The sequence below is a fragment of the Canis lupus genome, chromosome 1 (genome assembly GCF_003254725.2).
Source record: "Canis lupus dingo isolate Sandy chromosome 1, ASM325472v2, whole genome shotgun sequence".
Taxonomy (NCBI): Eukaryota; Metazoa; Chordata; class Mammalia; order Carnivora; family Canidae; genus Canis; species Canis lupus.
This window is the reverse complement of record NC_064243.1, coordinates 93,090,583-94,244,015: the sequence shown is the minus strand read 5'-3', so window position 1 is coordinate 94,244,015 and position 1,153,433 is coordinate 93,090,583. Positions and strand designations below refer to the sequence as shown.

Sequence of the window (1,153,433 nt, the reverse complement as noted above, 5' to 3'; positions counted from 1 at the left end):
ATGGAGGCCTTGGGTAGGAAGCTGAGATGCCCTTGCCCCACAAATAAGTATGTAATTTATAGGCTATTAAAACTGGAAGGGGGGCAGCCCAAGTGGCTCAGTGGTTTAACGCCGCCTTCCACCCAGGGAGTGATCCTGGAGACCTGGGGTCGAGTCCCACGTCGGGCTCCCTGCATGGAGCCTGCTTCTCCTCTGGCTGTGTCTCTGCCTCTCTCTCTCTCTCTCTCTGTGTGTGTCTCTCATGAATAAATAAAAATCTTTTTAAAAAATAAAAATAAAACTGGAAGGGCTACCGCAAGGCTGTTTGCTGGAAGGATCTGCAGAGAGCAGATCAAGAAGGACAGGCAATAGTGTCCTATGGCCAGAGCCAGGACACTATTTACAAAATTTGTCCATAACATAAGCAGGAAACAGAACTTGGCCAAAGCAGTGCTGCATGCTGCACCTTCCCTCCATTTGTTCAGAGATGACACTGCCCTCCACCACCACCTCACCCCATAATCCTCTCTTATTGTCAAAGGCATACTGGAGACTTCAGATGAAGAAGAGTAGGTAAAGAGAGGAGAAAGTGGAAGAGAAGAAGCAGGCAGGAGAAGGGGGAAGATGAAGAGCCTTTACCGGAAAACACACAAAATTCTCTATCCCAGCCACTCAATTAACAAATGGGGACCCTGTGGCATGCAGAGACTCCCCAAGCCATATGTATACTCAGTTTCCATATCTGACTTTGATCAGATGCTTCCTCTACTACATGACACAATTGGCATGAAAGGATCCCTTTCCTAAGTCAGATGACATCGCTACAGGAAATTATTTCCACCACCACCAGGTTATGGTACATATCACTATTTCAGAGAAAAAAAAGAAGAAAAAGCCACGTTGCCATATAGACAATGAAATATTTCAGAGAATGGAAACCTCTTTTGATCACAGTCTGTTGTTTTTAATCAAAGCATGATTTAAAAAGAAATGAATGACAAGGAAATTTAATTTCATTAACTTCCATGAAAACCAGCACAATGTAATGTGTTCCACTTCTCCATCTGGGTAAAACTCCATTGTGAAAAGTGTACCTTTCTCTGAATCCTGAACCCACCTGCCATTCAAAGTAGTCATCACAGATTTTGAGGATTGGAGGCAAAAATATACAAAATCCAGTTCCTGGAGATACCATTCCTGCTTTGCTCACCTGAGAGGCATGGGAGTCCCTTAGGGGTAAGACCCCTTGATGGAGCATTTCACCAGGGGAGTGGACAAGACAGTACACTGTGGTGCAGAAGAAAAATATTAGAACTTCCATGTGGAATCTTTTTCATCTCATTAAAAAAAAGTCCTTATATTTGTATAAGCTTTGTCATGGATATAAATCACAGAATCATAGTGCATGCAGTTCATTTGCAAAAAAATAAATATACACACATAAGATGCTATGTGCTCAGAAAAATTTTTTATGGGCTAAAAGAATGATAGAAATTTTGGAGAGCACTGACATGAACAAGATTCTTGGTCTTTTCTAAGAAACAGACCCAGAATCCAGAAACCCTGATGGGTCTGGGCTCCATCAGGCAAACCACATGCATGGCCTATCCAGAAAGAATGAGGGCTACGGATATACTCTAGAAGGGCTGTTTCACCAAACTCTACAACTTGGAGGAACCCCGTCAAATCTGAGCGTCACCTCGTAGGCAGGGGGTGGGTAACACAGAGGTAAGTGAAACGTTTTTCCCTGACTCACCTGCAAACATAATGCACCTGTGAACTAATAGGGACCCCAAGTCTGTGGTGAAGGGCTGTGCTGAGTGGAAACAAAAGCCCAGAGTCAGTTAGAATATAGTGCAGGAACCTCATGCCCTCCCAGGGCCATCAGACCTGCAGGAGGTGTGGGGAGGGTACAGAAGCAGTGGAGATCCCAGACAGTGTTTAGCAGAGATTGCACACACCGTAATTCAGGAAAATGGCTTTACAGTTACAAATGCAATCGTTTCCATTTACATTACACTTTTGGAAGTATCCTATTGCTTTCAAGGCAAAATTTTGAAGGTAGTAGTTTTATTTACTAATTTTTTTAAAAAAAGGAAAATCTACTGGAAGATGTTATTTGCCTTGGATCATGTGAGCAGTTCTGGGGAGAGAAAAGAATGGATTCAGGAAGTCAAGCATAAGGACACAGTGACTTGACTAGTAAGCATGAGGGCTGAGAACGTTGGACAAAATTAAACAGATTGGATATTCCTTGGGTGTACAACCATTGATCATGCTCACAAACCAGCATATTAAGACAGACCTCTCGGTATCAGGCCAAGCAACTACGGTGAGCCCACTTGAGCATGGACAGATCAGGAAACACCCCAAGGTAGGGGTTGCAAATGAAGATGAAAGGAGTTCAGCCAGTGATCCAGTTTCAATGAAGGCAGCATCTGTAATGGTCAGCACTTGCCATCAGAAGACGATATGGGAAGAACAAGTTGAGAAAGAGAAGTAGTTCAGTTTTGATGCCAAAATCAATCACCTGGATGTATCACTAAATGTAGAAAACGGACTGAACTAAGTCTAACTGGTTGATCCACTACATGCTATCTACATTACCTGCTTATCTTCTTCAGGGAGTTATGTCATTATTTCTCACACTTGGTGATCTCTAACATGCTGGGGGAGTCCAATATATTTGTCAAGGTGAAGCCAGACATCAGTGACGGACTCAGAAGTGTGAAAGTCTTGCAAGTAACTTCCTTGAATGACACAGCCACCAAATGAAACATTTCACTGCATGACATGATATGATATGATATATGACTGATGTATCGATAAACAAAGGAATGGAGAAAAATACTGTAAATTATAAACGTGAAAAAAGTGACACTTGTTAATCTCTGGAGAAGTACTCGATTTTTAACATTCTACAGCTTCCAAGAGCTATTGTATCTGTGTGTTTTTTTATTACGGTGACATCTTTACCCTTACTCACATATGGATAATTTATCAGTGAATAAATTCTTATTAAAACCCTTTGTAAAAAAAAAAAAAAAAAAAAAAAAAAACCCTTTGTATTTAGGGACGCCTGGTGGCTTAGTGGTTGAGTGTGTCTGCCTTCAGCTCAGGGCATGATCGAATCCCACATCAGGTTCCCTGTGAGGAGCCTGCTTCTCCCTCTGTCTCTGCTTCTCTCTGTGTGTCTCTCATGAATAAATAAATGAAATGTTAAAAAAAAAAAACCCTTTGTAAAAAAAAAACAATTATGAACAGACTTTATATAATAAGATTTTTTGTGAATATCTTCTTTGTCTTATATCATTCCATTCTGATACCATTGCATTAGTTTTCTAGGGAATAACATTGGGCGGTGTACAGATAGAGGTTGAAATCTTAAGCAAAGGGAATCAACAGGCACAGGCTGAGACAGTATTTAAGAGAAGGTGCATGAACTGAAATCATATTGGTGTTTTGATATTTATGCATTTTTACTATGCCAAAATAAATACAAAATTTGGGAGAGGAAAAGTTAAGCAAATCTTAAAGAATACATCCAAGCCAGTGATGCACTTACCCATTAATCTGTTTCTCCTTCATACATTGAATGGGTTTGGCTAGTAGACCTGTACCTTTCATTGATTTCTAAAATTCAAGAATGATGTTTCCCAATTGAAGCTAAAAGATTCCCCTATGCTTCCTTTCACTCATGAGAGAGAAGTGGGGGGAACTAGCCCTGCTAATATCCAGAAGTGGCCCTCACTCACACCAGAGCCATGCTAATCTCCTCTTGGACATAAATACCAAGAGATATCACAGAATACCAACACCAAAAAAAGTTACTTTGAGATCATGATACAGTGAGATAAAATGAAGATAATTCATAATCATTTTCTAAGTATAGAAAGATCATGGTGCCACCCCTAAAAATACCAGACACCCCATTCTCTTGGCTAAAATGAGTGACATCTACTCATTACCACTAATGGTTTATTCTGGCTATAATCTTCTCTCTTATAGATAAGATTTATTGAGATATCAATCATAGAATTGCCTCTGCTTTCAGCATCCAATCTAAAGTGACCCCTCACTTTTAAGCCCTCCCTCAAATCACCCAACCAAAACCCAACCCAACAGTAGGTTTTTTTCTAACACCTCCTACAGAGACACTCCATGGTTTCCAGTGGTGTATGTCCTCCTTTGTTGAAATGAATAATAAACCCAACTTATTCTGGATAAAATTTGTTTAGAGGAGTGTTCCTGATGGTCTTTGGCCGGAGGACATGGACATTGGAATGATCTCATCTCAACCAGCTGACTCTGCCTCCCCAAGTTAAACATCCCCATTCTTCAGCCTTTTCTTCAAACATCACCTTCTCCAAAGCATTCTGTACTCCCCCACCTAAGTCAGGTCTCACCTGTGCTGTGAGACCCCTTTGCACTACCTCTTGTGACAGCCACTGCTTATCATAGGTTTCTCACAAATGCACTGAAAGCTCCTCGCAGGCTTAGTGAGGAATGTCTGACCACATTTCTTATACTTAATCTAGTGCCTGTTGAAATGTATCAATAAAAGTTTGTTAATTAATGGAGATGTGAATTAAAGCTTTTTAACCTACCTTATGTATAATCACAACAGTATAATCATATCTTTAAAAAGGTTTCCAAAAAAATAAAAAAATAAAATAAAAATAAAAAATAAAAAAAAAATAAAAAGGTTTCCAACTCTTTCAAGTAGCCAATATGTTTTGAAAAGAATCTGTAAGATAAAATAGTATTAACAATTGAAATTTAATGATGCAAAGAAAACTCCAAATTATTGAATCGAAGTCTTTTATTTTATATGTCAAATATGAATATCCTTGTAGCTTTTCAAATTAATCACAAAACTTAAGTGCTTACCGAATATAGTTTAAAAAGCAATTTTACCTCAAGGTATTGTTTCTATGATGACAAAAATTTCATTTAAAAAGCTATTACCAAAGAACATATTTAAAAGAATTTAAATATATAACTTGCAACAGCTACATATATTGTAAATCGACTATTCTAAAAATAAGAAACAATTATCTCTTGTTTAACGTTTAATATGCTGAAAAGTCCAGAGAACCATTGGTTTATTAGCAAATTCATATAAAACGGGATAGTGAACAATCATACTGCATGCATTTTTCCCTCTTTGAAAATTATTTTTGAGTTATTGAAAATATTTCAAGACATTTGAAAGATGTGTGTGAGTGTAGAAAGATATGCTTGCATGCTTATTGCCTAACAATTTAACTTACAAATATACAGAAGGTACAAACTTGTAGTTATTATATGAGTAAGCTCTTGAGATTTAATATACAATACGGTGATTATAGTTAATAATAATGTGCTGTATACTTGAAATTTGCTAGAAGAGTAGATCACAAATGTTCTCACCCCGAGGAAAGGGCAAAGATGTAAGATGATGGATATATTAATTAGCTTAATTGGGGTATGATTTCCTGGTTTCACTCATGAGATGATTGCAAAATCATTTCACAATATGCAGGTAAATGAAAACATCATATTGTACAACCTAAATATATCCATTTTTATTTGTCAATCATACCTCAATAAAGCTGGGAGAAAAAATATCCACAGACATGTATATGCACACATATATCTACGCATGTACTACATGTGTGTATATACATGTGTGTGTTAACATCCTTACACTTGTATTACTGATTTCAATTTTTGCTGGAAAATACTGTTTTCATTATTTCTAATAACATGACATTGTAAAGTTGACCAGCAGATTTGAAGTCCAAGTAACTATTCTCTCTCTTCAGCAGTTTCTGCCAGGTTGACCTGAACTTGGGTTTGGCAAATCCCCTCTCTGCTCCACAAGATTACTGCCAGCATCCTCAGTTCACTCTCGACACACTGGTCTACTCTTAATCCTCTAAAAATTTCATGAACACAAAAAGAGATTTTTCCTCAGGAAAACACTGGATGGCTCTACTATTGACCATCTGTGGATGTATAATGAATGATCAATCTATGTGATTTGTCTATAAACCCGGTGAATACTCTTCCTTTTTTCTCAGAATAACTAATGGTACACATAAATCTGTTATTGAAAATAAAATTTTGTTAAAAGGTACCCACAAAAAAGAACTAAGAGCTCTTGATCTGTCCTGCATCCAAAAGGTTTTCTCCCAGGATTTGTTTTAATAGTTTTATAATATTACTTTTTATACCTAAGCTTCTGATTCATTTTGAGTTAATTAGTGTGAAAGGTGTGAAGTTTAGGTTGAGATTTCTTTAGCCTATGGATGTCCATTTTCTCCAGTATCATTTGTTTACCAGATTAGTTTTCGTATTTCAGAAAAAAATTGTCAGAGACTACAGTGAGTGAAGGGGAAAAAAAGTAAAATTGAAGACTTTATTGCCTTTGTAAAAAAAAAAAAAGCTTTAGGATATTTCCATTTATAAACAAATAACAATTTATGGATAGAATTACATTAAGCAATAAATAATTGTGAAATTGAATCATGTTCAAAGTTAGTGCAGCAAGTTTTAGAAAAAGACCTCATTGATGGTACCCTTTGCTATGAGAGTGTCACAACTTCCTGGGTATATTTGTGAATCTGAGAAACAACTTGGTATCACATGGCCCCAGCTAACTTGGTTGAATGCTATCTGCGTAGCCTCAAATTGCCTAATTCTGAAACTCATCTAGATCTTGAGCAAAGGAAATATAAAGGCTTGTATATTCATTTTCTATTGTTATGTAACAAATTACCACAAACTCAGTGGCTTCAAACAATACCCATTTATTTACATGGTTTTCAGCAAGGCTGGATTCTCTGCTCAGAGTATCATAAGGCTGAAAGGAAGGTGTCAGCCAGCAGACTCCCTGCCTGGAGGCTCTAAGGAGATATCTGCATCTAGGAGATATTAGATTATTAGAGTTCAGGTTTTTAGAGTTCTGTTCCTTACAGTTGTAGAGGAGGTCCCTCTTTTGCTGGTTGTCATCCTGGGTCCTTGCTCAGCACCTTAAGGCCACTCTCACTTCTTCTCATGTGTCTTCGTCTATCTTCAAGCCAACGATGATGTGTCAAATCCTCCTGTGCTTCAAATCTCTCTGATCTTCTCTTATATCACCACCCAGACAAACCCTGTGTGTAAAGCACTCATCTGATTAGGTCAGGCTCACCTAAAAAAATCTCTATGTCTTAAGGTGAACTGACTCAGAAGTTTTAATTACACCTGCAAAATCTCTTCACAGTGGTGTCCACATTAGTGTTTGATTGAATAATAAGAGGACAGAAATCTTGGAAGACTCTGTGTAGAATTATTCCAACAATAAGGTGCCTGGGTGGGTCAGTTGGTTAAGTGACCAACTCTTCATTTCAGCTCAGGTCATGATCTCAGTGTCATAGGATTGAGCCCCATGCCCAGCATGGAGCCTGCTTAAGATTCTTTCTCTTTGGGCAGCCCTGGTGGCCCAGCAGTTTAGCACCACCTTTGACCCGGGCCTGATCCTGGAGACCCAGGATCAAGTCCCATGTGTCGGGCTCCCTGCACAGAGCCTGCTTCTCCCTCTGCCTGTGTCTCTGCCCCCACCCCCGTGCCTTTCATGAATAAATAAAATCTTTAAAAAAAAAAAAAAAGATTCTCTTTCTCTCCCTCTACCCCACCCCCATCCCTTTCTAAAGAAAATAATAACAGTAGAATTATTCTAATCATGGCCAACATCCATCAGTCTGTAATGAGTAAAGTACATGTGTAGGGATTTCTGGGAATTCTCAGGAAGGTGTTATGCTTGGTGACAAAACGTTCTAGTCAGTTACCATATGATATTCACACATCAATTCTTTACATTTTCCTGGGGTCTGCATTGTCCTCCAGCTATTCCACATTCATCAGGTTCCATATACTTCCTGGGGTTACTACTGTCTTCACTTGGTATGTCTGAAAATTACATCAGTGGCAAAGCAGGAGATTCCTTGAGGGGTGCCATGATGAGAGATGAGGTAGAGGACAGTCTTCTTTCCCCTTCTGTGTAAAAGCTTTAAGGAGGTGTCAAAATTTCAAAGCTTTTGGAACAGTTCTTTTGTTTTTATTTACACTTTGTTCCTTCCTCCATGGGCCTCCGGTATCAATTAATGGAACTGGTCCAGTTGATGGATCTAATTAGCAGGATCAACCAGGATTCCATCTGGATCATGACTCCCCCTAGGATGTCAAGGCTTGGGCTCACTTTTACTCATGATCAGTAACTTCACAAGGATTCTAATTTTTGCCCAAAAGTCCTAACGTATTTCTTCTCTTTACTCTTCTTCCTCCTAAGTTATTTTATATTTCAAGCTTCCTCTTTCTGCAAGCCTCCAAAATCTCTTCTCCAGTGCCTACTCTCTGCTGATGACTTGCTTCCCACAGGATTGAGAAAAAAGAAGCAATCAAAGACACTTTCCCTATATTCCCCACATCTGCCCCCCTACATGCCCCTGTACCCATTTACTCTGCCTTCCCTCTGATGCAGGGGGTACACTGCCCATGCCCCTTTCAGAGACCAAACTCCACCTTGCACTAGAATCTAACTACTTCCCCGGACACAAGGACACAAGGCACTTCCCCTTAGGAGTCAACAATGAAAATTTTATTTAATCATTACAGTCAGCATGCAATCACACCATAATTTTTGAATATTAAGAAATAAATATGTAATACCTCTTTTTTACCTCATATCTACATTTAGCTACTCCTCCATATCTCTTCTCCAACCTACATCTGTATTTGAATTTTTTTATTGACATACAACATTAGTTTCAGGTGTACAATAACATGATTTGATATTTGTAAATACTACAATATACTTATCACTACAGTGAGTCTGATTAACATCTATCACCATACATATAGATTTTTTCTTGCAATGAGAACCTTTAAGACCTACTCTCTTAGCGACTTTCAATATGCAATACAGTATTATTACAATCACCATGCTGTACATTGCATCCTCATAATGTATCTAATTTTTGTTTCAGTTTTTATTGATTATTAAATTCTCTTTATTATTTTTTCATTATGATAAATATGCTCTTAATCATCACTTATTTCACCTATCCACTCACCTTCCTCCCTTCTGATAATCATCAGTTTGTTCTTTAAAGTCTTTTCCTTGGTTTGCTTCTCTCTCTCTCTCTTTCTTTTTGTTCATTTGTTTTGTTTCTTAAACTCCACATATGAGAGAGATCATATGGTATTTGTCTTTTTCTGATTGAATTATTGCACTTAGTATTATATTCTCTAGCTCCATCCATGTCCTTGCAAATGGCAAGGATGCTGCCATCTCCTGCTTTGCCACTGATGTAATTGTATTTTGTAACTGGAACCTGTGTCTTTTGATTCCCTTCACACATTTGGACCAATCTTTTTGTCCCCACCTCCAGCAAGCACCAATCTGTTCTCTATATCTTCAGGCATGATTTTTTTTGTTTTTATTTTTATTTTAGATTCCACACATAAGTGAGATCATATAGTATTTAACCTTCTCTGTTTGACTTCTTTCACTTAGCGTAATACCTTCTAGGTCCACTCATGTTTTTGCAAACGGCAGGATTTCCTCAGGATTTTTTTTTTCAATGGCTGAATAATATTGCATTGTATGTATATATCACATTTTCTTTACCCATTCATGTTTTCCATATCTTGGTTATTGTAAATAATGCTGCAAGGAACATGAAGGTATATATATCTTTTTGAGTTAGTGTTTTCATTTTCTTTAGATAAATACCCAGAAATGGAATTCCTGGATAATATGGTATATCTATTTTTAATTTTTTGAAGATCATCCATACTCTTTTCCATACTGGCTTCACTAATTTACATTCCCACCAACAGTGCACCAGTATTCTCTATTCTCCACATCCTCACCAACACTTCTGTTTTTGAAAGTAGCCATTCTAACAGGTGTGACGTGATAACTCATTGTAGTTTTGATTTGCATTTGCCCAATGGTTACTGATGTTGAGCATCTTTTTTTTGGTACCTGGTGGCCATCTATATATGGAAGACTATTCCAAATCTGTTTGTATCAGCCTATATCTGTTGGCCATTCTCTTCCAATTTTATCTAGAACTCACTCAGGCAGGCTTCCCTCCTACCAAAATTATCTTTCATAGACATCACTGACCTCTTTCTACATCCAAAGTTTGAATGCAGATCTTTACCTTAACAGACACTGGAGCAACAATTGACATTGATGACCACCAAACCTCCTTATTAGAGAGGTGTCTTCATTTGGTTTCTAGGGACCATATTCTCTTGTTAGCCTCCTACCTTAAGAGCCACTGCATCTATGCCTTCTTTGTTAATTTATCCTTATATTCTCATTCTGCTTTTCCCTAACTCCTTAGGAAGTTAATATTATCTCATGACTTTAAACTCCATTGGTATGCTGGTGACTCACAAGTTGGTATTTCCAGCCTGGACCTATTATCCTGAACTCTTTCTTACGTGTCTGACTGTATATGGCTCAGCCCAAGTGTCTAGAAGTCATTCAAAATTACCTTATCTCCTGTCCTTGTTCTCTTGAATCTGTTCCCACTTCCAATATTTCTTTTCCCAGTTAATGGTAACTCTATTCTCCTAGTAGATTAAGTAAAAATTATTGGTGTCATCCTTAATTTCCAACTCACATCCTATACCTCACATGTCAATCAATCCAATTGGCACTACTTCAGAATTTTCACTGGCATCTAGCGATGTCTCACTACTACCCCTCCTCCTGCTCTTGTCCAAACCACTATCTATCATCTTTTGCTGAGGTTTTGTCAGTTTCCTAACTCTGACAGCCTTTACTGCTTTAGGCCTTGTGCCTCTATAGTTCATTCATAAAAACCAGAGTGAGACTTCTAAAACTCAAGGCAGACAGTGCCACTCCTTTGCTCAAAACACCAGAACTTCCATTCATTCAGTCAAGTCTAAAGTGCTTACCATGACTAATCAGGCTCTCTGCCCTCCCCAGCACTCCCCCTTCTCTCATCACTACCCTTCTCTGAATTGTCTAGTTTGTCTCTGTGCTTTTCTTTAAACATGCCACAGCCTTCCACTTTATTTGCTCTGTCCTTAGGTGTTTCCCCAGACATTTACACGGCCCCACCCTGACTTCCTGCAGCTCCATCATAAAGGCACCATGATAGTAAAAACTTCTCTGATCACTTTTTTTTTAAGACCCCAGTCCCCATCTCCCCATTCTGCAATCTTTATCTTCCGTTTGTTTCATTTTACTTAAAAAAATATATATTTTTAGAGCTGGTTCAAGATGGTGGCATAAGAAGATCCTGAACTTCCTTCCTTCCACAAACACAACAAATCTATAGCTGCAAATGGAATAAACTCTGAGAGAGTCCTGAAAAACTAGATGAACAGTGCTTCTACCACAAATGATAGAAGAGACACATTGAGAGGGATAAGAGCAGCAGAGACAAGTTCTCACCAAAAACACCCCCCCCAGGCAGGGCAACACACACACAGGTGGGACCTCAAAGGTATGGAACTGTTCCCTAAGGGGCAAGGAGCTTATCTTCCATATCAGACATAGCCAACCCTTGGGCCCTGCACCAGACAAACAAGCCCCCAAAACACATGGCTTTCAAAACCAGTAGGGAGTATGTCCAGAACAACCACAGAACTATAGGGAAAAGATAATTCATTCTTAAAGGGCTCACACAGAGATTCACTCAGCCTGGGACCCAGCACAAAAGCAGCATTTTTAAAGGACCTAGACTACATGTGGAAGAGACTCATCTACTAATCTTAAAGTGACTTCCAGAGAGGCAGAAGCCTGTTGGGACTCTTTTCAGGAACAAAAGTGCTGGTGGGCACCATTTCTATAATCCTATTCCACTGGCAGGTACCATTTTGGCACTCTAACCTGCGAGTGGCACTGGGACCACCCTTCCCATGCACACACGACAGCCACATTGTAGCCAGTCAGGAGAACCCAAGCTCTGCTTTGCACTGCTACCACACTACAGCCAGCCAGGCAAGCACCCTGTCTCCCTGTGCTGCAGCCATGCCATAGTCGGATGGCTCATCAATACACTGCCTATGAGAGACTAACTTCAAAGTAAGGACACATGTGCTACTGAAAGTGAAGACCCATAAAGTGTTATTTCATGTAAGTGAAAACCAAAACAAAGTTGTTATAGCTATACTTATATCAGATAAAATAGGCTTTAAAATGAAGACTGGACTAATAGACAAAGAAAGGCATTACATAATGATGAAGTGGTCAATCCAGCAAAATATAACATTCATAAATATATATGTACAAAATGTGAGAGCAATAAATAAAGCAAATATTAACACACCTGAAGGAAGAAACTGACACAAATAATACAATATACTATAATACAAGTAGGCAACTTTATCCCCCCACACACACACACTTACATCAATGGATAGACTATCCAAATAGAAAAATGCATAGGGAAACATCAGCCTCAAACAACACATTAGACCAGATGGATTTAATAGATATGTGTAGAACATTCCATCTGAAAGCAGAAGAATACACATTCTTCTTAGGTGCGCATGGATCATTCTTCGTGATACATCACATGCTAGGCCACAAAACAAGTCTCAATATATTCAAGAAGATTGAAATCATATCAAGCATCTTTTCCAATCACAATGATATGAAATTAGAAATCAGTTACAAGAAGAAAACTGGAGAAACCACTAATATGAGGAGATTAAACAACATGCTACTGAACAACAAATTGGCGATTGAATAAATCAAAGGAGAAATAAAAAATACCTAAAGATGAAAGAAAATACAAGTGAGTCATATCAAAATCTATGAGATGTGAGATGCAGGAAAAGCGGTTGGAAGAGGGAAATTCATAACAATACAAGCTTACCTCAAAAATCAAGAAAAATCTCAAATAAGCAATTTAACTTTACAGCTACAGGAACTAGGAAAAATCAAAGAACAGGGATCCCTGGGTGGCGCAGCGGTCTGGCGCCTGCCTTTGGCCCAGGGCGCGATCCTGGAGACCCGGGATCAAATCCCACGTCGGGCTCCCAGTGCATGGAGCCTGCTTCTCCCTCTGCCTGTGTCTCTGCCTCTCTCTCTCCCTGTGTGACTATCATAAATAAATAAAAATTAAAAAAAGAAATCAAAGAAAAAACAAAGCTCAAAGTTAGAAGAAAGGAAATAATAAAGACCAAAGCAGAAACAAATAAAACTGAGACTAAAAAGGCAATATAAAAAATAAAACTTAGAGCTGGTTCTTTGTAAAGATAAAATTGAGGAAACTTTAGCTAGACTGGCCAAGAAAAAGAAAGGATTCAAATACATATGATAGAAATAACAGATGAGAAGTTGTAACTAATTTCACAAGAAATACAAAGGATCATAAGAGACTACTAAGAAAAAATAGAAGCCAAGAAATTGGACAACGTAGAAGAAATTGATACATTCCTAGAAACATAGAATCTTCCAAGTCTAAATCATAAAGAAATAGAAAATCTGAACAGACATTACTGGTAAGGAGACTGAATCAGTAATTGATACTTCCCAACAAGTAAAAGTCCAAGACCAGACATTTATAATTACATCAAAAAGAATAAAATGCCTAGGAATAAAGGTAATTAAGGAGGTTAAAGATATGCACACTGAAAACTATAAGGCATTGATGAAAAATACTGGAGATTACACAAATAAATGGAAAGATACTCCATTCTTATGAGTTGGGAGAATTAATATTGTTAAAATGTTCATACTACCCAAAGCAATCTACAGATTCAATGTGATTTGAGTCAAAATTCCAAAGGTGTTTTTCACAGAACTAGAATAAGTAATTTGTATGAAATCACAAAACACTCCAGATAGCCAAAGCAATATTGAAAAAGAGGAACAAAGCTGCAGGTGTCCCACTCCATGATTTCAAATTATGCAACAAAGCTATAATAATCACAATAGTAGGGTACTGGCATAAAAACAAACACAGAAATGAAGAGAACAGAATAGATACCCCAGAAATAAACCCACTCATATATAGTCAATTTATGACAAAGGAGGCAAGGACGTATAATGGGGAAAGAACAGTCTCTTTATTAAATATTGGTAACTGGACAACTACATACAAAGGAAAGAAACTAGACCACTATTTATGCCATATACAAAAATCAACACAAAATATATTAAGAATTTGAATATAAAACCTAAAACCATAAAACTTCTAGAATAAAACACAGGCAATAATATCCTCTTAGTGTTGTTTTTTTGGATCTGACTCCAAAGGCAAGGGCAACAAAAGCCAAAATAAACATTTGGGACCACATAAAACTAAAAAGTTTCTGTGCAGCAAAGGAAACCATCAACAAAAAGAAAAATAACCTAATGAAATGGAAGAAGATACATGCAAATCATATATCTGATAAGGGGTTAATGTCAAAAATATATTTTTAAAAAACTCATACAACTCAATAACAAAAAAAATCTGACAAAAAAATAAGCAGAGGACTGACTTGAACAGACATTTTTCCAAAGACATACAGAAGGCCAAGAGGCCCTTGCAAAGATGTTCAACATCATTAATCATCAGCGAAACGCAAACCAAAACTACAATGAGATATCACCTCACACCTGTCAGAATGACTAGTATCAACACAAGAAATAACATGCTGGTGAGGACATGGAGAAAGAAAATCCTCATGCACTGTTGGTGGGAATATAAATTAGTGCAGATACTATTGGATACAGTGTGGAGGTTCCTCAAAAAAATTAAAATAGAACTACCATATGATCCAGGAATTCCTCTATGAGGTATCTATTTGAAGAAAACAAAAATACTATTTTGAAAAGCTAGACCACTAGATACTAGACAGATACAGTTTTGTTCATTGCAGCCTTGTTTACAATAGCCAAGATATGGAAACAATCTACACATTATCAACAAATTATCAACAAATGAATGGATAAAGTAAATTTTATACATAATTGAGCATTCTTATAATGATAAAGGTGTCAATTGTCCAAGAAGATATAGCAATCCTAAACATGTATGCACCTAACAGAAGAGCTTCAAAATACATGAGGAAAAAGCTAATCAATATGAAAGGAGAAATACACAAATATACATAGTAGGAGACTTAAATACTCTGCACTTCAATAAATGATGGGATAAATAGGCAGAAGTTCATGTGGGTCATCATGACTTTAAAAAGTCAGATGTATATTTATCGTGATTTCAAAAACTCAACTAGAGATTATAAATTAATATGCCATTAGTGTGTTGTTTTGGCTATTTCTCTATTATTATCTAAAGAGAAATGCAGTTAAGCCAGGGTCTAGAGCTATGTGTCATTTATAAGGATTTATCTTTTGCAAGGAACATCAGAAAAAAAAAAATTAGTGGGAATGAAAGGATGGCTAATACAGAGACAGTGGCATAGTACCTTTGGATCGAGCTCATTGTGAATGCTCTTCTGGTGGGACTCCTAATACGATTCATTATATAAGCAGATACATAAAAATTGAGACTTAACAATTCCTTTTGTTCAACTGTATTAGTGCTGTGAACCCTCTCATTAGCAAGTTTTCCAACCAGTATAAAAGTTTTGGTTCTGATTTTTGTTTTCACAGCTGAAAACTATTTTAATCCAATTTCACATTCACAAAATAATAAGAAATTGTTCAACGTCTCCAATTCAATACAGTAATATTTTCATGTTGAGGTGGGAAAAGCAAAGTGGAGATAAAAGAGGATGATGAAGAAAAGAAATTCCTCAGTCTCCTATAAAAAAAAAAACTCTAAGCATACTGGTATGGTAAGCAAAATTCAACATTAGAATTACGTAAAAATTCTCACACATGTCATTCTGCAGAAGAGGCTGAGAACATGATAAACATGGCAGCAATCACGGTACTAATAAAATGTGAGTCTGTATATCAAGAACTCATGGAGCTTCTGGAACCACAGAGCTCCTGACCCATTAGCTGTTGAGCAGAAGTGGAGAGTCAGCATCAAATAGCAGTTTCCTGGAACCATAATAACTAAAATAGTACTTACATAGTTGTGAACATATGCACCACAAGAGAGAACCATTGGCTTGAATTTATTAAGAAATTAAAATTCCAGTATAACTCCAGAATAAAAGATCTACTTCCATATGTCACTCCCTTAGGACTGATTATGGCAAGATAGTTGTACTTTACATAATTTACCTTTTAGTACATTATTAGAAATGTAGTGAAAATATCAGAGGAATTTATCAAATCTTTTCATCCCTCCCAAGGAATTATTAATTATAAGAGACACCATCAATACTTTAAGAGGACTAACGGAGGAAAGAAAACACTAGATTAAATATGCACTTTAATTTTCAAAATCATACTAACTAGAAATATTAAGTATGAAAAACATGTCTAATCTTTGAAGGAATACAGCAAGTCCCAACATACTGATCAATAATCAGACTATTTGAATAACCTCATTCAGGTGGACACATTATAATAGGAACATTCAATAACAGATGTAGCTCTAGAGGAAAGCAAAGAGGATATGAGGATTCTGAAAACACAGTCCTAGAACTCAATGGAAGTGTCTAAGATTTGCTGAAAGTATAAGAATTGGAAGTGGAATGATGTGTGGAAGTGAGATCTAACTTGCTAAAAAGGATAGGTCAAGAAGAATAGCATTGGTTTTCAAAGAGGGACACATGTAATGAATCCAGACTCTTCTAACCTACTGGGAGCCCTGTCCATGGAGCTAGCTTGGCAACAGCTGTAGAAGGATGCTATGCAAAGAACACCTGCAGGAACAGGAAGTTTAAAATGACTGAAATGTGTGAGACCAGAAGAGCTGCATTTAGCATGGACTTTAGGGATATCTAGACTAACTCCTCAATTCCATGGATGAGTTCACCAAGCCCAGGAAGGAGAGTAATAAGGCAGTTGGTAAGTAGCTGGGCTGGGCTGTATTTGAGTTTACAAAGTTAAGTGATAAGATGCTAAACTTCTTGAGCATCACCACTTTATATTGAAAGAATTCCATTGAAAGAATTTCAGACTCAGGGTTGTTTGCTCCAGGAGATACATTTCTAGACAGATGGTTTCTTGGAGATATATATACAGCTAATAAATGGACCAATACACAATTAGGAATTCTGACAATCCTTGTTTATTTGACTTACATCCTCAAATCCCCCTGTAATGTTTTCACATCCCATCAAGTTTTATAATCCTAATCCAGTAGAAACCTACAAAACACACATGCATATACATATGAATGCATATACATACATACAGGAAGTTTCTTTCAGAAGTTTCATGATTGTCTAGGGTCTTTATTATAAAACTATATCCCACAAAGTGCACAGCTTGAGAAGTCAATGGCATTTCCTTTTCCAATCTCTTTTTGTTAAGTCATGCCCTAGGTGCCATTATGTTACCAAACTCAGAGCTATAAAAAGTAAATTTATAATTTTTTCACACTGCAATCTATCTATAATTACCTTTTTTTTTTTTTGGCCATGGTGATACTCTCCAAAAATTGAAGTCACTTGAGCTGATTGTTCCCAGAAGGCACCAGTTCTATTCCTAAATATTAATGCCAAGAACAGGTAAATTGCTCTCCTTAAGGGCCTTTACAATTTTATAATTATTTCACACTCTGCAATAGTCACTAATGGCAAAGAAAAGTTATTGCGGTTACCCTGCAAAGTGTTACTAGAGTGACATATGGATGCTTGATTGACTAGGACATTAGTGCCATGTAATTTTCTGATTAATCAAAATGTCTAGGTTTTTTTAAAGTCATAGTCAATAAAACAGCTAGTCAATAGAACAGGTCATAGACACTTTAAGTTTAATGAAAAACTTAAAAATTAGAAATATCCAGCTAGAAAATTAGAATATTGAATGCATGAAAACCAGTAAGGTTAAATAAGTAATTATACTTTGCTTTTAAGATCAATCCTCAGGAGAGTGAAGACAGAAAAGACAGTGGTGTTGGAAGCCCTAGGCATCCATCTCTCTAGCTAGACAACAATTGTATTAGCAGAAACTATCTGAAGCAAATACTTTGGAACTCTGTAGTTTATTTGAGAACTTGTTATGTCCAGGGGATAACTTGCCTGGGAAATTATGGTTAACTTAGTTTATTTAAAGCATAAAGGTAGTGTCAGTTACTGAGCCCTATATCAGGCAACTGTAAGGAATATGACCTATGTTTCTGAGGCAGCTTATTAGACCAGGGTCACCAATGATAATCTTGTCATCCAAATATTAGACGCTTAGATTCTTATTGTGAGTTATTGTTCTGGTTAAGGAGGTGTGGACAGGGAGACTGGCCATCAATGTTCCAAATTCTACCAGCTGAAGTGGTTTCCTAGAGATTTAAAAGAGTCACATCTGCTGTTTGCTTTTTAAATATTAAAACAACTGTGTATGATGAGGAATTTAGAAAGCCACCATGCTTACCCAAGGAATGATACAGCTCAGAAAACACCCCAGTACAGAGACACCTATAACATAAAAAAGCACCAAACCCTGAGTAAAGGGGAGAATCTAGTTTCCAGTTTCCACATTATAAGATTTAAAACTCCAATTTTCAATAAAATATAGCAAGGCAATACAAATAGGAAAGTATAGCTGATTCACAGAAGCAAAATAAATCAACAGAAAATGTACCTGAGGCAGCCCAGGTGTCAAGCTTACTGGACAAAGACTTTACAACAACTGCCTTAAGGATGCTCAAAGAAATAAAGAAAGACACAGACAAAGGCAGGAAGATAATATGTGGGAAAATAATATCAATAAAAAGATAAATTTAAAAAGAACCAAAAAGAAATTCTGAAAAGTATAATAACTGAAATGAAAAATATATCAAAGGGATTCAAAAGCAGATTTATGCTTGCAAGAGAGTCAGTGGGCTTAAGAAAACAATTGAAATTATCAAGTCTGAGGAACAGAAAGAAAAAAGGATGAAGAAAAATGAACAGAGCCTAAGGGATCTGTAAAACACTATCAAGTAGACCAACATAGGCATTGTGGGAATGCCAGCAGGCAAAGGGATAGAAAGGAGTAGAAGGGCACCTGGGTGGCTCAGTCAATTAAGCGTCTGGCTTGGGCTCCAGTCATGATCTCTGGGTCCTAGGACCAAGCCCTACATCAGGCTCCCTGCTCAGCAGGGAATCTCTTCTCCCACTCCCTCTCTGTTTGCCCTTCCCCAGTTTCCCACTTGTGCTCACTCTCTCTCTCTTTCTCTCTCAAATAAATAAATAAAAATCTTTAAAGGGGAGGCGTCAGAAAACATTGAAGAAATAATGTCAAAAAGTTCCCAAATTTAAAGGATTGAAACTGCAATACATTAATCTACACATTCAAGAAGCTCAACAAACTCTAAAGTAGGATAAGTCAAAGACACTTACCCTGAGACACATTGTAAACAAAATGTTGAAAGATAAAGCCAAAGAGAGAATCTTAAAAGCAGCAAGGAAGAAGTGACTCATCACATACAAGAGATTCCCAATGAGATTATCAGCCAATTTCTCATCAAAAACCTTGGAGGCCAGAAGTCAGTGGATTGATCTACCCAATATGCTTAAAGGAAGAAAAAACAAAAACAAAACTGTCAATGGACAACTTTATATCCAGCAAAATTGTTCTTCAAAAATTAAGAAGAAATGGCACTCTCAGATCTTAAAAGGCTGAGGGAGTTCATTACCACTACACTTTCCCTATAAGAAATGCTAAAAAAGAGTCCTTCAGGTTGAAAAGAAAGGGAAATAGTACTGGAAGCCATATAAAGAAAGAGGGTAAAGGTAATACATGAGTAATTGCAAAAGTGACTATTATTGTAATTTTTTTATTATACTATGACCCAACTCTCTATCTTCTTCAGGGTTTAAAAGACAAATGCATAGAAAATAATTATTAATTTTTATTATGTGGTACATAATGTATAAAGATGTAATCTATGGCAATAGTAACTGAAAGCAAGACTGGAGCTATCTAAGAGTTTTTGTATGCTATTGAAGTTAAGTTGGCGTTAATTCAAATTAGATTATTAAAATTTTAGGATATTAAATGTAATACTCATAGTAACTACCAAGAAACTATCTATACAACATACATACAAGGAATTGAGAAGAGAATCAAACATTTCACTAAAAAAAAAATCAACAAGAAGACATTAATGGAGAAAAATGAGGGACTAAAAGACTACAGGTATATGGAAAACATACTTGTTTGTTGGAAAGTGGCAGAAGTAAGTCCCTCTTTATGAGTGATTACTTTAAGTGGAAGTAAATTAAACTACCCAATCAAAAAATAGAGATGAGTAAAACAGATAAAAATATATGATCTAACTATGTGCTGCCTACCAAAGACTCACATTATTTCTAAGACAAAAATAGATTGAAAGTAAAAGGATGGAAAAATATATTCCACACAAATAGTGACCAAAATAAAGGTGCAGTAGCTCTACTAATATCAAACAAAATAGACGTTCACTCTAAAAAGTTTAAAGGAGAGGAGACAAAGGACTAAATTATAGATCTATAAAAGGTAAAATATTTCAAGGAAAATGAAAGTTATAAACATTATGCACCAGATAACAAAACCTCAAAATACCTAAGGCAAAAAAGTTAATAGAATGGAAGGGAGGAATACAAAGTTTTATAATAATGGTTGGCAACTTCATTGCCTCACTTTCAATAACTGATTGATCAGTCAGACATAAGCAAATTAAAAAAGTAAAGGACTTGACAACACAATAAGTCAACTAGATATAAAAAAGATATACAGAATAGTCTACCCAACAATAGCAGAAGGTTCTCTTTAAGTATACATGGGACATTGCACAGGGCAGATTTCATGTTAAACATGTAAAACAAGTCTCAATAGATTTTAAAAGGCAGATATTAAACAAAGTTTCTCCTCCCACCACAACTGGGTGATGGTTAAAATACATAACAGAAGAAAAGCAGAAAAATTCACAAATATGTGGAAACTCAGCAACACACTCTTAGAGAAGCAATCACAAGGGAAGTTAGAAAACACTTATAGATCAATGAAAATGAAACCATGACTTACCAAAACAAGAGATGCAGAAGTGTTCAGAGGGAAATCTACAGGTGTAAATGCCTGTATTGAAAAAGGTCTCAAATCAATAGCATAACTTCACAACAAGAAGAATTAGATAAGGGAAATCAAAATAATTCAAAGCTAGTAGATGGAAAGAAATAAAGTTTAGAGCAGAAATAAACAAAAATCGAAAAATAAAATAATAGAAAAAAATCAATGTAACTAAAAATTGGTTCTTGGAAAACACCAACAAATTTGACAAACCTTTAGCTAGATTGACAAAGTAAAAGAAAAAGAAGACACAAATAACTAAAATCAATCAGAACGACTGTTGTGGGATGCCTGAGTGGCCCAGTTGGTTAAGCTTCTGCCTTTGGCTCAAGTCATGAACCCAAGGTCCTGGAATCAAGCCCCCCAGCTAGCTCCCTGCTCAGTGGAGTCTGCTTCTGCCTCTGCCTTTGCCCCTCCCCCACATTCTTTCTCATTCTGACTCTTGCTTTTTGCTCTCCTTCTCTCTCTCTCATAAATAAATAAAATCTTAAAAAAAAAAAAAGCCACAGTTGTTAGGGTGGCCAGTGAGGGAGCTGGCAAAGAATTACACAAAGAGTAGAGCAACAAGCAGGACAATTTGTTCACTCTCCAAGGGAGAAGGGGGCCAGACATCAAGAGAAATAGCACTCTGAGTTTCTGTTAGGCTGGACCTTTTAAGGGGTTTTAAGGATGTGAGAGGATTGCAGCTGTGCCCACGAAGGGTGGGGAGTATGTGGGGAGGGGCTTGACTGTTGGCCAGGTAAGAACAGGAGGTGACAATTTCTCAGGAGGCTCTGTCCAGGAGTTGTCAGGGATGTGGGTTGTGGTCTGGCTAGACAAGAATATGTTTTGTAGTTGTGGTCTATTTTCTGAGAGTCAAGGGCACGGTGACCTAGAAAAACATAGGGCCAAGTACAGATACCTGTGAGTTCTGTCTATAAGCTTGGCTGGGGAGGAAGCTTTGAATAGAACCCTTTCAGCAATGGAGGAATTACCACTAACCTTATAAAGGAGGACATGAATTATAAGAGAATACTGTGTACAACTATGTGCTAACAAATTAGGGAAGTGGACAAACTCCTTGAAACACAAAAATGACCTAAACTAACTCCTGAAGAAATAGAAAATCTCAACAGACTTGTAACAAGGAGAGGCATTTTGAATTCTACAGACTGAATAACTATAATCAAGAGAGAAAAGTCTTTTTTTTATTTGGAGAATCTCTCCTCACCCCTATTCAATATCTTACAAGAAGAAAAGCCTTGACCACCAAAACAGACTCTGATAATTAATTTTCATTTATCGAGCTTCCTTGGAGCTAAATTGAAGAATTTAAAGCACTTTATAGAAAACAAATGCCTGTATTCAAAGAGCTCAATAAAATATGAGTAAGCATCCTCTGGTATCCCTCCTTACACTTATGCATTTGGGAAAGGGATATATTTACTTCATTTTTATGCTGACTTAATAGAAAGTAACAATAATAATGATATCAACTATAAAAATAAACTATCATTTATTAGGCATCTATATTTTGCCAGACATGAGACATTAGGTATTTTACATGTAATTTCTTATGTACTTCATGCTACATCCTAACATGCTGGAATTAATACCTTTATTTTAGGGATGGTAAAACTCAGACTAGAAATGTAAAATAGCAAAATCAGATATCTACTGAGTGATACATCCATAGTTCAAATCAGTTCATTATGACTCCAAAGTCAAGAAAAAACATCACAGCATGCAGGCAAAATTGCATTAATATGACGTTCGACAGCATCTTCAAGGGGAAACAGGATCATGATAGAGTGATAGTAAGAAGAGCAACATGGCCCTGATGTTCCTAGTGATAACATGCAGGGAAAGTATGGCTGCCAGTCAAATCGGTCCACTGTTCACATATGCATCCCTGAGGGATAAATATAATTTGTTGTAATGGGTAGGCATGCTCTTTTTCCCAAGTTTCTTTCTGAGTACAAATGTCATAGGCAAGAATACACACACTTGGTGCTAACAGGAACCCAAAAGAAAGTGGGAGTAGAAGGCAGAGAGGCATGGAGGGCATAGGAAAGTGGTCCCCAGCTCAGGGTAAGGGGGAGGACTGAACCCCCAGGGTCATCTAGAAAAGTTGTGAACTTATTTGTGTTGGGCTCAATAGTAGGCATTGAGTGAGTAAGGGTCAGGGACGGGCACCATCCTTTCACTCACGTGGTTACCACAGTCAATCTCCAATCTTTCAAACAGACTTTGAAATAGGTAGGAATGCTAATTATACATGTGCTGTGTCGGTCCCAGGCTATCAATAGTGACATCCTCAGATGGGAGTCCCTAGGATACTCACCTGCACCTGTCTCCCTAGGAGCAAGCCCCACGGACTTTTCCCTGACCAGAGCCAACATTGTCTTCTTTAAACTGGCCCTTGTGGTTCTTACTGTGATTGCAGGATGCATCTCTGCAAAAACCATCAGGGAATTTTGCATTTATATATTTGAATCTTTCCTTTAAATATGAAATATACATATATACATACATGATATGTATGTGTGCTGGTAAAGGGTAAAGGAAGTGTGTGCCACTTATCAACTCAATGATTCTCCAAATTTATACTTTTTTACCTGATCCATGACAATAGAGCCAGGCATTTTATTTTTTCTTAATTTTTAATTTAAATTCAATTTAGTTAATATATTGTATTATTAGTTTCAGGGGTAGAATTTACTGATTCATCAGTTTCGTATAACACTCAGTGCTCATTGCATCAAGTATTGCCTCCTTCCTGCCTATCACTCAGTTACCCCATCCCCCCACCACACACCTCCCCTGGAGCTGGGCATTTTAAATATTTCCGTTGCAGGCTAGAATGATGTTAAGCTTTGGCAGTGGAGTGCTCTGGAGTGCTCTAAAGAGACATTGCAAGAGGAAAGGATTTCCCTTCCTGGTTCTTGTATGCTCCTTCACCCACCTAACTCCAAAAGTGCCAACAGAGTGCCAACATGGCCTCCAATCCCCTCAGTCAACTCACCTGGGCTCCAGAATTATTGAGGCTTTCCCCGTGGTTAGGCACCAGCTCTAGGTAGGGGCGATCCTGCAACCTTCTCTGCCATCTAGTGGTCTGTAACCACACCTTATTCAATAAAGTCCAGGTTCCCTTCTGAAGTCTGTCTTTCCTTGGGTCCTCTCCTGAAAGCCCAAAAGTCCCTTTTAGAGTTCTTCTTTCACTTCTAGAGTTACTTTCCTATACGAGCTGAATACTTTTTTATAATTTCCCAATTTAAAAAACTGTGGCTTCTGTCTCCAGATGGGACCCAACTTGATAGCAAGAGTAGTTGCAGAAGATGCACCCATAAGGACGGGATCTGAGAGTTAGCTTGCTCCTGCCTTCGGGTTCAGCAGAGTGCTGAGCTCCTGCCTCATGGAAGACAAGATGCTAGTAATCCATGGCATGCGGGACATAAAATTTAACCAAGCCACACTAACCATCTGTACTGAACCATGATAAAGCACCAAGTGACACGCACACTTTGGGAGCCCAAGTGACCATTGCCCTTGACTATTACAGCACTGTTGATGACTGTGGTGTGGGATGAATAGCTTTTAGTATAATTAAATTTTTATATAGAGAAAAGAGCAAGCCCACGCCTTTTAATTCTCAGCTCAGAGGATGGTCTGAGAACCAGAGGGCTTCCATGTCATCCAAAAAAATAACAATAAAAAACACCCTTTTATTTCTTGCAGCCACAGGACTGACAATGCTGAAAATTAAACACAAGATCTACGTGCCAAATAACACAATAATGGAATTCAGGAGTAGTAAAGACAGCCATAACCTTGTTCCTGATCTGATCTGGGGTAAATATTCAGTCTTTCACCATTAAGTATGATGTTATCTGCAGGTCTTTTAGTAGATCTTCTTTATCAGCTTGAAAATGTTACATTGTATTCCTAGTTTTTGACAGATTAGCTGTTGAGTATTGTCAAATGGTTGTTCTGCATCAGTTGACATAATCATCTAGTTTTTCCTTTTTAGACCATTAACAGAGTAGATTACATTGATCCATCTGTGTAAGCACGAAAGTGAACAGCCAAGCTAAAAGAAGAAAGAAGGAAAAATTAATAAAAATAAGAGCAGAAATCAATGAAGGAGAAAATACACATACAGTTTTAACACTGCTAAAAGTTAGTTCTTTGAAAGACTAGAACATAAATAAATCCAGCGGTATTTGCTAAGTTTTTCTTATAATCTGTAAACCTACCAAGGCATGTAGTGAGTCTGAATCCCAAAGAAGAGATTCCCTCCATTATACATGGGGCTCACAAAAGTATGTACTGTTCCTCGTTTCATACTGTCTTCCATTCCACAATGTATATTTTAGAGTCAATTAATTTTAGAAAAATTAAGATGCAACTAATTCATTCTGGGTCTATAAATATGAATTAGAATGTTTCACCCATTTAAAATAACTAGTTGTGGAGCTAAAAATATAATCCTTTCCTCTAATGTTTGTCAGCAGGCATCACAGCACAGAAAACAGTCTCTCCACTCACAACCTCTGTCCAGGGCATTTTTCCCTGGTTCCAGTTTCAGTGGCTAAGCTGTAAAAACTCTTTAACTGGGCAGCCCGGGTGGCTCAGCGGTTTAGCGCCGCCTTCGGCCCAGGGCGTGATCCTGGGGACCCGAGATTGAGTCCCACGTCGGGCTCCTTGCATGGAGCCTTCTTCTCCCTCTGCCTATGTCTCTCTCTCTCTCTCTCTCTCTCTGTCTCTCATAAATAAAATCTAAATAAATAAATAAATAAATAAATAAATAAATAAATAAAATAAAAACTCTTTAACTATCTCTAGTAACTATGCCCCTTAACATAAAGACTCCAACGACAGCAACAGCAACAACAAAAGAAGTAAATGAAAGCATAAATTCAGCATATCAATAAAGCTTTTAAGTATGAAGATATTTATTATATTTTCCAAACCTGAACCAAAATACTGTTCAAATTAGTGTGGGTTTCTAGAATGAAAATGTATCTTTCTGAAGCCACTTAACTGATATAAGAACAAGAAAAAAATAACATTTAATTCAGTAGGAGATGTCAACAAATAGAATACTGCTCATCTAATGTACAAACCAGAGCATTTGTTTTGCAACATTATTTCTGCCAATCAACAGGGTGCAGGAACTTAAGGTGATAGTGTTCTGGAAACTAAACATGAAAACTTTGCTTCTGTGATAGCTGTCACATTTGTTGCATTTGGGTATATATGCTACAAAGAGTTACAGACAAACACATATGCACATACAAACACATCCATTTACACATATATTCACATATGCATAAATGCACATGAAAATATACATATAAACACAAAACAGAAACATACACATGCATAAACACATACACACAAATATACTCACTTACACACATATGCCCCCATTTATACACATGGGAGTATAAATTATACACATTTAACACCAACTTACACAGAGCCACCCATGCATGCATACACATGCCTACACACAACCACACATACCTACTCATACATACATACCCTATATACACATACCCAACCACACAATAGAGTGTGTGTACAGATGTCCAAAAATGATTTTTAAAATTGGAGTTTAGAAAATATGAAAGCCTTCTAATAAATTCGGCATTAAAACCAAGTAAAACGTGGACCATGCTTATTCGGGCAACAGAACCTTTAGCAAAAGAAATGTCCTTGAAAATATTGTGATTATTATGAACCATGAGTACAAATGCACCCTATTATATATAGCTCAAATATTCTCATTTGTAAAGCTGTTCCATTTCATCCCAGCCTCTTTTCTTATTCCATCTCTGCCCTAATTTTCTCTTCTCCCATCATGTGATATACCAGCCCTGACTTGAAAGTAGCATAAGTTTAATGCTGAAAGTAACCAGCATCTTACATGCTGATTGGAATTGCCGGGCTATTAGTAGGAATAAAAATAGCTCAATAAATTCTAGTATTCTAGTCTTGTTAATGTCATCCCAGGTATAGGGAGAGATAAAGAATATCCAATATCTTCACTATAATGATATTGAAACAAACGACTGTGTTTTGATTCATGCTTGGAAACAAGCAGACCCACAGTTAGAAGCAAGCTCAGGAAACATTGGGAAAACATTTTTTTGACTACTTCATCCAGTTTCTTCTTGAGGGAGAGGGCTCCGTATAAGGAAACTAGCTACCCTGGAGCCCCATCGTGACTTTCGCAAAGACCATCACTGGCTTGCAGTGATTTTCCTCCACTCCATAGATGAAGCAGAGACAGCAGGAGGAGACTCAGAGGGCATCAGGCGGGGCCACTGGGTGCCACCATGGGCAAGCAGTGATCAGGAGAGAAGGCTAATTGCTCCAACAATCAGCAATCCAGACATATTCACTATGAGCTGAGATGCTGCCAGGAAATGCCTGATATTAGATCCCTTAGGAGGACTCCTTGGGCCTGGACAGATGTGCACTGTCTTGTGTCATTTTGCATTGATCCACAGAACTCAGAGCAGAACCCTGAGCAGTTAAAAGACACAATTAATCTTCTTTTCCATTTGAAGATTGTTAAATTCTACCCATGCAGCATGGCTAATGAATCAGAAAAACAAACATACGTTCTTTTTTTTTTCTTCAGATACTGCAATGCTCTCGAAAAAATCGTAAAAAGCAAAATTCCTCCATCTTTGGAATCTTAAATAGATGATACCTTCCTATAATCACTCTTTAACATGTAAATTGACAAATCATCAGTTATCAGCTTGAGTCAAAAGAACAGTCTGCTCTAAATCCAGAATTAAATGCAGGTGAAAAGTTCAACTTTGAGGCCATTAATTTGGGAGATTGAATTCAAGTAGAGCAGAAGTGGCAGATGTATGGTGGGGGGAATGGTGGAAGTGAGTGATTAGTACTGGCAATGCGGAGGAAGAAGAGGTTCATACCTGTCTTGTCCTGCACCCTTCTACTCTCCTCCAACGTCTGCAGACTGAGTACCACCATTTTGCACACAGATGACTCATCAGCCCTACCACTGCCTCTTTAGTCAATGCTTTCTTCCAGTTTTCTTCACAGTTTAGGGTGAACATGGATTTGGTACCTGCCTAACAAATTCTAGGGATGATTCATATTCTGAGTTAATTTTTTGGCATATATATTCTATAAACTTCCTACTTACTGGGGGAAAAAATGGAAACAATGCCTTAGCCCTTTATTAGCTATCTGGTGGTCTCCACTGAAGACTGTCCATAGGCACAGTCATCTGCTTTGTAGGGATCACGGGACTCCCATTTCAACCTGCCTTCATCCAGATAGAAATAGGATCACACCAATTTCTGAGAGGCTATAGTGCTCTTCAGAAGCCTTTCCTTCTGGCAGCGCAAGATTGGTAGTCAGCGCAAGATTGGTAGTCAGCGCTCAGAGAGAAGTGTTGATGAACATGGTTGTTTTTTTGTTTTTCTTTTCAGGACTGAATTAAACAACAACCATTTGGGACATAAAGAAAAGCTCAAAACATTAACCATACTCATATCGAGAAATACGAGCATTTTTCGATTGCTGCCAAATTACCTGCTTCAGTTTCCCAGATTTTTGTTTCCTTCAGTCTTTGGCTGGATCATGTGGTAGTTCTATTTTTTAAGTTTCAGGGAGCCTCCATACTGCTTTCCATAGTGGCTGTTCCAGTTTACACTCCCACCAGCAGTGTACAAGCATTCCCTTTTCTCCATGCCCTCACCTTCTGGCACTTTAAAGGAACCCAAAAACATCATCCCTGCACTGTGTGTATATAGTTAAGGGGTGGGGCATTAGGAATGGAGATAGCAACCATATCCTCCAATCAGCACCTCTATCTGGAAAGCATGAAGTGGTATGCACCTGCCATTATGTTTTTTAGGGAGCAATAAACTTGTTCATCACCCACAGGTGGGATGCTTAAAGCAAACCCTGTGTACACACTAAAAAGGAGGAGGCTTTGCCTGGCTTATGTGTGGAATATTCCACACACCATGTCCTATCCCTTAGATACTCATCTTCCTAACCTAGCATGTCCAGAGGCAGTTCCATGAAGCATATTAGCTATCCCATGCTTACTCCTCTGCTTTGCATTAAGCAAAAGTCCTTTCTGCATGGACAAAGTCCTCAAGCGAAAGAATTTATTCTAAGATGACTTTCATTGTCTAATAAATGAAATGTCAACATGACATCAATCCATTAAATAAAAAACACAGACTGGAAACAATTTTCATACAGTTGCAGGACTAAAGTCATTCTCTAAAATGTGATAAAGGGAAGATGGATTCTCCACCATCTAGGATGTGCACCACCAGCATTCCCAGCAGCCCTGCCCATGGTGGACAGCTTCCCCGCTGCCCCAGAGCCCTGGAGCCAGAGCAGTCACATGTAGAGCCAGACTGAATTTCAATAAATTTTACCACGTCCATGCTTCATTCAGCCATTTCTTTGTTGACCCCTTCCAAAGGCTGAACCATGTGGTACGGAGGACTGTGGCATTAGCAACAGCAACCAAAATTATAGTCTATTCAAGGTCACAAAGATTTTTCTCCAATATGTTAGTTTAAGCAAAAATATTTCCATAGGGATCCCTGGGTGGCGCAGTGGTTTAGCGCCTGCCTTTGGCCCAGGGCGCGATCCTGGAGACCCGGGATCGAATCCCACGTCGGGCTCCCAGTGCATGAAGCCTGCTTCTCCCTCTGCCTGTGTCTCTGCCTCTCTCTCTCTCTCTGTGACTATCATAAATAAATTTAAAAATATATATGTATTTCCATAAAGAACACTTATCCAGTATTTCATTCTTTGGAAGTATTCTGTACAAACAAAATTGTCTCTAGCTTCACTGGGATATCATTTAGTTCTGGCCATCGTGTAGCGTCACTCAGAACCTGGCACAAACTATGCAGTGGAGAAGGGGGGGAGAGGGGAGAGGAGAGGGGAGGGAAGGGGGGAAGGGAGGGGAGAGGAGAGGGGAGGGAAGGGGGGAGGACAGATGATTTGTAGGGTACAGGCAGAATGAAGCTGAAGTAGTTTTGTTGTCACATTAATGATCCTGCATTTTCCAAGTAGCTTTTTTTCTAATAACTTGAAGCATTTCATGAATCTTTGCTGCAGAAAGACCATGAGATACAGTTTATGAAGGGAGGAGACATAAGGATCACCCTGACCCCAGCATTCCACATGAACTCTGGCTCCAGTTCCCCTGCTAGACAACTGTGTGAGAAGGGAAAGGTAGCCGCCATGCACGGAGCACCTCAGAAGCTCATGTGTTTCCTCCAGGGTCACCTCAGTTAACTCCACCCTGTGAGGCAGCTGCCAGGGACATTTTATGGCGGTTCCCATGGATCAAGAAAATGGCCTAGGACACTCTGCCTTGTGGATTTGGGGAGAGTAATGGAGCTCCAAGTCAATGCCTATTTCCTTCTCCATTCATGCTCACCTCTCAAATGAAATATGAGAGGGATACCTGGATGGTTTAGTTGATCGTTTGACTCTTGCTTTTGGCTAGGGTCATGATCTCAGAGCAGTGGGATCGAGCCCCATGTCAGGCTCTGCACTCATCCCAGAGTCTGCTTGAGATTCTCCCTCTCCCTCTGCTCCTCCCCCTGCTTATGCTTGCTCTCTCTCTCTCTCTCTCTCTCTCTCAAGTAAATAAATAAAATATTTGTTTAAAAAAAAAGAAAGAAATATGAGACATAGAACTGCTATTTGGGAAAGGTAGAATGCAGGCAGGCCCAAAAAATGTAAAGCTCTTGGCATTACAAAAAGCTGTGACTTGTACGACAAACAATATTCTGAAGTGGATGTCAATTCCAGAAGACACAGAAGGGCCTGAGAGAGCACCCAGACTGACCAGCCCAAGGTGGCCTGGACATCTTTGTGCCACGGGACAATGGAAAAATGGTATCACAATGTTGAGACATGATATTATGATTAAAAAAAAAAAAGGGGGATCCCTGGGTGGCGCAGCGGTTTGGCGCCTGCCTTTGGCCCAGGGCGCGATCCTGCAGACCCGGGATCGAATCCCACATCGGGCTCCCGGTGCATGGAGCCTGCTTCTCCCTCTGCCTGTGTCTCTGCCTCTCTCTCTCTCACTGCGTGCCTATCATTAAAAAAAAAAAAAAAAAAAAAAAAAAAAAAAACAATAAGGAAAAAAAAAAAAAAAGGCATGGACCAGGGACTCCTTTCCACCCTGCACCAGCTGCCCACACCATAATGCCCCTATGCCCCTCACACAACAGTCTACAAACAACTTGCAAAATTTTTCATTGATGGAAATTTCAGTAATGATTTGAGAAATCTGGAATTGACTAGATTATTTACTGTCAAGCAGAAATGGGATTTTATGATGGGAAATGAAATATTTTTAAAAATTACAATTTTGGCTTCTTTAGTAGTTTTTACAGATTGCAGCTATGAAACTTAAACATGGTTTTAGACCTTATTTTCAAAACAGGAATGTTTTTAAAGCATTATTGAAGTAGAATTGATTTTTGCCAGCTGCCCAAGGAAAGTATATGATCTTCTCCTTATCACTTTGTCTTTTTAGCCCCCTCCTCTCTAAGACTACAACGTCTTACTGACCAACACAGAAATCATTAAAAAAAAAATCTCGGCCCTTTTAATTTATAAGCTTATGGTTATTACAACTTTTTTTTCCTTGTCAGAAAGCCTTTCCATGCTATTCCAGGTCCTCAGATGTGGGAACAGGGTACTGTATCAAACAGTCTCGAAAGGAGACAGGACATTAATTACCAAGACAAGAAAAACCATGGCCTAATTATCAATTAATCCTAGTCCATCTCTATTCTAGAAAAGCAGGAGACTGTGAAGGACAGAGAGCATGAGTATTCACAGCATTGTGTCCCTGCTAAGCAACAAGTGACCTATTTCAACCACTACACTAATATGTCAGGTCCAGAGAAATACTTTCTGGTTTCTACCAACTGCCTGGGGAGAAAAATAACTCTTCTTCCATTAATTTTATTTTTCTATCCCTCAGAAAATCCTATCATATTAGGCAGATATGATTGTATTTTGAATTCCTCTGTGGGGTCTTCCCATGACATCTCCTCCCTGGGGGTTCATCAACTCATTTCTGACTGGTGAGTAAGAGTCTCCCATGACTGGATGACACTTTCTGGCTGACAGGAACTTGCATGTCCCCCTTGCTTCCATTATTTGGCAGATCCTCTAAAACAGATTTCTTTCCATTTTTTTCCAGGATCCATACCTTAGTGAAAGAAAAGATAATCAATGACAATGTTTTCATTTGCTTCAGTTGAGATGAAAGTCAAGAATAAATCTAACATTTTAGTAAGAATTTGCTCTTCCTTTTTTTAAAATTCAAATGATATTTATACTACTTTTCTCCCATGAAAGGTGACTATTTATGCTCATAATTTGGATCACTGAGACATTTAGAGACAAATCAATGGAATCTTAGCTTTCATATAAGTCTTGGGTTTAAATCTAAACATTGTTGACCACCTAATGGTAGTGACCATGCAAATGGTCTCTGAGTTGTGTTTATTCTTCCATAAAATAAGAGTACTACCTATCAAAAAGCTCCATGAGGGCAGGTAACACGGGCCATCTTGTTCACTATTGTATGCCTGGGGCCTGATGTATGATAGGCACTAAATCAATATAATTGCTGAATGTATAAAATAGTAACAGCAACTATAATAATATGACCACCTTTATATGATTTGCTGTACTAGGCTAGTGGATCAGCAATAGTATTTAACTCTCCATTATATAGAAAAATCTTTTACTAGGGAGAGAGTAAAGTAAACTATGATTCCACAACTGGAAAAGTTGGTGGGAAGGATTTCCAGGGAACAAAAACCTTGGGGTCATGTGGCCCACATGAAATTCTGTCCTGAGGAAGTAAGAATTTTACACATCACCTTTTCCAGTTGTCAAATAACCATGAGCCATTCCTTAGGGAGTGATGCCCAAGTCCATTCTGGTAAAGCAGACAGGACACAAGGCCTGAAGCAATGCTCAAATCACCCAGTGTCACCAGAACCATAACTTCTCAATTTTAGGGTAGAATAACTTATAAAGACAGAAAGAAGAGAGCACCGAGGCACCCTCAGAAAAGACAAAGAATTCACTCCAGGTGGGGCTAACCGGGCCTGGAAGTTCCTAGGTAGACACAATATCACCCCTTCAACAAGTTTTGACCAGCATCTTATTACAAGAGTCACATACCTTCTTGAAACTTCCTGTCAATGCTCTAGCTCACATGGAGAGTAGTGGCTCAGAATATGCAACAGATTCAGGAACAAAAAGAAACCATGGCCCCAGCCCATCATCAAAGAACAAGACAGCAGGTACTAGCACCTTGAAAAGTCTAAAATAGCTTCCCAAGATACAGGATGATAAAAACAGATTGGAATTAACTTCGGATGGTGCATATTTTTCTATGTACATATTGTTTCGAGTGCATTATATTTGTAAAACCATGGAAGCAGGATAAGTGAAAAGGTATGATAACATGGGCAGTGTCCCTGAGTCAATAGATAGAGCAAGAACCCTGGTTACATCACCAGCTTGACTCCATGAACTAGGAAATTTCTAGTAGAAAGTCAATTTTACCTTTTAGGAACTGATGAACAGCTAAAACAGAAAAACATTTGAGGAAGGCCCCTAACCCAGATGAATCAGAAAGTACCAGAAATGACCAACAGTTACCTCAGCCTCATTATAATATTAAAATTCCCTCATGGAATCCCTGGGTGGCTCAGCGGGTTAGTGCCTGCCTTCGGCCCAAGGCATGATCCTGGAGTCCCAGGATTGAGTCCCACATCGGGCTCCCTACATGGAGCCTGCTTCTCCCTCTGCCTGTGTCTCTGCCTCTGTCTGTATGTGTGTGTGTCTCATGAATAAATAAATAAAATCTTAAAAAAAAAATTCCCTCATGAATATTCATCCCAAACTAATAAAAGGAGCTTGCTTTCCCTTGTTTGAGGAATCACGGCTTTGGAAATTATTCCCATGATCTCCTCGTTTGTACAAATTGACCTCTTGAGGTGACCTGAGTCTCTGTATATAGTTCACCAGAGAGAAGGCTCACTTGGGCCCTTGCTTTGTAACATTTCCCAGGACAAAAGCCTGAGGAGTTTCACTGAATGTTACAGGACAGTGGTGGGTCTCAAGGCTCCCGGGAGAAGTTCTGCCTATAGCTGCCACATTGCCAAGCACTCCCCTTGCTCCAAAACTTGAAGCAGCTCTGGCCTGGTTGAGTTTTAGGATGTCTTTTTACTCTGTACACCCCTGAGGGAGACATATTCTCTGTACAAGTGAGATAAAAAGGGGGAAAAATGGGAGCCTTCTGTCTCCTGAAGAACTGCTATTCCTCACGCCTGCCCTCATCCTCCAAAGATGGGAGAACCCAGTCCCCAAGAGTACATTGCAAAGTAAAGTGCCCATTTTTATAGAAACATTCTAAAGATGTTTACCCTTCTAGGTTCGCTTCTGCTAACCACTCTCTGTCCCCCTCCCAGAGTGTCTACTCCCAGGAGCACCTGTTCCTGATGTGGGAGGTAAGGAGAGCCAACCCCACTGTGTGCACAGCATTGCAAGTCCGGCCCAGATTAAGCCTCCCTACTCCAAGACACTGATCACCCACCCATGTTCACATGTTCAAAGCCAGGATTTGGTTCAAAGCTGTGTTTAGTGGGTTTTTTTAAAGTTTGTTTTATTTTTTTAAGTAATCTCTATACCCAATGTAGGGCTCAAACCCAAACTTGGAGATCGAGAGTTGCATGCTCTTCTGATTGAGCCAGCCAGGCGCCCCTAGTGTTTCCTCTTATCAGGCACCTTGTTTCTTTCCTGTGTGCATGGCACACTTTTTCAGGAAAGGCAATTCTTTCTTGATTACTGTGTGGCAGGCTCTTTGTACTGCTTCTGTTAATGGTGTTCAACTCATACCAACCCTCCAAGGCAAATGTTATTATTTCTATTTTAAATATACAGAGGCTAAGACTCAGAGAGATTAAGTTATCTCTGGACACTCCAATGATAAAGAAGAGAACCAGGTCTGTCCAATTCTAAACACCCCCCCCCATCTTTCACTATGCCAGGCTGTCTCTAAGAGTAGGTGGCACACACATTAATCTACTAAATGATCTAGAACACAACACATCTAAGCCAGACTTTATAAAGAAAAGACTTTATAAATGGACTAAAGAACTATCTCATCTATATCGTATGGTCATAATTGGTAGAGAAATGTTTTTAAAGTCACAGGAACAGAACTTCCAAACATAAAAAACTCATAGGGCCAGGTAAAATTTTTAAGAAAAGTTTTCCTAGCCAAAATACATTGTTATTTGGATATTTTTCTTTTGAAGGAATCTTATTTGGTCTCTTCATTAGTGGCAAACAAGGGAAAAGATAATCAAAAAAACATCATACACCCTGTCCCTTTAAGCTATAAATCCAGAAGAGTTTTTTATCTTCTAATCTAATAAGAAAAGAGAATAGTATTGATGTGCTTAGTTACACTGAAGGAAGTGAAGGCAAATCCATCAATTAGCTTAAGAACTTTATCTGCTTTAGAATTGATGAACTAACTAACAGGAAATAACTAATAAAATCATCAAGGGCATCTTTAAAGAACTATAGACACAAACATCTGGCACTAGCAGAAAGACACTCATGAGAAGGGCCACTGCAGAACTGCTATACTCTGGACTTTCATGTGGAGCTAGAGTTAAAGATGCTGATAGGCTACAGATAAGAGCACTCCACAGAGTAATCTAAGAAAGTATAGAGTGAACAGTTCTAGGGACAACCAAAAAGGAATGAAAAGTCTGTCCTAGCATGTCTTAAGGTATTTATCGAGGGAGAGCTTTAATTTTATCAGTATTCCATGATTATCTAGTCCATAAGTCTCCGCTATGTCTATTGACTTCAGAAAAGGTAAAATCCCGATTGTGACAGAGGAACCAAAGAAGACAAGACATGGTTTCTGGCCTTCAGAACCATAATCCTCTGGAAGTGCAGACAGCTGCAAGTCAACATACTTCCAGATGCAAAGAGAGGTCATTGCTTGCTAAGGAGCATCAAGAGTGTCTCCTTTAAGGAGATTCTATGTCAAAATTACAACCCAAGGATCACAGCCATGTCCAAGGCTCCATTCACTAAGACTAGTTGCTTGTGGTATAAACTACCATCGGTCAATCTTTTGATAGCTAGCCACCAACAGCAATAGACATGAATAGGAACGCTCACCATGAGACATGTTAGAATGTTTCCTACAGCATAACTTGGAATAGGCAAAAACTAGAAACTACGAAATGCTCATAAGAAGCAAAAAGGGAACAGAAACCGTGTATGCAAAGTGGGCAATAAGGCAGCAGTTAGCATATGTGAAGAATCCAGGAACATAACACTGTGTGAAAAGAATCCATGATGAGCGAGGATACGCTGCACAAGGTCACTCTTAAAAGCCAAGAATGGAAAATATCCAGCTGTGTGCCGTTCAATGACAAAAGAGCAAACCATCACACAATGAGCCAAGTACTTGAAAGGATACTCTTCTGAAGAAGACATACAGATGGCAACAAGCACATGAGAAGGTGTTCCACATCATTATTCATCAGGGAAATACAAATTAAAACCACAATGAGTTTACCACCTCACACCCACTAGGATGGCTGGCTATAATCAAAACAATGGAAAATAAAACTGTTGGCAAAGGATGCGGAGAAATCAAAATCTTCATCCATTGCTAGTGGGAATACAAAACGGTTCAGCCAGTGTAGAAAACCGTTTGGTGGTTCTTCAAAAATTTGAACCTAGACTTACTGTGGTTCAAATCCTGAAGCACAGATCCCAAATGACTAAAACCAGGTGTGTAAATAAAAACTTTCATGTGGATGTTAATAGCAGCACTATTTACATTAGCCAAAAGGCAGGAACAACCCCAAAAAAGTTTGGAAAGACTATTCTTAATATCAGCCAAAAGCAAACACCTGTGAGATTTGGAATTCTGGTGTACTTCCAGCATGCTGAGGTCAGCAAACTGTACTTCCCAAAAGATCTTCGCATGTGATGCTTATCCCCTCAGCACATACTGAAATTAGGACATCCAGCAAACTCACAATTTTCTCATTTCAGACATCTAAATCTCACAACCTAAGTCAGCCTAACAATGTATTTTAGGCTTCAGGTTATACTGATCTCATAAAAGGGATGTTTTTACATCTTCAGAGGTGGACTGTCTCCAAACCTCTCTTTCACTGGCCTGATGCTGATGAATTATGTTCATGTGTTTAGCTTCTAAGGAGGTCATCAGAACATGCGAATCCCTGGAGATGGCATCTGTTTCTAGATCCTTGCTAAATCTCCACTGTTGACCCTTTTCCATCAACCTCAAAGGTTCAACTACATAAATTGTATGACCCATAGGTGGCACATGGGCAGTCTATATGTCACATGTCACTCACTGCCTCTCTTCTTCAAATCAGAGGTCTGTTTTGTCACTTTAAAAACTCAATAGGGAATCCAAGAAGGCCTGATGGGATTTTGTTGAGCACAAGAGGACAATGCCTAGAACCCAAGAGCCCTACTGGTTCTCTCCTACTGCTTGGCTGTGCTTCTGCTCACTTTCAGACCTGCAGCAAGGCAACGTGTCCCCACATCTCCCCTAGTTCTTCCAGTCCATACCACTGTCACAGGGGAGGTGAGCTTCCTAAAGTCACCCATTCTAATAAGGAGCAGAAGGGATACTGATGAGTTCTAAGAGCAGCAGGAATTGTCAGGCACCACCTATTTAACAAAGAGCCGGACACACTTGCTTTTGTGAGATGGAGTCCACTTGTAATCCATGTCTCACTTTTAAATAGATGCAGAAGTTGAGGGTTTTAAAAGGTAACTTACATTTGCATGGCTCTGAAATGATGCTCCCCTTCTCGCTGAAAAGGGTGTGGAGTACTTACAGTCACTTTACCATTCACCACGCAGAGATCTGAGCCAGGAGCTCATCGAAGGTGATAGATTCACATCGTACTTTTTTTGGCTCCCACAAAAGTAAAATCATTTATTCTTATATATAACTTTTCTCTACTTTTCCCTGACAGAGATTAGAGAAATAAGCAAAAGGCATCGGTCAATCCCCAAGCATGTATTGATTATCTGCCATGGACCCGGCAGTTATCTGGATCCTGGAGTCAGAGAATGAGTTACCTGCCAGCAAAGACTGTAGACTCTGGCAGAAGGACAACAAAGATGTACCCGGTCAATCAATAATCACCCACTGAACACTATATGTGGGAAGCACTAGGCTGAGAACTGGAGATTCAAAGACCCACAGATGGCAGACCCTTAAGATTTTCCATCTGCAAAGAGAGAAGGCCAGACTGGACAGAGAGGAGCCATTAAACTCAGGGAAGTAATGAGAGCCCTATAGCCGAGTTGGCTAGTATAGAAATGCCTCGAGAATAGCCCATTGTAGATTGATAATGGTGAGCCTTTGTAGCTATGTAGTATCTTACTATGGTTGAGCAAAAGCCAAAAACAAGTTAAATAGAACTTTTCAGAGGAAAAAAACACAAGATCACAAATGCTCAGTCCTTTTACTAGACTTCACCCTGCACACTGGCATTTCAAATAATTGTGTTAGTTATTTATCACTGCCTAACAGCCTACCCCAAAACCAAGGGGCCTGAAACAACGTTTATATTTTGCTCATAATTCTATTGGGTCCAGGCTCAGCTGAGAAGTTCTTCTGCTTGTCTTGATTGTGATTATTTATGTGGCTGTCCAACCTCAGGGCTGGCTCATCTGGGGGGTCTCATCTGGAAGATGATGTCAGTCCAGGAGTCTCTCCCTTAGGAGGCTATTCCAAACTTCCTCACACAAAGGCAGCACCATTCAAGCAGGGGCAGGAAGCTGCAATGAATGTCTCTTGGGGCCTGGGATCAGATGTCACAAATAGTACCCAGTCCACATTCTTTTGGTCAAAGCCAGTCATGAAGCCATTCCAGGTATACAAATTGTTAGGGGAGGGGAGGACTCTACCTCTTAATAAGGGTTAGCAAGGCCATATATTGCACAGAGGTGTGTGTGTGTAGGAAACAAGGAATTATTCTAGCAACTACCACTCTAACAATGTCTTAACCCACACAACTCCAAATATCTAGCTTTCACAACATCTGAAGTATTCCTTCCTTCTACTTTCACTTAACTCGTCTACATATTCCTGACTTCATTCAAAAAGCTCCAAACTCAGGGCCCCTGGGTGGCTCAGTCAGTCAGGTGTCTGTCTTCGACTCAGGTCATGATCCCGGGATCCTGGGATGGAGCCCCCACATTGGGGTCCCTGCTCAGCGAGGAGCCTACTCCTCCTCCTCCCTCCCCTAGCTTGTGCTCTTTCTCTCAATCCCTATCACTCACTTTCTCTCTCAAATAAATAAAGGCTTAAAAAAAAAGAAATCTCCAAAATCTGAATATGCTAGTTTTATCAATAAGTGTGTTTACAGTAGCATCATAACTTATATAACTTATTAACATTATTAATAACTTTTTTCATCTCACAGGCTCAGTACAATACTCTTCATATGTGGATTATTAAAATATATAATTATAAGGATAATGAGAAGCATATTCCTTGTTCCCATATCTCTCCTCTCTACTAGGACCGGCATTTGACGACTTCTGACGAACATAACAATTTTTATATTTGACATCAATTTCATAATTAAAATTATGAGTCCTATGTAATCAAGTTAAAAACTCTCTGAAACATGTGAGTCCTCATGGAGACCCTCCTCATCAGATACTTGAAGGTAAGTGACTGGTGAGAAAATCAGTTATCCTGATTTGTATAGTACAATGTGCAGTTTGGGGTCCTAAACAAGAGATGGAAGAAAAAACACTGGAATGAGGAGTTTTTAAAACCTCCTAATTAGGGGCACCTGGGTGGCTCAGGCCTGCCTTCAGCTCAGGTCATGATCCTGGGGTCCTGGGATCGGGCCCTGCATCAGGCTCCCTGCTCAACAGAGAGTCTGCTTCTCCTTTTCTCTCTTCCTCTGCCTCTTCCCCTGCTTGTGCTTGCTCTGTCTCAAATAAATAAATAAAATCTTAAAAATAAAATAAAATAAAAATAATATATCCTAATTAAAGAAAATCTGCTTTGCTTTTCCTTTATAACTCAAACTGACTATAACATTTTAAGCATAATGACGTGAACTTACTATTGAACAAGAGATGATTAGCCTAAAAACATAAACAAACAAACCAGTAAACGACCTTCAAATGCTCTTCTGAGATCATTTTATCACAATTGTTTATGCTGGAAAAGAGAGAGAGTCCAGGTGATACAATCAAAACTCCTGTTAGGAGAGGCAGCTTGAGTAGTATCCTCTCACCCCATTATGTCCATGAACAGACCCCTTTGCGGTTCAACCTACTTCAAGGTCACTGGACAAGATTCTGAGACAGGCTTCCCTGATTCCCCTTGGCAGACTGAGGCAGTTTTTCTACTCTGTGATTGATTGCAGCATTACCTGGATATTCTTAGTCCAAACTCTCATGTGAAAGTCTTGAATAATTTGCAACTCCTGCCATGAGCTCCACACCTGATTTATTACACGCCGTCATCGCAGCTGCCTGTCTGTGTACCGAGGCAACCAATAGCAAGAGCTCACAGAGTGCGGGAAGGCCCCATCCCCACACAGAATCCTCAACAAGATGGACAGTGGAATTAGATCCTACGTGGCAAAAACTTCAAACTAAGCACACCTGGTTTCCTGTTAGCAGCTTAGTATTGACCCAACCAAGCCTCCACTCCTCCTTTGCCCAAGATCCTCCCTTTCTTTTATAACCTCTCTCTCACCTCTGTTCTACCAAATGCTTGAACCACCATAAAATTATCCCCCACTTTGTTCTATTGCAAATAACCCCACTTGGAAATGAGCTGAATGCGAGAAACCACCCAAACCAATAGAAGAATGCAAATGGGCAAGACCTGAATTTCAACCAGTACAAAACAACAGCCAATACTCATTCAGAATTATCTAGGAAGCATTTCTCCCAAAATAACCTAGCTGTTAGCTCATGGCGTAAGTGCTCCTGTTTTTGAGCTAGTGGTGTCACTGCCACTAATCAGCTCCCATTATGTGTGAAAGATTACCACGTATTCTCCTTTATCATAGTTTTGTTTCATTTAAGAATAGCCTTCCCACAAAACATGCAAAGACATTCTGCCCCTGAATTGTACACTTGAAATGGATTAATCATATGGCATGTGAATTATATCTCAGAAAAGGTGAGAGAGGGGTTGAGATTCTTACCTGTCATGTTTTCTCTCAGGGCTGCTGAATGCTGATTCTTAGAGGGAGGTGATTAAGCCTCCCCACCCCCCAGACTCCAGAGTGCAGGAACCCAGATGCCTGCAGAGGCTGGGGGAGTGGACTCTATGATTACCTAAAACCCCAATGGGAAATGTGGAAGTTCACCTGTGATGTGTCGAATGCTTGAGTACTCCCCAAATTCATACCTTGAGTCCTAACCCACAGTGTGAGCTACACAGTGACATGGTCTTCGGGAGGTAATTAAATTTAGACGAGGTCATAAGAGTGGAGCCCCCATGGTGGGATTTACGTCCTTACAAGAAGAAAGCAAAGCGCTCTTTCTCCACCATGGGAGGACATAGCAAGAAGGTGGCCACCTGAAAGCCAGGAAGAATCTGCCAACCAGGAACTGAATCTGCCAACACCATGATCTTGGACATTCTAGGTGTTGTGCACAAGATTGCGAATCCGAGAAACCACCAAGGAGCCGACACCGATGCAAACACACAAGGGTTTATTTACAAGCTCGAGCTTGGGTCCAAGTATACCTGACACAGCGGAGCAGGGACTTGGACCCAGAGGTGGGTTTCAGCTTAGTTTTAAGGGCTGCTCTAGGGGACCTCCAGAAGGGGTGGAGGAATTTCTCAAGTTCTGTTTACATTCTGATATGGGGCTTTCAAGGGCATTGAGCTCTGTTCTCATTCTAATAGGGGCTTCTTGCCCTTGGCTTGGGCTCTGTTCTCATTCTAATATGGGGCTTTCTAGGGCATTAAGCTGTAAGCTGTTTTCTTCCTGTAACTGAAGTAATGTGAATTTCAGCTCTTATTCACAGGGGCCTGGGATGGCTGTACTTGTGCTAATGCTGAACTTAAAGTGGAATGGCCTTAATTTTTTCGGCCTCCACATTTCCCCCTCTCAGAGGAACCTAAGGAAGGACCCAATCATGGGTCCAGGTTGCTCTCAGAGTGAGCCAGGGGGAATGATTAAACCAGGATTTGAACCAACCTTGTTGCTGTTCTTGCTCCCATTTACATTTCAGTGAAGAAACAACATCCTAGTTTAAGGCAGCATATAACTACCCCCCTACCCTTTGTTGTAAGAAGACTAAATCTAATCCCCTTCTATTTTGAAGGACAACCTCAGATTAGGAGTCTTGGAGGTGGGAAATAAGTGAGAACTGCGCAGTCTTAGCTTTAGGGGATTGTCCTTGTCTGGTTGGCTTTTCCATTCTGGAACAAAGTCCTTGAGAACGGCATGTGGGTCAGCTGGCTGGATGCGGGTGTAGTGGACCCAGGGAGTAATCCCGTCGACCTTGAGAGCGGTGGGAGCGGTCAGGGTCATGATGTAGGGTCCCTTCCAGCGAGGCTGAAGTGTTTGGTGTTGGTATCTCCACACGTACACCCAGTCACCTGGCCGATATCGATGAGGGCCTGGGGGTGGCCCAGTCTCGTAGAGGGCCCTCAGTTTAGGCCACACCTGCTCATGGGTTCGTTGTAACATTTGGAGGGAGACAAGAAATTGGTGATCATCAAATTCAGCAGGCACCTTGGGTTTTAAACTGGGGATAATAGGTAGAGGAAGACCGAACATGATCTCGTAGGAAGTCAGTCCCATCTTATATGGGGAATTCCTCACCCTATATAGGGCGAAGGGAAGGAGAGTCACCCAGTCTCCACTAGTCTCCAGGGCTAATTTAGTTAAGGTCTCCTTTAATGTTCTGTTCATCCTCTCTATCTGTCCTGAGCTCTGGGGCCTATATGCACATGTAATTTCCAATCTGCCCCAAGTACTAGTGCCACTCCCCGTGTTACCTTAGAGACGAATCCTGGGCCGTTGTCTGATCCAAACTTAACAGGAAAACCATACCTCGGTAAGATGTCTTCCAGCAGTTTCTTGGTCACGGTCTGTGCTGTTTCATGTTTGGTGGGAAATGCCTCTGTCCATCCTGAAGAAGTATCTACAAACACTAGTAAATACCTGTATCCATATTTTCCAGGTTTTACCTCAATAAAGTCCACTTCCCAATAGGTTCCTGGGCAGTCCCCTTGGAGCCGGGTTAGAACCATGGGCGGTGGCATTAGTTAACTGGCATGTGTGGCAGCTCACCACAATCTGCTCCATCTTTGCTCCAGAGTCTTTAATAGTGATCTTTGCATGTCGTATGAGGTCTTCCATCTTCCTTGTTCCCATATGAGTACTCTGATGCATTTTGGATCAGGCTTCACCATCCTAGTTCCTCTGGCAGGATGATGCTGGAGTCCGCGGCCCTCCACCAGCCACGCAAGCACTGGGTCATGGGCAAGCATTTGATCCAGTGTAAATCAGCATCAGTATGGTTGGGGGTGTCGGGCAGGGTCGGTGCCCCCAGATCGGGTCTCCGTTTCCATGGTTACAGCTGCCCCCGCGTATCCGATTCCTTCTCAGAAGAAACTGCTGCCATCCGTGTACCAGGTGGCATCCGCATTCGGCATTGGCTGGTCCTGGAGATCAGCTCTGATTCCATGCACCTGTGCCAAAATTTCTTGACAGTCATGCAGACAGGGGTCCCAGTCTGGGTTAGGGACACGAGAGGCATGGGGTACTGGCAGACCCTGACACGGTCGGCCCCCAGCTTTAGTTTTGGCTGGTCAGTGCCAGGCCAGCCCAATTCCCCCAGGTTCTGCCCACGCTTGGGGAAGTTCCTGCAGCCAACAGTCAATGTCAGTCATTGGGGCTGAGGGCGTTTGGTAGAGACAATATTTGTCTTCTGAACTCAGGACAAGCACCTGAATTGGGTGCCCCTCTTTGTTGAGGATTTTTGCCCCTTCGGGGTGGAAGCGAATTTGTGCCCCCATCTTGGTGAGCAAATCCCAACCTAACAATGGGTAGGGACACTCAGGGATGACCATGAAGGAGTGGGATACCCGGCCCATGCTGAGATCCACAGTTCTTCAGGTAGTCCATGAGTACTGTTTGGTGCCCGTGGTCCCTTGCATAAAGTCTTGCTTGCCAATTTCTCTTGGGGTTGTAATAAAACTGAGTGTTGTGCCCCAGTGTTCACTAGGAATTCAACAGGTTTCCCCTCCACTTTAAGAGTTACCCTGGACTCGGGGAGGGGTGCCAAACCCCAACTGCCCTAATCGTCCAGGTCCTCCATTTCTAAGATCTTGGCAGGGGCCTTAGATCTTTTGTTAGGGAAGCTTTTCACCCAGTGGCCCTCTTCTTTGCAATAAGCACATTGGTTTTTGTTCAGCTTAGGGCGCTCCTGATGGGGACCAGGGCCATCCTCCTTACCTGTCCCTGAAGCCAGCTTCTTGAGGTGCCTCTGTCTTTCCTGTGGGTCATTCATGGTTGTGGCCAGCAGGATCTTGGCCAGGTTTCAGGTCTGCTGGTCACTTAGTTTGGTTTGTTGTTCTTCCAGACTTTCTCTATTATTATAGACTCATTCTGCTACTATCACTAAGTCCTGCAAGCTCTTCTCTCCCAGTCTCTCTACTCTTTGCAATTTCTTTTTAATGTCGGAGTGGCCTGGTTAACAAAAGCCATGATAATTGCAGCCTTTGTTTCCGGGGCTTCTGGGTTCATAGGGGTGTACTGCCTAAAAGCCTCTATGACTCTCTCTAAGAAGGCTGCTGGACTCTCATCCTTACCCTGTCTCATAGCATAGACCTTGGCCAGATTGGTAGGCTTGCACGTGTCAGCCTGGAGACCTGCCCCTAGAGTCTAGCGGTGGACCCGGGGTCTCTCCTTACCTTCAGCTGAGTTGTGCTTTTTGGGGGGTAAAAAGGGTTTTAGCCAAGGAGGGGAATTTTCGGTCATGTCCTGCCAGGCCAGGATGTTGGGCACCTGGTCAGGGTGGCCGTCCGGTTTGTCCCTGAAGATCATGGCCTTAACCTGTAAGATAATAGGTAGGTGGAAAGTTCCTTCTAGGGCCATCCCACGTCAAAGTTTGGCCATTCTGTTATGCAATAAATTTGAAATCTCCATCTCCTTATGTAAACAGTTATGACAGTTAACAAAGACACAGCAACACAGACAAATGCACAAACAGTTAACAAGGACATAGTAACACAGACAAACGTTCCAGTGCGGCCACAGAGACAAAACAGAAAGTAACCCGAAGGGCTGGCAGCCGGCCCTCCTTACAGATGAGGACCCCGTCCTCCTGGGGGCAAGGGATGTCTTCTCAAGACCCCCTGTCGACAGCCTGCCAGCGCGTCCGCCTAAGCCAATGTCGACCCAATACAGATTGGAATTCCTACAGGTAAAAGTACAGTTTAGAGCTCTCAGAAAATATGCGCCCAAAAGGTGGAAAAAGTTGAGTGCACTCACACACGTGAAACCCTCCGGATGGGGTCCTGGGGGTTTCTCGGATCCTGGACAAGCCCCCAGATGTTGTGCCCAAGATTGCGAATCTGAGAAACCACCAAGGAGCCGACACTGATGCAAAGACACGAGGGTTTATTTACAAGCTCGAGCTTGGGTCCAAGTATACCTGACACAGCAGAGCAGGGACTTGGACCCCGAGGTGGGTTCCAGCTTAGTTTTATGGGCTGCTCTAGGGGACCTCCAGAAGGGGTGGAGGAATTTCTCAAGTTCTGTTTACATTCTGATATGGGGCTTTCAAGGGCATTGAGCTCTGTTTTCATTCTAATAGGGGCTTCCTGCCCTTGGCTTGAGCTCTGTTCTCATTCTAATATGGGGCTTTCTAGGGCATTAAGCTGTAAGCTGTTTTTTTCCTGTAACTGGAGTAATGTAAATTTCAGCTCTTATTCACAGGGGCCTGGGATGGCTGTACTTGTGCTAATGCTGAACTTAAAGTGGAATGGCCTTAATTTTCTCGGCCTCCGCACTAGGCTCCAGAATTATTAGAAATAAATGGTTGTTTTTTTAGCCATCCAGTCTATGGTACTTCGTTAAAGCAGCCCAAGCAGATTGATACGTCATTACCTGACATTCTAGAAGAATATAGCCTTCTTTATGCTTAGACACCTTTACCTAAGTTGTCAGGCATGGAGTTGTTCATAAAGTTCTTAGTACTTGAAAATCTTTGGCCCAAAGAACAAACAGAAGACACCTCTATCTTAAAAGTCTGTACTATTTCAGAATCCTCTTTAGATAGGTTTTGTAGGAAGAAAATGACACAGGCTTTTAAGAAGTCCTGAACAGAGCTGGAGAAAAAAGTCATTTAAGGTCAAGTTAATGAAGGAAAAGTTCCTGGGGAGATTTTAACTCAATTTCATGAAACATGGCAGTCACTAGGTGTTTAATTAGCTCCTGCATCTTGATACGCCTGCCCTCCCCTCTAACACCAAACACAGCTCACTTGAAATATTCTCTGAGGTGATCCTGAAGAAGGCAGATAAATTTGAGACTGGCTTAGAGCCTGACTCCAATTTTGGTCTCTAAACTAATGGGTTACAATCCTATCCATAGTTATTTAATGAATACAAAGTTATCTATTAAATTCTGTGTTTCTAAGGTTTTTTTTTCTCCTTTTGACTAGGGAATAAAACTATTTTTAAACTTTATGAAAGGAACCTGCCACATCCATACCAAAACTGGTCAGAATTCTTGCTATTCTCTGAAGAGGTCATTCACCACCCAAGACCCTACACCACCCCACACTAATTTCATTTTCGAAAAAATTTAAATAATTACTAGTAACAACTGAGACCCTTTATGAAGAATAAAATGGTCTGCATATTTTAAATCATGAGAAACAAAGGATGCTATATTTAAAAGGCCACAGTGATTACAGATGGAAGAAAACATAGCCGTGTTTCTCCTCATTGTTCATTTTAACAGTGAAAAGCACACCAACGCTTCCTTAGTGAGATGCTGGGCACACAGGAGGTCTGTAATGAGGAGAAGGAGGAAGGAATAAGAGAGAATGACCAGATGCCTAAAGCAATATCTAAAGGAATATAGTCATCAAAAGTCATCATTATAACCAGCACAAATCTCCCTAGAAAATGCTCATCACAAAGAGCTTATATGGGGGAGAGAAAGGAGTTTTGGCTTGAAGTCACAAGGAAAGGTCCATAGCGATAATTCTCTGACAGAAGGGAGATGAGAATTAAAGGTGGCAAAACATAAGAGCATAGCACAAAGGCAAGAATGTGCAGGGTGTCACAGGGGTGGGCAAGTGGCTCTATCAGTAGGAAACCAGGAATTCAATGGTGGAAGAGGCTAGAGAGGCTGGTTGGGGTAGGGTGAGAGGGGTCTTGAATGTTATGCTTAGGATAGCAACTGCATCCTACACTGAACAGCCATCAGCACATCCAGTAGCCTTGCCTATATAAACAGGGCCTGAGGAAAGGGTCTCTGGAGACAAGATAATATGATCAGATACGTGCTTTAGAAAGACAACTCTCCGAACAAAGCATAGGGTGGCACAGAGCACAGAAGGCACACAAAATTGTAGCAGCAATAATACATTGCTGCTCAGGGGTTCCCCCAGAGAATGTGTGGTACCTCCATAGAGTGAAATGTCAAGGCAGGCATTAAAAATCATTGTCTTAAAAAAAATGTAATGCTACTTGGAAAAAGAACATGTATATGATATTAAAAGAAAAAAAGCAGAATACTAAACTCTATTATGATGCTTCCAATTTAATTTTTTTAATTATTCAAGATAAACATAAAAGGGTTAGTGATAAATACACCATATGGAGTTCCACTTCCAGGATGACAATGTGAGAAGCTCCATGGACCCACTCCCTAGTGAAACCAGCAAAGCTGGTAGAAACAAGCCTTAAAAAGTAAAGGTATCTAGAAATTGTCCTCAGGGCAGGTAACAAATGAAGAAACATATATTCAAGAAACTTTCTGAAACAATGTATGAATAGTGTGGCATCTAGGCCACAAACTATTCCCTCCTTCACCACCAGAATCCCCAGATTGATTTAAAGGAAGGTCTACTGCAGTTGGGCATGGCCAAGAAGATCTGGGGCCCCTTTTACCTCTGTTCAATCAAAGCTTACACTATCTCACCAAGAGGGATAGGCTGTCTGCATTTCTCATTTCTTTCAACCCCAGGTTATTAAAGAGGTTATATTCCTGTTAAGTGTGGCCAAGAGATCAGGACCTTCCTCCTCTGATACAGACACTGCCCACAAAATGGAGGTTCCACTGAAAGCATGACAGACTGAGAATCTGGGGGGCCCATGCCACCCTCACTGTGGCTCACCTGTGGACCAGCTCCCAGCCTTCTGAGAGGCAAGCTGAGAGTACCAGCGTCTACTATCTCTCCCTGTGCCCAGAATATGGCTCAGAGAGTTTGCCCAGGAGGAGCTGGAGTCCATAAGAAAAAGGAGCTCCAGAATTCTCCACCAAGGATGTGGGCAAGTTCCAGTCAAAGGTGCTCAAGACAATAATAGCTCCTCTTATTTAAGATGGACAAGTTGAGCCATTGACCAGCTAGTTCACCAGAGAGATCCAGGGAACGAGGCCACCAAGAGCCATCCCAGGGTTCAAACAAACCTTAAAGACTAGCCTAAAAAAATTACCTCTACCCAAATGTAATTGGATTAGACTGTTGAACAAGCGATGCCCAGCACACTGGGGAAAACAGTAGAGAAATCACAAGGTAATTAGTGGAACCAAATGGCATGAGTGGGAAGAAAAGTAATGCCAAAATGCAGCAGACAGATTAGCAGAGAAATGATGGAAAGGCAAAACTACCACCATCCCAGGAGGATTGTACACATGCCTGGGCTAACCCTCTGAAGATTCATACAGCTTCACACTGTGGAAGAAATAGATTTCACAAGAACAGCCCAGCCAAGTCACACAACAAATAAACAAGCTAATGACAACAAGCCCAGAAAGCAGGGAGGGAAATCGGTACCCAGAGTTGCTACAATATGTTACCTAAAATGTGCAGTTTTCAACAACAAAATATAAGAAATGCAAAGAAATAAGGATGGGGGCACCTGGGTGGCTGTCAGTTAAGCATCTGCCTTCAGCTCAGGTCATGAGCCCAGGGTCCTGAGATGGACCCCCACTCGGCCTCCCTGCTTGGCAGGGAGTCTGCTTCTCCCTCTACCTCTTTCCCTCACCCCAACTTGTGCTTTCTCTCTCTCTCATTCTCTCTTTGTCTCCAATGAATAAATAAAACATTTAAAGAAAAAAAAAAAGAAATATGGATAGGAACACAAACTCAGGCAAAAAATAAAAAAAGCAGGCAACAGAAATTGCCTTTGAGAAGGACCAGCCATCAGGTTTAATAGACAAAAAATCTTCAAAACAGCCGTGAAAAAAAACATGCAAAAACGGATGTAGATCATGCTTAAAGAAGTAAAGTACAGTATGAAGACCATGTCTCACCAAATAGAGAATGCCAATCAAGAGGCAGAAATTATTTAGGAAAAAAAAAAAGAGAATTCTGGTGTTGAAAAGTACCATAATAAAATTATTAGTTCATTGGAGGGGTTCAACGGTAGATTTGAACGGCAGACAGGAGTCATGAGAAATTTTGAAAATAGATGGAGAGAGATTGTATAATCTGAAAAACTTCAAAAATTGAAAGCAGAAAAATGAACAGAGCCTCAGAAACTTGGAATACCATAATGGATACCAATATATGTGTACTCCAGAAGAGAGGAGAGATAATGGAGCAGAAAAATTATTCTAAGGAATTAATGGCTGAAATTGTTCTAAATTTGTTGAAAAGTCTTAATCTGCACATCCAAGGAGACCAACAAACTCTGAATGGGATAAACCATATTAAAATTCTGAAGGTCAAATGTAAAGAGAACATCTTGAAAGCAGCAAGATAAACACACTCTAGGATATATGTTGGATGTGGTTATCTGTAAGAGGAAGGGGGCTGGATGTTGTCTAGATTATTTTTTATGCTTTTCTTTATTTTCTCCTTTTAAAAATTAGCATGTATTGCTTTTAAATTAAAAATCCTGTTAAAATATACTATTAAATTAAAATAAATGAATAGATTATTTCAGTGTTCTGAATGTAAGGTGGTGAGAACATGGTTGGAAATGGAATTGGTGGGGAAATTGGTGTGCTATTCATGGCCATGTGGAGTGTACTGTGTCCTCTTGGTCTGGCTGGATGCCTGTCCAATTGCTATCAACTTTCCTTGACTTTAAGATAAGAACTACATAATATACTTGAATTGCACCATGCTAAAAATAAAAACCAGCTAGTAAAAACAAAATCTATGACACTGATGATGATGGATGGGAGGAAATATAAACTAGAAAATGTATAGGAAGCTAAATACTATCTTTACAAAGCTCTCTGTTTTTTCATGCCAATGTCCACATGAAAATAGGTTCTTACTAAGACATCTCTGATTTCTCTTTTTCTTTCTTTTTCCTTTTTATTTTTTTTTAAGAGAGATAGATGGGGCAGAGGGAGAGAGAGAGAGAGAATCTTAAGCAGGCTCTACATACAGCTTGGATCCTGGCATGGAGCTGGATCTCACAAACCTGAGATCATGACCTGAGCTGAAACCAAGAGTCAGATGGTTAACTGCCTGTGTCACCCAGTCACCCCAGTCATCGTGATTTCTTTCCATAGTCTTCCTCAAGCTTATCCCACAATTATTGCTTCAGTGCAATAGCCATTCTCAGTCTCTCCACGGAAGCTGTCACTTGGAGATGCCCTGACTTCCACTTTTACTAACCTTTGAATGTTAGGTCCATGATCCTCAATTTGTGTTATTGTTATTGTTTTTATTACACAGATAGTTGCCTCATAAAATAGTTTCAAATACTATTTGGTCAGGCTCCTCTAAGTAGTGACATAAATACTCAGGTATTATTGCATATGTTCCAATGTTTCCTTTGGAAACAGAGAATATAATCTCAAGAGCATAAAAGAAAAATCAAGTAGACCCAGAGACCTTCAGCAGATCCTCAGTAATTCTTTTTGCCCTGAGTCCTGCTTCCCAAAACATGTGATCCTTCTTAGGGATTCCAACACAATCTCGTGGATCAGATTCAAGAGGCTGGAAATCCTGATGAATTTTGTGTGCAATTATAGGTGAGTGTGTGTGGATGAGTGAGATTCATTTTTATGTGATACAATCCATGCCTTTCATCTGATTCTCAAAAATATTCATTACCTGGAAAGGCCAAGAATTTCAGCTCTATAATGACCTCAACTCTAAGTTGTTTCTTCTCATAGTCTCAAATCACTTTAGTAATTCTTGAATATACACAAAATGGCAGCATGAAAAGTTTTGAGAATTTCTCAGAGACTCAAGAATAGAAGTCAATTAAATATAGAATAATCCACTAAAATGATCTGAGATATATTCTATATTCAAATAACTAAGAATTCAAGAAGTTTATTTCATCAGGAGCAATCAGGAATATAAAAATATGAAAATGGAACAAAGTTTCTTTTCAAAATTTTCTTTTAAATTAAGGAAAATTTTAATTAAAGGGTATTGGTAGGATCAGTCTCTAAAAAGTGGGAAAGAAGGCACCAGGTGGAACAGGATGGTTTCAAGAAACCTCATGTAAAATAAGCACCTAAAAGCAGTCTGATGATGAGAAGGTAGATGGTAGAGAAAGGAAGGACAAGAAAAGACTGGAAAAAATATTTTACACTCTTAGTTCATCTGGGTTACTCTAACAGAATACCATGGAATAAATGGCTGTTAAACAACAAATTTATTTTTCATAATTCTGGATGCCAGCAAGTCTAAGATCAAAGTGTAGATTCAGTGTCTGATGAGATCCCACTTCCTGGTGCATAAAGGGTCACCCTCAGGTTGTTCTCCCGTGGCAAAAAAGGGTGAAGGAGCTCTCTGGGGTCTCTTATAAGGACACTTATCCCACTCATGAGGGTTCCATCCCCATGACTAAATCATTTCTGAAAGGGCCCTACCTCTAAATATCATATTGGATGGGGATTAGGTTTCAAATTATGAATTCTGGAGAGTTACAAATGTTTAGTCTATTGCACCTACCAAGGAAAAAAAAGGAACACTATACAAGCAGATAGTTAATGTTCCCTACTTTCTCCTCATACCTAGGACTAGTCTTCGTCTCTATGATTATTTTCCAGGTTCCTCATCTTTCTCCTCAGCTTGATTAACTTCTATTTATAAACACATCAAGTTATTTAGAAATACACAATGGATGAATTTCTTATTTAGAAGAGTCTTAGAAAAAAATTTGACTCTCCTTTTAGTTTTATGGGAGGAACCCAATTTTCTTTGCTGGATGTTCCAATACTAAGCATAAAGCTTTTTCCACTGACACTTCAAGGACCTGAGAGTACTCAGGTAATAAAAGGTTTTCTATCTTGAGAGCAATAGAGGACCATAAGGGTTGTCTTAGTTCTCTAGCAGTGACTAGGACCAAACCATCAGAAGCACAACTCCATGATCTATAGTCACATGAATACTTTAATATCTTCTCTGAAATGGTTCAGAACTGGTACTTTGAGGGCAATAAGTGATTGCCATTGTGTTTTATGACATTTCCTCTCTTGATTTGCTCATTATGAACTTGGTTTTATTTTTGGTCTTTGCAGATGTCTTATTTCTCTCCATTTTCCCTGATCATTTGTCCTAAATGTAGGCCATTCTATTTTTCTCTTGGTACATCTGCCACCTGTGATTCTTCCTTTTCTCATTTCCAAGTCTCATTTCCCTAATCAGTGTGTCTCCTGCCTTGATCATGAGATCTGTTACTCACAAGAGACTTTAGGCATCTTCTCTTTTGTTCTGTCTGAAGGCTGGCAAAGGCTCTTGGTTTTCTTGCCAAAACGTACTTCGTAGAATGAGAAACTAGAAGGAGGTCTGTAAAACTCTGTGCTTATTTTCTTTTTGTAAGGATTATCTTCTCTGGTGTGTCTTTGAGGTTATTTGGTGTTTTTTTGTTTTTTTTTTTTTTTCCAACTTAGAAATATCCAAAGAAGAGTTCATCCTGCCCAACATGCTTCCCAAGCCTGCAGGAGGAGTTCAGTAAGTGGTTGTTGACTGGCTTACTGATCCTTTAAGAACACCCTTAGTATCAGAAAAGTTATCTGAAGGTCTAACCTAGAATTGTTTCTACTTCAACTCTTTTCCCACTAATTACTTTAAGTACTTTCCTTCTCAACAATCTAGTTCATGGAGCTCTATTCGCCATTGTCTCATTCTCCCTTCATTTCTGTTCAGTTAAATATTTAAGTGCCTCATAAGCCCATCGTGTGATTTATGTGCTTTTCCTTTTTATTTTTATGCTGTTCTATGTTCTGAAGAGTTATCTTTATAAACTGTAATGTCTCTGGTTCCCTGAGGAACACTAACACAGCAGACACGCTAACATGGTATAAGGGACTGAAATCTCAAGGAAGCAGGAGAAAGGGAGAAAGAAAGCAGAGAAGGAGATAGAGCAGACAGGGAGGGAAGTGTCACTCATCAGACCACCACGTACCAGCAAGCACAGCCAATGACTCAATCATACAGGATAATTTTAGAGATGCCAATTATACCACCACTTCTCAGGAAAGTATGGGAGTGCAGGAGGAAAAAGAATTTACCTGCTGACCCCTTATATTTTCTTACTCTCCCACTGGTGTTGATTCACCCACACTTTTCCAGTTACATCATCCAATGCTTATGGCAACTACAGGAACTCAGAGCCCCCATGGCTATTGATTCAGCCCTGCTGGCACTCAATGAAGTGATTCTCTTGCCCACCTGGCACCATAGTGCAGAGCTTCTCCGACTCTGGTGATTGATTATGGCGACAACATCAGCAACCTGGACCATCACCCTAGGGACTGCAGAAGCCAATTTCAAGCCAATTTCCTCAGCAAGCGGAACCAATGCCCATTAACTGGGTCCCACATAACTCCCTTTATAGAGAAAAATAACTTATTAGATCCTTATACACTGCTTCTATCATTTTCCATGTGGAGCCAAACTCATTCTTCAGTATCAATTTGTGCCTTTTTTAAAACTTCCCTCATACAGCTCTCTCCAGTTAGGACCCTCTTACTTCTCATAACTCTGACTCTGTCCCTAACTCTCAAAATCATTGTCTTTGAAGTCCACGGTCTTCACTTACATTTTCCTTCCTCCATTCAATCTGTGCTGGCTTTCTTTGATCAAATGCTGAAATGTTTTGCTGTATTTCTGTCCTTTATCAGCTGCTCCACATTCTCCCTGCCCAGTGCCCTGCTATACCCCTGAGGAATCACTATGTACCTTAATTGCCTGTCCAACACTCCATAAATCAGCCTGCAATTGTTGGACACTTGGAGTCACTTACCATATATTACGATTATAAATATTACCTAATATTTGCATCTATCTATGATTGTTTCCTGAGGATATGTTCCTAGAAGAGAAAGTACTATGCAACTGGAAGGTTTAATTGATATTGAATTTTCTCTCAAAGAATACTAAAGTACATGTTTATTGACATTCTTAACAATATGAACGACCTTGTCCAAAGTATTTAACAAAATAGAAAGATAATATGTAATATAATGATGGATATTCAATGCCATGTAATGCAAAAGCATAAGAGATTTTATTCATTCATTCATTTATTCATTCACTGGTTGGCCTTTATTTTTCAGACTTTTCTATGATAAATATAACTAAGAGGAGACCTATTTTGTAAACATTTAGCTACTCTCACAGCAAGCAACCTATATGTTTAAAATTTAATATCATATTTACACTTCACAGAAGCACTAGATGTTTACATCATAAACAAGTACAACAGTGAATTTCACATTATTGAATGGGACTCAGAGCATTATCAACTTTCTTTCTATTAGGAGAGAAAAGTTTTATGACCTGATTTTCTTTTTTGGTGCTTAAGAAAAGTCCATAAAAATTCTCCTTCATGAAGATTTACTCTTTTGGGGTCATGAAGCTACCTTCTGTGTAATTTCAGAATTCTCTTGATAAACTATGTTTACTATATGTATCATCCAACAGCTGTGCTAGTACTTAAAAGCTGGCAATGAATATGTATCCTGTGGATTTAAATTCTTAAGTTTTTAAATATAGGATTTTTAGTTTATGTTTACCTTCCAGCACAGAGGTATATACCAGATGTTTACCATAATTCCATTTTATTTTGCTTTCTCTAATCTCTACCAATATTTTAGCACCAAATTGCATCTAACTAATTTGGAAATATTTTAATTATATTAGAAAAATCTAAGTCATAAAAAAACAAAAGTGTTCTCTAAGATATAGTAAAGAATAGATAAGTGTAAATATGCCAAATCTAAAGGCTTCTGTATCAAACGGGTCATAATACAATCAGAAAAGTTCTTGGATAATTACTGCAAGGCATTCCATCATAAACTATTTTTAAAATTTACTATTGAGAGGTGCCCAGGTGGCTCAGTGGGGTAAGTGTCTGCCTTCAGTTCAGGCCATGATCTCAAGGTCCGGAGATTGAGCCCCACATCGGCCTCTTGCTCAGTGTGGAGTCTGCTTCTCCCTCTAACCTCAGCCCCTGTTCTCTCTCTTTCTGAAATAAATAAAGTCTCCAAAAAAATTTACCAGTGACTTCCCATGTCACTCAAAACTTTAATGTTTGATAGCAAACTGCTCATCTTTTCTCCTTCCCTTTTGAGCAATTGTATTATCTCAGAGTAACTTTCTTCCAAATTTTCTGAGTCAATGTAAAAAATAAAAGCTTTACTATAGGTCAGGCTTATCTTTTTTATAATTTGCTTAACAACATAAAACAAAGAATTTGTAGTAAATTATTCTGGCAGTAAATTGTCAAGTCTGGTTGCCAGACTCTCTCCTTCCTAATAATAGGACTATATTACTATTCCTACATAATGGATTAAGTAAATGTGCACCAAAACAATGCTAAAATCTCTCATTTTAAAGTGGTACAGTAAGATGACTCTGCCTCTTCTTCTACAAATATATCCTATATAAAACATAATAAGGCCTAGAGGATACTATGCTAAACGAAATAAGTTAAAGAAAGACAAATACCACATGATTTCACTTATATGTGGGATCTAAAAAACAAATTAATAAATGAACAAAAGCAGAATCAATCCTATAAGTACAGAGAACAAATTGATGGTTGCCAAAGGGAAGGGGGTTGGGAGGGATGAACAAAATGGGTGAAACTTTCCAGTTATGGAAGGACTAAGTTATGAGAATGAAAGGTACACCATAGAGAATATAGTCAATGATATTGTAACAGCATTGTATAGTAATAGGTGGTAGCTACACTTGAGGTAAGCATAACATAACATATAGACTCGTTGAATCTCTATGTTGTGCATTTGACACTAATGGAATAATGTGTGTCAACTACAATGACATTTTTAAAAAGAGAATAAGAAGCAAAAATACATATCTATCTCAGTAAAAAACAAAATCATCTAAACTGAAGCACAAAACATGAGGACTACGTACCACATATGGTGAAAACCAAGCAAGAGAAAAGAAAGAGCATTGACCTTAAAGATGTGGAGTTAGAAAGCTATTGCTCCATTCTTACAAGAAAAAACCTGAACAAACTGTAAATCAATGACTTTTCTTGATCACATCAGAAAATTTTCACAGCAAACAATCAACTCAAAAACTGGAAAAGACAAATAAATGCCTGAGGAAGAAACAGGACTCAGTCTTGCCTAAGGCAGATAATGCAGGACTCCATATAAACCAGGGGAAGGGTGTTGAAATCATAGGCCTCAGATGCTGGTAGATATCCACTGGAAACCAAGAACAAAGTGGGGAAAATAAAAGATACTCTACCCATATGGAAGGGCCAAGAATATTTGTGAAGACTGTGACTACTGCCAAGGACAGAAGTCTAAAGCTGAGAGACCTGTAAAAAGACCACCTTTCTAGGAAGTAGCACACAGGGAGGACCCAAAGTTAAGCATAGAGACAAAAGCAAGGTCATTCGAAGCATTTTTTTCTGGTGTTCATCAGAACAACAATCATCAATTCTGGCAACCATAGCAACAACAAACATCAAACCAAACCCAACTCCTGACTAGATTAACAAAACTCTCTACACTAAAAGATTAACCTCAGTATCTCCTGTTCTTACACATCATGAAGAGATTTCAAAAAAACAAAACAAAGAGAAGGTATAATGAAAGACACAGTCTGAAGAGATAAAGAAAACATCAGAACCAAACTAAAACAAGGCACAGATGCTGGTACTATCAGACAAGCAATTTAAAATAACTATGATAGGGACCCCTGGGTGGCTCAGTGGTTGAGTGTCTGCCTTTGGCTCAGGGAGTGATCCCAGGGTCTTGGGATCGAGTCCCATATCGGGCTTCCCGCCAGGAGCCTGCTTCTCCCTCTGCCTGTATCTCTGCCTCTTTCTCTGTGTCTTTAATCTCTGTGTCTTTAAAATCTTAAAAAAATAAATAAATAAAATAAAATAAAATAACTTTGATAAATATGGGAAAGTCTCCAAAGAAAAATAAAGATAATATGGAAAGGAGCCTGGAAATTTTATCAGGCAGATATAAGAAAAAATGCAATAGAAATACTAGAAATATAGGGACACCTGGGTGGCTCAGTGGTTGAGTGCCTGCCTTTGGCTCAGGGTGTGATCCTGGAGTCCCAGTCGCACATCAGGCTCCCTGCATGGAGGCTGCTTCTTTCTCTGCCTATGTCTCTGCTTCTCTCTGTGTGTGTCTCTCATGAATAAATAAAATCTTTAAAGAAAAAAAAAAAGAAAGAAATACTAGAAAGCAAAAACACTTGACAGAACTAAAGAGTGTCTTCAACAGGCTCATTAATAGAGTCAACATAGCCAAGGGGAAGAATCAAGGTTGATAGAAATTTCACATTTAAAATCACAGAAATAAAAAAAAAAAAAAGTTTGGGAGAAAATGGGGGAAAAACACTAAACATAAAATTCTACATCTGATAAAACTGTCCTTCAAAAGTGAAGGAGAAATTAAACATTCCTACATAAGCAAATAGTAAGGGAGTTGTTCCTGAATTACCTACCCTACCAGAAATGCTAAACGGAGTCCTTCAGGCTGAAGGACTGGACGGTAACTCAAGGCCGTACAAATAAATAACTCTGGTAAAGGTAAATATGTAGGTAAATATAAAAGTCAGCAGTATTATATTTTTAGTTTATAACTCCTCATTTTAATTCCTATATGATGGGGCACTTGGGTGGCTCAGTTCACTGAGCATCTGCCTTTGACTCAGGGTGTGATCCAGGAGTCCACATCGGGCTCCCTGTGGGGAGCCTGCCTCTCCCTCTGCCTATCTCTACTTCTCTTTCTGTGTCTCTCATGAATGAATAAACAAATAAAACCTTTAATTCCTATATTATTTAAGAGACAAATGTACAAAACAATGGTTATAAATCTATCTTAGGGATCCCTGGGTGGCGCAGCGGTTTAGCGCCTGCCTTTGGCCCAGGGCGCGATCCTGGAGACCCGGGATCGAATCCCACGTCGGGCTCCTGGTGCATGGAGCCTGCTTCTCCCTCTGCCTGTGTCTCTGCCTCTCTCTCTCTCTCTGTGTGACTATCATAAATAAATAAAAAATTTTAAAAAATCTATCTTAATCTGTGTACAATGTATAAAATGCAATGTTAGACAATAACATCATAAAGAAGGAGACAAAGCTATACAAGATCAGAGATTTTGTATCCTGGTGAAGCTAAATTAGCATAATTCAAATTAGATTGTTTTCTATCTACAGTGTTGATTGTAATTCCAGTGGTAGCCACTAGGAAATTATCTAAAAATATATACAAGATGAAATGAGAAGGAAATCAACATAATACACTACAAAAAATCAATTAAAATAGAAAACAGCAGTCATAGAAAATGAGATACAGAAAAGGTAAAAGACATGGAGAAAATAAAAAACAAAATGGCAAGAGTAAGTCCTTTATTAATTTAAACATAAATGGATTAAATTCTCTAATCAAAATTTAGAGATGTGCTGAATGCATTTTTAATTATTAAATAATCACAGCTTACAACAGACCCATTTGACATTCAAAGATAAATATATATTGAAAGTGCAAGCATGGAAAATATACTACATGCAAATAGTAATCACAAGCAGCAATAAATGAAATATAGGATGGAAAACAGAGAGGATTAATTAAACCAGACTTTGGTTCCTTGAAAAGGTCAACAAAATTGACAAATCTTTTATCTATATAGACTATGAAAAAGAGATAAAACTCAAATAACTACAATGAGAAATAAAAATGGGGTCTTTATATTTGACCTTACAGAAATAAAATATGATCATAAGAGAATGCTATGAACAACTGTACACCAACACATTGGAGGACTTAGATGAAATAGAAAAAATGCTAGAAACACACAATACAAAAACTGACTCAAGAAGAAATAGAAAATCAGAATAAATGTATAACAAGCAAAGAGATTGAATTAGTAATCAAGTCCTGATAACATGCTACAATGTTGATGAACCTTGAAAACATGCTGAGTGAAAGAAATGAGTCACAAAAGTTACATATTGTTTGCTTCCATTTATATGAAATATCCAGAATAGGGGCACCTGGATGGCTCAGTTGGTTAAACAGCTATCTTCAACTCAGGTCATGATCTCAGAGTTCTGGAATTGAGCCCAGTGTTGGGCTCCCTGCTCAGTGGAGAATCTGCTTCTCCTTCTACCCCTCTCCCTGCTTGTGTGCTCTCTCTCTCTCTTTCTCTCTCTCTCTTTCAAATAAATAAATAAATAAAATCTTTTAAAAAAAAGATAGAAATATCCAGAAAAAGTAAAGACAGACATAGAAAACATATTGATGGTCTTCAGCAGTTGAGGTTTGGAGAACTGGGAGAATGCTTAATAGGTATGGGATTTCCTGTTGTAGTGATAAAAATGTTTTGGAACTAGACATTTTGTACTAACTGTACAGCATTGTAATGAACTATATTCCACTGAATTTTTCACTTTAAGATGATTTTGTGTTGTATGAATTTCACCTCAATTAAAAAAAAATACACAAGCAAAACTTGTAAATCTTAAAGAAAAAGTGGAAAAACTCACAATTTTAGGTAGAGATTTAAGCATTCCTCACTCAGGAATTGATGGAAAAAGTAGTCAAAAATCAAATACAATATAGATGAACTGAACAGCACTATACGTCAGCTTAAACCAATTGATGCTCACAGAACATTCCGTCTAATAGCAGAATACAAGTTTCTCTCAAATGCACAAGATAGACTATATTCTGGACTACAAATTATAACAAGTCTGAAGTAATAAAATTTAAATCATGTAAAGTACATTCTCAGGTGATAATAAAATTAATAATAGAGGAATACCTGATATATAGGAGAAAAGTCACTGTCAACCCTCTTAAGGTCCCTGGGTAGATCTAAAAATGAAACTAAAAGAGATTAAGAGGAGAAAAGCATACAAATTTATCTAATATCAGTTTTACATGACACCACTTGCATTATGGAAGCAACCCAAGTGCCTATTCATAGGTGAATGGATAAAGAAGATGGGGTGTGTGTGTGTGTGTGTGTGTGTGTGTGTGTGTGTGTGATGGAATAGTACTCAGCCATAAAAAAGGAATGAAATCTTGCCAGTTGCAGCAACATAGATTAACCTAGAGAATATAATGCTAACTGAAATAAGTCAATCAGAGAAAGACATACATGATTTCACTCGTGTGCACAATTTAAGAAACAAAACAAATGGGCAAAGAAAGAAACAAAAAAGCTCTTAAATACAAAAAAAATAAGCTGATTGTTGCCAGAAAGAAGGTTCATGGGAGAATGAGTAATATAAAGGGAATTAACAGCACAATTACCTTGATGGGCATTGAGAAATGTATAGAATTGTTGAATCATTGTATTGTATGCCTGAAACTAATATAATACTATATGTTAATTATACTCCAATTAAATAAATAATACAAATAAATATGAAAACATAAAAATAATAATAAATGCAAAATTGCAAAACTTGGTTTCAGGCAGAGACACTAGAAAAAAAAAATACTGTGATGTTCTGCAACTACTGGCCAGAAAACCATCCCTATGCCACCTTGGAGCCATTCTCCTGACAGCCCCCCAGCCTCCCTGGCTCTGCTCTGATCAGCCAGGCTCAAGTACACAGGAGCCACAGTGAGTACCACTCAGACTCATCAGGAGGCACACATGCCAACACACACCCTGGAGCACAGCCAAATCCAAAACAACCCAGTAATTAAATCTGGAAAGTCAGGCAATCATCATCTGAGAAGCACAAGCATCTGACAAGCAGATCAACCAGTGACAGTACATCTGACAACAGCTGTCATCTGTTAGAGTGATTTCAGAATTATTTTTAAATCTCTGAGGACTATCATTGAATGACCAACTCGATCTTCTACGACAGAACACAAGGTATGAGCTCATGTTATTTTGATAACAAGAAATACTACTCTTCACATTAAGGAGCAGTGGCCATTAGCACTCATCAGATCTCACTCATCCTGCAGCTAGAAAAAGACACCAGACAAAAACAAAAAAGGCTGTTCCAAGATTGTCTTTGTCAATCCTTACTTGGTGCATTTCCATTCTCCACAGTGACAGGGCAGATGACTTTCTAGAAGCAAATAACGTGGGTAATGATCCCTCACTCCCACCATTTTACCAAAACTTTCTGTCCTCTATGCCTGAGGCTATGCCAGATGCACGAAGTAGACACAGTAAACTACTCTTAGCACATAGGGATGTCTCCTCTGGTGATATATTCTAACTCCTGCTCAGTGCAGGTGTTAGAGCATGGCTCCCATAGGGGTATTGGGGATGGCTATTCCAAACTTCAGATCCTCTAGAATCATGCCACGCCTCCAATCCTAGTGTCGTCCAGTCCAGCTCCTAATCCAAAACATGTTGGCCAGTTCCCCCAGGGACCAGTCCCCAAACGTCCATTGAGCTTTATATAGTACTAGATTCCCTAATAGTGACGAGTCTAGCACTATCCTTTGTATACTTCTGCCAGCCTTCAGGGTGTGCCATTCTTCAGGACACAAATACATTTCGAAAAGGGAAATCATCATGGAGTAAACATCACATGTCCCAGAACACTTTCAACACCAGCAACCATAAGGGAGGGGCTCGGGAGCAGAAAAAAATGCAACAAGCTCCATTTGTACTCAGGACAAGTCTGCAATGTTAGTTTTCCTTGTCTGAGAGTGTGAGATAGCAACTAGGAAGTAGGGAAACCTTATGTGTATGTGTGTCTGTGTGTGTGTATATTCATATATATGTGTGTATATATATACACCTTATGTGTGTGTTGTGTATATATATAATATATATTATATTTCATATATATGAAATATATAATATATATTTTTCACATATAATTTTCATATATGCATAATATATATTATATATATTATATTATATATTATATATATGAAAATTTTTTTAATATCTGTTACTATAGTTTCCTCTAATGCTTTAAACATGTACATAATATATATAATATATACATTATATATATTATTGTGTGTATATATATATATATATATATACACACACAATACATAAAGAACCCTGATCCATAAGTGACCACTTGGAAAAGAGGTTCCGGCAGTCGGCAGTGTCAACTGACTACAGTCTGACATTTAGGTAAGAAATTCACTTTAACTTTGTTAAATAAATATACTCCAGAGATTTTGGGGCTGCTTGTTAAGACAATAGCAACACCCATGACCATCTTCATGATGTGCACAGCCTGGCACACGTGAGAGCACATGGCAATAGACTCACACCCTTACTTACTAAATTGAGAGTACATCTGTTGACAAACAAATAGTGTCAATTTATCGGACTCATATGTTCTATGCCAAGAGCTGCTGTTCACTGTGAAATGGGAACGTGCTGGCATACCTCCGCTCTGCAGCATCACCACAATTGAAAAACTATTCAAAAAAATATGTTTAAGTATCATTTGATTCTTTCCAAGGATCTGAAAATTTTTTTAATATCTGTTACTATAGTTTCCTCTAATGCTTTAAACATGTACGTGACAGTCACAAGCCGTGGGCTTTGGGGTCTGGCAGTCCTAACTTCATGTTTAGGCCATGTATGTACAAACTGGGTAAATGGGTAAAATGAAGTCAATAGGTTAATGAGGTTGCCTTAGACTCTTCCTGAAGATTAGAGAACACTGGCTAGAATCTAGAATATAGCAACTTTAAGTAAATATTGGTAATTCTTATTGTGGAGAATATTTTCTTAATTACAACACATTCTATCTAACTATCTCTGGTCTAACATGGGTGGATAAAAATAAATTTTTAAAAAAATGAGGACTCTGTAAACATAAGGTCTTCGAGTTTGGGTTTTTTTTTAATTTTTACATTTTCTTTTTTTTCAAATTTGGTTTAAAAGGAAAAGAAAACCCCAAGAACTATTTTCCATTTGCAGAATCATCAAAGCTTTCCAGAGAGTAGCTATGATAGCCCAATTCCATAGTGGCCACAACTCCCAAGTAGAATTTCCACCTCGTAAGTGACATAACTCACCTTGGCCAGGGAGCAAGATATTTGCTGTGATTTTTTTGAGATCCTCCCATCTTCTTTCCTTCCCACAACTGTCTCCAGGATGATCCTTGCTTGATCTCCTTAGATCTTCCCACTGTGGACTGCCGTCTTCATTCATCATCCTCCCAAAATTCTGTACACACCCCAAGCAAAATTCAATCCCCAGATAATGTAGAGAAAGCTCTGAACATCATATACATGTCTGTTTCCCTGAGATTTGCTCTACTGCAGCCGATCTCATTTCCATAAAGTAGAAATTGATTAAATCAATGCAATATATCCAAACCACAGAATATCTTGTAGCTATTATTAAAATAAGTGAATTACATTAATGTATAAAACAAGTATGCGGTTTTTTGGTACCAAAAGTAAGCTGCAGGGGTCTAATCCAGTTATGCTGCACATATATGTGTTTAGACAGCTAGGTAACTGTCACATACAGTTCCTCTCCATGGATGGATTGAAAATGAAAGTGTATTTATTATTTATCATCTATCATTTTTTATTAGTTTGAATTTTGTACAAGTGTATTTTCTATTTACAAACAGCTGAAAATAAATTTATTTTATAAGAAGAATAACAGGCTGTAATTTAGTAATACAAAAAAGGGAATATACTAAAAATAAAAATCAGTTCAATTATGAGATTATTTTCTCTAAAAGTGGATTCTTCTTCTTCTTTTTTTTTTTTTTTTTTTTTTTGACTATTAGGTCATCAGAGTTTGTCTTTTAAATTGTGATTTATGGGATCCCTGGGTAGCGCAGCGGTTTGGCGCCTGCCTTTGGCCCGGGGCGCGATCCTGGAGACCCGGAATCGAATCCCACGTCGGGCTCCCTGCAAGGAGCCCGCTTCTCCCTCTGCCTGTGTCTCTGCCTCTCTGTCTCTCTCTGTGTGACTATCATGAATAAATAAACAAAATCTTAAAATAAATAAATAAATAAATAAATAAATAAATAAATAAATAGTGATTTATGTTGAGGCATCTTTATGTGTGCAGGTATAAACTCTTTGCTTGAGATCCTAGGAGCAAAAATAATAATAATGACAGTAACACAAAATCAAAACGTTAGAAGATGCCGTCAATCCAAACTCTAACCGTGATTAATGTAAAATTTCTCTAAAGCTATAATGTGTCAGAGAACATACCCCACCTACAAAAAACTCACTTAAACCTAAATTGTATAAAATTGCATGTAGGGCTGCGTTTAGTAAAATTCACCTGCATTTGTGCTTGTTCAGAGACCAGTACCTCTCTTTCCAAGGCAGCTCCGTTCTCTTTCTTTGGAGGCCAGCACACCTTCCAGCCTCCTCAGGGGAATTATACTTGCATACACCACATGATATTTGCACCAAAGAGCTGGCGGGAGAGCCCTGGGCTTCTTTTCTCTTCAACATTATTTCAGTGTTTAACGATTTTTTTTTTTTTTTGCATCTTTTGAGTTTGGGGCCCCCTCTTCTGGACAATGTGCTTCACAACTCCAATTTGCTTCTGTAAAAGCTGAGCATGAAGATGACTGCATGTTCTGGGCAAAATGAAATCAAAAACATAATTTCTAACAGTTAGCGGTAATCCTATTTCTAATGTCGTAGGTAAATGGTTTGCTGCGGTCCCACAGGAATCAGAGAAGGTCTTGTAGGCTTTAAAAGCAAGAGCTGGACGCCTGGGTGGCTCAGCTGTTTAGCGCTTGCTTTCAGCCCAAGGTGTGATCCTGGAGTCCCGGGATCGAGTCCCACATCAAGCTCCCTGCATGGAGCCTGCTTCTCCCTCTGCCTATGTCTCTGCTTCTCTCTCCGTGTGTCTCTCATGAATAAACAAATAAAATCTTTAGTAAATAAATAAAAGCAAGAGCATCTGAAATTACAGCACGCAGCCCAGACCTCTGAGCACCATCAGCTTAGGGCACTGGGGCTAAGCACTCTGCTGTAAGTAACACAGAGAGACCACAAAGAAGCTGCAAAGGCAGCATGTTCAACATAACTGCTCCTAAGGGACGTGAGGGGATGTAAATCAGGCCTGGTGAAATCCAAATTCTTCAGAGCACTTGGGACTATTTAGGGCCCTAGCACACATACTCTGTTATTTTATGATTTTACAGGGGCCTCCCAGTATGCCCAAGCAAAGAGAGGCATCATGTCTGAAATGCCAGGGTAATGAGGCTTTGGGGAAATGGTTTGGGAGTAGGGGTGCACCCTAGTTATTGCTGTTAGAGCTCTGGTCCCCTGTTCAGGAAGCTTGATTCTCCTTCAGACTCTGCCACCAGCTGGGTGCTAGACACTGGTGGATCTACACTTCTTCATGTGTGACATGAGAGACCTAGGTCATGAGTGGTACCTTCTGCTGCTGATGACTTCTGCTGTCTCCAGACTGCTCAAGCAGATGACTGAGATAAAACAAATCCCTCTGTGTGAGAAGCTGGAATGTACCAAACATCTGTCCAATTTTTACATGGCGCCTAGTAACTGGGTTCATCTGTAGGAACAAGCTGGAAGCCATGTAGGCAAACACAGGACACCTAACTACATGATGAAACTCTTAGTAAAAAACTGGCTTAAACACTGTGTGGGAAAAGCAAGTCTTGTTAACAGGGTAAGGAGGAGGCCACGGCTACACTTGGCTCTTTTGATTTTGGCAGATGTTCCCAGACATCAGAAGCCCACTAGGGATGTGGTAATGTCAACACCACATTTTCATTAACAGCTTCATTATAGGCAGGCTCATTGTTTTTGTCAATGGTTGATGGCCATTCTGATGGGTGTGAAGTGAATCCCATTATGGTTTTGATTTGCATTTCCCTAAGGGCTAGTGATATCAAGCAATTTTTCATGTACCTGTTGGTGATTCATTGATATTCTTTGGGAAAAATGTCTATTTGGGTACTTTGCCAGTTTTTTAATTTGGTTATTTAGGGTTTTTTGCTAAGAGTTGTCTGAGTTCTTTATATATTTTGGATATTAACCCATTATCAGAGATCTAATATGCACATTAATTCTCATTCCATAGACTGTCTTGTCATTTTGTTGTCTGTTTTAGTGCCAAAATCAAACTCTTTTGATTAATAAAGCTTTTTAATGTAGCTTAAAATCAGAAAATGTGATGCTTCCTACTCTGTTCTTTCCCAGGATTGGTCTGTTTATTCAGGATCTACTCATGGTTTTATATACATTTAAAGAATTTTTTTTTTTACTTCTGTAGGAAATGCTATTGGAATCTTGATAGTGATTACATTGAATCTATAGATGGCTTTTGGTAGTATTGACATCATAACAATATTAATTCTTCCAATCTATGAACTCAGGATACCTTTCCCTTCATTTGTATCTTCTCTTTTTTTCATCAATATCTTATAGTTTGCAGAGTAGGGATCTTTTCCTCGATGAAATTTACTCCTGAGTATATCATTGGTTTTGATGCTATTATAAAGGAGATAATTTTCTTTATTTCTTTTTCAGATAATTTGTTGTTGGTGTGTAGAAACACTACAAATTTTTTATGGTAGTTTTGTATCCTACAACTACTGAATTTGTTGGTTAGATGTAACAGTTTTTTGGTAGAGCCTTCAGGGTTTTCTGTATATAAAATCATGTCATCTGTGAATAGAAACAATTTTACTTCTTCCTTTCCATAATTGGATTCTTTTATTTCTTTTTCTTTTCTGATTGTTATGGCTAGGACTTCTAGTACTTTGTTTAATAGGAGTGATGAGAATGGGCACCCTTGTCTTGTTACTCATCTTAGAAGAAAAGCTTTAAACTTTTCAGCATCAAGTATGCTCTTAACAATGGGCTTGTCAAATATGGCCTTCATTATATCAAGGTATATACCTTCTATTTCCACTTTGTTGAGAGTTTTTATCACAAATGAATGTTAAATTTTGTCAATGCCTTTTTTGTGTACGGGAAGTATCCTGTGATTTTTTCTTTCATTCCATTCATGTTATGTATCACATTGATTGATTTATATGTGTAGAATCATCCTTGCATTCCAGGTATAAATCCCACTTGATCATGGCAAATAATCCTTTTAATGTGCTGCTGAATTTGGTTTGCTAGTATTTCATTGAGAATTTTTGCATTTGTATTCATGAGGGATATTGGCCTATAGCTTATTTTCTGGTGATACCCTTTTATGCTTTGGTTATCAAGGTAATGCTGGCCTCAGAAAATGAGTCTGGGAGTTTTTCCTACTCTTAATCTTTTTTTTTTAAGAATATTAAAAGGATTAACAATAAATCTTCTTTAAATGTTTGGTAAAATGCACCAGTGAGGTCATTTGGTCTTGAGTTTCTGTTTTGGGGGTATTATTGATTACTGATTCAATTTCCTTACTAGCAGTTGTTCTATTCAGATTTCCTACAGCTTCTTGATTCAATCTTGGTAGGTTGTATGTTTCTAAGAATTTTCCTATTTCTAGATTTCCTCTTTTGTTGATGTAAAATTGTTCATAGTAGACTCTTATGATCCTTGTATTTCTGTGATACCTGTTGTAATGTTAATTTCTCATTTATAATTTTATTGGTTTGAATCCTCTTTTTTTCCCCAGGTTATCTTATTTACAGGTTTATCATTTTATTCATCTTTTCAAAGAGCTAATTCTTGATTCTCTGATCCATTGGTCATTCAATAGAGTGTCAATTTCTATGTATTCATGAATTTTCCAGTTTTCCTCTTGTAATTGACATCTAGTATAATGCCAATGTGGTCACAAAGGATAATTGCTAGATTTTAATTTTCTTGAATTTGTTAAGACTTGTTTTATGGCCTAACATAAGGTCTATCCTAGGAAATGTTTCATGTGTACTTGAGAAGAATGTGTATTCTACTATTGTCAGAATATTTTGTTTGGGTCCATTTACTCTATAGTGTTGTTCAAATCTGCTATTTCCTTATTGTTTCCCTGTCTGAATGATGTATCCATTGTTGAGAATGGGATAGTAAAGTCCCCAACTATTATTGTATTGCTGTTTATTTTTGTTTTTTAGTTCTGCTATGCTTTGCTTTATATATTTAGATGATCCAATTTGGGGTACATAAATATTTGCTATTGTATCTTCTTGATGTATTCATCATTTTATCATTATAGAAAAACCATCTGTACCTTTTCATTATTTTATTTTAAAGGCTATTTTGTCTTATATAAGTATAGCTATCTATGTTTTTTGTTTGTTTTGTTTTGGGTTATTGCCATTTGCTAGAAATACCTTTTTTCATCCCTTCACTCCCAGTCTGTGAGTGTTTTTAAGGCTAAAATGAGTCTCTTGTAGGCAGCATATCATTATATCTTGTTTTTTAAACTTCAGCTATTCTGTGTATTTGAATGGAGAATAATTCATTTATATTTAAAGTAATTATTAGTAGGTAAGGACCTACTACTGTCCTTTTGTTCATGGTTTTTCTTTTCTTTCTTTCTTTTTTTTTTTTTTTTTTGTAGATCCATTGTTCTTTGTTTCTTAACCTACTGTCTTTTTGTGTTGTTGTGTGGTTTTTGATGTCTTTAGGTATTACTACACCTGACATCTTTGTCATGACTTTTGTGTATGTATAATTACTGCAGGCTTTTTTTCTTGTGGTACCCCAAGTCTTACACAAAATATCTTAAAATTATAACACCCTATTTTAAACTAACAACTTGTCATTCTAGTATGCATTTATTTTCATGTCCTTTGTTCTCTTCAAATGTTGCAAGTTAAAGAGTGAATGAATCCTAAATATTGATTAAATCAAAATATTGGTTCTTGGAGTAGGGAAGCCAGAGAAGTAGTGCTCATTCAAAATCCTGTTAGTTACAACTTATTTCTGTCTAGGAGGGCAAGACATTACCCTTTCACGTATATTAATTCATTTGCTCCATCCAAGCAGGTGTTATTGCCCTTTATGAAAAGAGATATTTAAGCTTACACATAATAATAAATGATTTACTATTCAGCATTTCTCAGACTGAAATACCACTGAAACATGGATTATCTACTCCGAATTCAGTGGTTACAAATAGTGCCTAGAACAGCATTTTATGACACTTTGAAAAAATATTTGTTACATATATTAAAATTAATAAAGTGGATAATTGTTCAACATTTAAGAAATAAAATAAAATACATTTAAAAAAAATTAAAAATAAATTCAATAGAATCCCTAAGCTTTATACTTCTACTTCTCCTTCCCCTCACATTTTAGATTATTGATGTTTCAATTTACATATCTTTTATATTGTGTAATTAATAACAGATTATTGCTGTTATGGATTTTTTTGCTATGTCTGTTTTCTAAGTTTTATTTTTATTTTTTTAAAGATTGTATTTATTTATTCATGAGAGACAGAGAGAGAGAGACAGAGACATAGGCAGAGGGAGGGGTGTCCCTGTTTTCTAAGTTTTAAACTAGAGCTATAAGTGGATTACACACCATCATTATCATATTATAGAACTTTGACTGCATATTTACACTACCTTCTAATGTTTTTATGAAGTTAATTAGCATTCTTTTACTTCCACTCAAAGAACCCCTTTAGCATTTCTTGCAAGGCAGGTCTAGCAATATTGACCTGCTTTTGTTTAAGAAAGTTTTTAGGGACACCTGCATGGCACAGTGGTTGAGCATCTGCCTTTGACTCAGGTCATGATCCTGGGATCCTGGGATCAGTCCCACATCTGGCTCCCTGCAGGGAGCTTGCTTTTCCTTCTGTCTGTCTCTCTGCCTCTCTCTGTGTCTCTCATGAATAAATAAATAAAATATTTTTTTAAAAAAAGAAAGTTTTTATCCCTTCCTCATTTCTGAAGAGATGCTTCACTGAGTGAGGAGTTCTTGGTTGTCAGGGTTTTTTTTTTTTTCAGCATTTTAAATATGTTGTTTCATTCTACACTGGCTTGAGAAGTTTCTGTTGAAAACTTCATCTATAGTTTTAAGGGGATTTCCTTGGATATACCTTTTGTCTTTCCTGTTGTTGCCTTCAAAATTCTCTCTTTTTATTTGACTTTTAGTCAAATTTAGTTCTAATGTATCTGGGTAGCCATATTCAGGTTCAACCGATTTCAGTCTCATGGATTTTGATGTCTATTTTTCTCCCCAGGTTTGGGAAATTTTCAGCCATAATTGATTCAAAGATAATTTCTATCTATCCCTTTATCTTTCTCTTCTCTTTATGGAATTTCCATAATGCTGTTATTGTTGGAAGTTTTTCCTTTTTTTCATTGTGTCTTATAAATCCCATAGGCTTTCTTCACTCTTTTTCATTCTTTTTCCCTTTGTCTGGATACTTTCAAATGTCCTATCTTCAAGGACATGGATTCAGTCTGCTTTTGAAGTACTCTGTTGAATTCTTCAGCTCAATCACTGTATTTTTCAGCTCTAGAAATTCTGGGATTTTTTTAATGGTTTCTATTTCTTTGCTGAACTTTTTGTTTCATTTATACATTATTTTCATCATTTCATTTAGTTGTCTCTCTGTGTTTCTGTAGATCACTAAACTTATTTAAGAGGATTATTCTAAATTCTTTGTCTGACAGGTCATAGATCTCTATCTCTGTAGCATCAGTTATTAGAGCCTTATTAGTTTCATTTTTTAGTGTCATGCTTGCCTGATTTTTTGTAATCCTTGAGTCTTTATGTTGATATCTGTGCATTTGAGAAAGCAGGCTCCTCTTCCAGAATTTACAGGTTTGTTTTTACAGAAATAGTTCTTCACCAGTCAGCTCAGTTTGGATTTCTGGATATGTCTGCTGATAATATACTTAGACAGGTGGGAACTGCTATTAAGGTCTATTTTGGGGTAAGCTCAGGTTGGAGGTGATTGTGCCATTAGCTGGTAACAGCTGGATTGGACTGCTGGCTTGGATGCCTGCCCATGTGAGGCCTCCAAAGTAATCTGGATTTGTAGATCAGGACTGGGTAATATATTTTCCAATATATGGGGCTATTTAACCATAGTGGGGCTATGATTTAACTTCCCTGGCCTGGCAGGGTAGCAGGCAAAAACCAGGGCCTACATGACTTGTTCTTTGGGGACCTGAAGCAGGCAAGATTGTGCTCTAAATTCTCTGGTCAGATGAAGCCATGAGTTTTGCTCTGTAGAAAGAGAAAGCCACAAGCTGTACTCTTTGTTCAAGTATCACTGTAAACCAGGCTGATAGATGGGCCCCCAGCTTCTCATACACTCTGATTAGGTTCTCTAGTCAGGCAAACTGAAGGCTATATTCAGCAATGAGTTGGTCTAGAAATTAGTTTGACTGCCCATGTGCAGTGAGAGAAGCAGCTCCAAGGCTGGTAAGGCTCTGCCTACCTACCTGTTGGCTCTAGCTTTGCTGAGTTACACAACTTCCAGGTATTTTCAACAGCTCTTCTATTTAGATGGAGCCAGGAGCCATGCCCCATAGCCGGTTGGTCTTTGACTCAGATTCTCTGGGATCTGGGCATGGGCAGATAAGGTTATAGGACAGCAAAGTGCTCATTCAAGGACCTGAAGCAGGCAGATCTGCACCCCTGGCCACACTGCACTACTGATTGGTTCTACAGGGGAGCAAAGCCACTGATTGGAACTACTATTTGGGCTTTACAGGTAGAAACTCAGTCTGCCAATATCTGAGTGCTAGATGCTGGAAGCTGCTCCCCCTTCTCTGCCACAATCAGATTCCCAGTTGTTGACCTGCAGAGTCTCCTGCAATTCCTGTGAGGCCAGACCAGAGTAGAGGCCCCCACAAAGTGACCCACAACACTGGAGGAGCTGGATATCATCTCTTAGCTCTATTTTCCCACTGTAGGCATAGGCTCAGAAGAAACCTCCGTGCTTGGGGCTGTGCCAACCTAGGGGAAGGACAATACAATCAGTATGTATCTGTTTCCCTCACCCCTCTACCGCAGTCTGCTTATCTGTGCAATACAGGGGGGTGCTTCAGCCTTACTCCCATGTTCTAGAATTCTCTCCATGGTGTCTTGTTCATGAATAGTTGTTAGTCATTCTTCCTTTGAGAGGAAGTGAATTCAGGGATGACCTATGTCACCATCCTGGTGACATCACTTTTCTGATTATGATTTATTTATTTATTTATTTATTTATTTATTTATTTATTTGAGATGGAGAGCACAAATGGGGAAGGGGCAGAGGGAGAGAGAGAAAATTAAGCACACTCCACGCTGAGTATGAAGCCCAACACAAGACTCAATCTCATAAGCCTGAGATCACAACTTGAACAGAAACCAAGAGTCATTCAACCGAGCCACCCCAGCACCCCTAAATGTTACAATTTTTTCAGTAATGGAGTTATTTTTATTTTACCAAGATTATTCAGACTGTGAGTCTGACTTTAATATGTTTATTTAAGCATTTTTAAAAAAGATTTTATTTATTTATTCATGAGAGACACACACAGAGAGAGAGAGAGAGAGAGAGAGAGAGAGAGAGAGACATAGGCAGAGGGAGAAGCAGGCTCCATGCTGGGAACCCATGTGGGATTTGATCCCGGGCCTCCAGGATCACGCCCTGGGCTGAAGGCCCCTCCAAACCACTGAGCCACCCAGGCTGCCCTATTTAAGCATATTAAACATATTTTTTCTCTATGATAGTCCCATTATCTACAGTTCCAATAATGTTATATCTGTTCTAATTCTGCTACTATTTTCATCTTGTAGTTTTCATCACAAAGGTTTGTTTTGGTATGTTTTGTGGAATTTAATTGTTAAAACAGATTCCTTGGAATTTTATCTATAAAAATTATTTCAGTATTGTTTTTAAATTAAATTATTGTATAAAGGAATTTCATTCATTTTTACCAAGCCCCTGGTGAACATATTTGGAGTTTGCTGTTTGGCACCATGTATGTTGTGTGAATTATACTCATATGTACATATATAATAGTGGGTTTGTAGTTTGGAATGCTCTTGAAATAAATTAGGCTGAAATATCTATTTTTGTACAGTATAGGATAAAGTATTTTCCATTTCTCAACTGCTAAAGCCATTTTTAAGAGAGGTCTTGAATTTACAAAGAATATCATATTGAATGGCTCACTGTTTGGAGCACCACCAGACTTCATCTTGCCTTCCTCAAACCTATGCCCCATAAACTTCAAACTCTTGTACACCAGACATTTGCAAATTCCCTAAATAGTGAAAGTGGCTTCAAAGCTTATTAATGTTCCCATGCTTGTCCTTTATAATGTCAGAATTTCAATTAATTTACTGCTAATTTACAAATAAATTGAAGAGTGAATTTTATTTTATCTAAAATTTTTATGTGTTCTGCATTTGGAGTATGCTTCTGAACACATAAATTCTGTCATAATGTTGAGAGTAGAATCCAAAGTCATATTTCAGAATTTAAAACATGTTCATAAAAAAATAGTCCATTTGTACATACTTTTAAATTTCTTGGCATATAGTTTTCTACATTATTCTGTTATTAGTTTTCAATTTGTGGTGATCATAAAATTGTATCACTGTGTGTTGTTAATATTGTTTTTCTTTCTCTATTTTTCCTAGTCTTATAAAACATTTTCTTATTCAATTAAATTTTATTGGAAAACACTCTTTGATTTTGTTTTGTTTTGTTTTATCCTTTATCATTGTTTATTCAAATTTCATCACAGCCTACCATTTATATTCTTTGGTTGGCTTTGTTCTTTCTTAACTCCTTATCTTCAAATGTTTATCTATTAAAGTTAACATATTTTGTTTTTAAATATAAGACATTAGAGATATGAATTTTCTCCAAGGTTCTATTTTAGTGGCAGTTTGAGTATAAGCATCAACTTTGTAGTTTTCCAATATATAGCACAGCACAGTTATTTAGTTTTTAGAATTAACTTATAATTCTATCACATTACATTCATGTAACATATACTTACAGTACAGATTATTTGAATTTTGAGACTTTATTTTTATATTATTTTATAGACACTAAGTAAATACATAATTATTAATTACAAGTATCTGTATTTTATTTTGATCATACATATATTTTTCTTTAATATTTTACATAGTAGGGATCCCTGGGTGGCGCAGCGGTTTGGCGCCTGCCTTTGACCCAGGGCGCAATCCTGGAGACCCGAGATCAAATCCCACGTCGGGCTCCCGGTGCATGGAGCCTGCTTCTCCCTCTGCCTGTGTCTCTGCCTCTCTCTCTCTCTCTCCGTGTGACTATCATAAATAAATAAAAATTTATAAAATATATATATATTTACACAGTATTATTACTTTACAGTTTGCTTTATTTACTCATAAAGTTTTCTGGTGCAGCTGCTTGAAAACAGTATGGAGGTTCCTCAAAAAGTTAAAAATAGAACTACCTTACAACCAGTGATTACACCACTAGGTATTTATCCAAAGGATACAAAAGTACAGATTCAAAGGGGTACGTGAACCCCAATGTTAATAGTAGCATTACCTGCAATAACCAAATTATAAAAACAGCTCAAGTGTCAATTGACTGATGAATGAATAAAGAAGATGTAGTGTAGTCCACAATGGAAAGTATTCCCGTGTGTATATATATATATTCACACTGAAATATATATATATATATATATATATATATATATATATATATATATATATTTTTTTTTTTTTTACCCAGCCATAAAGAAGAATGAAATATTGCCATCTGCAATGACATGCATGGAGCTAGACAGTATTATGCTAAATGAAATAAATCAGTCACAGAAAGACAAGTACCATATGATTTCACTCATATGTGGAATTTAAGAAACAGAACAGATGAGCAAAAGGGGAAAAAAGAGAGAGACAATCCAAGAAAGAGACTCTTTTTTTTTTTATTGGAGTTCAATTTGCCTACATATAGCATAACACACAGTGCTCATCCCATCAAGTACCTCCCTCAGTGCCCCTTACCCAGTCACCCTCACCCCCCGCCCACCTCCCTTTCCACCACCCCTTGTTCGTTTTCCAGAGTTAGGAGTCTCTCATGTTCTGTCTCCCTTTCTGATATTTCCCACTCATTTTTTTCTCCTTTCTCCTTTATTCCCTTTCACTATTTTTTATATTCCCCAAATGAATGAAACCATATAATGTTTGTCCTCCTCCGATTGACTTATTTCACTCAGCATAATACCCTCCAGTTCCATACACGTTGAAGCAAAAGGCGGGTATTTGTCATTTCTAATGGCTGAGTAATATTCCATTGTATACATAGACCACAGCTTCTTTATCCGTTCATCTCTTAATGTACACCGAGGCTCCTTTTTTTTTTTAATTTTTATTTATTTATGATAGTCACACAGAGAGAGAGAGAGAGGCAGAGACACAGGCAGAGGGAGAAGCAGGCTCCATGCACCGGGAGCCCGATGTGGGATTCGATCCTGGGTCTCCAGGATCGCGCCCTGGGCCAAAGGCAGGCGCCAAACCGCTGCGCCACCCAGGGATCCCTACACCGAGGCTCCTTCCACAGTTTGGCTATTGTGAACATTGCTGCCATAAACATCTTGGTGCAGGTGTCCTGGCATTTCACTGCATCTGTATCTTTGGGGCAAATCCCCAGCAGTGCAATTGCTGGGTCCTAGGGCAGGTCTATTTTTAACTCTTTGAGGAGCCTCCACACAGTTTTCCAGAGTGGCTGCACCAGTTCACATTCCCACCAACAGTGCAAGAGGGTTCCCCTTTCTCCACATCCTTTCCAACATTTGTTGTTTCCTGCCTTGTTAATTTTCCCCATTCTCACTGGTGTGAGGTGGTATCTCCTTGTCGTTTTGATTTGTATTTCCCTGATGACAAGTGATGCGGAGCATTTTCTCACGTGCTTGTTGGCCATGTCTATGTCTTCCTCTGTGAGATTTCTGTTCATGTCTTTTGCCCATTTCATGATTGGATTGTTTGTTTCTTTGCTGTTGAGTTTATAGACTTGGAAACTAGTCCTTTATCAGATACGTCATTTGCAAATATCTTCTCCCATTCTGTAGGTTGTCTTTTAGTTTTGTTCACCGTTTCTTTTGCTGTGCAAAAGCTTCTGATCTTGATGAAGTCCCAATAGTTCATTTTTGCGTTTGTTTCTCTTGCCTTCATAGATGTATATTGCAAGAAGTTACTGTGGCCAAGTTCAAAAAGGGTGTTGCCTGTGTTCTCCTCTAGGATTTTGATGGAATCTTGTCTCACGTTTAGATCTTTCATCCATTTTGAGTTTATCTTTGTGTATGGTATAAAAGAATGGTACAGTTTCATTCTTCTGCATGTGGATGTTCAATTTTCCTAGCACCATTTATTGAAGAGACTGTCTTTTTTCCAGTGGATAGTCTTTCCTCGTTTGTTGATACTGTACATAGAAAACCCAAAGACTCCACCCCAAGATTGCTAGAAGTCATGCAGCAATTTGGCAGTGTGGCAGGATACAAAATCAATGCCCAGAAGTCAGTGGCATTTCTATACACTAACAATGAGACTGAAGAAAGAGAAATTAAGGAGTCAATCCCATTTACAATTGCACCCAAAAGCATAAGATACCTAGGAATAAACCTAACCAAAGAGGTAAAGGATCTATACCCTAAAAACTACAGAACACTTCTGAAAGAAATTGAGGAATACACAAAGAGATGGAAAAATATTCCATGCTCGTGGATTGGAAGAATTAAGATTGTGAAAATGTCAATGTTACCCAGGGCAATTTACACGTTTAATGGAATCCCTATCAAAATACCATGGACTTTCTTCAGAGAGTTGGAACAAATCATCTTAAGATTTGTGTGGAATCAGAAAAGACCCCAAATAGCCAGGGGAATATTAAAAAAGAAAACCATAGTTGGGGGCATCACAATGCCAGATTTCAGGTTGTACTACAAATCTGTGGTCATCAAAACAGTGTGGTACTGGCACAAAAACAGACACATAGATCAATGGAACAGAATAGAAAATCCAGAAATGGACCCTCAACTTTATGGTCAAGAAACAGACTCTTAACCGTAGGGAACAAACTGATGGTTACTAGAAGGGAGGTGGGTGGAGGGATGGGGAAAGAGGTGATGGGGATGAAGGAGGGCACTTGTTGTGATGAACACTGGGTGATGTATGGAAGCACTGAATCCCTGTTATACACCTAAAACTAATATTGCATTGCATGTTAGCTAACTGGAATGTAAGTACAAACTTTTTTAAAAAATAAAGGTTTATTAATACCTCCATTAATATGTTTGGGGATTATTTATTACTTTACTATTTTTAACATATTTTGAGTGAACATTCTTAAGTTCATAGGTATTTTGGATAACTGTTGCTTCTTTGAAAATTGAAAGCTTTACTGTGAATTGACCTCTGTGTTATTTCCAATTTGGGGCTATTATGAATAACGTTGCTTAAAAAAACTCTTGAACATTTTTCTTGGTTAAATATATGTCCGCATTTATGTTGTGTATGTGCTTTCACATTTGTGCTCTGAGCCCTTTGCCTGGGAAATTAGACTTCCACGGCTTACTGGTTAGGATTCCATGTAACTGGCACACCTTCAGCAATTTCAAGGCCTTTACAGCTTTGCTAACAATTATTATTTGTGGGGGGCTGAGAAAAAGAAGTGGGGATTAATGGTCTCAGACAGTCCCTTCCTCCTCCCCACTTTTCAAATTCCAGAGTCTCTTCCTAGTGTGACTCATTTTAGAAAGGGCATCACTTCTCACTTACCTGCTCACCTCTCCTATTGTTCCACATCCATTATCAGAGTGAAATATTAGCAATTCACAGAGGAACTGATCTTCTCCAGAAAGAGAATGCACCAGGAGTCTTGATCCTTCAGAATTTTGCCAGATAATAAAGACAAGGGTCATGCAGCACATTTGAGAGTGGATTCTGTAGTAAGCATGTTACTTATTTCCTGTATTTTTTTTTAAGATTTTTTAAAGTAATCTCTATTTTTAACGTGGTGCTCAAACCTACAACCCTGAGATCATGAGTAGCATGCTCTACCGACTAAGCCAGCCAAGCACCACTATTTCCTATATGTTATAATAGTTAGACATCCTGTGACCTGGAAAGACTGCCTATTGGAGGGCCAGCTAATTCCTAAAAGTAATACACAACTCCCCTGGGAATATCCTTTCAGAGAGTTCTGGAGCATTCAGGGTGGAGTGTGGACTTAGGCAGGAGTATACTTTTTATATGCAAACCAACCAATTCAAAGGCCACATACCTAAGTACATCCATTATCTAATTTTCACACATTAAGACAACATTTCCCCCCACCCTAAAATCACAATAGGGTCAGGTAGTAGGCACTAGAGACCACCCCTATCACTCAGAGTCCAGTGAAACTGTTGAACTATCCTATTCTAACCTTGCTTAGACTTGCCTACCCTGTCTTGACCATTCCTTCCAAGGAAAATGCAATAAGTGCCCTGAGTCATGCTCGCTCCTTGCTCTTTTGGCCTCTTGAATGACTGTGGTACTTATCAATGACAAACATGCCCAGCCACTTGGAAATCTAAGTAATAAACTTTCCTTTCAAAGGCAGTTGTCTCCAAGTCTGTCACCTAAAACAATTTTCAGGATGTTAGGCTACAGAGGATAAAATATACCTGGATCAAGTCATATTTACTGATATGGCTGCACCAGCTGTGGATTCAGGAATTAATGTGTTAGCTTTGAGTCTGTGGGAGAAGCTCTGACAGTTTGCCCAACTGGTTTATTGAATCAAGGATTAAATGTTGGTCTACAGTACATAAGATTGAGATTCCAGAATGTCCAATGTATACTTAAAAGAATAGACTGGAAGTTCATGGTGATGTGAATGATAGAGTGAATATATTGCTTGTGTTGTCCTATACTCTTTAAACAAACCCCAAAGAGGCCTGGAGAACACACTCTCAATCAACATGAAATGCATTGAAGAGGGAGACACCTGAAACCTTGAACAGCTCTATGATGACCATATTTTTAGGTTGAAAATGATGGCAACAGACATCTATTGAAATAGGTCCTTGAATTTCATTGAGAATTGAGCTCATTAGGAGTGGTGGAGCTCCAGTGGCAGCATTTAACTCTCAGTGGCAAGATGACTGCAATTAATGCAATAGGTTCAGCATGTCCACAAGTGATGGGAACTAGAGCAGTGGTTCTCAAATGAGCTTAACATTAGTATTCCTTAAGGCAAACTTTGAGAGCCAAAAAGACTTGTAGGGATTTTACTTGGTGGCTACTTGATTGTTAGGTCCACTTAAATGAATTAGATACTGATTTTACCATGGCACTTCAAGTATATATTGTATACATATATATTCAAGACAAATGTGGAGTAAAATAACAGAAGTCACCATAATAGATATTTATAGCTTCTTTCCCACTTTTCTGATACAATCCAGTTTAGACTAGAGGCTTCATCTCAAGGACAGCCTGGGTTTCTTAAAGTCTTCTATATCATAGACTCCCACACATAGAGAGAATCTTTCCCTTAGCATTCCATATGGTAAGGCATATACCAAGATGTCTGCATTTTTGTGGGGAGGGAAGGAGATATCTAAATATTTTCTGTTGTTCTTATATACTGCTTATGGAGTGATACAACTCTCTAGAGATCTAAAATGTGATCATGTTCCTTTTGTTCCAGTGGAGAATTTTGGCTGGAATCTGTTTCAGTATGGTCCCAGAAGTGAAAGGGATACATTTTCTGGTTACTTCCATAGGCCCAGAATATATAGTGGGATTAGATATACTCTATAACTCTATAATGAGCTGATCTCTGTGTCAATGGAGTAAGGGTTAATGAGGGAAGAGAGTCTAGGAAGAAGTTATTAGATAGCCACCAAAGCACTACAATATACCAGAGGGATAGCAGAGAGCGATACCACAAAAAATAAAAATAAATTTTAAAAATTCATATTTTGCTACAGTGGTAGTCTCTATACATCCCCATTTATTTCAACTCTTTGGCTGATAAAAAGCCAGATGATTTTGGAAAGTAATTCAAGAACCATTAATTTAATTTGGTGGTAATGCTATTCATGGTTATGATTCCAGATGTGGTATCTTCAGACAATTTAGCATTTTACCTGCCACTCCTGAATAAGTGTTTACTCCTCTATTTTACCAATATGGAAAACCAGAAGCGGGCACCCAGGTGGTTCAGTGGTTGAGCATCTGCCTTCAGCTTGGGTTGTGATCCCCAGATCAAGTCCAGCATCAGGATCCCCAGAGAGAACCTGCTTCTCCCTCTGCCTATGTCTTTGCCTCTCTCTCTCTCTGTGCCTCTCATGAATAAATAAATAAAATCTTTTTAAAAAAGAAAACCAGAAGCCTTTGCTTTTATAAGGGACAACTGAGTGTGATCACTGTTTTGAGTAGGTCTATATCAACTCTTCTGCTTTATTTTAAAACAATCTGGAGGAACCTTGACCCTCTTGATATTTCAGAGAATATTACATTGGTCTATAAGAGATGACATTATGTTAATTAGAAAACTGGTGAACAGGAAATAGAAGCCCATTAGATTTCTAACTAAAAAGTATTCATAACAATCAGTGGAAATTGGGATTTAAAAGTAAAAGAACTATTATAAAAATGAAGTCTCTAGAGGTTCAGTAGTCTGAGTATATTCAAATAGCTCCTCAAAAGTGAGAAACAATTTGTTGCATTTTTGCAATCCACCACATAGATGATGCCAAAGGCTTGATGGGCATTGTTAAATTCTGGAGGCAAGTTACAACAATTTTGGATAAGCTACTTTGATCTATTTTTTGGATGACCCATAATGCTGTCATTTTTCAGGGGGGTTTGGAGCAACAGAAAGTTCTGCAGGTAGTCTAGAACATGATGCAAACTGTGTTGTCCTGTGAGCCTTATGACCCACTGGACTCAATAGCATTGTAAAGGTCTCTGTAGTCAGAGATCAAGTGTGGAACCTCTAGTAATGCCCACAGAAGGAACACAGCCCAGACTCCTAGAGTTTTGGGATTAGGCATGCTTTCTGCTGCTGCTGAGTATTCTCCATTGAAACAAGCAGCTTCTTGGTACACCTGGGGGGCTCAGTGGTTGAGCATCTGCCTTCAGCTTAGGGCGTGATCCTAGGGTCCCGGGATCAAGTCCCACATCAGGTCCCCCACAGGAAGCCTGCTTCTCCCTCTTTCTGTGTCTCTGCCTCTCTCTGTATGTCTCTTATGAATAAATAAAACCTAAAAAAAAAAAAACAAGTAGCTTCTACCTTGATACTGTGCCCTTGTAGAAACTAAATTACTGATTATGAGATGGTGAGAGACTATGTGACCAAACTTGTCTGTCATTACCTGCTATATTCTGTGTGTGATGCTGGTACTCTGTTAAAATAAATGGTAAATACAAGACTGACCAAAATAGAACCAGAAGATGTAAGTACACTGCTTGAGTAAGTGGTTTACATTTGAATGGTAACTACGCCTACTCCTTAACTCCTTGTCTGTCAACTCTCCTTATGGTCCTGTGGGGAGCTTGCTATACTGGGTTAACAAAGGAGGGAAAAATCCATTTATAGATAAGTCTGCAAGGTATGGCAACATAGGCTATAAGTGAAAAGCTGCTTCCTTACAGCCACACACCTTCAGGGTCACCCTGAAAAGGTGGGGTGAAGGCAAATCTTCCCAGTGCACAGAGTTTGGGGAGGGATTTTGACTAACTATATTTGCTGAAGAAGGGATGCCTTAACTTTATATTAATGTTGATTTATGGCCAATGGCTCCTTACCTAAGGGTAAGAGAGGACTAAGAAAAAATAGGCTGGAAATTTGGTATAAAAAGGTCTAGAGTAAATGTGTATGGATAGAACAAGCACAGAATGGAGAGATAGAAATGTGTATACTGGGGATAGGAGATTAGAAGATGGATGAGAAGCAGATTTGCTTCACCTCTCCCTGTGCTGAGCCATTGGCTAGCCATGGCAGAGCTCTTCAACATAACATCTTTGCTCTGAATGGAGGGGCCTTTATTGCCAGACTCTTAATATTCTCCCCTTTCCTTCAGAGGGTGGTAATGTCTTCCTCTTGTCACCAGTTGGTGCTTCACCATCCGCTCTTGGTTTCCCTTAACCCTTTCTATGCTTTGTTAAGAGTAGTTTATTAAATTTTCTCAGTTGTCTGATGTAAGAATAACACTTATTTGTTGTTCAGATCCTGATTGATAGATTCCCATCACCAACCACAATCATAAATTCCATTGAAGTAGGGGTTTTTATTTATTTTATTCTCTCCTTGTTACTGTGGTATATAAAATGATGTGTGTCATACAGCACATTTCCAAAAAGTATGTTGGATGAATGTATATATTGACCACTTTCCATTAGTAACCTGTATGTTAGCTCTAATTTATATAGCTCCACCAGCCTTTTTGTGCTTAACTATTTTTTTTAAGATTTTATTTATTTATTCATGAAAGACAGAAAGAGAGAGAGAGAGAGAGAGAGAGAGAGGCAGAGACACAGGCAGAGCAAGAAGCAGACTCCATGCAGGGAGCCCGATGTGAGACTCGATCCCGGGGCTCTAAGATCACACCCTGGGCTGAAGGCAGGCGCTAAACTGCTGAGCCACCCAGGGATTCCCCTATTTTTTAGTTCATTAAAGAACGACAAATCATCACAAATATTGGAAAAAAGCAGGCAAATTTGTCATTTTTAGCATGAAATCTAAGATAACTAATACAAATCTAGTGAAACAATAACAGAATTCTGCAAGAAATACTGTTAATGCATAAAAATAGGCAGCTTTCCTATATGTAAATAAGTATATTTGTTAGAAAATATTTGAAAAGTTCCATTTATAATCATATCAAAAATCAAACTGAAAATAGTAAACTTAGTTGAAATGTTTACATATGTAAACATCTGTATGAGCATCTATAAGAAAAACTATTAACTCATGATAAGAGATTTAAAGAGATAAAAAATTATATTGATGTTAGACTGGAAGATGTCATTGCAGTTATAAAAATATATCTAGCCAATTAACTCATAAACATAGTTTGATTCTAATTGAAATCTCAACATAAGTTTCTTTAGAGGTTGGACCCTAAAAAATTATGTTAAAGTTTATTTAAATGAATAGCACATGAGAACAGTTCGGAAAATTTGGAGAAAGTACTAATCATGAGAAAGGACTAGCTTTACTTAATAATAAAAGTCATAATAAGGCACGCCTGGGTGGCTCAGTTGATTAAGTGGCTGCCTTCAGCTCAGGTCATGATCCCAGAGTCCTGGGATTGAGTCCCTCATCCAGGTCTCTGCCCAGCAAGGAACCTGCTTCTCCCTCTGCCCCCTGCTTGTGCTCTCTCACTCACTCTTGCTCTCTCTCTCTCTCAAATAAATAAATAAAAATCTTTAAAAATTAAAATAAAGGTCATAATAAAGCTACAATAATTCAAATAGTGTGATATATGGTAAAATGATACACCAAGGGAATAGACCATAAAATCCATAAAAAGATCTGAGTAAATGAGTTATAACAGATTAAAATATATATATATACAAATACAAATGTAAAAAGTAATATATCTCACATTCATAGGGAAATATTGAGTTATTTTTTAAAAGAATTTATTTATTTATTCATGAGAGACACAGAGAGAGAGAGGCAGAGACATAGGCAGAGGGAGAAGCAGGCTCCATGCAAGAAGCCCGACATGGGACTCAATCCCAGGACCCTGGGATCACGCCCTGAGCCGAAGGCAGATGCTTAACCGCTGCGCCACCCAGGCATCCTGAAATATTGAGTTATTATGTCACACTTGGGATCATAATTAATTTGGGGAATAAATATGTATCTCTCAATCTTTACTTCAAAATAAATATATTCAAAGTTTAGGTATAGAATATATGAATTACATGAAAAGAAATTAAAGTTGGGACAGTCTTTCAAAACATGGCACAAGTCCCAAAGGTCAAAAAATAACACTGATATATCTAACTATGTAAAACTTAATACCACTTCATGGCCAAAAACAAGGGTTTGGTGGGTCCTCTGGCTGCTGAGCATTAAGATGTGGGTGTTAAGACAAGCTGGAGGATGAATATTTTAGGAGATGGTGTTTTATATGTGTGTGTATGTGTACATGTGTACATATATAAACATATACATACATATATATGACATCTCCATAAAGAATTTTGAAATTTTCTTTCAAATGTTCATATTTTGATTCCCTGTGAGAGTGATTAGTAATTTCTGAGCTATAGATGCAGCTTTGCTTTTATTCCAGATGCCTAATGCCAAGTTCTAAGGGGGTTAATTGAATATTCCACTCTTCTCCATTGCTTTGCAACACCATTTCTCCCACATGAAGTTCTCAAGTTCTCTTGTTCTATGTCTGTACATGTATCCTGCAAAGTCTTTTATTAAAGTTGCATGATTTGCATCTCCCTGAACATTTGCTTATGTCATTTTTTATGCATTAATTACTTCTGAAAGGTGTGCTTGCATTTCCCCTCCTTTTTTCTTTCCTTTGGTCAAAAGATGGTTAGTCTTTTATTGGATTTCTGTCCTCCATTTTCTAATAACATATACATCTCACATCCTTAATCATAAGAGATATTTTTATGTCCTTTGACTTCTCTTGACCACTTGAACTCCATAGGCACACAGGTGAAGATCTCATTTAAAATTTTGTTTGCTACTTTGCACTACTTTCCGCACAGAAAATTAGAATACCGCAAAATAAGCACCCATCTTCCATTTTAAAGGTTATTTGCCATATATGCTATTTTTTAAAGTCAATTTACAAATGTATAATTTCAATCCTAAGTACTTATCTAGCCGTGCCTTTAAATAAATTACTATATTTCCTCTGTAATTCCCATATTAGTTTCATACCAAACAAGACTAACTATGTGTTCCTTAATATTCCTAATTCCCAGCCCATATTCGAATTTCCCAAATTGTCTCTATAGTCGGTGGTTGCTGCTGTTTTTTCAGTCGGGATCTGATCCAGGGGCAAGCACGGCATTGGATTGCAAGGGTCACATTGAATGTAGACTATCTGGCGGCTCTAAAAGAACGTGGGGAGAATGATGCTCACCCACAATATTTCCCAAAACTCTAATAAAGCCAAAAGGATCGCTCCGTCAGCTCAGGAGGCGAGCGGAGAGGACTATGGGAAATGTAGTCCAATCCCCAGGGATCACCGCGCGGCACTCTGGGAACGGGTCCTCCGGCCTTTCCTCCGCGCGGGTACCTACCTGCCCGGCCGCGCCTCGCGCTCTCGCAGCTGGGTCCTCGCCCGGGGGAGGTCCCAGAACTTTCGGGGTCGGGCGCGCCAGACGCTGCGCACAGCTGGGCCAGAGCGCTGGGGGGCGGGGCTCAGCGCGCGCGGGGCGCGGCAGCTGGGAATTTCCGAGCCCGGGCGCGCGCCGCGCCCGCGGTCACCGTGGGCAGGTGGGGTGAGCCCCGTCAGGCGCAGGTGCTCGGTGCCCGCGGGGCTGCCTGCAGCTCGTCCCGTGAAAACCCCGCTCCCCGCAGCGGGAGGGCGAAGCGCGTTCCTAACGTTGACGGGAGGCGAGTCTGCGGGGGAGCCGCAAAGACCAGGTAAGTTCCAAGTCGGCCACCTGTAACCGGGGAGAGAGTCAGGTCGCTCTTCTGGAAATGAGGATGATGATGTCCGATTCGTGACGCGTCTCCGAGCTAGGTAAGAGCCCACCTGGGCAGGCTTCAGGCTGGCGCCAGGTCCAAGTAGCAGCACAGGTATTGCTCCTGTGGGAAACCTAAGCCTCATATTGGTGGGATGTTAGAGAGTCTGAGAGGGCCAGCAGGGTGTCCACCGTCCCGTCCCTTTTACTTTGCCCTCCGGGTCCGCTAACGCAGGAGGTAAAATGATATACTGCACAGTGGATAAAGGTGGAGCCAGAGGTTGTTGTTGTTTTCTGTGTTAAAATTAATGAAAGAGCAAGTGGTTGTCCTTTCGTATACTTGAATCTTTTGCTTTTTCTATTTTTTTTTTTTTTTTAAGTTGAAAAAGTGTAGAAACCTGCAGGTATATATCCCCATAATCACTTCAGGGACTCCATGTGGACAGTTTTTGTTGGCTCTGCATGGTCATTCCACGTGTTTTAAAGGGTCCATATTCCCAGTCCTGTAGGGAGCCTGCTGCCCATCAGGGATGCTGAGATTTTGTGCAGGTGAATTTAGGAGCTGGGAGGTAGGGCACTTGATCTTGACTCCCTCCTTTTCTGTCCACCCCGCTGAACCTTGAAATCTCCCAAGAGGTGCAGAAAATGAACACATCTTGGGTGAGTATTTTGTTCATTTCTCATATTGTATTAGGATGGATTTAAGAGGTTTATAAAGAGTCCATACATTCAGAAAAGTAGAATTAAATTCAGATCAAGTTAAGCTTTACTTTTTTACACTGTTTACCATTAATTCTGACTTTTAACATTAGGATGCAAGTAGGCATCCTTTATTGGTATAAGTAGAGTACCTCCTATTACAGCTTGCTAAGATGTTGTTTTAGTTATCAGCATGCAACAGTTATGTTCTAGTTGGCCCAAATGTGAAACTAGAATTTCAGTCTCAGGTGGACTCAGATTTTATGCTGACATTGTATTCGAAATTCCATGAGTTAAGGAAACATGTACCCAATTTTTTGGTCTTTCTGCTTCTGCGTACCCAGCTGTCATTTTTTTTTTTAATTTTTGGACAAGTAATGTATTCATTTGGCTCCAAGATACATACTGAGAAGCCCTACTCCTGCTAGCATCCCTGTTCCTACCTGCATGGTGTCCTCTACAATTGTCATTGGAAGTTTATCATACCATTCCATTGTTTATGTACAATGACACAATTAAATATGAATGTATTTTAATTTCCTTCCCATGCTTAACCAACAGTTATAGCATTCACATATTCTTGCTTTAAAGTTTGTTTTTTCTTAAATATAATTTGGACATTCTTCCACATTGATACTTAAGCATCCTCATTTTTAAAAATATAGCTCATAGGCTTCTATTATGTAAAGATACTAATTATTTAATGGGTTTTCTATTGAAAGACATTCAGGTTGTTCATAATTATATATGTTTGTATGGGTGAAAGGATAGGCTAAAATGGTCAGAGGTTAAATGCAGTTTCATTTTATTAAATATTGTGTAATTGTCCTTCATAGTCATTGTTATATTTGTATTCCTGCATGTGAAGTGCTTATTCATAATTGGTATATTGAGCATCTAATGTGCTGCATACAGTGTGGTAGTTACTGCATAAACAGCTGACAATGATTTAGGCCCTCGTGTAACTTACATTCAGGTGATGGGTGATCATAAACATAAGAGACTTTATTATTGGATAATTGCCATAGAAGAAATAAAACAAGGAGCATGTTGTGAGGACCAAATTTAATTTTAAATAAATTGATCAGATAAGCTTCCCTGAAAAGATACTGGAAGAAACATTTGACAAATGTGAGGAAGGAAGACTAGCAGGTATTTACAGAACACTTAAAGCCAAGGAAGCTGCCAGTGTAAGTACCCTGAGGCAGCAGAAACCAGAGGCCTACAAACAGCGTGAACAGCAAGCCCGCCAGGATGGCTGCAGCATAGCTGAATGGGTAAAAGAGGACAGACAGATCACGTGGGGGCATTGAAGGCCATCACACTTTTCATCCACATAATACGTTGAGACCCAGACATGCTGTTGCATCTTTCAGAAGTTTGTCCCATTTTCCAATGAGTGGATCTATCATGATGTGTTAATCCATTTACCAGTTGATGGACATTTGTGTTGTTCCCAGCTTTTGGCTTTGTGAGTAAAGCCACTGTAAGTGTTCATTATTCAGTCTTTTTTGCATGGACACATATCTTCATTTCTCTTAAGAATATGATTAAGAGTGCGTGGGAGGCTGGGTCTTGTAATGTATGCAGGTTTAACATCATAAGACACTGCCATACTGTTTCCTGAGGTGGCCCTGCCATTGAGATTTCCAGATGCTCTGAGTCCTTGCCAGTGTTTGGGATGAAGTAGTGTTGTTTTTTTTTTTGTTTTTTTTTGTTTCTGTTTTTTGTTTTTTTGTTTTTTTGTTTTTTGTTTTTTTGTTTTTTCCTTCAATTTAAGCCACTCTGCTAAGTATGTACAGGTATTTTATTTTCAACTTAATCTGATGTCTAATGATGTTGAGCATCATTTCATTTATTTGCTATCTGTACCTCCTCTGCATTGAAATGTCAAATCTTTTCTCAAATCTTTCGCAGTTTTTTTCTCATTGAATTTTTCTTATTGCTAAATTTTGAGAGTTGTTTAGATGTTATGGATACAGGTTATTCATTGGGAATGTTTTATGAATGTATTCTAATCCAGTGGCTTATCTTTTAATTTGCTTAATGCTGCCTTCTAAGAACAGACATTTTTAATTGATCAATTTAAAATTTATCAAAATTTATCAAAATATCAGCCTTTATGGGTGTTGTTTTTGTTGTTGTTTTGTTTTTGGTCCCATCTAAGAAATCCTTGCCTAATCAGGGTCACAGATACATTCCTGTGGTATCTGTTAAAAGTTTATAGTGATTGGATTTTACATTTACATTTATGATCAGTTTGAGTTTAATTTTTATGATACAAGTTGTGGCTGTTCAAGGAAAGGTTTTTTTTCCCCGTCTTATGAAACTTTATTACTTCCAGTACCATTGGTTAAAAAGGCACTTTATCTCCATTGAATTGCCTTGGCATCTGTTGAAAGTCATTTGACTGTGTATTTGTCCATCTATTTCTGGACTCTGTTATGTTGTTTTGTGTCTCTCATTTTGCCTTTACAACACTGTCTAGATTATCATTGATTATCATTGATATCACATGTCATGAAATCATGTGATGTGAGTTCTTGAACTTTTTTCTTTTCAGAATTATTTTGTATCTTCTAGGTCCTATACTTCTCCATTTAGAATCGTGGTCTATGGGGCACCTGGGTGGCTCAGTAGGTGTCTGCCTTCGGCTCAGGTCATGATCCCAAGGTCCTGGGACTCAGCCCTATGTTGGGCTCCCTGCTTCACAGGGAGCCTGCTTTTCCCTCTGCCTCTCTTTCTGTCTGCTGTCTCCCCTGCTTGGGCTCTCTCTGTCAAAGAAAAACAAACAAAAAAAAAATTTAGAATTATTCTGTCTATTTCATAAAAGCTTCCTGGGATTTTTGCCTGTAATTGTATGAGATCTACATGAGGAGAGCTAACAGTTGATATTGGAGCATACTGAGCTTTCCAATCCCTGCATACACCATAGTTTTTCATTTATCTAGTGATAATGTGGGTTAGGAGCTATGAAAGGACATGATCTGTTTTGCATTTTAGAAGAATCACTGGCTCCTGTAAGAAGTGACTTTAGTGGGGCACTGGTTGAAGCAGAGACAGTTTAGGAAGCTATTCAAGTGATTCAAGAAAGAATCCATTGTAGTAAATTAGCACTGAGGATATCTTGAGGTGGCCAGAATCTGGATATATTTTGAAAGTGGAACCAACAGTAGGAAAGTACCACTTTCCCTGTAGCCTTGCAAATAGCATGCTGCCAAACATAGGAATTTTGACAATGGGGTAAAAACCTGTTTTGTGTCATATCTCAGTTTAGTTTGATAACTGTTGTTTTATTATGAGTCCATTTTCACTCCCTTTTTTAAAAAAAAATTGTATGATCTTTATCCTGATTCTATTTTGTGTTTTGATCTTGTATTTTGAGATTCACCTTTGTCTGCAATGTAGATTGAAAATTTTTCTCTAATATGCTCTATTTGGGCCAAGTTTATAATTTCTATCTTTTGCCATAAAGAAATTTAGTTTTTATGTCATCAACGTTAGCAACCTTTTCTTTCATGAATTCTGGGTTTTGAGTCCTATTCAGATGTTTTCCACTTTTTACCCCAAGTCTTACTGAGATATAATTGACATATGATATTGCAATAGTTTACGTTGTGCACCAAAATGATTTGATATATGTATAATTGTAAATTGGTTGTCACAGTAAGTTTAGTTAACATACATCACTTCACATAGAATTTTTTTCCTGATGAGAACTTTTAGAATTCATTCTCTTAGCAGCTTTCAAATATACATGCGGTATTAACTATACTCATCATAATGTACATTATATTTATTATATTATTTCTAATGCCCAGAACTTATTTATCTTGTACCTGGAAGTTTGTACCTTTTGCCACCTTCGTGCAGTCACCCCAGTTACCACTACCCTCTACCACTACCCTCTACCACTACCCCCTCAACCTTCGTGGTTGCCTCTACCGTCTGGCAACCACGAATCTATTCTCTCTATATATGAGTTTGGCTTTTTAAAATTCTACATGTGAGATAGTGTTTGTCTTTCTATATCTGACTTATTTTACTTACTACAAGGCCCTTAGTGGCCATCCATATTGTGAATGGATGGTTTGTTTCTTTTTTATGGCTGAATAATATATATTTATGTATGTGATATATATATATGTGATATGTTATATTTTATATATGTAATGTGGGTATATGTATATACACATAAGTATATCCCCCATTTTTTTTTATCCATTTATCCATTGATGGATGCCTAGGTTATTTCCATGCCTGGCTATTATAAATAATGCTCCAGTGAATAAGGGGTGCTGGTACTTCCTTGAAATAGTTATTTCACTTCCTTAAGATATATATTCAGGGGTATAATTGCTGGAGCAGATGGTAATTCTGTTGTTAATTTTTTGGGTAGCCTTCATATTGCTTTCCATAGTGGCTGTACCAGTTTACTTTTCCAACCACAGTGACAAAGCTTCACTTTTCTCTACATCCTCACCAAGACTTTTTTCTTGTCTTTTATATGATAGCCATTCTAACAGGTGTGGTGATAATCTCGTTGTGGTTTTGATTTGCATTTACCTGATTATGAGTGATATGGAGCATCTTTTCATATGCCTGCAGGCCATTTAGATGTCTTCTTTGGAAAAATGTTCAGTTTCTCTGCCCATTTTTTTTTATCAGATTGGGGATTTTTTTGCTACTGAGTTGTTTGAGTTCTTACATGAAGAGTTTTGATTATTAATCCCATATGAGTTTTTTATTTGCAAATATTTTCTCCCATTTAGAAGGTTGCCTTTTCCTTCTGGTGATGGATTCTTTGTGGTACAGAAGCTTTTTAGTTTGATGTAGGCCCCCTTGTTTATTCTTGCCATTGGTATAAATCCAGAAATCATCACCAAGACCAGTGTCAAGAAGCCTAACTCAGGGTATTCTTCTAGGAGTTTTATGGCTTCAGGTCTTACATTCTTACATTTTGATTTGCTTTTTGTGTATGGTGTAATATAGTGGTCCAGTCTGATATTTTACATGCAGCTGTCCAGATTGCCCTTCAATTGAAATGACCATCCTTTTCTCACTGTATAGTCTTGTCTCTTTGTCATAAACTAATTGGCCATATTTGTTCATTTATTTTTGGGGCTCTCTGTTCTGTTCCCTTGGTCAGTGTGCCTATTTTTATACCAGTACCATACTGTTTTGATTATTGTAGCTTTATAATATCATTTGAAATTAGGGAGTGTGGTGTGTCCAGCTTTGTTCTTTTACAAGACTATTTTCACTATTTTGGATCTTTTGTGGTTCTGTACAAAATTTAGGATTTTTAAAAAAGATTTTGTTTTTTTATTTGAGAGAGAGTGAGCACAAGCTGGGAGAGCAGCAGAGGGAGAAGCAGACTCCCTGCTGAGCATGGATCCCAGGACCCAGAGATCATGACCTGAGCTAAAAGCAGATGCTTAACCAACTGAGCCACCCACGTGCCCCTAGGATCTTTTTTAATAATAATAATTTTCCCAATCCATGACCATGGAATATCCTTCTACTTACATCTTTTTCATTTACTTTCATCAATGTCTTATAATTTTTATTATATAGATCTTTTACCTCCTTGGTTACATTTATTCCTAGATTTTTATTCTTTTTGAGGAAATTATAAATGGGATTGTATTAATTTCCCTTTCCCTTTCCTTTTGTGGTATATAGAAACCATTGATTTTTGAATATTGACTTTACATACTGCAACTTCACTGAATTTATTAGTTATGGCAGTTTTAGTGGAGTCTTTAGAACATCTAACATTATATCACCTGTAAATAGAAACAGTTTTACTTTTTCCTTTACTATTTGGATTCCTTTTTTTTTTTTTTTTCCTTTTCTTTTTCTTACCCAGTTGCTCTGGACAGAACTTCCAGTACTATGTTGAAGAAAAGTGGCAAGAGGGGACATCTTGTTCCTGATCTCAGAGGAAAAGTATTCAACTTTCCTCATTGATTAAGATGTTATATATAGGTTTATCATATATAGCCTTTATTATGTTGAGGTATATTCCCTCTCTACCCACTTTGTTGAGAGTTTTTATCATGAATAGGTATTGGGTTTTTGTCAGATTTTTTTTCAGTATTTATTGAAATGATCATATGATTTTTATTCATTTTGCTACTGTGGTATATCATATGGATTGATTTGTGGGTGTTGAACCATCTTTCCATCCCTGAAATAAGTTCCACTGATCATGGTATGTGATCCTTTTAATGAATTACTGAGTTAGGTTTGCCAGTTTTGTTCAGAATTTTGTGTCTGTGTTCATCAGGGATACTGACCTGTATTTTTCTTATAGTGTTCTTGTCCAGTCTTGGTATCAGGAGTGCTGGCTTTTTAAGATCGGTTTCAGAGTATTCCCTCCTCTTGTATTTTTTAGAAGAGTTTGAGAAGGTTTGGTATTCTTTAAATGATTAGTAGAATTCACCAGTGAAGCCATCTGGCCCTGGATTTTTGCTTATTGGGAGGTTTTAATTATCAATTCAGTCTTCTTGCTAGTAATCAGTCTGTTGAGATTTTCTAGATTGTCCAGTTTGTTGGTATTATAGTTGTTCATAGTAGTATTTTGTGAACCTTTGTATTATTTTGCAGTATCAGTTCTAATGTCTCCTTTTTCATTTTTTAAAAGATTTATTTTAGAGACAGTTCAAGTGAGGGCAGGGGCAGAAGAGGAGGAAGAGAGATAATCCCCAAGCTGACTCCCCATTGAGCTTCTGAGGACCCTGAGATCATGACCTAAGCCAAAAACAAGAGTCAGCACTTAACCAGCTGAGCCATCTAGGTGCCCCTCTCTTTCATTTCTAAATTTATTTATTTGCATCCTCTCTCTCAGTATCCTGATGAGTGTAGCTGCAGATTTGTCTATTTTATTTGTTTTTGTAAAGACCAGGTCTTAGTTTTGTTGGTCTTTTCTGTTGTCTTTTTAGTTTCTATGTCATTTATTTCCATTCTGGTTTTTTTTTTTTTATTACCTTAAAGGGTAAAGTGAAATTGCTTATATGAAATCTTTCTGTTCATTAATGTAGGCATTTATCATCATGAATTCCTCTCTTTAAACTACTTTTGCCATGTCTCATAAGTTTTAACATGTTGTATTTCCATTTTCATTTGTCTCAAGATATTTTTTTGATTTCTCATATTATTTCTTCTTTGCCCCATTGGTTAGTAGCATGTCATTTAATACCCACATATTTGTGCATTGTCTAGAGTAATTGCAGTTTATTTCTAGTTTTATACTGTGTGGTCAGAGAATATTCTTAATGTGATTTCAGTCTTCTTAAATTTATTAAGATTTGTTTTGTGGCCTGACATATGATGTATCCTGGAGAATGTTTCCAAGTGCACCTGAGAAGAATATGTATTTTGCTGCTTTTAGGTGGAATGTTTTATAAATGTCTATTAAGTCCATTTGGTATAACATGTAGTTTGTCTTATGTTTCCATATTGATTTTCTCCCTGGATGATTTGTCCATTGTTGTAGGTGGTATATTGCAGTCCCAAATGATTACTGTATTCCTGTTTTTACCATCGGATCTATTAATTTCTGTATATTATTAGGTACCCCTGTGTGGGTCATAAATGCTTACAAATGTTATATCCTCTTGTTGGATTGATCCCTTATTATATAATTACCTTCTTTGTTTCTTTTTTTTTCTTTGTTTCTTGTTAGTCTTTGTTTTAAAGTCTGTTTTGTTTAAGTACAGCTATTCCTATTTTCTTTTTAATTCTATTTACACGGAGCATCTTTTTTGCATCCCTTCACTCTCAGTCTGTGTCCTTAGAGCGGAAGTGAGTCTTCTGTAGACAGCATGTAGTTGTAACTTTAAAAAAAAAAAAAAAGCATCTCTCCAAGTTTTGGCATGCTCGTTTGCCCTATGACCTGATTGCTGAGATAGGTCTAAGAGTGTTTGTTGATTTTTCAGTTTATTTACGTTCTACTTGTTAGGATGGAATGGCAACTTCTGAGCTCCTTACATGCTGCACCAGCCAGCAGTCAACATGTTATAGATTTTTAATTTAGCTGTTCTTATTTAGATAACATACCCTGTGTTGTCGGTCCTTTTTAATTTACGAAGACTTTTGTTAAGAACCAGTATATAATCCTGGTCTCTGTTCCATGTGTACATAAAAAGATGTATTTTGTTTTTAGACCTAGTGTTCTATAGGTGAGAATTAATTCAAGCAGCTATATTGCCACAAGTCTTCTCTATCTATATCATTATGTATTCATCTCCATGTACTATTAATGATTGAGAAAGAAATATCTTATCCAACTATAACTGTGCCTCATTCACCTGTCCTTTTCGGGATTTGAGTCCTATATTTGGGTGCAAGTTTTTATTGTATTTTAAATTGGGGGACGTTTTTCTGGGATTCAGTAAATCCTTGCATGTTGGTTTGATATATTCAAGACTTGCTTTCAACTTTTGTTTTGTTATATTCAAGACTTGCTTTCAGGGGGTCCTTGGGTGGCGCAGCGGTTTAGCTCCTGCCTTTGGCCCAGGGCGCGATCCTGGAGACCTGGGATCAAATCCCACATTGGGCTCCCGGTGCATGGAGCCTGCTTCTCCCTCTCCCTGTGTCTCTGCCTCTCTCTCTCTCTCTCTCTCTCTCTCTGTGTGTGACTATCATAAATAAATAAAAATTAAAAAAAAAAGACTTGCTTTAAACTTTTGTTTTGTTTTAAATTGGATCCAGAACACACTTTAGGACACTTTTTACCTCTTTTAAGGCAGCACATACTTCCAAGACCAGAGTACCCAATCGCCTGTTTAGTAGGAGATCTTCTCTGTACAAACTTGCCATCTTTCTGTTTATTTCAGAGGTTTTTCGATCTACTCTTTTCAGGTGGTTCTTTTTGTAGCCTTTGGTTACTGTTTTTGGGTAGATTCTCTGCCTGCTTCAAGGTGACTCTGCTGCACATGCCGCTAGTTCTCTATCAGCTGTTTCCAGTATTTCACACCAGAGATGGTCATTAGCCTCTGAATTTCTGGTTCCATCTCCTCAACTTACTAAGACCTCTGAGTTCTGTTTTGGGATCGTACTGTGACCTGAAACTCCATTTTTTTCTTTTTTCTGGGATCCTGGGCCTGCCTGCCTGTCTTCTGCTGTTGCTTCATCATGGCAAGAAGTGGAAATCCCACACACACCCTTTTTAAAGCCTAATGCATGTAGTTCTTATTGAGTTCAGTGCTATGTATACTTATGATTTAGCTCAAGTAGATTAATACTTTTTGAGCATCAGAAAAAATGCTTTTGTTGTCAACTCTGCAAAGAAAGCTTCAAATTAGCACCTTTGTTGTGCCATCCTTGAAAATATACTTTCACATTCAGAATCATAGAAGCCCATGCAACAGGCCCAAGTCTTAAGTTATATCCCATTTACAGGGTATTGCTATACAAAACCAGAAGTGATCTTAAGGTTGGAGCAAACAGAAGAGCCATTCTTATTAGAGAAATAATTTCTAACCAGGAGATCCACAGGTGAGTTACTAAGTACTAGTAGAAAGTATTCAGGGTAAATTAGATCTAAAGTGGTCAGTTAGAGATGTCTACTGTGAAATAACTTCAACACTTTCTTAGCCCCTATGCTTGTAGATGTTTTGGAAGACTGTATCATCTCCAGTAATATATGGAAGGAGAAGGTCTAACACAAAGGATGGATACAATCTTGATCATTTTCTCATCTTTAGAAGCTGGGAACCTAAGTGTATATCATTTAAAATTGACAAATCAAGTAATAGAGTTATTATTGAACAGTAAAAAAAAAAAAGACAAAAACTAAGAAATATTATAAAAGTATGTAAAAATGGAGGTTAATAGGAAGAGAGAGAAAAAATTTAATGAAGATAAAAGTAGAAATTAGTGAGTTGGAAAACAATAATTATGTAAATAATAACTAGCCTAAAGGCAGTTCTCAGACAGTCCTAAGAAATAACTATGCAGACATATCTAGCAACAGAGTAGTGTGAACATACATGTAAGATAGATAGAACTGAAAATTATAAGAGATATTTAATAGACTTTAATAGATTTCATGTTCATAGATTGGGTAAACAATTTTTAAAATCTTTATATTATATATCTATGATATATATGTATGTATTAAGATATATTAATATGTGTTAATACTGTTAGTATATGTAAAGATGCAGTATAATACCAAGTGATCTCTTTTGGTTTCTGCTTGTTTTTGTGAAACTTGGAAAGCTGATTCTAAAATTTATATGGAAATTAAAACATACATACATAAAAATAACATTTATATGGAATAACAAAGTCCCAGTAACAATTTAAAATACCTTTGAAAAACAATGTTGTGGGACTTTCTCTGCCTGGTGTTGAGTGAAGCTCTTGTCAATACAATTAGTTGTACTCATGTAACTATAATTAAACTACTGAAATATAATAGCCAAGGGATATACACATTTTAAACACGTGACTTCTTATACTCCTACTTTACATACGTATACGGCAGAAATCAATCTGGGGTAGAATTGTATAAGGTGAAACAAAATATTTTAGGAACTAATATAGGAGAAGATCTTTATCACTGTGAGTGGGGGGAAAACTTAAGACCAGAAATCACTTAGCCAGGTAGGAAAAAATGATAAATTTGACTACATTAAAATTAACCATTTCTGGGTGTTAAAAGATTATATAAAAACTGAGGATGCAGGTCACAGAGTAGCAGAATCTATTTCCGTGCATGTAAGCAATATAATACTAGTATCCAGAATCTATAAAGTGTTTCTGCAAGTCTGAGGAAAAAGGTAGCTTAGTGAAAAATTGGGCAAAAGGCTTAATCAGAATCTTCCCCAAAAAGAAAATCCAGTTACCTGGAAAACATGAGAAGTATTTAATCTGATTAACTTTGAGAGAAATATGAAAAAAGTATCATGTTACCACTCTACATTTATGAAATTGGCAGAGAATAAGAACTCTAACCTTATCGGGGAGTGGACAGCATTCAAGACCCACATCCACTGGTTATAGAAATAGAAACTCGCGAGATTGCTTTTGAAAATGGTGGGTATCAGAGTAAATGTAAACAAGCCAAACACCCATCAACAGATGAGTGCAGAAGTAAATTACGTTTATTTTATGGCATGTTACACATCAGAGATAATACACTAACTTATAAACTACAGCAAAATCATGGGGGAGTCTTGCACACAATATTGAACCAATGAGCAAAACAAAAATGATTATGGCAAGCTACATGATTCAATTTTTAAAAAGCAGATTGTACAATTAAATTACATATTCGATGGAATGTATACACAGTTTGTAAACTTTAAAGAAAAAGTAAAGAAGGTATTGCTATGAGTTTCACTATGAAATATGAGTGATGTGATGTGTGAGCATGAAGAAAGTTGTTGTACTCCAGACACAATACGTTGGTCTTCCCTGATGTAGGTTTGCTGTGCTCTTTGATGCGGATGGTGACTTCAAAGGTGTTTGTTCTTTATCATTTGTTAAACAGCACGAGAAATTTTATGGTTTCAGAGAGTTTGACAGTTACAAGATAAACAATGGGAGATGATACTTGCTACAAATATTTGTCACAGAGGGTTTGCTTCAGTAGATAAAGAATCCAGATCACATGTCTCTTCACCACAGAGACCCATTACAGTGTTAAACTCAGGCAGTCCATGTCTTTCTTTTTTTTTCCTCCAAAGCGCTCATTATCTAATATACCATATATCAAGTATGCATTATATTTTGTTTACTGTCTGTCTGATTCTACTGGAACATATGCTTTCTGAGAAGGTTTTTTTTTTTTTTTTTTTTAACTGTTTTTGCTTACTGGCTCGTCTCCTGCTATGTAATTTGGCATTCAGATAGGCTTACATTATTGAACTTATAATAATTGCAAATATAAAAATCAATTCATTAGAAAGAAAGGAAAAGTAAGGTGTAAAAATGGCTAATAAACATGAAAAATGCGTAACATTTTTTGGCAATCTCAGGAATGCAAATTCATACCACAGTACGGTGATTTTGGACTCGTTCCATTAGTACCAAGAATAATTAAGAGATAATGTAAGAGAAATGTCCACAAGGCAGGCAGTGGTGTAAATTGGCACAATTACTGGGAAAAGTTTGAGTGTGCTCATAAAGGTGAGCATACATATTCCCTGTGACAGCAATCCATTCCAGGTTTATTCTCCAGAAAGACTTGAATGTGTTCAGCAGACAAAATGAATCAGACTTTCTGTGGCATCAAGACTTTTAAAAGTACAAATCTAGAAATAGCTTCCATATTTATTTATGAACAAACTTAAAGATATTTTGAAACAATGGACCATTATATAGTTATAACGTGGATGGATCTAAGAAACCTGACATGAAGAAGCACATTCTAAAAATCTACATAAAGGAAAATATCATATTAATAATGCTTGGAAATATAGTAAAAACTAAATGTAGATTGTGTGTGTGTGTTGTATTCTACCAAAAAGAATATTCTTTTGGGATGCCTGGGTGGCTCAATGGTTTGGTGCCTGCCTTCGGCCCAGGGCGTGATCCTGGAGACCTGGGATCGAGTCCCACATCAGGCTCCCTGAATGAAGCCTGCTTCTCCCTCTGCCTGTGTCTCTGCCTGCGTCTCTCTCTCTCTTTCTCTCTCTCATCTCTCTGTCTCTCATGAATAAATAAATAAAATCTTTATATTAAAAAAAGGAATGCATGGTAACTTAGAGAAATAATATGGGCAAGATTTTTTTGGAATGACTCATTTAAGGAGTGTCAAGTAGTCTAGACTATACCCCCCAAATATGATGGACTTCTGTAATACTAGCTAATACAACTAATATTCCTGAACTAGTATAAAACTATGTTTTCCAGAATGTCTCCCAACTCTTACCTGATAGAAGCTGGGGCAGTGGTTTTAGGGACCATCTTAAATTTTCAGTATAGGCCTGAAATTGTTGATAGAATGTGAGTAATAGCAGTCAAGCATACCATAGGTTAAAGGAAAGGCTTTTATGATAATATAAAGAATATCTTAAGTTTCTAGAAACAGGATGCATGATAGTCCTTAAGGTTCTAAAGCCAGTGGAAACTAAGTGTGTTGTACTCTAAAGCCAGTGGAAACTAAGTATGTTGATACACAGATGGAAAGCTGACTTATGAATTACCTGGGGATGGACTTGTTCCAAGAGAGTAAGCAGTTAGAAAGAATGTGTGGTTGGGACAGTATTATTATTGAACAGCCCTGATATAATATACCAAGGCACCAGAACCAACATAGCATCGGGAATTCAGGCCAGGCTGAGAGATGGTTCTTCCCCTCATTAGTTTTATACTTCTCCTTGTGCATTTGTTTATCTGTGAATAATAGCCAGGAGAGTTTGAGTTTGGGGTATAGGTCTTTCTTCAGTTGGAAGGAAATTGTGCTATTATAAATGTATTTTTGTGTTGATGTGTAAACTAGAGGGGGAAAGAAAGAGAAAGAGAGAAAAGAAAAAAGAAATGAGGAAAGGAAGGAAAGGAAAGAGGGAAAGGAAGGAAAGAAAGCTTCAAATAGAAACATGGAGACTAATGAGTTTTCCACCCCGGAATCTATATTTGGCAGTGTAAGAACCTAGACCCTGATATTCATCCCTGATCCTACAATTCTCTCTTATGTATACTCTGAAAGCCTTACCCACTGATTCTCCTGTGCATACTTACTGCCCATAATCTTTGTTGAATTGGACTAATTCTTAGATTTTTCTGGTTCACAAAATCAACTATTCTATTATGTATTCATTGTTCCTTTCCTGTAATTTCTTTCTACATAATTTTGAAAATCATATTTTTAAAATGTCATGTATACACATGCATTCATTGCCAGTTTGTTTTCCTTTTTTTCCACTCCAACAATTTGTTTTCAAATAAAACTGTATAGGGGAAATATTCTTCAAATTAGGTAATCTTGTGTGATGGGGCTAGAACAAAAGAGTCAAATACGTAACAAACTATATATATGGGCTCCTTCCCATAAGAAATGTGTCTTAAGATTCATAAGGTATTTTTAATTTTCTCAGTTTTGGAAGACTGCCAACATGATAACCTTTGAGAGAAGAACCAAGAAATCCAAGACAGATATTTTGGCAAGTTTTATTTACTCATTTTTAGAGAACTGACAAAGGAGGGAAAAGTTTCAGCCAGGAGTCACACTTAAGAGTAAACCAGAGAAATCATACAGAGGTGGCACACTTTGAATGTGGACAAAACTTCAGCCGTAATTCAGCTCACACAAAAGAGAAATTCTGGATCGTAACATATGTAACCCTCAGCCACCAGTCAACCTTCAGTATACTTCAGGACTTATGTAAGGGTGAAACCCTATGAGTGTAGTGAATGTGGGAAATCCTTCTGTAAGAAATCATACCTCCTTATGCACCAGAGAGTCCACACAGGGGAGAAGCCTCACAAATGTAACGAATGTGGAAAACTTTTAGCCGCAAGCCAGACCTACAGAAACATGCGAGATCTCACACAGAGGAGAGACTTTACAAATGTATGAAATGTGGGAAAACGTTCAGCTGCAAGTCAGGCCTGTGAGTACATCAGAGAACTCATACAGGCGAGAAACCCCGTGAGTATAGTGAATGTGGAAAAACCTTTGTCCAGAAGTCAACTCTCAGAACACATCAGATGATTCAAAAGGGAGAAGGCTTATGAGTGTAATCAACGTGGGAAAACCTTTGCCCAGTTTTCAACCCTTAGAACACACCAGGCAATTCACACAGGAGAGAAGCCTTCAACCAAAAGTGAAGCCTAAGAATGCACCACAGGACTCATACAGGGGAGAAACATAATGAGTGTGGGAAGGTTTTCACTGCAAAGTCAGGCCTAAGTACATTACAGGGTCCACACAGGAGAGAAACCCTATGATGTGGGTTATAATGAATGTGGGAAAGCTTTTAGTGAGAAATCTGGCTTAAGATTGCACCAGAGAACTTACACAGGGGAGGAATCCTGTGAATGTGATGAGTGTGGCAGAGCCTTCACCTACAAATCAGTTCTTGGAAGATATCAGGAAACTCATAAAAGGGAGAAAGTCTCTAAATATGATGAATGTGAGAAAGCTTTAAAAGAGAACTCTAACTTAAGATTACTGCAGAGAACTCATACAGGGGAGGAACACTATGAATGAGTGTGGTGCCTTCACCTACAAATCAGTCCTCAGAGGGCATCAGGAAACTCATAAAAGGGAGGAATTGTATTAATGGGATGAATGTGGGGAAGCTCTCAGTCATAAATCAGGCTTAAGAAAACAGCAGGGGACTCACACAGTGAAAGAAACCCTACAAATGTGAGGAATATGGGAAAACTTAGATCTAGAAGTCAAACCTCAGAGATCACACACAGGGAAGCCATACGTGAATGTATTGAGCAAGGGAAGACAAACACAAAGAGAACAAATCAAATACTGTACTGAACTATAGCTGTTTTGTGTTACAAGCTTCAAACTGTTTCTGTAAGTTTCCAAGCATTTGCCTGAGTATTTGCCCAGTGTGGCCTGTTTCTGCTCACATATGTGTACATCTGGTCCCACAAAGCCTCGGACATGTTTTTGCTAATACAAGAATGCTTTTTGAGACCTTCCAGAGAGTATGTGTAAATATCAGCCTTCCTGGGTCCTAGAACCCAGATAGAGAAGCAGGAGTTCAGGGGATCCTTGCCAGCCTATAGTCATAGGTTGGAATCCTGACTTAGCTACTCCCTAGGCCAGTGACCTTGTCTCCCTGAGTCTCCCTTCCATCATTTGTGAAATGTCCCAGCAGCACCCACCTTGCATGGTTATGCTAAAAATAAGAGTGCACATGGTGGAAACAAAGCAACGTTAGTTCCATCCTGTGTTGGGATAATTCACACCTCATAAGAGATGCTTACAGATAAAGTTAGGGGAAAGAAGAGGGAGGAGTATGGAGAGGACAGGAGCTTGAAGGGAAAGTGAGATATCTGAAGGAGGGATGGATTCGGAGCAAGAGGAATCCCAGCAGGCCTATGTGAGGCTTATGGCTCCACTCCTTGGGCCTTTCCAGGACAGCCAGATAGAACCCCCTCATGACCCAAGTCTCCCTGGACAGCCACAATGGGGGCTGAGTGTGTCCCAGCAGAGACTCTACAGAGACATGCATCTCTGGTTTTCACAGATGCAAGTTCAGGGCCAGAGCAACCATCTTGAGATCTGTGTGGACTGGAAATGGCAAAAATGGGAGTTCTGATGCCAGAGCATATTTGGGCACCCTAAGGATTTGAGTGAAGTCCAGGTTTCTCGACCTAGACTTCCCTGCAGTTTCTTTATAATCTTTAAAATTTGTGAAGACAGATTACATTACTGTTATGTAAAGCAACTCAATTTGATTTGCAAATACATTTATCTTTAAAAGAAAAAATTTCTATTAGTAATATGAAACAAAACTAATTTATAACTTGCCATCTATAAAACTAATAGAAAAAGTATGTATAAAAATGGAACAGCAATTTAAAAATTGTAAATATGTCATCTAGTCAGTTTTCAAAATCAATTCTGACATTAGAAAAATGACTTGAAGGAACCTCTTAGGAGTAATAAAGACTATCAGCTCTTGGGGTTATCCGGTCACTAAAATATCTCACTGTCTCAAAGTTCAAAGGGCTGACATGGCCTATGCTAATTTTCGTAAGGTGGAAGGAAGGATGTGGCTCAAACCAGCTGTGGCAGAGGCACAAAAATCAAAGTGTACAATTTCTGAATTTATGGGGATGATCAGAAGCAAAGAACTGTTGCAGATCAGGACTCATTCACCTATCAAATCAAGTTATTTCCCTGTGTTTATAAGTGGAGTTTGGGATACCTGGTTTGTTTGGAACATGGCCTCTGCACCATTCCAAAAAGCTCCTAGTCTGAGGAAAACATGTTCTTTTTTTTTTTTTTTTTTAAGATTTTATTTATTTATCTCAGAGAGGAGCAGAGACACAGGCAGAGGGAGAAGCAGGCCCCCTGTGGGGAGCCCAATATGGATCCCAGGACCCCGGGATCACAACCTGAGCCGAAGGCAGACGCTCAACTACTGAGCCACCCAAGTGCCCCCAAAACATGGTTTTGTTTTAGGGGCCTGGTTTGTTTTAGGGGCCCAAAGGTGGCAAACTGGTCGCAGGTCCCCTTGCCAATTTATGGACAAAGAAGGTTAATTCTTTCATACAGTCTCATCTTTTCCATTCCCATCCCCAGAATTGTAGTTCAGACTCTCATTTCTAAGACACCGAAATGTTGTACATAAAGAGATAATCTGGGAAACATGCAGGTTGTGGAACATAATGGAATGTGTATCTGTGAATTCCACACCTAACTAAGGGGTAACAGTATTGGTCATGACAATGTATCCACTGGCATACTCCTTCCTGGTCTATCCCCTCCCTCCAAGAGGCAGCAACTTTTCAAAAGTGTGTGTGTGTGCCTGTGTGTGTATGCAGGCGTGGGTGTGTACCAGTGATTTGCCTTTTAAAAGATAGTATTATGCTTTGAATCTGTAAACAAAAATTGTTTGGTTCTACTTATTTTGAGATTAACTAGGATAGTCATATGTCCTACTTTTGTGACATGTTCTTTTTTTTTTTGACTCAATGCTATGTGCTTAACATGCATACATATTGTTCTATATGGTTGTATCTCATTCGGTTTCATTTATGTAGAGCTTGATATTAAAATTTGTTCATTCATGTTCTGCCCAGGTATTTTGGAATAGAGGAAATGTGTTTCTAAATTCTAACTTCTTGAAGGGAGAGGAAAACAGAAATAGGTTGGATTTCAGGCTTATGCCAGGATGTTGATAGGAAGCTTTTTTTAAAAAAAGATTTTTATTTATTCATGAGAGACACAGACAGAGGGGCAGAGATATAGGCAGAGAGAGAAGCAGGCTCCTCTCAGGGAGCCCGATGCAGGACTTGCTCCTAGCACCCCAGGATCACAACCTGAGCCAAAGGCAGACACTCAACCACTGAGCCACCCACGTGCCCCAATAGGAAGCTTTCTGACTCAGTTTACCTGGACTGTAAGGTCTCAGCTGGAACTGTCCCATATTCTGAAAGATGGTGTCCAGTTACCAAGCAAGACTTGCACAGAAGTGTCTAAAAGCTACTCTGTGACTGATGAGTTCAAGAAAACGTGATTGGCTAGTGATGAAGTGTTTTTTCTTGATATTTGTTGGTAACTTTTAAAATGTTTTATTGAGGTAAAATATGCATAACACAAAACAGACCATTTTATTTATTTTTGAAGTACCTTTTCAGTGGCATTAAATACATTCACAGTGTTGTGGAACCATTTACCAGTGTTCATCTCCTGAACTTTCTTCATCTTCCTAAATTGAAATTCCATACCCATTAAACACTAACTTCCCAGTCTATCCTACCTCTAGCTTCTGGCAAACACCGTTCTACTCTGTCTTTACCAATTTGACTACTGTAGGCACATCATGTATGTGGAATCATGCAATATTTACCCCCCTTGTAACTGACTAATTTCACTTGGCAAAACGTCTTCAGTGTTCATCAGTGTGTGTAAGAATTTCCTTCATTTTTTTTAAAGCTGAATAATATCCCATTGTATGAATATATGAGATTTTGTTTATCCATTTATCTGTCAGTGAGCACTTGGATTGCATCCACCATTTGGATGTTGTGGATATTGCTGCTGTTAATATGGGTGTATGAATATTTCCTCCAGATCCCTGCTTTCAGTTCTTTTAAGTACATACCCAGAGGTAGACTTTCTGCATCATATAGTAATTCAACTTTTAGTTTATTGAGGAACTATTATACCATTTTCCATAGCACCTGCACCATTTTAAATTCCCACCAGCAGTGTGCGCACGGGGTTTTGATTTTCTTCACAATCTCCCTGATATCTGTTATTTTCTATTACATTGATAGTAGCCATACTCATCCTCATGATTAGTGATATTGAACATCTTTTTGTACTTACTGGCATTTGAATATCTTCTTTGAAGGACTGTGTATTGAAGTTTTTACTCATTTTTTAATCAGGTAGTTTATTTTGTTGTTGTTAAATTGTAGAAATTCTTTATATATTCAGGACTTTACTCTCTTGATGGATATATGGTTTCCCCATATTTTCCCCATTCTGTGGCTTGCCTGTCTATTCATTTTGTTGATAGAATCTTTCACCTATCTCAGTTTATCTATTTTTTTCTTACCTGTGCTTTCAGCATATTCAATAAATCATTGCCAAGTCTAATGTCATTAAGCATTTTCCCTATATTTTATTCAAATAGTTTTTATAGTTTTAGCTCTTGTGTGTAATCTTTGATCCATTAATTTTTCCAATATGGTATAAGGTAAGAATCCAACTTTAGTCTTCTGCATGTGGATATCCCATTTTCTCAACACTATTTGTTGAGAAGTCTGTCCTCTCCCTATTGAATTATCTTCATACCTTTGTCAAAAATCATTTCACCTTATACATGAGGGTTGATTTCTGGTCTCTCTATTGCATTGATCTGTATGCCTTTTTGCCATTACCACACTATTTTGATTATTGTGGCTTTGTAGTAACAAACACTAATTCTATACATTGCTTTAGGTACTGTGGATTTTAACAATATTAACACAGGGCACCTGGGTGGTACTGTCAGTTAAGGGTCCGACTCTTGGTTTCCACTTATGTCATGATCTCTGGGTCGTGAGATCAAGCCCCATTTTCAGCTCCATGCTCTGCATGGTGTCTGCTTGAGATTCTCTCTCCCTCTCTCTCTCTCTGCCCCTTCCATTCATGCTCTCTCTCTCTCTAAAATGAGTAAATAAATCTTTAAAAAAATAGTAATGCTTGTAATCCATGAACATAGAATCTTTTCTCATTTATTTATGTCAATTTCTTTCATCAAAGTCTAATAGTTTTCCTTGTACAGATGTTTCATCATCGAGGTTAAATTTCATCCTAAATAAATATTCAACAATAAATATTTATTGTTTTTGGTGCTATTGTAAATAGCTTATGTTCTTAATTCTCTTTCTGGTAGTTAATTGATATCTGTAGAAATACACCTGACACTTGCATATTGATTTTGTGTCCTGCAACTGTAAGAAATTGGTTTTTTTAAAGATTTTATTTATTTATTCATGAGAGACAGACAGAGGCAGAGCCGCAGGCAAAAGGAGAAGCAGCCTCCTTGCAGGGAGCCCGATGTGGGACTCAATCCCAGGTCTCTATCCCAGGACTCCAGGATCATGTCCTGAGCAAAGGCAAATGCTCAACTACTGACCCATCCAGGCATCCCTGTTTATTCGTTTTAACAGGTTTTTGGTGGACTTTTGATAGGGTTTTATATTTATATTTAAGATCACATCTGCAAACAGTTTTATTTCTTCATTTTGGATTTGGATGCCTTTTATTTCTTTTACCTGCCTTAATGTTTTGAGTAAGACTTCCAATACTGTGTTGAAGAGAAGTGGGCACTCTTGTCTTATACTTCATCATAGAGGAAAATCAGCTTCTCACCATCATGTATGATGTTAATTGTGAGCTTGCCAAATAGGCCTTTATTAAGTTGAGGTAATTTCCTTCTGTGTCTACTTTATTGAGTCCTTTATCATGAAAGGATATTGAATTTTGCCAAATGCTTTTTCTGGCTCTATTGAGATGATTATATGAGTTTTATCTTTCATTCTATTAATGTAGTGTATAACATTTATTGATTTGCATATGTTGAACCATCCTTGCATCCTAGGGATAAATTCCCCCTCGATCATGGTGTATGTTCCTTTTAATATGCCTTTGAATTCAGTTTGCAAGTATTTTGTTGAGGATTTTTACAGCTATGTTTATCATGGATATTGGCCTATAATTTTCTTTTTGATAGTGTCCTTATTTGGTTTTGGTATCAATGTAATGCTGACCTCATAAATTAAGTTTGGGAGTCTTCCCTTATCTTCAGTTTTTTGACAGAGTTTGAGAAGAGCGGGTATTATTTTTTCTTTAAATGTTTGATATAATGCACTGGTGAATCCATCTAGTCTTAAATTTTTCTTTGTTGGGAGGATTTTGATAATTGCTTCACTCTTACTCATTATTGCCCTATTGAGATTTTCTTTCTCAATTCGGTTTTGTTAGGTTATATAATTCTAGGAATTTACCCATTTCTTCTAGGTTATCTAGTTTGTTGGGTTTTAATTGCTAAGAGTTATCTCCTATGATTCTTTGTGTTTTGTAGTATTAGTTGTAATGTGTCCTCTTTCATTTACAATTTTATTTGTATGAGTCCTTGTTTTTTCTTGGTTAGTCTAGCTTGATATTTGTCAGCTTTATCTTTTCAAAAATAGCTCAGTTTTACTTATCTTTTTAAAATTGTTTTTCTAGTCTCTGATATATTTCTGCTCTAATTTTTATTATTTACTGCTGCTAGCCTTGGACTTAGTTTTTTCTTCTTTTTCTAGTTTTTTGACCTGTAAAGTTAGATTGTTAATTGTATATCTTTCTTTTTTTGTGAGTTAGGCTAAATAAAATAATTGTAAATTCTTCCTTAAAATAGTTTTTGCTGCAATGAATAGGTTTAAGTATACTGGGTTTTTTTTTCCAATTTATGTGTCCCCAGATACTTTTCTATTTTCTTTATTATTTCTTCTTTGACCCATTGTTTGCTCAAGAGTGTGTTCAAATCCCATATATTGGGGGAGTGTTTTTTTAAGATTTTATTTATTTATTTGAGATAGAGAGAAAGCATAGAAGGAGAGTGAGAGGAAGAAGCATACTCCCTGCTGAGTAGAGAGCCTGATGCAGGGCTTTATCCCAGGACCTTGAGATTGTGAACTGAGCTGACTGAGCCACCCAGGTGTCCCAAATTTCCATGTATTTGTGGATTTCTGGCATTCTTCCTATTATTTATTTCTAGTTCATACTATTGTGGTTGGGAAAGAGACATGTTATGAATTCAGTCTTCTTAAAGTTGTTAAGATTCATTTTGTGACCTAACATATTATCTATCCTGGAAAATGATGCATGTGTACTTGAGAAGAAGGTGTATTCTGCAGCGGTTGAATGGAATATTTCCCTGTACATGTCTCTTAGATCCATTTGCTCTGTAGTGTTATTCAAGTCCAGTATATCCCCATTTATTTTCTGCCCAGATGATCTATCCACTGATATTAGTGTAGTATAGAAGTACCCTATTCTTATTATATTGCTGTCTGTTTCTTCTTTCACTCTTGTTAATATTTGCTTTATATAACTAGGTGCTCCTATGTTAGGCACATATACACTTACAATTGTTATATCCTCTTAATGAGTTGACCCCTTTATCTTTATATAGTGGGTTTACTTCTAGCCACATGTCTCCTGCCAGGTCTCTGGTTTTACAGTTTCCTGCTGGATCCTGAAACTACAAAGGTACTTTTGTACTTTGGTGGCTGCTAAACTATTGCTAATGGGGAGTGATGGGCATAGAGGCCTCTTATTTTGCCATTTTACTGATGTGTCTCATCACCCAGGAATTCTTCTGGTAGTAAGTTTTGAAATAAGGTAGGATGAGACCAGTTTTGTTCTTTTTCAAGATCGTTCTGTCTTCAGGGTCTCAGGAGATGCCTATGAATTTTATAATAGGATTTTCTGTTTTTCTCTTTTTTTAAATTGTCTTTGGGATTTTGATCAGGACTACATTAAATCTGTCTGCTTTGGGTAGTTTTGACATCTTAACAATTTTCAGTCTTCCATTCTTTGAACACAGATGTTTTTATTTGTATTTGTACCTTAATTCAGCAATGTTTTATAGTTTTAAATGTACAAGTCTTTGACCTCTTTAGTTACATTTATTTCTTAGTGCTTTATCCTTCTAAATTCTACCATAAATTAATTTTTTATTTTTATTTTCTGATTTTTAATTACTAACATTTAGGAAGACAACTGATTTTTTATTATTGATTTTTGTATCCTACAACTTCTCTAAATTCATTTATTCTCATAGAGTGTGTGTGTGTGTGTGTGTGTGTGTGTGTGTGATCATAAGAGTTTTCTAGATTTAAGATCATGTCATCTGAACCGAGGTAATTTTGCTTCTTCCTTTCCAAATTGGCTGTTTTTTATTGCCCAATTGCTCTTGCTAGGGCTTCGAATATTGTGTTGAGTAATAGTTGCATAAGCAACTACCCTTGTCTTATTCCTGATCTTGTAGGAAAATTTTTCAGTCCATGTCTAATACAATGTTAGCTGTGGATATTTCATAGATAGCTTTTATTATTTTGAGGTTTTTCTTCCTAGATGTTGTTGTTTTTTTTCTTGGCAGGAGTATTGAATTTTGTCAAATGTTTTTTCTTCACCAAGTTAGATGATCATATTCTTTTATTATGTTAATGTGTTATATTGATTAATTTTCATATGTTGAATTATCCTTGTATTACAGGAATCAATTACTCTTGGTCAGTGTATAATCCTTTTAATATGCCATTGAATTCTGTTGGCTAGTGTTTTGTTGAGTAGTTTCACGTCAATATTCCTGAGTGATATGGTGTATAGATTTTCTTGTAATGTCTTTTCCTATGTTTTGTATCAGAGTAATGCTGGCCTAATAGGAAAACTTCAGATTTTCCATCTTCACTTCTTTGGAAAAGATTGAGAAAAATTGATGTCAAGTCTTCTTCAAATGATAGAATTGATAGAATTTATTAATGAATTCATCTGGTCCTAGGATTTTCTTTTTTGAGTGGTTTTTGATTACTGATTTCATACACTTACTAGTATTAGGACAATTAAGATTTTCTGTTTATTGGGGTGCCTGGGTAGCTCAGTGATTAAGTATCTGCCCTCAGCTCAGTTCATGATCCTGGAGTCCCAGGATTGAGTCCCACATCGGGCTCCCTGCATGGAGCCTGCTTCTTCTGCCTGTGTCTCTGCCTCTCTCTCTCTCTCTCTCTCTCTGTCTGTCTCTCATGAATAAATAAATAAAATCCTTTAAAAATTTTTTCTGTTTCTCCTTGTTTTAGTCTTGGTAGGTTATATATTTCTGAGAATTTATTAATTTTATCTAAGTTATCCAATTTGTTGGCATATGATTGTTCATAGTGCTTTCTTGTAATCTTTTTTATTTTTGTAAATTATTAGTAGTTTTCCATCTTCTATTTCCGATTTTAGTTATTTGAGTTTTTTCTTTTTTTCTTAATAGCCTAACTAAAGAAAGATTATCAATTTTCTGGACCTTTGCAAAGAGCAAACTTTTGATCTTGTTTTTTTCTATTGTTTTTCTAAAATCTGTTTTGTTTATCTTGATGCTAATTCTTATTGTTTTGTACCTTTTAGGCTTGAATTTTTTTTTCTTATTAAAGTTTAAGGTTACATTTTCGATCTGAGATCTTCTTTTTTAAATGTGTTTACAACTGTAGATTTCTCTCAGCATGTGATATTTCTGCCAAGAATTCTCTTGATAATCTTGCTGAGAATCCCTTGCATTTGATGAGTTACTTTTTATTTGCTACTTTCAAGATTAGCTCTGTGCTTTGGCTTTCAACAGTTTGATTATAATGTGGCTCAGTGTGAAATAAAGTATCTTAATTGTATATAACATCACTGTCTATGTAAAAAACTCTAGAGAAGCTGCAAAAATATTCTTAGGATTAACAAATTAATTTGGCAGAGTTACAGCACATAAATTCAATATCCAAACATCACCACTTTTCTATATACTGAATTCAACAGCCAATTGAAATTTGAAATTTAAGAAAAATAATACCATTTATAATAGCACCAATAAATGAAATACTTAGGTGTAAGTGTAGTAAAATATATGGAAGTCTGTTTGCAGAAAACTACAAAATGCTGTTGAAAAAAATCAAAGATCTAATTAAGTGGAGAGTTATACTGTGCCTCAGTATATGAAAAACGTGACTGTGAAATTTTGAAAACTTCATGAATTGAAAAACTTGACTGTTCTGATTTGATCTATGGGTTGAGCACAATCCTGGTCAACAGAAATATCTTTTGTAGGCATAGACAAGCTGATTTTAAATGTATGTGGAAAGAAAAAAAAAAACTAAAATATCCAAAACAATTCTGAGAAAGAAGTTAGAGGACTCAATATTAGCCTATTTTAAGACTGACCATAAAGCTACAGTAATCCATACTGTGGCATTGCCAACGGACATATAGAGGCATAAATCAGTGGTGTAGTGAGCCCAGAAATAGATCAACACAAAGATGTTCAACTGATTTTCCATTAAGGTGAAGCACAATTCAATGGAGATAAGATGGTCTTCTCAGCAAATCATGTATTATTTAATTGGATGTCTGTGTGCAAAAAAAAAAAAAAAAAAAAAGAAAGAAGAATCTAAACACATTTCCTCTTACCTTTCACAAAATTAATCTAATAAAAATTGATCATAGACTTAAAAGCAAAATACATAAGGAGAAGAAAACAGGAGAAAATATATCATCTGAACTTTAGTGATAAGTTTTTAGTTAAACAGCAAAAGCACAGTCTATGAAAAAAATTGAATTCAGTCTTACTAAAATTAATTCAGTTTTGTGTTCAACTAATGTACGTTGTATTAATTTTCTTATGTGGAACTACCCTTTCAATCCAAGGACAAACCTTGCCTTGGTCATAGTATATAATTCTTTTATTTTTTTAAAAGATTTTATTTATTTATTCATGAGAGACAGAGGGAGGCAGAGTCATAGGCAGAGGGAGAAGCAGGCTCCCTGCAGGGAGCCCAATGTGGGACTCAATCCCGGAGCTCCAGGATCACGCCCTGAGCCAAAGGCAGATGCTCAACTGCTAAACCACCCAGGCGTCCCTATAATTCTTTTGTATGTTTGTATATTCTGTTTGCTAGTATTTTTTGAGGGTTTTTGCTTGTAAAATAATAAAGAAAATTAGTCTTAGTGTTCTTGTGGTGTCCTAATGGTTTTGATATCCAAGTAATATTGGACTTAGGAAATGAGTTAGAAAATGTTTTTTCTTCTCTTGTTTGGAATACTTTGTGAAGGGTTCATGTTATTTCTTCCTAATGCATTTGGTAGAATTTACGAGTGAAGCCATGTGGTCCTGAGCTTTTCTTTGTATAAAGTTTTGCTTTTGTTTTGTTTTGTTTTGTTTTGTTTCATTACTGCCTTAGTCTCTTTTCTTTTTATAGATTTTAGATAACCTATTTTCTCTTGAGTCTGTTTTGGTAGTTTGTGTCTTTTCTAGAATTTTTTCTATTTCTTTCGAATTATCTAATTTGTCCGTATAGAGTTGGTTATAGTTTTCCCTTAGCATTCTCTTTCTGCATCTTGGTCATGATATCCCTCCCTCCATGCTTGATTTTTTAATAATTTGCTCTTTCTTTTTTATGTGTTAAACTTAGGTAGATGCCTGTCAATTTTGCTTATCATTTCAAAGAACCAGCTGTTGCAATTATTGATTTTATGTATTGTATTTTTATTCTCTAATTTATTAATTTCCACTTTAATCTTTATCATTTCCTTACTGCTTTGGATTTAGTTACTCTTCTGTTTCAAGTTTCTTAAGGTAGAACAGTACATTGATTTGAGATCTTACTACTTTTTTTTTTTTTTTGAGATTTTACTACTTTTTAAATGTAGGTGTTTACAGCAATACATTTCCCACTGAGCAGTGCTTTTACTGTATCCCACTTTTTTTTTTTTTAATTCTATTTAGTTAATATATAGTGTAATATTAGTTTCAGGAGTAGAATTTAGTGATTCTAACTACTTATATACACACTTACGACACTTAGTGCTCTTCACAACAAGTGCCCTCCTAGGTTGATTTGGTATGTTAAATTATGTGGGAAGCACTGTCGCATAGGAAGTGATGATGAATCTTTTTAGGTTACATATGTATGGATATATATTACCAACATTAAGTATTCCAGAAATTTTTTGGAGTTTCTGGAAATTTTCCAACTTAACCACGAGCATGTTGAAGTCTTTGGCCATTTACAGACCATTATTGTTTTACTTGGATATTTCTGCAAAAGTGAGATTCACTGAAAAGACCCTACCAAGTGCTCTTGCTGACTGGCACCACTGTCAAATTACAAGGTGTTGATACCTGGATGCATATTTCATAAGTGAAGAAGGTTCTACTGACATCTGGTCCTGTGTAAATGCAGTAACTATTCCTTGGAGAGAAGGAATCAACAACCAGCAGGTTCCCAAAAGCAAATCCACAAATCACAATTCAGACATCTAATTCCTAAAAAAATATGTATTTGCCTATCTATCTGAATTTGGAAAGGAAATGTGAAATTTTACGTTCCTCTTCACCAGGCATCACAGATAGAGATCTGGGAAAGCTCATTTTGGTAGGAAGTCTCACACTTTGCAGTCTTCTGCTGGTATGTAGAATCCCATCTATAGGCTCAGGAGTGATTAGGGTATCCCACCAGGTCTCATCCTGGCCAACAGAAACTGTAGAGGAAGAAAGAATTTTCCCTCTACTCTTTAGGGTGAGTGCTCAGCTCACACCTCTTATTCTGTAGGGCACCTTGTAAATGGGTAAACAAATCTGGTTTCAAAGTTCTCCACTGTGGTTACTGTAATTCAAGATTGTCTTTAGTTAGGTTAACCTACTTGTTCAGTCTTAATATAATATGGTATACATCTGAGGCCTCACACTGGACCCAGCCTGCTTATGTTGGACCCAGTCTGACCCCAGACCCAGTCCAGGTGCACCTGGGTGGCTCAGTTGGTTAAGCTTGATTTCAGCTAAGGTCATGATCTCAGAGTCATGAAATTGAGCCCTGCATCGGGCTCCATACTGGGTGTAGAGACTGCGTAAGATTCTCCCTCTCTATCCCACCCCCATGCCCCCTGCCACTACTGCTTGCCTGTGCTTACTCTAAATAAATAAATAAATAACCAAGCAAGCCCCAGTCCAGGAAAATAAATGCACAAAGTCTGAAAGCTCATAATGCAAAAGCTGTACAGCTAGAATCTAAGATAGATTCACTTACAACCTCCAGAGGCGTCAAGGAAACAGTGAGCTCAAGGGGCTCAGTGATTTACCTGCTTGCTTGTTGCTCATTAGGACCATCAGGGGTCTCCTTCAGTTCCCTATTCTGACACTAGAACTTTTAAAGGATAAACTGAGGCATATCAAAAAATTTTGTAGTTTATTTGACCAAAACTTGTTTGAATTAGGCAGCATCCATTTAGCAGATAGAAAGGAGTTCTGAGGAACTATACCAAATGAATAGTCTGCAGGGAGTAAGAATAAGAAAGTTCTACAAAGGCAAAAAAGTAGGTTGGTTATTACAAAGTTACTTTCCTTTAGAGGATGACAGGCGTCTATCAGGCAGATAGTGCTGACCTGGTGATACTGATTGGCTGGTTTACCAGTCCATTTGAAAGGCTCCTGGGTGGCTTAGTCAGTTAAGTATACAACTTTTGATTTCGGCTCAGGTCATGAATCTCAGGGTTCTGGGATTGAGCCCTGTATCAGGCTTTACACTCAGCAGGGGGTCTACTTGAGGATTTCTCCCCTCCCTCTGCCTCTGCCCTGGCTCATGTGCATCCACGTGCACACATGCTCTTTTGCTCTCTCTAAAATAAATAATCTTTAAACAAAAAAGATTCTATTTCAGGGAGGGGTGCCGGGGTGGCTCAGTCCGTTATAGGTCTGACGCGATTTTGGCTCGGTCACAATCTCAGGGTTGTGAGATCAAGCCCTCCACACTGGGTGTAGAGTCTGCTTAAGATTCTATCTCTCCCTCGCCCTCACCCTCTCCTCCCACCCCTGCACACACTCTCAAAAAAAAAAAATCCATTTTGAGGAGACCCAAAACTAATTAAGTTGTCTGTTAAACTGTTTTAAACACCAAAACTGTTTTGGTGACATGGGGCTTAGCATAAGCAACTCCATTTTGGCCCTATTATCTTGTTTTTAATGTCCCTTTTCTGCACTTACAGAATGTTCTAGTACAGAGCCCTTCTGTGACATGAGAATTTCAGGAGAACCAGAATTTATGCAATTCAGAAAAAGAACTAAATTTTAAATATATCCCATTTTCCTGAAGCACCTTAAAGTCTTCAAGAAAGGTAAAAAGGAAATAATGTGGCAGGTATCAGGGAGAAGTCTCCTGCTGCTTCTCTGTTTAGGAGAGTCCAGCCCCCAGACTTGGGTCTAGCCACTATGACATTGAAAGAGGTATGTGTTGACATCCTGAAACCAATACTTCTGGTGCCTTTCTTTTAGTGAGAATGCATATGCAGAATGCCAGTTGGGCGTTCACAGTGATCTCACAACCCAGCAGCTTTAGAGTCTCTGTCTCTTTCCCTCTCTGTTCTCTTCTGCTTTCCTCAAACTCCCTTCTTCTCTGCTACTTCACTGCTATCGACTATTTGTGTCCCTCCCAAAATTCTTATGTTGAAGTGCTAACCCCTAGAATGATAGTGTTAGGAGGTGGGATCTTTAGTATGTGATTAGTTCATTTGGGAGGAGCCTTCATAATTGGGAGTAGTGTTCTTAAAAAAAAAAAAAAAAAAGACTTCACAGGCTCCCTAGCCCCTTCTGCCAAATGAGATTACAGTGAGAAGATGGCCATCAACAAGAACGAAGACCCTCACCAGACGAGAACCACGATCTTGGATATCCCAGCCTTCAGAATAGTGAAAAAATAAGCATCTCTTGTTTATATGCCACCCAATCTAAGGTATTTTGGTACAGTAGCCCAAAAAGACTAAGACACTCACCTGCTCCCTCTTACCTTTTTTGATGTGTACCTTTTCATTAATTCCTATAGCCTCTCTTCCCCCTGAAGGAGTTAGTGGAAAGTAGGAACTGTCAGAATGGAGACAAAGTGACTTAGTACCTTCTGTGTTTCTGCACCAGGATTTTTGGTTACATTATTCCCCAAACAACCCTGAGAAGTGGATGTTACTATCTCCATTTTACAGAGGAAAAAACTGTGGTTCAGAGAGCAGTACCTGATCTGACCAAAGACACCTCTTTAGGAAGAGAAGTCATGTACACTCAGGTACCCCTGCCTCTGCCCACACTGGTGGTGTGGCCTGGAGTTATCAGTGCTTGCTCTCCTGCATGTTTCACCTTGCAGGGGCTTGCCCAGCCTCTCAGTGGTCTACCTCATTAATTAATTAATTAATTAATTAATTAATTAAAAGAACATCTCCATAATTGCTGTAACTCTATAATACTGTGCAGGAGGCTAGCCATACAGACATGTGCATGATGGGATGGAGTGACAGATCAGGCAAGGCATAGGATGATGGGTCCCAACTAAGACAACTCACAGGACAGGAAGCAGTGTGCAGTATATGGCAGAGGAGAAAAGGGCTATAATTAAGTACAAGGGGAGGTCTGGCCGCACTGTCTTTTTCCACTCAGATCCAGTTCCCATGCTTCTGTACTTTTTTTTTAAGATTTTATTTATTCATTCATGAGAGACACAGAGAGAGAGAGAGAGAGAGGCAGAGACACAGGCAGAGGGAGAAGCAGGCTGTATGCAGGGAGCCCGACATGGGACTCTATCCCGGAACTCCAGGATCACACCCTGAGCCAAAAGCAGGAGCTAAACTGCTGAGCCACCCAGGGATCCCCCTGTCCTTTAATGTCACCTGAGACATTTGTTTCTACCAGAGTTTTTGCCTACTGCCCAAGGCAAGGAACAAGAATAAATGGCACTTTCTTCATCTGTCTCATACTTCCCTCTTTCCTCCCCAAAGATGCTGTGGAGGCATCCTGTATCCCAGCTCATGGCCTCTCCATTAGCTGACTTTCTATCTCCTAGATGGCACAGCTGGAGTTGATGGTGTCTGTAGGCAGAAAATGTATGGACTCCGTTGGCAGTGATTAATTTTCTGTGTGGGCTTCTTAATTTTAATTCGTTTGAGATTTAGTTTATTTATTTGGTCATTTGTTTGTAGCTTTTCCTAAACTCTGCCCTTAGAAGGCAAAAGAACAGAGAAATAGAAATTCGAAGAAAGAGCCAAACAGAAATGCTAGATGTCAAAAACACTATAACAGAAATAAAGAAAAGACTACCTAAGGGAGTCTACTACTAACAAAGACTACTAGTAACTGGACAGGATTGAGGAAAGAATCGTTGAGCTTCAGGATATTTTAATAAAAGTTCTAAAACTGAAAAGCTAAGAGAAAAAAAGACAGTATCTAAGAATGTAGGATAATTGCAGAAAGGGTAACATACAGTTAATGGAAATGTCAGAAGGAGAAGAAAAAGAGATTAACTGAAGCAATTTTTGAAATACAAATGGCTGAGAATTTCCCTGTACTCTTGCCAAACACTTGTCAAACCACTGATCCAGGAAACTCAGAGAAAAAGCAAGATAAGATAAATCCCCAAACTACACCTAAGACATGTCATTTTCAAACCATAGAAAGCCAGAAACAAAAAAAGTCCTGAAAAAATTGTTTTAAACCACTTTACCTGTAGTGAAGCAAAGATAAAAATTATATCCAACTTCTCGGAAACCATGCCAGCAAGAAAGAGAGGGGGTGAAGTATTTAGTGTGATAGAAAAAAAGCCTCACCAACCTAGAATTTACATACCCTGTGGAATTATCCTTCAAAAGTGAAGAAGAAATACTTTCTCGGACAAAAATACACAAACACACACTGTATATATACATATATATACACATATATATGTGTGTATATATATGTGTGTGTATATATATATTTAAATATATTTTTTCTTATTATAATGTATTTGTAGTACCCATGGAGCAGTATTGTGTTACTTGAAAGTAGATTCAGGTTAGTTTTAAATGTGTATTGCAAAGTTTTATTAAGAAATGTAAAAAAAAGCAAATAAATGTTATTATGCTAAGGAGAGAAATTAGAATCCTATAAAATGCCCAGTTAAAACCACAAGAAGCAGAAAAGAGTGGAAGACAAAAATAGAAACAAAGAATAAAAGCAACAAATAGAAAACTGTAATAAGGGACGCCTGAGTGGCTCAGTGGTTTAGCACCGCCTTCAGCTCAGGGCGTGATCCTGGAGACCTGGGATCGAGTCCCACATCGGGTTCCCTGCATGCAGCCTGCTTCTCCCTCTGCCTGTGTCTCTGCCTCTCTCTCTCTCTCTCTCTGTGTCTCTCATGAATGAATAAATAAAATATTTAAAAAAAACTGTAATAAATTCAGATATTAATCCAACTATATCAGTACTGATGTTGAACATCAATGACCTGAATTCAGTAATCAAAAAACATTGTCAGGATAGGTTTAAAAAAAATGACCTAACTGCGTATTGTCTACAAGAAACCTACTTTTAAAATAAAGATGCATAGGGACACCAGGGTAGCTCAATGGTTGAGCGTCTGCCTTTGGTTCAGGTCATGATCCCAGGGTCCTGGGATCAAGTCCTACATCGAGCTCCTGAAGGGAGCCTGCTTCTCCCTCTGCCTGTGTCTCTGCCTCTTTCTCTCTGTGTCTTATAAATGGATATATAAAGTCTTTAAAAATAAAATAAAGACACATGTAGATTAAAAGTAAGTGATGGAGAGACAGATCTTATGCTAACACTAACCAAAAGAAAACAAGAGTAGCTATATTAATTTCAAACAGAATAAACTTCTGAACAAGGAAACGTATCAGGGGTAAAGGGGACCATTACATAATAATATAAAGGGTCAGTTGTTAGAGAGGATGTAACAGTTTTTAATGTGTATGAACCTAAATACAGAATGTCAGAATATGTGAGGGAAAAACTGACAGAACCGCAAGAAGAAATAAATCAATCTACTCACTATTGACTTGGGGACTTCAGCACTTGTCACAGAAATGGGCAGATCCAATGTGGAGAAAATCACTGAAGATTTGCTTGACATCAACAGCACCTTCAATAGACTAATTCATCCAACAGCAGCATGTTACACATTTGTCTCAGATTCACATGAAACTATTTAATAGTCCACATTCAACCACAAAACACACAATTTTAAAAGGATATTGTGCAATATCTGCCCTCAAACCACATGGATTAAACTAGAAATCAATAATCAGAAGATGGTTGGATATTCCCCAAAACACTTGGAGATTAAAGTGTACTTCTAAATGAGACATGGGGCAAGAAAGAAATCTTGAGGAAAATTTTAGAAATATTTTCAACTAAATGAAAATGAAAACTAATCAAAATTAATGGAACATAGTGCAAGCAGTGTTTAGAGGATAATTTATATCAGTAACTGCATATGTTGAAAAAGATCTAATATCAATCATTTAAACTGCCCCTTAGGAAACTAGAAAAAGAGCCCATTAAGTTCAAAGTAAGCAGAAGAAAATAAATAATGAAAATTAGAGCATATATAAATAACATTGAAAACAAGAAATCAAAAGAGAGAAAACAAATGACATTAAAAAGCTTGTTTTTGGGCCCTGGAGTGGGGGCTATGGTGGTGCGTGGGGAGCTGGCACGATGGATATGGTGGCTGCAAGGCTGACGAGAAACAACTACTAAAGTTCCTGTCGAAGTAAAGTAGAATTTCATAAGAACATGATGGAGAAGAGAAAACCTATGGTGGCTGTGAAGGCCCTGATGCCATGTATGTCAAATTGATATCTTCGGATGGTCATGAATTTATTGTAAAAAGAGAACATGCACTAACATCCGGAACAATAAAAGCCATGTTGAGTGGCCCAGGTCAGTTGGCTGAGAATGAAACTAATGAAGTCAATTTTAGAGAGATCCCTTCACATGTGCTATCAAAAGTATGCATGTATTTTACCTACAAGGTTCACTACACTAACAGCTCCACAGAGATTCCTGAATTCCCAATTGCACCTGAAATTGCACTGGAACTGCTGATGGCTGTGAACTTCCTAGATTGTTAAATAAAATAAATTATAATAAACTGTTAACTTTTTTCAGTATTTAAAAAAAAAGCTTGTTTTTTTAAAAGATAATAAAATTGATAAACTTCTAGCTGGTCTAAGAAAAAGGAGAACACACAACTTACTGGCAACAGAAGTTAACAAGAGGATGTCACTTTAGAATCCGTAGACATTGAAAGGGTTATCAAGGCATACTATACCCACAAATTTGATAGCCTGGATTAAATAGACCAACTCCTTGAAAGACACTATCTGTCAAAATTTACACAAGAAAGAGACAATATAAATAGGCCATAGCCACTACAGAAATTGAATTAATAATTAATTTTCCAAAACAAAAAGCACCAGATTTTAGGATATAAGGTAAAAATACGAAAGTAAATCCCTTTCTTATAAAACAGCAATGAGGGGAACCCTGGGTGGCGCAGCGGTTTGGCGCCTGCCTTTGGCCCAGGGCGCGATCCTGGAGACCCAGGATCGAATCCCACATCGGGCTCCCGGTGCATGGAGCCTGCTTCTCCCTCTGCCTGTGTCTCTGCCTCTCTCTCTCTCTCTCTCTCTGTATGACTATCATAAATAAAAAAAAAAAAAAAACAGCAATGAGCTAGTGGAATTTGAAATTAAACACAATACCACTCACATTAGTACCCAAAAAATAAAATGCTTAGGTATAAATCTAACAAGATATATACAAGACTATATGAAGACAACTACAAAACTCTGATTAAAGATATTAAACTAAATAAATGAAGAATTTCAGGTTCATGGATAGGAACACTCAATATGGTTAAGATTTCACTGTTCCGCAAATTGATCTATAGATTTAATGCAATTCTAATAAAAATTCCAGAAATTCTTTTTTTGTGGCTATCAACTAACTGATGCTAAAGTTTACTTAGAGGAACAAAGACCCTGAATAGCCAACACAATATTGAGAGAGAACAAAGAGAGCTGACACTACCCAACTTCAGAAACTAAATGTAAAGAGATAGTAATCACGTGGCACCTGGGTGGCTCAGTGGTTGAGCATCAATCAGCCTTTTGCTCAGGTTGTGATCCCAGGGTCATAAGATTGAGTCCTGCATCAGGCTTCCCACGTGGAGCCTGCTTCTCCCTCTGCCTCCTCTCTTTCTGTATCTCTCATGAATAAATAAACAAGTTTTTTTAAAAAAAAGATACGGTAATCAGGCAGTATTGTATTGGAGAAACAAAGAGATCAATGGAGCAGTATAGAAAACCCACAGTAGTATAAACACCCACAAAAATATAGTCAGATGATACTTGACAAAGGAGCAAAGGCAGTACAATTGAGAAGATTGTTTTTCAACAAATGCTGGAACAACTAAATGTCTACATGCAAGAAATTAACCTAGACTTTACACTTTTCACAAAAATTAACTCAAAATAGATCACAGATCTAAATATAAAATGCAAATCTATAAATCTTATAGAAAATAGAAAACTTCTATAATATTGGGTTTGGCAGTGATCTTTTAAATAAAACAATAGAAACAATTCACAAAAGAAATAATTTTCTGAACTTCATTAAAACTTTTTATTCTGCTAAAACAATGAAAAGAATTAAAAGACAAGCCACAGACTTGGAGAAAATATTTGCAGAAGACATCTGTTAAAGGACCGTTATATAAAAAATATAAAGAACCCTTAAAATTCAGGATGCCTGGATGGCTCAGTGGTTGAGCATCTGCCTTCAGCTCAGGGTGTGATCCCAGGAACCCTTTGCCTATTCTCTGTCTCTCTCTCTCTCTCTCTCATAAATAAACAAAATCTTAAAAAAAAAAAAAAAAAAAAAAAAAGAAAGAAAAGAAACCCTTAAAATTCAGTAAAAAACTCAATTTAAAATGGCAAAAAATCTTAACAGACACCTCAGCAAAAATACAGATGGCAAATAAGCACATAGAAAGATGCTTTGCATCTTATATTATCTGGAAAATTCAAAGCAACCATAAGATAGCCCTACACACCTATTAGAATGGTCAAAGTTCTAAGCGCTGACACTGAAGGATGTGGAGTAACATTCTTATTCATTGCTGATGGGTTTGAAAAATGGTACCACCACTTTGGAGGAAAGTTTGCTATTTTCTTAGAAAACTAAACATACTCTTATCATCTGGTAAGTCATGCTCCTTGCTGTTACCTAGAGTTGAAAATATCTTCTTTACATAAAAACCTGTAAACAGACATTTATAGGAATTTTATCCATAGTTGCCATAACTTAGAAGCAACCAAGATGTCCTTAAGGATGTGAAGAGGTTAAAAAAAAACCAAAAAACAAAAAACAAACAAACAAAAAACACTAGGATATATCCAGAAAAAGGAGTGTATTATTCAGTGATAAAAAGAAATGAGCTATCATGCCATGAAAAGGTATGGAAAAATGTTAAACGCATATTACTAAGTGAAAGAAGTCAATCTGAAAAGGCTGCATATTGTATGATTCCAACTATATGACATTCGGTGACTCCAGCTGTATAGTCTTTGAGCATATAAAAAGGCAAAAGTAGGATGACTAGAAAAAGATCAGTGGTTGCCAGGGTCAAAGCGGATGGAAGGAGGTTTAGGCAGAACACTGAAACTTCTCTGTAGAATACAGTAATGATAGATGTGTGTCATTGTACCTTTGTCCAAACCCATAGATTGTACACGGGGATTGAACCTGAACATAAACTTTGGACTTCAGCTGATTGTGATGTGTCAATATAGGTTCATAAATTGAAACAAAAGTACCACTTTAGTGGAGAATGTAGATAATGCTGGAGGTTAATCATGTGTGCAGACAAGGGGGATGTGGGACAAATGTGTACCTTTCTCTCAATCTTGCTCTGAACCTAAAATTGCTGTAAAAATAAAATTTATTAAAAACTAAAAAGCTCTGCCTTTCTGGACCTTCTTTATCAGGGAGACTAAACAGAAGACAACACACAAAAATTGAATAAATATTTAACATCGTTCTCTTATTATTAGGAGAGCATCTTCCTTCTTTGAGATAGCTCCAGTCTTTGTTCTGGTGTTTCCCTATAATGGGCCTCTCCTTCTTCATCTTGGTGGCATCATCAGCTGTCAGTCCTTTGGGAATCTTTGTCTTTTGGGTTTTCTCGCTCTTTGTAGGGTGAAAAAGGCCAAGGCCTCATACCACTGTCCATGTTTGTCAGGCCCATGGAGGAGAGGACACAAGTAGGAGCTGGCTCTTGGCATTTCCAGTTTATGCATAACCCAGTTGGAGCTCAGCCACTGACTGGTGCCCTGGCCCTGCCCTCCTTCTGCCCTGCCAGGCTGGCTGTGACATTGCCTAGAATCACCAACAGAGCTCCTGTCTATATCCATTTGGTTATTTCTCAGGGTGAGGCCTTGGTTCCCAGTTATTTCTCCAAATTTAGAGGTGTTTAGTCTCATACTTTTCTTTTCCCCAAAGATTTTATTTCACAGAGAGAGTGTGAGAAGACCAGAGAGCAGGGGGAGTGGGAGAGGAAGAAGCAGGCTCTCTGCTGAGCAGGAAATCCAGCACAGGGACTCAGTCCCAAGATTCTGGGATCATAACCTGAGCCAAAGACAGAGGCTTAACCGACTAAGCCACCCAGGCAGCCCTTGTAGCCACACACTTCTCATCTCATGGTCTGTTGTACCACAAAGAGGAAGAAGCAAAGGTAAGTAAAAAATCAGACCACCAAGCTCTCTCTGGCTGCAAGGGGGACCACAGGAGGAAGACACAGGGTGGCTCCTTATTTGTCCACCTCCCACTCCAGCACCTATCTGTAAGCGGGAAGAAAGCCCATCTGTTGTAGGGCTGTGTTGATTGATGACAGAGCCCCTTGCTCCCTAAATGGGTGAGGCTTAGAGCCTTTTCTTCTCTCCCTCATCAAATTCTGTTCCTCACCTGAGCAAACACCTCAATATGATGTTTTTCTTCCAAAGTACACTTAGTACAATAACAAATCCAGGATGTGTGACAATCATCTTAGTAGTAGCAATTATTCCATCTTCTGCTCAATGCATTGGATACATTTCATGAAAATTTGCATTTTTTGAAACATTGGGCTTGAACTCAGGACCCTGAGATCAAGACCTGAACTGAGATTAAGAGCCAGACAGTTAACAGACTGAACTGCCCAGGTGCCCTGGGAACTTGCGTTCTTAATCCTTATTGGCATCAACCCTTATTGGGCTTAACCCTCCCAAGATCTGAGCCCTCATACCAGGTTGTTTCCTTTGCTCCTCATGAGGGGTCACAGGAAGTGTGTTTGGCCTTCATTCCATCTGGCAGGTGTATCTCTGCACCTCTTCAGAGGGAACACTGTGTGGACACCTGGTTCTGGTAGCTCCATCTCCCCTGTGCAAGATTGTGTCAGGCTTATGGGTGAGTGTGATGTTGAAGACGGAAGCTAAAATCCTAGCCCTTTACCCTTTAAGGTTTCACTGCAGGTGACAAAGATGGGAGTTCTTGGCAAAGAAGTCAGCCCATAAAGACACCTAAGACTGGAACCTTTGGGGAAAAATAGAGCAAACGCAGACTGTTAAATACACTTAATAGAACCCAGTTGTGAGGCCCAACACACCTTCTGAACATCCTTGGTTCCCAATTGGAAAGCATTTGAGATTCTTGAGTCAGTGCTAGTCGCTAAACATGGCGATGCCTCTGTGCAGGACAGTACTCTTGCACATAGGTCTTGCCAATCTTTGCTTACATGTTCTGTGCCTCCAGCAGCCTGACATTCTGCATTCAGGCTGAATCACTCTTCATGTAAGAATTTCAATGTAGAAGGTGAGGAGTCGAGCCAATGTAGCCCAAACGTTAGAATCTCTGGAGCTGTTTTCCTCTTGAAACTCATAGCCCAGACTGGCCTGGATGGAGTAAAAAGCTGAGCCCTGCACTCCAGACAATGGCCATTGCAGTACACTCTGCTCCAGCCTCCCCCAGCTCATAATTAGCATCTCTAATTCAGACACCTCTCCTTCCCCAAATTAGGATTCTGCTCCAGATTCAGAAGGAATTATATCTGATGAATCCTGGATATCTCCTCACCTCCTTTCCTAGTACTAATGGAAAAAGACCCGCAGATCTCTGGATCTTCAGCATCACAGAAAAACTCCACATTCTGTGCCATGGCCTTGGTGACTTGTGATGTCTTGTGTTAGCCTGAACTCTGACACTACTCCGTAATGCAGGTCTTGGCTTCCATGCTTAGCTTCATTCACAGCCCTAGGGCTCTTCCTCATGTCTGTTACAGGGCAGGAAGAGCTTGTCAGTTAACTGAACCAGGGCCAGGAATCAGTGTTGGCCAGAACCAGCCTGAGGTGGTAATAAAAACTGTGTAATTCTGAGAGAAGACACGTAAGATTTCTGAGAGAAGACTGATAAGATTGAAGATTCCGATTTCCCACCACTTCAGGTAAAAAGCATGGAAATTCTACTGTCCTGGCCATTGAGGGGAATGTCCAAAGGGTCGAGAAGACTTGTACGAGATGGTAGGACAGAAGAGAGACAATCTCATTCTTTGGACAAGTTGTTTGTTATGTATAGGGTCCATAGGGACCAAGAAGACAAACAAGGGAATAGAGAAATGGCACAGATACAATCTAGGTAATGATACACAGGTAAGGCCTAAAGGGACTGACCTGAGAAGAGGTAGGCTCAATACAGGCCTGACAGGGTGCATGCTAGCTAATAAAAAATATCAACAAAAGAGAATCTTCAGGCCCAGTCTCCTCCACAGGCTACAGATGCTATTAGTCTTCCCCACAGAATTCAGCCTCAGATACCAGATGCCCCGGGTTGCCTATCATTGAACCAGGAGGAAGGAGAGCATGGCTGATCCAGTGCCCCTTCACCTCTGCAGACACCATCACCTCATGGAAGCACTGGTCTAGATGTGTGTGTCCAAGGATTTACAGTTGTCTGAAAGGAGATGTCCAGCATGGTGACTGGCTTGATTCCAGATAATCCCATATACCACATACTGATTCTAATCATAAGGTCAGGAGTTGGGCTCTGCCCTAGTCATGCCTAGATGATGAATCCCACTTTACTCCTTTCTCTACTTGGCTAAAGTGTGGGAGGTGTTTACTGTGAGGTCCCTCTTAACATGTCTCATCAGGCCAAACCCTCCACGTGAAAAGCAGAGGAGAATAATTAAATATGCCCCTTCCCAAATACTGAGATGCCCAAGATTTACCTCATGCCCATTATTCACTGAATGGGACAGATCCTGACTGTGCTGTGAATCTTTAATACTGAATTAAACTGGAGCAATTCCATTCTTTATTTTTAGGAAAATAAGGTCCTCACTAAAGCTTTACATTTCTGTCCATTTCTGAATTATCTCATCCCATGGTTTTTTACCTGTCTATGAGATGAGGCTTATTGGGGCAGGTCAGGAAGACCTGCTCGGCAGGTCTGACATTTTGAACTGCAGTGGACGGGATAGCACTAATAGCACTGTTTTCTGAGCCACAGAAAACAAGCGATGGTTTAAAAAGCAACTAGACTACAAATGAAGGAAACTCAGTCAATAACCCTAGAGCATCAACACCCACACCCACTTCTGCTCCAGCTACCCTGCAAGTGACCATGGCACAAAGCACCCCAGGACTACCTGGTCATGTCCTCTTCAGCTCCAGCCATCCCACCACTGTGCCCTCACATGGACACCTTGGGCACCCTCCAGCCCGTGCCCATGTCAGCTCCAGTCATCCTGCCAGGGTACCCCCTACATGCAGTACCGTGGGACCCCCTGACTTTGCTGTCTTCCTGTACAGTTGTCTTACCAGGGAGGCCTCAGTGTAGAGTGCCCTGAGACCTCCAGCCATACCTGCTAGAGCTCCTGCCAGCCAGCCAATGCCACAAGGCACAGCGAACCGAGGGAATGTTCTTACATAAGGACACTTCTTCGAATCTGTAAGAGATAGCTATTGAGCCTGATTCATAGAAACAAAATATCAAAACTAAAGATACAGAAATATATGCTCCAAATGAATGAATAAGACAAAACATTAGAAAAAGAACTAAATAAAACAAAGATAAGCAATCTACCTGATAGAGTTTGAAGTAATGGTCATAAAAATGCTCACTGGATTTGAGAGAGTGGATAAATTCAGAATTTTAACAAAGAGAAAATATAAAAACCAATCAGTTTTTTAAAAATACAGTAACTGAAATGAAAACACATTAGAGCAAATGAACAGCAGATTAGAGGATGCAGAAAATGGATCAGTGATCTAAAAGGGTATGGAAAACACCCAAAATGAACTAAAGAAAAAGGAATTTTAAAAATGCGAGATTAAGGGACCTCTGGGACAACATCAAGCATCCAAACATTTCCTCTATAGGGGTCCCAGAAGGAGAAGAGATAGAAGAAGGGGCAGAAAACTTATTTGAAGAAAATAATACCTAAAAACTTCCCAAACTTGGGGAAGGAAAAAGACATCAAAATTCAGAAAGCAGAAGAGCTCCAAACAAGATGAACCCAAAGAAGTTTACACCAAGACACATAATAATTAAAATGTCAAAGATTAAAGATAGAGAATCTTAGAAGCAGCAAGAAAAAAGCAACTAGCTGTAGACAAAGGAAATCCCATAAGGCTAACAATTGATTTTTCAGCAAAAATTTTGCAGGCTGGAAGAGAGTGGCATGATATATTTAAAGTGCTGAAAGGAAGAAAATCTAAAATCAGTAATACTCTATCCAGAAAGATTATCATTCATAATTGAAGGAGAGATAAAGAACTTCCCAAACAAAACTTAAAATAGTTTATCACCACTAAATTGGTACAAGAAGTAGGAGCTTCTTTAAGTGGAAAACTATAAGAAAATTATAAAAGAAAAAAATGTCATGCATAAAAGGAAATTTATACTAAAGATAATAGATCAATCAGTTATAAAGCTACTGTGAATATTAAAAAACAAAGTAGTAAAGTCTGTTATATTTAAAAATTAGTTAAGGGATTTACAAAATAAAATGTAAAATGTGATATCATATACATAAAACATGGAGGAGGTTGAGTAAAATTGTGGTGCTTTTGTTAGGGATTCACACTTATATGACCATCAACTAAATATAAACTACTGTATACTTAGAATGTTATATATGAACCTCATGGTAATCACAAACCAAAATCCTATAATAGATACACACACACACACACACAAAAAGAAGGAAAAGAGAGCCAAGCATAACACCAAAGAAAGTCATCAATCACAAGAAAAAAAAAATAGCAGGAGAAGGAACACAGAACTACAAAAACAACCCGAAAACAATTAATAAAATGGCAATAAGTACATATCTATCAATAATTAACTTTAAACGTAAATGGTGTAAATGCTCCAACCGAAAGACAGGGTGGCTAGAGTGGATAAAAAAACAAGACTCATCTGTATGCTGCCTACAAGAGACTCACTTCAGACCTAAAGACACATACACAATGAAAATGGAGGGATAAAAAGATATTCCATGCAAATAGAAATTCTTATAAAGTTGGAGTAGCAATACTTTTTTCAGACGAGACTTTAAAACAAAGATGGTGGAGGAGGGTTAAGATGGTAGAGGAGTAGGGCAACCCTAAGCTTGCCTCCTCCCTCGAACACAGATAAATAACAAATCATTCTGAACATCCCAAGAAATCAAGGTCTCAAAGGTCTAAGAGAACAAAGATGCACATCTACAAGTAGAAAAAACAACCCATGGAAGGTAGGAGCTGTGGAGAGCTGATTTGGGGGAGGAAAGAGCCCTGATCTCAGAGGGGAGAGAGAGAGAATGAAAATATGCACAGAGAACTGCACAAGAAAACTCTTCTCCAAAACCATTGACTGGGAGAAGGAGAGGGTTTAAATACTGCCAGTTTTTCATAACAGACTACACAGTCTGAACTTCTGGAAGTCAGCACCATCACTAGGGTTGCACCTGGTGATCTTCTCTGATGGGGAAGAAAGGTAGAGCCCTGGGAATGGGCAGCACCATCTGAGGATCTTCTGGGTCACACAGGGAGAAGCAGTTTCCCTGCTTGGAGTACATTTGGTAGAGGTGATATGGCCTCTTCACCCTGTGGGTGCCATTAAGCTGCCCTGTTCACCAAAGACACTGGCTTAGGGCAACAAACCCTGGCACTGCTGTGTGTTGCAATTTACCATAAACTTCAAAACACTGTGTGGTCCTGCAGCTATTTTCTGGGATAAGCTGGCACTGGTCACAACACAGAGAGACCCTTCCCCAGAGGATCAGCATTGGGTCCACGTCCTGAGGACCAGTGTGGGGTTTTGAAACCCAGCCTCATCTGTGATAAAAGACAGGAGTGTTGCACCACCTGGCATGTGGACAGGGTGAAGGCAGGAATCTGATGGAAGCTGGGCATACAAGAGGGGTGATTGCTTGCTCATCTGTGAGGGCTTCCTAAAGCAGGAGCTCCTCATTCTGGAGACAAAAGTGAAATGAACCCATTTTCACCCCTTGCCCACTAGCAGTGACTGACCTCAGTGAGAGAAAAGTAGCACCACCATGTGGAGACCAGAGCTGCTTACACCCAGCCTCCTCACCCTCACCATGCATCCTGCAGGTGCATCTCCCCTAGGGTAAGTAGAATCTGAAAATCTGAGCAGCAGGCCCCCACATGTACCACATATACTGACCGTAGACTGCTACAAAGCTTCAGCTCCAAGGAGAACAGGGTATAGCTTCCTTTATGGTTTTTCATTTGTTTGTGTTTGGATTTGTTGGGGTTTTAAAATTTTTTTTAAAAAAGCATTTTTTAAATTTTGATCTTTTTAAAATTATTTTTAATTTTTTTTTATCAAGCTTCTCTTAACAAGCAGACCAAAACACACTTAGGATCTAGCTTGCTTTCTTCTTTTTAAATTTTAATTTAATTTTATTTGACAAGACAGAGGAATGACAAGACAGAGGAATTCGTCTCAAAAGAAAGAACAGCAATAAATGATAGCCAGGGATTTAATCAATATAGATAAAAGAAGATATCTGAACTAGAATTTAAAACATGAATAAATGAAATCTTTTTAAAAAATGATGACTATAGATAATATGTACAGAGTCCACTGAGAGGAGGCACATGGAAACCAGGCATTCTGTCCATCAGGTTTTAGGCCCAGGCCTGTTTCTCCTCTGCTATTCCTCATGGGTGATGTGTAACTGTAGTGAGAACTTCTGCAGGAACACTTTTTCGCTCCAAAGTTGGGAGAGTACAATTTGTTATAGAAGGGTTCAGCATATCAGATACTGGAGAAAGAATGTTCTCGTGCTTCCAGTTTGTTTGAAGATATTAGTCTCATTGTAATGTCAGAAGCACCCATTCCAGCCCTGACAGCAATCCCCAGCATAAACCGTATATCTGCTTGTCACCACGAGAAGAGTAGGGAGGGGCAGTAAGAATATGAAGCTGCTGTGTCTGCTCCTAGGTAATGTGGCTAATGGCGTGACTTCAAGCAAAGTCACTTCACCTCTCTGAGTCTCTGTTTCCACATCTGTAAAATAAAAGTGATAGGTGTCATGACCCCTGGGTTGACATCTAAAACTCTTCAATGCAAAGACTGGCTCACAGCTTGTTGCCCCAGGGACCCTTGCTAGCTCAGCAGACCCTTGCCTGGCAGCTGCAGCATAAGCTGGCCTCCTGCAGCAACAGTATGAAGAGAAACAGCAGCTCTTGCAGTCCCTCCACAGTCGGAGCTACAGACCTATGAGGCACTTTATGGCAATTCCAAGAAGGGACTGTAAGGTATGTATTGTCCGTATCCCCCACCCTTACTTAGGATGGGAGTGAGGTTTTTACCTTGGGAGTTGTAGACATCTGGAAAGCTACAGAATTCTGTCTGAGAAAGACCCCTAACCAGGTGTGGGGCTCCCAAAAGAAGATAGGGAGCCTTCATACAGAAATACAGAGGCTGATGACATGAGCAAGACCCAGCCCACCCATCCCTAGAAACAGGCCACAGAAGTCCAACCTTACCCACCTAGATGTCCAGAGACAAGTCAGTCAAAGTCTAAAATATACAAGATTTGTTTTAAATATAAAGGATGTCTTGGTGGTACTATCATTTGAAAAGGTCTTGAATAATGTGAATAATCCACACTGACCATCCATGCAGCCAGTGTAGCAGCAGTGTAGCAGTGTAGCTCCCACATTGACTTGTCCCTAGGGAGAAAATTATTATTTTTTAAAAGATTTTATTTATTCATAAGAGATGCAGAAAGGGAGGCAGAGCATAGGCAGAGGGAGAAGTGGGCTCCCTGGAGGGAGCCTGATGTGGGACTGATGCCCAGGACCCTGGGATCATGACCTGAGCCAAAGGCAGACACTTAACCACTGAGCCACGCTCATGCCCCGTCCCAAGGAGAAAATTAAAAGATTAAAAAAATTATAGAAATACCACTAATAGAACCTAAATTTCAAGCCTGTATCTGAGTTTTAAATTCTTTGAGCACTTTTCACCACCTGCTGAAATGAGAATATTTGTATTTCAATATTTGAGAATCTTCTTACATTTCCCCATGCTTTTTCAATCAGAGGGTATTCTAAATGTAAATTTAATAAATCCAAGCAGTCTGGAACAGAGGGCTGATGTCAATATGATGAAAGTCAGCAAATACAAACAAAGTCCTGAGCTTGAGCACTAATATCAGTGGTAGAAGTACAAGAGGATGTGCCATCTGTGAGCTTGAGGATGAGGGAGTTAGGTGGGAACACAAACATACAAAGAACTTGTAGATCAAAGTTGCTAGAAAAGCCACCTGACACCACAGTTGTGTAAGAGAGGTGTCCTTATGGTGAGACCATGTCGGAAATATCAGTTAGATTATGAGGCACCATCTTGTAAAAGGGACATTGGCAAACCAGGGAACATAACTAACACAGGGACCACAATACTGAGGGACCAGAAATCTCAAACTGGTTGAAGAGACTAAAAATGTTTAGGTCTAGAAAGGATGATGAGGGGGTGAGAACTAGCTTTAAATACTTGAAGAACTTCATGAAAGTGAAGAAAGAGTTGATGTGCTTTGTGTCCCTTGGAGGACAGAACAAGGGGCAAAGGGTGCAGGTTCATGGAATCTACTTAACTGATGCTTCCCTTACCGCTTGAGCCTTCTAGTGAAGGAATGGCTGGTTTTGTAAGTAAGCTCCCCATTCAGGCCCTCTTTACATAGAAAAGATGGTTTGTCAAATATCACATGGAAGCAGTTCTTGCTTTGGGTGGGCAGTTGACTCCCTATCCTTTCAATTCTAAGTTCTTTGATTATATGTTTTAAAATTCCTTAAGCAATCTGGTTTATTAAGAATGTTCACTGTTGGGCGAACTTTGAGTTTTCATAAAGCATGACTGAATTTCCTAATTTGCTGGTGAGTCAGAAATTGAGGCAATATAGGGGGAACAGCATGCTGAGAGAATAGCTTATGTACGAAGTCAGGGGAGCATTGGGTCCTGCTTGCCTAGAGGAGAGCTGTGTATTAGGGGGTGTGAGAAGTCAGGGCAGTTGAAAGAATGGTTGCCAGCATATAGAAGACCTACAAGGCTGGATGAAAGTATACATTTTACATAGCATACAATGGAAAATGAGTATTTTTTCCTGAGTACAGTAGGTACGTGATGGACACAGAACTCTCTGATGGTAAGACTGGTGGGACAGCTGGAGTCAGGAGACCTTAGAACCAGGGAAACCTCCTGAACAGGGGAAGTGAAATGATGAGGGTCTAATCTAGGTGCTGTCCGGAAGATTAAGGGGAATACATAGTAATAAGAGCTTTGTGAGAATTTAGATTTAGAGAAAAAAACAGAGGAACATCTTTGGGGTTAGTCTCTGCAAACAGCTTCACCCAGAAATACCTCCCTTTTCATGTCTTACTTTCTCTTTATGGGTCTTTAGGATTCATTTCAAAACTACTACCACTAAAGCCCCATAATCCCTTATTCTTAATTCTACAATCCAATTAGATCTGTGAATTGAAATCTTTTTCATGCACTCGGTGACAAAACATAACTGAATTAACAAAAGGATATTCATGGCCCTCATTTATCCAACATAGCTCCTTGTGGGAATATGGATGTGTTTGATGAAGGCCTGTAACCAGTATCACTGGGTCATGTGAAACATGGCATATATGGTAAATGCATCGCATTATATCTCCCGTCAGCACTTATCCTCAGATGGTCAACTCAGGGGAAACAGGACCCCACTTCCTAGGAATGGGGCACCCAGTCCCCACACTAGAGCTCCTCAGCAGTTCCAAAAGCACATGACCAACAATGCTCTGTTGGCAGTAGGGCTCAGCTAGCCTACACCCTAGCTGAGCACACCCAACCCAAGGCTAGGTCAGCTGGGTCACCATCAGGCTGAGTGTCAGTCTACACTGCAACACACCAGTGCTTTGAATCCACATGGTGAAGCAGTGGCTTCCAGGTACCATCTCATGCTTAGCCTAGCACCTCCTATTTCCATTCTTTTATGATCTCCAAAGTGTGGCGGCCTCAATCTAAATACACTGTCCCATTTCATCATCTGAACTCCTCTGGGGTGGGGGGGGTGGGGGCTGGGCCTAATGACCAGACCAAGCCACTGAAAGTCTTGTGTAAAGTAAACCAATGATCATGCGTATGTGGCTTTTGTGCAGAAGCCTAGCCTGTGTGTCATGGTGCTTTAGAATGTGTGTATAAATGTATGATACATAAGCATATGTGTTGCCATAGCGATATGCTGACAGTCAATATAACTGGTGAACAGGGTCCATTAGAGGAAATGATACACAGTTCTTTGGGTGGCTAGAAAAGCAAAATGTTATAAAAGAAATAAACATTTTTTCCTTCACCTGCTTTGTTTCCAATTTCCGCACAATCTCCGAGCTGAGTGTGCAAGAGTAGGAAAGATACACTTGTTGAGAAGCTCGTGGTCTAATGCTTGAAATCTAAGTTTACAAGAATATGTTTTTTCTTGTCATTTTGTAAGAATCCCCAGTTGAAAGAGATGAGAGAGCGATTCTTAGATGTGGGCCGACTTAGAATCAGCAATGGAGATTATAGAAGCCACTTCCTGGGCTTTATAGAGTCCCAAGAGATTGAGCTGGTGTGCGGCCCTAGAATCTGCACATTTGACATAAACACCCTAGGTGGTTCTGATACAAGTGGGCTGTGGACCACAGTTTACAGAACCTTCTACAACATTGTGTCAAAATTGTAGATAAATTAGTTTTACTTTAATTAAGAACCCATCACTGGGAAGTATATGTCATTCCATAAATGTTGACATAAAAATCTTTAAATATTCCTTAGTTGTGTCCTTTTGCCTTCCAGCACTAAAATAAAACTATCACTCCAGAGTTATTTCCCAGAAACAGTTGAAAAATTAAGACTACAAACAACCACTGTCACCACAATCACCACCACCAAAAAGATCCACCAACAGACTCCTGCCTGCGGTGGAGACATGCCCCACTTCCATGATGGATGGAGTGGCCTCGACATCTGCTTTCACACCTGGTGGCTTCAGGGCTACATGAGCATGTTTGGCTGTCAGTACGGAGGAGCTTGCTGGCAGAATCTGCAGAATGGGTGAAAAGCCAGCAAAGCCATAAAGTATTAAAGTAGCAAAATGTGAGGCCCTCCTACCCTGTGCTTATTCAAGTATCCCAGAAACTTTACCTTCATCCCTGTGCTGCTAGGTCTGGTAGGTGTTGATAAAATAATCAGTAATCAATGAAGAACTCAAATATTGCCTCTAAGATATCTATTTTATGTGCATAACATTTATAAAAAGCAACAACATATCATGTAAATCTCAGATCTGCTCAGGATCCAGTTACAAGTCCTTTTTGGGGAAAAAAACTAAAACTATTCTCACATTCCACTCTCTATGAGTGTTAAAAAGTAGTTCCCTACCTTAAGAAAACTAGTTGCAAAAAAAACCCCTACATATCTTTGAGAGGAGGATGCTCCAGTATTTAACTTTCTATATGTTAACATCCTTTCCCACTATGCGACAGAAGCAGAGCCCATTCTTTAAAAAAAAAAAAAAAAAAAAAAATCTGTGTGACAACCACAGTCTTCCAATTTATATAATTCACCTAAGAACCATGTTGCGCCCTGTGCAGGGATCAGGGTGTGATCCCATAGGAAAGAATGGAAATGAAAAAGAGGCAAGTACTTCATGTAACACTTAAACATGTAAAACTAGCTCTTGACCTGACACTCAACCTGCAGAATGTATGCAGGATTTATTACATCCAGCAGATCCTGTTCCTGCTCGACCCAATCACACTTGTATTGGTTTCTATTACTGTCCTAACAATTTACCATAAACTTAGTGGCTTAAAAGAATGCACATTTACTATCTCACAGTTCTGTGGGTTAGGATTCCAACCAGGGTCTCACTGGATGAACATCAAGGTGTGTCATCAGGGCTGCCTTCCCTTCTGGAGACTCTAGGGGACAGTCTGACTCTTTGCCTTTTCCAGCACCTAGAGCCTCCTTCCCCATTCCTTGGCTCATGGCCTCTTTCCCCATCTGCAGCACTAGCAACAGCAGGTTGAGTTCTCCTCACAAGGCATCATTCTGACCTTTTCTGCCCTTTCCATTCACAAGGCCCTCGTGTATCTACATGGGGGGGGTCACCTGGACGATCCAGGATAACCTCATCTCAAGGCCCTTAACATAAAGCATATCTGCAGAGTCCCCTTTGCTACATGATCCACAGCTTTGATACATATCCACAGCTTCCAGGGACTGGAATGGGGACCTCGTAGGCAGGGGAGGGCATTATTCTGCCTATCACCACACTATTGACTCAGGTGCCAGCTAATAAATATTGGAACTAAAAACATCTTTTCTAGGAGAGAAAATCAGTGAAAATACCAGTGAGGGTGACAAAACATGAGAGACACCTAACTCTGGGAAACAAACAAGGGGTAGTGGAAAGGGAGGTGGGGGGGTGGTGTTGGGGTGACTGGGTGATGGGCATTTGGCGGGATGAGCACTGGGTGTTATGCTGTATGTTGGCAAATTGAACTCCAATAAAAATAAATAAAATAAATAAAAACATATTTTCTAATTTTGTCAGTTTGGTAAAATCAAGCCACTACGCCAGAGCACAATCTAGAACAGCAAGGGGACCAAGCCAAATTAGAAGCCTAGAAGTGCACCATTCATTGATGACCATAAAATTGCACAGGTACTGGTCTCTTTGGAGTAGTGGTGGTGTTTTCCAGATGTGGCTTTTCCCCCTGCAAAGGCAGACTGATTGTAGAAGTCTGGTCCAGGGCGAGGAGCGCGGCGGTGGCGGAGCCCGTGTGCCTGGGACCCCGCTCGCCTCCGGCCCCGCCACCTGCCGCCCCGAGCGCGGGGCTCCTTGGGCGCCTCCCCCGGAGGCCACCAGGCGGCGCGACGGGCCCTCCCCGGGACCCGCCTGGAAAGGAAGCGGGCAGCGGGGGATGTGCCGCGTGGCGGGCGCGGCGGGCGCGGACGCTCCTGACCTGTGCTCGCGCAGCCCCGGGGCGGCCCGGGCGGCGCGGCGCGCTTGACAGTGGAGGCTGAGCTCCTCGGGGGAAGCCGTCCTCCTCCTCCGTGTCCTCCAGCCCAGGCTCCGCGCTTCCCGCCGGCGGCAAGGCTTCCCCCGCGGTCCTCGCAGCCCGTGTTGGCGTCCGTGCGCGCGCGGGCAGGTGCGCAGGTGCCCAGGTGTGCAGGTGCGCGGGGGCCGGGAGCGCCCCTGGGGCAGGAGGTTCAGGGAAGGGAAGAGTGGTGACAAGAAACGTCTAGAGGGGAGGGAAGGAGCACCCGAGCTGAGATACCCAGGTGAGAAGGCAGCGGGAGGAAATGTCCCGTTTATGAGGATACAGCTCTTCGTGTTGGGCTTATTCCTTTCATTCCAGACTTGTCTGTCCCTGTGGGGTTTTTTCAGATGCCTGGAACTTGACTGGACCACTCACTTGGCTGTGAGTGCGCCTCTAACTGGTGTGCTTCCCCAGCACTGGGTGTTACAGTAACAGGCCAACTGGGTGTGCCCAGAGGTCTTACTGGGTGCTCCTGGGATGCTTAGGGAACGGCCCTGTGGGTGGAGCCCTTTCTGGCGTTTCCTTCTGAGCAACGCAGGGAGGTGCCTGGGAATCTTTGCCCCTCACTTCCTTTTATTCTTTTTTTCTTTTTTTCTCTTTCTTTCTTTCTTTCTTTCTTTCTTTCTTTCTTTCTTTCTCTTTCTTTTTCTTTTTTTTGTATATTTTTTTTATTGGAGTTCGATTTCCCAACATATAGCATAAACACCCAGCGCTCATCCCGTCAAGTGCACAGAGGTCTTACTGGGTGCTCCTGGGTTGCTTAGGGAAGGACCCTGTGGGTGGAGCCCTTTCTGGGGTTTCCTTCTCAGCAGCACAGGGAGGTGCCTGGGAATCTTTGCCCCTCTCTTCCTTGCTTGGGTTGCAGCCCATCCTTTTGGCAAAGCGGTTGTCTCTTGCTCACTCCGCAGGGGATAGAAGTCAGTCTGAGCCCCAGGGACACCCTACGAAACCTCAAAGTGGGGACTTCCCATCAGGCCATCTTAAACTTCCTTTGGAGGACCTTTGAACAGAAATGATCAAGTCGTTAAAGAATGTCTTCTCGGGTTACCTGGGTGACCAGTTGGTTGGGCTTCTGGCCCTTGATTGCTGCTGGGTTGGTGATCTTGGGGTGGTGGGAGCTGCCTAGTGTGGGGTTCTCGGAGTTGACCAGAGTCCATTTGGATTTCTGTCTCCCTCTTCCTCTGTCCCTACCCCCACTTGCACACCCTAAATAAATAAGTAAATAAAATCTTTAAAAAAAAAAAATCTTCTACAGAGGTATGTCATCTGGCAAAAATCATTTCCACCACAGACCTCACAGGAACACCCACTCAGCTCTTGGACAGCAGGCTTCTTGCAATCCCGACAGAGTCAAGCAAAAACTGGTGCCGTGCTTTTTTAAATACAAACCTTAAAGGTTTTCTTCCTTCAAGGGTTCTCCCTAGCTGTGGGTGTATTCTTTGTTCTGTAAAAGTATCAGAATCTAGATCAACATTTTCCAACCTTGATTTTATTTTATTTTTTAAAAGATTTTATTTATTTATTCATGAGAGACACACAGAGAGAGGCAGAGACACAGGCAGAGGAAGGATAGCAGGCTCCATGCAGGGAGCCTGATGCAGGACTCGATCCCAAGACCCCGGGATCACGCCCTGAGCTAAAGGTAGCAGACGCCCAACCGCCCAGCCACCCAGGTGTCCCTCCAACCTTGATTTTAAAAATAGGGGCACTACACCAATGCAGAGTAATAGGAACTGAATCTGCTCTTCTGCCTGCAACAAGAAAACAACACAAACAAAACCAGACAAAATACATGAAATGCAGATTTTCAAGATACTGGACATCAAGTGAAAGAGGTTGGTAATCCCCAAAGGATGGGAAACAAACACATAAGCCCTGCCATTGCTCCCATTTACTGCCTGAAAGAGTTTCCAAGCAAAGTACAGGGAGGGGAAACAAGAGGAGCCCAGTGGACCTCAAGGTGAGGAGGACCCTGTGCTGAGTCCAAGGAGGCCAAGGTAGCTAGAGGCCACGGAACAGGGTACCAGGGAGGAGAGAACTGCAGAAAGCCAATCAGGAACATCTGTCTAGAGGCCCCTCCAGCATGCAGCACTGCATGCAGTACTGACCAGGGCCTCCATATGTGGCAAACTACCCAAGGTCAGGGGTACGTTATCTGAAAGGACGGGGAAGGGGGCACCTGGGTGGCTCAGTCAGTTAATTATCTGCCTTCAGCTCAGATCATGATCCCAGCCAGGGTACTGAGATTGAGCCCCCATCAGGCTTCCTCAGCAGAGAGTCTGCTTCTCCCTCTCTCTCTGTCCCTCCCCCTGCTTGTGTGCTCTTGCTCCCTCTCTCTCTCAAACAAATAAATAAAAATCTTTAAAAAAAAAAAAAAAAAAAAAAAGGATTAGAGGAACAGTGCCTGGCACTTTTTCTTTTTTTTTCTTTCTTTCTTTTTTTTTTTTTTTCAGTGCCTGGCACTTATACAGGACTGGGAATGGTGCTTGTTCCCAACAGATAGACTGGAAGAAAAACAAACAAAAAACCTTCATACTTCATGGAGAGAGGGGAGTACTAGCATGGAGTACTCAGGGAGGTCTTCCCTTAGGATCTGCGAATTCATTAGGCCTGAACTATGCACTGCTCTGGACCACTTAACAAATCCTGAGAGCAAGACCTGAAATGATCAAATTGTTTCCAAGTAAAAGCATCTTTGAACCAAACTCAAAATTTATAGGAACATGAAAATATCCAGCAACCCACAAGGTAAAATACAGAATGTTTGGTATTCCATCAAAGATTTTGAGGTATGCCAAGAGGCAGAGAAATGACCCTTAATGAGGAGACCAGTCAATCCTTTGAAAATGACCCAGAGCTGGCAGAGATGTTAGACTCACCAGAGAAGGACATGAAAACATTTACTAAAATGGTAGTCCCTAAGTTCAAGACATTTAAGTAGACAAATGGAAAGTATGTAAATGACCCAATCTAACTTTAAGAGATGCCAGTGACAGTGTCTAAAAGGAAATTACCAGAAGGGATTGACAGCAATTAGAAAATGCAGAAGAGGGCAGCCCTGGTGGCCCAGCTGTTTAGCGCCACCTTCAGCCCGGGGTGTGATCCTGGAGACCTGGGATCAAGTCCCATGTCAGGCTCCCTGCACGGAGCCTGCTTCTCCCTCTGCCTGTCTCTCTCTCTCTCTCTCTCTCTCTCTCTCTCTGTCTCTCTCTCTCTGTCATGAATAAATAAAATCATTTTTTAAAAAAATGCAGAAGAAAGACATTAATAGGACCTGTATTGGGTCTGCAGATCCCTTTGGGTGGCACTGCCCCCTTCACGCCACAAAATTTTCCAACCCGTGAGCACAAGATGTCTTCCCATTTCTTTATGTCTTCTTTAACCTGGTGCAGCAATGTCATGGAGAAGTTTTCAGTGTGCAAGTCTTTTGCTTCTTTGGTTTTTTTTTTTTCAATTTATTTATTTATGATAGTCACAGAGAGAGAGAGAGAGAGAGGCAAAGACACAGGCAGAGGGAGAAGCAGGCTCCATGCACTGGGAGCCCGATGTGGGATTCGATCCCAGGTTTCCAGGATCGCGCCCTGGGCCAAAGGCAGGCGCCAAACCGCTGCGCCACCCTACTACTATTCTACTTCTTTGAATAGATTTATTCACAGATATTGTTTTGGGTATTACTGTAAAAAAAAGTTTTCTTAATTTTCTTTTCAGATTGTTCCTTGCTAATGTATAGAAACAACTGGTTTTTGTCTATCTCATGCCCTGCAACTTTACAGAATTAGTTTATTGACTCTTAGTTTTTGAGTGTGGGTTATTGATGATTTTTCTGCATATAGGAGCATGTCATCCCCAAAAAGAGATTGGTTCATTTCTTCTCTTTCACACTATTTTTGCTTACCTTCAGTTTTGAAAGATATTGGGCCAGGTGTAGATATTGGGTCTACCCCACCACAGGCCACCCCTGCACTTTGCGGGTCAGAGATGAGTGACCTCCGCCCAGGAGTCTTGGATCAGCATGTACAGTTCCGGCCAGGAAAACAGATTGGGGAAGGGGAGGAGGCTTGTTCTGTGCAAGCCCAGCTCCAATTGGAAGGACTTCAGTGACCCCTGAAAGCCTCTACAGGGATGGCTCATGGCCTGGGAGCTGCCAGGACATCAGAGGTCAGAAAAAGACAAATCCCAAAACACCCAACCCAAAGACCCTGTGTAGACATAAGAGATTAACTGAGCCAGAAGTCTTCTCCAACAGGATTGTGAGCCTCAACATGGGCACAGGGCCTTCAGTGGTCACTGTGGTCCTTCCAGTTGGAGCTACCTTTCCAGGTGGTGCCCTCTGGATGTCTCTAGAACTTTTACCTGGTTCTAAACAGCTGCCATAATAAAGGTTTTTAATTGCTGCTTTGAACAACTTTTCACATCCCTCCATTCTGGGATTCCTCTGGGACAGAAGCCACAAGTCCACAGTTGAGTCCTTGGTCCCACTGCACTGGACCCCAAGCAGAATGCATCTTTCACATAGCACTTATGAGTATCTCCTCGGTGGCAGGCACTGCTGTGACTGTATCTGTCATGAGCAAACCCTAGGTCCCTGCCACCATGGAGCTTCCACTAAAGGCTTGAGGGTGGCCTAGTGGGGGTACAACTGGTCAGTGTCCTTCCCACTGCCCACCCACACCCTCTCACTTAGGGGAATTTGCAGTGAACAAAACAGGTGAAGCCAAACAAGAATAGGAAATGTGACTTCAGCTTGAGAGACTTTGGTCTTCCCCTGGAGCTTAGTGGCTTTCCAGGCATCACAGAATGGGTGGAAGAGCCTTGGATCCAGTTTCCCTGCATCACAGGACCCAACTCACCCCTGCTGGGTGTGGCAAGGACCCAGCCCCATACCCCCAAATCACCTTGAAGCAATCTGGTCAGTCCTAGCAGATTTGCAGCCCAGCAGATCCTCACTTCTCCAGCAACCAGGCCTCCCCATCTCTACATTTGGGGGAATCACCAGCCAGCAGCCCTGCCCTGCCAGGCCATGCAGCCCAGGATCCTCCAGCTCTGTCTTCAGGGACAAACAGCTTGCACATTTGCAAGCTAGGGCTTTCCCTTGGGCATCCTCCCTCTCCTCTGAGAGCCATGAGCAGCTTCTGAAGACCCTTTCTGTGTTTGAGATCCCTGGTGTGGACTTGGATAAAACTTCTGTACATGAAAAACTCCATTTTGAGAAAAGCTCCATTATCCTTTTTGAAACACATAGCTAAGAAACTCGAACTGGACAGACCTTTAAACTGGGCCAGAAGTGGCTACCGTTTTACAAGCAGCTGCTCTTGAAAATTCAACAGGTCAACAGGCATCTGAACCATAAATCTGTTGGTAATAAACAAGACTGTAGCCTCAGAAAAATATTCGAGGTGTGGGCATCCAGCATCCTGAGCCCATTTGGGTGCTCATGATCAAGCAAGAGCTCCATAGATTTGGAGCTGACAGGGTGCTGACTGTACATCTGTTGGGCAGGTCAAGGTAACTAAGGACAAGTGGCTGAAGAGGAACAGTCACAGCAGCAGTAGGAGCCGTGAGCTGTGGAAGGGTTGTGTGGGATGCTTGGGGGTACCCCCCAAGAAGAGATATCTGGGAAGCCATGATATCTGGGGAGCTCCAGGCCACAGAGAGGCAACCAGTCCCAAAGAGGACTGAATAGTCCTTAGTGTAAAATAAAGCCTCAGGAAGACACTCAGAGTGTGGGCTCCCTCCACCCTAGAGGCTCTGCATGCAGGTGGTTGGCTAGGCCATATGTCCACAGGCCTGGGGTGTCCCCTGCAGCCCCAGGCCAGCTCACAGCAGGCCAGGATATTTGGGACCTAGAACAGGGCAATGTTGAGTGAGACTGGTTACCAGGAGGAAACTGTTGGGAGTCCCAGGCACTAGCCTTTGCTAAGCCTTAACTAAGTCTTAACCTGCATAATTGGGCCTATTCCCCTTCAGGGAAGAGCTGGAGAACTTGCATTGTCCAGGTTGGGGCCTGACCACGGGTTGGGTGGCCTTCAAAAAGCTATACCCAAGGGGCTTTGAGCTCTGGAGAAGCTTGGCACACACACACACACACACACACACACACACACCGTATCCAGGCAGTCTGTCTAAATGGTGACTGTCACCAGTTTAAAGCTGTCACCTCAGCAAGATTTTCAGTGGATGGGTTTCCTGTGCCCTGGAGGCTATGCAAATGGTTGAGGATGGGCCTGAGCTTCCGAGACTGGGCTCACCAAGGCCAACTCACATGACCATGTGACCAGATAAACCAGGGGAGCCAGGCACCTGTATCAGGGAAGTTCTAGGGATAGGCCAAGTCACAGGAGCAGGTGCCTGGGGATGCACGTCTGCCTAATTTCAGTCCAAACCTACACGAAGGCACGTATCCTGCTGGAAGGCAGAGATGGGGAAATGTGGACCGACTAGGTACAGAGAGTGTGTCCACGGGCTGTGCAGGGCAGAGCACCTGCCACCTGGAACAGGGCATCTGTGGGGAGAGGCCAGGTCACAGGAGCAGGCTGGCATCAGATTCGTCGGAAGCTTTAGTTGACACAAACGCACACGTCCCCCTGAAAGCCAATCTAGAAGCAACTGCACTGCATTGCCAGAGCCAGTGGGAGCTGGCTGACAGGGGTAACCCTCCTGCAGAAGGCCTCTGGGGGCCTTGATTACCGGGGCTGCTGGGGACCCCATCGGGCAAGCAGTCCAAATGAGGACTGACTGCCACCACCTTCAAGCTGTCACCTCCCATAGACTCTCAGGGTTGGGATCCCTCTGATCAGGAGGCTCCCCTGGTGGTTCAGGACCCGCCTGAGCTCCACAGGCCAGGAAGGCCCCAGATTCCCCCAAAGGGACTGAGCAGGCGCCTTCTGAGCATGTGCGAGTTTTGCAGGTCCAGGGAGCTAGGCAACAGGGTGAGCGTGCAGAGAGGCGGGTCTCTGGGGTGGGCCTGGGATGGCCCACAGCTTCTGCCCAATCCCAGACCTTGTCCTACACAAATGAGCGTATTGCTCCCCCAGAGGTAAAGCAGGAGGAGTCTGGCCTGCTTTGCCTGTGGGGCCTGGGTGGGGGCTGCCGGGGTGTCCTCCCCCTCATGGAGGAGCCCTGATTCCTGAGCTTGGGACCCCACCAGGCAGGCAGCCAGTCCCACTAGGGCCTGTCACCGTTTCAAGCTGCCCCCTGAGAAGAGTGTTTGAAGGGAGGGCTTCTTCCACCCTGGAGGCTGTTGGGTTGATTTGGGACTGATCCACTGGCCTGGAGGTCCTCAGCTGGCTGACATATTCTCGAGGCACCCAAGTCAGGGGACCCAGGGACCTGGGATGTGGCAAATGTTGAGAGTGGTGGCATCTTGGGACTGGCTGTTGGGGGCACATGAAATCTATCTGCTTCCTAGCCTGAACCTGCACAAATAGTCAGGTTTCCCTTTAAGCCTGAGCTGGAGGAAACTGACCTGCCTTGCCAGGGTGCTTCTGGCCTGGGTCCTCCTCCCATAAGAGACACCTGGGTACCTTGAGTTCTGGAGGAGGCAAGGACTTAAACAGGCAGCCAGTCCAAACTGGGGCTGATTATCACCAGTTGAAAGCTGCTGCTCAGGAATTTTTGTGGAATTTTAATAATTAAATTGTAGGCTTTGTGGGATATAGTCCCATCCTAACATCAGTGGAGGAAGGTCTTTAACAAAAACTGAATTAATAAGAAATATTTGTGGGATTTTGATCCCAGTGACCTGATGGCTAGGCAGGTGGTTCAGGACCAGTTCACCCCTCACGGGTGCAGAGGCTCCAGCTGCCACTGGTGGGCTGATGGGGCATGTACTGCACATGGGCAAGCTGGGAAGTCCGCGTGGCCGGTGATTTGGAATAGGGCAAGTGGCTGGAGAAACTGGGTCTCCAGAGTAGGCCATCGGAGTTACAGTGCACCTGCCTATTCCAAGCCTTATCTGACACAATTGTGCACATTCTCTCTGAAGGCGCAGATGGAGGAGTCTGGACTGCCAGGACCTGGCTTGTTGGGCTGCAGGAACTTCCTTCACTGAGAGACCCCTGGGAGCCTTGATTACTGGTAAGCCTGGGGCCCATCCGGCGGCCATTCCAAAGGTGTATCTCAGAAAGATTTTTGGATGGTGGGCTGCTTATAGCCTGGAAGCTATGTAAGTGGTTCAGGACCAACCCAAGCTCTGCAGGCTTGGACGGCACCAGGTTGCCCTCTGTGGGCCGACGAGATGCTTTGAGAGCATGCTCCAGCCGCGAGGGTGAGTATAGCCAGGCATCTGGCCCAGGGCACGTGTTTGGAGAGACCAGTTCGTGGGAGTGGGCTAGGAGGATACACAGCATCTATTTCCAAGTGCTAACTCACTCAAATGCGCATTTCCCTCCTAAAGGCCGAGCTGAGGAACCTGGAAGCCTTGCAAGAGCTGATTCCAGCATGCTGACCATGGTGTCCTCAGCAAGAGACACCTGCAGAAACCCCGACTACAGAAAGTAAGTACATTTGTCTCTCACCCATTTCAGGGGCTGCCTCTAAAGGGCCCTTAGGGGTGAGCACCTTCCATACTGGAGACAATGCAGGTAGTTGGGGAGCTGGCAGGGTGATGTGTGAGCCTCCCACGTCAGGGGAGGCAGAGACTTGGAACAGAGCAATGTCAGGGGAGGTTAGAAGCAGACTCTTGGGGGTGGGAGGGTACCTGCATCTGCCTGAATCCAAGTCCCAATAACACAAATGCATATATTCCCACGATGTCTGCTTGATTTTGGGAGCAAACAGTGCTCAGACTGATTTTGTCTTTGCTGACAATGTCTGTAACACCAGTTCACTGTGCAGGTATCTCCAGCTACTAGCACACAGGGCAATGCTTTTTAATTTATCATTAAAGAAATAACATATTCCAAACTAATGCTAGACTGATCACAGGCAAAGGGAAATGAAAGCGATAAAATTCAAATGTATTTGAGGTATATTTTTATAGGAATAGGCCCTTGGAGAGACACCTGTGCCAACCAAGATCTGGCCTCCAGCTGCCAGAACCAAAGTAAAAGTCGGGTGTTGCGAAAGCACGTTTCTGGAGAAGGAGGGCACTGGTGTTGATGGGCCAAATGTACTTCCCTGAGGGGCCCTTGCATGGCTTTTACCACTGCCCATAAGAGGGTCTCCTTTTCCTTATAAGGAGTTAATTGTTTCACGGTCTTAGGAGAGAGATTTTAGGTCAGCAGAGTGTCGCTTTGCTAGGACCGAATCTCCTCGGATAGACCTTACAGCTGTCGAGGTTCATAGTCTAAGTGTCACTCTATCATAGTTGCTTCTCCTGTGTCTTCACTACAGCAGCCAAGCTACTGAGTTCTTACAGGTGAGGGCATGTGGGATGATCCCATCCTGACACAACTTTCTGCTTTCTTAGATCAAAGCAACTTTACCCCTAAAAACAATTTTGGGAGGGAATTCACCGGAAGTAAGTGGATTTGAAATTATATCACATCAACACACAACAATCCACCCTGTGATTTCAAATCACTCACACAGTAATTCACACTGGGGCCTAATTAATGTCTTGTACTAATCCAAGTCCACAGAAACGTCAGTCTGCCCTGAGATTGCACATCACTTACGGTCTTAATCACACACTCAGTCACAGTTTGTGAGTATTTTCCTTTTGATGCATGTTCTCAGACCCATACTTTAATTACCAGCTCCAGCACCTATGTACCTAATATGATCACTATAAGCACAACAAAGTAATCTTGAACATGGCGCTGTATGTAACCGTCAAATGATCAAAGGTTAAACTTCTTCTTCTTTTTTTTTTTTAAAGATTTATTTATTTATTCATGATAGACATTGAGAGAGAGAGAGAGAGAGAGAGGCAGAGACACAGGCAGAGGGAGAAGCAGGCTCCATGCCGGGAGCCCGACGCGGGACTCAATCCCGGGTCTCCAGGATCACGCCCTGGGCCGAAGGCAGGCGCTAAACCTGAGCCACCCAGGGATCCCCAAAGGTTAAACTTCTTAAGCCAGTCATTTTTAACTTCCTTGACAATCATGTTTTCATGTAAATATTATTTTCTTAAGGTCTCCAGGGGGGCGATGGGGAGGACATGCATTAGCACCATCAAGCATGTGTCCGTACACCAGAACATCACAATTCAAGGCTGCCATTTGCTTCAGGAATGCATATTTTTACATTTCCTGAAAAGTTCTTTTACTTTATTAGCCTCGACTTCCAAAGTTTCTGTACTTGTCTTTACTTTCCTAACCTATGACATATTTATAAGAGTAATTTTTGGAGGTTCATTGTGAAATATTTCTCTTTTAATAGTGCCTTTATATTCTCTAGCCTCCAAAAATATCATTTCCTTTTCTTTGTTACATTCATGACCTGTTCTAGGTGTACGCATCCCATCACATTGTGTCCTTACATTTCCCTTGACGCTAGCAGGTTAGGCAGAGGCTGGGCTTAGACCATACTGTCCTGGTCCAATTTTCTAATATTATACAAAACTGCCTAAGAAGGCACTGAAGTGCTCACAGGTACTGAAGCCCAAGTTCTAAGAGGTATAAGGACATTTTCACTCCATTCCACCAACACGTCCTTTGGATCATGTTTTTCTTTCTGTCATAAAGGAGCTTTTGTGGACAGTAGGTTTCATTCTGTCTTTTGATGTTGGGAAACTATAGAAGTGTGGTACCCAATGTTGTATTTTCTCCTTGACATGCCAAAAGTCCGATTTCATGGTTGCCCAAGGAATTGTGACCTTTGGGGTATGTGGTGTCCACTTCACTTCTGGCTGGGTTATCTAGTATCTCAGGTGACCAGGAGTGCTCCAAGATCATAAAAGTTCTGTGATTCTTTGTATCCCACATTTCAGCCAATCTTAACTGCAACAATTGTCAATCTAGAATTAGAGAAACACCATTCAGGTCGGTTTTTCAGTATTTTGTTATTTTTAGCAATTTCTCTAACTGCTTTATGTGGAATTCCCATTGCTCTGGTAACTTCCATGTGAAATTCACTCATATTTTGTAACATACTGCTGATTTTATCCATCTATGTACCCAGTGATGACAAAGCTGCCATGGCACATGTGTTAAATTGAGACCGTCTGGTTTCAAACTTTTTAAAGCTTAATATGATCTGATTGATTTGGAATTAAGGAAAAGGTGGCTGCCATTGTTTTTCCACTTAAACCTCCTACCCACCCAGCGAGGAACTGTAAGCATTTCTTCCTTTTAGTTAACTCTGTTTTGAGCATAGGTTGCAAATTGGACATAAGTGAAACTGGATAGAACTGAGCACTTTCAGGGAATCTCTGTCTGGAAAGTCCTGCATATAAATTTCAAGTCCTAAGCCACTATTGTAGCTCCCAATATGATTGTGTGAGGATTTATTAACAAAGAATCCCATATTCTTGGGGCAGAAATCTGTGGTATGAGACTGAAGCCTGCTATATACCCCCAAGGTTAATGGTGTCATGTGCTAAGTTTCCTATGTGTCCTCTGCATGCATTAGTAGGTGTTCCTGTTCTGCTAAAGTCTAGCCATAGTGTACGTGGATCTATTGTTAATGACCTAATCCATGACCATTAGTTTGCAAGCTCCTTGGGAGCTTCCTAGATGTAATGTGAAGGTGGTCCCTGTTCGGAGGGCAGAAAGAGGCAGGATTACTAAGCAGAGGCACTTAAAGCAAAAGGAGTAGATCCCCTACCCACCTGCCACATCTTAAAGGTTCAAATAGAGGCCTCACTGGCCTTAGTCATGTAGACCATACAGATGGTCTAACACCACTTTACCATCTCAAGGCTGTGTCCATGGAGCAGATTCTGGGAGCAGGGAAGACAAGGGGATGGGACAAGGAGCTTCCAGTTGCCTGGGTCCACTTCACAGCAAGTGGCAGACACTCCACCTTTCATGACTAGCTCTTCCAACCCCACATGTACCCCTCTTCTGCAGTGTGCCCTGTGTGGTCAACAAGGGGCTTCACTAGCCTGAAGGTGGTGCCTGTGGTCTGTCTGGCTGCGCTAGAGGCAGATGCCATGGCTACAATGCAAGAGAAAACAAGACAAGGATTCCCAGAATTAGTGACAACTTTTTCCACCAGGAGTCCCATGATCCCAACCACTGATTTATTAAATCCAGCCTGGTGGCCCGATCACTCAGGGCATTTACTTGTATCCTCATGGGACATAATAAATGTGATACATTAGCAGATTCATGAGGTACGAACACAGAGCATTCCTTCTGAGGCAGTAATAATGTCCCAGGCTATTTTATTTGAAGGACGGTTGTTCTCATTAGAGATGTTTCAGGGTTCAGTAAGGACGAGATTTTTCAGCATTCCTTGGAGGCTTAGTGAGTGAATTAAATGAGGGCTGTATGTGCCATGTGCTGCAATGTCTGCAAAGCCCACGGAGCAAACAAAGACAGCAACCAAATGATCATACCAGTCAAAGACAGAGTGTGCCCATTTTGCCCATCTTGTCAACTGATGTTACCATGGGGCAGATTTTCCCCTGTGCCCAAAGAAAACCCAGGATAAAATGGCCAAAGGTAGAAGCCATAGCCAAAGATTTGTGCCACAAAACCACCAGGCCCCATTTGGGGCTACCCAATAAATACCTGGGTGGTATGACCTGTCAGTGCCAGGCTAGTCCTTCTCCCTTCACCTGAGAGAATGGCTGCACAGTCCCAGTGGTATTCATCCCATGTTTCTGGTAAAAAGGGGTTGATTTTGTTTAGAGTGATTTTTTTTTTCCTATTTCCAACATAGGGATGCCCAGCTCCTCAAATCTCCTTAAACCAAAGTAAGCCACATAAACCCATCCCAAACCTGAGCATAGCCACTCATGGTTCTGCCAGTGGTCTTTCTAGGACCTTGCTAATCAACAGTTTGATGCGCTGCCTTTATAGTGTGTTTGGCAGAAAAAGAATACCCATGCCTGATGTTATCGGTAGTGTGTGTACTTGCCAGGTTTCTGGGGCAGCCCCAGTGGTGCAGCGGTTTAGCGCTGCCTGCGGCCCACGGTGTGATCCTGGAGACCCTGGATGGAGTCCCACGTCAGGCTCTCTGCATGGAGCCTGCTTCTCCCTTTCCCTCTGCCTGTGTCTCTGCTTCTCATTCTCTCTCTGTGTCTCTATGAATTAAAAAAAGAAAAAAAAACGATTTCTAGATCAGTATTGGTGATATCAGATGAACCAAGGGCACTGGTTCTACCTTGTTCTTGCATAATGTAGTGCTTTAGGGCCATCAGATCCCTTCTCTGGAGGGACAATACCCACCATAGGCAATCCTGGCAAGCTCGAGAGGGGCAGCTGCCCATATATCCAAGAGTTGGCTTGATTCCTTGTCAGGCATACACATGGGCCCACTGTAGAAAGGTATTTCCTTCAGGTGCTCACCTTGTGACTGGGCACTACAGGAGCAGCAGAACCTGAGGTCAAAAGACAAATATTTAGGAGGAAAATGTATGGGGAGGCCTTCCCCTTCTACAAGAATGACACTTATGGCCTGATTTTTAGATGTTAATGTGGCTGCAGCCTTAGGAGTTTGGCCAGATTGCACATTCCAGCCTTGATGGCTGGAGGAGGCAGCACTGTGAGGAGAGATGGACTGGGGGTGGGATACGCCAGGTCAGGACACTGGTCTTTTCACTTCTTTCTATGGCACATATTCCATTCCAAGTGTAATGCACTTCAACACGTCCTTCTACAGCAGTACAGCAGGATCCCAGGGGAGATTGAGTCATTTCCTGCCACCCAGGAGTGTGAAATAGCTCACCCAATCTGGTGGGACTTCCCAGTGCTTAATTCCTTTCCCAGGTGTGAGGGGGTTGCTGGTCTCAGCAGCACAACATATTAATCATCCATGAGTGTCGGGGGCAATGGCTGTGCCCTATAATGTCCATACCTCTACGATATTGGGTGCCTCAGCATGGTCCCCAGTCTGGCATAAGAGGGCAACAGGACCTACTGGTTAATCATTCAAATGAATTAAAGCCTGGACAGTACTTTAGTCCACCCAGCCAAGGTGGGTTTACCAGTTTGTGATTCTATCTGCTGCTTTAATACTCCATTTTTCCTTTCTACCAACCCTGCTGCTTGCAGGTCTTAGGGGAGATGGAACCTCCACTCATTATCGTGGCCTTTTGCCCAATCTTGCACATTATGATCTTTGAAATGTGACCCTCAATCCCTGTCTAAATGGAGAGGGTATCTATACATGGTACTCAGCTTCTTTAAGCCCTAATGATGGCAGTCTGGTTTGCAGGGTGATGGGGAGAAGCTTGGATTAGGCCAAATGCAGTGTCCACACAAACCAGGGCATATTTACAACCCTCACTCAGAGGGAGGGAGCCAATATTATCAATTTGCCAATCCTTCTCCAGTTAGGAATACCAGTAGATGGTCTCAGACTCCTTTGGCAATTGCCTTGAGTGTTGTTTAAAACACAGGATGGGGCACCTGGGTGGCCCAGTCAGTTAAGCATCTGCCTTTGGCTTAGCTCATGATTCCAGGATCCTGAGATCAAGCCCACATCAGGCTCCTGGCTCAACGGGAAGTCTGCTTTCCCTCTCCCTCTGCCCCTCCCCACTGCTCATGCCCCCCCCCCCCATCAAATAAATAAATAAAATCTTTAAAAATAAAACACACAGGACATGGTACTACTGCATTAACCAACTTGTTGTACTTCAAGGGCAATCTGACATTCTTGGCAATATGCCATCTCACCTGGATGCTGTGGTGGCCACGGTCTATGCACCCAGTCTGCTGTACCTACTGAGCATCAGTTGCAAAGGCTCATACGTGAACAAGGGCATCTACTTTCTGATGTCAGGAGCTGTCAGTGCCATAGGAGCTGGGGTATGAAAAGCAGTGAGGACAACCTCATGCTCTTGCAGTGAACCTAAATATGTTTCCTTATATCCTGACTCCTCAAGGGCTTATTCATGATCATCCAACCATCAGCTTCCCGATGTCCAAGTCATGTCCAAACCATGGTGTTCATCCCTTTAGAACAACCCAACCATCAGTGCAGAGGTTTTAATGTGCTCATGAGTGATCAGCCTTGGGTGAACTGGCTGCTGTGCTGTGTTCCTGTTTCCATCCAGATGATGTCAGTGTTGGGCTGAATTGTGACCGTGGTTGGTGTGGTAGACTGCAAGGACTAGATCTTTCTGTACACCAGTCATCAGCAGAATTTAACCTGCTTCCACTCTACAGGCTGCAGGATGACAGAAGCAGGTGCAGGAACATTTACCCTACAGGGCCTAGTAGTACCTGCATTTCTAGAGACAGTGGGCTAAGTAGACAGGGGGTTCCTCTCCTGCCAGTGATCATGCCTTTAGTCACAGTGGGGATTTGAGCCAAAGCAGGGATAGGTCAGTGGAACATATTGTCATGCCACTCACTGACCAGCAGGGAAGTCCTTATCACTTTGGACTATTCTTTAGTGAGAGGCTCTACCTGGAGCAGCACTTTGTCCACTGCTAGGAACAGTTGCTCCTTTAGGTGGTGGGGGTGGGGGTGGGGGTTACCAGCTTTCTGCCCCTTCCAGAGCTGAGACTAAAATCCTAGGGACACTGTTCTGCCACATGGTCAGCCTATATCACCTCTAGTCACAGACACATCTATATCAAATGGTAGCCCTGCTTGAGAGATGCCTAAAGCTATAACCTGCTTCACTAGTAGTTTTGCTTCTCAAAGGTAGGTTCACTGCTCTGATCCCCTGTCCCACATGTGCCCTTTCTTTACCAGGTGGTATAAGGGACAGAGGCACTGTGCCAGGTGGGTAATAAAAGTCACCCAAAGCCCCCAAAGCCCTAGGAATCTTGTACCTTGTTCACATTCATAGCAGTTGGGTAAGTTTGTACCTCATCAATCACAGTTTCTGGGACAACACAGTCTTATCTGACCAGGCAACTCTCAAAAACCTTACTGCAGTCCATGCTGACCTTGAATTTTATGTGGTTCACTGCCCATCCTCACCCTCATAGATGCCCCAGCAAAGCTTGAAGGGTATCTTGCAACAGAAGCAAATCTTCACATTTTAACATTATGTCATCAATATAATGGGTCCACTTCACTGATGTGGGATGCCATCCTCATGTATATGGTGGGGCCATGCAGATAATCTTGGGGAAGCACTTGAAAGGTCTATGTTGCTCCTCCCACGTGAAGGCAAATTGATCCTGTGACTCAGTGGTCACGGGTATACTGGAAAAGGCATTTATTAAGTTCAGCATAGCATGGTACAGTCCTAGGAACATGGCCAAGGTATCTAAGATGGTAGCATTGTTGGTCAAAGCCAACAGATGGGGGGGCACTGCCCTATTCAATTCTCAGTGGCTCACTGTCATCTGCCATGAACCACTTGACTTTTTTATGACCATAGACTATAGTGGGCTATTGAGACTACTATGGGTTGGGCATACAGTAGCCACTTGGTACAGTTCTTGAGTGGTTTCTCTCATCTTCTTCTGCCTCCAGACAATTTATACATTCAATGGTCCCCACTCTGCAGGTATGGCAGGCTTACCAGTTCCCAGTTCCTATTTCCCTCAGTACTGATTTGATGACTTTAGCCAAGAGGCAGAAATCACTGATAAAAGTTTAGAGTTTGACCCTTGGAGGATATCAATGCCCAATATGTCCTCTGTCTTGGAGAGATAGAAACCTTATATTCTCAGTGGAGGTGGGGATGTCATATTTGCAGTGTCCAAGGACCTTCCTGACCATAACTGTCTGCCCTCCCTAACTATCAATGACATTGGGGGGACCAAGGAATCCTCTGAGGGCTACCATGTATTAGAGTACATCCAGCTCTAGTATCTGCCAGAGCTGTCACCCTTTGTTTATTTCTGGAGGACCAGTGAATAGTGAGCTCACCATGAAGCCTCTGGTGGCCTCCAGTGACCTTCCGGAGGCAGTCTTGGCCTGCATCCTAGACCTAGACACGAGAGGCACCCACTCTACTTAGGACTGTATCCTTGAGGCCTTTTCTGGAAGAAATGAGGCATCATGGATAGTAGGAGCATGTGGGGCAAATAGGAACTACTGTTCAGTTTTTAAGGCTTTCCACAGGCTGACCAGCACAGTGTTGGGTTGTTGGGTTGTTGGGTTGTTGCAGAGAAGGGAGGATTCTGCAGCAATGAAGTCAAACCACATTAACTTGTGGATTAGTATTACTGGATGCTTTAGAGCAAACTAGGAGAGCTTTTGACTTTCCAAGCTTTCCCTATGTCCTGGGTCCTCCCCATATCCTATATCCTGTCTGAAATTTGTCCATTTTACCCAGATAAGCAGTAGCTTGCCTGTCTTAAATGTCCCACAACGGAGCTCAGCATGGATACCAGTATCCCACAGCAGGTGCTGTGGGCAGACTGAAGAATCCTGGCCTTCATTCCTGCAGTGAATGTGGCTTAATCAGAGCCTTCAAAGATAGGAATGTAGGTTGCTTGTCTCATTCCCAACTTCCTAAGAATTTGCTGTACCTCTTCTGTAGATTTCCAGCATCCCCCTGCCCAGGGAGGTCCTTCTGCAGGATAGAATGATCCAGTATGTGAGTGAGTACCTTTCTCCCACCCCAGCACAGTGCTGGTGCTGCCAGAGGGCAGAATGTGTGGTGATGTTGCTCATTTTCTGTGCCTCCTTGCCGTGTCAGAAAAATCCATTGGACTCTGTATCCCATAGCTACACTAACCATGCCTGGATATTCCTGGCCTTTTGTTGGAATTTGGCAGCTATACTAATAATCTCAGTAGGGGTATGTTCTCTCATAAATGTTCCTGAATTTGTGGGGGTTGGGGGTGCTACCCACTGGCTGGGGTTGCATTGCTTTGCTTTTGTTCCCTTTGTATTAGGGGTTAGATGGCCTAGGGCATTTGATCTACTTCCTTGTCAATCACAACATCTGGCCCTTTAATCTCCTCACTTCTTTAGGGATCCCACCTCTTAGTGTCACAACTGGGCGTAGCGTCCATGGGATCAGGCCTTAACTGTCAACAGATCTTGTGCTCCTAGTTTTGCAGGGCCACGTGCAAAGGCCCAGTATATCATCTTGCTCTCTCTCCCCCTTGTCTGCAGGCCCTGAAGCCAGCAGAGTGATAGACAATTATATCCTTCCCTAACCTCAGCTCTCCTCCAAATTTCTACCTTTAGCTTCAGCCTCTAATGGATATCAGTAGACAGCCAAACTGCCCACAGGAGAGGGAGCCCACCGCACAGCCATGCGGTTCCCTTCTCTGCTGCAGTGCACTTGGCACAGTTCCTCCAACAAGTGCATTAGAATGGCTGGTATTTTCAGGTTGTCCTTACACTCACGCAGTCATCCACAGCTATGGGACATGTGGGCCACCGCTCCAACACAGAGATCCCTGACTAGTTGGGACTTCTCCCGCAGATGCCTCTTTGCCAAAGCCCATGTCTTCTGTCCCATCTCTGGCTCACCAATCTTGGGTTGAGGCTCCTCAGGAGCTTGTCAGTTATGATCTGAAACTAGCCCCCATACTCAGAGGACAGGGAGAAGCTGAAGAAAGAGGCAGCCACTCCAGATTGGAAGGTGGCAGGTTTAGTTAGCAATGGAACTTATATACTGGGTTTGTCTTGGGCAGCAGGAAGATGAGTGTATCTCTAACTGGCCTGCCACATCTTAAGGTTTATATAGAGGCCTTACCTGGGATCAGCCATATATACCATCCAGATGGTATCAACACATCACTATCTCAGGGCCATAGACTAGGAGTGACATCCTGGAGCAGGGACGGCAAGCGGCACCCACATTCCAAGGGCAGGGGATGCATGAGGAGCCTATGATCACCCAGGTCTGGTTCCAGTGATCACACCCTCTAGACAAATTCCTCTAACAGTGGCGATGGATTAAACAGTGCAAACTGGGAGTGTAGTAAATCATCAATTTTTTTGCCTGTTAATGTTTAAAAGTATAATTGTACAGATTCAGCAGCTGCTCTTCTACAATAAAATGCAGCCCACAAAGTAATTCAGAAATTAAATCATGGTTATTTTCACAGAATCTCCACCACCAGTCCAATGCTGCATCGATTTCAGTAAGATGAGGGGAAAGTACAGAAGTCAGTGCCCAGTTGTCTTGGTTTTTCAGGTGGGTTATAATACCAAGATCCAGTTAGCAGTCAGGCCAATCTTATCCTCCAATTCAGTATGTAATAGTGGGTGTTGTTCATCAGCCTCGTTGATCCTTGTGGAGACTGAAGTGAAGGTTTCCACTGCTTCATCAACTTCTCTAAGTATCTGGTTTCTTAGGTGGTTGAGGGTTTCCCAGTGAGCCAATGGTGCTGATAGCAAAGGGTGGGGTGGGAAGGCTGGCCTTGGTGATGCTAAGGGTGTTGGTAATGCTGATGAGGCCTCAGTTGCAATAAGGTGACCAGGATGGTGGTCCATAGAGGATGTAGAGGATGTCACAGACAATGGAGTTGTATCTGGTGGTCCAGAAAGGTGTCATTCCAATTCATAACAGTGGTACAACTTCTATTTCTGGAGCTGTTGGAAGAGTATCCATGGCTGCAGTGAATGTGGTGTTCAGTAGTGACAAAACAGCAAGAGACTGTGGCTAGCAAGTGGTTTCATAGAGAGAGTGTCCTGTATGTTTTTAATTCTCTTATTATTCTTGCCAGTCAAGGAAACCTATACTTATTATGGCCATGAGTGCTGATATTGACTCAGGCATACCTACCTTGCATCGTGCTAGGCTAAATGTTAAACATGTAGTGTTGATATAATAAAAGACGGTGTTCTTGATGCCTGAAATTTTTATAGAACCATCATATTATTTTCCATTATCTCACTTGGTCACCCACTTGGGTTTATTGATGTTGGGTGCTATAGTTTTCCCAGTACTATATATATATCTGTTTTTAATTAATATGTTTCCTTTAATTTAGATTCTAGCATATTGTTAATGCTACTTATTATCTCTATAGGTGTCTGCACTGTTTATTCAACAGAGGTTATTCCATCCTTCCTATATCTAGGTTTACAGATCTTACAGCCTCCCAGATTGTTTTAGTATAAGCTTTCATATCCAGATTGTTAGTAAGAAACCTAGCTAGAATTTTGTGTGAGCAAGCCACTCTACCTTTCAGTTCAACCAGAGGCGTTGGGTAAGTGGAAGTTCCACATTATGCCTTGTTCCTCAGCCCATCCTTGTATTCCCTTCCCTATGAAGTGGGTGCCCTGATCTGATCTGATATGATAGTTAGGATGCCATATCAAGCAATCCAGCTTTCTAATTCTCTGGTGTTGGTTTTTTAAAATCATTTTTCTGACAAGGATAGGGGAATCCTATTCCTGACCATGTATCTACAATGGTGCATGCATACAGTTTATTCTCTGATATAGACAAGGGTTTGTTAAAACCAACTTGTATGATTTGGAAGAGTGTCAGCTTTGACCTATCTGGAGTATTTGTTAATGACCTTCAACCTTTAACTTTGGCAGTTCTCACAATACTTTATTTGAGAGTGGAGGTGTTTGGTAAGGATATAGATGCTCTTTGCCTCTAGCCATGCTCTCCTCATATGTTTACCAGCAGAACCTGTTTGGTGCCATGCAGGTGCCCATGCAATGGCCCTGTCAATTTTCATAGCATTTAGGTTTCATGTTCCATTGAACTTCTTGTTTGTGTATGTATGGTTGTGTGTTGAGTTGCTTTCCTCCTTAGCCATAAATCATTGTATTTTTTAAGACCAACTCCGGGAATCTCTGCCTTATTCATTTTCCTAGTGGGTTTTGTCTACCTGGTTATTAAGTCTGATTAGTTTAGAGGAGAAGCGTCCTTCTGATGTGCAGAGAAATATGTGATGAGGATAGAGATGTGAGCCAGGGCTCTTGTCTGCCATATGTCTTAACTTGTATGTTCTTCTCTTATTTTTCAGTCATTTTCCTACCATGTTCCTGACCAACACTAGCTATTGTCTATGAATCTGAGCAAAGCTAAGCCTCATTCTGATTTTCCTTAATAGATTCTTCAGTTGCCAATTTCATGGCTCTTTGTTCAGTGTATTATGCTGATCCTCATTAGGATTAGACCATCAATAGTTTTCTCTGACTGGCTAATTGCACTTGGCATTATACTCTGTAGATCCATCTGTGTTGTTGCAAATGGCAAGATTTCATTTTTTGTGGCTGAATAATATTCCTATATATTCCTATATATGTATATATATGAATAATATATATGTGATATTATATATAACAATGATATATATATGATATGATAATATCATATCTTCTTTATCCATTCATCTCTCAGTGGACAGTTGGGCTGCTTCTGTAGCTTGGCTATTGTAAATAATGTTGCAATGAACATAAGGGTGCATATATCCCTTTGAATTAGTGTTTTTGCATTCTTTGGGTAAATGCCCAGTAGTGCAATTACTGGATAGTAGAGTATTTCTAACTTTCTGAGAAACCTCTGTACTGTTTTCTACAGTGGCAGCAAAAGTTTTCATTCCCACCAACAGTGCAAGAAAGTTCCTATTTCTCCACATTTTTGCTCACAATTGTTGGCAAAAAATTGTTTCTTGAAGGAGAGTGAGAGAGCACAAGTGATGGAAGCGGCAGAGGGAGAGGTAGGAGCAGACTGCCTGCTGAGCAGGTGCCTGAAGCAGGGCTCGAACCCAGGACCCCAAGGTATGACTCAAGCTGAAGGCAGAGGCTTAATTGAATGAACCACCCAACTCCCCTTGAGTTTCTTATTTTAGCCATTCTAACAGGTCTGAGGTGATATCTCCTTGTGATTTTGATTTGTATTTCTCTCATAATGAGTGATGTTGAGCATCTTTTCATGTGTCTGCTGGCCATCTGTATGTATTCTTTGGAGAAATGTCTGTTCATATCTTCTATTTTTTTAAGAGTTATTCATTTATTCATGAGAGACAGAGAGAGAGAGAGGCAGAGACACAGACAGAGGGAGAAGCAGGCTCCATGAAGGGAGCCCGATGTGGGACTCAATTCTGGGACTACAGGATCACGCCCTGAGCCAAAGGCAGACACTTAGCCTCTGAGAGCAGAAGGTGTCCCACTTCTGCTCATTTTTAAATTGGCTTATTTGGCATTTTTTTATGTTGACTTGTATAAGTTCTTTATATATTTTGGATACTAATCCTTTATCAGATATTTCATTTGCAAATATCTTCTCTCACTAGGTTGTCATTTAGCTTTGCTGGTTGTTTCCTTTATTGTATAGAAGTTTTTTTGTTTTTGTTTTTGTTTTTTAGAAGCTTTTTATTTTGACGTAATCCCAATAGTGAATTTTTCCTTTTGTTTCGTTATATTTTGTTTTTTGTTTTTGTTTTTGTTTTTGTTTATGTTTTTTGCCTCCGGAAACCTGTCTAGAAAGATGCTGCTATGGCCAATGTCAGAGAAATTATTGCTTGTCTGTCCTTTCTTCTAGGATGTTTTTTCTTTTCTTTTCTCTCTTTTTTTTTCTTTTTCTTTCTTTCTTTTTTTTTTTAGAGAGAGAGAGAGAAGAGAGAGAGAGAAAGGGGCATGCACATGAGTGAGGGTAGGAAGTGGACAGATGGATAAAGAAAGAGAATCTCAAGCAGGCTCCATGCCCAGTATGGAGCCCAATGCAGGACTTGATCTCACGACCCTGAGATCATAACCCAAGCTGAAATCAAGAGTCAGAGACTTAACCAACTGAGCCACCAGGTGCCCCTCTTATAGGATTTTTATGGTTTTATGTCTCATATTTAGATCCTTAATCCATCTTGATTTTATTTCTGTATATGGTATAAGAAAGTGGTCTGTTAGCTGTTATAGCTGTCTAGTTTTCCCAACACCATTTGTTGAAGAGACTATCTTTTTCCCATTGCATGTTCTAGACTCCTTTGTCAAAAGTAAATTGATCATATAATTGAGGGTACATTTCTGGGCTTTCTATTCTGTTCTATTGATCTATGTGTCTACATTTGTGCTGGTACCATACTGTTTTGATTACCACAGCTTTGTAATATAACCTGAAGTCTGGAATTGTAATGCCTTCAGCTTTGCTTTTCTTTTTCAAGACTGCTTTGGCTATTTGGATTTTTTGTGGTTCCATACAAATTTTAAGATTGCTTATTCTAGTTCTATGGAAAATGTTATTGATATTTTGATGGGAATTGCATTAAATCTGTAGATTGCTTTGAGTAGTGTAGATATTTTAATATTTGTTCTTCCAATCTATGAGAATGGCATATATTTCCGTTTCTTTTCTTTCATCATTGTTTTTGTTTATGGTGAAAAAATTTATATTTAGATTTATAGCCAGCTGGACTCAGTCTAGATGATCCCAATTTTGTTGGCAACATCCAAAGCATCATGGTCAGGAGCCAGCCAAACATATGCTTTCTTCTCTCCATCAGGCCTGATCAAGGTGCTGACCTTGGCCACATCAATGTCATAGAGCTTCTTCACAGCCTGTTTGATCTGGTGCTTATTGGCCTTGACATCCACAATGAACACAAGTGTGTTGTTGTCTTCTATTTTCTTCATGGCTGACTCAGTAGTCAGGGGGAACTTGATGATGGCATAGTGATCAAGCTTGTGTCTCCTGGGGGCACTCTTTCGAGGATATTTGGGCTGCCTTCAGAAAGCTTTCTTAGCTTTCAAAGCCTTTGCTTTGGCTTCGGCTTTGGGAGGGGCAGGGGCTTCCTTCTTCACTTTTGGCGCCATCTTCCTCATCATTGTATTCGGAGTATAGTTCTTTCACCTCTTTGATTACGTTTATTCCTAGGTATTTTATTATTTTTGGTACAACTATAAATAGGGTTGTTTTCTTCATTTTGCTTCCTGCTGCTTCATTATTAGTGTAGAAAAATGCAATGGATTTCTGCACATTGATTCATTACAACTGTAATGAATTCATTTATAGTATTTATCAAGACTTATTTCCTCAGTAGTTCTTATTAAGTCAATCAGTTCTACATTTCTGTCTTCTGCAAATATTGTAAATAATGTTGTTCTGTCCTGTGAGGGCTCAGGATTTAAACTTTTAAAAACTTTTTCTTTTGCTATTGCATGTAATGATGAGGGTATCTTTCCTCTATCATAAATCATAATTTATAGTCCTAATTTTATTTTTATATAAGTAGATCCTCCTGCAGTTTTCCTTTTTTTAAGTAAAGTTTTTTTTTTTTAAGATTTTGTTTACTCATGAGAGACACACAAAGAGAGAGAGGCAGAGACACAGGCAGAGGGAGAAGCAGGCTCCATGCAGGGAGCCCAATGAGGGACTCAATCCCAGGACTCCAGGATCATGCCCTGAGCTGAAGGCAGGCGCTAAACCACTGAGCCACCCAGGGATCCCCCTCCTGCAGTTTTCCATGGAGATAATGTAAGGATTATATATTAGGTATAAGCCATCCTAATTTCCAGTTTGCTGCTACCAAGTAAAAAATGTTCCTAAATAGTGTTATTTTCTCCAAATGCTGTAAGATGGTAAGTTTTAGCATCAGTGGTAATGGACTTGAATTGCACAATCTCTGCTCCTGGAGGATCAGATTTTTTTCCTCCTTTGGTTGATAAATCTAATAGCCATTCAGTTTCTGTGTCTACATCAGTTTTTGTCATTGGTTTTTTAGTGTAAGTTCTCACTTCAGTGACATTGATTCCATATTACTATTTGTTGTAGTTTTGTCTACTAGCATACCTCAGAGATGTTATGAGTTTGGTTCCAGACCACTTTGAATAAATCATACTATTTATTTGAATATTTAAATACGTAATAATAATATTTATGCAATTATAGTAAATCTAGTCAAATGAATTTTTGGTTTCTCAGTGCACATGTAGATACTCTTTTAGTAACATCAAAGATCACAGATGAAAGATCACCATAACAAATACAGTAAAATGGAAAAGTTAGAGATGTGAGAATTACCAAAACGTGACAAAGACATGAATTGAAAAAATACTGTTGGAAAAATGGTGCCCATAGCCTTGGTAATTCAGGGTTACCACAAAACTTCAATTTGTAAAGAGAGAGAGAGAGAGAGACAGACAGACAGACAGACCTAGCTCTGTGATTTACATATCTGTGAGACAATAAAAAGAGGCATGTCTGTAGTTATCTGTGTTTCACATTTACGTCTGTGTTCCATTTTAAATTAATTTTGTGGATGGTGTAAAGTTCTGTGTCTAGATTCACTTTTTTTGAATATGGATGTCTTGTTGCCCCAGCACCATTTATGGAAAGGTCTTTGTTGTGTTGTTTTTACTCCTTTATCAAAGATCAATTGACTATATTCATATGAGTCATTTTCTGGGCTTTCTGTTCTTTTCCACTGATCTGTCTGTTCTTTCAGCAGTACCCCACTATCTCAACCACTGTAAGTTTATACTAAGTCTTGAAGTCAGGTTCCTACTATCAGTCCTATAACTTAGTTCTTCTTCTATAGAGTTGGCCATTCTGGATATTTTACCTCTCCGTGAAAACTCTAGAATCTGTTGATATCCATATAATAACTTGCTGAGAATTTGATTTTTTTAATCTATTTGTATTAGTTAGGACTTTCTCTCTACTAAGTCAATTATCATCACTTATCCACTTTCTGTCTTCCAGATTGTTGACATCTCTGATTATGATGTTGAAAACAGTAATAAGAGGAGACATCTTTGCCTTATTCCTGTTCATGTTGAGAAAATTTTGAATTTCTCACCATTAAGTATAATGTTAGCTGTACGTTTTTATAGATAGTCTTTATTAAGTTGAGGAAGTCCCCTTCTAATTCTAGATTGCTGAGTTTTTATCATAAATTGGTGTTGTATTTTGTCAAATGTTTTATCTGCATCTAGTGCCTTGGAACAGGGCAATTGTCAGGAGAAGCTGAGTCATGCTAGCTGGCAGTTGGAATATAAGACATCTGCCCTAGCCCACACAAATGTGCATCTTCCCCCTGAAGGTAGTGCAGAGGAGGCTGGACTGCCTGGCCAGGAGAAGCCTATCTAGCTTTCTGGGTACCTTTCATGAAGAGATATTTGGGAGCCTTGATAACTGCTAAGCCCCATCAAATAGCCAGTTGAAATAGTGGCTGACTTTTTACTAGTTTAAAGCTAACACCTCAGAATGACTGTTAGGGTTGCTTCCCCTACCCTGGAGGCTGTGCAGGTAAATGGGACTGGCCTGAGCTGCACAGTCCTGCTGTGCTCCGGTTTCCTAAGGTTGGCTGATGGGGTATGTTTTTCACATACTTGCATCAATAGTTCAGGGAAGCCAGGGACCTATTAAAGTACAAGTCTCAGTGGAAGCTTGGTCATGGGACCAAGCTGTTGGCAGTACAGTGCATCTGCCTATTTCAGGCTCTTACCTATACAAATATGCCTATTTCCCATGAAGGCAGAACTGATAGGAACCGTACTGCCTTGCCAATGTGTCCTCCAAGAAGAGACACCTGAGAACCTTGATTGCTTGAGAAGCCAGGAACCCCATCAGTCCTGGGGATTTACTGTTGACAGTTTAAAGCTGCTCAGAAAGATTTTTCTGAGGATAAGCTATCTCCTCTTTGGAGGCTATATAGCTGGTGGGAACTGGTTCCACAGGCCTGGAGTGTCCAGGCTGCCAAGGTTGGCTGACAAAGTATGTAGTGTGTGAGCCACTCAGATTCATTTAAGGGACCTAAAAGAGGGCAAGTGTCAAGAGAGGCCAGGATACAGGAGGGGGGCAATTGTGGTTCCAGGGTATCTGGATAATTCTAAGCCCTAACCTACACAAATGTTCATGTGGGGGCCAAGAGCAGGATACCCTAAAATGTACCATATTAATATATTGATTATTTTGTTTTTGTTTTTTTAAATATTTTATTTATCCATTCATTAGAGACAGAGAGAGGCAGAGACACAGGCAGAGGGAGAAGCAGGCTCCCTGTGGGGAGCCCAACATGGGACTCGATCCCTGGACCTCAGGATCATGCCCTGAGCCAAAGACAGATGCTCAATTGTTGAGCCACCCAGTCGTCCGTATATTGATTATTTTAAATTAAACTTAAGAAACAGCCAGTGCAAAAAGACTCTGTGCCCCCTTGGTCTCCAGAAAGCAAGAAATAAGTCTCATGTGACATGTACCCTCCCTGTACCAGGAGGTAGGCAGACATTCTTACCTCCAGAGATATGGCATGCAGAACTGAGGAGGCTATATGTACAAACCTTGTTACTTTCACTAATGTATTACCCCAACCCAAATTCAGTTGATATTTCTTTATTAATGTAAATTTCCAAGCATAAGTTTTCTCTGTCCCATCAATTCCTCAAAGGTTTAGTGTTTGTCTAAAGAATATAGGGGCACCTGGGTATAGTTGTTTAAGTGTCTGACCCTTGGTCTCAGCTCAGTCATGATCTCAGGGTCATGAGATTGAGCCCCACATCAGGATCTGTACTCAGCAGAAAGTCTGCTCCAGATTCTCTCTCCCTCTCCCTCTGCCCCTTCACTTCATTCTCATGTGCGCTCTCTCTCTCTCTCTCTCTCTCTCTCTCTCTCTCTCTTTCTCTTAAATAAATATTTAAAAAAAAATAGAGTATAAGTACTGCCTGCCTTGACCATTTCTTTGGGTCTCACCTTCAATCCTAGGCTTCCCTGTGCATGTACTTAAAATTTGGTGGAGGAAGGATTTTCCTCTGGTTAATTTGTCTTATGTCAATTCAATTTTTAGACTAACAAGAAGAACTTTGAAGAGTAGAGAGAAAATGTCCTCCCCAACTGTTGACATAGTCAGCAGGATAAACTTTGACTGGACACTGAGAGACCTGGGACATCTGACAAGCAGCTAGATGAATGTAAGAAGCCTCTCAGAACTAAGCCTGCAGGTTTAATGGAACCAAGAGTGGTGAGAGACCTTTTTCATTCACTTTCTAAATTTAGACAAGCTGGAGAAAAGTTTGTAGAACGAGCTTGGGCTTTGTGACTCAGTAGATTTGGTACTTACTCTTGGTATGACTCATCCACTTCCTCCCAGAGATGGTCACTGTGTTGTCTTTGTGTATTTGTCATAAGAAGGAATTACTATAAGAGGGAAATAAAGGCAGGTACATGACCTATAAACCTGCTGTTCAGGCCAGCCTCACAGACTGGTGAGTTCACAGTTCTGACCCGTGTCTCTTTACACAAACTACTTTTTCTCTACAAGATTTACAGAGAGCACTCTGGCCTAATCTCTAGGCCAAAGTATACAGCTTTGCTATGCAAATGGTAAAAGCTAGGAAATGGATTTGCAGAGGCTGTCCTGTACTATTCCTTCTACCTTCCAGGGCTGTTATGATTCTCTGCCAGCCTCAGGCAGTCCTGTGCAAGGTCTTCTGCAGATGTATCCTAAACCACCCACAACCACACTCCTCCCCATATTAAAGGTCATGGCCCAGGACAGCAGCAGATCTTTTAAATTATAAAGGCCTTTTTACCTCCACTTTCAGAAGATCCCACCAAATGTAAAGAGAAATGAAAAAGATTAGTGACAATTTACAACCCCAGCTCCTGTAGAGGAAACAGATGACCAAATTCTTCCTAGGCCTTCCTACAAATGATCAGCTAAAGGCCAATATCCAGGTGCTGATAGAAGCCAAGGCTGAATTTTGAACTCAGAAAGAAAGCTTTGTTAAAAATGCTTTATACAGACTTTACGAAGGCATAAATGTTAAGATTCCTCATGTTGGTTGGCATTCTCCCTGATATAAAGAAGCAAGTTAATTTAGAAAGTCAGGTCAGTCCCTTGACTTTCATGCTGATATCCAGTTCTTTGGGGGGAATTAGAAACAATTATCTTTGTCTTATAAACCCCTACTAAACCAGAAATGCAAATCTAGAAACAAATCAAAGCCTACTTATCATTTTTTTTTTTTGAAGATTTTTATTTATTCATGAGAGACACAGAGAGAGAGGCAGAGACATAGGCAGAGGGACAAGCAGGCTCCCCATGGGGAGCCTGATGTGGGGCTCTATTCCAGGACCCCAGGATCATGACCTGAGCCAAAGGCGGACCCTCAACCACTGAGCCACCCAGGTGTCCCAAAGCCTACCTATGTTTAACAATCCTTCAAATTCACTTATTCCTCTCAAAATGCTTGTAGGTAAAAAAAAAAAAAAAAAAAAAAAAAAGAATACTTATAGGTATTATAAAAAAAAAAAATGAGGATATTGAAGCAAAATTGCCCTGTGCTGAAGAAAAGGAAGAATAATTTTAAGTAGCAATTACCTTGAAACACTTAGGGGTACCAAAATTAATGTGTAATGATATTGCCAAAATTAATGTGCAAAAGAGCTCTATTTATTGGCTTAAAGAAAATTAAGCACCTACATAAATTTAGTAATCATAAAAATTCTCAAAAACAAAATAGAAACTAAATCCAAATGAGTTTTAGGTTCCTATGATCTGGGAAAATATTTTAGGTTTTGGGTTTTTTCCCAAATTTTTATTTAAATTCTAGTTAATATACAGTGCAATATGGGTTTCAGGAGTAGAATTCAGTGATTCATCACTTACATACAGCACCTAGTGCTCATCATAACACGTGCCCTCCTTAATACCCATCATCCATCTAGCCTATCTCTCACCCACTTCCTCCATCAACCCCGAGTTCTCTGTCTTTAAGAGTCTCTTCTGCTTTGTTTCTTTCTCTCTCTCTTTTAGCGCCCTCTGCTATGTTTATCTGTTTGTTTCTTAAATTCCACATATGAGTGAAATCATACGATAATTGTCTTTATCTGACTTATTTCACTTCACATAATACACTCTAACTCCATCCACGTCATCGCAAATGGCAAGATTTCATTCTTTTGGATGGTTGAATAATATTCCATTGTGATACACACAGATATTCATATATATCTATACATCACATGTATATACACACACACACACCCTTAATCACACTCATATCACATCTTCTTTATCCATTCATCAGTCAATGGACATTTGGGCTCTCTCCATAATTCAGCTATCGATAATGCTGCTATAAACATTGGGGTGCATGTGCCCCTTCAAATCTGTATTTTTGTATCCTTTGGGTAAATACCTAGTAGTCCAATTGCTGGATTGTAGAGTAGCTCTATTTTTAACTTTTTGAGGAACCTCCATTCTGTTCTCTAGAGTGGCTGTGCCAATTTGCATTCCCACCAATAGTGCAAGAGAGCTCCCCTTTCTCCTCGTCCTTGCCAAAACCTGCTGTTTCTTGTATTGTTAATTTTAGCCATTCTGGCACGTGTGAGGTGGTATCTCACTGTGGCTTTCATTTGAAATTCCCTGATGAAAAATATTTTGATATTAAAACTAATTTAAGACCATTGGTTTAATTAAAATGAAGTTTTCAGTCTTAAAATTTTAGAGTTATCAGTCTTACAATTAAAACTTGTATTTTTCCTAGGTTTAGTATAAGCCAAGTAAGTTCATAATTACATAGGTTACAAAATTTTCAGCACCAACCAAAAAAATAGCTTGGGGCAGTGGCTGACTTTGTCAGGTAGCTCATGCACTTTTTGTGGATAGTCTAAAAGTACTTGTTAAGAATATATAAGTCGAGGGGATCCCTGGGTGGCTCAGTGGTTTAGCGGCTGCCTTCAGCCCAGGGTGTGATCCTGGAGTCCTGGGATCGAGTCCCACATCAGGCTCCCTGCATGGAGCCTGCTTCTCCCTCTGTCTCTGCCTCTCTCTCTCTCTCTCTCCATATCTCATGAATAAATAAAATAAAATAATCTTTAAAAAAAGAATATATAAGTTGATAGGTGTAAATAAGGCAAAATACAATGTTTGTAGGTAAAATTTTCAAATAATCCCTCCAAATCTTTTTGGTAACCTGAAACCTTAAAGTTTTGCTAAGAAATTAGTTAAATTAAATTCACTGAATGCCCAGATCATTTCCAAAACAGGATAAAATAATGAAACCTTAATTATGTAAGCTAGATTTACCTACTTTGGGATTCCCTATTACAAACAAACTAAAGATAAATTTGAGTCTATTAGTAAACCTTTTTGATACTCTCTTGAAAAATTATGCTATGAAGAAGAACATGTTTGTAGAATTTATGAAATGTATTCATAACTTTGTCAGTAACAAGAAGGCTGGTATAATAGTTCACAATGCCTACTGCTTAGTTTTCACTAGAAGTTAAAGTTTCTAAGGGTTAAAAATTCTCCACGACATGTGGTTTGCTAAAAGTAAAACTGCCAGTTACTTTACCAGCAAAAGATGGATTTATTCAGGAATAAAACAGAAATACAATTTGGGACGAACAAACTGGGACAAAACTGTAGGCAAGTCCAGGGAACAAAAGAGAGGTCTACTTTTTTCAGGAGAAGTGGTAGTTAGGAAGGCTAATATGAACTAAAATCCTTTGGAGTAAACTAGGAGTTCCAAGGGTGGTAGCTTCTCAATGCCTGAGTTGAACCTGCCTCTCATTGGCTGGGCTATTGCCAGGGGAATGAGGGTGGATGAAAAAATTGTCTCTTCCTCCAGCTAGTGTAGTGGAGTAATTAATTTCCACCTGCATCATAAGGTCAAGTCTGCCTCTTCCTGTACAGTCTGCATTTGAGCTGGTAGCCCATGAGAGCACCCCGTGCTGAAAGCTCCTTACTCCACTTTAGTGAAGTTGATCGTTAATAGTTTCCATAGGTAAAGGTACTAAAAATAGTGAGGGAAACATCTCCATATGTAAGAAAAGTAGGATGCATGCTTTCTGTAAAAGAAGGTATGAGGAATGAAAATGGACTTTTTGTTGAGGGGGAAGAAAAAATAATTTTGTCTTAATGTGAGCCTGGTTATTTAAAGAGGAAAACCTTAGGGTGGAATATGATTGGGGAGAGGGGTGGGGAAAGAAGGTTATAAAAGGTTTATGAGAAAAGAATCTTTAAAAATGTGTGGTCATTGGGTGGCTCAATGGATTGGGTGTCCAACTCTTGATTTCAGCTCAGGTCATGATCACAGGGTCATGAGATAGAGCCTTATTTTGAGCTCCATGCCCAGCATGGAGCCTGCTTGAGATTCTCCCTCTTGCTCTTCCCCTCCCTCACCCTACTTGCATGCTCTATGTATGAATGAATGAATGAATGAATGTATGAATGAATGAATGAATGAAGTCAGGGGCACCTTGGTGGCTCAGTTGGTTGGATGACCAACTCATTTCCACTCAGGTCTCAATCTCACGGTCATGAGTTCAGGCCTCATCTTGGGCTCCATGCTGGGCATAGAGCCTACTTGAAATATTTTTAAAAATTAAAAACTGTGTAGGTCAAGATGACTTATTAAAATAAATTTATTTAGAAATGAGGTTAAATATTAAAAGTAACCTAATGCAAAATTAATATTTGATTTTTCTGTTAAAAGGAGAAAGCTTTCTTAGATTATTGGTATTTATAAGAAATTATAAACAAATGTTTTTCTTTACCTTTAAGGTAAGCTACCTAGAAAAACAAAGAGTATATGTTTTGTCTTTATCAGGTCTTTGATTACTTACAGGGCAAATATTGAGTCTATTCAATATTAAAAGTGCTAAGACTTTTAAATAACTATTTCTATGTTTGCCTGTGAAGACTTTAAATGCCCCTTTGGTTGAGGGGGGGTAGGTTAAGATGGCAGAGGAGTAGGGAACCCTAAAAGTGTCTGGTCCCTTGAATATAGCTAGATAGTTATCAATCATTCTGAACACCTGCAAAATCAGATATCTGAGAAGAGAAATGCTGCAATTCTACAAGTAGAAAAGTGACCACTTTTTGGAGGGTAGTGATGAGAAAACAGAGGGCTAGCTGAAGACCAAGCACAAGCTGACACCCTGCAAACCACCCTCCACAGACACTCCTAGGTGGGAAATGTGTAACATTCCTTCAGGAAGGTCTCAACTGTCTTAATGTTAATACCTTGCTAGAGGGAAAAACAACCTTAACTTGACAATGGGAAGGCTTCCACTATCTTGTAGGTTCTCTTTAGCATGTGAAAATCCTTTTGAACCCTCTCTTTTCCTTACTTCCCCCAACTCCCAAGTATATAATCAGCCACCCCTCACAACTGACATGGCAGCTCTTCCTACCCTTGGGTCCTGTCCCTATGCTTTAATAAAACCACCTTTTTTGCACCAAAGATATCTAAAGAATTCTTTCTTGGCTCCTCAGCTCCAGACCTCACCCCACCAAAACTGTATCAGTTAGACTCGGATCTGGGGATGATATGTCTGAAGATATGGCAGAGGGGAGGGAGCTAGCCTAAGGAGGCTACTGCAAAATATAAGCAGTGGAGCCCAAAATGAAAACTTTGCTACCTGAAGGGATTTAACCAATATAGATATAAGTAAGATGTCTGAACTAGAATTTAAAACAAGATATTATCTGGGCTTGAAAAAAGCATAGAAGACATTAGAGCATCCCTTACCATAGAAATGAAAGAACTAAAATTTAGTCAGGCCAAAATTTAAAATGCTATTACTGAAATGCAGTCCCAAATGGAGGCTATAAAAATGAGGATGAATGAGGCAGAAGAATGAGTCAGGGATATAGAAGATAAAATGATGGAAAGTAAGGAATCCAAAAAGAAGAGAGAATGACAACTATCGGATCACAAAGGGACACTTAGAGAACTCAACGACTCCATAAAGTGAAATAGTATCTGGATAATAGGGTTCCCAGAGGATGAAGGGTGGGAGAGAGGGGCAGAAGGTTTAGCTGAACAAATTATAGCTGAGGACGTCCCTAATCTGGGGAAGGAAACAGGCATTCATGTAGAGGAGGCACACAGAATCCCCCTCTAAACCAATAAAATGGGTCAACACATTGATATATGATAATGAAGCTTGCAAAATTTCAAAGATGAAAAGAAAATCCTGAAAGAAGCTCCAGACAAGAGGTCCTTAACCTGCAAGGATAGACATGTAAGGCTGGCAGCAGACCTGTCCAGAGAGACCTGGCAGGCGAGAAAGAAATGGCATGATATATCACTGTGCTACATAGGAAAATATGCAGCCAAGAATATCCAGCAAGGCTATCATTCAGAAGGAGAAAGATAATTTCCAGGACAAACAAAAACTAAAGGAATTTGTGAACACTAAACCAATCCTGCAAGAAATATTAAAGGGAATCCTTTGAGCAAAGGAAGAGCCCACAAGTAACAAAGACCAGAAAGGAACAGAGCCAATCTACAGAAACAGTGACTTTATAGGTAATATAATGGCACTAAATTCATATCTTTCAGTAATTACTCTGAATGCAAATGAAGTAAATACTCCAATTAAAAGACACAAGGTATTAGATTAGATAAAAAAAAAAAAAGACAAGACCCATCAAAATGCTGTTTACAAGAAAAGACACATCCAGATGTAGTGCCCAAGATTGTGAATCCAAGAAACCACCAAGGAGCCGACACCGATGCAAACACACGAGGGTTTATTTACAAGCTCGAGCTTGGGTCCAAATATACCTGACACAGCGGAGCAGGGACTTGGACCCCGAGATGGGTTCCAGCTTAGTTTTATGGGCTGCTCTAGGGGACCTCCAGAAGGGGTGGAGGAATTTCTCAAGTTCTGTTTACATTCTGATACGGGGCTTTCAAGGGCATTGAGCTCTGTTCTCATTCTGATATGGACTTTCTGCCACTGGCTTGAGCTCTGTTCTCATTCTAATATGGGGCTTTCTAGGGTCTTAAGCTGTAAGCTGTTTTTTCCTGTAACTGAAGTAATGTAAATTTCAGTTCTTATTCACAGGGGCCTGGGATGGCTGTACTTGTGCTAACGCTGAACTTAAGGTGGAATGGCCTTAATTTTCTCGGCCTCCACATTTCCCCCTCTCAGAGGAATCTAAGGAAGGACGCAATCATGGTCCAGGTTGCTCTCAGAGTGATTAATCCAGGATTCGAACCAACCTTGTTGCTGTTCCCGCTCCCATTTATATCCCAGTGAAAAAAACAACATACTACATTTAAGGCAGCACATAACCCCCCCTCCCACCCTTTGTTGTAAGAAGGCTAAATCTAATCCCCTTCTATTTTGAAGGACAGCCTCAGACTAGGGAGTCTTGGAGGTGGGAAATAAGTGAGAATGGCGCAGTCTTAGCTTTAGGGAATTGTCCTTGTCTGGTTGGCTTTTCCATTCTGGAACAAAGTCCTTGAGAACGGCATGTGGATCAGCTGGCCGGATGTGGGTGTAGTGGACCCAGGGAGTAATCCCATCGACCTTGAGAGCGGTGGGAGTGGTCAGGGTCACGATGTAAGGTCCCTTCCAGCGAGGTTGAAGTGTCCGGTGTTGGTATCCCCGCATGTACACCCAGTCACCTGGACGATATCAATAGGGGTCCGAGTGTGGCCCAGTCTTGTAGAGGGCCCTCAGCTTAGGTCACACCTACTCATGGGTTCGTTGTAACATTTGAAGGGAGAAAAGAAGTTGGTGATCATCAAACTCAGCAAGCACCTCGGGTTTTAAATTGGGTATAATAGGTGGAGGAAGACCGAACATGATCTCTTAGGAATCATATAAGATCAGTCCCATCTTATATGGGGAGTTCCTCACCCTATGTAGGGCGAAGGGGAGGAGAGTCACCCAGTCCCTACTAGTCTCCAGGGCTAATTTAGTTAAGGTCTCCTTTAATGTTCTGTTCATCCTCTCTACCTGTCCTGAGCTCTGGGGCCTATATGCACAATGTAATTTCCAATCTGCCCCAAGTACTAGTGCCACTCCCCGTGTTACCTTAGAGACAAATCCTGGGCCGTTGTCTGATCCAATCTTAACAGGAAAACCATACCTCGGTAAGATGTCTTCCAGCAGTTTCTTGGTCACGGTCTGTGCTGTTTCATGTTTGGTGGGAAATGCCTCTGTCCATCCTAAAAAAGTATCTACTAACACTAGTAAATACCTGTATCCATATTTTCCAGGTTTCACCTCAGTGAAGTCCACTTCCCAGTAGGCTCCTGGGCGGTCCCCTTGGAGCCGGGTACCCGGGTTAGATCCATGGGCAGTGGCATTAGTTAACTGGCTTGCATGGCAGCTTGCCACAATCTGCTCGATTTTTGCTGGACAGTCTTTAATAGTGATCTTTGCATGTCGTATGAGGTCTTCCATCTTCCTTGTTCCCATATGAGTACTCCGATGCATTCTGGATAGGACTCGCCATCCTAGTTCTCTGGCAGGATGATGCAGGAGTCTGCGGCCCTCCACCAGCCACACAAGCACTGGGTCAGAGGCAAGCATTTGATCCAGTGTAAATCAGCATCAGTATAGTTGGGGGGGGGATTGGGTCTCCGTTTCCGTGGTTACGGCTATCCCCGCATATCTGATTCCTTCTCGGACGAAACTGCTGCCATCCGTGTACCAGGTGGCATCTGCATTTGGCAGTGGCTGGTCCTGGAGATCTCTGATTCTGTGCACCTGTGCCAGAATTTCTTGATAGTCATGCAGAGGGGGTCCCAGTCTGGGTTAGGGAGATGAGAAGCATGGGGTATTGGCGGGCCCTGACAGGGTCTGCCCCCCCTAGGCTTTAGTTCTATGTATATGGCCGGTCAGTGCCAGGCCAGCCCAATTCCCCCAGGTTCTGCCCATGCTTGGGGAAATTCCTGCAGCCAACAGTCAATGTCAGTCATTGGGGCTGAGGGCGTTTGATGGAGACAGTATTCGTCTTCTAAACTTAGGACAAGCACCTGAACTGGGTGCCCCTCCTTGTTTAGGATTTTTGCCCCTTCGGGATGGAAGCAAATTTGTGCCCCCATCTTGGTGAGCAAATCCCGACCTAACAACGGGTAGGGACACTCAGGGATCCATGAAGGAGTGGGATACCCGGCCCATGCTGAAATCCACAGTTCTTTGGGTAGTCCATGAGTACTGTTTGGTGACTGTGGCCTCTTGCACCCATGAAGACTTGCTTGCCAATTTCCCTTGGGGTTGTAATAAAACTGAGTGTTGTGACCCAGTGTCCACTAGGAATTCAACAGGTTGCCACTCTACTCTGAGAGTTACCCTGGGCTCAGGGAGGAGTGCCAAACCCCGACCCCCCTAATCATCCAGGTCCTCCATCTCCAAGATCTTGGCAGGGGCCTTAGATCTTTTGTTAGGGCAGTCTTTCACCCAGTGGCCCTTTTCTTTGCAATAGCACATTGGTTTTTGTGCAGTTTAGGGCACTCCCAACGAGGACCAGGGCCATCCTCCTTACCTGTCCCTGAAGCCAGCTTCTTGAGGTGCCTCCGTCTTTCCTGTGGGTCATCCATGGTTGTGGCCAGCAGGATCTTGGCCAGGTTTCGGGTCTGCTGGTCACTTAGTTTCATTTTTTGTTCTTCTGGACTTTCTCTATTATTATAGACTCTTTCTGCTACTATTAGTAAGTCCTGCAAGCTCTTCTCTCTTAGTCTCTCTACTCTTTGCAATTTCTTTTTAATGTCCCGAGCGGCCTGGTTAACAAAAGCCATGATAATTGCAGCCTTGGTTTCTGGGGCTTCTGGGTTCATAGGGGTGTACTGCCTAAAAGCCTCTATGATTCTCTCTAAGAAGGCTGCTGGACTCTCATCCTTGCCCTGTCTCACATCATAGACCTTGGCCAGATTGGTAGGCTTGTGCGCAGCAGCCTGAAGACCTGCCAGTAGAGTGGCGGTAGACCTGGAGTCTCTCCCTACCTTCAGCCGAGTTGTGGTCCCAGGTGGGGCAGGATAAGGGGAAGGCGGCGTCTGCCAGTCTCATGGGTGGGGGGGATGAGATGGCGCGGAGGGGAAGGGCGGTGGAGTCATCAGGCCCGCATTTGGAGGTGGGGCCACCCGGTGGATCCTTCCGTGTCCCCGCTGCTGGCCTGCACACAGGGACTCCCTCGTCAGAGAAGGGGGCGCCCCTCTGCAGCCCCTGGCGCCTTCAATGGAGGGGCGGAAGGGCGAGGGGGTGCCTGGTAGGGCAGCGAGAGGATCAGGTCCTCTGGAGAGGAATCCTGCAAGACCAGATAAAGAGGCGCTTTTTCTTAGAGTTGGTCTCCTTCTCGGCCTTTCCACAGGGCTAGAATCTTTGGTAGGTCCTACTTTAGGGGGTAAAAATAGTTTTAGCCAAGGAGGGGTACTCTCGATCATGTCCTGCCAGGCCAGGATGTAAGGCACCTGGTCAGGGTGGCCGTCAGGTTTGTCCCTGAAGATCATGGCCTTAACCTGTAAGATAATAAGTAGGTGGAAAGTTCCTTCTTGGGGCCATCCCACATCAAAGGTTGGCCATTCTGATATGCAGTAAATTTGAAATTTCCCTTTCCGTCTTGCCTATGCTCAGATTATGAGCACTTTCCCTAACGTCCAAGAAGTGGGAGAGCATAAAGTACAGAGGTGTGGTTTGTGTCTGCCCCATTATGTCCCCCGTCCACACCAAGTCACAGACAGTTATGACAGTTAACAAAGACACAGTAACACAGACAAACGTTCCAGTGCAGCCGCAGAGACAAAACAGAAAGTAAACCGAAGGGCTGGCAGCCAGCCCTCCTTACAGATGAGGACCCTGTCTTCCATACAGATGAGGACCCTGTCCTCCAGGTGGGGGCAAGGGATGTCTCCTCAAAACCCCAGGTCAACGGCCCACCAGCGCATCCGCCTAAGCCAATGCTGACCCAATACAGATTGGAATTCCTACAGGTAAAAGTACAGTTTAGAGCTCTCAGAAAATATGCACCCAAAAGGTGGAAAAAGTTGAGTGCACTCACCACATGTGAAATGCTCCAGATGGGGTCCTGGGGGTCTCTCAGATTCTGGATGAGCCCCCAAATGTGCCCAAGATTGCGAATCCGAGAAACCACCAAGGAGCCAACACTGATGCAAACACATGAGGGTTTATTTACAAGCTCAAGCTTGGGTCCAAGTATATCTGACACAGCGGAGCAGGGACTTGGACCCTGAGATGGGTTCCAGCTTAGTTTTATGGCTGGTCTAGGGGATCTCCAGAAGGGGTGGAGGAATTTCTCAAGTTCTGTTTACATTCTGATATGGGGCTTTCAAGGGCATTGAGCTCTGTTCTCATTCTGATATGGGACTTTCTGCCACTGGCTTGAGCTCTGTTCTCATTCTAATATGGGGCTTTCTAGGGTGTTAATCTGTAAGCTGTTTTTTCCTGTAACTGAAGCAAGGTAAATTTCAATTCTTATTCACAGGGGCCTGAGATGGCTGTACTTATGCTAACGCTGAACTTAAGGTGGATGGCCTTAATTTTCTCGGCCTCCACACAGATTGAAAGTGAAGGGGTAGAGAGCCATTTATTATGCCCATGCACATCAAAAGAAAGCTGGGGTAGCCATCCTTATATCAGACATACTAGATTTTAAACCAAAGACTAAAAGAAATAAAGAAGGATACTATATCATAATAAAAGGGTCTATCCAACAAGAAGATCTAATGATTGTAAATGTTTATGCCCCTAACTTGGGAGCAGCCAAATATATAAACCAATTAATAACAAAATTAATGATAATACTGAGCACAAATATATGCAGGTTAAAGAGCATCCTATTAAAGAATGAATGGATCAACCAGAAAATTAAAATTAAAGAAGAATTTTTAAAAATTCATAGAAGCAAATGAAAATGAAAACATGATAGTTCAGAATCTTTGGGATGCAGCAAAGGTGGTCCTAAGAGGGAAATATAGCAATATAGGCCTTTCTCAAAAAAGAAGTCTCAATACAAAACCTAACCTTATACCTAAAGAAGCTGGGGAAAGATTTACAAAGCCTAAATCTAGCAGGATTAGAGAAATAAGGATTAGAGCAGAAATCAATGATATAGAATTTTTTTAAAGTAGAAGAGATCAATGAAACTAGGAGGTGGTTCTTTGAAAGAATTAATAAAATTGATAAGCCTCCAGCCAGATTTATCAAAAAGAAAAAAGAAAGGACCCAAATAAATAAAATCATGACTGAAAAAGGAGAGCTCACAACCAACACCGCAAAGAAATACAAATAATAACATATTATGAGCAATTATATGCCAACAAATTAGGCAATCTGGAAGAAATGGATGCATTCCTGGAAACCAATAAACTACCAAAACTGAAACAGAAAGAAACAGAAAACCTGAACGGACCCATAACTAACAAAGAAATTAAGGCAGTCATCAAGAATCTCCCAACAAATAAGAGTCCAGGACTGAATGGTCTCCCAGCAGAATTCTACAAACATTTAAAAAAGGATTAATACCTATTCTTCTGAAATTGTTTCAAAAAGTAGAAATGTAGGGGTGCCTGAGTGGCTTAGTTAAACAACTAACCATCAGCTCAGATCAGGATCCCAGGGTCCTGGGATTGAACCCCATGTCAGGCTCCCTGCTCAGTGAGGAGTCTGCTTCTCCCTCTCCCTCTATCTGCTTCTCCCCCTGCTTGTGTGGTATCTCTCTCTCTCTCTCTCTCTCTCTCTCTCTCTCTTTCTCTCTCTGTCAAATAAATAAATAAAATCTAAAAAAAAAGAAACGGAAAGAAAGCTTCCAAACTTATTCTGTGGCCAGCATTACCTTGATCCCAAGACCAGACAAAAAGACCTCACCAAAAAGGATAATTACAGGTGAATGAATATCTCTTATGAACATGGATGCAAAAACTCTCAGTAAGATACTAGCAAATAGGATCCAACAGTACATTGTAAGGATTATTCACCATGACTAAGTGAGACTTAGTCCTGGACTACAAGGGGAGTTCAACATCCACAAATCATTAATAAAGGAAAGAGCAAGAATCATATGATCCTCTCAATTTATACAGAAAAAGCATTTGACAAAATAGCATCCTTTCTTGATAAAACCTCTCTGCCATGTGGGGATACAGGGAACATACCTCAATATCATAAAAGTCACATATGAAAGACCCACAGCAAATATCATCCTCCATGGGGAAAAAACAGAGCTTTTCCCCTAAGGTCAGGAACATGACAGGGATGTTCACTCTCACCATCGTTATTCAACACAGTACTGGAAGTCCTAGCCTCAGCCATCAGACAACAAGAAGAAATAAAAGGCATCCAAATCAGCAAAGAAGAAGTCAAACTTTCACTCTTCTCAGACAACGTGATACTCTACAAAACCCAAAAGACTCCTTCCAAATATTACTTGAACTGATACAGGAATTCATCAAAGTCACAGGATATAAAATCAATCAATGCACAGAAGTCAGTTGCATTTCTATACACTTAAAATGAGGCAGAAGAAAGAGAAATTAAGGAATAAATCCCATTCACAATTGCACCAAAATCCATAAGATATCTAGGAATAAACCTAATCAAAGAAGTAAAGGACCTGTACTCTGAAAACTATAGAACACTTATGAAAAAAAATGAGGAAGGTACAAAGAAATGGAACAACATTCCATGCTCATGGATTGCAAGAACAAATATTGTTAAAATGCAATCCAAAGCAATCTATGCATTCAATGGAATCTCTATCAAAATACCATCAACATTTTTCACAGAGCTGGAACAAACAATCCTAAAATTTGCAGAAACCATAAAAGACCTCAAATAGCCAAAGGAATGTTGAAAAAGAAAACCAAAGATGGAGGCATCACAATTCTGGACTTCAAGCTGTAAACAAAGCTGTAGTCATCAAGACAGCATGATACTAGCACAAAAACAGACATGTAGATCAGCAGAACAGAATAGAGAACCCAGAAATAGATCCTCAACTCTATGGTCAACTCATCTTCAACAAAGGAGGAAAGGATATCCAACGGAAAAGACATTCTCTTCAACAAGTGGTATTGGAAAAATTTGACAGCCACATGCAGAAGAATGAAACTGGGCTGTTTTCTTACACCATACATAAAAATAAACTCAAGGTAGATGGAAGACCTAAATGTGAGACAGGAGTCCATCAAAATCCTCTAGGAGAGCCCCAGTGGTGCAGCGGTTTAGCGCCGCCTGCAGCCTGGGGTGTGATCCTGGAGACCCGGGATCGAGTCCCACGTCGGGCTCCCTGCATGGAGCCTGCTTCTCCCTCTGCCTGTGTCTCTGCCTCTCTCTCTGTGTGTGTCTCTATGAATAAATAAATAAAATCTTAAAAAAAATCCTCTAGGAGAACACAGGCAGCACTCTCTTTGACCTCAGCCACAGCAACTTCTTGCTAGACATGTCTCTAAAGGCAAGGGAAACAAAAGCAAAAATGAACTGTTGGGACTTCAAGAAAAAAGCTTTCCCATAGCAAAGGAAACAGCCAACAAAACTAAAGGGCAACCTATGGAATGGGAGAAGATATTTGCAAGTGTCTTATCAGATAAAGGGCTAGTATCCAAGATCTATAAGGAACTCATCAAGATCAGCACCCCCCAAAAAAACACAAATAATCCAGTCAAGAAATGGGCAGGGGACGTGAACAGACATTTCTCCAAAGAAGACATACACATGGCCAACAGACACATGAAAGAATGCTAATACCACTCAGCATCAGGGAAATAGAAATCAAAACCACGATGAGATACAAACTCGCACCTGTAAGAATGGCTAAAATGAACAACTCATGAGACAACAAATGTTGGTGAGGATTTAGAGAAAGGGGAACCCTCTTGCGCTGTTGGTAGGAATGCAAACTGTGGTTTGAACACTCTACAGCCACTCTGGAAAACAGTATGGAGGTTTCTCAAAAACTTAAAAATAGAGCTACCCTATGACCTAGCAACTATACTACTAGGTATTTATCCAAAAGATAGAAACATAGTGATTCGAAGGGGGCACATGCACCCCAATGTTAATGGCAAAACATGTATAGCCAAAATATGAAATATGAAAAGAACCCAGATGTCCATTTACTAATGAATGGATAAAGAGGAAGTGGTACCTATATATAATGGAAAAAAATGAACTATTGGGCAGCCTTGGTGGCTCAGCAGTTTAGCGCCACCTTCGGCCCAGGGTGTGATCCTGGAGACCCATGTTGGGCTCCCTGCATGGAGCCTGCTTGTGTCTCTGTCTCTCTCTCTCTCTCTCTCTCTCTCTCTCTCTCTCCCCCCCCCCCGTGTGTGTCTCTCATGAATGAATGAGTGAATGAATGAATGAATGAATAAATAAATCTTTAAAAAAAATGAACTCTTGCCATTTGCAATGACACGGATACAACTGGAGGATATTGTGCTAAGTGAAATAAGTCGGAGAAAGACAAATACCATATGATTCCACTTATGTGTGGAATTTAAGAAACAAAACATGAACATAGCAGAAGGGAAGGAAAAATAAAAACAGGCAAACCATAAAAAACTAACTATAAGGAGTTGCTGGAGGAGGGGGTGGGTGGATGGGGTCATTGGGTGATGGGCATTATTAGGGAGAGCACTTGATGTAACGAGCACTGGGTATTATTATACACAACTGATGAATCACTAAGTTCTACCTGTTAAACTAATAACACAGTATATGTTAATTAAGTTGAATTTAAATAAAAAATTAAAAAATAAATGCCACTTTGGTTAAATGGATAAGGATTATTTCATAGTGATCAATGGTCCTACTTAGTCACATATTCAGACCTTTTGATATTGTTGACAAACATCCAAAAATCAAATTATTTTCCTTAAAGATCTTTCTTTTTTTCCTTCTTTCTGTCTGTTTGTCTCTCTTTCTTTCCATTTATTTGAGAGAAAACATGAGCAAGGGTAAGGGCAGAGGGAGAGGGACAAACAAACTCCCTGCTGAGCATGGTCCCAATACAGGGCTTGATCCCAGGAACCTGAGATCATGACCTGAGTCTAAGTCAGACGCCCAACTACCTGAGCCACCCAACTGCCCCTACTTATTTATTTAATTTATTTTTATTTTTTAATATTTTATTTATTCCTGAGAGACACAGAGAGAGAGGCAGAGGGAGAAGCAGACTACCTGTGGGGAGCCCGATGCAGGACTCAATCCCAGGACCCCAGGATCACACCCTGAGCTGAAGGCAGGTGCTCAATCTCTGAGCCACCCAGGCAACCCCTCTATTTTTTTTAAAGAGCACACGAGTGGGGAGGGACAGAGGGAGAGAGAATCTCAAGCAGACTCTGTATTGATTGTGGAGCCCCAGTCAGGGCTTGATCCAACCATGACCCCAAGATAACGACCCCAGCCAAAACCAAGAGTCGGATGTTTAACTGACTATGTCACCTAGATGCCTCTGAAAATCAAATTCTAAAATGAAGTCTTTTGACCTCAAAGAGGGTTTGTAGAACAATTCAAAGAATTTGTTCTCTTCTTAAAAGATAAACATTAAATAGGCTTATTTGAGATGTTAAATTATATGGGAAGCATTGTCAAATATGATGTTAAACTTTCTTAGAGTATATTTGTAGAAATATATGTTATTAAAATAAGTGTTCTAAAAACTGTATGAAACTCCTAAAAATCTGATCTCTCTTGGTATGTTATCACTTCTATTTCCAGTTACTATCCTGAAGTGCTGTGTGTCACAGGAATAACCAAATGTCCTTGTCAGTTGCATTGTAATGAACTTAGATGTTTAAACACTGCCATTTTTAAGTCCTTTTCTCATTTACAAATAGTTGGCTTTTTCTGATGCTTTTGCAAAAGTTCTTCCTCTTCGAGGAGATTTGAGATAGACTAACAAATACTGTAGAACACAGGTCTCTAATAACTTAAAGATCATACCAGTGAACTGGGCAACAATTTACAGAACTCTCAGGGAGAAACTGATGATGTCCACAAACTGCTAACAGGAGATCAAGATTAACACAAATTAATTACACGAGGCTGAATAAACTGAAGAGGATAATTATGATTTTTATGACTTTTTGTTCACAATATTGCTGGTTCTTTAATCTTTTGTGTTCCAGATATAAGAAAACCTTTCCTCTTAAGCTAACTAAGACTTAACATCATTTTGGTAAATTACACCTTTGTAAATAGAATTGAAACATTTATCTTTTGCTTCCTCCTATGATCCCTCCAGAATTCAGAAACTCTGAGTGAGCATTCTTATATTCATGGCAACATAGTTATTTGCAGAAGTTCAATGAGAATCTCTTCTCCCTGGAACAGGACACAGTTGGAAACATTGATTACCAAGGCTTTGACTAGAATGACATATTTTGAGAAAGATCTTCATAGCCTCAGATATGACAAAGCATCTTTTAGGAGCTAAGGTTGACTTTATGGAGCCAATAAAACCCCTAGGAAATATCAGCCTGATGCTCACAAGGTGCCCAGCAGACTTACCAAGTGATTGAAGAAGGGCACTTCCTAAAAAGAGCAAGAACTCCAAGGGACCTCAAGAAGAGAGGAAATAAGTCAAATTGATAGGTATCACAGGAAAGACCGATGGCAAGTATTTAGCTTGGCTTCTCAGCCCCAACAGGCTGTTAAATTTCAACCTGTGAGTGGTGGGAGGGTCAAAGATGGTGATGTGGGGAAGAGCCTGAACTCACTTCCTCCGTGGGTACACTGAATCTGCACTTACCTACACAGCAGTCAGTCTCCTACTACTGAATTGAGGCTGACTGAACAGCTTTTCTTGACAAAGGACAGACTGACCACCTAGAGAAGGGCAGGAGAGACAGAGACTCAGTAACAATGGGAACCCCACCCCCAGTACTGTGAACTGCAGTGGGGAAGGATGTATTAAGGGACCAAGAGCAGATTCATCTGCCCTGGGGCAAAATTTTAAAAGCTACAGTTTAAAGGGGCAACTAGAATGTAATGACAGTAATCCTAGAGCATCAGCTAAATGATGTAGGAACTGCTGTGATGCTCCCTGGGGTCAGAAGTGCTGGCCAGCACCATTGTGTATGCTCCCCCTTCACCCTGAGAGTAGGTGGAAGGAGTGTTTGGGCTCACCAGCTGACCACAGCCCCACTTGTCCCACCAAGGCCAACCCAATGTGGCATACATCAGGCAGCACCCAATACAGTTCCAGCCATCTCACTGAGGTGGTAAAGGCACAAAGTACCCTGGGGCATGCCAGGCAGGCCTATATCCATGTTACTTCCAGACAGCTTGCCAGGGTGAGTTGTAGAATGCCCCAGGGACCTCCACTACAGGCCCATGCCCACCTTAGCTCCAGCTGTACCACAAGGGGACTCCCTGTGTGGAATGTCCTAGCAGCTCCCAACCTGCACCCACTTTATCTGTTCCACAAGGGCAACCTCTGTACAAAGCACCCTGGAACCCCCTGGCCCACACCCACTTTCAGCTGTGGTTCTCCTCCAGGGTGACCCTGACACAGAGTACACTGGGACCCCTAGGCTGCACCCACCTTAGCTCTGGCCTGTCAGCCAAAGCCACCAAGCACATGCAGTCTACACAGGGAACGTTTCTAAGTTAGGCCATTCCTTCAAGATTAGCAGAAGTAGCTGTTCACCTAATTCACAGAAACAGACACAGAAAGTCAAACAAAATGAAGAGACAGGAATATGGTCCAAATGAAAGAACAAGACAGAACTTCAGAGAAAGGACTAGATGAAAACATGCAAAGTAATAGTCATGGTCATAAAGATGCTCCCCAGGGGAAGCCTGGGTGGCTCAGCGGTTTAGCGTCTGCCTTTGGCTCAGAGCGCAATCCTGGAGTCCCAGGATCGAGTCCTGCATCGGGCTCCCTGCACAGAGCCTGCTTCTCCCTCTGCCTGTGTCTCTGCCTCTCTCTCTCTCTCTCTATGTCTGTCATGAATAAATAAATAAATAAATCTTTAAAAATAAATAAATAAAGATGCTCCCCAGACTTGAGAGAAGAGTAGATGAACTCAATGAGAACATCCACAAACAGATAGGAAATACAAAAATGAACCAATCATAGCTCATTCACCTGAAAAATATAATAACTGAAATAAAAAATACACCAGAAGCAATCAACAGCAGATTAGGGGATGCAGAAGGATGGATCAGCGATGTACAAGACAGGGTCATGGAAAGTGTTCATGCTGACCAGCAATCAATCAGTCAAGATAGGTTAAGGAGACTCTGGGACATCAAGTGTACTAATATTTATATTATCAGGATCCTAGAAGGAGAAGGGAGAGAGAGAAAGAGGCAGAAAGTTACTTGAAGAAATAATAGTTGAAAACTCTCCTGACCTGAGGAAGGAAACAGACATCCAGGTCCAGGAAACACAGAATCCCCAACAAGGTGAACCTAGGGGGGGTCCACACCAAGACACATAATAATTAAGATGTCAAAATTAGAGACAAAACCCTAAAAGCAGCAAGAAGAAAGCAACTAGTTATGTACAAGTGAACTCCATAAGGCTATCAGCTGGTTTTTCAGCAGAAACTTTGCAGGCCAGAAAAGAGTGATATCATCTATTCAGAGTGCTGGAAGGGTAAAACCTGCAACCAAGTATACTCTGTCTGGCAATATTATCATTTAGAATTGAAGGAGAGAGAGTGTCCCAGACAAACAAAAGTTAAAGCACTTCTTACCACTAAACCAGCCTTAAAAGAAAATGTTAATGGGACTTCCTTAAGTAGAAGAGTAAAGACCATAATTGAAAGTAAAAAAAAGGAAGAAAGAAGTTTCACAAGTAAAAGCAAATGTAAAGGTAGTAGAACAATCGCTGTTAAAGTTAGTATCAATGCTAAAAGACAAAAGTGATAAGATCAATTATATTTTAAAAAGTAGTTAACTTAGGGGCGCCCGGTGGCTCAGTCACTGTCTACCTTGGGCTCAGATTATGAGCCCTCATAGGCTCCCTGCTGAGCAGTCTGCTTCTTCCTCTGCCTCTCCCCCAGCTTGTATTCACTCATGCAGTCTCTCTCTGTCCCTCTCTTCCCTCCCTCCCTCCCTCTCTCTTCAAATAAATAAATAAAATCTTTAAAAAAATTTTTTTAGGGTAGCCCGGGAGCCCAGCGGTTTAACACCGCCTTCGGCCCAGGGCGTGATCCTGGAGATCCGGGATCGAGTTCCACGTTGGGCTCCCTGCTTGGAGCCTGCTTCTCCCTCTGCCTGTGTCTCTGCCTCTCTCTCTCTCTCTCTCTCTCTCTCTCTCTGCCTCTCATGAATAAATAAATAAAATCTTTTAAAAAATAAAATAAATTTTTAAATAAAAGTTAACTTAATTACTATAATTTATATATGAATTGCGTGGTAACCATAAGCCAACAACCTCTGATAGACAAAAGAGAAAGAGAGGCAAGCAAAACACTAAAGAAAGTCATCAATTATACAGAAAGCAAGCAAGAAAAAGTGGAGCTGAGAAGGACTACAAAACCCAACTAGAGAAAAATTAACAGAATGGCAATAAGCACATAACTATCAGTGATTACTTTAAATGTAAATGATCCCAATGCTCCAATCAAAAGATATAGGGTGAGTGAATGGATAAAAATACAAGACCCATCTATATGTTGTTTATAAGAGACTCACTGCAGACCTAAAGACATATGCAGATTGTAAGTGAAGGGATGGAAAAAGATATTCCATGCAAGTGGAAGCAAAAAAAAAAAGCTATGATAGCAATACTTTTATGACACAATTGACTTTATTTTTTTTTTTAAGATTTTATTTATTTATTCATGAGAGAGAGGCAGAGACACAGGCAGAGGGAAAGCAGGCTCCATGCAGGGAGCCTGATGCAGGACTCAATGCTGGGACTCCAGGATCATGCCCTGGGCCGAAGGCAGGCGCTAAATGGGTAAGCCACCCAGACATCCCAACACAATTGACTTTAAAAGAGACTGTAACAAGAGACAAAGGAATTATACGATGATGAGGGATCAATCCAACAAGGGAATATAATGACTGTAAATATCTACGCAACCAACATAAGAGCACCTAACTACATATATTATTTACAAATATTAACAGACATAAAGGGAGAAATTGACAGTAATACAATAAGAGTAGGGGATGTTAATACCCTACTTATGTCTGTGGGTAGACCATCCAGATAATATCAGTAAGGAAACATTGGCCTTGAATGACATATTAGAGCAAATGGACTTAACAGTTATATACTGAACAATCTATCCAAAAATAAAATACACATTCATTTCAAGTGCACATGGAACATTCTCAGGAATAGATAATGTGGTAGGCCACAAATCAAGTCTCAGTAAATGTGAGAAAATTGAAACATCAACATCTTTTCCAACCACAATAGCATGAAATTAGAAATCAGTTACAAGGGGAAAAAAATGGAAAAAACCACAAAAATATGGGGGCTAAGCAATATGCTACTAAACAATAAAGGTGCCAACAAAGAAGTCAAAGGTGAAATACAAAGAAATACATATAGATAAATGAAAATGGAAACACAATAGTCCAAAATCTTTGGGATACAGCAAAAGCAGTTATAAGACAAAAGTTTATAGTATTAAAGGCCTACCTCTAGAAATAAGAAAACTCTTATATAAACAACCTAACCTTATACCTAATGGAAGAAAATAATAAAGATCAGAGTAGAAATAAATGAAATGAAGACTGAAAAAAAAAAACAAAACAAAAAGAACAATAAAACCAAGATTGGTTCTTTGAAAAGAAAGCAAACAAAAAGTGATAACTTTTTTTAGCTAGACTCATCAAGAAAAAAAGGGAGGGGCACCTGGCTTCCTCAGTCAGAACGTGTAGCTCTTGGTCTCGGGTCATGAGTTCGAGCTCCACATTTGGTGTAGAGATTACTAAAAAAAAATAAATACTTTTAAAAAAGGATTCAGGGATCCCTGGGTGGCGCAGCGGTTTGGCGCCTGCCTTTGGCCTAGGGCGCGATCCTGGAGACCCAGGATCGAATCCCACATCTGGCTCCCGGTGCATGGAGCCTGCTTCTCCCTCTGCCTGTGTCTCTGCCTCTCTCTCTCTCTGTGACTATCATAAATAAAATAAAAATAAATAAATAAATAAATAAATAAATAAATAAATAAAAATAAATAAATAAATAAATAAGGATTCAAATAAAATCATAAATAAAACAAGTAACAACTGACACCACAGTAATACAAAAGTTAATAAGACAACCACTACAAAAACTATATGCCAACAATTTGAACAACCTGGAAGAAATTAGATAAATTTCTAGAAACATGCAATTTTCCAAAACTGAATCAGGAAGAAATAAAAACTTGAACAAACTGATTATTAGTAACAGAATTGAACTAGTAATCAAAAAATTCCCAACAAATAAATGTCTATGACCAAGTGGCTTAACAGGTAAATTTAACCAAACATTTAAAGAAGAGTTAATATCTATTCTCAAAGTAATTCAAAAATAATAAGAGGAAGGAAAACTTCCAAATTCACTCTGTAGGGCCAGCATTACCTTGATATTAAAATAAGACAAAGACACCACAAAAAAAGACAACTACAGGCCAATATCCCTGATAAACATAGATGCAAAAATTCCCCTCAACAAATGATTTGTAAACTGAATCCAAGAATACATTAAAGGATCACTCACCAGAATCAAGTAGGTTTTATTCCAGTGATGAAAGGATGCTTCAATATCTGCAAATCAATCAAGGTGACACATCACATTAACAAAATGAAGGATAAAAAACCATATGATTGTCTCAATAGATGCAGAAAAAACATTTGGCAATGTCTGTTCGTGATAAAAACTCTCAACAAAGTGACATTAGAGGGAACTTACTTCAACATACAGAATAAAGGCCCACAGCCTTTATATGAAAAACCCACAGCTAACATCATACTCAATGGTGAGAAAATGAAAGCTTTTGCTTTAAGATTAGGAACACACAAAGATGCTCATTTTTACCACTTTAATTCAACATAGTACTAGAAATCCTTTCTGCAGCAACTAGACAAGAAAAAGAAATAAAGTCATCCATATTGGTACGGAAGAACTAAAACTGTCACTATTTGCAAATGACGTGATTCTATACATAGAAAACCCTACAGATTTGGGGCACCTTGCTGGCTAAGTCAGAAGAGCATGCGACTCGGTCTTGGAGTCATGAGTTCTAACCCCACATTGGGTGTAGAGATTACTTAAATAAAAACTTGAAAAAAAGAAAACTACAGATTCAACAAGAATCTATTAGAACTAATAAATGAATTCAGTTAGTTGTAGGATACCAAATTAATATACAGAAATTCATTGCATTTCTATACACTAATAACAAAGCAGAAAAAGAAAGTATGAAAACAATCCCATTTACAATTGCACCAAAAAGAATAAAATACCTAGGAATAAATTTAACCAAGGAGGTGAAAGACCTGTACTCTGAAAACTACAAGACACTGATGAAAGAAATAGAAGATGATGCAAACAAATGGTTTGTATCAAGATAAACTAAGTTCATGGTTTGTAAGAATTAATATTGTTAAAATGTCTATACTACTCAAAGTAATCTATGTTACAAACTCAATGTAATCCCTGCTAAAATACCAATGTTTTTCACAGAACTAGAACCAACAATCCTAAAATGTGTATGAAACTACAAATGACCCTGAATAACCAAAACAGTTTTAAGAAAGAAGAACAAAAGTGGAGTTATCACAATCCCAGATTTCAAGATACACTGCAAAGCTGTAGTAATCAAAGAAGTATTTTCTGGCACAAAAATGACCCATGGATCAATGGAACAGAATAGAAGGCCCAGAAACAAACCCACACAAATAGATGGTCTATTAAGGAGGCAAGTATATACAATGGGGGAAAGATAGTCTCTTCAATAAATAGTATAGGGAAAACTAGACAGCTATGTGCATGCCTGCAACATCAGCCTTAGCAACTTTTTTCTGGGTATGTCTCCTCAGGTAAAGGAAACAAAAGTGAAAATAAATTATTGGAACTACACCAAGCTAAACAGGTTTGCTAAGTGAAGAAAACCATCAACAAAATGAACAGGCACAACCTGAAAATTCAATGAAAATGAATGGGAGAAGGTATTTGCAGATGATATATCCAGTAAGGGCTTAATATACAACATATATAAAGAACTCCTACAACTCCACACCAAAGAAACCAAACCAAACCAAGACAAAACCAATCTAGTTAAAATAGAGGATCTGAATAGACATTTTTCCAAAGACCTACAAATGGCAATAGCTACATGAGAAATGCTGAGCATCACGAATCATCAGGGAACTCCAAATCAAAACTACAATGAGATATCACCTCATACTGGGCAGAATGGCTTATATCAAAAAGATAAGAAATGACCCATGTTGATGAGAATGTGGAGAAAAAGGAACCCTCATGCACTGCTGGAGGGAATGTATATTTGTGTGGTTGCTATGGAGACCAGTATGGGGGTTCCTCAAAAAGTTAAAAATAGAACTACTGTATGATTCAGTAATCCCACTACTGGGTATTTACCCAACAAAAATGAAAAAAAAAAAAAAAGAATTCAAAAACATATCAGCAGCATTTGTTGCAGCATTATTTTCAATAGCCAAGATGTGGAAGCAACATACATGTCCTTCCACAGATGAATGGATAAAGATGTGGTATGCATTCATAACAAAATTTACTCAGCCATAAAAAAGAAATAAATTTTGCCATTTGCCACAACATGGATGGACCAGAGGGTATTATGGTAAGTGAAATAAGTCAGACAGACAAAGACAAAACCATATGGTTTTACTTGTATGTGGTATCTAGGAAAGAAAACAAATGAGCCAAAAACCAAAAAAAGCAACCCTCAAACCAGAAACAGACTCATAAATACAGAGAGCAAACTCTTGCTCCCAGAAGAAAGGAGTGTGGGGGAATGGGCAAACTAGGTGAAGGGGATTCAGAAGCACAAACTTCCAGGTATAAAATAAAGAAGTCGTGGTGAAGGAAAGTACAGCATAGGGAAAATAGTAATGTTGTAATAACAGTATAAGGTGATAGTAACCAGGCATATCATAGTGAGTATTGCTCATTGTATAGAATTGACAAGTCACTATATTGTATAACTGAATCTAATAGAACATTGTGTGTCAACTACACTTCAATACTAAAAATTTTTTTAGAACTTTAATCTGAGATTCCTTATGAAAACTTCCAGCAAAGCAGATTTTAAAAGCGCCTATACAGTCAATTGCTATTCTTGTTGCACTGATGCAAATAATCCAGCGCAAGTTTGTTGAAACTAGATTTAATTTGCCCACAAAGTAGTCCTATGAAGGTTCTTATTGATAGAAATGGGCGTAATGGTTGAGAGAAAAATTGTTTCCTTTGTAACTATGACACACACTTTTGAGTATTAGCTTCTAGTTCAGGGACAGAGGCCTGGAATCTGCGTTCTGACACCCCTCCCCTCCCCCAGCTGACTCATATTACGCACACTCAGGTTTGAGAACCACATCCTGGAGAACAGTGCAGGAGTGCTGGAGAGCTGGCAGGACAGTCATTCAAAGACACCCCTAACTCCCATCAGTCTGGCTTTCTGTGGCCTCCTAGCTGCTGTTGCTCAAGGCTGAAACACCTTCCAAACACACACAAGCTGGATTACAGAAGCTTTGCAGGCCCCTTGGGTGGCCTTTTCTTAACTAGCAGAACATGATCCCTCCAAGGACAAGTGCAGCCGTCCTGGGAGCTCAGCACTGAAAGCCCAGGTGTCTCGGCACAACCAAAAGGAGGGAGGGAAGGCAAGCGATGCGGCAAAGGGGATCAGCATGTGCTAACCCAAATGTGCCAGTTTGGCATATTGATTATTTTTGAGCTGAAGGCAATTTAGAAACAGCAGATGCAAGAAGAGCTCTGTGCCCTCCTCTCCCTTTTAAAGCATTTCCTGCCGTGGAGGTGGCATAATTCTACCCCACGTCCTGTACAAGGATGAGGACAGAGATCCTGATCACCGTACACGGAGAGCTGGCACCATGATGAGTCTGCATAAACAGACCTGACTCAGATAACCCTTGCCTTCTACTTCCTGTATATTCACTACATATTTCCCAGTTGTTTTCACATAATATATCACCCCTAAAGCCCAAACCCCCTTTCTTTAAGTTGCTTCTCTGCTATTTAACACCCTTTGTTAGAAAGGTCTATAAGGTCCCAGTCTAACTGCTTCTTTGGGGTTTTGCTTATTTTCTCTGAAGCCCTTGCCCACATCACAGTGTTAACATCGATAAAATTGTATGCCTTTTCTCCTGTCAGCCGGTCTGTTGTCAGTTTAATTCACAAGTGCCAGTGAACAATCTGGAACCAGAAGCCTTTTCCCCTCCACTGTGGGAAGAGCTGACAGGCAGGATGGCCCTGTGGCTTTGAAAGGGGAAAAGATTTTCATCCCACTTGGAAGAAAATGTCTCAATGTGGTGAATGGAACCTCTTCTGTTGATGTTTTAATTTTTCTGTAATCTCCCTATTTCAAAATGCAGCTTTGAGGCAGCTTATTCAGATACATCTACTACAAGGTTTAAGAAAAAATTGGTACCATTAGGGAATGCCTGGGTGGTTCAATGGTTGAGCATCTGCCTTTGGCTCAGGGCATTGATCCTGGGGTCCTGGGATCGAGTCCCCCATAGGTATCATCCTAGGAAGCCTGCTTCTCCCTCTGCCTGTGTCTCTGACTCTCCCTCTGGGTCTCTCATGAATCAATAAATAAAATCTTAAAAGAGATTTGATACCCTTGGGATTTGTAAGTTGTTCATTTAAATCTTAAAATGATTGGCTTCTTTGCACAAACTATAGCAACCTAAGAGTCTAGTGTTTGAGCACCTCAGAGTCTGGTACTTACCTGTGCTAGAGATAAAAGCATAAAAAAATGAAGACTTTAGAAAAACTTCATGACTACTAGTTTATCCCTAGGGTTCTGCAGTCTCCATAATGTCCTTATTTTTTAAAATAAAAGAAAAAGATATTTGTTACAAAGGTTTAGTTAATGTCTTAAAACTGAATATATTTGTCACTTAGACAAATGCAATCTCTGTAAATGTCTAGGTGATCTGGGACACCATTTTTATTTTGAAATGGGAGCTTTTTGGCTTACAAGATCATGAAATACTAAAAAGTAAAAAGTGTTTCTGTAAAGAAATGAGATTATTTTTAACAACAAAAATACCTTGCTGACTCACTATGAAGTCAAAATTTCCCCAATTTGTGAATAGACTACTTTAAGCCATTTGAAAAGGTCTGTTTCTTTGCAAATCATTTTAGATAGTGTAATCACTTTTTCCCTTTTTTTTTTTTTTTTTTTTTAAAATAACGGGGGTGGGGGCGGGGGAGAAAGAGGGGAAGGGAGGGAAAGAGAGGGAGAGGAAGGCATTCTTTTATTTTTTCTTCCCTTTTTTTTTTCTGTGACTCATGGTCACAGTACCTAGTACCCCAATTGCCAGGCTTTGACCTTGTGACTCCTGCTGCCACTGACTTAACAGCTGGATTGATTTTGAATGAGGATGAAAGTGTTAACAGGTTTGACTACTAAAAGGAAGTTTTTAAAAACCCTGGACAGTTGACTGTGGGCAGATAATGCTGAGCCTTGGAGACCAAGCCTGTGAAGTTCACATCACCCTCTGGGGCCCCCACCCACTTCTACAGGCTTTTTTATGCCCATGCTTCCTTTCTCAATCTCATTTGCATTCTCTTTTTCTCTCTCTGACCCAAGAGAAAGAAAAATGTGTTGATTATAACTCCTTAAATAGTGTGATTTAGCCTTCTGCATGTCAGAATAAATTAAGAGAACAGGTGTGTGAAACACAAGAGAGATAAACACAGAAACAAGTGATGGAAAAACCATCGAAGGAAAAGATGTGGCCTAGGGCTAAGGTGATACCAACTGCATGCCATAGGTGCCATATAATTGCTAAAGATGAACCTCAAATATGACTCTGAGGTTCATAGTAGAACAAAGAAGAGAGCAAATCAATGATAAGATTCACCGTGTCCCCAAAATGGAAACCCTCCAGAGGCTTCCCTAGATACGAGCACAGCAGAGAGGTGTCTTTTGAGGGGCCTTACAGAGAGAACCTGAGGGATCCTTGGCAGTAAGTCATGAGAAGAAGACGTCAGGGTTTGGGCAGTTTCTTCCTCACTGATGGAGGAGGCTGCTGATCCTAAGCGCTGGGGTTCTCGGGACACCCAGCCTTGCTCCTCATGTCTTCTCCATTCCCTGTAAGCTCTGCACTCCCGCCTGGGAGCCTGCAAGATGGGATACCATCAGAGGAATAGTGCTTGTTTACTTGGAGGGTCACCCTGATTTGGGGCTTGTAGTATTTGTTACCACTGTCCACGGGGCTGTGATTTTCCAGCTCTGCACATTCGAATCATTTGGGCAACTCTCCACAAGTACATAACTGCCTGGGCACTACCCAAATTAACTGAATATAGACCTCTGGGATCAGACCCAGGAAGTCATCTATTTTTTATTTTATTTTTTTTAAGATTTATTTATTTATTTATTTATTTATTTATTTATTTAATTAATTTATTTATTTATGATAGACATAGAGAAAGAGAGGCAGAGATACAGGAGGAGGGGAAGCAGGCTCCATGTCGGGAGCCCGACGTGGGACTTGATCCCGGGACTCCAGGATCACACCCTGGGCCAAAGGCAGGCGCTAAACTGCTGAGCCACCCAGGGATCCCTAGTTATCTATTTGTTAAAATGCTCCAGCTAATTCTTATGCACAGCAGAGTATAGACCTGCTGACAGCTGGATCTACTCAGAGATTTACAAACTCAAGTGATATTGGAGTCCCTCAAGGAGCTTTGAAAATCAGAGAGGGAGACAAACCATGAGAGATCCCTAACTCTGGGAAACAAAGAGTTGTAGAAGGGGAGGTGGGTGGGATGATGGGGTGACTGGGTGACAGGTAATGAGGAGGGCATGTGATGAGCACTGGATGTTATATGTTGGAAAATTGAATTTAAATTTTTAAAAATGTAAAAAAAAAAAAAAAAAATCAGGTTTCCCAGCCACACTTTTCCTCCTAATCCCCCACCACTTCCACCACCCAATGTCTGCTCAGAAGACTGGGAAATTCTGTATTTTTAACAAGAATTCCAGGTAGCTGTGATGTCGCTCATCCCCAGCTACACACTAGTTGGCAGAGTTTAAAGGAGGGAAGAGTTGGGCTCCACTCTGCTCTAGCAACAGCAGGCTGTGTGAGCTTGGGCCTGTTACTTGAGTGCTCTGGTTTTTCTTCCTTGTCAATAAGATGGTTATGGAAATAATCAGCTAGTCCTACATCTCTGGTTGTTGTAAGGATTTCCAACTAACTCCCAACTAGAATGAGAGCTCCACCATGCCAGAGACTGGGGCCTAATTAACTTGTATATCCCCAGCACTGAAATCAGGGTGCTGGCACATCGTAGGCACTCAGCTAAAGTGACAGTGAGCTCCTATTTGGGAAGGCAGATGCAAAAGGATTAAGTAGGTCTGTGGCCACCAGGCATGCATTTTTATTTGGGGTGTGTGTGTGTACATGTGTGCACATTTGTGCATCTATAGGTACAACATACTTCCAGGGTTGGGTTGAAATCCACAAGCCCACAGTGAATACCAGGCTCTCTGGGGTCATTCGAGGCCTGTGTGTGTGAGCTTACAGCATGGGTAGCAGACTGCCCTATGGCCTAGTTTCTTCTATGTTCTGTCAAAACGTGGGTGGATTCATGTGTGATCCAATAGGCAGGTAGTGAAATGTGCCCTTGCCGGCACAGGCATTTCTGCAGGGACCAAACAGGCCAAAGATGTGCTGCAACAGAATGATTTATTTTTATAACACACATGGCTCTGAAACAAACTTGTTATAACATGAGTTTCATTGGCCAAGTGTAATAGGAAGATTTGTTGAGGAGTGGACATCTCTCCATGATCTGAGAGAGCATCGTCTACAAATACTACTTTCTGAACAGTGACCGAACCATTCACTAATGGGAAGTTCTGAATTCATGTACACCAAGTGCCAGCATGAGAGCAGTGGGTGGAGTGAAGGACTGGGTCCAGGTCAGGGTCTGGGCTCTGGTCGCAGCCCAGGACTCACTGTGTGCCATGGACAGGTCAGCTCTCCTCTCTGGGATCCAGTCCCTCTGTGATGGGAAGGGGCTGGGGAATTATCTTGAGGGTCCCACTCGTCCCTGCTAGGCTGTGACTACCTGGTTGCAAGAATGAAGCTCAGGATGTCTTCTCCATTTATTTTCTCTGCTAGCTCAGAATGGCCCCATCTGATCATCGTACGCCACGTGGGTCACTCTTCTTTTTCTGGCATTCACCTGTGCTCAAACTGACCCTCCTGCACACCATCCACTCTCTCACAAACGGGATATTCAGGTAGCCCAATCAATAGTTTCCATTACAAATGAACTTTATAGGCTTCATGTAGCAATCCCTATTAAAACAGATTTCAGGCTTCAAACCTTCAAACAACAACAAGGGACATTTTATGGGGGTGGAGGTAGGAGCAGTCATTCAGCTCAGTCAGTGATTAAAAGTTCAGGCTCTGAACATTAAAAAGTAATTACAATTCCCTAAGTCTACATAGAAAACAAGAAATATTTGATAGCAATATGTATGTGACTCATTGAGAAAACCAGTGAGAATTTTTCCTTCTGCTATTGCTCATGTATGTGTATTATTTCCTCTTGCTGCTGTAAAGAATTGTCACAGTATAGGGGCTTAAAACAACCCAAATTAAAAAAAATTTTGGAGGATGCTGGGGTCGCTCAGTTGATTATGCATCCACCTCTGATTTGGCTCAGATCATGATCCAGGGTCCTGAGATTGAGCTCTGCATGGGGCTCCACACTCAGCAGGAAGTCTGTTTTAGATTCTCTCTCTCTCCCTCTGCCCCTCCCTCTGCTCATGTACTTGCTCATGTGTGCACTCTTTCTCTCGCTCAAATAAGTAAGTATATCTTTAAAAAATAAATAAAATTAAAACTCCACCTGAAGCCTGCATCCAGTCATCAACAGCTTAGCATTACTGTGTAATCAGTGATGACATTCTGGATGACGGCTCAGATGTTGCAAAATCCTAATCTTCAAAAAACCTTTAGTTGTTCAGAAAGGTTTTTCTAATTAAGGTAGTGGATTGGAGAGCAATTTTTAATTATAAGAATTAGGGGGAAAGAAATCCATATTTCCTAGATGTAACCACAAGTGAAGCAGAAAATCCTGTTTGCCAGAGTCCCCTCCTATGCTTCCATGCTGTCATGGAGGCCACCTGGGGTGACTGCATGCTGGTGCAATGGAGGATGTACTGGGTCTGCGGGGATGACCGTGTCAAACACAAAGGAAAGTGGGCCCTGTTTTCGAGAACTGGCAACTGTAACACATCTTTGTAGCCTACCCATTTGGCATTTTCTCAAGAAGGAGATCGTTCCTGATTTTCAAACAGGAAAATCAACTATCCTGCCCACAATCAAGGGGAAGTGACATGTGAGATAGGCCAAAATAAGAGAGGTGTTTCCATCAACACAAATTCATGCTTCTTCCCTTCTGAGATGAGTAGCCCTCCAGCAAAACAAGTAAAGTAACCGTGTTGAACCAGATGGACAGCAAAGTCCCAGACCAGGGGCCACTGAACGTCTAGTGTCGTGGCAAGGCTCTGGAGGGTGGTGAAGTAGCTGCAAACCCCTGCTCTCCACACCCACCCACTCCTCTAAGGGCTGTGGTCACACGTGGCTGTTACTGTAGGTGGCTGCAGCGTTGCAGCAGAATCAACATGATCATCGTCACATTTGCAAAGAACCTTGGTGGCTAGCAAGAGCTTCCTTGTATTTCTCTCACTTAATCCTGGGGAGCAGGCAAGGCAAGTGTCATTATCCCTGTTCTGACAGATAACATGATTTCGTTGAGGTCACACAGCAGGTTGGCGGCAGAGCCAGGACTTGAACCCTGATCCATTCAGCCCTGGGGGTCCTGGTCCCCTCGTGGCTGTCTCTCTGTGAGGCTGTTGGCCCGTTGCCTCCGCAGTAACGTGGACACAGGCTACTTTGTCAGCTGGCTCCTGCCCTGCCCCTAGCCTCACCTTCAGGCTGTCCCTGGCTCCCAGCGTACTCTACCTTCTTGCTTCACGAGGCGTGGCTGTCTCGTGTGGTAGCGTAGCGGTGCCAGCCTTCCCGGGGAGCCTGCTGCAGAGACAGAATCCGTCCCACCCGTACCTCCAGACTCAGATCCCGGGTCGCTCTCACACACACTTGGGTTCAAGGAGCCCTGCTCTACCACCTAGGACCACCCAGGCCCGCCTGATACTCTGCAGTGGCTTCCTCTCTTCCCTTCTCATCGTCCCAGACACTGTGAGGGCCCCAAGCAACAGAATTTCACTAATTTCCTCTCTCCTGGAATGTCCCTTCCTCCCCCACAGTCAATAATTTAAGGCCTCAAAGGAACTCCTCGGGCCCAATCCCTCCTCCTTGTTTTCCCATAAGACCTTGACCTTGGGGTCCCGGCTCACTCTGGAAGGGAGTTCACTCAAGGACATTTCCTTACCAACGTGTCCAAAGAAACTTTGGCCAAGGTGTGCTCTCCGGAAAGGCAAGAGCTGACCCCATTGCTCCAAGCAGGGCCAAGATAATCAAATCTCTTTGGTATAATCAGAGAGAACCAATCTGAGGTTTTTTTTTTTTTTTTTTTTTTTTCCCCTTCTCTCCCCTGTGGCAGAAATAACAAAAGACACCTGGCAGCAAGAGGAGAGGGCGAGAGATGAGCCGAGGTGTCGTTAATCCACAGGCCAGTGGAGCCCAACTCATCAATTGGGATTCAGTTCTTGGAAGAGGAAAAGAGAGAAGATAAATAGTGGACAAGTTATTCTTTTGCCCTCATGCTTTCTCTCTTTCTTCCCCTACTCCTTGGAACTTTAAGGGACTTTTTTTTTTTTTTTAAGAACACAAATAATTGTCAGATCCTCTCAGGATCACAGGTCAGGAGCATTACAAGTTTAAAAACAAACAATGATTTTAAAAAAGAAAAGCTGACACAAAAGAATCCTTGAAGATTGGCTGATTGAAAACAGAAACAAGTAAAACACCACACGGTTCAGGTTTTAGGCTCAGCAAATTCAGGTTTTAAGTTTCAAAGGCCCGATGCCGTTCCCAGGGAGGGGAGCAGGATGAAACTTTTCTGCTGTTGGCGTGAGCAGGAAACCCAGCTAACCCGGCAGCGAGGCTGGGCACATCTTGCCCTTTGGAGTAAACCAGGAGGCCAACAGCAACAGCCAACTGTGCTTAAACCAGCCGCGGTTTATGGTAGACCAGTTGGAAAGAATGTGACCTTCTTGATTTTTATCTCTGTAGCCGTGATAGTGTCTCTGGAAGGGAGAGCTGGGGTTCACATAACCAGAAAGCCTGAGTATCAACTGGAAATCTATTTATGGTTTCCTGTGAGGCTGATGAAGCTGAAAAAAATCTGCCCATGTATAAACAAAGTGTGGGTGAGGAGGGTACATGCCTAGGTTTCTTCTAGAAAAGGTTCCTTTTCGTGTGACCCACATGGCTGGCTCCTGGTCAGGTCTCGGCAAGGGGGACAGAGGTTTCTCTTGAGTTGTCACAAAACTTGAATTTAATCTCCCCTGCTGGGTCACTGTGTCACGGGGCCTGCGAGGAAAGAGCTAGAAGACCGGCAGGAAGGAAGTCTCAGGATTTGGAATGCCAGGGTTTTCCGGGTCAGCCTGTCAAATTTTAAGAAGAAAGTATTTTCCTTCACATCAGAACCAATGTGCGCAAGGTGATTGAGTCTCAAGGCCTGGAAATGCCTGTCACGATTTACAGAAGATTCAGCTTCAGATAGAGTTGGCATGGCTGGGTGTGGCCACGATGCAGGTGTTGCCATGGACTTTGTTCTGGGCCCACTGACTCTCTGCTCTCCCTTCCTGCCTCCCCACGGGACATGGGGGCAAAGTAAATACAGCTGCATGGCCCCAAGACCTGGGAGGGAAGGACAGGCTGTAACTGTGCATTCCGTGTCCCGCTCCACTGTGGACTGGGTTACAGGGTGGCAGTGAGAGGGAAGACTGGTTCAGGACCCCTCGGCTCTGCACCAGCGAAAACTGCAGAAAGGTTTTCCCTACTAACTCCCCAGCAAAACAGAGCAGTGGCTAGAAATGGGGGTGGGGGGAAGGAAGGGGGGATGGAGGCAGGAAAGCATCTGAGGCTTTCCTTTAGGCTTGCCCTCCAACCAAGAGGGAGGAAGAGGCTGGCTAGCTAAGCCTGATCCACTCTAGCACTTTAAACTTTCCCCTAACTCAAGAGATAAGATAAGAACCCCGGGTATAACCTGATTCTCACTCAGGGAAGTATTTTCTCTCCAGCAGGTAGGCCCTTGAAGGCTTAGAGGCCAGCGTTCCCAGGTTCCCAGCTCACAGCCTGCAGGTGGGATCCAGTTTGCTGACCTGTTTTGTTTGGCCCGCGTGATGGTCTTCTCTTTTTGTATTAGTTTCCAGAATTAACAGAGCAGAAAGTATCACAAACGTCTGCATTGCTGCCATTTCTTGAACAGTTAGAAGATCTGGCGACACTCACCCCAGATTCCACACTGTATTGGTTACTGTGACTGATTTGGAGGGTGCTGGCAGTGGGGCTGGGGTGGCAGTTCACCGTGGTCCCTGCCATTCCCTACAACCCTAATCTGATCTGTTTTATTTTACTTTACCCACCCATATCAGGAAATGGTTTGTCAGTCCTGTTTGTCACCCCAAATAAATCACAGCCACCTTGCTGATGCAATAGCATATCTGAATAACCATATCTGTCCCCTGGGTTTTAATCTCTGAATCTCTCCTGTTGGGTTCCCGGCCTCGAAGGGCTCCCTTAAAGAACTGCCTTAACCTCTCCTGCAGGGATGTTTGGGTGCCTCCTTATGGCAACAGATATTAGAACCCCCCAAGAATCTGGAAGGAAATGGTTTTAAAAACTTGAGGCTATGAATGAAACTCTTTCCTTTGCCTTTGGTCAAGAATCCATATCCCTGACACAGATCTGTTTGATTTCCTTAAAAAAAAAAAAAAAAAAAACTGAGAGCAGAAACCCCAACTTGAGTTGCTCAGAAGAGGCTACTGAAACCTTTATTGTCATCACATTTTATAACAGCAGCGGTGGGGCAGCAAATCACTTCACTGTCGTTCCAAACTTGGGCAGGCATCTGCCTGTGGAGAATTCTTTTTAAATTCTACTTACTGTAGTCAGCTGTGAATAATTTATAGTGAATAACATTTTATTTTCAATATTTTATTTATTTATTTGAGAGAGAAAGAGAGAGGGATGCAGAGAGAGAGAGCAAGCACAACAAGCAGGGGGAGAGGCAGAGAGAGGAGCAAGCTCCCCACTGAGCAGGAACCCCTCCCCCCCACGGGACTCAATCCCAGATCATATCAAATCATGACCTGAGCCAAAGGCAGATGCTCAACTACGGAGCCACCCGGGTGCCCCTACTGATTAACATTTTAATGTGCTGTTCTTGGGGTGACACTCACATCCTATAGCATTAACCATATCAGAAGCGAATGGTGTCATGGCATTGAGTCCATTCACAGACCAACCAAACCACCAGTTCCATCTGGGTCCGAAACATCTTCATCACCCCAAAAGGCAGCCCCTACCCACACGGTGATCAACCCCATTCTCCCCTCCTCCCTGTCCCTGGCAGTCACCAGTCTTCATTCTGTCTGTGTGGATTTCCCATGGGTGAGCAGGATCAGACACTGTGTGGCCTTTCGGGACTGGCTCCCTTCACTTCGGCAGAATGTGTTTGAGGTGTATGCACAGCAGACCCTGTTCAGCTCTTCATTCCTTTCTGTGGCTGATGATCATTACAAAGTTCCCATTATAAAAAATATATATAGAGAGAGTAGCTATTCTTAATCCTTCTGTTTTTTTTTTTTTTTGTTCATTGATTGCTTGCGTACCAAGGGTGAGCAGAGACTTGAGATGCAGGAGGAAAGCAGGGTTGGTTTTTGGTTTGTTTTGTTTTGTTTTGTTTTGTTTTGGTTTTCAGCGGAGAAAGTAGGAATACACGTGCAGGGGCATGAATGCACAGGTTTCAAGGGGTAGAGAGAGAACAGAGCAACAGCACACTCTTAGCAAACTGTTGTCCTTTGTGTCAAGACAGAAGTCAAGTTTTCGTCAGGCTAGTGTCACACGTGGTCTTTCACAACGTCACTTTAGGTTGCTAGAAGAGCATCTGGCCAAGAAGTCACTAATTTCCTTTCAGGCATTTGCAGAGGGGTGTTAGGAGGATTTGGAAACTGAGTCAAAGATGCACAGGTGTTATCTCCCCGGCTTCCTACGTCCTGTGGCTGAGGTCTGACCCACAGAACAGGGGCAGCAGTTGTCACATCTGGAGCTCATCCTGGCTCTCAAAACAGCCCTGTTTGCCCTGCTTCTCAGATGGAGAAACTGAGACATAGCAAGCTTAGCTCATTCACTGGAGTTTGACATGGCAGGTGATAGGGAAGCCCGTGCCGAAGTGGTTTGAAGCAATAGGTGGGTCACAAGACACAGAAGCATGGTGTGATCCCAGTCCCCAGGCAATTCTTAGGTTATGTGGTCCTCAGACCACACTTTGATGAGAGATATCTGTCATTCTCATCCAAGATCCTTCATTGTCTCTTTCTCCTTGGGGCATGTTGGGAAAGCCGCAGGTCGCAGAAGCTATTTTTGGCCAGTAAGCACTCGACAAAGGTCACGGGCTTGCAGGCCAAGTGGAACCAGTCCAGGAGAGACACCTGCAGAGGGTTTCAGGGGACTGCGGGAGGAGACAGCCATGTAGAGAGAGTCTCCAGAAAGGATGGGGGCTCAGAGTGTGCAGCCCCAGGGGGGCCGAGCCCCCACAGTACACACACTCATTAATTTTTTAGTAGCCCCCAAACAACCAGCTTCAGCACAGAGTCAGCTTCCCCCCCAAACTGCTGAGTCACATCTCTGTGCCCTGGCTCACCTACCCCTGCAGCCCAGGGGGAAACGCAAAGCCCTGGATGTGTACTCCTCATATAAATCCTGGAGACTCTTAAGATTCCTGGTTCTTCTCCTCCAATACTAGGAATGTGCTATGAAGGAGAGAGAAGAAAATTCAAAAGCCAAAGCCATTTGAAAGCACACCCATCACATCCATGCTGGAATCAGTTCATTAACTCCCTTGGGAAGGGTGACAATGCGGCAGATTCCAGGTGTCTCCCCAGGCCTAGGGCTCAGGGGCCTGAGCACATTCTGAGGTTCTTACAGCGAACACTAAGCCCAGGCTAGACAAGATGGCAGAGACACAAATGGTTAAAAAAGAAAAATACCACTCTTAGGTCACTGCTGTTCATTGCTTTGATGTGTTTTCTTCCACACATTTAATATCCATTCAATATATTCTTTATTCAATTTTGTATTGTATATTTTTCTCTTAATATGTATAAGATGAACATTTCCCCCACATTGTTGAATAGACTTTGGTGACATTGCATCTAATGCTACGTGACGTCCCACACTCTGGATGCACTATAATGTATTTGAACTTTCCTTTTATTTTTTTTCTGCTGAAGTAGTTTCCACATATTTGATTTTTATAGATAGGTGTTCTTCTACGATCTTATAAAATTACATCTTCAGTAGATTCCTACCTCTGAAAATACTGCATCTGGGGTTGTGATTTTTTTAAGATTCTTTATGTATTTTTATTTGACAGAGGGAGAGTAAGAGGGAGAAGCAGACTCCCCACTCAGCAGGGAGCCCAATGTGGGGGCTCCATCCCAGGACCCTGGGATGGATCGTGACCTGAGCTGAAGGCAGATGCTTAACCGACTGAGGCACCCAGGTGCCCTCAAAGTTGTGAATTCTTTTAAGGCTCCTGGCTCATCTTGCCAAGTTATTTTCTAGAAGGGTATTCCAGTATGTATCCCACCTGCATCAGATAAAAGTGCTCATCTATTAACCTTTATGTGAGCAATGCATGTTATAATTAAAACTGAGACAAAAAGCTTTTGCAACATGTTAAGTGGAAATGGTCCACATTTTTACATGTGTTCTTTTGATACAAAGGATGAATGGTTTATCTATTTTTCTATTGAGGCATTGGTATTTTTCTTACTGATTTTAATATATATGATTAAATAGATCTATTAAATTATATAGTAAATTATAAATGCATAATAGCATTTTATATTTATAAGTTATCTATCAAGACAGAATGAGAGTAAAAGTATATTAGTCCGTTTTTAGAATTTGTTGAAAATAATGTTTCAGGTTTATCATTTGACTTTTCATGTTTTTGGTGATTTTTAAAAAAATATTTTATTTATTTGAGAGGGAGAGAGCATGAGCACGGGTGAAGTGAGTGTAGAGGAAGAAAGAGAAGCAGACTCCCCACTGAGCAGGGTGCCTGACTCTGGGCTCTGAGATCATGACCTGAGCCAAAGGCAGAGACTTAACCGACAGAGCCACCCAGATCCCCAGTGATTGTTTTTAATATAAAGTTAAGAGGGACTTTTTCCCTCAGTGATTTCTTCTACTTTTTTTTTTTTTTTTTTTGGTTAGAGTCCTTGTCCATTTGAAGTCTTAATTATCTTATTATGTTTACCTTCTTTCTTTTTCTTTAAAAGATCTATTTATTTATTTATTTATTTATTTATTTATTTATTTATTTATTTGAGAGGGAGGTGGAAGGGCAGTGGGAGAGAGAGAGAGGACCCCAAGATCACGACGTGGGTAGAAACCAAGAGTCAGATGCTAAACCAACTGAGCCACCCAGGTGCCCCTACCTTATTTCCTACCAGTTAAAAAATTTATGTTTAATTCCGAATTCTACTTTATTTTTCTTTTTGGGTGTGTGATATGGTATGAGATTCTGATTTGATTTTTCTCCCCTCCAAAAGCTCCGGTTTTCTCAGCCCATTTGTCTTTTTGTAGCTGATCTGGATTCTCTTCTCACTTCTCGGCCCGGGACCTCCCCTGATTTTACTGTCACTGTAGCTTCTGCCAGCCTCATTTCACCAGGTGCCCTAGGAGCACCTTTTCCAAAGAAGGAGGCACGTTGGCTCCAGGGTGAGCTCAGTGGAAGGTAGGACTGGCATTTCCCCTGAATCCTGACAGCCTGTGTGCCCTTTCACTCAACTTGGTCAGCTTACTAGAAAATCCTGAGAGGTGGCAAAACGGAGGGAACTTGGGACATCTCTGTGCCTGTAGGTTGGTCAGGCTCTCCCTTTGTCAACTGTCTGCCAAGCGGGATAAGGTGAGTCAACCCCAGTCATCGGTAGGTCACCAGACAGAGCTGCTGTCTCATTCTCAGAGCCTTGCATGTCTCATTCCGCCCCCACCCAGGACTTGATAGTTGGGAACTAGGGTATGAGTGGTCTGCTACCCACACACACAAACATACAGATCAATGGCTTCAAACACTTCAAAGGCTGGATGTTAGCCAAGTCTCTTGTTAGCCTTGTGATCCAGGTGTGGTCAGGGTGCTGCTCTGCCTGGCACCAAGGCTCTGAGCAATATTACAACACAAAACTCAGCACACGGCTCTTGGCGGCTCAACACCACCCCAGAGTCCTTGCTGTCACTCAGGAGGCCCTGCCCAGGCCCAGCCTACTTCTCTGACTTTCCCTCCATCACCACCCTTCTTGGTCAGTCGGCTTGAGCCACAAGCCCTACTCAGCGTTGCTCCTGAATATCCCCTATGCATTTCCCTCCGCCTGGAACATTCTCTCCTCAGGCTCTTATGGCCCCATCTCTCGCTTCGTTCAGGTTACCTCACTTGTCATCTCAGATCTTCCTTGATCACCCAACTGAAAAAAAGAAGAGCCTCAGTCACTCTCAATTCTCTGCTTTATTTTTCTTTGTAGCACTTTATGTGACATTTTCTTCACCCACAGATACACACCCTCTTGTTGTCTCTCTCAACTAGAATGTAAGCTCTGCGAAGGCAGAAACATAGATTTATTCTTCTGTATGTTTCCTCACCTTGGCCAGTATCTGATAGAGTAGATATCTGACAGTTGGTACATTAAAAATATTCAAATGTGAATACCATAGTTTACACAAGTCTAGAGAAAAGCTGTCATCAAGGACCCAGCTAAAATAATGTGCACCACCTTGGGCCCTGCGATGATCACCATAGGAAAATGCCCTTTTGTCCAATCTGCAAAAGATTGTATAAGAAGGAGCATTCCAGAAAATATTACTTAATGAGACCTATGTGTAAAGATCATCCTATATATTAGCTGATTAATCCTTACTAAAGCCCTTTAAGGCAGACATTATCTCCATGATCACAGATAAGGATCCCGAGACTGTCACCTGCATAATGACATACTCATCGAAAGGTACACAATTTGAGGATCTCAGATCTGACTCCAACACCCTGGCTCTTTTCTGCTCTGGTTCACTGCCTTCCACAGCATATCATCGGAGAATGCTTAACACACATCACCCATTCAGAAGAAGAATGCCCAAATGATTCAACTACTAACACAGCTCCTGAGGTGTACACCTCACCCCTGGGTTTTCTGATACCCACCCAGCCCAGAAAGTGACAGCATAAAATAAGTAAAGCTTAAAAGATCAGGGGACATGTGTGCCCTTCCTCTAAGAATGAGTGAGCTCCACATATTGTTACACTACAGTGGACAGAGTTGTTTCTGACGTCTTAGCTTCCAAAGATGGTAGAGGTACTTGAGTTTTTGGAAAGAGAATAGCAAGAAATCTGGTTCTTACAAAAGACAATATATATTCATTTGCTCGTTCAATAAATACGTATTGAGTGACAACCATGCGCTAGGCACAGAGATAAACATCGGGAACATAGTGATGAATAAACAAGATAGGCATTGTCCTTGGTCTCCCGGACCTCGTCGGCTAAAAAGAATCGTTAAAATTATGTTGCTGCCATAAAATTTCATTTTATGACTCAGTCAAGGAATATTTATTGATGAGCACCTGGGTGGCTCAGCGGTTGATCGTCTGCCTTTGGCTCAGGTCATGGTCCTGGGGTCTTGGGATTGAGCCCCGCATCAGGATCCCCACAGGGAGCCTGCCTTTCCCTCTGCCTCCCTCTCTCTCTCTCTCTCTCATGAATAAATACAGAAATTTTTTTTAAGAGAAAATTTATTAACTACTTATGTGTGGTGCTTTGTGTTAGGAGATGGAATAAAATGGTGAGTGAAGCCAGACATGATTCCTGTCTTTGTGGAGCTTACAGTCTTCATGAGAAAGATATAAAATAGGGGCACCTGGGTGGGTCAGTGGTTGAGCATGTGCGTTTGGCTCAGGTCGTGATCCTGGGGTCCCGGGATCCAGTCCCGCCTCGGGCTCCCAGCAGGGAACTTCTCCCTCTGCCTCTCTCTGTCTCTCATGAATAAATAAAATCTTAATAAAGATCTTAAATGATAATGTGCACACCACGGTGCTGTGAGATCCTACAAATTAGGGAAAGTGGCTTCCTTAGATTAGGAGAGTTCTGCTTGAGCAAGTGCCACTGGAGCTGAGATCTGGAGGAGGAAGAGAAGGTAGCTAGGCAATGAGGGGAGGCAAGAAGGATCCCAGGAGCCTGAACAGCACGTGCGAGGATCACGTTGTAAAAGGAAGGACGGAGAAAGAGGACGGCGTGTCGGGAGAGCTGAGGATAAGCGGTGCCCTGGTTTCGGGTGGGCCTGAGCGCGGCCGGGAGCATCCCCCCAGGGGGTCGGGCAGGTGCACCTGCCCAGCTGGCCTCGGTGCCCGGTGCCGGAGACGCACAGCTTCGAGGCAGAGAGGCTCAGCGCATCAGCAGGCAGGGGGAAAACCAGCCGGTCTCTGGCATCGGGTGGCGCGGAGGGAGGGGCGGCTTTCCCGAGCCTTCCTTTGCAGAGTGCCACCCTGAGAGGCCCAGCTTGGGAGCCCGCTGGGCTGGGCTGCAGCTCCCCCGGGAGCGGTCTAGCGCCTCAGCTCTTCGGGAGGCGCAACCTTCCTCCCTGCTCGGGGGTGATGGGCTGGGGCAGGAAGCACGGGGCGCAGCGCGCGGCTCAGGGCAGGTGTTGGGTAAGTGGGAGCCGCCGCTGCGCGTCGCGCGTCACGTGGAGACGAGGGCAGCGCGGGGGCCGCACGCGGTCGGACTGCGGAGCTGCGGATGGCGCGGGCCGGGCCTCCTCGGCGCAGCCCCCTCGTTCTCATCTTAGGAGCGAGGAGCCTGCTTTCCCTGCTCTGTCGCCCCTCACGAAAGGGGACCTGCCCGCCGCGCCGCGTGCGTTCGTCTCGCCGCCTCGCGGGGCTCGGGCAGGCATCGGGAGCGGGAGGCCCGCGGCACGCCCCCCTCGGCCGGCGCGGCCGCGACGCGGGGCTGGGCGGCGGCGGGACGGGCCAATCAGCACAAGTTTGGCCCTCTGCAGTTTCCGTCCGCTCTCTAGGAGGCGCTGCGGCGGCCGCTCGCGGGGCCGTGTCCGGCGGCGCGGCCGGCGGCTGAGGTGGTGGCCATGGAGTGGGGGTCGGAGTCGGCGGCGGCCGTGAGGCGGCACCGCGTCGGAGCGGAGCGCCGGGACGACGCGCAGCCGGGGAGGGAGGCCGCGGCGCGGGAGCCCCCGCGGGACACGTGCGGCGGCGGCGGCGGCGGCGGCGGCGGCGCGAGGACCCGGAAGCGGAGCGCGGGGGGCGGCGGCGGCGGCGGCGGTGGCGGTGGCGCGGGGACCGGGCTGCCCGAGGCGCGCGCCGCGCTGGGGCTGGCGCTCTACCTGCTCGCGCTGCGGGCGCTCGTGCAGCTGTCGCTGCAGCAGCTCGTGCTGCGCGGGGCCACCGGGCGCCCCGGGGAGTTCGACGCCCGCCAAGCCAGGTAGCCGCCGCCGCCGCCGCCTCCGCCCGGCCCGCGCGCCCCTGAGCGGCCGAGGCCCCGGCCCGGGGCGCCCCGCCTGCGTGCGCCCACCTGGCCGCCCCGCGGGACCGCCCGGGCTCGCCGGCGCCGCGCGGACGCACGTGGAGGGGGGCGGGGGGCCCGGAGCCAGGGTTTACGGGGCGCGTGCAGCGGGCGGGGGAGGGGCCGGGGCAAGGGCAGGGGCGCGGGCTGGGCTTGCTCGTCGGCCGCGGTGCTGCCCCGCTTGCACGTGGGGGCCGGGCAGTCGTGCCCCCCCCTCCTCTGGAGCAACTTCCACCTTCTGTCGGCCCTCCGGCTTCGCACAGGAGACGGGGAGACACGCTTGTGTACCGAGGCCGCTTTATAGATTCGGGGTTGGGGTGGGGGTGGAGGTAGGGGTGGGGGAGGTGATCACGGGGGGGGGGGGCGGCGTAATGCAGAGCCCTTCACCTCTTGAGGGTCACAGTCCTCGCCCCTGCAAGGCTTTGAGGCACTTGTGAAAGAATGCGCATTCAGAATTTTACAATTTCGGGCGGTTCTCGGATTCCCGGGGCTTGTCCTTGGGCCCCTGGTGTGTAAGATTTGGTTGTTTCTTTCTTAAGTTGAAGATGAAGGGACCTTTGAGCGAGCTAGCAAAGCTCTGTCAAAGCGCCTACAATCGTAAGCTTAGCAGAGTTTTCAACAGCCGCTGTGTTTTAAAAGCTGCCGACTACAAAGTGCTGGAAGCTTATTTTCTTAAGGGCTTTCTGGAACACACCTCTCCTCCACTCCCCTTTTTTTTCTTTTTTTGCCCACTTGGAATGCAGTGAAAAGACAACACATTTTTGTTGTTTGTTTGTTTTAGGGGTAGGGTTGGCTTTGGCCCAAATTGAAGTTATTAGGCCCAGTGTGCAGGGAGAGGGCTGAGTCCATTCTCAGCAGTGGAAAGGGTTTTTTGTTTTGTTTTGCTTATTTTATCTCTGGACTAAATTGTCTTTGCTCATTGGCTTCTGCTGCTTAGAATCAGTAACCTTGAGGCACCTGTGCAGCTTCGTGGTTGAGCGTCTGCTCAGGATCAGGTGGTGATCCCCGGGTCCTGGGATCGAGTTCTGCCTCCGGCTCCCCGCAGGAGCCTGGTTCCACCTCTGTCTCTGCCTCTCTCGAATAAATGGGATAAAAATCTATATTAAAAAAAAAGATCAGTAACCTTCAAGAGTTGGATTGGGTCTGGCCAGCCTTCAGCAGTCATATGTTTAGAATAGAATCCTTGGTCGTTGTATTGCTTTGATTGGGGGATATGAAGAACTTGAGAGTGGTGGGTGGGTGGAGAAAACTGAAGGGAGGAACTCATGGGAGACAAAACGATGGGACCTGACAAGTGATTTTCATAGGGTACCTGAAATAATTAAAGTCGGCCTTTTTTTCATGTGAGAAGTCAAAGAACTGGTTTTCACAGGGGCGTGGGAGGGCACACAGGAAAAGTCCTGGGTTAAGTGCTCATTCTAAGCCTCGTGCTCCTTGTCACTGTTATTCTTTTGGTTGCTTCCAGGGATTATCTTGAACACATAACATCCATTGGCCCGAGGACCACAGGAAGTCCAGAAAATGAAATTGTGACGGTCCGTTACCTCTTGGAACAGATTAAACTGATTGAAGTTCAGAGCAACAGCCTTCACAGGATTTCAGTAGACGTGCAACGGCCTACCGGCTCCTTTAGCATTGACTTCTTGGGAGGTTTCACAAGTTACTATGACAACATCACCAATGTCGTGGTGAAGTTGGAGCCCAGGGATGGGGCCCAGCACGCTGTCCTGGCCAACTGTCATTTTGACTCTGTGGCAAACTCACCAGGTATGGACCTGACTTTTAGTTCTGTGGAGTTATACCTCAATAAGCTCAGATAGCTTAATAACTCCAAGCTGCTTGGGCAGTTGTTCAAGATCATTTGAATAGTATCATTGAGTTTGAGATCCAAATCCCTCACTATTCTCTCAAGTGCTTGCGTGCTTTATTTTTGTGAACGTCAGAGCCAGCAGCCCAGTGACAGGACTTGGAGTGTTTCTGGGAGATCATGGCTGCTTTATCAGTGTTGCCAGCCATGTGTCCCCAAACCTGGGGTTGGGTTCCATCACGTGAATGTTCACTTAGCTTAGGTGTTGTATGAGGGTTGGGGATTTGGGATGAAGGGACAGTTTTTTGCCTTCAAGGGATGCAGGGATTGGAGGGCAGCCCTCCTACCAGTGTCTGTCGGTCTGTCAGGGAAGAGTTTTGGTTTACTAGGAATGCCATAATCTGAGAATATCTTATTAATCCATTAATCTTGCTGTGAAAATACTTCAACAAGATAGAACGTTTGATGTTTAGGATGGTGCCTGACACAATGAATACTTGTAGAAGGAATGAGAATTCCCTCACGTGGACTTATATTTTTAAAAATAAGATTCATGAAAGAGATGTTTTCCATAGTTAGATTTTTAAATAGGGACGAATAGAAAACAACATTTTATAGTGGAATCATAGCATTTTAGAGATGGAGTTGCTGAGGTAGCATCTGTTCACCCCTATCTTTTGTCACAGGAGTAAACTTAGCTGATCAGAGAGACAAAGGTGTCACCAGATGCTGGGGTTCCTGGCCGGGCAGTTCTTTGAGCTGCATTTCAAAGGAAAGATATTATTAGTTTGTAGTTAATGTTCTTTTTGGCAAACTATGTAAACTCTTCTTTGCTCAGTTTCTGATCTGTAAAAACGAGATAGTACTTTTGGGCATGAAAAACTTTTTTTTTTTTTTTTGGCTATTTGACTAATATTTCTGGAGTGCTTGAACTTATAGCAGGTTCATATGAATATCTAGAATTATGCAAAAGAGAAAAAAGTTTAATAAAATGATTCATATCAGGATATCTTTAATCAAAAAGCTTGGTAATTGCAAGCATTTTGCAACTGCTTTTTCAAGTATCTGTATACAAACATCTGTTTTATAAAGTCAGAAATACCTTTGTGTGTGCTTAGGGAAACCAGTCTTTTATGCCTGTTTCAAAGCTGTAGAGTAAATGTCCCCCTATTATAATGCTTAAATTCTTGCATGGGATAGATTAACACCATGGTTCTTTAAGAGCGATATAGAAGAAAGACGTGTATGCAAGTATCAGAAACATAGTGCCAGATGTTAGAAATCACATACACAGAGGCCAGGAAGGAAAGGATGGCGATTTTGTGGGTTGTTGGAACCCATTTTTAATTAAGATTTCATAAGAATACCTAGCCAATGATTTCAAGGAAATTTCTGTCAATTATACATCATTAAAAATAGTTGAAAATAAATAAAAATAGCTGAAAAAACACAGTCACTAAATAGACTATCACCTATGTCTTTTTAGTGGATGAACTAAATGAGACATGGAGATATTTTTAGTTTTGAGTTCTTCTCAGCAGTGTATCTTGAACTTTAGGAACTGATAACACTTTGGAATAATATTACCCACAGAAAGGCCTGAAGTGTCTTCTTGGGTATGCTGCATGGCTTCAGGTTGTTGGTAGAAGAGGCCGTGAGTTATCTCAGTGGTGGTTTCAATTTCAGGGTTAATTCTGACTGGAAAGTGATGTCGGTTTACCACCCGCCCTTAGAGATGCTGTCCTCTCACTTCCCATCCCTTTCGGAAAGGTATTTATCCTGAGGCCCCAGGATGACTCAAGTCAGTCTGGCATCTCACTTTTGATTCGGCTCAGGTCATGATCTCAGGGTCATGAGATGGAGCCCCTTGTCAAGCTCAGCCCTGGGCATTGGGATTGGAGCCCGCTTGGGATTCTCCCTCTCCCTCTCTCTCTCCCCACCTCTCTCTCTCTCAAAAACAAACAAACAAAAAACCGGTATTTAATGCTTCACTTCACTAGTCCTGTTTTCAGATGCCAGAGCCATTAAAATAAAGGAACATAAATAGACATATTAACTGTTTAATCAGCCCCAGATATATTTCTTTCACTTTTCCTTTCTCTCACTTTGAACAAATACTTTATTGTTTGCTGTTGATGTTTAAGGTAGCTCAGAGTCTCAAAAGTTAAAAAAAAACAGTCATTTCCTTTGGTTGCCAGAAGGTGTGCCTTTTTACTGATAGTTATGTAGAGGTTCTGCTTGATAGTAATTAGATAATGATGACTTTTTTCACTTTGATTAAAATCTAGTGATAACACCAAGACAAAGATAGCTAATAAATAGTTTCTTCTTGAGTAGGAAGGGGGGTCTGGAATTAGCAGTGCCCAAAACAAGCATTTTAGTTGGTTGCAGAGGCTTTCTTTAATTTGTAAAGAGAAGGAACAATTAACGCTGGACATGGACCACGCTGTCTTGTAATCCTCCTAACACACCTGTGAGGTAACTCTCACGGGCCTTGTCTTCCAGACCAGAAGTCGTAGGGTACATAACAGCTGGAATTTACTTGCAGGTCTTTCTTGCTCTGAAACCCACACTGAATTCTGTAGCACTCTGCGTTCCAGCGCGTAAGCCCAGAGATGCTGTTGCCTGGGTTATTACTACACCTTAGCTGCTTTACTTACACTTGAAACTTTTTAGAATGGAAGATTTCAGATTGTACAAAAGCAGAATTATTCACCTAACTTCTAAAGTCCGATCTTGTTCCCACATCTCACACACCCCCCCCCCACACCCGGTTATTTTGAATCCAGTCTCAGCCATACTTATTTCTCCGTATTTTGGGTCTATATCATGGAAAGATAAGGATTCTCTCTGGGTACACTTATAACACCATAAATTACCTCATCTAAAAAACTTAATAAGAATTCTTTAATATCATCAAATGTCTAGTCAGTTCCTTTATCTTTTATGGTGCTTTTAAGAAATCAAGGTATTAAAGTCCTCTTTATAATCACCTTTAATAAATATACGAACCTTCTGAATCAAGAAGTGAAGTCATTTGATGAGCGCCTCTGCTTTCTCACTGCTGGGAACAGGGATGCTGTTTAGGTCATCGGTCTCCATTCTTGTGTTGTCTTAGATTTGATATTGTTGTTTTTGTTTCTTTTTAAGATTTTATTTATTTATTTATGAGAGACACGCAGAGACATAGGCAGAGGGAGAAGCAGGCCCCATGCAGGGAGCCCAATGTGGGACTCGATCCCGGGACTGAGGGATTACAACCTGAGCCAAAAGCAGATACTCAACTGCTGAGCCATCCAGGCATCCCTGATGTTGTGTTTGACTTGTTCATTACATGACCCCTTTCATCACATAATCTTTAAAAAAAAAAATGCTGCCCCACCGAGACAGTCCCCTCTGTAAATGTGGAGTGATGTGCAGCTTTATGATTCTGGTAGGACAAGGAGTAGGAAAGGCTCAGTGGCAGTGGGAGATGATGTAGCAAGCTAGAACACCAAAAATGAGAATATTACAAAAGATGTGGAATGAGGAGAGAGAATGGAGCAGATTGCCTGGAATTGATGAGAATGCCACTTTTCAGTATTAATTGAGGTCCACCTAGTTGCTGATTGAACAGACATGTGAGTTGAGTGACTGCTCATGACTAGGCACAGTTCTACAGAAGTCTGAAGGGGAGCCAGACAGGGGAGCCAGACGAGGATCCTAGCCTTCATGGAGTGAGACATCACTGGTGGCTGCCCTTGTCAGCTGATGGTGACAGAGCTATGCTTCTGGTCCTGGAGCCACAAGGCTGCTTTTTTTTCTTTTTCTTTTTTTTGTTTTTTTTAAAGTAGGCTCCATGCCCAGCGTGGAACCCAACACAAGGCTCAAACTCTGAGATGGACGCCTGAGCTGAGAGCAATAGTCAGACTTAACCAACTGATACGAAAACCCCCTTCCTAGCCATGACAGTTCATCCTGTAAAAAGTTTTTTCCCCCCAAGATTTTATTCATTTATTTGAGAAGAAAGAATAGGCATGAGCAGTGGGAGAGGCAGAGGGAGAGAGAGAAGCAGACTCCCCGCTGAGCAGGGAGTCCAACGTGGGGCTCTATCCCAGAACCCTGAGATCATGACCTGAGCTGAAGGCAGACACTTTACTGACTGAGCCACCCAGGGGCCCCTTCATTCTGTAAAAATTTTAAGATCTGAGGACCAAACTCTCTTTCTGATTTAAAGGTGCCAGTGATGATGCCGTTAGCTGCTCAGTGATGCTGGAAGTTCTTCGTGTCTTGTCAACGTCTTCAGAAGCCTTACATCATGCTGTCATATTTCTCTTTAATGGTGCTGAGGAAAATGTCCTACAAGTGAGATTTTGCTCTTTTTAAATACTAGATTTATGTAATAATGAGAACAGTAATAATAGCTAATGCTTAAGCATTTTGATTATTCATTTGCGGTATCCTAAAACGATAATATTGTATCTGGCAGTACTTCAAAACTTCCACAACCGCTGTGTACCCATGTTCAGTATTTGAAAACTCAGAACAGACCATCTTGTCAGTGTTTGATTCATAAAAGGGCATTGTGATAGCATAACTAACCATCTCGGGTTTTCTGGGACACTGGAGTTGCAGAGATGTTTTGCAGCTGGCACACAGCATGAATACCCGAGCACGAGGACTGTCCTTTCTCCTCTGTTCCGTTGGCTTAGCCTCACACTTACTGAGGATATTGTTTGGCAGCACTCATGGAAATCAGGCTGCCTTCTGTGATGGTGACTTTCCACTCAGCAAACCACATACAGCCATTATGCGTAGAGAAACGGATAGATGTCTTTAGACATTCCCTTTGAAAATTACCTTTGAAAATGATAATTTTTTTATTCTTCCCCCTTATCAACACAGACATTCTGTCTTTAAAATAAGCAAAATAAAGACTTTGATCATTTAAGAGGGTTTAATCTATATTTGTTTTACTTCCTTCTTACCCAGGCCAGTCATGGTTTCATAACTCAGCACCCCTGGGCCAGCTTGATTCGTGCATTTATTAACTTGGAGGCAGCGGGTGTGGGAGGGAAAGAACTTGTGTTTCAAACAGGTATGTGAAGTTGTATTTTACATTTCAGTGCAGTTGCATTGTATACTTTAATGCCATTCTTATTTTTATAAAATTGGAAGCTTTTCGGACTCAAGCAATCTCTGATGAAACAAACATTCTTTGTAAAGCATGTGATAGTTTTACTTTGTCATTGTTGGGGTTTTTAACACGATAATATTAACAGCACCTAATAACTTGCGTAGCGCTATGGGCTAAGTGTTGTTCAAAGCGTTGATCGTATGTTAAGTCACTGAGTCCTCAGAACAACCTGAGGAGTGAGTCCTGTCATGACCACCATTTTGCACATAAGAAAACCGAGCCAGGAGATGTTTCAACATCCGTAAGTTTTCACAGTTGGTAAAAGTTGCAGTGGGATGGACCCTGGGTGGTACAGGCTTGCAGCCCATGTTCGTAACCACTAACCCAATTGTCCTATAAGTGGTGGACTTTGTTTTATCATTTACAGGTGATTATGATGTAAATAATATTAAATGACAACCATGTAATGAATTAAAATGAGAAAATACGCCTGTGGTTAAAGGCTTTAAAATGATCCCTGAGCTGAGTGTCATGGAATTCAGTAATACTTCATCAACCAGGGAAATATTTTTTTATTTTATGAGTAAGCTTTCCTAAGGATGACCAGTTGATAGGTTTTAGGGATAGCACCCATTAAGTTAGTAAGGATCATTTGTCATGTTTCTTAACAGAATTTGCAGTTCTGGGCTTCTTAAATTCTGCTGTGGGAAGTTCCACACCATTTTCCCTGGTGTGTTAGAAATTTGGATAGTGCACTTTAGCCAGACACACAGCATTCAGTAGAAGTTCTGTAATGGGGGTGCTGGAGATGGGCCAGGAGAAGTGAGTAAGCTGATAGAGGAGCTCTCTAGTGCCCTTTAAATACCCAGTATCAGTTAAGATGTGCTAAGTGCTAATTATGTCTGTGTATATCACCTAAATGGTGCTGTGTTTTAATATTCTCCATCCAACTTATTTTAGACGTTTACCCTTCAAAATGGGCATATGTTTTTTACATCAGCTAACCTCTGAGAATCTCAAGGTCGTGAGATGAGAATGTGCTCCTTTCTAACTCTCAGATGTTTCTGTTTGCTCTAATGCCTCACCTAACTCAGGAGAAGCTGGTTCTGATATCTGTGGGGCTCAGTAGGGGCCTCGCTATTGTCCGTGGCCCTCCTATTCTTGGGTTCTGTCAGGATAGGAGGGTTACATGTTGAACAACCGCAACAAGGAGCAAAAGGAAATTCTGTAAGCAGAGCTTACTGTCGCATCTGTTACTTACACTGCATCTATCCTCCAGTGAAAATGTCAGGGCTCCACGTGGGCAGGAGTGTGTCTCTATCTTTTCTCTCCTGGGCCTGTACTCTGTTAAATTCTCAGTTGTTAGCACTGACTCCTGCACTCCTAGGACCCAGATCAAAACCAGGCCTAAGGTTTGGACTGTACCTTTCCTGAATTTATTCTGTGCATCTATATTAACACATATGTATCCTGTGCATACATATTAATGTATTTTATTCATATGTAGTCCAGAGAGGACTAGTTAGATCTAGATCCAAGTTAATTTCTTCATTTACATTTATTGAGTGCCCACTTTTGCTAGGTGTGACTAACCTACAGTCCATGGTGTTTTTACTAAATATAGATAGTTTTACATAAAAATCATATACTTGCATACATTTTGGATGTAATTGTATTATCTGGAAAGATTTAAACTACAGTAGCGGTCCCTGCTGGCTGGTGAGTGTTACGTGGTGGGTGACACGAGTGGAGGATGGGGCCAAATGTGAAAAGCCAATTTGAACTCTCCATTGCTCCATAATTTATTTATTTATTTATTTATTTTTAATTTTTATTTATTTATGATAGTCACAGAGAGAGAGAGAGAGGCAGAGACACAGGCAGAGGAAGAAGCAGGCTCCATGCACCGGGAGCCCGATGTGGGATTCGATCCCGGGTCTCCAGGATCGCGCCCTGGGCCAAAGGCAGGCGCCAAACCGCTGCGCCACCCAGGGATCCCAATTGCTCCATAATTTAAAACCAGAATGGTCATTACTGCTTTACTTACATTCTTTATAGTTTTCTGTGTTGTTTAAATTTTGGCATTGTATTTGATTCATAGTAAAAGCAAAGAACAGACTTGTTACTAATTAGCAATATAAAGTTGCCCCTTGAACAATGGGGTGGGTAGAGGTGCTGATCCCCGGAATGGTTGAAAATCTGTGTGTAACTCTTGATTCCCCCAAAAACCTAATTACTAAGTAGTCTGCTGTACACCGGAGCCTTACTGATAACGAATAGTCAATTAACATATATTGTATGTTGTGTGTGTTGCATGTTGTGTTCTTACAATAGAGTGAGCTAGAGAAAACGTTGTCAGGAAAATCATAGGAGAAAAGACACAGTATTATACATATTTATTACAAAAAATCACATATGAGTGGACCAGCACAGTTCAAAGTCATGTTGTTCAAGGATAAACTGTATGTACAATTTAAAAAGTTTCACTCATTGGAAAATAAATTCTTCACCCTTCAAAACTGATTTTGTCTGGAGGGACATCCTGCAGAAGATTTGGAGAGAATATCCACCCTCCCCCCCACTCCCACCCCGAGTTTTTATGCCTAGTTCTCCCTTTAGGTTTTGGTAGCTGCTGCTGGCAGCTGAGCTGCGGGCCAGGCAGCTTTCCGGGCGTGCTGACATTCTAGCAGCTCTTGGGATCTCCCTTCCATGGGCCACTGCCCACAGAAGCCTGGCTTCTTTGCAGTGATGGCTTTCCCAGGGCAAGGCTAAAGCCTCCAGGATGTGGAGTCCTGCGAGGTTGCCCCGTCCTCAGCTGCTTCGACAGGCACTTGTCCTGTCCTGGAAACGTTTTGGTTAAAACAGTTTGTACTCACTAGTGTCCATTGTCCCTTCAGAGAGAGACTTTCATTCAGGGGGTTTTTAGTGACTGGAATAATCATCACTACCTCGTTCTGGAAAGAGCCAGAGTGCATGAAAGAATGACTTAACTTTATCAGACTAGTGATTTATGTCATGACCTAGTAAGGCTGCTTTAATAAGTTGAAGTGTTGTAAAATCCATTATTTAAAAATTTAATCAGATTAAACCAGTAATAAATGTCCCCTATGAAAAATTCAGATACTGCCAATCTCAAGTAGAAGCCCAAAAGCAGAGGAATCACAGAATTGTTTTTTTTTCTCTTGTGAAAAATATCGTGCCCCGTGTCCTACCCCAGAGCAAACCAGTTTCACAATTTAGTCCGTATTCTTCTGGAATTTTTTCTATACACACACATTAATATAGTAAGTTAATATATCTTAGGAAAATGGGATCCTGTGCCATTTGCTGTTTTATAACCTGCTTGAGATTGCATTCGTTTAAAACTACAGCTCTATTGAGGAGTAAGCCGCATACCTTATAATTCACTCATTTAAAGTAAAACTCAGTGGTTTTTAGATCTCTTCACAAAGTTGAGCAGTCATCACTGCAGTCAACTCTAGAATCTTCTCATTACCCTACAGAGAGGCCCCACACTCACTAGTCTGGCTTTTTTCAATACATATGATGTTTTCTAAGGTTCATCTATGTTGTAGCACATGTGAGTACTTCCTTCTTTTTATAACTTGAATTATGTTCTCTTGTGTGGATAGCATGCATTTTGTTGATCCATTCGTCAGGTGATGGACATTTGGATTGATTCCACTTTCAGGCTATCAGGAATAATGCTGCTGTGAACGTTTGTCTGTAATAAGTCTTTGTGTGGATGTATGTTTTCCTTTCTTTTGGGTGGATACCTAGGTCAAGTGGGTAAATTTAAGTTTTTAAGAAATGCCAAACTAAGTAGTAAAGCTTCGTTTCAGAAGAAATATAAATTCAGAGAACAGTAAGAATTTTTTAAATATTACTTTAGTTTTTGAATTTTTTAAACTTTAGATTTGCAGAAAGGAAGTAGAATGTAATACTCAGGGCTGATGGAACAGGCAGTGTCCTACACTGTTGGTGGAAGTGCAGATTGATGTTTTGGGGCAGTCTGGCAGTAGAGACCACTTTAGAAAACATGCAGACCCTTCTATCTGACAAGACCACTTGTAGGAATTTATCCCGTAAAAATGCACATAGATGCATAGATCCGAGTACTGTATAGTCTTCTCGGTTTTTTTTATAAGACTAAAAACTTGAGAATGCCTTCTAGGTCCATGCACAGGAGACCAGTTATATTAATGGTGACCTAAACATTTCTCCCCTCATCCAACCACTGCTCATTTTTCTGTTCCCAGCTATTGCAAAACTCCTCAGGAGTGGAATTGCTTGTCTTAGTTGGCTCCCATAGCATCCAGCACAGGCTCCAGCCAGAAGGCAAGTTCAGATCCCAGCCATAGGATGCACCTATAGCAAGCACCCTTGAACAAGTCACAGATCTGCATGCTTTGGTTCTTCATCTGTAAAAATGGGATAGTGTTTGTATCTACTTCTTATGATTCATAACCACAGAGTAAAACCCTCAGTTCTATAATTTCTCCTGTAAGAGTTCCTTTTGCTTCGTTCATGTTACGGGGAGTAGCTCACTCAGGAGCTGACCGACTTGCCCATCCCAGTCTCCTGAGACTTCCTTTTTGTATGGGAACTTGACCTGTAGGCCTGAGGGGGAGGTCAGTGCCAGTTGGGGCGGGGCTGGAGCGTAGGCACACAGTAGTCGGATCTCTATGGGGGTTAAAGACCGGGTGGTGAATATTTACAAACCGTCAGTTTCTTTCTTGCTGATGGGTCTTACCTTTTTCACAAGTACTAACATTTTAAGTGTCTTTATTTCCTCTTTCATGAATTGTGAAAGAAATGCACACAGATCTGCATGTTCAGCCTGATGAATTTTTGCAAATTGAATATAATCATGTAACCAGAACCCAGATCGAGACTGAGAGTATTGAACTGCACTCCAAGATCCTCCCCTGTGATTCCTGCTATTCTGACCTTTGTCTTGGCAGATTTAATTTTGCTTGTATTTGAACTTTCTATAATTGACTCCCACACTGTGTTTTCTTTTATGTATGGCTTCTTTTTTTTTTTTTTTTTATGGCTTCTTTTTTTACCTAGTATCAAGTCTGTAAGACTCATCTGTCTTGTGTTTAGCAGACTTCATTCTTTTTTTTTTTTTTATTGCTGAATACTATTCCATTGACAAGAATATCCATTCTACCGGTGATATCAGATTGTAGGTTTTGGCTCTTATGAAGGGTGCTGTTATGAACAGTCTCATAAATGGGACTCATGTATGTGATGCACACTTCAAATAGAATTAGTTATAACGTGGATATGTTCAGCTTTGGGAAATACTTTTGGTAGATAACTGCCATACCTAGATATGAAAATCCTAAATATTAGCCAACTAAATCCAGCAAAGTGTGTGTGTGTGTGTGTGTGTGTGTGTGTGTACTACACAGTACTCGGATCTATGCGTCTATGTGCAGTTATTTTACGGGATAAATTCCTACAAGTGGCCTTGTCAGATAGAAGGGTCTGCATGTCTTTTAAAGTGGTCTCTACTGCCAGACTGCCCCAAAACATCAATCTGCACTTCCACCAACAGTGTAGGACACCGCCTGTTCCATCAGCCCTGGGTATTACATTCTACTTCCTTTCTGCAAATCTGAAGTTTAAAAAATTTAAAAACTAAAGTAATATTTAAAAAATTCTTACTGTTGGGATCCCTGGGTGGCGCAGCGGTTTAGCGCCTGCCTTTGGCCCAGGGCGCGATCCTGGAGACCCGGGATCAAATCCCACATCGGGCTCCCAGTGCATGGAGCCTGCTTCTCCCTCTGCCTGTGTCTCTGCCTCTCTCTCTCTCTCTCTCTCTCTGTGTGACTATCATAAATAAATAAAAATTAAAAAAAATTCTTACTGTTCTCTGAATTTATATTTCTTCTGAAACGAAGCTTAACTACTACTTAGTTTGGCAGTTTCTTAAAAACTTAAACATAAATTTACCCACTTGACCTAGGTATCCACCCAAAAGAATACATGTGTATGTATACACACACACACACACACACACACACACAAACAAGAAAATTTTCCAGCTGAGTTGAGCATATTCCAGGAATACAAGATGTTTCTTTTCCCTGTATCAGCAAAACTATTCAGTATTTATATATATTGCAAGATGATCACCACAGTAAGTCTAGTTGACATCCATCATCAGTTACAAAATATTTTTTCTTGTGATGAGAACTTTTAAGATCTACTCTTTTAGCAACTCTCTAGTATATAGTACAATATTATTAACTGTAGTCACCATGCTGTACATTGCATCCCGGATCTATCTATCTTTTTATATATATGGCTTTTTTCAATACATACGATGTTTTCTAAGGTTCATCTATGTTGTAGCACATAGTGAGTACTTCCTTCTTTTTATGACTTGAAAAATATATATATATATATATATATAATTTTTTTTTTTTTTTTTTTTTTTTTTTTTTAGTTTTAAGTAGTCCCTGTACCCAGTATGAGGCTGGAACTTGAGTTGCATGCTCCACCCATTGAGCCAGCCAGGCACTCCAAGACTGACTTATCTTTTAACTGCAAGTTTGTATCTTTCAACCACCTTCACTCATTTCAGTTCCTCCTCCCCTGAGCCCCCACCTTTGGCAGCTCTCAGTCCATTCTCTATAGCTATGAGTTTTTGTTTTCTTTTGTTTAGATGTAACATATAAGTGAGATCATAATGGTATTTACTTTTCTCTATGACTTATTTAGCATAACACCCCCAAGGTCTGTCAATGCTGTGGCAAATGGCAAGATTTCCTTCTTTTATATGGCTAAATAATATTCTATTGTGTGTGTGTGAATAAGATTCCATGTGTGTGTCTCTGAATAATTATTCCATTGGAACAATATTCCAGTATACCATCAGTGGTATATATACCATTTTTATTCATTCATCCACTGATGAACATTTTCCATATCCTGGCTGTTGTGGCTAATGCTGCAGTGTACATGGGGTACATACTCCTTTTCACAGTGGCTGCTCCAGTCTGCATTCCCCTTTCTCCACATCCTCACCAACACTTATTTCTTTTCTTTTTGGTAAAAGCCATTCTAACAGGTGTGCAGTGATACCTCATTGTGGTTTCGATTTGCATTTCCTGGAGAATGAGTGATGTTGAGCATCTTTTTGTATACCCATTGACTTATCTGGACATCTTATTTGGAAAAATGTCTATTCAAATCTCCTGCCCCCCCTTTTTTTGCTATTGAGTTGTAGGAGTCTTTATATACTTTGGATATCAACCCCTTTATAAGATATATGATTTGCAAATACCTTCTCCCATTCTACAGGTTATCTTTTAATTTTGTTGATGGTCTCCTTTGCTGTGAAGAAGCTTTTCAGCTTGATGTATTCCCACTTGTTTTAACTTTTGTTGCCTTTGTTTTTGGTGTGAAACCCAAAAAAATCATTGCCAAGACTGATGTTGGGAGGTTATTACCACCCATTTTCTTCTTGGTTTTGTATTTTCAAATCTTTAACACATTCGAGTTCATTTTTGTGTGTGATATAAGAGAATGGTCCAATTTCATTCTTTTGCATTGTGGCTGTCCAGTTTTCCCAACACCATTTATTGAAGAGATTGTCCTTTCACATTATATAATTCTTGGCTTCACATAAATTAACTGAACATGTAGGTGTGGGCTTATTTCTGGTCTCTCTATTCTATTCCATTGATGTGTATCTGTTTTTATGCCGGTCCCATACTATTTTGATTACTGTAGCTTTGTAGCATAGCCTGAAATAAAAAAGTGTGGTGTCTCCAGCTTTGGTCTTTCTCAAGATTGCTTTGGCTATATGTGTTTTTTTGTTTGTTTGTTTGTTTTTGTTTTTGTTTTGGTGCTTCCATAGAAATTATAGAATTGTTCTATTTCGTGAAAAATGCTGTTGGACTTTTGATAGGGATTGCACTGAATCTGTATATTGTTTTGGGTAGTATGTACATTTTAACAGTATTGGTTCTTTTAGTCCATGAACATGGAATAGCTTCCCATATATTTGTTTCTTCACTCTGTCTCATAAGTGTCCTATAGTTTTCAGAGTACAGGTCTTTGACCTCCTTGCTTAAGTTTGTTCCTAGGTATTTTTTTTTTTTTTTGGTACAACTGTAAATGGAAATTGTTTTCTTAATTTTCTTTCTGACAGTTCACTATTAGTGTATAGAAACGTAACTGATTTTTGGATTTTATATCCTGTAACTATGAATGGTTAAATGAAGATGGTTTAATATATGAAAATATATGTATGTATTTTACCATAGTAGCATAATAAAGGGGAAAAATCACAGTCGATAATCTCAACATAATTAGGTAGATAAAGAACAAGGATATATTTCTTCATAACAGTGCATATATGATGCTCACAAAATATGACAATATAAAACTATGATCTAATGTTTTTTATTTTTTCCAATTGTTCCAATAATGATATAGCTGGGTTTTTTTAATTCAGAGTTCCAATCCAGGATCAAATAGCATTTGATTGTCATGTTTTATTATAAACCTGTCACAGTGATTATATAACACACACATAAAAGTAGAAAAGTGAAAAACTTAACCATGGTAAGGTGAATACCTCTGTCTCCCTGTGGATGCAAGGACCTAGACTCTCAGATCCAGCTCCCTCCCTTTCGCCCCAGAGTGACCGTTTATTAACCTGCTGTTTATGATGCTCTCCTTTCTAGTTTAGCTTCACCTGCTTTTCGGTTTGATTTTCATAATATTTTAATAGTATAATTTTGGTTATTAACATCTAATTGTAATAGTATTTTAATAACAGCATTTTGACATCATACAGTTTGATAATCACCGCCATTCATTCACATCTGTATCCTCCTTGGCCACATCGGGAAGCTTGTCCTCTCTGAGCACTGGTGATGATGGTAGCTTCTGGTCATTTGATGATGGTATTTGCCAGGTTTTTCTACTTTGTGGACTTACTGTTTTCCTCTCTGTAATAGGTACTCTGACACTGAGGACACATCCTGTTTCTTGTGGGACTTTGATCCTAGTTTCGGCAGACATCAATGATTCTGGATGCAAAGCATTTTTACTGTAATGTTAGGCAGGTGCTGGGTGTTCTCTCTCTCTCTCTTTCACCCATAACTGATAGTTGGAATTCTGCTCGAAGGAAAGCTTTCTGTTCTCCCTTGTTTATTTCAGTGTGTCATATGTTTTGCATGTTCTGTTGCTATCATCCTGATGTGTGAATTGTTTCTGGCTGGGCCAGTGGTGGCCCTGTCACTGGTGCCTGTGTCCTTCTGATGGGTTTCTCTGAGCACCTTCTCACCTCCTGGCACGAGATGTTCAACTACCCTCATACTTTCCTAGCCCCAGATCTGGGAGTAGCATTCCCTGGTCAAGCCCTGGCCCTCTGAGTGGATAGTGGTTTCCCCAAGCAAAGATCTTAGTGCTAAGTATATTTTCTTTGTCTCTATCCTGTTCGGGGTTTGTAGAGCTTTTTGAGTTCATAGCTTGATATTTTCTGTGATTTTGGAAAATTATTGGCCATTATCTCTTCAAAGCATTGCTGCTTCTCCATTCTGTGTCCTCTTTCGTGGGACTGCCGTGCCCCATATTCTCTTACACACATTTCTATATTTAATGCCCTTTTTCTCTCTGTGCACCAGTCCACCTGCTCTATAATCTTTTCTTCTGCTATGTCTAACCTCAGAGTAAACCATCCATTCAAGTTCTTACCCTCAGGTTTTATAGGGTTTCCGTTTTTATGGCTTATTTGGTAAAATTCTTGCTGTGGTTTTAAAATCCATGTCTGGTCACCTGGGTGTTTTGTTCTGAGGTGTTTCTTCATCCCTTCTCCATCTTTTATGGTCATCATTTCAACAGGAAAGAAATTTGATTGTTTATAAGGCTATAAAAATATTCTTAGATTCCCTGAAATACAATGACGTGATCTAACCGCATCAGTCAACTTTTTGTGAAATTTCTTGGTAAGAAACAGTCTCTGAATCTCACGGGATTACAACAGCAAAGGCTTATTTCTCTCACGTTACATTTATGTCTCTGACTAACTACATGCAGGTTTCACAGTGGTTTTGTTCCCTTTGTGTCATTCGTTCTGAGACCCGGGCTGAGGGAGAAGCTGCCGTCAGGGAAGGATCAACCTCCCGGCCCAAGTTAAGAGGCAGGGAGGGACTGTGATGGACCCTGAACATGTTCTTGGTCCACGTTCCTGTCTCCCATTCACAGACTGTTGGCCGAGGCAATTCCCGAGGCCGATCTCAGCCAGTGGGACAAGGCAGTGGACGAGCTCCTTGCTCAGGGAGGTGCCATGAGTTATGGGGGGGGGGGGGGGGCAGTGAATGACTGGGGCCCATGATACAGTTCATCACACTCTGCCAAAGGATAGTCTCCTGTTTCACAAAGCCATGTGTGCATAAAGATGTTAGTGAATAGAGGGTGGGGCATCTAGGGGGCTCAGTGGTTGAGCATCTGGCTTCGGCTTTTGCCATGATCCCAGGGTCCTGGGATCGAGTCCCACATTGGTCTCCCCGCGGGGAACTTGCTTCTCCCTCTGTGTCTCTGCCTCTCTCTCTCTGTATCTCTCATGAATAAATAATCTTTAAAAAAAAAAAAGATGTTAGTGAAGAATTATTAATGATAAGAAATAAACAATAATACAGAACTTCTGGCATTTTTGGTGAAAAGTTATGTAGTTCTTAGAAAGATCATTGTAATATCTGGCAACTTAGGAAAATGGTGTGTTAAAGCACAACATAGAGTCAGAATGCCCTGTGACTACAGCTGTGTCCACACACCGTACATTTATAAAACACCTGAAGATGTAAAGATGAAAATAACTGTCTTGGAATGACAGACTTTTGGGTAGTTCTTCATTATTGATCTTAAACTTTTTATAGTATTGTTATTTTGTGCTTAAAAATAATTTTGTTTCCTGAAAGGGGAGTTCTCATTCTTAAAGTTAATATCCATTTATCAGAGAAATGTTAGTACAGAAAAATAGATGAAAAAAGCAAACTCTGGACCTCTGTCCTCAAACCACCTGTGTACCCTGACTGCGTGGTGACTGTTTTGGGTGTCACCATGTTACCTGGTGCTATGTCCTTGCGTTTCCTCCTAGGTCCTGAAAACCCGTGGCTGGTCCAGGCATATGTTTCCGCTGCTAAACACCCGTTTGCTTCTGTGGTGGCTCAGGAGGTTTTTCAGAGTGGAATAATTCCTTCAGATACCGACTTCCGCATCTATAGGGATTTTGGGAACATTCCAGGTATTTTGTGGATTATTGTGGGCTGTGGTGCAATAGCAATTAACCAGAAGAAAGTTTTACTTTTTTACAAGATATGAGCAAACAGCATGTCCTGAGACCATGTTTTCTACGTGAGAGTTGTGTATTCTGACTCACTGAAACTGATTTCCTGATGTTTTCCTTTTCTTTTAAACTTTGGTCTAATTTAACACTTGACTCTAGAACATGCCATCTTGCCCCACACGGTGGCAGGATGGGGGACAGGAGTGTCGATGGCAAAGTTCTGGTGGCCTCCTCAGCAGCGTGTTCCTACCCCTTGGGGCATGACTTGTAGTGTCTCCCTGACATGTACTTCCTTAGTCATTATGTACCACAGCTATAGATTCTGTAAGAATTTGGAAGAGAGAATTTTGTCATTCATTCATTCATGTGACAAAGCAATCATGCCACTGCTTTGACATTTTGTCTTTTAGGAATTTAATATATTAAGCAAATAGGCTTAAAGAAAGGTGGTTCTTTAAAGCAAAATGATATTTTCTGTTTTTCTTGTGTGTCTCAGGAATTGACTTAGCTTTTATTGAGAATGGATACATTTATCACACCAAATATGACACAGCGGACAGAATTCTAACAGATTCCATTCAGAGAGCAGGTTGGTATTCAAATGTAGACTTTTGATCTATGTTAAGATGGCCTATTGGGGCTGACCTACAAACCTATAAATATCCTGTGGGCTGTGCATTAGGGAGGCAGTGTGTGGGGTGCATAAGCTGGGTGGGGCTTTGGAGTCAGAGAGAAGAGGGCTTGAACTTTAGCCCTGAAGTCTAGGTTACAATTCAGTACACAGGACTGTTCACTGTGAGGCATTGGAAAGAGAGCGGGCCCAGGATTAATGATAGGATTGCTGAGCAATGAGCGTGTAGCTGGAATGGAAGCCGTACATTGGAGGGGACACTGGCAAGTGTTTGGGCAGCTTGCCCAGGTGTAGAAAGTTACATCAGTCCAGGTTGGGTGGTGAGGGCAGGTGAGTGGGGTTAACATGCTTTCCAGAGAAGTCTGGAGTAGCCAGGGGCGGGGAGTCTGATGACGTACCTTAATGAAAGAGTTGATAGGATTTGGCCCAGTGCAGAAGAAAGGATGCTCCAGGCAAGAGCAGAGCATGGGTGGGGTGTGTATGTGTGTTGGTGCATGCACACATGTGTGGATTGTGGGTAAGTAGTGTCAGACAGTCTGAATAGAACTTGTCCAAGAGCTGACCAGTTGGAAGGAAGGGATGAATCCTGTGGCCGGCAGCAGAGACACAGTCTAAGGCCCAGCTGGGGAAAGATGGTGCCATTGACCCTGATGGGGATGTGCAAGGGTGACCTCCCCCGGAGCAGTCATGGGGAGGGGAAGGAGTCCACCAGCTCTGTCAGCCATAGACGGAGGAGCCTGGGAATCAGCAGGATGAAAGTACTGATGTGGGGCTAGAGCTCTTGGCAGAATTGGGAATACAGGTGTGGGCATCAAAGGCAAACCATGGAAGCACTTTGGATGGGAGGGGGCTTTGCAAGAGGGAAACAAAGGTCTCAGGGGACTCAGCCTGAGCTTTTGGGGAAAACACATTTGAAGGCAGATGGAGAAGCCAGTGACAGAAATGCCACAATAAGGCAGTGGGTGTCTAAGTGGAAGCAGAGAAGTCAGGGTGGGATGAGTGGCAGGAGGACGGCCAGTCATGCAGGGCTTCGCAGGGCTCCTGCAGCCCGTCGGTGACACAGCGGTCAGTGCTGACCTCTGCTGTGCCAGGCTCTGCTTGCCAGGGACTCTCCCACTCCCTGGCTTCCTGGCTGAGGACTCCTCGTTCAGACTTGTTCTGTATTTGGAAGGTCTCCTCGGAGCTTTCACCTCCAATGCTCTGGTGGCCTGGGCTCCCCCACTGTCGCTGGCTCCCGTGCCACCTCTGCTATGAACAGGCTGCAAAGAAGTGCTTTGACCAGGAGCATTTAGCTAGAAATGTGTCCCTGGCTTCTCAAACCCCACTGGTCCCCCATGATGTCCCAGGGGCCTCTCCTATCTCTATTAATTTTTTAAAATTGAGATATAATTGACATTGTTTATTCTTAATCCAAATGTTGGGTGTCCGGGAGCTTCTCGAGAGGTTTTGTCTCTCGGCTCAGCACTGTATTTTGGATACCTGGAGTAGTCTTTAAGGTAGATGTTAAAGAAACTGTCTTTGGGTTTGTCAGCAGTGAGGGAAGACTAGTTCTTATCCAAGAGGAAAGGATGAAGGCCTGTTGGCTGAGCGTCTGTCTGGGTGAAGAGGAGACAGTGGGTACCTGGACCTTTGAGAAATTTTGTAAGAACCATGGTGAGGGATTGAGGTCCTAGAAAGCTCCTCTGTTTACATCCTGTCATGTCCCTACTCACACCATGCATAGTTTATTCAACTTCGTTATCTTTCTGTTCTTTAATAGGTGACAACATCTTAGCAGTTCTTAAGTATCTAGCTACGTCTGATATGTTGCCTTCTTCTTCTAAGTATCGGCATGGGAACATGGTCTTCTTTGACGTGCTCGGCCTGTTTGTCATCGCCTACCCCTCTCGTGTCGGCTCCATAATTAACTACATGGTGGTAATGGCTGTTGTGTTGTACCTGGGCAAAAAGTTCTTGCAGCCCAAACGTCAGAGTAAGTATTTTCCTCTAAATCTGCAGTGCCGGCCTGGGTATAGGAGTCTGCCTTAAGTTTCTCTAGTCCATTTGCCTCTGTCTTTTCACAAAGGCAAAAATCTTAAAGAATCATAACCTCTGATTTATACTATAAGGCATTTCCAAGCGAGTATCAGATGAATATGCTCATTACACTTCTGGTTTTGGTAGAGCTGGAACTTCTGTTATGTGTGTGCACACCACAGAGGTGCCACACAGGCTCAATGAGAAGTGGTTTGTACAGATTGACCGTTAGTGAAAATTCCCATTGAAGTCTCGTCCGCACCACAGACCAGTAATAAGTGTGCTGTCCTGAAGTCTGACCGAACTGCTTCTGGTTCAACCCATTTCCTTCTGCCTGGGACGTTGTATCATCCAGCTTGGTTATATGCTCTTACAAGGTGGAGCGTCAGTGGCTGAGCACCCCAAGTATGGGTATGGGCCATGCTCCTCCTGTGTTAGCTCCTGGTGGGATTTTACGTGGAACTTGGTTTCCCATCCCTGGTGGTACTTTGATACACAGAGCATCCAGGGGTGTGGAAGATGAAAGCCCCTGCTTTCCTGGTCAGGAATGTGTCTGAACTGGAGGACTTAGTCTCTGGGTCTCTGGTGCCCACAGACTCTGGGCAAATGTTGCTTGAATATTATTCGTCAATACCGTCCCTGTTCAAGGTTTTAACAAACCTGACCCCTGGGACACTTGCGTACTATGCAGTTACCATGGTGGATTTGTTGTTGCACCATTTGCCCCTTTACTCCTGCAGACTGGCTGTGAGGCTGATGTAAAGTTGGTGACCTCTGCTTTGTGTTTTCTCTGCATTAGCCGAAAATTACCTGAAGGACTTCCTCTGTGCACTCGGCATCACTCTGATCAGCTGGTTCACTAGCCTGGTCACCGTGCTCATCCTGGCAGTGTTCGTCTCTCTTATCGGACAGTCCCTATCGTGGTACAACCACTTCTACGTGTCTGTCTGTTTGTATGGGATGGCGGCCGTGGCCAAAATAATACTCATCCATTCCCTCGCCAAGAAATTTTATTATGTGGTAAGTGTAGGCATATTTACTGATTTCTTTTTGCTACCGTCAAGGATTGAAGACAAAACTCGTGTTTGGCTTCCTGAGCTAGCAAATCGTGTTTGGCTCGATCAGAAAGAACTGGCTCCCAGCACTGAGTTAATTTTCTGGAACGCTTCTTCGGGGGGTTTTTTTGGGGAGGCTTCAGGTGTTGCTGTAAAGCTGTCAGGTGTTCAGGTGGTTTTGACCACCTGGCCTGTGTCCGCCTCGTCTCTGCCCAGTCTGCTGCGTTTTGTCAGCCCCCCCTCCCCCCCAGCCCTCGTCACCCCTGTGAGAAGCTCCGAAGTCTCTGGGCTGTGAGTTCCGTGAGGGTGTGGCTGTGGTGCCCACCGTCCCCTGTGCTCGGGCAGCTGTGGTACATGGCACAGATGCATAGGAGGCACCTGCTGCCCTGCAAGCCACACCCTGGCTTCTCTCTTGTTTCCTTCACTTGTTATGGCCCATGTGTCATAGATGCAGATTCTGACAGCATGCAGCTGTGGCATGGGGGCTGCAGACCCTGCTGGAGCAGGGGAGCAGGGAGATGGGGTTCGGATGATTGGTGCTGACACAGGGATAGTGCCATGCTCTTAGGGCTTCCACTGCATATGTTCATTTGGTAGAAATCAAAGTAGAAATTAGGGTTACAGAGTAATGGGACTCATGGTAAACTATGGTAAGAGAGTGACCTGTGGTTTCTAAAGATTTTCTAAGTGAGTTAAAGGGAAAAGCTTTTAGTTCTGTTATTTATCTGCAAGACAGCCAGTACACACCTGTTTTCTGTTCTCCCTGCTAGGGATTAGAGTGGAGACGCAGGAGAGGGTGGTCCAGCGTTTTCCCATAGGGATCTCTGGTGCCTGAACCATGGTCTCCATTTCAGTTTGTGTGAGGATGTGCTCTGAGGAACACTGCCTGTTAACAAAACCCACTGAAGGAGGGTTCTCTGACATTAGCTGTCTGTTTAGGGATGAGCTAATGCTTGAATCTTAGTGGCTTCGGTTTCTGAAAGGATTATGCCATGGGGCTCCAGTTCACATGCAGCTGTGTGTTACCAGACCGTGGGGTGTGGTGGCTAGTGTGCAGGGTGACAGGACACAGAAGTGCCCATTCATGAAGTTCCAGTTACTTTGACTAATTTCAGTTGTCTGATCATAAAATTTGGGGCTGAAAGCACGAGGGGAAGGATAATGTGTTTCATTACATGAAGATCCTTAGAGTGCTGGGTGGGCCTGGCACCATGCTGAGGCCTGGTGGTACAGAGATTCGTAAGAACCCGGTCTCTTTCTCTGAGGGGCTCACAGCTTCATCCAGGAAGGTAGGGAGACCAGCAATTATGGCACATTGGGATGAGCTGAAAGAGTGATGTGTTCACAGCACTGTGGGACCACAGGATGGCTGTGGAAGTCAGGAAGACTTCCTGAAGGAAGCAATAACATTGAACTGAGTTTTTGAGGTGTGAGTACAGGGGTACAGATGGAGAGCAGGTTGATGGGTGGTCGGAGGTGGGAGAGCATGAGATGCATTTGTGTCATGGTCAAGAAGAAGGTCAGTGTGGCGAAGACGAGGTTGATAGCACAAGAACCAGACAAGTAGGCCAGCGTGAGGCTAGAGCATGACATCGAGAATCAGGGCGGCCACCATTAGCCTCTTCTGAGCAGGACAGTTAGTGGGCGAACGGAGATAGTGTGCAGAATGGGGGCAGAGGGCAGGGCTGGCAGGGACCTGGTTCCAAGAACATCTGTGTGATCGTTGGCTGCGGTTTGGGGGTTTAAGGTGCCATCGGTGCTGCTGAGACCCGGGTTTTTAACCACCTGAGTGGTTCTTGGCTTCAAAGAGAATCCTAAGAATTAGTTTCTTTCTGATTACTTTTAAAGACTGTGCCTCTTGGCCCTGTGTTGAACATCAAAGTGTTCCACAGCCGTGGCCTTCCGTTTCCAGGGGTGGGAGGGTGTCAGGAGCCCGGACAGGTGTGGAAACACACTACTGAAACTGTTGTGAGCTCTAGAAGTAACACTCGTGCCCAGGGCTCTTCTGGCTTGGGGTTTCTGCCCCAAAATGATGACTCATGTTTGTGTGAGCAGAACCCCTGCTGCCGAGGCAGTACGGGGCGGCACGTTCTCAGGGGCTGCAGGTGCCTCGCCTGGAAACATGGATATGAGAGGCCCGCAAACCGGCAGGAATACAGCTGCAGGGGGCCTGCAGTTCTGCAGCTGTGCTGCTGGTGGTGCTGCAGAGCCAAGCTACCCTCCCCAGGCCCCTCTCTCCTCACCTTGAAAGTCTTTGGATGTTGTGTTAATAGAAAAGCTTACAGAGACGAATGTTTTTAGGAGAGTCCTTTCTTCTATTTTAGTGTTTCCAAAGGTGACTTCTAGGCTGGGGAGGAATAGCGCGAAGTGCGCTCAAGTCAGGATGTCTTTTCCCTGGATGATCAGATGCCCCTTTCCCGTACAGCGATCTGGATTCTTTCCGTCCTGACAGGAGGAAAGACACTTTGTTAGCGCTTACTTCAAGTTCAGTGCAAAATGTAGCTCTCCTGAGTGATGGCAACGATGGTGCAATAGAAGTGATATGTGGATGGCCCACGAACGAGACTCCTGGTACGGTTTTCTCTCTTTCAGAATGCCAGTGACCAGTATCTGGGAGAAGTGTTCTTCGACACCTCGCTGTTTGTGCACTGCGTCTCTCTTGTGGCTCTCACGTCTCGAGGACTGTGCTCGGCGTTTATTAGCGCTGTCTGGGTGGCCTTTCCCTTGCTCACAAAGCTTTGCGTGCACAAAGACTTGAAGCAGCATGGTAGGGCATTTTGGGGTTTGATGCAAATGGGGAAATACCTTAAAATGTCTACGACAAGACTTGCAGGGACTGTTTCCTTTTTTTGGTCCCTTGGTGTAGGCTTTCAAGACTGTTGCTGTTTGTTCTTTTAAATTTTCAGATCACACAGACTTTCATCCTAGGCCTCATGCCCCATGCCATTCTCACGTTTGCGAACACATGGTGATGTCTCACATACATATTTTTTTGTTTCATTCTAACTTCTATTTCGTTGCCCCTGAATGAAAGTGTTCTGTCTCACATATAGACGCCAGTGTTATCAAATCTGTATCACGCTGTAGCATTTCAGAGATGTGTGTTTTCTTTCTCTTTTTCCCTAGGTGCCCAAGGAAAATTTATTGCCTTCTACCTTTTGGGGATGTTTATCCCTTATCTTTACGCGTTATACCTCATCTGGGCAGTGTTCGAGATGTTTACACCAATCCTTGGGAGGAGTGGTTCTGAAATCCCACCTGACGTTGTGCTGGCTTCCATTTTGGCTGGTTGTACGATGATCCTCTCTTCTTATTTTGTAAGGAAAAAACATTTAAAATTTTTTTTCATTTTATACACACAGACACCTGTGTGAGGAGTTTAGCTATAGTAGATTCTGTGAAACAGCGTTGCTAATACTTTATTGAGAAACACCTGTACGGAACGGGGAACGTGTGTGCAGAATGTGGGTTTACTGGTAAAAAGATGTGAAATGGTTTTTGCCTTGTTCTGTTTTTTTTATTTCCTTGTCCTTCCAAGTCCTCTGGTTTTACCTCTTCACCGCTTTCAGACTACCTGGATGTGAATTTGTAGAGCGCATACCAGCCAAGTAATCAGCTCTTGCCCAGATTTTGCTGGGCAGTGGGTTTTGAGAATGACTCCCAAGAGTGTGTTTTCAGCTTCCAGTGAGAGGCAAGTGTTAGCAAAGACATGGTAGTTTTATTTTTTTTTTTAATATTTTATTTATTCATGGGAGAGAGAGAGAGAAAGAGACAGGCAGAGGGAGAAGCAGGCTCCACGCAGGGAGCCTGAGGGGTGGGACTCGATCCCAGGTCTCCAGGATCATGCCCTGAGCTAAAGGTAGCACTAAACCACTGAGCCACGGGGCTGCCCAACATGGTAGTTTTATTAGTGCTCCTAGAGCTGCTGGAGGGAGACTGCATCTAATGAGGCTTTTCCTGTCATCACTCCGCTAACTACCTGGCCACAAGCACTGCAGGGTTCATTCCTGGGGCCTTTGTGGGTGACGGACACTTGGGATGAGTGTCACAGGCCTGGTCGTTCTGCTCTGTTTGTGCTCAGCCTGTGCAGGGAGAGTCCTCCCTGTGCCACCCCTGCTTCTCCTCCTTGGGACTCCAGAGGGAAGACTAGACCCAGTGTTAGAGCAGCTCCAGGCAGAGTTCCGCCCTCGGCACGGTGTCATCGGGCCCAGACCCTCTAGGGGAGGCCGGTCTTTGTGTTACGGCTCTTTTTGTTGGCATTCCTGAGAATAAGAAGTAATTAAGTAATTACTGAATATAGATACACTCCAAGATCTGCAGTAAGGCAAATAAATAGAAAAAGTACTTGTGCCTTTATTATAGTTCTTTCCTCCACAGAGATGATGGCGAGCCTTTCTATAGCCATAGGGTAAAGGGCACATGATGTAGAGGTTGGAATTTAGAGACAGCATGTAAGGATACCACGTGCGTGGTCAGCAGCATCTATGCACATCCCTCAAACAGGCAGCAGACAGCCGTGTGCATACCTGTGTGTCCGACTCTGGTGAGCAGCTCTTGGGCATGTACTTCTGTGTGATCAGCAGATGAAGTCCAAGCATTCCAGCCATTCTGTTTTTAATATAACGATTCAGTCCTTACTGGTATTTGCAGGATTGCATACCTTATTGGTATGGAAAATTCTAAAATGCTCTTTGTTGCCTCTAGGGTTTACTACTTCTGGTTTTAACACTAAGCCTTGAAATTCTCCGTGCATGTCGGTGGAGGGTTTCACTGCTGTGAGAAATGGGTTTTATCACATGTAGATGGGGTTGGTATCCAGAGTCAGCGGAGTCCTGGACTGGGTCCCCACCGTCAGTGGGTGAAAGCTGCCAGTGCCCAGAAGTGATGACCAAAGTGTGTGGCATTTCAGTTCTATCCCATGTGTAACAGGACAAAATAAGCCCTGAAAACTTCACTATGGAAACTTGGGAACCATGAAAAGAGGATTAAAGTATATTGCTTTTTGAATTTTATCTTACTACGAAAGCTTTTGGAGAGTGCCTCTTGGAATACTTTGAAACACCATTTATTTTTCATTAGAACGTGAAACGGCTGTGCAGCCAGGGGCGGGCCTCCTTCACTCCGTTACTCTGGGGTGGCGTTGGAGGGGCTGACAAATGAGCCAGCCCAGGTGGGGATTAGACCATAATGCAGATTTCACAGAGCTTCTCTTTCGGCCCTTGGGAATTTATTAAGTACATTTGTCCAGAAGCAGTTCCATGCCTGTCTGATGGCAGGTTAGCAGGTCCTAGGATTGTACCGATGAACCCCAAGACTACAGCTCAGTGACATTGGGATACGCTCGGGAACAGGACAGCTCACGCGGACACTGCACGGACCCTTCTCATGTTTCTCTTCGTTTTATTTTGCACACATTTGGGAACCTGGAGTGATGGGTGACATAACATCTAAGACGGAAATAAGAGTGAAATTGAAGGTGATGGAATCCAGACAGCACTTCGCCTCCCAGTCCTTCCTTGGGAACACGTTTCATTCACCCCATTACCAGACCTCCTGGAGAAGATGATGGAAGGGGCAGCAGACGTGCCTCATGCTTTGAAGTGGAAATGTGGATGTGGAAACGGAGCTCACACAGGCTGTAGGACATGGGGTTGCGGCTGGGTGGAGATGGCAGGAACCACAGCGTGTGACAGGGAGGGCTTATTTTGACCTGAAAGCCTCTCAACACCTAAACTGGGCAGCCTTCCAGTGGAGGGGAAATCAGTCCTTGGGGAGCTATTTGACACTGTTCTGTACAACCACATTTTATAATTTTGTGACTGTTAGGACAGAAAGGGACAGACAAGGTAATAATTTGTGTTTTGTGAACTCACTGCCTTAGCAATTTGTTTCTTAGCTGTCTTGTTTCTGTGCTCTTGGTGTAAAAACACAAGACCATTGATCTAAGACCAGTACCGTTTTGCTGGAGATGACCTTGGATGGGATATCAATACACAATGGCTATAAAGTCCTTAATTTTATATAGTAGAGCATCTGGTAGGTTACAAATGTGTGCCTTATTCCTCCTTTTTATCTCCATGAACATATGTTCACATTCATGCTCTCCTTACCGACCCTAGAGGGTGAGTGATAAGGGGGAGCAGGCATGAGGGGAGCTGGGACTGGGTCAGTGTGGTGGCATGCAAACCCCCTGGGGATCTGTGGGCATATTCTGAGAGTTGTGTGTTGCCCACAACCTCTATGTCCGTGATCTCATTACCATGAAGAAGCGTTTGTAGGACGTGCTAGATGCCCACCTTGAGGCTGAGCCACTTGCTGTTCCTGCCCAACATCAGATGTGCTGTTTCAGACGGCATTGGCTGTGGCTGCCTGGCACTGAGGAGGGATAGGCCCACAGGTGGGGTCCTGGAGGCACATCGGAGTGCAGGCTCAGACCAGGCTGGCGCTGTGGCCCGTCACACAACTGTGAGGAGTGGGACTTGACCTTTGTTGGAATAGGCTTGCTTACACTTAAAATCTTATCTCTGGTTCTTTGACAAAAGCCTGATGTCATGACGTCTGGTAGATACTGGTGTCGACCGTGCAGTGGTTAGCAGGGGCCTTGACAGAATCAAAAGTAAAATGCAGTCGTGGTTTGAGTGGGGGTGGGTCTCTGTCCTGGTGTCCTTGCCAACTGAACCAAGACCCCACCTGGGAGTCTTCTCCCGTCCAGCCGGTGGCCACCTGTTTATCTGGGCTCTAGCCCGTGATGGAAAGGCCTAAGTGGGGCCTGTTTGCTGTGGCAGCATACTCACATGCTCACACGTGCTGGCAGGTGCTCTTTGCGACTGGTTGGGTGACACCTGTTACAGAGCCAAGGCAGTAAAGACAACTCTGTGCCCACAGTGATTTTTCTATTTCTGTGTCTCATGTTTTAGATTAACTTCATCTACCTTGCCAAGAGCACCAAAAAAACCATGCTGACTTTAACTGCAGTGTGTATGGTCACCTTCTTCCTGGTCTGCAGTGGCGCATTCTTCCCGTATAGCTCTCATCCCGCCAGTCCAAAGCCAAAGAGAGTGTTTCTTCAGGTAAGAGCAGCTTCGCGTGTGGTTCTGGAGGGGGAAGCCCTGTGTTGCTGAGCTTTGCTAGTCAACAGGAAAACCAGCAGACGTGCCTGCCATTGACCTATTTATTTAGTTGTTCTCAGCTGCTCCCTATAAGGCAGTGAGGAGACTGACCCCCCATGAGGGTTTCTTTCCAGCGAGACATGCTTTCTCCCAGGAGCCTGAACCAGACATGTCAGCTTATTGGTTATTGTTCAAATGACAAAAATGCAAATATGTGCTGTGGGGTAATGAGCTTTCAGAAGTACAGATGGTAAAAACGTCTGTGGGCCAAGTAAAAGTCCGAGTTCAACGGGCAAAACAAAATCGATATTTTAAAATGCTGGTACAGGTGATCTCAGGAGTAGCAGCTTTCTCATTAGTCTGTCCTTCACAGCACATGACTAGAACATTTCATGACCTGGACGGAAACGTCATTAAACGGGACTCTGGAATATGGATCAATGGGTTTGATTACACTGGAATGTCTCACATAACCCCTCATGTTCCTGAGATCAACGACACCATTCGAGCTCACTGTGAGGAGGATGCACCGCTCTGTGGTTTCCCGTGGTACCTCCCGGTGCACTTCCTCATCAGGTTCGTCTGTTGTCAGGTCCTGTCACCGAGGGAGTGCTCCGCTATTCATGCTGGTTCACACACAAGCCCAGTGCTGTGTAGGCCAGGTTTTCCTTCACTACGGGAGTTCCCCTCCTTTAGTGGGATTAAGTACTCAGAAGTTTACTGTTGCTTTTTCAAATTTAGGAAGTCTTCCCTCTAGAAACCTGAGTGATTGGAAAGGCTGCCTCTTCGACTGCTCTAATAGCAGTTCAGCATCAGTTTCAAATTGTTTTATTTCTGGGATGTTTTTGTGGTGTGGTAGTAAAGGGCTGGATAAGAAGGAAGAGGCTGGGTGGTGGCCTCAAGATCACATAGGATCCTTTGTTCCTAAATCTGGGAAGGTTACATCCTATGGTAACGGGCTTTAAGAGTACCTAGCATAATTTGTCCTGTCCATCAGAGATTATTTTCATACCCCAAAATGTGAGTTGTATTTGAACCATTTCCATGACTCAGAGATAGCGGTCAACTTCTTAAGCATCCTAAATATTGAACCTACCTTTCCAAATAGGAAAAATTGGTATCTTCCTGCTCCAGAAGTTTCTCCAGGAGATCCTGCTCATTTCAGACTTGTGTCCAAGGAACAGACACCCTGGGATTCTGTAAAGCTGACGTTTGAAGCAACAGGTAAATCATAGGACAGTTTTCTCTTCTCTCCTTCACTTCTTAAAATTCTTTAAACTTTATTTTTTAAAGGTTTTAATTATTTATTTGAGGGTGAGCACAAGTGGGGGATGGGAGCAGCAAAGGGAGAGGGAGAAACAGACTCCCTGCTGAACAGGGAGCCCAACGTGGAGCTCCATCCCAGGACCCTGAGATCATGACCTGTGCTAAAGGCAGACGCTTCACCGACTGAGCCAATCAGGGGCCCCCATTTCTTAAAATTCTTAATAAGTATGTATTCATTCCTTAAATGATGGTGATTAGCAACATAGGAAGAACCTAGTGCTTCTAATTAGGAGCACTTGAAGCTCATTAAGATTTATTGAAGAAAATTTATTAGACTACTTTTTTTTTTTTAGAGTGGTGTTAGGTTTACAGAAAAATTGAGCAGAAAACAGAGCTCCCCTCCACCTGCTGCCTTATTAACACCTTGCCTTAGAGTGTGCACTTGTTCTTAAGATGGATGAGCTGGTGGTAGCCCATGTTCCTGGCTCACGTCAAGGTCCGGTTTGGTGCTGGTGTTGCAGACTTCTGTGTAGTGTCATGTACCCTGCAGCACACACAGTACGCTCCGCGCCCCAGAATCCCCGTGCTCCCCCATTTGTCCCTCCTCCGCACTCCCACTGGCAAGCAGCGACCTTTGTTACTATTTCTACTGTTTTGCCTTCCCCAGGATATCCTGAAGCTGCAGTCATATAGTCTGGAGCCCTTTTCAGACTGGTAGCGATCTGCATTTTGGAACCTTCGGGTCCTTTGGGGCTCAAATAGCTCTTGCTGCTTTTGTTGCTGAATAGCGTTACAGACACACCACAGTTTATGCCCTCCCCTGCCGAAGGACAGATTGCTTGCTTGCTTCCAGTTTGTGGCAGCTGTGAATAAAGCTGCCATAAAACATTTGTTTGCAGGTTTTCTTCTTGACATGTTTTCACCTCACCTGGGTAAAACCTAGGAGTACAACTGCTAGATTGTATGGTTAGCCTATGTTTACCTTTGTAAGAAACCGCCAGACTCTTGCAGGGTGGCTGCACCATTCTGTATTCTCACTAGTGCTGGGTGCTGTTGGTGTCTGGGATATTAGCCCTTCTGCAAGTTACGGAGCTATATCTTACTTTTGTTTCCATTTGCAGTGCCCCAGTTACCTAGGGTGCTCCCGGAGCACCTCCTCGTCTGTTACGTGCCCTCTCTGTGTGTCGCCTCCAGTGTGGTGTCTATTAATTGGGTTGTTTTCTGTTGACATTTTAAGAGTTCTTTGTGCCTGTGGATATTTATATCAGATAAGTGATTTGCAAATATTTTCTCCCACTCTGGGTCGTCTTTTCATTCTCTCGACAGTTTTCCACAGAGTATAAGTTTTTAAATTCAACGAAGTCCAATATTATCAGCTTTTCTTTCATAGGTCATGAATTTGGTGTTGTGTCTAAAAGTTATCACCAGACTCAGTCTCTGGATTTTCTCTGGTTATCTTCTACAAGTTTAGTTTTGTATTTTATATTTAGATCTATGAGAGATACATTTTGAGTTAATTTTTGTGAGAGGTGTAAGGCCTCTGTGAAGGATTTTTTTCTTTCTTTCTTTGCACGTGGATTTCCAGTTGTTCCAGTAGCGTTTGTTTAAGACTATTTGTCTGAGATCAGTTGGCTGTATTTGTGTGGGTCTATTTATGGGCTCTCTGTTCTGTTTTCCTTACTGGTTTCTCTACTTTACCATTGCGGCACACTCTTGATCAAGTATTAAAGGTGGGTAGTATCAGTTCTCTCCAACTTTATTCTTCAGCATATTGCTTTTGTTTTTCCATTTAACAGTTTGTCAAGATCCACTGTAGAACTTTCTGGGGTTCTGACTGGAATTGCACTGAAATCTATAGATCAAGGTGGAAAAAATGACATCTTAATTATTTTTTCCCGTCTGTGACATGGAATGTCTCTCCATTTATTTGTTATCTTTTCTTTCATCAGAACTGTGTTTTGTAGTTTTCCTCATATAGATTGTGTACAGCTTTTCCTAGATCTGCATCCAAGTATTTCATTTTTGAGGATACTAATGTAAATAGTATTTTTCCTTCATGGTATATGGGAAAACAGTTGATCTTTTTTATTAACTTTGTATCCTTCAACCTTGCCATAGCTGTTTGTTAGTTCCAATAGTTTTTTTGTTTTGTTTTGTTTTCTTTGGGATTTTCTACATAGATGATCATGTTGTCTGCAAACAAAGATAGTTTTATTTCTTCCTTCCCAATATTTCCTCATTTTTTGTTACCTTTTCTTGTCTTACTGTATTAGCTAGGACTTCTAGTATTGTGAAAGAGTGCTGAGGAATAGGAAGAGTGGAAAGCATTGTCCTGTTCTCAGTCTTAGTGGGGGAAAGCTACATTTTTACCAAGTATTGTATTAGCTGTGGACTTTTTAAAAAAGATTTTATTTGTTTGACAGAGAAAGAGAGAGAACTCACACAAGCAGAGGGAACAGGAGAGAGCCAGCCCAACATGGGGTTCAATCCCAGGACCCTGAGATCATGACCTGAGCCGAAGGCACATGCTTAACCAACTGAGCCACCCAGGCACCCCAGTTGTAGCTTTTCTGTAGATGCTCTTTTTCAGGTTGAGTAAATTCCCCTCTATTTTTAGTTTGCTGAGCTCTAAGTGTGAATAGGCTTTGGATCTTGTCACGTGCTTTTCTCTTTGCTAACATGACCATGTGCTTTTTCTTCATCAGCCTATTGATAGCAGTGATGGATTACATTAACTGATGTTCAGAGGCTGAACCAACCCTACATCCATGGAATAAATCCCACCTGGTTGTAATACAGAATTCTTTTATGCATTGTTGGATTTGGTTTGCTAACATCACCTTGAGGATTGGTTCTATTTCTCTGGAGAACTCTACCACAAGAAGTTCACTTTTAGAAGTTCCTGCTATTGTTCACTTTGTATCATTCCTTGAGCTTTATATAAATGGAATTTTCCAATATGTAATATTCTGGGTCATTAAACATAATGATTTTGAGATTGAGCTCATTTGTTCTGAAGTATTCACATTTGGAGTCTGAGAATTCCAATTGTTCTACAGTCTCGCCTGCGTTTGCTCTCCTTTCCCTCGTGCCATTTCTGTGGGGCATGTAGCAGTAGCTCTTGCATTTCCCTGATAATGATGTGGACACTCTTCCAAGTGCGTGTTGGAAGATATTCGGTATCTTGCTTTGTTTCATTTCTTTTTCCCTTTTAAACATTGAGTTTATTGACCTGCAGGAGTGGGTATGTTCTAGGTCACAGACCATTATCAGATCTCTGTGTATCAGATACCCAGATTTTCTTGTCCATTCATTTTCTCAAATGGTCATTTGATGTGCAGAAGTCTTCAATTTTTATGAATTCCAATTTATCAGGTTTTTCTTGAGAATTAGTACTTTATGTGCCCTTCTTAAAAAATCTTGTCTACCTAGAGGTCACAAAGATAGACTCTCCTGTTTCTTTCTAGAAGCTTCATAGCTTTAGCTGTTATGTTTAGGCCTATGATATACCTTGAATTTTTTGTGTGGTGTGCAAGAGAGGTCAAGGTTCTTTTTTTTCATCATGGATATCCAGTTGTTCTAGCATTATCTGTTGAAAACATTTACTTACCCTATTGAACTGCTTTGGCATCTTTGTCAAAATTATTTGTATATACCTCAACTTTGCCCACTTTTACTGAACTTCCTTTTTGAAAAGTAGCTTGTTTGGTGTTTGTATTTTTTGGTGACTGTGGCCATCATTGTATTTACTGTAAACAGAAAATAATTATATCTATCATGCTAAGGCATAGTTCAGTTTAACACAGAAAGAAAGGACTTGAAAATCTAGTAAGGAAAGCTGGAGGACACAAAACAGTAGTTGTGAAACAATAAAATTTGGCAGTTAACTAACAGAATGAAACAGTTACAGGGAATTAAGTGCCTCAACTGGCACTTTTGAAGATGTATACTGTTTTCTCTAGGCTTTTAAAATTGAATTGGAAATAAATTTGTTTTGCACCAACCACCAATGCCAATTATTTCTGATTTTTCTTTAATCACCACCTTGTAAAAAAGGAAGCACTGAAAAATCTAAACTTTTATCCTTTATGCACAATTTAGAGAATTCCAATAAAATTCAGGTTCCTGGCAGTCAAGTTATACATCTACTGCCCTGTGTTTTTTGGTTACAACTCTCAAGAAATCAGGGGAAAAAAATATTTGTGTATGTGTGGGTCGTCTGTTTGTGTTATCAGTTACCACATATTTAAGAGAGCACCATACAAAAACAGACCTCAAGTATAACTTGTTGACTATTGTGTATCATCTGCAAATATGGTCTTCCTTCTTCTTTACCCGTTCTTAGGTCTGTAATTGGCGTGTCTTTGGTGGCTGATGCAGCCCACGTGGTGTGGGGTGGGTGGGGCCATGTGGGGCATGAGCGGGCATCCTTGCTTTAGGTAGAGCACAGATCTCTAGTGTTGCCCAGCATCTGAGGGTGAGCCTTAGGCCTGAGGTACAGACCTGGTGACATGATAGGCAAAGGTGTTTATCAATGGTCATTTCTTGAGTGTTTTTATAAGGAATGTTTATAAACATTTCTTAAGTGTTTTTATAAGGAACGGTCATTTCTTGAGTGTTTTATAAAGGAGTCCTTTAATTTGGGGAAAGGCCTCTCGCAGCATCTTATAAAGGGGAATCATAGAATTTTTCTTCCTTGGATCTTTTAATATTGTGTATTCCACTAAGGCCATGGCTTTTTTTCTTTGCGTGATATTGGATTTTGTTTGCTAATGTTTAGCAATTTTGTGTTAATACAAGTGATAGGTCCATGTTTATTATTTAAATTCAATCAATTAACATGTAATAACTGGTTTCAGAGGTAGAGGTCAGTGACTCATCCATCTTATAGAACACCTGTGCTCGTCACATCACCTGCCCTCCTTCATGTCCGTCACCCGGTTACCATCTTTATTTTTGTTGGGCCCCCTTTAATCAGGATTAGGATGTGTTACATATGATAAATACATAGACATCATGAAATGGTAAGTGTTCCTTAATTTCTAATGCCTTGGAAGCATTTGAACGATCTAGTTGAAAAGTTGGCTTGCATTCCTCTCTGAAACCATCTGGGCATCATGCTTTTTCTGCAGGGGTAGTTTTTTTCATGGGAAATCAGTCTGCTGAAGATGTATGCCTGTCTCGCACAGTTTTAGTCATCCATTTTCCTTAAAAAGTATCCATTTCATCTGGGTCCTCCAATTTAATAGCATAGAGGTCTGCCAAAGTAGCCACATGTGATTTTAAACATCTCTTCTGTTTATTTTTATTCTTTTTGTACTTTACTCCATTCTCCTTACCTCTGCCTTTTACTTAATTAACCAAGTTAGCTAGTAGTAGTTAGTAAAAAAATCTGTTCTTTTTTGTGAAATTAAGTTAGGTCTGTTTAGTTCTTATTCTCTTTTGATTCCTCTTTGCTTTACCTGTATTATTTCCTTCATGGTTTTTCTCTGTTGTACTTTTATTTTACTGAAAAAACATTTATTGTTTTATTTATTGGATTTTCCTCTTATCACTGCTTTTACATGTACTGAGTAGTTTGATATGTAATATTTCCATTATTTACAAAAAAACTTCTTATTTTTAAAAGATTTATTTATTTATTCCTGAGAGACACAGAGAGAGAGAGGCAGAGGAAGAAGCAGGCTCCTTGTGGGGAGCCCGATGTGGGACTTGATCCCAGGGCCCTGGGATCATACCCTGAGCCAAAGGCAGACACTTAACCCCTGAGCCATCTGTAATTTTTGTTTGGATTTGTTAACCTGAGTCTTTTATATGTTTATTTATTTTTAAGGATGTAGAGAAAGAGCACGTGCAAGTGGTGGGAGAAATAGAGGGAGAGAATCCATGTACACTCCCTGCTGAGCAGGGAGCCCAACCCGAGCTTGGTCCCACAAGACCATGACCTGAGCAGAAACCAAGAGTTTGAGCCACCCCAGAGTTTTATTTTTTTAAAGATTTTATTTATTTATTCATGAGCGACACAGACTGAGAGAGAGGCAGAGACACAGGCAGAGGGAGAAGCAGACTCCATACAGGGAGCCCAACATGGGACTCGATCCCGGGTCTCCAGGATCTGGCCCTGGGCTGAAGGAGGCACTAAACCTCTGAGCCACCTGGGCTGCCACCCCCCCGACCCCCCAAGTCTTTTAAATTGGTTTTTAAAATCTGCACGTAGAAGACCATTTTGTTTTGTTATTGACAATTTAAGGTTTACTGAATTATGGTGTTACTTGTAATATTTCAACTTTATAGAACCGATATTTTCTTTATAAGCTACTATTTTATTAATGTTTTTTGCTTATTCTACATGCTGATAATGCAGAATTTATCTTCTAAACTTAGGTATATTTATCCCCATGATCTACTTCACTGACCATTAGTTTTCACATTTAAATCCTTTTTGTTCAACTGATGTTTCATGTGACAATGGACTTACCAGTGTCTGTCTGCATATCTTTTTGCATCTCCTGTAGTTTTGCTTCATCAGGCAGTTGCTGTCACTTGATGCACAGAATTCACAATTTTGTATCATTCTGAATTAAAGCTTTTAGTATTAAAAAGTGCCTTTCGGGCAGCCTGGGTGGCTCAGTGGTTTAGTGCAGCCTTCGGGCCAGGGCCTGATCTTGGAGACCTGGGATCGAGTCCTGCATCGGGCTCCCTGCATCGAGCCTGCTTCTGCCTGTGTGTCTGCACCACCCCCCTCTCTGTCTCTCATGAATAAATAAAATCTTAAAAACAAATAAAAAGTGCCTTTTTACAATGTAATGCATTTGTTTTGAATCCTGTTTCTTTTTTTCTGAGATGATTTTTCTTTAAAGATTTTATTTAGAGAAATCAAGCAGGGGGAGCAGCAGGCAGAGGGAGAGAGAGGAGCAGGGAGCCCACTATGGGACTTGACCCCAGGACCCAGAGATCATGACCTAAGCCAAAGGCAGATGCTCAACCACTGAGCCCCCCAGGCTCCCCGAAAGAGGTCTTTTTAAAAACTGTTCACTTGCCTGAAATACCTTTGTTCATGTTGTTATTTTTATCCTTTCTGAACCTAAGTATGTTTGTTGAATATGGTAGATGATTGGGTCTGGATTTTAAGCCAACTTGAAATTTTTTTCCTTTTAGTTGCTGATTAGGTCTCCTCACATTTATTTTTATGACTGATGCATTTGTCCTCAATTTGGTGCTTTATTTGCTATATTCCTTTTTTGTAGGGAAGGTCTTCTTCACTCTTTAAAAAAATATATTTTCTGGCATTTAGGAAGGTCTATGTTTGTTTTGACGATGTTTGTAACCTTTGACTATCTCAGTTTTCCGTGGCCTTGGCTTCACAAGCCTCTACAAGTCTGCTCACTCCGTGTTCTTCTCTCCCTGTCAGTGTTGGGTGCCTACGACATCCCAGTCTTCTACCACTTTCGTATTGTGTGTGGGTATATTGCAATCCTGTCTATTCCCTTGCTATAGTTTTTGAAGTTTTTTTGGTTAGATGAAGCCTATTCCCTAGATTTCTGACAGACTTATGCGCACAAGGTTCTTATATCACTGTAAATTCTTGGCCTTTTCCTGTTGGGCCTCATTGATACCAGGAGTGGAATTGATAATATGGGGCTGTAGTAGGAGGATCTTCAGGGGGACAGGAGGCGAGTCCTTCCTAGTCTGGCTTGGTGGTGAGGTAACAACGCCTCTTCCTCTCCTTACAGGACCAAGCCACATGTCTTTCTACGTTCGAACCCACAAAGGGTCAACACTTTCTCAGTGGTCTCTTGGCAATGGCACCCCAGTCACAAGTAAAGGCGGGGACTACTTCGTATTTTACTCCCACGGGCTCCAGGCCTCTGCATGGCAGTTCTGGATTGAAGTACAGGTGAGAATTTCCCAGCTTTGCTGCCGTGACTGGTCAGGCTCCGCGGTGGCATCTGGGATCATTATTCTGCCTTCATAGAGCTGGAGAACTAAACTAATTTTTCTCTACCAGGTCTTGGAAGAACGGCCTGAAGGAATGGTCACCGTGGCCATTGCCGCCCACTACCTTTCTGGGAAAGACAAGAAATCCTCCCAGCTGGATGCTCTGAAGGAGAAGTTCCCAGATTGGACATTTCCCTCTGCTTGGGTGTGCACCTACAAGCTCTTTGTGTTTTAATCTTCTGGATGAGCTCTGAGTATATGCCCAGCAGGACACTCCATGTGACACGGTTTCTCCTGGCGTCACAGGGATGTGTGTGAGTCGGTGATTGCTAAAGAGCACACGTTCAGAGAGCTTAGTGGGCTAACACTCCTCAGGGCCAAGCACCCCAATGGTTATGCTGGGGGTAGCGATGCATGGCCTTTTTGACACTTGAAAATGCCAGTTTCCTGGCACTTAAGCACATGTGGGTACTACCACTGCACACGTAAGTCATTTTATATGACCTTAAGGATAAAAGCCAACAAACCACTTCAATCCCCTTAGGATCATGAACGATGTAGAAAGGTACTGTAAGTTAATGAGACAAATGACATTCCCAATTTAAGCCAAGACCATTTGTTTTGTCAGTGGACGGATCGGTTTTGTCAGACCTCGGGACTGAACCACAGGTATTAGAAGGTGGTTACCGCAGAGGCCCCAGCCCCCAGTGTGGGAACCTGTGCCGAGCTGGGGACTCTTGTCCTTCCCACAAGCGGTCACTGACCAAGAGCCATCTCTGTGATGCTTTCCTGAGTTGCTTTCAGGGCCCAGTCTATATACCTTTTCCCTCTTCCACTTTGCCAATTTAAGAGGAGCATTAGTTTAGCCACATGTCCTGCTGGGGCTGGACGTTTTATAAATATTCATTTAATAGGAGTGTTGTTATCCAAGGTTGATCCTTTGGGGCATAATTTTTTTGATGCACTGACTCCTATGTTTTGTCCAAGTGTGCATCCATCCAGCAGGGCTGGCTTTCCTCAGGCTCCAGGGGGTGCCTGACATGGGAATGAGGCTGCAGTACCTGGAGCCGCTGAGGTGCTTTCCATTCTGTGTGGCTTGGGAGGTGGGTCTCGGCAGGGTCTCTCAGGGCTGTGAGGCTCCGGCAGTGGAAGGGTTTGGGGAGATGAGTGCTTGCTTTTTTCCATTAAGAAATTGAAAAGGTTGAACAGATTAAGTTTAGCAAGCATAGGCCAAAAAGCCACTTAAAAGAAAAGCCATAGTAAAACAGTGGCACCACGTGTGCGCCCCAGGAGGAGATCCTTGAAGCTGCTTTTGCTGTGTGTGCAACATGCTTCTGTAATCCTGCTCCGCCCACTGCCTTGTCTGTGACCCCCGACCCTGGCTGTCATGTGAAAGGATTGGGGACCTTGTAGGAACTGTTCCTTACCAGTTTCAAGTGTGTCAAGTACCTGCCCCCCCCCACCCCCCCCAACCTGTCAGGCCTGAATCTGTCAGGTGGTGAATAAGGACTACAGTGTTTGTGGCTTGTATAGAATCAGAGTTGTGGACAAAAAGTAATCTCTAAATGAATTTCAAATGTCCCTGTGGTTAATTTGAGATTTGCCGGGGGGGCGGGGGGGGGGGGTGTGTGTCCTAGGCTGAGGAAGGGCATTTTATAAAGTTACTCATAATTTTTTTTTCCCCCTTTGGGAAGAATGTTCTTGCCTTTCAGTAATGATCATGGTTTTCTTTTTGCCTTCACATTATTTTCCTTTTGTTTTGGTTTTCAGGATGCTCACTCGTCTCAGGGCATGCTTAGTACTGGGGCAGATTGTTTTGGTACCAGAAAGGGCTGAGGAGTTACATCCCTAATATTCCCGCCTCTGAGGCTGGAGTATCTCATCCTTCATAGCTCACTTATAAAAGGGTCTTTTCAAATTCTAACAAATGCAGTTTTTCCTACAGAATTTAAATGTAAATAGCCCAGTATTGAGCATTCAGTGAAAATGTGAAGAACTGTGATTTTGAAGAAATGCTGGAAATTTACAGACTGTTGCATGAAGTATGTGTTTGACATTTTAGCTGATGGCAATGAGCAGGACAGGATGGCTAAGTGTCACCATGAAAGGGTCCCAGCTGCTCACTCAGGAAGCCACAGGAAAAACGCTTGTCTTTACTTCCTTTTCACTGAATTGTTGCCTTATGTTACTGAAATAAACTTTTTAACCTGTTAGTATCTTTAACTGAAAAACCAGATCTATGGTTTGTTCTTCTGTATCCCCATCTTTTAAAGGGTTATTTAGAATCTACAGAGCCTTTTTAATTGCTTTTAAAAGACATAGATGGCTCACGGGGGCAGAAAGGTTATGTGAGCAAAGCGCTCAACAAGGAAACACCGGAAAGCTCTTCGTGGAATGAAATAGTGAATCTCACTTTGTTAAATGTCGAGCTTTTTACAATCCTCTCTATTGGCAAAATCATTGAAGGGCTAATCCAGAAGGATCATGGGGGCAGGAAGAGGACATGGTCTTTCCGCTAGTGGTCCACCACTCACTGCGGGAGTACGGCCTCTCCCCAGAATAGTTCGGTACACCTCTGCATCATGCACCTTGCCTTCTTGTAGGGCCAATAAAGCCAAAATGCATTTAGGCCTCTTTATTTGGAAATTATCTTCATATATTTTGAATATACCTTGAAGTATGTTCATATACATATTTTTATTAATGTACTGATATAATTTTTTAAGTTTGGCTCTATACCATGACCAAGTGGGATTTATTCATGGAATGAAAAGTTGGCTTAACACCTGAAAAATCAATGTAATACACCGTATCAATTGAGTACCTTTATCAGAGTAAGGAAATTCCCGCCTATGAAAAAGTCACAGCTAACATCTATGATGAAGCTTTTATCCCGAAGGCAGGGCCACTTCTACTGAGTACTGTCCTGAGGCTCTAGCCAGGGCAGTCCGGCAAGAGGCATCCAGATTAGAAAGGACAGATTTATTGAGAAAAGACTAAAGAATCCACAAAAAACTTGTTACAGTTAATGAAAGGGAAACATATCAATACATAAGTTAACACTTGTATTTCCATAACAAAACAGGGAATAAGCCTCACAAAAAAGTATAAGATTTTTACACTAGAAACCAACACTGTGAAAGAAATCCCATGTTTGTGGATTGGTTTCATTAATATGGCAGCATTCTCCAAATTGACCCACAAACAACACAACCCCGGCTGGTTTATATGCAAATATTGACAAGCTAATCCTGAAATTCATACGGACATGCAAAGGGCCCATAACAGCCCAAACAGTCTTGGAAAAACAAACTTACAAGTCCCGTGCTCACAACTTCCTACCAAGTAGTAACTGGGACAGTGGGGTATGGATGTTAAGAACAGCGATGGACAGAATACGGCTGACAGTCCACAAATAAATGATTTTGGCAATTCAGGGAGGGGAAGAAAATGAATCTTTTCAGTGAATTGTGGTGGGACAACTGAATAGCACACAAATGAACAAGGTTACACTCCTCACTTCATACCACACACAAATTTACTCAAAGTGGATTAAAGACCTAAGTAGGAGCTAACACTGTAATAAACAAAAAGCAAAAACTCTTAGAGGAAGACCCAGGCGCCAACCGCCACAACCATGTGTTTAGGCAGTGATTTCTCACATATGCCAGAGTACAAGCAACCAAAGAAAAAGTTGGACTTGACCAAAATGAAAAACGTCCTTACTACAAAGGAGACTGTCCTGAAAGTCACAAGCTCCTGGACTGAAAAAATACTTGCAAATCATATCCAGTAAAGGTCTAGTATTCAGGATGCATGAAGAACTCCTACAAATCTGTGAAAAGGGCAAAGGATATAAAGTTTTCTCCAAAGATACACAAATGGCTAAAAACCGTATGAAAAGACATTAGCCAACCACAAACACGCACACCTGCACCGTGATGACACCGCTTCCTACATAACTCAGATGGCAGTAACTAAGCCACAGCTGGTAACCCGTGCTGATGGGAGAACTCAGAGCCCACCTCCCCTGCAACTGGAAGTGTAGACAATGGCACAGGCACTTTGGGATATGGTTAGGCATTTCCTCAAAACATTAACCAGGTACATGACTGAGCATTTTCACTTCTAGAGAGAACCAAAAACTTCTATCCACGTGAATGTACAGGACAAAGAGCGGTAAGCATCCAGGTGTCCCTCAACTGGTGAATGGACAGAGGCAGTACATCCATAAAGTGGAACATTATCCAGCCTTAAAAAGGAGTAAGTACTAACGTACGAAGATGAACCTTAAAAATGTCCTGCAAAGTAAAAGAAGCCACACAGAAAAAGGCACAGGTCAAGGAAACCAGGGAATCAGACTCGCTTGTAATCCCACCTGTTAGAGACGGGGCCCAGTCTCCTCTGTACTTAGATGGACAATTGTATTTGGTGGAAATCATTTTTATTACATTCTGAACATTCTCCGTGTCCTCAAGATGGATTTCCCTTGCAAGCTTCTACAGTCAGGCATATAGGATCCTGCCAACTCTTGATATTCCTATTCTAAATAAATCTAAATTTATTCTAAATTTTAAATCTGTCTGAATCTGTAGTTACTTCATAAGGAAAATTCTAAGAGGTGGAATTACATAATGAAAAGAGTGTTTCCGTGGCTTTTAATAAATATACTTTTTCTGTTAACCTGAGGTGATGAATAAACAAAGTTCATGTAGTGGTTTTATTGCCCTTTACCAAGTAAAAAAAATACACATTACAGAAGTAGCAGCAATTTTAATTACAAGCAAAGGTCGACTTTACCCCTCAAAATGACTTCTTGTTTTGGTATCAGCAAATAATTTAAACTTCAAATAGTTATACTGAATACTTAAATTCATTGGTTAAAATTATGGCTTCAACAGTTGATATATGTGAACCAAACAAGGCAAAAATATAAATTAGGAAAAAGTAAAATATATAACAAATTACCAAAAAAAAATTTCTGTAAACCTGCTCATTTTTCTGTCTTGGGGCTGCCCATTTCTATTACCTGAAAAACAAGTGCAGAGCAAAGATTCATTCACGGTGTTAACCACAGGAGTTCGGTTACCTACTGGTGCCCTGCTTTTAAGCGTGCAAGATGAACCCAGCAGCACATTCGGAGATTTGAAAGGATCACAGCTGTTTACAATGGTAAATCATTTTATTGACCGTATATTCACACCAAACACAAAAAGAATGCTAGTTCTCCTCCTAATGGCCTAGGACAGGAGGAGTTTCCGGTTCGTTTCTTGCTGGGCTGCATGTACTCACAAGGGAAACATTTTCGTTCTTAAGATTCAAGGAAAGGTGGTTTAAAACAAAGGCTTAAATAAAGTAGCACCAGAAAGACTAGGTACCATCATCACATCTTTCACCCACTTGGGAGTTCTACTGTGTGAAACTATTGCACTTGTTGTAAAAAGTAAATGATAGTAAATTACCAAATTCAATAATTTAAAACAGTTTGATGAATTCTGAACTAAGCAATTTCAAAATGCTTTTGAGTTTCTCTGCCAGGGAAACCCGGGCTAGGACAACTGTGTCTAGCCATTTACTTTAAAAAGCAAGGGTAGAGGACCAAGTTTTATTTCTAAACTGTAATTGCACTATGAGAAGAGAGGCTTTTTTACATAGTGGTATGAATTTGGTCCACATCAGATACATTGTTATTACAAAAATAAACAAGTTTGTTTTTGTAAAAAATAACATTGCATTCATTTGTTCAAATTGCACAGTACAAACAAGCTATGTAAATTAATACTGATATAAGATAACTGGAAGTACATACAGTGGGTACATGTTTAGTCTGAAGCAATTAAGGAGTATGCAGATAGGTTTTCATAATGTATGAAAACTAAAAATTTAAGTCATATCTAGAAATACATAAAATATTTTAAAAGTTACAATGAAGAATGCATTCTTCACATAGTAATTTTTAGTAGCCGTGATAATACAGGATTCAGCAGTCTATTTACATAAAGGTCCATTTTTATTCAATTTACAAAAGCAATAAATAAGAAACTACATTAATTTGCACAAAACCTGTGTCATTTCATGATCAGTGTGACCATTTCTGTTACTGTATGACCAAGCCAATAAACCTGCTTTTTTCTATGAAGACTGCTCCTATTTGGAAAGAAGAGCAAGCCCGGTTTCTATTCCAAGAGTGAGTATAGCCATGCAGAATCCAGCATAAAACCTTACAAATTATAATATAAGCCCTAAAAATATGAACAGTGCCTTTGAGTATATTTACACAAGAGTATTCACAAAAAGATACAGTTCTCTGATAAAAAATAGTTTAGTGGTATCTAACAGCATAATTGGTAAGACCCCCAGACTTCTGCCCACACTGATCCAGCAGGCATCAAGCTTGCTAAAGAACGCAGGCAGGCTGACTCACAGGTAAACAGCTTCCATCAAGTCAGGACTGGGATTTAATGGGCTAAAAAAGCCAAGGAGCATGTCTCCATCACAACAGCCACATGTTGTGCCAGGGCAGGCATCTGCTCAGGAGGCCCAATTAGGGAGTCCAGTGCTCTCGATCCAAAGGGCCATACCGGTAGCTCAAGTACCTGATGAGCTACAGCAAGCACCTTAGCATTTATTTTTAAAAAGCAATCTGGACACACGCTGAACCAGAAAACATGTAAGAAGCTAGAAGTAGTGAAAAAGTAGGCTCATCTAGGGCAAAACAATCCCTATGGTTTAGGAGCTACCATTCTTTAAGAATAAAACCAAAATATTCTCATGTACAACTGTACAATACTTTATTTCCACTGCAGCTTAAAAAATTTTTTTATGAAAAATGATTTGATCTCACATTTTTATGGAGTCAGAGATTTCTTAGAGAGAAAGAGTTAAAATTTAATAATACCTTACCAGAGTCTCTGAGTTCTCTCCCTGGTTAAATCGTCCAACTAGGTCACAGTGTCCTCAGTTGTACGCTGCCGCTAATTAATACTGCCCGTGGTGATGGCATGCCACTGTTGTTAGGACACAGAACAGTCGTAAGTCCCATCCTGAAAAGATTCCTCCTCCTCTGCTAGGGCTGTGTCGTCCTCTTTCCGGCTGACCAGACTGCTCCCTCCGACCTCGCCCTGGGGGATGCTTCCATGGCCCGAGGAACCCCGGCTCTCCTCTGCCCGGGCACTGGTGTGTTCAGGAGTCTTACCCACAGTTATTGGCTGGAAGGCTTCAGGCTGGACTTGCTCCTCTGTTAGATCACTGAGCTTCTGTACTTGTGGCTTAATGGTGTTTAAAAATGGCTTATATCCAGGACTAAATAGAGGGGAAAGGAAATTAGCTTTTTATTGCCCCATTCAAAATGTTCCACACTGTTCTGGATTAACTGCTACTCAACACAGACATAGTGAGGTCTCCATGCTAGATGATGTGGGGAGGAGAGGGGGCACAGAATCAGAAGGAAAGGCTTCCTAGGATCCTGGCCAGGACAGTGGTTCCACTCCTGATGTGCACTGTAGGTCTTACATTTCTGAGCTCTAGGAGCAAGGACTGACATTCTTTGTCCAATGGTATTAGAATTAAAAAACCTTCACAGAGTAAATCTTTACTGAGTGAATTTGGCAACTGAGGAAAAAACTAGATCCAAGTAAGGGAAAACCCAAATCCACACATGATTGGTGACAAAGGGCTAGAACCCAAGGCTCTTCACTTCTATCTAAGTAACTCTTACTTTGGGCTTGCTGGTAACTGCTATGGACTGTTAAATTCACACATGCCTAAAGTTTTTAATCTTTTCAAGCAGATATTTTCAGGTTATTATTACCAGCAATTCCACAGAACTACAGACCTCAAGTTCCAGTCGAATTCTAAGATCATCTGTACTGTGTTCATTTACCTATATGGCCAGACATAGGATGAGGACTAAAGAGAGAAGAAGGGAACATGCGAGAGCATTTTTATTTCTACCAACCTAAAAAATCTCCAGAGAAGTGAACCAGAACTAAACCTTCCTGAGAAAGGATAGGACTTGGCTGAGGATGGCCTAGGTACCAAGGTCACAAGCCTAAGGAGCTGTGCGCTTACCAATCTGTAGAGGCCCATCGGTCTACAGCATGCAGCCCCGTCCTTATGTTCCGTAACATCTCTCCATCTACCTCTGAAGACTGGGTGATCACTAAAATCTGGTTGATTATTGAGGATTCTCTAAGAATCAGGCCTATGACAATGCACCAGTCCAGACATCCCGCCTCCATGAAGATGTGTAGCAAGTATCTGTATGTAAGCAGAAACAGAACAAGCGACACTAAGAAGGCGCTAGCGCTGCAGAGAAGGCCAGTCATTATCAGGAACGTAGTCCCTGTTCCCTATTTGCCAAAATATCCTGAGGAGGCATCCTGTACTTCCAGGATGCTGAGGAACTCACCGAAGCTGGACTTGGGACTTGTGAGGCCCCTTACTCGCCAACTCCATGGAGATGTGCTCCAGCTCTGACGGAGTCAGACTGAGCGTAGAGAAGTTTTCATCCACCATTGTCCAGTCTCCGTCCACCACGGAGCTACTTTCTGTCAAGTCAGTGGCTGAACCAATACTGCACTCGTCACCTGATGAAGATGTGCCACAAGTTACCGACTAGCTTCATGTAGAAAATATGCTTCATTTTAACTATTAGCCGCTTCTCACATGTTGATTTCGGCTCAGAATTTTGAAACCCTAACATTATATCAACTGATAAAATTCCCATGTTACATTCACAGTTGTAACTATTTAAAAAAAATCATTAGAGAGAGAATCAGACATTATGTGCCTTTGGACGGAAAAACACACTACCTATGTAGTAGTTTTGCCTGCCTTCAAAAAAATCTAGCTAGAATTTGATGAGGTCTTTATTTTTTTTTTTTAAGATTTTATTTATTCAAGAGAGAAAGGCAGAGACACAGGCAAAGGGAGAAGCAGGCTCCCTGTAGGGAGCCTGATGCAGGACTCCATCCCAGGACCCCTGGGATCATAACCTGAGCCAAAGGCAGACGCCCAACCACAGAGCCACCCAGGTGCCCCTGATCTGGTCTTTAAATTCAATTACTAATTTACAACAAATACAGAAGTGTTAAACCATGAAGATGCAATCACCAAACTCCACATTTTGAGAAAATCATGGAGGCAAGTCTCATCCATGACTAAACTGCAAGGGGTACCAAAAAAAAAAAAAAAAAAGAAAAAGATGGGGTAGGGGACATCTTGGTTGGCCCAGCTGGTTAAGCATCTCACTCAGTTTTGGCTCATGTTGTGATCCTGAGGTCATGAGATCAAGCCCTGTGTTGGGCCCTACTCTCAGCACAAAGTCTGCTTGAGACTTTCTTTTCTCTTCCTCTTGCTCCTTCCTCCCCTCCACGTGCTAAAATAAATAAATCTTAAAAAAAAAAAAAAAAAAGATGGGAGGTGACCAATCATTTTTTTGAAGATGACAATGTGTGAACGTTATCTGAATCTTGGTCCTAACCATAAAAAAATTTATGACACTATGAAACAACTGGAATTTGAATACTTACTGGATATTTGATATATCAAGGAATTACTGTTAAATTTTTAGAGTGATATAAATGGAGTTACAGAGTTGTTTTTTTAAGAGCCCTTTTAAAGATACATACTGAAATATTCACAGATAAAACATAGGTCTTGGATTTGGTTCAATAATATAGGAAAGGATCACATAAATTTGGTCATGAGTTGGTAAATAAGTAGCTAAATGAGTAAATGAGTAGCTAAAGCTACTCATAAGTAAATGAGTAGCTAAAGCTAGGTAACAGATACATGGGGGGGTAGGAGCAAGGGTTCCATGCTACTATTATCTCTAATTTTTAAGTATATTGGAAATGATTTCTTTAAATAGAGTTTTCTTTAAAAAAAAAATAAAAAAGGCAGTGACATTACCTTGTATCTCTTAGGATGGCTACTATAAAAACAAAACAAAACAAAACAAAAAACCCAGCTTGTAAATGTTGGCAGTATGTCAAGAAACTGGAACCCTTTGTCAATGTTGGTAGATTGATAGCTCCTCAAAAAATTAAAGAATAACCCTATGATCTTGCATTTCCACTTTTGGGTATATACCCAAAAGAATTGAGAGCAGCATCTTGAAAAGCTATCTGAACTCCCCTGTTTGCTGCAGCATTATTCACAGTAAACAAAGGTAGAAGCAACCAAATGTTCATCAATGGGGGACAGATGGATAAACAAAATGTGATATATATACACACACAATGGAATACCATTCAGCTTTAAACAGGAGGTAAATTCCCACACATGCTGCAACAGGCATCAACTCTGAGAACATGAGTTCTGTGAAATAAGCTTGAGTCACAGAAAGACAAATACTGTATGATTCCACTTATATGAGGTTCTCCAGTAGTCCAATTCATAGAGACAGGAAACAGAACAGTGGCTGCGAGGACTGGGGAGGGTGGATGGGGGAGCTCTTATTTCATGGGTACATAATTTTAGCTCAGCAAGACAGAGTTCTGGAGGTGGGCTGCACAGCAATGTGAATGTACTGGATCCTACTGAACTTGACACTTAAAAATGGTTAGGATGGTCCATATTATGTATATCTTCCACAATTTAAACAAAACTGATGGCAGCTATAAGCTTCTCCATGTAGCAGCAGTTCCAGAAACAGCGATGAGAGACTGAAAATCCAACCCCGAGCAAGAGCTCAGCCAGGAAGGAAACTACAGACAAGTAGACTAACTGCTTCTTCCACTCCTGTAACTGCCGAAGCCTCAGCACCATGAACCACCATAAAGCTCTTCACCAGTGACTCCACTAATACTGTGAGAGCAGAGACTGGCTCTCAGTTTTTGGTAGAGGGCCAGAAAGTAATCTAGGCTTTGAAGACTAAGAGGCAAAAGGAAGAATATTATGCACGAACTTACAAGAGGAAAGGAAAATCCTATAAATTAATAAAACAAGAAACAGAAGAAATTAAGTACCATTTTTTTATGATCCATGTGTACTAATGAGAAGAATGGTATTCTTTCCACAGAGATAAGTTTGCTTACTTCAAGTTCAGTTAGTGTTTCTGTATCTTCAAAATCAAGTGCGAAGTTTCATCTATCATCACTGGTCTGTAGTGAGATTTTAACCTATTTCGTTCATGTAAATACAGCGAAGTCTAGTTAAGGCCAGTGTGGCCTTGTTCTAGAAACTATCCACCTCTCTAGCAGATTCTAATGACTAATCCTCGAGGACATTATCTTGAAAGACTGAAGCTCTATTTCTGAAGTGCTAGAGCACAAGAACCTCCAAAGGAACTAAGAAAAAGCTAGGATTTAAAATGACATTTACCTTTATTAGATAAAGGTGACAGGAAGGCGTCTTGCATCTGTGGTCCATGTGACGAGGCCGTGTCAATCTCATGATGGGTGGGGCCGATGTTGCCAAGCCAGCTCTGACTTCGTTGTACATTAGAGACACCCGTGTCTATCTCAAGGTTTAAAAAAGGGTCTGCTGATTGGGACTTTAACAGCTGCTCTCCTACTGCAAAGGCAGGCCCCAAAACAAGAAAGTGGGAATTCAAAAGATGCACGCACCAGTGTTCCCAACTCAGTCATTTCAGCTTCTTTCCCCACTACCCATGGACACTGTAAGTTCAAAGCCAGTGAAACCGCATTATCCCCCCACAAACCAGGCAATCCGGGCTGGAACCAAGGGGATGCCTGTGTAATACCATCTGACAGTCAACATACATCATCAGGTCTCTTATTAGCACTAAACAGAATTTATTCTGTTCATCTTTTAAGTGTTTTTCCTTGGTTCTTATGAGATGAAGTTTCCAAATGCCACAATAAATTAGGTGTTTGTTTGTATTTTCATAATAGTCATGAGAACAGTCTTCTTTCAAAGACCTGGACTAAAAATCTTTAATTTTTCTTTCATCAAAATAGTTTCACTTTGTCTTCTCCTAGATTAGAAGATGGCTCAAACTCTCAAAGATGCATTCTTACCACTTCTCTGGAATGTCCTATCAGATAAATCACAACTTAGCTTACTCTGAATTCTATGACTAACCAATTTCAAAACTTCCCACAAGAGCAGTGTGGTAGCTCCTCTATTCAGCCAACTTTCACCTTGTTGATAATCTGAGATTGAATGAGACAAGCCCACATTACCTGTTCGGTATCTTCCATTCTTGAAAGGAGAGCTGAGAGAGGAGGCTGGGATGATGGGCAGAGGCCACAGGAAATCTTTGTGGAGTCTCTTCAGAGCCAGCACAAAGTTGTCCACCCGTGCGGCCCGCGTGCGCTCCTTGCACAGCCAACTAATTAGCTCAAAGCCCAGCTGGGCGGCAAAGCAGCCGAGGTCCTTCAGCCGGACTTCTTCCAGGAGACGCCGAGCATGTCTCCAGAGCATCATATCAATATACATGTTCTCAGCACAGTCACTGTCTTTGCTCCACCTGTAAGGAGGAGCACAAGAAAGCTACAGAAAGTGTTCCTGGATGACTTCACACAGTTGTACGCAGCAGCTCTGATAATGCTGAGGAGGAGGTAAGAGGCCCAAGATGGAGTCTGGACTGAATGAAGACAGAGCACCTGGACTTTCCTCCTTAAGATACCATGAGCTGCTGAACAATACCTAGAACACGGCAGGCTCTTAGAACATACTCATAGAACGGAAATATGGAAGAGGAAAAGAAAGGAGATGGACAAAGCCAAACCAGTAGGAGGGTGGTGACTGGCTGAAGGTAAAAAAGGGAGCAAATAATGCTGTATCTGAAGAGCCCAGTGAAAAGAGGTGAGGAGATCAAATCAAAGAAACTGAAAAGAGAGACATAAAGTGAAATGAAGTCTGTCCATGGGAGTGGGAGGTAAGGACACAGAAACATACAACTGATGCTTAAAAAGTTTTTAACTTGGCTGTACATAGTCTACCATCCCTTACCCATATGGGCTGCTGTGGCCTGACTGGTTTGGGAACTGGGTGATGTGGTGCCTTCAGTGAGTGCCAGATGACTGTCTGGATTCAAATCTTGGCTCTGCCACTCACTACTTGTGAGCTTACTTTCTGGGCTTCTATTTCTTCACCCACAGCACGTGAGTAACAACAGTGTCTACCCTTACAGGTTGGTAAGGATGAAAAGACATACATGTGTAAATGCTTAGAGCCATGCCTGGCACATACTGAGCATTTAATATGTATCAGCCAGTAATTACGTTCTTCGAGGGTAAGGCTGAGAAGCTGCTGCTTGCCTGGCAATCATAACATCTCGTGGTTGCATCTAACTTGTATACAGCCCATGACTGTGTGTGGAGATGTTGAGAGTAAGGGTGGTATAAATGGCTATGATAAGAAATAGTAGTCAAATATCACGATAGGAAATGTTCAGTAAGTTCTCACTATGTATCAAGCACTGTCCTAACAACGAACACAGTATAAAAGAAAGGATTAGGGGAGAGAAAAGACAAGAGAGAACATGTAACAAAACAGAGAAAGGACCACAGGGACCTCACAAACCAGAGGAAATTCTATTTTATGTTTAGTATGGGCTCATAGTAACTGCCCAGGAGACAATAACCCATCTGTGGGTGATGTAGGCTTCTGTCTTCAAGACACACTTCCTCTTGGCTCTCCCACTGTTTAAAGACTTCTCCAGTCAAGAGAGTCACAGGACAGTCAAGTACATGGGGACTAAATTTTATGTTTTTGTCATGAGGTAGAGCTGGAAAGAAAGGTAAAACTATGGACTATAAGAAAGCTTTTGGATTATGTGCAGATTTAATTATCTTCCTTTTTATTCTGGTCCTCTACTATCAGGGTAACTTGAAATTAGCTACCTTCAGAATGGGTACACAAGACCTACTCTAGGACAAGGGACAGAAACTCTTCAAAGAGTAACACAGTGAACTTTGGAGGACAGAAGAAGGGAAGCATTTTGTGTGATCTCCAAGCTTTTTGGAAATGGAAAAATGAATTGCCTTTGATCAAATGACTGTTCATAAGATCCAATTTAACAAACTGCCCTGAAATGCAAGTGTCACAGAATGCCCTAAAAGCAGGAATGGCTCATTATTCTTTTACCTTTTTCCAGAAGGACCAGATGGCATACTCAGTGTTTTCTGTAAGCTGAATTTACTAGCAGGAACATTTTCAGCTGACTGGGATAAACTGATGCTTCGATTCCTGAAGAACTCAAATCCACCACTTGAACTGGGTTCCTAAGATTACACATGATGTGTGGTATAGTTAGAGAAGATGCCATGCAGGTGGATGGCCTAGAGAGGCTGTGCAATTCTGCAACCAACCTGAGCTGTAGGCGTGGATGGAGGGGTCTCTGATTCTCCAGAGCCAATGGCTTTAAGGAATCGAATCATGTGTCGACACAGGTCCCATTTGCCTTGTTCCAGGGCTGTGTTGAATAGAAGGGTGGCATGTTGCCTACTAACTGCTGGGACTTCCATATTCTACAGAAACAACCAAAGACAAGCATTCCTTTTATACGGTGATTTGCGAAGCATGAGAAATTCTTTATCTCTATGATTTCTATACCAAAGAAGGAATGCAGCTACACCTCTATAGGGGAATGTTTAATAGTAAGAATAAAAGGATCAATAAAAAGTATCATGCAAGGAAAACACTCTGCTGGTGTACTATAAATTAGGATTTTCTGAACTGCTACACTTCAGATACCTTGATTAAACCTGACCCATATTCTCTCTTTCCTGGTTCCCAGCAACTCTGCAAAGTGGTTATGCCATTCCTATTTTACAGATGAGGAAACAGAGTTCAGTCACTTACTGAAGACCAGCAGAAAAGCAAGAACACAAATCTAGTTTTGCCGGGCTCCAAAAGGCTCAGGTCTGCCTCCTGTGTGTTTTTTGTGGCTGTGATGAAAGTATTCCTGGCTCTGGGCAACAGGAGGTAGAACTGCTACACAAAGAGTCCTAATTCTTTCACAAACTTAATCACATCGCTGGCCTTGGCCTTCAGGCGAAAGGCACCTGGTAGTATAAGTTAAACTTTAATTATGATCTATTGATCCACAGCAATGCTGGAATTGATACAGAGACAGTGTCCAGTCTCACTGCTGGGCAGATCACTTAAAGTCTAAGGAGTGACCTAAAACAAAAAACAGCAGCATGTATTTTGTTTCTATTTTTATCATTCTGTGGCTTTTTTAGACTAGCCAAGGAATCACAGACTTTCAGGGCCACTCCACTCCGCCTTGGCTTGACTACTTCCTCTGGTTTCCATCAGCTGTCTTGAAGTTTATAAGCTGACAAGAAGTGTGATTTGGCAGAGTTTAACCCAGTCTATGGCTATCTTCTTATATTAATGAAAACAACTTTGCAGTCATTTGAAAGAACCGCCAAGTGCAGCCTATCACATCTGTATCAGACTGATAGGAACAACAACTATCAAGCCCTTTTGTCAAATACATAATGACACAAATTTTCAGGAGTCTCAAAGAACCGTGTGCTGTGAGAGAGATCACTGTGGCAGGCCCGAGTTTTGTCAGCTTGCAATGGGGACCCCACCATCAGGAGTTCTGCTAGGATGACCCAGGCTTTACCCAGAGCCCCTTGGCACTTGTGCATTAGGAGGAGACAAATCTATCACTGTGAGAGACTCGGACAGAGAGTTCAAATTAGCTATTAGCTCAAACCTACTAATATTCAAAATAATTCTGTATTACTGCATGTCCTATGCAATATGTTCATTTTATTGTATGTATTATACTACACAGAATAGAAACCCAGACTGTACGGATCCTTTGAACACAATCACAGTGCCAACACAAGACAGAGTCCCCGCCTCTCAGTTTAAGCTCATTAATTTCTGCACCTTCCTAAGAAGAGAACTGTTACCTGTAAGATAATAAGGTAAGAGGCAGCTGTGTCCAAATCCTGAGCCATCAAGCATTCCTCAAACAAGTCCTTGGGGTTTCCAACAGCTGCAAAAAGGTAATTCCACAGGGCATATTCAGTCTTCCGTGCACAGTGAACAACCGTCTGCAGGAAGAGGGGGAACTCGGTGATAAATTTCGCCACAGTGGGAAGCAGAGGGTCGGGAATGGGTTCCCGTGAGGTAGCTTCTTCTTCCAGCACTTCGTGGAGCATGAGCTCCAGCACATGAGGGAAGTAAGGGAGAGTGGCACAGGACTGGGCTAAGAGCAAGGCCTGCTCCCCAAGGTTCCTGACCAGCAGCTGACGTAGAATGTGGTGGAGGTAGATCTGAGAGGTTCTCTCCACAACACAGTAAGGGAACAGCACCTCCAGCTGCTCCCGAGCACTGTTCCGAGCGTACAGAGAATCATAGAGTAAAGTGTCATTGACAGCACCAAGGACTAATGCGTCTTCAAACAGAACAGCCAGGGGGTAAATATTGATGTGGAAAGGCAGCATGATCCGCTGGGACAAGAAGGAGTGGGGTTTGCGGTGATCCCTTGGGAAGAGAGGCAGCCAGACTTTCATGCCTGCCCCTCCACAGCTCAGCCAGAGAGCTTCCAGAAGGTGACGCTTTTGTTTATTTGCTCGACACGTCGTCCAGACATTTTCAACAGACTGGGCCAGTACAACGGGAGGACAAAACGGCAACTGGAGAAGCAAAGACAAGGAGCAATTGTTTTTCCTATTAAATCTGTATATTCTGAAGTTCCTCTGCATTAATCTCTTAAGTCTTTCAAAATGATAGCACAACTTCTTTTGAGAAAGTTAGGGGACTCTATAATTAGAGTTAAGACTCTGCCTTTCAAAGTATGTGTATTTACATCTAAAAACAAGACAAAACAAAAAAACCCACAAACTTCACCAACCTATCCTACTTTCCCATTAGAATTAGCAAATAATAATGCCCAAGCAATAACACCTGAAGTATGGAACACTGTATGATTGTTTCAGGATGTTCTTACCCTTCACAGTCTTATACCTGGAGGCTTAAAGACTAATATATACTTTTCCAGTTTCCAAGTCACAAGATAATACTCTCCTCTTAAATTCTTTTATTCCTTTATCTTTAATGGTCTACACGACTTGAATTTTACTCACCAGTTTCCTTTGGTTAGGGTTACTGTCCTTCTCCCGGATCTGAGGGCCCGATCTGTCCCTCTGCATCATGATAAGCTGTCCTGCAAGATTGAGCATTATGCTCTCTGCATCACGAGCCTGAAAGAAAAATTGGATTTAAGCAAATATATATGTTTTCAGCATTTCCTCCCAAATCCATATGGTTTACAGGTGAGACCACCAACAATATTTACTGTGTACCACGTACAGCCATTCTGTCAGGTGATGTGGAGAACAAGCTGCTTTCTGGCTAGGGTAGAACGTGCTTTACCACAATGCAATGAATGAGCAGTACAAGTGAACAAACGATTGAGGGCAGAGCTGAATTATCCTGATAAAACTAGGAGAACTTCAGAAGTCATAAAGATGAGAGATCCCTTCAGTGACCTGCTGGCATAGCTACAGAAGCTTAAAGGGTGAGGTGGGCCTCCAAGGATTAGGACATATAGGAGGAAGGAAAAGGGTGGGTTCTCCAGCTGAAGACCATCAGTGTAAATGATACTGAGAGGAACATTTCTTCTGGGAAAGTGTGAACGATCAGACTAGATTAAGACTATCATGAGAAAAATGCTGGATGGTAACAGACCTTCAATGAGAGACTGGAAAGACAGGTTTAAAAAGGGGGGGGGGGGGCAGGAAATAAGCTACTACTTATGGTTCCTGAATAAGGAAGTCATTAAAAATTCTGAGTTATTCAGAATGGCTTACTCAGGAGAGGCAGACATCACAGGTGTTGACTTCAGGCATGAGTGAAATAATCTGTCTTTTCATTATGGAAAATTACACCCAAATCCTAAAGTAGAGAGCCTAACATGACTCCCCATTAAACCCTCTCAACCTGGCTCAACATGGCAGAGCACTGTTTTAAAGTGAATCTCAGATAGGAAGTCTTTTGTCACTTGTAAAGAAGAAGAGCATCTGGATTTACAAAAACAAAAACACAACTGACAGGTGCCTGAGTCAAGAGAGGCATGAAGAGAAGTGAACTGAAGGTGATTTTGGAGTACTGCCTTTACCCAGGCTGGGTGCTAGAGAAGGTGGGGTTACCACTGACAAGTTACAGGAGAAGTTAAGGAAAACTAAGCAGTTCTATTTCACTGCTCGCTGTATTTGAAAGTCTTAAGACTTTCACGTAAAAACATTGAGAGAGAGGACTAAAGACGAACATGCCAGAATCAAAGTGAGGTTGGGAAGCTGAAGGAAACAGACGTGCTTTCTGAAGCAACGTCTGCAGGGCCGAAGGCGAGCTTCTGAAGGCACAAAGGGCATCAGCAGAGCAGACTGTCACATAAACTGAGGAGGAAAGAATGATTACTCAGAAGCTGCGGGAAGGTGTTGCAGTGTGAGGCTTGCTGACAGGCTGAATTTATTAAGCTGTCATCATTATTCAGGGTTCAGTCAGGAAAACAGCAGCCATCCTACACATTCTGTTTGCAAATCACTTACACAAAATGCTCTTCTGGACTGCCCTGCAGAAACCATTAGAACTGTATATAAGAAATGGCAAGAGGGTCCCAAAGATTCATGGATCTTACCATTCATTTTTGTGTTAGACCATATCCAGGGAGGTAATAAGGGTAATAAAATTTAAAAAGAGAAAGAAAAAGATAAAAATCACAAAATCTCCAAGCAACTGTCATAAAGCCCAAGAACTTTACTTGGATAGAAGTCTTTGGTTCCCCAGTTAGCATATAATGACATGAAAAGTAAAGATCTACCTCCCCACAGCACATGAGAAACAACATAGAACTTTGAGGTAGAAGATGAAGAATGGGAATAATACACTGTGTGGTAACTAAGAACTGGATGGCACAGGTCAGAGAAAACATGAACATGCAAACTGAGAGTCAGAACAGAGTGCCTGGGGTCTGGTGCAGAGACACTCCACAACACCCTTCCAGTGACTTTCAGAGCAGCTCACTCAGGTCACTGCAGCAAGGACTTGGGGTACAATAACCACTGGCAGGTGTGAAAATGGGGAATTTCGCTACATTTGATGCGATCTCTCATTACACAAACAAACCCACTTCTCTTTCCTTCAGTTGCATCCATGCATTCAACACTTTCCATCAGGACTACAGCATGGAGAACAGGGGAGTTCCACAGCACCTTCCAGCATTTTTTTTTTTGTTAAGATTTTAATTATTTATTAGAGACGGGGGCAGGGGCAGAGAGAGAGAGAGAGAGAGAGAGGCAGAGACACAGGCAGAGGGAGAAGCAGGCTCCATGCAGGGAGCCTGACGTGGGACTCAATCCCAGGTCTCCAGGATCATGCCCTGGGCTGAAGGCAGCGTTAAACTGCTAAGCCACCGGGGCTGCCCCCGCTTCCAACATTTTTAATGAGCTTTTCAAAAACTTAAAAGCAGGGACTGCCTATATCCCCAAAATGCTAAATTTCAAAGAATCAAACATACCTTCTCTAAGAAAATCCCTAGTAGATGATTTTTTTTTTTTAGATGATTCTTATTACAAGTTGCAGAGACAAGGCACCCAGTCTCATAAGGGAGGCCATCTTACTGTTAAACAGTTTCCATTCTTAAGGTTTTTAAAAAAACCTTTATGAAATCAAGACTTGCCTTGCTGTAGCAATCATGGATGGTCTTCCCTCAGTGCAAGACGCCATCCATTTATTTATTACATAAATTATGGTTTGTTTCCCTCTCTGATTTCATCTTATTTTTCCCTCCCTTCCCCTATGTTCCTGTTTTGTTTCTTAAATTCCACATGAGTGAAATCATATATTTGTCTTTCTCTGACTTTTTTCGATCAACATAATATTCTCTAGTTCCATCCACGTTGTTGCAAATGGTAAAATTTCGTTCTTTTTGATGGTTGAGAAATACTCAATTGTTTATGTGTATGTATGCATATATGTACATATACATACACATATATATGTATACACACACACCCCCACCTCTTCTCTATCCATTCATCAATTGATGAACATCTGAGCTCTTTCCCTATTTTACCTAGTGTGGATATTGCTGCTATGAACACTGGGGTGCACTTGCCCCTTTGAATCTGTATGTTTCTATCCTTTGGATAAATACCTAGTAATGCAATTGCTGGGTCACAGGGTAGGTCTATTTTTAACTTTTTGAGGAACCGCCATACTGTTTTCCAGAGTGGCTGCACCAGTTTGCATTCCCACCAACATCTGTTGTTTCCTGTGTTGTTAATTTTAGCCATTCTGACGGGTGGGTGGTATCTCATTGTGATATTGATCCGTATTTCCCTGATGTCGAATGATGCGCAGCATCTTTTCATGTGTCAGCCATATAGATGTCTTCTTTGGAGAAGTGTTTATTCATATCTTTTGCCCATTTCTTAACTGCATTATTTGTTTTTTGGGTATTGGGTTGAAGTTCTTTAGAGATTTTAGATACTCTTTATCCAATATGTCATTTGCAAATACCTTTTTTGTTCCATTGGCTACCTTTTAGCTTTGTTGTTTCCTTTGCTGTGTGGAAGATTTATCATCTTGATGAAGTCCCAATAGTTCATTTTTGCTTTTGTTTCCTGTGCCTTAAGGATGTGTCTAGCAAAAAGTTGCTACAGTCAAGGTCTAAGAGGTTGCTGCCTGCTTTCCCCTCTAGGATTTTGATGGATTCCTGTCTCACACTCAGGGCTTTCATTCATTTTGAATTCATTTTCATGTATGGTTTAAGAAAGTAGTCTAGTTTCATTATTCTATATGTGGCTGTACTATTTTCCCAACATCATTTGTTAAAGAGACTGTCTTTTCCACTTTTTAAAAAAATTTTTTGAAAGATTTTATTTATTTATTCATGAGAGACACACAGAGAGAGAGCAGGAATACAGGCAGAGGGAGAAGCAGGCTCCCTCTGGGGAGCCTGATGCAGAACTCGATCCCAGACCCCGGGAGCTAAAGGCAGATGGTCAACCACTAAGCCACCCAGGTGTCCCGAGACTGTCTTTTTTCCATTGGATATTCTGTCCTGTTTTCTTGAAGATTAGTTGACCACACAGTTTTGGGTTCATTTCTGGGTTCTCTATTCTGTTCCACTGATCTATGTGTCTTTGTGCCAGCACCGCATTGTCTTAATGATTACAGCTTTGTAATAGGGCTTGAGGTCCATAATTGTGATGCCTCCCACTTTGTTTTTCTTTTTCAACATTACTTTGGCTATTCGGAGTCTTTTCTGGTTCCATACAAATTTTAGGATTGTTTGTTCCAGCTCTGTGAAAAATGCTGGTGTTATTTTGATAAGAATTGCAATGAATGAGTAGATTGCTTTAGGTAGTATAGGCATTTTAACAATATTTGTTCTTCTAATCCAAGAGAATTGAATGTTTTTCCATTTGTGTCCTCTTCAGTTTCTTTCATAAGCGTTCTATAGTTTTTAGCATACATATCTTTTACCTCTTCGATTAGGTTTATTCCTAGGTATCTTAGGATTTTTGGTGCTATTGTAAACGGGATCGATTCCTTGATTTCTCTTTCTGCTACTTCACTATCGGTGTACAGAAATGCAACAGATTTCTCTACATTGATTTTTATATCCTGTGACTCTGCTGAATTCCTGTATAAATTCTAGCAATTTTTTGGTGGACTCTTGGGTTTCCTACATTGAGTGTTACTGAAGTCCTAGCCTCAGCAATTAGACAACAAAAAGAAATAAAAGGCATCCAAATCGGCAAGGAAGAAGTCAAACCACCACTCTTCACAGTCAACTTACTTCTTAATCTGCTCTTTACCACATTTGCTCTCTCCTCTTTGTGAAAGGCTTTTACTTTTTAAATCCCAGTATAGTTAACATGTAGTATTATATTAGTTTCAGGTGGTGTACAATACAGTGATTCAACACTTCCATACAACACTTGGTACTCATCTTAAGTGCATTCCTTCATCCCCATCACATATTTCCCCCACCCCCACGCCCACTCACCTTCCCACTGGTGACCATCAGTTTGTTCTCTACAGTTAGAGTCTGTTTCTTGATTTGTCTTTTTCCTTTACCCATTTGTTTGGTTTCTTAAATTCTACATATGAATGAAATCATATGGTATTTGTCTTTCTCTGGCTTATTTCACTTAGGATTATACTCTCTAGATCCATCCATGTCATTGCAAATGAAAATATTTCATTCTTTTTATTTTTAAAGATTTATTGATCTGAGTGAGCGCAAATGAACATGACGTGGGGAGGGGCAGGCAGAGAAGGGAAAGCAGACACTCACTGAGCAGGGAGCCTGACATGGGACTCGATCCCAGAACCCTGGGATCAGGACCTAAGCCAAAGACAGATGCTTAACTGTCCGAGCCACCCAGGCGCCCCATTTGTAATATTCCACATGTATATATACCACATATTTATCCATTCATCTATCAATGGATACTTGGGCTGTTTCTCTAATTTGGCTATTGTAAACAATGCTGCAATAAATATAGGGGTGTAGGTGTCCCTCTGAATTAAGTGTTTTCGTATTTTGGGGGGTAAGTACCCAGTACTGTGATTACTGATCAGTGGATAGTTCTATCTTTAACTTTTTGAAGAACCTCCATCCTGTCTTCCACAGTGGCATGCTCACCAGCAGTACAAGAGGGTTCTTTTTTCTCCATATTTTTGCCAAAATTTGCTGTTTGTGTTTTAGCCATTCAGGTGTGAGGTGGTATCTCACTGTAGTTTTGATTTGCATTTCCCTGATGATGAGTGATGTTGAGCATTTTTCACATGTCTACTTGAAAGGACCTCTTAAAATGCATTACCCAGTACTACTGATGCCACTGACTGCCTACTGTATCTGGGATATACAGGAGACCCTTTATTTTCCCTAATATGAAAACTTCAAACATGAAAGAGAAAACTTCAAAGTAGAGAGAATAGTACAATAAGCCCTCATATCCCCATCAATCAAATTCACAATTATTCAAGGTTTTGCCACATTTGCTCCATCTTTCCCTTTTTTCATTTATTTTGCTGAAGTATTTTCTTATTTTTTTTAAAGATTTATTTTTAAGAGTCACCTGCCCCACTGACTAAGCCAGCCAGGTGTCCCTACCAAAGTATTTTAAAGGAAGATACTGTGCCGTTTTACCTCTATACTATGCAACCCTAAAGTCCATGGATATTTGCTTACATAATCACAATGCCAGTACCATATCTAATAAGATCTACAGTTATTCCTTAATGTTACCTCTCAGTGCGTATCCAGTATCTCTAATTGCTTTAAAAGTGTCTTTTTATAGCCAGTTTGAATCAGGATACAAATGAACTTAAACACTGCATTTAGTTGTTATGCCTCTAAAGAATTATTTATAAGTCTCCCCTTATTTTTCTTGCAAACCCCCACATTACTGACTTGTAGCTGTCCTACAGAATGTTGTATACTCTGCTTCCTTGTGGTGTTACACTAAACCTCTACCCCTGTATTTCCTATGAATGAAACTTGACTCTAGAAGCTTGATTTAATTCAGGTTCAGTATTTTTGGTGGTAATTCCTCATGTGAACTTTAGGATGGATCATCCCAGGAAGCATGCTCCACTTGGTTCTCCCACTTGCAGTGATGCTAAGGTTGATTAACTAGGCTTAGATAAGGCCACCTGATGCCCTCATTGTGACACTCCCCACCAACCTTTCATCTGATGACTTCATCCAATCATCACTGTCTGAATCAGTTACTGCCTTAGGGGCTGCAAAAAGGGGACTCTGTTTGGGGTGACTGGGTGATGGTCACTGAGGGGGGCACTTGGCGGGATGAGCACTGCATGTTATGCTATATGTTGGCAAATTGAACTCCAATTAAAAAAAAAAGGGATCCCTGGGTGGCGCAGCGGTTTGGCGCCTGCCTTTAGCCCAGGGCGCAATCCTGGAGACCCGGGATCGAATCCCACATCGGGCCCCGGTGCATGGAGCCTGCTTCTCCCTCTGCCTGTGTCTCTGCCTCTCTCTCTCTCTCTCTCTGTGACTATCATAAATAAATAAAAATTAAAAAAAAAAAAAAGTGACTCTGTAATTCTTATCTTCCTCCTCATCTTTTAGCTACAATTCTTTTCTATAACACAACTTTCTCTTTTCATCTAGGATTCTCTGGCTACATGAAATATAGTTTGAGGGGAAATGGAATCTAGATTTTGAAGATGAATGAAGTGCCTTAATAGGAAGTAAATACTGGGAAGACAGAGTTAACAAATGTATATAGTTTTCCTTTGAAAATAGGTTGCACAATGAGACAAAATTTGGAAATCATTCATGAACAGGAGCAGCCTTGGAATAGGAAGTTACACAACTTCGTGGGTTTAACCAGAAACTACAGCATTATTTTCTCTTTCTTTATATGGTAACTAATCATGGAATTCTCTATATTTTATATTCATTCCACTTCTTTCCTTCTTTTTCACTGTCAAGTTTAGGTCACTAATACCCTTCCTTTAGATCATGATAGTGGCCTCTCAGCTACCCTCTCTACATCCTGTTTTGCCCTACTCTGGCTCATTTTCCTCTTTATAGTTAGACTAAACATTACAAAGCTTAGTTCTAGTAATACCCAGCTCAAAATGTAGACTTTAAAATTAAGTCCAGTCACTCTGAAGTTCTTTCGGTTCCCTGAGAGTGTCGTTTTTCTCTTACTGATGGGCCTCTGCACTCCTGTTCCTGTTGACCTGATATTTCCACTTATTACTTAGGTAACCACCTCCCATCCGTCAGGCCCTCAGGCTGTAACTTAAATGGTACAAAAATCTCTGACTGTTTAGACTATTCCAGGCTTTCATTCTACACTCTTACAGTGACCTTTACGACTTTCTGGTACACACATCAAAATTACAATTAACTATGCATGTAACTATTTCTTTATTGTCTAAAATCAAGTTTGTTTAGTCTGCCACCGTACCCAGTATCTTCATGCAAAGCACATTTTAGACACTTGATATTTATTTGCTGAACAAATAGTTCCTGGTATCAACTTAAAATGCTAAGATGAAGTTGAAGATGATTAACTGAGATAAAGCTCTGAAGAGCTCTGGTAACAAAACAGTACCTGCTGTGGCATTTTCAGGGTGATCCCATTCTCTGTGCTCACTGAAGTCAGAGTGACAGATACGACCAGGAAAGGGTGAGGAATGTAGCGTGACATGGACACTTCTTGAAGAACCTGAATACCAGCAGTAGTATTTGGACTGCAAAAAAAAAAAAAAAAAAAAAGAGAGAGAGAGAAGGATACCCACACATCTCAACATCAATGCTAACAAGTTTTTTGCTTTCCTTTCTTTTCCACTACTAATGGTGTTGGATTTCATGCTTTTGGAGGATCCAAAAGCCTTCTACCTATCATTTCCTCCCCCTCAAGTATTCTTCACTTCAGGTAGTAGACTGCTAAGGTTGAGATATCTAAAGAATACATATAGAAATAAGGAAGAAAGAAAGGGAATACAATGTAGAAGGAAAGGAAAAAAAAAACTCGGAAAACTAGGAAAGGAAACTAGTAAGGAAAAAAACAGAAATAGTTCAGTTGCTTGAGGAAGGAGATGGGTTCCATCAGAGGCTAGTAAAATTTCTTAATTTCTATCTTTACAGTATTCCTTAATCACTAAGCTATTTCAGCAAATACATACTTTATGGCTATCACAAGAGCAAAATAGAACTCAAGAGGTGTGGTCTAAACACTGTAAACCAACCAGATGCCAAGAAGAGTACAGGCAACAACACAGCAGTAACAAGAACTGCCACCCCTCCCACCAGACTGCAGCCCTCTCTCACCCAGTGGGAATTACTGAGTCTGCTGAGGACACACTGCCCAAGACCTTCAGCCAGTGAAACACCTTCAAAACTCCCCCAGTGTCCACATCAGCAGAGTTAGTAACCACTTATTTTCAGGATTGTGGAAAAAAAAAAAAAACCTGGTTATCCCATCCCAAACCAGATTTTTTTTTCCAAACAAACCCAGTAAGAGTAGCTAAAGACATTATTGTAGGCTATTTATTTAGGTAGCTAAAAAATAACTACATGAACATCACTAAATATAAAATGTCTTATTTTTTCACTTCTAAAACAAAGGAAACTGAACACAAAACCAGAATGACTTTTAAGAAAATAAAAACAACAGAGGAAAGATATACACAGAAGCAAAGTGACTTGTTGCATGACACGCACTTACCCATCAGATTTTCTTTCAATACTGTAGAGGCATATTGAACAGTCTGCTCTAAATACGATTACCATGTCCCGGAAGACACTAAGCAGTAATGTTTCTGCTTGAGCTTTGGTGATGTGAGCAAAGGCGTTGTCCAGATTTGATGTTCGCAAGTAGACTCTGAGCTGAAGAACACAGAAACAAAAGAAACTATAAAAACAAGATGCCTACACCACAGACTAAATACTTTAGACAAGCTGCTTTTTATCTACTGGCTTCAAGTAAGAGAAGTTTAAAGACTATTCTGAGCATTAATAATAAATGAATACTGTTTGTAATTTCACAGGGTAGGCTCATTCTACAAATAACCAAAAGACAAAGTGATTAAAATTGGGAATGTACTATTATGAGGTTCTCCTTCTAAAGGCTTGCATATCTAGACCTGAGACAAGTAGACCAGCACTTTCTAAAAACATCAACCTGCAAATCAATAAATTAATAAATCTCTAAGGACAGCCCTCCTTAACAATCTTTATTACTTACAAACTTTACAGAGAATATCTGACAGCTAAAATCCTTAGAAAAAGTTATCTCAGAAGTTCTGATTATCCCTTTAAAAACATTTTTTAAAGTAGTAACCTGCTACAAAGTGTCATTTAGATAAAAATGCCAAATTCTTAATTAAAAAATAAAATACTAAAAAAATAAAATGCTTTATTCATTTTCCAAAAATTGTATTAAACCAAACAATGTTTAGTATCTTTAAAATATAAAAATCTGTTATTTCTGAGAGAAAAAACTTCTTACCTCTTCTTGACGGTCACTTATGTTATAACATGCCAGGACAATAAAATCATCCCACCAGGCTAAACCACCTGTCACAATCATATTTTGCTCCTTAAAAGATAATTTAAAAAAAAAAAAAGGATTTACTTTTACTTATGCTGCCAGGAATTACAATAAGTAACATCCTTATAAAATATTCCTAAGCTGACAATGAGAGCTCAAAATTATTTCTGCTCTACTCTCTATTCCCTCAATTAAGTATTACTCTGGGGCCTTTATTAAAAATGACTCATATCCTATTTTGGAAAAACAAACATTTCTGTAATTAACTGGGTACCCTGTAGCACAATTAGTCCCCTATTCAACAGACTTGGGTTTAAAATCTGGCTTTATCACTTATCAGCTTCTTGACCCTGAATCCTAATTTCTCTTCTATAAAATGGTAACAACAGTGCCCTCTCTCAGGAAGATCAGTGAGGTAGGAAATGGTAAAGGCCCCTTAAAGCACACAGCAGGCACCTACTACACGTTAACATCCTTGTCTTTTCCTATTTGATTCTTGCAAAATCCAACTGTATTGTGTTTCTATGCTACCCACATCTTCACATCACACATAGACAAGCAGGAAATGATCTCAAATACAGAGGAAATTTATTCTGCTCACATCTGATGAACTCAACATGGAATAGAAGTATAAATCCTCAAGTTAAAAACCAACAAACCATCTCAATACAAAATCCTTTATCAAGTACTTCATCAGAACGGACCCTTAGATATCATCTAACATCATTTTTAGTATTTGATATTTTTTAATAACCAAATAGTGGCTTCCATTAGAGTTATTTCATATGGCAGTTCTCTTACACTCGGAGAAATCAGTTTTTAATTTCAAAAAGACTAACCTGGGTAATGTTTCCAAAAAGTTTCCATTTTTTGGTGAGTAAAGAGTAATGTGCAAAACCAAACTTGCCAACCACAGCAATATTCTGTCCAAGCTTATCAATAGCTGAAAACTAATTTAAAAAAAAGATTAAGAACTCTTCCTTGCAAACCTATATCCTTATATTAAGTATAAAGAGCTTAGCATTGTTGTCTCAGGCAAACAGACTATAATAAATGCTTGCTAAGTGAATTAAATATAAATTGCTATATTTAAAAATAGAAGTATTCATACACAAGTTACATTTCACCAAATTAAAGATGTTAATATGCTAACGATATACAACGGATCAAGTATTAAAATTTTACTATTATTGATGCACCCACCGAAAAAGGCTCAATTCCCAGAATGCCTCTTGCAGCAAACGCTATCCAATAAAAGTTAACATCAACAAAATAACAAATAACTCACCCGTATAGGCCAATTGCTCTCTAGATAGGTGTTGGAAATCTACAGAAAATAATACATCAATTTGGTAAGACTTCTGAAAAGTATTTAAACTTAAAGCACTTAAAGCTTTAACGTTACGAGATTCATTGTCCTGTACAATGTTTGAAGTGTTCCCAAATACCGGGTATTACTAGCAGAGTACTTGGAATTTACCGTTTAAATACCAGGCCATATTTCACATCTCCTGTCTTCAACATTTCATTATGAATTTCTAGACATCAGGCTTTTCCTACACTGCTTTTTCTCTACACTCGCTGTTTTTGTCTATTTTAAATACTAAACACGCAATAACTGCAGACTGACAAAAGATTTTTAGAGAACCAGCCATGAGGGCAACCAGGAATTGTGGACATGAACAGTTTGAGTTTCCTGACTGGCACCATTACAAAACTACCCTAAGAAAATTACAGGGACGCCTGGGGTGGCTCAGTGGTTGAGCATCTGCCTTCAGCCCAGGGCGTGATCCTGGAGTCCTGGGATCAAGTCCCACATCTGGCTCCCTGCATGGAGCCTGCTTCTCCCTCTATTTATGTCTCTGCCTCTCCCTCTCTCTCTCATGAATAAATAAATAAAATCTTAAAAAAAAAGAAAACTAGAGCCTCGCAAGAGTTTTGTTTTTGTTTTTTAATGGAGGTATTTTTATTACTTTTATGTCTTCTGATTAAAATAGCAAAATACTATTATATATGTAAACGATATAAAAATGGACAAAGGACTAAATGAAATTCTGTTCTATCACTGCTCCAGGGATAACCACTGGTGAGTCTTGACTCTCTCTACACATCCATACACATGTGTATATAAGCTAAGCTATTTTACTGGGGTAGTCAACCTATTCATGTGTAAGGCCTCTGAAGATATGAACTCTTTAACTGCAGTGTAAGTAGGAAAATGTACCTTCCCATGATTTCTCTCTCAGAGCTCTGGACATGGGGTCTTTGTATTACTCTAACAAGAAGTTGAAGCCTGAAAGATTCTTCCGTAAGATATCAAAGTAGATTATGTAAATCCTAGCTTTGCTGACACTGACCTCTCCACTAGCCTACAGATTAGGCAGTTTTCATGAGCACATGGGACTATGGTGTAAAACAGAACAACAGAGAGAAAAAGGGAAAGACCCTTCTGTTCCTGCAATAAAAGAACCTCAATTTATTCAGATTCATTTTCACTGTACTTCAAGTATGACTTTAAAAAAAAAAAAAAAAAGAAAGAAAGCCAAATTTAAAAGCCAGTATAACACAATTCAACCTAATAAGATTCTCTGTGTAATGTGAAAACAAAAATCAAGTAAAAATAATGTGCAGAAAACATCTGTATTAACCTTGATTAAATGTATTCACAAAAGTATCTGTTAGATTTAATTATCTAGTAAGTCAACCTGAAATCTAAATAAATTAACAGCTTTTAGTTCTGTTGTTAGAAGTTCTCAACCCCTAAACCCCCTCCAAAAAAACAGAAGTTCTCAACCCCAGTGCTAGTGTGTGGAAGCCAACCTTGCAGAATTAAAGGTTATGGTGTCATGACATATGCTTGAAAAGGGCTGAACACATATCTTAACAGACATGCTGCACTGCCCAGGCCAGGCAATAAAGTTCCCTATGGTGGCTGACGTCATTTCAAGAAGCATGGTAATCTGAGGTAACCACTAGGTGCTGAGATAAGAGTTCAAAGTAGTTTTGTGCAAGCCTGGAAGTGAATTCTGTCCTTGGATGAAGAAAATGAAAATAGTCACTTGAAGAAGGATGTCCCTAGAGTATAAGTGAGCCAGCCACCCAGAACACTAAAAAGAACTCCCACTTCCCCCAAACTCTGGTGTTTCCTAAGTATTTGTGGGTGAAGTGTGAGGTAGGATTTCACTGCCAACGTGGATTCCAACTTGAAGGGTTTCCAACCATGGGCACCAAGGTAAAATTTTATCTTATGATCTACACTCTAATGAATATCCGTACGAGAAAAGAATTTTATTCTTTTAACCTCTAAGAATGTAAGAGGTGCTACAAACTATAAATGGTTTATTTTCAAAGCTCATAGTTTAAATCTACAATGAAGCTTTACTTCTGATTCAATTGTATGTCTGAAGATGCTGTGAAATGAAAAATGAAACTTCTCCCTAGTAGATTACATTTACTGATCCTTGTGTCACCTGAACTTTGTGCCCTACCCTTAATACTAGAACAGGAAATGGCAGGAGTAAGGAAAGCACAAACTAATGAATCATGAAGAATTCATGCCAGGAATTCGTCCTCAGGGCACAAGAGTCATGCCATGCCACCACCGGGACACTAAGTGCTAAAGTATAAAATCTCTAATTCTTAACATCTTAGGATATCTCAGTCTCTCAAAAACAAAACAAAACCCTAAATCTACCATTTTCCCCCCTTAAAGTCATTTTGCTAAAACCCTGTCTCCTGCCTAGATTGCTTTTGTCTGTACGTGGTGAGACTGTAAGAACCATCTCTTAGCACATCTGATCCGTGCCAAATACCACACCTGCTCCATTTAATACACCTCCTTGGAAGGAGAGCAAATCATTTATAAATGAAATAGCCTTTAAAATCCTCTCTGCTAAAAAATAAAAACAAAATAAAATAAAATAAAATCCTCTCTGCTGATATCCCTAGCATATTTTGTGAAGCTTATTTTTTCCAAATAGCCAGGTTAACTATAAAACCAACATTTCAGGACAGTGGATGATAATGATTAATGTACCTTTCAGAAATAAATGTTTATATCATACAAAGTACTGAGTGTTAAAATAAATAGCAGTCCAAGAAGGAATATACCCTAAAACAATGAGGGCGGTGGTGTTTTAATTCACATTTGTGCTCCATCTGTGAACAAACTACTCTAAAATTTTTTTAAATCTGTAGCTAGTAAAACTAAACATAAACACATACACACACGGAAAAAGCATCATCCCTACCAGCAGCTACCAACCCTGCTGCTGACAGGTATATATGTGTATAAAATTAAAGGGAAAAAAAACATTTAACATAGAATCTTCTGATCGGGAAACTAACAAGTATAAGGTAGAAGGTCTAAACAAATGAAAAATCCAGTTGTCTAGATGAGGAACAGACAGAGAAAAATTAGTTGGAACTCATGTGATGAACTCTAAACTGAGTAAGAATACAAAATCATGTAAACAAAGTCACTTGATGGGGTTGTGGGCATTTATCCCAGACAAGAGCCTATGTTGAAGGAGGAATTAAACAGGCACCCATGTTTCTTCAGGGAATCATTACTAATGGCTAAAAAGCCCAGAAGGTAAAGCATTAGCATTATATGGACACTGTAAACCACCAAACCAAAACACTCTCATGATGATGCCTTGATGCATTTGGCTGGATTGCCAGCAAACAAAGTATAGGCAAATTGTAATGAAACGCTGCCTATTTAATAGACACATTCTATGTCTTAGCTCAAGGTCAACAGTACATTATATGATTTAACATTTAATACTTAGAGTTCTTACAACAGGTTAGATTGTTACTTTACATTATGGTAAGGATAAGTCTGACACTACGTAAGCAGGACATTGCTCTGCCATGTGACCTTGGGCAAGTCACCTAACTGCTCTGAGCCTCAGTTTCCTCATGTAACAAATCCAGTTGGACTACATGATCTCTACAGTCCTTCCAGCTCTAAAAATTCTATGAGTCTATTATAACTCAATTGTTTTGGGAATACAACTCTGACATTATTTTTCTTAGTTTTAAGGAAAGTAAAAAAGGTAAAGCTAGAGTCAAACAAGTTCATCTTCCCAGATAGTTTCAATATCTAAAGAATAAAATCACAAAGGAATACTGCTAGTACCTCCTACTTTGCATAAAGTGGTAAAATCAGCGTGATACACTACTAATATGGGATACTTCAGAGATGGCTAAGAATCACAGAATCACTGAATTTTTGAGCTGGAAGGAAATTAGATTTTTGTTATTGCCTGATGGATTTTTGAGTTCCAGACCTACCTTCTTTGATCCTCTGCTCTACTTGGCTCTCTGGCAACACAGACCTGGCTAGGCAGAACTGGCATTGATGCTAGGTCAGTGTAGAATGAATAGTTCAAAGTATGGGGAAATGAAAATAGCAGAGGAATGGCTATAGGAGAGAAGGGAGCAGTGGAAAATTTTAGTCAAGGAGGCAGCCGATGCAGATTTATTTCATAACTGTTAACTATTTATCAAATGGTATGCACACTGTTTGATTTTATGAATTTATTAATGTCAGTTAGATACATTTTCTTTGAGTGTATACCACATGTCAGTGCAGGAGACACTCCTCCTTCAACGTTTCACATACTGACCGTTCGTGTCTCATCTCCACTTAAAGTCAACTGAAAATAACATGGGAGCTGAACAAGCTAGTAAAGTAACAGCACAGAATGAAGAAGGGGGTCAAGAATTGTGGATACAGAACCTGACGAAAAGAAACAAACACAAGAATAGGTTCTGATGTACCTAAGACACTTCGGTATCAGCAGGGGAAGGAAGACACTCAGGACTTATACAATTGTGTATGAAAATTTCTTTCAAGAAACCTCAATTTACTGATTTACCCAAATTAATTTTATTTGGTATCAAAATTCAGAATTGATTTCCATGTTAAATGACAATTTATCAGAATTATTAAAAGAAATTGATAATTTAAAAGTTATACCAGAATGAGTAAGTAATTTGGAATAAGATTTATGTAATAATAAAATTATTAACAATAAGGTTCTAGAGTGTGTCTGCAAGCCTGCAATTTGAGTTTAAAATAGGCAGTTAACCTCAAAATGTACCCACTGGGACGACAAGGTCAGCTGCACAGGGTCCTCATCGGCACTGTCACTTTCCATCAATCACTACACTTTTGCCTATGCAAATCCACAGAGCTAAATTTATACCCAAAAGGTTGGGGGCTGGGGAGGGCTGGAATAGTATAAAGTTGTGCTCATTCCAGAGAGTAAAGCATAAACTTGCAGGTTTTGGACTAGTGGGCTTAAAGCAAGTAGGCACACGTGCTACATCAGTGGCAAGAAAGGAAGAAGACAAGACAGAAAAGCGAAGAGAGGTGACAGTCAAAAAGGTTAAAAAGTTTCTCTGTTTTCTAAAGCAACAGAAGAAATATTTAAAACTCTGCTCCAGGTGCTATTTTACCAAGGACTAAGTCAACAATCAATAGTCACTGAAGACTTACCTGTACCACATGCCAATGCCGATGTCCAAGCAAAGTGCTTAAACCCTGAGACTCTAAACCGCTGTCTGCGAAGGGGCTCTTGCCCCCACCAGCCTTATGCTCAGAGTGTGCTGATGAACTCCTGGCACTCTGGGTTTGCGAGGCCTCTCCACAGTTCAAGTACAATCGATCCTCCCCCTGAAGCAGCACTTGCTCCTGGTTACTCTAGATGAAGGAGAAAGGAAGCACAGGGCAAAGAAGGAAAGCAAATAAAAACAACTCGGTATCAGGTAACAGAAAATAAGTAATACCTTGATTTAGTTTTATTACAGGAAATGCACCATGCATCTCAACGTTGATTTTACTCACTACTTATCATCTACAGTTTACAAACGAGTTTCATTTAAAATACCTCATGAGTGGTGGCAAGAAGGAGGGGAGGATTACCAGTGGGGATAACAGATGCTGAAGGATCTTTTAAACCCTGAGGAGGAGGAGAAGGAAGAGAAGGAAGAGGAGCAGCCCAAGTCTGTGGTCCGGGTTCAGAACAATTCAACACTCACTTGGGTAAATGCTTGGCTACTGCCAACGACTGTGCCAGGCTCTGAGGATATTTAGACAAATAAAACAATTTCTACTTTTAGTGCTTATGCCCTGGTTTTCAGTTAGAAGACCAGTTCTCTCACATATAGGTATATTATTCACTGAGTATTCCATCAGACAGAAAGCACCTCAGCCTCTCACCTTTCCATGTTAGTTCAAATGCTGTGAAATGCCATAAAAATCTGCCTTTAAATTATGATTTGGGATAGAGAAGGGGAAGAAGAATTACCCTCTTCTTATCTTTCGGGGGATTCTTATCCTTCAGCTACCGTCATGAAATCTTGATCCAGGGTACTGTCAAATTCCTTCTCAGTTTATTGTAATTACAAGTTTTAATTAGAAACTGGTTGTACCAAATACTTAAAAACCCACTGGTGGCAGATGTGAAGGCATACACTTCTAATACGTAACCCATACTATTTTTATATGTTAATAATATGTAAGATTATTAATATGTTGTTTCAATTTCATAAAACATGAGGAGTTTATACTATAATTTGGGGCAGTGTTTCCCAAGGCATATTTTCTTCAAAGTGTTCCTTAAAAATTCATAGTTAAGTAAGCGTGGGAACATTGTTTTTCATATACCAACTCCTGGATTTTCACAACGCACATGAGCATATGACAGACACTGCAGTACTGCAATAAAGAAATTTCTACGGCCCTAACTTCCTTATTTCACTAACAGGACAACAGAACTTGTCCTTATCCTGTGCAACTACTACTGATTCTGCTAAGTATTGCCTTGTGGAGCACATTTTAGGAAATTCTATTCAAATAAAGACTAAATTAAGTTATTCAAGTAGATCTGTAAACACTGCTTTCCCTTTAATGGCTTGTGATCCTATTTTAAAAAAAAAAAAAGCTGCTCAGAAGTAAAATTTTGGTTTAAATTATTAAAAAGAAAAACAATCACAAAAAATATACAAAAGAAGATATTCCACCAATTTGAGAAGAATCTGATAGTCTACTACGAAAGCCACTAAAAATAAACAGCTGTAATTTAAAACACTTACCATACAAGGGTTTACAGTGAGTACACTCTTGATAAACTGAAACAGCAGAATGCCGGGCTGTTTAACTACACTCTTGGAGTCATACTCAATTCCAGGGTTGTGAGCACCAAATCCGCTGACTACCCAGAGGTGATAGCCTTCTGCTCCCCAGCTCTTGGAGAGAAGGGGAAGAAAAATCAGGGCAATCAGGTTTGTTAACCTTTCCTTGCTTCAAATATTCAAATCCTGAAACAACCAACAGCAGCATCACCAATGATTTCAAAAGGCTAGACCAATTCTGAGAAGCTGTACAGACAAGAATCCTAGCCACACCTGCTCACCTTAGCCCTCCTCCAGTGGAAACCACCATTACCACTCTCCACCTGGAAGAGTGGACTCACTACATACCAATGTTAACCCCAAATCCTAAGAAACACTGTTCTCTGTAACTTCTCTGTTAATTTAATTGAACTGCCTCTCAAATACAAAGAAATTCCTTGCAGAGGAAGACCCATGTGACCTGGCTGAAACATGACAAAGCAGCACCCAGAACAGATGCAGTCTGAGCAAAGAACACTCGAATGCAAACTATGAGACTAAGGTTTTCGTTCCAGCCTAGCTGCCGTTCTGCAGTAGAATCTTGGCTAAGTTATTTGGTTTTCTCCGGGTATAAGTTTCTTCCACTATAAAATGAGAAGGCTCAAATAAGCTCTCCAGGACCAATTTTAATATTGTATAACTACATTCCATGATAGTTTAGTTTTCTTGTGTTTGTTTCTACGATTAGTGATTCCTAATCTACAAAGTCAAGAAAATAGGAGAGGGAAAATAAATTGTTGCTAAATTTCTAAAGCTTCATAGAAGTTTTGCTCTCCTATCATAAAAGTTGAACAGTGAACTAAAATGCTTAGATTCTTAGTTTGTTATTAATATATCAACTTAGGCTAAAAACACTGGTTGTTGCATGCCACTCAAAAGCACTGATGGGCAGTTATATAAATCATCTGTTCAAAAACTTATTTTAAAATATGAAGGTGGAAAGAGACAGCAAATCCTTGGTAGTGAAAGATTGGGAACCATTCCTCAAGGCAACCACAGTGGTTTTCAATCTTCAAGAAACTCAAGATCAGAAAATGTCTTCCTCTATGAGGCAAGGGAGAAAGGCAGTGAACAAGTCTCACAGCCACTAATTTCATAGATGATACACAGAAGGGCTACAGTAAGAAAATGTCTTTATGTAAACACAGGGGTTACACCTCACTGCTTTCTACAGAAACTCTTAAAAATATGTAATCAATAAAAATATTGTTACTACAGTGATTTTAATTCTCTTGACAGATATCTATGGCAAGTTTTAAAAATATGCTCAAATAATGTCCAAATCCTCCAGGAAAAACACCCAAAGAGCATTTCACTTTATGTTAAAAGAAATGAGGCCATGAGAAATGGGTGCTAGTGAGTCACATAAGGAATTGAGGTATGCTTTGGAAGAACAAAGGCCTGATTTGAATAGTTCCTATGTTCCCAAAGATGGCAGGGACTTGCTATATACATAGAAGCAAAGTCAAAAACAAGTACTGGAAACTGGGCAGCTTGATTTTAAAAAATACTTTCATCAAAGCAAGAACTGTGTAAGAAGAGTCTGCTGAGATTAAAATAGTTTTGTAATTTTACCAGAGCCAAGAAGAGGAAAAAAAGGAAGAAGAAATATCCAAGTTCGTCACACTATAGAAATATACATGTTATAAATATATTTATGTAACTATAAATGACATATCACATATGTACGTACACACACACACACACACACACACACACACACACACTTTTTTTTTTTTTTCCAGTAGGGTCCACGCCCAGCGTGGAGCCCAGTGCTGGGCTTGAACATAGGACCCTGAGATCAAGACCCAAGCTGAGATCAAGAACTGGACCCGTAACTGACTGAGCCACCCAGGCACCCCACAATATACCAGTATTTTATAGAAAGTACTTACCATAGAGTTGATCTTAAGGGGATCCTTTTTGGTACCATCAGACCTATAACTGAAACAGAACAGAAACTTGGTTAAAAACAGTCTTCTATTATGCAGGATATTTGGCTTCAGTTTTTTAAAAACTCAAATTGATTTTGAAATACATAATAATGCATGTAATATGAGAATGTTGGTTGATGTACCTAGGCACATCACCTAGACACAGTCTTTCAGGTGCTGAGTAACTTCTTGACAGGGTCATACAGTTTGGGAAGAGGTATTCATTTTGTCATGACTAAGGTTCAAAGTAGCAAATGGAGTGGGCAGAGATATAAACCCACTGAGTTAACCTACATCAACCCAATAAGATAATGCCATTTTCCACTTCCTATTAGCTACTTACGTACATGACTTCTGCTTTATTAGATCATAAGCAACCTGAAGGCAAAACCCCATGTGATTTAGCCTTGAATCTAATGTGCTCTCATATATACAAGAGGGGTTCAACAAATAAATGCACTGTTACCAAATAAACAATGCGTTTTAAAAGGATGCATGTTTAGAGAATCAGTATATCCTGAACAAATTAGTTCTGAACCTTACAAATTGTTTTGAGGTTAAACATCAAGTAAAGCAGAAGGCTAGCTTTTGTATGACACAAAATTTCTGTGTATGTGTATTTTCTTAGAGATAATGGGAGTTATTTTTGTCTCCAAGTTGTCTTTATTCACTCACGCAAAATCTCCTCCAAGCGTACAAATCAGCTGGGCTCCAAACACACTCCATAAAGAAAGGCCTCCATTTTCCCAGGTCACTATTACAACACTATTGTCAGGAGACCACTTGACCAATTTAACAGCTCCTGTTTTATTCCAAATATCTGTTAAGAAATTGTGAGAAGAGTTAAAAATAAATGATTCCTTCAGAAACGGTATTTTTTAGTCTGTATTTTTTCAAGTTGAAATAAAATAGAAACACCTGTCTGCTTCAAATAATGAGATGAATCCTACTCATTTCAGGTCATGTACAATGAGTAAGGCCACTACCCTTGACTGAAGCAGAACAAACTCAGCTGCCAAGAAATTTTTAAAAAGTGAGAGCCATTTTGGGCCACTATCAGCCCGAATAACTACAACTGTGCAGTTTTAGAAGTCTTTGGCTCTGGGCAATTCAGTTTCTATAAAATAGGGATAATGAGTTGAATGATTCAACACTGAATGTCAAAGTAGTCTGCAAAGTATAAGGTGTTTTAGAATATAAAATACTATTGTACCACTATCTTCATGCTCCATTGGCAATATTAAAGGGATCCAAGTTAAAGTAAATTGAAGTTTAATCTTCTATTAAGATTATGTAGGTCAACTCCAGCTTGAGTACTCCAGGTGTTCATATCTTCTATTAACTAATAAATATTCTTTCAATACCATAGATAATTTCACCATGTAGTAAAACACAAGTTTCCCAACTAGAGTTAAGTGAAATATGCTAGTGTTTCCTGTCAATAATTCAAAACCAGGTATAGTATCATCTTCTTTAAAATTCTTTTAATTTGTAGTATTAATACATTTTGCCATAAAATACAGAATATCTGCTACAAAGAGAAGGTATATAGATTTTAGTCTACAGAAGACAGGCTTGGTTAACAGAGAGAACTCCTTTCTGCCTAGTTCGAATCCTCACATTAGTAATCCCCACCATTATGAATAACCATGTTATTCGTGCAGATGAAAAATAAATGGGAATATAACCGTGGGAAAATTTTAAAACAAACTAAGAAGAAACACACAAAACCAAACCGAAGTTTACAAACTGAAAGCAACTGCAGGTACAAGAGAAAAAGTATTCACTATCATAAAAGGATGTTAACTGAAAAGGAGAGGTTATAAACAGTGTACTTATTACTCCATATTACATATACACACACACACACACACACGCACATAATATGCATATTTACTTTCCAAACATTATACATTTATTAAAATCTAGTTGCAGAGATCTGTAATAAAATACTGATGGTGGTAAACCTAATCTTCATGTGGCAAGATTACTGTAAATTTACCTAGGTGATAACAGCCTACCATAAACATAGATTATGATAATCTGCATATTGAGAAAAATATTAACAAGTAACCCAAAGATATTTTGTTATAGAGCTGAACTTCCAAGAAAGAAAAAGCTCCAGAAGACAAAAGAATAAAGAGACTGGTTAATATCTGGGTTGAGGGTAAAGGGCTGGAAGCAGGGAGAGGAGACAGGTTGGAAATACAGGGATAGAAAGATGGGATGAGACTCAGCAATGAGGGAGATGGGGTTTTACATCCTTCCCAAAGACAAAGAAGGGGTCTGAAACCAGTGGAAGTCTGGGAGTCAGACAGGAAGCTATGGATCATGTAAGGACTCACAAGGCACCGTGGGCCAGTGAAACTCAGCCAGTGCAGCCTGAGGGATACGAGGAAGCTCACCTCTGCTCCAGGTGTACGAGGACAATACAAGCCTCCCCAGGGGTGAGCAGGTTTATAACCTAAAGTGATGTAATTGAAGCTGGCAAAATTCTCTCACAACAAAGACCACAAGAGTGAGAGTCAGTAAGTAACCAAAGCAAGAAATGGCATTCCAAGAGCCTGAGAAAGGACAGAACAATCTGAAGAACTCCACACAGTGCTGTCCAACAGAAGCAGTAAGGACCACTTCTTGTACTGACGGAAACGTTCCCATCTTCTGGGTCTAACAGGCAGCCCCGAGCTACACATGGCTACTCAACATTTAAATGTGACCATGCAACTAAAGAAATACAGTGTTAATTTTTTTTATTTCAATTAGTTTAATCAAAATAGCCACATGTGGCTGATAGCTACTAGGCAGGATAACGTAAGTATGGATAAAAAAATAGACATTTAAAAGGGCCAGAGATCACAATAAAAATACATATCACTCTGTTCTTGCAGGCCACCAATCTGACTTTAGAGAAAAATATATGCAAGCCTTTAAAGGCCATGATCCAATAAGAATGATAAAGACTTAAGAAGCTAATTTCTCTATCTGACAGTACAGCAATTCAACATCTTAAATCACTCACTACACTGAAACGACTAAAATGTTGAATCCTAGGGCACCAGGGTGGCTCAGTTGGTTAAGCACTCAACTCTTGACTTTGGCTCAGGTCATGATCTAAGGGTCGTTGGACTGAGCCCCGCGTCTGGTTCCGTGCTGGCCATGGAGCCTGCTTGGAATTCTCTCTCTGTACCTCTGCCCTTCCCCCTGTTTGCATGCACGTGTGCACACTCTTTCTCTCTCTAAAAATAAAATGCTGAATAAACACCTTAAAACAACTAAAAATGCTGGGAGGTAAGTGAGTGTACAAAGTGCTTCTGCCCTGAATTTTTCTGCCAAACCCTAGAGACCCTGACTTCTACTTCTGATGACGCCAGGAGGGACAGGAGATTAAGCTCAGAACTTTGCCATGGCACGGTATCTAAGAGAAGACATCCAGGTAATGGTGAAGCTACAGATGGCTACATTCATGGTACAAGAATAAGAATTAAACGCTACCATGTGGAAGGTAAAGAAATAGCAAAGGATACTTTCATGTTTTGTCCATGAATGGAAAACAAAGAATCTCCCTTAAGAACCTGTAACCACAAGTTAGTCCTCACTGATCTTTAATTTGAGCAATTTGTATGATTCAAAGAAAATTGCAAACTGAATATACTGCAAAGGGTTCCAGACTGATGTAGTACTCCCACATAACTTGCCATAAACACACAAATCCTCTCTGGAAGGAGTCAAATTCAATTTAGATCACAAAGCATTCAAACAAATAAGTCTGAAGGAAATTAATCAGTTCTCAGTCAAAAATCCTAATATAGGGGCAGCCCCGGTGGCTCAGCAGTTTAGCGCCACCTTCAGCCCAGAGTGTGATCCTGGAGACCCCAGACTGAGTCCCATGTCCGGCTCCGTGCATGGAGCCTGCTTCTCCCTCTGCCTGTGTCTCTGCCTCTCTGTGTGTTTCTCATGAATAAATAAATAAAATCTTTTAAAAAATCTTAATATATATAAACAAGTTAATGAGAACCCAGAGAACTAAGACAGCAATAACAGTCTCAGAAAGGTTTCAGATACTGAGATTAACAAAGAATATAAATACCATTTTCTTAAAGATTTATTCATGAGACACAGAGAGAGAGGCAGAGACACAGGCAGAGGGAGAAGCATGCTCCCCACAGGGAGTCCGATGCAGGACTCAATCCTGGGACTCTGAGATCACAACCTGAGCCAAAGGCAGACACACTCAACCACTGAGCCACCCAAGCGTCCCCAAAAAAACATTTTTTACTACCTAAAGAAATAAAAGAATATTGAAACTAGGAGCAGGATGCATACAGATTAGAAGAGAGCTAAGTAAACCCTCTGGAAATAAAAAATACAGTAATTAAAATGGACAGATTAAGTAGATTATTAAACATAAATGAAGAATTAGTTTATACCAGAAGATAGAGAAAAACTTTCTAGATTATAGTCCAGAGAAATTTTAAAAATGAAAAATGTTAAAAGGCAGGTTATGAAACATATAAAAAAGTGCTATGTAAGTCTGATTAGATTTCCAGAAAAAGAGGGATGCCTGGGTGGCTCAATGGTTGAGCATCTGCATTTGGCTCAGGTCATGATCCCAGAGGTCCTGAGATCAAGTCCCACATCAGGTTACCTGTGGTGAGCAAAGACTTGCTTCTCCCTCTGTGTTTCTCATGAATAAATAAATAAATAAAATCTTTTAAAAAAATGATTCCAGAAAAAGATTAAACAAGAGGCAATATTTGAGAGGTAACAGTTGAGTCCTTTGCACAACAGTTGGACAATATGAATCCTCAGATGCAGCACACCTGAATCTCAATCAAGATTTAATAAAAAATCAAAATTCTTCACCTTTCAAATTACAGTGAAATCATCCCAAAGACAAAGAAAAAAATCTTAGAAGTAGCTAAAGAGAAAAAACCCCATTCTCTTGAAAAGGAAATACAACTCAACCAGAGATTCCCAAGAGTACCAGTGAAACTGAACAGTACTTGAACAACTTCAAAATACAAAGTAACTGCTCATCCAAAACTGTATAAAAAGCTAAATCAGAAATAAATTATAAGGGCCAAATAAATACATTTTCAGACCCCACCTTCCAAGAATGGAGTTTATCATAAAAAACTTCACTAAAGAAAATTCCGAAGGAGGTATGACAGACAGAAAATGGTCTCAAGTGGAAGGTGGAAGGTGCTAAAAGATATGATATGGGCAAAAACACTGGAATACACATGTGGGTAACACGAAGTTAGTTACATATTGAAGGTTTCCTGAGATTCTGACATGAGATACCTTAGCTTCCTCCTTGAGGCTAATGAGATTTTTATTTATTGGATTACATTTAGACAAGTGCCTCATTTTTTTTCTGACCCAAACATCAGAGAAGTTTGTTTATTATACAGCAATTATTCTTGCTATGGGGATATATCTAAACTTGGGAGAGGCAGAGTGAACACAGTTTGAAAAAGGCTCCCAATTACTAACATACACATAGAACACGGTATAGTATCAAATTTATGAGACCTGTAGTAATGAGATTACACTGCCTGTTCAATACAATCCTGCAAAGGTCACTGGCTTAAAAACATGTTGATTCATTTATCACATTTGTTAATAACTAGGTGCCTCTCACTAAACTGAACTAGCCTGGTGTAAAGAGATACATCCTACACTCCTACCCTGAAGCTACCAGGAAAAAGCCACCCGTAAGCTAGTTAAGTTCAATAAAGCATTATCAGTGATAAGAAAGATGTTATATGCAGAATATAATGAGGCGCAGGAGGGAATGGTATTCTATTTCATAAAAAGAGATTTCATTTAAGCTGCATCTTGAAAGACCAATAGATACAGACCCTCCATATAGACATATGGGACATTTCAGGTAAAGAAAACAATAGGAGACAATGGCTGACTCTCAGGGATCTGCAGGTGGTTTGGTAAAGGGCAAGCCTGCAGTTCCTGTCTATGTGCAGCGTATCCCAGGGCACTGCAGAGAACTCACAGGGGGTTCCATGAGATCTTCAAGAGAAATACAACAGATATATAGTTATCTGTTGGACACAATGTAAACTGTTAGCTCTAGGTAGTTCACAGTTGCAGCATTATTAGGCTGTGCTACATTTATTTTGATGATGTTACATCTTTGCAAAGACCACTCTTTAGGAGTTGTTGCAGAAAAACTGTCATGTGAACATCAATGTGGAACAGGAAATGTGGGTGACTGTACCCAATCCAACTCCAAGGCTTGAAAAGTTTTAGTGTCCAATAGGCACAGACATCCTAGTAGTAAAAAATACTCTTTAAGAATAAAATTAAAGGGATCCCTGGGTGGCGCAGCGGTTTAGCGCCTGCCTTAGACCCAGGATCGAATCCCACGTCGGGCTCCCGGTGCATGGAGCCTGCTTCTCCCTCTGCCTATGTCTCTGCCTCTCTCTCTTTCTCTGTGTGACTATAATTCATTCATAAATAAATAAATAAAATTAAAATATTATTTTTCTTTCCATTTATGGGCATTACTTTTTGAAAATGCTACTAGGATTTAGACCTAACTATTTAATAAACGGAACTTTTGGTATTTCTTTTAACATAGGGTATTATGGTAAAATTATGGAGACATTACGGGCTGAGCGGACCAAGAAATAATGCCAGCAAAAGATCTTACGTGCCCCATATGTAGAAGACACAGTTGATTGGTTGATACATCTACTTCCATCCTTGTTCTCCCTTGCTCACTTCTACCATAAAGGTTTGGAAAATCCAAAGGTAGTGAATGGGACAGAATTATGGCCAATCAGATGTAAGCAGAAGACAGCTGGACCAGGTAGGCGGTGGGAATGCTTCTGAGAAACCTTTTGCTTTCCTGATTAAAAAACCAAATATGCTGTTTCTTCTTCCACATATGCCTTTCTTCTTGACTCACATGCAGAAGTAATATTTGCAACTCAGAGACTACCTGAGACCTTGAAGCAAAGGCCAAATGAAGGCCAGCAGTAACTCACCTTTGGATTTCTTGCTAGTAAAGAAAACAAGTCCTATTTAAGCCACTATAACATGGGTTTTCTGTTGGTTTCAGTCAAAAGCATTTCTTATAACAAGGACTTTAGACTTAATCCTATAGGGTCCACTCAAGATTCACTAAGGGGTTCAGAAAGACACTGTTTTTTTTACTGCTCTGTATTCCCCATTTAGAATAGAGTCTGTCCTATAGCAGGTATTTGATAAGTATTTGCTGAATGGATAAGCTGAATTGGAAGGCAAAATAGCAAAGGCAATGAAGTCAGCTAAGAAACTAGAGCAAAGTCCAAAGACTATAAAGGCTAAAACTATGCAAAGACACAGAGGACTAAACCAAACAATAACAATAAAAGGAGCATCCTCAGGAGCCCCTCTAGGTACACAGAAATCCCTGGGCCACACAAAGTACCACTATATGTTTTAACAGTATTTGACTTATAGCATGCATCATTGAAAATCCACAGTTGCTACACATATCATTACCTGTACATTAAAAAATTACAAATAAGAAGGAAAAAAATAACTCACCAGGATATTGTTTTGCTGTTAGCTCTAGTTTATGAGACAGCAGCATAGCTCCAGTGGTGTTATCTATTGTATAAACCTGTACAGTACCACTGTGAAAAACAAACAAGCTTTTAATGAAAAGAGACAAATACAAATACAAAAAGCATCATTATGGAATGGTTATGTTCTGCTGGTAAAAGCGTAACGTAAACCCAAACCATTTTGTAAGTAATTTGCAGTCTCATAAATCTGAACAAATGCATATTTGTAATCCAGTAAAATTTTCCACTAAATATATCCCATAGATATCCTTGTCTTTGTATCAAGACGCATGCACAATGTTCAGTATAATATTGTGCATAAATTCAAAAAATTGAAGCAACACGAATGTCCAGCAAGAGAAAGTAAGCATAAACTGTGGTATAATCACATAGTAGTCTAGCATATAGCACTAACTTGACTTTAGTCACATGCACTAAAATAGACAGCCAATATGCATATATGTAGTATAATTCTGTTTCTATTCAGTCAAAACATAGTAGATACATTTGTAGTAAAAACGCAACAAAGAGCTAATGGGGACATCATCTCTGGTGGAGAATGGGGGATATTTAAGAAGAAGTGGAAGCAGGGAGAGGCATCTGCCCTGGTAATGTGCTATCTCTCATGCCGGATAGTATTTTATACAGATTTTCATCTTATTATTTTTTTATGTCCTATATAATTTTTATATCTACACACATGATACATGCTATTTTGTGTATACTGTATATATAATGATTTCATTTAAGAAATCTTTACAAAGACCAAATTTATGAACGGCCAGAAACCAAAACTTTGTAATATTACTTCTAAGCTACATTTCAAAATTGACCTATAATGATCATAAAAAAAAGTTTTGCTTATGGAATTCTTTTCAGATTGAAAATTTAACACAAATGTTATTTTTAAACTACTGTTAAACCTACGGCTGCTTTTGCACACATGAGGATGATACGGGTTCATCACCGCCAGAATGTTCTGGCAGTTATATGCACTCCTTTGTGGGGGAAGCCAGACAGTTTTCCCACAGCAGTTCTGACCCATATGCAACCAGGTCTGCTCTTCTGAAGGATCAGGGCTGAGGCTCAATAAAACACCCAAACTAACAGGCCATGTGAAGTTATCCCACAGCTCACTAATGCTGCGTTTTTAAATATTTTTCTTCTCTTTCATTCTGAATAAATTATCTTCCTATGTTTCCAAATCATTATTCTTTTCTTCTGCAATGTTTGATTTGGATCTTTAATCTCCCTTATTTAATACAAAAGAGACCCTCTCCAAGCTCTCTGGAACTCCCTATCCACCTGTCATCCTTCATGTATCATCCTGAGACCCAGCTGCTTAGGTCTCCCCAGATTTTCACTTCCCTGTAACTCAACTCAGGCAATCTCCCAGGCTCTGTCTCCCCGGCCTTGTGCTACAGCCTGGAAACTCTCTCAAAGTAATTAAAGCTGAGGCATCTGCAAAGTTTTATTTCTCATCTTTCAAGGGACCAGTGTCCTCTGCTGCCTAATGTTCTAGGTCTTGAACTCATATTGTCATACTGTTTCATATTTTTGTCCATTTTCCTCCCACATGGGAGTGAGAACATTGATGTTAATTCCATCTCAGTCAGAAGTCAAATGCCTGGGAATAGGTATCTTTCCAGACTACCTGCCCAATTAGACACTTTGCTGAAAGACAGCCCTAAGTAGCTAAGTAGCTAGCAGGTATTTACTTGTTTTTGCTTTGCACCTGACAACTGTCAAGTGGTAACTCTGGGTTGCTGAGCTCTAAACAAGTCAGTGAGGAGAGTCCAAATATTTTTAATACAAGAAACTGGTGCTAAGTCAATACTTAAAAAAGACTGACAACTAACCTTTCATGTATTCTCTACTGCCTAAATTGTTCAAATTATTTTTATTTCCATTTCCCATTAACCCATTACAGGAAAAAATGTTTCTTCATGCATAAGACACTACTCACTAACCTCAAAGCAAAAACATATCTCTGTAAGAGATATAGTTATAATCACAAGTGACTAAATTTAATATCACTCGTACCAGGACAACTTAACATTAGTGCTATACGGTGCCATTGCAAGTACATTACATATGATAAAAAATGTTTAACCAAAAAAAAAAAAAAAAAAAGTTTAACCAGCATTTGGTCAAACCTTTAAACATAAAGGTAAGAATTAGGTTGTAGAATTGATCCCCTTGCAAACTGGCATCCTAGAAGAAAGTTACCTTCCTACTCAAAGGATACCAGCTATAGTTTAGTGTTCAGAGCAATTAATTCTGTTAAGGGCTGGAAGATCAGAGCTAGAAGCCACTAGTCTGTTAGGTCACATAGCTACAATCACAAACTTCCACCCCAACTCATGGTCACAAAAAAAAAAAAAAAAAAAAAAGGCTGGCACCCTCCCAACTGATGAGAAGTAAGAAGACAGAGGCCGGAGGCCAAGATTCTACCTTCACTGTCCTGGGGAAGGGCCTCTCATGGGTTCTACTACTTGGCCTTGGTAGGCCTGCGGGTGCTACCCTGACTGCAGGCAGCACGGTACTGTGCACCTGCCACTGCTCCTGTCCAATGTTCCTGTGTGAACTTCCTCATCATCTAACTGGACTAGCTCAACAAGAACACGCTTCAAGGTTCCAATCATGACAGGTTTAGAGGAACTAACTAAAAGCCATTATGAAGGGCAGCCCAGGTGGCTCAGCGGTTTAACGCCGCCTTCAGCCCGAGGCATGATCCTGGAGACCCAAGATCGAGTCCCATGTCAGGCTCCCTGCATGGAGCCTGCTTCTCTCTCTGCCTGTGTCTCTGCCTGCCTCTCTCTCTCTCTCTCTCTCTCTCTCTCTCATAAAATCTTTTTTAAAAAAAAGGAGAAAAAAACTTCAAAAAAAGCCATTATGCAGAAACAAGACATATTTAGAAAGCAGGACATTTTATAAATAACCAACCTGGACTCTTAAAAAGTTAATGTCACAGAAATAAGAAAAAAGGTGTATGGGTTGTTACAGGCAAAAGAGGATGACAGGGAAACAATAACCGAATACAAATCATTGATTTTGACTGACTCTGGTTCAAACAAGCAAACAAGGAGCTATAAAAAAAATTTTGGTGACAACAGGGTTAATTTGAATATAGATTGAGAATTAGATCTTATTTGGGGGTCTATCATTAATTCTGTCGTATGACAAAAATATTGAATTATTATCTAAGAAAATATCCTCTTTTTGAAAACCAGTAAACAATGTAAATAGCCATTAATAGCAAAACAGATAAATTATGATACATTCATACGCTGGAACACCATAAATCAATCAAAAAATAATTTTTGCTACTGGCAAACAGCATGGGTGAATTTCACAATGCTGACTGAAAGAAGCTAGACCCAAAACATAGTTAGAATATGAAGTTCATAAACATGAACTTCTATAAAGTTCAAAATCAGGTAAAAGTAAATTATGCTCTTTAGGAGCGCATGCATATGTGGTAAAACCATAAAGATAAGTAAATGATCATCACAAAGACAGAACAGTGGTTACCTGTAAGTGTGCTGAGGAGGTAAGAGTTGTCATTTAGGAAGTAGTGGGGCTGAAACTTTTATCAGCTCACAACATTCTAGTTCTTGACCCAGTTATGAACAGAGGTGTTTGTATTATAAATATTTGTAAAACTGAGTATTTGGACCCATACACTTTCCTTTAAGTATGGAGGGTTTTTTTCATTTTTTAAAATTTAAATTCAATTAGTCAAACATAATACATCCTTATAGTTTCAGATGTAGTGTTCAACAATTTATCAGTTGCATATAACACCCAGTGCTCATCATATCAAATGCCCTCCTTAATGCTATCACCCAGTTACCCTACCCTCCCCCCATGCCCTCCAGTGACCCTCAGTTTGTTCCCTATTGTTAAGAATCTCTTATCAATCTCTTTCCTCCCCTATGTTCATCTGTTTTGTTTCTTAAATTCCACTAATGAGAGAGATCATATGGTATTTGTTGGGACACCTGGGTAACTGTCAGTTAAGTATCTGACTTCAGCTCAAGTCATGGTCCCAGGATCCTGGGATCCAGGCCCTGTTGGGCTCCCTGCTCAGCAGTGAGTCTGCTTCTCCCTCTCCCCCCGCCACCACTTGTGCTCTTTCTCAAATAAATGAATAAAATCTTAAAAAAAAAAAGATATCACATGGTATTTGTCTTTCTGACTGACTTAATTTTGCTTAGCATAATACCGTCTAGTTCCATCCACATCATTTCATTCTTTTCAAGATTTCATTATTTTCAATGACTAGTATTCCATTCTACACACATACACACACACACTCCAATATATATAAATAGTCCATTACACACATCTTTATCTGTTTATCAGTGGATGGATATTTGGGTTCTTTCCATGTTTTGGCTATGAACATTAAGGTGCAGGTCAAGTTAGCATTTTTGTATCCTTTGGATAAGTATCTAGTAGTACAACTGCTGGGTCACAGGATAGTTCTATTTTTAACTTTTTGGGGAACCTCCATACTATTTTCCAGAGTTGCTGCACCAGTTTGCATTCCCACCAACACTATAGAAGGGTTCCCCTTTCTCCACATCTTAGCCAACATCCATTGTTTCCTGAGTTGTTAATGTTAGACATTCTGACTGGTGTAAGGTGGTATCTCATTGTGGTTTCGATTTGTATTTCCCTGATGATGAGTTATGTTGAGCATTTTCATGTGACTGTTGTCATCTGTATGTCTTCTTTGGAGAAAAGTCTGCTCATGTCTTCTGCCCATTTCTTAACTGGATTTTTTTTTTTAAGATTTTATTTATTCATGAGAAAGAGAGAGAGGCAGAGACATAGGCAGGGGGAGAAGCAAGCTCCCCAAAAGAGCCTGATGCGGAACTTGATCCCAGACCCCAGGATCACGCCCTGAGCCGAAAGCAGATGCTCAACCACTAAGCCACCCAAGTGCCCCATCTTAACCGGATTTTTTGAGTGTTCAGTTTGACTCAGTTCTTTATAGATTTTGGATACTAGCCAAAGGAAAGGATTATTTTTTTAAAAAAAGAAAAATATCTTCCCTGATCCTCTTTTAAATAATAAAGAACCTAAATTTTGGCTGATTTAATCTTTTTAATTTATAACTTAAATTACAAGTTCCAATCACTAAAGAAAAGCTCACCTTTACAAATTAAAACACTTAATATCCTAAATCTGCCCTTTAGATCTGTTTTGCTTCAACCTAATAAAATGCTTTCAGATTTTAAAGATTGTATTTATTCATGAGAGACACAAAGAGAGAGGCAGAGACATAGGCAGAGGAAGAAGCAGGTTCCCTGATGGGAGCACAAAGCAGGACCCAATCTTGGGACTCCAGGACCATGCCCTGTGCCAAAGGCAGACACTCAACCACTGAGCCACTCAGGTGTCCCGCTTTTAGATTTTATATTAAGGCTGACTCCTATATTGTGATAGGCATGACAAAGTTTACAAGTATGTTTAGACCATTTTTTGTTTAAAAAAATATATTGGAAAAAAAGCACACAAAAAAACCCATTATTTTTGACAATGACTCTTAAAGAAGTCTCTATCAATTACCTTGCACAACCAAATGCCATGAGTCGATACTTGTTATTTACTGCTACACAAGTTCCATCAACAACATCTTGTGGCCAAACTCCATGAAGCTGCTATAATAAAGAAAAATAATGAAGGTTTTAAAAGTGCTGTCTAAATACACTGTAATCAGTATAATTCTCTTTCAATAAACATACAGTTTTGTAAGGCTTTCTTTGGTTTCATCTGGCTAAGAAAATATTCTATCGGGACTACCATCTGAATAGCAATTTCATTAATTAGTTCAATAAATATTCTCAAATGAGCTCAGTCTAGAGCTAATTTATCTACTTGTAAAACACTAAAAAATGGACTATCTGCAAACCTAACTAAATGAAGATGACTTTCCTATTAGGATATAAACATCCTGACAGCAGGAACTGAATCTAACTTGCTCACTAATATTATTCCCATCACCCCCCACATTGTGTTTAACTGCTCAATTGTAGAAAACAGCAAATTTTATTTCATCTATCCTTTAAAAGTGGTTTGTGATTGTCAAGTGCTTACTATTCTCTATTATTCCTTTATTTTACAGTATGGTATATAACCTACTAAGATTCACAGGATAGTGCCTGGCAGCCTAACATCTCAGGTCTACTATTCACTTGCTAAAATAATGATCTGACCTCTCCAAGCTTTAGTTTTGTTTTCATAAGTTCTTACCTCTTAAGAGTGTTTTGCAGAGTAAATGAGAACATACATACATGTAAACTATTTGATACAATGACTAACATTCAAAAAGTTAAGCATTCAATAAATGAATACATTATTATTAAGCTTCTATGCTATTCGGCTCCATTGTTTGTTTTTACCTTTCAAATCAAGGATGTCTTAGATTATAAATTCTAAGGCAAAGGTCATTATGATTATTAGTTTAATAAGCACAACAACACAGCACACTATACAATACAGCACTTTATTTTTGGATGATCCTAACAGTAAACACTCTAGAAGATCCAATATAAATAACAGCTCTGTTTAAAATATAATACTATAGATTTTATTTAATTCCCATTTAAATGAGCTATATAATCAATTATCTAAACATGGCATATCTGCTTCCCTTTTTTTTTTTTTTTTTTTTGGTATTTTTCAATTATAATAAAAAAACACTATTTTAGATGACCAAAAAAGGTAAAGATAGCACTGAGCATTATTTCTTTGGACCACTGCTTAGACTGAAATTAATTAACTGATTTCTGTAACAAGTATTTTCCAGGTGCCCACTATTCACCTAGCACTGTTCTAGGTGTGGAGGATGTGGCAGGTATTCAAAAACACCAAAATTCTTGCCTTATATTTGTTAGGAGGTTGTTAAGTTAAAAAAAAAAAAAATAGTATATTGGAGATTGGTGAATACTGTAGAAAAAAATAATAAAACAATTATAGAAAACAGATCGTATGGGAGGATAGAATAGTCAATAAGTTTTCCCCAAATGCAAATGCATTTTGAGGAACGAACTCAAGGAGATATACCAAGTACAAAGGCCCCAATGGAGTAGCATTTTTGGCATGTTCAAGTACATCAAAGAAGCCTATGCAGATGGAGTGGATTGGAATGAGGAAAGAAGTAGTAGATGAGGTAACAGATGTAAAAGGAGGTTAAATTTACAGGGCTTTGAAAGCCACTATAAAACCTTTTTGGCTTTTTCCCTAATTTATACATAGTCACTGGAGGATCTTTAATTTTTTAGAATTTTTCCATTATGAATTGTAACACATTAAAGAACAATACATAATTACAAGATTGTACATCTCAATAATATCACAAAGTAAACACTGTGGAATTAGCTAGCACGTAGGCCAAGAATTATCAGTATCTAACCGTGTCTCTCCTGACCAATATACCCTTACCTACCACAGAAGTAACCAACATCTACACTTAAATGGTAATCACTTCCTTCTTTTCCTTTAGACCAATACTACTTAAGAACATGCATCCATATAAATTCTAATTTAGAACAGCCTATGTTATTTTTAATTTTACATAAAATAAAATCATAGCACATATCCTTTTGTGTCTAGCTGCTTTCACTCAGCACATCTGTGAGACCGAGGCAAGTCACCACATACAGCCTTGCTGTGCATGCAAGCCTCTGCCTCCCTTGCCTGGGGATTCTTTGCGGTATTGTTAGCTCTCCAAAGCCTTCAGGTACATTAAAAAATGTTTTTCTCCAGCTTTTCTAGTTGTCTTCAGCAGGTTTTGTCCTAATTATCTAGTCCTATTGAAGGGCTTTGAGCAGGGGAGTGGTATAATCTGACATATTTTAATATATCTGTTAAATGCCTCAAAAATGCCAAAAAGAATTTTTACAAAGCACTTAAGTAGTACCTAATATAAATATGTCATTAAGTGTATCTCCCAATTGCCAGTAATATACATATGTATTCTTTACTTCTAATTTGTATTTTCTAACTTATTTAATAATGTCCATTTGCTTTTCATTTTTTTCTAAATTCTTAATTTACTGGAAAGTTTCTTTAACCAAAGCCTAATAAAAATGATAAAAGCTGATACTTAGAAAGGAGTCACTTTTTCAGCTCTAGGATTTTTGTTTTCAACAAAAACATTTAAATCCCAAGCATAATTACAAATTACTATGTAAAAAATTTTTTTTATTATTTTTTTTACTATGTAAAAAATTAAATACTTCAAAAACTCAATTGTATTCTTATATATTGACATATTACCACAAATGCATTATTTAGTACTTTACTATGTGAATAATGGAAAACAGTTTTAGGAATACTAAAGCTGACTCTATACATAGAAAACAATATGCCCGGGCAGCCCGGGTGGCTCATCGGTTTAGCGCCGCCTTCAGCCCAGGGCCTGATCCTGGCGACCCGGGATCGAGTCCCATGTCGGGCTCCCTGCATGGAGCCTGCTTCTCCCTCTGCCTGTGTCTCTGCCCCCCACCCCTCTCTCTCTCTCTCTGTGTCTCTCATGAATAAATAAAATCTTTAAAGAAAAAAAAAAAAGAAAGAAAACAATATGCCCTTAAAAAATCTTGGGGTACCTGGGTGTCAGCCTTTGGCTCAGGTCATGATCTCGGGGTCCTGGGATTCAGCCCTGCATCAGGCTCCCTGTTCAGTGGGGAGTCTGCTTCTACCTCTCTCTCTGCTGCTCCCCCTGATTGTGTGCGCTCTCTCTCTCTAATAAATAAATTTTTAAATTTTTAAAATGTTTCCAGTTAAAGAGAATAGACTGAATATAAATACTTAGCTTCTCTCTTAAAATCCCAACTTTTATAACAGAAATAATTTCTTCAAAAGCATAAACTGACAAGGACAACAAAAGGGAGAAGAGGTAGTATCAGAATATCTTTTTTTTTTTTTTTAGAATATTTTAAAAGGTAGGAAGTTAAAAAAAAAAAAAAAGGTAGGAAGTATATGGATAAGTAGCATCCTAAACTTGCATTAAAGAACACAAAGAGGGCAATCTTGTGGCTCAGTGGTTTAGCGTCGCCTTCAGCCCAGGGTGTGATCCTGGAGACTTGGGATTGAGTCCCACTTCGGGCTTCTTGAATGGAGCCTGCTTCCCTTTGCCTGTGTCTCTGCCTCTCTCTCTCTCTCTCTATCTCTCTCTCTCATGAATAAATAAATAAAATCTTTAAAAAATAAAAATAATAATAATAAAGAACACTAAGAAATAGCTAAATTTATACTGTACGGTGCAAAAAGGCTTGGAGATTGAGATTTCTCAGAAAGGGTGAACTAAAAGCAGTAGGACTTTTAGTCTTTTAAAGCCTGTTTAAGCATCATCTGGGTGTTCCCATAGTACCGTCTCAATATGAGCAGCTAAGAAATACCCTCTTTCATTCCAACACTGGAGATTTTTCTTTGGAGAAAAACAAAATAAAAAACCCTGATGTCTCTGGGTCACACTGAGAACATGGATAAGTGAATTTGGACCTTCTAATTTAATGCTTCCATAACTTAAAACCCAGAATACTGGGCCAGTCATGTTTATATTCTCTGGAAAGAACTGTAGGACTTTCTTCCAATGAACACTGGATACAGAGAGGGGAGGAAAGGAAACAATCCAGTGAGCTCAACCAATGCTGACGATTAGATTAGGGTCAAACAAACCCACCAAAATCCACAGAGCTTTCAGTGAATCCAAATTTTAACTTTGGATCTCTGTCACAGCAACCAAATTCACATATTAACTAATCATACATTAATTAACCATTAACTATGAAAAGATCTCATACAAATAAAGGAACAAAGGAAATTCTCAGGATGATAGAAGATAAAAATGCAGAAGTATAATGGTGTTAAAGCAGTCCAGTTTGCAGCAAGCCAGAGGTTCCAAGAGAAATTTCAAGTAGATGAAACAAATAGAACGTCTAATGAACGTCTAAAAGAACTGAGAGGATATTTACACAAACAGCACACAGTATGGGGTTGAATTAGTGGTAAGTATGTAAAAAATAAACAAATATAAAGAACAAACAATTATTAATTCTCAGTGAGAGGGGAAATGTTCAGGAAAGAAAAAATAAAACATATCACATGGCTCAGGTACTAACAGGGTTTGTAGAGTGATAACAATATAAACAATGAATAGTAATTACTCAAAATCACAATAATTATACTATGAAGATGGGAAGAATATATGAATGTGGTAGGAACAGGGAAGCAAATGGTCTTTTCCCACAGTGGGAACTAATAAATAGCCTAAAAATTAAAAATTAAAGAAAACACACAAGAGTAATGGAGATAAGTAGCAAAATAATAGTTAAAAAAAAAAAAAAAAAAAAAGTGGTTGCCTCCAAGAATGGAAACTGGGTGTGAAGAGAGCAGGAATAGGGAAGGAATTATCATTTTTCTTCAACATATCTAATAGAATTGTCTACGTATATTATTTTTAAGTATTATACATGTTGATTTTTAAAAGTTGTTAATAATAACTCTAAAATCTTAAATAAGGAAAGTGGGGGAGGAATTTAACAACAAAAACTAAAATTAATAAATGTAAAATAAAGAAAATAAGCATTCCAAAGTAAAAGTCATACCTCTGCTGTAAATCTACTCGACACTGGTGTAATAAATCCAATTTTACCATCATTGAACACAACAGCAAACCCATCGAGTGTAGCACAGTACTCCATGTCTCTGATGTGCACATCTGCAAAACCCAGGAATGAACCTGCTGATGGAAACAGAAGTACATGAAATATAAATATAAATACAGTAAATAATGACCTTACATTGATTGTTTGTAAACCCCTTAAGAACAGTAAAGGACAAAACTAATGACCTAATACCACCAAACAATGAAACCATTCCTTTCTACACACACACACACACACACATACATTCCCCTTACATAATGAATTCCAAAGTAGAAAAATCAATGTTCATCCATAGCAAATATCTAAACAGATTGTGTCAAATATTAAACATTGGTTCTACCCTGTGCAGAAGATGTAACTACCTCTAGATGACTGCAGATCTACTGAAAAAGGTACTGTGCAAAGATTAATAGCTTTCCTTCCATTTGTCATTCCTTCCCAGTGAATAAGATGAAGAAGTCCATCAGAAGTAGCAACGAGGAGATCTTCCAGCACGGACTGCAAACTGTAAAGAAATAACCAATTTAGAACCAATTACCTATTAATAGAGCAGACTGGGAAAGCAATGAGTATGAATATAATTGCTTTGGAGAATATTCATACAGAGAGGATCATGAACCAACTTACAAAATTGTCAGTCATCTACAACTTGGCTATATTAAGTTGGTTCACCTATGTTTAATTTAATCCAGAATCAGAAATTCTGGAAAAAATAAAAGACTTCAGGTAGCCATTGTCACAAACCTGATCAACCAGATTAAAAAACTAGAAATACTGAAACAGCAAATTCAATGATGGAAGGACAAATGAAAGCTGACAAAAAAGAAAAAAGGCAAAGAAACCATAAAAAGAACAACTTATGACAGGTTGACAGTCTGGAGCCATATAAAGCACAGAGGTAATAATCCTCTAGCCATGGCCAATATGAACCTCCCCCAGTGATGAAAATGCTCTGTATCTGTGCTATCAAACATGGAAACCAGCAGCCATATATGGGGACTGAACACCTGAAATGTGGCTAGTGGGACAAAAGAACTGAATTCTTAAATTTAGTTAATTTAAATTCAAAGAACTTCATTTGATTAGAGACTATTTTACTGGTGTGCACAGTTATGGACCTCAATATTTCTACAGCATCATTGAGCCTCATGTTGTTCATTCCCACAACAAGCATTTATAAAGCCCATGCTCTATGACAGATGCTATGCTCTGTGCTGGAGATTCTGAGGTGAAAAAATAGTTTCTCCCTTCAGAAGACCACTCAGTTGACACAAGAATTAATTATGGAATATGATCTCAGCATTTATTTACAAAGAGATTTAACATTTACTTAGCTAATGGCAAATAAATGCTCACTTTGCTTACTCTTAGACACCTAGCCCCTAAGGCACTAGTGCTAGGTTATATCTGGCACTAAATGTTTGTGGGAGGTGGAAGAAGGAAGAAAAGAAAAGAGGAAAGGAGAATACATGAATGACAGTGCAAAGGTACTGGCACAGAGAAAGAAAAGGAGAACTATGGGAACCAGTGGAAACTACTCTATCAAGAAAGCCAAGGTTGTCAGATGGATTTAAGAAAGAAAGAAAAAATTTAAGAAAATTGTCAAATGCTAGGGGTGCCTGGGTGGCTCAGTCAGTTAATCATCTGCCTTCAGCATGATGATCAGCATCATGATCAGGTCATGATCTCGAGGTCCTTGGAAGGTGTATCTGGGATGGCATGCCGCTCCCTGCTCAGAGGGGAGTCTGCTTCTCCCTCTGTACCTCCCTCTGCTTGTGCTTCTCAACGGTCTCTCTCAAATAAATAAAATCTTTAAAACATAAAAAAAAAAAGAGTATCAAGTGCAAGAGAGAATGAAAAGTGTGATGTGGGATCCCTGGGTGGCGCAGCGGTTTGGCGCCTGCCTTTGGCCCAGGGCGCGATCCTGGAGACCCGGGATCGAATCCCACGTCGGGCTCCCAGTGTATGGAGCCTGCTTCTCCCTCTGCCTATGTCTCTGCCTCTCTCTCTCTCTGTGTGACTATCATAAAAAAAAAAAAAAAAAAAAAAAAAAAAATTAGAAAAGTGTGATGTGTCTATAATGTATACTATATACTCTTAAGTTTTCTTTCATACTTAAGACTGTATTTCAGAAATATTTTAATTTATAATGGCAGTGGAAACGTTTTTAATGTTTTACTTCTTAAAGTAAACCTTCAATCCTTTAAAAGCTGTATTCAATGACTCATTCTCCAAGGACTGTGTTTTCTTCCCTACCACAAAGATTAGAAAGAGTAGAATAATACATTCCCTTAGCCAGCTTCATCTCTTGATTGTAATCAATTGAGTTTATAGAAAGTTCACCTTTGACATATTATATATTCTTCCCCTTCAAAATTATATTTTTAGTGTAAAATTTCTGTGTGGCGTGTAGTGAACAGAATATAAAACTTTATGTTTCAGATCTGCTGCTATATGTCAAGAGAAACAATTCGGTAGAACAGCTGCTGGTTTATCAGTGATTTTCAGTCAGCAGGACTCGGCCTAGGTTTTTTCCGACCATATTCTCCCCCTCCTCTGTTCCTATTTCCCTACAAGAATCACTGCATATGACAGGAACAATATCAAGGTCATCCTGGAGTAATTTAACTGCCTACTACGCAAAATTCAGTTCTCTTCTGATAAAGTTAAAAGAATTCAGAATCTCCACACTGTCACCCACAGGGCTAGCACAAAAAATGACCGGACATGTGAGGAAACAGGAAAAGGTGATCCAGAGTCAAGAGAAAAGTCTAACCATACAAATAGACTCCATCAATTCTGATGTTGGAATTAAAAGGTAATGACTTTAAAGTAATGACCATAAACATGATGAGGAATCCACAGGAAAAAATTAGATCCTTGTCATTTAACTGAAAGTAAACAAACTCATTAAAACAAAGATAATGTGAGTTCGTTAAAATACTGAGAATTTCCATAAATTAGTCAATAGGCCTCAGCCCATACCATGCAAGTGTGGGCCCACTCACTGCCAGTGTCACAAAGATCAGAAAACTAAAGGATTAATTCTTGGCACAAGAAGGTATCAGGATTCTCTGGAATCTTTTCATGCTGCATTGGTTTCTAAGTATTTTGAAAATCACCCCCTGGGAATAAATACACACAAAATGTACATAAATATACTCTAAGTTATATCCTCAGAGAGCCTTTGCAATCACTGACTTCATGGACTTTTTAACAGATAACCAATATCCCAGAGGTGTGTCTTCCCCCCACCCTTAATTTAGGATCTTAGAAGCATAATAGTAGGATCTTGAAAGATTAGTATTTCTGATTAATCAAATGCTCTTAATGGGAAATAAAGAATTCATAATTACCAATTCTCAAATATGTAGATATATCTAATGTCTAATAAGCATTAAATACTATATACTACACTGGGCTTTCCTTAAGTGCCTGGAGGAAGATATGGAATAAATTGTGGTATTTATTAGTATTTATAATGCAGTATTAGGTAGAAACAGACTAAGAGTTTTAATTATATTAGTACTTCTTACCTTCTAAGGATTTTCAATCCTCAAGTAATAACAAACATCAGATGCTCACCATTAATCCTATTCTTTCTTCAAGCAAAAACTAAAAGATGGCAAAAGTCTTGCCATATTATGCCTACAACCAAGTTTAACCATTATCTCTAACTTCATACAACTTCTATTTTGGGTGGTAAGCAGGAAATTAGTCAGTTATAAAAAGTCCAAATATCACATCTTCTCCCTCAATGCAAGAACACATACAGCTCAACTCCAATCACATTTCCAACAAGTATACATTATGTGTTAGGAATACTGCTCCAAAATGCAATTATTTTTCTCAACTTTTGAGAAAAACCTTAGAGAGTTCCAGTCATCCAAACTTGTATATTAAAAACTAGCACCTGACTAAAACAAATAAAACCACTTAGCACCTGACAAGTTAAACTTGTACAAGATGTCAGGATTTCTTTCTTTAAAGCCTCTTTTTCTATCCCATCCCCATGATCCATAAACTTTGCCAGGGGGTAACGGTAGAAAGCCATGCTTGCAAAGTGCTGCCCACAGACATTCCACATTCCTTTTGGACCAAGTTACACTCTGGAGAAGAATCTCTGTGCTGAAATAGCATTTGAGGTAAAGAGTAACCTTCTGACCAAGGGAATCATAATTCAAACTCAATCCTCTCTAACCCTGATCCCATTGAAGCAAATAACAACAGAACAACATTCCTTTTCTTTGAAAAGAATACATAAAAAGATGGACTACACAAGGTAAGACAACAGCCAGCCACTTGCATACAGTTTTATTTGATATGCACCAGTAGCTGCACAGTATTCTAACAAAAAAATGGTGAAAAAAATCTTTTATCAGAACTGTGAATCAGAAGACTTTAAAACACGGGCTTTACATATTCATACAGTTCAATATATTCATATACTACATCCATATAATTCAATATTTAGTAAGACCACAAAATCTTTTTCCCCAAATCTGTGGCCTAGCCACTCCGTTCTCATGCCGTCTCTTATACATTTTTCCAGAACAATACATATTCTAACGCTAACAGCTTCCTTTTAAAAAGGACTACTAGCATTATTATACAGAGTACACCTTGCTTTTTTCACCCAACAACATAATTGGGAAGTTTTTCCAGTAAAGAGTGCCTGAGAGACTCAGTTGGTTCAGCATCTAACTCCTGATTTCGGTGCAGGTCATGATCTCAAGGTTGTGAGATCAAGCCCCATATGGGACTCTGCACTGGGTGTACAGCCTGCTTCTCTCCTTCTCTCTTGAAAGAAAGAAAGAAAAGAAAGAAAAGAAAGAAAAGAAAAGAAAGAAAAGAAAGGAAAGAAAGAAAGGAAAGAAAGAAAGAAAGAAAGAAAGAAAGAAAGAAAGAAAGAAAGAAAGAAAGAAAGAAAGAAAAGAAAGAAAAGAAAGAAAGAAAGAAAGAAAGAAAGAAAGAAAGAAAGAAAGGAAAGAAAGGAAAGAAAGGAAGAAAGAAAGAAAGAAGAAAGAAGAAAGAAAGAAAGAAAGAAAGAAAGAAAGAAAAGAAAGAAAAGAAAGAAAGAAAGAGAAAGAAAGAAAGAAAGAAAGAAAGAAGAAAGAAAGAAAGAAAGAAAGAAGAAAGAAAGAAGAAAGAAAGAAAGAAAGAAGAAAGAAAGAAAGAAAGAAAAGAAAAGAAAGAAAGAAAAGAGAGAGAGAGAAAGAAAGAAAGAAAGAAAGAAAGAAAGAAAGAAAGAAAGAAAAGAAAGAAGAAAAGAAAGAAAAGAAAGAAAGAAAGAAAGAAAGAAAGAAAGAAAGAAAGAAAGAAAGAAAAAAAGAGTGCCCTCATTATTTCTACAGCTGTATACTGTTCCCATTGTGTAGAAGAAAAAAACACTTTTTAAAGATTTTATTTATTCATGAGAGACACAGAGAGGCAAAGACTTAGGGAGAGGGAGAAGCAGGCTCCTCACAGGGAACCCAATGTGGGATTCAATCGCAGGACACCAGGCCCTGAGCCAAAGGCAGACGCTCAACCACTGAACCACCAGGTGCCTCTAAGTAAGAAAATTTATTTCAACAGCTCCCCACGATGGACATTTAGGCAGTTTTTGATCTTTTGTTATTATAAACAATGAAAAACTCTGTAAGCCTGTCATTTGAATTATTTGTAGGATTAATTCCTAGAAGGAGAAATACTGGACAAAGACCATGAGTATATATAACTCTGAAAGGCACTACTTATTAATCAATTTCCAAAGACACTGTATGAATTTACACTCCTACCACCAATGTGTAAAGTTCTCCTCATCCTGAGTTCCTCCCCAATAGTATGTTACCTAATTGTTCACACATATAAGTCATTTATTTAATCTTCTAATGGAGATCTATTATGTAATGTATTAAATTGGAATACAGAAGATGAAAACTGCTTATATTCTTATATTATATTTGTTCTATTGTCTTTTTCTCGCTAAAATCTTTACGTGTTGCGAAAACTGGCCTTTCGTGATATTCCCTCGAAGCATATTTCCCTGTTTTCACAGCTTGTGTTATCTTCTGATCATACCTATAGCCATTTTTTCCCTCTTTCTTTTTCTACTTTTATTTAACCTAATTTGTTAACGTGTCCTTTTGTAAGAATTTATTTGCAGGTTTTCTGACAGGAAAATTTTAATGACTCCTAACAATGAATTCTGAATTAGGAATACCTCTTTTGCTACTACTTCTAATTTTTTTAAAAGCAAATGTTATCATAAGGGATAAGAAATACTAGCCATTTCTATTCACAAAAGGCTGGAAATATCACATAATTTCATGATTGTATATAACTGGGTACAGGAAAAGGTTCTTGGAGGTCCAATTTTAATTCTGGATTCATAAAAAAAAATTGTTAAAAAAGAAACAAAAAACATTGTAGTAAAAAACTTTAAGTTTAAAAAATATACTTTTAACAAAACCCACACATCATAGACACCTAAAATGTCAAAAGCAAAGCAATTACGGAAATAAAGCCAAATTACACATACACTTATTTTTTCCATCAATAAATACAACTTTTTGTATTTTGGTATTTCTGGCCCTCTTATCACAAAATCTTTATTCACAATGAGATCAGAAAGTTTAACTTTCTTACAAGTATTCACATATTTCCCAAAACTTATGAAGGTTTTGGAAATAAAGGCACTTTCTCTTTTCCTCAACCTGGATGACTTTTATCAGTATCATTTCAAGTAACATGCACTATGTTGTATCATTCAAACAATTCTAGATCTTATCAAAAAATATAAATTTCTGGATAAGATTATAGTTAGTATACTCAATTTATAGGCTTTATTAAATAAACAATTGAAGTATAATAATGTACTAAGGGTTAATCAAGCATTTACAGCTAAAGAAAAAATTACCCTGAGTGAAAAATAAAATAAAATCGGTTTTCCTACTGGTCATGCGATTAACCAACTATATTATATAGTGTCATCAAAAAATGCTAAATTTAACCAGAGTACTATACCTCATGATGGGTGCTTGCAAATCCAGTATTTTCCTCATTTCTAAATTTAATGCTGGAGCACAATGTTCTTCCTTAAAATGGGGTGTCCCCTTCATTTGTGGACTTCCTCTAAAAAAAAAAAGAAAAAAGAAAAGAAACAGCAAATATACAGGATTAAAGAGAAAGATATGAATTCTCCTCCACTTTGTGATTCATATATACCCAATCAGATAAAGTAAACATAATCAAACTTACAAATCAGGTATTATTCCTTTAGCTTCTCAAATGGAAATTTTAACTCCATTATAGCAGAGATACGAATTAGACAAACAAGTTTAACTAATGTAACTTCTGTTGGGGAAGTAGGAGTAGAGGGAGAAGACCAAAGAATCTTAGGGAAAGAAAAACACAATAAAAGCAAATTCTCAAGAGAACCAATAGATATTTTTAAATGACTGATGGCCCTTTCTGAGGTGGGCAACTCCAGGAGGTATATACCTCTCCACCCAGCGCATGTCTGATATGATCCAAAACCTCACCTCCTCTTACCTTACATCACACCTCATCCTTGATTCCTCTATCCTCTGGGTATGTATCAGAATTAAGGTCAATTCAGGGATGCAATAAGAAATACTTCATATAAACCTCAGTAATAAACAGCAATGGCTAAATCTGGTAGCTCCCCGATTTTAAATGGCTAGCCAAGAGTGGTTATTAGATCAGTGGCAACATCACTGAGCCGCCCCACACAACCCCTCCAAAGGACTATTCAACAGTTTTGGCATCTTTATCTCCACATGGCATGGGACTCTTTCCCAATACACAGGTACTGATAGCTGGGGTTTAGCTGTCTCTTTCCTTATTATCACCTATCACTTACTTTTGGCAACAATGAGCCTAACATTTCTCCCTCTTCGTCACCTGTATTATTAAAATTAAGTGTAAACAGTCTAACACGTTCAACAGCTTTTAAGGTCCCTGGCTTTGATACTTGTCTGCTTACTTTCTGGTTTTAGATTATTTTCCATATAGAAGCTTGATGGTGCTTTATCCTGTTCTGCTACTGCCATGACGTGGAATATTTGATCCCTTCCGTATGCCTGGATGGCTAAACTGGTTCCAGTTAAATCACACAGGTTCATGTTCAATTAACATGCTTGCTGTGATACCCACTAAGAAGGTCATCATGAGATACTAGTTTGCAGAACTCCTATCTGGACTGCTAATCACACAGACATACTATAATGATTTTCCCGAGACATTTTCCACGTACATCTAAAGTTATTTTTCAAATACATATACATAATTTAAACAAATGGTGCTTGAAAGCTGACGACAAAGGGAAAAAACAGAAGTGGTCTATTAGGACACAAGGAGCATTGGTTCTCTTACTTCTTGACTTCTATTTACCCTCATGTTTTCCTGCAGTACGTTCACACTGCTTCAGCATCATTATTTAGATATTACTTACTAACTCCTCATTCTCCCTTTTTTCCCCATCCTCCTAACATAATTATACCAAAATGTTTTCACTGGAATGTTAAATAAATAATTTCTACTTCAAGAAATATTAAGTGATTAGGGTGTCTGGGTGGCTCAGTCAGTTAAGCATGTGACTCTGGGTTTTTGACTCAGGTCATGATCCCAAGGTCGTAAGATCGAGCCCCAATCCAGCTTCTGTGCTGGGCATAGAGCCTGCTTGAGATTCTCTTTCTCTCTGCCCCTCCACCCCACTCATGCTCTGTCTCTCTCTCTCCCCCCAAAACAACAAAACAAAAAAAGTATTCGGTAATTACATTGGTTTTCTTATAGAACTTGTTAATTTTCCTGAAGTTAACTTTACTGCATGCTTTCATTTGCTGAGTTTTCTTTAAACTTATACTAAAGTTTTCTCAGACTTCTTAACAGCTCTGACAAAAACAACTCTCAGTATAATCTTCTATGTGGTCAAACCTGTCACATAACCTATTATTTCCTTTTACCCCAGGCATTCCTCCTGGTGCCCACTGCCCTACTAAGTCTAATGCACAGCTATCATCCTGATATTTTCCTTTGTTATTTCTTTGCTTCTTTCCTATGAACCTTTTTTGTTTTTTTAATTCCTCTTATTTGGGTCACATATTCTGGCTTCCTGGAAAGGTATATGTGGTGTAAAATTTGAACTCTCAAGTATGATATGACTTTGAGTGTGATATGACTCATGTGAATGAGTACTTGGGTATAAAATTTGAGGCTGCATGTCCCAACACAAAATGATGCTCATGCAAAGCAATTTATTACATCAAAAGATTATAATTAAAATATGCATCACAAGAAATAAAATATCATGCAGCCAAAAAAAAAAAAAAAAAAGGAAATGTGGAAGAACTCTTTCAACTCCTTGGAATGGCCTCCCGGAACTCTCGTTTAGTGAGAAAAATTAAGGTGCACAATACTGTATGTGATATACTACATTTGTGTGACAAGCAAGGAAATACAAATGTTTAAATGCATGTGCTCATGTTTTAAAAATGAAAAGGATAGCCAAACCTAAAATAAAAATTGTTATCCTCAGTGGAAGAGAGAATACAGGATAAAAAAATGCTAGCTACAATTTTTTTAAACTTTGGGACATGAAAATATTTCATATAATAAGCCAAGTTAAAATTAAAATCCACAACAAAAATCAATCTCTAAAAACAGAAAAGAAACTTAATTGTACGTCGAGCTAGCAGCACAAATAAGATTTCAAGTAACTCTGAAACACAGTATTTTGTGCATTCTTAGTGGGAAATCTGCTATTAAGGATAAAAATCCTGAAAGAATCAAACTGTATTTAGTAACAATATTGTTATAATAATAGTGATATTGTTTTGGAGCTACTATGTATACAATAAAGCAAATAAGTGATTATGTTTATGTTATTAGGAACCAAGATTATCAATAAAAGAAAATACACAAATATAAAACTAGAGAAGTAAAATTTTTAACTTTTAAAATCTTTTTAAATTTTAAAGCTTTTAAAATCTTTAACTTAATCTTTTATTTGAGTTAAAGCTACCAGTATTAATTCACAATGTACTTTTCCTTTCTAAAATCTACTTTTTATCTCTATGCACTAAAAAGTCCTAAAAGCAAATACAACCAAACAACAATTAGCATCAAGTTCTGGTCTTCAAAATTCCATTTTGCACAGAAGAAATCAAAGGTCTTTGGAGAGCTGACTTACTCCAAGACAGGGGCAAGAAATGTTAAGGTGAGCCATAGGTCTAACAAGGATGTCATCTAAATAACACCATTTTTATGGGCTCCCCCACAGGCTAAAGATATGGCAATCTGATCAGAAAGACTGACTGCAAATGATAAGAACTCAAAAATGTAAAAACCACTGCCTTTACAACAATACTAAAAACACTCGTTAGTTGGTTATCTCTGAAAGTTCTTAGGACACAATTCATCACTGTAAGAAAAGGTAAAGAAATGAGCATCTCTTTTGTTTTTCCTGCGTGGACTATATTTCAGGGTAAACATTAAATAGATAATGAAAGAAAGTTCTTCTTTATATAATTATGGCTACAGAATATGGAAGGAGTTAATTTTTTAAAAAAGCACAATTCTGTTATCTTTATCAAAATAACAAACCAAGGGAATCAATAACCAAAACCAGATACTGGTTTGAACAAATCAATTTCTAAAAAGACAGCTGTGGGGATCCCTGGGTGGCGCAGCGGTTTAGTGCCTGCCTTTGGCCCAGGGCGTGATCCTGGAGACCCAGGATTGAATCCCACGTCGGGCTCCCGGTGCATGGAGCCTGCTTCTCCCTCTGCCTGTGTCTCTGCCCCTCTCTCTCTCTCTGTGACTATCATAAAAAAAATTTATAAATAAATAAATAAATAAATAAATAAATAAATAAATAAATAACTAACTAGCTTTGCGTTAAAATGGTGAAAACAACACAAAGTATTTGATATTAGTAAATTATTAGGTTTGTTAGACATAATATTATAGCTTTCTTTAAAATGACTTCTTTAAAATGTTTCTTTAAAATGTCTACTTGTTACTGATAAAACTATTTAGGACTGAAGTGATATACTATCTGAAACTTGCTTCAAAATACCAAAAGCATATATGCATAGTGAGAGACAGCTACTGGTAACTTCTGAATGCAAGAGACGGGCTCAGGGTTAATCACTATGCTGTTCCCTCTAGTGTATGCTTGACAAATCCCTTAATAAAAGCTCAACTCAATGTATTTCTTTCAGCATTTTAAAGGCTTTCCACCAATGTCACTTAGACTCTAATGTGTAGCTGTGGAATTCAAAGATATTCTTATTCACAGACTTTATTCTTGATCTGTTTTTCCTACCTGGAAGTTCTTAGAATTGATCTTCCTTTGGTTTCTAGTGAGTTCTAAAATATCAGGACGTACTTTACAAGTACGTAAACTTATCACTGTTTGCATGGAGCACCTGCAAGCTGGAAAATTTACATGTTACCTTAATATACAAACTCTCCACTTCTGTTATCTCTTTCTGGAATTCCCGCTAGGTTAGATACTGGACTTCATATTAACTTCTAATTCTCCCCTTTTTTCTCTCTTACTGGGAGAGTTCCTCAACTGTTTCTTCCAATGCTTTACTGAATTTGAAATTTCTGCTTTTGTCCTTTCCTTCCAGGAACTTTCTCACCTGCTCCACGTTTCTTCTTTTAATTGTTGTGAATAATCATTTCCTCAAAGTGGCTTTATTCTCTGCACTATTTCCTTTGAGCTTCCATTTTTCTGTTGTGTGTCTCTCTTTTACACTAGAGGCTTTCCTAAAATGATTAACAATCAATCCCTGGCTATTCAGTCATGTTGAACACATTAACAAGAAAAAGTAAATTATAAGCTATATGTGTTCATACTGTGCTTGTCAACTGGTAACGGCCAGCTGGCATTTTTGTTGAGTTCTTCAAATATTAGGGCCTATTGGGTCATTTTTCTGGAGTGATTTAACTTCCCCAGGAAGGATCCCTCAATCCTACCTAGGATATCTAAGCATGGAAGTTGGAAGTCTAGAGTCAAGCAGGGGAAGAAGGCTTGACATCCTACTGTTCAGTATGACAACTTTCATCTAATCCCCACCTGGTTTAGCATCTCATCTTTGCCCTACTTTGTCTGGAATCCCTCTGGCTTAACTAGACAATGTATTTCCTGTCACCTGTGATGCAGAATCACAAAATTCCTTATTCAGTTTTTTAAACCAATACCCCTGTTGATGGCCCCTGGCTTATTCCTATGTTCTATAATACTACTGCATCTAATTCCTGGGTCTTTCCATGGTTTTGCAGATCAAACGAGGTGCATTTCTTTTTCTTCTTTTTGTATTGCTCAAATTGAAATATGGTTGATACACATTGTAAAATCAGCTTCAAGTGTACAAAGCACCGAATAAGTATATACATTATGCCATGCCTTCCCCATCTGTCACCATACAGTGCTATTCCAATACCAATGAACTATATTCCCTATGCTGTGCCTTTTATCCCTATGACTTATTCACACTGTAACTGGAAACCTGTATCTCCCACTCCCCTTGACCTATTTTGCCCATCTCTCCCCGAACAACTCCCTCCATGCCTTGATAACCATTAGTTTATTCTCTGTATTTATGGGACTCAAACAAGCTGCTTTTTATCTGTATCATGTAAGTAACCTTAGGCTCTTTGGTTTCAAATTATTCCCTATCCAATTTTTATCCCAAGGGTTAAAGATGCCTCTAACTTCCATAAAAGACAGAAGTAGCATTTTAACTTTTTATTCCATTGGTTATTTTCAAAAGGAAAGAGGGAAAAAAAGCTTATCACCAACTTCAAATTGGAAGTCCTCTATTTTCCTTCATATAAATACTCTCATTTATTAGAGAGCTGAAGTATTAAGAGAATTTTAAACGAATTTAAGAAAATTCTGACTTCACAATGACTCCCAAAATAAAATTAAAGATAAATTTCACATGGAAGTCTCTATCTCTTCTTCCAAATATAATAAAATTTAGTAAAATGTTAAGAATTACATTAATAAAAAAAACTAAATTTCTGATAGAAAATATTATAGTTCCATAATATTTGGGAGTATAGTATAGACTTCTGGAAGAGATGAGACCAGAACAATAAAACCAGATTATAAAAAGCAATGAATGTCAGGAAAAACAGCAATAAATGGAGGATTTACTAAGCATGAGTGTACAAAATATTCTGCATGCATTGTCTCAACTAAATGTTTATAATCCTTTGGGACAGGCATTAATTCCCCCACCCCTCTTTTCCAGAAAAGAAATTAAAGCTTAGAAATAGTAAGAATTATGCTCATGGTCACAGAGCTAGTAGGTGAAGGAAGGGATGTGTGAGCCTGTGGCTTCAAATCCAGATGCTAGGCCACAGAAAACTACCAGAGAGTTAGGAGACAGCAGATGGAGTGCTGTGTTTTTGGTTCAGAAATCCATCTTTTTACAGATGCAATGAAACGCCAGGACACCTGCACCCCGATGTTTCTAGCAGCAATGTCCACAATAGCCAAACTGTGGAAGGAGCCTCGGTGTCCATCGAAAGATGAATGGATAAAGAAGATGTGGTTTATGTACACAATGGAATATTACTCAGCCATTAGAAATGACAAATACCCACCATTTGCTTCAATGTGGATGGAACTGGAGGGTATTATGCTGAGTGAAATAAGTCAATAGGAGAAGGACAAACATTATATGGTCTCATTCATTTGGGGAATATAAATAACAGTGAAAGGGAATAGAGGGGAAGGGAAAAGAAATGGGTAGGAAATATCAGAAAGGGAGACAGAACATGGAAGACTCCTAACTCTGGGAAACGAACTGGGGTGGTGAAAGGGGAGGAGGTTGAGGGGTGGGGGTGACTGGGTAAGAGGCACTGAGGGGGGCACTTGACGGGATGAGCCCTGGGTGTTATTCTGTATGTTGGCAAATTGAACACCAATAAAAAATAAATTTATTATTTAAAAAAAAGAAACCCATCTTTTTACCTATATAATTTAAAAGACTAATGCATAAAATAATAATTATAAATCCATGTAATTGGGCACACAATGCATGAAGATGTAATGTGTGACCATAAGAACATAAAAGGGGAGGGATGGATATGTATAGAAGCATACTTTTTATATAGTATTGAAGCTAAATTGTTAATGCAATTCAGGTTGTTGTGAGTTTAAGATGTTAATTGTATGCCCCCAAGGTATCCACTAAGAAAATAACTAAAAACACATTCAGAAAATGAAATGAGAAAGGAACCAAAATGATACACCACAAAAAATCAAACAAAAAAGAAGGCATTAATGAGTAACAAAAAACTGAGTAACAAAAAACATATGATACACAGGAAACAAACAGCAAAATGGCATAAGTCTTTATCAGTATTTTAAATATCATTGTATTAAACACTCCAATTAAAAGGCAAACACTGTCAGAATGTTTAAAACAAACAAACCTATGACACCATTTCTAAGTTTTCTCTCAGAGACCTTACTTTAGATCGAAAGACACATATAGTTTGAAAGTGAAAGGACAGAAAAAGATGTTTCACACAAATTGCAACTAAACAGAGAAGAATGTTTATAGTTAAGACCTGACAAAATACTTTCAATCAAAAATTGTTACAAGAAACAAAGAAGGACATTACAGATGATTCTCAACTTCAAACTACTTGACTTGGGGATCCCTGAGTGGCTCAGCAGTTTAGCACCTGCCTTAGGCCCAGGGCTCCCTGCATGGAGCCTGCTTCTCCCTCTGCCTGTGTCTCTCATGAATAAATAAATAAAATCTTTAAACAAACAAACAAACAAACGACTTGACTTACATTTTCCCACCTTATAGCAACATGAAAGTGATACACATTCATAGACCATATTTCAAATTTTGATCTTTTCTGGGCTAGGGATATGCAATTGGATAATAATCTTGTGATGCTGGGTAGTAACAGCAAGCCATAGCTCCCAATCAGCCAAGCCATCACAAGGTTAAACAACTGACACACAAAAATTTTACACTCCTGTAATCATTGTTTTTCAATAAATTACATGAGTTACTCAATTTTTTTATAAAATATTTTATTATAAAATAAGCTGTGTTAGATGATTTTGCCCAACTAATGTAAGGCTAATAGAAGTGTTCTGAGCACATTAGGGTAGGATAGGATAGGCTATGTTTGTAAAATTAAGTATACTAATGCATTTTCAACTTATAATATTTTCAATTTGTAGTGGATTTACTGAGATAAAATCCCATTGTAAATCAACTATGATGTATGTTAATAAAAGGGTCAATCCAGCAGGAAGATACCACAATTACAAACAGCTACATATATAGTAACACAGCCCAAAACATATAAAGCAAATACCGACTGAACCAAAGAACAGTTCTACAACAGCAGCTGGGAATTTCAATATCCCACTTTCAATAATGGATAGAACCTGAGAGAAGATCAGAAGAGAAACAGAATCTAAACACTATAAATCACTTAGACCTCAGACTCATATGAATACTCCACCCAGCAGCAGCACAATACATGTTCTCAAATCCACATGAACACTTTCCAAGACAGAACATATATTCAGCCACAAAAATGTCTCAATAAGTTTAAAAGGCCTGAAATCATACATAGATCTTCTTTGACCACAACTTAGTGAAAGTAGATTTCAGTCACAAAAGGCAAACTAAAAAATTCACAAACTTGGAAATTAAACAATTCTTAAATAAGCAATAAGTCAAAGAAAAAAAAAAACAAAAAGGAGATTAGAAAATACTCTGAGCCTAATGAAAAATGAAAACACAACACTATGGGATGCAGTAAATGCAGTGCTTAGAGAAATATTTATGGCTTAAATGCTTAAAGAAGATCTCAAATCTATAACCTAATTTTACAACTTAAGGAACTAGAAAAAAAAGAGCAAACTACACTCAAAACCAGCAGAAGAAAGAGTATAATAAAGACTAGGGAAAAAAAAAAAAAAAGACTGGAGTGGATATAAACATAACAGAGAATAGAAAAACAAAAGAAAAAAAATCAATGAAAGCAAATTAGTTTTTCTGAAAATATTAATAAAGTTGAAAAAACTAAGGAAAAAAGAAAGTTCAACCCACTAAAATCAGAAATTAAAGTCGGGACATTACTAGTGAATTTGGAGAAATGAAACAGATTATAAGAGATCCACATAGGGCAGCCCTGGTGGCGCAGCGGTTTAGTGCCGCCTGCAGCCCAGGGCATGATCCTGGAGACCCTAGATCGAGTCCCGCATCAGGCTCCTTGAATGGAGCCTGCTTCTCCCTCTGCCTGTGTCTCTGCCTCTCATTCTCTCTCTCTGTCTCTATGAATAAATAAAATCTTAAAAAAAAAAAAAAAGAGAGATCCACATAATTAGTGAACTTAAATCCCCAACTTGTCTGGACATAAACTGTCCTAAATACTTAGCAAAGGCAAATTATGTTTAATAATTCAGAAGGCAGCCTAGACAATAATAAGAATCACAACTTATTTTTTTTTATTTTTATTTATTTATGATAGTCACAGAGATAGAGAGAGAGAGAGGCAGAGACATAGGCAGAGGGAGAAGCAAGCTCCATGCACCGGGAGCCTGATGTGGGATTCGATCCCGGGTCTCCAGGATCGCGCCCTGGGCCAAAGGCAGGCGCCAAACCGCTGCGCCACCCAGGGATCCCAGAATCACAACTTATTAAGAACATGAGAACTCCTTTTTCTTACTCTATAAATATACAAAAGATAAAAAGTGACTCAAAAAACAGCTTTTACAAAGTTACTATCAGTGAAAAGTAGAATTGGATCAGAACCTAAGTATCTCGGGCAGCCCGGGTGGCTCAGTGGTTTAGCGCCGCCTTCAGCCCAGGGTGTGATCCTGGAGACCCAGGATCGAGTCCCACATCGGGCTCCCTGCATGGAGCCTGCTTCTCTCTCTGCCTGTGTCTCTGCCTCTCTCTCTCTCTCTCTCTCTCATGAATAAATAAATAAAATCTTAAAAAAAAAAAAGAACCTAAGTATCTCTAATTTCAAATGAAATTTCTTCTCCACATCTCTAACCTGCTATATGTTTATCTGAGGTGGTTAACATCCAGTCCAACATCATTTTAAAAAGTAGGAAAAATGAAATCAAGCCAATTCTAGAGTTTTGTTTTACTAATGAATTTTTCATGAATTAAGAGTTTCCCAGCTTTCACTTTAATGAATGCAAGGCATTCATGTCAACAGGTGGCCTCAAAGGGCAATAAAAAATGAAATGCTTCCATTGGGTAGGTCAACTATTAAACTTCCCACAGCCTCGAGGAGGAAGCAATTACCCATCAAAATGACAAAAATAAAAACCCAAACTACACTAACTCAGAAATTTCTCACAAAAATTACAGAGAAGTTTTAAAAGAAAAAAAAATTGTCTTTAAAATTTATGTCAAGTATGCTTTGAAGGGCTGAATAAGGTGATACTGAAAACAGTCACTACACAATCAAATTCAAAAGCATTTATTTCAACAAATTCTATTATGCAGGAGATCTCAAATACTTTCAGTGCCAGCCAAAGAAAATAACAATGTGGTACACAACTTGATAGATTTGGGAGATGGACAGAATAGACAGGAATTACAAAAATATAGCTAGTTATACACTATTTCTCCTATCAATGTCTGATCCTTCCTTCCAAGAATAGCTAAAATACAAAACTTCCCCTGACTACTCTAGCATTTTCCCCTAATACTATTACCACTTTTGGGGACATTCATTCACTTGGCGTTTGTTGCTTTATATCACCATGATCTCTAAATAGTTCTCTCTTCATTTGCATCTTATACCTCTTTAGCACATTGTATAAATACAACACTTGTTGTATGCCTCTTGTTAGTTATGGCAATGAAAAGTACTCTCCTTTCTGATTTTCAAGTTTTATCGCTTCTCGGCCTTTTGGCTAAGATCAAGTGTAGTATCTGATTTTCAAGTCTTTTTTTCCCTCATTTTACTGAGGTATAATTGACATAGAACCAGTGTGAAAGTTAATATAAAACATACTAATTTGATATAATGTGTATATTAAATAAATATATTAAATTAAATAAATTAAATAACAACACTAATAACATCCATCACTTTGTGATGAAAACTTGTAAGATCTCCTCCCTTAGCAACTCAGCTTTTTGAATCTTAAAAGGATTTTAGAATGTGCTACACTTAATCTAGGAAGTTCTGGCAATCCTAGATGAATTCTGGGACTTTGGTTGTCCAATCATAGTCCTAGAAAGTCTCAGAAAAGTTTCTTTCCTCACACTCCATACCTCATATGCCATCATTTGTAGTCAACACAATTGTTTACTAGAATATCAATAATGAAAGTATCCACTATTTCTGGCCGAAATAAAATAATGGTATCTGGATGTGGTAAAACACATTCCAATGAAAAAGATGCAAAACTGTGCAAGTTGACTGATGGGCAGGTGGCCACTTTATTATCATACTAACAGGGGAACTAGTATCAAAGTAGCCATCTAGAAACAACATAAAAACTGGATAAAATAGAGGCAACAACTATAGATACTGGATAACAGGAAGCACAAGACTGTGAGGAAAAACAAAGTTCTCTGATAAAAGTCATTTTTCAGACTACTATGTAGGCCAATATAGTATGACAGTCTTGTTACATTCAAGGAAATAGAAGCAGCTATCTGTGGAAAAGAGCACCAGAGACAGAAAATCAGAGACAGAGCTCTAGAAACCCCAAGGGCTCCCCTTGAGTCTTTGTGAATACTAACCTGTGTAAATATCTGGTGAGACCTCACAATGCCTGCCAAAGAATAACTGCCAGGGTTTAGGGCTGCAAAACTCATACAAGGCTGGGAGACATTCTAGCTCTGACTAGCCAGAGACGAGAGACCTTGCTAAGGACTAGGGAATTCTGTGGACAGCTCAGGAGGGCTCAGCTCACCTACGGTAAAGGCTTAATCCACCTTTAAAACATACAAACAAGCTTCAAAAGGATCAAGGAGATCTACAACTTAATTGCCACTCAAAATAATATAGACATTCCCTAAAGGAAAAGAAGAAAAAGACACTTGATAATGTCACACAATTTCCATCATCCTATCTAAAATCACCAGACATGTGACATGACCTAGTAATGCTACTCCAAGGTATTTATTTACCCAAGAGATATAAAGCTAACTGCAGAGCAAACTGGGATTGGAATCTTAAAAAAAAAAAGCAGACAAGGGGCACCTGAGTGGCTCTGTGGTTGAGCGTCTGCCTTCAGCTCAGGTTGTGATCTGGTGTCCTGGCACTGAGTCCCAGATCAGGCTCCCTGCAGAGAGCCTGCTTCTCCCTCTGCTTATGTCTCTGCCTCTCTGTCTCTCTCATGAATCAATAAAATCTTTAAAAAATAAAAAAAAAATTTAAAATTTAAAAAGCAGACAGGGTTCACAATTTCACTTTTGTTTTTTTAAAGAACATAGTCATGGATTACTAGTGTAAATTTTTTTTTAAGTGTTAAGGGATTGCACATGAGGGATCAGTTATTTCTTGGGTACAAAGGGGGTAAGAAAGTTGAGAGAAAAGCTTTATATGATGAGATATTTGGACTTCAGCTTCTCAATTACCTCATACAGCTCTGTTATGTAAAACACAGTTGGGGAGGTGCACAAGCAAATAGCAAATGAACAGAGACATTACCCAGGAATTGTGGTTTCAATGTGCTAAATGGTAAGGGAAAAGTAGGTTTTAAATGCCAGGACAGAACTTGGCCTTCATTATCTGGTGACTGGAGAGCAACAAAAGTTTATAAGGGATTAATATCCCAAATACGTAGAGTATTCCTAAAACTCAACAACAAAAAACCAAACAATATGATTCAATAAAGGACTCCAATAGAGAGAACATACTCAACATCAGTAATCATTAGTGAAACACAAATCAAAACTAAAACCTGACAAAAACAGAAAATAAGCGTTGGCAAAGATGTGTAGGAATTAGAATTCTAGTCCTCTGTAGAGAATGTGAAAAGACACAAACGCTGAGAAAAATGTTATACAGTCCCTCAAATAATTAAAAAGAGAATTACCATAGGATATAAAAATTCTATTCTGGTGTATAAACCCAAATGAACTGAAATCTGGGTCTCAAAGAGATGTATGAACACACACATAGCAGCATCACTCACAATAGATAAAATATGGAAGCAACCCAAATGTCCATCAACAGAGGAATAATAAGCAAAATGTGGTACAGACATACTTCAGATATAGTGCAGCTTCAGTTCCAGACCACCACAATAACCAAATTTTAAAAAGCAAGCCAGATGAATTTTTTGGTCTTCCAGCACATATAAAAGTTATTTTTACACTATACTGTAGTTTTTCAGGTGTGTGAGAGCATTATATTTTTAAATACAATGTGCACACCTTAGTTAAAAAAATACTTGATTCCTAACCAATGCTATCATCTGAGCTTTCTGCAACTCAAAATGTTTTTGCAGGTGAGGGTTACTGAAGGTTTCAGTGGCTGTGGCCACTTCTTAAAACAACAATGAAGTTCGTTGCATCAAATGACTCTTCCTTTCATGAAATTTTCTCTGCAGCAATGCCGTTTGATAGCTTTCATCCACAAAACTTCTTTCAAAATTGGGAGTCAGGGCAGCCCGGATGGCTCAGCGGTTTGGCCACCTTCGGCCCAGGTCATGATCCTGGAGACCTGGGATCGAGTCCCACATCGGGCTCCCTGTATGGAGCCTGCTTCTCCCTCTGCCTGTGTCTCTGCCTCTCTCTCCCTCTCTCACTCTCTCTCTCTCTCTCTCTCTCTCTGTGTCTCTCATGAATGAAAAAATAAAATCTTAAAAAAAAAAAAAATTGGGAGTCAATCCTCTCAAAGCCAGTCACTGCTCTATCAACCGAACTGATGCACTATTCTAAATCCTCTGTTGTTATTTCAACAGTCTTCATAGCAGCTTCACCACGAGTAGATCCCACCTCAAGAAACCACTATCCTTGCTTCTCCCTCTGCCTATGTCTGCCTCTCTCTCTCTCACTGCGTGCCTATCATAAATAAATAAAAATTAAAAAAAAAAAAAAAAGGGATCCCTGGGTGGCGCAGCGGTTTGGCGCCTGCCTTTGGCCCAGGGCGCGATCCTGGAGATCCGGGATCAAATCCCACGTCGGGCTCCCTGCATGGAGCCTGCTTCTCCCTCTGCCTATGTCTGCCTCTCTCTCTCTCACTGCGTGCCTATCATAAATAAATAAAAATTAAAAAAAAAAAAAGAAACCACTATCTTTGCTCATTCAGCAGCAGCAACTCTTCTTCTGTTCAAGTTGTATCCTGAGATCACAGGTGTTCTGTCCCATCTTCAGGCTCTATTTCTAATTCTGGTTCTCTTGCTGTTTCCACCACTCCTGCAATCTTGCATCCCTCTAAGTCATCTAGGGAGACTGGAATCAACTTCTTCCAAACTCCTAATAATGCTGATATTCTGATCTCTCCCCATGAATCATGAATGTTCTTCATGGCATCTAAGATGGTGAATCCATCCCAGAAGGTTTTCAACTAACTTTTCCCAGATCTATTAGAGGCATCACTATGTATGGCAGGTACAGTCCTATGAAATGTACTTCTTAAATAAGAAGACTTGAATAAGAAATTTTTTAAAAGAGACAAAGACTCTTAAATATAGAGAACCAATTGGTGGTTGCCAAAGGGGAGGTGAGTGGGAACAATGGGTGAAACAGATAAAGGAGATGAAGAGCATACTTATCATAATGAGCACTGAGTAATGTACAGAATTGCTGAATCATTACACTGTACACCTGTATACATGAAACAAATATAACGCTGTATGTTATACTCCAACAAAAAATAAATATAATTAATTTTTAAAATAAAAAAATACTTGAAAGTTGAAAGGATTCCTTGATCCATGGGCTGCAGAATGGATGTGTTAGCAGGCATGAAAACAACATAAATCTCGTTGTCCAACTCCATCAGAACTGTTGTAAAATCGGGTACATATTCAATAAGTGATGGATGATGTGAAAGGGATTTTTTTTTCCTAAGCAGGTCTCTAAAGTGGGCTTAAAACATTTAGTAAACTGGGACGTCTGGGTGATTTAGTCAGTAAAGTGGCCGACTCTTGATTTTGGCTCAGGTTATGATCTCAGGGTGGTGAGACTGACTGAGCTCCACACTGGGCTCCATGCTCAGCGTGGAGCCTGCCTGAGATCCTCTCTTGCCTCTCCCTCTGCCCCTCGCCTATTCACAGTCTGTCTAAACTAAATACAATCTTAAAAAAGTTTTTCAGTAAATCATGGTGTAAACAGATGTGCTATCCTCTGGGCTCTGCTGTTCCATTTATAGAGCACACGCAGAGTAGATTTACCAGAATTCCTAAGGGCCCTAGGATTTGAGAAATGATCAATAAGCACCTGCTACAACTTAAAAGTGCCCAACTGCATTAGCCCCCACAACACAATCAGCCAGTCCTTGGAAGCTCCGAAGCCAGGCACTGACTACTCCTCTCTAACCACACAAGTCCTAGATGATATCTGCTTCCCATGGCAGGCTCTTTCACCCACACTGACAATCGGTTGGTCAGTGTAGCCACCTTCGTTAATGATCTCAGCTAGATCTTCTGGATCACCTGCTGCATCGCCTGGCACCTTCATGCCATGGACACAGTTTCCTTCCTTAGACCTCATGAACCAGTCTCTACTGGCTTCAGACCTTTCTCCTGCAGCTTCCTCTCCTCTCTCAGCCTTCACGGGACTGAAGAGAGTGAGTCAGGGCCTTGCTCTGGGTGAGGCTTTGGCTGAAGGGAATGTTGTGGTTGGTTTGACCTTTTATCCACCGAACGTTCCCCATTAACAGCAATAAAGCTAATTCACTTCCCTATCATTCGTTGTTCACTGCAGTAGCACTGTTAATCTCCTTCAGGAGCTTTTCCTTCACATTCATAGCTTGGCTGTCTGACACAAGCTGTCCACCTGTTGGCCTATCTCGGCTTTAGACATGCCTTCCTCACTAAGCTTCTGGTTGTAAGAAAGAGACATGCAAGTGTTATTTTGGGTCGAGCACTTAATGGCCATGGTAGGGTTACTGCCCTGATTTCAATACTGTTGCCCTAGGGCATAAAGAGGTCAGGGAGAAAGACAGGGAAAGGGCTGCGGAGTTGAGCAGACAGAACACACGGCGCACGTCACCTGAGCTCACCACCTTCTGCGAGTGCAGCCCCGGCAGAATTACATTAGTAACATCAGAGATCACTGTCACAGACCACCGGAACAAATAAAGATGAAGAAGCTTGAAATGTTGCTAAGAATTACCAAAATGTGATACCAAGACATGAAATGAACAAATGCTACTGAAAAAAGGACACCAACAGATGTGTTAACATAAGATTGCACGAACCATGAATCTGTAAAAACACATTTTCTGTGAAGTGCAACAAGGTTTGCCAAAGGAGGACATTCTGAAATATGCTACAACGTGGATGAACCTTAAGGACATTATGCTGATATAAGCCAGTCACAAGATAAACACTGTATGATTCCCCTTATATGAAGTGTGACAGTGTACTTGGAAAATGGTTAGGATAAATGCTGCATCTTACCATAATATTAAAAAGGGAAATAAAAAAGTTTACTGATGGGATCTTTCTAAAGTATCATTCCAGGGGCACCTGGGTAGCTCAGTGGTTGAGCATCTGCCTTCGGCTCAGGTTGTGATCCTGGGGTCCTGGGATCAAGTCCTACATCTGGCTCCCCATAAGGAGCCTTCTCTCTGCTGTGTCTCTGTTTCTGTGTCTCTCATGAATAAAGAAAATCTTTAAAAGGTATACATATATACATATGTGTGTATGTGTATGACATACATTCCAGAAAGTAATGACGTACATTGTTAGTGTTTTTGTATCTTTCTTTAGAGTCAGGTGTTAAATTGATGTAGAATAAAGTTAATACAGACCTTTAAAAAGAGTTTCCACATTATCAAATCTGTTTTGAAAAATAAATCTGCTATCAATCAAAGGATGGATTTCTGTAGGAAGGAGAAAGAGACTAGAGGAAGAGAATGAGTTAGTAAATAAGCTTTTCCAACAGGCCCTTAAAGAAAGGCCATAATGGCCCCTTACAAAGACAAGGAGAGTGAAACAGGGAGAGGCAAATTCTAGGGACACTCAAGAGCTGTCATCAGTCAATACAACTGATTACCAAATATGAGAAGTAAGGAAATAAAGATTCCAAGGTTTCAACCTCTTACAACTGTACAAAAGATCACGGTAACTGCAAGAAATGTTAGAAAAGCAACAGCATGTTTGGCTTCCCTGGAAGGGAGACGATGAGTGAGGCTGAGACAGGAAGAATCTGAGGCTGCCCGCAGGGCCATCTAAATGGATCTGTCCTGAAAAGGTGAGCTTGAAGCTCAAGGAATTACTACTAAATTAAAGAGACAGATCTGGGTCTCATCCATACATACTGAATAATTAAAACCAGGTAGAATATGTAGCAAGGAGGTCAGAACAAAGCTCTGGGGAATACTAAAGTATTACTGTAGGTAATGCACAGTAATTTAAGGTGCTGATTTAATCCTAATGATATCTTTATGAAGTAGAGAGCATTAACTCTGTTTTTCAGATGACTAAAATAAAACTCAAGAAAGCAACATAATTAATCCTGAAAGCTAAGGCAGGCCACAAAAAATTTTTATGGAGGGAAGTGGCAATTAAATTTTATATTAAAAAATTCATTTAGGGGAAACGGTAAACTATGTTTTAGGACAATATTGTAACAATCCAGGAAAAAAAGACAAAACCTAAAGTAAAGTAGTGTTGCTGGGAAGTGTTGTTGGGAAGAAGACATGAGCGATCCACACAAGGTTAAATAAGTAGAACATATAGACGGTAGAATACACTGGACATGATACAGACTGGCTACTGAAGTTATTGAGCAGGAAGAGTGAATAAACTCAAGTAAATGGTGGTCCATTTACCAAAAAAGGGAATTGGCCATAGGCTTTCCCAGGATTGTTACTTAAAAATCAGATCATAGTTTTTCATGCTTTAAATTTAATTTAAAAATTTCTCACTTCTTTTATTTTTATTTATTTTATTTTGGGAGGGGTGTGAGGAGGGGCATAGAGGAGGGGCAGGGAGAGAGAATCAATCTTAAGTTTCGCACCCAGCAAGAGCCTGACATGAGGCTCAATATCACAACCTTGAGATCATGACCTTGAGCCAAAATCAAGAGTTGGACACTTGGGGCACCTTGGTGGCTCAGCGGTTGAGCATCTGCCTTCGGCTCAGGCCATGATCCTGGGGTCCTGGGACTGAGTCCCACATCAGGCTCGCCATAGGGAGCCTGCTTTTCCCTTTGCCTATGCCTCTGTGTCTCTCATGAATAAATAAAATCTTAAAAAAGAAAAAAAAAAGAGTTGGACACTTAACCAATTGAGCCACCCAGATGCCCCCCAACTTTTAACATTTAAACTGGAAGTTATTTGGTAGAACCTAAAATGTATTCACAATAATCTAACTTTCTTACCTGGTAAACCCCATCAATCCATAAAGCTCTTCCCCTGGTATGTTTTGTTTCCTAGCCTGAGATCTTTTCAAATGTCATCTTTTCAGTGAAGACTCTGACCACACTATTTCAAGCTGTGTCACCAACTCCCTAATCCCTTTCCCTACTTTTTCTTCATAGAAACATTATCATCTGATTTGTAATGTATTTTCTTTATTTATTACCGTCTACTACAAGAGCACAAGCTCTCTAAGATTTTTCATCTGGTTTTTCTTCCTTTACCCACTACTATTCCTAGTACCTACAACAGTTCTAGACCATCAAAAAATTCAAAATTTAAATGAACAGATGTATGGATGAAAACTCTCTTTCAGAAGAGTTTTCTTGAAAGATGCAGTATCCTTATCACCAGACCTTTTATATTTAAAAAAAAAATTGTTACATTATCACACATTCAGAAAGCCTTCAGTCTGATAAGAACAATGGGACTTTCTGATTTAAGCAGGTATTTTAACACTTCTATAATTTTCTGCATTCAAGTGATAGTGTTAGAAGTATGGCCAACAGGGGAGTAGTTTTCAGTGCCCAGAATTTATACAAAAACATCACTCTCAATCTCATTATTTTTAAGTCCTCATATAATTATGATGTAAACCGATGGATACATTCAATGTGTAAAGTTCAATACATAAGCACATTTACAGAATGTATACATACTGAAATCAAACGACACAATGTAATACTCTGAAGATCAAAGGGAATAAAAAATGTCAGGATAACTAACACACTTGTCAAGTTTATAAACTGAATTTATAACAAGGTACATTGTTAGAAATAACACTCTAAATCTATAGAGCCTTAAGAGGGAAAAAAACAGTTAAAGTTTATTTTCCAGAAAATACTAAAAATTTATTGGCAAAAAGGAAGTAACAAATGTTGTGGAAAACTTTTCACATCTCTATTTCAGACCTTTTCTCCTCTGAATGTGATGTAATTTCAGTAAATGTTTCTGTCCCTTAAACGTTTTGGGATTTTTCAAAGGGTAAACTGTGTTGAGATCAGAAACTGCTAACCTCAGTGAGCTGTTCTCTACCTGCTTCCCACCTGACACTATTTCATTAACAGCTTCTAAGAAGTCTCAAAATCTAATAACCTGTGTTGGGGGTAAGGAAAAGGAAACAAGACATTTGAGTTGTTGCTGCTAAGATTTTATTAATTTATTTGACAGACAGAGAGAGAGAGAGAGAGAGAGAGAGAGAGAATGCACACAAGCAGGGGGAATGGCAAGCAGAGGGAGATGGAGAAAGAAGCAGGCTCTCCTCACTGAGCGAAGTCTGATGCAGGGCTCGATCCCAGGACCCTGAGATCATGACCTGAGCCGAAGGCAGATGCTTAACCAACTGAACCACCCAGGTCCCCAAGAGGTTTGAGTTTTGATTGTTGTTTTGGAGTCTTTTTATTTTTCCCCCAGTGAAGATAATCCCTATAATTTTAACATTTTACATTTTATTTATTTATTCATGAGAGACACAGAGAGAGAGAGAGGCAGAGACACAGGCCAAGGGAGAAAAGCAGGCTCCCTGTGAGGAGCTCAATTCCGGGACCCCAGGATCACGACCTAAGATGAATGCAGATACTCAACTACTGAGCCACCCAGACATCCCATGTGTACTGAATTAAGGTTTTTGTTTTGTTTTGTTTTGTTTTGTTTTAGAATTCCGTCCTCTTAGTAAGGCTAGTGTCTGACAAAAGGTTGACAGCAAGACTGAGAAAACAGAATTAAAAAGTCTCTATTCTCAACAAAGTATACATTAGAATGACCTATTTGTTGAAATTATTTTCATTATGATAAAATTAAATATGATTTGCAGTTTCAAGATCTACTAAACTCATATTTAAAAATAAACAAGGGAATACATTCTAAAGCTATTCATAAGTTATTTCCAATTTATCCTTGGCAAAGTTTCCTCCAGTAAGTTCAATGCAAGTTCTAAGACATGAAAGAAAAAGCCAAGACAGACTTGAGGCAACTCTGTCCACTGGTCTGTATAGCTAATACATTTTAATATAGAATGAAATGTATAAAAAGATCAAAGAAAACATTAATTAAAGAGTAAATGACCTTTGAGGCATAAAAAGTCATCTAATAAGACTGTCACCATTGTTGAAGGCTGGCTCCCAACATGAAGAAGAAGGATGCTGGAAACATCACTATGTGGAAACTATGATAGATCACAGGGACAACCGACCTTTCTCAGGTAGAGCATAATGGAAAATGATATGCAGTCTAAGGTTAAGATGCTGTCACATAATACATGGAAGTTGAGATACTCCAGAAACACCCATGTGATGAACTCATAAAATTTAGAGAAGAGTAACAAAAGACAATAGTGTTTCTATAACTGAGAAGAGTACAACTAACCACTGGCCTCAATTACATGGCCTCCATTCTTCACAACTATTTTGTCCAAACCACTCCAGACCATTTCTCCTGTTTTTGATTCACTACTCCCAAAAAAACTCCAAAGTAGCAGATTACTAGATGAGAATAAACAAGGCTGACGCAATAACGTACTGATGATAAAGAGTATATATTTGGAAGCTACAGCACTTAGGTCTGAACCATGGCCATGCCACTTATTAAAGTGTGTGACAGCTGCTAAGTTACTTGGCCTCTCTCTGCTCTAGTAATTGCACCTAACTACCTCACAAGGTTATTACCAGGATGGATCAAATGAGTTTGAAAAAGTGCTTAGAACAGTGTCTTCAACTGCCTAAATGCTTACAATGGCACAGATGACAATGATGATACAATGCCAAAACAAACATTTTTTTACTCTCCTCGAACCTGTGTATGACCCACTTTCCCAATTGTAAAAACATAAACTCCTACAATCCTACAAACAATTGAAGAAAAAAGTATTTTTTATTCCCATTTTACGAACAGGTTCTACAGATAAACTAAGAAACTAAGGAGGCTAAGTAATCTGACTAAACAGCAACCCAGCACTAAAATACACAACAGGCTGATTCTAATTTTCTCTGCTCTACAAAATTGTTTCCTTTTAAGATATTTTGATTTTATACAGCAGTTACAAGAAGCTAAACTGGGAAAGAGGTACATTATCAAGTCAAATATTAAAAACTAAAAATCACTTAACATATACTATACATATAAAATGTGATTTATATATTAAATCTTTTCTTATATTGTTATATATATAAAATCAATGAAAGTATTAGAAATGAAGTTTAAAATGTAGTGATGGAAAAAGTATATTAATAACAGCATTAAGAAGAGCAGCTGTCCTTTATTAATTTTCCTATGTACGAGGCAGTTATCTCAACATTTAAGATGCATGATCTCATTTAATACTATGAGATAATTACTACTGCTAACTTTTGCTACAGATGAGGAAGTTGCCCAGCTGGGAAGATGAAGAACAGACATTCATTCCCAGCTAAGGCAACACCTATTTTACTGAGCCACACACTGAAAACATCAATATACTAGAAGAAAGCCCAAATTTTAAAACAACATAATGTATTTTCTTTAGTTCCCTAGTCTGACACCGTCAAACACAGCAAAGTTTATGTACCATCAGAACTACTACCACTCAGTTACAAGACGTCCTCTGGAGTCTTAAAATCAGAAGGTAGAAAGTCTTGTTAAGTTCTTAGCAACACAGAAAGTGAGCTTCAAAATACTATCCCAAATCACTGTAAACACATGAAATCAGGTTAGTGACTTGAAATAATGGAAATGTTATTTTTCAATGTGTCAAGGGATGTTAGCTCCCTATTCTGCCCACCTATACTAGTATAAATTATTTTCAGGAGCATGTTTATTTTTTTTTTATTTTTTTTTTTTTAGGAGCATGTTTAAATAGAGCAATAAAATGCTAGTTCAAAATGTACAAGGTAAAAACACTAATTACAACAGTTCTTCAAAAGGCTCACAAAAGTATCGCTTAGAATGAAAAAAGTTTTATTTTATACACAATATTGAATTTAAAATTTCTAAATACATATTATCAAAATGTGCATAACATTTAAACAGTATAATTTATATACTGCAAGTGTTTTTGCATTAAAGATTTTTATTGAAAAAAATCAAATTAAATTCCATCATTTAAATATTTCTATACTTTACAAAAGATTTCCAAAATTCAACTTACACTTCAACTAATACAGTATTACAAAAAAAAAAAAAGACTTATGGCATCAAGAAAACCTAGACAGTCCCTTAAAATCTGTGATAAAAGGATCTCAGTTACATCCTACATCTCCTACATCTGCCTCTCCCACAGTGTTTTCTCAAGAATTTCAACAAATATTAAACAACTTGCATAACACAATTAAAAAAAGACATTTTGGCTTTTTGTTATACATTTTTCAAATACACTGATTTTTTTTAAACCACATTGAATACAGTGTATGCAAATCAAAGGCTCTGGAAAATTCAAGAGCTGAAAGATGAAAAATCACTACAGTTCTACCATTCAGGAGCCATTACTATAAATATATATTACTCTTTTTTTTTTTTCAGATAATTTTTGTTACTTGTTTTGCAAAGTTGTTGTGGTCATATTCTATATGCAATTTTGTGTGACTCATTTCTTCAACCTGATCAAGTTCTCAAGTTTTGGGTTTTTTTTTAAGATTTGAGAGAGAGACAGAGATAGCAAGAGAGAACACAAGCAGGGAGGAGATGGAGAAGCAGGCTCTTAGCTGAGCAAGGAGCCCAATGTGGGGCTCGATACCAGGACCCCAGGACCATGACCTGAGCCAAAGGCAGATGGTTAATGGACTGAGCCACCCAGGTGCCCCAAGTTCTCAAGTTTATAAATTTTTTGAAATATATTTAATGACTACATATTTTTTTGAGAATATACCAATTAACTTTCTTTCCAAGGTTCTCTAATATCACGTTTTTGTCTATATCTACTATCAGAAGTATATAAGAACACATTTTACTATTCTTCCACCGGCAGAGCAATAATTTTTTTTTAAAAAAGACTATTTTTACATATTGAGGTGCCTGGGTGGCTCAGTTGGTTAAGCAGGCAGCCCTTGATTTTGGCACAGATCATGATCTCAGGATCCTGGGATGGAACTCTGAGTAAGGCTCCATGCTCAGTGGAGAGTCTGCTTGAGGATTTTCTCTGACTTCCTCTCCCTATGTATGTGTGTACTCCTCTCTCCCAATCTCTCTAAAATTAAAAAAATATATATTTAAAAAAAATTTTTTTAATTATAAAAACAAAACAAAACAAGATTACTTTTTTTTTTTTTTTTAAGATTTTATTTATTTGAGAAACAGAGAGAGGCAGAAACATAGGCAGAGGGAGAAGCAGGCTCCATGCAGGGAGCCCGATGTGGGACTCGATCCTGGGTCTCCAGGATCACACCCTGGGCTGAAGGCGGCGCTAAACCACTGAGCCACCCGGGCTGCCCACAAGATTACTTTTGAGTTACTAGTGTTTAGTCTGAGTTACTAACAAGTTTGTCTTGTATTTGTTATATTTCCTCTTATGAGATCATTTTTACCTATTTACCTTTTGAAATCTTTGTGTTTCTTAGTAATTTATGTCACCTTAAAATATAAGATATGTTTTATAAATAAAGTTATACAAAATATAACATTTTATAAAATCTAAAAACAGTAAATCTTGGTCCTATTTACTGACAAAACTTTCCCCAGTCTGTTAAGTGGCCTTTTAATGTTGTTTTCTTCCTGTTAATTTTCAGAAATGTAAGCTTTCATATATGGAAATCTACTTTCCCTCTAACTTCTTATATACATAATAAACTCTGGCTATCTCCTACCATCTAGAAATGTGGTAAATATTCATTTATATGGTCATCCAGCTTTAATGGTTTGATCTTTTCTTAAAAAAAAAAAAAAAGGATATGCTTTAAAAATTAGTATGTTCTTTTTTTCAAAAGTTCCTTCAATAAAACATTCTTTTATTTCAAAAGTGAGGCAAAAAAAATTAAGGAAAAAATGCAAAATAAATAGAACAACATAGTTTGAAAATCAAAGTCTATGTTCCTTCAAGTTCTATCCAAGAGGTTAGTAACCACTGTTTGGAGTACACATTTTTTCTATGCACATACAAAAATATAGAGGAAAAAGTGCCTGTAACTTTCCTGACATTTCTTCTTTTCCCCTCATGATGTTTTAGCTCCTCCATCATAACACTAGTATATTAGTAGTGATCCTGAATGTCCAAAAAGGAATACTGTACATTCACCCAAGATTCCCACACTTTTTTAGTCACAGAATTCTTTACTCTTTATTCAAGTAATGACAGTTCAAAGACTTGGTAATTTTTGAAGTACCATTTTTAAAGTATTGGCTTGGCTTTTACTCACTTCAGACAATGCGAAACTGGAATGTTTTTATGAATACAAAGTATGCAAACCAATTATTAAAAGAATGAAAGACAACAAACTTACTTGGGATACACTGGTTCATAAAGGTACTTGTCCCCTCTTGTAGATGTAATATGAAAAAACAAGATGTAGCCATATGCAGTCTGAAAGATAAATTTTATTTGCCATGAGAATTAGCGGGTAAGGCTAAGACTAAAATCTTAAATTTTATTTTTATGTATTCTAACTTTGAAAACATTTCACTTGTGGGAACCCTCTTTTGAAGAGCTACAGTTTAATTATGCAATTAAAAAATGACTTTAATATAACTCATCCTGTTTAATATAGAGAGCTTTTATATTGATAATATTTCATAGGTGTCGTTGAAATCAATAGTTCATAACATACACATTAATACTCTAAAATAGTTACAGTATTCAATAGCACACAATTATTTTACAAAATATACAGAACTTTTAAAACTCTGCAATATGGCAAATAATTTTTTCTAAGTCTTTAAAGCACCAATGTCACCAAATAGTAATACTATGACAAAATTCTTAGCTCTACTCAAAGTTTGCACAATATAACTTCAGAATAACATGTTTATATATTTCAAAATTAATCAACTGGCCTCTGTTTTACTATAAAATATAACGAGACACAGAAGAAAAACAGAGCAAACTTTCAATTTCCAAATTTGAACATCAGTTAATTTTTCTAAGTTAACAAAACACTTTTTTTTTTTTAACAAAACACTTTTAAAATACAAATTGTATTGAAACATTACATGATCAAGGCACATTATCTGCCAAATGTGAAGCTCAACCACTTTACATTTATAGAAATATACAAAATACTATATTTAGCTGTTTCTGACCATTTTCAAGCCTGAGTGAAGTGGCAACTGTTTGGCCCAAACTACTATATACTAATGCTGAACTCTTATCATTTTAGAAGCATGCGAGCTTTTACCCAAAGCAGAACAAAGAAAACTGAAAAAAAATTATTCAAGGTTTCAAATTTCTTTCTAGTACTTGCTTCTGTTTGTTACTTAAAGGAACATCAAAGGAAAATTTCTTCAAAAAAAAAATTTCTTCAGCAGTCAGATGTTTTGTTTAAGCTATAAACTTTACTATTTCATAATGTATTCCAAAACTCTAGTTCAATATATTGGGTCACAAAAGAAAAGAGGCTAAGATCATCATTCTAATTCCTCATGTGCAATTTTACATTCTTCAAATGTGGAGAATCTGGGATAAAGCAAAACAGATTTGAATCAAACCATATGAGATATCATAAACCACCCCCCCAGAGTAGTGACTTAAAAATCTGTAAACTGTACTATTACCTTATATGAGCTAGACAAGTAAAATATAAGGTCTAGCGCTTACATGAATAACATACAAATGAGGTCTGGAATATTAGTCACTCAAGGTCAAAAGTTGAACATTTCAGAATATCAAATGATACTAACATACTCGTAATTTTAACAAGTGCTTGGAAGACTATAATGCCAGGGAAAATACAGCATCATTTTGCACCAGCATTTAGAAATTTTATATCCATGCTATACTAGACAAAATTACAAATAATGGCTTGATTTACTATTCTTGTATTTTGCAGCAATCTTTACTAAGTATCTATAGCTTCTCATGTATATTAAATGCTATATACTTCCAGATTTCACTGATCTTTTCCTAAACAATCCTGCCTTAAAAAAAAAAAAAATCCTGCCTTTGAATAAGCCCTGCCTTTGAACAATTTTAAAAGTTTTGGTAATAAATGATCATCCTTAAAAAGTAGGATTTCTGTTGTTAACTACACCAAAACCGTTTTTATGCAGTGTTCTTATGCAGTGTTAGGCTTTTCTCTTTCCACCCCCAAAATATTGCAGACGAGCATACAAGTGCTGCTTAATCTATAGGCAACAGTCCCAATAATACCTGCTTCTAATATGCATTCACATGGTCTGTCTCTTGCTCTCTCTCATACAAATACACGCACGCAGACATACACACACACAAAACTAACTTTTCCAAAAAAAAAAATGAAAAGACAAAATAAAGAACCTTGGAGTTCTCTTTCCTGGTATCATCCCATAGCTCAACTTTTTTCTTTCTCCAAGGCTTATTTTACTGGATTCTGTGGTTTTAATTACAAGAAGCATAGCAATTTTTGTAGGCAACTTGAATGACAAGTCCTCATGTCTCTTTCTTTTGTATATCCATAAATAAGGATCACAGACACATAAAAATAAAGGCTATCAAGAGGATAAAAGAATCACTACTTAAATGGAGAATGTAATAGACTTGTTTCTAGTAATACCACTTAGAAGAAAAAAATTTTTTCGAGGAATATTTTCAAGGATATTAATAATGCATCAACAATTTAGTCAGAGAGGTATGAATATTCAGAGAGGTATCATTTTTTTCAATTGAAAATTGCAAACAGGGATTTGAAAAACCATGCAAACTACCTCAGAAAATTCCACAGTTTAAAAGGAAGAATTTGAAATCTGGAGGAGGTTGGGATTGTTGATGGCATTATTAACTACTTTTTATATCTTGCTTTATTGGGCATTTGGGAAGTTTCCCCTTCCTACTCAAAATTAAATATATTTTAAAAATTATTTTATGATTGATGCATGACATACATAATATAAAAGCAATTTTCTGTACCTAAGAAGAATTCAAATCCAATTGAGTCATGATGCAAATCAACTTATATAAAACAAATGCTCTGACTATAGGAAGCAATCCCATAATCTTCCTCTACCATTACCCAATGCTCCCAATGGACATGAATTCATCATGTCATTAGAATTCGAATCATTGTGCACTTCTTTCTTAGGAGATGCCATTTTTATCATGAAGAAGAGATTCATGCATCTGGCACCAATGACCTGAATGATGCATTACTAAGATTTCTATAATAATTAAGAGATAAGGATTTGAGGATTTAGAGATGCATCTTCTATCCCAACATACTGTCATGTTAGGTAGGCTTCAAATAAAGTTGAAATAACAGAATATTTAATTCTTTACACTGGTTTGTAAATGGCGCTTCCTGTTTTTAGATTATACATGTTCAAATGCATAAAATTAATCACCCAAATCCTACGAAGATAATTACCTACCATTTCTGTATAATCTTTTAGACTCTGTATATTCTGATACATGAATATCTTTAAATAAGAAATGATAAAAACAGCTATAAATCACACACTCAAAAATAGGTGATGAATCTCTTAACATGAATACTCACCCAAAATTATCATTCCTAATACTTACTACCACACTTTTATTATACCAGGTCACTAGTTTAAAGGGGGTGGGGCGGGGGCGGGGTCTGCTTCCAACCAAGATGGATTAAAGTGAAACCAATTTATGTTCCCATCTAAAAACAAAACTAAACCCTGGATAAAAATCTGGAAACAACGGTTTTCAAAACACCAACATGAAACAATGAGGCCAGTGATCCCTGACAGATGAGATACTGATAGGAGTCGAGTCCTATAAATGCCCCAGCTTATATCGCCTGAGAAAGCTTCCAGTCACAGCACTGAAAAGGGGAACTAAGACAGAGCCTGACAGACTTCCCAACCTGAAGAGGTGAAGCTGAGAGCCAAGAGGAATAAGGCAACTATAAGTCATACAAAAAAGAACCAGAGAGGAGAGACCTGCACACAGAAAAAATCCAAGAGTACCATGCACAAACATGTGAGGAAACCATTCAATGCAGGAGAGAAACCAAACCAGAAGAATTAATAAAGAGAACACTGCCTGTTCCATAGCCAGACTGAAGAACTCATAATTCACTGGGAATTAGTATGAATGCTCAGAAAAGTGGTCTTCGGGTATTCCTATGATAATCCTGAGAAAGGTAAGGCCTCTTACCTTTCTAGTGGGGAATAATTAGCTTTACTGAGCATGGCTCAAAACCCATATTATAAAGCATAAAATAAGACTTGAATATATCACAGTGTCTCCAGATAATCATCACTTCATCCCAGAACAAAACTCAAGATTTATATGACCACAAAAATATCCAGCAGACAACAAAGTAAAATAACAATGTCTGGCATCCAATCAAAGATTACCACATATGCAGCAGATAAGCAGGAAAACATGAGACACAATGATAAATGAGAAAACTCAACCAATCAAAAGTGATCACATTCAATTAAATGTTAGAACACAAAAGGACATCAAAACAGAATTGTATTCCACATATTCAGAAGGTTAAGGGATATAGAAAATTCAAACCATTTTTGAGAGATAAAAACTAAAATGAGATTAAAAATATAGTGGATGTGACTAATGGCAGATTAAATATTGCAAAAGAAAAATTCACTGGTCATAAAAGCATAGCAGATTATCCAAATGAAACACACCAACAACAACAACAACAAAAACCCACCAAAACAAAACTGAAAGAGCACTGGTGAGTTGTGGGACAACTTCAAGTGATCTAAAATACATATAAAAGAGAGTCCCCGGGGGGAGTGGTAGAAGTCAGAAAAAGCAGTTGCATTAAATTTAATCCAAATTTCATTTGTTTCAGTTACACTTCTTTAAAAGTTAATTGACTTTTCAAACAAGAGTAAGAACAATGTATGTTTTTACCATATGTAAAAATAAAATGTGTACAATATATATTCCTTGACCCCAACAGAATTAAATTAGAAATCAGTAACAGGTATCTGGAAAACTCTCAAATAGTTTGAAACTAAATAATATGCTTCTAAATAATTCATGGATCAAAGAGGATATCAAAAGGAAATTGAAAAAATACAGTATACTAAAATTTGTGGGATGTTGCTATGGCAGTACTTAAGGGGAAATTTTAGAGCTTTAAAAAGCTGTATTAGGAAAAAAGAAAAAGAAAAACCTCAAATCAATGACAGTAGCTTTTAACTTAAACTAGAAATAGATGAGCGAATGAAACCCAAAGTAAGCAAACTAAAAAGAGGAAATACCAGAGATCAGAGTGGAAATCAATGAAATACAAAACAAAAATAAAATCAATGAAACCAAATTCTGGGTTTCTAACAAATAAGATCATTAAAATTGATACACCTCTAGTCATATTGTCAGGAGGAGGGGGGGATAACCACTATCAGAAATAAGAGAAGGAACATCACTACAGATTCTAGAAATATTAAAAGAATAATGAGGGATTATAATGAATACCCATGCAAAAAGTTGACAACTGGATGAAAAGAACAAATTCCTTGAAAGACAAACTGTCAACACAAGTAAGTGCATAGGCCTACTGTCAATTCAAGAAACTTAAATTTCAACCAAAATCCTTTCCACAAGAAAACTCTATGCTTAGATGGTATCATTGGTGAATTCTAGCAAATATTTAAGAAAGAAATAATACCAATTCGACACAAATTCTTCTAAAAAACCAGAGGAGGAGACAATTCCCATCTCACCTCATGGAGAACAACATTACCCTCATACAAAAACCAAAGATATTACAAGAAAATACACTACAGACTAGCATCTCTTAGTAACACTGATGTAAAACTTGTAAACAAAAATTTACCACATAAAATCTAACAATATATTATCAGGAAAACATATCATAAGTAAAGAGGGTTTATTCAAAAATGGTTGGTTTAAAAAAATAAAATAAAAAATGGTTGGTTTAACATTTTTTAAATCAATATATTTATTTCACCATGTTAATAAACCAAAAAAGAAAAACAATGTGATAGTCTCAATAGATGCAGAAAAAGCATTAAACATCCTACAAGGCATTCTTGATTAAAAACTGTCAGCAAATTAGCATGAGAGGAAATAGTTCCATAACCTGATAAAGGAGATCTGCAAAACACCTAGTACAACATCATTCTTAATAGAGAAAGACCAAATGCTTTTCTGCTGCTCAACATAATACTAGACAATCTAACCCATAAAATCAGGCATGAAGACAAAATAAAAAGTATCTAACTTAGGAAAAATGAAAACTGTCCTTTGACTTAATTGTCTACATAGAAAACTGATGAACTCTATCAAAAATGTACCAGTGAGTTAAGCATGACTACAATACACAAGATCAATATAGAAATATCAACTGCATTTCTATATACATAAAGAACCAGAAAATTAACATGTGTTTTCACTAGGATCAAAAATAGGAACTACGTAAGAATTCGAGCAAAAGATACAAAATAACTGTACAGTGATAATAAAACACTGAAATTAAAAATATCTAAGTAAATGAAGAGATTTATTTTATTAATAGGCCAAAAGGTTCAATAATGTGAAAATGATAACTCTCCCCAAATGGATCCACAAATTCAATGCAATCTCAATCAAAATCTCAGCAGGCATTTTCATCAAAACTGACAAGGTTAGTTAGGGCATCTGGCTGTCCCAATCGGTTAAGTGTCCAACTCTTCGTGTCACTCAGGTCATGATATCTGGGTCCTGGGATGGAGTCCTGCATCAGGCTCCACTCTCAGCACATAGTCTGCTTGTCCCTCTCCCTCTGCTCCTCCCCCTGCTCTGTCCCTGGAATGAGTAAAATCTTAAACAAAAAAGGGGGGGGGGATCCCTGCGTGACTCAGCAGTTTAGGGCCTGCCTTTGGCCAGGGAGTGATCCTGGAGTCTGGGATCGAGTCTCACATCAGACTCCCTGCATGAAGTCTGCTTCTCCCTCTGCCGGTCTCTGCCCCCCCCCCCCCCCCCCGTCTCTCATGAATAAAATCTTTTTAAAATTTTAATTTAATTTTAAAATAACTGACAAGGTTATTCTAAAATTCATATGGAAATAAAAATCTCCTACAACAGTGAAAGCAACTTTTTTTTTTTTAATTTTTTTTATTTATTTATGATAGTCACAGAGAGAGAGAGAGAGAGAGGCAGAGACACAGGCAGAGGGAGAAGCAGGCTCCATGCACTGGGAGCCTGATGTGGGATTCGATCCCGGGTCTCCAGGATCACGCCCTGGGCCAAAGGCAGGCGCCAAACCGCTGCGCCACCCAGGGATCCCTGAAAGCAACTTTGAAAACAAAGTTGGAAAACTAACACTGTAATTTCAAAATTATTACAAAGCTAATCAAAATGATGCTATATTAACAAAGATACACATAATCACATCATAGAAGCAAATATAGACAAAAACACAGATAGATGTGGACAACTGATTTTTGACAAAGATGTAAAGAAATATAATGCAGAAGCAATAACAAACTGCAAAAATTGAACTTGGACCTATACCTTGCACCATATATAAAAAATTAACTGAAAATATATCACAGACCTAAATATACAACCTAAATAATAAAACCTCTACAAGATGAGGTGCCTGGGTGGCTTAGCTGGTTAAGCATCTGACTCGATTTCAGCTCAGGTCATGATCTCATGCATCGGGCTTTGTGCTCAGCACAAGCTGGCTTGGGATTTTCTCTCTCTCTGTCTCTCTCTCCCTCTCCCTCTGTCCCCCACTGCCACTTACTCTCTCTAAAAATAAATAAAACCTCTAGAAGAAGATATAAAATATATGAAGCATAAAATTTAAAAAAATCAATGAATTGGACTTCATCAAATTAAGTATTTCATTCAAAAACCAATGGTAGGAGAATGAAAAGTCACCTATTAGGAGAAATTCTTTATAAAGTATATATGTAATACAGGACTTATATCCAAAATATATTAAGAGCTCTAGGATTCTGACAATAAGCAAAGAACCTAATCAATAAAATAAGCAAATGATCTGAACACACACTTTACCACAAAAGACAAAATAAACAAAAAACAAAGATGTTCAACATCATCTGTCATTAGAGAAATATAAATTAAAACTATAATGAGATACAAATATACACCCATTGGAATGGCTAAAATTAAAAAATCATACCATACCGTATATGGTGGCAAAGGGCATCAGAACTCCCACATACTGCTGGTAGGAACATAAAATGATACAACTGTCTCAGAAAAAAGCTTGGCATTTCCTTAGAAAGTTGAACATTCATCTACCTCATGATTTAGCTGTTCCACTCTTGAGTACTGACCCAACATAAAAGGAAATATATGTCCATATAAATATTCGTACATACATGAATACTTATAAGAGTTTTGCCTAGAATAGCCAAAAACTGAAAACAACTCAAAAGCCCATCAAGAGATGAGCGGTCACACCAGCTGTGGTGCGTCAGTAAGACAGAATACTACTCTGTAGTGAAAGCAAATCAATCAGTGGCTGAAGGGAGGAGAATCACAGCAGGAGAGGGAATTACAAAAGGGTACAAGGAAATTTGTAGGAATGATGGAGAGTTCACCATCTTGACTGTGGTCGTGGTTTCAAATGCTATCAAACATGTATTTACTGTATAAATTTTACCTCAATGAAGCTAATTTGGAAAAAGAAATGAAAGTGACTAGGTTGGACCTATAGCAGCACCTTTTGCTCTCTGGAAAAGCCGCTATCATCATATAAAAGGCCTCATCTAGCCTATTGGAGAATAAGAGGTCACAAAGAAAATCAAAGTGGGCATCCCCAGCAGACTACCAGACAGGGCTGACAGCACCTGGGTCATTAAGCAGCAGGGGAGTTGTCAGATAACTAACTGTAGCCATATTAGTGACTACAAGTGAGACCAGGAGAATTTCCTGACCAAACCGAGAGCAAACTACAGAATAAGAGTAAACAAATGGTTGTTTTAAACCACTGAGATTTGAAATAATGGTTCAATAAATATTACACATAAACAATAATCCTAACATAAACAGTGTAATTTAAAGAAAGGCTAAGAACATCCAGTTATGGAAATGAAAGCAAAATCATAGAGATTCAGGATAAGTGCAAAATAATCACTTCCAAAACAGAGTATGGTCAAACCAAAATGAAAGGGGGAAAAAATGAGATGAACAGGTACTGTGTAAAGGATTGTGCTCCTCTGCAACTTGCTATATCCCACTCTGTTAGAATACTGTTCTTTCAGCTGTTATTTGGTGACTCAATACATCCACATGCTGGAAAGAAAAAAGAAAATCACAATCAAACAGCAGGAATTCTAAATTAAGCTATCTTTCCCTTATTCATAAGTAAGTTCCTTTCTAATTCATGTTACACTAACTTTCAGGTTGTGGTACAGCAAGCTATATATACTTCCATTTAGCTCTGTGTGAAGGGAATGCCGAAAGTAGCAAGAGAAAACAGACTTGGAATGGCAGGTTGGGGCCAGATCACAGGAGGTCCTGAGCACTGGGCTAAGCAGTTTGGAAGACACTTTGAATGCAATGAGAAGCCACTGAAAGGTCTGAAAATAAGAATAAGAGCTCTGATTTAGAAATAGCCATACATGATTAAGATGTACTTCAAGTGGAGAAAAAAAAGAATAGCTAAAAGTTTTGAGCTCTATGCAATCTAGAAAGATACAAGAAGACCTGTCTGAGGATATGGCAGTAAGAATAACAGAAAAGCATGGCAGTAAACTAGAGACAGGACTTGGCACCATACTGGTGACTGGATGGGAATGCAGAATCAAAGGACTCCAGTGTTACTTCCCATTATAAGTAAAATTACAATAAAAATACTTGCCATATGCCTAAAGACACTGGGCTCCTATCTGTGAGATTCCTAAAAAGGAGACAGTACTTAAAATTCATTTTAATGCTCCTTGTGCTGGACTACTGTCTAAAGTTGAGGAAAATTTTAGGGAAAATTATGCCCTGAAATCATGTCTACAAAAATGATATTCTACTCTGAAATTCAGAGAAAATACCGTCCCAAAAAACACTACACACCAATTCTTAAAATGGGAAAGGATTTTCTCTCCCACACCCCATTAAAAAACAGTAAGATTTCTTTTTAAGGTACCAGCTGATAAGGAGGGGACTATGGTTGTGTTGGTGATACAGAAATAGAATTTTGTATTAACTGACAAGTGAGAGCACAGAGTGATGATACTCGAATGTGGAAGGTCAGGCAGTTAGAGAAGTACACAAGAGTGTACGGTGTACAAACACAGCCTGTACACAAACAACTTTGGCCCTGACTCAATTTGCAGGTAGTTATGTGGTTATTGCTCTACAGATCCTACAACTGTATATCCTTCCCTATACATTCCATCAGTGACATTTTGTAACAGCAAGTTTTAAAGTATCTCCTAAATTCAGCTCCATTTCACAAGAGCTAATAGGATTAAACAATCACACTAATAGTGAAAGGCAGTAATAAGACTTTCTAGAACCAGGCTGTATGGCTTAGAATTCCATTATCAGATATATGATCTTAGATATACAGTATCTCTGTAATCTTGAGCAGGTACTTAACCTTTCTCAGCTCAACTGTATGATGGGGAACAAATTACCTTTAGAGCACCGTTAGCAAGAACTGTAATACATATAAGGCATTTACAATGTCTAGCACATACTAGACACCCCCAAAATTTGCTACCCATAATAACTCTGAATTTTCAATAGTTACTTTATAATCAATATATTTCATGTAAGAGGCTAAATGTGTAATGCATTTGAAGAAAAGGACCATCAAAATCAGTAAAGCTTCAGAATTCAAAGTTTGGTTACCTAGAAAGTTCACTTACCCAATACCCATTCCATGATAGTATACGATTCTTTAACATTTTTTTTTTTTAAGATTTGAGAGGGAGAGACAGCACACAGCTCGATTGGGGGGAAGAGCAGACAGAGACAATCTCAAGCAGACTCTCTGTTGAGTGTGGAATCCCACACAGGGGCTCGATCCCACAACCCTAAGATCACGATCTAAGCCAAAACAAAAAGTCGGTTGCTTACCCAACTGAACCAACCAGGTGCCCCAACATAATTTTCAAATGCACCTTGATAGATACCTTTTAGTACAAATGGTTATTTGCAAAAAATGGCTGACTGCCTTACTGAACAGATTACAAAAACATCAGTGGCCTTTCTAAACCTGTACCATGTAACTGATGGTCCCCCATCTGTTTTAGTCTATATTACAATGTAAGAAATGAAAATTAAGAGGCACCTGGATGTACCAGTATAGAACCTGAGATGTGCTCTCTCTCTCTCCTTCTACCCCTTTTCCCTCCAGCTCACTGTCCTCTGTCTAAAATAAATAAATAAAATAAGATAAAATAAAAATAATCTCTTTTGCAGGCAGAGGCAAATAAAAACCTGGACAATAGATAGCAATGGTTTACTTTAAGTTAGCTTCTGGATTCTGTAAAGACAGAATGAGTCCATTCTTAATCTCTCCTCCTCCTCTCAGAGTACAATTGCCAAAACATGTGCTGGCTGAGTCTGCAGATGTCCAGGTCATCAAGATCTCTTGAGTTCTTGTGGGAAAGAGTAAGTGCTAAGGGACCAGGCATAGAGAAAGCTTGGCTTTGCTTTACTCCTTGAGGCACTGGGCAAAGACCTGGGGTTTCAAAGTCTTCTAACTTAAAAAGCAGAACCCCAAGGAAAAGGCCGAGTGTGACCAATCCTGGAAGCGAACACAGGGTTGTCCACGCAACCCTGATGACTGCACGAGGTGCAAGGCAGATGCTGCAACAGTGAACTCAACTGTCCCTGCACCTCCTGGTCTGGAAAAGCCTTCAGCTTTTACCCAAAGAGAGACCACCTGAGAGTAGGGGAGACTCATCCTAAGCCTCAACTGAGGACAAGACTTTATGAGCTTGTCTGTGTCTGCAAACTGCCACTTTTGCCAACAGCTGGAGTCTGCATTGTCCAAGAGGCCCACATGAAAGCCGGACCTCTGTGGTAGCTGATGGAACACAAGAAAGTACCGTTTATACTGGAAGCTCAGTAACAAATGAAACAGCTAAAATATATGGATCCTACTAATGAGCCACACAGATGAGAGAGAAGAATGCAAGCGAATTATGGGGAAAAAATTAAGGGCTTTCAGGAGGTACTATGAGAATATAAATAAGACTTTTCAGAGCTAAACATTTCCTACTAGGAAAATCAGACAAATATAAAGAATAAACGATAAAGAATAATCCTTTATGGGAGCTGAACCTTTTACTCCAGAAGATCAAAAGGAAACAACTTCATGATACAAAACACAAAGAGATAAAATCACCACTGAGAAATGAGGCGTGAAGAACAAACTCAAATTGAAATTTATTCAGATAATAATACAAGAAAATTTTCCTAGTTGCAAAAACACTACAGCTGAGATTCAGGCTTGATATGAAGGTGGAGGGGAGGGGACAGAGGGAGACTGTTTAATGAAAAAGGACATATCCACAGATAACAAGCAGAAACTACTGAATTTTACTCATAAAGAGAAAAATCATATAGAGAAAAAGATGATGAGGTTGCCTACGAAGGAGGGAGAACAGATTAGCCTATGAGGTGGAGGGGAGGGGACAGAGGGAGACTGTTTAATGAAAAAGGACATATCTACAGATAACAAGCAGAAACTACTGAATTTTACTCATAAAGAGAAAAATCATATAGAGAAAAAGATGATGAGGTTGCCTACGAAGGAGGGAGAACAGATTAGCCCTAGACTTCTCACCGCTAACACCAAAAACTATAAGGCATTGGAACAATAGTTCATAGCTAGAAAAAAAAGAATCCCAAATCCAAGAATCCCACAGCTAGACAGGATATCTTTTACTGTGGTTAAAAAATGGAATGTTCAGATATTATTTATTTAATGTATGAATGCCTACCATGTGCAGAAAATGCTCTTGGGACCTGGAGCTATGGTGAAGAGAACAGGCAAATGGACATGGAATATTCTAGGTTTAAAAAATGGACAAACACAGGCAACTTGCAGAAATAGAATGGCAAAGGATCAATTCAGACATGAAGAGATGCTGAATCTCACTAATGAAACAAATGGAAATTAAAATTAAAAGACCATTTTTTACCAATCTAATTTAGATGTAAATTCAGGAAAACAGAAATCAGTCTTATGAACACTTAAGAGTACCTCCGGAAGGAAAACAATTTTGCTGAAAAATAGCTTGGCAACATTTATTAAAAAAAATAAAGATATAACCTTTGACTCAGCAATATTGCTACATAGAAGAAACTTCCCTAAAGAAATAAATGTACCAATACAAAAACAGATGTATGTATAATAACGTTTACTGTAGCACTGCTTGTAGTTGCCAAAAGTCCATCAAAAAAGAATAGTAGGGACACCTGAGTGGCTCAGTGGTTTGGCACCTGCCTTTAGCCCAGGGCATGATCCTGGAGTCCCGGGATCGAGTGCTGCATCGGGCTCCCTCTGTGGAGCCTGCTTCTCCTCTGCCTGTGTCTCTGCCTCTCTCTCTCTCTGTGTCTCTCATGAATAAATAAAATCTTAAACAAAAATAGTAAATATGAAACTTCCACACTGTGATATATTATACAGATACTAAAATCAACAAGTTAGAAGTATTTATATTAATATGGAAGAACAGTCATAATATACTAAGTGAAAAAAAAAACCAAATTGCAAAGGAATGTGTAATTAAGATTTCAATTTTGGGTGTAAATTATGAATGTCTTACACCTATTTAAGAACTTAAAAATCCACTCATCTGTAAGTTATAATCCTATACAGGCATTCAAAATCAAGTTACAGAAAAATGTTGAAGTGAGACAATGTTCATATGTCAAAAAAGCAAGTTACAAAGCTGTATAATAGCTTTGTATAAAGAATGTTTTAGATAATCCTCTGAAACTCACAGATTTATCAAATATGCTTCCCAACAACTAGTGACATTTGCAGTCACCTGTAGTAATATTACTTTGTTTTTAAAGATAAATAGACCAATAGCTTTCAAATTTTAAGTGGTATTAAGTATGAGTATCTGAAAATATCCATAAAAAGATATATGGATATAAATAAAAATTAATGATTATCTGTGAATGGTAGTATTATTGGGGATTCTTTTCTTGCGTTTCTTAGGTTTTCCTCATCAAACATGTATCACCCTTAAAGCTTAAAAATTAACACTTTTTAAAAATCCAAAAACTTTAAAACTCCTAGAAGATAACAGAAAATCTAAATGACCTTGAGTTAGGCAATAACGTTTAGATACAATATGAAAGGCATAATACAAAAGAAAAAAGAGATAAGCTGGACTTCATTAAAGTTAAAAATGTGTGCTCTACCAAAGACCAATCAGAAGAATAGAAAGACAAGCCACGAACTGGAAGAAAGTACTAACAAAAGATGTGAGAAATGACTGGTATCCAAAATAAGGAACTCAAAAAGTTCAACAATAAGAAAATCACTCAATTAAAAACTGGGCCCAACACCCTAACACCTCATCAAAATACACAGATGGTAAATAAACATATGAAAAGGTACCCCATTATCATAACATAATCAGGAAAAAGCAAATTAAAACAATGAAATATCACCATACACCTATTAGAAAAGCCAAAATCCAAAACATTAGTAACACCTAAAGTTGATAAGGACACAGAATAGGGACTCTCACTCACTGCAAACAGAAGTACAAAATGGCACGGCCACCACGTAAGACAATTTGGCAGGATCCTGCAAAACTAAACATAGTCTTACCATACAATCACACTTGGTATTTATCCAAAGGAGCTAAAGACATACATACACACAAAAGCCAGCAAACATGTTTACAAGCAGCTTTATTCATAACTGACAAAACTTGGATGCAACCAAGATGTTCTTCAGCAGGTTAATGGATAAAAAAAACTGTGGTCCATCCAAACAAGAACATATTATTCAGTGCTAAAAAAAATGAGGTATCACACCATGAAGACATGGAAGAACCTAAATGAAAGAAGCCAATGTGAAAAGGCTACAATACTGTATGATTCCAACTATAGGACATTCTGGAAAAGGGAAAATTAGGAAGACCATAAAAAAGATTAGTACTGGGCAGCCCGGGTGGCTCAGCGCCGCCTTCGGCCCAGGGCCTGATCCTAGAAACCTGGGATGAGTCCCACGTTGGGCTCCCTGCATGGAGCCTGCTTCTCCCTCTGTGTCTCTATTTCTCTGTGTGTGTGTCTCTCATCAATCAATAAAATAAAATCTTAAAAAAAAAAAAATATATATATATATATAATTCTCTCTCTCTCTCTCTCTCTATGTGTGTGTGTGTGTATATATATATATATATATATATATATGGTGGATACCTTTCATTATACATTTGTCCAAACCCACAGAATGTACAACACCAAGAGTGCACCATAATGAACACTATGGACTCCAGGGGATCATGATGTGTGAATGAACATTCATCAGTTTAACAAATGTACCAGTCTGGTGGGGGATGTTGATAATGAGGAGAGTTATTGCATGTGCTGGGAGAGGAGTTATAAAAATCTCTGTGCCTTCCCCTCAGGTTTGCTATGAACCTAAAAATTAAAGTTTATTTTTCAAAAACTCCACATATAATCCTTTATGTATTTTAAGATTCATAAGCTAAAACATTAATTCATGTTTTATTTATTTTTTTTTTAATTTTTTTTTTATTTATTTATGATAGTCACAGAGAGAGAGAGAGAGAGAGAGAGAGGCGGAGACATAGGCAGAGGGAGAAGCAGGCTCCATGCACCGGGAGCCTGATGTGGGATTCGATCCCGGGTCTCCAGGATCGCGCCCTGGGCCAAAGGCAGGCGCCAAACCGCTGCGCCACCCAGGGATCCCCAATTCATGTTTTAAATTGTACAAATAAACGTGATAAATCACTTGTATCACGTCAGCATTTACTCAGTATATTTAACACAAGCCACACTATAACAACTAAAATTACATCTCCACAAAGTTGCAGATAAAGACTGTAAGCTAGGGGTACCTACTTGGCTCAGTCAGTAGAGCATGCAACTCTTGATCTTGAGATTGGGGGTTCAAGTCCCATGTTGGGTGTAGAGCTTACTTAAAAATAAAATCTTTTTTTTTTTTTTAAGCTTTTATTTATTGGGATCCCTGGGTGGCACAGAGGTTTAGCGCCTGCCTTTGGCCCAGGGCACGATCCTGGAGACCTGGGATCGAATCCCACGTCAGGCTCCCGGTGCATGGAGCCTGCTTCTCCCTCTGCCTGTGTCTCTACCTCTCTCTCTCTCTCTCTCTGTGACTATCATAAATAAATAAATATTTAAAAAAAATATTTTATTTATTTATTCATGAGAGACAGAGAGGCAGAGACACAAGCAGAGGGAGGAGAAGCAGGCTTCCATGCAGGAGCCCAATGCGGGACTCGATCCCAGAACTGCAGAGGCAAAGGCAAACGCTCAACCACTGAGCCACCCAAGTGTCCCAAAATAAAATCTTAAAAGAAAAAAAAAAAAAAGACTGTAAGCAATACCTATGTGAAATAATAACAGGATTCTCAATAGCCAAAAAATAGATGGTTTTATCTTCTCTTCCATATATGCATTTTCTCTCTCCAAATTGAAGACAGTAATAATTTTTTCTTTTTTCTTAATACTTAGTACAGTACAAAGGGTTAATAAATTAATGTGAAAATATTTCTCCTCTATAAATAAAGCTAACAGGCTATTTCCTCTTTACTAGGGTATAGGGGCTGTCTCTAGTTATGTGTTCCTGGTCTGGGGGTAATGAGGGCAGGGGAATAGTGGCCCAGAGTGTAAGAGCTCCATAAAATGATGTTTGGGGGTACAAGCCATGTACTGTTTGGTCTGCATATGAAAAGTACATTAATAGGAAGTCCTTTACTATCTCTAGAAATTGCCTGGCCTTGGGAGGGACAGTTTCTTCAGAGTCCACAAGTCCTCAAGATTTCGAAGCATCATATATACAGAAAAACAAAAGAGAAAATTAATACAGAGAGAAAACAAATTCTCATAAATTTTACCGTTAAAAATTCTAACCATAATGATAATGAAAACTGAGCTCAAATTTCAATAAAATTTTATGGGGATAACATTTTTAACAGATGTTTAAAGTTAGTATTCCCTCTCATCGAAACAGATTGTAAAGTTTCTTCTATTAATGCTGGCCTGTAATGAGATCTTACATATTCTATTTGAAATGTCTTTTCACATAAGCAGTGCCAAATACTGATTATCAATCCATGAACAAATGATTTTAACAGAATATAGTCATTACTGGTAGGGAAGACTACAACTCTACTAGATTCTTCTCCTGATGTTTGCCTTTTAACATGATAGATTAATCATCTCCAATTGAAGGCTGGATTAAAGTACTCCTCGTGCACAATTAAACGGATTGTGAAATATGGACATTTCCTTTGCAATTTCATCAAGTTCTGAAACATGCTATTGGAACTGGGTATGAGCTCAGAAAATATATCTACTGCTAATTTTTGTTGGAAATACAGATCTTATTTTTTTAGTTTTTAACAGCAGGGGAAATAGAAAAAGCAGCTTGACATTACTTGTGATTCAAACGACAGCAGTGATCACCAAAATGACCTGACCACATATAAACCTCGCATTTAAGCACTGCTTTGTAGTTTTGACTGAGTTCACGTGTAAACATTACCAAATCTGAAAAAGTCATTTGCCAGATCATTCAGTGTCTGGTAAGTGGCTGAGGTAGTTCAAGTTCAAAAAATTTCAGTATCAGCCCTAACGTAAAAAAATCCACAATAAACCTTTACCAATGACTGCTAAGATATCAAACACCCATGGAACTGGGCAAGGGTCTCTAGCTCCTATTTCTAACTATTTAAAATGGCCATAAGCATTCAAAACTTCCATGTGTCCGAGAGCTTTGTAAACTGTCAACTAAGCCTTTTCTGCTCCACGTGTCTGTGTCTCAGTAACTGATCTCGGTCACTATCAGTTAAAATACAAAAACACACCCTAGTGGACTTTACTTCAGCTTGTACTGATTAGCATTTTCTCTAATTAGTTTTAACTTCTTTAAAATCTTCTCACCTGATGTTCTCCCATACAAGTTATTCACAGGGAGTAATTCTCAGTCATCTCACAATCTATACTGCCTATTCAAATAAAATAAACTGAGCAGTAAAAAATAAAAATAAATTTAAAAAAATAAAATAATAAAAATAAAAAAATAAACTGAGCAGTACTGTAGCATTCCTCAATTCATCAAAAAACAGCTACACTTACTTTGGTTGTACCTTCATTTCCATTTTTTATTTTTCAATTATTATTCTGTTTTAAATATTCTAATTTTTCTATTAATTTCAGCGAGTTGGGAATACTGTGATAAATACTAAGCTGGATAATATCAACTTTTATTATATTCTTTTGGCTTTGTTATAGGGTCACTGCATAATTAAGACAATAATTTCCCATCCAATAATAAATTAATCCACATTCCAATGTATTTTAGAAGCATGATATTCAAAACCTAATTTTCTCTTCTTTTGTTCTTTTGACATGATAGGTATGCACTAGTAATAAAAACTATACTGAATGTCACAATATAGCAGTATGTGTGTCATATGAAACATCTGATCTATAAATTGTGTTACTATAATTTACAGTGCACCAAGCAGAAAAAGGAAGATATAGAGCACCACATATGGACACTGTAAGGACTACTTGACTCAGCTAATGTAGCTTGAAAGCAGCCATAGAAATTATGTAAATAAATTAGCATTTTCGTACGCCAACATTATTTATGAACAATGAAATTTAAAATTCACATCGGAAGATACACCTAGATAACAGCCACATCAGTGCAATTAACTCAGAAAACGACCTGGGGGCAACCTGAGTGGCTCAGTCCATTAAGGGGCAACTCTTGGTTTCCGCTCAGGTCATGATCTCAGGGTCTTAGGATCCAGCCCCCGTCAGGCTCTGCATTTAGGATTCTCTCTCTCATTCTTCCTCTGCTCATTACTACTCCCCTCCCTCAGGCTCGTTCTCTCTCTCTCTGAAAAGAGGAAGAGGAAGAATCTCAGAAAAAAGGATGAAGAAAAAGAGAGAGAGAAGGAAACAAAGAAAGAGAAAAGAAAACAACCTGTATATTGGCAGAACAGACTTTCTGCAGTTAATCAAAGGACACATCAAAAAGGGAAGGAGGGGCAGAGACTCCATTGAGAACCAAACTCCTAGGGAGACTCACCACAAATGGGAGGGACACCACAAGCATGGAGAAGGCAGAGAATCAGACCCCACACCATGAACCCCAGGCAGAGAAGAGCTGCTCAAGGAAGATGAGTCTCCAAAACATTTGGTTTGGAAACCAGCAAGCTTAACTCCAGGTACTTTAAAAATCACAGACTTAGCCTGGAAAAGGTGGAGGGCAACAGGAAACGGAGTCCCCTTAAAGAGCCAACATAACAAGCTGAAGGAGAAACAGAACAGAAGCAGCAGTTTGAAAAGAGCCTGGGGTATACATGAAGTGTATTTATTTACTAATCTCGTATTTATTTATTTACTAATCTCAGAACATGCACTAAAGGACAGGGATGTTCGGGAGACCTATCTAAGAATAAAAGAGCTGGTGGGTACCATTTCTCTATCCCCCACCCCGGTTTAGATAACCTGACACTAGCAATAATCAAGCGTGAATCCTCATCACCTACCTTGCTAACAGTACACATCCAGCCCCATCCAACCCACCACAGCACCTGCCAAGATATGCCCTGCAAACCATCCAGCAGGGACCAGCACCACTCTAAAGTGATGAGTGTCATGGAGAGAACGGAATATAACTACATACACCAGTGGGATTACAACCCCAATAGATGGACTAAGGGCAGACACCTAGTTTGACTGCAGGCCTTGCCCACAAAAGAAAGTCTCTCAGAGACAATACAGGGAGAGCACTCTGTAGATTGGTGTGACTGCAGACCCTGCAGATGGCCTGACGACAAGTATCTTGCCTGCGCTACAACCCAACTACAAGCCCACAGCAACCCCAGGATGGCCCTTTAACAGCACAGGGACCAAACCTTGCCCAGTGTACCCACAAAGGAAACATCTGTGAAATGCCTGGTGGTTCTGAAAAACAGGACATTGTGTTACCAGGCACCAAAAGGTCTCTTCTAAGGCCACTACTTTCAAGATGAGGAGACCTAGATGACTTCACTAATACATAGAAACAAACACAGACAATATGAGGAGAAAACAGAGTACATCCCAAATGAAAGAATAGGACAAAACCACGCCAAAAGAGCTACATGAAATCGAAATAAGCAATATGCCTGATAAAGAATTCAAAGTGATGATCATAAACATACTCACTGTACTTAACAATGGAAGTTCTCTGTGAGACCTTCAACAAAGGGACAGAAAATATAAAGAACCATCATCAGAGATGATCAATAACTGAAATTAAAAATACCCTAGAGGGCTTACCAAAAAGAAAAGGAAAGAAAAAAAAGAAAAGAGAAGAAAAAACCTTAGAAGGAATGAATAGATTAGAGGAAGCAAAAGAACCCATCAGTGACCTGGAGTCCTGAATAATGGAAAGCAACCCAGATGAACAGCAAAAAGTAAATAATAATAATAATAATAATAATAATAATAATAATAATAAAAACGAAAGTGTGTAAAGGGAAATCAGTGACATCATCGAGCATATTAGCATGTAATTTAGAAGGATCCCAGAAGGAATAAAGATAGAAAAAGGGGCAGAAAATTTATCTAAAGAAATAACAGCTGAGGATGCCTGGATGGCTCAGTGGTTGAGCGTCTGCCTTCGACTCAGGACACGGTCCCGGAGTTCCAGGATCGGAGTCCCACATCAGGCTCCTGATGGAGTCTGCTTCTTCTCCCTCTGCCTGCATCTCTGCCTCTCTCTGTGGGTGGGTGGGTGGGTGGGAGGGAGGGAAAGGAAAAAGAAAGGGAAAGGGAAACGAAAAGGGAAAGGGAAAGGAAGAAAGAAAGAGCTGAAAATGTCCCTGGTTTTTCAGTAGAAACTTTGCAGACCAGAAGACAGTGGCATGATATATTAAAAGTACTGAAAAGAAAAATAAATGTGGAACTGAGAATAATCTACTCAGAAAGGTTATCATTCAGAATAGAAGGAGAGAGAGTTTCCCAAACCAACAAAAGTTACAGGACTTTATCACCAGTAAGCCAGCTTTATAAGAAATGTTAAAGGGAATTCTTTGAGTGAAAAGGCAATAATCAACAGTAAGAAAATTATGAAAGGAAAAACTTCCACAGGTAAATACAAACATAATTAAAGTAGTAGATTAATCACAGAGATTAAAGCACAAAAGCAATTATACCTATATAACTCAGTCAACGAATACACAAAATAAAATGATATGAAGTATGATATCGTATACATAAAACATGCATGGAAGTAAAAATTTAGTGCTTTTAGAATGAGTTCAATTTAACTGAACATCAACTTAATATAGACTGTTATCTGCATAAGATGCTACAAATGAACCTAATTGTAACCACAAATCAAAAACCTGTAACAGACACACAAAAAAATAAAGAGAAAGGAATCAAAGCATATGACTAGTGAAGTACACCAAACTACAAGATAAAAGAGCAAGAGAAGAACTACAAAAACAACCATTAAAACAAGTAACAGATGAAAAAAAAAAAAAAAAACAAGTAACAGATGGCAATAAGTACCTATCTATGGATAATTACTTTAAGTGAAAATGGATTAGTATTTTAATCAAAAGATACTGATGCATTGAATGGATTAAAAAAAAGCAAGACCCATCTTTATGTTGCCTAAAGACAACTTATTTCAGACCTAAAGATACATGCATATTCAGAGACAAGAGATGGAAAAACAATTACATGCAAACAGAAGCAAAAAGAAGGCTGCGGTACCAATACTTATATCTGAAAAAATAGACTTAAAACCAAGAATATAACAAAACAAAGGACACTACAAAATGATAAAGGAACAATCCAATAGGAGCATGCAACAATTTTAAATATTTATGCACCTAATGTGGGAGCACCTGAATACATAAATCAACTAGTAGCAGACATAAAGGAAAAAATTGACAGTAATATGTTAATAGCAGAAGACTTTAACACCCCACTTATGTCAAAAATAGATCACCCAAGGCAGAAAAATCAACAAGGAAACAATGACTTTGAATAACACATTGGGCTATGTGGACCTAAAAAACATACTCAGAATGTTCAATCCAAAACAAAAGACTAAACATTATTTTCATACACGCGATCTATTCACCAAATCTCGATAAATTTAAAAAAAGACTGAAATAATATCAGGCATCCTTTCTGACCATAAGGGAATAAAACTAAAAGTCAATCACAAGAAAAAAAATCTAAAAAGAACACAAATACGTGGAGGCTAAATAACATGCTACTTTAATATCAAATGGGTCCAAGAGGAAATCAAAACCTACATAGAAACAAACAAAATTGAAGATAAAGAGTTCAAAAATCCATGGGATGCAGTAAAAGCTGTTCTAAGAGGGAAGATTATAGCAATACAAGCCTAACACAAGAAATATGAAAAACTTAAAACTAACCCCACAGGCATAGGAGATAGGAAAAGAACAAAGAAAACCCAAAACCAGTAGAAGGAAACAAATACTAAAAATTAGAGCAGAAATACAAAAAAGAGACTAAACATAGGCGCGCACACACACAGTAGGGCAGTTCAATGAAACCAGGAGCTGGTTCTCTGAAGAGATGAACAAAACTGACAAACCTTCAACCAGACTCATCAAAATAAGAGAGGAATCAGATAACTAAAATTAACAACTGACACCACAGAAATACAAAGGATTACAAGAGAATATGATAAAAAATTACATGCCAGCAAATTAGAAAACCTAGAAGAAAGGGATATGTCCCTAGAAACCTATAACCCTTCAAAGTGAAATCAGGTCAAAATAGAAAATTTGAAAAGATCAATTACTAGCAAAGAAACTGAACTAGCAATCAAAAAACTCCCAACAAACAAAAATCCAGATAGCTTCTCTGATAAGCTCTGCCTAAACAGTTAAAGAAGAGTTAATACCTATTCTCATACTATTTCAAAAAAAAAAAAAGGAAAGGAAAGCTTCCAGACTTACTCTATGAGGCCAGCATTACCCTAATATAAAAAACAGATAAAAAACATTACAAGGAAAGGAAATTACAAACCACTATCTCTGATGAACATAAATGCAAAAATCTTCAGCAAAATACTGGCAAACTGCATACAACAATACATTAAAAAATAATTCACCACAATCAAGTGGGATTTATTCCAGGGGAAAAAAAAAATAGTTTAATATGCCCAAATAAATCAACATGATATATCACATTAACAAAAGAAAGGACAAAAATCATATGATCATCTCAAGAGATGCAGAAAAAAGGCTTCTAACAAAGTACCACATCCATTCAAGACAAAAACTCTCAACAAAGAAATTTTAGGGTAAACATACCTCAACATAATAAACCAAAGACAAAAATGTCCACACACATCACTTTTATTCAATATAGTAATCAAAGACCTAGCCACACCAATTAAACCAAAAAAAATCCAAATTAATAAAGTAAAACTTTTACTATTTGCAGATGAAATGATACTATATATAGAAAATCCTCAAGATTTCACCAAAATACTACTAGAACTGATAAATGAATTCAGTAAAGTTATGATACTAAATATACAGAAATTTATTTCATTTCTACACATTAATAATGATATAGGAGAAAAAGACATTTAGAAGACAATCCCATTTACAATTGCACTAAAAAGAATAAAATATCTAACAAACCAAGTAGGTCAAAGATCTGGACTCAGAAAACTACAAAAACACTAATGAAAGAAACTGAAGGTGACATAAACAAACGGGAAGATAACTCCATGCTCATGGATTAGAAAAACCAATACTGTTAAAATGTCCATGCTACCCAAAGTAATCTATAGATTTAATGCAATCCTTACCAAAGTATCTATTGTTTTCCCAGATCTAGAAAAAATTATCCCAGAATTTGTATGGAACTGCAAAAGAACCCAAATAGCTAAAGTCATCTTGAAAAAGAGGAACAAATCTAGAAGTATCGCAATCCCAGAATTCAAGATATACAATGAAGCTTTAGTAATCAAAATGGTATGGTACAGGCACATAAACACACTGAACAACAGAAGAAAGAGCCCAGAAATAAACCAATAATTATATGGTCAATTTATAAAAAAGGAAGAACATACAATGGAGAAAAGATAATCTCTTCAGCAAATAATGCTGGGAAAACTGGACAGCAAGATACAGAAGAATGAAACTGAACTACTTTCTTACACTAAACACAAACCTAAACCCAGAATGGATTAAAGACCTAAATGTGAGACCTAAAATCATAAAATTCCTAGAGAAAAACAGAGACAGTAATTTCTTTTGAGTTTGGCCAATAATTTCTCTAGATTGTCTTCTCTGACAAAGGAAATAAAAGCAAAATTAAACTATAGAAGCTAAACAACAACAACATAAAAGGCTTTTTGCACAGGGAAGGAAACTAGCAAACAAAAAGGCCACCCATTGAATGAGAGAAGACATTTCCAAATAATATATATGAGGGATTAGTATTCAAAATACATAAAGAACTTATACAACTCAACAACAAAAAAACCCCAAATAATCCAATTAAAAATGGGCAGAGGACCTTCACAGTCATTTTTTCCAAAGACATACAGATGGCCAACAGACATATGAAAAGATGCTCAACATCACTCATCATCAGGGAAATGCAAATCAAAACCATAATGAGGCATCACTTTACACCTGTCAGAATAGCTAGAATCAAAAACACAAAAGCTCCTATCTCTTTTTTTTTTTAAGACTTTATTTATTTATTCATTAGAGACACGGGGGGGGGGGGGGCGGTCGGGGGGAGAACCAGGCTCCCTGCAAGGAGTCCAATGCAGGTTTCTATCCCAGACTCTGGGATCATGACCTGAGCCAAAGGCAGACAGACGTTCAACTGCTGAGCCACCCAGGCATCCCAACTGAGGCCATTTCATGAAATATCATGTGTCACCTGAGCCTTTGGTAAAAACAAAAACACAAGAAATAACTGTTAGTGAGGATATGGAGAAAAAGGAACTGTCATTCACTGTTGGTGGGAATGCAAATTGTTGCAGGTACTGTGGAAAGTAGAATGGTGGTACTTTAAAAAATTAAAAATAGAAATCCCATCTGTTCCAGTAATTCCACACTTCTGGGTATTTATCCAAAGAATACGAAAACACTTATTTGAAAAGATATATGCACCCTATGTTTACTAAACCATTATTTACAAGAGCCAAACTCACGTATCCATCCCTAAATGAAAGGATAAAGAAGTAGTGGTGTACATATATATGCAATGGAATATTAATCAGCCATAAAAATGACTGAATTCTTGCCATATATAATATGGATGGAGCTAGAGAGTATAATGACAACTGAAACAAGTTGGTCAGAAAAGGACACCTACCTTATAATTTCACTCACATGTAAATTTAAGAAACAAAACAATGTACAAAGAAAAAAAAGACAAAGAACCAGACTCCAAAATACAAAGAACTGGTGATTGCCACAGAGGAGGTGGGTGGGGAGGATGAGCGAAATAGATAAAGGGAATAAGAGTACCCTTTGAGAGTACTCTTTTCTTGATGAACACTGAGAACTGTTGAATAATTATTTTACACCTGAAAATAATATAACACTGTATGATAATTACACTTCAGAGTTAAAAAAGTGAAATTCATATAATCTCCAGAAGTCAAAAGTACTTCTCTATTTTTTAATAATTTAAATACACTGAACTATACTTAAATCATTGTCCTTATAAAAACAGGCAGGAAGGTAGATTTAGTATGTAGTTGGTAGTCTGCAGAAGTGAGGAACTACCCAATATTTTGATCATGTGAACCATTTTCTGATGATTAACTTGGTCAGCATTACCTAGTACAGATTAAAAAAAGGACAGAGAGCAGAGAGGTAAGTTAATGTGAAAGCAAAGCATATAGGCACATTTGTGAGAGGAGACACTGAAGCTTCTGTTCTAGAATATCTCAGTAAAGCAAATTTCACAATAAACAAAACCAGATGAATTTTTTGGTTTTCCAGCAAATATAAAAGTTATTTTTACACTATACTGTAGTTTTTTAGGTGTGTGAGAGCATTTTTAAATGCAACGTACACACCTTAGTTAAAAAAATACTTGATTCCTAACCAATGCTATCATCTGAGCCTTCTGCAACTCAAAATTTTTTGCAGGTGAGGGTTGCTGAAGGTTTCAGTGGCTGTGGCCACTTCTTAAAACAACAATGAAGTTCGTTGCATTAAATGACTCTTCCTTTCATGAAATTTTCTCTGCAGCAATGCTGTTTGATAGCTTTCATCCACAAAACTTCTTTCAAAATTGGGAGTCAATCCTCTCAAAGCCAGTCACTGCTCTATCAACCGAACTGATGCACTATTCTAAATCCTCTGTTGTTATTTCAACAGTCTTCACAGCAGCTTCACCACGAGTAGATCCCACCTCAAGAAACCATTATCTTTGCTCATTCAGCAGCAGCAACTCTTCTTCTGTTCAAGTTGTATCCTGAGATCACAGGTGTTCTGTCCCATCTTCAGGCTCTATTTCTAATTCTGGTTCTCTTGCTGTTTCCACCACTCCTGCAATCTTGCATCCCTCTAAGTCATCTAGGGAGACTGGAATCAACTTCTTCCAAACTCCTAATAATGCTGATATTCTGATCTCTCCCCATGAATCATGAATGTTCTTCATGGCATCTAAGATGGTGAATCCTTCCCAGAAGGTTTTCAACTAACTTTTCCCAGATCTATTAGAGGCATCACTATGTATGGCAGGTACAGTCCTATGAAATGTACTTCTTAAATAAGAAGACTTGAATAAGAAATTTTTTAAAAGAGACAAAGACTCTTAAATATAGAGAACCAATTGGTGGTTGCCAAAGGGGAGGTGAGTGGGAACAATGGGTGAAACAGATAAAGGAGATGAAGAGCATACTTATCATAATGAGCACTGAGTAATGTACAGAATTGCTGAATCATTACACTGTACACCTGTATACATGAAACAAATATAACGCTGTATGTTATACTCCAACAAAAAATAAATATAATTAATTTTTAAAATAAAAAAATACTTGAAAGTTGAAAGGATTCCTTGATCCATGGGCTGCAGAATGGATGTGTTAGCAGGCATGAAAACAACATAAATCTCGTTGTCCAACTCCATCAGAACTGTTGTAAAATCGGGTACATATTCAATAAGTGATGGATGATGTGAAAGGGATTTTTTTTTCCTAAGCAGGTCTCTAAAGTGGGCTTAAAACATTTAGTAAACTGGGACGTCTGGGTGATTTAGTCAGTAAAGTGGCCGACTCTTGATTTTGGCTCAGGTTATGATCTCAGGGTGGTGAGACTGACTGAGCTCCACACTGGGCTCCATGCTCAGCGTGGAGCCTGCCTGAGATCCTCTCTTGCCTCTCCCTCTGCCCCTCGCCTATTCACAGTCTGTCTAAACTAAATACAATCTTAAAAAAGTTTTTCAGTAAATCATGGTGTAAACAGATGTGCTATCCTCTGGGCTCTGCTGTTCCATTTATAGAGCACACGCAGAGTAGATTTACCAGAATTCCTAAGGGCCCTAGGATTTGAGAAATGATCAATAAGCACCTGCTACAACTTAAAAGTGCCCAACTGCATTAGCCCCCACAACACAATCAGCCAGTCCTTGGAAGCTCCGAAGCCAGGCACTGACTACTCCTCTCTAACCACACAAGTCCTAGATGATATCTGCTTCCCATGGCAGGCTCTTTCACCCACACTGACAATCGGTTGGTCAGTGTAGCCACCTTCGTTAATGATCTCAGCTAGATCTTCTGGATCACCTGCTGCATCGCCTGGCACCTTCATGCCATGGACACAGTTTCCTTCCTTAGACCTCATGAACCAGTCTCTACTGGCTTCAGACCTTTCTCCTGCAGCTTCCTCTCCTCTCTCAGCCTTCACGGGACTGAAGAGAGTGAGTCAGGGCCTTGCTCTGGGTGAGGCTTTGGCTGAAGGGAATGTTGTGGTTGGTTTGACCTTTTATCCACCGAACGTTCCCCATTAACAGCAATAAAGCTAATTCACTTCCCTATCATTCGTTGTTCACTGCAGTAGCACTGTTAATCTCCTTCAGGAGCTTTTCCTTCACATTTACAACTTGGCTACTTACCGGCAAAATAGGCTTCAGCTTTCAACAGGGCTTCCTCAATAAACTTTAATCATTTCTAGCTTTTGATTGAAAGTGAGAGGCATGCAGCTTATCCTTTCTGTTGAAGAGACTACTGCAGGGTTATAAATTGTCCTAATTCCAATATAGTTGTTACTCAGGACATTGGGAAGGAGAAAGGGAAGGAGAAAGGGAAAGAGCGAGGCAGTGGAGCAGTCAGAACACACCCAACATTTTTTTAGTTTGCTATCTCATATCTCACATGGGCACTGTTTGTGGCACCCTAAAACAATATCAATAGTAACATCAAAAATCACTGATCATAAATCACCAAAATAAATATAATAATGAAAAAGTGTGAAAAACTGAAAATTACCAAATTACCAAATCTTCAATTTGCAAAATATGCAGTAACTGCAAAGGGCAATAAAGCAAAGCACTTTTTACAAGTTATGTCTTTACATTACATGGAATCTAAATACCTAATTTAATCCCTTCTCTCCAAAATACACCATCTATATAACTTGGATAAAACATGCTTCCTCAGGGGACCTGGGTGGCTCAGTGGTTGACCATCTACCTTCACCCCAGGACATGATCCTGGGATCCTGAGCTCCCCACAGGGAGCCTACCTCTCCCTCTCCCTATGTCTCTGCCCCTCTCTGTGTCTCTCATGAACAAATAAATAAAATCTTAAAAAAAAAAAAAAAAAACTTACTTCCTCAGCTCTTCAATATAACACCATCCATTATGAAGAATAACAGTATGGAATTCAAAGTGTCAGTTTAAAAATTAAATAAGACAATCCATGTGTAGTGGTTATAACAGTACTTACTTAAGAGATACTCAATAAATGTTAACTATATTATGACTGCTATTTCAAATTAGGTGATAATGACAGTCTAAAAAATGACAATGACAAAACATAGATTGAAAAGATAAAACTGACCAGATCTCGGCACATTAATGGAATAGAGGAGAAATGCAGAAATAGATCCAAATGGATATGAGAATTTAGTGACATAAAAACATAAATGTTATCATTTTTGTGAGACATCCACCCCAAAGGAAGGCAGCGAGCAGCCCAGGTGGCTCAGCGGTTTAGTGCCACCTTTGGCCCAGGACATGATCCCGGAGATCTGGGATCAAGTCCCACATCGGGTTCCGCATGGAACTTGCTTCTCCCTCTGCCTATGTCTCTGCCTCTCTCTCTCTGTCTCTCTCATGAATAAATAAATAAAAAAAAAAAAAAAAAAAAAAAAACGAAGGCAGGCCTTAAAATGTAAATTCGGGAGTACCCCCATGTAAATAAAGATGAAAGCCTTAAAACCACGGATTAGACTTCAAGGACAAAACAGGAAAGCGAGAAAAATAAAGAGAAAAGTATATAAGCACTATATTAAAAAGGAAGAAAGAGAAGAATCACCAAAGAATATAGTAAGAGTACCCTGAATAGAAGAATCAGTATAGCAATTCCTATCACAGAAGATAAATACTCATGGGTGAGAAAAGACTGAAATGAAGTCATCTAAAAGAATCAAACTTAAATGCAACATAATGATTTCATAAGAAAACACTATTAAAATTGAAAACTCTACTTACTGACACAGCTATCATGGTACTATCTGGCCTCCACTCAGCTTGTTTGTAGGATCCAAACTGAGAAGATGATTTTTCAGGTTCCTTGTAGGTTACGATTAACACACTAGGCTGAAAGGAAAGAGGTTTATTTTATTAGTATCTCACAAAAATATATACAAATTTAAGACAGCTTATCTTAGAGTACTCTGAAAATCTTTTAATACTTCTAAATGTTTATAGAAGATAACAATGTAAGTTACAGCCCTAATTAGCCCAAACAGATTATCTAAAAAGAACCAAAAGGAAAGACAATCTGAAAAGGACTGTATCTATATAAGCTATTAAATTGATAACTAGTAACCTTCAAAAACAGACACAGGCCCAGATGGGTTCACTAGTGAATTCTATCAAATGTTTAGGAAGAAATTACACAAATTCTCTACAAAATATTCCAGAAGACAGAAGTGGAGAGATTACTACCTCTTTCTGAGGTCAGCATCAGTCAAATACTAAAACTAGACAAAAACATTACAAAAATATTAAACAGCAGACCAACAGTTCTCATAAACGTAGCTGTAAAAATTCTCAAAATACTAGCAAACCTAATCCAACAATGTTTAAAAAGATTTATACAAAAAAAAAAAAGATTTATACACTACAACCACATGGAATTTATTCCAGTATTCAAGGCTGGATCAACATGCAAAAATCAATTAATGTAATCCATTACACATCAACAAGTTAAAGAAGAAAAACCACATGATCATACCAATAGATGCAGAAAAAGAACTTAATAAAATTGAGCATCCATTCATGATAAAAACTCTCAGTAAGCTAAGAATAAGGGGAACTTCTTCAATCCGACAAAGAATACTACCTACAATGAACCGGTAACTAACATCATACTCACTGGTAAGAAACTAGAAGCTTTCTTGGTAAACTCAAGAACAAGGTAAAGACACTCCCTTCTCAACACTCCTTTTCAAAAATCACACTGAAAGTCCTTGCTAATATACTAAGACAAGAAAAAGAAATAAAACAGCATAGAAAAAAAAAAAAAAACAGCATAGAAAAAAAGTACAACTTCCTTTGTGTATATATATACATTACTGCTTATATAGAAATCCAAAGGAACCACCAACAAAACAACATGGTAATAATTATTAGTAACGTTATAGGATGTGTTCGTATAAAAATCAAGTGTTTTATTAAACAGTCCTGAATAAACAGAATTGGAAATTAAACAGACAATAGCATTTGTACTAGTAACCAAAAAAAATATTTAGTCATAAAACTATAGAATATGTCCAAGATCTACACGAGGAAAACTACAAAACTTTAATGAACAAAATTTAAAATGAATTAAATAAATGGAGGGATATATCAAGTTCATGGATGGGAAGATTCAATACTGTCAAGATGTTAGTTCTTACAATTTACTACAGATTCAACACAATTCAAATCAAAATCACAGCAAGTTATTTTAGAGATAGCAACAGGCTGACTAAAGCTTAAATGGACACACAAAAGACCCAGAATGGCCGACTCAATACTGAAGGAGACGAACTAAGTTGAAAGACTTGATACTACTTCAAGATCTCTTATAAAGATACAGTAATGAAGACAATGTGGTACTGGCCGGAGAACAGAAAACACATCAACAGAACAGAATAGAGAGCACCAAAAACAGACTCACAAAAATATAGTCAAGTGACCTTTGACAAAGATAATAAAATGGAGAACACATGGTGTTTTCATCAAATGGTGCTAGAACAACTAGACATCCACTTTCTGGTAGTTTAAGAAGCTCCAAAGGGTCATCTTGTACTTTCCCTGCCATTGTCCTAGAAGCAGCCATTTTTCCAGGGATCCCTGTTCCATTTTTATTAGAGAATGGTATTTAAAAAACAAGATCTGGAAACAAGATGTTTGTTGCTAGTAGGGTGTCACGGCTTCTAGGTCCTCTCAATAAACATAGTAGGAAACATAAAAACTTATACTCACCTATATATGAACATATTACGTCTCTATATTTCTTTCCACATATATATGTATATATTTATATATAGAAATACTGGAGTATAATCAAGCACAATATGATTTCCTCTAATCTTCTCCCTTACTTGTAGCTTTTTTTGGTTACTTCATACAAGTGACTTAGTTCTTTGTTCAACTCTACTGTATGCACAGAGTAGTTTAGAACTGCTAAGTATATTCCTATAGTAAGCAAATTTACCAACTAGAATATAGTTTTTAAGGCTAGCTTCTTTTACATTAGCTTTTGAAAAAGTGTTACATAGGCCCGTTCCCTTAAGACTTTCTTTTTTAATTTTAAAAGCAAAATAAAGTTTCTAAGAAGCTAACAATATTCTAAATACATTAACTAGCAATACTCTAAATACATTAAAATCGCTAACCATCAGTTGTTTGTACTTCAAATATCAATTAAAAATTAAAAACCTGTATCTAGGAGTGACATGAGAAGATGGGACAGCAAGAAGTTCTGGACTTTCCTCCCACCACACCCCTACAAAAATTGAGCAACAATTCAGAGAAAAATTCCCTTTGGTGAGAAATCTAGAAACTAATAACTGAAAGGCACTTGAAGGCTGAATGAACACAAAATCAGACTCATCAAAGCTGCTAGGAAGATATGGGACACCCTCCTACCAGAAACCCTACCCCCTCCACCTCCAGGTGCTTCTTGGGAAAGAGAAAAGCCCACAGGTCCAATGCCCCAGTTTTTCTGGGGACTGCCCAAAAGGAGGGAGAGAGACTGTCTTGCCTTTTGATGAGCCACTGATGAAACCTGGCATAATCTCGTCAGCCACTATGTCATAAGAGCAGAGACAGAGTTTGGGCTGGCAGTGCCATAGCCCCTTCCTTGACTCAACACAGAGCAAGCAGATGGGGGGAAAAAACAGCTTCTACCTTCTTCCTAGAGTGAGGAGAGAAAGAGTTGGATAGAGCATAAAACAACTTTTCTGATGGACACTTGGAGAATGGCTTTGGTTCACCTGTTACAGTACACTGAAGGGATTCAGCATACCCTAGATTCTTGGTAGCCCCCCCCACACACACACACACACACAAAAAGTGTGTTGGACTAGCATGAAGGTTTGAGACATCACCAGGATCTCTTGCCAGGCCAACTGGGTAGGAGAGGGAAGGTGTGTGTGTGTCTGTCTTTTCTCTATCTCATATATTAGAAGACAACCCTTCTAAAATTTCCAAATCTGGGGAAGGAAATAAAACATACAGATCCAGGAAGCCGAAAGAAACCTAAAGAAGAGAAACTCAAAGAAATACACACTGAGAAAAATTATAATCAAATTGTCAAAAGTAAAAGCAGTAAGAATTTTGAAGGCACATGGGAAAGGCAACTTGTCATGTATAAAGGAACCCCATAGGACTAAGAGTGGGTTTCTCAGCATAAATCTTGCAGAGCAAAAGGGTGTGGGATGATATACCCAGAGCTGAAAGAAAAAAGCTGCCAAGTAAGAATACTATATTAGTAATAGTATCCTTCAAAAATGAAGAAAAGATAAAATCTTTCCTAAACAAACAAAAGCTGAGGGAGTTCATCACCACTAGACTTGCTTAAGATAAATCACTTTAGATTTAAGTGCATACATAGGCTGAAAGTGACAAGATAAAAAAAAAAAGTTATTCCATGCAAATGGTAATCAAAGGAGAACAGAGAAGGTTATATCAGACAAAGTGATTTTAAGTCAAAAAGTGTCAAGACAGGAAAAAGACATTGTATAATAATAAAAAAGTAAATTCACCAGAAAGACCTAACAATTATAAATATATAGAAACGATACTATTAGAAGTAACATCATAACATCTAAAGAAAACAAACATTTACAGAATTGAATGTAAAGTACCCTAGCGCTATACAGCAATATAGCGCTAGGGTACTTTAACATCCCACTTCCAGGAATGGATAGAACACTAAAACAAAATCTATGAAGAAAATGAAGACCTCAACAGCACTATAGATCAAATAAAGCTAACACGTATGTACAGAACTTTCTGTAAATAGCAGGATACACATTCTTAGTGTACACTGAACATTCACCAGGATAGATCACATGTTAGATCACAAGACAAGTCTTAAATTTAAGACTGAAATCATACCAACTATTTTTCTGACTACAATGGAATGAAACTAAAAATCAAAAGGGGAGAAAAAAAGGAAGAAAGGAAAGAAGGAAGGAAGGGAGGAAAGAAAGAAGGAAATTCACAAATATGTGGAAATTAAAGACACACTTGAACAACAACAAATGGGTCAAAGAAATCAAAAAGAAACTAGAAAATACCTTGAAACAAACAAAACCTAAAATACAACATACTGAACCCTACGTGATATAGCAAAAGCCATAATAAAAAGGAAGTTTATAAGCAATAAATGTCTACATTCAAACAGAAGATCTAGGATCAACCTAATTTTATATACCTGAAGGAACTAGAAAAAGAACAAACTAAGTCCAAAATCACCAGAAAGGAAGAAAATAATAAAGATTAGAACAGAAATAAGTGAAATAAAGAACAGTAAAACTACTGGAGGAAAAAACTAAAATTTTTGAAAAGATAAAATTGTAAAACTTCAGCTACACTTACTAAGAAAAACTCAAAATCAACTCAAATATAAAAGGAGACCTTACAACTGATACCACAAAAATACAAAAGATCACAAAGACAACTATAAACAACTATATGCCAGCAAACTGGACAACAAAAAAAAATAGGAAAACTCCTAGAAACACACAACCTATCAAGACCGAATCATCAAGAAACAGAAAATCTGAGAAGACAGTAGTATGTAGATTAAATCTGTGACCAAAAACCTCCCAACAAAGAAAAGCCCAGGACCAAATGACTTCACTGGTAAATTCTACCAAACATTTAGTGAAGAATGCCAATCCTTCCGAAACTCTACTAAAATACTGAAGCAGCAGAAACACTTTCAAAACCAGACAAAGGCACTACAAGAAGTACACTGATTCAAAACCAAAGGCACTACTAGAAAAGAAAATCATAGGTCACTGTCTCTGAATAAAGATGCAAAAATCCTGAATTCAACAGCACATTAAAAAAAAAAATACACCAAGAACCAAATTTGATTTATATTCTTGGGATGCTAGTATGGGTCAACATACAAGAATCAATTAATGTGATACACTGTGTTACCAGAATAAAGGATAAAATTCACATAATCATCTCAATAGATAAAGTATGTGACAAAATTCGACACACTTTCAGAAGAAAAACCTCAAACTATAAAAAAAAAAAAGGCCAAATACTTCAACATAAAAAAGGTCATTTAAGATCTATAGCTAAATCATACCCAACAGTAAGAAACTGAAGTTCTCCTCTAAAATCAGGAACAAGGGGATCCCTGGGTGGCTCAGCAGTTTGGCGCCTGCCTTTGGCGCAGGGCCCGATCCTGGAGTCCCAGGATCAATTTCCACGTCGGGCTCCTGACGTGGAGCCTGCTTCTCCCTACTCCTGCGTCTCTGCCTCTCTCTCTCCCTCTCTCTCTCTCTCTCTCTATCATAAATGAATAAATAAATCTTTAAAAAAATTAAAATAAAATCAGGAACACGTCCAGGATGCCTACTATCATCACCTCTATTCAACATAGTATGGAAGTCCTAACCAGAGCAATTAGGCAAGAGAAAAATATATAAGGAATCCAAGTCAGAAAGTAAGAAACAAAACTGTCAATTTGCAAAGAGTATGATCTTATATAAAGAAAACTCTAAAGAATCCATTAAAAAGAAACTGATAATAAAGGAATTCAGTTAAGTTTTAGAATACAAAATCAACATACAAAAATCAACTACATTTCTATACACTTAACAATGAGCTATCTGAAAAGGAAATCAGGGAAACAATCTTAGTTCAAATACCACCAAAAATAATAAAATCTTAGGATTAAAGAACTGTAGAGGTGAAAGACTTGTACACTGAAACTACAAAATACTGAAGAAATTTTTTAAAAAGGGGGAAGACATCCTGTGTTCATGATTTGGAAGATTAATATCATTAAAATGTCCATACTACCCAAAGCAATTTACAAATTTAAAGCAATTACTATCAAAATCACAATCGTACTTTTTACAGAAGTAGAAAAAAATTAAATTCCTATGAAATCACAGAAAGCTCCAAACAGCCAAGTTGATAATGAGTAAGAACAATGCTAGAGGCATCAGGCATCACACTTCTTGATTTTTAAATATTCTACCAAACTACAGTAAATCAAATAGTATAGTTATGGCATTAAGACAGACACAGGCCAATGAAAGAGTAGAGAGCCCAGAAATAAATCCACACAAGCAGGTCAATTGATCTTCAACAAGGGTTCTAAGTATACACAATGGGAAAAGTATAGTCTTATTAACAAACAATATTGGAGGGATCCCTGGGTGGCACAGCAGTTTGGCGCCTGCCTTTTTTGGCCCAGGGCGCGATCCTGGAGACCCGGGATCGAATCCCATGTCGGGCTTCTGGTGCATGGAGCCTGCTTCTCCCTCTGCCTGTGTCTCTGCCTCTCTCTCTCTCTCTCTCTGTGTGACTATCGTAGATTTAAAAAAAAAAAAAAAAATATTGGAAAAATCGGCCAGCCACACGCAAAAGAATAAGATTGGACCTTTATCTAATCCTATACACAAAAATCAATTCAAAATGGATTACAGACTTAAAGGTACCCCTTGAAACTATAAAAGAATACCTGATTCCACTTACCTAAACAGTTAAATTCATAGTGTCAGAGTGAAATGGTGGTTACCAGAAGATGTGAGATGAGAATCGAAAGCTGCCAATTCAATGACAAAGTTTCAGTTAAGCAAGATGATTAAGTTCTAGAGATCTGCTGTACATCATAGCTATAGCTAACAATATTGTACTACACACTTAAAAATTTTGAAGAGATCTCATGTTAAGTGCTCGCATCACAATAAAATTTTCATGTTAACATAAATAATATTTTTGAATAACTTTATTTCTAAACCAAAAGGATAAGCAGTGGAACTATTTTGCCATGCTCTTTAAAAGTCTAATATAACTGACTATGGCTGGATTCTCCTATCTACTTCTACAGTCTGTTGTGACATGTTGTTTTAATTGAAGCATACAAAGAAAATCCAGTCTTACACAGATTTATAATTGGATTTTAAATAATCATAAATATTCTTTGATAGAATCCCAAAACTTGACAAGGGATAGTTTCTTAAAAATGAGTTGTAATGTAGAATCTAAGTCCTTTTCAATAAAGTTTTTATACAGGGCAGCCCAGGTGGCTCAGCGGTTTAGTGCCACCTTCAGCCCAGGGCCTGATCCTGGAGACCCGGGACTGAGTCCCATGTTGGGCTCCCTGCATGGAGCCCTCTTCTCCCTCTGCCTGTGTCTCTGCCTCTCTCTCTCTCTCTCACACATGAATAAATAAATAAATAATCTTAAAAAAAAAAAACACACACACAGTTTAAAAATAAATAAATAAAGTTTTTACACTGTTTCAAAACCAAAAACAAAAGTACCTTGGATAATATTTACAATAAACGAAGAGAAGAAATTTAATTGTGGAGACTATAAGGAATTTATTTTAAAAATCTAGAAGTGAAACCTGAGTCTGAAAGGGAAATTAGAACTCTTTGATTTGATCACTTGGTTACTTTTCCAGTATTTTTTCCAAAAATACTTAAGCTCATCTTATTTGTGAGAAAATAAACCCAATCTGATAGATTCTACTAAGTAACTCATCAGTACTCTTCAAAAAGATCAAGATCATAAAGGACAAGGAAAAACTTAAGAACTATTACAGACTAGAAGAGATTGGAAGAAATAAAACCATATGCAATGTGGCACACAAAATAGACATGTAGAAAAGAAAGAGGACACCAGAGCAAAATTAAGGAAAATGTACCAATGTTATAAACTCTTCATTATAATTAATGCTATGTGAAAGATGCATAAGAACAACAAAAAACAAGTATATACTCTATGATTCTACTTACATAAAACTTTAGAAAAGGCAACCCAATCTGTAGCAAGAGAAAGCAACCAGATGAGTGACTGCCTGGATATGGAGGGCAGTAGGAAGCAACTACAAAAAGTTAAGAGGAAATATCTAGAGGTGATGAGTTTGTTCACGGTCAGGATTATGGTGATGGTTTGATGATGTATACAAGTCATATCTAATCAAATTTACACTATAAACATGCAATTTATATCATGTCAATTATATCTCAGAAAATTATTTAAAAAGTTTCAAACAAGGTATTTTGCTGGTCTTTCTAAAAATTAACCAAAGGGAAAACAACACACTTAGGGAAACCTAGTCAGAATCTTTTGCAAAAACCTAGAAGAGAAGCCTGAACTATGCAGAAGGTAGGAGGGACAGAAAGAAGACAGAAACAAAAACTGGTTGTAGTTTGCTTAGCATCTAAAGTACATGAACATGAACATACAAGTTAGAATAAACTGTTTACTAATATTTGTTTTTGAGGATTTTGATATCCTTGACCTGTTTACGTGAATGATCAATTTTTTGACTGTGACAAAGACATTAACTAACTCAATCAGAAAAGGAGATTTTTAAAAAGATTGTTATAACCAGCAATGATAATCTGCCTATTGAATTAATAAATGTAAAAAGATTGAATAGCGGTATTTAATCACTAACTTAAAACCACAGTATATTTTAGCATTTATTAACTTTTTATTTCTTAATGTTTTAATATTTACATATTTTATAAACGTTTTATTTCTAAAAAAGTAATTTATCTAATTTGGGAGTTAGAAAGCATACTAAGACTGGTTTTTACTCTGCTTGCACTTATATCAAAACAATATACAATAATGTGGGCTTATGAAACATTTTTATATGAAGCAGACAAGTCTCCTCTCTCTGGTAACTTGTGCACAAATATTAGTAAGTACTACTCTGACTCTCTAAAGAGCTGAAACCGACATAGCTAAAGGCCTCCAAATTACTGACTTCACCAAAAAAAAAAAAAAAAAGATTCTAGGCAGCAATTTAGTCCTTATAGATGTATTTCAAAACAGAAGCAGTGCTATATCTAAAGAAGTCTATTATGTATTTCTTTATAACCCATGACAACATAGAAAATATGGTCCCAAGATTATGTATGAATCTTTTTGTATAAAATTTCACACTATTAAAACAGATCCTGGGCAGCCCAGGTGGCTCGGCGGTTTAACGCCGCCTTCAGCCCGGGGCCTGGTCCAGGAGACCTGGGATCGAGTCCCACATCGGGCTCCCTGCATGGAGCCTGCTTCTCCCTCTGCCTGTGGCTTTGCCTCTCTCTATCTCTATCTCTCTCTCTCTGTCTGTCTCTCTCATGAATAAATAAAATCTTAAAAAAAAAAAAAACAGATTCTTACTAATTTTGTTAGTGACTAATATCTTAAGTTTTATATTCCTTAAATATCCATGAAGAATAACCACATGTATATATTCTTTTTTAAAAAATATTTTATTTATTCATTAGAGAGAAGGGAGGACAATTCTTAGTAATCCACCACTTCAAATAGTTGTTTCCACAGACTAATTTTAAGTTAATTTTAATGTCTAAATAAAGTATAAAGAATAAAATGAACACTGGCAAACCCATCATCCAGCTACAGAAATGATTCACTATCATAATTTGAAGGCCCTGAGTGCCCTCACCTAATTACATGCACTCTCCAAGATATAATCACTATCTTCAATTTTGTGATTATATCCCTGCTCTTCTGTATAATTCATTCACTTCTTGTACTGAATTAATATACCACAACTCATCTATTCTCCTGTTGATAAAAACATTTGAGTTTAGAAAAAGAATTTATGATTTTTTTCTGATTAAAAAAACTGTTAATTCCAAAATGAGAAATGTCGGGGGAGGCGTGTCTCTGACCATACAAAGTCCAATTCAATGCAGTGTAAATTTTAAAACTTGATAAATATAACTGGCACTACTGTTATTAAACTAAGATAACTATGATACATTTATGTTCTTAATAGAATTGCAAATCTGTGACGCTTACATGCTTCCTACTATTTTTTAGTTGATTTTTAAAAATTAATGGTGACAGCTGTACTTGGTAAATGTCTGTAAAAGACTCCAGACTCATCTTTTAAATTTTATATGACACTCTATTTTCAGAATTCGATCATTCGAGATTATATAACTATTTAGGATATTCCCTATTAGTATCCTAGGGCTGCTGTTACAAATACCAAAAACTGACTGGCTTAAAACAACAGAAATTTAAATTAAGGAGTCAGCAGGGCCATGACAGCTCTAGAGGAAACTCCCTCCTCTCCTCTTCCAGTTCCTGGTGTTTGCCTACAGTCTTTGGCATTCCTTGGCTTAGAGATGCATCACTCCAGTTACATGGCCATCTTCTCCCTCTCATATTGTCTTCCCTCTGTGCATCTCTATTTGTGCTTAAATTTTCTCTTTCTATAAGGATGGTGTCATATCAGATTATGGCCTACTCTAACAACCTCATTTTAACTTGATTACTCTTTAAAGACCCAATTTCTAAATAAAGACACTTTCCAGTATTAGGGGTGAGAATTCCAACCTATCATTTTTAGGTGGACATGACTCAACCTACTACGTTCTATCTTTGTAAATGTTCTGTAACAACTAAGAAGTGGGGTGCTAAAAGTGAATAAACACAACCTATGACTGGTCATACCATATGACTGGACAGCCTTAGTATAGACCAACTTTCTGCAGTGAGAGAAATGTTTATCTGTACTATCCTGTACAGTACACACTACTCACACATAACCACAGAGTACTTGAAATATGGCTAGTGTAACAAACTCATTTTATTTTACACAATTCTTAATAAGTTAAAAATTGTAGTAACCTGTGGCTACTGGTTTCCACACTGGATATACCGAACTAGGTTCTGCAGAACCAGTGATTATTTACTTAAAGAGCTGAAGACCAATTCCATTTCAAAAATGCTGTATTAAAATTCAACAATTTTCTTTACTACAGAGTTTTAGCAAATTTTCAGTGGCCAATGTACACTGTCAATCTTCAATAGAATACAGTATGTGATACTTTCCAAGCTTATCTGATTTAACAATTCATCCTTGCCTAAGATTATCACATAGTATCAAAAGTTCCTTATACCAGCCTTTAGGTAATTCTAGTCCATACTTTGAGTAGTTTTAGATACAGGTAATGTCCGATAAATGTCATTACAAATACGTCCATTTTTCATACTGTATACACTCTATTGGTTTTTAGTATACATACAGAATTGTGCAATCATTACCGCTATATAATTCCAGAGCATTTAAAAAAATCACTCCAATAAGAAATTCTGCCTATTAGCTCTCATTCTCTGTTTCTTCCTCCTCCTCTCAGCTCCTAGCAACCAATAATCTACTTTCTAACTCCACATACTTGCCTGTTCTGGAGATTTCATATAAGCAGAATCAATAATAATAATATAAGCAGGCCAACAGAAAAGTAGTGGCCTTTTATGTCTGGCTTCTTTCACTTTGCATGATGTGCTAGGGTTCACCCACACTGTAGCATGTTACCATTAGTGCATCCCTTTTATGACTGAGTAATGTTCCCATGTATGGACACAGCTCATTGTGTTTATCCACACATCTGCTGATAGGACATTTGGGTTGTTTCCACCTTTCAGCTCTTGTAATAAGTGTTGCTATGAAGTTCATTTCTGTTTGAACAACCTTCTCTTTGAACACCTGTTATCAATTGTTTTGGGGCATATACTTGGAAATGCCTAGTCATATGAGAACTCTATGCTTAACTTTTTGAGGAAATATCAAAACTCTTCCCCAGTATCTTCACAATTTTGTATGTCACCAGCAGTTTGTGAAGGTTCTAATTTCCCCACATCCTTGTCAACACTTGTTACTATCTTTTTGACTGTAGCCGTTCTAGTGAGCATAAAGTGGTACCTTGTGGTTTTGATTTGTATTTCCCTGATGACTAAACCAGGCTGAGTATCCTTGTATGTATTTATTGGCCATCTGCATACTGTCTTTAAAGAAACAACTATTCAAATCCATTGCCAATTTTTTTTTTTAACTGGAGTCACCACCTTATAAAGGTTCTGTTTCTACAACTGAAATTTTAAGTTGTTTACTGGAATTATTGTGTTTCTATAGGAAACTCAATATAAATGGTGATTAGGTTCCCTGGCCAGCTCTTTAAAAAGTCTATTCAGCACACATATACTAATAAGGAATACAACATAGTGACTGAAAATATAGGCTCTCAAGTCTGAATGCAAGATTCAAGTACTGGCTCTTACCAGTTTTATAAGCTTGGACAAACTATTTAATTTCTCCTGTGCTTCAGTTTCTGCATCTTTAAAATAAACCTAATAGTACCTATTTCCTTGGATCTCACCACTGCAAAGATTAATAATACAGCACTTGGCAGAGTGCCTGGCACTCAATAAGCACTATAAATATTATCTATCGCTATTCATTACTTTCATGTCTTAGAATCACATCAAAAATACTACTGAACAAAAGTCTCAACCACTTTCTTGAGATGTATGCAAAATTCCTACTTAAGACACCAGTATATTCCTGCTAGAGCTTAGGCAATGACAAGATCTGTCCAACTCTATAGCCATATACAGCTTAGACCAAGGCAAACCACCAAATGCCTGGGGCGGGGTGGGGGGTTGGGGGGCAGAGGACAGAAGGGCAGTAGATATACTGTTAAGTGGGCACAAGGGGACTTTCTGGAGTGATGAAAATGTTCTCAATCTTGATTGGAATAGTGGTTATATAAGTAAATACACTGCTCAGTTTCACTGTACAAAATTTTACCTAAAAAAAGGCCCAAAAGTAAATAAATAAGTCATCATTTAAGTATAGTGACAGCTGTTTACAAAGGCAGGGAAGGAGGGGTGCCTGGGTAGCTCAGTGGTTTAGCATGTGCCTTCAGCTCAGGGCGTGATCCCGGGGTGCTGGGATCAGTCCCAAATCGAGCTCCCCACAGGGAGCCTGCTTCTCCCTCTGCCTGTGTCTCTGCCTCTGTGTCTCTCATGAATAAATAAACTTTTCTTAAAGGGGGGGGGGGGCAGGGAAATTTACTAATATATTTTAGATAATTTTCAAAAAAGATTTTCTGTTTAGTTGACAGTCCATTAGGTACTGTTTTCAAAGTAGGCACAGGGCACTTCTAACAACACAGTTTCTTCTACTGATACTGTGTCAGTTAACGAAGAGCAATTAATTCCATGCTTCCAAATTCCTCTATTTCCAAAATGCTATTTTCCTTCAGGGTAACAACTAATAACTACAGCTGGTGTCTCAAATTTAACACCAATACTCCTCTCACTAAACTGAGATGACCAACTTCATGTACACAAGATAATAAACCTCAGCTACTTCTTTCTCTCCTATATGAAATGAGTAATACTTGAGAAATGTAGGATTCTCATTTTCAAGCTCCTGATGTCAGGCTGTTTTTTTCTCCTGCCCTGTTACTATTCTACATCCTATGGAAAATTACCTGAATTAACAAATGCTCTTGAATGGAAACACTTTTAAAACTAATTTCATGCATACATCATCCATAAAGTATTCACACTAGATATGTTTAATCTTAAGCCTTTTTAAACATAACTTCCAATTTGCAAGAAATATGGAGGATTCAGGAAAATATTAACAATTAGACAAATCCAGAGTGTGAGGTGGTGGTCTACAAGGAAAGCGGCCTCATCTACTAAAAATAACTCTGTGTTACTGAAAATGAGAGAAAAAGGGAAGACTGTTCTAGGATAAGAGACTAAAGAGAGGGTAGCCCCGGTGGCCAAGCAGTTTAGCACCACCTTCGGCCCAGGGCATGACCCTGGAGACCTGGGATCGAGTTCCGCGTCAGGCTCCCTGCATGGAACCTACTTCTCCCTCTGCCTGTGTCTCTGCCTCTCTCCCTCTGTGCCTCTCACGAATAAATAAAAAATCTTTAAAAAATAAAATAAAATACTATTAAAAAAAAGACTAAAGAGATAGAACAACCCAATGGAATGCATGAACCTTGAGTACAGACGACCCCTGAACACCACCAGGGTTAAGGGTGCCAATAATCACAGATGAAGATCCACGTATAACTTTAGACTCTCCAAAAACTTAATTAATAATAGACTATTGTTGATTGAAGTCTTATTGATAATGTAAATAGTTAACAAGCATTTTATATGTCATATGTATTATATACTATATTTTTACAAATAGAGTAAGCTAAAGAAAAGATTATCAGTAAAACTGTAAGGAACACATACTTATGGTACTACAGTGTATTTACCGAAAAAAAAATTGCAAACAAGTGGACCCACAGAGCTCAAATACATATTGTTCCAGGGTCAACTGTAGTTCTTTGTTTTAAAATAAGAAAAGAGGTATACAAGTAATTTGGGGAATACCGGAGAAAATTCAAAACAAACTCCATATTAGAAAATATTAGCGAATTAATTTTCATAGCATGGCTATGTATATCAATGTCATTTTTTAGAAAAAGCAGAGTTTAGTATTTAAGTACCAGTGATGTGTCTAAGACTGACATACTGAAACTTTCAAATAGTTCCCACAAATATACAGACATGCATATATATACACACACAAGGAAATAAGGCAAAATGTTGACAACTGTTGACTCAATGTGGCGAGTACCCAGGTATTCAGTATGTTTTAAGATTCCTATAAAACTTTATAAAGAAAATAAAAGTGTTTGATTTTTTTTTAAGTAAGTCAACAATATTTAAATCTCATGAATTAAGGAAACCAGTATTGGTCCCTCTATAGAAGCTTTTCACTTAAGTACAACATATGTACACAATTGGACATAATTACAAGTGGAAATTTCTTACACAAATTCAATACAAAGCTGAAAGTAAGCAATCTCTAGAATTTATCTCTATTTCCTAGCATGCAGTTAAGTGTGAACTATAGGTCAGAAGATCAACAAACCTCAATGACATATCATGGTATCAACAATGAAGGTTCTAATAAGCCTTATATACCATAGTGCCTAGAATCTTCTCTTTTACTAAGAAAATACATAATTAGAAACTAAGAAAATATATAATAGGCTTCAGGAAACTTTTTTGTAAAAACTGGCTATATTTTGGGACGCCTGTGTGGCTCAGCAGTTGGGCGGCTGCCTTTGGCTCAGGCAGTGATCCCGGGATCCAGGATCAAGTCCCATATCAGGCTCCTGGGAGAAGCCTGCTTCTCCCTCTGCCTATGTCTCTGCCTCTCTCTCTTTCTCTCTCTCTCTCTGTCTCTTATGATTAAATAAATAAATATTTTTAAAAAACTGGCTAAATTTTCTTTCAAGTTCAACTTAAAAATACAAGAGTCCACTCAGGAAAGTAAACTTAGGGAGACTACCTAACTCTCCTATTCAAGAAAAATAATAAACATTTAAAAATACACAGTAATCTAATTTGAAATGTACATCCACGCAGTAAAGCCTTTCTTCTTGCTGCCTCAGATCTTCCGAATTCAGTTTCCCCAGTTTCCCTGTGGTTCAACGGAAGAATGGGAGTGCCCAGGCTTACCAACCATCTGTCTCAGTTTCCTCCTTTGATTTCAAATGAAAAGGAAAGGACCATAATGGAAAGCAAACCATTCTACTTCACAGTATTGCTTCATTTAAACAGCATACTATACACTGAAAAGTTCTAGGCACTGTGCTCAGAATTTAGTGAGCCTTATTAAACAATCTTTAAATCTTAAAAGAACTGTTTAAATTCTTAAAGTCAGCTATTACTGAGATATCTTTCCAACAGTGTGTTTCAAGTTCACTGCTCCTATTTTATATGAAAAGCAGTAAGAAACAATCTCCACACGATAAGCTTTGGCATTAAGTGTGCGTTTGGAACCTCAGCTCTGCCGCTTATTATATAACTTCCCTTAGGTCACCAAATTACTTTACTTGGGCCTCACTTTCTCTATTTGGAAAACAGAATTAAGACCAATCTCCCAAAACTACTGTAGGAACTACAAGACATAAGACATATAAAAAAGACTGACATACAATATATATACTCAACACTGGCTAGTTTATTCTTTTAGTTTAAGGTCAATGGGATTTATATTTCATATGACTGAGACTGAAATAGAATAAGCAAAAATTTTTATCACCTTTGTGCTTCAAAAACACTGATGATGGCAGCAGAGGTGATGGTAATGGATCTAGATCTTAAATGAAATACTGACAATCATGGCAATGGCAGATAAAAAAGACCTAAAAACTACTGAATACGGTACTGTAAATAACCAGACCTGAATATATTCTCTCCTTACCACCTTCCCTGTGTAGGTGCACATATGTATATCCACAAGTGCGGGCACGCGCGCACACATACACACACACACACCCCCCGAAACCAAACAGCTCAGTCTCCCAAACAACAAGACAACACAATTACATCAATTATATCTGCTTGCGGGGAAAAAAAGCCTAAGGAATTACTTTTTCTAAGTATATGACTGAAAATTATGACACTGGCTATTTGATCAGTTTTACCCCATTAAGACAAGAAAACAAAATTGCCTAGCAAAAGTTTAAACACAAGGACTTCCAACAATGGCAGAGTGAAGATGATGGCAAAGCACCCCAAAATACCATACAACTGTCAAATGAATCACTTCAAATATGTGGCAAATAAAAAATTAAGAAACATTTATTCATGAAAACTGCTGAACTTCAAGTAAGAACAATGGGAATGGATGATGTTCTTTCCAGGACTGTTCCTATTCTCTCCCCCAAAGCTTTACTGGTAGGCAGGAGTGGCACCAGAATGGGGCTGTCAGTGAAAAAGCAACTCTGCTGCTAGAGGTGGGCTGGCATTACATGGAGTACAGGGCCAACACTCTTAAGCACTGTCAGTAGAAACAGCAAATTCCTTGGAAAGCTGACAGTGCTGCTAGCCAGAGGTTGCAAACTTGCTTTGGGCAAGCAGCACATCCTTTGGCCTGCTAGAAACTTAACAGGGAAATCCTGGAAATGAGAAAACCAGAGAGGGAACAGAAAAGCCCACCACATACCCTTGGCTCACTGTAAGACAGTTTTCCTTATTTATGAAGAGGAAAAACTCTGAAGGACTCAAGCTCTATACTCATCCCTAACAGAGAGGCTGTGTAAATGCACAGAAAAGAGCAAAGAAAGGCCAAGCTTCCTGCACATCATGGCTCACTGAGAGGCTGTTCCCAAGGAAGTTACAGAAGGGCACAGCAGGTAGTAAAAGCTGGAACAGACACAAAAAATGTCCTGAACCTTGCAAGCACTTCCCAACGTGCATACAGATCAATCGACAAAGAACAGATGCCTTCCTAGCTCAAAATGTTTTATGCAAACATAAAGCCAATCCCTAGGAAGCCAGAATAAAAATAAAAATAAGAAAAAATAAAGCAGAGAAGTCAGTCAGTGGCTGCACAGTGCAGAGGGGATAAATTTTACAGAATAAATCAGACAAATTACTAAAAAACAATACTAAACCACAAAATCAGCAATAACGACTCTCAGGAAACATAAATTATCTAAGATGTCCAATAGGAAGCAAAAAATTACAAAACCTAAGAAGAAACTGGAAAAGTGTGACCCAGACTGGTAGAAAAACAAACTATCTCCGAGTGGGCCTAGAATAGCAGACAAAATATTCACAAAACTCATGATAAATGTACTAAAGAAATAAAGAAAAATATAATACCTCATCAAGTGGGGAATCTCAATAAAAAGCAATAAAAACCTTAAAAAATTAAAAAAAAAAAAAAAAAAAAAAAAAAAAGCAATAAAAACCAATTCTAGAAGTTCTAGAATTTAGAAGTATAATAACTGAAAACTTCATTAAATATCTTCAACAGCAGATATGACAGAAAAATTTTTTAAAAACATGAAAATAGTTCAATAAAATTATCCAATCTAGAAAACAGAGAAAAAATTTTGAAGAAAGTATCAGAGGCCTGTGAGACATCAAGTGAAGCAAGACAGTATAATGGGAAGTTCCAGGAAACCTAACAAAGAACTATTAAGAAAGAAAAAAAAAAAAAAAAAACTGAAGAAATAATGGCTGTGAATGCCCCAGTTTGATAAAAGATATTATGCCCCAGATTCATAATGCTTGACCAAACCTAAGTGGGATAAATACATATGAACATACCTATGTACACACACCACACACAAACTGCTTAAAGCAAACAAGAAAGTGTTGGAAGAGCAAAAATAAAATGACTGATCACATACTAAAGGACAAAACTATGATTAACAGCTGACTTCTCACCAGAAACAATGGATATCAGAAGGCAATGAAATGAAATATTTGAATGCTGAAACAAACATAAGAACCTGTTATCCAGGAAAATTATCCTTCAAAACTGCAGGCAAAGCAAAGTTATTTCCAGACAGATTGAAAATTTGTTGCGAGCAAACCTACCTTACAAAAACAAAACCAACAACAAAAATTTCTATATAAAAATAAAAGACATCAAAATGCATGCAGAAAAAAGTAACAAGCCTGAGATTGCTATACTAAAAAAGGCTTGCCTGTAAGGTTGATCCTTGGCTGGCATCCGGGATTTGGGGAGGAGTCTCACCACTGCTTAACTGATACAAATACCTAAATGTGCCTAAACCATACAAAACACATGGCTTATACTGAAACATTGGTTTTTCCTTCAGGTTTCAGGCTAGGTAGAAAGCCCCCAACAAAAACCTTGGGGAATGAGTCTATAATGAGCTTCCCTGGTAGTCACTGTACATATGCTATCACAGAAATTGAATGCTGGAAGAAATAAACACATCTTATAAGACTGCACTGGAAAAACACTATTGAAAGCTTGCACCTGGTTCCAAGAGATTACCCCCAATGGGATTTACCTTTGGCAAATTTGCTTTGGTATCCTTTTGTTGTAACAAATTACAGACACAAGTAGGATTATCCACTGAGTACTATGAGTAAATCATTGAACTAGGTGGTGGTTCTGGGGAAACTACTGACTGACACAAATGGTAACTCAAATCAAATGGAAGAAACACATAGCAAAAAAAATGCTACATAAACAGGTAAAAATATATACATGTTATTATCTTTTCTTCCTTTCTCTAAAAAATATCAGGGTTTATAAAGCAGTATTCTTCAAAAATATAACTCAACCTAAAATAACACAGGTTTGAATTGTGAAAGTCCACTTATATGCAGACTTTTTTCAATAACATTGCACCTTTTGTTCCTTATAATTTTCTCAATGTTTTCGTTTCTCTAGCTTATTTTAAGACTACAATATAAAGTAAAACCTACAAAATAGTGTTAACCAACCAGTATCAGTAAGGTTTCCAGTCAATAGTAAGCTATTAGTGAAGTTTTGGGGGAATCAAAAGTTATATATGGATATGTGACTGCGCAGGGGGTCAGCATCCCTTACCTCTGTTGTTCAAGGACAATTGTATAGCACACCATATTTATGTATGTTGTAAACATACAAAGATGTAACATATTACATGACAATGCCTCAAGGAAGGTGACAGAACAAAACAATCAAAAAATAAGGAGAGAAAGAGCCTGAACAACACTACAAACTAACTGGATCTAACAGAAATACAAATCAGAAAAAAAAAGAAAAGAAATACAAATCAGTCCACACAACAGGAAAATATACATTTTTGTCAAATGCACATGGAATATTCTCCAAGACAGACCATAAATTAGGCCACAAAACAAGTCTCAATAAACTTATAAAGACCGAAACAATCGAAGTATTTTTCCTGCTCACAACAGAATGAAACTAAAGACCAGCAGCAAAAAGAATACTGGAAAATCACAAATTATATGGAAATTAAGCAATACATTCTTAAACAACCAATGGGAGGGAAAGGAAAAAAAAAATCACAAGGAAAATCAGAAAATACCTTATGATAAATGAAAACACCACATAACCAAAATGTATGAGATGCAACAAAAGTAGTCCGTGCAAATGGGAAATGTACTATTGTTAATGGTTATATTAAGAAAGAAAAAGGTCTCAAATCAATCTTACTTCACACATCTTATGTGAATACAAAGAGAACATTTATCCCAAAGCTAGAGAAAGAAATAATAAAGATTAAAGAAGAGAAATAAAATGAAAAATGGAAAAACAGAGAAAAATCAAGGAAACCAAGAGTTGGTTCTTCAAAAAGATCAACAAAATTATGAAACCTTAGCTAGACTAAGGGGAAGAAAAAAAACACACTTAAATAACTAAACTCAGAAATGAGAAGGAAGACACTACTATGAACTGTATGCTAACAAATTAGATAACCTAGGTGAAATGGACAAATTTTTAAAAATACACAACCAAGACTTAATCTTAAAAAAAAAAAAAACAAATCTGAATAAACTTGTAATTAGTAAGAAGCCTGAATCAGTAATCAAAAACTTCCCAAAAAAGAAGAGCCCAGGACCATATGGCTAGTGGATTTTATCAACATTTAAAGGAAAATTAGCACCAATTCTTCTCTCAAACTCTTCCAAAAAACTGAGGTGAAAAAACTTAATAACCTATGAGGCAACATTACTCTGATACTAAAGAAAGACAAAGACACTACAAGAAAAGAAATAAAAGGCATCCAAATTGAAGAATAATAAAAATCTCTGTTCTCCAATTACATGATCTTATATGTAGAAAATTCTACAGATTCTACATACGACTGTTAGAAGTGATAAACTTAGCACAATTTCAGGATATAGTATCAATACACAAAGTCATCTGCATTTCTATGTAATAATGAACATCCAAAAATGAAATTAAGAAAACAATTCCACTTAGAATAGCATCAAAAAGAATATGGCAAACTTAGGATGAAGTGAAGTAAAACACTTGTACATTGAAAAACCACAAAAATGTTGCTGAAATAAATTAAAGATGCAAATATATGAAAAAGACCTGTGTTTGTAGTGATATTGAGATGTCAATACTACCCAGGACAATCTACAGTTCCAATGTAATACCTATCAAAATCTCAACAGCATTTTGGGGGAACCAGATGAAAATTCATCTTAAAAGTTAATGTGAAATCTCAAGGGATCTCAAATAGTCAAAACAATCTTGGGGGAAAAAAGTTGGAAGTCTCACATTTGATTCAAAACTTACTACAAAACTATGGTAATGAAAACACAGTACCATACAAGAATAAAGACTGACATATAGAGCAACAAAATACAAGAGAGCTCACGAATAAAGCCTTGTATGTATTGTTAAAAGATTTTTCATAAGGATACCAAGAACATTTAGTGGGGGAAAAGAATAGCCCAGCCCTTTCAATAAAAAGCATAGGGAAAAATGGACACCCACATGAAAAAATAAAATTTGACATAAAAATTAACTCAAAATATAGAGCATGGACCTAAAAATAAGAGGTAAAGCTGTAAAATTCTTAGAAGGAAACATAGGACAAAAACTTTAAGACATTTAATTTGGCAATGATAACATCATTTGCTATTACATATATGGGAATCAAAACCACAATGAAATACCACTTTGCATCCATCAAGATGGCTATCAACAACAACAACAACAAAAAAAAAAAACAGAAAAGAACAAGTGCTAGTGAAAATGTAGAGAAATTGGAACCCTTTTGCTTTGCTGGTGGGAATGTAAAATGGTGTAGCCACTGTGAAAAACGGTACGGCAATTTCTCAAAAAAATGTAGAATTACCATATAAACAAAGGACATGAGATATATAGAAAACAAAATATCAAAACAGCTAATATAAATCCAACCATGTCAGTAATTACATGTGAATGGACTAAACACTCGATCAAATGGCAAAGATTATAAGACTGGATTTGGGGGAGGGGGGGGGAAGCAAGATCTCAATATATGTTGTCCATACAAGACATACTTCAGATTCAAAGACATAATTTGTCTGTGAGGGTAAAAGGGGAAAAAAAAAAAGGTATGTTACACAAGTGGCAACCATAAGAGAACTGTAGTGGCAATATTATTCACAACGAAATACACTGTTTGAAAAGAAACATTAGTGGAGAGAGAATAATGATAAAAAGGTCAATACGGAAGGCAAATATAACCATTATAAATGTATACAAACCTAACTACGTGGCCCAAAAATATATGAAGCAAAAACCAACAGAACTGAAAGAGAAAACAATTCAACAATAGTGTTGGAGATTTCAATCTCCACTCTCAATAACTGACAGCTAGACAACATCAACAAGGATACAGAAGATCTGAATGACCATGTCAACAACTTTAACCTATCATTTAGAGAACACTGGGCCGACAACAATATTCCTTACACGTGTACATCACGTCAAACATTTTCTGACACAAAGTATGTGCTAATCCATAAAACAGGTCTTAACCTTAAAAGAATAAAATCATTCAAAGTACAGTCCCCAACCACAATGGAATTAACTTAGGAATCAATAACAAAGAATTTGAGAAATCCTCAAATATTTGGAAATTAAACCACATATTTGTAAATAACCCATGCAATGATTCAAATAAATGATTAAATTTTAGACACGATTAAATTTTAAAAGCTGAGCTGAAAATAAAATTGGTGCATATCAAATGCTGGGAGGAGATGAAGAGGCTGAGCATAAGAGATTTCTAGGGCAAGGAAAACATTCTACATGATATTACAATGACCAATACATGTCATTATACATTTGTCCAAAGCCACTGAACATACACAACACCAAACCCAAAGAAAATAATTTAAAAATCAACACAGAAATAAAAAATAGAAAACACAAATGAACAGCTTAGTAAAACCAAAAGTTGGTTCACTGAAAAGATCTATAAAATTGCTAAAATTTTACCTAAACGGATGAGAGGAATCCCTTGAGATTCCATATTAATTTTAGAATGGATTTTTATATTTCTACAAAAAAAAAAAAAAAAGCCACTGGAAACCATATTGAATCTGTTAATTGCTCTGGGTAGTACTGTCATCTTAATAATCTGTGAATATAAAAAAAAATAATAATAATTTGTGAATATGAGATGTCTTTCCATTTATTTATATCTCTAATTCCTTTCAGCAACAGTTTTATAGTTTTCAGCATATGTCTTTCATCTCCTTATTTAATCCTAAATTTTTAATTACTTTTGATGCTATTGTAAATAAAATCTTAACTTCATTTTTGGATGGGCACTGTTACTGCATAAGATATGCAACTGATTTCTGCAGGTTGATTTTGTGCCTTGCAATTCTGCTAAATTTATTAGTTCTAACTATAAAAAACTATGAGGGACATCCGGGTGGCTCAGTTGAGCATTCAACTCTTGGTTTTGGCTCAGACCATGATCTTAGGGTTGTGTAATCAGCCCCATATAGGGCTCCGTGCTCAGCACAGAGTCTGAGATTCTCTTTCTCTCCCCCTCTGCCCTTTTCTCCAGTTGCAAGTTCAAACTCTCATTCTCTGTCTAAAATAAATCTTAAGGGCAGCCCGGGTGGCTCAATGGTTTAGCGCCGCCTTCAACCCAGGGTGTGAGACCTGGAATCAAGTCCCACATCAGGCTCCCTGCATGGAGCCTGCTTCTCCCTTGGCCTGTGTCTCTACCTCTCTCTCTCTCTCTCTCTCTCTCCTTGGCCTGTGTCTCTGCCTCTCTATCTCTGTCACTCATGAATAAACAAAATCTTTTTTAAAAAATAGCTTTTTAAAATAAATCTTTTAAAAAGCCTATGAAAATAAATGTTTTGACAAGGTTGCAAAACATCAATATACAAATATCAATTTTGCATCTATATACTTATAACAATCTGAAAATGAAATTAATAATTATATCCATGAGAGCATCATAAAAGATAAATAAAATTACTTAGAAATTATGCTGAAAACTACAAAATACTAAGAAAATTTTTAAAATCTAAATGGAAAGATACTGCATAGCATGTTCATGAACTGGAATAGTCTATACCATTAAGATACCAATTCTCTCTATTCATCTATAGATTTGGTGCAAGCCCCTGAACATCCTTGATTTTTTATTTTGGGGTTTGTGGATTTTTTGGTAGAAATCGACAAGATAATCCTAAAATTTATACAGAAATGCAAAGGATCTAGAATAGTCAAAATAATTTTGAAAACAAAGCAGGACTTTTCCATCCAATTTCTAAACTTGCTACAGTGTGACGCTTGCATAATACACATACTGTTGAATAAAATAGAATAGAAAATTCAGAAATAACCCCTTAATATTAGTCAACTGATGTTTGACAAAGATGTCAATGCAAATCAATACTGAAGAGTCTTTCCAACAAATTGTGCTAAGACAACGGGATCTATGTTAAAAAAAAAAAAAAACAACTTAGATCTTTACAAACAAAATATCAACTCACAGTGGATGACAGACCTATGTATAAAAGCTTGGATTATAAAACTTTTAAAAGAAAACAGAAGATGCTATGACTTTGGACTGGCCAAAAGTTTTTTAGCATACAAAAAGCATAATCCATAAAAGAAAAAAAAAACTAGACTTAATGAAAGTTAAGCTTTTACTCTCCAGAAGACACCAAGAACCTGAAAATCCAGAACCCTTACAACTCACTAACGCAAAAACATTCCAATTAAAAAAGGAGGTAAGGGGAGTACCTAAACAGATATTTCATCAAATAAGATATACAAATAGCTAAAAAGCTTATGAAAAGATGCCAAACATTCTCAGTCATTAGGAAAGTACAAATTAAAGTCACAATGAGGTACCACTACAAACCCACTAAAACGATTCTAATACAAAAGACAATAGCAAGTGTTGAGAAGGATGTGGAGAAACAGCCCTTCATACTTTGCTAGTAGGGCTATAAAATGCTTATCACTACCATGCAATAGTTTGGCAGTTTCCGAAAAGCTAAAACATCAACTCACTATATGATCCAAAAGTTCCGTTCCTCGGTATCTCCCCACAAGAAATAATACACATCCTTGCAAAGACATATATACAGTTGTGTATAACAGCCTTACCCATAATGAGCCCAAAAAAGAAACAATCAAATATCCACCAACTGGTAAATGGATTTTCAAAATGTGGTGGAGCCACACACAATGAAATATTTGGCTATGAAAAGTAGTACCAGAAAAACATTTATGCTAAATAAAAGCCAGACACAGGAGACTACATGATATATCATTACCTTTATAGGACATTTCCAGAAAAGCCAAATCTAAAAGAACAAAAACGCCAATGGTTTCCTGGGGCTGGAGGGGGAGCAGAAGTTAAATGCAAATAGGCATGACACTTTCTGGGTTGCTATAAATGTCCTAATACTAGAGTGTGATGATGGTTGCACAACTCCATAAATTTACTAAGTATCAGAGTACATTTATAATATATTTATACAACACAATAAAGCTGTTAGAAAATTACACCACAGCAAATTCTACTATTATACCCACAGTAGTATTCAAGATCTCATATGTAAATTTATGTATGATTATGGACCTAAGGCAAATCACTTGGGAAGACAGGTTTATGATAAGAACTCAAAGCAATTATAACGAACTTAAAGGCAAGATACCTTGATTCTAACCAACTGATGGCTGATAGTCAATAAAATACTTTTAATTAAGTTACTCTCAGTTTGTGGCAAGTTTGAGTTCTAGACTATTTTTAAATACTTTTAAATTGTAAATTTATTCTAACTTGATAAATTGCATGTTTAGCCATAAGTACATTTTAACACAGTATTTACTTTACCACCCTTTTAAGTGACAATCACTGTACTATTTCATCATACAGTAAGGAAATAATTTTTCCAATTCTTCAATTTTGATTTAGGTAAAGGGTAAATCTCTGAGAGGTGCTAGTTTACCTCTTAATACCGCTCGTGTATCTGCTAACAGGTACTTTTAAGAAAAGGGTAAGAGCCTCTGGTAGGAATCTAGACTTTCATAACATTGGTTTCATTGTATTCCCTCATATAGTAACCCTGTTATCATCCAAGTGGTGCTAGCGTTCCATTTACTGTAAAAATATAAAGTATTTTGAAAGATAATTTCAAGTTTGAAAATTAGATTGGAAAAGTACTATAAGGATAGGGCAAAATTCATGAATGAGGCATGTGAAAGACCAAAATTCAAGAAACAGTGCTTCGATGATGTAAAGCACCTAGTTGACAATAACCTCAGAATGAATGTGTAATAGTGTAATATTGATCACATCAATGATTCACAAGCACCTAAAGATGGGTGAAATGTCTTTATTTAAATATTTATATGCTGCTTTTTTGTGTGACCACCCTTTTCACAAATCACTTCAATATAAACTCAGACTGGGAACCAGGAGTTTAACTGGTGGTTATAACTGCACAATAGTTTAAGTTTTGGTAAACTACAGAGGACCCTCAGCCACATACCACTTCTTTTTTTCCCCTAGCTTTATTGAATTATAACTGACATACAACACTGCATATGTTTAAGATGTACAACGCACTGTTTGATGTACTTACATCTTGCAAAATGACTGCCCACCAGTGCTAGCTAACACCTGCATCACATATTCATCATTACCATAGTGAGAACATTGAATATCTACTATTTTGGCAACTTTCAGGTATATAAAACGGTATTATGAACTATTCTCATTATGCTGTACATTAAATCCCCAGAACTGATTCACTGTACACCTGAAGTTTGTACTCATTGAACAACTCTTTTTTTTTGCCACACTTCTAGCCTCTGGTAAGCACTATTCAAGTCTGTCTCTGCGCTTGGTTTTTTTAGATTCCGCAAATAAGTGCCATGATACAGTACTTGTCTTTGTCTAACTTATTTTACTCAGCATAATGCCCTCAAGGTCCATCCACGTTGCTGCAAATGGAAAGCTATCCTTTTTTCTCATGGCTGAATAATATTCCATTGTCCATATACACACCATGTTTATCCATTCATCCACTGACACTTAGGTTGTTTCCGTATCTTGGCTACTGTGAATAACACATACTACTCTTTTCTAATATAATTGGACTGTGTGTAATTTTAAAAAGTATTTCATTCACTTTCACTTAAATAATTGTCTCTAAAATAATTTTTCTGAATTTAACTTGTAATTTAGTACTACCATTTTTTTTATTACATCTCAACATTTGAAAACCTCCCATTTATTTAACCTTTAAAAATTTCTGTGCATAGGATACCCTAAATTCATTATTTTAAAAATACTTACTAAGCATATGCTTTTTTGTACAAGGCATTATGGATAGTATAAAAGAAGATCATTTCTGACCTCAGGAAATTTATAATCTAATTAAAGAAATAAATCATCTGTGCAAAACTTATTCATACAAACATTAGTTCATCAAAAAAAAAAATTAACCTTTCTGGTAATGGTAAATAAAGAATGACTCATAGAGAAAGTAGAATTTCAACAGAAACTAAAGGATGGATAATATTCTGATAAGCAGAGACGAGGCAAGTGATCATTCCAAGAGGGCAGACTCTCTGATATCAAACTAAGGAGTTTGAACTTCATTCTTAACAAACAGTGAACCGTCAAAGACTTCTAAGCAGTGAGTTTACACGGATGGCTCTCTGGCGGCAGCCAGCAATAGAACAGAGTCGAGAAGGTATGAAATGGGAGAGTGGGAAAATGTAGGTACAAACTGAATGTCCTTTCTGAGGTCCACAGTTAACTATAGACCTAATCCCACAATGTGGCTTCTTTGAACATCTATCTCATTGTTCTCTATTATTAGCATATACCAACACGAACATAAGTTTCTAGTCAGGGTTACTCAAAGACACATAATTCAGGGATCCCTGGGTGGCTCAGGGGTTTAGCACCTGCCTTTGGCCCAGGGCGTGATCCTGGAGTCCCGGGATCGAGTCCCACATCGGCCTCCCTGCATGGAGCCTGCTTCTCCCTCTGCCTGTGTCTCTGCCTCTCTCTCTCTCTCTCTCTGTTTCTCATGAATAAATAAATAAATAAAATCTTTAAAAAAAAGAAAAGACACATAATTCCTAAGTCCAGTAATTATCTGCTTATTTCAGCTTTTTATTAGCAACCTTCACAGTGGTTAACTCACAAAATTTTCATTTATTATATTAATACACTAACATCTTTGGATAGAGTGTTTTGTTACATATAACATGCCCCTACATCTCTTTCATATATTGCCTATTTATGCTACCTTTCACAGAAGGTGTTCAAAAATACTTCCGGGGGTGGGGGGGGTTGGGGGGGGGGGACCGGAGTGGCTTAGTTGGTTAAGCATCTGCCTTTGGCTCAGGTCATGATCCTGGGATGGGGTACCCTGCCTAGCAGAGTCTGTTCCTCCCTCTCCCGCTCAAGGTCACTCTCAAATAAATCAATAAAATCTTTAAAAAAATACTTCTAAAGGTAATTTACATATATTAAATAATGACCTGGAAATTAAAATAAGACTAATTTAGAATTACAGCATTCAGGTATCACTTTGTGGTTCACATTTGTGGACTTTTGTATTCATAGTCCAGCAGTATATTAGAAAAATAATTCTAGGCTCTCTAGTACAGTACAAAACACAATCTCCAGGACACCCAAAAATGGGCCAGTCATAAAGCATAACATGATTTTAAAAGCAACTTCAATCCCAAAGCTGAAGCCAGTTCTTTTACAATACCCTTAACAGAAATACATTGTCAGATGCTCCACTGATTAAGTCATACCGCTACCAACCCAACCTAACATATATGTGCTAAACCATTTTTGAGCACCCTTTTTCGGGTTCTAAAATACATGGATGATCCCTGTTGTAAGCCTGTGAGCAGACTTAGAACTTCTAAGTAGAATCACAAAGTAGAGAAAACAAATTTACATCAACACTGAAAGCAAGTTATACCTTCACACTAAAATTGAAATAAAAAAGCAAAGTGAGTATCTGCAGAAAATTTTTTGTTTGTAAACATATCTAGGGGGCACGTGGATGGCGCAGTCAGTTAAGGATCAGACTTTTGATTTCAGCTCAGGTCATGGTCTCAGGATCCTGGAACTGAGCCCCATGCTGTTTTCATGCACCAGAGCAGGGAGTCTGCTTGGGATTCTCTCTCCCTATCCTTCTGCCCCTCCCCACACTTTTACCTGTGCATGATGCTCTCAAAAAACTCCTCTCTAGGGCAGCCCGAGTAGCTCAGCAGTTTAGCACTACCTTCAGCCCAGGGCGTGATCCGGGAGTCCCAGGATCGAATCCCACGTCGGGCTCCCTGCACGGAGCCTGCTTCTGCCTCTGCCTGTGTCTCTGCCTCTCTCTCTGTGGTTCTCATGAATAAATAAATAAAATCTTAAAAAAAAAAAAAAAAAAAAAAACTCATCTCTAAATAGCACTACATTTCTCAATTTAGGAATTAGGAAAGAATTTTAAAGAAGTATGAATCTAGAACACTAGTAGCAACTTGTAAAAGGTACAAAAAAGTTCACTAGAAGACCCATAAAATGTACACAAGCTGTCATTAGAGATTTTAATGTTTGCATAGTCTCATGACTAACCAACATTTTAAACATAGCAATTCTCTTGGACATTAAAAACAAAACAAAACAAAACAAAAAAAAAACAGCTTAGGCTATAAAATGCACATCTCTTCCACAAGGTAGTTTTCTTTTTAAAAAATTCATCCCTCCTAAGTGACTACCTCACTACAAGAGACCCAACAGAATTTCAAAGAAGCAAATCATGCTATATCCTCACCTCTTTGTGCCCAGTCTCTCCTTACCTTCAAATGCCCTCAAGCAACTTTTAAGACCTCAACTCCATAAAACCCTTTAGATCTTCAATGTTCACTTTATTCTATAAAATTACTTGTATGTACAATACTTCTTCAATAGCAAGGCTTTCGCGTTCTCATGTGAACGTTTTAAACCAATTCACTTTAAACTGGGCAGTAGTAACTGATAGCGCCTCAATTTTGCTACAGGTGTTTTCACTTTTAAAAGAAGTTTGTTAAAAAAATAAATAAATAAAAGAAGTTTGTTGGGGCAACCCAGGTGGCTCAGCGGTTTGGCGTCGCCTTCAGCCCAGGACCTGATCCTGGGGTCCCAGGATCAAGTCCCACATCGGGCTCTCTGCATGGAGCCTGCTTCTCCCCTCTGCCTGTGTCTCTCCCTCTCGCTCTCTTTCTCTCTCATGAATAAATAAATAAAATATTTAAAATAAAATAAAAGAAGTTTGTTGGGTATCCCTGGTGGCTCAGCGGTTGAGCACCTGCCTTTGGCCCAGGGTGTGATCCTGGAGACCCGGGATCAAGTCCCACATCGGGCTCCCTGCGTGGAGCCTGCTTCTCCCTCTGCCTGTGTCTCTGCCTCCCTCTGTGTCTCTCATGAATAAATAAATTTAAAAAATCTTTAAAAAAAATAAAAATAAAAATAAAAATAAATAAATAAATAAAAGAACTTTGTTGGGACACCTGGGTGGCTCAGTGGTTGAGCATCTGTCTTTGGTTCAGGGCGTGATCCCAGGGTCCTGGCATGGAGTCCAGAATCAGGATCCCTTCAAGGAGTCTGCTTCTCCCCTGTCTCTGCCTCTCTGTGTGTGTTTCTCATGAATAAATAAATAAAATCTTAAAGAAAAAAAAAAAGTTGTTAACCTAGATTGATTTTAACTTACATAGTTTCGGTAAGTTTAGAAATTTTAAAAAAAAATTTTTTTCAGACAATGAAAAAAGACATATTCCAAGAAGAGGAGATGGAGCTGGAGTATGGCACCTGTTCCCCAGTATCCCAGCTATATAATCACAGACCTTAAAATCATCTGATCCAATATGCGATTTTTAAAGTGATGACGGTGATGCCAGAGATCAAGGTTAACCATCAATAAAGCCCACGGTAACTTGCAACCTCCTCTAAGGTATTCCTGCATTCCATTTCACCTCACACCTGTGATTCCTGCGTCCTCAGACCTAACTTTGCATATTGGGTCTCAACCATAGGGACCCCAGGACTTCTATAGAAAGCAGGTATCTATCTACGTGTTGGATGGAAATTTAAAGGAAGGAGTATTGGGCAGACTGGGTGGCTCATTGGTTTAGCATCGCCTTTGGCCCAGGGCGTGATCCTGAAGACCTGGGATCAAGTCCCACATTGGGCTCCCAGCATGGAGCCTGCTTCTCCCTCAGTCTGTGTCTCTGCCTCTCTCTCTCTCTCTCTCTCTCTCATGAATAAATAAAATCTTTAAAAAAGAAAATAATAAAGGAAGGAGTAGGAGTTGTTTTAAATTCCGTGACTGTCTAATTTACATCGTATCTAACTTTTAAAGCAAAAAACAGATATCATTAATACAATATACCCAAAGTTGAGGCATATTTTTATTTCTTTTATACAGCAATAAAGTAATCTACAGGCTGCTGGTCTAGTCATCCCTCATATTAAGTTTAGCTCTGCCAAAACTTAAATTAGGTCTACCTTTTTAGGGATAAACTGTAGGCTGTTAGAGTGAAATTCATACTAAACTTCAGAAGACAATTCAACATTCAAGGTCTAATTATTTTTTCTGCATGTACTTTAAAGATAATCGTTATATACACGCAAGCAAATAAGAATTATTCTACGGGCTCCACATTGTAAATGAATTAGTATCTCATTTAAAGACTAAACGATGTACATTATTCAAAAATGAAATCAAGCACGAGACTGAACAGTCACACTGCTGGTTACATAACGACCTTTTGCTCTGGTAATAGGTCTAAAAATTAAATTCGGCCCAAGTTTAATGGCAAATACTCTTAATTTACAGCCTAGCTAGGACAGTCACATAAAAAAGATGCCACAAATATCTAAATTCCATCATCACTTCTACCAGGGCTATGAGAACAGTCAAGAACTTCATATAAACGATCCCTGGTCCGCTACAGACAATGGAGGGTTTTCACTAATTTAACTCTAGCGAGTAAAGCCGGTGTGCCACAGGGATGCGATGAAGCCAAGGTCACAACCTATTTCCACGCGGACAAGGCAGCTATAATAAGAGGAAAACTTCACTCTGACGTCGATTGGTACTGCCTTCTTTGGGGGTAGGAAAAAATAAGGGGAAAAAAACGTTCTTTTTTTTTTTTTTCTTAATCCTGTCGCTTTTATAGACTGACCTAGAGCGGCGTTCGCGGAAAATGGGGAGAATCCCACCCACCTCTTATTTTTGAAGTTTTTTTCCCCCCTCTTATGTACTCAGTAATTAGACGAATGAAAAAAAAAAAAAAAAAAAAAAAAAACACCAGGACTCGGCAGAAAGCAAACACAGAACTCAAGTTTCAGGCTTTTCCCCAAACCTTATTATTTCCAGGTGTTAAATAGCCGGGAGCGGCGCGGGCAGAAGTGAGCCCCACGTCCGCCGCCGCGAAGCCCCCGCCCGCCCCCCGCGATCCAAGCCCGCAGGAAGGGGGCGAGCCCGGGTGTGGGCAGGGGGTGCCTGGGGGCGCAGCGGGCGGCAGGGCCAGCGGACCTCCCGCGGGAATTCGCGAGCCCTCGTGGGCTGCAGCGGCCGCAACTAAGTTCTCGCGGGCCTGTGAGGTCCGGCCCGGCTGCAGGACCCGGGCCTGGAAAGCCAGCCGGGGCCGCCTGGGAATGCACGGCGGCCAGATTTCTATTTGTGGAAAGTTTAAACAAATTTGCCCCCGGGGCGGGGGGGGGGGCGGACGGCGAGATGGGGGAAGGGAGACGGGGGCCAGTCCGGGCTCGGCCGCGGGCGCGCGGGGTCCGCGGTGCGCGGCCGCCGCTCGGACGCGGGGAGGCGCACGGAGGGTGGAGGGTGGAGGGTGGAGGGTGGAGGGTCGGCCGCGCGCCGCCGCGGGACTCCCGGTGGAAGTTGAGGCGGGACCGTGCCCAGGCGCCGCGGAGGGAGCGGCGGGCGGCGGCGGGCGGCTCTACTTACTCGGCTGTACCAGATGCTGAGGCGGACCGGGGCCAGCACGGCGAAGAAAGTCCTCTGGGGGTCGGACTGGACGTGGACGGGCGCCTCGGCCGGGCTCCCCAGAGGGCACAGCAGCCTCTTGGGCCAGCCGCTCAGGAAATACATGGTCCGCGCCGAGCCGCCGCCGCCGCCGCGCCGCCCGGCGGCCCCCGGCCCGGTCCGTCACACTCCGCGGCCCGGGGCCGGACGCCCGCCTCCTTCACCGCCACCGGCCGAGTCGGCGGCGTCGGCAGCGGCAGCTCGGGGCATCTGCCCGCGGGCCGGGCCGGGCCGGGCCGCCGCGGAGCCGAGCGACGAAGGAACCCTCGGGCTGACGGGGCCCAGTGTGGGGGAGGCAGGGGGAGGGCGAGACGGGATGGGGAGGGGGCGGAGGAGCGCGGAGGCCCGCCCCGGCCCGGCCCCACCCCTTCCTCGGGCCGCACGGGCGTCACCACGCCGCGCCGCGTGGGTCGGGCCGGGGAGGCTACCGCGCGCACGCGCGGTGGAGCCTTCTCGCCTCCACCTCGCTCCGCGGCCTGAAGCCCCGCCCCAATCTCCGCGAGCGGCCGCCGCGCTGCGTCGGTGCGCATGCGCCCTTGCCCCCTCCGTGCCCGTCTGCGCCTCCCCCCTCGCAATCTGGACCATTTTGTCTCGGCCGGGTGGGCGGGGCAGGCGCCTGAGGCTTGCAGGGAAATGGGCCGGGCTGGGCGAGACGCTGCCCCCGCGGAGCACGCCCCTCGCCCGGGCTAGCCAAAATTTGGCTTCCTTCGCGGATTGGTGCGGCCCGTGGGCCGGGCCTGGCGCTGCAGCGCCGGGCTGGTTGGGGCGGTTTTGCAGGGGACCTCGAGTCACGTGACTCTTCCTGCTGCGCCCCGTCACCTCCACCCGGTCCTGGGACGTGCGGTCCTTGGCCCCGTGAGCTCCTGTTGTGGGCCGAGGTCTGCGGTGAAAGCCCGCGTTGGAGCTCCTGCCCTCATGGACTTTACAGCCCAGAGGGGGCCTTTATTTAATCCGTCAATACACGACTCACCATGGAAGTGCCTGGACCCTGTCCTCTTTCCTTCGTGTTTCTAAATCTAGCGTGTAATTTTGAAATCAATTTGTATCCTCCTGTCCCTTTACCAACCACAATGTTAGGGCAAGGCTGTCTCTTTTTGGCACCCCCACTTAGAGTATATGCAGCAAAAGACTTGGACATAATTTTAGTGTTGGAACGGACTTCAGCTTACAGTCTCTGGAGTTGGTTAATTTCTGGACCCCAGAGATCACCTTAACAACTGTCCCTTCTTAAATACTGACCCAGCGATTACCTCTGAACGGGACGGTGTGCGTGGGGATGGAGGGTGTGCAGAGAGGGGGAAGCGGGGGCGTCTAGAATAAAAGACCTGCTTCTCATATCTGCTCTTGTTATTCAGTGTGCATTTTTCCACGTTTTTTTAATTAAAAAAAATAGTTGTGTTCGCCCAGATTCAAAACAAATGTTAAATTAAAAAGTAGCAACCCAAACGGCAAAGGAGGAAGCACAGTAACTTAATATCAGATGGACTGTTGTAACTGGTATTCGTAACAAAATATGTAACTTTTCCATAATTTTTTTAAAACATTCTCTGCATTCCCCAGGAGGTGAGCAAAGAGGCCAGGATGCCTCAAATCAAAGCTGAAACTGCTTCACCACTCACTAGCCTCTTGTGGTCAGACTGTGTCTCCTTCCGGGTGTTTGGTTTTTTTCTTTTTTTTCTTTTTTTTTTTTTTTCTCAGACTTCCAACACAGCAGCCTGGCACGCAGGGAGAAGAGTAAACTCTGAAAATATGTGTCTAATGAAAATTGGATGAAACCCTGATCCAGCTGAAGTACAGCATTAGACAAAGAGAGCCAGGGAGGGTTCTTGACTTACCCAAATAAAACTGTAGAAGAATAACAGTGTTGCATCATACTTTCATCTGACTTACTCAGATTCAGTTATGCACTTGCCAAAAAGAGCAAATGAAAACCAGTTACAGTGCAGCAATTCCTCGGCAATTTTACTGAGAATGTATTCCTTGCAGCTCCCCTTCAGAGGGACTTTGTTCTCATGTGCCTTCTAAGTGAGAGCAACCTACTGCACACATGCCTAATTTAAAGAACTTCTAAGTAATTTTTTTTTTTGCATTCGGTTTTAACCTTACTTGCTGAGTTTATTAATTTATGTAATTTTTTAGAGAGGAGGGAGGGGCAGAGGGAGAGAGAGAGAATCTTAAGCAGGCCAGCATAGAGCCGGATGCGGGCCTTGATCCCACAAACCTGAGATCATGACCTGAGCAGAAATCAAGAGTTGGGCACTTAAGCGACTGAGCCACCCAGGTGCCCCTACTTGCTGACTTTAGAATCTAATTTCCTTGCTATTTTTTTTTGTGGCGTTTAAGATTTACAAAAAAATATTTTCAAATGCCTGATTTGATTTAGTTCCAAGGTAAACCTTCAATGTAGGTAATATTGATGTGATGTTTATTCTCACTTTCTCTGTAAAGAAGCAGGACCAGAGTGGTGGAGGAGTCTTTTCATATGGCCTGAAAAGAAATGTTTCTTCTGCAGACCCACTCATCTTGAGAATGGTTGAATTGAATTGTGCTATGGCTGGAGGGAGTGAGGGGCTGCAGGGTGCGGTGAGTAATATCTGACTTCCTACAACCCTTTACTTAAGGGTTCCACATTGCAGTAGAAACCTTATGGACTGGATTTTCCAACTTTCAGATATCCTATTCTAACCTTACTTTGTAAAATACACTAGCAATTCCGTGGCCTGGATCTTCCTTCTCCTTCTCCTATCCCACTACCTTCACTCTCTAGCCAAACCTGTTGAACTGTTCTGGCCTAAGACTAAGCTGGTAAGTGAAAACTAACAGGTATGCGTTTTCAACCTAACAGACCTTTCTTTATTACAAGAAATAATGTTGGTAAGGGTGCACAGAAACAGAAGTACATTTATAAACTGTTGGTGGGAGTATAATTTGGTACAATTTTTCTAAAGTATAGTTGGAATTACATTTAAAAATGAATAGATCTTTATGCACACCCTTGGCCCCAACTATTTCCGATTATTATTTTCTAAGGAAACAAACACTGGTATGTACATAGTTCAACTTTAAGAATGTACCCCACAGGGGCGCCTGGGTGACTCAGTCAGTTAAGCCTCTAACTCTTGATTTCGGCTTAGGTCATAATCTCGGGGTCATGAGATTGAGCCCCACATCCAACTCCATACTGGGTGTTGAGCCTGTTTAAGATTCTCTCTCTCTCTCTCTCTCAGCCTTCCTCTGTTCTCCTGCCCCATCCCCCTCAGCCTCATGCGCGCATTCTCTCTCTCTCTCTCTAATAAGTGAATGTACCCCACAAAAGTGTCACGAAGAGAAAATAATCTAAATGTCCCCCCAAAAGACAGTAATATAGTCCTTTCTTAGAATGGAATTTTTTTTAATTAAAAATTATGTTGTCTCTCATGAACTCATATTACTTTTGTAATGAGAAAAAACGTTATGTGAAACAGTAAAATTGCTAATGATTGATAAAGTCCCACTTGTCCTGCTTTCAGCGGAGCCCACAATACTGGCAGATCAAAGGGAGTAATGCAGTAACATGGGGTCTCAGGCCCAGTCCTGAGACTCATCAGAGGAGGCTTAGGAGGAAAGGCACTGTGGGTGACCAGACCATGAGTAAGCCCTGTGCAATGATAGCACAGAATCAGGACCAGATTTGGATTGTGAACGCACCACTCCCTGTGTTTGGGGACCTCCATAAGAAACTATGAAAATATCCACTGTAGACAATATTGCTTTAGTTTGTGATTCTCTGACACTTTTAACTTAACATCTTAATTATACTCTCTTTAGGTGGAATTGATATATTTGCTTCGGGGCTGGACTTTTATCACTTATCCCACTTGGAAGATTGGTAATGAATATCTGAGCACAAATGATCTGATGTGTGAGTTTTGCTTCAGAGTAACCTGAGGGGGAGTGAAGAAGGTGGAATTATATATGAAATGAGGTTGGCCATGAGTTGATCATCTTGGAAGCTGAGTGATGGGTACTGGGGAATTCATTGTGTTACTTGCTTTCCTTTTCCGTACGATTGAAATTTTCAGTAATAAAAAGTATAACCATTTAAATTAAAAAGATCATCTCAGTAACTTTGGTCACATGTAACTAACCAGTCTACCTTGTCCCCAATCCTCCCAACAGCGTTAAATATGACTTGGAATCACTTAATTAACTATAAAGGCAGGATGGCTTATGATTAATGGGGCTCCGTGATTGTAAACAAAACTGCAGGCTGCAGCATGAATGGAAACTAGAAAATACAGTGAGTAGTCTATTGTTCCTAATCAACCAAAATTGGAAGAGAGTTACTGTTCTATTCCTTCACTTCAGTCTTTTTAGAAATTAAAAAAAAAAAAATTGTTGGAAACAGACCTACTTTCACTCAAATTCGCCAATGATAGCAATTGTTCTCAACCAGTTTTCCCATTAAAAAAAAAATCCATATCCCATAACTGAATTTTCTGTGTGCATACTTTATCAAAATAGCAAGAAGAGTTGGAAAGAGAAATTGTTTAACTCCATAGTGTGAGATAACTGACAGTTCACCATAATTCTAATTAGACCTCTCTCTCTCCCTCCCTCCTTCCCTCCCTCCCTCCCTACCTCCCTCCCTCCCTCTCTCCTCCTCCTCCTCCCTCCCTCCCTATTCAGACAAACATGTCTTCATTAGTTTGGACAAAAATTCATAGTCATTGTGTTATTCCTTTATCTCTCATGTTTACCAGTGAGCTTGAAGTCAAATTTCATGCCCACTTATAACAAAACATCCTGGTATGTAATAATTTTTACTTCTGTCCTATTCTCATTCATTATTTTTTCAGGATTTTGTTTATTTACCCATGAGACACAGAGAGAGAGAGGCAGAGACATAGGCAGAGGGAGAAGCAAGCTCCCTGCAGGGAACCTGATGCAGGACTTGATCCCCAGGACTCCAGGATCACACCCTGGGCCAAAGGCAGATGCTCAACCACGGAGCCACCCACGTGCCCCTCATCCATTATTGTTATGTTTTTCACTAGCTTTAATCTGACAACTTCAAGAATTATAAATCCGAAGTGAGTACAGTTCTAGAAATCAGCAGTTTCCATGGAACTGTTTTATCAAACCAAATCTTAACACTAACTGTGTGACTTCACTGTTTTGTGACAATCTAAAAGGTTATAAAAGGGCAACACTGTTCTTTTCATTATCTTTTAGTATGGTTGATATTCTTTTATTGTGGTAAACACATAACATAAAATCTACCCCTTAACTATTTTTAAGTGTAGAGTTGACTAGCTTGAACACATTCATAATTGTGAAACAGATCACCAGAACTTTTTCATCTTGCAAAACTGAAACTGTATTCATTAAACAATAACTTCTCTTTTCTCCCTTCCCCCTTTCAAAAACAATTCTACTTTCTGTTTCTGCGATTTTTTTTTTTTTTTTTTACTACTTCAAATTCCTCACATAGGTGGAATCGTATGGTATCCAACTTTTCCTCACTGGCTTATTTTACTGAGAGACGTCTTCAAGGTCCATCCGTGTTGTGCCTGTAACAGGATTTCCTTCGTTTTTAAAGCTGAATAATATCCCTGTGTGTGTGTGTGTGTGTGTGTACATACCACATTTTGTTTATCCACTTATCCATTGATGGGCACTTGGATCGCTTCTACATGTTGGCTCTTGTGCAAAAGCTGCTGTGAACTTCAGCGTGCAAATATCTGTACAAGTACCTGTTTTCAATATACACCCAGAAGTGGAATTGCTGGATCATATGTAGTTTTATTTTTAATTTTTTAGGAACCTCCATGCAGTTTTCCATAGAGGCTGCACCATTTTATGATCCCATGAACAGTGCACAAAGTTTCCAATTTCCCCACATCCTAACCATCTCGTTTTCATTTTTTAAAAGGTATCTGCCTTCATGGTTGTGAGATGACATCTCATTGTGGTTTTGATTTGCATTTCTCTGATGGTGAGGGATATTGAACATCCTTTCATATATTTGTTGGCCATCTGTATGTCATCTTTGAAGAAATATTATTGCCTTTGATACTATGTCATGTCAGCAGGTCTGCACTTCAACTCAAAGATTTGCTCTTGAGCTTTGAAGTTTCAGAGGATGTAATTTTAGCCTGAACATGGTTAATCCTTACGCTCAAAGAATGGCAAAACTCTTACAAGTATGACATCATAGTCAGAATGGCCTTTAAATAGTATCTAGTGCAGTTTCCAGACCCAAGAGAGATATAAGTGGATTTCTCTCTCTCTCTCTCTTTTTTAAAAGACTTTTTATTTATTCATTTGGGAAAGAGAGGGTAGCTCAGGAGTGATAGCATGAGGGGGGGGGTGGGCAGAGGGAGAGGGAAAGGCAGACTCCCTGCTGAGCAGGGCCTTAGGAACAGAGCAGATGGGAGCTACCAGTGGCTCCACCCCAAGACCAGGGGATCATGACCTGAGCCAAAAGCACATGCTTAACCGACTGAGCCACCCAGATGCCCCTAGGTCGCATATTTTTAAAAAAGGACTAGAGGGACAGCCATCAAGATATTGGTAATCATCATCTATAGAAAGTATAATGACAAATGATTTCTTTTTTTTTAAGATTTTATTTACTTTTTCATGAGAGACACACAGAGAGAGAGAGAGAGGCAGAGACACAGGCAGAGGGAGAAGCAGGCTCCATGCAGGGAGCCCGACGTGGGACTTGATTCCGGGTCTCCAGGATCGCACCCCAGGCTGCAGGCAGCACTAAACCGCTGCACCACCAGGGCTGCCCACAAATGATTTCTTTTTTTTTTTTTTTCACAAATGATTTCTATATTCTTTTTTATTGTTAGCATTCTCTAAACCTTTTATTTTATAACCAGGAGAATAATAATTTTTTTGAGAAAAGTATATTCATTTGTTATTGAGGAAATCAGTTTTCACAAAGTGTGGTCTGCTCATCAACTGCACCAGAATTACCCAAGACACATTTAAAATGCAGACTCCTTGGCCATGTCCTAAGTCAAGAGTTAGCATTTTTAACAAATATCCTAGTGATTCTCATGCATTAATAAGGTTGATAAAGAGTTGATTAGTAGTAAAATTGCAAAAGGCCCCCTGTTTATACTCTCTACACAGGTGCTAGAATTTCTTCTGATCCACATCCTTAGTTATCCTATCAGCACATACACAAGACAGAAAGTGCAATGGGTTCCTGGTTGAGGTGAGCATGATCCCTCCTCCTGCAAACCTGAATTTTCTTGATCTCCCAGTGAAAGAGCTATCTGAAGGATGTAACAACCCCACTACAGAGAGCAGATGAGACTAAGTAGTTGTCATGACCTGAGGTCATTCAAGAGCAACCATCACCAGTGAGTTGAGCCCATCATGCTACTGGACTGGCTGGCTCATCCCCATCACTTTCATGCTGCCATGCTGACCCTCTAAGCTCCCCTTAACTATTCACCATCTGTAGAATGAAAATGATAATATCTATCTATCAGATTTTCACTTTTTTTAGGATTTTATTTTTTTAAGTAATCTCTACACCCAATGTGGGGCTCGAACCTACAACAAACCTACAACCCCAAGATCAAAAGTCACAGGCTCTACCTACTGACCCAGACAAATGCTCCAGATTTTTCACTTTCTTTTAATGCTAGAAATGCTAGAAACCAAGAGCTCAGACTACTCCATGCCTTAGAGAAGACCTTCCTAATGGTTGGTGCTGTTTCACAAATCATAGTAACTAGTATTTATCCAGCCCTTAACTGAGTGCTAGAGACTGCTCGAAACACTCTGCATGAATTAATTTTTATCCTCTTAATAATCACATGAGGTAGATATTATCCCTGTTTTCCAGATGAAGAAACGGTTTATAGAGAGGCTCCAGGTTCACAAACTCAGGAAGTAGTGAAGTCCAAACTTGAGCCCAGAACCCCAACACTTAACAACTTCACTTACTGTCTCTTTCCACAAACTTATCTTCTCACTAACTAAATACACATAATAATTTATGTCAGACTGACTTAATAATTAATTTTTTTAATTCCTAAGAATATTTTTTCCTACTCAACCCTTAATGCAGAAAAATTACTCTAAGAAAATGAATGAGATCAGCATTTTCACCTTTACCTGAAGGATAACATCCTTTGTAGCTCAAGCAAAAATGAAGATAATAATTTATCCAAAAGGCCATGGGAATTCTTGGAAATAAGCAGTGCAAGGAAGAGAGAAGAAGGAATCATATTAGCCAGGTATGATGTCAGAGGCTATAAATGAATCAGGGATTAACCTTTTAAAAATTGGATGGTATTTTGACATTAACCCACCCACCTCATTCAACATATGACTCACCAAAGGAAGACTCTCTCCCTACTGAAGTGACTTCCTAAAAATACTCGAGGTAACACTGCAGACTCTTACTTTCCTCCAAAGGTCCCTAGGGTTTGATTGTGTTCTTGCTTTATGCTATACCTTCTGTTGCTTCCCAGCATAGAAGGATCTTGTTCTGTAGGACTCAGAGAAAGCAGCATAAGGCCCCAATATCTCCCCTCAACCTATACTTTCCCAGTCCCACGCAAGCTCATTATTCTCAAAGGTTGTCTCAGGGTTCCTCTATAGCAAAGGAGAAATAGCAAAGAGCTCCTTCCATGTTTTTACCTTGACCAGGTAAGGGGAAGCACCTGGGTGTAGATCAGCCTAGTGTGTGGATCAGAAAAGGAAGTTGGCCATTGTCTGTACATACGTTGCTTTAAGGCCATGTCTTTCCATGACATGGCAGATAAAAATAAGTTTATTTGTTAATGTCTGTTAAAAAGCAGTAAGGGGTTATTTAGCTCTGTAGCCAAGACTTCTGCTGAAAATACCATTTTGCTAAAATGTGGCTAACATACTGGGATGCTTCAAGGTGCCAGGGATGGGGAATGGGTGCTGAGATCCTCTAAAGGTTACCTCAAAATACCCTATTTTTGCTTATACGGTTCCCTCTTGTGGCTAAAGTATTGACTAGAAGAAATATTTACTAAAGGTTTTATCGTCCTCTATTTTTTAAAAATTCTACTATTGAAGTATAGTTGACACACAATGTTATACTAGCTTCAGATGTAGAGTGATTCAACATTTCTGTACATTACACTATGCTCCCCACGATAAGTGTAATCACTGTTACCATACACTGTTATTACAATATTAGCTATCATCCTCACCCTCTTAATCTACAGATTTTATAAAAATAATGGGCATTTCTAAGTTTCTTCATGAAAGCATGAATAACTACTCCCAAGCAAAAGTTTCAAGACAAACTTATTCAGATCATACAAACAGCATATAATCAATTTTGAAGATGTCCAGTTGCAGGCAAAACTCACTTAATGCACATATGAAGTTGAGTATATGAAACCAAAAACAACCAAAGAATTAAAATGTGTGAACACAATAGTTGACACTTGATAATACCATTAACCTAACAAAGCAAGTTTCCCATGCTCGTGGTAGTCCCTGAAAATGTATTTTGGTACCACTGGAAGTCTAGTTAATCAATGAAGGGCCTGGAATCACAAGTGAAGAAACGATCCTTTATTGCAGTAAAGTTGGTAAAAGAGGCTAATGTAATATGAAACAGTATATAGCATTACTATATTCAGGTTATATGTTACATGTAAATTATATATCCTCCAAAATTTTATACGTAATTTTTCATTTACTTACAATTATATCCTCCATGTTCTGTGGAGAACATGTTGACATTTCTATCTCATTTTATTATTCCAGGTATTAATAATTGCATTTCTTGGGTTCTCTCACTTTCAATGAAACTTTGGACAAATATAAGTTTAAAAAGAATGGAGCAAGAGAACTTCTGAAAGAATTCCACCCAACCAAGCAGTCAAGTAACTACCCAGTGTGTCAAGATTCAATAATCCTCCAAAACCTTTCTCTGCTGTCTCACACAGACACTGCCCCCCTTCAAGAACAAGGAACCATCTATGAGCTGCTTCTCCATGCTCCCCTTCCAGCAATGCAGCACCTCTTCTACCTGGGCTCTCTTCCTTCATAGGCTTACCTTTCCTTTACTCTTGCGCAGGGGCCATGTTAATCTTCTCTGTATCGTTCCAATTTTAGTATATGTGCTGCCGAAGCGAGCACCTTTTTTTTACTCTTGATCTTCATTTTGGCTCCCCTAGAAGCTGACTCACACATACAAATAGTTTATTTGGGTGGTGATGCGAGGAAGTGCCCACAAGGGCAGTAAGACAAGGGAAGGAAGGCAGCCAACAAAGGGAGTGTTTTCAAGCATGTTAGCATGGTGGGTAACAGGCACTTAGTCCCCCTGAGGAATTCTGGGAAGCAGTGCAGAACCCATGCCTCTGAGTTACTCTACCTGAGAAGTGAGGGAACTAGAGATTTATACACCAACTCTTATCAGTCATTAGTGAAGAGCTGCTCCTGGGAGGTGTTAAATCTTCACGTACTCAGTGTCCATGCTCACAGTTGGACCTCTGGCCACTAGAAGAAGCCATTGCAAGCTGATGCACCTGCTCCTGCTGGCAGTTGATAAAGCCCCATGAAGACATGGCCAGCACACCAACAGCATCTGTTACACTGGTGTCTGAGGTTCTACACATTTTTTTTTTAAGATTTGATTTATTTTTTTTTTTTTGAGAAAGAGAGAGAGAGCATAAACAGGGGGATAGGCAGAGGGAGAAGCAAATTCTCCACTGAGCAGGGAGCCTGGTGTGGGGCTCAATCTCAGGACCCTGGGATCATGACCTGAGTTGAAGACAGATGCTTCATTGACTGAGCCACCCAGGCACCCCTGGTGTCTGAGATTCTAATCTAGTAGTGAAACCCATTACCAAAAGGCAGGGCTCACAGCACAGGAAAGATCAAAGGCTCTGGAGAGAGACAGATTGGTTTCAGAATCAGGATCTTTAACCTCTCTAAGCTTCAAAACTCCACAGAAGATTGTTGTGGGGATTGAATCATGTCATTCCTGTAAAAGCCCCCAATATTGTGATTGGCACACAGTACATAGTCCCCAAAATCCTAGTTATGAACATTTTTATTAACACCTGATCTCCTCCCAGAGACCTAAAGTCAGACACAACCTGAAAATATTCTGCTTGCCCAGGCTGCCCAGCAGGGACCCAGAAGTTTCCATCTTGCTCCTGGCACAGCATTTACTTTGGCAGAAGTGAGCAGAACTGACAAAACTTCTGGATTTCAGTCCAGCTACTGTAGCCTTGAGGACGAGGCTGGATGGAGCCCTGAATTATCATCAGAGCGGGGTGAGGATTGTCTCCAGCTGAGTGGGGCTCGAAAGGTCACAAAAGAGTGGACAGATCCCCCAAGCAATAGGTTCTAGGGCAAGTCCACTTTGGAATCTATTTTTCTACCCAGCCACTCTGACAGTCTTTAATTTTTTTTTTCTTTATGTTTGTGAGGAAAAATAGAAGAGGAAAAAAACTAGTACTTCTTACTCTCCATAACAAGTTCCAACACAAAAACATAACTGCCCTTTCAATAAGCAAGTATTTTTGGAATTCCTTAGTTGAAATGAAATTACATGGTTCACATACTCAAAGCAATTTTTTTCCAACTGTTTTTTCCTCCCCAGTCAGTGGAGACCAGACTTTTGGAAAAGCTCAGACTTTCATTAAAATTCAGCAATGTAGGATAGAAGAGCTGGGTGGGTCCTGCTCAGATTTTTCTTTGTTGCTAAACATCTCTACCGAACTGACAGCAAGTACAGATTTTGGAAAGGCCATGGAGAGCCTTATGAGGCCACATAAAGACAACAACAAAGGCAAGTTTTGAGGAAGAAAATGTCTGTTTTCTAAATTACAGAAAACACAAATTTTCCGATTCTTAAGGTAATGTCTGAAATAAACATATAGTAGATTTATTTCATCATGGTGCTGTATTTTTCTAAATTGCTCATTGATAGTGAAGATTATAATTGAAATGACAAATTTCAAAAAATGTTTAGCAATGGGTATTTACAGATTCTTGATGAAAACTTATTGCATGCCTTAATGAAGATAACCATATCCTCCAAAATTGGCACTGGAAAGAGAATCTTCACGTAGAGAGGAATAGCAAGATTGTATACCCCTCTTAGGCTCACCCTCCCGTTGGCCTGTGGGGAGAAAGCACTGTTTTCTGCTTTAATATTGACATAAGCCAGGGCAGTAGATTGGCGGGATTCTGAGAGTATGTCCCAATAAACTTCCTGTACCCTAATCTCTGTCTCAAGCAGAGTCTGCTTCCCTGAAAACATACTTTGTGGCAGGTACCCACAGCCCAGGGGTGCATATCCAGACACATGAACTCTTTAAATCTAGACCCAAAATAGTAAAGAAGGAGAAGGCCAAAGCAGCCTATTATTGTCTGTAGGTGGACCTGTCTACGCTCAGTGATTGGTGGCCTCTTCCTCTTTGCAGAAGGAAGTTTGACTATCTGTCTGTTGAGGTCTCTGAAAAATAACCACATCAGAATATAACCCAAGAAGTATAATATTTATAAATCTCTGTGGGTTGTGGGGACATTTTGTTATAAACTATCTTACAAATAGTCAAAATAAATTAGCAAAAAAGAATAGAGTGACTTAAAAGAAATGAAAGAGGTATTGACATACCTCACTTTGTAAAAAACACAGTCCTAGAAAAGGGGACCATGAATCACATTTTGGTGAATTAAATTATATTTTAATGTCAGTAGTGGAAGTTACCATTTCTTAAAGATTTCTGTGACAACTAGTTTGGCAGAGAAAAAATTGCAAATTGAAATCATCACCTTCCAATTTGTTACTTTATGAAACTAGATTTTCATTTACTGAAATTATTTATTTATTTTTAAGATTTTATTTATTTATTCATGAGAGACACACACAGAGAGAGAGAGAGAGAGAGAGAGGCAGAGACACAGGCAGAGGGAGAAGCAGGCTCCATGCAAGGAACCCAACGAAGGACTCAATCCGGGTTCTCCAGGATCAGGCCCTGGGCTAAAGGTGGCGCTAAACCGCTGAGCCACCCGGGCTGCCCTACTGAAAGTATTTAAAGTATTTGTTATTTGCATCTTCTTTCATTGAAATGAAAGTGTTTGTAAACATATGTGTAGAAGCATTTGGGAATAGCCCTGTGCTTAACTCATTAAAACTACATTAATTATAAAATAAAGTTGGGATGCCTTGGTGACTCAGCCGTTGAACATCTGCCTTTAGCTCAGGTCGTGCGTGATCCCGCAGTCCCCGGGATGGAGTCCACATCAGGCTCCCCACAGGGAGCCTGCTTCTCCCTCTGCCTATGTCTCTGCCTCTCTCTCTGTCTCTCATGAATAAATAAATAAAATCTTTAATAAAATAAAATAAAGTGATATTCAAAATATAAAACCATAGCAAAATATCTACTATAGAATTGCATTCAACCCTAATTAATTACTCTTGGCCCAATGACTTTAGATACAGAGGGAGAAAAAGTCGCTTCAAGTTATATATTGCTGTAATATTCTTGAGGAGATTAGCCAAACTCTTTCCCAGTACTGGAACTTCGTTGTACTATTATTGCTCAAAATAAATGCATTGACAAAGATGTATAATTCTCTCCCTTAAATAATTTTAATTCTTTTTTTTTCAGTAGGCCCCACATCCAATGTGGGGCTTGAACTCATGACCCCAAAATTAAGAGTCACATGTTCTTCCAACTGAGCCAGCCAAGTGCCTCAAATAACTTGAATTCTAATGCTGTGTTTTTCTTTTTTTAATGCTGTGTTTTGACAGTGAATTTAAACTGCATCTAGATGAGTAGTCAAGAAGAGAAAAATGAAGGTTAAGAATGTACTCTCCTATTCTGCCAAACAGTGTTCTTGCTCCCTTAGATTAGCAGTCACAGAGCAACCATGGATAATTTGGCATCAGATTTGGACAGGGGATTGAAAATTTGGCCTTAGCTCAAAGCCAGTAATTCACATTTAAATAAAATGAACATTTGGATGCTGTGCTCAAATTTGGTTAAGGTTATATTATACAATCTAGGAGGAAATCAGTCCTGAGATCACATCTATTTGCAGTGGAATGAGTAACTTCCTTTGGAGAATAATAATAATGGTACATTTGTTATTGCAAAGCTATCTAGGCCTGCATGTATGATATCATCGAGGCAACAGGCACAAATACATGGGTTGAGAATGTCCTTCAGAGAAGAGGAATAGTATATATCCAGATCCAAAATACTGACATGTACTCTTTTGAGTAGAGTTTCAGATGGATGAGGATATTTGTTTAAAATAGGCTTCTAGAAAACTGCTAGAACTGATGAATGAATTCAGTAATTAATTGCAGGATACAAAATCAATGTACAGAAATCTCTTGCATTTCTATACACTAATAATGAAGTAGCAGAAAAGGAAGTTAAGAAAACAATCCATTTCTAATTGCACCAAAAAGAACAAAATATCTGGGAATAGACTTAACCAAGGTGAGAGACCTGCACTCTGAGAACCATAAAACACTGATGAAAGAAATTGAAGGTGACAAAAACAAATGGAAAGACACATTCCATGCTCATGGATTGGGAGAACAAATATTGTTAAGATGTCTATATCACTCAACTCAATCTACAGACTTAACGCAATGCCTACCAAAATATCAACAGCATTTTTCACAGAACCAGAACACATAATTCTTAAATTTGTACAGAAATACAAAAGACCCCAAATAACCAAAGCAATCTTGAAAAAGAAGAACAAAACCGGAGATATCACAATCCCAGATTTCAAGATATACTACAAAGCTGTAGCAATCAAAACAGCAAGGTACCAGCATGAAAATAGATGCACAGGGCCACCTGGATGGTTCAATCAGCTAAGTGTCTGCCTTTGGCTCAGGTCATGATCCCAGGATCCCATAAAGTCCCATATCGAGCTATATCGAGCTCCCTGCTCAGTGGGGAATCTGCTTCTCCCTCACCCTCTCCCTCTGCTGCTCCACCTGCTTGTGCTCTCTCTCTCTGTCCAATACATACATAAAATCATTTTTTTAAAAAAGAAAATAGATGCAAAGATCAATGGAACAGAATAGGGAGCCCAGAAATATGCCCATGACTATATGGTTAATTAATGTATAACAAAAGAGGCAAGAATACACAATGGGAAAAAGTCTCTTCAACAAATGGTGTTGGGGGATCCCTGGGTTGCTCAGTGGTTTGGCGCCTGCCTTTGGCCCAGGGCGCCATCCTGGGGTCCCGGGATCGAGTCCCGCGTCGGGCTCTCGGCATGGAGCCTGCTTCCTCCCTCTGCCTGTGTCTCTTGCCTCTCTCTCTCCATGTCTATCATGAATAAATAAAAAATAAAAAATAAATCTTAAAAACGATGGTGTTGGGAAAATTGTACAGCTACATGCAAAAGAATGAAACTGGACCATTTTCTTACATCATACACAAAACTAAACCCAGAATGGATTAAAGACCTAAATATGGGACCTAAGACCATAAAACTGCTAGAAGGAAGCACAGGCAGTAATGTCTCTGACATTAACTGTAACAACATTTTCCAGAGAAGTCTCCTTAGGCAAGGGAAAGAAAAACAAAAATAAACTATTGAGGGTACATCAAAATAAAAAGCTTCTGGGGAACCCTCGGTGGCTCAGCGGTCTAGCACCGCCTTTGGCCCAGGGCTTGATCCTGGAGCCCCGGGATCGAACCCCACATCAGGCTCCCTGCATGGAACCTGCTTCTCCGTCGGCCTGTGTCTCTGCACCCCCCCTCCCTGTGTCTCTCATGAATAAATAAATAAAATCTTTTAAAAATAAAAAATAAATAAAAAACTTCTGCACAGCAAAGGAAACCATCAAGAAAATTAAAAGGCAACCTACTTGAATGGGAGAAGATATTTGCAAATGACGTAACTGATGAGGTATTATCCAAAATATATAAAGAATATATATATTATATATATAAAGAATTTATACAACTCTACACACACAAAAAAACCCCAAATAATCCAATTTGAAAATGGGCAGAAGACATGAACAGACATTTCTCCAAAGAACACATACAAATGCCTCACACAGTGAGGCAGACCTCACACCTGTCAGAATGGCTAAAATCAACAACACAAGAAACAAGTATAAGGATGTGGAGAAAAAGGAACTCTTGTGCACTGCTGGTGAGAATGTGAACTGGTCCAGCCCCTATGGAAAACAGTATGGAGGCTTCTCAAAAAATTACAAATAGAAATATCACATGACCCAGTAATTTCACTTCTGGATATTTACCCAAAGAATATGAAAACACCGATTCAAAAAGATACATGCACTTCTATGTTTATTGCAGATTTATTTACAATAGCCAAATTATGGAAGCAGCCCAAGTGTCCATTGATAGATAAATGGATAAAGAAAATGTGGTATATATACACAAGGGAATATTACTCAGCCATCAGAAAGAATGAAATCTTGCCAATTGCAATGACAGAGGGCATTATGCTAGGTGAAGTAAGTCAGCCAGAGAAAGACAATTACCATATGATTTCACTCATATGTGGAATTTAAGAAACAAAACAGATGAAGATAGGGGAAGGGAGGGAAAAATAAAATAAGATGAAAACAGAGAGGGAGGCAAACCATAGGGAACACACTGAGGGTTGCTGGAGGGGAGGTGGCGGGGGATGGGGTAACTGGGTGACAGGCATTAAGGAGGGTACGTGATGTCATAAGCACTGGGTGTTATATATACTGATGAATCACTAAACTCTACCTCTGAAACTAATTTAAAGGAAAAAAGTCTGGTGTAAGTCATCTGTGAAAACATAGGAACTTAATATTTCCTTTGTAGGAAGACTTTAAATGTTGTTTATGTTTCTTAAATAGCTATTCAGGTTCTCTATTTTTAAGTAAGTTTTGATAAGTTATATCAAAAGTTTCTAGGAATTTGTCCATTTCACTTAAATTTCCAAATGTTTAACCTAAATTCACACATTTAAAAACATCTTTGTCTTATCTTTGATTATATGCCTTCCACTCATAGTATTGCTGTTCTTTCCCTCTTTTTTCTTTCTTGCTCAGTCTCAGCAGAGATTGCTCTATAAAACAGAACTTCTGGGATGACTGGGTGGCTCAGCGGTTGAGCATCTGCCTTTGGCTCAGAGCATGATCCCAGGGCCCCGGGATCGAGTCCCACATCCGGCTCCCTGCATGGACCCTGCTTCTCCCTCTGCCTGTGTCTCTGCCTCTCTGTGTGTTTATCATGAATAAATAAATAAAATCTTTAAAAATAAATAAATAAAACAGAACTTCTGATTTCATGAACTCTCTCTTTTGCATCTTTGTTTACTTTTGCATGAACTTCTGTTTTTACCTTTACTATCAATTTCCTTCTACTTGGTTTTCTTTTCTTCTATTGGTCTTTTCCTAATTTCTCAAGTTGAACACACAGCTCACTAACTTTCAGCTTTCCTCTTTTCTAAAATAAGCATTTAAATGAACTTCCCTTAAAGAACCACTTTAGCTGTATCTTACAGGACATGGTAGGTGGTAGTTTCCCTATCATTCAGTTTTCAGTATTTCCAAATTTCTATGATCCTTTCTTCCTTGACATATGTGTTATTTACAAGTGTGATTCAATATTTTCAAATATAAAGGGAATTTTACAGATTTATCTTTTGTTTTTTGGCCACCCAGGAGCCATTGCTTATAGTTTGTTTTCCTAGAGTCAATTGGTCACTATTAACAGGTGCCTGTGCATCCTTGCAATGCTGCTCAGTGCATTTGCAAGCATAGACTAATACATATTTATTAATTTGTAAAAAACACATGGGGCATTCTAGAACATTGTATTGGATCTCTTAAACAGTATATCTTAGAATTGTTCTCTCTGTGCATCTAGGGATATACCTCATTTTCCCCCCACTGCTCAGGATACCACTGCATAGATGAACTATAACTTACTTGACCAGTCTTGTCTTCAGGAGACACTTCAGTTCTTTCCCATCTTGTTTTATGAGCAATGCTGCAAGGACTCCTTTGCATTTTTGTCTGTGTGTATGATTATGGCTGTGGGCTAACTCCCCAGCAGCCGAATCGCTGGCTCAAACAGAATGCATTTTGACACATATTGCCAGATTGCTTTTAAAGTTGGTGCATCGACTTACACTCTCATCACACGGGGAGTGATCAATTTTCTCGCAGAAATACCAGCCTTTTCGCTTCTTGGCAATTCGATAAGCAAAGAGCAGACTCTGTCATCGCATTGATTTTCTATTAAAGTAAAAAAGGGACCATAAAAGTGGTTTCAAAAAAAAAAATCTACAGGAGTTCAGAGGAGGAAGGACTACCTGTTTGGGAATGAGGGCCAGATAAATTATAGGAGGAGGAGAAGCCCTTCAGCAGGTCTGGAATAACAGGCAGGACAATGGCAGAGGAGAGAGGGAGGAAGCAGGCAAAACATTCAAGGTGCTAGCATGTAAAGAGTGTGGCCTGGGTCTGGCACAGAGAGTGGAAAAGTGGCTCACAGGTAGCCTCTCTTGTCTAAAGTGGCAAGATCCCATCCTAAGTAGTGAGGCAAGTACACCTCGCAGGCAGCAAGGAACCACAGAGGCAGGGTTTCCTGGCCCCGGCTGCCCATTACAACCACTGGGGAATCCTAAAAACAAAACCAAAGATCAATGTCCCGAGTCCCATCTCCAACCAATTAAGTTAGAATCTCCAAGAGGGGCTTGCGGAGACTCCCGGGGGTACTATTTGGTAGCCATGGTTGAGATTCACTGCATTGAGGACATAGGAACAGGGGAGTGACAAGCTCAAAAGTGGGCTTATGGAAGATTCAGTCTTAGATTGCATGCTGCTTACCTCTAAGTTTATTTAATAATTTGAAAAATGGGAAAAACAGCATAGCTAGTTAGGTAAAAATTGAATTTAATTTCTGCCATCTCTTTTAAGAAAAAAACAGCAAATCTTGTGTGTCTCAAAATAAGTATTCTCTAATATTAGGGGATAAGATCATTCATCAAGTGTGTATAATTCACAGTGAAAACTGCTTACACAAGCCAGTGACTTGGGCAGAGAGGGTGACTCATCCTAAATTTCGCCTAAAGGGACGCTGCGCTCTGAACAGTGAGGCATCGTTTGGACACTAGATGGAGCCATGGGGCGTGATTTCAAAGAAAGAGGTAGAGTTTGAAGGGAGGGAGAGTCTCAGAAACTGGCTACTCCAACCCTGCGTTTCATGTTTTATTTTTCAATTTCTTTCTTTGTGTGTGCAATACTGAGTAAGCTACACACTCATATAGTTGTAAATGTACAAGGGGAGAAGGCTGTATGGTCTCTGTCTGCTGTCCTGATCCACCTTCCACCCGCCTTGAGCCTTGCAAGGTGCACTGACAGTGTCCTCTGCCCTTGGGCTTCTTGTAGGGTTTCCCCCAGGGGAAGGTACTGAAAAGAATGTTGAGGGCAGGGAGGGAATGAGGTCAGAGTATCCATTTCCTCAGCTGTTTCTTTGCTGGACTGTGGGTACATCTGGGGGGGAGGGGTCCAGCATCAGTCCAGGGGCTCCTTCTGTATCTACAGCTCTCTCTCTCTGGGTTCAGATGGCCACTTGCTCCCTTGTCCCTTGGGGCCTAGTCATGGTAGTGATTCCCCCATGAGCAGACCCAAGGTTGGTCACGTCACCATCCTCTGTTGGGTACTCCAGCCCTGTCCACACCTCTGTGAACCATTCATTCATGAAACTCCATTCAATGACATCTTTTGAGTATGCCATGTATTTCCCACTGGTTTCTCAACTGTTACAGGGCTCCCTCCTCCTGTCTCTCTGCTCCCCATCAACCCTGTTCTCTTGAAGCAGCCAATTCTATAGATTTCCTATATTAGCATTACGAATATAAAGGAATATGGGGATCCCTGGGTGGCGCAGTGGTTTGGCGCCTGCCTTTGGCCCAGGGTACGATCCTGGAGACCCGGGATCGAATCCCACATCGGGCTCCCGGTGCATGGAGCCTGCTTCTCCCTCTGCCTGTGTCTCTGCCTCTCTCTCTCTCTCTGTGACTATCATAAATAAATAAAATAAAATAAAATTAAAAAAAAAAACGAATATAAAGGAGTATATATATTCCTCTCACCCTTATTTATTTAAATTGTAGCATATGATATAGCCAGTTCCACACCGTGTGTGTGTGTGTGTGTGTGTGTGTAAAACAATATATTCTAGAAATCGCTCAATGGCCGTATATAGAGATCACCCTTACTCCTTTTTAATGGCTGCATTACGTTCCATTTTATGGGTTTACAATCATTGGTTAGCCAGTTGCCTATCAAGAGACATTTAGGTTATTTCCAGCTATTTGCTATTACAAATGTGGCTATAAGGAATAACCTTGTGTGGGGGTTGTTCCTCCTTCTTTTATATATAAGGAAAATGAAACAGAAAGAGATTAAGTCAATTGTCTGAGGTTAGTTCCAGGCAGAGTCCCTGAAATCATAGTCACCAGTTAGCAAGATGAGACTACAGTCACCCCCACCACGGGACCTGCATTCTGCTGTCTCCCCACCCCCCCCCACAGTTTACTATACATTCCAATTCTCCTTACATTTCTACACTTACGCTTTCATTCCCAAGATAGTGGTTACAACAATGCCAGGGCATGTTTCCTGCTTCATTATGAATTGGCCATGTGACGTTGGACAAGTCATGCAGCCTCCCAGGGTTTCAGTGTTCTCACCAATAAAATGTTTCTTACTTCATGATGTCAGGGAAGGCATTCATCTTGGAGTAGCACCTGGCCCATAGAAAGAGCTGTAATAAGCACTGGCTCTGATTAGTGGTGTTATTAACATTCCTTTGAGTAGAGGCTATGCTTCCACAAGAGAGTTCAACATGAGAGAGCTAGCTCATTGTGTTTCATCAATAGTTAACCTTTTAAACTGAGATTATGTGAGATGATCAGATGACTTTTTTTAAAACATGTGATTCCACGCCCAGCATGGAATCCAATTCAGGGCTTGAACTTTCAACCCCAGGATCAAGACCAGAGCTAAAACCAAGGGTTGGTTGCTTAGCTGACTGAGCCACCGAGGTGCCCCCGATTGCTTCTTAAGAGCAGGTGTGGATGAGGATAAGCAAAATATTAGGGAACTGGGGTTGTAAAAGAGGAAAGAGATTCTAAAGATAACTTTGCCCACTTTGCAATTTCATTTTGATTTTCTGTGTGCTTGGAACAGTGAGCCCCACAAATCTATCTGCTGTAGGACAACCTTCCCGAGTGTCTTACAGGTTCTAAACTAGACTCACTGCTCACAAGCCCTCCACCATCTGCCACTTCAGACAAACAAACCAAACTAATCCTCCTGTCACCATCCCATAGCACATCTGGGTGGGTCAATTTAAAAAAATTTTTTTAAATCATCCTTGACTGCTGTTTTTCACATCTTTCATGGCAAATTTGTTCTCAAGCCCGGTAAATGTACTCCTCCTAATAGTTTTTAATGTCACTCACACCCCTTTCTCTCTCCTCTGAGACACTTGTTATTTCTACAGACCACTCACCCTAACCTTAACCTAGTCCTATTTCTTCATTCATGAAATTTATAATTGGGAGAGAGAGAGTCAGAGGTTGAACATATACAATCACACAGATAATTGGTTCAGGAAAACAGGGATGTGGCTTTCTAGCCTCCCCATGAAAGGAAGAGTATAAACCCAGGCTTTGGGTCTTGGAGCTCAGGGCTTTCTAGCCTCAGGGATCAGTTGTCACCCTTGCTTTGGAAAGTCTCTGGGATGATAAGAACTGGAGTTGGCAGGCAAAGAGGAAAAGAGGTGGCCTGATGTTCAGGAAAAGGGAGAAGGTATGAGATTGGCAGGGATAGGGAATTGGAGAGAGGGAACTTGTGGCAGGTTCTGTGAGAGTGGGGGATCTGCTTGCACTTTTGCACAGTGATCCAATAGGATGAGACTTCTGGTGGGGGAGCAAGGAGGGATGCCTGTGATGACCTGCCCTGAGCACCTGGACCCCAAGAGCAATGGCAAGAATCCCTGGTGGCAGACATGTGAGCAAAAGACGACCTTTGCAGGAACATATCTGCAGCCTGCGAGGGTAGTAGAGACCAACAGATGCTCAAGGGCCAGTCAGCAATGGGTCACAGTAGCTAAGAGACCAAAGTCTAGGCACCGTCCTTTTTCATGGCCCCGGGTAAACCCGAAGGTCCAAGATGACCTATTTTGGGGTTGGGGTAGTAACTGCAGCTTCCTCCATATAAGACTATGGAGTGTTGACTTCATGTCATGAGCCTGATTCCATGAGCCATTTCTAGAAGGCCAGAGAGGCTAAATAATTTCTGTTCTTTTCTTTTTTTAAAAGGAAATAAGCCAAAAAGGAAGTACATATTTTTAAAGTCACAAATGAGTTGTGTTACCATGAACATGCCCTGAGTCCCCTATAGGTCTCAGTTTCCTTATTTGTAAAATGTAGGGGGTGATGGTGAACTTCCACGCTACTGCCATCCCAGGGTTTTATGCGGCCTCATGCAAGAACAGCATTGTTAATATGACAACTTGAGGGCTTCTGGTTTTGCTTGAGTCATGTTGGTTATGCTCCCAGCTGAGAAAATGAAAGCTGATGGGGCCTATGCACGTCATGCAACAAAGTTTTTATCATCCACACTCCTTTCTTGAAACTCTTTCTGGAGATGAATTGCACTTAGCAGTAAAGCCGAGGCAAGAGGTTGCGCTGTCAGGAACACATGACCTGTTTCTGTTTGAGGCTGATCATGTGAAGCTGACACCCAGGTGACTTTTCTCATGAAGTTGGTGGCTGGGGAGGGACAGGACGGGAGACTCCCTCAACCTAAGAGAATCTTTGTGCTAAATGAACGAGAAAACCGACCTTCCTGCCCCTAGTAGCCTGCATAGAATGTTAGTGCCCATTATGCTCCTCTGGACAGGGAGTGAACGAGGCTTCATGGGCAAACAGGTGGCTTCTCCTATGGACCTCAAGGAAAGGAGTAGTTCAAGGATGCAGCTTTCTGGAACTTCATATTCAGTCATGCAAGTGGACACATTGAGGGACAGAGGTAGATAGAAGGAATCAATGTAATTTTGCAGTAGGGGAAATGCATTGAGATGAGACACTTGAGTATTGTGGTTGCTCACTGACTGGTCCTGTCAAGGCTGTGTCACTTACCAACTCTGCGACTTTGGGCCAATCACTCTCTGTTCCCCATATGTGAAATAGGGAAATGATGGTGTCCAGCTCGTGGGAAAGTTATGAGGGTTTAATTATGAATCTTAAATGAGTTAGTACTTGTAAAGCACAAAGAACAGGGTCTGACATGGGGAAGGGAAGGACTTGGTGACTGTCGTGGCTGTGATGCCAAGCCACACATACTGACTCAAACATTTTTGGTGCTTCAATCAAAGTTGGAAGTTTGAAACTTCAGGACTCGGCCTCAAGGCAATGCCAGTATTAATAGAATAAGAAATGTAGCTGTCTACTGTGAGGTATCCAAAGGAGTTAGATCACTTCCAATTTCTTCTGAGAACCAGGTAAAGGAGCCAAGACAGAAGAGCTAAGGAAGAAGGAATGTTGTGGACACTGAGAAGAGATGTTTTAGAAGTAATAAAATAGCCGGAGTCAATCTTCTTTGAAAAAGATACACGTGAATTGCCTGATAAATCATGTGTGGGGTTTCTCTAACTTTCCTAAATGGATTTTTCTTTTTGTGTGTGGGCCAACCATAAGAGATATCTCAGTATCTGAGAAGGTGCTTTCAGCTTTCCCCCAAAATGTAGACAGCAAACCAGTGTGTCCAAACCTTTCCAATCTGTTTTATTTTTTTTTAAGGATTTTATTTACTTATTCATGAGAATACACAGAGAGGAGAGAGAGAGAGGCAGAGACACAGGCAGAGGGAGAAGTAGGCTCCATGCAGGGAGCCTAACATGGGACTCGATCCCCAGTCTCCAGGATCAGGCCCTAGGCTGAAGGCGGCGCTAAACCGCTGAGCCACCGGGCTGCCCTCCAATCTGTTTTAAAACAGAAAGTCGGGATCCCTGGGTGGCGCAGCGGTTTGGCGCCTGCCTTTGGCCCAGGGCGCGATCCTGGAGACCCAGGATCGAATCCCACGTCGGGCTCCCGGTGCATGGAGCCTGCTTCTCCCTCTGCCTGTGTCTCTGCCTCTCTCTCTCTCTGTAACTATCATAAAAAAATAATAATAATAAATAAATAAATAAAAAATAAAACAGAAAGTCATGGGGATGCCTGGGTGGCTCAGCAATTGGGTGTCTGCCTTCAGCTCAGAGTATGATCCTGGAGTCCTGGGATCGAGTCCCACATCATGCTCCTTGTGTGGAGCCTGCTTCTCCCTCTGCCTGTGTCTCTGTCTCTCTGTCATGAATAAATAAATAAAATCTTTAAAAAAAAAAAAAAAAACAGGGCAGCCCCGGTGGCGCAGCGGTTTAGCGCCGCCTGCAGCCCGGGGTGTGATCCTGGAGACCGGGGATCGAGTCCCACATCAGGCTTGTTGCGTGGAGCCTGCTTCTCCCTCTGCCTGTGTCTCTGCCTCTCTCTCTCTCTCTGTGTCTCTATGAATAAAATAAATAAATAAAAATAAAAATATAAAAAAAACAAAAAAATAAAAAAAAATAAAAAAAAACAAAAACAGAAAGTCATTTTACAGATCAGAAAAACTGCATTCTCATCCAGGGAAAGTCATGATCGAGAGTCACATACTGTCTTAATTTTTGAATTTAACATTTAACATTTCCAGAGTATTTTACTTCCATAGTTGCACTGCTCCTCAGAGTTCAAAACATAGCCTGCATCTGATTCACTTAGTGAATATATGAACATAGCTTTTGAAAAGCTAAAGTAAGATATCAGTAAGGTGGTGTTGGTTGGTAGTATCTGGAGGGACCTTTCTTCTTTGAATTCTTCGATGATTTCCAAATTTTTCTAAAATGACCTGCCTTCAGCTCAGGTCATGATCTCCGGGTCCTGGGATACAGCCCCACGTTGGGCTCCCTGCTCAGCAGGGAGACTGCTTCTCTCTCACTCTCTCTCAAATAAATAAATAAATAAATAAATAAATAAATAAATAAATAAAATCTTTTAAAAAATAACTGAAAGCCTTTTTTTAAAAAATTAACATTTGCAACGTGGTTTCTTTTCTTATGGAAAAAAAATTAGCCTGCCTGCCTTCCTTCTAGAAATAACACAGGAAATAAATGTCTGAAGTCAGCATTTTGTATTGCCTTAAAAAGAGGAACTTTGTATTTACTCAATTCTTGCCTCAAGAATAGCCCGTAGGTTCTTGGTCAGATCTTAGTGCTAACGTTATGATGGTAACATATCAAAAGAGCTTATCTCTATTCTTTTTGATGATGACTACACATCATCTGATCACAAAGTTCATCCTAGTCAGATAACAAGAACAGAAAGTCCCTTAGATGAAAAGATGTGGCCCAGAGAGCTGTCACGCTCTTTCTGATTGTTTGCCACACTAGCTGGAGGCAAGGAAATGTGGGATTAAATTCTGGTTAGAGATAAATGGGGATTTAGAGAATTTACCCTTCTTTCCTTTCTCTCTCTCTCTCTCTCTCTGTGTGTGTGTGTGTGTGTGTGTGTGTGTGTGTGTGTTGAATTTAGGTTATGTTTTGAGTAACATTTTATCCTGAAGTCACAAGATAATACACAGTATTCCAGATTCTCAGTTCCCCTTACTACAGAACCATGCTTGTATCTTCAGAAACTGGCCTTAGTGAGAAGTAGACGATGTAGGAAGGCAAAGTCCAGGGTGGGTTTCTGCAAGGTATCAGCATGTTTCTTAGAGGAATCTCTTTCACAATTCCAAAATGAAGTTCTGGTCGTGTTGGCTGAGAATTATTAGAACTTTGCACTTTCTTATTTTATCATCAATGGCAGCTGTAAACTCCCTGCAAGTCCAGCGCCTACTCATTTCGGGAAGCATCACATGATCCCAGGAAGATAAGAGGTGTCTATGTCTGAGTCCCCACTTCGGGAAGCTCACAGCCTTATCAGGTGGAAACAACTGAGGAGCTCTCGCAAAGCAGATCAAAAAAGACCCGATGAAAAGCCTGCATGGAGGTGCTCCTTCATCTGGGCTGTGTCTTTCTCAACAAAGCCCAGGCCCCTAACAGTCAGAGGAGATTAACTTTCACAAGCGGGTACATTCTATTCTGTTTCTGACTTCAGCCCTTCTAGGTGAATTCATGGTTTTGTTATCACCTCTTTTTGTTCTCAGGATGTTTTTGCTGTGGAAACAGTTGCTTTCAATGGCCTCTAAAGCTTATGAGCAAATAAGATCTTTGGAGTCTCCCTCATCTTCCCCTAGATCTGAAAAGACATCACAAGTCAGGATTGGCTGTGGGCAGCCTCTTTCTTTGCTCATTCTGATGACTTTTTCTAAAGGTGCTGACTGCAGCCTTTACATCTCTTCTCACTAATACCTGTTATAATCCTTTTAGTAAAAATGGGGCTTTGAGGACCTTGCCTCCTTAGCATCACATTAGCAAATCTCATATCTCTTACTCACAGTTCAGCTGATTTACCATCAGAACTGAATGAAATTATTGTCTGTGCATTCCTCTCTGTAGCTTTTCATTTCTTTCTCTCATCATTCATTCATTCAACAGATATTTTACTGAATGCTGAACCATGACAGGCCCTGTGCTAGGAGGCAGAAGCCAAAAGATGAATGAGACCTCATGTCTGGTAGAAAAGACCATCAGCCCCTGCGGCACCTTTGTATGATCTGGAAAAAGTCAGCCCTTCCTCCTGGTGGAGGCAGCTCTGTGCCAGGGCTCAGGATAACAAGTGGAGGACAGAATGGATTTTAGCCCCTTCTTGCCTTCTTGGCCAAGGATCCCTGTGTAGGGCATAACCTGAGCAACCCTCTGCTATGGACCAGGAAATGTAAACAGCATATTATGGTACAGAATGGTGAACACAGAGAAGAGAGGACCTGACTGCCTGGTAGGTTGGGGAGTTGGGGGAGGTTCCATGGGAGTGGTTCCATGGGAGCTGAGCCATGAAGAAGCTCATCCAGTGAAGGGGATAAAGGGCAGAGGGAAGATGTACAAAGCCACACAGGTTTGAAGAGCCTGGCATATCTGGGGCTCTGAAGTCATTGATGATGTTCAGAGTGGCCAGCAAGTGCATGAGAGTCAGGGAGTCTTCACAACAATTGAGGCTGGAAGATACTTTTAGCAGTGATCTAAGCTAGGACCTAAACTTTAGGTCCTTGCTACTCAATGTCTGGATCTCCTCAGAGTAGCTTTGGCATCACCAGACAAATTATTAGACGTGTAGAATCCTGGGTCCCACCCAACCTGCTGGATCAGGACCCACATTTAATAAGTTCTTTGGGGGGGACACCTGGGCAGCTCAGTGGTTGAGCATCTGTCTTTGGCTCAGGTTGTGATCCCAGGGTCCTGGGACAAAGTCCTGCACTGGGCTCCCTGCAGGGAGCTTGCTTCTCCCTCTGCCTGTGTCTCTGCCTCTTTCACTGCATCTTTCATGAATAAATAAAAATTAAAAATCTTTACAAGAAATAATAATAGGTTCTTTGGGGAGGAGGGTTTCAAGACAGCTGATCCTGAGCTCATCTCCTTTCTCTCCCAAAATGATCTGAAAATTAGATGAACTGCTCCCCACAACAAAGGATAAAAGGACAATGTCAAAATAGATGGATAGACTAGGATATGGTCTTGACAATAAAACACCAGCTCCAGTGTGGGGACATGCAATAGGGAGGAATCTCACCCATCTGGTGCTTCTCCTGGAGGAACAAGGGTTGGTGCCTTACATGAGGCCATCCAACTCTTGGGATCTGCACCAGAGATATGAGCTCCCCCAAGACATCTGGCTTAGAAAATCAATGGGGACCCAAAGTTCTATAGAAAGTTGAGAGTCTTCTTTTAAATAGCTTGTGTGGGGTCTCATTCACCCCAGGATCCCGTGCAAAAGCACCAACTTGAAAATCACCTATGCTGCACTTAAAGGATATTCATTTGCTGGTCTGGGGGGCACCTGCTGGAGGGGCAGCAAGAGTTGAGTCTCTCTCCTTCAAAGAGAGGTGCCAGTGGCCATCACTGTGCTCTCTCCAGCTGCCCTGCTGAACACAGGCAAAGGTGCACAGCTTCCTCCTGCTGTCTCACAGAGGTCCCAGCAATCCCCTGCTCCCTGGCTGGGGCCAGCAGAAGTCAAGGGTCATGACATTCTCTCACTCCCGACCTGGGGCCAACATGTGCCTGCCAGCAGGACGCTCTCTCAGAGCATCCCCGAAACCCACAGTGCATGCAGACGAGGCATTTGCCCACTCCCTTCTTCTGAAGCTGGCCCCACCTCATACACTCTCCAGCGGCCCTGCTAAAGCCAGCAGCTTCATGTGAGCCACCCAGCGGCCACCCCTGGTTCACCTGGCGCTGGTGGCCAAGGGGAGCAGTGATCCTGAGCTAAAACCATCAGAAAGACAGTTCTAGGCTGGCCAACACCCTCAGGGCACTGCACAGACTGCATACTGAAAGGCACCCACAGGCTTCATGTGAAAAAGGCTTATTTTCTTATCCTGGAGTTTCAGCCCGAGAGATAGGCTTCATGTTCTCCGTATATCTAGAGGCTGTGAAGCTGCTCCCAGAAAATGTATTAGGGGACACCATCCTTACACACCCTCTTGGACTTGCTGCAGCTCAGTACAACCTCACAGAAAGGAACTTATACATTCAACTGGTGCCCTGATTTTTTAAAGTGTTGCCCAGGGACACGTCCAAATGTCCCAGTCTGGAGACGAACAGGGTTTAATGATGGTGGCCCCACAGGACTGTATAATCTGCATACTTCAAAAGCTTCTGCATGAGGGTCTGACTTCCAATCAGCCTGAAACTGGGTGTTAACTGAGATTCCTCTCCTTGGAACACTGATAGGTCTTGGAACACCCTTAACAATAGGGACTTGTTAAGAATAAATTAGGCCCTTCAGATAATCACAAAGGTTCAAGAGACAACCGAGAATTAGGGCAAGGGTGAATAAGAAGTTCCATCACCTCCGCCAGGCTCTTCCTTCAATATTTCTTAAAAGAGTTCTCTGTTTCACCTAATCCATAGAAACATAGAGCACTATGCAAAATGAAGAAACAGAGGAGTCTGTTGTAAATGAGGGAGTGAGACAAAACCTCAGAAAGACCTTAATGAAATGGACCTGAGTAGTCTATCTAATAAAGATTCCCAGTCATAGGGACACCTGGGTGGTTCTGTGGTTGAGCACCTACCTTCGGCTCAGGTCCTGATCCCGAGGTCCTGGGATCGAGTCCTGCATCGGGCTCCCCATGGGGAGCCTGCTTCTCCCCCTGCCTGTGTCTCTGCCTCTCTCTGTGTGTGTCTCTCATTAATAAGTAAATAAAATATTAAGGAAAAAAAAAGATCCCCAGTCATAGTCACAAAGGTGTTCTCTGAACTCAGGACAAGAATGGATGACCAGAGCGAGAACTTCCATAAGGAGGCAGGAAAATATAAGAAAGCCACAAGAAGAAGTCGCTGAGGTGAAGAACACAATAACTGAAGTGAAAAATACTGTAGAAGGGTTGGACAGCAGACTAGATGAAATGAAAGAACAGACCAGTGAGTGGAATGACAAAGCATTGAAACCCACTCAGAGTAGCAAAAAGCAAAAAGAATTTTAAAAAATGCAAAAAGCCTGAGAGACCTAGAGGAGACGTGAGAGGGGGAGGAGGAGCAAGTAAGGGCCCATCTTTGATGAAGAGATCACAAGTCTCAATGGAGAGGACATTCACAGACAGAAAATTAATAAGGAGGGATCCCTGGGTGGCACAGTGGTTTAGCGCCTGCCTTTGGCCCAGGGCGCGATCCTGGAGACCTGGGATCGAATCCCACGTCGGGCTCCCGGTGCATGGAGCCTGCTTCTCCCTCTGCCTGTGTCTCTGCCTCTCTCTCTCTCTCTCTCTCTCTCTCTCTCTGTGACTATCATAAATAAATAAAATTTTTTAAAAAATAAAAAAAAAGAAAATTAATAAGGAAATGTCAGCCTTAAACATTGCATTAGACCAGATGGAATATATATATGTGTATATATATATATATACACACACACACACATATATATATATATATAGAACATTCCATCCCAAGCAGCAAAATTCACATTCTCAAATATGTATGGAATGATCCCCGGGATGGATCACCTGTTTGGCAAAACAGAACAAGTCTCAACGAATTCAAGAGGACTGAAATCTTATCGAACATCTTTTCTAGCCACAATGGCATGAAACCAGAAATCAGTTACAGAAGGGGACACTGGGAAACCCACAAATGCATGGAGCAACCAGTGGGTCATCAAAGAAATTAGGAGGAGAGATTTTTAAAAATACCCAGAGATAAATGAAGACAGAAAAATGACACAGTAAAATCAACAAGATGACAGCCAAAGAGTTTCTAGGAGGGAAGTTCATGGCAATACCTGCCTGCCTCAAGAAACAAGAAAAATCTCAAAGAAACAATCTAACTTCACCCTTACAGGAATTAGAGAAAGAACAAATGAAACCCAAAGTTAGCAGAAAAAGGGAAATAATGATGATCAGAGTGGAGAGCAATGAAACAGAGAATGAAAATACAGTATGATCAGCAAAACCAGGAGCTGGTTCTTGAGAAAGACAAGCAAAATGGACCAAAGCCTTTAGCCAGAGTCGCTGGGAACAGGAGAGAGGGCTCCCGTGAAGTATAGAATTAGGACACAGGGGAAGCTCTGGGAAGGGATCTCCTGAGAGACCTGAAAGAGTGGGGAGAGAGCTCTGCAGTTACGGGAATGTGAAGAGACCAGTGCCTGACAGCCAGTGGGTGCTCAACATCTGCTTCTGATGGTTGAACGGTGGCATGAATGAATGAGCAAAGGGAAAAAAGCAGAAGAGGTGAGGGGGATGGGGCATAGAAAGCACTCACCTTACTTCCCTATGCTAGACTCTTCTACGTGGCTCATGGGAACCTAACGAACATGAAGCTGGAAGGCTCTGGGGTTTCTGGTCTATGCTCTGTCCTCTGTGGGCTGCCCTGATTTTTTTTTTCTTCAAGACGAATCCTATAGGAGGAAAAAAAAAATTCAAGTACAAGTGGGATTTCAGCACCTGTAGGAGGTTATTATTACAAATGGCCGAGGGGCCAGCTCTGGTTTTTTGAGTGTTTTGGCCACTGGTGTGGGAGTGGGATGTACGGGGAACCAGAGACCAATTTCCCTCAAAAGAAGAATGAGTGAAGAATAAGCTGGAGGTACAAAGAAGGGACCTTTGGGGAGAGGAAGCAAAAGAGAAGTAACACTCTTCCCCCAAACTGTTTCTGGGAATCCAGCATAGAAATCCCTCAAGGTCATCACAATATCATTACTCAGTGATGGAAAAATCACATTACTGTAAAGCAGAGTCAAGAAAAAGGTAGAGTGGGTGGCAGGTGGTGGTATTTGGTTTGGCTTTTAAATTTAATTGTATGATACGACTGCAGAGAAGCCGATTCGACGGCTTACCATGAGCTGGTAGCTCCGCTTGCGTGATGTCTCTCCCTCCTTCCCACAGGTAGCTGGTTCCTCTAAAGCCATGGGTGAAGATGTCCAAGGGGAAGGCAGGGGAAGAAACATGCAAATATCAAGGCCCTGCCCTAGAGCCTCCAGAGGCAGCTCTAATTTTCAAGATATAAAGTAACAGTTGTCCTCAGTTATACAGCAACCATTGGGAAGAAAACATGATCTCCATCTCTTCATCTCTCTAGCTTCCTTCAAGTTTCCTTCAGGATGTCTGCGGTAATGGAAGATTTCTCGCAGCAGGCCTGTGGGTCACTTGAATTAAAACAGGACAAAAAAAGACAAAAAGAGTAAGAAAGTAATCTGCAAGGAACTGACAGGTGGAGATCATCTGGAGGGTCAAGCAGTTGGATTTACCCTAGAAGTAATGGCTATTGTAATTCTGAGGTGGTGTCTGTGTTTCTCCAAGTCTGGTCTGTGCCTTTCTGTTGAGCTGCAGAGGGTCACGGGTCTGCACAGGCTATGCGGCCTGTTCTTCCTGAGAGGGATGGCCGGGAATGATCAAACCATAGAACATAGATATGCCTTTATACATAAGGATGATTTTGCTCAGGAGGCAGGATGGGGTTTTTAAGCTTCAATTGACATGTAAAACTTTACGTGTAAAACCTGTATTTGAAATCTTCCAGGCAACTGCTTGATTTCCTGGGATGGACAGATAATGGTCCCTTCACGCCTCTCCTCCAGGGAAGGTGGGTGGGTTTTGACTTTGCCCATGATCTGCCTGAAACTGCCCCCTCGCACTTCTTTTTCCCTTGTGGCCATTGGCAGACTGGAGAGGAAGTGTCTGAACCTGAGCCCCTGCAGCTCGGTTCAGTTACAACTGGATCTGAGTCCACCTGCAAGACAAGCACTTCTGTGTGCCTGGAAATCCTGAGCCTTTCTGCCAACACATCTCACTTTTTTTTTTTTTTTCAGTATTTCTTAAAGGTTTTATTTATTTATTCATGAGAGACACAGAGAGAGGCAGAGACATAGGCAGAGGGAGAAGCAGGCTCCCTCCAGGACTTGATCCCGGAACCCTGGGATCACATCTTGAGCCGAAGGCAGATGCTCAACTGCTGAGTCACCCAGGTGTCCCTCACTTCTTAATTAGGTCTTGCCCAGACTAGCCCTAAAATACATTTTCCTTTGTGGTTTGTGTAAAAAATGTGGAATTGGAGAAAATGTATTTGGGCCCCAGGACTCTTCCCTACTTACCAGTTATGTTTCTTTGGACCTGGGACTCTCAGCTTCCATTTCTCGTCGGAAGAAGATAATTTTATCTATCTTGCCGAATTGTTCTAAGGGGTTAAATGAAATAATTGAGACAGAGCAGCCTACACAGTGTTTAGCACAGCACACTTCCTCCTGTAGGCACAAGACAATATAGGTGGAAGGAGTTTGGATGGGAGAGAGGGAAGGAAAGAGAGAGCTAACAGGAAGTAGCTTTGGAATGACAGTTCCCAGTCTATTCAAGGCAGCTGACTCAGGACATTTGCATCCCAGCATGTGAAATGACTTGCATTTTTAATATTTTTTTGAGTTAATGGAGAGTCAGTTGCTCTGGCTTGAGATCTGGGAATGTGTCCAGTGGCCTGGTGTCACGGGAGTGTGCCCAGTTACTTGGTGGGGCTCATTCAAGCCACCCACAAGGACGAATGTGTCACAGAGATATTCAGCCTTCAAAGGGTCCCATTTGTACCTGTTGCCCAAATAACTCTGAGCTTTATCCCGTCACGTGATTGCATGAAGTCTCTGGCTTCTCCTCCCCAAGGATTTCTGGGAATTCCCACAGAATGCTTACTTCAGCCAACCATCTGGGGACCCAAGAGTGGTGGCATGTCTTGTAATTACCCCATAACAGAGAACAGACTGTGCCATTTAACACAATTTTACTGAAGAAGATGTGAGAATAATAGGAAGAAATAATAAGGTAGCAAAGAGAAATACCCAACTGGGCCCTCCCAAACTTCTACCCTTACCGCATAGGAAACATATTTCCCCCTTAGTCCCCATCGTGCCACCAGGTGGAAATGATCAATCTTCACACAGACAAGCATCCATTGATCATGCCTCCCTTCCTACACCCCGAGGAAATCCAGTCTCAGGGTTGCAGTTCTACCCCAGTAAATACAACCTTTTCACGTAGTCAGGGCCTTGTGTGGATGCAGTGGGTGACCAGTCAATATTTGTTGAATGAATGAATGAATGAATGGTCTCAACCTTCCCTTTCTAGTTAGGATCTTGATTTTACATTTATGTGATTAAACTAATATTAAGTTGTGTTTTTGTCCCCCCTCCTCCGAAACAATCAGTCTCAAAGGTAAATTTAAAATGTTTTTTTCTGGGGGAAAAGAAAAATCTGGCAACTTGGAAATAGCACCTTCTTGCCACCTCCACACCCCAATTTCCTATTTCCAGCAATTAAGATTTAATGAAATATTTGGCCCCAGTTTCAGCTGATATACCTCATTACATAGGATGATTTTCTGTTACAAGCATATTTCCTGAAAATCCCAGGATTTGAACTCCTGCAAGAATGAGCTGGCTGAGCAGACTCTGTTGTCCCACGGTATCGGGTTTGAGATAAATGATCGAACCAGCGGTTAACCGTTCACTAAGCTTTGGCTCATTGACTACATACTAACTGGGGTGGGTACGTGAGTATGTTATCCTTACTCCTCTCAATAATGCTTCCAGGTAAGATTGTTTATTTTTACCTTTTGAGGAAACAGACTCAGAGAGGGATCTGCCCGTAGGTATGTAGTTGATCAGTGGCAGAGCCGGCTTCAACTCAGGCCTGTATCTAGAGGTCCCAAGTCAGGTTGGAAAAGGTCATGTAAACCCAACTAGGAAACTTTATGAAGTCACTCCCCATTTTCCTCTCTCCCCATAATATTCTGCTATGCAACCCCCACAGTTGTGTATCTCTCCAGAAGTTAGCTGTTGTTACTGATGGAGAGAGTTTAATCATCCTCCAGTGTTTTGGGGTAAAAAGTCTGCATTGATAGCATGCGATGGCTCTCATCTGCCTTCCTCTGTCTGAGGCTCCAAAAGAAAGTCCTGAGGGATTCTATTCTTCAGCCTGACCAGTATCACCCAGGGCTCCTTACTTAATTCTCTAAAGGACTTCCTGAAAACATGAAACCCAACAGGAAAATTCATGGCCCCAGCTCTGGACTGAGAAGTTCTGTTGGACATCCCTCCAGTCCTTATGGGATCACTGTTCCCTCCCTGGGCATCATGCCCTCCATTGACCAAAGTGATTTCTAGTGTCCCCCCATCTCTCATCAGTGATTGAAGGGCTGGTGTCATCACCAGGGTAAAGGCCCAACAGAGATTACCCAACCACACATACCCTAGCTACTTTCCCCATTTTAGTCATCTTGTGACATCTTTTCTTTTTTATATAGGATATAACTATGTAAAAGGTTAGGGAGATGGCGTCTATTAACTGTGAGTCCCTTGAGGATGAGAATGATATTTTACTATCTCCGTATCCCTCTAGGCTCATATAGTCCTTAGGCACTAGATGGGTGGTAAATAAATGAAAAAGGGTAACAGTGTGGTTTCCCCATGACTGTATCTTCCAAGGAAAGCCCTGGATCCTACCTCCCTAAAAATGGCCCTTCCTCCTAAGCCTTGGTATGTTGCCCTGGTTGAGTTCATTAATACCTGCTAAGGAGTTTCTTAAAGCCTAAAAAGGTTTTGAGACCTAAAGGCAATGATCTCTAAAGGTGAGAGGCAGGAAGATGGAGAAATGCAAGTGGTGTTTGTGTAGGGGGAAGGGTAGGGACTTCCCAGCATCCTCTTAACACACCCAGATGCAACCACTTACTTTGCCTACGGTTTACTGATCCTATCTGGATGCAGTTCTCTGAGGCAGCATGACTGCTAGTTATTGCTTTAAAACCAAGCCCAGAATTTCACATTAGTTCTCCTTCAATCCTGACATTATCTTCCAGGTAAAAGACAGATATTTACGACCCTTTACAAAGTTCCTAATTTGTGTCATTAACCTCACTCTGTTCTTAGATAGAAGGAATGTCAAAACGGATGTTTGAGTTTAAAAACAGAGTCTAGAGGGAAAAGTAATAATATTGAGAAAAGAATATGGCAAGTTGACATAGTTCTCAAGGAACCATACCACTGAGGTGCGGAAACTGGGCTCATTTGGTGATATATTGATTAGAATATCTTGGTAGAAGAAAGTTCATTTGAAGATAAGATCATGAGAGTCATGCTGCTGATGAAAGATCCTTGTCTGCAGTATCACTGTGAAACCTAAGAGAAGCTTCACTTTAGAACCAATGGTCAGAAAAGGGAAGAGCTGGAATTGAGTGACTAGTTTGAATAGTTGCAGTATCTCAGGATAAAAACGAGACCTCATAAGTTTACCTTCTAAGGGAAGAATACCTTCAGAGCACCCTGGAAAGTGGCAGTTCCAGGATGAGTGACTATTTCCAAGAACCAGGAGATGAATCTTTGGGACAAGGCTCTAGTTGTTGGTGAGTTCTTGCCAGTTCTGGGTTACCCTCTACTTCAACGTAACTTGCACCCAGTGAACTTGGCTTTCACGTCTTCCCTTAATAATTCTTCTCCAGGAGAAATACACTCAACTCCTTTAAGGATTCGTAATCTATGGTAGCTTCCAGCCCCATCATCATTTTGGGTGCCTCACCACAGGCCTATTCCCATTTATCAATGTCCCAATGAAGTAGGGCCTAGAATAGAACAAAATACCCTCGGTGAAGGCTGCTCTAGACATAGATGTTACAGCAAAACTATTTGTTCCCAGTTCTAGACAATATCCTGCTATCAGATGTGCTGAAGTTCTCAGCTGTTTAGCAGCTGGATTTCAATTCAATCTGCATTTGTAGTTATGGCACATTTGTCATTCATGTGTATGATGTCCCTCGTTATTTTAAGTCTCCAGAACTTTTGCATATTCATTGCTAACAAACCAAGCTTCTTCCGTCTTTGGCGCCCACACACCTAAAAGCAAAGACTATATACTCTATCTCCTTGGTCTCAACTTAGTCAATCTGGATTTTAAATTAGAAAACTCTTACTTACCTGACTATTGTCTCTGCTTTGTTAGTCTTCAGATAGTACAGACTCATCTTCTATGTCCTTATGCAGGTTGCTGAGAGGACAGTGGTAAACAGAAAAAAAAAAAACCAATTTTTTAAAATAGCTGGTTGGTTAGTCTGACCTCTTCTTTCAACCATATTAGCCTAGGTACATGCATAAAGTGCAACTCTTTGTATGTGCTGTGATAAAAATGAAGATATTCTCTGTTTATGGCATTTCCTTGAATTACCCAACTGGTAACTCTACTTAAAAAGAAATGGGTACGTTGGGCATGTTACTTGACTTCTCTAAACCTGACTGGCCTTATTGGTAAGATGAGAATATTTGCACTGTTTGCTTTACCAATGGGCAGCAAGGCTCAACTAGATATTTGAAAATGCTTTGCAGGGCAGCCCGGGTGGCTCAGCGGTTTAGGGCTGCCTTCAGCCCAGTGGGTGACCCTGGAGACAGGCTCCCTGCATGGAGCCTGCTTCTCCCTCTGCCTTGTGCCTCTGCCTCTCTTTCTCTGTGTGTGTGTGTCTCTCATGAATAAATAAATAAAATCTTAAAGAAAGAAAGAAAATGCTTTGCAGATTTTAACGTGCCCCAGAAATAAAAATGGTGATGATGTTACTACTGTGGAGTGCCATTGGTTCAGGCTCTGTTTACTTCTCGAACCTGTTTGCAATACCAGAGAGCCATCCATTCCTGACAAAACACTAGGACTGGATTTCTGATTTGTCCTTGCCTCCCTGTCAGACCAGCCTCTTCTGACGCCTGACTCGGATCCATACTCAGATTATGATTCACTTGTTTGCTTCCTTTGCCATTTGTAGTTTCCGACCTGGCTGCACATCAGGGCTTGTTGCATGAGGCCCAATTCCCACGTGACGATCTCAGCTCTGGACAGACTCCTCAACTGAGAGCCTAGGTGCTAACACCCAGGGGCACTGTGTTTGTGACAGGAATGACCCAATGACTGAACGAAAGATAAAAGGAACCTGCCTTCAGACCCACGTCTGCACCTTTGCCTATCTTGTTGGTCTCTTGTGGACAGACAGACAGACAGACAGATAAATACACAGACAAGGGAATAGACAGACAGATGACTAGTCAGACAGACAGATGGGCCAACGGATAGGCAGATTAAATGAAATGCCATATACAAAAGGAAGTTCTACATGTTCTCATACTTTTTGCCCTCATTTAGGGCTGGTTTTCAGCAGATACTAGTATCGTTTGTAGTGGATAGAACTTTCTAGGTAGAAAATAGTCACTGTCGCAAGCACCCTGAGTGACCTCCTCCCCACCATCCTGGCCATCTTCTGAGACTTGCTGCTTCTCTAGGATCTGCAGATATCCCCCTGGCCACCACTTAACAACCAGCTTCCAGGATGCTTCTCCAGCCTTTGGAGCAGCACCACTGCTGGGCAGGCTGGCGAAGTTTCTGAGTATCAGCCCTGCCACGTTACTGCTCTACTCCCTACCCATCACTGAAAATCTTCCAGGCCCAGCACATTTCTCCCTTTTCTGGGGTGCCTCTCCCTCCCATGGGGAGCCCTCACCCACCCAAATTCCTTTGAATCTTATGGTCTGTTTCCTCTCATCAGACAATTCTTTGTGGCCTTGCTTAAAAAAAAAAAAGATTTTATTTATTTATTCATAGAAACAGAGAGAGAGGCAGAGACACAGGCAGAGGGAGAAGCAGGCTCCACACAGGGAGCCCAACATGGGACTTGATCCTGGGTCTCCAGGATCACACCCCAGGCTGCAGGTGGCGCCAAACCGCTGTGCCACCGGGGCTGCCCTGTGGCCTTGCTTTTTATACAGTTTCTCCTGTGTTGATGTCTCCAGCTCCCTGACAATCCCTTCAGGTGCAGGATATCCAATAGGACTTTGTGCCCCTCCCATCTCACACGGTGCTGGCTGGGGGTCCCAAGGCCCAGCACAGAATCTGATGGGTTCCTGAGACTGGACCAGCTGCCCTTCCCCCAGATGGCCCTGAGAGGAGAGTGTGTTTTGGGGGAGTCCAATGAGCACCCCATCTCATCTATGAATGCTCAGAAAAGCAGAGCCTTGGCCAAACCCAGGCTTGAACTTTTCATTTTGCCCTTCAGGGGGATCCGGCTGGAGACTCTGTCAGATTGGCATTTCCCCGAACAGCTTCCAAATGTCACATTCCAGCACCTAGCACTCACTGTTCTTTCCTTCTCTTCATTTTTAGACAAGAACTCAAAAAATGTGCGTGTTCTGGAAAGGCCCCTCTCATTCCCCACACATGAATGGCCTGCCCTTGGGAGGGTGGTTTCTGAGGCCAACTCCCCAGGGCACCTCATGGAGCAGACGGGAGCAGCTTATCTATCACATGTGTGTCACATGCACTGTCACAGCCTGGTCATGCACTGTGTGCAAAGGCTGATGCTGCACCTGATTAAGCAGGCAAGATGCCAGCAACCCTAGCGCCTCTTCACACTTTCATTTAGTAAACTTTCCTTTTATTTTCTTTTTAGAGTCTCTTAAAAACATGGGGGAAAGTTTGCCCCCAACATAAGGGAAAAAACATGGGCTGTGTGTCTAACATTTTTTGCCCAAAATACTGTTATATTTGACACTTGTGTGACCTTTTGACTTTTAAGACAGACACTGAAACTTTCAAAATATTTTTTAAAAATCTTTTTAATTTAAATTAAATCACTTCATTTAAAACATTGAGTGTATTTTTTTTTTCAGATTAAAAATGTAAAATGTGTGGGACCTCCCTGGGTGGCTCAGCGGTTGAGCGTCTGCCTTTGGCTCAGGGAGTGATCCTGGGGTCCTGGGCTCGAGTCTTGCATTGGGCTCCTCTCAGGGAGCCTGTTTCTCCCTCTGTCTATGTCTCTGCCTCTCTCTGTGTGTCTCTCATGAATAAATAAAATCTGTTAAAAAATGTCAAATGTGTTTTTAAAAACCTTTCGAACACAGGAATAATATAAAGAAAATAAAAATTGACCAGAATCTTACCACATTGACAGAGACGGATACTGTTATTAGCATTCTAATTTCATAGTTGAGACAGCAAAGGAGAGGAGGAAAAGAAAAAGGAAGGAATATGTGCTTTTAGATTTTCTTTCCCAAACATAGGACTTTGTGGAAGTAATACCCCCAGTTATTTCAACTTAAGTATAGCTGATATAGAGTATTTATCAGTTTCAGGTGTACAACATACTGATTGGACATATACATACATACATTATGAAATGATCCCCACAATAAGCCTAGTTACCATCGGCCACCATACAGAATTATTACAACATTATTGACAATATTCCCTATGGTATGAGTTATTTATTTTATAACGGGAAATTTATATCTCCTCCTTCCCTTCACCTATTTTGCCCATCTCCCCAGCCCTTCCCTCTGGCAACCACAAGTTCTCTGTATCTATGAGCCTCTTTCTCTTTTGTTCTGTTTATTCATTTGTTTTGTTCAGATTCCACCTATAAGTGAAATCACAGTATCCTCAAAATTTCTGAAAGAAATGACAGATATTCATATTCCTGATAACACACTGCCAGAAATACCATTGCTGTTTCTGAGTATCACAGTGTTTCAATGATCAATAAGCTTAAAGAGCTCTGGTTTCCATATCATATCATATCATTTTTGGTATACATATATAGTAATCACTGTTTTATATATATATATATATATATAGCATATATATATATGAAATGCTTCCAGAATTGTGTGTCATCCAGGGCCATACTAATATTCTATCTTCCCATTTTAGTGCATGTGCTACCAATGTAAACACTTAAAATAATACTTTACAAAAGAGCTGTACATTACCAGAAAATTTTGTAAAATAGAGAAAAGGGAGGAGGTTACACACAACTCCACCACTTTAACAAATCTGTTAATATTTTAGTTGCTTCTTCCTAGCTTTTTGTTCCATTCTCACTTTTTTCTTATTTATTTATTTGGATTTGACATTGTAATAGAAAGGAAACTGTTATTATAAGATGACCACATCGTTGTTCCAGGCTAATTCTCTTTATCTCTCTCTCTCTCTCTCTCTCTCTGTCTCTCTCTCTCTCTCTCTTTTTGCCACTTATACTTAAGTGTCTAGGGCTTTTACAGCATATTTGATAAGGAGAAATGGCTTTTGTGTTAGTGAGCTTAGGACTGAATCCTCACTCTACTAACTGTGTAAACTGGGAAAATTACTAAGGAACTTTATCTGAACTTTCTCATCTGAACAATGAGGGTAGCACCCTTCCTACCCATCAGATTGTGTGAGCATGAAAAGAGATCACGTACATAAATTGAGTGACAGTGATGGGCTCAGGGTAATTATTTTTTTCACTTAAAATTATATCGTAACAATGATTTCATGTATATAGAGATTTCATATCTCTATATAATCTTTTTAACTGTCATTTTATGACTAGATAATAGTCAGCAATACAAATACAAATTACTATGACTAATTCACTTCCATTTTGTTTGACAGGTTATTTCCAGTTTGGAGCCATCCTGATAAGACTGTAATTAGTACATTTTTTTTTCAAATCAGGCACATTTTGCTTCAGTCTTCGGATTTCCTTTAGAAAATCCTTGGAATGTTATTTTTGAGTATGAGTATAAACCTTGACATGGTTCTTGCTGCATATCCAAGCATATTTTTTTTAGTTCATTTTTTTAACTTGAATAACTGAGTTTAGAGTTTTTACCATGCTTTTTTCATTCAGTGTTACAGCAAAGTTTTTTTTTTTTCTTTTTTAAGATTGTATTTTATTTATTCAGGAGAGACACAGAGAGTGAGGCAGAGACAAAGGCAGGAGAAGCAGGTTCCCTGCAGGGAGCCTGATGCAGAACTTGATCCCAGGACCCTGGGATCATGACCTGAGCCAAAGGCAGACGTTCAACTGCTGAGCCACCCAGGTGTCCCATGGCAAAGCCTTTTTGAGAAAATCACATATTTATATTTGCAACGAATGTCTCCATGTCTTTAGCTTTCTAGATCTTTTTGGATTATTTCAGATTTCCAGATGAGTACAAAGACTTAAACAAATGGTAGAGAGCCTGGATTCTGAGGTCATTGCTTAGACCCCCATGTCCACCCACAGCTTTGACTGTTCAGTTACATAAGCCATTGCATTTTGTTTGTTTGTTTTTTAATATAAAGCCTATTTGCATCAGGTTTTTTTTTCAATTGCAACCAAATGATGCAAGTGATACAACTTCTTCTAAAAATAATGCATATAAAATTTATTTTGTCCTATGCTCCTGGTCAAAGCAGTTCCAAATTGCTGTCTTCTTGCCCAATTAATTAATAAATATATATTAGATATATATTAGGCCCTTGTAATATGGTCAAATGCCACAAAGTTTAAGAAAGTTCCTTGTGCTACAATCTAACTGGAATCCATGGTCTCTGTACTTTCCTCTCCCACAGAATAGATCTCCATTTACCCAGATGAGTTTTGATGCAGGAATTGGTTGGTCACTTGCCTCCTGTTCTCAGTTCCAAGCCTATTTTCTTCCTCTATTCTGTTCTGTTGGTCTAGGGCTGGAATTCTGTGGACTGCATTTACCAGCTTTCCTTGCTGGCTGGCTTCCTGTAAAGTTCAATAGATGGGAAGCCTGGAGAGACAGGAATGTGGGAGGCAGATCATTCCTTCCTGTTTTGTTTCTGCATTTCTCACATCAGCAATCAATCCACAGCAGGAAGCTAGCTGCAGTCTGCAATTCTAAGAACTCTAAGGTATCTCTTTGGTATCTACTTTTTGCTCTTTCTGCTTTCTAATATCTTTTTAACCAACTCCTAATATTAAATCTACTCCACTTTCCTCAATGGACACTGGGAGGACTCCTAGGGCACAGACTCTTCAAAACAGAATTCTGGGGCTGATTTTCTTCGAACTCAGAGCCGAACTCTTTGCCAGTGGAAATGGGAACTGGTAATCTATAGCATGCAATGGCATTGTGATGCATCGCATTAGGATCTTTTCCTCCTAGGTCTGAGTGCCAGCAGGATGCAGAGGTGTGGAGGTTCCCGAACTGCCAAAGATGGTCACAAGGAATGTAGGCTGAGATGGCTGCTTCTGACTGTGCTAGGGTGCTGGTGGGAGGGAAATAACGAGCACAGAGCATGCGGCTCAAATTGTCTTCAGAGCATTAGAGGGCTCCTAAGCCTTCCCTGAAAGTATTTCTTATTTCTTCTAAGTTACAGGACAGACATTTTACAAATTAAAATCCAGTCAAACATTCACAGACTGGCCAAGTCTCACGTATGACAGTTGGGGCAGGAATTTGGAAGGAATAGGACTCCAACACTGGGAACAGGAACATTGGGGCAGACTTGGATGAAGCTGAAAATCTTGACCTCCCCTGACCCCTCAATATCCTTGAACTTCCCTTGGAAGAAGCCTCTCATTTCCTATTTGATGATATCAGCCTTCTTTTGCTTAAAGACCTGTGCTGAGCACAGATGAGGCAGGTGCCTTGCATGGGGATCCCTATTCTTTTTAAACCCCACTGCTCTCAGCTCTCATGGCCCTTGGGCTTTTATCTAGAGTCAGATCCCAGCATATTCCTGGGGGGAGAAGGGCATAGTCTTGCTCTGGAGGAAAAGGATTTACCCCCCAAAATCACAAGATTTTGTTAAATTGATCCTAGAAGAAACCTAACTAATAAATATCAAGATGGATTCTAAGGGTATCAGGCCAAAACAGAAGACAACATTGTGTTGGGGCCAAATTTAGGTAACCCTGATATAATACACTTTCCATAGGTTTTTGGACTGCTACAGTAGATGGCTACAGCAACAGCCCCCAGGGAATAATGCCATTCTGTAGAGCAGGCCCTTGTGTAAGTCCCTCCCACATTGACTTTGGCCTAGCTACCTGACTTGCTTTGGCCAACAAATAATTAGCAAATGTGATGCAAACAGAAACCCAAAAACCACTTGTACCTCGGGGTTTGCCCTCTTTTGCTGTTTTTGGACTAGCTTCCAGACCGAAAAAAGCAGATAGACCTGCTGAAGATACATGGTGCAGCTAACAGCACCAACTCCAAGAATGTTGACTGAGGCCACCTAAGACCAGCAATCTTCAATCTGTCAACTGCCTGCAAATGCATGAGTGAGCCCAGCTGGTGCCATATAAAACAGAAATGAGTTGCTCCAGCTAAACCCAGCCTAAATTGCTGACATACAAAATCATAAAAGCATACATGATAAACCTAAGCTGTGAAAGCCTTAAGTTTTGTTATACAGCAAAAGCAAGCTGAAACAAATGTATCAGCTTGAGCAGCTGGGAGTGGTCTGTTTACTTAGTTGTTTGGCTGAAACCTATGCTCAACGGTGACATTGAGTTGATAGGATTTCCATGGAATAATAAACAGGAAGGCTCCTGCAGGCTTTAGGAGTTAGAAATAATGAAGTAATTCATCATGTATGAACTGTGCATATTTCTTCACCTTGAAAGGGCCCAAGGAACATTCCCTTCATGAGAGCACTGAGAAACGCATTAGTGAGGGAGCCCCAGCCACCTTGAACACTTCCAGGTAGCTGCTTTCTACAGGCCAAGGATGAAAGGAGGAAAGTCTGTCCCTGAGATGGGCTTCCTGAATTCAGTAGAGAGGATAAGATCCCAGAATAGGCATCAGAATTCTTTACTTTTAGGAAATCTTTAGTAGTGGTTGGCCCTAAGAATGAAATAGACAGCCAGCCTACCAAAGCATTACTTGATCTATAGAATAGAAATCTGACTTGACTTTTTCACAACTGAGCATCATAGCTTCTTCCCCAATTCTCAGAGAAGACCCTGCAACAATGCCACAAATATGGCAGATCTTCCTCAAAGCCATCCCCAAAGGGACTTGAAGTCATCTATGAAGGTATCTGTGCATTGGGGGAAATGGAAATACCCAGGCTTTTCAGGGATTCCTAAACACTACTCTGAAATGATACTACTCTTTAAACCCTAAAGGTCACTGTAGTCCACTAGTCAAAAAATGGGCGTTCAGGGGATGAAGAGAGCTTGGGCCCAAACCCCTCTCATTATGATCTATAACTCACGAGTCCATTAAAAAATGATAATTAGGAGGACCAGTCAGCCACACAGCTGGGAGCCCGTGGTATGATGAGAAATTTAAAAAAGGACAGAAAATCACAACTATGGCTGAAATCGTGTCTATGTCAGGACAAGGACCAAATGCCAATAGCAAAAATGAAAATATTTGTGTCAAGATGATGAAATCATAGGTAATTTTTGTTTGTTTGGCTTTTCTCAATTCCTCAAACTCTCCCAAATGCTATTTTTGCTTCCTTTGTAAAAGGTACTTTTTTTTTAAAGACACAGAACTCATCCAGCTTTTGTGTTTTTAAGGAGTGCTATTATATACCTTTTAGCCAATCATATAAAGGTCGTAAAAAGTAAGAATATTACATGTAGCTATTCTTCTCCATATTTTGGTGAGTCTTGGAGCCAACCATGCATGAAGCATCTATCCCACCCAACACGCACGCCGTAGCACTGACAAAACCCTGCTCCCTTCTTGCCCTCCGGAGTTCTCACAGTCTAAGGGGAAGATATAATCTGCTCCGATCCTCATGGTTCAAAACTGAGAAAGATAACCCACTAACCTAAGACTCTACTGGGCTTGACAAGGCATACATTTGGGAGTTTATAGGTTATGGTTGCAGCACAGGACAAACTTAACATGACTAACCGGTTGTTGCTGCAAGCAGTAAAATTGACCTTCCCCCTTGACACACACATAAGGGGATTCCACAGCATTTCTACATCGCCAAACATCAAAGGCCTTGCCTAGTGAGTGTCACTGTGTCCAGACTTGGAACCAAACCACTGAAAGGTGAAGCTTAAAGCCATAGAGAAGGCCAGGAAAGAAGCTTTGAACATTATGGGTACCCATCTGAAATCTTGGCAGGTGCAGCATATTAGTGTGCCAGATTTTTTTAAATGGATGCCATTGGTTTCTGAGGTTAAAAAAAAAAATCAAAACAACAGCTTTTTTAAAAAGGAAGATATAGTTTTTTAAAAAAATCATTCAATATGGTGTCATTACAGGTTAAAACAAATGCTTTGTGATTTAGATCTCACAAAAATACTCAACGGCCTTTCTCTACAATTTGTAGTCGCGCACTATGTAATTAAATGCTTTCTGTTAATTCAAACAACTCAGAGGCTTTCAAGATTCCACTAAGCCATATGACATGCCAATTATGCCTCGACTTTGTTTAAAGCTCTGCGAGTTCATGGTCTCAATAAGCTTTTCTGGTATCCAGACAAAACTGTAGATAAAAATAATCTACTGGAAATTGGTCCATTTCTGTAACTGGAAATCATCTCTGCTTCTGGAAATCACTTTGGAAGTGCGAGGGGCAAAATTCCCTTAGTGCTCAGTCTGGCAGCAAGAAGGAGCCTCAGAACACTCATTGGCATCTAGCATCCAGCGTGATTATTTTCTAAAGTGCTGTAGTGCTTGCTTAGCGTCACAGTCTGCAGAGGGGAGAGCCTGGATCTGTGAGCGGCAGGCTGCCTGGCTTCCTCTGAGCACAGGAGGCCAGGAGCTGCCTCATCTTTTTGCAGTCTCCAGGTGAACACTGGATCTACACATTGGAAAAGTACAAACAAGCAGCTCTGCAGGCCACAGATTCTTGTTCAGAGTCCAGAAGCTTCTTGAGGATGTCCCATCAGGTCACCCCAGCTCCTGAAACCACAGGTTCAAATCTGGGGAGAGAAATCCACAAATAGGGAAAGTTAATTTTCTGATCAGAAAGGATATGAGCTCTCAAAAATGAGATTGGAGTGACAAACCGCTGAAGGGGGTGGGGGGCTGGGGGCGGGAAAGCTCATGTATCCGATGCAGCATAGTTCAGAAGCTTTGTCTGTGCTTCTCTACCACGGCCCTGGGTCCAGGTCTCCAGACTCATTGCAAGAGGCTTTTTCTCTCCATCCTCTGGCCTGCAGTCAGCTCAGTTCATGGGGCTATTCAAAACCTTTGATAGATCCCCATTGCACCAGATATTTCTGTTCTTTCCTGAAGACTCATTCTCCTCCCTGCTCTACTCTGCACAGGTCACAGGAGGATGACATTGGACTACTCATCAGGCTGTCTTCCCCCTGGCTCCCACTGCATGCTTTCCTCCCAGGCTAGAGGATAAAGAAAATTGTCATGGGCAGCATAGTGAGGGTGGGGTGTGCATGCTTCAGCAACCCCCAGGCAGGTTGCCAACTGATTTTATCCTTGTGGAGGAGCCCTCTCCCAATGCTGTTTCTTACCAGTGTTCTGGTAACTGCTTCTTCCCCATCCCCTTCAGGCCTAGGGATGGTCAACTCTTCCCTGCTCTTGCCAGTTCCAGGGTGCTCAACTTTTCCCATTGGTCTCCTCTATTCTTTGCTCTTGTCTTTGTAACTAATAAAATCTGTAAGTGTGCCCTCCACTTCCTGCTGAGACCTGACCAAGGCACCCATGCCTGATGAGTGAAATCTAACTTCCTTTGTCTAGAACTCCTGGTTCCCAGGATGGCCCCTGACGGTTTTTCCTCTTATATCACACTTGGCTTTTTCCAGGCTAGGGGCCCATGGCTTTTTCCACAGATGCTCATGTCTCCCTACCTCTGCCTTTCCCCTGGTCCCCCCATCTAGAATAGTCTGTAACTTCTATTCTTGCTTGGTCACCTCCAGGCACCTCCTCCATGAAAATTTCCCTCTTCTCTGACTATCCCCACCCTAAAATGATATTTTTCCCCATCTCTGAACTCTTATGTAGTATTGTGCTTCTTATAAAGCCATAGAAAACTATAAAAAATACACTGACTTTTCACACATTTAAAAACCATGACCCCAGGTGAATGAGGCCGTCAGTGTCTCCTCCTCCAACACTCCCCTCTCTTCCTGGAATAGCTGTTCTCTGCATGGAAGGAAGTGGACATGGGGCTGGTGTTTCTGGGGATTCTGAGGATACGTAAATAAGGTGGGTTTTGGAATAAAGTGATAGTTTGAGAGCTACATGATTTTCTGAATATGTTCCAAGAAGTACATATGTACTTTAGAGGCCTTTGCAGGGACCTATGGTAGGGTTTATAGTCCCCCTTCCAGTTTCACCACCATTTTAATCTGCTTTTGTGAGATAATAGAAAATCTATGTACTGGTCTCTGGCCTGGGTTCCTGGCACAGAATTCCTACAATCTTTGTAATTTCCTAAGAGATAAGAGCTCTAGGAGCGTCTTTTGTTCTAACCTTTGGCTTTTGACTTCACTTCCTGACAGAGTTCCCAAGTCCCTTGGAATGTCCTGGATGATAGCACTGTCTTTTGTTGTGAAGAGGTTACTCTTGGTGAGCTCCTGGATGGGGGAGGAGGTGGGAGAGTGGGATGGGACTGGTCACCAGAAAGACCAAGCTATGATTAGAAGCTTGGAATTTTCAGCTCCACCTCCCACTCCCAAACCCCATTCTCCAGAGAGGGGAGAAGGAGTTAATGATTGGTTATACCTATGGAATAAAGCCTCCAAAGATGGAGTTAATGATTGGTTATACCTATGGAATAAAGCCTCCATAAAAATCCCTAAGGTAGGGCTTCCAAGAACTTCTGCATTGGTGAGCACATATTGGTGCTAGGAGAGTGGCAAACACATAAAGCATGGAAACCGAAACCCCCACATATCTTGCCCTACGCATTTCTTCCATCTGGATGTTCATCTGTATCATAACCTTTTATAAAGAATTGGTAAAAAGTAAGTAAACTGTTTTCCTGAGCTCTGTGAACCACTCTTGCAAATTCATTGAACCTAAGGAGGGGACGTTGGGAACTTCAGATTTACAGCTAATTGGTCAAAAGCACAGGTGACAACTGGGACTTGCCACTGGCATCTGCAGTAGGGTGTGAAGGGTGGGGAGGGCAGTCTTGTGGGATCAAGCTCTTAACGGGTGGGATCTCATGCTATCTCCAGGTAGGTACTGTCAGAATTGAGTTAAATCATAGAACACCAAGCCGGTGTCACAGAGAATTTCCTGGTGGAGAAAAAAACTCATGCATTCATGTCAGAGGTGTGGATGTAGTAGTGAGAGTAAAGGAGACACACGGGAAGACTGAAGATCACCCCCTTATGATATACAGGTATTCTAATATTTCCTTTATGAAAATGTTATCATGGGAAAAGGAAGAGAAGATTGGAAACCACCGAGGGGAAAAGGGGAACGGAGGCACCTGTGCCATGCTGGCTTGTGGAAGTTGTGGTCAGTTCTCAGGTGGAAGTTCTTAGGGGGAAGACAAGAGATTCATGCAAGAAAACAAAACAAAACCACAGACATTTGATCAATAGAGGGTATACAGAAATCTGGCTTTTAATTTTAGCCCAACCTATGCCAATGAGAATAGTTTTTTGAATACCTTGTCTCCAGTACTTAATTGTAAGAATCTTGGAGTACAAATGTTGTGCTTTGTTCATCCTTACAATTCCCACACAGCTGACCTAACACAAAGTCATGCAAATAGCAGACAGTATGTAATGCAGAGTGAATGAGAGAATGAGTAGTACTATACTGGGGATCATAAGACCTTTATTTCTCTGTTGTTATTTCATTCAAGAAAGTCACTTAACATCCCCTAGGCCAAATCTTGCCATCTGTAAAATGAGGAAGTCAGGTTACATGGTTTGTAACTGCTAACAAATCATGTCATGATGACTAGGATAACTCTTTTTTAAAGGAATCATGATCTATATATACAGTATCAAAAATCTACTCTTGAAATCTACTGGTTGACAGCTTGGGTACATGAGAGCAAAAAGCCATGGGCCCAGACCTGATCTCTTACATCCTTGCAGGAAGGATGTATGTAGCCGCTCCTTCTAGGTTCACTGGGTTAGGAACTCCTTTTTTTTTTTTTCCAAAGATTTTATTTATTTATTCATGACAGACACACAGAGAGAGGCAGAGACACAGGCAGAGGGAGAAACAGGCTCCATGCAGGGAGCCCGATGCAGGGCTCAATCCTGGGTCTCCAGGATCACACCACTGGCTGAAGGTGGCACTAAACCTCTGGGCCACCAGGGCTGCCCAGGTTCAGAACTCCTAAAAGACAACCAAGACATTGGCATGTGTCCTTGAAAGAGGGCTCTCTATAGTTGATGAGGATCTAATGGAGAGTTCCCTATTATGCATTTGATATATTGGGATATGAAAGAGGGGGTATGTAGAATGAGAGATAAGGATAGAGAGATCATTCTTCATCTAACAAGCACCCCTGGGTACTTAAAAAAATGATACACTGAGACATTTAAAAATGTATTCACGTACAAAGAAAATTCAGAAAGCATAAAAGAAGAAAACAGTACAGGCTTCCAGCCTGTAAAGATGATGATTATAGGCATTCCAATATTTTTACTAAACTTCTTTGTGAGAAAGTGGTGTGGTGATCTATTTAAACCATTTTTTAAAATAGAGCACTAATGATAATGGTAAGTATATTTTTACATCCTACCTTTCTTTTCTTTTTGTTCTATAGAAAGCATTTCCCCATATTATCATGCCTCAGAAACAGAATTGTAAATGGCGGTATATGCTGTATGAGTAGAGGTTCCAGTTTTTCTCTGTTGTATCAGTCAGGATGAGACTTGGTTATGCTGCAGTAACAAACAACCCCCAAACCCCCAAGGTTTATTCTTGCTCATATTCCATATCCACTGAGGATCAGCAAGGGGCTCTATTGCTTGTAGTTCCTCAGAGACCCAAGCTAAGGTAGCATTCACTACCTCAAATGTTGCTGGTTACCATGCCAGATGGAAAAAGAAAATACAGCAAAGCCCAAGTTAGCCCTTATATCTTCTACCCAGAAGTAACACACATCCTTATGCTTATATTTAGTTGGCCAAATCGCGTGACCACACCCAACCACAAGTTAATTATAGAGATGTGCAATCCTATCACATATGCAAAAGCAGAACCAGGAACTATGTGAACTTGGAGAAGGATGGCGATGAGGTGTCTCTTTGGCCGCATTTAGTTTGGCCCGAGTCTGTTGATTTTAGATATTAAAGTGAAGGCCTTGAAGTCCACCTGGGGAGATCGAGAAGTCTGGATTTCCGCAAGAATAAGAACAGGCAACACTTCTCCCAGAGTGGCCTAGAAAGTTTGAGGCAGAGCCATGGGGTGGAAAACCCAGCCCTGCACAGCAGTCACCACGCTTCTGAGTCCTGCAGGGCCCTCCCACATTAGCTGGGTCTCGCTTCAGGTCTCTGGCCAATGAAGCAAAACCACCAAGCTCTTCCCTTCCTCAGTGGGAAGGGAGACTATTTATCTGAGTAGAAGTCTTGGCAGATGGACATGCTCAGGGCAAGTCCCAAGACTGTCTATTAAGGTAAATGTGTGACTAAGAACAGGAGGGTCAGAATGATGCCTGCACAGCCTGGGACTTGACACTGTCCCCATATAGGTATTTTGGGGGTGAGGCAGAGCTGGGATGGCAGAGCACGGGTGTGGGAGAGTGAGTGCCCTGAGCGCCCTGAGCTGCCTGGACCCCTGTGAGGCTCTGTCTTCAGGCCCTGAGCTGCCTGGACCCCTGTGAGGCTCTGTCTTCAGTCTTTCTGGAGCTGAGATAGGAGCTGGGAGTAGCATCAGAGCACTGAGAACAAGACCAAGTACATTCAGTGTGAGAAGGTACACAGACACAGACAACTTCTGGGTTGGGGGCCAGTGCACACTTTCTGGAGGGCTAGACTATAAAATCTTTAGACTTGATGGGCTATGTGGTCTCTACCATAGTCACTCAGCTCTGCCATCAGAGGCAGAGGGGGGCCATATGAAAGTTTGGGGGATAATAAGGAAACTATAAGCATGACTATGTCAATAAAAGTTTGTTTACAAAAACAGGAGGTGATTTGCACCCTCCCTTCTCTTGAGCTGACACTTACCAATGGACAGTAAGTAGAATGTTAACTTTGGTCAACCACCATTTCATAGGTAGCTACTGAGAGTATAACTCATCCTAGGATGTCGTGGGCTTTGAAAGGAAGAAGATACTGCACTTGCTTTCTAGAAATGTATAACTCAGTCCTCTAGAAACAGCAGATCCTACTTGCTGTGATCTATTACCTAGCATAAATGTTACAATTAATATATTCTTTGCTTTTTTTTAACAAGATTTTATTCATTTATTTGAGAGAGAGAGAGAGAGAGAGAGGGAGAGAATGAGTAGGGGAGATGGACAGAGGCAGAAGCAGACTCCCAGCTGAGCACAGAGCCAAAGGTGGGGCTCCATCCCAGGACCCTGAGATCATGACGGGAGCTGAAGGCAGATGCTTAACTGACTTATTTTCTTTTAATAAATATATGTCATTTAGGACATTAATGTTTATAACCTGGTCATATGAACCCAATTTTACTATATCCAATACCTGTTTTCTAAGGATAAGAAAAAAAACAGCTTAACAGTAAGTGACAAATCAGGGAAATTAATAGACTATATAGCAGGTAATGGGTTACTATTAACTCTAAGTGAAGGCATAAGTAAAAAGATGGAAAAGATGCATAGACAGTTCCCAAAGAAGATAAAAACCTATAAATTTATGAAATGTTTTAGCTCACTAGTTACTTTAAAGTGCAAATTAAAATGATAATGATGGGATTGCCGGGGTGGCTCAGTTGGTTGAGTGTTCGACTCTTGATTTTGGCTCAGGCAGTGGTCGCAGGATCGTGAGATCAAGCCCCATGTCAGGCTCTATGCTGGGTGTGGAGCTGCTTAAGATTCTCTCCTGGGGCGCCTGGGTGGCTCAGTGGTTAAGCGTCTACCTTTGGCTCAGGTCGTGATCCCAGGATCCTGGGATTGAGTCCCGCATCAGGCTCCCCAGAGGAAGCCTGCTTCTCCCTCTGCCTATGACTCTGTCTCTCTGTGTCTCTCATTAATAAATAAATAAAAATCTTTAAAAAAAAAAAAGAAAAAAAAGACTCTCTCCCTCTCCCTCCACCCTTCCCCCCTACCTTATGCTCACATGCTCTCTCTCTTTTAAAGCAAGAGAGAAAGCAAGATGTACAATTTTCAATTTCTGAATTAGTAAAATTTGAAAGCAATAATACCTAGCACTGGGATAGGTGTAATAATAAAACTAGGTCTTTCATATATTGCTAGTACAAATTGGTACAACCTGTTAGAAGGCAATTCAACAATACATTTTGAGAGTCTTAAAAATGCCTACAGGTTTACCCCAGTAACTTGCATCTTGGATTTTACCTACAGTAATAATCAGAGCTGAATATAAAGATTTATGTATAAGGCTATTAATTGTGATAATACCTAAATAACAAAAACATGAAATGATTCTATAAGGTACACATGAAATGTCCAGCAACAGGGAATTAGGAAGCTAAGTCCCAGTCCATGTATACAATAAAATATGAAAGCCATTAAACACATAAGTAATCCTAATAACACAAAATTATGTTTAAAAAAACTATATCAAGCTATGTGTATAGCTTGTAATTTGATTTTGTAAAATTTAAATACAAAAAAAATATTAGAAATTGAAGCAATATTAAGTCTTAGCCATGGTAATCTGTGTGCAATGGATTCTAAATTACTTTAAAAAAAATAAAATAAATAAATTACTTTAATTTTCTTTATACTTTCTTGTGCTTCATTTTTGCTCAGGAAAAAAATATGTAATTTTAAAAATGTTCTAAAAGGTGTATAAATTATTTATATTTGAGCTGGCCAACAACTAAAATTAAACAAGATTTAGCTTCTAGTAGTGAGACAAAATTCAGTCAAAATCAGTTAACTTTTACATTTACCGCAGAATAAACTACAAGAACCACAGACAAATGGACGGTAAGTTAGACGAATCATTTCCAAACCCTTCAGCTTAATTTTATCAGGGTATTTTGGTGACAGCCTTGTTCTTCCCCTCCTAGTTTACTCACCTATTCGTTATTTCAAAACACATAAAGTGCAGGATGCTGACAGGTCACACATCCTTTTGTTGCTGAAAGAGGCAATGAGCTGAGCAGGAAACCCTAAAAGTGAGTCTGTGTGCACATCTAGGGCAGCAGGTTCATGGCTGAATGGGTTTTAGACAGAACCCGGGCCTCTTGGACAACTCTGTGACCAGATAATAGATAGTCACATACTTCTACTTTTTTTCAGGCTCAGAGGAGTCCGGGAAATTCACTTACTCCAGCCAAGGCTGCCCCCCTCACATCTCAATGCCTGTGACGGTTAATGTTCTGTGTCAGTTTGGCTAAACGACTGTTGTACCCAGGCATTTGGTTAAGTGTTGGTCTAGATGTTGCTATGAAGCAGGTATTTTGTAGATGTGATAAACACTCCCCATCAGGGGACTTTAAATAAAGCAGATGACCTTCTAGGATGTGGGTGGGTCTCATTCAATTGGTTGAAAAGCGACAACAGAGGTTTCCCAAAGAAGGACTTCTGCCTCAGATTGTGGTGCATGGGTCCCACCTGAGTTCCCAGCCTGCTGGCCTACTCTACAGATTTAGGTTTCCGAATTTTAAGTCTTACCTGAACTTCCAGCCTGCAAGCCTGCCCTACAGATTTCACACTTGCCAGTCTCCTAATGGTTCTGTGGTTCTGTTTCTCTGAAAGAGCCTGAAGTATCTCTTGCCCTCAACAACAGGCACCAAGTTCTTTGGCTCTCTAAACAGTGGGCCCCAGACCTATTCTCTTCCCATTCCCCAAATCACTATTTCCATGTCCTGCTCCCTCTTCTTCCTAGGGGATTGTTTCCAAAATGCGAAATGAGTTCTCCATAAAGCGTTAACAACTGGTGAGCAACTTTATAGGGATGCTTCTTTTCCTCCCCACTCGCTATCTCTGTTGCCATCTCTGTCTCTCTCTCTCGAATAAATAAGCACAATCTTTAAAAAAAAACATACACACTGAAATCTAACACATTGATATTTGTCTAGACAAAGTCATAAAACATTATGCTAAGTAAAAATGAGCCATTTTTTAAATATTCCACCACCATTGATCATTGTCAATTTCTACATTTGAGTCAATCCACAAATAAGTTTGAATGCGACTGGACCAGGAAGAAAACAACATAATGTGCTGGCGTTATGTAAGTGTTAAAATATGCATGTAAAAAAAAAATATGCATGTATGTGACAAAAGATAAACAGAAACACAGATACACACATAACTGTTTTTTTAAAAAGAGCATCTATTCCACGTTTGGCAAATATATGGCCAAGATCTATGACTTCTCCGCATCCCCACCCAAAGCAGACATCATTTATAATCACCACACTCCTCGCCTAGAAATGGTCTCCCAAACCATCCCCTTCTCTCTGTGCTAAGCACTTCCTGAAGCTGAGAGGAGGCCAGTTTGCCCTTCTGCACTTGGTCCAACTCTCTCGGTTTACAGGTGACAAAACTGAAGCCCAGAAAGGGAGTGGATCTTACCTGAGATTCTATAGCTAGCTCACAGAAAAACTTGAATCTAAATCCCTTGAATTTTAATCATGATCTCTTTTTTATAAAAAGAAATATTTTGGGCACACAACAAAGTATAATATTGTCAACATCTATGTGCCTACCCCCCAGAATAATATCATTGACATCTGCATACCCAACCACCCAGTTTAAGAGGTTAAATTTGGTGTATATAATTTCCATGCTGTTTTGTACTTTTACTTCACAGGACTGTTTCCATAAACGCTACGTAGAGGTTCTTTGCATGTTTTTAAACCCTGTAATTGCCAATATATTGTCTATATCTTTCTGAAATCTCTTTCAAAATTATGTTTTTCAGTCATCCATCTCAAAAATACATCCCGTTTTGGCGCTTTCATTTTAGTTGCTATGTATACTTCCTAGTCACCTATTCTCCCATTGATTCATATTTGATTATTTCTAATTTGCTGCTCTTGTAAATACTAGTACCAGGAACATTCCTATGTGAGTCCTCTGTGATGTGCATCTAAGTGGTTCTGACCTCTTCACAGCATAGCACATATTCTCAGGTAAGTTCCAGGGAGGAGTGAGGAAGGGAGAGGAGGAGCATCATTCCCTCACCTCATTGACTCTCCCTGCCCCAGGTCGGAAGGTACAAAGGGTGATTATATTATCATTGGTTGGAGGAAAGAGAATTAGTCTTATTTCTTTAATTTGCCTTTTGACCAAGTATTTACTTCATTTTGAATTTCAGATACCATTTTATTTTATTTTATTTTATTTTAAACCTTTTTATGGAAGGCTGGAATTAGATATGGAGTTTTATTTATTTATTTATTTTTTTAATATTTATTTATTTATGATAGTCACAGAGAGAGAAAGAGAGAGAGGCAGAGACACAGGCAGAGGGAGAAGCAGGCTCCATGCACTGGGAGCCTGACGTGGGATTCGATCCCGGGTCTCCAGGATCGCGCCCTGGGCCAAAGGCAGGCGCCAAACCCCTGCACCACCCAGGGATCCCTCAGATACCATTTTAAAAGGATATGAGATTTTTCTGTTTTAAGGAGAGGTATTTGAAAATGGTTGATACCCTGTTAATCCAAAGAAGTCACTCTATTAACAGTGCAATATTCAGACGTATGGAGGCCACAGGATGAGACATTTAGAATGGTTGCAAGCTTTTGAGCATCTCTCAATTCCTCAGATGGATGGTTCTGCCTTTCTTACTCAGATTCTAAGCTCTTTTCTGATAATACTTTCTCTCTAGGACAGAGGTTGCCACTGGCCACTGGTGGGCTCAGTTAGCCTATGGACATATTTTATTTGATTTGTTTGGTATTTGAAATACTTTCAGGCAGCATTTAATCACCAGGATATTTTATATAAAAATCTGGATTTCCATCTTCTCTGACAATATTAGGCTAGTCCATTTGTCACCATTCCCTACCTGGTTATAGAATGTTCTTCTTACTCATTTCAACACCTGCCTGCCAATATGGGCATCTGAGTTTACCCCTCTGCTCTGAAGACTTTCACTATGTCTTCCTCCTGCTGAGTAGTTGAAGGAGACAGATACAAAGGCTCGAGCTCATGGAACTCAGACAAATGCTTGAGGCCACTCCCATGGAAACTCACCTTTTGATCAAGTGGATGGATCTATAGGAACACAGGAGTTTTGTTTCTCAAGAAACAGATGTTTCAATTAGGACTGCCAGTATTAATCTGAAACTTTTCTGAGTCCAGAAAATCTCACTGTGGATTCAGAGAAACTCAGCATAACTGGACCTCAAGTATAGCTCAGGTCTAAGCTGCAGTTTGCTCCTTGGTTCTGCACCCAGGGATGAGAATTACGGCAACAAGCTGTATGTTCACGAATGGCTTTCAGGGATATGGTGGCAGGTGGGAGGCTGCAGGGCCTAATTTTATTCCTTCTGGTCCTATTTTATGCTTATAAATTGCTGTGTGTTCTGTATTGGCCAGACACAGACCCTGGTATGGAAGGTTTTCTAGAGTTGCTTTTACAGTTGGTGCCTCTGGAATTTTACAGATATATTCAGCAGAATTCTAAAAGGACCAGTTCTGAATATTTTGAGTGGCTGATAACAAAGCTATTTAGAAATTTCTGTGAATTGCCTCTCATTTTGGTGAACTCATGAATTCATGTGTCACACCACGTGATTCCTAGATTACAAAATGAAAGGTGGCTTTCCCAAGAGAGCTAGAAATACCCTTTGTGCAATATGACCCACGCCTGTTGTCCTCAAAACACCACTTCCCCAGGGTCTATGCTTTTCATCCAACTAGCCCAAATGATTTTAGCAACCCCAATTCCCTTGACCTCCACATCCCATCTTCCACAAATTCCAACTCCAAGCCTGTCAGCTTCATGAAGAGACTTTCTTTTTACTCCCTGAGCATTACAAACTTGACCCATAGCTAAGACAACGTACTTAGTAATTGTTGCAAAAACAGGAGCCGTTGGTTGCTTTACAGTTGAATATCTTCCCTTGGTGTTAAGTATTAACCACATTTCCAAATATGTGAGCCCAGATGTCCTGTGCTGGAGAGCTTAGAAATATAGACAGACCAAAGGCTGTACAACTGTCCTGTGGTTGTACAGCAGACATTTTTTTTCCTCCCAAGAAAGTATAGAACAACATACGGTTACAACAGCAACTAGCTGAAATGCCATTGAACAGAAAGATTCTGCAGAGACTGAAACCGTCCAGTTGCCCTTTGTGCATTCATAGAACAGTGGTCATTTCTTAAATCAAGCTGGGACAGAAAAAGACAAGACAAATCATGGACTACTCACAGCTCCGTCCACTTCCCTCCTTACGGTGGTGATAGGGTTTTTTGTTGTGTCTGAAAAAGAGAAATTCCAGTGATGGAATAAGATTAATGAGAAAAGTATTCTGTTTATAGGCTAAAAGATGGCAGAACAAAAAGTTAATCCAAATAAAAGACATGTAAAAATCCAAATGTGCCTTTTGGCTGGAGACCTCAGGCTGAATGACAGGGTATATAAAACCATACCCTTAGGTGAAAACTGCAAACAAAGCAGTCCTCTGCTTTCCTTTCTCAAACCCTTGTCCCAAGCACTCAAAAACTGAGGGCCTGCTAATTTGGGTATTCAGCCCAGGAAACGTCTGGTTTCAGGATTCTCTCTCCCTTTTCTGCTTTGTTCTTGACTGCCGCTTCCTTCCTGTCTGCCCTACATAGCGCAAAAGGTCCGATCAATTAATTTATACTAAGGTGTACATGACAGATACTGTTTCAAAGTAACTCAGGGGGAAGAAGCACACGTTCATAAAAGGAAACCACTGTTCCCCTGGTTTCATTTCTTTTTCAACCCCTGATGTCACATTCTCTCCCCTACATTGATTTTCTTCCAGAGCTTCATGTCCATGTCCTGCAGTTGCCTGGGTACCTGAACTCAGTGAATCCCTAATTCTGCTTCTGCTCTGTATACCAGATTTTTAGTAATTCCCTCATGACAATACTGACGTTGGCCTGGACCTGGAGGGCCTCTATCCAGCATTGCAGTCTTCTTTACAAGGATTTATATTTGATTTACACTGAGCCTAAGAGTTAACCCACAGAAATTGTCCTTGAATGGTAGAGTCCTCTCTTTTTAAAATTTTATTAATTTATTGATAGACACAGAGAGAGAGCACAAGTAAGGGGAGCAGCAGACAGAAAATGAGAAGCAGACTATCTGCTGAGCAGGGAGCCCGATGTGGGGCTCAATTCTAGGACCCTGGGATCATGGCCTGAGCCGAAGGCAGATTCTTCACCAACTCAGCCACCTAGGCACTCCTAGGGCAGTCCTCCCTAATGCTTGGGATTAGTGCAGCCATTCTATGGTTCTTAAGTAACCATCAGCCAACATATTCTGTCTTTGGTTTAAATCCCTGTAAAGTCCTGGCTCAATCTCTTAGGACAGTGTCATTTAGACTGTAGAGTCCATGGGCTAATGGTGATAGGTGAACTATTGGTTAGCAGCCCTCAATAAGACAATTATAGAGATCTAGTATAAACATTTAGAAACTTTAATAGTAATTTGTCTATGTTTTTTTTCCTGACATTTATTGAAATGTCATATATTCATTGAATCCAGTAAAAACTGGGCTTGTATGTCTTTTTCTTTTTCTTTCACTTTTTAGTAATTCAATTTTTAGCTTATTTTGCAAAAGCATTGACCCTAACATATTAAAAATATAATAAAAATAAATAGTTCCTTACCACAGAGCATTTGAGAAATACTGTTCTTAAGACCCGTAGGCCGAGGATCCCTGGGTGGCTCAGCAGTTTGGCGCCTGCCTTGGGCCCAGGCAGTGATCCTGGAGTCCAGGAATCAAGTCCCATGTCAGGCTCCTTGCGTGGAGCCTGCTTCTCTCTCTGCTTATGTCTCTGCTTCTCTCTCCCTCTCTCTGTCTCTCATGAATAAGTAAATAAAATCTTAATAAATAAATAAATAAATAATAAATTGATTAATTAATTAATTTAAAAAAAGACCTGTAGGCCTATTCTAGAGATCTGGTCTCTATAGCGACCTGGTGACTCTTCCTAGATTCTGTGCTTGGCTTTTCCATTGGCCCAGCCAATGGTCAAGTCACTCAATTCTTTTGGAATGAAACTCTCCTTCCATTGCCCAAAATAATGCTAGTCAGATTGAGTCAATTGTTTTTAAGCACTTTGGTAACAAAAAAGGCCACACATTTTAGTGTTAGACAGACCTGTGTTCAAACCCCAGCTATATGACTTTAGGAATACTTTCTGAGCTTCGGTTTCTTCATCTGCCATACCAACACTATTCCTTGCCTCAAGCAGTTTTTGTAAAATTAATTGAAAAGAAGTTTGTAAGGGGTCTAGCCCAGCGCTGTCCAACAGAACTTTCTGCGAAGATGGAAATATTGTATATCTGCTGTGTCCAATGCAGTAGCCTCTAGCCCCATGTCACTGTTGAGCATTAATAAGGTATAAACACTTAAAATGTGCCCAAGGAGTTGAATTTTTATTTAATTTAAACGTAAATAACACATATGGCTATTATATCATATGGAGCAGATTAGCATGGGTACCTGCAGATAGTAAGTTCAATGTGTAAAATTTTATTGAATATCTACATATGCCAGGTAACGTTTCAGACAGTAGGCATATATTGGTGAATAAGAGAAACACAGCCCCTGCACTCATGAAACTTACAGACTAGTAGATGTAGGAGACCTTGACATTGTTTTTACAATAGAAGTTGCTAGATTCTTCTCTAGAATCTAGTGAGTCACCTGGAGCCCTGAATTGTTAAAATGCTCCTCTTAGGTTGAATGCTCCTCTTAGGTACAAAACCTTTTATGGACTGACCACGGCTGCCCCTCCCAGTACATCATGCTGTGCAGAGTTGGTCGTTGAAACATAGGTGGATTAATCTCTTTAGGAACCAAGGAGCCTTCTGGCTAGAAAAGGGATGAGATTGTTACCCCTTTACTTGACTCTCTCAGATGGATTGAGAAGTTCAGGGCAGCCTGGCTCTAAGAGGAACTCAAGAAAGTTATGGGGCACGTGGGTGGGTCAATGGTTGAGTGTCTGCCTTTGGCTCAGGCCATGATCCCAGAGTCCTGGGATCGCGTCCTGCATCAGGCTTCTCGCGGGGAGCTTGTTTCTCCCTCTACCTGTGTCTCTACCTCTCTCTCTCTGTGTCTCTCATGAATAAATAAATAAATAAAATCTTAAAAAAAAAAAGAAGAAGGAATTTAGGACTGCCATCCCAGGCTTGAGCAGAAGAAGCTGGCTGGGTGCAGCTGTAGTTAAAGCAGGAAGCCCCTTTGGTCTCATCAGCTCTTGAGGGTCTTGCTTTGGAAACAATGGTAAAACATGTGAAGGGAGCCAGAAAGTTGTCATTTTGGGTCATTCTGGTCTGTGTGAGAACCCGGACCAGCAAGGCTGTCTTGCATGTTGGATGGAGACCCTCATCCACCCACCCCAGAGGGAACAGAGCTGTGTATGGCAGGAGTAGAAACAGTAGCAGCTCAAAACCAGGGCCCTCTGAGGAATTGACCTGGCACCCTGGGACCCTCCCTGCCTGTTTGGAAGCAGCCCTGTGGGCTAAGTTAGCCTCCTGACAAGTCTGTGGGAAGTGAAGAAGTACAAGCTGCAAGAAGGAGACACTAGACTTCTGGCTAAGATGGGCAGGTAGGTGCTTGAGGAAATTAATTGGAAAATTAAAAGGGATGCAATTACATTTATAGCCCAAAGTATTAAAACAGGTCCTAGACATATAAATGTGTGCTCAGTGTATTGAAAAGAGAAGTAGGTGCTATGGAAGCATCCCACAAGGCGATTTGCTGTAATGGGTATGATGAGGGCATAGAATCAGAGCAGGCTTGATGAAATGGCAGCTTGGCTGAGATTCAAAGGATGACAGGCATCAGGGAGAGCATGTGATGTGAATAGCTCTGGGTGTTATACACAACTGATAAATTATTGAAAACTACATCGGAAACTAATGTTGTTACTGTATGTTGGCAAATTGAATTAAAAAATAAAATTAAAATGCATAGTAAAAAAATAAATAAAGGATGACCAACTCAGGCGAACTAGGAGAAGGAAGTACTTTAAGAAGAGCGAATGCTAAATGAGAAAACTCAGGATTGAAGGAGTTGGGGGTCTCTGAGAACTACAAACTCCTCTACAGCTAGAGCTTGGAGAACACGGGCCATGGTAAGGAAGTGTAAAGCTGTTGTGAGTCACACCACTCAGGGCTTGTTGGGGCTTCATCTGGTGAGCAGGGGAAGCCCTGGAGGAGGGCCAGTCATGGAGATGTAGTAGGCTGGTGGAATGTAGAAGCCTGTTCCAGCTAAAAGTGACAATAGTCCGTATCACAAGTGGCAAGAATGGATGCAGGGAGACAAGTTGGAAGATCTTGTTCTAGTCCAGGTGAACCCCAGTAGTGGCAGTGAGGTTGGGTCAATAAGCTGTGAAATGCTCATCCTCATGTCATTTCCCATTTTACAGATAGAAAAACCATCTCAAAGTAGTTAGGTGATTTGTACACGATCATAGAGCCTAAACACGGCAGCATCAGGTCCAGACCTAGCATTCGGACCCTGGTTTAAAGCTCTATTCACAGTGTCAGCCATTCTCAACCTTCTTCCAAGACACATGAGTCTGTGTCCATGGCAGATGCATTTTTGCATGTGCACCTGTGTGCCTCCCATGAGAGAAAGCAGATCCCAGTGCATGTGAGTTGTGGGGTGGGAGTGGAGGGCATGTCTTCTATAGGCTGCTGTGATTTCACTCTGGTTCATTATAAACAAAAAAGGAATCATTTGCAAATTTATTCACTTAACTCTTATTAGCAACAAGTGTCTCCCACCGCAGCTGGTACCCGAGCCTTGCACCCAGTTTGGAGCTGCTGAAATCCTTACTCACCTGTGAGACTGGGGTACAGGATAATGGAAAGAATTTCTTCTGCTCTACCTTTGAGTGCTCTACCCCATTTCATTCTCCCAAAGAGAGTGGGGACAGAAGACTGTGTTGCTCATTTCCGAGGTGACTAAGAGGTTCTCAGAACCCGGGCCTGGAACTTAGGCATAGATCTCTTTCTGAGGGGTGTGTATGGAGGAGGTAAGAGAAGATGGCAGAAGATAAGATTCTGGTGAGGGATACCTGCCATGGCTCTCTGAGGTCACAGACTTGCAGAAGTGATCCTGTTTAGTTAAAGTTCTATTGGATAAGACACTAAAAATCCTCCTTTATGGCGAGATGCTCTCTTTCTCCATTTCTATCATTTCTCTCTCTTTTTCTTTTTTCCCTTCTTTCTCAATCCTCACGGCCCCCCTTTCTGTTGACAATAGTTCCTGGGATTCTATAGTAGAGGGTGTTGTGGTTAGTACCCATGTTGATGTATATATAGGGCAATGGACAAATAGAGCATGATAATATCTTATGGCAGAAGAGAATACAGAAGTTAGACTATAAATGCAGCATGACAACCACCTAAAAGTATCCCAGTTCTCAAATAGTGTCCACCCCAAATTCCTATTATTTCCACATGCCATTTCCTTTTCTATAAACAAGGCCATGTGTAGACCTTGGGAGGAACACACTGGGTGCTGACAAAGAAACAGTTTAGGAAAGCACCAGTCTGCAGATATTGTGGCCCGGGTTCAAAGTTGCTCAATAGGAGTGGGTGGGGGAGAACAGGACAAGCTGAGGAAGGACTCCTGGGTTGCTGCTGAAAGACTTCAGGACACCATCAAAACAGATGCTTTTCATGCCCCCAAATGGCCTCACACACTTTTCTCTTTTCCTTACCAACCAGGGGATTCAGATTCCTGGGGCTGGGGGAAGGGCTCAGCCTGCTGACACCCAGACTGGGGAAAGGACGGATGAGAACTGAAGGATCTTCTGAAGTGATCTTGGCATCCTCCCCCCAGCAAACTGACCACACAGCGGTCTGCATTGCCAAAATAACACTGATCTCATGAAGCTAATGACACTTCTTGGCTCAAAGAACAAAGCAAACTCTTTCAGCACAGGAACAAAACATTCCTTTTAAAATACTTAGTAGGAGGACTTCAGCTCACTGAAGACTAGAGCCATTTTCTTCTGGGGGAAAATCATCAGAAGGAGCCCCTAAGCCCAAAGTGATACACAAGCCCTGAGGAGAATAGTATGAGACTGGGAAGCTGTAGGCCACTGGGGCAAAGCAGAGTCTCACACTGTAGACATTCAGTCCATCTGGTTACCATGAATAAAACTCACTTACTTTTTTTAAAACAAAGCTTTTGGAAGAACTGTTTTCTTAGGGCTATCATTGTAGTTATGAATATCAAAACAATGATGATGGAAAGGATGACAACATGAAGCAGCCAGTTTGAAGAGGTATCAGGTTCATTGCCACCTGGATCAAAGAAAAACACCAGAATCCCATTACATGGTAGCTTGCAGGTAAACCAACAAGTTGGCCATCTGAGTAGGTTACAACCAATACAGCCAATATGCTGAGCATTTATTCCATGCCAGGTACTATTTCTCACATGCTGCATCTACTAGTTTGTTTACTTCTCACAACCACCCTAAGTGACAGGATTTGCAATGACTCTCATTTTACTGGTGAAAAAAGTGAGGTATAGAGAGCTTAGAAAACTTTCCCAAAGTTATACAGTAAGAGATAGAGCTGAGATATAACCCAGGCTGTCTGGTTCCATATTCCATGTTTTTCATCATTATGATACATCTATTATCTATCTATCTATCTATCATCTATCTATCTATCATCTTTCTTTCCAGGATAGCCCTTCAACTCAAACATGTCTTCTCCCTCCACTGTCAAGCACTCTCAGTGCTCAGATTCCATACTATCAATTATTCAATTTCAAGGATTAACAGGATCTTTTTGGAAAAATACAATATTGTAGTGTTAACATACCTTAGTATGAATTACTACAACTAGACCTGTCCTTGGCTTAGCTAATCAGTGTTCTGGCACTGAGGAAAAGGTGAGTTTAGTAGAGAGGCAGATGAGAAGAGCAATTTTGGAAACTGGGGAGGGCCTTGTAAAGGAGAATTCTGGATATCTATAGGTTAGAATAAGGGCTCTAGACTGACAATGGGGAAGCCTGGAGGGGGGGCCTTCCTGGTAGGAGGTAGAAGAGTACTCCAAGTAAGTTATGCCCTTTCCAAAAGCCTGAATTTTGCCCCACGTAGTAACTTATATAGGATAAGCACAAGAGCTTGGTCCAGGAAAAACCTGGCAAAACTGCTCGGGAGTAAGGGCTCAGTCCCACTAACTGCCTTCCCTCTTCTCCATCTCAATGCCATCTGATAATCCTAGATTATTTTAGCTGAGAAGGATTAGACACCATTTCATTTGAGCCCTTCATTGTAGAGTTCCAGAAGTAAGGCTCAGAGATTCTAAATAATCTATCTAAGGTTATCACTGCTAAATAAGTAGCAAAGTCAGGATTGCAAGCCTGGATCTGTTTGATCCAAAGCTCATACCCCAGAGATATTTGTCTCTATTGAAAACAGTGTGGTGAAAGGATTCAGAAACCTGGCTCATCTACACATTGGGTAACCCACACGGATTACAACTGCTCCTTTACTTTTAGGAAGTGCTTAATAAGCACCACTAAAGTAACACCCGTGAGTCCTTCAGTGTCCTCACAACAGGAGAAATCCCTGCCTCCCTCAGCTCCTCTATGCAAACTCATGTCCTCTGCAGGTTCCTTCACAGCTCCTTGCACGTACAGAAGCTCTACACATTCCTGAAGACTTTCTAATGATGAATGTTGGTCTGCTTAGACTCTAAGTATTTGGAGTGCAAACACTTCACCTAAGTCACCCCTGAATCCCCTATAGAGCCAAGTACTATCTACATGAAAGATGTCAATAAGGAATTTTGGGGCTGAATTAATCATTTGTCTATGTAGTATACCTGGCCTGATCCTCCTTGTCCTTAGTTACTTTGTAGCAGATGGATGGTTATCCCTTAAATTGATTCTCCCTTACTTCCCTAGTATTAAGGCATTAGCAGACACATGGCTTCTCAAGACTACATTTTGGAGGCTCCCCTGCAGTTAGGAATGACCAACCATGTAAACTAAGTTCAAGTCATGGGTCTTCTGAGTCTTGGCCGGCCTTAAAAGAGTGGATATGTCTTCCACCATCCTTTTCTCTTTCTGAAACATGGATTGGCAGTGACCCTGCTTTGACAATTCAACAGAAACAGCATTCTACAGAATGAGAGAACAACAAGATGGAAAGAACCCAGAAAGAATAGAATAAAGATACCTCCCCACTTGAATCACCTTCTATCTCTCAATATTACATTAGCGAGAAATATACTTATGTCTTGTTAGAGTCATATTTTGAGGTCTCTCTGCTATGGCAGCTTAGCTTTATCCTAATACATATTCTTATAGATTGTTTTATAATAATTGCATGTTACTTGACAGTGATATGATGATGCAATGGGGAAAGTATGTATTATCCTTGCCACAGTCCCATGCACTCTTGCTAGAAGCTTTATATGTTCCCCCATGTTTCCATACTTTCTGAGTGCTGAGGACTTTGCAATCATGCTCCATTCAATCCCCATAATCACACTCTAAGGTATCTATCATTATTTACTCTTATTCTACAAATGTGAGACCAAGTTCTAGGATGTCTCAATTATATGTTCATGTTCTCAAAGCTAGTAGTAACAGAGAGAGGATTTAAAGATCAAGTCCGTTTGACTTCAGAGGCTATGCTCTTGACCACTGCCAAAGTGTCCCCTCCAGGTCGTTTGGGAGGGCTTCACTTCCAGCCCCACAAAAATATTGTTAGAGTTGTTTCCTGTCTCCAATTTCATTACATTTCCTCATGAAAATGCAGCAACTAGCCAAGCAGAATAACCCTTGTTTCAAAAAGAAAATGGTCTCATTGACCTTTCATTTCTGGTTAAAAGTTAGGATGTTCAGTCACATCCTGGAGCCACTGGAGCACTTCCCACCACCAGGCTGTCATTGCCGTATTTGCTTTATTCGTTAACTTCTGCAGAAGTTTGTGGTGGGTCACAGAAGTCAGCAATGAGCAGCTCAACTAATGAGTATAAAGGGGACAGTCATAAAGCAACTTAAAAATTGCTTTGAGAAATAGAAGTGAGGAACTGTGAGAGGATGTATGACTTTGGTCATTTGTTGCTGGTATTTGGACCACCAATTAGGGGATCATTTGATTGCTGTGACCTGGCAGCCCACACAGTCTGGTGGCTGGGACAATGGGACTGGGATTACAAAACTAATCTTCCAACCCATTAATCTGATATTTATTGAGGACTTAGTATGGGCAGACTGTTCTGTTTTCACTTTGGTCTGGGTATAAATAAGACCCATATGAGCAATTAAAATACATGGAAAATAAAATAGCAATGAAAGACAAAAGACACATACAGTCACAGGCAAGCAACATCATGGTACATGTAATCAGTCTTAGGAGAGAGGTAAGGGAAAGACCCCTTGTGCAGTGAAGTTATCAAAGTTGCTTTGGAGAGAAGGTGGGCTTGAAGTTGGTAAATAAGGTGAATAATTATATTTTATGCAGAAGAAACTGCCTGAACAAAGAAATCATGGAGGGGAAATGTGCAAGCAAGTTCAAAGAGCACATGGTGTGGAAAGATTGCAGACTGGAGCCCAAGAATGATATTAGGGTGTAGTAGCATGGATATAACTCTGGGAAGGATGGGTAAAACTACGCTGAAAATCTCTAAGTGCACAAAGATCTCTTTACCTCTTTGCCAATTGCATCTATGAATGATATCCTAGAAGATCCTGAGCTGACGCAGGCCCCACAGGCCCCTCCTATGACTGTTGACTATGCATTCAGCTACATTGGCTTCCATGGAAATAGGGGCCACCTTACTTCATTTGTAACTTCTCACTGGTTCAAAGTTTCCAGAGGAATGGTCAGTGTGCGCTCCCACTTCTCTACCACAAAGAAAAAGAAATACTGATATAATCAGTGGTGCAAAGGCTAGATTCTAGTTATTTCTAAATTCACATAACCCAGGCCCCTATTTCCCTGACCCTTCTGGAAAACCACATTTCATCCAAACTATTGCCTTGCACTTAACCAGGCAGGAGATTCCACACAGCAAAGGACAGTTAAGCAATTCCAAGAAAAATAAATTCCCCTGTGATTGTTAGCATTTAAATGCCTCTAAAGTTTTAGTATGAATTAGCTATAGCTCAATTTTCATAAGATGACAAGTCTGGGGATCTTCACTGTGATAAAATGAGAGGTAGGGGCACCTGGGCAGCTCAGTGGTTGAGCATCTGCCTTCAGCTCCGGTTGTGATCCTGGAGTCCTGGGATGGAGTCCTGCATCAGGCTCCCTGCAGGGAGCCTGCTTCTGCCTCTGCCTATGTCTCTGCGTCTCTGTGTGTCTCATGCGTAATTAAATAAAATCTTTTTTAAAAGATAAAGAGAGAAGTAGAGAATGTTGAAAGAGGAGCTTGCCAAATCACTATTTTTACCCAAAGTTGACCCTAAAAATGAGGCATTTCTAATGGCTTCATCTCTACCAAGATTGTTAGCACACTCCTCTCTTTACCTCCTTACTTCATCACAACCATTGGGAAGAAGATGGGCTAACTCCAGTGTTGGAATTGGGTAGTAAAGTGTGGATCAGAGGGAAAGTAAAGAGTTGGCAATGACAATGATGCAGCTGGATGCCCTGAAGCCTACGTCAGGGAGGATATTTTTTCCCCTGGAAGAAGATCCTGGGAAATTAATGACAAGCTGGGCATTGAGTCACTTTAAAGTTCTCAGTCTTGTCTGTAGATTGGTGCCAGTCCATGATGGAAATGTCCTTGAATCTGAGATGGATCAGATATCTCTGAAGCCCTAGCTCCTATCTTGTCCTTTCCACCACTGATTTCAGCGAGGGCTGAATGTGGCCGAATGACGGATGGTTCTGGTCAGGTTCTGATTCACTTCTCTTTGACAATCTCACTTCAAGCACAAGCTGCTTTTGTGCCAGGGCTTCCTCAATGCTGAAGGTTGGTCCTTCTCACCATATCCAATGACCCACTTGTGAAATGTTTGCTTCTTATCCCCATAAATTTAGGCACTACTTGATTAAAGGTCCAGCTTCCTGGAGGCAAGGATATATCTATATCTACCCTTCTACCAAGGGATATGTCCTTACCGCATCTAAAGTTATAGCTATTGGTCAGTCAGCCTGAGTTCTACCTGCTGTGGACTGGCAGGCAGAGAAAAGAATGTCTGTACTGGTGGAGTGATCGTTCTTGATTACCAAAGAGAACTTGAATGCTGCACCTAATGCAGACAAGGAAGACCATGTCTGGAACTCAGGGATCCATAGATTATGATTTGTATGACTTCCACAGTCAGTAATAACAATGAAAAGACAATTAAGACAATTTGGTCTGTTCAGGGCAAGGCAACTAAAGGCTCAGGTTGAAAGTTGGAGTCAGCAGCCTCCTCTCCATTCCCAGGAAAGCAAGCTGTTCCACCTGAAGGGCTGAGTGAGGGAAATCTAGAATGTGTGGTGGATGAGAGAGATATCAATGATCAATTATGGCTTGGGATCAACTGCAGCTGCAGGAGCTGGAACTTATTCTATGAATTCTTGCATCTGAAGTCTTTTGAAAAGATCATGGCTGCCTCCCAGCCTAAAGGCTCAGTCACGTGGACTTAGGTTATAGGTAGCCTTGAGCAATGCAAGGGACAGACTACTGAAGTCCTGCCTCGTTGCTTCCCAGCTTCACCTCCAACTTCCACTGTGGCTCAGTGAAAGTCTAGGTGGGCTTGGACTCACTTCATTCACTTCAAATGGATATTTTGCTTTCTGCCCTGGAATGCCTCTGATACTGCAGATGCTGGAGGGAGCTCACTCAGCCCACATACCTGCAAAGCTCACAGGGAGGAGAGGTGGGGTGAAAACAGTAGGGGTGAAAGCAGATGACCTCCACCTGATGTGCTTTGAGTGGGCATCTTAGGAAGCTGTCTGGACACTTCCCAGGAGGTCCTTGGGTATTTGAGCTCCTGTTTTACCAACAGCAACAACTCTAATAATTTACCCTTAGACTTACTTTTCCTTCTTCCCTGTCTGAATCTCCTAAACCTCTCCCTTCTGTTCCCGAGGTCACCACCTAAATACTCATATGCTACACAAGCCCTGTCCTAGGCTCTGTTCTATATGACTAAGACAAAAGGCAAAAAGGGAAATACAATGACAACATAGTACATGTTCTATAAAGTTGAATTTAAGCAGTACTAGGGACTATTCTTTATTTGGAGATTATATCCTTTGCTGGGATGGTAGCAGAATATTGAGTCCCTTCAAAGATGTCCATGTCTGAATCCCTGTGAATGTGTTACCCCACAGGGGAAAGGGGATTTTGTAGAGGTGATTATATTCAGGACCTCAAAATGGGAAAGTTAACCTGAATTATTGGATTGGGTGAAGGCACCAAATGTAATTACAAGGGTCCTTACAAGAGGAAGGCAGGAGAAATCAAGAAAGATGTGATGACAAGAAGCAGAGGTCTGAGTGATGCAGTTGTGGGCTCTGCCGGTGGAGGAAGGGACCATGGGCCAAGAAATTCAGGTGGTCTCTAGAAGCTGCAAAAAATGAGAAAGTGAACTCTCCCTTAGAGCCTCTACCATCCTGTCAACACCTTGGTTTAAATCCAGCAAAGCCCTTTTTGGATTTCTGATTTTCAGAGGCGTAAGCTAATAAATTCATGTTTTCTTAAGCCCAAAAAGTTTGCAGAAATTAATTATAGGAGCATTAGAAAACTTCTGATGTGCTTGGTGATAAAATGGCCTATCTCTTACGAAAGGACGTTGATACTAGATGTTAGTCACTCTTACGTGGCAAATAAATGTTCTTACTCGGCAAATAAAAAACATTCCCAAAATTTGTTTGAAACTGGTCTGGTGTATGAAGTTCTAAAGTATGGGACTCACCATAGCCAGCAAAGGCTCTAAAAGATTTTTACAAAAAGCTAGTTTTCCTTGAAAACCCCATTACCACTTGACCGTCAGCAATGCCAGAAAAGTAATCTTCCTCCTGCTGACTCCCCGCACTGAGCTTGAGTCACAGTGATGAGTTTTATGCTGGATACTTTCTGTTTCCTCTTCAGATCCGTTCTCTACACTTCCACCCTGCGCTCTGAACTCTGAGAGATTGACCATAATGGAACACATCCGTGGACGCCCTTGTTCTCTGGCTTCCAGCCAGGTTCAGCCAGTGGGAGGCACCAGCAGGTGCCTGGAGGGTGGGAAGAGAATGAGGCTGCGAGTTCACTCACGGGGCTTCCACCGTCCAGAGTTGCTACAGGCCGCAGCATCCCTCTCCTGGAGGCCACCGCTGCTGTCAGGGGCACTTTCCCTACCATCCCCTTTCCCAGGATCCAGTAACCACTCCAACACTGGCGACTGCTCCTCTGACTGTTGAAGCCACAGGGTCCTGCAATATCCTTAGTAGCTTCTCTAAATTCTGACCACACCTTCATAAATAGACCTTTTATCGCACTATCCTCCAAGTACGCAGTATGCATGTGCCCTCTGTTTCCTGCCTAAATCCTTACTGATGGAGTTAGGAAGCGTGGGCCGCTCTTACCATGAGGGTCAATGACGGCTGAAGTACGTTCCTTCACGTTAGCATTCCAGAACACACAGCTGACGTTCCCGCGCAGGTGTGCCTTGAGGCGCAGGACGCTAGTGACCTGGTAGAGGCCTTGGGAGGTCTTGGTGTGGCTGGTGTTGGCAGGGGCGCTGACGTTTGGCCAGAACACCTCTGCCAGGGGATAGCCTTCGGCCTGGCACGTGAACTCTACCTCGTCCAGCCCTGGGATCCTGAGGAAATGAGTGTTTATTTTCTTGTAGGAAGCTGGATAACACAAGAAGAAAAAGAAATAAGTCTTTCTTTTCTGATTCCTCGACAGCTTTGTACTCAATGGCATGTGGTAGGAACAAAATTACCATCATCAATGTGAACCAATAAGTGTTAATTTTGTACACATGTCTTTTGTCTCTGATATCACACTGTTTACACTAATTTAATTCTTATGGTATAACAAAACTGGCATTGTTGATATTCCCAGTTTTTGTTGGAGGTAGCTGAAGTGAGATTGAGTATTTTGCCTAGACTCGTAGGGCTAATAACTAGTGAAGCCAATGTCTGCACATTGGAAGCTTGATTCCAAATCTCGACAGGGCTTCATCCCACCACACTCTGTGGCTTCCTTCCCATTTACAAGACTATTGTAAATTATCTCACAGCTGAGGACTGGAGAAAAGAGAGGATGAAAAGTAAAATCACTAGATAATGCTCACATTCTTATTTGCTGCTTTTTCTACAGGAGAAAATTCTCTTCCCATTTCCCCCTTTCCTTAGAAGTGAGATTAGGAGGAGAAAAATTAAAGACCTAGATTCTGTCTATAAGTAGTCAAGAATTGGCTATATTTATGACCTCTTCTCCTGTCTAACACACACACACATGCATTTCTGTGTAGTGTATGCTGAGTGAATCCATCAAACGTGGCTCCCTGCCCTCTAGAAAACTGAGATCTAAAATGCATACAAGTAACAATGAAAACAACAGGAAGACACCAGGACAAACTGCAGAGTTATCTTAGATTATAGCCGAAAAATAAATATTAACAACATATGCAGATATAAGGGAGTATGGAAAGTAACCTGTTGATTTTTAGTGAAGGGAAGAGGAAAAGAGTACTTGCTTTCATTAGGTAGGAAATATTTTAGAAACAGAATTTTGATTGCGTATATGGCACAAGTGTGATGAAACAATTTTTTCTAAAATTGTTGGAAAGAGTATACACAGGTACACCCTTTGTGAGAAGCAATTTTACATGAAAATCATGATAACAGCCATGTGGAAGGCTGTTAGGCACCAAATGTGCATAGAGTACTAAAGGTTTGCTAGGGGCTAAGCTTTGTGCCTTGTAATTTTACACACTGTGGAGGGAAAGGAATGTGCAAGCCCCTCTCACAATTTTTGCTCCTTGAGCACCTCTCTTTGTATCTCAGTGTCATGAGTTGCTAACTTGATTTATTATAGCCAAAGATGCTCACTGGGTCACAGTTCGTTGGACTGGGTGACTGCATCTTGCATGCGGTTCACAATCTGTGGCCCTCTCTTGAAGTTCTTGCCTCTATGTGATAAAGCATACTTGACTGGCTTGCCTGCCTCAAAAAACTCTGACATCTTTCCTGCTCACAGTTTTCCAGCTTCCAGGAACTGGGTGGGTGGGGTGGACTCTCTTATCAGTGAGACTGGATAGATGCGTAACTTTAGGCTCTTTTTTCCCTAAACATAAGTTAAGATGAGTGTGCAAGAAAAAAGAGAAGCCCTGAAGTTGGGAGAGGGAAAAGAAGAAAATCATGTGCTCGTCTAGTTATTAATTTAAAACATGGAGTTCACTTCCCATTTGGCTATTGATCCTTGTGTGTAGAGCTCACCTGGTCCAGGACTTGGAGAGGAACAGGGGTGAGTGGCTCTAAAACCTGATTCTATCTCTTTAACATATATTACCTCATTTAAACTCTTCAAGTACCCTAGGAGATAGGTAAAATCCATATCTCTATTTTGTAAATAAGGAAATAGCTGGAATCTGGGGTGAGGAGGGGGACTCTAGCTCATGCCCTTCATGGCTACATTATTCTGAATTCTGTATTGGAATCATCATAAGAGGATGATTGTCGATGTAACTGCAAAAAGCTTGGGGATGGAGCAAAAGACACAGGAAGGGGGATATGTTTTCCCGGGGACTTAGGGGTACACGGAACTAGTGGAAGATAAAGAGAATCAGATTTTGAAGCAACCTAGTGAGGATTTGAACTGGTTAGACTTACCAGTCTCCTTGAAGCCAATTTTGATCAACTTCTAGCAATTCAACAGTATCTGAAGCATGCATTTTGAGGACTTGCCTATTTCTCATTTAATGTTATTTATCTACACTTATTTTCCCTTAGTTTGGTGTCTTCTTAAAATCCTTTATCCATAGAGTAGATTGTTCCTGTAAGCTCTAGGGTCTTGGGGTGGGGGGGATGGAGGAGAATAAATGGCTGCCTAGGAACAATGTGTTGCATATGAAGGTTTGGCCCATTTCTACAGGGTAGTTCACAATAAGAGGCTGATCTCGGGAGACAAGTTGGAGGTGATTTCAGAGGTAGGAGGGCCAGGAATCAGGAGGGAGGCCGAAGCTGTAATTTGGGATATATAAATGAGGAATGAGAGAGATGTTCAACGAAAAGAACCATTAAGACTTGGGGGAAGGGATGGGAGCTCATAGCCTGCATGTATCCAATATTAAAGATACCTCCATAGCCTTATGCAATTTGGGAAGTGGGTGATAATACATCATTATTAGCCACACACAATGGGGAAGCTGGACACCAAGGGGGATATTCTTAGGAATAGATGAGTAAGTTTTAGAATTTCAGATGTAAAAGTGATCTTATAATTCAAACTAGTCCAACTTCCTATTCTGCAGTTGTTGGGTTTATGTTTAATATATGTTATGTTTAATATATGTCAATTAGACCAAGATGGTGGTGTTTACACAATTCTTCTATTTTTTTGCTTACTTTATCCGTTATAATAGAGATGAGCTGAAATCTCCAGATATGATTGTGGATCTATTTCTCCTTTAGGTGTGTCAATTTTTGTTTATATGTTTTGAAGTTATGTTGTTAGATGTACGCACATTTAGGACCATTATGTTTCCCTGCCATATTGACTTCTTTATCATTATGAAATGTCCTTTTTTATCTTTAATAATACTTCTTTTCTGATATTGGTAAGCCGCTAGATAACTAGATTTTGGCTAAATACATTGATAAATGGAAGCTCCTACTTCCAGGAGCAGCCATTACCATAATTAGACAATAAGAAAGTTAAACTTTACTGGAAAGATCATCTTTCTGCCAAGTCAAACTTTGCCTCTTGGAAGCTCCAACCCATTAGTAATTGTCTGATTTAGTATGACAACATTAGAGCAGTATAGTAGTTATGAACGTGGTTTGACTAAAACTTGAGCCAAGAGCTGATTGCATGATATGTCAAGTCCTCAGGTTTTTCATTTATAAAACAAGTATGGGGACACCTGGGTGGCTCAGAGGTTGAGCCTTCGGTTCAGGTTGTGATCCCAGGGTCCTGAGATTGAGTCCCACACCGACTCTCTTCAAGGAGCCTGCTTCTCCCTCTGCCTATGTCTCTGCCTCTCTGTGTCTCTCATGAATAAATAAATAATATCTTAAAAAAAACCAAAACAAGTATCATACTTGGCCTTAACAGAGATGTTAGGATGATTGAATGAGTTAGATGCCTAGAATATAGTAAAAACTCAATTAACATTAACAATCATTATTAGCTGTTGCATATGATCCTTTGGGTATTTGAAGATAATTGGCAAGCTCCATATAGTCTTTTCCTTCTGCATAAAATATGTCTACTTCCTTCAACCATATCTCCCAGGACAATTTTTAGACCCAATTCCATATACCAGTCTTTTTTTTTTTTTAAAGATATTATTTATTTATTCATGGGAGACACAGAGAGAGAGGCAGAGACATAGGCAGAGGGAGAAGCAGGCTCCCCAGAGGGAGCCTGATGTGGGACTTGATCCCAGGGTCCCAGGATCATGACCTGAACTGAAGGCAGACACTCAACCGCTGAGCCACCAGGAGCCCTGCATATATCAGTCTTTGGATTCACTTTGTTTGTTAATAGAACATGACCTGTATTCCAGATTTTACCTAAGCAGCAGGAAGTAGAGTGTGGCTGAGTACTTCCTATGAGCACATTTTAGGCTGATGCAGGGTTTGACTCTAAGGTCATGAGATTACTTTTATTAAACGAATGATGGAGGCCCAGCTAGGTTGGCTATAACAGCCCTGTTGGCACCTGGAGACTGTGTCTCCTGGTTGACCCAAGACCATCAATCACCCTTTGTTAGTCCTGATTCAATGACTACTAGTCGTCTAGTCTGTTACAGTTCTAGTCAGCTACACTACCATTCAGCTTGCATTTTAGCAGGTTGTGCACAGGATGTACGCTGTGTGGGTCCTGGGCTTGTCTACCCTCAGATCCAGCCTTTGAGTTTTCTTCTCTGCTCTGTCCTGCATGCAGGCTGACTCCTGTAGACCTTATCTCCCAGGCTCCTGACAGCCAACAGGAGGCACGGTGGGAAGTCTGGAGGGCCAACAGAAGGGAGAATTTAGGGTATGTTCCCCCATGCTTGTGCTGAGACGGGCTCTCCAGCAGCACCCACAGCTCCTCCTTGCTCCTGCTACCCCTGGATGGGTCCGTTGTGTGGCTAGTATCTGTCATAGGCCCTGAGCTGCATTCCTCTGCCTTCCCCCACTCCCTCCAGTCCAGTGTGGGCAGCAGCTTCTCCTTATTGCTAATTGCTGATTTGCCTCTCTTTTCCCCAGCCAACTACTCAGCTGTTCTATTAAAAGACATGCCAGTTTTGGATTTAAATTTCTGCTGGTTGGAACCCTTTCGGTTTTCCTGGTCTTCTCTGACTGTGGGATCTCTAGGCCACTGGCAACTCTAGCATCTCTGAAATAGAGATAAGCTGCTGGTAGTATCATCTGCTTTATCATCAGAATGATGGCAACGAAGGTGAAAAAATGTAGCTTTACATGCCTTGGTCTTCCAGAATGTAGGTGGGTTTCTAGTCATCGCTGGAGGAAGTCTTTTAGGCTTGCTCCCAATTCATCCATTAGATGGGAGGAACCTCGGGTTAGACAGGTCGGACATTCAGGAGCTTCTTCCATTGCAGAATTCAGAAAATAATTGTCTTAACTCCAGCTTTCCTTATGACCTTCTGTTTCCCCAAAGGAGGGAAGGGAGAGATTTAGCCCCAGAAGTGCATTAGGCCAATGTTTTCTCTAGGTCCAGAGCCCAGCTGTTCTGTGTCCTCCCAAGGCTGCAGTGCTTCCCATGGGCTGTTTCTTCTCCATGTCCCTTTGTCTTCTCTTCCTCAGGGTGAAGGCCATTGTGAGAGAAAATGGAAACCTTTTGCCTCCTAGCTCTGTTCTAAGTCCTCCTTCGGACTCCCATACAGCGGGGGCCTCTTCTTTGCTTTGAAATGCTTCTGTGAGCCTCAGTCCAGTCAGGGGGAAGAGTGGATTGGCACCCTCCCATCCCCCTCCTCATGTCCTGCCAGTGCCTTCAGGTGGGTTTGGCCCTTCTGTTCTCAGGACCCGTTCTGTGTCTGTCTGGGATCCTTTGCAGGGGCCAGAGGTCAGCCTGTGGGCTTAGGCGCTGGGCTTCCTGGCCTCTCCAGGGCCCCGGGACTCTTCTCTTCAGCCACACTCCCTACCTTCCCTCTGACAGGTCACTCAGAGTTGGGTACTTGCAAGCTGCCTGCCAGAAACCTGAGTCTTAGGGCGCCTGGGTGGCTCAGTGGTTGAGCACCTGCCTTCAGTTCAGGATCCCATGATCCCTCGATCCTGGGATCGAGTCCCGCGTGGGGCTCCCCACAGGGAGCCCGCTTCTCCCGCTGCCTGTGTCTCTTCCTCTCTCTCTGTCTCTCTCATGAATAAATAGATAAAATCTTAAAAAAAAAAAAAAAAAAAAACAAGTCTTCTAGACTCTCTAGCCATTCTACCTAGTATTGCTTTTCCTGTGCTTTTGAAAAATTAGTCCTCTTTCCCCTGTATTTAATATGAACTGCCACCCAGATATCAAAGACGGTGCTATAAACCTACTTTCAAGTTCATGTCATCAAGCAGGCATTTTAAGGAAAAAGCACATCCTTTCTCCAGTCCTGTTTCACTGAAGCAAATCCTAACTGAGGAGCCAGATGCCCCACGCTTCCTCCTGAGACCCCCTGATCAGGGTAAAATTCTCTCAGGTGATGGTCTTGAAATTTCCTGGGTTTTCTTGCATTCCTCCTAAAAGGTGGTGACACAGTATACATCCTTTCACACATTTATTAGGTTGGTTCTTAAAATTTTTCCTAAGTGTCTATATTGGAAAAATATATAATGTTTAGTGCTTTATAAACATTTATATTTTAAGTAAAACAATGATTTCGCTCTTACATATGTACCTAATGCTGTCTGGGTATCAAAGAAGGTATCTTTTATACACACCACCATCCATGGAAACATACATATAAAAATCGTCCTGTAATGGTCGGAGCTTTACGCTCTGTTTCACACCGTACCATTCCATGAGCCTCAGTTCCCATTCCACTTTTTCTATAGGATTTTATCCTAACTCAACATGTTAGAAAGCTCTTTTATTGCTTATCCTTATGTTTCTTTGCAACAACAAAATACGTTTAGCTTATTGGGATTGTTTCACTCATGATCACAAGGCTTCAAGTGTTCAAAGTTTCCTTCTGCACCGAAATCTAATCTCTATTATCAGTACACGTAAAATCAAAATGTAAAATATTATGAATATTGATAATGATTAAACATAAAAGATAAAATTTTCTGGAACTGTATCCCTTAAGAGGATGGATGGGGCTCTCTTTTTTTATTTGTCCATAATCTGAGGATGCATGTGGCTGTGGTTGGAATGATACAAGATCAGCTTCGATTCTGTTTCAATTTTTCCACTTTTACAGCAAGAAGGGCTAAGGAAACTTACTCGTATAAACTAGTGCCAGTGGAAGCAGTCTTGTTATAATTATGTCATTGCATTCTTAAAAGCCTTATAATTTATACAGCAAAAAAAGAATCCTACTTTATATTTTACCATCAGCTCTTAAATGTTACTAGGGCCTCCTTCAACTTTGTTGAAAACAGAATTTGGCATCACTTATCTTGCAGGATGATTTGTTAGTCATTACAGTTTGATAAGGTATCAATATTTCTAATCGCTCTTCTGCTTAGCACTATAGAAGTTTTCTACACTCCAAGCAATGTGCCACATTCATGATGGGTGAGAGGCACCCTTTTTTATGAAGTGGAAGAAGGCAATGATAAAAGAGGAAGTGTGTTAGGGGAAGCCCTAGAGCCTTGCCTGGAAGGCTTATTCTCAGGCACACTCATTTTGGGAAAAGAATACATGGGGAAGATGAAGAATCAGAAACTCATTTCCTAAAACTGCCTGTGCCCCTGCAACCTCTCAGAAAGTCTTGTGATCCTCATATGCTGTAGTTGGAAAGCCATCGAGGATTTAAAGAATAAGTAAGTATGATTTAAAGAATAAACCGATTCCACACTTGAGCCATCTCTGCTCCAGTTGATGAAGCTGGCAGAGTGGCTTCCCAGGAATGAAGGGCAGCCCTCGGCTGGAGAGAGAGTGGCAGGATGGGCCCCTGAGTTGCCCAGAGACCCTAGATGCATACAGCTAGATGCAAACAGAGGTTAACAAACATGGAGGCGGTGAATTAGGGGTGCAGATACTGAATACATTAAGGGATCATGAGAATGGAGAGCCCACTTTCCTCCCATTAATTGAAATCAGACTAACTTCAAAGTTCTGGAGTTCATCCCAGTTCTGGATGGAGGAAATGCAATTAAGACAGAAGGCAATTACATCCAGGCTAATGACTCTCTTGATGATTCATTGAGTCTTGAGGTGAGAGGAAGTCTTTGAACCAGCTCTCCGGACACTCACCACCTGCCTCAGTTCTTTATGTTCATTATCTCTTCCAACTTTTACAATAATCCTCTGTGGTAGGTGCTACTGTGGCTAGCCTTTTACAAATAAGAAAAATGTCAGGTTGTAAAGGTGACATAACCTGCCCAAGGTCATAGGTGAAAACACCATTCACCCTCATGTCTCACCCTCTTGGTTTATCCTTCTTTTGTGTCAGATCACAAAGTCACAACATTGCTGCCAAGGTCAACCAATGGTCTTTGGGGACCAAAGTCTATGGACTTTCCAGAAGACAGAACAGATCCTCTGAGGCTTCACGAGTGGGACTGGGAGGAGACAGAGAAAACCCAGAACAGTCAGAGCAGGCTGAAAAACACAAGCTGGCAAAGTCTTATAAACTTGCTGGTCTTTCCCAAAATGGCCTTTTTCCAAAACAAACACAAACTTGAAGATTCTCTTCAGATTTAGGTTCTTGGCTTGTGTTGTGAGGAAAGCCCTTAATCCAGAGGAATGAGGACAGCTATTGACTTACCTGGGCTCCCCCAGCTCCCGCCTTCCCTTCTCTGGGCTCCGGCTGCTTCATTTGCAATATGGAAAGCTTGGACTAGAGCAGTGTTTTCCAAACTTTTTAGACTATGACCCAGAGTGAAAAAAATAATATTTTATATCACAATCCAACACACACACACACAAACACGCGCTCCTCTGAAACAGGAGTTTCACAAAATGACACTCACCCCTACTATGTGACACCTTCTGATCATGTCTATTCATTTGGGAAAAGACACTCACCCAGTTGCTACTCACTAAATTGATACTTTAATCCATTAATGGTCGGCAAACCATGGTTTAAAGAGGAGCTGAGTGATTGAGTCAGTGTTGATCCTTGGGAGAACCTTGAGCAAGGCAAAGCTTCTCTTTGGCACCCTCTTGTCTTTCAGGGACCCATTTCCTGCCTTCCCTCTAGATCCATACCTGATCCATACATCCATACTCCTGACCCTATTTTCCTTTCACATCAGCTGCTTTATACTCAGATGCTAAAAAAATCTCTCTGGGAAGGTGCTTCCGTTTTTCTCTAAGATAGCCCTGTTTCCCTGTAACCATCCTCCCGGGTTTTTTTTTTTTTTTTTTTTAAGGTTCTTATTTGTTTATTCATGAGAGACACAGAGAGAAAGAGAGGCAGACAGAGGCAGAGGGAGAAGCAGGACTCGATCCTGGGTCTCCAGGATCACACCCCAGGCTGCAGGCGGCGCTAAACCACTGTGCCATCAGGGCTGCCCTATCCTCTGGGTTTTTGCTTGCACTAATGCCTCCACAGATTCCAGTCCTTGAAACAACTCACCTTTGACTTTCAGAGTCAGATATTTGTAGTCCCAGGCGACTCCATAGAGGATGAGGCAACGATACTGCCCTGCATCCGCCACTTGGACGTGAGGGATGTGGAATAAGGCCTTCCCCAGGGGCAGCTGCTCCCCCAGCAAGGTGGCTCTCTCACTGTGCAAGGATGTATTGTTTTCCATCTTCTGCAAACTGGCCTTTAAGTCTCTGAGTTCCACAGGATCTCCAGTGTCAAAGTGACATTCCAGGGTCACATTGCTGCCAGAGTCTACTGTGTACAGTTCCTTAGGGACCGTCACTGTGAATAGAGCTGAACAAAACACAAGAAATTCTCCCACTATCTGCCTTTACATCTCAGTTCTGTACAGAGTGGGAGCTGAGGAGGCCCATCCCATCCCTGTGGCCCAGGGGACACCTGTCATCAGCTGGGCACTCCTTCAGGCTCCTTTCCCTCCTGCACCCTGGTCTGTCCGGGCAACCGTGGAACTCCTGATCTGCTGTTTTAAGATACCTCTCTCCTCTCAACACACCCCACCAGTGCAGCCCATTGCCATCCTGCCTCCTATTATCCAGGCTCATTTTCTCCATATGGATCAAATTATATCATCCCTGTCAAATACTACCTCCTCTCATGAGTGGTAGTAATAAGAATAACCATTTGTTGAGCTCTTACAATGTGTTAGTCTTCTGCCAACACACCGTCTCATTCAGCCTTCCCAGAAAGTCATCAAAGCAGAGCCATCTTCTTTTTAGAAAAGGAAACTGAGGCACAGAAAAGTAGCCAGGATCAGACCTAGGTATTGCTAAGCTCCAAGTGCCCTTAACCACTGCATAATACAAACCCACTGGACAAGCTTCTTCTTTTCTGTCAATTAGGAGAAGGGAAGAATAGAACTAAGACCTATTATACACCAGGTACTGTGCTAGGCTCTTTTTTTTAAAAGTGTTTATTCTCTTTTTTTTTTTATTTTTTTAAAATTTAAATTCAATTTGCCAACATATAACACCCAGTGCTCATCCCATCAAGTATCCTCCTCATTGCCCGCCACCCTGTGCTAGGCCTAGTCTTTATAACTACATCACTTAATCCTGAAAATACAACCATGAAATATGTATTATTATTACTGTTTTACAGTTGAGGAAATTGGCTCAAAGAGGTTCATGCCAGGACATACGGTTAGTAAAGTTAAAATTCAGAGTCAGTTAAATGTTTGATTTAAAAATCTATAGTTTCCACTGCAACAGTATTTCCCAAAACATGAGGCATATATGAAACATGCAAAATAATTTTATAGAGGGTAGAATTAAGGCCTGAGGGAACTGAATTATTCAGAGAGGAATTTATTTCCTCTTCAATTCTGTTTCAATCCTCCAAGTAACATATAACTTGCAATTAGGTTCTCACACCTCCAAACAATGGCTGTTTCTCCTTATAATAAAGCAGAAAGCTCTCAGGCAGATACTGTAGATATCTGGGTAGAATTTAATAATACTGCTTTCAAAAAAAATAATAATACTGCTTTCATCACATTTATTTTTGCTATATCTTCTATTTACTAGTAACAGTGATACGGGTTTTCCATTTATCATAGGGGTATACCATTTTGTTCAAAGAATAAAAGTTGAGTTGATTTTAAAGAATTTATAAAAACAATGGCATGAAGAGTGGTAGAGCAAAGTAAAACTAATAAAGGTGCATAAATACACTGTGAGAAACTGTAAAAAATTAGGCCGCCTCTATCATTAAGGAATGGATATTCATTATGACCGAGGTGCAGCAAGATCTTAAACTAATTTCTGAATCATGACAAAAGATTAGATCAAATTATATTCAGGAGAGCTTACTTCATTCATTCATTCATTTAATTGGTCAAAACGTCCATTCAACAAATATTTGTGGATGGCTTCTAAGCATACACTATTCAAGGAGTTTTTACCATCATAAAAAGTGATATGGTAAGAGCACGGGGTTTAGTGATAGATCAACTGGATCATGATTATGAGTCCTTTGATCTTGAATGTAACGTTTAGCTCTGTGAGTCTCTGCTTCTTTATGTATAAAGGTGCAAGGTTAATATCTGCCTCTAAGTATTGTGGTGAAACTTAGACAAAATGGTATGTGTGAAGTGCCTTATTTTGGCAGGTGGTAGGTGCTCAGCAAACATTGGTTCCTTTCTTTTGTACCCTGTTATAATTCTGGGGAAAGTGGTCTGTATACGCAACACCTGGCCATTCTTTATTAACCATGATATTTTATTAACCAAGACAGCCCATTCCATGATCATCCTGAGCAATAGATTTTTAAAAAGAATTTATTTGAGAGAGGGAACTTGAGAGAGAACACAAGTTGGGGGAGGGGGGAGGTTGGCGGGTGGAGGCAACAGAGGGAAAGGAGAAGCAGACTCCCTGCTGAGCAGAGAGCTCATGCAGAGCAGGACTCAATCCCAGGACCTGGGATCCTGACCTGAGCCAAAGGCAGATGCTTAACTGACTGAGCCACCCAGGTGCCCCTGGGCAATAGATTTTACAGTATAAGTAAATTTTGGGTTTCCTGTTGCTTGAATGATTCACATCGCAATTCTCTTCTGACTTGAGTTTCTCTTCCTACAATCCTGTGAGACTTTGAAGGCAGTGACCAGGTTGACTTTTAGTATCTTTAGTGCCTAGTACATATAAGTTCTAGTTAAGGGTTTGGCAAATGGCAGAAAGAGAGAAAAGAAAGCATGAACCTAACATACTTCCCTCTCATCAAACTGCAACTTGCCCATGTTGCACAAACTGGCATTCTTAATCATCACACAGTACATTTTATAGTTATGCCCAACTTGAAATTTATCAAGAATAAACCGGCAAGTTTTTGGGTTTTGCCTGTAATCCCTGTTGTTTTTTTTTTTAAGATTTTATTTATTTATTCATAAAGATTCACAGAGAGAGAGAGAGAGAGAGGCAGAGACACAGGCAGAGGGAGAAGCAGGCTCCATGCAGAGCCTGACGTGGGACTCGATCCCAGGTCTCCAGATCACGCCCTGGGCTGCAGGCAGCGCTAAACCGCTGCACCACCGGGGCTGCCCTGTAATCCCTGTTTTAACCATCACTAGAACATTAGTGTGTCTTTCTAACAAATCTCTAGTACAGAAAAGAGTTCACATCTGTCCAGAATTCTTTGTGCAGGATGGGGTGGGGACAGGTCTATACTATGAGTGCTTCTTTGTAAAACACTGCTGATCACACTTGCATTTGCTTAGACAGGTTGAGAAGATTGTGGGATGATGCATGTGAAAAGAGATTTGTGCTTCCAAATTTCCTGCATAATTCCATTTCATGACATCCACTTGTAATAACTTTCACTCTGGGTCTCCGGGATAGGACCTTCTTGAGGGTAGATCCCCTTCTGATAAGGATCATCTACAAACTTTGAGTTATTAAATCCCCCTTTTAACCAAGACAGAGCTACCTGCTACCAAATCCACTCTGGCCTAAGGGGGAATATTTACTTACTCATTCATCAAATACATAGTAATCGTCATCTATGTGTCTGGTTCAGGAATTCACTTTTGCTCTTCTTCTATTTTTTTAATTATTAGTATACATGATACAGCAGGAAACAGGGAAGAGAAATGGGACTTGCAAGGAACTTCAGTTGCTGAGGCTGAGATATAACAAATGTCAGAGGACTTTGGGTGTTGCCTCTATTGAATTTATCTAGCAAATTTATTTACCACACTTAGGCTTTCTTCTCATGAGAGAGAGAAAGTCTGTAACTTCCTCTGGAACTCCCCCTAGCAGACAGCAGAACTTCCCTCTTTATGCTCTGGGCCTTTGACAAAAATCCATTTTCTGCTTGCTTTTCTCCTTTGTGAGAATATGTGTACAGGGGTTGTACAGGTGATATTTTTTATCTAATGTTCATAAGAGGAAAGAGCAATTAGCAAACATGAATCAAATATCTGAGTAGCTCAGAATAACTAGAGGATGTTATTTGGTGTAATTTTGCCTCAATTAAAGCTTCTAAGACATGCCAAGCTGTGAGCTTGATTACTCCAGAAAAACGAGTTCAGGGAATGCAATATACTTTTAAGATCCTAAATTATTCTTACTTACTGCAAATTACAGAGGAAATAAAAACACTCTTGCAAACAACTGCGTGAAGGTATTTTTCTCAAGCTTGGATGCACATCAGAATCATTAATCAGAACACCTCAACTTTGGCCATCTTTGGAATCACCTGGGAGGCTTTAAAAAAAAAATACCAGGCCCCACCTTGGATCCTTTAAATATAAATTCTAGTTCTTTTTTGAGGCCAGCATTAAATTTTTTTTTTTAATCTCCTTGGAGGCTTCTAATGTGCAGAGTATTGAGAACTATCGATTAGATGAAACACCTGCATACACAAATGTCTTTTATTATCCTGCCTTTCAAAGCATCCTCAGCTTCACCTGAGAGGGCTTTAGAATGTCAGGCCCTGCCTTAGACCTAGAGAAGCAGACTGCACATTTCCACAAGTTGAGATAGCTCATGTGCACATTAATGTCTGAGAATCAGAGTTATGACACTAGTCTGCATTTGGGCTGTTACTGGGAAGTAGAGTAATAGTTAACATTTATTAAACACAATGAGCAAGACATTGGGGTCATCTTTATATCATCATCTCATTCAATGTTCCCCAACTTTGCAAGGTAGAGTTACTATGCCTATCTTACGGGTAGTGAAACTCAGGCTTACAGAAGTGATACAACTTGCCCAAGGTCAAAGAGTGGTACCTCATGAGGTTGGGATTCCAGTTCATATCTCTGTGTCTTGAAAGCCTGTATGAACATCTCTACAGATATGACCATATATCCACTGGCATGTATATAGTACATCCAAAATGAGATAGATAGACTTTTCAGCTTTATGCTAAGGAAAATACGTGTGGGGTATGTGTATGTGTGTGTGTATTTATTTCTGAGCTCTTTATTCTGTTTGATTGAGCTATGTAAGCTATGTGTCTGTTTTTCTGCCAATACCATACTGTTTTGATGACTATACCTTTGTAATATAGCTTGAAATCAGGGGTTACTAATTAAGCTTCAACCTAGCACTAAACTCCTTAAGTTATAAGACAAAGGAGAAAATTGAAAAGTTTCCACAACTATATAATTAGGCAGACAAATCCAAAACAAAGCAGGTATTCCCATTCATTTGGGCCCCCTGACTAAATTAAAGGGTAACAAATTTGGCCAGGGCACACAAAATTCATAAATGCAGTTTCTTTAAACAGATTAAAGCAGCTGGTTTGAGTAATGATGGAGCCTTCTTGAAAGTTCTTAGGGAAATTGTGTATTTTATTTGCAATCAAGCATCAATAAGAGTCAGTACCTGGCACATCTCCAGAAACACAAAACAAATCATTTGCATTACCTCCCAAGATAGCTTCCCCTTTAAGCTAATTTTATACTTTTTTTTCCATTTAATAACAGAAGCTGAAGTTTTTTTCAGACTCCATATTTAATGAACTTGAAAGGTGGGGGCTGTTTTACACAATCATAGTCTTGAGAAAACTTTAGTTCCTAGTTTAGGGTAGAAGCCTGTTCTGGACACCTGACCCATCTGCTCCTCTTTGTAGGAATACTGCAGGGCATGTCTCATTTCTTAGAAATCTGAACCTGATTCTGTTTTGTATACCTCAGGGACCTGAAGAAGTCGTTTTACAGCTGAAGGTGGGTTAAGAGGAGGGATTCAGGGTGTGCTCCCCACCCCAGAGTGACCTCAAGCATCACCATATTCTTATGAGCCCCTGGTTTTTAACTTCTTTGGAGAATGAAGAAAGAAGTAAAAAAAATCAATAAATGGAATTATGATTGGGGTTACTTTTCCTGCAAGACATGACAAAGTACAGAAATGACTATTTCCTCTTAAAAGTACCTGGGTTACAAGATGTCCTTAGGTTTTGAAATAAAAATATAGAAAAAAAAGAATTATAATTTTATAGAAATCAGAAGAGTGTGCTATGAGTGAAAATATATACACAAAGAACAGATTGAAGAATGGAGTTTAGAAATAGACCCACACAAATATGGCCAATTGATGTTTGACAAACATGTAAAGGCAATTCAATGAGGAAAGGAAAGTCTTTTCAACAAGCGAGGCTAAAGAACCTGGACATCACACACACACACACACACACACACACACACACAAAGTGACCTTTAACATATACTTTATATCTTCTATGATAATTAGCTCAAGATGGATTATAAACCTAAATATAAAATGTACAACTACAAAGTGTTTCAAAGAAAACATAGGAAAATCTTTGAGAGCCTGGGCTACATAGAGTTCTTAGACATGACACCGAAAGCACAATCCACACAAGAAAAAAGAAGATAAACTGGATTCTACCAAATTTAAAATCTTTGCTGTCCAGAAGACACTGTCAAGAGAATGAAAAGATAAGCCATGGACTGAGAGAAAATATTTGCATATCACAATCTGATAAAAGACTCTAAAGACTTAATAAGAAAATAAACAGACCAATTAAAAATGGTCAAATAGTTGAACACAAACTTTACCAGAGAAGATATATGGATGTCCAATTGCCATGTGAAAATATGCTTATCATCCCTAGATATTAGGGGAATGCAAATTAAACTAGAGATACTTCTACACACCTATTAGGATGACTTTAAAAAACACAACAGTGTCAATACCAAGTGCTGCCAAGAATGTGGAATAATTAGAGCTCTCATACTTTGCTGGGAATGCAAAAATAGTCTAGCCACTATCGAAAGGTTTGGTGATTTCTTATAAAGTTAAATATATACTTGCCACATGGTCCAGCAGTGCTACTGCTAGGTATTCACTCAAGTGAAATGAAAACCCATATTCTTCACAAAAATCTATACATAAACACTTATAGCAACTTGATTTCTCTCAATAAAGGACTAAGTCACAGCATGTCTGGTGAAATATAGAGAGTCTTTTTTTTTAATAGTTTTTTTTTTTTTTTTTTTTTTTTTTTATGATAGGCACACAGTGAGAGAGAGAGGCAGAGACATAGGCAGAGGGAGAGGGAGAAGCAGGCTCCATGCACCGGGAGCCCGACGTGGGATTTGATCCCGGGTCTCCAGGATCGCGCCCTGGGCCAAACCGCTGCGCCACCCAGGGATCCCCTTAGAGAGCCTTTAAAATGAGTGATAACTGTATTCATTGATTCTGAAACTATGAAGAACCTATCTTGTTGAGTGCTTACTAAGATTTCTCTTAGTAATATTTAAGAAATTTTTTTAATGGAGAAAAGGGTAGATAGTACAGTGTTATGAGAATGAGGCTATGTAGGACAGGGCAGATAAAGGGTTTCAGAGAAGTCTGATACAGTCCTACTACTTGACATGGGTGACGGTTACAAGTGTTCACCTTACGATAACATGACGCTTTATACTTGTTTCATGTGATTTCCTGTACCTGTGGTATCTTTTACAACATAAAAGTTTAAATACAGAAAAATTTTAACAGATGGTCAAATCAAATAAAATGAAGACATCTGTGAATCTACTACCTACCCCAAGAACCAGTACATGACTAATGACATAGGTCTACTTCCTTCACCAAAGGTAATCAACATCCTGTATATTGTGTTTCTTAATATCTGGCTTATTTCTAAGCTTTATCATAGATACCTAAGCAATATATTGTTTATAAAAAGGACATTGTACTATATGTTGCCTTCTGTGCTTGATTTTTTGTGTTCTTTTTAACTCGATATTATGCTGTTAAGACTCTTAAATGTAGGTGTATTATTTTTGTAATTAATTTATTTTCATGCTGTATATTTTTCCATTCGGTTAATATACCACAATTTATGCATTATCCTGTTGATGGGCATTTGGTTGTTTTGGGCTCTTTTGGAAGGACTAACAATGCTGTTTCAAGCATTCTTTTTAAAATTTAGAAATTTACATAGAGAGGGTAATAAGGAATTAAATCCCTTCAATTCATGTTATCTTTTTTTTCCTTCTCAAAGAGAGGTGCAAATTTAGGGGTGAACAAGCAGAGTAAGGGAATGACCAGGGAATGCAAGGCCATCTGCGTGGCCACCCTGACAGCCATGGCTCTCCTCGGGCACTGGATGCCATAGCCTGATTGCCTTCATATGCCTTTTAAAGCATTCTTTTTAAAGGAATTCTTATATTTTAAGATTTATATTTTTCTTATACAAGTAAAACTGTATTTCTTTTAATAGCTAGGCAAGGGTATAATACTTCTTTTAATGTATATTTCTTGTCAAAAAAGAAAAAGACCTGGGAAACATAATGGTTAAGATTGTAGCTTTTAGGGCAGCCCTGGTGGCTCAAGAGTTTAGTGCCGCCTTCGGCCCAGGGTGTGATCCTAGAGACCCGGGATCAAGTCCCACGTTGGGCTCCCTGCATGGAGCCTGCTTCTCCCTCTGCCTGTGTCTCTGACTCTCTGTCTCTTGTGAATAAATAATCTTTAAAAAAAAAAAAAGATTGTAGTTTTTATCCTCATCCCAGATCTCTTCCCTTCCCCAGGAGTAAGCATTCTTATCAGTCCTCAGATCCTTTTGTTACTTTTCTTCCCTCAGGTTGCTTCTGTAAGAAATCTTTGAAGTTAAAACTCCTTACTTAGGAAGACATGAAATGATAAGACTTACCAAACAAACAAACAAACAAACAAACAAAAACCTTGAAGAGAAGGCAGTCCAATTTAGGCAGGTATTTAATATTTGAACTAATATTATCCGGATACTGTATAGTGGGAAGAAATGAAGAATTCTAAATTCGAGGAGAAAGCAAGATACAATATGTTTATAGTTTACCTTTGGTTAGTTCTTAAACAGAATTCATCACAACGTACTTTTTGGTTTTGTGAATGCCCATTATCAACATTCAATACATGTCTGTCATCAAATTTAACTCCAAAAACCCACTCCAAAGTGGGAAGATGAGGGCTTCTCTGCCATGCTTGATTATCATCATCACCGTAGCATGATGATGGTTCTAAGGTTCTAAGGACATTAGTTGTGTAGGAACCTTGCTGTGCCACCTATCGGCTGCGTCATCTTGGGTAAATTAAATACCTTTTCTGAATTCCAGTTTCCTCATCTGCCATATGGTTATTGTTTCTGTAAGACAAGGATACAGGCAAGCACAGGCCACCCTGGGCACCACTCTTTTTATTGTGCATGTAACAGACAGTAATTGCACTTGCTTTCAAAGAAATCCTTCAGCCTGAGGACCTCATTCTCATTATCGGCTTCAGCTAGGGGCAACTACCTACTCCTCTTCCTCAGGTCCCTCCTTTGGCTCTTTCTTACCTGATGTCTGGTGAAGCTGCACTCCCAGGCTCAAAATTAGCAGGAGGAGGAACATGTTCTGTACCCGATCTGAAATAAACAATTGAAAGTCTCAGGGTCTGCTGCAGTTTTGCTGGGTCTCATGATTTCTTGATTCACTCCTTCCTGAAAACAGGGAAATGACTCGTCAACGAGCCCCTGGAAGATAAGTTATAACTTCCCTACCAGGAGCTCCACTGTACCCTAGTCTCCTGCCTCTTGGTCGTCTTGGCAGTGGTAGATTGGGGTACAGCAGAGCCCCTGGAAGTCAAGTTAAAAGCCGGTTGCCTAGAGATGGGAGATGAGGTAAGAGGAAGCAGGTTGTTCTTTATCAATCCAAATTAGAATCTCTTCTTCCTTTTCTGACTATGAACTGAACCAGTTCTCATGAATAACCCATACTGGTGATTATCCGAAACTCTGTCTCTTTCACAAAGCCTCCCATAGTTTTTTCAGTAGTGGATGCTTGAAAAGCAAATGACTACCAAATGAATAATGCACACCAACTTCGTCAGGTGGACTTGAGCTCTGGGAGTCAGATATTCAAGGACAGTGCTCAGTAGAACAGAGCTCGATTCTGAATGAACACTTGGTATTTGCCTGAGCAGGAAAGTGTCCAGCTCTTTTGAGTGTTTTGTTAGAGTTTGCCCATTATGTGAACTATCTGTTACTTACAAGTTTAGACGGGGAGAGCACAAAACTGTCTACATTGAGTGGGTGTTCGACCTTGGTCCCATTACACCTCCTACTATGCTTCCACCCTCGCTCTCATGCTTTTTCCCATCCAGGACTTCTTGTGGTTGAGGCAAAAGGGACAAGATACACCACTGTCAGCTATTCTGTTCTCAAAGAGGCTTTCAAAATTTTATTAGCCATGAAATCATTTCTCCAAGGGAAATTGGCTGGAGCCATATATCTAAATCTGGTAAAAGCAGAGCATCTCTGAGTGTGATGGAAAGCCAACAGAAGTCCTGGATCAGGTGAATGACATGATCTCATTACATTTTTAAAATAGGACTCAGCTTTGGTGTGAACAATAGACTCTTGAGAAGGACATTGGGTTGGATAAGACTAGAAGCAGGATGATAGGTGAGGAATGTTTTTACAGAGATAATAGTTTGGATTGAGTGGTGGCACTAGCAGAGATGAGAAGTGGTCTGTAGAAAGGTATAGATTACATACAAATATATATTTGTTCTTTTTTAATTTATTTTTTAAGATTTTATTTATTCATGAGAGACACACACACACACAGAGAAAGGCAGAGACACAGGCAGAGGGAGAAGCAGGCTCCCTGCAGGAAGCCCGACGTGGGACTCGATCCCGGGTGTCCAGGATCACAACCTGGGCTAAAGGAGGCACCAAACCACTGAGCGACACGGGCTGCCCTATTTGTTCTTTAAATTTATTTTTTCCAACAGCCTTATCAAAGTATAATTGACATACAATAAAGGATGTATGTGTGTACAAATGTATATATGAAAATATATAAATAATAAATATGTATAAAATATATATACATTTAAAATACGGACAATTCAGTGGTACAATTCAGTGGTTTTCAGTATATTCACAGAATTGTGAAACCCATACCATTATCTAATTTTGTATCATTCTCATTACCGCAAAAAGGAACCTCCTATCCATCGACAGAAATTTCCCAATTCCCCTTCCCTCTTCTTCCAACTTCTGGCAGACACCAACGTACTTTCTGTCTCTATGGCTTTGCTTATTCTGGATATTTCATAAAAATGGAATCATACACTATGTAGCCGTTTGAATCTAGCTTCTCCTACTGAGTTTAATATTTTCAAGATTCACTTACATTTTAGCACATATCAGTACTTCATTACTTTTTATGAATGAATGCTATTTTATTTTATGAATATACCACATCTTGTTTGTCCATTCATCAGTTGACAGACATTTGGTTGTTTCTATTTGTTGGCTTTTATGAATAATGCTGCTATAGACATTCATGTACAAGTTTTTGTGTAGATATGTTTTCAATTCTCTTGGACTTGTAGGAGTGGGATTGTTTGGTTAAATGGTAACTCTGTGTTTAATTTTTTGAGAAATTGCCAAATTGTTTATCAAATATATAATGTTTAAGTACTTTCTCTCATTCTTCAAATTGTCTTTTTGGTTTCTTGATAGTGTTCTTTGAAGCACAAATATTTTAATGTAATTTAAAGTACAAATTAATTTAATTTTTATGAAACCCAATTTATCTATTTTCTCTTCTATTGCGTATCCTTAAGGTGTCATATTGAAGAAAACCATTGCCAAATCCAAGGTTACAAATATTTATGCCTACTTTCTTCTGAGTGTTTTATAGCTTTAGTTCTTATATTTAGGTCTCTGATCCATTTTGATGAATGATAATAATTTTTCTTTTATAGCCTAAATCATAATTTCAGCCACTGGAAGACCCTTCAAGGAAGCCTCTGTTTCCTTTTCACACAATCCTATTAATCTTGGGAAGTTTGTTTGCTTTCTGTACAAATTGCCTTAAGCTGATCATGTCTCTGCTCCCCAAGCATTCAATTAACCTTTCTCCAAGAAGTTCTGCTTTTTTTTTTTCAACTTTTTTAAAAAACTAGAAATAAAATGAAACCAGTTTACCCATTTTCCCACCCCCTAAATTCCTACCTCTGGCAACCACCAATCTGTCCTTTGTATCTATGAGCTTAGTTTGTATGTTTGCTTGTTTTAGATTCTGCATTTAACTGAATCATATAGTATTTGTCTTTCTCTGACTTATTTCACTTTGTATAATGCCCTTGAGGTCCATCCATGTTGCTGCAAATGGCAAAATTTCATTCTTTCTTTGGCTGAGCAATATTCCATTATACACACACACATTTAGGTTGATTCATATTTTGGCTATTGTAAATAATACTGCAATGAACATGGGGTGTATATATCTTTTTGAGTTAGCATCTTAATTTTCTTTTCTTTTTTTTTTTTTTTTTTAATTTTATTTATTTATTCATGAGACACACAGAGAGAGGCAGAGAGAGAAGCAGGCTCCATGCGGCGAGCCCGACGTGGGACTCGATCCTGGGCCGCCAGGATCGGATCCTGGGCTGAAGGCAGCACTAAACCACTAAGCCACCTGGGCTGCCCAGCATTTTCATTTTCTTCAGATAAATACCCAGAAGTGGAATTGCTGGATCATATGGTAGCTTAAAAATTTTTTTTAGGAACCTCCATACTGTTTTCCATAGTGGCTATACCAACTTAGAATCTCACCAATGTCCACAGGGGTTTCCTTTTCTCCACATCCTCACCAGCACTTGTTATTTCTTGTCTTTTCAATACTAGCCATTCTAACAAGTGTGAGGTGATATCTCATGGTGGTTTTGATTTGCATTTCCTTGATGATTACTGATGTTGAACATCTTTTCATGTACCTGTTAGTTATTTGTATGTCTTTTTTTTTTTTTTGAAAAATGTCTACTCAGATCCTCTACCCATTTTTATTTTGACTCTGTTGTATATGTGTTACTACTGAGTTGTAGGAGTTCTTTTTTTTTTTTTCTTTAGAAAGATTTTATTTATTTATTCATGAGAGACACAGAGAAAGAGGCAGAGGCATAGGTAGAGAGAGAAGCAGGATCCCCACTGGGAGCCCAATGTGGGACTCAATCCCAGGACCCCAGGATCATGACCTGAGCCGAAGGCAGACACTCAATCACTGGGCCACCCAGGTGTCCCAAGTTGTATGAGTGCTTTAGATATTTTGGATATTAATCCTTTATCAGATAAATGATTTGCAAATATTTTCTCCCATGTAGTAGGTTAACTTAATTTTATTGATGATTTCCTTTGCTGTGCAGAAGCTTTTTATTTTGACACAATCCTAACTTTTAATTTTTGTTTTTGTTGTTTTTACTTTTGGTGCCAGATTCAAAAATCATCACCAAGTCCAATGTCAAGGAGCTCATCGCCTGGGTTTTCTTCTAGGACTTTTTTGGTTTCAGGTCTTACATTCAAATCTTTAATCCATTTTGAATTAATTTCTGTGTATGGTATAAGAGAGTAGTCCAGTTTCATTCTTTTGAGTGTGGCTATCCAATATTTCTAATACTCTTTATTGAAGACTTTGGAATATATTCCTCAGTTTCTTCATTTTGCCTGATTCTCTGGGTTTCTACACAGTAGATGAAACAACTACTTCTCCCAGTCTTGAAGAATTGGTCTCGTATACAAGATGAAACTTGCTGTTCAACCCTGCTTCAGCTCTTGGTTGTCTTGCAAACCTTTGTGCTTGTCCAAGCAGCCGATTCTATTTTTAATAGCTCCCAGTAGTGGAGGATGTGCCAAGACCTGTCAGTAGCCCAAAGAGCAGGATCTTACACCTAGATTCAGGGTGGTTGAAAGTCAGATCCTTAGGCAACAGCTAGTGAAAGTATGCAAATAGTACAGTCCTGTGGGCTGGAAGTGTAAGTCCTATTGGCCAGCAGGGCCAAGCAATCTAGAGTATTCTCTGGGTAGCAGTCACAAAAATCTGGGACCCTGATGACTAATACAAGCCTTCTGCTGGATCATGCTGGTGAGCGGAAGCAAGGCAGAGGGAGAGCACCAAGATGGCATCTATAGCCTGTGGTCCTTGAGAGCATCTCTGCAGGCCACTAAAGATGTACAAGACCTTAAACTTGAAGACTTTAAACCTGCCCCTCAGGTTGAAGCTCTAGGAGAAGCAAAGAGGCTTCTCTTACAGAGAGAACTGGGGTATGTACATCAGTCTGCTATTTATTCAGTGTTCTGGGGGCAGCAGCCTGCCCAGAGACATCTCTGATTCTCAAAGTCCCCTGGAAAGGAGTAATTCAAGCTTTTGGTCAATGGAGTCAGATGATGTAGGTGTGGGAAATCCCCTAGGCAGCTGCTTAAAAAACCAGTACACAAGACACCTAGAAGGCTTCCTGCCAGTACGTACTGGTGCTCTGGAGTGACTCAGAGGATGAATGTACAAAGAGCACCAGCCTTCCAAGGTCTCTGGAAAGGATTACACCATGCCCTAGAGGTGGGTTCCTTAGAAGTTTGCCCCTCAGGGTGCAGCCATGTAGATTAGCTAACAGGCTTCCTTCACAGAAAGTCTGGCCCCCTTACATTTCCATATGAATTTTAGGATCAGCTTGTCCACAAACACACACACAAAAAGGCAGCTAGAATCTTGATAGGAGTTGCACTGAATCTGTAGATCCACTGGAGGTAAAGAGCTATCTTAATGATGTTAAGTCTTCCAGATATGAACATAGCATGTCCTTCTATTTACTTATGTCTCTTATCTTTTCAAATAAGACATTATGGGGTTTACTGTCAGGTTGGATATGAAGTTTGATGAAAATAGACAAATCCAGGAAAATTTCCAGATTTGAGGCTTGAGGCATTAAGGCAATGGAAGTACTCATTTTAAACTGGAGAAGACCGAAACAGATCAAGAAGCAGAAATCAGTATATGTTTGGCATGTATGTGGTTTGAGATGCCAACTAGACATCCCCATGATGATGTTTAGTAAGCAGTTGGATAACAGGTAGTCCAGAGTTTGGGGTGGAGATAAAATTGGGAGTCTTCAATGTCTACATGTTACTTAATGCCATGGGGCTGCATGACATTACCACCGGGAAACACAGGAGAAAAACTGTCCAAGGATTGAGATGTGGGGCATTCCAACTTGTATGGATCTCTGGGAGGGAGAGCATTAGGAAAATAGATTTAGGGGAAGGGCAAAAATGCAACCTAATCCTGTCTTTTATTTTCTGTTTTCTGGTGTTTTGAAAATGTGATACATATTGGTCATGCAGGGACTGCCCCTCCCAGGATTAGCCAATTCTTCAGACAGTAAACAATTCACTCAAGGGGCGTCTTTCAAATGCAAACAAAGTAATCCAGAACCCCTAACTCCAACCACCTCCTTTACTGTCCTAACTACCCCAGGGCCAGGTACCACACAACAAGGGACAGCCCCTAGTTCCAAATCTTGATGAACTATTTCAAACTAGAAAATTTAAGCCTGCTTACCCTGCCTTGCCCATTCCTTCTTGTGGAAACCACAATAAAGGCTTCTGGCCACATTTCCCCTTCTGCTCTACCTCCTTTCTGACCCTGGTGCTTCTCTGTGTGGCCACTGCAGTGTGGCATGCCTCCTCTCAGGATCTGAGAACACAACAAACTATTTTTTTTCAATGGCCATTATCTCCTGATCTGTTAGCCTCGCCATATCTTAATTATAATGAAATCTGGAACTTAAGACACAGTGCTACAAGGAGGGAGTACTCAGTTAAGCCAGTGCTCCTGGGAGTTAGCATTAGCAGCGTGGAGGTCATGAGTGAGCCTGCTAAGCATGACATTGGTAGATTTGGTGTAGATGAGATGGAAAGTGGAGAGAAAATGAGAGGTAAGGGTGCAGAGAAAACAGAGTATAGGCAGAGTTCAGAGAAGAGTGCTATAAAGGGAGAGTGCAACGAGGCAGTAGCTAAAAGGGACTGTGAGATCCACAGTGGGATCCTGTTCTCACTTTAGGGAGGGACTTATTAGTTGGTAACAACTGGGAGCTCCATTAAGTGCTTTCCATAGGGAAATGCTGGGCCTTAGGTGGACTTGAAGACTCTCTTCCTTATTGAAAATACAAATGTACTCAGACAAGATATCATCTTAATACTGCACTTGCCCAGCATTCTTATTTCTAGAGCTCAAAACATTAGCAGGTAACATGTTCTAACAACAGAAAGGATGCCTGGCTCATCCACCCCTGGCTATAACTTCCTCTTCTTCCTTGCCCATCCTAGGGGACTTTCCTTGTACACTGCTGCCTTTGGCCAACAGAGAGATAGACAAAACATTACTATGAAGGTACTTTCCAACCAGCCACCTTCTTCTTTCTAGGGATAGTATCTTCTGTGCCTTTGTTAAAATCTCACACACTAAAGTCAGACACATCTGAGTTCCAATCCTGGGTCTAGGAATTATGAGCCCCTAAGGCCCTGGGTACTTCATAAAAACTCTTTGTGCCCCATTTTCCTATAATGCCAATAATTATAACACCCACCTCAAGCCAAAATCTTGGGTGTGTCATTTTAAACCTACACATCTCTCATGTTACAAATCCAGCCCATCCCCCAGCCCTGTTAATTCTGTGCCAGAATATTTCTGGATGATGGTTCTTCTTTCTAATACCTCACTGCTGTCACTTTAATTCAGTATCTTGTCATCCCTCCTTATATTGTAGCAGAGCATCCTGCTCAAAATCCTTTGATGGTACAACATTTCACTGAGAATAAAATTCTAAATCTGTCTAGTAGGCCAGGCAAGAGGGACATCTACCTTGAGCCCCATGCTATAGAGAACCCAGTAATGGCCACGTGGCTTCCTGCAGTGTGAGGTGTTTGTTAAGAGTGTCCTCTGGAATTTTGACCCACCGCCCATCACAATTTGGGTTCTTAGGACTCTGGAATTCTCTAAATGTCCCTAAACCTACTTCTAGGCCTGTGGAACTTCTTCCCCAGATCCATTGCCCCAAGGACTGACCTTGCTGCCAGTGTTCATCTCCCTACATCCAGAGCCATTCCTTGCTCTTTCTGGTGAGACAGTGTCATGCAAAATCACAATAGTACCACCTCTCCAACATTCCCAACTCTCCTTAGACTCTCACTTTTCCAAAGCATTCATTACCAGCTAACATACCATATAATGTACTCATTTGTTATGTTAGATTATCAGCTGCCATCATCCCTAAGAATATAATCACTAAAAGGATGGAGATCTTTGTCTGTTTTGCTTACTAATATCCTTCAGTCCCTAGAGCTGTGTCTGGCAGGAAGCTGGCACTCTACTAATATTGGTTGAGTGAACTAGTCCTTTACCTGGCAGGCAGAATTTCCTAAATACGAAATTATCAAATGCAATCATGGCACTCCCGCTTAAAAACACTTCAATAGCTCCCATAGTTTATTAGGTAAAATTCTCCTTAGCATGGGTTACAGAACCCTTTCAAATATGGTCCCTCCTGCCTCAGCCACAGAAATAATAATGTGTGCTTTCCATGACTGGGTCCTCACAGGTGTTCTGAGTTTCTAATCTCTCATATCTGATCTCAGTTTATTTTGTCTAATATTATTTTTACTCTATCTCAGTTTCTACTTGAGCTCAAAGAAACTATCTTGGATCATAAATATTTCCTTAAGTGGCCTTACCTTCTTCTGCCTTCAACACAAGGACATAAGCCTTTCCTAACTGCTCTAAGCTGTTCCTTCTGCCTTAATTGTTTTCTGCTATTAACTAGTGTTAGCATTTACCTCCTTGCTGGTATAATAATTGGTTACACATCTGTGTTCTGTGCTAGAATGAGAGATCTTTTAACTGTGTGAGGTCCATATAACAATTTTGTTTTTCTTTGGGCGTGTTTGTGTGTATGCATGCATGTTTTGTGAGTGTTTATAACTGTTTATAATGGATTATGACTGTTCACTGAATGGACAAATGAATGAGTCCATGCATGGCAATTTAGTATCATACTCTGAGACTACTGGCCCCCAGTTGATTTCTTCCTCTAATGGAGAAACAGAAAACTTAATTTGGGGGGCACCTGGGTGGCACCTGAGGGTCTTACCTGAGGGTCTGCCTTATGCTCAGGTCATGATCCTGGGGTCCTGGGATGGAGTCCCACATCGGGCTCCCCACAAGGAGCCTGCTTCTCCCTCTGCCTGTGTCTCTGCCTCTCTGTGTCTCTCATGAATAAATAAATAAAATCTTTTATTTAAAAAAACTTTATTTGGTTAATAATTTTGGCTCCAAATAAGAAAGAAATTTTCATCAGTTTAAGTCACTGACTGTGGAATGGGCTGCTAATAGGGTGAGGACGTCATCACCCCTGGAATTGCTTAAGCAAAGGTGCATGTTGAAGGAAGCATTTCCACAAGTGACGGGAGGTTAAAAGAATATCTCTTTAGTAAGATTATTTATCAGGTTGTCCCCCACAAAGAATGTTCCCAAGAGGGATCCCTGGGTGGCGCAGCGGTTTGGCGCCTGCCTTTGGCCCAGGGCGCGATCCTGGAGACCCGGGATCGAATCCCACATCAGGCTCCCGGTGCATGGAGCCTGCTTCTCCCTCTGCCTGTGTCTCTGCCTCTCTCTCTCTCTCTGTGACTATCATAAATAAATAAAAATTAAAAAAAAAAAAAAGAATGTTCCCAAGGTATCTCAAGCCCCTCACCAACCTCTCTCAAAATGCCAGGACATCTCAATGAGATATTTGCCTTCTGGGTGCCTTAGGAAAATGGCATTTTCTGAAAGAGTAGGTTCTGGAAACCTTCAATATTAGGGAATTATGAGCTCTTTTATATGCAGACTAGCAAAGCCTGAAAGAGTATTTGGAGAACTTATAGAGTGCATTGCCAAAATTGATCAACTCAAGGAACATTTACAGAGCATCCATATGTAGGGTACTCCTTTGGTCAACAGAGCATAGAGATGACTCTTTTCCATGAGATGAAATGAATGCGTTCAAACAACTATGCTCCCTCTTCAGTCTCCCTTTTTAAAATTAACCTTTGTTTGGATATAAATATATTACTGTCCAGGCCTGCATGATTTTTCATTTTTATCTTAATTGTAGATTCCTTAAGTATGCATTTGTTTGTGTTGGAGCTTCCATCAGGCAGTGGATACTCATTGTAACTCTCTGTTGTTAGGCAAGGTATCCTCTAAGGAATATATTGGAACATGAGCAGAAACAAAACAAAACAAAACAAAACAAAAACAACAGTTTTCAATCAAGTGATCAGCTTAGCTGAATTTCTTAATTTCTAGGTCATTCTTAATGAATTTCTGGGTAATTCTTAACAATTCTGCCTATGAACACATCCTAGTGGTTGAGGTGTCATCATGGTATGAAATAGAACAGAGCAGCATAGGATATAAGATTTGAGAACATTTTCTGGTGGCTCTGCGAAGAGTCATGAAGTTCCAAGTTCTCAGGCTTGAGAAAGGAAAGAAGCAAAGGCCACTTTTTTTAGATTGGTGAAAAGTCTTGCTCAGATTGGTGTCCTGCCCTTGTTGTCTCCCAGGCTACTAGGGAACCTACTTCTCTTGATGGCATGGTCTCTGAGGTAGGCATCAGGAGACATTAGTCAATGTAACTTCAGTTCAAGTTTAACTTACATTCAAATTGAATCTCAACTTTTTAGCCAATAAATAACTATGCTCCCACTTTTTCAAGTCTTTGAATTGGGAATCAATTCAAATCAAGGTGTGGGGAATCAAGATAAGGATTCCTGTAAGAGAGGGTTCTTGCCCTTGAAGACATGATCACATAGTCAGAAAGCTAAAAATCTGTACATGTGAAAAATGGCAAAAAGTGATGTGAAAGGTTTTACTAAAAATACCCAAACCACTGAAGTTGACTGGTAGGATACTTCCAAGATGAGTGGGATTTGGGGAGTTGGAGCCACTCTTGAGGCTCTTACAGAAATGTTAGAAGTAATCTCAGAGATTCACACATGCAGAGCTTGTTGAGGGAGACTGTAAGTGGCATATCTAGGCTGGAAATATAGGTTGAGACAAAAATGTCAAGGGCTTAATGTCAGGTAGACCTGCCAGGAAGAGATAGTGATAGTTACTCAACAACCAAGTGAAAATACCAAAGGAGGTATCCCTGGGTGGCGCAGCAGTTTGGCGCCTGCCTTTGGCCCAGGGTGCGATCCTGGAGACCCGGGATTGAATCCCATGTTGGGCTCCCGGTGCATGGAGCCTGCTTCTCCCTCTGCCTATGTCTCTGCCTCTCTTTCTCTCTCTCTGTGTGTGACTATCATAAATAAATAAAAATTAAAAAAAAAAAAAAAGAAAAAGAAAATACCAAAGGAGTATTTGAAATAGATCAAAGCTGGTGGGTTTTTTGTTTGTTTTTTGTTTTGTTTTGTTTTTTTGTTTTGTTTGTTTGTTTGTTTTGTTTTTTGGTTTGGTTTGGTTTTGTCTGTATAGAATTGAGGGAGTGAAATGGAATGCTAGTCACTCAATTAGGGGGTCATGGTATTAATCCAAATGTTTGAAACCCCCTGATTCAGGGTCAGAAAACAGAAGAAAGGCAGAGGAAGAAGAAACTTATTATAAGACAATTGTCAAAACAATTAACAAGTGATCAGCCATTCAGGAAAGAAGGAGAAGCAACAAGTGGACTGTGGTTTTGAGGCCTGACAATCAAGACAATCCTGATGCCACTGCAGAAGGGTGGGACAAAGAAAATACTGGATCAGGAGCCAAGTTTTAGAGCTGGGTTCTATGAAATGAATTGGGTTTGAGTCAAAGTAATTGAAACAATTCAAGAAAAATGAAAGTCTAATATTTGAATAGAATTCAGGGATGAAAGATAGAAAAAGTTATTTCCAATATGTAAATGTTAATTGACATTGGGGAATGAATTAACTCTCTGAGAAGGAGAGTATAAAAATGTAGCTTAGAGAAAAAAGGTCTGAACTCTGATGAATACCTCCAAATTAGGAGAGCAGGTGTAGGAGACCAGGGAAAAAGATAAAGCAGAAATGGCCCTAAGAATATAAGAAGCTCCCCCACCTTAGTATCTCAGAGCCAAGGGAAGAAAGCTCCAAGAAGCAGAGGGGGTTGATATTAAAGGTCTGGAAAATAAGAACTGGGAACCAGCCCCCGAGGTGTTAGAGAGGGTGGGAAGGCAATTTGCTGATTAGGGCAAGATAAACTTTCAGATTCGCTCATCCATCCTGGAATTGTGTAGGTCGATTAAAGACTGAGAGGCTCCTGTGGGAGCCAGGTTGTGACAGAAGGAGGTCAGGCTGCAGGTGCTTCATTATATGGTAACTTGAGCATGCCCCAGTGAAGGCACATCCTGTACTTGGACATTTCTATGTGGAATAAAAAATGTCACACAACAACCTGTGGAATCTGTCCCATGCGTCTTAAACCAAGTGAACTCAGAACATGACCTGAAATACTGTCTCTGAGTTCATTTGCACTGTCTCCTTCTCAAATCAACCCCAAGTTGCCCCCTGTATCTTCCACAAACTTCCCACATCTGGGGATTCAGTTGTAGATTCATCAAATCAAATCACTTACAACTCAACAAACACCTAGTGAGTGCCTGTACATGTCTTGAAGCACTCTGCCAGGTATGTGGGATTGAGAGAACCTAAAAGGTATGGTCCTTGCCCAGGAAGAGCTCCAGTTGAAGGGAAAGGCTCACACAGAAGAGAAATATGGAGAGAAGACACCTGGAAGGCACAGATAAGGAAAAGCTGCTGGGAGTGACAGTCCAGGTGATGAACGTGCATAGACCACTCCTGAGAGACAAGAGCAATATGATTCATCCATTCATTGACTCTTAGGCTTGGAAGGGAGCTTGAAGAATAGCCAGTCAATTGACATTTGACTCCTGAGACTACATCTGATTACTGCTGACACTTGAGTATCTCACCGTGCATTTTGTCAATGGATGTCTGTGATTCCCTTCCACGGAACCACAGAAGGGCAGCGTTAGAAGGCCTTATTTGTAGGCAATTTCACCCAAGCTGCTCACTTCAACGTTCTCCCATGTGAACCTGTAGTCATCTCTTTCCTACCATGTGCACCTAGGCAGTGAGCAATAGAGAAAAACGGCTGCAAGTTTCTCTCAGTTAGCTAATCTTGCTCTAATTGAATCATATATTTTTTAAAAATAATGCTTGCCTGTATTATAAGTTATTTTAATTGTGGTTGGGGTTTTTTGTTGTTGTTCTTTGTTTTAAACAGCTTATACTTAGAGCATAGCTGGTAAACACAGGCTGGCCTGTGTGTGGAACAGTGATTGCCTGCCAAAGGTATAACCACAAACAGATGTCTAATGTAAAAACAAAACAAAACAAAACATGCAAAATTTTAGGTTTGATTAACCCTTCCCAAATTCTAAGCTGAGAGAAAATCGCAAGATAGTTCTTTTTTTTTTCACTGCACATTTACTGTGTGCAGAAAAAAAAAAAAAACCCTCATCTCCTAAAACTTCCTACCACATATAATAAGTAGACAAGCAAGCAGAAGAAATCCTACTATTTTGGAGACGGCCAGAAATTAGCCTGTTGGTGCGCCTGAGCATAATTGCCAAGGCAAAGTTCCTCCTGCCTCCAGTGATGTGGAGTGAAATTTTGCTCACACTTACCCAACCGTGGTGGCTTCACCATCGTCTGCCACACCAGTTCAAGGCAGGAGAAAATCTCCACCAATTGACACATCAGAACTTGGCACCGCTCCTCAGGAAAAGATGTAAAAGAAAGCACAATAACAAATGATTGCTCTTGCATCAGCTCCCCTCACAGAAGCCAATAAACAGCCAAAACAAAATGTCACTTAAGGTACTTGAAGCAAGGGAAGAAAACATGTCATCTCCATCCAGCTCAGGCTTCCTTGTAACATGAGGGAAATTCAAATCAAAACTGGCTCTGAGGAACTGACTGAAGCCCAGCCTACTGAGAAATTTTGGTTTTGCTTTTAAGCGTGGCTTCTGTGCCCTCAGAGACCCCTTGAACTGTGTCCCTGTGTCCCTGAAGCTGGTGCAAGCTCAGTGGCAGGAGAAGGGGAGGGAAAGAACACCAGCACGTTCTAGCTCTGCACCAGAAACTTTACACAGGTACCTTTGTGAGCTTCCCAGTGCTCTCCTAAGAAGTTATCACAAACTGGGTGGCTTAAACCAACAGACTGTGCTCACACTTTGCTCCCATTTCTGGAGGTGAGACATGTGAAATGAGGTGTCACAGGCCACACTCCCTCTGAAGGCTCTAGGACACAATGTTCCCTTGCCCCGTCCTAGCTTCTGGCAGATTCTGGCAAGCCTTGGCAGTCTCCTGGGCTTGTAGCAGGAGAATGTACTCCAATCTCTATCTCCAGCCTCAAATGACCTTCTTCCCTATGTGTATCTTTGAATGTCCTTCCCTCTTCGTAGAAGGACACCAACCACATCCTAAGGACACAGTGCCCACCCTAATCCAGGATGACCCCTCTTAACTAATTATATCTGCAAATACCCTACTTCAAATAAGATACAGATTCTGAGGCTGCAGGTGGACATACATACTTGAGGAACATTATTTAACCCACTACACTACTCTATTTCATTCTTGGAGCAATGCGTGGTCTAGACACCATTAGGCTCATTTTACATATAAAGAGAGAGTTGAGGTCTAGCACCCCTTCCTCAGTTGCATGGATGATTTTGAACTCAGGCCTCTGTGGTCTTACTACATTGTGAGGCTTTTCAGTAGTAACACAAAGCAGGTGCAGGAAAGGCCAATTTGAATGCAAGTCTGGATGACCCATCCTGTTGCTATTGCCACATCCCCTGGGGCTCATAGGGGTGGGATGTGCAGGGACGGGGCTCTGAAGCTCTCAGATAAGGCATGCTTTCTTAGCCATATCTCCCTAATGCTTTCTTGTCCTCTCTCCATGCTTTGCCTTTAATTGAGCTTCTTCTGAAAAAGCAGTGCTCTCCTTTCCTCCTTGTTCTTTTAACTGAATCCCTCAAACAAGAAAGAATGAAACTTGTATTGGCTACAAAAGGGACTGGCTGCCTAGACCCCAAAGGTGAGGAGGGGGTGTCTGTGGGAAGCCAGCCTTCCCCTGGGGCCCTGCTTCTCCATGTAGAGTCAGGGCAGATGGCTGCTCTTACCTCACCTTTTTCAGCTACTGTGATAGTCTGAGGAATGGGCATATGTCCCCTGTCTGGCCCTTAGAGGTTAGTATCTTCAGGACCCCCACATCCTCCACCAGAGTCTTGAGGAGGGAGCCACACTCCTCACTGTATCCCTTCCTTTGTCTGGTCTAAGCTCCTCCTTCTCTGCCCACTTCACTCCTTGCTCTGGGCTCCTCTCTGTACAACTGAGATTTAGGAACAGACTCAGCTTAGACCAAGGGAATGCCTGGGTGTTTTGACAACAGTGCCCAAATAAAATTCACACTGATTTCTCTGCACATTTGCTTGGCTCATAAATCCATATGCCTCAACAAAATACCAGAGGGGTAGATACCAAAATGTTAACAGTTTCTGGGTGGAGGACTTGCAGGTGGTATTATTTAGTGTCGTCTTTTTACTTATATTTTATTTCCTAAATAATTTATCAGAGACACAAATGACTTTTGTAAAGACATAGAAAAAAATCAGAAATTAGACAGTACAGTTCAATTGCTAAGCAACAGCAACAAAAAAACATTTGAAGAACTTGGCCAAGGGGTTATGTGTGTTTCCAATTTATTTAATTTAGCATTGTACCCTTTATAATAGAAGATCCTGGAAAGACCTAGCTGAATTGTGTGTGTGTGTGTGTGTGTGCACACGCGCACACACACGTGTACACATGTGCAGGTGTGATTAGGCTACAGATCACTCCGTGTTGCACATATTTGGTAATAGAAAATTAGAATTTAGGTCATAAATATTACAATATGATAAGCATAGTAATAACCTCGCCAATGTACACCACCAGTCAGTGTTAATTATTTCCGATCCAAAAAACAAGTCTAATCTTTCCCATCTTAGAAGGCAGCCTAAGAGTGAGAAAGAAGGGCAGCCAGGGTTTTGGGGAAATGAGCAAAGATCAAGAGCCCAGGAAGGGGTGAGAACTGCAAGGAGCCAGCAGGTTATCTGGAATCAGCCTTAGCAACCTCCCCAAAGTCAGCGACCAAGGTCTTGATGTGGGTTTATCTGGAATGTGATGACAGCAGATGATGGCTAGCCCCCTCTTGAAAATGGAGAAACTCATAGGCAGCTGGAGACAGAGAGGGAAGAGGAAACCGGCCTTCCCTGGTGCATGACTGGCCCAGGGACTAGAGATCAGCCTGGTGATCCCATAGGAGTCACACATGTGGCTTGGATCCCATCTGATTCCTGCCTGCGAAAGAGGGCTTAGCCTTAATGTGAGGGAAGGGAAGGTGAGATGGGGGTGTTCTGGCCAGAGCAATAATGGGTGTTGGTTTTAGAAGGAAAGAGGTCAAGCTTTGGCTAATTCTCTGAAACAACTCAGATAAAAAGGAGTTTTGTTTTCAGTTGAATGGGTTGATGGGAGTTATGGATAAAGTATTTTCCTGTCCCATTTCCACCCAGCTGACGCATAGGGACAAAAGCACCTGGGAGACAGCTCCTTGTGGAGAACAAAGTTACTGAAGTCACAAAGGTCAGATTCAAGAAGGGAAGTCTCTGGGGTACAGAGCTTGGAAATGAGGGTGGAGGATGGAGGAGTGGCAGAGGCTGAACTGTCCACTAGCCTTTCTAATGTAGAATACAGAGAGGGATTCCAGAGACAAGGAGGAGGAACTTCCAGGGACCTGTAGAGAATGTCTTCTGTTCTCTTCCCCTCTTATCTATGGGGGAAAGAAAAGGATGCTGGATATCTTGAGGCTTGAGGGTGCTCTTAATAAAATGTGACACCTGATTCTTGCCTGGAGTTTCTGAAGGTGGGAAGGAGGTTTCCTGAAGGACCCCATGCCTGGGTGTGGGGAGGGCTGTTGGGTTGTTTTCAGGGCCTCATCCCAGGCCCTGTAGCCCTCAGTGACATCAAAGACTCCAGGGTTCCTGTGTCCTCAGGGGACACAAAACGGAGATAAGCCACAGGCACAGGGGTCCTAGGATCTTACCAAAGGCCACTTACTGGCCTGAACCAGACCCAACCTGGGGGTATTTACCTCTCCCACTGCAAGATAACTAAACTACAAGTTTACCCTATTCTGGGAGTAGGGGGACGATTAAAAAGGATATGAGATTGGAATTTCGAGTGGGACTGGACCGTGGCAGTTCCCCTAAATGTTAACCTAGAGTTATTGTATGACCAAGCACTCTTCTCCTAGAGAGGAAAATAACCAAGAGAAAATGAAATACGTATCCATACAAACACGTGTGCCCCAATGTTCATAGCAGCGTTATTAATAGCTACAAGGGGAACGAATCAATGTGCAGCAGCTGATGAATAGATAAATACACTTTGGTGTACCCATCCAGTGGAACAGCATTCAGCCTCAGAAGTGAGCAAAGTACTAATTCCATTTGCAGTGTGGATGAACCTCTAGTGAAAGAAGCCTGTCTCAAAAGATCACATGTTGTATAATTCCATGGATATGAAATGTCTATGATAGCTCCTAGAGCCAGAATGTAGTTAGTGGTGGCCTAAGACTAGGACTAGGAGGGGATGTGTTGGCATGACTGATCAGGGTATATATAGGGTTTCATATGGGGATGATGAAAATGCTGTAAATTTGATTGTAGTGGGGCACTGGGGTGACTCAGTGGTTGTGCATCTGCCTTTGGCTCAGGTCATGATCCCAGGGTCCTGAAATTGAATCCCACATCAGGCTCCCCTCAGGAAGTCTGCTTCTCCCTTTGCCTGTGTGTCTTCTTATTCTTTCTCTATGTCTCTCATGAATAAATAAATAAAATATTTTTTTTTAAATTGTTGTAATGATTGTTGCACAACTCTCTATATATACAAAAAACTATTGAATGGCACACTTTAAATTGGTGAGTTGTATGGTATGTGAATTTTACCTCAAAAAGTTGGTAAGTGACCTGGCTCTGAACTGAGTTATAAGTGACCTGCAAATTATGAAATTGGACTGAAAAATGATGAAGCTCACTCTCTACCCAACAGGTGGGGGATGGAAGGATGGATGGGGAGGCAGAGGGCCTCTTCAGCCATGTAGCCCACAGAAGCTCTTCAGAGATAAACCAAAGAAAGCAGCAGAGGAGAAGGAGACAGCGTGACAAATTCTGGTCCTCATTCCGGTCCTTTTTGCAGTCTGGCCTGTGGTTTCACCATCAGGTTTGCCTAGATAGCCAATGGAATTAACCATTTTTGCTCAGGTGTCACATCAGACTGTTCTAATAACACAAAGGAGCAGAAGAGCCTGAGGTTACCTTACTGCTGTCTGCTGACACAGGCCGGGTCTCATTTGTAGCGTGGTTGAGGGGAGGACAAGGTGGAACTAAGGAACTAAATAAGCTACACGCATCCCAATGCTGCTACTGTCTCCTGGTCCTGGCTCATCTCCGGGAGGATAGAGGGAGGCAAGACTGACTGTTGGCTCACTCTAAGATGCACCTGCAATGCTCCCAGTAACTCAGGACTGAAGGATCCCCAGAGCCAGCCAGAAATGCTGCATCCAGTTTGTGTGTATGTGTTGGGGTTTTCCTCACACCAACCAAGCAGTTCTTGTACACCAGTTAGATGTCCTACCATTCAACACAATTGAAGATGACATAACAGAAACACCTTTTTAGCTCTTATCACTTAGGAAATTCCAAGGGATTGTGGAGCTCTGTGACAGAAACAGAGACCAAAGACCAAATGTTTATTTCTTTTAGAAATCACAGTATCATCTAGCCCTTTCATCCAGGGACTTCCTAACCATTGCTCATTAGGACTATGACATGATGCCAGGACTGAATGGAGGAGGGATTCTTCTCCTAAGTCCTGGACTGATGTCCTTTGCCCATAAGAACTTTAGAAGATGCAGTGCTTGGACCAAGTGGAGCAGACACTTGAACTCAATCTCAGATAAAGGAAATAAGAAGTTCTCACATTGACTCTTGGTTTCAACTCAGTTAAAAAAAAAAAAAAAAGAAGAAAGTGAAATGATGATTCATCTTTTCAAATGTAATCAGAGATAGGAGGAGACAGCTGACTCAATGTTTTGAGGAGACTCTGACCCAGATCAGTTTTCCCCAAACCCGGCTGCACATCAGAATCCCCTGGGGAACTTTAAAAGCCTAGAGGTGCCTGGGCACTACCCCAGACCTCCTGATTGAAAATCTCCATGGTTGGGGTGCAGAAATAAGCATTTAAAAAAAACCTTAAGTGATTTTGATTAGCCAGTGTACCCTAACTGATGGCTCAGCATTAGAGAATCCCACGGTTTGATTACTTTGGTCACTGCCTTCATTGTGAAGAAAAATACTTAAAAGGGAGGAAAGAAGATGAGAACCCAAAACAAACAGTGGCTCTTGCAATATGTGCCTCATATCTGGCTGTGCTTCTTTGATTTTCTCTAGTCAGAAAAGCCAGTGTCATGATCTTCAGTTTATACACGGGGTGGGGGGAATATGCAAGCACTCTGACAGTAGGTAGTCTCCTAAGATGCCGGAGCTAGTGGCATGTGGGGATTTAGAGACCATAGTAGTCGGTCAGAGGGGTGGCAGTATGTGCAAAGTAGAGAGAGCACGGGGCATAGAGGGCAGAGAAGCTAGATTGGGCTCCACTTCTCACCAGCTGTGGAATTTGACTGCTCTGAGTGGTGGTGGTAAAACCCCTGAGCTAATAGAAAGAGTTTTGCAAATAAGATTTTCAAATTTATATAGAATGCCTTGCATTTCTTGAATTGGGTAATTAATATATAAAAGAGGGCCTTCTGGCCCCTCTTGCATAAGGGGCACGTTAAAATTTGTGACTTCTTTACTGAATGATCATTTCTACTCTGAATGTGGTGCCAGATGAGGTAGAAAACAGAAAACTAAAAGAAATTAATATGCAAGCATTGCTTTCTCTGACTGTAACTCTGAAGCCATATGGTCACATGGCTGTAACTTCCAGTTTTTCACTCCACAGAGGGTTTTTATTAATTAAACAATGTTATGTTCCTGGCATTGGGATGCAGAGGTGCACAAGACATTGTTTCTGCTGTGAGGAGCTCACGTCCAGTGGGGATAATGACAAATGAACAGAATTATTGTAGAGGGTGGTGAATGTAGGCACATAAACATCCAACTATCTCTTAACCTGTCTTGACAACTTGCCCATTGAAGGATAGTGAAGCCTGTCTCTCAGCCTGAGATAGGATGTCAGTGGTGACAGTGAGGGCAGCATAAGTGCCACACTACAAGTATCTACTAGGTCTATATATGGTATAGAGGGGACTTATTCATTTTAAGTTGGGAGGTCTAAGAAGTCTTCCTTGTTTTCCAAAAGAGGAAATTGAAGCCAAGAGGAGTTAAGTGAACAGGTAGGTGGGGGGAGGTGGGGGAGGCTGAAGAGCCTTCAGAACAAGAGGACAGAGTCCTACTCCTAGCACTGCTCGCTCCTTCTCAGACCTCCACACCTTCTGCTCCTCTCTGCAGATAAAGAGCAGGTGAACTGTATGTAGAGCAGCACAGGGGCCATGATCACAGACCTCTGTCCACTCTCTGTTTCATCTCATATCAGCCGTGGGAATTAGAACAAATGACTTTCTCTCTTGGTACCTGTTTCATTATCTGTAAAATAGGCGTAAATACAAAATGTAGAATGTTGTATAGATTAAGTGGTTTGAGACATGGAAAGTGCTTAGAAGGGGGCCTCTTAGCACATAGTAAGTACTAAGTAAGTGTTATTTATTCTTATGCTATTACATGATTGATGTGCTCAACCCATGATCATATTCGTAAAAATATGATTAAAACCTAACTCATGGGATCCCTGGGTGGCGCAGCGGTTTGGCGCCTGCCTTTGGCCCAGGGCGCGATCCTGGAGACCCGGGATCGAATCCCACATCAGGCTCCCGGTGCATGGAGCCTGCTTCTCCCTCTGCCTGTGTCTCTGCCCCTCTCTCTCTCTCTGTGACTATCATAAATAAATAAAAATTTAAAAAAAAAAAAAAAAAACCTAACTCATTTCCCCCCTCAGAATTACAATATAAAAAACTTCAATTCTTAATTGCAAAATGACACAGTATATCATTGTAAAATATATTTTAAATTTAAAAAAAGAGAAAAGAGGGGCACATGGGTGGCTCCGTCAGTTAAGCATCTGCCTTCGGCTCAGGTCACAATCCTTAAGTTCTGGAATCAAGCCCCACATCAGGCTCTGCTCACAGGAAGCCTGCTTCTCCCTCTCCCTCTGCACCCTCCTTCCCAGCTTGTTCTCTCTCTCTCTCTCTCTCAAATAAATAAATAAACCTTAAGAAAAATAAAATAATAAATAAAATAAAAATAATGAACCTTAAGAAAAATAAAAATTAAATAAAAATTAAAAAGAGAAAAGAGTATCCAAATACCCATGCCTGAGATAATACTTGCTAATACTTTGGTGAACATAATTTACTATAGCTCTCTGGACACACATATATAAACGTAATTTTGAGACGTCATTATATTAAGATGCTGCCCACTGAACTGCTTTTATCACTCATCAAAGATATTGTGAGCATCTTTCCATGTCAGTAATTATAGATCCCATGATTTCTTGTTAAACTGATGAGTATGTCATTGTATGGCTACATCACAATTTATTTAAGCCATCACTATTGATGGCCATTTATGTTATTCCCAATATTGTTGATAATACAAAACAGTAGCACTGTAAATGACCCCACCAAGTCAGCTCTGGGCCCTTGTCTGATTGTTTCCTTGGGAAAACTTGCTGTAAGTGGTATCTCTGGATCAAAGGGTATATACCTGAAGACATATGTCCCGGTAGAGTAATACATATTGTGGAAAAACAGATTAGCTAGTCACCTGGCTTGATGGCATTTACAAAGCCACTAACTTGTGGTTTTTATAGCAACTCAGGACCTAGTTGTGGGAGGGCAAGTGGGCCAGTGGTCATTTTGTAGGAGGGCAAATATTTGGAGGCAGTCTCTGCCCACAAGTTTCAAACATGTTCCTGTACCACCAGCAGGTAGTTTTTCAGATCTGAGAAGGAACTCAATGGGAGAATTTACTGATCTCATTAGGCTACCAGTGCCATACAATTTCTTTGAATATCTGGCTATTCTAGGAAGTCAGAGTAAGGAAGTTCATTTGACTGCAAACGTCACTTGACTTGAGAAACCTTCTGAGGGTATAATGTCCAAGGGTATTTTGCTCCAGTCATGTCAGAAACAGATTTTTCCTAGTCTCAAGCTTTCCTTATCACTTGGCCAATAATCCTGAGCATTTCCCTTAGCAAATAAAGCTGGAATGTACAGCAAGAAACACAAGTGGTGGCCACGAGACTCTGTACCTTCTACTGCCCAGAAAGTAATAGAAGATGAATTGAGTATGGAAAGGAAATGGACACAGGCTGGACGATATCCGGACTTGGCCAGTTCAGACGAGCTCTTCCTACAGGTGGGTAAAAGTGAAGAAACACCTGGCCCTTCACTCTAAACCAGAAGTCAGCCACTCCACTTATTTCATTCCAGCCTCCTTTCCTGACCACATTGGACCCTGTTCTAGGGTGGGACATTCCATCACACAGGCTCGGTGTGGGAGAGGACTGCTCTGGAGGAATTAATGGAGCGACCAGTCCTACTAGTAGTAATTCCTAGCTGGAGAGGAAAACAGTAATACAGCCTAACATCCACAGTCTAAATACTGCCAGGGCAATTCCCAGTACTTTATGTGTATTAACTCAATTAACTCTCACAACAACCCGAGAAGGTAGGTATGCTCGTTGGTCTCATTTTATAAATAGGGAAAGGCACTTAGAGGGTAGACCATTCGCTGAAGGTCATATATTGAGTAAATGGGAAAACTGAGATTCAACTCCCATAGTCTAGCTCCAAATTCTTTTATTTATGAGTGTTCCTCTTCATGTTTGTAATAATGGCCATCTATCTTCAACCAGACGCTCCCAAAATAATCAGAAAAAAACATATATGAGGGATAATTTTAGAGAAGCCAATGGGAGTTCTTCAGCCTGTTGGTCAAAGAGAGACCTCTTAAGAGTATCAAACCTGAAATATAGGGGCAACTGGGTGGCTCAGTCATTGAGTGTCTGCCTTTGGCTCAGGTCCTGATCTTGGGGTCCTGGGATTGAGTTCCACATCGGGCTCCTTGCAGGGAACCTGCTTCTTCCTCTGCCTGTGTCTCTGCCTCTCTCTCTGTGTCTCTCATGAATAAATAAAATCTTAAAAAAAAAACAAAACCTGACAAATGAAAGAGGATTGAATGAAGCCCCTCCTTGGCCTGTTATAAAAGAGAACAGCATCTTTAGGGGCAGAATTATGGGAATTTGTGACATTATCTGACACTGACGTATTTTGCATTAAAAGTAGGAGATACATGGGTATCTTTGCTTCAGCTCTAGTCCCTTTACCCTCCCTTCCTGTTCCCTCTGTCTTTTCCTCATAGGCTGCAGCTACTTGGTATCCAACAGGCATATATGCATTATCGATCTCTCTCACATGCAAACACTGATATGTGTGTGTATTTATATGTCCATATCATCTATCTAAATATATATACATAGATACTTCTTTTTTTTACATAGATACTTCATACGTATAAATACATCTCTACAAATTGTTAATTTTCTGAAAATGTTATTCAGTGGCCAAATTTAACAACCATTTTATTCCATATATGGCATGTCTAAAGTCATTAAGTTATGACCTCACTGTCCAATAAAACAGGAAGATAGTTGAGTTAAATGTGGTGCCTAAGGCTGTCGAAGGCCCACCCAGAGGCCTGAGCCATGACATGATACTATGAATGAAGAGACAGAGTAAGTTACTTACTGGAGTAAGTGACCCAAAAGAGTGGACAGAGTTAGTAAACTGCGGTGCATTGGCTGGAAAGGAAGGAAATTGGACTGGCTGGGAGGGCTGGCCTGAAGAGGGAGAGCAGTACATTTCCATTTCCATTATGGACACAACAGCCAGGATACTCACTCCTTGTCCAGACCCACACTGAGCAGTCAATGCCTCTTTTCCCCCTAGCAGATTTAAGGATAATCGCGGTACTTTAATTTGCCACAAGTTCACTTGCAGAAGACATTTGCTGTGTCTTTTCAGTAGATGTCTGTGTGCACATGTGCGTGTATGACATCATTCATTTCCAGTAACTTCTTGAAGTTCAAACCAGAGCACTCTCATAACTATCCTGATTTTGAGGAAGTTAGTCTTCTGTCATACTTTCCTCTCTCCACATTACCCCTTGGTTCGCCAATTGTAACTCCTCTCTTTATAAAGGCACCACACTTGAAGCTTCCCTCACTGTCCACAGAATTCCCCAGGGTCTCTCTTTCATTTAATCCAGGAGAAATATCAAAGAGAAACTTCTTTCTGAGCTCCATGACTTACATTTATAAATTGTTCTTAGTAGCAGTTTGGGTTTTTCTGGATCCACTTTTTCTAAAAGTCCCAACTGTGTTCCTAACTTAATTATCTTATTTACCCAGAAACGCCAAACCTCTTGAAGAACAATATTTATTCTTTCTAGGCAATATGATGAATCAGTTTTGGGACAAAGAGGGATCTATATCTTAGGATTCTAGGACTTATATAGAATATCCAGAAAGGATTTACGGCTGTTCACAAGGATCTCTAACATACAACAGAAGACCACAAATGGAAAGTGGGCCAAGAAAAGGGAGGGATATAAGCATAAAGCCAAACCACTGAGTCTCCTCTTCTTCCCGGGCACAAGCCAGGAGTCCATGCTCCCTGTCAGAATATACAGGCTTGTTGTGACTGAGGTACCATCTGCTTTTTCCCAGACTTATGATGCGTATCACTTGACTGTTCTCCCTGCTTCTATGCCACTTCTACATTGCGCCAAAAGTGATCTCATAACACAAGCAAGATCAATCATTTTCCTACTTAAAACACATTTAGAATGGAAACCAAACCCTTACCATGTACCCAAAGTCCTACTTGGCTCCGTTTTCAATTTCATGCCTTTCTCTCTACCTCCCTTGCTACTCTCCTGTCACTCTGGCCTCCTTTCTATTCCCCCGATCAAGTCAAGCTCAGTCTCACCTCAAAGCTTCTGCTGGATGTACACTAATTTTGTACAGCTCAGGTTAAATGTTACCTTTTCAGAGAAGTTCCTGCTCTACTCACTGTGTTTATTTTTTATTTATCTTTTTAATATTTTTGTTATTTATTCATGAGAGACACACAGAGAGAGGCAGAGACACAGGCAGAGGGAGAAGCAGGCTCCATGCAGGGAGCCTGATGTGAGACTCGATCCCAGGACTCCAGGATCACACCTTGGGCCAAAGGCAGGCTTTGAACTGCTGAGCCACCCAGGGATCCCCACTCACTGTGTTTAAAATCAGTTCCTGACCTTTTAACTTTACCTTGGTCTCATATTTATTGGTATTATTGTACTTATGTGGTCATGTATTTGTTTATTATAGATTTCCACCTCCACCCTCAGACCCTCATCTAGAGTGTGAGTTCCACGAGGCAGGAGCCATGCCATGTTTGATTTGTTCTCTCTTAAATCTTCAGGATCTACCTTGAAGCTTGACATGTAGTAAATACTCAGTAAATATCAGTCGGATGAAAAAATAAAATTGGCTCTAAGCTTTCCAAGCCACCATTGGACAGTTAATTAATATTTCCGAGATTGGGCAGTAAAACAAAACAACTTCTCCCTTGAGGAAACATAACTATTTTGGCATTAAGATCAGAGGGACAAAAAGAAAAAAAAAAAGATCAGAGGGACATTTTTTCCCTAGTGTTCCTTAGAAAGCACACTGTGTACTAAAGTGAAGAATGTCTTCATCCACATTTTTATTTTTTTATTTTTTTTATTTTTTTTTCATCCACATTTTTAGACCATACTCAATGACCAGTTTCAAAAAGCTGTTTTTGTTAAAAACAACCTGAGTAGAAGCCAATGACATTATAGCTATTTCCATTCAATGTACTCTTTGCTGGGATATACCAATACCAATATGGTTTTGTCCAGATGCTCATCTATAGCCAACACTGATAGCTCTTCCTTTCAAATTTATATACTTCTCTTTTCCCAGCTAGACTATATGTTCCAGCCTCCCTTGCAAGTGGGTATGATCATGTGACTGAATTCTAACCAATGGAGAGGAAATTATGTGCCCTGTTTCCAAACTTGGCTCATAAAAACCTTCCACTGAGCTCCCCTACCTTTTATAGTTTAATAAGCTGTAAGGAGACCCCCAAGGAAATTTTGGAAACAACATACTAAATATTACAGAGCCATTATCCATCTGAGTCCTTGAATGACTACACAGAGCAGACTGCCTACTTAGGTGGATATGGATCCTGTTTTGTTTTGTTCTTTTAAAGATTTTATTTATTTATCCATGAGAGACACAGAGAGAGAGAGAGAGAAAGAGAGAGAGAGAGACGCAGCGACATAGGCAGAGGGAGAAGCAGGCTCCCTGCAAGAAGGCTCTGATCCTGTTTTGTTTATAGAAATTTTACATGCCTAGGGACAAAACAAATTTATTCTTCCACGAACTCATGTTCAGCATTTACAGTATGCTTCAGGTTTTTTAACTCATGTAATTAACTCATGTAATCATCCTAACAGCTCTCTTAAGTGACTATTATCATTGGCTCCATTATACACATGAAGAAACAAAGAAGTTAAATAACTTACCCAAGGTCAAATAAACAGGAAGCAGCAAAACTGTAATTCAATCCCAAACAGCCTAACTCTAGAGTCTCTGTTCTCAATCACTCTACTATACTATTTTCTTTTCTTTTTTTTTTTTTTTTATTGGGGGGAGAGAAGTTAAGGTGGCATAAAATCAAATTTGTGTTATAACTTTAGAATGTTAAATGTAATCCCATGGTAATCACAAAGAAAAGAGCTATAAAATATATACCAAAAAAGAGAGAGAGAAAGAAAGGGAATTAAATGTTTTCTACAAAAAAAAATAAATAAAAAATAAAATAAATAAAAAATTAAAGCAACTCTTAAACATTTAAAATAAAACTAATACCAGTCTTTCTCAGACTTTTTGAAAAGACTAAATAAGAGAGAATACTTCCTAACTTATTCTCTGAGGCTAGTATTACCCTGATACCAAAGCCTGACAAAGACACTGCAAGAAAACTACAGACCAATATCTCTTATGAATACTGATGCAAAAATCTTCAATATACCATCAAACTGGTCAGCAATATCGCAAGTAGATTATACACCATGACCAAGTGAAATTTATTCCTGTAATGCAAGAATGGTTCAACATATGAAAATCAATAAATAATACTCCACATTAACAAACTGAAGAAAAACCCCACATGAGTCTCTGTTGATGCAGGAAAAAGCATTTGGCAATATTCAATACCATTTCATGATGAAAAAAAACATTAAAAAAACTAGGAATATAAGGAAACGATCTCAGCATAATAAAAGCCATATATTAAAAAGTCCATAGCAAATTTACTCAATGGTGAAAGACTGAAAGTACGGCAAAAATTTTTAGGAAATTGGATTTGGCAATGAGTTCCTGAATATGGCACCAAACACACAGGCTTCAAAAGAAAATATAAACTGGACTTCATATGCCATTGGATGGCATATGCCTGAGCAGTGGTATGCAGATATTCATGAAGACCCTGGCCTGCAATACCATCACCCTGGAGGTTGAGCCCAGTGACACCAACGAAAATGTGAAGGCCAAGATCCAAGATAAAGGAGGCATCCCTCCTGACCAGCAGAGGCTCATCTTTGCAGGCAAGAAGCTGGAAGATGGCCGCATCCTTTCTGATTACAACATCCAGAAAGAGTTAACTCTCCGTCTGAAGGATAGCTGTTAATTCTTCAGTCTTGAATTCTTATTGCCCAATGATGGCATTGCTCTGCACTCTGGTCATTGCCCCAATTTCAGTTTAGAAATTACCGGTTTCAGTAATAGCTGAATCGCTGGTTTTTTCAATAGCTTTTCAAAAATATATATATATATTTTTAAACAGTACCATCCTTTTTGTAAAAAAAGATTTTATTTATTTATTCATAGGAGACAGAGAAAGAGAGAGAGAGAGAGGCAGAGACACAGGCAGAGGGAGAAGCAGGCTTCACACAGGGAGCCTGATGCGGAACTCAATCCCTTGACCCTAGGATCAGGCCTTGAACAGAACGCTCAACTGCTGAGCCACTCAGGTGTCCCAGCTTTTCAAAATGTTAATAAAAGTTTTGTTGCATGGTAAAAAGAAGAAGGAAGAAGAAGGAGGAGATCCTGCAGGTGACTTGTGACCGGTGTCGTGGCAGTTTCTGCACTCAGCTCTGGATCACAGCTGCAAGCATGGGAGCCACCCCATCAGCACAGCCAGGTGAGAAGAGAGGCTGGCTCTGACATGCTGGCTCACATACAATGACATCAGTAGAACTGCCTGACCCCGACGGTGAGGATAAGGCAACTTTGAGCATTGTACCAAACTAAGTTGTTGAGGTCAAGTGTTTGTTGTAGGAGTCTAGGTGAATATAATCTAAATTAAAATTGGATTCTAAATTTTAAAAAATGTTTTTTCATTTTGCAGATCCAAAGACAATGCCAACATTGTAATAAGGTAGCCTAAACAATGGGAGAAACTGGGACATCTGGGTGGCTCAGCGGTTGAGCATCCACCTTCCACTCTGGTGGGATCCCAGAGTCTCTGCATGGGGTCCCACATCGGGCTCCCTGCATGGAGCCTGCTTCTCCCTCTGCCTCTCTCTCTATGTCTCTCATGAATAAATAAATCAAGTCTTAAAAAAAAAAAAAAAAGGAATGGGAGAAACTATTCACAAATCATATATCTGATAAGGATTAATATGCAGAACTCCTAAAAGTCAGCAACAACAAAAATCTGATTAAATATTGGGTAAAGGGCTTCAATAGACATTTCTACAAAGAAGATACACAAATAGCCAATAAGCCCATGAAAAAATGCTCAACATCACAATGCTTCCCAACATCACTGGGGAAATGCAAATCAAAACATGTCAAGATACCATCTCACACCCTAGAATGGCTACTGCCAAAAAGCCAGGAAAATAACATGTTGGTGAGGATGTGTAGAAATTGGAACACTTGCACATTGTTAGTGGGAATGTAAAATGGTACAGCCACTGTGGGAAACAATGTGGCAATTCCTCAAAAAATTAAAAATGAGATTGCCATATGATCCAGCAATTCCTATTTTGAGTATATATGCAAAAAAAATTGAAAACAGGGTCTCAAAGAGAGATTTGTATATCCATATTCATGACAGCATTATGCACAATAGCTAAAACTTGCAGGCAACCTAGGCACCCACTGTCAGATGGATGGATAAGCAAAATATAGTGCATACATTCAATGGAATATTATTCAACCTTAAAAAGAAAAGAAATCTTGACATATGCTACAACTGGATGAACCTTAAAAATATTATGTTAAGTGAAATAAGATAGTCACAGACAGACAAATACTGTGTGATTCCATGTACGTGAAATATTTTAGAGTAAATCAAAATCATAGACAGAAACCATAGATTGATGGTTGCCAGGGGCAAGGGGAAGTAGGTGATAGGGAGTTATGCCATGGGTATAAAGTGTCAATTTTTAAAACAAAAAGAACTATGAGATGGTGGTAATGATTGCACATGAGTACACTTAAAAATATACACTTAAAAATGGTTAAGATGTTAAGTTTTATGTTCTGTATATTTTACCACACACACAAAAAGCAATAGCATCATGGGAAAAAGAAAAAAGATTGTGTGAGTTAGAGTGTGGACCCCCGTGAGGGGGGAGAGAGGAGAGGATTGTGTACCCCCGTGAAGGTAGGAAGAAGAGCTTGACCTGATAAAGGTATCAGGTATTATTATTGATAATTGATATTATCCACATGGTGGAGAAATAAACCCATTTATTTGTCTTAGTATAGCAAATCCACATACCACAGCCTGGAAAAGATTTGAAACACAGCCCTACGAGATCTTTTGATCTTTGAATCAGTATAATGATCTAATTGAATTAATACATTTACAAAAAGTCATGCTGCTATAGTAAATTTTGATGATGCATCAGATATGAAGCCCAGACCCTGCAAGGTATCTTGCATGTGGCCCTGCCTCAAACCATTACCTTGTCATCCTTATGGCTCTAATGGGAGTGTCACTTATATCAGTTTAAAGCCCTGTGGAGTAAAGAAGTTTCTTAAAAGGCAGAGATTGTCAAAGTGTGGCCTGGGGGCTAAATCTGATCTACTCTCTGCTTTTGTAAATAAAGTTTTATTAGCATACAGTCACACTCTTTTGTTTATATATTATGTATAGCTGCTTTTGCACTGTAATGGTAGAGCTGAGTATCTGCAACAGAGATCACATGACCCACAAAACCTGAAATATTTGCTATCTGATCTTTTACAGAAAATTTTAAAATGCCCACCCCTATTATAAGGGAGTAGGGAGGAAGGAAGGATAAAGGGGACAGGTTGGAGGCTCACTGTGGGGATCTTGAATGGGGAGAACAAGGTGTTTGTTCAGACTTTATCCTTCCTTCAGTGAGGAGCCACCATAGTACTAAGAAAAGACTATGACAGAAATATATTGAAAGAGAATTAATTAGTGGCTTTATTATTTTTTTATTTATTATTATTAGTGGCTTTATAAAAAATGTTGAGAAAATGAGGGCTAAAAACAAAAGGCAGGGAGCATGATTAGGAGAAACCTGCAGTTATTCAAACTGAAGTGGTTAGGGTCTGGAGCAGACACTGTTGGTTGTCTGCTACCATTCAAACTCCAATTTTCCGTGGCAGCAAGGCCCTGACTTTGTTAAGGTATCTATCCTTATGTGACCCAGAGAAAGATGATCTCATCCCTGGCTCCTGGGTAAATCCTTGCCAACAATTGGTTTCAGGGGTGGGTAAATGACCCGGTTACGGCCAATGAGACCCACAAGGTATGCTCTGCTGGGTGTGGAAAGTGGAACTACCATTGCTGTCTTGATATAAGCTTGAGTATAGAGTCAACCACCCAGTAGAGTGGGGCCAAGAGGATTGCAGAGAAATAGAGACAGAGCCATTCTACCTGTATATTTCTTGCTATTTAAGATAATCATCTTCCTATTGTTTAAGCCAATATGAACATCCTAACATAAAGGCCAAGAGAGTATCAGTAACAGAGAGTTCACAAAAGAAGTAGTTGGAACAAGGGATTTGTGAAAGAGGATTAGATCAAAATTGAAGCTCAGCTATGGGAAAAAGGGAGGAGTAAATTTGGTCCTGAGATTTTTGTTCTGGTGACTGGGAACCTAAAATCCATGAACAGAAATGGGGAAGTGATGGGCATGGCCCACTGTCTTTGTTTTAGTCAAGTTATTGTCCTGTGAGGCCGATAGACATCCCAACAGGGGATCTGCTTTGCATATTGCTACATGACTCTACTCCAAACCTGAGAACATGAGACAAAGTTTATTTGATCCTACAGTACTGTAGCTGTGAGCAAACACTTTAGGAATGCAGTTTTATGCAATATTTTTTTTTATTATAGGTATTTAAGTTATAATAGAAAGGATGTATTGAGAAAGGATGTATTGTCCCATAGTGGTGGTTAGATTGGAATAAAATCACTTCCTTGTAGAATTCAAATACCCATTTTTTTTCAGGGTGAGAGAGCAAAATATTTTTCTAAAATTAGAGTTCACTGAATTTATAGTAGAAAAAATACATTTAGGTATGCATAAGTAAGTGTAACTTAATTTATTTTTAAAAAATATACTAAATCCTATGTTCATCTACTTTTGAAATAATGCACAAGGAAGAGAAGATATCCAATAAACCAGTAAATGGTGGGTATGTTTTTATACTTTTATAAAGAGACAAACACATTTATTCAGACTGAATAAAGATTTGGGGTGAAAATGGGTAAAACAGTAGGAGACAGAGATGCAGTATCTTTTCATTGCATGAATCCCCCCAGCTGTCACGGTAATAGCCAGGACTGCAAGTAAAAATCACGACCTCAAGCATTGTCCTAGTTCCAAGAGGAAAATTTCAAACTCATTAATACTGCTTTAACAACATTTTCTAGACAGAAACAAAATAAAACAAAAACCAAAAAAACAAACAGGTTGATCAATGTAACAGAACAGAGTCCAGGAATAGATAAATAGATACATAGATATAGATACAGTCAACTGGTTTATTGATAAAATGACACTGCAATACAGTAAGGGAAAAGATGGTCTTTTCAATAAATGGTGTAGGGACAACTGGTTATCCATATAATTTTGTAAAAATGTACTTTAACCCCCTACCTCACATGATGTGTAAAAAAATTAATTTCAGAAGGACCGCAGACCTAAATGTGAAAAATAGTCACTATTTAGAAGAAAACATGGAAAGAGGTCTACTTGATGTTGGAGCAGGCAAAGTTTGGTTAAACGGGACCCACAAAAAAATAAAGGGAAAAATTGGTAAGTAGGACTATATAAAATCAAGGGCATTTTGTTCATCAAAAAGACCCCATTAAGAAAAAGAATAGACAACACATAACATGTGAATATATCCGACAAATGACTTATATGTAGCATTTGATAAGAATTCCTATAAATCAATGATAGACAAATCTAATTAAAAAAATGAACAAAACATTTAAAAAGACACTTCCTAAAAACGTATTGCAACATGGCTGATAAACACATAGAAAAGAGCTCAACTCCATTAGCCACCAAGGCAATGCAAATTAACACCATAATCTGATGTCTGCAGATTCACGAGAATGCCTAAAATAAAAGCAACAACATGCCAGATTTGGGTGAGAATCTGGAGCAACTGTGGTTCCCATACAGTGATATGGGGAATGCAAATTGGTACATTTCCCAACATTTCCATACCATTCCCCAAAAATTCTCTCTCATGTATGTATATACCAATGATTCTGCAACGGAACTTACCAGATATGTACTGAACAGAAATGAGTTCAAAGGTTCATCAAAGACATAGACTGCAATATCTAGAGCAGCACTAGTCAGATTAGCCCCCCATTGCCTGGAAAAACAAAAATGTGCAGGCAAACAAACATCAGACTGCTTCTGGAGTTGTTCAATTCAGGTAGGTATCAATATGCTATGCTGGTCCAATAGTACTAAACTTTGAAACCTCTTCATTAACATGATTCATAAATTATTCAAGTGTAGTGTAGTACGGAGTTTAAGACCTTGGGCTTTAGGATGTTAGCATCCTGCAGCCGGAGCTTCCTAGACACGTGATTTTGATCAAGTTATCTAAACTTTTTTGTTCCTCCATTTCTTCATCTGTCAAGAAGAGATAGTAACAGTACTTTCCTCATAGGTTTTTTGTTTCTTTTTGGAAGACTAATTGAATCAATACACACAAAGGCATGGAAAATATTGCCGAAGTGGTACTACATATTTTTTAAGATCTTAATACTATTTATTAAATCCTTTTATATGTTCTAGTGCTCTGATATGGCACTAGAATGGATGCAACCACAAAAATACCACATTTGGGTTAGAATCAATGAAGCACGAAAATACATGAACTAACTTTGCAAAGATTTGATAAAACAGGACTTCAGTGGTAGAGAGTATAAAAGTTGAGTTCAAACTGCTTCAATTATTTTCTGATGCATCTGTGTTATGAAACACAGTTTCTGACTGTGTTATTTGTGTCTTTTGTTTTGTTTTAGGAAGAGGAAGAGCTATGCTCATAACGTATGTTTCAGTCTTTGTGTTTTTAAGGGCAGCGTGGATGACTCGTGTTGGGGTAATCTCTCTCTCCAAAGCCTAGCAGATACAGTAGGTGCTGAATGAATGTTCAAATAAAGAGGACAAGTTCTCACTTACAGTGTGCTCAGTTCTGTTTAGTTAGAAACCAACCAGGGTCATTGTTTTGCTATCATTTGTTTTCAATTTGACTAAAGAATAGGCAGAAATATTTAACTTGAGGTGTAAAAAGAGGAATTGCTCTATACTAGAAAATTGCTCTAAACTAGAAATTTGTTGTAAAATTACCAAGGAGTGGAGCATCTTTCTTTAAAAACAAAACACAGCTATCCAAGTGAACATTTTCCAAATTTTCCCTAAATAAGTTACATTGTCTAAGTAATTTCTACTTTATAGTAGCTCAGCATTTACTGACATGAGAGACCCAGATGAAACAAAAATGGATCAATGCCAAAATTTTAAATGTGCAAATTGAAAAAGAACAGAAATTCTAGTTAATTTTAACATAATGAAAAATTCCAAAATTATTAAGATGATCAAATTAGATCTTCAACCCAGCACAACTTTAATTAACAGTTATTTTACTTTGTAGTAAGAAAAATTAAACATTTCAGCTTTAAATTTTTTATTTTTAAAAATAAAGTTTTAATAATAAATACCAAATTAATGTCGATTTATTATTTTTTTTTAATTTATTTATTTGAGAGAGAAAGAGACAGCATGAGTGAAGGGAGAGGCAGAGGGAGAGGGCAAAGCAGACTCCCCGCTGAGCAGGGAGCCTGATGCCGGGCTCAATCCCAGGACTCCAGGATCACGACCTGAGCCAAACGCAGACACTTCACTGACTGGGCCACCCAGGCATCCCGGAAAATTAATTTTTATTTAAAAAATGGTTTTAAAGTCATCCATAATAATACCAGCCTGGTTAGATTCACAGCTCTTGAAACTTAAAATATTAAAATATTTTAATAAATTATTTCTTGGCATCCATACTATCAATACACAAACTGATTGCACCATGCTTTCTGCTAAGCACATTAGAGACCTCACTCCATTTTACCCAAGGAAACAAGCTCACTGAAGTTAAATGACATACCCAAAGTCATAGAGTTAACCAGACTGGAACTTGGGGTCTGCCTCCAGGTCCCTAAGCAACCTTTGATTCTTCTCCAAATATGCATACATTTCTCAGTACAGCTAGATTTTTTTCCCTTCCATAGTCACCCCGAAATGAAGCAAGTTTTAGAGCAGTTGTAGGTACAAACAAGGATTTGTTGTTTTTGTCTTTGGTTTTCAGTTTTCTTCTAGATGCCTGAATCATTTTAATCCAGTTTTAAAGTCCTCGAGCCTCTTCAGTGTCCTAGAAAAAGACCATTTTGTTTGGTCTCATATATGTTAGCATTTATAACTTATTTCAAGCTTGCTAAGAGACGTGGTTTACAGATAAAGACTGTTGAGAGTCATTTGTTGTTGCTGATATCAGCTTTTTTATTATTCAGGCTTGACGTGGCATTTTCTTCAATTCTCACGGCAAAAACAGTTCTTCTAATCAGTTTCAGTTATGTAAATTTTGTTGTCTATTGAGTAACTTCTCCGTGATCTTGCTTTTTTTTTTTTTTCTTTCATTTTTCACAACTGCAGAGAATTGAGGTGAAACAGATTTTGTGGTTTGTCAAAGATGGGATGCTTGACCTTTGGGCAGACAGCAAAGCTTCCCATGGAGAAGCCACGCCTAAGTTTGGAAGATTTTGATAGCCACCAATAAGCCCCCCAAAACTTTCACCTTGCCGTTATGCAAAAACTTTACTTGGGGTAAAACTCAGTTCTCAGAGTGAATACATATGTTGGGATCATTCTTGCAAGTTTCCCCAAGGTCCAAATGTTGTAGTTATTTCATATCTATGGAAGCATATCTCCTGTCTATAGTACCATAAACAATGGGTTAATTTGGTCTGTTCATTCTTTATAATAGTATCATATATTATCATGTGGATCCAAATCCACAGCTGCTTACATCAGAGCCCATAAATAAATTGATTGTGCTTCACCATACTCGAGGCTGTACTGGTAGTGAAATAATTGAAAATTAGGGAAAACGCAAATGAAAAAAAAAAAAATTCAGTCCAGCTGGGTTCAAGTCCAGCTGGGTTGAATTTAGTTGGTTAAACTCCTTCATCACTGATGTTTATATTTGGTTTTATACATTAATGAGTTATCATTTCCTTACAAGTATGTAAAAATTCCTGGAAGGCAAATAATTGAGTACAGACTTTAAAAATTATAATTTATTTGGAATACGTAATATGTTCACATGATTTAAAAGTCAAAAGGTCCTACCAGTACAATTCTCCCACTAGGAACCCAATCTGCCACTCCAAAAGCAACCAGTCTTAATAGCTTCTTATGCATCCTTTCAGATATAAATTTTTTGAATATACAAGTAATTGTGTATCTACATTTTTTCCCTTTTTTAAAAGATTTTATTTATTTATTCATGAGACACACACACACACACACAGAGAAAGAGAGAGAGGGGCAGTGACACAGGCAGAGGGAGAAGCAGGCTCCATGTAGGGAGCCCAGTGTGGGACTCGATCCCGGGGTCTCCAGGATCACGCCGTGGGTGGAAGGTGGTGTTAAACCGCTGAGCCAACCGGGCTGCCCCATTTTTTTCCTTTTTAAAAAATGCAAAATTTGTATCTGGAAGGATACATAGAGTTACATAATATACAAAATACTAAGTAACTATCTGTGCAATACATAATTAATATAATATACAAAGCAAGCATACTGTACCCTCCTTTTGTATTAAACAACATTAAATGTATCTCAAAGACCTGTTTCATATCAGTACAGAAAGAACTTCCTTATCTGTTTATGTGGCTGTCTAATATAGCATTTTCTTGTTTGGATTGTGCCACCCCATTTATTTAACCAGTTCCCTCTTGATGGACATTTGGGTTATTTCCAGTGTTTTGCTATTATAAACAATGCTGTAATCCTCACACATATATCATTTTTCACATATGAGAATGTAACTATAGGGTAAATTTCTGTAAGTGAAAATCCTAGGTCATATATAATTCTGATAGATATTGCCAAATTACCCTTTTCAGAGGTTGTACCAATTTACATTCTCACTAAAATGTCAGGGATCACAAATTTTCTATCATTAAATTTATCTCATATGCAAAAAAAATAAAAAATAAAAATTAAAAAATTAAAAAAGAAGCTGCTCTCCATATGCTATGGCCTGGATGTCTGTGTGCCCCCAAATTCACATGCTGAAATCCTACCCCTAAAGATGATGGGGACTTTGGAAGGTTCTTAGGTCATGAGGATGAAGCTCACATGAATGGGATTAGTGTTCCTATGAAAGAGACCCCACAGAGGTCCCGTGCACCTTTTACCGTGAGGGGACAGCTAGAAGGTGCCAGTTACAAACCAGGAGGAGGATCCTGATCATAATACAACCAACCATGTGGGCTCCCCAGAAAGGTCAGAAATAAATTTGTTGTTTATAAGCCACCTGCTCTGTGGTATTTTGTTGTAGTAGCCTTAACAGACTAAAAACACATCATCAGTGGTAGCATCTTCTCCATTCTCCAGTGTCCAAGTTGAATGTGGCCTCATTGATGAGCTTCCTAGCACCTGGGATTTCCTCCATCCCTGACTTTATAACATTTGCTGGCCTCTCTTCTCACTGTCCGGAGACAGTTCCTTAAAGTCTCATATTTTCTAGCACTTGAATTATTAGTTAATTCTTCTTGAATTTATATATCATGTCTTCAGTTGGATGGTAAGCTCCAGAGGAGCATCAGCCACATTTAATATCTTTGACTCCTCTGCAATGCTTTGTGAATGCCTGGCCTATAGAAGTTGTCCAATGAGGAACTGAGATGCAGTGAGATGTTGGTAGTGGAATTGTGGAAAATGTCAGTGGAATTTCAAGTATGAAAGTGCTACTTTTTGTGTCTCAGCACTGGCATGGACTGGGGAAGGGAAATCAACTCTTAGGCTACAAAGAAGGGAAGCAGAGGTAGGGAGAAATACATGAGGGAAAACCAGATTAGTATGTTGAGATTTGCCATTATCCTACCACAGAGCCTTCTTCTGGTAAACCCATTTGCTTCTTGAGAACTGTCCTCCTCCAAAATACAGGCATTTGGGACACCATCCTAACTCGGTGTCACCACCATTATAGTCATCCCTAGTGGACTCAGAGCACCAAATCTGAGAGTGTGTGATCCAATCTGAGAGTGTGGTCTCCAGTCCAGAGATTATGCAGGATTAGAGATTTGCTTCCTTTTACCTCCCCTTGAACCAGAATGCTGCTGCCTATTATCTTAGGCCTAACCTTGTAGTGGGTGTCCCTTCAGCAGGTCATAGGGTCTTAACATTTCTGACCTCCCCTTCCCATCTGGATCATCCCCTGGTTTGCCATCTGACGTGAGGGACTGAATTCTGAGGCCTGGGTGTGACCTCACTCCACTCCCATCTCCCTAGCTTTGACTATCCTTTTCTGCAAGAGATCTGAAGAGGCCACACTGACTGGTGTGCAAGTCAGGAAGGAATCTGTTTACTGGTTTCTTTGAATGGATATGGATATTCTAAACTGCCTGTCCATCCAATTCCACTTTTCTATATGATAGGATCCGCAATACTCTCATAAATCTGGAAAACGGAGCCAAATAATGATAGCTTAATTAAGAAATCAAGAAGTATCCATTTCAGCCAATTTGGCCACTTACTCTCTATTGAAAATTACATCATAGTCTTATATACATTACTTTTAAATGGCCATTTTATATTTTTCATTTGAAGGAAAAGACATAAGTTAATAATCAGCAAGAATTACAATAAAAACTGCTACTTGGTATATCTCATCATGAGCCGATGCTATTTAATGAGAGAATATATGTAATCCCAGTGTCTAGCACGGAGTACATGTCGATTGATGGTAATTACCACAACTATTGATGATAAAACCCCACCACTAACAACTGTTTCAATTTCTTCAAATCTTAATTTCTTTTAAAATATAAATAATTCTGGAAATATTTAAATTTTAATAGGGGTAAGTTGGTTTATTACATTAATTTCCTTTAAATTCCGGGGACCCGGGCCAGGGAAAAATTATAAAAACGGAATGTATCTGTCTTGACAAACGTGATCAGTAACAGCAACAGTGCAAAAGTTAATTTTGAATTCTAATTTTTAAAATAGTAATCTATATGTTTTCTAAAATAGATAAAAATATATTTGACCCACTTGCAGCAGATAGTTGCATGCTTATAAAAAGGACTGGAGTAAAACTTTAATGAAAGCCTATAGTTCATTTTCAGGCCTATTTTCCTATAATATGAGCCCCCTGCCCTTCATTGTCACAAAATTCCAGCCAGAACCTTGGCCACTATAGCCAGCCAGGAAGACTGGTCATAAAGCTGAGATGTCCCACCACCCAGCACCCACTTAGCTGGCATAAATATCATGTCATCATCATTTCTACAGAGATACTGATATTATTTCTTTAAAAACATCTAGCATCCAACATACAGTCTTAGGAATAGTCATCGTCCTCATCTTTTGAGAGTGTCTGATTCAGAGAAATGATCACAAGTCTCTTTAAAGTGAGCTTAATGACTCAGCAACTGAGAGACCAACACTTCTTTGAATGACAAGTGTTGTCATGTTTGACTTCAAACTAGAAATTTTTATGGCCCCACCCTAGACCAGGCCTCAAGCCTCTCCTTGATTTCATGTTCGATGTCTCACTTCCTTTTCAGAATGTGAATTCTGGAATACATCCAGCTTTATAGGCGCTAGGTTGCATATCCACGTTTACTGATCTGAGAAGAGTGATCTGTGAGGAAAGCCCCTTTGTTTCCTTAGAGCTGTTTTGGGGACCACTCCTTCTCTCTCACCCTCCCTCCTGCAGATCTTCAATTTGTACAACACAATTTTGACTCTTTTCTTGATATTGTCCTCAAAGAAACTACAGAGTAAGAGAGAATGAAAGTTTTCAATGCGTTCTTTTGAAAAAACTACTTTTTTTTTTTTTTTTTTGTATTTTTTCATTGCACAGAACTAAGAGTAGGCTGCATAAACAGCAGCCATGAAGTGAAGAACTAGGAAGATAGCTGAGATATCCCCCATAACTTTTCCCACCGGGACATTAAACTGGCTGTGGTTTTATGAGGCCTAGAAAACAAGACAATGGACATGGTGGTGCACCAAGGAATAAAATAAATAAAAATATTTTATTAAATTAATGCAGATGTAAACAATGACAATTAAAATGTAGAACTAAGTATCATTTCTGCCTATGTCATTTAGAGTAAAACACAAGACAAGAGGATAAAGTGCCTGACAAATTCAACACCACAAAGAGGAATGGAGTAAGCTCAGTCAGAATCCTTCCTTGTACTTCACAAAGAATGTTGTCATGCAAACGAGGGACACCGTACAAACGAACATGTACAAAAGGTAACAATGAGTTCTGTTAGAGACTCTGTTTCTTCAGCTTTGCTATGTGGCAAAATGAAGGTTTTCTTTGTCGATAATCCAGGTAAATGGCCAAGAGAGAAGGAAGACACAGGACCTCCTGGGAGGCACATGAACCTCAAAGCCTTTGAAAAGCAACGTCTTAGATCTATGTAGTGATGAGAACTGGTGGGACTCAGAGGTTCAGGCACAGCTCATGACCTTTTTTAAGCACAGGTGAGAGTCAAGGTACACTACTGGAATTTCCAAAAACAAACAAACAAAAAAACACCCATGTAATTTCACAACTGCAATATCAAAATCTAGTTTTCACTCAAGAGAAAACAGATAGGAAAAAAAACACAAGTTCCATACAGGATTCTGTCGAACAGAATTGGTAATAAGTCAGTCGTTAGGACTAGGTTGAGCCAGTGTACCCTGGAGAACCCAAGTGTCTCACTTTGAGAAACACAAAATAAACCAAATCCAAACTCAGTCATGGAGCAAGCACTCAACAAATGCTGGTTGTTCAAATGTCAATGAAGCACATACTTAGTATGTAGTAAGTCTTATAAAAGTAATAACAGGCTATGGAAAAGCTAATCTAGAAATAAATAAGACCCAGTGCCTGACTTCTGGGAACTTCACATTTGTTCCAACGGCACCATAAGAAGTAATATATTAAATAAGAATAGCCAAGTGCACAGCAGGTGAATAGTGTGTTACCATTTATGCAAAAAAGAGGAAGAAATAAAAAATATATTTTTATATGTATTTCTACATACATTCCTAGAATATCTTTAGAAGACTATAAGAACAAAAGGCAAGAGTTGGTTGCTTCTGGAAAGAAAAACCAGGTATCTAGGAGGATGGAATGGGGACTTTTTAATGTCTCCTCTTGGACTTTCTGAATTTTGAATCATGGAAAGGTATGAATTCATACTTCAATTGCACTTATATATATAAAAAAAAAGAAAGAACCACTGAGCAATACCAACACCATATACATAAATGTCAGATTGCATGGCAAAGGCAAATAAATCAGATGTAAATATAATAATATTTTGAAAAGGCATTCGAGAGCTACTTTCCACAATTTTTTAAAAACACTGACTTATCTCCTAAACTAAAATCACTTTGATTAAAATGTATTTTCGACTTGCAAGGAACACACTGACGAGACGCCCTGGGGGGTATGCCCCCCGCCCTTTGGGAGCCTTTCTAGACTCTCCTCTTCATGCCATCATTCTCCTCCAACACCTTATACTATGACACTGCACTATACTGAAATGATGAATTCTCTTATCAGTCTCCCCCATGATACTGCGAGCTCCTGGGGAGAGAGGTACTTTGTCTTGCTTAGTCACCACCTGGCATAGTGACATGGCTGCTTCCTAAATGTTTGCTGAATGAATGAATTTCTTAAAAGACAGCTCTAGGGGATCCCTGGGTGGCTCAGCGGTTTGGCGCCTGCCTTTGGCCCAGGGCGCGATCCTGGAGTCCCGGGATCGAGTCCCACGTCAGGCTCCCGGCATGGAGCCTGCTTCTCCCTCCTCCTGTGTCTCTGCCTCTCTCTCTCTATGTCTATCATAAATAAATAAATAAATCTTTAAAAAAAAAAAAGACAGCTCTAGGCTGTATTCTAAAGGCGGGGGGCGGGGTACAGTTGTGGACATCCAGGGTCTGCTATTTACTCTCTCAGGCAAGTTACTCGATCTCTTCGCGCTCTCCACTGTGAAATGGTACAGTAAGAGTTCCTACCACAACACAGTTGTCCTAGGCATTAAATGAGATTCTGTGTAGGATCCCACACAGTGGTTTACACTGATATTTAAAATGGAACAGATACTGCAGTAACATATATTACCTTCAGGTCTGAGAAGATAATTAGGGTCAACCAAAGTACTGGAGGGTTAAATAAGGCAACGAATATCCTATAGAAATCATGGGTCTGTTCTCCTTGTTTCCCATGTCCTGGCGGCTGTGGAGGATACCAAACACCTTATAAATACTACACGTTTTATTGAACACACACAACTCACTAAGCAGTAAATGTAGTTTTGTGACAAAATTTTAACTTCTACTACAATGTGTCTTCCAAAGAAATCACTCACAACCACACTCACACGACAAGACTCCAAAGACTCAAAATAAATAGAAATAACATCCTTAAATACTGTTGCAACACTGGGACCTTCAGTCACACAGATGACAAATAGAGACGTTGAGCGAAGGCAAAGTGCACTTCTGCAGGAACTGACACATTAAATCAGGGAATCGCAACTTGTTTTCCTAGGATGAGCGATGGACGGTTCATGGGGAGGTTCCTCTTCCAGAAGTGTCCTTCCTTTCTTTTGTAGGTGCCTGTGATTCTCCCAGTCGTTTTGAAGTGCCAAAGTCTCCTTGCAGGCTACCTCCTCTACTCTTTATTACTTTGTTCTCCTCCTCTTCTCTCCCACCTTCCACTGGTCACCACTTGGGCCTTCTGAGCCCTATGTTGCCTGCAGCTTGCCTGGCCCTCTGCACTGCTCTGGTCATGAGTAGCTCTGCTGAACTCAAACCACAGGCCGAGAATCCCTGCTTTAAGATCAGGAGTTTCCATGCTGGATTATGTCTCTTCAAATTGTATATCTAGAGAACAATAATGACAAACATAACTCATATTTCCTAGATGATATAATAAATTTGCATATTTACACAATTATCTTTATATAATAAAGGAGGACCAACCACCTGGCTTGCCCATGTTTGTTCTGGCTTTGAAAACTGAGACTCTCATATCCTGAAAAACCCCTTAATTCCGGGCAAATGTAGAGAAGTGGTTGGTCACCCCTAGGACACTCCAAACAACGTTCACTACTTAGTTTTACAAAACAGTTGAGTGGATCGGGCTCCCTGCATGGAGCCTGCTTCTCCCTCTGCCTGTGTCTCTGCCTCTCTCTCTCTCTCTCTCTCTCTGTGTCTCTCATGAATAAATAAATAAAAGCTTAAACAAAAAAAAAAAAAAAGGCAGCACAAAACAGTTGAGTGGAATTGACCACATAATGAAACCTGCTTGAGCTCATTCAAATTAATTAGATCACTTTAAATTAGCACTGGTTGTGAAGTTTGGTTTCTAACAGCATTAAAAAGAATTAGAAATCTTAACATAACTTTCTTCTTAGTTCAATTAGCTGGGTGAGGTCTTTCTGACCTTTTATAAATGTAGACATTGGTGGTGAAATTAATTTAAGTGGATAGGTTAAAAGTAAGGTTCTATGGTCAGGCTAGTGGGCTCCAAAGCCTGATTTTTATCAGGCATGTGTTCTTGGGCAATTTGATGTATTTTCCTGACCCTCTGTTTTCTCTAGTATAACATGGGAAATATCCTAGTATTTATCTCTTTGATTTGGTGGGGAGATTAACCTAGGCACTGCATATGAAGCAGCTAACACAGTGCCTGCTACTCACGTTTTATCTATCTACCTATCACTCACCCATGTAAGTCAATGTGTTCCCCTTTTGCAGGGAGGTGTTAGATGCTGAGCTATAAATCTAGCAGACAGAAGCTGCCTCCTCTCCCCATCCTCAAAGCTCTCAGGATGCTACACTCCAGGCCATCTCTAAATCTCCTCGGGCTATGGGAGGAGTTCTCATCTTACAGTTGTGAGGCAGTTCTAACAGCCAGCATTCCTTAAAGTGAGAAGAGTTTATGGCTGGTAAGTTATAACTAACTTTTTGTTTCTTTTTCTTTCAAATTCCTAACCCCTGCTAATATTCTCACCATTTCGTTTCTTTGAGTTCCTATCTCGGGTGCAACATTTTTCCACATCCATCATTCTCCCTTGAGGGGGGAAAAAAAAAGGTCATTTTTATTCCCATGTAAAACAACTCTACATCCATCCCACATAGTGACTCAGTTTAAATTCCAAGTTCCTATGAAACATTTTTAACCCTCTAGGAAATCTGGTTAGATTTCTGAATTAATTACATGGGTTCCAACCCCTTAGGTCAATTCAATAGTTTAGGGCATATGCTTTTGCTCCTAGGTTTTATTTTATTTTTATGTTTATTTATTTTTTTAGTAATCTCTACACTCAATGTAGGGCTCGAAGCCACGACCACAAGATCAAGAGTCACATGCTATTCTGACTGAGCCAGCCAGGTGTCCCACTCTGAGATTTTCTTTAGGAGTATACACCTGTATTCTCCATTCTTCCCTCAGAGATAGACCATATCCTCAGAGATAGTACCAGTATTCTGAGGTACTATATTATACATTAGTTTTCTAGCCATTCATAATGCCAACTAATTATTTTTCATGGGAAAATACTCAAAATGCAAGTTGGCAACAGTCATGTCCTTGGACAAATCAACTCCATCTCAGGATCATCATATCATTGAAAACTGATCCTTCTCTTCTAGCTAATAGTCTCAGTTCTGTTAAATACCTGTTCTTTAGAAAGAGCTGACCTCCACTCAACCACATGGCTTTTCCAGATCCACCCATCTTCTTACGGGGCTGTGGGGAACTTTTCAACCACTGCTGGAATTCCCTTCCATCTTCTACTTCCCTCTTTGATCTCAGATAACTCTACACACACAATCATCTTTGGATCCCCTGGTTAGATTTCTCAAAGTATTGGGGAAATGTCTACTTTGAATCATCTCAGAATGGGAGGAAATTATTTGAATAGACTCATTTTCCTGGATTTTAATTGTTCCCATGGGCAAAGAGAGAGGTAAATACATGCAAATTATTTTGAAAACTACATAGCACCCTCAGCCAGAAGTCTTGTAAAATACTCTATGGTAAAAGCATCACTGCTCTACAGGAAAAAAAAAAGAATCTATTTTTTATTCCTTAGGGTGCCTGGAAACCAGCTCAATATAACAATGCAACTAATAATGCAAGATTCACATTCAATTGACACTGACAGGTGTTTTAGCTTTTCCTCCCCTATTCTAAGTGTGTGGTTATTTGCATGATGGAAAGAAACGGTGTAATGCTTGGTCTTCTTCACCTTATGTACACACCCATTCTTCCACCTCTCACCCACATACACATGATCTTCACCGAGCAACCCTGCTCAGCTTCACTGTCATTGCTAGTCAACAGTGGAATGTCTTTGCCACCTTGCAAATCAATTCAAGGTTTCCCCGCAGCCATGTTCCAACTGTCATCTCCTTAGAAATGCTACTACAAGTGTTCACTGCCACTTTCCAACATAAGCGATGCTGTACAATAATGAAATGAACAGGATGGAGAAGAAGATAATCCACAGTTTCACATGGTAGCATAACTGAAACCCACTTTGCATAATTGAAAGTTGACCCAGGAAGGGAATGCTAATAGGAAGGCAGCATTTTATACATCAGTGTTTCCTGGCTGGGCCACCACTAGCATTTTGGGTAGGAGAGCTCCCTGAGACATGGGACATTACAGAATATTGAGCATCCCTGGCTCTGCCTATAAGTGCCAAATTGACAACAGTGGCACTCCTGTACATTTCCCCACATGCCCAATGGAGACCATTGCAATAAAGAAAATACCATGTTTTTTTAGACAGAAAGTGACTGCCAGGACTACACCAAGAAGCAACAGGAAAGGTCCCAGAATCATGAAATGAGTCCTCTCACTTGCTGGAACGGGCAGTCGTTCTGAAAAACAAAAGGAAATAAAAAGAAATGAAAGGTGAGATTTTGATGGGAAGGGGACAGAGAATAATCATCCTTGAAGTTTAATTTAGGCTAGCTTTGGGTTACAAAAAGTTCCCGGCCAGCGAGCGGCTGGAGTGGTGAGATACTTCTGATAGGAAAATGGGAACAGCGTAGAAGAGTGACACAGCTCAGGCTTTGGGCAGATGGGCCACTCACTAACTTTGGTCTCTCAGGCAAATCTTCTAACTGGCCTACAAAATGGAAATGATAATAAATTGATCGTGCTTACCACAGGTAGTTGCTGCTCAGTCCTAAATGAGAGGTCCAATGATCTCCCTGGCATTCTTTAATATAGAAGCTAGCAGTCTACTGTAAAGATGGCACATGAAGGCCAACTGGCACTGCCAAGAATTTCTACCTCCTCGTATACATGGCCATGATTGAGGGTCATCGCTCACTATCTTCTCTTTCCCAGTTTGAACATCTTGGACATCTGATCATTGGTACTTCTCGGCAATCTGTCTTGGCTCCGTGCGGGAAGAATGGCACGAAGATGCTCAGAGACTGCTAACTCCCACCTCTCTCCATTGGTCCTGATCCCTGACTACCTCGTTCAAGCTCTGAAGTAAAAACAGTGGTCAACCGCCCATCCACTAGCAGTTTACAGCTTACAAAGCCCATTTATATTCTTTTTATTTCAATCTCAGAATAAGTTCAGTTAGGTATGCAAAATATTTTTTTAAAAATCCGAGGTTATAGATGAGGAAACAGACCCCAAGCAATTAGGTGAATTACTAAGTCTTCCCACAAATAATTTGTCATAAAACAACTTTTAAGTGGCAGGAACCCACAAATGCAGCCCCTACTGAAGTGACTCACAACCCAGTGAGAACATCTCTAAGTTTCTAAATGTTTTTTCACTCTTTTCATTCATGGGACCATCTTGTATTGCTTTTCCTTGCCACCCGATTTCTATTCTTTTTTTTTTTTTTAAGATTATTTATTTATTCATTCATGAGAGACACAGAGAGAGAAGAAGACATAGGCAGAGGGAGAAGCAGGCTCCCTGTGGGGAGCCCGATGTGGGACTCGATCCTGGACCTGGGGATCACACCCTGAGCCGAAGGCAGATACTCAACCATTCATTGAGCCACCCAGGCATCCCTCCACCCATTTTCTCAGTTGTTTTTTCTGAAGCATCTGAAGCTTTACTGGCAACATCATTGAGAAGTGCTTCTCAGAACACCTCTGTTGTGTTAACATCATGCTCTCCTGCCTTACTTTCTCTAAAGGTCTCAGCCTCTCATCACTCTGTATCCCACCTTACCCACTCTGGTAGGGTAGTAAGAAAAACAATAATTGAGTCTATGCAGGGAAGAGTCTCAAATCATTTTCATACACTGTAGCTCACTGGCGCCTATAATAACCTTGCCTGGTAGGTTATAACTGTTATAACTAGGGAAAATGAAGCACTCAGAAGCTGAGTGGCTTATGCAGAGACCAGAGCCTTCCATCTTACACACTAAATTGACTGCTTTGCGTTGAAATGTCACAGTCTATCTTGGGGGTACAGTTGACAGACGGGGACAATGGATCTTTCCTATTTAGAGTAAGATAGAAAAGTATGTTCTATTCGCTTGCTACCCCAGAAACCCTGGAAAGAAAGGAGCAGCTCTGATGTGCTCGGATCTGGATTCCTGAAACACTGCCTGAGCTGTCTTCCTCTGGGGTACTCCCCCAGGTCCCCGCCCGCCACAAAAGCATTTCCTACATGGGATAGGATTGCCTTATCTGTTTATCTGTTTCCTGGAGAATGTCAACAGTGTCTAACTCTTCTATGAGCCCCTGATGCCTGGCACATAGGGCATATCCAGTAAAATATTTGCTGAATGTTTATTAAACAGCAATAGGACTTGGATGAATGGGGATAAGGAATCATTTTGTAAATACAGTGTCATTCATGCATTCACTTATTTAACAAACGATGGATGCCTAGAATGAACATGCATCATGCTAGAGTCCAGGGAACAGCAGTAGGCACATTTGTATTGAGGCATTCAGAATATTACCTGGGATGACCAACTCGGCAGTATTGTTTTCCTCAGGACCTGATCTTTGAAAAGTGCAGTAGAAAATCTCATTAGCTGTTGCATTGATGTTCAGCGTGCTGGTCACATTGAAAAGCTTCTCTTCCCTATTGGAATTAGTGATGGTGGTTTTGCCACTCAGGACTCGGTGGTCACTGCTTGTCCAGATGACTTCAGCCTCAGGGTAACCCTCAGCCTGACACATTAGTTCATGTTCAGAGGTGACAGGATCCACAGAAATTCTTTGGCTGATGTTGCGGTACGGGGCTAGATCATGAGCAAAAAGAGGTCAGGGCTTTCATTTAGGACAAAATTAGGCATGTGGCTTGGTGTCGTCTACATTAGGAAAAGTATCAATTCAGGTGGGTTCTCAAGAGAAATAAGCTGATGTTCAGAAGTCTCAGCAGTGAGGAACCTCTATTCTGCTTCAACTCGCCCATTCATAGTTGGGCTACATTTGAGCTCAAAGGAACAATTACCTACCTTGCTATGAAAACCATATTGCTATTTTTATCAAGCTCCAAGTATAAACACATAGGTTAAAGAGAATTGTCATCTCTAAACCAATAGTCTTTCTATCCAAATACAAAATATGTCTGCCATTTGTTCAAGTCTCTGTATCTTTCTCCTAAAGCTTTATAGTTTTTACATAGGGCTAACCCATTTCTTCTTAAATTTATTCCTGGATATTTTCTTTTTGTTATTGTAATGCTGTTTTTGTAACATGAACCTTTCCAGCTGGCCAGCACAGTTTCCTTAGACTTTATTTAATAATCAGAAAAGCTGATTTTCACATGCCATTCACTTTTTCAACTATGGGTCAATCAATGATCAGAAATTCGGTATGAAAAGGGTATGAAGTATAGTATCATTGTAAAAACTGATACGTGTTCCTGGATAATACTATTTAAAGTTTAAGTTTATTTTTTACTTCAGAATAGTTTTAAGATTTCCAGATAAGTGGCAAAGATAGTACAGAGTCCCCACATACCTATCACCCAATTACTTTCTATTAACATCAGAGTTAATCATCAGTAGAATATGATGTTAATAATACATCTATTAACATCATGTTAACTTTCTGTTAACATCTTCTATTACCATGGTGCATTTGTCATACTAAGGAACCAATGTTTATATAGTACTATTAACTGTACTTTGCTCACACTTTGCTCCATTTCACTTGTTTTTCCCTAATGTCCTTTTTTCTATTCCAGGATCTCATCTAGAATACCACATTATAATACTTACTTTTTGAACTTTTTATACTGGCTATTTGAATAAATCATTTAAATAATTATTATACTTAAGAAAGAAAGTTTGAATTTTATTTTATTTTTTTTTAATTTTTATTTATTTATGATAGTCACACACAGAGAGAGAGAGAGAGGCAGAGACATAGGCAGAGGGAGAAGCAGGCTCCATGCACCGGGAGCCCGACGTGGGATTCGATCCCAGGTCTCCAGGATCGCGCCCTGGGCCAAAGGCAGGTGCTAAACCACTGCGCCACCCAGGGATCCCCAAGAGAGTTTGAATTTTAGATCATCAATTAGAATTTAACTCTTTGGTTTGGGCCCTTTTAGGATTAAGATACCACATGTACTACTTTAGTAGATTATTTAGTGCATTTACATCACCTAAGATCTTTATTCATTTTATTCATTACATGCATGGTAACATGTCGTTCTTCTCTTGGTATAATCTTTATTTCACTCACAGAGACTTAATACGAAACAGCCAGAAGTAAACAAAACTGAAATAATGATGTGATGTTTTTATGCTTGCAAGTCAATGAAATGGCCAACAGAAACAGTAGAAATCAACATGATTATAATTTCAAAACACGTGAACCATGAGGACTTGAGTCCTCAACCTTGTATCTGTTATGTTTAAGAATCTTTTTAAAAAATATGATTATACTTCCTGAAACAATATTACCATGATAGGGTCTAGTTTACATAGTACAGAACTTGATTTCTGGGCCATTTAGTTTTCAAGACTAAAATCACAGGTAATAGTAAAGTATTAAAGGTCAAATATTTGTTTTACTCTTGTAACTTTTAATGGAATGATAAAGGATAACGTTGCTTTATCCCTAAGCATGTGTATAAATGTGGTCTGCCCCTCAGAGCCTAATAAAATGAGTGGAATGGTTCTACTCATTGACCAGATATCCACTGGTCAATGAGTAGAACCATTCCACTCTTTAGTAGGGTACATGTATTGGGGTACAGGAAGCAAAAAATTAGAATCCATTTAAATATATTTTAATTGTAATAGTTAAGAAATAATCTAAGCTTCATAAACTTTACTATTGGACACTGGGCCTCATTTTTTTTTAAGATTTTATTTATTTATTCATGAGAGATAGAGAGAGAGAGAGTGAGGCAGAGACACAGGCAGAGGGAGAAGCCAAGCTCCATGCAGGGAGCCCGAAATGGGACTTGATCCCAGGTCTCCAGAATCATCCCCTGGGCTGAAGGCGGCGCTAAACCGCTAAACCACCCGGGCTGCCCTGGGCCTCACTTTTTATGCCGCATGAGGGTCTTAATGGGAAGAAGGAAATTTTATAAGACCAAAGGGAAAACAGTGATTCCTTTGGGCTTATTATAGATTTCCAGATTCTCTTATCTAATTTTAACTAGACTAACCTGCTCACAAAATGAACAAAAAAGTAAAAATTTTCCCATAAAGAAACTGAGGATGAATACTAATACTTCAAGCACAAAACACAAGGAAGTGGCAGGAGGGACACTTTTTACATCTTTATGACACTTTATGAAGTTAAAACAAGAAGTACATAATTGGACCTGATAAGGTGGTGGTTTAAAAACCCTCAAGATTTTACATAATGCTGCTATAGACATTGGGGTGCATGTGTCCCTCTGAATTAGTATTTTTATATTCTTTGGGGAAGTATCTAGTAGTGCAATTCCTGGATCTTTTTTTAACTTTTTGAGGAACCTCCATAGTATTTTCCTACAATAGCCAAATTATGGAAACAGCCCATTTATCCATCAACTGATGAATGGATAAAGAAAATGTGGTATGTATGTGTATACACACACACATACATACACACACACACGAATATTACTCAGCCATAAAAAAGAATGAACTCTTTTTTATTTGCAAGATGTGGATGGAGCTAGAGAGTACAATATTAATATTAAGTGAAATAAGTCAGTCAAAAAAGGCAAATACCATATTCCTCACTCGTATGTGGAATTTAAGAAACAAAACAAATAAACATAGGGAAAAAAAGAGGCAAACCAATAAACAGATTCTTAACTGTAGAGAATAAACTGATGGTTACCAGAGGGGTGGTAGGTGGGGAGATGGGGGAAATATGTGATGGGGAATAAAGAATGCACTTGTGATGAGAAGCAGGTATTGTATGCAAGTGCTGAATTCCTAAATTGTACACCTGAAACTAAAAACAAAGAATACCAAAACCTCAAGATTGTCAAGACCATCTGCCTTTGTTAACAATGAATTTAACCTTGAAGTATTAGCTAATGATAGTAAATCATAGTTAACAAGGCATTAAAATATAATTAAATTTTTATTTCATCCTTTAAAAATGTCTATCTTTATACATTTATAGAATGTTCAATGCATTAGGCTAAACCATATGAAGTCAGTGTTGTTCAACTTCATTTACCTTTTAAAAATGTCAATTTCTTATGCTATATCCTTTTATCAGCATAAGAATATCCTTTCTAACTATACACACACACAAATACACACATATTAACTAACATGCTTTACTGATGGAGTAGGTCATCAAACACATGTGTAGACTCCTGGTTTACTAGATAGGGCACACACATGCTAATCGAATGGTCACATCAAGATCAAGAAAAGTTCACTGTAGTTTTGAAGTCAATATATAACTTCATACACACTCTGGAGGTATAAATACAGAAAGTAAAACCTGGTTGTTAGGGACACAGACTCCAGAACTAGATTACCTGAGTTCAGAACCTGGCTTTACCACTTAATAGCTGAGTAAACTTAGGTAAATTAGTTAATTTCTTTGGGTCTCAATTTTCTCCTTCATAAAATGAGAATAACACCACACACGTCATTGAATCTATGATGCCATCTACTAAAAGATGCACTTAGATCCAGAGATAGTAAAATGTGAAAAACCTGCATCTTAGACATAATGAATCCCTTACCCCATAGAGTCATTTGAGGATTAAATGAAGAGGATAGGCAAAATGCTTAGGACAGGTTCCTGGCACACAGTAAGTACTACATGGGTGTTAGTTACTATTATGATAACTACTAGAGCTGTTCCTCCTCCTCTTCTTACTGCTACCATGTAAGTGTACTCATGTACTCATGTACTCTTCAGAAAGTACTGACTATTCCTCATGAACAGACTTGGAAATAAAATTTCACATATTCAAACCTGTTCATCTTTCAAAATTGTTAGCCTCATCCTATTTGAGGAAATATTTCATTCATTCATTCATTCAAAAAATATTTTTTGTGTTCCCTTGTCAAACTTTTCTTATATGCCCAGTCCTGGGATCTAGCACTGAATAAAACAGACCAAAATCTCTGTCTTTGTGGAGTACATATTCAAGAAAGAGGAGAGAGATAATGAACAAAACAGGTGCATTCATATGTGTTAGATAGGCATGAAAAGCTTACATGATACATTAGATGGGGAGGAATACTATAGAAAAAAATCTAAACAAGGCTGGTTGGTGAATCTAGGGGAGAGTTGGGGTTGGTAGGGAATGATAACAGTTAATCCTTGGCTCATATAAACAAATAAGCTTTGTCAGGAAAACTATGCAATACTTTGGTCTTTTAGTTGCCTAATCCCATTTATGGTCCTTGCTATTAGGTTAAATGATTAAGGAAAAACAACATTCTCAATTGAAAGTCAGATACCTGAGAGTATGTATGGTATTTAAACTGATAAACACGAAAGATGTAATAATACCCAGAGTGATAATAATAATTGAGTTAATCCAAAACTAAATTTGCATTTTAGTTTTGAAATGCTTCACCTATAAAACCCCATGGTGAGTAAACTCCCTGTGGGGAAGCTGTATTACCACGTTTGCAGTGATGGGAAGAGAAGCATTACTGTGAAATCATTTGCATATAGGGGCGGCTCAGGAATTGTACTTCCTTGAGTTGTTAAAGCTCATGCAAGAGGACCATTGCCACTGGTAACACTGCCTCAATGCAAGTGAAGCATGGTGGTGGCCTTTCTCTGGGGTAGTTCAACTCAACACCCAAGACCATTGTGTGCAGATGACAACAAGATGGATTGGGACTAGGATGCCAATTTAGTAATTTATAATATAAAATGGAATGGTCAAAACAAATCAGACCCTCAAGTCTGGCTGGTCATCTGCTTTGCTCTATCAGGAACCCCTTCGTGGAAAAAACATCAGTGCAAAAGGCAAAAGGTTTCCAACTGTGTTGAACCATAACAAAAGAAATCACAGATCAACAAAGGAAATTACAGAGCCCAGAGGACCAGAAAGAACATCCTTCCTTGCTACAGGACAGCTGTATGATTTTTTTTTTTTCATAGTACTGATTTTCAGATTGAAGGCAGGCCAGGAATGCAAAGAACAATGAGTGATGACTGGATTCTGGTCACATACTAAAAGGTCATCATGTAAACAAAAGAAGCAGGCAGATAATCTCAAAACTATGGCTTGAGAGGGCAGGTATCAGCTCAGTATCAGAAAATAATTTCAAAACGCTATGGAAGGGAAGTCCAAGTGACAGAGCGTCATTGTGGAAGGTATGTGAGCAGAAGATCCCTTATGGGGATTTCTGTTTCTTGGGAGTTTGGACTAGCTGCTCTTACTTGGGATCCTTTCACCTTTCAATTCTATGAATCTTAACAGTAAAAGTAGAGGGGTCAGTGAAGGTGTTTTCCTTATCTAATGACAACACAAAACTTTGAACACAGGTGACCTGATGACATATTTGTGGGTCAGTACCTGGGAATTTGATACTCACAGTTCCTCTACAACACTCCAAGATAACAGTGGTGTAGATTTTCAAGATGAATATATGCCCAGTGAGCATAGTTTATACTGTCTCTGAAGAAGAATAGTTTCCTTTATGTTTGGTATTATTTTTTGCCTTTATAGATGACTTCAAGTCTTTTTGAATGTGAACCTCACAATGGGGTTTGTTTTTACTATATTTATTTGGAGTTGACAGAGTTATAAAGAAAGGAAAATGATGGCAGACTTAATCACATTTTTAAAAAAATTATAGTTGAATAAAAAAATTCCTGGAGGGACACACAAATAGTAGCTACTATCTTTATATGCCACAGAAGATGGGAGAAGGATACTCTGTAATTCATGTTATTCCCTTCCATGGTATCTGAATTATTTGCAAGTACACGTATTACTTTCATAATAATAAAAAAGTAGGGATCCCTGGGTGGCACAGCGGTTTAGCGCCTGCCTTTGGCCCAGGGCGTGATCCTGGAGATCCGGGATCGAATCCCACGTCGGGCTCCCGGTGCATGGAGCCTGCTTCTCCCTCTGCCTATGTCTCTGCCTCTCTCTCTCTCTCTGTGTGACTATCATAAATAAATAAAAATTTAAAAAAAAAAGTAGAGACTAGGAATTTATTTTTAAGAGAACTGAATATACTGTGGAACATGGCCCCACCATGTCTGGCTCTGGATCTCCAGGGACTGCCATACAGGAAGTGTTTGAGAAATGCTCATTGGATGAGTGTGTGAATGAAAGGATGAGCAGATTACCACAGTGGAGAACAAGGTGGACTTCCAAGAAGAAAAAGTTCCCAGTACTGGGGTATGGTCTTAATAAAGATTGGGCCTCTTCACCTGCATTTACTCTTACCATGAACTTTCAAAGTAATCCGCTTGTAGTCAGCACCGCCATAGCCGATCAAGCAGCAGTAAACCCCTGCATCCTGCAATCTCACATCTGTGATCTGAAGCGCAGCCTTCCCCAAGAAGAGCTGGTCCTTCAATAGCTGAGCCCTCTGGCTGTAGCTGCTGTGCTGAACTTTCAGGTCTTCCTTTCCATTCACAAATTGTATAATTTTTTTATCCTCCATTTCCCAGTAGACGATTAGTGCAAACAAGTTTAACTGTTTTTCCACCGGGAATTTGCATTCCATTGTCACATTGCCACCATACTCTACCACATACAGGTCCTTAGAAACTGTGATCGTAAATGCTGAAGAGAAAGACAACCAAGCTTCAGAAGATGGTAAACTCCTCAAAAAACTTACATATTAAATGCAGGGTTTACAAACACTTTATCTGGTCACTTATATGATAATTATGTTTAAGGATTTACTTCCCTAAAATATCTATTTTATCTAGTGGCTTTGGAACATGTTTTGGAACCCTGGATCTCATCTCTAAGTTAGAATAATACGATCCACTATGGGGCACCTGAGTGGCTCAGTTGGTTAATCATTTGTGGCTCAGGTCATGATCTCTGGGTTCTGGGATAGAGCACCACATCACTGGGCTCCCTGCTCAGTGGGACGTCTGCCTCTCCCTCTTCCCCTCCCCTCCCCACTGCTCATGTGTGCTCTCTCTTTCAAATAAATAAAATTTAAAATAAATAAATAAATAAAATGCACTAAACAAGTTGCTGTTTCTTAACCAAATCATAAAAATACATTACTGTAGAAACATTACATGGTAATGGGGTACTTATAACCAGGAAGACTGTTTCATGTGGATATCCCCACAGTGTCCTTTGGTTAGACACCCTAGTTGCCTTCTATATAGTCTGAATGATCGATTCCAATAGTCCTCTCTTCTTATTGCCCTAAAACCCTTGATCAGCTGTCTGGCCAGAGGTATATGGGTATGGAGATTTAGGGAGGGTCTCAAGAGATAGTACTATGTTACCCTGACATTTTCTAACGCACACTATAATTCTACCATAGGATATCCACATTGGGAAAAGCCAGTCACAGAGCAAGGTGGAAAGAATGTTCCTGTTCTTGTTTAAAGTAAATGAATAAAAGTATACGCATGGACCATTTCCCCAGATAATTTCAGTAATTAGCCCTGGGAGATGGATAACAGGTAATGGATAAATAGATAATGGATTAATTTTCTTTCTTTCAGTTTGACCATAATCCCTATATATCTTTGTCCAGTGAAATGGGTTCATGAACTACAGAAGGAAAACGAATGATCTCTGTATAAAAAAAAATTACATCTATTTTAAATAATTATTTTAGTTTTTAACTTATGGTTAAAATATTTAAAATATAGAACCTAATGAAAGGGGGATTTGGTGTCTTACCTTTTAGCAAATGGCAGTAGGCCATGAATGTAAAGACACTAAACATTCTCATCGTTCTGAAGTGACCTAATTATGGAAAATGCAAAAAGAAAAATGTTTTATTTATTTATTTATAAAGATTTTTTTAAATAATATTTTTTAAGATTTTATTTATTTATTCATGAGAGACACAGAGAGAGAGAGGCAAAGACACAAGCAAAGGGAGAAGCAGACTCCATGCAGGGAGCCCAATGTGGGACTCGATCCCAGGACTCCAGGATCATGCCCTGGGCTGAAGGCAGGTGCTAAACTGCTGAGCCACCCAGGGATCCCCTAGAAAAGTGTTTTATTCAATAACTGAATACCCAGACATTATGGGTCTTGGCAGTTTTAAATGGAATATTCTGATAACCAGAAAATGACTGATTTATAAGTGTGGAAATGCAGTAGGGAGTTTAGAAGTTTAATACCCTTACTTAATATCCTACAGTCATAGAAAGCCAAAAGGAAGAAAGCTACAATGATGAGAATCTTTAAATGTAATTATAAGGCCTGAAAAAAACTTATACTGAACACTCAAAAGAGGCCAACAAGAAAATGGTGCACTAAAATTCTCAACTATTTCATGTTTCTTCTGCAGTGGAACTTATCTAGAAATCCAAACTTGCCCTGTGCAAAATTTCAAAGCAAGGACAATCTAACGTCCACATCTCCCAACTTTTAATACTTTTTCTTCCTTCCTAGTCCCTGAACACTTTCATCCTATTCTTAGCTACTGAAGCATTCCACATCACTATCTCAACCATGCCACTTCTCTCCCAGGTGCCATCCTTCAGAAATCTCCTCTTCTGTTCTTGGCTTATTGCAAATTATAAATTCTATTCTCTCAATAAATTGATTCTACTAGTAGTGGCAGTGAGAAGAAGCAGCTGTTGAATTTGACCAATTCATACTAAGATGTGAATGACTTATAGCCACTCTTTCTGCTTAGATTCTATTCTTCATTTTGTCATCCTACCTGAAATTCTACCAATTCTTTCATTCAGCAAACAATGATTGAACACTTCTGTCCCAGGCACTGTTTTAGGTACTAAGGACACAGCAGTGAACAAGAAAATCACTCTCATTTTGGACCTTATATTTAAGTAGGGAAATAAATAAGTAGAATGGAAAGAACCCTAGAAACTCAAACATCAGAGTTGAGGTAGAATAATGATATTTGATTACTTTTATGTTTTTCTTCATTATTAAAATAATATAAATACAACATAGAAAATGAGAAAAGAAGGGAAAAATCACCCACTATTCCATTACTTTAACCCAGGAAACATCTGCTAATGTCTAGAAATATTTTTGGTTCTCAAAATGCAGTGGAGTAGGGGTGAGGACCTCTACTCTCTAGTGGTAAAGGCAGGAATCCTGCTGCTGACCATCCTACAATGCACAGGACAGCCACCATAGCAGAGATATACCCAGGCCAAATTGTCAATAGTGCCAAGGTTGAGAAACTTTGCAGCCACTGTAAGCATTCCAGTATATATTTTTCTTCTAGTCTTTTCCCCTATGAATCTTTGCAGAAACCATTATAACCTTATCAGACATTTAACACTTTTTTTCATTTAATATTAAAATATAAATATTCTTCATTTTATTGAATAATATATTCATAAGTATTTTAGTGTTCCCATAATGTTTAGTTCCCCTATTGTTAGGTTTAAGATTGTTTCCAATTTTTAAAATACCATATATATTTGTGTATTCAGCAAACATCTGTTAAGTGCCTACTGTATGCCAGGCCACAGGCCAGGCCCTGACAACAGATTTCCCAAACTGGAATTGTGGATCGAGAAGAAAGAATATCTTCCTGGTTCCTGATATATGCAGATAATTGTTACATTGTATCTTCCACTGGGTATGATTAAAAAAAATCTTTTTTCTAATTTGATTATTGAAGAGTTACAATTTGAATTTTTCATGGGTTTGTTGATTATCTTGGTTCTTTTGTAAATTACTTCTTCATTTTCTGGCCTTTTTATCTTACTAGTTTCTTATCAATCTGCATAAACCCTTCACATTCATATACATATATATGGGTAAAAATAAAAAATGATAAAGTAAGATCAAGTTGTCATCCTCTTGTCAGTGTTAGGTGCATAATTCTTACTTCTGTCCTTTCTCTCTGCCCTGTACATGGGGAACAGGGGCAGCATGGGAGCCTGTGAGACCATGAAGCCTGCTCAAAATAAGGCTGCAGAAGCTGTCTCCCTGCCCTTTCCTTGGGCCAGAGTAGATTACATCACAATTATAAAATACTGTGGTATTATAAACAGAAATCTAATTATGGGGCAAAAGGAAACTGAAGATACCCCTAACTCCAAGCAAAGAACTGTTGAATGAGACAAAGGGAAACAAAATCCACTCATGCGTTAAAACTAGTTTTGCCAATGTTTATGGCATACGCTGGTGGAGTTCCTATTCTTTAAAGAATCTGGTTGAAAATTTTAGGGGTAATAAAAGTTTACTGGAAGCTGATGGGTTAGAGCTGCTATTTCCCTAATTCCTCATGATACTACTTTTTTGAAGGTTCCTTTCCCTTGGAGTAAGGCTGTCATTAGTGGGGGGACAAAAATGTAGGCAGAGCCCATGTGAATAGCCATGGTCTTTAACCTATAATCCCCACATCAGGGCAGTTAGTATAAGACAACACTGATACCTTCAAGTAAGAAACTATGATGGTATGTCTGGATTCCCAGACAAGAGCATTCAAAGAGCAAGGAAATGTGAACTAGGGAAGAAGTTATGGTTCATTCAGGATGGGGAAGCAGGTTTGTCCCTGGGGAACCCAGTATAACACTACGGAACTGAGAGTGTTTCTGTATCTCCCAAGAGTAACAAGGCAGGAGGAAAAGACAAGGAAAAGAATTGTATGCTTCCAGGTGGCTTCAAATCCCCACACCATTTCTACAGCTTCTTCTAGGACTATGCTTAACTACTGTCCTGTAACTACTGTCTACTCTCTTCAACTGAAAAAGGCTTATTTTTTTCTTCAGATTACCATCATTCTTAAAAACTGTGGGCAACTGTCCATGTAAACTGGCTCTTTCTTGAAGGTGATTTTCAATTTGTGTGAAAAGGCCTTTAAAATATTCAGACTCTTTGCCTAAGTAGTTAAACTTATAAGAGTTTATCTGAAGGAAATAATCAGTAATGTCCCAGAGATTTATAAGCAATCATGTCCACTGAGTGGCTAAGACACTTAACCACTGTAAATAATCTTTATGTCCAGCATGGGGTATTAATTTTGTCTACCCAGTACCATGCCATGCAGCCATTAAAAAAAAAGAATATACACACACATATACTATCTAATCCATTGAAAATCACATAAGGTATTTTTGTAGGTGCAAAGCGGAACAGTGATACTTGAACGGACTCCCTGTGTTATGAGACAAAGACAATGGTCTTCCTCCTTCAGGACTCCTGTAGGTCCTTAGGGCAGATAGAGCAAAGAGCTCAGGTTGGGGTATCCTGGCTCTTACTCACAATGGGAGAGCTTTAGGAGAGCTGGATGACACTCAGACCCTACTGCTAGAGAGCAACTGAGGGTGGACGAAGACCCCAGTGTCCGACCTCCAGCCTAGGAGTTTCCCTCTAGACCCAGCTACCTACCTCAGGACCATATTCACGAACGCACAGAAACACAGACTTACAAAATCATTATTAAGCAAAAACTGAGTGCCACCCCGCACTCCCCCTCCCCCCTGACGAAAGTCAAAAGTCCTAGCTGCTCCTATCAGCCTCTGCAGGTAACAGCTCTACTGCCCCATCAAACCACCGGCTTTCCCCCCGGCGCTTCTCTCTCCATCCCACAGGAAAGGTCTACAGACCACCCGGAGACGGCCCAAGACGCCAACCAGTGGGCACCTGCCGGGGGAAGGATGCCCCCTACCTGCTGGCGGGGAGCTGGCGGCGGCCGGGCGGGAGGTGCTGCACGCGGTGTCGGGGCCGCTGGGCCTGCCGGCGCCGGGATGCTCGCTAATGAGGCGGCGGAGCCGGGGCGCGCGAGCTCCCCGCCCCCCCCCCCCCCGCCCGACACGCCTCCTCTGGGCCGGCTCCGCGGCCAGCCCCGCCCCCCTCCGCCCGGCGCCCGACCTGCCCGACCTCCCCGACCTCGCGGCGCGCCCCCAGCCGGAACCGGCTCCCCTCGCCCGTCGGCGGGCCCGCTGGGAGCCCCGCCCCGCCCGCCCCGCCCGCCCCGTCCCCCCGCCCAGCCCTGGAAAGCCGGGGAATTGGTGGATTCGGCGCCCCTGGGCGGGGGGGCGCGGGGAGACAGAGCGAAACCGAAAGTGAACTTGACATTCCGGCTTCTCGTAAATCAGCTTTTAAAGAGAAAAGCTCCAAGGAGAAAACAAACAACATATCCTATTTTTAAAACAAAATTTTTAAAGTGAGCCAACGTCTGAATGAAATGAAGGTTTCGGACCGTCAGTTTCGTCTTTAGGATCTTAGGATCTGGACACTTTGAATCTGCCATCAGTGTCGTGCCCTCCCCCCCGGCTGATCAAGAGCTTTAGGATAATGAAACATCTTCACATAATCCGATATCATCCTACAGTATATACGAAATGACGGGCCCACAGGCTTTCGTTTTTATTCTAGAAAGTCAATGTGCCTATAATAGGAAATATATTTTTTAATACGTGGATTTTGAGGACTTCCTCAAAGTTCCTCGACATAATGAAACTTAAATTGCTTTGTCATTAAGGAACTTTCTATCACCGGTTACACCTTTTAAGAATGCTCTGGCTCCCCTGGGATCCAGATTAGGTGAACACATTTCAGATGAATATTAAGAAAACCCTTCTAATGATAACTCCAGCTCAATGGACCAGCAAAGGCAGAAACCAAGTGACCCACTGAGAAGGTGATGGCACAATTGACTTAAGCATTCCCCACTGCTGGACTTCTAGGTGTTTTCCTCTTTCTCCTTACTTCTTCTTCTTCTCCTCCTCCTCCTCCTTCTCTCTCTTTCTAATTTTAAATTGATAAAAACTCATCATGTCACTTGCCTGCTTATTCATTTCAGCTGCAATTCAAAATAATGCATAACAAATGAATATGGAGATGTCCATTGGTTTGACTATGGCATTTGCTTCCCAAGTAAGAATTTTCACATTCTCAGAATATCATATATATATTTTTTTCTTAACTTGGAAAAATACTGAGGATGATACTGCCTTAAAAATCTGTAGAAGAGTATGAAATTCTGTTTAGTCTCAATAAAGCTGTAATAGACTTGGATTCAGCTGAGATATTCCCTCTTTCAAAACTCTCTCTCTTTTTTAAGATTTTATTTATTTATTTGAGGGGAGAGGAGAGAGCCTGAGCAAGGGGGAGAGGGAGAAAAAGACAACCCGCTCACCACCTGCAGCTTGGTCCAGGAACCCTGTGATCATGACATGAGCTGACGGCAGATGCTTAACTGACTGAGCCACCCAGGTTTACTCAAAAGAAGTCCCATCCTCAAAAGAGGGGCCGATACCAAGCCAAGTGGTGTAGCACTTCCTAGGGATGCTTGCCATAGGACGGCAAGAAAAAGAATTAAGATTGAGGTCTGGGTATGGTTTTTTTGTTGTCCCCAGGCAGCACAAAGACATATTGTGTCCTTGTGAAGAGCTGAAAAGAAAAGGGAATAGATAATAAAGTGGATCATTTTATTCACCAGAGTTCAGAGACTTAAGTATTATTTTTCAATATTTCTGCTGTCAGTTTATGTTTCCTTAGAAAGCTATTATATGCTTGGCCTGAACCATGTGAAGCCTTGGCTTTATTCACATTACACTCTGAAATATAATTGCCCCTTGCTCAGAAAAGCTTTCTTTGGCTTTGCTGTTCCCTTAAATTACTGTCTTCTCTGTTACTCCATTTCAATGGCAAACCTCAGGAAACTGTATCATAACTTTCTTTGACTATCAAATTAACAAAACAAAATGCAATAATTATAGTAAAGATTAATACAGTAATAGTAAATCATGTAGCATTTTTTTTTACATGCTTAAAGGCACTGTCTTGGTAATTTACATATATTAACGCTTTTAAAATTTTATCCTATGAATTGGGTACTGTTATTGCTCCTATTTTAGAGATGTGGATACTGAGGCAAAGTGTTCAAGTAACTTGTTTAAGCTTCTTTCACAGTTAGGAAGTGGCACAGCCAAAATTCCAATCCAGGCACTCTGGCTCCAATATCTATACTTTTTTTTTTTTTTAAGATTTTATTTATTCATGAGAGAGACAGCGAGAGAGAGGGGCAGAGACACAGGCAGAGAGAGAAGCAGACTCCACGCAGGGAGTCTGATGTGGGACTCAATCCTGGGACTCCAGGGTCACGCCCTGGGCAGAAGGCAGGTGCTCAATCACTGAACCACCCAGACATCCTCAATATCTATACTCTTAACTACTATACAAATATGCAGCGATTTAGTATCCTCATTCACTACTGGTGGCACTGTGTATTTGTTCAACCTCAAAAAATGAAACAGAGTTGCCATATGACCCAGTAATTCTTCCATTTATACCCAAGAACTGAAACATATGGTGTGGGACCCAGGAAATTTAACAAAAATCCCCTACCCCTGGACAAGCGGAGCAGGACTGATTCCATTTTGTGCTACACCTGCCACCTCCTGTGTGACCCCCACATAACCTGCTTATTGCTTAAGGCGCTGCCCCACCCTAGTCAAGCCGCTGGGCACACCCTAATCAGAAATCGGCTCATAACAATGTAACCCTGCTTTGTGCCCACCAAAACTACGTGCCAATTCTGACCAAAGTAATAGGCCAGCTCACATGGATACTATAGGGTAAGATGTAATTCAATCATTCAATCGGCCACCTGTGTGTTGACAGACATGACTGTGCAACTTTCTGTGTATCCCATGGGCCACTGGCCCCTATAAAGCTGCTACGCCTCTTAGTCTCGGGGTCCAAGTCCCTGCTCCGCTGTGTCGGGTATACTTGGACCCAAGCTCGAGCTTGTAAATAAACCCTCCTGTGTTTGCATTGGTGTCGGCTCCTGGCTCCTCGGTGGTTTCTCGGATTCGCAATCTTGGGCACAACAATGGGACACCTAGGTGGCTCAGCTGTAGAGCCTCTGGCTTAGGGCGTGATCCCGGGATCTGGGATTGAGTCCCACATTGGGCTCCTTGCAGGGAACCTCCTTCTCCCTCCACCTATGTCTCTGCTTCTCTCTCTGTGTCTCTCATAAATGAATAAATAAAATCTTTTAAAAAAACTCTGAAACATATGTACAAAAGTACACACTCATGTTCACAGCAGCATTACTCACAACAACACAAAGTGGTAATAAAATAAAATGTTCAACAATTTTGAATGGATAGACAAAATGTAGTTTATCCATGCCTTTGGCTTTTATTATTTTTTATCCATACATTTGAGTATTTTTTTTTAATTTTTATTTATTTATGATAGTCACACACAGAGAGAGAGCAAGAGCAAGAGGCAGAGACATAGGCAGAGGGAGAAGCAGGCTCCATGCACCGGGAGCCCGACCTGGGATCGCGCCCTGGGCCAAAGGCAGGCGCCAAACCACTGGGCCACCCAGGGATCCCCATACATTTGAGTATTATTCAGCCATAGAAAGGTTTGAAGTACTGTTATATGCCACAACTTGAAGGAACCCTGAAAATTTTATGCAATGTTGAAGAAGCCAGGTGCAAAAGACCAAGATACTGTATGACTCTTTATGTGAAATGTCTAGAATAGGCAAATTTTCTTTCTTCAGGGACACCTGGTGACTCAGCAGTTGAGCGTCTGCCTTTGGCTCAGGGCTTCATCCCGGGGTCTGGGATTGAGTCCCACATCAAGCTCTCTGCATGGAGCCTGCTTCTCCCTCTGCCTGTGTCTCTGCCTCTCTCTCTGTCTCTGTTTCTCATGAATGAATGAATGAATGAATGAATGAATGAATGAATGAATAAATAAACAAATAAATAATTTTTTAAAAATTTTCTTTCTTTAGAAAGAAAGAAAATCAGGGATTGCCAGGGGCTGGAGGAAGTGAGAGAATGTACAAAGCTCAGTACAAATTGTGGTTCAAATTGTGCCCAAGCTACAAGTACACTCCATGCCTGAAGTGTGAATTTAAAATTTAGACTGTGTTCCCCACAGCATGGGGAACCATTCCAGAATAGCTTAATATGAAGGGCTAGCCTCAGCCCACACTGCGCAACCACTTGCTCTCCTTCACAGACTGAAGTTCTTGGCTAAACCTAGTTCCCAGAAAATGAAGAATTTCACACCCTTGTGAAAGCATCTCTGTTTTTTTTTTTTAATATTTTTTTTTTTTATTCATGAGAGACACACACACACAGAGACAGAGACACCGGCAGAAGGAGAACCAGGCTCCCCACAAGGAGCCCGATGTGGGACTTGATTCCAGATCCCAGGATCATGCACTGAGCCAAAGGCAGACGCTCAACGGCTGAGCAACCCAAACATCCTAAAAGCATCTCTGTTAAAAAGAAATACTACTATGCATATCTTGAATTTTCAAAAACTTTGTTTTTTAAAAAACTACTTTATGGTATACAATGGTAAATAATTTTACTAAGTCCCAGGGGAGAGGACTTTCAATTATTTTACATCAGTTCTCTCTAATATGTTTATGTTTATACTATTTAACCCAATATTTACAATCAATATATATGAAGTTGGTCATCACAGTGTTATTGACAGTAGCAAAAAACAATCCATCAGTGAAAATTGTATACATACTTGCAGAAAATCATATACCTTTTAAAAATGGCACAAATGAATGCTATGTAACAATATGAAAATCCTTATGCTAAAATGATCAAGAGCACCTATTTGTATGTGTGTGTAAAAAAGATACACACCTACATTCACAAATTCATAGAAATAATGCACATACCTATTAAAGTTATATGTCATTTGATACTGAAATAAATTTCCTTTAATCTCTTACCCCACATTCTATTAAATGTGTTCAATACATATGCCTAGATTTCTCTCAGTTCCCAAGGTATATATTCTCATGGTCACTTTTTTCACTTATATTTTAAGATTGTGAACAATATCCTACATAGAAGAATATAACATAGGTATACAATTTAAAGGGTCAATGCTGAGAACAACAAGGCAAACCTAGAAGGTTGGGTTAGTATTTGCTCTTAGGGTGACTGGACACCTTCTCCACTGATGCGGTGGTCTGCTAGGGCTAAGGGCAGGGATGGATCTTCCTCAGGGCTAGAGTCTCCTGAAGTACATGCTATTCTCTCAACTCATTTAGTAGCAAAGAATAGAGTACCAACAGTTCCTCAAGTCTTTTCTCCATAAGGCTAACTAGGAGAGAGGCTTGATCTACTCAAGATGGAAACTGTTCGTGGGGTGAGAAAAAAATAGATATTTCTCAGAGCAGCAGGGGAAAAAGATGACTTTTCCAAAACAAAATTAGTAACTCTTACCAAATCTGCTCTTTTTCATTTCCTGTCTTAACCTTTTTGCCACTTTATGATGGCAATTTAACAGAGGAAGAGACTGAGGCTCCAATAGATTGGGTAAACTGTCTGTGTTTAGGGGCACTTCGGTGGCCCAGTCAGTTAGGAGCATGACTCTTGGTTTTGTCTCAGGTTGTTTCTCACGATCCTGAGTTGGAATTCCTGGTAGAGCTCCCTGTGGAGTCTGCTAAAGACTCTCTCCCTCTGCCCCTCCCCATTCATGTGCACACATGTGCATTCTCTCTCTCTCCTAAATATAAATAAATCTTTAAACTGTGTCAAGACTCAAACAGAAAAAAAAATCCACCCTCAACATTAAACCTATTCTGCAAACAGAAAAGCTATTAAAATGTTTATAACTGTGAAAACTCTGATCAAAGTAGGTTTAGAAAGAACATACCTCAGCATAATAAAGCCATATATTAAAAACCCACAGTTAACATTATACTTTCTAGTGAAAAACCGAGAAATTTTCCTCTAAGATCAGGAATAAGACTAGGATGCACTCTGTTTCCACTTTTATTCAACACAGTACTGGAAGTCCTAGCCACAGCAATCAGACAAGAAAAGAAATAAAAAGCTTGCAAAGTGGTAAGGAAGAAGATAAACTGTCACTATTTGCAGATGACATGACACTGTACATAGAAAGCTCTAAAGACTCTATAAAAAACTATTATATCTAATAAATTCAGTAAAGTTGCAGGATACAAAGTTAACATACAGATATCAGTTGTGTTTTATACATTAATAATAAAGTAGCAGAAAGAGAAATTAAGAACACAATTCCATTTATAATTGTACCAAAAAGAATAAAACACCTACTAATAAACATAACCAAGGAGGTGAAAGACCTGCACTCTGAAAATTATAAAACACTGATGAAAGAAACTGAAGACAACACAGACAAGTGGAAAGATATTCCACACTCATGGATTGGGAGAATTAGTATTGTTAAAATGCCCATATTACCCAAAGCAATCTATAAATTCAGTACAATCCCTATCAAAGTACCAACAATGTTTTACACAGAACTAGAACAAATTATTTTTTTTAAGATTTTATTTATTTATTCATGAGAGACACACACAGAGAGAGACAGAGACACAGGCAGAGTGAGAAGCAGGCTTCTCGCAGGGAGGGCAATGTGGGACTCAATTCCAGGACCTGGGATCATGACCTGAGCCAAAGGCAGGCAGACATTCAACCACTGAGCCACCCAGGTGTCCCAAAACTAGAACAAATTAATACTAAGATTTGTAGATAACCAAAAAAGAAAAGATCTTGAATAGCCAAAGCAATCTTGAGAAAGAAGAACAAAGCTGGAGGTTTCACAATCCCAGATTTCAAGGTATATTTCAAAACTGTAATATAAGTAGTAACAGTATGGAACTACACAAGAATAGACACATAGATCAATGGAACAGGATTGAGAGCCCAGAAATAAACCCACATTTATATGGCCAATTAATCTACAACAAAGAAGGCAAGAATATACAATGGGGAAATGAATGGTCTGGGAAACTGGAGAGCTACATGCAAAAGAATGAAACCGAGCCACTTTCTTACACCATACACAAAAATAAACTCAAAATGGATTATAGACCTAAATATGAGACTTGCAACCATAAAACTCCTAGAAAAAAAACCATAGGCAGTGATTTCTTTGACATTGGCCTTAACAACATTTTCCTATGTATGTCTCTTCAGGCAAGGGAAATAAAACAAACAGAAACTCCTAGGATTACACCAAAATAGAAAGCTTTTGCACAGCAAAGGAAACCATCAACAAAATAAAAAGGCAACCTACTGAATGGGAGAAGATAGTTGCAAATGATACATTTGTTAAGGGCTTAATATTCAAAACATACAAAGAACTTATACAACTCAACACCAAAAAAAAAAAAACAAAAAAGAAAATCCAATTAAAAAATGGGCAGATGGGGACGCCTGGGTGGCTCAGCAGTTGAGTGTCTGCCTTTGGCTCAGGGCATGATTCTGGGGTCCAGGGATCAAGTCCCACATGTGCTTCCTGTAGGGAGCCTGCTTCTGCCTCTGCCTGTGTCTCTGCCTCTCTCTCTGTGTGTGTCTCATGAATAAGTGAATAAAATCTTATTTTAAAAAATGGGCAGATGACCTGAATATATATTTTTCCAAAGCAGACATACAGATAACCAATAGGTACATGAAAAGACACTCAACATCACTCAACAGCCAGGGAAATGCAAATCAAAACCACAATGAGATATCACCTGACACCTGTAAGAATGGCGAATCAAAAAGACATGAAATAACAAGTATTTGCAAGAATGTGGAGAAAAAGAAACCCTCATGCATTGTTGGTGGGAACGCAAACTGGTGCAGCCACTGTGGAAAACAGTATGGAGGTTCCTTAAAAAATTAAAATTAGAATTACCATATCCAGTAGCTACACTACTAGGTATTTACCCAAAGAAAATGAAAACACTAATTTAAAAAGATATATGCACCCCTATGTTTATTGCAGCATTATTTATACCTGCCAACATATAAAAGTGACCTAAACATCCATCAATAGATGAATGGATAAAGAAGTGGTGGTATATATATGAGTACACACACTGGAATATTACTCGCCCGTAAAAAAGGAGATCTTGCCGTTTGTAACAACATGGATGGACATAGGTGGTATTATGCTAAGTGAGGTAAGTCAGAGAAAGACAGAGAAAGACAAATATTATATGACTTCGCTTATATGTGGAATCTAAAAAACAAGTGAATAAACAAACAAAAGCCAAAACAGACTGTAAATACAGAGGAGAAACTGAGGCTTGCCAGATGGGAAGGCCATAAGAGGATGGGCAAAATGGGTGAAGGGGACCGGGAGGCAGAGGCTTCCAGTTATAGAGTAAGTGACGGGGAATAGAGTCAGGTCCTACGGTGACAGCATAAGGCATAGACTTGTCAAACCACTAGGTTGTACACTTGACACTAATGTAACATTGTGCGTCAACTATACTTTTTAAAAGCACACACTAGGCCTCAGCCAGGCGAGCGGCCCCTTTAAGGAAGCAAGGGCTGCGCTGATTGGCCGAGGCTCCGTCAGGGCCACCCAATCCCGAGGCTCTGCGGGGCGAGTTCCGGTCCCGGCGCGGTCAAGGGGACCCGGGCCTGCAGGCCTCCGCCTCGAGTGCCGGCCGCACCCCCGCCGCCCGCCCCCGGTGAGTGAGCGCCCCAGGACGGCCCGCGGGCCGAGGGCTGGTGGGGAGGGCGGGGCTGCCCGGCCCCCTGCACTCCTGGCCGCGCTGGGCGCCCGCTCCTTGGGAGCACCCCCACCGGGCCCCCCTCCCGTGCCCAGTGCTGAGCGGTGTGTCCCCAGCCTCGTTCCAGGAGAGCCACTCCTCCTCGCAGGGACTCCTGGCCCCTCCCGCGTCCACGTCACGGAGTTGGGGAAAGCCGGCCGAGCCCCGTCCGTGGAAATCAGCACAGCACTGCAGGAAATCCCCGAGTTACAACAATTGGGTGTGCATTAGGGAAAACGTCCCGGAAGCTGTGGGTGGATTCTGACCTGGAATATGTAGAGGAAGTGGGTGTGAATGGAACGTGAAAATTTACAGAAACTGATTGTAATTGTGGCACCAGTCATAAGTGTAGGTACTGTGTCATTTGACTAGGAAATGAATCAGCACAGACATTTGGATAACAAAAGTCCATAGGTCATGAACTTATCTCTCTCTCTCTCTCTCTCTCTCTCTCTCTCTTTCCGTCTCTCTCTCCCTCTTAATATGTAAATCAAATGCTAGATCCCTGCGGTGACTGGAGGAAGGCTGCCTAGAACTTGCAGCCCCTGCACTCCTCAGAAATACCCATTTCCACTGTGAATCACTGCACAGCTGAGAGGGGCTGGAGCATTAAATAGCCCGTTTTAAGGTCTCAGGTAATCAAAGGAAAAATGAAGTCAGAAAGGACCAAATCAGCATTCTCAGCATTCTCTCTCTCTGAGACAGACTGGTATCTTAGTTGTTAAGTAGCAAGACATTTGGCACCAGTGATAAAGTGTTGGGATTTTTAGAAGATTTATCTTATTCAATTGAGTGAATTCAAAATTGCAAGATCACTCTTGCTTGGTTTCTGATACGTATTTTGTGACTGGGAGAGAGAAAACTGAGAGTATTCTGACCATTCTAAGGAGCTTCCTAGACTCTGGAAATGGCTTTGTTAGGGTGGGGAAGGAGAAGGAAGCTGAAAATACTAAACTCTAGGGCATAGTTTAAAAGGTGTACACTCATTTTCAGGTGTGGTTTCCCTTAAGGAACACAAGGAAGCTCTTCATCCTGCTTGGATTCTGCCTTTACCCTTGGGAGTGTCCTCTAACACATCCGCACCACCATCCAGACCCAAGAAACCAAGGCCAGAACACAGGTAATCCTGCACTATAATCTTCCAGATAGTTTCTCTTCCCTCGATGGCTGACAAGAGGACTCCACTTCAGGAGAGATCGCACCCCCTTATAAACAGGGGCCCTCTAAGAGACACATTTCGTATGGGTGTGTGTGTGTGTGTGTGTGTGTGTGTAGGAATGAGATTAGAGGACAGTTTTCTTTATAAATGTTTGCAGAATATGTAAAAATTCAGCCATCTATTCCTACATACATAAAAAAAAAAAAAATAAGGAATGGCAAGTGACCTGAGCTAGGTTTCTCTTGTACCATTCATGCTCTATGCAAATATTTATGCAAAAAAGACATCATGGGAACTCCAAGATGGATAATATATTGCTCTTTCCTTCAAACAAGTTCTGGTCTGCTGTTGGAGATAGCTGACTGGGGGTGTCAAAGTCTGCAGAAAGGAGAGAACTTCTGTTAGGTCTCCCTACCCTCATGAGGTAGCCTCTAATAGAGGATGGAATGGGGCAGTGGCAGAAGGGGAGTGAAACTTAATGGCCTGCCTCTTCTCTACAGTGAGTGGTTCAGCCTCCTATGCCCAGCATTGAGGCTGACTCTGGCTCAGAGGCCCTTGTAATTCAAGAATGTAGCTATGGCCAGAATCCAGGGAAGCCACTGAAATCTGGCTTGTAGTTCTCACTCACCTGGAGCCAAATTAGCAAGGATGACTCATTCTACTTGTTTGGCATGAAATGCCCTCCCCCCCCCCCCCCCCCATCATCTCCCCAATTAGCCAGAAGCCACTACTTCCTGATGAGGGTATGGAAAATAGAAGCTCTGCTGGGTTTCTCACAGAAGAGTGTGAGTCCTGGATAGAAAGCATTGAGACTGGCCACTGTGACGTAAGTTTCACAACCCTGCTCAGTAGCCTACCAAAGAGAATCAGCAATATCATTGAGGATAGAGCAACTGGAACTTCCCTGAGTTTTGCAATCTTCTGAAAGTAAAATTAATCTAACTGAAGGCCTTCTGTATCTACACAATTGGGTTAAGAACAAAAAATTGAAATTTTGGCCCCTAGAAGTGATGGCCCATTTAAGAACTTCTTAAGTAAGATAAATAAGATAAGCAATACCGTGTATTCATTTAAAAATTGCTTTTCCCAGGACATTTAAGTATCATTTTGTTCTTTCCCTCTTGAGAACTTTAGCAGTAGCCTGCAGAGAACAAAGGTGAAGCCAGAAGAGGGTATGTAGGAGAGGGACAGGGATTACAGGAAGAGTTTTGACATAGTGACCTTGAGACACCTGAAACTTCCTAAAATACAAATGCAAGGAGCACAGAAGCCTGTCCTCAAGGCGTGCAATGCACCTTCTGAATCACCCCTTCTCAGAAGCAAAGTTTCTGTCATCCAACTGTACAGAAGTTAAGAAGATGGACGGTATCCAACTGGTCCCTCACAAAAAAAAAGAGTGGTCTTTTTGTTTGTTTGTTTGTTTGTTTGTTTGTTTTAAAGTATTCAGTTCTTCAAGATTTACAGTGGGAAGAAAAATCAGGAAACATGGAGCTGTATACTCATAGAGTGGGAGAAAATTTTAGAAGTTACTTAAGTTCTGTCCACTGGTCTTAGGTGAGCAAATGTTGGCCAGGCTGGTTAAGTTTGCCCAAGATCAGACAACTAGTTAGAAGCAAGGACTAGGGCAGCCTGGGTGGCTTAGCGGTTTAGCGCCGCCTTCAGCCCAGGGCGTGATCCTGGAGACCTGGGATCGAGTCCCACGTCAGGCTCCCTGCATGGAGCCTGTATCTCCCTCTGCCTGTGTCTCTTCGCCTCTCTCTCTCTCTCTCATGAATAAATAAAATCTTTAAAAAAAAAAAAAAAGCAAGGACTATAATCCATGCTGTATTCCCAGGAAATTTGTCTTTTTTTTACATTGTTATAAGCGTAAGGTAGCTCAAAGTATATCATATGAGGGCATATGTAGAATATATTGTTTTAAGCCTCTTTGCTTTTTCACATTTTAGGTCAAGATGGGGTTTATTTTCTCAAAATCTATGAATGAAAACATGAAAAACCAACAGGAGTTTATGCTTATGAATGCTCGACTCCAGGTACATTTTCAAATAATTAAGCTTTTATGTTGTTATAGTGGTTAAAGTTTCCACAACATGTACTCTAGCAGTACTGTTCTCTTTGACTGCAAAGGGTGAAATGTTCTTGGGGCTCCATCCTCAGAATCAAGATGAAATGCATTCTTAGTTATCTGGTGAATGAGTGTATTTATACCTCCAATCCTGATACTTGTGTACAAGTTCCATACTGAAGACATGCTGCTTAGAGTGTAGGGTAAGTAGAATAATTCCTCTCCCCTTACCAAATATCTGCATCCTAATCTCCTCTGAATACACTGCCTTACGTGGCAAAAGAAACTTTGCAAGTGATTAAGTTAAGGAGTTTGAGACAGAGAAGATGCTCAATTATGCTGGATTATCTGGATGGGCCCAATGTAATTACAAAGGTCCTTATAAGGGATAGAAGAAGGTAAGAGGGTCAAAGTTAGAGAGATCTGAAGATGCTACACCGCTGGCTTTGAAGATAGAGTAAAAGGCAAAGGAATTCAGGTAGCCTCTAGAAGCTAGAAAAGGAAAGGATACAGATTTTCTCCTAGAGCTCATAGGGAACACAGTCCCACCAGCCCACTTTGGATTTCTGACTCCAGAACTATAAGATAATTAATTTACATTGTTTTAAGCCACTAAATTTGATAATTTGTTATAGCAACATTAGGAAATTAATATATAGTGTGAAAACTTGACATTGGATTTATGCATAGGTTGGAATAGAAAAGATCAAAGCAATGTAGAAGATTGTCTAATTTCCTATTAGAGGTTGTCAAAAAGGATTACAAAATGTTGTATGTCAAAATCAAGTACTAAAAGTTTGACTAAAATTATTTTCCTAAGATTTCAAGCAAAGATCTCTTGGCCTTTGTGGTTCATTATGGCCCTGGGATTAGAAGGTCCTACTGTGAGACAGTATGGCGAGGGGTTCAAAGTGAGGACTAAATCCAGGTTTGAATCCCATCCCCCACCCCCCACCCCCCAACTAACTGTATGATGTGTGCCTCAGTCTCCACGTCTGTCAACTGGAGGTGACAGTATCCGCTTCAGAGGGTTGTTTTGAGGAGTAATGACGGTATATAGAGAGTATACAGAACAATGGTTCAGGTCTATAGAACACTGTCTTTCACCTTAAAAGTATTACGTCGCTGCTACTGTTATTACTGCTATTGAGTGTCTTGTGCAGGATAACAAATTATTTTGGGAGAATGGAACAATTTAAAGAATGGAAACAAATTGTTGTAACAGAGCACAGTGACCTAGGGGAGAGCAAACATTAGGCATAAAAACCAGCCAAGAATGTCAAAGACCCAGAGAGTCCTTTCCTAAGACCTTTGGAAATGACAGACTTTACATCAGTTCCCATGAAGTCACGATATATGAAGGGCCTGGGATTTTATCCCATTCTCAAGCTAACAAATTAGCCTGTTCCTATTTCATGGACACTGGCCAATACAAGAGACACTTCCATCAGAGACAAAGGACTTCATTACTCATAGCACAGTAAGCAACATGAGTGTGAGGTTGGCATGAATATCCCCATGTTCCTCGAGTCTCACAGAGGTGACAAAGATGGAGTTAAATGGATGCTGTGCACATATGAGGAATCCTGGGCTTAGGGAATCTACTGCCTTTATAACAATCAGCGAGCTGGGGATGGTGGGGCGGGGGGTGCGGGACTTGACCTCATTCCTCAAGGTCATTTGCCCTAAATACAACCCAGAGAAATGGCCCGAATAAGAGCAATCTGGGTCTTGTATCCTTGGCCTACTCAGCAAGAATGTGCGGGGACATTCGGGGGCCATGGACAGTTGCCTCCCAACAACCTGCCTCTCAGCCCTATTGATCAGAGTTTTGAGAACAGCCTTGACTTCTGCCCACTGATCCCAGTGACCACCATAGCTAGTGCTAAGTTCAAACTAGTAGGAACACTATCATTGCCATCAGTTTTCAGCTCAGCTGAAACAGAGGTAAACTAGGCCCATGCATTTCTCTATGAATCCAAGGGCCCAATTAAGCCAGTAGCTCTATTTCATGTGGCAGGGTAGGAGATGGAACATTTTCCCAAAAGTGGTAGCTACTACTCCTTTATGAAATTCTGGAGTGACTTTAGGGCCAGGCCAGTCATACCCTCAAATACATTTTTATTTGACCAGCAAACAGGCCCTTTTTGTACCTGTCATGTCCTCATCAACCCACCTCAAAACGGGATGAAGCCTGAGAGTCACAAGACTCCCTGGGTCAGGTATTCATTTTTAACAAGAGCTCAGTCATAGTCAGTGGCTTCCTCCTGCCTTTTTGAAAGGGTTATGTTATGGGTTGAATTGTATGTCCTTTCCACAATTCATATGTTAAAGTTCTAATCCCTACTATCTCAGAATATGATGTGTTTGGAGAAAGTCTTTACTGAGTCAATCAAGTAAAATGAGGTCAGTAGAATGGGCCCTAATCCAATATAAGACTGCTGTCCTCATAAAATGGGGGAAATCTGAACACAGAGGCATGCCTACAGAGAGAATGTGATATGACTATGAGGTCAGCTATTTACAAGCCAAGAACAGAGGCCTGGAACTGATGCTAGCACATAGCCCTGGGAAAGCAACTAACCCTACTGACACCTCAATTTTGGACTTCTAGCCTCTGGAACTGAGACAATAAATTTCTGCTGTTAAGCCACCTTGTTTGTGGTGTACTTTGTTTTGACAGTCCCAGGAAACTAATACAGGAGGTATTTGGTGCCTGTCTTTGCAGGTGGTGATGCTGTATAGGCAATGGCCTCTCTGGAGATTGGCTATGATTTTCTCTTTTTCTCTGTGGGATTCTATATTGTTTCTAATAGACCACCTGGAAGATGTCAGGGAATCCCTGAATGAGTGTCCTCTCATCACTATGAGTATTTACAATTTAAGCAAGTAAATATCAATTTCATTAGACATTTATTTGCAGGGGACATTACTGCAGTATCCTGAATCAGCTCAAGGATCACTTTCATTTCCCTTCCTTACTGCAAACTTTGCCCAAACTCATCATTTGAATTCCAGTACTTTTTTCTCTATGGGAACACAGACCAAAGAATTTAACACAGGTACTTCAGGGGTTATCAGTAGTTAAGGAGATTACACTGTCTCACAGCTGGGGAAAACTGGGGAATGCAGAGGGGCAAGGACAGCTTTTTGCCCTTTGGCTCCTCATTCCAGAATTGGTACCGCTTCCTCCCCTGTGGACCCCTGGCTTCTGAAGAGTGCTGGTGTTCAGGGACATCATTCTCTTAGACTCTACTGGTGTCATTGTTCTGCTCTGCACCCTCAGCTCTCTGGGCCATCCTGCTGCTGAGTTCAGTCTCCCCACATGGGACCAAGCATACTTGGGCACCTGTATCCAACAGAGCCATAAACATTTGAGTTCCTCTTCTCTTCTCTTTGAAGTTTCTCAGTACACCAGGCCTTCTTCCCTAAAGCAGCTGAAGTTGGAGGGAGAGGCAGAGGGAGAGAGTAGCTCAGTGCCTGTAAGCAAGGCTTTGCACTTACTCTCCATTTCAAGGCACCTCCCTTCAGCCGTAGCCACAATGCCTGCCTTTTGGCTGGGCTGTGGGACTTGCTGCCCCATTTTCTTGATCATATCCTTTCCTTCTCCCACTCCACAGGACAACATGCCACAATCACAGCACCATCTGAACAGCTTATTTGGATTCTACCTTTTGTTGTTCAGCCCCATTTAACACACTGGACAGTGAGAGACCCTTTCTCTACTTTCCCACTCTTACCACCACCTGGGTGAGGCTATTTCCTACCAGATCTGAGAGTCTTTTCGTATCTAATAACCCAACCAACAAAGGCCCTTGTCCTTTCTCTTTCAGAGCACTATGTCTCTATCAGTGTCTCTTTCTTGTCACCAAACTGGCAGGCTCTGTGAAGGGTCTGGGATTTTACACAACTTACAAGTCTGTTACTGCTTCACAGATACCAGCAGAAGACTTGTTATTTACAGTGCAGTAAGCAGCATTAGTATATTCGTTATAAGCATAAGATGCTTTATATATATCCCAGATGGAGGTAGGCTTAATTGGATGCCAAGGTGGATAGAGTGGGAAACAGTAAACTGGAATCTACTACTTTTACCATGACTGGTCAGTAAGGCTGCTCTTAGATAAGACCTGTTACTTCATCTCTCAGGGTTGCTTACTGCAAATAAAACTCTGAGAAATGGCCCAGGTAAAAAGCAGTCAGAGCCTGTATCCTTGGCTTACCCAGTAAAAAGTATGGGATTGCTCATGGCCCATGCAGACTGATTCTCCCAACGTGTGTTTGGTTAAGACAATTAGTTTTTCCTTATTTATCAGGATATACTTTATTATTTATCTTCTAATTTCAAGAAAAGATGACAAAGAGAATGTAGATCAATATGGTTGAAGCATCTTTTCAACCCTAAAGCTACTTAAGTTTTGATCCTAACTGGGACAGCCTAGAGTGAAACATAATCTATAGAAATTTTTGGAAGGTCGGTGGGTCCTCAAATGCTCCCCATTTAAAGAAATTAAACTTCTAATGTCATTCCTAGGGTTTAGAGCTATTCTTTTATTGAAAAAAAAAAAAGTAGCACAAAACATTTGATACATACTAGAGAATATATTTGTAAGTTATTAAGCATAATAAAATGAGCACCAATGAACCCATTACTAAATTGAAGAATCTTGTTATCACAATACTCCTGAAGCTACCCATAGATAGGCTCCATCCTACATGTTGAATGAACCAAACAGCTAAAGCTGGCCTGGAATTGACCTCATATCCCAAACCCCTGGGACTGAGCAGGACTCAGCAAATATAAGGAATGAGCCACTGGAATAGAAGATTACATGTCTTTGTAAGTTCTTTAAAAGATTTTTTAAAATCTCAGTTGAAACACTATGTACTAATGCCTTTAGCTTGTGACAGCATGTCTTTTGGTCCTTTTCCTATTTAAGGGCATCTCAATAAAAAAGGTAAATAGAGGAAATAGAGCAAAACTTTCATTAAAGAAAAGCCTAATGACTAGAATCCTTTTCCCAGTGTTTTTTTTTTTTTTTTTTTTTTTTTTTTTTTCCCCTAGTTCTACTTTTATTTTTTGGTAAAAAAAAAGAAAGAAAGAAAGATAAATCATAACTCAACAATCCCATGTTATTGTTTTGTTTGTTTGTTTTCATTCAGGGAAAGGACCAGAATGAGAGATTCAGCTACATTTCATACCAGTGCCCAGGTTCCTAACTGGCTGTACATTGTACTCACCCAGGGCCCTGGGATGATATTTAGCCCCACCCAGACCAATTAGATCTCTTCATGGTGGGGCATGTTGTTATTGCTCTAAGCTCTCCAGGGGACTGTAATGCATAGCCTGGTTTGAGACTTCTGCCTTTCCTTTTTCTATGATGCTACATAATTATAATTAATGATTGGCAGGAATTTAGTATAATGCATATTGAAGATGGAACCAAGTAAGTTTTTAACTTAAGTTAATCATGAAATTAAATCAGTCACTGGAGTCTGACTAATAAAAACTTATAAAAGGCTTCAAATCAGAAAGTTTTCTTTATGAACAACTTTAGTTCAAATTGAGCTGGAGGGGATTCATATGACTAGTTATAATGATATTTTCAGATCATCAGTAAACTTCAGTTTCTCATTGCTTTGTTTAGCCTCTGTTACTGAGGATGGTAGATAGATAGCTATACTCAGTAAACTATCACTCAGATAAAAATTAATACTTTTGGGATCCCTGGGTGATTTAGCGGTTTTGCACCTGCCTTTGGCCCAGGGCATGATCCTGGTGAGATCGAGTCCCACATTGGGCTCCCTGCATGGGGCCTGCTTCTCCCTCTGCCTGTGTCTCTGCTTCTCTCTCTATCTGTCTCTCAGGAATAAATAAAATCTTTAAAAAAAAATTTTTTTTAATGAATACTTTCTTAAAATGCCATTAGACGGCATACCTAAACTAATTTTATATCACCTGAGTGGCTAAGAAGCATTTTGATGTTATAGAATAGGATGGAAACTGGAAGTAGAGAGCAGAAAAAAATGAAGGAAGATTCCATAGGTCCTTGCTGTGCTTTAGTGCTATGTACGCAAAGCACTTATGGTCCACGTAAAGATAAGTCAGGTAACTTATTCACTTTACTGTAAATAGGCAACAAACTAAAAATTTTAAAATACATGAAAGCCATCCTTTGACTTGTATGTCTATAGTTAGTGTGGTGTTATAGAAAGGAAGCATAGTTATAAACCAAAAAATATATAGTTATTTAATATATATAAAATGATATGCTAAGCAGGACTCAGAAATGTATAAGGTACAGGCTCTATATTCAAGGAACTTCTCATCTAGTTTGCTGGAAAGAGAATGAGTTATGCTGCAATAACCAGATGGTTGTGTATGTGTATGTGGTAAGCTGAATACTGGCCCCCTAAAGACGTCCATACCCTAATCCCCAGAACTTTGAATATATAACCTAATGTGGCAAAACGGACCATGCAGATACAACTGGGGGAGCAGACCTTGAGATGGGAAAATTATCCTTGATTATCCATGTGGATCCAATCTAAACACACAAATTCTTAAAAGCATAAAGGTAAAGACAAAAAAAGAAAGAAACACTATATGATTCCACTCTTGTAATTTAAGAAACAAAAAAAATAAGCAAAGAAAAAAAAAAAAACAGGCTCTTAACTATAGAGAACAAACTGAGGGTTACCAGAAGGGAGGTGGGGGGATGGGTGAATTAGATGAAGGAGATTCATAGTTTTTAATAAAAGATACACTTATGATGAGCACTGAGAAATGTATCGAATTGTTGAATCCTTTATGGTACACCTGAAACTAATATAGTACTGTATGTTAAGTATAGTAGAGTTAAAAACAATTTTTTAAGTAGCTGCATGTCCAGTGGGGAGCCCAGTGCAGGGCTTGAACTCATGACCTGAGATAGAAACCAAAGCTGAGCTGAGATTCATATTCAGAAATGGTAGGAGATCGAAGTGAAATTAAAAGGTCATTGGTCCCATAGGCACTTGCTTCTACAAATGACAAAGAAAGGTCAAGCCACCAACTTGATCTTTTGCTGCCTAGTCCTTCCATGCTGACAGTGGGTCTAGGACCCTTCCTGCAATTAATTCTCTAAAGGGGAGGAGACACACTGTCTTTAGGTTTGGTCACAAACCTAAGTCAGTGAGACCAATGAATGCCATTATAGACTACCAAAAAGCTTTTCTTTTTCTTTTTCTCCCTTAGCTGTATATTCTGTTTTCATAAATCTCCTCCTGGGTTTTAATTCATTTTTAGTTCTTGCGTGAACATAAGTGGTTACTTTACCTATTAACTCAGTAAAACATGTTCTGAATGCCTTGGGACAGAGTTTGGATGCAAAATTGTTAATTAAAATATGACACTATGGCTTTAATGATTTTATTTTCTCTATAAATCTTTTTTTTTTCTCTATAAATCTTAATATGTACTTTTTCTCCCTCTCACCCTACCTTATTCCAAAAAGAATTTCATGCAGGCTTGCTATTAAAATCTTTAGACTTCTCATATTTAGTTTCTACTCCATTTTCTTCCTTAAGATAATTAAGGATGTAGGGCAGCAGAGGAAGGGGGATTTTTTTAAAAAGATTTTATTTATTCATGAGACACACACACACACACACACACACACACACACAGGCAGAGACACAAGCAGAGGGAGAAGCAGGCTCCATGCAGGGAGCCTGACATGGGACTTGATCCCGGGTGCCCAGGATCAGGCCCCTGGGCTGAAGGCTGTGCTAAACCGCTGAGCCACCCGGGCTGCCCAGAAAGGAGGATTCTTTTTTTTTTTTTTTTTTTTTAAATATTTTATTTATTTATTTATTCATTCATGAGAGACAGAGAGAGAGAGAGAGAGAGAGAGGCAGAGACACAGGCCGAGGAGAAGCAGGCTCCACGCAGGGAGCCCGACATGGGACTCGATCCAGGGTCTCCAGGATCACACCCCGGACCGAAGGCGGCGCTAAACCACTGAGCCACCAGGGCTGCCCGAAGGAGGATCTTAAGAGAGAAAAAATACCCCCTATAAATATCCTTAATACTTAAAGGGAACAATCCAAAGTATCATTATTCTTCAATAAATTTACTAGATGCAAAATTATAGTCAAACCACATTTTCAGAAATGCTTTAGTTGGAAATAATTTTAGATTTGCAGTAAAGTTACAAAACTAGTATAGAGAGTTTATAGATACCCTTTGTATATTAGCTTCCTCTAATATTAGAACTAACCACTTATTCAGAGTCCTGGCTCGTTTTATTGGAGAATAGTCCTTAGAAATCAAGATCTAGATTCCAGGTGTGTTTGTTCCTATGGTCATTGTTCCTAGCTCCATTCAGCAAAGACATGTACATATACTAACCCGTGCATATACGCACACTATAAACCAGGAGTTCATACTGATATCTGATTGCAATCCAGTAGGATGTTTCATTCTAGTCTTTCCCCTTTCTTTGTTAGTTCTTTCTCAGACAGTAAGAAAGCTTGCTTTAATTTTCTACAGTGTATTCACTTTATATAGCCCCCTTCCTACACTCTCCCTATAGGTGTCTAATTTCTCTAGTCTTTGATTATCCTTCTTGAATTTCTTTTGTACAATAAACAGATACACATGTATTGTTTTACATGAAGGGTAGCATACCACTGATACCCTTTTATGCCTTGCTTTTTTCATTTAGCAGTATATCCTGCAAACTACTCCAAAGCTGTTCATAGAGACCTTTCTCATTTTTTGAACATGGTACTCCACTGTGTGGAATATCATTATTTATTCAAGTGATTATGACACTATATTAGTTTCCTATTCCTGTGACAAATTATCACAAACTTAGTGACTTCAAAAAAAAAAAAAAAAACCCCACAGATTAGTTATCTTACAGTTCTGAAAGAAATTTAAAATGCTCACTGGATGAAAATTAAAGTGTCAAGGGCTGCATTCCTCATGGAGGGTCTAGAGGAGAATCCCTTTCCTTGTCTTTTCCAGTTTCTAGAAGCTGTCTGAAATCCTTGGCTCATGTCCCTTTCTTCCCTCCTTAAGCCAGCAGTGTAGCATCTTTACCTCTGACTCTCTTCCCTCCATCTTTCATTTATGAGGACCCTTGTGATTTTATGAGACCCACCTGGAGATTTCAGGGTGGTCTCCCCATTTCAAAATCCTTAACTAAATCACACCTGCAAAATCCCTATTTGCCATGTAAGGTAATATATTCACAGGTTCTGGGGGTTAGAACATAAATTTCTTTGAGGGCCTGTTATTTTGCCTACCACAAGTACTTATTTTCAGTCTTTTGCTATTGCAAATAGTGCTGCAGGGAATACCTTTGTGCTTTCACATTCTTTATGTTATTGACTCTGCATTTTGAGTCTTTGTTTAGAAAGCCTTTACCTCACCAAAGTTAAAAGAGGTAGTCATCCATGTTTCCCTATGGCACTTGTATAGCTTCACTTATTTATGTTTAGATCCATAATCCATTTGGAGTTTGTTCTTGTGAGATGTGGATCCAATTTTCTTTCCCAAAATGGCTACCTAGTAGTACATACATTCATTAAAAAGTACATCTCATAAAAAATAGAAAGGAAAGAAAACTTCCAAATTCATTCTGTGAGGCCAACATTCCCCTGATACCAAAACCAGACTCCACTAAAGACGAGAACTACAGGCCAGTATACCTCATGAACAGAGATGCAAAAATTCTCAATAAAATATTAGCAGACCAAATCCAACAATACATTTAAAAAAATCATTTACCATGATCCACTGGGATTCATTTCTGGGTTGCAAGAGTGGTTCAGTATTCGCAAATCAATAAACATGATTTACCACATTAATAAAAGAAAGGATAAGAACTCTGTGATCACTTCAGTAGATGCAGAAAAAGTATCTGAAAAAATACAACATCCATTCATGATATGAACCCTCAACAAAGTAGGTATAGATAGAACATACCTCGACATCACAAAGGCCATATTCAAAAAATCCACAGCTAATATCATCCCAAATGAGGAAAAACTAAGAGCTTTTCCCCTAAGGTCAGGAACAAGACAGGAATTCCACTCTCACCACTTTTATTTAACATAGTACTACTGGAAATCCTAGCCACAGCAGTTAAACAACCTAAATAAAAGGCACTCAGATCTGCAAGGAAGAAGTAAAACTTTCACTGTTTACAGATGACATGATAGTCTACATAGAAAACCCAAAAGACTCAGCAAAAAAACTGCTAGAACTGATGAACAAATTCAGAAAAGTCACAGGATACAAAATCAACATAGAGAAATCTGTTCCATTTCTATACTATTTCTATACTATTCTATGTTCCATTTCTATAATGAAGCAGCAGAAAGAGAAATCAAGAAATCAATCCATTTACAATTGCACCAAAAAGAGTAAGATACCTAGGAATAAACTTAAGAGGTGAAAGACCTGTACTCTGAAAACTAAAACACTGAAAAGAAAGAAAAGAAAGAAGACACAAAGAAATGGAAAGACATTCCATGCTCGTGAATTGGAAGAACCAATACTGTTAAAGTGTCTATACTCCCCAAAGCAATTCAAACATTTAATGCAATCCATATTAAAATACCAGCAGCATTTTTCACAGAGCTAGAATAGACAATACTAAAATTTGAAAGGAAAAAAAAAGTCCATCTTTACCCCCCAGTGATTTGAGATGTCACCTTTACTAGTCTTCTGTGTATACTTGACACTATCTCTGGACATGCTATTTCACTGGCCAATTTGTCTATTCATGTACCAGTATTATAATTTTAGTATGTTTTAATGCCTGGTTAGGCTAATATGGCCTTGTAGTTTATTTTTTCAATGTTTATTACATATTTGCATTTTCGTAAAAACTTTAATATCAATCTGTCCAACTCTATAAAAATAGTTTATTGATTTTTAAAATTAGGACTATATGCAATTATAAATTTATCTAGGAAGAACTGTTGAGTCATTCTACCCAAGAACAGAGTATGTCTTTCCCTTTAAAAGAGTATTTTTATGTCTTCCAGGAGTTTATAAATGAACTACAATATAAGGCAAAGTGGGATTTTTTTGTGTGTGTGGAAAAAAAAGGAGACATTTAAGTTAAATTTCAAAATTTCCTGTAAAATGTTTATGAAAAGAATCTTTCAGTTGAATTCCTTGCCTATTTGTCAAAGGACCATATTAGCAGTGCATATGATGGTGGGACATTCTTACTCTGAAATGTGCAGGACAGAAGGGAAGAGGAACGGCAGAACTTCCAGTGGCACAACTGGAAATCTAGAAAGGAAAACTGAACCCAGACTGCTGCCTTCTGGATACAAGGCCAGGAAATGGCTACTAAGGACCCTGGATGTATTCTCTGTGTATGCAACCAAAAAATCACAGGCACTGGGGCAGACACATGTAGGACCGACCTTGGCTCCATCACTTACTGGTTTTATGACCTTGGATAAGTGATGTATGTTCTCTGAACCTCAGCTTCATCACTATGATGGGGAGAAGGATACCCAAGTACTACCCTGTAGCCAAAGGAGATGCTCAAAAATGTTCCCTTCTTTCTCATGTATCTTCTACTTTCCTCTCTCTTATGTGCTCACAGTCACTACTTCATTCTTTATTCCATCTCTAATTTCATTCTCCATTTTTATTCTTCATCATTTTTTTTTTTTATCTTTCCCCATCTCTATAATGTCAATTCTGTGGTCAGGCATATGCTTTTCTAGTTCCCTTTCCCCTCTGCATTGTAAGATGTTTAGCACTTTAAACAGTCAATCTTGATAATGGGGATAGGGCACCCTTTAGCCTGTCAGCCCCACAGCCTCTCATTGCGACTCCGGATCCCACTGAGCATGCTCAGCCATAAGACACTGAGACATATGCAGGTGTCCCTTCTAGAGCCATAGCAGAACTGAAGTCTTTCCTAAAGTTTCCTGTAACCTGAGCTAGAGAACATAAACATATTCCTATGTGTCCACCTTACTACGAAAAGCAATTGCTTCTTATTCATTCCTTTTCTTTTATACATACAATATCTTAGGTTCTTTTTTTTTTTTTTTTTCAAAGATCTATCCATTTATTCATGAGGGAGACACACACACAGAGGCAGAGACACAGGTAGAGGGAGAAGCAGGCTCCACGCAGGGAGCCTGATGCGGGACTCGACCCTGGGACCCCAGGACCACACCCTGGGCCAAAGGCAGGAGCCAAACCACTGGGCTACCCAGGGTTCCCCAATATCTTGGGATTCTTATGCTTCTCCCCCCCCCCAGGAAATTTCTGAACAAAGAAAAAAATCCCAATTTAATTAGTTCACTAAATACTAATTTACTTGTTATGTATGTGGAACACGGCAAAGTAATCAGCACAAAGTTAGGAAGGTAATGAGTAAGCATTGTCCTGAAGAAACATAATTAGGAGGAAAAAAGTTCCTCTCTTAAGAGCCATGTATTTTTTTTAAAGATTTTATTTATTTATTTATTTATTTATTTATTTATTTATTTATTTATTTGAGAGACAGGTAGCAGGAGCAGGGGAGAGGGAGAAGCAGACTCCCTTCTGAGTGATGCAGGGCTCTATCCCAGGACCCAGCAGTCATGACCTCAGCTGAAGGGAGACCCTTAACCATCTGAGCCACCCAGGCACCCCAAGAGTCATGTATTTAAATGTGACTGACTATAATGGCAATTTAAAGTATGCTTTTCTTATAGAATTGTTGAATCACTATATTGTACACTTGAAACTAATACAACACTGTATGTTAACTGGAATTAAAACTTAATAAAATTAAAAATAAAATAAAGTATGTTTTTATTATAATCATTGAATAAAAGTATATCCTGTTTCTAATTTTTCTTGTCAAGAGATTTAGACATCTATTCCAATACTTAGCATTTACTTTACAACTAATATTGATTTGTACAAAACCATAATTTCTTATTAAAATAAAAAAGGCAAAATGTGTTGCCCATCTTTAATACTTGCTAAGACTCTCTCTCTCTCTTTCTCTCTCTCTTTCTCTCATGAATAAATAAAATATTAAAAAAAAAATACTTGCTAAGACTTTGGATATGATCTACACCAGAACTCTGAACACATTCTCTCCCGCAGAATCAAATCATTACTTAATTTAAATCAGGTCACCACTTTGTTCTTCTGTGTTTGCCCCCCTCTTCCTGCAGATCTAATGCTCTGCCTTTCCCTGCCCTGAGTCCTGGGGTTCTGAACCTCAGTCCTGCATCCCCCAGGCTCCTTTGCCCTCTGGCTTCAGGCTGAACTCAGTCAGCAGGCCACACCAGCAGGAGCCTGGAGTGGGGGGTAGTCAGTGAATTTAGGTCTGTGGTTCTGGAGGTGTCAGTGGTTTCCTAGAGTCACAGCTCATTTCAGACTTCCTCTCTCCCATAACTCTAGCCCTCACTAGGCTCTGGGTAACAATGAGCCCTTCCCTTTCCCCTTCCAGCCTCAGGATTAATGGTTTGCTGCTGTCTCTCTGCCCCTTGGTGCCTCACTGTACCTTGCGGTTACCTTAAACCCTGCCCACAGTCAGCACAGTCCCTTCATTAAATTCTTTTCTGTTAAACTTATTTGAAGGAGCATGTTTTCTACCTCCTGTCAACACCACACAAATTAATGGGTATGTTTGTGTTTTTCTTATGAACAACTATATAACATTTAAAAGATACCTGCATGTATTATGAATACTAAAAAGATATACTTTTTAATTAATATGCATTAAACTCAGTGCTTCTGACAATTGTAGGTTGAGTGTGATGACCTCCAAACTGTCTGATACAAGCTAAAATTAAAAAATGAAAACTTGCATCAGACTTTGCTCTAAGTCTGCACTCATTTGAGCTGACTAGTTGCTAATTTTCTTTTTCAATTCCCTCATTGGGTATGTACATCAAGTGAAATGAGCAGTGTCTCTGCTGACCAAAAGGACAGGACCTCGGACTCAAGCATGTGACATGTAATTTACAACAGAGCAGCTGCTGCTTTGATAAAATCGATGTCCCCTTTCAGATGTAGATGTCGGAACCACAGAGAAATTATAAAGCTAAAACTTATGTATACATGTAGAGCAAAGTTGAGCTAAATATGGTCTTCAAAGCACCTAGTTTCTTTAGCCATGTCACAATTAACAAGGTACCATCAAAGTGAGGTAAATGGTGCTGATTTATTTCAGCCATCAGGGGTACATATGGTTCCTTAGGTGAAAGGCTCTGAAAAAGAAACCTGAAGATAAGATTTTCTTGTTCATTTGTGAAGTGTATTTGGTACAGTGGAGCCATTTCTAATTGTCTAAAGTGTAGGTCACAGAACCATACTATAGATGAATCATCTTCATCTTCTACAGTGGAGATTCTGTATTTCAAATGCCATGCAATGGACAATCATGTTAGACAAAGCTTCAGTGTGAACAAGTTAATGTAGTTTTATAGAGAAGCATGATCAAAAACATAATATTTTCAGCCCTTCCTACATTTAAACTTCTTATTGCCTGAATTATTATTACTTTAGGTTTTTGCAGAGGTCCTGTTCATTTCCATGTTTGGGCTTATAGTAATGTCTGTTGCACAGGTTGGATAATAAAACACTGAGTTTTGTATTTGAAAATGATAGATGCTCATGTCAATTACAGACACACAAAAAAAAGAGGTATGGTCAATGCCAGCAATAGCAAATTTTCTTTCCTTCCAAAATAAAGTTTTAAAGTCAAAACATTATTTTAAAAATTCTAATCCATTTATTTTATGATCTATATAACTTGATTTATAGAGTTTTTGCAGGTGAAGTCTCGCAGTACTCCGCTTCTCCTACACTTGTCCTTAAACTTAGGTATAAATTTGCAAAGCAATGCCTCAAAATGTTTTTGGAAAAATAGAATTATATTGCTGCCTACCACTGTAATCAACACACTGACATTTCTACTTGCTTCTTATTAATGTTTATGTAAAGTATAGAACCCCAAAGAGAATATTCTGATACTGATTCATTTTTTCAGGGCTTATTGAGCACTGACAGTATGCCAGGTGCTATATTAATCAATGAAGACATTAAAGATGAAGAGACAAAATTGAGTACTTTTATAATATTTATATGTTCTGAAATGGTTCATTATTTCACATAGTGCTTTTCTTGGAAAAATTTTCCGTAAAGAAAAATTTTGTATTCTCTTTGAATCTATTTGGCAAATTAACAATGTTAGTTTTAGGTTTATGGTTAGGTTCAGTTCAAGTACATTTACTGATGATAAATTAGAAATATGTGGGCCATTAAATTTTGGATTTATTACATGAATAGTAATATAAAAGTTAGGATTTGAATATTTTTTAAAGATCTTATTTGAGAGAGGGAGAGGGAGAGAGAGAGAAAACATATGAGTGGGGGGAGGGACAAAGAGAGAGGGACAGGCAGGTTCCCTGCTGAGCAGGGAGCCATGGGTTTAATCCCCAGGACCCCAGAATCATGGCCTGAGCTGAAGGCAGATGCTTAACCCACTGAGCCTCCCAGGCACCAGGATTTGAATTTTAGTTGTATATATACATTTTCACCTGATTTTTAAATCATACATAATTTGGATGCCAAATTATTTTCAGTTACACACCAAAAAAGAAAAATATTAATTTGAAGCCATATTTATTTTATTTTTAAAGATTTTATTTATTTATCCACAAGAGACACACAGAGAGAGAGAGAGAGAGAGGCAGAGGACACAGGCAGAGGGAGAAGCAGGCTCCATGCCAGGAGCCCAATGCGGGACTTGATCCTGGAGGTCTCCAGGATTGGGCCCTGGGCCAAAGGCGGCGCTAAACCACTGAGCCACCCAGGCTGCCCCATATTTATTTTAAAGAAAATTTGAACATGAAGACTTCAAAGCTTAAATTAAATCAGAATGGATGACTATAGGTAATTTCCTGTTTCTAAAAATCTTTCTGCAATTATATATATATCTTTATAATATACACAAAAAGCACACTGACAGCTGTCGTGATAAGCCTTAACATTAGCAACTCCTGATCTACCCACAGGCTTTGTAAGGGTTGGGTTTTTTTTGTTTTTGTTTTTGTTTTTTTTTTTTGCACATATAATAAAAATCAATTCTACTGTAAGAACTGATTGGGAATATTTATTTTAATTAAATATTTTCTTCATAGTTTTAGCATTTTTTAAAAGATTTTATTTATTTATTCATGAGAATACACAGAGAGGAGAGAGAGAGGGGCAGAGACACAGGCAGAGGGAGAAGCAGGCTTCATGCAGGGAGTCCGACGAGGGACTGGATCCTGGGTCTCCAGGATCACGCCCTGGGCTGAAGACAGCGGTTAGCGCCGAGGCACCCCGGGGGCCCAGTTTTAGCATTTAAATACTTGCATGTTTAAAGGCTTTACGAACTTGAAAGCAAAGGAAATTCTATTAAGTTAGATATTTTTTTAAAAACTTAAAATTGGGGATCCCTGGGTGGCTCAGTGGTTTAGCGCCTGCCTTTGGCAATCCTGGAGTCCCGGGATCGAGTCCTGCGTCGGACTCCCAGCATGGAGCCTGCTTCTCCCTCTGCCTGTGTCTCTGCCTCTCTCTCTTTCTCTATGTCTATCATGAATAAATAAATAAATCTTTTAAAAAACTAAAATAAAAACTGTTAAAATTAATTCATTTCTGAGTATCATTTTGCTAGGATGCCCCTTTAATAAATAGAATGATTAGGACTTATATCTGCAAGAACTGTCGTTTTCAAGAAATGGAAATCCAAACTGCACATCTATGAAGAAAAGGGGGAAATCTGCCTGTGGGAGACAGAATGATGACCAAGGTTCAGATGCAAGAGACGTAAGGCTAAAATGAGGATGGCAGTGGTTCTGTCCACCGTATGTATTCTGTTACACAAAAAACTACTGCCATTGAACACCATAATATGATTTAGTGTGCCCACATGTGTGCTGGCTCTGTGTGTCTTTCTCTCTCTCTCTCTCTCTCTCTCTCTCTCTCTATATATATATATATATATATATATATATATATATGTGTGTGTGTGTGTGTGTGTGTGTATGGGGGGGCTGCATTTAAAAACATTTGAACAAGTACATATGTTTAAATAAATACACATGTATATTTAACATGGTACAATTTTGCCTAAAATTTATAATGTAAAAGAAGGCATTTCAGATGTTGGCCTCTCCAGTAAGAAGATCCCAAAGGCCCATCTATTTGCTTTACGACCCTCATAGTCTACCATCAGATGGGATGCATGGAAAAGAATGCTAGCATGTTCATAGCTTTATCAAACTGAAAAGTTAGAGCATCTACGTAGTAATCACTTCAAAATGAAACTGTTGTGGACTTCACCATGGGAAATCAAACCATGTTGCTATAAAGAGAGAAGATCACTGCCCACTTTGCTCAATTTTCCTTCCCTTAGCAGAAGCATTGTGGCACATTCTTGACTTAGCAGAATTAACTTTTCTCACTGGACACCCAGGGGGGTGTCCCTGGCAAGCTAAAGTTCCCTGATTAGGCTGCAGGTTTCTCATTCTTCCTAAATCGTAGCAGAAAATCATTTCTGGAAGATTAGCCTTCCCCTGATGCACCTCCTTTGGGGGAGGGGATGAGAATGCAACTATGCCCTGTGAGCTCACAGTCACAACCTCACACTGGCATGGGATCTAATTCTTGTCTGCTCCCACTTTGCTATCCATCCACTGGACATCCTTCTCTCTCTTGCCGCATGCCTTCAGAAGATGTGTTCCAGGCTCAGCTTTAATCCATCTGTTCAAGTTGTGGCACCTCTGCTACAAAGTTCTCATTTGCAGAGATGTTAACTGTGTCACTTTTCAAATTCCATGTTCACAGTTCTACCCTTTAAATACAAGGAAATCAGATTGGAGGCGGGGGGGCTTCCAGCACTGCCCCAGAACTAGGGACAGAAGTTCACAAACCCAATGGGGTGTGTACTGAGTACAGCTGACATGAATGCCCACCAATATTCCCTTTTTACCCCATTCATTCAGTAATCCTCAGGACAGAACCTTAGACAATGCCTCTCCTGCACTTCTTCCTGCCCCAGCCACCGGCAAATGCCTAAAAGCCCTTTACATTCCTGGCCAATACTTCATGCTTTCCTTTGTTTATTCACTTATTCTTTAGTCATTCAGCAAATATTTATTGAACACTTATCATTTATTCTTTAGTCATTCAGCAAAACCTGTTGTTGATAACAAAAACAGCAACACCAGATAGAATGCTAGGCTAGGAAAATGGTCATTTCTACAGATTTGCCGATTGGAGGAGAATGCCTCTCAATAAATTTAAGATTCTTTCCTTCCTCAATCATCAGATGTCTACATACAGTTATCACAATTCAGTTTTTCATGTTCATCTTCATGAAGGCACAGACTTGTACTTGATTAAGGTTTTCTGTTATTGCTGTTCTTAGAAATCTTTAAAATGAAAATATATTCTTTTTGGAATCTGCTCAGAAAGAACTGATTTTACTTTAAATCAACAAATGGTTAAATATAATTAGAAGGAAGTTACTTGATTCCTTGAGTTTCCTGGTCCTTATTATCAGCTTGTTAAAGCAAAAAAAAAAAAAAACAAAAAAACGGAGTATAAATTACAAACTAATAACAGAATATATGGAAACAAAAGAAAATAACATGAGAAAAAGAACTGTTAGTTCTGTACATCTACAGTTCACTTTGAGAAAGCATGTATCATCTGTTGCAAAGTAAAAAGTCAGAATGAGGTTGAAAGACCATATTCAATTATAAGAGAAAGTGCTTTGAGGGGCATAGTTATGAAAAAGTAGTTAGAACTATAGGGCAGCCCAGATAGCTCAGAGGTTTAGTGCCACCTTCAGCCCAGGGCCTGATCCTGGAGACCCGGGATTGGTCCCACGTCAGACTTCCTGCATGGAGCCTGCTTCTCCCTCTGCCTGTATCTCTGCAGCTCTCTCTCTCTCTCTCTCTCTTATTCATAAATAAATAAAATCTTAAGAAAAAGAATTATTTACACTTGCCTTGAGATTTTACAACAACATTATTTCACTGTTAGAGCTATTTTTTTAAACCCACACCTTTCACTGTAACCATAGTAAAAATCAACAGTAGGTATAAGAAATACCCAGAAGCCTTTTTTATTTATTTCATATTATTATGAGATAGTCCAGCTATTTCTTGTAACTGGACAGTGACAGGAAAAAGAGAAAGGATATTGCTCCCCCCAGCATCACCAGGAGAGAAAATGAAAATGGTTGGGGGAAGTCTCATTAGTATAATGCTGCAAATAGTTTTTTAAGTCCATAGGTTATTTTAACAAAGAATCATATCACTAATACTAATAGTTAATTTTCACTGAGTGCTTACTAAATGCCAGCCACTATTCTGAGCATTTTATGTATTCTTATTTTATTTTGTAATAACCTAGTAAAAAGATCCTATTATTATTATCATTTTATAGATGAGAAAACCGGAGCCCAGAGAGGTTAAGTAGCTTCTCTAAAGTCACACAGATATGTGATAGAGCCAAGATTCAAACCAGGGAGTCTGACTACAGATTTTCTACACTTCTACATAATAGTATTTGTCTCTTTCTGTTTTAAATATTCATTAATAAAACATATACAAAAGCAAGGGCATAACTAACACAAGAACGTGAGTTAACCTTAAATAATCTGGCATATGTATATCTGTGTAATAATTACATAGTAGTGATATAGTAAATGGGAAGTACAAGTAGTAGTTTTTTTTTTTTTTAAGATTTTATTTATTTACTCATGAGACACAACAGAAAGAGGGGCAGTGACACAGTCAGAGGGAGAAGCAGGCTCCATGCAGGGAGCCTGATGTGGGACTCGATCCCTGGAATCCAGGATCACACCCTGAGCCAAAGGCAGACACTCAACCGCTGAGCCACCCAGGCGTCCTACAAGTAGTAGTTTTAAGATGAAATTTAGGATAGGCTGTACATCCTTCTGGGACTGTCAATGACAAGTTATATGAGTATATCAACCCTAAGCAATTAATCAGAATTATGATAGCACCTTTATTGTAAGCATCTACAACAACTTGTCAAGTATCAATTAATTTATCCCAAGGGCCCCTCCCTAGAGCAGTCCCAAGGAGAGCAGATTATATAACTGTTACCACAATGTCTGAAATATAAATGGGGGGGGGGGCACAGAAAAATTAAGAGCTTCGTTCCAAAGTGCTCAGAATGCTTAAGTCGCATTTTGATTAAACCCTACTTCTCCAGTGTTGTTTTAAGAGATTTGCTGCCTGTCCCTCTCTGGATTTCTAGTGCTAACATATGAACCCTAAGAGGTGAGTTCAGTGCTGCCCAGGCCAGGGCCAACTTCTCACTTCAGTGCATCCTTACAGCAAAGGAGATTGGTGCAGGACTGCCCAAATGAGGGGAACATATCCCCACCCCCTTCAGCGTGGCAGCAGTGGGAAGGAGATGGTGCATCCAAATTCCTTGGGAGGCTTGTCCAACCAAACCTCCTTCCCACGAATTCTATGCTGAATCCAGTGAGCCACCAGCTTCAGGGTGTTTTGGCTTGCTAAAAGTTAAAGGGCAGCCAAGCTGGATGAAACATGAAAACAAACAAACATACCAGGATACCTGTGGGGTTGCCTGCTCTGGTCCACTGTTCAGCACAGTGAAGGGCCAATCTTACCTGTGCTTGAAGGCCACAGACCCTGCCTTTGCTTCTGGAGGATGATCTCAGAAATATGTGCTACTGATCACAGAATGATGAAGAGAAGGAAGCCCTGAATCAACACCAAGTTTATCACTGCTTCTGAACAAACACTCTAAGGAAGCCAGTATGACATCATCTTTGTACCCTACAGCACAGCTCATTAGATGGGACAGACTACTTTTGTGGAATTCTCTGACATGAAACCAAAGTGTGCTACCCTCATGAAAAATATTGTGATAATCTAGATAAAATTAGTACTGTAGTTGGTTATGACTTCCTTTTATTATCTTAGCCTTTTTCCCCCAGGCAATGTTTTTGGACATAGTGACTGTTTTCTATTTCACTCCAATTAACCAAATATAAGAAATTGCAATTGCTTCAAGGATAAGTAATCTTATTTTGATTTTGCACAAATCAAAACCATATTGCATCATATAAAGTTGCCTTAAATCAATGACTGTAGATAAACTGAGTGAAAGTTTAAGCACACACAAACATTTAATCGCTGGAGGCAAATTTCAAGGTCTTTCGGTAGCTAACATAAATTCAGCAAAGTATTCTTCTGGCTATTGGTATGTGTTGTACATCCTTCAATTGTTGTTCTTAGAAAATTCTGCAATTATGATGTTTAGGATGGTGAGACCTAGTAGGGCAAAAGAACAAATAACTCCTCTGTAATAATTTCTGACAGTAAGCATTATGTTAGTTAACCCGACTTTTTAAAAAGATTTAGTCTTTTTTAAATTTCAAACATTTAAAGTCCTCCCCTGAAAGGTTCCCACTTGACATGACATATAGAAGGCAGCACAAATGTAGATTTGACCAGCCATCACCATCCTTTGTTTCCAACAGCTGGGCTTGCCTTCTTATGCATATCATCTGACAAGAGCCCAAGGTGGGTGGAATGGCTACATTTTCTGGGTTATGGAAAATACCCAAAGGAGCCTGAGTTCAAAGTCTGGATCTCCCTGGCTCCAAACTCACAAACCCCAACTTTATTTGGTGAATTATGGAACACCACCAAGAATATACACTATAGAAGAAAGGCGCACAGCCTGCCTCTTTGAGTCTCTGCCTATGGCTACTGTGTCTAGCCTCTCCAAATTCTGAAACTGGTCCAGCATCAGGCCACCCTGGTCAGTTGTCAGCATGTTCAGATCTTCCCTTAGCAGTCACATGGTTTTACAGATTAATTTTACATGGAGAAAGGCAAGCAAAATATAAACAAGGGCTTAACTAGATACAGAGTGGGCAGTTGCTAAGATTCTAAACCAAAAAACATAGCCCAAGGCAGATAAGGGCTGGCACCAGGGTTTCAAAACCTTCTATAAGGCCTGCATTGGTTTCTCCTGACTCTACTAGGTTTCTTCAATGAATACCTGATTCAAAAGATAGGTTCCTAGTGCTTCTGGCCACACTACACCAACCCTCTTGAGTATTTTACATACACTTCAAGCCCCTGGAAACCTCACCCTTGCTCTTCATCCTTGATATTTCTCTTTGTCAGTTCAATTTTCCTGATGTGCATTCTGACTGGGAGTTCTCAGGGGGCCTGTCATTCAGAGAAGGTCAGTTTCACCTACTGTAAAGCTAGTTCCTCCACTTTGTGTCTGTAATGGCTTTAGGTCACCAAGGAGCATGCCATCTTATCCGTAGTTTCCGTATTGCATACAAGAATCTCTTCCCTCCACCAGCCAGAAACAAACTCCCTTTACTTCATATCTTCTCTCTGGTATCACTTTGGGTGACCCACTAAATTTCTATCCCTTTCTGAGAGCTTCCAAAGAGTGGATCATTTGCAAAGCAGAGATGATAGGTACACCTAGAACTAAATATTCAGAATTTACCTCTCTGGCTACCTCCTCAGGTTCTCCTTGATGACTCATTACTCAGATGTCATCAGAGGAAACTTCAAAAATCTTCCCAGAGTCTTTTACTCACCCCCTTAAAGCACATGTCAGTTTGTACAGACTGAGAAAGAAAAATGTACCCCTGACAGTGAGGACCTGGGACTATCAGTTAGGTCATGGTGTTCTCCTATGGAACATAAACAATTTCAAAGATCATCACCATTAGACAAGACCACACTATTAATTAGGTCAGAACACAAAGATGTGACCATTGTCCAAACTACAGAAATAACTGAACATCCCTCCATCCCAACTAATACGAGTGCTGCTTTACTATTTACCTCTTATACCTGCTCTGTTCCTCCCACCCTCTAGATAAGAAGACTTAAAATATCCAATCATGGAATTATTCACACTTTATGACAGCACCCTGTCCAGATGACCCTTGAACCTTCTCACAAATTATCCAACACAAGTCCATATCCTATAAATCTCTTCTAATATCCTCTTGCTGAGACACCGCATGGGAACATAGGGTGTGTCTCCTTCGCTGCAACAAATCAATGAATTCTACTTTTTGGACTCTAGGTGTGTTCCTGGTGGCCTTAAGCTGGAGAACACTGATAACACTATGATACAATAATAAATACCTAATGCTTATTTAGCATTTTCTATGTGCCAAGTACTATTCTGCTCTCTATACATACTAACCCTTGTAATCCTTGTTACACACTGTGACATTGCCACTACTACTACTTCCATTTTATGGATGAAGAAATCCAAGCACAGGGAGGTTGAAAAGTGGCAGTCCTGTTTCCCATAAGAGGAACATTCCATCACAAGTTTGGGCAGCCTCTAAACTGCAGAGCAGAACCTAGAAAACACTTCATTTCTCTATGATTTTTAGGACTAGGGTGACTGAAGGCTAGGCTAGCTCCCTAGGTCTGTGTACTTGCTAATTTTAGCCCAAACCTCAAGGGTTAGGAAGAAAGCATGAAAGAATGTGAACTCATTTTCAAATAATTTTTAATTTCTTCACTGCAAAAATATCTCTTTGCCAAGAACAATGAGTTTATATAGGCTTTAATGTATATTCCCCATAATATTTCTCCATATTTGAGGCACTTACTATGTGACAGGCATGGTTTCTGATGTTCACTAATCAACAGAATTAATCTCTCAGTCCTTGTCTCCTTCAATTTCTCAACAACTCTTCAAATATTTGATCACTGATACCCCTTCCTTGAAACACACTCCTCAGTTGCTTTCTGGGAAACCATGCCTCCTGTTTCTCCTCCTCCTTCACTAATCAATCCAGCTCAGTTTCCTTTGTCTCCTCTGCTCCTTATTACACATCCCTGGAGCAGCCCTGGCTTAACATGGGCTGGCTATCTTCTTTTCTCCATCTGCATTCACTTCATAGGGGATCTCGTACAATCTCCTAATTTCAAATGCCACCTATATAACCGATACATCAGTTTTATATACACACACACACACACACACACACATATATACACATATATATACACACACACATATATATATACACACACACATATATATACATATATATATAACACCTCAAGCTAACATGTCCAAACCACAATTCCTCATTCTCACCCCACTGTATCCCATTCATATCCATCAAATCTGCTCATGCTGGAAGCTTCCCCATCCCCATAAGTGGCATCACCATGCTATGCTCAAGCTGTAATGCAGAGATTACCTCTTACTCTTCCTTTTCTCTCATACCTCATTACCCAGTCCATCAGAAAATCACTTTCAGCTCTAAATTCCAAACATACCTAGAATCCAACCTCTCACCACCTCCATTGCTATCACTCTGTTCCAAACCCCCATCTTTTGCCTGGATTGGTGCTACAACCTCCCAAATGCTCCCCTACAACTTCTTCTTTTCTTATGTTAAAGTATATCAAAGACATAGCAAAGTGCACAAATCTTAGGTGTACAGGTCAATAAATTTCTACATATGTTTATACTTGTGTAATTACCACCCAGATCAATATATAAAACATTTCCAGCCCCAGGAGGCTTCTTCCTCTTTCCCCCACTGCTAAAGGCAACCATTATCCAGACTTCTACCCTCAATAATCAGTTTTGCCACATACTTCATATGTATGGGATCATACAGTATGTATAGTGTATATTCTTTTGTGTCTTTTTTTAATTCAATATTATGTCCACATTGTTTATTCACATTATTGCCTGTAGCAATAATTCATTTTTTCCAAGCTTTGTAGTATTCCATTATATAAAACCATGATTTATTTATACATTCTACTGTTGATGGATATTTGGATTGGTTCCAGTTTGGGTCTATTACGATAATTGCTGCTATGAGTAGTAAACACACATGCTCATCTCTCTTGTGTACATGATATTATTAAGTCAGACTGATCCTGTTAAAATGTCAAATCACATAATTCCCACTCATAATTCTCCAGCAGCTTCCCATCTGCCTCAAAGTAAAAGCTAAAGTTCCAGCAAGGGCCTTTAAAACTCTATACTCTTGTACTCAACTGTGGTCCATTCTTTAAAAGCACTGACATTGGAATGCATTAGAAATACAGAATGATAGAGGTGCCTGGGTGGCTTAGTCAGTTAAGCGTCTGGCTCTTGATTTTGGTTTAGGTCATGGTCTCAGGATTGTGAGATTGAACACTGGGTTCTGCACCCAGCATGGAGTTGGCTTGATATTCTCTCTCTCTCTCCATTTGTCCCTGCCTGTCTCCCGTGCTTTTCGAAAGGAAAGGGGAAAGGGGAAAGGAAGGGAAAGGGGAAAGGAGAGAGGGGAAAGGGGAAAGGGGAAAGGAAAGAAGGAAGGAAGGAAGGATTAATTATGTGTCTTTCTAGTCCTATGGAATCTTAACAAATCTCTCAGGTGATTCACATGCATATTAAAGTTTGAGAAGCACTGCCCTTAGTAATCGGTGAAGGTACCACCACTGCTCTGACCTTGTCTTCTACTACTCTCCCTTGTTCACTATGCTTTGGCCTCACCAGTCACTTTGCTTTTCCTTAGACATCCCAGACATGCTCCTAACTGAGAGGTTGTGTGGGCAGGACCTGGTCAGCAGTTTCTTCTGAATAAGACAGATATAAACATATAAAGAGGCAGAGATACAGAGATATAGATATCTCCATGCTCTATATAAGTGTGGTAGGCTGAAAGTATTTATATGATATGAGATATATACATATACATATATATATCACAGAGATATATAATTCTACATATGGTTATTGAGCACTTGAAATGTGATCAGTGCATCTGATAAACTGAATTTTTAATTTTATTTAATTTTAATTAATTTCAAGTTAAATATGAACATATTGCCAGTTGCTACCATAATGTATAGCACACCACTATAGTAACTCTGGATGTCTGTCAGGTAAGATAATTTTCAAAATTGACTTTTCTGGCTTATTTTTCCTCTAAGTAAATTTTACAAGAAGCCTGTGAAGTTCACTAAGGTAATTCTTTTTTTTTTTTTTTTTTTTTTTTTTTTTTTTTTTTTTTTCACTAAGGTAATTCTTGATAGGATTCTGGTTGGAATTTATTCCTGGGTATTATATAGTATTTGTAATATTATGAATAGATTTTTAAAAAAGATTTTATTTATTTATTCATGAGAGATACACACACAGAGGCAGAGACATAGGCAGAGGGAGAAGCAGGCTCCCTGTGGGGAGCCCGATGTGGGACTCCATCCTGGGACTCCAGGATCCTGACCTGAGCTGAAGGCAGATGCTCAACCGCTGAGCCACCCAGGCATCCCATGAATAGTTTTTAATGGTTTCTGGCATATAGAAAATTTTTAATTTTTGCATCTTGATCTTATATGATCTTATATTCAGCCATCTTGCTAAATTATCTTATTGATTTTAGTAGTTTTTAAAAAAATTTTAGTCATTTTTCAATTTATTTTCTTAAATTCTTATAGACAATCATTATCCACTTGTTTTATTTCCTACTTTTACTGCACTATGATTTAAAAAAATGGTCTATGATATTTCTGCCTTGAGAATTTATTGTGGTATTTTACTGTGGTAAACACAATGTTCCTTGAATATTTACAAAGAATATTTTTCTATGTTTACTGGGTTATATACATATAATTAACTTGTTAATTTAATTGTTCAAATCCTCAGTATTTCTACATTTTTTCTATCAGAGCTATCAATTTCTGAGAGTTGGTTAAATCCTACCATCATTATTTATAATTTGCAAACTTTTGTTTTCCCCAAGAGTTTGGCTTTATACATTCTAATGCTAGATTTCTCATGTCTATAGGGTTATGAACTGTTACAGCTCTTTGATCAGCTGTATATAGCTTTCATCACTGTTAAAGTGTACAGCTAACTTAATTTTCACAGCCTGAACATATCTCTTAAGCCTTGCTATAACCCCTTGCAGTCACTCACACCCTCCCCTTTAAGGATAGTCATGATCCTGACATCCAACAGCACAGATTAGTTTTGTATTTGATTTTGATCTTTACATCACTGGAATCCTATGGTTGGTACTGTTTTGTTTCTGGCTTCTTTTGTTCAACATTATAATTGTAAGACTGACTGATATCATGTGCAATGCCCTCAACCTCTCTGTGGTCTATCCCAGGGGCACTTAAAAGCCAGCTAGAGACACTATGCAGGCAATGTCCCTTGTAGACATATCCAGGAACTGAGAAAGAAGTTTCTAATCACACAGACTTCAGTTTTCTTCTGTCCCATATTATCTCAATTTCACATTCCAGGTATTCTCTTTATGTACCTTAATCTTTCTATGTTCTTGATTGCCCTCACCTGTCTAGTAGCCCTTAGTTTCTTGTTCCTAAGAAGTTTCTCCAGCATACTTAGAGGTAAGAGTAAGTTGATTAATGTCAGTAGCTGGTATAAATTTCCTCTGAAGTCTGTGGGCTTTGTAGAATGGGTAACATGTGCCAACACAAGAGCTGCTCTTTAGGGTGGCTGAGCAAGGAGCAGACTTAAAAACCCCACAACTGTCAAACAAAAATTCACTTTGGGATGGAGCATGATGTCATATTCAAGACTGAATGAACCTACTTTTTAAGAGATGTCTTCCTTGTCTGTCTGTTACTGAAATCCAGAATTGCCTCAATAACACCTCTTCTATCTTGGATCCCATCCCCAAGAAAAGGAGCTTCCTCCAAGATATTTTCCACTTTGGAGAAAATTGGACTAGAGGCAAACACTGCTACCTCTCTCTCTGTCTTGGAGGGTAGGGGTAACAATTATAGTTAGATTTACAGGTAGTTATTTAATTAATTCCCCAGCTTGAAGCTTCTCCAACATTCTTATAGGTAGAAGTGTCCTCTCCCCGGGTCTGTTTTAGATTATAGTTTCTCTTCTACTCTGGTTTTACCATCATTCTGATCTCATCTGCTCTCTTCTCTTTCAGAAATTCTGCAAAATTTCTCACTTGTGGATGGCATCCTTCCTTGTTTTCCAGATACCATTATGGATATATTCTTTTTAAAAAATCTTATGGGCAGCCCGGGTGGCTCAGTGGTTTAGCACCCCCTTCAACCCAGAGCCTGATCCTGGAGACTCAGGATCGAGTCCCACGTTGGGCTCCCTGCATGGAGCCTGCTTCTCCCTCTGCCTGTGTCTCTGCCTCTCTCCCTGTGTCTCTCATGAACAAATAAATAAAATATTTTAAAAATTTTTTTAAATTAAAAATTAAAAATCTTACTAATTTATTTTTGTATACATAATCATAAAGAAAAATAGTACATAATCTCACTACCCAGTAATCCCTATTTATATTTTTCCATTTTAACATAATCCTTTCATTACAAAATAAACAAAATAAATTAATAAAATTCAACATCTATTTATGATAAAAACTCTCAACAAAATGGGTATAGATGGAATTTACCTCAACATAATAAAGGCCATATATGACCAACCCACGTAATGTCACCTAATAGTGAAAAGCTATGAGCATTACCTCTGACATCAGGAGGAAGACAAAGATAAGCACTCTTGCCATTTTTATTCAACATAGTATAAGAAGTCCTAGCCATAACAATTAGGCAAGAAAAAACAATAACACATCCAAGTTGGGAAGGAAAAAGTAAAATTGTCACTATTTGCAGATGACATAATACTATATATGTATTTTTAAAACCTTAAAAAAACCCCTAAGACTCTATCCTAAAACTATTAGAATAAATAAATACAGTAAAGTTGTAGGGTACAAAGTTAATATACAGAATATGTTGCATTTCTGTATACTAATAATGAAGTAGCAGAAAGAGCAATTAAGAAAGCAATCCCATTTATAATTGCATCAAAAAGAATAAAATACTTAGGATTAAATTTAACCAAGGAAATAAAAGACTACATGCTGAAGACACTGATTTAAGAAATTGAAGATAGCACAAACAAATGGAAAGATATACTGTGCTAATGGATTGAAAGAATTAATATTGTTAAAAATGTCCAAGTTACCCAAAGCAGCCTACAGATGCAATGCAATCCCTATTATAATACCAGTGGCATTTTTCACAGAATCAGAAAAAACAGTAATAAAATTTATATGGAATCACATAGCCATAGCCAAAATAATCTTGAGAGAAGAACAAAACTGGAGGTACCATGTTCCTTGACTTCAAACTATACTACAAAGTTATAGTAATCAAAACAGTATGATTGAAACTAGCACAAAAGTTAATGGAACAGAATAGAGAGACCAGAAATGAATCCATACTTACATGATCAATTAATCTATGACAGAAGAGGCAAAAACATACAACAGTGAAAAAAGTCTCTTCAATAAATGGTATTGAGAAAACTGGACAGATACATGTGAAAGAATGAATCTGAACCACCTTCTTACATCAAACACAAAAATAAAATTTTAAATGAATTAAAGACTTAAATGTAAAACCTGAAACCTAAAAGAAAACATAGGCAGTAAGCTCTATGACATCAGTCTTAGCAATATTTTTTTAGATATGTCTCCACAGGCAAGGGCAACAATAGCAAAACTAAACAAATGGGACTACAGCAAACAAAAAAAGCTTTTGCACAGTGATGGAAGCCATCAATTAAATGAAAAGGAAACCTACTTAATGGGAGAAGATATTTGCAAATGATATATCCAAAAAAGAGTTATCAAAAAATATATAAAGAACGTATACAACTCAATACAAAAGAACAAATAATTCGATTAAAAATGGGTGTAGGACCTGATTAGATATTTTTCCAAAGAAGACATACAAATGGCAGACACATGAAAAGATACTCAACATCACTAGTAATCAGGGAAATGCATACCAAAATAACAATGAGGTATCACCTCACACCTACTATCAAAAAGACAAGAAATAAGTGTTGGTAAGAATGTGGAGAAAACAGAACCTTTGTGCACTATTGCTGGGAATGTAAATTGGTAGAGCCATTATGGAAAAAAAACAGCATGGAGTTTCCTCAAAAAATTAAAAATAGAAATACCACATGATTCAACAGTTTCACCTCTGGAAATTTATCCAAACAAAATGAAAACTGTAGTTCAAAAAGATACTGTATGATGGACATTAAGGAGGGTACGTGATATGATTAGCACTGGATGTTATGCGCAACTGATGAATTATTGAAAATTGCAACTGAAACTAATGATGTACTTACTATATGTTGGCTAATTGAATTTAAACTAAAAAAAAAGATATATGCATCTCTGTTCACTGTGGCATTATTTACAATAGCCAATATATTAAAGCAACTTAAGTGTCCACTGATAGATGAATGGATAAAGAAGAGGTGGTACATATGATAGAATATTACTTAGCGATAAAAAGGAAGAGATCTTGCCATTTGCAACAATATGGATGGACCTAGAGAGTATTATGCTAAGTGAAGTAAGTCAGAGAAAGACAAAAACAAATACTGTATGATTTCACTTATATGTGGAATCTAAAAAAACAAAACAAGATAGAAACAGACTCATAGAAACAGAACAAACTGAAGGCTGCTGAAGGAAAAAGGGCTGTTGCCATGAGTGAAACAGGTAAAGGGGATTAAGAGACAAAACTTCCAGTTATTCAATAGATAAGTCATAGATATTTAATGTACAGCATAGGCTATATAGCCAATTAAATTGCAACAACTTTGTGCAGTGAGAGATGGTAACTAGAGCTATTGAGATGATCATTTTATGATGTATAAGAGCATGGAATCACTATACTGTATACCTGAAATAATATAATATTGTATGTCAATTATAAATCAACAAAAAAATATTGCATAAACAAAACAATTGTAAAATACCTATGTATAGAAGGAAGAAAATATTACCATAGTGCTACAGCTCTGACAAAAATCATCCTAATATTCTCCCGTCTTTCTATGCTACATTTTAAGTTTATGTAACTGCTATCATAGTCTTTTTTTTTTTGCTATCATACTCTATATAAAATTCTGTACTATGCTTAAATTTGACACTGTGTCTATAAATTTTCCAGTGTTGTGGATAGCCTTCACAACAGAGATAGAGAGTCACTGTTAAGGCTATAGAATATTCCATTACCCACTTATCTACTGCCCTCTTGTTGGGTATGAAAACAAATACCTAGCTTTACAGACAGTTCAAGTTGAAGTTCAGGCTGAAATGTGGTTTGGGGGATTTGTTTTCTTTCTTTATAAAAATTATGTTTGAATAGTTAACATGTGCACATGATACAAAATTCTGTAAGAACAAAAGAGTATATAGTGAAAACTTCCTCCCATCCCTGTCCCCAGCCATCTAGTTTAGCTCCTCAGATGCAATCACCATTACTAGTTTCTCAAAAAGTTTTCAAAGACAGTCCATACTGAGTCAGGTGTATATGAATATGAAGATGTATACATAATGTGTGTGTGTGTGTGTGTGTGTGTGTGTGAGATGTGCAGTGGTAGCATACTATACACTCTTCTATGCCTTGCTTTCTTCCATTTGACAATATACCTTATAGGTTTTTCCACATCAGAATATATATCTGCATAAGGATAATGATGTTGATGCTGATGCTAATGATGAAAAGAACAGAAAAAATAACTAGTTTTTATTAAGTAATGATACTTCCCAAAGTGGAATTGCTAGATCAAAGGGTAGGTGCATTTATTTATTTTAGAGAGAGAGTGAGCATGAGCAGGGTGAGGGGCAGAAGAAGAGGGAGACAAGCAAACTCTCCACTGAGTGGGGAGCCTGATGTGGGTGAGCTCAATCTCAAGACCCTGAGATCATGACTGAACCAAAATCAAGAGTTGGACACTCAACTGACTGAGCCACACAGATGCCCCAAACGGTTGGTGCACTTTAAATTTTAATAGACATTTCCAACTTCAACCATAGGGTTGAATTCTTTGTATTTGCTATTCTCACTAACAATGAAGTCCTCAAGACAACCTTATGAGATAGATACTATATTTTCCATACTTTATTATTTTTTATAAAGATTTACTTATTTATTTATTTATTCATGATAGATACAGAGAGAGAGAGAGAGAGAGAGAGAGGCAGAAACACAGGCAGAGGGAGAAGCAGGCTCCATGCAGGGAGCCTAACGTGGGACTCGATCCCGGGACTGCAGGATCATGCCCTTGGCCAAAGGAAGGCGCCAAACCGCTGAGCCACCCAGGGATGCCCTATTTTCCATATTTTACAGATGAAGAAACTGAGGTACACAGAGAGATTAAGCGACTTGCCCAAGGGCACAATGTTAATAAGTGACAGCATCAGGACTCAAATGCAGGTAGTCTGATCACAGAGCCCATACTCTTGACTCCATCATGCCTCTCCTTTGTGCAATCATCACCACCACCTCAACTAAAACTCTCTACCATTAACACTAACTCTCCACCCTCCTCTTCTCCCAGCTCCCCACAACTACCATTCTACTTTCTCCATGAATTTGATTATTATAGGTACCTCATAGAAGTGAAATTTTATAATATTTGCAGTTTTGTGATTGACTAATTTCATGTAGCACAATGTCCTCATGTTTCATCTAAGTTGTAGCATGTGTTACAATTTCCTTCCTTTTTAAAGCTGAATATTCCATTGTATATAAATGCCACGTTTTGTTTATTCATTTCGTTGTCAATAGACATTTGGGTTTCTCCCTCCAAATGGCTATTGTAAGTAATGCTGCTGTGAATAGAGGTGTACAAATATCTATCCCGGTTGCTGCTTTCATTGCTTGTGGGAATATAACCAGAAGTGGAATTGCTGGATGATATGGTAATTTTATGTTTAATTTCTTTTTTGAGAAATCCTCATACCATTTTCCATAGAAGCTGCACCATTTTATATTCTCATCAGCAATTCTAGTTTCTTCACATCCTTACCCCTTGCCAACATTTGTTATTTTCTGTTTGTTTTTTTAAATGATAGTCATCCTAATGGGTATGAAGTAGTGAATTTTTCATTTTTAATGTATAAAATTTATTAATCTCTTCCTTTGTGTTTCCTGTCTTCCTCAAAAAGGTCTTTGCTTCTCTAAGTTTACACAAGCAGTCTTCAAATTTTACTTATAAAATAGTTATCAATTCATTTGGTACATTTAGGGCTTTGATCCACCTGGAATTCGTTTTCTATTTGATTTGACACAGGGAGTGCTGTCTTCTTTTAGACTGAGATTTAATGATGCTAATACCTTTCATGAAAGCTCATGCCTTTCCCTTTCCACCACACTGTGTTTTCTGTGGCCTTTTTTCCCCCTCCCACTGTGGGCCAATACTAGGCCACTATTGTTTTAATATTTCATATCTTAGCTTGCTTTATTTATACTATAAAATTAGGCTTTAGTTTTTTTTAAAAAAAGAAGTCAGTGTGAATAAACAGCCATAACAAAAAATATGTCTCTTTCTCATTAAGCTAAAAAACATTCAGGAGGATTATAGAAAAAAAATTTTGACATAAAACTCTTCATTTATGCTTATGTTTCCCAATCTGACCTCTCCCTATCTATGGTTATTCAGCTTGGGTTTTTTATTTAGCATTATTTTGCAGGAGGAATGAGTGTCACTGCAGGGATTAAACAGCAGCAAATCTAAGATTTATTGGTTATGACTGGGTCAGACTCACCTTTCTGTAGAACTCTTAGACCCATACACATCAGAAAAGGACAGAATGTAAAAATAACATTTTTTTCCCTTTCAGGAATTAATGGTTATTTTATTATAATAATGAGATGGTATTTTATTTTTAAAATCACATATGAACACGAGTACTGGAAATATTATTTCCCAGAAATGGATAACTAATGAATTCTTTCCACAACCTACTTTTGTCTTTATATTGAAATCAGATTTAAATAAAAAACTTCTAATTTAAAGGGTTGCCTAAAATTCATTACAATTAGATATGACTTGCCCTATGAACTCTTCCTATTAGTAATTATTATATCACTAGATTAACTTTCTATTATTAGTTGGATTCTGATTGATTTTACCTACTATACAAATATATTTTCTTCTAAATAAAAGAATCTCCAGATTAACAACCATACAAGCTGATTGCAAATTCGTTGCAAAAATGGTGATGGGCTGATATTAGAGCAATGTTTTAAGGAAAGCAGATCACTTCAATTCACCATCTTAACCAAAAATTTGCTGAGGTGTAGACTGCACCTCTTACCCAGGGAGAGTGATATTAGTATTAGTGATAAGAAAACTTTAAGACAATATAGAAACATTAACAGAGAAAAAAACAATATTCTCCCCACCTCATGCGACTGCACGGATAATTTGATGTGTTTTAGTACAAGAACAGAAAATGTATAGAATATGAAGCTTAAAAGTAATGATTTATGAAAAGGAACATATATAATGCTAAAACGGTCTTTCCTTCCCTCTTTAATAAATGTAAAATAGAATGTTTTATTATAAAATTATAAAGTTTTTGCATCTGAATAGAATTACTCTTTACCAAGTGGTTCAGATGTTTTTGAATGGAATACAAAAGACCCTTTTAAAGACGCAGGAATAATTTCATAGTCAGGGAACTATCTCACCACATATTTTCCTTGTTTTTTTTATGATGATTGAAAATAAACACTTTCTGACTTACCTATCATGACTGATGCTGAAAGGGTACCGTGTCCCATTTCTATTTTTTTAGACACAATTTTTGAGGTATAATTTATATAGTATAAGACCCACCCACGGTAAGGATGCAATTCAATGATTTTTAATACATTTATAGTGTTCTGCAACCATCAACATAATCCAGTTTTAGAACATTTCCATCACCTCCAAAAATTCCCTTGTGCTCACTCAAGTAAGTCTTGATCCCAACACCACACCCAGAAAACGACTAACCTACTTTGTTTCTACAGATTTGCCTTTTGGGGACCTTTCACATAAGTTTAATTATACAATGCATGATCTTTTGTGTCTGGCTTCTTTCAGTAAGCATGATATTTTTGAAGTTCATCCATTTTGCTGTATATTTCTTCCTCCAAGGAAATTTCAGAATTAGCTTGTCAAAAAAATGTTTAAAAAATTTCTGCAAAGCTGGTGGGAAAGGCTTTGCTAAACATAGCCTTTAATTACCCCTGTTTGCTTCTTGCTCTGGATTCCTCCATCTTCTGAAGAACTCTGTAAGAATGATTTTAGATTTAGAGCATTTCTGAATATAGTAAAACCACACATACAAAAGTACTTTTTATTAGATAAAACCTTCAGGTCTGGGATTCCCTGAAGATATCAAAATGTAGGACTGAAGCACAACTCATTGAGAAGATAGAAGGAAAACTAATAAAAGAACATTCTACATGGTCATAGTTGTATTCAGGGTGGTTAGGTTTGTCTTTTTGTTTTATTCCATTTTACTTCTCTTTTGCTTTGGCTCAATTCCTGAAAATAAGTACTTCACAAGTTTTCTGGCAATTATTATAGAAGGTGTAAACAATATTACTCTCTATTTTATCTTGACTGTAACAGCATCTCCTTAGACCAAAGTCATCCAACAACCTCTTATCTGGAACATGATGAGGAAGCAAGAAGAAATACTTAAAGACAAAAGAACCAAATAATTATAACAAGGCTATGTTCTAAAATGCATACAACATACCCACAGGAGGTCCCTGATTTTCAGGTCCTCATTAGGATGTATTAGGAATATATGTATTTTTATTTTATACACAGTTCTGACAAGCTTTGCTCCCTTACTGCCCCTACAACAAAAGCAACAGATCACTGAGAGAAAAGGAGAGGGAGACAAAAAGTAGAAAGGGCATCCCCAGGAAGGACTGGTGCTTAGAAGAGTATTTACTACTAAAAGTGAGGAATAACTATTTGATATAGGAGGAGACAGACACAGAGGCCTATGGCCCCTCAGTGAACTCTGGCAGCAACGCGGCATTACAGCACAGAACTGATGATGACTCTATATTTATAAGAAATCTCTTGATGTTCAAACCACAGTCCTTCCTGGAAAGGTGTATATAACCACTAACATAAACTTATAACTAAATAAGCCATCAAGCAGCTTTGGTGTGCTATATCCTATTACGAAGGCAACAGCATATTATCCTGTATACCAGAGTAAAAGCAGTATATAGCTTTTAGATAATTATCTATTAAAATGGTTAGAAATCTCTTGCAAATTTTCCTGCTTAAAGGAATATATTTTAGTCCTCTGGACTATGCTTTTAAGTATGAATAGCTGATTCCCTGATATTGCTGGAAATGCAGCATTTCTCTATTTCTTTTTACCTTTTTTTTTTTTTTTTTTTTTGGCCTGTCTCACCAACTGACAAAAATTAAGATGCTAGGCTAATCTTTGGAAGATTGCAACTCCATTTGTAACCAGCTATTACAACATTTAAAGTTCATTCTATAAAGAGGTTATGGGTTATTGTTGGGTAAGTTACATTTGCAATAAAGTAAACATCTTATGAATTAAACTGGTTATGTAAAAACAGCATGACTTAGATCTGAAAATAAATATTAGGGAAGTTGGGTTTTATTGAGAACATTGGATTAACAGTCCAGAGAAGGAGCTCTAGCCCAGCCAAGCACTCATTCTACAAATTTGCGTGTGCCTTTCAAACTGTTGGAACTACAGTTTCTTCATCTAAGAAGTAAAAGAAAACTCCATACACACAGAGCTACACATACTGTTATATTAACTCATCATTCTTACCATCAGTTTCTTCTTCTGGAAAAATGGGGATGTTAGTAACATCTGCCAAACAGAATATTACAGGAAGTAAATGACTCAACAGCCATTAGCTTTTAGGAATAACATGTTCATTTTTGTAGAGATTTGGTCTTTTTCTCCTGAAACACATTTTTACTTCCCTAGGCATTATAATTTACAGAGATGTATTTCTGGTTGATACTATGTAAAGCTGCTTCTGCTCTTCCCAAACATCCTTTCCTCCAACTACTACAGTCATGTTAAAAAAAGAAAAAGAAAAAGAAAAAGAAGATGCTCTGTATACATAATTTCTTTGTAGTCTCCTAAGAAAATGAACCCATGAGGTAGGTACTGTTACTATGCCCATTTTACAGATGAGAAAACTGAAGCTTAGATATGCCCTGACTTGTCTGAGGTCACAGGGCTGGGAAGAGAGGGCTGGAGTTCCATCTAGAAAATTGTAGGCCAGGCTGACCAGAGCTGGGAAGGGCTGCAGCAGAAAATGAGGTTGTCTCGGGGCACAGACCTGGTCTGGAGGATGTGGAAAGCTGAGCAGAGCATTTATATGTGATGTGGCAAAAAGAGAAGCATTAGAAGTTTTTGAGCAGGGGAGAAACTGGGACAGAATTGATATTTTTAAATAATCAACCTTAAAACTGTGTATCTATGTTCTACGCAAATAATAGCAACTAATTTTTATTGAACCCTTAGTAAAGCTCTGCTCTAGACCTCTGCAAATATTTGCTCATTTAATCCTTATAACAACTCTTTAACAGGTAGACACTGTCATTTGCTCAATTTTAAGATGAGAAGACTGAAGCTCAGGAAGATGCCAACACTGAACACTGGCAGTGATGGAGCTAGGCTCCACACGCAAGCAGTCTGCCCCAGAGTGCACAGTGTTAACCTCTTGACACAGTGCTTTTGTCAATAGGCTGACCCCGCAGGCTGTACATATAAGCCTGCCATAGGCTGCTGCAGTAGCCAGACTGAGGATTTGGATTTCAGGGGAAGCGACAAGAATGGAGAAAGGGGGAGATTTCGAAAGAAAAGTTCATGGACTTTCTGGACTAACTAAATAGTTGGCAGGATTAAAAAGAGGGGTAAGCTGAAAATGAAACCAAAATTTTCATTCCCTGGGAGAATCACGGAGCCTCTGAGGAATACAAGGAGCGGCAGAGGAGCTGGTCTGGAGGAAACTACCACTGAAGTGGAGGGAGTGTTGAATTCAGGGTAGTGCCAGAAATGCTAGGCAGACGGCTGCAGCTGGCAACAATGCTCAGAGAGCAGATGGAGCTCCAGAAAGAGATGTCAGGGCCTTCAGGTAAGAGAAACTTTATTTAAAGGAAAACAGTTAAACTCTCCATGAAAGAGAGAGTAAAGAAAGTGAAAGAATATGGCTCTAAGTCTATGTAACTACTACATAAGGAGGTAAGAGGAAAAAGCAAGACAGACAGGCTAATGCACACCAGTGGCTGTGATGCACCAGTGCCGTGCAGTGTGCCACATAACTTAGGAGAGCAACCTGTGAGGTAGCTGTATTGCTCCTAGAGTTGGAGAAATTGGGAGTCAAGACATCTAGGGGTCTTAACTACAATCACCTAGCAAGAGTGATGTAACTAGCATCTGAACCTAGTCCATGCAACCTCAAAGTCCTTCCCTTTCCATAAGAAAAAATGTATGGAAAGGTGAACCTGCCCGGCATAGGTGAGGGCTAGGGGCTGGAGTCTGGGAGAGGAGCACAGTACATGAAGCCCAAGAGGTAAACCAGAATAGGAAGGTTTTGTTTTGTTTTGTTTTATTTAAATATTTTACTTATTTATTCATGAGACACAGAGAAAGAGAGGCAGAGACATAGGCAGAGGGAGAAGCAGGCTCCCTACAGGGAGCCCGATGTGCGACTCGATCCCAGGACCCTGGGATCACACCCTGAGCCAAAGGCAGATGCTCAACCACTGAGCCGCCCAGGTGTCCCCAAAATAGGAGTTTTAAAGGCTATGTCATGTCTAGGAATTAAAGGGCCAGTGAAAGCTTTTCAGCAGGAAAGTAATATAAGGATCATTTTTAAGACAGAAATATAAACAAGTAAGCATCTGCCTTCAGCTCAGGTCATGATCTTGGGGTCCTGGGATACAGCTTTGCATCAGAGCAGGGAGCCTGCTTCTCCCTCTCCCACTGCCCCTCCTACCACTAGGGCTCACGTGTGTGCATACACACTTTCTCTCTCAAATAAATAAAATCTTAAAAAAAAAAAAAAAAAAGCCATGGGCTGGCCTTGTTCTGTTTTCAACTCCTAGATGGACCTCAGAGGGTTTAATGGGAAGGTCTGTGTATGTAACTAGCACAGTACCTAACACTTAGCTAGTGGGCCACATTGTTATTTTTAGTCTATCAGTTTAGTATATCTGCCACACTGACGGAGAGAAATAAGCATCCTACAATTTCTTAAACATTTTCTGATTCAATCTTTTGAAGCATATTATGGTTCTAAGATTCTTAGTCCTAAGTATTACAAAATAGAAGCTTTAGTCTTATGCACAGTTAGGATTGACATAGTGGAATATTAATTATCAAACTAAGAAATAGGTACTCTTTAAAATGAGGAAAACCAGAATGAAAGAAAATACCCTTATTGTTTTTTGTTGTTGTTGTTGTTTTTACTTAAGTTGTGGGATTGTCTTCAACTTCAGTTATTAGTGCTTATAATGTAACAGACACCAGGAATGGTCTTTAAAGAATTTTAGATAATGGTTGAGAAGGTCAACTTTTGTCCTTTCTCAGATTCTGCTCATCTTGTTAGCATCTTCTGGTCTTGTTGGGGGAGCTAATACATTTTGGAATCCGTAACTTCACATAAAGAGTTTTTGCCAAACTGGCATTTTTATTTTTTACCTAGGGTGACCGTACTTGTTTACAAACATCTGGGGGAAAGGATGGATTAATTGTGTTTAATCATTAGGGAAGATGTGTAACAAGATGCTGTAAGCAAAGCTTTTAAGCTTCAAAATATGACTACAGGGATCCCTGGGTGGCGCAGCGGTTTGGCGCCTGCCTTTGGCCCGGGGCGCGATCCTGGAGACCCGGGATCGAGTCCCACGTCGGGCTCCCGGTGCATGGAGCCTGCTTCTCCCTCTGCCTATGTCTCTGCCTCTCTCTCTCTCTCTCTGTGTGACTATCATAAATAAATTAAAAAAAAATATGACTACAATTTAGTTTATGTTCAATTATTTTCATAAGTCATTCATTAAAAACTAGTAGCCTTTTTTTTAAAGCTTGAATTCATTACTCATTTCCCTTTCTGGATTCTCCCCAAACTACTTACTGGATTTTGAGCATTTAAAATATCTGTAGAGCAAATTAAGGATAAATCTACTTGTCACAGCTTTAATTACAATTGCTTTAACAACCTTAGTTTATTTTCTGTTTACCTGAAATTCTGATTTTGCTTTTAGTTTTAGAGGGTATCAAAATGTCTCTATTAATTTAACAAAGGCACAGACAAATATGAAATATTTTCATTTCTCATAAAAATTAGACCTCTTTTGTGGAAGGATACATAGAATATATTTTGGGACTGCCCAATTAAGCAAATAAAAACAAAACTTTTCTGTTACTTGGGAATATATTATGCATAAGTTAAAAGACCACTGGAAACTAAAAACACAGATATAACTGAATTTTTTCAAGACTGGCCTGATTATTTCTCAAAATAGAACAGGCTCCAATTTAAAAAAATGCAATCAAGATAGAATATAGGACAATGTCATTGCCTTCTTTCTGCTCTGAAAATGGTTTATGTGTCCAAGTAAAACTTAATCATTTTATCAAGAGGAAACTTGAGGGCAGCCCGGGTGGCTCAGTGATTTAGCACCTGCCTTCAGCCCAGGACATGACCCTGGAGACCTGGGATCAAGTCCCACGTCAGGTTCCCTGCATGGAGCCTGCTTCTCCCTCTGCCTGTGTCTCTTGTCTCTGTCTCTCTCTCTCTGTGTCTCTCATGAATAAATAAACAAATAAAATCTTTAAAAAAAAAAAGAGGAAACTTGAATTAAGTGGTCTGTGGACCTTTATGAAACTGTCCCTTTTGAAACTCAGAGATTGACAAATTACTTGACAAAATTACTGAGATCAGAAATTTTGTTGCTGCTTAATATTTTTTCAACAAAGAAACTGAGAATTAAAATACAGAAGAGCATATATAACAGTATTATGAAGATGGACAGAATGTGATTTCTCCTATGTACAATTATTTCTAATAAACTAGCTCCCTTTTATTTTTTTAAAGATTGTATTTATTTATTCATGAGACACAGAGAGAGAGAGAGAGAGAGAGAGAGAGGCAGAGACACAGGCAGAGGGAGAAGCAGGCTCCATGCAGGGAGCCCAACATGGGACTCAATCCCAGGTCTTCAGGATCAGGCCCTGGGCTGAAGGCGGTGTTAAACTGCTGAGCCACCCCGGCTGTCCGTTCTCTTTTATTATGTTCTGTTTAAAATTGACTGTGATTCTATAACTGTTAAACTAGTATCAGATAAACCTGTAAGGTCATTAGTCTGAAGTCATAATCAGGAACATTCCTTTTTTTTCTTTTTTTTTTTTTTAATTCATGAGAAACACAGAGAGAGAGGCAGAAACACTGGCAGAGGGAAAAGCTGGCTCCCTATGGGGAGTCCAATGCAGGACCTGATCCCAGGACCCTCAGATCATGACCTGAGCCGAAGACAAATGCTCAACCACTGAGCTACTCAGGCGTCCCTTAAATAAGGAACATTCTAATTTCAAATTGTTCTATAAAGCAATACCAAGAAATAACAGAAACCAAAACATTTGTATTATGAAAAGATCTAAAATTCCTTTAAAATAGAAATGGGCAGAAGACATGAATACACATTTGTCCAAAGAAGACAAATGGCCAACAAACATATGAAAAAATGCTCAACATCACTTGGCATTAGGGAAATACAAGTCAAAATCACAATGAGATACCACCTCACACCAGTCAGAATGGCTAAAATTAACAACTCCGGAAACAACAGATGTTGGCTAAGATGTAAAGAAAGGGGAACCCTTCTACACTGCTGGTGGGAATGCAAACTGCTGCAGCCACTCTGGAAAACAGTATGAAGGTTCCTCACAAAGTTAAAAATAGAGCTACTCTATGATCTAACAACTGCACTACTGGGTATTTATCCAAAGGATACAAACATAGTGATTCTAAGGAGCACATGCACTCCAATGTTTATAGCAGCAATGTCCACAATAGCCCTAATATGAAAGAGCCCATATGTCTATTGACAAATTAATGGATAAAGAAGATGTGGTATATACATACAATTGAATATTACTCAGCCATCAAAAAAATGAAATCTTGCCATTTGCAACAATGTAGATGGAACAGAGGGGATTATGCTAAGCGAAATAAGTCAGAAAGACAAATATCATATGATCTCATTTATATATGGAATTTAAGAAACAAAACAGATGAACATAGGGGAAAGGAAGGAAAAATAAAATAGGACAAAATCAGAGAGGGGGACAAACCATAAGAGACTTAAGGTTAATTCTTATGATTAGGACTTAACTATAGGGAAAAAACTGAGGATTGCTGGAGGGGAGATGGGTGGGCACACTAGATGTAATGAGCACTGGGTGTTTTATACAACTGATAAATCACTAAATTCTACCTCTAATAGTACACTGTATATTAATTAATTAATGTTAAATAAATAACAAAGGAGGAAAATAAATTAACATAGGTTTCATCATTATTCCTGGGTATAATTATAACCACAGGGTTATAATTAAACATTCTTGTAAACAAATCTTTTAAAATTACTTTTAAAGTAATTAATTAAAATAAAATAGGATCAAGAATCTTACATTTATAATTTGGGTTAAAGACTACTAGGAAACTTACTGTACAGGTTTTCTTTTGCTCTTATTTCTCATTAGTGTCAATATTTGGGGAAGAAGGGTGAAAATGAATGTACACTTAGTTACATGATGTCTATTATTGATAAATTAATAACTGCATCAACATAATTATCCCTTTATGGCTACTGAAAAAGCTTGGTAATAAAATTTGTTAATTAATTGGTTTTATTTAACTAATTAATTTGAGAGAGAGTGAGAGACCAAGCACAAACAGGGGGAGGGGCAAAAGGAGAAGGGGAGCCAGATTCCCCATTGAGCAGGGAGCCCGATGTGGGGCTCCATCCCAGGACCCCAGATCATGACCTGGGCCGAAGGCATACACTTTACTGATTGAGCCACCCAGGCACCCCTTATTAATTTTGAATTTTTTTTTAATATTTTATTTATTTATTCATAGAGACAGAGAGAGAGGCAGAGACACAGGCAGAGGGAGAAGCAGGCATCATACAGAGAGCCTGACGTGGGACTCGATCCAGGGTCTCCAGGATCACACCCTGGGCTGCAGGCGGTGCTAAACCGCTGTGCCACCGGGGCTGCCCTAATTTTGAATTTTTAAATGTATTTAGATCTAGACCTATGATTTTAAGCATAATTTTATGAAGTATAAGGTAATAAAGCTTTAAATGATAATTAAAACTATAGTTCAGGAAATTTTTGCCTATGGAAAGGGTATGCATAGTTTTTTTGTTTTTTTTTTTTTTACTCTAGGCTCAGAGTTTGTTGCAGATACACAGTGTTACTGATCTTCACAATTTATCTATGATATAGGGAGATGGGTACCTCTATTCTTATCAGTAGAAGAGATCCAGAATATAAGACTTTAAACATTTTTAAAAACAAACTTAAATTTTAGAACAATTTTAGATTTACAGAAAACGAGGACAGAGTTCTTGAATACTCCACCCTTTGTAAACTCTACAGTTAATATCTTACATTACTATGGACAGCTGTCACAACAAGAAAGTGTGATTGGTGTATCACTACTAAATAAATTCCATATTCAAATTTCATTAGTTTTCCCTAATGTCCTTTTTCTGTCCCGGAACCCCATCCAGATGTGTCATTACTGTAAAAAACACCATTCACTCTGTGCTGTGAAGTTTAAAGGGCTTTGACAAATGCAGGGTGTCACGTATCCACCACGACAGTACTGTACAGTGAGTTCCACCACCTTTAAGATCTCTGTTCCCAATCTTTGGAGAGTTCCAAGCGGATCAGTTTTCAAACTGATATTTCAGCTTGATCTTTGGTTTTTGGAAAAACCTAGGTTGTGAGTGTTTTCAGGCAGTGGTTCTCAATCCTGCAAACAGGAATTAACCCGGCAACATTTACAAAATACTAATGACTGATCCTAACTTCAGACCCTGGTTTCACTGGCCTGACATGTGGGCATTGGGATTTTGAAAAGCTCCCTAGCTGCTCACAATGTGCAGGTAAGATTCAGAACCACTGATCTTGCACTCACCTATGTTATGACTGGATTCAGCTGCCTTTTAACAATAACACAAATGATTAATTCATGCATTCTACATCACCTTGGACAGATACTATGAACTATCATGTAAGTTTTTAAAATAAGTAATATAGCAAGGATAAATTTCACATGTTAAGTAACCATGTATGCAAAAATATTACTCTCTGAGCCCAAAATGAACTTCAATTTCTATTACTGAGGGCAAATTTAATTTTGACAAGTCAAAGTGACTCAATTACTTCTATCTTAAAACTAATTTCTTTGGAATTCAGCTTGGCTCCCTCCCCTTGTCTGTCCATTTTCCCCCTGCACCAATTGTAGTTTGAGTTCAAGTGACCTGGGGTGGTGTGGTCACTGGGAAGGCACATCTGGTTGGAGGAGGCTTCTGTACTGTTATTGTCTTTTGGAAACCTGGCAGTGCTGGGTGATTTGTTCTGGGTGTTCCACCTGTTTCAGGCAGGTTTGTCCATCATGTCTGCACTCCAGGGTGCTGCTAATCCTCTAATATCCAGCCACTTTCCCTGCCCAGCCCTTGGTTTATGGCCTCTACCTCAGGGTCTGTTACTGGTTCTCTGGGCTCTAGGTTTTGGTGACCACCTGGTAAGCCACCTGCTTTCAATTCTCAGCTGCCTTCTGTGCCCCTCTTCAGGTTGACATGGGAACCCTGCAGATTTCTCCACTCTCCTTGGCAGTTGAGGAAGATAGGGTGGCTACTCTCAGGTCTGCCCTAAGCTTAGATCTGCCTTGCAACCCCTTCTGCTCTACTTTAGTTGCCCCTTCCCAGAATTCTTGACAGAAGATAGGTCCATAAATGCTCTCCCATCCAGGGACCCCCAAATCCATTACAATCCTCCAGAGTTTCAACCCCTAAGAGAGGCCAAGGAACCAAGTCCCATCTTTATATCTATCTCCTTTTCCTCTTCCAGTGTCTTCTCACAGTAGCAAGAAAGCAAGAAGAGAAAATTCTGTCACATTATTACTCATTCCTCCCCAAGCTATGATTCATATTACAAATTCTGTGCTTGCTCTCCACTATGCTCTCTAATGATATATAGTGCCAAGATTTTAGAATATAAAAAATGACTTTTCTCTCTCAAGAATCTGACTTTCTCAAAATAATGGGCATTTAGACTGTTGCTTCTCTTGCGTGTTTTCTAAAAATCTATCCACAAATCCAGTCTCCTTTTGTATTCTGGGCTGTACCTGCTTTCTACTCCAATGCAGTGAAAGACACTGACTAAAGTGACAAAGGGCCTGAGACATCAAGAAAATAGTTGCAAAGAAAAATCTCCATGGATCTCTCAGAATAATACCCTCTGCCATCATATCATAAAATTATATGGACCTGCTACTCCAAATGAATGTCAATTTGCAGATGGATAAATTTGGAAGGCAAAATTATTTCAGCCCAAGTTGTAATAAAGACCAATAATATGTACCTGCATTTAAAGGCACATAGATCTTTCCTTGCATGGGACCAAAGAGGCTGAACATATATTTTAGGGTTGAATAAAAGCTCCAGACTACGTGCATTCAAGACCTTAGGACACAGAAGAAGAATATCATGTCCATTCTGTATATATTCCAGGGAGATTTCACTGCCAAAGTGACAGCCGGGCATAGCTGCCAAGAAGAACTTTAGTCAAAGCCTACTGGGGCTTTTTTTTTTTTTTTTACAAAAAGACAAATCAAAGCAAATAAAGAAAATCCCCTGGAAAAGCAGATTATTAACTCTGTGCTCAGAATCAAAAGATAAGTAACCAGACTTTGTCATTTATTTCATCCTCAGATGGAAAGGCAACTAATGATGCAGAACGAAATGAGAGAAAGACAAATGGCCATGCAGATTGCTTGGTCTCGGGAATTCCTCAAATATTTTGGAACTTTTTTTGGCATTGCAGCCATCTCTTTAACAGCTGGGTATGTTTGCTATTTATAAGTTTCTTAAATAATTTGTTTCTTTTTTTGATATTATCATATTACTATCAAGTTGGCCAAGATAGGATTTTGGTCCAAATAGTATCTATGTAAACACAATAACCCCTTATAGCGTGGTAGGTGTACCTGGAGGTAACTATAGAACCAGTGTAGTAATAGCTCATTCTACCTCTAGTTTCTCAGATTTCTTCCATCCTTGTCTCCATTTTATAAGTTAGAGAACTGATTAGATACCAAGATGGAAGGTGCAGAATCTGGTGAGAGGTTAGAAAATCCTAATCCCACAGAAGATTCAAATGAACTAGGTAGTTTCTAAAATGGAGGACATTCTTCCAAAAAGCAGTCATTTTTTTTTTTCATTGAGTGTAGAGATATGTATTTACAGGTCATTCTTGAGATTTATTTATTTTTTGTTCTTGAACCAGGGCAATAAGAAAGAAGAAGCCAGCCTTCCTCTTCCCTATTATTCCATTAAGCTTTATCTTCACCTACCAGTATGACTTAGGATATGGAACCCTTCTACAAAGAATGAAAGGTCAGTCTGATAAACTCGTGTATATTCTGGATTCATTTTCTGGTTCAAGGATCCTCTTCTCATGACCCCTTGATTTATGAACATTCTGACAAGACTCCTTTCCCTGAACTTCCAGTGACCAACATTTCTGCTCCCTCTCACAGTCTGCTCTACCACCCCACAATAACTAACTACCAAATTTTCAGGAATGTGTAAGCTGGTTGTTTAATATAGATTATTAGACACTAAATTAGATAACCTTATAATTACATAAATCATAAAACATAATATTAAATTATATTAAAAACAATGGTAATAAATACTCAGAACACCAGTTTTTCATTATTTTACTATTATCTGTACTCTGAAGTTATGTGTATCTATTGCATCTGTATGGTAGAAATGCAGATACAATATACACACACAATAAGATAACAGATACAACTCCAACTTCAGTGGCATCCCATTGGTAGCCTGAAGTTGGTCATGGTGTGGGAATATATACACCATGGAAATCTGAAAAAAACAAATCAAGGCTTGACTTATTATTTTCAGCAAACTATGGCCTGCAGAGTGGCCACCTGTTTTTGAAAATAAAGTTTTATTAAAACACAGACATGCCCATTCATTTCTGAATTGTCTGTGTTCCCATTGTGTTCCCATTGCCATGACAGAGCTGAGTGATTGCAACAAGAGATATAAGGCCCCACAAACCTAAAATATTTACTGTTTGGCCCTTTTAAGAAAGCTTGCTAACCCATGGTCCAGATTTAAGGAAGTGATGAAGAAAATGTTAACTGCAGATTATACTTAATTATTTGTTGTGTCAGTAGCCATTATGTTGTAAATAGCACAAACAATTGAGGAAACATTCTCCTAACATTTAAAAAATGTTATCTGATTCAACCAAGTTGGTTTACATCATTTCCAAACAAAAATAATTCCAACATATGTCATTTTTTCCACTTTTGTCTTGTTAGTGTAAATGAAAATACCATCATTCATGTTGGAATTATACTTTCTCATTAATTTGCTATGTGACATTTATAATAAAGTACACTGAACATTTTATTATTTTTTATAAAATTGTGTGCTATATGTAAGTAAAATTTATAAGAAACTTATATTCATAATAAACTTACATACATTTTTTTTTTTTTTTCTGGAGAGCTGGTTGTTAAATAATCACCACACCATGCTGTTCCCATAGAACCCTGGCTTTTATTGCCCTAGAAAGTAGCCCTGCTGCCACAGAAGCCATTTCTAATCCAGGAAGACTCTCTCATGAGAGCCCCTGTGTCCCTTCTTGAGCCTTCAACCAAAAGCACATTGGAACTATGCCTTTCCCAAGCCTTCATTTTTCCCATCCTTTCCTCTCCTGGGCTATATTTTTGGGCACATCACTATCGCTAAAGCTCTGTGGGGACTGATTTGGTACAGGAAAGGAGGAAGTATAGACTCCTCTGCAGGTACTGGGAGTAGAGAGTAGAACATCTCTTTTCCAGGCTTAGGGAGATACAAGGATTATATGTTCCTTAAAAATTTCCATTGGAAGATGGAAATACATTTTCCACATAGAAACTCTGCTAAAATGTCCCTTGGGGTCAAGCACTATGGTGTCATATTTTAGCTACATTGTGACCTAAAGAGTTTTCTGTTGATGGCCTAGAAATTGATTTACTACATTATCACTATGGGAAAATGTATTCTGAGCTCTAAAAAACTGATGTACATATTAAATTTTGGAGTACAATCTCATTTTCAGTTGAAAACTAACTACACAACTAATTTACCAATGTTAAAGCTCAGTTTCATGTTACTCATCTGCTTAAGAACTTATTAGTCTGAGTTCAACTATGTTTCATTGTTTTTATGGACATTAGAATTCTCAGTGCTTCGTTAAAATACATAGTATTAAATGGCAAGTCTATTACACAACATTCACTTGAACATATTACTAATAGAGAACAAGGTTATTTTCTAGGAACATCATGATTGTATATTTGGGAAGTAATATTATTATAAGTCCATCAGAATCCACAGAACATACAATTTTATTTTTTTTTTTTTTTTTTTTTTTTTTTTTTTTTTTTTTTTTTTTTTTTTTTTTTTTTTTTACTTCTTTTTTTTTTTTTTTAATTTTTATTTATTTATGATAGTCACAGAGAGAGAGAGAGAAAGGCAGAGACACAGGCAGAGGGAGAAGCAGGCTCCATGCACCGGGAGCCTGACGTGGGATTCGATCCCGGGTCTCCAGGATCGCGCCCTGGGCCAAAGGCAGGCGCTAAACCACTGCGCCACCCAGGGATCCCCAGAACATACAATTTTAAACTTTTAAGACATGTTATGGGAATTTACTGTTTTAAAAAATACAACTTTATAATCTACCAGGAAACTTGCTGTACTTGAAAGTTTAGGTTATAACACTTAGCCTTGTTAACTAGTGATGAACCCAAGGTATACAATCAATCCTTGACTTTCATCAGCCTTTCTGCATACACATGAGAATGTACCCCATGTGAGGCACTATCACATAGACACATTTAGTGTGTCATTCAAGGCCTGTCTGATTACATATAATTTATAATGACTTTTACTTACTATGTAAGACTGAGGCAGGTGGTTAGGGTGTTATAATTTGAAAATTGTAGCCTGCCCTATTGGGTCTGGAGTATAAATTCATTGTGTGCTAAAAAAGAAGTACTTAAAAAGAACCAGTTGCTTTCATTCCCAAGGAAAATTATAGAATGTCAACAATGTACACTATAATTTTTTTAAATTTTGCTAATTAGTCTTCAACGGGGCCTAAGAAATTACTACCTGTTACATGAAAGAGGAATTACTTATAAAACTGCGTATACTTGTGTGTATGTATGTATACAGACTAAAGAACATTTAATATTATTTTGGGTACTTACAAGTGGTTTCAGGTAAAAGATTAGCTTTCTTGAAAAAGAAAAAAATTAATAAGCTTTATTTTCTCTTATGTCACCTACATATTTAGGGGCAATATAACAGAGACTATGTTTGGTTTCTCCATGCTAAACCCTTCCAAACACAACTAATGCTTACCGTCCTGAGTTTCCTTCAAAGAAAAAAATATTATTTGGTATTCTTTCTCTTCTATATTTTAAAATGCTGTCTTCTGTCAAGTAAAATTTATGGCATCCGATTGATTTCTCTCTCTGTCTTCAGAATTCCTTTTTCTTCCCAAAGGAAAGAATGACCTTCCTTTGGGAGGTGGCTTCTCCTGAAGACAATAGGGGCATGCCTCCACACAGTGTTACAGCTTGTCACTGACATATAGCAATTTGGCTTTTTCACAAAACACTAATGATCCTTTTGTCACCTTGCATATTTCTGTACTCTGTTTAAGGTGAAGCTGAGAACATACTGGAAACAGAAAAGAGTAAGTTGCAGCTGCCAAGAGGCATGATCACTTTTGAAAGCCTTGAAAAAGCCAGAAGGGAACAGAGTAAATTCTTCATAGACAAATGAAATCATGTTTACCCACCAAATCTCAAAACACATAATTGTTGACTTGAATCATGGTTTTTACAACTTTTTAGATGCTTGACATTTTGACATAATGGATTTTATTTTAAAATATTAAAATGCAAGAGGAGTTTTGTTAAACTATTTTAAAATAAAATTTTTAACATTCAATACAAAATCATGGAGGTACTCTAAGCAACTTTCATATTTCCTATATATGGTGTATATTACAAATATCTAAATGTATAATTAATAAATTATATTGTTTTGATTCCTGGAAGCAAATGTCCTGCTGTTCTCATTTCTCTGTCACACAAACTTTTCCCATCACATTTATCTCCCACAGATACTTCATTTGGATTTGTCAATTGTGTCCTCTCTCTACCTGATAGAAAATGACTAATATTAATGACTAACATGTATGTTGTGCTTATTATGGCCACTCTTCTGAGTGTTTTACATATATTTTTATAATCATCCAAACAATCCCATGAGGAGGCATCATTTTATGGATGTGGAAACTAAAGCACAGAGGGCTTAAATTACCTGCCCAAGGTCATAACTGGACAGAACTGGGGCAAGAACCTAGATGGTTTGGCTCCAGTGAATATGCTCTAAGAGGCTTTGAAAAGGTTAGGCCTTGAACACATTTTCAACATGCAAAGACAGCTGTGAGAGACAAAAGGTAAAAATATTCAAATGATGATTCAAGACAGAGTTGCTGAAGAGGTGGGAATGAGGAGGTTCATTAGGATGCCTAGCTTTTTATTTCTACTCACCAGGAAACCTATACTCATAACCGTATTTATACCTCTTCCTACAGTTGCAAATCCTGCATACAATACAATAATTCCAAAGATATTTCCTGGTACCTACCCTGTATCGAGCACTGTCGAAGACACTAGGGCTACATGAGTGAATGAGAAGACAAGGTTACTGCATCCTAGGCAGAGGAATATGTTCTAGTGGAAAGACGCTAAGACTTAGCTTGGTGAAAGAACAGAAAGGCCAAGCGGAATAATAGGTGATGAAACCAAGGGAGAAAACAAGCATGAATACAACAGCCGTTATCCTCAAGCAGCTGACCACATATCAACAAATGGTTTTGATACAATCATAGTTGTAGGGAACCTTGAGTAATGTCTTGAGGATGCATGGAAGTACTCCATGAAGATAAGGATGCAGGCTGGACAGAAGAAGCTTGATTTAAGGCAAGACAGGCTGTCAGGTCCAGGGATTTGCTGCTGGTTCTATTTGCCTGGGGCAAAGGGTTCCTCCTCCTGTAAGGCAGTTAAGAAATGAGCCTGGAGGCACAGCTTATCTCCTGACCAGCTGTGGGCCTAAAGAATTTGAACTCTATCCTGAGGGTAATGGGGTGGGGAGTGGGGGTGGCATGAAAGAATCTGCTTTGGGGTTTTAGTGGAATTAGTCTATTACAAGAGGAAGATCCCAGAGCCCATGCAATGAAGAACCATAATAATCCACATCTGAGTACTGAGCAGGGCCTGAACCAAGACTATGGCTTTGAGGATAGGTTCAGAAAGATGACAAGAAAGAATAGCAAAACTGGGAAAGTAGTTTGAAGTTGTGGAGGGAGAAGAAAGTGATTTACCTTCATTGAGTCATTAGCTTGGATTTTCTGGAAGACAGGGGAAAGAAGTAATTAGGAGGCATACTAGTGGTCTAAGGGATGCTTAAGACCCAGCAGTGGTTTGTAGACCATGCCAGAATCTGGAATTGTATTTCTTTCCTCATTAATTCAATCATGTTGTCCAAACATTCATGACTTAGTCTAGCCAGGGCTCACCAAGAATGAGTTTGAGTGCCCTGCAAGAGTTGACTGGTTAAAGAACTTGCATGGGATTTGTGTTACTATTTTGCTGTGTAATACAGTAGGCTCTGAGCTCTCTCTGGACCACCAGGCCACTCATTTGCATTAGCTTCTCACTTTGGCATTGACTCTAAGCCCATTAATAATTGTTACTTAACAGAGCCTCTGCTAAACACATATACTCACATTTTTGTTTACTCCAAATTGTGAGGCAAAAATCAAAGCAGAGCTAGTAAATAATGGCTTTGCAATTCAACTATATTAAAATATATCCCAACTGCCTTTGGTATTACTGATTATCCAAAGCTTTTCCCCTTACTTATTATTAAATATAATAATATTTATAATTGAAAGGACAAACATTTTTGCTCTGACACTGTTGAGAGAGAGAGAGAGAGAGCGAGCAAACACAAGCAGGGGCAGCCACAGAGGGAGAGGGAGTCTGACATGGGGATCATGACCTGAGCTATTTTTTTTTTTTTAGGATTATTTATTCGAGAGAGAGTGTGAGAGACAGCACAAGCAGGCCGGGGGGGCCAGAGGGAAAAGCAGACTCCCCACTGAGCGGGGAGCCTGATGTGCAACTCGATCTCTGGACCCTGGGATTATGACACCAGCCAAAGAGAGACACTTAAACAACTGAGCCACCCTGGTGCCCCTAGGTTGGTGTTTTCACCAGAGATAAGTTAATACCTGCCTTTCATAGAGCCCCAGGGGTACACAGGGCATCCATGGAAACAAAGCATTTACAACTGTTAGGGCTCCCAAGCGGAATAATACATCAGTTAGGCAGCATAAATGCACAAGATCCCTAAGGAGGCCTTCCACCAGTTGCTAACAAAAGGGAGAAGATGCCTTCCATGGGGCTCTGAAGAGAGGATGCTGCTCTCCAGCAAAGTCAGCCATTGTGGGTACCGGGAGGACGAGGGCCTGTTTCCTAGGCTTGTTCAGGCCTGTGTCAGGCCCAGCAGGGTTTGGGGAACAAGGAGAGAACAGATACCTTTGGGGAAATTGCCAGTAAATACTGCATTCCCTCCTGTTCTTCTTTGATTCCTCCTACCTCCTGGCCTCACTTCCTCCCCTTTCCTTCTCTTCTGTCCTCTGTTCTCTTGTTTTGTGCCTTCGGGTTCTGAAACCTTTCTCCCAGGCACCCCAGTGATTAAGTGGACACCAAGGGGCCTATTGGCATTGCCAACTATGGAAGTGAAATTGTTTCATTTTATCTTTTAAAAATACTGTGGATTTTCTTCTCTATTCCACATGTATTGTAACAGTCTTTTAAAAAAAGTGATTTAATCACTTGCCTGAATCTAAATCTAAAAAAAAAAAAAAGCCATTTATGTTAATACTTGTATTACTTACTATTATTACTGATTATCGACTAGGCATCATGATATTTCTAAATACTGAGCACGATGTGGTCTTTGTTCAGCTAGCTTACAATCACAGATATTTGTGCTATTACAAGAAGAATGAGGAAATTATTAAAAGAAAATAAATTAGGAGAAAAATAAACTAAGGTATGATTATAAGCAAAGATTTAGAGATTAGAATTTGGTAGCCTCACCCAACATCTTTTCAGTGACTAGGAACAAAGTTGAGGTGGGGGGAATCTCATCCCTATGCCATGTGACTGTCCATCTTCCCCAACACACTGCTGACCCAACCAAAGCAATGCAGAGACTCCCTCAGTTTCACATGGAGATTAAGTAGTGGTGTAAAGGAAATAAATATGTGCCCTGAAGTTCTCTGCAGCATAATGACCCTTCTTGGAAATTACTTTATAGTAATAACATAATAATAAAAACATAGTTTATAAGATTGTAATACTTAACCATTTTGAATGTTTTAAATTCATATTTAAATGACAGAATTGGGGGTCGGTGTGTGCCTGGGTGACTCAGCATGTTAAGATCTGCCTTTGGCTCAGGTCATGATCCCTGGATCCTGGGATGGAGCCCTGCATTGGGCTCCCTGCTCAGCAGGAAGTCTGCTTCTCCCTCTGGTCCTTCCCCTACTCACGCATGCTCATGTGCTTTCTCTCTCTCAAAGAAATAAATAAAACCTTAAAAAAAAGAGAGAGAGAGAACTGGGGACTAAAATTACAAATAAAGTTTATATGGTGTTCTACTCAACTCAGTTTGTGTTTCGGGGTAACACTGAAGGGGGTCCTTTATTATCTAACTGCACTTTGTAAATATTCTAGAAGTTCCCCAAATCTACTCAAAAGAGTTTTAATGACAAACACTGGAATTATTGTCAAGATGTTAAAAAGAGAAGACCCTTAAAATGGTCTAGTATAAGCCTCCATTTTATATTTTCTCAAGAAAATGGAGGTCATAAGTGATTTACCTGAAATTCTACATATGGTAATGGTAGTTTGTACTAAAACATTGGTGTTTTGAGTCCCTGGCAGGATTCTTTCCAAGGCACAATGCTGCCTGGCTCTGAAAAGACAGTGACAATGAAAGTCAAAATCAAAAATCTATGTTTAAACTATCATATCATCACTCAGTCTTAGAGTCTTAGAAGAGGGGATTAGAAGGGCAGGGGTTAGAAGACAATGAGGAGGGAGCAGACTCAAATTGCAGGAAATAATCTACAACCAATGTAATTTAAATATGAGCAATCTGAAATTCATAATATATTTTATAGTCTTCAACAATCTAATATATGCATGTGCAAATCTGATATTCTAGAGACACTAACCAGAACCTAGATTTTCTGTTCCACTATTCTGAGAAAGGAACAAACTCTTGCTAGGGAAATATTATTAAACAAAGTCCATTACTCAGGAGTCGTGCTATCTCTTGGCCTTAGAGTCTGTCTGTTCTGCGGGATAATTGGAAACACTCCTTAGGTCTGGCCTTGTGGATGCCTATAGGAGATTTCAAGAATACCCTGCATCCTACCAATGTTCAATTTGCAGAAAGTAGTTTCTAGTATTCAGGGATGACTACTTAGCAGCTCTGCTGGTTTTTCTACTGGTAACTTTGAGTACTTCATAAACTCTTGAAGTTTATGAAGAGTGGAGCAGTGCTTGGGCTGCAGGTGTACCAGAAAGCCCAGATTGGCAAGGGGCAGGGGAGGAGTGAGAGAGGCCTAGAAAATAAGAAGACAGCCAAAGAAGAGTAAGTCTTCATGAAAGGATGGAGCTGCCTCAAACAGCCCAAAAATGGCTGCCAGGTGAGCCATTGGTCAGGGGAACTGAGCGCCCAAGGGACCAAAGTCACCTGTGGGATTCTCTTGCAGGCCAGTTTATTTTGCTGTCCTATATTATTCTTCTAGCTACTTGGATGACAGTAAGAAGCGTGTCTGCGTAGAACACATTCATCATGACCACCAATAAAAGCAACTGGAAACCTATAATCCCACTGATAAAGACTCAATGGTATTGCTAAGTCTCAGGTTTAGATGACATTTCTGGCTCATAATTTCTCAGTCTATAAGTGTCACAGGGTTGAATGATGGATTGCTAACCTCAGTCTATTTATTTGTTCTTGGAGGACTTCATCTGTGGCCAGCAGCACTCTATGGATGGTTTCTGCTCTGCCTGGACAGGAGGGACAGGCAGACACTGACCCTGAGTTGGTTTGGCATTTCATTTGGTGTTAGAGGAACAGAGTTCAGGATGTGTCCACATGAAGTCATGTCTTAGGGAGGACTGACAATCCAGGATTCTGGCTTGGTGACGGTTTCAAAAAACTATAAGGAAAACAGCTGTTGAATACATGTGAAAGTCAATGGATCAGAGATACTAGTAGACACTGAAATGTGACAAAGGAAGTCTGTGAAAAGCTGTCAGTATATCAGGACAAGATGATTGGACTTTGAGGAATACAGGTGACTGTTCTTCCTTCTCTTCCTACCATCCCCACACCATTAATTTACTGCTGATGAAGATCTGACTTGAGTAGACGGTAGTACCATTTCCTCCCACCAAGGTGATTTGAGAAAAAGACAGAAAGAGAGAGAACGCTAGGAACCCAATATGGATTGAAATACTCAACCATTTCACATCTTCTTAAATTGCTCCAGAGAAATATTGGCCTGTAGAACACTTTCTTTTAATTTTCAAGGAATTAAACATCTTGAAAGGATTCCAACTAATGCTACCTCTTTAAACCAGAAACGATAAAAAGACACCTATGGTTTGAATATAATTTGTACTTATGGGTGGCTCCTTCTCTGAATTCAATAACCAAGGACTATGGACAGAGAACTGGACTGACCTTCCCGTCAGTTTCCTTGTCTGAACTGGAAGCTTAGGACAGCCTGCCATCTCTGAAATAGCCTGAAAGTCTACGTAGACAGGCAAAGAGAGTTCTGTGCAACTTTAATAAGTTATCTTCAATTCAAGCAAAGACATCAATTTCCTACTAGGAGTATTTTAGGAAAGGAAAAAGTTCTAATAGGTTTATGGGTCATGGCTAACAGTACATTCTCCATCTTCTTTCTTTTTCCTCAGAGATACTGATTTTTATCTTTTTTAGTTGTATCAGTATAGGATCTCCCTGAAGCAAATTTTGCAATAGTGACTTGAGCAAGTCATTTACGTGGCAGATAATCCCAGAAATGCTGATGGGGAATTGGTGAAGTAAGATAGGACAGAGAAGAAAGCTAGTAAATGAAATCTCACTCAGGAAGTTACCTCTGTGAACAACTTAATCCTGCTGGGGAACTCTGAGAAATGTTTTAGAATCCCCTCACCCCAGAGTTATCTGACCCAAGGAATGAAAGAGCGGAGGCATTTATAACCTACTTTTTAGTTCACTGGTGGAGGGCTGTTCCTAGACCATTATTTCTCCAACACTTAGGGTGTTTAGGCAAAGTGGGCTCTAGAGCCAGAGATAACCTGCAGGCAAGAGATGCAGGTGCTACAAGCTGGAAGTCAGATTGGCTCAAACTGAAATGGTGAGGGCCAAGGGGAAGTAGTTGAAAGAAACTCATATTTTAATACCAACAGTATTATTTGAACCATACATCTCTAAGTAACATTCCAGTGTAGACAATTCTTAATGTTTCCATTTTTAAAAAAATATTATCTCATGATGTAATACGCAAATCATGAGGAATTTGCTTTCAACTCTCCCACCCCACCATCTCCACCACAACTACACACACTTGCATCCTTCCCATTGCACCATCCTTCCAACATTGTTTTGTGATCATTTTGGTTAGATCAACATTTCAGTGTTTACCTTACAATGATGATGAACACTTTTCATAATTGTGTCATGTAGTAAAATATAATTACTTTCCCTTTCTTGCTCGGCTTCCTGCCTTTCTGGAATTAACAACTTTTGTTGTTTTATGTGCTTAATGTTCTATACGTTTACCACTTCTTGGACTATGAACTCTGTCTGTTTCTAAGTCTCCTCCCCACACATCCATTCACATCATAGTCTACCAGTATCTCCATTGTGAAGAAATTTAGAGACTTCTGACCTGCTCCCACCTGGACTGTTTTCCCTCTACATCTGGTACTCAGCTCTCATCCTGAGTTCTCCCTTCATGTATCCTGGGGGTTCCCTTCTCTCTAGTCCTGTGTTGGGTCTTTTGTCTACCAGACCCTATGTCGTGCTCCTTCATTTGCTGAAACTCATCATCCAACAGCTTTCTGAGAAAGAATAAATGGAGGAAACCTATTGAGATCTTATAGGAAATCTTATTGAGATCTTATATATCTAAAAATAATGTAATTCTCTTCTGATGTTTGGTTGGTTGATAGAGAGTGGTGGGGTACAGAATTCCTGGTTATTAATTTTTCATCAGAATTTCTAAGGCATTATCTCATTTTCTTTTTTCATTTCTCAGCCTATTTGAGTACCAATACACTGTGCTGGGAAGCCTTCCTACACAGATCCCTCTCCTTACCCTGCTTGAGCTCTAACTACACATGCTGGTCCACCCATCAATAGAGAGACATGATCCTCATCCTGCTCATCCCACTACCCTGTCCCGCTGTGCAAAAGCCAACCTTACCTAGTTACTAGTTAGACCCACACATCTCTCCCTAGGCCTCTTTCCCTTCCTCGCCGTCCCCAGTGTGGATACCCTACTCACCTTTCCCAGATTCCAACACATCCCTCTGTGCCATCACTGGACATATCCTTTGCTCTGCCCTTCCTAACGGCTTTAGAATGATGGAATTATTCAGAAAGAGAAGGGAAGAAGAATGAAAGAAAGAACTGAATTTTAACATTTGTCATCTAATGTATATATTTAGAATTTTTTAGACAAAAATTACTTTTAGATTTTATGTTAATTGTGTTGATTTTATAGACCTTTTACTTAAAATTTGGATATAGATGTTTTCACTAAAGAATATTCATGTTGATTGGACAAAATTATCCCAGTGAGTTGTTCTGGCAATGCCAGTGAGCAGAGAGCAGAGTTTTAAGGCCAAAGCAACCAAGGAACAGAACCCCTAATAACCAAGGAACCCCCTCCTCAACAGAATAGGACTGAGTCCTAAGCCATCAACCAGTTTCTTTCTTTTCTTTTTTTTTTTAATTTATTTATTTGAGGGAGAGAAAGAATGGCTGGGGGCAGAGGGAGAGGGAAAGAAAGAATCTTAAGCAGGTTCCCCATTGAGCACAGAGCCCACAACCCTGAGATCATGACCCAACTGGAATCCAAGAGCCAGAAGTTCAACGGACTGAGCCACCCACTCACCCCTATCAACCAGTTTCTATATGGGATAAAGATACTCTGAAAAAGTGTGTTGGCTCCTGAAATAGTTAAATATATCTTACTCTGCCAATTATTTGAAAACTCAAGTCTAAATACGAGCATAAAAGCAACATATTTTAGAACTCACCAAAATATAGATTAGATTCAATATGCCAGACCATTCACCTCATAAATTTATTAAACGCATCATCTTTCAGCATTTGCAATTATTTGAGTAATTCGAATAGTGTTTAATAATATATAATTTTAATAGTGCAAATTATACTATTCTGTTGCCTTAATCCAACGTTTCTTAACCCCAGCACACTTGGAGCCAGATAATTCTTTGGGTAGGGAGCTGTTTCATGCATTGTCATTGTAGGAAAATTACCAGCATCCCTGGGCTCTACTCACTAGATGCCAATAGCAACCTCTCCTCTATTTTGGTTGGACAATCAAAGATGTCTCCAAATCCCCTCTAGTTGAGAATCACTGCTTATGAATTTCCAGTTCAATCATTTAGACTCTCTTCCATCTTTGTCCAGGATGTATATGTTTTCCTCAAGAGTGATGAATAACCATTAGTTTTTAGCTTTCCAGATATACAAAATTAACAGATGATTTTTGAAATACTGCTAGTGATATTAGTGGCATAAAATGCCAATTTATTTTTAAAATATTTTATTTATTTATTCCTGAGAGAGAGAGAGAGAGGCAGAAACACAGGCAGAGGGAGAAGCAGGCTCCATGCAGTGAGCCCAATGCGGGACTCGATCCCAGGTCCCCAGGATCGGGCCCCGGGCCAAAGACAGTGCTAAACCACTGAGCCACCAGGGCTGCTCTTAAAATGCCAATTTAAAAGGTACTTAGCTTATATTACAACCTGTTCACTATTACGTGTAATATGATTGTTGGGTGGGAAAAATAAAATCATGTTGACAAAATTTCTCGGAAACTCTGGTCAGTATCCATGGGTTAAGAGCCCAAGCTCTGCAGATAGAGTCTCAGTTTGAACCTTCATTCAAACTGCTCACCAGACTTGAGCATATGACTGAAACTCTGTTCCTCTATCACCTCTCTGGTAGTTTGATGGTACTTATATTACCCAGCTCAGAGGGTTGCTGAAAGGGATAAAATGAGATAATGCACAAAAGGTATTTGGCAGATAACAAGCACTCAACATCTCCTATATTATTGTTCTATGTTTACTGACATTCTCCAAAGCATCTCCCATGTCTTGCTATTTTTACTCTATAACTTCAAGAGTTCTATCTTATAAAGGAGAGAAACAGCTGACTCCAAATCCTTCTCTGTTTATCAGTTGATTATATATCATATTTGTCAGAAAATAACTATTCATTTTCTATGGACACAATGAACATATTCACTTACTGCACTTAGATGACACGTCACAAAAAAAGGTACAAAACTCCAAATAACATTTTGTTATGCATTAAATACTGATATTTACTACAAAGGAATAACACTGAAATCAGGGCTGTTCTGGAAAATCCAGGATTATTTATCTGAGTTATCTAGACCTATGGACAAGAAAACCTGGAAAGTAGGAAAATAGAGTTTTCAGAGAAAATTGTGCCTTTCGGGAGTGGTCCTAGATATTCAAAACAGCTGATTATTGGGTCGGTACAATCACTCTCTGGAGGGCAGCCCCGGTGGCGCAGCGGTTTAGCGCCACCTGCAGCCCGGGGTGTGATCCTGGAGACCCAGGATCAAGACCCACGTCGGGCTCCCTGCATGGAGCCTGCTTCTCCCTCTGCCTCTCTTTCTGTGTCTCTATGAATAAATAAAAAAAATCTTTTTAAAAAATCACTCTCTGGATCCAAGAAAGTATTCATTCATTGTAATGAAATGAGCAGATATTCTATATACACCTAACAGAAAAGCACTCTCATCAAAATCAGTAAGTTGCTTGTTAGAAACCACTGAATCACAGATGAAGAGAGCTCATAATCCCATAGAGGCATACAACTTGCTCTAGATTTTTAATCAATTTTCTTCTCCACCGGTCATCTTAGTTCAGGATGATTCTTTTTGCCAAATGCTTTTGGGTATCACTTTTATTAAAAAAATAAAATAAAAAGGATATAGTCACTCACATCTATTAGTCAATGTCAAACAAAAAAGTAGAATTCTACAATCTTCACTTTATAAGAAAGGCAATTTACAATCCTGTTCGAACTGCTTCTATGAAAACAATACTTCTTAAACACCAACAGAATTACATGTACTTCTGAAGCTTTAATATGTCCTCTCTGGCATGCTATTATGTTCTTGAGAACCATTTGAGAAGAGTTAGTAAAGATTATTCTGAGCTATTTCAAGACTGATTTATTGATCCAGGTACAAGTATATATAAAAGATAATTTGTTAATCTCTTCAAATAATATGCAGTGACATTTGATGTCCTTTCAAAATAAAAAGTTAATGTGGAAAATCAAGTAGGAAGGAACAAACATAATTATTTGGGTTCAATAGTCATAACTGAACATCTTTGTATTAGTTTTTCACATGTGTTCCACTGACATAAGATTGAAGTAATTAATGTGTTTCTATAAAATGTTGGCTAGAACCTTAGACAAGTTAGAAAATACATTCCCCTTTCCATACATACAAATCTGTTTTCCACCATATTAGCATGTCCTTATGATACTGACATTAGCTCTTTACCATATATTTAAAGTATTGCATAACCCATTTATGATAAAGACTGGTATATTTAGGAATTCTAACTTTATCAATTTCTTCAGGATTGCATAAGGAACAAATTAAATGGCATTATTCCTAAAAATTTTCACCAGTCTTTGGGCAGTGGCTACATGGTAAGTTGTCAATTATTTGGCACACTGTAGACAACTAGGGATCTTTAAAAATACTAATGTCTGGTTCCCACACCAGGATACACTAATTTGTTTTGGCATGCAACATAACATTAGGATTTCTTAAAGCTACCCAGGTGATTGTAATGTGCTGCAATGTTGGGGAGGTTTGGGGCTGGAATAAAGGCCCAGGTTGGGAGTGGGAGCCATGGGCCATTGGCTAATCTGAAGGATCAGTCATCCTAATGAAGAAAAGATTCTAGATTATGGGTAATGGGGATAAGGTGTGTCCTGGGACAAGTCTTACTCAATAGCCCAAGAGTTTGTAAAAATGTGTAAATGGGTCAATGGGGTCCAGTCCCATTTTGTTAAGCCAATTTCTAAGTACCAAAGACTTTATTCTCTTTATTTTAATTTATCATTTATTGGGTCAGAGCATCTATGCTCACTAAAATCTATTTTTGGGCTCTCTGGGTGGCGCAGCGGTTTAGCGCCTGCCTTTGACCCAGGGCGCGATCCTGAAGACCCGGGATCGAATCCCACATCAGGCTCCTGGTGCATGGAGCCTGCTTCTCCCTCTGCCTATGTCTCTGTCTCTCTCTCTCTCTCTCTCTGTGTGTGTGACTATCATAAATAAATAAAAATTAAAAAAAATAAAAAAATAAAATCTATTTTTTGAGCAATGGATAATTTAGGTAAAACCACCATTCTAGCAGTTAAGATGAGACATACCTGTTTGTTCTCTATTTCACATGTAGTAACCTCCAAGGATTACAGGGGGTACCATGTCAATAAATAATGGGATAGCCAGGTATACCTGTAATTCGAGTCCAGTATTATATCCATTTGGTACTAACTGGTACATCTCAGCAAATGTTAAAATTAATTCAGAATCTGTGCTGTGGAGGTTCAATAGCCAATAAATATGTTTTTATCTCTTTGTTATTTACATTATTTTAGTAAATTTTGGACTTCCAATTAGGTCTAACTGTGGGTCTTTGTTCCAGGTTTGTTTTTTTTTCCTTTTTCCCCCCTTCCCCTATAGCCAGGTTTGTTCGTTGGCTCATTCATTCATTTGTTCCTTCCTTCCTACTCTTTCTTTCTGTCTCTCCCTTTTTTGGTTGGCCACTAAATATGATTTGAGGGTGGGAGGTGTCCTCTCTATGCTTATTTATAAATTTCTTCCTCCAGAATTTCAGATCAGTATCATGGGGCTTAAGGGCCACCCTCATGGCAATGGTCGCTTTACAGGGTTTAAGGAAGTTTGAATTAACCCCATTGCTGTGTCACAGATATGCCATAGCGTTTTTCCCTATAACCCTGAGGATCCGGATCTTTGCTGTGATGGAAGCATAAGTAGCAGAAGAGGTCCTGCTGTGCTGTCTGTCATTAGGTATATGAATCACAGCACCCCACCTATTGGCTTTCATTTCTGCAGCTCTCTCTCAGTATACAATTTCTCAAAATATTTCATATATCTAAATGCAAAAAAGTCATGGCTTTTAGTTTCTGTCTTGATTCAATTACCCATAGTGCAGGTAGTTATGGGAAAAGTTCAGAAGCCCAGGGGCTGGCCTTGTAGGCAACCCCTTTTCCTCCAAGGAATGCCAGTCAATCTCCCTGGGATCAGGGTTCACAAACAATAAGGTCATTTTGTCTATGGCCTATGTGGGAGCCATCAAGATCCACTACTGTCAGATTAGCCCTTTGGTATGCTGGTAATCAGCAACATTAAGCAAAACCCAGGTACATTAGCTAGGGATTTTATGTTAGGAGAGCCGTTCAATTACATACTCCTCTGGTGTTTTTACAGGAGCTTGTACCAAATTTTCCTCCCCCTTTTCTTTTCTCATTATCACCTAGCCATAGACCTGTAACTGGGGTGCCATGAATTCTCTCTAGGGTGGTGGTCTCCTTCTTTTCCATAAAACTCACAGAAGGGCAACACTGAGCCTATCTCAGGGGTGTATAATAACAAATGATATCCCCATGGCTGTCCCCAAGGTGCCAGTGATGGTCACCAAGCTAGATGCAGTGACCACATCATTCTAGTTGGATTCTTGGTAAGTGGGACTTAAGAGCCAAACAGTTAAAGTTAGTTGTCTCTGCTTTTACAGGTGGTAGACTCAGAGACCACCTACCAAACACAAGCCAAACTCAACATGTCAAATTGTGGTATAGTAAATTAACAACAAATTTTATCTTGGGGATGAGAGCATTTTAGGGTGGGAAGAGATGGCAATACTGACAAAGACAAAACGTGTACCCAAAGCACAAGCCTGCAGCAATTGGTAGCTCTGTTTCAGAGGGACTTTGCCATATCATGGAACCATTTAGTTAGTCAAGAGGAGTTAGTTAAAGCTGACCAGGTGTCCTTGATCATGAATGGCCTTCCTTGTTCATGATCCAAATGTTTTAATTGCCTCCTATTCACCCCTTTGGTAGGGAGGAAATTCCGTCCCAAGGTTATAGGGAAGGCACATACAATATTTGACACCCAATACTGGACATATGAGATTGGCAGGAGTTTATTAGTCACATATACTCACAGCTCAGGGTAGAAGGACACTGCTTGCCACTCAAGGCTAAATGGGAGCTGTACTCAGAGCGAACAAGCCTCAGTAGTAGTAAGAGGGTGAGGTAACCCCTCGTTACTACAAGAGAATGCGATTGGCTTCTTTGAATAATTCCATGAACTGTCAGGTAAATGAAACCCACTACTGAGTGATGAGCAAGAACTGTGCATGGTACTCTGGAGTAGAGTTGTTTGGCTAGGAGACTAAGACTCCACTGTGGGGCAGGTAGGGTGGAGAACTCTGTTTCAACAGATGTCAAGGCAGCATGTCATGTTAGGCCTTTTGACCCAATATATCAACATTTATGGTGAGCAATAAAACTAGCATATTTGGGGACCTATTATTGAGTGCCCACTACATGACAAGCATATAGCATCAGTGAACAAAACTAAGATCCCTGTTCACAAGAAGTATCCATCCAGTGCTATAATTCCTTCTGAATATTCCCTTAGCACACATATTGTTATTTGAGTAGAAATAAGAAAATATTGAGGTTATTTATCTTTTCTAATCTCTTAGCCAAGAGATTTCCCAAAGGTTTGCTGATAAAAGAACTTTCTGAAGATCCTAATTTCCCTTCATTTTTTCAGTCTTCTTGATAAAACAGCATGATAACCTGAAGTGAAAGCACAAACATCTAGAGTAGTTCCAAGGATGCCTATGAGATATGTAGTCAGCACTGACTTCTTATCACTATGCTCCAAAAAAATGCAAGGGTTTACCTCACCTCTTTCTGCAGATCCCAATGAAATCATGGAAGAAATATACAAACAAAAATAGGTCTGATGCAGCACTGATTATCGTGGGAACCGGATGGGACTGTTTGCTATCAACATATCAGAGAAAACAATGAGAATTTGCAAAAAGAAGTAAAGCTGCTAGAAAGAGATTTATAGTGAAATATGAAAGAGCAGAGTCTCACGTCTTTAAAAAAAAGTGAGTTTCTCTCAGAACCACAGGCTGACCCCAACTGGATGGAGTAGAGGCTGGAAGGTGGTGCAGGTAGGAGAATTCAATACAGGGCTGTAGAACCTCAGAGGTTGTCTGCCACCTTGAACAAAGCTCTAAGAGATGGAGATCCAACCCAGAAGAACAAAGGCACTACCCAGGAAAGTTACAGCCCAGATAGGACAAAGATGCAGCACCAGACACAAAAAGCAAGTCCATGGAACCTGCCCTGGCCCAAGTCCCTCACCACCTCTTCCACAAAATCCCTGATCCCAGAATCTACATTCATTGCTTCTTATATGACTGGTTTTTAAGAGGTACAAAGATAATCTGTGGTAAACTATCTTTTTTTTTTTTTAAAGATTTATTTATTTACTTATGAGAGAGAGAGAGAGAGAGAGAAAGAGAGGCAGAGACACAGGAGGAGGGAGAAGCAGGCTCCATGCCTGGAGCCCAATGCGGGACTCAATCCTGGGACTCCAGGATCGCGCCCTGAGCCAAAGGCAGGCACCAAACCGCCGAGCCACCCAGGGATCCCCTGTGGTAAACTATCTTGTAAAAACATTCAAATGATTACTTCAATCTTTAAAATATCTAACTCAAGTGTTACTAAATTATGACTAAAACCTTCATGAGAAACTAATAAATGGAAGCTTAATTTGTTTCTTATATTAAAACTACTCCACCTACACATACATTCATCAATCAGGATTGTGTTCTCTGTAAATAACAAAAAAAACCGGTAACAGTGGCTTTAAACAAGCTTAGGGAATAAGCACTCAACAATGTTTAGCAGCTGAATGATACAGCAGGCTACTCATACCCAGTCAGTTGTGCTTAGCATACAAGTCTTCCTCTTTATGCTGCTCCCCTCATGGCCCCAAGATGGCTGCTGCACCTCAGGGGGTCAGTGTGTACTTTTAGGTTAAGGAAAGAAAGGAACAGAAGAAGGCTTAGTGTCTGGATCAGAAAAGCCAAGGTTTTGCCAGAAACTTCCACATGTGTGCTTATGTTGTACTGGCCCGAACTATGACACATGGACCCTGCTACCAGCAAGAGACTTGGGAAATCATTTCTATAACTTAAGGTCTAGAGAATCGATCTATAGTTTGACTTACCGCTTTGTACCTACAATGACTGTTTTAAAAGAACTAAGGTTTATCTACTATTAACTTTCACCATGAAAATTAATTCCAATTGGGGCTGGATATAGTTGAACCAGAAAAAGGGAGATTTGGAATCCATTAGACATGCTCCAGCACTTATCAGACATGTATAACACATGGCATACATTTGGTTTTTCTCTTTTAAAAGGTTTCTTTGAGGGATGCTTGGGTGGCTCAGCGGTTGAGCATCTGCCTTCAGCCCAGGGAGTGATCCCGGGGTCCTGGGATCGAGTCCCGTATTGGGCTCCCTGCATGGAGCCTGCTTCTCCCTCTGCCTCTCTCTCTCTCCCTCTTTCTCTCTCTCTGTCTTTCATGAATAAATAAAATCTTTTAAAAAATAAATAAAAGGTTTCTTTGGGTTTTGTTGTTTAATTTTTTGTTGTTGTTGTTGTTTGTTTTAACAACATGAAATGCCTTTTAGTTGTGCTTACAAAGCTGTGAATCCTTTGTCTGTTATTCTTAACAGTAGAGCAAGCCCACATCTGGCACAAGTGCTAGAAAAAGTTGTACAAGTTACTCAACGACTCTCAACTTGCTTCTTCTCTCAGTAAAATGGGAGAATGGCCATTTCACTGGACAGCAACAAGGTAAAGTAAAAATCTCCCATCAACTGAAGGAAAAGCAACCTCAAAGTAGGCTAGTAAATGCTTTTATCTGCTGTTTTACCGAGGAGGATAGCCAAGGATACAGTCTTGTATCTGCTCTGCAGAATTGCCCTGAAGCTTATTAGATACAGGGGATTAGGTATGTAAAAGAAAAAAAAAGGGGTATGTGTGCTTGCAAGCAGTTCTCCAAGTCACAAGGACAAAGACAAGTCACAAGGTATAATTTGTTATGGTTGTAACAATTAAGATTTTCTGATTTCCACATAGACATGTGAAAGACTCTTAGGTCATCTTAATACATGTTTCTATCATATCTGATTGTTTAAAAATTTTGTTGCATGCCTCTGCTTAACTGGTGTTCTGGTTCTTCCTGTATTTGATTTCTCCTTGAGGTCATTTGAGATGGTCACAGGAGGCTGATGTTACTCACCCACTGCAGTTTTAGTGCACACCACCCACTGCCCCCCCACCCTAGAAACTTACATTTTATACGAGCAATTATTTTGGAGGGCAGCCTTGCAAATGCATTTTTTGCCATGACTATGAACCCACAGAAAAACCTTCAAACCTCAGTTTTGAGAAGCCTTTCCCAAACTGCTTGTCTTAGCAAAAATCTATGTAAAAGCACTACCTCTGACTCTCTCATATCTCTGGTCAGGGTTTTGTTCTTGTTGTTGTTGTTTTAATTACACAATGCTTAGTATTTGACCAATGCCAAGTGGGTCCTATAGAAATTAGCAGCAATCTAGAAATCAGAATTTATTCTATCCCATAGTTGTATTTGTAAGTGATTGTTGTTATTTTAATCAAAGCTACCCTAATGTCCTCCAAGTCCCTAAATGCCCTGGTGGAACTGAGGTAATCTGAGTACATTATGAACACAAGGAAATAAATTACTGAAAAAACGAAACTATTTACACATAAAAATTAATGTTCATCTTGAAAGATTGTTAATGAGCATAGTTATTTCATGAGCATATAGTTCTAATGAGCATAGAACAGTTATTTCAAACTGTTAAATTAGGAGCTGTCAAAAATTACCTCACTAAATACAGGGAATACAGAATACAGTAAAAAAAAAAACAAAAAAAAAAACAAAAGAAAACACATGATTTTTATGCTGTAGCCTGTATTACCAAAATATTCTTTCTAGAATTGTGGGGGGATCTTTTTGGGAGGGGGAAGGGTGTTTCTGTGTGTGTGTGCACCTGTGTTCTCCAGTCCCTAGAGATATAGGAACTATACAACCTAAAATTAAGTACTCAAGTAACTGGTTATAATCAATCTCCCAGAAGAGTCAAAGAAAAGTCAGTAGAGAAAGTGCACTGAAACTTAAGATGTTGTACAAATTTAAAGTGATGCATTAAGCATTTTACTGTTTTTACCAAGATTTAGATAAAAGTCATCAGCTCTCGCTCTTTTGTTAATCAATCCATTCATTCATTATATATTTATGGATTGATATACCAGGCACTAGAGTAATTAACTTATTTAGATTAGGTTATGCAACAAATGTTCACACTGGAAAACTCTGAATTATGAGAATATGGATGATTTCAATTTTATTTTTCTTGATATAATTTAGTGTAAGGGCCATTCCTAACTTTATAATAAAGGAAAACTTCACATATTGACTAACCTTACATTAAGTATACAAAATAGTTTAGAAGTAAGAAAAAACATATATACAACTGTAAAAGGTCCAAGAACAGAAAGATGGGCAAAGGGAGGAAAGTTGTAAACAGTGAAAGGTGGGGAGGAAAGGGGAGGTAGGGGTGGGGAGAGGGGTGGAGCCTGGGCCATAAACTCAGGTCTAAGTGGTCGCCCAGGGGCTATAAAAGCTTGGTGAAACCTGGCCAGGACAGCAGCCTGAAGTCCAGGATTGGAACACAGGCAGAGGCTGCAGTCTCTGGAGCAAAACAAACGTCCGGAGCAGAAGCGATCTGTCCAAGATGCTGCGCTGGTTCTTGTCCCACCTGCTAGGTGTCTGGCTGCTACTAAGCCAACTTCCCAGAGAGATCCCAGCCACGGATGACAAGAAACTTAAGGCATGTGGTCGTGATTATGTCCGCCTACAGATTGAGGTCTGCGGCTCCAGCTGGTGGGGGAGAAAGGCTGGCCAGCTGCGGGAACGTCGGCAGATATCCGAACCCCTGGCAGGTGAGCTCTCCGCCCCGCTCCGTACCGCACTTCCCATTGGTTGTCGGCCGGCTGCCGCCGACCACTGAGAACCGCACCTGCTCTGCCCGCTCCAGACCCCTGGCTCGGGCTTCCCGAGCACAGCCCTGCCTCTGAGGCTGCTGATGCCTCCAAGTTTGCAGTTTCCTCCCCCTCCCCTCCCCCCGTGGAGTCTCACCGGGGATCTCAGGAGAGGGAGGGAAAGCAGTGGGAACAACAAAGGCTTCTCCTGAGAGGCACCTGGTGACCTTCACATCCTGGCCACCAGGATGATGAGGATCCGGAGGGGCGGAGCCACAGATGAAGAGAGGTTGCCAGGACCCGTTAGAGGTGGGCCCATTGTACTGGACCCCAGAGTCAAGTCTGTGGGGCCATGCGGAGGGAGTGCTGACAGCTGGGGTAACTGGACTGGGCATCTCAACTTGAGAGCACTGGAGGCAAACAGTCCATTGTGTGCTGGTTTGAGTGTCCCAGGGCATGGGGGCAGAACTCAGAGACCACTGAGAGGGTCCTGGAGTGGTAAATACCAACGGTCTTACTAAGGGCTCTACTGCCTTGCAAAAAAGCTGGGCTGTGGCTCACACCCTCCAAAATATCCTTTTATTTTTATTTGTAAACTTCACCAAAGGGGAGAGCCTAGCCTCCCATCCTCTTTGCCCTGGACCTTGAAGTTCATTTGTGAGAGAAGGGATTGGAGAGAAAGAAAATGGCCTGGTCTCCCACAGGAGAAACTGAAGGGGACCTAAAGTCAAGGGAAGTTTGACCTCCAAACAGCTGAAAACCACATTGATGCATCAAACATTTAGAAGCTGCAGTGGGTTTTCTCCATAAGCAAGACCCTAGAATTGAGTACAACTCAACTCTGGAATAGTTTTTTTTTTTTTTTTTAACTCTGGAATAGTTTAAAAACAAAAAACACTTCATTAGGAATAAACTATTTATAAAGATAAATTGGAAGCTAAGTTTAAGTAGCAATTCAAACTTTCACAGACTATTCTAATCAGGGTAGTGGGTCATATGAAATTCAGAAAAGGTAAGCTCAATTATGAGTAACTTAGTGTTTCACATTTCACAACATATATGCAATTTATGATAAATCATAATCATATTTTATAGGCTATCTATCCTGTAGATGAGTGACTCTCATGTAAAATCATGGTGCACACTAACCACACTTACTTCTCTTTATGGGATTTAAAGCATAATTATAAAGCTATTTACTTTTCTACATTGTTGGTCAGAGACTGATTTACTTAATGCAAGGTTTTACAGAATTCTTATACATTATTAAAAGAGTACTACAAAGTTTAGGAATTTACTGATTCAAAGTAGGAACGGCCAGAATTCATTTTATGTCCTTGTTAATTCACTTTTTCTGAATAAATAATATGCTCATACTAAAGACTGAAGCATATACATAAATACAATAAGAAAAATGAAAAACATACATAGATATTAAAGACTTTGAAAAAATACGTGAATTTAATGAGAAAATAGAAATATCTGTATTAAATGAGGAACTGGAAAGCAATGTTAATGAGATATGTAGGAGTACTTGCCTGGCTCAGTGGGTAGAGCATGTGACTCTTGATCTCAGGGTTGTATGTTTGAGCATCATTGTGGTTATAGAGATTACTTAAAAACAATATCGTAAAAAAATTTGGAGATATATATGTAAATCTCCTGATTTTCACTTAACATTATATTGTAAGCAGTTTCTCACATTGTTATTCTCTAAAAACATAGTTTTTAAAATTTCTTTGTAATATTCTATGTCATATATATATAACCATATATATATAACCATTCTTAGTGGATATTTAGGTTGTTTCTAAACTGTTGCTTAAAAATGATTTTCTGAGCACAATTATATATAGCTATTTTGCCAGATTTCTATTTCTATAGGAGAGTACTGTGATTTTAAAGTATTTCCAAAGAAATCTCTTTATTGCTTCTTTATTGCTAGCCAGTACACAATTTAATTGAAAACAGCCTAACATAATATTGCCTGCAAATGATGATCAAGAAAAATATTTAAATTACTAGTTAAGAATCTTTTGGAAGTAAAAAAAAAAAAAAAAAGAAAGGCTCTCTTGGAAGTATATGTCAGATTCATGAGTTTAAAACTTCTATTATTAGTTTTTGTTTTCATATTATTAAATTGGTAACTAACCATTTTTCCTACAATGTTTGCAGAAATAACATTCATTGCACCCATTTTAAAAAATAAGATACTTTTAACTAAAAGAGGCCTGTGATAGTAAAATTTTAGTTCAAAATACAGTGATTAAGAGATGTTTGTATAAATTCAGGTCGATTAGAATATTATCTATTTTTTAGACTTAAGAAGGTGAAGTTGTTGTTGATTGCAAAATGTTTCAAAATAAGGTTAAAAAATACTTTTAATAAAAGAGAGCAACACAGGCAACAAAAGCAAAAGTAGACACGTGGAGCTACCTCAAACTGAAAAGTTTCTTCAGAGCAAAGGAAATAATCAGAATGAAAAGGCAGCCTATGGAATAGGAAAAAAACATTTGCAAATCATATATCTGATAAGAATTTAATTTCCAACATATATAAGGAACCCCTACAACTCAGATCAAGATCTCAGGGTTGTGAGATTGAGCTCTGCTCTGTGCTCAGTGAGGAGTCTGCTTGAGATTCTCTCTCCCCCTGACCCTCCGCCCCACTTAAAAATTAAAAAAAAAAAAACAAGTATTTTTCAGGATGTGGAAAAACTAGAACCTTTCTACACTGTTAGAAAAAAAAGCAAAATGATACAACACTATGGGAAACACTATGGAGATTCCCCAAAAAACAAGAAAAAAGAATTGCCATATGATCCAGAAATCTTCCTTCTGCATATTCATCTAAAATAAATGAAATCAGGATCTTGAAGAGATATTGCCACTCCCACATTCACTGCAGCACTATTCACAATAACCAAGATGTCAAAATACATTATATGTCCATCCACAGATTAAAAGGAATGCCAAAAAAAAACCACAGCCTATGGATAAACATAATAGAAATTACAATTGTTTTGCCTAATCCACTAACTGGCTTTAATTACATGGAAAGTTACTATTAGTTTTTCTCTGCATTCAATAAGGTCCCAACTAGAGAAGGTTTAAATTAGAGCAAAAAGAGTTTTATGAGGAGGTTGAGTTAAACTTAGATTTCTGGGGCCTTAATTAATTAATTAATTAATTAATTAATTTGTACCCTATATCTCTGGGGTATAAATTCTCATCTGTCAATTTAGAAATTGAATGAGAAAGAGCATTAGGAGGAAATATAAAGTACTAGAGTATTGTTTTAGTTGGAGTAAATACTCTGGGGAAAAGAAACTGTTAACTAGATGTGTGAGGAACAACAGAAACTGCTATTTCCTGACTTAGATCAAAACAGTTGAAAATTCTGCCTTTTTAACTTTATCCTGAAGCAGTAATTTTCCATCATGAAATATTTGATAGGATTACTAATATAACTCAGAAATTAGTAACAGGAGAAAATTACCCAGGTAAGAAAAATTAATCTGTTGTCAAATTGAGTGTTTTCAATGACCAAAATGACTGGAAATCAGGGGGAGTCAAAACTGCTGTGATGAAAGCATTAAGGGGACATGAAGAAAAACAACACGAGATCTATGGAATAAAGCAGAATCTTGGTGATGATGTGGTAATTTATGCCACCCAACTATAATATACTAAGTTGTTTAATCAGGATACTTTGTTGATTCTGTTTTGATGTTTAATTCTCTTAAAATAGAAAAAAATTCTATGATAGTCCTTTCCTATGTCTATGCAAAATTGTTTTGTTTTCCTTGACTTGAGTGTTTCTCTCCCCCCCCCTTTCTTAAATTTAGAAGTTGTGCCATCCTCCATCATCAATGATCCAGAAATCTTAAGTTTGATGTTGCAATCCATTCCCGGTATGCCACAGGAACTGAGGATAGCAACACAGTCTGGGAAGGAGAAGTTATTAAGAGAGCTACACTTTGTACTGGAAGATTCCAATCTTAACTTGGAAGAAATGAAGAAAACTTTTCTTAACACACAATTTGAAGCTGAAGACAAAAGCCTTTCAAAATTAGATAAACATCCCCGAAAAAAGAGAGATAACTACATAAAAATGAGTGATAAATGTTGTAATGTAGGTTGTACCAGAAGAGAGCTTGCTAGCCGATGCTGAGATGAAAGTATTGTGTATTTCATCTACTATTCACAGGCATTCTTAATGACATATGTCACTGATGGCTCTATCACCCCACTGATTATTAAAATTGGAGAAATCATCAGTTAGTGTTTGAGTTTTTCATTTGGTGTGTAACAAAATATTCCTTGCATTATTATAGTTTCTGCTAATAAAAATTTTTATTCCAAAAGTATTTTGCCTTCTTTACTAATTGTATAATTGTTATTGCTTTCTTAATGCTATTAACTTAAAATGACATAATCTTTATCATTTCAACCACACATAATAACTCAAAAAAAACTGAATAGTTTAGTAAAGAATTTTGCTTTGTATTAGCAGGAAAGGATAAGCCTATTTTAAAAATTTGTATTTGATAAATTATCATGTCACCCACTGTTTTTCCTCCAGACCTAATGCGCAAATGTTATTTCACTACTTAATATTAAATGCATTTATTTTTAATAGTAAGAAATAAAAGTAAAAAAAATAACTTACAATGTCTAACATCAGGTATACAAAATAGACCAAAATATTTTTATTGATATTAACTCAGATCACATATATAGAGTCACAAAACCTGGGACTTTTCTAATAGATTTTAAACATTTTTTGTGTCTTACTGAACTATTAATTGCAAACAATCAGACGAGACACTAAATCCATTTAATTTAGTTGGAGCCACATAAACTCAAGTAATTTTTCAAATTAGGGGTTTTCTCCTAATTCTACTACCTAAGACACTAAAAGTAAATTATTTTTTAAGAAGAAAAATGAAGAGATATAAAAGAAAATAACTTAATGTCATATATTATAGAAGAACTGGTTTAGCAAGGAATCAATGTTCATTTTATGTTCACTATTTGAGAATTTACAAACCATTTCTGTAACAAAATAACTGTGAAATAATATGAAAACTTGCTAGAATAGTAAATAAACAAATACCTTAGTATTTAGCCAGTTCCTTTGACTTATTTACACATATATTTGTAGGCAGCATTTATAGCAAGTTAATTTCTATCAAATATCTGTATAAAAATTCTCTCAAATTTCAAACCTCCATAAAGGTTAATCATAATGAGGCCTCTAACAAAGGTTTATTAAGTCCTAACAAAGGCCACCTTATAGAACTTCATAAATGACTGCAGAACCTCGGAGGCCAAAAAAAATAAAAAAAAGAACCTCGGAGGCCATAAGCCATCTTGAACAAAGCCAGGAAGAAAACTATCTGAAATGGAAAGTCCAACAAAGAAGAACAAGGGCAGTACTTAGAAAATTTAACGCCCCAACAGAATTAAAAGACATTCCCAGGCACAGAGGGCATTTCCCCCAGACCCTACCCTGGCCCATATTCCTCATATGTATCTCCAAAAACAACCCTGGAGGAAAGATTCCCAGTCCCAGAATCTGCATAAACTGCTTCTGACGATATGACCACATTTTAAGTAGTACAAAGACAATCTATGGTTAACCATCTACTACACACGTTCAAATAATCAGTTAACATCGTTAAGATATCTAATTCTTATGTTACCAAAGTCTTCCTAAAACTCTGATGAGAAACTAATGATTGTATGCCTAATTTATTTCTCATATAAAAAATTTACTCAGGGGTACCCCTGGATGGCTCAGTTGGTTAAGTGAATGCCTTCAGCTCAGTTCATGATCCTGGAGTCTGGGACTGAGCCTCCCATCAGGCTCCCAGCTCAGTGGAGAGCCTGTTTCTCCCTCTCCCTCTGCTCCCCTTCCATGCTCATTCTCTCTCTCAAATAAAATGTTTAAATATATAAAAAATTTACTTCGTATATGTGTGTTAATTAGGATTGTGTTCTCTGTGAGCAATAAAACCCTACACCAGAGGCTTCAAAGAAGCCTGTGGAGTAAATATTCAACCCTGTTTAGCATCTTAATGATGCCAGCAAGTTGCTTATACCTCTCTAGTTAGCTGTGCTTAGCATACAAGTCTTCCTCCTTATGCTGCCTCATGGTCCCAAGATGGCTGCTGCACCTCAGGGGGTCAGTGTGCACACTAGGCAAGGACAGAAAGGAACAGAAGAAGGCTTAGTGTCTGGATCAGAAAAGCTAAGGCTTTGCCAGAAACTCCCACAGGTGTGCTTATGTTGTACTGGCCCGAACTGTGACATATGGACCCTGCTACCAGCAAGAGATTTGGGAGATCATTTCTAGGTTCACTTACATCCTAGAGAGTTGAGGTAGGCAACGGAGAATAGTCTAGAAAGGAGAATGAAGTAATCATCAACCTATACCATCACTCATGCATGCTGCTCTTATATCTACAATGTTCAAAGACATTAATCTTTATTAGCCTTCACTATTAAGATTACCTCCACTGGATTTGGATCTAAGGGATATCACAGGAAAAAGAAAGAAGTCTTTGGAATCCAGTAAACAGGAACTGCATTCCAGTACTTAGCAGTTATATGCATGGGCACATATATCTTTTCTCTTTAAAAAAGTATTTTTGTCTCTCTTTTTTTTTTAATTTATGATAGTCACAGAGAGACAGAGAGAGAGAGAGAGAGAGAGAGAGAGAGGCAGAGACATAGGCAGAGGGAGAAGCAAGCTTCATGCACCGGGAGCCCAACGTGGGATTCGATCCCGGGTCTCCAGGATCATGCCCTGGGCCAAAGGCAGGCGCTAAACCGCTGCGCCACCCAGGGATCCCTCTTTTTTTTTTTTTTTTTTTTTTTTTTTTTTACTGAAAACATTTATTTGTATTTTTTAATTAATTGGTATTATTTTTAAAGCAGTTTTCATTCCAATTTTAGTATATATGCTGCCAAAGTGAACCAAAGTAGTTTTCAGTTTACAGAAAAATATTACAAAAAATACAGAGAGTTCTCATCTACCCCCTTACTCAGAAATAGTTTCCCCCATTATTAACATCTTGCATTAGTGAGGTACATTTGCATCACCTGATGAACCAATACTGACATCATCATCATCATCATTACTAATTAAAGTCTACTGTTTGTTAGGTTTCATTCTTTGTGTTGTACATTCTAGTTTTTAAAAAAACTGACTTTTTTATATCAGTTTTAGGTTCACAGCAAATTTGAATGGGAAGTACAGAAAATTGGGCACCTAGGTGGTTCAGTTGGTTAAGCCTCTGTCTTCGGCTCAGATCATGATCCCAGGATCCTGGTTAAGTTCCGTACCAGACTCTCTGCTCAGGGGGAGTTTGTTTCTCCCTCTGTCTCTCACCTCACTTGTGCGAGCACTCTCTCCCTCTCTCAAAAGTAAATAAATAGGGTTGTCTGGGTGGCTCAGCAGTTGAGCCTTTGCCTTTGGCTCAGGGCATAATCCCAGAATCCCAGGATCGAGTCCCAAAACAGGCTCCCTGCATGGAGCCTGCTTCTCCCTCTACCTGTGTCTCTGCCTTTCTTTTTCTGTGTCTCTCATGAATAAATAAATATTTAAAAATAAATAAATAAATAAAATCTTTAAAAAGCTAAAAATAAAAATAAAGTACAGAAAGTTCTTATAGATTCCCTTTCCCATACCAACCTCACTCACCATTTGTATATTTGTTACACATGGTATATTTATTACGATTGATGAACCACCAGGGACATATCATTATCAAGCAAAGCCCATAGTCTACATTATGGTTCACACTTGGTATTGTACATGCTAGTGTTTTGACAAAGGTCTAATAATATGTACCCATACATACAGTGTCCTACACAATAGTTTCATTGCCCTAAAAATCTTTTGTGCTACATCTGTTCATATCTTTCTCCCCTCATGTCCCTGGCAACCTACAACCCATCTTTTTACTTTCTCCATAGTTTTGCCTTTCTAGAAACTCTTTTTTTTTTTTTTAAGATTTTATTTATTTATGAGAGACACACAGAGAGAGAGAGGCAGAGACACAGGCAGAGGGAGTAGCAGGCTCCAGGCAGGGAGCCCAACGTGGGACTTGATCCCGGGTCTCCAGGATCACGCCCTGGGCCGAAGCCAGGGGCCGAAGCCAGGGGCTAAACTGCTGAGCCACTCAGGCTGCCCCCTTTCTAGAAACTCTTAAAGTTATCACACAGTATTCAGCCTTTTCAGATTATCTTCTTTCACTTAGTAGTATACCTTTAAGATTCCCCCTTGTCTTTTCAAGGCTTGATAGCCCCTTTCTTGATAGCACTGAATAACACTCCTTCATACAGATAAATCACAGTTCATCTATCCATTCACCTATTGAAGGACATTTTGATTTGGCAATTATGAATAAAGATGCTATAAATATTTGTATGCAGGTTTTTGTGTGGACAGAGGTTTTCAACTCCTCTGGATAAATGCCAAGGAATACAGTTACTAAATCATATGATAAGAATACATAGTTTTGGAGAAAAAAAAAAAACCTGATAAACTGTATTCCAAAGTGGGTGTACTATTTTGCATTCCCATCAGCAATGAATGAGAGGTCCTGCTACTTACTGCCTATCCGCACCAGCACTTGATATTGTTGGTGTTCTGGATTTTGGTCATTCTAGTAAGTGTGCAACAGTATTTAATTGTTGTTTTAATATGCAATATCCTAATGATATATGCTGTTGACCATCTTTTCATAGCTATCAGTATATCTTAGCCATCAGTATATCTTATTTGGTGGAAACGTCTGTTCATATGTTTTGCTAATTTCTTCATCAATCTATTTATTTTCTTATTGTTGAGTTCAAAGAGTTTTCTGTATATACTTTGGGTACCAGACATTTATCAGATGTGCATTTTACATATATTTTGTCTTGGTCTATAGCTTGTTTCATTCTCCAAAGAGTGTCTTTCACAGAGAAGAAGGCTCACATCTTATCAATTTTAACTTTCATGAATTATGTTTCAGTATTATATCTAAAAGGTCAGGGCAGCCCGGTGGCTCAGCAGTTTAGCACCGCCTTCATCCCAGGGTGTGATCCTGGAGACCTGGGATGAGTCCCGTGTCGGGCTCCCTGCATGGAGCCTGCTTCTCCCTCTGCCTGAGCCTGCTTCTCCCTCTGCCTCTGCCTCTCTCTCTCTCTCTCTCTCTCTGTGTGTGTGTGTGTGTGTGTCTCTCATGAATAAATAAATAAAATCCTTAAAAATAAAATAAAAGGTCACTAATGATTCACTCACATGCGATATTTAAGAAACAAAACAAATTAAGAGAAAAGAGACAAACAAAAAACCAGACTCTTAACTATAAAAAACAAACTTATGATTACCAGAGGGGAGGTGGTTGGAGGGATGGGGCAAATAGGTTGTGGGGATTAAAGAGTTCACTTAACACAATGAGCAGAGTAATGTATAGAATTGTTGAATCATTATATTGTACACCTAAAACTAATATAACACTGTACATTAATTATACTGGAATTAGGGGGCGGGGCAAGAGGGCAGAGGAGTAGGATTCCCAAGTCACCTGTCCCCACCAACTTACCTAGATAACTTTCAAATCATCCTGAAAACCTACAAATTCGATCTGAGATTTAGAGAGAACAGGTGGAACGCTACAGAGAGAAGAGTTTTCGCTTCTAACAAGGTAGGAAGGGGGGGGTGCTAAAAAAGAACCAAGTGGGGGAGGGGCCCCTGCGAGGAGCTGGGCTAAGGCCCTGGGGAGAAAGCCTCCTGGGACAAGAAAGCCCAGGCCCGGAGAAGCAGGAACTTTAAAAACCTGCACCGGATTTTTCCTGGCTGGAAAGGCGCTCACAGAGAACTCAGGCAGGATCGCAGGAGGGGCAGTGGAGCCACCAGGTTCCTGGGGTCACTAACAGAGGAAGTACACCCGGGTGAGAGCGTGCCACAGACCCCCAGCGGAGCTTGGTAAAGGGTTGGAATGCATGCCCCGCAGGGCCTCGGGAGCAGCTCAGGCAGCAGCTCTGGGGTAGGGGGCTGTGTGGCACAGGAACACGATTCCAGTGACACAGGTCCCAGATCCCAGGGTGCCGGGAGACACAGTCCAGGATCCTGCGCTCCCCCTGGGACAGGCAGAGGCCAGGAGGGCACAGGACAGTGAGGACTCTCCTGCCACCTACGGGTGCCCCCAAGCTGTGCAGATCAGCACACCCCACCACCAACCTCCAGAGCATCCAGGCCCCTGAGGACTGGAAGACTGCAGTAGTTACTGGGGTACCTGACCCCAGAGCTGGAGAGCTGGCCTCCGCCAGTGTTATTGTTCCTCCTTGTGTCACTGTGTGCCTGGGACGGAACGGGACCGCCAGGTAACAGGGGTCTCACAGGACAAACAGCTCCCACTGAGCCGTGCACCTGGCAGGGGGCGGGGCAGCACCCCCAGGTGCACACACCTGAGAATCAGCACAGCAGCCCCTCCCCCAGAAGACCAGCTGGAAGGACAGGGGAAGAGCAAGTTCTTGACTGAGCAGCACTGGAAAGCTCCAGGGGAAGTCAAGGGACTTACAGTATATAGAACCAGAGGATACCCCTCCTTTCTTTGTTTTTCCTCCTTTTTCCAGTACAACTCGTTTTTATATCAGACTGTAAATTTCCATTTTTTTTTCTTTCCCACCTTAACTACAATATTTTACCATCTCTTCATTTTTAAGATTCTTCCTTTTTGACTTTTATATTTCTACAATTACAGGTCCTAGATATATTTTCCACTTCTAGATTCCCTTCAACATACTCAACCTAATTTTGGGAGATATACAAGATATGTTTTTTTGTTTTGTGTTGTGTTTTTTGTTTACCTCATTTTGTTCTACAATGGCAGAAGTTAATACCTTCTAAAACATGATCGGTATGCACCCAGAACCAAGTGGTATACCGTGCTGGTTCATTCTGTGAGATTCCTATTCCCATTCTGCCCCCCTCTTTTATCTCATTTATGTTTTGGTGGTCAGTGTTGGGGCCCTCTACAAGTATTTCTGGTTTATATGAGACTGAGCATCTTCTAATATACAGAACTTAATATACTCAGAAACAAGAGGATCACCCTCTAGAACCCCTCAGGTAGACTACATTCTCCCTCCACTACAACTTCTTCACCACCACCATCTCCCAGTCCCCCCTCTTTTTTTTCCCCTCCTTTTTTTTCTTTTTTCTTTTCTTTTTTCTCTTCTTTAGGATTCCTGGCCTTTAATTTTTTTACTACCTTGTTTTAAAATTTGTTTTTCACTTTAGTGGTCCTTTTGTTTTATTTCATTCGATCTTTGTTTTCAATTTCTGGTCTCTGACCTGGGCAGAATCATCTGGGGTGAAATTTACTTAGGTCGTGGTTGATATTCTTGACACAGCCCGCTCATACAGCCACTCTGCACTGAGCAAAATGACTAGTAAGAAGAACTCACCACAAAAGAAAGAATCAGAAACAGTACCCTGCATAGAGTTACAGAATTTGGATTACAATTCGATGTCAGAAAGCCAATTAGAAGCACAATTATAAAGCTACTGGTGGCTCTGGAAAAAAAGCATAAAAGATTCAAGAGACTTCAGGACTGCAGAATTTAGATCTAATCAGGCCGAAATTAAAAATCAATTAAATGAGATGCAATCCAAACTGGAGGTCCTAACAACAAGGGTTAATGAGGTAGAAGAAACAGTGAGTGACACAGAAGACAAGATGATTACAAGGAAGGAAGCTGAGGAAAAAAAAGAGAAAAACAAATAAAAGACCATGAGGAAAGGTTAAGGGGAATAAATGACAGCCTCAGAAGGAAAAATCTACGTGTAATTGGGGTTCCGGGAGGCACCTAGAGGGACAGAGGGCCAGAAAGCATTTTTGAACAAATCATACCTAAGAACTTCTCTAATTTGGGGAGGGAAACAAGCATTCAGATCCAGGAGATAGAGAGGCCCCTCCCCTAAAATCAATAAAAACCATTCAACACCTCGACATTTAATAGTGAAACTTGCAAATTCCAAAGATAAAGAGAAAATCCTTAAAGCAGCAAGAGACAAGAGATCCCTAATTTATATGGGGAGAAATATTAGATTAACAGCAGACTTCTCCACAGAGATCTGGCAGGCCAGAAAGGGTGGCAGGATATATTGAGGGTCCTAAATGAGAACATGCAGCCAAGAATACTTTACCCAGCAAGGCTCTCATTCAGACTAGAAGGAGAAATAAAGAGCTTCCAAGATAGGCAGAAACCGAAAGAATATGTGACCACCAAACCAGCTCTGCAAGAAATATTAAGGGGGACTCTGTAAAAGAAAGAGGAAGCCCAAAGAAATAATTCACAAAAACAGGGACTGAATAGGTATTATGATGACACTAAATTCATATCTTTCAACAGTAACTCTGAACGTGAATGGGTTTAATGATCCTATCAAAAGACGCAGGATTTCAGACTGGATAAAAAAACAAGACCCATCTATTTGCTGTCTACAAGAGACTCATTTTAGACCTAAGGATACCTACAGCCTGAAAATAAAAGGTTGGAGAACCATTTACCATTCAAAGGTCCCCAAAAGAAAGCAGGAGTAGCAATCCTCATATCAGATAAATTAAACTTTATCCCAAAGACTGTAGTAAGAGATGAAGAGAGACACTATATCATACTTAAAGGATCTATCCAACAAGAGGACCTAACAATCATGAATATTTTATGCCCCTAATGTAGGAGCTGCCAAGTATATCAATCAATTAATAACCAAAGTAAAGATATACTTAGATAATAACACACTAATACTGGGAGACTTCAACACGGCACTTTCTGCAAATGACAGTTCTTATAAGCACAACATCTCCAAAGAAACAAGAACTTTAAATGATACACTGGACCAGACGGATTTCACAGATATTTACAGAACTTTACATCCAAATGCAACTGAATACACATTCTTCTCAAGTGCACATGGAACTTTTGCCAGAATAGAACACATGGTGGGTCACAAATCAGGTCTCAACCGATACAAAGATTGGGATTGTCCCCTGCATATTTTCAGACCATAAAGCTTTGAAACTTGAACTCAATCACAAGAAGAAATTCGGAATAAACTCAAACACGTGGAGGTTAAAGAGCATCCTGCTAAAAGTTGAAAGGGTCAACCAGGAAATTAGAGAAGAATTAAAAAGATTCATGGAAACTAATGAAAATGAGGATACAACCATTCAAAATCTTTGGGATACAGTAAAAGCAGTCCTAAGAGGGAAATACATCACAATACAAGCATACCTCAAAAAATTGGAAAAAACTCAAATACACAAGCTAACTTCACACCTAAAGGAACTGGAGAAAGAACAGCAAATAAAACCTACACCAAGCATAAGAAGAGAGTAAATAAAGATTCGAGCAGAACTCAATTAAATAGAGACCAGAAGAACTGTAGAACAGATCAACAAAACCAGGAGTTGGTTCTTTGAAAGAATTAATAAGATAGATAAACCATTAGCCAGCCTTATTAAAAACAAAAGAGAAAAGACTGTAATTAATAAAATCACCAATGAAAAAGGAGAGATCACAACCAATGCCAAGGAAATACAAACGATTTTAAAAGCATATTATGAGCAGCTATACGCCAATAAATTAGGCAATCTAGAAGAAATGGACGCATTTCTGGAAAACCACAAACTACCAAACTGGAACAGGAAAAAAATAGAAAACCTGAACAGGCCGATAACCAGGGAGGAAACTGAAGCAGTCATCACAAACCTCCCAAAACACCAAAGTCCAGGGCAGATGGCTTCCCAGGGGAATTCTTCCAAGCTCGTTTTATGAGGCCAACTTCACCTTAATTCAAAAACCAGACAAAGACCCCACCAAAAGGGAGAATTATAGACCAATATCCCTGATGAACACAGATGCAAAAACTCTCAACAAGATACTAGCCAATAGGATCCAATAGTACATTAAGAAGATTATTCACCATGACTAAGTGGGATTTATCCCCAGGATGCAAGGCTGGTTCAACACTCGTAAAACAATCAATGTGATATATCATATCAACAAAAGAAAAAACAAGAACCATATGATCCTCTCAATGGATGCAGACAAAATACAGCATCCATTCCTGATCAAAACTCTTCAGAGTTTAGGGATAGAGGAAACATTCCTCAGCATCTTAAAAGCCATCTATGAAAAGCCCACAGCAAATATCATTCTCAATGGGGAAACACTGGGAGCCTTTCCCCTAAGATCAGGAACATGACAGGGATGTCCACTCTCATCACTGCTATTCAACATAGTACTAGAAGTCCTAGCCTCACCAGTCAACAAAAAGAAATAAAAGACATTCAAATTGCCAAAGAAGAAGTCAAACTCTCCCTCTTTGCAGATGACATGATACTGTACATAGAAAACCCAAAAGTGGGCAGCCCCAGTGGTGCAGTGGTTTAGCGCCGCCTGCAGCCCAGGGTGTGATCCTGGAGACCGGGAATCAAGTCCCACGTTGGGCTCCTTGCATGGAGCCTTCTTCTCCCTCTGCCTGTGTCTCTGCCTCTCTCTCTCTCTCTCTCTCTCTCTCTGTGTGTGTTTCTCATGAACAAATAAATAAATAAATAAAAATCTTAAAAAAAAAAAAAAAAGAAAACCCAAAAGACTCCACCTCAAGATTGCTAGAACTCATATAGCAATTCAGCAATGTGTCAGGATACAAAATCAATGCCCAGAAGTCAGTGGCATTTCTACACTAGTAATGAGACTGAAGAAAGAAAAATTAAGTTATCAATCCCATTTACAATTGCACCCAAAAGCATAAGATACCTAGGAATAAACCTAACCAAGATGAACTATTGGGACTTAATCAAGATAAAAAGCTTCTTCACAGCAAAAGAAACAGTCAACAAAACTAAAAGACAACCTATAGAATGGAAGAAGATATTTGCAAATTACATATCAGATAAAGGGCTAGTATCCAAGATCTATAAAGAACTTATGAAACTCAACAGCAAAGAAACAAACAAGCCAATCATAAAATGGGCAAAAGACATGAACAGAAATTTCACCAAAGAAGACATAGATATGGCCAACAAGCACATGAGAAAATGCTCTGCATCACTTGCCATCAGGGAAATACAAACCAAAATCACAATGAGATACCACCTCACACCAGTAAGAATGGTGAAAACAAGACAGGAGACAAATGTTGGAGAGGATGTGGAGAAAGGGGAACCTTCTTGCACTGTTGGTGGGAATGTGAACTGGTACAGCCACTCTGAAAAACTGTGTGGAGGCTCCTCAAAGAGTTAAAAATAGAGCTACCCTACGACCCAGCAATTGCACTGCTGGGGATTTACCCAAAAGATACAGATGCAGTGAAAAACCAAGACACCTGCACCCCAATGTTTATACCAACAATGTCCACAATAGCCAAACTGTGGAAGGAGCCTTGGTGTCCATCGAAAAATGAATGGATAAAGATGTGGTCTATATACACAATGGAATATTACTCAGCCATTAGAAACGACAAATACCCACCATTTGCTTCAACGTGGATGGAATTGGAGGGTATTATGCTGAGTGAAGTTAAGTCGATCGGAGAAGGACAAACATTACATGGTTTCATTCATTCGGGGAATATAAAAAATAGTGAAAGAGATTAAAGGAGAAAGGAGAGCAAATGAGTGGGAAATATCAGTGAGGGTGACAGAACATGTAAGACTCCTAACTCTGGGAAACGCACAAGGGGTAGTGAAAGGGGAGGTGGGCAGGGGGTTGGGGTGACTGGGTGACGGGCACTGAGGGGGGCACTCGATGGGATGAGCACTGGGTGGTATACTATATGTTGGCAAATTGAACTCCAATATACAAAAAAAAAAAAAAAACCCACCTCTATTTTCCAGCTTCTATTACGCAGTTCTAAAGCCACGTGCACATTTTTAGGTTTTCAATAGCTGTATTCATTTGCTTGGGCTGCCATCATAAAGCAGCACAGTCTGAGTGGCTTGAACAACAGTATTTTTTTTCTCATAGTGTTGAGGTTGGAAGACATCAAAGTGATGGCAGGGTTAATTTTTCCTGAGGCCTCTCTCCTTGGCTTGCTGACAGTGGTTTCCTTGCTATACACTCACATGGTCTTTTCTTGGTGTGTACACATCTCTGTGTCCCTTTTTATTTTTTTTTTCTTATAAGGACATCAGTAATACTGGAATAGGACCAACCTTTAAGACCTCATTTAACCTTAATTACCTTTTGATAGGTCCAATCTCAAAATTGTCATATCCTAAAGTACTGGGGGGTAGGGATCTAACAAATGAATTGGGGGGGGGGCACAATTAAGTTCAACTACTGCAAGAGACATTGGGAAATCATTCCTAGCCCTGACACTCAAGATAAGCATGAGAGAACAGACTATAGAGGAAACTGTGCCAGTTAACCTAAGATTTTCCTCATGCTTGCTGCTCTTAGGCCATGAAAGTCTCACTCAAAGACATTAATCTGCATTTATTCACCTTCACCATTTTGGTTAACTTCAACTGGAGTTGGAGTCAAGGGATACAGTGGCAAAAAAAGGTGTTAGCATCCAAAAGACATGGGGTGGGAATCACAGATCCAGCATTTACCAACTATATTCATTAGCATATTTATATCTTTTCTTTAAATAGGTTCCTTTGTTTCTTTTTAAGGACATGCAGACACTTGAGTTGTGCCTCAAAAGTCTGTGAATCCTTAATTTCTCAGTGACCCTCAACTGTAGGATAACTCCACATACTGCACATGTGCAAGCCAAAGTTATATTGGACAAGTTCCTTCATCTTTCTCAACTTGATGTTTCTCTTTGTAAAAAAGGAAAATACTCCCTTTAGTGGACAGTAGTAAGAACTCCAAAAGATGACTCATGTAGAATGCCTACAAACCACTCAAGAACTTAATATATGTGTGTTTTTTCTCTTTTCTCAATTTTAACCTTATGGTCTGTTTAGAGATGTTTTATGTTCCATTTAACTCTCATGCATCATGATAGTCAGACCTCAGAAAATATGTCTAAACAGTTTATGAGACCCTTGAATTGAGAACTTTATATTAATATTCTTTACATCTCCTATGACAGTGCCTATTACCTACTAGGTACATTACAAACAACTGTCTAAATCAATAATTCTTTGCTGTTTAATTCAATCATTTCTTACATAAAATGAGTTGGTACTGAACTAATTTCTTTTGCAGGTGACAGAATTTCAATGTAAAAAATAAAAGCAACTGAAAAAATTCATATTGTATTAAAAAATGTGCATTATCTTTCTTACTTGCAAAAGAAAAAAGATGCTTCTTCAGATAAAGCCAAGATGTGTAAAAAATATGTATAAACATGAAATATACATGAAAAAATAAAATCATAAAAACATGAAATAATTTACAGTCATCATGTTGTTTTAAATGTAAAGACATCAATATATTTGTATTTTTCTATTTATGCATTGTATTATATTTTACAAAATGTCCTTTAATAATAGAAAATAGCAAAATGGTAGACTAGGAAGCTATAAGCTCTTGTTCCCCCGTGGAAACATAACCAGAAACTGGCCAAACTACTGCAGAAAATTTCTGGAAAACCATTAGAAAAATCAGGTTACAGTTGCTTAATGAATGCCACGTTCAGAACAGTAGAGAAGATTTGTGGTGAGTTTTTTTTAAAAGATCTGTTGAATTTGATTTACTAGTATTTTTTCAATTTTTCATTTAAATTCAATTTAATATATAGTATATAATCAATTTCAGAAGTAGAACTTAGTGATTCATCAGTAACATATAACACCCAGTGCTCACTACATCAAGTGCTGTCCTTAATGCCCATCATCCAGTTACCCCATCCCTCCACCCACCTCCCCTCCAGCCACCCTCAGTTTGTTTCTTTTTTTTTTAATTAGCCCCTCTGTGCCCGTCTTTCTCCATTAAGCTTCCTGTGCTTTTTTCTCCTTTTTTTTTTTTTTTTTTTTTTTTTGAGGGAGAGAGAGAGTGAGCTGGGGAGGGGAAGAGAGAGAGAACTTTTTTTTTTTAATTCAATTAATTAACATATAACTTATTATTGGTTTCAGAGGTAGAGGTCAGTGATTCATCAGTTTTATATAATACCCAGTGCTCATTACATCACATGCCTTCCTTAATGTCCATTATGCAGTTACCCCATCTTCCCACCCCACCCCCTTCCAGCAACCCTCAGTTTGTTTCCTATAGTTAAGAGTTTCTTATGGTTTGTCTCCCTCTCTGGTAAAGAAGATGTGGTGTATATATACAATGGAATATTACTCAGCCATCAGAAAGGACGAATACTCACCTTACATCAATGTGGATGGAACTGGAGGGTATTATGCTAAGTGAAATAAGTCAATTGGAGAAAGACAATTATCATATGGTTTCACTCATGTGTGATAAGTTCTTTATATATTTTGCATACTAACCCTTTATCTGATGTCATTTATAAATAAGATTTGTGGTGTTTTAATTGCTTGTCCCACCCTCATATGAAGTGTTAGTCTTTATCTAGAAGAAGGGACAGTCCAGTAATCCTTTCCCTCTTGAACAAGAGTAAAGAGTTGACATTATTTGTAAGTTAATGTATATGACAGCTACTGAAAGACTGTCATTTGTTTAACCTAACTCAGATCTCGTGGAAAAACAGAGGGCACTGCTTATGATATCTTCAAAGAGAGTAGAGACCCACAAAACACCAGGAGCAAGAGATTATGGGTGGAGACATATAATAGGCCATCTCAGGCCCTGATGAGAAGTGGGACAAAACTATTTAGGGAACTAAGACATTCAAAAGCGTCTATTTACAGAGGAATTGAGAAACTCACAGGAAGGCCAAGGAAAGATACAGGCTTAGAGAAGATCCAAGAACAAGCTTTCACTTCTGGCTGTTTTCTAGGTTCAGAGCAAGTCTAGCTCATTGATGGATTATATATCACTATAGAGAGAACCTGCCAAAACTGGTGAACTGGGCTGTGTTTCCAACGGTCTCACTTCTAACAACAACAACAAAAATTCAAAAGGCATATAAAGATGAAGACATATACCACTCAAAAGAACAATATAAGTTGACAGAAACCATCCTTGAGGAGGCCGAGACATTGAACGTACCAGATAGATACTTTAGTAAAACTATTTTAAGCATGCTGAAATACCTAAAGGAAATGATTGCAAATTTCTAAAGGAAATTAATAAATTGATGTGTGAACAAAATGAGAATATCAACAAAGAGAAAGTATAAAAAGGAGCCAAACAAAAATTCTGGAGCTGAAAAATAAATTATTAAGTTGAGAAGTTACTAATGGGTAACAAGAGCAGATTTGAGAAGTCAGAAGAAATAATCAGGAAATATGAAAAGACAATTGAAATAATTAAGTCTGAGAAACAGAATGAAGAAAAATAAACAGAGTTTAACAGATTTTTAGGACACCATCAAATGACTATTATATGCATCACAGGAATCTCATAAGAAGTAAGAAACAGCAGCAGGAAATTTATTTGAAGAAATAATGACTAGAATCCCACAGAGCTCCCTAGCCCCTTCCACTATGTGAGGACACAGCAAGGAGTTAACAGTTTGAAACCCAGAAGAGAGCCCTCACCACAGCTGAACCATGCTGGCACCCTGAATTCAGACAGACTTCCAGCTTCCAGAACTGTGAGACAGATGTTGCTTATGAGCCACCAAGTCTGTAGTGCTTTGTTATAGCAGACCGAATAGACTGAAACTATATATTTATATCAAATAAAATAGACTTCTAGTGAAAAACTGTTACAAGTAACAATGAGGACATTAAATATTAAGCAAAGTGCTTATTCATTCAGAATATGTAACAGTTACAAACATATATGTAACAATCTCCAGAGCCCAAAAGTATATGAAGCAAACACTGATAAAATTTCATGGAGAAATAAACTCTACCTCAAAAGCTGAATATTTCAATTTTGTTGAAAAGATCAACAAAAGTGACAAACCCCTACAGGTTGATTAAAGAAGAGAGGGAAGACTCTACTTAGTAAAATCAGAAATGAAACTTGGGATAATGTTACCGACCGTAGACAAGTAAAAGGTATTGCAACAGAATACTATTACTTATTGTATACACATAAAAGGGATAACAAGATGAAATGAATATATTCCTATAAGCAAACCAATCTACTAAAATCCATCATGAAGAAAAAGAAAATCTCAATATCTCTATACCTAGGTAAGGATACTGAGTCAGTAATCAAAATCTGGTAACGAAAACAATAAAAGGCCAGGACAAGATGGTTTCACTGGTAAATTCTACCAAATGTTTAAAGAAGAATTAAAGCCAAACCTTCTCAAGTTTTTCCAACAAATTGAATAAGTAGAACACTTCCTAACTCATTCTCAGGAGCCAACATTACTCCTGACAGACAGATACTACATAGAAACAAGACAGACACAACATAGAAAGGAAAACTAGAGACCAATTTCCCTTATGAATACTGATGACAAAACCCTCAACAAAACCCAGCAAACTGAATTCTGCAGAATGTTAAAAGGATACCCCCATGACCAAGTGAAATTTATTCCTGGAATGCAAGGACAGTTCAGCATATAAAAGTCAATTAATGTAATACACCACATTAATAGAATGATAGGAGAAAACATAAAAGAATTTGACAAAATTCAACACCATTTCATGACAAACCAAGAATAGAAAAATTCTTCCTCAACATGATAAAGGCTATTGTGAAAAACATAACTTAACATCATTTTCAATAGTGAAGGACTGAAACCTAAACCCCTAAGATCAGGAACAATGAAAAGACGATCGTTTTCACCCTTTCAATTCAATATAATAGCCAGAAGAATTAGATAAGAGAAAAGGGGGAAAAAGGCATGCAGATTGGAAAAGAAATAACCTATTTTCTACCTGAAGATATGATCTGATACAGAAAAATACCTAAAGACAATTTCAATAATGTAACAGTATACAAAATCAGCATGTAAAAATTGGCTGTATTTATATATACTAACAATGAACATAAATGCAATGGAGAAGACAATTTCATTTACAAGAGCATCAAAAATAACTCAATACTGAAGAATAGAGTTAAACAAGGGGAAACTTTCAAAACATTATTATAAGAATTAAAGCACAAATATATGAAAACACATACTATGTTCATGGATTGGAAGACTTAATACTATTAAGAGGTCAATACTATCCAAAGTTATCTACAGGTTCAGTGTCATCCCTATCAAAACACCAATAACTTTTTTTGTAGAAATAGAATGAAGATAAATAAGAACAGTTATTTTTTCCTTAAACCTAATTTCAAAACTTTCTGCAAAACTTCAGCTGCAGTAATCAAAATGGTGAGGTATTGACATAAGGACAGTCATGTAAATCAACAGAATAAAAGAGAGCTCAAAATAAACTCTTGGTTTGGTCAAATGCTTTTTGAAAAGGGTACCAAGATCATTTAATAGGGAAAGGACAATCTTGTAATGAGTGGTGCCAGGAAAACTGAATATTCACCTGCAAAAAGAAGGACCTGAACACTGATCTCATATGATATAAAATTTAACTCAAAATGTATCAGAGATCTAAATGTAAGAGCTGAAAATAAAATTATTAGAAGAAAACATAAGATAAAATCTTCTTGACACTGGATGTGGCAATGCTTTCATGGATATGACACCAAAAGCACAGACAACAAAAGAAAATAGATATAATGAAATTGATTAAAACATCTGTTCTTTTGGACATTGCCCTAAGCAACATATTCATGGATACATTTCCTCAGGCAAGGGAAACAAAAGCAAACATAAACTATTGGGACTACACCAAAATAAAAAGCTTTTCTACAGCAAAGGAAACCATCAACAAAACAAACAGGCAACCCATTACATGGGAGAAGATATTTGCAAATGATATATCTGATAAGAGGTCAATATTCAAAATACATAAGGAATTTATACAACACCAAAACAAACGATCCAATTTAAAAATGGGTAGAGGACCTGAATAGACATTTTCCCAAAGACATACAGATGGTCAATGAACACATGAAAAGATGATCAACAATCACTAACCATCAAGGAAATGCATTTCAAAACCACAATGAGATATCTTCTCACACCAGTCAGAATGGGTAATATCAAAAAGAAAATAAATAACAAGTGTCTGTGAAGATTTGGAGAAAAGGAAACCTTCATGCACTGTGGGTAGGAATGTAAATTGGTGTAGCTTCTGTGGAAAACAGCATGAAAATTCCTCAAAAAATTAAAAATGGATATACCATATGATCCAGTAATTCCACTACTGGGTATTTATCCAAAGAAAACAAAAACATTAACTTTAAAAGATACATGCACCCCTATGTTTACTGCAGCATTATTTACAATAGTCAAGATATGGAAGCAACTCAAGTGTCCACTGACAGATGAATGGATAAAAAAGAGGTGACACACATACACACGTGTGCATGTAGACATGCACACATACACACACACATAACAGAATATTACCCAATCATAAAAAGGATGAAATCTTGCCATTTGCAACATGGGTGGACCTAGAGAGTATTATGCTAAGTGAAATAAATCAGACAGAGAGAGACAAATACCATATCATTTCACTGATACGTGGAATCTAAAAAAACAAAACAAAACAAAGCAGAAAGAGACCCATAAATAAAAAAACAAATTGGTGGTTGCCAGAGGGGTAGGGAGTAGGAGTACAGGGCAAAATAGATAAAGGAGACCAAGAGGTACAAACTTCCAGCTATATAATAAGTAAGCCATGGAGATGAAAAGTACAGTATAGGGAATATAGTCAATAATATTGTAATAACATTGTATGATGGCAGATGGGTGACTACACTTATCCTGATGAGCACTAAGTTATGTGTAGAATTGTCAAATTAATATGTTGTACATCTGACACTAACATAACACTGTATGTTAATTATACAAAGAAGTAGATTTCAAAGAAAAAACTTTTAAACATTTGTGTGTCAAAGGACACTGTCAAAGAATGAAATAAAAACTCACAAAATGGGAGGAAATTATACAAGGGTTAATATCTAGACCATGTGAAATAGAAAACAATGTTTTAAAGTATTTTCTGCATGATATGAAGAGACATCTGGAAATTAATTTCTAAATAATCAATTACTTTGTAAAACATTACTGTACATGGCCTGTTATCTAAAGTTAGTCAACTCATAAAAATACCTTCAAAATGGCAGTTTTTAAGAGCCTCTCCCAAACTGCTTGTCTTAATGAAAATATATCCAAAATGACTAGTCTGACCATCCCATAGCCCTAGATAGATATTATGTGAAGAATTACACAATGCCCAGTATTTGACAAATGGCCTTCCTCCAATTATGAAGGACTTAATGATATATTTTTATTGGATACAGAAAGTATTTATTAGTTTATTTCAAAAGTACAACTTATATAAAGCCCTCAAGCTTACCTTAGTGGAACAGATCTAGTCTGACTAGACTTTGAACACACACAAATCAGGTTTATAAACATGTGATTTCATTTGCATTAAAAGTTTAAGGATACTTTGAGAGTCATCTACTGAGCCCATTGACTTATTTAAAAATTTAAAAAGTGAGCCCAGATGTCCACTGACAGATGAATGGATAGAGAAAATGTGGTGTGGATGCCTGGGTGGCTCGGTGGTTGAGCACCTGCCTTAGGCTTGGGGCATGATTCTGGGGTCCTGGGATCGAGTCTCTCATCGGGTTCCCCACAGGGAGCCTGGTTCTCCCTCTGCCTATGTCTCCGCCTCTCTCTTTGTGTCTGTCTCTCATGAATAAAGAAAATGTGGTGTGTGTGTGTGTGTGTGTGTGTGTGTGTGTGTGTTGGAATACTACTCAGCCATCAAAAAGAATGAAATCTTGCCATTTGCAACCACGTGGATGGAACTACAGGGTATTATACAAAGTGAAATAAGTCAGAGAGTGACAAGACCATATGATTTCACTCATATGTGGAATTTAAGAAACAAAACAGAAGAACATAGGGGAAGGGGAGGAAAAATAAAATGAGACAAAAACAGAGAGGGAGGCAAACCATAAGAGGCTCCTAACTATAAGGAAAACTCTGAGGGTTGCTGGAGGGGAGGCAGACAGGGGGATGGAGTAACTGGGTGATGGGCATTATGGAGGGCACTTGATGTCATGAGCACTGGGTGTTTATATGCAACTGATATCACCGAATTCTACCTCTGAAACTAAACAGTATATGCTAATTAAACTGAATTTATATATATATATTTTAAAGTGATTAAAAATCTGACCACAAATGCAAAAATCATTAAATACCATAAGTCCACCATAAGGATATAAGGTTTTTACACAAATATGTGTTACCAATATATTCTTCCTGGGATTGTGAAATCCTATAAATTTTTCCTTGGTGTGTGTGCATGTGTGTGGGTGGATATGTGTTCCCCGGTACCTAAAAATAATAATTACAATTTCAAATAAAAAATATTCAGATAGCTGGTAACAGCTCACCAATTACCCAGGGAGTCAAAAGAAAACCAGAAATTAGTAGAAAGTGAGAGAGTCTGATTACCTACCACCGTAAGATCATCCATCTGGTGCTAAGACTTAAGAGATGACACCCCCAGAGGTCCATGCGTTTTCCTAATCCGCATCAGGATCTCAAGAGAGCAGAGGTTCCTTCTAAGCTTAGTATCCCAATGCTCTGCAATAAGGAATGGAAAAGTCCATGTAAACTTTATAAGTTATTGTACAAACCTAAAGTGATCTTTTGGGAATTTTAATACTTTTCATAGGACTTGGTTTAAACATCATTAGTCTTCTTCCTTTGTGAACAATTTTCTGTGCATCCATCACAACTTTGTAGATGGACTATACAGAAATCAATCTAATTGTTCTACAGTTTTTAATTCTTGAAAATGAAATACAAATAAGTGGGGATAGTTTAGAAAAATAATAGGTTATACAGCAAATGTTAAACCAAGACAAACACCAAGACAATCTCTAGCTGATGAGCTCAGAGGTCAATTTTATTTTTAAAACTATATAACATACCTTTAAATAAGAAAATGACATTAAAATTATAAGTATTTAAGTATGCACAAAAATAGTTGTAGAGGAGGGAAGAAGAGGTAAATTCAAATTTTAAAACAAACAAGGAGTAGAAGAATATTGAGAGCACAAAGGGAAAGGGGATGTGGGGAGAGAGGCGCAATGGGTGAAAGTTTTGAGAAAAATGTTTTGGGGAGCTGTTGGAGAAAGGGGTGGAGCCGGGGCCCTTGACAAGATCTGAGTGTTGAGCCAAATGCTATAAAAGCTACCTGGAGCCATAAAGGGAGAGCATTCTGAAACCTAGGATAGGTACACAGGCAAAGGCAGGAGGCAACAGCAGCTGCAGTCCCTAGAGAAAGGCTGGAATGTTAGAGGAGAAGAGACCAACTCCAGGATGCTTGGTCTTACCTGCTAGAAGTCTGGCTGCTACTGAGCCAACTCTTTAGAGAAAGCATGGCCTAGTGGGTAAGCAATGAACAGGTGAAGTTATGTGACATCCAATTCCTAGATGTCATGATGATGATGTGTGAGAAACACCGTAAGAAGATCTCCAACATCCAGGAAGAGCTGCTACTGGGATCTGAAGCCAATGTGAGTGAGAGCTCCTGCCCCTGCTAGTTTGCATCTCCTGCTGGCTCCTATTGGGCTGTCCACCAATGTGCATGGCAGCCCACAAGACCTGGCTCAAGACCTCATTGACTGCCTGTGCTCAGCCTCACTCTACACATGCAGATGGAAGTAGTGATCTATCAAAATAGTGTCAAGGGAGTTAAAAAGTATCATTGTGCAAGCATTAGCACAGTCCTAGGAGTAGCCAGAGGCAAGAGAACCTTGGTAATACTGTCACACTGCCCAACTCTAAGTCATTTGTTTAGATATTAGGACTCTTGGTTCTGTTGCAAGTTTAATCATCCTAAAGTAACTGTTAACTTTTGGCCTATACAAAATTTTATAATTTTCCTGTTTATCCTTGACATGAATATTTTTTCACACCTCCCACCCATCTTTTTTAACTTAACAGGAAATCCTGTTACCTTCCATCAGCCAACATGCAGGAACCTTAAAAATGACATCACAAAACATTCCTAATTTTCACAGAAGCTGAAGACAACACTGACAGGCAGTTATCTTTGAGGGAGATAGTTTTTAAAATTTACTTATTTATTTACTAGGTATTTATTTCAATGTTTATGGATTTACAGCACTGGCAAGTGGTATGTGATTTTTATTTTTTTTTTTAAGATTTTATTTATTTATTCATGAGAGACACACACAAAGAGAGAGAGACAGACAGAGACAGAGACACAGGCAGAGGGAGAAGTAGGCTCCATGCAGGTAGCCTGACGTGGGACTCGATCCCAGGTCTCCAGGAGCACGCCCCCGGCTGAAGGCTGCGCTAAACCGCTGAGCCACCCGGGCTGCCCGGTATGTGATTTTTAAATCTCAAATGTTTATTCGTACTATCATTGAATACATGTTGATCACATCCACACTGTGCAGAACATGGTAATTAACATGTAATCAGGACATAATTTCATATTGTTATTTCTTTCCTTTACTGGAAAAATCGGTTTTATTTTTCTGGAAAAACAAACCACACATTTGATTATGAAAAAAGAAGGAAGTTATTGATATAATATGTTGTTTAAAAAAAGGTTGTAAGAAAAAAAAATTTCTGAAAATATGCACAATAGAATTGTTGATTTTCACCTATCTTCATGTATATTCTCCATGATGCATTTATCAATGTCCAAATCAGTCATGACAGATTACTAGAACGTGAGAAATTATCAATGTTTGCATTCTTTGTCTGTCTGTAATAGTATATAGTCTCTCCACAATGTGCTTTCTCTCAAGAATCAATCCTTTTAATGCTAAAAAAAATCTTTTTTTAAATTAAGGGTATGATTGCATCAACTGCATTTATAACCTTATTAACTTCATAATTATTATAAAAAGCTTAATTATTTAACCAACATAACTCATTTTATACACATCTAACACCAGGTATATACAAAAGTAATAAAATGTTTTAATTGATCTTGCCAATGTAGACTAAATGAACATTAAACCAAAAACCTTGCAGTTTCCTATTTGAGCCCAAGTGGATTTTTTGCCTTGTTGAAAACAGGTTCATTACCAAATACATTTTGGATTTGGATTCGCATAAACTGAATTATTTTTCAAGTTTGTATACTTTCATGTTTCTAGGAGATTCAAGTAAGTATTTTTAAGTGGCATAAATGAATAGTCAAGTAAATAACCAAATAAGCAACTTAATGTTTTATCTTAGAAAAGAGCTAGATTGGGGGCACCTGGGTGGCTCAGTCAGTTAATCATCTGCCTTCAGCTCAGGTCATGATCTCAGGGTCCTGGGATTGAGCCCTGTGTCCAGCTCCCTGCTCATCCGGGAGCTGCTTCTCCCTCTTCCTCTGCCCCTCTCACAGCCCCACTTGTGCTCTCTCTCCCTCTCTTTCTCTTGCAAATAAATAAAAATCTTTAAAAAAATAAATAAAATATTTTTAAAAAGAAGAAAAAAAAAAGAAAAGAGCTAGATTGGTAAAGGAACACATTCAGTCTCACCATTTTAGAACTTACAGAACATTTATGTACACAAAATAATCTGAAATGATATGAACTTTTGTTAGAATGGTAAATTGCATGGTATCATCTTAATGTTTAGTCAGAATTACAAGAGATGAAGACACCAATTCCAAATCCCAAGACACAGTTAATCACAACCAAGCCTCTGAGCTTCATCATGTCTCCCCAAGGCCAACTTAAAGAGCTTCTCACTGAGGAAGCAGAGACCAATAGATTGTAACTCCTCGAGGAGAAAGACATTTCCCAAGCGCTCTACTTTCATCACAGAACCTTTCTTGCTGATTTTAACACTTCCATTCATATTTTATTTATACCCCAGCGCAGTGCTGTCAATTCCATAATTTCATTTGCACCAAGATCCCCTGCCCACCTGAGTCGTTCTCACGCCATACTGAACTAATGACATTTGAGGTCTTCCACCACCATTCGATGACTCAGTTACTCCATCTTCCATACACACTGCTTCTGCTGGCCTGTCTATTCCTGCAATATAGATGGAAAAGCACCCCCAAAATACAACTCCTCTACCTGCCTGTGTGAGATATAACTCATACCTTTCTTGTTCCTAAAAGAATACATGTCTATATGAAACGGGTGTGAATGTGCAAGCACGGTTTTTGCTGTGCAAGAAATACATCCAGCTTCTTTAGTTTTCATTTTGTTTTGTTTTGAAGTAGGCTCCACACCCAATGTAGAGCTTTAACTCGAGACCCTGAAATCAAGAGACACCTGCTCTACTGACGGAGCCAGCCAGGCGCCCCTCTTCTTGATTTCTAACACATCCATATAAATCCAATTCTGGGGATCCCTGTGTGGCGCAGCGGTTTGGCGCCTGCCTTTGGCCCAGGGCGCGATCCTGGAGACCCGGGATCGAATCCCACGTCGGGCTCCCGGTGCATGGAGCCTGCTTCTCCCTCTGCGTATGTCTCTGCCTCTCTCTCTCTCTCTCTCTCTGTATGACTATCATAAATAAATAAAAATTAAAAAAAATAAATCCAATTCTGTCCCTAGGTTGGGAATTTAGCTCTTAGCACCAAAGCATTAAGTCCCCATAGTTTTCAATGGCCCCTCACCAAGACAGTTACCAACCAGACAGGCCTGCATGGACCCCCTCAACTCAGGTGCTCACCTCCCTCCCTAGAGCTCAGCAGAACTTTGTTTCAGATCCTCCCTCTCGGTATAACGAATGTTTTCGGTTTTCACAGGGCACCCCTGACCGAGTTCTGGCTAGAACTCACGGCTCACCGCAGCGGGGACACGAGCTGCCTTTCAGGGAAGGTGAGGACTCCGTGCTCATCAAATCACACCGGCCTTTTCAAAACTCCGAATCCAGCTACGTGGACAGCGCTCCTGGGTGTCCCTGGGCAGGAAGACAACGCCGGGGAAACGGACGACGGAGACGAAGCCCCGGAGGCGGAGGGCGGAGAGGACCGGGATGCGGGATGAGCGCCGGGCAGTGCTGGGCTCCGGGACAGCCCCGCCGCCTCCACCGAGGTGCTCGCGCCTCCTCCGCGCTGGCCGCTCGGGCGTCCTCCCGAGCCCACGCACCAATCGGATCTCCCCGCTACGCCCCTCACAACGGACCCAGCGCCCCGTTCCCGCCGCGCTGCACTTCCGCGCCCCTTCCCTCCTGGTTTAGCAAGGTAACTGTGATTCTCAGAGGCAAAGCCCGTGGGGTCCCTGTCACAGGCTAGTTACACACCTGTCAGCATCCCAGCCACGGCCCTCGGTCCAGAGGTCGAGGCTGCGCCCCTCCCCCCCCCCCCCCCCGGAGCGGGCGGGGACCTCCCGAGCGCCCTCCGAGCCGGCCGGGCAGCGCACGTTCCAGCGCCTTCCAGCGCGTGCGGGGCCCGCAGCTGCCCGGGGAAGCCGACACCCGCCGGGCCGGACCTGCGGGGCGCTTGGGGACTTGAGGGAAGAGGTCGTCACGCCAGCGGACTACACGTGGGCAGACCTCCCGCGACGCGCGCCGGGCGGGAAACAAGGGAAGCTGTGCCTGACGACGCGACGCCCCGGTACCCAGCAGCCGAAAGGGCGGCGGATGCACTCCGCGGGGAGCAGCTACACCTTTTCCGATTTTACCGGTTTCACTGGGGTCCCACGGGTCGCGGAGGCGTCTCCTCAGAGGGGAGGGCAAGAATAAGCGAAGTAAGGGTTCGTTCTCGAAGAACTAGAGCTCAGGACCTACCAGGCTCCGCGAGCACCTCCATCTAGCACCCGGCACCGGGCGCCTCGCGCCTCGCGCCTCCCGCCTCCCGCCTCCCGCCTCCCGCCTCCCGCCTCGCCGTTCTCGCGAGGTCCGCGCGCTCTCGTACTACCGCCAGGTGCGCGTGCGCGTGCGCGGCTCGGACCGGACGGGCGCGCGCGCCGGCACGAGAGCAGGTGCAGCGAGGCGCCGGGCAGGGGCGGCGGTTAGACCGCGCGGCCCACCTGGCGGCGGGGGCCCAGGGATGCCGCGGCTCCCCTGCGTGCGTCTGCTGTGCCTGGGACTCCTGTTAGTTCGGTTCTCCCGGGAGCTGAGCGACATCAGCAAAGCTAGGAGGCTGTGCGGCAGGCACCTCCTGAAGGAAATAATAAAACTCTGTGGCAATGTCAATTGGAGCTACTTCGAGGAGGAGACCCCTGTGCCACCGCTGTTTCCCCAGGACAACGAGATTGAAACCTTCATCCCGGACCGGTCGGAAAGCTCCCAAAGCACTTTCCCGGCTTGGGCGAGAGGCACAAGCCCAGGTAAAAATATAAGCCAAAGGCATGTTTGTTCATCTTTGTGCTGTCTTTTCCCCAAATCTGCTTTGCCGGGGGCTGAGCTTTCCCCGGATATGGAATCTGCCTAGTATGCAGATACATAAAACTCTTTATAATAAATTGTGCAAAAAAAAATGTGCATATGCAAAACCTCAGTGAAGCTTTAAAAAAAGACTTAGAGCGGGCACCCCCGGTGGCCCAGCGGTTTAGCGCCGCCTTCGGCCCACGGCCTTGGGCCCCCATCGGGCTCCCTGCATGGAGCCTGCTTCTTCCTCTGCCTGTGTCTCTGCCTCTCTCTCTCTCTCTCTCTCTCTCTGTCTGTCTCTCTGTGTCATGAATAAATAAAATTTAAAAAAATAAAAAAAGCTTAGAGGAAATATATCTCTTTACATAAGAGTGCTGCTTCTTCCCTAGCTTTTCCTTTCTGGAGTACAGTACACTTGTCACCTGGCAAACTCCGCTTGGTCCTTCAGAGCCTCAGAGGCTTCATTTTCCCTGTGAAGTCATCACTGACCCCTTCCTATCTACTGACTCCATTCTCTGTCTACCACAGTATCTACCACGTGGATCTATCTGACCATCATCAGGACCAGCCACATAATTGGCTCAGCCCAGTGCAGAATAAAAATGCAGAGCCCCTTGCTCAAAAGTAGGAAAGGGCCATTAAAAGTACTAAAATATAAAGCTCCCCCACCCATCTCTTTTCTTGTGTGTATCTCCTCTGCTCACACACATGGTCCATTCTTCCACTAGATTTTACTTAAAAGTGCATATACTTAACATTTCACTTACAAGCTAAGATTTTTGAGAATTTCAAGACTGTGATGAGAACATTAAAGAAAATGCTAGGTCCTCCTCAGCACTGGGTTTGTGTGACCATGCTCTCCCATAAGGCCAGTCCTATATACATTACTATGTAATAGGAGTTGTTTCATGCATGTTTTTTTTTTTTAATCTGAAATGCCTAGCAGAGGTCCTAGCACACAATATGTGTTTAATATATATTGAATGTATGCTTAGTGCATTTAAGCAGTCTTTTGGAAAGAATATTCACCTTTTCAGATTCATTGTTATCTTCTAACTCTATATTTACATTTTACTACCAACATGGTTTGTCATTTTAAAAGAAAATGCACTTTATCTATAGGCTGTCCATAACATAGTGTCATTAAAATTATTGTGTTTTAAGGTCATTCAATGAATTTAATTTGATTTGGACAAATTTTTCAAAAGGCAAGATTTCTGAAATTAAGGAAAGGGGTAGACTCTCATGCCACAAAACACTCCGATGTAGATGACTGAGACAAACTAAAATTGCCTTCCACATTAAAGGCACTCATTCGTTTACTGAATGAATGAATGAATGAATGAATGAAACTTATTCCATTCTTCCTATAGCTGCTAAGAGGATGAAAACTTTGAAAGACAAATAATAGAAACCATCAGAATGATTCTTGATCATTTTCTACCATCAAACCAACCTACATATAAACTCACTTTATTTTACCTTTATAATGGAAGAAGTGTCTCTCCCCAGTCTTCCACTTGTACTTTAATTCAGTGATTCTTACACTTGAATGTGTGTGTGATTCACCTGGGGAATACTTTTAATGTACAGGTTCTGACTCCATGGGTGTGGGGTGGGACCTGAGTATCTACATGTTTGCAAGCTCCCAGAGATGCTTGCTTGTTGCTCTCACAACCTATACCTTGGTCAAAATTTAATGTTAAAAAATTTTTTTATGTTCAGACATCCGAGCTTGGGTTGGTTATTTAAAAAGAACTTGGAATCCCTTTTCTCAACAAAGCCTGCTCTAGAGACTATTCATTTTTTTAAGAGTCAACGTTAAAACTCAGAGCTGTGCTTGCTTCAGCAGCATATACACTAAAACTCAGAGCTGATTAATGACTCCTTTGTTTTAGGTGTTATTCACACTTCCCTGGAGGAATAAGTGTCATTAATTCAATGAAGAGGGAGCTGCAGTGAAACAAAATTTGTGGGAAATAAAAATGTATCTTACAACATTTTAGAATTGTCATACCAACGAAACATGTTACTGTGGCAACTATAAAAAGGACAGTTTTCTGAAGTGGAAATGTCAAGTGCCATAAAGCCATAGTTGTTTTACAGTGTGTGAAAGAATGAAAAAATGGATTTAAGTTATCAATATGCATTTGTGTTAAATTTTTAAAAAGTATTGACCTATAAGGAAAGATGACATGCAATCTATCCTGTGAATTTCCAGTGAATAATTAGAAGTTGTGGAGAGGTATGTGTTCTCAATATAGAATCTATAATTAGGCCATTTCTTTTTCATTTGAATATGGACTGAAAAGCTGATTAACTTTTATTAGCTTGAACTAGCAGGATACATTTCTATGTTAGATCAAGTCAGTTATCCACAATTTTAATTGTCTGATGATTGATTTGAGTCTGACACAGGAAAAGATAATTTGGTGCACTAATATTAAAACATGCATTTTTTTCAGAGCTACTCATATATAACTAGAATCTGAAATTGTGTGCTTCTCGCTAGTGGATCCTTGAGGGTATGGGCCACATCTCCAAGACCCTATCATATTTCTGAACTCTGGCTGAGTATGGTGCTTCCTAGCTCTTAGTGTCTGGTGAAGTCATTAATGCTTCATCACCAGGTTTTCATAATCCATAACCCCTATTCCAGTTGGATTGGTCATATTCCCTATTCATCTATTCTTGTTTTTTAGATATCATTATTGCAAATGGGCTGTACAGGACCCCTTTCTTTACATATTAATTCAGCAAAATTTGAGTGCCTGTCATGTGCTAGGTATCCTTGTTGGTGACTGGGATTTACGACTGTAGAGTTTTATACTCAGGTAGCAGTATAAAGCCTCTTGAGGCTTACAGAAGATAGACAGTGAAGATAGACAGTAAACATAAGTACATTACACAGTATGTTAGAAGATGATTAGACTTGGAGCACCTGGGTGGCTCAGTAGGTTGAGGATCTGCCTTTGGGCTCAGGTCATGATCTCAGGGTCCTTGGATGGAGCTCCATGGTTGAGCTTCCTGCTCAGCGGGGGGTTGGGGGGTCTGCTTCTCCCTCTCTCTGCCCCTCACCCCATTTGTGCTCTCTCTCTCTCTCATTGTCTCTCAAATAAATAAAATCTTGTTTTAAAAAAAGATTATTAGTCTTCACATATCTCTATTCTCCACTCCAGTTCTCCTCCTCCCATGGCAACCATTCCAAAGTGTTGATTGTGTATTTTTACTTGCGTGTTTTTTTGTAAGCTGTACATTGTTTCCTATGCATGTATTTAAAATATATATATAAATGGTATTTTTTAAAGATTATTTTTTAGAGAGAGAGAGCATGCACAAGAGAGCACATTTGATTGGGGGGAAGGGCAGAGGGAGATGAAGAGAGAGAGAGAATCTGGAGTAGACTCCCTTGGTGAGTGTGGAGCCCAGTGTGCCACTTGTTCTCATTACTCTGAGATCATGACCTGAGCTGAAATCAAGAGTTGGACGCCCAACCAACTGAACCACCCAGGTGTCCCTAAAATATATGTAAATGGTATTTAAGATTTATCCCTTATCATTGCTTTGTGAACATTACTTCAAACTGCTACATAATATTCATATACTTTCCCCACATTTTACTTATCCTCGCAGCACTGAACACCCAACCTGCATGGTCTCCAACTTTCTACCACTGTAAATAACACCACAGTGAAAAATCATTGTATGTGCTCCATTAAGAAGAATCTGTGTGGACATTTCTCAGCGATCCTATACCTAGGGGTAAACTTGTTGTGTAATAAAACATATGTATACTTAGTTTGCTTAAAGTGTCTCAGATTGCTCTACAGAATGGCTACACCAGTTTATTGTTGCACCACCGGTACATGCAGATTCCTATATTCTCATATCCAAGCCAACAATTAGCATTACAATGATATTTAACTTTTGTCAGTGTGTGATAGAATGAAATGGCATTTTTGTCTTGCTCTGGATGTGAGCACCTCTTCAGATATATATATTAGCCTTTTGCATTTTTTCCCCTGAAAGTTTTCTGTTTATAATGTTTTACTTGGAATTGTTGTTTTCCAGTTGATTTGTAAGAGTTATTTTACCATATACAATAGCTGTTGGCTTTAGACACTGCAAATATATTCTCCCATTTTGTCATATATTGGTGTTGTTTGAGAGAAAGCCTTAATTTTTATATAATCAGGCAATAAGTGATTTGCCTTATTATTCAGACTTCTGAAATTTTATTTTGAAAGTCCTTTTTTGTCCCTCTGTTAACTTTGTAGATTTGCTTTTCACATTAGGTTCTTAATTCTTCTGGAGACCACTTTGGTCTCTTCTGGCTGAGATTACTATCTTAGTTTTTTCAGTAAGTCTTATTTTTCTCTACAAAAGGATTTAGTTTTCTGAATGCCATCTGCTAAACAATTTTTTTCCATTGATTTGTAAGGCTACCTTTATAGTTTCTTGTTTGTCTGAGCTTCCTATTCTCCTTAATTGGTCTTTTTGTTTGACCTTGTACAATTACTATACTGCTCGTAATGTTATTACTCTGTAGGATGTCATTTATAGGAGGGAAAATCTCCACTTTTTAAAAAAAGATTTCATATATTTATTTAAAAGAGAGAGAACATAAGCAGAGGGGTAGGGGCAGAAGGAGTGGGAGAAGCAAGCACCCAGCTGATCAGGGAGCTTGACATGGGGCTCCATCCCAGGACTCTGGGATGATGACCTGAGCCAATGGCACACACTTAACCAATTGAGCCATCCAGGTACCCCCTCAATGTTTTTTTCCCTTAAGGTTGACTAAGCTAATTAATTCTCAGCTTTTATTCTTCCATTCTTCCAGAGTAAGCATATTGAATTTTTTTAAATCCACCTGCCTTAACAAAATATTAACAAACTACATTCAACAATACTTTAAAAGGATCATCTACCACAATCAAATGAGACTTATTCTGGAAATTCAAGGGTAATTAAATATTTGCAAATCAACATGATACATGAACCAAATGAGGGATAAAAATAATATAATCATCTCAGTAGATGCAGAAAAAACCTTATGACAAAATTCAGCACTCATTCATGATAAAAACTCTCAACAAAATGGCTTTAGAGGGAACATAATAAAGACCGTATATGAAAATTCCACAACTAACTTCATACTCAATGGTGAAAACCTGAGAGTTTTTCCTCTAAGATAAGGAATAAGGCAAGCATGCCCACTCTTGACACTTTTTATTCAAAATAGTACTCAGCGGTTTAGCGCCTGCCTTCACCCCAGGGCATGATCCTGGAGTCCCGGGATCAAGTCCCACGTCGGGCTCTGCATGGAGCCTGCTTCTCCCTCTGCCTGCGTCTCTGCCCCTCCCTGTGTGTGTGTGTGTGTGTGTGTGTGTGTCTGTGTCTGTGTGTCTGTGTGTGTCTCTCATGAATAAATAAATAAAATCTTAAGAAAAAATAGTACTGGAAGTCCTAGCCACAGTAATCAGACAAGAAAAAGAAGTAAGAGCCATCCATAAGGGTAAGGAAGAAAATAAACTGTCACCAGGTGACATGATACCATGCATAGAAAACCCTTATGACTCCAACAAAAAAAACTATTAGAAATGATAAATGAATTCAGTAAAGTTGCAGGATACAAAATTAATGTACAGAATTGGTAGTGTTTCTATACATTAATAATGAAGTAAGAGAAAGAGAAATTAAGAAAACAACCCCATTCCCTATTGCACCAAAAAGAGTAAAATACTTAGTAATAACCTGAATCAGGGAGGTGAAAGGCCTATATTCTGAAAACTGTAAAGCATTGATGATGACACATGGAAAGATATTCCATGCTCATGGATTGGAAGAAATAATATTGTTAAAATGTCTATACTACCCAAAGCAACTTACAGATTCAATGCAATTCCTATCAAAACATCAACAGCATTTTTCACAGAACTAGAACAAATAATACTAAAATTTGTGTGGAGCCACAAAAAATCTGAATAGCCAAAGCAACCTCAAGAAGGAAGAATGAAGTAGGAGGTATTAAAGTCCAGATTTCAAGATATACTACAAAACTATAGTAATCAAAACAGTATGATGCTGGGACAAAAAAATAGACATACAGATCAATAGAACAAGCTAGAAAGCCCAGAAATAAACCCACACTTATATAGTCAATGGAGGCAAGAATATGCTATGGGGAAAAGAGAGTATCTTAAGTAAATTGTGCTTTTAAAAAATGAACAGCTACATGCAAAAGAATGAAACTGGACCACTTTCTTACTCCATACACAAAAATAAATTCAAAATGGATTAAAAACCTACATGTTATACCTGATACCTTAAAATTCCTAAAAGAGAGCATAGGCAGTAATTTCCTTGATATCAACCATAGCAACAGTTTTCTAGATATGTTTCCTAAGACAAGAGAAACAAAAGCAAAAATAATTGGGACTTCACCAAAATAAAAGTCTTTAAGACAAAAAAGTAACATACTGAATGGGAGAAGGTGTTTGCAAATGATATATCTGGTAAGGGGTTACTGTTCAAAATATATAAATAACTTCTACAACTCAACACCAAAAAAAAAAAAAAATCCAATTTAAAAATGGCCAGAGAACCTGAATAGATATTTTCCCAAAGAGACAGATGGATGGCCAACAGACAAATTAGAAGATGCTCAACATCACTAATATCAGGGAAATTCAAATCAAAACCACAATGAGTTTATCACACCACACCTATCAAAATGGCTAAAATCAAAAATACAAGAAATAACAAATATTGGTGAGGATGCGGAGAAAAAGGAACTCTTATACACTGTTGGTGGGAATGTAAATTGCCGTAGCTACTGTGAAAAACAGTATGGAGGTTCCTCAAAAAATTAAAAATAGAAATACCATATGATCCAATAATTCAACTCCTGAGTATTACCCAAAGAAAACAAAAATACTAATTCAAAAAAATATATGCACCCCTATGTTTATTGCAGTATTATTTACAATACCAAGAAATGGAAGCAACTCGTGTCCATTGACAGATGAATGGTTAAAGAAGAGGTGGGGTACGCGCACACACACACCACAGACACACACAGGAATATTACACAGCCATAAAAAAGGATGAGATCTTGGGCAGCCCAGGTGGCTCAGAGGTTTAGTGCCGCCTTCAGCCCAGGGCCTGATCCTGGAGATCCGGGATCGAGTCCCATGTCAGGCTCCCTGCATGGAGCCTGCTTCCCTCTCTGCCTGTGTCTCTGCCTCTCTCTCTGTGTCTCTCATGAATAAATAAAATCTTAAAAAAAAGAAGGATGAGATCTTGCCATATGTGACAACATGGATAGACCTGGAGAATATTATGCTAAGTGAGATAACTCATACTGAGAAAGACAAATACCAAATGATGCCACTCGTACTAGAATCTAAAAAACAAAACAAATGAATAACAAACGAAAAAGTAGAATCAGACCTACACATGCAGAAAACAAACTGATGGTTGCCAAAGGAAAGGGAGATGGAGGGGATGCCAAAATCAGTGAAGGGGAGTAGGAGATACAGGCTTCCAGTTATGTAATGACTAAGTCATCAGAATAAAGGGTACAGCATAGGGAATAGAGACAATGTAATTTTAATAGTATTGTATGGTGAGATATGGTAGCTCCACTTGTGAGCACAGCATAATGAAAAAAATAAAAATCCATGTTGAATTTTTATTGAGATGAATGGAATATATAGATTAATTTGAAGAGGATTTATGTCTTTTTACTATAAAGTAATCACAACTAAAAGCAAGGAATATTTTCATATTCTATTATTAGAATTTTAAAGTTTTCTCAGTGGAGACTTTATTGTTGGTTAAGTTAATGCTTAATACTTTTTTCTTGTTGCTATTGTAGATACTTGCTAATTATATTTTTGTTAAAAAATTATATTTTTGTTAGTGACTTTTGGATAGAGAAATGCGATTGATTTTTACTGGTTGATCTTTATCCAGTAATTATGCCAAGTTATCTTTTTTTTTTTTATGCCAAGTTATCTTAATGGTTCTAATAGTTTGTTTCTGTCATTTGCAAATGATAGCTTTGTCACTTCCTTTTTAAACCTTACATCAGTCGCCATCGTAGTCTTTTTCTCCATCCTCCTCCTCCTCTCTCTCCTCCTCCCCCTCATCCTCCTTCTCCTTCTCTCCTTCTCCTTTTTTCTTCTTCTTTCTTCTTTCTTCTTTCTTATAGCATTGGCCAGGTCCTCTAGTATTGTTAAGTGGTAGTGATACTAGGATGTCTTATTATGTTCCTAGTTTTAAAAAGGAATGCATTTAAATTTCTCCGTTTGTAGGTTTGTGCTATATAACCTCCACCAAGATAAGGGAGCTTGCTATTTTTTAATCATTATAAACTTTATTAAGCTAACCTTTATTAAGGCCTTTTGGAGGGCATCCTTTTGCACAATAATATGATTTTTCTCTTTTTTTTTTAATTAATTCACCAAATACTTGTTGGGTGCCTGCTAAGTGCCAGGCATTGCTGTAAATCCTTGAGATATACCGGTGAACAAGGCAGATGAAGATATCTGGCCTGATGAAGCTTGCATAGGAAATGAACATAATAAATGAAGATAATAAGGGTTATAGAAAAATAAAAAGTGGAACAGGATAGGGAGATCAAGAGTTTGGGGGCTGCTATGGAGTGGGATATAAGATTGAATGGTGTAGTCAAGGTAGGCCTCACTGAAAAGGTGAGATTTGAGAAAGGAGGTTTGACAGATGAATGGTTAAAGAAGAGGTGGGGTACACACACACGCACACACACACACACACACCACAGACACACACAGGAATATTACACAGCCGTAAAAAAGGATGATATCTTGGGCAGCCCAGGTGGCTCAGCGGTTTAGCACCGCCTTTAGCCCAGGGTGTGATCCTGGAGATCCGGGATCGAGTCCCACCTCAGGCTCCCTGCATGGAGCCTGCTTCTCCCTCTGACTGTGTCTCTGCCCCTCTGTGTGTGTGTGTGTGTGTGTGTGTGTGTGTGTGCCTCTCATGAATAAATAAATAAAATCTTTAAAAAAAAAGAGAGAGAGAGAAAGGAAGAGGTAAAAGAACCAGCCAAGGATGTATCTTGGGGGAAAGCGTGTTTAGGCAAAGGAATGAGCAGAGCAAATATACTTCTGCCCTATTTACACGGGGAATAGCAAGGAGGCTAGTGTGGCTGGAGCAGACAGATGGGTAACAAGCAGGCCGAGTGATCATTGTAAGGATTTTGGCTCTACTCTGAGTAGTGAAGTCATTACAGACTTTGGAGCAGAAGACTGATGTTAATTGACCTTTCAAAGGGGTCAGTCTGGCCACTACATTGGGGACAAGCTGTAAGGAGGCAAGAGTAGAAGCAGACAACTGTTCTGGAGGTGCAGTATTAGAGGTGATAGCAGCTGGATGAGATGGTAGCAGTGAAGATAATAGAAATTATTTTATTCTAGATATATTTGGGCAGATTTTATGCGAAATATGAGAAAAAAGGGAACTCAAAAACTGACTCCAATTTTTTTAAATGTGACCCCAAAGTTTTTGCTTCATACATCTAAAAGGATAGGGTTTCTACGAGCTGAGGTAAGAAAGGCCTCAGGTGGAACAGGTCTGAAGACAATATCAGCAGTTCAGTTTGGGGCATGTTGAGTTTGACAAGCTCAGGTAGAGTTTCAAACACATTGTGTTTGACGCACTGAAGTGGAGACGATGAGTTGGAAGTATGGACCTGGGGTTTGGAAATAATTTTACTTGACAATAGGAGTTTAGGAGTCATAGGTGTATAGATGATTCTCGAAGCCATAAGACTGGATGAGATCACCAAGAGAAGTCCACATAGAGAAGAGTGCCAAAGACTGAGCCCTGGGAGACATCAACTTCAACAATTAAAGAGGAAGTATTTGCAAAGGAGATGGAAATGGGACAAATAATTAGGTGAGGAGATTGAAGAAGAGAAAATTTGGTGTCCTGGAAACCAAGTGAAAAAGTGTGTCAAGAAGGAATGTGTTTGATGAGTCAGATAAGATGAAAATTGGTTGTTGAATTTAGTAATATAGACATCATTCGAGACCTTGAAAGGAGAAGTTTTGGTGCAGCAATGGAACAAAAGCCTGATTAGAGAGGGTTTAAGGTAGAATGAGTCAAGAGAACTTGATAATAGGAAACTATCTAGGAGTTTATCTACAGAGAGGAGAAAATAAGCAGGATGGTAACTGGCAAGGTAAGCAGAGCCAAGAGAGGTGGTCTTGGCTTTTTTAAGTAGGAGAAATAGCATTGCTTTGCTTATAGGAGTGAAGAGTTGATGATGAAGGGTGTATAGCAGAGGATTGCTGGAGTGATAGCCTGGAGTAGGCAAGAGGAGATGAGCTCTGGTCTCTTGGAGGAACTGGCTCTAGAGTGAATAGTTCTATGCCAATAGGTAGGAAGGCAGAATGTATGGATATAGATGTTAAAAGATGAGTTTAAAAATGGTGAAGGGACCAAATCCAAGTTCTCTTCTGATTGCCTTCATTTTCTTACAAAGTAGAAAGTAAATCCTACTGAGAGTGAGTTTGGGAATCTACTCATGCAGTACATTGTGTTGATAGATTTTGGGATCTTGACCCATCTTCGCACTTTTGGAATACACACTTTCTTAATGTATTTTTAAAATATATTTGTGAATTCAGTTAACTAATATCTTTTTTAGGACTTCCAAATAAACATTTATAAGTGAATGGGCTTACATGGGTTTTCTTTTAACAAATCATATTGTTCTTATCTAGTTTTGGAATAAAAAATATACTAGGTTCATAAAATATGCTGGGCAGCTTTTTCTCTTTTCTTTTTTATTTTTGAACGAGTATATGATTAGAACTGTTCTTGAAAAGCAGGTAGAACCTAACTCTAAGATCATCTATGTCTATCCTTTTAAATTTTCTGTGCCAATTAAGGCATCTTGTTATTTTTCTAAAGATTCATCCATTTCATCTTGATTTTTAAATGTGTAACATTCATAATATTCATTTATTTTAAATACTTTAAATATCTGTTCTTTTTTTTGTTCCTTTTCATCTCTTCTTTCTTGATTAGTCTGGCTAGAGTTGTATCTACTTCATTAATCCTTTTAAAGAACCAAGTTTTGGGTTTCTAAACATTTATAGTGTTTTGGTTCTGTAGTTCATTGATTTCTCACCTTATTACTTTGGGTCTTTTCTATTGTTCTTTTTCAAATTCATAAATCTGAATACTCATGTTTAACCTTTCCTGTTTTCTGGTGAGGTTAGCTTAAATTCCCTCCCCCAATTTGACATATAGTTTTCATTAACTAGTCTTTAGCTGCCTGCATTCATGAAAAAGTTTTCTTCTTACTGTCTTTTTTCTTCCCTTTTGAGTAACAGAACATGGCATATTCCAACAGGATGTTTCTTCAATTTGCCTGGACAGCCTAATTTACTTTTTCCCTTCAGTGTATTCTGTTCATTAATGACACATCTTAGTTCATCACATATTTATCTGTCTTAGATAACTTAGTATTTAATATCTTTGATATCTATCCTAAAATTTTAGTGTTCCACAATTCACTTTAAGCATTTTAAATACAAGGTTAGTAAACAGTGTTCTAATAGGACTCTAACTACATGGGACAGGGATTCACCTAAATAACTTCAAGAAAAAATGGTGGGGGAGATAGTTATTATAGAAATGAGATCTAGGAAGGGACTTGGAAAGTCTCTGGAGAGCCTGAAGAATCACATCAGCTTTAAAAACCACCTTCTCTCTTTTTCTTTCTATCTGAATTTTTTCTCCTCCAGTATTTATGTTTCTTTATGACTTTAGCTTGTCATGACAGGCTTCATAGTACCCTTTCAGTTTTGTTTCTCACTTTTCTTAGTTCTAACTTCAGAGAGAGGACATTGATTGGGCCAACTCATGTTTTCACGTGGCATGGATTGCTGGCCACCATAGTAGATTGGTTTCTTTGGGCTCAAGTACTAACAACCTCCAGTCTGTTCGACTGGCTGTATGGTGGAGTCAAATGGTTCAGAGCATGGTTGTCTATGGCTCACTCTACAGTGCTGTTTATAGGTAAATATATCCTGGAAGAGACAGTAGATAGGCAAGGGCAATGACAGAAACCCAAAAAGCTTCCAAATAATTATCTTCTGGATTTATTTTCTTTCCAGTAACACTGAGTGAGTTCAGAGCAGTATTATAGCAATCCATTCATTGAACATATCACCACTTCTTCATCTCTTCATATTTTAACAACAACCAAAATGGTTATAAAATATGCATTAAAAGACAAATGTAGTAGTCCCCCTCTTATCTGCAGGGGACATACTCCAAGACCCCCAGTGGATACCTGAAACGAGGGATAGTCCCAAATCCTACATATGGTGTTTTTTCCCATACATGCATACCTACAATAAAGTTTAATTTATAAATAAGGCACAGTAAGAGATGAACAATAATAATAAAATATAACAATTATAACAATATAGTGTAATAAAAGTTACGTGATTATAGTCTCTGTCTCTCAAAATATGTTATCTGAACTCACCCTTCTTGTAGTGATGTGAAATAAGAAAATGCCTATGTGCTAAGATGAAGTGAGGTCAATAATGTAGGCATTGTGATGTAGCATGTGATGCTCTGTCGGAATGGAGATCATCTGCTTCCAGACCAGAGTGGACTGCAGGTAACAGAGGCCAGGGAAAGAGAAACTACAGAAAAAAAGGGACTACTGTAACCCAAGTAAACGATGGGCAAAGGATTTGAATGGACATTTCTACAAAGAGGATAGATAAGAAGCACATGAAAGGATGCTCAGTATCTTTTGTCATTAGGTAAATGCAAATCGAAACCACAGTGGGATCACCTCACATCCACAAGGATGACCATAATCCAAAATGGAAAACACAAGTGTTAATGAGGGTGTGGGGCAACTCAATCCTAATATAACAGTGGTGGTATTATAAAATGATGTAGTCACTGTGGAAAAGTTTGGTGGTCTCTCAGAAAGTTAAACAAATTTACCTTAAGATCCAGCAGTTAGTTCTACTACCAGGTTTATACCCAAGAAAATTACAGACCTATGTTCACACAAAAACTTGTATGTAAATATTCATAGCAATACTGTTCATAACAGCAAAAGGTGGAAACAACCCAAATGTCCATCAACTGATAAATGGATCAACAAAATCTGATATATCCATACAATGGAAAACTACTCAGCCATAAAAGGAATAAAATGCTGATACGTGCTACAACATGGATAAATCTTGAAAACATTTTGCTAGGTGAAAAAAATCAGACATAAATGGCCACAAGTTTGTGGTATGATTTCATTTCCAAAACAGGCAAAGGCCTAGAAATGGAAAGTAGATTAGTGGTTGCCAGGGGCTGGAGGAAGAGGGAAAGGGGAATTATTGTTAATGGCTATGGGGCTTCTTTTTGGGGTGATACAAATGTCCTAGAATTAGATAGTGGTGATGGTTGCAAAGCTTTGTGAATATACTAAAAAAAACACTGAATTGTATGCTTTAAAATACTGAATTTTATGACATGTGAATGATACCTCAATAAAATATCTCTGCATAAAAAACATGCAAAGGTTTCCAAGCTTTTTTATAGGAAAACACTACCTACAACTATTTTAGTTAAAAATATATGTATATTGCTTTTAAAAACCATTTTATTACTTAAAATGTGATTACTTGTTTTTAAATAAATAGAGGACTTCAGGGGCCCCTGAGTGGCTCAGTCCGTTGAGCTTTTGACTCTTGGTTTCTGTTTAAGTCATGATCCGAGCTGTGAGATTCACATCAGGTTCCAAGCTCAGCGGAGTCTGCTTGAGATTCTCTGCCTCTCCCTCTGCCCCTTCCCCTGCTAGTGTATGCGTGCTCTCTCTCAAAGAAATACATAAATAAATCTTTAAAACAATAACTAGCGTACTTTAGTATTCTAGTAATATTCAATTTTCAGCTAAAGGAAGATTTTAATAAAGTAGGATTTTTTCTTGTCTCTCAACAGTCTCTACTTCTGCCTATGAGGAAGAAGCAGTAAGCAGTTTGGAGATGCCATCTCTGCCTGAGTATAGATATAAAAGGGCCAACTTGCCACCTGATAAGACAAGAGAATTTTCCTCATCACAAGATATCAATCAGTATATTCATGAAATTTCAGAATTTCAGAAGAAAAGTACAAACAAAATTAAAACCTTAAGCAATATGTTTTGGGGGAATCATCCCCAAAGAAAACGCAGAGGATATTCAGAAAAGTGTTGTCTTACAGGATGTACAGTAGAAGAACTGAGTATTGCATGCTTCCCATATACTGAATACAAAAACTTACAGAAACAAGTACCATCATTTGTGACTAAGATACACTAACCATCAGAGGAATTATACTAACTTAATAAAAGCTTAATATATTTAGTTTATTTTTGGTAATTGTCCTTCTAGGTTCTTTGCTGTGAACACCATCTAAAAGTATGTGCAGGCACTTAACAATACTTTGTGGTAGTAGTAGGAATCTTAGTATTTTCTTTGGTAACCCCAATTTTTCATATATTTTTTATATTTCAAGAAGATGTTGCTAGAGGAGGCACGATCCATGTAAACATCTAAGAGTTACCTATTGATGCTTGTCGTTATGTTTGAAACTCTCTCAGGCTGCATCTGAATGGACTATGGTGTGTTCTGCGCTTCATCTACATGACATACAGACTGCTGCCCCGTAACTATGTTACGGGTGAACTATGTTCACTCCAGTATGCCAATACATCTGTCCCACTGTCTTAAAAATAACTAACCAACTACCACTCCTAGCAGGAGCCCTTATACTGTAATAGTAGGTAGGCTTCTAATTCCTTGAATTTTATGATAGTCACTGATCGGAAATCTTCAGTTTCTGAGGACTTAAAGCGAGTTCAGTGAATGTCTCTAAGTTACAAAACCTCTCCAAGATACTCTGCTTTGCAAGTACTGATATAATGTGATACTCTGTTTTGCCTTGATCTGGATAGCTGCTGACACTCCATTGTAACAGTGTCAGCAGTACCTGGGAATTTGTTAGAAATGCAGTTCTCAAATCCCACCCTAGATGTACTGAATCAGAATCTCTGGGTGTGGGGCTCTGCAATCTGCGTTGTTACAGGCCCTCCAGCTCATTCTGAAATCAGGTTAACGATGGAGAACCACTGGTAACAGTCCTATGGAGTTCTGTCCAAGTCCTACTATTTATGTGCTTGCGTATCTCAACTCAATATGATGTTGTAACACTAAGTTTTCGGTGAATATTCACTTGGATGTTCACGTATGAAATATCTTTAATGGTACAAATTAGAAAAAAGCTTAATCCAAAGAATTCAAAGTGGAATTCATACTTTCCACCATTAGTTAGGAGGCAAGCATCATTTGAGACATTTCTCTGGTTTCTTTCTCAAATATGTACTGTAATGTTCTTTACAAATGAAACTTTTATTCCTATTTGGTGCTGTTATTTCTTGGACAAAGGTTCTTTTCCACATGTATCTATATCGTATACATTTACATTAATAAATATGTCTGAACTTTTTTTTTTTTACCAGTTCCTGGGTAGTCTACATTATCTTTCTAAATACGAGGAGCCACCTGTTTAGAAACAGAATGACAGATCACATCATGATTTAGTGGTGGAATAAGTCTGCTGGTGTTGATGAAAATGCACTAGTGAGAATTGCCTATGCTTCGGTTAAAATTCAGCAATGCACTTGAGCCCACTTTGAGTTATAGGTTTGTCCTTGTAGCTTAAAAATACAGTTTGTTAGCTTACTGATATACACACATCAAAAGTCCAAATTAGAAAAGCATGAGATTGGGGTAGCCTGGGCGGTGCAGTCAGTTAAGCGTCCAACTCTTGATTTCAGCTCAGGTCATGATCTCAGGGTTGTGAGAGCAAACCCCATGCTGGGTGCGGAGACTGCTTGACGGTCTCCCTCTCCCTCTGCCCCTCTCCCTACTCTTAAAAATAAAAGAAAAGAAAATATGAAATTAACCAAGTGTGTTATTTGCATAGCTGTATACTTCCCAACACTTTAAGAATTTGCATGTTAGGGTGTATATTAATTGGTTTTTTGGTTTAATGCCTATTTTCTTCTTTTTTTTTTTTTAAGGTTCTATTTGTTTAAGAGAGAGAGCGAGCCAAGGGAGTAGCAGAGGGAGAAGGAGAAGCAGCCTGGCAAGTGGTTCAATCCCAGGATTCTGGCGCCCATCCAGGCGCCCCTAATGCCTATCTTTTAATATAATTGTGCTAATAATGATTTTGTGCATTTGGATAGAACTGATTCACATTTTTCTTATGGACTCCTCAGAACAATCCAGACGCAGGAAAAAAATTTAAGAAAGCTGATATACTTTGATATTAAGCAACTTATTGCAGCTTTTTATGTTCAGTTACTTGCTAGTTTGTGGTAGAGCTGGATCAGGATTTTAATCCTAGCATCTTGTTCAATAATCCTGATGTCAATAAAACACGAGCAGAAATCATCCACATATTTTTGTTTGGAGTTCTTTTATTTGGCCTCTACTCTGTTTTGACTTCTGTGTTGGTTAATAATCTATTGGCCCTCTGCCCTAAATCTCCTGTTCTTTATTCTGCTTTTTGATGCTGAGACTCGGATTTTGTACACCAGCCTTTTCCTTCACTAACAGGCTTCCTGTGAGAGTCTATTTGCAGGGTATTAGAGGGGATCCCTTGCCCTGCTTCTTTCAGCATCACCCAGCAGCATTTCTGCCCACTGGCAGTGACAGCAGTTTTTTGTTCTATCCTCAACTTCCATGACCAGCTTCATCATCTTCCTTCAGAGATACTAATCCAGCTGCCTGGTGTCCCTTCCTAAAAGGTCTTTCATCTCAGGGGCGCTGGGGTGGGGGTGGAGGAGGGGGGCTGGCTCGAGCTCCTGCAGCCCCAGCACCAGCTGGGCAGACAGTGCGTGCTCCTCAGAAATCTGGGTGCCAGCTCCACGGCTCCTTTCCTCCAAGCTTCCAGGCTTCGATAACCTCACATTCTTTCCTTTGTGTAGGCATGGTAGGCGCTTCCTAACGTCTTGGTTCTTGGTTTTTGTTTTTAATCTCTGCACGACTTTACTATTTTTCTTTTTTCAATCCTCTAATACAAGTCTAACACTTTATATTAAATTTACTGTTAAATTTAATTTATTAAATTTATATTTATAATTAATTTAATTCTAATTTAAATAAATTATACTTCTATAATTTACATTAAATTTACTGTTAAAATACTGGATGTGGTTTCCGTTTTCTTGGGTGGAGCTTAAATGATAAAGCCCCTGCCCCCCACCCCCAACAGTGGTTCAGAAGGTGGTTTTGAATTGTTTTAGGGCAAGGATGGTAGTAAATGGGTTTCATCTTAAAAAGGAAACTCTTAAATAACTAGTAGTGGCTTGCCTGTTTGCAAGTCAATCCAGGCCCCATTACCGTTATCGCTATGGATGTCTTTCCTTTTGTAGAATTGAATATAAGTGGAGTCATATGGCACATAGTCTTATGTCCAGCTCATTTCACTCAGCATAAGGTTTCTGAGATACCTCAGAGTTGTTGCATGAATCAACATAAATTTGTTCCTTTTGATTTTTGCTTAGCATCCCATTGTACTAGGAATAAAACTGCTATGAACATTCATGTGCAAGTTTTCCTGTGAGCATGTTTTTATTTCTCTTGGTTAACTATGTATACAGGAGTGGCAAAGCTGTGGCATATGACAAATGCTTACTTAACGCCATAAGAAATAGTCAAGTGGTTTTCCAAAGTGAGATCCAGTTGTTCCATCTTCTAACCAACACTTAGTATTGTTAGTCTTTCAAATTTTCTTGTTCGTTTTTTAAAAACCTGGCCTTTGAACATATTTAGCCATAAGGTGAAAAAAACTACCATCTGAATCCTGACTTATATTTTCTTGACATAGTCTTTTTAATTTTAGCTATTCGAGTGAGAGTGTTGTATTTTAATTGGCATTTCCTCATGACTCATGATGTTGAGCCTCTTTTCATATGCTTATTGGTCATTCATCTTTTATGAAGTGTTTGTACAAATCTTTTGCCTGTTTTTAGTTTCTTTTATTAATGAATTCTAAGAGGTTTTCATATATTTTGATACAAGTGCTTTGTCAGATATATGAAATGTATTTTCTCCCACTGTGTCTTGCTTCATTTCTTTAAAGTATCTTTTTTTTTAACTTATTTCTTAAAAACTTTTATTTATTTAAGAGAGAGAGCAAGCACTGAGTAGGGGGCGATGGGAGGGGCAGAGAGGGAGAAGCAGACTCCCCGCTGAGCAGGGAGCCAGATAGGGGCTCCATCCCAGACCCTCGGATCATGACCTGAGCCAAAGGCAGACGCTTTACCAACTGAGCCACCCACGGGCCCCTCCTTAAAGTATCTTTAAAATAGAAGTTTTTTATTTTGATGAAGTTTAATTTGTCTATTTTTCTCTTATAATTGGGATGTTTTGCATTATATATCTAACAAATCTTTGCCTTTTCCAAGTTTAAGATACTCTAAATTTTCTTCTACAACTTTTATAGTTTTAGCTTTCATGTTAGGTCTATGATTCATTTGAATTCATTTTTGTGTATGGTGAAAATAGAGGCCAAGGTTTATTTTTTCCAAATGGCTAACCAGCAGTTCTAGCACATTAATTGTAAGACTTTTCTGTCATCCAGTCTACCTTGGCATATCTTAAAAAATCAGTTGACCATATATATGAGTGGGTTTATTTCTGATATATACTGTTTCATTAATCTATATATTTATCCTTATGGCGACATCACACTGTCTTATTACTGTGGCCTAATTTTAAGTATTAAAATCAGGCAGCCTAAGTTCTCCCACCTTTGTCTTCTTTTTTAAAATTGTGTGAGTTATTCTTGGTCCTTGCTATTTCCATATAAATTTCAGAACAACCTTGTTAATTTTTTTTTAACCTTGTTAATTTTTATAAAATTCTGCTGAGATTATGATTGGTACTGCATTGAAACTATAAATCATTTTGAGGAAAATTGAGTCTACTGACCTATGAACATGGTATATGTCTTTCCATTTACAAATACATTTTTTTGGTCTTCTTTAATTTCACCGCTATTTAGTAAGTTTTAGTGTATAAAACTTATAAATACCTTGTTAAAAGTATCCCTAAGTACTTTATTTCTATGCTATTTTAAGTGGTATTTTTAATGATTTTACTTTTTAATTGATGCTAGTATATAGAAATAGTAAATTTTTATAATTTGGCCATCTATCCAGCAATATTATAAATTCCCTTAGTAAGTCTAGTAGCTTTTTTTTTTTTTTGTAAACTGCTTAGGATTTTCTACATAAATAGTCATCATCTATGAGTAGAGGAGGTTTTATTTTTTCCTTTCCAATATGATATATTTTATTTCTGTTTTCTTGCCTCATTGCATGGCCTACTACCTCCAGTACAGTGTAGATAAGAGAGTGAACACATTTGCCTTGTTCCAGTCCCAGAAAGAAAGCATTCATTCTTTTACCACTAAACGTGATGTTAGCTTGATTTTTGCAGATGCACTTTATCTGATTGAAAAAGTTTCATTCTATTCCCAGTTTGCTGAGAGTTTTTATCATGAGTGTGGAATTTTGTTCAATGCTTTTTCTGCATATACTGAGATGATTATATAGGTTTTCTTCTTTAGCTTGTCAATATGGTGTATTTCTTTTTTCTTTTCTTTTCTTTTTTTTTTTTTTTTTTTTGAAAAGTAAACTAACTTTGTATTCCTCAAGTAAAATCTGAAGAATCTGTTGATACTTTTTCTTCCTTTTCCCTGGATCTATGTGCTATTGTTAAGGGTTTATCTGTCAATATGCATAAGGAATATTCATGTATAGTTTTTTTCTTATATCTTTTTCTAGTTCTGGTATTAGAATAATGGGGGCCTCATGAAGATAGTCAAGAAGTGTTTGCTCTTTTTTTTCATAAAGAGTCTATGTAGGGAGTGCCTGGGTGGCTAAGTCAGTTGAGCATCTGACTCTTGGTTTTGGCTCAGGTCATGATCTCAGGATTGCATGACTGAGCCCCGGGGTTGGGCTCTGCACTCAGTGGGGAATCTGCTTGAGATTTTCTCTCTTCCTCTCCCTCTGCTCCTCCCCGACATGCTCCCATGCTCTCTAAAATAAATCTTTAAAAAAAAAGTCTCTGTAAGATTATTATTTCTTGTTTGATGAAATTCACAGTGAAGTTATTTTGCTTCAAATTTTTAACTATAAATTTTGAGTCTGTTTTGGCATTTTTTTCTTTCAAGAAATTAGTTGTGTGTCTAAGTTCTTAGCCATATTGATTGGCATAAAGTTCATATTTTCTTCATTATCCTTTAAATGTCTGTAGGATATGAATAATAATAGCCCCTCTGTTATTACTGATTTGGGTAATTTATGCTCTTTTAAATTTTTCTCTTGATAATTCTGAGGTTTATCAATTTTATTGATATTTTCAAAGTAGCAGCTTTTGCCCTCACTGATATTCTCTATTATTTTTTCTGTTTTGTTATACTTCTAGCTTTATTTCCTCTTTACTTACTTGAATTTAATTTCCTTGAATTTCCTTAATTCTCTAATTTCTAGTTTCTGGTTATTTAGACTTTTCTTCCTCTTTAATAGAAGAATCTAAAGCCATAAATTTCACTCTAATCACACCTTACCTGCAGATGTATTTTTCATTTTCATTCATTATATATTATATATGTATTTTTTTAAGATTTATTTTTATTTATTTATGATAGACATAGAGAGAGAGAGAGAGGCAGAGACACAGGCAGAGGGAGAAGCAGGCTCCATGCCGGGAGTCCGACGCGGGACTCGATCCCGGGACTTCAGGATCACACCCTGGGCTAAAGGCAGGCGCCAAACCACTGAGCCACCCAGAGATCCCCTATGTATTTTTTTTTAAGTAGGCTCTATACCCAATGAAAGACTTGAACTCATGATCCTGAGATTGAGTCATGTACTCTACTGAGCCAGCCAGGTGTCCCTACTAAGTATTTTCCATTTTCTCTTGTATTTTTTCTTTGACTCAGTTTAAGTTTCCTATGGGTTTTGTTGCTTTTTAAAATTTTATTTACTTATTCATGAGAAACACACAGAGAGAAGCAGAGACAATAGGCAGGAAGAGAAGCAGACTCCATGCAGGGAGTCCAATGTGGGACTCGATCCTGGGACACCAGGATCACACCCCTGGGCCAAAGGCAGATGCTCAACCAATGCCCACCCAGACGTCCCAAGTTTCCTATGTTTCACAGTATGTACCAAATACCTTCCTTTTATTGATGTTTTGAGTTATGTTGACAGAGAACATTAATTTTAAAAATTTCTTGAGAATTGTTTCATGGCCCAGCATATGCTTCATCTATTTTATGTGTGCTTGACATGTATATTCTGCTGTTGTTTGGTGGAGTGTTCTGTAAATATCAATTAGGTCAAGTTCGCTGGTTGCAGTGTTCTATATATTCACTGATCTTGTGCTCTTCTTATTGTCAATTAGTAGAAGTGTTGAAATTTCTGGAATTGTGTAGTTGTCTATACTTTTATAGTTCATGTATTTCAAAGATTTTATTTTTTTATTTATTCATGAGAGAGAGAGAGAGGGACACAGGCAGAGGGAGAAGCAGGCCCCATGCAGGGAGCCTGACGTGGGACTCGATCCCCGGTCTCCAGGATCACGCCCTGGGCTGCAGGCGGCGCTAAACCGCTGCGCCACCGGGGCTGCCCAGTTCATGTATTTCAAAATGCTGATACTAAGTGCATGACATGTCTTCTTGATAAATTCCTTTTGGTTATTATGTCTCCCTTTATCATTGGTAATATTCCTGATATTAATATAGCCACTCCCAACTTACTTATTAGCATTTCCATTATATATAATCTTTTTACCCTTTTACTTTTAGCCAATCTTTATATTTAAAGTTGGTTCCTAAAATAAATAAATAAATAAAGTTGGTTCCTTGTGAACAGCATGTAGTTGGTTCTTGCCTTTTCATTGCATTTGACAATATAGGTCTTTTGGAATGTTTAGATCATTGGTGAATGTAATTACCAATATGATTTGGGTTTAAACCTATGCTCCTGCTAATTTTTATTTGTCCCATTTGATCTGTTTTTTCTCCTTGCATACTGTTGGGTTGACTTTTTTTTTTTATTGTATTTATTTGAGAGAGAGTGAGAGAGAAGGAGTGCAAGCACACAAGCAGGGGGAGCTTCAGGCAGAGGGACAGGGAGAAGCAGGCTCCCTACAGAGCATGGTTCATGACCTGAGCCAAAGTCAGATGCTTAACCAACTGAGCCACCCAGGTGCCCCTGGGCTGACCTTTTTTTTTTTTTTTTTTTTAATTTTTTAATTTTTATTTATTTATGATAGTCACAGAGAGAGAGAGAGAGGCAGAGGGAGAAGCAGGCTCCATGCACCGGGAGCCCGACGTGGGATTCGATCCCGGGTCTCCAGGATCGCGCCCTGGGCCAAAGGCAGGCGCCAAACCGCTGCGCCACCCAGGGATCCCTGGGCTGACCTTTTTAAAATAATTCCATTTTATTGCTTCTATTAGTTAGCTATTAGCTATCTCTCTTAATTTTTAATTTTGATATTTAGTGGTTACTCTAGGGTTTATAATATGCATCTTTATCACCGTTTACCCTCAAATAATATCACTTCACAAGCAGTTTAAGACCTTGTAGGTAGTATGATTTGCCCCTCCTGTCTTTTCTGCTGTTTGTGCTGTTATTTCTACATCTATTACAAGTCACACAATATACTTTTATTATTTTAAATTTTTTATTCATACATTTTTAATAAGATTATTGCTATTGAATTTTTTTTTTACATTAAACCAATATGTCATGTAGCCATCAAAAATCTGTAGTTCACTTTACACTCTAGCTTCTTAGAATTCAAGTTTGTAGTCCAATTTAGACTCTAGATACTTAAAATCAGCTACTCCTCATTGCTTTCATGAAGTCTTTCTATACTACAAATTCATGATCAGCAGGAATTGTAAATATGCCTGCTTCTGTGCATTTTTCAGGTCTGCTCCATTAGAGCCATCTGAAGGCTTTTTAATGCTTCTAATCTATTTTATCATACTTTATAATGATACCTGCATAGATTTTCAAGATATCTAACTTGCTTATAAAGAAGTTAATGTATGTCTTTTCTATTTATCTGGAGACAGCAAAGCAGGTAGCCACGATTATTTTAACTGTGAAAAGTATCATTTCCATCCATTTGAGTAACTCCATAAAGTTATCTGAATCTATTAGCTTAAGTACTTCCAGGAAACCAGTATCCATAAAAATGTGCATGACTAATGATTCCTCGTGTAAACATTTCTCTAATCAAATGAGCATTTTCACCAATGTACTTGTCTACAATATAACTGGAGACTACTTTTTAAGAAATTGCATTCCAGTTGGCTAACCATAGCTCTTGCTATTAGCGTTTTTCTTAACTGTTGGCCCATATAACAGCGTTTTTAGAGATACCCCTATACTGAAATAATTCTAGGTTTTTAAGATGTAGTTCTATTACCTCTGAATTCTCTGATCTGTTCTGATAACCCCTCTACTTCAGAAAAAGAAATATCTTCTAAGTCCTTATAAGACATACTGTAAACCAGTGGATCTTGGCAAACATAAAGATAATCATAGCCTAAGCAACTCTTGTTGCTGACTTCCACTTACTTTTTTCAAGCTGACAATGACGACCAACACTGAACAATGAATTTTTCTTCAGTTAACTTCTTAAGTACTTCACCCACAATTTGCCCAGATGTGGGTGATTGTAGGTCCTTTGGATCATCTTCAGACTTTTCATACTGATTGGTAAGTTCTTTCCCTTAAACAACTGTTTAAGACAGTTGTTGATCTTCTTGTGCTCCACCATCTTTTCTTGTGATAGCTTTGAAGCTCATTATCTCAATTGGTCTGCCATGATGAGATGCCATCACTCAGAGGGGATGCCAAGAATGGCCATGGCCATTGGGGTGGGAAAAGTGGAATGGAGGAGGACAGTAGCACTGAAAAATGGGGGATGGATTGCTCCTCATTCCAATTATCTTTCAAGGAAATAAAAAAAAAAGAAAAGGGGTGCCTGGGCGGCTCAGTTGGTTAAGTGTCCAACTCATGATTGCAGCTTGGGTCATGATGTCATGGGTTGTAAGATCAAGCCCTGCATCAGACTCCACACTCACCAGGGAGTCTGCTTGAGATTTTCTCCCCTCTGTACTTCCAAATACAGCTTTAAAAAAAATAGTGATCGGGCAGCCTGGGTGGCTAAGCAGTTTAGCACCTGCCTTCGGACCAGGGCGTGATTCTGGAGACCCGGGATCAAGTACCATGTCGGGCTTCCTGCACGGAGCCTGCTTCTCCCTCTGCTTGTGTCTCTGCCTCTCTCTCTCTCTCTCTCTCTCTCTCTCTCTCATGAATAAATAAAATCTAAAAAAAATAAATAAAAATAAAAAATAGTGATCAAACCAGACATGAGTATACCATCAAACTACCAGTTTTGGTTGGTAATTTCACTTCAAATTCCATAGAATACAGAGTTAATCAAAGGAAAATACTCTGTTTCTACTACCATATCTACAAACCTATCTATTTACCATATTTTACCATCTTCCCTCTAGCTACAAATGGATGTATATTAAAGACTCTTTCTCTCTTGTGCTCTTGATCCCATTCAGAATTTCACTCCCTTTATAATTTGCACCCCATTAGTCTTTCTCTTCCTTTGTGCTCACTCCATCAGCATATAAACTTGATGTAATATCTCCTATATAAAAACAAAGGATCTTCTTTTCTTACCCACTATCAATTTATTTTCCTGTTCCCCTTCATGGCAAAACTTCTTAAACAGTAATCTACACTTAAGTCTTTACTTCCTTAACAACCCCTTCAACCCAATCCAGTGTGGAAGCTATCCACCACCTATAATGAATTTCCATCAGTTCACTGTGTCCAATTACAATGGTCAGTGAACAAAGCTCCTATTACTTGGTGCTTCAGTAAATAACATTCAAAATGACTGACCACGAGGCACCTGGGTAGCTCAGTCAGTTAATCAACCAACTCTTGATTTCAGGCAAGTCATGATCTCAGGGCCAAGAAATTGAGCCTCCTGCTTAAGATTCTCTTTCTGGTTCTCCCCACTCTTTCTTAAAAAAAAAAAAAAAAAAAAAAAAAAAAAAAACACGATTTTTTCCCACTTAAAACACGTTTCTCTTGCTTTCATGAAACTCCACTCTGAGTATTTTCCTCTTTCACTGACCACTCTTTCTTTGCTGATTCATCCTCTAACCTCTAAATGTTAGGTAGTCTCAGATCCTGATTCTGTAATTGCTTCCTTAAGTCACCTTAACTATATCTATTATTTTAAATGATTGCCTACATATGTGACATCTTTACTTGGAAATATAATAGGCGGGCAGCCCCGGTGGCGCAGCAGTTTGGCGCCACCTGCAGCCCAGGGCATGATCCTGGAGACCCTGGATCGAGTCCCACATCAGGCTCTCTGTATGATGCCTGCTTCTCCCTCTGCCTGTGTCTCTATCTCTCTCTCTCATGAATGAATAAATAAAAAAATCTTTAAAAAAAAAAGACACTTTCCTTTAAAAAAAAGAAATATAATAGGCATCTCAACATGTCCCATATGGAATTCTGTCGAAATTCCCTCCTCCTCCACATAATAGCTCATCCATCAAACCAAAGCCAAGGAAACATCCCTGATTTTTCCTGTCACCCCTCCCATCCATCAGTTGGATCTGTTTCTACCCCTTTCCACTTCTACCCATACCTCTAATCCAAGCTACAAAATACTTTCAGGGAATGAATGATGAATAAGCCAGTTTGGCTGGATTGGAAAGTTACTGTTGAGGAATAACAAATAAATCTAGGTAAGGCAGTTTGGAACACATGTTGAAGGTCTTGGAATGACAGAAGCCTGGCTTATAAGGGGAGGCAGAGATCAATCCCTCCTGGACATAATTCTCCTGAAAAGTGGTACTTCTTCAATAAAGTATGCTGATATAACAATTATTGAAATTATGGTAAAACTGTTGTTCAACATGTTGGAAGTCCTAGTCTCAGCCATCACACAACAAAAATAAATAAAAAGCATCCAAATCGGCAAAGAAGAAGTCAAAATTGCACTCCTCACAGATGACGCAATACTCTGCGTAGAAAACCTGAAAGACTACACCAAAAAACTGCAGAACTGATACAGGAATTCAGGTTGCAGGATATAAAATCAACACACAGAAGTCAGGTGCATGTCTATATGCTAATGATTAGTCAGAATAAAGAGAAATCAGGGAACTGATCCCACGTACAAGGGCACCAAAACCATTAGATACCTAGGGATATACCTAACCAAAAAGGTGAAAGATCTATACTCTGAAAACTATAGAACATTTATGAATTAAATTGAGGAAAACACAAAGAAATGGAAAACATTCCATACTCATGATTTGGAAGAACAAACATTGCTAAAATGTCTATGCTACCTAAAGTAATCTATACATTCAACGCAATTCCTATCAAAATACCATCCGCACTTTCACAGAGCTGGAACAAGCAATCCTAAAATTTATACGGAACCAAAAAGACCCCAAATAGCCTAAGGGATGTTGAAAAAAGCAAAGCAGGAGGCATCACAATTCTGGACTTCAAGTTGTATTACAAAGCTGTAATCATCAAGACAATATGGTACTGGCATAAAAACAGACACATTGACCAGTGAGACAGAATAGAGAACCCAGAAATGGACTCAAAACTGTATGGTCAACTAATCTTTGAGAAAGCAAGTCAGAATATCCAATGGAAAAAAGACAGTCTCTTCAATAAATGATGTTGGGAAAATTGCACAGCCACATGCAGAAGAATGAAACTGGGCCATTTTTTAAATCCATACACAAAAATAAACTCAAAATGGATGAAAGACCTAAATGTGAGACAGGAATCCAAACCCCTAGAGGAGAACAAGGCAGCAACCTCTTTGATCTCAGCTGCAGCAACTTCCTGCTGGACACATCTCCAAAAGCAAGAGAAACAAAAGCAAGAATGAACTGTTAGGACTTAATCAAGATAAAAAGCTTCAGGGATCCCTGGGTGGCGCAGCGGTTTGGCGCTTGCCTTTGGCCCAGGGCGCGATCCTGGAGACCCGGGATCGAATCCCACATCGGGCTCCCGGTGCATGGAGCCTGCTTCTCCCTCTGCCTGTGTCTCTGCCTCTTTCTCTCTCCCTCTGTGACTATCATAAATAAATAAATTAAAAAAAAAAACCCACCGCTCTCTAAAAAAAAAAAAAAAAAAAGATAAAAAGCTTCAGCATAGCAAAGAAAACAGTCAACAAAACTAAAAGGCAACCTACGGAATGGGAGAAGAAGATATTTGCAAATGTCTTATCAGATAAAGGCCTAGCATCCAAAATCTATAAAGAACGTATCAAACTCAACACCCAAAACCAAAAAGTCTAGTCAAGAAATGAGAAGACATGACATTTCTCCAAAGAAAACATACTAATGGCCAACGACACATTTGCTTAACAAAAAAAATGCTTAATATCACTTGGCATGAGGGAAATCACAATGAGATACCTCACACTGGTCAGAATGGTTAAAATGAACAACTCGGGATTCAACAGATGTTGGTGAGGGTGCAGAGAAAGGGAACCTTCTTACATCATTGGTGGGAATGTAAAACTGGTGCAGCCACTCTGGAAAACAGTATGGAGGTTCCTCAAAAAGTTAAAAATAGAGCTACTATGACCCAGCAACTGCACTTCTAGGTATTTATCTATGTAGGTATACTAGTATACCTAGGTATACTTCTAGGTATTTATGTATGTAAAGGATACAAACATAAGATTCAAAGGGGCACCTGCACCCCAACGTTCATAGCAGCAATGTCTACAATAGCCCAAATATGGAAAGAGCCCAGATGACCATTGACAAATGAATGGATAAAGAAGATGTGGTATATACATGATGGAGTATTACTCAGCCATCAAAAAGAATGAAATCTTGCCATTTGCAAGGATGTGGATGGAACTACAGGGTATTATGCTAAGCAACATATGTTAGAGAAAGACAAATACCATATGATTTCACTTATATTTGGAATTTAAGAAACAAAACAAAGGAACATGGGGATGGGAGGGAAAAATGAAAACACAGAGGGAAGATTCTTAACTCTAGGAAACAAACTGAGGGTTGCTGGAGGGGAAGTGGGTGGGGGAATGGGGTAACTGGGTAATGGGCATTGAGGGCACCTGATGTCATGAGCACTGGGCGTTATATGCAACTGATGAATTACTAAATTCTACTGAAACTGTATTTTAACTGAATTTAAATTTTTTTAAAAAAAGATTATGGTAAAAAGATGCTAGCAAAATTAGTGTGAAAATAATACAAGTGGAAAATGTGAACAAAGGATAGTGTCTTTAAAAGGATGAGGGGGAGTACTTTCTTCCTCTCCAACCAACAGGGCAAGCTCTACATCAGATTCCCTTTTGATGTTAAAATATGGCTCTCACCTCTGCACCTGGTGACAGTGGGGTGTTAGACTCCATGCTGTAGGAAATGGGGGAGAGGTGTAAAGCTTGGGCAAAAAGTGACATGGCTAAAACTTTGTTATGGAAAAATGACCTGACAGTGAGATGCAAGACAGAGAAGGTCGGAAGACTAAATAGGTTATTCTGATAGTCTAGACTAGATATCAAGTTATAAGCAAGTACAAAAGAAGAGACTGGTGAAGGAGACAGTGAGAAGGAATGATGGAAAGAGTGCAAGAGATAAGAACCATAAAGGTTTTTACCCAGGGGTTCTGAGCTCTGATGACTTAAGAGAATTGTGATAGCATTATTATGACCAAGTACATTAGGAAGGGAGGCTGTCTTGTGGAGAAAATATGGTAAGCTCTGCCTGAGATTTTTGAACTGCTAGCTGTGAATGGTTCTTATATATGGCTTTACTTGGTGTAATCCTCTGGATTATTCACCATGATACAAAACAGTTTTGCAATCTTGGTTCTAGGTTAACACTTCCCAGGTTATTGATTTGATTCAAATATATTAAATAAATTTTCTCTATATATAACTGATGCAGCTTCATTTTTTACCTACCACTTATTTTCCTATACTGCAAATTCATCAGAAGTAACATCCTTTTAGAGATGTGCTATTTATGGTTCTGGAGTTTTCCCTTAGATATATCTGGAAGTTGTCTTTTTAATACTAAGGATGTATCTTGGTACCTTCTCAACTAAATATCCCTTGAGGATACATCTGAACATCTTTGCTCACCAACGATGGTTATCTAGCATAGTGCCTTGTTCAGTGTAGGCCCTCAAAAAAAGATTTGTTAAAAGATAAAATAAGTAAAGTTTATGGTTTATTTACAACCTTGGCTTACTTCTTTAAAAATAAGGTAACTTAGCCATTGAATATAAAAAGCATCAATCCGGGGATCCCTGGGTGGGTCGGCGGTTTAACACCTGCCTTCGGCCCGGGCATGATCCTGGGGTTCCAGGATCGAGTCCCATGTCGGGCTCCCTGCATGGTGCCTGCTTCTTCCTCTGCCTGTGTCTCTGCCCCTCTCTGTCAAGAATAAATAAATATATATATATATATAAATTTTTTTTAAACATCAGAGTCAAAAGACCTGGGTTCTAGTCTGGCTTTGCTCCTGACCAGCAAGTTAAGGTAACTTCTTTGTATTTAGCTTCCCAAGCTACAAAATGGTTTCATCTAAATCACTGATTCTTTTCTCACATTCCAGTAATCTCCTTTCTGTAGCAAATATTATGATGACTTTGGAAAACATGCTTCAGGTCTTCAAGCAACCAAAGATATGTCTAGACTTTTGGCAGAGTACTCTCACAGGCAAAGGTCATCCAGTCCAACCTTGTTAAAAAGTCATGGACTTTCAGCTTTCTCTCCTCATCTAGAAGGCAGTCCCTTACACTGTCCTTCGACAAAGACTTATTTTCTATATTTTATCAAACTGTTGTCCACTTATTTTGTTTGGAGCATAGGATGTGTAGCAATACAACTAAAAATATATTCAAATAGTTCCTACTGGGAACTGAAATGATTTTATCATCTTGCCAGGTGGGCAATATCACCATGGATCACTGCAGAAAGCTTATCTAGTTTATTACTGCTTTATATGTGTGCTGCCAAAGCTGTGAAAGGCAACATCATGAAACGGTTATGAACTCTGGCACTGGCATCAGACTGCCTATGTTCAAATAGCAGCATCTCTTTCTTCTACACGTGGGTCTTTGAAATTATTGTATATTGCTAAACTTCAGTTTCCACACACTTAAAATGAGAAAAATAATAGCACCTACCAATTGTATAAAGTGAGTGAGATAATCCACAAAGAGGGTATTACCTGTTCCCAGATTTTAATCCCTATCAAAACCCCAAGATGTGCAAAAATCTATTTTTTTGCAGGAAAAAAAAATTTAAAATTCATATGGAATCTCAAAGGACACCAAAAAGCCAAAACAATTTTGAAAAAGAACAAAGTTGGAGTTCTCACACTTCCTGATTTCAAAACTTACTACAAAAATCAATCAATACAGTATGGTCCTGGCATAAACATATAGACTATTGGAATAAAACATAAATGAACTCTCACATATATGGTCAAATGATTTTCAACAAAGGGGTCCCAAGATCATTCATCGGGGAAAGGATGCTCTTCCACAAATGTTACTAGGAAAACTGGAAATCTATATGCAAAAAAAAAAAAAAAAAAAAAAAAATCAAGTTGGACCCTTACCTTACACCATATGGAAAAAAACTAACTCAAAATGGATTGAAGACATAAATGTAAGGGCCGAATCTACAAAACACTTGGAAGAAAACATAGGGAAAAAGCTTCATGACACTGGATTTGGCAATGATTTCTTGGATAGGACACCAAAAGAGATAAATTGGAATACATCAAAACTGACAACTTTTGTGCTTCACAGGACACAAATCAACAGGATAAATAAGATGGGAACCACAGAATGGGAAAAAATACTTGCAAATTATATATCTGATGAGGGGTTAATACCCAGAATACAAAAACTCCTACAACTTAATAACACAAAACTCAAATCTTTTTTTTTTAAACTCAATCTTAAAATGGGCAAAGGATTTAAATAGACATCTCCCCAGAGATAGACAAATAACCAATGAAGTGTACATGAAAAGATGCTCAACACCATTCACCATTAGTGAAATGCAAACCAAAAGCACACTGCTAGGGGATCCCTAGGTGGCTCAGTGGTTTGGCGCCTGCCTTTGGCCCAGGGCACGATCCTGGAGACCCGGGATCGAATCCCACGTCGGGCTCCCGGTATGGAGTCTGTCTCTCTGCCTCTATCATAAATAAATAAATCTTTAAAAAAAAAAAAAGAAAAAGAAAAGCACACTGCTAGACCACTTCACACCCAAAAGGACGGCCACCAAACCAAACCCTGTAGAATTTTTCAGTCAAAAATGAGTACTTTTGGGATCCCTGGGTGGCCCAGAAGTTTGGCACCTGCATTCAGTCCTGAGTCCCAGGATTGAGTCCTATCTCTCTCATGAATAAATGAATATTTTTTAAAAAATAAGAGTACTTTGTCTTCTGGGTAAATTTCATAGATATGATCTTTACTTGGCATTCTTTCCTTTTTCTCTGTGGAAATTTTATTTTTTTTTACTTTAATATACAGTTATATGACATAGATTTAATATCAAAAAGTACTTTATTATCCCTTTGTCTGACCAAGAAGCAAATTTTTAATATGTTGATTATCAAAATACCCTGTTTTTTGATGTTTATTAAATCTTATTATGAAATGTAAAATACGACAACAAAATGGTGCTCAGGGATTTATCTCTACTGAGGAAGACATCTGTTAAGGAAAAATCTTTAAATTCTAGAGAGGTTAAAATTAGAAGACCTTTTAGAAAGATTACATGTCCCCTAATTCTTAGTTCAGATACACTATTTGGAATATTTACTTAAAGATCTAATAGTCTCAGCGGTTCTGACACTGACATCCCGTCCCTTTCCTGAGGCCATTTCTGAGGTAGTGCTGGTTTAGCCCATATTCATGGGAGTACCCTCTGGAGCAACGTTTCTCAACTGTCTGTATTATCTCCCATTTCCCCTCCCCAACCAGCAGCTTTTTAGACATTTTTCCCTCATCTTCTCCACCATGAAATTTTAATTTTTTAAAAATTTTTTAAAATTTATTTATGATAGTCAGAGAGAGAGAGAGAGAGAGAGAGAGAGAGAGAGAGAGAGAGAGAGGCAGAGACACAGGCAGAGGGAGAAGCAGGCTCCATGCACCGGGAGCCCGACGTGGGATTCGATCCCGGGTCTCCAGGATCGTGCCCTGGGCCAAAGGCAGGCGCCAAACCGCTGCGCCACCCAGGGATCCCTCCACCATGAAATTTTAAAAGTACTGCATATCTGTTTATGTACTGTATTTCTGTGCTTTATACTTTAAAAAGTAAGATTTTTTTTCATTCCCTAATACCACTATTAACCCTCTTAGGGGTGACAGCTCTTGAAAAAGCCTGTTCTAAGAGAAGTATCATAAGAAACTCTCTCATACTAAGCCCAGGCCAAAGATACCTTCTTATGGGTCCAGTCCTTTATATGTGATATTATTTGGGGCCATGCCAAACTAGGTTCCTTGAAAACACCGTGATTAGGAATAATATTCTCAGAGCTGCAGCCTAATTAAATGTTTTTATCTCTTGGTTTTGTTTGAAGTTTATTTAACAGGGAATTCTAAGTTGATATACCATCAGGATTCACCCTCACATAAGGTTATCCAGGCTTCCTTTGCCTCTATCCATTAGTTTATCTACTCTTCTTTATTCTCAATACATGAGTGGGATTTAGGATTTTACCAAGATACTTAAGAGGTGATGGCTTCACTATTAACTATTAACATGAACTACCTCATACAACTTCAAAGTTGTAGGTAGCTTGCAGTGTCAGTACTGATAAGTGAACACATATGCAGGAATATCTGAAGTGATACACAATGAAGATACTTTTTTTTTTTTTTTTTTAAGAGAGGAGAAAGAATTCTTAAGTATGTGACTGTTAAGTGGTCAAGTTGGAGCAACTCTTAAGAAAATGACTTGGGTAATTACTGCATTCGGTCCTGGAGTCCCAGGATCGAGTCCCATGTCAGGCTCCTTGCATGGAGCCTGCTTCTCCCTCTGCCTGTGTCCCTGCCTCTCTCTCTCATGAATAAATGAATAAAATTTTAAAAATATATATAAAATAGTACTTTGTCTTCTGGGTAAATTTCATAGATATGATGAAAAATGCCAAAGTATTTTTGGCTTTGAGTTGATACTCTAATCTTCCATATTTATTATGGTAAACTTAAAAGAAATTCAACATGTTAGAAAAAATTCCCTAAAACTGAATTTAATCTCAGATCTGACAGAAATTTAGAAATTCCTTTTTTTTTCCCCTAGAACCATACTCACTGTTCCTTAGATGTCAGTTTTACAAACTATTTATGGGAAAAAGACTGTCCACTCTAACAGTCTCAAGTTTTTGAAAATTCTTCCTCTAATAGTTTTGGAAATAAATGGGGCCTCATAAGGAATTACAATGGTATACTCAAGAGTTCTAGAATTCAACATTTTTTTTCAAGTCCTTCAATAAAGGAAGATTCAGTTTCAGTTTTCATTGTCAACAATACCTTTACATCATCAAAAGAATTCCTATTCAACAAGCTGCAATGCAGTGTTATAAAACTACTAACAGAAAGGAAAAGGAAAACCAGGAGATTCAAACTACCCTCAAAATTACTGATGGAAACACGGATTTAAAACATTTTTAAAATTTAATTTGAGAGAGAACAAGGGAGCACGAGTAGAGGGGAGGGGCAGAGAGGAGGCAGAGGGAGAGGGAGAAGTAGGCTCCCCACTGAGCAGGGAGCCTGATGTGAGGCTCTATCCCAGGATCCTGGGATCATGACCAAAGGCACTTAACCAACTGAGTCACCTGGGTGTCCCTTAAAACATTTTTTAAAAAGAGAGATAGAAACCTTATGTTAGGATTTCTAGGAAATAGTGACTATTATTTTGTTTTTAAAATGCCTTCTGGGAAAAAAAAAATGCCTTCTCCATAGTAGTAAGTGCAAACATTTAACACAAACCACTTCTGATATGTCATTTAGCTTTGAGCTTTGGGCCACCAGCAGCTAGCAGATCAAAGGCTGAGACACCTTGGTTATGCAGATTAACAGCGTTAGAGAATCCAGTTATTTGTTGCTAAGAATTAAAGTCTTTGATTCTGCAAACACTTTTCTTTTTACTTTTCCTGCAACCAAAAATAAGAGGGTTCTAAAATGTTACCAAGGACATAAAATAACTTTGTTTGAATATACTTAAAATTTGGAATGGCTCATGGCTACAGCAACCTTAAAACTATCATTATGCAGAGGAAGAAAGCATTATGTATATTTCAAGGAGTCAAAAAAGAAAATTTCAAGTAGATATTTTCATGATTGTCTTGAGTGTTAGGTTTCTTTCTCATTGTTTCCATTTTCTTTACTATGATTTCCTTAATCTCTAATATTTCCTGACTCACAATCTTGTACTACATGCTACCAGACAATTCATACTGAGATCCATACATATTGTAAGCATTTAAAAGAACCTAAACTAATAAATAAAAGATAAAAGAACCTAAACTTTTCATTAAAAATACTATCCATTTAATTATCTTTGTGTGTGTGTGTAAAAAGCATCTAAATATTTTCATCTATGTAAACAACTGTACTTGAAAGGATAATTGATCAAAAAAATCTATTGCATACTTTCATTTATACTTCTTGCACTTGTTCATGCAGCCTTCTCAGCTGCCTGCTGTCTCCGTAATACCTGCTATGCCATTTTTATCTTACCACCTTGCTCTATTGATTATTTAAAAGCTAAGCTTCTGCCTCTCCATACTGCTCAAAGCTGACCTGCTTGACCTCAATATATAACATCTATAGGCATGCTTCCCAGGCAAGTATAAAATTAAAACCATTTACAAAATCTAAGAATATGGATACTGGAACAGAGACTCAAAGTTCTTCTAATGCTCTCAGATTATAAACCTGCTAGACTTACTTGCAAAAATAAGATATTAAGCAATTTGCTATACAAAGAAAGGACTTATGATGGAATAATGATCATTAGCAACTTTTACTACCATATTAATAAAGACTGGTGTTTCAGTTGCAGATAAGGCATTTCCTTATAAATCTGTTAGACTGAAAAAGAACAGTATTTTCAGGGCCTGCACTAACAAGTAATCCCATATGGCATAGTACAATAGAAATTAACTTAATTTAAAAAAAATACTGTAATAAAGTAAAACAAAATTGGTAAGATTACAAAACCAAATATTTTAATATTTAGGATTTAATGTGCATTTTACTAAAAATTTGACTCATGAAAAGTTAAAGACTGTATGATATGCATTTTACAAGAATTTGATTAATAGAGTTTTAAAAGTCTCTTCATCATTCTGAGATCTAAGTGTTACTGTCAGCATCATGAAACACTTAGTGCTAATTATCTTGAAATTACATAGAACCAACCCAAATCTGAGTAAACGTCAAGTATTTTCTCAGATCCATACTTTGATATTTTTTCTTAAATAAAATGAAGCTTATCACATATAACCTAGTCTTTTGTTTGGATAATCCTGCTGACTTATACTTACTGTTATTATTTATTTTAATACAGCAAACTGAAAGACCTGTAATAAGTTATACTAAAAAATTAGAAAAAACTTTCATTAGAAATAATTTAAATACCAGGATGGAGTAGATACAGCAATGTTCCTAAAGAGCACAGAGTAGCTGTTACTCTTAGGAAGCACTTCTTTAAAAAATCAAAAGTTTACTATTACAAATGGTTTTCTCTGCATCTCCCTCAATCAGTGTGTATAACCTCTACTTCCTTGGTTAGGTGACAATACAAAAGAAAATAACTTCTGAATATTTATTATACCAATATTTCAATTTTGTGGACACATGCTGAAGGCACAATAAAGAAAATAACACAGTCTCAATAAACTGACCACATAATGCCACTCCCACAGAGAATGGCTCCCCAGATATAGAACTGTAGATATTTTCTTATGTCTACTCCACGATAAAAGTAAATAAAATTTAAATATCAGAAATTTGTGATAAAAATTTCACTTGAATTTAAAGCAGAATCTTAAGTTGAAAGAAAGCACTCTTACACAACAAATTACAGTGCTACTGGCAGCATATATATAGGTAACATAAAAAAGTGACTATTTCCCAAAGTAAGTTGCCATGGATATAGGGAATTATTTAAAGACTGTATAACTTAATAGACTGAAATATTTACAGAATTAACAGAATTCTAAGAAAATCTTTACCCTCATTTCTAAAGAATACTAATTTGAAGAAACACCTGGCATTAAGTGGTACAATAATTACTTACCTAGTTCTTGTGCAGAACCAACTAAACAGCTGCAGGTTAACTTCTTTTTACGTACAGTCAGAATAAAAATTTAAAGCACTGCATATCTTCAATGAATTCTCTTGCACACTTAAGAATTTTACAATAAGGTGGCCACCACCCCACTCAAAAAACTTCAGAATGTTTATGTGGGATTATCTTCCCTAAACTAAAAACTGAAGCCTTAAGTAAAGGCTTAAGGAAAAAAATTTAAGCAATTGGTTAATACCTTTGTTTTTAAAAACAATGTAATAAACCTTGAAAAATCTGCTTTTAAGTACTTAAGTTTTTGAAATCAAGCATATTGTATTGATATGCTACTTTGATTTGAAAAGTAGCAGCACGGAAGATCTCTTAATTGCATTACGTATACAGATCTTTGAGGAATCTATAAATTAAATAAAAATTATATTCAACTTTCATCAAAATATCAGAAATCTTTTAAAATCTAATATACTACTATACTACTGTTTTAGAGGTTTTCTGCATTCGGTAACTACTAAAATGCTTTAAAAGTAATGTGTAAAAAGCATTTCTTCCCTTTCTTTCCTTCCACGAAAAAAATTTCAAAATTTATCTGTGAGGCATTTTTTCTTATATAATTTGCATTTAAAAGCCGGCTCCAAAAAAATAGATAATCAAAAGTCTTAAGTTTAAAAAAATAGCATATACCACTGAAAATAAAGAACCTATTTTCTTTTTAACTGAAATACTAAGTGCTTTAAACTTTGTATAAATAACACACACCCCGTATTTTAGGTATGGCTTCCATGTTGGAATAGCACTAAAACAAAGGACAGTAACAACAAACATGTTTTATACTTAATTGAAAATATGTAACTCTCATTCATCTTAAAGATATACATTATGAATTTTCTACTGGCATTCTTGGATAAAATTAACAAGCATACTTTTTCACCAATTTATTCTCATTTCTCCCTTGTATATGAGAATCTCTAACAAAAGGAATGCTCTTCTATGACTGCAAGAGATTTCTGAAACTCCTAAAATATATATTCTTTAGAAAAAATATTCGTAACCTATTATCTACCTTATACATTTAAAAAACAATCTGTTTTATGGCTTACGCTTAAATTTAATGCATGACCAAAGGTCCCAGGGATTGAAGAATCCTATTATAGCAGCCAGCAGCTAAATGGATGACAATATTGGTAGCATTCATAATCTCAAAATTTTAAAAGAAAACTTTCACTATAGTCTTAGAAAATTTTGGAGATAGTTCTATTCTAAAAACATACTCCTCACAAACAGATACAAGGGAGACAAATAAGAAAATAGATTGTGTTATATCTTTGTAAACTTGTTTCATTTCAAAATGTATTCTTTAGGGTCAGGGGAATTTCCTATACAAATGAAACTAAACATTTGTTCCCTTTACTTTGAAAAATATTTACAGTACATAGAACTACAAGCTAAAGTGTACATCTGCTTATATTGCTGGCCAGTGATACAAATGAAGGAGAACACAAAGGTGCTTATTCAATTATCTGAGCATCGTAATTTGTATAGTGACATTATTTTAGATCAACTATGGAAAAATTAGGAACATTATTAATGAATACCAGCCCTTGTATAAAACATCACACAAGATGCCACAGTATTATACATTCACTATGGTAAAAACTATACATACATATTCTGTGCATCCTCAACATTGTAAAATTTACATTACAATTTTTTCATCTCCTAAAATTCTGAGTTGAAAAAAGTCTATTTTTTTCTTTTGCCAAAGAAAAGTGATGTTAACTGATTAGGTTTGTGAAAATTTTTACAAAATTCTTTGTTAAGGACTTTTCATCAATTTATCTTTTACTGATGTCCTCATGAAGAAAAACTCACTAAACTTTCAAAGTTTTGGACAGATACTTCCACATCTTTGCTAGCTAGCGTCATGATACACGGAACAATGGTGTATGTAATAATAGTCCACAGTCATGTGAAATATGAAACTGTTCTGTAAGTCTATTTTGGTCTCAGAGTGAAGTTCGTGTCCTTCATCCAGCCATGTTGTCCCTTATCTGATCCACTCGAAGAGCTAGGTCTCTGAAAGAGGGCCGCTGATTCACATTATTATTCCAGCATTCTGTCATGATCAAATAAATCTATAAAAGAGAAAACTAAAATTACAATGAACACAAAGTGCCATATTTTTTTTTTTTTAAAGATTTTGTTTATTCATGAGAGACACACACAGAGAGGCAGAGACACAGGCAGAGGGAGAAGCAGGTTCCATGCAGGGAGCCCGACCTGGGACTCGATCTTGTGTCTCCAAGATCACACCCTGGGCTGAAGGCAGCGCTAAACTGCTGAGCCACCCAGGCTGCCCAAAGTGCCATCTTTTAATTGGTGGAAGACATGAATTGAGAACTCCCACTTAATTTTCCTCTGTAGGCAAATGTCCTGGCTAAGCCTACACCCACCGTCATATGATTACACTATTTATTTACGCTTAGCAAAGTAAATGTCATAAAGTGATCATCTTTATGTAAAAAGGAAAATAAAAACACCTAGTGAATGTGGATAAAGAATGGATTTTTTTGTTACCTCATCTGGGCATCCATCTGGTCTTGGTAATCTTCCATTATTCTTTAGGAGTTCTATCAAATGAAACACAATCATCTGTCCTTGCTTGTCGTTGCCAATCATACGCATAAATTCCTGTAATACAAACCCACTTTTCAATGAGGTCTCTTTTTTTAGGTATATTTAATTTGAACCAGCTTTCCCAACTTCTAGTAAATGTGAAAAATTCTGTATATGTAGGTTTTCTTACATGTTTGAGAACTTTTAAAAAACTATTCTGAGGATTAAAACTTTTTTTTTTTTTAAGATTTTATTTAGTTATTCATGAGAGACACAGACACAGGTAAAGGGAGAGGCAGGCTCCATTCCATGCAGGGAGCCTGACATGGGACTCAATCCCAGGTCTCCAGGACCACACCCTGGACTGAAGGTGGCGCTAAACTGCTGAGCCACCCACCGGAGCTGCCTTATTAAAACCTTTTCAATCTAATTTCAGAAAAGACCACTGAATGTGGAACCTCTATCATGCCACTTCTGTAACTATGATATACTTGGCACAAATTCCCTGGGAAGGGTCCAAAATGAGTGAACGCAGACATATTTGGTTTTTTTTTATTGTTGTTTTAACGCATTACATTTCAGCTGAAATAAAATGTTGACTATAAAAGAGGACATAATAAAAAGAAAATGCAGAATGCATATTTAAGCATAAATGAAATGGAGGGAAGATGTTCGTATGTTAAAAGTTCCTACAATTTAAGTCTTAACTATAAGCTAAAGAAATATTTATGATAAACACATCACTTATTTATAGTTATTATAGAGAGCTCTTATAAGCAGGTTAAGAAAAATTATGAATATAAAAATGGGCAAAGCACATAATGCATATACTCACTTCCAATGTCCAATAAATATGTACTCAGTCACACTAATAGAAATACAAATTAAAATCAAATAAATATAACTTCTATCAATTGGACAAAACCACATAAACATATAATGGCCAATACTGGCAAATGATCAAATGTATACTCTTATGCACTCCATTGAGAGTACAATCTGGTACAACTCTTCTTGAAAGAATTTTAAAATAATCAAAAACCCTGAAAAGAGTTCATAATCTTTTACCTATAATTACACTTCTATTCTAAGGTGACAAGAGATACAAACATTTATATAAAAGGATGTTCACTATGTTCATTGAAGTATTACTTAAAATTAAGACTGAAAAAGAGAAAAAAAATTTCCAGAAATTTTATCCTTATGATAAAATGATACCCAGAAGTTAGAAATCAAATTTAAGTAAATATTTACTAATATAGGTAAATATCCATGCTATAGTACTTCATGAAAAAGTAGGATAGCAAACTGTACAGTATGACCTTTATTTTATAAAAGAAATATATTTGATAAAATTTCAGTTTCATATATAAAATTTTTAAAAGCCTGGAAGAAAACATACAATATTAAAAAGGTTATCTTAAGAAGATGAATTAGAGATGGTTTATTTTCTTTTTCATGGTTTCCTTTTTTAAAAAATTATAGAATAGGGAAAATTATTTTTAAGTGTTTAACTCAATAATTTCTAGAGTGAATAAATTTATTAGCTTTACTAAAAATCATTTAAAGAGACTATACAGGGGCAGCCCGCGTGGCTCAGCGGTTTAGCACAGCCTTCAGACCAGGGCCTGATCCTGGAGACCCAGGATCGAGTCCCACCCACGTCAGGCTCCCTGCACGGAGCCTGCTTCTACCTCTGCCTGTGCCTTTGCCTCTCTTACTCCCTCTCTGTCTCTCATGAATAAATAAATTAAATATTTAATTTTTTTTAAAAAGAGAGACTATACACTCCCCTCCCCTCCCTTTCCTTTATTTACTTATTTATTTCCTCTCCAACCCACTCCCTCTCAAAAATGCAAGTCAATGAATGAGTTTAGGGCTACTTTGTTGGATGTTGTCTTATAAATAAGCAATAAGAAGCTCTAAAATGAGTCCTAAACTTATTATTCTTCAGAAAAAGGGTTTCTCATGTTAAGAAAAAAGTAAATAAAAAGCCTACTAACCGCTGGTGGACTTTTACTCTTCTCAATATATGTGAAAAGTTCATATAGAACCACTCCAAAGCTCCAGACATCTGAAGCCACAGAAAACTTGCTCTCTGTCAATGATTCTGGAGCATACCTGTAATATACAAAAAGCATTTATAAGACAGTTATTTGAATTCTAATAGTTGTGGTGACAGATGGTAGCTACACTTGTGGTGAACATATAGACTGTTTGAATCACGATGCTGTACACTTGAAACTAATGTGACATGTATCAACTATACTTTATTAAAAAAAAAGTTACTTGATATGCCAACTCTTTTTACCACAAAATCATTGGATTAAAAAAATAGGGTGTACAGAAAAGAGTTAACAGAAGCAGGCCTGAGGCTGCCACCCTCACAAACCTTGCTTGCAATGTGGACAACTGACTGTTGCCTGGGAACTTAGATTTCAGAAGGGTTGCCTAAAATGCTAGAGTGGCTCACTGGGCCAAAACTGTTTCTGCAAACAATATGGTTCATAATCAACACCCCTGCTTTCTTTCTGGGAGTCTGAAATTTTGGTACATGCCAGGCAGAAAACGTGCTGTCAGGATTCACTGCTGGGAGAATTAAATGTTGTCCCATGAGACTTTTCTGGGAGAGGATCCTTGGAAGCTTGTGCTTGGTTTCCTCCAGGTTTTGCTCCAAATGGCTTTTCCCTTCACTGATTTTGCTTTATATCCTTTCTCTGAAATGAACCATAGCCATGAGTAGACTGCAGAGACCTAGGAGTCCTCCCAGTGAATCATCAGACCTGAGGGTAGTCTTGAGAATCTTTGGCACACAAAAATAACCAAATCCAAAAAAAATTATTTTCGTATTTATAAGTGACACCAGAGTTAACTGCAAAGTACCTTCCAGGAACTGAAATTTAAAGGAAAAAAAAAAAAAGATGCTCTTTGCAAATTAAAGCTTTAAATGAATCGAGATAAGTCTCCCAGAGGGGAAAAAAAATATGGCTTTTAAACTGGAACAAGACTTGAAGCTATAAACAAAAAAGAAAGAACCTGTTAATCAGAAGGAGGGTTATGACAGGAAACACAGAAAATAGAAAGTCATAGGGGGAAACGATGTCATTGTCTCCTCAAGTATCCACACTATCCAAGGGAGGATTCTGGCTAATGGACTGTGAATGTTATGGTTCTATCGCTAAGTTTATCCCTATTTACAGAGGATGGTGACAAAGATCTGTTTTAGACTAATGAGATTAAACATGTGAATTATATTAATTTAATCTCTCCTTCAAAATCCAATTTAAGTTTCCTCACTTCCATAGATCATTCTCTGCTACTCAAGGTCTTAATGACCTCATGATACTGAACTTCTCATTTATTACTGTTCATACTATACAGTTAACCATACTATTTTTACATTTAGTTTTAAATAGTTTTTCATATAATTATTTTTAAACATATGTTAGTTTTATCTCACAAATGGAATATAACCTTCTTCTATTCCCCCAACGCTTGCAAAACAGTCTCTTCCTCCAGTTTTCAATGAAAGCACGGTCTACAATTTCCCCCCTTCATCTTCAAGGCTGGTTTTCTCTCTCCCACATAAAGATAAATACAAATCAAAAAAGAAAAAAATAATTCTGTTGAAAATGAGAGAAAAGACTCTTCCCCCTCTCAGAGCATTTACTTTAGAAAACTCATCACTGCTAATTTTCTCTTTGAAATGTACATAAATTTTTTTAAAAAGCTTTTGCTTATAAGCATCTTGCCAGCTTTGTGATCCAAGAATGTCTTTCTCAAGAATCATCTATCCAGGGCAGTCTCGGTGGCCCAGTGGTTTCACACCGCCTTCAGCCCGGGGCGTGATCCTGGAGACCCGGGATCGAGTCCCACATCAGGCTCCCTGCGTGGAGCCTGCTTCTCCCTCTGCCTGTGTCTCTGCCTCTCTCTTTCTCTCTGTGTCTGTCATGAATAAATAAATAAATAAAATCTTAAAAAAAAAGAATCATCTATCCAGAAAGGTATGATGGCTAAATTTCATGGATAAGAATTGTATGCATTCCCTTTCATACTTCAGATTTGGTGTTCATTATTCAATTTATTAGTTAAAAACTTTTATTTTTTTAAAGTAGGCTCCACACTGGAGCCCAACACAGGGCTTGAACTCATGACCCTGAGATCAAGACCCGATTTGAGCTCAAGAGTCAAACACTTAATCAGCTGAACCACCCAGGTGCCCCCAGTGAAAACCTATTTTATCAACTTATATTCTTAATTATTTATACAAAATTTAGTCAGCCTCATTTCATTATATAAAACATTTAATAGTTATTAATATGAAAATAAAGCCATAACCAGCTGCCTATCTGATTAGTTTTTAGCAGTACATAAATACACAGGAAAACTTTGATCATGATAAAAAATCTTATTTCTGATTTTTGTACTAACTCCTAATGATTCTCCAAAGTCAAAAATCAGAGTTTGATATATACCTCTCCCCAACACATTTACCGAAGGAATACTAGACCTTTTACCATATACCTTATTTCATGTGTTACAATCTTAGCTACATTTTATTCTGTATTATTTACTGTAAACTAAGTAATGAGAAATGATTTTCATAACAATATAAAATTAATTATACTAAGTATGTATCATCTGGAACTTATCTTGACTGTCCTTGCAATTTCCAGAAACAGAGGGCCCAAAGCTTACATAATTTAGGAGCTTTCTTTATAACAAAAAATACAATATTAGGTATGAAACTAAATATTTAAAATGAGAAATGAAGGAATCCTAAAAGAAAGGTGGTCTGGTGAATATGCTTTGTTAGCTTTGTTACAAACATGCCTCTCTCTGTACATGTGCTCTGCAAAGTGTTTTTTAATTTTGATTTTACAACTTCACAATTTTAATACTTACTTCAACTGAAAAATGAAGTCAGACTTTGGAAAAACTTTTGGTATACTTCCCAGAAATTGAGAAAAGGAATGACTCTAGAGACTTCTCTTTTGAAAATCTAGTGGTTTTTCAATAAAAATGAAAAAAGAATGGATCTAATGAAACTGCCAGCTAACAGATAAATTTTAATGGTACATCACTATATTTTTCTTGTTGCTTATCTCATAAAGACTCACAAAAATGAGTACTCTTATAACAAAACTCCTTCCATTCCTATCTACTTATTATACAAACAAGTTTTCTCCCTCCTAATGGAATGCCTTTCTTCTTCTCTAACCTGGTAAACTATTAATCAATAGTTGAAATGTCATTTCTTAGTTGTGCGTTTCTGTAATTTAAACCCTCAACAGATTTGTATTCTTATGTTTTCCTACCATCTTCTTCATTACACTTATACACTACATTGCAATGATTTGATCATGCATTTGATTTTTCCTAAACTATGAGCTCCTAAAGGGAAGGGATAATGAGTAGTGGACCTGTTAGCTGAATATGCTTGCCACATCAAGCTCTTCTTTAGTTTGGTCTTCCTAATAACTAGGCGCAGTTGCTTCCCCCTTCCTCCTCCCATATTGACCTTATCTTCATACCCCAGTTCTTTGAATGGTGCTTCAAAGAGTAGGTAGGTACTTAATAAGTTTTTATTTAAGTGTATTCATTAAAAAAAAAAAAAGTGTATTCATTAAGTATGCCCAAATCACTGGAAATTCACAGAGCTAAGCTTTATGGATTTCTAGTTAATTCCATTTAACTTCTTTAGTTTCTCATTCTGGGAAAAAAAAAAAGAATGAAATTCATGCATCACTGGGGAACATAACCGAAGTAGATAGTTAAATTAAGTTTCAAGGAGTCTTATTTTCTAGTTTCACCTATCCTAAAAACAATCAGATGACAGTAATGCTACTGATTATCACCAGGATGTTCCTTCAAAGTGTTTTTGTTATGAAACATTTCAAACACATAGAAATTAAGAGAACAATAAGCAACCATGTACAACATGTCACCTAGTTAAATTCTTTGCCTGCCTTGTTTTATGGACTATTCCCCATCTCCACCCCACTGGATTTATAGGAAGCGAATTCTGGACATGACAGTATTTCAATGATAATTATTTCAGTATGCACCTCTATAAAAGATAAGGACTTTTCTGTAAAACATTCACAATATCATTATATATTACTCTTCTGTGTAAATAATCCATTTGTTCAAATCATGTTCTAAATCAACGAAATCGGACTTCATTTTTCAGTTGAAGTAAGTATATTAAAATTGTGAAATTGTAAAATCAAAATTAAATCATTGGTGCTTTCTTACCTAATTTAGACTAACAATTTGTAATAGCTGGGATTAGTTGTAAACCTCACAGATATATTAAAATAAAGATAACTATCATATATGGATGATCAATGAACTTAAGAGTAGCTGAATAATTTCTAATAATTCTGATGAATCTAAAATATTTAAAAATTGATAGTTATAAGAAGACATACTTAAATAAAATTCATCCCTTAACACTAACATCTGATTTAAACAACATAATCTTAATAGTATTATTTCAGCAGATGAATAAACCAGAATTAAAGTCTATTTGGAGTGTATCCCAAGTTGAAATGTTTAAATAGAATTTCAGCAATTCATTTCTATAAAACAAAATGTACCATAAATGAATAAAAAAGACCTTGCATCAAAGCACAAACCAATAAAAACAATGTATCCCACATAAAAAAACTAGGTTTGTATGTTCCTTGCAACTCACAATTTCAACTGAAGATCAAAAATTATTGTTAGCTTCAAATTGCTATAAAATGTTCATTTAGGGGCACCTGGGTAGCTCAGTGGTTGAGTATCTGCCTTTGGCTCAATGATCCCGGAGTCCTGGGATCAAGTCCCAAATCGGGCTCCCCACAGGGAGCCTGCTTCTCGTCTCCCTCTGCCTAGGTCTCTCTCTGTGTCTCTCATGAATAAATAAATAAAATCTTAAAAAAAAAAAAAAAAAAAAGCTCATTTAATGCCAGATTAAATCACCATTATGGTTAAGAAAGCTTAAAAGCCCAAATTTTGAGAACAGACTGTCTGGATTTGAATCCTAATTCTACCATTTACTGGTCATACGACCTTGAGCAAGCTATTTAACCTGTGTACACTTCAGTTCCCTCACACTCAAAATAGAATAAGAATAACACATGTTCTCAAGGCTTGTTATAAAGATTAGATGAGATAATCCATGAAATGCATTTAGCCCAAAGCAAGCATGATAAACTTTTGCTATGATTATAAATATATAAATGACAAACTGTTAATAAAAATAAAAGTTTGAAGTTTGTGCTCTAGAATTTTATTTTATTGCACTAAAATATACTCACCAGAATATGGGACTTTCACCAGGTTCTTTCACTTTGTAGTATTCTTTGTCTTGTGGCAAGACTTTGGTTAACCCAAAATCTCCAATTTTAACCCTGTTTTCATTCTCCACCAATATATTCCTTGTTGCCAGATCCCTGTGTATATACCTTTTTGTACCAAGATACTCCATGCCCTATTGATAAAACGACATTTTTATTTCAGCTAAGTTTTATAAACATAAACAATTTAAATGGTCTTTCCTCTATAAGCTTCCTTCATTATCTAAGAAAAACTCTAGAGGACTTTGTAACAATTACTTCAGCATGTTCTTTTCATTTACAACAAGTAGCCAGGATATTAAGTACCTTGCATATCTGAGATGTATACTGCAGAAGTTTTTTATGATCTATTCGTTCTTTATGTTTTTGGAGGTAGTCTCGTAAACTTCCATATGGTAAATATTCCATAATTAATCTTAGATTACGCCGGCCTTTTAACACACAAATGGGAATACAATGTTTTACTTTGCCATACTTTACTGATAAAATATTAGAAAATAATCATACATAAATGACTTAAAGATATATATAATCTCTAAGATGACAAAACTTGATTCTAAATTAAGGGATGTAATAGTTAAGAACACAGGCTTTTTGAATAAAAAAGTTTTGAAAAGAAGCTAAAAAAATAGTTATGGCTTAATCTCATGTAACCCTTTATGCAAACCCAGATAAGCTGATGAGAAAATTTCCTTTTTCCTCATCTGTACTGAACAAAAAGTATCTAATTTAAAAAATATTTTCATAGAAAATGAGAGCAAAGACAATTTGTTTATTTAAAAATGATAGTCTCTTGGTAAGCTTAAGCATGGTAACCACCATCTGTGGTGAAAAGAATGAATAACCAGGAGCCAAACACTTCTTGTAGTTCTAGCCCACTGTCACCAAGCACAATCTCCAGTCACCTAAATGCTTCTCTCCTCAGGCACAGGCATGTAAAGTCCAGACCTTGAGACATTTTATGTTTCCATTATCCAGGATGCCAAGAACGTACCTTGCATTCAAAATAGGTTTCAATGGGCAACATACCAGCACTGTAGCACACTCCCTTGTACTTTACAATGTTGTCATGCTGCAGGGATTTAAGGATTTCAATTTCCCTCTCAAAGTCTCTCAGGTGCTCTTCAGTACTGTGCTGGAGCTTCTTCACAGCTACCACCTCCCCAGTGTTGTCTTGTAGAGGGTCATATCGGCACATCTCCACACTGCCAAAATTACCCTAAACAACACATCACATTAGGCTAGAAATCTCAAGTCTTATAGACAAATTACTAATAAATTCTAATTATACAGACAATTCTGTATACAGCAGCTAAAATTAGCAGATGTAACTCTAAGGTTACATTAGGCAATTTTCAGAATAAGAAAAGGAAATAACACTTCAACAGGTAGATAGTAAACCTATATATTTAATTTCTTCAAGAGAAATTACAGGCTGGAGTATAAACAATTTCAAAAAAGCATTTAAACAAATCATGAACATGAATTATTAAAATAGCCCAAGAGACAGGCCAGGGAATTCTTAAATCTCTATCTTTAACTTCCAAAAAGATCTTTGCTTCTTCACAATATACCCTTTGATATCACTGACAGTGAGCTGAATAGAACAAGGAAGGGTCTGTTATTGACTGAATGTCTGTGTTCCCCCAAAATTCCTATGATAAAACCTTAACCCCCAAAGTGAGTGTATTCGAAGATAGGACCTATAAAGAGGTGATAAAGCTGAAATGAGATCATAAAGGTGAGGCCTTATTCTGATATGGCTGGTGCCTTTATAAGAAAAAGAAAAGACACCAGAGCTCTCTGCCATGTGAAGACAGAACCAAGAAAGTGGTCATATGGAAGCCAAGAAGAGAGTCCTCACTAGAAACTGAACACTGCCAGCACTTAACCTTAGCCTTCAGCCCTCAGAACTAGGAGAAATAAACTTCTATTGTTCAGGCCTCCAGTGATGGTATTTTGTTATGGTTGATTTATTTGCTCAAGAAAAGAAGAAATGTTTATTAGCCTATGGGGATGGTCCCACATTTTTTAAAAGGTCAGTCTTTAACAAAATCTATTTTTTAATTTAAAACTTACTGTCTATATACTTTTCTTAAAAGTAGAATTAGCAGTTCAAGGAATATGGACATTTCAAAGGCCCCTGATACCTGCTGCAACAGAAGTTCTCCTGAAGGAAGTTCTCCTGAAGGAATCTCTGATTTAAGTTCAAATAAGCAGTGGAAAAAATGTCAATTTTATCATATTCCTGCCAACACTAAACACTAATTTTTCTAAATCTTTGTCAGTTTGATAGGCACAAATCAATCTCACTGTTTTAATTTAGAATACCTCTATTTTCTTTTGAAGAAGATAAAGGCAAACACTGAGAGTGAAGAAATAGATTTAGGACAGGAAACCAGAAGGGAATGAAAATACTTGGAATGGGCACCACAGGAGAAATCAAATCCTAGAGAATAAAAGAACTACCAATTAAGAGAGTCCTGAATGCCAGCCAATGTTGGAAATCAATTTGCAATGAAGACAAACATTTATATCTGATTGTTTTTTCACAGTGTTTGAGAGATGAAAACACAAATAGAAAAAAAAATAATTCAGAATTCTAGTGTTCCTACACTAGGAAACAAGGAAAGTAAAAGAGATAATCAAGGGAGGGAAGGTGATAGAATGTGGATACGAGTGAGTGGAAGCAGAGTTTCAATGGTCTACCAGGAGGTCTACCTAGGCTGGAAAAGGAGAGCTGAATCTAGAAGGTAGCTAGTAGGGTTCAGGAAGAAGAAAGGATCAAAGATGTAGTAATAAAGATATCAAAGAAGGATTTTTGTGTTGGAAAGAAACTAAAGATACAAAGTTATAGCCAGAGAGAGATTTCAGGGTCTGACATGTCATAAGGAAGATAATTATCAGAGATTACAGAATTCAAGGTGGTCAGTTAACACAGACACAGATTTAAGATAGAGAGGTTGAGGAATTTAAAATAATGGCAAGGTAAGATGAAGAAAATAATGGCAGTGTAAGGTGAAGATGAAAACAATGAGTAACAAAGTATTCAAGGAATGTGGAGCGTTGACCAAGATGCTGGCCAATGGTAAGGAGAGAATAATAACCATATTCACATAGGACTATTAATGATGCTTGAGAGTCTGATGTTTGAAGAGTAGTAGCAGCGAGTCCAGATCTGTGTGTCCCAGATCTGCACCATGAAGGAAGAGTAGGAAGATTTTTAAAAATCCAGGTTTTAAACTGAAGTGAAAAGTAAAGAATGTAAGTATATGAGGGCACAAGTATAAAGATCACAAAAATACTCATTTTAGAATTCAAATAGCATGGGGCAGCCTGGGTGGCTCAGCACTTTAGCGCCGCCTTCAGCCCAGGGCCTGATCCTGGAGACCTGGGATCAAGTCCCACATCGGGCTCCCTGCGTGGAGCCTGCTTCTCCCTCTGCCTGTGTCTCTGCCTCTTTCTCTCTCTGTGTGTGTCTCTCATGAATGGGTGAATAAAATCTTAAAAAAAAAAAAAAAAAAAGAATTCAAATAGCAAAAGAAAGGTTTTGCAATATTTTCTTAGCTCTTATGAGTATTAAAATACACCATTATTTCTGTTGGTTTAAAAAATACAGAAATAGAAAAGAATACAGAAATAATTTTAAGTACAAATTCATCCTTTGAATATTTTTACCACGCTGCTAATTGAAAAGAGTAAAGAACACAACATACCAAGAGCTGTTGTTTTTATAAAATGAAAGGCAACTTGAACTCATGACCCTGAGGATCAAGACCTGAGCTGAGATCAAGAGTTGAATGCCTAACTGACTGAGCCACTAAAGTGTCCCTAAAGCCTCTATTTTCTAAATAAAATGTTCTATGATTATATATTAACTACTTAAAAAACCTGACATCTTACCTTGCCAAGTTGCTGTAGAAATTTCAAGTGTCTCTCTTCAAACTGTGTAGGGTCTTGGTCTTCAAAAGCACCAGGAAACCCTAGGGCACCAATTCTCATATTTGGTAACATGTCATTTTCTGTTAATAGTTCATAATCTGGAGAAACAAAGTATATTACTACATTAGCTGGCAAATTACACTTTTATTCATGCTAACCAAAATAATCAGAATGAGTTAGAAATACTATGTACAAATGACACAGAAAAACTCTAATAGTTTAAGCTATGCTAACAAGGGTCTTTTTTTATTACCCATAATCTAACAGGCTTTCAAGAAAGACTTTTGCAAAGAATAATTGCCAAAATAGGCAGTTTTAGTATTTATAAAGTAAGATTATTTTGACTTTTGTGGTGAGAATGAAAAGTAGTATTGGAATAGGAAATACCTAGGGGTCAGACACATATACATTTAACTACATACTTTAAAGGACTGGACACACAAAAACAAGTTATTTTTGTTTATTAAACAATTTGTTTAAAAAATTTGTTTATGTTTAGAAAACCACTCAATTATAAAATACATAAGTAGTTTAAAAAAAGAAAAAATTGCTTCTAAAAAGTCAAATAAGCCAAAGAGACTTCTAGAGTATACTATTCATTAATTGGTAAACTAAAATCAGGTTATTGAAGAAGCCTTTGTTAAAAAGGAGAGACTGTTTAATCAAGACTAGAATATGTATAAAGTAGGAAAAGTCATGTGAACATAAGAGAGTCTAAAAGACATCAAGGTTCACTATATCATATTCCTGAAACGAATATAAATAACACTGTATGTTAACTAACTGGAATTAAAACTAAAAAAAAACAAAAACAAAAACCAAAAAACGACATCAAGGAACTTCTTAAGAGATTACAAAATTAGTAAAGATTTGTTAAATACAATAAAAATAGAAATATAGCTGGAAAATCAGTAAGACTATTCCACCAATACCTACCTGGAGTAAACAAACTATTAAGATCTCGTATGATGGCTCTGAAAGAAGGTCTAAAATCTGGTTCATAATCCATACAATTATTAATAAGATTTGCTAATTCTGTCCACTTTGGTGCAGGAAGTTGGTGTCTATCTTCATAAAACTGTAGCTTCTATAATTCAAGAACCAGATGAGAATGAACTATAAAATGTGATATCAAGCTTCTTTCTTAACATCAGACAGGCAAAAAAGATATCAAGTCATGCGAAAGAAAATTAAGAATTCTAACTTCACAGTCAATATAAACTTACTCTCTGAGAATCCAAAGCACTCAGAGGCTTATCTCCTCCACTGCAGATTTCCCACAAAGTGGTACCAAAACTCCATTTGTCTGTCGCCAAATTTAGATTTTTAGGATTTTCAATGCATTCAGGTGGTACCCATGGTATTCTCTCCTGAAGAACTTTTAAATGACAGGAACAAAGTATGATTAAATAGTTCCCACAAGTAAGTAATTATTTTATATGCAAATAATTTTAAAACTGATTTGAATAACTGGGTCTTTTGTTTGTTAGGGGTTGTGTGTTATGTGCACCATACAAGCTCATACACTTATGAGCTAGAAAGGACCTTTGAGAGCATCTAATTCATTATCTCTGCTTTAACAATGATAACACTAAAACCCATAAAGATTGAGTAATTTGCTCAAAGTCACAAAATTTGTTAGTAGCACAGTAAGAATTAGAATCTTATACAAATCTTGGATCGACTAAACTTCTTTCCATTAAACCATCATGTCTCAACTCGTTTCCTACTCTCTCTACCCCTTCCCTATGAGTTGTGCATTCAAAAAAAATTTTTTTCCCATAAAATTTGTCCTAAATTGTTTTTGCTTTTTTTTTTTTTTTTGGTATTTATTTACAATGTGTAAGTAACAAAGGCAATGTTGTCATTCTGAGCTGTTCTAATGATTAAACAGCAGTGGCGATTCTAACTTGTACATGAGAAAACAAGGACCACCAGGAAGATCAATGACTGAATTATACCAAGATACTATGAGTATGTAACTGATATAGGTAGTTTCCACTAAAATCATGGAGTCAAAAAAATAAAATAAAAATAAAAAATAAAAAAAATAAAATCATGGAATTTCCCAGGTAAGTTGCTATGGTCTTTGACCTCATCAGAAAACACTATTCAAAGGAAGGAGGGAGCAATTTTATTTATTTTTATTATTATTATTATTTTTTTAGGAGGGAGCAATTTTAAATCCACCTCTGGTAATCTGGCATACATACATAGACAAAACAAATAAAATGATATATAAGAGTGAAGGATAATCCATTGCACCATTTGGTATATTTTGGTAAAGCAATATGAATATTTTTGCTATATAATTACAGCAGGTTCCTTTCTCTTTAACCATATGAATAAATTTTCACCTTCCTTTCCATTCCAAAGAGTTAAAGTTTCCCTGAATATGGTTCTAAAATCCTATAACATTTTCTGCCCTATTATCTGTCTTCACTATCAGATAAGCTATCAAGCTTCAATACTGTTGGCTCAAATAGGATACATCAATGCACAAAAGTTGATCTATTAAGAGTCTACATTTAGAACATTCAATTAGAGAAATTAACTAAGCTAATGAGATACAATTGCAACATTTGTACCAAAAAACTCCTTTCAACTATGTGACTGAAATTTTTACTTCAGTTGTATTAAATAGAAGGCTAACTAACACAAAAGATTTTAAGTTTTTAAAAGTCAGAATTAGCTGGATAATTAAACTAAATAAGATCCCAAAGTAGACAATATATCTTCTCAAATTTTTAATTCAGTGACTAAAAAAAGAAAAATTTAGATAATTTGTGGCTCAAAGAATGTATTAGAAAATGTCACATTAAAAAAATGGATAAAATCTGAACTTCCATACGAGTAGGGATTAAAACTGTTTTAAAAAATCATTCTGTAGTCCATGATAACATGCTTATAAGAAAGAAGAAATCAACAGAGCCTAGGATATAACTATACCTTAATTTGGATTTCTAAAAATGGTAATTCAATTTGTTATTAATCAAGAACATATCAATAACAGAGGTTGAGAAAAAAATTATCAACATTCTTTTTTAATACTATTTTCCAAGTAGAGATGTGGAATCACTATGTTACACACCTGAAACTACTGTAACATTGTTTCAACTATACTCAAATAAAAAGAAAATTTAAAAAAAAGTTAAATGAGATTCCTGTAGAACTTACTGTCCTTTGGCAAAACTGTAATACTAATGCCAGGATCACTAAGTTTGATGAAAGGAGGATTTCCTGTCTTCCTGTCTTCTTCTCTGATAAGCAGAATATTTTTGGCACACACATTTCCATGAATAAGTGCTTTCTCTTCCTATTAAAGTTAAATGCACAGACATTCAAATATCAATCTACAAATGTTTGAAAACTTAGTATATCCATGGATTTAAAGAAAAAAATAGGACAGTATTAACTAATTAACATTAATTTGGAAGCATGCTTTGAAATAAAAGTAAGGTTTATGGCAGCACTGTGTTTTCTGTTTTACTTTTCAAATGACACCACAATCTATGCCCATGATGAAAAGAATGTATTAAAATTACTCAATGCCACTTCACTTTCTAAACCTGAGATTTTAAACAGTATGTATTTCTAAACATTAAGTATTGTTTCTGTTCAGCAGCAAGATGCAAGATGTGGGTACAACACTCTAAGGAGTCTGATCACTGGCTGGCCCTCTGGTATTCTGCTTCTATGGCAACATGCTTTCTCATTGAGCATAATGTCTAATTGTCCACAAATACCATAACAAGGGACTTTCTGCAGGGATTTTTTTGCTATCCATAACTAGTACAAGTTTCTATATATTTTTTATTAAATTCTCTAAACCCAAGTGACACAAACTATAGAGTGTTCATCAGCAATGTTAAGAGATTGATGGAATGACAAAACTCTTTCAAAAACATGATTTTACATAAATAAATATATGTCTAAAATAATCTCTTTCATCAACTAACAGATTATTTTAAATGACTCAGCATTTATTTATGTATTTCTTATTCCTGGGTCAAGAATCTTTCCACATTGCTTCATAAGACAGGACAGTAACTTTTTGATGAAAAATTATACTTATTACTTACTAGAAAATGCATTGCCCATGCCAACTGTTTAGCCACTTCAAGTTTCCAAAATATATTTATAGAATTCTTATTCTTTTTCAGATATGTATCTAATGATCCAAATTTTACAAATTCCTGAACCAGAATATCTGTATTAAAATATAAAAATTAAAGACTCAAGTACACATATGATAAAAATATATGTAATTTTAAACTTTTATAAATATATAGTTATATGTGAGTAGTACAGGTAAAGAGATTATGCAAAATTCACTCGTAAAATATATTTGTTGTATTTTTGGGTTTAGTTTTTTTCACGACAGCAAGATGCAGGGATCTAACAATTACATATACAAAATATTACATTAATTACATGTATTACATAATTATATACACATATAAAATATATTGTTCTATACCTCTACTACTATATTGTTGCTATATTTTTATATTTACATATATACAATATTACTCCAGCATACTTCCATGTATTAGCACTGAATTATAGCTGCTTTTTTTAAACAAATGAAAATTTATCAGAGTTGACCTCTCTTCCATGAAACTACAGTAGGGTCCCCTGCTTATCTATGGGTGTGCTTTCCACGGTTTCAGCTACCCATAGTCAACAGGTTCAGAAGCAGATGATCCTCTTTTCTGACTGTCAGAAGGTAGAAGCCTAATACTGCATCACAGTGCCTACCTACGTCATTCATTTCACTTCATCTCAGCACACAGGCATTTTATCATCTCACATCAACATAAGACGAAGAAGGGTGAGCATAGTATAAATATGATATTTTGATGGAGAAAGAGACCAGATTTGCATAAACTTTTACTACAGCAGATTGCTATGATTTTTCTATTTTATTACTAGTTATTGTTGTCATCTCTTATTATGCCTAATTTACAAACTAAACTTTATCACAGGTACGTATGTATGGGAAAAGACATGGTGTACATAAGGCTGGGTACTATCCTCAGTTTCAGGCATCCCCTGGGGGTCTTGGAACAATACGCTGCAGATAAGGAGGGACTCTACTACATTTAGACATCAAAACTTCCTGAAATTCTTCTTCCACACATAAAAATGTATAGCAATGTCTATTCTTGCAGGCATTAAGGAGAATTTGAGTTTGAACTCTATTATCCTTTAATTATATACTGCAAAAAAGCAAAAATTAGTTTTGCATTTATCTTTAGAAGTATATTTTAAATATACTATTAAGATACACTTTGCTTCTAAAAACAGTCTCTGGCTGCCTTTAAGACATATAAAAATTTCTAGCCATGTTAGTACTGACCAAGTCACCAAAAGCCAAGACTGTTTGTACATAAAGACGTGTTGTTTAATAATTAAACTGAGTTTAGAGTTTATTTATAGTCATCTAGGACTAATTTGTAAGGCAATAAGGTCAGGTTTTTAATTTCAAATCTAAATTTATTGAGATTATTTTGTTGTTTCTAATGCATAAACAGTAAGTTATATAAATGAGAAAAAAGGATTTGGATTTAATTATAAAAATGGAAAATTAAGATAAAATAAAAACTCAAAAAATTTAAGCAAAAAATTTAACCATGGCATCATGATACAGATCTTTAAAGAAATTCTGACAGACTTTCACATTGTAATCCATGTTAGTTCATGGCCCAGTAAGTTAACTGCCTATACTTCACACACACTTATGCTTCACCTTTGTTTTAAAATGCATGATCTTGGGGCACCGGAGTGGCTCGGCAGGTCAAGCCTCTGACTCATGATTTCAGCTCAGGTCATAATCTCAGGGTTGTATGATCCAGTCCTGTGGTGAGCTCGGAGTCAGGCTCTGTGCTAGGTGTGGAGCCTGTTTAAGGTTTTCTCTTTCCCTCTCTCTCCTCTGTCTCTGTCCCTCCCTCCTCCAAATAAAAATAAAAATAAATAAAATGCATAATCTTATCTCAAATTGTGATCCTCTTGATCTAATATTAAAATTACTTAGTTCTCACTTGGTGTATAACTAATATTAAAATTACTTCATTTTCACTTTGTTAGTGACAAAGGTTAGTGACTTTGGACCTTGGTGGGTAACTACGGGTAACTAAAACAAAAAAAAATTTTTTTTTTTAACTAAAACAAATTTAATGAATGTTTTGCTGCACACAGTTAATTCAGAGAACAATCCATATACTGATAATTAAGAACTAGATCACAGGTAAATTTATGTCATGGCAAGTGTCGAAAAAAGAATAAATATCTGAGAATTACAATGAACAAAAACTTAATAAAACTTTTTTATGTGGCATTTAAGACCTATTATGTTTCACAGATACCACTGATTGTCATGTCTCATTATTTTATGTGTCATAAAAGAACAAAGAGTAAATTATGGCATGTCATTGATTACATCACACTTCTCAATTTCAGGTATTTTTAAATGTGAAAAAAATGCATCACAGAATCAATGAAATAAATATAAAAGCAAGCATAAGAACTGGAATTAAATGCTCTGACACACAGTTTTCAAACTTTTTTTTTTAATGTATTCTTTCTTCCCCTAAATGAAAAATTATGGGAAATACCAATAAATAAAAGAAATAAATACAGAACTATTCTAGTTGAGGATAAGAGAAGTTTCCATCATGGTAGTAAGATTTATTCTCACTTCATCAACCTTGAGATACCTGAAATACCTCCTCAGAATAGATTTAAAAATCACTGCCTTTGAAAAGACTATCAATTTTCAAAGATATGAAGAAATGTTATCTAAGTATGGACGTATATTGAATTCACATTATTAATGGAAAATAGAGAATTAACATAAGCAATTTTCTGGATGTAAACTCTGTTTTTATGAACAGTCTAAATTTAGACATCGACTATATCAAATATCAACACCCAATCATTTCAATTTCATTAAAATTTTAGCCTTTTATTTATTTTTTTATTATTCCAAAAAAATTTGTGCTGAAATGGCCAATTATTCCAATGATATATTGAACCAGCCATAATTTGCATTGCTGTGGAGAAAAGGTTGTAAGATATTTGTTTACTCTAATATTCTACTGTTTGGGCATTTTAACATATAGCATATTAACTGTTTCCTGAACTTTAATTTCATTCATTGGTTTCCCTTTTTAGAAGACATAACTTACAGTTATAGGATGTTTTTGGTTTCAACAATATTTAACTCTTCTTAAATTGGGTTTAATATGATTTATACTGATACTTAGTTATGATCCTGAAATTAAATTTGCTATATAAACAAAAATACATGCTCTGAGAAAGGCGTAACATTAACATAAGGGAGTCTGTAGTTTTACTTACTCTCCTCTCCACAGACACATACTCCATAATTTAAAACCAGATGCTTATGAGAAAGCTGGCTCATCATGCTGGCTGCTTCAAAGAAAGACTAAGAAAAAAAAAACATACAAAAAATGCAAAAGAATTATTGTTTGTGTCTATAAATGTTCACAGGTCAGAAAGATACTGTCTGCTGTAAGAGAAATGCATGCTCTCCATTCTTAGCAGAACTACAGATAAGATTACAAAATGCTTTGGTTCCTTTATATGGACCTACAACTGCTATCAACCTCAATGATAGAGTTCATTCTAAGGAAATCCCTGAGTAAGCCTCAAATAAGAAGTAGCAAAGAGAGAGAGCAATAATGGTACAGGGCAACATGGATGCTGCAAGATCAACAGCCCTTCATCCCTAGCACTTGCAGTAGAGCACAGAGACAGTGATAGGGGACTCAGGTAAATGCATGAAAGCTTCAAATAACCTCTCAAACAATTAAAAACGATCTCTGTACAGCTAAAATATCATAACAACTATGTCAGGAGACTGGCATAGTATTAGTATCACTCTAACTTAACCAACTCTAACCTTTGTCTAGAACTTCTGGGTATAGTTATTGAGGATCACAATCACCAACACTGTGAAAGAAAAACTCTTTCAAAAAAAAAAAGAAAAACTCTTTCACTTGGATGTTTCACATCACCTTCCACCAACATCATTTCAGACATTTTAAGCGTCATAAATGTTTGTTATGTCATGTTTGGCAATGCCTTGCTATGTTAAGGACCCTGGCAACTAACAACTGGCTTTCTGCTACCTAGCATCTCTGGATGATGCTCAGAAGCATTCATATTTCACCTAGAGTGTTCCTTAGTACAGTGCCTTTCAAAAATTTTTTAAAAACTGAAGGAAATCTGTGGAACCCTTAAAACTCTGGAGAGCCAAGTTTGAAAGCCTTAATATATGCAGAGATGCTGCAATACCCATAATACAATGTGAAGAGTAGTTTGGAAATAAGTTATTATAAAAAAAATTCTATAATGTTCTATTGCCTCCCACAGAAAGCACCCTCAGAAAGATCCTTGATATATATACTTTTAAAAGTTGCAGTTGTGGAAAGCTGCATGCCTAAGTGTGTCGTGACACATCATAAATGACATGAACCACACAAAGAACATACATACCTCTGAATAATTTCTGTGTGCTTTATCAAGAACTTTTAAAAGAACTTCTGTTTCATGCAGTTGACCATAGTCTCCTACTTCTCTTCTCACACCTTTAAAAATTTTTGTAAAAGTGCCTTGGCCAAGACTTTCGTTCTTTAGAAGAAAAAAGGAAAAAAAGAATGAGTAAAGATGAAGAAAGATGTAGCAATTAGGAAATATGTTTAATGACAAAGGGTTTTTAAAAATTCATGAGCAAATAGTAACTGTATTCTGTAACAAAGGACAGAATATAAGGATTAATAAATAAGTACATTTTGGATCCACCACGGTCTTGAGTCCCCTGAATTAGCTGTAATTATCACTTTTTCATAGTGTCAGTGTTTACCTACACTTTTTTACATGTGAATGTTTTTCTTTGTTTGCCTTTCATATAGTGAAAAGCAGTCCGGTGTAGTCTGTGGAGGCAGAATGTGGAACTGTTCCGAATCACCACCTTCTAGTTGTGGGACCTCAGGCTATTTCATCTCTCTGTACTGTAGGCTGTCCTGGTCTCTTCATCTGAACAAAGGGGATAATCATTTTCCCATATTATTGTTATGAACAATAAATGAGTGACTAGACGAAAGCACTGAGAACAGTCTACAACACATAGTAAATGCTCAGTAAGTGCTGGTCATTACTACTATTATTAATATTTCTTGCAAAATAATTGACAACAGCCTGCGCTCTGAGGTAGAGCTGCCTGTGTTCAAACTGCAGCTCTACTGTTACTAGTTTTGTGACTTTAGGTCATGTAGCAACTCTGCTGTTACTCACATGAGGATTCATGTCTTTATAATTCTGTGTAATTCTATCCACTCTTTCCTTTTGGAACTCACACATCAGCTGGTCTTTCTCATTCCACTCTCCATGTCCCTTAAACTCTTTTTCATAATTTCCATTTCTTCCTATTTGCTGCATCTGAATAATTTTCAGATCTATTTTGCCATTCAATAATTCTCCCACCGATCATGAGTAATCTGCTCTCTAACCTCTCTATGTTCTAATGCCAATGAGCATATTTTTCATTCCTGTACTTTTCTTCCTCCAAATCATTCTGGTCTTTCTAAAAATGTCTTGATTTTTCCAATGTTTTCACAACTCCATTTTTAACTTTAAACACATACATGTATTTTATCATCTCAATCTGAGAAGTCTATTACATGAAGTTCTTGGAGGTCTAATTTTGATGTTTGTCGGTCTGCTCTCACTTAATCCTGAATTATTTCCCTGTATATTATAAAAATTTTTATTAAAAGCTCATGTTTAAAGCAGTTTATTTGAGGGGATCTTGGATGGCCCAGGTCAAGCGTAAGTTCTTCCAAAAAGATTTTGTATTTGTTTCTTCCAAGCATCACAGGACACTACTAGGAGAATACCACATTTTATTTTAATTTGTCAGTTTAGGGTTTCTCAGACCATGCAGATGGTATAAAGAAATCTAAACTGAGGGGATCCCTGGGTAGCTCAGAGGTTGAGCACCTGCCTACGGCCCCGGGCGTGATCCTGGAGACCGGGGATCGAGTCCCACGTCGGGCTCCCTGCACGGAGCCTGCTTCTCCCTCTCCCTGTGTCTCTGCCTCTCTCTCTCTGTGTCTCTCATGAATAAATAAATAAAATCTTTAAAAAAAAAAAAAAAAAGAAATCTAAACTGAAAAGCTTATGGTTACAAATTCTCAGAAGAGACTTTTTTCCCAAGAGCCCAACTAAAACAGACAACACTCTTTTTCTTTTTTTTTTCTAGTGGGCGAATTTTTCAACAATCCATGTTGTTCCACTGAGGATGTATTTACTTGAGGGTCCTGGCTCATTCAGAAATAGTCTCACTTTTAACTCCTGGTCTTGTGGAGTCCTTAAGGCATGGCCCTTCTTTGTGTTGCTTTTAGATCTTAATTCCCTGGATTAGTAAAACTAATCCTGATCCCTCAACATCATCCTGCAGCCCAAACATCAGCTCTTATGTACACTTTGTTTTCAGTTCCTCTTTTATTTTTAACTCCTTGCATTTCCCTTACTTTCCAGTGAACTTGAGAATTAAGACAGACAGGTCTTCTGCAGACAAAGATTTTTAATTTTTAAATTAAGATTCGTAAAGGAATATTTTTAAATTCCTAAAAAGACAATAAAATTCCATTCTTAATCAGTTTTGCTAATTTCTAACTCAAGTTTGGTATCACATCTGCACAAGAAATAAAAATATTTAAACTGAAATAAATTTTTGAGTTTATAGATTATAATAGAATTAATCCCAAATGTCACAAGAATGTAATGTGAAATGGGAAATTAAGATAACAGTTGTTGGGATCCCTGGGTGGCGCAGCGGTTTAGCGCCTGCCTTTGGCCCAGGGCGTGATCCTGGAGACCCGGGATCGAATCCCACATCAGGCTCTGGGTGCATGGAGCCTGCTTCTCCCTCTGCCTATGTCTCTGCCTCTCTCTCTCTCTCTCTGTGACTATCATAAAAAAAATAAAAAATAAATAAATAAAAAATTTAAGATAACAGTTGTTTTAAAAGGACAAAAAAGATGATAATTAGCATTTAATGACTTACAAACATCAAATCTTCATTTCTGATTTTGTGGAACACCATTTGGTTCACATTATTATGCCTCTGTAATGTTGGTGATGTTGGTACATCAGAAACGCCATTGGTTCTGAAGACTAGAAGGTTTGACTTATCTGATAAAAAAAAAAAAAAGAAAAAGAAAAAAAATGAAATAAATCTACATAACCAAAGCACATCAAGGATATAAATCACTCCAGAGGAATAAAATGTGTTCTATATATAACAAACACTTAACAACTCATTGTTCATTTTTTTAATAAATAGAAACTTATTTCAGGAACTTATTCACTGAACTTTGATGCATTTTAACCAGTTATTTCAAACATTCAAAATTGTAATGTTAAAAAAAAAAAAATTGTAATGTTTTCCTTAACTAATGTAAATTTTCATGAATTTCAATGATAATTTCTAATAAACCTATTATCTCATGGGATTTTCAATCCTCTACACTTAAAAAATAAAGACAGTAAATTAAAATTCTAAAAGAGTACCAAAGTTTTTACTTAGGGACACCTGCATGGCTCAGTGGTTGAGCACCTGCCTTCAGCCCAGGGCATGACCTGGGGTCCCAGGAGCAAGTCCCACATTGGGCTCCCTGCATGGAGTCTGCTTATCTCTCTGCCTAGGTCTCTGCTTCTCTCTGTCTCTCATGAATAAATTAATAAAATCTTTAAAAAAAAAAAAAAGTTTTTACTTAGAACAACATATGGGAATTTGGTAGTGGAGTTTTTCAGTTCAATAAGTAACTGATGCCTTTTATAACAAGCAATTATCATTTCTTAAATGCAATTTCAGAATTATGGGACTTCAGGTCATATCTAGACAACCTAACTGAACAACCCTATGTAAGGATGCTTATGTAAGAGAAAGATGTTTTGCCTCCAGAGATGCTTCTTTCATATTTCCTTTACAAGCAATAATGAAGTTGCCTTCTACCACAGACACAACCCATGAGCAGTATTTTAAAACTAGCTAGAAAATTATTTTACCTTTCAATTTTGGGGGACAGCATTTGGTAAACTGGAAAATTATGCTGTCTGAGCGAACAGTCTCCATGTGGTAGCAGTTCAAAAGATCTTTAAGATTACGGAAGCTCTTCTTGGTCCCACTGAGGTTGTATTCTCCATTTTCATTTTTTGTAATCAAACAGTGCTTATATTCGATGACATTTTCTCGCTATGTAAGTTTAATTATAAAGAGACAGAGGGAAAAAACCAAAGTGGTCAAAACTGTAATTCTTGCGACAAAATGTTATCACACAACCAAACAACAGAACATTTAGACTGAACTGTGAATCCTAGCCTAGTACTGCTACAGGGTGATAGGAATGCCTGGTTCTACAAAAAGGTATCTGATTATAATTCCACATCCTACCTAAATGGCTTAACAGCTGATTTCCCTAAAAAGCAAGTAAAAAAGCAATGATAATGAACAATAATAATAACATTCTTAACAGTTTTCCATCATTTGTAAGATAAAATCTAAAACTATTTTATAACATATAATACCTTCCATGAGCTGGCTTCCTTCTCCAACTTCACTGCTACCAGAGCCAACATACAACCTATGTTCTAGGTATACTAAGTAACTTTAAAATTTTTAAGCAAATGTCATGTTGTTTTACACTTTGATATACATCTATGCTGGCTCTCTACCTATAAATATACATCCTCTCCTTCTGAGCAATGGACTTTTAGGTATTTCTTAACACTCAATTCAAGTATCATCCATTCCATGAGGCCCTCTCTAACAGCCCTGACCCCAGTCTCACAAGCCAAGGTGATTACTCATTCACTGTGCCACTATTGTATCTGCACGGTTACCTCCCTATGGTGATTTTAATATTTTTCAGCTTTCAATGTTTATGTGCTATACTAAGAACTTCTTAATTTATGTAGTTTTTAAACTTATTATTTAACCTCCTTGAGACCATTTAAAAAATAAAACTGACAAAATACCTTAAGTTCTTCCTACTGTAAAAGCACTTTCTGGGGCACCGGGGTGGCTCAGTCAGTTAAACATCTCTGCCTTCAGCTCAGGTCAGGACCCCAGGGTCCTGGGATTGAATGCCGCATCAGGCTCCCAGCTCAGTGGGGAGTCTGCATCTCCCTCTCCCTGTGCCCCTCACCTCTCTATCTCAAACAAATAAAATTTAAAAAAAAAAAAAAAGCATTTTCTTAATTGCAACCCTTTCTGTTACTGTCTACATCTGTCTATTCTAATAACAATGATCAATTTAATACTTTTTTGGTGTATCTTCCTACTTTTTCCTTTCCCAAGATACAATTCTTAAAGCAGAGTTATATCATACACTAATATACAGCCTTCATATTAGGCTGAGCAAATACAGTAAACATTAAAAAAACATTTTGAATTGATAATATAATGGATTGTTATATATATAATAAAAAGATAAATGAAATTAAGATAGTATCATATAACGCTAAACTCATTTAGTGAATAACCTGTCTTATGTATTTATGGATAATTAATCTATTCTATATGCTAAATATGAGTGTATTTTCTAAAAATCAAAATAACTGAATAACCAAATCCTTACTTTCTTTACTTTTGAAAAGTAAGACAAATTTTGGAAGTTGCTATAAAATTTCTCAAGATTTACACCATGAAACTACCTTGTAAGTGATGGTATCTTTTTAAGTATTTTAGACAGGAAACAATCTTTGATGAGATCCAAAAGTATCTGTATTAACAGTGCAGTTTCATTTTTATTTTATCTTTAAAACATGCATATTATAGAACATTATTCTTAATACTGGAAAACTGCTAGTTAACAGTGTTGTTTGTTATCAACCTATTTCACTCTAAACCTGTAACCATTACCAATAAAAGCAAAATTTACTGATTCATTTAGTTCTATATGTTTTGATAACAATCTCCATTTTTATGAAAAGAGACTTGAAAAAATGACACACTAGTAATAACCAGACATCAAAAATAGAATTCTAAATACATTATAAATAATTTTATATTTTTATACAAATCCTAGGAATTATATCCTGTTTACTAATATAGAATCCCTGAGATAAACTAAGCATTACTATGCTAGTTATCACATCCAGAGCTGTAATTCTGAGTATTAGAAAAAGAAACAATGATAAATCAACATGAAGGGGAAATCATACAGACTAAATAAAGATGTTACCTTTGCCAGAGGAGGGGTGTGGGATGGGAAATAAGATTTAAAAAACAAAACGTTACCATTAATGTGAAATACTAACCTCAATGGCAAAAGTCAGGAAATATTTATTAAAGTCCTTAGGGCTGCATCGAAGTACATAGAGTCCAGTCTGATTACCTGCTTTCTTCAGTTTACTGATAGCAAAATCCATTCTAAAGGTAAAGAAGTAATTTGAATAACATAGCAAGTGCCATGACATCAAGACCAAAATGTCATCTAAGAGATCAAAAGTCAAATCTCAAACTCTCAGAATTTTTGTTTCCTCTAATTTATATGTTTATCAGTTTTAAGGAAAAATATTACAGCACCAAGCTATTTGGCAATAAGTTCAAACTAATTTAATGGATTTTAAAAACAAATAAAAGGTATTATAAAACATACAAAATCACTCAGAACATTTCATCCAGGTAAATTCTCTGCCTCCTAATTAAAAATTTAGTATTTTAAGGCTGCCTGGGTGGCGGCTGCTTAAGCATCCACCTTCAGCTCAGGTCATGATCTCAGGGTTTGAGCTTCAAGTGGGGCTCCTTGCTCAGCAGGGAGTTTGCTTCTCCCCCTCCCTTTGCTGTTCCCTGCTGCTCCTGCACATACTCACTCCCAAGAAACTTCATTTAACAATATATTGTAAAGCACTTATGTCTTTTCTACCATAGCAATTACTAATATAAAAATTTATATGCATTATTTTAATATTTAATATAACACCAAAGTATAACAGAAGACCTATGGCAAGTGACAAAGACTACTGATTTTCAAAATGTGTTATAGGTTTTATTGAAGCTGAACAATCTTGAAGGAAAAGTCAAAATGTCATCTATATGAAAGCAGGAAAAATCTGTTTCATTCATCGCTGTATTTCTTATATACAAACCAGTGGCACATATCAGGTTCTCAGTAAATGTTCTATAAATAAATGAAAGAATGCTTGAATGGATGGATGAATAAAGAATGGATGAATGGTAGGAGTTTTTTTAAATACCTAAGTTAAGTTGGTCCGAGGGCTGTGGGTTATTGTTAAGCTGTTTAAATACCTAAGTTATAGAAGGTTCAAGTAGTACAACTTTTTAATAACAATACTTATTATTAAACAGGTAAGAGGTATAGACAGAATCAAGTCTTAAACGTTAGTCAGGATATGTTTTCTCAAATATTTAATTAAGGGTAGGTTAAGGTCAAGACACACATGCTCACAAACCCAGACTATTTTCTCTGCTCAAGTCTTTCACACATGGTGCCAACTGCTACAGTACACACTGGCTGAGAGATAACTAGGACTTGGGTTAAGCAGATGTTTATGCATGATAGCTGGCTTTATCCAGTATTCAGGTAAAGGTTTATAATGGGGTAGATCCATATGGTAGCTAGTAGCCACAGGTTCCTACTTAAATATAAAGTTATTAAAATTAAATTTAAAAATGCAGTTCTTCAGGGAGCCTGGATGGCTCAGTTAAGAGTCCAACTCTTGATCTCAGCTCAGGTCTTGATCTCAGGGTCATGAGTTCAAGCCCCACCCAGTATGAAGCCTACCTAAAAAATTTAATAAATGAATTAAAATTCAGTTCCTCAACTGCACTAGTGACTACTGTATTACACAGCACAGAAATAGAACATCTTCATTTTCATCATTAAAGAAAGTACTACACAGCATCAGTTTTAGAAATTGGGACATCATATACATCTTGTGTTCAAAGCTTTCAGTAGGAGTTGGATTATCCAAAAATAATAATGATCATCAAATTTTGCATTGTGGTTCCTCCACAGTATTTTAAAATTAATGAAATAGAAGTTGGAAAATCTCTTAATACCCAAGAATGAATTAAGTGCACTGCGGTAACTAAATGCCAAACTGTACAATTTAGAAGTATTATTGATTGGGATACAAGTAGCAAATTATACCCTACATAATTCTAATTCTTATGTAATCTGATTGCGAATAGACTTTTGTTTTTTAAAAAAAGAGAAACTTTAGTCACATTAAGGTAGTATTTTGTTCCTAAACTCCTACACCTATGTATCACTTCATTATGTAAAATTCTTGTTAACATCTCATTGACTTTTTAAAAAATTTACTTTTAAGGTGGGTATTACTCACAAAATTGGGCCATGACAGTTGCTTTGTATATTTTCAAGGACCATTGGAGGTGCTACTTCTTTACAGAGGTAATGATGTGCATCTGCAGTTAATCTATAATAGCCATCAATTAATGACACAAAGGACAAAGCTTCTCTTAATGAGCTAAGTTCAATTTCCTAAGCAGAAAAAAGAAAATAATAAGTATCATTTAAAAAGTCAGCTGCATGTTACATACTGAAAATTCTCTTCACTGTTATTATATTAATTCTCCTAAATTAATTTTCTTCTAAATTGTTCAAATCTTTTATAGCTCTCAATTACCCAATCTGAATTATAAATTCTTAATGTATGATATTTAAAGACCCTCTCAAATATGGGCTTGTCATATCTTTATAGTTCACTTTTCATCCATAATTTTACTATATTTCCCAAAACCCCATTAGACAGATATGCCAGTCATCTCAATTAGAAATCTATCTAATCTGATATAAAAGTCTGTACTACTTAGAAATTATGAGCATTTATTTTTATATACCAAGTATATACTGCTAGGTTAAAACATTCATACTGTAAGCTGAAATGTATGTAATATAATCAAAAATCACATAAAGGTATGCTATCATTATATCATACATACATAAGTGAGCATATAATCAGCCTAAAATACAACATCTTATTTAATGGAAAAACCCCTTATTTAATGGAAGCAACATCTTCTAAAATCAGGAATAAGATAGAAAGCCCAATACTTAATGTGTTGTATTATATTTAATCAACATAATTAGACCACGGGAAAAAAATATAGAAGAATAGAAATTAGAAACAAGCAGGTAAAACTATTTAATTTGGAGATTATATGATTGTATACTTGGGGAACCCTAAAGAAGACAGCTATAAAACTACTACAACACAAAGATAATTCATTAAGATAGTACTATAAAAAAATCAATAGCTTTTATATACATTAAAAATAGTCAATTAGATTATATAATGAAAAAAATAGCCTCATTTATATCAGTACACACACAAAAACAGTACCTAGGATTAAACTTCACCAAAAAATGTGCAAAATAATTTTTAGAAAAACTTCAAAATGCTATTGTTAAAATGCAACTTTTTATTTGAATATAGAGTGGATTTACCATGTTCTTGGAGAGGAAAATTCAACATCATAAAGTTGTAAAAATCCTCCCTAAATTAACTTTCTAATTTGTCACAATCCCAACAAAAGTACCAACAGGTACTGGCAGAAAAGGCAAATACGAGATTCAGAAAACCAGGGATCTGAAAGCAGATTATTTTCTTTCAGAAAATCTTTCCCAGGATGATAAGAGAAGGATGCTCAAGGATTACAGCCGTGCATGGCCTAAAGAGCTTCCAGCCCAGATGAGATAGCAAAACCAGTGTTCAAGGAGGGACTTTTCCAGGAAATAAACAGAAGTGATATAACATTTGACTATGTGAAATGTGTTGAGCAGTGAGCTACTTACAGAATTCTCATAGGGAGTAGAGAGAGATACAGAAAAAAGGATATATACAAAGGAAAAAAGTTAAAGTGATTAACCCCTAGAAAAACAAAAATTTGCACAAGAATGGAAATGTGATTACAGAACACTGCTTGCCTCAGTAATGAACGATATTTAGTTATAATGAGAACACAGAATACAGATTTATACCAAAAAGTATAATGAGAGACATATGTGATGTATCAGAACTATAACAGGTATTTACCTACACAATTAGACCAAAAAATAGATACTACGGATGCCTGGGTAGCTCAGTCAGTTAAATGTCCAACTCTTGATTTTGGCTCAGGTTCTGATCTCAGGGTCATGAAATCAATCCCCATGTCCAGTTCCATGCTGGGCGTGGGGCCTGCTTAAGATTCTCTCTCCCTCTGCCCCTCCTCACCCTGCTCAAGCTATCTCTAAAAAATTTTTAAATTTTAAGAATAGGTACTAAAAACCCAGAAACAAGTTAAAATACTGAAGAACTGCAAATCTGTACCCCAAAGGATTAATACTCAATATATATTGAGAAAAAATGCTATAAATCAATTAAAAAACAGAAAATTAGTCAAAGGATATAAAAAGACAATCCACAGAAGAAGAGATACAAACAGCTGGCTTGTAAACACATGAGAAATTTCTCCATCTCAGGTTCTAACTAAGAAATGAAATGTAACACAGGAGAGCAATATTTCTCCCATCATTTTTGCAAAATATTTAAAAATTGGTAACACCCAAGGATGCTTCAATGAACACGGGGTACAATAACTCTAAGGTAGTGACTGTTTCCTTTGGATGTATACCCAGAAGTAAAATTGCTAAATCAAGATGTTAAGTTTTATGTGAAGTGTATTTTACCATATATTTAAGATAAAAAGAAAGACAAGGAAAAAACACCAGAATAAAGAGTAAAAGGATGGTTTTAAAAAGTGTAATATATAACAGACTGGAAAAAAGGAAATAATAAGCAAAAATTTCTCATACATAGCAATAGTTTGTTAGAAAAAATATATTGAGAAAAGGTTCTTAATCCTATTAAGTAGCAGAAAAAGCATAATATATCATGAATAGAATTCAGCAAGAAACATGATATATCAGTATTAATAACCATCATTACTGAAAAACATAAAACAATTATTGGCTACAAGGAAGAAATACAGTGTATCCCTTACATAGAAAATGTACTATGGTAAAGAAATGTCCATTCTTCCCAATTTAATCTTTAGAGCCATTCTAACAAAATGTAAATGCAGTACTTGGAGGAGCTTTAGGACTACTCAACAAGCAAGGTAGTGTCCCAGTGAAGGGCTTAAGTTGTCAAGTCATGTATTTGCATTTACATAGGCCCTATCACTTAACCAACACCATGATCTTGGAAAGTTACTTTACTTCTTTATGTTGCAGACTTCAAAATAAAGCCAACGGGTCCAAATACCATCCCATAAATTAGTTCTTTACATTACTACAGGATGTTCACATTAGCATGAATAAACTCTTCTAGAAATACTTTTTTATAAATATCACATTTACAGAATAAAGGTATACCCTGTTTCAGTGCACTTCACTTTATTGCATTTCTCAGATATTGCCTTTTTTTTTAAAAAACAGAGTGAAGGTTTGTGACAACCCTGCAACAAAATTAAGTCTTTTGGCACCATCATTCCAATGGCAGTTGCTCACTACTTGTCTAGGAGAGGGGCAATGAGATTAATGTTTTCATGCCTACTAACACATCATCCGTTCAATAGCCTGTGGATCAAGGAGTCATTTCAATATTCAAGTCTTATTATCTAAGAAATATACTTCTTAAGGCTATAGCTGCCATAGATAGTGATTTCTCTGCCAGGATTGAGCCATCAATTGAAAATCTTCTGGAAAGGAGTCACCCACCATTCCAGATGCCAATTAGAACATTTGTGATTCGTGGGAAGAGGTCAAAATATCAACATAAAGAGGAAGTTGGAAGAAGGTGATTCCACCCTCACAGATAAGTTTGAGGTGTTCAAGACTGCAGCGGAGGAAGTAACTGCAACAGTGGTGGAAACAGCAAGAGAATGAGAAGTAGAGCCTGAATGTGGGGTGCCTGGTGGCTCAATCAGTTGAGTATCCGACTCACGTGATTTAGTTCAGGTAATGATCTCATGGGTTGTGGAAGAGACCCCGTGTCAGGCTCTGTGCTCAGTCAGAATCTGCTTGGGATTCTGTGCCTCTCCCCCACACCCCGATTGCACACATGTGCTCTAGCTCTCTTTCTCTCTCTCTAATACATAAAATCTTTTTAAAAAATTTTAAAGTTTGTTTTTTTTTAATGTGACTACAATCTCCTGTATAACTTGAATGGATAAGTTGATTCTTACAGATGAGCAAAGAAAATGGTTTGCTTTTCAGTTCGGGTTTGTTGTTGTTGTTGTTGTTGTTTTTTTTTTTTTTTTTTTTATGATAGTCACAGAGAGAGAGAGAGGCACAGAGACATAGGCAGGGGGAGAAGCAGGCTCCATGCACCGGGAGCCCGATGTGGGATTCGATCCCGGGTCTCCAGGATCGCGCCCTGGGCCAAAGGCAGGCGCCAAACCGCTGCGCCACCCAGGGATCCCCTGTTTTTTGTTTTTTCTTAAGATTTTATTTATTTATTTGACAGAGAAAGAGGGAGAGACACACAGCACAAGCAGGGGGAGCAGGAAAGGGAAAAGCAGGTTCACAGGACCCCGGGATCATGATCCGAGCCTCAGAAAGTGATTTTTTTGTACCCGTGGTAAAAATGCTGTGAAGATTGTTGAAATAACAACAAAAGATTTAGAATATTACATCAACTTAGTTGATAGAGCAGTGACTTGGTTTGAGAGGATTAACCCTAATTTTGCAAGAAATTCTGTGGGTAAAATGCTATCGAGCAGCACACATGCTAAAGAGAAATCACTCATCAATTGGCAAACTTCACTGTTGCCCTATTTTAAGAAATTTTGCCATAGCCAACCCCAACCTTCAGCACACAACACCCTGATCAGTCAGCAGTCATTAACGCTGATACAACCTGCTCCACCAGCAAAAAGATTATATAACTCACTGAAAGCTCAGATGATGGTCAGCATTTCTTAGCAATAAAATATTTTTTAATTAAGGTATGTACATTTTTTAGACATAATGCTATTGCATACTTAATAGATTACAGTGCAGTGTAAACATAACTTTTATATGCACTGGGAAACAAAAAAAATTCATTTGACTTGCTCTATTGTGGTATTTACTTTATTATGGTGGTTCAGAATTGAATCCACGCTATCTCCAAGGTATACCTATAAATATTTAGATATATTTATACAATACACATGTATATTTTTGATATTTATAGGATAAATATTTCTTCTATTAATTCCACACTGCGGTTGGAAATTATTAATCATCCTTTCACTGATCCATGAAATACTTATCAAGCTCTGTCTAAAGTAGGTCCTGGAGGACTATGCAAGGTGGAGAGAGTAAAAACACATACCCCAAAATGATCCTTACATTCAAGAAGCTCATAGTCTAGTAGTAGTTAGTAGCTGCACACTATTTACATATTTTTACCCAAGAATAGTAAAGTACGCGGACTAAAATGAATTATAAGTTAGTTACAATTTTAGTAAATATAACCCGAAAATAAAGAAGCAGGTAATATAGATACTGAAGCTAAATGAACACATAACATTATTGTGATGTCTTAAGTCCAGAGGTCAAAAAATACATGAGTTAAAAAGAGAACAGAGCCAGACAAGTAGTCAATTTAAGAGAAGAGTATAAAGGAATTTACTTTTTCCCTTTCAATTAAAACAAGTGGAATTTCTAACTATACTTATCACGGTGAACACTGTGTAAGCATAGAATTATCAAATCATGATGAAATGAAATGTTTATCTGAAACTCATATACAACATTGCACGTCAACTATACTTTCATAAAAAAAAATTTAAAAATAAAAAATAAGTTTTCTGAAGCTGATAATCAAAGAAAGAGAAATAATTAATCTTTTAGAACCAATCATGTGTTTCAGCTCGGGTAGGGCTAACCTGGGATTGGCCTAGACTATTATATGAATCCCAGAAAGCATTTCACCATTCCTACTTTAATTACGCAGTATGATTGGATGATGCACATCCTTATTGGTTTAAAAAAATATATATATATATTCTTAAATTAATTTTTTCTTAATATTTAAAAAAAATATTTTCTTTTCTGGAAAAGAAAAAAGAATATAGTCTGGAATGAGCATTACAACAGGGAATTACCACAATACAGAGTGGGCGCAGAGGGAGCTGGGGAGAGTAACTGTTCCTTGCTAATCACAAAAATGAGTGAAAAACACATTAATGTTCAAGAAACTCTGGGAAGACAATGTTGGTAGCAATACAAAAAGCCAGATATAACCAAAACCTTACTAAACTGATATTTATATTTAAAACTATAATAAAAAAAATAAAAATAAAACTATAATCAGAACTCCTATGACCAAATAACTTTGGTATTAAGATTCTAAAATACTTATTTCTGACAACAAACAGAATCATTATTTGGTTATAAAGCAAACTTACCAGATTTTTACCATCTTGCTTATGGATAGTTACAATTCTACTTTCATTTGAGCCTTCTTGGCTTGCTTGCTTAATAGTAACATCAATAATATCAGGAAAGTCACAATATAACTGTAAATCCTATAATTAAGAGCACTTGAAATTAAAAACAGGTAGAACTAAGGGAATCATTTTAAAATAAGACTTATGAAGGGTAAAACATTCATTCCAAATTCTTTAAAATACTCATAGTAACTAAATGTGATTCTCTCCCTCAATAATCTAATCCTAAGACTTAACTGTATCTTGCTTTGACTTAAAAATGAGAGCACTAAAGGGTACTAGGAACCTAATTATGCTACAGTTCTCTTCAATCCAATCAACATCAATAGGAATCATTGTCAGAAAGCTGAAAGTTTAACCACCAAAGAATGAAGGTAAAAATAAATCTTTAATAATGACCTAAGAACAACAGATATGAACAAACTTAAAACTTACAGTGCAAAACTTAAAAAGACTAACTTACAAATAATCATAGAATCAATTACAATTAATCTTTTCCAATTACATTTTATCATTGTGCCTCTTATCAATAATGGCAAAATTTTAAAGAGGCAAAACTATCTTGAAAATCACTTTTAGAATTCAAGCCTTTTTGAAAACTATAAGAACACCGTTACTAATATTTGTCATAAAAAATTAAAAAACCATTTACAAACAATGAAAAAGGATTATAGATATGACCTTGACGGCTTCACACTGTTAAAAACTTCTAACAATGAGAGAATTGCAAGACCATGTTTAAATGAGTAAAATTACTCTGTCTCAATTGCCATTCAATTAAAGTAACAAAGAATGAGAACGTATCATTAAGGATTACCTGTTCTGTCAGTGTCTCACTTTCTTTACGTTTCCCTCTTGACCACTGAATTCCACCGTTTCCAGTTATTATAATGGTTGCAAAAATCTCCTCACCTGAAGGACCTCTTCCAGGTTCTTTTACTTCAAATTGCTCTGTGTAGAAGGCAGACTGAAGAGTTTCCAGATTTATAAGGTACTTAAGTTTCAAGTTTCTGGCAGTGGCTTTGCAATGGCTGAACTGCTCAATAAATCTGCGAAATCTGTACCTTATTCGTTTCCTTGTCAAAATATGATAGTCTTGAATCTTTGCTCGAACACATTTGGGTAAGAATGTCTTGTAGCTAGGGATAAAGAGCACACACAGAGAAACGAAACAAATGGAAGATGAACACTAAGATGAAATCGAAAGAAAAATTACCACTTTTCTCCACGATAAGTAAGTACTGCAGTACAGTGGTCAAGTGGAGAAAGGTGACACCTCTCTGCCACCATCTATCTGTACAATATAAAACCTTAAGGTTGGGGTTCCCGAGTGGCTCAGTGGTTTAGTGCCTGCCTTCAGCCCAGGGCCTGACCCCGGAGTCCCGGGATCGAGTCCCACATTGGGCTCCCTGCATGGAGCCTGCTTCTCTGCCTCTCTATCTGTGTCTCTCATGAATAAATAAATAAAATTAAAAAAAAAAAAAAAAACCTTAAGGTTTTGTCTGATGATGTGAACACATATAAAAGTTCCCAATTACCATAAATTTTTAGAAGAGGATAATTTTCTTCCCCTAATGAAATGAAGACTTAGTCTAGTAAAGGAATCTCTAAAAATTTCTCTGATTATCTTATACATCTTTTTTTAGCATTGTGTTGCAAAATGTTTCCTATGATGCTGTACACCAAAATTTATGTGTATTTTGGAAACTGTTACATTTTGTTGGATTCTATTGCTCATGATGCAAACATACTTCTTTTGTATACCTTACTTTCTATGCCATTTTCACTAATTCCTAGTAATTCCTTTGCAATCAAAACAATTCCACTTAGAAATATTCTCTTTTGGGGACTCCTGGATGGCTCAGCGGTTGAGCATCTGCCTTCGGCTCACTTCCTGATCCCAGGATCCGGGATCAAGTCCCACATCGGGCTCCTTGCAGGGAGCCTGTTTCTCCCTCTGCCTATGTTTCTGCCTCTGTGTGTGTGTGTGTGTGTGTGTGTGTCTCTCATGAATAAATAAAATCTCTAAAAGAAGAAATATTCTCTTTTGAACTTCTATCTCTATGTAAAATATCTTACAGAAGAAAGATAACTTCCCTTCTGTGCAAATATAGGACAAATGAAGAACATTGTATTTTTGAAGGTACAACTGCATTAAATTTGCATTCCTTCACATATGCTAATTCTTCTTCATATCACCCATCTCTCCTTTCTGGTTGGCTCTTATTCCAAAAGTCTCAGCTCAAGCATCATCAAATCCAGGAAACTTTTCTCTATGACTATGTTAGATGATCCTCCCTTTGTCTGATAGTATTCTGTGCAGCACTCCATAATTTCACTTCTCACTCTATCCTGTATTTGAATATTTGTAGCTAGTGCTTGATCTGGCTCATGCTAAGAACTTATTATTACATTTTAAGACTACTTAGCTGATTGCTAAAGAGTTGTCATTAAAAATTAAGTTCTATAGTTATAAACAAATTAGAGTAAAAATATAGGTAATACTCAAAATATTATCACTTCCTAATTATTTTACATTTTATTTTTTTTATTTTACATTTTAAATTGCTAAATTTTATTGTTACTTATGCTTCTGAGGTTGTTTATATCTCTTATACATGAGCAATGAAAAAGATTTGCTATTGCTCGTCTCTTTCCAATTCTACATTCAGGCACATCAGGTTGATACTCTGAAATTGGTCATAGGGAGGATTTATATCATGGATATCAGCAAAGATGACAAATCAGATTTCTGGGGTTTTTTGAGAACTAGTTGTTAAGCATTTGCCAGCAATACCATTGCTTCTTCCCTTCCCTAGTCTGCCTGAACCCCACTGAAGAACACTCAGTTTTGTACTCAAGTGGCAGAGCTGCTGGAGAGTCATTTGACAAGGGAGACAGGGCAGTATAAATTCATAATCACCAATTTCAAACATGCTTTCAGCACTACCATCAATTTAACAACACCTCTCTGTCAACTAATTCTCCCAGGTTCCACTATGTCAAACCCTCTCCAAGTTTCTCAAACCGCCTATCTTTCTTCTGCCTCAAACCTCAGCTGCATTCCTTACATTCAGCATCTCTGTTTTAGGGGGAAGAAAAGCTTCTTTCTGTTAGCAAATCTACATACGTTTGTACTCATTCCCTCCTCCTTCCCACCTAATACAACAAATGAGGTATAAACAGCAAGGTAAAGCCACTTCCTAGACATGTATTTACCTACAGCCTCTTCCTCTGATATATATTCACCTTCCGGTGACTTTTAGTCTTGTTTCTCTTCAATCTACAAAAAATTAAGTTCGTCCTACCTTAATGTAAAATTTATTTGTCCCACATATCCCTTCAGCTACAGCCGATGTGGCCTGTTTGACAGAGTTTATATAGCCATTTCCATTTACTCTTCAGTTCACTCCAGTCTAGCTTCTGCTCCATCATTCCATAGAAAATGCTTTTGCTAAAATCAAGAAAAACTTTCATGTTGCTAAAACCAAATTCCCCTATTCATCTCCCTTGTCGTTTTTCAGAAGCATCCAACACTGCTGATCATTCTCTCCTTCAACTCTCTCCCTTTAGCTTTCCTGATTTTATTTCTGTCTCCTGGGATACTTCTCAACCTTCTTTTCTCAGGTTCATTCTTCTTTATTTACCAGGTGATTAAGTTCCTCAAGTCTTAAGGCTCTCTTCTCTTATTTGTACTCTTTCCCTCTAGATTCTCATATGCATATGACTGATAGCTGTCTCTAGCACTGACCTCTAGACTCTTCCGTAGGCAAGCCAATCTATACATTTAATTTAAATGTCTCACAATCTCCTTAAACATATGTGTCAAACCAAACTCACAAGTCTTGCTAATTTCCTCCCTTAAAAGATCCTCTTACAGCATTTCCTAAGTAAACAACACTGCAATTCACTGGAGACCCAGGAATCATCCTTGATGTCACCTTCAACTTTCCATTCATCACCACGTTCCCGAGTTTACCTTCTAAATACTTCTCTTATTTACCAATTTTTCTCATTACTGGCCATATCTCCTGGAGGAAAATTCTGTAATGGTCTTGGTCTCTGGGCAGCCGGCATTTCAATGTACTCTTCTACTGTCTGATTTTGTTTTCTACAATGGACTCATGGAGATCTTTAAAAATCACAAATCTAATCATTTAGATTCTGTAGGTTCTGTCTAACCCCTGCTTTGCCTCCTACTAACTCTGGTCTCTAGCCATACTGACTCTCTTCACTTTTCCTATGCTCCCTTCTGCTACAAAGGCCTTTTCCTCTCCACACACTCTATCACTCCCCTCTCTCTGCCCATTAAATTCTCCACTTCTTTTCAGATCTCAAAAGTCACACTCTATTCATAACAATTATATATTTCTTTTTTTTTTAAAGATTTTATTTATTTATTCATGAGACACAGAGAGAGAGAGAGAGAGAGGCAGAGACACAGGCAGAGGGAGAAGCAGGTTCCATGCAGGGAGCTCGACGTGGGACTCAATCCCAGGTCTCCAGGATCAGGCCCTGGGCTGAAGGGGGTGCTAAACCGCTGAACCACCCGGGCTGCCCTATATTTCTAAATAAATATATAAAATGTTGTACCCAAGATTGCAAATCCGAGAAACCACCGAGGATCCAACACCGATATAATCACATGAGGGTTTATTAGCAAGCTTGAGCCTGGGTCCAAGTATACCCGTCACAGCGGAGCAGGGACTTGGACCCTGAGACCAAAAAAACATAGTAGTGTTATAGGGGTCCATGGCCAATGAGATTGTAACATACGTAGAAAGTTGCACAGTCATGTTGGTCCACACACAGGTGGCCAATTGAATTACGATTCACCCTATAGTGACCATTTGAACTGGCCTATTATTCTGGTTAGAATTGGTGCGCAGGTTTGGCGGGCAAAGGAGGGGTTTTCTCTCCTTGGCTGGTTAAAGGTCAGAGGTCCCGCATTCCTAGGTGTTTTGGTTTCTGATAAAGGTGTGCTTAATAGCTAAACTAGGGTGAGGGATTGCCTTAAACAATAGGCAGATCATGGGGGGGAGGTTACATGAGATGGCGAGTGAAGCACAAAATGGAGTTAGTCCTGCTCTGCTTGTCTAGGGGTAGGGGATTTTTGTTAGATTTCCTGGGTCCCACATAAAATTTAATAAAAGTCTAGATAGCATACAAGAAAACCGCAGGAAGTTTAGAATAAATAGTGAAAAGACTTAAAAATAGAATCAGAAATACAAATGATTCTTGCTTTATCTACTTCTGTCAAAAACACTGGTTACCAAGAGCCTTACTAAATCTGAATGCAATTTACATAGCATCTTACAAAAATGCAATACAGAGTCATCAATGGCTACTTAATAAGGCTTTTGAAAATGTATTTGGATATAAAAAAAGGAGTTTAAAATAAGAACAAAAAACATTTTCCACACTGATGCTTCCATGAAGGACCAGACATACTTCCTTTGAGAATACCACAGGAACCTGTGGGTCTTGAATATGGTGAATCCACTACAGCATCATACTATCAGAACCAGACTTGTTAGAAACACTAAAACTTTTTCAAGAGAAAAGTTAACTCTTGAAGCATAAAAAGTTTTTCCTCATGCTTTTCTTATATTGAGTTTTTAAAGAATGCTAAAATTGAGGCTCCAAAATGCTCTGAAATTGAGCCTTGCCTTAGAAACTACACTATTGTTTGAACTGTAAAATGATATCTGCATCTTATTATTATAACTGGGGTAGGCCATTGGAAGCTCTATTATTTACTTAGTTTTTCAGAAAGGGAATCCAGTGAGAAGTAGCTCAGTTGCTGTGTAAGTGGCCTTGGTCCTGACCTAATGTTTACAAATGCAGCAGCCTCCCTTAAACTCTGCGTTCTCCAGTTTCTCTTCTTCCCTCCCTTTAGCAAACGGGATTTTAAAGACCAAATGCAGAATGAAAACACAAAAATCTTATGCCTTTCCTTTACTTTCTGTACTCTAATACCTAAGCCATAATTCCAGTTAGGAGCTGGCATACAAAAAAGTATGTATTACACACACATGCACAAAGAGGTGCACACACACACATATGAGCATACACAGAGGCATGTGCTCACAGACCCAGATAATGCACAGACACACAAAGATGTACCTTACATGCATTTTTTTTAAGTCTGAAAAGAATATATATTTAATTATACTAATCAGAGATCCAAACCCTACTGGATATTTCTGGAAACAAAACATTTCATTCTGCCAACAACTAGTCATTTATTTATTCTCCCATCAATCTTAAATACTTTAACAATGAGTAGAGCTTCTTGATTAGTTCTCAGAAATAAGCACTAGGGGCTCAATGGTAAAGCATCTGCCTTTGGCTGGGTCATGATCCCGGGGGTCTTGGGATCAAGTCCAGCATCAGGCTTCCTGCATGGAGCCTTGCTTCTCCTTCTGCCTATGTCTCTGTCTCTCTCACTGTGTCTCTCATGAATAAATAAAATCTTAAAAAAAAAAAAGAAAAAGAAGCACTAGATGTGAATTCAGAAAACATCACTTGACTTGTATCCAGAATATATAAAGAACCCTCACAACTCAGTAATAAAAAAAAATCTTGAGTTGTACATTTTAAATGGGTGAACTTTATGGTTAAGGCTTAACAGACATCTGAAAACAAAACAAGAATACTTAAAACCAAACAAAGAAGAAACAGAAACGGATACCCTACAAACTGGGTATGTAACTGTTTTTAAGGCATTTAGTAAAGGAGTGACTAAAACCAGATAGATTTGAGAGAAGGATTTCAAGAAGTAAAGAAAGTTTAACCAAATTCATAACACCCTCAAACTTTTAATCCTGAATATACAATCTGTAAAATATGTATTTAGTCTTCAAACTTAAAAAAACCCTCAAAGAACTCTTTTAATCATAATATTATACAACTTTTTAAAATAAAAGTAAAAGTCTTACAGCCATTAAAGCTGGGCTGTAGCAGCAGTATTTAAAAAAAAAATCCTGTTAGGCATGATAAAATTCAACATTCAAAAGAGTAACCTGGAGAATGTGGAATGTGGATCACTTATAAGAGAATCTGCTGGATCAGTTATAACATGAATAAGGTCTAAGGATCTAATGTAAAATGGTAACTGGTAACACTGTAAGGTAGAAATGAAATTTGCTGAGAGTTTAAACATTCTTATCAAAAAATTAAAAAAGTAAATATAGATAAATATGTGAGGTGATTGGATGTGTTAATAAACTAGATGGAGGAGTTCTCTCACCATGTATACTTACATCAAGCCATCACGATGTACATTTTCAATCATCTTACAATTTTATATCAATGACTTCAATAAAGCTGAAATTTTTAAGAAAATTCTCTGGAGAACTTGTGAAGATTTGTATTTGTGGGCTTCACGTCAGATTTACCGAATCCAAATTCTTTGGTAGTGCTCAAAAATCTTCAATTTTAACAAGCACTTTAGGTGATACTAATTCAAGTAAAAGATGGGCCAATATTTGAAAAATGCTGCTTCAAAATTACTGATACAGACAACTTGAAAATCTGCTATCAGAAATTATGCCTCCAAGTGTTTATCACCCTAACTTTATCTACTCTTTTTAGAATAAATGAATCAAATTAATAAGTACTGAACATCTATATTTTCTGTAGTACTCCAATACTTTTTTTAAATTCTAAAATAAATCAGTACTCAAGATATAATGTACAATATGATCACTATAGGTAATACTGCTGTATGGTATACAGTGAAGTTTTTAACAGAATAGATCCAAAGAGTTCTCATTGTAAGGACAATTTATTTTTCTCTTTTTTTATATCTATATGAGACGGATTAATTTATTTTGGTAATTATTTCACAAATATGTAAGTCAGATCATGATGCTGTACATCTTAAACTTATACAGTGCTATATGACAATTGTATCTCAATAAAACTGGAATAAAAAATGAAAAAAATAATTTATCTCACAAAGTATGTGTTGTACACAAGGAAGAAAAATGCCTATATAACTTTATTGTAAAACCAAAAACATTTGACACAGAAAATACAATTAATTATAGAAAAACTCCAACTGTTTACAGTTATGTATATGGATTTGCATAAAGAAACTACCTGATAGAGCTATAGATATCCAGTGGGGTTTGATCCTTTTCTTTGGCTAGTCTCATCATATCTAGCACAGCCATTCCAAGACATTCTTCCTGTGTTTCATGAGTCACGGGTATTTTTATCCATCCATGTAAAAAATCATGCCGCCACTACAGGAAAAAAATTTAGAAGGAAATATCTCTTAAATATCACTATCACATTTTAATCTATCGTGTTTTAACCTACAATTTCTAGAACATATGCATTTAAAAGAACGTCAGCTCCTTCCTTGATTTTCAATTATTTTGCCATAAGATTTTAGCAAAAGTTTTTTTTGTCAACGGAAACTGATTTAAAATGAGTTCCCCATTATACAGTGCATATCATGTCAATCTATTTCACTGCTTGAATCTTCAAACTATATCTTCCACATAAGAATTACCTAAAATAAAACAGATATTAACTAATTAAATATGTAACTAGTTCGAAATATGTTCAAAGCATTATACTAGGTAGGACTGTGTGAGATACAAAAAAATATAAGATGGACTTCAATCCTCAAGGAGACTAAAATCTAGCAAGAAAGCTAAAAATGTAAACAAAATATTATAATGCCAGATACACTATGCTAAATGCCACACAACAGATGCTTCAGGAATTTAAAAGAAGTTGAAACTATATCTAGTTGAGATAATTAGGGAAGGTTTCATGGAAAATTCAAAACTTCACGTAGTCTTAAGAGATGAAGAGATTTTTGGACACAAAAAAGGGTGATAAAATAGGGAGGAATGATACCAAAACAAAGCATAGTCCATATGCTTTGATACCAAAACAAAGCATATGTCCATAGTTTGGTAGGGCATACAGTTTATGTAAGGAAACAATGTGGATTAAAACTTGGAAAAGTAAGTTGGGGTCAAAATGTAGATACCCTTGAATGACTTGATCCTAAAAAGCAATAGACATTTTCTCACAGCACCTTTTCTTAAAGCATCATGCTTCTTCCACTCCACTGGTCAGAAGTAGTAATGATAAAAGTGCTTTAAGAAAATAAAGTGTATTTAGTGAGACTCATTAGGAGGCTGCTGTAATGGTTCAGATAGGAGATAATAAGGATCAGTTGTAGGGAATAGAAGACACTAAAAGGGTCTGAAAAAAAAAAAAAACTTGTAACTTTATCACTATATAGAAAAATGAAAAAGAAAAAACAGAAATTCTAAGATTTTAGTCTAGATGATTTAGGAATATGGAAATGAGAATGAACATGTAATGGGAGAAAGGAAAGGCAAAACATGATTTTCTTGGTAAGAAAGGAAAGAACTAGGGCAGCCCCAGTGGCTTAGTGGTTTAGCGCCACCTTCAGCCCAGGGCATGATCCTGGAGACCCGGGATCGAGTCCTATGTCGGGCTCCCTGCATGGAGCCTGCTTCTCCCTCTGCCTCTCTCTCTCTCTCTCTCTCTGTCTCTTAATAAATAAATTAAAAATATTTTTTTTAAAAAAGGTAACTAAAATATTAGCTGAAGTACCAGTATTTAACTAAGGTTTTAAACTGGATAAGAGAAATATAGGGCCATTCTTTTTATTTCATATATGTATCTCCTTTCTTTTAATGTGATAACTTATCTCATAAAATTAAAGTTTTACACAAATTCTTTAAAAATAATTTTATTAAAAAACTAGGGGTCCCTGGGTGGCTCAGCCTGTTAAGCCTATGCCTTCAGCTGAGGTCATGATCTCAGAATCTGGGATCCTTCTAGATCCAAGCCCCATCCATGTCTGCTCAGAAGGGAGTCTGCTTCTCCCTCTCCCTCTGCCCCTCTAACCTCGCTTGTGCTCTCTCTCTCTCTCTCAAAACAATAAAGTTTTAGAAACTAAAAAGACTCTCTCAAATCAATGAAATTTAATTTTAAAAATTAAAAAATTTCAAAAAAATTTATTAAAAGAAATACCCATTTAAAAGTATATTTATTAATTTCCTATTAATAAATTAGAAAACATTTTAGTGCAAAAAAATCCTATATTGTTTCAAAGGCACAAACCATGAAATAACCAGTATTAACCAAAACAAAAGCCTAACGTTGGTAATACAAACTTTATTTAGGGAAGGAGTTAGATTTCATTTTGCTAAAACTTCTCTCACCACACTTTTAGAAATCGGGCAAGTAAATTATTCTGATTAAGATAACTGATGGTTAGGTAATTCTTTTTAATACCTTACTTTTGTTCCATATACTGTATAGGACCATAGTATAATAAATTATGTTCATGAAGATATTCTGTGGAACTTATACCCAAAAGACAATAAAGATAGGAAAACCATTAAAAGCAACACTAAGAGCATAATCAACAAATGCCCCTTAGAGAAAAATTACAAAAGAAATAGTCCCAATGCCAAAGCATACTATATTTTAAACTATCCTTCCTTTATAAATGCAACGTATACCAATAAAAATTTCCCTTAATTGTAACTGTAAGAAAGTACTTTTTCATTTGGGTAGCTGACAGCATTTGAATCAAAAAATTTCACCTACATCCAACCAAAAAAATAAAAAACAGAGTTGCAAAATCAGAAATGAACCAAAGAAACAACAGGAGCAAATGTACTTTTTTTCTTGCTGAATATATATGAATTCATTAAAGATGGTTCACATAGCAGCAAATTATTTGCTGAGTCACCATATTTGATGGTATCAAGGCAATCCTGAGAAGAAAATGAATTTACAAAGGACATCTAACCTTTGGCTTTTATTAGCTTACCTTTTCCAAACTTATCTTTCTATAGTAGTGTCTTACATACTTCATAGTTTAGTGGCTGAACTATTTTTTAGTTATTTAAAAATACTTATGCTCTAATGTCATTAGTCAAATATGTTTTATTTATTCTATAAAATGCATATAATAATCTGATATCAATATAATCTGGCTAAGGAAATTACTTCCTTATGTATTTTCTGGGCACAGGATTAGAGAAATAGAAACATTAAGAAATAGAAAATTACATATGGTATTTACAATCTACTACCATATAATTTAGAATTCTATTGTGAAACTATTTTTACTATCCTAGATGAGAAAATCCTTCCTAGGAAAACAAAATTAGAAACTATCATATTTTTTCTAAATCCAAAGTATTAGATATCACAATACTACAAGTAGGGTAAAGCAGCTGAACAGTTTAGGAAAACTATCTTATTAATGGGATTTAAACTAGCATGAGACACCAAAATAAAACCAGTTCTGCAGCACAGGTGATATAACCATAAAGCCAACAGAAAGTTTCTCGCTCTCTTTTCTTAATGGCTACTAGAACAAAGAAACTACATTAAAGTTGAGTAGTGGTCAAGTTATTTTTTAAAAGAGCACCAGGACCAGTCAATGGAGGAGTTTTTTTTTTCAGCAAATGATGCTGGAAAAAAGGGGTATCCACATGCAAAAGAGTGAGATTGGGCCTCATCTCCCACCACCAACAAATATTAACTCAAAGTGGATCAAAGATCATATGAGTTAAACAGTAAAACACTTAAAGAAAATACAGGAGGAAATCTTCATGATACTGGATTTGGTAATGATTTCTTGGATATGACACCAAAACCACAGGTAAACAGAAGAAAAAAACAAACCAGATTACATAAAAATTAAAAAGCTTTGGGCACCACAGGACATATCAACAAATGTCAAAAGCAACTGATAGAATGGGAGAAAATATATGCAAATTATATGGCTGACAGGGGGTTAATATCCAGAATATATAAAGAACACTTACAACTTGACAATAACCTGAATTAAAAATAGGCAAAGGACATAAACAGAAATTTCCCCAAAGATATGCAAATGGCCAAAAAATTTTTAAAAAATGCTCAACATCAGTAATTATTAGGGAAATACAAATCAAAACCATAACAAAGTATCACTCCATACCAATCAGAATGGCTATTATCAGAAAAACAGAAAGTAAGCATTAGTGAGGATGTGGAGAAACTGGAATGCTTATGCACTGCTGCGGGAATGTAAAATGGTACAGCTGCCACCGAATACAGTGTAGCAGCTCCTCAAAAAAAAATTAAAAATAGAATTACCAAATAATCCAATAATTCCATTTCTGGATATTTAGCCAAAGCAATTGAAAGCAGGATCTTAAAGAAATGTTTTTATATGCATGTTCATAGTGGTGTTATTCTTTAGAGCCAAAAAGTGGAAGCAACCAAAGTATCTATTAATAGATAAATGAATAAACAAAATGTGGTATATACAATGGAATATTATTTACCCTTAAAACAAGGAAATTCTGACACATGCTACAACACGGATGACCTTGAAGACATGCTAAGAGAAATATATCCATCACATAAAAGCAAATGCTGTATAGTACCATTTATGTGAGAGACCCAAAACAGCAAACTCACAGACAGAAAGTAGAAAGATGGCTGCCAAGGGCCAGAAGGGGATAAGGAGTTACTGTTTAATAGGTATGAAGTTTCAGTCTAGAAAGATGAAAAATGTTCTAAAGATGAATTATGGTGACGGTTGTACAACAATGTGAATATACTTTAATGCTATAATCTGTTCACTTAAAAATGGTTAAAATGGTAACTTTTATTAAGTGTGTTTTACCAGAATTAAAAAAAAAGTTACTTGTTCTCATACCCCAAAAGCGGAATATTTTTCAATGTGTTGCTCACAAACTGAACCAGCTTTCCTAGACATCTTAGAAACACGAGCCATGAGGATCTGTAGGGTAATTTCCTATGATGTTAGGAAATCTGATTCAAATTCATTAATCTGACAGCCTGCGAATAAGGAGAGCATACCTTTACCCCAAAAGCACTAATATCTTTTTTCTTTCTTTCATTTCTACTCCTCAGTCTTGTGGTATATAAAAACAAAAGTTATTTAATGACAGAATATTGCAATGACTGTTTCAATTAAGGTAACAGGAAAATATTACAAAGTCTTCAAATACACTAAAAATTTAATATGGGGATCCCTGGGTGGCGCAGTGGTTTAGTGCCTGCCTTTGGCCCAGGGCGCGATCCTGGAGACCCGGGATCGAATCCCACGTCGGGCTCCCGGTGCATGGAGCCTGCTTCTCCCTCTGCCTATGTCTCTGCCACTCTCTCTCTCTCTCTCTGTGACTATCATAAATAAATAAAAATTAAAAAAAAAAAAATTTAATATAACAGAATTAATTAACAAACAACTGGAACACAGCTCTCAGACCAAGGAACAAAATCTAGCCATCCTCCTATGAGGAGCTAAACAAACTACTATAACTCACTTTTTATTTAGTTTCCTACTTACTTTACATTTTACCACCCACTATTTATGTCTGAAATTGTTCAGGAATGAAAAAAAAATTCTCTGAGGAAATTTTACTGTCTTATATTTCAGGTACTTATATGTACATAAATCAAGTTGTATAACTCAATCTAAACTTTGTGAAATCCTTAAAATGTTCTAAACGACCAAAAAGGTAAAAATTCAAAAGGGCAAATTAAGGGAACCTTTATAAAATAAATTATGTTAGTTATCAATTATGGGATTAAAAATTAGTGATCAAAAGACTCAAATTTATTACACCTTTCCTGGCCTACTACATAAGAGAGACCATCAATTTTCCCATTTATGAAGATTTTTTTCTGATGAGCTACACTACACAGCAAGATTCTTATCATTTAACATATATACAAGATAATTATACCTGAGCAAAAAGATAAGCCATGACAAAGTCGTCAAGAAGAGGAGCTTCAGCACCTCGAGATATTCCGTGCCGATAGGTTCTGTTGCTGCCGTTACAATACCAGTAAGGGAAGTAAAATCTATGAGACAAAACATTCAGTCAGCCTCCAAATAGTTCAAATATAAACATACCGTGTACATACAACCACTTCCAGCATACTGAAAGGTGTCATCCCATAATCAGAAAACACAGCTAATAACAGTGTTAAATATGAGTTGGGGACAGAAGAAAATCTGGATAAGACCATGATAAAAATATAGACAGAATTCAAGAAACCTAAGTGTAAAATCAATATGCTGCCTGCTTCTATGGGCAGAATGCAGAAATAATACTAGGAAACAAAAATAGAAAAATAAAATATTAACAAAAGTTTTTAAAATATTAATTCAGTAATATCAGTAGGGGAATTTGAAAATACTAATTTGGTGTGAAAACAAGTAATTGTTGCTTCTTTTAAGAAATGGAGGTTACCACAATGAAATATCACTTCAGGGGATCCCTGGGTGGCGCAGTGGTTTGGCGCCTGCCTTTGGCCCAGGGCGCGATCCTGGAGACCCGGGATCAAATCCCACATCGGGCTCCCGGTGCATGGAGCCTGCTTCTCCCTCTGCCTATGTCTCTGCCTCTCTCTCTCTCTCTCTCTGTGACTATCATAAATAAATAAAAATTAAAAAAAAAAAAAAAGAAATATCACTTCATACTAAACAATGGCTTGTATCAAAAAGTCAAGAAATAACAAGAGCCGGCAAAGATGTGGAAAAAAGAGACCCCTCCATGTGCTATTGGGAGGATTGTAAATTGACACAGCCACTTTGAAAAACAGTATGGAGGTTCTCAAAACACTAAAAATAGAATTACTATACAACCCAAAATTCTACTACTGGGTATTTATCTGAAGAAAATGAAAACACCAATTTGAAATGATACAGACACTCCCAGGCTTACTGAAGCATAATTTACAAAAGTGGAGAAAAGGAAGCGGCCTAGGTATCCATCAACAGATGAACAGATAAAGAAGGTGTGGTGTATAAATACAATGGAGTATTACTCAGCTATAAAAAATAAAATGTTGCCATTCACAACAAGGGTAGACCTAAAGGGTATTACGCTCACTGAAATAAGTCAAAGAAAGACTAATAATCATATTTCACTTATATGCAGAACATAAAAAGCAAAAAAAAAAAATCAACAAAAAAATTAAAAGGAAGAGACTAATAAAAACAATAAAAATCTGGTAGTTGGGACGCCTGGGTGGCTCAGCAGTTTGGCGCCTGCCTTCGGCCCAGGGCATGATCCTGGAGACCCGGGATCGAGTCCCACGTCGGGCTCCCTGCATGGAGCCTGCTTCTCCCTCTGTCTGTGTCTCTGCCCCTCTCTCTGTGTGTGTCTCTCATGAATAAATAAATAAAATCTTTAAAAAAAAAAAAAATCTGGTAGTTATTGTGGAGAGGGAGAAAAGGTAAAACAGGTGAAGGGGATTAAGAGGTATAAATTTCCAGTTATAAAATAGGTAAGTCACAAGATTGAAAAGTACGATGTCAGAAATACAGTCAATAATATTTTAATAACTTTGTATGGTGACAGATAGCAACTACGCTTACCATGGTGAGCATTTTTTAATGGATATAATTGTCAAATCACTGTGTTGTCTATCTACAGCTAATACATCAACTAAATGAATGAATGAATGAATGAATGAATCAATGAACAGGTTAAAAACTTGTCCTTCAAAGAAACAAAAAATATTATATATAGCTTTATTTATATTTATTGAGATATAATTCACCCATACCCTCAAGTTCACCCATTTATATACAATTCAGTTTTTTACTGTATTCATAGCCCTGTACACACATCCCCACAATCTAATTTTATAACATTTTCATTCCCACTAAATAAAACTCCACACCTATTAGTAGTCACACCAAAATCACCCCACCTACTCCCTAGCCCTAAATGATCACTAGTCTGTTTCTATAAATTTGCTTGTTCTGAACATTTTATATAAACGGAATCAGGGCAGCCCGGGGGGCTCAGCAGTTCAGCGCCTTCTTCAGCCCAGGGCATGATCCTGAAGACCTGGGATCAAGTCCCACGTCAGGCTACCTGCATGGAGCCTGCTTCTCCCTCTACCTGTGTCTCTGCCTCTCCTTCTCTCTGTGTCATGAATAAATAAAATCTTTAAAACAAAAAAATGGAATCATGTAACATGTGGCCTTTTCTACCTTCTTTCACTGCTTAGTCCTTATTTTTAAGGACTATCCACATTTATAACAAGTATTAGCAACTCATTCCTTTTTATTGGCCAGTTAATATTCCCTTGTATGGAATAAACCACATTTTGCTTCTTCATCACTTTATGGGCATTTCGGTTGTTTCCATCTTTTTGCTATTGTAGATAATGCTGCTAAGAACATTGTGTAAAAGGGGGTGTGTATGTGTATGTTTTCATTTCCCTTGCATATACACTTAGGAGTGAAATTGCTGGATCATATATTAATACTATGTTTACCTTTTTGAGGAACACCCAAAGTGTTTTAAAAAGTGGCTAAATAAATAAATAAATAAATAAATAAATGTGGTTGTACTAGTTTACATCTCTAACAGCAACATATGAGCAGCTCAATAGTTCATAATCTTGCCAACACATGTGGAGAGTTCAGCTAAGTTAGTCTTTGGTATTGTCGCCTTGGCATCTATTTTGTGTAGCCAAGTGGCCTGCAGTGACCTTAAACTGACACTAGCCCCCTCAGGCAAGTGCATACCCTACATAACAACAATAGCCCATTGAGTCACAAGCAAAGTAAGTTTTTTTTTATTATTTTTTTAAGATTTTATTTATTCATGAGAGACACAAGAGACAGAGAGGCAGAGACACAGACAGAGGCAGAAGCAGGCTCACAGCAGGGAGCCCGATGTGGGATTCGATCCCAGGACCCTGGATCATGACCTGAACCAAATGCAGATGCTCTACCACTGAGCCACCCAGGAGCCCCACAAATGTAAGTTTCTGATACAACTTCCCCAATACCATTGTGATCAAGTCTCCTCTGTGTCAGAGCTGAAGCAGCAGCCCCTCAATAAAACTCTTACTAAAGCCCCTCAATAAGACTCCCAGGTGGCTTATCAAAGACCAGCTCTGTTGGCTTGAACTGAATCTGGAACTCCAAACACTCTACCCACAAACCCTAATAAAGGCATGTGCCTTGGGTCTTGTGTCTCTCTCTACTCTGCCTTGATCTCCCCATATGCCTTGTGGAGGCTTACAGGGTACTTCCTCTAGGACCCATGAGTAATAACTTTTCTACTTTGGTTTCTCTTGTGCTCTGTCACCGAAGCATGGCTCACTATCTAGCACCTTGTGCTCTACTTAGTAAGTGGTAATTTGCCAAATTCATAAAAACTTGGCATTGTCCATCTTTTATACCTTTGGAATCTAATGGGGGAATTGGTGTCCTGTTGTTTCTAATTTACATTCCTCTAAAGAAGGGAAATGTTGAGCATCTTTCCATGTGCTTACTGGCTATTTGTAGGTCTTATTTAGAAAAATGCTATTTGAATCCTTTGCCCATACTTTCATTGGGTAATCTTTCATTATACTATTAAACAATAGCTCTTCATGTATTCCAGATATAAAACCTTTATTGGGGATGCCTGGGTGGCTCAGCAGTTGAGCACCTGCCTTCCACCCAGGCTGTGATACTGGAGACCCGGGATCGAGTCCCACATCAGGCTCCCTTCATGGAGCCTGCTTCTCCCGCTGCCTGTGTCTCTGCCTCTCTCTCTCTGTGTCTCTCATGAATAAATAAAATATTTTAAAAAAATAAAATAAAATAAAAAATAAAACCTTTATCAAATAGGATTACATGAGATGCCTGGGTGGCTTGGTGGTTGAGTGCCTGCCTTCAGCCCAGGACGTGATCCTGGAGTCCCAGGATCGAGTCCCACATCAGGCTCCCTGCAAGGAGCCTGCTTCTCTCTCTCCCTATATCTCTGCTTCTCTGTCTCTCATGAATAAATAAATAAAATCCTTAAAAAAATAGGATTACAAACATTTTCTTCTATTCTGTGGGCTGTCTTTTCACATACTCAACACCATTCTTTGATGCACAAACATATATTTTGATGAATCCAAATTAATCTATTTTTCTTGTGTCACCTGAGCTTTTGGTACCATACTGAAGAAGCCACTGGCTACTCCTAAGTGTACAAAGATGTACTCCTGTATTGTCTTCTAAGAGTTTTACAGTTCAAGGATACAGTCAACAAAACTAAAAGACAACCTACAGAATGGGAGAAGATATTTGCAAATGACATATCAGATAAAGGGCTAGTTTCCAAGATCTATAAAGAACTTATTAAACTCAACACCAAAGAAACAAACAACCCAATCATGAAATGGGCAAAAGACATGAAGAGAAATCTCACAGAGGAAGACATAGACATGGCCAACATGCACATGAGAAAATGCTCCACATCACTTGCCATTAGGGAAATACAAATCAAAACCACAATGAGATACCACCTCACACCAGTGAGAATGGGGAAAATTAACAAGGCAGGAAACCACAAATGTTGGAGAGGATGCGGAGAAAAGGGAACCCTCTTACACTGTTGGTGGGAATGTGAACTGGTGCAGCCACTCTGGAAAACTGTGTGGAGGTTCCTCAAAGAGTTAAAAATAGACCTGCCCTACGACCCACCAATTGCACTGTTGGGAATTTACCCCAAAGATTCAGATGCAATGAAACGCCGGGACACCTGCACCTCGATGTTTATAGCAGCAATGTCCACAATAGCCAAACTGTGGAAGGAGCCTCGGTGTCCATCGAAAGATGAATGGATAAAGAAGATGTGGTTTATGTATACAATGGAATATTACTCAGCCATTAGAAACGACAAATGCAAAAAAATAAAAAAATAAAAAAAATTAAATTAAAAAAAAAAAAGAAACGACAAATACCCACCATTTGCTTCAACGTGGATGGAACTGGAGGGTATTATGCTGAGTGAAGTAAGTCAATCGGAGAAGGACAAACATTGTATGTTCTCATTCATTTGGGGAATATAAATAATAGTGAAAGAGAATATAAGGGAAGGGAGAAGAAATGTGTGGGAAATATCAGAAACGGAGACAGAACATGGAAGACTCCTAACTCTGGGAAACGAACTAGGGGTGATGGAAGGGGAGGAGGGCGGGGGGTAGGGGTGAATGGGTGATGGGCACTGAGGGGGGCACCTGACGGGATGAGCACTGGGTGTTATTCTGTATGTTGGTAAATTGAACACCAATAAAAAATAAATTTATTGTTAAAAAATAAAATAAAATAAAAAGTTTGGAAAAAAAAAGTTTTACAGTTCCAGCTCTTATATTTAGATCTATGATTCATTTTAAGTAAATGTTTTATATATAGTGTGAGTTAGTGATCTAACTTCATGACCATACTGTGGATATTCAGTTGTCCCAGCAGCATTTGTTGAAAAAAACACTCCTCCCCATGAACTGTCTTAGCACTCCTGTCAAATATCAATCACCATAATATCAGGGATTATTTTTGTACTCTTAGTTCTATTCTAGTAACCTATGTACCTATCTGTAAGCCAGTACCACACTGCCTTGATTACTATAACTGTGGAGTAAGTTTTGATATTAGGAAGTATAAATCTTCCAAACTTTTTTTTTTTTTTTTAAGATTTATTTACGGGAAGCCCCGGTGGCGCAGCGGTTTAGCGCCGCCTTCAGCCCAGGGCCTGATCCTGGAGACCTGGGATCGAGTCCCACGTCGGGCTCTCTGCGTGGAGCCTGCTTCTCCCTCTGCCTGTGTCTCTGCCTCCCTCTCTCTCTCTCTCTCTCTCTCTCTCTCTCTGTCTGTCATGAATACATAAAATCTAAAAAAAAATAATAAAGATTTATTTACTTATTTATTTGTGATAAACAGAGAGAGAGAGAGAAAGAGAGAGAGAGAGAGGCAGAGACACAGGAGGAGGGAGAAGAAGGCTCCATCCCGGGAACCCGATGCAGTACTCCATCCCGGGACTCCAGGATCGCGCCCTGGGTCAAAGGCAGACGCCAAACCGCTGAGCCACCCAGGGATCCCCCCAAACTTCTTCTTTTTCAAGACTGTTTTGACTATTTCAAGTCCCTCTGATTTTTAAACAAATTTTACCACTAACTTGTAAATTTCTGCAGTAAAGACCATTAGGATATCAATGGAGACTGTACTGAACACAGATCAATGTGAGAAGTATTTCCATTTAACAATATTAAGTCTTCTGATCCATAAACATGAGTTATCTTTCCATTAGGTAAGTGGTTCTTTAAATTCTTTCGATATCTTACATTTCCCAAAAGCAAAGGTTCTGCACTTCTTTTTTGAGGCTCATTTCTAAGTACTTCTTTAAATGCTATTGTTAATGGAATTGTTTTCTTAATTTCACATTTGCATTGTATACTGCTAGTGTATTGATCTTCTGTCCTGCAAATGACTGAGCTCATTTATTTAATTCTAATAGTTTATTTATTCCTTAGAATTTTTTTAAAGATTTATTTGAGAGAGAGAGAAAGAGAACAAATGTTCCTGATCCCTGGGAGAAAACAGTCTTTCACCATCATGGATAATGTTAGCTTTGGGTTTTTTTTTTTTTTTTTGGTAGAAGTACCTTACGAAACTGAGGAAGTTCCTTTCCATTTTGATTGTTTTGAGTATTTTTATCATAATAGGGTGTTGGATTGTGTCGAATTTTTTTCTATGTCTATTGAGATGATCATTTTGGCCCTTTATTTAACTGATATGGTGCATTATAGTGATTGATTTGGGGATGTTAAAGCAACTTTGTATTTCTTAGAACAAATCCTACCTGGTCAATGGTATTTAATCTTTTTTATATGTTGCTGGATTTGGTTTGCTAGTATTTTGAAGACTTTTATACCTGTTTCCATAAGGGATACTGACCTGACCTGTACTTTTCATTTCTTCTGGATGTCTGCCTGGATTTGGTATTAGGGTAACACTGAACTCACAGAATGAGTTAGGAAGTGTTCATTTTTTCTGAATAATTGTTACCAATTTTTCTTTAAAAGTTTGATAGAATTTACCACTGAAGCCACTTGGGCCTAGGCTTTTCTTTGTGGGGAATTTTTTTTTTTTTATTAATTCAATGTCTATACTTGCGGGAGGTCCTACAGACTTTGTTTCTTCTTTTAGCAGTTCCCATACCTTGGTCTTTTTAGGCATTTGTTCACTTCATGTTGGTTAGGTAATTCTGTTATCACTCAGTTGTTCCCTATAATCTTTATTTCTGTAATGTCCCAGTGATTGATGTTCTCTCTTCCTGATTTTAGTAATTTAAGCTTCTTTTTATCTTGATCAATTTAGCTAAAGACTTATCAATAGTGTTTATCTTTTCAAAGAACCAACTTTTCATTCCTTGATTTTCTGTTCTTTTCCTTTCTCTTTTTCATGTATTTCTACTCTGATCTTTATTATTTCCTTCCTTTGCCTGGCTCTGAGTTTTACTTACTTTTCTTCTACTTTGTTAAGGTAGAATACTCTTGATTTGAGAACTTTTTCCTTTTTAATATAGGTGTGCATAGCTATGAATTCTCATCTAATTACTGTTTAAACTGCATACTTTAAGTTGATATGTTCATTTTTAGTCGTATCAAAGTATTTTCTATTTTCCCTTGTGATTTTTTCTTTGACCAAGTGGTTATTTAAAATTGTGTTAACTGGGATCCCTGGGTGGCACAGCGGTTTGGCGCCTGCCTTTGGCCCAGGGCGTGATCCTGGAGACCTGGGATCGAATCCCACGTCGGGCTCCCAGTGCATGGAGCCTGCTTCTCCCTCTGCCTGTGTCTCTGCCTCTCTCTCTCTCTCTTTCTGTGACTATTATAAATAAATAAAAATTTAAAAAAAAAACCAAGTACATCTATTTCAAAAAATATTTTTTAAAAAATTGTGTTAACTATCACATATTAGTGAATTTCCCAATTTTCCTTCTGTTAATGATTTCTAATGATTGGAACATACTCTGTATGATTCCAATCTTTTGAAATTTATTGAGACTCATTTGGTAGACTAACGTGTGGTCTATCCTGGAGAATGTGCCATGTGCACTTGGAGAAGAATGTGATTGTGTTGTTGCTGAGTGGAGTGCTCTGTATAAGCATGTGTAGCCGGTTTATAGTGTTCTTTAAGTCTTTATCTTGCTGAATTTAGTCTAGTTGTCCTATCCATTAATGAAAGTCATGTATTGAAGTCTCCAACTATTATTGTGGAATTGTCTCTTTTCCCTTTCAATGCTGTCAGTTGTTGGCTTAATGAATTTTGGAGCTCTGTCATCAAATTTAATTTATAACAATTATTATGTTTTCCAGACTCATTAACTCTTTTATCATTATAAAATGTCCCTTCTTTGTTTCTAGTAATAATTATATCTTTCCCGTCAATCTTGTCTGATATTAATATAGTTGCTTCAGCTCCCCTGTGGTTACTGAGGGTGTTCTTTTTCAATCCTTGACTTTCAGCTTACCCTGTGTCTTTTAACTTAAAGTGTGCCTCTTAGAGACAACATGTAGCTTATGTTGTCTCTATTCCTCTAATCTATTAGATTAATCTATTCCTCTAATCTCTGACACTATATCAGTATTTAGTCCATTTACCATTAAGACAATTACTGTTAAGGTAATACTTATGTCCATCATTTTGCTATTTGTTTTCTGTATGGCTTCTGTCTTTTTTCGTTCATCCACTTCTCCACTACTAAGATCTTTTTTATTAAATAGATACTTTCTAGTGTATTAAGTTTCATATTGTTTCTTTCACTTGTATTTTTGAGTTATTTTCTTAGGAGTTTCCCAGAGGACTACAATTGACATTTCAACTTAAAAAATATCAGTAATAAGCAACTTAATTTCAGTAATACACAAAACTTTCATTTCCTTTGTTCTATTAGTGTCATACAAACAATATCTTCATAGATCATAAGCCCTTCCACAGTTTTGTAATTACTGCTCTCTTATGTGGTTTTGATATAACCCCTACAAATGTAATAAAATGAAGAATACCCTCTAAACAACAGGCACGTGGTATTTTTTTTAATTATATAAAATCTTCTTTTGAATGGTTTCTGATTAGACTTTCCTTGGAACTTTTGATTATATGTAGCTATGAATCTATGTGTACTTGATTTGAGAATAGGAGAAATTCATGAATTTGAGAAGACAAACAATTTTTAATTCGTGAGAAGAGGTCAGCAAACTGCCTCAGAGCCCCATTCTGGTCCACTCTAAGTTTTTATAAATAAAGTTTTACTGGAATACAGTCATGCCCATTCATTTGCTTATTATTTATGGTGGCTTTCACAATATAATAACAGAGATGAATAGTTAAAACAGAGATAATATAGCCTAAAATATTTACTACTGGCCTTTTACAGCAAAGGACTATTGCTGTAAACACTCTGCTGAATGCTTATTATTGATGCCAATAAATTTATTTACATTTTCTAAGTTAATAATCATACCATCTCAAATAATGACTTTGTTTCTTTGTATTCAACTATTAAATATTTATTTTTCTTGTCTTACTGTATTCAGAAATACAGTAAGACAGGATTTACTCCACTAAAATCCTAAATGGAAGCAGTGGTGGTTGCTATCTTTGTTTTCTATCTCTTTTTATTTTACAGAGATTGCTGCTAACATCTTACCATTTGAGAATATTATTTACTACCTGCTTTTGGTAACTACCCTTTATGATATAAGGATGTTTCTCCTGAGTCTTAGTTTTTTAAGGCTTCCTTTTCTTTCCTTTTTAAGATCATGAATGAGTCCATGTGTTTATTTTTCACTATGCAACACTGACTGCATGTAATGAATCTATTTCATAAGAGCCACAGATCAAACATTTCTTTATTTAATCTTTTTTAATGGAAGAGTTCCACTGGATTTCTCTAAATTGGTATTACATATTTGCATAAACTGTGAAATTAACTAATAATTTGAGGCTGTGAATAAATACTGACAAAATCATTTCTTTTACTTTAACTCTAAAAAAATTATTAAAAAGAGATGTGATGAGCACTGGGTATTATATGCAACTGATGAATTACTGAAAACTACGTATGAAACTAAAAAAAGAGAGAGAGATGTTAGATTACATTTTAATGCACAAAACACTGAATTTCCTGGGAAACTAAAAATATTCCAAACATTTAGGATTTTGTCAGTCAGTAGAGGCCATTCTCATCATTTTTAAATTTAATTATAATCATAAGTGGTTAAGTAGCATCCCACCAGAAAAGCTAAGAGTATCCTAGTGAAAAAACATGTAAAAACACTTCCTCTGGTGGACAAAATGTCTTAAATGAAGTTTGGTTTCTATTATTAAGTACCTTGCAACTTAAAAATATGTTTGAGATAATTTCTCTCACTTTGCTTTTTCACCACTTTATTGGAGAAAGTACCTTATTCTGTAGAGTACATTGTGCTTGGTTGATTCATCAATATGGAAGACGTGGTTGGGTGGATACCAGATCCTTTCTGTTTCACTCATTAAAGCAAACATACTATGATACACAGGTGTGATTCCTAGGAAAGAAGTAGAAAAAAAATGATTACAGACAGTAACAAGTACATTTATTTAACATCCATAATTTATAATGATGTTGAAATAACAACTCTTAATCAGCACAAATGCAATAGCAATTGACATCTTTTGGTTCAACGTGTCTTCCTACTGAATTTTTAATTAAATCTTTTTTCCCTGTATTTTAAAATATGATTGCTGGAACTCTTTTAAGCAGATTTTTTTAAATGCAATTTTTTGGGGACACTGGGGTGGCTCAGTGGGTTAAGCATCCGCCTTTGGCTGAGGTCATGATCCCAGGATCCTAGGATCAAATCCCAAATATCAGGCTCCCAGGAGGGAGCCTGCTTCTCCCTCCACCTATCTCTGCCTCTGTCTCTGTGTTTCTCATGAATAAATAAATAAAAGTGAAAATGGCAAAAATGGACAACAGTTATTCACAACAGACCAATAAATGAATAATAATAAATATGTGAAGGGATGGTAATAGCTAGTATTGAAGAAAATGCAAATTAAAATTAAGTGATATCACTTTATACTATTCAGCCAACAAAAATAAGAGGGATAACATCTAGGGCTGATTAAATGGTAGTGAAAACGAACTATTACATAATTGCTAGAAATGTCAACCTTTTAACTCAGCAATGTACTCCTAAAAGTACAGTATAGTAGTAAGAAAATGTACAGATTATTAGTAAGAAAATGTAGAAAATATGAAAAAATTATGCTAGTACAATCCATGGAGTGGAATATGAGGAAACTCAATAAAAACAATTAGTGCAAAAGTAGGTGGCTTGAATAGAATTTTCACAATGTATATTTTCATGATAAAGACAAGAAGCAGGCAGCCCAGGTGGCTCAGCAGTTGAGCAGTGCCTTCCGCCCAGGATGTGGTCCTGGAGGCCCGGGATTGAGTACTGTGTAGGGCTCCCTGCATGGAGCCTGCTTCTCCCTCTGCCTGTGTCTTTGCCTCTCTCTCTCTCTGTGTCTCATGAATAAATAAATAAAATCTTAAAAAAAAAAAAGACAAGAAGCATACAATATGATTCCATTTTATAAAATAATAACCTCAAAATCCTAATGACTGTGTGTATAGGAGGGAGGGGGACTATGTTTCCATCTATGTTTTTATGATCATGGAAAAAACCATAAAGGACAGACAAGAGATTACTGCCACAACTACTAGGATGGGACAAAGAGGGAAAAGGAAGATTAAGAGTAGAACAGGGAAAACCTTCAAGAAAGAATTCACTAAATAAAAATGGTAAGTCCTGTCAAAAAAGAAAAAGAAAAAAAAGATACTATCAATACCAAAATCAGAGTCCATTATGTATATCACCTTGAAACTATAGAGAATGATGGTTTGTCAATCTCTGAATTTTAAAATAACCTTGACAGGAAATAATGCCTGTCATTCAAATAACTTGAGAAATAGTTATTTTATCTGAGAATTATTTTGATCTAGGCTATTTATGCACTTAAAAAATGCTTTAAACTTAAAAATCTGAATAACATCATCCAATCAAGTAGCATGGTAATCTCATGTCTCAGTGCCGTACATGCAGTACTCCTTTTATCCATCTACCACCTCTCCTCTATCCACGAAATGCTTCACACAATCAGTGTGCTAGGTATATAAGAGACAGTGGGAGATGAAAATGCCCAGGAAAGGGCCATAATAGATCTGATATGAGATAACCTGGGGAAGAGAAAATACTGGGAAAAGAATTTTAGCAAAAAAGTAGCATTTAGTTTAAATGTAACTATTCAAATGAAACTGTATATGGAACCATTATTCTTAGCATACAAGGATAAGGATTTTTTTTAATTAGACAATGTCATGATTTTCAAACAACAGCATAATCATACAAAGCAGGAAAAGTGAATTTATACTGATGAATCATCACAATGTTTTTAAATGATGAATAATGATTTCTTCAAATTGGATTTCATACCTTAATTACAGGTATCAAAATAGGAAAATGAATGTACCTATAAAAATTGGTACAAAAAAGTCAGAAAAGAGGGATACACACCAAAAGAAAAATGGTTAAGTCAGCCCTGCAAACAAATAAAGTGCTTATATAGTCATGTTTAGTCACAATGATATCTTATTCCAAAATGGCCATTAGATATTAATACTTATTTTTCTTAGTTCATGTTAATTGGGTTGTCTTAGAAAGGATGAAAAAGCAATGACATTGTATTTGAGATATACATTACATTGAAAAAATAGGACCAACAGAAACGTCAGTCATTTTTAAATCTTTCTTTCCCTACACACTAAATCCAAATTATTTTTACTTACATTTGTTAAAAGCTTCTTCTTTTAAGAAGAAGCTTAATGTGCTTCTTCTTTTCCAAGTCACTATCATAACTGTGATTCAGTTATGTATCATTCTAGAGCAAGAACAGTCATCATTTCACTAATATTAACAGTCCCTATACTATTATAAGCCCAATAAGAGTACAAGAAATACAAAAATAAAAATAGTGCCCAACTTTAAGGATCTCACAATTGTAGCAGATGACTCAGAGATGCCACTGGGGAATTACAATTCAAAAGGGTATGTGCAATGATAGTAAACCATAGGAAAAAAAGTAAAGACCATGAAAAAGAGATGAAAAAGATTCTTTGCTTGATCAAATTTTAGCAAGGCTCTTCTGAATCCTTCCCAAAAAGGCTCATACATGTTCTTCCTTGTAGACGCAAGTTTTAGCAAGAATCCTGCTAAGTCCATTTAGCATGAGTTCCCCATCTTTGACATCTAATCAAACTCCTCACCCTTGTTATCGACCAGACAATATCTGATCACTTTGGCCTGCCAACAGCAAAAATAATTTTAGAGTAGTTCACCCAGAATCCCCCCCAGATTTTGATGTCTACTTTTTTTTTTAAGATTTTATTTATTATTTATTCATGACAGACAGAGAGAGAGAGAGAGAGAGAGACAGGCAGAGGGAGAAGCAGGCTCCACGCCGAACTCCAGGATCACGCCCTGGGCCAAAGGGAGGCGCTGAACCACTGAGCCACCCAGGGATCCCTTGATGTCTACTCTTAGTAATTCCATTCACTAATGCTCCTGCCAATCTTTCTCCTTGGCTATAAAACCCTCTCTGTTCAGGCTGTATTCAGAGTCAAACTCACTTTTATACTGGAATATCTTCCCTATTACAATAGTTTATTAAGTAAAATCCATTTTCATCATTTTAACTTCTATTCAGCTCTGGTTTTAACAGAGGTAAAATAATTTATCAAGAGAGTCAAATGAAGGAAAAAGACTTCAGTAAAGGCTTCTGAAGAGGCAATGCATAAACTGAAAGCACATAAGGATTTAGCTATTCTGTGTAATTGCAGGCAGAGTTCATAAAATGTACTAGCTATGTAAACTTGTGATACTTAATCTAAGTTTATACTTCATCATCTAAAGAATAAGGACAGAAAACTGAGTTCATAGTACTTTATCCTTGAAAAGATAAAATGCAATAATATAAATAACATGCTTAGCAAAGTATATGGCATATAACGTTGGTTCAACTGTAAAGATCCCAAGAATATATCCTAACTGGGTGTCATAAACTATATAAATAGCTTTTTTTTTGTTCCCCTGAGCTAGAATGAGCTAGATCAGTATTTTTCAAAATTTAACATTCATAATTATAACAATCTGGATGGAGACTGTCTTTTGGCTTCCAGAGTTTTTGTTAAAAAGTTTGAAAAGCATAGTTTTGTTGAATAAGAAAGTTTCTTATTCACTGATTCTGGGATGAGGCCTGAGATACTGCATTTCTAACAACCTCCCAGATAGTACTAAAACATGGACCAACAGATGGATTTCACAGCATACTACATACTATAGAAGATAGGATTGGTTAACACCAAAACAAGTCAATAAAAAAATACCCAAATTGAAGCACAGAAAAACAAACAAAACAGAATGGAAAGAACTGAAGATAGTATAAAAGGCATTTAAGACATGTTAATCAGATCTAATTTACATGTAACTGAAGAAAGAATGGCCAAGCTAACAGACATTAACCTACAAATTCAGCAAGATCCAAGAGCTGGAACCAAAATAAAGACAAACAAAATAACACAGAGGTACACCACAATCAAACTGCTTCAGATGAACGACAGAAAGAAAAATCTTAAAAGTAACCAGAGCATAAAAACATATTACCTTCAAAGGAGGAGTAAAAGACTAATAGGTAGCTTTTCAACAAAAATCTTGAAGTCAAAGAATGAATATGACATCTTAAAAGCACTGAATCAAAGGGAAAGAAAGCCTGCCAAGAATTCTATACTCTGTAATATTCAAAAAGGAAAGTAAAAAGAAAAGACATTTTCAGATAAATAAAAGCTGAAGGTATCTGTCACCAGCAGGTCTGCAATGCAGAAATACTAAAAGGAGTTCTTTAGGCTGAAGGAAAATCATGACAAATGGAAGCATGAAGTATAGGAAAAAATGAAGAACAAGGAAAAGGGTAATTATAAACAATAATGACTATTTAAAGCAACAGTAATATAAGTGCCTTGTGGGGTTAATGATATCTACAGAAGTAAAACATATGATAACAATAACACCAAAAATGAAGAGAGGAAAATGGAATTAAAGTTCTGTCAAGTTCTTGAATTGTTTAGAAAATTTTAACATACTAGCTTAAGACTGTGATAAGTCAAAAGTATACACTGTGATATCTAGGGTAACCCTAAAAGAACAATACAAAAACTATAACACAAAATCTAATAAAGGAGACTTAACAAAATACAACAATCTTGAAAAAGAATGAGTTGGAAAACTAACACTTTCTGATTACATAAACTCACAACACAGCTATAGTGATACAAAGAGTATGGTACTGGCATTAAGACATATAGACCAATGAAAAACAACTGAAAATCCAGAAACAAATCCACTCATTTATGGCCAAATGATACTTTCACAAGGGTTCTGAGACTAGTGAGTGGGGAAATCATAGCCTCTTCATCAAAGGGTGCAGGGATGTGCACGTAGATATCCATTTGTTACTAGCTCTTTACACTTCATATAATATTTATGTTTCATCCCTGTTGTATCATGTATTTGATACTATTTAGCTGAGTATCATTCAGTCACAAAAGAACAATGTACTAAGTACATGGTACAACAGAGATGAACCTTACTTATAAACACTACACAAAGTAGGTGAAGTCAGTAACACAAAGTAGAAGTCAGTAACACAGGGATATTCACATGCTAAAAATGACACTGGACCTTTATACCTCAAACCAGCTGCAAAAATGAACTCAAAGTGCAGCAAAACTAAAACCATAAAACTCCTAGAAGAAACTGCAAGGACAATTTTTCATGAACTAAGATTTGGTAAAGGATTCTCAGGACACAAAAACAAAAATAAACGAGGTTTCATCAAAATTAAAAATCTTTCTTCAAAGGACACTAGCAGATCCAGAAAGTGAAAAGATAAAATACAAAATGGGAGAAAAGATTTCCAAATCATATATTTGTAAGAAATCCATATCTAGAAAATACAATTATTAACAACTCAGTAACAACAACAAACAGAAAATTTAAAAAGTAGACAAGGACAGGAACAGATATTTCTCCAAAGAAGACACACAAATTGCCAATAAGCAGTTCAAAGATACTCAAAAGAATTGATAATCAGAGGGAAAAATTCAAAACTAAAAAAGATACCATTTTATACCCATTTGAATGGATAATAATAACAAGTGTTATTAGGGATGTGGAATAATCAGAACCCTGACACACTACTGGTATGAATGTAAAATGGTGCAGCCAGCCTCTTTGGAAAACAGTCTGGTTAGTTTCTCACAAAGAATTACCATTTGACCCACAACTCCACCCCTGGGTATATACACAAATGAAATCATCTGTCCACATTGTACACAATGTTCACAGGAACATTATGCATGATAGACAAAGGCTGAAACAGTTAAAATGTCCATCAACTGATCAATGGTTAAACAATATGTGGCATTATCCATACAATAGCAAATTATTCAGCCATAAAAGAATTAAGTACTGATAGATGGTACAAATATGGATGAACTTCACAAAAATTTTAAGAATACTCTAGCATTTCTCTTTAGATTACATAAATCTTTCATCTTTTACTAAAGATTTCCAAAGGGGCGTGGGAATTACAAGCTAGCAACAAAAGGCCACATATTATATATCCCTATTATATGAAATATCTAGACAGACAAATTTACTGAGACAGAACATAAATTAGGGCATGCCTAATGCTGGAGAGGGATGAGGGGGTTTGAGAGTGATAGTCAATAAGCACACAGTTTCTTTTGGTGTGAAAAAATGTTCTAAAATTGACTGGTAATCGTAAAAACCACTGAAATGTACACTTTTTAAAAGTATGAAATGTATATGTGAATCATTTATCAATAAAGCTTTTTCAAAAAAAATACACGAGAGATACCACTTTACATCGACTAGTATGTCTATTATCAAAAAGGTAATAACAAGTGTTGATCAGGATGTAGAAAAACTGGGACCTTCACACACTGCTGGTGGAAATGTAAAAGGATGTAGATGCCCTGAAAATATTCTGGTAGTTAGGTTAAGAACAAAAGATTAAGCACAGTTACCATATGACTCAGGAATTCAACTCCTTGTCACAAAAAACACACATGGAATAATTTCACTTACATGAAATGTTCCAAAAATGTAAATTCTTAAAGATGTAAGTAGATTTGTTGTTAGGGGAGCTGAGGAACAAATGGAAAATGATTCTAATGGATAAGAGGTTTCTTTCCAGTGGTGCTGAAAAATGACATGAGAGTTGCACAACTCTGTGAATATACTAGAAATACTGAATTATTTAACAAAAGGAAGAATAAAAAGGAGAAGATGATCTCAAAAGTAGCTAAGTAAACCACCAATTACCTAACCACCTGCCAGAACAAAGTCCATCACTATTCAAAGAATACAACAAAATCCAGCAGATAACACTATAAATTACAAATTTACAATATCCAGCATCCAATAAAAAATTGTAGGCATTTTAAAAAGCAGGAAAATATGACCCATAACCAGAAGAAACATCAATCAGTAGAAGGATACCTAGAAATGACAGATGATAGAATTACCAATGAAGAAAGTTAAATCAGGTACTAGAATATATTCCATTTTGTAAAGAAGGCAGAGCAAAACATGAACATGAGGAGAAAATGGAAATTATGAAAAAGCAATCCAAATAACTTCTAGAGTAAAAACTGGAGAATAAAGATAAGTAGATGTGAAGACTTAACAATAAAAATAAAAAATTTTGGGACGCCTGGGTGGCTCAGTGGTTAAGTGCCTGCCTTTGGCCCAGGGCGTGATCCTGGAGACCTGGAATCGAGTCCCACATCGGGCTACCTGCATGGAGCCTGCTTCTCTCTCTGCCTCTCTCTGTGTGTCTCTCATAAATAAATAAATAAAATCTTTAAAAAAATAAAAATAAATAAAAATAAAAATTTTTGCCCTTGGAACCCCAAAATTCAGATATTTTTCACTCCATCCCAATAGCCCCCAAAATTCTAACTCATTCCAGCCATCAATTCAAAAGTCTGAAGTTCAAAGATTCATCTGAATAGCAACTAAATCATATTTGGGTGAGACTCAAGGTACCATTCATCTGGAAGCAAACCATTCCAGCTGTGAATCTGTGAAATCGAACAAGTTAAATGCTTCCAAAATACAATGGTAGGACAGGCATAAGATAGACATTTCTACTCCAAAAGAGCAGAAAAAAAGGACTGACAGGTCCCAAGCAAGTCTAAAAACTCAACAGGGCAAATTCCATCAGACCCAAGGCTCAAGAATGATCCTCTATGACAGGACAATCTATCTGTTTTCCAGGCCCACTGTGGCAGAGGTCTTGCCTATAAGACACACTGGCAAAATGTTTCGTCCTTGTAGCTTTACCAGAGGTGGGCCCCAAGGCTCTCAGCTGCCTAGCCCCTATGGATTTGGGAGGCTCCATCCTTTGAAATCTAGGTGGAGGGATCCCTGGGTGGCGCAGCGGTTTAGCGCCTGCCTTTGGCCCAGGGCGCGATCCTGGAGACCCGGGATCGAATCCCACGTCGGGCTCCCGGTGCATGGAGCCTGCTTCTCCCTCTGCCTATGTCTCTGCCTCTCTCTCTCTCTCTCTGTGACTATCATAAATAAATTAAAAATTAAGAAAGAAAGGAAGGAAGGAAGGGAGGGAGGGAGGGAGGGAGGGAGGGAGGGAGGGAGGGAGGCAGGGAGGAAGGAAAAGAAAAGAAAGAAAAGAAAAGAAAGAAAAGAAAGAAAAGAAAGAAAAGAAAGAAAAGAAAGAAAAGAAAGAAAGAAAGAAAGAAATCTAGGTGGAGGCAGCCATGCACCCTGGAACTGTGTACTCTCCCCTGCTGGAAACAACACACTCCATCAAAGTTTGCTGCCTGCAGCCTCTGGCGGGGCAGCTGTTGCACCAAGGACTGAGAGAGCTGCACCCAGAGCAACCAAGGAGCTCAGTGCCTGCAGGGCCCCAGCAGAGCCCTCAATGTGAAGCAGCACCAGGCAGAAAGCACCTCTCCAAGCTCTGGTAGCTCTTCCTTTGAAAGCACACTGCCACATACATATTTTTAAAAAATAAAAAATACATTACACATGTACATTGTATTAGAGTAGCATAATTGAAGTGATGACCTATTAACAAAGAGAAAATAAGATTTTTTAAAATATTTACCACAAGCTTTAGAAGCAGCAACACAAATTTCTTCTGCAACATACTCCCCAGTTGGAAACTTCAGATATTCTTCTTCAGCTTTCTCAAGAGAATGATAAAGATACACCTGTAGGAGTGGGTCTATTTGCTTCACAGAATTAGCATTTCCAGGAATATCACCATTCTGATGTATAGGAGATTCGGATGTTCCTTCCATTTCTGTCATTGTAAGGCAAGCCATTCCCATGCAGAGTTTTTTTTGTTTTTTGTTTTTTTGTTTTTTTCAGAACATTTGCCTGTTAGGAAAAAACAGTAAGTTACAAAAGAAAGTGATACTGATATGGTAAGGTATCACCTCCTATACAAAGAAGGCTTCACTGAAAGCAGTGACTTTGTTAAAATTCATTAACTGAGTAAATATCATGTACTGCTATATAGAAAGCACAGTGAGAGATACTGAGATTATAAGCTTCCTGTGGACAAGGACCATAAAACTGAAGCTTACAACCTGAGGAAACAATACAAATATGGAATATTAACAAAATAAACAAAATCAGTAACAGGCAATAGGATAAGAGATCCAGGGTAACATAAATTCTCAGTAAATGAATTACTATGACAATTGCTTATTGGTATCTGGAGGGGGTAATAACATTTCAAACTGGATTTAAACTGATGAGTTTTATTAGAGGAGGTCATATTTAAAACTGATTCTGTACAACAGACTGGATTTATGTGAATGAAAGACGAACAACATTCCAGGAGAGTAAAACTGTGCTGAGAAGTAGGAAGGTAAAAAGATCTACTCTAATTTATTGGGCTGAAGTACAATATTTGAGAAGTTATACCATTTAGGAAACAATTAAAAATACAGATATTTGTGGTAAGACTGAAATTACATACTCAAAATACATTTTTCCTTCTTGCTTGATAGGGCCCAATTTTGTCGGGGAGAGCAACATACCCCTAAAGAACTGTTATTTCCCCACAGATGCATAACCACCTGAACCAGTTTCAACAAATGACATTTAAGTGGAAGTTGCTGGATGGTACCTTCCAGGAACAGTCCTTAAAAGGAAGCTGACTTGGCTTCCTTTTTGCTTTTCCCCCTTCACTTTCTTCTTACCTGCCTCTAAACATAAATACAGGGTAGGGCAGTCACTTTAAAACCATGAAGAAGGGATCACTGGGTGGCTCAGTGGTTTGGAGCCTGCCTTCGGCCCAGGGCGTGATCCTGGGGTCCTGTGATCGGGACCCACATCGGGCTCCCTGCGTGGAGCCTGCTTCTCCCTCTACCTGTGTCTCTGCCTCTCTCTCTAATGAATAAATAAAATCTATAAGTAAATAAACAAACAATCAAACCATGAAGCCAACTAGGAAGGAAATGTGAAAAGAATAAAACACCGGGCAAACTTAAGCATCTGAATCAATATCCAGAATCATCTACCTACCACCAAACATATTATTTGTAAATCAATGTAATCCTAATTGCTACGGTATAGTATTAAGAATAGTCTGAATGTCAGATCAAAGAATTTAAGGGGCATCCAACTGGCTCAGTCGGTAGAACATGCAACTTTTAATCTCAGGGTCCTGAGTTCAAGCCCCACATTGGGCATGGAGCCTACTTAAAAATAAATCAGATCAAATAATTTAAACTTTATCTTACAGTCAATGATGAATTAAGAAGTTGAAATGAAACCAGTTAGAAAGCTACTACCATAGTCTAGGTAGTAGTAAGATCCTGAACTGAAACCACAACAGTTGAATGACGAATGGTAATATAACAGCAAGAATCCATGCAATCTGGTAACTAACAGAATACAGAGAAGCTGGGAGTCCAGTTATGGGATGAAGAAGTCACAAGAATAAAAGGCATAGCACAGGGAATATAGTCAGTGATATTGTGATAGTGTACAATAGTGTAATAGTGTTGAAGGTCAGACCTGTGATGAGCACAGCATAAGGTATAAGAGATGCTAAATCACTATGCGGTACACCTGATACTAATGCAACACTGTGTCAACTACATTCAAATTTTTAAAAAGTGTTTTTAAAGCCAGAAATAAAAGATGGTGGGAGGATTCCAGGTTTGAGAGATCTATAATACCATTAATGGAAATAAGGAAATGAAGACTCTGCCCTTTGACAATGAAACAGAAGGAGAATAAGGACTGCTGCTTTACACATTTTTGTTCAGAAATGGAAGTAGGGCAATTCACCAGATCTAGCTAGCATCTAAAACATGAGATTGACATTTGAAAGACCTAAAAATCTGACAAGCTTTCCCACAGATGTACTCATTTATAACATGAGCAGAGTCATATAAAGGGAAAAGCAGAAAATAATAGCAAGTACACACATACAGCAATTACCGAGTGCCAAGCACTATACCAAGTACAGACATTAAAGGGGGTAAAAACGATGATTAAGTGAAGTGCAAGGTGAAATTCACCTGTATCTAACTTCAAGGACCTTACTATACTAGAGAAAATACTAGAGTTAATATTTAGTTCTTCGTATAACAGGGGACTTCCAGTGAGTAGAGAAACAAGAAACAGGCAGTTGTTAAAACCACAAGATTTTTTTTTAACTTTAATTTTTATTTTTATTCATGACAGACACAGAGAGAGAAAGAGGCAGAGACACAGGCAGAGAAAGATGCAGGCTCCACGCAGGGAGCCCAACATGGGACTCGATCCCGGATCTCCAGGATCATGCCCTGGGCCGAAGGCAGCACCAAACTGCTGGGCCACCAGGGCTGCCCAGAACCACAAGATTTTTAAAGTTCACCTGCAACTGGATACAGAAATTTAAATAACTGAAATTTGTTTTCAAAAATACAAAATTTAAAAAAATTTCTTGTAATTATCACAGTCTCTTTTTTACCTAATTATAGGAAGTCATGTAAAATGAACTCTTAGCCATTAAGGGGCAAATCTGCAAAAATTTCGTCAATTTGTTGTCGATCCTAGCTTTCCTTCTGAACTTTTTTCTGCTGAAATGTGTCTTTTAGAAGATCTTTCAGTGAGGCCTTAGTGATTTTTAAGTTGTAGCCTTTATTTGAAAAAAAAATTTTTACCACTATATTGAGATACAATTGACAAAACTGTAAGATACTTAGAGTATACAACATGATGATATACATTGTTCACATTGTGAAATGATTACCCATCATTGAGTCAGCACTTCCGTCACTTCCCGAAACTACTTTTTTCCAATGAGGACGTTTAACTTCTATTCTCTTAGAAAATATCAATTATACAATATAATGTTCACAACTATAGTCATCATATTAGATCTTCAAAACTTATCTACCTTATAAGCAAGAAATCTGTAGCCTTTAATCAATTTCCCCCAAATCCCAGCCCCCAGCAAGACTTTTCTACCATCTGTTTTAGAGTTAGTTTTTTTTTAATTGCAAATGTAAGTGGTACCATACAATATTTATCATTCCAACTGCTTCACTTGCCCCTGAGGTTTTTCCATGCTGTTGCAAATAATACGTATTCCTTTTTAAAGGCTGAATAATATTCCTGTGTGTGTGTGTGTGTGTGTGTGTGTGTGTGTGTACACACACACATATTTACTCCTTCCTGATCTGGATGCTTTTGATATCCTATACAAACCCATACAATAACAATTACAAACTCCAGAACAAACTATCCTAAAAAACACTGAAGACATTGGCAAGTGAACAAAAGCAGACAGCAACTGGAGGAGATGTGACCCTTGACAGAAAGAAAAACACTTAATGAAGACTGCCCTTTGATAATGAAATGGAAGGAGAATAAAGACTGCTGCTTTACACATTTTTGAATGAGGTCCACATTTATCCATCTTTTATTCTGAGGGAACTAAAAAGTCTCTGTAGTGCCCAAGTGATTAGTGGAAAAGAGGACAGAGCTCTTATTTAAAAGACTGTAGTCTTACTGGCTGGAAGAATCAAGGAAAAAACTTTGGAGATGCTAAACAGATAGAAATTGAAGGCAGACTCCTGGGAAAAAAGCGAGAATCAAGAGGCTGACTCTTGAACTCTCATGTATAGGATGAAAATCTAAAAAGTCCAGGGAGAGGCATTACCTGGAAATCTAAAAGATGTAAGAGATTTCATTAGCTACCTGGTGCTGGAGAATCCGTTTGGGTGCAGAAGGAACTGGTAAATACCTCAGGCTTTTCACTGCAACTCCAGAAAAGCCACATTTGAGGAATAAGAGCCACATATCAAAAAGAAGGGCAAACTGGACTAGATAGTTCTAACAAAGCCTAACACCAAGCCTTCACAGGATATCAAGGTGAACCACCTGCTAGAACAAACTTTACACTTTGAAGAAAGACTAAAATCCACACTATCCAGAGTTTATACAAGATATCCACAAGACACAACAACCAACTGAAACTTAATATAAAAGAAACAAGTGGGATCCCTGGGTGGCGCAGCGGTTTGGCGCCTGCCTTTGGCCCAGGGCGCGATCCTGGAGACCCGGGATCGAATCCCACATCAGGCTCCTGGTGCATGGAGCCTGCTTCTCCCTCTGCCTGTGACTCTGCCTCTCTCTCTCTCTCTCTGTGACTATCATAAATAAATAAAAATTAAAAAAAAAAAAAAGAAACGTGATGTAGAGTCAAGAGATAAAATATGTAGAAATGGACTGATAGCAAACTCAATTGGAATTTATTTTATAAAATATGTTTATATAATATACATGTAAAAGAATCTACATTAAAAGATAAATGGATGAAGACATAGAAACCATATGACCTCTACAATATTGGGCAATCTTACACATGTGAACAAGACAGAAGAAATATTTGGAAAAATATTCACTAAATTTTTTTCTAAATTTGAGAACTTCAAACCACGAATACAAATAGTTCGTGTAGCCCCAATTCATAAAAATCCATAGCTAGTCATATCATAATCAAATTACTAAAAATCAAAGTGAAAATCTTAAAGGTAGCCACATACATACAGGAGAGCCAAGATAAGACTTAACAACTGACATCTCTTCAGATATAATGGAGGCTGGAAGACTACAATAGGCTGCTGGGAAGGAAAAGGAGCTGTTTATCCCTAAAATTCTATAGTCCACAAAAATAGCCTTTAAAATTCAGGCTAAACAGGGGATCCCTGGGTGGCGCAGTGGTTTAGCGCCTGCCTTTGGCCCAGGGCACAATCCTAGAGACCCGGGATCGAGTCCCACATCGGGCTCCCGGTGCATGGAGCCTGCTTCTCCCTCTGCCTATGTTTCTGCCTCTCTCTCTCTCTCTGTGACTATCATAAATAAATAAAATTTTTAAAAAAAGATTTAAAATTCAGGCTAAACAAATGCATTTTAAGATAAATGGATGCTGAGAGAAAAGACCTCACAAAAAAAAATAGAAAAAAACTTTAAGAAATGCTAAAAAAAAAAAAAAAAAAAAAACAATTCTCTGGATTACAGATGCAAATCAGATTTGTAGAATGGAATGAAGAACTCAAAAAATAGTAAATATGTAGGTAACTATAACATTCTATTTTTCTTTCCTTAAATTCTTTGAGACAATTAACAATTGTTTTTAAAAGCATATTAACAATGTACAGTGAAATTCATAATATATGAAAAAGAGGACAAAAGTTAAAAGGATAGAAAAGAGTAAAATAAAAAGTATATGTGAATAAAGTCAGGGCTTGGAAAAGTAAGAAACAGTGCTATCAGCAAAATCAGAAACTTCAAAGAACTGACGAAAAATTAAAAGTAGACAGGAACAGATGACAGTCAGCAGAATGGAAGAAATAAAAAAACTCTAAAATACACACAGAGGGATGCCTGGGTGGCTCAGTGCATGATCCCAGTCCGGGGATCAAGTCCTGCATCGGGCTCCCAGTGAGGAGCCTGCTTCTCCCTCTGCCTGTGTCTCTCATGAATAAATAAATAAAAATCTTTTAAAATAAAAATAAAAAGTAATAATAAAACAAAATACACAAAATAAGGCATTAACAAGCATTAAAAATAGTTGTCTGCAAACATGCAAACACATACAAAAAGCATAAATATGCCATGATAATAAAGGATCATCATATATTGGGGGTAAAGGAAGAAAGCATAAAAGAGGGCAAAAATGATCAGCAAAACCGCTGACTCCAGAAGAAACAAAGATAATACAGGAAAGAGAGTGTTTTTAAAAATTCTCCTTGGCATCCTCAGAGAGATTCAGAATATTTTGAAAACATAAAGCATCATTAGAGGATCATTAAAAAGTAGAGAACTACAAAATAATAAGAACAATTCAATGAAAACACAGAATACAACTGAAGAGATCAAATAATTTGGAAGACAAATTCAAGACAAATTCTCGGTTTCCTAGATTAAGAGAGAGAAATATGGGCAGAAAACTAAAAAATAGGGGGTAATAATCTAGGAAGTCTAACTCTGAGAGCTCTAGATGAGAAAAAGAGAATATAGACAAGAAAAAAACATTTAAAAATAAAAGAAGAAATTTCATTGGTGTTAAAGATGCCTAGGTTCACAGTAAAAGAATCTTCTGAGAGGAGAAAAGTTAAGTTTTAAAAAGACTTACTTACACAGATAAAAATACAGTCAAAACACCAAATATAACACAGAAACTCTAAAAGAGTTCAAATTTTAACTCTTAAGTACTCAGAGCTTCCACCTATACATGTAAAATATAGCTGATGAAAACACTAAGATTGGTCTATCTTTAAACTCATGAACTCTAAGTGGAAATAGACCTTTAGTGCTGCTCATCTATAATCTTTTATTTCCTTATACCAACTACTCTCCCATTTTCCTAAACAACTATCTCACACCTTACCTTTTCTCCTCTATCACCAGAACTGCCACTCCAACTCTTTCCACTTCCTATATCTCACTGAAAAATTAAACCAAAAGAGAACACTAACACATCCTTTTCAAATCACCTGAAATATTCCTAAAAGTAAACCCACATGTGACACCATAAAGCAATTGTCAACAAATACTAAAGGAATATATTCAAAATATGAACAATGAAGCAAATCAACTATTTTTTCTATTTAAGACTCATAATGTTGACTTAATGTATACACTATGATTAGTTTATGTGATTCTTAAAAAACTGAAGAAATAACACTGAGATCACATAAAAATGACTGACTTTTATGTTTGTTTATTCTCTAAATCAACAGTCTTCACAATTTGATGAAAATTCATTAAGAAGTACATTTAATTGCAAAATAAGACATATGATACTCAGTAATATTCAATATTCTGTAAATTCATGCTATTCTCAATAACTTCAACCAAAAAGAAAAAATATATTGAAAAATACAATGTTCTGCATGTGAATTGATGGCACTTAAATTAAAAATTTCTTATGGAAACTATGAACACTGATAAAAGTATCATAACATGCACTTATTGTACAGTATGTTCTCTTAACACAATGTGATTAAATTAAAAATCAGGGCAGCCCCGGTGGCACAGCGGTTTAGCGCCGCCTGCGGCCTGGGGCGTGATCCTGGAGACCCTGGATCGAGTTCCATGTCAGGCTCTCTGTATGGTGCCTGCTTCTCCCTCTGCCTGTGTCTCTGCCTCCCTCTCTGTCTCCATGAATAAATAAATAAAATCTTTAAAAAATAATAATAATTAATTAATTAAAAATCAGTAAGATAAAAATGATTAGAAAATCCCCAGATATATTCAGAAATTTAGTGACATACTTTTATTTTTTTAAAGATTTATTTATTTATTTGAGAGAGGGCAGGGGAGGGGCAGAGGGAGAGAGAGAATATCAAGCAGACTCCTCACTGAACACAGAGGATGCAAGGCTTGATCTCATGACCCTGAGATCATGACCTGAGTTAAAACCGAGAGTCAGATGCTTAACCAACTGAGTCACCCAGGTGCCCCAGCAACATACTTTTAAATAACAACAGTGCAAAAAAGAAATCAGAAAATATTTTAAGTTAAATGATAAAAATATGAAAGAAATGCAGAAGTGTTTATTTACTAGGATATTTAGTCTTAAATTTTTATGTGAGAAAAGAAATAAAGACTAAACAAAATTACAGGATGAGTTTTCATACCAAGAAACTAGGAAAAGAACAACAAATTAAGCTAAGGGCCATAAGGAAAAATATTTAAGAGCAGAAACCAGTGAGGAAAAAAGAAAAAAACAAAGTTGGCTTTTAAAAAGCATTAATAAAATTGATAAAACACTAAAAATAACTGATTTTTTAAAAAGAGAAAACATAAATGACCAATACAAAGAACTAGAAAGTAAACATCATTACCAGAGCTCCCAATATTAAAAATATGTTAATATAGAAATATCCTCCAATAAATTTGAAACTTTTGAGAAAATGAATGTTTTCTGAAAAACACAACTTATCAAAACAAAGGAAGAAAAGTTTAAAGTTAAACTTGTCTCCTCTCAGAAAATTCCTTATCAAAACAAAGATAATTTCAAAATTTTAATATTTACTAAAATATTGAATATAGAACTTAAAACTTTTCCACAAAGAAAATTCAATGCCCACTGACTTGTGAATTTCTCCAAACATCGGCAAGAAAAAAAATAAAGAACTTACACAAATTATTTCAGTAAACAGAAATTAGAAAACACTTCTCCACATATTTTAACAGTACAAACATATGCCAAAATAAGGTTGTGACAAAAAAATTATATGTAAATATCTCTAATAAACAAATATGAAAAAAATAATAAAATACTAGCAAGTTGAATCTAGTAATATTTTAAAAGACTAACAAATCTGGACTGGGTTCATGTGTCACAGAAATACAAAGTTATTTTAACATTCAAAAATCAATCAACAGAATTTAACAATTAGAACATATGAGAAAAGTAATATATGACCACTTCAATAAATGTAGAAACTGACTCCAATAAAATTCAACAATGGTTTGTGATTAGAAACTCTCAGCTAAACTAGCTATAAAAGCAAACTTCTTCATTCTGATAAAAACTATGAAAGATCTTGAATTAAAATACTTAGTGGTAAAATACTGATCTCATTCTTCTTGAATTAAAAAAATTAGTAAGTATGTCTAAAATCATGATTTCCACTCAACATTTTAGTGGACATCCTGGTCAGCACAACAAAGCAAGAAAAGGAAATAAAAGGTATAATAATTAGGAGAAAGTAAAAATGTCATAGTCACAGATGGTATGACTATACATGTAGAAAAATTTAATAATTACTAAGTGAATTTAGCAAGAATAGTACACACAAAATCAATATACAAAACTTGATTTCCTTATACCAGAAACAATTTAAAAAGTCAAGATTAAAAACAGTATCCTTAACAATAGTAACAAAGAGTAAATATTGAGGAATAAGTCTATAGAAATACCTGTAAGAATAAAAACTATACAACATTGCTAGAAAAAATAAAGGCCAGACATTGGAAAGCTCTATTATTCAATTATCAACTTCTCTCTAAATTGACCTATAGATTCAACACAGTCTCAATTAAAATCTTAGCAGCTACGGGAATTTACAAATTAATATCTACATGGAAAACAAAGGATTACAAGAGCCAAAACAATCTAGAAGAGCTAAGTTGGAGGATTTACATTACCAGACATCAAGATTCACTATGAAGTCAGAGTAAGTCAGTCAAGTTGGTATTCGTTTAAGTACAGAAAAACAGACCAAAGGAACAAATAAAGTTGAAAAAAATATCCTCACATAAGGTAACCTATCTTAGATGTATCAACTACATTTTGGTGAAGAAATATTGGCCTTTTTAATAAATGTTTCTCAGTCAAATGACTGTTAAATGATAAGGGAGAAAAACCCTGATCTCCAACTTATACCATACAAAGATATAAATTTAAGCTGGATAACCGAACAATATGTAAAAAGTCGTATAAAAAAAAATTCAAGGAAAAAAGGAGTATCATCTTCATGACATCTCTTAAAACAGGATATTAAGAAACTACAATAAATATTTACATATTAGACTTCTTATACACATGTAATAATAGTTTCATGTCACAGGAAGCAAAAAGATATAGGCAAAAAAAACTATAATACCTAGAAACTTTAATACTCCTGTAGGAATTAACAAAAATAAAAGATTAAAAAAATAAGAATTCAAAAAATAAAAATAAAAAATAAGAATTCTGAAGACTTGAACATCATTAACCAATTAAACATTTACAGCATACTTTACCCAACAAATGTGGAATGTAGATCCTCTTCAAGGGCACATGGAATATTCACTAAGTTGTATCATACGCCTGTCTAGTCTATAAATTAAGGTTAGTGAATTCGAAGAGATTAAATTTGAAAAGCCTGAATTTATGAGGATTATGTTCTTGAAAAGGGTAATATATTGATGAAAGAAATTGAAAACAAAAATAGACATTTTGTTCATAAGTTGGAAGAATTATTAATGTGAAAATGTACATATTACCCAAAGGAATCTACAGATTCAATGCAATCCTCATCATAATACCAAAGGCATTTTTCACAGAATTAGAACAAAGAATCCTACCAATTTATATGGAACAACAAAAGACCCCCAAATAACCAAAGAAATCTTGAGAAAGAAGAACAAAGCTGGAGGTATCACTTTCCTAGGTTTCACATTACACTACAAAGCTATAATAAAGCAGCATGGTAGTGGTATGAAAACAGACACAAACAGATCAATGGAACAAAACAGAGAGGGATGCCTGGGTGGCTCAGCGGTTGAGCGTCTGCCTTTGGCTCAAGGCGTGATCCCAAAGTCCCGGGACTGAGTCCCACATCAGGCTTCCTGCATGGAGCCTGCTTCTCCCTCTGCCTATGTCTCTGCCTGTCTCATGAATAAATAAATAAAATCTTAAAAAAAAAAAAAAAAAAAAAGAATAAAACAGGCCAGAAATAAACCCACACATATAGGGTCAATTAGCCTATGACAAAGAAGGCAAGAATATATAATGGAGAAAGACAGTTTCTTTAATAATTGGTGCTGAGAAAACTAATTAGCTACATGTAAATAAATGAAACTGGACCACTATCTTACACCATATATAAAAATAAATTCAAAATGGGGTAATAACTTGAATGTAAGACCTGAAATCATAAAATAGAAGAAAACACAGGCTGTAAGCTCTTTGTGAAAAAACATTTGCCAGAGAAGACATTCAGACAGCCAACAGGAACATGAAAAGACACAGAACACCACTAGTTATCAGGGAAATGCAAAGCAAAACACATATATTACATCACACCTATGAGACTGGTTATTATCAAAAAGACAAAAAGTAAGTGTTGGTAAGGATGTGGAGAAAAGGGAACCTCTGCACGTTGTTGGTGGGAATGCAAACTGGTATAGTCACTGTTTTCCACAGTGGCTGTTTCAATTTACATATAAATTTAGTAAGTTAAAACAATAAAGTAGAGGGTTCCTTTGCCAACATCTGTTTCTTGTGTTGTTTTTAGCTATTCTGATAGGTAAGGTGATAACCTCATTGTAGTTTTGATTTGCATTTCCCTGATGATAGGTAATGTTGAGCATCTGTTCATCTATTGGCTGTCTGTATGCCTTCTTGGGAGAAATGTCTGTTCATGTCTTCTTCCCATTTTTTAACTGGGTTATTTGATTTTGGGGTGTTGGTTGGTTCTTTACATATTTTGGATACTAACCCCTCATCAGATATTTCATTTGCAAATATCTTCTCCCATTCAGTAGGTTGCCTTTTTGTTTCATTGACTATCTCCCTTGCTGTGCAGAAGCTTTGTATTTTGAGGTAGTCCCAATAGTTTATTTTTATTTCCCTTGCTTCAGGAAACATATATAGAAAAATGCTGCTATGGCTAATGTCAGAAAAATTACAGCTTGTGCTCTTTTCAAGGATTTTTATGGTTTCATTAAAAACATAAAATCCATTTTATGTTTAATCCATTTTCAGTTCACTTTTGTGTATAGTAAAAGCGGTTCAGTTTCATTCTTTTGCATGTAATTGTCCAGTTTTCCCAACACCATCTGTTGAAGACACTTTCCATCGTATTTCTTTCCTCCTTTGTCAGATTAATTGACATATAATTGTGGGTTTATTGTTTATTTCTGGGTTTTCTGTTTTATTCCATTGACCTATATGTCTATTTTCATGCCAGTACCATACTGTTCTCATTACTATGGCTTTCTAGTATAGTTTGAAATCTGGGAGAGGGATACCTCTAGCTTTGTTCTTTTTCAATATTGCTTTGGCTATTCTGTGGTTCCATACAAATTTTAGAATTGTTCCAGTTCTGTGAAAAATGCTGTTGGTTGGGATTGCATTAAATCTACATATTGCTTTGGGTAGTACAGACATTTTAACAATATTTATTCTTCTAATCCAGTAACATGAAATAGCTTTCTCTGCATCATTTCAACTTCTTTCATCAGTGTTTTAGTTTTCAGAGTACAGACCCTTCACCTCTTTGGGTAAGTTTATTTCTGGGTATTTTGCTAGTTTTGGTACAATTGTAAATGGGATTTTTTTTTCTTTTTTTTTAATTTATGATAGAGAGAGAAAGAGAGAGGCAGAGACACAGGCAGAGGAGGAACAGGCTCCATGCAGGGAGCCCGAGGCGAGACTCGATACTGGGACTCCAGGATCGCGCCCTGGGCCAAAGGCAGGCACTAAACCGCTGAGCCACCCAGGGATCCCCGGATTTATTTTTCTTAATTTCACTTACTGCTGCTACATTAGTAGCATATAGAAATAGATTTCTGTACATTGATTTTGTGTCCTGCAACTTTACTGAATTCATTTATCAGTTCTAGTAGTTTTTGGTGACGTCTAGTTTTTGGTGGCATTCCTTACCAATCTGGGTGCCTTTTATTTCTTTATGTTGTTTAACTGCTATGGCTAGGACTTCTAGTGGCTAGGTGTTCCAGTACTATGCTAAATAAGAGTGGTGAGAGTGGACATCCTGGTCTTATTCCTGACCTAAAGGGAAAAACTGTTTTTCACCACTGTAGATGATGTTGGCTGTTTTTCATAAAAGGCCTTTATTATGTTGAGGTATGTTCCCGCTAGACCTATTTTACAGGAAGTTTTTATCATGAATGAATGTTATACTTTGTCAAATGCTTTCTATTGAAATGATCATACAGTTTTTATCCTTTCTCTTACTGAGGTGATGTACCACACGGGCTGTTCTGTAAAAATTTTACCACCCTTGCACCCTGTTTAGACACAGGGTATAATTTTTCCAATGTATTGCTGGACTTGGTTTGCTAATATTTTTTGCATCTATATTCATGAGAGATATTGGCCTATAGTTCTTTTTTATTTATTTATTTATTTATTTGTGATGTCTTTATCTGGTCTTGGAATCAAGGTGATACGGGTCTCACAGAATGAATTTAGTTTTCCTGCCTCTTCTGTTTTTTGGAATAGTGTGACAACAATAGGCATTAACTCTAAATATTTGGCAGAATGTGCCTGTAAAGTCCTCTGGTCCTGGGCATTTTTTCTGGTGTGGGGGGGTGGGGTTAGTTTTTTTATTATGGATTCAATTTCATTGCTGGTAATTAGTCTGTTCAAATTTTCTATTTCTTCCTGCTTTGGTTTTGGTAAGTTATAAGTTTCTAGGAATTTATCCATTTCTCCTAGGTTATCCAATTTATTGGCATATAGGTTTTCATAATATTCCGTTAACAACTGTCTGTATTTCTGTGGTATTGGTTGTTTTGTTTTGGTTTTTTTGGTGGATAAATACAGGTTTAATGATCCATTGTTCTTCACGTAGATGGCTACAGAGACTTTACAATCCCAAGATATACAACCACGCAACACAGACCAATCAGCCAATTCTAAAATAAACTTGGCTTCTTACAACTATCCTGTAAACAATGCAGCCCTTCTTCCACCCAAAATGACCTTCATCTTGCATGAAAAGTTATTATAGGGGAACCAGAAACCTACTTTTGTGGCCAGAAAGTAAAAACCAAAGGAAAAAATAGTAATTTAGAGGTTAGCTGGGGAAAGCAGGATATCTGGTGCCCTTCACTGTGCTGCTTTGCTCTTTGACTCCTACTTTTTTCTCCCTCTTCTTCAGCCCATCCATGTTAGTTCTCAGTAGGTTCCAGTAAGCCTGATAAAGCCTCTAATACCATAGGACATGTGTATCCATCCAAAACTTGTTCACTTCTTTGGAGCTTACCATAGTGCTGATCTTTTTCCCATCAGTAGGTCTTAACAGACACTTGTCTGAGGGCTCAAAGCTCTCTACAGCACCTTTCCTTGGAGTGGGTTTAGTTCAACCATCTTACTTCTTCAGGGTGATGAACACACTGTCCAACGACCCACACTTCTGGAAAAGTCTAGTCAGCTCCATCAGGAACTGCTCACGCTCCAGCAGCACCACTGTGGTACTGCTAGCTCACTTATGTCAGTATCTTCTCCACTACTTTCAGGTTTTTTTTCTTTATTGATATTTTTTGCCATTTACTTGTGTCTTGGTGTAGACTTCCTTGGGTTGAATTGGAGGAGTGGGGGGGGGGGGGTCTCTGTGCCTCCTGGATCTGGATACCTGTTTCCCTCCTCCAAGTAGGGAAGTTTAATAAGCAAGTTCATAGCAATACAAGCCTAACTCAAGAAGCAAGAAAAATATCAAATAACTTAACCATAAACCTAAGGGAGCTAGTAAAAGAACAAACAAAACCTAAACCCAGCATAAGATAACAAAGATTACAGCAGAAATAAATTATACAGAAAGTAAAAAAATAGAACAGATCAATGAAACCAGGGCTGATTCTTTAAAAGGTCAACAAAATCAATAAACTATCTCAGAAAACAGGGATTAAATACATTTCAAAAACCACGGAAATACAAGCAACCTTTAAAAGAACTATTCAGGGGATCCCTGGGTGGCTCAGCGGTTTAGTGCCTGCCTTCGGCCCAGGGCGCAATCCTGGAGACCCGGGATCGAGTCCCACGTCAGGCTCCCAGCATGGAACCTGCTTCTCCCTCCTCCTGTGTCTCTGCCTCTCTCTATGTCTATCATAAATAAATAAATAAATCTTAAAAAAATAAATAAAAGAACTATTCAGTATTTGATGCAAAAATACACTAACTTCTCACTAAAGCAGGAATAATGACATATCTTTGGTGACTTCAAGATGAGTGACTGCACACCACAGGTTCTTGCCCCAGATCTCAAAGAGCTAACTAGAAGGAGGCATTCTGCTTCCTCAATAGTGCCTTAACATTTTAAAGGCACTGCTAACTATGAAAGAGAAGGTCTTTTACTTCCAGCCATCCCAGGGCTATTTGTACACACTGTTACTTCTGGAATACTTTAAGGACCTTTGTTCCTCTACACTAAAATTGTGTTCCCCAACAGATCTGTCAATAAAAAAAAAAAAAAAAACTGATATCTACTTATACTCACTCACCTGCCATTTCTCTTTTTCCAATTTGTAACTACATTCTGGAAAGTGACATTATCAAATGAGCTCTCTCAAACTTCAACACTAGTGATGGGCTAGGCACTATTCCAGATGCTAAGGATATAGCAGTTGACATAACAGAGGGTTTGCTTCCTTGTCTCTAACATTTCAGCAATTCAGTTTGCAAACACAAATCATAGGGTATAAAAAAGTTGCTTTAAATATGAGAAAAGTGCTAAATCGAAACAAATGTACATCAATTAATATTAAAAATGAAGAGATGATAATAAAAAAATGAAGAGATGTATCATCTCAGACTGGATTACAAATCAAAGTTCAATCTTTCATGATTTTCAACTCTAATTCATTCAGAGCAAATCAGGAATGGTGAAATTAGATTTCAGCTTACAATTTTTCTAAAATTTTATCTATGAAAGCTGAAACAGCTTTATCATATGCTGAAATAGATCAATTTTCAAGATACATAATGGACACTGCATATAAGTTTATGTACCAGGATGGAGGAAAATCTCATATTTTAAAAAACAGAATATGCAACAGTCTTATAAATAATAAAATAATGTCAAAAAACAACCAACCATAATCGGCCAACTAAAAGGGGGAAAATCTTTTAAACAAAGTTGACGCATAAATTTTTAAGTACATTATGAAAAGTGTTAACATTTGAATACAGTTGTACATACAAATGGAGCAAAGCTAAGACAATATTCACATGGTTATTTATCTTAAATACACATTAATTTTTAAATGATGAAATTAAGCACGTATCTAAAGATGTTTAAAGAATGAAGAAAATCACGTGATGAAATTCATAAAAGGAAATTAATTCAGAGAAACAGAATATGGAATATTCACAACAAAAAATAAAACATAAGATGTAGATCACCATGCCAACAGAACTTTCCAAGATAAAGGAAATGCTCTGTAACTGCATTGCACAATATAATACTTGCCAGACATACGTTATTACAGAATACTTGAAATGTGGCCATTACTACTGAGATATGAAGTTTAACTACCTAACTGTATTACTTTAAGTTTTATAGTCACACGTGGTTGGTAGTTACTATTAGCACAGATCTAAGATTTTAGGGTAGGAAGCTAAAATAACTCTATTAAGTAAGTAGTTCAAGACCAAATTGGAAAGAGAACACAAATACTCAAAAATGGAAAAGGAAAATGGTGGAGCAAATACTAACACAATGAAATACAAAGAGCCTAAGAGGGGCAGCCCCGGTGGTGCAGCAGTTTAGCGCCACCTGCAGCCTGGGGTGTGATCCTGGAGACCCGGGACCGAGTCCCACGTCGGGTTCCCTGCATGGAGCCTGCTTCTCCCTCTGCCTGTGACTCTGCCTCTCTCTATGAATAAATAAAAGATAAAATCTTAAAAAAAAAAAAAAAAAAGAAAGAAAAAACAAAGATCCTAAGAGGTTGCTTTGAGGGGTTCCTGGGAGACTCAGTCAGTTAGGCACCTGACTCTTGATTTCAGCTCCTGTCATAATCTTAGGGTTCTCAGATCGAGCTCCAGGAGGGACTCCACACTCAGCAGGAAGTCTGCTTCTCCCTCTCCTTATGCCCCTCCCCCCACTTGTGGTCTACATGTGTGGCTCAAGCACACTCTCTCTCTCAAATAAATAAATTTTTTTTTAAAGGTGTTTGGATAGGACAGATGTCTAAAGAGAGACAGAACTCCCATAATTTTAAGGAATGAGGCCAGTTCACATCTCACTGGAGAAATCACAGGACTCAAGAGTTGGAGGAGATGAGATGGTGAAGCCAAACAGTTTCTCTGGCAAGTTCCAAGGTAAGCAGCTCATTTCTTTTTCCAATGTCCCAAATTTGTCTGTTTCTTCTTCTCAGAACAATGACTCTTTGACTTCCCTTTTTATCAGAAAAACTGTTAGTAAGCCTAATCAGGGCTACATTCCAGGGGAACATACTCTGATTAGATAGATACTAAACAATATCAGAGCTTCAGCTTATGGGAACACCCTTTTCAATTTGATTGGTTCTCCAGACAAAATTATAGCCCTCATACAAAATGGAGAGCAGAGATTTAAGGAGACTGTAAAGAGGTATTAGAAAAACCAATTCATTCTTTTATTCATTCATAAATACTTCTGAGTGCATTCTATGTACCAGGAAACATTCTATGTCTTGGAAGTGAAGCAGGGCATCGGACACAACAGGAATTTATGGACATAAAGCTGGAAGAAATATAGCCTTAAAAACTTTTTTTAAGGGACACCTGGGTAGCTCAGCAGTTGAGTGTCTCTTTGGCTCGGGGTGTGGTCCTGGAGTCCAGGGATCGAGTTCCACATCGGGCTCCCTGCACAGAGCTGCTTCTCCCTCTGCCTGTGTCTCTGCGTCTCTGTATCTCTCATGAAAAAAATAAAATCTTAAAAAAAAAATTTTTTTTTAAGATTTACTTGACTTCTGAGCTCCGACCACAAAATATTTTCAAGAAAATGTTAAGAATTGATAAACTACCCAAAGAAAATGGAGAAAACAATGTTTACACTTATCTTTTTGGTTAGTGGAGGAATAAAAAGGTTACTACATACTAAAAAAGAAAAATCATTAAAAAAATAAAAATTTTAAGATACAGCGTACATGGTATTTAAAGGGAAATGTGTAGTTTTAAATGTGTAGTTACATTAAGAAAGATGATCTGGAGTCAATGATCTAAACTTCCTAAGGAGCTTAACAAATAAAAAAAGAAAAAAATAAAGTAGGAATGAAGAGCAGCAACTAATAAAATTTATAAATTTTTAAGTAGAATCAATTTTGAAAGAAAAAAGGCACAAATTATCATTAGCAGGAATAAAAACAACATCACTACAAATCTTATAGATAGTAATTGGAAAGGGGGCTATAATAATTTATGCCAAATGATGTCAACAACTTAGATGTAATGGACAAATGCCATGGAAGATAGAAATTACCAAAACTGACATAGGAAGAAATAGAAAACATTAATTGCATCATATCTATTCAATGAATTAAATTTTTCATTAAAAATCTATCCAAAGGGCACCTGGGTAGCTCAGTGGGTTAAACATCTGCTGTCAGCTCAGGTCATGATCCCTGAGTCCTGGGACAAAGCCCCACATCAGGCTCCTGCTCATAGGGGAGCACCCTCACCACCTCCCTCACCATGCTATCTCCCTCTCTCTCCCTAAAATATCCAAGATATTTTTAAAATCTTAAAAAAAAAAAAAAAAAAAAAAAAAAAACTATCCACAAAGAAAAGTCCAGGCCAAATCAACTTTACTGGTAAATGGTAAAGTCTGTCAACATTTAAGGAAAAACAAAAATAATACCAATTCTATATAAACTCTTACCAAAAATAGAGAAGCAGGAAATACTTCCCAAATCATTTCATTTTCTAATCATTACCCTGATGCCAAAACCAGATGTGAGTATCACAAAAGACAAATGTTTCTCATGAACACAGCAAAACAATAGAACATAGAAGCAGCAACACATTAAAAAAGTCAAAAAAATCAAGACCAACTGGGGTTAGTCCCAGAAATGCAGGTTGGTTTAACATCTGAAAGTGAATCAAAGTAATTTACCTTATTAACACAATAACAGAGCAAAACCACATGATCATTTGAATTGTTGCAATAAAAGCATTTGACAAAAGTCAAAAGCAATTTATGATAAAATCAACAAATTAGGAAAAGAAGGGAAGTTTCTCAATAAAGAACATCCATAAACAATTTTAAACTAACATCACACTTAATGATTAAATATTAAAGGTGTTCTTTTTTTTTAATTTTTATTTATTTATGATAGTCACAGAGAGAGAAAGAGAGGCAGAGACACAGGCAGAGAGAAGCAGGCTCCATGCACCAGGAGCCCAACGTGGGAATCGATCCTGGGTCTCCAGGATCGCGCCCTAGGCCAAAGGCAGGCGCCAAACCGCTGCGCCACCCAGGGATCCCTAATGATTAAATATTGAATGCTTTCTCTGTAAAATCAGAAATAAGGCAAGGATGTCCAGTATCATTGTTTCTAATCAGTACTGGAGGCTCTATCCAATGCAATTAGGTAAGAAAGAGAACTAAAGGACATAAAGACTGAAAATAAAGAAGTAATACTATCTTTACATACAGACAACACGATAGTGTACACAGAAAATCCATACAATTCTACAAAGAATTTACTAGAACCTAAAGTGAACTTACCAATATCATGCGATATATCACAAAACAACCCAAACCAAGTTTATTCTATTCTGTTTTAATTATGTCTTTATTCTATATTTTTTATGCTTTATCATTAGGCCTTGCCAATCCTGGAGGGACTGCCCCTTCCATGCCTCGCCAATTCCTGAAGATAGTAGAGAACTTCCCTAAGAGTGCACCTTTCCTGTACAAATCAACCAGTCCAGAGCCCACAGCCCCAACCACCTCCTCTACCAAGTTCTTTACATCCTGGGCCTTAGTCCTCCTAGGACCAGGTATTAAGACAACTAGAACAGCTTCTATGCCTCAGGACCCACTAAAATCATTCAGACTAGTCAATCCTCAACAAGCTTACCTTGCCACATTTGATGTGTCCCACAAAAAACACAATAACATCTCTTCCCCACATCTTCCCCTCACTCTCTCTGCCTCCAGACTGATCCTGTTGTTTCCCTTTGTGTGTGCCCCCCCCCCCCCCCCCCCCCCCCCCCCCCCCCCCCCCCCGCACACCATAAGCCCTCCTCTTGGGATTTGTGAATGTAACAATTACCTTATCAATGGTAATTATCTCCTGATCTATTGGCCTCACCATACCTGAATAAAAGCTCCATTCTAAAATACATACCAACAACAAACAACTGCAAAATAAAATTTTGAAGATACCAGTCATGACAGGATCAGAAAATGAAATATGGAAAGATATAGTTGATGAAAGATGTTCTTAATTTAACATGAGATGAAAAGTGGTTGAGCATCTGCCTTCAGCCCAGGGCATGATCCTGGAGTCCTGGGATCCAGTCCCACATCCGGCTCCCTGCATGGAGCCTGTTTCTCCCCCTATGTCTGTGCCTCTCTCGCTCTCTGTCTCTCATGAATAAATAAATAAAACCTTAAAAAAAAAGTATAATCTTTAGAAAAATTAAAGAAAACCTAAATAATTTTTATGGACTAGAAGATTTTATCTTGCTAATCTGTCAGTTCTCCCCAAATTGATATACAGATTTAATGCAATCCCAATCAAAATCCCATCAGGCATTTTAAAATACTAAAATTGAAAAGGTAAATCTAAAATGTACATAGAAATGCAAAGGATCTAGCAGCAGCCTGGGTGGCTTGGATGATTTAGTGTCTGCCTTTGGCTCATGATCCTAGTGTCCTGGGATGGAGCCCTAAATTGGGCTCCCTGATCGCGGGAGAGCCTGTTTCTCCCTCTCCCTCTCGCCCTCCCCTGGCACAAGTGCATGCTCACTCGCTCGCTCTTTCTCTCTCTCTCTCTCTCTCTCTCTCTCTCGCTCACTCGCTCTCAGTCCCTATTCTCAAATAAATAAATAAAATCTTTAAAAAAAAAAAAAAGAAATGCAAAGGATCTATAAAAGTCAAAAAAAAATTTTAAAGGAACAAAGTTGAATGATTTACACTACCTGATTTCCAGATTGTCTATAAAACTACAAAATCAATACATATGGTATTGCCACAAGAATACACAAATAGATAAATGGAACAGAAGAGGCAGTCCAGAAGTAGAACCACACACAGTCAATTGGTCAACTTTAGAGTTATAATGGTTTCTTAGCTTAGACAAGACACAAAATACTAGGCATTTTTTTTTAAAAAGTGACAAGTTAGATATTACTAGAACTTAGTTTCTGCTCATCAAAAGACTGTTCAGAAAATGAATAGGCCAGACGGGGACAAAATATATGCAATACATACAGATATCAAAGGATTTGTATTTAGAATACAGAAGAAACTCTTATAATCCAATAATTTTAAAAAGGCCAAAATATTTAAACAAACTTAACAAACGGAGATTTTAAAAACTGCCCAAAACCACATGAAAACCTGCTACATACCATCAATTCAGGAAAACACAAATTAAAACCATGAGATACCAACACACATCCATTAGGATGGCAAATATTTTAAAAAGCTAATGACACCAAAGTTGTAGAGAAACTGGAACTCTCACTGCTGGTAGGAATGTTAAACTGAGTGACTATCCTGCAAAACTGGCAGTTTCTCACAAAATTATACAAGTGAGAGAGGACTTTAATTACTTCCACTTGACCTGAGTCTGTAGTTTCCACAGACTAAATTCTTTCCAGCTTATTTTTTAATTTAGTCAAAAGGCAAAAGACCCCGGGGGGGGGGGGGGGGAGCATCCCATAATGGGAACCAAAATCTCCCTCCAACAAAAATGACTGCCATGACACCAGCAAGATCCCGGGGAACTGATCCCAAGACAAGGATCAATTTGACTTTTACTGTCCACATACATGTACCCACCTACCTCTGTCCCACATAAACCTGCAAGTATTTTCAGGACTTTGGAAGTAGTCTTTGAGAGGTCAGCCCGCAGTCTTCCCAGGGTTGGCCTCACTGAAATAAATTACTTTGTTTTACCATCTCTTGTCTCTCTGTCTTAGGATTTTTTTTTTTTAAGATTTTATTTATTTATTCATGAGAGACGGAGGGGGGGGGGGGGCAGAGACACAGGCAGAGGGAGAAGAAGGCTCCATGCAGGAAGCCTGATGTGAGACTTGATCCCGGGTCTCAAGGATCATACCCTGGGCCAAAGGCAGGTGCCAAACCGCTGAGCCACCCAGGGATCCCCTGGCCTTAGGATTCTGTCAGCATTGAGGGGGCAGAACTTGTCTGTTTGGGACCCCAGGGGCCAGATGCTCTTGTACCCACTGGGCCCTGCTACACATATATCCACACTATGATGCAATAATCCCACTCTTTGCTGATTTAGCTGTGAAGTAGCATTCTTTTTTGTTGCCCCTTCCTCCTTTAGGCTATACAGAATGAACATACATACCATGGTTGGAGCTATAATGGCCCTCTTGCAACCACAAGGTGATCCTGATAATGGTCAGGATAAAGGTCAGGAAAAGAAAAAGACAGCTGGTAACTAATAATCATGGAGCCAAACGTCCAGCATAATCTAGTTTCACACTTCTTTTACTTGAGAGAAACACAAAAATCTTGTATTTTTGGTTATATGCAGCCAAACCAAACTGATAAGCTTATCCAAATCTCAACTTTTAAAACACTTTAGTAAATAAATCTTTTCTTTGAACTGCTGCTTTTCCAGGGCTCCCTTATTCTGCATTTATACAAAGTACTGCTTACATGCAAACTCAGTCAAAAAGATATGTTACCTTAAGCCCAAACAGACTTAAATCAAAAGAATTTCCCACAAAAGTACATTTGTTTTTGAAAAGAAATGCATCCAAAAAGACATTCCCTCACCAATTTTTATCCTTAGGGATAATTACTAATTTTAGCAGCTTCTGATAAAAGAGGCAAAAATACTGAAGTACAGCACAAAAATACTCTCACTCTTTAAGCCTGTTGTTTGATCTGATATGGTTTCTTAGCTCAAATCACAGAAACTAGTGAGGAAAAGTTATGAATGGAAAAATCTATAACATGGAGAACTTTCCTTCTGTTCCTCGTCTATAATACCATTCAAGAAGACAAATGGTTGTCATCTTCATAATCCCTTATCCTAACCCAATAAGCCTAGAAACCATTCTTTGGGAATGGTTTGAGAAAAGCATAAAACCTACACACTAAAGTAGTTGGGAATAATATCTAAACACAATTTCTCACTACTCACTTTCATATAGATTCTAGTTTTGCTTCTACAATTTAAAACAAAAACGTATGGTTAGGGGCAAAATATATGGTATGTGAATTAGGACTGATTAAAATAGTTTTTTAAAAAGTATGCCTGTTCTTAGACAGAAAATGTGAAACAATTCCCTCAGATACCTGTTAGCATCAAAACAGACTTCTGTTGTCCTTACTTCTTCTCATTCCTACTTTAGATTTGTTGGTTTCTACCGGATATGTAGCTGCCAAACATACTTTTAAAGTTCACATTTGGCCAATTACATCTAACGCAATACCTCCCTAAACCATAATCAAACATACAAGTATAGTATCAGCCAAGAAAAGTTACATAATGTAAGAATTGCACAAGGGCAGAGAAAGTCCAATATGAACGTCTTGTCAATGGTAACGGGAACATCATGTCTTCAACAGAAATCATTAGCAAGAATTTGGATCTACTTTTCAACAACTATTGTTAAAAAAAAGTCTCCGATGTTTTTTTGTCTCAGATATTCTTTATCAAATTTCCCACAGTAATGACAAAGAAACACTGAGAATTACACTAATAGCATGCTATAGAATTAATGGACCTCTTTTTCTGTATCCCTACACTCCTCAAAGGCTAAACTGACACTTGAGGAATGACAGCTAAAAAGGGAATAGCAAGAAATATCAATTGTTTTTTAGCCTCACCTTTTAGTCAGTTTAAGAAACTGGCTTTACTATACACTAAAATAAAAGGATCCTTTCCTAAAAACCTATTTTCCGGCATCAGTGTTCTTTCCCTTAGTTTTTGCTTCTATCACCTCTTTAGTTAAGTAGAATTTTTCTTTGCTATACTATTTAAAATGTCTTAATTGGCCTCTGGCCACCTTAAAACAACTCTGGTATACATTTCATAAAATATTTTTTGCAATGATTGCTAATTGCTAATATTTGGAATATATTCTATTTGTTGAAATTTAGCCATGTTCCCTTTAAGTGTATATTGGTTTCCACTATTCTCTATTATTATTTATAAAAAAATAGAAGTAGAAAAAAAATCGCTTAAAGCCAATGTTCACAGAATAGAGCTTATTTTGGAGACTATACCACAATAATCCATAACCATCAAAGAAATTTCCTGTGATACAGTAAAATATAAAATGTTGCTTTATGAATCCTTGACAAAAACAAGATAAAATGTCATTATACTGTGCTTACCTATATATTTCCCCTCTCTTTACAAAGATATTTTAGGAGTAATTCAGCCAAAACCTATATAAAACAGGTATGTACCATACTTGTTAGCTTATAAGAAATTCTGTAATTTTTAAACTTATTCATGTCAAATTTTCTAGTCTAAATATATTCCATCACTTTTCTGTTTACATATTATGGTATCATCTGACCTCATTCAAATTACCTCATGTTCATTTACACATTCAACATTTTCCAAAAGAAAGATAACACTCTGCCTCAAAAACTCTTTCTACCAAATATGTGGCTGCCAAACATACTTTTAAAGTTCGCATTTGGCCAATTACATCTAACGCAATACCTCCCTAAATCATAGTCAAACATCCAAGTATAGTGACAGCCATTTCTTGGCTAGAAAGGAAATAATATGGACATATACAAAAGAATACATAAAGTGTTGCAGGAACTGTAATAGAATACACAGGGTGAAAGGACAGAACGTGTGTACTACCTAGACTTCCCGCATAGATCCACCCTATTACTAACTGTGTGAAGGCAAGGGAAGAATCTAATTTGAATTTGAGATTTCTGTTTCAGCAACTAAGTATAAAGAAAGAGTAGCTAAGCACCAAGACAGAAAAGTAAGTTTGAAAGGAAAGTGGATTTTAGATATTTGGAACATGAGCACCTATAAGAAGATTCATGGTAATCAGCTTGATATATGAGGAATTAAGAATGATTTCTTGGGGGATCCCTGGGTGGCTCAGCGGTTTAGCACCTGCCTTTGGCCCAGGGCGTCATCCCAGAGTCCCAGGATCAAGTCCCACATCGGGCTCCCTGCATGGAGCCTGCTTCTCCCTCTGCCTGTGTCTCTGCCTCTCTCTCTGTCTCTCATGAATAAATAAAATCTTAAAAAAAAAAAACAAAACTAACTGGAGAAAAGGATTGAGGTGGAAAGAATAAAACTTCTGTCATTTTAGGTTCCTGCATTTTAAGTTCTTCTGTATTTCCATTTTAAGTTCTTCTGTATGATCTGATTTTTTAAACCAATGTATATGAAATATCTAGAGGAAAGATTTAAGAAGAATAATAAGAAAAAGGAAAACAAGGTAGCAAGGCTATTAAGGGTAAAGAGCAGAAAAGAGACAGGATAGCTGCTGACAAAGACCAAAGGAGAACAAAAAAATAAGATAAGAAATCACTCTTAAGCTACTGGAGGTGCCAACAGTGATAACACCAAAGAAAGGGGAAAACAAAGGAGGGAGGTATTAACCCTAGAACAGACATGAAAAGGATCGGGGGCACAGGAATACAATATAAAAGACCTAAAAAGTACAAGAGAACATACCGAGAGAATATGAAGTTGATACAACTTCAGAGATGGAGTAACTTGAGATGATAACAGGGCTTCAGTAGAATGAGGTCATGAGAAAGCAGTACTGCTGTCGAGTGTGGATGACACTGCAGAGTCAAATATATTAAGAAACTTGAAGGTATCTTTAGGGGAGTTCTTCACCCGGATAATGACATAACCTATGATAATGTCAGAAAAGGGAGTTTAGAGGAAAACCAAGTTAGATGCCAAAAGTTCTCAACTAATAACATAGGAGTAGGCAAGTAAAGGACAGCAGAGGACAACTTGAGAGACTGAGGATGATAATATACTGTATCATATTAATCCCAAAGGACAAGATTTTTGTTTTTTGTATTAGGGTGATAAATATTACCCTATGGAAACAGCACTGTAAATACTTCCTCTAGACCCTAGGGTAGATGTGACAGGATACTGTTAGGGAAAGGGACATGCAGTGAAGGTAAAGAACAAGAAACAATGCTATAGAAATCCAAATTTCCAAGGGAAAGGGGAATTCTGAAGGTAATCAGCTGAAAAAAGTAAAAAAAAAAAAAAAAAAAAAAAAAAAAACAGTAAGACAAGAATATGTAAGAAAATATTTTCAGGTGGTATAGGACAATTTTGAATATAATCAAGTCTGCAAAATACCAATTTACAGGCAACACAGAGAACAGAGGAACACCTTAAACTACACCATGAAAATGGGATCAGCAAAATCTAGAGTGTGGAAAACTATAACCAACATGGTTACTAAAGAAAAAAGACAAGGGATGTAGGAAATATTAAAAGACTGTAAAATCACAATGTGTGGACCTCATTTAGATCCTAGTTTAAAAAAAGAAAACAAAACCATTTAAAAAAGCCATTTATGGCATATCAAATATTCAGAAATTTGACTGCTTGCTGATTATTTAAAGATATTAAGGAATTGTGATGTTTTTACTTTTAAAAGGTGTTCTTGTATTTTAGAGACGCAGACTGAAATATTAATGGAAGAAATGATATGTCTACAATGTGCTTCAAAATAACACATTAATGGCGAAAGCAGTTGGCACAGAAATGGCCACAGGTAATAAGGGCTATTGCAGCTGAGTGATTACTGCATAAGAGCTCATTATACCATTATATATACACTTTTGTATGTTCAAAATTCTCCCTAAGAAAAAAAGCTTTCTTAAAGGATGTCTGTTATATTTCATCTAGCATTTCTTAGTAAGAGTGTTTTCAGGTTATTCAATTAGAAAATTTCAGGGAGTGAAGTCTCATATTATTTTATATTTTACAATTCATCTCTCATGTACATTTATTTTTTTTAAAGATTAATTTTTTTTTTAATTTTTATTTATGATAGTCACAGAGAGAGAGAGAGGCAGAGACACAGGCAGAGGGAGAAGCAGGCTCCATGCACCGGGAGCCCGACGTGGGATTCGATCCCGGGTCTCCAGGATCGCGCCCTGGGCCAAAGGCAGGCGCTAAACCGCTGTGCCACCCAGGGATCCCCTCTCATGTACATTTAAAAACAAAAGTTGCTCATAATATTTACTACAAAATTTTCCTCTTAAAGATTCTGATCTATAACTACAGTAAAAGTGGTATTAGATACTGACAGGTTTTTAAAAATGGAAAACCTAAAAAGAAACATGAAAAACTGAAACTTTAGATGAAAGTAAGATAGCTTTTGATTCTTCCTTGCCTATTTAGTAGGAGAGGTATACTAAATAATTTTGGGCTTTTTTATAAAAGTGAATATTCAAGTATACATGTCAGAAAATGTTAACAATTGAAAAGATTTATAATCTGTAAGAATGCAGGAAAAAAAGAAAATTAAAAGCAAAACAAAGGACTATAAAAAATTTTTAAGTCCAAATGTCAACAAATACAATAAATGTAAATAATAAGCCAATGAAACTCACCTTCCAAAAGACAAAGAACAGGAGATCCCTGGGTAGCTCAGCGGTTTGGTGCCTGCCTTTGGCCCAGGGCGTGATCCTGGAGTCCCGGGATCGAGTCCCACGTCAGGCTCCCGGCATGGAGCCTGCTTCTCCCTCTGCCTGTGTCTCTGCCTCTCTATGTCATAAATAAATAAATAGATAGATAGATAGATAAGATAGATAAGATAAGATAAGATAAGATAAGATAGATAAATAAATCTTTTTTAAAAAATAAAAATAAAAGACAAAGAACATCAGACTGGATTTCCTTTTTTTTTTTAAGCCTTTTTTTTTTTTTTTTTTTTTTTTTTGAAAGAGAGAACGAGAGAGAGAGAGAATAAGCAGGAGGAGGGGCAGAGGGACAAGGAGACTCCCGGCTGAGCACAGAGCCTGATGTTAGGCTGGACCCCAGGACCCTAAGATCAGGACCTTAGCCAAAGTCAGACACTTAACCAACTGAGCCACTCTGGTACACCAGACTGGATTTCCTTTTTAAAAATCAAGGTATACAGTGCTTAGAAGAGACATATAACAAAAATCATACAGAAAGTTCAGCAAAAAAGGACATTTTTATCAAGCTGACAGGCGTCAAATGGTACCAATTCTTGATTAAAATTAGCCAAGCTACAAAACTAAAAGAAACTACAAAAAAAAAAAAAAAAAAATCAGCAAAAGAAACCCCAATGAAAAAAGCAAAAGATATGAATAGATCAATAAACAAAGAAGATGGTAGATCTCACTTATAGTTAAGTAAATGCAAATTAAGATATCAAATCATGCCAATCAGGCTGCCAAAATCAAGGAGTCTAAAGATACCAAGTGTGGATGAGAGGACGTAGAACCCTTCAAACAACTGGTTTTAGAGGACAGTTAGGGTACATTTAACTAATCAGAAGATATAACTATCCTACAAACCAGAAATTCCTGCATAATATTCACAGTGGTATTATTTGAAATAGTGCTTTGCTCTGACAGCATATATACTAAAATTAGAACAATACAGAGGTTAGTATGGCCCCTGTGCAGGGAAGACACACAAATTCATGAGGTGTGGAGGATTTCTAGGGAAAAAGAGAGAGAGACACACCAAGAAACAGATTCTTGGGATCCCTGGGTGGCGCAGCGGTTTGGCGCCTGCCTTTGGCCCAGGGCGCGGTCCTGGATATCCGGGATCGAATCCCACGTCAGGCTCCCGGTGCATGGAGCCTGCTTCTCCCTCTGCCTGTGTCTCTGCCTCTCTCTCTCTCTCTCTCTCTCTCACTGTGTGCCTATCATAAATAAATAAAAAAAGTTTAAAAAAAAAGAGAGACACACCAAGAAACAGACTCTTAACCATAGAGAACAAACTGAAATTATTACAGGAGGGGAGGTGAGTGGAGGAATGAGTGAAATAGGTGATGGGGATTAAGGAGAGCACTTGTCCTGATCAGCACTGAGGAATGTACGGAAGTGTCAAATCACTACATTGTACATCTGAAACTAATATAACACTGTATGTTAACTACCAGAATTAAAATGAAAATTTAATAAAATAATAAAATAAAATAACCTAAATATTGATCAGTAGAAAAAAATGATATATAAACTGTAGAATCTTCTTACAATAAGAATATTATTCATCAATTTTATGAATGAACTAGAGCTATATATCAAAACACGGAGGGATCCCTGGGTGGCACAGCAGTTTGGCACCTGCCTTTGGCCCAGGGCGCGATCCTGGAGACCCAGGATCGAATCCCACGTCGGGCTCCCGGTGCATGGAGCCTGCTTCTCCCTCTGCCTGTGTCTCTGCCTCTCTCTCTCTCTCTCTCTTTGTGACTATCATAAATAATAAATAAAATTTAAAAAAAAATAAAAAAAATAATAAAAAAAACACGATACATGACTGTCATAAAGATAAGTGAGGTTTAAAAAGTTGTAGCAAGAGACTGATTTTTTTTTTTGCATGATACAATTTAAGGTTTAAACTCGTGATTTAATACTACAATATTATTCACTGATACATATATGTAGTAAAAGTTTAAAATATGCATGAAAATGATACTAACTTCAGGCTAGTGACTACCTCTAGTGAGTTAAATGGGGGTCGAGACACAGGAGTAGGAATAGGTAGAGGAGTTTCAACTGAATCTATGATGTTTATTTCTTTAAAAAAAATAAGATCTAAAGCAAAAAGTAACCAAATACTGTTAAAATTGGATGGCAGGGCAGCCCGGGGGGCTCAGCGGTTTAGTGCTGCCTTCAGCCCAGGGTGTGATCCTGGCGACCCGGGATCAAGTCCCAGGTCGGGCTCCTGGCATGGAGCCTGCTTCTCCCTCTGCCTGTGTCTCTGCCTTTCTCTCTCTCTCTCTCTCTCTGTGTTTCCCATGAATAAATAAAATCTTAAAAAAAAAAAAAATCTTTAAAAAAATAAAATAAAATTGGATGGCAAATACAGATTAATATTTTCTACTTTATGTTAAGAATATTTCAAAATTTTTTCTTCAAATACTAAAATAAAAAGAAAAAAAAGGAAGAATATATAGCCTTTGGTTTAGGATCCAAGTTTGAAATGCAACTGGGTTTGAATCCTGTCCTCTGTGATATATCTCTGAAATCAGTTTCATCTATTATTTCATAGTATTTTTGTAAGGATTAAGTGCAATAAACTGAAATAATCTCACCCAAAGACAAGCACTTTCCTTTCTCCTCACACTGTATTAGACAACACTAGAGCTTTTCTTTTTTTTTTCCCCCTTTTCCTTTTTTTCCCTTCCAATCACATGTACAGTGAGGGTGAAAAAAATACAGCAATTCATACATGCTGAAAAATAAAACTGCTGAAAATGAAACTTCTCATTGAAGTTTGGTCACACTACCCCCAAAGTCATACTGCCTTAATTTTAATATTCCTAGAAGTAAAACCTGATACAGGATTCAAAAGAAAGTATATTAGTTTTTAAGTTTGGGTAACAATGGCAGAGAAACAGAGAAGTGGTATAGGGAAGGCAAGACAACCAATAAATCTGCACTCTTAAATCAGCTAACACAGTGGGCTTAACCCTCAGAAAAGCTCTCAGAAACAGTATAAAGTATGTTCAACTGTTCTATTTATACAGTATCACGCCCTGAGAGTCCAGAGTCTGTGGCTGAGGGCTGCACCCAGGAGTGTTAATTTCACAGCACTTCTGGCCCACCACAGGCACTGCAAGCATGACTTCCTACATTTCCAAGAAGAGTCAGTAGGTTAGAGATGCAAATACTGTCAGGAAAAAAAAAAAAAAAATACTGTCAGAAGTTTACTCAAGCACACTGAAGCTTCCAGGGGATAAGGGTGGATTATTTACAGCATTAACTACAGCCATTCTATACAATTATGCTATTATTAAAGAAAAAAAGAAGAAAAGGAGATGTGGTCTATGCTCTATTGACTACTTGGTCCAAGACTTGTTCTTCCTCAATTTCTGCTTGAAAATGGAGTTACACTAATTTTAACTACATTAATTTCATGTAAACTGATTCATCTACTAGAAATCTCACACTGGGAAAGAAGGAATGAAGTTTTAATTGTATTCTCCTAAATATTGGTGAGGATTAGGTATATTTGTTGTCCATGTATATTTACGAACTGCCTGTGGCTTTTTCCTATTTTTTCTTTCTCGTATTTGTCATAGACATATTTGTCAGAAATATGACAAAGAAATTTACCCCATTATATATTAAAACTTACTATTAAAAAAACTGTAACCAAAAGAGGACTGGCATACACATAGATCAGTGGACAAAGACAGCATCCAGAAATAAATCCAAGTATACATGGGAACTTAAGGTGATAATGATGACATTTCAATACAGTAAAAAAAGATACTTGTTTACAACAAACACTGGCGTAACTGACAGTACAACCAAAGAAAACATGCTAAATCTATACTTTATATTAAAAAATTAGGGATGCAGGGATCCCTGGGTGGCTCAGCTGTTTGGCGCCTGCCTTTGGCCCAGGGCGTGATCCTGGAGTCCCACATCGGGCTCCCGGGATGGAGCCTGCTTCTCCCTCCTCCTGTGTCTCTGCCTCTCTCTATGTCTATCACATATAAATAAATAAATCTTTAAAAAAAAAATTAGGGATACCTGGGTGGCTCAGCGGTTAAGCATCTGCCTTTGGCTCAGGGCGTGATCCTGGAGTTCTGGGATTGAGTCCCACATCGGGCTCCCTACAAGGAGCCTGCTTCTCCTTCTGCCTATCTCTCCTGACTCTCTCTCTCTCTATCTCTCATGAATGAATAAAATCTTTTTAAAAAAAAAATCTATAAATATTTAACAAAATAAAAGATGTCCAAAATAAAATAATGAAAATAGTGGAAGGACCTCTGATAGGACTTTTACCTGGAACAAAAAACTGTGTTATACAAAATAGGAAACCCAGGGATTCCTGGGTGGCGCAGCGGTTTGGCGCCTGCCTTTGGCCCAGGGCGCAATCCTGGAGACCCGGGATCGAATCCCACATCGGGCTCCCGGTGCATGGAGCCTGCTTCTCCCTCTGCCTGTGTCTCTGCCTCTCTCCCTCTCTCTCTCTCTCTCTCTGTGACTATCATAAATAAATAAAAAAAATTTAAAAAAGAAACAGGAAACCCAAAACCCATATAACAAAAGTCAGGGATCCCTGGGTGGCGCAGCGGTTTGGCGCCTGCCTTTGGCCCAGGGCGCGATCCTGGAGACCCGGGATCGAATCCCACATCGGGCTCCCGGTGCATGGAGCCTGCTTCTCCCTCTGCCTGTGTCTCTGCCTCTCTCCCTCTCTCTCTCTCTCTCTCTGTGACTATCATAAATAAATAAAAAAAATTTAAAAAAGAAACAGGAAACCCAAAACCCATATAACAAAAGTCAGGGATCCCTGGGTGGCGCAGCGGTTTGGCGCCTGCCTTTGGCCCAGGGCGCGATCCTGGAGACCCGGGATCGAATCCCACATCGGGCTCCCGGTGCATGGAGCCTGCTTCTCCCTCTGCCTGTGTCTCTGCCTCTCTCTCTCTCTGTAACTATCATAAATAAATAAAAATTAAAAAAAAAAAGTCAAACAAATTGGCTATATGGGTCCATATTTATTTTGGCTAATAAAGCATTTTTTTTTATAACCAGTTGAATTTTTTTTAAAGATTTTATGTATTTATTCATGAGAGACATAGAGGCAGAGACATAGGTAGTGAGAGAAGCAGGCTCCATGCAGCAAAGCCCGGAATTCCGGATCACACCCAAGGCTGAAGGCAGAAGCTCAATAGCTGAGCCACCCAAGGTCCCTATAACCACTTGAATTTCAAAGCCTTAAGCAGGATATGCATCTCTATCTCCAGTTGCCCCTGGTCTCTACTTCTCCTATCTTATAACCAACCTTTTAAAAACATCAATGACAGTGAAGACATGCAAGTTTTCTAAATGTACAATAAAGAAAAAGATATATTAAATTTTCAATCTCTCTAGAGAAAAGGAACCATAAACAAAACCAAAAGATATGAAGATTAAATATTTGAAATTCATTTACCAAAAAAGGAGTAGATATCTCCAATATCTAAGAGCCCTATAAGTTGATAAACAGGACACAAACCACTAGAAAAATGACAATATATTACAACCTTCCACCCAACATATATTTTTAAGCACATACGGGATATTTATAAAAAATTGACCTTAAGGAAATGTTTGAAAATTAAAAAAAGAAAACTACTGAAAGTACACATAACAAAGTCCAAAAATTACTTCAAAGTTCATATAACTGTTACTGGAAACAATCTCTGCAATGAGTATATGCATTTATTTCACTTTTCCTTTTTTTTTTTTTTAAGATTTTATTTATTTATTCATGAGAGACACAGAGAGATAGAGAGAGGCAGAGACACAGGCAGAGGGAGAAGCAGGGTCCATGCAGGGAGCCTGAGGTGGGGACTCGATCCTGGGTCTCCAGGCTCAGGCCCTGGGCTGAAGGTGGCGCTAAACCGCTGAGCCACCCGGGCTGCCCTTATTTCATTTTTCCATTAAACTTCTCTTTTTATTTGGATCTTACTCCTTCAAAATGACTTAAAATATTTTCAAGTGTTTGTAAATACTCTAAAAATCAATGCTGTTAGTTTCTGCTCTTCTTACTTGCCCCCTTAAACATCTGAAGTTAGATATTTTCAATACATTTTTTGGTCTGTTTTAAATCTATCACTTTAATTCTATACCAAAAAATCTTTTTGTATATGTGCATCATTTCCAAACCTAACATCTCAGCAAAAAATACAGAAAATAAAGACTAAAGGCTTTTAAAAGCTTCTCTGAGAAAAACATATGCCGCGAAGTTTTAATATAATCAATTAGGTTTAATATAATCACATTAATCAGTTAAGAAAATAGATGAAGAACATAAATAGGCATTTCACAAAAAAATACAAGTATTCCCTAAAATGAAAATTTGATTATCATTAATAATCCGAAAAAGGTAAATAAAAATATTATTTCTGCCCTATCTGACTGGCAAAGATAAAGACGACTGGCAAAACCCAGTGTTGGCAAAGATGTGAAAGAAACAATATCTAAGAATTTGTTCCTTTTAAAAAGATAAGAGTAATGGGATACATATCTATGAATTCTATGAAACACTTTATAATAATGAAAAAAAACTTAGATAACATTAAAAGGATCTGATAATGCATGGTATGCTTAGCCAATAAAAATACGATGAAGATATTAAAAATGATAGCTTACATCATGGCTTTCATTATATCCTGTGCATTATATCCTGAGCATTATATCCTATATATAGCACAAAATGGGCACTGCATAAGTTTTTACTAAACGATTATATTAATGATTTAATGATTGATTAAATGCTAACTGATTGCTTGAGTGTATGTGTAGGTGGGTAAGTGACTAACTAGCTTGATCTACTGAGTAATGTGACTTACTAACCAGCAGAATGAATGAGTGACTGATGGAATAAGTAAATGACAGACAAAAGAGTAAGCAACTGATGGGAATGAATTGACTGACCCTCTGAACTGGGTGAAAAAAGGACTGAATGAATATATGATTGAATGAATAAATGAATCTCTAACCACTGAAATGAAAAGACCCCCACAATACACTGCTGAATTATAGGCTCAAATTAGAATAAGCAGGACTCTATTCACGTCACTACACAGAAACATCCAGAAAGATATCAAAACTTAAGCAAGTTCTGTCAATCATAAGCAGCATTTACAATTCTTTTTGCCCCTGATTGCTGAATGTAATTTTTTAAATAATCACTTTTATTCACTTGAAATTTTTCTATTTAAAGATATATTGTTCAAATATTTGTTCAAAGATATATTGTTCAAAGTTTGTATACTACTGATGCCTCTTAGAAGAGTGTATAAAATATATGCAAATATATATATTTTAAAACATTATGATTCTTTCACATAAGAAACAAGGGATATAAGATGAAAACTTAGTCAATTTAAGGGTTACTAAAACCATTTTACCTGGGACCAGTCACAAAAGTACATATATAACATATAACGCTACTTATAAGTCCTCATAAGAAACCAGACATGAATTATATATGAACAGAAAGGTGAGAAAATATAAATTATTCTACAAATTTATCCCCTTCTCTATTTTTAGTCTTAGGGAGTAACTTTTGAGCTACTTTTAGAATTGTGCTTAATGATGACTCCATAGGAAAAGGTGTATTTTAAATTTATAAAACACACAGGAAAAAAAATGTGAATGAAAATTGGGGAAAGTGCTTCAAATAATTTTAAAAGTTGGCAGGGGTCACCTTTAAGATCTCCTTTGAAAACCATCATATTCCAAACCTATATCATCAAAAGGTTTTTGAAAATTTTTAATTTTCAGAAGTGACGAATTTGCCTATAGAAACAGGAAATTTCATTCTATTAGTGAAGTATTTAGTATTATCATTTACTGACATTCAAAAAACATCTCAGTTATTGAAGTCAGTATGAATTTAAGTTCATAATGATTTTAAAAATACACCATGTCAGAACATTATTTCAGATACTCTTTAAAGATTATAATGCATCAAATAAAAATAAAATTAAGCACTTATGGACAAACAAGCAAAGAATGAGGACTATATACATACAAATTCTCTAGACACTGAAGCATTTTCTATTTTGAATTAATTTCCACTTCCTCAATGTCCCATCATAAATTAGACGGACAGACACCATTATTCACCATTTTCTTCTCTGGGTCATTCCCTAGTCTTAAAATCCTCTCCTAATGAATCTTGCCATGTCAAACCCTTATGAAACCAATATATTAGAACTTCAGGAAATCCAAGTCTCAAATGGACTATCTTGTGGATTGCTATTATGAAATGACAAACTTCTCTTTATATGCAAAAGATACACCATATTGTTAGTTTTTCACAATTTAAGGCCAAAAATAGATTAGTAAGAACAGACTCACAAGTTAACAAATACCCATTCAAATACAAAAAAATAAAACCTCACAATAAGCCAAAAGAAGTAACACAGAAAACCAAGGTTAAATCCAAGTGTAAAATAAAAGAGTGAAGAAACTGATTAAATTGAATAGTAGGCACAAAGATCTACTTATATCCCTATACTGTTGAGTTATTTACTTTATTTTCAAACATTTAAATTCCTTCCATATGCTAAACTTGTATAGAACCTGAAAATAAAGAAATTAATAGAAATATTTCCTGGAGGTGGGAGTGAATGGGTGACGGGCACTGGGGGTTATTCTGTATGTTAGTAAATTGAACACCAATAAAAAATAAATTAAAAAAAAAAAAAAAAGAAATATTTCCTGACCTTGAAATCATAGTAGTTTCATAGGAGCCACTACTGGAACAAAACAAAGGCTGGAAACAGACCCAACTATATACACAATTTAAAACATTAGCATTTCCCACAGCAAAGAAAAGGATTATTCAACAGATAGTATTAGAACAACCATTTGAGGGGGAAAAGTTGGATCTCATTTATACCTTGCACCAATATAAATTCCAGGTGAATCAAGAAAGCATGGGGGAGTTTCAAAATATAATTTTAGAACAGAGATCTAAGTATAATTTATAAATAAATAAAGAAAGAAAGAAAGAAATAAAGAAATAAAGATGGCCAATAGAATAGAATAAAAATTCAAAAATGAATGCGTAACAAACAAAAATCACACTACAGTGTAAAAAAGAGATGACGACAACCTGGGGAAAATATTTTACAATTTATTTCACAAACACAGAGCTATTTTCCTTAGCCTGGAAAGAGTTCCCACAAGTCAAAACAATAGGTCAACGATCCAATAAAAAAAAATGGGTCAGGTGGGCATGGGTGGCTCAGTCGGTTAAATCTCTGACTCTTGGTTTCAGCTCAGGTCATGATCTCAGAGTTCTGGCACTGAAACCCAAGGTAGGCTCCACATACAGCTGAGAGTCTGCTTGAGATTCTCTTCCTCTGTCCCTGCCCCCACTCACAAGCAAAAGAATTGCAGCAGGCACTTTCTCCTTCCAGAATATATAAATCTTGAAGAAGAAGAAAAGAAAATGGGCTAGGAGATGAATAAACAAGTCTCAGAAAAGGAAAATTTAGAACAAACTAAAACTGTAAGATTTTATATTTTACATCTCAAATTGACAAATACCAAACTATCTGAGAACAGGTGTAGAAACATACAAACTGCCATTTCTATGAAGATCAATTTGACAGTATTTATTGAAATTAGTAACATATACCACTTCTGAATCAGCAATTCCTCTTGTATTTAACCTATAGTTATGGTTCCATACATGCATATTAACATATGTGCAAAGATATTTAATACTTTCTGAATTATAAAACACTTCTCTAAAATACTTTTGAATTCTATTTAAATGTGTGACCTGTTCAAAAAGTCAATAAATTTGGGGCATCTGGGTGGCCCAGTGGTTGAGCACCCAACTCTTGGTTTTGGCACAGGTCATGGTCTCTGAGTCATGGGATTGAGCCCTGCATCAAGCTCTGTGCTCAGAGTGGAGTCTGCCAATGATTTTCTCTCTCCCTCTCCTTTGCCCCTCCCCCTACTCAAGTACTCTCTCTAAATAAAATCTTTTACAAAGAGTTGATAAATTTTTTGAGTGAATAAAAAGAAGAGAAAATACAGACAACTCTTCCCAAGAGTTTTAAAGAAAATAGACAATGGGGCAAGCAGTAGCTTGAAGAGAATGTGGAGTCAAGTAGGAGTAAAATGGAACTGGCAAACCAGCTCACAGATCAAATTAGCCAGCTGCCTGTTTTTATAAATAAATCTTTACAAGTCCATTCATTATGTACTGTCTATGGTTGCTTGTGCACCACAAAGGCAGAGGTGAGTAGCTGCTGCTGAGACAATCTTGCCCACAAAGCCTAAAATATTTACTATCTGGTCCTTAATAGAAAAACTTTGCCAAGCCCTATTTGCTTGATTTTTTTTTTAAAGGCTGAAAATGTATTTTGAGAAGCTGATGCTGCACTACTGCTCCATTTCTCAGAAAAACTCCAAAGATATCAGGGACAAATCAAACATGGTACACCAATAAAACGTGCACAGCATACCACCCTAAGATAGGCTCCTAACCAACTCTTCAGCGCACAGCAATCCTGTTTCCAAGACACCGTACTAGGCCTATCAAGAAAAGCTGTGAACAGCAACATCATAGACAGAAAGGGGTTGTTCCCGTGCCAACTTGTTTCAAACCAGGGAGTCTCAGTCTGGTCCCCAAATCAATATTCTCAGCATCACTGGGAAATTGCTAGAAATGCAAATTACTAAGTCCCATTCTAGACCTCCTGAAACAGAAACTCCAGGGGTGGGGATCCCTGGGTGGCTCAGCGGTTTAGCGCCTGCCTTTGGCCCAGGGCATGATCCTGGAGACCCGGGATCGAGTCTCGCGTCGGGCTCCCGGCATGGAGCCTGCTTCTCCCTCTGCCTGTGTCTGCCTCTCTCTCTCTCTCTCTGTCTACAATGAACAAATAAAATCTTTAAAAAAAAAAAAAAAAAGAAAAGAAAGAAAAAAGAAACTCCAGGGGTGGTGCCCAGCAATTTGTGTTTCAATTAGCTCTCAAGGTAAATTATGAAGAGAACCACCAGGTTAGGAAACAGTTCTAGTACAGCTAAGGAACAGGTGAGGGCCCATCTGGTGTTTGAGCTCACATAATTAAAGGTGCTTGAGGAGATTTAATAAAAGCAAAAGGGCCTCAATCACGCTGTCAGAATTTAATGACAAGCAAGGAAAATGCTATTGGAAAGCTGAATAAAAGGAGACCTTAGTTCTACTGTAGTGAAAAGTCTGACAGAACTATCACCTACAGTAACATGGAAAATGCAATGTATACCTAATGAACTAAGGAGATTCTAGGTAGAATGCTGAAGAAGCAGGTGGCTTCTTCTAACTACCTTTGTAACTAAGAGAGTAGAGAAATGTACTAAAAAATCAGCCGTCACTTTTGAAAAGCAATTTCAAGTCAATGTAAAGGGCTCAGAATACTCTTCTCAGCCAGCAAAGTGTTCTTACAGTAAGAAAGAGCTTCAGGGCTCTTTCTTAAATCTAGAGTGGGACTATAAGATCTCAGAAAGATCTAAGTACCTCACTGATCCTTTCAGACAAAAAATTACCTAAGGATCTTAAAGGTATCGTTCTGCAGTAGCTTCACAGGGAGCCTAAGGTAAGAAAAACTCCTCTAAGAGATTTGTAGGTATGGCTTTTGTCTGATGGAGTAGATTATGAACTGATACACAGAAGTCCACACACTTTTTAAAGGAATTACATCAGTTTACAATGAAAGGGGCAGGAACTACCTAATATGATGCTTCTGAATGACTATAGGCAGTAAGCAAGTTCAGGTGGCTACTCAGCTGCAAAGACAGATCAGTTCCTTTGGGAAAAAATGAATGATTCAGAAGGTGAAATCAATGACCAAAAGAAGCAGTCACTGCCAACTAGGAACAATGTACAGGCAGTAGGACTGACCCCTAGTCAAGGAACTGCCAGCATGTGCCCCACTAGGTTTCAGAATTGCAGTGGACTATTACCATATGCCTCCCTTATCCCTCTTTTTGAACAGTAATGTCTATGCAATTAACACATGCCTTTCCAATCTTGAATGTTAATCACGTGGGGGCATATTCCTGGTCTCTTCACAGGTCTTCAGTTAAAGAGAAATCATTCTCAAGAAACCATATCCAAGGAACCTCAACAGCATATGGATCTGACTTAGATGGTGAGGATACTAGATCCTGAGTTGGTATCATGATAGGATGTAAATTACAGGTCTCTGAGAAGGGGGTTAGTGTATTTTGCATGTATTCTGCATGTGAGGCTTGTGAAGTATGGCAAAAAAAAAAAAGGGGGGGGGGGCAAACTATGGCAAGAGTTTTGTTCAGAGACAGCCATAACAAAATTTCCCATCTCACATTCTAGTCCCCAACCTTTAAATTACCCCCAACCAGCAAGTCTTCCTGAGGTTCTAGACATTATGGAATAAAAACAAGGCATTCTTCGTGTAGCCTATCTGAATTATTGGCCCATAATATCTGTGAGCCTAATAAAGCAGTTGTTTTCTATCACTATAATAAATAGCAACAGCAACCAGAAAACATACGGAGTCAATAGGGGGAAAAACAGAGTGCGAGAGAGAGAAATACAATAGCAAAGTCCTTGAAGACAAAAGGAGATGGGTTTCTCTGCACATGCAGATGGAGAAGCCTTAGATGCGACCCTGACCAGTTCACTCATTTTAAAGGGTAAAAGGGCAAGGGCGCCTGGGTGGCTCAGGTCATGGTCCCCAAATCTTGCTCCCTGCTCAGCGGGGAGTCTGCTTCTGCCTCTCCCTCTGCCCCTCCCTTGCTCATGCACTCACACTCTCTCAAACAAAATATTTACAAGATAAATAAGTAAATAAAGGGGAAAAGGAGTGTAAGCACAGGTAGAGGACAGGAAGGGTGTTACTGATGGTGGACTGTGTTATTTAGAAAAAAACGGAAGTAAGAGCCAAAAGACACTTAGGAAATTTGAAAGTGATTTACTGGAAAACAAGAATCAGAGATGCAGAAAGAGCAAGAGGCTGTTTCTTGCTCTAAACCGTAGTAACTCTTTACTTAAGTTTATTCACATTTTACCATGTGACTCCACGTTTCTAAAGTAAACAAAGTATTTTTGAACAAAGATTTATTCCAATCCCTCATTTTCCAAATAAGAGGGAAAAGAGGCTCAATGATCGCGTGACTTGTTCAAACTCATGTTGACAGCAGTTAGTCCCTGATCGCCTCTGATTTCCAAAAACAGTGCACTTCTTCTCATCACACTGCCTTTCATATTACAAAATATTACCTAGTGGCATTTTATTTTATAATCAGAATGTATTAAAGTCATTTAGTAAGCAACAATGAATACCCTAATCCCAAGGACTGACAGCAGAAAAGCAGGCCAAAATGCGTCCTTGGGAAATGAAAATAAGCATTCAAGCAAAACAGCCCATGGACTATCTCAAGCTAGTCCACCTCTGATAGCTAAACTGTACAGGCTTTAAAAAGAGATAATGCTTCCTTTTGCCCTTCCCAGCTCTCCTAAACACTGTTAACCATGCTACCTTCACTTTCACAAGTTATCTAACCAAGGGTTTCTCTTTCCTTTTAGAAATTAATACCTTATCATTCTATTCAGATTTTACTAGTATGAATGCACCCAGAGATCATTTGTCTAACCTCCTAGACCACTGAAGGTCTAGTAAGAACCACTGAATGTCTACTCATTCAAATAATATAAGTGTAAGGCTAATTCCCACAAGGAAGAGCAGTACCTGGATAGTGTGATATAAAAGGAAACAAATGACAGAAACGGTCAAAAATACTTTACCATCTTTATTATACCTAAAATTCTCATCTTTAGTCCCAGTGATAACTTTGGATAGAAGTCTCCATTACTTACCCAACTGTCAAACTCAAAGGTCATATATTATACTAGAGGGAATAAAATATTAACAGTAGGTATTTCTGCAGCAGAAAACTAAAAGCAACTTTCATCTTCTAGTTTTCTAGATTTCATGTTAGGAAATTTTTAAGGTCTTTTTTTAGTTCTGACTCTTCTCATTTCTTCACAGTGATCAACAATAATCAACATGTTAATCATTCCCACCCTCTTAATCTACCTACCCATTTGCCTCTCAGACTCACAGCTCCTTCTCTATCTCTTTTGCCAATTGCTCTTCTTTCACCCTGTAATTATGGGCAATTGTCAAGGCTCAATTTCAGGTCCACCGCTCTTTCTGACCACCACAATTCCAGCCTTAAACTTCTCTACCAAGTTCCACTCATCTACTGTCTAGCTATCTATTTTCACTTATCTCACTGTCACGCCAAATTAAACATCAAAAATGTAAGTCCAGCTGTTTGAATCTCTTCAACCAGCTACTAAAGCCTTCATATCTATTTGTCAGTACTGTCATTTAAAAAATTCTAGTTCTTTCTTTGTCACCAACTAGCTGGGTAACTTTGGACACATTTTCAAATCTCTTTAGGCCTCAGATTCCTAATGTACAAAATTCATAGACTCGCCCAGATGTTCTCAAGATGTCCTGGCATTCCAACACTCTTCAATTTCTTATGTCACTGAGGATCAAAACTTCAAAGTCATCTTTGATTACTCCTTTTCCCCTCCCCCCTGACCACATCCTCCTTTCCTATCCAGTATAGAATGAAGTCTTATGCCACAGCTCTCCAGCCCTATTTTCACTAAATCCAAACACTAGGCCTAAATTATTTTCTTAGCTCTATCATTTCTCTAATTCATATTCTACATTGCACTCATGCCACTTTGTTTTTCCTAAAATACTTCTCTTAGCATGCTTTTTCTCAATCCAAACTTTTAAAGCTTCTCTGTTACTTACGGAGCAATGTACATTCTTCTCATCCTCGCACTTAAAGGCTTCCAAAATCTAACTTCAATCTATATCATCAACCTGATTTCTTACTACCCTGCCATTCAAACCTTCATTTCAAATTGTCTTATGTACTGTTCTCTGAAAATGTCATGCAAATTTTGCTTCTGTTTACCACCTATACACAGTCCTTCCTCTTATGCAAAATAATATCGTGCCTAGTTTTTACTTTACCTCATCTCTGGAGCCTTCCCTGCTCACTTCACCTCTAAGTGGCCTCAAATATCTATAACTTTTATTATTTACCTTATCTTTCTAGTTACATTTTAAGTTCTCAATGAAAGGAACCTATTTTATATTTTTCTGCATCTCTTTGGACATAGCAATGTTCCTTCTACATTTTAAGTATTAATGGATATTTGTTTGGTGACTAAAATTGCTTTTTAATACACAACATTTACAGAATGTTCCCTATGTGCTCAGCACTCTACGTATGTATTCCTCAAAGCACATACGATCAACTTGAAAAGATAAGGTTAACACTAAGGAAATTATCAAACAATCAGAGCAGGATATATAAACAAATTATGTGAGGATCCTCTGTAACTAAAAGAATAAAAACATAGAAAGGAAAAAAGCAATATTTAGTGAGAAACAGTTTCAGAAATTAGGCTGAATTTTAACTAGGAGTATAGTTATAGTAAAAGTAGTAATAATAATAGTGATGACACATAATTATAATAACAAAAGCTAAAACTTAAGGTGTACTTAATATGCCAGGCACTGGTCTTGAAGACTTTTCATGTATTAATTCACTTCATTCTGACTACAAACCTATAGAAAGAGTGCTACAGTCATCCTCATTTTTTCAAATGAGAATGAGGCCCTCCTTCATTACGAAATAGTGAGTGGTAGAGATACAGAATTGGGCTTGACTGAAGAAGGATGGAAAACATAAACGGAAGTTAAAAACTGAAATAAGCATAACCATTATCAGAAAACGTGAAAAACGGCTTGAAAGACCATAGCAGAGAATGTTCATTGCGGGTCCTTAGGCTAAAGACTGAATAAACAGGGCAGGAAATTATGACAATTATCCTGAGAACCAGAAAAAGGAAGTTAAATTTAACAGGTAGAAAGTGGGAATTCACTGAAGATTTGGGGGCAAAGGAATGCCACAATAAGGAGTATTAGTGACATTTCTATTGTGGATGAACAGAAGAAAGAGATGCTAGATTCTGAGAGGCTGATAACAACTTTCAACATTCTAGACTCAGGGAACTAAGTCCTGGAATTCAGGTGGTAAAGTGAGGCAAGGAGAGATGAGAGATAAAAGAAATATAGACAGGACATGTTGAATGGGTTAGTACAAGAGGCACATAAAAGTAGTAGTTTAAAGATGACGCCTAATTTAAAGCCTATATGACCAGGAGAGAAGAAAATTCCAAAGGAGTATAAAAATGATTTTTCATTTGGGGCATGGTGAGTCTAAGGAGAGACACTCAAAAACCCTAGAAGAGCAGGACTGGAAAAACCAGGAAGTGACTAGAATGACAAATAAGCAATAGAATTCACTTCAAAATGAAAGGAATGGGCAGAAGCTATAAAGATATTAAATAGGAGAGGAAATATACTAAGCCACTACCAGCTGGTACTAGCTTTGTATCAATAATTTTACCAATTTTTGTATCAATACTTTTGGTGGGGATAGGAATCAGTGACCAACATTTTAAAAAATGCAGTTTTTCCATTTCAAAAATGTTTTGTATATATCAGAAAAGCCAACCAAAAGCCAAAGCAAAAAGTTGCCAAAGTTTCTCCATTCGGGGAGTTCTTAGTAATAATTTCATAGCACCCCCAAGCCAAAAGAAAAAGGTCAGTAGATGAATTCAAATCACTTAGTATTTTTACAACGTAGTGCTTGCTCAGCCTTGTACAACTTCTTGGAATCAAACTGGACATCACACTCTCCTTTCCTGTATCACATTGATTCTCACACAGTAGTTGCTTTTTATCAGAGGAACTTTTAAAAGACAGCTTTGCAAAATGGGGCATTGTAGAAAGGAAATGTGTCGATTTAATCTTGAAACTGTGAACTACCTCAAACAGTTCAAGCCTGAGGTGACTGCTGCTCTAGGGCACCTCAGCACACAGTTTGGGAAACTGGGAGCAAAGGCGAGGGGCCTAAACAGAGGGAGGGAAAAAATGTTAAAAGGGGAGGAGCGGAAGAAAGCTCTGGCACAATTTAACCACAAGAGGGCAGCACAACTGTCGGTAGAGGCCGCGCAATGATGGGGGGAGGGGGTGTGGGGAGAGAGAAGAGTGGAACCCTTCCATAAAAAGGCTGTTAAGACCCCCTCGACCAGTTCAAGACCTGAAAGTGGTCTTTCTCCTTCTACTAACGAGGAAGAAACACAGGCCCCTGGCTGACCACCTCATGCTGAGTGATTCTGCCCTTCTCTAAATCCCCTTTGCCTGCCTGGCCATGAGAGTAGCCAAGACTTCAACAGTAGCCAAGCAATGTACTACTACTTCCCACGCATAATCTTACTGAGTCGTCACAACCACCTTTTAAGAAAAGTGAGGCTCAAAGACATTTTAAATAATACAACTATTAAGTGTCAGGAACACCATGATTCAAACCCAGATCTGATTCCAGAGCCAATGAACTTCCCTATTCTGCCTCAAAAGCATCCGGCCTTTCAGCAACAGCCAGGTGAAGCAGAGAGAAGAGACCACGTTCCCTTCCCATACCTGAGACACCTGTCTCAGCTTGAAAAACAAGCTTCACATGCTTATGTAGTCAGCAAGAACTGTCGCTTTCCTCTACAAGTAAATACGTGTACTATTAAGGCAGGGGCTGGACACAACCAGCGTGCAGATCTGTTACACTCTAACAGATAACGTTGTTGCACATGCAAGCTAGTGATTTTCACATTCGTGAGAAAAGGTGAAAGGGGTGGGGAAAGAGAGGTCAAAGGTTGATTATTCATCTTCAAATCTGCTGGGTGTCGCTTAGAATATTTTCAGGAGCCCAACGAATCAGGCTTGTACAAACCTATTAAGAAACCAAAAGCAACTGTCCTCTCTCTCAGTCTCACTTCTACTTTCCTTCTCCACGGTCTTCCTCTCCCCCCCGCCCCATCTCTGACAATATTCAGCCGCTTCTGTCCTTCCATTCAGACAAAAGGAGTTTCTCCTGATTAACCACCACCGGAAAGCAAACTGGGTAAATTCAACCGACACAGCAAACAGGCAGATAAAACCACCCAGGAAGCACTCGTTGTGGTAGCAGAGGCTCCAGCAAGAACAGCTGGCAGTATCCTCTCAACAGGTATCTGTTATTAGTCGAAAACGTTCCTCTTTGAGAGGTGAACACACTCTGGATACTGGAGGAGGGCGGGTAAACTGGCAAATGCTGCTTCCGCAAAGTCTCGTTACTTGAATCATCAGCGGGGAAAGAGGCAGCGAAGATCTCTCGAAGGGTCGGAGAGCAACAGGAAACACCCCCCAAATCGCCCCGGCGGACCAGCATTCTAAGTCCGGCACTGCCATTTCCAGAGGACCGAGCCGCAAGGAGCCCTCCCTGGCCGCCGCGAACACCGCGCACTCACCTTCGCGGGAAGGGGAGGAAGGGCCGTCTTCTGCAGAAGCGCAACAGTTCACATCTTGTTCCCTCGCCTGACTCTGAAACCTAAAAAAAAAAAAAAAGGGGGGGGTGCAGCAACAGCGGTTATTACCGCAGAAATCCAGGGGAGATAGATGCTCTTCCCCAGGCGATTCAGGCGTCTAGAACCTCCTGGAAGAGGTCTAAGCCGCGGGGGGGAAGGCGGATACGAGGCGCACATGGATGCAGACGGCGACAGCGAAGCGCGCCGCCGGTTTCCCCTCCAAGCGGAACTGTCCTCGCCGACCAGTTTACGCCCCCAGCAGCCGCAGGGAGGTGGGCGGACGCGCGCTGCCCCCACCCAGAGGCCACGCAGCCCTCGCACGCACCAGCTGCAGCGATCCGGCGGCGAGCGCGAGCCCCCCGGCCCGCGGGGGCTGCTCCGACCCGGCGCCCGCGGAGCCCCCGGCGTCCTCCAGGCCGGGCCGTCCCGGGCCCTCCCGCGCGGGCTCGGCTCCCACTCACATCCCTGGGCGGCGAGCCCTGGGCCTGTCCCCGCGCGGCGGCCGCAGCTCTCCGCCCCGACGCGCGCCGCGAGTCCGGGCCCAGGCGCCGAGCGGCCGAGGCGGCGGCGGCAAGTCCCGAGCGCGCCGGGCGCCGGCCCAGCCTGTCAGGGCGCGGGGAGGCCGCTGGCTGCGGCCGCCGCTGCCCCCTTCGGCTCCTCTTCCTCTCTTCCTTCCTCCAAGCCCACACCACTCCCACTTCGGGCCGCCGGGAAGCCCGTCGTCACAGGCGTCGTCCCCACCCTCCCCCGGTCACACCGCCTTCTCAGCGCCTCAGGCGACACTGGCTCGGGCGCCCGGGGCGCGTCGGAGTCGGCATCCACTCGGGAGGCCGGTTGGCGGCGGACTGAGGCGGTCCGGCGGGGCGGGGCGGGGGCGGGGCGGGGGCGGGGGCCGGCCGCGCGCCCCCGGACTGCGCCTGCGCCTGCGCGCGTGCGCCGAGCCACAGCACCGCCCTTCTCCGGGTGCGCGCGCAGTGGGCGTGGCCAGCGCCGGCCACGCACGCCCCGGGCTTCTCGGGAAGTCGGCGGGGGCGCGCGGAGATTCCCGGGGCGTTCCCCGGGCGTGAGCGGGCGGGGAAGCTGAGCTGGAGCTGGCGAGCCGGGCCCCAGAGCCAGCGGGAGCTCAGCGCCGGCGCGGGGACCGACCCTCCCCAGACCGGAGGGAGAGAGAGTGAGTGAGTGTGTGTGTGTCCGCCGGCCGTGGAGGCGGCTGGGGATGAGTCAGCCCGGCGGGGAAGGCGCCCTCTGCACGCAGCCGGGCACCACAGCGTCCTCCTCCCGTGCACTGCTGTGCTGTTCGTACCTCTTCTGCTTTCGGTTCCACGTTTCGCGTGCAGCAGACCTGGCTTTCCCCAGTCCAGGCCTTCGGGCGGAGGGGAAGGGGTGCCCAGGGTTGGGGCGGCGTTTGCGCCCGCCGTGTCTTGCTGCTGCAATCCTGAGCGCCTGACTCCCTCCCATCGCCTCGGCTGGAGAAGGGTGGGGGTGGGACGAGGCGCCCAGCTGCCTGCGGATTGGCGAGTACGCCCGGCGAATGAGGAGAAACAAAGCCCACCAGCCCAAAAAGGCCCATTCGTTCTTTCAACAAATATTCGCTTAGCCTCTGCCAGGTGCCAGGGCTGTAAGGGCCCTAAGGAGGGTGCAATGTCATCGCAACCCGCATTCTACTTGCTCTACTGGAGCATGTAGTCTGGTAAAGTGACAAACATTCCTTAAATGCATAATATGCCAGTGTATAATTGCTACTAAGAAAAATAATACAAAGCAAAGGAATAGAAAGTGAGGAGGCACTGCTATTTTAGTGAAGGCAGCCAGGAGAGACGTCCCAGAGTAACAGACATTTGAGCAGAGATGTGAGGGATGAGAATAAGTGAGTACCTGGAAAAAGTTTCAGGCAGAGAGACCAGTAAAGGCAAAGACCCTGAGATAAGAATGTGCTTGACAAAAAAAATTAAAAAAAAAAAAAAAAAAAGAATGTGCTTGACAAGTTCAAGGACCGGGAAAGAGGTTACTATGCCTGGCAGACGGTGAAGGAGAGGACAGTGGTAAGAGGAGTCCAAAGGAGTAGCCTGGGACCCAACTGTGTAGCGTCTTTTTCACTTTTTAGCCCTCTTTCAATCCAAAAGACTTGAAGTACTTATAGCCCTTGTTTCTACATTCACAAACAATGCTAAGGTTCAGGTCTAACTTGTATTTAATGATTTCTTTAAATCCACTCAGAAAAGCAACTCCTGCATTTCTTCTTACATAAGATCCATTGCAAAAGGTCTTTGAGCAAATGATAGCAGGATAGGAAATGACTTGAATTCACACTGACTCCTTTAAAGTAAATAATGAACTACAGCTCTTGTTTTCTCATAAGGGGGAGAGGTTTACAGGAGAACTGCATCCCTATGGCTACTCTTCTACAAGCAAAATACACTGGAGAGTCCTTATTTGTAATATCTAAAAGGGAATCAAAATAGTTTGGAGTCAATGGCAAATCTAAAATCTGCTTACAACCTAAAAGCTGAAGAAGTCAAAAGCGGCAACCACCACAAGAGTTCCCTTTTCCTGCAAACGAAAACTGTTACAAGAGTAGAAACCAGAACACAGACCTACACAAGATAAAAAGGCAAAGTTGTCCTTCATGTCACCCCTAAGATTAAAATCATTTATCTGAACTGTGGCAATGGAAACGTTCTCTTTTGTGAGAAAAATAATGCCCATTTTAGAACTCTGAAACAGTGTAGATGCTCAGGAGGTGAAAGAGTTCACCTAAGACAGAACAAGGAGATAGAAGTTTATTGAATACACTGCAAGAGAGGGGCAGGCAGGACAGCCAAGGAGAGGCTGTCTGCAATGAGGTGGTAGGTGGGTGCCCTTCTTCTTTTTTTTTTTTTTTTTTTTAAGATTTTACTTATTCATGAGAGACAGTGAGAGAAACTAAGACATAGGCAGAGGGAGAAGCAGGGTCCCCACAGGGATCCTGGTGCAGGACTCGATCCCAGGACCCCAGGATCATCATGACCTGAGCCAAAGGCAGACACTCAACCACTGAGCCACCCAGGTGCCCCTGGGGGCCCTTCTTAAAAGGGAAAAGATGAAAACCTATGGCAATGATGGAATTCTCCTGCCTAAGTGTAAGTAGCCTGTTGGTCAGTTAAGGCATGTGGATATTTTGGGGTGGGTCCCATTTTCTACATTCCATTGGTCAAGACTGTTTGCCTGAAAAATGAGCCTCTACAAAGGGACACTATTTTATGAAAGTGATTTGGATATGGAAGACAGGTGGACTGGAAAGAAAATACATTATTCTTAGGTTTATAGAATTGAGAAATCTACCTGCCCAAAAAGATAAAGTGACCTGCTTAGTGTCATTCAGAGAGTGGAAACCTCTTTTCACACTAAGAAAGTATGATTTTTAAGTCAATACTGTCCTGGAATGTTGAGTTCTTTTCACCCTATAGAGAATTGTTTGGCTCTTTATGTGATCCCTGGTACTGGGAGGGCTAGAAATTTGCTCCCTGGGCAAACGTTTCAGAAGGATATCCCTATTTTTTATAAGAATAAAAGAGAATTCCAAGAGAACAATTTTTTTTTTTTTGAGAGACAGAGTGTGGGGGTAGGGGAGCAGAGGGAGAGAGCGAGAAAGAATCCTAAACAGGCTCCATGCCCAGTAAGGAGCCCAACATGGGGTTCAGTCCCACAAAGCTGAGATCATAAGCTGAGCCAAAATCAAAAGTCAGATATTTCACCAACTGAGCAACCCTGTGCCCCCCAAGAGAACAAACTTGAGCAAGTTTTTTATGACATTCTTTCACACAATATGGAAAAATAATAAATGTGGATTGGAGGATTACATATTTAGATTCAAAACTGATTGTATGGCCATATCTAAAAGTAAAAATTAGCAGCTAATTGTGACCTGTGGGGTGGTGTGTATGGCACACAGCAAGATCCTATCCTTCAGCTATAGCAAAACATGGCAGGAACACATACACACGTACACACGTATATACTACACACGTGTACATGTATACACGTATGCGCACACACGCGAGACATTAAATTAATCCAAACCCCCCTTACCCCCCATAAATTCATGTTATTTACTATATGCTTATTTATGTCCCGCCAAACCCCAAAAACAGGACTAAGTCTATGCAACATCCATAAGCCTCATCTAAATTTTATACAAGTACATCACAACCCCAGTTAATTCAACAAAACGACTTTATATGCCTATCTCGCAGTCTATCTATAGATAGGGTTTCCTTAACTTTATCCCTCTATTTAATACACAACCCATACCCACACACTCACTAACATAGCATACAATGCCATAAACATTTGTTAATGTAGCTTAATTAGTAAAGCAAAGCACTGAAAATGCAAAGATGAGTCATAAGACTCCATAAACACAAAGGTTTGGTCCTAGCCTTCCTATTAGTCCTTAGTAAGCTTACACATGCAAGCCTCCACGCCCAGAGAGAATGCCCTTAAAATCACTAACGCTTTAAAGGAGCGGGTATCAAGCACACTTTTAAGTAGCTCATAACACCTTGCTAAGCCACACCCCCACAGGATACAGAAGTGATAAAAATTAAGCCATGAATGGAAGTTCGACTAAGCTATACTTAGGCACCTGCAATAAGACTGTGACAATATTGTCAGATGGGGCTTTGGCTGCTATCTCTTTTTAAAGTTCTTAGATGGTTTTGATGCAAAGCCAAGGTTGAAAATACATGGTCAAGGGTTTAAGAACTGAAGCTTGAGAGTCTGGCAGACCTAGGTATAAATCCCAGCCTTTACTCAGGAAGTAATTTAGATTTTCTAAGCTTCTCTTTTCTCAACACTTTAATGGGGATAAAGTATCTTCCTTGAGTCATTTTGAAGATTAGATGAAAAGGTATTTTTAAACCCTTAGTACAGCTATTAAATGCATATTACCATTGTGATAAGGTCAATTTACAGATACCACCAAGCTGGGAGGTATAATAAATATGTTGGATTTTATTAGTAATCCTGAAGCATTTGTCACAATTTATCACATTCCACAGAACTGTATGGGCTGGAATGATAAGGGCTGAGTTGTAACAGAAATAAATGCAAAGACTTGCAGTTGGATTTTTTAAAAAAAACTATGCATTAAATGGTGAAATAATGAAAACATCATTCTTAAGCAAAAAAAAAAAAAAAGTGAGAGCAAAGAAAGACATAGGAAAGCCCTTGAAAAGGGAAACAGGTTCAAGCAAATGTTTGGGGATAGACTGGGAGTTACTTTGTTTCTTTCCAAGATAGGGAAGAGTACTTTTCTGAAGGTAAGGGGAGTAGCTATGGACAGAGGCTGATTTATTCTATGTCTGGTAATATAAACCAAAAGGCAAAGTTAAGAGTGTGAATCAGGTAGACAGATGAGCAAGCAATGTTTCTTTTCTTTCTTTCTTTCTTTATTTCTTTCTTTCTTTCTTTCTTTCTTTCTTTTTTTTTTCCACTTTGAATCATCCAGATATTTTAGAATCATTCATTTCAAAGTTTGGTTAGATATGGAAGGAAAAATAGTCCAAAACCTCCTCTGCACTTCAGCAGATCCCTATCTCTACATCAAATCTCTCATCCCTTCCTTATAGTCCCAAAGATAAAGGTGTTCCTGGCAAGCAGAACCCTCCGTCCCTTGAGATACCCAGATAAATTTAAGTTCGGTGCATGAAAACCAAAAGTTTTCCCCTCTGTAAAGCAGAAATTAATAGCCTTCTTCAAATGAGGATAATTATTTGGTGAAAGATGCAAAATGTCTATTATAATCATGCTCTACTTTACAAAAGAATGTTTTACTTAAAACAGGTATAGAGCAGCCCAGGTGGCTCAGCAGTTTGGCGCCGCCTTCAGCCCAGGGCATGATCCTGGAGACTAGGGATCGAGTCCCACATCGGGCTCCCTGCGTGGAGCCTGCTTCTCCCTCTGCCTGTGTCTCTGCCTCTCCCTCTCTCTCTGTCTCTCATGAATAAATAAATGAAATCTTTAAAAAAGAAAAAATGAACATTTTATTTATTTGAGAGAGAGAGTGCACGAGCTAGGGGAGGGGCAGAGGGAGAAGGAGAGGAAGAAGCAGACTCCCCACTGAGCAGGAAGCCCAATGCGATGCAGGGCTCCATCCCAGGACCCAGAGATCATGACCTGAGCCTACAACTGAGCCACTAAGGCACTCCATGACTTGTAACCTTATGAGAAGTGGTGAAAACAGAAACACAAGGCAAAACAGCCATGTGAAAGAGAGGCAGAGATTGGAGTAGTGCATCTGGACCAAGGAACACCTCAGGCTACCAAAAACTGGAAGAGGCAAGGCAGAAATCTCCTCTAAAGGCTTCAGAGAGAGCACAACACTGCCAGTTCCTTGAGTGCAGACTTCCAGCCTCCAAAACTGTGAAAGAATAAATTTCTGTTGTTTTAAGCTACCCAGTTTGTGATATTTAGTTATAGCAGTATAGGAAATACACCACTCCTACATTCCTCAGACTGAAACTGAGAAAAGCCTAAAACACAACTTTCTCTTCCCTTATCCACACCTAATACTGTCTTCAAGTAAATATTGATATAACCATTCATTTGGAGGGAAAAAAATACCGTTTCTTTGCTTTCTCCTTTTGCATAATGGTGCTTTGGTTTATTTGTGTTTGCTTTTGTTTTTCCTTTCTTTTATTGTCACTGCCACCTTAACCTGTTAGAGAGCAAGCATGAAATGGTGTCATAGTCCAAAGGCAAACTCTTTGGGTCAGGCAGTCTAATGCTACAGAGATTTTAGTATCGTGTGCCTTCCGACCAGATGCCAATTCAACTCTTGTACTACTCACAGGACATGTTCTGGGAATTGGCAGCACTAAAGTAATGAAGTATTTAGCAAGAATCATGCATCTATTATCCTTATTATGCTATTATCTACTGTCCTTATTAAAGGATTAAGAACATTTGTTGAGCAAGCTACTTTTTTCTTTTTTGATCTCACAAGTAAACGTTCCAAATAATATCGACTATAAAGTGTACAAAGGAGAAGCTCCCCCTTGGTCCTCTTCTCCTGTCCCTCTTCCCTTGCCAGAGGCAACCACTAATGACTGTCTGGTGTATCACCTTTCAGACTTTTTCCTAAGGATTTTCCTACATATCTCCTATAGATATAGTTTGGGGCTCTATAAACAAAATGGATAATTCTACACTTTTTTTCTGTGACCATTTTTTCACTTAACACATACTGGAAATCTTTCACTCAACATTTATTGCTTTCCCTTATGCTTTTCAACTCTCATACAGTGTTTAATAGGCAACTCGTCATTTATTAAATAATTCTCCATTTATCAACATTAGGCTTGTAATTTTCACAATTACAAGCAGTGCTAAATTTGCACATCATTATACATACATTTCATGGGCACAAAGCTATTCCCTAGGATGGACACTAGGCTATCTGGGCCAAAGGAAATACATATTTAAAATATGGTGGCTATTGCCAAATTGATCTTCAAAAATTTCATAATAGGTCCATTTCTCTGTAATCTCACTAGCTCCGGATGCTATGAATCTTTAATTTTAGGTAATTTTAATTCCAAATCACATGAATTCCAATAGCTTAACAAATATTTATTAAACACCTGTTATGTGACAGGTGTGCTACAAATGTCACACATTCACTAGCTTGTCATACAGCTACTATTTTTCCCATCCTTGCCTCCACTTGTCTTTAATATACTTTAAAGTAGACATAATAACACTAGATTGTAAAATTACCAACCATCTTGACCAATGAAGTAATTATTCAATCACATTCAAATATACTTGCATTTTAACAAGATCTCAATGATTCTGATGCATGTAAAAGTTTAAGAACCGCTGTTGTTGGGAATCCATGTAATAGGTGAAGTGAAAAGTAAAGAAACAGCTGAAGAGCTTAGAGCTTAGACTGATTTTTGGAATAAACAGATGGTGCAGAGAAGGGGGTGGGGGAATGATGAAAGATATGTGAGGTCCAAATGTGGAACCTGACTTGGAGGATGCCCAAAAAGAAGAGATCTTTATTTCATGTTGCTGCAGTATGTGTAGGGAAACAAGAGATGGATGGTGAAAGATAATTTTAAAACATTTTGTTTTGTGTTATAAATTAGATGCACGTTTATGGCCTTAAGAAAAACAACTCACTTTTCGCAATGGCGGCAGAGTAGGAGGACCCTAGGCTTGTCTTGTGCAACAAACTAGATTACTATCAAATCATCCTAAATATCCCAGAAATTGACCTGAAGACCGATGAACAAACTCCACAATTAAAGGGAGAGAAGAGGGAACCCTGGGTGGCGCAGCGGTTTAGCGCCTGCCTTTGGCCCAGGGCGCGATCCTGGAGACCCGGGATCGAATCCCGCGTCGGGCTCCCAGTGCATGGATCTGCTCTCTCTCTCTCTCTCTCTCTCTCTCTCTCTGTGTGTGTGTGTGTGACTATCATAAATAAATAAAAGTTAAAAAAAAAAAAAAAAGAAGAGAGAGAAAAGGAGGAGGAGATTTATTTCAAGAAATAATAGCTGAAAACTTCCCTAATCTGGGGAAGGAAACAGACATCCAGGATACAAGAAGCACAGAGAACTCTCATCAAAATCAACAAAAGCAGGCCAATACCAAGACATATTGTAATTAAATTTGCAAAATACAGTAATAAAAAATGTTAAAATCAGCAATACAGGGATGCCTGAGTGGCTCAAGAGTTGAGCATCTGCCTTCAGCTCAGGGCATGATCCGAGGGTCCAGGATTGAGTCCTGCATCAGGCTCCTTGTGGGGAGCCTGCTTCTCCCTCTGTCTATGTCTCTGCCTCTGTGTGTGGGTGTCTCTCATGAATAAATAAATAAAATCTTTAAAAAAAAAAGCAGCAATACAAAAAAAGTCCTAAACTTATAAGGGAGAACCCAAAAGCAAGCTAGAGATTTCTCAACAGAAACATGGCAAGCCAGAAGGGAGTGGTATGATATATTTAAAGTGCTGAACAGGAAAAAATTGCAGCCAAGAAGACTCTATCCAAAAAAAGCTATCATTCAGAATAGGAGAGACCAGACAAACAGAAATTAAAGAAGTTCATGACCACTAAGTCAGCCCTTCCAGAAATATTAAAGGGTACTTTTTGAATGCAAAGGAGAGACCAAAAGTGACAAAAAACAAAAAAGGATCAGAGAAAATCTCTAGAAACAATGACAAAACAAGCAATAAAATGGCAATAAATACATATCTAATCATAATTACCTTTAAATGGGACTAAACACTCTAATCCAAAGACATAGCATGTCAGAATGGAAGAAAACACCCAAGACCCATAGAAATGCTGCCTATAAGAGACTCATTTTAAGGGCACCTGAGTGGCTCCATCAGTTAAGCATCCAACTCTTGATTTTGACTTGTAAAATCAAGCCTGTGTCAGGCTTCACACTCAATGCGGAGCCTGCTTAAAATTCTCTCTCTCCTTCTGCTCCACTATCCTTGCTCACATGCTATCTTGCTCTCTCGCTCGCTCCCTCTAAAAAAAAAAAAAAAAAAAAAAAGAGGTAGCCTTTTTAGACTGAAAAACACCCGCAGATTGAAAGTGAAGGGATGGACAAACATTATCATGCAAGTGGACATCAAAAGAAAGCTGGAATACCAATACTTATATCAGACAAAAAATAGACTTAAAAACAAAAACAGTAAAATAGGCAAAGAAGGGGATTATATAATCATAAAGAGATCATCCAAAAAGAAGAATAGCAATTGTAAATATTTATGCACCCAACATGGGAGCACTCAAATACATAAAACAATTAATAGCTAACACAAAGGAACTAATTGATAGTAACACAATAATAGTGGGGGACTTTAAGACCCCACTCAGATCAACAGATCTTCTAAACAGAAAATAAACAAGGAAACAATGGCTTTGGATGACACACTGGACCAGATGGATTTAATGGACTTATTCATAACATTCTACCCTAAAACAGCAGAATATACATTCCTTTCAAATGTACATGGAACACTCTCCAGAACAGATCACATATTATGTCACAAGGCAGGCCTCAAAAATAGAAAAAGACTGAAGTCATACCATCCACCTTCTCTGACCACAGTGCTAATAAACTAGAAGTCAACCACAAGCAAAAATTTGGAAAAACCATAAATACATGGAGGTTAAACAACATGCTACTAAACAATGAACAGATCAACCAAGAAATCAAAGAAGAAATTTAAAAATATGTGGAAACAAAAATGAAAATGAGAACACAATGGTCCAAAACTTTTGGGATGCAGCAAAAGCAGCCCTAAGAGGAAAGTATATAGCAATACAGGCCTACCTCAAGAAGGAAAAATCTCAAATAAACAACCTAATCTTACACGTGAAGGAGCTAGAAAAAGAACAAGAGAAGCCTAAAGCTAGCAGAAGAAAGGAAATAATAAAGGTTAGAGAGGAAATAAGTGATATTGAAACTGAAAGAACAATAGAACAGAATAATGAACTAAGAGCAGGTTCTTTGAAGGAATTAATAAAGTTGATAACCATTTAGCCAGACTTATTAAAAAGAGAAGAAAAAGAACCCAAATAAATAAAATCACAAATGAGACAGGAGAAATAACAACCAACACCACAGTAATACAATTACAAGAGTATATTATGAAAAACAATATGCCAACAAATTGGACAACCTCGTAGAAATGGATAAATTCCTACAAACATGTAAACTACCAAAACTGAAACAGGAAGAAATAGAAAACTTGAAAAGACCAATAACTAGTAAAGAAATTGAATCAGTAATCAAAAATCTCCAAACAAACAAAAGTTCAGAGCCAGAGGGCTTCACAGTTGAATTCTATCAAATATTTAAAGAAGACTTAGTACCTGTTCTTCTCAAACTTCCAAAAAACAGAAAAGGAAGGAAAACTCCCAAATTCATTTTATGAGGCCAGCATTACCCTGATGCCCAAACCAGACAAAGACCTCACTAAAAAAGAGAACTATAGTCCAAAAACTTTTATGAACATGGATATAAAAATTCTCAATAAAATACCAGCAAATCGAATTCAAAATATACATTAAAAGAATCATTCACCATGATCAAGTGGGATTTATTTCTGCATTGGAAGCGTGGTTCGATATATTTTTAAAATTATTTTATTTATTTATTCATGAGACACAGAGAGAGGCAGAGACATAGGCAGGGGGAGAAGCAGGCTCCCTGCAGGGAGCCCGATGTGGGACTTGATCCTAGGACCCCAGGATCACGCCCTGAGCTGAAGGCAGAGGTTCAACCACTGAGCCACCCAGGCGCCCCAAGGGTGGTTCAATATTTGCAAATCAATCAACATAATACGCTACATTAATAAAAGAAAGGATAAAACCATATGATCACTTCAATAGAGGCAGAAAAAGCATTTGACAAAGTACAACATCCATTCATGATAAAAATCCTCAACAAAGTAGATTTAGAGGGGACATACCTCAACATAATAAAGGCTATCTATGAAAAACCCAAAGCTAATATATATCCTTAATGGGGAAAAACTAAGAGCTTTTCCTCTACAGTCAGGAACAAGACAGAAATGTCTACTCTCACTACCGTTATTTAATATGGTACTGGAATTCCTGGCCACAGCAGTTAGACAACAAAAAGAAATAAAAGGTAGGGCAACCGGTTGGCTCTGATTTCAGCTCAGGTCATGATCTCAGCTTGTGAGACTGAGCTCGGTGTCAGGCTCTGCAATAAGTGTGTAAAGCCTACTTGAAATTTTCTCTCTCCCTCTTCCCCTGCACCTCCCCTCATCTAAAAAAGAAAAGAAAAAGAAATAAAAGGCCTCCAACTTGGTAAAGAAGAAGTAAAACTTTCATTATGTGCAGATGACATGAGAGTATATATAGAAAACCCAAAAGGAAACATCAGAGAGGGTGACAGAACATGAGAGACTCCTAACTCTGGGAAATGAACAAGGGGTGGTGGAAGGGGAGGTGGGCGGGGGGATGGGGTGACTGGGTGACGGGCACTGAGGGGGGCACTTGATGGGATGAGCACTGGGTGTTATGCTGTATGTTGGCAAATCGAACTCCAATAAAAAAATTAAAAGAAAAAAATAAAATATATTTAGAAAATATCATAAAAAATAAAAATATTTTTTAAATGGGTAGCATTTGACCTGTTTTGATAACTTATGTGGTTTCTTTTAAAAATTTACATTCTGTTCTGCAGCTATAACCTCCATGTTTACAGTATTATTAGTTCTACAATAACAGAGAGGGAACATTCATCAGTCATTTTGCTATGGTTTCTTCTAAACCTTTAGTGGTTTCTTCAAGAAGGGTTTGAGAACTGGTCTCTAAGAGGTGCACATTCAAAAATGTTTTTCTGTTTCTTCTCTACTTAAACAAGTTTGGTTGCCATAAATTTCCTGATCATGCCTTAGTTCCTTGAGGACTTTGAAGGTATTTTCCTCCTCTCTTCTAGTGTTGGAAATAGGATAATAAATTTTCTTAAGCCTATATCACTCACCTTCAGAACTATCAACATTTGCCAAGCTTGTTTTTTCTACCTTTCTCTAAACTTTTTGCAATCCCTGTTTATCATGTAATTTTTCCCTATATTTTAGTGTGCACCTCTAACTGTATCTATTTCAAACTAGTAAGCACTTTTTAAAAACATAACTATCATGCCAGTATCATAGCACAAAGAAATTAATAATTCCTTCATATCATGTGTTATCTAATTCATACTGAAATTGTACCTAGTTGTCCCAAAGAAATCTTTTGATAGGTATTATGGCAGCTTCCATTTTAATCAGATAATTCCAGATGTTGTGTTGAGAATAGATGGTAGGGGCCAAAAGTAGAAATATGGAGACTAATAAGGAGCCTATCCCAAAGGCCAGATGAGAAATGGTTTGGACTGGATCAGAGTGGTAGCCTTGGAAGCAGTGAGAAGTTACAGCATTCTAAATATGTTCTGAAGTTAGAATCAGCAGATTTGCTAATAGATTGGATCCAGGGTGTGAGAGAAAGAAAGCTGTCAAAGATGACTCCAAGATTTTGGCCTGAGATACTGTAAGGATGGTTATCTTTAACTGAGATGAAGAAGACTGGGTAAGAAGCTATGTTCAGTTTGGGATATGTTAAGTACGAGAAGCTTATTAGATAACAAAAGGAGAAGTCAGATAAGGAGCTAACACTAGACCTAAGTTTAGGAGACAGGTCTGAACCAAAGATATACATTTGACAGTCATAAACATACAAAATATATTTAAAGCCATGGGGTTAGCTGAAATCACCAAAAGAATGAGTGCGGATTTAGACAGAAAAGAGAAGATGTCCAATGACACAGATCTGGTATACTCCAATGTTCACAGTTTGCAGACATGATGAGGAACAAGCAAATGAGATTGACAAGGAGGGACCAGCAAAATAGGAGAAAAAAAATCAATACAGTATGATGATATGGAAGCCAAATGAAGTATTTTAAAGAAAGGTTACTAACAACTACATCAAATATTGCTATACCAAGTAAGATAAGGATGGAGAATTGTCTATTTTATTTAACACTGGAGGTCACTGATGATGACCTTGACAAAAGCAGTTACAAATCAGTGAGGCAAAATCCTGATCTAATAGGTTCAAGAGAGGATGGGCAGAGATACTGAGGATGGCAGATACAGACAACTACTAGGGGGCATTTTATTAAAGGAGAAGAGAGAAATGTGGGAAGTACTGGAAGGGGAAGCAGAGCCAAGAAAAAAATGAAATCATTTTTTATTTTATTTATTTACTTATTTCATTAATTAAATAATCATGAGAAAGAATAGCATGCATGTAATCCAATGAAATGGTTCAGTATAAAGGTAGCAATTCATGATGAGGGAAGGAAGAAGGGAATTATTGGATTTATGTCCTTGAATAGGAAGAGGAAATAGATCAAGATCACAAATGAAAAGTTTGGCCTTACGTGGAAGCACAAAGCATTCATCCAGGATGTGTAAGTTTGGGTCCTAGGAGAAGCAGATTCCAGGATAAAATTAGATGTGAAAGAGATTTGTTGGGAGAAACTCTTGTGAACGGTAAAAGAGGTAGGTGGGAAGAGCCTTCAGACCATGATGCAAGTCTGAGACCTGTGAAAGAAAAGAAGAAATAAAAGAGGATTGGGTAGTTCTTGGAAATGTTAAAAACAGAGCTATCCCATGAGCCAGCAATTCTACTCCCAGGAATATACCCAAGATAAATAGAAACAAATGTCCTCACAAAAACTTGCACACATATTCACAGCACTGTTATTCGTAATGGTTAAAAAAGTGGAAACAACTCAAGTATCTATCAATTGATGGATGAATAAATAAAATGTGGTATATCCATATAACAGAATATTATTCAGCAATAAAAAGGAAGCCATGATAAATGGATGAACCTCAAAAACATGCTAAGTGAAAGAAGCCAGTCACATAAGACCAGGTGTTACAAGACTGTTTCTATGAATTATCCAGGAGGAGAAAATTTGGAAAGACAGAAGGTAAATTTATGCTTGTCAAAGGCTGTAAGGAATTGGCAGTTTGGACTGTGAGGGCTAAAAAGTATGAGTTTCCTTTTTAGATAATGAAAATGTTCTAAAAATTGATCATGATAATGGTTGCACAATTCTGTGACTATAATAAAAATGATTGAATTGAACTCTGTAGGTGAAGTGCATAGTATATGAATTATATCTCTATTAAGCTTTTAAAAAAAAAGAAAACAAGGGGATTGAATAGGAAGAGACTCAGACTGAAGTGCTACTCAGAAAGTCTTGACTGGGTCAATAGGAAGTCTTTGAGCAGAGATTGCCTATTAGAGGAATCATGTGTGGGGCAAATGATATAGCTTTACTATTTTTGCCGTACTCAGTCCTTGCTTAGGAGACACCCAAGAAGAGGAGTAGATGTGTGAAGGAAGGGAGGGCTCCCACGTAAACTCTGCAGGAAAACCATAGGTGTGTCCACTGGAGACCATCATCCAACTACACTCTTGCAGCAGGTTCCCTTGAGCAGAGTACTTCCAGGGCTGCCAGAGGTAAAAGAAGTCAGGTTATAGGGCTACAATACCGATAGCTGAGTCTTCTGTTTACTAATTAGTTCTATTTTTTTTTCTATGCATAGGAAATAAGGTCATCAACTGACAATGAATCTGGCTGGGAGTGGGTGGAGACGTTGGGGTTTAAAGATAAAAAAATGAAGTCATCTAGAAGTGCAGGAGGTTGAAAGGACCGAGGAAATGTAGTTTGATAACCAGGTAATACTAAGAGTCTGCTAGACATCAAGAATTTATAGTGAGACTCAGAAACATCGGGTTTTCTCCACCCACATTCAGCTGCACAAGTCAAAGCTCAGAATGGAGAAAGTTCAATTAAAGTGGGATTGGAGGGCAGCCTGGGTGGTGCAGTGGTTTAGTGCTGCCTGCAGCTCAGGGTGTGATCCTGGAGACCTGGGATCGAGTCCCACATCAGGCTCCTTGCATGGATCCTGCTTCTCCCTCTGCCTGTGTCTGTGTGTGTATGTCTCATGAATAAATAAATAAAATCTTTTTAAAAAATACATAAAGTGGGATTGGAGTTTTCCTTTTTTTTTTAATAATAAACTTATTTTTTATTGGTGTTCAATTTGCCAACATACAGAATAACACCCAGTGCTCATCCCGTCAAGTACCCCCCTAAGTGCCCGCCACCCAGTCACCCCCACCCCCCGCCCTCCTCCCCTTCCACCACCCCTAGTTCGTTTCCCAGAGTTAGGAGTCTCTCATGTTCTGTCTCCCTTTCTGATATTTCCTACCCATTTCTTCTCCCTTCCCCTCTATTCCCTTTCACTATTATTTATATTCCCCAAATGAATGAGACCATATGTTTGTCCTTCTCCGATTGACTTATTTCACTCAGCATAATACCCTCCAGTTCCATCCGTGTCGAAGCAAATGGTGGGTATTTGTCGTTTCTAATGGCTGAGTAATATTCCGTTGTATACATAAACCACATCTTCTTTATCCATTCATCTTTCGATGGACACCGAGGCTCCTTCCACAGTTTGGCTATTGTGGACATTGCTGTTAGAAACATCGGGGTGCAGGTGTCCCGGCCTTTCATTGCATCTGTATCTTTGGGGTAAATCCCCAGCAGTGCAATTGCTGGGTCGTAGGGCAGGTCTATTTTTAACTCTTTGAGGAACCTCCACACAGTTTTCCAGAGTGGCTGCACCAGTTCACATTCCCACCAACAGTGCAAGAGGGTTCCCTTTTCTCTGAATCCTCTCCAAATTTGTGGTTTCCTGCCTTGTTAATTTTCCCCATTCTCACTGGTGTGAGGTGGTATCTCATTGTGGTTTTGATTTGTATTTCCCTAATGGCAAGTGATGCGGAACATTTTCTCATGTGCATGTTGGCCATGTCTATGTCTTCCTCTGTGAGATTTCTCTTCATGTCTTTTGCCCATTTCATGATTGGATTGTTTGTTTCTTTGGTGTTGAGTTTAACAAGTTCTTTATAGATCTTGGAAACTAGCCCTTTATCTGATAGTCATTTGCAAATATCTTCTCCCATTTTGTAGGTTGTCTTTTAGTTTTGTTGACTGTATCCTTTGCTGTGCAAAAGCTTCTGATCTTGATGAAGTCCCAATTGTTCATTTTTGCTTTTGTTTCTTTTGCCTTCGTGGATGTATCTTGCAAGAAGTTACTGTGGCCGAGTTCAAAAAGGGTGTCGCCTGTGTTCTCCTCTAGGATTTTGATGGATTCTAGTCTCACATTTAGATCTTTCATCCATTTTGAGTTTATCTTTGTGTATGGTGCAAGAGAGTGGTCTAGTTTCATTCTTCTGCACATGGCTGTCCAATTTTCCCAGCACCATTTATTGAAGAGACTGTCTTTCTTCCAATGGATAGTCTTTCCTCCTTTGTCGAATATTAGTTGACCATAAAGTCGAGGGTCCACCTCTGGATTCTCTATTCTGTTTCATTGATCTATGTGTCTGTTTTGTGCCAGTACCACACTGTCTTGATGACCACAGCTTTGTAGTACAACCTGAAATCTGGCATTGTGATGCCCCCAGATATGGTTTTCTTTTTTAAAATTCCCCTGGCTATTCGGGGTCTTTTCTGATTCCACACAAATCTTAAAATAATTTGTTCTAACTCTCTGAAGAAAGTCCATGGTGTTTTGATAGGGATTGCATTAAATGTGTATATTGCCCTGGGTAACATTGACATTTTCACAATATTAATTCTGCCAATCCATGAGCATGGAATATTTTTCCATCTCTTTGTGTCTTCCTCAATTTCTTTCAGAAGTGTTCTATAGTTTTTAGGGTATAGACCCTTTACCTCTTTGGTTAGGTTTATTCCTAGGTATCTTATGCTTTTGGGTGCAATTGTAAATGGGATTGAGTCCTTAATTTCTCTTTCTTCAGTCTCATTGTTAGTGTATAGAAATGCCACTGACTTCTGGGCATTGATTTTGTATCCTGCCACAATGCCAAATTGTTGTATGAGTTCTAGCAATCTTGGGGTGGAGTCTTTTGGGTTTTCTATGTAGAGTATCATGTCATCGGCGAAGAGGGAGAGTTTGACTTCTTCTTTGCCAATTTGAATGCCTTTAATGTCTTTTTGTTTTCTGATTGCTGAGGCTAGGACTTCCAGTACTATGTTGAATAGCAGTGGTGAGAGTGGACATCCCTGTCTGGTTCCTGATCTTAGGGGAAAGGCTCCCAGTGCTTCCCCATTGAGAATGATATTTGCTGTGGGCTTTTGGTAGATGGCTTTTAAGATGTTGAGGAATGTTCCCTCTATCCCTACACTCTGAAGAGTTTTGATCAGGAATGAATGCTGTATTTTGTCAAATGCTTTCTCTGCATCTATTGAAAGGATCATATGGTTCTTGTTTTTTTTTCTTGCTGATATGATCTATCACATTGATTGCTTTACAAGTGTTGAACCAGCCTTGCATCCCGGGGATAAATCCTACTTGGTCATGGAGAATAATCTTCTTAATGTACTGTTGGCTAGTATCTTGTTGAGAATTTTTGCATCCATGTTCATCAGGGATATATTGGTCTATAATTCTCCTTTTTGGTGGGGTCTTTGTCTGGTTTTGGAATTAAGGTGATGCTGGCCTCGTAGTACGAATTTGGAAGTACTCCATCTCTTTCTATCTTTCCAAACAGCTTTAGTAGAATAGGTATGGTTTCTTCTTTAAACGTTTGATAGAATTCCCCAGGGAAGCCATCTGGCCCTGGACTTTTGTGTCTTGGGAGGTTTTTGATGACTGCTTCAATTTCCTCCCTGGTTATTGGCCTATTCAGGTTTTCTATTTCTTCCTGTTCCAGTTTTGGTAGTTTGTGGCTTTCTAGAAATGCGTCCATTTCTTCTAGATTGCCTAATTTATTGGCGTATGGCTGTTCATAATATGTTTTTAAAATCGTTTGTATTTCCTTGGTGTTGGTAGTGATCTCTCCTTTCTCATTCATGATTTTATTAATTTGAGTCTTCTCTCTCTTCTTTTTAATAAGGCTGGCTAATGGTTTATCTATCTTATTAATTCTTTCAAAGAACCAACTCCTGGTTTTGTTGATCTGTTCCACAGTTCTTCTGGTCTCGATTTCGTTGAGTTCTGCTCGAATCTTTATTAACTCTCTTTTTCTGCTGGGTGTAGGATCTATTTGCTGTTTTTTCTCTACCTCCTTTGGGATTGGAGTTTTCCAAGGTGAGTCAGAGGAAGTGAAGATAGGGCAGAGAAGTTGAAGGTATGTGCAAATAACTGATTAGAATAGCCAATCATGGAATTTTAATTGGGTAAGCAAGGAAGTGAAGACATAGGTGAGTAAGGGCAACAGAAAGTATTAATGGGTTGTCCAGGAGGGGACTGTTGAAGGATTCTTAGTGTTAAGATCCTTGAAGGAGCTACCTAGAAACAGAGGACGTGAAACTACAGAAGGTAATAGGGTTGCAGGGAAGCTTCTGCTGCCAGCTTGCCTATCCTACTCCTATTAATCCAAAGACATTTTTACCTTTCAGATCAAGGCATGCATCAAGTTTTGGAGAACCATCTCCTGCTGACGTGATCTGAGTTTTGCAGCTATGAGGATTCTTCTCTCATACAGCCCCTCTTCATATTTTCTGGTTCATGATTATAGGTATTTCCTAAATCTATCAAAAATGGCTTTTACATTTCTGCTTCTCACCCTCCTTGTTGCATTTGGGTAATTACCAAGGCCAAGAAGAAATTGCTGTCTTTTGACTCTGATTCAACTGATCTGAAAAGAAGCCCAAGCACTGGAGTTTTTAAAAAGTTTCCCTGTTGAGGGGCACCTGGGTGACTCAGTTGGTTAAGCGTCTTTGGCTCCGGTCATGATCTCAGCATCCTGGGATCCAGCCTGGCAACAGCTCTGTGCTCAGCAGGGAGTCTGCTTCTCCCTCTCCCTCTGCCCCTCCCTCCATTCATGTGTGCTCTCTCTCTCTCTCAAATAAATAAATAAATACATAAATAAATAAATAAAATCTTTTTAAAAAATTTCCCAGTTTATTCCAATGGAGAGCTAGAGTTGAAACACAACTGTATATGATACTGATAAATTCATTCACAAAATAAGGTCAAATTCATAATATTGGACTAGAATTAATAAACTGCCCTCACTACCTCTTGCTCTATAAGATATAGGAACCCAGTAGGCACTGGATATTTAATTTCTGGGGCTTCGCATAGCTAGCACTACCCTTAATCATTTCTTCCCTGGTGGAGATCTGTAGCTGTGCCATATAGTTAGAAGGGAACCCACATTCTTCCTCCAACAGAGCCCTCTAGCCTTCTTCACCATTCAGTACCCTGCTTGCCTCAGCACAGGAATCCCCAAGAACTCTGCCTACTACACTGGCCCAGGTCCATAAGGCAAAAATTAGGAGTTGGAAGAGGAGCCACAAAATAATGGAAAGTATCAAGAAAGAAGCAGTAACTTCCATGGAATCATTTAAAAATAGAGCAAAAGCATTCTTACCTTAATTTATCTTCCAAGCATGAAGGGTGAATTGTCCTACATGGAACACTAATGTACCAATGCCAATACCAGTAAATTAACACTATGTTAAGGGTGTGACTCTTAATATTGACATGGCCCTTAAAGTTAAGTCTACATGCAGTTACTTAGATTTGTTCACATTTGAAATACTTGATCTTAATATTTAATCTTCAGGGAGCTAGGAGACTTGACTACTGAAGAAATAACAGTGTCATATCCTGCCTGGCCCAGAGCTTTCTAGACAGATTATTAGCAATGAGGAGAAGGGGATTAATATCAGAGCCTCATTGGATGGTGTGTGTGTGTGTATGAATTTTTTTATTTATTAAAAAGAGGCATACGTTTTAGGCTAAGAAATATTACTCTACAGGGTCATCTGTCTTCACAACTGCGACATAGTGATAAACCCACTTATAAAATGCTGAACAAAAAAAAAAAAATGCTGAACATTTGAAGACCACTATTTCTTGCAAGAACAATTTGACATTTGTTTGTGTCATTGATTAAAAATGACTAGAAAAGTGACATTTTTTTTTCACCTTGCAATCTCTAATACTACACATTAATTTCAACCCAACACAACTTGTAGCATACCAAGAGATAGATGGACTGTCACAGTGATTTGTTTGCCAGGTTCCTCCCTGAATAAGATTATGTGGTAATTATTTCACAGTTAAAGTAATAAAAAGCCTAGGACAATAAATATTCTCTCAATAAATACTTACTGAATTGACTTGAGACACACAAAGGCCAAAGGGCATGTACATAACTTTTTTAACCCATTCCCAGGAGAGGACACAAAAAAGACAGTCTCTCTGTTAGGTTAATGACAATCATGTATATAACTATGATGTCTAATGATGTAAACAGAAAATAAATTTTTACATAATTTTATCCTTTATTTTTTAGGACACTCAATGATTAAATTAGCCAATGCCTTGGGTGTAGATGGGTTGAATGCCTTGAGTAAAGATCCAAGTATCCATTAAGAAATTTGAATTTGTTTAAAATAGCAATAATCTTTAAAATTAGCCTATTGAGAAATACAGATATCTATAACCATCTGTTTAACTTGGAAAGAACATTCTTAGACATATTTGTGTACTATATGAAATTTCTACAGAGAAAATCATGATACCAAAGAGACTTATACATTTGATTGACAAAACTGAAAATGTTACTTATCTAGATTTTAAAAACTATCTTTAACATTAATTTTAACATCAGGCTTCAAGCCTCAGCATACTCCTTACAGAGAGAGAGGCTCTCCAACCTGAGTCTTTTAGTCCAAACCACAGGCAGTATCTCTAGTTTTAACGCCCCCCACCTTCATTAATATCATTTACAACCCTGCATCTTTTTCTTTTTCTTTGATTTAATTTAGACAATTTTGGGAGATTACTTTCTTTGGGACTTTTTTAAAAAGTGACATTTCTCAAACTTGCTTCATTTTTAAAACTCAGTAAAGGCTTTCCCACTTCCTTTTCTATCACAGCTTAAGCCTCTTAAAGCCTTACTACTTGCAATGGGATCAGACCAGCAGCATCAGAACAACTTGGGAGCTTATTAGAAAAACAGGAACTTGAGCTCCACCCCAGATGCACTATATTTAGCAAATCTACATTTTTAACAAAATCTGCTGTTAATTTTTTATGCACATTGCAGTTTTGAGAAGCACTTCATTAAGTTCAAACATATAATACTTCTCATAAAGACTTTGCCAATAACAGGACCACTGTAGAAAAATTCAAAGTTTAAAATTACTTATGAGGTTGGAGTACAAATTGATACAACTTTTTTTGTTTGTTTGTTTATTTATTCATGAGAGACACACAGAGAGAGAGAATGAGACAGAGGCAGAGACACAAGGCAGAGGGAGAAGCAGGCTACATGCAGGGAGCCCGACATGGGACTCGATCCCAGGTCTCCAGGATCACACCCTGGGCCGAAGGCGACGTGAAACCGCGGAGCCACCGGGGCTGTCCATGATACAACTTTTTCAACAATTTGGTTATAGCATTAGGAATGTTAAAATGGTTATACTCTCAGACCTCATAACGACACTTTGGAAATAAATCCAAAAGAAAGAACCCAATGAAATGGTAAAAGTTTAATTTACAAAGATGCTCCTTGTAACCTTACCTAAAATAGCAAAAAATTGTAAACTAGCTAAATATACAATGATAGAAAAATTATAAGTAAATTACGGCAATCTACCAGATAGAATTTTATTCAAAGACCAAAACTATGTTCATTAAAAAAATAACATGAACTGAAAATGATGGAGTAGAGATTCCAGGGCTCTGTCTCTCTGCAAAAGCAACTAATGAGCTGGCTAAACCAGAATCAACTTTTGCACAACTCTATAACCTACTCAGAAACGTACCACAACAGGGCACCTGGGTGGCTGTTGAGCATCTGCCTTCCGCTCAGGTCTCGATCCTGGAGACCCAGGTGGAGTCCCACATCAGGCTCCCTGCAGGGAGCCTGCTTCTCCCTCTGCCTGTGTCTCTGTGCATCTCTCATGAATAAATAAAATCTTTAAAAAAAAAAAAAAACTTACCACAACCAGAAGACCTGGTAAAGAAAGAAGCTACTACTTTGTGCTAAGAGAGCACGGCAGTGTTTTAAATTGCTCACCTATCATCCTCCATGCCTCAGATTAATGGTGATAAATAACTGAGGTTAAGTAGGAAAACTGAGAGAGCCTCCTATGGTAGGATAGATGTGCATGTGGTAATCAGCAGCCCCTATGGATAGGATGAAATCCTGCCTACTCCCCCACACTTTTCTTTCATATAAAGAGCCAGCGCTGGGGCACCTGGGTGGCTCAGTCAGGGAAGCATCTGCTTTCGGATCAGGTTATGATCCTGGGGTCCTGGGATCCAGTCCTGCATCAGGCTCCCTGATCATTGGGGAGTCTGTTTCTCCCTCCCCTCTCCACTTATGTTCTCTCTCCGTATCTTTGTCACTATCTCTCTCTCTCTCAAATAAATAAATAAAAATTTTAGAAAAACAAAAACAATAAAGTCAATAAACAAATAAACACAAAAGATTTAAAAGATCAACAAAACTGATAAACATTAGATAGACTTATCAAAAAAGAGAAAACAGGGGCAGCTTGGGTGGCTCAGTGGTTTAGCACCGCCTTTGGCCCAGGGAGTAATCCTGGAGTCCTGGGATAGAGTCCCATGTCAGGCTCCCTGCATGGAGCCTGCTCCTCCCTCTGCCTGTGTCTCTGCCTGAGTGTGTGTGTGTGTGTGTGTGTGTGTGTGTGTGTGATACATAAATAAGATTAAAAAAAAAGAAAACAGAAGACAAAAACTGCCAATATTTTTATAAGAAAAGGGGCATCACTGCACATCATATAGTCAAAGGGACATTAGGAGACTATTATGAGTAGCCTAATGCCAGGACTTTTGATAACTTAGGTGAAACAGAAAAACTCCTTGAAAGACATTACCAGAATTCACTCAATAAGGAATAGGTAGGGACACCTGGCTGGCTCAGAAGGTAGAGAATGCAGCTTTTGATCATGGAGTTGTAAGTGTGAGCCCCACATTGGGTGTAGAGATTACTTAAAAATAAAATCTTTTTTTTAAAAAAGGAATAGATAAAACGAATAGCCCAATGCCTATACAATAAGTTTAATTTGAAGTTAAAAAAGTATTTCTATAAAGACAAAGAACAACAATAAAGGTAGCTATGAGGATGACAGCCTGCAACCCTCATGCAGGTTGCTAGTGCCAGAAAAGCAATACAAACCTTATTTTCCAAACAGTGTGGTTATAGGTCTTGACCTCTCTGGCAGCTCCCTCAGGAAACTGCACAAAGGTCTCTCTTTGTTCCATCTTATTCAGAGCATTCCCAGGGCTGAGACTACTTCTGGGTAGCTTTTGCTGAAAGCATTTAAATGTATTTAAAGGCAAAGTTATGAGACACCACAGCCTGGAGCAAGGGACAAGACTTGAGACAAGAAAGAGACAGACTAGAATGGAAGGAATTAGGAAAGGAGATATACGGGGGGAATAGGGATTTTAAAAATTCCCATGTATACATGGAATCAAGAAGGCCAAGAACATACCCAGGGCAGGACACATGCTGAGAAAAAGCCCAAGAATACTCAAAGCTTTCACCTCTGGCTGGCCTATAAATTCTGTGCAGGCAAAAAGCAAAGGGTAAGGCAAAGTTCTGGCAGGGCATTGAAGGAGCGTCCCAACAAATAACCAACCTATAAATCTATCATAGAAATTTATAAACTTATGAAGAAGTTATAAAGTTAAGGTGTCAATTGCAATCCCCAGGGTAACCACTAAGGAAAAAAAATTATACAAAAAAAAAAAAAAAAAAGAAAAGAAAAAAAAGAAATGAGGGCACCTGACTGGCTCAGTTGGTTAAGTGTCTGATCCCAGGACCCTGGAGTCAGGCTCCAGAGAGTCTGCTTCTCCTTCTACCTCCCCCCACCCCCCGGTCATGCTCACACTCTCTTTTATGCTCTCTCTGTCTCAAAGAAGTAAGCAAAATCTTTTTTAAAAAAAGAAATGAAAAGGAAATCAAAATAATAAAATAGAAAAAAAAAACAAGCAAAGAAATGGCAGTAATTGAATAACTAAGGAACAAAAAGGTATAAGATAAAAAAAAAAGGTATAAGACATACAGAAAACAAACTGCAAAATGGCAGAAGTACTTCTTTATCAGTAGTTATTTTAAGTGTAAATGCATTAAACTCTCCAATTAAAAAACAGAGATCGGCAGAATGAATTTTAAAAATGATCCAACTGGGGCATCTGGGTGGCTCAGTTGGTCAAGCAGCTGCCATCAGCTCAGGTCATGATCCCAGGTCCTGGGATAGAGCCCCACATTAGGCCTCGGACTTAGCAGGGAGCCTGCTTCTTCCTGTCCCTCTGTCTGCCACTCCCCCTGCTTGTGCTCTCTCTCTCTCTCTGTCAAATAAATAAATATAATCTTTGAAAAAAATTATCTAACTATATATTGTCTAAAAGGGACTTTCTCCCAAAGACATAAACAGGCTGAAAGTAAAAGGATAGAAAAATGTAATTCTGTGCAAATAGGAACCAAAGACAACTGGGATTGCTATACCAATATGAAGCAAAATGAACTTTAAGTCAATATTATTACAAGAGACAAAGAAGAGTCAATTCATTAAGGAGTTGTAAAAATTATAAAATTATATACACCTACAAAGAGCCCCAAAATTGACATAATTGAAAGAAAAAATACACATAGTTCTACCATAATAGTTGGAGATTCAATAGTCCATGTTCAATAATGGATAGATAAGTAGACAGAAGACCAATAATGAAATAATAGAGGGCTTGAAAAACACTACACACTAACTAGACCAAACAGACATGTAGAACATTCCACTCAACAGCAGAATACACATTCTTCTCAAGTGTGTATGGAATGTTTTCCAGTTACAGCATGTTAGGTCACAAAACAAGTCTCAATAAATTTATAAAGATTGAAATCACCCCAAGTATCTTCTCAGACCACAGTGGAATGAAATTAGAAATCAGTAACAGAAGGAAATATAGAAGATTCACAAATACGTAGAAATTAAACAACATAATCTTAAACAATTTGTAGGTCAGAGAAGAACTTATAAATAAAATTAGAAAATACTTTGAAGTCAGCCAAAAGGTAAACTTCCTTTTAGAAGATAAATAAGTGCTAGGGATATAATATACAACATGATGAGTATAGCTAACATTGCTGTATGATATACAGGGAAGTCAGTAAGAGAGTAAATCCTTAAACTTTCATCACAAGGAGAAAATTTTTTTCTTTCTTTTCTTATTGTATCTATATGATGTTAACGGAATCTATTGTGGTAATCACTACAAAATAGTAAATCAAACCATGCTGGGGATGTATGTCAATTATTTCTCTCTCTCTTTTTTTAAGATTTTATTTATTTATTCATCAGAGAGAGAGAAAGAGAGGTAGAGACACAGGCAGAGGAAGAAGCAGGCTCCATGCAGGGAGCCGGACGCGGGACTCAATCCCAGGTCTCCAGGATCATGCCCTGGGCTGAGGGCGATGCTAAACCGCTGAGCCACCCGGGCTCCCCTATTTCTCAATAAAACTGGAAAAATAATCATTTATTTAGTTCAAGAAAAAATAAAATACTTTGAGATGAATGAACATAATAAAATATCCGAATCTGTAAGAATATAGCAAAAGCAGTGCTCATTAGGGAACTTAAAATTGTGAATGCATATATTAAAAAAAAAAAAGAGAGAGGAAATTGAGTTGGTGAACCCCTGGTAAAGTTGCATATGAACAGATGCATATGCTTTACCATGCCATTCCACTCTAGGTTGATGCCTTACAGAAACACTTAAATGTGTACTCTAACAGATGTATACAAGAATGCTCATACGAGGGCAGCCCGGGTGGCTCAGCGGTTTAGCGCCGCCTTCAGCCCAGGGCATGATCCTGGACACCGGGAATCGAGTCCCACATCGGGCTCCCTGCGTGGAGCCTGCTTCTCCCTCTGCCTGTGCCTCTCTCTCTCTCTCTCTCTCTCTCTCTCTCTCTCTCTCGTGTCTCTCATGAATAAATAAATAAAATCCTTAAAAAAAAAAAAAGAATGCTCATAGGAGCAGTATTTAAAATCACAAGAATTTAGAAATAATTAAAATGTCTATTAGCAGAAGAATAGATGATAAATTTTAGTAGATGCATACAGAAGGGCATTATACAGCTCTAGAAATGAACCATACAGAGCTGAATGAATCATCATAATGATACAATTTAAATATTAAAACAGAAAACAATAAAGCAATAAATAAAAATTCGGACCACTATTTCAAATTCAAAATGATGATTAACTCTGGTTGGGAGGTTGGAAAATGAGATCCAGAAAGATTAGGGAATGGTTCTTTATTGAAATTATTTATATTTTAAGCTGGATTGTACATATATTGTATATTGCCATTTAGGATATAATACTTTCCCCCTCTCAATTTCTCTTCTTTTGAAATTACTTCATGATAGAAATAAAATGTATAAATATATATTCTAATAAAAGGAGGTTACCAAATCAATAATGTAACCTTATGCTTTAACAAAATAGGAAAAAAGAAGAGCAAGCTAACCTCAAGGCTTCCAAAAGGATGGGAATAATAAATATTAGAACTGATATATATGAAATTACAGAATAGAAAAAGAAAGTATCAATAAAACCAAAAAGTTGTTCTTTGAAAACACTGACAAAACTGACATTCATCCAGGCTGACCTAGAAAACAACGACCTGAAAGCACTAGAGAGTAAGCAAAAACAGATGGAAATTGAAAGGAAGTCTACAGGTGGAAATAGGTAGTATCAATGGGAGAGTGTCCTGGTTTTACAGCTATCTGCCTGAGGGCAAGTCTCAGTGCCAAACTGGACAGCCAATACTCCAATATAAAACATGCAGTCTTACTGGTTAAAGAGTTAGGTGATCCGGTTTTGGGCAAACATGGCAGCTGGAAATAAAGTAGTAAATCCCAGTAAAGACCATGTAAACTTTGCCCAAGGCCTCTTGCTGACCTCTGCATTACACATGCACAGCACACACTCTAAACAACCCAGGTAAGCTAAGCTCAACGATTCAGTGTTTAAACTGTTGCCCATTACAGGAAAGACAGACTTTGGAATTTGAGTTCACCCAAGGTAACTACCCAGTAAAAGTAAAAAAGAAAAATATGCTCTTCAAAGGAGTATAACAGGGCAGCCCCGGTGGCGCAGCGGTTTAGCGCCTCCTGCAGCCCGGGGTGTGATCCTGGAGACTTGGAATCGAATCCCAGGTCGGGCTCCCTGCGTGGAGCCTGCTTCTCCCTCTGCCTGTGTCTCTGCCTCTGTCTCTGTGTGTGTCTCTATGAATAAATAAATAAAATCTTTAAAAAAAAACTAACATTATAAAAAAAAGGAGCATAACAGAATTTAAGTCTCTTCAATGTATATCTACAATATTCAGGGTAAATTCCAAATTACTAGACATACAAAAAAATAGGAGAATGTGATCCATCCGCCTCCAAAAAAAAAAAAAAAAATGGTAATCAATGGAGACCAACACCAAGATGATTTAGCTTTAGGCATAAACAGATTTAAAGCAGCCATCTTATGGAGCTAGAGAGTATAATGCTAAGTGAAATAAGTCAGTCAGAGAAAGGCAAATGCCATATGATTTCACTCCCATGTGGAACTAAAAAGCCAAAAACCAACAAACTGAAAAAAATAAAAGAGAGAAAGAGAAATCAAGAAAAAGACTCTTAACTATAGAAAACAAACTGAATGGGATGCCTGGTGGCTCAGTGGTTGAGCATCTGCCTTTGGCTCAGGGCATGATTCCGGAGCTCTGGGATCAAGTCCCGCATCAGGCTCCCTGCATGGAGCCTGCTCCTCCCTCTGCCTGTGTCTCTGCCTCTCTCTCTCTCTTTCTGTCTCTCATGAATAAATAAATTTTAAAAAAATTAAAAAAAATAAAAAGAAAACAAACTGATTGTTACCAGAGAGGAGATGGGTAGAGGGATGGGTGAAATAGATGATGAGGATTAAAGAGTGCATCTGTCGTGATGAGCACTGGGTGATGTATTGAAGTGTTGAATCACTGTATTGTACACGTGAAACTAATATAACACTGTATGCTAACTGGAATTAAAGTAAAAACGTCAAAGAAAAATAAGACGCCATCATAATGTTCAAGGATGTGAAGGAAAATACTCTCAAAATGAGTTAACGGGTAGGATATCTTAGGGGAAAAAAATCAAAACTATAGAAAGAACCAAATTTCCTATTCTAGAGGTAAAATATTCTTTGTTAGAATACTTTACTATTTCCTATTTTAGTATTCTAGTAAAGTATTCTAGAAGTAAAACTACAGCATATGAAAAAAATTAAATTTCCCTGAGTGGGCTTAAAAGCATATTGACAATGACAGATGAGTGAGTGAATTTGAAGATAGATTAGTAGAAATTATTCAAACTGATGAAGAGAAAACAAAAATTGGGGAAACAATAACACAGACCCTCAGGGACCTGTGGAACAATGCCAAATATTCTAGCATTTATCTAAGTAAGTCTCACAAGAAGATAAAAGAATGGAATACTTATGTTTGATAAAATAAAGGCTGAAATTTCCCCCTATTTAGTAAAAATATAAACTTAAATATTCAAGAATACCAACAAATTCCAAAGAGGAGGAATATGAAGAAAATGACACTTGGGAACACCATGGTCCAGTAGTCCTCAAAAGATGAGCCATGGACCTTGAGAGATCCCTGAGATCTTTTTCTAGAATCTTACAAGATCAAATTTTTCAAAATAATATGGAGATAATATGCACCATTTTCACTGGTTGAGATTTACACTAATGAGGCAAAAGTAATAATTGTCAAACCCCTGGCAATGGTACCAAACTATAGTAATGGTCATTATCCTTCATACCACCAGAAACTCTGATTTTAAAAAAGGAAAAGAAAAAGCCAGTTTTATTTAAGAATGTCTTGAAAAAAATCAGTAAAAATTATTAATTTTACTAAATCTTGACCCTTGAGCATTTCTTTTTTAAATTAATAGACTTCTTCTTAGAGCAATTTTAGGTTTATAGAAAAATTAAGCATATAGTACAGAGTTCCTACATCCTCTCTCTTTCCCCTTGTTGCCCTACTTTTAGCATCTTGCATTAGTGTGATCCATTTGTTATAACTGATGAGCCAATACTAAAACATTATTATTAACTAAAGTCTATAATTTACATTCAAGTTCATTGTTTGACTTGTAAAGTTTTATGGGTTTTGCATGTCATATATCCACCATTGCAGTATCATATAGAATAGTTTCAACACCTAAAAATTCCCTGTGCTCCACCTATTCATCCTTCCCCTTTTCCCTTAACTTCTTGGAAATAGCTGATATTTTACTGTTTCCAAAGTTCTGCCTTTTCCAGAATGTCATATAGTTGGAATCATCCAGTATATAGCCTTTTCAGATTGGCTTCTTTCACTTATCAATATGCATTTAAGGTTCTTCCATGTCTTTTCATGGCTTGGTCATTTCTTTATATTGCTGGAAAATAAATATCCCACTGTACTGACATAACAGTTTATCCACTCATCCATTGAAAGTGGTTCCATCCAAGTTTTGGTAATTATGCACAGAGCTGGTATAAAACATCCACATGTAGGTTTTTGCATGGACATGTTTTCATCTTACTTACATAAATACCAAGGACTGAGATTGCTGGATTGTATGGTGAGACTGTGATTAGATTTATAAGAAAATGTCAAAATGTCTTCCAAAGTGGTTGTAGCATTTTGCATTCCCACCAGCAATGAATGAGTTCCTGTTGTTTCTGATCCTTGCCAACATTTGGTGATGTTAGCATTTTAGATTTTAGCCATTTTAATAAGTATATGTAATATCTCTGCTACCTGTATATCTTCTTTGGGGAGATGTTTCTTTTCTTTTTTTCTTTTTTCTTTTCTTTTCTTTTCTTTTTTTTTTTTTTTTTTACAAGTGGATCAGTTTATTAAGTAGGAAGTGGAGAAAGTGGGGGCACAAATATAGTATGCAACCACCCAAACTCAACCGAATCTGAGATTCCTGGAAAAACCTGTCAGTTACAGAATTGGCCACTTCCTCACCCACTGAAACAGGGGCTTGTCAGGGGAGACCAGGGAATAAGGTGGCAGGACCGGTGGTTGCTCTAGGGGCTGGGAGTGATCTCTGCGTGACTTTCAAGGCCAGGTGGTCTCGGACTCAGGATGGAGACTTCATCGCAGATGCAGCCAGACCCAGCAAGATGCCTGCGACCGTGAAGCCCTGGGCAGCAATCCGGGTGCGCATCATAAGCTGCGAGCGGTGGCTCTATGGGTACCATTGGGTTCTCGCGGGTCTTCCGAAGGAATTTTTCCTTGAAGCTTTCTGGAGTGTTGTAGATACTGGGGCTAAAGCCCTCAATGACTGGGGGCTGTGATGGTTCAAAGGGTGCCCCCGGAGTCACAGGGCCAGGAGCCCCCATGTCCCGGGCAACAGCTTTGGGAGAAATACCCTGGGGAGATGTTTCTGTTCAGATCTTCCACTCACTTTTTCACTGGATTGTTTAGATATATTTTTTCAAGTTTATTTATTTATTTTATTACTTATTTATTGAGATCAAGAGTTGTGCACTCTTCCAACTGAACCAACCAGACTCAATTCTGTATGATGAAATCAGAAGTACACATAAAGCACTTTTTTTTTTTTTTAAGATTTTTATTTATTTATTCATGAGAGACACAGAGAAAGAGGCAGAGGGAGAAGCAGACTATGCAGGGAGCCCGATGTGGGACTCGATCCCAGGACTCCAGGATCATGCCCTGGGCCAAAGGCAGACACTCAACCACTGAGCCACGCAGGCGTCCCACATAAAGCACTTCTGCTGCATACTGAAGTATGATGGTTTTCTGGAGGAAAAACATTTGAGTGATTGAGTTGTGAGCTGAATTGGCCAATTTTTTCACAGAGCATCATTTTTACTTGAAAAACAAGCTATGGTAATTCCGAATTGAGTAATGGCAGACATTTTCTTGAAAAGAAAGTAAGTAAGCCTGTCATTTCAAGAGGAAAAACTGACAACATAAATATAAAATTCAAGCTTTCAAATAAAAATAAGAATCTTGCAACTCTTGTATCGTCCAGCATAAGCTTTACTGTTTTTCAACACTTTAAAACTTTTCTGCTAAGATTGGTAGTGATATCAATGAATGTGCTTTTAAAATTTTGTACAATGAAATATGTCAACACTTGAAAGATCTACATAACCGAGTGAACAAATATTCTACATCAGCAACTGCTAAGAAAATGAATAGGAAGGGGATGCCTGGGTGGCTCAGTTGGTTAAGCATCAGCCTTTTGGTGGAGCCATGATCTTGGAGTCCTGGGATTGAGGCCTGCATTGGGCTCCCTGCTCAGCAGGGAGTCTGCTTGTCCCTCTTCCTCTGGCCCTTCACCCCTGCTCATGCTTATTCGCTCTCTCTCTCAAATAAATAAATAAAATCTAAAAAAAAGAAAGAAAGAAAATGAATAGGTAGGGCATAGACTAGGAGAAAAGATTTGCAAATCATATATCTAACAGACTATTATCCAAAACATATAAAGCCATACAACTCAATATTAAAAGGCAAACAACCCAATTAAAAATATACACAACGGGGATCCCTGGGTGGCTCAGCAGTTTGGCACCTGCCTTCGGCCCAGGGCGTGATCCTGGAGTCCCGGGATCGAGTCCCAGGTCGGGCTCCCTGCATGGAGCCTGCTTCTCCCTCTGCCTGTGTCTCTGCCCCTCTCTCTCTCTCTCTCTCTCTGTGTCTCTCATGAATAAATAAAATCTTTAAAAAAAATGGACACAAGATTTATTTTTTTAAGATTTTATTTTTTTAAATTTATTTATTTATATGTACAGCTCACCTCACAAAAACACATAAATAAATGACTGTCATGCTAAGTACTGGATGAAGTATACTGATGTCTACAACTTACTACAAAATGCAAAAAAAAAAAAAAATGGATTGGGGCTCCTGGGTGGCTCAGTCATTGAGCATCTGACTCTTGGTTTCGGCTCAGGTTATGATCTCAGGGTCGTGAGACAGAGCCCCACATTAAGTTCTGTGCTTAGTGTAGAATCTGCTTGAGATACTCTCTCTCCCTGCCCCTTCCCCTCACTTGCACTCACTCTCTCTCTCTCAAATAAATGAAATAAATCTTTAAAACAAATAAGAAAAAAAAAAAAAACAAATAAGATGAATTGAGAGATTGACAGAGGAATCAACAGATAGGTGGTTGGATAAATACGTGATAAAGCAAATTAATTGCTAATTCTAGAATATAGGTGGTAAATATACATGAATTCATTGTGCAGATAGTTCACTTTTTCAGTGTATTTGACAATTTTCTTAATAAAATGTTGGGAGAAAGTTATATAGAAAAGGAAACATAGTTGACTTTAGATGTTGAAATGATGGAAATTTTTTCAAGTTATCTCTAATGATGCATATTAATTTTATAAAGAAAAAATGCACTTTGTACATCCTTCCATTTCCATGAAGCAGGAAAAAATAGATGTTTTTTCATCATATACTAAGCTGTGGTATATTGCTTTCTAGCTAAACAATTAATCCATCATAAACGTAAACTTTATACTAAAGACATGAGAAAATGAACTTCATTGTCCCATAGTGAAATTATTTTAATAAGGTTAAATTACTTAAAGCACATTTTCTTTGAGCACTCTTAGGGCATTGTATGGATTGCATGAATCTGTTTTAGACTTCTGATTTAAACCTTCACAGCCTAATTACATCATAGCCACTAAGCAGTTGCAGGATTTTATTTAGAAAATGTAACTTCTCTATTAGAGATATCTTTAAACTGGACATTAAAATGCCTGACCTGGGCAGCCCGGGTGGCTCAGCGGTTTAGCGCCGCCTTCAGCCCAGGGCATGATCCTGGAGACCCGGGATCAGGTGTCACATCAGGCTCCCTAGGGGGAGCCTGCTTCTCCCTCTGCCTGTGTCTCTGCCTCTCCTCTCTGTGTCAGTCATGAATAAATAAATAAAATCTTTAAAAATAAAAAAATAAAATGCCTGACCCACCGTAGAAATACTGTGAAATAAAATAAAATGATGGATACAAAGGTACCTTAAGGGGCGCCTGGGCGGCTCAGTAGGTTAAACGTCTGCCTTTGGCTCAGGTAATGATCCTGGAATCCCCGGATCCAGCCCCACACTGGGCTCCCTGCTCAGCAGGGAATCTCCCTCTCCCCAAACCCCCACCATTCATGTTCTGTCTCATGCTCACTTACTCTTTCTCTCTCAAATAATTAAATAAATAAAATCTTAAACACACACAAAGGCACCTTGAAAAATTAAAGTTATGACACAAAGTCTGTTGAGATATTAAAACATTTTCCTCTGTTCATCCATGTCGAATGGTGGCCTTTAGGAAAGAATGAATATTACTTTCACGCATTCGTGGAAGAACGGATTAAATCTGTTGCAGTCTTTGTGATGATAAAATTATTGCTCTTACCTACTTAATTACCCTATTTTTGTCTGTTCAAGGAAAAAAAAAAGATTTTATGGCAATAGCGATCTTGCCTCACTTGATTGCTTCCACAGTACCAAGGCATAAGTACTGAAAAACTTGTGCTTTGTTCATTAATCAGGGATAATTCATGCTGGTTAATCAGAATGTGCAATTTCCTTTTTCCTTGGAAAAAAGACAACTGGATGTTGTGCTTCAGTGACAGTTCCATTTCCGAAGGAAGTCCTCTAATAAGGGACACAAAATGCCAAAATCTCATGTTTCAATGGTCCCATTTCTCCATGTAGGCAAAGCTAGATAAATTTTCTGAAATGGAAATTATCCCATCCTTCTCTGTTATTGATTAATTCCCTGATCCCTCATAGCTATCCAATGTTTAACCTGAATCTAAAACCCAGAAAAATTTTGGAGAAAGACCCCACTAACTTAAAAATTAAATAGAAAAAAAAATTCCTAGCCAATTTTTCCTTGAATCCATTTCTCACATTTCTTCTGAGCAATCAGCTTTTCCTTCCTAGAGTTTAAAGTTGTTCTAATGGAAACAAACCTATTTAGCTGGAAATCAGATTTTACTTACCCCTTACCTTCACTTTTTTATATTAAAAGAAATAGAAAATTTTCCTGAGAGGTGTTCTCATTTTGAAAAATTAAAATGTAAACCTCTAGTTTAAAACTTTAACCTTAAATCAGCTTATTTTCTAAAGGAAGTCTTATTTTTGTAGAGACCTGTAACATAATGATGTTTAAAACCACAAGGAACTTCTTTTCTTGAGTCATTTTTCTTACCAAATACTGGTTCTTACCAAGTGACTTCCTTTCAGGGCACATTTTACTCACTGATTACAAACTCCTAAAAACAAATGGTGTGTGTGTGTGTGTGTGTGTGTGTGTGTGTGTATAACCCCAAAATCAGAAACTTACCTACAATTAAACCAGTTTCTACTTGGCTAGATACCCAACATAGTCATACTCAGGAATGGCCATTAAAATATAGTGATATTCTATGTCCTTTTAAAAAATATATGGTAATTGAGATATTTTATTAAATTTTCATTAGTCTAACTGGAAAATGAGATATTTTCCACACATGGACATAATTCTACTTATTCTGCAAGCCAGTAGGTATTCCTTTTGAAGTATTTGAATTAACCTGTTTATTAATTATGGTAAATTAGAGAATTATTCTCTTCAACCCCCCTCCCCCATGTGAACTTCTAATGAGAATTATTTCCCCATCATTAATGTTGGGTGTAGCCATGCATCAACTTACTTTGGCCCACTCAGTAACAGCAAATAGGAGTACAGGCCTTAAATAAGTGGTTTGACTCTGCTGACTGTGTGTGGTGTGGTGATCCACCAGGGAAAGAATGTATCTCAGGCAGTTAATGGGATTATGAAAACACAGCGAGCCTGATCCCAACCTGAAGCTTTGACACAAATCTAGCTGGCCTGCGACAGAAAACAGAGTGGTCCTAGCTCATCTACATACTCATGAACAAGGTAAAATAAATGCTTATTTTTGTGACCTGTTGAGTGTGGGGGCTGTTTGTTACTCAGCAGTGATGTGACAATAGCTAATATATCCCATAGTTTTGCGCCAGTAGCAAACACATATATGAAAACTAAGTGACACACTCATATCTTTACCTTAGCTCTGAGTCCTCAAACCTGAAATGATCAGGAGCTTTGGAGACTCAAAGAATCATGCCAATCCCAATAACCAAAGTTTCTTGCTACTATTAGTAGGGACCCCAGACAAATTGGAAACTCTAGATAATCTTCCATAATGGAGTTGGAGGGAAAAAAATAGAGTAAAAGAGTCAACAGAAATGTGTGAAAGTCCTAAAGATTCTGTAAGAGTTCAATAGAAATAGCGAGAGCAAGGAAGAAGGTATGTATTTAACCAGGCAATGTGCCTTCTACTCTACTCGCCAAAGAACCAGTGATACTATCCAGCTCTGAATTCTCTCTGGGTGTTTCCAGGGCCTGAAGTGTTTCACTCAGCATCTCCTCTGTCTTCCCCCTCTTTCATTTGTAACTAACTACATGAGTGCTTCTTCCACCCAAAGCTCAGAGTATAGGAAACAGGGTATTCTCTGTTATCCCAGAGAAAAGGAGCTGGGCTTATGTGTTAGCATCTTGTTAATACTTCAAAAATCTACCTCTGGGAAGTTCTTCGCTTTGGTCTCTAGTTTTGTTAGAGGAGCAGCACAGGAAGGAATAAGAGGTTGGGTATATCCCCCAGAGGGGCTTTTTACATTTACATTTGCATATTTTAGCAATAGATCTATTTTTCTACTGGTCACGGTTAGTGATGCACTTCTTGGCAACAGTCCAGAGGAAACTTAATTTACATAGCACTTTTGATTAAAAATGCGGCACTGTTGGGCGCCTGAGTGGCTCAGTCAGTTGAATGTCTGCCTTTGGCTCAGGTCCTCGGATGGAGCCCTGTGTCCAGCTCTATGCTCGACAGAGAGCCTGCTTCTCCCTCTCCCTTTGCCTGCCCCTCTGCCTACTTGTGCTTTCTCTCTCTCTCTCTCTCTCTCTCTGTCAAATAAATAAATAAAATATATTTTTTTAAATGAGGCACTGAGCTCCCATATTGGTGAATTATAAAATTCTTCTCCTATCTTTTTATCAGAAGAATAATTTCAGTGTATCTCTTCTATAAATGAGGTTTATATACTGTAAGAATTTTTCCTGTGGTTGCAAACATTTTTGAGTCTCAACATTTTTCTGCTTTCACACTAATGACTTAACAAAGCTGTTTCCACTAGGACCATCTAATGACACCATGTGTTTTTCCATAATCACTATTTGTAATGGCTTCCTAATCTCTCATAGAGTGGATATGCCATCATCTTATTAACCATTTCTTATCGTTTATTGTTGGATTTTTAAACTGTGACCAACATTTTTGCTATTATATATAACTTTCCTGTAATTGATGACATGCTTTCATCATATGTTTTTTAATCTTTTGATTATTTCTTTAACACACATTCCCAAAAATCCTACTGGGCCCAAGGATAGGAATACTTTAAAATCCTTAACGGTTATTTCTAAATCAATTTCCAAGAGACTTTTGTGATATCGATGGTAATAATGTATGAGAGCCCTAGTTTTATCCTTTCCTAACAAATACTGGATATTATTACGAATGTTGCTTTTTTTTGTAGTTAAATGAATGGAAGAAGAAAGGTACTTCATTATCATCTCCACTGTTACTTTTTAAAAAAGATTTTATTCATTTATTCATGAGAGACACAGAGAGAGAAGCAGAGACACAGATAGAGGGAGAAGCAGGCTACATGCACGGAGTCCAATGAGGGACTCGATCCCAGGACCCTGAGATGACGACCAAAGCCAAAGGTAGATGCTCAACCACTGAGCCATCCAGGTGCCCCTCCATCGTAGTTTTTTGAATTAAAAGTGAAGTGGAATATTTTCTCATGTTGGTAAACTAGATGATCTCCTTTTCTCAATATCTATTTACTTTATTATACCACAAACGTACTGACTGGAGCAACTTTCTTTTTTTCTTTGTAAAATTTTATTTATTTATTCATGAGAGAGAGAGAGAGAGAGGCAGAGGGAGAAGCAGGCTCCATGCAGGGAGCCCAACGTGGGACTCAATCCCGGGTCTCCAGGATCAGGCCCTGGGCTGAAGGCAGCGCTTAACCACTGAGCCACCTGGGCTGCCCTGGAGCAGCTTTCAAGCTGTGCTTATCAATAAGAAAACATACACTTATTGTTTCTTTTTTATGTGGATGCTGTATGCCCATTAATCTACAGATTTGTAATATAAACCTATTCTCACAGATAAGTTTATAAGTTGGAAGCATTCTTTAAAAAACAAACAAACAAACAAAAACCCGAAGTAGTGGCAAAATCTTTCTGAAAAAATAATCGACAGAACATTTTATCAGCATTTACCTTGATCCAAAAGCACTGACTTAAAAAAAAAAAAAAAAGCGCTGACTTTATAGAGGGATCTAATCAACTTAGCAAATCAGCCAAAAACAACAGTACATGACGGATCAAATTCCATTTGAACAAATGCCTCACAGAGGGCAGAAGTAGGACCAATTTAGGGAAGCCCAAAGGAGACAAGAGTTTTGCTAATGATAGGAAGAACTTTGTAGAAATTAGCTCAAACCCAAATCACACCCGGACTGTCTGGTGAAAAAGCAAGTTTCATATCACTCTGCTCCAGCAAAGATGGTTGGGGGTAGTTTGGAGTCATATATATGGGGATGAGGGAGGCTTGGCCCTAAGGGGGATGGATAGCTTCGAAGTCCCTTCCCACTCTGTTTTCCCAACCTCAGCTTGTGGACCTGTCCCTCTTGGGCCTAGGAAGAGGGGACTTATTTGTACAGGACAGAGAAAGAGGAAGAACTTGTCTTCTTCTTGAGGGTGGGGCCTACCCTTGTCAGAATTTTGAAATAGTCAGACCTTATCTTGGGCATCTTCCCACTTCCCTTTCTGTACTTTTGCTTACCATCTCATCCAGATCTCAGCTGCCCCATATTCCAAGGACAGCCTTCACTTCCAAGCAGGACCCTTCCTACTGTATTTCTCCTCTCTCTCCAACCATTCTCAAATGTCCCCTTCTTTTAATACAAGGAACCTTAGCTAGGTGTTGAGAGGCAGCTTGAACGATTTCACTGTAAAATCTGAATGACTGATAGCCCGTGACCTTCCCAGACAGACATGAGTTTCAAACCATGATGTTTCTAAAACCAATGGCACCTTTGACTGACAACATGTGGTAAATTAAACTCCAATTAATAGCCTCTCTAGAGTTCTTTAATAAACTAATTTTTTATTGGTGTTCAATTTACCAACATACAGAATAACACCCAGTGCTCATTCCGTCAAGTGTCCCCCTCAGTGCCCGTCACACACTCACCCCCACCCCCCGCCCTCCTCCCCTTCCACCACCCCTAGTTCGTTTCCCAGAGTTAGCAGTCTTTATGTTCTGTCTCCCTTTCTGATATTTCCCACACATTTCTTCTCCCTTCCCTTATATTCCCTTTCACTATTATTTATATTCCCCAAATGAATGAGAACATACACTGTTTGTCCTTCTCCGATTGACTTACTTCACTCAGCATAATACCCTCCAGTTCCATCCACGTCGAAGCAAATGGTGGGTATTTGTCGTTTCTAATGGCTGAGGAATATTCCATTGTATACATAAACCACATCTTCTTTATCCATTCATCTTTCGATGGACACCGAGGCTCCTTCCACAGTTTGGCTATTGTGGACATTGCTGCTAGAAATATCGGGGTGCAGGTGTCCCGGCGTTTCATTGCATCTGCATCTTTGGGGTAAATCCCCAGCAGTGCAATTGCTGGGTCGTAGGGCAGGTCTATTTTTAACTCTTTGAGGAACCTCCACACAGTTTTCCAGAGTGGCTGCACCAGTTCACATTCCCACCAACAGTGCAAGAGGGTTCCCTTTTCTCTGAATCCTCTCCAAATTTGTGGTTTCCTGCCTTGTTAATTTTCCCCATTCTCACTGGTGTGAGGTGGTATCTCATTGTGGTTTTGATTTGTATTTCCCTGATGGCAAGTGATGCGGAACATTTTCTCATGTGCATGTTGGCCATGTCTATGTCTTCCTCTGTGAGATTTCTCTTCATGTCTTTTGCCCATTTCATGATTGGATTGTTTGTTTCTTTGGTGTTGAGTTTAAGAAGTTCTTTATAGATCTTGGAAACTAGCCCTTTATCTGATATGTCATTTGCAAATATCTTCTCCCATTCTGTAGGTTGTCTTTGAGTTTTGTTGACTGTATCCTTTGCTGTGCAAAAGCTTCTGATCTTGATGAAGTCCCAATAGCTCATTTTTGCTTTTGTTTCTTTTGCCTTCGTGGATGTATCTTGCAAGAAGTTACTGTGGCTGAGTTCAAAAAGGGTGTCACCTGTGTTCTCCTCTAGGATTTTGATGGAATCTTGTCTCACATTTAGATCTTTCCTCCATTTTGAGTTTATCTTTGTGTATGGTGCAAGAGAGTGGTCTAGTTTCATTCTTCTGCATGTGGATGTCCAATTTTCCCAGCACCATTTATTGAAGAGACTGTCTTTCTTCCAATGGATAGTCTTTCCTCCTTTATCGAATATTAGTTGACCATAAAGCTGAGGGTCCACCTCTGGATTCTCTATTCTGTTCCATTGATCTATGTGTCTGTTTTTGTGCCAGTACCACACTGTCTTGATGACCACAGCTTTGTAGTACAACCTGAAATCTGGCATTGTGATGCCCCCAGCTATGGTTTTCTTTTTTTAAAATTCCCCTGGCTATTCAGGGTCTTTTCTGATTCCACACAAATCTTAAAATAATTTGTTCTAACTCTCTGAAAAAAATCCATGGTATTTTGATAGGGATTGCATTAAACGTGTAAATCGAAGCTCCATTACTTGCTGTCTGGTGAAGCTGAAGATATCGCTAAGCTATCTGTAGCTTCAATGTTCTCATCTGTAAGTGAGGAAACTTTATTATTAAGCCTAGCATAATGCTTGACATATAGATCTTAGGAAATGTTGGTTATTACCCTCCCCTTGACATTTCCCCACACACAGGTGCCATCACGGATATCCTGCTGTCTTCCTTCATTTCCATTTCAAAGTCCCTAGCCTATATTACTTGGGCAGAAGGTATCTAAGGCAGAATCCGGGCAGCTGAGATTCCTACCGGAAAGGAGGAATTCCTTGCATTCAGCTGCCCCTACTCACCTTTCTATTGCAGGAGTTTCTACCAGTAAACGGTTTACCTTCTCCCCCTTTTCTCAGCGTTCACTTTGTTATTTTTGTTCAAGTGGTTATTGGGCTGGGATGTTAAAGTTTGATTTGAAAGTTTGCTTAATTTACTTTCAATGTTTCTGATTTTCTAATACCTATATTTAAGGCTACAAGCTTTCCTCTGGGTAGTGTGCTGACTATAAACCACAGATTTTATAAAGGAATACTTCTATGTCCATCATCACATGTTTTTTAACTACCAGTTGATTTTCTCCTTAACCCAAGAGTTATTTAACCAACTGAGTCACCCAGGGGCCCCCACCCAACAGTTATTTAGTAATTTAAAAAAAATTTTTTTTAGATGCTTGACTTTTATCAATTTGATTTGTGACATCTTCCTGCCTATTATTAGGCATCAGGAGGTCAGTAGCCATTTGGCGGCTCTGTCTTCTCTATCTCGTCTCCGTGTTGGCATCTCTATAATTGATGCCAACTCTCAAAAGTTTATACTCAGTGCAGGTAGGCTATGAATGAATGAAAGGATGCCTCTTTCAACACATTTAAAGAAATAAATGAGGATGCCGGGGTGGCTCAGTGGTTGAGCATCTGCCTTCAGCTCAGGGTGTGATCCCGGGGTCCTCCGATCAAGTCCCACATTGGGCTTCTCCCTCTATCTCTGCCTCTCTCTGTGTCTCTTATGAATAAATAAAAATTTTAAAAATCTTTTAAAAACTAAAGAAACGACACAGTACAGTGCTTTCAGTCAACAACAGTAACAGGTACCCATTTAAAATAAAATGATATTTTGCCACTGTAAAACCCACTGTGTTCTCTTAATATGGTGAAAACTGATGGAAACCTAATTAAAACAAAAGTATGCTATACCAGAAAAATAAAAATCTACTCTGTGTGCTTGTGTGTGTGTGTGTGTGTGCGTGTTTGTGTGTGTGTGGTGCACCATCTTTGGGGGTAAGGCACTTATCTCCACATGCTCAATTAAAATTTGGCAATGTCTCCTAGCAGTCTAAGCAAGCAAGGTTTAATTATGTAACTGCTGTTATTTTTATAGCCACATTTGGGAGTTCTCTGCTGATTATAAGATTGCCTTATCATAATGAGATAGCAGAGCTGACATCTTCCCAAACTGGGCTAGTTGTTTACTTATTGAAATATTTATCTTTTTCCCACAGGTCCTGGAGACCAAGTTAGCAGTTGCGTTATCATTAAAATTAAGAGAACATAATCAGCCTTACATATGGGTCTTAGAAGGTGACCAGAATGCTCTGGTTTTCCCCGGGGCTGGGGTTTCCCAAGGTATGGAATTTCCAGGGCTAAAATGGGGACAGTCCCAGACTAACCAGGACAGTCAGCTGCCCTACGTATTTCCCCAGAGTAAATCACAGCATCATCCTGGGCCTATCTTAGCAGCCCGCAGGCTAAGCTACCGCCGCATTGAGTTGGCATAATTTAAGGGCTGGCCGAAAGGCCATCCTGTCTATCCCCCCAAATGACTGCCAGCTCTTAACAGCACTGTCTCTCCTGACCTGCCATTTCCACCTTTGTTAAGTTACTCCTACAGTTAAGTTTCTTTTTGGCTGGAATTGGAAAATCAAAGGTCCAGGCATTATCTTTAAAGACCTTGGTTACAAAACTTAAGTCTGGAAAGGATGAAAAGATGATGTTTTTAGATTTTTCTCATCTCACAGCCCAAAGAACCCTTTGAAAAGCATTAGAAGCCAGCATGGTGAGGGTGACACCAAATTAATTAGAGCTTCTCCTCTGCGTCCCCTCTGCATTTTTCTCCTCTGCACCCTCCCCCAGGCCATCAGCACCCTCATCCGATCCCTCCCCTTCCCTATAGCAAACCCTCTCCCAGAACTGGAGGTCGTGAGTGTACTTACACTCAGGTGCAAGGTTTAGAATAAGGCTTATGCCTTCGTCAAGTTTAAAGAGTTAACCTCTTCAGAAGACATGTGCATTTTAGGTGGGAGCAAAGCTCCTGTTTGTATTAAAGTCAAAGAAAAGAGGCACAAAGTAAGAAATTTTAGGACCAGGTACATACACCGGGAAACCCACAATGGCCCCATGGCCATTGAGGCACTGCTCCCCCACCCCAATCATACAGAAGGTACTGGCAAGCCCCTGCTTTCATCAGGGAGGTGAGGGAATCCTTTCTTTCTACAAACATTTGTTGAGGGGTACCTGGATGGCTTAGTTGCGTTACACCTCTGCCTTCAGCTCAGGTCATGATCCTGGGGTCCTGGCATCAAGCCCTTCATGGGACTCGCTGCTTAGCAGGGAGTCTGCTTCTCCCTCTCTCTCTGCCTCTCCCCCTGGCTTGTACTCTCTCTCTGTCAAATAAATAAATAAAATCCTTAAAAAAAAACAACAACAAAGATTTGTTGAGCATCTACTATGAGCCAGGCACGCTGGCCCCCTGAGACAAATGAGACATCCTTGTTACCCACAGGCCTCTTTGGTTCAGGTCAGGGAGAGACACCTGCAGTAAGTGTGTGCTATAGAGACACATGTCTGAGGTGTGCTGGGAGCAGGAAGGGGGAGCCCTGGGGGACCCAGGGGAAGTCAGGGGTTGCAAGGACAGGTATGGTGAACACAAAATTTAGGCCCACAACACCTGTACCCCTAAAACCAGCTGAGGGATGAAACCAAGTCCAAAAAGTAAAATTCTCCCTTCACCTAACTTCCCCCTGAAATGGAATTTTTGATCTTCGTTGACTACTAAAACCTCTAAACATAAAAGTTGGAAGAAAAAAAAAAATATATGAACTATGTAAAATACATAAAATTGAAGTAAATAGCATAAATAACTTATGCAAACCCAATAAAAACTACTTTTCTGGGGGAATAATGATTCAAAACTCCAAATAAGGGCAGCCCTGGTGGCTCAGAGGTTTAGCGCCGCCTTCAGCCCAGGGTGTGATCCTGGAGACCCTGGATCGAGTCCCACGTCAGGCTCCCTGCATGGAGCCTTCTTCTCTCTCTGCCTGTGTCTCTGCCTCTCTCTCTCTCTCTCTCTGCATAAATAAACAAAAAATCTTAAAAAAAAAAAAAAACTCCAAATAAAAGGAAAGACTTCAGCTTTTGTGAACAATGGGCTTGACTTTTATTTTCTTTTAAGTTACTTGTTTTTATGTCTTTCTGTTTCATTTCCCAGAAACAAAAACAGTTTTCATTCCATTATTTCCATTTTCCAATAATGACATGCTAACTGAATCATCTTTCATGCTTTGTCTCACAATTAAAGCTTTCAACCCACATTCCCTTCTTCTGACCTTTAAATATTAGAAATTTAACTGAGTTAGGGGGAGGATCTAAGTTAGTTACTACTTATTTCACCAGCACAACTTGGCACTTTCAAGAAACACTACAAATTTTCGTGGAGATTATGGAGATGAATCTATATTATGTTACCCACCCCCATGGTGTCAGTGGACAAACCAAGACTCATCAAAGATCAGCTGTGAAATGGAAGCCTTGGGCTTCCTGAGAAGAATCACTCAGGAGAGTAGTGGGGTAGTAGACCCATCCCCTAACCTCTTGGTCAGATACTTTCTCAGTATGTTTAATCAGGAGGCAACCCTAGGGACAAGGGACTGATTAAATTGAGAAGAGGAATCAGGCATTAGGGAGAGGTGGCACCTCTTAAGGTCCCTTGTAAGTCTAAGATTCTGTAAAATTACCCTTTGGGATGTTTGAGAGCATTGACTTGATGAGTCTTGCCTTGTGCCAGTGAACCATGGATTTTGAGTGGGTGCCTCCTTCTATTGGTTGTCCTACAAGGCAACAACAAACTGATACAACTCTTTTTTTAAAAATATTTATTTATATATTTATGGGGGGGGGGGGTAGTGTGTGCACATGAACGTGAGGGAGGGGCAAAGGGAACAGGAGAGAAAGAATCCTAAGCAGGCTCCACGTTCAGCATGGAGCCCAACAGAAGGCTCAATCCCATGACCCTGATATTATGACCTGTGCCAAAAATTAAGAGTCAGATATTCAACCTACTGAGCCACTCAGGCGCCCTCAGACTGACCCAACTCTTAAATCTGGACTTCCCTGCTACTGCTGCCATCCCAATACCAGAAATCAAATTGAAAGTGAACAAAGTGAGTAAGCATGTTTTGTATACAGGCTTCTAAATTAGGTCTGCAATGATATTTTAGTAGTTGGCAACAAGACTTGTGAACATTGACAATTTAAAAATACAATAAAAGTTTTAAAAACTGGGAAAAAAAAAACAGAAAGATGTTTCCAGATAGTCTTATACAATGATGCAAAGGTGAATAGAGTCTGGGATTCCAGCACTGTTTACTAACCGTGTGACCAAGAGCCAGTTATTCAGTATCACTAATCCTTTACCATGTTGGTAATAGGGGATCTTAATCATTCTTTCCTTATAATACTGCTGTAAGGATCAAGCAAGGTGATCATGTTAGATGCTGAACAGGGCCCGGCGATGCAGCGGAAGACTGACTGCCCACCCCCCCGCCCTGCGTGATCCTCTGTACACCTCCCTTGTCTTCACCGCCCCCCTCTGCAGGGACTTCTGCTTGGACTTGGTCACCTGAGAGCCCCAGGAAGGCAGGAGAGTGAAGGTGAAGTATATGTTCTCCAGCTCTCTACCTGGGAGGGTTATCACAGGAACACTGGGGTCCCTTGACAGGTGGCTTAGCAGCCAAGAGGAAGTGACTGTCCTCGCCTTGGGTGGCTGCCCACTCCCCTTCCTCATGGTTTCCTGCACACTCCCCACTGCACTGTGAATAGTCCCTTTGTTAACTTTGCCCCAGATTGCCCAGCTGGAGTGCACCGTGGGATAAAGTAGCCGTGGGTAGCAGCTGTGATTTATTTTGGAGTCTAAGGTTAAGCACTAAACAAATTATCATACAGAGACCACAAAATACATACTGTAATGCAAATAAATCCCCCCACCGGCAGAAGGTTGTTGGAATAACTCAGACCATTCCCTACTTCTCAACATTTTCATAGCACTCTCAAGAGGAGCTTTCTCTTTGAAAAACCTTCTGTTATTTAGAGTTGCCCAATTTAGAAAACAATGAGCAATCATTTCAGTGTAAAAATGTCACAAACATGGATGTTGCTTACTCGAAATGTATTCATGGCCTGTACAAAATTCAAATCTAACTGGGTGTCTTGTGTTTTATTTGGCAACCCTACCAGTCATAGGAAGATTTGGAACCTTTCTTTTCTTTTCTTTTTAAAAATATCTTATTTATTTATTTATTTATTTTTTTTTTTTTTTTTTTTTTTAACAGAGACAGTGAGTGAGTGAGTGAGTGAGTGAGTGAGAGCATGAGTAGGGGGAGCAGCAGAGGGAGAGGAAGAAGCAGACTCCCCGCTGAGCAGGGAGCCCATCATGGGGCAGACACATCACTGAGTCACCAGGTGCCCAGAGATCTGGACCCTTTCATTCGTAGTTTCTTAAATGTCTACTTAAGAACATGCTTGTCTTTACGAGTGGGTGGGAGAGTCAGGCCTCATAATGAACCAGTACTTTCCCATGGAAAAAAAAACGTTCACAATGCACCTGAGTAGGTACAGAGAGGCCAATTCTGCACCACATTCTGTTCAAGACACACCAGTCGTGTCTGCCTTTTGCTCCCGCCCTTCCATGTGCAATTGCCCCACACATCATCTCTAAGGAGACCAGACGGACCAGCTGCTGGGACCAGGAGAAGGAGCCTGCCTGACAGTGACCGATGCATGAGGAGTGGAGCTGAACCAATCTGATTTCTGGTATCTCCAGAGAATTTTGACTGAGGGAATGAGGCAGAGAGCAATGGCAGCTATAGGAACTGAAAATATGCCTGATAAGCCTGTGCAAACTGAATTTGTAAGAAGCAGAGTTAGGGCAGAGGAAATACAGTCACCAAAAAGAGAAAGACTACAACTGCATGGCAGAAATAAGCAGACTTGTGAAGAGTAGCGAGGATCCATTAATGATGGGAGACTGAGGAAAGTTCCAGTCACTTACTGCCTCCAGGGCATCTTAGGATGGGGAAACCTGCCTCTGGCTCCTGTCTCCCTAGGGCTCTGTTGTTTTGTTTTCTCTTGCACAGTGAAGGATGCCAGCACCTCTCTATACTTAACATACCTCTTTCTTACTTGAGGTAATTTAAGTGAATTACTTCCCTGCACCTGCACATAGGCTGCTGAGTCCCCACCATGTGAGTAGTTTCCAACGCTGAAGAAATTCACATGCAGCCATTGCCTTGCAGAGGCCTGGGGTGCAGGGAGTAATCCGTTCCTCTGGGACCCTAACTTCCAGGGGTCTCTAAGCAAACACTCTTAGAAGAGTGAGGCAGTACTGCTCTTCCTGCTTCCCTCCCAATGCTTGCTAAAAGCAGGCTGGTGGGCCACAGTGGTGCTTGTGCTATTCCCACTGCAAGTGCACAGTCTTGGTCTTCAGAGAATCCACGGTCAACATATCACTCATGTGAATATTTTGTCTATGTAGTAATTATTCCCATATAATAAACATTAACTATAAAAAACAATCAGTATGGCAACTGTAAAAATAATAATAATAAAAAGTGTTGGAGAGGATGTTGAGAAGTCAGAACCCTTATGCATTTCAGGAGGGAATGTAAAATGGTGGAGCCACCGTAGAAAACAGTATGGCAACTCCTCAAACAGCTACACTGAACTAGCATATGATTCAGTAATTCCACTCCTGGGTATGTACCCACAAGAATTGAAAGCAAGTAATCAAATAGATACTTGTACACTAAGGTTCATAGCAGCATTATTTACAAAAGCCATATGATGCAAACAATCCAAAAGTCCATCAACAGATGAACAAATATGGCATATCTGTACACACAAAATATGGCATATCCATACGATGCAATATTGCTCAGCCATAAGAAGGAAGGAAATTCTATGCTGCAATACGGATTCACCTTGAAAACATTACACTCGAAGTGAAAGAAGCCAAACACAAAAGACCACATTTTGTGTGATTCCATTTATATAAAACATTCCCAAATAGATCAACACATAGATACAGAAAGCAGACTGACCAGGTTTCGGGGGAAATGGGAGATAACCATTGGGGGTGGGGATGGGGTTCTCACTGGCATGATGAGCAAGTTCTGGAAATGGCAAGCAGTAATAGTTAACACAACCTTGTGAAAGTGCTTAATGCCACTGAACTGTACACTGAAAATGGCTAAAATGGAAAACGTCATGTTATGTTTTGTTTCTTTTTTTACCACAATTAAAAACAAAAAACAACCAAACTGTCTGAATCAGGGCTTCATTGGGCTTCCATAAGCCACTAAGCCAGGTCTAAGGCAGGGGAAACTGCTGCACATTAGAATTATCTGGGGAACTTTTATTTATTTTTATTTATTTTTTAATATTTATTTATTCATTTTACAGAGAGAGAGAGAGCATGTGTGAGCGTGCATGCAAGCAGGGGGAGGGGCAGTGCAGAATCCCGCAAGCAGATTCCTTGTTGATCGGGGAGCCTGGTGCAGGGCTCAATCCCAGATTCCCAAGATCATGACCTGAGCCGGAACCAAGAGCCGGCTGCTTAACTGGCTGAGCCACCCAAGTGCGAATTATCTGGGGAACTTTTAAAATCCCCAATGTCAGGACCACATCTCAGACCTACTCAGAATGTCTGCAGGTGGGCATCAGCATTTTTTAAAAGCTCCCCAGTTAACTCTGATATGCAACCATCAAGAACAGTCCTCCAAGGCAATGTGCTTCTCAAACCTTAATGTGCATACAAACAACCTGGTCATCTTGTTAGAACACAGATTCTGACTGTTACATCCATGGTGAAGTCCAAGCAGTTCTAACAACAGGTAACACAGATATCCCTGGTCTGTGGACCACACTTTTTTTTTTTTTTTTAAGATTTTACTTATTTATTCATGAGAGACACACAGAGTGAGACAGAGACATAGGCAGAGGGAGAAGCAGGCTCCCTGCAGGGACTGGATCCCAGGACCCTGGGATCACACCCTGAGCCAAAGGCAGATGCTCAACAACTGAGCCACCCAGGTGCTCCACACTTTGAGTGACAAAACCCTATGGTTCATCCTGGCCAGCTGTATATCTATTCTTTAAAGAAAGAAAAATCCATCAGGACTTAAAAAATGATTCTAAGACTTAACAACATTCATTATCAGGAGGGTCTTCATATCCAAACACATTTTCATTACCCATATTTCTTCAGCCTATAAGATAATCCTCCAAGGCTTTCCCACAAAAGCCCAGATGTTTTCATCAGCTATTTGAATTTTTGAATATTTCTTATCACCACTTCCACTTTTGTCTGATTTCTCATGTTCCTGTAGGTCCAAGTAAGGATTCAGAAATACCCATTTAATAAGCTAACAAGACTTCCACCTCTTGGCTGCAGTACATAAAATATAGCAATCAACATTTCAGTGAGACTTTGTGCCTGATAATTCAAGAATAAATCAAACAAGAAAGATCTTGACCGCTTTAACACTGATGTCTAAATCATTCCCTTTCCCAATATCAAGCAGTAATAAAGTTTACAAAGTACACTGGAGATTCCAAGGGAAATAAGTTTCAAAATGATGCCAATTATATATAAACAAAATGATTTCATCACATAGTTTTGTTGACAGAGAAGTAGAAACTTCAAGTTCCAACAGATCTTAAAGAAAATGAATGAGATCTCCAGTAATGATTATGATCAGGAATTTCAATATTAGTAGCCAGATTTGAGAAACTCATTGGTGAGGCATCTAAGAGAGGTGATAAATGGGTGTTATTATAAAAGACAGTTCGTTTTTATCATCACTTTGTGAAATTATACACATAAAACAAGAAGAATAGAAAAGGAATGTCAGAGCTTCATGCTAAATTAACTTTTGCCTGAAGCTGATACATACAATACTGGTGCCCAGTTTAAAACATTTTTAACTGGGATCCCTGGGTGGTGCAGCGGTTTGGCTCCTGCCTTTGGCCCAGGGCGCGATCCTGGGGACCTGGGATCGAATCCCACATCGGGCTCCCGGTGCATGGATCCTGCTTCTCCCTCTGCCTGTGTCTCTGCCCCCCCCCTCTCTCTCTGTGTGACTATCACAAATAAATAAAAATTAAATAAATAAATAAAACATTTTTAACTGGTGTCCAGTTTATTTTTTTTTTAAATTTATTTATTTATGATAGTCACACAGAGAGAGAGAGAGAGGCAGAGACACAGGCAGAGGGAGAAGCAGGCTCCATGCACCGGGAGCCCGATGTGGGACTCGATCCTTGGTCTCCAGGATCGCGCCCTGGGCCAAAGGCAGGAGCCAAACCGCTGCGCCACCCAGGGATCCCTGGTGTCCAGTTTAAAACATGTTAACTGGCATAGTCCCTCTGGAAAATACATAGTTCAAGAGCCTCAAAAAGTTTGTAAACTTGTAATGTGCAGCTGTAATGAATGATAGCAATGGATGTGTAAAGATAGCATAAAATCTAAAAAAAACAGTGATGGGATGAAGAGAAGAGATTCAAACCAACTGAGCAAAGATCTGTAATAATAATTACTCGAAATGTGGCTAACATAAGCAAACTCATGATGACATTTTTAAGGGTTCAATTATGGTATCTGATTATGTCAATTTTATATCAAAGAGCATTGAGAGACAAGCATTTACAGTAATAAACAAGAACATTGTATTAATAGAACTCATAATAAATAGTGATAAAAACACAATAATCCTGAATTTATGCTCTAACTATAGCAATAAATATATAAGATAAAAATGTATAGAAATAAGGCAGAAATGCAATCATGATTAAGAGATTTTAATCCTCTGCTTTCAGAACCACTATCAAAAAGAACATTAATAAGGATACTAAAGATATGAATAATTTATTATGTTGCTCATTACCTCTTAGATAAAGATCTGCAGGGCAATTACCATAGCCAAGACAGAATTTCCTCTCCTGATGAATAGATACTCTTTTCTTAGTTATACAGAACTTTGACACTATTTAATAGAGATATAAAAATATAAAACCCAGGTAGTTTCTATTTTGCTGAAGCTGCTAGAAAGCCCAGGGCCAAACTTTGCTCTTAATAATGTAATTTCCTTTAGCCATGACTTTTTAAGATAATATTAATTTTCTTCCTCTCTGCTTGGATATCTCCGTTTTAACCTGATTTACTGGCATTGATCTTAGTGTATCTGTACTCTTATTCTGAACCATCTCACATCCTTTTTTGATAGTACATCATGAGAAACAAATTAGTACAAATGCAATCCGAATGCGGCACCTAATAAAATAGAATGGATGGTACCAACCTGTTGGAAATCCTTAGCTATCCTTGGAATGGGCTTTTAAGGCTGAACAGGACAGACAGGCTTCCCTGGGCCAAGGCTTTTAAAGGACTCCTTATCATTTGCATAAACCAGCATTAAAATGTATGAGCCAATCCTGGTTTCAGACATCAGATCCTTTTACTGTCATTCTGCTGCTCTGGTTGGACTCTGTATCTTTGATAAGCCTTGTGATCGTGGTCCATCTCCCTCCTGGTTCCTGGCTTGCTGTTCCCATGTTGGCTCCCCCAGCACTGATCTTTTTCCAATGTTTACTGGCATCTGTACTAAGAACCATTTTCACCTAGCAAATCCGGCAAGCTGGCTAATTCCTGCAAGAGCCAACTCTTGTCTGCTGCCCAGGTCTGATCAAGTCTGCCTGTGTCCTGGCACCGGAGGTGGGGTGGGTGGGGGACAACACCATAAGAGTCACATGGGAATCAAGGGAATTTAAAACACATGCTTTCTTTCCAAGTCTATCAATACAGTGCAGACCACAGAATGAAAAACAATCAAAGAAGCACTTTGCAATTACAAGAAAGTATCAATTCCATATGTTAGTGCTATAAACTTGAAAAGATAAAGAAAGGTAGAAATGTTAATCACATCTCAAAATCTATCCAAGAAAAAATTAAAAAGTATCTTTAACGCCCTCAATATCTCTCCTCAAATAAAAGCTCAACTTTCCAAATTTCTTCTAAATATCTCATTCATTCACTCATCAGCTAGTAATTGAGCATCTGCTGTATGTCAGGTCTGGGTTGGGTGCTGGAGTTACAAGAGCAAAGGAGAAATAATGAGCATATTGATTAGTTGGGGAAGGGGGTAATTCTGCTCACAACAGGAGTAAGCATGGGGTTTATGGGCACACAGACAAGAGCCCTGGCTGTTCTGCAGGAATAAGATGAGATCCCAGGGTAGGAAAGGCCTGAAGACAGGGAGGGGTAGGACTGGAAGCTTCTACAGGGTGAGAGCAGTGAACTAGAGGCAGTGTGCATGGAGACAAGAGGAGTGGACTAGAGGAGAGTTAAAGAGGAAGTGAGCTTGAGGGAGTTTGATGAGAAGGAGAGGAGAGGCATGGATAACAGCAGGGAAAGCTTTCAGCAGAAGGGTGGCACCTTCATTGTAACAGGCAACACAAGAGGAACATGACATGGAGAGATGATGCACAGGGTCAATTATGCTTCTAAAAGATGCAGCAGGAAGAAGGAGAAAAAAGGAGAAAGGGAGCAGGGAAAAGAAGTTGGGTGTGGGGGTGGGGATTGAAGATGGATGATCCCAGGACTTCTGACATCTCCACTGACCACAGATGCTGGAGCAGAAGATGAAGATGACCCTAAACACACTTGTTTCTCACTGGCTGGGTGTTGACTCTCTAGTCTTATACTCAGTGACCTAGCAACATGGTATGTGTGCTAGAAGGATTTCATTTGCCTGGGCTAGAAGGAAGTCAGGTGCCTTGGAGAAAACTATGGCAAAATCATCTTTTGGGCCCAATTCCCCGGGGCCTGCAACTCATGGAAAGGAAGAACAATAAAACCTAAGAGAAATCATTGAAAAAGAGGGATTCTCTGAAAGCCCTAGAGTTGCAGCCCAAAGGCCTCTTTTTTTCTGGTTTCTACTTGGCTTTCTAAAGGTAGGTTCAGGGTGCCCTCCTTCCCAAGTAGAAGGCTCAGGCCCTCTCTTTTTTTTTTTTTTTTTTTATTTTTTTTTTATTTTTTTTATTTTTTTTTTAGGCCCTCTCAATGTAGCAGCATGCAGTTGACCATGTGACCAGACCCAAGCCAAAGTAGATTAATGAGCCACAAATAGGCTGGATGAAGCAAACCAATGCCAACAGCTCAATTCAAACTGTTGGGCTCAAGTGAGCAGGAATTTTATAGGAGAGAGGATGAACATGGATCCTCACTCCAAATGAGAAGAAAGACCTTCATACCCTCTGATTTAAACTCATGCAAAAAAACACACAAACAAACCAAAAAAACAAAAAATACCTCATGCCAATACATTTGATTCATGGGGGTAAAACTAGCTGGTGTCTCTGTAAGAATGCTCAGTCCTTGGAAGAGTTTGACAAATCCCACAAGTGGAAAGGCCAATCATATTTCTACTTTTGACCTGCCAAGCAGCTGACATAGGCAGTTGGAAGTATAGAAAGCCTAGTACCTAATTCAAGCAACCAACCAGAGTCCAACTGTTAAAGGCCTCAGGAGAGATGATGAGGTGTTTTGGACAGCAAGAGGAAAACCAGAGATGTAGCCTTTCACCCAGACATGGGGACAAAGTAAACTCAAACTAAACGAGGATAAAGAATTATGCTTTTTTCAAGCCTACACACACACACACACACACACACACAACTGATCACCTTCTGAACTATAAAGGTATTAGTCTAAATTCTATTTAAAATGATGCTTTGACCACTAGAAGATTCCGATTGCAGAAATCTTTGATGAGTCAATGTATTATTTCCTAGAAAATTTACAGATTGCATCTATGTAAAAACTATCAGCTCTTGCACAAGTGTGGGCATGTGTCTGCATGATAGTAAAGGTTGAATTTGTGTGCATGTGACCCCTCAGAGGCCAGGGCACAATACAAGTGCACTCTGATTTGGCTTTCACATAAAGAAAGCAGAGTTACAGCCTGCCAGCTTCTGACAAGTGTTTCTTATAACTTGTTCTCACACTTCTTTATGATGTGAACCCAACACTGAAAGCGAGTCTGTTCAAAGTGAGCTTCCAGAGAGACCCTTCAGGTAATGGCTTTCCCAGAGAAAGTGTCCTTTGCTATCTTCCCCTAAGAGAATATAATAATCTATTTCAGGGAAGCATAAGAGATAGTTCTCTTCCAAAGAACAGTGGCTTTTCAAGACCCCTGGGGGAAGAAGCAGAGGGAGGAGGGTCTTCAAAGCAGGTCTGGACTCAGAAGGCCTTCATTTTTCCAGAGATTGGTTTTCTCGCCTCAAGGTCTGCAAGAGCCTTCTGATTTGGGGCCCTTGGAGGTATATTCCACAATGGTTCCAGATGAACACTGTTGCTATTACAAACGAAAATCTGGCTTGAAGCTTCTCAGAAGCTAGTGTAAGGAGGAAAGTTTAGTAAGAATTGTGCATATTTAGCCAAGACAAAGAACTGTGAACATGTCTGAAGGGAAGGAGAGGTTTTCCTGGTACTGAATTCTGAAAGTCCTCGCAGGGGACACTATTCCGAAACCCGAGTGATTTGTTGGAGAATGTTTTCAATCACAATTGCCTTGTAAGTACAAAAGCTGAAATAAAATTGTTTTATCTTGTAGCAACCATTCATAAAAGTAGAAAGCATAATATTCAAACTTAATTCAATGAAGGAGATTTTGTTCAGCGTTGACCTGAGTTAGGCCAAGCTAATACTCTTGCAGTGGTTGAACTTGACTCAAAGGTAGAATCTAAAACTAACACAAGACTACATAGATGGTATGTCCTCTGAGTTATATTTCCTAAGCTCATTTCTCTCAAAGAGGATTTTTTTTTTAGATTTTATTTATTTATTCATGAGAGACACAGAGAGAGCCAGAGACATAGGCAAAGGGAAAAGCAGTCTCTCTGTGGGGAGCCCAATGCAGGATTTGATCCCAGGACCCTCAATCACTGAGCCGACCAGGTGCTCCTCTCAAAGGGGATTTTTTTTTTTCAAAGGGGATTTTAATAGGAGTTATAAAGATCCAGATTTTTTATCTAGCAAGGTCATGGAGAGTTGATGGTATATACCAGGATCAGCAAACCATATCCTGTGGGCCAAATTGGTCCCAATGTATGTTTTGTCCCAATTGTATGTTTCCAAATGGCCCATTTGTAAAGAATGGTTTTATTTAACATGTTTCTAATGGCTGGAAAAAATCAAAAGAAGAATAATATTCTGTGACATGTGAGAATAATATGAAATTCAAATTTTAGTGTCTATAAAGTTTTTTTGGAACACATTTACATTTCATCTATCAATCCTTTAATACTACAACAGCAAAGTAAAATAGTTGTAACAGGGACTATATGGTCTGCAAAGTCTAAAATATTTATTATGTGGCTCTTTACAGAAAAAGTTTATCAACATCTGGAATTTACTGCTGATTGATGACAGACCTCAAAGCTCTTAAGATCTGGGGATCCCTGGGTGGCACAGCGGTTTGGCGCCTGCCTTTGGCCCAGGGCGCGATCCTGGAGACCCGGGATCGAATCCCACATCGGGCTCCCGGTGCATGGAGCCTGCTTCTCCCTCTGCCTGTGTCTCTGCCTCTCTCTCTTTCTCTCTCTATGACTATCATAAATAAATAAAAATTAAAAAAAAAAAAAAAGCTCTTAAGATCAGACAAGTAAAAAAAAAAAAAAAAAAAAGATGAGACAAGTAAATTATAGGATTCTCTAGTGGAAGCCACACTTGGATTACTAGGCCCAAAATAATTTAGAAAGAGAGTCAGAATTTCCTTCAGGAAGTCTCATTTAATCTTTTTACCATTTAATGGTTGGTTTCCCTTCATTTGTATAGATAAGAAAATAGACCTCAGATGTTAAGTGGTGGCACAAACAGATTTCCAGGTATATAAGGTATAAAAAAAACAGGTTTGTAGAATCTTCACTGGCAATATTATAAAAATAAACAAATATAGAAGAAAATCCCCAAATTTACCAAATATGTAACCAAACATGAGATAACACTTTGAGTACTTTTAATCTTATTGAAGACTAACCTTATGCCATAGAGTTCAAGACTTGGTTGGTAACCAAGGAAAAAACACAGGGGAGTCCTAAGGAAAAGTAAATCAATAATGTCATAAAAACTATCATTAATTACTCTCAATCTGCAAATGAAGTGAGAGGAGTACACAGACCTGGAAAAAGTCAAAGTCAGAATTTGCAGAGACAAAAAGGGCAGCCAAGGCTTGTCATTTTCCAGGGCATTGTGCTGAGTCAGAGAAATGAAAATGGGACATGCCATTCATTGGCTGAGTGGAGAGAGATCTTTCATCTCACTCTTCTGAGGTTCCACAAAATTTCAGCAAACAAAGCAGAACCCAACTGAGGACTGCACTCAGCCCAGACTAGCTATTTCCTCCCTTGCACCCACACCCATATTCTTGGTTTATAGAAAAGTGGATGGAAAGCAGCATGGTACTCCTAAAAGGTATCAAATGTGAAAGACAATCTATCCCAGTAAAGGTGGAAAAAAATAACAATTGAATTGATGGCATGAAGGAAATATAAGAAATGATCAGTTAATGCTGAAGAAAAACACAAAGAAACTAAGGGAGTTAAGAGAAAAGATGATACACAAAGAGAAAAATAAAGACAATCCTCTATAGGATAACTCGTACCCTTGCAAAAGCTGATGGAACAGGAATAAATATTCAGAAACATAATACCAGAGATTTTCCCTGAAATGATGGCAGAACTGATTGAAAGTACCCACAGTGCTCTTGAAATGAAGATTTAACATTTAAAAAACCAAATCACCATTTGATTCCAAGTTAGTGAGCTTCAAATATAAATAGACTATTTCAGGCATATAGACTGAAGGAGCAAGACACCTACAAGGGGGAATAATCGAGATAGTCTTAAGAAAACTCTTCGGCAACGTTAAGAGAAAAATATTTACAAAGTTCTGAGGAAAAGGGTAAATCAGAAATATTACAGACCACAAAGTGCAGTTTACACAGGTAGATATGATTTCCCTAAATTTAAGAGAACTCAGGTCACATAGAACCCATAAAACTCTTGGAAAAGCTACTTGCCTATATAATCCAGCTATCCAAATTCCACTCAGGGATGGAAAAGTCATGGTAAAAGAGCTAATGGTGATCATAGAAGTCTTTTAAGTATTAAATTAAGACTAAATACCTAGGTCAATTATAACTAATCCAGAATGCAAATGTTACAATTCCTGGAGAAGTTAAAATACATAAGCAACCAAAATCAGGAGGTAAATGCAAAGTTAGGCAGGAGCAAATGTAGGAGTTCCCAATTACCTCTGTTTTCCAAACAAAAGATGGATCTGTACCATCCAAAATTAAGCACATTTTCTCTTAAAATTTACCAACTCTTCGTGATTTTCATAATTTCTTTTCTTAGCCGTAAAAGGATAGTCTAGAAATATCTCTTTTGGTGAAAAAAACGTGATTCGAAATTCAGTTCCTATTGTTTTTGTTCAATTCAACTAAATTAAAGGTATTATTTATAGTGTGACATTATATAATTCAAGTAAAATTAAACAATATTACTTATAATACAATCCTATGTGTAGGCAAACCACAGAGCATAATATTTATCTATGTCTATCCATTTCCTTTACATCTGTGTGCAGAGAGAGGTAGCTGGAAATAAGTTCACCCAATGCCATCCTCATCGGGGGATACAGAACTCTGGGTGGTGTGCTGCTTTTTTTTTTTCTTCTTATAGTTTTATATTTCATGAGCTTTGTGTTTTGTTTTTGTTTTGTTTTTTTTTATTCATAAGAGACACAGAGAGAAAGAGAGGCAGAGACACAGGCAGAGGGAGAAGCAGGCTCCATGCAGGGAGCTCGACGTGGGACTTGATTCCGGGACGGCAGGACTATGCCTTGGGCCAAAGGTAGATGCCAAACTGCTGAGCCACCCAGGTGTCCCAGCTTTTGTGTTTTGTTTTAGTCACTTTTAAAATTTATGCACAATAAAATCATTCTTTTTTGAAAAAAAATTTTTTTAAGATTTTATTTGAGAGAGAGAGAGAATGCACAAATGGGAAGGAGAGGCAGAGGGTGAGGAAGAAGAAGACTCCCTGCAGAGCAGGGAGCCAGTTGCAGAACTCAATCCCTGTACCCTGGGGTCATGACTGGAACTGCAGGAGCTTAACCTACTGAGCCACCCAGGTGCCCCAAATGCACTCTTTTTTGGTATACGATTATTTGAGTTTAGGCAAATGCATAGTCAAGCAACTTTCACCAAAATCGAGACATGGAACTTATCATCACCCCAGGCTTGCTTTGTGCTACTCCATATTCCATCTCTCTTCCTGCTCCCTGCCCCTCCAACCATTACTCTATTCTCTCTTCCTATAATTTTGGGCCTTTTTTAGAACTTTATACAAATCGAATAACATGATACATGTAGCCCTCGGGTCTGGCTTCTTTCACTCAGCATAACCCATTTGAGATTCTCAAAGTTAGCTGAACATGAGAATCACCTGCGGGGATTTAAAACTCCCGATGGCCAGGCCACACCCAAACCAGAAATTAAAGTTCAGAGTCTCCAGGGATTAGACCCTAGTGTCAATTTTTAATGCTCCCCAGGAGATACTGTGGATAATCAAGGCTGAGGACCACTCAGCTCATTTCCAAACTGCTTCAAACCCCACAATTCTGTTAAGTCTCCTTTCAGGTTTCTCAAACCTATTTCAGTTAGATTCACTCCACTGGGGTGGGATAACCCTCTGCTGGGGGCTGGGGTGAGGGCTCTGTTATGCATGGTAGGTGTTGAACAGCACCCTTGCTTCCACCCACTGGACCTCAGTAGCACACCCCCAACCCAAGTGGTGACAACCAAAAATGTCTCTACACTTCACCAAGTGTCCCTTTGCGGGCAAAATCACAGTAGTTGAAAACCACTACTCTACTGCAAGCCACAGCAAACCAAAAGCAATTCAGTGGAATTTAGAAGCTTTTACAACACGCAACATTCTCTTTCGTGTTTATCCAGTCTGCTAATGTATCCACTCCAACTTCGTTAAACCAACTTTTAAACTCCATTTTCACTTTGAGATCAAGTTGCCAACAACCAGCAGAGGGCACCTCTAAATATTGACTGATACTTCTAATTGCTCTGGACTCCTGTGGAGTGGTGATAAGATAAAGAGCCCAAGCTGGCAGCTCTGCCGGCCCCACAGGCCCTGTGTGTGGGACCAGGGGAGAGTAGGGAGGAAGACAGGTCCAAGGGCTGAAGAATGATCTGAGGAGAGAAAAGATAACAAAAGAAAGCCAGGGATCTGGCCAGCCAGGGGGTCAGAGATGTGGACCACTGAAATGGAAATTAGTTCCAGAAAGTAAAAAGATTCCAGCTACTCGAAGAGCCAGCGTCCCTTCTAATTTCCTGGACGGGGTATGGAAAAACACCTACCTAGACTTCCACCTCCTTTTGCCTGGCCTAACCCAATTGCCTCTGAAAAGGAGCATATGACAAAAGCATGAACAACCTTTCCCCACTTGTGACCTTGCAAGGGAGCCCAAGATATCCTATTGCAACTGCCACAGTGTACCATAATTTAAAACTCACTGCACTGTATTCAGCTTGGGGTATATACCACGTCGTTTTCTGGAGACTCTAAAAGTTCCATAAGTCTTGTTTCTTGGCATGCAGGCTTTGTGACTATTCTCAGGAAAATATTACCATTCACTCAGTCTTCTTGAGAGCCATGAACTCTTCTAAAAATAGGTCTTCTAAAGTCAGCTTTGATTACACACTCCTCATTTACAGGCAGGCTTGATCTTCCCTCTGACTTGCTTTTTTTCTGATGACAACCTAGGGCAAACTCCCTTCAAGGGAGCTTGAGTCTGATGGTTCAACCAGTTCTAGCTTGACCCCTCTCTAGATGGTTGGCAAAATCAGAGTTGTGCCCATCTTACGAGGAGAACAGCCACTTAAGGGAATATCCTATTTTTTTGCAAAAAAAAAAAATTATATTTTACCACTTTAAAATAACACATATGTGGAGATCCAAATGCAATTTGAAAAGCCTACAGACTATGTGTTTCCAACTCTGTGACATTCTAAAGCAGGCAAACCTATGGGAACAAGAAAAAGATCAGTGGCTGCCAAGAGTTAAGAGGGGAAGGAGGGATGAAGAGGAGGGACACAGGGACTTTAGGGCAGGGAAACTACTCTGTATGATACCATAATGGTGGATACATGTCATTATATATTTGTCCAAACCCACAGAATGGACATCAAGAATAAATCCTGATGTAAACTCTGGATTTGGGTGGCTAATAATGTGTCAATGTAGGTTGATCAATTGTAACAAATGTCATAATGAGGGAAGTTGTGCATAAGTTAGGGCAGAGTGCATATGGGAAATCTCTGTACCTTCTGCTCAATTCAGCTGTGAATCTGTAACTTCTCTAAAAGCTAACTTCTATTTCTTTAAAAAAAAATTGCAAAAGTATACAGTACAAAAAAATTGCAAAGTATAGAAGGGTAGAACAAAGGAGAAAATAAACAAAGTCAATTTAATTTGAGGAATGAGGGCAACCCAGGTGGCTCAGCGGTTTAGCGCCACCTTCAAACCAGGGCGTGATCCTGGAGACCTGGGATCCAGTCCCACATCAGGTTCCCTGCATGGAGCCTGCTTCTCCCTCTGCCTATGTCTCTCATTAATAAATAAATAAAATCTTTTAAAAAAATAATTTCAGGAACGAGACAAATTTCTACCAGTCTGATATTCCATCATTCTAATTAAATCAATTACATCTTCAAGAGTTCCAATTTAAACCTAATTGTCTCTGGAGCAAAAGGTTTTAAACTTTAATCTAATTCTTTGGAATGCAGGTTAAGAACTTGGGCTCTGGAATCCAGCAAGCCTGAGCTGAGTGCTCCTATTCTGGCATCTGTGAGCTATGTGACCTTGGGCAAATTACTTATCTCTTTAGGTGCCAGTTTCCATCACTGAAAAATGGGGATGACAATAATAGAACTTAACTCAGAGTCTTTATGAGGATTAAATGAGATAATGCATGTAAATTCCTCAGGAAACAGTGTGGGGTACTTGGCAAGCATTCTTGATCCCTGCATCTAAGAACTTTGCAATAATAATGTCTTTTGAACATACATTGGGTTTTAAAAGTCCTAAACTTTTGGAGTGCCTGTGTGGCTCAGTGGATTGAGCATCTGACTCTTGGTTTCAGCTCAGATTGAGATCTCAGTATTGTGAAGTTGAACCCTGACTCGGGGTCTGAGCACAGAGTCTGCTGGAGATCTCCCTTTCCCTCTTGCTCCCCTTCTGCTTCTCCCCACATCCTACCCCCTTCCCCCTCAAGAGCACTTTTTCTCTCTCATAAATAAATAAATAAATAAATAAATAAATAAATAAATAATAAATCTTTTTTAAAAAGTCCTAAACTTTTTTTTTTTAAAGTCCTAAACTTTTAATGGATATTATGGTCTTCGGAGTATATCTTTTGCCAGTTTCAAAATATACTCCGTTCAGTATAAGGTCCCCCAAAAGCACAATAAAATCTTAAAATAGGGGACGCTGGGGTGGCTCAGCCGTTGAGCACCTGCCTTTGGCTCAGGGCGTGATCCCGGAGTCCCAGGATCAAGTCCCACATCAGGTTCCCCTCCAGGTACCTGTTTCTCCCTCTGCCTATGTCTGTGTCTCTCATGAATAAATAAATAAAATCTTTTTTTTAAATCTTAAATATTTCATTTTACAGATGAATAAAGTTAGGCCCAGGGAGATTAAGTGCATGACCCTGTAGATGTCACAGCTGGAATTCTTTAGAGAACATATAGGAAGACTGGTTCTGCATCCATTTTTTTTTTTCTGTATCCATTTTTAAACCAATCTTTTTTTTTTTTTTTAATTTTTAGTTATGATAGTCACACAGAGAGAGAGAGGCAGAGACACAGGCAGAGGGAGAAGCAGGCTCCATGCACCGGGAGCCCGACATGGGATTCGATCCCAGGTCTCCAGGATCGCGCCCTGGGCCAAAGGCAGGCACCAAACCACTGCGCCACCCAGGGATCCCTTAAACCAATCTCATATTCCAAACATGGTTTATCTCAATTTAATGTCATTTCCTTCATAGATGGCACATCTTGGTGAACCATAAACTGTAGAAGCATTGAGGCCATGTTTGCAAGTTGTTTCTGCCTCTTAGAAAGGGCACAGTGCCTGGCATACAGTCAGTGATTAATATCAGTTGATAATGCATAAATTAGTGTGCGGAAAACACTGGGCTTTTATTACTTTTAGTGAGAGTGGGGCAGAAGACAGTTATGCCCAATAGTGAACTATTTATGCCTAAAAGCTACAAGACTTTGGAGACAAAACTTGCACTTTGAGACAAAAGCTGCGGGTAGTCATGAAAGGACAGTGAGCATGATTATGTCATTTGAGAGGGATATAGACTATCTTTCACGAAGAGGTTAGAAGACACTCTGAATTCACTCTGTGGGAACTAAGAGAGTTATATGATTTAGTAGGAGGATGATTCATTCAGAGTAAGATTTTTCCAGTACAAGAGTTTAAGCAGTTTAGGTACATTTTATCATATCTTGCCATTTTGTCTTTCTTCTAATGGATGGGGTTACCCTATCGCACAAATTGAGCAGACTCCAATCAAGAACAACAGGATGGGGGATCCCTGGGTGGCTCAGCGGTTTAGCGTCTGCCTTTGGCCCAGGGCGTGATCTTGGAGTCCCGGGATCGAGTCCCACATCAGGCTCCCGGCATGGGCCTGCTTCTCCCTCCTCCTGTGTCTCTGCCTCTCTCTGTCTCTATGTCTATCATAAATAAATAAATCTTAAAAAAAAAAAAAAAAAGAACAGGATGGCTAACATTCAAACTACTATAACTCTGATATAATTTATGTTGTATTTAAGAAAATTCAAATTTAATACAGTTGCATATAGATTTAGGTGAGTCCCCCCTTGAAATTCCTTCTCACAAACTTTGTTCAGTGGTTGAGCAGTTGAGGGAAAAGCAGGCTCTATGCAGGGAGCCCGATGTGGGACTCGATCCCGGGACTCCAAGATCACGCCCTGGGCCGAAGGCAGGTGCCTAACTGCTGAGCCACCCAGGGATCCCCAGAATGCCAAAAATGTGAGTCATCTGACAGCACACATCCCCAGCTGAAGTACAAGAACACTGCTCTACCTTCTTGTTTCAGTTCTCATGTCCTAATAAGAGAATCCTTCTCCTGGCCTAGCTAGTGCCGTGTTTTTCACTGTTTTTATTTATTTATTTTTTTTTTTGGTGTGCTTTTTCTTGGTGACTTTGCTGTTTAAATGACACCTGAGCATAATACTGAAATGCTGTGTCATGTTCCTAAGCTCAGGAAGGCTGTGATGTGCTTTATGGAGAAAATAGGTGTGTTACATAACCCTCATTCAGCATAAGTTATAATGCTGTTGGCCATGAGTTCAGTGTTAATGAATCAATAATATATATTAAATAAGGTGTCTTTAAACAAGAACACATATAAAACTAAGTTATAGGGCCCCTGAGTGGCTCAGTGGTTAAGTATCCACCTTTTTTTTTTTTAATTTTTATTTATTTATGATAGTCACAGAGAGAGAGAGAGACAGAGACAGAGACACAGGCAGAGGGAGAAGCAGGCTCCGTGCCGGGAGCCCGACCTGGGATTTGATCCTGGGTCTCTAGGATCACGCCCTGGGCCAAAGGCAGGCGCCAAAACGCTGCGCCACCCAGGGATCCCAAGTATCTGCCTTTGACTCAGGTTGTGATTCCCGGGGTCCCGGATCCAATCCCGCATTGGGTTTCCCACAGGAAGCCTGCTTCTTCCTCTGTCTGTGTCTCTCTCTGCCTCTTTCTCTGTGTCTCTCATAAACAAACAAACAAACAAATAAAATCTTTAAAAACAAAAACTAGGTTATGTATTAGTTCATGCTCTCTCTCTTTCAAATAAATAAAATCCTTTAAAAAAAAACAAAAGCCCTCATTTGCGTTTTGAATCTTGGTGCTTCAACTGCAGTTTTGATCTGCAGACATCCCCAAGGCTACCTCGGTTTAAGTCACCTGGGCCTTGCACAAGATGTGAGCTTAGGTTCTTATAGTCTATTGTCAGAAAAAAAACATTAGGGCCTTCTCAAACCAGATTGCTCAAGTAGGGGCATAGCTCCGCCATCAGGCTGTAAAAGGAAAGCTAGACTGGGTATGGGTGTGGGTCTGAGAGGCTGGGACTTAAGCAAGGAGAGCTGAGGAATGTCTCTCTCTCTCTCTCTCTCTCTCTAAAGGTATCACCAGCTCTATCAGTCAAAGGAGGAAGCACACAGGTGGGTCAGAGTTATCCACGTAAACACAAATGAGTAGACAGATAGTAGGTAGCCTCATATAGGAGGCTTTGTTGGTGCAAACATTACCATATTGGAATGATTTGTATTTGGTCTAATTTCCAGTATGTTTTTCAATTTGTCTTGCAGGAACATGGGCCAGCCAAAGATGACATCTTATTCTCCCTTCGAGAAGAATCTCAAATATTTCAACACACCATTTTCAGCTGCTTTCTATTGCATTCTGACTAACCAGCCCAGCTGAAAGTCTGAGTTGAAGCCCCAGGAGCATCACTTGTACCACAAAAAAAAAAAAAAAAAAGGGAGGGGGGAAACACGCTTAGGGTCCATAATTGGGTTCTGGTTAAATTCATCCGGGTACATTCACACAATGCTACCTGGCCTTTAATGAGAAGGCTAAGGCAGTCCCAGTGGCCTGCCGCCTTCGGCCCAGGGCATGATCCTGGAGACCTGGGATCGAGTCCCACATCAGATTCCCTGCATGGAGCCTGCTTCTCCCTCTGCCTGTGTCTCTGACTCTCTCTCTCTCTCTCTCTCTGTGTCTCTCATTAATAAATAAATAAAATCTAAAAGAGAAAGAGAGAGAGAGAGAGAAGGCTAGCGCTCTCTGTGAGCTACTATGGGAAGACATCCTGTTAATCACCGTGCATGTGCCACACCCCCTCAGCCCTACCCTTAGCTGCAGCCCTGGTGCACAGCCCCCAGGCATGATGAAGGCTTTCCAACACAAGGGCCAGCCCCCGTCTCTCAGAAGCTGAGGAGCTTTCTCAACACTCACAGAGTGGACTGCAAGTACAGGGGAATTAACCTTTTAGGAAACTCTCAGCAAATGGGGTTGCCTCCTGTCCTTGGAGGGACAATTCTGAGGTGCACTACATGATTTCTTAGTCTCCATGGCATTGGTCCCTAAGCCCACTGCACTAGTCAACTTAGTTATTCTGCTTTTCTGTTCTCTTCGGTTTTCTTTCCTTCCCTGTATTTCATTCTGACTTCTTGGAATTATCAAAAAGGAAAAGGAAAAGGAAGGAGAAGAGGAAAGGAGAGGAGAGAAGAGAGAAGAAAAGGAAAGGTAAAAATACAACTACCTGCCTCCAAGTCCTTTACTCAAATTCTGCTTTACGAGAAACCCAAACTAAGAGCATATCCATTCAAAGGAAGCATAAATCAAATTGTATAATTGGATACATGGTAGTTTCCATTGTGTAAAAACAAAACAAAACACCCACAACAAAACTATAAGTGATATGTACCTATGTTCATATACACCCAGCCATAAAAGCTACAGAAGGAATCATCCCACAGGTGGTGGTTTCCATGTTCTCGAAACATCTAACTTCAAGCTGTAAGCTACACTGCAGAAAAAAGAATAACTGCACAGAAATACAACCACCTGTTTTTTTTATTTTTTTTTTAATTTATGATAGTCACTCAGAGAGAGAGAGAGAGAGAGAGAGAGAGGCAGAGACACAGGCAGAGGGAGAAGCAGGCTCCATGCATCAGGAGCCTGACGTGGGATTCGATCCCAGGCCTCCAGGATCACGCCCTTGGACCAAAGGCAGGCGCCAAACCGCTGCGCCACCCAGGGATCCCCAACCACCTGTTTTTAAAACATAATTGGTGATCATCCCAACCCAAACCATCTTCAGAGAATTAACATACAATAAAATGAACAAATCTGAAATGTTGTTTGGTGAGCTTTGACCAATTGTATATACCCATGTATTTACCATCCAAAACAAGGCAAGAACATTTTTGTGTAAGTTCTCTCATGCCCTTACTTCAGTTGACTGCCCTCCCCACCCCTAAAACCAGTACCTGGTTTCTATCATTATAGATTCCTTTTCCCTATTATTAAATTCATGTAGAAAAAGCCAGAGTGCACTGCTATTGTGTCCAGCTTCTTCTGCATCACATAATGCATTTGAGATGTAGCCATGTATCAATACACCAAAATTTGCTTTCCCCTTCTCTTTTTGAAAGGTATTCGATTTCCAGTGTGGAACTATTATACATGAAGCTGCTATAAATATTCTTCTACAGGTGTTTGTGTAGATATACATGTTCATTTCTTTTCAGTAAATAACTGGGAGTGGATTTGTTGGAATGTAGGGTAAATAAATAACTTTATAAGAAGTTAATGAACAATTTTCCAAAATAGTTGTACCATCTTACACCAAGTAATGAATGCTCCATTTTTGCTACATCTTTGCCAGAATTTTCTGTCATCTTTTTTTTAAATTATTTATTTATTTATTTATTTTAGCAAGCAGGTATTATTTTATTTTTTTGACTTTATTTATTTTTTTTAATTGGTGTTCAATTTACCAACATACAGAATAACCCCCAGTGCCCATCACCCAATCACTCCCACCCCCCACCCTCCTCCCCTTCTACCACCCCTCGTTCGTTTCCCAGAGAATTTTTTATTTATTTATGATAGTCACAGAGAGAGAGAGAGAGAGAGGCAGAGACATAGGCAGAGGGAGAAGCAGGCTCCATGCACCGGGAACCTGACGTGGGATTCGATCCCAGGTCTCCAGGATCGCGCCCTGGGCCAAAGGCAGGCGCCAAACCGCTGCGCCACCCAGGGATCCCCTGTCATCTGTCTTTTTGCTTTAAGCTATTCTAATGGGTTTTCTTTCTTTCTTTCTTTCTTTCTTTCTTTCTTTCTTTCTTTCTTTCTTTCTTTCTTTCTTTCTTTCTTCTTTTTTAAGATTTTATTTATTTATTCATGAGAGACATACAGAGAGAGAAAGAGGCAGAGACACAGGCAGAGGGAGAAGCAGGCTCCATGCAAAGAGCCCGATGTGGGACTCCATCCCAGGACTCTAGGATCACACCCTGGGCTGCAGGCAGCGCTAAACCGCTGTGCCACCGGAGCTGCCCTCTAATGGGTTTTCATGTGCATTTACCCTGATAACTAATGAGATTTGAGCCTCTTTTCATCTGGCCATTCCTGTATCTCTTTTGGGAAGGCCTGACTAAAACTTTGCACATTTTTAATTGGGTCGTTTGTTTTTATTCTGAATTTCTAGGAGTTCTTTATATATTCTAGATATGTCTTGTCAGATATATATGGCAAACATTTTCCCCCAACCTCTGGTTTATTTATTCATTATCTTAATAATATCTTTTGATGAGCAGAAATTTTTTATTTGGGGGGACCTGGGTGGCTCAGTCAGTTAAGCGTCTGCCTTCGGCTCAGGTCATGATCCTGGGGTTCTGGGATCAAGCTTCACATCAAGCTCCCTGTTCAGCGGGAAGCCTGCTTCTCCCTCTTCCTCTACCCCTCCCCCCCACTTGTGTTCTCTCTCACTCCTCTCTCTCTCTCATAAATAAATTTAGAAAACAAGAAATTTTTTATTTTGATAAAGCCCAATTTATCAATTTTTTAAAAATTTTAATCTTTGAAAATATCCTCCTACGTTCTTTTACAAGTTTTATGGTTCTGAGTTTCACATGCAGGTTTATGAGTTCTCCATCCATTTATATTCATTCAGGTTATCCATGTTATTTTACGTATAAGAAGCTGGCTCTGGCTCGTGCACCTTGGTGGCTCCCATGAGAACATGCCCAGGCTGCTGGATGATGAAAGATACATGGAGTACATCTAAAATACACCAATCATCCCAGCCAGGGGTGAGCCATGGACATCTAGACACATGAGCCCTCTAGGCAAGATCACATAAGCTCAACCTTAATCAGCTAAACTGCACAGGCTCTAATGCTAAATAATGAATGCTACTGAGATTTTGTCATCATTTGTTCTGAAACACAATTGTGTCAATGTGAATTCAATCAAGAAATGAATTGATACCTAGAAGTGTAATATAGCTGTAACAAAACCTAAAGTTTATGGCATTTAGCCTTAAGAGGAGGCAATAATAAATGCAGGCTGGAAAAATGGTGGCCCATGGTTTTCAGTGGAAAAATATTTGGTAAAAGTGTAGCCTGCAGTAACTTAGAAGACTGAAAATGTGCCAAATATACACTTGAAAAATGAGCAAAAATTACCAGGAAGAATGATGATGGTATCAATTGGCTCCTACTGCATACAAAGAAGCCACCTCAAGAAAGAGAAGAACTCAGAAAAGAATAGGACAGTTTGCAGGCAGAATTTTCCCAAAACACAGAGGCCAGAATTTGTTAAGCTGGAAAATGAAACTATTGCTATGCCCAGCCTCTCAAGGCAGCAGAGTTCTCAAATTAAGATATGGCCGCAAGACACAGACCAGGTCAAGGATGTGGCTGCAAGACCTCTGTTGAGACATCTGGAAGATTCAAGGTAGGACAGAATAGCGCCATTAAGTGGGACAGAAAGGCTTCTGAGATTCACAGAGGTTTGGTATTTCCAAATTAGCACTGACTCAGTCCAAAGAAAATTTGGGGGTATTTTTTCAGCACATGTAGTTAAGCCAAAATTTATATAAAATTCACAAATCATGGGGTGCCTGTGTGGCTCAGTCAGTTGAGCGTCTGACTCTTGATTTCAGCTCAGGTCATGATCTGAGAGTTGTGAGGTGGAGCCCCACATCAGGCTCCATGCTGGGCGTAGAGTCTGCTTAAGATTCTCTCTCTCCCCTTCTTCCCCTCACAGGCATGCATGTTCTCTCTCTCTAAAAATAAAGAAATAAACTCACAAATTCAGATAGCTGTAATGGCATAAATAGCCAGCCCAAACCAAGAGGAACAGAAATCGTTCAAAATGTAAAAAACACCACTAGGCTTCCAACCTTTCCAGGAAGGAAGCAGACAGAGAAAGTTGCTCAGAGGGCATGCTCTCTAATGCTGTGTTCACAAGAGGTCAAGGAAAGCGATGAAAAATGTGGGGGCCTATCAGAGGGCAAAGCCCACAACAGTGGAGAGTAGAAGGGCAAACCATTCCCGGGTAGAAAACATTTCCCACACCCAGACTCAGGGAATCTGACAACACTTGCCCAGCAGGATTTCAAAATCACATTGCCTGGTACATAGGCTTCTCTCTCTTCCACTTTGGGGATGGGAATATTTATTGCATCTATCTTGTCCCTTGCCCACTGAATGTAGGGTGTGTGGGCGCAGATAACTTGTTTTTAGTTTTTAAGTCTCTGCATCAAGAAGAATCACATCCTGGACTTACAAATCATGAGAACCTGGATTTCAAGCCTGCTTCCATAATTGGATGAGAGGTTTAGTGTCCTGGGACGGGCCTGAGTCCCATTTGCATGTGGGAAATACTTGAATAATTTTAGGCAAAGGGAAATTTGTGATATTGTAAAAGTGACCCTAATTATTCACCCTCCCTTATCTATACCCTTTGCCTTATAACTTTGTAAAGCTCTCTCACTGACTCCAAAATCAGTAAAATGAATTGCTTTGGCAATGAGGTATTAGCAAATGTGACACAAGCAAAGGCTTGAATTTGTTTGCATTTCAGGTTTGCTCTTCCTCCTCTTCCTTGGCTAGCTTAAGTTACCCTAGTAACCCCAGTAACCCCAAATGAGACCATCCTAGATCAGCCAACAGCCAACCAATTCCCACAAATGTCAGCATGCCCAACCAAGATCAGCAGGGGTTACACAGACCTATAAAACATGCCCAGGCAAGATCAGGTGGACCATCTAGGTCAGCCTAACCCCACTGATTCTAAGCTAGGTAAAGATTGATTGTTGTGTCAACTTATGTGCCTTATTAGGGCAACAGATAACTGATACAGATTCTTTTTTTTTTTTTTTTTGATACAGATTCTTCATAGAAAGACGCAGCAGTGGGGTGCCTGGGTGGCTCAGTTGGTTAAGGACCTAGTTTTTGGCTTTGGCTCAGGTCATGATCTCAGGGTTGTGGGATCGATTCCTGCATCAGGCTCTGCACTCTGTGCAGTCTGCTTGGGATTCTCTCTCTCCCTCCTCCCTCTACCAGCTCATACCCTCAACTTCTCTCAAATAAATGAATAAAATCTTTTTTTTTTCTTTTAAAATAAGACTCGGGAGTCACTGGCAACTTTCTAAAATCAAATATATAGAGTCATTTACTGTAAGGAACATTTCATTTCCTTCTTATCACTTCTCATTCTCAGGAAAAGCCTTATTTATTTAGCTCAAGTAATAAAGTTACATGTGTGGGAGGCTATAAAGGTTTGCATCAGTTTTTCTGGAATGTGAGGCTAGACTTCATTCTATCTAGAGTATATACTAGGAAGGTATGTAGAGCTTGCCTTTTAACTATACAGTGGTTACATACAATATTTTACTAACATGGCTATTAATTTGAAGGCCCAGTGAAATATTGGGGAATACTTCAATCTGGGAAGTGCAATTAGTTTCGAACAAACTGGGGACTTGAGAAAGTAAACCAGGAGAAGTAAAATGATCTGCAAGTATGTCATCCTAAAAAGTTAAGTCATTTAGATTTTTTTTTCATTTAGTTTTTTTAACCTAAAACTCTCTTTTCTCAAATTAAAATACAAAGGAAAGATATCTCTGACTTAGAGTCAGAAAAAATTGGCACAGAATATATCAATTTTAAAAATGCATAAAAATAAGTGTAAATAGGAAAATGTCAAAACTCTATCTAAAACCAAACTGAGGGCAGCCCAGGTGGCTCAGCGGTTTAGTGCCGCCTTCAGCCCAGGGTGTGATCCTGGAGACCTGGGATCGAGTCCCACATCGGGCTCCCTGCATGAAGCCTGCTTCTCCCTCTGCCTGTGTCTCTGCCTCTCTCTCTCTCTCTTTCTCTCTGTCTCTCATGAATAAATAAAATCTTTAAAAAATAAATAAATAAAATAAAACCAAACTGAGGGGGCACATGGGTGCCTCAGTTGGGTGGGCATCTGCCTTTGGCTCAGGTGGTGATCTCAGGGTCTTGGGATCGAGCCCCCGGCAGCAGGCTTCGCTCTGTCCCTCCTCAACCTGCTCTCTCTTTCTGTCTCTGTCTCAAATAAATAAATAAAATCTTAAAAAAATAAAAATAAAAACAAACTGAGCATAAAGGTGAAGTCAGAGAAAGAATTACTATCCAATGAACTATCATTGTTATAAGTTGTTCTCAATAAGCCATTGCACAAAATTCCAGGCCAGGAAGGCTTTAATAAGAAATTTGAACACAGTCCTATTCTCTACAATTGATGGTGTCAGCTTTTCCTCCAAGAAAGTGTAGCAATACTTGTCTATAAGTGAAATAAAAATATGTAGAACAGTGCCTGGCACAGAATGAACTTTCAGATTCCTTCCCCTTTGCAGTGGCAAATGGACAATCTGGTCACTTTTAATCTTATGAAAAGCTCTTGAACTGACAAAGTGCAGTGAAGGGGGTCTCTGTAGAATAGCATAGTGTCCTTCAGTTTTCTGGGGATGCAGGTGACGGCCAGGGTACCAAGAGAGACTCTCTCTGATGAAGTCTAAGTATTTTCCAACCAGGCTGGTTCCACAGGCACCACAGCCTCGGATATGAGGCTGTTGGCCTATGGAGATCCATGAGGTGCTTCCAGAGCCCCAGGGTATCAGGCAATTGTTTGTGAACTCTTTCATCAGAGCAAAGGTTTTAGTTGGTCCTTCATAGATTTTGTGGCTTTGGGCATGTGTGTGTGTGTGTGTGTGTGTGTGTGTGTGCGCTCTTAGACCTAGTTCTCTGGGTCATCTCTTTCCTCTTCAGCAAAGTCATTCTGCATCTGCAGTGCACATGCTTCCTACCAAGATCTGTGTGCATCAACGTGGTTATGGAGATGAATGAGATGTGCTTCATCCCCTCTAGTAGTTTCGAGCTTGGGAACAGCTATTAGAATTTTAAAAATTTAAAATATCTGGCAATTCACAGGAATGAAAGTTAAAAGAGACAGATATCTGATTTCATCCATTTGCTTCCAAAGCCACAAAAGAAAAGTCAAATTATCAAAAAATATAGAAAGAGAACAAATGAACATTTATTTTTGTTTTCAGAAAATCTTAGCAAGATTGTCTATCACAAGCTACTTTTTTTTTAACACAGCACTTACAATCCTCACGTAAGTTACACTAGGGATAAAGAACTGATACTAACCATGAAATGAACAAGTGAAAAGTAGGGAAGTTTCAGTGCCCTGGGTAGCTCAGACCGTTGAATGTGTGCCTTTGGCTCAGGTCGGAGTCCTGGGTTCGAACCCTGAATCAGGCTCTCTGAACCACAGGGAGTCTGCTTCTCCCTCTGTTCCTCACCCTGCTTGTGCTCTCTCTCTCTCAAATAAATAAATAAAATCTTTCCCAAAAAAGTGGGGGAGTTTCAATGCTGGCTATATCCTACGGATCAATACCAAGATTGATTACTTAATATTTTATATATTAATTATGTATAACTCTTCCAAGTGATTTTGAGTGCTAACTGGATGGGGATATACTGCAGAAAGTGCTCTCAAAGCTATGAATCAAAGATGTTTATAAGACCATGGTCTCAAAGGTATCAATTATAACCTCATAAATAAAGAAATCTGCCTCTTTGATTTTTTTAAAGATCTATTTATTTGAGAGAGAGAGAGAGAGCACATGAGTGAATGCGGGGGAGAGGCAGAGGGAGAGAGAGAATCTCAAGCACACTTCCTGCTGAGGGCAGAGCCTGAGGCAGGGCTCGACCTCAGGATTCTGAGATCATGACCTGAGCCAAAATCAGTAGACTCATATTTAATCAACTGAGCCACACAGGTACCCCTGCTTCTTTGATTTTCAGAAAATTCAGTTGAAATTTTTGCTTCTTGGGACAAAGAGACCAACACAAACAAACAAACAAACAAAAAGACTATTATTTGATATTTTCATGTAGGTATTGAAAATAAAGTGGAGAACAATCTTACTTTTTCAAACAAACATGGTGCATTTGCCAAACCTGAATAGAAAGCTCTCCATAGCTGGATTCTAAAACTCTCCAGGTTCAAATCCTGCCTCTGCCACTCACAACCTGTCTGACTCTACATGGCCTGGTGAAGATAATAAGAAATCTATCTCTGAGGGAGATAATATATGTCAAGCAGCTAGCATAAAGCTTTGTACCTAGGAGGTTTGCAATAAATATTAATAAATATTATTTTATAGCTGCCTGGTTCCAGGTGAGAGAACAAGGAGCCATATCTGTGGTTCAGAAAAAGACAATGAAACAATGTGCCCAGAGATAAAGGAAGTAGGTGAAGATTCCAAGGGAAGAGGTTGAAACAAACTGAAACATCTGGGTCCATTCCAAGCAAACTTGAAGGAGAAACAGGAAAGCAGAATGGGAAACGTGATTGCAAAAATGGATGAGCTGAGGAGCTGGAGCTTCTAGGTAGAGGCTGAAGGCAGAGATCAAGGGGGATGGCAAGATAATGGCAAGTCATGTCCTAAGTAGTTAGGACTTAAACTCCACTCAAGATAGAGTTTCTGAAGTTAGAAATTACCAAAGAAGATGCTGGTTCCTGAGAAGTGAAACATTGCCAGTCAACCACTGGTGTCCACCTCTGCACCCAGAACGGAAGGTATTGCAAACTCCAAAGGGGAATCCTGCTCTCATCAGGTGTTCCTGCTTCCATACTCACAAAGCCAGTGGAGCTGGAAAAAATATCAGCAAATCATAGATCTGATAAGGGAGTCATATCCAAAGTATATAAAAATCTCCGACAACTCAACCACAACAACAAAAACCCTAAAACAACCCAATTCAAAATTGGGCAAAGGACTTTAATAGACATTTCTCCAATGATAACACAAGTGGCCAATAAGTAAATGGAAAGATGCTCAACATTACTAGTCATTGGGGAAATGCAAATCAAAAACACAATGAAATACCATTTCATACACATGAGGATGGTTATAGTAAATACAATATATTTAATGGAAAATTACAAGTGTTGGTAATGATGTGGAGAATTTGAAACCTTAGCGCATTGTAAGTGGGAATGTAAAGTGGTCTAGCCACTGTAGAAAACAGTACAGCTGTTCTTCAAAAATTCAACACAGTGAATCCAGCCATTCCACTTCTGTGTATAGATCCACAGGAACTAAAATCAGGGACTCGAACAGATACACGCCAATATTCACAGCAGCATTACTTACAACAGCCAAAAGATTGTAACAACCTAGTGTCCATCAACAGACGAATGAATATACAAAATGAGATTTATACACACGATGGGATATTATTCAGCCTTAAAAAGGAACAAAACTCTGATACATGCTGTAACACGGATGAGTATTGAAACCATTATGTTAAATGAAATGATCCAGACACAAGAAAACAAATATTGTATGATTCAGCTCATATGAGGTACCTATAACAAGTGAATTCATAGAGACAGAAAATTTAATTGCAGTTAGCAAGGCTGTGGGGAGTGGAGTATGGGGAGTTGTTGTTTAATGGGAACAGAGTGTCTGTTTGGAATATTGAGAAAGTTCTGGAAATGAACAGTGATGACAGATGTGCAACATAACACCCCTCAACCCTGCCCTCCACCTCTGCTGGAGGCAACCACTAATCATTTTCTGTCTTTACAGATCTGCCTATTCTGGACATTTCATATAAATGGGATCACACAATATTTAGTCCTTTGTGACTGGCTTCTTTCACTTACCATGTTTTCAAGGCTCATCCATGTTGTAGTAGTAATTTCCTTTTACTGACAAATAATATTCTATGGTATGGATATATTACATTTCATGTCATAATTTTTTTTTTTAAAAAGACTGAGTTATTTGTCTTGTAGATCTGTCCTGTAGATTTGACTGACCTTCTGGATTTGGCTAAGTGCCTCCTCTTGGTCTGAGTGTGTGTGTATGTGTGTGTGCACACATGTGTGTATGTGTGTTGGGGTGGAGGAGCAGGGGAGGACTGATAGAGCAGTTGATTAGATTAAGTGTTACTAGTTTAGAGAAGCATATTTCAGGTAATGCTGTATATTTCCTACCCTACCACAAAACATGTATGTCTGGTTGTTCCCTCTATGGATGCCAAAGTGATAAGAGGGATTAGGTGGCATCAGACTGATCCTTCCATCATAAAATCCTCCATTAGGGGGATCCCTTGGTGGCTCAGCGGTTTGGCGCCTGCCTTTGGCCCAGGGCGTGATCCTGGAGTCCCGGGGTTGAGTCCTGCATTGGGCTCCCGGCATGGAGCCTGCTACTCCCTCTGCCTGTGTGTCTCTGCCTCTGCCTCTGCCTCTCTCTCTCTCTCTCTCTCTCTCTGTCTATCATGAATAAATAAAATAAATAAATCTTTAAAAAAATAAAAATAAAAATAAAATCCTCCATTAACTTTTCTCTTTAACATTCACTGACCAGCATATTGCTTAGTTCCAGTAGGATCACAAACTGGTGATTTTCAGGACACCTGGGTGGCGCAGTTGGTGGTTTTAGCCCAGATGGAGATCTCAGGGTCGTGAGATGGAGCCCTTGGGCTCTGTGCTTAGCAAGGAGTCTGCTTGGGATTCTCCCAATCTCTCTCTGTCTCCCTCTCCCTTTCCCCCCATCACACACATGTGCACTCTCTCTCAAATAAATAAATAAATCTTAAAAAATTACAAATACCTGAAATGGTACAATAAAGTTAAAAAGAAGCCACAGACAGGAAGAAAATGATTACTATTTTTAAAAAAACTGGTGATTTTCTATCATTCTTTCTCCATTTATTAGTCGAATTTCTTCCATTAAGGTGGCTGGGTGGCCCAGTCAATTATGCATCTGCCTTCAGCTCAGGTCATGATCTCAAGGTCCTGGGATTGAGCCCCCTACCGGGCTCTCTGCTCGGTGGGGAGCCTACTTCTCCCTCTGTCTCTGCTGCTTCCCCCAACTTGTACTCTCTCTCTCTCAAATAAATAAAACTTTAAAAATTTTCTATCAATTGTTTGGTTCTCCTGAAATGAAGTTTGAAAAGCAAGATAAATACTTGATTCTTTCTAATTTATTAATTTGCAGATAAATTGGTGCCGTAGTAACCTTCAGTGCAGGCCAATGAAGTTTGTTTGCTATATTTTGCATTCTTATTAAATGTCACATATCTGATGTGATTTGATGAATTACAATTATTATTCTGTTCCTGATATCTAGATTTTCCCCCAAAGCCTTTGATAGCTTGGTTATTTTCTAGTATAAGAAGATGTCCCAGGTTCACCTTAATACATTTCTTATCCCAAACCTGCAATCACCCATTTTTCTAAGACCCCAGGTTCCTTTCAGTTGAAAATCCAGTTTGGATACTCGAATGCTCACTGCATTGTTGGTGCTTTTAGGTCTTTTTAGAGTCAGGAAGGTTAGGACAGAAATAGGGAATATGTACTGGTTTTTGAAAGAAAAAAATCATAAATTATACTGGTGTTTCCATTTCACAACAAAGGCTACAGGGTTAAGGTTACTTAATTTCTCTGGTTTTATATATCTCTTTTCTCCTACAATGAAAATCTTACTTCTAACATTAACATAATTACTTATTTTCTTTATCTTGTCACAGACCTATAATAGTTTAAAACCAACAATATCAATATTATTTAAAACAGCCACCTGGGTGGCTCTGCTGGTTAAGCAATCGACTCTTGGTTTTGGCTCAGGTGGAGATCTCAGGGTCGTGAGATTCAGCCCCAAGTTGGGCTCTACAGGGAATCCGGGTTTCTCTCTCCCTCTCTCTCTATCCCTCCCTACCCTCTTCATGCGTGCACTCTCTCTGTGTGTCTGTCTCTAAAATAAATTAATTAATCTTAAAAATAAAAATAAAACAGCAAGACTACTGAATGCAATTCAGTATCTCCTTGTGTGCTTTGTTCTTTGGATATACATCACTAGGGGAGTAAACTCAAAATACTGCATATTAAAGTCACTTTTAGGGGATCCCTGGGTGGCTCAGTGGTTTAGCGCCGCCTTTGGCCCAGGGCGTGATCCTGGAGATCTGGGATTGAGTCCCACGTCGGGATCCCTGCGTGGAGCCTGCTTCTCCCTCTGCCTGTGTCTCTGCCTCTCTCTCTGTGTGTGTCTCTCATGAATAAATAAATAAAATCTTAAAAAAAAAAATAAAGGCACTTTTAGTAACTATTTTGTTTGGCTTTAGCATCTTGATAATACAGTTGATACACACTTAGGGTTATTTGTTTCCAGTTCTGGGGATTTCTTTGTATTCCTTTTTAAATTTATATACAAAACATTTACATGGTTCCAAAATCAAAACTGTAACAAAGCAACTTAACAAAAGTCATGCTTATCCCTGCCCAACCTCCTGAATCTTGTTCTCCCCCATAGACAGTTGTTTTAGGTTTTGATTTGTACTTTGATCCATTCTTTGAAAACATAAGGTATACACAAGTATGTATACGTATGCCTCTCTTACACAAAGATAGGCTACTATAAAGATACTAGCTTCTTACTTTTTTCGTTTAAATTATATTCTAGAGGGGTACCTGGGTGGCTCAGTGGTTGAGCATCTGCCTCTGCCTCAGGTCATGATCCCAGGATCCTGGGATCGAATCCCACATCAGGCTCCCTGCAGGGAGCCTGCTTCTCCCTCTGCTTGTGTCTCTGCCTCTCTCTGTGTCTCTCATGAATAAATAAATAAAGTCTTTTAAACAAACAAATAAATAAATAAAATTCTAGAGATATCTCCATATAATGTACAGAAATTTTCCTCATTCATTTGTATAATTGCATGGTCAAGAGACATCTTTTTTACAAAAAGATTGATTGATTGATTTGACAGAGAGCACACACAAGGTGGAGGAGGAGCAGAGAGAGAGGGAGAGAATGTCAAGCAGATCTGCTGCTGAGCATGGAGCCCAACTCAAAGCTTAAAATCCCTGAGATCAAGATCTGAGCTGAGATAAGGGGCCAGACACTTAACCGACTGAGCCACCTGGGTACCTTTTATAGATTTGATTCCAACTTCTTCCTTCCCCATTCTTCACAAATTCTCCCAATATCCCTCACTCTTTCTTTGGCCTCATCTCTAGTCTGCTTTTCTTCTCTTCTGTTTCCCTCTCCTCCTTCCTTTCCTCTCTACTAAGACCAGAGGGTCCTCCTTTCTCTGCCACAATGCTTGGGGCAGGAGGAGGATGAGGAGGCCCTGGGTTTTGTGTCTAACTTGCTGATGTCCTCTGTGGTGTGGGAATGAAGGAGTCACAAGTGGTCAAAGAGTGAACATGTAGAGTCTCAATGGAACTGGGTTAAAAATCAGGCTCCACGCTTAATAATCTCCGTGCCTCAGTGTTCTCAACAGGAAAATGAGGACACTAATAGCAGCTCCCATCAAGTTCTTGGATGGATTAGATATAATATTATTTGGACAATGCCTCGTTCAAAGTAGGCACTCAGCAAAGAACGTCTGTTAGGGAACTATGGTTGAACACAAGGGAGGGAGTAGAAGGTCCAGTGTTTTCTCCCACTTTCCTTCCCTCTGGCCTAAAATCATAGGAATGGGGAGAGGGGAAAAGTTGGGGAGGCAAGGGTGTGGACAAAGCAACATTCTACATTTCAAATCTTAATCCTCAGTTTAGCAGCCAGATCTAAATCAAACACTTTGACATAACAGTTTTTATTTCATATATCTGATTTATAGTTTATTCCAAAGACATTATCCAAGTAATAACTCAGCATATTTGAAACAAAAAATCTCAAAGGAAAAAATGCTGAGATGGAATCTCCACGAAACTGACACACTCAGATTACTCAACAGCTTGTCAAGAGAAACAAAAACCCAGTTATGTTATACCTCCCCTGGCCCACTCCAATAGCAATACAATTTCAAATTCTCAAAAGCTAATAAAATTTCTGGTAAATAAAGCAAACTCCTCAAAACTCATAGGGGTAGTGTGGTGAAGGGGGCAGGGACAGTTTTATCTAATTAGTGACTTTTCTCAAATACTGTATATTTTTCTGCATAAGAAATATGTAGATCAGGGCAGCCCAGGTGGCTCAGTGGTTTAGCTCTGCCTTCAGCCCAGGGCTTGATCCTGGAGACCCAGGATCGAGTCCCACATCAGGCTCCCTGCATGGAGCCTGCTTTTCCCTCTGCCTGTGTATCTGCCTCTCTCTCTCTCTGTCTCTCATGAATAAATAAATAAAAAGTCTTTTTAAAAAATATGTAGATCATTTATTCCTAATGGTAAGTTACAGCAACTCAGAGTGCATCTTCAGTGCAGGTAGACATATTTTTCAGGACATGTGTTCACTGTATCATGATTGCTATACTTATCATCATTCCTCTGTTTTAAAAAGGGGGAGGGGGCACCTGGGTGGCCCAGTGGTCTGCCTTTGGCTCAGATTGTGATCCCTGGGTCCTGGACTTGAGTTCCACATCAGGCTCCCCGGAGGGAGCCTGCTTCTCCTTCTGCCTGTGTCTTTGCTTCTCTCTCTGTCTCATGAATACATAAAATCTTTAAAAAACAATAAAAATAAAAAGTGGGGTGGGAAGTAAGTTGTACCATTGTCCTCTAAGAAAATGCATCATTTCCTTCTGTCATCATTCAGCCTTGATCATATCCAATTTCAGTGTTGGTGAATCTATCGCACTTTTAAGTAATAAAGAACACATTCTGGTCACTGCTAAGAAGATACGTCATTAGTCTTCCTGTTAGTGTGAGTCATAACACAGAAAAATGTGATGATTTGCAAGAAGAAACCATAGTCCACTAACAAGCACTCAACCTTTAAGCCACAAAAGAATGGAATTAGAAAGAAATTTTGCTCTAAATGTTTTCAGTGTTACTAGCACTGTTTTAGGATTTGCAAGTATGTTTTTAAAAAAGAAAATACAGAGGTGCTTGGGTGGCTCAGTAGGTTAAGTGTTTTTGACTCTTGATCTCAGCTCAGGTCTTGATCTCAGGGTCATGAGTTCGAACCTTGTGTTGGGCTCCACATTGGGCACATAGCCTGGCTCTCTCACAGGAGTGACCTGGGCCACAGCTCTAGCCTAGCCCAGATGCTCTGTTACACCAACACTGGGAATATTACTACCAAGTGAGTGATCATGGACCAATGTCATGGTAAGCACACCTGAAAATGTAAAAGGCTGTCTTGGTGTAAGTTGATATTTTCACCTAACAGTTCCCCAGTTCAAGGGGACATTAGTGGTTGTATGAGATTAGAAGGCTATTTAAAGCGATCAGCAAAAGAGAAGTTCATATTAAGTCTACAAAAAAAAAAAAAAAAAGTTATAGATGCAGCTTTTCTTTTCTCAAAAAGTTAAAACATTTTATTTAAGAATATTATGTGTCCAGAGGCACCTGGGTGGCTCAGTTGGTTAAGCATCAGACTCTTGATTTTGGTTCAGGTCATGATCTCAGGCCAGACTCTGTGCTGAGCATGGAGCCTACTTAAGATTCTCTTTCTCCCTCTCTCCCCTCCACCCCCCGCCTCTCACTCATGTGCATGCTCACTCTCTCTCTCTCTAAAAAGAAAAAGAATATTACATGCCCAGAACCAGAAAGCAAGCAGCATACACCTTAAATAATCTGCTTAAGGGATCTTAGAGACTGAATACAGCAATTTAGACATAGTTCAATTTCCAAAGCCCCAGAAAGATGAGAAGCATGAAAGGTAATGTTAGCTGAGCAGTTTTTAGGTGCCAAATGTGCTAAATTATTTTCATACATTCTCTCACATGTTCAAACAATTTTTTTTATTTTTTTTAAGATTTTTATTTATTTATTCATGAGAGAAACAGAGAGAGAGACAGAGAGAGGCAGAGACACAGGCAGAGGGAGAAACAGGCTCCATGCAGCGAGGCCGACGCAGGACTCCATCCTGGGTCTCCAGGCTCATGCCCCGGGCCAAAGGTGGCGCTAAACCACTGAGCCACCCAGGCTGCCCCTCAAACAATGCTTTGAGGTAGCTGCTTTTATGCTATCTACCCTACAGATAGGAAAACCACGATGGAAAAAAATGTTCCAAGATCCTGAGCTAGTAAGACATGTAGCTGGCTGGGCAGCCCGGGTGGCTCAGCGGTTTAGTGCCGCCTTTAGCCCAGGGCCTGATCCTGGAGACCCGGGATGGAGTCCCACGTCAGGCTCCCCGCAGGGAGCCTGCTTCTCCCTCTGCCTGTGTCTCTACCTCTCTCACTCTTTGTCTCTCATGAATAAATAAATAAAATCTTAAAAAAAAAAAAAAGACATATAGCTGGCACATGAACACCAGACATCTGACAGACACCTCTGTGCTCATGGCCTCCTATCGGGCTTCATCAGGGGGTTTGGATTCTGCCAAGTTTGGTTTGGCTTCTAACCCCATTCCTCCTTCTAAAGGGTCACTTACCCTCACTACCTTGACTTAAAAATGGGGGAATAAAGTCTAGTTCCCAGGATGGGGAGAAGATTCTCTGAGCTAGCATTTACACAGATCCAATGCAGGGTTATCATCACCCGAGAGGGCAGCGTTCAGCCCTCATGATAAGGATGGGGGCGCAGAGGACCCTCTGGCCACAGGATCCAGTTCTGGGGCACCATCTGCTATGCACAGATGCATCTGAAGAGGGGCAGCCCTGTTACCAGATGTAGTGATAATGCAATTTGAGGCATGAATAGAATTGGGGCACTCTACTCACAATGCTGACGTCTCCCTCACTGACTTCTGAAAAGGAGGTTCACACATACAGGACACACTTTAATTCCTACCCAGACTACTTCTGCCTTTGGCCAAAACTACTCATATTGGGAACACTGGAATTATCTGTTTCTTTCATCATCATGGAATTTGTCTCAATGACCAAAGCTGAGTATTTTTTATCGATGCAGTCAGGCCTCTTACCACAGTGTATCAGAGCACAAAAGCTCAGAGTGCTCACATCTATACTGGAATCTCTTCGGATTCTCCTTTAAATGATAAAGATACAGCTAGTCTCTGAAATGCCTATTCTGTTCTTGGTTGGAAATTCTTACAGGTTTGTTATTAGGTTCTCCATCTATACAGGCAGCTGGACACAGAGCTACTGCATGTAGCCGCTTCTGCAGTTTTGTGCATATAATGAAGTATCATAAGGTGAGAGGAAGAGGAGGAGGGGTTGAGCCCTTAGCAAAAAGACTGAGCCTTCCAGCCAGCTGATGTCCTGATATCATTTGCTCTGAAAGGTGACAGCAACAGAAGAGCCACCCACTACAATCTGCCTCTTTAAGAAAGCCCAATCTTTCTCTATTTCCAGTCCATTCTGGGTTGAGCACTGATACTGAAATTTTATCTCTGAGTCCTTATATTCCAGCTCATTATTAAATCTATCATTTGTTGGGATCCCTGGGTGGCTCAGCGGTTTAGTGCCTGCCTTCAGCACAGAGCATGATCCTGGAGTCCCAGGATCGAGTCCCGCATCAGGCTCCCTGCATGGAGCCTGCTTCTCCCTCTGCCTGTGTCTCTGCCTCTCTCTCTCTCACTCTCTCTCTCTCTCTCTCTCTCTGTGTGTGTCTCTCATGAATAAATAAATAAAATATTTTTTTAAAAATCTATCATTTGTTAATTTAATGCTCTTCTCATTTCTATTGTCAATCAGCATAAGGAATTTTCATGTAAGGGCTTATTAGTATCTTATACACACCTCAGGAACCTAGAAATCAGTGGAAACCAAGTAGAGTCCCCTCTTTTCACATTTAGTTGAATGTAGTTTCCATTGGTCTCTCCTGGGTCTTCTAGGTTCTGTTCACAGGACTGCCTCAATTTCCCTTAGGCTTGACTTCTCTAATGGCCACCCTCATCATAACATCAACATATACCAAGTCCTTGCCAAGCTTGAGACCTGTGCAACTGACACACACATACTTCATGTAGTTGACCTCACCCCATCCACACAACTCTGTAAGGCTGTTGTTGTCACTCCATTTGACAGTTGAGTAAGTTCAGTCACAGGGAAGCTTCTTGCCCAAAATCACAAAATGAGAGAGGGTTGGAGCTGAGATTTATAACCATGTCCATGTGACTCCAAATCCGCCGGGTCTCAACTATTCTGCTATATACACTCTCCCCTGATTAGGACCTGGAAAAAAAACTTCATTTCCATTTGTTTCACTAAAACTTTGGCCCAATCAATGGCAAGTTACAGACTATTTATCAAATTATAAGAACATGAATTTAGTCTAAAGTGAAGGACAACAGCATGAATGTGGTGAGTCCAAATTGTCTAAATTAATCAGGTTCAGAAATAACTGAGCTGTGTTGTGATGGAAATCAGTGGATGTGAGAAAATATACTTCTCTCTTTTTTATTCTTCTCTGTGTACCTTTGGGTAAGTAGCTAAGTAACATCTCTGCACCTCTGGAGTTACACTGGATACAGTCTAAGATAATGTTTTTCAAAGTGTATCTCACAAGCCATTCATGGGTTATAAATCAATTTAAGGAGCAATTATCATTAAACTTTAAGAAATTAAATAGATAGTAGAACATAAATATATGTATAGTATCAATGCTATACTACTTGTAGTATTAAAATAGAAAGAATAAAAAAGTTCTTCATATATAGTAGAAATCCCTTTGATCATTCTTTTGTTTTAGGTGTAGGATGTGTGTGCATGTATGTGCGTGTGTGTTGAATCACAATGTGAAATATTTTTCTCTCTTTTTTAAAGATTATTTAATAGTGTGCACATGTGTGCACAAGTGGGGAGGAGGGGCAGGGCTAGAGGGAGAGAGATAGAATCTCAAGCAGACTTCCCGCTAAGCACAGAGCCCAATGCAGGGCTTGATCCCAGAACACTGAGATCATGACCTGAGCCAAAATCAAAAGTTGGACATTTAACTGACTGAGCCACCCAGGCACCCCCAAAATATATTTCTCATGGGGATCATAGTCAAAAAAGTTTGCATAACACTTGACTATGGTCCTCTACCTCAAATTGGAGGATTCTATCCAAGAGTTATGATACTTTAGACACACTCAAATTTGCAGACCGTAATTCTCTATAGTTGGTTAGTGACCATCTCACTGGGAAAATTCAGCAAAAAATGAAAGAGGGAAAGAGAGTCAAATGGAATCTAATGATGTTCTGTGTCTCCTCGATACCCAAAGATCTTCCCTTCATCAGTAAGAAGTTAAACATATTCCGATGGTGAAATAATGTTTTTGCTCTTTAATTCATGCCCATTGTCATATTTTCACTGCTTTAACACATTCACAAAAAAGGACATCTGTTCCTTTCTTCACTCAATAGGATCCCATGAATGATAAGAAACCAGGATAATACAATTAATCTAATACTGGCTCCGCAGATCATGATTTGTCAATACTTAGGCAAAATCCTCATGAAACACTTGGTATATCCCTCTAATTCCATTTGCTTCACAGCTTACTCCTCTCATTTGATCCAATATGACAATTTAATGGAAAAACATGACAATTTAGTCTCCTAAGTAAACTTGACCACATCTGCCTCTTGATCCATCCATCTCTTTATGTAGCTAAGAAGAGTCTATTTCTTTTTGAGCAAGTTCCAGATCAGATCATGGCAGGCCATGTTAGAAGACTGCCAATGGACTTCCCTAAGGGTCTCCATAATGAAGCCCTAGTGCCTAAACGATCTCCACAAAGATGTCTCCCCAGTACAAAGGAGATACAAGGTCTTGGGAAGGAGAACTAATAAAATGGTGTCTTCATAAAAGCAGCAGTTCCCCAAAACTCAAATTCAAATGTACCAGAATCCCCACAGAGCTTTTCAAACACAGATTCCTAAGCTCCAGGACTTCTGGGTGGCTCAGCAGTTGAGAGCATCTGCCTTCAGTTCAGGGCATGATCTGGGTCTGGGGATCAAGTCCCTCATCGGGATCCCTGTGAGGGGCCTGCTCTCCCTCTATGTCTCTGCCTCTCTCTGTGTCTCTCCTGAATAAATAAATAAATAATCTTTTAAAAAAACCCTAAGCTCTTTATGTGGACAGTTACAATAGGTACATATTCCAATTCTAATTTGGCATACATATGGAAAAATGTAAAAATCATAACTATGGTTTGAAGAGTTTTTACATAATGAACATACCCAGGTAACTGATCATATCAAGAAACAGAATATTCAAGCATATTAGAATCCCTTTCTTTTCTTTTTTCTTTCTTTTTTTCTTTCTTTCTTTTTCTTTTTCTTTCCCTTTCTTTCTTTCTTCCTTTCTTCCTTTCTTTCTTTTTTAAGATTCTGCCTCTTTCCCTGCAAGGTTAGCCAGTATCTTGACTTTGAACAGCAGTTTTGGTTTTGACTTTTTTTAACTTGATATAAATGGAATGATACAATATTTATTTTTCTGTGTCTGGCTTTCTTTGCTCAACATCACATTTGTGAAGTTTATGTTGGGACAATATTTGTGGCTTGTTCATTCTCATTGCTGTTCTGATGATAGACATTTAGGTTCTTTAGAAATAAGGGCTGTCACAAATAGTGCTGCAATGAACATTCATATACGTGTTGTTTGGTGCACATGTATATGCATTTCTGTTGGATACATATATAGTAGTGAAAGTGCTGGGTCAAGGACTAGCCATATACTTAGCTTTAGCAGATACTGCCAAACAGGTTTCCAACTGATTGTATCAAATCTGAATACTGTGAACTATTTCCCAGTTGTTTTAATGTCAGGTTTGGTAACCAATGAACTAAAGCATTACCATTTGAAGGCAACTACTACACTGACCTCCTTCTACTGCCCCCAATGTAATTGGACAGCATCTTCTACGTGGTAAGAGCTCAACAAATATTGATTTAAATTTGATTTAAATTGATTGAATTACATTTTCCTCAAGTATTAGTCAATACATGAGGAATAACAAAGCTCTCAAGTCACTTTATATTCTGGTCATCTTTTCTCACAGTTTTACAGAAGAGGACTTCAAATGGGACAATTAAAGGAGAACATCCCAACCAGAGCTCCCATCTGTTTTCACTTTATGGAGCTTCCTCTGCCATCCTCAACCAACAGGGTCAAATTCAGATCCATCTAGAAAAAAAAAATCCTTATGGTTACTCCTGGCTTAACTACAGACACATTCTATTACAGACTGTATGTGTCCCCCTAAAATTCATACGCTGAGGCCTTAGCCTGCAGTGTGGCTATATCTGGAGAAGGGGTGTTTAAGGAAGTAACTAGGTGAAATGAGGTTATAAGTGCAGGGCCCTAATCTGATAAGATTAGAGTCCTAATAAAGAACTCCCTCCTCTCGGCCCACTCCCACCACACACACAAGCACACGAAGAGGTCACGCGAGGACATAGCGAGAAGGTTGCTGTTGCAGGGAGAGCTCTCACCAGAGACCGACCACACAGGGACCCTGATCACGGCTGTCCTCCTCCAGAACTGTGAGAAAATACATTTCTGCTATTATGTAAGCCCAGCTTGTGATAGTTTGTTATGGCAGCCGGAGCAGACTAATACACATTCCGATGCAATTCCACAAGCTTTCAGAGAGCCTACTGGGCTGGAATGCTGCCTTAATAATTTAACCAGGTTTCAAAAGCAAAATGGAAGTTAACTTTCAGAGACACACGATTAGCAAACAATTGCAAAGCCATCACTGATTTCCAGGGAAAGAGCAGTCTCATTTCTGCCTCCCTCCAGGGGACAGACCCCTTAGGGACAGGTTTTGGTTTGTGCAACCAAATCCACAAGTTCCAATACCCAGAGTTGGCAATCAGAGCAGATGATGCCAGAGAGCTCCCAAAAAGAGCAATTCTATACAGAAAGTCTGAAAGTGAGGACCAAATATGCTCATGTCTAAAATACCAAAGGGCGATTTAAAAACAATACTTAAAGTACAATCCCATTTTTTTTTTAAGATTTTATTTATTGATTGATGAGAGACACACACACACACACACACAGAGGGGCAGAGACACAGGCAGAGAGAGAAGCAGGCCCCATGCAGGGAGCCCGAGGTGGGACTAGATCCCGGGTCTCCAGAGTCAGGCCCTGGACCGAAGGTGGCGCTAAACCGCTGAGCCACCCAGGCCACCCCCAATCCCACTTTTTTTAAAGCCTATTTATTATCTATCTAGGTATGTCCATTTCCTCATACCTACAAATAAGGGGGAAAAAGCCTAAATGGGGAAGCAGAGAGTCTCCTATAAGGCAATAAGCCTGGAGATCGGTTAAGCCTTTATGGAAAACAATTTGACCAATAGCCTTCAAATTTCAAATGCATGTATCTTTTGACCCAGTAATTCTAATCCTAGGATTCTTCTTACAGATGTATTAGCATATATGCTCAACCCCAAATGTACAAAAATGTTTACTGCAGTACTGCTGTTCATGTATTTTTTTTAAAAAAGAATTTCAATACTCATGAATAATGGAATGATGAGAATAAATCAGGAAATATTCACACAGTGGAAGCCTGCAGAGTCTTCAGTGAGAATGCAGGAGGAACTGCCCTGGATGTACTAATGTGGAAACCTATCTAGGATACATTGTTAAATGAAAAAAGCAAGTCGCATAGTAATATTTATAATATGATCCTATTTGTATAAACAAATTTCCTGCGTATGACTGTGGGCAAAAGCGTAGGATAGAAGTCTGGAACAACAGCATTGGTCATGGTTACCTTTGGAGAGAACAGTGGGATAAAGGGTAAAAGGGGATATATTAGTTTGCTAGGGCCACCATCACAAAATACCAGTGGCTGGTGGCTTAACCAACAGTAACGTATTTTCTCTGCTTCAGAGGCTAGAAGTCCAAGATTGAGGTGTTCACAGGTTTCTCCTGAGGCCTCTCTCCTTGGCTTGCAGATAGCTACCTCCTTGCTAGGTGTGCTCATGTGGCATTTTCCCTGGTGTGTCTCTATGTGTTCAAATGTCCTCTTGGACACCAGTCAGAATGGAGTAAGGCCTTATATCCAAACAGTCACAGTGTGATATACTGGGGGTGAGGACTTCAACATAAGAATTTTGAGTGGGGGGCCACCTGGGTGGCTCAGCGGTTGAGTGTCTGCCTTTCGCTTGGGGTGTGATCCTGGAGTCTCGGAATCAAGTCCCACATTGGGCTCCCCGCAGGGAGCCTGCTTCTCCCTCTGCCTGTGTCTCTGCCTTTCTCTGTGTGTCTCTCATGAATAAATAAATAAAATCTTTGAAAAAAAATAAGAATTTCGGTGGGGGGGACACAATTCAGCGCATATTAGTGGGACTTCCACATTTTGTCTATATTGTCTCCATTTTTTTATGATGAGCACATATTTCTGCTGTAATTTTTTAAACAATTAAAAGAAAAAAATTGGAAGACAAATGTTAATAGCAAAATATTAATAGGAGTTACCTCTAAGGATTATCAGTGATCTATACTTCTTCCACCTGTAGTTTTAAACATTTCTCTCTAATGCTCTTCAATGAACATGTATTACTTTTTATTTTTTGGTAAAGATCTTATTGTTTATTTGAGAGAGAGAGTGAGAGAAACGGAATGTGAAAGAGACAGTGTGCAGTCAAGAGAGCATAAGCGAGGGGTCAGAGGTGGCGAGAAGCAGACTCCGCATTGAGCACGGAGTCCAATGCCCGACTCGATCCAGGAACTCTGGGATCATGACCTAAGCCAAAGGCAGATGCTTAACCGACTGAGACACCTAGGTGCTCCATGTATTATTTTTTAATTAGGAAGCAGAATAAATGTTATATTTTATGAAATATTTTAATGAGGGACAGTCTAGGTGGCTCAGCGGTTTAGCGCCGCCTTCAGCACAGGGCCTGATCCTGGAGACCCGGGATAGAGTCCCATGTCGGGCTCCCTGCATGGAGCCTGCTTCTCCCTCTGCCTGTGTCTCTGCCTCTCTCTCTGTGTCTCTCATGAATGAATAAATAAAATCTTAAAATAAATAAATAAATAAATAAATAAATAAATAAATAAATAAATAAATAAATAAATATTTTAATGAAATAAATAAATCCAGCAGCTTTCCCTTCAAAAGCCTTTTCCTTCAAAAGGAAATCAAACATACTCAGAGAAAGTAACTACCTTTAGAACTGGCTAGTGATCTTTAATTTACAGCAATGCTATTTAAAACACGCGATCATTCAAAGAGAGTGTATGATTCCCAGGTTGTGCAAACTGGCATACCTTCTCTCAATTTCCTCAGCTACAGAAACGAGGTGAATTATTCTTCGATTAGTAGCCTTTTCATGCAGTTGTTCGAATTAGAGTTTCCAAATGAGTATTGCATTATCCCTAAGGCAAGAATTGCACACTTTCTCTTAGTTATTAAATTTCATTCAGTAATGAGTCTTAATGCCAACACCAATAATGTCCTATTTTTTTTCCCAAGACACACACAACATAGTTACTACTTAAATAACCCCATCATGTTGTGAGGTCACCTGTGGAGAAATGTGTCAAGAATAAGACAATAAATAGCTTGTGACTCCACGACTACCTGCTTCATCTCCAGGTTTAGAGCTCCATCAGAAACAGCCATGGGATGCACTGATTTCTGAGTTCTGCTACTTTTCCTCGCAGCCCAAGGGAGTGACCTATTGCCAGGTGATGGGTCTGTTGGTCTTGCTCTTAGGGAGTCTACATATAGAGAAGCACAGGATACTTTGAACAGTATTCCTAACAAGGAAATTGTTGCATAATCTTCATGTAGTTATTTGAAGAATGAAGCAATGATGTCTTCCAAAATGGCACCTTTTTTTTTCCTTCTTTTTTCCTTAGAAGCTGCCTCTAGTGCTGATAAGAGTGGATTTCCCAGAGGTAGCAAGCAATCGCAAGTAATAAATAACTGGAAATGTTGAAATATTCCTTTTTGTGGTCAGTAATACCAACAGTCTTCTTCCCAGTGGGGAATCATTCATAATTCCTGATGACTCATTCATCCACCGGAGTACAGCAGACTTGGAAATTCCCAGCCTCCAATGTTGTCTGGGATCAATTTTGTCAACCATACCCCCGTCTTGTCAACCAGTGGTTCACATTTACCCGTGCTTTTGGAAATGGGCAGGGTCTCTTTTCCCTTCACATTCTTAGGAGTGGTAAATTCAAAGGAAACATTTTTGAGAATGAAGATGAGGGAGTGAATGGCTTCCAGAAATACATCACCAAATATGATGTTCCACAAACCCTTTGGCAATAGCCACATTATATTCCTTCCTGTAAAACTAAGCTAAAAGTTGGCTTACATTAGCAATTTCCCAAATGCCTCTTCCAACTCTATCCCAATTCTATTCAAACTGTGAAAACTGACCATTTTTGCCTACCTGCTGGTTAGAAAGAAAAATGGCAGATGGCCAATGATTGAGCTACTATGTTTGTTGTCTTGCATCTTTCAGGAGTAGAATCTATGCCACTTTGTCCCTAGAAAATAACCACTAAGCTCTTTGCTGAGTTATTTGGCAAGACTGGGGAGGTACCTGTTGCTGCTGGATTAGCTGAGGGGGTCCCATGTGGGCAACAGAGCAGCACAGTTGTTTTTTTTTTTTTAAGATTTTATTTATTTATTCATGAGAGACACACAGAGAGAGAAAGAGGCAGAGACATAGGCAGAGGGAGAAGCAGGCTCCATACAGGGAGCCTGATGTGGGACTCGATCCCGGATCTCCAGGATCAGGCCCTGGGCTGAAAGCAGCACTAAACCGCTGAGCTACCCGGGCTGCCCCAAGCAGCACAGTTTAAATCAAAGAAGACAGAGCGAGAAAGGAGAAAGGATGCTGGACAGGTGTGGACTGGAATTTAGCTGCCCTTTCCTATTCCACCCTGGCAAGCGGTGAGGTGAGCTCCTGCTCACCAGTGCTAAGTAGTTCTTTACCGTTTCCCAAGCACTTGTATGTAAGAACTCATCTGGTCCACAACAGCGAAACTGTGGAAGGAGTTATGATGTCCTTTGACAGATGAATGGATAAAGAAAATGTGATCTATATATACAGTGGACTATTAGCCATCAGAAAGGATGAACACTTACCACTTGTTTCGACGTGAATGGAACTGGAGGGTATTACGCTGAGTGCAGTAAATCAATCAGAGAAAGACAGTTATCATATGGTCTCACTCATATGTGGAATATAAGAAAGTGAAAAGGACCATAAGGAGAGGGGGGAAACTGTGTGGGGAAAAATTAGGGAGGAAGACAAACCATGAGAGACTCCTAAGTCTGGAAAACAAACAAAGGGTTGCAGAAGGGGAGGTGGGTGATAGGATGGGGTGACTGGGTGATGGCACTAAGGAGGGCACTTGATGGGATGAGCAATGGGTGTTATACTATATGTTGGCAAATTGAATTTAAATAAAATATGTATTTTTTAAAAGAACTCATCTGGTTTCCTTGGCACTGCTGTGTTGAAGAAATGGCTAGTATAGATGATAAATACAATTTTGTAATCTATCCTATTAGATTTTCAGGCTTTGGGGGCCCACCCACTATTGGGCTTCAAATCTTAACTCAGTTACCTTCCTGGCTATGTAACCTTAAGTAAGTATTTACCTTCCCTGTGCCAGGCTTTTTTCATTCATAAAAGGATGACAGCAATCATACATATTTCATAGGATTGAGGTAAGGATTCAGTGAGATGACACAAGTCTCCAGCGTGTGGTCCAGTACATAGTAAGCCCTTAACAGATGTTAGCTATTTTTTTTTTAAGGTTTTGTTTATTTAAGAAAGAAAGAGAGAGAGCACTTGTGGGGGGAGCAGCAGGCAGAGGGAGAGGTAGAAGCAAGCTCCCTGCTGAGCAGGAAGCCCGACCCAGGGCTCGATTCCAAGACCCTGAGATCACAACTTGAGCCAAAGGCAGACACTTAACCAACTGAGCCACCCAGGCACCTGTTAGCTATTATTTGTAATCGGTGCTTGCTTGTATGGTTTCTGTCTTGGCTATCATGTCTAGAAAGTTCTTTCCTTCCCTAATATTATACATATTCACTCATATTTGCTTTGATGATTTTATGTTTTACATTTAAATATTTTTAAATTTTTATTTTATTTTGCTAAGAACATTTAACATGAGATCTACTGTCTTAACAAGTTTTCAAGTGTAAATACAGTATTGGTAACTATAGGTACAATGCTGTACAGCAGGTCTCTAGGATTTATTCATCTTCCTTAACTGAAACTTTATGTCCACTAACTAGCAATCCTCAGTTCCCCCTCCCTCTCGCCCCTGGAAAGCACATTCCACTCCTTGATTCTATGAATGTGACTATTTTATGTACCTCATATACATGGAACCATGTATGTGGAAGTACTTGTCCTTCTGTGACTGGCTTATTTCCTTTAGCCTAACACCCTGAGGTTCCATGTTATGGTCTTACATTTTACATTTCAATCTCAGAATTTATTTAGGTATATGGAATAAGGAAGGAATCCAACTACTTTTTGCCAAATGGTTACAGGGCATTAAAAAAATTTTTTTTTAAGATTTTATTTATTTATTCACAAGAGACACACACAGAGAGAGAGAGAGAGGCAGAGACACAGGCAGAGGGAGAAGCAGGCTCCATGCAAGGAGCCCGACGTGGGACTCCATCTTGGGTCTCCAGGATCATGCCCTGGGCCAAAGGCAGGTGCTAAATCGCTGAGCCACCCAGGAATCCCAAGGATAATTTCTATATAGAGTACTCTCTTCAAAGACTATGAAATTATTAGATTTTCTTAGTCTATCTTGATTTCCATCATAAAAAAAATTTATTTATCTTCTCTAAATATTAGCCAAAGAAGAATACTCCAAAGGGAATGGAAATGAAATGAGAAAATTATGACATGCTAGTGGCACCAACGAAATCCTGTCTATGGCTGGCAGAAAGAAGCTGTAAAAAATCAATACTTCCATACAAATGAATTGGAAATGGACAAGAAAGATAAAGCCAAAGAAAAACAAGAGTAAGAGCAAAAACAGGAAGTAGGCATGAAACTAATCTAAAAATACCACAGTATTTTATGCATTTGTTATGAATGGGTCACAAGTTATCTCTTTCAACAGTCAGTACAGGATCAAACACAATCTCAATCACTAAATGCAATGATTTATTAAAAAAAGAAAAAAGGAAAAAAAAAAGAGCAAGGCAATTTCTTAGGGCATAGTACATAGAGGTGGATATTGTTAATTACCTTGCCAGAGTCTATTCTCCCCTTGATTCTCCCTAACAGAATCTCAGTATTGTTTAGGTCTCTTCCTCATGTAGCATTTGTAACTGAAGGAATCTGATCCCTGAGGTGGACAGAATGAACGCAATTGTATTTCAGCCTGTAAGACATAGGGAGATTGTAGACAAAGACTTCTGGGAAATTCCTTTATTGGCCTTAAAAGAGACCAGTGAGAAGCCCATGTCTCTTTCCTGCTAAATGTGAAAATAAGCTGCAGTTGCTACTGGTATCCATCCTGAAACAAGCCTAAGGATACACCAAACATATGAGAAGAGCCAACACAATGGCTGAAAAGAAATGGATTGAAACCCTGATTATACTGCACTTGAAGTCTACACTACTCCAGCCATCCACCCATAAAAGCCTCACTGTTTACCAGTTTGATCCTGGTGTCTGGTACTTGCAATCCAAAATGTGTTGATACATACTCCCTCAAGTGTATGAAAACATTCTTTTTCCTAAACTGGTCCTCTAAGTCAAATTAAGAGTGTATAACAACACACCATCTCCCACTCAACCATCCATACCACAAATCATTCTTGAGCATGTATTACCTGCCAGCCTAAGTTCTGGGAATGTAATGATATAATGATGACATAATAAGTCTATGCAAGAGTACCTTCTACTGTGGGAAGGGAGTCTAACCTATTCTGAGAGCAAGAAGCCTCCACAGGAAAAAAAAAAAAGCCTCCACAGGGAGTTCCATTTAAATTGAGATGTGAAGAATGAGGAGACATTTGCCAGAAGAAAGAAAATTGAGGGGGAAAGATATTCTAGGCAGAGGAAAGAGCATATTTCAGACACACTGGGAGTGAAACAAGTCCAGTGGAGCTGGAGGTGAGAGAATTGAAGTGGAGAAGAGGATGAAATAAAGCCGAGAAATAGGGGCCTCCTAAGCCACTGTTGAACTTCAGCCTAACAGTGATGAGATACCCTAGAAGAATTTTAAGCAGCGGTGATATAATTTCTTGCACTAAAAAATTCTGACAAGGGGTGGACAGTGGATTGGAAAGGGGCAGTAGCAGATGCTGGAAGGCACATTAGGAGGCACAAGCAGTAGTCAAGGTGGCAGAAGAGGGATGGAAGGGACTAGAACAGCAGCTATGACCAAAAAAGTATACTGACAAGAAAAATGTATGGGAAATGTAACCTACAATATTTGCTGATAATTTAGATATGAAAATTTATGCTGATAATTAGATACTCCTCTTTAGGCAAAAAGAGGAGTAAAGTATGAATCCCAGTTTCGTGACTTGTACACCTGGATCAAAGACGGTGCCATGGGGTGAAACCAATATGCTCAAGGGAGTAAGACGTGATAATAAGTTCAGTTTGGAGTCTACTAATTTTGTTCAACACTTTATTACAGAAATGTTCAAATATACAGAAAAGTTGAAAGAACTGCACATTTTACATTCATATATCCACCACTTGGGTCCTCTAGTTCATGGTATATTGTATTTTCTTCATCACATCATATATCAAACCATCTCATGTTTTGATGCATTTCAAAGTTGCAGAAATCAGCACATTTAAGCTTTAAATCCTTCAGCATGCATACTACCAATTAAATACGTGTTTATAGCTTTTTAATTTTTTTTTTTTTTAAAGAAAGGGAAACTGCCACATGCAGTGTCTCATTTGGAGTATCTGGAGTCTCAGAAGGTTGACTATCCTACGTTATCTTACAAATGGACCTGGAGAGCTTGTTAGGAGGTTCTAGCAGGAGAGCACGGCTACTTGTACACCCATGACCTAAGAAAACGGTTATCTCCTTGAAGGTCGTCCTCTTCAACAGAGTTTGCAGTTTTAGGAGGGACACACATAGAATGGTGAGGGAGAAGGGGGACACCCGCCTAGCCAGCCAAATCAACTGAATCAAGCCTGGTGATCAATGAGGTGACAGATGTCTCAGTCCCATCGCCCTCACATCCTATGGCTCTTCTTGAGGTAAAACTTATATGAAGTGGAATGCATCTATCTGAGTGTACAATCTGATGAGTTTGGTAAAAACATACCTGTGTAAAAAACACTCTTATGATACACAACACTATCACCACTCTAGAAAGTTCTTTTAAGTAACTTCCCAACAATTTTACTTCCCAATACTCCAGAGGCAATCACTATTCTGATTATTTTTTTCACTATTTTTTTAATACTTTATTTATTTATTCATGAGATACACAGAGAGAGAAGAGAGAGGCAGAGACACAGGCAGAGGAAGAAGCAGGCTCCCCACTCAGGGAGCCTGACATGGGACTCGATCCCAGGTCTCCAGGATCATGCCCTGGGCTGCAGGCAGCGCTAAACCGCTGCGCCACCGGGGCTGCCCTATTCTTTTTCACTATTGATTAGTTTTTTGCCTGTTCTAAAATGTCATTAAAAATCAAAACACAGTATTTAATCTCTTGTGTCAGGCTTCCTTCACTCAGCATAATGTTCTTGAGATTCATCTATGTTGGTACACAGATCAGTAGCTCACTCCTTTTTATTGTTGACTAGTATTCTAGCTGTATGAATATTGCTATTTATTTTCCATTTGCCCTGTCTACTGTATGTCTTTCCTTCTATTCTTGTCCTCTTTTATGTTAATTGAATATTTTCTAGAATTCCATTATAATTCATCTATTGGCTTCTTACACATACCTCTTTGCATCATTTCCTTAGTGCTTGTCCTAGAAATTAAATAGATATCCCAAACTTCTTTTAACTGTTTAGACTTAATATAATTCTACTTTATGTAAAATGTGTGAATCTTATAACTTTTAGGTCCACTTACCTTTTTTGTCCTTATTGTTACAGTTGTCATTTGTATTCATCACTATTGACATTTGTTTTTTCTGCGCCTCCATGATTTTTGACGATGTGTCCACAGTCACTGAAATCTTTGTTTCTCTATATATAATTTATCATGTTCTTCTGAATGCTTTCAATATTTTCTCTTTATCTTTGGCTTTCAAAGTCTGACTATGATATAGCTAGACAGGATTTTCCTTGTATTTGTTGATTGGAATTCTTCTGGAATCTCTAAATATGTCTTTTGGCAAATTTGGGGACACTTTTGCTATTTATTTCTTTAAATAAATGTTAGGTCCTGTTTTCTCTTTATTCCCCTTCTGGGGCTCCAATTACATATGTTAGACCTTTCAATATTGTTCCACAGGTACCTATGACTAACTCACTATAAAAACCTTTTTTCTGGGGATCCCTGGGTGGCGCAGCGGTTTGGCGCCTGCCTTTGGCCCAGGGCGCGATCCTGGAGACCTGGGATCGAATCCCACATCAGGCTCCCGGTGCATGGAGCCTGCTTCTCCCTCTGCCTATGTCTCTGCCTCTCTCTCTTTCTCTCTCTGTGACTATCATAAATAAATAAAAATTAAAAAAAAAAAATTAAAAAAAAAAAAAAAAAACCTTTTTTCTCTCTTTCCTTCAAATTGGATAGTTTTGATTGTTATATCTTCTCCCAAAGATAGATGTAGTGAAATGATGGGACATCTGTACCCCCAATGTTCATAGCAGCAATGTCCACAATAGCAAACTGTGGAAGGAGCCAAGATGTCCTTCAACAAATGAATAGATACAATAAAGATGTGGTATATACATACCATGGAATATTACTCAGCTATCAGAAAGGGTAAATACCTACCATTCACATCAATGTGAATGGTATTATGCTGAGTAAAATAAGTCAGTTGGAGAAAGACAATTTGCATAAGGTCTCACTCATATGAAGGATATAAGAAATAGTAAAGAGACTATAAGGGAAGGGGAGGAAACTGAGTGGGGAAAAATTAGAGAGGAAGATAAATCATGAGAGACTCCTGACTCTGGGAAACAAAGGGTTGCAGAAGGAGAGGAGTGTGGAAGATGGGGTAATTGGGTGATGGGCATTAAGGAGGGCACATGAGATGAGCACTGGGTGTTATACGTTAGCAAACTGAATTTAAATTTTAAAAATACAAAATAAAATAAAATAAAATAAAATAAAATAAAATAAAATAAAATAAAATAAAAAAGCTGGATAGTATTGATTGCAGTATCTTCAAGTTAATTGAGTTTTTAGCTGTTTCTATTCTGCTGTTAAGATCTCCAATACATTTTAAGATAATATATTTTTTAGTTTTAGAAGTTCTATTTTCCTTTACTTCAAATTTGTTATTTCTGCTAAGATTTTCCAGCTGTTGTTCTATAATAATGAGCACATTTCCTTACTTCCAAGAGCTCCAATAATAGTTACAAGAGCTGTTTTAAAATATTTATCAGCTAGGGACACCTGGGTGCCTCAGTGGTTGAGCGTATGCCTTTGGCTCAGGGCGTGATCCCAGAGTCCCAGAATCGAGTAGTACTGTGCTCACTGCAGGGAGCCTGCTTCTCCCTCTGCCTACATCTCTGCCTCTCTCTCTCTGTGTCTCTCATGAATAAATGGATAAAACCTTAAAAAAAAAATTATCAACTAAGTCCAACACAAGTCATTTTAAGGTTGGTATACATTGATTCTCTTTTTTTCTTAGTGTAGAATCATATTTTCCTATTTCTTTGGAATTCTAGAAATTTTGAATTTTTTATGGACACTATGAATCTGTAGAGGCTCTTGATTTTGTTATATTCTTCTAAAGAATGTTGATCTTTTATGTTTGATCAGGCAATTAACTGAGCTCAAAACTCTGCCTCTCTTGCAGTGGACAATAGCTAAAGACTCTCTTCCATACTTCTAGGCTCAGCTAGTCTCCTTGGAGTCCACCTCAAGTGAAGATGTCAAGTAGGTGATTAGTTCAATACATAGATCTCAGGAGCAAAATCTGGACTAGAGATGAAATGTGAAGGGAATAACCATATAAATGGTAGGTGAAGCCAAGGGCTGCCATAACAGACTGGGTAGCTTAAACCACAGAAATTTGTTTTCTCACAGTTCTGGAGGCTAAAAAGCCGAGAGAAAGTTATTGACAGCATTGATTTCTTCTGACATCTTTCTCCTTGTCTTGTAGATGGCCATCTGTGTCAAAATTTCCTCTTCTTATAAGGACACTAAATTCCCAGAGTTAGCATCAGACCCCACAGCTTAGCAGTCAGGCTGCCACCATTTCAGACACTAATCAGTCTGACTCCCAGACTTCTGAGCCACCTGCTACAAATTGGCAGTTCCCACAAACCCATCCTCAGGTTCGATAATTTGCTAGAATGGCTCACAGAACTCAGGAAAGCATTTTTCTTACTACTACTCGTTTCTTATAAAGGACACAAATGGCCAGCCAGATGGAGAAGTACATAGGTCAAGGTCCAGAAGATTCCTGAGCATAGGAACCTCTGCTCCCAGAGAGTTGAGAGTACAGCACACTCCTGGCATATAGATGTGTTCACTAACCTGAAAGTTCTCCAAACCCCATAGTCAGGAGGTTTTACGGAGGTTTCATTACATAGGTACAATTGATTAAATCACTGGCCATTGGTGATTAACTCAATCTCCAGCCCCTCTCCTCTCCCTGGATGTCAGATATAGGTGTGAGGATGCTGAAATTTCCAATCCTGAAATCATGCCTTGGCCTTTCGGGCAACCCATACTCATTCTGAAGCCCTCCTGGGGTCTCTAGCCATCAGTCATTTCATTAGCATACAAAAAGACGCTCTTATGACTCTGGGTAAATTCTTGTGACAGGAACCAGAGACAAAGACCAAATATATATTCATTACATCACAATATCAAAACCATGTTCACAGATTGGAAAACTCAGAGATTGCTAAGGTATCAGTCCTCCCCAAACTGGTCAACAGATTCAGTGTAATCAGAATAAAAAATCCTAGCAGGCTAATTTTTGTAGAAATTGACAATCTATTTAAAAATTTTTTTTTATTTTTATTTTTTTTTATTTTTAAAATTTATATGCAAATGAGAAAAGTTGTAGAATAGCCAAGATAATCTTGGGGAGGGGGGTGGTGCAAAATGAAGTTGGAAGGCATCAAGTACTGAAATTTGAAACTGCCTGAAAAGAAACAAACATTTCCCTTATGTGAATCTGAAACTTGACATCTGTTTTCCACACACCAAGGCATTTTTTGTGCAGTAAGAGAACATCATGGAGATAACCTAAGTCAAAGCCTTCCCAGACATGCAAGTTGTGATGTTATCATATCAGCCACAGTAGAGAACCCAGCCAAAGCAACAAAAAGTTCTTGACCTCAGAAGAAAATTACTGGCCTACTGTAGATTGATTTTCAATTGTTTACCTTAATCTACTATTTCTCAAAGTATATTACTTGGTGATAATGTTTCACAGAAAGGAAAAGGAAAGAATCCTTTTTTTTTTTTTTTTTTTATTAATTTGAGAGAAAATGAGAGCACACAAGTGAGGGAAGTGAGGGGGAGGGGTAGTAGAGAGAGAAGCAGGCTCCCTGCTGAGCAGGAAACACAGCTTAGGGCTTGATCCCAGGACCCCAAGGTCATGACTGAAGACAAAGGCAGAAGCTTAACCAATGGAGCCATTTAAGCACCTTAGGAAGGGAAGTCTTAACCAAATGAATTTGGAGATTGCTGAGTTCAAAAGATTTTCACCTATTGCCACAGAACTTCCCAGAACCTTTAATATGCTAATGTACTCTGTGAATCTCCAAATGGCAGAGAGTAGACCTTAGTGTGTTTAAAAATTCACTAGTGTAAAAAAAAAAAACAAAAATTCACTAGTGTTCAATAAAACAATATACTTTGAGAAATGCTATCTCAGGTCAATAGGAAAATGCTGCAACTATAAATTTATTATTTTTTATTTTTTAAGTTATTTTTTTATTTATTCTTTTTTAACTTATTTTATTTTTTCTGACCCAAGAAGGAAGAACTAACCTTCAAGCTTATTAAGGCAAACCTTATATTTTAGGTGATACAAAGCATCTACTCTTTAACAACAATAAAAAAACCATAGACTGAGGAGTTAGGATGTGCTTTCTTCTAAATATCTGTGTGAAGTTGGGCCAGTATTGCTTTAATCCCTCTAATCCAATTTCTTTCCTACAGCTGTAAAAGCAGAAATCCCCTAGCCAAGGAGTTCTTTGTGATGGCCAAATATAAATGTATTTGAATAACACAGAATTAAAGAGAATACAAATGTTAGGATGGAAATCCCCAGACTGTCTGGTTAGAAATTCCCTGCAATTATCCTCATTCTTGCTCTTTGAGTTCTGACCACAGTATGACCTTGGGCTTGGTTCCAGTGTCCCCTTGGGCAGACTGAACCCAAAAGTGCACGTTGCTGGGCAAAGCCACCAGGGATGAGGCAAATCAGCAAAGATGAAGAAGGGTCTACTTTGTGGGCCTTCCCATCCACAGCTTAACTTCCTCAAATGTCCCCTCCTCAACCAGGCCTATGGGAATTAGTTGTGTGGAAAGAGAAGCAGGGAAGGATCTTTAAAGAACCTACAGTTAGAAAAACCCTAAAATAATTCAGATGATTAGCCCTAGAGGGAGAATTTGAAAAAAAAAAAAAAAAAGCTGAAGAGCTGGTGAGAGCACATTCTTCAAAAGATCTTTTACCGTATTTATTTTTTCATTTTATCTTGTTACAGTGAATCACACTAAATACTCATTGAATATACATTCATTTTAGAAAATGGGAAATATCTCTAGTAAGGCTAAAGAGATATTAAACCTCTATCTGGGGGTACCTGGGTGGTTCCGTCAGTGAAGTGTCTGCCTTCAGCTCAGGTCAAGATCTCAGGGTCCTGGGATGGAGCCCCACATTGAGCTCTTTGCTCAGCATGGAGTCTGCTTCTCCCTCTTCCTTTGCCCTTTCCCTGACTTATTTGGTCTCTCTCTCAAATAAATAAAATATTTAAAAAGAAAAAAAAAAAAAAAAAACCATGTATCTGGAGTGTGAATTTACTCAGTCAGGGGACTTTCCTCTTAACACTTGAAATTATTTGCCCTCAAATTGGACTGTACTTGGCAGTCTAGGGAGGGTAAGACCCTTGGCGGTTGGGGGTGGGGGGGCTTGCATGTCACTGGAGGAGGGTGTGGTGAAGAACACGTACACAGGAGACACTCATACAGTGACAGAGAAGTACAAAAATACAGTATGAAAAAGGAAGATGTTAAAGACAAATGATCCAATTCCAAATGGCTCTCAGGGCCCATCCTTCTTCCATCTCTTCTTCCTCCCTCCATCGTATGCCATCCTGCTCAAGGGAAACAGGAAAGCTGGGACCAAGGTTAGGCTACGTCATGGGTGAATTCGGTTTTTATAAGCTAGTCTGACAAGCTAAAAACCATCTCCCATTATGATGGCCAAGCACATTCCAAATTCCTAAGGGCCTCCTTATATTAGAAACCTCCTGGGATATAACCTGTTCATGAGCTGGGAATTTCCAATAACATCCAGTCAAGAAATATTTACTAGGTGCCTACTGTGTGCAGGCCTTCCTAAGTACTGAAAGCACAATGGAGAGTAAAAGACATCATCTCTATTCTCACAGAGTTAATTGTCATTTTCATATTTCCAGGGTTACTCAGATGTACAGAAAGTGGGCTGGAGGGAAACAAGATTGAGGCCAGAAGACCAGCCAGGAGGCCCCTTCAGAAATGGGGCCAGGACTTAGTCCTCAACCTTCATTTCTGAGTGGAAGTGGATTAGCAATTAGTATATTTTCGGTGGAACATGTACTTTGGTTAGTGGAATAACGGGCACTCTGTGCCTCTTAAAATGAATAATTGGTTGGGTTTTAATAGTCCTCGCCAACACCTGTCAGTCTTGGTTGAGGACCGCTCCCTCTAGAACCCTAAAGCAGAACATTCAGGTGCTGGCAGGTGGAAGCTCTGTCCTAGAAAGAGTGAGAAGGACAGGACAGTATGGTTGGGGTGGATATATCTTGCCACCTTCCCCTCATTGAGGAGGGCAGTGACTTCTAGACCCCTCTGCATGTTATGGGAAAACCATGAAACCAGGGACAGCATCTCAATCTCATCTCCTTAGACACCTCTTCTCAGCCATTTCTAACCAGCTACCTGGGTATGCTCTGGCGAGGACATTTTAAGAAACACAGCTCTGGTCCTTTGCATGGCGCCCAGCAAAGAGTAAAAACTGGCTGAAAGAACAACATAGATTTTGCTCATGGAACAGCATGTGTTCACATTCTCCATCATGTCTGTCTTCATTTCAGGTTTTAATTTTCTCTCCTCTTACTTAGCGCTTATCCCTCCATGCTTGAGAAGTCTGGCTTCTTTTAGTGAGCTACCAATCCCCCATTCCTCCTGGAGGTCCTCACACCCCACTAGTCAGTTTTACATGCAGTAGGTGCATGCAGTTTTACATGCAGTTTTACATGCAGTAGGTGCTCAGGACTGTTTTCTAGATTGAACCAAGGTATATCTACTGCATGTAAAACTCTGCCCTGACTGCTGGGGGGGTGCCACAAAAATGACCAGGAGGAACACGCACTCTTCCTACAGAAAGCATTTCTTCTGGCCTTTACTGGCTCCACTGAACTTTTCTTTAATCCTCTATTATTAGCTCCCTAGTTCTGCCCTCTGTAGCTTCCCCTTTGCCTCTAAAATATAAACTTCCAGGCTATGATAGATCGTGACATTACTGGCCCCAAATGAATCATGGGTCCAGTGAATAGCATCAGTCTCTAGGGCATATCTCCTCCCATACTGAACCGGAGTTTAGTCACGTGACTTGTTTTTGGCCAGTGGACATTAGCAAACAAAAGGCAAGTGGGGACCTGCGAAGTGCTTGAGCATTGCAGTTTTTTCCCTTGGAATACTGCCGCTGTGTGGGGATGTCTGGTCCAGACTCCTGGAGGATGAAAGATCATAGAGAGAGAAGCCCACCTGTCCCTGCCATCCCGCTGAGTCCAGCATGCTGGGGACCTGCCAGCTGAAAGCAGGCTCATGACAGAGCCCAGGTGAGACCAACAAAAGAACCACCCAGCCCTGACACAGGATCATAAGAAATAACTGTTGTGTAAGCCACAGTCAGGGATGTTTTGTTGTGCAGCAACTGGTAATGGAAACGTATGACCGGTTTGCAAGGCCGTCCTCTGACTCCATCCTGGAAGAGCTCCACCTTAGTCCAGAAGGTCTTTGGTCAACGCTTCACACTGCTCTGCCTGGGTCGACCATGCAAAAAGGAAGACCATGAGCTCTTGAATCTACCTTTTGACGACTGAGCTTTCTGGGCTGTGTGGCTTTGGAAATTTACTTGACCTTTCCATGCATCAGTTTTCAGCCTTAGGGCAGTGTTTCTCAAAATGCAGTCTACTTGCATCACAACTACCCAGGGTTTTGTTAAAAAGTAGGTTAATCAGCTATTTTTAATAACAGCCACAAACTGAAAACAATGTCACCACCCATCAGCTGGTGAAAGTATATATATATATGTATATATTCATATAATGAAATACCTCCTAGCAATTAAAAAAAAAAACCAACGCTGTTGATATATTGAGCATGGTTGATTTCTTGCCTGTGGATTTTGAACTGGGCTAGAATGAAAATTAAAAACTGGTAGGTGTAGGGAAACCACTTTCTTCCCACAGGGTAGACTAAGAAGCAAAGAAAGGGGGATTTCACAGAGAGAAGAATGTAGCATCTCAGCAGGAAGAAGCTACCTGGGACCCAATCACTGCAGGTTCCCTCCAGAAGCCCAGCCATAGGCCTGTTTTGCAGTCTGTGAGACACCCCCACATCCTTAAAATAAATTCCCCCTTTTTTCTTTAAACTGACTTGACTTATATAGCAGATGGTAGCCACTATAGGGTCTGTCTAACACTGTGTTTCCCCACTCCCTTCTATAGCTTTCTCTGAGAAATCCCTGCCTGCCCCAATTTTCATGAGGTAGGACAACCCACCATGGACACTCCTCCCAAGGGTGAGCACATAATCCAGGCTGGCCGATCAGGGCACCCTATTTCCCTGGCCACAATGACTGGTTTGTGTATGGACACATGACTCAAACAAGGCCAATCAGTGTCTTCTCTAGAATTCATACAAGGAGCTAGAAATTTCTTTTTCTGCTAAGATGGTAAAACACAGACAATGTGAGTTTGGGACACTCAGTCACCATTTTACCCTCTTTGTGAAGAGGGCTTGCTGGGAGGGAGGGGAAGAGAAAGAGAAAGAGACAGAGACAAGACACCTCTGAAGACATGAAGCTTTAGATTCCATCCTGCCTAAAGCCAGATCCATTCCTAGATTGTCTGGTTATGTCAGCCAGTAAATTTCTTTTATTTCTTTGTTCAACCCAGCTGGAATTGGGTTTCCATCCCTTGCAACCAAAATGGCCCTGGCTTATATAAGTTCATTTTCATTACTTGCCACCAAAATCCTCATGATGGAACAATATACACAAATATGGGATTTTATAAAGTCTCAGAGTTTAGACAACTGTAGAATTAACAAGACCACTGTTTTGGCAGCGGCTTCTAAGTAATCCCCATAACTCCTCCAGGTCCACCACCAGGTCCACCTGCTGCAGGTTCTTCAGCCTTTAGTCTTTGTTATGGGTTGAATTGTGTCTCCTCCACTCCAAAAAAGAGATATGTTAAGGTCCTACTCTGTTACCTCAAAACGTAAGCTTATTTGGAAATACAATTATTGAAGATATAATTGGTTAAGATGAAATAATACCACAGTGGGGTAGGTCCCTCATCCATTATGACTGGTATCCCTACATGAAGACAGAGACCCAGAGACAACACTAAGTGAATTTGGAGGCTGCATCTATAAGTAAGGAATCCTAGGACCACCAGAATAAGGAGAGAGGCACATGGAAGTGATTCATCTCCCCCAGCCCTCAGAAGGGACAAATCTGTTGACACTTTGATTTTGGACTTCTGGGCTCCAGATCTTTGAGTTAAGAAAAAGCCACTCAAACTGTAATACTTTGTTAGGGCAGCCCGAGGCCACTAATACAGTCCCCAAACCATGAGGTGCTGTCTGGGTGATGGCTACAGGTACAGCAGGTGCTGCCCTCACTGCCTGATAGGAGGGCTGTCATTTTATTCAGGTCAGAACGACCATCTTTACTTAGACCACCTTCCTACTCCACTACCCCTCTCTGTTTTCTTCCTGCTCTAGGGTAACTGGAGACCTAGATGGTAACTCTGATAGGGTGGCCATAGTTAACCCCAATGGAATTGAGTTCAGAGCCCAGTTTCCAAAACACTCAAACATCTGAGGAAGTAGCATTCACAACTGGCTGCAGGAGATGGAGACAGAACCACATGCCTCGGCAGAACCCACAGCAAGACAGGCGCCCCACCGCTGGTGCTCAAGGCCCTATTCCCAGCTGGTGTCTGGGCAGTGCGTGTGCTAACTGTCCTGGGGAACACGAGACTCTCCTTCTCTTTTCCCAACAGCCAGCCCCACAACCCAATACTAACTCTGGACAGCCAACCCAGGGCACAGGAAAGGGAGAGAGATGGGGGCAAGGGTGCTGGATGAGAAGGGGAGCACACAGAGCCTGGCATCTCTGTCCCAAGGAGAGACCACAGAAGAGGAGACCCCAGCTTGGCTACCTGGTCTCTACAGCAAACTCATAGAAGATGAGGTGGACTTAGCACAAGTGCCAGCTCAGGAAGAAAGCTGACAATGGAGACTCAGCAAGCTGCAAGAGAGATTCAGAAGATGAGCCGGTAATTGCTACTCAAATATTTTCTCCTCCAGAATTTTTCTTCTGAAAATACCATAATCTCTTTTCTCATTCACCAAGTCCTCACTCCACCTGCTGGGAGGACCTTCTGACCTGGATGCTCCTGACCCTCCAGCTAATTGTGAGAGGAGCTGCTGAGCATTTTCAGGCTCTGTCCAACGGTTGGGGAGGAGAGCAGATGGGGAGCCACATTCCTACAGTAAAGCAGTAACCTAGAGAGCAACAAGGAGGGAGTTGTGGGTTTAGGGGGAAAATAAATCTCCTAGGAGATGTCAGATACTTGGTTCCCATGTATCTGAAATGGCTCCATTAAATTGGCATTTATTGATTTAATGTTCAAGCGAGATTGGTGCCAAGGAGTAAAGCAAACTGTCCTGATCCTGTAGTCCACACAGGTTTTAGTGACCAAAACCCCACAGGCAAGTGAGAGGAGGAGGTCAGGATTCTCTGTATGATGCAAGCCTCCCTGAGGCACCATGGGTGACCTCGCCTCGCCCCTTGCCGTGCCTCAGTGTTCGTCCAAGCCCCTCTTCTTCACTTACCTCAAGCCCAATCTGAGCTTTCAATATCTAGAAATCTCTGCATATCTGAATATAGGGAAGATGTGGAATAGAATCATACCACATCAAACCTCCCCAGCTTGAGAAAGGTTGGTATACCCAAGGCCACCAAAGACAGTTCTTCAGTGGAGATTGTCAAGGAGGAGAGAAATAAAATTCTGGGTTTGGGGTTGTTGGTTTTGTTGTTTTTTCTTCTCTCTCTCTCTCTCTCTCTCTCTCTCTCTTTCTCTCTCTCTCTCTTTGTCAATTGCTTTCAGCTTTAGATATAGCACTTAAAAATGTGTCAAACCTTGAGACTGGAATTATCCTTAAGGACAGCCCACTAACACACCATACCATATATGCCCAACACTGCTGCAGGCCCAGTGGAAAATTCAGTCAAAAGACCTCAGGGGAACACACAGTTCTTCCCCAGATGCTTTGTCCCCAACTTCTTCCATACCCCTGCGACTCATTCCTGTCCCTCTGGGCATCTCCTTCTAGTGCCCATCCCTTGACGGTTTAGTCTCTTCTTACTCCAGGTATATCTCTTTTGCACTTTTCTAAAGGAAATAGGAAAGAAAAAAAAAAAAAAAGACTCCATTTTATCTCCCTCACTATCTTTCTTTCCTGCAGATTCTGTAAGAAAAAACTCAGTGGCCCAGAACCATCAGTGTCGTTAGTGGACCAGAACCACAGCATCCAGGTAGGAACAATTCAAAGTATACAATCCATGGCCATGGACAGTCTGGCCATTATAGATTTCACTTAGCGCAAGAGAAAAAGAAAAAACAAAGTTATGGTGGGGCTAGACCCAGCCTCTTCAAGGAAGCAATCAGCAGAGGGAGAGAAAAGCAAGAAGGGGAATTCCAAGTACAACTGGGGCCAACAGACATGCTTAGGTCAGTGGAGGCAAGGGCATCCCTGCTTATCTAAATGAATAGCATTTTCTTCCAAATAATCACCTGGGAAAGTGTATCCTTATTTCAACAGAGAAACTTTGTTTTGTAATAAATATTCAGGAAGCTCTATGTTGCCTTTAGAATTTAAACTTATTATTCTAGATGTTTTCAGCAACCACAAATCCTTTCAGGACATATTTGATGACAGAAATGAGTCTAAAGTAATTTGGAGTAAAGCCTAATTAATAAGCTGGGCAATTACCTTTTAGGTCAACATCTAGGTGTGGCTGGTTTAGTGATTAGTTTTCTCTTGTGCTCTACAAAATCGCCCAGAAAGGAGGCCAGGCTGGTCAGGCAGTGATCATTGTGCCCGCCAGTCAATGGGGTCTTGACAGTGTTAGATCCAACATACTAAGCACCATTGAGTAGATAGGGTCAGTGCCACTGGAAGAAAAAGTCCTTATCCTCTGAAGACCTTTACTTTTCTGGTGTGTGGCAGCCTTGTGTTTGGGTCCTGAGTATTTTCTCCAACCCTCATCTCCCTCCCTTCCCCATCAGAGGTACTTTCCCAGTCTTCCTCAAACCTTGGGATCAAGGCCAAGAGGAATCCCCCCCCCCAACCCCCTGCACTTCAGAGCACCCCTCCCCCTTAAACCACCCTTAAACCACTCCAACAACAGAAAATAGATAAAGCACAAAGTGACCATCTCCTCCCCAATTTCATATGCCTAGGCACGCTACTCCTGTTAACAACCTAGTATTTCCTTCTAGACGGTTTCTCTTTGGGGACTCTAAAGCATGCTCTTTTACCTGAAACAATATACCTGTCTGAAATACTAGATAGAGTCCATTGCAGTAGCTACACTGGCACACCTCCGCAGAGCCTTGGGCAGGTTGTGAATGCCTCGGGCCAAACTGCCTTAAATCTGAAGTCTGAAGATCCCTTGGTTCAGCTACAACCCATACCAATCTCAGTCCCAGTGGGACCCAGGTGGGCTGTGGGACAAGCAAAGGCGTGCTGCTGAGCCTGCTCAAGAGCCAAGTGACAGGGTCAGCAGTGCTTGCTGGCCTCAACAGGCAGCAGTGTAGGGCCAGGTTCTGATCTGAACTTGGTCCTGGGCTGAGTCTGTTTACTCTCCTACCTATGAAGACAGAGTTGGAGTAAGAGGAGTCAGTTGGGAAGGTGCCCAGGGAACCAATTTATAACTTAATGAAAGAGTGAAAACTGTATTGATCAGCACTCTGCTCAGGGAGTGGCCTGAATGTTGTTTAAAGCAAGATTTTGATTAATTATATAGGGTGCTAGGGGGACATAACATTTGTAGAGTACATATCTGCTGGCTTGGTCTGCCCAGCATTCATTTCCTTGTCTTGGCATAAGAAATCATAGTTTCCATGGGGAACCACCTCCTCACTTTCAGGGCATGTGGTTTGGGAATGGGACTCCTCCAGGCTCTCAGTGTGACCCAAGCATGGCCAATCACAGCAACCAATAGCTTTGGTTACAGTAAGTGATTACTGGTTGGGCAAATGACCAAAGTCAATTCCATGATGCTGAACTCTTTGCGGATACTTTTGAGAACTATAAGACTCTTTCTATTGGGGCGGCCAAGAACTGACAGCCTCTTGCCACCATCAGTCGGGAGATTGTGCCAGGGAGCAGGGTAGGAGAAGGACCAGAGATATAGGACAAAAATTATGAGTCTTGATGACATTGGGTAAGCCTCAGGACCCAGCTAGGCTCAAAGTGAGATGCGGCCCTGGGTTTTTCCTTTAAATGAGTCAATACATTCCCATTTTTGTGTAAGCTGGGCAACTACCTTTTAGGTCAACATCTAGGTGTGGCTGGTTTAGTGATTAGTTTTCTCTTGTGCTCTACAAAATCACCCAGAAAGGAGGAGTACCTCATGTTTTCAGGTACTTTCACTCAGGAAACACAAAACATCCTGGTTTAGTATGACTTCCTAAGTATACTTCCTAAAGAGGATGAAGCTGGGCTTTAGTTCCACTGAGAAGATGTGGAAATCTGGGGTGCTCCTTTTCAACCCTCCCCTCACGAAGGTTCATCTGCTCATCTCTAAATAAACACTAAACAAATACTTGAATAATACCCATTTGAAAGAGTGGTAAGGTATGGTCTGCTAAAAAAAAAAAAAATAAAAAAAAAAATAAAAAAAAAGGGTATGGTCTGCTAGAGATACTCCTATCATGGTTCTGACCTAGGAACTACATGCTCCATCTCTCTACTCACTGTGTGGCCCCGAGGACATCCCACAGCTTCTGTAGGTCTGAACATAAGTCCTGAATGTAAGTTTGGAGAAGTGTTTGGAAATTACTATGGCAACAATTTTGAATCAAGGCATATCTGAAAACCTGCCACCTTGAAAGGCTGAGGCTTTGTGGAGGAAAACATCTTGAGGGAAGAAAGTAGCACCTGATTTCACAGCGAGGAAGCTGAGCTTGGACAACATTTCAGCACCAATAGATCAGTAATGCCAAATGGAACTTCATCTGTTTGAACGACAACTGAAAATGGCCCAATAACTGAACTGACCTCTAGTCTGCCCCTTCTCTCTCTCTTCACCTACCCTGACACAAGCAAACATTCCAGAACATTCCAGAATGTTCACATGACCAAAGTAGATAACCAATGGGAGACCAATACTGGGGAGAACATAATTGCACAATTTAACAGTCATTCCAGCCTTTTCAAGAAAACATGGGAACCTCAGCTCTTTTAAACATCTAACATTTTCCCATATCTGTTTATCCACAGTAGAATCTGCTGGTTGAGAAGGTTTTCAATGGAACAAGAATGAATTCAGTGGGGACCACCTGGGTGGCTCAGTTGGTTGAATATAGGACTCTCGGTTTGGGCTCAGATCATGATCCCTGGGTCCTGGGATGGGGCCCCGAGTCGGACTCACGAGGAGTAGGTCTGCTGGGGATTCTCTCTCCCTTTCTGGCTCTTACTGCTTGTGCGAATGTGCATGCACACTCTCTCTCTTTAAAAATGAGTAATTAAATCTTTAAAAAAAAGAATGAATTCAGTAATGCTTTACACAATGAATTTATATATTATTCATAATAGCAATAGCACTTAACATTTGGAAAGAGTCGCACAAGACTGTGCCAGTCGTATTATGGATTCAGTGTTCATGGTCCTCTTGGGGCCAAGGATTCCTGGTACATGGGTAAGACAAGTAGGACAGTCCCTGAGGCTGCCCATCCACTGCTCTTCTTCCAGCAGCCCCCCTTGTTTTGTCACAGGTGTTTTCTTGGTATTGTTAACAAAGGCGCTCACCACACACTCCTTTGGTCTGAGGTTAGGCTGTCCTCCCCTTTGCGCTCCTTGTTCTTCAGGGAGGTGGACAGGAAGTTCAAGCCATCTTCCCTATCTCCTACACTGGGTTGAACTCAGGGCTCTGATTGAAGCTCTACTGCTCCTTCACCTTCTAAACTCCCAAGACAAAAATCAGGACTGCAAACGACACCCACTCAGGTTGTTGGGGGTTGCAAAAGTTTATGGTTGATGTACATGATCAACTACTTTAAAAAGCACCCATGTAAGTCCTACATTTTAGAGAAGACTCTCAGATAACACCCAGGCAGGCTGTCTCCTGGAGAGCCCATTAGCATCAAGCAAGGCTAGCAGGGGCTTATTTTAAGTGCAAGAGTCTCCTTGTATTTTTTTCTTTCTATTGAAGAGTTTCCTTTTTAAAAAAATTATTTTAAAAAAAGATTTTATTCATTTATTCATGAGAGAGAGAGAGGCAGGGACACCAGCAGAGGGAGAAGCAGGCTCCATGCAAGGAGCCCAATATGGGACTCGATCCTGGGTCTCCAGGATTACGCCCTGGGCTGAAGGCAGGTGCCAAACCACTGAGCCACCCAGGGATTCCCCCAAGAGTTTCCTTTTAAAAGCCCAAGCCTTCTCCCCATTCCTAGATCCACTGCCTCAAAAACTCTATCTTCACATCTGCTAGTAGGTGATGTCCCCATAAGAGTTCTTTAAAAATCCAGATGTTTGAGGGCTCAGGCTAGCTTAAGGCTATGGTCAACAGTTTCTCCATGGTGCCGCCTCCCTGACCCATTACCAAGACTTGGGCTAATCAGCCACAAGGCTCCGGCACTCTCCCTGCACCCCCAGTCAATAGAATTTTTACACACATCTCTGACCTCTTAAGAGCTCAAATGAGCTCTACTGCCATGCTCTGAACCAAGAAGTAAAGAATAGTCAATGTGATACTCAAGAAACCAGGGGCACAGTAACTATGTGACGGGGAAAAAAATCCCAGCCTATTCTCAAGCCTGACCCTTCTATATCTTTGAAGCCCAGATAAGAAGAAAAGATAATATGGGAATGGGTGGGGTTGGCAGCTGCTGCTCTGAAGCTCCTGTGCATGGCTGATTGATGCAGTAAGCATGGTGCAAGGGTTAGACAGGACTCTGGATTTCCCACTAGGTTCCCAAAACTGCTCAGCTTCTCACAAATATTCCAATCAAGAATGGAAGAATGTATCTTTTCCTAAAAGATATCCTACTAGACCAGGAACAGCCAGTGTGATCTGCAGAATAAAAGTATTATGTGTAATTTTCTTTCTTTTTTTCTGACAGATATGGAGAGTCTCATGGTCAAGTCAGCTTGAAAAGTGGTAGGTTTTGTTATTTTTTTTTTAAGATTTTATTTATTTATTTGGGGTTTTTAAAAAGATTTTGTTTGTTTGTTTGTTTGTTTGTTTGTTTGAGAGAGAGCACGAAAGAGTGGGAGCAGCAGAGGGAGGAGAAGCAGGCTCCCCTCTGAGCAGGGAGCCTGATGCAGGGCTCAATCCTAGGACCCTGAGATCATGACCTGAGCTGAAAGCAGACGTTTAAATAACGGAGCCAGATGCTCCCAAAAGTGGTAGGTTTAACAAAGACAGTTTCAACCTCATGATTTAGCAGAGCCTTTGTTAAATTAATGTACATTGTGATGCTCCAAACCTGGGCCGGAGATTACAGTGCTGTCTACATCTCTAATAATCCTTCCCAGGGGAAGCATCCCATGATGCTACTGTACTGTGGAGCATGCTCTATAAAGTGCTACAGTGGACCAGATCTGGTCAATCAAAGCATTCTGGAGTCAGCAGAGGGAGACACAACTCTGGGTTTTGTTTTGTTTTGTTTTTTTAAGTACTGGGCAGAGACAGTCTCTCTGTCCACCAGGGTTGCTGAGAGAATAAAATATTCAGGAGAAGGAAGACAACACCCAAGAAAACAGCTCTGAGATGGGAGAGGGCTGAATAATAATGACATCATAGTTTCTTGGGTGGGTCTGGTGTGAGCAGTACTCTCGGATCCAACAGCTGAGTCAGAGCCCACCTTTCCAGTTCACCCTGACTGGACAGATGCTGGCACTCCACCCTGGAACAAAGCGAACTTCATGGAGATGCCTGCAGGCCCTCTTTTTTACTTCAAAATTTGTCATAAGCAGTTTGACTCCCAGCCACATGCAGGTGCCCTATCTCATCTCTGGCCTTCTGGCTAAGCACATCCATGTACTAGATGTTGAAGATAAGCCCTGTGATTCAGGCTGATGTTAACCTGTTATGTTGAAGCGTGCTTTGAATCTTCACCAGGGAGCAAACAGCAAGAAAGAATCCTAAGCATTTAGCACATAACCCTTATGTTGACAAAACCCTCTCGATACCAGGAGAGATGTCTGACAATTCCCATTCTGCAGATGAGGAAATGAGCTTCAGGCGCACAACCTGTTCACTGCCACACACAAGCTGACACAGCTAGAGTTCACGCAGGGCTCATTCCTACTTCTGTGCTATTTGTCCAACACTCTACTGAAACTTGAGAAACCAAAAGCTTTCCTCAGAAATTATTGAATCGAACTTTTTAAAAACTAAAGCCTTTCAAAAAGGACTTTAAAATCACAGCCATATCAAAACTTAAAAGACAAACTCATTCTAGCCCATCACAGGTCGACAGGAAGGACAATTCAGGAGTAACTGACCAAGTGTGGGGAGTGTCAAGACAGGTGGCTGGGGGAGCATCCTGGGGCAGGGACACCCTCAGGAATTGCTGAGATTTTCAGGTGCAAGAGGTGGCTCCGTGACAGGGAGGGCTCACACAATTTTTTACTTTTTAGGCCTCTTAGGACAGCATTATCAAACCACACATATTAAAAGGTAGCCATATCTGGGATGCCTGGGTGGCTCAGTGGTTGAGCATTTGCCTTCAGCTCAGGTCATGATCCCGGGGACCTGAGATCAAGTCCCGGTAACGACTCCCCACATGCTTCTCCCTTTGCCTCTGTCTCTCATGAATAAATAAATAAAATCCTTAAAAAAAAAAAAAAAAAAAAAAAAGGTAGCCATATCCTAAATTTCTAAAGCTTTTTATAATTCTTTTAAATTACTTGGTAGGGGGATGAGTAGCAATTCACTTAACAGATGATTAGTTACGGTTCCTTGGCAGCCACCTGGGCTCAGAAATGCTTGGAAGAAACTCTCACCTATGTTGTTCTCAATATTTTAACAATTTTTTTTTTAATTTTTATTTATTTGTGATAGTCACAGAGAGAGAGAGAGAATGAGGCAGAGACACAGGCAGAGGGAGAAGCAGGCTCCATGCACCGGGAGCCTGACGTGGGATTCGATCCCGGGTCTCCAGGATCGCGCCCTGGGCCAAAGGCAGGCGCCAAACCGCTGCGCCACCCAGGGATCCCTCAATATTTTAACAATTAAGCCAGGAAATGTTTCATTTTGTGGATATTCAATAATTTTTGCTCTTTTCCTTACATAATTTGGAGCCAGTATTTTTTTTTCCTGGTATTTTGCAAACCTTTCCATTGGTTCTTCAAAGCTTACAGATCTTAGGCAAGAGGACTTTAACTGCTTAACAGGTAAAATGGCAGGAAGGTCAAAAGAGCATGAAACTGAGAGAAGAGTATGCAGATGATCCAGAACCAAGTGAACTCAGTATTTAAGACAGCCTGAGGGAAGCTGTCCCAATGTGAGGTTGGATCCCTCCATGCAGCACTGCAGGCACCATTTGAAAATATACAGTCCCCACCAATGTCTTTCCTTAAAGACTATGAAGAGCTTCAGGGATGTCCTACCATCCCCCCTTCCTTTGGGGCATCATGTGCTCCCAAGACTAGTTCCCCAAATGGACGCCAGGGAGACCAGTCGTGGTGCCAACCATTCTCATGGCTGTGGTGACAGGGTATTTATTCAAGGAGTAGACACACAAAGTTGTCACATGTATCCTTACTGGGCTGGTTCCTTATCCTTTGTCTTTGAGCTGACCTCTGATTTCTACAAACTCACCCACCTTCATAGGTTTGAATACAGCATTTCCCAAACTGTAGCAGAAATTATTAACAAAATAGCCAATCTGAATATTTTGGGGTGCAAGGCTCTTTAGAAGGTTGGGAATGGGAAGGAAACAGAGTGTCCTGAGACCTTAGAGAAAATACCTTGATATTTATAAAACAAAAACAACACAACTAACCTACCTGCTGCCCCAAATAAATATATATGATGGGGGTGGGGGTTGGTGCAACAAGTAGCAAGTAGGCAATGGTATCTTTCTGATTTTTTTCCTGCACCATTTCACACATTGACCTCAATTTCACAGAGGAAACCCAAGTGTGGGGAGGTAAGTTATATAATGTCATAACAGCTGCCAAGCTGAACCAGAAAGCAAGCCTCGCCACCTAACTCCTGAGATTACCATCACCTCCCCTGCAGACCCAACAGAAGGGTCTCAGCAGACCAGGATCCACATCCAAAACCACCAGCATCAGAAGGACAAGGCAAAGAGGGAGTGGCCCATCTGCCAAAACTCAGACCTGGGTCAACAGGGCTGACTCAGACACTGTGCTCAGGCTTGGGGTTATGTTATCTGATAGGTATGGGCCAAATATGATGAGGGATTAGCGCAGCCCCAGACCCAGGCAGTCTCAGACGAAATGAAAGCTTTTATTTGCTTGAGTAAAGGAGTGATGTAGCTTGGCCTCCATAAGATGCCAAACACTGATAAATTATCCCACTTCAATGGCCTCTTAGACCTAGCCAACTGGATGGAGTCCAAAAAGACCCAGCTTGCCTACTGACATTCCCATTGACCATTAGTCCTTCTGAAGAACAGGCTAGGGGTCGTCTGACCATGGATACTCTGAGCACAAGCGGCTTCTCATCCACCCTGGAGTCAAGGGAGGAACAATCGAGATCTGTGTGGGGAGTCCTGCCTGTGATGCTCTTTCCCAATTCATCACAGACTGGCTAATATTGCCCACACTGGTACATCCACAGGTCTCCAACAAAGTACCAACAGGCAAAGTCAATGGAACCCTTCACTTTAATCCTCACACCATGAAAAAGCCCCCAGTAAATCCATTTCAGCAGCCCACTTTGGTCTCCTACCCCACCCAGCTGAGTCCCACCCCCACCTTGGACATGGCCAACCCCATGAAAATTCCTTATTTCCCTGATGTTTCCTTTTCTCCATCTACCTTTAATCTTATCCACTTCTCCCATTCCATCCTGCCTACTTCTTTCCCTGCCATTAGCGCTACTCAGCATAAAACTGCTGGCATGGGCCTCACTGAGGAGGACCTCAAAACAAAAAACCTAGCAGGAAATGGCTGCCTCAGTGGGGTCTTGTTGTGCAGTGACAGTGAAAAGACAGGCACCATGATGCAACTTAAGCTTTTGCGTTCCTGTTGGGTTTGTAATCAGGGATGTCCTTCACCACTTTTTATCAGAAAAGATTAAAAAACAACCAAACCATGAGGTTTAGTTGACCTATGAAGGCAATCTGGATTTCTGCAGAGCCTCCTGTCACTCTTTCCCCATCACTATGGTATGCTGCAATATCCTGGCTTCTTCCCACCCCTTATCAACTGCCTTGATGAATATGGTAAAGTAATTATGATAAAGGAGCCTAGCTGGTCTTGACACAGAAAGACAGAAGCAGGTAGATGACATAAAGGCAAAAGCAGGAGCGAATCTAAGAATAAGGCAGAAACTGGAAGGGCTGAATGTCAAAGACAGACCAGCCACCTGAATAGGATGGCTTCCACCCAGTGAATGATACTGCTTCTCTTGGGCATTTGAAAAGGGGCTGGGAGCAGGCTGTTTAAATATTACATTTCTCCTCCTTTGGCAATGTCATCACCACTACCAGATACTCCTATTGCAGAAGCAGCTACGCCAGGAGGGCTGGAAATACCAGGCCCTTCTGAGTTCACAGCAGAGAGCAGTACACACCCCTTGTACTACTTGCAATGATCTGACTGGGGTCCATATGCCACTGGAAACTGACCAACAATACTATTTGCAGAGCTTGCTAGAAGAGAAGGGCCCTGTCATATCCAACATAGCCCCCTTAGTTCTAAATTTAATCATGGGCAGATTTGGGTTCAAACATGAGCAGCGGTAAATATGATTGCAGCATATGTGGCAGGCAGAATTTTCCAGTGGCCATTGATGCACCACTGCTGGCTTGAAGACAGAAGGAACCAAGATGAAAGGAATGCAGGCAACCCCCAGCTGACAGCCAGAAACAGGAATTCCAGTCCTAAGACCCACATTCTGCCAACAACCCAAGTGAGCTGGAGGCTCATTCTTTGCCAGGGCCCAGCCCAGCTGACACCCTGACATCAGCCTTGTGAGACTCTAAGCAGAGTATCCAACCAGGCCCCCCAGGACCTCCAACCTAGGGAACTGTGAGATCATAAATGGGTACTGTCCTCAGCTGCTAAATTTGTGTTCATTTCTTATGCGTAACACAAAACTGAAGTAAAGCACTCAGTAGGTGGAGTGCCATGATTCATAATGGCCTGGCTCTCTGCAATGATGGCCTTACATTTCCATATCCTCCCACACCCCCAGTCAGGAGAGCACAGACTTCCTCTGGTCCCCTTTCCCCAAAAAAGAAAAGGATACAAAGAAGATTAGGGAGGCAAACACCTTTTCTACAAGGAATACCATTTGGAACCCTTGTAGAAAGAATTAGATCAGGGCACTTGGGTGGCTCAGTTGGATAGGCATCTGCCTTTGAGTGAGGTCATGGTCTTGGGGTCCTGGGATCGAGCCCCATGTCACACTCCCTGCTCAGTGGGGAGTCTGCTTCTCTCTATCCCTCCGCCGCTCCCTCCACTGTGTTCTCTGCTATTTTGTGCCCTCTCTCTCAAATAAATATTCACAAAAAAATAAAAGAAACAACTAGATCTTCTCCTTCCTGTCAACCGCAGCCCCATACACACAGCAAATATAGACTCTGCTAGTTGTCAGGGGCAACCCACCATGGGCCAAGTGTTCCTGCATGTTCTTGCTCAAGAGGCTTTTCCCTGGGCCCTTTCTTTCTCCTAACGGTGTTCACAGCAAGCGGTCCTGAGGGATGCAGTAATGCCTCCATCTGGAACCAAGAGCAGGCTTGCTGGAAGAGGTGGAATCCCCAAGCATGCAGACTCCTTGGCTGTGATGCAAACCCATTGCACACTCAGCATCTGCCTGGGCCACCCCCTCCCCACCCCACGTCACCACTGTGGGGCTTGGGGGACAGGGGAAACCTGATACAAACATGAAGCTCATGCTGCTTGCTGTGCTCCGGGTAACAAAGTGTCTCTGACCCAAGATCTGCAGGTCTTCCACTAGCATCCACGGAACAGCAATAATCTGACTGAGTAGCTGGCAAGTAGGGTCAAATTCCAGACTCTGACACTATTACATGCAGGACTTTAAACCAGGAGATCTAATGTCTTCACATTATAAATTTCAAAGGAATAAAATACCCTTTCTGAATTTTCTTAAGAATATAGTAAAATCTATATCGCAGAGCTATCATGAAGATAAAATAAGACAATGTATTGCACACTTTAAATATTTTTTTTTTTTTTTTTTTAATTTTTATTTATTTATGATAGTCACATACAGAGAGAGAGAGAGAGAGAGGCAGAGACACAGGCAGAGGGAGAAGCAGGCTCCATGCACCAGGAGCCTGATGTGGGATTCGATCCCGGGTCTCCAGGATCGCGCCCTGGGCCAAAGGCAGGCGCCAAACCGCTGCGCCACCCAGGGATCCCTATTGCACACTTTAGATATAGAAAATATCCCATAACTTTAATTGACCCTTGCCCTCCCCAGGCACACACGGCCCCATAGATTCATACAGTGAATCAGACAGGGAGCGGCACCCACATCCAAGATGTCAGTCCATTCAGAAGATGAGGGACAAATTAGTTCCATATCCCATTCTGGCGAGTGCATAGCTGTGCCCTCCACTTGTTATCTCATTTAATCCCCATACAGAAACCGAGGCTCAAAGTGGTCAGTCCTTACAGGAAGAACAGCAAGAGACTCCATAGGTCTGGAAAACAGCCAACAACAGAAGCTCAGGGATGAAGACCGGGGAGGCACTGCTGAAATGCAGGTGTGAGGTTGTTCTGAAGGCACACTCTTCATCCAAGTGAGCCAAGGGAGGGAGTGCTCGTCATGGGCTTCCTGAGGAAAGTCAGCGCCACTGCAGAAAAGGCTAGAAACCACATGATACAGAGATGTCTTTTTTTAAATATTCTGATTTTTTTTTTTTTTAAAACAGAGAATTAACAAATCCTTAATATAAGAGCATATCCTGTCCTGGATGAATCTGGGCTTGATCTCTTTGGGTGTCCATGGCAACTTCTGCTTTGTTTGTAGGCGCTGGGACCTTATCAGGTAAGAGTATCACTTGAGAGTCTTGCTAAGGTTGGAGAAACCGACACCAACACAGGTCATCAGCACTTTATCCCCACCCTTGAGTTCTTCGCCACATGGCTTGGTTTCAATTTTAAACATAATCTGGAAAAAGCTCTTCAAATGTCGCAAAAACTCTATCCTAAAAAGGAAAACAACAACAACAAGGAAGGAATGAAAAAGGAATTCTCTTTTCAAAAAAAGTTCTCCTTCCCCCACCTAGAACCCAAGCCTTCACTTCCACAGATCAAGAATATCTGAAATTAAGAACTTCTCATTAAGGCTCATTAAATAGTATTTATTCACAGCTTGCCAGTTTCCAAAGGTGATTTAGAGCTTACAGAGATTCACACAATACAAGATAAATTAATTTTTAAAAGGTCCGAGGTTAGTACATGACACATAAGTCATTAGGCCCCGAGCAGTTCAAGTGGACATAAATCCAGCATTAGTCTTTGAGCAGCTCACGTAGAGAGAGAAACACGTACTCCTGTGACTCACAGCATCATGATGTAAGACCAAGCAGATGCCAAAAGCAGATTTCTTCGCTTCTCAACCTCAATAAAATCTTTCTATTCATTCAACACACGTTTACTGAGTGTGTCCTAGCTTGTACCAAGCACTGTTCTTGGTGCTGAGGATGTTGCAATCAACAAAAAAAATCCCTTGTGTCTCAGGAAGTTTTCAATCTAGTGGGGTAGACAAGTTCAATACTCTTTAAAGGTACTATGGAAATTTAAATCTAGTAAACAAGGCAGGGGCATGTGAAGAAATGTGGGTCTAACAGTATTTGTGTGTGTGTGGCAGGCATATTAGACAAGGTGGGCAGGGAGGGGCTCAGGGTAACCGTGACAAGGAGTTTCACAGGGCTGCTCCTCGTCATCTCCTTTAAGACAGAATGATGGGGTAGCCCGGGTGGCTCAGCGGTTTAGCGCCACCTTCAGCCCAGGGCCTGATCCTGGAGACTCAGGATTGAGTCCCATGTCGGGCTCCCTGCATGGAGCCTGCTTCTCCCTCTGCCTGTGCCTCAACCTCTCTCTCTCTCTCTCTGTGTCTCTCATGAATAAATAAAATCTTAAAAAAAAAAAAAGAATGATAGACATCATCCCATCCCAACATCATTGTGGGAACAGCAATTCTATGGAAGGACCATGGCACAGGTAAGCAGGCTTCCTACATATTCCACACATATAGGTTGGGCCTAGCTGATTCAGTGTCTCCTCAGCTGGCCCACCATAAGACTCCCCTAGAGAATTCGTTAAACACACAAGTTCCTGAAAGGTTCTACTCAACTAACAACTGGTAGGGAGCAAGGGTCCACATAGTAGAGCTTGAAAGCATAGGCCAACACAAAGACGGCCCCTCCCCATCCCTTAACCAGGCCGTCTCCCCAGTGTCTTCCCCAGAAATCGACTGTAACAAGTATCCCTGGTGATTCTTCATCAGGCAAGTTTGGGAACACTGGTTTAGTTAAAAACAAATGGGCTGGCTCTCTATGACGAAGGAACCAGCAACCCAGCAATCCAGCAATCCTGCTGCCTCCCAACTGAAACATCCAAACTCCCAACCCTAGCCAGATGGTTCTAGCCCTGCCTACACATGGAATCACCTGAGGAGCTTTCAAAATACTGCCTCTGGACATAAAGACCAATGGGAAAGAGCTGAGAACCAAGAAATAAACCCACATTTATGGTGAACTGATTTTCAAAGAGGGTGCCAAGATAATTCAATGGGGAAAGAACAATGTTTTCAACAAATGCTGCTGAAACAATTACACAGGCAAAACGATGAAGCTGGGCCCTTTCCTCACATCATACACAAAAATTAACTCAAAATGGACTAAGGCCCTCAATTTAACAGCTAAAACATGAAACTCACAGAAGGAAACACAGGAGAAAATCCTCACGATCTTAGGCTAGACACTGGTTTCTTAAATACAACACCTAAAGCACAGTGATAAAAGAAAAAACAGGTAAATCGGACTTCACCAAAATTAAAACCTTTTGTGCATCAACAAACACTATCAAGGAAATAAAGAAAGGATGGGGATCCACAAAGGGATCCACAACTCCCAGGATGAAAAAAAAATATTTGCAAGTCATGTATCTGGTAAGAGTCTGGCATTAAGAATATATAAAGAACTCTAAACTCAATATTAAAAAAGCCAAATAATCCAACTAAAGACAGGCAAAGGATCTGAAAAGATGCTCAACATCTTTAGTCATTAGGAAAGTGACAACCAAAACCACTAAGAGATCCCACTTCACACCCCTCAGAACGGCTACAATCAAAAAGAGAGACCTCACATGTCTGGGTGAAGATGGGAAGCAATCAGACCCCTCAACACTGCGGTTGGAATGTTAATACAGTGTGGCCTGTGGAAAACAGTCTGGCAGTTAACTATTAAATCAAGATATACCACATGATCCAATCATCCCCCTCTTAGGTAGAGGTAGACACACAAGAGAAATGAAACCTACACCTACACAAAAGCTTGACACAAACATCCGTGATAACATTATTCATTACAGCTAGAAAAGCAGAAACAATCCACATGCCCGTCAAGCAAAGAATGGATAACCAAAATGCGGAGTGTCCGTACAATGGAGTATTATTCAGCCTCGAAAAGAAGTACTGACATACGCTATAGCAGGATGAACTTTGAAGACATCATGCTGAGTAAAAGAAGCCAGTCACAAAAAAACACATGTTGTAGGAGTCTATTTATATAGAATGTGCAAAAGAGGGGGATCGTAGGGGCAGAAAGCAGATCAGTGGTTGCCCAGGGCCATGGTGGGGGGTGGGTGGGAAGGAGAGGAAACCACTATGAATGCGCAAAGGGTTTTTCTTCCTATGGTGGTGAACATGTTCTCAAATTATAGTTGTTCTAAAACTGTGGTTATAATTACACAACTTGGTGAATATACTAAAAACCACCAAAATGTACACTTTTTTTTTCAGATTTATTTATTTGAGAGAGTGCGCACATGTGTGTGTAGGAGGGGCAGGGGCAGAGGGCCCCACCTGAGTGGGGGCCCTCATGGGGCTCAATCCCACAACCCTGAGATCATGACCTGAGCCAAAACAGAAACCTGTTGAATGCTTAACTCAGCCACCCACACACCCCTGAACTGTGTACTTTAAATGGGTAAAGTGGGTGGTATGTGAATTCTATCTCAATCCAGCTTTTTAAAATGAATAAATATATGTAATGTTTGGGAAATTCAGAAGTACTGAACCTGGCTTCCGCCCTCACGCAGCATGTACCCAAATGAGCAGGAAGCCCGCTGCGGTGAACTTCCTGCCCCTTCTGTCCCTCTGTCCTTCCATCTCCAGAGGAGAGCAAAGGGGATGGAACAAGCTGGCACCCCATCTGGCTGGTGACCAGCACACCAGGGGCTAAGAGAAGAAACAGCAGGTACCCTGGACGGTAGTTCTGGTGCGTAGGGCAGGCTCATAGAAATGTCTCTCACTTTCCCCGCTCCCTCTCCATCTCCATCTGCGATGTCACATCCCCTGGGCACCTCCTATGGAACAGCCTCTGGTTCCCCAGCGTTCCTGGTTCTACTCACAGTGTCTGTAATTACTTACAGTGTCTGTAATTACTTGCTTCTGTCCCCCCCACACACACTCACAGTTAGAGCCCCTCCAGGGTAAAGACCGTGTCTACCGCGAAGTCCACTTCCCCTGCGGGTGCTCTTCCAGCAGCTGGGGAACAGTGCTGAGGTCTCGGGACCTTGACAAGGGACGTCCCCATCCTCAGCAGTGAAGTAAGCCAGATCCTCCCCTGCCTGCCTTGCCAACTGAAATCTGCAGTGTCTCACTCTCTGCCCCGCCTTACCACGTCCCCCACCCTGTCCCAGGGGAGAAAACAAACACATCAAACCCACAATTTACATCTGCGGGCCAAGCTTCCAGCTGGCAGCAAACCACCATCGCTCCCCTGGTTGTGCTCCGAGGAGAAACAGCTGTTCTGTGGGCCTGGGCTCCAGCAGGGGCATACTTGCCTCCCCACCTCCCCAGCCTCCTCACCTCTGCAGCCTCCCCAGCCTCTCACACCTCCCAACCTTCCCACCTCCCTGGCTCTGCAGCCTCCCCAGCCTCCCCAACCTCCTCAGCCTGCCATGCTGTGTCAATCGGTGGACTGTGCTGGAAACCCCACACGCCCTCTGCAGCTGGCAGAACCCCCAGGGGCCTTTGTGTGCCCCCAGCTCCCCGACGAGGATGGAGAAACACAGGCTGAGTGTACAGCCCATGTATTTGCAGCCTCAGGTGTTTGTAGCCTTTGGAAAGGCGAGGAAAAGCAAAGTTGGTTTCACGTCTCACAAGCCGTTCAGCCAGCCCCTCTGCCTGTCTGAGGAAGTCTGTGTGGGGGACTGACAGGAGGTTTCCATGCACCCACCCCCTCCCACTCTCCCGAAACAGAGAAAGAACCTTGGACCAACATACCCTTCCTGAAGGAATTCAGCACCTCACTTGGGCGCTGAGGCCAGCCCTCCCCTGGGCTGCGGCCCCACCTACGACCTTACCTCCCAGTTCACATCCCCTGCCTTCCCCACCGCCGCCCTGTGCTGGGACTACACTGCCCCCCTGCCCCTAACCACACCCCCAGCATCACACTGCCCCCTGCCCCTTCCCACCCCTCAGCCCACACTGCCCCTGCCCCTTCCCACCCCCAGCCCACACTGTCCCCAGCTCCTTTCCACCCTCAGCCCACACTGCCCCCTGCCCCTTTCCACCCTCAGCCCACACTGCCCCTGCCCCTTCCACCCCCCCAGCCCACTGTCCTCTGCCCCTTCCCATGCCCCCAGCACCACACTGCTCCCTGCCCCCACTGCCCTCTGCCCCTCCCTACCCCCCCCAGCCCACACTGACCCCTGCCTCTCCCTCCCCCCCAGCACCTCACTGCATTGTGGCCCCTGCTCCTTGGACACAAGCACAGAGCCACACAGAAAGCAGACCTGTGGCACGCTGACAGTGACTCTGGCCCTCGGTGGAGCATAGGGGTGACCTGAACAGTGCAGATCATTTTATTTTAGGCACGTGGAACTCTTTCTATTCAGCTCCTGTGTGAAGGGTTCGAACTCCTGGCTTTAAACAACTGTATCTTTAGCTTTTTTGTTGTTGTTCAGGAAAAAACTATTTGTTTTCCAAAAAACAAAACCGAAAACCTACTTTTAGCCTTTAGTCCCTCTGACGAGCAGCTTTCAGAGAATTCCAGAGCACAGAGATCATTTTTCTTATGTATTTTCAAAGAGTGGGTTGTTCCCACCAACACTGTTGGTCAACAGGGGAAGGCCACTGGGCTTGCCCATTGAACCTGACTGCCCGGGACTTTTCAGGGGGCCCGGCCCACCCCTTAACCACTGCCCTCTCACCAGGTCATCCTTCTAAAGCCCGACACAGACAGGATGACAGCATCCTGAGACAGGGAGCCCTCTCTCAGCAGCTCCAAGGACACAAAACCCAACAGGGGGTCCCACCTCCTGCTCCACCAAAGTCACTTCGGTACTAGGGTTACCTGCCTCTGAGGCCTAGGGCCTTGCTCTGGAAGTGGAGGGGAAGGTTCAGGGGGTGGGAAGACAATCTGCTCAATGAGGCCTCATAGTCATGACACGCCAGCTTTTAAAAAAATACATCAGTGGTGCTTTTCCTGCCAGACAGTGGCTTTCCCAAAGCCCACTGACCTCTGTTCCAAGAATGAATGCTCACAGTGAGTTCGCCGAACTCAGTCTGGGACCTACATCTCCCCTAGCCTAACTCTCTGCTTCCTGCTGCCTTTATAACCGTATTTAACTACTTCACCATTTTCATCTAAAAAGTTAGGCTATCACTTGCTTTTCCCATATGCCAAACACATCCTGGGGTAAAAAGCAGTAATAAGAGTGACAGGGCTTCGCAGGACTTCAAGCACTCCGCAGATGGAAGGCAGAGGGGGCTGCAGAAGCTTGCAGGCTGCAGCTAAGCAAGGGAGCCTGAGCAGCCTGGTGTTCTCCCCTTCGGTGCTGCAGACTGGGGGAACCAACAGTCCCCCCCACCCCGGGCACTCTCAGCAAGGACACTGGGCTCTTGCTCCCCAGCACTTCATAAGCACTGGAAAAAGGTCATTTATTAAAGTGAGAGAAAAAACAAAGTGGCATGGTTTATTTTAGACTTCTAACTAAAGATAGACAGAGATCATTTTACAGCAGAATTTGAAACGAGGACTCTCTGAAAAGATGCAGCATGGCACTCGGCCTGAGGCAGGGAGGTGTCTGGAGTCCAGCAACATGGACGGAATCCCAGGTCTTACACAAGAGCACTATGCGTCAGGGAAGCAAGGACTCTGGACGAGACTCTTGGTCAGAACTCACTGGCTGACCTGTGTGCCCCAGGGCACATGATTCGACCTCTCCATGCCTCAACCCCCTCACCTGTAAAATGGAGCATGAAGAATAAATACCTACCTGCCTCTATTGCCCTCATAGGGTTATCATGAAAACTAAGTGAGTTCGTCTTTTTAAAGCACCTAAAACAACACCTGGACAACAGTAAACCCTGTTAAGTGTTCATTAAATAAACTGACCCTACAGAATTCTGGGGAATAGTAAATAAGATATGTGTGGTTTATTTAGTAACATGACTGCAGGAAGTTGGTCATAATGAATACAGATTTAGAAATAGCCAAGTGGACAATTTACATTGACTTCAGGCCCGAGAACACCCAAACCAAGTTAACTAAGCCTCCTGGTGTCCAAAGTGACCTCACCAGGAAACTCAGCCTCCCAGGCTGAGGGGACGCCTAGGCAGGAACCCCAGCATTTGGCATCAGCGGAGCTCTGTGAGGCGCACTGCACACCAGGAGGGCGGAGTACCCAATTCCGATCAAGCCTCACTCCATCTCTAAAAACCCACGACTTCAGGACCATTCACCATCTCTAGTGACGAGACAGACGCTCAGAGGTGCTCCATGCCTAGTCCATAGTCTCCCGAGCTCCAGGACAGAGCCAGAACTGAAATCTAGGTAGGCAGGACCCTAAGGCCTGTGCACCCACAGAATGCACCATGCTCTGGTGACTGCAGCCTCTAATCATGAACAATTTCCAAAAGTGCTAATTAAGATGCTCATTAGGGGCACCTGGGTGGCTCAGTCAGTTAAGCATCTGCCTTCAGCTCAGGTCATGATCCCAGGGTCCTGGAATGGAATCCTGTATCGGGCCCCCTGCTCAGCAAGGAGTCTGCTTCTCCCTCTGCCTGCCACGCTGCCTACTTATGCACTCTCTCTCTCTGTCAAATAAATAAATAAAATCTTAAAAAAAATAAGACGCTCATTAAGATTTATTTTTCTTGCTGTTCACCATGCTTTTAAATGAAGTATAAATCCTCCCCTAACCTCTGAAGTTAAGCTTTTTGAGGGGAAGGCAAAACCACTGTCACCAACTAACCATCTAAAATTCAATAAATGCAACAGAAATAGATTCCACACATACTAGCATGCCATCCAATACTATTTTATTCTACTGAAAAAAATCTCTCCGGCCTTCCTGAAGAATTTCACACATACAGACATAGGTTTTCAAGAAATACAGAAAACCACCAGCAGCAATCTCCTGAAGACAGAGGAAGAGGAAAAGAAGGGAAGAACACAGAGATCCTTATTTTCCAGAAAGGATTTGAAAGCAACACTGCAAGAAAAAACATCTTCCTTAATCCCAGTGCTCTGTAAACAGACATTTGAAAAGCTATTTATAAAAATCAAAATGTGTGAAGTGTCGGAATAAATTTCTTTAAACCAAAGAGGGTCTTGCTTCTGGTTGTCGTTGGAAACCTGGTGGTGCAGAGAACAGGTTTTTTATGACTTTAACTGCTCATAAAAATAAGTGTGATGGTTTGATCTCAAAAGCTCTTAAATCCAAGGACAAATGGTTCCCCCAAGTATGATCGTCCTGATTATGGATTCTGTTCCTTTCCCCCATTCACTGTATGCAAATACAATATTAACTCGTTTATCGGGCCCCTTCATCACTCTGGGCTACTGGAACCTTCCATGGTGATAACAGCAAAAAGGGTGCCAAACAGATACAGCTTCCAAAGATAAGCTCCAAACCCCCACCCCTGTGCCAAGCTGCCCATTCCCCCACCATGGCAGCCTCCTTTTACGTGAAGCCCTGGGACGCAGGTAATCCAGAGGACAAATGTCCTATAAGGCCTAGCCGCAAGTCTCAAAACACGTAATTTTGCAATTTGTCTCCTCCTCTAAAGCTCTATTCAGAACAGACCACTTGTTTTCCCAGGAGACACTGTAATTTTAGGCAAGGTCTCTGGAGGACAGGATAGGACACTGCAATTAATGTCTGGTGAGGAGTGAGTTGAGGAGGACACAGGAACTTTTAAAAATGTCCAGTCACATCTTGACCATCTCCACACGGACTGCGGACTTGAAAAGATTATAATATAAAGGCCCCAGAGCCAAATGAAGAAAAAAAAAATCTCCAAAAGCAAAAAAAGAAAGAAAGAAAGAAAGAAAGAGAAAGAAAGAAAGAAAGAAAGAAAGAAAGAAAGAAAGAAAGAAAGAAAGAAGAAAGAAAGAAAGAAAGAAAGAAAGAAAGAAAGAAAGAAAGAAAGAAAGACAGAAAAAACAAACTGTCAAGGAAAAATAAAAATATACATTCCATTTTTCACATACTGTTCTGCCAAACCCCATGCCCGACGACCACACACATTTCTAGACACAGCCTCATGCTGTGTGAGCGGCCAGGCCCTTGGCTGCCCCAGAGTAGAGGCCAGCGAAGCCGCAGCAGTGAGAGCCGCTAACCAGCGGAAGGGAGCTGCTTCCAGCAAACTCCCCGTGGGAAGTCCATCTCTGCACTCAGGGTGCTGTCCCCTCAGCCCTGACTCCCTCTCTAATTGCTGCCTGGAGCCATGCGGATTCCTGGTGTTTTGTGTGTCATGGACTCAATTTCAGTTTTCCTGTGCTGCAAAATACTTTACACACGTTATAGGGAGACAGCGTGGTCCTCAGCACACTCCTGCTAATCAGTCTTCTCCCTCTGTTAACACAATGGACTCCAATCAACTTGTTCCAAAACAATATCAACTTGTTCCAAAACAATCTCCCCCCCAAAAAAGCCTCCTTAAGAATGTCTTTCAAGCTCCTGAGCCGTGGCGGGAGGCGTGGCAGCCCGTGGCAGCGCTGGCCTCTTCCCCACGTGATGGCACCACCATTCTTCAGTTATCACAGTACTGTACCTTTCAGATATACAGCATCGGTACCATGATAACCGAAAAAGGACAGTTCAGTCTCAAGTCTACCTGAGCATCTCTTCCCAGCACGGCCGCCCAGAGAATCAGGCAGTGACCTAAGTAGACATGCCTGCACACAATGTCAGCGCTCACAGGCTGTTCCTGTCAGTGGGACAGGCTGCCTCTATTCTGCTGTTGATGACGGAAGCCCCCGTAGGCAGTCAACTTCGGGTGATACCCGGGGCCTCAAACTCACCATCGTAGTTCCCCACTAGTCCAGCAGCATGACTATAAACTCTGCCTCTTCCTTCATCTTTCCGGCCAGCTCATACCCTACCTTCTTGGATAAAAAGACGGTCGGTCCTCTTTACCACAGTGAAGGAAAAGGGGGATTTAAAAAACTAATAACAAAATCCAAGCTGCAACAGAACCAGCAGTTTGCCTGGAAACAAAATCGAAGGCATGGACAAAAGCCCAGTATTTATCATGTGGTTCTGATGACATGGGAATGACACAGGTATGATGAAGCTACAAGAAGGAACGGAAAGCAAAATCCTTGTTCAACAGCAGGCTTAGGGTGACAACCTCTGCCTCCTTAACCATTGGTACCAGCAGGTGTTCACAATGACAAGCTGCGTGAGCCACGGGGTCATTTTGTGCAACTGGAGGATTAACCTGGACCAATAGCAAGGCCGAAGGGAAACAACTCACGTGTAGGGAGAGAGAGGTCCCAGCAGGACTTTGGAAACATCCTGCTGTCCAAGGGTCATGAGCAACAAAGCCAGGCTTTGGTTGGTTGAGTCCACACATCCACCCTGTAAACACAAATGCTTTAAAGATTAATCATTGTACCAACCAGAAAATGGAAAACCAACAGACCAGAGGGAAGGAACAACCTCAGATACCCAGAAAATCAGAACCACGGAAGAGCAGACCACAAAGTTCAAGCAGTAATAAAACAGGAGGCAGCTCTTTTCAGAGTAATCCTCATACCAACTAATTTTAGGGAGTGAAAGTAAGAGTTAATAAAAATGACTATAATTGCAGAGACTATGTGAATGAACAGACACCCATGCTTACTGAATTGCATCTGGTGAAGGATGAAACCTTGCCTTTGTAATTAAAGCAGCAGCAGGACATACAAGCAAAAACGCATCATCGGTTCTAGGCAACGTAAGGTTAATTACCTAGGGCTCTCACACTGTGACCTGTCACGGAGCACCATGGCTAATGACGTGGACAGACCATCAGCTTCCATGGGTCTCACCTACACACACGTTCTGTTATACTCAGGAACTGTTGGCCATGTTCCAGAAGCTTCCTGTCTCTCTGTGTGTCCTTAACACTGGAGAACTACTTCTCACGGCTTATAGATTATTTCCCCCATCTTTCCTTCCTTTTCCTCTATATCAGAACACAACTGCTTTGGTTGCCTTTCTTCTTTCATTCTTGAATTTCTCCACCATTTCTGCCATTTTGCTTCTGCAGGTATGTGTGTCACGGCTGTTGATATTTGTGCCCTTAAAAGTGTCTTTATTTCTCATCATCCTACCTGTGAGAACTTGATTTAAAACAATTCAAACTTACATGGTACACAGTGAAAGCAGGGTGACCCTGGATCTCCATGTATTTTTTAAGCCTCACAGTAAGACACTCAGTTTCTAAGCATGGCACATGCCTGGCCAAGGCAAAGCTCTCAGACTGGGAAGGGAACAGGGAGCCACCCACTGTTGCATCTGTGGGTACGCACCGTCCTTTTTCTGAGTGCATGTGGGGTAGGGACTAAGTGAGTTCTCAGGCACAGACATCCATTCTCTGCTGTCAGACTTCACCTGTGACCATGGAGTCAGAAAATAAGGGACTTTATGCTACAGCTAGGCCTTACAAAAACCCACTGCTCTTCCCAAACTACCAGAGATATTACAGGACAATATTTATCTCATTTAGCAAAGTCTAAGACAAGAAGTGTTAGCTTATATATTTCCATCTGAAAAGGAAAACGTGACCCATGGAGAACAGGAGGCCCAACGAAACTCTGCCTTACAGAACTTACTCCCATTCACAACTGTCTAAAATTCATTTTTTTAAGATTTTATTTATTTATTCATGAGAGACACAGAGAGAGGTAGAGACACAGGCAGAGGGAGAAGCAGGCTCCATGCAGGAAGCCCGATGCAGGACTCAATCCCTGGTCTCCAGGATCAGGCCCTGGGCTGAAGGCAGTGCTAAACTGCTGAGCCACCCAAGCTGCCCCAACTATCTAAAATTCAACTGTTCTCCTCCATCTCTCCTTCTTACCACAGTGCTGCTTTTCTACCATTCTCCCTGATTTCTAAGATGTGCTGGACCAATATATTAGTGCAATCAATATGCTAGAGTCTGTGCACAGGACACCACAGAGGGCAAAGTGGAGCCACCCCCAAGGGACAAGGTCCAGACCCTGTACTAAGTGGCTTCGATCTAACTGCGGAGATGAGACAGGAGCAGGAACAGAGACAATACAAGGGGAGTCAGCGCTACACAGTAGCTGGGGGCTGGGGGCACTGGGGCTGCCAAGGCGGGCAGGAGGGAGGTCACTGAGCTGGCACCCAAGAGAGGCTTTGGGGACAGGGATCTGAGGTGGCCCCAGAAGGAAGAGCAGGAGGACGGGGCTGGAAGGATGGAGCCAGGGCCAGCAAGGAACAGCCAAAAGGCCAAAGAAAAGTGGCTGCACACTTTCTATGGAGGAGACGAACGAGACAGCTACCGGGCAGAGAGAAATACAGACTGAGGTAGGGTTCTTCTAACTGGGTTTTGACTTTATCCTGGGAAAGTGAAAAGCTGGAGGTCTCTGAACACAGGAGTGAAACAATGAGATCAGTGTCCCTGGGAGAGACGTGAACTGAAGAAGATGCTGGAGAGGTGGGTGGTAGGAAGGAGGGCAACAGGTGAGAAAGGCAGTTCAGAGGCAGCTACAGAACCAAGGGGGCCAGGCAACTGAAGAGACATACATGGAGCAAGGATCAGACCAGAGGATTAAAACTGGTTTAAAAAAAAAAAAAAAAGGCCACACCCTCAAAGGGATGGATTTTTATTACTCATTTAAACCACGTCACATCACACACCTATAAAAAATTATTCATGGGGCACCTGGGTGGCTCAGTCGGTTAAGTGTCTGCCTTTGGCTCAGGTCATGATCTCAGAGTCCTGGGATCAAGCCCCATATCAGGCCCTCTGCTCAGCGAGGAGCCTGCTTCTCCCTCTCCCTGCCGCTCCCCCTGCTTGTGCTCTCTCTCTGTCAAATAAATAAAATCTTAAAAAAAAAAAAAAAAAAGTTATTCATAGGGAAGCTGGGGTGGCTCAGTTGGTTAAGTGTCCAACTCTTGATTTGGGCTCAGGTCATGATCTTGGGGTCATGAGATCAAGTTCCATATGAGAATCCGTGCTCAGGGAGGAGTCTGCTTCTTCCTCTCCCTCCCCCACTCCCCTGCTTGCACATGTGCTTACTCTCTAATAAATAAATAAAAATCTTTCAAAAAATTATTCATGAATGCATAAAGCATTTTCATCCTTTTAAAAATTAAAGATCATAGACATACAAAGGATGTTTTCTTGGTGATTAAAAACAAAGACAAAAAACATGGTCCAGGCACAAGAAAATGGTATAAAATAGAACCTAACTGGAGTTTAAAGAAACAATGAAATAACCTAATCCAGACTGCATGTTTTCTCTCTTATGGACTGATGGGCTGGCTGTGCTTTCACCCAGAGGCCTATAACATCTGCTATGTACGTGGATATAAAATGCACACTCCAGCTGTGCGTGTGGCTCCCACTGGCCAGCTCTGTAACGTGATGCTTCCAGGGACCCAGGTCCGCTGGGAATAGATAGAAGCATCCACCATGGTCAGGGAGAGGGTCTGCCAGCCACCACAGGACCAAGGAAGGGACCTCTGCACACGTCAACAGGGGCTAAGGACTGCCCATAAAACATGCGATTTTCCCTAACACACACCTAGATGGCAAACCTCCAGTACTAAGTCACAAGCAGAACAAGCTCTTCATCGTTTACCCCAGCTTCCGGTTACTACCTGTCTTTCAAAATTAAAGGAAAAAAGGTCACTAAATTTAGCACCAAACTTTGGGCTGACTTAGCCTCAAAAACTCTGAGGCCAGATCCTGACTGCCCTCCACCAGGAGGATGTCATGTGACAGGGTGGTTCCTTCCTCCACTACTTTCCAGCTGAATGGTGAGCACAGGAGATGAAAGCACTCCCCTGAAAACAGTTATACCTTCTCTGTCTTCATTTTAATTAGATGGACATTAAATAAAGCCATCTAGGACCTGGAAATCTTAATGAACTCTGCAACAGTTCATTCTTACTTGTTCCACCTGGTGACCAATAACATGTTTCCCAGAATGCTGACTTGGATTGGGAGAGTAGATTGTGTCTGTCAGCTGTTTCCCTTGATGAGGCCTATACAAGGATCAATACCCGTGACCCAGCCGTCACCCTACCACAATGATTAATCAATGACAGTGATAAAAGGAAGAAGTGAAGAAAAAAGAAAAATCACCACTGTACCCGCCTTCCTGGTTTTATTTCGCTGGGCTCACCTGTGATTTCTATTGCTTTAAACAGGGCAAAACTTCCCTGGGAGACTCCCAGAAAGACCCAGAGAGAGGTCTAGTAACCGAGAATAAATACACAAATGCAGAGATGTAGGGTTCTTGAGCTAGAGAAAGGACAGTTTACAAACACTGGTACACCATCCAGTAGCAAACTATCAGAGCACAGTTCTCACCAGTACTCAGTTCCAGAACATGAGGCCTCGCCTACACAGCAGAGAAGCATCCCTCAAAGCCTGAGTGGATTCCGCATGTCAAGGGGAAAGTTGCAGCTTCCAGACGTGGAACCAAGGCAAAAGATAGTGCAGAGTAACAGAAATCCTGGAGCTACATTTGTGACTCTCCTCTAATCAAGCCTATGAAATCTTAAAGAATATTTTCAGGCAGCTTCATCTTATTTTTTCCTGCCATCATTCTTCCTTCCCTTCCAATTTCTTCCTTGCTTCTTTTAGGTCATCTCAACTATCTTTAAAAAATAATAATAAATCTTTTATTTTTTTAAGATTTCATTTATTTGACAGAGCAAGAGAGGGTATGGATAAGTAGGGGGAGAGGCAGAGTGAGAGGGAAAGGCAGACTCCCCGCTGAGCAGGGATTCCTCTCCCACCCAACGTGGGGGCTCAATCCCAGGACCTGGGATCATGACCTGAGCCGAAGGCAGATGCTTAACCATCTGAGCCACCCAGGCGCCCTCACCTCAACCATCTTCAGGAAACAGTGAGTGTGTGTGCGCACATGGGCATGTTGTTCATATGGCTTGACAGAGAAAAGACTCTGGGCAACGAGGAGGACAGGCTGGTCCAGACAGGTCTGAGCTGTGTCCCACAGCAGAGCTGCAGTTGCAGAATGGCAACTGGTGAAGTCCTGTCTTTCGCCGTGTTCTGATCTTTCCAAGCACCTACCGTGCTCAGACATAGGACTGCCTTCTCTAGACATTGTTCTGTGCTCCAGGGCACGCTACAAAATCTAGCCTGTGGATATTATTTTCTATCTGATTTGTCACACACAAATCCAGACTTTCAGCTTCTCTTGAAAAATCTGAAAACAGTGAGCCCCCACTGCCCTACGGCAGGGAGGCAGGGAATTAAGAGACAGTGCCTGCATTGGTCAGGGCATGTGTGCTCTTCAACTGCCAATCACCACCAAACATGCTTCAATTTTTTTTTTTTTAAACCACCAGTTCCTTCCTCTCCCCATTAAACTTACCTGCCCTGTATCCCAAACCAGTGGAGCTGGATCTCTACTGATGGACTAGCTTACCTAATCCATTAAATTAGTTAGTGCTAAACTGCTGAATGGGTAGGAACAAGTTAACTCCTTGGCTTAAGCCCTTGGAAGGGAAGAAAGTTGCTAAGGGAGAAAATGAGAAACAGCAGAAACTGCTTCCTGATGGCTTCGCTCCCACACCTGCAGAGACTGAGGACATACCCTATAGATTTCTTCGAGCAGCAGCTTGGCACAGTTCCTGCCGAGGTCCTCCGGAAGCACTGCTGCTCCCTGGCCCTGAGGGTTGGAGGCCAGTTCAGCACTGAGGAAAGTGCCATTGGTGGTCTCAGCAACCAGTGACAACCCAAAGCCTGGAGACCTGGGAAGTCAAAGGCACAGACATGAGTAGGGTTAATGGGGAGTTGGGGTGGGGGGCTCACATTCACCCACAAAAGGAAAAGAGAAGACAAACATCTTTTTGATGGCATTCTATCTGGCCACACCAAGCCCTACTAGAGTTCCTACTAGCTTATACTGGAAATACAAATGACCTAGTGAGAGCATACAGGGCAGGACTGGAAGATTGCACAAGTTGGCACAGCTTTTCCTGTTGGCCCTGCCTTCCTTTCCCGCACACCTCTACCCTGTGAAAGATCCTACTGTGAAAGTCTATAATGATCAATTGACATATAAAGTAACATTAACAAGGAATACCAGATACTAAGCACCTACTTATCACCAGTTTCTGAGCTAGGGGCTTTGATACCACAACTCTGAGTAAATATTACCACCCCCATATTACAAATGAGAAATTAAGGGACACCTGAGTGTCCCAGCAGCTGGGCATCTACCTTTGGCTCAGGGCGGAATCCCAGTCCCGGCGGGATCGAGTCCCGTATCGGGTTCCCTGTAAGAAGCTTGCTTCTCTCTCTGCCTATGTCTGTGCCTCTCTCTGTGTATCTCTCATAAATAAAATCTTTAAAAACAAACAAAAACAAAAACCAAATGAGAAATTAAGCAACCAGCACCAAGTCCACATAGCTAGAAAGTGACCGTGATGCATTTCAAACACAGGTCTTCCAGACTCCAAAGCCCACAAAAGTTCTCCACCACGGTACTCAGCCCTCAACCAATCCAGAAGGTATGCGTAGCCTGGAAACCACTGATGACAGCTCTTCTTCCAAAATACCAAGCCGGTTTCCCGTCACGAAAAGTCCCAAGCAAGCCAGAAAGGGCCTACAGACCTTCGTTTGAAGGAACATCTCTCGCTCAGATCTCATTTAATATAACCAATGAGCTGGCACTGTGTTTCTTCCGTTGTGTTCCTACCACCAATAGCCAGAAGCTAGCACCCTTCTTGTCCAGAATCATAGTGGACTCATTCACTCATGCATCCAGCAAACATTTGGGGGAAAGCTTCCACAGCCAGGACCTGGAGCACCATGTGCAAACACAAGAGTTCTTGTTCTCACAGAGCTTAGTGACAATCCGTTTGGCACAAAACAAAATCAGTCCACAGACAATAAATATACTACCTCACCATAAAATTTCCAAGTTTGGCATCCCGTGGACATCTACTTTGTCCAGTGCCTTTTAAAAAAATATGTACTTCCCAGCAGTATACTCCGCATGTAATCACTATATATATGCCCCCTTTAACACAATTCAACACTCATGTTCCTAAAGCACTTTCTATATGTCCAACACAAAACTAGCCAAAGTGCCTGTTGCAGAAAAACTATAATGTTACAAAACGTATATATGAGCTACCTTGGTCACTCCTCAATTTCTTTAGAAAAAAAAAAAAAAAAAAAGCTGTCTATGCAGCCAAGGGTTAATAAACCTGCCAAGGGGAGGGCGTGAGTGAGAACAGAGGTTCTGGGGTGCTCTGAACAGAGGGTGCATGCTTTACCACCTCACGCCATGCCACCCAGCCATCACACCATGGGACAATCTCAAGTAGCCTTTGAGTCCCTGGACCAGGAGGAAGGAGAGCATCCAGCTCAGCAGTCCAGGTTGTGGCACGCGAACGAGAAAAGTAGAAAACAGGGAGACCTGAACTAGAAGATAAGCTACCATCACTGCTTTAACCCGCTCACCTAGAGTTCCCGAGAACTTCCGAAATTTTTCCATCCACGTGAAGTTTTTGAGGTGTGTGTAGTTATTACAATAAACTTTGTATTTAATAAAGATTGTCCCACTTTGTTTTTTCTAAAACAAAAAAACAGAACAGAGAACACAGGAAGCCCTAGTGCATTCCTCCAATTTTCCTGCTCCGATCTAGGGTTTGTGTTATCAGGCCTGTTTCAAGTTCTGAAAATGCAGCTGGTCACCAGGTGACCTCACTGAAGATCTGCCTTAGTACAGTACACAAGTGACAGCTTCCAAAACTTCCCAATTGGTAAAGGATTAGATTTGTTTAAAAGTCCTGACTGTGAATCAAAATGCGACAATGGGCAAATGTGCATACTGGTCAAAGAGCTGACACAGGGGGATCCCTGGGTGGCGCAGCGGTTTGGCGCCTGCCTTTGGCCAAGGGCGCGATCCTGGAGACCCGGGATCGAGTCCCACGTCAGGCTCCCGGTGCATGGAGCCTGCTTCTCCCTCTGCCTGTGTCTCTGCCTCTCTCTCTGTGTGTGTGACTATCATAAATAATAAATTAAAAAAAAAAAAAAAAAAAAAGAGCTGACACAGACCACTCAGAACTGCTGGTCCCCAAGGTTCTAGGTCATGGCCACATATCATACACTTTCAGTCTCAGAGTTCAATAAACCTCATTATGTGGATACCCCACAGAATCAGAAGAAAATACCCACTATGACTCCATAATTTCCTTAACAGTGAAGGAAGAATGCTTGTCACCTGTAACTTGAGATTTAGAAAACACAAACCTAACATCATGCATTGCTTTCACATGTAACGTTTTTTCAGTGGGGCTTCGAGTTGATGAGCTACAAACCTCCATCACGCCCATGTCTTGATCCACACGTGACCTTCCTACTTACCCTTTGCAGGGATGGGACTGGACCACGCACCAGCGTCAGCTGAGTCAATGGCTTTATAAAAAAGCTGCACCACAGTTGGGGGCAGCGTGGCCTTCAGACCTGCTCCACTTCTTTCCTGGTCACCTTTATAGAGCCAGAGGCCAGACAGAGGAGACACTATGGAGAGCAAGCCACTCAGCTCCTGCTGCTACCTATGCTCCCCATTGCTCTGCAATCTCTTCTCCCCAGAGAATGGCCAAGAGGAGAAAAAGGGAAGAGTGGCCTAGAGTGGCCTTAGCAGCATCAGCATCTCTGCAGTACCTACTGTGTGCCAGCCACTGCATTCATGCCTTACATATGTGATCTTTTAATCTTTACAGCAACCTAATGATGCTGGCCAGCATTATTACTCCTACCAAATGAGTGAGGAAAGTGCTGGTAATACCTTAGCAGCACACCAAAGGTTTGCGACCATCACTGACCATTCTGAACACCTAGAAAGGGACAGGTTTGCACACAAATTCTTTCCCAAGTGTACCTTCTGACACCCCCAACCCTGTTGCTCTCAATCATGAGCTGCCCCCAGGTTGCTGGAATCACCTTCATCTTTCCTATGGGCCTCGAGAGGTCAGAAATGCCCTAACAGGCTCAGCCCTCCTGTGCTCTCCCCCTTCTTTGGCTGTAGTCAAAGGAAAGCTCAGAGGAAAGGGCTCTGAGAAAGGATGGGCTGTGCTACTACTTAGTGAAAAAAAAAAACTGATTTCTGAACCCACGACAGCTGATCTCTGATGTTTCTTGTTTTTAGGAGACACAATCTACAAGCTTCAGACTCCAAGCATAATGACACTGTCGTTCACACTGAAATGATGCAGCAAAACAAAAACAGAGAAAACCCGCACACAACTAAAGCAAAACTGGCAAAATATTCACTGTTAACTACAGGTAGGACTAACACCCAAGTGTTCACTGGGCTAGCCTTTCAACTCTTCTGTATATTTAACATTTCCATAATAAAAAAAATTAGTTTTTAATTGCTTCCCTAACTTACTGGTTGCTAAATATACAAGCAAAGCCTAGAACAAGTATTTTCATTACACATATCATCGTTAACTTTTTACTTTCTAAAATGAGGTTTTCCACAAAGGCTCTAGCTAAACCCAAGTTGAGTCTGCAATAACAACTTTCTTTGGCTCTACGGGTGTTGTTCCCCTTGATGGAGAGAGAGGCTGACTGACACAGACCAACAAGGGATATTTTCCCCTGAACTGTTATTTACTCAGAATAGAACTTGTTTGCTTTAATTTTTCGTGGGAAGAGATGGGATTTAAAGCCAGAGGCACTGTTTATTAACAGCTGGGTTTTAACTCCTCCCAGCTAGGGTTTGGACCCCTCATCTCCAGCATTGGCCACTGCAGTGCTTTTCACATGACAGGTGCTCTAAAGGTGCTGGCTGGTGACAACAGCAGAAAGTCAAGAGGACATTGATTCTGGAATCACTCTTCCTGTCAACACAGAGCTGGCAGCTTTCACTTCAATCAGGACAGGAGTGTGAAAAGGTTTGGTTAGCTGCAGAAATAAGCTCTAAAAATGTACAGACACTTACTTCCCAGAGTTGATTCCTTTCATGTGGTCTGTGTAAATATAGATATCGGGTATAAACTTGTTGAGGATGCTCCTTGCAGAATCCACAATCCGGTTTGCCATCTGCGGTGACACACGCACGGAGTACCTGTGATCCACGGTTAAGGGTGCCATTAACTCCAGACAGAGGAAGGTCTGTTACGAAGCCAGCGGCTCTTTGTGGAACTATATAATAAAATGGGACTTCTAACGCCATTCTATTTTCCAGCTGTATTTAATTGCTTACCTTTGTAATACCGTAACTTGATTTTTAGATTATTTTCATTTATTATTATTGTATCATAATTTATTATAAAACAATCACAATGAAAAACACCCAGAAGTAGAGTTGGAGAGTATAAAATAAGAGTTCTCAAGCCTGCTCTAGACTTCCTACCTGATGCCCTCCCCTCCTAGAAATGGCTCAACCCAATTTTGGAATAAGAAACAGCCTGCCTGGGATCCCTGGGTGGCGCAGTGGTTTGGCGCCTGCCTTTGGCCCAGGGCGTGATCCTGGAGACCCGGGATCAAGTCCCATGTCGGGTTCCCGGTGCATGGAGCCTGCTTCTCCCTCTGCCTGTGTCTCTGCCTTTCTCTCTCTCTCTCTCTCTGTGTGACTATCATAAATAAAATAAAATAAAATAAAAACTTAAAAAAAAAAAAAGAAAAAAAGAAACAGCCTGCCTGTCTGGGATGAGCCAGACTCCCTTTGAAGATAAGTGTTTTCTGACCATCCCCACTGCTGTAACTAATGAGTCTTTCTTTTGCAAACCTAAGGCCAGAAGAGATACCACACTGGGGCTCACATGGGCCAATCTCAATCTACCCCACCCCCCATGTGTTGACAGTAAAAGCAGAAAAAGATTAGTGAAAGAGCATATGGTAGCTGTTTATAAAGACCTAAACAGGTTTGTTGCAACTCACAGAGCTTATTTTCAATTATTTAAGTGTCAGTTACTCCATTTGTGGATGCTACAAGCTTCTCACAGCTATTACCTTATAATCAAAATATTGGTAATGAGCACTTTACACCAGGGCACCCCTAGAAAGAAGAGGAGGAAGATACATAAACTCAAGCGAAAAGCCTGGAGTTTTATTTTCCTAATTTTTTTTTTTTTTTTTTTTTTTTGAAGAGAGCGCACGGGGTTGGGAGGGCCAGAAAGAAAATCTCAAGCAGGCTCCACAACCAACATGGAGCCCAACATGGGGCTCAATCTCACAGCCCTCAGACCATGACTTGAGCTGAAGTCCAGAGTCAGATGTTTAACTGAGCCACCCAGGCGCTCCTGAAAAGGCTGATTTTTAAGAAGTAGAAACAATTACCTAAAATTAGACTTTATCACAGAGACTGGCTCCCCTCAATGTCACAAATCAAAAAATAAGTATGGAGTACTTTCAATGTGCGATGTTTGGTCGAGAGGTGGCTACATATAGGTGGCTACATACGTGGGGCCAGGGGCTAAAGAAACAGAAAAGTAACAACATGTGATCTTCTCACTACTCTGACACACACACACACACACACACACACACACACACACACCATGGCAATCCAGTGGGGAAAACAAGATGCGTGGTCTGCCCATTCTGGCCCAACTGTTCAAAAATTACTGTCAATGACACATTCGATGTTCATTTGAGCTGCAGAAATGAAATGCTCAGAGACTGCAAAGAACCTGGCTGGCATCTATCTCCCCTCCATGATACATTCTGCACCCTCCACTGAAAGATCCATCTTCCTCATACGAGCAAGAACCCACAGTTAGCTAGCCCAGGCCTCCCAGGCCTCACGGGCAATCTGCTTGGTGCCTGTCCCCACCCTGGCACCATCACCCCCTCTACTCACCCAAACTGTCCAGATGCATCTGAACTGCCTTCCTTCCTCCTTCCCTCATTCTCCCAGAGGCCCTCCAGCCAGCACCAGCCTGTGGTCTCCACCTGGCCTTGCCGTATGTCTTCCTTCATTTACACACATGCTGTCCTTGCTCATCAACAAGACCACATGTTCCATAAGAAGAAGGACTCTGCTTTTGTACAGAGCAGAGCTCTCTGAGGACTCTCATACCCTATTTTTGTACTCAGAAATACTCAATAAATATTTGACTTGACTCAAAGGACAAACCTGAAATGAGGAAAGAGCAAAGAGGATTTTTCAATACACACACAAGGCCCACTTACATCACCACCTCTCTGTCCAGAATGTACTTTTGACCACCGGCAGCTTAGACAAACAGTCCCGGGTCTCATACCCTTTGGACCGGGTGGGTGCTGCCCTTCTGAGCCTAATGCTGCCCACTCTCCCGAGGAGAGCATGAATATCACTATTCTGACATATAATCCCACAATATTCATGGCTCCCGAAGTTCTTTCAGGTACATTAGCAACTGATCTTATGCTCACAGTGACCCTGTGGGCCAGTTCCGGGACTTCCAGTGAGCATAAGCTGGTCACAGAAGTGAGATACAAAATTAAACAGATGCAACTTAACAAAGACAACCCTCCTCCTTCCAACCTTGAGATGTGGAAACCAGGTGGGTAACTCTACCAACTCAGGGCCAGTGGAGTCCTATTCCAGAATCCTGGCAGTGGAGAGGGACAAGGTGGCTTTATGCCAGAGTCACTGTGAAACCACTCAGCTTGGTGTGGAGGCCCTACAAAGGAATGGCTAAGAGTTCTAGAATCAGACCACCTGTATTCAAGTCCTAGCTCCAGCAAACTGCATCATTCTGGGCCTGGGCTGTGTCCATCTTCTCATCAGTAAGAGAAGGATAAATCACAATATTCTCCTCCCAAGGTTTGGAGGCTCAAATGAAATAATGCACGTAAAGTACTTAGTGGTACCTGGTGTGATGTAGGAGCCCAGTAAACGCCAGCTACTGCTTTTCTTACTGCTAGTCCAAGATTCAAATCCCAGAGTAGAGATTCCCATCCTTTCAGGAATCAGAGATCCCTGGGAATCTGATAAAAGCTATGGACACTCCCTCAAGAAACAGGCACATGTAATTTTGCCGACAATTTCAGGGGATTGTGAATCTCCTGGAGCCCAAATATGAATATCATTTTTTAAAAGATTTTATTTATTTATTCATGAAAGACACAGAGAAGAGAGGCAGAGACACAGGCAGAGGGAGAAGCAGATCCCCTGCAGGGAGTCTGATGTGGCCTTGATCCCAGGACCCCGGGATCATGCCCTGAACCAAAGGCAGACGCTCCACCACTGAGCCACCCAGAGGTCCTGATATTAATACCATATTAAGAAATTATATCTAAGGGAAAGGAAATCAGTTGTCCTACAAATTCCAACTCCCTCCCATCTTCTGCCTCCACCCAGCTTTTTCATGTGACTCTCATGTACCAAGTCATGAGCTTCTGGCAGAGTGCCACAAACTGAAAACAGAGTGTTCCCTTCTCCCCACCACCCCTCCTCAGGCAGGGAGAGAATGAGTGGGTGGCATTAAATCAAAGGTAACCACACTGTCCAGTCACTGCGGCTCCTTCCCAGACCCTGGACAGGCGGTCAGCGAGGGAGAAGATGTGCTCTGGGGGGTAATTCAAGCCACAACCACCCACAAGAGCAGGGCCAGTTCTCCCAGCCCAAGCCCTCCTATGGGGACTACAACCTCCAAACTCAGACCAACAGGTAACCAGATTTGCAAGTAAAAAAACCCACAAAACCAACTAAAGCTTTTTTTCCAAGGCGGCTCTCTTTTCCCAGGCTCCAAAACTGGCCAAGAAGGTGATCTTAATTCAAACCCACATTCCACTGAGATGTTTGTGAAAGGGGCAGCTCTGGAGACCAGTGGCTGGAATGTCTGGTTTGCAGACAAGAATCTAAGCAAGGGCACTTACATCTACTTTCTTGGGGAGTTGGGAGGAAGGCACTACAGGCCTGATGTGTCAGGGAGATTCAGTTGTCTGAGCTTCAGAACCAAGCAAGAGTCTTCCTGGCACCAGTTCTATCCAGGGAAGGCATGAAGACCACCAGAGGGAGAAGCCAGGAACGAACAGGGTTATAGCCCAGCGCTCGGGCTCTTTACGCTTTCGTGTTCTCCTCTGTACAATCCCCAAGGCTTCCTCATTTCTCAGCGCCCTCATCAAAGGCTGACTCATGAGGCGTTTGCACACCCAGTACTCCAAGTACTCTGGGACCCCAGTGGGACAGTCTCTCTGGAACCCACATAGTTACAAGACTGTGTCAAAACAAACAGAGTACACTCTGGAAATCACATTTCCAGACTACAGAGAATGGATTCCAAGCAGAGTTTACCGCCACAACAGAGTGTTAAAGAAACAAATCTCAAATGAGAAAAAACAAAGTGAAACAGCCCAGAGTGTGGCACGTAAGATTTCGTGTGCAAGGTTATCAACTGCAGCATTTTCAGCAACAGAGAAAAATGGAAAGCAACTCAATGATCGCCAACAGGACTTCATTCTGGGTGTATACAGTAAAATAGGGTGTGCCTGTTAACAAGAATGGGGTTGAGCTATAAGCTACTGACATGGGTCAAGTAGAAAAGGAATATTTAGTTAAAAATAATTAAAATAAAAACCTACCTACTTGCATGGCATCTCCATTTCTCCATGGAGAACATCACCTCAGAAAGTCAGTTTAACTATATGCATCAATCTGGGGGCTCACAGGACAGAAACTCCCTCCCCACCTCGGGGTCCACTCTCTCCTCATTTTTACCAAGCATGGCCCTGAGACACACCCCAGGATAGCTGAGCAGAGAAGAAGCCACCGTCCAGCGAAGCTCTGCTATACCTTCCTCTTATCTGGAGGATTTCTATAGAACTAGGGCAGCAGCCTTTTATCTCAACAACGGCCTTCTCCACCTGCACTGTGCGGACCACCAGGTCCCCTCATTGCTTACTGTTCAAGCTAATCAAGCTCTCTCCAAACTTCTCTTCCCCCAAGTAGGACCACCTCCAAGCCTCCTGAGACACACAAAACTGGACTTTAAGCACCTATGTCACCCCTGAGAAGTGCACATCTACCTCTTTTGTCAAAGTCTCACAGGGAAAGCCATCACCCAACCCCATCCAGCCCCCCACCTCCAACACCCGCCCTCACTCAGATCTTGTCGGCACCTAGAATTGTACAAGATTCTCAAGATTCGGGATCCCTGTGTGGCGCAGCGGTTTGGCGCCTGCCTTTGGCCCAGGGCGCGATCCTGGAGACCCGGGATCGAATCCCACATCGGGCTCCCGGTGCATGGAGCCTGCTTCTCCCTCTGCCTGTGTCTCTGCCTCTCTCTCTTTCTCTGTGTGACTATCGTAAATAAATAAATAAAATTAAAAAAAAAAAAAAAAAAGATTCTCAAGATTCTTGACAAAGGGGATCCCTGGGTGGCTCAGCGGTGCCTGCCTTCAGCCCAGGGAGTGATCCTGGAGTCCTGGGATGGAGTCCCACATCGGGCATGGGGCCTACTTCTCCCTCTGCCTGTGTCTTTGCCTCTCTCTCTCTCTGTCTCATGAATAAATAAATAAAATCTTTAAAATTAAGAAAAAAAAAAAAAAGATTCTTGACAGAGCAGACGTTCAACAGACTGAGCCACAGCACCTGGAAGTTATCATCTTAATGTGGAATTTCTCTAGAAAATTACTGACTTTGGAATAAAAGCCAACTTGTCAGCATGGCCTTCAATCTTCACTGGCTCCTGCCCTATCTTTCACATTCCATCTTCTACTACCAAACACCACTGACAGACCTGCATTCAGTCCACACTGCAAAGCCTGCCACCCCCAAAACTTCTGTGCACCACTGTCTCTACACAGGCCCATCCTTGTGCCTGAAGCACCCCTTTCTTGCTCCACTTCACAGGCCTCTATTGCTCAAGGTTCAATCCAAATACTCTCCCTTCCTCTAAGAGAACATAGAGGTTAAAAGCCTGGGCTGCAATCAGCACTCAAATCCCAGCTACGTCATTATCAACAGTGTGATGTAGACTCAAACTCTTTAAGCCTGTGAAGCCTCAGTTTCCCCATCTGCAAAACAGAACTCAAGTAAACTTAGAGTCACTTGGAGGCTTAAAAACAAAGAATATAAAATGTAAATGGATTAAATTCCATAATGAAAAGTAGCTGAATGGGTAAAACAAGATCCAACCATATGCTGTCTGTGAAAGACTCACTTTAGAAATAAGGAGACATATAAGCTGAAAGTGAAGATGTTCCATGCAAATGGGAACCAAAAGAGAGTAGGGGTGACTATACTTCTATTACACAAAATAGATTAAGTCCAAAAAGACTTTAAAGTCACAGGAGACAAAGAAGTGAATACAATGATAAAGGGTCAATTCAACAGAAAGATGTAACTATAAACATAGATGCACTCAATACCAGATCACCTAAATATATAAAGCAAACATCAGAACATCTGAATAGAGAAACAGCAATACAACAATAATATTAGACTTCTTACCCCACTTTCAATAATGGATAGAACATCCAGGAAGAAAATCAATAAGGCAACAGGAGACTTGAATAACATTATAAACCAAATGGAACTAAGAGACATCGACAGAACATTTCACCCAGTGAACATCGACAGAACATTTCACCAGTAGCAGGATACGCATTCTTCTTACATGCACACAGAGCACTCTCCAGAATCACATGGTAGGTCACAAAACATGTCTTAACAAGTTTAAGAAGGCTGAAATCACCTCAGGTACCTTCTGCAACCACAATGGAATCAAACTAGATGTCAATAACAGGAAGAAAATGCAAAAATTCACAAACAGATGAAAATGAGTGCATTCTTGAACAAACATGGGGTCAAAGAAGAAATCAAAAGGGAAATTAGAAAATATCTAGAGACAAATGAAAATGAAAACACAATATACCAAGATCTATGGGACAAAGCAAAAGGAGTACTAAGAAGGAATTTTATAGTGATACACACCTACATTCTTTCTACAAAAGAAGAAAGATCTCAAATAAACAGAATAACTTTACACCTCAAGGAATTAGAAAAAGAACTAAATCCAAAGTTAGCAGAAGGAAAGAAATAACAGAGTAGATATAAATGAAACAGAAAAGTGAAAACCAATAGAAAAAAAAATCAATGAAAGTAGGAGTCTTTTAAAAAGATAAACATATTGATAAACCCTCAGCTAGACTAAGAAAAAAAAAAGACTAAAAAATCAGAAATGAAAGAGGAAACATCACAACTGATGCCACAGAATTTTTTTAAAGTCATAAATAAGGTACTATTATGAAAAATTATATATGCCAACAAACTGGACAACCTAGAAGAGATGGATAAATTTTACCAAGTCTGCATCAAAACTAGAGCTTGAACAGAACAATAACAAGGAGACTGAATCAGTAACTAAAAACCTTGCAAAAAGAAAAGCTGAAGACCAGATGGCTTCACCAAATGAATTCACTGGTGAATTCTAACATTTAAAGAATAATCAATACCGATCCTTAAACTTCCAAAAATATCGAAGAGGGAACACTTCCAAATTCATTTTATGAGTCAGCATCACCCTGATACCAAAGCCAGACCTTAAAGACACTACAAGAAAAAAAAAACTATGGGCCAATATCCCTGATAAACACGGATACAAAAGTTATCAACAAATTTTAGCAAATTAAATTCAATGAGGGCAGCGTTGGTGGCTCAGTTGTTTAGCGCCACCTTTGGCCCAGGCTGTGATCCTGGAGACCCTGGATCAAGTCCGCATCAGGTTTCCTGCATGGAGCCTGCTTCTCCCTTGCTTGTGTCTCTGCCTCTCTCCCTCTCTCTCTGTGTCTCTCATGAATAAATAAATAAAATCTTAAAAAAAAAATTAAATTCAACAATACATTGAAAGGATCATACAACATGACCAAGTAGGATTTATTTCTGGGACACAAGGATGATTCTACAATGCAAATCAATTAATGTGTTATACCACAGTAACAGAATGAAGGGCAAAAATCACGACTGTCTCAACACATGCAGAAAAAGCATCTGACAAAAGTCAACAACACTCTTCCATAACTAAAAATGCTCAACAAATTAAGTATGGAAGAAATACTTACCTCAACACAATAAGGACCATACATGAAAAGCCCACAGCTAAGATCATCCTCAGTGGTGGAAAACTCAAAGCTTTTCTTTATAATTTAGAAAAAAGCACAGATGCCATGCCTATTCAACATGCAACTGTAAATCCTAGCCACAGCAATGAAGCAAGAAATGAAAGGAGTCCAAAGTAGAAAGGAAGAAGTAAAATTGTCTGTCTGCAGATGACATGATCATATATGCAGAAACACCAAAGATGTTATCTCCCCACCAAAAAACCTACTGGAATAAATGAAGTTTTAAAAGTTGCAACTTGCCTTTCTGTACACTAACAATAAATTATCTGAATAAAAATAAAATCAAGGAAATAATCCTATCTACGATGGCATCCAAAAAAACCTAAATACTTAGGAATAAATTTAACCAAGAAGGTGAAAGACTTGTATACTAAAAAGTATAAAACACCTATGAAAGACATTTTATGTTTTAATTTTTTAAAAAAGATTTTATTTATTTATTCATGATAGACATAGAGAGAGAGAGAGAGAGAGGCAGAGACACAGGCAGAGGGAGAAGCAGGCTCCATGCTGGGAGCCCAATGCGGGACTCGATCCCGGGACTCCAGGACTGTGTCCTGGGCTAAAGGCAGGCGCCAAACACCAAGCCATCTTGGGATCCCCTATTTCTTTAAGATTTTATTTATTCATTCATGAGAGACAGAGAGAGAGAGAGAGAGACAGAGAGCAGAGACACAGGCAGAGGGAGAAGCAGGCCCCACGCAGGGAGCCTGATGTGAGACTCGATCCCAGGTGTCCAGGACTACGCCCCAGGCCAAAGGCAGGTGCTAAACTGCTGAGCCACCCAGGGATCCCCAAAACACATTTTAAAAAATACAAATAAGTGGAAAGACAGATGATGTTCATGGACTGAGAGAATTAATATTCTTGAAATGTCCATACTATCCAAAGTTACCTACAGACTCAATGCCATCCCTATCAAAATCCCAATGATATTTTTTATAAAATAATAGACACAGAAAATAAAAGATACAGAAAAACAATCCTAAAATCTATGTGGAACCACAAAGGACTCTAGATACCCAAAGCAATTCTGAGCAAGAAGAACAAATCTGGAGGCATCAAGAGTTCCTGACTTCAAAATATATTACTAAGCTACAAGAGTCAAAATAGCAGGGTACCGGCATAAAAACATGCAGAGCAATGCAACAGAATAGAGTCCAGAAATAAACCTACACATATCTGTTCAACAGATTAACACCACAAAGAAAAATCAACTCAAAATGGATTAAAGATAAACTTAAGACCTAACACCATGAAACTCCTAGAAGAAAACACAGAGGAAAAGCTTTTAGCACTGGCAATGCTTTCTTGGATGGAATACCAAAATAAGGGCAAAAGAAACAACAAAGTGAAAAGGCAACCCACAGAACGAGAGAAAATGTTAATTCATACCTCTGATTAACATCCAAAATATATAAGAAACTCATACAACTCAACAGAAAAAAGTAAAAATAAAATAACCCAGGGGCGCCTGGCTGGTTCAGTGGGTAGAACATACAACTCCTGATCTCAGGGTTGTGAGTTCGAGGCCCACTCAGTGTAGAGATTACGTAGAAATAAAATCTTAAAAATAAAACAGCCCAATTAAAAAATGGGCAAAAGACCTGAGACCCAGATGTGTTCAAACATTCATGTGGACAAGTGCTCAACATCACTCATCATTAGAGAAATGCAAATCAAAACCACAATGAGCTATCACCTCAGACCTGTTAGGGTAGCTATTATCAAAAAACAAAAGATAGGGCACAACCCGGTGGCTCAGTGGTTTAGCGCTGCCTTCAGCCCAGGGCGTGATCCTGGAGACCTGGGATCGAGTCCCACGTTGAGCTCCCTGCATGGAGCCTGCTTCTCCCTCTGCCTGTGTCTCTGCCTGGCTCATGAATACATAAATAAAATATTAAAAAAAAAAGAGAGAGAGAGAGATAACAAGTATTGCTGACAGTGTGGAGAAATGGGAATCCTTACACACTGTTGAGGGGAATGTAAACTGGTGCAGCCACTACGGAAAACAGTATGGAGGTTCCTCAAGAAATTAAAAACAGAACCACCATTTGATCCCGCAGTCTCACTTCTGGGTACATATGCACAGAAACTGAACACACTTCCACATTCATTTCAACTTTATTCACTATAGCCAAGACATGGAAGCAAGCTAAATGTCCAATGAAAGATGAATAAAGAAAATGTAAAAAAAAAAAAAAAAGAAAATGTACTATTTCCATACAATGGAATATTATTCAGCCTTAAAAAAAAAAGTAAATGCTGTCATTTGTGACATGGGTGAACAAGGAAAACAGTGTGCTAAGTGAAATAAGACAGACACGAAGAACAAATACTACGTAATTCCATTTATAGAAGGAATCTAAAATAGTCATAGTCACAGAAGCAGAGTAGACTGGTGGTTGCCAGGGGATGGAGGGAGGGGCAACGGGAGATGTCAGTCAAAGGGCATAAAGTTTCAGTTATGCAAGATGATTAAGTCCTACAGATGTACCGGGTACCGTAATGCCTGCATTATATACTTAAAAATTTGGGATCCCTGCGTGGTGCAGCGGTTTAGCGCCTGCCTTTGGCCCAGGGCGCGATCCTGGAGACCCGGGATTGAATCCCACGTCGGGCTCCCGGTGCATGGAGCCTGCTTCTCCCTCTGCCTGTGTCTCTGCCTCTCTCTCTCTCTCACTGTGTGCCTATCATAAATAAATAATAAAAATAAAAAAAATTTAAAAAGGAAAAGAAGTATTTAAAAAAAAATTGCTAAGATAATTATACTGGAGTTTAAAAAATAAATTCTTGTTGTTTTATTAAAACATTCATTCATTTATTTATAATGCAAGCAAGTGTAGAGGAGGGCAAAGGGAGAGAGGGAATCCCAGGCAGACTCCAAGCTGAGTGTCAAGCTCAGAGCCCAACACGGGGCTCGATCCCACGACCCAGAGATCATGACCTGACCTGAAATCAAGAGTTGGATGCTCAACCAACTGAGCCACCTAGGAGCCCCAGTAAATCTTTTTAAATTTACTAAGAGAGGGGATCCCTGGGTGGCTCAGAGGTTTAGCGCCTGCCTTTGGCCCAGGGCACAATCCTAGAGTCCTGGGAGCGAGTCCCACATCGGGCTCCCGGCACGGAACCTGCTTCTCCCTCTGCCTGTGTCTCTGCCTCTCTCTCTCTGTGTCTATCATGAATAAATAAATAAATAAATCTTTAAAAAAAATTACTAAGAGAGTAGGTCTATGCCAAGTGTTATATCACAAAAAAATAAAAGTGTGAAAAATTTTTTTAAAAAGAGCAGAAAGTAACTTTTAGAGTTAACATATATGTTCGTGGCACTGACAACACTGCTTATATATGCTCTTCACGCTGCTGGTTTCACAGGTATATACTCATCTACAAACTCATCAAGTTGGGACACCTGGGTGGGTCAGCAGTTAAGCGTCTGCCTTCAGCCCAAGACGTGATCCTGGAGTCTTGGGATAGAGTCTCACATCGGGCTCCCTGCATGGAGCTTGCTTCTCCCTCTGCCTGTGTCTGTTTCTCTCTCTGTGTGTCTCTCATGAATAAATAAATAAAATCTTAAAGAAAAAAAATATACTGTAAAAAAAAAAACTCATCAAGTTGTACACATTAACTATAGCCTTTTTATGTAAATCGTAACATCAATAAAGTGTTTTTTTAAAAAGAAACTAAAAGTAAGTATATAGTTATATTATCAGAGTGCATGCAGAGTAACCACTTAATAAGTAAATATTATTCATGCTCTCCTACATCTTCCAGGCAAAATGTGCCATCCTCTATCTCTGCTCCCCGAACCCATCGTGCATCCATCCACACCATTTTACACATTCTATCAGAATAACATATTTGCACATGTTACCCTCATCAGATGACAAGCTTTGCTGGGGGAGGGACTATAGTACGTTGGTGGCCCCTAAACCAAAGCGCTCAGGGGAACAGCACATACCATGGAGTTATCTGCTTTGGCATGAACTCAAAACAAAACAAAACACAAGGAATGGATCTGTCTAGTCACAGTAACACAGACAATAAAATACCGTATCTCAGCCAACAATTACAATTTCACTGTTAAGACTTCTCCAAGACTATTGTCTAGAAAGTAAATAACTCTGGGAAGAAGTAAATTGTTAGAAGTCATTCTTATCTTCGTGAGGCAAATGAAAGATAAGAAATCTACATCAAGTCCAAAGGATACGCAGTCCCTCTGATTCGCTTGATTTTTCCTGGATCTGTGAGCTGAATGGGCTTCAGGACCTTCCTCACAGGACACGAGAAGAACACCTCCCCTCCTCCTCCAGGAGGCATTCCTCGTCGCACCACCTGCGCAGGTGTTGAGAAAGAAGAGGTGAGAATTTGGCAGAGCAGGTGACCCTGACACCTAACCTGGTTGGTTTACACCAAGAGTTCTTCCTTAGAGCACAGCTAGCAAGCACTTCTGTATCCAACGTGTCAATCCTTTCAAGATTATCGGTACCTGACGTTAGCACCAAGCAGGGACACCGAAAGGTGAGGCAAAAAGAGGAGCCGACACAGGGCCAGCATGTCCCAGGCCCAGTCAGGCAGGCTTCACCACCAGGGCCTGTGCCCTCATTCTTACGAGCGACTGGTGTGGCTCATTAGCCCATCCCATTTCTGAACCATCAGGAATCCATTTCTCCTCCCAATGCAATTAATGAATCTAAATTAAATAAAAATGAAGTCATTTCCCTTGTTTAAAACGTTAACTTAAGTAGAGATGCTAAACGGCTTAAGATATCCAGTTAACTTATTGATACAATAATTGATAATAGTTACTGGTATCATATTGATAATAATTCCTTTTGACAGCAAACAAATGGATGCTTAAATTACTTCCAGGTTTTGAAAACACTAAAAATTCTCAGAAGTATCTAGTTCGGAGGCCCAAGACACAAATTACACCTAGATGATCTTGCTCAGAGAGGGAGTGTGGCCAGAAGACTGGTTGCACAGCTTACCAGTAGAAGTGCCATGAGGAATAAAGGAGTTAATACACATGAACACTTACAACGTTGCCTATCATACACAAAGTAAGTACAACATAATCGGTGCTACTGCTGTCACTGCTCGAGTCCCTTTACAGCTCAAAGTCTGTAATGTTTGGTTCAGGACTCCTGAGGGTCTTCTCAATGGTGACTTCAAATGTGACACACACAGACACACTGCATCCTATAGCTCTTCCAATGAGTTAATAAGAGAATATTTTTCACATGTTTACAGCTAACAATGTGTACATTCTTACCTTTAGCTCAAATGATTCACCGTCAATTCCAAACTGCTTCAACAGAGGGAGGGCTGTTGCCTTAAGAACATCAACCTGTAAAATTATTTAAGGAAAAAAAAAAGTTTAAACCTTGAGAGGCACCTGGGTGGCTCAGTCGGTTAACTGTCTGCCATCAGCTCAGGTCCCCAGGATTGAGCCCTGCATCAGGCTCCCTGCTCAGTGGGGAGTCCACTTCTCCCTCTCCCTAGCATGTGTGTGTACTCATTCTCTCTCTGCCAAATAAATAAATAAAATCTTTTAAAAAATAAAAAATAACCCTTAAGAGGTGGAAAAAATAAAGAGCCCAGGAAGCAGGATGAGGTTTAGCAATTGGGTAAATGATGTGCTCCTATGAAGAGAAAGCACGCTGACTTACAACTGAGGGCGAAGGCCTGCTCTGCTCCCAAGTAAGGCTGCAATTTTACAAAAAGCCACTGGCTTCTCCGAGCCCCTCTTCACTTACTTTATAGCATCATAAGCCTACCCTACAAGTCACCGTGAGGACCATATATATCAGGCAAAAAGCACTGAGAAATTGCTGGGCTCATTCAGAAAACAAACTAGGATTTCTGCTCATTCTGGGTGTTTTGTTTTGTTTTTAATTTATTTAAGAGAGAGAGCTCTAGGGTTGGGGGGGTGCAAGGGAAAGAGAGAATCTTCAAGCAGACTCCCTGACTCCAGGCTCCATCCCAGGACCCTGAGATTATGACCTGAGCCAAAACCAAGAGTCAGCTGCTTAACCAATTGAACCACCCAATGGTCCCAACTTCCATCATTCTTATAGGCATAAATGCTATGGAAAAAAATATCAGCATTTTGTATTACTTTTTCTGACATGGTTATTTAATATTTAGAGTTGGTAGCACTCCAAGCAAGGCAAACCAAATGAACCATCCAACCTGAGCTGGGGCTACCTGGCCCACCACACGGGCAGATAAAGAGGAGGTGGTGTGCCCGCAAGGGGGTGGGGGCAGACTGGGAACAGCAGCTTCAAACTCCAGGAAGCAGCACAAATCCCAGACTATGATGACAATACCCAGGGTAGGGCTGTGCCAAATGTTGCTGTTCTGTCCTCCTCATTCAGAGCTCCTGAGACACCTGGGGTCCTCTGCTTACTTATCTGTGGATTCCCCAGAGGGAACAGGATGACATTCAAATCTGGTCAGCTAACCAGTTGGTGAATGTTGTCTCAACAGCAAGTTGGGAAGGAAAATGACTCCTTCCTTGTTCCCAATGCAACAGAGCTGTTCCTCAGCCTGCAGGGGCTGGCCTGTCAGCCAGCACTGAGGGCAGGCAGCTGCAGCAAGGCGCATAGGGAAAAAGTCCTGGTCAGAGTTCAGACTCTGCCTCCAGTTAGCTGGTGGCCTCAGCTCAGAAAATCCCAAACTGTCTGAACTTCTTTGTCTCTATGGTAAGGGGGCTCAGCCTGGAGCAACTCTAACATGCTGGGATTCAGCAGAATGATACTCCAATAAGGAAGGCTTCACAGCACAGAACAGGCCCCAACTAAATATTTTGATACCACAAAATTAACCAGAGGCAGAAATGACCTGGGAAGCCTAGGAACGTGTTTGGAATAGATCAGGTGGGGCAGAAGCAGTTATGGGGAAAACCCATTAAAGATTAGCTCATTTCATTAAATATTAAAGCTAAACACATGTTAAAAACTTAAAATACGCATTCAGGGTTACCACAACAGGGAAGTCAGTCCGAGTAAACACAGGACAGCTGAGGAGAAGGCCAAACTAGACTCTGGGAAAAACGAGGGAGGTACCAACACAGGTAGCTCTGCTGTCACGACTCCCAGGAACTAGGCACCCACCAGCTCTCCTGGGAGGAAAGAAAGGCAAGAAGATGGCACATCCCACCTATACTTGGATTCAGAAGGATGAGGTGAAGTGACTGTGAAGGTCAGCTGGAAGCCCTGGTGTAACCCGACGCGTGGCCCTGTCTCCTGGCTCTCTCTCCACTTGACACAGAGGGCAGGTATCTTGGTGCAGGGGGACTAGGACCAGGAAAGCAGATGTGGACTTGAGTCCCTCTCTGCCTCTTACCTGCTGTGACACCAGAAAACTCCCCCTGCATCCCCAGGGCTTTGGGTGCCTCCTATATAACGGGAGGGGCTAGAATGGATGTGCCCCCCTGGCTCTGCAGAGTCTCTAATTTTAGCAGAGTGAGGGAAGTCTGCAAGTTCTGGTCAAGGAAAACAGAGCTGTAACTCTGATTACAAGCAAAAGTCTGACCCAGGTGGCACCTGAGGGCAAAGGTTTATCCTTCAGGTCAGTGGATCGGTTGACAGACAGAAACATGACCAGATCCGAGCCGAAAAGAAAAAAGGAAGAAACCCGCTTCCAGCTACCTTGTCCAAAACAGTGATAAGAAAGAACATCCACCTCACAGGGTTGGTGTGAGAATTAAACAAGTAAGGATGCATACACATGAACTCAGGTTCACCCAGAAGAACACCCAGCACACAGCAGACGTAACTGTACTTCTCTTGCCCTCCCAGGAGGGAACTAAAGAAGACTAGAATCTTCACTTGCCTTTTGGCCGGCTTGTCTGCACCAATAAATACCTACAGGCAGCTCTGGTGCAGAATTACTGAGATTTAGAGGATACCTCTTTAACTTTTCTTCCAAGAATCTCTCCCCACTCCCAGTCTTTTCATCCCCGGGAGGAAAATGTCCCTATTCCTGCACAAGGCTCACCCCATCACTTCCACCGTCGACCTCACCCCTCCACCTGCTGTAGTGAACCTTATAAACACCCCACTCCTTTTAATGGTTTTTTTTTTAAGATTTTTTTTTTAAATTTATTCAGAGAGAGAGAGAGAGAGAGAGAGAGGCAGAGACACAGGCAGAGGGAGAAGCAGGCTCCCTGCAGGAGCCCAACTTGGGACTCGATCTCGGTGCTGTGCCACCGAGGCTGCCCATATTTTAATGGTTTCTTTCTCCACTACTGTGTCGCCTCTGCCCACAATTAAGATCAAGCTTCCTTCATTCAAAAAACAGGGCAGTCTGGGTGGCTCAGCGGTTTAGCGCTGCCTTCAGCCCAGGGCGTGATCCTAGAGACCCGCAATCAAGTCCCACGTCGGGCTCCCTGCATGGAAAGTGCTTCTCCCTCTGCCTGTGTCTCTGCCTCTCTTTCTCTCTCTCTCTCTCTCTCTCTGTGTATTCTCATGAATAAATAAATAAAAACAAAAAACAGAAAAAACTAATGGGATGCCTGGGTGGCTCTGTCAGTTGAGCATCTGCCTTTGGCTCAGGTCATGATCCAGGGGTCCTGGAATCGAATCCGACATCAAGCTCCCTGCTCAGCAGGGAGTCTGCTTCTCCCTCTGCCTCTGCCTGCTGCTCCCCCTGCTTGTGCTCTCTCTCTCTCTAATAAATAATTAAAACAAAAACATAAAGCAAAACGAAAACTCAGCTCTTAAAGAATCATCCTATCTAACCTTCTAGAAGACTCTCCTGGTTTTCCATGGTTCTGTTTGCTACTCATTCCTCAATTCATGCCTGTCCTTATAGTCCCATGACACTACTCTCTCAAAGGTCAACACAACTTCTCACTGTCGAATCTCCCCACCTAGCGCTGAGATCCCGCAAACCTGCCTCTGTGAGTCATCCCTCGCTTCTTAGAACTCAACTCCTACCTCCACAGTCACTGTCTCCAGGCCCTTTCTCCCACTCACACCTTAAACATTCATTTCCTCTTTTTCCTCTCTTCTCAGTCTCTGGAACCACGCAACCCACAGAGGCCAGAAAGGGAATTTAAATGAATCATGAGGTCAGCTAAGACCTGTGTCCAACCAGAGTTCACATCTTCTCCAAAGAGGGCAGCATCACCACAGGTCCAATTCAGCACCATGCAGGCCCCACTGATGGCCATGCAGTGCTGCCACATAAACCTAGTATAAAATAAAACCTGGGATCTCAAACACGAACCACCAGCTCAGATCCACACCACCATCACACTTTGCAAGCCAAAGGAAAAACAGCTGTCAGATTAACTCAGTCAAAAAGCCTCCAGCGTTCAACTTTGGCACTAGTCAATCTCCTTCTCCGAGGGATTTAACTATCAAGAGGCAAGATCTTAATGACCTACCTCTGAGGCTCCAGACAATAACTTCTTTTATTTTATTTTTTTAAGATTTTATTTATTCATGAGACACACACACACACACACACACACAGAGAGGCAGAGACACAGGCAGAGGGAGAGAAGCAGGCTCCATACAGGGAGCCCGATATGGGACTTGATCCCAGGACTCCAAGATCATGCCCTGGGCCAAAGGCAGGTGCTAAACTGCTGAGCCACCCAGGGATCCCCCAGCCAATAACTTCTAACTGCCAGCTGGACATCCCCATGTGAATATCCTGCCAATATCCCAGAGAAGAGGATGAAAATTAAACACAGCATCCATCACCCTACCACAATTTTCCTCTTCCCTGTGTCAAATGCTACCTGCTCTCTATCCTTCCAGTCAAGAATAGAAATCATGGAATAATTTATAACCACTTCCTCCTACCAGTTAGGAAGTCTCACTCCACAGTGTCCTTCAGATCAGTCTTTCCCTTTCCACTTCCATGCCCATAATGTTCCAACTAACTGACGCCTCTCTAATTCATCCTTATCTTCCTAAAATCTGAGATACACTCTGGCTTCCTTTCCTCTACAAAACCCTCCCCAGCTCTCAGCACTTTGCTTGTCCCTTGGACAGGGGGAACCTTGTAGTCTCCCTAGCCACCTTCATAGCTGTCCACCTCATGAGATGGAGTTCCAGAAGGGAACTCTTCAAATTCAACCTTGTGTGCACTGAGTGGACATGGACATGGACTGGGGGAGCCATATGTTAGTGAGAAAGCTTGAGTTATGGCCATAGCACTCTGAACACACCAGATCTCGTCTGATATAGGAAGCTAAGCAGAGTCAGGCCTGATGAGTACCTGGATGGGAGAAAGCCTGAAGTGATGAAGCCACGGGCTGAAGAATTCAGGATTCTTCTAATCTCATTCAGGATTAGGTGTATTTATTTTATCCTGGTCTGGAGCCAAGTACTAACCAAGGTCATTTTAGTCATGCAGCTAGCAAAAGCAGAGAGCCCTACAACATTTGAAAACAGATTTTTTTTAAATACCCTGCATGTAAGAATTAGGTACTATTTCTGGGGAATTCGTCAGCTAAGCTTTGTTACTTTTAATATATAAAACTTTTTTAAATGCCAGTAGAAATAGCTTTTAAGATTATTAGCAATTATGGGGGAAAAAAAAGTACAAAACTGAGACACACAGTGCCAGAGTTTCCTGTACGCTTCAAAGCTCTTCCCATTATGCAAGACTCTTCCTCCTCCCCCCTGCTAGAACCTTCAGAAAATTCAGGAAAAAAAGCAATCATTTGAAATTAGTTTAAAATTCAAAATACTTTAAGTAAATAAATATTTTTTAAAAGGGGGGTTGTGCCTGGATGGCATAGTCCATTGAGCTTCCTACTCTTGCTCTCAGCTCAGGTCATGATCTCAGGGTCATAAGAGACTGAGCCCCTCCCCCGACTCCAGCTCCATGCTCAACAGGAAGTCTACTTGGTTTTCTTTCTCCCTCTGCTCCTCCCCCCTCTAAAACAAATAAATCAATCTTTAAAATTTTAAACAGTTTATGCAACATTACTTTACAGCTGAGAATTTCAGATATTGCACTGTACTCAGGATCCTAAGAAAGGAGTTTATATACCTGAATTCCCAAGAATTGAGGAATAAGTCTTTTAGTGCCTACCAACACACTAACTGGGATTATACCCTAATAGATGTCTTGGTGAATACCAGCAGTCTTCACTTTGGGACTCACTGCACCACCTAATTGGTCTTTCCTGGTTAAGAAAGTTATATACTTCACATTCTGCCTCACAAGTCACCTCCTCAGTGGTCTGGGTCCAGTATCAGTAGAGATGAAGACAAGTGTCCTTGGTAAGGATTTCACATCATGGCCCTGAGCTTTAAGATACCTTCTCTGGCCAGCAAAGAATCCAAAGGTGGGGAGCTTTCCCTCTATACAAGAGAGGTATAAGGCAATCCTGGACAGAATTGCTCTAATCTCTGTCTGTCACACACATATACATACACATACACATACACACACACACACATACACACAACAAAACCCATCCTAGACGGGCACCAAGACAGCTGTGGTGGCCACAGTGAAAATTCCACACATATATGAAACTATCCTCCCCACACATGCAGGAAAATTAGCATGCATAGTAAGAAGCTTGCTGGTGCCCACAAACTATCCAAGTTCATGTATACCTCTCCGCCCTTGCCCTTTTTCTAAATCTGCAAACTCTCCTTGGAAGAAAAAAAGTCCTAAAATTTATGGTTAAAACCCAAGTAAGTCAAGATTATGCTACAGCAATGCCAAGGAGATATTATTATTTTCTGTCTAACATTTTGGTCTACTGCCTTCCAGCCACAGCCATCACATGACCTTAAGAAGATTCCAGTCTCAAGCACTCGAGCCAACAGAACCATATTTCACGTCAACCATGATGAGACTGCATGCATCTGTTCTGAAGGCTCTTAGACACGACAATGAAAGGCACCTTGATGAATGTTAACAATCGTCACTGAATCTAATGATTACAAGTCTTGGTTCATCTGCTTCCTAAAGTGATTAATGTCTAAATCTCAAGGTAAATAACAAAACAAAAACACTCGGCAATAAAACTGTGCTTTATCAGGAACTTGTTTCTCAAAAGCTGGGTTGCTGCAAGAAACAGAGCTACTCACTGCTCACTACTCACCGAAGGGTCAACCTGGTCATTGGTTACTCCTCGCAGAACGATTCTTAACGGGTGCTTCATAAATGGAGCCAGACAAAGAAGACTCTCCAGGTAGTAGCCAATGCTGCGAAGGACATTACAGTCATGTTCCACAGACCCACCGTACAGGAGGCCAGGCTGGTAATACAAGGTTGTTCCTTACACCGGAGGAAGGAGAGCCACATTCAACAGAAAACAAAAAAAACAAAAAAACAAAAACAAAAACAGAAAAAACACTTAGTGTCACAAAGTCAACAAAGGAAGTAAAACCCAAGGGGAAAGTCTGACAAGGGCATCCAAGAAGTTCAAAATGCCATTCCTAAGGGCCCACACTTCACTCCAAAAGCTGACTCATTACTGTCAAGCCCCTGTAACAATAATAAACTGTGAGTGTAATTTAATAAACAGCAATAAATTAAACCCCTCCCTAAGCAACTGAGTTGCCAAAGTCGTGGCAGGGCAGAGGAGAGATCCTAACAGGCGCTCTGGTCTACCAAGAGCACACTCTGCCTGCTGTGGGGGGCTTTACAAATGATGTGCTAAAATCATCATATCAGCAACCAGCTTCTCCCGGGCCCCTGAAATGAGATTTCCCCGTATACAGCACTCACCAACAGGATTCCTAGAGAAGGCAAGTACTTGATGGCACTTAATACTGTTAATAGTAGCTATTTCAATAGTAATGAGTGGAAAGATCTGAAACTATTAAATAGCTTTAGTGGAAACTCTATTATCTTTATTCAGTCTTTTGCATATTTGTATCATCCAGAAAGTTTCTTACTGGGTATACGTATTAGAGGAAAAGTAAAATATTCTAGATTATTAGGGGCAGGGGACACATAAATGGGTGAACAAGGGATTGTTGCTGCTCAAAATCTTTTGCTAATGTCTTCTGGCATAATTAACCAATAAATTTAACATTAGAGGAAAGTGATCTAGGCTCAGTCACTGAAAAGGAAAGCAATTCTTTGAAGTTTCATAAAATAAAAAAATTTGGAGTTTCATTAACAAAAGAAAAAAAAAAAGACTGTATCATCACTAAATTCTGCAAATCTGTGCCTACAAATGAACCAAGTGAGAAACTGGCAGATCATTAGAATGAAGACTTCTCTGGTGGGGCAGGAAGTATGACATAGAAGCAGGATCATTTAAAATGTCTTACTTCCCAACTTAAGCTACAGATATGACCAGAAAATAATTATGAACCCTCTAAATCACCAAGAAAAACTGCTGGAAAAAAATGTTTTTAATTTAAAATTTTCTTTTAAATCTCCAGCAATTTCAAAGTAAGCCAAGGAGGACTCAAGGAATCATACATAGGTTGCAAAGGGCATCTGAAGTCTCATGTGATGCAGGGGCCACTTATTAGGACAAACTTGTCATCTTTCTTAAGAGAGCCAAGTGAGAAAGTTCAGAGTTTTCTTTGTGGAATATATGTGCAAAGGTGAATACTTCATGGAGCCAGCCAGTGTTTACCATGGTTTCCCATACAATGTCTTGAAAAAGAGTTTCTAATAGCCAACAAACAGCTAAAAAACAACCTAAGTGTTTACCTGTAGGGAGCAGTTAAATAAATTATCGGGCATCCATACAATAGAATACTCTACTAGGCCCATGGAAATGTTGAGATGGATCTGCGTGTGCCTGGCAGGGAAAGTTCTTGGAGACGTCTGTGATAGTGAAGAAAAGCTGGCTGCAGAACAATCTGAAGAGCATGATGTTGCTGGAGGCTTGAGATATAGAAGTGCGCAAGGAAGCAAAGGCATATATAGGAGACAAGGGCACACACCTCAGGCTGTGACCACGGCTGCCCCTCAGGGAGAGGGAGGGAACAGGAGAAGAAACAGGTGAAGGGATTTTCACAACTTTTGTATATACTTGAGCTTAATTTTTTTTTTTCTTTTTATTGAGAGGAGAAGAAAGAATGCATGCAGGGGGCAGGGCAGAGGAGCAGGAGACGAAGAGGGAAAGGATCCCAAGCAGACTCTGCACAGAGTATAGAGCCCAAATGTGGGGCTTGATCTCACAACCCCGAGATCATGACCTGAGCCAAAACCAAAAGTTGGGACACTCAACTGACTCAACCAAAAGTTAGGACACTCAACTGACTCAGCCACCCAAGTGTCCTGTGCATTCTTACTTTGAAGATAAAACTAAAAAAGTAAAATTCAGCACATATAACTACTTCACAGGGTTTGCTGTAAAATTTGACTGTGACAAAATAAAGACTTTGAAAAGTTGTGCAGAAATATTAGGTAAAAAAAAAAAATTAGGTATAAAGTATTTTTATTGTTGAAAAAGAGAAGGTGCTTGTTTGTTGATGTGACATTTCCAGCCTTCTAACTTCTTTAATTCAAGTGTACGCCCCTTACATCGGCAGATTTCACATACATTTCCACACACTGTATCACGGACAGGAAACTCGCCCTTTCCACATGATTATTTTTATAGGGTCAAAAGGCATGAGAGGGAAGCCTGGGTGGCTCAGTGGTTGGGCATCAGCCTTTGGCTCAGGGTGTGATCCCAGGTCTGGGGATCAAGTCCTACAACGGGCTTCCTGCGAGGAGCCTGCTTGCTTCTCCCTCTATCTATGTCTGCTTCTCCCTCTATCTATGTCTCTGCCTCTCTTTCTGCATCTTTCATGAATAAATAACTAAAATCTTTTAAAAAGGAGGGGGGCGAAGGAGAGGGGGCATGAGAAGTAGGAATGTTTAAGTAGAATATGTGGGTGCTTTCAGGAACGGTAAGAAAGAGAGCTTACCTGTTTGGTTTATTTCAATCCGAGAACCATTAGTTACTTTGTCCAACAGTCTTATGAAGCTGGCTTCAAAGTCTGTGAGGAAAAGAGAAAACAGATTGGCCTCATGCCAGGTCACCATTTCCAGAGTACATGTGTTATCCAGGAACTGCGGTGGAAGGTATGTGACTTCCTGCATCATGCCCAGGTTCTTGTTAGGACTGGGGTGGGACCACTGGCTGAGGAAACTAAAGCAGCTGAAAAGCACTGAGTAGAAGACATATGGTTAGTGGAACTATGAGAAACAATTCAGCTTTCATATTCCACAACAAACAACAACTCTACCAGCAATCTGATGGGGTATTAATTTCAGCAGCTTACCACCCATCAAGGCCTGCTCTTCTGACTTGAGGAGTGCATGCCAAATACAGGAGAAACAGCAGAAAGTGGGGAAGAGTCTGAAAGTCAATTTCTTATTTATTCCAGAATACCTAAGAGGGCAGATGCAATTGTGACTCCTCAGTCTCAGAAGCAGTAAGAGGTCACTGTCTCCCCTACTCAACACTGTCCCTTTTCCCTTCTTCTGCCACTTTACTCATCTAGAGCTATCTAACCAGTTCAGTTTTTAACTTCATTACAGAGGTGCTTGAATATGAAGTCATTATTACTACCTTCTTTTTAACACACGAAAAGAGACTGGAAGAAAAAACACCGAATGTTAACGAATGGATTTCTCTTCATGGTAGGACTTTATAGGAATTTAATTTTCTTGCTTAAATTCTCATGTATAAATTTGGATAGATGTTATCTAAAACATAAAAGCTGGTCATTATTTAGAAGAGCGGTGTGTAGGGAGGGAGGACATGGATTTTAAATGTAAAGTAAGAGAAGAGGAAGAGGGAGGACTCAGGCAGGAGACTATGTCCTGTGGCCTTCCTGAGTGGATCTCACTCACGTTCAGACAATCATGCTCACCTCCTCCCTCTCTGCCGTCAACCTCCTGCCCGTGAACAGGACAGGAAGACCAACTCTCCCACACCAAAAGCATAGTGACCACCTGGTAGTTTAGGCGGTTTCCACCCCTATAATAAACTAGCAGAATTTTTAAGCACAGACGCCAGCAGTCACTTGAGCTGATCCCAGAAGGCGAGCACAACTAAGCAATTCCCATCCACCCATCCTGTTATTTAACACTGCCCCACGCTTCTTGCCACGGTAGATGTTGCAATCTGTACAAAGAGCCTTAGGCTAGAAGTCAGAGAAGCTCCAATAAGTCCTGAAACAAGGAATAACAGCTAATTCCAGCAGGGTGTGCATTGATGGTTACCTTACAGCCAGACAATCTCTCATTTAATCTGCAAAGCTCTCGACAGGGAGTGCCATTCCCATTTTATAGAAGGCTGAGGGGGATCCCTGGGTGGCTCAGCAGTTTAGCACCTGCCTTTGGCCCAGGGTGCGGTCCTGGAGTCCCGGGATCGAGTCCCACGTCGGGCTCCCGGCATGGAGCCTGCTTCTCCCTCTGCCTGTGTCTCTGCCTCTCTCTTTCTCTATGTCTATCATGAATAAATAAAAAATTTAAAAATCTTAAAAAAAAAAAAAAAAGAAGGATGAGGCCCGAGAATGAGGTTGGCCAGTGACCGAGCCAGGGGTTGAGGCCAAGTCTGGGCTTCTCCAGAGTCCACGCTCCTAACCACATGACACTAGTTTGTCAAACTCAGTTTAATGCCTGAGTCAACTACCTCCTCTAGAAAATCATAGAACTTTTTAACTGCAGGCAGTGACCTACTGCAGGATCCTGCAGACCATTTAATGGGTCCCCAATCAACATTTATTTTTAATGAAATTAGAACAGAATAAACGATGCCAGTTAACTGTACACAGGGCACTGTTTGTGAAACCTTCAAGTGTTTTATAATTATCTGTATGTGCACTTGGTTGTACTGTTAAGTAGCATCACAAAAGTTTGAAAAGAACTACAAAATTGTTTCCATGACCTCGCGATAAAGAATATTGTTTTTAAAAATTAGGTATGATGTAGACCACGGTGCCACTCTCCACCTGTATTTCCAGCACATACAATGTACTCTGCACAAAAAAAGGAAAGTCCTGATTAGCTCAAGTTCTTGAGGTGGCTAAGGGGGAGAGGAACAGATATTTATGAATAAAGTCCATGATTAAACTCCATAACTTTCACAGATGAGAGGGGGAAAAAAAAAAAAAGAAAGAAAGCATAACTTTTAGAACTTTTTTCTTCTGCAATTCACAGGGCCATTTAAGCATGAACACAGTTAAAAATGCCCAGCACAGGAACACGGGCAGGAACAGAATGGGCACATAAAGAGACCTCCAGGCTGGACCTAGTCACAGCAAACAGGTGATTCAGAAGCAGTACTTGAAAGAACCAAACACAGAGCTAGTTCCAGAGTCCTGGCAACAGTGAAGATACAGCTCCATCACGTGGTTATGAAAAAGATCTCAGGTTCACCTAATAATAGTAAGACGAATGTCCCCAAACTCATTAAGACAGATGTGTAGGATTCCCTACCCCTTCACTCCCCACACAGCCTCTTTGACTCTTCTTCCTCAGGACTGCTTTGACTCTTCTTCCTCAGGACTGCTTATCTACATTAGTTCAGATATCAAAAAACAGTAGGGGAAAATATCCAAAACTAGGCACAATTTTACTGCACTGTTTAGGAATACATAATTAGGTTATAAAGCTATAAAGACAATCTACACAAATACTGTACTGGTCAGGAAAGCGGCTACCAGCAGGGACACAGGAGGGAGTCATGACCAGAGAGGCCCCTAGGTGCAACAGTGACTATTTCTTGACTTGGACGGGGTCACACAGGTGTTCATTTTATAATCTTTTTTTTTTTTTAATTTTTATTTATTTATGATAGTAACAGAGAGACAGAGAGAGAGAGAGAGAGGCAGAGACACAGGCAGAGGGAGAAGCAGGCTCCATGCACCGGGAGCCTGACGTGGGATTCGATCCCGGGTCTCCAGGATCGCGCCCTGGGCCAAAGGCAGGCGCCAAACCACTGCGCCACCCAGGGATCCCCCATTTTATAATCTTTTAAGCACTACTTTAACATGTGCATTTTTTGTTTATTGTATTTAACATTTTCTAGAAGTTTATACTATATCTCAGAATTCTTTAAATATTGCCTCTGATACCTAAAGTGCTCCCCTTCTCAGTGAGCTCATTATTTCTTACAGGCAGCCTGTGACTATGTAGGACAGTGCCAATCATCGGTCTGGCCCATTCCTCACTAAGAAAGGCAAACTATGTCTCAAATGAGGGCAGTGAGGAAAAGAATACAAACTAAAGACCTACACTTTAGGAGTAAATCTCAACCGATAATGGTTTCAACTTAAAAAGTATCATAACAATTTAAATATCTAGAAACATTAAGTGTGCGAAAATAAATTATGATGCATATATCTAATATAATATATGTCACATATAAATGTTAGATGTATATACATTGGATATATATCAGAACACTTTGCAGCCTTACAATTTTTTTTAAGATTTTATTTATTTATTCATGAGCGAGAGAGAGAGAAAGAGAGAGAGAGAGAGAGAGGCAGAGACAAAGGGAGTCCGATGTGGGACTCGATCCTGGGTCTCCAGGATCACGCCCTGGGCTGAAGACAGCGCTAAACCATTGAGCCACCTGGGCTGCCCCAGCCTTACAATTAATGAGAATTTTCATATACTGATATTTAAGTCACCTCCATGGTATGTTGAGTGAAAAAAAAGTAAGATGCTGGGATCCCTGGATGGCGCAGGGGTTTGGCGTCTGCCTTTGGCCCAGGGCGCAATCCTGGAGACCCGGGATCGAATCCCACGTCGGGCTCCCGGTGCATGGAGCCTGCTTCTCCCTCTGCCTGTGTCTCTGCCTCTCTCTCTCTCTATGACTATCATAAATAAATAAAAATTAAAAAAAAAAAAAGTAAGATGCTGATGCCCATTTGTGTGAAAAAGGAAAAAGCGTATATGTATTTGCCTAATTATGAAAAAAAGAGCTCTGGGAAGAAACACAACAAACTAGTAACACTGGCTGCTTCATAGGAAAGGGAAGATGGGAAAGAGAGACACACTTTGTTAAACCCTTTTGCTCCCTCTGAATTTTACACAATCGTGTATGTTTTTTAAATACATAAAATTCAAATTAAAAAATACACATAAAGTTACTGTAACACAATTTAAATAGCCAACAAAACTGCTCTCATTAAATAGCCTGTGAAAGATCTTTATAATACTATACGGCCATTAAAAATATTTTAAAAGAATTATTTAATTACACGAGGAAATGCTCACATCAAGGAAATAACTTAAAAGTAATATACACAATGTGATTTCAAGTTCTTTAGAGAGGTACCTAAAATATAAGACAATGAGCCAGTAATATCTGAAACTAGAAATCATTCTTATCCTCATTAAATCCCAAAAGGTAGATATTACAAATACATACCCAATTCTCAGAAAAAATTAAAAGGTATCTGTTGGGCTGGCAAGACTGGGGACCTCAAAATGGCCACTCTACCTTCATCTTCCCGCCAAAACTCTTTATAAACCCCCCTGAGGTTTGCCTGGGCACGACTTCCCTGACTCGACTTCCCCAACTCGACTTCCCTGACTTGGGCCTCTTCTCCAAGTCACGGAACCTTGCCAGGAGCGCTCCCCATTAAAGCACTCTCGAACCTACCACCTGGCTCTGCTGTCTTTTTCTCCGTTGATCATTAAAAGAAAACCTAACAGTACCCATTCACTTGGAAATATGCATAAAATATATACATTTTTTATATATAATATGTAACTACAGATGTGATTAATAAATTATATTTTAACTGAAAGAAACATATAACATCTTTCCTAAATTGTCAGCACAGGAAGAAAGAAAACTACAGGACATGCTCAAATATTTTAAGCAGAAACATCACTTTACCAGACTACACAACAGTCAACAACAACAACAACAACAACAACAACAAAAAATTACCACTCTGAATACCTTAGTAATTAAAAAAACAAAAGCAAGGGCAGCCCGGGTGGCTCAGCTGTTTAGGGCCTGCCTTGGGCCCAGGGTGTGAGCCTGGAGACAGGGTGTGAGCCTGGAGACCCGGGATGGAGTCCCACATCGGGCTCCCTGCATGGAGCCTGCTTCTCCCTCTGCCTCTCTCTCTCTCTCTCTCTCTCTCTCTCTCTCTGTGTCTCTCATTAATAATAAATAGATAAATAATCTTAAAAAAAAAAAAAGCAAGAGCAAAATGAACTGAGATTTTAGAAATGGAACTGAATTATAAGCCAAAAAGTAAATGAAAAAAATCACAAAAGAGATTTTAAAAATGGAAAATTGAGCAGAGGCAGCCCTGGTGGCGCAGCAGTTTAGCGCCGCCTGCAGCCCAGGGCGTGATCCTGGAGACCCCGGATCAAGTCCCATGTCGGGCTCCCTGCATGGTGCCTGCTTCTCCCTCTGCCTGTGTCTCTGCCTCTATCTCTAGCTGTGTCTCTATGAATAAATGAATAAAATCTTTAAAAAAGATAAAAATAAAATAAAATTATAAATGTAAAAAAAGGAAAATAGAGCAGAAAAAAAATCAAGCTATTAAAAATACAATACAGATCAATAGTTTCATTCATTTGTAAGAGGAAAGAAAATGTGAGTTAATAATAAATAATAAAAAATAATATAATTAATAAAAGATATTTGAGCTTTGGGTCACCTGGGTGGCTCAATCAGTTAGGATCCACCTCCGGATCTGCCTTTGTGTCTGCCTTCCACTCAGGTCCTGATCCTAGGAGCCCTACATCGGGCTCCCTGCTCAGTGTGGAGTCTGCTTCTGCCTCTGCCCCTCCCTTCCACTCAAGATCTCTCTCTGGCTCAGTCTCTCTCTGATCTCAAATAAATAAAATCTTTTTTAAAAAAGGGACACCTGGGTGGCTCAGCAGTTGAGCATCTACCTTCGGCTCAGGGCCTGATAGCACAGTCCTGGGATAGAGTCCCCACATCAGGCTTCCTGCATGGAGCCTGCTTCTCCCTCTGCCTGTCTCTCTGCCTCTCCCATGAATAAGTAAAATCTTTAAAAAAAAATTATAAACTTTTATAATAAACTATTCCCTAATATTTACTGATACATCTGAAATTAATATAGCTAGGTAAAAAAGAGGATAAACCAAGCAGATAAAAAAAAAAAGACACAAAAAAGATAATTCATTCTGTACCAAAACGAAGAGAATAAGAAAATTTATCAATAAACCGAAAAGAACACTGATAAAGTTGCTGAAATATTTTTTCCCAACATTGGAAGGAAAAAATTTTCTATTACATATCCCGAAGAACAGCAATACCAAAAGCATGGAGAGATGGCTTCAACTGCAGAACAGTTAAGAAGAGCACAACATGCAAAAAATAAATTAATTAATAAATTACAAACTAACTTCATTTTATTAGAACAAATGAGGGATGTCTGGGTGGCCCAGAGGTTGAGTGTCTGCCTTCAGCTCAGGGCTTGATCCCCGTCCGGGGATTGAGTCCCGAATCTGGCTCCCTGCACAGAGCCTGCTTTTCCCTCTATGTCTCTGCCTCTCTCTCTAATGCTCTCTCATGCATAAATAAATAAAATCTTAAAAAAAAAAAAAAGACAAATGAAATATCCCCACATAAAACCTTAGAAAAGAGACTATAACATATTTTTCAACTACCCACTATGGTTGAGAAGAGGGTCTCTCAGGGAAGGACTGCATATAATGCACAAAGAAAATGACAATATTATTAAATACAAGATTAAATACACAAAATAGGGTGAAATTAAGTAATTAGCTTGACTGCTACTGAAAAGGCAGCATCTGATAAAATTCAAAATCTATTTTTCAGTAAAAATCGGTTTTAAAAAGTACAAAGAATGAATTTATTGTAAGAGAGTTTATATATAAAAACAGAAGCCTTAGATGTTAAAGGAAAATGTCTTCACTGGCTGTGGGTAGACCAAGATTTCTTTAGCAGGACACAAAAAGATTTATAAATTGTACTACATTAAAAGTAGTACCTATTGCAAATCAATAGAAATCATTAAGTGTGAAAAAAACAAGTCAGAGTATAACTAGGTATCTGCAATACTTCAACAAAGAATTGTGCCATATTAATAAAATGTAATAGCATGCTACAGCAATGAAAATCAGCTACTGCCTATACAACAGAGATAAATCTTACAAACACGACAGAGAACAAAGAAACTAGACACACACACAAAATACATACTCTATAATTCCACTTACATAAATTATGGTTAATACTTCAGAAATGTGGGATCCCTGGGTGGCGCAGCGGTTTGACACCTGCCTTTGGCCCAGGGCGCGATCCTGGAGACCCGGGATCGAATCCCACATCGGGCTCCCGGTGCATGGAGCCTGCTTCTTCCTCTGCCTATGTCTCTGCCTCTCTCTCTCTCTCTCTCTCTCTCTGTGACTATCATAAATAAATTAAAAAAAAAAAAAAAAACTTCAGAAATGTAATCTACAGTGTAAAAAGTCAATTTATTATTTACATTGGGAGTGGGAGAAAATGTTGTGATGGAGCAAGGATGAAAGGTTTTAGGGTTGCTGGTCATGTTTTATTTCTTGACATGGATAGCATATCCATTTTGTAAATTCATCAAGCTATCCATTTATGGTCTGTGTCCTTTGTTTTTCTTTGGGGGGAGGGGCAGAGATTGAGAATCTTAAACAGGCTCCACCCCTAGCAGAGTGCCCACCACCCGGATCCTAGGGCCCTGCGATCCTGACCGGAGCCAAAATCAAGACAGCCACTAAACCAACTGAGCCACAAAAGCACCACTCAGGTCTGTGCACTTTTCTTAATTTGCAGATATTCTCATAAAAGCTCTTTTTTTTTTTTTTATTTTAAATAAAAATCAAGGGGCTGGGCAGCCCGGGTGGCTCAGCGGTTTGGCGTGCCTTCGGCCCAGGGCCTGATCCTGGAGACCCAGGATCGAGTCTCACGTAGGGCTGCCTGCATGGAGCCTGCTTCTCTCTCTGTCTGTGTCTCTGCCTCTCTCGCTCTCTCTTTCTGTGTCTTTCATGGGTGAATAAATAAAATCTTAAAAAAAAAGGGGGGGGGATCCCTGGGTGGCGCAGCAGTTTAGTGCCTGCCTTTGGCCCAGGGCGTGATCCTGGAGACCCGGGATCTAATCCCACGTCGGGCTCCCGGTGCATGGAGCCTGCTTCTCCCTCTGCCTATGTCTCTGCCTCTCTCTCTCTCTCTCTCCCTCTCTCTCTCTGTGACTATCATAAATAAACAAAAATTAAAAAAAAAATCAAGGGGTGCCTGTGTGGCTGTCAACTGAGCGACCAACTCTTGGTTTGGGCTAAGGTGCTAATAATCTAGGTTCCTGAGATTGAGTCACCATGGGCTCCACACTTAGAGAGGAGTGTGCTTGAGATTTTCTCCCTCTGCAACCTCCCCTCTCTCAAATCTCCACTGCCGCGCATGCTCTCTCAAATGAATAAATTAATCTTTAAAAAAAATAAATAAATAAAAATCAAGTTAAAAGAAAGAGTACCTTAAAATATATAACAGAAGCAAAGAAATTCAATCATTTCTCCAATCTGCCATACTAGAAATGCTATTAAATATATCTCAAAAAAAAAAAAAAGGTGTCAATAGAAGGAAGAAGTAGCAATTAAGGGAAAATATATCTTACCAACAAAGCAAGACGGTTTCACATACTTTGATCTGACCCCACATTTTAAAAAAAGCATAGTCTTTGACCCAGCAATTCCACATCTAGAACTCTATCCTGCAGGAACAGAAGTATGCTAGGATACATGTACCAAAACTTTTACTGCTGCTTTATTTATAATAACAAACAATGAAGATTACTTTTTTGGTCCCATGCGTTCAAATGTTCCTAGATATTTTGTTGTGCCTATATAAAAACCTATAAAAAATAAAATCAACAAAGGGAAATTTAATTCTCTGATTTACGCTGTAAAGAACTCTCAAAACTTAAGCATAAAAACAATCCTAGAGGGCAATGAAAAAAGACATCAGAGGCGGTGCAGACTGCAAATAGTCAACAGGAGTCAGGAAGGATGTGGACTATCATCAGCCATTAGGAATATGCAAATTCAACAGGACAGTACTACCAGGATGGCTAAGGGGTTTGGAGAAACTGTGAGCCCACCGGCCGCAGGTGCAAGGAGGAGCCTGGGCGCAGCACAAGGCACAGAGATACCCCCTAGCCTAGGGACCAGTCCCTCTTGGAGTCCTTCCTCCCACCTCCTCATCGTGTGCACCCCTCCTCCGGCTCCTCCTGTGTGGGCCACCGGCTCAGGCTGAGAGCCGCCTCTCCCAGCTGTGGGCTGTAGGCCGTGGGCCGTGAGCCCTGTCCTCCTCTTCTCTTCTGTCCTCTCCTGGGGGTATAGGAGGGCACCCCAGAGTTTCCTGATCCTCTGAAACCAGGTCACACTCACTGGTGTTCTAGTGGGAGTTCACCACTTCCTCCTGTCAGTGGCCTTCACATCAATAGCATCACCCATCCCTGGCAACAACTAAGGAGATTTTAGCGCGTTCCCCCCAAATCCGAGACCATCAGGTTCTACAAGACAGTGTGATCAAGATGGGACTTTTCCAACATGTGACCTCTGGTGTGGACATGGGCGTGTAAATGACCTTCAGCTGCTGCCTCTTAGCCAACAACCTTTGGGGAACGGCCAGAAAGAGCCCAGCAGATATCTGCAGCTGGTCTGAGGGCCAGAGGCCAGGAAGGTGCCTCAGTACCACCAGATGCACAGGCTCAGCCAAGTTTTGAAAATGCTTATCTTATTAGAACTAACACATTTTAAAAAACCCTTGGGGAAAACACCAAATGCTGGCAAGGGTATAGAGAACCTGAATCACTTGGCATTGCTGGTGGGAATATAAAATGGTAAGGCCATACTGGAAAACACTTTGACAGTTTCTTAAGTATGTAAACTACCATACAGCCCAGCCACTATACTCCTGGGCATTTATCCCAGGCAGAGACTTCTGTTCACATAAAAGCATGTACACAAATGTTTATAGCAGCTTTATTCATAAACGGTCAAAAAACTGGACACAATCTAGATGTCTTTCAACAGGTGAATGGTTAAAAAAAACACAACCCTGTAATACTTTCATATCATAGAATAGTGTACAGCAATAAAAAGAAACAAACCTGAAAAAAACAACAACTTAAATCTCCGAAGAATCATGCTGAGTGAAAACAGTCCACCGCAGAAGGTTACTTGCTGTATGATTCTACTTATATAACGTTCTTCAAATGACAAAATCACAGGACTGGAAAACAGATTGGTGACTGCCAAAGGTTAAGAGTTAGTGGGGTAAGGAGGAAGATGGTGTGGCTGAGAACCTGAGGAATCCTTGTGGTAATGGAAATGCTCACTACCTTCACTCTTACCCCTGTCGATTTCCTGGCTGTAATATTGTACTATAGTTTTCCAGATGTTCCATGTAAAGAAAATTGGGTGAACTGCAGACAGGATCTCTCAGTACTATTTATTACAACTGCATGTGAATCCACAACTATCTCAAAATTAAAAGTTTAGTTTAAAAAAAAAAAAAAGCTGAGTGAAGTAAGTCAGTCGGAGAAGGACAAACATTATATGTTCTCATTCATTTGGGGAATATAAATAATAGTGAAAGGGAATATAAGGGAAGGGAGAAGAAATGTGTGGGAAATATCAGAAAGGGAGACAGAACGTAAAGACTGCTAACTCTGGGAAACGAACTAGGGGTGGTAGAAGGGGAGGAGGGCGGGGGGTGGGAGTGAATGGGTGACGGGCACTGGGGATTATTCGGTATGTTAGTGAATTGAACACCAATAAAAAATAAATTAAAAAAAAAAAAAGATGGCACACAGTTCCATCTGGAATAGCATTTACAGCTTCCAAGCAACAGCAGATCTGAGAGCAGACAATTAGGATTCCTGGCATCTGTCTTTCAAAAATGAGTATCTCATTTTGGGCACCCAATAATCAACATGTGGCAGCAAACTAACAGTCAACAGAGGCACAAGAGGGCGTGTTCCCAATCAACCACACAATATTCGATCTACTATCATTATTAGAGTCCTCAGGCTTGTCCAAGTCTAGTTACTGATCAGTAACTCTGAGTCTCAGACCATACTAAAATAAAATACAGGTGCATCCTTGCAGTATAAGAAATGTAATTTGGTCTTTGTCCCTGATTCCTGACACAGAGCTCCTAAAACCCTTGGAAGTTCCAAAATAATAAGTGTCTCTTAAAATTTATTCATAAGGAGCCTCTTTTGAATTTATGCTGATGAGGCGACTCAGGATGGGGCTGGTCAACAGAAAGACCCAAGTGGTTAAAGAGTTGGAACTTTCAGCCCCATCCACTGACCCTGAAGGAAGGAGAGGTTGCCTGGAGATCAAACCTCATTAAAACTTGCATAAGGAGAGGACTTCCAGGCCAGTGAATGAACCACGTGCTGGAAGGGTGGCATGCCCTGGTTCCAGAGGGCAGAAGGACCCTTCAGGACCTGGCCCTATATACCTCATCTGTGTGTTCAGCTATATCCTTTATAATATCCTGTATAATAAACTCAGCTTTGTGAGCCACTCTAGCAAATTATTAGACCCAAGGAGGTTCCGTGAGAACCCCCGATTTATATAACCACTTGGTCACAAGTACAAGTAGCCTGAACCTGAGATTGGGACTTGTGACTGGCATCAGAAGTGGGCCTGAGAACCTTACCCTGTGGGATCTGCTGTCATCTCCAAGTAGACAGCATCAGAATTGAGTTCAATCTGTACTACACCCCATTGATGCCCACTGAGAATTGGAGAATTGCTTTGTAGGGGGAAAACCCCATCCATCTCGTGTCAGACCCATTGAGAGTAGAGGAGGAAAACAGTCTTCTCTTACAGTTCTCCTTCTAGAAGATGCAATTTATGAACAGCAGATTTAGCCCCCATACAGTTTACCAAGCAATGTTTTCCTTTCAAAGGACCTCTGTGTAGCATGTTTCTTCAACATATTTTAAGGCATTCTTTTGATTAAAACTCCAGTTAGCCCTCCCTTCTCAGAACCTCAACTGCTTACGCTGTGTGCAGCCCTCCCGTGGGTTCCCATCACTCCTCTCTCCCATTTCACAGGGTAAGACAGTGAGGCTCAGTCATGGGACTGGCTCAGAGATGCAGGGAGTAGCGCCGCGGCCTAACTACGATATCAGTGCTCCTGCCTCAGTCCATCTTTCCCTATTCCCGTTTTAAACGATTCTCATGGAATTCCTTCCATCTGGACCTCATCTTACCCATGAACTGTGATCTCAACTTAACCCAACAAGACACAGCCCCTATGAAATCCAGAGCCCCACGCTGCGTACGGCTGCTGTCCGTGGTGACAAGCAACAGACAAGTGCATCATACAGTTAAATGGGAGAAGCAGCCCTCCAGGCGGGAGCTGACCACAGCCTCCTTCCAGCTCTGTCACCCTGCAGACTTGAACTTGGCCAGCTATCTTACCCAACTATGCCTTGGCTTTCTACCTGCAGGAGCACAGCAGTAAAACAAAGTATGTACTTCCTCCTCACTAACAGCAAGAGTAGAATGGAACATAATTGTTCATGTTTCTCAGAATGAAGCAGAAATTATACATGGTTGTATAATTAATAAAAATCATTCCAGGATCATTTTTCTTTGGGGTTCAAATTCTTCTCATCATATACAATCTATCAGCGTTGGAAGGGGGCGGTTTTATTTAAGAGATTAGCTCGTTTGCTTGAAGCCACAGAGTTTGGCTTGGGTCTCATCCCCTTCTGAATCCCCATGCAGCTTTCTGGGTCCACATGCTGCTATTCCCAACCATTGGAGATATGGGGAAAAGAAAAGGCATAATAATTCAATCTCATATGCCCAGGGTTTTAACAACCACAGTGTTGACATTTTGGACAGAAGTATTTTTTGTGTGAGGAAGTTGTCTGGTGCAGCTCAGGATGTTTAATGGTATCCCTGGGCTCTGCCCACAAGGTGCCAGGAGCAGCCTCCCAGTTGTGACAACCAAAAACACCTCCAAAAACTGCCAACTGTCCCCCTGGGGAACAAAACTGCACTGGTTGAAAACCACTACATTATACATAATACACATCAATATTTGGAAGCCATCACCCAAGAGGAAAACTTAGGCTGAAAAAAAGAGGACAAAAAAAAGGCATAATTCTCTTTAAATATGTGAAAAGTTTCCATATAGAAGCAGGAACAGATTTCAGATGCCAGAGACCAGAACTATACTCTGTAAGTAGATTATATTATAAAACCAGCTAACTTTTTTTGTAATTGATCTTTTTACATTAGAGAGAGACCGTGCACAAGTGGGGGCAGGGGGTTGGGGGACAGACTCCCTGCTGAGCACGAGCTCAATCTCAGAACCTTGAGATCATGACCTAAGCTGAAACCAAGAGCCAGACATTTCACCAACTGAGCCACCCAGGTGCGCCCAAACTAGCTAACATTTATTTTCCCTACATGCCTGGAAGTCCTGTGCGCTTTATTTCATCTAATCTTTACAATAACCCGTTAAGTTGGTAATACTGGCCTCACTTTACCAATGAAAAAACTGAGGCTCAGAAATGTTAAAGAATTTGCCCCAGGTCCAAGAGCTGGCAGCATATGCAGAGCCAGGACTCAACCCAAGGTCTAACTCTGAGACCAAGCTCGTAACCACCAAGCTACTACAACCACAACAAATTAAGGATTTTACCTCAACATAATAAATAAAGAACTCTATGACTTACAAGTGGTTCCTTTCACCAACAGTGATTCTGGCAGCCACCATCATATCTGTCCAGACCAGAAGCAGATCAAGAAAGTCTTCCTCCATGACCCCCAGGGAGGCCTCTGCCCTGACTTCGCTGAGTCCCTTTACCACATTCAGCTCTTCCTACTTCATGTTACTCAAGCTACTCTCTCAAGCACTTCCTACTGAGAAAGCTCCCCCAGAGTGGGGCAACCAGCTCCTCATGTTTATGTTCCCACAAGGCCTTGCACAGTGGGCTCAGTAACCTTTCCTGAACCGCTGCCCCTGAGGCAAAAGGCCTCCACCACCCACCCCCAGCCCACGATTAGATTCAGCAAGCACCTTCCAGAGACACAGTTTTTTACTTAAACTGAAGATTTTATTGGCTGTGCTCTGAAGTTTTTTCCAATTCTCAGAATCTGAGAAGAAAGAGTCAGAAAGGGAGAGATGACTGGCAACATAGCCCGCTGGCTACATCTTCAATCAAACTACCAAGGACTCACCTGACTATGACGGTAGATCATGTTTCAGGGGCTACACATTATTTATATACATAAACACGTACATGTGGGTATATATATGTGTATATACACATACGTGTGGGTATCTATGAGTGCATATATATGTGTATATAAATGTATATATACACATATTTATATATTTATATATACATTTACTTATATATGTGTGTACATATATATATACATATACACACATATACATACACAACACATTTCAGCTCGCTCTTAAAGAAGTTTAAGCAAACATCTATGAGATTTCTGAGGACCTGAAACCAGCACAAAGAGACCTAAATCAGGAGTCTCTTTTCTTTTCCCTTGGTATATTAAAAACGTAAGGCAAATAATGCTCTACATACAGCTTCCCATAAAATACCAACACATCTGCCAACAAGTACTACCTCCCCCAAGCAGTGGAGCCTGGCATCCTTTCAGGAAAGCGCCAGTGGCCAAGCCCTGTCGGAAGAAATGAGAGTTTGTGTGTATGGTGTGTATGGCAGTTGAAGAGATGTCCATAAACCGGGGGTGGGGCATCCTTTGGAATATTAAATATTAGTTTGGATGCCACCTGTCAAAAGACAAACACTAAAATATATCTTTACAAGTACTGTATTTCCCATAGAAATGCTAGATTTCCAGGCCAAAGTACTTCTATTCCTATTAAAAAAAAAACAAACAACCCACCAACTATGTCCACTGTTCACAGTAGAAGCCTGTCTTCTTATCATATCCAGCTCACAGCAAGTTCTCTAAACTGGAAGTAAAGGGGAGGGCTGGCTGAGAATGCCACAGAGTAGAGCAATCAAGCAACTGTTTTGCCCTAACAGTCTCAAAATAAGGACAGCAGATGTTGAGGAAAACACCTGCAGAAACCCTGCTGGGGGTCCCCCCTCCTTCAGTGCTTCTGAACAGTAAGAGAGAAGAATCATGTACTAAACTAATACAAGCCCTTCCCACTATCAGCAAGTGTGGAGGGTCTTCTGGTTCTTTTTTTCCTAACCTTGTATCTCCATCAATGACATGGCATTTTCTCTTTATAGGCAACCAACTACCATTCAGGAGAGGCAGAAATGTAGCCCTCCAGAACAGGCATTCAGATGGATGATGAAATGGGCCGGCCACCTCCAACCCAAGTCTGGGTGCCAAAGTAAGCACTGCAACAGGACCGACAAAGCTTCCAAGACCAACCACAAACCCTCTCCTTCAATTTGCAGATGGATTTTTCCTTTTTTCCTTTGAGTGAATCTCCCAATTTGAGATAACCAGACAGAAGCTTTCAAATGCATGTGTCTTAGTCCAGGAAAACAGTTGAAAATGGGCACCACTTAACTTGATGTGAGTTTAAAACAGGGCGTATTTTGGGGAACCTGGGTGGCTCAATGGTTGAGCATCTGCCTTCGCTCAGGTCATGATCCACGGGGTCCTGGGATGGAGGGAGCCTGCTTCTCCCTCTGCCTGTGTCTCTGCCTCTCTCCTCTCTGTGTCTCTCATGAATAAATAAGTCAATCCTTTAAGAAAATGAAAATAAATAAAATAGGGCCCATTTTTTCATCAATACACCTTTATCGGGCAAAAAAAGGGGGGGGGCTTGGAAACCTATAGTTTAACGCTTGTCAAAAAAAAAAAAAAAGGAAAAATTAGCACAAAGCTTCTAACCTGCGCACACCCCAATTACGGCTAAAAACAAACATAGAATTTAATTTTTTTTCTTTGATCCACACCCAAGGAGGGGTGCGAGGGCAGCTGAGGGATCGTGACGACTGGGTCAGCCGACAAACGAGGGGGCAGCTGCTTCTGAGACGTGTTTTGGGACAGGACACGGAACCAACCAGCGGCACTTCTCTCTGCAAACCTCTCTCCTCCTTCTATCTGCCCCATCACCACATTTCGGTCCAGCAAACTGCCTTGATCCTGAGAGGCTCGCAGCGACAGCAGGAGGGACCTAAGGCGGGCGAGGGGGCGATGCCTGGGATGTGCTGCAACACGTAGCGCTGGAAAACGTGGAGCTGTTTACTAGCAGCGCCCGGGAGCCGCCAGCCTGCGCGCGGCGAGCACACCCCCCGGGCCCGACCCCGCCTTCCCCCCAAGCCCGGGCGCGCTCGGCCTCCCCGCAGCGCCCCGGGACGCGCAGGCTCCCCGCGCGCCGCCCCCCCGCCCCCCCGCGGCCCCCGCGGCCGCCCCGCCGCCACGTACCTCGGAGGCCCGGGTTATGGTCTCTGGCCCGAATCCTTCGGATTTTGACGGGGCGCCCGCTCAGGGTGGACAGGACCAGCCGCTGGCGCAAGAAGTTGCAGCCCGCGTAGCTGAGGGAGTGCGCCTGGGTCGCCATGTGCGCGCCCTCCGCCAAGGTGCGGGCGGCCGGGGCGCGGCGACTTTGGACGGGCGCGGGGATCGCGACCCCGGCGGCGGCGGCGACGGAGGCGGCGGTGACCCGGGCGCTCGACCGGAGCCCGCAGCCCCCGGCGCGTCCACGTGGTTTGGAACAGGAAGACAGAGAGACGAGACACCGGGTCAGAGGGGAGAGGGGCGGAGTCGGGGCCCGTCTCCCCGCCTCCCCACCCGGCCGGGGGAGGCTCCCGCACCGGGTCTCGCTGCTATTGGTCCGCGCAGGATCAGGGCGGTGCCCGTGCGGCGCTGCCATTGGCCTGCGCTGGAGCTGGGCGGTGCCCGGGCCGCGCTGCCATTGGTCCGCACTGGAGAGGGGCGGTGCTCGGGCCCCGGCAACAGCGCGCGGCGGGAGGGAGCGCGTGCGGCGCGGGGGGGCGGGGGGCAGCCTGGGAGCCGAGCGCGGGAGCTCGCCTTCCTCCGCAGTCTCCGTGCAGTGCCTCCGCCCGCGCCGCGGCCCGCGGACGCGACCGGCTGGGGCTGGGTGCCTATTACCCTCGGTGCTAACGGCAAGCCCTGGATGTGGATGGTATTACCTCCCCCGCCTTTTTCCTGATAGAGACGACGATGGGTTTGGCGCGCTTACCCTGTTGCGGTCTCGGCGCTGTCCCCGCGCTCCCCGCTGTAGCCCGGCGAGATGCACGCGTTCCCTACTGACACGTGAGGACAGACAGGAGGAACACTGATTGCAAAGGTGGCAGTGGCCCCATGCATGGGGACCGGGGTCTGATGATACCAGGCCATTGCTTACTGTTACGAGACACCAAGATGTGCCCCTTTGACATCCGCCCGTTTACATGCACAGCGCTTCTTGCCAAGTCAGTGCCTCGCGTGCTGCATGCCTCAAAATGGGCAGTTGTGATAACTTCGCACATATATACACAGACTCTGCTTTTTCTCTCTTTCCTGTCCTTTAATCCTGCACACCAACATCTTCCCAAAGATTGTACTTTGTCTCTCCTCTGCTCAAAAACCTTCAGAGATCCGCATTTATCAAATGACTACAAACTTATGAATCCAGTATCGTAAAAACATGGGTTTGCAACCGTTCTTGGACAATGTCACCAGATCCTGAGTTCCAGAACATTGAGGGGGCAGGGGGCAGTGATCTGCAAGGCTGGGAGCTTGAGTAAGATTAACCAAGGTGGCAAGCCTTGTGTGACTAAGATTCAGTTAGGAGGAACCACAGGGGAGGTCTGCACATAGGGTGACAGGTTATTAGTTTTGATGTTTATTGAGGGAGATGGGTAGTTCACTGATATTATTGCCATTTCTTAAAACTGCCTTTCAGGAAATTGGCAGTGGATATTAAAAGCTTCCGGACCTCTGAGAGCCCCCCTCCAACCCAATGGAGTGTGCCAAAGCAAAAACAGGCACCATCAGGCCAGGAGTGGATTTCTTTGTGCATCACCTCATTTTAATTACTCAACAGCCTATACTCTGTAGCAAAACCTGTGGGTGCCCTGTTTTATATCCCTTAAACTCTTCCCATTTTCAATGCAAACCTGCTAATTTTCCTCCAGCAGCACTTGTATCTCTTCGTCTGAGGGTTTTCCCACTTGCATGGAGCCCAGCAGACCAAAGGTGCTGAGGAATTAATGTTCCCCAGAGTCGTCAACCAATGACTGATGGGAGTTGATGTATAAATGTCTCCAGCTCTTCAACTCTTGGATGAGATAGCTCTGTGATGTGGATTATACAGTGTTTCCACAGGGTTCCCTAAGAGATTTTAAGCTCCAGCTGCCCACAGTGGTAACTTGCTTAAGTAACTTTTACCAGCTTCCTTCCTCTTCCTCTGCCCCCACACACCTCCAAACTCCTTTTTTTTTTTTTTAATGTATTTATTTAGAGAAAGAGAAAGTGTGAGGGAGGGGGGAAAGGGAGAGGGACAGAGAATCTCCAGCAGACTCTCCATTGAGCACAGAGCCTGACTCAGGGCTCGAACTCAGGACTCTAAGGTCATGGCCTGAGCCGAAATCAAGAGCTGGATGCTTAACCAACTGAGCCACCCAGGCTCCTCTTCTCAGCTCCCTTCTGATATTTCCTGGGATTAATTCCCAAATAAACTACTTTCACTCAAATTATTGCCCCAGAGTCTTCTTCTAGGCAACCCCAAAATAAGTCCTGATTTCTAAAATTTGAGAACTGAAGTTCAGAGAGAATAAATGACCTGCTTGAAGTGACATAGCTAATAAATGACAACCAAAATAGAAACTCCATCTGCCTGCCTGCCTGCCCTTCTCCCTCTCCACCTCCCTCTCTCTTAAATCCTATATCTTTGGAACACTGAATCTCCAATAAAAAGCCTAGCTACTATGGAGCCGCCATGCCAGAGAGACCACACAAAGAGAGTGTCAACTATTTTAGCTGCTGGCTAGCATCAACCACTATAGATGTGGCAGTGATGGAGCCTTCAAGTGATCCCAGTTCCCAGCCAGCCTCTGCCCAGTGTTTGGAGCCACTCTGGCTGACACCATTTGGAGCACAGATAAACTGTCCTCACTGAGCCCTGCCCAAACTGCATATTCCTGAGCTAAATAAGTGATTGTTACAGTTTTAAGCTATGGACTACACGGTAACGGACAACTAACACTACAAGTCCCTGAATCCCATTTTCTATATAATTCTAGGTTAGCAAACCACAGGAAACATCTTGTATGAGATTTGGAAGACAAAATTGAAGTCATAGCCACATTGTTGATGTTTGAAAGGTTGCTACAGGGTACCAGGCTGTCTTGCAGCTCACACACTTAGAGATGTTGACCGTCCTTATTGGGCTAGGGCCATAATTGGGCGCATAGCCCCTCCAGTTCTCGCTTGACCCTGCTTTAGCAACTCCAACTGCTGGGCCACTTGTGCATTTACCTTCATGATGAAGAACACCATCCTCTGCTGGTCACACACATCACTGAAGTTGGATGCTTTGCAGGCAGTGAGAGATTGAAGCAGGTTCCAAAACATCCTACTGACTTGGGGTTCCATCAGCAGGCACAACAGCCTCACAGACTGTGAAATCAACCCCACAATTAATTGCATCAGGTCAAATCCCTAAAGGTGAGACTAAGGCTCTCTTCTCTGCTAAAGGTGTTACATACATAATCTTATTTGGTCCTCACCCCAACTAGCTCCAAAGTTGGATTATGAGTATATAAAAGTTTATGATACAATTGTCTCTACCTTCATTTATATTTGGAATTATCCATTACAAACTTTTCATAGATTTTTCTTTCACCCTAAATGATAAATGACATATATCTTGCCTTGTAATCACTTCCACAAATAAAGGCAAAGATAATGATAATACAAGGATAAAAGTGTACTTGGTTCAGCAATGGAACAGAGTAGAGACCAGAGTAGAAATGAATTCTTCCCAGTCCATGGAGAAATTTACTCAACACCACATGTCCACCCACTCTGCTATCTCATTATCTCTTTTATCCAAACTACAATGGTTCTACAGGCTTTTTCTCACCTCAGCCTGGAACTGATGCTTACACTGTTCCAGTTTTAAGATGAATTTCTGTGTTCAATGCTCTGCCTCTGGGCCCCCACAATAACTATTCACAACTACATTTTTGCATATAAACCCTTTTATAACTTGTTTATGTGCAGCCTTTCTAAAAACACTTCATGATCTAGTGAATGCAGGGACAATATTCTATCATTTACAGCAGAAATAGTGGAGTGCCTGGTGGCTCAGTCAATTGGGTGTCTGACTCTTGATTTAGGCTCAAGTCATGACATCAGGGTGGTGAGATCAGGCCCTACATCTGGCTCCATGTTTAGCGGAGAGTTTCCTAGAGATTCTCTCCCTCTCCCTCCACTCCTCCCCCATTCACATTCTCTCTCTTTCAAAAATTAAATAAATAAAGTATCTTATCATTGTATCTTCAGTGTTTACTTTTTCCTTTTTTGCTATTTTTTTAAATTTTTTATTTAAATTCTATTAATTAATATGTAATGTATTATTGGTTTCAGAGGTAGAGGTCCATGATGCATCAGCACAATGGACTATTATCCATAAAAAAGAATGAGATCTTGCCATTTGCAATAACGTGGATGGCCCTAGAGGGTATTATGCTGAACGAAACAACTCAGACAGAAAAAGACAAATACTATATGATTTCACTTATGTGTGGAACTAAAAAAACAAAATGAAGGAACAAACAAAACAGAAACAGACTCATAGATACAGAGAACAAACTGGTGGTTGTCAAAGGGGGTTTAGGGGGATGGGCAAAATGGGTAAAAGGGAGTAAGAAGTACAGACTTCTTGTTATGGAATGAATAAGTCAAGGGAATGAAAAGTACAGGGTAGGGAATACAATCAATGATATTGTAATTGGGTTGTGTGGTGGCAGATGGTAGTTACACTTTCGGTAAGTATAGCATAATATGTAGACTTGTCAAATACTATGTTGTACACCTAAAACTACTATAACATTGTGTATCAACTTCAATTAAAACACACACACATGCACGCATGCACGTACACACACACACACACACACACACAGATTGTTGGGCCTCATCCCCAGAGTTTCTTTCTTTTTTTTTCTTTTTTTTTTTTTTTAATAAAAACAATCCCACAGCATTTATTGTCCTCTGGTAAGAACATAAAGGTAATCAAAACAATACGAACAAGGGTTTTAGAACTATATTCCCAACAAAGGACATCTAAAAAAACAAACTACGTGGCCTTCTCAAGAATTTCTCACTTCACTGATCATTCATTCTAGTTGGAGACACTTTGGAGCAGGGTAATATTATCTCCTTTTAGCATGATCCGACCCAGTTGTTTTCTTGACTTTGTTTTAGAATGAATCTCTTTGGCATCGTCTAATACAAGGCTCATGTACTCATCAAAACCAATGATACAGCCCTCTATCCGCATGTTTATTTGCTCATAAAGCCACACCTGAATCCGAGATCTATTTTGCAAGTATCTGAAGATGAGGTTGATGGGCTGAACCATCACCTTCTGCACTTTCTGGCCCTGGCCACGGTACGCCATGGTGGAAGCGGACCCCAGAGTTTCTTTAATACATCTGCAACAAGGCCTAAGAATTTACATTTCTTTTTTTTTTTTAGGATTTATTTATTTATTTGTTTATTTGTTTATTTATTTATTTGAGAGAGAGAGAACACATGAGTGGGAGGGAGAGGGAGAAAGAATCTAAAGCAGACTCCCCACTGAGCATGGAGCCCCAACACAGGGCTTACTTAATTTCATGATTGCAAGAACATGACCTGAACCAAAACCAAGAATCAGATGCTCAACTGACTGAGCCACCCAGGTGCCCCAGAATTTATATTTCTAACAACTTCTGAGGTGGTGTCAATGCTTCTGGCTTAAGGATCACTCTTTGAGAAACTTAAGAAACAAACAAAAATGTATGGGATGCCTTCCTGTGTACCTACATACACCTGATTGGAGCTGCAGAATAAGAGAAGAAAGAGAAAGGGGCAGAAAGAATATTTGAAAACATAGTGAGCAGATCTTTCCAAATTTGATGAAATACATAAATCTACACATCCAAGTTATTATAGTCCCTATGTAGAATTGGCTCCTGCAGATGAGAACTCTGTCCTGGCTGACACCTTCATTACAATCTTGTGTGGCCCTGTAGCATAGCACCAAGCTTGGCCATCCCTAAATGCCTGCCCACAGAAACCGTGAGATAATGAGTATGTGTTCAAGCCACTAAGTGTATGGTTATTTGTTACCCAGCTACAGAAAATTAATACACTAGTCTGTCTGGCTCCTGCAGTCTATGCTCCTTGTCCCTTTCCTGATTAGTTAAACATATCATGAAAGGCAGTAACTGAGGAGTTGGTAGAGATTATAGACTTTCAGAGTTCCAAGAAACTCACAGGGCACTAGTCCAGCACCTCTAAGACATGCAGATCCCCTTCCTCAAGGGAACATCTAAGAAAATAGGGATATTGGGGATCCCTGGGTGGCTCAGCAGTTTAGCACCTGCCTTCGGCCCAGGGTGTGATCCTGGAGACCTGGGATCGAGTCCCTCATCAGGCTCCCTGCATGGAGCCTGCTTCTCCCTCAGCCTGTGTCTCTGCCTCTCTCTTCCTGTGTCTCTCATGAATAAATGAATGGAATCTTTTTTTTAATTAATTAATTTATTTATTTATTTATTTATTGGAATCTTTTTTAAAAAAAGAAGAAGATTGGGATATTGAACTATAAGATGGTGATCTGAGTCCCAATAACATTGAGATGATGACTAGGGATAACTACAAGTAGTGCTTTTAAATATTTTTTATGGCTGAGTGAAGTAAGTTAGTCGGAGAAGGACAAACATTATATGTTCTCATTCATGTGGGGAATATAAATAATAGTGAAAGGGAATATAAGGGAAGGGAGAAGAAATGTGTGGGAAATATCAGAAAGGGAGACAGAACATAAAGACTGCTAACTCTGGGAAACGAACTAGGGGTGGTAGAAGGGGAGGAGGGCAGGGGGGTGGGAGTGAATGGGTGACGGGCACTGGGGGTTATTCTGTATGTTGGTAAATTGAACACCAATAAAAAATAAATAAAAATAAATAAATAAATATTTTTTATGATTCATAGAGACCCACTGATTATGATATTTACTCTCTTTTCCTGTCATTGTTAGCAGTAAAAACACTGATAAAATTTGAAAACATCTGTGTGCTTGTTTCAGAGCCTTTGGGTCGGGGGTGAGGGATAAGGAACTTGAGTCTTGTTTTATAGACAATCTTAAACCATCTTCATTGACTGTGAAAGTGACAGAGAAGTGGATGATCAGCAGGTGATAAACACAGCAGAATTTTCAAGGCACCAGTTGCCAATCTTGAAGCCACATCATAATTACAAAACATTATGGTTTATAATTACAAAACTTCAAATGTGAGTTGAAGCCCAATACACAAACATAAAACTGTTACATAAACAATACATCCCTGATTTTTCTATGACTTTCAAAAGTTCTCATATTTTATTCACTATCTCTGTCAAATCACACTCACCACTCATCAAATCACATGTTCCAATATTTGATTCAGAACCATCTGCATTACAACTTTTTCACTGTTAGAAAAATATTTAACCATAAAAAGGAACTTAGTGATCCATGAAAAGATAATGGGTACCCAAATGTCCACTGACTGATGAATGGAAAACCCAAATAGAGTATATCCATACAGTGGAATATTAGTTGGCAATAAAAGGAATGAAGCACTCTACGTGCTACATCATGGATGAGCCTTGAAAACATTATGCTAAGTCAAATAAGCCATCTATCAAAAAAAAGAGAAAGAAAAAAATCCACTTATTAGACAGTTCCATTTATATGAAGTGTCCCAAACAAGCAAAACTGTAGAGACCACTAGTAGGTTAGGTGGAGACAAAGATGGTCACTGGAGGTGGGTAAGGGGATGGGGTAATTGAGTGATGGGCATTAAGGAAGGCACTTGACGTAATGAGCACTGGGTATTGTATGCTACGATGAATCACTGAACTCTACTCTGAAACTAAAAAATACACTATATGTTAACTAATTAATTTTTTTTAAAAAAGATAGTCATTGGAAAGTCCAGACTTACATTCCACCACCTTAGCAAACCTAATGAGAAAAGGCCTCTTTCCAGCAGCACTAGCAAATCTGGAGTAGAGTTCTCACCGGGTCACATACCCATTTCTGAACCCATGGCATGTATGCCCTGATTGGCCAAACCTGGGACACACACTCACTTCCTTTGTGGAGAAAGTCTTGCCAGTGCCTCTAAGACTATGGGAAGCAGGAGAGGGAAGTGGCTCCCCTAAGGAAAAAGAGTGCTGTTATCACAAGAGATAATAGATGCTGGATGGGCAAAAACAGTACACAATCACCTCACCAAAACAAATGAGGCCAAAGAGTCTCATCAACATAAAATCTCTTCATGAATTAGTGGAGTTAAAACTTGAAAGATGTGGAAATTTTTCTGACTCAGTTCAATTCCATGAACATTTATCCAACACCTGCCAGCATGCTACGGGTGCCAATGCCTAGAAAAGTACAAGGATACAGGTGAGAAACTAAAAACACAGTGATAAAAACAACAACAACAACAAAAACACAGTGATGAGTAAGATTCAGATCCTGTTCTCATGTTCACGATCTGATACAGGGATTCTTGAATTTTATCATACAGAACAAGTTCACCTTGGGGATCTTATTAAAAATGCATGTTTCTGGGGCACAATCTAAGATTTTTCTGGTCTGGTAAGGGTGGGATTGGCTTTAGAACTGTCTTTAAATACGCATCTCCGGTAATTATGCTGCATGAAGTCCAGGAGCTACTCTTTATGGGATTCTCTGATATGATGGAGGAGAAAGATATGCAGAAAGGAAGTCACAGAACATCGGCGAGTTGCCACAGGACTAGGGTGAATGTCCAAGAGGAGGGTAGGAAGCAGTATCCTTGTTCAGTTTATATCATGCATTTTACACAAGATATGGTTTCCTATAAAGGAAACTACAGGATTACATCCAGCCCACTGTGAATGTTTCTGATTATGATGAGCCTGGAGATATTTGGAAGATGAGAAACTAAGAGTTGGCTTTGTTCATTTGCTTGTAACAAGCCTATGTATTTCCTCTGCTTTCATTCCAGTGAGAATTTTTAGTCATAGTGCAAATTAGTTTACCCTTCAGATTTTATCCTATCCCAGGCGCCTGGGTGGCTCCCTAGCTGAGTGACTGGCTCTTGGTTTTATTTTATTTATTTATTTTAAAGATTCTACTTATTTATTCTTGAGAGACGGGGGAGGGGCGGGGGGCAGAGACAAAGGCGGAGGGAGAAGCAGGCTCCATGCAGGGAGCCTGATGTGGGACTCGATCCCAGGTCTCTGGGATCACGCCCTGGGCCGAAGGCAGCGCTAAACCGCTGAGCCACCCGGGCTGCCCTGGCTCTTGGTTTTAAGTTGTGATCTCCAGGTCATGAGATCCAGCTCCTTGTCGGGCTCTGTGCTTGGTGCAGAGTCTACTTGGGACTCTCTTACCCTCACCCTCTGTCCCTCCCTCCCCTGTTCACAGGTGTTCTCTCTCTCTCTCTCTCTCTGAATGAATGAATGAATAAATAAATCTTAAAAAAAAAAAGGAAGTATGGAAGGGTAGGATAAAGTCTTTTTTAAAAGCAAAAAATATTTATTTATTCATTCATTCAGAGAGAGAGAGAGGCAGAGAGAGAGGCATTGAGGCGGGACTCAATCCGGGGTCTCCAGGATCACCCCCTGGGCTGCAGGCGGTGCTAAACCGCAGCACCACCGGGGCTGTTGCCCCCTGCCTCCTTCCATACTTCCTTAACTGAAATCTTCATCCTTCTTTGTTTCCTTCAAATTGTTTCAATATTTCATTTCACCTTTAAAAATTATTTACTCTTATATACTATTAGGGTTCCATTTAGATTGACTCTTTTAGTAATAAATAAGGAGGTACCTTACCCTCGTAAGATGTAGGTGTAACCCCTCAATATATGTGCAGTCTTTTTTAAACTAGCATAGGTTTCTGAGTCTAGAGTTTCTATCATTATAGGATGTCATAGACCATTAAAATAAAAAAAATAATTTTTAAAGAGGCCAATTGTGGTGGTTTAGAATGTGTCCACCAACTCTTCAGAACTCCCTTCAATGGATGGATCCTAATTTCCCTTCCCTTGGGTATGGGTTGGGCTTAGTGATTCACTTCTAATGAATAAAATATGAATAAAATATGGTGGAAGTGACAGTATGACTTCTAAGACTAGGTCACAGGAGGCACTCCAGCCTCGTGCTTATTCTTTCTCTTGAATTGCTTGCTGCCAGAGAATCTAGCTGCTGTGCCATTAGGACACTCTGCAGCACTATAGAGAAGCCATGTAGGCAGCCCCGGTGGCCCAGCGGTTTAGCGCCACCTTCAGCCCAGGGTGTGATCCCAGAGACCTAGGATCGAGTCCCACATCAGGCTCCCTGCACAGAGTCTCCCTCTGCCTGTCTCTCTCTCTCTCTCTCTCTCTCTCTCTCTGCCTGTCAGGAATAAATAAATAAAATCTTTAAGGAAAAAAAAAAAGAAGAAGAAGCCATGTAACAGGAGACTGAGGCATCTAACTAACAGCCATGTGAGTGAGTCATCTCGTAAGAGGATCATCCAGGCTTGGTACAGCCCTCAGGTGAAGGCAGCCCCAGCCACTATCTTCACTGCAGCCTTGTGGATGATGCTGAGCCAGAACCATCTGGCAAAGAAGCTCTCAGATTCCTGATACTCAGAAACCGTGTGAGATAATAGCTTGAACCTGCAAAGTTTTGAAACAATTTGTTGCACAACAGTAGATAACTAATACGCTAATAAAAAGGTGCTACCCTTTTATTTTAAAGTAAAGAACACTTCTTTAAACTATCATTTGTGGGATCCCTGGGTGGCTTAGCGGTTTAGTGCCTGCCTTCGGCCCAGGGCTTGATCCTGGACACCCAGGATCGAGTCCCACATCGGGCTCCCCGCATGGAGCCTGCTTCTCCCTCTGCCTGTGTCTCTGCCTCTCTCTCTGTTTCTCTCATGAATAAATAAAATCTTAAAAAAAAAAACTATCATTTTTTATCACTATCATTTTATTTTTTTAAGATTTTATTTATTAATTTGAGAGAGAGCATGAGCAAGGGGAGAAGAGAGAAAGCAGAGGGAGAGGGAGAAGAAGACTCCCTGCTGAGCACGGAGCCCGATGTGGAGCTTGATCCCGGAACTCCGGGATCATGACCTGAGCCAAAGGCAATGCTTAAACAACTGAGCCACCCGGTGCCCCTCCCGTTCGTTTTATATAATAAATGATTAAAATCCTTTAACTTGTTATCATGCACAATTTAACATACTGGAGAGTGAACCCTCATATACGTAGCTACCCAGTTCAACAACTATTAACTCATGGCCAGTCCTATTTCATCTAGACCCACATTCATCCACCCATACCCATTGTAAATTATTTTGAAGGAAACCTCAGACATCATAACTTTTCATCTGTAAATATTTTGGTATATATCTCTAAAAGAGAAATACCCTTTTATTTGCTAAAAAAAAAAACAAAACAAAACAAAACAAACAAAAAAAAACCTACGTTGTCTTTTAGAGTTTCCCACAATCTGATTTTGTTGATTACATCCCTGTGACGTCACTTGACATGTTCCCCTGTCACCATATATATAATTATATATAAATTGATTATTTGATCTAAAGTGAGATTTCTCGGAACGTCTGGATGGCTCAGCAGTTTGGCGCCTGCCTTCAGTCCAGGGCCTGATCCTGGAAATTCGGGATCGTGTCCCGCATCAGGCTCCCTCCCTGCATGGAGCCTGCTTCTCTCTCTGCCTATGTCTCTGCCTCTCTCTCTCTGTATCTCTCATGAATAAATAAAATCTTAAAAAAAAAAATAAAGTGAGATTTCTCAAGCCCACCATAATTGACATTTTGGGCCAAATAATTCTTCATTGTGGGGAATCATCCCATGCCATGTAGGAGGTTAAGCAGCATCTCTAGTCTCTAACCATTAGATGCTAGTAGCACTCTCTCTCCCAACTGTGACAATCAAAAATATCTCCAGACAATGCTAAATGTCTCTTGGAAGGCAAAAGTGTTGAGAGTCACTGATTTTTACTTGCTGATTTTGCAGGAGGTATACCTTATTTATTTATTTATTTAGAAAGATTTTATTTATTTATTCATGAGAGACACAGAGAGAGGCAGAGACACAGGCAGAGGAGAAGCAGGTTCCCCACAAGGGGCCTGATGTGGGACTCGATCCCAGATCCCGGGATCACACCGTGAGCGGAAGGCAGACGCTCAACCGCTGAGCCACTCAGGTGTCCCGGAGGTATACTTTATAGGTAGGATGTGCACTTCTGTCATGAGGCATAAATACCTAGATGTCCGTTCTTTTTGTGCTGGCTGTTACTGATGATCATTGCCAAAACCTCCCTTAATCCATGAGGGGATGCAAAATTCTTTTTTTTTTTTTTTTAATGATAGTCACATAGAGGAGAGAGAGGCAGAGACATAGGCAGAGGGAGAAGCAGGCTCCATGCACCGGGAGCCTGATGTGGGATTCGATCCCGGGTCTCCAGGATCGCGCCCTGGGCCAAAGGCAGGCGCCAAACCGCTGCGCCACCCAGGGATCCCCAAAATTCTTATTTATTAACTGGGATACTTCCATAAGGAGAAACTTCCTTTCATCAATTATTTGGTTACCTTAAGTGCAATTCATAGAGGAAAGATAAGATCTCTTCCTTTATCTTCTAGTTTTCAAAATAACAAGCTCTGCAAAGGTGTTCCTTGAGGATTTGCAGGTATATGAGCTGCTGAAGTCAGGCACATTTGATGTATTTCAATCCACTGCAGTTTCTATTCTTAAAAATGTTCAGAGTATCCCCTCTCCAGGTACAGACCATTCAATGTAGTTGCTGAGCCTTTTTGCATTACTCAAGCATTCCCTGATAAATTTCTTGCTTTCTTGGTTCCACATGCTCTTCCAGGCTCAACTTGTATATTTCCTATACCTAATCTGGAATCAGCCATTTTTCCAAGAAGCTTGATTTCTGTTCTTGGGAAGTAGTAATTAGAGGTTATAACTTGGGCACTCCTTAGCTACTTTGTTTTTATTTCTAGGCTTTCTCAGTACACAGAGCTGGAAAATACATTTTCTTTCTTTTTTAAGAAAAAATACACTGAGCTCAATAGTGGTACTTCCAATTCAAAAATCAGGATTCAAGCGAAATTAAATTAACCTCATTGTTCTTCATGTTTGTACCTCTTTGATTCCATAGCGAAAATCTGGCTCTCCGGCACCTCCAACATAATTACTCCATTGTTTCCTTCCACAAAACATAAAAAATAGTCTCAGAACAACAATACTAACACTAAAGTGCAAAGCTCTGTGTCAGAAAACTAACCCCATTCCTGATATGTGGATTCCCGTTTGTTGCCACTTCGGAAGCTTGCCTTTTCCTAGACGTAACCACCGAGTTAGGACTACATCATATTCTAGGGCCTGTACAGCCTGCCCTCTAACTGCAATTATGTTGAAACTACTTAAAAGCACAAAGATCAAACTGTTTCAAGCCCAGATGAAGCATTTCAAATGCTGACCGTATCTGAGTTTTTAAAAATTATAAGCTATATGCCATTTATATTAGAAACCATTTCTATTTGCCTAAAATAAGGCAAATGCATTTTGCTGCCCACCTGATTTTAGGTGTGACCATGCATTTCACTTTCACCAGTGAAATTGAGTGGAAATTACATGTGTCACTTTCAAACTGAAGCTCTTTTCCTTTCCTGTGGCAACTGGATTTTTCGAACTAGTAGGTACTCCATTAGCCTGGGTTCTGGAGTGAGGACAGATAGGATGACCTAGTCTGTCCACCATGGACATGCAGCCTAAGTGAGAAATAAAGCCCAATGCTCTGTCCAACACATGGCCTTCCTGTACCATTCCCAGAGAACAGTCTTCCAGAATCTTCTTGAAAATGTCCACGGGTAGACAGCTTATGTCACATGAAGCAGTGTGCTTCATTTCCTGAGACCTTTGTTTAAAAGATCTTTATATAGGGACACTTGGGTGGCTCAATGGTTGAGCATCTGCCTTTGGCTCAGGATGTGATCCTGGAGTTCTGGAATCAAGTCCCACCTCCGGCACCCTGTATGGAGCCTGCTTCTCTCTCTCCCTGTGTCTCTGCCTCTCTCTCTCTGTGTGTATCTCTCATGAATAAATAAATAAAATCTTTTAAAAAGAAAGTTCTTTATATATCAGGTTGACTTCATTCTTCCTCTTACGGCAATGCATTGCTTCTGTGAGTAAAATTTAATCCCTCAAAAAAAAAATGTAATCCCTCTTGCTACAAATTCCCAATGTACTACCTTCTTCTCAGTAGAAAAATATACCCAGTTTTTTGCAGTAATCCTCAAAGTCATTATTTCCAGATGATTCTTTCTCAGTCCACTCACCTCTAGGCCATTCTTCAGGCTAATAACCAAGAGGACTATGAATTTGGCATACTAATATTCTCTACTCCCCCTCTCCTCCACCACTGCTACTTCCCCACATTGGTTGCTGCTCCAATGGAAGCCCTGCCACAATAAAACAAATCCCTCAAAGACACTTTTGATGTGAAAATCCTCCAACAGATCAAAACCACATCAAGAAGAATAACTAGTAGTTAGGTCTGGGACTATAATAACCAAAAAAAAAAAAGGGACAAATCCCTGAATTTTGCCTTCAGGGAGATTATCGGAACAATGGGTTTACTGTATAATTCCAGCCCAGTCATTTTTGGGACTAAGTAGTCTGAAACCAGAGAAAGGAAACCAGCTGCAGAGAATTCCAAGAAACATCAACATGTGTGTACTTCTTGGAGGGAAATTTCCAGTGATTTCTGGGAATATTTAGTAACTTCTGTGCTTACATATGTTTGGTGTGTAAAGGCAAGTGCTTACCCCAAAGCTATTCATTCAGAAATTGACACAGTGAGTCTTTATATTTTTAAGAAAACTCTCATTTTTTCCCTAATTTCTAAAAATACCACATGCTGTCATAGAAAAATTTGGAAAACACGGAAAAGTATACATAAGTTGCAGTTAACGGTTATGACAGGTACTCATACGTTGCATATTCAATAGATGATGGTACAGCTACTAGTGGTCATGTCTGATAGAACAAAATTATGCCTCAAAACTCTTTGGCTGTGTCCTTAAAAATGTAACAGAGTTTAAAATTTTGAAGCTTTAACTCTCTCTTTTCTGCTAGACTTATAGAACTGATTTCAATTCCTTGACTTTCCATGTAAGGCAATCAAGAATAAGAAACCTTGGGGCAGCGATTTAGCGCCGCCTGTGGCCCAGGGTGTGATCCTGGAGACCGGGGGTCAGGTCCTGTGTCGGGCTCCCTGAGTGGAGCCTGCTTCTCCCTCTGCCTGTGTCTCTGCCTCTCTCTCTCTCTGTGCCTCTCATGAATAAATAAATAAAATCTTAAAAAAAAAAAAAAAAGAATAAGAAACCTTATGACTATTTCATGGCTGACCAAATTGTCAAAGAAGTCAAAGAAGTTTGGCTGTTCTCCGTGGCCCACAGGAAATACTTAGTTCAAGCTCAACGTGTTTAAAAACTGAGCTCATCTTTCACTCAAATCTGAGGTTTTCCCTAGCCATGCTATTTTTTTTTTCCCAAAGAGATGAAATAATGCTTATTTTCCTGGCTCATCCGGGTTGCAACATCAACGCCTCTCTCTCTCTCTTCTTCCCAACATATTTGGGAAGATAGGAATTCCTCCTTTAAACTCTAAGGGCAGCCCCGGTGGTGCAGTGGTTTAGCGCCACCTGCATCCTAGGGCATGATCCTGGAGACCCTGGATCGAGTCCCACATCAGGCTCCCTGCATAGAGCCTGCTTCTCCCTCTGCCTGTGTCTCTGCCCCTCTCTCTCTCTCTCTCTGTGTCTCTATGAATAAATAGAGCATGGAGCCTGACGCGGGACTTGATCCTGGGACTCCAGGATCTCGCCCTGGGCCAAAGGCAGGCGCTAAACCACTGAGCCACCCAGGGATCCCCTCCATCATTCCTTCTAATGCTCTAATGTGTCCTTATGTTTCATTAGTCCTTTTTCCAAAATGTGTGAAACTCCTCTTCGCAAATCTAAACTCTTTGGCCTACTGCCATTCATCTAAAAACTAATGCTCTACTCTGCCAGGCATGGTGCAGGCAGGAAGGCTACAATGATGCACCAAATAAACAAGCTCCCCTGCCCTTGTGGTGCCACAATCTAGTGGGGGAGACAGATAACAAGGTAAATAACAAAATAAATGTACGACTTGGGCCAAATGCCTGAAGGAAATAACTACAGTGCTGTGCCCAAGAACCACAGTAGGGAGATGGTTAGTGGATCCTGGATGATGTGTAGATCAGTGGGGGTGAGAGCAGTGAAAGAGCAAATAAGGAGACCAATAAAGAGTCTCCTGCTGTTGGGCAGCCTGTCATGATGATGGTTGGGATTATTGTGGTGGCAGTGAGGACAGGGGACACAAAGGGGATCAGGGAAGGGCTGAATCCAAGACCATGTCCAGCTTTCTGGTTTAAACAATTGGGGAGACCATAGTGCCAGTGCTGAGAGGAGGAATATGAGACAAAAGTAAATCTGGGAATTAAAAGCAAGAGTTCGGGCAGCCCAGGTGGCTCAGCGGGTTGGCGGCGCCTTCAGCCCAGGGCCGGATCCTGGAGACCCGGGATCGAGTCCCCTGTCGGGCTCCTTGCATGGAGCCTGCTTCTCCCTCTGCCTGTGTCTCTGCCTCTCTCTCTGTCTGTGTCTCTCATAAATAAATAAATAAAATCTTAAATAAATAAATAAATAAATAAATAGTTCCATGTTGGACCTAACCAGCCCTGGAATCACCATAGTAACAGCCACCGGGAAGCAGGCTCCCATGACCCTCCCCTTAGACCCAGCTCTCCCAGAGAGAAGCAAATCTTTTGGGCAGCCAGTGGTTGAACAATCATCATCCCAGCTGGAGACCCAGCACAGGACCCAGCACAGAACAGCTTTGACCTTGGCCTATTGAGTCATCTTCTACAGTCTCCAGGGGAAGAAGCATCTGGCCATAATTCTTCCCCAGTAGCACCTGCTCCTAACCCCTCCTGGCTTTAGCAGGAGAGACAGACAGAAGGGGATTTCTTCTGACGACTCCTTCGTCTAGCACGGGCACTTCAGGCTATCTGTGGAACAAAACGAAGAGGAACTCCTCCTTCCCATCCTTCCAAGGCTGAGATCCCTTCCAAGAGGAAGATCTGCACCTCCCCTGCCCCCATGATTTCCTGTCAATCAGGAGAACAGAGATCTGCCTCTCTCTGATCTGGAGCGTGCGCTCTACCTCCCTACCTGCTACAAGCAGAGAAAGGCAAAGTCTGCCTTTTGCAGGTCACAGCCATCCTGAGGCTGAGTTCTGGCATCATGTCCAGTCCGGCAGTGTGGGCCAGGGCCTGTCCCATGGGTGCAGGGCTTCTGACTGGATGGTCCCTGCCCCATTCCAGGCAGCCCTCCTTGGACAAGCTGAACCAGACTTGCCTCCCTGGCAGTAACACATGTTGTGTGGCCTGCGGAACCTGCTTCTGGCTGGCTACTCTCACCCCAGCCATCAGGGTGAGGCCCTTAAGTTTCTGGAGAGGGACATTACTGCTAGGGCTGCTGGCCTTATCATTTAGGCTGCCCAGAATGTGCAAACTGTGTTCTCTGAGGCCAAAGGTGCCCTGAGACCAGAGCTGCTGCCTGTAAGTTGGCCAGACTCGGTCCTCCTGTTCCCAGGGGATAGCTCCTTGATGCCCAGAGCAGCCCTTCTTCCCATGCTGGAGGAGGGGACATCAGATGAAGACAGGAGCATTTGCCACTGGAGACACACTTCCTGGTTGGTGCTCCCAGCCTCCTGGCTAGTGACTCCATCTAGAGGTAGGTATGGACTGACCCCTCAACATGAGGACCCTCAAACCCATGTGGCAGGCCTGGGAGGACACCCCTGCCTGCTTTTGTGACCAGGAGCAGCCCACAAAGTCCTAAGCTTGCTTGGCCTTCCACTTCATGACTTTTGAACTTGACTGTTCACGAAATGAAAAGAAAGGAAAAGGAGAATTGTATTTTCTCTCATTCCTTCGAAGCATGTCCGTCCAGTTTATACTGGGTCATTCAGAACTCCCACCTCAGTAGTTACTTTAATTTGTTCTTACAACCAGTAGTTACTTCTATTTGTTCTTAATTTGTGTGATGCCTTTAAATTGTGCCTTTTCTGGGCGCCTGACTGGCCCAGTCGGTAAAGCATGGGACTCTTAATCTCGAGATCATGAGTTCAAGCGCCACATTGGGCATGGACCCTACTTAAAATAAAATTAAAATTAAAAATAAATAAGTTGTGCCTTCCCAAGAAGATTGAGATCATGTTCTTTTGTGCTCACCACTGTCTCCTCTGTTTGCCTAGAGCTGAAAAGGCAGCAAACCTCACCCCTGGTTCGTGCACAGGAAAACAGCTCAGCTTGTAGCTCTGGCCTCCCGTGATAGCCTTCCTGGGCCCAGTGCCAGCCCTATCAGTTATTTGCACATGGATGCCCCTGGGGGGCAGGAGGGAGGCTGGAAGGGGGCGGAAGGGCTGTCTGTGGGGCCCCTGTCCCTTAGAAGAATGAAGTCCTCACCACAGGAGGAAGACCCTGACTTTCAGACTTTGGATTGTGAGGGAAGCAATTTTAAAAGGTTCACCATGGGGGCGCGGGTGTCTCCATCTGTTATGCGTCTGAGTCTTGATCTCAGCTCGGGTCTTCACCTCAGGGTCTGGGTTCATTGGGCTCATTGCTGCATGTGGAGCCTACTTAAAATAAAAGGTTTGGTTAACCTTTTATTTTATTAACATACAGGCATGTGACAGTCCGTAAATAAAACAGAGGACTACCAGAAATGACAGCACGGCTCCACCCTCTCGCTGAACGGGCATATCCTTTTGGATGCTTTGGGTCATTGCACAACACTCAGTGCCCCCTCGGAGCAGCTCTCCATCAGTGAGGATGGAGATGACAGTCACCATGACCATCCTTCCCGGCTTCATGGCCAGCTCAGATCTCCGTGCCCAGCTTCTGTCCCCCTTGTTCTTGTCTGAGTCCTCATTTGTCCGTCAGAAGTCAATTTATTCGTGCAAGTGGGACAATGGCAGGCAAATTGCGCAGGAAAAGAAATAATAAACTCAATTACTCAGCATTTGAGGCTTGAATTCCAGTAACACAGAACTTCCCGTCTTCCTCCTCCCACTCACGAGAAAGCATTTATGTTGACGCAGCGCCATCTGCTGGCCTCCCGCACCAGTGCTGCTCGTCGCCCTCCAGAACGCGCTCCTCGAGTGCGGCTGACTGTGTTGCGCACTGCGCAAGGTGACAGTGTGCATGAAAGCATGGCCACTCTCCTGCCGGGTGTACTGGTTAAACTTGGCACAAGTCAGAATCATTTTGGGGAATCATTTATTATTATTTATTATTTATTTATTTTTTTATGGTTTTATGGTTTTATGGTTTCATTTATTTGAGAGAGAAAAGAGCATGAGTAGCGGGAGGGGCAGGAGAAGAGAAACAAGCAGACTCCCCGCTGAGCTGGGAGCCCCCACTTGGGGCTCCATCCCAGGACCCTGAAACCATGACCTGAGCCAAAGTCAGACACCCATTGAGCTCCCCCACAAGCATGTCCTGGGGAATCTTTTAAATGGAGACTCCTGGGCTTTGCCTGCAACAATTCTGGATTGGGGGGGTCTAACATAGGTCCCAGGAGCCTGTATTTTAAGCAAACGTCCCAGGTGATTCTGAAGCAGGGAGTCCACGAATCGCATTTTGAGAAAAACTAATGATAGAGAATCTATAGTGGAATGCACTATTACAACGTAATCTGGTCAATGCCACAAAGTATAGACAGAGACGGCTGGGGACACAGAGAAGAGACATGGAATCAGACTTGAGAAGAGATTAGAAAAGCTTCCCAGAAGGTAAGACAATAGATAAATAGAAGAAGTTGCCAAGGTGAATTGGGGAACACATGCAGCCAGAGGGTGTAGCACATGCAGAGGCAAGAAGGCATGAAACCACACCCAGGTTGTGTGGGAAGCTGGAGCGAAGTGTGGGTGAGAGTCAGAAAGGAAGAACCTGGAATATGAAAATCTAACTTTATCCTAAAAGCTCTGGGGGCTGTGGAAACTTTCCAAGCAGGAGGATGGGCCAGATCTGCGGTACAGGAAAATCCATCCGACTTAGTCGATGTGAGCTTTAATTTACTGCCAGGTACTGACTGATTGGGGTACACTGGACCACTGCTCCTGATGCCGCATTCTCTGTTTTAGAATTGTGGCTCAGTGGTTGAGCGTCTGCCTTCGGCTCAGGGCGTGATCCCAGAGTCCTGGGATCGAGTCCCGTATTGGGCTCCCCTTGGGGGACCTGCTTCTCCCTCTGCCTGTGTCTCTGCCTCTGTCTCTCATGAATAAGTAAATAAAATCTTAAAAAAAAAAAAAAGAATTGTACATCCAGGGGCACCTGGGGGGCTCAGGGGGTGAAGCCTCTGACTCTTGATGTCAGCTCAGGTCATAAATCTTGGGGTTGTGAGACTGAGCCCAGTGTCAGGCTCTGCACTGAGTGTGTGGAGATTGGTTAAGATTCACCCTCTCTCTCTCTGCCCCTCACTCCTAGCACTTTCTTTGTCTGTCTCTCTTTCAGAAAATAAAAATTCAGAATTGTACATCTGTGCCCTTTGCTAAATGACCTTTGCAGCACCTGCCACTAGCACAGAGTGCTTTCCCCTGTTCGACATCCATGACTTGCTCTGGCCAATGCAATGCTAGTGACACTGTGTCCCAAGCAGAGGCTTTAAACGTGCTTGTGAGGTTTAGCTTGTTCCTTTGTGCTTATGCAATTCACCAGCCTTCATGGCCACTGGGCCTAGAATGATGAAGACCAGAGAGCTGACCTAGGCTAGACCTGCAGCCTCAGTTAAGGGGGCTGGGGGACGGTCAATCCACAGGCTTAGGAGCCAGAAAATAAATGTGTGCTGTGTGTCAAGGAAATACCAATGCTGTTATTACAGAGCATTATTGCAACAAGTGCTAATACACTGACACAAGAAAATATTTTCTGGCCAGTTTTTTTTTTTTTTTTACACTTATTCAAAGATTATGGTATTTCTCCAGTAAACTCGAATTAGGCAGCATGAGCTACCAGGCACCTTAGATATCTGACAATACGCCAGTCCCTCTCAGCTTTTGTTTGTTCTTTTTTAAGATTTTATTTATTTGAGAGAGAGAGAGAGAGAGAGAGCATGAGCAAGGGTGAGGGGCAGAAGGAGAGGGAGGAACAGACTCTTGAGCAGTGAGCGGGACTCAGAACTCGATCCCAGGACCCTGAAATCATGACCTCAGCAGAAGATAGATGTTTAACTGACTGAGCCACCCAGGCACCCCTCATCCTTTGTTAAGAGCAATCATTATAGAGGTTTCCCAACCTGTAGCCACTGAGGGGTGACCTTGGGTGTCTTCATGTCCTTAAGAAGAGAGGTACTGAGCCGGAAAAGTGGCAGGTACACAACCCACTTCTGCTTATACCCTTCCTTCCCCTTGGCCAAGCTCAACTCATGGTCCTGACCACAGAGTGACCCAACAAAGCTAAATTTAATTATATACTTGAAACAGAAGTGGGGCCCAACCTGACCTCCAAATATCCTAAGTGCAGTACTATTATTCCTTGTGGGGAAAGGGCCCACAGGAGTGGTCAGGGAGCTCTTAGGTCTTTGTCCATTCTTCAGTTGTACCTGATAACCCTGCTTTACTCTAGACAGCAGAGTGGAGAGAGCATTGGGTCAGGAGTCAAAAAAATAGCTCTGCTGCCTACTTGTCTGACCTTGAGTAAGTCACATAAACTGCCTCTCAGTTTTCTGTCTGTAAAGCTGGGATGATAGGACCTGCCCCCAACCATTCCCTAGTTGTTATAAGATGAAAAAATGCTCTCACAACAGTAAACTGAGGGGCGCCTGGCTGGCTCAGTTGGTAGAGCCTGAGATTCTTGGTCTGGGCGGGGAGGGGGGGGGGATGAGGGTTGGGGGGGTCATGACTTGGAGCTCCACGTTGAGCATGGAAATTACTTAAAAATAAGATAAAAGAGGGGCGCCTGGGTGGTTCCATCAGTAAAGCATCTGCCTTCGGCTGAAGTCATGATCTTGGGGTCCTGGGATGGAGCCAGGTGAAGGGGTCCCTGCTCAGCCAGAGAGCCTGCTTCTCCCTCTGCCCCTCCCCGCTGGGGAGCAGCCTCACCTGGAGCGGGGAGTCTGAGGCTCAGGCCGCCCTGGGCTTCCTCCCATCTCAGCTGCCCTCCATCAGTTGCTTTTTGCCTTTTCTCCCGGTGTGACTGGCACCAGGCTCCCCTGCCCCCGCCTGACTTCAGTGTGGGCACGCGGTGGTCCCGGCGCACGGAACTCTGCACCTGAGCCGCAACCGCTCCTCAGCGCCGCGCAGGGCTCGGTTCCTCCCCGCGCGCCCCTGGGCGGCCCGGAGTGGGGAGCGGGGGGGGGGGTCGTCGGACGTTGACCGCGGATTCGGATCCCGCGGAGTTCACGGTTCTCCGTTTCCAGCTCCCCGATCCCCGCTCGCCGCCGACACATAAACACCTTCGCCCGCTCATCCGCATATTCTGCGTTGTTCTCCCGACGGTGAATTACAAGCCCAGGGCAAAACTGCAAAGACCGTCTTTTTTTTTTTTTTTTTTTTTTCTTCTTTTTATCGATTTTATGTATTCATGAGAGACACAAGGAGAGAGAGAGAGGCGGAGACACAGGCAGAGGGAGAAGCAGGCTCCACGCAGGGAGCCCGACCTGGGACTCGATCCGGGGTCCCCAGGATCACGCCCTGGGCTGCAGGCGGCGCTAAACCGCTGAGCCACTGGGGCTGCCCAAGACTGTCTTAAGGGTCCTTTCGGTACAGGGTCCGTCCTTCCTTCCTTCCTTCCTTCCTTCCTTCCTTCCTTCCTTCCTCTTCCCTTTCCTTCTTTCGTTTTCTTTTCTTTCGTTCTTTTTCTTCCTTCCTCCCTCCTTTTCCTTCCTTCCTTCTTTCCTTCCTTCCTTCCTTCCTTCCTTCCTTCCTTCCTTCCTTCCTTCCTTTTTTTTGTTTTGGTTTTGTTTTCAGCACCAAGAGTCTAGGACCAGGTTGTTCTTGAAACCTTTCCCACTCCACGACTGTGCCCCAAGGTATCGCTGTTCTATCTACTAGGACTAATTTGAGTAATTAACTTTTTAAAAGTTATTTGCTACATGATAGTATCTTAATGCGCTAACATGTTTGTCTTTTAATAGCAGTCTGTGAAATCTTGGAGGAAGGGGGGACAAGGGGGGATGAAACGAAAGAGACTCAATTTCAAATGAAAAGAATTGCCTAAAGAGATTATTTGTAGGGGCAGCCCCGGTGGTTTAGCGGTTTGGCGCCGCCTTCAACCCAGGGCCTGATCCTGGAGACCGGGGATGGAGTCCCACGTCAGGCTCCCTGCATGGAGCCTGCTTCTCCCTCTGCCTGTGTCTCTGCCCCTCTGTCTCTTATGAATAAATAAAATATTTAAAAAAGAGAGAGAGAGATTATTTGTAGACAGAGACATTGACAGCGATGGAGCAGCGCGCCCACATTGCCAAGAGCCCCAGCACCTGCTCGCAGCCAGCACCATCACCGTTTACTGCTCAGGACGGTGAGGCTCCGCAAGGTTAGGGATCTGCTTAGGGCTGTGGAACCCGGCTTGGGACTCGGTCTTTGACTTTGCACCTCATTCTTTAAAAAAGAAAGGGGCAGCCCGGGTGGCTCAGCGGTTTAGCGCCGCCTTCAGCCCAGGGCCTGATCCTGGAGACCCGGAATCGAGACCCGGGATCGAGACCCATGTTGGGCTCCCTGCATGGAGCCTGCTTCTCCCTCTGCCTATGTCTCTGCTTCTGTGTGTGTGTGTGTGTGTGTGTGTGTGTGTGTGTGTGTGATGAATAAATAAAATCCTTAAAAAAAAAGAAATTAAAAAAGATTTTATTTATTTATCTATTTATTTATTTGAGCAAGCAAGGGGAGTAGCAGAGGAAGAGGGAGAAGCAGCCTCCCTGCTGAGCAGAGAGCCTGACTGGGGCTTCATCCCAGGACCCTAAGATCATGACCCCAGTTGAAGGCAGACGCTTAGAATGAGCCACCCAGGGCCCCCTCTTGTCACCTCATTCTGCTGTAGGGAGCATCTGATGAGGCAGAGGTTGCAAAGAGTGACTGAAGAATATATTGAAAAAATTGTTCACAGATTTTAATTTTCCTTTGTTTTATAACTATTATTATTATTTGCTCCATTCGTTTTGCAGCTCCTCCTCTCCTGCTCACTCAAAGGAACATTCTGTGAGCACAGGGGCTTTGATGTGTTCACTACTATATTCCTAAAATCATGACTGACCTTCTGTAAGTACTAACTGAAACAAAAAAAGAATCAATCGATAGGAATAATAAAAAGGCAGTATCAATTTACACCTCAGTAAAGCTGAAAAAAATAGGCTGAGAAAAATCCACTGATTTTTTTAAAGTGATGTTTTGTTAAATTGGATTTGTTTTATTCTTACTATGAGATCCTAGGGGAGGATAAAAATTATATATGTTCATTATATTTTGTTCATATGAAACAGAAAAGTGAAAAAAAATTAATACACAACACCAATTAGGATGGCAGGCACACACAAAGGGGCCATGTGAGGAGAGAGTAAGAAAGTGACCAGGTGGGGCACCTGGGTGGCTCAGGTCATGATCTCAGGGTCCTGGGATCTAGTCCACCATCTGCTCAACAGGGAGTGCGCTTCTCCCTCCCTCTGCCCCGCCCATTCTTTCTCCTCTCTCTTAAATACATACAATCTTTAAAAACAACAACAACAAAAAGCCCACATGCAAGCCCAGCTTTCACCAGACACCAATCCTGAGGACACTTTGATCTGGGACTTCCAGCCTCCAGAACTGTGAGAAAATAAAAAATTTAAGCTGCTCAGATTATGGCAGTTTGTTATGGCAACTGGAGCAGATCAACAGGATGTATGTCTACATTTCTCTTGAGTAAATACCAAGGAGAGATTGCTTGGTTTTATGAGAGATGTGCATTTAACTTTACAAGAAATTGCCAAACTGTTTTCCAGAATAGCTGTATGATTTTGTGTTAACATCAGCAATGTATAAGAAGTGTAGTTGCCCTACATCCTCATCAATATTTGGTGTTACCTGGCGGGACTTTTTCTGGTTTGTTTTGTTTGCTTTAATTTGAGCTATCCTGGTGGTATATACTGATATCTCATTGTGGTTCTGTTTTTACATCTTCCTGATGATTGGTGATGTTAAGCATATTTCAAGTGCCTGTATGTTCATCATATGTCTTCAATGACGTATTTGTTCAAACTCTTTGCCTATTTTGTTTTCCGGTTGTGTTTTGTTATTTCTGAGATGTAAGGGGTCTTTCTTTATCCTAGATACAAGCATTCAATTCGGTACATTTTGCAAAGATTTTCTCTCAAGTCTATCTTGCCTTTACATTTTCTAAACCTTGTCTTTCAAAGGGCTTAAGTTTTTCTTTTTAATAAAGTCCAGTTTATAAAGTTTTTGTTTAAAAAAATTATAAAGTTTTACTTTTATGGTTTATGCTTTTGTGCCCTAAAAAATCTTTGCCTAAACAAAACTCACAAAGATTTTCTCCTTTCTTTCAGAAGTTTTATATTTTTTACCTTTTACATTGAGGCATACGATCCATTTTGAGTTAATTATGGCTTACTGTGTGAAGTTAGAATTGAGTTCATGTTTTTCCAATGGATAGGCTATTATTCTAGCAACACTGTTTGTTTGTTTCTTAAGATTTTATTTCAAGTACACCCACCATGGGGCTGGAACTCATAACCCCAAGATCAAGAGTCACATGCTCCACCAACTGAGCCAGCCAGGCGCCCCTCTGGCAACATTGTTAAAAAGACTATCCTTTTCTCCTTTGTCAAAAATGAATTGACTCTATTTGAAGTCTATTTCTAGACTCTCCAATCTGTCCCATCCACAAGCCTATCTCTACATGAACACCACTCTGTACCCTTACGGTAAATCTTGAAATCAGGTGCAGTTCTCCATTTTTGTTCGTCTTATGGTTGTTTTGTTTAATCTAGATTTTTTGTGTTTCTCTATAAATTTTAGAATCAGCCTGTCCATTTCTATCAAAAACATTAACAACCTACTGAGAGAGTGATTGAGACTATGTTAAATCTATAGATGATTTGGGGGGAGAATCGACATTGTAATAATATTGAGTGTTCTATTTACTTATTAATTTTTAAAAGATATTTATTTGAGAGAGAGAGAGAGAGCAGAGAGAGCAAGCAGGCATGAGCAGTGGGGATGGGCAGAAGGAGAGGGAGAAGCAGACTGCCTGCTGAGCAGGGAGCCCGATGCAGGACTTGATCCCGAACCCTTAGATTATGACCTTAGCCAAAGGCAGACGTTTAACTGACTGAGCCACCCAGGCACCCCAATATTGAGTGTTTTATGCATAAACACAGTATATTTATTTATTTAGGTCTCTAATTTTTCCTGGAAATATTTTGTAGATTTCAGTATTTTGTATTTGCATGCTATTTGTTAGCTTTACTCCTAAATATTTTTCTTGTTTTAATATTACCACAAACAGCATTTCAAACACTTTTTGTTTGTAATTGTCTGTTGCTAATGCATAGACATACCACCGTTTCTCTATGTTTGATCCTCAATCTTGCAGCTGGAACTCATGAGTCCTGGTAGATTCTTGTAGATTTCCTTGGGATTTTCTACATCCATGCTCATTGTGAATGAAACAGTGTGTTTCTTCCTTTTCAATCCTCCTTGTCTTAGGCACTGACCCCCAGAATAATGTTAAAGAGACATGATGAGGGCAGACATCTTCGTCTTGTTCCCTACATTCTCCATTAAGTATGATGTTAGCTTTAGGTGTGTTTGGTTTTGTGTCGTATGCTCTCGGTTCTTCGGCATCCCGTTGAATCCTGCCATAACTTCGAACATGGTCATGGTAAATATTCTGCATGTGTGTGGAAAGAACTTACATATATAATATATATATATTTTTTTATTTATTCAATCATGAGAGACGTAGAGAGAGGCAGAGGCAGAGACACAGGCAGAGGGAGAAGCAGGCTCCATGCAGGGATCCTGACGTGGGACTCGATCCCAGGTCTCCAGGATCAGGCCCTGGGCTGAAGGCGGCGCTAAACCACTGAGCCACCCAGGCTGCCCAGAACTTATATATTTATCTCCTCTCCTACATGTTCTCATTTTAACACTTCCCCACATGTCTATACGCATAGATATTAATGTCTTAGTGATGTATTACTCCAAGAGATCATATTCAGGTTTTTAAATTAATTAATAATTTTTGTTTATAGCTTGGAAAACATTTAGTATCAGTATAAAAAACCTTCCTTGGGATACCTGGGTGGCTCAGTTGAGCATCCAACTCTTGGGTTTGGCTAAGATCATGATCTTAGGATTGTGAGGTAAGCTCTGAGCTCAGCATGGAGTCTGCTTGGAATTCTCTGACTTTTCCAGTCCTTCTCCCGCCCACTTATACACAGGCACTGCACTCTCTCTCCCTCTCTCTCAATAAACAAACAAAATCTTTTTTTTTTTTTTAAGCCTTTCTCTTCCTGTTTTCTTCCTCCTTCCTGAATGTTATTACAGAGCATTTCATTATATGGATGGACCACACTTGAGTAGTGCTTCCCACTTTAAAGATTTTGTTTGTGGACTTTTGTTTTTTAATCAGGAGGGCAACTTTCTCTTCTCCTTCCTCTTCTTCTTTCTTTTTTTTTTCCCCCCTAACCTTTAGACTCCCTTCTCTCATTTCCCCCAATGCCTCTGGCAACCCCTGCCTCTGGCAACCACCACCAGTCTGTCCTCCTGTATCTATGAGCTTGGCTTTTAATTCTTGCCTTTTTTTTTTTTTTTAAGATTTTGTTTATTTATTCATGAGAGACACACAGAGAGAGAGACACACACAGAAGAGAGAGAGAGGCAGAGACACAGGCAGAGGGAGAAGCAGGCTCTATGCAGGGAGCTTGATGTGGGACTCAGCCCAGGACTCGACCCAGGACTCACCGGGGACTCACCGGGGACTCACCCGGGACTCGACCCGGGACTCCAGAATCAGGCCGCCCCCCCCCCCCCCCCCCCCCCCCCCCCCCCGGACAAAGGCAGGCACTAAATTGCTGAGCCACCCAGGGATCCCTCTTCTTGCTGTTGTTTGAAATTCCACATCCTATGGTATTTGATTTCACTTAGCATAATGTCCTCAAGGTGCATCTGTGCTGTAGCAAATGGCAAGAATTCATTTTTTTTATGGCTGAATGAATAACATTCCATGGCACATACCACAATTTCTTTATCCATTCTTCCATCAGTGGACACAGGCTGTTTCATATCCTGGCTACTGTAACTAATGTTACAATGAATATGAGGATGCATATAACTTTTCAAAGGAGTGTTTTTGTTTTTCTTCTGACAAATTCCCAGATGCGGAGTTGCTGGATCATATGGTAATTCTAGCATTAATATTTTGAGAAACACCATAGTGTTTTTCATAGTGGCTGCACCAATAAACATTTCCACCAGTGGGGCACAAGTGTTCTTTTCTCTGTCTCCTTGCCAACATTTGTTATTTCTGGTCTTTAGCCATCATCTTATTTTTTTTATTTTTTAAATTTTTTTTTAATTTTTATTTATTTATGATAGTCACAGAGAGAGAGAGAGAGAGGCAGAGACACAGGCAGAGGGAGAAGCAGGCTCCATGCACCGGGAGCCTGATGTGGGATTCGATCCTGGGTCTCCAGGATCGCGCCCTGGGCCAAAGGCAGGCGCCAAACCGCTGCGCCACCCAGGGATCCCTAGCCATCATCTTATAGCCATTCTAACATGTGTGAGATGATATCTCATTGTGGTTTTCCTTTGCACTCCCCTGATGATTAATAACATAGAGCATCTGGGATCCCTGGGTGGCGCGGCGGTTTGGCGCCTGCCTTTGGCCCAGGGCGCGATCCTGGAGACCCGGGATCGAGTCCCACATCGGGCTCCCGGTGCATGGAGCCTGCTTCTCCCTCTGCCTGTGTCTCTGCCTCTCTCTCTCTCTCTCTCTCTCTGTGTGACTATCATAAATAAAAATAAAAAAAAAAATCTTTTAATAACATAGAGCATCTTTTCATGTACCTACCTGTTGGCCATCTGTAGGCCTTATCTGGGAAAATAAAATTTCAGGGCAGCCCTAGTGGCTCAGTGGTTTAGTGCTGCCTTCACCCCAGGGTATGATCCTGGAGACCTGGGATTGAGTCCTGTGTCGGGCTCCCAGCATGGAACCTGCTTCTCCCTCTGCCTCTCTCTCTCTGTGTGTCTCTCATGAATAAATAAAATCTTTAAGAAAAAATAAAATTTCATTCTATGAATATACCACATCTTATTTATCTATTGATATGTTGAAGGAGGTTTGAGTTGTTTCCACCTCTTGGCTATAATGAACTATGTTGCTATAAACTCTCACATACAATACAAGTTTTTGTGTAGACATAAATTTTCAGTTCCCTGGGGTATATACTCAGAAGTGGAATGGGTTATAGGGTAACTTGATGTTTAATTGAGAAACTGCCAGATTATTTTCTGAAATGATTGCACTGTGGTGCCCAAGATTGCGAATCCGAGAAACCACCAAGGAGCCGACACCGACGCAAACACATGAGGGTTTATTTACAAGCTCGAGCTTGGGTCCAAGTATACCTGACACAGCAGAGCAGGGACTTGGACCCCGAGGTGGGTTCCAGCTTAGTTTTATGGGCTGGTCTAGGGGACCTCCAGAAGGGGTGGAGGAATTTCTCAAGTTCTGTTTACATTCTGATATGGGGCTTTCAAGAGCACTGAGCTCTGTTCTTATTCTAATAGGGGCTTCCAGCCCTTGGCTTGGGCTCAGTTCTTATTCTAATATGGGGCTTTCTAGGACATTAAGCTGTAAGCTGTTTTTTTTCCTGTAACTGAAGTAATGTAAATTTCAGCTGTTATTCACAGGGGTCTAGGATGGCTCTACTTGTGCTAAGGCTGAACTTAAAGTGGAATGGCCTTAATTTTCTCGGCCTCCACATGCACCATTTTACAGTTCCTCCAGCAATGCATGAGAATTCCAGTTTCTCCACATTTTTACCAACACTTGTTGTGACCTGACTTTATTTTAATCTTCTCCTTACTTTCTAATTTTTCTTTTTCCCTACCTCCTTGACTCACTTCCCTATGTACTCCCCTCCCTTGCACAAATCATCAGAATTTGTGATATTTCTCAGAGCCGAAAATAGTTCCACTAAGGAACCCTTTCCCCTGTGTTTTCTTAGATCCTAAACTCCTCTTCAGTTAAAATCCCTGCTGGCCTTTAAACTCACATTTCTGCTATGCTCATCTTTGAATTTCTAATCCTTAGCAGGCACGCCCCCATCTAAATGCACTGTACTCCATCAATGTTTCTTTCTTTTTTTTTTTTTTTTTAAGATTTATTTATTCATTCAGAGAGAGCGAAGAGAGAGGCAGAGACAGAGGCAGAGGGAGAAGCAGGCTCCATGCAGGGAGCCCGACGTGGGACTCGATCCCGGGTCTCCAGGATCACAAACCCAGGCTGCAGGCGGCGCTAAACTGCTGCGCCACCGGGGCTGCCCCATCAATGTTTCTAAAGATCTCAGGGTTTGAAAAGAACCTTAAAAGTTTCCTAATCTAATTCATTTTGTTTAATGTTGCATAGAGGTGGAAAGAAGATTGAGTGAAAAAAAGGTGGGGAATAAGAAAAGAGGAGGGAAGCAGGAAGAAGCATTGAGTATATGCCTGACATTTTACATACATAATCTTATTTAAATCTCACAACACCCCCATAAGATTGGTGTATTACCTTTTCCTTGTTTCATAAATGAGGCTACTGAGGCTCAAAGAAGTTAATGATTTTGTTCAGGGTCCCTCAGCTTGTGAGAGTCAAATTTAGCTACCTGCAACTCCAAATCCTGGGATCCAGGAAGCTCTTGAATTTCAAGGAGGAGGATGATCCTCATGGGCATATGATTACCACGTTCCTTGCTCCTGGACAGACAAGCCCCATATGGACTGAAGTTTCGGAAATGAAGGGGCATTATTAGAACACTGTGTCTCATTTCTTGAAGGGAGTCAGTGCTAGGATGGGGAGCAGTTTTATCTCAACGGACAGTTGACGCCTCAAGCTAAGAGAACACAGGCTAGGAAACTGGCCAGGGTTCTGGTATTTGTCACCTGGAAGGACAGGTTAGATATATTAGATATGTGAGATAGTATGGAAAATTTCAAGAGAAAACTTCAGAACATGGATGACCTCAGTACCACGTGAGGCTACTCCTATTTCTGCCAGCTATTCAAAGACCAGTAGCAATTTATAAAAATAGACAGGACAAGGCCATCACACAACCAAGTTCATTTGTTTCATTTTCCTTTTGACTTGTAGGGTTTGCTTCTGAAAACATTAAAAAAAAATTAAGTCTTAGGGTGCCTGGGTGGCTCAGTTAAGAATCCGACTTTTCATTTTGGCTAGGCTCAGGATCTTGGGGTCATGTGATCTCAGGGTGGTAAGATCGAGCCCCACATAGGGCTCCTTGCTCAGTGAGGAGTCTGCTTCTCTCCTGATCCCTACCCCCCTGCTCTCTCAAGCTCTCACAAATAAATCTTTAAAAGAAATTAAGTCTTGTTGCATAGTTAACAAAGCCAGATCTAGAAACCATAATCAGAGAGGTCTGATCTCCATCTCTTTCTCTCTGCCTCATTCCTTCCTCCCCCTAGAAGTAATGGTTTTTATTGTTGTTGTTGTTGTTGTTATTGTTTTGTTTTTTAAGCAGGCTCCATGCCTAGCATTGGAGCCCAATGTGGGACTTGAACTCACGAGCCTGAGATCAAGACCTGAGTTGAGGGGATCCCGGGGTGGCTCAGCGGTTTAGTGCCTGCCTTCCACCCTGGGTGTGATCTTGGAGTCCCAGGATCGAGTCCCACGTCAGACTCCTTGCATGAGGCCTGCTTCTCCCTCTGCCTGTGTCTCTGCCTCTCTCTCTCTCTGTGTCTCTCATGAATGCATAAATAAAATCTTAAAAAAAAAAAAAAAAGACCTGAGTTGAAGAGTCATGATCTCTCAGGGTCGTGGTTTTGAGCCTAGCTTCAGGCTCCATGCTGTGTGGAGTTGGCTTGAGATTCTCTTTCCCTCTCTCTTTCCCCTTCCACTCGTGCTCTTCTAAAATAAATCAGAAAGAAAGAAAAAGAAAGAAAGAAAGAGAAAGAAAGAAAGAAGAAAGGAAGGAAGGAAGGAAGGAAGGAAGGAAGGAAGGAAGGAAGGAAGGAAGGAAGGAAGGAAGAAAGGAAGAAAGAAAAGAAGGAAAAAGGATCCCTGGGTGGCTCAGTGGTTTAGCGCCTGCCTTCGGCCCAGGGTGTGATCCTGGAATCCCAGGATGGAGTCCCACATCGGGCTCCCTGCATGGAGCCTGCTTCTCCCTCTGCCTATGTCTCTGCTTCTCTGTGTGTGTCTCTCATGAATAAATAAATAAAATCTTAAAAAAAAAAAAAAAGTAAAGAGTAAAAGACCTCAGCTGAGATTAAGAGTCAGACAACCAACTGAGCCACCCAAGTGCCCTTGTTTTTTGTTTTTTTTTCTGTTTTGTTTTTTTTGTTGTTGTTGTTGTTGTTCCTTTAACTTTGTTTTTATCTTTTTATTCCTCTTTTTTTAGGTAACCTCAATGACCAAGTAAGGCTCACTCACAACCCTGAGACCAAGACCTGAATGCTGTACTGACTGAGCCAGTCAGGCGTCCCTTACCTTTTTTTTTTTTTTTTTTTTAATATAAGGGATATTCATCTCCTCTTCCCCTACTAGGTAAATGGTATAGTATATTACCTTCAGTTTTGCCACCTTGCTTTTTTCACTGGAGATCACGTCATAGCAGCATTTAGAGATATTTGTTTATATTTTTATTTATTTATTTATTTATTTAATTATTTAAAGATTTTATTCATTTATTCATGAGAATACACAGAGAGAAGAGAGAGTGAGGCAGAGACACAGGTGGGACTCGATCCGAGGTCTCCAGAATCACGCCCTGGACTGCAGGCGGCGCCAAACCGCTTAGCCACCAGGGCTGCCCTCTTGTTTTTAGAGCTGTGTAGTATTACAGCGTGTGAATGGGTCCTACTTTATCTGTAGGATATCATTCTGTTATGGATATTGGTTTGTTTCCAGGTTCTTGGTATTACAAATAGTTCATTGAGTAACCTTTTGTATTTGTCTTTTTTTTTTTTTTTTTTTTGTCTTTTTGTATTTTTGTCAGTGTATCTTTAGGCTTGATTCCTAGAAGTAGGATTTCTGGATGGACAGTAAATGCATATGCAATTTTGCTAGATATTGCCAAATTTCCCTCTCCTCGGATCCTACCATTTTTGCATTTCCACCAACAAAAAATAGAAGTGCTAGTTTCCTGATTCCTTTGTCAACAAATTTTGTCAGACTTTTAGATTTTTTGCCAATCTGAGAGTTGAGAGGTAGTATCTCACTGTAGTTTTAATTTGCATTTCTTTCGTTAGAACTTTGATGGTACATTTTTTCATATATGTAAAGGTCCTTTATTTTCACTTCTTTTGTGTGTGTGTGTTTATATCTCTTGCCTATTTCCCACAAGGTGATGGTTTTCCTTTTCTTCTCCATCTTTTTAAGCCCTTTACATACTAGGGTATTTACAGTGAGGGGATGAAGTAGCTAGTGGCATCTTATAAGTGCTAATTGCTAAATTGTCAGGAATTTTGTAATCCAGTTGATGTCACATTGGTACAGTTGTATGCATTTTGGGAACTTTAAATCTATTAGGTTGGGAATAGTTACACCACGGTGATCAGCAAATTCTGTGAGTCCAGAGTCCCCTTCACCCTCCAGAACACAACTACTGGGTATTAATCTTCTGTAAGCTGGAAATAATTTTTCCCCCAGGTTTTAACTTGTCTTATTTTGCTTATGATATATTTTGCTATGCAAAAATTTTATTGTTGCTGCTGTTTCGGATAGTCCAAATTTCAGTCTTTTCCTTAAATGCCTCTGGATTTTGAGTTTGGAAAGTTTCTCCACTTCCTCCATTACAGAGGAATCTACTTTTACTTCCTTCTAGTACTTACATAGCTTTTCTCTTTAAAACATTTTTAAAAATCTTTGACCCATTTGGAAATCATCTTGTGTAGAGAAACAGATGTGATTGTCTGGCTATCTATTTACAGCCATACTATTTATGAAGAATGCCTTGGCTGAACCTGAAGAACTCCATTGATTTGAGATGCCACCTATATCACATATTAAATTTCCAAATACAATTATTTTTTAGATTTTTTTACTTTGTTTTATTGACCTACATATTCATGTGCCAATACCTTAATCTTATTGTACAGGCCATATACTGTTTTAATAACAGGTAGGGCTAGCTTCTCTTCATTTCCTTCTTGGGGTTTTCCTAAATATTCTCACTTATTTAATCTTCCAAATGAACGTTATAATAAAGTTGTCTTAACTCTAAGGCTCCTTCTGTTGCTTTTGCCAAGTGTCAAAAAAATATGGCCTTGTATTTTCTGACTTGTGCCTCCTCTGATCTGTACCCCTACTTTAGTTGAGACCTTCTCTTTCTCCCAGGCCCCATGTCCTTGTTCTGGATAATTTGAATTCTACTTCCAGACATTTCCTTGCAGAGAAAGCATTTTGTAAGCTTCACTGAGCACTTTTTTTTTTTTTTAATTTTTATTTATTTATGATAGTCACAGAGAGAGAGAGAGAGAGAGGCAGAGACAAAGGCAGAGGGAGAAGCAGACTCCATGCACCGGGAGCCCGATGTGGGATTCGATCCCGGGTCTCCAGGATCGCGCCCTGGGCCAAAGGCAGGCGCCAAACCGCTGCGCCACCCAGGGATCCCACTGAGCATTTTTTGAAATCACGTATTCTGTTGCTGAATAGCTATAGGATTTGGAGCAAACCCATCTCCAGGTTTTTTCAACTAGACATTGTAAATAAAAAATAATCTATTTCATAGAGGTTTTGTACAATTAGAAATATTTTCAGCCAGTTCTCAGTCATACCATCAGCAGAATTTGACTCCTGTAAACATTCCCTCCATGAAACATGTCCCACTGACTTCCAGGACACTCTCAAACTAGCTACCTTACCTCTCCCCCTCACGCTCCCTCAGTGTTTCCTCCTCAGTCTTGAAATGATGGAGAGCCCCAGAACTCAGATTTCAGACCTCTTCTCCTCTCATCTAAAATCACCTAGGGGTACCTGGGTGGCTTGATTGTCTGCTTTCAGCTCATGATCTCAGAATCCTGGGATGGAGCCCCACGTGGGGCCCCCTGCTTAGTGGGGAGTCTGCTTCTCCCTTTGTGCTTTCTCTCTCTCTCAAATAAATAAAATATTTATTTTAAAAAAATCTTTAAAAAATAATAATAACCTCTTAGTGAGTTTATGCTATCTTGAGGATTTAAATGACTGACTTCCAAGTTTTAAATCTCCAGCTTGGACCTGCACTATATACTCAAAATCTGTACATTTAACTACTTCTTTATCAAGTCCCATTGGGTGTCTCAAAAGCATCTCCAATTTAACTTATCACAAAACAATTCTGATATCCTGTTCTTCTTGTAGCTCAAGGAAGCTGAGCTGGACAGGCTAGAACGACCGACACATCTGGGCCCTCTCTCCACCCTGGCCTAGCTTGGGCTCCTTCACACCTTGGCTTTGGCAGGATTCCTAGAGGGCGAACCCCAGGAAACAAGCCCTTCCTAAATCTCTTATGATGGACCAGTATGAGCTCAGGTCTTTACCACTAGAGGGGGGGGGGGGGAAGCAGTGAAGAAGGGGCCCCCCATGCATGCCTATGTATGGCGAAAGGACTGCCTGGAGATTTCCCACAGCTTGGCAGTTACTTACTCATTTGTAATCAACAAACTTGAGCAAAGCTGCAGTTAGCTGGCAGCTCTGTGGGGCCTGTTGATGTGACCACAACACTCAACTTTTCCTCCCCAGTGACTTGATGATTCCTCAGCTATTTTGTCCAAACACTTTTTCCTAAGGCAAATTCTCCCACCCAGGATTCTCTCAGGGCTCTTCTGCAGCTAAAAGCTCCAATGTTCCCAGCTTGGGGATTAGAAGTACTTTCTCTACATGTTTAGGTTTCCTGGTGTTTCACAACTTGTACTTGTCCAGACTTTTCCCTTCTTTTGTTCTGTTTCGTAAATTTTCCAGTCCTTTTATTTATGTTCTTTTGCTTTATGTAATCCCTTCCTCAGCTTTCCTTGGGTTATTTTCATGTCATTTTTCTAACTACATGAATTGAACGTTTACTTCATTTTTCATTCTTTCTTAGTCATGAATATTACAAGCTGTTAAATTTCTTTTTTAATAGATTTTTATTTATTTATCTATTTGAGAACTATTGAGGGAGCGAAAGAGTGCACACAAGCAAGCATGGGGTGTTTGTGTGCAAACGCTGCTCAGCAGGGAGCCCAACTCCAGGCTCCATCCCAGGACCCTGAGATCATCATCTGAACCCAAGCCAGATGCTCAACTGACTGAGCCACCCAGGTGTCCCCAAACTACTCACTTTCTAAGTACAGCACCTTGTACCCATTAAATCCCCATCTCCAGTCACCCAGCTTAGATACACTCACCCTGTAGCTAACATTGTAATTTACACACGTTCTTTTTACAACCTATGCTAGTCTTCCAAGCCCGATTTACAGGTGAAATAAGCACTCCGATGTCTGTCTTGAAGTGCCTGGCTGGCTCAGTCAAAAGAGCATGTGACTCTTGATCTCAGGCCTGTGAGTTCAAACCCCATCTTCTGTGGAGGGATCACTAAAAAAAGTAAATTAATTAATTTTTAAAAAGGTCTGTCTTGTGTTTCTCTTCCTGGGATATTTGAACATTCTGTTCTACAGCTTCCCCCTAGCCTGTACACCCCCCCCTTCTTTTTTTTTTTTTAATTTTATTTATTTATGATAGTCACATAGAGAGAGAGAGAGAGGCAGAGACACAGACAGAGGGAGAAGCAGGCTCCATGCACCGGGAGCCCGACGTGGGACTCGATCCCGGGTCTCCAGGATCGCGCCCTGGGCCAAAGGCAGGCGCCAAACCGCTGCACCACCCAGGGATCCCCCCCCCCCCCGGGATCCCCCCCCCCTTCTAATTCAATACTTCTAGCAAATGCCATTTCTTCAAAGTAAAGCACAGGTTAGTACCTGATCTGAAACAGCCTCCCTCCACCCTTTCACACATTCTATCTAATTTTGTTTATAGCACTATCTCAGATTATTTCGTTCATTGATTTGCTTCCTTGTGATGATCTGCCTCCACGGCCACGCGTTCATCTTCAAGAACAGGCATCTTTGTCCTGTTGAACACCGCATTCCCGAGGCTTCTCAGAGTACCTGGCGCGTCCCGGCATGAGGAAGCATTTGTGGACTCGGTGCACTGCGGAAAGCAAATAATGCAGCTCGTGGAGGCAGCAGCACTTCCAGACTCTGCTGAGGAAAGGCCAAGGCTGCTTTAGAATCTAAAGTGTGATCCTGGGAGGGAAGAGGCACCGCTCCGTGGAGGTGACTGGGGGCCCCTCCTGCGACCAGGGGAGGAAAGGATCACAGTCGCCCACGGTGATTCGACCCAGATGCAAACGTACCCCGCAGAGCAGCGCGCGCGCGAGAGGAGCGGGAGGAGAGGTCGCCCCGCAGCCCGGGGGCCGGGAAGGGCGGGCTGGGGGGAGGCGGGGACAGGCCGGTGACCCGGGGTTGGCGGCGAGGCCCGGGGCGGGGGGCGGGGGGGGGGCACGAGGGGGCGCCGGGGCGGGCGGGGTGGACCCGAGCGAGGCGGGGCCTGCAGGGGGCGCCGCGGGGGGGCGCAGGCCGGGCTCGCGGAGGCGGCGGCGAGGGGCGCGCAGCAGGGTCTCCGCGGGGCTGGCGCGGGCTGGGCGGGGCGGGCGGGGCGGGCGCGGGGGCCGCCGCCTCACTTCCGGGAGCGCCCGGGCGCCGCGCCCGCCCCCTGCGCGCAGCGCTGTCCGCCCGCCGCCCCGCACGGCGCAGCCCCGCGAGCGCGCAGCCAGGCCGGAGCCCCCGCGCCCCGGCTCCCGGCGGCCATGGGGGCGTCCGCGCGGCTGCTGCGCGCCGTGATCATGGGGGCGCCGGGCTCCGGCAAGGGCACCGTGTCGTCGCGCATCACCAAGCACTTCGCGCTGAAGCACCTCTCCAGCGGGGACCTGCTCCGGGACAACATGCTTCGGGGCACAGGTGGGAGCCCGGGCCGGGGTGAGCGGGAGGGGAGGCGGGGCCCCGGGGTGCGGGTCGGGGGAGGCGGGGCTCCGGGGTGCGGGAGGGGATGCGGGCCCCGGGGTGCGGGTCCTGGGGAGGCGGGGCTCCGGGGTGCGGGAGGGGATGCGGGCCCCGGGGTGCGGGTCCTGGGGAGGCGGGGCCCCGGGGTGCGGGTCGGGGGAGGCGGGGCCCGGGTGCGGGTGTTCGGATGCAGGTCCGGGGGTGCGGCCGCCGCATCCCCTTCCTACCCCCCCCCCCCAGGAGAGACCTCAGGCAGTTGAGCAATTGCGCCCTGAGAGCTCCAGGCCCCGGGGCAGCCTCGGGCGGGTTATCGGGTACCGTCCGAGAGTTAGGACAGGTTCGAAGTTCAGAGATTAGGGTGAGAGGCGCGTCCCGGTCCGGGCGCTGCTGCTCCCGTAGGAACCGCGGCCTCTCCTCCGCGCGCCCTTTCACCCGGAGAGTTGAAGTTTGACCTGAAGGCTTCGCTCTTCCTTTTTTTTTCTCTTCCTTCCTGCTTGCTTGCTTTCTTTTTTTTTTCTTTTTTCTTTTTTTCCTTTTTACTTCCTTCCCTTCTCTTTCTTTTTTCTAACTTCCTTTCTCTCTCTCTCTCTCTCTCTCTCTTTTTTGTTAAACTCTGGGATTTTCTGGTTCCAGCCTTTCTCCCAAATCTGAAGGCCGGCTATTATTTATGCTTGTTGCACTCACAAAATTGGCTTAGATCTTTGATACCCCAGGGATTTCTTAGACAGGAAAGCTATTCTTATGAATCTGAAAGATTGTTTTGTTTCCCATGCCAGATAAATTTTTATAACTCAGCACCAACTCCAAGTCAACAGTTTCTATACTTTACAGTGGAGAAGTTTTGTTATGCAAATTATATCTTAAGAAAGCTGTTTTTTTTTTAATTAAAAAAAATTAATTTGTACACCCAACGTGGGGCTTGAACTCACAGCCCTAGACCAGAGAGTCTCTCAGGCTCTACCAGCTGAGCCACCCAGGGCCCCAAGGGAGCGATTTTTAAAAAGTCAACAGTAAGATGAGTTTTTTTTTTTTTCTCAAAGGTGTTGACCTTTATTTTCCAAAACAGAACTCGTTTTGAACCTGCTTTTAAAAAAATTACAGCAGTAATTGTACAGGGTAAGAAAAGGATTGGAAAAAGGACAGAAGTACATGAAATGAAAAGTAAAGCCAACTCTCTCATTCCCTGCCTCAGTCTCATTCTTCATAGGGGAACAGGACCTTGGGTTCCCTTTTAGAAATGTGTATTTGTGTACAAACACACACACACACACACACACACACGGCCCTTATTTTATGCAATATGCAGTCATACTATGTATTTACGTATTGTGCACCAGCACATTTTCACTTTATATCTAGGATATATTTCCACATCAGAACATAAAAACCCATTTCATTCTGCTCATGTTTGTATAGGTGTCTATTAGCTGAATCTAGATCATCTGGAGGTGGGATTTTTTTGTCTGTTTCAAAATATAAGTGGAAAACAAAGAACCGCCTCCATGTTTTTTGTTTGTCTCTTGGACTTCTTTCCCTCCAGCAGCTAGTCTGGCAAATTTTCTCTTCTAACATTGATCTTTTTTTTTTTTAAATACAGTGTTTTGTCTTTTAGTTACCACTTCTTCAAAAGGTTAAATTGTTTGGCTTGGTTACTAAACGTTCTTGATGCAACATACTTAAGTAGTTAGGTAACAAATAGCCTCCACCTGGTGGGGGGTAAGGTTACCCAAAGTGGGAAGGGGTAGTAAAGAATGTGTCAGGGATTCTCTGAAAAATAATTGAGCAGTGAGGTATGACCTAGGGGTTAAAGAAACTTTTGGCAGAGTTAAGGTTCCGTACATTTGTGAAAATATAAAACATTTTAAAAATTAAATCTAAAGCCAATTAAGTAGGCCTTTTTTCAGAATTGAGAAACAATGCTGTTTATCCTTAACATCCCCGGACCAGTCTGCTGTTCTCTTTCTGGCTCCATGTGGAGAAAGACAGAGGAGAACATCCCTGGAAACGGGAGTCCAGCTCGCCTGCCAGTTCCTTCTTTAAAGGTCTTTTAAGACGGCAGTTCTTTAACAAAGAAAACAGAGAATAGACCTTAGGGGAGGTGTCAGGAGATTGTTATTACAGGTGTTCTGTATCTCAGGACTAAGAAAATAGTCTCAATAAATATTTTTCTCTTCTAACATTTTTCTCTTCTGTTTTTTTAAAAATGGAATTGGCTCTTTCCCACAGGATCTGAGCCAAAAAAGAGGTGTAGTCTTTTATTAAACACAGTGTTATGTTTTCTGATACTAAAAGCATATTTATTATAAAGGAAGAAATACATATGAGAATAATAAAAAAAAGAATTAAATACTAATTTTAATTAGAAACAAAGAATTATAATTAACTTTTTAGTGCCTTATGTGCTTTTTTCTTTGTCTTTTCTCCATTGCATTTGTATGTATTTGCAAAATTGTTGCATTCTAAGTGTTTGCTCATATACTGTTTTTTTCTCACTTGTGAGCATGTCGACACATCAAGAAGCAGTCTTGAAAATGATATTTAATTTTAGCATTTTCCTGTCTTTGGACATTTATGTTGTTAACCATTCTTTCCTGTAATAAATAATGCTATGACTGTCTTTGTTCATGAACATTTGGCAGCAATATGAAATCCTTAGTTTAGAATTCTCTGTAATGTGGGACTGTCAAATATTGCTGCAGAAGGAGAGTACCGATTTACTCTCAAACCACTATTTCATGAGGGTGCTGTGTTTTATAACCTAGAGCTGTATTTTATAGCCAAAGTTTAAAACCAATCCAGAGAAGGCGCCTGGGTGGCTCAGCCTGTTAAGCATCTGCCTTCCAGTTCTGGTCAAGATCCTAGTAGGGTCCTGGGATCAAGCCCTGAGGGCTCCCTGCTCAGCAGGGAGCCTGCTTCTCCCTCTGCCCTTCCCTCTGTTTGTACTCTTTCTTTCAAATGAATAAATGTAATCTTTTTAAAAATAAATCAACCTAAAAAAAAATGAATCAATCCAGAGTATGTGATTAGACACAGGACACCCTGGGCAACCTGTTGACAGTAGAGTAATGGTGGCTCAGCACGGACCTCAGAGTCAAGAGCTGGATGACCCTTAGACATTAGGCCAGCCCTCTAGATTAAAAAAAGATAAGAAACTGAGCTCAGGAGAGGTTGAAGAACCTGATCATTTATAAACAGCAGTTACCGGGAGAGACCAGGGTGAATGCTCAGTTCTCGCTAGTTAAACACTTTTCTTTCTGCAGTGTTGATGTTCATGAGATCATTCTAGGGGGCACAATTTTTTAATCTATTTACTTCAAAGGATATTTGAAAAGCAACAAATACACCAAACCTTTAATCTTATGAGCATTATAATTTGTTAATTTAAAAATCTGAATCCCGGGGGCACCTGGGTGACTCTGGTTGAGCGTCTGCCTTGGGCGTAGGTCGTGATCCTGGGGTCCTAGGATTGAGTCCCTCATGGGGCTCCCCGCAGGGAGCCTGCTTCTCCCTCTGCCTGTGTTCCTGCCTCTCTCTTTGTCTCTCTCATGAATAAATGAATAAAATCTTTAAAAAAAATAAAAAGCTGGATCCCTTTGAAGAACGGTATGCAGTAACTAATAGTCTGGCTGGGGCAGAAATTGTGAGGTTGCCGAGGGATTGCCCAAAGTTTGAGAAACTGCCTTGCGGCTTAGTGCTTCTCAAAGACGGACCCCTGCCCTAGATGGCTGATCCTTGTGAATGTCATTTGTGCTCATCTGTATGTTGGGGGAGCTGAACTCAGTAGATAATCTTCTGTGTCTCAGTCAGCTCCCAAGATTCTCTAACAAAACTTTTATTATGGCCACCTGTGCAGCACAGATGCACCTATTTAGAATGATGTTGACAGTAGGGACAATTATTTTCATAATGGCAAAAAAATAAATAAAAACCAACCCCACACCCAAATTTATAAGAGGCAATATATTTACATGGTTTGAAATTCCAAAAAATATAAAAGGGCATTCAGTCAAAAAAATCCTTCATGTCTATGCAACCAAGTGTTTACCTGTTCTTCCCTCTTTATCTTACCCGAATGACAGCAAATGGTAATACTGCCCTGTACCTTTGATAATAGTGCTTTTTGTAAAGATTGCCTCATTTTTGACAGTTTTATTGAGATCTAATTCATATGCCATATAACCCACTTGAAGTTTACAATTATTATTTTTTTAAGATTTTCTTTATTTATTTGAGAGTGAGAGAGATCACAGAAGGAGAGGGAGAAGCATGCAGGGAGCATGATGCGGGACTCAATCCCAGGACCCTGAGATCATGATCTGACCTGAAGACAGACACTTCACTGAAGAAGCCACCCAGGTGCCCCTAAAGTTTACAATTTAATGGACTTTAGGATATGCATGGAGTTGTGCGACCGCTACCACAGTCAATTTTAGGACATTTTCATGACCCCCCCAAAGAAAACTCATACCTACTAGCAATCAATCCCAATTTACTTATTTATTTGTTTAACATGGGGCTTGAACTCAGAACCCTGAGATCAAGAGTCAGTCACTTAATGGCCTGACCACCCACCAAGGTGCCCGGATCAGCATTAATTGGTATAGATCATTGTTAGGGATAAATGAAGAAGGTTATTAGCTTATGCACAGGGCTATCTATTTACAAAATTTTAAAAATTTGGAAGTTTTTAAGATTATCAGTTTTAAGAACTATTTACTCTGGGTAGTGACAGGATTATGAGAGGCTTTTTTCTTTTGTTTTTTTTTTTTTTTTTTTTTTTTTTAAAGATTTATTTATTTATTCATGATAGACATAGAGAGAGAGAAAGAGGCAGAGACACAGGAGGAGGGAGAAGCAGGCTCCATGCACCGGGAGCCTGATATGGGATTCGATCCTGGGTCTCCAGCATCGCGCCCTGGGCCAAAGGCAGGCGCCAAACCGCTGCGCCACCCAGGGATCCCTCTTTTGTTTTGCTTATCCAGCATTTCTCTCTTCCTTCCTTCCTTCCTTCCTTTCTTTCTTTCTTTCTCTTTCTTTCTTTCCTTTCTCTTCTTTCTTTCTTTCTTCTTTCTTTCTTTCTTTCTTTCTTTCTTTTTCTTTCTTTCTTTTTCTTTCTAAGATTTTATTTATTTATTTATGAGAGACACAGAGAGAGAGAGGCAGAGACACAGAAGAGGGAGAAGTAGGCTCCCTGCAGGGAGCTCGATGTGGGACTCTGTCCCAGGACCCCGGGATCACGACTTGAGCCAAAGGCAGAAGCTCAACTGCTGAGTCATGCAGGCATCTCACTTACCCAGCATTTTTTTATCTTTCCTTTAAAAACTCTGGGAAATGAACAAGGGATAGTGGAAGAGGAGGTGGGCGGGGGATTGGGGTGACTGGGTGATGGGCACTGACGGATGCACTTGGCTGGATGAGCACTGGGTGTTATGCTCTATGTTGGCAAATTGAACTCCAATTAAAAAAAATAAAAAAATTAAAAATAGTTGTTGGGGGCAACCCTGGTGGCTCAGCGGTTTAGCGCTACCTTCAGCCCAGGACGCTAAAAATAACTAGTGAAAAAAATCTGTTGAGATATAATTCATATACCATAAAAATTAGCCCCTTTAAAGTATCTAATTCAGTGCTTTCAGTATATCCAGAGCTGTGTAACCATCACCACAGTCAATTTTGGGTATTTCTATTGGGGTGCTTGGGTGGTTTGGTTGGTTAAACATCTGACTCTTGGTTTTAGTTTAAGGTCATGATCTCAGGGTTGTGAGATCAAGCCTTTAGTTAGGCTCTGTGTTCAGCGTGAATCTGCTTGGGATTCTCCTTCTGCCCTTCCTTCCCCCAAATAAATAAATACAATCTTTTAAAAATCTATAATTTTATCACCCCAAAAAGAAACCCTTTCGCAGGAACAGTCACTCTTCATTTTCCCCATGGCTCCCAGCTGGAGGCAACCACTAATCTTGCTTCTCTCCCTACAGATTTGCATATTCTAAATATTTCATACAAATGGAATGATACAGTACGTGGTCTTTTGTGTCTGTGGCTTCTTTCGCTTAATGTTTTCAAGTTCTTATACTTTGTAACATATCAGTACTTCATTTCTTTTTATGACTGAATAATGTAATTTTATGTGGATCTATTAATTAATTTTATGTACATTTTATTTATCCATTCATCACTTGGCGGACATTTGAGTTTTCCATTTTCGGCTATTGCGAATAATGTTGCCGTGAACACTCATTTATAAGTTTTTGTATAGATGTCTCTCTTAATTTCTCTTGGATGGTTGTTTTTTTTTTTTTTTTTTTAATTTCTCTTGGATGTTTGTATGTGTGTGTGTTTGTTCATACTTTGGCATCCAATTGGTAGGTAAGATGGTAACTCTTTTTAACATTTGAAAACTGCCGCAGTATTTTTCCATTTGGCTACAGCATTTAAAACCCTACTAGCAATATAGGAGGGTTTCAGTTTCTCAGCATTCTTGTCAACACTTGTTATTATCAGCCTCTTTGACTACAGTCATCCTGGTGGGTGTGAAATGGTATCTCATTGTGGTTTCCATTTGTATTTCCTTTTTTTTTTTTTTTTTTTAATTTTTATTTATTTATGATAGTCACAGAGAGAGAGAGAGAGAGGCAGAGACATAGGCAGAGGGAGAAGCAGGCTCCATGCACCGGGAGCCTGACGTGGGATTCGATCCCGGGTCTCCAGGATTGCGCCCTGGGCCAAAGGCAGGCGCCAAACCGCTGCGCCACCCAGGGATCCCCAAACATTTTCTTTCATTCAGTGAATTGTCTTTTCCCTTTTGTGGTGCTCTTTGAAGGATAAAGTTTTTTTAAATTTAATGAATCCAGTTTTTTGTTTTTTTTTTTTTGGTTGATTGTATTTTTGGCTTCATGTCTAAGAAACCACCACCTGATGAAGAGTCATGAAGATTTATGCCTATGTTTTAAGAGTTTTGTAGTTTTAGCTCAAGCCTCTAGGTCTGATTGATGCTACTTTTTGTATATGCTGTGAGGTAGAGGTCCAACTTTATTCTCTTGTTATTGGATATTCAGTTTTCCCAGCACCATTTGTTAAAAAGATTATTCTTTCCCCTGTTGAATTGTCTTGGTATTCTTGTCGAAAACTAATTGATGGTAAGGGTAAAGGGTAATTTCTGGAGTCTCATTTCTGTTCCTTTAATCTGTAGGTCTATTGCTTTTTTAAAAAAATATTTTATTTATTTATTCATGAGAGACACCTACATAGAGAGGCAGAGACACAGGCAGAGAGAGAAGCAGGCTCCATGCAGGGAGCCTGATGTGGGTGCAAAGACGCAGCTGGGATTTCGATAGGAGTGCATTAAATCTGTTAGCCATTTTTGGAGACAGATTCTCTTAATATTAATTTTTTTAAAGATTTTATTTATTTATTCATGAGAGACACACACAGAAAGAGAGGCAGAGACACAGGCAGAGGGAGAAGCAGGCTCCACGCAGGGAGCGGGATGCAGGACTCGATCCCGGGTCTCCAGGATCACGCCCTGGGCTGAAGGCGGTGCTAAACTGCTGAGCCAACCAGGCTGCCCAATATTAATTTTTCTAATCCACAAATATGAAATGGATTAAATCTCCATTTAGTTAGGTTGTCTTTTTTTTTTTTTCCAACAATATAGTTTTCAGGGCAATCCTGGTGGCTCAGTGGTTTGGCGCTGCCTTCGGCCCAGGGCATGGTCCTGTAGACCCGAGATCGAGTCCCAGGTCGGGCTCCCTGCATGGAGCCTGCTTCTCCCTCTGCCTGTGTCTCTGCCTCTCTGTCTTTCTCTCTCTCTGTCTCTCATGAATTAAAAAAAAAAAAAAAAAAAGTAGTTTTCTGATGGCCCATTTTACACTTAAAAAATGTTTTTCTAAGTTTTTAATTATTTTTTATGTAATTGTGAATGGAATTATTTTCTTAATTTTATTTTCAGACTGTTCAGGCTATATATTTGTATTTTGATCTTGTATCCTCAACTTTGCTGAACTCATTTATTAGCTCTAACAGTTTTTCAGTGGACTCTAGGATTTTCTATATAGAAAATCATCTCATCTGCAGTTTTTTTTTTTAAAGATGTTATTTATTTATTCATGAGAGACACAGAGAGAGAGAGAGAGAGGCAGAGACACAGGCAGAGGGAGAAGCAGGCTCCATGCAGGGAGCCCGACATGGGGCTCGATCCCGGGTCTCCAGGATCAGGCCCTGGGCTGAAGGCAGCGCCAAACTGCCGAGGCACCCGGGCTGCCCTGCAAACAGAGTTTTACTTTTTTCCTTTCTGGATGCCTTTTATTTCTTTTTCTGGACTAAGTACCCTGGCTAAAATCTGATACAGTGTGGAGCAGATGCGAGAAGATCAGGGTATCTTTTCTTTTTTTAAAGATTTTTATTTATTTATTAATGAAAGACAGAGAGAGAGAGAGAGAGAGAGAGAGAGAGAGGCAGAGACACAGGCAGAGGGAGAAGCAGGTTCCATTCAGGGAGCCCGATGTGGGACTCGATCCCGGGCCTCCAGGATCATGCCCTGGGCCAAAGGCAGATGCTAAACCGCTGAGCCACCCAGGGATCACCTCAGGGTATCTTTTCTTAATGCTATTCTTACACTGATGAAATTAAAAATGTTAAAAATTAGTCTCATCCTCTCAATCCATTTGATGTTATTGGTTGAGGGCTTACAAGGTTTGGCCTGAAGAGTAAGAGGTGGGGGAAGGAGGTAATGCCAGTTTTAGGAACTTAGCCTTGAAGTAATACAAGTTTTTACATTTTTTCCCCCAAACACTGTGGATGAGGCTGACTTCTGCTTCTCCAGATCAGTGGTCAAAACCTGGTCAGAACAACAGAGAGGTGTACACATACCAAGTATGTGCAGCTTTATAGCAGGTTATCTTATTGAAGGGTTCCTGAGTGCTGGCCCTTGGAACGAGGTCTTCTTCCAGATGCAGTTTGTAAACCCTGGCTATAAACCTGTCAATCCTGTGCAGTTAATGTGCTTAGTGAAAATCTAAAACTTTGTGAATATGATAATTTAGAATCTGTTCTGAAGTCAGAGTGGCAGTTTATACCAAGAATTATGGAAAGAGTCATATGCCTTAACCTTTTAATCTGAATCCCAGGAGGTTATCCATCAGAAATAATTAAAAAGAAAAAAAAATAAGAAAAAACGGTATTAAGATCTTGAAAAGCAGCAGTGGTAGGGCAAAACCAAGACCAATTTAGATAATTTATTTTTTTTTAATTTTTATTTTTAAAAGATTTTATTTATTTATTCTTGAGAGACAGAGAGAGAGAGAGGCAGAGACACAGGCAGAGGGAGGAGCAGGTTCCATGCAGGGAGCCCGATGTGAGACTTGATCTTGGGACTCGATCCTGGAACTCCAGGATCACACTCTGGGCCAAAGGCGGGTGCTAAACCTCTGAGCCACCTAGGCATCCCCCAATTTAGATAATTTAAATGTCCAAGAGTCCTGTGATAATGTTTTATATATCAAACTTGGGTATATGTCGATGGAGTGTGATATAGTTAATAAAAAATGACTGCATAAAGTCACTGGTAAATACTTACAAAATAATGCTGAGTGAAAAAAGAACATAAAACTATACATACACTGGCTGGCACAGTCGGTAGAGTGCACGACTCTTGATCTTGGGATTGTGAGCTCAAGCTCCATGTCTGGTGTGGAGGTTTCTTTAAAAAAAACAAAACAAAACAATGGGTTCCCTGGTGGCCTGGCAGTTTAGCGCCTCCTTCGGCCCACGGCATGATCCTGGAGTCCTGGGATCGAGTCCCACGTCGGGCTCCCTGCGTGGAGCCTGCTTCTCCCTCTGCCCGTGTTTCTGCCTCTCTCTCTGTGTATCTCTCATGAATAAATAAATAAAAAATATTAAAAACAATAACAACAAAAAAAACCCCAAAACGTATATACACGTAGATTATAATGGTACTATAGTTCCAAATGTAAACAGTACAGTTTGTTGGAAATGACCAGCAAATTAAAATATTGATGTGTAAAAATGATATCAGTTTGTGAGTAATACTTTTAAATTGTTTATCAGTTCTTTTCTGGAGTGTTTAGTAAAATGTAATATGAACACTGCTAAATCTGGTCAAAAGCTGAACTGGGACAGCAAGCGTCTATTTTAGAAGATTAGAAGAATCTCTACAGTAACAGAGCAAGCACTTACACTGAGCCACTTAGAAATAATGACTGTTACAAGTTCTTGTTTAAAAAAGAAAATAGGGATCCCTGGGTGGCGCAGCGGTTTGGCGCCTGCCTTTGGCCCAGGGCGCGATCCTGGAGACCCGGGATCGAATCCCACGTCGGGCTCCCGTGCATGGAGCCTGCTTCTCCCTCTGCCTGTGTCTCTGCCTCTCTCTCTCTCTCTCTCTCTCTGTGTGACTGTCATAAATAAAAATTAAAAAAAAAAAAAATTAAAAAATAAAAAAGAAAATAACTCTTGGGACATCTGAACGGCTCAGCGGTTGAGCTTCTGCCTTTGGCTCAGGTCCTGATCCCGGGGTCCTGGGATCGAGTTCCACATTGGGCTCCCCGCAGGGAGCCTGCTTCCCCCCCTGCCTGTGTCTCTGCCTCCTCTCTGTGTATTTATTTATTTATTTATTTATTTATTTATTTATTTATTTATGATAGTCACAGAGAGAGAGAGAGAGGCAGAGACACAGGCAGAGGGAGAAGCAGGCTCCATGCACCGGGAGCCCGACATGGGATTCGATCCCGGGTCTCCAGGATCGCGCCCTGGGCCAAAGGCAGGCGCTAAACTGCTGCGCCACCCAGGGATCCCTCCTCTCTGTGTCTTTCATGAATAAATAAATTTTTTAAATCTTAAAAAAAAATTCTATTATTCTGTATTTTTTTTTTCTGATAGAAAATTTACAAAATATAGAGCAGTGCAGATATATTGAAAAATCACTTATATCACACATAGATGACTGCTGTTAATGACGGTGCCTATAGCTTTCTATGATTTTTTCTGTCTCTACATTTGCACTTACGTATTTTTATATAATGGAGACGTTGAAGTAGGTATAGATTATTTTGTAACTTCTCTGTTAATTGTAAGAGTTGACAACGCACATTTTCATATAAGGGTGCTATCCGGAGTTGTTCTCTGGGCTAGTGGCTTCCTAGGGCCTGGAATGGGATAAAATAAATGTGCTTGCTGACAAGTTTTTTTCTTTCTTCTGTGCTGTAGAAATTGGTGTGTTAGCCAAGACTTTCATTGACCAAGGGAAGCTCATCCCGGATGATGTCATGACTCGGCTGGCCCTTCATGAGCTGAAAAACCTCACCCAATATAGCTGGCTATTGGATGGTAAGGCGTGTTAGGAGAATTTCAGCTGCCCAGAATGACGAGCGTGGCCAGAGGAGGAGCATTTTGTGGCTACAGACACACAGCTGGTGGGCAGGGGCCCGAGTGCTGTCATTCACCACACTGAGGCCTTGGGGTAGTCCTCTCCTCTAGGCCTGCTTCTTCATCTGAAGGGAAAGACAGAAGCATGGTTATTTCTGTGCTCCCTTCAGATGTGACCAGTTCCTTCATCTTCCTTTGAGAATATTTTATGAGGAGGAGGAAGGAAGGGTAGAAAGTGATTCTCATTCAGCTATAAACTTTCCCCAGCTAGAGGTGTGGCGGGATCTTTGAGGATAGGTTGGTTTTTAGTTTTTGGAGAGAGAAAGAGAGGTATTTATTTTAAGGAATTGGCTCACATGATAATGAAGGCTGACAGGTCCCAAGATCTTCAGGGTGACTGATAGGTGGTCTGGCTCATCTGAAGACTAGCAGGCTTACAGCCCAGGAGGAACTGGCTTCAGTTTGAGTTGGAGGCAGGAAAAGCTAATGTCTCAGGTCTGGGCAGTCAAGCAGGAGGAACTCCCCCTTACTGGGGGGATGGTCAGCCTTTTCCATCCGTCCAAGGCTTCAGTGGGTTAGATGAGGCCCACCCATATCAGGAAGACAATCTACTTTACTCAGTCTCCTGATTTAAATGTTACTCTCATTACAAAACAGTCTCACAGACACACCCCAAATAATGTTTGACCAGTGTCCAGGCTCCCCATGGGTCCAGGCAATTTGACACATAAAATTAACCACCATCATGGTCGTCCTGCAGCTGTGATTAGCCTGCCTGATATTACTGCTTTTTTCCAGATTATTCAACATGAACTAATTCTCTTCCTTCTTCGACCCACCCGCCCTCCCTTTATTCTTTTTTTTTTTTCTTTTTAAATTTATAAAGGTTTTCCAAGGACACTTCCACAGGCAGAAGCCCTGGACGGAGCTTATCAGATAGACACAGTGATTAATCTGAACGTGCCCTTTGAAGTCATTAAGCAGCGTCTCACCGCGCGCTGGATTCATCCGGCCAGCGGCCGAGTCTACAACATCGAATTCAACCCTCCCAAAGCCGTGGTGAGTAGTGGGATGGCACAGACCGTCTCTGATCCCTCTCGTCCACACAGACCTAAGCTTTGTGACGCCTGCTCCTGAGGGAATGTTCTCGGCTCCCGTTGAGCCCTGTGCATCCACCCAGCTTGCTGGTAAAGGAAACCCCTTGGGAACAATGGGGATCTGGGACTCCTGCACAAGCATTTGCCATTTCCTGCTTGGTGCTGGGGAGGATGTTAGGAGTGGGGGTAAGAAGGATTAGAGACCACTTTGGCTTATTTAGGGAGTTGCAGTTGGGGTTCCCAGGCTGTCCCTGAATCCTTTTGTATATTAAATTACTGAGAGGCTGCTTAGAAATCCTTTTACTCTAAGGCCCGATACGGGAGATGATACTGCATGGCCATGGTCTGTGTTTGGGTTTGACTCTGTTTACTTAAAAAGTATGCTGTTGTGCTTGCTGCTGGCACAGAGAGGCTTAAGAATCACTGAACTGCTTATAAAGATCTGCTTCAGAGGTGAGATGTCTGACACCAGCCTCTGGTGACACCTGTTTAGGGCATTGATGACCTGACAGGGGAGCCTCTCATTCAGCGGGATGATGACAAGCCAGAGACGGTTGTCAAGAGACTCAAGGCTTATGAAGTCCAAACACAGCCGGTCCTGGAATATTACCGGTGAGTTTGTCGCTTTTCAGAATGTGCCTGACGTGATGAAACACTAAGTCAGTGTTTGACTGCCCCTGCTTTACAGCTGAACTGCAAAAATACCAGAAGAGTCAATTCAAATTGATTTGATGGGTAGAGATGTATTAGTGTGTATACAGAGAAGTCCAGAAGGCAGGCTGGGCTTTGGCACCATGGGGTTTGATCAGAATTCTTATTGGCTGTGTCCTTAGACCCCTGCATGCTGCACAGAGTTGCCAGGAATGGGCAGGGCATCCTCTATCATGGGGGGCGGAGGGGTCGGCTTCCCCCAAGTGAACAGAAACCCCACGTGTCACCAAGATGACACCACATTGAACGGCCGCTGTGGTCAGGGGACGCTTTGCACTGTTTTAGGCCTATGTTTTTGCCCATTCGGGAGCTGGGAGCGGGCCAGTGACACCCGAGCTCTGCTGTCAGGGAGAGGGAGGGCTGCACTGAGTGCTGGGGGCACAAGTCTCATGATGCTCACTCCCTGGGCCATTAGAGGACATACAGAGGCCTCAGATGGCAGCCTGTCCTCAGGTCATTTACTTGGCCGATAGTCTTGAAGAGCTTGTGTTCGAACACAATTTTATTTGCTCCTTAGGGAATTCATATCCATGACAGGTACTGGAGCTGTCCTGAATAAATATAAGACTCGGGCTAAGGAACAGTGCAGTCCCCGTACTCGGTGTTTCCCCTCTGGTCATGCAGGAGTGATTGTATCCCGTTTCCCTTCACATTCACTAGCTGGACGGGGATGCAGTGTCAACACGTGCAGTGCTGCAGTAGGAGCAGATTCTGGAACCCGACTGCCTGAGTTCAAATCCCAGCTCATTGTTGATTAACTTGGTCTTATTTATTTTTTATTTGAGAGAGAGAGAGTGAGTGTGTGACAGTGAGCACACAAGCAGGGAGAGTGCGAAGCAGGTTCACTGCTGAGCAGGGAGGCCAACACGGGGCTTGATCCTAGGATCCTGGGACCATGACCTGAGCCGAAGGCAGATGCTTAACTGACTGAGCCACCCAGGCGCCCCTATTACCTTGGTCTTAACTTCTTGCTTAAAGTTGGGTAAGAATAGAGGGTGGGCACAGTTAATAGTGCCCACTACTAGTGCCTACTAGGTGGGCTAGTTACTATTGAGTGACTCCCAGAGTTGTGTCTGACGCAGAGTGAACGCTGTATCATCACTGGCTGCTCCTGGTGGTGGTGTGCTGAGGTCGGTTTGTAGTGACCTCTGAAGCCATAGTCTCCAAGCTGTTCTAAAGTAGTACTTTCTGAATGGGGAAATGACAAGGGAGTTGGCAATTCACTTTCTACGGTAGCTGGTACCATAACTCTGTGGTTTATGGAATGAGCTTGGCTCTTCAGGTTACCAGCTGTGTGTGGGGCTCCTTTGCGCCACAAACTCTTCATGCATTGAGTCAGAGCAATATTGAGTAGTACCTACTGTATATGGCTGTGAAGGGGATTGCGAGAATCCACATAAAGCCTTACTGCAGCCCTGGCACTAATAAATCACTCGATGGGAGTTGCTGTTACTATTCTGCTGACACTGTGCTGGGCGCTGGTCTACATAGGTCAAGGCCTGGCCCCAGGCAATCACACCTGCTCTGTGTGGGTGAGGTAGATAGTGGGGTAAATTGTAGTTTCCATACGACACCGATATGCTTCTATCAGTCAGGAACCTAATTCACGCTAACTTCAGCAAAAGGGGAATTTGTTCTAACTACAAAGTCCAAAGGTCAATCCTGGGTCCAGGCGTTCAGATAGCACCACATGGCCTCGATCACGTTCAGCTCCACTTTTCTGCGTTGGCTTCGATCTCAGGTGGGCTGCCCCCGTGTGAGCCCCTCAGCACCCCAGCTTGTCTCCTACCAGTTCAGCTACTGACCAGAAAAAAGAATTTTACCACAAGTCCTGGAGTCGGATCCAATTATCTCTGATCACGTCCATCCTGGAAGCTAGGGGGTGACTCCACTCCCAAACCAAAACTCATGGACTGAGCGTGGTGAAGATGATGTTTTCCAAACGGGGGTTTTGTTATTCACTCAAAAGTAACCAGAAGGGAGAACGCACAGTTGTTGGGCTGATAAAAACAGTGTGAGGCCCCTTCACAGAGGTGACCACCCAATGCAGCAGCAGGAGGGGGGTAACTTACTTCTGTCCAAATGTGGGAGGGGGGGCGTGTTGGGACGGCTGCAGAGAGGAAGCCTAGAATCTGGGTCCCTGTCTTAGGAGATACCCTAGTCTTTTATTTATTTTTAAAGATTTTATTTATTTATTCATGAGACACACAGAGAGAGAGAGAGAGAGAGAGAGGCAGAGACACAGGCAGAGGGAGAAGCAGGCTCCATACAGGGAACCCGATGTGGGACTTGATCCCAGGACTCCAGGATCACGCCCTGGGCTGACGGATGTGCTAAACCACGGAGCCACCGGGGCTGCCCCTAGTCTTTTATATTTTTAAAGATTTTATTCATTAGAGAGCATGAGCAGGCGGAGGGGCAGAGGGAGAGGAAGAAGCAGATTCCCTGCTGAGCAGGGAGCCTGATGTGGGGGCTCATCCCAGGACCCCGAGATCATGACCTGAGCTGGAGACACCCTGTTTCCAGGCTTCCAGCTTTTGCTACCTCTTGCCATTAACTGAAGCTGTTCCTTCTAAACTCCAGCACTGGACCTCAGGTTGGACTTAACCAAACCCAGAAAGTGGTGGTGTATTTGCAACTTCAGTGGTAATCAGCATTATTATTTTAAAATACTGACAGTTGTATTGTTTTTAAATCGCTTTCAGCAGTGATTAGGTCTGTGTTAACAAACAACACGAAGTTCTCACTCTTTAGAGGACCTAGAGGTGAGGCTGGTTTTATTACAGAGAAATTAAAATGACAAATGTGTGACCAAGGTACAGCTCTAGGATTGTCTAGGTGCCTGCACTTGTACCCTCAATTATTAACTCACTTGTGATACCGGCTTGATCTTAAAGTGGCTCTTCAAGTGGACACAGCAGTTAGGAACCTTGTTCTCTTGAAAGCTTGACAAGATGTCTGTGAATTTGGGGTGTGTATTTCTGATATGTAGAGAATACAGCATTTTTACATAGTGGCCCTGCTTAGCAGATGTTTCTTAGCAAAAAGTCCATGGAACTTTTTTTTTTTTTTACTATTTTATTTATTTATTTATGAGAGAGAGTACAGATGTGGGGGAGGAGCAGAGGGAGATGGACAAGCAGAGTCCGTGCTGAGCAGGTAGCCTGATGCAGGACTCGATCTCATGGCTCCCAGATCATGACTTGAGCCGAAACCAAGAGTCAGATGCTTATTGAACTAAGCCACCCGGGTGCCCCAACAATAGGAGTTACTAGTCTTAATTCTGGGAAATTTTATGAGATATCAAGAGAGCAATGCTTTTGCCCTCGGGAAGCTTTTGAAAATCAAGTGAAAGGTTGCAGAGGTAGGACTGATTCTGTTTTTAGAAAGAAGCCAGAGTTAGTTCCTCAGTTGCTTTTCTGCAGACTTAAAGTCACTATATGTGAATTAGGGGAGGAGGGGATGTGGAGGGTGGTGTGTGTGTTTTGAAAAGCAGCCCTGGGATTCTGATCCTGCTGCCTTACTCCCAGGAGTAAACAGAGATTGGCTGCCGGTGTGGGGGCATGCCAGACAAATCTGGGGGAGAAAGACAATGAAAACACTTTTTGTTACCATTTCCCCCCCAAATTCAAAAAGGATAGCATAAGAGGAAAAAAAAATAAACCCAGGCAAAAAGAAGGAAGCATAATCAAGTATTAGGTAGTAGTTTTGCAAGTGATTAAGTAGACAGCCCCATGGGTGTCTGACATGCCCCATGTTTGGAAGCCTACTACCAGTTTAGTGATCTGGGCTGTTAACCTTACTTTCTAACACACTGTTTTATCAGTAAAACAAGGAATCTGAACTTGAGAAAGGATTACGTGAGCTATTATATTTAAGACACTGAGCACATGCTCAGTAAGTGCTACGGTTTTTCAAGTGACCATTTCTGTAAGCCAGAAGACACAACCGAAACTAAAATCTAGGTGTACCAACGCCATACCAATGTCTTTCTCTCTTGATCAGACTTTATTGAAATCCCTAAATCCACAGTTTTTTTAAAGTCAATTCTCCTTCCACCCCCCATGTGGGGTTCAAACTCATGACCTGAGACTGAGTTGTATGCTGCACCCACTGAAACCAGCCAGGCACCCCTCATATCATCATCTTTTAAGAATCACTTTGAAAACCCTCATTAGGGGGCACCTGGGTGGCTCAGTGGTTGAGCGTCTGCCTTTGGCCCAGGGCGTGATCCTGGGGTTCTGGGATCGAGTCCCACATCGGGCTCCCTGCAGGGAGTCTGCTTCTCCTTCTGCCTGTGTCTCTGCCTATCTCTATGTGTCTCATGAATAAATAAGTAAAATATTGAAAAAAAAAAAAGAAAAACCTCATCAGGAATGAGTCAGAACTGTGGTGTTTTTTTTTTTTGTTTTGTTTTTTGTTTTTTTGTCATCTTTAGGAAAAAGGGAGTATTGGAAACCTTCTCTGGAACAGAAACCAACAAGATCTGGCCCCATGTGTATGCTTTCCTACAAACAAAAGTTCCACAAATAAACCAGAAAGCATCAGTTACTCCATGAGGAAAAGTGTACATCACCAGTAAGATGAGCAGAGACTCCTCACCTGTGCATTTAGAAGCTCCGTGTTCTGAGACTGGCATGTATGAATTCTTTGAAAATTATATTAGTTTCACTTCTACTGATTTCATTCTGGAAATTAAGAATGGGCCAAATGAGTCCGATACTAAGATTCATCTTTTTGTCTACCCAGGGTATCTTCTATGGGTATGTAATTTAAAAACATCAGATGTCCTAATTAAAAGAGCAATTGGTAGTAATATTAACTTTTGTTCAGAAGACTTAAGTGGTTGATAAAAAATTTTCTTATTCTTTGGAGAAGCTAAAAACATTTCCATGTCACTCGGTAAAGTAGCTCATCAGAGAAATGTGTTGTAGACTGATGCCAAAACCCAGCATCGTTAGCACTGTGGTACATGGTTTTGTGAAACACTATCAAATTCTAGAAAACAAGCAACCAGATATGCAGATTAGTTTCAGGATGCAAATTCACTGTTGCCTTTACAGTAAGAAACTTAAAAACTTAACCGTATATACTGTATTTATTATGTCATAAACAAACTTTCAGTTTATTCAGAATTTTCAGTCTGCTATAAAATTGTGTTAAATTAGCATATAGGAAAATATTACTTTCCTATGACAGGTTTTGAGAACATGTGTATTGAAAAAAATGATTTATTAGAAATTGACATTGGAAGTTCTTACAAAAGCACTGAGGTTGAATTATCAACAGAAAATGTAATTAGTCTTGTGTTTTCAGATTATTGCTCAGGTTAAGAAGTAGAAGTATGTGCTTTAGGATCTACTTGCCAGTTTCTCTTTTTGATCACTATGTAAAATCTGCTGTGATGAGTGACAAAATACAAGAAGAAAAGCAAACCCATGGCCCTACATAAAAGCAAGCATACTGGGTCCTCAGGAAGTAGAAATAGATCAGCTATGCCTGGGGAGAATTTCCCTGACACGCTTAACAATCATAATTAGTAAACAATCAATTAGTAAACTAATCAAATTAGTAGCAATTAAAAGGATTTACATGAGAGGTTAAAAAGGACCAGGAAGGTAACTGAGTTTGTTGAAGGACTTTATTCCTAGTGAAAGCAGCGGGCAGCTGCTGGCTTTCCCTGCCACCGTCAGCAGGGCAAGAACTCCACCTGTGTGTGTAGCCTGAGTAAGTAGCCCTTTAAAAGCGAAGAGAATTTGATTTCTTCGTAGGGCAAGAAGGATGCGTGCTTATGTCCTGTGGCCTGGCAGGAAGAGTGGGGCGATGAGAGGTGGATGAAAAAATCAGCTACATCTTCAGTGGGATATTTACTCTTACTTGGTGCTAAATCAGATGCAACGAGTCCTGGTACAACCTGTTATGAACTGCCTTTGAACACCGGCCTGTTATCCCAGGCACTCAAAATATAAATGCCAGCAAGTGGTTCTTCGTGTATTTTTGTGGGAAAAAACTTTTCTTTTGATTTTTAAAAATTCAATGTTGATCTTTCAGAATGGACCAAGGCTTTTTTTAAAAAGGATTGCAGGACACATTTAATTCTTTACAAAACTTTCTGTAATGCCTTATTTGAATGTATTATGTGCTTTCTAAAACTGTGGTGAACTACTAAGCTTATGAATATTACTGGCTTTCCTGGCATACATGACTCTTAATGTACTACAATAAAATTAAATTCTAGAACTGTGGGTATCCCTGTCTCCAGTATTTCACATGGCCCACTCCATCCCATGTTCTGTTCTGCTGCCCCGAGGTCTCACGAGTTTCTGAACTGGTGACTGTTTTCTAGTAACTGATGACAGTAATAGGCTGGGTGCATTTCAAGCTACATCTGCTGTAGGGCTGCAGGCAGGCATGCTGCCCTTCTTACACTTAAGATTTGAAAATCAAGAAGAGGGGTAGAAGAACATGGCTTTGAAAATTAGGGCTTCTTCCCTATGTCCGTTCCCTCCCCATCTCCAAAATACTTCACCCAAAGTTTTGGACACACATCCATTACTTTGGGAAACACACTATTATTTTTTCCCTTAATTAAAGCAGATAAAGAGAACCTGCTTTAAGCAGAATGAGCTGGTGTATGGGCTATCCCGATGAAGCCTGTCACTGCCTAGCCACAGGGAAATACGTCTAGTGCCAAGTGCCATGGCTAGGAGAAGACACCCCCTTAGTTGAAGGCTAAGGAGACCAGTACCTCTACCCAGTACCCTACTTTCCAGAGTCCCACTGTTACTTTGGTACATTTTCCATAAGCAGAATGTGCTGTGGGAAATGCAACGTGGCAGTACCATCCACAAATAGATTACATACTCGCTCAAATTTCTAAACCCCAGCCCACACCTACTTTTGCCCCAGATACTTACAATGGCTTTCCAGCAAAATATTTTAGGCACTTCATAGTTTGTGACAAAACTTACCTGAGTCATGGTAATTACCAACCGTAGGTTAAATCACTGTAATGCCTGCAACCAATGGCAAGAATAAACTTATATTTTAAAACATGTAAGTTGTGTCTTCTCGTTGACAAAAGAAATAGCTTTCTTAATTTTGCAACTCAAGATCTGATTTTGAAAGCTACTAGTTTAAAAGTCTTAAAACATAGTAAAAGCCAATATGTTTTATAGAGTGCATACCCCACACTAAGTTTTGTTGGTTTTTTTTGTAAACAAATGATCATGTGTAAAGTAAAGTTAAACTGTTATGCCAAATTGCACTTGGGAAGGATTTTACCAAAGTAAATCAATTTGGTGAGGTTTCATAGTTTACCAAGGGACTCTTATTTTAAGTGTTTAAAGAGGATCATGCGGGTTTAAGAAACCAAGTGAAAGATGCAATAATTTTTTTTAATCTTTTTTCATACTCAGAGAAAACTTCAAGTCTAATTCTTCAAGGCTTATGAGAATGGCTTTGACTTCATCATTAGATGCCAAGCAATTAATAATCAACTTTTACTCATTTTAGTAACTGCCTTCTATCACCTTAAGTAGTAAATAAGCAAATACGTATTCCATGAATCCGCTTCTCAGATACCTGTGAAATGGTACACAGTATCTATTAGATGGGAAATGGATGCAAAAGATTTTGGAATTTTTAAAATGCATATGATACAGTGGCAAAACTGAAATGAACAGCCTGACCTTAAACCTGACAAATATGTCTCTGTCCCACATCAATTTAGGAACTGAAATACATGACTGATCTTGAGAATAGTAAGTTGACATCTTTTTATTTTTCCCTGAAAATGCCCCAAGGTTAACTTCAGGTTCACTTTGACTAAACCCACCATCAATGTTTTTCATACTGTAAAAAAAAAAAAAAAAAAAAACCACTCCCTAACCAGACATGAGTCTGGTCTGCATGTTAATTAACTTTTAAAAGGGGAACAGGAATGTTAATCTAAAACAACACCCAGTTTTCCTAAAGAAAAGTTATAGGACACCATGAGCTTATTATGCAAACTTGAAGAGTCCACTAATGGTGTAACTGGATGAGAATGTTACCCATCTATCTCCTAGAGACTAATTTTAAATCAGTATTATCTCTACTACCATGGATAAAATGACACCAAGTTATAGGCAATAAATGAAGGGACAGTGCCTTAATTTTTAAAAAATCTTTTTTTTTTTAATCAAATGAAATAATTGCTGATGGACACTTTGATGTTAAAGATGTTTCATTCATCTTCTGGACAGCCCAGCAAAATTCAATGTGAAACATCAGTCATTCCTTTGCTTAGTAGACTTATTATTTCTTAGAAAAGAGGATATTTTTCTTAAAAGGGGTTAGTTCTTATCAGTAAAGAAAAAAAGTGTGAATTTACTGTTCTTAGCACTAAAGTACTGCTAAATATGTCAGTTACAATCTTTAAGTGCAAACCATGGTATTAGGGGCTCCTAGAGTAAATCCAATCTCCTGTACATACAAAACACAGAACCCTTCCCTTCAAAAGTAAAAAAATATATATAGCCACATCTTAAATAGCTCTTGGTAATTCCTGTTTCAGAGAACACAGCCAAAAAACTGTTCAGGAGTAGTTTTACTCTGTTGGTCCTTTCTTTCTTCCCAATACTTAGTCATTTTACCTCTAACTTAAAGAAGGCAAATGAAATTCAAAAAACAATTTGGGCGCTTCCAGGCAGATCCTGGGGAAAGGTGAAGTTGAGAAATGGAAAGTAAAGGCTCAAGTAACACATATCTGTGAAATCAAGCATTTCACTCCTGTGTCCGATCTCTATTTGACAGGAGGGGAAAACAAGAGCTTGCTCCAGAACAGAAAAAAAAAACTTCTATAACTAGGCTATTGGTTAAAAAATTACAGGCTGATGAATACTACCATATAAATTAGTCAAATATTTTATTATAGAGTATTTACTTATATCAAAAGCACAAAAAGTTTTATTCTGAAAACCAGGAAGATTGTGATGTTACAGAAGTATGATTCAGTAATTCCGGTCCATTTCTATGGGTACCACGTGCCTTATCACCTCAGTTAAAACAAGGTGCAAATGAGGCCACGGTCACAGGTTTGATCACCGTATGGGTCCCTTAGCATTATTTGGTTTCTCAAATTGAGACCTGTATTCCCAATCCCAGTCAGCCATCTTCCAAACATGTGCTACTACTCTCAATGGGACTGAGCCAGAGACTACACCGGATACACACCAAAGCCCATGTTCCCCTAAGTCAGAAGACAAATCCTCAATAATAAGGATAGCACGGTCATCTAATTCCAAATGAATAATGAAATACCCTGGCACATTTGAAATGAATTATATAAGAAGTAGTAAAGCTCAGAAGCATCCTATGGTAACTGACCTAAGGACAGAAATGACAAATGTAGTAAAAGCCATCATTACCGACAAGGATCACCAAATTCTTAGAAATAAGGAGTTGGCAGCTTGAGGCAATTGGGTCTTCAAGATTTCTCCTGCCTTTAAAAAAGTCCTTGGGCTACATCAGAATGAAACCACCATGATTTTAAAAATCAGATTATTCTTCCCGTTTGTTCTTACAGGCCATTAGTATTCTTTTAAAACTTGCTCCCTGAGAGATCCCAGACTATGTCAAGTAAAGAAATTAAGAGTGAGTTCAAACTTGATCTCACTAAAAAAAAAAAAAATTGCAAAAATTGTATTAGCTTTATCAGTTTTTATATTACTATAACCCTTAACATTAAAAAGTCAACAGGGTAAAATTGACTTCTAAATAATACAGTTTTGAGAATACATAGGGGATAAAGTCAGTCTACATAAAAATGATACTATAATCAAGGATTTAACTGATGGTGTCGAAAATACAAATGTAATATTATTTTAAAGGGAAAGACTTTGTTTTAATTTTCACCACCCAGCTTATTTAGTAAAGTAGATTATCAACTACTGATTTATTGCTTTTAATATGATGAAACACCAGATTTGACAGCTAAATTAGCAGTAGGATACAAGTACATTTTTATCTTTAATCATTTTTGTAGAGTAGGACATGTACATATCCATATAAAAAGAGACTGTAGCAGATGCCTCCTAGAATCAACCAGTTCTTGTAAACATTGCATTTGTGCAGATTTTCATACTTTGATTCCAAAACTGAGAACAATAAGATTAAAGGCAAATTTAGTAGCCAAAAAAAAGTCCAGTTTGACTTCAACATATGGTACCACTCCTCTCTTCCGAAAAAAAAATCAAAAAACCTAGCAGCACATAAAAAAAATTTTACAAAACGTTTCAGTACTCTTTTTTCCCCTCCCATCAAAACCGAACAAAAATAAAGTGCAGCACCCATAAAAGTGTCAAGAAAATAGCCAAGTTCTTCCTTTCTTGTAACAAAATAGTACTTGGCCTCAGCAGTCTTAACCAAATCATACAGTGTCCATCATTTTGGATTCATCATCTTCTCTATGTACCACTGAGTTGAAACTGCAAAGAGCTGTATTGACAGAATACTGAAGATAATCTGGATTCTGGAAAAAAAAATATAGGGAAGAAACCATAGATGATAACCAGTTTTATGCCAGTATATGCAACTACATATTCAGTTTCACACTATTTCTCTTCAGTGTAGTAAATGCAAAGTAGGGGGGAAAGCAAATGGACTTTGAAGTCAAACTTGGGGTGAAACCCAAAAAGATAAAAAAAAAAAATAGACTGGACCACTTGATCCAAAGAAGATGTGACAAAGACAGGATGACATATGTAAAAAATAAAACTGGAATAAACACTAACTTTTTCCCCTTTTAACAAAACTTGCAATTTATTTAATCATATAAGGCTACATCTTCCATATAATTGTATATACAAAGTTATGGATTATTTAAAAGATAAATACTGCTTTAAATTGGCAATGCATTTTGAAATTACTAATTACCCCAGTAAGTATTAAAAATGGAAAACACTATTCTGAATAAGGAAAAAAATCCATTTACCAAGTAAAAATTATAGCTACCTTCAGAGTCTATTTTGGTTTTTCAAAAGGTAAAAAGTGAGGAATTATTAATCTTTTGAGAGGTACTTAGATCCATATTTTAACATGGAGAATAAAAGAACATTTTAATTTGGATTTTATTTTTAAAACTCATAAATATTCTAACTGTATACTTCTAAAGCTAGGAAGAAAACCTTATTCAATAAAAGTAAAAATAAAACTATCATTTATTAAAGCACCATGACTAGGGACATAAGCCCATAAGACCCAGGACTTTAGGAAATTCTTCCCTAAGAATTCAATTTTATCTATTCAGTTGTTCTGAGTGTCTCCTAGGTACTCAGAGTTTTACTACCGTTCTCATCTGTTTTCATTTGCTTATTTTATTTTATTTATTTATTTTTTAATTTTTTTTAAATTTTTATTTATTTATGATAGTCACAGAGAGAGAGAGAGAGAGGCACAGACACAGGCAGAGGGAGAGGGAGAAGCAGGCTCCATGCACCGGGAGCCCGACGTGGGATTCGATCCCGGGTCTCCAGGATCGCGCCCTGGGCCAAAGGCAGGCGCCAAACCGCTGCGCCACCCAGGGATCCCTATTTTTTAATTTTTTAAAAATTTATTTATGGTAGTCAGAGAGAGAGAGAGAGAGAGAGAGGCAGAGACACAGGACACAGGCAGAGGGAGAAGCAGGCTCCATGCACTGGGAGCCCGATGTGGGATTCGATCCCGGGTCTCCAGGATCGCGCCCTGGGCCAAAGGCAGGCGCCAAACCACTGCGCCACCCAGGAATCCCATTTGCTTATTTTATTTAATGAACAACAATGAGGAAAATAATCCGGCCAGAGGATAGAGGTCTTAAACTTTCCCACCCAAAGGGAGGCAGAGTTTTCAAATGATGCTCTTAATAAAGTAAAATACACATTGTGATTCTATTATATTCTATTTGTAAAAGTCAAAAGCTATTTTCAAAAGATTTTTTAAAAAAATATATTTATTGGGATCCCTGGGTGGCGCAGCGGTTTGGCGCCTGCCTTTGCCCCAGGGAGCAATCCTGGAGACCCGGGATCGAATCCCACATCGGGCTCTCGGTGCATGGAGCCTGCTTCTCCCTCTGCCTGTGTCTCTGCCTCTATCTCTCTGTGACTATCATAAATAAATAAAAATGTTTAAAAAAAAATATATTTTATTTATTCATAGAGACACAGAGAGAGAGAGAGACAGGGACACAGGCAGAGGGAGAAGCAGGCTCCATGCAGGGAGCCCGATGTGGGACTTGATCCTGGGTCTCCAGGATCAGCCCTGGGCTGAAGGCGGCGCTAAACTGCTGAGCCACCAGAGCTGCCCTTCAAAAGGTTTCAAAAGATGCTCTTAATAAAGTACAATACATTGTGATTCTATTACATTGTATTTGTAAAAGTCAAAAAGCTAGCCAGAAATCAGATTATTCCCAATCAAGTCTTGATGAAAGCAGTGGCAGAGATGACTGACGGGGGTCTGGAAAACTACAGTAATGTTGGACCTCTGTTCTAATCCTGCCTCTTCCACCTAATGTACTGCAGTCCTTAGAGAGAAAACCACTCTTCACAATTTAATAAAATTGAAACCAAGTCTATAGGATAAACCTAAGGTAACTTGGACTTCTGTCCAAGAGGCCTTGGTTTAGTTCTCGCAAAACTAAGGATGGTGGTATCTGGCTATTTCACAAGACTGTTGTCAACGAAAAAAAAATTAAAAGCTGAAGTGTTAATGCAAACTTTTTTAAAAAAGATTTCATTTATTTATTTGTTTGTTTGTTTATTCATTCATTCATTCATTCATTGAGAGACTGAGAGAGAGAGAGAGAGAGAGGGAGAGGCAGGCTCCATGCAGGAAGCCCAATGTGGGGCCCGATCCCAGGACTCTGGGATCACGCCCTGAGCCAAATGCAGACGCTCAACTGCTGAGCCACCCAGGTGTCCTCCACAAATTTAAGATAGATAGATAGATAGATAGATAGATAGATAGATAGATAGATAGATTTATTTATTTATTTATTTAATTTCCAAATTTAAGTTTTATAAAAAATTATTGAACTCTCATTAGACTATCCCATTTTCCAAAGAAACAAGAGTGCTATGACCTTTTCTGACCATGCAAACCCAATTCCAAAGGCCCTCAGAACAGAGCTTTTAATTATCCTACCAAGACTGGACTGGAGTTCCCCCAGAACTCATCTATCTCCCTGAGAACTCTAAGGCTTCATCATGCAGAGACTTAAAAAACAAAAAGCAATCAACATACCTAACCTACTCTACAAATTCCACTGGCTACCCCATATTTTCATCTGGTAGTATTCTCAACACCTTTCTCATTTCAGTGACAAGTCCCTCTGTAAGAGCACACACACATATCTGTGTCTCCTGTCCTATCTCCAGCATAGGATTCAACAACAATCTGGAGTGCAGGTGAATGAACAGTGAAGTAGAACAGACACTAGGATTACAGGATTAGCCCCATTGCTTCCTGTCCTGATTTCAGGCACACTGCCTTCACCTCCATGAGCTTCAGTTTATTCATCCATAAAAATGAATGAAAAGAAATCACGAGGCTTTTGAGAAGATTAAATGAAACAGCAGGTGAACATGTTTTGTAATCTATAAGCAAATGTAATAAAAATGGGATATAATTATCGCAGGAAGCTTTTCTTTCAGAAGCTCTCTGTCACCTAGTCCACAGTCCTTCTGTGTATCTAGCTGAAATATCATCCAGCCCTTCACTTCCTCAGGAGGGATAGACCAGGATGGTCAACTTCAACCACAAGGAATTAGACTGTTGGCCCAAGTGAATTAGGTCTGAACAATCCTGAAATATCAGCAACTTTCAAGTGTCAAAGTTGTATATAGTCCCAGCCCCTCATCTCACCAGGAGAGGCCGAGCAGCAGATTCAAAAGCTGATGCATGCAGTAAGAACTTATTTCTCTCAAATGAAAAACAACTTGTTGATAATACAGGCCTATTATGATATTTTAGCTCGTGTCTTTTCCCTCTTATGTTTAGAACCAATGATATTCTTCAAAGTCTCTTTCTTCCTCTGTATTCATTATGTGACATCTTAATTTTAGGTTATATATTAGACTTGACAGTGTCTTATAGTCATAAAATTCCCTTGGAAAGACTACTTTCCTGTGGGCTATTTCTCAAAGAACGGAAGAGAAAATCATTACTACATTTATAGAGCAGAAAGAGATATTCTGTAGAACAAATGGAAGGGGAATACTGCTAATATATGCAACTAAGGGGTAGAATTACTAATTATGTAAAAATCAAGACCTTGATTAGTTTTATCCTTGAGAATTAGTATTTTTAGCTGAGTTGAATATTATCAATTGCTTTCCTTAATTGTCACTTTGGCCTATGATTTATGTAACTGAAATGGTGAAATTATAGAGGTATGAGGTATAGATACTGAAAATCTCCATCCTACCACTTAATGAGATTTAAAACTACAGGGCTCTCTTCATATTGTCTTCTGAATGAGACTGTCCTTTTCACCGTGTAGGCCACACACTGAACTGGCTAAAGCTGGTCTTGAAATCTTGGAGCCTGGAAATGCGAGATGACTGGGCTCAATTAAAATGCTACTAAAATAGACATGGGCAGCAACTTTCTAGTGGTAACTTAAATTTCCTTCTTCTGACAGAAATTGTTTCATGCTAGAAACAGACCTTTATTTTGATCTCAGAGAGGCTCAAACAATCGGTGAACATTACGAGAAAGAGCACCTTAACAGAAGGCGCGTTAACGTATTAAAAATGCTACCTCTGGGGATCCCCGGGTGGCGCAGCGATTTAGTGCCTGCCTTTGGCCCAGGGCGCGATCCTGGAGACCTGGGATCGAATCCCACGTCGGGCTCCCGGTGCATGGAGCCTGCTTCTCCCTCTGCCTATGTCTCTGCCTCTCTCTCTCTCTCTGTGTGACTATCATAAATAAATAAAAAATTAAAAAAAATAAAAATAAAAAAAAACAAATAAAAATGCTACCTCTGGCAGGCAACACTAACATTTCATAATACTAAATAAACTCATGGAACAAATCACCTGGGTTGCCACAGGATGTATGCTCTGAAGTTAATCCATCCTAAGAAATTCTTTTTTCTTTTTCTTTTTTTTAAAGTATTTTTTATTTGAGAGCTAGAGGGTAAGCATGCAAGGGGGTGGAGGGTGACGCATGGGGGAGAGAAACTTTAGCAGACTCTGTGCTGAGCAGGGAGCCTCACACAGGGCTTGATTCCATGACAAGATTCCATGATCTTCCTTGTCAAGATAACGACTCAAGCTGAAACCAGGAGGTGGTCACTAAACTGACTGCATCACCCAGGCACCCCCATCCTAAGAAATTCTTAATAGTACAGTTCGCTGAGAATGAGATGTTCCTCAGGAACCATCTTGAGAAGTTTATGATTAAAATGATCAATAGGTAACACTTGCCCTTAAGAGTGCTTAGGAGTAACTCATCTCTTCTATATTTAAAGGAGTAGAAGTTGGTGTCTCTCAAAATACGCAACAGATGGAAGAGATTTAGTGTCAAAACATGGCATGAAATGAAGTTATCTTCTTAGGCAAGAATATTTAAAATGATCTCACATATATTATATGTAAGAACAAAGAGTAGTCCAAAAGAACAAAAATTATGTGAATAAATTTATGAAACAAATATTTACTTTTCCAACTTACCTGTGGTAAGGATTCTAACAAACCTATAGATCCCACACTAGAATGGGGAACATGATTCTGAACTGTCATAGGCTGAAAACTTGGTGATTGAGAATAAAGTCGGACTCTTGACTTGAAAGCTTCAAGTTCATTTTTGAATGCTTCAAAATAACCTTCTTCCTCTGCCTAGAAAAACACATAAAACAAAGACTTATTTTTCAAGACTTTCAGACGACACAGTGAATTCTAACAAACATGTATTAGATCTGAAGTGGAGGAAGTAAAGATAAGGCGAACTGTTTAAATGTACATAGACACCACCCAAAATCCCTGTCAGATTTGTGAAAACTACCTGTTTTATAGGAATATTAATGACTGGTGTGTTCCATTTCCCTCTGGTCCAGTAATATAAAACAAACATACACACACACACACGCATGCGCACACACACATACATATGTACACAAATATAACAAAAGTAGGAATTCTCTGTATTTCTTGATTCTTGTCAGGATCCAAAATAGTCCTCACTTGACCTCTCACATTGCCAAGCAAAGGCAAGGGATGTTCTTAAAACCTTCTAATTGTCCATCAATTAATGATAGGGCACTATTATCTGTTTCTGTAATTCTCCAGCTCTATACTCCCTGTTTGTAAAAGCATTAAAACCAAATAAAATTCAATATTCAATTCCATTCTGGAAGTATCTGTGTTTTAGTGAAACAACTACGTTTTCAACATCATAGAGAGAAAAAAGTAGGAGTATTATGTTGCTGGAAGAGACCTCCCTCCTATGATGCATAACATAATCGAGATTCTTGATGTAAAACAACCAACTAGCAGTAGCCTCCACTTGTTTCCTCTGCAAAGAATGACACAGCACTTATCCTCCACTAATAGGACTTTAGGCTTTAAGTTCAGGTGATGGAAGGGATTTTATCAAAATCTCATTCCATAATATCATTGGGCCCTTTGTGTAGAATGCTATTTTTTCTTTAATGTAGTTTAGGTTATGTAATCAAATTAAAACTTGCGAGTTAGTTATTTACATCAATATCTATACAAATCACACAATATTCTGTGCTGCTATTCTATATTTTTATGAATTTAGCAATCATTTCCTTAATCCAATTATAGTATTTCACTTTAATCAATATGCTACTTACATAGACACATAGGACATTAGCCTTCAGATCCAGAAGTGATCCTTCTCAAATGGTTTTGCAACAAACTATGAGAGGAGCCAAGTAGCTCAACTTCTGGCTTTACTGCATGTGGAAGGCCTAGTGATTTAGATCTGGAGAGACTTGACTGATTTTTCCTTTAGGTAATCTATTCTATATGCTAGTTTCCTAACTTGTAAAACAGAAATAATAACCTTCAAAAAATCTTATGGGGATTTAATGAGTTAATCCATGTAAAGTGCTTAGAATAGTACCTGGCACAAAATATTAAGTACCCTGAAAGTCAGTTATTCCTTAATTTAAAAAAAACTATTAACAACAAAATGCTAAGGTTAGAGACTTTTCACTTCTATTTTGACAAAGTAAATTTTAAAGAATAAACATGGTTTGGCTATGTTCCATTATCCTATTAATAAGCACTAGTTCAGGGACACCTGAGTGGTTCAGTAGGTTAAGTGTACACCTTCAATTCAGGTCATGATCTTAGTGTCCTGGGATAGAGCCCCACAAAAGACTCCCTGCTCAGTAGGAAGATCCAGTAGGGAGTAGGGAGTCTGCTTCTCCCACTCCCTCTGTATGCGCTCTCTCTCTCTCTCAAATAAATAAAAAAAATCTTAAAAAAAAAGGGGGGGGATCCCTGGGTGGCTCAGCTGTTTAGCGCCTGCCTTTGGCCCAGGGCGTGATCCTGGAGTCCCAGGATCGATTCCCGCATCAGGCTCCCTGCCTTGAGCCTGCTTCTCCTCCCTCTGCCTGTGCCTCTGCCTCTCTCTCTGTGTCTCTCATGAATGAATAAATAAAATCTTAAAAAAAAAAAAAGCATTAGTTCAAACATACCCAATAATAAGCTGAAAAACAAAGTACTTTTTTTTAAAGATTTTATTTATTTATTCATGAGAGACACAGAGAAAAAGACAGAGAGAGAGAGAGAGAGAGAGAGGCAGAGACAGGCAGAGGGAGAAGCAGGCTCCAAGCAGGGGGAGCCCGATGTGGGACTCAATCCTGGGTCTCCAGGATCACGCCCTGGGCTGAAGGTGGCGCTAAACCGCTGAGCCACCCGGGCTGCCCCTGTACCACAGGTTTTATTTTTTATTTTATTTTTTTAAATTTTTATTTATTTATGATAGTCACAGAGAGAGAGAGAGAGAGAGGCAGAGACACAGGCAGAGGGAGAAGCAGGCTCCATGCACCAGGAGCCCGACGTGGGATTTGAACCCGGGTCTTCAGGATAGCGCCCTGGGCCAAAGGCAGGAGCCAAACCGCTGCGCCACCCAGGGATCCCTGTACCACAGGTTTTAAACATTCTTCTAGTCATTAAAATTTCAGGTTGTTTCTTATTATTTCATTACAAAAGTCATTTCTCATTAAACTGTGACTTCTTTTATTTTTGTTAAATTGTGAGTTCTAAACATGGAATATACTATATCTGTTTCATTCAACACTGTATCCTTAGCATCTTGAACAGTCCTTGCAAGACAGTCAATACTTATTGGCTGAATAAATGATGCACCACTCTAATTTTCCTAAACACATTCATCTAAACAAGTCTCAATTTCATGTGCATGATACAGTATAGCCTCTTACAGAGCTCCCTTAAGTCTAAATTAGCATAAAATCAGCAATGTAATTTTTTTCTCACTATAATATCTATACAGACTTTAGCTTGTGGCATTCTAGTTGGATGGCTATCTTTGATGTATATGGACCAAAGAGGTCTCACTTAATGCTTAATCTTCTCATTTAAAAATATTAAATACTTACTTTGGCTTTCTGGAAAAATAAACGAAAACACCCTCTTGGATCCACATTACAATTTTTGGCCATTTCCATAATAAACTGCATTACAACAGCCTGATGTGCTATTTGTTCCATTAGAGCCCCTTTCTGAAAATAGAGAGATTAAAATTATGAGAAATACCCCTGGAAATGTATTTAATATTGTGATTACTATTTGAATTTTAAAACACAATTTTTCAATAGGTTATAAAAGAAAAAGGTTTATAGTATGTGGGAACAGAGAAATGAGGCTGCAAAGAGAGCACATCAGAGAAAAGTTTCCATACGCTAACTAAAACAATGAAAAATACTCCCACAGTAAACTCAAGGAGATTAAAAACAAAAAGATTATTAATTCCACTTAATAACCTTCTTGCTTTCATTCAAAGTAACATAAAAGACAAAACAAAAAAAACAAAAAGTAGACCAGAATTCTACTAAGGTTTCAGAAACTCAAAGGTTCACATGATACCTGCTCAGCTTCTAGATGAAAACACCATAAAATAAGATATTTAGCAGTCTCTTCACATACAAGGTATGGATGGTCAGACAAAAATCTCTGACTATCATCCCATCGACTCAACATACCTGTAAAAACAAAAAACAAACAAACAAAAAAAACAAAAAAACCCAAGAATTAAACTACAATTGTCAGATACTCTTATAAACAAAGAAATTGATATTTTAAAATGATTCTCTTTAAAGATAATTCACAGTACCACAGCAATTTGTTATGGTAAAAGAGCAAATAAAGCAATACTCAATATACTGGAAATAGCTTTTCAAGTTCACAGAAAGTTTTATTTTAAATAATTAGGTTAAAGTAGGGTGACTGGTTTAAAGCCAAAAAACTCTGCACCTGGGAAATGCCTGAAGTTCCAGGCAAATTGAGATGGCTGGACAACCTTGGCTGAACTGAGTACAAATGACTTCAAGAAATTCAGTATTATTTATTCACAGAATACAAATTTTTCTATTAGAAAGATGACATATAGCAAAATCTCAAGAAACTGTATTTAGCAAAACAATACAATAGAAAAACCACATTATCTCTAATTTATTTTAAAATGTCTAAGATGATATGGTCAAATGTTGACAGCACGGAAAACCAATCCAGTAGGTATTAAAATAGTAAATATACTTTAAACATTTTAGTCATCTTAATCATTTAGTCATGTTTATAACACATAGAAAACACAATCACATTAAGCATACTTGAAAGAAGATGCCATTTTGCTTCATTTTAAAAAATATTTTATTTATTTATTCATGAGAGACACAGAGAGAGAGGCAGAGACACAGGCAGAGGGAGAAGCAGGCTCCATGCAGGGAGGCCGACGTGGGACTCAATCCTGGGACTCTGGGATCACGCCCTGAGTCAAAGGCAGATGCTCAACCACTGAACCACCCAGGCATCCCTGCCATTTTGCTTCAAAAAATATCATGCTTATTCAGATACTACTTAAGGTATTCAAATTAGTAAGAAATTTGGTGAAAAAGTCAATGCCATCATGGAACCAGCAGTGTTCAGCTTTAAATTTTGTTCTGTAAGCCTTACACTTGAACAAATTAACTATGTTAGCTTTAGATTCTTAAGACTCATCCAGGGCCTGGGTTGCTCACTTGGTTAAGGGTCTGCCTTTGGCTCAGGTCATGATCCCAGGTTCCTGGGATTGAGCCCCACATCAGGCTCCCTGCTTAGTTTGCTTCCCCCTCTTCCTCTGTTCCTGCTTGTGCGTGCACTCTCTCTCACTTGCTCAAACAGATAAATAAAATCTTTAAAAAGAAAAAAAAAAGACTCCTCCAAAGAAGTCTGTATGTCATTGAATCATTATGGAAATTGTATTAAGATGGTGTCAACAGTTTGGCAGTAAATATTTCCTCTAGACACAAATTGAACTTCTATACGTTAAAGTTCCACATTAGAACACAAGAACAAAACTGAGGACAAATGTCTTACTGAAAAATACACATTTAGCAACACATGGAAATCAACTGAAAATAAACGATTAATTTTCTCATTTAAAAAAAAGGAATAAGCATTTTAGTATTTTCATGTAAAGAGTTTACACGCTTTATAAAGTATTTCTCCAACACTTTGGATATAGTGATTAGGGAGTTTTAAATTCTGAGAAAAAATGATTTAGAAAGTTACTTAAAACTACTTCTCAAGGTATAAACAGTTTAATAATAATAACTTCTGAGGGTCAGATCTAAAGAAGGCATAATCTTTCTTCCTTATACCTAAAGCCATAAAATAAATCTTATGAAGCAGTTTTGTGTTAGGTTTATTATATTCCAGAAGTGGAAGTATTTTTAATGCTATCCACCATCCATAGAGCATTGCTTCTATTTACTTCTCCATGGCAGCATCATCACTTACTGTGGCACCAAAATCTTATCTATTTTGGCTTCTTTTACAGGAAGGATAATATGAAATAGTTACTTTTAGGGATCATGAGGAATGGGTATCATTAAATGTTACAATTTTTAAACTATCCATTTAGTAACTAAGATAAAAACAATACTTGAGGTTGACCACAGCTTTTCTTTATCTGAGAAACACCTATCACCACCTGATTTCAAAAATGTCTATCAATTACCATCAAATCGAGGTTAGGTTACAGGGAGTCCATACACACCTCTGCGGAAAGAATATGGAATCTTATGAACAAAATACTTACAGATAATCAATGGCTTTAGTAGAACAGAACATAGCTGAAATTACGAATGTTATTTTGGAATTTGTAAACAAACAAACAAACAAATAGAAAGTAGCACAATCTAGCACAGTGACTAAGCAAGCCAACTCTGGAAGTCAACTGCATAGGTCAATTTACTACACCTCCCTTTCCTCTTCTGTAAAATAGGGCAAATAACAGTCTCTCAGAGGGTTTCTGTGAGAATTAAATGAGTTAATACACATAAAGCACATGAGACAGTGCTTGACAGAGAGTAAATGTTAGGTAGTATCAACACAAAAGGGAACAATTCATTCCTGCAATTAAACATGAAATCCTTTGGTTAAGATTAATCTAGTTATTTCAACTAGCCAACCAATCTCTGAATGCTTGAAAACCCCTATTTTGATAAATTAAAATATTTTAATTATGTGCTTTCACCTATGTATTTTCCTGAACGTCTAACTTGCAATCCATCCATCAGCTCTCAGTATTCCACCTGATTTTTTTTTTTTTAAAGATTTTATTTATTTATTCATGATAGTCACACAGAGAGAGACAGAGAGGCAGAGACACAGGCAGAGAGAGAAGCAGGCTCCATGCACTGGGAACCCGACGTGGGATTCGATCCCGGGTCTCCAGGATCACGCCCCGGGCCAAAGGCAGGCGCCAAACCGCTGCGCCACCCAGGGATCCCCTGATTTTTTTTTTTAATATTTTATTTATTTATTCACAAGAGACAGAGAGAAAGAAAAGCAGAGACACAGGCAGAGGGAGAAGCAGGCTCCACACAGGGAGCCTGATGTGGGACTCGATCCTGGGACCCCAGGATCACACCCTGGACTGGAGGTGGTGCTAAACCGCGGAGCCACCTGGGCTGCCCATTCCACCTGATTCTTAAAATGGTCTTCCAATACACGCATCATTATTGATTTCTCTTTCTTCTTTGCTTTATACTTACAGAGTAATAAATTTGAATCCTCTAAATTATACTAATTATTTTAATGTCTCTATCTGCTAAAAACCTCCCCAAAACGTTGTAAATGTCTTAATGAAAGAAAAATGACCTATTTTTTCTGTATTTCCCAGGTCCTGGGTCTCCTGTATTTCAATAACCTACCACTAGACAACTATTTCTACCTACACACTTGCACATAAAGTCATTTTATTTGAAACTAAACCCGTCTTTCTCTCCCTGCCATCTACAGTGCTCCTAGGTCACCCACTCAAAAATTCTAGAAATTCCTCTAGACATTTCCTTTCCTCCCACATCAAACTGATCACCAAGTCCTGTGGTTTATACTATTACCAACTATTAAAATATGGTGAATCACAGTAATAAATTTTCTTTTTTTTTTTTTTTTTTTAAATTTTTTTTTTTTATTTATTTATGATAGGCACACAGTGAGAGAGAGAGAGGCAGAGACACAGGCAGAGGGAGAAGCAGGCTCCATGCACCGGGAGCCCGATGTGGGATTCGATCCTGGGTCTCCAGGATCGCGCCCTGGGCCAAAGGCAGGCGCCAAACCGCTGCGCCACCCAGGGATCCCTTTTTTTTTTTTTTTTAAAGATTTTATTTATTTATTCATGATAGTCACAGAGAGAGAGAGAGAGGCAGAGACACAGGCAGAGGGAGAAGCAGGCTCCATGCACCGGGAGCCCGACGTGGGACTCGATCCCGGGTCTCCAGGATCGCGCCCTGGGCCAAAGGCAGGCGCCAAACCGCTGCGCCACCCAGGGATCCCACATTAATAAATTTTCCAATGTTAACCCATCCTTGAATTCTTAGGATAAACCCTTTCAAAGTATTTTTTTTCATATTATAAAAAAAAATGTATGATCATTGTGAAGAATTTGAAAAATCCAGAAAAATCATCTGCAATCCTACAAGAGAAAATTAATGTTAACACTTTAATGCATTTCTTTCTGGGCTTGTATTTTAATGAGTTAAAATTAGAATCCTGTTATATATATTAATTTTCTATTAATTTCAGTCCATGTTCTATTCAGGGGTACTTTATATTTATATTAAATGTCTTTCAAAAACAGGACATTAGGGACACCTGGGTGGCTGAGCGGTTAAGTATCTGCCTTCGGCTCAGGGTGTGATCCCAGGATCCAGGATCAAGTCCCACACTGGGCTCCTTGCAGGGACCCTGCTTCTCCCTGTCTGTGTCTCTGCCTCTCTCTCCCTCTGTGTCTCTCATGAATAAATCTTAAAACAAAAAAAGCAAAAAAAAACAGGACATTAATGTGTTTTTGAAAAGCAATATGTATGTGTTTACACTGAGGAGAGTGAATTATCTACCTTCCACACAAATGAGAAAGATCCATCACAATATTTATACAAACATTTTAGCTTTCGGTAAAATTTCCAGTGACAAGACTCAAAAATCTTAAATCACAGCTAACTTTGACTGGAAGTGAAGAGAGAATATGCCATGAAAAACTATGCTAGATCATCTAAAAGTCACTCTGATGATCACAGAAAATGATGTCAAACATGCATATGACATTGAATAAAACTACTCTGAAATTTAAAAGAAAACAGACTTTGTTGCTAAACTGGTATTTTTCATTTATAAAACATGAATTAACTAAATTAATGAATTAAATATGTTAAACAGAAAAAAAAATCAAGATTTCACTGCTTTAAAATACTCCACGATATGGTCATACTATTTACCATTAAATGGTAAAGTTCATCTACTTATTTGAGCAAAATTACGATAGTCAACAAATAATGGAAGAGCAGCCCGGGTGGCTCAATGGTTTAGCGCCGTCTTCAGCCCAGGGTGTGATCCTGGAGACCTGGGATCGAGTCCCGCATTGGGCTCCCTGCATGGAACCTGTTTCTCCCTCTGCCTGTGTCTGTGCCCCCCCACCCCCCCGCCCGTGTCTCTCATGAGTAAATACAATCTTAAAAAAACAAAAACAAAAACAAAAAAACAAAAAAAGAAATACCCTAATGGAAATGTTAATGTCAAGTACACACGAAACCACAGAGAAGTACTGGTATCAAGCCCCTGGAGCCCTTCCCAGCGCCCCACGTATCAGGCCCAGGTCTTCCAAGAGTCTGGAATGCAATCCAAGTTTGAAAAGCCTTTAGTGGGAAGCTTTAATTACAGCTGCATTTATTCCAGATGTGTTTGCTTTGAAGAAGTCTATCAATGTAGTCATAATTCTGACAAATGCTCCCCTCCGAATCTTTACCGTAAAAAGCATTAACACCAGAAACATTTGCTTCCACCCAGCAGGAAAAGCATTAAACTTTCACTATCTTGCCTAAGGTCCCTGTCAGCTCTGTGCCACAATTTAGTCCACAGGGACTTTTATCACCTCATCATCCCACGTGACTCCAAGTTGGCCCACTTCATACCGATGAAACTTGGCGAGCAGGAAGTAGCAGGGATCCAGATGTCTTGGTAAGATACACATGAAAATTTGGGAGCCTACCACCTCAGTAACATTCTGGGGATCCAAAGAGCTGTGGCAAGTAGAATATCTTCTCCGAAGTAAAAAGCTACTGTACATTTCCATTAAGAAACAGGCACAATGTGAATCTGGGAGTAGCTATCAGGTCTGGCTGGCTTTGAAGACAGTAAGGCTCTGGTCAGTATAAGAGGATGAGACACTGGAAGCCCCCAACATGCAATGGCAAAGCTGCTGCTTATTAGTCACTTTTGGATGTCAAGTCAGCCTTTTCCCTCAGCCATCTCCCTACTTGCATAATATAGTTTCTAAACTCAGGGGTCATGGTGGCAGACATTCAGTGGCACAGGATCACCCCATCAACAATATTCCAGTATAGCCTCTGAATATCTAACTTGCCTGTAGCAGAATCCAGTGCTGAAAACTAAATATGGCACCATATACTGGATGGACCAGTCAACCATCAAGTAACAAACTGTTTATCTTGGTCCCATTTCATCTTGGAAAGATGTTTCCTCACTTGAACAAACCTATTCTAGATCCGGTGTTGTCCTCCCTCGCCACCATGCTTCTACCAGTTAATACACCTATGGTCTTACTAAACGAGTTATTTAGTACCCATACACATGATATCTTGATGCAGAAATTCATTATACAGCAAAAGACATTAAGACAATAGGTTCATGAAATTCACTGGTCTTACAAACATCACTACCCAGAAGCAGGTTTTATGGAATGGCTAAATGCTTTACTAAAGACTTAAATATAGTACCAGGTGGATTACAATACCTTGTGAGATTAGGTTTTTTTCCCCAGACGAAACTGTTTCTTACTGAGGCATTCAGTTTATAGCAAAAATGAGGGAACTGTTTTGTACCTACTAGGTTTTCCCATGGCATGCAGCTGGGTGACAAGACCCTGAAGGAGGCTATTCCGCTAGAGGCAGTGGAACACATAGATCTAAGAAGCAAGGACCACAGGTGGGAATGGTAAATCACATTATCACAACTAAGAGTCATTTACAGAATTTTTAAAAGTAAAAACTTTATGTTCATTTCTTCAGGTCCTATCCTTGAATTAATCTGAATACACAGTCTTTTTTTTTAAATAAGAAATATGAGAAAAATAAATTCTTTATGAGTAAACTACAGAAAAAGGGGAAAAAATCTGAAGTACTATCTACTGTTTTAATAAACCTGAAGAATGAATGAAATTCTAAATACTTAGGGGGAGGGACGCCTGGGTGGCTCAGCGGCTGAGCACCTACCTTCGGCCCAGGGCATGATCTTGGAGTCCTGGGACCGAGTCCCACACCAGGCTCCCTGCATGCTCCTCCCTCTGCCTATGTCTCTGCCTTCTTTCTCTATGGGTTTCTCATGAGTAAATAAGTAAAATCTTTAAAAATAAATAAATAAATATTTGGGGGGGGGAAAACATTGGAAATACATTTCAAAATGCCATGTATTAATAAGCTTATTAACATATTACAAATAAAAACTATGTTTACTAAATTAACATATTACTTGGGGTCAAATAATATGCCTTGAGCCTTAATCTCTAATATTTCCCAGTGGCATTTTGAATCCAGCAGTACTACATCGCTTACCCGACACAGCATGTTGTTTCCTGACTCTGCTTTTGCACACAATGCTAGTGCTTCCTTATCTACAAGGAGAACTTCATAATCTAGCTCAGATGTTCTCTCCTGTTGGAAGTCTTCACCACATCAAACCCCAACCCATCGTCTTTCCCCAATAGAAAAAACAATTTTTCAGTATTTTGTATACATATTTCTATTACTATGTTTATCTGAATAGCAGTTAAGGATCCACATAAATTATATATAAACATATCCAAAATCTGAAAATGAATGCTAATCTTTTTTTTTTTTTTTTTTAAGATTTTACTTATTTATTTGAGAGAGAGAGAGAGAGAGAGAGAGGGAGGCAGAGACAAGGCAGAGGGGGGAAGCAGGCTCCAGGCACGGAGCCTGACATGGGACTCAATCCCAAGTCTCCAGGATCAGGCAGCTGAAGGCAGCACTAAACCACTGAACCATCCGGGCTGCCCCGAATACTAATCTTATATCCATAAAATAAGCAGATACCACAGAAGCAAAGAAGGAAAAAGGCAAAAGCAGACTAGTTGGGAAACGGAAAGAGACCATGTAGTAAGCAAAGACGGTGTCTTAGAGGGTAGCATTATATAAGAATTGATTGAATTTTGCTTCTCTTCACAATTTAGTTTACTGTCAATCTATTTATGACCAAAAAATAGTATAAAGCAAGAACTGTACAACTTTGCCAGAAGTAGCCATAAAACTGGAGTTTTGTCATTTATCTTTCTTTTTGTCCCCCTCTCGTTTTCTAAAAATTTTTAATATTTTTATTTTTTTTAAAGATTTAATTTATTTATTCATGAAAGACAGAGAGAGAGGCAGAGACATAGAGAAGCGGGCTCCATGAAGGGAGCCTGATGTGGGACTCGATCCCAGGACTCCAGGATCACACGCTGGGCTGAAGGCAGACACCCAACCGCTGAGCCACCCAGGCATACCCCACTTTTTTAAAAAACATTTTTCAAAAAAAATTATTTATTTGAAAGACAGAGTGCACACAAAGCAGGGGGAGTGGCAGGCAGAGGGAGAAGCAGGCTCCCCACTGAGCAGGGAGCCTGATACAAGGCTCAATCCCAGGACTCTGGGATCATGATCCGAGCTGAAGGCAGACACTTAACCAACTGAGCCACCCAGGTGTAATTTCCATTTTATAAATACATTGTTTGTATACATATTTATGATATCAAACATTTTTTATTGAAGATTTTATTTGGGATCCCTGAGTGGCGCAGCGGTTTGGCGCCTGCCTTTGGCCCAGGGCGTGATCCTGGAGACCCGGGATCGAATCCCACGTCGGACTCCCGGTGCATGGAGCCTGCTTCTCCCTCTGCCTGTGTCTCTGCCTCTCTCTCTCTCTCTCTCTCTCTCTGTGACTATCATAAATAAATAAAAATTAAAAAAAAAAGGAAGATTTTATTTATTTATTCATGAGAGATACAGAGAGAGAGGCAGAGACACAGGCAGAGGGAGAGGCAGAGAGAGAGCAGCAGGGAACCTGACATGGGACTCAATCGGAGTCTCCAGGATCAAACCCTGGGCCGAAGGCAGGCGCCAAACCACTGAGCAACACAGGTGTCCCAATATCAAACATTTTTTAAAAAAGATATCTATTTTACAGAGAGAGAGCACACATGCACATAAGCAGAAGGGCAGAGGGCGAGGGAAAAAGAGAATCACAAGCAGATTCCCTGCTGAGCATGGAGCCCCACCCAGGACTCAGTCTCACAATCCTGAGATCATGACTGGAGCCAAAATCAAGAGTTGGACACTCAACTGACTGACCCACCCTGGGGCCCCAATATTAAACACTTTATAAAATAAGGAAACTAAGCAGTAGACTTACCGAAATGTCTGATTTTTTGTTCATATTTCTGCATAAATGATTTTGATTTATCTTCATCTTCTATTTCTTTTCTTTTATCTTGATTAATAAAACTCTAAGAAAAAAAATGCTTAAAGTTAAAATCAGATTTTATATTCATTGAATATTCTTTCTCAGGTACTGAATGCCTAGCAATGCTTCCTACAGATACTATTAAAAGGTAGTATAGTATTTTTTTTAAAGGTAGTATAAAAAAAAAATCTGTGCAAAATTACAGAATTATTTTAGAAATCATACCAAAAAATCCAAGTGCATTAACTTTTTTGTTAAGTGGAATTTCCCCATCAAAGTATAGAAAGATCCTTTACATTCCAAATATATATTTTGCATTATTCATTACCATTAAATATTTGGAACTCTACACAAATCTTTGGAGTTCTTGCTAGAAATAAACTTAAGACATTCAAAGTGTATAAAGTATATTTACTATAGCTTCTCCAACAGGACATAAACCTAAAATGGACCTTTGCTGCAAACTTTTCTTAGGATAGGCCAACACTTTGATTCTGAAATCAAGTACAAATTTTTATTAAGGAAGTGCTTATTTCCAGTTAAATAAGCCATAACTTATGGACCCTGATGAAGTTTTTATCTAGCCAGAAAACTGGCAGGACAGTTTCACAGAACGTTCTGTGATCACATTTAAACCTTGTAATCATCACTGCCATAAAACAAAATCCCAAAGTAGCTTTCTACCAGTTTACAATGCAGAAGCACACAAGTTTGTATTTTTTTTTTTGAAGATTTTTATTTATTTACTTATTCATGAGAAAGACAGAGAGAAAGCAGAGACACAGGCAGAGGGAGAAGCAGGGTCCATGCAGGGCGCCCGATGGGGGACTCGATCCTGGAACGGCGGGATCACGCCCTGAGCCAAAGGCAGAAAGAAGCCCAACTACTGAGCAACCCAGGCGTCCCAAGTTTATATATTTCATAGTAAAAACATTTTTTCCTTTATATATCCTGCTATCTAGACCAGCACTGTTCAATAGAAACACAATCCAAGTCACAAATGTAATTTAAAGTTTTGTATTTGCCACACTGAAAAGGAAAAACAGATGAAATCGGTAATTGGTTTATTTAACCCAATATATCCAACATATGATCATTTCAACATGTAAGACAAAAAAATCATTCACAAAATATTTTACTTTTTTTGGTACTAAGTTACTGGAATCTGGTGTGTATTTTATACTTACAGCACATCTCAATTCGGACTAGCCACATTTCAAGCGCTCAATAATACATGTGGCTAGCGGCTATCGAGTTGGACAGCACAGATCTAGACCAGTGCTCTCAAGTCTCAAGCTCACAGACAAAACCAATGTACAATTTTGACCAAATGACTAGAACATAAAAGTAATCCCAATTAATTTGTGGTATAAATGTAGGCTATGTTAGAACCTAAAACACACACACACACACACGCACAAATAAAAGCAGAGACAAATGAAAATATTTTCTTTGTGACCACTGTGTTAAAAGACATTAACTTGGGGATCCCTGGGTGGCTCAGCGGTTTCGCGCCTGCCTTTGGCCCAGGGCGCGATCCTGGAGTCCCGGGATCGAGTCCTGTGTCGGGCTTCCGGCATGGAGCCTGCTTCTCCCTCTGTCTGTGTCTCTGCCTCTTTCTCTCTCTCTCTCTCTCTCTCTCTCTCTCTCGGGCTTCAGGCATGGAGCCTGCTTCTCCCTCTGTCTGTGTCTCTGCCTCTCTCTCTCTCTCTCTCTGTGTCTATCATAAATAAATAAAAAATAAATCTTAAAAAAAAAAAGACATTAACTTTTTAAAACAAAGAAACACTACTTTGACCACTCCTTCTGGAAGAAAAAAATTACTTTAAGTAGTTATGTGTATAAATGCAAACCAGAAATAAATGCTAAGAATACACACCCCTTAGAAAAATATATATAGATACAGTGAATCATTCAGATAATGAATGATCTTGGTGTGTGTGTGCATAATAATAAACACACAATGCGGGCAGCCCCAGGGGCACAGCGGTTTGGCGCCGCCTGCAGCCTGGGGTGTGATCCTGGAGACCTAGCATCGAGTCCCGCATCGGGCTCCCTGCATAGAGCCTGCTTCTCTTCCTCTGCCTGTGTCTCTGCCTCTCTCTCTGTGTCTATGAATAAATAAATAAAATCTTTAAAAAAATAAATAAATAAATAAAAAAAATAAACACACAATGCTACAAGCACGTAAAAAGTTTAGAAAGATACAACTCACTGTTAATAGCAGTTATCTCTGGGAATGAAACTAGAAGTGAAGGAAACCTTTCAATTCTATTTTACATACTCTTTTTCTTTTCATGGTAAGCATGCTGTACTCATAATTTTTCTCAATTTAATAAAGCACCGATAGAGTCAGTGGTGTTGTACACCTAACATATGTATATTACTTATTAATATAGAAGAACTAGGGCTGGCCCAAGGGAAGGACATTAAAAGTGCTTAAGAGGATGTGTTGAGAGTGGGTGCTAAGACAGAAACAAATGGTGTTATAGACAGAGAAGTCTAGAGAGTAATGATGGCTAAAGATAAAAGTGAATGTGGACTTAGAAAGAGCAGTCTACCTCTGAAGCTTTGAGAATTTAGTACAAATAGAAAGAAGTAATACTTTACACTGTAGTAAAAATGAATTCCATTGCCCATTTCTTCTACAGATAAAACAGTCAAAGAATAAAGCCTACATAATCCAGTGAGAAACTGAACACTACTCTTAATGACTACTAACTTGACAAAAGCTCTGTACTAGTCCTTTGGTAATGCTGATAATGCTAAATCTGGATTACTATCTGAGGTTTACTTATCTATTTATTTTAAAAGATTTTATTTATTCATGAGAGACACACACACACACACACACACACAGAGAGAGAGAGAGAGAGGAGAGAGAGAGAGAGAGAAAGGCGCAGAGACACAGGCAGAGGGAGAAGCAGGCTCCATGCAGGGAGCCTGATGCGGGACTCGATCCTGGGACTCCAGGATGATGCCCTGGGCCGAAGGCAGGTGCCAAACTGCTGAGCCACCCATGGATCCCCCCCCCCCTCCGCTTTTTAAAAAGAGATTTTATTTATTTATTTGACAGAGAGACCAAGCAGGAGAAGCAGCAGGCAGAGAGAGGGGGAGAAGCAGGCCCCCTAGTGCCATGGAGCAGGGAGCCAGATGTGGGGCTCGAATCCCAGGATCCTGAGATCATGATCTGAGCTGAAGGCAAATGCTTCGCTGACTGAACTACCCAGGTGCCCCTCCCTACCTGAAGTTTACTAAATACATATTGGTAAGTAACACTGAAAGTCTATTTAACAAATCCACTATCTATACGTTAGTGTTACAAAACTGAGAGCAAGCTGACAGCAACATCAGAAAGCTCCTGTAACATCTGAACTTTCCCAATTGCCTGGCCCTATCCTATGGGCTTTTAAGAAATTACCTCAGTCTTTATAACGCCCCCCACTAGTGTTGAAGAAACTGAGGCTTAGAGATGGTAAGTGACTTGCCCACAGTCACAGAGCCAGCAGCATGTGACAAAGCTGAGAGCTAAGGCAGTCTGATCCCAGAGTCTACCCTTACATTCAGTGTGCTATGCTACAGCCATGTATTTATATTAATGACTACTCACATTTGACCCTATTGGGGATATAGGTTTCTGTAACAAACACTTTTCATAAACTGTCAAAACTCAATACTGTTCACAGGTTCTGTTGCTTTGTTACCAAATATGCACAACTGGTTTGTACAAACACTTCCATTTTCTCTTCTCTTATTTTAATCCAGTAAAAAGTAGTACGTACCTTGTTAAAAACATCCTTGCTAATGGCATCCATGTTCCACAGACACATTCTCTCTCTCTGTACTAGAGCCTCTTCTTTCTGCCGCCATTCTTCTTCACGTTGCCTTAGCTCTGATACTGCTGTTTGTGCTTTGGCATGTTCCTGATCCAAGGACTCAGAGTTATGCAGGGCTAGGCTACCAAGTTTCTGCTGAGCTTCAGCGAGATTCCATTTGCACGCCACAGAGCTCTTCACAAACTCTTTCTGCTTTTGACAAGCCAGTTCAATTCCATGGCTATACATCTGGATAAAAAACAGTATTGTAAGAAATGAAGACGGCAAATGGTATGTTTATTCAGCACGATTCAATTTTCTGTTAGTCAAGGATTTCTGTATAGTATTTTTGATACATAGGTATCCTGACTTCTCTGTATGTAGTTATACTTTTATATTATAGGTATTCTTTCGTCAACCTTTGATAAGCTCCTTTGATAATCTATGCTACTCCTCTGACAACTAGCAGCAGCAAAAAGTCTCATAATTAACACAATGTTCTGCATATAGCTTGTGCTCAAGAAACTGGATTTATCATTTCATAGTCCTGAAACAGCAGAATGAGAACAAAAGCTTCAATCTAGCCCATTACCTTACAACTCAACATGCTGAAAATCAGATCTTTAGAGTTTTGTTCTGGAAGTTCTTCACTGAAAAGAACCTTTTATTTAGAAATAATCACTTCTTGGTTTCCATTTTCCTTCTCTATTATTCCAACTCTTGGTGATCTGAGAAAATCTTATATTGGGAATTTCTGTTTATAACTGACTCTACAGATACTCTTTAGCTTAATCTTAATCAAAATAGGCAAAGTTATAAAAACAAAAGCAAAAACTGGTTCATCCTGGTGACTGACTCTGTTCCACTGAGAAGCAACAGTAATTAGTTTTAATATTTACTGACCTACTGCATGTGAGGCACTGTGATAGATGTTTAAGTCCTTATGCTCCTCAGCTCTCTAAAAGCTGAAAGCACGTATTTTATGAATCCTCAGCCAAAATGAAGATCAATTTCAAACTAGGTATAGAGAACAATCTTAACTTGATTTGTTTCCTAATCTGCATCACTACTCAAGCCCTTATAATTTCACATCTCAATTATGTATATACAGTCTTTCTCATCTGAAGCCATTCTCTACTACACTTGAAGCCATCTCTCCAAAAAACAAATCTGATACTTTTACTCATTCCTAAAGTCTTAGGTAAAGGACAAATTCTGTGGCATGGCATGGTCCTTCATGACTTCCCTTCCTACTATCTCTCTAGACTCAGTTCTAGTTGCTCTTCTGTTTGGTTATCTTCCCATCCCCTACCCCTTTCAATTTGGGAACTCCTCATCCCCCAGCTCCTATCTCCATACCAGATTCTGCAATCACTTCCTAAGTCTTTTTTTAATCCCTTCCCTTCCCAAGGTTTGCATACTTCTTAGTGGTGTTTTCACACAATGTTGTGCTTATTTGTTTACTCTACCAGCAGTCTCTTGAGGGGCTAGGACTCCATAAGTGTTTCTCCATTTTTTGGAAAAGACTAGCGGTGGCAAAGAATTCCAGACAAGTAGCTGCAAGGCCTCTCTTCTTGGGTTGAGTCTTAGATTTCTATTGTGGCAAATGTAGACACTGTTGCTATTCAGGTGTTTTATTTACTCATTTAGCAGTTTTGAAGGCCAGGTCCTAACGAATCAAGTTAAATATTTATTTTTATTTTTTGCTATTTTAGATAGGATCAATAATAACTGTAGCCCAGCTATGTTAAAAAGGTGCCAGGAAAAGGAGAATAATGAAGTTATAAAATTTGCTTTGTCAGAAAAGACAAATACATTCTAAGAAAGGCAATGTGAACAAATGAAAATACCGTGCATTTTCAAATTATGTGGGAGCAAACATTCATATCTCAAATCAAACATAGAAATCTTATTTCCAAATTCTAAAAATGACTCACGTTTAAATTCCTCTCCACAGACTATACAGATAACATCTGGCAATTTGAGCAAACTACCCAACATGTATTGAGATGATTAAAAAAAAAAAAAAAAGAAGGTAATTTTACCTGTAAACACATTGAGGTTTTATTATTTTTTTTAAAGATTTTATTTATTTATTCATGAGAGACACATAGAGAGACAGAGAGAGAGAGAGAGAGAGAGAGAGAAAGAGAGAGGGGCAGAGACATAGGCAGAGGGAGAAGCAGGCTCCATGCAGGGAGCCTGATGTGGGACCCAATCCTGGGACTCCGGGATCACACCCTGAGCCAAAGGCAGACAGATGCTCAAACGCTGAGCCACCCAGGGATCCCACAATTGAGGTTTTAGAGGAACATTAAACATAATACTCTGATGAACATAAATTTAAAAATGGAACTGCTGGCATTAGGTTTACTAATGTAACTTTACATTAAAAATGCTCAAACAGAATCTCTAAATTCTGAATTGCCTTTTACTTTAATTGGATCTCAGAACATATGACATTAAGATGTCTAGATTCCCCACATCTCGTAAAATTAAACCAGAGCTGTTTTTGAAAAAACTACAAAATGTTTATAATTTGAATTAAACATTTTATTCTTTCCAAATACTCCAATCCAAAAACTTAAGTCCTAAGCCAAGCAAGATAAGTGGGTTATAAACACAGGAATTAATTTAGGATTAGTAATCACTTTGCAAATTTTAACACCAAAGGTAGTTTCACCCATGTGGTTTTAAACTACATCCAGGATGGTAGTAAGTCCATAGGAAAAACCACTGTACTAGGCGCCAGAAGTGGGTTCTAGTCTTAATTCTGCCACTAACTAGCCATAGAGTCTCAGAGAAGTCATTTTTAATGAAAAAGATAAACCTATTTACTTACAACATCACTTTCAGCCAAATAAGCTTACAATTCCAAGTGCATAAGTAAAAAAACAGTTTTTAAGTTTATTTTTCTTTTTAGTAATCTCTACACCCAACATGGGGCTTGAACCTACCACCCCAAAAACAAGAGTCATGTGTTCCTTGGACTGACCCAGCCAGGTATTATCAGCTTAGATATTTTCTAAGTTCAGAGCTCCTCTTAGGTTACTTTTGTGATTCAACCACAATGCACTATAATTCTGGTGACCTCTTATTCTCCCATATGCCTTCAAAATTGACAACAGCAGCTGCTGTTCTTTTTTTTTTTTTTTTCTCTGTAACACACTCGTTATATGCTCATATAACACGCTTTGTATATAAAGATGACACCAGCGATCCATAATTAGGGGGTGACTACTGACCTATCAACTCTCATGGTGGCCTCCTAAAACATGTTTTGCACTTTCCCAGAGACTGGCTGGCCGAAGTACAGTCTACGGTTATGAAACAGCATTTTTCTGTGAAGCCAACTAACCCAGTGAGCTGGGCTTAGGACTGATGGCCTTACACTTCTTGGAAAATAATTTAAATAACTCATCTTCACTAACAGCTAGCAGGATGAGCCTCAAGAAAAACTGTTAATTTAGTTAAGCCCTTTGGAACCTCGTTTTGCAAGAAGCCTAGAACCTATAACCCGTTTCACTGAACATATTAGTGTTTGGTCTGTGTTCCTGAAATACACTTCCAAACACACTCAGAGTAGGAGAAAAACCAGGGCAAGGTGACATATATGAGTATATAAGCATTCCCTAAGATAGGACCCCCCCCAAAAAAACATCCGAAATGATGTGTCATCTGGTTAAGTTTCAGAGGAAAGAAGGCTGGACTGAAAACCACAAGTAGCACCAGGAATACGAGGAAGGCAGTCTGAGGGGAACAGGCAAACGTGTGCCTGTACGTTTTCCCTGGAGAATGAGGTGAAGCCGAACTTCAAGCATAATCGGACGAGGGGTGGGGGGTGGGGGTGGGGGGAAGCGGTCGCGTTAATGAGACGGATTCACAGCAGCATCAAAAAGCGAGGTTCACAGAATTTATTCAGATGTCAGAAGTCAGTGAAATTGGATCCTAAATCTGGATAAAAGGTCAGGAGCTCGGGGCATTGCCGGAATACAACCAACCATTCCCTGTGCAACACCAGTACCGGAGCACAAGTATTAGAGCCTCCCACCGAATAACGCGCTCGGATAAAGACACACGCACGAAGGGACAAAGGGTCAACGTTAGAACGCTAGCCGCCCCAAATCTGGGTGCTGTCAGGAGGGGGCGGAGGGGGCGGAGGGGGGGAGGGACATCTCCCAAGGAGGGGAAGGAATTCGCCAAGGTGAAGAGGTGTGCGCGGACATGGAGGTCGGGAGTATGTGGCCAGCCCCCCTGGGAAGCCCTCCGAAGATGCTACAATAGCCGCGGGACGGCACCAAGCTGCTGACCACCGCCCCCGGGAGTGAGACGGGGGCGCGGCACAGGGCGCAGGGGGGGGCGCGGAGAGAGGGGGCTCTCGGGGCCTGGCGATGGCACCTCCCCATCCCCCTCGCCACTCGCGGGACCCCTCTCACCTGCGCGCCGCCGCCCGGCAGCTGCGGGCAGCGGGGAGAACTGGGGGACACGTCCAAGTCGCTCTCTTCCTCAGCCTCACCCTCGGCCCGAGGGAGGCTCCAAGGTCCCGGCGGCGGCCACGGCTGCTCCATGTCCGGGGGGCCCCAGCCCTAGAAGCGTCACTGCCAACCGACTTGGCGTGAGTGGAACCTGCTGCGCGGAGCCAGCCGCCCCAGCCGGCCGGGGCCGTTACCCAGAATGCCTCTGCCGGCCGCGACGCCGACGCACACCCCGCGCTAGCCTGGGCCGGGGACGGCGGAAGAAGACGGACACGCTCGGCGACGTCACTTCCTGTTTGGGGGGCGGGGCCGGGGAGGCGGGGCCCGGGGGGGGCCTGCGTGAAGGGGATGGGGCTGGGGCTGGCGTTTAAAATTCCCTTCTCTGAAGCCTCTGGGCGCTGCCCAGTCCATCCATCCCTGAGGGCGCCGTGCGCCGCGTAGCGTCGAGTCGCTGTTGCCCGCGTGTTCCCTCCGCTGTGCGCCGTGGGTCTCGGACGCCGAGAGATGCGGGGTCCCTTTTCGCGAGTTGTTTGCAAACTGCAGCAGCTCCTTTCTGCACGTTCGTGTGTGAAGTAGGAGCCCGGAGGCGGGGTGGGCGCAAAGTAGGGCCGGGTCTTGAAGAGCGGAGCGGTGTTTTCTCCCGTTTCGAGTGCCGTGCTGCGGGGTGATTTGCGAAAGTTGGCCGGGAGGGGTGCGCCGAGGATGAGGGGGTCGAGGTCGCGCGGCTGCGAGCGGACCCGGCGCGGGTCGGGGGAAGTGGGAGGGATGGGAGTGTGGGGGGCGGCGAGGAGGGGGGGGGCGTGGGAGGGCCCTGTCCGCGCACCCCGCGGCCCCCGAGGCCTGCGCTCTCCCGAGGCCCTTTGTCGAGGAGCAGCGGTCACGGGTGTAAGGAAGGGACCTGTGGCCAGCTCGGGGCCCCCCCTCCAAAGGTGTGTGTCCGGCAGGACCGCGCTGCCGCCTGCTCATGAGGACAGGGACCCCAATAAAAAAAAGAATCAGACGCCATTTTTCCCAGCCTCGTGCATTGACGAACTTTGAGGTTTGTCAATGTTGACCAGACGTGAGGAAATGCTGCCGGAGAGAACGTGGTTTGGGGGCACTTGGATGGCTCCGTGGTTCAGGGCTTAGGGCGTGATCCCGGGGTCCTGGGATGGAGTCCCGCGTGGGGCTCCCCCTTCAGAGCCTGCTTCTCCCTCTGTCTGTGTCTCTGCCTCTTTGTATTTCTCATGAAAAAATAAATAACAAAATCTTCAAAAAGAATGAGATTTGTGTAATCTTTTCAGAGGGGTGATTTGACTGTATCAGTGGTTTAAGGGCTTTGATTCAGCAACTTCACCACCAAGACGTTGTCCAACAGTTCTTTTTGTACCGATGTCCAAGGATTTATCTACAAAGATGCTTATTGCAGCATGTTGCAGCAAAAAAACAGGAAGCAATTTAGTTGCCCATCAGTACAGGAACTTACGTAAATGATGGTATATTAATACAATATCATTTCAGTCTTTAAAAAAGAGATACGTATGTGCTGATATAGAAAATCTGCACAATGAGTCTAAAAAATGCAGAATTAGATGTATTTGTGTGTGTATCTAGCTATAGCTATCTACCTACCAAGAGAGAATGATCCAATCTCAAAAACGTATACGTAAAAAAAAAAAAAAAACGTATACGTGCCTATAGAAAATTCTTGGAGGTTGAATAAGAATTGTTACTGATGGTAGATCGGGCTGGGAGGAAAGTTTTGTTCTTTAAAGATTTTATTTATCAATGAGAGCCAGAGAGAGAGGCAGAGACACAGGCAGAGGGAGAAGCAGGCTCCACGCAGGGAGCCCGACATGGGACTCCATCCCAGGTCTCCAGGATCAGGCCCTGGGCTGAAGACAAAGGCTCCACCACTGAGACACCCGGGCGTCCCTGGGAGGGAAGTTTTTGAGTTTCTTTGCTTTCCATTTTTAGCTTTCCTGCATTATGCTGTTTGAATATTTTAATGATTATATGTTTTACCTTAATAATTAATTACAAATTAAGGTTGAGAAACACTGTGCCTAAACTTTTTGGGTTAGGGAAAGCCACAGGAGTTAAAATAGAAAGGGAGGAAGAAAAGGAAAACACTTTTTTTCTGTTTGCTTCCATGAAGGCACAAAGTGCTTTGAGGGTCCCTGGCATGAAGTAAGCTCTATATAAATGTTAAATATTGTTGTTATTATTGGTTTTCTTACCTATGTCACTACTTCCCCTCAGGCTCTTTGGCAGGCTCCTCCCTTTCTAAAGGGCCTCTAATTTTAGAATTCCTCTAATTTTGGCCAGTGGGGAGGACTTTGTCTATTCTTATGGCTTTAAATAGCATCTGTGCATTGACAGCTCCCTAATTGAAATCCAACCCTGAAAAAAAAAAAAAAAAAAAAGAAATCCAACCCTGATCTAAAGTACTTCAGACTCATTTGTCTACTGCTGACTTGACCTCTGTCTCTCTCTCTTTTTAAAAAAGATTTTATTTATTTATTTGAGAGAAAGCAAGAGAGGGAGCACGAGTGCCAGGGACGGGCAGCTGGAGAGGGAGAAGCAGATTCCCTGCTGAGTCCTCCCATGAGATCTGATCCCAGGACCCTGAGATCGTGACCTGAGCCCAAAGCAAATGCTTAATGGACTGAACCACCCAGGTGCCCTACCCTCTTTTTTTTAAAAATGTAGACTCTGGGCAGGCCAGGTGGCCCAGCGGTTTAGCTCCACCTTCAGCCCAGGGTGTGATCCTGGAGACCCGGGATTGAGTCCCATGTCAGGCTCCCTGCATGGAGCCTGCTTCTCCCTCTGCCTCTCTCTCTCTCTCTGTCATGAATAAATAAATAAAATCTTAAAAAAAAAAAAAAAAAAAAGGTAGGCTCTACCCACAATGTGGAGCTCATCGTGGGGCTTGAACTCATGACCCTGAGATCAAAATCCCAGCTGAGATCAAGAGTCAGACACTAAACTGGCTGAGCCCCCAGGCGCCCCATATCTCTCTTTGGATGCACAGTTTAATATTAAAAAAAAAAAAAAACCCAAAACCAAACCCTCTTGATTCTATTCCTTCCCCAAACTTCTTCCTATCTTCTCCATATCAATAAATGGTACTACCTTCAATCCCAAAAGAGGTCAGGCTTAACTTATCCCCTTCCTTCCCCTCCCATGTCTGAAATAAAGCAAATTTTGTTATTTTTTTACCCTCAAATGCTTCTTGAATCTGTGTATGTCTCTCTAACTGTAATGCTTCCTCCCTAGCCCAGGACACCATGATCCTTCCTCAGGACTACTACAGTAGTCTTCAATGTCTCCGTTCCATTTTTTTTCTTCTTTTTTTTTTTTTCTCTCTCTGTTCCATTTTTTGCTCATTACAAATCTCTTCACACAGTTACAAAGAGACATAAAAATATTTTTTTGTAAATCAGATCATGCCACACCCTGCTGTATCAATTAAATGACTTCAACACAAGTAACAGAAACCCCAGCTACTAGAAACTTAAACCATGAGGAAAATTATTTTTTCTATTTTACAAAAGGGTGAAGATCAGTGTTTTCACGATTGGTTTAGCAGTTTGGCGATGTCATCAAGGACTCAAGTTCTTTTTTTTTTTTTTTTTTTTTTAAGATCTTATTTATTTAGAGACAAAGAGAGAGAGTCAGAGACATGGACAGTGGGAGAAGCAGGCTTATGCAGGGAGGCCGATGTGGGACTCCATCCCGGGACTCCAGGATCACGCCCTGGGTGGAAGGCAGATGCTCAACCACTGAGCCACCCAGGTGTCCCAAGGACTCAAGTTCTTTCTGTTCTTTCCACCATCCTGTCTGTTGACTTTCATCTTCAAGCTTGTCATGGTTGCAGGATGGCTGCCACAGCTCTGGATATCCTATCAAAATATGACAACAGCCAAAGCAGGAAGAGAGAGGAGGCAAAGAGCTTTATTTCCTTGTGGCTCTACTATCAGAAAAAAAGAAAAAAAAAAGTTTCTTAGAAGCTTCCAGTGACTTCCCCTTATGTCTCATTGTCCAGAATCGGCTTAAATAAATTATGATTCACTCCCTGAAGAGAGATAGATTGCCACCCAAGCAAAACGGGCTCCATAAGCAAGGAAGAGGAGGTTATGGCTATTAGGTAGGCAATCACATTGTTGCTATAACTTTGAGTTCCTAACTACCTAATGCCAGCCGACTATTCAGTGTCATCTCTTAACCTCCTCTGCCCCCTGCCCGGGTCTCTCTTAGTATACTCATTGCCCTCCTTTCAGTTTCTCAAACATACCAATTTCCTTCCTGACTCCTGGCTTTTTTACATTTTGTTGCTCCCTTCATCGGGATATCTTTTCTCTAGTACTTTAGAAGTCCTGTTAGTGGTCATGCTTTTCCTTTTAGATCTTAGATCAAATGTCATACCCTTAGAGAAGCTGATCTGTCCACTGGGTGTAAATTAGGTTCTCATTCCCTCTTCAACCTATATCCTTCTCTCTCACCCCTAACACTCGGATTCCTTCCTAGTATTTATCATACTGTTATTATCTTATGCTCACTTATTTATTATCTGCTCCCTGCAAGATGTAAAGCCCACAAAGTCATAGACTGTTTCTTGTTCACACTTGTACCTCCATTGTCTGGAACAGTACCTAGCACAGGGTAGGCATTTAATAAATATGTACAGGGACATGTGGGTGGCTCAGTGGTTGAGGGTCTGCCTTTGGCTCAGGGTGTGATCCCAGGATTCTGGGATTGAGTCCTCCATCGGGTTCCCTGCCGGGAGCCTGCTTCTCCTTCTGCCTATGTCTCTGCCTCTCTCTCTGTGTCTTTCATGAATAAATAAGTCTTTTAAAAAATGTGTATTGAGGGATCCCTGGGTGGCGCAGCGGTTTGGCGCCTGCCTTTGGCCCAGGGCGCGATCCTGGAGACCCGGGATCGAATCCCACATCGGGCTCCCGGTGCATGGAGCCTGCTTCTCCCTCTGCCTTTGTCTCTGCCTCTCTCTCTCTCTGTGTGACTATCATAAATAAATAAAAATTTAAAAAAAAAGTGTATTGAATGGATGAATAAAGAATTAATGAATGGAAACAAAGATAAAAGGAAAGGTGTAGGATTAAATAAAGAGGGTGGACCATACCTGCCAACATGGGCCACGTTTGCACCAAAAACCCTGAAGACGGCTGCTTGGGTCATCACTGAGAAATACTACATGCCCCCGGGCAATGACTTCTACACCAACAAACGCATGTGCAAGGAGATTGCCATCATCCCCAGCAAGAAGCTCTGCACTATGATCACAGTCTATGTCACACACCTGATGAAGCAAGCAGATTCAGAGAAGCCTGATGAGAGGGACGGCCATCAAGCTGCAGAAGGAGGAGAAAGGAAAGATAATTATGTGTCCAAGATCTCTGCTATAGATTAGGAGATCATTGAAGTAGGTCCTGGCACTAAGGAAATGTTGAAACTCTTGGACTTTGGCAATCCATCCAACCTGCAGTTCACTCAGCCTACAGTTGGGATGAATTTCAAAACACCACAGGGATCCATTTGAATCTTTCTGCTGTGCTGTAGTATCTTCAAAAAACCTTGAACAACCACCTTAAAAAAAAAAAGAGGGTGAAAAAGGAATGGAAAGAGATATATTTTGGTAGGAGAATAAAGAATGGCTATAATGACATCATCTTAGCTATTGCTGACGTTGGGGCCTAAATCCTTTGCTCAGATTCAACGGATACTTTTTTACAAGTTCTGGAATGAAGTCAGGCTCTTTTCTACTTTCTTATATTGGATAATAAATATAATTCCTTGGAAACTGCTTTCGGTCATAATTAGCCTACTGCTCCCATGGACATAGTCAGTTGACACTCAAAGGAGCAAATTAGTTTTTCCTGAGTAGAAATTACTTTAAAATGAAAGGATATGGACCCAGAATGCCCAAGGGTAATCTTGTGTAAGGGTTTGTGTGGTATTAAGTAAGTACTGAGCCTACAAAAGCCAGTGAATCAAAGTGGAAGCCAAATAGGAGTCTGACTCATAAACTCTAATAAAGTTTGTGAAATAGATCCCACGTGTGAGTCCAGATCTCAAATGACTTCAAGATTGTTAAAAGCTATTCAATTGCAATTTAATTCCTTCCTTGGATGCTTTCCTGATACTTGGGGAAAATTCTGGAGAAGTATACACAATTAAAGAAATACTCAAATTGCCAGTTCCTGTTTTGGATATTCATGCAGAGACCACTATTCTATTTTTTTTTTTTTAAGATTTTATTTATTCATGACAGACACAGAGAGAGAGAGAGAGAGAGGCACAGAGACACAGGCAGAGGGAGAAGCAGGCTCCATGCAGGGAGCCCGACGTGGGACTCGATCCCAGGTCTCCAGGATCACACCCTGGGCTGAAGGTGGCACTAAACCGCTAGGCCATGGGGGCTGTCTGAGGCCACTATTCTTATAATACAGTGCTGCTTTTTTCCTCAAGGGGATTTCCTCTGAATTGGAAAGTATTATGTGCCTCAATAATTTGCTTAATCTGCATTTGAGGCAAATAGATCCACCGCATTTTCTCTGTAAGTGTATGTAAGAATTCTACTGAAGGGCATTTCATAGTGATATCACTAAGAATCTTCTTCTTTTTTTTTTTAAATAAAGATTTCACTTATTTATTCATGAGAGAACAGAGAGAGGCAGAGACACAAGCAGGAGAAGCAGGCTCCCTGCGGGGAGCCCAATGCAGGATTCCATCCTGGGACCCTGGGATCACAACCTGAACCAAAGGCAGATGCTCAACTGCTGAGCCACGAGGTGTCCCTGGATCAGTTGTTCTATACAATGTCCCACATTCCTAATATGTCTGTTTGCTTCCTTATGTTGTCATGGACATGTTTCTCTAACCTCCATATTTCCTTTAAGTTAGCTCTAGAACAATACTTCAGTAGAAGTTTCTGTGGGATGGAAATATTCCACTTGCCCTATGCAGTATGGTAGCCACTAGCCATATGTGGTTATTGAATACTTTAAATGTGACTAGTGCAAGTGAGGAACTGAATTTTAGATTTCATTTGGTTTTAGTTAATATAAATAGTTATATGCAGCTATCTTATTAACCAGTGCCGCTCTAATGGCTTAAATAAATTCAACTTCAACTTTCGTGGCATAAGTGTTTCATAGGTGCTTTCTATGAATCATGTAGGGAGACATGATGCCAATTTTAGTATGTTAAGATTAATCAGTGGGCTCATTAACTTTTTAAAAAATATAAACTTCATCTTTGGGCAGTTTATGAGGCCCAGCATTGTTCATTGAGCTCTTTTATACATTCATTGTAAAAGTTAGAAAAAGTAAACTTTTCTATATATCAAACTGTGAGAAAACTAAACTGTCAAAGAATATTTCAGAGAAAGATTTTGGAGAAGGCAGATATTCAACAATTATTTCTTGTGTCTCAAGGCTGGGCCTGTGCTTTTTAAAAAATTTTATTTGACAGAGAGGGAGACTGATTGAGGGGAGGACAAGCAGACCCTGTGCCAAGCACAGAACCCAATGGAGGGCTCCATGCAGGGCCTGATCACATGACCCCCAGGTCACAACCCGAGTGGAAACCGACAGATGTCTAACCCACTGAGCCACCCGGGAGCCCCTGGGTCTGTGCTTTAAAAGAAAAAAAACAGTGATCTGAAAATGCATCATTGCTGAAATAATCCAGATTGTTTCCTGTACTTGGATCTTTTTTTTTTTTTTTTCAGGAATTTCTCACAAATGCTAATGAACAACTCATTTTGGAAACTCAATCTGCTGGTGTTATTCACATTTGCTAATGAATAATTCACTGTTTTGAAAGATTGTAGGCCTAACAAATGAGTCTGAGTCCAGGCATAAATTAATGGCCCAGAACAGGACTTCGGAGGTCTTTTTCACTTATTATTGAATATGGCTTCCCCTGGAGAGACCGTTTGCTCTAATAAGTGGGCATGAAAGTGCTGCAGAGAATAGCCCCTCTTTCTTTACCTGCTGCATTGTCAGATAACACAGGAGGCCCTTCTTTGTACTGCAAAAGGAACTGATGTCAGGGTAGAGTATAGAGGGCAGGACAGTGGTTCTAAAACCTGGTTTGACTAACTCTATCCCTTCCAGACTCTGATGGAAACCACAGCTTCTCTTCCCAGAAAAATGCACATATGTACATGCAGAAGCATTGCTTATTATTTTAGGGGCTTTAGGACCCCTGAGACAGCCAGGGGTCACAGGATAGGACGCACTGTCCTGGAAGAAGAAGAGCGACCACACTTGCAGAGGTGTTTGCATGGCAGGCAGTATATAGAATGACGCCCCCAAAAGCTGAAGAATCCAGTTCCTGGTCTTCCTTATTTAGCCAGATTTAGCCTCTTTAGTCTTGTATGTTTCTACTTATTTTGTTTTCCTTTTTGGACTAGATAATGCAAATACTTGGCAAAAATATTTGAAAAGTACCTAACGACGTTCAATGGAAAGAAGTTTCTGGGCAGCCCCAGTGGCGCAGCAGTTTAGCGCCGCCTGCAGCCTAGGGCGAGATCCTGGAGACTCGGAATCGAGTCCCACGTCGGGCTCCCTGCGTGGAGCCTGCTTCTCCCTCTGCCTGTGTCTCTGCCTCTCTCTCTCTCTCTCTCTCTCTCTCTCTGTGTGTGTCTCTATGAATAAATAAATAAATAATTTAAAAAAAGAAAGAAAGAAAGAAAGAAGTTTCTTCTCTCTCTCTACTCTATGGCCCCTCCCCCGAGGCATCCACTATTAGCACTTTCTGGTGTATCCTTTCAGGAATATTCTAAGCATGTACACACATATCATATCCTCTGTCTCTTCCAAATAGCAGCATACTTCACACATTTTTTTATTCCGTGTGTTTTGCCCCCCCTTAGTCTTATTTTATTTTTTTGTTATTTTTTTTAAATTTTTAATTTATTTATGGTAGTCACAGAGAGAGAGAGAGAGAGAGAGGCAGAGACACAGGCAGAGGGAGAAGCAGGCTCCATGCACCGGGAGCCCGATGTGGGATTCGATCCCGGGTCTCCAGGATCGCGCCCTGAGCCAAAGGCAGGCGCCAAACCGCTGCGCCACCCAGGGATCCCTATTTTTTTTTTTTTGTTATTTTTTAAAAATATTTTTATTTAGTTCTATATTTCAGGGAGCATTTATTACAAGGATGTACGACTCTGCTTTATTGCTTTATTCTTTTCCCATGCTGCATAATGTTCCATCTTAAGGCTTAAGCATAACTGATTACGTCTGACCCTCCGTAATGAACATTTAGATGGTTTCCAGTATCTTTTTTTTTTAATTTTTATTTATTTATGATAGTCACAGAGAGAGAGAGAGAGAGAGAGAGAGAGAGAGAGAGGCAGAGACATAGGCAGAGGGAGAAGCAGGCTCCATGCAGGGAGCCCAACGTGGGATTCGATCCCGGGTCTCCAGGATCGCACCCTGGGCCAAAGGCAGGCGCTAAACCGCTGCGCCACCCAGGGATCCCTCAGATTTCTTTTTAAAGTAAACTCTATGCCCAATGTGGAGCTTGAACTTACAACCCCAAGATCAAGACTTGCATGCTCTACTGACTGAGCCAGTCAGGTGCTCCTGGTATCTTTTTTTTTTTTTTTTTTTAAGATTTATTTATTTATTTTAGAGGTGGGGAGGGGCAGAAGGAGAGGGAGAGATGGTCTTAAGCAGACTCCGAGCTGAGCAGGGAGCCCAATGGTGGGCTCCATCTCACAATCCTAAGATCACAACCTGAGCCAAAACCAGGAGTCAGTGGCTTAACTTACCACATCACCCAGGCGTTCCTCCCCACCCCCTCCGTGCCTTTTTTAACTACAGATAATACTGCAGCAGGTATTTTTGTGTGTCCGTGAAAGTATATCCACACACACACCCATGCTTAGCAGTGGAATTGCTGAGTCAAATGAAAAATTTTGATAGACATGAACAAATCGCTCTCTAGAGAAGTTATACATGGTAGGCAGAATAATAGCCCCCAAAAATATCTGTGTCCTAATTCGTGGAACCAATGAATATGTTACCTTCTATGGCAGAGGGGAATTAACATTACAGATGGAATTCAGGTTGCTAATCAGCTGACCTTAAGATAGGGAAATTATCCTGAGTTATCTGGATGGGCCAGGGTAATCACAAAGGTCCCTGAAAGTGGAAGAGAGAGCCAGAGAGATGGTGGTGTCAAAAGGACTGGCTCGGATTTGCTGGCTTTGAAGATGGAGGAAGGGAGTTTGGAGACAAGGAATGGAGGTAACCCCCAGAAGTCGAAAAAACAAGGAAATGAAAAAGGCAAGGAATGCAGGCCTGCTTCTAGCTTTGCTCTTAGCCTAGGGAGATCTGTGTTGGATTTCTGACCCACAAAACTAGTAAGTGATACATTTGTCTTGTTTTAAGCCATTAAAGTTTGTGGTAATTTGTTACAATAACTATAGAAAATTAACACATTATATGTATTTACACACTCCTACCAACAAGATGTTTCCCCTCATCCTTGACATTAGAGCCTTCATTTTTTAAAAATCATTTCCTTCATATGAATGCTCCTTCCTACATTATTTGAGGAATGCTTACAATTTAGTGTCCTCTAATTCATATTTTTGATTAAATGGAAAATTTGCAGCCATACTTATCTGACTGTTACACTTTTGTTCTCTGCTAATTAACTCTTTGGAAAAGTCCCCTTTGGGACATGGGCCATTTTCTTTGGCAGGGGCCTGGATGTGAGCAGGATGTGTTGATGCGTCATTTCTGCGGTGCTGATATCACTCTGACCAGCCTGCACTGCAAAAATCCTGTAGGAATAGAAGTTGTCCAGCAGGATTTGTTTCCTGCCACCAAGGTGGCAGCCTCAGTGATGAATTACTTTGCAAGCTGGACCAGAGGTGTTGTGTGTGTAGAAACCTCAGGTGACCACAATGAGTGATATTAACAGAGCATAAATAGTCCTAATCACTCATTTGATACTTCCAGGGCAGACTAGCAGTTGTAGTAGCTGTGCCTGGTCATCTCTCATTCCACATATTTAGTCTGCCCTGATGTGCTGTTGGTTTCCAAACTCAGGAGCTTCCCTGGGTGAAACCTGAAACTGGCTCCTAGATGGAGGACAGCAAGAAATAATAACCTGAAACTGGCTCCTAGATGGAGGACAGCAAGAAATAATAGAAGAAACTGGCTCCTAGATGGAAGACAGCAAGAAATAATAACCTGAAACTGGCTCCTAGATGGAGGACAGCAAGAAATAATAGAAGAAAGAGGAAGGCCACTCAAGATTAGTAGGTGGCAGGGTTTTTTGTTTTGTTTTGTTTTGTTTTTTGAAGATTTTATTTATTTATTTGAGAGAACAAGAGAGTGAGCATGAGAGTGGGGAGAGTGGAGGAGGGAGACTGAAAATCAGGCTCTCTGTTGAGCAGGGATTCTGATGTGGGCTTGATCCCAGGACCCCAGGAACATGACCTGAGCCAAAGGCAGACACTTATCTGACCAAGCCACCCTGGCATCCCTTTAATAAGTAAGGGAACTTCCACTGGAATCTTGTCTTAGATGGCCACAAGATGAGTAGACCTCAGGCAGCGTGGGTGGCTCAGCGATTTAGCGTGATCCTGAAGACCCGGGTTGTACAGGGACACATGGGTGGCTCAGTGGTTGAGGGTCTGCCTCTGGCTCAGGGTGTGATCCCAGGATTCTGGGATTGAATCCTCCATCGAGTTCCCTGCGGGGAGCCTGCTTCTCCCTCTGCCTATGTCTCTGCCTCTCTCTGTGTCTCTCATGAATAAATAAATAAAATCTTAAAGAAAAAAAAAAAAAAAAGACGAGGAGACCTCTGCATCCACCCACCAGAAACTTAAAAGTTTATTTGGAGGACTTACCTGAGTTCAGTCACATATAACATCCAGATGGTCTCCACAGCATTTTGCTCTTTTAAGACTTGTGTTCTTCAAACGACTCCCTCTGTGGGAATGGTGGGTAGAATGTACATCCCAAGGACAGTGGAGGGGAGTGAGGGGCTTCTCATTGCCTTGGTCCAGCTTATGGGTCAACCAGTGGTCAAGTCCTCTTGATGACCTCCTCCAACATGTGGGAACCCCCTTACCACATACCTTGAACCCTATAGACTGGCTGGACCATCTCTGTATTTATATCCTTCAAAGATATTTATTGAGCATCTGCTATGCTAGGTGTTTAGAATACAAACTTTTAGCCATGCAGATCCTACAGTTTATGGAGATAATCAACAATCACAGGAGCTAATGTGAAACAGCTTTTGTGGCAGTTGCTACAAAGAAGAGATAGCATATATTTGTAGTCAGGGGGTTCCTCCTTGTCAGGAAGAGCATATAAAAGGCATAGGTGGGGCAGCCCGAGTGGCTCAGTGGTTTAGCGCCGGCTTCAGCCCAGGGCGTGATCCTGGAGACCAAGGATCAAGTCCCGCATCGGGCTCCCTGCATGGAGCCTGCTTCTCCCTCTGCCTGTGTCTCTGCCTCTCTCTCTCTCTCTCTCTCCGTGTCTTTCATGAACAAATAAATAAAATCTTTCAAAAAAGGCATAGGTGAAATATGTAGATCTGCATCCATGTTTTGTCCATACCTACACTGTATGCCACTGAAGGTAGAGGGCAAAGAGTAAGTAAAGGAAAGGACCTAGAAACATTGCATAGCTACATAGAGAAGGGTGAATAGAGAGAAAAAATGGCCATAGCATTGAAGAGAAACCAGAACAAGGCCTCTACTCTAGGAACCAAGCAAGGAGAGTGCAGTTAAAACTAGTAAGAGCACAGGATGGGACAGTGTATCTGGATGGATCGATAGGATTTCTATACCGCAGGGGCATGAGCACACCTGAATTCCAGTGTGGCTGCTTCCCTTTAGCTGTGTGGCCTTGGGGAAAAGGTTGTTTGGCCAGGTCCTGCATCTGTAAAATAGAGATGATACCTTCCTCCAAGAGTTATTGTGGAGATGAAATGAATTAGCATATGCAGTGTGTCCAGCACTTTGCATGTTCTTAGTAAAGATTGATTCCTCCCTTCATTATGTCTCTGTCCACTTATTTATTCATCCATTTTGGTTATTACTCTCCTTGATGACTTAGCATTGGTTTTCGTGACTTACCTCTGAGAGTCAACACTGGTACTGTTCCTGTATATCCCTGTGTTAGTCTGGATGCCAGCAAGCTGCTGTGAGCCAACAGATTGGTTCTCTGGATATGGCAGGGAGCCAAGCACACACCTATGTGCCTCTCGGTATGCAGACAGATGGAGCAACAGGGATGGGATAAGGACATAATATACCTTCCGTCATCATACTGAGTTTTTCTGTTCCAGGGAAAGGAACTCCAATTACCAAAGTGAATATCTAATTCTTGTCCCAGGACATCTTTGTGCACTTGCATTTCAGCCATTGCATAAACCTCCAAGAGTTTAGTAATAAATGACTCATCACAATTTAAGATTTTTTTCCAGAGACAGCGTTGGCCCTCCCAGATTTCTCAGATTGGCTAGAAGCAGCCACTCCCCCTCCCCTTTCTTTAGTTTTTGTCTATTGCATACATTGAATGGACAAAATTTTAGACAATATCCCCTACTGGTTAAGAATGTTTGCTCTGGGGATCCCTGGGTGGCGCAGTGGTTTGGCGCCTGCCTTTGGCCCAGGGCGCGATCCTGGAGATCCGGGATCGAATCCCACGTCAGGCTCCCGGTGCATGGAGCCTGCTTCTCCCTCTGCCTGTGTCTCTGCCTCTCTCTCTCTCTCTCTCTATCATAAATAAATAAATTAAAAAAAAAAAAGAAAGAAAGAAAATGCTTCTAAAAAAAAAATAAAAAAATAAAAAAAGAATGTTTGCTCTGCCTGTCGCTTCTGATGGTTTTCACAGTGTGACCCTGGCTCTGGCAATCATTGTAACTACTCACTGGGTAATAATGTAATTCCCTGCTTGCCTAGATTAACCAAACACCAGAAAAGAGAGATGGACACCTATTTCTATTGTGGGGAAATATGTGTCCGTTCCCATATTTCTAACATGGGAAACCAAACTTTTAAATCTCAGAATTATCTTTGTATTTCTTCTTTTTTTTAATTTTTATTTATTTATGATAGTCACACAGAGAGAGAGAGAGAGAGAGAGGCAGAGACACAGGCAGAGGGAGAAGCAGGCTCCATGCACCGGGAGCCCGACATGGGATTCGATCCCGGGTCTCCAGGATCGCGCCCTGGGCCAAAGGCAGGCGCCAAACCGCTGCGCCACCCAGGGATCCCTATCTTTGTATTTCTAATTAGCACACAGTTCATTTCATATTATTGACAGGGGCCATGTTTTCCAAACCAAACATGAGGATGTAACATTTGATAAGCATGGGTGGCTCGGCGGTTTAGTGCTGGCTTCAGCCCAGAGCATGATCCTGGAGACCCGGGATCGAGTCCCACATCAGGCTCCCTGCATGGAGCCTGCTTTTCCCTCTGCCTGTGTCTCTGCCTCTCTCTCTCTCTCTCTCTCATGAATAAATAAATAAAATATTTAAAAATTTTTTGATAAGCAAGAGAATGCCTTTAGGGACAGGCTACTCTATGAATTAGAATTGTTAAGAAATTCCCGGGCTTGCATCAGAGAAGATGAATACTTGCTGTTTACTTCCACATGGATAGAACTGGAGGGTATTATGCTGAGTGAAGTAAATTAATTGGAGAAAGACAATTATATGGTCTCACTTATATGTGGAATATAATAGTGAAAGGGACCAGAAAGGAAAGGAGGGAAACTGAGTGGGGAAAAATTAGAAAGGAAGACAAACCATGAGAGACTCCTAAGTCTGGGAAACAAACAAAAGGGTTGCTGGAGGGGAGGTGGGTGGGAGGATGGGGTAAATGGATGACAGGCCCTAAGGAGGGCACTTGATGGGATGAGCACTGGGTGTTATCCTATATGTTGGCAAATTGAATTTAATTAAAAAGGTAAAATTAGAAACAAATGTTTCAAGCTTTCAGGAATATGTTAAATATGGCAGGAATATTGTTGAGAATAAAAGAAGCCAAATGTGAAATAAAAAAAAAAAAGGAAGAAAAAAATTGATTCTAGGACTTGGCCGTCACTGAGCTACTAAAAATGGGTAGCTCTTGGGATCCCTGGGTGGCGCAGCGGTTTGGCGCCTGCCTTTGGCCCAGGGCGTGATCCTGGAGACTCGGGATCGAGTCCCACGTCGGGCTCCCGGTGCATGGAGCCTGCTTCTCCCTCTGCCTGTGTCTCTGACTCTCTCTCTCTCTCGGTGTGACTATCATAAATAAATAAAAATTAAAAAAAATTTTAAAGAAATGGGTAGCTCTTAAATGATAAGGAAGCTAATGATCATATTCCCCTTTCAGAGTGGACGCTGTAATCATTTTAGCATAGTGACGGGGGCCATCCGGAGAGGTGACGGGAAAGGAAACTGGGGCCCTGCCAGCACCTGGCGATCCCCGCAGCGGGGCTGCACCGGGTCCCCCTCGCGCCCGCGCCCCGCCGGGGAAGCCCGCTCCGCCCCGACTGCGCCTGCGCCGAGCTTGGCCGGTTCCAGGTGGAAGGTTGCGCGTTTGAGTCGTCATGGCAACGCGATGCTCCCGCCTTCTGGAAGCCTGGGCTCCAGCTCCCGTAGTCCCGTAGTGTGAGACTCGTCCGGGTGGGAGGGACCAGGGCTGAGTCCCGGGGCCGGATGGGGGAAGGAGGGGGCGCGGGGCTCGGGAAGCTGCTGAGAGCACTTGCCCCAGGGATTGAGCTAAACTAAGAAAAAATCGGTCCCAGGCTCAGCACGAAAGGATCTTTTCATTCCAGTCCTTTCGCCCACGCAGGGAACGATGCCTCTGGAAGTGGTGGTGGAACTACAGATCCGGGCGGTAAGAGAAGTCTCCTCCTGGCCCCCAAATCGGACTCTTTCCCCGGGGTTCCCAAATGGTCTGGGTCGTTTTCACCACCTCCTCCCCACCTCACCGCACACACATCATTATTCTTTGGGACAGATCGTACCTCTGCGTCCCTAAGATCCTCTACATTGGTCTTCCCTGACTTCTTAGCCTTTAAACATTTATCCCCCAAGGGACTTGTTAGCTTTATCCTAAATTTTCCTGTTATTTTAGAATAACCCTGCATTATATCGAAGAAGAATTTTATTATTTTTTTCCTGGATAAAGATTTGTGAAAAAATTAAAAATAAATAAAACCTTCCTTTAAATAGCGAGGGAAAAATTCAATTTCAGCAAGTCCAGTCACTTCCTGATAACTTGCCACCTCTATGAACCAATCGAGTATTTTCTAGGTATTTCCCCTAGAGAGGGCTCTGGCTTGCTAATTCCAAAAGGGAAGTCAATCAGTCAACACCTGTTTTATAATTAACCCACTGAATCCTGTGGCCCAGTGACTGCATTGTTCCTGTTTGGGATCTGTCACTGTTATGAATTCGGCTTCTGTGTTCCAATCCTTCCATCCATAGTTGGTGACAGACTATCATGCAGCTTTGCCTCCCAGCTCTAGGGGCTTCTCTACTGGCCATGATTACCAGCACAATGTTGATAAGTTACAGCCATGGAGAACCTGGCTAGCCTCCATACAAGTGACAAGTGCTGTGGTTTCATCATATACATCATTCTGAAAAGAAGACAAAAATTTCCTGGATTTGTCCCATTTCACCGACGGCAAGTAGGACCAGACTCTATCAAATTGTGCTACATCAAGTGCCAACTCTCAACCTTTTGTGGTCAAGGGAAGGAATTCTTGAGAAGCTGAGTGTTAAAGCAGGCTTCTTCTTCCTCAAGGCAAAAATTAGACAAGTTTTCATCTCACTCATTCAATGTTACTGGTTATTTTTATTTTAATTTTCAAAAGGCATTCCTCAGTGTACAATTGACAGTAAAATCATTTTCTACTCTATCGTAGTTAGATTGCTTCAGAAACATCAGCTGAATTGATCTGTGCTTTAAAAGCTTGCAAACTTTTAGGAATTCCAGAAGTATAATCAGGAACCAGAAGATAAAACTAATTTTGAGCCCCCAATATTCAGACTTGTGAACATGGCAGAAGGAAACATCACTGCTTTCCAAAAGATCTGGCCTGAATATTGCTGGATTAAAATAAAAGATCTAAGATTAAACAATAAAGCAAATCACTCAAAGCTTTACAGTTTGGCTGATTCAGGGAGAGAAGAGGTAGTCTGTTCAGGATGTTGTGGGAGTACAGATGATTTTGTTTGCCTTTGAGGAGTAGCTGTTCCTCTTTCAATGTGCCTCTCACACTCAGAAAATTCATACTTCTCCCCAGTCAGAGCCTATTCATCACACCATTCTATGTGACACATCCAAGGCCAAAAATCCTTTCTCTTTATAAATGTCAAAATAATTCACCACTATCTGAAAACACCAGTTCCATAGGTAATTCAAAGATTCTTATTTTCAGGCAGAACAGCATTTAAAGCACACACGCTGCTTGGTTTTCCTGCTCAAAGAATAATGAGCAGAGTCCATCTTGCATTTGGTCGTCTTTGGTCTTGTGATTTGGGGAGGTACCGTGGATAAACTGCTTTGAATGTAAAGGTCAATGTAAAGGGACATTTAGGAGTTAGTTATCCCTTGTGCCTGGTGTAACAGTGGGTTCCCCTGGTGAATTTCAAGTTAAAATTGTTATCGAAAGTATGCTATAGATAGGGAAATGGAATTCCATATGAAAAACTATACAGTGTCATCCTTGTGGTACATATGAGAAAGTTTATGCCCTTGCACTGCAAAGAATCAAGTTATTTTCCTATTACCTCAGCAGAGGAGCATTATTCTTTGTTCGGTAGAGATGATGGGCAACAGAGCCCCATCTCCTGCCATACTGGTCCACTGACACAATATGTGGTAGGCCTACCCCCCAGACGATTAGGTCCTGAAGTCCTCAGTTAGCTTTCATACCACGCTCTTTGTCAACAGAATTAAGCATTCGATCATAGTCCCATCCTTCCTTTTCTGTGGGCATTGTAGACATGCCCACCATTAAGTGTTTCTTCTTCAAGTAAGTTCTTGGCTTGTTCTCTGAATGCAAAAAGATAGTATTAGAGAGTAATGGGAAATAAAGATCTATTTAGAGAGTTTTTGAGGAGGTAGAGGGAAAGGAAACCAAGATATGCACTATAATCTCTTCTCACTACCCATCCCACAAAGATGGAAGAGAATATACTAAGAAAGCTTATCAAGAAAATAAGGATTAAGAAGACACCCGTGGCAGCAGATTTTCAGGAAATACATGAGAAAAAAAAAAAAAAAAAACCTATGTCTTAATATACTGTTTAAAATTTACCTCAGGAAAAGAACTAGGATGAGTAGGTGGCTCATCTGCATGTATATTTACAGAATGAAGATCGTGTTGGTTTTTTTTTTCAAAGTTCACTTTACAAGTGATATGTTGACTTACAGGATTACTACAAAACACAAAGTTTACTTTTGTCAACTTTAAAAAAAAAACAGCAGGATTATCATCACCCCGGCTTGTTTTCTTTGCAGTTGTCCTGGAGATATAAACAGTGGTTGAATGAATATATAATAGAGGGATTTCTTTTTTTTCTTTTCTTTTTTTTTTTCTTCCTGTAATATGGCTGTGGTCACAATGGCCAGGACGTTCTCCAGCCTAGCAACCCTCCAAGATGGAATGACACCTGAAATCCCAAAGGAAGCCTGAAATGTCCTTAGAGGGACAAGCAGGATTGCTGCTGGTTGACGTCGTAGGTGTCATCGCATGCGGAAACCTTCTGATCGCCTGGTGCCATAGAGGATGAGCTGGTGTCATTGTTGGTTCCACAGTAGGAAGAGGACCCGGGCGTTGTGCGGCGAAAGCCAGCAGTAGTCCACGATGCTGTACTGCGCGTAGCCCAGAAAAAAGCCAAACGCCACGTCAGTGACGTTGTGCCGCCCCAGCATCACCCTGGAGAAGCCCACGATGAAGGCCCACAGTACCACAAGCACCCGCAGCGGAATGGCCAGCACCAAGTGGTTCAAGATGAACCGAGACACCAGGGCGGCCCTGGTGGCGTGGCCCGAGGGGAAGGAGTACTTGTCCACCGACAGGGTGACGAACATGTCCATCTGATTGTGAGCGGGGCGGCGCCTGCGCACCAGCCCCTTGATCAGGGCCACCAGCAGCAGGTCCAACAGCAGGGCGAAGAGCAGGTTCGTGAGCACCTCGCGCCCGGCCCAGCTGTCGCTCCTGAGCAGGCAGTAGAGGGTCCCCAGCAGCCAGGGGATGCCGTGTCCCGAGATCTCCAGCAGCTTCATGAGGGGCCGCGCGCTACCCCAGGACGAGCGCTCCCCCGCGCACACGCCCAGCTTCTTGGACAGCCACAGGTCGATGGCCAGCAGGGAGCGCAGGGCGATGCCCAGGAAGGACGGGTTCAGGTCCATGCGGCCCTCCTCGGGCAGCGCGGCCGCGGGCGCCTGCGACGGGCCGGCCCCGGCCAGCGGGAAGGAGCCGCGCCGGTGCACCGGGCTCTCGGGCGCGCGGAGCCGGGCGCAGGTGGGGTCGGCGCCGGGCGCGCGGCTGCCGAGCAGCGACTGGAACTCGAACCTGCCGCCGCCGCCGCCGCCGCCGCCGCCGCCGCCGCGGGCCGGGCTGCCGGGGCTGCCGGGGCTGCTGCTGCTGCTGCTCGAGGCGGCGGCGGCCAGCGGGCGGGCGTCCGCGTTCCTCCGGGGGCTCGGCATGGCGGCGGGGGGCCCGGACCCCGGGAGCCGACCCGCCCGGCGCGCCGCTCCCGGCCCGGCAGCCTCTTCCGCTTCCGCACGGCCATCCCGGGGGCGGGGACAGGAGCCGGCGAGAGGACGATTGTGACACCTGGCGGAGACGTGGGAGGAAACTGCGGTTGGCTCTTGGGGAAGGAGGGGACGGGGGGAGGGGGTGGTGTGGGAGGTCCAGGGGAAGGGTCGTGGCGGGGGTGAGGGGGATGCGGGTGGGGATGGGGAATATGACGTCGTCGGGGGAGGTTAGGGAAACGGCTCCTGTGCACAAACAACCAAACAAGCCACCAAACCAAACACCTGTTCTCTCTCTTTGTTTTTAAGATTTCTTGTCCCGGGGTGTACCTTCCTGACAAGCAAGATGTATACCTTGGGGTGTACCTCCTGAATCAGTACCTGGAGACTGACTGCTTTCCCTCTGTGTTCCCTATTATGATTCAGCAGAACATGAGGTTTGAAAAGGTGATCTTGACTTTCTCACTGCCAAGTCAAGAAGTTTAAATGTTGTCCGGGGAGCATCTCCCGGTGCTTATAAAGAACACAGCTCTCGTAAAATCAGTTGGTACCTTTTCTTTAAAAATAAAATTAAAAAAAAAAAAAAAAAAAGGCTTGAAGGCATCTCAGCACAGCACAAAACCTGACTTGGAGGACTTGCTTTTGCATTGCAGGCCTGAGCCACGTTCTGTCAACCTGCTGCTAAATGTCCTGGTGGATGTTTTCTATTCTTGGAATTCCCATGGCATTTTCTAACTGGAACACAGAGAGCATTTTCTGAATGTTCTTGGAGGTGTTAGAGGCAGTTGCATTACATTTATGACAGGGATTATTAGGAAATTAGTGGCCTTAGAAACAAACTTTTGTGGACTCAGAAAAATAATGAAAAAAAAAAAAAGCTATAATCAAATCAGTAAAATCCTGCATCTCAAATTCTGTAACAAAACAAACCTCTTCAGATTTATTGAATTTTCTTAGGTCATCCCTGGTTTATTTAGCTACAGTGATAAAGGCTACGTTTCATTCCAGTGAATATGAACCTGATTTTTTTTCTTTAAGATTTTATTTCTTTATTCATGAGACATACACAGAGAGAGAGGTAGAGACACAGGCAGAGGGAGAAGCAGGCTCCATGCAGGGAGCCCGACGTGGGACTCGATCCCAGGTCTCCAGGATCAGGCCCTGGGCTGAAGGCAGCGCTAAACTGCTGAGCCACCTGGGTTGCCCTGAACATGATTTTAATAGAACATTACCAACCTTCTTCCTACTTTGATTTAGAATATTAATTTCATTATTATGAATCACAGACAGTTCTTTGAAGTTTGCATCTTGGAATTTGGAGGTGGAATCAGTTTTAACCTTTGTAAGTCTAATGATTTTCCCCCAAACAATATCTCTGAGTTGCTTTTTGGAGGAGGTGTTACTAAGTATGGGAAGTCTAGATAGGGTAGAGTCTGTCACCTTTAAAGGTCTGGTTGGTGGGCAGCCCCGGTGGTGCAGTGGTTTAGTGCCACCTGCACCCCAGGGTGTGATCCTGGAGACCCGGGATCGAGTCCCACATCAGGCTCCTTGAATGGAGACTGCTTCTCCCTCTGCCTGTGTCTCTGCCTCTCTCTCTCTCTTTCTTTCTCTCTCTCTGTGTCTCTCATGAATAAATAAAATTAAAAAAAAATAAAGGTCTGGTTGGTGTTGCTCAGAAAATGACCTATTTCCAGCTGAGACTGGGAGAGGAGATGAGGATCAATTTTCTGAAAGGCTAAGGCTGTTTGTAATATTTTTTAAAATCATAGCGGCACAGCCTTCAGCCCGGGGTGTGATCCTGGAGACCCAGGATCGAGTCCCATGTCAGGCTACCTGCATGGAGCCTGCTTCTCCCTCTGCCTGTGTCTCTGCCTCTCTCTCTCTCTGTCTCTGTCTCTCATGAATAAATAAATAAGGTCTTAAAAAAAAACAATCTGTAAAATCACAGTGGAAATTTAGATAAAGTCTACCAAACTGGTTGTATAAGAGAGGAGAGGAATAAATAGATAGTACCTTGAGACATATAGTCAGAATCCAGACAAACCTATTTCTCCTCTTTAGATATTGGTAGTGGTAGGAAGTGGGTGGTGAAAATCCAGTCTATTTTCTCCCTTAAGCATATTGTTATTAGTTTATCAGGTTTCCTTCTATAGAAGACTTTAAAAAGACTTCTCTTTTTGTAAGAAGCCCAAAGATACAAAATCATAGAAGCACAGAATGATAATTTTGTAAATGACCCTGGAGGTTATCTAGTGTAACATCTTTGATTCACAGAAAAGGGGGATCAGCCTCAAAGACATTAGACTCCAGATGCCACTTACTGCTCTGTTACAAAGCTGTGCATTTGAGCTTGCTGGTCAAACATATATCACAGACCTTTTTTTTTTTTTTTTTTTTAATAAAATGCAGTTCTTTAAAATTTTGAAATATTACCTTCATATGTGGGCTGTTTGGGTTCATAATCCGGCTTTCTCCCACTTGGCTCCAGTTTTCTTCTATTTGTTCCATTCTCTAGCTGCAAATACTTGCAGCAAGTATCAAAAACATTTTCTCCTCCTTGGCCCTTCTGTGTAACCCAGAATTGAATGTTCTGAAACATTTGGATAAATAAGAAATTACTCATCAAGAATGTATGAGACATTGTGTTTGAGCAGTTCATGTTGGTCATTTACTCTCCAGGATCATACTTGAGAAAATCCTTAGACATAGATAACATGAAAGACTGCAAGTACTGGAATGATTCAGGGGGGAAAAAAACCCTCACCTACATTTGCTTGATAAATCTAAATCGGTAAGACAAAAGTAGATGACAGGGGACAGCCTCCTTTTTGTACTTAAAGCAGACTTGGCTTTGAATTAAGAGCAGATTTTAGGGCAGCCCGGGTGGCTCAGTGGTTTGGCACCGCCTTCAGCCGAGGGCCTGATCCTGGAGACCCAGGATGGAGTCCCACGTCCGGCTTCCTGCATGGAGCCTGCTTCTCCCTCTTCCTGTGTCACTGCCTCTCTTTCTCTCTGTGTCTCTCATGAATAAATAAACAAAATCTTAAAGAAAAAAGAGCAGATTTTAACCATGCTTAAATTTATTTTATTTACTAAAAGATTTTATTTATCTATTTTTGAGAGACACACAGAAGCAGAGACAAAGGCAGGGGGAGAAGCAGGCTCCCTCTGGGGAGCCTGACGTGGAACTCAGTCCCAGGACCCTGGGCTTACAACCTGAGCCAAAGGCAGAGCCTCAACCACTGAACCACCCAGATGCCCTTACCATGCTTAAATTTAAACACCATTTAAGAGCTTAAATGCCTGAAACTAAACTCTGATGAAAACTTTTGTTTGTTATAGGCTTCCAGAGTTTAGGGAGAAGGTTGTGGTATGCTTTTAATTTTAGTCCTCTCCCAGACCATTAAGCTCAAGGACAAAATAAGCCAAATTGGCATTGGCTAGATACATATCACAACATTTGTCTTGGGCTTCATGATATACTTTAAACTTATGAGGCCCTCCCGCCCTCTAGTTATTTTGGATTCTGTAGGACTGTCACTACTAGTACATAGGTTTTCTTTTTTGTTACACATAGAATTTTTACTTGTGTTCCTTCTTAGCACAACCATTTGCTAGTCATTTATTCAGTTAACATCAGTTAATGAGTGTCTGTGGTATGCAGGATTTTTTTTTAGAGACTCAAGCAAGACGCTGAGTTTGATACCACATGTGCTTGTAGCAACAAACTTGTAGGGCTAGGTCAAGTTGATGACATTTTGAGAATGTGGTAGATTCAGCTAACTCAGGTTTTCCTTGTACTTGGTATTGTGTTCTCGTTCTATAATTACTTGTTGAATTTTTAACCATATACCTGTTAAAGATACTCCTGTTGAATTTTAAAATATTATATGGCTGGAATTGGCATGTGTTAATTATTTGGAAGAATATAATCTACAGTTTCAATAAGCATATATTAATAAATCTTTGAAAATTTATTTTCACCATTTTTTTTTCCTGCAGGTATTTGAAAATGCAACAGATCCTGGGGCTGTAGCAGACATTTTAGAAAGTAAGTACTCTCAAGACAAAACAAAACAACTATCATGTGTATGTAATTGTGTGTACAAATATAAAATTCTACTATATTCTAAGTTGTGATATTTCCATGTTTAATCCATATTTATATTCAAGAGAGTCTATATCAAATTTGAATCATGTTTTTGATTCTATTATAAACTCTTTTCTAGATAGAGATGGGATTTATTGGATGGTACACTTCTGTTTGTTTATTAATTTCTTCAAATTAAATGGTTTTTGTATTTCACACAGTTGTGTCACTATCACCGTAATTAATTTTAGAACATTTTTATCACTGCAGAATGAAACTCTAAGCCCATTCTTCCTTATCACCCCCAGCCCTAGGTAACTACTAACAAATCTTTCTCTGTAGATTTCCTTATTCTGATATTTGATATAAATGAAATTATGAACATGTGGTCCTTTGTGACTAGCTTCTTTCACTTAGCATAATGTTTTCTTTTTTTTATAATAAATTTATTTTTTATTGGTGTTCAATTTAGCATAATGTTTTCAAGATTGATCTTTGTTACAGCATGTGTCAGTATTTCATTTGTTTATATGGCCAAATAGTATTCCATTGTATGGCTATACCACATTTTGTTTATTCATTCATTGGTTGATGGACCACTGGGTTGTCTTCACATTTGGGCTATGATGAAAAATATTGCTATGAATATTTGTGTACAAGTGTTTTTGTGGACATATGTTTTTATTTCTCTTGGGTATAAACTTAGGAATAGAAGTGCTGGGTCATATGGTAATTCTTCTTACTCTCTGGAGAAACTTTACTAAAGCAGCTGGGTTCATAATCTATAATCATGTAATCATTTTACATTCTACCAGCAACATGTGAGGGTTCCATTTCTCAACATCCTGACCAACACTTATTATTACCTGTCCTTTTGATTGGTAGCCATCTTTGTGGGTTTGAAGTGAAATCTCATTGTAGTTTGATGGTGTTGAGCATTTTTTTCATGTGCTTCTTAACTGTTTTATTTGGAGAAATGTGTTTTCAGAGCTTTTGTTTATATTTTATTTGGATTATTTGGTATTTTGTTATTGAGTTGTAATATATAGTGAACTTGTAATGTATTGAATTCTTTGTGTATTGTAGATATAAGTTCCATGTCAGATGTATGATAGATCAATATTTTCTTCCATTCTTTGGATTATATATTCACTTTTTAAAAAAGATTTTATTTATTTATTCATGAGAGACAGAGAGAGAAAGAGAGAGAGAGAGGCAGAGACACAGGCAGAGGGAGAAGCAGGCTCCACGCAGGGAGCCCAATGTGGGACTCGATTCTGGGACTCCAGAATCATGCCCTGGGCCGAAGGCAGGCGCTAAACTGCTGAGCCATGCAGGGATCCCCTCTTTTCACTTTCTTGATGGTGTTCTTTGAAACACAAAATTTTAAAATTTCAATGAATTGTATTTTATCTGTTTTTTTTTCTTTTGTTATTTGCACTTTTTGATGTCATAACTAAGAAAGCATTACCTAATTCAAGTCACAAAGATTTATGTCTGTGTTTTCTTCTAAGAGTTTTATAATTTTAACTTTTTTTTTTTTTTAAGATTTTATTTATTCATGAGAGACACAGAGAGAGAGGCAGAGACACAGGCAGAGGGAGAAGCAGGCTCCATGCTGGGAGCCCCATGTGCGACTCAATCCCAGGACTTCAGGATCACACCCTAGGCAGTAGGCAGGCGCCAAGCTGCTGAGCCACCCAGGCATCCCTATAGTTTTAACTTCTATGTTTAGGTCTATGACACATATTAAGTTGATTTTTGTAAATAACATGAAGTAGGGGTCCAACTTCATTCTTTTGTGTCTGGATATCCAGTTGTCCTGGTACCATTTGTTGATAAGAGTATGTGACCCCCATTGAATAGTCTTGGCACGTATGTTGAAAGTCAATTGAGTGTACAAAAGGAAGGGTTTTTTTGGACTCTCAATTCTATTCTCTTGATCCATATATCTATCATTATGCCAGTTCCACACAATTTTCATTACTGTAGCTTTGTAAGTAAGTTTTGAAATCAGGAAATGTGAATCCTTCACCTTAGTTCTTCTTTCCAAGACAGTTTTGCTATTTGGATTTCCTTGGCTTTCCATGTGAATTTTAGGATCAGCATGTCAGTTCTGCAAAGAAGCCAGCTAGGATGTTGATAGGTGTTGCGCTGAACCTGTATATCAACTTGGGGAGTATTTCCATCTGAATAATATTAAATCTTCCAATCCATGAACATGGGATGTGGTGAGAATTAATTGAATGTAAGGAATTTAGAGTTTGAGACAAATGAAGTGCTTAACATTACCATTGGAGTGATGGTTGGCAGAGATATATATTCCTTCTTACTACTTCGAAAACCTAAAATTACAAGCTGTCTTAGCTGTTACGTTTCTTGGCACTTAAAATTTTATCTTCATACATTCATATGTTTTTCATAAGCCAACAAAGGAACAATTTTACTTTTCTTGTATATATTTCCAGCTTTTTTGAGACATAATTGATGTATAACATTGTGAAAATATAGGGTATACAATATGTGGATTTGATACACTTATATATTGCAAAATGATAACCCCCACAGCATTAGCTAACACACTCATCACATCACAAAATACTTTCTTTTTTGTCTTGAGAACATTTAAGACCTATTCTTGGGACACCCGGGTGGCTCAGTGGTTGAGCATCTGGCTTCGGCCCAGGGTGTGATCCTGGAGTCCCCAGATCGAGTCCCACATCAGGCTCCCCGCATGGAGCCTGCTTCTCCCTCTGCCTGTGTCTCTGCCTCTCTCTCTCTCTGTGTCTTTCATGAATTAAAAAAAAAAAAAATCTACTCTCATAGCAAGTTTCAAATATATCATACAGTATTAGTAACAATAAGTGTCTTTAATTGTCACCATTATTGTCTATTTTATAATGTTTTAATTTCTAATATTTTGTTGGAATTATCTCTATTGATTTTTAATTGTTATGCCATATATGTTTGAATTACTTTAAGATTTGAATTAAAAAAAAAAGATTTGAATTTTATTCTTGTCCTTATGGATTTTGTACATGAGCTCACTATTTGTAAATGCATTTTGGACTCAGGAAGTATAAAAAATGCATATTTTATGTCTTAATTAATCAGAAGACATACTGTTTTAAGCACTATAACTTGTCTAGGTTAATGGACAACAGTCATATTTTGAATTATTTATTTTTATTTATTTTTTAAAGGTTTTATTTATTTATTCATGAGAGACACACACACACACACAGAGGCAGAAACACAGGCAGAGGGAGAAGCAGGCTCCATGCAGGGAGCCTGACGTGGTACTCGATTCCGGGACTCCAGAATCATGCCCTGGGCCGAAGGCAGGCACCAAATCGCTGAGCCACCCGGGCTGCCCATATTTTTAATTTTTAAAATGAGAAGTTGATTATTATGTCATTGACTTATGAATACCTTTTTAGGAGAGAAGATATTGCATCCATTTCATCAATACTTGTCAGGGCATAAAATGCTGTTTCTAAACTCAATTACTTTCACTGCATGCCCTTGAATGACTGGCTCTTGAAATACCTAAATTATTGTTGGTATGGCACTTATTATTATTATTATTATTATTATTATTATTATTATAAATGAGATGTTATGGTAGTCTTGAACTTAGCAATTAATGAATAACTCCAGCAATTTTCTAAGGTATTAAAATCTCATTTTTTCCCTTTTAGGCTTCCTAACCAGGTTTGAATTAATACAGCTAGTATCTCCAGGTAATGTAGCAGTAAATGCATTTCTAATTTAGCTTATTTTATTTTATTTTATTTTATTTTTTTTTTTTAAAGATTTTATTTATTTATTCATGAGAGACACACACAGAGAGAGAGAGAGAGCAGGAAAGGCAGAGACCCAGGCAGAGGGAGAAGCAGGCTCCATGCAGGGAACCCGACGTGGGACTTGATCCTGGGTCTCCAGGATCACACCTGGGCTGAAGGCAGGCTAAACCGCTGAGCCACCAGGGCTGCCCCGCTTATTTTATTTTGAAAGGACTTTGGCATGACAGAGTGAGATTGGTATTTACAAGTTGTGCTTTCTAGAACACTTTCTTTTTCCCCCATACTGGTCTGTTGAATCCTATCCATTTCCAGAAAAGTAACTTTATGGGTTTGGTGGCAGTAAATATAACTTAAACAGGCAGTTGACTTTCCATTTTTTCATATCTTTATCTAATTATCATCAAATAATAAAATCTTGGTTCAGTTTCTTTCAAGTTGTTGCCTTTGGCCTTGTTCTCATTTATGGGGCACGTGTGTGTGTAAAACCCAAAGCTATCTTTTGTATTAGATGCTAGAGCAGGGTTGGCAAAATATAGGCCCCAGGCCACATACCACCTGCAGTTTGTTTTGTAGGACTCGTGAACTAAATTTCTACATTTAAAAAAATTGAAATTCATATCCTGTTTAATTCGTGCACTTCACTGTGGTCAAGTGTACAATTCAGTTGTTTTACTATCTTTACAAAGTTATGCAACTGTCACCACTATCTTATTCCATAACATTTTTATTATCCCAAAAAGAAACGCGTAGTCATTAGTAGTCCCTACCATTCCCTTCTCCCAAAGCCCTGGCCACTACTGATCTACGTTCTCTATTGAAGGACCTGTTCCAGACATTTAATGTAAACGGAATCAGACAGTGTGTGGCCTTTTGTTTCTGGCCTCTTTACTTTGCATATTTTCATCCACATTGTGGCAAGTATCATTATTACTTCATTCCTTTTTATTGCTGCATAATATGCTTTTATATGGATATACCATTTGTTTATCCATTTGTTGGTTGATGGACATTTGGGTTATTTTCACTTTTGGAATATTATGAATAACTGCTATCAACATTCATGTACAAGTTGTTGTGCGAGTACATGTTTTCAGTTCTCTTGAGTTTATGCCTATGAGTAGAATTTTTATATCATATGGTACTTGTGTGTTTAACTTCTAAAAAATAATTTATTTATTTGAGAGAGAGAGAGAGAGCGAGTGAGCACACATAAGCAGGGGGAGGGAGAAGGACAAGGAGATTCCATGCTGAGACGTGGGGCTTGAGCTCGTGACTCTGAGGTCATGACCTGAGCTGAAATCTAGAGTCAGACACTTCACTGACTGAGCCACCCAAGTGCACCTCTGTGTTTAATTTTTTAAGGAACTGCCAAACTGTCTTCAGTGCTTGCAGTTTTGAATGGTTGGAAAAAAAAAATTAAAACATGAGTATTTTGTGATGTGAAAATTATATAAAATTCAGATTTCAGTGTCCATAAAGTTTTATTGGAACATAGCCATACTCATTTGTTTAAATATTATCTTTGGCTGCTTTTGTTTATGCTGGAATTGAGTAGTTATGACCATATGGTTGGCAAAGCCTAAAGTACTTACTAGCTGGCCTTTTACAGAAAAAGTTATTGCTAGAATCATGGGACTTTAGGAGGAAACTTTTCTGTGGTGCCTTTGCTTTGCGTGTGTCTTTTTTTTCTGTATGTGTCTTGAATGTCAATTTGGCTAGTTTCCTGGTGATTTTTACTCATGTATGTGTGTGTGTGTGTGTGTGTGAGAGAGAGAGAGACAGAGAATATTTAAAACTCAGAAACATGTCTAATTCTTTTCTGATCTTTGCTGTTATAGGTTTTTCCTTTTCTCTTCCCAAAATGAAAATAGCTTTACAGTTTTTACTTGTTGCAAAAAGCATCCCCAAATGATGAGAAAATCTTTATAATTTGGTGAACATGTTTCCTGATATCTCTGTGGACAGAACACCTAGATACAGAATTTCTACATAGTAGTGTTACATATACTTTCTTCTCTTTTTTGCTTCCCCCATGATATATCATTGTTGTTTTGTCTTCTTTTTTTTAAGATTTTATTTATTTGGGCAGCCCCGGTGGTGCAGCGGTTTAGCGCCGCCTGCAGCCCAGGGCGTGATCCTGGAGACCCTGGATCGAGTCCCACATCAGGCTCTGCATGGAGCCTGCTTCTCCCTCTGCCTGTTTCTCTGCTTCTCTCTCTCTCTGCATCTCTATGAATAAATTTAAAAAAAAATCTTAAAAAAAAAAGATTTTATTTATTCATGAGAGACACACACAGAGAGGCAGAGACATAGGCAGAGGGAGAAGCAGGCTCCCTGTGGGGAGCCTGATGTGGGATTCAATCCCAGGACCGCGGGATCACGACCTGAGCTATAGGTAGATGCTCAACCACTGAGCCATCTGGGTGTCCATGTTTTGTCATTTCTAAAAGCATAGATGTACATCATTATTTTTAATGGCCATAAAGAATTTTATTAATTTACTTACGTGTTGGGACGCCGGGGTGGCTCAGTGGTTGAGTACCTCCCTTTGGCCCAGGGCGTGATCCTGGAATCCTGGGATCCCACATTGGGCTCCCTGCATGGAGCCTGCTTCTTCCTCTGCCCTGTGTCTCTGCCTCTCTCTGTCTCTTGTTAATAAATAAATAAAATCTTTAAAAAATTTACTTATGTGTTTTTATATGTCCATGAACAGTTGGGACATAATATTTGGAGTTTTGCTTTTTTCATTGTACACTGTTGTCTGTAGTTTGTCATTCCTGAATAGCTATGCATTCTTCCATAGTATTATAATTATCCTTAACTTGACATTGTTAAACATTTAGGTTTTGTTTTTTACATATTTATGAAATTATTTTTTTCTCTTGGTATATTTGTAAAGAATAGATTTACAGTATCTGTAGTTCTGATTCCCGTGATTTCAGTTACCCATGGTCCAAAAGCAGGTGATCCTCCTTCTGACATTGTCAGGAAGTCAGTAGTAGCCTAACACTGAGTCACAATTACTGACATTCATCTCACTTCATCTCACCATGTAGGCATTTTAGCAAATCACATCATCACAAGAAGGGTCAGTATAGTACAATAAGATATTTTGCAAGAGACCACATTCCCATGACTTTTTTTTTTAAACCCAGGCTCCAGGATGGGATTTTTCTTTTTTTTTCTTTTTAGTTTTATTTATTTATTCATGAGAGACACAGAGGAAGAGAGAGAGAGGCAGAGATACAGGCAGAGGGAGAAGAAGCAGGCTCCACACAGGGAGCCCGACATGGGACATGATCCGAGGTCTCCAGGATCACGCCCTAGGCTGAAGGCGGTGCTAAACCACTGAGCCACCCAGGCTGCCCTCCCATGACTTTTATTATAGTCTGTTGTTATAGTTATTCTGTTTTATTATTAGTTATTGTTCTTAATCTCTTACTAAGCCTAATTTATAAGTTAAACTTTATCATGGGTATGTATGCATAGGAAAAAAATGTAGTGCATTTAGGATTCAGTACAATTTGCTGTTTCAGGCATCCACTGAGGCCTTGGAACATAATTCACTGTGGATAAGGGGAGATGACTGTACTAGACTGAACCATCCATATCTTGTCACCTGGGAGTAAACTGATCGCCAGCAAGTTTCCATTATTGCTGTATTCAGTAGTATATGGCATGCCTCTTGCCCATATCCTAGTTAATGCTGGATATTATATTTTAATTTATTGTTTGCAAAATATATACTTTCTTTAAAATATATTTTCTGTCCCCTTCTCTTTAGATATGTTTTGTGATAACCTAAAATTTAAAATTGACTTCTTAAAAATTTCCATTTTCCCATCATGTTTCTTTCTTTTCTTTTGTATAACATGACTTTAAGTGCCCTTTGATCTATATGTTAACATTGCATTTTGGTATAAATTCTTATACTTTAAAAAAATATTTAGTTATTTGAGAGGGTGAGCAAGCAAGAGAGAGAACACGATTGGGGAAGGAGGCAGAGGGAGAAACAAGTTCTCCACTGAGCAGGGAGCCTGATGCAGGGCTCATCCTGGGACCCCAGGATCATGACTGGAGCTGAAGGCAGACGCTTAACCAACTGAGCCACCCAGGTGTCCCTACATTAAGTATCTTAAATGATAAGAATACATTTAGTATTCAATGAAACCTAAAACACATACATATATATACATGCACACGTATATATTCATGAATGTATTATGTATATCTAGTATTTAATATATGTATATTTAGTATACAGGTTGGTTGAATATACATGTTCTGCAACTTGCTTTTTAAAATTTAACATAAATTGCCATATGTTTTTCACATGACTAGAAACCCATCTTTGAGAAGGTTGCAAGAGGAGTTCAAGGTCATGATGGAGAATGTTGAGGCTGGGTGCATACATACTGGTTAATAACTCAGAAGTTACTCAGATATAAGATGGAAGCTGTATTATGCTTGTTTTCCTTTTGTCTACAGTCCTTGTATTGGAGATTGTAATTTCTAGTAGCATTAAATTAGAATTGCTCAAAATAATTTCACTCAACTTCAGATGCATTACAAAATGATCCACTAATTTGTTATTCATTTATTTATTTATATATTTATTTATTTATAGATTGTGTCTTTTTTTAAGGTTTTATTTATTTATTTATTAGAGATACAGAGAAAGAGGCAGAGATACAGGCAGAGGAAGAAGCAGGCTCCCTGCAGGAGCCTGATGCGGGACTACCCAGACCTGGGATCACGCCCTGAGCCACCCAGGCGTCCCTCCAACGTATATTTATTGAGGGTGTACTCAGAACATGCCCCACACTGTGTTGCTGGTATCACACTAGTGGTACCAGGCAGGATGGTGATGGTGAGCCATCTTGCTCTGCTGGTTCTTGATACTAGATAATTAAACAAGAATGATTTGTCTCATGTAGGGTCACGTGGGCCACAGTTAGGTTTACAGGAACTAATCCTTCACTTGGCTGAAGTCCTTAACTTTTCGTTTTGCTGTAGATATTATTTTATTGTTGGATGTTTATTCACATTGCTTTCAAACACACCTAGAGTCGAAAGACATATTATGACCATTATGTTAATGATCTAAGTGCTTTAGATTTGAAGTTGTCTAATGATTTGGCTTAGAAGTGGTGGAAACTCCTCTGGTTCCTGTTTACAAAGATGGGAAAAAGCGAATGGACACAGGGGGGCAGCAGTGTAATCCTGTTTGGGAGCTTAGCATTCTCTTTTTACTGATCTCTGATAAAAACCTCTCCTTGGGGAGAAATCATGCATGTTCAGTCCAGCTGTAAAATGCTATTTTGGGGGGCACCTCTTCCTTCAATCAGAGTTGGTTTTATACTTTGTAGTGGCGTTTACTAGGCATCAGCAGTGAAAGAACTCTTGCCTCAGATAATAAGATTTTGAATTCCTGCTTTGCCATGTGGCATCGTAAGTGTCATCTACTCACAGAGCCAGTTTTCTTATCTGTAAAGAAGGCATCAGATGAGACTCCATCATGGGAAGCAAGCTGTCAATTCTGATATGCTCTGTAAGTGTTAGATATTCTTTTTTTTCTTTTTAGAGATTTTATTTATTTATTCATGAGAGACACACAGAGAGAGGTAGAGACATAGGCAGAAGGAGAAGCAGACTCCTGCAGGGAGCCCGATGCAGGACTCGATCCCAGGACCCCATAATCACAACCTGAGCCGAAGGCAGACGCTCAACCACTGAGCCACCCAGGCATCCCAGAACACTGATTTCTCTCAGACATTTCACTTGGCCTATGAGAACTGCTCAGCCTATGTATATGTTTATTATTTATAACCAAGGCTCTTGCCATAGCATCCCCTAGGCATGCTGACATTTTTACACTGGGTGGCAGTTTGGACTCTAGAATGTGACCAAAGCAGAGAGATAGAATTGAAAAACATCAGCCTTTTATTTCTCTTCTCCAGTTTTAATTTCTTTATTCCTGTGATTCCAAAGATAGTAGATGAGCATGCCTCCAGTTCTCTGACTTTTATTTTTATTTTAATTCTTGCTAAATACATGAATACTGATTTAGTAGTTGACATGTTGGATGCAGTGGCAAGAGCTGGCCAGAAGCCTGTGAAAGGAAAAAGGACAGGCCCAGTGTGGAGAGCATCATACCATGCATTCAGGTGTTTGCTTTCATCGGAACATGTGCTTGAAAACACAGGATTTCCAGAACCAGGTGGTGCTGGGACTTCTGCTGGGTTGGTGTCATGGAGCAGTCCTGATAATGGCACTTGCTCTGTACCTTACATATGCCATGTGCCCTCACAATAGCCCCAAGGGATAGGTACTATTATGACTTTTATGTTTTCCTGAAGAGGAAGCTGAAACTAGATTATTTATGTAATTTGCTCCTGGTCACATAGCTGGTAAATGGTGGGGCAGGGATTTGAACCAGCTCCGTCTGAACCTGGAAACAGTTCTTAACAATGGCACTATAGGCCTCAGTAGAAAGCTGTATTCCATTGCTAGTGATGGATGAGGAGATTGTCACATCCCTGCCCATTTTCTGGTTGCACCTGTGAGATCTCTGAGTGGAGGAAGTGTCTCTGGCCAGCAGGGGTGGGAGGTCATGCCTATCACAGGGAGCACTGTCAAAGGAGTACTGATGAAAATGAGGCTGGGATGAAGCAGAAGATGGATCTTAGAGCTGCACCCACCTTCCCACTGCCTCTCCACCTTCCTCTTTATCATCAATGTACATTGTAGATTTATTCATATAATTGTTTACCACTTGTGGACTGTAAGCTCCAGGAGGGCAGGAATTGTACCTATTGTATTCCCTAGAATACATTCGGTGTCTAGAACTCCTAGCACACAGAAGGTTCTCAAGGTGTATTTCTTTACTTGTTGGTTTTTTTAAAGATTTTATTTATTTTATTTTAAAAATATATTTTATTTATTTATTTGAGATAGAGCTAGTGAGAGAGAGAGCATGAGCAGGGGGAGAAGCAGGGGGAGAAGCAGGCTCCCCACTGAGCAGGGATCCCGATGAGGGGCTTGATCCCAGGACCCTAAGATAATGAACTAAAGTGAAGGCAGACACTCAACTGACTGAGGCGCCCCTTAATGTGTATTTCTTGAACATATGAATGAAAAGGGATTGAAAAAATTGAAAGAAAAAATTGAAAGGAGGCAGCCTGAGTGGCTCAACGGTTTAGCGCTACCTTCTGCCTGGGGCGTGATCTCGAGGCCCAGGATCGAGTCCCGTGTCAGGCTCTCTGCATGGAGCCTGCTTCTCTTTCTCTCTCTCTCAATCTCTCTCTGTTTCTCATGAGTAAATAAATAAAATCTTAAAAAAAAAGAAGAAAAAAGAAAAAATTGAAAAGAAATGATTGAGAAATGAATGAACAGAGGATTTTTCTCGTTACTATTGCAAGAGATTCCGAGTCCACCCACCCCCAGTGTCAACAGGCGATAATAGCATAAAGGACAAAGAATACTGACGAGGTACAAAGACATATTCATGTCTCCCTTCTCTTATGGTGGTGGACACTGAGTCTCAAAGAGAGTAACTGATGCTACCGGAGCACCTGATGTAAGCAGGGCCATAAGTTATCTCACATCATCTGCCTGGAGGCAACTGTAGGATGCTGTACCACGCCTCTCTCCTGACTGCCACTGAAGTGCAGTTTTAAAATGTCCATCTTTGAGGGCACCTGGGTGGCTCTGTCGGTTGAGCTCCTGACTCTTGGTTTCGGCTTGGGTCGTGGTCTTGGGGTCCTGGGATTGAGCCCCACGTTGAGCCTGCGTCTGGCTCTGTGCTTGGCAGGGGGACTGTTTCTCTCCCTCTCCCTCTGCCCCTCCTTCCACTAAATAAACCCAAAAATCTTTACAGTATCCGTCTTTAGCAACATCTCAAGGGGCGTATGAGAGACGCTGGCAGAATGGCCTGTCTCCAGGCGAGGCGGCCTCCCTGGGCCCCGTGCGGCCTGTGCCCTGCACTCACACCACAGCCCGCTGGGGACCACCCTGCCCGGGATACAGTACCCAACGGAGCAGTCACTGCTTTCACCGAGCATTGACAGGAGCGGGTCACAAATCCATGTCCGAATGACAGTCCCGGTTAGTGGTACATGTTGGGTAGAAAGTTAAGTAGGGTGATGGGGTGGGGAGTTCCAGGCTCCTTTAGGTTGTTGGGGTGCCACCTTTCTGAAGAGACGACACATTTCAGCCAAGGCCCATCATTTGGTAGGAGGCAGCCAGCCACGCAGAGACCCGGGGAAGGATCATTACAGGGACAACATGGGGCAAACGTCTAAGGTAGAGGTGAGCTGGGTGTGTTTGAGGGGTAGCAGGAAGGGGAGCTGGGAGGACCACAAGTGATCCAGGAGGAGAGTGTTAACAGATCACTGCAAGGAGGCCCAATTACATGGAATCCTAAAGGCCAGGGTAAGATGCTTAGGTTTTATTCTAGCATGATAGGAAGCCCGTTGGAAGTTTCAAGGAGATGAAAGGCACAATCTGGTGTATTTATAACATCACAGTGTGGGGGATAGGTGTGTGTGCAGGAAGAATGAAAGCAGGGAGGCCAGCTTAGACGCAGTGGCAGTGCTCTGGGAGAGAGGTGACGGGGCTGGGACCAGTGCCTGTGAATGTGGGGAGAGGACACAGATTTTGGATTAATTTTGGAGATCGAGTCAACAGATCTAGCTAATGGGTTACTATGAGGAGCAAAAGAGTGGAATCAAGGATAAAGCCTACGGATCCCTGGGTGGCTCAGCGGTTTGGCGCCTGCCTTTGGCCCAGGGCGCGATCCTGGAGTCCCGGGATCGAGTCCCGCGTCGGGCTCCCGGCATGGAGTCTGCTTCTCCCTCTGGCTCTCTCTCTCTCTCTGTGTCTATCATAAATAAATAAATAAATCTTTAAAAAAAAAAAGGATAAAGCCTAGATTTTTGGCTCAAGCACGTGGTACTGGTTTTTCTGATGGGAGGAATAAGGGAGAGCTTATTTGTGGGAACAATTCAAGAGTTCTGTGTTGGACCTGTTATCTTGGTGACATAGGGAGACATCTAAGGAGAAACTGGAAAGATGAATGGGATATCAACTGGAATAGGAAGGAAGAAAGGCCATTCTAGAAGGAACAGCATGGCATGTTGTTGTAAGTATGTGGTGGAAGAGGGAAAGACATCCTCAGTCCTGTAGCTGGAGCAGGTCTGAGATGAGACGAGAGGAAAGACATGATGTAGTGATGAGAAAGAGAGAATGTGTTCTTTTTGAACTTTGATCCTTATAGAACCCAAACACTATGGAGTGGAATAAGGAGGAAGAAATTCATCTGTTGTATCTGATAATGTCAGGTGTTTCCTACCGTTGGTGGACCAGAAATACACCCTCATCAGAATTCTTCTCCACATAGAATGGCAGTCACCAAACCATAAACCTACTTCGTTGACTACGGTTTCATCTTGGGTGGAACTCTGTGCAGGGGCCATTCTCGGTGTGCACCTCTGTGTAGCACCTGCTGTGTAGACAGGGAGGGCTCTGCTGGTTGCTTCTCCTCCCTTTGACTCTGTGACTCATGCCTCATAGACCCAAGATCTTCTTTTGGTAGTCAGTGTTTTGTAGCATCCCTTTTGCCATATGGAAGTAATATTCATAGTTAATAAAACCAGCTTACACACATCACTGCAAACAGTATATGTCAGCTGTAACAAAGGAGAAATAAAGATAAGATGGTTTTAAATAAAATGATAGGTATAGCATAAGGAAGTTGAGCATAAGGAAGTATTTAGATGCGGCATGATTTTCAAAATGCCAGTAGGGTCTTGGTACAGATCTGAACACAGGCAGGTACAGTTGTTCTGTGATTTACGTGGTAGCTGCATTCCTGAAAATACATTGTATTTTAAGATCATGCAAAGAAAGTGCTTTGTGTTAATTGGTGATAGTAGGTTCTAGGCTCAACCAATTATCAAATGGCTTCTTGTTTTGTAATTATATTGTAATTGTATACGTGATAGAATGTCTGTTAGGACATTAGAATGTAGTGCAGGGGCGTCTTGAGCACTGAGGGACATACTTGCACCTTTGGCTCCTGCCCATGTAATGTCCCCACACAGTTTGGAAATGCCCCTGAGGCTGGTACCAGCCCTGCAGAGAACCACAGCTTCCGTGGGCCATGGGGATGTTGGTATCCCTGCATCAGAGGACACGTTGCCCTCCAGTCTACCGTGTCAGCTCTGCATGAATGGTGCATTGTCTGCCTTGGCCTGTTCTACCCCTAGGACCTGGCTCAAGGCATGTCCTTAGAGACCATTGCTGAAGGAAAGGATAGGTGGAAGCATTGATGGATGGACAGTTAGATGGATGAAAAGAGATTTTTCTCTTTGTTTTGTGGAGAAATCCTTTAGTTTTTTTTTCTCTCAGTTATGACTTGGGAAGGCTTTTAAAAATTATTCATGAGGGGTGCCTGGGTGGCTCAGTGGTTGAGTGTCTGCCTTCAGCTCAGGTCATGATCCTGGGGTCCTGGGATTGAGTCTCACATCGAGCTCCCTGCTCAGCGAGGAGCTTGCTTCTCCCTGTCCCTTGCCCCTCCCTCTTCTTATGCTGTCTCTCTCACTCTGCCAAATAAATAAAATCTTTAAAAACAATCATCCACGAAGTAAACAGTAGTAGAAATCCCTTGTACTCCACCTCTTGAATAACAGGTGCTTTGATCAAAACGTCTATTTTTATCTGAGTGCCATCTCTGCTGTCACCTGTCTAAGCTTTTATTTTGTTCAACTCGAGTGTGGATTATTTTGAAAATGCAAATCAACTTCTGACTTTTCTCCCTCCTTTCCAGTGTGGGAAGAACTGGCTTGCTATGAAGACAACACACGGGACTTTCTTTTTCCTGAACCCAAGCTGACGCCTTCACTCCCTGGAATGTGCAGGGAGGTGCTCATGAAGACGTTTGCAGGTTTTCCAGTAAGTGATTCGTGCCTGCCTCAACTTCTGTTGGGAGAGGTTCTTGGGACCTGGACATTTTATTTCTTTTTTTTTTTTTTTAACATTTTTATTTATTTATGACAGTCACAGAGAGAGAGAGAGAGAGGCAGGGACACAGGCAGAGGGAGAAGCAGGCTCCATGCACCGAGAGCCCGACGTGGGACTCGATCCCGGGTCTCCAGGACCGCGCCCTGGGCCAAAGGCAGGCGCCAAACCGCTGCGCCACCCAGGGATCCCAACATTTTATTTCTGATAGAGCTTTCCCTGGGGCCAGTTTTTACCTCATCTCAGTTAGAACCCCTGTTTTTCTGTTTGGTGGCCCCATTTAGATGCCCCATTTGAAATACCAAATTATTCCCACCACTGATAGGAGAGGTGGGGGAGGTCTTCACCTGGTCAGGCCAAATCATTGCTTTACTCACACTGTCACGTACCTATAAGGATGCTTTTCCATTTCTTCTGCATGCCAATTAACTGAAAGGTTTGATTCCAATATATTTAATCGTAGCTATTGTTTGAGAAGTAATGACGAAAGCAAAACAGAGTTGTGATAGTAGTAATACTTCTTTTCATTTATTTTGAGCTTTTGGGTTTTCATATGCTATTTTATTTTCCTCATGAGAGCTATCACACCAGCCAAGGCAGGTATCACCGTCTCCACTTAATGGAAGGGAAAGTGACAGAGGTTCACAGTGATACTACTGAAGGGTCTTAAGAGACACAACAGTTATTCAGAGGGCAATCTGTTTTTTTGGGGGGGAAGGGCATTACCTGAATCCAAATTCAAAATATTTGTTTTGAAGATATCTGTAATGGTTTCCAGCTCCACAAGAGCTCTGGCAGTTTTCTTGAGCTTTATGTTACTTGGATGGCCTCTGTTGTAGGGGCACAGATTTATGAATTTACAAAGCCTATTTAGGGGCGCTTGGGTGGCTCAGTGGTTGAGCATCTGCCTTTGGGGTCCTGGGATCGAATCTCACATCGGGCTCCCCGCAGGGAGCCTGCTTCTCTGCCTCTCTCTTTGTGTCTCTCATGAATAAATAGAATCTTAAAAAAAAATAAAAAGCCTATTTAATACTCACCTTTTCTGTTACTCCCCCATGAATCGCTACTGTTATGATTTAATAAAATATTACAGCCTTCCATTTTGCTGAGAGGACTGTGCAGAATATGCCACGCACAGGACCCTTGATTCTGTGACGTTTATGATGACAGAGCTTCTAGTTCAAATACTTCAAACAGCAAACATTCATCCAAAGCTGTGCTCATCAGAATTGCTAATGACCATAACTTAAAAACCCTCTATGATCTTAGAGGGTTTGTTGAATATCACCAATACCTTTTTTTTTTTCCCTTGGAGATATTCTTTATCACTTATATCCATGGTACTCATAAGAATGCTTGCCTTTATTATTTTGAGTTATTGGTATATTACTCTTCAGAAGCTGGAAGGATAAAACTAGTGAGAATCATGTGGGGGATACTCTTTATATTAACTTTGGTTTGCCTGAGTTTGTATTGAGTAAAAGCCATCTGCAAACACTGGCTGGTATCCAGCTGAGTATCAAGAAAAGGAGAAACACATGTTCTTGTCTTTTCCCAAATGTCAACTCTGTTTAACTTTATGCACATAAATAGGAAGAAGAACATATAGGAAGTTGTATTTACAGTTATTTGTAAACACAAGTGATCCTTAGAGAAAGGGCTTTACAATTGCAGAAGGATCCTCCCACATTACAGGTAAAGTTATCAATGAAGTTAATGAAACTCTGAACAACTTTTAAAAAGGTAGAGGAGCTCAACATCTCTCCAATGTTCTAGAAAGCAAAATAAAACCAATTGCCACAGTTTTAATGATAACTGATATTCGTTGCATGCTCCCTTGATGCCAGATACTGTGCTGAGTTTCATACATGAATTATCTTGTTCAAGCCTTCTTCACCCTGCAATGTGACTGCTGTTCTTTAGCTTGTTTTATGGATGTAGAAGCTGGTAGAGGGAGTTTAAGAAATGTGCTTAAAGCCACAGAGCTGGTCAGTGATGGAACAGGGATTCTCATGCTGGCCTGTGGAACTTCCAAGTTTGCACCCTTGGTCACTGTGAGAGACTGCTTTGCTCATGTTTATTTCAGCCAATGTCCACTTTGTCTCTATTAATATCATAGAATGTGAGTGTGGATCATGTGTGCCAGACAGGCAAATCATTCACTTCATTTATTTTCTCTTAAGTTATTAAGTCATTAAGAATTAGATTTATTTCTTCCACTAAAATGTGACTTTTTCTTTATATTTCCATATTTCATTTTATTTCACTTGATACTTTAACAGTTTTTTCTCCCCGCCTTTCTTGCCAAGGTCAAGAATTTGTTTTGTTTTGTTTGTCTTTTTAAATTTAAATTTAAATTTTTTAAAAAACTGAGCTTTAGGCCCAACGTAGGGCTTGAACTGACAACCCCGAGATTGAGAGTCACATGCTCTACTTACTGAGCCAGCCAGGTGCCCCAAGAATTTTTTTTCACATAATTTGTTTTCTTGTTAGGTGAAGACTGAATTTGTCAAATAAGCAGAAAGAGGGGATCCTTGGGTTGCTCAGCGGTTTAGCACCTGCCTTTGGCCCAGGGCGTGATCCTGGAGTCCCGGGATCGGGTCCCATGTTGGACTCCCGGCATGGAGCCTACTTCTCCCTCCTCCTGTGTCTTTGCCTCTCTCTCTCTCTGTCTCTCTCTCTCTCTCTATCATCAGTCAATCAATCAATCTTAAAAAAAATAAGCAGAAAGAGTATTATTTCATAATCACTAACGTTTAGTTAATAATTTCACTTTTCCTTTAGTGCTGTTATTCTAGAAAAATTGCACTGTTAAATCCATTTGTTGACCTAACCATCGTCACCCTCGTCCTGTTGCTAAGGAAACTGGACAAGAGAAAGCCTGCAAATTTCAGTTCTGAGCTATTATACTAAAATCAGTACTGCTGTGGAAAAGGGAGTACATTCCTTCTTAGTGTTTGTAAGCCACTATCAGGAGGGGAGTTATTATTATTTTTTTAAGATTTTATTTATTCATGATAGACACACAGAGAGAGGCAGGGACACAGGCAGAAGGAGAAGCAGGCTCCCTGTGGGGAGCCCTATGTGGGACTCGATCCCAGGACGCTAGGATCACGCCCTGAGCCAAAGGCTCAACCACTGAGCCACCCAGGTGTCCCCCCCCCTTTTAAAATATTTTATTTAAGGAGGGGATTTATGGGAGAAGAACAAGAATGTGTTATGGAGTGTGAATTCCTTGCTGGAGAGCACCCTCCTCCTTCTCCTCCTCTTCTCCAGGCAAAGTACAGCAGGACTTTGAAGGCTGGCAAGGCAGTCAGATGTGCAGAGGTCATGTGTGGAGGATTGTCTGGACTCGGTCCCCATTTTGTCTCTCAGTGACTGTGACTTTGGGTGAATTACATAGTCTCTGTATGCCTTAGTTTCCTCAGCTGTAAAATGGACTGGTAATAGTACTCCCCCCATAGGGTCCTTGTGAGGGTTAAATCTACCTGGAATGTTTAGCATCCTACCTGGTATGTAGTCAAGTACACGATGTGAGCGGTTATCGTTTATCATACTGTCATTCAAGGGTTAACACTGCCTCCCCACAAGGTGATGAGACAATGGCACAAATCTGTGGCTCACATCTGACTTGTTCAGGCTCAGGCAGCTAGGCCACGGGGGAACCTGAGGTTTGGTACACATGCGAGGTCTCGTGATTCCACCAGTAACGCTGTGGACCTTGGAACCCACCCACCCTCCTCTTCATGTGGGCAGTCTCTTTCCTAACTGAAGGTGAGGCTGTACCGGTCCCGTCATTGTGCACTGTTTGTCAAATCCTCCCCTGGATTATCTGGCTGTGCACCAACTGGGTTCGTGTGTTTGCAAGCCCAGAATCTTGAGTCACCAGTCCAGGTCTACTGCTTGTATAGGCATACTGCATTCAAAAGGCCGAAAAAAAAAAAAAAAAAAAAAAAAAGAGCTGAAGATATAGGTTGTGCCTGTAAGGACTTGTTTTGTAGACCAGATGAATGCATGCATAGGAATGAATGTGTGTAAGAAGGAAGAAATATGCAGCTAACTCCTGGCTCTACCAATTCCCAGCTGCATGGCACTGGTCAGACTAACCTCTCCAAGCCTGCTTTCTCCCATGTAAAAATGAGGACAGAATGGTGTGATGCCTGGGTTGTGTGAGGGTTATGTGCATTCACCCATGAGAGCCTCTACTAAAACCTGGCGCGTGTGGTACGGATGCAGCCACATCAGTCTCCTCCCTCTAGAGCTTCAGCGGATGCAAACCCTTCTTGGAAGTACTGGTGATATGTTATATAAGTAAATATGTGCTGGGGGAGCCTGGAGGGCATTAGGGTGAGGGCAGACTCTGAGAGATGGGTGGGGCTTGGGCAGGAAAGGAAGAAAAGGAAGGCACCCCCAGGATAAGGAATTACCTGGCCAGGTGGTGGTATCTGGGGGAGAGCAGAGCGGAGGATCATGCTTGGGGAGGGGACGTGGGGAGGTAGGGGGTGGCTGCGGGTGAGTTGATGAGGTCAGTTGGAGACACTGCAGCTCAATCAGATCCAGGTCCTGTCCCTGTTTTGCCATTTATAAGCCACGTGACCTTGGGAAAATTGCATTGTGTCTCTCTAAGCCTTAGAAAGATAATTGCATTTTTTCAATGACCATACAGTAAAATTGATTTTTTTGATATACAGTTGTATGAATTTTAACACATGTATAAATATGTGAAACCACCACCATGATCAGGGTATGGAGCTCTTCTATCAGCCGCAGATCTCTCTCCTTTTCCCCTTTGTAGGCACATCCTCCCCCTTACCCCACCCACTTGTCTGTTCTCCATCAGGGTAGTTATAGTTTTATCTTTTTCAGATCACATTAATGGAATCATATGGTCTGCAACCTTTTTAGATTTATTTATTTGAGAGAGAGAGAGAGAGACTGAGAGAGAGAAAACAAACTGGAGGCAGGGGCAGAAGCAGAGACCCCATTGAGCAGGCTGCCCAATGCAGGGCTCAATCCCAGGACCCCGGGATCATGACCTGAGCCAAAGGCAGACACTTAATCAACTGAGCCACCCAGGCACCCCAGTATGTAGCCATTTGAGACTGGCTTCTTTCACTTAGAAAAATGCCTTTGAGAGTCATCCATGTGATTGTGTGCATCAGTAGTCTGTTCCTTGTTATTGCTGACTGTAATTTTTGTGTGTGTATATGTGTATTATTCAATATGGTACCCACCAAAAATAGGAGTGTCAGTCAATGAAACAAAAGGGAAAATTTGGAAATAGATCTGGTAAACATAAATATTTGGTATAAGATACAAAGCACATTTTTCAAAGCAAGTAGGCGGGGAAGGAGAACCTCTATCTATCCCTCTTCCTAGATGATCTCACTCAATTCTGTGGTTCAGTGTTTTAAATAGAGTAGTGACTGCATGGATGTGGGAGCCAGAATGCCTGGGTTCAGTGACGAGCCCTGCCATCACTAGAGGACAGGTTACTTAAACTTTCTGTGTCTTAGCTACTTATCTACAAAGTAGAAATACTATTAGGACCCACCTCATGGGGTGGTTGTGAGGATAGGATTGGCCAAATATGCAGAGCACTTAGGTCAGGGCCTGGCACATAATACATGTTACATATTATTATGTTTATATGTTATTTTTCAGCTTTATTGATGTATAATCAACAATAAATATTGTATACATTTAAGATGTTCAACTTGATTTTTTAAAAAATATTATTTATTTATTCATTCATGAGAGACACAGAGAGAGAGAGAGGCAGAGACACAGGCAGAGGAAGAAGGAGGCTCCCTGCAGGGAGCCCGATGTGGGACACAATCCTGGGACCTCGGAATCATACCCTGAGCCAAAGGCAGATGCTCAACCGATGAGCCACCCAGGTGTCCCTCAACTTGATGTTTTGATATACAATGTGAAATAATTGCCAAAATCAAGCTAATTAAGTTATCTATCACTTTTTATTACTCGATTAGCCTTTTTACTCTGCCTTCCTTCCTTCCCTCCCTCTGTCTCTCTCTTTTTTCTTTCTTTTCTTTCTTTTTGTGGTGAGGACACTTAAGATTTACCCCATTAAAATTTTTCAAGTTGACAGTATAAGTATTATTAACTACAGTCACATTGGTGTACATCAGATAGACCTCCAGAACTTAGTCATCTTGTATAACTCACCGAAACTTTGTACCTTTGGCCAACATCTCTGCATTTCCCCCATCCTCCAGCCCCTGGCAAGCAACATTCTACTCTCTGCTTCTATGAATTTGACTATTTTAGATTCCATACATAAGTAAGACACACCATATTTGTCTGTGTCTAGCTTTTTCATTTAGCATAATGTCCTCTAGATTCTTCTGTGTTATAACAAATGGCAGGATTTCCTTCTTTTGTAAGGCTGAATAATATTCCATTGTATATATATATATTTGTTAGGTATATATTTTAGGTACTATGTGTGGATTATGCAAACCACACAAAAAAGTAATGAGGCTCTAAACACACTTTCAAGTTAGATGGGATGGGAAAAGAATCTGTTTCCAATAATTTTATTTGCTTCTTCTATGCTGTTTTATTTTTAGGGCATTGCTCCCAAAATAGAATTTTCTACAAGGACAGCCATCAGAGAATGTGTGTTTCTGCAAAGAAACAGATTTCCTGTAAGTATAATCAAGAAGCCAGTGATAGAACTGTCAGAAATTTTCTCCACAGATTTGGAGAATTTCAGCCCAGACTTGGTTACCAAGTTTAGATGCAACTGGATGAATAGAACCTAGAGATTTATTGCTAGGTTTGAATTTCCATATTCAAACTACTTGTTCAGCTACATTAGAGTGTGTGTGTTTGATGTGTATTCATCATGGTATAGTTGGTGCAACAGGTGATATAAAAGCTAAAATCACAAGTTTGACATAAGTAGGTTAGTTAGCTTTCTTCTTATTGTTTCATGGCTTACTCTTGATTTTATGAATAATAGTGTTCCTTCTTTCTTTTGCTGAGGTTGCAGTTCAGAGTTGTACTTGAGGGTCCTCTTTAATAATCATGAAGGGTCTTGGGGCATCCTTGAGCACCCCCTACATTTCACCATCATGTTCAGCCCTAATTTTCCCCATCACACCAATTGCTTTTTTTGTTTTACATTATTGTACATAGTGTTTAACCATTTAAAATCCTTTCTAGAACAATATGGAGGATGAATGAAGATAATTTGTAAAGCTTCTTCAGATACTTTGCTTGTCATCTCAAATCCTGCCTGGTGTCTTGGAAAATCCTTGAAAATGTAGGCTCTGGGTTAAGGGTTACTGAATGCAAAGGGTTATTTAGTCGGTGCAAGCCCATTAATCATTTGGGCATCATAACTCATATAATGGGAGGCCAGTGAATAATTTCAAGGAAGGCATTGGTTACTTTTTATTTAAAAAAATATTTTTTTAGATTTATTTATTTATTTCACAGATTGAGAGAGAGAAAGAGAGAGAATGAGAGAGAGAGAGAGAGAGAGAGAGATTGAGCAGGAGGGGCAGAGGAAGAGGGAGAGAGAACCCATAAGCAGACTCCATGCTGAGCATGGAGCCTGACATGGGGCTCAGTCTCACGACCCTGAGATCATGACCTGAACCGAAATCAAGAGTCAGATGCTCAACAGTCTATACCACCCAGTGCCCCTGCATTGGCTGCTTTTTAGTTTTTCCCTGTTTACTCACTCTTTTCTCTGGTTTGATATGGGTACACAGTGATTTTTCAGTCTTTCTCTTCCACTCCACCATTTTAACCTTGTTTTGGCCTCTTACCATAGGTCTTCCATTAAGTGTAAACTCTTTTTTTTTTTTTTTTAAGATTTTATTTATTTATTTGAGAGAAAGAGCCAGAAGATCACAGAGGGAGAGGCAGAGAGAGAAGCAGACCCAGGCTCGCTATGGAGCGGAGCCCAACCTGGGGCTTGATCCCAGGACCCTGAGATCATGACCTGAGCTGAAGGCAGACATTTAATGGACTGACCTCCCCAGTGTGAGCTTTTTTTTTTTTTTAATTTTTATTTTATTTACTCATGAGAGATACAGAGCGAGCGAGAGAGAGAGAGGCAGAGACACAGGCAGAGGGAGAAGCAGGCTCCATGCAAGGAACCCGATGTGGGACTTGATCCTGATTCTCTAGGATCAGGCCCTGGGCTGCAGGCGGCGCTAAACCACTACGCTACTGGGGCTGCCCCTCAGTGTGAGCTTTTTAAAGTGATTGTTTTTATTGTTTTTTTCTTATAACAAAAGTATTTAGTTTAGAAAATTGGAAAATACAGATAAGCAAACAGGACAAAATAAAAATAAAAATAATCTGTCATTCTTAGTATGTAGAGATGAACATGACTCTTCTTTTGAGTGTATTCTTTGGTACCCCCCTCCAACACACACATTTATTTATTTATTTATTTACACACATTCTTTTAATGTTAAAAGATTGCGATCATGCTATACTGCATGTGGTTTTGTACCCTTCTTTATCACTTAATATGTCACGAACATGTTTTTCAGATCCTTAAGTATTCTTATGCCAGGCAATTTTTCATGGCTTCCTTGTAGGCCGTGGTATAGATATACCATGATTTGGCCCATGGCTTTCCTCTTGTTGGGCTCTTGGTTGATACCGTGGTCAGAGTCAGTCAGGAAAACAAAACAAACCTGTTCTTTTTGTAAAAAAAAAAAAAAAAAAAAAAAAAAAAAATTAATTAGAGGCACCTGGGTGGCTCAGTGTTTGAGCATCTGCCTTTGGCTCAGGTCGTGATCCAAGGGTCCTGGGATCGAGTCCTGCTTCAGGTTCCCTGTGGGGAGCCTGCTTCTCCCTCTGCCAAGTCTCTGCTTTCTCTCTGTGTCTCTCATGAATAAATAAATAAAATAAAATCTTAAAAAAATGTTTGTAGCTATACACATACATGATCATTTCCTAATAATAAATTTCTTACTGTGAAATTGCCAGACTGGAGTGTGTGCCAGATTCATTCCCCCCGGATCAATCATCTCTTTGTGATGAGGGAGGGGTATCAGATACCTTCCAACTTTCTCCTAAGGCAAATAATTCTCACTGTTTCTGGTTGAAGTATATTATGCTAGCAAGTTATAAATACTAGTGATGTTAAGCTGAACTGTAGGAAAATTAAGGAGAGAATACACTTTGTTAAATCCAAGTTTTGTAAATCTGAGATGTTTAGTCTTCTTCCTTAGTTAAATGAAGTCCAATTAAATACAGTTATATTCTGATCGAATTTTTCTTTTCTTTCTCTGTTTTCCATTTTTAAAAGAACATTGTTTTTTTAAATTTACTTTCAGGAAGACAGACATAAGTCAAGGAGGCCTTTATCTACAACACAGGGCCCAAAACTCCCCTTAAATAATGCGAAGATGAAGCCAAAGGAGAATAATCTCAACAGACTGCCCCAAAACACGCAATCCCGTGCACCTTCTCCCTGTTCCACCAGGCGCATCTTTCAGGACCAGCCAGCTCAACAGAACCCTGGAAATAACCTCAGAATCTCTGGGGGAAGCAAGCCTCCATTTGTAGTTAGACATGTGAGCCTAAAATTATTTTTTAGAGTCTGGAGGGTGAAGGTGCGAATGAGGGTTGGATATAGGAAGGTTGGGCCATAAAAACAAGTGGGTGACATTTAAAAAAATTATTATTAAGATTTTATTTATTTATTTGACAGAGAGAGAGAGTGAGCACAAGTAAGGGCAGAGGGGGAGGGAGAAGCAGGCTGCCTACTGAGCAGGGAGCCCAACACGGGGTTCGATCCTAGGACCCCAGGATGATAACCTGAGCCAGAGGCAGATGCTTAACTGACTGAGCCATTCAGGTGCCCCCAAATGGGTGATTTTAAATAAAGAGGGAATTCAAATTGAATAATAACTATGATTAGACGAAATTTGCTTTGTAGAGTCACTGTCAGAAAAATCATACAGAGATGTCTCATGCAGAGGACTTGCTCAGTAAATGCCAGTCATCCCTATTTTTAATTTTTGAAAATTATTAATAGAGTGTGATGCCTGCCTATGACAACCTGCCGGTTTTTTTTTTTTATTGAGAGGAATCAGGAGCTGACAGGGGTAGAACACACAAAACAAAGGCTGGGGGATCCCTGGGTGGCACAGCGGTTTAGCGCCTGCCTTTGGCCCAGGGCGCGATCCTGGAGACCTGGGATCGAATCCCACGTCGGGCTCCCGGTGCATGGAGCCTGCTTCTCCCTCTGCCTATGTCTCTGCCTCTCTCTCTCTCTCTCTCTGTGACTATCATAAATAAATAAAAATAAATAAATAAATAAATAAAGTTATCTTAGATTTAGCCCTCAGGAAGTAGCGGGTAAATGTAATCACACTGGCCTCCTTACATTTTTTTGGCTGTGAAAGTATGGGAAGTATAGAAAAAAAATTTAAAAAATTACCTGTAAGCTTACCAGCCTAATAAAATAAATAAAAATTTTATTTAATTTAGTGCATTTTCTTTGACTTTTGACATTATTCATAAGGCTTTTCCCCCTACAAAGTTATAATTATACTGTATGTACAGACTAGTTTCTCTCTCTCTCTCTCTCTCTATATATATATATATATAGTTAATATTACATTGAAAGTATTTCCTGTATCACGTTCTGGTTAATAACCTATTCTCTAAGAGTTCTTATTGTCAAGTTGAGAACTTGGCTTAAAGCCACTGGTGGTGATGTTTGTGCATTAGATGTAAGATATGAAGCCTGGTCAGCCCTGAAGTCAGGTGCTGTTCATTGGGATGACAGTATGCAGAGCTGGTTTGTAGGTAGAACAGATGTTATTTGTCTGGAAACCGCAGAACAGCTGTTTTCCTTGTGGTGACCTGGGTAACAATGGCAAAAGTCTAACAACCAATCTTTATTTATTTTTTTTTAATTTTTATTTATTTATGATAGTCACAGAGAGAGAGAGAGAGAGAGAGAGAGAGGCAGAGACACAGGCAGAGGGAGAAGCAGGCTCCATGCACCGGGAGCCCGATGTGGGATTCGATCCTGGGTCTCCAGGATCGCACCCTGGGCCAAAGGCAGGGGCCAAACCGCTGAGCCACCCAGGGATCCCAACAACCAATCTTTAAACATAGCTTTATAAAAATATTGTTGAATCGAATTTATTGGACAGTGTGCTTTATTCCACTTGAGATAAATTTATGTGAAATATGCTGTAGTTAAGGCCCCTTGGGCTAAATAATCTTAAAATCGTGGTGGATTTCTTAGGGAATAAAACTGGCTTGATATTTATTTAACAAATTCTTGTACAGCCTCTACTATGTACCCTGCTCTTCTCTAAATGCTTTATACATATTGACTTATTTATTTAGCCAGGTTTCCTCATAGTATGTGATGTTTCTTTACATAGAAGCATTAAAATTTATTTTAAAGATTTTTATTTATTTATTCATGAGAGACACACACAGAGAGAGGCAGAGTCATAGGCAGAGGGAGAAACAGGCTTCCCACAGGGAGCCTGAAGCAGGACAATCCCAGGACCCCCGGATCATGACTTGAGCCAAGGGCAGATGCTCAACCACTGAGCCACCCAGAGGCCCCAAAAGCATTAAAATTTAGAGGGCCTAATGTCATAAAGACTGTAAATTCTAATCAATGTATTTCTGAAAGTAGAATGAAGGGTAACATTGTAACTTGCCTTCTTGAAATTAAAAAAAAAAAGGACAGAAATAAATGAGATAAAAAAATTCAGCAACTTGATGTCATAAATATTCTGGAGGAGTCCCCATTTCAAGTGTTCAGACCTGCTCACAGATCGTGCTGTCCCATTCAGGAAAATAAGGTCACCTTTATTAAAATCGGGCAGTTGCTACTCTTTGTTTTTTTTTTAAAGTTATAGACACACAGGTTGGAAGAGAGTGTGGAAAGCTGAAATATCAGCTGGTGATAATCCCTTATCTCTAGGGAGGACCCTACTTCGGCCAGCACTCTTCACTAAGAACACGAAACTCTGTCCTGTTTTGAAGTATTTCGAAATTAACTTCACCTGCTCTTTTCTGGGCAGGATCCTGGACCTGCAGTTAGAATATAATTTGTGTCCGACATTTAGCCCATGACTTCATGTTTAAGCCTCAGTGAAATAGGGACAAAGAGCTTCCCTTATTGGGATAACCTTTAACATCCATGGAGATGGTGATTTAATTTGTTCACAACTCTTCTTCCCTGCATGACCCACCATTGCAAGGGAGGAAGGCATTACAGGTAATGAGGAGAGGGTAACACAAGCTATGGTGGATCCAAATCTTTTTTCTTTCCTTTCTTTCAGGTGGACAGTGCCAAGCCTTTTGGTGAGGATATTTCAGAGTATCACTCCCAGAAGTCTAGAAGAAAACTTAAGTTTTCAGACTTGCCTTTTCCAGGGAGAAGAGGTATTCAAGTTTCTCGTTACCCCTGTACATTCCCTGGTGGGAGCAAGTGCATCCTCCTCCTAAATCGTCTTTCATTCTGGGGCATCCTGAGCTTCTTTGGAAGCTTGAGGCCTAATGCTCCAGTCGCGTTCAGCTGTGGAGTTTGCTGGGCAGGAGGCCCTCTGGAGCAGAGCCAGATGAGAAGCTGTCCTTGTCGTGGGTCCCTTAGCTGCTGAAGGAGAGTGCTCTGAGTGTGCCATCAGGGGTGTGCTCTCTTTGCAAGTGTTTCCTGGCTGGGCTGAAAAAGCAGAGGGCAGCGTTTCCTGGTGTGAACTCCCTCAAAGGCACCACTGATAGCTAATGGAGGAGGCTTGCCATTTCTCTGGAGGGGAAAGTGGGAGATTGGTGGAGATCAGGAGGTGTAACATTTGCTCTACAAGATTCCAGGTCAGGGAGGAGGGGAGCCAATTTTACCCGAAGCGAGGCTCTGTCAGGTGAAGGCAGGGAATCCCAAATGTAGAGGTGTCAGCCCCCTTCTGCATTCTTAAACATTACTGGGGACCCCAGAGAGCTTTTGTTTATGTGGATGAGATCTGTTAATATTTAGCATATTAGAAATTAAAGCTGAGAAATTTGTAAAATGCAGGAATACATAAGTACACATCCCGTTAGCCATTCAGAGCAGTGATGTCATGACACATCATGTAGCTTTTGGAAAATGCCATTGTACAGTCATGAGAGAATGAGAAAAAGACGAGTCGTGTCTTAGTGTTATTAGAACAGTCTTGACCTGGCAGATCTGGAAGTTCTTGGTGACTCCTGGACCGAGAGGTCCCTGGACTGATCATATGTTGAGAATCACCAAGTTAATGCATCCATCCTTTGGTGGCACTGACCTTATGTACCACGTCAGCTCTGAAGATCATGGCAGCTGGCCCTTTCTTGACTCTTGGTGGAACTGGACCTAGGCAGTCCCTGACAATAGGTTCCCTATTTTAGGCTTATAGGCTTATTCTTGTAAGGGGCTACACTGTCTCTTTTGGTGACTCAAGCCATGGTGACTATTAGCCAACTAAGGACAGAGTGCAGGGTTTGAAGCAGAAAGTGCTTTATCACCTCTGACATTTAATTTAAGTCCTTTGGATTGAAAATCACCCACGTAGCCTATAAAAGCAGCACTGTCTTCCCTATTACTGTGAAATCAAGCAACGGCAAATGTCCTTTCCCAGGGAGGACACGTTGGGCTTAATGCTGGCTGGATTACGGTGGGACTCTCATACATCACATTGGTCTCGGCCTCTGTCTTTTCTTAATCCTGGTAGGTGGAGAAATGAGGCTCCAGAGAGGTTACAGAGTGTGCACAGGTCACACTCCCAGTTTTTGGCATTCCTACATTTAGAGAAGACGTTCACACCTCTGGGCTCTCAGATTCCTGGAATCTCTGTAGCTTCCAAGCCAGACCTTTGCTTAGGTCACCTGTCAGCTCATTCATCCAGGCCAAAGGTAGAATAAAGCAGTGCTTCTCGAGCTTGAATGTGCATTTGAATCACCTGAGGATCTTGTTAAACTGTAGATTCTGATTCAGCACGGCTGGGTGGGTCTGGGCTCCTTCTTTTCGTACAAGCTTCCAGGTGATGACGTGGCTGGTCCATGGACTGCACTTTGAGAAGCAAGGGAACAAGGACAAGCCAAGCCGCCTGTGAAAGCGAGTTCTCCAAACACTAGTAAGGGGGTTTCTAGGCAACAGGCAGATTTGTGGCTATAGCTGAAAAGGGCCTTAGCATTGCCAGCTCCCTGCTCAGCTGCGAGTTGGGGAGAAGAGAGCTTCTGGGACAAGACAGACAGACACACATGTGCATGCCCAGAGGATGTAGTGATTGCCAGGCTTTAAAAAGCCCTTTTCTTATCTTCCTGCCCGTGACAGGGGAATCGGCAATCCACGAAGAGCCCCTTGTCACTGCTGAAGCCCCAAGCATAGAGGGGGAGGCCACAGTGGCCTTAGGATAGCCTTGCAAATACTTATTCAAAAAGCATTTTTTTCCCCTGAATTTGGAAAAATCCAATTTAGTCTTGATTTTGCCTGTGTGTATTTAGTACTTCATTTCCTAGTCATTTTTACTGCTCTCTGGCAGTAGGTCTACTTACCTATGATTGTTTAGGATAATCATAATGATTTGCATTTTTCCTGCATTATGTTTTCCCAAGCTCTTGTCTCTTCATTGTCTCCACTTAACATTTGTGTCTACCTTGGACAAGTATGCTCTAGAGTTCCTGCATGAGTAGGATTCCATGTAAGCCAAAAAATATAAGGGGAATGTCAGAAGAGGCAGGGTGTATGAAATTTTTTTTTAAGATTTTATTTTATTTAACCGAGAGAGAGAGAGAGAGAGAGAGAGAGGCACAGGCATAGGCAGAGGGAGAAGCAGGCTCCATGCAGGGAGCCCAACGTGGGACTTGATCCTGGGTCTCCAGGGTCATGACTTGGGCTGAAGGCGGCGCTAAACCGCTGAGCCACCTGGGCTGCCCCCAAGTGTATGAATTTTATATGAGAGCCACACGGCTTTCTATTAGGCTCTGGGCACCTGGGCCAATACACGTTTTGTTTCCAGGCTATGTAAGCATTACTGAATTCATGGCTTCACTTTAGACTCTCCTTTGCCCTTCCCACGTCCCTGTGTGCTATCATTAATAATATAACTTCACTGACCTCAGGAGGACAGAAATACTCATAGATAGGATCACTGTGACTCAAGGGACTCGTAAAAGTTGACAGTGTAACTTAAAAGGGAGCATTTAAATTCTTTAGTAATTCAGCTGTGTGTAATATTTCTGTGCTGCTGTGAAACAAATGTAACAGTAGTTTTAGGGGTAAATGGTAATAATGAGTCACTGAAACACCTCTTCCTCTTTCTTCTAGCTTCTTCTCTTGACAGCCTTGCCGTTAACGTAAAGGTAATTGTAGAAGTAGCATTTGTAAAATGATTTATTTCCAGCTCTAATGTTGGTTATTGTGCATTCCTCAATGAGTGGTGGAAGTGTATTTCTAGCAAGTGCTGCTTACAGAAATGGAATTGCTATAGTTTCGCCAGAGTTTGAGAGATGCCCAAGCTCTGCTGTATGCTTTGCATTTGTTGGTTTGTTCCCCTCATGTAAGCTCTTTTCATTTGTAGAATGAATCACCACTGCATATAGCCCCAATACCTACTTTATTGGTAGGTATTCTTATTGCTTTTTTTTTTTCCCAGTCAATACTTTTATAATACATAGAGGTGGTACATCACTTGTTCTTTGAAGTTTGACTGGTTTGTCAAGGTGAAGGCTCAAACTTTTATGCTAAACATGAAAACAGATGGAAGCAAAGAAATGGAATATATTGTACTTTTTATGCCATGGCTTTTAAATAGTTTATTTAAAGAAATTGTATCTTTACCAAATCCAATAATCCCTTATCCTCACAAATCGAAGTTCAGGGCATGAATTAATTTGGGCTTGTTAATGTATGACAAGTGTGCAGAATTTTGGTTATCTTTCCTTGACCTTGGACCCCTGAGCATTTTGTCTCTAGCACTGCTCACTCCTGCCTCTCTTTTATTGCAGGAGCTCCCCATGGTGGGCATTTTATCAGCTTGCCCCCTTCATCATCCCATCACTCCTACCCCCGCCACCCGCCAGCTCTAAATAAAACAAATGAGAACAAAATTACAACTAAAAAATCATACACATTGTCACCTAGGTTATCAAAGAGCCAGATGAACGGATTATTTTAAGGAAAGATTCACCATCATCTTTAGATTCAAGTAAGTTTGGAAAACCCTCGCCCAGTTACAATAACCAAGGGGATGCTGATCTTCACCCGGAAGCTTCATTGGCCACCTTCCAGCACTCCAGATCCCCAAGCCCTCTTCTGGATCAGCCCGTTTTCCGAGAAAGGTCAGCAGCAAACACCCATCTCTTTGCTTGAAGAGTGTGTTGTGGTCTAGGAGGAGTAGAGCCTGGTCACTTTGCTGCCTTAGGGATATTTAGCTGGCGATATGAAAAATGACTATACCTCTTTAAATCTTCCTGGAAGGAAGAGTTGAGACTTTTCTTTTGCCAGTGGAAAGCATATCTCAGAATGCTTGTTAAAAAGAGGACAGAGGAGCACCTGGGTGGCTCAGTGGTTGAGCGTCTGCTTTTGGCTCAGGTCATGATCCCTGGGTCCTGGGATTGAGTCCTGCATCGGGCTCCCTGCAGGGAGTCTGCTTCTCCCTCTGTGTCTCTCATTAATAAATAAATAAAATCTTAAAAAAAAAAAGAGGACAGACAGCTAACTTGGCATAGATGCTATTTAATTATCCATTTTCATCTTTCATAAAAAACAAAAGGAGTGAAAAAAATCACCCAAAGTCCTGCCGCCCAAAGACAAAGATTATTAACATGTAGATATGTTTTTTTCTTTTTCTAGACATGTTTTCTTGGTTTATTTATATGATTGTCACAAATAATGCCCCCCCCCCCGCCCCACACCGCTACAATTGCATATATGTGGTAGGCAGGCCAGAAATCAAGAGAGGGACCTTTATTTTCCAAACTATACTATCTGGTAAGATGACCAGCTATCCACTTGGCCGGGGACTGTTCTGACTTTAGCTTTTAAAGTCCTGCATTCTGGAAAACCCTTTACTCCCAGACAAGTCAGGACAATTTGGCCACCTTAACTCCAGGAAAATGGAACAGAAGATCATATATTTTTTGTAAGATTTTATTTATTTATTCATGAGAGACACACAGAGAGAGGCAGAGACATAGAGGGAGAAGCAGACTCCCCAGAGGGGAGCGGGACTCAATCCCTAGACCCCACCATCACGCTTTGAGCCAAAGGCAGATGCTCAACCACTGAACCCACGAAGGTACCCATGGATCAAACTTCTAAACATAGAAGCAGGATTATTTATTTATTTATTTATTTATTTATTTATTTATTTATTTACTTACTTACTTACTTACTTATTTAAGATTTTACTTATTTATCCATGAGAGACACAGAAAGAGAGAGACGAGACACAGGCAGAGGGAGGAACAGGGTTCATGCAGGGAGCCCAATGTGGGAGTCGATCTCAGGACTCCAGGATCACACCCTGAGCCGAAGGCAGATGCTTATTCGCTGAGCCATCCAGGCGTTCCTAGCAGGATCTGTTTTTTAGAGAAGTATCAGAAATAGTCAAGTGAAGAATCACTCACAGCCACATACTCAGAAACAAGCCATTCTTAATGTTTTGGCTGCTTTTATTGTTAGTGTGTCTTAGGCATAGGCATGAAGACACTGAAGCCACACTGTGTATACTCTTTTACATGTTACTGCTGCTTCTTGCTATTATAAATATCAACCCATGTGTTCTGTGCTCTAAGTGTCCTTTTTAGCAGCTGCATAATATTCTGACCTGGTTTCATATATCCAGCAGGTTCAACCCTTATTCTCAGAACACGTGGAGGAAGATCCATGAAAGGGTGTGCAGTCTCCTGACATCCCACAGAGCTCAGCAACACCTACACAAGGTAGGGCTTCTGAGAAAATGAAAGCACTGCCAACAAAATAATACGGGAACTGGGACTTACTGGGGCTGCAAGGCGACAGACATCAATCAAGTAACCATAGAGATTAATGTAAGATGGTGATGCTTCCCAGGGACGGGGGAGAAGGTGTCCTGAGGGTGTATGAAAGGGGGTATTTGATTTGGTTGGGAATCAGGGCAGGCTTCCCTGAGGAAGAGACGAGGGAGCTCTGGTCTGAGCAATGAAGTAGCAGCTGGTGCGCGGTGCAGCACGCCCAGGCAGAGGTCCTGCAGCGAGAGGGAGCAGTGTCCTAAAGACAGTCTCCCTGGCCCGAGGCGCATCTCCTTGCACCATGCACAGGAGTCCCAGTCTGGGGAAGTTGTGGCCTGTGTGAAGTCACACAGGCCACACAGGCCACACACAGGGAAGAATAATTTAAAAGTTAGTAAGGTGTTTTGCTGCTTGACTTGTGAGGTGTAGAGAGTGTTTCTAACCCATGGGTAGATACACCCAGTACTTTGCTGTGGGTATATAGCCATCGGCCAAGTGACCTGTCACCATCTCCAAAGAATTTGAATGCAGGGTTAGCAGTGCCCCCATGTCGTTGTTGTCGTCGTCATCATCGTCAAAGGGGTCGTCTTGACTTTATTTAAACACTGGCATATGCTAGATATATAGGATGCCACTTCTAAATGAGCATTGATTTTTCACAGGCAGGGGTTGTGAATTACTTTGCTTCCTCTTGGCCAAGGCACGGGCTTTGCTTTGTTAATTTCTGAGCTTTTCAAGTTGGAATCCCCTTAAAAGGTGAAAAGAAGGAAAGGAAGGGAGGGGGAAGATCAGAAAAGAAGAGAGTACCTGTGTGCATATGCGTGTAGTAAACTGCACATATATGGCACGCGTGGAGCCTGTGGGCCTCCTAAATGCAAAACCACGCATCTGAGTAGCATTGATTTATATGACAGGAGTAACACAGTTGCTGGATTTGCTTTTGTTACAGGAATATCCTATCTCTGAAGCAAATTGTATCTTTGAACAACCAAGCTACCTGCTGAAGAAATACCCAGTGCATGAACAGAGATATTTTTAAGCTGCTGTCTTATGTAAGTAAGCAGTTTAGTGCTGCTTGTTTTGATTTGCTTAAATAATTTCCTGCTGTCAATATGAAGTAACTAGAAAACGTGTTGGACAGGAGATGGGGTGGAGACCCAAGAACCATGTTTTTCTTCCCCACAGGAGAATGACAGCACATGTATCTGTGGTCTCCCAGCCCTGTCTTGGTCTCCCTCTCTCCCCACCCTCCCTTCCCTCTTCTTTGATGGTATCTGCTCTAGCTCCTTGAACACAGGCTCTTTCCTGCCACAGGGCTTTTGCACATGTCATGCTCTCTGTCTGGAATACTGCTTCCTGACCCTGCTTGGGTCACTTCTGTTTAATCGTCTGGTCTCATTCCAGGACACTTCCTTCCCCTCCAAGGCATACCTTTTTTAGTGCCCTGCCCTTTTCTTTCCAAAGCATGATACCATTTGTGGTTATATTTTTGTATGGGTTGGTTGTTTTGTAGGGGGTTGATTGCCCCTTCTATTTGAATGAAACCTTCCCAAGGCCAGGGACTATCTCACCAGTTTGTAGCCAGCTTTGGCACACGACAGTATGTGAAGTCAACTCCATATGATAGGTGTGTGCCCTGAGCAAGAACCTAACTCCCCCTGCTGCCACCCTGCTACCACCCTGGTAGCAGATGATCTTCCACTGTGGTTGGTACTCAGTAAATATATTTTTGTGAGTGAGTGTTGAATGAGGTAATGAGGCAGCTGTAGAATTCAGGTCTGTGGTCAGTAGTTGGCCATACTGTGTGGTGACATCATTCCTTAGATTCTCTCTTCTTGTCCCTTCAATTATGATAGCTCTTCCTTATTAAGTGCTTCCTGAGTTCCAGGAACTGGTGCAAACATCTAACGTGCATTAGATGAGTTAATATCTAATTCTTACAACACTCCTATAAGGTAGATTCTATCATTAGTTCCATTTCCCAGGGAAACTGAGGCATGGAGAGGCTAAGTGCCTTGTTCAAAGTCACATGGCCAGTGAATGACACAGCTAGGGATAGGAACCTGGGTGGTCTGGCTTCAGCAACCATGCTTTTATTATTTAAAATTTAAAAAAAAATATTTATCTTTTAAAAAATTTGTTCATTTGAGAGAGAGAGAACAAGCAAGAGTATGAGCAGTAGGGAGAGGCAGACTCTCTGTGGAGCAGGGAGCCCAGTGGAGGATTTGATCCCAGGACCCGAGGATCATGATCTGAGCCAAAGGCAGATGCTTAACCGACTGAGCCACCCAGGTGCCCCAGCAGCCGTGCTTTTAAACCATTATATCCCACTGCCTCCCCAACCCCAGAGTGTGTGATAGGGGAGCCCTGGGGAGAAAGCAGAGCCCTTTGGAATCCAAGCAGGGTCTGTGGACAGTGTCCTCGAACATCTCCCATTTGCTGCACTGTTGTATTATGCAACAACACCATCCTAGCAACATCAAAATAATTATGAATCTTTTTAAACCATAAAAGAGTGTGGGATGAAATGCTAAGTGTTCACTGCAGTCAGGCTCCTGAAAGTCTGGCTCCAGGGTCATTCATGCTTTAGGGCACAATCCACCTTGCCCCCAGGCTGGCCAGGACTCCCTGTCATCAGCACTGAGGAATGTGGAGGACGGCTCAGTAATAGCCCGTTCTGCAGGCTTCTACCTCAGAACGTTCTGCTTGGTTGATGAAAGGATGGATTCTGGGCCACTTAATCTCCAGTTGCCAAAACAGTCATCTAGGTATTTATTAGGTGGTTATATGGAACATAGCCCACATAATGACCACCACGGGAACATGGCCCACATCATTACCGAATGCTAAATTGTGTTGACTTTCAGCATGGGTGACATCAGGTTACATAAAACCAGCTGATATGTGGATGCTGATGGGAGGGGATAGAGAGAAAGGAAGAACAAAAAGGGAGTAATTTCTGTCTTTTAGAAAGTGGGTTTCCTTAGCGGTGCCTGGCTGGCTCAGTCAGTGGAGCGTGTGACTCTTGATCTCAGAGTCATGAGTTCAAGCCCCATGTTGGGGGTAGAGTTTACTTTAAAAAAAGAAGAAAATGAGTTTCCTTCATAACACAAATTCCCAACCAGTGGTTTGGAATATGCTCGTAGGCCTTCTCTGGGAAGCTCTCCATACCACCACCCCATATCAGTAATTTTTGGGTCATGCCTTCATAGTGAGGCAGGGGTGCTGGAGGGCTGTGTTAGTGAAAGTGTTCATGGTTGTAAAAAGGAAATGCAGGTGATTTTGGCTTGTCTTAAGCAAGTATGGCATTTATTAGGAGGATGCTGAGTGTCTCAGTGAATCTAGGAAATATCCAAACAAGCAAGATCAGGCCCCTAAGATGGGGTGGCTAGAGTCCCCCCCATGGGTCCGGGAGAGCCCTGGAGGGAACCATCTGCAGGAGACCCAATGGGCTCCCGCTGCTTGTCCCCAGCCTTGCTTTCCTCAAGGACTTTCTCCTGCCTGTCACTCCAGTTCTTATCTCCTTGCCTCTCTACTTCTGCTCTTTCACTGTTGATTAGCTGTTCCTCTCCTGGATCCCTAGTGATCTCCAGGACGGAGGGGAAATGAAACAGTTCACTCTTACCACAGAAGGGCCAGGGATTCTTGAACCAAAAAAAACAGTAAATCCAATTGTCTGACAAGGGAACAGGTAGAAGAATTGGGTAGGAGGGGTTGGAATACATCCATTTCTCCTTATTCGGGATGTTTTGGGACTTGGTACTTTGGTATAAACTAGATTATCCTTTGTATACTTTAAAGTGTTAAAATCTTATCAACATAAACAAAATTTTGCGTTAAATGTGCATTTTGCCACCAAAAAAAAAAAAAAATCCTATAAACCACTTCCTGCCCCCTCCCTGATTAATCCTAGTTTTCTTGGAAGGCATGATTGTCTCTGTGTCATGGCCCATGTCAGGCATGCGCTCACTGAGGCTCCATTTTCAAGGGGCCCTCCTCTGTGACACCTTCTGGTCCCTCAGGCAGACTTGGGAACTCGGCCTTCTCCCAGAGGTGCCTTCTAGCAGCCTTGTATCATAGTTGGTTTTCCTCACGACAACCCTCCCAAGAAGGGGACAGAGACTGACCACCTGGCACCAGCTCTGGCTTTTATTATTAGACTCACAATCTAATGTTCCCACCAAGGGCTCCAGCACCATGGCTGGCAGGAGCCACTTTGGCTAGGGATGCTCCCAGCCGGAGGGTGGGCAAGGAACTCAGGCCTCATGTTCTCAGACCCAGACAAGAATTGTAGCACAAAAACCTCTCTAAAATTAAAGAAGAGCGAAATGGAAAGAAACCAAGAAAGAAGCCGAAAAAGGAGAAAAACTAATTAAAATGCTGGTTTCTGCTCTGTCACAGCTCATTAGGCCTCCAGATCCTAGGACGGTGGCTGGTGTGGCTTCCAACCTCACTTGGCCCTAGGGGGCAAGCAGGAGCCCTTGTACTCCCGCTGACAGGGATCCCTTCCTCTCTGCAAAGGCAAAAGGCAAACCAGCCTCCCGAAGCCCAGTTCCAACCCTGGGGTCCCCCTCTCTCTGACTCAGTTGCCAGCTTCTGAGGGGCTTGTTGTTTGGTGGCTCATGGGGATTGATACAATGGATGATGCCACAACTTCCTTCATCCCAGGGCCTTGTCTGACAGACCACACAGATAGGGACCATGCACCCAAATCATGAGTCACAATCTTGGGTTAGTGTCCTCAATGAGCACTAGAATCACCTGGCGGGGGGGGGCTCTGAAAAATCCTGATCCCTCCCTCTGGACTGATTTAATTGAAATCCTTTTGGATGGTGCCTGGAAAAGGCATTTTTATAAATGTTCTTTGGGAGATTCTGATGCACATATAGGATTGAAAATCTTGCCATTGGCAAGCCCCCCCCCCCCCGAGATGGGAGACTTGGAACACCCCCCAATCCTATACTAACTCACTCTGTGCTCAAAACTACGCTCCTGTTCCATAGAATAGGACTGGGGCATGTTTAACAGTTCGGTGCAGTTTCTGTGCAGTCACTACGTGCCAAGGACTGTGCTGACTCCTCAGGAGGAGGACTAAAAGGTCGATGCTCAGCTTATCATCATCCTGATGTGATGCAGAGGAGGCTGGTAACTTGCTGAGGGTTGCACAGCTGCTGCATTGAGCTACCAAACGTGGCCTCCCCCTGCCCTGGGGAGGAAGAGGGGGTCCAGACACTGAGGGATCCCAGGGAGAGCTACATGCCAAGATTGGGTTAGAATGACATCCCCTGCTTCTCCTTGGTGCTAATTGTTCGCCTTTTTCTCGGTACCACGTGTAGTGTGTGAAATTTCCAATTTCACAGGGGAATCTGAAGGAAAGCTGGAGGAACATCTTGAAGATCTCTCTCAAGGAGCCAACCCCCACATCCTTAGAGAAATGAACAACCATTTTTGTTATGTGTATCAAATCACCAGGGTCTCACCCCTTTCAAATCAAACCCTGTACTCAGTCTTTTGTGGCCAGGTAAGAGTCATTGATTAAAGTGTTTCCTATGTGGGGCTCATAATTTCTTTTCCAGCCAGAAAATTTGTGTTATTGTTTGTGTACGTGTTTGTTTTGAGCTTCACCTAGAAAATAACCAGAGTTGGGTGGCAGGTGCTTTTTCATTTAGAAAGCACCTTTCAGAATTCTAAGGAAAGTGTCAGGATCCCTTTTCAGGTGCTGCTCATTTGTGGCACTGATTTTTTAAAAAAATATTTTATTTATTTATTTGAGAGAGAGAGAGAGAAGAGAGGGCAAGTACAAGTGGGTGGAGGGGCAGAGGGAGAAGTAGATTCCCTGCTGAGGCAGAGAGCCCAATGCAGGATTTGATTCCAGGAATCTGAGATCATGACCTGAGCCCAAGGCAGATGCTTGACCGACTGAGCCACCCAGGTTCCCCACTGGATGTGTTCTTGGAAAGTTTTTACATTTTTCCTTCCTTCCTCTTCCTCTCCCTCCATCCCCCCTCCTCCTGCCCTCTTTCCCTCCCTACTTCCCTCCCTCCTTCCATCCTTCCTTTCTCAACTTACATTTTACATGAACTACAGGAAGCTGCTATTCAAAGGAATAACCTGATAAATCCTCCAGGAAAAAACTGTCAAGAAAAAAGTCAAGAAAAAATATTTTCTCTTTTTGGTAAATCTGTTTTTTTTGTTGTTGTTGTTGTTGTTTGTGTTTTAGTGTTAGGCTTGAGTATTGACTCAAAGTCCCCTGAAAAGTTAGGAAGAGGGAGCCTTACATCTGGAGAATTCATATCTTGCTCTAAAGTTTCACTTTCTAGGACACATTTGTAAGAGGAGACTAGTTTCTTTGGATTGTAGTTTAATCCACTCCTGTCATCTACCCCTCCCCGCCCCCACCTTTTCTCCAGTGGTGCTTTAATATATTTATATGAGGAATAAAACCTTCCTCAAATATTTCTCTGAAAGAGGTGCTTTAATTAAATACACTCTGCAGATATGACTGCAAACCAGATTTAAAATGAGCTAGAAGGGTGCCTTGGTGAAATGCTCATGTGGACTGAGGGAGCCCGAGGAGGCTGGGCCCGGGTGATGTGGGGCTGGAGACAGGCTTGGAGCAGAGGGGCCTCAAAACGGGAGCCTTGGTCTTTCCTTCACATTACAACCTGGCTTTCCTCTACTATACCCTAAATCCCTTTTTGTTTTCACAGGATTCAGTGAGAGTCAAATTTCCTTCTTTCATTATGATCACAGGAATTGGTTCGTTAGGTAAATTCAGAAAACAACATTAATAATTAAAGGAGGAAAAAATCCTACAAAAACAATAAAACAAAGTTCATTTATTTTCTCTTCTCAGTCTTTCAGCCAAGTAAACACAACAAGCATTTCATCCACTTCTGGAAAACACAAATGCTTAATTACACTTGCTTATCTGTTCTGGGTGTGTCTGGGACTATAGTTGTCAGTTTGCTATTTTGACGACTAGTAGTCATCAAAAGTAAAAAAATACCGTGTTACATTAAGGCTGTGACACTATTCTCAGAAAAGGACCACTTAAAAAAGGACATAAATAGCTAGAAGAAACCCAGTTTTAGTGGATGGGTATTCCATACGAGTTATTGTTCAAATATATACCATGACTTCACTGTTTATTTTTGTTTTTCAATTTTTAAAAAACATTTTTATTTATTAGAGAGAGAGAAGGAGCATGAGCAGCAGGGTGGGCAGCGACCAGGGAGGAGCAGAGGGAGGAGGGAGAAGTAGCTCCCTCCTGAGCAGGAAGCTGGATATGGGACTCTATCTCAGGACCCTGGGGTGATGACCTGAGCCAAAGACAGACGTTTAACTGACTCAGCCACCCAGATGCCCCAGTTCAATTTTTATGAAATGGTTTGAGCATAACTCCTTGATTCAGTTTAGGGATAAGATCTTAAATGCCCATTCTTTTCTGTTTTTTGTTTTTTGTTTTGTTTGGCAAATCAATCTTTTTCTAACTTTCTGATTAGCTAACTCTGTTGTTTAAATTATCCTTATTTTACCTTTTTATTCCTCAAGGAATTGTTTCCATTTTGAGGAATCATATTGGGACCAAGATTGCAGTTGAGGAATTTTGCTTTTGGGGTATATAATGATGTGAATAATTTTGTGATGAATTGGGATTTCTTTGGGAAGATCTGTGTCATTAAACATGATAAAAATTCCTACCTGTCTTGCTTCAATTTATTATTCCTTTTTTGATTTTCACAGTTGCAGATCTGTCTAAACCTAGACCATATTTTCCAAGCAGGTTTGAGGGGGTCTGCGTTTGCAGAGGCTCCTGGGAAAATCTCATGGGCCCTCCATGTAAAAGTCATTGTACAAAGAGGCCATTTCCCTAAGATCACTTGACTGACCCAAAGTTACCTGAAACCTACAGACTCTGAATTATAAATAAGATTTAAAAAATGAGAGTGTACATGATATGTTTAACGTAAAAGAAGGTGGTTGATTTTAAATGCATAACTGAGAGGATTTATGAGTTATATGTGCACATTCAGCTGAGCTCCTGAATGCCTGGTCGCTCTTAACTTATGATGGCCATAACTCTACTCAATTAGTTCCATTAAAGGAGCCCTCTGGCCTCTCTGAGGGCAGCCCATGTATGACCAGTGATCCAATGGGCACTGATGTCCTTCTCTGAATAGGTGACCCATCCTAGCACTCCTGGGGACATGCAGGTTTGGAGAGGACCCCCTCCGGGAACCTTGCTGGCAGTGAGAAGAGCTGCACCCCCAGGCTCCCTGGGTCTGCTCCCACTGACCCCTCCCGCTGGGTCTAGGGGCAGCTGGAGCTATTTCGTTCATCAGAACAAAGAGCCTGTGCTTAGTTTTACTTTCAGAGCTAGGAAATTTGGCAAAAACCGAGTCATGTCTAGGACTAGAGCTTTTCCTTGGTGCAAATGGGTCATTTTCAGGATGGGTTGTCGAAGCTTCTTCAGCAGAGTAATGAGCTCCCAGTGTGAAAGTTTCCCCTTGGGATTCTGTATCTTTTAGAGTGATCCTCCAGCATTCCTGTAAGTATGCATTTTTCTTGTCTTTATTTTAGAAGTACCCTGTAGCCCATGGTATAGTATCAATCCTCTGCATCTACCTGTAAGAATCACCTACTGGGGCTCCTTTGTTCTCTGTGGTGGCCACAGCTTTGCCTCTGATAGGACAGACAATAAACATAATATATGGCTGGATTTGCTATGTCTGTGTGGGAGGGTCACACGAGGGTGAGTGGTGGGGACTCTTTTCATTTCAACACCAGAAACCCCAAGGTGGCAGCACTGAACACCACCATGGCCTGCCCCACATATGGTGAAGGGCATTTGGGGGCTGCTAGACTGCTGAGTCCCCAGAAGTAGGACTTTCTTTTTCTTTTCTTTCTTTTTTTTTTGGGGGGGGGGTAAAGATTTATTTATTTTAGAAAGAGAGAGCATGAGTGGGAGGGGCAGAGAGAGAGAGAGAGAATCTCAAGCAGACTCCATGCTCAGCACGGAGTCCAACTAGGGGCTTGATCTCACAATCTTGAGAACACAGCCTGAGCGCCAAAATCAAGAGTCAGATGGGGCCAGCAAGGTGCCCCCAGAATTAAGATTTTTAAGGGAAGAGGGAGAAGAGAAACCTCTGGCAAGGTAGGGAGTTTGCTCGAAGGGAAGAGAGTTGAAGGGACTCGTGTTGGGTCTGGGGCCTTTGGCTTGTGATTGGTTGGGATGCTTCTGAACCAGCCAGGCTGTGTCACTGTGTGTCCTGCATGCCTTGAATGAGTGTGGAGGGCGATTTATTCTAGGTTCTTCCACAGAGGAGGCCAGGACAGGGGCAATGTTGAGGGAGAGCTACAGTCTTGGAAAGTCCAACATTGGGAGACTTGGGATCCTAAAGAAATGGAATAAAGCATTTTTCCCCTCTTCCTGCCTGCTCTCTTTCCATTTTTTCATTCCTTTGTTGACAGCCTCGGTTTACCAGCGCTATATCAAGTGCTCTGCAAGGGCATCGTAGGGAGGGCTCTGGAGTGAGAGCACCTGGATTTGAATCCTGCTTCTGCCATGAAGTGAGTGACGGGCAAAAAGTGACTTAGAATCTCTTTTTTGGGGCAGCCCCGGTGGCGCAGCTGTTTAGCGCCGCCTGCAGCCCAGGGTGTGATCCTGGAGACCTGGGATCGAGTCCCGCATCGGGCTCTCTGCATGGAGCCTGCTTCTCCTTCTGCCTGTGTCTCTGCCTCTCTCTCTCTGTGTGTCTCTCATGAATAAATAAATAAAATATTAAATAAAAAAGAATCTCTTTTTTGTCTTAGTGTCCAGTCTGTGTGTAATGGAGGCAGTTATAGTATCTGTTTCATAATGTTACAGTTGTGAGCAGATGAGTTAGCATATTGAAAGCCCTTTATATCAGTGCCTGGCACAAAATAAATCTCAGTAAGTGCCAGCTGCTATTATTTGCATCTCATTTAATTACTTGAGGAAGGCATTTGTCCTCCCCCAACTTTTTTTTTTTTTTTTTTTTACTAAGGATACTGAGGCTCAGAAAAGCTAAGTAGTGTCAAAGCCAATTTCCAAACCCTAGCCTCTTTTGTCTCTAAACCGCATACTTTTTCTACCACTTCCTGCCACCCCCTTTGGTTGTCACCTGATTATCCCCGAGGCTTGTACCTACTGGATAATTCAACCTAAGGGGTTTGAAAAAAGGAACTCAGAACATTCCACTAGAGTGACAGGGCAACTAAGGTCTCTTGACAGAAGTTGGAACAAGGGTAACCACTTCTTGTTTAGGGCAACAAGAGGTGCTTTCTGCTCTGCTTTCCTGTCACTGTAATATTATGTCTGTAAATAGCATTTTTAGAAAGCTAGCTCCTTTCCCCTGCCCCCAATTAAAAATCCCTGTTTCCTTTTCCTCCTCGAACTGACACTTACTTAAATTGGTATCTTGAACTGAGAGAAATATCACACCTGTTTCAGTGGGGTGACTCACAGGGGCAGATCGTGGGTAATAGGTGTCATTGCTGCAAGTACTAGATTCACGGTGAGAAAATTCGCTATCGTGAAGGTTCACATGTCATTGCATAAGGGAATTTCAGCAGGGTGAAGGATACCATCCTTTGTTTCTTTTTTTGTTTGTTTGTTTGTTTTGGATACCATCTTTTGTTCATTGATTTGTTTGGTCTCCCAGTCCTGATGGTTCACTAAATTGATTTCACAGTCTCATATGGAATCACTCAATTTGTATTTATTAAGCTCCTTCTATGTGCTTAGTATTGTATTTTGCCGTGTGGGGCGGGGCAGGAGATGAGCTATGTAAGGAGTAGAAGATACAGCCTGTGCCCTCTCGGAGTCTCTGGACTTTACTACGGCAATGAGATGTGGCAAGTGTGACTCTCAGAGGGTGCTGCAAACTCCGATGCCTTCATGACCAGGCAGGATTCGTGACTGTCAGAAGCAGTGGGGCCTGAAATAACCATGAGTGATGGGAACTGGGTGAAATGGAGAGTACAAGTCCGCTTCCCGCAAGGTGTTCAAATTATTCAAGTTCAAATCTAAAACAACAAAAGGCTCTGTGATCTCATAAAGCTGATCTGAAGCTGAATCTTTCCTGTAGCCATGTGTTTTGACTTCTATTTAAGAATATCGAACAATGAGGGGCACCTGAGTGACTCGGTCGGGTAAACATCTGACTCTTGGTTTCCACTCAGGTGGTGATCTCTTGGGGTCGTGAGATTGAGCCCCACACCGGGCTCTGCACTCTCTCTCTCTCTCTGCCCTTCCCTCTGCTGTCTCTCTCAAATAAATAAAATCTTTAAAAAATATCGAAAATGATACTGAATTATTATCAATAGTTTGTGGAACTCAATCTTATTATGTTATAATCAAGTCTTAAATTAATAAGGCAAAAAAATTAATAAGGCAGTATCTGATTATGGACCAAGATACTGCTACTTCTCTGGGTTCCGTGACGTTAGAAATAATTTTAGAAATGATGAGGTCTTGGGGCTGAGGGCCAAGAATATTTGACAGTAAGGAATAGGAAGACCAGGTGGAGAGGAGGTTTGGGAAAAGTGAGGAAATTGGAATCTAATGGAAGATCTATGTATGGAGAAGGAGGAAATATCCTCTAGGGATATCTTCTGAAGTGTCTTAAATATTAGGCCCCATATTTTAGACTTTGTGCTATAGACAATAAGAAGCCATTAGAGTTTGAGATGGGAAAGCAGGCTATTCATCTGATGATTATTTATTCAGGGTGGTTTGGGAGTGGGTAGAGGCTGGCAAGAGGGAGGCTATGACAAAGCCATTGAAGGAATCTGGAAATAGAATCTGGACTGGGTGGGAGGGTCATAGAGAAGAAAGGGGCCATTAACTGTCAGGGGTGGGAAGAAATAATCAAGCAGCTTATTTTAACGGTGCTTTAATGGTGCGTGGGGTGCAGGGATGGGGAGACTGGCCCCTTTAAGTCAGCTGGACTGGGCTGAGTTGCGAAGTGAAGGTGAATTATTTAATCAACAGGAATGAAGTATTGATTGAGGGAAGAATTACTCTGCCAACATAAGGACACAGTGTCCTTTATTTTACAGATTTGCATTCTCCGTGACCTGAGTGAGATGAACCTCAGGACTAAGGATAAAAGAGGAGGCCAAGTCAAACCTTTTGGGGAGGGATTTTTTTTTTTCATACTGTGTTTTTGGCTGTAGGGCCAGAGCAGGGAACTTTCAGGATTACCGCACGGTGGGATGTTCAGAGGCAGTGGATTCTCTTGGATTTAGGTGGGGGTTTTTGTTATTCTTCTGAATTTTCTTCCTACTGTGAAGGTTTCATTGTTGTAAATAGAATTTAGAGGCTTATGAAGATGTATGTTGCTTATTCAAGAAGAACATGGGGAGAGAAGACACAGGGATGCACCATGCCCAGTTCTCATGTCTGAACAGAGGCTCAGTCTTGCCTCACTTCACAAAGAGGCAGCACTGTACTCAGGGGCTCCCACCTGCCACCAAAGTGGAGGGATTTCAATAAATGAGTAAATCTCTGTAGACCTGCCTTGCAACCTCAAACCTTTTGAGGTTAAAGAGGGAAGACACTGTTATGATATTAGGTTTCTGTGAAAATAAAGGCAATTTTGAAAACACAGTAGCCAATTAAAAAAAAATTTTGATTTACTTATTTGAGAGCATGAGAGGGAGAGCTAGCAAGCAAGCACGAGGAGGGGGAGGGGAAGAGGGAGAGGAAGAAGCAGACTCCTTGCCGAGCAGGGGGCCCGACACGGGTTTGAACCCAGGCCCCCAGGATCCCGACCTGAGCTGAAGGCAGACGCTTAACCACTGAGCCACCCAGGTGCCCCCACAGTAGCCAATTTTGAGAAGAAAAACTCCGAGAGAAATTTACAAGATTGAGTTGGGACAAGTTCAATTTGAAAAGCTGCTGGAGAGGTCCAAGGGAAGTGGCAGTAGAAGTTGGGAATGTGGAGCTGACATTTGGCTGGAGGTCAGGGAAGCCACTAAGAACGGCTATAGATTTGGTGGACTCCCATCTGGGTAATTACCTGCGTAGCCCTGGTGCTTGAAGCCATAATAATGAGTTTCTGGTGGAGAGAGACCAGGAGGAGATAGAATTTGTTTGTTCAAACCACAAATGTTTGAGGGGCCGCTGTGCATTCGGCATAGGCTGAGTGGTGGGCAGGGGGAGCAGCCAGAGGAGGCTGCGGACGTGATTGCGGGATGACAGGAGGGCATCGGGCAGCCCCCCTAATGTCCTGGTACTCAAGGGGGGAGAGCGTGGTGAAAACAAGCCAACGAACAGGGACAAATAGTGCATTAAAGTATAAGCTGGCCGCTGAGAACATGCCCACTGGGTTTTCCTGTATCTGGCAGAGATACAGGCAGAGGTAGAAGCAGGCTACCCAAGCAGGGTGCTGGTTTACCTTGGGGTTCCGGGAGAGCTGTCAGGGTGCAGGCCAGGCCGCAGGGGATTGAGGTGCCAGGGGGTGGGAGGCAGGGGAGGCTGAGCACCAGGGCCGCTGTGCAGCGCCCGAACTTCAGCAAGAAAGGGAAGGAGAAATTGGGTGCCCGATTTCATTCTGCTGCCTTCCCTGGTTGGAACAGGCAAGAACCCTTGGGGGGATTAGGTTTTGAACGAAAGATTTGAAAGTGATCCAAAGCAAGGATCTGAAAACATGGTATCAACTACAAGGGAGGTCAGGTGGGGTGGGCAGGGGGTGTGGGAGATCCTACAGACGCACTTTGATCTTTGCTAGATTGGGAGAATGAGGAGGGGGCAGTTTGAGTAAAATTGATCCTCACAAGTAAAATGACAGATGCTTTAAAAAAAAAAAAAAGGAATAACTTTTAAAGAGGTGATGCTTGGGTGCTTTCATGCATTGCCTTTTTCCTTTGTAGGCATTTTTTCCCCAGCTTTATTGAGATATAATGGACAAATAAGATTGTACTATGTGATCATTCAATATGTATATACATCGTGAACAGAGTCGCACCACTGAGTTAATGAACACATCACATCCATCACCTCATATTTCCTTTCCTTTTTTTTTTTTTTTTTGTGAGAACTCATAAAGTTCTGCTCTCTTAGTAAATGTCCATTATACAGGACAGTGCTCAAGTAGTCACCATGTTGTACTTTAGATGGAAGTTTGTACCCATGTACCAACCACTGACAAACCATCATTCTACTCTGTTTCAGATTCCACATGTAAATGATACCATGCAGCATATTTTTCTTTCTCTGTCTGGCTTATTTCACAGCATAGAGCCCTCTAGGTTCATCTGTGTTACTGCAAGTGGCAGGGTTTCCTTCTTTTGGTTTTAAGATTGAATAATATTCCATTGTGTGTATATACCACGTTCATTTTACCTGTTCACCCATCCATGGACATTTAGGTGGCATTCACATCTTGGCTATTGTGAATAGTGCTGCAATGAACATGGGAGTGTAGATATCATTGAGGTGGTGATTTAATTTCCTTTGGAAATGTACCCTGAAATGGAATTGCTGGGTTGCAGGATGGTTCTACTTTTAATTTCTTATTTTTTTAAAAGATTTTGTTTATTTACTCATGAGAGACACAGGTAGAGGGAAAAACAAGCTCCCTGCAGGGAGCCAGATGCAGGACTTGATCCCAGGACCCTGGGATCATGACCTGAACCGAAGGCAGACGTTCAACCACTGAGCCACCCAAGTGTCCCTTCCCAACAGCATTTATTGAGGACACCATTTTTTTTTCTCATTGTATAATCTTTGCTCCTTTGTCAGAAATTAATTGAATATATACATGGATTTATTTCTGGTCTCCTATTTGGTTTCATTGATCTGTGTGTCTGTTTTTATGCCAATTCCATACTATTTTGATTCCTATAGCTTTGTAATGTTTGAAATCAGGATGAGTGATGACTCCATCTTTATTTTTCTTTTTCAAGATTGCTTTGACTATTTGGGGGTGTTTTGTGGTTCTACACAGAAAGAGAAGATTGTTATTTCTCTCTCTAAAAAATATACCATTGGTATTTTATTGGGAATTGGGTTAAATCTATAAAAAGCTTTGGGTGTATGGATATTTTAAAAAATCTTAATTCTTCCAATTTATCAGCCTAGAATATTTGCATTTATTTGTGTCTCTTTCAGTTTCTTTCATCAGTGTTTTAGTTTTCAGAATATAGGTCTTATACCTCCTTGGTTAAATTTATTCCTAAGTAATTTATTCTTCTTGATGCTAGTGTAAGTAGAATTGTTTTCTTAATTTCTTTTTCTAATAATTTGCTGTTAGTGTATAGAAACTCAACTGATTTTTGTGGATTGATTTTATGTTCTATCATTTTACTGAATTTGTTTATTTTAGCTTTTTGGTGGTGTCTTTTGGGTTGTCTATGTATATAATATCATCTGTAAACAGTTAATTTTACTTCTTCCTTTCTGATTCTGATGCCTTTTCTTTCTTTTTCTGGCCTACTTGCTCTGACTAGGACTTCCTCTTTTTTTTTTTTTTTAAAGACTTTATTTATTTATTCATGAGAGACACACACACACAGAGAGGCAGAGATACAGGCAGAGGTAGAAGCAGGCTCCACGCAGGGAGCCCAACGTGGGACTCAATCCTGAGACTCCAGGATCACGCCCTGGGCTGAAGGCGGCACTAAACTGCTGAGCCACCCAGAGATCCTCCTGACTAGGAGTTCTTATACTATGTTGAATAACTGTCTTGTTCCTTATATTAGAGGAAAAGCTTTTCACCATTGAGGATGATGTCAGCTATGGGCTTGTCATATATGGCTGTTATTATGTAGTGCTATGTTCCTTCTATATGTTGAGAGTTTATCATGAAAGGATGTTGAATTTTGTTGAATTTTTTTTCTGCATAATGAGATGGCCATATGATTGTTATCCTTCATGTTGTTACTGTGTTTCACACTTACTGATTTGTGGATGTTGAACCATCCTTATATCTCAGGAATAAATCTCACTTGATCGTAGTTTATCAACCTTTTTAATAAATGTGCTGTTGAATTCAGTTTGTTAACATTTTGTTGAGGAGTTTTGCATTTATGTTCATCAAGGATATGGGCCTATAATCTTCTTTTCTTGTAATGTCCTTGTCTCCCTCTGATTTCAGGGTAATTCTGGCCTTGGAAAATGAATTTGAAAGTATTACCTCCTCTTCTAGTTTTAAGATTTTATTTAAAAAAAAGATTTTATTTAGTTATTGAGAGAGAGAGAGAGAGAGAGCATGTGTATGAGCAGGGGGAGGGGGAGGGTCAGAGGGAGAAGCAGACTCTCCACTGAGTAGGGAGTCCAAAGCGTGCTCAATCGCAGGACCCTGGGATCACGATCTGAGAAGACACTTAACTGACTGAGCCACCCAGGTGCCCTTCCTCTTTTATTTTTTGTAAGAGTTTGAGAAGGATTGGTATTCTTTATTTTTTTATTTTGTTTCAAGTTTTTATTTAAATTCTAGTTAGTTAACATATAGTGTAATATTAGTTTTAGGAGTGGAATTTAGTTTTAGAGTGGAATTTAGAGATTCATCACTTACTATAATACCCAGTGCTCATCACAAGTGCCCTTCCTAACCCCTATCACCCGTTTAATCCCCTCCCCTCCATCAACCCTCTGTTCTCTATATAGTTGAGTCTGTTACATGGTTTGCCTCTCTCCTTTTCCTTCTATGTTCATCTCTTGTTTCTTAAATTCCACAACGAGTGAAATCATATCGTATTTGTCTTTCTCTGACTGATTTCATTTAGCACAATACACTCTAGTTCCATCCACTTTGTTGCAAATGGCAAGATTTCATTCTTTTTTATTGGCTGAGTAATATTCCATTGTATATACACCACATCTTCTTTATCCATTCATCTGTCAGTGGACAATTAGACTCTTTCCATAGTTTGGCTATCATTGATAATGCTCTGGGATGCCTATGTCCCTTTGATCAGTATTTTTGTCACCCAGGCATCCTTTGGGTAGGACTAGTATTCTTTAAAAATCTGTTAGATTCACTAGCAAAGCTACCTAGACCTGGAATTTTCCTTGATGGGAGGTTTTTGATTATCTTTGCTTTCCATTTTCATGGGATTTTTAGGCATGTTAAAGCACACTTTGGGACGCCTGGGTGGCTCAGCAGTTGAGCATCTGCCTTCGGCCCAGGGCATGATCCTGGAGACCTGGGGTTGAGTCCCACTTCAAGCTCCCTGCATGGAGCCTGCTTCTCCCTCTGCCTGTGTCTCTGCCTCCCTCTCTGTCTCTCTCTGTGTCTCTCATGAATAAATAAATAAAGTCTTAAAAAATAATAAAGTACCACCTCAATGGTTAGGAACACAGGCTTTAGAATCCAATTTGAGTCCCACTATGTGAACTTGGGCAAGTCACTTCATCTCTCCAAGCCATAGTTCCCTTATCTGGAGAATGGAGGGTAATGATACCTGCCTATTAGGAGTGTTGAGAAGGATAAATGCCATTAAGTATGTAGAATATTTAGGACAGCGTCATGCACACAGTTAACACTTGGTAGGTGTTAACAATGATTATTATGTGTCTTGAAAATTTTAGGCCTCCCCAAACTTAAAGTTAGCACTCCTGGACTTCTCTGGCTCTCAGTACTTGGTGAAGAATGTTGACACTGGAGCCAAATTGCTGTGTTATCTCTCTTGTGTGATCTGGGGCAGGCGAACCTTTTGTACTAGTTTCCACATCATTAGAAAGGAGGGTAATAACAGTACCGACTTCATGATGTTGAGGTTAAATGAGTTAATATTTGTTTTTGTTTATTTAATGAGGGTTACTATTTGTTAAGTGCTAAGAACAGTGCTTGCCACACAGTCACTGCTACACAAACATTTGTCAAGTAAATAAAAATGAGCTTCCTCTCTGTTGTTGCTGTTTGTTCTTCTGGAGTCATGACATCCCATCCTTCTCTGCACTCATCCTGGCAGGGACAACTCCTCACTTAGTACCTGCAGCAGTTGGTTCAACATCTTAAAAGAAATTGGACCTGGGGGACCTGTGTGGCTCAGTCGGTTAAGCAGCTGACTCTTGGTTTCGGCTCAGGTCATGATCTCAGGGACATGGGATCAAGCCCCACGTGGGTCTGCTTCCTGTCCCTCTGGACCTCCCTCCTCAAATAAATTTAAGAAAAAAATTGGACGTTTATTTGCCTTAGAGGGTCATTTTTTTAAAAGATTTTATTTATTTATTCATTCATGAGAGACCCAAAGAGAGAGAGAGAGAGAGAGAGAGAGAGAGAGAGAGAGAGGCAGAGACACAGGCAGAGAGAGAAGCAGGCTCCATGAGGGAGCCTGATGCGGGACTCGATTCTGAGGCTCCAGGATCACACCCTGGGCTGAAGGCAGGAGCTAAACCACTGAGCCACCCAGGATCCCCAAGAGGGTCATTTTTACAAAAGGTGATGATGCCCAGGAACAGCCCATTTTTACAAAAGGTGGCTGTCTGCTTGGAATGGAATGGGAGCAAACTTCCTCAGTGCCAGTCTGTATCCTTGCAGCCTGAGGCTGTCTTGTTTGCTCTTCTGATTTCTCATCAGCTACAGGTGGCATGTTTTTCTGACTTAACTGGCCCCTCTTGACCCAGCAAAGAGCTTTGAGTTTGTGTGTGCTTAATGTGAAGTTGACACAGTCTTGTCTGTTTTATCCTTTCTGGCTAAATTAGGAAATGGAGGATTAGTGCATAAGCCCTGGGAATTAAAGCCATTTTGGGGTGCTGGGAAGACAAAAGCAAGTGTTGGGGAAGCATCAGCCACTGTTTCTCTTGCTAACTGGTGTTTTTTTTTTTTTTTTTTAATAACAAGTATGAGCTCCACAGCTATTCTCTGAGCCTCATCAGATCCACACAGTTTCCTAAAGACCTGGAAATTTTGTTATCCACAGATTCATTCTGGAGAATCTTATTTTTTTTTCTTTTCTCCAAAGTCCTCAGTTCAGACAAATCATTCTGTGGGTCTCTAATTATTCTTGCCAAGCTAAGCAGATGACCTTGGAAATACAGGGACTCCTTAAATGAAAATTATATTTGAATACTTGGAGGAAGATCAAAATCCTCTTTATTTTATTTTTTAAAGATTTTATGTGTTTATTCATGAGAGACACACAGAGAGAGAGGCAGAGACACAGGCAGAGGGAGAAGCAGGCTCCCTGAGGGGAAGCCTGATGTCGGACTCGATCCCAGGCCTCGGGATCACGACCTGAGCCAAAGGCAGACGCTCAACCGCTGAACCACCCAGGCGTCCCTCAAAGTTATCTTTAAAATGTACATGCCTTCGGCACTTTCTTAAGGCATGTCCATAAGATGAAGCACCCATGCAATGATGGAGTGATGCCTTTTCTTCGGCGACTGTCCTCCTGGGACCAACCACTCAATTCATTTCAACCGGGCTTATCCTCATCTTGGAAAACATGTTTTTCTACAGGGTCCCGACAACATAAGGCAGACCTTGGCTAATACCAGATTTTCAAACTCCTCATTTTGGCTCCTGGCAGCCAGACCTTTGACTCTGGAATGCCCAGATGATGCAGGCTTGCTTTGCATTCCCTCAGATGCCCTGAAGTGCAGAAGGAGGATGTGATGTCCTCATAAGGTAGCAAATACCTTTTCTGAGTCACGGAGGCATGGTGATATCAGAGCTGGCTCCAGTCTGTCAGGAAAAGGCATCTTCTTGGAGGGAAAATGGGAGTGAGTAGATGGGAATGGTGCTGGGATTGGGATCCAAACACTACCACTCAGGAGTCTGGTGGATTCTGTATATTAGTTTCAGGATTTCTTTGCCTCCATCTTTTGATAAACGGTACTCTTGTGGGGCAAGCTTCTCTATGGGTAATAGCCTCAGGAAAAAGAAAAAAAAGCAAAATAGCTTTTGCTCTTCTGAGGCCAGAGCTTCCCAGCTCCAGTCTAGCAAGGTGCTCTAGAGATCAGTGAACTCTCTCTAGATGAGGTCTCTGCTTTCCTCCAACAAGAGTAACAAGAATAACAAAACAACAAAAGGGCTATTGATTTTATCTGGGCTCAGGAGGTTTACTAATAACTGTACTGAACCTTGTGATACTTTATAAATGGGCAGGCCAAGTGGAGATTTGTAGAGGAAACCAGAAACATCTCCATAATCCTGGAGAGACAGCCTCCAAATCACACGTGGCATTGGATTTTCCTAGTGAGACAGGAAGTGGGACATTAATTGTGGAATTAGATCTTACTGCTAACTTAGGGGTTTTGTGGTTTACTTAGCCTAGGCCACTGGGAAATGTCCCCAAGGGCCTCCCATCTGTGGTCAATAACTTCGTACACTCAGGTGCAGTCACCTAATTCAATATATACAGATCAATATGTTGTTCCCAAAGCTAATTTAACAACACTGACTTCTGGTTGTTTATCTTCTATGGCTTTCACTTAAAAAGTCTAAGATTTCAGGGGAGGGAGGCATGCTTCCCAGGATAGGGGGTATTAAGAAGCCCCATGTGGGGCCCAGAACAAAGTCTACTTCCAGCAGGTGGAGACAGTTACGTGAGATTTATGGACCAAGATGATAAACGTGAACTTCATGTCTTACCGTGATTTCAGAACATCTCAGCCTCACACATGCAGACTGAGCACTTCAAATCCTGCCATGTGTCTCAGAGCACAGAAAAGATTGTGAACACTTACCGTTGCTTAATCCGCATGTGATCTTTTACAAGACGAAATATTCTAGATCTTATTACTGTTTTTGTGAAAATGTCCCAGTTTCAGAAAGGGCTTTCCCCCTTTATATATATATTTTTGTAAATATTTTATTTACTTATTTGAGAGAGAAATACGGACAGCAGGAGAGGGAGAAGCAGACTCCCCACTGAGCAGGGAGTCCGATGTGGGGCTTGATCCGAGGACCCTGGGATCACTACCCGAGCCAAAGGTAGATGCTTAGCCAACTGAGCCACCCAGGCACCAAGCTTTTCCCTTTATAGAATGGAGTTTGCTTATTAAGTCTCAGTAGGTTGGACTTATTGTTTGCTCTAATAACCCAGGTAAGGCCAAGTGGTAAGAGCTGTAATCCTCAACTGTAATGTCAGTGGCAAGGGCCCTAAAACATCTGAACAGCTGGTAAAGCTGCATGTCTGGATTCTCCATGGGAGGTGAGTATATGGCATTTACTAAACATATTATGTGCTAAATGCATCACATCCATTTTCTTATTGAATACTTAAGGCAGTCTCACGAGACAAGATTTGTTATCCTCATTTCACAGGATAAGAACCAAGGCTTAGATTGATTGGCAAGAGTCCCAGAGCTGTGTGCCCACTCACTGGTTTCTATGGGCCCTTGCTGGGCAGTTAAGAGAACAC

The 1,153,433-nt window shown here is 40.0% G+C and overlaps 16 protein-coding genes, 7 long non-coding RNA genes, 1 other non-coding gene and 5 pseudogenes across 82 annotated transcripts; 16 read left to right on the top strand and 13 right to left on the bottom strand.

Moving 5' to 3' along the window:
• Positions 1-39,873: 39,873 nt before the first annotated feature.
• On the top strand, positions 39,874-199,990 carry LOC118350864 (translation initiation factor IF-2-like). The gene is made up of 6 exons (XM_049107897.1): positions 39,874-39,903; positions 85,916-86,322; positions 145,421-145,512; positions 145,832-145,931; positions 165,101-165,274; positions 197,795-199,990. Exons 1-5 carry the CDS (start codon positions 39,874-39,876, stop codon positions 165,216-165,218), a joined length of 747 nt encoding a protein of 248 aa, XP_048963854.1. The 3' UTR covers positions 165,219-165,274; positions 197,795-199,990.
• Positions 120,507-120,909, top strand: LOC112644828 (elongin-C-like). Its single transcript, XM_049092971.1, has one exon. It carries the CDS (start codon positions 120,592-120,594, stop codon positions 120,880-120,882), a length of 291 nt encoding a protein of 96 aa, XP_048948928.1. The 5' UTR covers positions 120,507-120,591; the 3' UTR covers positions 120,883-120,909.
• Positions 199,991-207,548: 7,558 nt separating the features above from the next.
• On the top strand, positions 207,549-248,468 carry ERMP1 (endoplasmic reticulum metallopeptidase 1). Of its 2 annotated transcripts, XM_025423539.3 has the most exons (15): positions 207,549-207,904; positions 209,451-209,752; positions 214,009-214,136; positions 214,764-214,869; positions 226,034-226,180; positions 226,719-226,811; positions 228,613-228,825; positions 229,669-229,889; positions 232,517-232,691; positions 233,051-233,241; positions 236,842-236,994; positions 237,407-237,609; positions 238,142-238,257; positions 246,033-246,196; positions 246,308-248,468. In XM_025423539.3, the coding sequence occupies exons 1-15, from the start codon at positions 207,552-207,554 to the stop codon at positions 246,470-246,472; spliced, it is 2,730 nt and encodes a 909-aa protein (XP_025279324.3). In that variant the 5' UTR covers positions 207,549-207,551; the 3' UTR covers positions 246,473-248,468. The 2 variants fall into 2 exon arrangements, with proteins under 2 accessions (XP_025279324.3, XP_048948921.1); XM_049092964.1 differs by lacking the exons at positions 246,033-246,196; positions 246,308-248,468 and adding an exon at positions 241,005-241,301.
• A 2,475-nt stretch (positions 248,469-250,943) lies between these two features.
• On the bottom strand, positions 250,944-396,354 carry RIC1 (RIC1 homolog, RAB6A GEF complex partner 1). 5 transcript variants are annotated; one of them, XM_025423538.3, is made up of 26 exons: positions 395,989-396,354; positions 363,142-363,249; positions 333,584-333,663; positions 308,610-308,717; positions 301,964-302,106; positions 301,542-301,678; positions 296,500-296,591; positions 290,900-290,988; positions 284,021-284,165; positions 283,307-283,355; positions 281,334-281,486; positions 279,736-279,939; positions 274,516-274,554; positions 274,067-274,177; positions 273,186-273,275; positions 272,403-272,563; positions 271,287-271,425; positions 263,265-263,381; positions 262,086-262,814; positions 260,523-260,681; positions 260,299-260,435; positions 258,390-258,676; positions 257,566-257,754; positions 254,648-254,825; positions 254,308-254,496; positions 250,944-253,539 (listed from the first exon to the last, which is right to left on the bottom strand). In XM_025423538.3, the coding sequence occupies exons 1-26, from the start codon at positions 396,130-396,132 to the stop codon at positions 253,251-253,253; spliced, it is 4,266 nt and encodes a 1,421-aa protein (XP_025279323.1). In that variant the 5' UTR covers positions 396,133-396,354; the 3' UTR covers positions 250,944-253,250. The 5 variants fall into 5 exon arrangements, with proteins under 5 accessions (XP_025279323.1, XP_025279320.1, XP_025279321.1 ...); XM_025423535.3 differs by having other exon boundaries at positions 257,566-257,757; positions 395,989-396,353; XM_025423536.3 differs by having other exon boundaries at positions 257,566-257,757; positions 301,542-301,675; positions 395,989-396,353.
• LOC112645736 (U2 spliceosomal RNA) lies at positions 319,523-319,620 on the top strand (annotated as a pseudogene).
• A 289-nt stretch (positions 396,355-396,643) lies between the features above and the next one.
• On the top strand, positions 396,644-408,950 carry LOC112644825 (uncharacterized). 2 transcript variants are annotated; one of them, XR_007401676.1, is made up of 7 exons: positions 396,644-398,137; positions 398,515-398,649; positions 399,874-399,967; positions 400,225-400,345; positions 403,195-403,279; positions 404,144-404,312; positions 405,829-408,950. It is a non-coding gene; the product is annotated as an uncharacterized LOC112644825 (long non-coding RNA). The 2 variants fall into 2 exon arrangements; XR_007401675.1 differs by having other exon boundaries at positions 396,644-398,649.
• Positions 406,133-406,203, bottom strand: LOC112645696 (U6 spliceosomal RNA; annotated as a pseudogene).
• Positions 408,951-408,987: 37 nt separating the features above from the next.
• PDCD1LG2 (programmed cell death 1 ligand 2) lies at positions 408,988-499,445 on the bottom strand. 9 transcript variants are annotated; one of them, XR_004813375.2, is made up of 14 exons: positions 499,256-499,442; positions 499,059-499,149; positions 485,878-485,946; positions 476,569-476,874; positions 467,252-467,521; positions 459,885-460,019; positions 453,930-453,979; positions 432,697-432,766; positions 428,839-428,921; positions 427,585-427,893; positions 427,011-427,146; positions 416,649-416,823; positions 413,999-414,307; positions 408,988-411,380 (listed from the first exon to the last, which is right to left on the bottom strand). XR_004813375.2 is itself a non-coding variant. In XM_025423511.3 (8 exons), exons 1-8 carry the CDS (start codon positions 499,310-499,312, stop codon positions 442,425-442,427), a joined length of 984 nt encoding a protein of 327 aa, XP_025279296.3. In that variant the 5' UTR covers positions 499,313-499,439; the 3' UTR covers positions 436,122-442,424. The 9 variants fall into 9 exon arrangements, 3 of the variants coding, with proteins under 3 accessions (XP_025279296.3, XP_025279299.3, XP_035568724.1); XR_007401647.1 differs by lacking the exon at positions 413,999-414,307; XR_004813376.2 differs by lacking the exon at positions 459,885-460,019.
• On the top strand, positions 486,007-533,462 carry LOC112644824 (uncharacterized). 4 transcript variants are annotated; one of them, XR_007401671.1, is made up of 6 exons: positions 486,007-486,201; positions 507,796-507,959; positions 517,864-525,749; positions 529,254-529,444; positions 531,292-531,420; positions 531,862-533,462. It is a non-coding gene; the product is annotated as an uncharacterized LOC112644824 (long non-coding RNA). The 4 variants fall into 4 exon arrangements; XR_004813381.2 differs by having other exon boundaries at positions 486,037-486,201; positions 525,600-525,749; XR_003126781.3 differs by lacking the exon at positions 507,796-507,959 and having other exon boundaries at positions 486,044-486,201; positions 525,600-525,749.
• Positions 525,505-669,820, bottom strand: CD274 (CD274 molecule). Of its 9 annotated transcripts, none has more exons than XM_025423515.3 (9): positions 655,541-655,904; positions 654,782-654,894; positions 651,333-651,460; positions 541,774-541,839; positions 540,340-540,681; positions 533,456-533,740; positions 531,279-531,386; positions 529,510-529,569; positions 525,505-528,377 (listed from the first exon to the last, which is right to left on the bottom strand). In XM_025423515.3, exons 4-9 carry the CDS (start codon positions 541,823-541,825, stop codon positions 528,355-528,357), a joined length of 870 nt encoding a protein of 289 aa, XP_025279300.1. In that variant the 5' UTR covers positions 541,826-541,839; positions 651,333-651,460; positions 654,782-654,894; positions 655,541-655,904; the 3' UTR covers positions 525,505-528,354. The 9 variants fall into 9 exon arrangements, with proteins under 9 accessions (XP_025279300.1, XP_025279304.1, XP_025279308.1 ...); XM_025423519.3 differs by having other exon boundaries at positions 655,657-655,904; XM_025423523.3 differs by lacking the exons at positions 654,782-654,894; positions 655,541-655,904 and adding an exon at positions 669,732-669,820.
• PLGRKT (plasminogen receptor with a C-terminal lysine) lies at positions 554,394-608,170 on the top strand. Of its 6 annotated transcripts, none has more exons than XM_025423533.3 (7): positions 554,394-554,485; positions 555,068-555,201; positions 555,577-555,686; positions 557,672-557,758; positions 603,728-603,858; positions 604,302-604,411; positions 607,767-608,170. In XM_025423533.3, the coding sequence occupies exons 4-7, from the start codon at positions 557,678-557,680 to the stop codon at positions 607,886-607,888; spliced, it is 444 nt and encodes a 147-aa protein (XP_025279318.1). In that variant the 5' UTR covers positions 554,394-554,485; positions 555,068-555,201; positions 555,577-555,686; positions 557,672-557,677; the 3' UTR covers positions 607,889-608,170. The 6 variants fall into 6 exon arrangements, with proteins under 6 accessions (XP_025279318.1, XP_048948894.1, XP_025279317.1 ...); XM_049092937.1 differs by having other exon boundaries at positions 555,560-555,686; XM_025423532.3 differs by lacking the exon at positions 555,068-555,201 and having other exon boundaries at positions 554,395-554,485.
• LOC112644821 (prorelaxin) lies at positions 626,318-631,001 on the top strand. The gene is made up of 2 exons (XM_025423528.3): positions 626,318-626,683; positions 630,570-631,001. Exons 1-2 carry the CDS (start codon positions 626,476-626,478, stop codon positions 630,893-630,895), a joined length of 534 nt encoding a protein of 177 aa, XP_025279313.1. The 5' UTR covers positions 626,318-626,475; the 3' UTR covers positions 630,896-631,001.
• On the top strand, positions 656,792-671,612 carry INSL6 (insulin like 6). Its single transcript, XM_035712834.2, has 2 exons — positions 656,792-657,141; positions 671,204-671,612. The coding sequence occupies exons 1-2, from the start codon at positions 656,862-656,864 to the stop codon at positions 671,560-671,562; spliced, it is 639 nt and encodes a 212-aa protein (XP_035568727.1). The 5' UTR covers positions 656,792-656,861; the 3' UTR covers positions 671,563-671,612.
• Positions 671,613-680,022: 8,410 nt separating this feature from the next.
• LOC112643860 (26S proteasome regulatory subunit 10B-like) lies at positions 680,023-683,725 on the bottom strand (annotated as a pseudogene).
• Positions 683,726-692,622: 8,897 nt separating this feature from the next.
• Positions 692,623-810,938, bottom strand: JAK2 (Janus kinase 2). 8 transcript variants are annotated; one of them, XM_049092831.1, is made up of 27 exons: positions 809,804-810,330; positions 809,422-809,501; positions 790,911-791,064; positions 788,992-789,176; positions 763,271-763,545; positions 754,419-754,542; positions 743,913-744,030; positions 738,238-738,383; positions 730,949-731,270; positions 730,090-730,209; positions 724,032-724,189; positions 721,980-722,091; positions 719,727-719,913; positions 718,723-718,850; positions 716,151-716,285; positions 714,990-715,077; positions 711,710-711,837; positions 710,805-710,943; positions 708,854-709,005; positions 708,564-708,714; positions 707,589-707,725; positions 704,715-704,904; positions 703,992-704,116; positions 703,647-703,819; positions 698,343-698,460; positions 696,301-696,414; positions 692,623-695,858 (listed from the first exon to the last, which is right to left on the bottom strand). In XM_049092831.1, exons 5-27 carry the CDS (start codon positions 763,494-763,496, stop codon positions 695,751-695,753), a joined length of 3,399 nt encoding a protein of 1,132 aa, XP_048948788.1. In that variant the 5' UTR covers positions 763,497-763,545; positions 788,992-789,176; positions 790,911-791,064; positions 809,422-809,501; positions 809,804-810,330; the 3' UTR covers positions 692,623-695,750. The 8 variants fall into 8 exon arrangements, 7 of the variants coding, with proteins under 7 accessions (XP_048948788.1, XP_025279291.3, XP_048948786.1 ...); XM_025423506.3 differs by lacking the exon at positions 788,992-789,176; XM_049092829.1 differs by lacking the exons at positions 788,992-789,176; positions 790,911-791,064.
• LOC112644816 (uncharacterized) lies at positions 779,558-803,453 on the top strand. Its single transcript, XR_003126778.3, has 4 exons — positions 779,558-779,769; positions 780,303-780,454; positions 789,967-790,066; positions 803,076-803,453. It is a non-coding gene; the product is annotated as an uncharacterized LOC112644816 (long non-coding RNA).
• LOC112645704 (U6 spliceosomal RNA) lies at positions 791,887-791,991 on the top strand. The gene has a single exon (XR_003127204.1). It is a non-coding gene; the product is annotated as a U6 spliceosomal RNA (small nuclear RNA).
• On the top strand, positions 810,468-828,993 carry LOC118351370 (uncharacterized). Of its 2 annotated transcripts, none has more exons than XR_007401645.1 (2): positions 810,468-810,649; positions 828,511-828,993. It is a non-coding gene; the product is annotated as an uncharacterized LOC118351370 (long non-coding RNA). The 2 variants fall into 2 exon arrangements; XR_004806720.2 differs by lacking the exon at positions 828,511-828,993 and adding an exon at positions 811,838-814,480.
• An 11,008-nt stretch (positions 828,994-840,001) lies between these two features.
• Positions 840,002-840,561, bottom strand: LOC112643859 (HIG1 domain family member 2A-like; annotated as a pseudogene).
• Positions 840,562-912,593: 72,032 nt separating this feature from the next.
• Positions 912,594-919,853, bottom strand: LOC112644814 (uncharacterized). The gene is made up of 2 exons (XR_003126777.3): positions 919,177-919,853; positions 912,594-912,758 (listed from the first exon to the last, which is right to left on the bottom strand). It is a non-coding gene; the product is annotated as an uncharacterized LOC112644814 (long non-coding RNA).
• Positions 919,854-927,841: 7,988 nt separating this feature from the next.
• Positions 927,842-987,875, bottom strand: RCL1 (RNA terminal phosphate cyclase like 1). 4 transcript variants are annotated; one of them, XM_025423501.3, is made up of 9 exons: positions 987,578-987,870; positions 971,077-971,148; positions 968,298-968,473; positions 961,485-961,559; positions 960,420-960,544; positions 948,099-948,224; positions 943,734-943,890; positions 938,408-938,511; positions 927,842-928,616 (listed from the first exon to the last, which is right to left on the bottom strand). In XM_025423501.3, exons 1-9 carry the CDS (start codon positions 987,711-987,713, stop codon positions 928,466-928,468), a joined length of 1,122 nt encoding a protein of 373 aa, XP_025279286.1. In that variant the 5' UTR covers positions 987,714-987,870; the 3' UTR covers positions 927,842-928,465. The 4 variants fall into 4 exon arrangements, with proteins under 4 accessions (XP_025279286.1, XP_035563070.1, XP_025279287.1 ...); XM_035707177.2 differs by lacking the exon at positions 987,578-987,870 and adding an exon at positions 984,865-985,018; XM_025423502.3 differs by lacking the exon at positions 938,408-938,511 and having other exon boundaries at positions 987,578-987,875.
• Positions 987,876-992,348: 4,473 nt separating this feature from the next.
• LOC112643858 (small nuclear ribonucleoprotein E-like) lies at positions 992,349-992,819 on the bottom strand. Its single transcript, XM_035707298.2, has one exon. It carries the CDS (start codon positions 992,781-992,783, stop codon positions 992,505-992,507), a length of 279 nt encoding a protein of 92 aa, XP_035563191.1. The 5' UTR covers positions 992,784-992,819; the 3' UTR covers positions 992,349-992,504.
• Positions 992,820-1,010,023: 17,204 nt separating this feature from the next.
• LOC125752342 (uncharacterized) lies at positions 1,010,024-1,024,847 on the top strand. Of its 2 annotated transcripts, XR_007401617.1 has the most exons (5): positions 1,010,024-1,010,536; positions 1,011,665-1,011,758; positions 1,020,116-1,020,132; positions 1,020,234-1,020,261; positions 1,024,708-1,024,843. It is a non-coding gene; the product is annotated as an uncharacterized LOC125752342 (long non-coding RNA). The 2 variants fall into 2 exon arrangements; XR_007401612.1 differs by lacking the exons at positions 1,020,116-1,020,132; positions 1,020,234-1,020,261 and having other exon boundaries at positions 1,010,027-1,010,536; positions 1,024,708-1,024,847.
• Positions 1,023,439-1,025,212, bottom strand: LOC125752345 (uncharacterized). The gene is made up of 2 exons (XR_007401619.1): positions 1,025,087-1,025,212; positions 1,023,439-1,024,931 (listed from the first exon to the last, which is right to left on the bottom strand). It is a non-coding gene; the product is annotated as an uncharacterized LOC125752345 (long non-coding RNA).
• Positions 1,025,213-1,025,450: 238 nt separating this feature from the next.
• Positions 1,025,451-1,045,971, top strand: AK3 (adenylate kinase 3). The gene is made up of 5 exons (XM_025423499.3): positions 1,025,451-1,025,690; positions 1,036,950-1,037,069; positions 1,037,995-1,038,167; positions 1,038,699-1,038,817; positions 1,043,355-1,045,971. The coding sequence occupies exons 1-5, from the start codon at positions 1,025,540-1,025,542 to the stop codon at positions 1,043,473-1,043,475; spliced, it is 684 nt and encodes a 227-aa protein (XP_025279284.1). The 5' UTR covers positions 1,025,451-1,025,539; the 3' UTR covers positions 1,043,476-1,045,971.
• Positions 1,045,972-1,047,807: 1,836 nt separating this feature from the next.
• Positions 1,047,808-1,075,754, bottom strand: CDC37L1 (cell division cycle 37 like 1, HSP90 cochaperone). 3 transcript variants are annotated; one of them, XR_007401606.1, is made up of 8 exons: positions 1,075,418-1,075,725; positions 1,070,949-1,071,230; positions 1,067,116-1,067,209; positions 1,058,014-1,058,129; positions 1,057,527-1,057,649; positions 1,054,606-1,054,770; positions 1,053,357-1,053,475; positions 1,049,291-1,049,429 (listed from the first exon to the last, which is right to left on the bottom strand). XR_007401606.1 is itself a non-coding variant. In XM_049092783.1 (8 exons), the coding sequence occupies exons 1-7, from the start codon at positions 1,075,547-1,075,549 to the stop codon at positions 1,053,721-1,053,723; spliced, it is 1,041 nt and encodes a 346-aa protein (XP_048948740.1). In that variant the 5' UTR covers positions 1,075,550-1,075,754; the 3' UTR covers positions 1,053,460-1,053,475; positions 1,053,692-1,053,720. The 3 variants fall into 3 exon arrangements, 2 of the variants coding, with proteins under 2 accessions (XP_025279283.1, XP_048948740.1); XM_049092783.1 differs by lacking the exon at positions 1,049,291-1,049,429 and adding an exon at positions 1,053,692-1,053,849 and having other exon boundaries at positions 1,053,460-1,053,475; positions 1,075,418-1,075,754; XM_025423498.3 differs by lacking the exon at positions 1,053,357-1,053,475 and having other exon boundaries at positions 1,047,808-1,049,429.
• A 493-nt stretch (positions 1,075,755-1,076,247) lies between these two features.
• Positions 1,076,248-1,081,676, top strand: LOC112644809 (40S ribosomal protein S17-like; annotated as a pseudogene).
• A 9,453-nt stretch (positions 1,081,677-1,091,129) lies between these two features.
• Positions 1,091,130-1,139,791, top strand: SPATA6L (spermatogenesis associated 6 like). 15 transcript variants are annotated; one of them, XR_007401573.1, is made up of 15 exons: positions 1,091,134-1,091,321; positions 1,095,507-1,095,644; positions 1,099,200-1,099,248; positions 1,102,989-1,103,030; positions 1,113,922-1,114,046; positions 1,120,706-1,120,783; positions 1,123,442-1,123,681; positions 1,126,427-1,126,529; positions 1,129,426-1,129,460; positions 1,130,242-1,130,438; positions 1,131,947-1,132,043; positions 1,133,041-1,133,143; positions 1,137,452-1,137,612; positions 1,138,179-1,138,266; positions 1,138,802-1,139,791. XR_007401573.1 is itself a non-coding variant. In XM_025423487.3 (13 exons), the coding sequence occupies exons 1-12, from the start codon at positions 1,091,283-1,091,285 to the stop codon at positions 1,133,128-1,133,130; spliced, it is 1,230 nt and encodes a 409-aa protein (XP_025279272.1). In that variant the 5' UTR covers positions 1,091,133-1,091,282; the 3' UTR covers positions 1,133,131-1,133,143; positions 1,137,452-1,137,655. The 15 variants fall into 15 exon arrangements, 13 of the variants coding, with proteins under 13 accessions (XP_025279274.1, XP_048948695.1, XP_035558373.1 ...); XR_004807191.2 differs by having other exon boundaries at positions 1,138,179-1,139,791; XM_025423487.3 differs by lacking the exons at positions 1,138,179-1,138,266; positions 1,138,802-1,139,791 and having other exon boundaries at positions 1,091,133-1,091,321; positions 1,131,950-1,132,043; positions 1,137,452-1,137,655.
• PLPP6 (phospholipid phosphatase 6) lies at positions 1,092,268-1,095,149 on the bottom strand. The gene is made up of 2 exons (XM_025423497.3): positions 1,093,756-1,095,149; positions 1,092,268-1,093,490 (listed from the first exon to the last, which is right to left on the bottom strand). Exon 1 carries the CDS (start codon positions 1,095,147-1,095,149, stop codon positions 1,094,238-1,094,240), a length of 912 nt encoding a protein of 303 aa, XP_025279282.2. The 3' UTR covers positions 1,092,268-1,093,490; positions 1,093,756-1,094,237.
• Positions 1,139,792-1,153,433: the final 13,642 nt, after the last annotated feature.

Bases quoted from the DNA above. Each gene is read 5' to 3' on its own strand.
- PDCD1LG2 (XM_025423511.3), bottom strand. From the start codon at position 499,312: ATGTTACAAGGAAGCCTGAGCTGGATGGAGATGACATGTTTTCTTCCC. The intron at 499,150-499,255 runs GTACCTTAAGTG...TCTTTTCCTGAG, and splicing joins GTTTTCTTCCCTTGCTTCAA to GAGCGGTGCCAAGTTCTGAT. The intron at 453,980-459,884 runs GTAAGTGAGTTT...TCTCTTTTTCAG, and splicing joins AAAGCTTTGTTTTAAAAAAA to ACACAACAAAAAACCCTATC.
- JAK2 (XM_049092831.1), bottom strand. From the start codon at position 763,496: ATGGGAATGGCTTGCCTTACAATGACAGAAATGGAAGGAACATCCGAA. The intron at 724,190-730,089 runs GTAAGTTTGCTT...TTTTCTGCTTAG, and splicing joins AGCAAGATGGTAAAAATCTG to GAAATTGAACTTAGCTCATT. The intron at 718,851-719,726 runs GTAAAATAATTT...TTTTTTTATCAG, and splicing joins CTGTCCCCCAAAATTGAAAG to ATAAGTCAAACCTTCTAGTC.
- INSL6 (XM_035712834.2), top strand. From the start codon at position 656,862: ATGCCGCGGCTCCCCTGCGTGCGTCTGCTGTGCCTGGGACTCCTGTTA. The intron at 657,142-671,203 runs GTAAAAATATAA...GTCTCTCAACAG, and splicing joins GGCGAGAGGCACAAGCCCAG to TCTCTACTTCTGCCTATGAG.
- PLGRKT (XM_025423533.3), top strand. From the start codon at position 557,678: ATGGGGTTTATTTTCTCAAAATCTATGAATGAAAACATGAAAAACCAA. The intron at 557,759-603,727 runs GTACATTTTCAA...TTTCATCCTCAG, and splicing joins TTATGAATGCTCGACTCCAG to ATGGAAAGGCAACTAATGAT. The intron at 604,412-607,766 runs GTCAGTCTGATA...ACTCTGTTTAAG, and splicing joins CCTTCTACAAAGAATGAAAG to GTGAAGCTGAGAACATACTG.
- ERMP1 (XM_025423539.3), top strand. From the start codon at position 207,552: ATGGAGTGGGGGTCGGAGTCGGCGGCGGCCGTGAGGCGGCACCGCGTC. The intron at 207,905-209,450 runs GTAGCCGCCGCC...GGTTGCTTCCAG, and splicing joins TTCGACGCCCGCCAAGCCAG to GGATTATCTTGAACACATAA. The intron at 226,181-226,718 runs GTATTTTGTGGA...TGTGTGTCTCAG, and splicing joins GGATTTTGGGAACATTCCAG to GAATTGACTTAGCTTTTATT.
- PLPP6 (XM_025423497.3), bottom strand. From the start codon at position 1,095,149: ATGCCGAGCCCCCGGAGGAACGCGGACGCCCGCCCGCTGGCCGCCGCC.
- LOC112644828 (XM_049092971.1), top strand. From the start codon at position 120,592: ATGTATGTCAAATTGATATCTTCGGATGGTCATGAATTTATTGTAAAA.
- CD274 (XM_025423523.3), bottom strand. From the start codon at position 541,825: ATGAGAATGTTTAGTGTCTTTACATTCATGGCCTACTGCCATTTGCTA. The intron at 533,741-540,339 runs GTAAGAGTAAAT...CTCATGATCTAG, and splicing joins GATTACTTTGAAAGTTCATG to CCCCGTACCGCAACATCAGC. The intron at 529,570-531,278 runs GTATTTTCTTTA...TCCCCCCTCAAG, and splicing joins TTTCTGTCTAAAAAAACATG to GGAGAATGATGGATGTGGAA.
- RCL1 (XM_025423501.3), bottom strand. From the start codon at position 987,713: ATGGCGACCCAGGCGCACTCCCTCAGCTACGCGGGCTGCAACTTCTTG. The intron at 948,225-960,419 runs GTATCCTTTGGA...CGTGGATCACAG, and splicing joins AAGCGAATCAGAGGGACTGC to GTACTCCGTGCGTGTGTCAC. The intron at 938,512-943,733 runs GTATGTCCTCAG...TTGTGTTTACAG, and splicing joins TGCTCGAAGAAATCTATAGG to GGTGGATGTGTGGACTCAAC.
- LOC112643858 (XM_035707298.2), bottom strand. From the start codon at position 992,783: ATGGCGTACCGTGGCCAGGGCCAGAAAGTGCAGAAGGTGATGGTTCAG.
- RIC1 (XM_025423535.3), bottom strand. From the start codon at position 396,132: ATGTATTTCCTGAGCGGCTGGCCCAAGAGGCTGCTGTGCCCTCTGGGG. The intron at 274,555-279,735 runs GTAAGTCTTCAG...TATTTTCTGTAG, and splicing joins GGCATTGGCATGTGGTACAG to ATTTCCAACACCTATCTAGA. The intron at 263,382-271,286 runs GTACTGTTTTGT...TTTTTCTTTCAG, and splicing joins CCCTGAAAATGCCACAGCAG to GCTCGTGATGCAGAGAGCAT.
- SPATA6L (XM_049092724.1), top strand. From the start codon at position 1,091,283: ATGCCTCTGGAAGTGGTGGTGGAACTACAGATCCGGGCG. The intron at 1,099,249-1,102,988 runs GTAAGTACTCTC...TTTCCCTTTTAG, and splicing joins TGTAGCAGACATTTTAGAAA to GCTTCCTAACCAGGTTTGAA. The intron at 1,130,439-1,131,946 runs GTCAGCAGCAAA...TCATATATCCAG, and splicing joins CAGCCCGTTTTCCGAGAAAG to CAGGTTCAACCCTTATTCTC.
- LOC118350864 (XM_049107897.1), top strand. From the start codon at position 39,874: ATGGAGACCCTCCTCATCAGATACTTGAAG. The intron at 39,904-85,915 runs GTAAGTGACTGG...TCCAATCCCCAG, and splicing joins TCCTCATCAGATACTTGAAG to GGATCACCGCGCGGCACTCT. The intron at 145,513-145,831 runs GTAAGCCTGGGG...TCCCTCCTAAAG, and splicing joins CCTGGGAGCCTTGATTACTG to GCCGAGCTGAGGAACCTGGA.
- CDC37L1 (XM_049092783.1), bottom strand. From the start codon at position 1,075,549: ATGGAGCAGCCGTGGCCGCCGCCGGGACCTTGGAGCCTCCCTCGGGCC. The intron at 1,071,231-1,075,417 runs GTGAGAGGGGTC...TTTTTTATCCAG, and splicing joins TGCCGGGCGGCGGCGCGCAG to ATGTATAGCCATGGAATTGA. The intron at 1,054,771-1,057,526 runs GTAAGTATTTAA...GTGTTTTTCTAG, and splicing joins TATTTTTCCAGAAAGCCAAA to GCAGAGGAAGAAGGTTATTT.
- LOC112644821 (XM_025423528.3), top strand. From the start codon at position 626,476: ATGCTGCGCTGGTTCTTGTCCCACCTGCTAGGTGTCTGGCTGCTACTA. The intron at 626,684-630,569 runs GTGAGCTCTCCG...TCTTAAATTTAG, and splicing joins GATATCCGAACCCCTGGCAG to AAGTTGTGCCATCCTCCATC.
- AK3 (XM_025423499.3), top strand. From the start codon at position 1,025,540: ATGGGGGCGTCCGCGCGGCTGCTGCGCGCCGTGATCATGGGGGCGCCG. The intron at 1,038,168-1,038,698 runs GTGAGTAGTGGG...ACACCTGTTTAG, and splicing joins TCAACCCTCCCAAAGCCGTG to GGCATTGATGACCTGACAGG. The intron at 1,038,818-1,043,354 runs GTGAGTTTGTCG...TGTCATCTTTAG, and splicing joins CCGGTCCTGGAATATTACCG to GAAAAAGGGAGTATTGGAAA.